The 1,153,433-nt window shown below is 37.7% G+C and overlaps 2 protein-coding genes and 1 long non-coding RNA gene across 7 annotated transcripts; 2 read left to right on the forward strand and 1 right to left on the reverse strand.

The window, feature by feature from the left end:
• The first annotated feature begins 45,876 nt into the window (after nucleotides 1–45,876).
• LOC137240717 (kinesin-like protein CG14535) lies at nucleotides 45,877–620,923 on the forward strand. 3 transcript variants are annotated; one of them, XM_067767333.1, is made up of 17 exons: nucleotides 45,877–46,725; nucleotides 183,110–183,141; nucleotides 289,819–290,056; nucleotides 297,941–297,983; nucleotides 313,981–316,340; nucleotides 600,450–600,624; nucleotides 605,018–605,227; nucleotides 605,392–605,485; nucleotides 605,683–605,886; nucleotides 607,450–607,644; nucleotides 610,313–610,533; nucleotides 611,105–611,237; nucleotides 616,217–616,480; nucleotides 616,615–618,136; nucleotides 618,238–618,345; nucleotides 618,429–618,614; nucleotides 619,788–620,923. In XM_067767333.1, exons 3-17 carry the CDS (start codon nucleotides 290,007–290,009, stop codon nucleotides 620,356–620,358), a joined length of 6,336 nt encoding a protein of 2,111 aa, XP_067623434.1. In that variant the 5' UTR covers nucleotides 45,877–46,725; nucleotides 183,110–183,141; nucleotides 289,819–290,006; the 3' UTR covers nucleotides 620,359–620,923. The 3 variants fall into 3 exon arrangements, with proteins under 3 accessions (XP_067623434.1, XP_067623435.1, XP_067623436.1); XM_067767334.1 differs by lacking the exon at nucleotides 183,110–183,141; XM_067767335.1 differs by lacking the exons at nucleotides 45,877–46,725; nucleotides 183,110–183,141 and adding an exon at nucleotides 236,984–237,117.
• LOC137242669 (cysteine desulfurase IscS-like) lies at nucleotides 425,098–426,890 on the forward strand. Of its 3 annotated transcripts, none has more exons than XM_067769929.1 (5): nucleotides 425,098–425,417; nucleotides 425,509–425,897; nucleotides 425,972–426,100; nucleotides 426,164–426,288; nucleotides 426,493–426,890. In XM_067769929.1, the coding sequence occupies exons 1-2, from the start codon at nucleotides 425,231–425,233 to the stop codon at nucleotides 425,841–425,843; spliced, it is 522 nt and encodes a 173-aa protein (XP_067626030.1). In that variant the 5' UTR covers nucleotides 425,098–425,230; the 3' UTR covers nucleotides 425,844–425,897; nucleotides 425,972–426,100; nucleotides 426,164–426,288; nucleotides 426,493–426,890. The 3 variants fall into 3 exon arrangements, 2 of the variants coding, with proteins under 2 accessions (XP_067626030.1, XP_067626031.1); XM_067769930.1 differs by lacking the exon at nucleotides 426,493–426,890 and having other exon boundaries at nucleotides 425,147–425,205; nucleotides 425,277–425,417; nucleotides 426,164–426,455; XR_010950332.1 differs by lacking the exon at nucleotides 426,493–426,890 and having other exon boundaries at nucleotides 425,098–425,448; nucleotides 426,164–426,455.
• LOC137242670 (uncharacterized) lies at nucleotides 426,711–429,435 on the reverse strand. Its single transcript, XR_010950333.1, has 2 exons — nucleotides 429,289–429,435; nucleotides 426,711–427,121 (listed from the first exon to the last, which is right to left on the reverse strand). It is a non-coding gene; the product is annotated as an uncharacterized lncRNA (long non-coding RNA).
• Nucleotides 620,924–1,153,433: the final 532,510 nt, after the last annotated feature.

Raw genomic sequence — 1,153,433 nt, forward strand, 5'->3', positions numbered from 1 at the left:
TCTAGAGTCACCCCTGGCCCACCTTTATGGCGATATCTCGAAAAGGCATCCACCTATAGAACTAAGGCCCACTCCCTTTTAAAATACTTATCAACACCTTTCATTTCATACCCATATCGTACAATCAAATTCTAGAGTCTCCCCTGGTTCACCTTTATGGCGATATCTCGAAAAGGGGTCCACCTATAGAACTAAGGCCCACACCCTTTTAAAATTATCATTAACACCTTTCATTTGATACCCATATCGTACAATCAAATTCTAGAGTCACCCCTGGTTCACCTTTATGGCGATATCTCGAAAAGACGTCCACCTATAGAACTAAGGCCCACACCCTTTTAAAATTCTCATTAACACCTTTCATTTGATACCCATATCGTACACAAAAGTTCTAGAGTCACCCCTGGCCCACCTTTATGGCGATATCTCGAAAAGGCATCCACCTATAGAACTAAGGCCCACGCCCTTTTAAAATACTCATTAACACCTTTCATTTGATACCCATATCGAACAATCAAATTCTAGAGTCACCCCTGGTTCACCTTTATGGCGATATCTCGAAAAGGCGTCCATCTATAGAACTAAGGCCCACACCCTTTTAAAATTCTCGTTAACACCTTTCATTTGATACCCATATCGTACACAAAAGTTCTAGAGTCACCCCTGGCCCACCTTTATGGCGATATCTCGAAAAGGCATCCACCTATAGAACTAAGGCCCACTCCCTTTTAAAATTTTCATTAACACATTTCATTTGATACCCATCTCATACAAACAAATTCTCGAGTCAGGCCTGGTCCACCTTTATGGCGATATCCCTAAATGGCGTCCATCTAGGTTCCTTTTACAACATGGTGATTTCCCTTACTTTGTCTCCACAGCTCTCAGCTGAGTATGTAATGTTCGGTTACACCCGAACTTAGCCTTCCTTATTTGTTTTCTGTCTTATTGTTCTTTGTCCTATGTATTATTGTTATTGTAAAAATTTGTTTACACTTGCGGTATTTTCTATTATTTACTTTCGTTCTTATGCTTTATTATACTTAATTTTTGAACATCTGATCAGTCGATCAAACATAGTGATATGTGTAAGTTCCTTTATTATATGCCTATATGCAAAATAGAATATTATTTTACTAGTCCTTTTTATACTGAGTTGAGCAGAGCTCACAGAGTATATTTACTTTGATTGGATAACGGTTGGTTGTACAGGTATAAAGGAATCGAGATAGATATAGACTTACATATATCAAAATCATCAGGATCGAAAAAAAATTTGATTGAGCCATGTCCGTCCGTCTGTCCGTTAACACGATAACTTGAGGTATCTTGATGCAATTTGGTATGTAGGTTCCTGAGCACTCTTTTCGATATCGAAATTTCGAAAAACCGAAAAAGTGCGATAATTCATTACCAAAGACGGATAAAGCGATGAAGCTTGGTAGGTGAGTTGAACTGATGACGCAGAATAGAAAATTGGTAAAATTTTGGACAATGGGCGTGGCACCGCCCACTTTTAAAAGAATGTAATTTAAAACTTTTGCAAGCTGTAATTTGGCAGTCGTTGAAGATATCATGATGAAATTTGGCAGGAACGTTACTCCTATTACTGTATGTATGCTTATTAAAAATTAGCGAAATCGAAGAACGAACACGCCCACTTTTAAAAAAAAAAATTTTTTTTAATTCAAATTTTAACAAAACATTTAATATCTTTTCAGTATATAAGTAAATTATGTCAACATTCAACTCCAGCAATGATATGGTGCAAGAAAATGCAAAAATAAAAGATAATTTCAAAATGGGCGTGGCTCCGCCCTTTTTAATTTAATTTGTCTAGGATACTTTTAATGCCATAAGTCGAACAAAAATTTACCAATCCTTGTGGAATTTGGTAGGGCTTAGATTCTGGGACAATAACTTATTCCTGTGAAAAAGGGCGAAATCGGTTGAAGCCACGCCCAGTTTTTATACACAGTCGACCGTCTGTCCTTCCGCTCGGCCGTTAACACGATAACTTGAGCAAAAATCGATATATCTTTACTAAACTCAGTTCACGCACTTATCTGAACTCACTTTGTATTGGTATAAAAAATGGCCGATTTCCGACTATGTCCACGCCCACTTTTTCGATATTGAAAATTACCAAAAACAAAAAAAATGGCATAATTCTATACCAAATACGAAAAAAAGGGATGAAACATGGTAATTGGATTGGTTTATTGACGCAAAATATAACTTTAGAAAAAAACTTTATAAAATGGGTGTGACACCTACCATATTAAGTAGAATGAAATGAAAAAGTTCTGCAGGTCGAAATAAAAAACCCTTTAAATCTTGGCAGGAATACTGTTCGTGGTATTATATATATAAAGAAATTAGCGGTATTCAACAGATGATGTTCTGGGTCACCCTGGTCCACATTTTGGTCGATATCTGGAAAACGCCTTCACATATACAACTACCACCACTCCCTTTTAAAAGCCTCATTAATACCTTTAATTTGATATCCATATCGTACAAACAAAGTCTAGTGTCACCCCTGGTCCATCTTTATGGCGATATCTCGAAAAGGCGACCACCTATACAACTACCACCACTTCCTTTTAAAACCCTCATTAATACCTTTAATTTGATACCGATATCGTACAAACACATTCTAGAGTCACCCATGGTCCACCTTTATGGCGATATCTCGAAAAGGCGTCCACCTATAGAACTAAGGCCCACTCCGTTTTAAAATACTCATTAACACCTTTCGTTTGATACCCGTATTGTACAAACACATTCTAGAGGCACCCCTGGTCCACTTTTATGGCGATATCTCGAAAAGGCGTCCACCTATAGAACTAAGGCCCACTCCCTTTTAAAATAATCATTAACACCTTTCGTTTGATACCCATATTGTACAAACACATTCTAGAGTCACCCCTGGTCCACCTTTATGGCGTTATCACGAAAAGGCGTCCACCTATAGAACTAAGGCCCACTCCCTTTTAAAATAATCATTAACACCTTTCGTTTGATACCCATATTATACAAACGTATTCTAGAGTCACCCCTGGTCCACCTTTATGGCGATATCTCGAAAAGGCGTCCACCTATAGAACTAAGGCCCACTCCCTTTTAAAATAATCATTAACACATTTCGTTTGATACCCATATTGTACAAACGCATTCTAGAGTCACCCCTGGTCCACCTTTATGGCGATATCTCGAAAAGGCGTCCACCTATAGAACTAAGCCCCACGCCCTTTTAAAATACTCATTAGCACCTTTCGTTTGATACCCATATTGTACAAACGCATTCTAGAGTCACCCCTGGTCCACCTTTATGGCGATATCTCGAAAAGGCGTCCACCTATAGAACTAAGGCCCACTCCCTTTTAAAATTATCATTAGCACCTTTCGTTTGATACCCATATTGTACAAACGCATCCTAGAGTCACCCCTGCTCCACCTTTATGGCGATATCGCGAAAAGGCGTCCACCTATAGAACTAAACCCCACTCCCTTTTAAAATAATCATTAATACCTTTCGTTTGATACCCATATTTACAAACGCATTCTAGAGTCACCCCTGGTCCACCTTTATGGCGATATCTCGAAAATGCGTCCACCTATAGAACTAAGGGCTACTACCTTTTAAAATAATCACTAACACCTTTCGTTTGATACCCATATTGTACAAACGCATTCTAGAGTCACCCCTGGTCCACCTTTATGGCGATATCCCGAAAAGGCGTCCACCTATAGAACTAAGCCCCACGCCATTTTAAAATACTCATTAACACCTTTCGTTTGATTTCCATATTGTACAAACACATTCTAGAGTCACCCCTGGTCCACCTTTATGGCGATATCTCGAAAAGGCGTCCACCTATAGAGCTACCGCCACTCCCTTTTAAAACCCTCATTAATACCTTTAATTTGATACCCATATCGTACAAACACATCCTAGAGTCACCCCTGGTCCACCTTTATGGCAATATAGCGAAAAGGCGTCCACCTATAGAACTAAGACCCACGCCCTTTTAAAATACTAATTAACACCTTTCGTTTGATACCTATATTGTACAAACGCATTCTAGAGTCACCCCTGGTACACCTTTATGGCGATATCCCGAAAAGGCGTCCACCTATAGAACTAAGCCCCACGCCATTTTAAAATAATCATTAACACCTTTCGTTTGATACCCACATTGTACAAACGCATTCTAGAGTCACCCCTGGTCCACCTTTATGGCGATATCCCGAAAAGGCGTCCACCTATAGAACTAAGCCCCACGCCCTTTTAAAATACCCATTAACACCTTTCGTTTGATACCCATATTGTACAAACACATTCTAGAGTCACCCCTGGTCCACCTTTATGGCGATATCTCGAAAAGGCGTCCACCTATTGAACTAAGGCCCACTCCCTTTTAAAATAATCATTAACACCTTTCGTTTGATACCCATATTGTACAAACGCATTCTAGAGTCACCCCTGGTCCACCTTTATGGCGATATCTCGAAAAGGCGTCCACCTATAGAAGTAAGCCCCACGCCCTTTTAAAATACTCATTAACACCTTTCGTTTGATACCCGTATTGTGCAAACGCATTCTAGAGTCACCCCTGGTCCACCTTTATGCCGATATCTCGAAAACGCGACCACCTATACAACTACCGCCACTCCCTTTTAAAACCCTCATTAATACCTTTAATTTGATACCCATATCGTACAAACACATCCTAGAGTCACCCCTGGTCCACTTTTATGGCAATATAGCGAAAAGGCGTCCACCTATAGAACTAAGACCCACGGCCTTTTAAAATACTAATTAACACCTTTCGTTTGATACCCATATTGTACAAACGCATTCTAGAGTCACCCGTGGTCCACCTTTATGGCGATATCTCGAAAAGGCGACCACCTATACAACTACCACCACTCCCTTTTAAAACCCTCATTAATACCTTTAATTTGATACCCATATCGTACAAACGCATTCTAGAGTCACCCCTGGTCCACCTTTATCTCGAAAAGGCGTCCACCTATAGAACTAAGGATCACTCCCTTTTAAAATACTCATTAATACCTTTCATTTGATGCCCATATCGTACAAACAAATTCTAGGGTGAACCCTGATTCACCTTTATGGCGATATCCCTAAATGGCGTCCACCGATAGAGCTATGGCCCACTACCTCATAAAATACTCTTTAATACCTTTCATTTGATACACATGTCATACAAACACATTCCAGGATTACCCTCGGTTCATTTTCCTACATGGTTATTTTCCCTTATGTTGTCACCATAGCTCTCAACTGAGTATGTAATGTTCGGTTACACCCGAACTTAACCTTCCTTACTTGTTTCTATTTGTGTTTGACAGTCCTGAAGATGATTTCAGACTGAAATCGAAATATCGATGAAGTAAAACTAAAACACAACTTTAACTTTAACTTTAACTGTAACTTTAATTTTAATTTTAATTTTCACTTTAACTTTCACTTTCACTTTAACTTTAACTTTCACTTTAACTTTCACTTTAACTTTATGATAGAGATCCAATTTTATGTATTTGGCCTGTTGCTAACACCGAACCTTTTTCGAACCTTTTTTGACAAATATCCGTTACGGTTTTTTTTTTATTTAGTCGCCAAGCCGCGATATGCAATAGCTTAAAAAATTGCTTATATTCCATGTCAGGCTCATCGGACAAACACATTTGTGGAAACAGCGGGCAATGCCAGTGCGTTAATTACAGAATTTTTTAATTTTTCAATGTTTTGGAAGTACGTTTTTTTTTCTGGTAGCAGAAAACGTTTCAAATATTTGAGAGAAGAATTGGAAAAGATTGAAAACTCATTGCAGTTGAAAAATTTGTCTAACACGCTATGGACTGCTAGAGCTGAAACCGTAAAAGCCGTATCGGTTTCTTTTGAAGGTATCGTACATGTTTTAACAGATATAAAAACCGATTCGGAATTTTTCGATAGTAAAGCACGCACATCCGCTACAGCTCCGCTGAAAAAAATTTTAGATTTCGATTTCATTAGCTCCTTATTTTTTTTATAAAATATAATGTTCAAGGTAAACATTTAACTGAGAGCTTAGAAGCTGAAGATTTGAATGTTATTGATGCTCTGTTGTTAATTGAAAGTACATCAGCGTCATTCCAGGAAATGAATGATGAGATTCAGATCAATAGCTCTGTTTGCTTTGCTAAACAATTGGAAATCAGTCCAGAAGGTGATTTTTTGAAACATCACAGAACGCACCGTCTACCCAAAGAGTACGACGAGAGACCAGAAACAGCTCATGATTTCGATATATTAACATTTTACCGAAAAGAGTTCAGAACTGTCCTTCAAGTTTTCGACTCTGGTATTCAAAATAATATAAAGGACGCTTTTTCGCAATTTTTGCATGTTCAAAAGATTTTTAAAATTCCAGTTGATAAACGCAACGTCACATTTGAATCGGTCGAAGCTATTATGCAATTGGATAGAAATTTTTTTAAAGGAGATCCAGAAAGTTTTGCATGCTGAACTACAAATTTTTCTAGATTCATGTCAAGAATGGGAAAACTTCAAAGATATTTTAAAGTAGTGTTAAAGTTGAAAAATGTCATTCCCTTGGCACACAAACTCATTCGTTTTATTTTGACTACTCCTGTAACATCAATTTCTTGTGAACGGTCATTTAGTAAATTGAAGATAGTTTTGTATTATCTGCGGACAACAATGGGAGATGATCGTTTGAACTCTTTGATGCTGCTATATTCTTGGAAGGATAAGTGCACGAAATAAATCTACGCGAGGTTGTCAAAAAATGGTTATTATTGAAACACCGTAGAATCCAGATCTGAGGTAAACACAGCATTGGAGAATTAAATGAGTAGGAGTACTTTGAGAAGTTATAATATCCCAACATAGCGGTCGTCTATTATTTGATTTTCAAACTACATACTGTACTTATTTTGCTGTTATCTTGATATTTTATGTAACATAATTTTCCAAATATACAAATTTTGAAATTTGCTTTGTATCATAAATTTTCCCACGTTATCTTAGGTTAATAAATTCTCATATAAATTTTATGCAGCCGGAAAATTTTTCTGGTGAGTCGGCATTTTTATAGGATCCATCCCCCACCTATGATATCCTAGGGACGCCACTGGGAAGACCCTCTCCGAGCCGCTCGAAACTAAACGAGGTTTCAGACAGGGTGACCCCTATCGTGCGATTTCTTTAATTTGATGCTGGAGAAAATTATACTAGCTGCAGAACTTAACCGCTCTGGAATAATATTCTATAAAAGCGTGCAATTACTGGCGTATACTGATGACATTGATATCATCGGCCTAAACACCGGCGCCGTTAGTTCTGCTTAATCCAAACTGAAAAAAGAAGCTGTAAAGATGGGTTTGATGGTGAATGAGGACAAAACGAAGTACCTGCTGTCATCGAGCAAAGAGTCAGCGCATATGCGCATTGGCAACCACGCCACTGTTAGCAACCATAATTTCGAAATAGTAAAGGACTTCGTTTATTTGGGAACCAGCATCAACACAAGCAACAACATCAGCTCTGAAACCCAGCGAAGAATCAATCTTGCCAATACATGCTACTTTGGAATAGGTAGGCAATTGAAAAGTAAAGTCCTCTCTCGGCGAACGAAAATCATACTCTACAAGTCACTTATCGTACCCGTCCTGCTATATGGGGCAGAAGCATGGACCATGACAACAGCAGATGAAGCGGCTTTGGGAGTGTTCGAGAGAAAAGTTCTTCGAAAGACTTATGGGCATCTACGCTCCGGCGATGGCGAGTACCGAAGAAGATTTAACGATGAGCTGTACGAGCTATACGCAGACATCAAGATAGTCCAGCGAATTAAAATGCAGCGGCTAGGACGTGTTACGCCAATGAAAGATAACGCTCCGGCCAAGAAATTGTTTCTATCGGAACCCGCCTATGTAAGCAGAGGTAGAGGGCGGCGCCCACTCCGTTGCAAGGACCAGGTGGGAAACGATTTAAACTCCCTTGGTGTGACCAATTGGCGCCGGTTAGCAGAGAGAAGGAGCGACTGGCCCACCTTGTTGGACGGCCATAACCGTTTAAACGGTTAAGCGCCAGTTAAGTAAGTAAGAAGCGCAATAGTTTTGAACTTGAGATTTTCCCTACAGGGTTAGCCCAAACTTATGTATATCCTAAACGTTCGGGATTTTCTAGCTATGGAGGTTCTAAGCTGGACTAATTAACTGAAGGTTGTTATAATTATACTTCATTGTATTTTACCCGTTCATACGGATTCGGTAGGGGCTCGAAGCGCGCGTGCATGCTTGCTCTATCCAGGCTTAGTCACTCGGATTGTCGGGGTTTTTGCTCCTTACGCCCTACCATAATACTTATATATAACAACATTATTTCATGCACTTAGTTGGTCGAGACCAAAGGTGGAACTACAACTACAGCAAAATAAATAACTTTTGCACTCAGCCTTTTTCATATATCTACGGACGGACAGACTTGTGTTGCATAAAACTAAAATAAAACGGACCGACTAATGAATTATAATAATTACGATATTGCTGAATATCATCAATACCAAAATGACAGAAGCTCTATGCAGAGGGAATACAAATGCATAAACAAATAAAAAAAAACAAAACAATATTTTGTCGAATGGTGGCTAAAGATGGTTTTTCGCCTCCTTGTCATTTCTCCTTCCCTACCCTACCAATGCACTGAGAGTTAAATATGCTCTCCCGTACCCAACCAAAAAAAAAATAAACCAACAACTACATTTGAATCACGAGACTTACATGATCTCTCAGACTTTATTCGTATTATATACTAACATCAACATTACTCATTCATAGAAAGCTGAGAAAAGAAAACTTTAGGTATATTACAATCATAACTTACGATACGATGTTTTCTCTTAAAAAAATTCTCTTGTTGTTTTTTTATACTCAGTTGAGCAGAGCTCACAGAGTATATTAAGTTTGATCTCGGAATCGAGATAGATATAGACTTCCATATATCAAAATAATCAGGATCGAAAAAAAATTTGATTGAGCCATGTCCGTCCGTCCGTCCGTTAACACGATAACTTGAGTAAATTTTGAGGTATCTTAATGAAATTTGGTATGTAGGTTCCTGAGCACTCATCTCAGATCGCTATTTAAAATGAACGATATCGGACTATAACCACGCCCACTTTTTCGATATCGAAAATTTCGAAAAACAGAAAAAGTGCGATAATTCATTACAAAAGACAGATAAAGCGACGAAACTTGGTAGTTGAGTTGAACTTATGACGCAGAATAGAAAATTAGTAAAATTTTGGACAATGGGCGTGGCACCGCCCACTTTTAAAAGAAGGTAATTTAAAAGTTTTGCAAGCTGTAATTTCGCAGTCGTTGAAGATATCATAATGAAATTTGGCAGGAACGTTACTCCTATTACTGTATGTACGCTTAATAAAAATTAGCAAAATCAGAGAAGGACCACGCCCACTTTTAAAAAACAAATTTTTTTAAAGTAAAATTTTAACAAAAAATTTAATATCTTTACAGTATATAAGTAAATTATGTCAACATTCAACTCCAGTAATGATGTGGTGCAACAAAATATAAAAATAAAAGAAAATTTCAAAATTGGCGTGGCTCCGCCCTTTGTCATTTAATTTGTCTAGGATACTTTTAACGCCATAAGTCGAACAAAAATTAACCAATCCTTCTGAAATTTGGTAGGGGCATAGATTTTATGACGTTAACTGTTTTCTGTGAAAATGGGCGGAATCGCTTGATGCCACGCCCAGTTTTTATACACAGTCGTCCGTCTGTCCTTCCGCATGGCCGTTAACACGATAACTTGAGCAAAAATCGACATATCTTTAATGAACTTAGTTCACGTGCTTACTTGAACTCGCTTTATCTTGGTATGAAAAATGAACGAAATCCGACTATGACCACGCCCACTTTTTCGATATCGAAAATTACGAAAAATGAAAAAAATGCCATAATTCTATACCAAATACGAAAAAAGGGATGAAACATGGTAAGGTAATTGGATTGTTTTATTGACGCGAAATATAACTTTAGAAAAAACTTTATAAAATGGTTGTGACACCTACCATATTAAGTAGAAGAAAATGAAAAAGTTCTGCAGGGCGAAATAAAAAACCCTCAAAATCTTGGCAGGTATTACATATATAAATAAATTAGCGGTATCCAACAGATAATGTTCTGGGTCACCCTGGTCCACATTTTGGTCGATATCTGGAAAACGCCTACACATATACAACTACCACCACTCCCTTTTAAAACTCTCATTAACACCTTTCATTTGATACCCATATCGTACAAACGCATTCTAGAGTCACCCCTGGTCCACCCTTATTGCGATATCTTGAAAAGACGACCACCTATACAACAACAACCACTCCCTTTTAAAACCCTCATTAATACCTTTAATTTGATACCTATATCGCACAAACAAAGTCTAGAGTCACCTCTGGTCCACCCTTATTGCGATACCTCGAAAAGGCGTCCACCTATAGAACGAAGGCCCACTCCCTTTTAAAATACTCATTAACTCCATTCGTTTGATACCCATATCGTACAAACGAATTCTAAAGTCACCCCTGGCCCACCTTTATGGCTATATCTCGAAACGGCCTCCACCTATAGAACTATGGCCCACTCCCTCATAAAATACTTTTAATGCCTTTCATTTGATACACATGTCATATGAACACATTCCAGGGTTTCCCTCGGTTCATTTTCCTACATGATTATTTTCCCTTATGTTGTCACCATAGCTCTCAACTGAGTATGTAATGTTCGGTTACACTCGAACTTAACCTTCCTTACTTGTTGTTTTTATACTCAGTTGAGCAGAGCTCACAGAGTATATTAAGTTTGATTGCATAACGGTTGGTTGTACAGGTATAAAGGAATCGAGATATATATAGACTTCCATATATCAAAATCATCAGGATCGAAAAAAAATTTGATTGAGCCATGTCCGTCCGTCCGCCCGTTAACACGATAACTTGAGTAAATTTTGAGGTATCTTGATGAAATTTGGTATGTAGGTTCCTGAGCACTCATCTCAGATCGCTATTTAAAATGAACGATATCGGACTATAACCACGCCCACTTTTTCGATATCGAAAATTTCGAAAAACCGAAAAAGTGCAATAATTCATTACCAAAGACAGATAAAGCGATGAAATTTGGTAGGCGAGTTGAACTTATGACGCAGAATAGAAAATTAGTAAAATTTTGGACAATTGGCGTGGAACCGCCCACATTTAAAAGAAGGTAATTTAAAAGTTTTGCAAGCTGTAATTTGGCAGTCGTTGAAGATATCATGATGAAATTTCGCAGGAACGTTACTCCTATTACTATATGTACGCTTAATAAAAATTAGCAAAATCGGAGAAGGACCACGCCCACTTTTAAAAAAAATATTTTTAAAGTAAAATTTTAACAAAAAATTTAATATCTTTACAGTATATAAGAAATTATGTCAACATTCAACTCAAGTATTGATATGGTGCAACAAAATACAAAAATAAAAGAAAATTTCAAAATGGGCGTGGCTCCGCCCTTTTTCATTTAATTTGTCTAGGATACTTTTAATGCCATAAGTCGAACAAAAATTTAGCAATCCTTTTGAAATTTGGTAGGGGCATAGATTTTATGACGCTAACTGTTTTCTGTGAAAATGGGCGAAATCGGTTGAAGCCAGTTTTTATACACAGTCGTCCGTCTGTCCTTCCGCTTGGCCGTTAACACGATAACTACAGCAAAAATCGACATATCTTTACTGAAGCTAGTTCACGTACTTATCTGAACGCACTTTATCTTGGTATAAAAAATGAACGAAATCCGACTATGACCACGCCCACTTTTTCGATATCGAAAATTACGAAAAATTAAAAAAAAGCCATAATTCTATACCAAATACGAAAAAAGGGACGAAACATGGTAATTGGATTGGTTTGTTGACACGAAATATAACTTTGGGAAAAACTTTGTAAAATGGTTGTGACACCTACCATATTAAGTAGAAGAAAATGAAAAAGTTCTGCAGGGCGAAATAAAAAACCCTTGAAATCTTTGCAGGTATTACATATATAAATAAATTAGCGGTATCCAACAGATGATGTTCTGGGTCACCCTGGTCCACATTTTGGTCGATATCTGGTAAACGCCTTCACATATACAACTACCACTACTCCCTTTTAAAACTCTCATTAATACCTTTAATTTGATACCAATATCGTACAAACAAATTCTAGAGTCACCCCTGGTCCAAATTTATGGCGATATCTCGCAAAGGCGTCCACCTATTGAACTAAGCCCCACGCCCTTTTAAAATACTTATTAACACCTTTCATTTGATACCCGTATCGTACAAACATATTCTAGAGTCACCCCTAGTCCACCTTTATGGCGATATCTCGAAAAGGCGACCACCTATAGAACGAAGGCCCACCCTCTTTTAAAAGTACTCATTAACACCTTTCATTTGATACCAATATCATACAAACCAAGTCTAGAGTCACCCCTGGTCCACCTTTATTGCGATACCTCGAAAAGGCGTCCACCTATAGAACTAAGGCCCACTCCCTTTTAAAATACTCATTAACACCTTTCGTTTGATACCCATAGTGTACAAACGTATTCTAGAGTCACCTCTGGTCCACCCTTATGGCGATATCTCGAAAAGGCGACCACCTATACAACTACCACCACTCCCTTTTAAAACACTCATTAATACCTTTAATTTGATACCCATATCGTACAAACAAATTCTAGGGTCACCCCTGGTCCACCTTTATGGAGATATCTCGAAACGGCGTTCACCTATGGAACTAAGGATTACTCCCTTTTAAAATACTCATTAACACCTTTCATTTGATACCCATATCGTACAAACCAAATCTAGAGTCATCCCTGGTCCACCTTTATGGCGATATTTCGGAATGGCATCCACCTATAGAACTAAGGCCCACTCCCTTTTAAAATACTTATTATCACCTTTCGATTGATATCCATATTGTATAAACGAATTCTATAGTCACCCCTGGTCCACCTTTATGGCGATATCTCGAAAAAGCGACCACCTATACAACTACCACCACTCCCTTTTAAAACCCTCATTAATACCTTTAATTTGATACCCATATCGTACAAACAAATTCTAGGGTCACTCCTGGTCCACCTTTATGGCGATATTTCGAAACGACGTCCACCTATGGAACTAAGGATCACTCCCTTTTAAAATACTCATTAGCACCTTTTTTTTTGATACCCATATTGTACAAACAAATTCTAGGGTCACCCCTGATCCACCTTTATGGAGATATCTCGAAACGGCGTCCACCTATGGAACTAAGGATCACTCCCTTTTAAAATACTCATTAGCACCTTTTTTTTTGATACCCATATTGTACAAACAAATTCTAGGGTCACCCCTGATCCACCTTTTTGGAGATATCTCGAAACGGCGTCCACCTATGGAACTAAGGATTACTCCCTTTTAAAATACTCATTAACACCTTTCATTTGATACCCATATCGTACAATCAAATTCTAGAGTCACCCCTGGTTCACCTTTATGGCGATATCTCGAAAAGACGTCCACCTATAGAACTAAGGCCCACACCCTTTTAAAATTCTCATTAACACCTTTCATTTGATACCCATATCGTACACAAAACTTCTAGAGTCACCCCTGGCCCACCTTTATGGCGATATCTCGAAAAGGCATCCACCTATAGAACTAAGGCCCACCCTCTTTTAAAAGTACTCATTAACACCTTTCATTTGATACCAATATCATACAAACCAAGTCTAGAGTCACCCCTGGTCCACCTTTATGGCGATATCTCGAAAAGGCGACCACCTATAGAACGAAGGCCCACCCTCTTTTAAAAGTACTCATTAACACCTTTCATTTGATACCAATATCATACAAACCAAGTCTAGAGTCACCCCTGGTCCACCTTTATTGCGATACCTCGAAAAGGCGTCCACCTATAGAACTAAGGCCCACTCCCTTTTAAAATACTCATTAACACCTTTCGTTTGATACCCATATTGTACAAACAAATTCTAGGGTCACTCCTGGTCCACCTTTATGGCGATATTTCGAAACGACGTCCACCTATGGTACTAAGGATCACTCCCTTTTAAAATACTCATTAGCACCTTTTTTTTGATACCCATATTGTACAAACAAATTCTAGGGTCACCCCTGATCCACCTTTATGGAGATATCTCGAAACGGCGTCCACCTATGGAACTAAGGATCACTCCCTTTTAAAATACTCATTAGCACCTTTTTTTTTGATACCGATATTGTACAAACAAATTCTAGAGTCAACCCTAATCCACCTTTATGGCGATATCCCTAATTGGCATCCACCTGTAGAACTATGGCCCACTCCCTCATAAAATACTCTTTAATGCCTTTCACTTGATACACATGTCATATAAACACATTCCAGGGTTTCCCTCGGTTCATTTTCCTACATGGTTATTTTCCCTTATGTTGTCACCATAGCTCTCAACTGATTATGTAATGTTCGGTTGCACCCGAACTTAACCTTCCTTACTTATTACATAATAAAATTTTGTTTTACATGAATGCAAATTTCCTTAAACTGAATTCATAGGGGGGCCAAAGAGTGCATATAAGTAACTTCAAAGAGCAAATTCATTTAGTTTTTTTTATTTTTTTTTTTTTGAGTTCAACTTGATAGTTCATGTGTATGATACTTAAATAAATAAATATTGATTAAGAATTTTAACTTACATTTTGATGAGCTCCTCCATCGATGTTTGCGCAAACAGCAACCAGGTATAGCTTTACATGTTTTTTTGTTTTTTTTTTTTTCTTATTTAATGTAAAGGTTTTTTTTTTTTGTTTTGTATGACTATCTATTAACTTTAAAATACGTATGATTGCTCAAATTTTTGGTGCTCGCTCTATATAACTTTATTTAGATGTTTTTTTCTCCTTTTTTCTCTTTCTTTCAATAAAATTCATTTATGATTTAAAACTAAAACGAATTATCGATGTAAACGATATTTAATAGAATGTTAATGAAATTCTAAAACAACTTTTAAACCTTTACGTATTTAAAGTTGGAACATTCCATATGGCAAAATTTAGAGTTTCTCGAACATGTTGAAACCTAGTTTTAATAGTAGCACTAAAATCAACTAAATTTCTTACTGTATGTTTCTGATATATTTATTCGTATTATATTATATATTGATTATTCCTTTCCAGATTTTAAAAATTATATATTTGATAGTGAGCCTAGCTCCAAAAAAATACTTGTGCTCCCAGCGTATACTCAATCGAAAAAAAGAGGAAATTCACTCGACGTAGTTTGACAGCTTCATAACCACTCTCTCGCCCATTTTCTTCAGCCAATGTTGGGTAGTGGTGACAATATATTCTTATAGATATAAAAAAATTCTAAGCTATGTGACAGACTACAACCGTAATTAGCTTCAGGCTTTATAAACAAGGGGAAATAAAAGGATTACCCATAACAGTGCATACTATATTTTCAAGTACACCTATCAGTTTTCAAAACTGAATAATGGCGTAGAAAAAAATTTATATCTTTTGGATATCTTTAGCGTGGTATGTTCCCAAGAGTTTTCCGTTCATATCTTCCAGTATGGAACACGATTTCCCAACTTTGTCTCGAATTCGTGCTTTAGCAAACGTTTTAGCCAATTTGCTACTGTACTGTTTTGCCGCATCACTTAGCGTAAAATTTCTCCTTAAAACCTCTTTTCCAATTTGATAGCTAACAGGTCTCGATCGCAAGTTATATCGTCGTGAGCTTTCTTCGTAGGCTTTTTGAATATTTTTCCGAACAGAATCTCTTACCTTTTCCACTATATCCTGTCGGTTGTGGGGACTCTCCACTCGCCCATCTCTTACCATTCCCAAATTACGAAGAAGCTTATAATCTTGACTATGTAACAGCATGTGCTGACCAAATATAGCAAAATAAGGTGTCTGCTTCATAGTTTGGTGAAAAAAATTCCTAACGGTGCTCAAGTGCACCTCCCATTCCCTCTGATCGGTCTTTATATAGGCGCGTAGGGCCGCATTAATAGATCCGTTTAATTTCGGACGAATATAGGGCTGTGTATATTTGTTTGACCCCAAATTTCTCCAGGAACCTTTCGAAATCACGAGATTTAAATTGACTGCCGTTGTCATTTACAAAAAATTCAGGTACGCCAAAAGGTATCAAAAACATGCTGTTTTAAAAAGTTATCTGTTGGAGAAATTGTGAATTTATTCAATGGACATAAAAATGTAAATTTTGACATTTGGTCAAGTACAATTAATATGCCGATGTGACCTTGTTTTGATCGTGGAAACGGTCCAATGAGATCAATATAAAGTCTCTGGAAAATTCTTTCGGTAGGAGTGAGATTGCCCATGGGAGGTGTTAAAACTTTTGTCGAGTGTTTGGTCGTTTTGCAAGTTTCACATCGTGATACGTATTCTACAACTGAGCCATAAAGGCCAGGCCAGTAAAAATATCTTCGTACTCTTTCAGCGGGTTTGGTAATTCCACCATGGGCAGCTGTATCAGCGTCATGGCAATTACCTATAACTTGGCTTCTCAATGCTTTTGGAACCAAAAGCTTCCATGCTGACTCCTCTTGCTCTTCGTTACCGCTATAGAATTCCGTACGATGATAAATATAATTTCCGGATATGCTAAAATCTGGAAGTGATTCGCCCTCGTGAGAAAGTTTTTCTCTTAGATCCCCGTACTCCACGCTATCAAATTCTGGCGAAAGCAGGTCTATATGAGGCACATTCTCGTAAGTTACTTTTCCTCATTACTGTTATCAACGCATGAAAGAGCGTCTGGTACCACATTATCTGATTCCTTTCTATGCTCGATAGTAAACGTAAACACCTGCAGCTTCAATGCCCAGCACGCTAAACGACCACTTATATTTGTTTGTCGCATCAGCCACTGTAGGCTTGCATGGTCCGTTATAATTCTAAACTCCTGTCCTTCAATATAAGGTCCAAACTTTTTCACAGCTAACACTGCTGCAAAGCACTCTTGCTCGGTTACGGAGTAGTTCCGCTATGTTTGTTAAGTTTTTGGCTCATGTACGCAATCGGAATCTCATCTCCGTTTTCATTTTCTTGAGCAAGCACCGCACCTACTCCGCTCTGGCTCGCATCACATTGCACAATGAAAGGCCTACTAAAATCTGGGTTAGCTAAGATAGGAGCTGATGTTAAACGCTGCTTCAGCAAATCAAAGGCGTTTTGTGTATCCTCATTCCATTCAAACGTATGCCCTTTCTTTAGCAAATCAGATAAAGGGTTTGTAATGCAAAATTTGCTATAAAACGCCTATATCATCCCGCCATTCCTAAAAATCTCCGTAGTTGCTTGACATTTTTGGGAGGTGGATATTCACTGATCGCAGAAACCTTATCTGGATCTGTTTGAAGGTTGCCGTAACCAACAACATATCCAAGATATCGAACTTGTTTTAAGCAAAATTTACTTTTTGCGATATTGATAGTAAGTTCAGCTTTCTGTATCAGCAACGCTACTTCTTGTAAGAGGTTAATGTGGGGTCAAAGTCCTCGGAAACCAGGAGGAGGTCATCTAAGTAAACGAAGATGCGTTCTTTGAGATGGTAGGGAATAGCCTTATCCATTAACCGGCACATAGTTTGAGGAGCATTACATAAGCCGAAGGGCATTACTTTAAACTGATACAGAAGCTTATTTGGTATAGTAAATGCCGTTTTCTCGCGAGAGGTCATTTCCAGTGGGATCTGCCAGAAGGCGTCCTTCAAATCCAAACTCGAAATGAACTCTGCGCGTGGTAATCTGCTCAATATGCCCTCAATGTGCGGTAATGGATAGGCATCCCTCACCGTCAAAGAGTTAACTTTGCGACTGTCTAGACATAATCGTACTTTACCTGGCTTCCTAACCAACACAACAGGGGAAGACCAGGAACTATTCGACTCCTCTATAACTCCTAAGGAAATGATGCGGTCAATTTCTTCGCCCATCAGCTTTTCTACAGCTGGCGATATAGGATAATGACGTTGTTTGATCGGTTTAGAGTCACCTATCTATCAAGTGTTAAACGAGCTTTGTTTTGCCTAAGCCTTTTTCTTCGAATGAAGGAAAGCACCGAACAGTTGCATTAAGCTTCTCCTTTTGAAGAGTTGATAATAAGTGTACATTTTTTTCATCTTCATGAAGGTTGATTTCCTTAAGTATATCGGGTGCAATTTGAAATTTCTTCCAGAAATTTACCCCTAAATACACATCTTGACTAAGACTGGGTACGATGTAAAAGTCAATTGGATAAGATTTGTCTTGGTACTGAACATATAGAGTTGCTATACCTATTACTGTTTGTTACTGTTTGTTTAGTGCCATCTGCTGTGCATTGGTTTGAGTCGAGTTTTTTCATCTTTAGTTTTCTTTCCATAACCTCCGATGCCCATTTTGAGCCTAGACAACTAATTGAGGCACCTGAGTCAAGCAAACCTAAAAGAATTTTGCCTAAAATTTTTACGGTGGCATATGGTCGGATGTCACCTAGTTTACATATAGTTGTAGCAGACAAACGTACATTTTTCTCCTTTACGTTGGACCAATAGTCCCTAGCTCTTGTTGTCGAACGTAGTTTTGAGAATATCTGCGCCGCTTAGCTGCGTACTCTTGCAACAGCACGTGCAAAGGACGAATCGGATATTTTGGCAAATCTGGTGAATCCATCCTGTTGGTCCTAGTCAAAATTTGTAATGGACTTGTTATTTTGATGTTGGGTTGGGTTGTCTGCCGGTGTTGTTGAAGACACCCCTCTGCCTGTTTTCCGAACCATTGCAATTGGGGCAATTCGGTAAAAAGAACGCGAGTAACCCACAACCATAGCAAAACACACGACGAGGTTTCACACATTGTTTATAGTTGTGTCCAGTTTCGTCACAATTCCAGCATTTCTTTTCTATGGCATCTATTCCAAAGGCGTCCTCAGACTCCGTAGTTACTATACAGTCTGTCTGGTGTTCGTTTCCGCTAACTGTCGCTTTTGTGGCATAACTGGTCTAGGTAAGGTAGTTTTTACGGTTTCAAAAAAGTTTTCCCGATGCCTACAAGCTCTTCTAAGAGCAGAAATAGAAGATATATCCAAATGAAGTAATTCCAGTCGAATATCTGGAAGTATATTGCGAATAAGTGTTTCGACTAACTCCTGCTCAGACATAGGTGATCGGAGGCTATCACACAATGTCAAGACAGCTTCAAACAATTGCTCAAATGTTTCTCCGTGTTTCTGTTTTCTGTTACGGATTCTTTCGTTGAGGTCATAATCTGTGCGCACGTCTTTAAAATTGCTTTTCAAGGCATCGCACAAATTGAACCAATCAAGCACTCGAACTGAGTGGTGGTATCTCCAATACCAGTTCTTCGCTATTCCTTCGAACAGAATGTGCGCATTCTGGCAAAGTGCACTAAAGTTCCCCCGCAAAGACGATATTGTCAATGCATTTACCCTATAAATAAATTCATCAACTGAAACGTTGTCTATCGATCCATCGAAAGTCAGCTTCCAGTTGACAATTATTTTTGAAATTGCTTCTTGGGATAAGCAACGTACATTTCCCGTAGTATTGGGATCAGGATTGATGTTGTTGTTGGGTGTGTTAATATTTCTGACTATGCCTTGGTTGCGTACGGCCTGAGCAGCCGGAACCTGTCTGTCACTAATATCATGTAAGTCTGGTAATATCGGTTGCACATTTCTATTTGGTCTACTACTGCGTTCGTTCTGTTGACTCGCTATGGTAAGGTTTTGGAAATGTGACGCAAGTGATTGGGATACAACTTGGCTAACTACATATGTCTGTAATTTCACGCGTCATATTTAGTCGATGTTGCTGCGTTGTATCTTCAACTATTTGTTGAATTCTCTGTATATCAAAATTTTGTTCGCGGTGTTATTGGCCAGTATTGGAATTGGAGTTCCTCGGAACTACACCTTGAGCATCTTGAAATTCTGCATTGTCAGTACCGGAAGCTAAATCCTGTTCATTAAAACTTCTTAACGATTGGGTATCAATTATTCCTCAACATAATGGACATGAGTCATGGTCAGTAAGCCAAATCGTTAGACATGACCGATGAAAACCGTGCATACATGGGGTAGACACAAAATTAAAATTCGTTGTTTCGTCATTACAAATAGAGCAGATGTTACAGGGAGTGGCGAGATTAGCCAAATGCTCTTCGCTATTCCGTACTGACTTCTTGTTCAATTAACGACTTATACGGTTTTAAAAATTTATTTCCAGTTAAATGTTGTTTTTTTTTTGTAATTTTTCGTGTGGTTAATCGAAAATAATTGCTTTCAAGTCTTGTGAGTTTAGGTAATCGGTGGTTCATATAAAGAGAGTTTGTTTTATACGTTTATTGTTTATGCATTTCGAAATGGTCACATGATAGCTGGAGCAAACAAAAAACATGTGGTTATGCTATTTTATCAATAAGCATTTCCTTAGAACGCGTTCAATTTGATAAAAAGGGCAAAATCCAATTTTACAAATATTTCAATTTAACTACTGGTAAGTTATACCAAGACTAGTATACAAATTAATTCCAAGCAGCCAAAGAGATGAAGTTATTCATAAAATACTCATGCATGACTTATACTAGTTTGTTAGGTGGACGACCTATCGCATCCAAACTAATTCCGACACTAGTAAGATCAAGCATTTTGAAATAAGTACGGCCTGAGAAAGCGTGTTTAAAACATCTTATTCTTCCAGGGCCCCACACGTTGGGCGCCATTTATTGTTATAATTATACTTCATTGTATTTTACCGGTTCATACGGATGCGGTAGGGGCTCGAAGCGCGCGTGCATGCTTGCTCTATCCAGGCTTAGTCACTCGGATTGTCGGGGTTCTTGCTCCTTACGCCCTACCATAATACTTATATATAACAACATTATTTCATGCACTTAGTTGGTCGAGACCAAAGGTGGAACTACAACTACAGCAAAATAAATAACTTTTGCACTCAGCCTTTTTCATATATCTACGGACGGACAGACTTGTGTTGCATAAAACTTAAATAAAACGGACCGACTAATGAATTATAATAATTACGATATTGTTGAATATCATCAATACCAAAATGACAGAAGCTCTATGCAGAGGGAATACAAATGCATAAACAAATAAAACAAAACAAAACAATATTTTGTCGAATGTTGGCTAAAGATGGGTTTTCGCCTCCTTGTCATCTCTCCTTCCCTTCCCAACCATTGCACTGAGAGTTAAATATGCTCTCCCGTACCCAACCGAAAAAAAAATAAACCAAAAACTACATTTCACTCACGAGACTTACATGATCTCTTAGACTTTATTCATATTATATACTAACATCAACATTACTCATTCATTATTGTGGAACGTTTCAATAGAACATTGGAGGAGCATTTAAGGAAAGTAGTAGACAAGTACCATAAGGACTGGGATATACACATATCATTATTCTTGATGGCCTACCGATCGCCAGTACATGAGACAACGGGCCAAACTCCCGCAAAGGTAATTTTTTGCAATGACCTTCGACTGCCAGCTGATATGTAGTATGGGATAGATGCCGATGCGGAGAGAAATCTCAAGAAATCCACAGGTGTCTTGGAAGAAGAGCTGAGAGAGATACAAGATCTGGTAAGGCAACCAGCCAAGATTATGAGTGGCAAGATGAAAGCGAGGTACGATAAAGCAATTAATTCGGAAGGGTTTCAGGAAGGAGATTTGGAGCTGTTATAAAACCCACAACGAAAAAAAGGTTTGTCCCCGAAATTGCAGTGTAATTGGGAAGGCCCATACAAAGTTGTAAAACGGATCAACGATGTAGTGTACCGCATACAATCCATTGGGAAACCACGAACCAAAATGAAAGTGGTTCATTTGGAAAGGCTGGCAGCGTTTAGATCGAGATATTTGTCTGATCGAGACGATCAGACTTAGGTGGAGGGCAGTGTGACGAATATGAGTGACACAAAGTGATACCCACATCCCTAGTCTGATGCTAAGTAAATGAAGACACAACAACAATAAAGCAGACAGTCACTTGTATCTACATAAACGAATCAATCATTATGTCTACACATATGTACGTACACGCAGCTGAGAAGCAACGCACGACCACATGCATATATCTGAGGTACTCCCGAAAGTATGCAATGAGAGAAGCTATAAAATCGTGCAATTGTAGTTACAGCTGAGAAATTTGATAGCTGATGGCCAACTAGTAGATTCTGGAAATGGAAGCGCCTAGAAGATGCGAACGAGGAAATCAGAGAGTATAAAAGGCAACAACAGTAGAGGCGCAATAATTCAGTTTTAATTAAGCACGCAATCTGTCGGGCAATAGTAAAGTTATTTATAGTGAAGTACTTTAATAAAGGCCATTTTGCATTATTAAATATTGGAGTTATTTATTCAACAGTTTAGTGATTCGAACTTAGCAGAAGGTTGCAAATAAGAGGATTTACAAGTAAATTCGTTACAATATGTATGTATGTATGTATTAGTATTAATCCAATGTATGTATATTTTCTTTATATGATGAGTTTTCCTCTGTAGCTTAGTAGTTTCAGAATTCGACGGTCAACAAGACACTGCCTTATAACGTCTCGGCATGAAAATGATAAACATGGTTTCATTGGGCCACTTAAGGGCAGTGCGCTGTCACAATGTCCACGAAATAAAAAATAAGGTATCCCAGACACATTTTCAAAGACGCCATATTTCAGGACTTGATTCAAAAACGCCCAATTGCAGAACTCGGTTGAAGCACGTTTTTTGAATAAAGCTCTGAAGTTGGGCGTTCTACAAATAAATACTAAGATGGGGCGTTTGAGAAATGACAGTTGATCAGCAACTACCACTTGCTTAGCAAGTTACTACCTTTTTTTTCGCTCCACCCTAATATAGGCGCGCAAAAATTTTTACACTTACGCATCTGGCACTAATCTACATAAAGCCGAAACTGCAAGTAAATAAACATATCTACATATGAAATCACATATGTAAAAATAAAAAGTGATTTTGAAATGCATATATATTGTAACGAGTTTTGGAGATTTCTGATAAGGATCGAATCGCTGAACTGTCGACTAAATAACTCCAATATTCAGTATTGCAAAATGGTCTTTATTTAGAATAATTTGGGATTAGTAAAATTATACTTCACTTCACAACTAATAATGTGTTTTAATCAAACTGATTACTGATTCCTCAGCTTGCGCTGCTTTTATATTCTCTGTTGCCTCGTTCGCCTATTTCACCTAGGGTCAAGACTTTTAACTAGCAGCCTTCTTGAACAGTTGTGTCTCCTGCTTGGTTAGTTAGTTATATGTGACAAACACACACATATAAAACAACTTACATAACAACTTATTCTTTTAGCTGATGACTACACATGTGTATGTGAGATAATTTCTATCCCTGCAAAAAGTCGTGCAATAAATCCCTAAAGAGAGCGGTCTGCGGTTGATCTCATTTGCCCACATTGCGGTATAATTGATCCCCTCTATCTAGTCCGTTTTGGGTACATTTGGCATCAGCCAGTTTGAAATTGATGTAAATTGAAGAAAAATACAAACAGCAACATACAATAAAATAACAAGTAAGGAAAGCTAAGTTCGGGTGAAACCGAACATTACATACCCAGCTATACACTTGAAATGCTGTTCTATTATGAACTAATGTTTCTTCGAAACATAGAAAATTGCTTAGTCATAAAAGGGGCGGTGCCACGCCCATTTTTTTAAATTTGAAGTTATCCTATTTATTGTTATAAATCCACTTGGGAAATTAAATACCATTGATATAAAGCTCTTTGTTGCAAAGATATAGCTTATTTTATTCGTCCACGACTATTTTAAAAATATTTTATTTAAAAGTGGGCGTGGTCCTTAACCGATTTCGTTAATATTTCTTCAAAGCACTCCTTATAGTAAAGGCAACCTCTCTGAAGAATTTTGTTACGGTCTCAATATCAGTCCACACGTCAAATTTCAACATTCTAGGTGTATTATTTACTAAATAATCAGTTTTTTTTGTTTTCCAAAATGTTATATATATAAAAAGTGGGCGTGGTTATCATCCGATTTCGCTCAATATCAATTTATTCTGGGTCCATATAAGCTCGTGTACAAAATTTGGTGAATATATCTCAATATTTACTCAAGTTATCGTGTTAACGGACAGACGGACGGACGGACGGACGGACATGGCTCAATCAAATTTTTTTTCGATACTGATGATTTTTATATATGGAAGTCTATATCTATCTCGATTCCTTTATACCTATACAACCAACCGTTATCCAATCAAAGTAATAATACCCTCTGTACAAGTACAGCTGGGTATAAAAAGTCGCTGGTTATGTGTGTGAAATATTCTTTGTTACCTTCTAGGTGTGTGTGTGTAAATTTTGTCCATTTATTTAGTAGCAGCATACATAGTTATGTATAGAACTGCTAATATTCCCCACAATAACGTAGCTTAGGTTAGGTTAGGTTAGTTCAACCTGTCCATGAGGACCTCACATAGACTGATTGAGTCTGTAGTGTTACCAGAAGTTTCTTTTAACGACCAAACTGAAAAACCCTGTCAAAAACCAGGACTTATGTTATAAAATAATTCCGTCCTCTTGGCAAATACTAGAAGCTTCCTAGGACTTAAGCCACTTGCTGCTTCTAGATCTGACAGCTGGATCACTCCTAATAGCTGGAGTCTTAGCCTGGCAAATGCAGGGCACGAGCACAGAACGTGCTCGATCGTTTCCTCCTCCAACCCGCACTTCCTACATCTGCCATCACTGACCAAGCCTAATTAACTCGTACCTTAAATGTGGCTATTTTAGGATGAGGCTGGGACTAGTTTAAAGAGGGTCTGTAATTTCAAGGAACCTTAACCGTCTAAAAATATTATAAAAATTGATGTACTTCTAACTAGGGATAGGAAGCTTGTTGCAACTGATCCTAGAAAGTATTTATTTTGAGACTAAGTCACGGCTGCTCTAATAAGAGGCTGATATCGAATATTGATCCGGGTAGTTAAAAACATACATACATACATACATACTAGAGATATACGCCGCCGATAAACGCCTCCGCCGCTGATTTTGGTCGTTTTTCTCATGCCGCCGCCGAATGTCAAAAACATCAGCGCGGCGGCGGCGGCGTCCGGCGCATTACTATATTTTCTACTCATTTAAGACTTTATAGGCCATTTATTGTTCATGTCGAAAATTGGTCGGATATGGTCGAAAGTGGTATCAACGGATGCGCATCACTACCAGTTATAAGAAGCTAATTGCGAAATTTAACTCTTTCCACCCATTCAAAAGTTATTTAAAATAAAAACAGGCATTTTCGATGTTAGCTTAATTCGGACTTAGCACCACCAAATTAACCAAGTTATTAAAACAAAACACTACAAGAAAAGTTATATAATAAATTTATATGCTCACTTTGCATATGTTTTTCAAAAAATTAATAATGAACAATGAATTCAAATAAAATGACCCAATGCGAACATATTTTCAAATTTTCCTCAAGTTATATTGCGATTGGCTGAAAGAATAAGTGAAATAAATAATGCAAAATCCTTTAGTAAGTTCTAGGGGCATACATAAGTTGAGGATATATGTACGTATGAGAAGGGTTTGAAAAATCACTTGGGCTTACATTCAATCCTCTCTTGTTTATTTGTGAAACTATACAATAGCGGCTGAAATGTTAATTTTGATTTTCACACTTCATCCTTCAATACCCAAGTCTCCCGGTTTGACATTTGAGTGAATCACATTGGATATAGTCTATCATAATAATATCACCTACACGATACGGCTCCTGTTACAAATGTGAATACGTAGGCACATATATTTACCAGGTGAGGCTTTTTCCTTCGCACTTAAAGTTGTGAAGCAAAAGCTTTCCCAAGACAGTCGAACTAAAGACGGTGTGTGCTACTACCCTAACGAAGTGGACAATCGAACTAGTCTGAAAACTGAAGCTACGCGGTCATCTATAATGAGCTCTTATATCATAAGGCCGGAAAACAGCAGTTAACATCTTTCAACTTAAAATCGTTCGACTTTCATTCTAAAATATCGTTTTAATTTACGAAGACTATTGAAATCAATGTTGTGAACACAAACGTCTGCAAACTTTGGTCTAAATTATTCAGGGTCCTAGTAAAATTTTAATTATGTAGATGTCCCGATGATTATACGATTTTTACGTTGAGTTACGCAATGACATCCACTTAGACTGCTTATGATTTCGAGGGCGGCATCCTTGGCCGAATAGTCACTCCCTAACGCTTCAAGGTGTTTCTCTGGTGTAGCTCGGCAGCATAGCGCGACAAAAGCATCCGTTGGAAAGTCTTCGGAGCTACACCTAGAGCTTCTAGGAAAGTTACTTCGACGAGGGTATGAGTTCGAAGTCGCAGTCCTATAGCTTCTGTGCTGGCATATGGTGTGAGGGTCAGGAGGCGTGGTAGCGATTGGTGGTCGGGATTGGTACTGTTCGAACATCGGAAATTGTAGCTCTTAAAAACAGCCGAAAAACTGGAGGCGTCCTGTGCCACGAGAGTCATGGGTATTAGTAGACCATTAATACCAACCGTAAGTCGCCTTTGTGCGTGAGCGCCAAGGAGGCACAAATGATTTAAAGAAATTGTGTTCGCGACGATTATTAGGAGTTATCCCTAGGTGAAACTAAGCTTTGCACAAGATATACACACAAAAGTGTGACTATTTTATGTATCTCTATTTCTTTTCAGCAGACGCAGCAGTACCAATTCCAAATATCGGGGCTAGGTACGACGCCTCTCTGGGTAAGCGAACGAGGAACAATCCCTCCGCAAGGAGCTACTCCTGAAAGTTTTTGAACGGTCTGCGAGATTTTGATGCAAAAACCCCAGATCTTTCCGAAATGGCCGACACGTTGATTCCCTTAAATACATACAAACAAAACCTTTCCTAAATATTATTTTTTTAAATAAAAAAATCAAGCTTTTTAAAATAAGAACACCGGCGTACTCCGGCGCGCCGCCCGCGCCACCGACGCCGGTATAAAATAGAGCCTACGCCGCCGCCGCCGATAAGGTGATCGGCGTAAAGCTCTAATATATACATGCTAACAATTAATACACTCTTTATAAGTATCTCACACTTCGTGCAACGCCCTTTTTGTTCATATTCTTTAAAATAGATTTACTTTCTGTTAATTCACACTTTGATAACAAAAAAAAATCGTATTTTTAGCTCTGCTGCACTTCAAGTGTTGCCTGAACAAAGTTGTCGGTTGTTAAGAATTTTACACCGTTTTTATACTCAGCGTGCTTTGCACACAGAGTATATTGACTTTGATTGGATAAAGGTTGGTTGTACAGGTATGAGGAATGGAGATAGATATAGACTTCCATATATCAAAATCATCACTGTCGAAAAACATTTGATTGAGCCATGTCCCTCCGTCCGTTCGTCCATCTGCCCGTTAACACGATCACTTGAGTAAATATTGAGATATCTTCACCAAATTTAGTACACGAGCTTATTTGGACCCACACTCAGAGAAAACATACTGTAATATTAACCAAATTAGGGGTTGAGACAACAGATTTGTTAAAACAACAGATGCTTATCGGTTGGCCAAATTTCAACAGTTTTACTGTTGAATTCACAAAATTACTGTTCACTTACTTTTTTTGTAACTAGTTGGTTCAACAGTTCATCTGGTAATTGTTAACAGTTTAGACGGTTATTTTGCCATATTATTATGTGTAAATAAATGTTTAAGCTGTTCATTTAAATGCAAAAAATGCAGTTGATTTAAGAGAAAATGTGTTTTTGTGGAAAGTCAAAACTGTTGTTTTTTAAATTTTCAAAATGATTAAATACACGGAATGGATATATATTCTAATTTTTTTCACGCATTTATTTTACATATTTTTATACTCAGTTGAGCAGAGCTCACAGAGTATATTAACTTTGATTGCTTAACGGTTGGTTGTACAGGTATAAAGGAATCGAGATAGATATAGACTTCCATATATCAAAATCATCAGTATCGAAAAAAAATTTGATTGAGCCATGTCCGTCCGTCCGTCCGTCCGTCCGTCTGTCCGTTAACACGATAACTTGAGTAAATTTTGAGGTATCTTGATGAAATTGGTATGCAGGTTCCTGGGCACTCATCTCAGATCGCTATTTAAAATGGACGATATCGGACAATAACCACGCCCACTTTTTCGATATCGAAAATTTTGAAAAATCGAAAAAGTGCGATAATTCATTACCAAATACGCATTAAGCGATGAAACGTGGTAGGTGAGTTGAGCTTATGACGCAGAATAGAAAACTACTAAAATATTGGACAATGGGCGTGGCAACGCCCACTTTTAAATGAAGGTAATTTAGAAGTTTTGCAAGCTGTAATTTGGCAGTCGTTGAAGATATCATGATGAAGTTTGGCAGGAACCTTACTCTTATTACTTTATGTCTGCTTAATAAAAATTGGCAAAATCGGAGAACGACCACTTTTTAAAAAAAAATTTTTTTAAATTCAAATTTTAAAAGAAAAGTTTATATCTTTACAGCATATAAGTAAATTATGCCAAAATTCAACTCCAGTAATGACATGGTGTCAAAATACAAAAATAAAAGAAAATTTCAAAATGGGCGTGGCTCCGCCCTTTTTCATTTAATTTGTCTAGGATGCTTTTAATGCCATAAGTGGAACAAAAATTAACCAATCATTGTGAAATTTGGTAGAGGCTTAGCTCCTAGGACGATAACTGTTTTCTGTGAAAAAGGGCGAAATCGGTTGAAGCCACGCCCAGTTTTTATACACAGTCGACCGTCTGTCCTTCCGCTCGGCCTTTAACACGATAACTTGAGCAAAAATCGATATATCTTTACTAAACTCAGTTCACGTACTTATCTGAACTCACTTTGTATTGGTGTGAAAAATGGCCGAAATCCGACTATGACCACGCCCACTTTTTCGATATCGAAAATTACGAAAAATGAAAATAATGCCATAATTCTATACCAAATACGAAAAAAGGGATGAAACATGGTAATTGTATTGGTCTATTGACGCAAAATATAACTTTAGAAAAAACTTGGTAAAATGGGTGTGACACCTACCATATTAAGTAGAATAAAATGAAAAAGTTTTGCAGGGCGAAATCAAAAGCCCTTGGAATCTTGGAAGGAATACTGTACGTGGTATTACATATATAAATAAATTAGCGGTACCCGACAGATGATGTTCTGGATCACACTGGTCCACATTTTGGTAGATATCTCGAAAACGCCTTCACATATACAACTAAGGGGCACTCCCTTTTAAAACCCTCATTAATACCTTTAATTTGATACCCATATCGTACAAACGCATTATAGAGTCACCCCTGGTCCACGTATATGGTGATATCTCGAAAAGGCGTCCACATATAGAACTAAGGCCCACTCCTTTTTAAAATATTCATTAACACCTTTCATTTGATACCCATATCGTACGAAAAAATTCTAGAGTCGCCCCTGGCCCACCTTTATGGCGATATTTCGAAAAGGCGTCCACCTATAGAACTAAGGTCCACGTCCTTTTAAAATACTCATTAACACCTTTCATTTGATACCCATATCGTACAAACAAATTCTAGAGTCACCCCTGGTCCACCTTTATGGCGATATCTCGAAAAGGCGTCCACATATAGAACTAAGGCCCACGCCCTCTTAAAATACTCATTAACACCTTTCATTTGAAACTCATATCGTACAAACAAATTCTAGAGTCACGCCTGGTCCATCTTTATGGCGATATCTCGAAAAGGCGTCCATGTATAGAACTTAGGGCCACGCCCTTTTCAAATACTCGTTAATACCTTTCATTTGATACCCATATCGTACAAAATAAATTCTAGAGTCACCCCTGGTCCACCTTTATGGCGATATCTTGAAAAGGCATCGACCTATAGAACTAAGGCCTACGCCCTTTTAAAATACTCATTACCACCTTTCATTTGATACCCATATCGTACAAAAAAAATTCACCTTTATGGCGATATCTAGAAAAGGCGTCCACCTATAGAACTTAGGCCCACTCCCTTTTAAAATTATGATTAACACATTTCATTTGATACCCATATCGTACAAACAAATTCTAGAGTCAGGCCTGGTCCACCTTTATGGCGATATCCCTAAATGGCGACCATCTATAGAACTATGGCCCACTTCCTCTTAAAATACTCTTTAATACCTTCCATTTGATACACATGTCATACAAACACATTCCAGGGTTACCCTAGGTTCTTTTTACAACATGGTGATTTTCCCTTACTTTGTCTCCACAGCTCTCAGCTGAGTATGTAATGTTCGGTTACACCCGAACTTAGCCTTCCTTACTTGTTAGTTATGAAATATGTATATTTAAAAACAATAATTAACTGTGTTTAAAATAACTTATACACACTGGGTGGCTATTGAACAAAAACTTGTATTAATTTTAAAATTGCATTTTACATTTTAAATACTTAAATAAATCATTAAAATAGCAGTGTTTGAAAGTTTGTCCAAATCGTTAAAGAAAGCTTAATTCGGGAAGCCAAATAATGGTCAATAACACAATTTGAGATACTTTGCTGGTGGTATGGTGTAACAGTTTGTTGATCTATGTAGTAATCGCGAACGTCTTTTCCTCGAGGATAATGTTCCAGAATATTTTGAATGTCTACCTACATTATAAAATACAAAATAATAATGCCACATATCCAAGCATACTTATGTAAGTATATTATTACCGTAAGCGAACCATGCGAAGTTTGTGATGCACTCAAAACTGTAGAGATGAATGAAAACCCTCGTTCCCTTAATCCATTGATAAACTTTCTGAATCGCAGACGTTATATTTTCATCTTCGCCAAACTGCAGGATAGAAAAAAACTGAAAATTAGAGTGCATCGACAGTTGAAATAATGACAGAAATGATGTACGTCTTGTCATTTGTTAAAATAAAGTTGGAAAAGTATTAAGAAAAGGTTGTTATTTAAAAAAGTATTCATACCTCCTGTTTTTTCCACAATTAGATTTTTTCACATAATTTCACTATAGCGCTTCCTACGTCAATTGACGGAAAACTTTTCTCCAAGTCGATTTCAGTTAAGTACCTCAACTCTTCAATTCCAACACTGGCGTCTATAAAGAAGTATATACATGATTAGAAAAGGTTCAATAAATAATATTATTGGAAATTAAATATGCAATTTCACTTGATCCCGTTTAGTTTGCATAGGAAAATAATTAGTTTCGCGAGAGGTATTAAAATATGTGTTTTGTATTTTTTTTATTTAATTGAAAAAAAAAAAAATTTCAAAAATAAAAATTTTTTTTTATCAATTTTATTTATATAACAAAAACATGTAAGAAAATGATTTTTAAGTATTCTTTTCTTTATATATTATGGTAATCTACGATTAAAATGACTCGCTTTCGCTGTCTAGCAACTGCATTAGGCAGGTATACACATACATTCGTATGTATATAAAGAAAAGAATACTTAAAAATCATTTTCTTACATTTTTTTGTTATATAAATAAAATTGATAAAAAAAACATTTATTTTTGAAATTTTTTTTTTCAATTATATAAAAAAAATATAAAAAAAATTGGCCCATTCCGGGATTAGAGGGGATGATTGCAGAATTGATTGAAGTTTTTCATGAGAAGAAAGGAAAAAAATGGCGAAATTCGAAAAATCTCGAAAAACTGAAAAATTACAAAAAAAAAACCAAAAGTACATTTAAAAACCAAATTTTTTAAAAAAAAAGATCTCAAACGGCAAATTTTTGAAAAAGTTATAGCATTTTGAAAACAAAAACGATGTTTTTTTAAAAATTCATAACTTTTTTAGAGTTGAATGAAAAAAATTAAAAAAATTTTGAAAAACGTCTCTCGTAAGTTAGAAAAAGAAGAAAAACTTTCAGCCAATTCTAAAGGGGTCGGGTTCAAAATTTGTCGAAATGGGATGGAATACCCCATATATAACATTTTGGAAAACACAAAAAACCAGATTATTTAGTAAATAATACACCAAGAATGTTGAAATTTGACGTGTGGACTGATATTGAGACTCTTGATAAAAATTTGAAAAGAAATTTTAAAATGGGCGTGGCACCGCCCACTTGTAATAAAATCAATTTTACAAATATTATTAATCATAAATCAAAAATCGTTAAACCTACCGTAAAAAAATTCGGCAGAGAGGTTGCCTTTACTATAAGAAATGCTTTGAAGAAAACATTAACGAAATCGGTTAAGGACCACGCCCACTTTTATATAAAATATTTTTAAAAGGGTCGTGGACGAATAAAATAAGCTATATCTTTACAAAAAGAGCTTTATATCAAAGGTATTTCATTTCCCAAGGGGATTTATAACAATAAAGAGGAAAAAATTCAAATTTAAAAAAATGAGTGTAGCACCGCCCCTTTTATGAATATGCAATTTTCTATGTTTCGGGAGCCATAACTCGAAGAAAAATTAACGGATCGTAATAAAATTGGGTACACAGGTTTTTACTATAGCAGGAAATATTTCTAAAAAAATGGACGGGATCGGGTAAAGACCACGGCAACTTAGATATAAAATAAGTTTAAAAGGGTCGTAGACTAGAATAATAAGCTATAACTTAGCAAAAAATAGTTTTGAATCAATGATATTTCACTTATCAAGTTTTATTGTAAGAGGTAATGGGGAGACATTTTTCTTTAAACGGGCACTGTATGTTATGTGGAAAAGTTATTTATCTGAAATGAAATGTGCAATTGAAACTCACGCTGAGTATATAATGTTCGGTTACACCTGAACTTAGATATCTTTACTTGTTTGATTACTGCTGGACTTGAGCTGTCATGGGTTTGAAAGTTAAAATCGAAAAGATTTTTACATCTTTAAAAAAGCCTATATAATTTTATTTGTATAAAGATATGTATTTGAATATAAACAAATGCATTTCAACTAATGAAAATCTATCCATGAGAAATATATATGTACATAAGTGCGGAAGGAATAAGATTTGTCTGTACTTTACCCATAGATTCCTTAATTACTAAACCGATTGCTTTCACGTTTGGACTAATAAATTATCTTCAAAAGAGTGATGTTTATGAGTACGGACCTCGGTTTAAGCACAATAGAGGTTTTTTCAGAGGATGAAGCATCGTGATCCGCACCGTCAGTGTGGGCATGAACCCCACTAAACCTCCTAACGCCTAACTATCAATTCTATCTATTCAATGACTATCGTCAAGTATTCCATCGGAAGGTAGGTTGAGTACTAGGCTCTACATCTGTTGGTGTTACGTTGCTATAGTTTCACCGTCTTACGGCATAATTCCACCCTTGCTTACTACATCAATGTGTTGACACGTGTTACATGAGTTCAGTATTTGCAAACATATGTTTATGAATGTACCTACTGTGCTTGTTGAATCTTTGTTACAATATCAACCAGGGCCCGTATTACGTTTTACGTTCAGTGACTGAAAACCATTTTCACTCAAACGTTAACAATGCAACTTTCAAATTATTTCAAAAATTATATTAAGTTATGGATCTAACGTTTATTATTTGCCGGCAGTTCACATATGGCATTAATCCGATGCACTATTTCATAGTTTGGCATTGTGATTTAAACAAGTAAGGAAGGCTAAGATCGGGTGTAACCGAACATAACATACACAGCTGCCAAATTACAGCTTGCAAAACTTTTAAATTATCTTATTTTAAAAATGGGCGGTGCCACGCCAAGCCCGTTGTCCACAATTTTACTAGTTTTCTATTCTGCGTCATAAGGTCAACACAGCTACCAAATTGTATCACTTTATCCGTCTTTGGTAATGAACTATCGCACTTTTTCGGTTTTTCGATATCGAAAAAGTGGGCGTGGTTATAGTCCGATATCGTTCATTTTAAATAGCGATCTGAGACGAATGCCCAGGAACCTACATATCAAATTTCATCAAGATACCTTAAAATTTACTCAAGTTATCGTGTTTATGGACAGATGTACATACGGACGGACATAGCTCAATGAATTTCTTTTTTCGCCCAAATCATTTTGATATATAGAAGTCTATATCTGTCTATATTAGTTTATTCCGTTACGGGATACCGTTATGCGAACAAAATTAATATACACCAAATTTCGTACACGAGCTTATCTGGACCCAGAATAGATTGGTATTGAAAATGAGCGTAATCGGATGATAACCACGCCCACTTTTTATATATATAACATTTTGAAAACACAAAAAAAATGATTACTTAGTAAATAATACACCTAGAATGTTGAAATTTGACGGATGGACTGATATTGAGACTCTTGATAAAAATTTGAAAAAAATTTAAAATGGACGTGGCACCGCCCACTTGTGATAAAATCAATTTTACAAATATTATTAATCGTAAATCAAAAATCGTTAAACCTATCGTAAGAAAGTTCGGCAGAGGGGTTGCCTTTACTATAAGGAATGCTTTGAAGAAAAATTAACGAAATCGGTTAAGGACCACACCCACTTTTATATAAAAGATTTTTAAAAGGGTCGTGGACGAATAAAATAAGCTATATCTTTGCAAAAAAGAGCTTTATATCAATGGTATTTCATTTCCCAAGTGGATTTATAACAATAAATAGGAAAAACTTCAAATTTTAAAAAATGGGCCCCTTTTTATGTTTCGGGGGCCATAACTCGAAGAACAATTAACGGATCGTAACAAAATTTGGAACACAAATTTTTCCTATAGCAGGAAATATTTCTAGAAAAAATGGACGAGATCGGTTAAAGACCACGCCCACTTTTATATAGAAGATTTTTAAAAGGGTCGGAGACGAAAATAATAAGCTATAACTTAGCGAAAAAGAGCTTTGTATCAATAGAATTTAACTTTCTAAATTGAATTATAACATTAAATTGGAAAACACTAAAATTTTTGAAAATGGGTGTGGCACCGCCCCTTTTATGACTAAGCAATTTTCTATATTTCGGGAGCCATAACTCGAAGAACAATTAACGGATCGTAACAAAATTTGGAACACAAATTTTCCCTATAGCAGAAAATATATTTAGTAAAAATGGACGGGATCGGTTAAAGACCACGGCAACTTATATATAAAACAAGTTTAAAAGGGTCGTATAAATAGTTTTGAATCGATGATATTTCACTTATCAAGTTTTATTGTAAGAGGAATTGGGGAGACATTTTTTTTTTTAAACGGGCACTGTATGTTATGTAGAAAAGTAATTTATCTGAAATGAAATGTACAATAGAAGCTCACGCTGAGTATATAATGTTCGGCTACACCCAAACTTAGACACCTTTACTTGTTTCTTTTATTTTTTACTACTTCATCCCTCCCTTCACAGTCCCTTCCGAGTGCTTTGCACTCCGGTGCAGTTAGTTACACCGGTTGAAGAGGCTATCCGTGTGTAAACACTTACAACCGTTTTCGATTGGTTGGACAGGCCTTGTCTCTATTCCGTCCCCTCGTTTTCTATTTCGTTTCCTATATTCTTGCCTCTTCCTATTTTATCATAGCGACGGTGCTGGTTAAACATTTGGAGAGGCCTTGTATCCAATTTGTATTTAGTTCAATATCTTCCACGAAAAACTGGGCGGATGAGTGGTTGCTGCTACGTCGGAGCCTTTCTAGACTTCGTAGCCCTCTCATGGTTTCCGCTTTTATATCGTATGCCAAATGTTTCAGGAGTGTAATCCTTTCCAAAAATTCTGCTTAGTTTGTACCTCGAGCTATAGAATCTAGAACTATCGAAAAATACAAGTTATACATCTTCTACTTTATCGCCTCCTCAGTGATCGCCTATGTTATTAAGTACAAGTTTGGATGGGGGAATTAATATATTACTTGAAACCATGGCTGCCAATGCATCAGTCATACCCTCAAATTCTCAAATATCAATCAACTTCACTCATCGCCATTGTCTCAAACGCAAGCCCACACGATCTAGAAATAGATCACGACGAGTCTGCACTATAAGCTGTTTCTCCATAAAACAGCTTTAATAGTAATTAAAATTGATATAATAACACATTATGATTCTTAATATTCTACAATGGAATATTAATGGATATCACAATAACTTTTCAGAATTAGAAATCCTAATAAAAGGTCGCAAACCCCACATTATATGTATTCAAGAAAGCCACCTTAAACACAATTATTCACCTCATCCACCTAAACAATACTCAGCTCGCTTTCATAATTTCATTCACATAAACAACTCAAAGCAAGGTTGTGGGATACTAGTACACAATAGTATCACACATAAGTTTATAAACATCACCTCAAATATATCAGCTGTTGCAATTGAAATTAATCTCCATTAACCAAATACTATTGTATCAATATACATTCCACCACTTCAAAAATTTTCCGTTTCGGACATAGAAACAATCACTTCCTCTATTAACACACCCATAATTCTAGCTGGGGATTTTAACAGCTGGAGCCCTCTCTGGGGATCACCAAAATCTAACCCCGAAGGTATAATACTGGAAGATTTTATATTCAAATCGAGCCTATGTGTACTTAGCAACAATAATACAACACACTTCTCTACACATAACACTTTCACTCACGTAGATGTAACAATGGTATCTCCCCAATTACTTCCCCTTGCATCTTGGTACACACTGGAAGACTTACATAACAGCGAACATTACTCAATAATTTGTACAATTTCACTCCCCTCCAATAATACTTATAAAAATCCCAAACCTGTCAGATTCAACACTGCTAAAGCTAATTGGGAAAAGTACCAAGCGACTCTTAATTCTATCGACCTAGAGCAGTTCATGCAAAGCAACACTAACAAAGAAGCAGCTATACTATCGAAAGCTATTAGACAGGCAGCAAGTCTAGTTATACCAACAACAATCCACCATAAATGATCAAGACAAGTCCCATGGTGGAACCCAGTCTTGAGTAATCTACACATTGAAAAAGTTACTGATTTGAAGGAATATCAACGATTGAGGAGTATCGACTCTTTAGTTAACTAAAAAAAAAGCCACAATTTAATAGGGAAAAAAATTTTGCTAAACGTAAGTGCCTAGAAAGTTTCACCAAAGAAATTAGCCCGAGTTCCTCAACAGCGGCCATTTGGAAAAGAATTAAAACCCTTACAGGCACCTACAATCCAAATATAATTCTATTAATTAATATCAATAACTCCATCATAACTAACAGTAGCGATATATCTTTCCAGTTTGCCCAACGTTTTACCAAATCCTCTGAAACGTCCAGTTTTCCACCGCAATTCATTCAGGCATCAAGCAATCTGCCTTTCTTCGAGCAAACGATAATACAGATAGTCTAGCAAAACATCTAGAAATCGATATTAATTACATGGAGTTGGAGCATGCCATGCATGACAGAGTGTAAGTCAAAAGTACCTCTCCGGGTTTTGGTAAAATCAACTACCAAATGCTAAAACAAACCCCAAAATCTATAAAACTGAGGCTACTAAAGCTTTACAATGCCAGATTCCAATCCGGTGTAATTCCTCAGAGTTTCAAGACAGCGACTATCATCCCAATACTTAAACCACATAAAGAGCCAGACGATTTAAAAAGCTTTCGACCTATATCACTGATTCCCTGCATGAGCAAAATCATGGAGAAAATAATCGCTACCAGGCTGATGTGGTTTTTACACAATTAAAAGCTCCTATCCCTATTCCAAGTAGGATTTCAATCTGGTACGAGCACTTTAGATACTCTTCTTTTCCTTGATCATCACATATGTAAAACTCTGTCAAACAAACATCACATCTCCATCCTTTCGATCGACTTTGCTTAAGCATTTGACAAAATCGGGGCACACCTGGTCTTGCAAAAATTACAGGAATGGCGAATTGGCCCTAAAATTTTTGAATATATTAAATTATTCCGTACAAACAGAAAATCTCGCTGGATTATAAACTGCACATTTTCTAACACGTTTCCCCTACACAATGGAATTCCTCAAGGTTCCCCACTGTCTGTCACACTTTTTCTGAAGGCATTTGACACCATTAGCAGACTCATGAGCAAACAAAATAATATTAAACATTGCTTATATGCCGATGACCTTTACCTTATTTGCACTAACAAAAATAACTCAGAAATCGAAGAGTCATCCAATAATGCTTTAAATACTATAAAAACCTGGTCACAGCATTTAGGGGCCCTTATTTCTTTATAAAGATAAAAGATAAAAATCTATAGATAAAAGCAAACAGTTGCTGCAATAAACATAATTGAAACGAAATAAATGTAAAAAATAATAATCTATATCTAATGTAAATAACATGAAAATTTTGGGTCTAATATTCCATTGTAAACATAGTTTTAATTACCATTGTTCTAATTTAAGAAATGACCTAGCTACCAGGCTGAACATGATTAAATATTTATCCTCAAAAAAAAAAAGCTTTGTACATACTAACACCATAATTGATATTACCAAACTAACAATTCAAAAAATCACCTCAAGATGATTCAGGGCCCTTATCACGCCGCCATAAGAAGGAGCCTAAGAGCATTTAGGACTACCCCGATTAAGAACCTGCTAGTCGAAGGGGGCTTTCTGGCGATCGAGTCTAGAATAAAATATCTTAGAAGTCGTATAATTTAAAAGCTTTATTCCTACTCATCCAAGAATCTGAACCATGAAATTCAGCTTCTAAATAAAAGGAAAACTGCCATAAAAAGGAAATCGGCTCTGTGCATGTTACAATAACATACAGAATATCTCAACCTAAGTTTCTCCCCACCAAAATTTGCCAAAACTAAAATACCACCATGGAAGCTTCACAGCAAGATATTTATCACTCCGACGTAAGGACAATACATTGCAATCGGCCTTTCGAAAACTATATACAATCATCGTTTCTCCACTGAAACAGGAAGGTTGGAAATTTCTGTTTACTGACGGATCCAAAAATAATGTGGGCGTCTCATTTGCTGTGACGGACGATAACGGTCTAACGCAGGCCCACGGCTTACTACCTCAGTATGCAAACATATTTGACGCTGAACTACAGGGATTGCTTTCGGCACTACAACTAGCCAAAGAAAGAAGCAAATAAAATAATAAAAAACATTTTTTTTAAGTTAAACGGATATATTGAAAACAATACTTACATTAAGTAATAATAATACTAAAAGCTAGAAAATAAAAAGGTAGTCCTAGGTACTAGTCATCACACTCCTCATCAATCTAGGGCGTTGATCAGACAATTAAATAAAAGCGTTGGACGCGTCAAATTTCTATTGATTGTCATAAGTAAGACCAACTGTACCTTAATGAGGTTATGCTACGCCTCACATTTTTAGAAATTTCGGGCGCCCAACCATTTTATTTAATTGTCTGATCAACCCCTAGAGTGATGAGGGGTGTGATGACTAGTACCCAGGACCTACCTAATTATTTTCTAAATTTTAGTATTATTATTACTTAATGTAAGTATTGCTTTCAATAAAACCGTTTAACTTAAATTTTTTTTTATTCATTTTATTATACTGAAATTTCACTAGCAAAATTTGAACTTATGTGTTCCAAAGTATTTTGACGTCTCTTCTAACGGGAAATGAATTTTTTACAGAAATTTCACTAGCAAAATTTGAACTTATGTGCTCCAAAGAATTTTGATGTCACTTCCACCGGCCTGTATATAATATTTGTTCAAAGTGCCAAATCGGACAGACAAGTGCGAGTTTTTTCATATCTCAATTTTCGCGACACCTAGCATGAATTTTTTATACTAAAGCGCTTTCTATTTCTGTATGTAAAATATGATTTCCAAATATTAGCCAAATCCGCCCACAAATACGATTTTTGTGAATATCTCGATTTATGCGCCACCTAGCGGCGATTTTTTTCATAGGTCGCTTTCTATTCTTATATGTATTATGTGTTCTAAATATGAGCCAAATCGGACCACAAATACAATTTTTGTGAATATCTCGTTCCTTGCGCCACCTGGCGGTGATTTTTTTCTTATTATTGCATTGTCTTCGGTTTCTGAACTATATTCCAAGTTTCAAGCTTGTAGCTTATCGGGAAGTTACTTAAATTTGAATTACAAAATTCGCGCTGACCGGCCAGCCGTGCAGCCTGTCAAGTCAACCTAAATAAAACCGCTTAAAAATATGTGATATGCACAAACAGTACATCAGTATTTACAGCTACAAAAAAGTTCCAATTAAAGGAGGGCCCGCTCAATTCAATCCAATAGCTACTTATGAGTATGTCACCGAAAATAAAATAGATGTGGATCCAATCTCACTCAGGTATCCCGGGTAATGAACAAGCGGACCAAGCTGCAAAATCCGCCTTTAAAGACTGTCTTCATTCCCACATGCCATTTAATGTAAAATCAATAAAAAAAATTACTTTTCTAACGCTCTACATAAAAGTCTTAAAGAGGAATGGTCAACATACAGACACTCATACAAAGATATAAACCCCCTCGGTGTTCCGATCAAACTGCCAACTAACACATCTTCTTGGGCCTACAAATGTTTTGTACGCCTTAGACTAGGCCATACACTTATAACTCATGAACACCTTCAATCGACATCTCAGCCCATATGCCTTTATTGTAACAACTACAAGCTAACTACTCAACATATTCTATTCCACTCCAACTTATCCTCCCGAATCCTTCAGAAACAAATCTAAATCTAATTGGAAAATTCTTAAAAGGCATTAACATATTTCACTAATTTTAAATATTTACACATAGATACGTACACATAAATATAAGTATTCTATATTCTGAATAAGCCGATAGCCTCTGTAGCTTGTGCTTACGAGTGATTTTATAATTTTAATTATGGATAACAAATAAATAATACTTAATAATATTAAATATACATACTGCTGTCCTTTCCATCGGTTTTATTTATTTATATTTATACCTTTCATGAAAATGAAATGGTATATTAAATTCGTCACGAATCCCAAAATTATAAGTCCTTAAAGGAAAATAGATTGACCCACCATTAAGTATACCGAAATAATCAGGATGAAGAGCTGAGTTGATTTAGCCATGTCCGTCTGTCTGTTTGTATGCATACTAGTCCCTCAATTTTTGAGATATCTTGATAAAATTTGGTGAGCGGGTATACTTAGGTGTCCGATTAGACATTTGTCGGAACCGGCCGGATCGGACCACTATAGCATATATCCCCCATATAATCGATTTTTCAGAAAAGAGGATTTTTGTCGTATCTTTCCCAATTCATCAGATTGAGGCTTCAAACTTCACCATATGCCTTCGTATATTGAACATATTGTTGCCTGAAAAAATTTATGAGATCGGTCGTATATATAGTATATATCCCCCACAACCGATTGTTCAGATAAGGAACTTTTCGTAATTACTGTCCCATTTTAACAGCTAGAAGCTTAAAAGTTCACAGAATGCTTACGTATAGAGCAATTATTGTTGTCGGAAGAAGTCATAGAGATCGGTGGGATATATAGTACATACTCCATATAAACTGTCATTTCTGCCCCCCATTTTTACGGCTAGAAGCATAAAATTTCATCAAATACTTACAGTTACGGCATATATTGTCGAAATAAGTGATTCGTGGTCATAGTTTTTACATGCAGACCCCATTGCATCCTCACACAAAGTACCTACCTATTTTTATACTCAGTTGAGCAGAGCTCACAGAGTATATTAACTTTGATTGGATAACGGTTGGTTGTACAGGTATAAAGGAATCGAGATAGATATAGACTTCCATATATCAAAATCATCAGTATCGAAAAAAAATTTGATTGAGCCATGTCCGTCCGTCCGTCTGTCCGTCAGTCCGTCTGCCGTTAACACGATAACGTGAGTAAATTTTAAGGTATCTTGATGACATTTGGTATGTTGGTTCCTGGGCAGTCATCTCAGATCGCTATTTAAAATGAACGATATCGGACTATAACCACGCCCACTTTTTCGATATCGAAAATTTCGAAAAACCGAAAAAGTGCGATAATTCATTACCAAAGATGGATAAAGCGATGAAGCTTGGTAGGTGAGTTGAACTTATGACGCAGAATAGAAAATTAGTAAAATTTTGGACAATAGGCGTGGCACCACCCACTTTTAAAGGAAAATAATTTAAAAGTTTTGCAACCTGTAATTTGGCAGTCGTTGAAGATATCATGATGAAATTTGGCAGGAACGTTACTCCTATTACTATATGTATGCTTAATAAAAATTAGAAAAATCGGAGAACGAGCGCGCCCACTTTTAAAAAAAAATTTTTTTAAAAGTCAAATTTTAAAAAAAAATTTAAAAGCTTTACAGTATATAAGTAAATTATGTCAACATTCGACTCCAGTAATGATATGGTGCAATAAAATACAAAAAAAGGAAATTTCAAAATGGGCTTGGCTCCGCCCTTTTTCATTTAATTTGTCTAGGATATTTTAATGCCATAAGTCGAAAAAAAATTTACCGATCCTTGAGAAATTTGGTAGTGGCTTAGATTATAGGATGATAACTGTTTTCTGAGAAAAATGGCGAAATCGGTTGAAGCCACGCCCAGTTTATACACAGTCAACCGCCTGTCCTTCCGCTCGGCCATTAACACGATAACTTGAGCAAAAATGGATATATATTTACTAAACTCAGTTCACGTACTTATCTCAACTCACTTTGTATTGGTGTTAAAAATGGCCGAAATCCGACAATGACCACGCCCACTTTTTCAATATCGAAAGTTACGAAAAATTAAAAATTCAAATTAATTCAATACCAAATACGAAAAAAGGGATGAAACATGGTAATTGGATTGGTTTATTGACGCAAAATATAACTTTAGAAGAAAACTTTGCAAAATGGGTGTGACACCTACCATATTAAGAATGAAAAAGTTCTGCAGGGCGGAATCAAAAGCCTTGAAATCTTGGCAGGAATACTGTTCGTGGTATTACATATATAAATAAATTAGCGGTACCCGACAGATGATTTTCTGGGTCACCCTGGTCCACATTTTAGTCAATATCTCGAAAACTCCTTCACATATATAACTACCACCACTCCCTTTTAAAATACTCATTAACACCATTATATATATGTATATGTATGAACTAGCAGACCCGGCAGACCTTGTTCTGCCCTAAATTTGGTCTATATCCATACATTTTAATAAGCTTTTTCCGTCTAACTCTGCCCTACCCCTCTACACTTTTTCCTAATCTTTTTATTCACTCCTCCCTCCGTCTTTTTCGCTTCATCTATCTCCATCTTCGACTCATTCTATCCCTTTCTCAGTCTCCTTCTCTCTTTTCTCTTCTCTCAATTTTTCTCATTCTTCTTCATCTCTTATTGCCAGTCACAGAGGGTGGTATGTGTTTTGTTCAAGTCCAATTCTGAGTCTCAGTCTCAGTCCCAGTCCTAGTCTTAATCCCAGTCCCAGTCTCTGGTATACTTCCCGGAAAAAAGCATCGTAAATACTAATATAGAAAAATTTATATACGAAATTTCTGGCAAATCGAATAGGACGTATGTAAATAGGTATATGGGTACTATTAATTCTTGTCTTTATTTTTCAGTTTTGCCAGGTTGATGCGACTAAATCGAATATCACAATGAACTTTAGAGCTCGCAGCAACAACTTTCATTTGATATCCATAATACACACACATTCTAGGGACCCGGGTCCATGTTTTGGCCTATATCTCGAGACCCTAGTCACCAATAGGTATGAAAACTACCCTGTAATAAAGCACTCATCAACAGCTTCAATTTGATACCCACAATGTAAAAATATTGTCTAGGCGTTCACTGGCCGACGTTTGGTCTATATCTCCAGACCCTAGTCACCCAGGGATATGAAAATTATCCTCTACTAAATCACTCATCAACAGCTTTCATTTGTTATCCATATTGTATAAACACATTCTAGGGGTACCAGGGTCCACGTTTTGGCCTATATCTCGAGACTCTAATCACCCAGGGGTATGAAATTATCCTGCACTATAGCACTCACCAACAGCTTTCATTTGATATCCATATGGTATAAACACATTCTAGGGACCCGGGTCCACGTTTTGGGCTATATCTCAAAACCCTAACCTTCCAGTTGTATGAAAATTTCCCTGTACTATAGCACTCATCAACAGCTTTCATTTGATATCCATATGGTATAAACACATTCTAGGGGTACACGGGTTCACGTTTTGGACTATATCTCGAGACCTTAGCCTCTCAGTTGTATGAAAATTATCCTGTACTATAGCACTCATCAACAGTTTGCATTTGATATCCATATGGTATAAACACATTCTAGGGACCCGGGTCCACGTTTTGGGCTATATCTCGAGACCCCAGCATCCCAGTTGTATGAAAATTTTCCTGTACTATAGCACTCATTAACACCTTTCATTTGATACCCATATATTACAAACAAATTTTAGAGTCAGCCTTATATCCTTAAATGGCGTCCACCCATAGAACTATGGCTAACTCTCTCTTAAAATACTCTTTAATACCTTCCATTTGATACCCATGTCATACAAACACATTCCAGGGTTTCCCTAGGTTCATTTTCCTACATGGTTATTTTCCCTTATTTTGTCTCCATAGCTCTCAGCTGAGTATGTAATGTTCGGTTACACCCGAACTTAGCCTTCTTTACTTGTTTTTATATATTTTTAATTTATGTATGTAATTATCGAGACTTGCTCATATTGTTTTATACGATGGTTTTGTTATTGATATTAGAAAAAAATTGCAAAGTTTACAAACGGCAATGGTTACTAGGACATTTTACTAAATTTCACTTCTTCACTTCAGCTTTTCGGGAGCTGAGTATAGAACTCGAATCTCCAACATTCATACCAGTGGAAAGGTAGATGCCTTTAGCTGCTAAGCCATATGAATATCCCGTTGTTCGCTGTACAATTGGTCTCTAAGAGTTGCCTTTTTGTTTATATTCCTTTTGATCACCATGTAGGCACATACACTCTGTATGTAGTTTATTCCTAATGGTGTGGAAAAGCTAGCTGATGAAGAAGTGAAATTCAGAAACATGTCCTGGTAACCATCGCCGTTTGTAAACTTACAATTTTTCACTAATATCAAATTTATTTTATTTTAATTTATTGAATGACACGCTTTGTGATTTATCTGTTAGTATTGTCTTTTTGTTGCTATTCTTTTTATACACAATTAGGTACATATGTATATACTACATACATATGTATGTATATGTTTTTAGTCCAAATTATAAGGAATATATTTAGGCTCGTTCAACGGGACTTTATCAGTCTCTGCATAGTAACCATCGCCTTTTGTAAATTTTTTAATATTTTTCTAACATTAATAACAAAAAAAAAATATTAGGCAACATGAGCCCGTCTCACTAATTTAATACCGCTTAATTTTATTTTGCTGCCTTCAAATAAAAGAGTAACAAATCAGAGTTCGAATCAACAAAAAAAGTATCAAATTACACCGCGCGCTCAATGGCATCACAAAAGAAACGAGCAAAACAAAAAGAGAAAATCTCCAATACACAGCCCACTAAATGGAGCTCGAACATCAAACTGCAACTTGTGTGTTGTTATTAAATTTTCTACAACATTGGGGTTGTTCGCACAGCTTGCTTGGCGCAATATTCAATTTGTAGATTCAGTTTAGCGCGAAGTCTACAATTGTATAGTCGTAAAGTTCGTGAAATCGGATGTAAAAACGCTAACGGGGAATTAACTCGCAGCAAAGTACGCGCGTGCCGGTAAAATTATGCAAAAAGGTCCGCATCAAAATGTAATAATTTGCCAGTGGGTGGATGTGTGTGTGTGTTTGATGGTTTATGAATGGGGAGCGAGAAATGAGTGCGTGACAAAAGCATCTTAGAGTTGACGCTAATGACAGCAAGTGCTAAGGCAATTACAGATATGGAAAAAGGATTGCTAATGTACAGCAACAACATAAGTCACACATTTACACAAAACATATGAGAATTTGGAGCATAAAAAGAAAAATTTCCTGTACATTTTTAAGGGAAGTCACTGAAGTGCGGAAAAATGTTTGAAAACTAATTTAATGGAAATTGAATGAAAGCGTACAATTAAATTGTGAATTTTGTGACCACGTATGAGTTAATTGCACCTATATCAGAAATCCTTTTATATAAAATTTTGAAGATAAAATTGAAAAAACAAATCGATAAGCCATATCAGAAAATTAATTATGTTTGTGCAGTGTTAAGTAAACAAAAAAAGTAAGTAAAAAAGTGTTATGATCGAAATATCATAAAAGTTGTAAAAAATAAAAAAAATAAAAATTATCTATCAAATTTAATCAAACGAGACAAACGATTACTTTCGCTTTTGCTTGTAATCATCATAACCCAAAACCTTAAAAAAAAAAAATTATTTTTCCGATAAAAAATAATGTCTTCTGCCGCTTAAAGACATAACAAGCTGATAAGTAAATTTAGAGATATCTAATGGAGTCTATAGAAATAGAAAACTCAAATACCAAGTTTAAAACAAATAACAAGTAAGTACTTAATGCAATTTAAAAAAAAATATGGGTCAGTTTGGTTAGTTGACAAAGTAAATAACAAAAAATGAAAACAACAATTAAAAAGGTGTTCAATAGTTATTTGAAGAATTTGAATGACCGGCTACACTGATAGTTGGTACCTACCATTGAAAGTACTGATCAACACAGGGTACCAGAAAGAGCTAAGCGATATTAAACAAGTAAGGAAGGTTAAGTTCGGGTGTAACCGAACATTACATACTCAGTTGAGAGCTATGGTGACAACATAAGGGAAAATAACCATGTAGGAAAATGAACCGAGGGAAACCCTGGAATGTGTTTGTATGACACGTGTATCAAATGAAAGGCATTAAAGAGTATTTTATGAGGGAGTGGGCCATAGTTCTATAGGTGGACGCCATTTAGGGATATAGCCATAAAGGTGGATCAGGTTGACTCTAGAATGCGTTTGTACGATATGGGTATCAAATGAAAGGTGTTAATGAGTATTTTAAAAGGGAGTAACCCTTAGTTCCATAGGTGGACGCCGTTTCGAGATATCGCCATAAAGGTGGACCAGGGGTGACCCTAGAATTTGTTTGTACAATATAGGTATCAAAAGAAAGGTGTTAATGAGTGTTTTAAAAGGGAGTGATGCTTAGTTCCACAAGTGGACGCCGTTTCGAGATATCGCCATAAAGGTGGACCAGGTGTGGCCCTAGAATTTGTTTGTACGATATGGGTATCAAATTAAAGGTATTAATGAAGGTTTTAAAAGAGAGTGGTGGTAGTTGTATAAGTGGTCGCCTTTTTGAGATATAGCCATAAAGGTGGAACAGGTTGACTCTAGAATGCGTTTGTACGATATGGGTATCAAATGAAAGGTGTTAATGAGTATTTTAAAAGGGAGTAATCCTTAGTTCCATAGGTGGACGCCGTTTCGTGATACCGCCATAAAGGTGGACCAGGGGTGACCCTAGAATTTGTTTGTACAATATGGGTATCAAAAGAAAGGTATTAACGAGTATTTTAAAAGGGAGTAATCCTTAGTTCCATAGGTGGACGCCGTTTCGAGATATCGCCATAAAGGTGGACCAGGGGTGACCCTAGAATGTGTTTGTACGATATGGGTATCAAATTAAAGGTATTAAGGATGGTTTTAAAAAGGAGTGGTGGTAGTTGTATAGGTGGTCGCCTTTTCGAGATATCGCCATAAAGGTGGACCAGGGGTGACTCTAGAATGGGTTTGTACGATATGGGTATCAAAAGAAAGGTGTTAATGAGTATTTTAAAAGGGAGTGATGCTTATTTCCACAGGTGGACGCCGTTTCGAGATATCGCCATAAAGGTGGACCAGGTGTGACCCTAGAATGCGTTTGTACAATATGGGTATCAAACGAAATATGTTAATGAGTATTTTAAAAGGGAGTAATTCTTAGTTCCATAGGTGGACGCCGTTTCGAGATATCGCCATAAAGGTGGACCAGGGGTGACCCTAGAATTTGTTTCTACAATATGGGTATCAAAAGAAAGGTGTTAATGAGTATTTGAAAAGGGAGTGATGCTTAGTTCCAGAGGTGGACACCGTTTCGAGATATCGCCATAAAGGTGGACCAGGTGTGACCCTAGAATTTGTTTGTACGATATGGGTATCAAAAGAAAGGTGTTAATGAGTATTTTAAAAGGGAGTAATCCTTAGTTCCATAGGTGGACGCCGTTTCGAGATATCGCCACAAAGGTGGACCAGGGGTGACCCTAGAATGTGTTTGTACAATATGGGCATCAAACGAATGGTGTTAATGAGTATTTTAAAAGGGAGTGGGCCTTAGTTCTATAGGTGGACGCCGTTTCGAAATATCGCCATAAAGGTGGACCATGGGTGACTCTAGAATGTGTTTGTACGATATGGGTATCAAATTAAAGGTATTAGTGAGGGTTTTAAAAGGGAGTGGTGGTTGTTGTATAGGTGGTCGCCTTTTCGAGATATCGCCATAAAGGTGGACCAGGGTGACTCTAGAATGCGTTTGTACGATATGGGTATCAAATGAAAGGTGTTAAAGAGTATTTTATGAGGGAGTGGGCCATAGTTCTATAGGTGGACGCCATTTAGGGATATAGCTATAAACGTGGATCAGGGTTGACTCTAGAATGCGTTTGTACGATATGGGTATCAAATGAAAGGTGCTAATGAGTATTTTAAAAGGGAGTAATCCTTAGTTCCATAGGTGGACGCCGTTTCGAGATACCGCCATAAAGGTGGACCAGGGGTGACCCTAGAATTTGTTTGTACAATATGGGTATCAAAAGAAAGGTGTTAATGAGTATTTTAAAAGGGAGTGGGCCTTAGTTCTATAGGTGGACGCCGTTTCGAAATATCGCCATAAAGGTGGACCAGGGTGACTCTAGAATGTGTTTGTACGATATGGGTATCAAATTAAAGGTATTAATGAGAGTTTTAAAAGGGAGTGGTGGTAGTTGTATATGTGAAGGCGTTTTCCAGATCGCGACCAAAATGTGGACCAGGGTGACACAGAACATCATCTGTTGAATACCGCTAATTTATTTATATATGTAATACCTGCCAAGATTTTAAGGGTTTTTATTTCGCCTTGCGGAACTTTTTCATTTTCTTCTACTTAATATGGTAGGTGTCACAACCATTTTATAAAGTTTTTTCTAAAGTTATATTTCATGTCAATATACCAATCCAATTACCTCACCATGTTTCATCCCTTTTTTCGTATTTGGTATAGAATTATGGCATTTTTTTCATTTTTCGTAATTTTCGATATCGAAAAAGTGGGCGTGGTCATTGTCGGATTTCGTTCATTTTTCATACCAAAATAAAGTGAGTTCAAATAAGTACGTGAACTAAGTTCATTAAAGATATGTCGATTTTTGCACAAGTTATCGTGTTAACGGCCATGCGGAAGGACAGACGAACGACTGTGTATAAAAACTGGGCGTGGCATAAACCGATTTCGCCCGTTTTCACAGAAAACAGTTAACATCATAAAATCTATGCCCCTACCAAATTTCAAAAGGATTGGTTAATTTTTGTTCGACTTATGGCGTTAAAAGTATCCTAGACAAATTAAATGAAAAAGGGCGGAGCCACGCCCATTTTGAAATTTTCTTTTATTTTTGTATTTTGTTGCACCATGTCATTACTGGAGTTGAATGTTGAAATAATTTACTTATATACTGTAAAGATATTAAATTTTTTGTTAAAATTTTACTTAAAAAAAAATTTTTTTTTAAATTATCTTCTTTTAAAAGTGGGCGGTGCCACGCCCATTGTCCAAAATTTTACTAATTTTCTATTCTGCGTCATAAATTCAACTCTTCTACCAAGTTTTGTCCCTTTATCTGTCTTTGGTAATGAATTATCGCACTTTTTCGGTTTTACGAAATTTTCGATATCGAAAAAGCGGGCGTGGTTATAGTCCGATATTGTTCATTTTAAATAGTGATCTGAGATGAGTGCTCAGGAACCTACATACCAAATTTCATCAAGTTACCTCAAAACTTACTCAAGTTATCGTGTTAACGGCCATGCGGAAGGACAGACGGACGACTGTGTATAAAAACTGGGAGTGGCATCAACCGATTTCGCCCGTTTTCACAGAAAACAGTTAACATCATAAAATCTATGCCCCTACCAAATTTCAAAAGGATTGGTTAATTTTTGTTCGACTTATGGCGTTAAAAGTATCCTAGACAAATTAAATGAAAAAGGGCGGAGCCACGCCCATTTTGAAATTTTCTTTTACTTTTGTATTTTGTTGCACCATGTCATTACTGGAGTTGAATGTTGACATAATTTACTTATATACTGCAAAGATATTAAATTTTTTGTTAAAATTTTACTATAAAAAAAATTTTTTTTTAAAAGTGGGCGTGGTCCTTCTCCGATTTTGCTAATTTTTATTAGGCGTACATATAGTAATAGGAGTAACGTCCCTGCCAAATTTCATCATGATATCTTCAACGACTGACAAATTACAGCTTGCAAAAATTATAAATTACCTTCTTTTAAAAGTGGGCGGTGCCACGCCCATTGTCCAAAATTTTACCAATTTTCTATTCTGCGTCATAAATTCAACTCATCTACCAAGTTTCGTCGCTTTATCTGTCTTTGGTAATGAATTATCGCACTTTTTCGGTTTTACGAAATTTTCGATATCGAAAAAGTGGGCGTGGTTATAGTCCGATATCGTTCATTTTAAATAGCGATCTGTGATGAGTGCTCAGGAACCTACGGACCAAATTTCATCAAGTTACCTCAAAATTTACTCAAGTTATCGTGTTAACGGACGGACGGACGGACGGACAGACGGACGGACGGACATGGCTCAATCAAATTTTTTTTCGATCCTGATTATTTTGATATATGGAAGTCTATATCTATCTCGATTCCTTTATATATGTACAACCAACCGTTATCCAATCAAACTTAATATACTCTGTGAGCTCTGCTCAACTGAGTATAAAAAGATAAACAAATTATAAGTCGCAAACATTAAACAAAATGTTGTGAAGATTGAAACAAAACTGTTGATGTAAAATTTTTAATGAAAAGAAAATAGCTTGGAAAATCGAATTAAAATATTAAAGCCGCAGAAAATTGTTTCAGACTATAGTCTATGTATAGATAATAGAAATCAGTGTGAAGAGTCTAAGCAACATAAGTCAAGTTCCCAAGCTTAAATTAATTCAAATTTTTCACAGATTACATCACCTCTGAACAACAAAACAGATTATAACACTTTATATGAATAACAAAACTTTGTGAAAAAGAATCTATGTATGACTTGCAGCACTTTTCACCCATGAAATTTCAATTGTTAGATTTACAGTTGCAATCCTGCAGTAAATGGTTCTAGTTTCAAACTAGCGCAGAATTATCGCATTAAGAGACGGTAATTAATCTAATTCTATTCCCTCGCAGTACTTTCAACTTACATTTTTAACATTGTGATATGCTACGAAGCGGAATGTACCCACTTTGCATACCTTTAACACGCATGGTTCAGTCGCAGGTGGCTCTGTGATAGTCGCAGCTTGTGATTAATTAATTTAAATTAATAAAGCTCAGACTTAAGCGCGGTTGGGACAAGTGTGGCTTTAGGTTGGGTTAGATTGAACTAGACCTTGTTTGAGAACAAAACGGGAAAACCCCAGTTAGGTACCAGCACTTATGTTATCAAATAACTGCGTTCTCTTGACAAATACTAGAAGTTTTCCTAGGACCTTGCTTAATTGCTGCCTCCAGATATGGTATCTCTGCCGCCTCCAGTATATGGAGCTTCGCGAATGCAGGACACGAACAAAGAACGTGCTCAACTGTTTCTTTCTGCAGCCCGCACTTCCTACATGTGCTGTATTGAAGAGACCCTTTTTATATTCATGTGACAGTTATAAAATGTATAATGACGCTTTCAGTAGGATCAGAAGTATTCAGACCCATCATGACCTCACGATCATATACATACATAGTTACCACTACATACGCTCCTACTCTAACAGCGATCAGCATGCGAATGAGAATGCACAGATAAAATGCAAGTACATAATCACTTGTAAGGATTTCATTTGCGCAACAGTCACCTAACAGCAAGTGCACAAACTTCTCATACTGTTTATTATGACTTATACTTAAGTAGAAACAGTTTTCATTTGATAGATCATCGATGGTGTGTTCGGAGATTGGGCGTGAATGAACCTAGTTCTTACCTACTTCTTCTCTTAGACAGGGGTGTACACCACCTACCGGGCCAGGCCACCAACATGTAATGACTGATATTCATCCACCGACTCGCCAGACGTCGATTTATCCAAACGCCGGTTGCTTGGAAATCGATCAACCAATTCGCCATCAGTGCATTACCGAACCAGTAATTCTATCCACCGATCTCGCTGGACATCGATTGCACAAATCATCGGTTGTGTGAAAATCGATAAACCGATTTGTCATCTGATCATCTCATCTCATCGCCAGTTTACCAATCCTATCCAGGAATTCGTCATCTGCAATCCACCAGGAATCCGTCATCTGCAATCCCTGGTTATTTGGGAATCAATCAACCGATTATTCATCACGGGTATCGCTTCCTCCAACCGCCGGTTGCTTGGGAGTCTATCCAAAGTTTCGTCATCACCGATCCACCAATTCTTCTCACTGATATTTACCAATTTACCGGTTCGTCAACTACGACTCGCCAGATATCGATTTCACCGACCACCCGTTGCTTGGGAATCGATTCACAGATTCGTCATCGCCGAAACCAACCGCATGTCCAACCATCGTAACCCCCCTCTACTGATCCACAAGACATTAGTCCATTGGGATTCAAGGGGTTGTGTAGCGCAATATATAGCTTCTCCAACCCAATTGTCAACCTCACCTTCGAGCGGCGAATCCCGTTTCACTAACAGATGAGGCTCTGGCGACCCCAAGCTCCTCATGGAACTTGGGGGTGGGGAGGGAGGGATGGCCTGAAGGTTCAATGTGGCCATATAAATCGTTCCCGAGATGGTCGGGCCAACACCTTAATGGTGCTGTGTTATCGGAGCGTATCGGATCTGTATCCGACAAAGGACCATCACATCGATAACACTCCCCAAAGCCTTCGGGGAGTAACCTAATCGCTACAACAACAACAACAACAACAACAACAACAACAACAACAACAACATTAGTCCGCTACACCGTTTACCGAAACCTGATCACCGTTCACCGATTACACCAGCAACCATAAGGTGTCAGTCAACCGGTACACCGTTGGAAATTGGAGTTAGGTTTACCTTAAATCAAGAAATAAATAACAAGTGCTAAAGTTCAAGTAATTTCCACTCAAGAAACGCAAGCTAAAAGAAAAAATAACATTTTCGACTGATGCATAAATAAGTTTTTGTAAACGAAATTAAAATCAAACAAGTAGGGACGGGACTGTCTTCGGCTGTGCCGAAGACTTCATATCTTTCATGAATGGGGCTGAACAATAATCTTGTCCCATTCGTAATCTCCAAATAATCGGCTATATAAGATAATAAATGTAGTGAATAGATGTATGTACATACCTAAGCGATTTTTAAAATAAATATAAAATAAACAAGTAAGGAAGGCTAAGTTCGGGTGTAACCGAACATTACATACTCAGTTGAGAGCTATGGAGACAAAATAAGGAAAATCACCATGTAGGAAAATGAACCTAGGGTAACCCTGGAATGTGGTTGTATGACATGTGTATCAAATGGAAGGTATTAAAGAGTATTTTAAGAGAGAGTAGGCCATAGTTCTATGGATGGACGCCATTTAGGGATATCGCCATAAAGGTGGACCAGGGCTAACTCTATAATTTGTTTGTACGATATGGGTATCAAATGAAAGGTGTTACTGAGCATTTTAAGAGGGAGTGGGCCTTAGGTCTATCGGTGGACGCCTTTTCGAGATATCGCCATTAAGGTGGACCAGGGGTGACTCTAGAATGTGTTTGTACGATATGGGTATCAAATGAAAGGTGGTAATGAGTATTTTGAAAAGGAGTGATCCTTAGTTCCATAGGTGGACGCCGTTTCGAGATATCGCCATAAAGGTGGACCAGGGGTGACTCTAGAATGTTTGTACGATATGGGTATCAAACGAAAAGTGTTACTGAGCATTTTAAGAGGGAGTGGGCAATAGGTCTATAGGTGGACGCCTTTTCGAGATATTGCCATTAGGGTGGGCCAGGGGTGACTCTAGAATGTTTGTACGATATGGGTATCAAACGAAAAGTGTTACTGAGCATTTTAAGAGGGAGTGGGCAATAGGTCTATAGGTGGACGCCTTTTCGAAATGTCGCCATTAGGGTGGGCCAGGAGTGACTCTAGAATGTGTTTGTATGATATGGGTATCAAATGAAAGATGGTAATGAGTATTTTAAAAGGGAGTAATCCTTAGTTCTATAGGTGGACGCCTTTTCGAGATATCGCCATAAAGGTGGACCAAGGGTGACTCTAGAATGTTTGTACGATATGGGTATCAAACGAAAGGTGTTACTGAGCATTTTAAGAGGGAGTGGGCATTAGGTCTATAATTGGACGCCTTTTCGAAATATCGTCATTAAGGTGGGCCAGGGGTGACTCTAGAATGTGTTTGTACGATATGGGTATCAAACGAAAGGTGTTATTGAGCATTTTAAGAGGGATTGGGCATTAGGTCTATAGGTGGACGTCTTTTCGAGATATCGCCATTAGTGTGGGCCAGGGGTGACTCTAGAATGTTTGTACGATATGGGTATCAAACGAAAAGTGTTACTGAGCATTTTAAGAGGGAGTGGGCAATAGGTCTATAGGTGGACGCCTTTTCGAAATGTCGCCATTAGGGTGGGCCAGGGGTGACTCTAGAATGTGTTTGTACGATATGGGTATCAAATGAAAGGTGGTAATGAGTATTTTAAAAGGGAGTAATCCTTAGTTCTATATGTGGACGCCTTTTCGAGATATCGCCATAAAGGTGGACCAAGGGTGACTCTAGAATGTTTGTACGATATGGGTATCAAACGAAAGGTGTTACTGAGCATTTTAAGAGGGAGTGGGCATTAGGTCTATAGGTGGACGCCTTTTCGAGATATCGCCATTAGGGTGGGCCAGGGTGACTCTAGAATGTGTTTGTACGATATGGGTATCAAATGAAAGGTGGTAATGAGTATTTTAAAAGGGAGTAATCCTTAGTTCTATAGGTGGACGCCTTTTCGAGATATCGCCATAAAGGTGGACCAAGGGTGACTCTAGAATGTTTGTACGATATGGGTATCAAACGAAAGGTGTTACAGAGCATTTTAAGAGGGAGTGGGCATTAGGTCTATAGGTGGACGCCTTTTCGAGATATCGCCATTAGGGTGGGCCAGGGGTGACTCTAGAATGTTTGTACGATATGGGTATCAAACGAAATGTGTTACTGAGCATTTTAAGAGGGAGTGGGCATTAGGTCTATAGGTGGAGGCCTTTTCGAGACATCGCCAATAGGGTGGGCCAGGGGTGACTCTAGAATGTTTGTACGATATGGGTATCAAACGAAAGGTGTTACTGAGCATTTTAAGAGGGAGTGGACATTAGGTCTATAGGTGGACGCCTTTTCGAGATATCGCCATTAGGGTGGGCCAGAGGAGACTCTAGAATGTTTGTACGATATGGGTATCAAACGAAAGGTGTTACTGAGCATTTTAAGAGGGAGTGGGCATTAGGTCAATAGGTGGACGCCTTTTCGAGATATCGCCATTAGGGTGGGCCAGGGGTGACTCTAGAATGTGTTTGTACGATATGGATATCAAATTAAAGGTATTAATGAGGGTTTTAAAAGCGAGTGGCCCTTAGATGTATATGTGAAGGTGTTCTCGCGATATCGACCAAAATGTGGACCAGGTGATCCAGAAAATCATCTGTCGGGTACTGCTAATTTATTTATATATGCAATACCACTAACAGTATTCCTGCCAAGATTCCAAGGGCTGTTGATTTCGCCTTGTAGAACTTTTTCATTTTCTTCTACTTAATATGGTAGGTGTCACACCCATTTTACAAAGTTTTTTCCAAAGTTATATTTTGCGTCAACAAACCAATCCAGTTACCATGTTTCATCCCTTTTTTCGTATTTGGTATAGAATTATGGCATTTTTTTCATTTTTCGTAATTTTCGATATCGATAAAGTGGGCGTGGTTATGGTCGGATTTCGGCCATTTTTTATACCAAGATAAAGTGAGTTCAGATAAGTAGGTGGGCTAAGTATAGTAAAGATATATCAGTTTTTGCTCAAGTTATTGTGTTAATGGCCGAGCGGAAGGTCAGACGGTGGACTGTGTATAAAAACTGGGCGTGGCTTCCACCGATTTCGCCCATTTTCACAGAGAACAGTTACCGTCATGGAATCTATGTCCCTACCAAATTTGAGAAGGATTGGTAAATTTTTGTTCGACTTATGGCATTAAAAGTAGTCTAGACAAACTAAATGAAAATGGGCGGAGCCACGCCCATTTTGAAATTTTCTTTTATTTTTGTATTTTGTTGCATCATATCATTACAGGAGTTGAATTTTGACTTAATTTACTTATATGCAGTAAAGATATTAAATTTTTTGTTAAAATTTGAATTTAAAAAAATTTTTTTTAAAAAAGTGGGCGTGTTCTTCATCCAATTTTGCAAATTTTTATCTAGCACATACATAGTGATAGTAGTAGCGTTCCTGCCAAATTTCATCATGATATCTTCAACGACTGCCAAATTACAGCTTGCAAAACTTTTAAATTACCTTCTTGTAAAAGTGGGCGGTGCCACGCCCGTTGTCCAAAATCTTACTAATTTTCTATTCTGCGTCATAACGTCAACCCATCTGCCAAGTTTCATCGCTTTAACCGCCTTTGACAATGAATTATCGCATTTTTTCGGTTTTTCGAAATTTTCGATATCGAAAAAGTGGGCGTGGTTATAGTCCGATATCGTTCATTTTAAATAGCGATCTGAGATGAGTGCCCAGGAATCTACATACCAAATTTCATCAAGATACCTCAAAATTTACTCAAGTTATCGTGTTAACGGACGGACGGACGGACGGACGGACGGACGGACGGACGGACGGACGGACGGACGGACGGACATGGCTCAATCACATTTTTTTTCGATCCTGATTATTTTGATATATGGAAGTCTATATCTATCTCGATTCCTTTATATATGTACAACCAACCGTTATCCAATCAAACTTAATATACTCTGTGAGCTCTGCTCAACTGAGTATAAAAATAGGTAGGTACTTTGTGTGAGGATGCAATGTGGTCTGCATGTAAAAACTATGACCACGAATCACTTATTTCAACGTAAGTATTTGATGAAATTTGATGATTCTAGCAGTAAAAAAGGCGGCAGAAATTACAGTTTATATGGGGTATGTACTATATATCCCACCGATCTCTATGACTTTTTCAGACAACAATGAATGCTCTATACGTAAGCATTCGTTGAACTTTTAAGCATTTAGCTGTTAAAATGGGGCAGTAACTACGAAAAGATTCTTATCTGAACAACGGTTTTGGGATGTACGTTATATATACGACCGACCTCATCCATTTTTTCAGACAATAATATGTGGATTATAGTAAAGCATATGGTGAAGTTTGAAGCTTCAATCTGATAAATTGAGAAAGATATGAGAAAAATCATCTTTTCTGTAAAATCGATTATATGAAGGATATATGCTACAGTGGTCCGATTCGGCCGGTTCCGAAAAATGTCTAATCGGACACCTAAATACCACATGGCTAAATCAACTCAGCTCTTCATCCTGATTATTTCGCTATACTTAATGGTGGGTCTATATATTTTCCTTTAAGGACTTACATGTTTGGGATGCGTGACGAAGTTAATATACCATTTCATTTTCATGAAAGGTATAAGAATAGGTAGGTACATTGCGTTAGGATGCAAAGTTTCACGTTCTTTGTGGTCTGCAAGTAAAAACTATGCTATGACTACTATTTCAACAATATATGACGTAAGAATAAGTATTTGATGAAATTTGATGAAATATGAAGCTTCTAGCCGTAAAAAAGGGTATATAATATATGTACCACCGATCTCTATGATTTTTTCAGACAACAATATATGCTATATACGTTAGCAATTGGTAAAATTTGAAGCTTCTAGCTGTTAAAATGGGTCAGAAATTGCGAAAGGTTTCTTATCTGAACAATCGGTTGTATGAGATATATACTAAATATACCACCGATCTGTATGATTTTTTCAGACAACAATATATGCTATATACGTAAGCAATTGTGTTTAAGCGACTTAAACTATGAACATTTTTCGTTCGTTTGTTTCAGTAGCCATTGAGTGTGCTTGTAATTCTCAACTGGTTAGTGAAATATTCTAAAGACATAGTTTGAGTTTTTTAATTAAAAGCGAGGTTCTTCGGATGGTGTGCTAATACATCAGAGCCCAGTGCTCGCCTCCATATCACACTTTGAAGAGGTTCTTCAAATAGAAGATGAGGTGGCTCATTAGAGCGAAACCTCAGAGTGCCCAACGCTCGCCCCAAATTAAATAAATAGAGGTTTTTCTTTTAGAAAATGGGGTGCCAATACCTCAGAGCGGTCCCGTGCTCGCCTCCATATCACATTTTAAAGGGTTCTTCAAATAGAGGATGAGGTGGCTCAGTAGAGCGAAGCCTCAGAGCCCCCAGTGCTCGCCCCCAAATTAAATAAATAAAAGGTGTACTGATGCTATGCATCCTCCCATGACTTAAATACACCAATAACACTAAAACTACCCAACTCAATAAATGGAATACATTAAATCAAAAACCCCATAAACTCAATACAGTCCATTAATAATAATAATTTATAAATTTAAAAAAAAGGAATGCTTGGTGGGAGTTCAACCCGCAACCCCGGGCGTTTGGTCGGGTACGTCAGCCACTGTGCCACGACTCATACGCTTACAAGCACATAAAATTACTCATTTATAACTCTTATTAAACTGCTCGCCCTCAATTGCCCAAAGCTTAGACAAATTGGTCAAATTTGAAGCTTTAGCTCTTAAAATGGGGCAGTAATTACGAAAAGTTTCTTATGGGGGATATATGCTATATATAAGACCGATTTCATCCATTTTTTCAGACAATAATATGTACAATATAGTAAAGCATACGGTGAAGTTTGAAGCTTCAATCTGATAAATTGAGGAAGATATGACAAAAATCCTCTTTTTCTGAAAAATCGGTTGTATGGAGGATATATGTTATAGTGGTCCGATCCGGCCTGTTCCAACAAACGTCTAATCGGACACCTAAATATACCCACTCAACAAATTTTATCAAGATATCTCAAAAATTGAGGGACTAGTTTGCATACAAACAGACAGACGAACGGAAAGACAGACGGACATGGCTAAATCAACTTAGCTCTTCATCCTGATTATTTCGGTATACTTAATGGTGGGTCTATTTATTTTCCTTTAAGGACTTACAAGTTTGGGATTCGTGACGAAGTTAATATACCATTTCATTTTCATGAAAGGTATAAAAAGCACGCCTAGTACAAATTAATGTAGAGACAGTCTCAATTTGTGCGAGAGCGTGAAAATGGGATAAAACTGCAATAAGCCAAGAAAGCAAATCAAACACAATAGCTCAATGGTTAGGCGATTGTCATTTCAGGAGTTTGACCGCGTTTCTATTCCCGGTGAAACCTGTTGTAATAAATAAAAACATTACGAAATAGCCTTACGATGATGATGTGGCGGTTTTCGAAATGGTACCATCGGAATATGCCAGTAAATGTTTCCTTCTTTTCAGTTTTTCCCAATAAAACCAAAAATAATAATTGAATAACAATTCCCATTTATCGGTGTTAAGCTCTCCAATTCTTAAACAAAATTTAAATATTTTTTTTATATGTAAATGTTGCTCAGAAAATTATTTATTTTGGTAATAAATAAACATACATTAATACATATTTCCAAAGTATATAAGAACAAAGTGACTTACAAGTTAAACACCACTTAGCAGGTATTATTATTATATTTAAGATTACCTGTTGGGGAAGAAATGATAAAAAAAGTTTCAAGTAAAAAAAAAGCTGGACAAAATCATTTTAATGCCAGCAATTCATACAAGCGCATCGATAACCACTTTTGTAGGCTCATCATGCTTATTAACACATAACTACACACATTCCGACTCACTGAAGGACACATAAAATGTCCACCTTTTTAGTTTCATTTTTATTAAGGCATTGTCTCTGGTAAAAACGTCTGTGATTTGGCTACAATTTTCTACCATTTTATTAAACTGTTTTTTATATTCTCCTAAGCTGCAGGCCAACCGCTGGCTTTTTAACAAAATGTCTGTCAAAAATTCTTTCAATTCCCAGTAACTTTTTACGGTTTATGTCCTTTCACTTTGTTCAGCTCGTCCTTTTTATTCTGTTGTCTAAAAATAATTTTTCATATTAGTGTGTAAATTCTGGTATAACTCAAAAGCATATTACTTGCAGTATTTCTTTAAGTAAAGACATACAGTTATGCGTCGATAAAGGTGACAAGGGATTTTGGAATGGACGAAGCTTATATAACAACAACCCTGTGTGTAGGGTGATACAAAATTTGCCTTTAAATACTATTGCCACGTGTCCATGGGACCAAGACAAGCAAAAAATACTAGATAATTTTTTGGGAGTTTTTTAAGAATGCCAAAAGATGCTCAAAAATCGACTTTTTTATTGGAAATTTTTTGTGCTCACAGCGAATGCCTTAAGCTGTAGCATTGAAGGCGAAACCATGACTTTTTCAACGCTTCAACACGAAGACTTGTGGACTGATTTATCATAAAAGTAATTTTTTTTTAATTGTAAGGCGCGATAACCTCCGCAGAAATTTTTGACCGAGCTTCCCCCTTCCAATTTGCGTCGTGCTCCTTTTAATTTTTCCTACAAATTGGCGGGACGGAACCTACCTGTTTTATGCCGACTCCGAACGGCATCTGCAAAGCAGATTAGTTTTCACTGAGAGCTTTTCATGGCAGATACACTCGGAGTGCTTGCCAAACACTGGCGATGGGCGACCTCGCTTAGAAAAAATTTCTTCTAATTGAAAAAACTTGGTTTTTCGTTCAGTCTTTACAACATTCATGGCCATATTTGCATACGGCGGCCGTGGTGTGATGTTAGCGTGCTCCGCCTACCACACCTGAGATCCTGGGTTCACGCTCAAAGCAACATCAAAATTTTAGAAACAAGTTTCTTCAACTAGAAGAAAATTTGTCTAACCGGGGTCGCCCCTGAAAACTCATCTGTCTTGCAGATGCCGTTCGGAGTCGGCATAAAACAAGTTGGCCTCGTAGCCAAAGCAACATCCAATTTTTTTTTATTGTTATGATAATTTGAGTTTTAGGTTTAGAATAGTTTTTTTTTAGCACTTTATGGGGATGTAATTCTCTTTATTTTACGTTTTATATAAAACAACACCACAGAGAACGGTTTTGACATCAGCATTTTTGTGTGGGATAAATGAGTAGGGTTTAACGTGCGGGTCCAGGTTTTCTATACTCGAATTTATCTAGGACCAGACTAGAAGATATGCTTTCCTACATTATTTTCCAGATAGAATATTTATCTATTTGCGCCTTTTTCTGTTCTAGAATCTATAGAGAGGTCTACTTAATCTTAGTTTACTGTATCATCTGCACTACATCACGTACCCCATAAAGTATTGTTTTTCCAAATTTTCCATTTACGCAAGTCGCTTCCTCTTATTTTTTTTTTTTTTTCTTTTTCAGTTCAATTTTTTTCGTTGAACATTATATTTTGTGCAAATAATTTGTGTTGAATTTTACAAAAGAGGAAAAACCTCAGTCATATTTGGCGCTTGCTTTCATTCATAATATGAAATTCTAAAATACAAGCGTAGGAGTTGGTAGCCCGGAAGGACGTTTTATCACATTTCTACGACTGAACACGAAAACTTTGAACTTTTTATTTAGAATTTTGCAAATTTTTTGAAGTATGCAATTTTTCAGCCCAATAAAATTTAGCCTAACAAAGTACACGGTATATATCTCTCAAAATTTCCATTGATTGATTTTTGACAACATATTTTTGAAGGGTGTCTAAGATTGTGTTCCATACAAAATACGTATAATTTTATTTTTTATATGAAAGAAATTTTAATGGACGCTGCGGAAAAAAAAATTAGGAAAAATTATTACGAGTTTTAAGAGACTTACAGTACACGCGGAAAGTATTAAAACAAGATGATAAAAGTTGTTTTTGTCAGTTTATTGTATAATTATTTAAAATATTATTCACATATTCGCAGCATTTTTGTACATTCAACGGAGTTCTATGATCCGAAGACATTTTTACTGAATTTTACTGAAGTTTCCATCAAAATTTATAAGAAAACAGTGAGTATGTTACTTTAAGCGTTTTTGTTGAAAATTACCACTTTTTGCTTTGATTACTGCAGCGCACAACTTCGGCATTTCTTCGATGAGTTTGTGAAGTGAATATTATTCCACGCTTCATTCAAACAATCCCATAGGTAGGGAAGGCTTGTTGGCTTTAGATCTCTCACACGTCGATCCAATTCTTCCCCCAATAGCTCGATGGCATTTAAATCGGGGGATTGTGGTGGCCACTCCATTGTATCAAATTTATCTGGGACTTTTTTTTCTAAATAAGTACAAAGTTTTGATGTATGTTTCGGATCGTTATCCACGACCAAACAAATTAATACCAGATGGTATTGCATAGCGTTGGAGTATACTGTGATATTGCTCTTTTTTCAGAATTCCGTAAATTTTTTTTTAGTTGACTAACGCCAGCGTAGCTGAAACTGCCCCAAACATTCACTGCGCCATGTTCACAGTTGGCACAATGCAATCTTCTTTGAATCTTTCATTGATTTTTCTGCGAACATATTGAAGCCATACCATAAAACTGATTTCCACTGATCAAGCGTCCAGTCAATATGTTCTTGAGCGAACTTCAGTCTTTTCTGTTTATTTACTGGCCGTAGAAGTCGGTTTCTGACAGCAATGCGTCCAATTATACCTGTTTCTTTAAGCCGGCCTTTGACTGTCGTGCGCGATATTGGTAAGTCCTAGTCTTCATTGTTTTCAGCACGTAGTTCTGATGCCGATCTTCGTTGATTGGTCTTGCTTATTGCATATATTTTGTTGGCAATTCTTTGATTTGTCTTTCTTGGTCGACCAGATCTTTTTCTGCTAGTATTTTGTCCAGTTTCCCGATATCTTGTAATGGCCGTATGAACTGAACACAGAAATATTTTTAAAAGTTTGGTTATTTCTCTATAGTTTTTCCCTATCTTTGGCAATTAATGATTTGGGCTTGTATTTCGACAGATATTTCCTTTCGCTTGACCATTTTCAATATGGAAAAATACAATTCTGAGGCTAAACTGACAACAGCATCTTTTTTATCTTGTTCTAATTGTTTCCGACTGTACTGTACAACTTGCACTTTGTTAGATTAAAATCGATTGGGCTCCACCACTGCACACTCAAAAAAATTTAAAAATTCAAACTAAATACATTTTTGAAAATTTGTTTGAGATGTGTTTGCATAGTTTCAGTTACTAAATGCATACAAATTTTTCTTAAAAAATTAAAAATGTATTTAATTAGTGAGACATGCTTATATTGTTTTATACAATTGTTTTTGTTATTGATGTTAGAGAAAAATTACAAAGCTTACAAACGGAGATGGTTTCTAGAAATGTTTCTGAATTTCACTTCTTTATCAGATAGCTTCTCGGGAGCTGAGTTTTGCACTTCAAATTTCCAACATTCATACTTTATACTAGAATAGCCCGCTGCTCGCTTTGCAATTCGTCTCTAAGTGTTGATTTTTTGTTGCTATTCCTTTATTCATTATACATACTAATTCTATATGCTTTTTACCCCTAATTGTGTGGAATAATTATAGGCGCGCTTCAAGAGCTTAGTAACATTGGGTTTAAGTCGACAAGTAGTTACTTCCGCTATTGACTATAGTATTTAATTAGCGCGACATGTTTATATTGCTTTATACCATTGTTTTTGTTATTTCTTTTAGAAAAAAGTTAGCTAGCTGATGAAGAAGAGAAATTCAGAAATGTGTCCTAGTAAGCATCACCGTGAGCAAATTTTTTTATTTTTCTTTAATATCAATAACAGAAGAATTTAATTGACGAAATTTGGTAAAAATTACAACTGCTATTTTCACTCTCGCTGCTGTATTTATGTATGTATGTTGCTGGCAGTTGCTTGTTAAATTTTGAATACGAAAGCTTCTTGAGAAAATCTCATTGAGTAGCAGAAACAAGAATGGAGTGAAGTAAGAAAATAAAAGGTTCAAAGAATTTAGTTTGTTTTAATAGGCACCAATTCTTTTTACTTTTCTTTTGCATCTGCTTTTCGGTGATAAGGGTTTTTTTTTATTTTTTGGATTCTTATGTTGTTGTTTTCGACGTATTTCTTAGCTCACCTGCTCGAAATTATTTTTTTTATAATTATTGCTTTTTTCAATTTTAATTAATCTTCCAGATAATTTTACTGCTTTTGGTACTCCATAAATATTCCTTGTGCGCAATACGTTGAATCTTTGCACACTTGAGAGGATGCTTCGTGAGGAGTTGCCTTTTTGCCAGAGGGCTCATTTTTAGAGCGTTTATTTTTTATCCTTTTATAGCACACAGAGTATATTAACTTTGATTGGATAACGGTTGGTTGTACAGGTATAAAGAAATCGAGATAGATATAGACTTTCATATATCAAAATCATCAGCGTCCTAAAAAAATTTGATTGAGCTATGTCCGTCCGTCCGTCTGTCCATCTGTCCGTTAACACGATAACTTGAGTAAATATTGAGATAGCGTCACCAAATTTGGTACACGAGCTTATCTGGACCCAGAATAGATTGGTATTGAAAATGAGCGAAATCGGATGATAACCACGCCCACTTTTTATATATATAATGTTTTGGAAAACACAAAAAACTTGATTATTTAGTAAATAATACAACTAGAATGTTGAAATTCGACGTTGTACTGATATTGAGACTCTTGGTAAAAATTTGCAAAAACACTTTTAAAATGGGCGTGGCACCGCCCGGTTGTGATAAAATCAATTTTACGAATATTATTATTCATAAATCAAATATCGTTATACCTATCGTAACAAAATTCTGCCTTTACTATAAGAAATGCTTTGAAGAAAAATTAACGAAATCGGTTAAGGACCACGCCCACTTTTATATAAAAGATTTTTAAAAGGGTCGTGGATGAATAAAATAAGCTATATCTTTGCAAAAATGAGCTTTATGTCAATGGTATTTTTTTCCCAAGTGGAGTTATAACAATAAATAGGAAAAACTTCAAATTTAAAAAAATGGGCGTGGCACCGCCCCTTTTGTGACTAAGCAATTTTCTATGTTTCGGGAGCCATAACTCGAAGAAAAATTGACGGATCGTAATAAAATTAGGTACACAGATTTTCCCTATAGCAGGAAATATTTCTAGAGAAAATTAACGAGATTGGTTTGCAGACCACGCCCACTTTTATATAAAAGATTTTTAAAAGGGTCGTATACGAAAGTAATAAGCTATATCTTAGCGAAAAAGAGCTTTGTATCAATAGAATTTTACTTTTTAAATTGAATTATAACATTAAATTGGAAAACAGTAAAATTTTTGAAAATGGGTGTGGCACCGCCCCTTTTATGACTAAGCAATTTTCTATGTTTCGGGAGCCATAACTCGAAAAAAAATTAACGGATCGTAATAAAATTGGGTACACAGATTTTCCCTATAGGTGAAAATATTTCTGGTAAAAACGGACGGGATCAGTTACAGACCACGGCAACTTAGATATAAAACAACTTTAAAAGGATCGTAGACTAGAATAATAAGCTATAACTTAGCAAAAAATAGTTTTGAATCAATGATATTTCACTTATCAAGTTTTATTTGTAAGAGGAAATGGGGGGACATTTTTTTTTTAAACGGGCGGTGCCACGTGTTATGTAGAAAAGTAATTTATCTGAAATGAAATGTACAATTGAAGCTCACACTGAGTATATGATGTTCGGTTACAACCGAGGTCTATCTATTTTCCTTTAAGGACTTTAAATTTTGAGATTCGTGACGAAGTTAATATACCATTTCATTTTCATGAAAGTTATAAAAATCAAAGTAGTGTGAATTTCATCTCCAAGAAGTACCGAGAAAAAAATTCTAAAAATAGAATTTAAATTGTAAATTAAATATTTACGTTGCTACGGCCGAAACTTGAACCCAGGACGTTTGGTATGAATATTCAATACAAGGAGCGACAGCGTTGAATCCAAAATTAGTTTTGATATCACTCCGAATGTGATCTCTGCCCGTTAGAACTCCATAACTGTACAAGGAGCAGCGTTTCGCAGACATTTCTCGCAGACTAAGGTCAAATAGGAAGTCGATTAATGAAAAAAAAAAACAATTCTTACTTTTATCATTAAGAGACTTCCATTGGGATTCTACATAAAATCTGCCACCTTATACTAATCGCCGGAAACTTATTAATCTTTCCACTCTTGCATGTCGTTGGGAAATACTTGGAATTGTATTTATGATTAAATTACTAAATCGTTTGGTCTCTAGCTCATTTCTGTTGAGCGAAGTAAACTTTAATGTCCCTTCCCGGCCTTCAAGACATTTAAACCTCTCTACCTAAAACATTGTAGAACAAATCTTGAATTAAAAGAGCCCTTCCGCTGTTTGTGTCAGAATTACAACTCCAACTTTAGCACATTTGATGTTTTTTGCATTAAAAAATCTGTCTTAATAGTAACTAACTGTATTCACTAACATATTGAATTCAATTTCTACTAATTCTATCTATTATATGTATGTATATTAGTTATTAATATGTCATTTATTTTACTTAGCTGATGAGGTTTCCTCTGTTGCTGAGCAGTTTTAGATTTACAAACCACTGCCTGACAACGACTCGGCAGGAACGCGATTAGCCTGGCTTCATTGGACCACTTGAGGACAGTGCGCTGTCACAACGTCCATTAAGCCTAGCCGTCGGTATAAATATTGGGTTCGTAGCGGTATTAAGTATGCTCACAGTGAGACTAGCTGCCGTCGCAAGAACTTGACGGCTCTTGCGTTGAAGTATCGCGCTACTCAGGTCATCTTCAATAAGTTCAGGCTTGCTCCTGAATACTTGAATGGTGTCGTTTGGGGGCAAGAAGCCGGTGACTATTGTGGCATTAGTCGCGGTTACAAGGATGTAGTCTTGTCTGGCAGCAAGGTTTACAATATTTCCGCCAGCATCTGTCATACAGATTGCGCCGGTGCTGGTGATATCTTAATGGTAATCCATTATGACTCTATTATTACAAAGTTGGTTTTATGGTCAATGATCAATTGATATAGCAGCTCATCAGCAAACCTGCTCCGGTTTAGGTTGTTTTATATAAACATAATGATTATTTACACCTAAAATTATGTTGAAAATCTGCTCGCTGTTTGATCCAGGCGATAGCGATTTTACCTCTTTTCAATAATAAGAACGTTGTTAAGTTTCTCACCTACTTCGATTATTTATAGTTTTTGCTTTCTCCTGCTAATGTCTTCTTGTACAACCTCTTTTCTTATTTCGTCTTGGATTTTTTCCATAGTTGTAATGCAGCCCATAACAAAAGTTCGAATTCATGCGTTTTGACTGCTGTTAGGTTTCATAAATATCTCCTTGTGCATTAGCTACGGCTTCTCTAAAGGTCGGCTGATGGCTGCAGCGCGCTGTTACCAGATCTAATTTTTCGTGCTGATCTTATCACCGTAGCTACGTCGTCGGGTCGAAGCAGCCCAAGCATTTCTAGGACCTGGGAGTAGCTTTTGCCTTTCCGGCGTTACCACGAATGTTGCAGCCTGACTATTTCATTTAGCCCGTTGCTTTACGCTTAGGAATTGAGCTGTTTAGGCTTCAGACGCATTGCCTTGGACAATGACTCATTTTCCGGGAGCTAATTATTTTCGGTTTATTTTATTCCCCCCAGTATTTAGTCTGGCAATCAAAACTCGTTCGTAGGCGCTTTTTTTCGCTCGGTTCCCTGCTCTCTGTTTGGTTTGCCCTTAAACAGCACAAGAAGAGTAGAGCTATGCCGGTTTTTCCAGATACATAAAAATTAGTGTTGATATTACTCCAAAATGTGTCGACACTGCACTTTGTTTTTTTTTGTGTGTATATATCCGTTCCACCTACACCATAATTTTCTTCACAATTCTATTAACCCCAAATAAATCAAAATTCCAACTAATCATTAATGTTGCAACCAAGTGTGCTGTCTTCGTCGATTCGTCGTTGCACAGTAGTCATATACTTAGCCTGAAATATTTTCCGAAAATTTGTTCCACATCACTTTACGTTTCCACAGCGCTGGTGGAGGAGGCCAACGTAAAAAGTAAAAAAAAAAAAAACAATTTAGAATTTTTGTTTTATATCTTCCCTTTTGTTGTGGCTCGTGCTCCATTGCTCAGCGGTGTGTGAGCGTTTTAATAGCCACTTAGGCCACAGTTGCATGTTGAGTTCATAATTCTATTATGGCCATGCCTGAAGTAGATAAAAAAAGGAAAAACCTATAAAAATAAATATAAAAGTTTTGTGAAATAAAAACCAAATCTAAACAAACACTAATGAATGCTAAAAGTGTTTAACAAAAAATTTGCTTCCAAATATTTTATGTCATTTTGTGTGCGTTCAGAATTTTTAGATTTTTTAGTCTCGCATTTTCAGTATTCACATTAATGGTTTCTTGTCTCATTCGTATTTGTTAAAAGTAGCTAAGATTTCCATGATTTGTTTGCTATGGTTGATCATGTATCAGTTTTCTTTGGCACCTTAATCATCTTAGGCCATCGAAGCGAATGTGTATTACATGGGTTAATTGGTAGTGAATATACACTGAGAAGATAAATCATATTGAATAACTAATATTAATTTGACTTGAAAAAATTTTCATTTGACTTAAAAAAGTCTTATTTCATTTGAAAAAGTTTCATTTGATTTAAAAACAGTTTCATTTGACTTGAAAAAAGTTTCATTTGATTTAGAAAAAGTTTAAATTGACAAAAAAAGGATATGATTTGAAAAAAAATTTTTGATATGAAAAAAGCTTCATTTGAGTTCCCCCAGCGGTTTAGGGGGTTAAAATATACCCGCGGTAGATATGCCTGTCGTAAGAGGCGACAAAAATACCAAATATATTCAAGGGGTTGTGTAGCGCAAACCTTTCAGGTTGCCAGCCAATATATAGCTCGACCAAACCCAATCGTCAACCTCACCTATCCGTGGTGAACAGCCGAAGTCCTGGCGACCCCGAGATCTTCATGGATCTAGGGGGTGGGATGGCGGTTGGCCTACAAGGTCGCATGTGGTACCGGAACGTACCGGATCTGCTTCCGGAAAAGGACCATCAACATCGATAACACTCTCCAAGGCCTTCGGGGAGTGTCCTTATCGCTACACTGAAAGAAATGGTGCTAGTAAAATCAACAAATCGGTTCTGTTGTTCTTGACTTAACGGAGATTCGGTGAAATTGATCGAATTATGGTTAATTCGACCGAGTTCTTTGCCAAGCGAACAAATTAGTTTAGTCATTTCAACAGAAGAGAAATTGTCGCTCTTAAGTCAACTAAATTCTGTAAAATTGACAGATTCCTAATCAATCTAACTGATTTTTTTGTTAGCACAACTGATTTCACTGGTCATTTCAACAGCGATCAACAATCAATACATGAGCAAATTTTAAAGAGAATTTTACGCTCTCTACTTTGTACTTATGTATGCTGTGTACTATATGTATGCACATATTTACGTATGTATATGGCAGCCGCCGTGGTGTGATGGGAGCGTGCTCCGCCTACCACACCGAAGACCCTGGGTTCACACCCCGGGGAAAGCAACATAAAAATTTTAGAAATAACGGGTTTCAATTAGAAGTAAATTTTCCTAAGCGGGGTCGCCTCTCTGCACTGTTCGGCAAGCACTCCGAGTGTATTTCTGCCATGAAAAGATCTCAATGAAAACTCATCTGCCTTGCAAATGCCACAACATAGGTGCTTTCGTACAAAGATGTCGCAACAACTTTTTTTGTGCATTTGCCTACTAAAACGGTCAATTACGAATCAACGATTTGTGCGCAGTTGATTCAACATCTTGTTGCGATGGATAAAAATTTACAGAAATTTCGGTTGAATTGACCCGTATTTCGGTTGATTTTACCATCCTTTTTCTTTCAGTGTACAACAACAACAACAATAGTTGAAAAAATGTTCTTTTCAAAAAAGGTTTGGTTTGAAAAAAGTTACATTTGGTTTGAAAAAAGTTTAATTTGATTGAAAAAAAGGATATTAAAAACTTTCCTTTGAGTTGAAAACAGTTTCATTTGATGATGTAGCCATATCTTCATATCTGCGTAAGTCTCATACAGCTCATCTCTATATAGTTCCTACGATACTCACCGGCACCATCACGGACAGGCCCAAAAATCTTCCGAAGGACTTTTCTCTCGAATACTCTAAGAACCATTTTATCTTCTTCCGACACCGTCCATGTTTCCGAGTCTAATACAGCGGTAGATGGTGCGATTTGCGGGAGCGGCTTTTTTGTGGATTGGGCAGAGCCCACTTGAATTCCAATTTGGAGGCATGTGCTCGTACCATATTTTAGATAGCAGTTGATGCTGTTCGAATCCGCGATTGAGCACCTCGGCGGGTAATCCGTCATAGCCTGGCGCCTAGTGATTTTTAGCCGGGGTATTGCCATTCTCACTTCGTCATAGTCGTTTGCTGGATCACTGCTATCGATAACAACTTAAGCATACTCTGTACGTCAGTTAACAGCCTTTGAAGTGCAACCTCTTAATCTGATTTGGATTCAATAATCTGAAATTTGAGAATGAAACATGAATACTACAGCAGTGTGATTTAAACCCCTAAATAGCTGTAATAACCCTTTCCCAATTCCATAGCGCTAAGTGGAAATGCGATTTGTTTAAAGATATGTCCTCTTACATAAACCAGAGAAAGACAAACACATAATGTAAAACACTTGTTTGTCAATCGTCAGCCAGCCTGTTTTCGACATTTAAATAAAACTAAATGTAAAGAAGACGGCATAGTTGACTGGTCGGCGCACCGTCGTTTCGAATTACCAAGTTCACATTTCCCTAATGCGTCGCGCTCGTTATTGTCGTCATTGTCATCTCTTTTCCAGCCGCCTGATTTGGTTGTAATTATGCTAATGCATTGGAATCAACTACAAAGATCTAACGATTTCTACAAATCTAATATCTAATATATATTATAAATGGGAAAGTTTGGATGTTAAGATGTTTGGATGTTTGGATGTTTAGATGTTTGGATGTTTGGATGTTTGGATGTTTGGATGTTTGGATGTTTGGATGTTTGGATGTTTGGATGTTTGTCCAGACGTTTGTCTTTGTGACTCAATAACGCAAGAACGGCTGGACCGATTTGAATGAAATTTTGTACACATATAGCCAATAGTCTAGAAGGATCTACTAGCTATATATTTTTCAAAAGGGGCGTGGTCCCCGCCCCCTAGGAACAGTTATAATTTAATTATTATATTTTTTCGTCTTTGCGACTGAATCACGCCAGAATGGCTACACGGATTTTGATGAAATTTGGGGCACAGATAGTAGTCTACTAGCGAAATTTTTTTCGAACATGGAAAGAGGGGTGGGGTCCCACGACCCTTCGAGAAATTATTTTTCATAATTTTTACACATTATAACTTTACGTATACTGGCCTTCACCAATATCACAGACTCAAGGGGTCAAATAAGTCGAGGGCTTACAAAGTAAGCAGTGACACCCTCCGCCCGCCCCCCTTTATCTCCCCCTCTGGTGTAAAATCCATAAATTGTTATAACTCAATCTAAATTTTCTCCTAAATCAATAGTTTTTGATATCTGGTACATACAGAACGAGATCTAGACAATTTTGGAGGAACGATCAGTGGTCCTCTCGTCTACTCCCGCCATCCGCCCTCCATCAATTGTTTTTATTAGCACGCTTTTATTAGCTTTACCTGTATGTTTCTATCTAACTTTTTATTCGCTCCAATGCGCCTGCTGCCTTATTAACATGGTTTTATAATTAGCTTCACCTTATTTGTAATCCCGTAAGGGTCATATCGAGACCCTTCCGGGATCATTTCTGGACGGTTTTCGGGATCGGTCCGGGATTACGTCGGGGTAATTTCGGGACTTTTTCGGGACTATTTCGGGATCATTTTGGGACCCTTCCGGGATCATTTCTGTATAGTTTACGGGATCCGTCCGGGATTCCGTCGGGGTTATTTTGGATCATTTTCGGGACTATTCCGGAATCATTTCGGGACTATTTCGCGATCATTTGGGGACCCTTCCGTCATCATTTCTGGATGGTTTTCGGGATCCGTGCGGGATCTCGTCGGGGTCATATGGGGACCTTTTCGGGATCATTTGAGGGCTCTTCCGGCATCATTTCTGGATGGTTTTCGGGATCTGTCCGGGATATCGTCGGGGTCATTTGGGGACTTTTTCGGGATCATTTGGGGGCTCTTCCGGCATCATTTCTGGATGGTTTTCGGGATCCGTCCGGGATCTCGTCGGGGTTATTTGGGGACTTTTTCGGGATTATTTTGGGGCTCATCCGGCATCATTTCTGGATGGTTTTCGGGATCAGTGCGGGATCTCGTCGGGGTCATTTGGGGACTTTTTCGGAATCATTTGGGGGCTCTTCCGGCATCATTTCTGGATGGTTTTCGGGATCCGTCCGGGATCCCATCAGGGTAATTTCGGGACTATTAGGGGATCATTTGTGGACCTTTCCGGCATCATTTCTGGATAATTTTCGGTATCCGTCCGGGATGCCGACGAGGTCATTTCGGGATTATTTCGGGATCATTTAGGATACCTACCGGCATCATTTCTGGATGGTTTTTGGGATTCGTCCGGGAGCCCGTCGGGGTCATTTCGGGACTTTTTTTCGACTAATACGGGATCATTTGCGGACCCTTTCGGCATCATTTCTGGATAGTTGTCGGGATCCCGTCACGGTCATTTCGGAACTATTAGGGGATCATTTGAGGACCTTTCCGGCATCATTTCTGGATAGTTTTTGGAATCCTTTCGGGATCCCGTCAGGGTTATTTCGGGGCTTTTTCGGGATCATTTAAGGATGGCTTTCAGGATTCGTCCGGGAACCCGTCAGGGTAATTTCTGGACTTTTCCGAGACTATTTCGGGATCATTTTGGGACCTTCCCAAGATCATTTCTGGATGGATTTCGGGATTTGTCCGGGATGCCCTCAGGGTCATTTTGGGACTATTAGGTGAGCATTTGAGGACCGTTCCGGCATCACTTCTGGATGGTTTTCGGTATCCGTTCAGATTCCCGTCGGAATAATTGCGGGACTTTTTCGGGATCATTGGGGTCCCTTCCAAAATCATTTCTGGATGGTTTTTGGGATTCGTCCGGCATCCCGTCGGGGTCATTTCGGGACTTTTTCTCGACTAATACGGGATCATTTGCGGGCCCTTTCGGTATCATTTCTGGATAGTTGTCGGGATCCGTTCGGGATCCCGTCAGGGTCTTTTCGGAACTATTGGGAGATCATTTGAGGACCTTTCCGGCATCATTTCTGGTTAGTTTTCGGGATCCTTTCCGGGTCCCATCAGGGTCATTTCGGGACTTTTTCGGCATCATTTAAGATTGGTTTTCAGGATTCGTCCGGTATCCGTCAGGGTAATTTCTGGACTTTTCCCAGACTATTTCGGGATAATTTTGGGACCCTCCCAAGATCATTTCTGGATGGATTTCGGGATCTGTCCGGGATGCCGTAAGGTCATTTTGGGACTATTAGGTGATCATTTGAGGAACTTTTCGACATCACTTCTGGATGGTTTTCGGTATCCGCTCAGGATCCCGTCGGAATTATTGCGGGACTTTTTCGGGATCATTTGGTGTCCCTTCCGGCATCATTTCTGGCTGGTTTTTGGGATTCGTCCGGCATCCCGTCGGGTTCATTTCGGGACTTTCTCGACTAATACGGGATCATTTGCGGGCCCTTTCGGCATCATTTCTAGATAGTTGTCGGGATCCGTTCGGGATCCCGTCAGGGTCTTTTCGGAACTATTAGGTGATCATTTGAGGACATTTCCGGCATCATTTCTGGATAGTTTTCGGGATCCTTTCGGGGTCCAGTCAGGGTCATTTCGGGACTTTTTCGGGATCATTTAGAGATGGCTTTCAGGATTCGTCCGGGAACCCGTCAGGGTAATTTCTGAACTTTTCCGAGACTATTTCGGGATAATTTTGGGACCTTCCCAAGATCATTTCTGGATGGATTTTGGGATCAGTCCGGGATGCCGTCAGGGTCATTTTGGTATTAGGTGATCATTTGAGGACCTTTCCGGCATCACTTCTGGATGGTTATCGGTATCCGATCAGGATCCCCTCGGAATCATTGCGGGACTTTTTCGGGATCATTTGGGGTCCCTCCCAAGATCATTTCTGGATGGATTTCGGGATCTGTCCGGGATCCCGTCAGGGTCATTTAGGGGTGCGTTCGAGATCCCGTCAGGGTCATTTCGGGACTTCTTCGGGAATATATCGGGATCATTTCTGGATGGTTTATGGGATCCGTCCATGACCCCTTAAGGGTCATTTCGGGACTATTAGGTGATCATTTGAGGACCTTTCCGGCGTCACTTCTGGATGATTTTCGGTATCCGTTCGGGATCCCGTCGGAATCAATGCGGGAATTTTACGGAATCATTTGGGATTCCTTCCGGCATCACTTCTGGATGGTTTTCGGTATCCGTTCAGATTCCCGTCGGAATAGTTGCGGGACTTTTTCGGGATCATTGGGGTCCCTTCCAAAATCATTTCTGGATGGTTTTTGGGATTCGTCCGGCATCCCGTCGATGTCATTTCGGGACTTTTTCTCCACTAATACGGGATCATTTGCGGGCCCTTTCGGTATCATTTCTGGATAGTTGTCGGGATCCGTTCGGGATCCGTCAGGGTCTTTTCGGAACTATTGGGAGATCATTTGAGGACCTTTCCGGCATCATTTCTGGTTAGTTTTCGGGATCCTTTCCGGGTCCCATCAGGGTCATTTCGGGACTTTTTCGGCATCATTTAAGATTGGTTTTCAGGATTCGTCCGGTATCCGTCAGGGTAATTTCTGGACTTTTCCCAGACTATTTCGGAATAATTTTGGGACCCTCCCAAGATCATTTCTGGATGGATTTCGGGATATGTCCGGGATGCCGTCAGGGTCATTTTGGGACTATTAGGTGATCATTTGAGGACCTTTTCGGCATCACTTCTGGATGGTTTTCGGTATCCGCTCAGGATCCCGTCGGAATTATTGCGGGACTTTTTCGGGATGATTTTGTGTCCCTTCCGGCATCATTTCTGGCTGGTTTTTGGGATTCGTCCGGCATCCCGTCGGGTTCATTTCGGGACTTTTTCTCGACTAATACGGGATCATTTGCGGGCCCTTTCGGCATCATTTCTAGATAGTTGTCGGGATCCGTTCGGGATCCCGTCAGGGTCTTTTCGGAACTATTAGGTGATCATTTGAGGACATTTCCGGCATCATTTCTGGATAGTTTTCGGGATCCCTTCGGGGTCCAGTCAGGGTCATTTCGGGACTTTTTCGGGATCATTTAGAGATGGCTTTCAGGATTCGTCCGGGAACCCGTCAGGGGTTCGGGATAATTTTGGGACCTTCCCAAGATCATTTCTGGATGGATTTTGGGATCAGTCCGGGATGCCGTCAGGGTCATTTTGGTATTAGGTGATCATTTGAGGACCTTTCCGGCATCACTTCTGGATGGTTATCGGTATCCGATCACGATCCCCTCGGAATCATTGCGGGACTTTTTCGGGATCATTTGGGGTCCCTCCCAAGATCATTTCTGGATGGATTTCGGGATCTGTCCGGGATCCCGTCAGGGTCATTTAGGGGTGCGTTCGAGATCCCGTCAGGGTCATTTCGGGACTTCTTCGGGAATATATCGGGATCATTTCTGGATGGTTTATGGGATCCGTCCATGACCCCTTAAGGGTCATTTCGGGACTATTAGGTGATCATTTGAGGACCTTTCCGGCGTCACTTCTGGATGATTTTCGGTATCCGTTCGCGATCCCGTCGGAATCAATGCGGGACTTTTACGGAATCATTTGGGATTCCTTCCGGCATCATTTCTGGATGGTTTTCGGGATTTGTCCGGGATCCCGTCGGGGTTATTTCGGGACCTTTTCGGGGCTAATACGGGATCATTTGGGGATCCTCTAGGGGTCGTTTCGTGACTTTTTCTGTATTATTTCGGGATCATTTTGGGACCCTTTCGGCATAATTTCTTGATGGTTTGCCGGATCCATCAGGGTCATTTCGGGACCATTTTGGGATCATTTGGGGACCCTTCCGAGATCAATTCTGGATCCGTCCGGGATGCCGTAGGAGCCATTTCGGGATTTTTTGTTACTTTTCCGGGATAGTTTTTGCACCCTTCCGGGATCATTTCTGGATCTGTGCGGGATCCCATCTGGGTCAATTCCGGACTATTTCGGGATCATTTTGGAATCCTTCCGGAATCATTTCTGTATGGTTTTCGCGATCCATCGTGGATCCCCTCGGAGCCATTTCGGAACTTTTTCTGGAGTTAGTCGGGATAATTTAGGGACCCTTCCTGGATATTTTCTGGATGGTTTCTGAGATCCGTCCGGGAGCCCGTCAGGGTAATTTCGGAACTTTTTCGTGACTATTTCGGGATCAATTTGGTACCCTTCAGGCATCATTTCTGTGTGGTTATCTGGATAAGTCTAGAATCGTGTCGTTGTCATTTCGGGTTTTTTTGGGACTACTTCGGGAACTTTTGGAAACACTTCCGGGGCGTTTCTGGATGGTTTTCGGGATCCGTCCGCGATAGCGTCGGGGTCATTTCGTGGCTTTTTCTGGATAATTTCGTTATCATTTTGGGATCCTATCAGGTTATCAGCTCATAAAGTTCTTTTTTTTACTCAATTACAAAAATAAAATGCATTAGACAGAAAAAAAATTTTAAACAGATAACTCTATAAGCAGGCTAACGTGAATAGCCCACATATTTCATTTTCTCCTTGCGGACGGGGCCGCGGGTAAAGGCTAGTATTATAATATTTACACAAATGTAGGAAGGTACATAACAACAATAAAAACAAGTGTGTTGCACAGACAATCTTTCACAGGCACGTTTTTGGAAGTGTGAGCTAAGGTGTCTATGATTATTGCTGCTGTATTTATAAACGCTGACGATGAGACGTTGAAGCGGTAAGGCAGTGGTGTGACGATAACTGTTTAATGGTGCCAAAATAATTTGACTGTTGTATTTTATGAGCGTTTTCATACTTGGACTAACAAGTTTTTTTTTTTGGTTTTAACTAAAGTTTTAGGTTTTTAGTTTTGTACTCAACGAGATTTTTGATGCGCGTTTAATGAGGACTATTGTATTGATATGACGGGCGCCAAAACTGCTTAGTGGTGAGATAAATGGATTTTTGAAAAATTAAAAATATATGTTACGTAGTAATAAGGCTAAAAAGTTGATTTATGTCATTGTTAATTGGATATAGCTAGCACCACTCGAAACCTTGTCTTATTTGAAGTGAACAAAAACTTGATCTTCATAAGGAAAGGAGCTAACGATATCAGCTGAGTGGAATTTCACCTAGGAAAAACCTCATTTATTAAAACATTAGCCGTATTTTTTTAGATGTATATACATCTACATTTGCGGGTAAACAAAACTATTATCATCATTTAGATAATTTTTAGGAGACCAATCTAGCGGCAATTATGGAAGACTTGCGGCAATGGTGAATAATTCGCTACAAAACGGGTTGTACTGAATAGCGGAGGCGCGAACCTCTGTTGGTCATAGTGTATCACCTAGCTCATCGACAATTACACATAGTAGTCTTGTATGGAGAAATACTGGCTACAGAAACCTTTTCTGGTCATAATGTATAACGCATAGCAAATATGTAAGTGGAGAATATAGTAGAGAAACACTTTTTATACTCATTTGAGCGGAGCTCACAGAGTATATTAATTTTGTTCGCATAACGGTATCCCGTAACGGCATAAACTAATCAAGATAGATATAGACTTCTATATATAAAAATGATCTGGGCGAAAAAAGAAATTCATTTAGCCATGTCCGCCCGTCCGTCCGTCCGTCTGTCCGTAGATATGATAACTTGAGTAAATTTTGAGGTATCTTAATGAAATTTGGTATCTTAGTTCCTAGGCACTCATCTCAGATCGCTATTTAAAATGAACGAAATCGCACTATAACCATGCCCACTTTTCGATATCGAAAATTTCGAAAAACCGAAAAAGTGCGATAATTCATTACCAAAGACGGATAAAGCGATGAAACTTGGTAGGTGGGTTGACAGAATAAAAAATTAGTAAAATTGTGACAATGGGCGTGGCACCGCCCAGTTTTAAAAGAAGGTAATTTGAAAGTTTTGCAAGCTGTAATTTGGCAGTCGTTTAAGATATCATGATGAAATTTGCCAGGAACGTTACTCCTACTATATGTGTTCTAAATAAAAATTTGCAAAATCCTCGACGCCCACTTTTAAAAAAAAAATTGTTAAGTCAAATTTTAACAAAAAATTTAATATCTTTACAGTATATAAGTAAATGATGTCAACATTCAACTCCAGTAATGATATGGTGCAACAAAGTACAAAAATAAAAGAAAATTTAAAAATGGGCGTGGCTCCGCCTTTCCTCTCGCCCGTTAACACGATAACTTGAGCAAAAATCTTTACTAAACTTAGTTCACGTACTTATTTGAACTCACTTTATCTTGGTATTAAAAATGGGCGAATGACCACGCCCACTTTTTCGATATAGAAAATTTCGAAAAATGAAAAAAAAAATGCCATAATTCTATACCAAATACGAAAAAAGGGATGAAACATGGTGATTGGATTGGTTTTTGACGCTAAATATAACTTTAGAAAAAAATTTGTAAAATGGGTGTGACACCTACCATATTAAGAAGAAGAAAATGAAAAAGTTCTGCAGGGCGAAACAAAAAGACCTTGGAATAATGACAGGAATACTGTTCGTGGTATTACATACATAAATGAATTAGCGGTACCCGACAGATGATGTTCTGGGTCACCCTGGTCCACATTTTGGTCGATATCTCGAAAACGGTTTCGCACATACAACTAAGGGCCACCCACTTTTAAAACTCTCATTAATATCTTTAATTTGATGCCCATGTGATACAAACACATTCCAGGGTTCCCCTAGGTTCATTTTCCTACATGGTGATTTTCCCTTATTTAACAAAGGATGAAGGAAAATCGTTGCAAAAAATGTCACCCTTGGTCCACAGTTTGGTCGATATTTCCCAAACGTATGTGATATGGAATTAAAAACCACTTATAAACCATCTACGAAACCAACGCAGCTAAGCCCTCAACTGTGCATGTAATGTTCGGTTACACCCGAACATAGCCTTCCTTACTTGTTAGTACTAATTTTATACGCAACAATTTCATAAAAATGAATAAAGTTATGCACTTAGCAGTCCGTATAAAGCTTAAGTGCATATGTATGTATGTAAGCTAAACTAATACCCGCGATTTTTGCATGTATATAAATCTACATTTGCGGATAAAAGAACGCTTATCATCACTTAGATAATGTTCAGGAAACTCATCCAGCGGCAATTATTGAAGACTCGCAGCAGTGATTAAATAACTCGCTACAAAATAGGTTGTTACTGAATAGCGGAGACAAGCACCTCGGTCGGTGATAACCTATAGCTGAATCGGTTGCATTGAATAGTGGACTCACACACTTTTCGGTCATCGAAGTGGAGAACAGTGTAGAGATGAAATAAAGATACATATTTAGTTGTAACTGAATATATATAATGCATACTGAAATTTAGCCGTACTAATTTTTACGCAACAATTTTATAAGTGTGGATAAAGTTGAACACATAGAAGTTCATATTAAGGTTAAGGGCATATGTATATAAATTTAAAAAAAACACACACATCTATTTATTATTGATAAGTGTACTTCTTCAGAATTCGCTTCAAGGGCGCCCTATCGCAGCATACATCGGCTGCTCACCCTATCTCCACATTTGTTTCAAAAACGCTTCTGCTGACGTCAAAGCATATTGAATTTATGCTAGGATAGGGCACTTTTGAATAAATTTTATGAAGTCGGTTTTCCTTTAAACTAACTTTGAAATAGATCTTTCTTCAAACAAGTTCTAAGATAGCACGTTTTCGAACTGCCAACAGAGATAGGCTGATATTCCACTAAAGTTTGTATTTGACGCGGCGTAAAGGTTTATGATTCTACGTTTGGCAACATTTCAATGTCAACGAACTTCTGAAGATGTTTTTTTTTTTTTCAAATCTTTTTTGAGCTCAACTTTTTTCTTTCTGATTTCGAACAAACATTCTTTAAGCTTTTTGATTCAATGATACAGATTTTTTCTTGGATTTCATTCGAATATTTCTTTGCATTTACTTCCTTCTCTCTTCTCAGCAACAACATTGCTGCATTCCATTGGAAATGAACTGACTAAAAGCAAGTTGCATTTTTAACAGCAAAGTGGTAAATGCAACAAGAATGCGCAGCGCAGAACAAAATACCCCCGCGACGGAACACTTGAATGAGGAAAGTTGTCAAACGTCAGTAACAGTGGTTAAAAACAATGTATTTGTATTATATGAATAAATAAAAAAAACAAGTAAGGAAGGCTAAGTTCGGGTGTAACCGAACATTACATACTCAGTTGAGAGCTATGGAGACAAAATAAGGAAAATCACCATGTAGGAAAATGAACCTAGGGTAACCCTGGAATGTGGTTGTATGACATGTGTATCAAATGGAAGGTATTAAAGAGTATTTTAAGAGAGAGTAAGCCATAGTTCTACGAATGGACGCCATTTAGGGATATCGCCATAAAGGTGGACCAGGGCTGACTCTAGAATTTGTTTGTACGATATGGGTATCAAATGAAAGGTGTTACTGAGCATTTTAAGAGGGAGCGGGCCTTAGGTCTATCGGTGGACGCCTTTTCGAGATATCGCCATTAAGGTGGGCTAGGGGTGACTCTAAAATGTGTTTGTACGATATGGGTATCAAATGAAAGGTGGTAATGGGTATTTTAAAAGGGAATGGGCTTTAGTTCTATAGGTGAACGCCTTTTCGAGAAATCGCCATAAAGGTGAACCAGGGGTGACTCCAGAATGTGTTTGTACGATATGGGAATCAAATGAAAGGTGTTACTGAGCATTTTAAGAGGGAGTGTCATTAGGTCTATAGGTGGACGCCTTTTCGAGATGTCGTCATTAGGGTGGGTCAGGGGTGACTCTAGAATATTTGTACGATATGGGTATCAAACGAAAGGTGTTACAGAGCATTTTAAAAGGGAGTGGGCATTAGGTCTATAGGTGGACGCCTTTTCGAAATATCGCCATTAGGGTGGGCCAGGGGTGACTCTAGAATGTGTTTTTACGATATGGGTATCAAATGAAAGGTGGTAATGAGTATTTTAAAAGGGAGTAATCCTTTGTTCTATAGGTGGAAGCCTTTTCGAGATATCGCCATAAAGGTGGACCAGGGGTGACTCTAGAATGTTTGTACGATATGGGTATCAAACGAAAGGTGTTACTGAGCATTTTAAGAGGGAGTGGGCATTAGGTCTATGGGTGGACGCCTTTTCGAGATATCGCCATTAGGGTGGGCCAGGGGTGACTCTAGAATGTGTTTGTACGATATGGGTATCAAACGAAAGGTGTTACTGAGCATTTTAAGAGGGAGTGGGCATTAGGTCTATAGGTGGACGCCTTTTCGAGATATCGCCATTAGGGTGGGCCAGGGGTGACTCTAGAATGTTTGTACGATATGGGTATCAAACGAAAGGTGTTACTGAGCATTTTAAGAGGGAGTGGGCATTAGGTCTATAGGTGGACGCCTTTTCGAGCTATCGCCATTAGAGTGGGCTAGGGGTGACTCTAGAATGTTTATACGATATGGGTATCAAACGAAAGGTGTTACTGAGCATATTAAGAGGGAGTAGGCATTAGGTCTATAGGTGGACACCTTTTCGAGATATCGCCATTAGGGTGGGCCAGGGGTGACTCTAGAATGTTTGTACGATATGGGTATCAAACGAAAGGTGTTACTGAGCATTTTAGGAGGGAGTGGGCATTAGGTCTATAGGTGGACGCCTTTTCGAGATATCGCCATTAGGGTGGGCCAGGGGTGACTCTAGAATGTTTGTACGATATGGGTATCAAACGAAAGGTGTTACTGATCATTTTAAGAGGGAGTGGGCATTAGGTCTATAGGTGGACGCCTTTTTGAGATATCGCCATTAGAGTGGGCCAGGGGTGACTCTAGAATGTTTGTACGATATGGGTAAATAACGAAAGGTGTTACTGAGCGTTTTAAGAGGGAGTGGGCATTAGGTCTATAGGTGGACGCCTTTTCGAGATATCGCCATTAGGGTGGTCCAGGGGTGACTCTAGATTGTGTTTGTACGATATGCATATCAAATTAAAGGTATTAATGAGGGTTTTAAAAGCGAGTGGCCCTTAGATGTATATGTGAAGGCGCTTTCGCGATATCGACCAAAATTTGGACCAGGTGATCCAGAAAATCATCTGCCGGGTACTGCTAATTTATTTATATATGCAATACCACTAACAGTATTCCTGCCAAGATTCCAAACGCTATTGATTTCGCCTTGTAGAACTTTTTCATTTTCTTCTACTTAATATGGTAGGTGTCACACCCATTTTACAAAGTTTTTTCCAAAGTTATATTTTGCCTCAATAAACCAATCCAATTACCATGTTTCATCCCTTTTTTCGTATTTGGTATAGAATTATGGCATTTTTTTCATTTTTCGTAGTTTTCGATATCGATAAAGTGGGCGTGGTTATGGTCGGATTTCGGCCATTTTTTATACCAAGATAAAGTGAGTTCAGATAAGTACGTGGAGTAAGTTTAGTAAAGATATATCGGTTTTTGCTCAAGTTATTGTGTTAACAGCCGAGAGGAAGGCCAGACGGAGGACTGTGTATAAAAACTGGGCGTGGCTTACACCGATTTCGCCCATTTTCACAGAAAACAGTTACCGTCATACATTCTATGCCCCTACCAAATTTAAGATGGATTGGTAAATTTTTGTTCGACTTATGGCATTAAAAGTATTCTAGACAAACTAAATGAAAATGGGCGGAGCCACGCCCATTTTGAAGTTTTCTTTAATTTTTGTATTTTGTTGCATCATATCATTACTGGAGTTGAATTTTGACTTAATTTACTTATATACAGTAAAGATATTATATTTTTTGTTAAAATTTGAATTAAAAAAAAATTTTTTTTTAAAAAGTGGACGTGTTCTTCATCCAATTTTGCTAATTTTTATTTAGCACATATAAAGTAATAGTAGTAACATTCCTGCCAAATTTCATCATGATATCTTCAACGACTGCCAAATTACAGCTAGCAAAACTTTTAAATTACCTTCTTGTAAAAGGGGGCGGTGCCACGCCCATTTTCCAAAATCTTACTAATTTTCTATTCTGCGTCATAACGTCAACCCATCTACCAAGTTTCATCGCTTTATCCGCCTTTGGCAATGAATTATCGCATTTTTTCGGTTTTTCGAAATTTTCGATATCGGAAAAATGGGCGTGGTTATAGTCCGATATCGTTCATTTTAAATAGCGATCTGAGATGAGCGCCCAGGAATCTACATACCAAATTTCATCAAGATACCTCAAAACTTACTCAAGTTATCGTGTTAACGGACGGACGGACGGACAAAATTTTTTTTCGATACTGATGATTTTGATATATGGAAGTCTATATCTATCTCGATTCCTTTATACCTGTACAACCAACCGTTATCCAATCAAAGTTAATATACTCTGTGAGCTCTACTCAACTGAGTATAAAAATAAATGTTTTTCAATTCTAAGGATAGAGTCGTTCAAATTTTCCTCCTGAGATAAGCACATTAGTTACTTCAATGTTGAGTCTAGACGTATTTGATAGATTACAAATCGATCATTTTGCAATAACAAATCGGTAACAAACAGAAAACTTTTGGGAAACAAACCGGTAACGGTTTGATCGAAAACCGATAACATTTCGAAAACAAATCGATACATTTCTGAAAACAAATCGACAACTTTTCGAAAACAAAGCAATAATACGCTTACAACAAAATGCTAACACCCTCATAGCGAATCGATAACTTTATAATAATAAATCGGTACCTTTTTGATAATATATCGATATTTTTGTAATATCGATAACTCGTCGATAATCACTGCTATCGGTAACAAATATACAACACTCCTATAGCAAATAGATCGCTCAGCATTTTTACTGTAAATTATTGAGAGTGACTTGGCCGACTCTATCCTCGAGCATTTGTCGGTTCTGGCTCAATTGCGAGCATTTGAAGTAAGTGTGTTAAGCATCGTTCTCATCTAAATAAATAAATAAATGTAAGGCGCGATAACCTCCGAAGAGATCTAAGGCCGATCTTCTCTTCCAATTTGCGTCGTGCTCTTGATTTTCCCTACAAATTGACCGGACGGGACCTACATGTTTTATGCCGACTCCGAACGGTATCTGCAAGGCAGATGAGTTTTCACTGAGAGCTTTTCATGGCAGAAATACACCCGGGGCGCTTGCCAAACACTGCCGAGGCGCGACCCAGCTTAGAAAAATTTTCTTCTAATTTAAAAACCTTATTTCTAAAATTTTGATGTTGCTTTGCCCGGGATGCGAACCCAGGGCATACGGTGTGGTAGGAGGAGCACGCTACCATCACACCACGGTGGCCGCCGCTTCTCATCTAAATCGCTGTAAACGCGCTTAACAATTTCGGCCTTTTTTATCCTGTGCAAATACTTTCTGAAGTACCTGTGCCCGGCGTTTTTTCTTTGCTCTATTTGCTAACGACTTTCATGCGTTGTTGAGACTCTAATAGGTCGATAGGGGTTGTTCCGCTAATCATTTGTTCTGCTGGTCCTGATACAGTGCGATAAGCGGAGGCTACTCTTAGAGCTTATGTTCGCTGTACAGCTGTTAGAAGCTTACAACGATTCGTCTTACGAAGTATGTTTGCCCACAGTTCGAAACCCTACAGTAACCTGGATAGGGAAATATCTATCAGCAGCATCATTTTGAATTTTGTTGGTCCTTCGATGTTTGCCTGCTGAATCTGCTTAGCAACGATACCTGTTTAGATGCCTCTGCAGTCGCATGTTGAGTTTGCGCCAAATATGTTAGTCAGAAGTCTAACTTTTCTCCTAAATGGTTGACTACATTCTTTGATGTTATATTTCCATAGAATATCTCAAACTTAGCTTCTAGCGTTATATGCTTATTTGTTAGTGCTATCAACACTGTTTTTTCTGCTGCCAACTGTAGTGTGCGCGAGTCTAGGCATTCCTTTGCGCGTTGTGCTTTATGGGAGCTTCTTCTGTGATTCGGGCTGTAATGACAACAACAATGTCATCTGCATATCCAAATAAAAATGAAACATCAGGCATCTCAAGATTGAAAATTTTATCGTAACTGGCGTCCCACAAGTCGGGACCAGGAACTATATAACATACACTTCTAAAGACTAAGCTCACGCTTCCCCACCTTACGCTAACATTCTGTATTCCCCGCGCCGTGAGAAAGGATGTTTATACACCATACAATTGTTGCAACGGCCCACTGTATCACGTACCAGTTGCAACAAAAATTCGCCCGGCATTCTTTGCACTGTCTCATCAATTACCGATCTTTTTCGATTACGTGCTGCAACGACGACTGCGCTAGTGGACGTTCCATTGTACGCGAAATTATGTTAATGATATTTTAGGCTTTGGTTAAAATTTGCAACGATATCATGACGGCGGCGATGCAGTTCAGTTCATTTCCAACATATCTCCAAGGCGTAAAATCAACTTATCAGCACAAATGAGTAAGTGTAAAAGTAATGGGAAAAGGGAGGCAATTGAGTTGCGCGTTAAGGAACATGCACTTTTATGCGCAACTCCGAATGAGAGTTATGTTACAATTGAAGTGTGTAGCGGTTGCGGGTTGTACCTACACTCAAGTTCCAGAGCTGCTGAAATAAATGCACTCACTTGCTGCAATTCCCCCATTAAAACGTTGATAAATTCCAGCTCGTACATAAATTAGCGCACAATCAATTAGTTGGCAACATGCTGCAGTTCAGTGGGTCTCATGTATAGGTACTTGCATGAGTTTGTGCCTGTTAGCAGCATGTTGCGCCTAGCTTGTTTACCACCCCCTTCTTATCGTTACAACAGCACCATCACACCATATCCTTTAGCTTCAAACAATGCGTTGTATGTTGGAAAAATAAAGCCAAAATTGCAAAAATCAATTCAATTCAATTCGATCCAATTTAAAACAAACTCGCAATTCAATTCGACAGTGCAACTTTGCGTCTGCGCTCAACTTCTATAGGATTTCGATGACTTCGCTGGCTTCACAAGCAGACATCTCAGTCTGCTTTAACTTCAAAATGCATTCCTACTCTTCACTTCTCAATGGTGCACTTTGCTTATTTCTGTTATTTGTATTATTTGTTTTGTGAATTTTTAGTGGCTGAAACAATTTCAAGCATTGCACTTTTCATTCATTACACACCCTTCATTCTCTTAGAATCCTTGGTGCTTGGATGCTTTGAGTTGTGGTACTCGTTTTTCTATATTAACTAATTTCTGATATGCCAATTTGTTGAAAAGGGTAAGCCATATAGAGGTTTGCTTTAGGAATCAACTCGATTTGATTATTTTTAGAATAGAGGATACTCTTATCGATTATCGAGTTCCACTGGCCTTCTCCTGCGTCCTGACTACCTTGACTTTCCAAGGTCACAAGGTTGTTGTTTTCAAGCATTATTGTATTATGCGAGAGAGTGAAGATCGCCATCAATAAAGTTATTTAAATCGAAATCTTGGAGAGAACTCGTCACAAGATAGTAAACACACATCACTTGCCGATCCGAATAGAGATGCCCGTAAAGTACTATTTCATTATTCTTCTCCAAATAAAACACAACGTTCATCTTTTGCTGGAAAACTTCTCTCAGAGGGCAGTGGCTCCAACCCGCTTTAGATGCAATGGATACCTTCTGCCTTGTGCTGAAGTAGCTGAAAGAGTCGTACAGTCTTGAAAATTTTCCACAGCTTTCGGAATTCTTATGGGATGGTGGGGTTTTTCTTTTCCAGCCGCCAAGGCTCCGCTTCCTAAAAATTCGTGCAGTCCGATGAGCCCAAATGATCTAGTAATGATCAATTATACGTTGTAGTGGTTATCATCAAAAAGGGGGCTGCGAAAGAGATTGGTGAATAACCAGATTTCGTAGACAAACACTCGATAAAAACACTCCCGATGGTTTTGGGTAGTATTATCGTTGAAAATGGTCCTTTGCTGTATACTAATCCGGCAAGTTGTGGAAATTGGCACTATAAAGGTACAATTCCGACCATCTCGGCAACGATTTGATATAACCACGTCGAAACTTCTACATTCATAGAAAAAATCGTTCTAAAACGAACGAAACAAGTTCAAAATGAAGACCATTCATTAGCAAAAGTCTGTTAAGTACGGTTCTTCTGAACTCGTGACCAATGGGCTTATTTTAAGAACAGTTTTTCCAAGCACATCGTTCATATTTTATGACCAGTTTGTTATTCATATATGAATATCTATGCTCATTTCAAGCACTATTTTCTATTAAAATCTCTTATTGAGAAATTATTATTATTTGAAGGCGTAATCTGCATATATACTTACAATATTTCATAACAAGTTGAGAATTATGTGCGCATATGTGAATGGAAAATCTAATTGAACGAAAAATAAAAGTAAAAATATTTTTTTTAAACAATTTTAGAGTTTGACGGTGATCAAACTCGCGCCACGCAACCGCAACTGCAACATCGTAACCGCTGGGTCACTGCGACTGCTTGACTGGTTGTGCCAAGTATTGTATTTAACCCTAGAAAGATAACGTTATTTATTTACCCTAGAAAGAGAACGTACGTCTGAGAGACGTGTTCAAGTTTAATGACCCTAAAGATATAAAAAAACTGACATTTTTTTTGTTTTTCTTTTTTTATCATTTATTTGATATATATTCACTTGTTTTAAATGTTTTTTAAAGAAAAATATTGTTTATTTAATATATCAAAAATTAAGATTGACTTGTCTTGGACTTGTCCTTACAAAAATCAGTTTTTTTCGAAGGACCTCAATTTATAGCAAAAAAATTAAAATAAAATACATATTTTTGTACTTCAATTGAATGAATTAACTGTTTTAAACTACACTTAAAAAAATATTAGCTAAAATTACCATTTTCGGCAAAAATTACATACAAAATTAGTCATGTCACGTAGACACGTAAAAGATAACGATACGTCTCTAGACGTATTTTTAAAAAACAATCGTATATATTTCAGCAAACAAAAAAGTTACTACTGAAAAACACCCCCACTGACAAGCTGGTAATGGTAGCTGAGAAAACTGAGAATGAGAATTTTCTGTCTTTACGATTGTGGGAGACTGAGAGCAAAATTAAAACGACGTACGTCTCACAGACGTACGTTATTTCACTAGGGTTAACATTGTAGCGCACACGAATTGTACCGTTTCTTTTTTCTATAACTTAATTTAAGAACATTGTTCTCATTAATAGAACATTTGTTCATTTTTTAAGACCACCCGTTTTCTTTTAAAGAACATGCTGTCAGTTCAAGCACAAGGTTGTTGTCTTAAGAACAAGGGAAGGTACCAATGGTTCAGGATTAACTAAAGGGATAACTCTTAAGATCACATATGAGTGGTCTTCTAAAGAAAATCGATTAATTCTTACCTTAATAACTTGCTATGAACTACGGAGTTTATCTCTCAAACTATAGAAATGTGCTCCTAGAGTACCTACTGGAGTCATCACAGAAGATTTTGCTATTACACCGCGACTAGAAGTGCCAGAAATTTTGATGCGCGCTCGCTTAAACTAACTTAACATGCCCAACGTTTTTCTCCCTGATACGATTATAACTTTCTGTTTAAATATTCTCCAAGTCTCAATATATGTTTCACCCTGTATATTTCTTTTGTTTTCCCTTCAGTCTTATTTTTTTATTGCGGCGTTGTCTTTGTTGCATTTAAATGAATGTATCAATGAATTATCGTCGTTGGGATCGGTGGACTGACGACAATGTGACGACTCTTAACTCGAGCGCATGCCAATGTAGGCCAATTATTTACATATTTGCAACTGTTGATTTAAGCAATAAATTTTATTGTACTTCTACAGAGTTTTAACTGCAGAAACTGAGCTCTATGCGCGGTACTTCCATCTCTTCAAGTCATCTTTGCTTGATATGGAAACCCTTTTCTATATTAAACTAGGTTCTAGAAAATCTGAGGAGTTGCGATGTATAAAAAGAACTTGGGGGTGACTAAAAACAATTAGAAGAACAGTAAGAGGCTTATTACAGCCGAAAAAATCTCAGGAGGGGAAAACAAGTGCCACCAAGCAAATATTGAAGCAGGCCTAAAGGGATCAGCAAAGATCACATGCAAGTTTCGAACGGTCCACTACAGTGCAGAGACCCCGAGGAGATATGCAATACTCTCCATCAGCAATACTATTAAAGGGACCAATGGTTGGTTGGTTGTTGTGCTGCTTGAATATAGGATGAATCTCTTTGCAAATAAGCGGGGTGAGGCCCCAAATATTTTGTTATGAGTGCCCGGAATAAGGACACATGGTTGAGAAGTGCATAGAGCACCCACACGAGCAACATTCGGCAGGCAGTGTTAGATACCCCAACGGGGGGAAAAGAAACCAGTTTACCTCGTGAGGTTGTTGCAGTTGAACTTAAGCCATTGTCAAGCTCAGGAACCTTTTCTTCGAAAATCTTTTAGAAGGTAGATTTGACAAGGCGGTACTTTTTGAACCGCTCTCGGACTCATCTGTGCAAGCTTTAGTTTGTAAACCTTGCATACTTCTTCCTCAGATAGCGCCGACGATTTCGATTCATGTATCGTAGAGCCAAAGGAGGTGCATACCACCTCCAAGCAAGACTTCAAGAATATGGTTCTTGGAATGACCATAGAAGCAAAGGGTAAACACTCTCTTATAACATGTCGCCACTTTATTGCATTGTCCTCTGTATGAAATAGTAGTAGAACCAACTATAGAAGATTACTTTTACCGCAAAGCCGTACAACTCAATCCAGGCTCAAGCAGCGGTCCAACAAACACCCACTGAATAAATTTTCTTTACTGAGGGAATGGTTTTGTGCACAATTATTCTAAACTTGTAAAAAAGTAAGATTCGACGTCGGATTTACAATCAATGTTGGTGCTATTTTCCATGCTCCCCATAAACTGAACAATAATCTTCAATCTATCGCTTCTGTAAACTTTGGAGGTCTAAGAGCCACACAGACCTTAGGTTCCTATTCAGTATGTTCAAAAACTTCACAAAATATGGCTTCCAACCAAATATAGCATTTACAGGTGAGATAAAACTTGGTTTAATTTAAATGAAACTTCTTTTAATTGAAATTAAACTTTTCTCAAATCAAGCAAAACTTGAAAAAGTGCATTATTCAAAGATAATTCGAAAGAGGTGGCTTCTGAAGAATTTTTTGAGATAACGCGCTTTCGAATTGCACTCAGCAGTCAATATATGAAGCTAGCACAGCACGACTGTTTTTGGGTGTAGAAGTATGGTTTATAACCTGTAGATCCAACAAACCAAAAAATTGTTTCATTTGAAATGAAATAGATTTCGTTTGATTTAAAACGTTTTATTTGGTAAGAAAAGAGTTTCATTTGACTTAAAAAAAGTTTCAATTGAAATAAAAAAAGTTTCATTTGAAATGAGAAAAGTTTTACTTGGTTTAAAAAAGTTTAATTTAATTTGAAAAAAGTTTCATTTTATTTGAAAAAAGTTTCATTTGAGTTGAGAAAAGTCTCATTTGACTTGAAAAGAGTTTGATTTGATTTGAAAATGTTTTCATTTTATTTGAGAAAAAATTTATTTGATTTGAAAAAAGTTTCATTTGACTTAAAAAGAATTTCATTTTATTTGAAAAAAAGAGTCGTTTGGCTTAGAAAGTTTCATTTGATTTGAAAAAACTTTCATTTGATTTTTGAAAAAATTTCATTAGATTTGAAAAAAGTTTAATTTGATTAAAAAATCTTTCATTCGATTTGAAAAAAGCTTCATTTCATTTGACTTGGGAAAAGTTTCATTCGATTTGAAGAAAGTTTCATTTGATTTGAAAAAAGTTTCATTTTGATTGATAAAAGTCTTATTTGTAGCGCAAATAAAGAAAAGAAGATTGTACTTAATTGACAAGAATTGGGTCTATTACATTTTTGAAACTCGTCGTCTACAATAATTTTTACCTTTTAAAAGGAATAATACTATGTACAAACACACACCAAATTCGCAATTTATACCATTTGGGCAATTTATTACGCAATTTATCATATAATAAATTGTCAATTAAAAAAAAAATTGCGTAATAAATTGTTTCAAACTGCAAATGCAACCTTTTAAAGTGTGTATATTGAGTAGATTTAAACGTCAGTTACGCATGGCTCAACTATATGGTTGGCCCATCTCATCAGCTGATTTGATTTTTTTCATTTCACTGGAGCAGGCATTGTCAAAACAAGATGGAAAACTCAAAATTAAATCAAAACATTGAACACATTTTCTTACAACACACACAAATTTCAAAGTTTTATGTTTTAATTCCATTCCATTCGCCTAATACCAACATGCACATTTTGACAGTCTGAACAATGGTATGTTGTTGCTGTAGAGATGAGCCAACCAGCTATCAAATTACTATTGTGTAAGCTAAATTGAGTTGTATGAACACCACTCAATTTAAATCGAAATTGCCTCAATTTGTTTTTCTGTTTGAACATATTATAAGACAAATCGGTCTTGACAATTCGTCCAAAATGCTTTTAAGTTGAATTTGACAAGTCGAAAATTGTCTACATAACATAATTGTGACCGTCAATTCTATGTAATAGGCCCTTGCATTACACGAACAATAGTTTTAGACTAGTACAACGGGTCAATTCAACCAAAATCACTTACTTACTTAATTGGCACTAAACCGTTTAACCGGTTATGGCCTCCAACAAGACGCGCCAGTCGCTTTACTTCACTTTTCAGTTGCCTACCTAGTCCAAAGTAACATGTATTGGCAAGATTGATTCTTCGCTGGATTTCAGAGCTGATGTTGTTGCTAGCGTTGATGCTGGTTCCCAAATAAACGAAGTATTTTACTATTCCGAAATTATGGCTGCCAACAGTATCGTGGTTGCCAAGGCGCATGCGCGCTGACTCTTTGCTCGATCACAGAAGGTGCTTAGTTTTGTCCTCCTTCACCATCTACCGAAATCGCTGTAAATTTTTATCCATCGCAAATAGCTGTTGAATAAATTTTCTGAATTGACAGTTGCAACAGTCAAATCAACAAAAAAATGGTGAATTAAGCGCCATAAGCCATAGCTCTTCTTAATTAACAATCATTACTGTCACCGTTAGAATACCAATTAAAACTGGTAAAATAACAAATTTTCGTCAACATTAAAATAACGGGAAAGCTGTTGATATTACAGAGATTTCTGTGTGTAGTAGTGAGCGCCGTGAACGTTATTTTTATACTCAGCGTGCTTTGCACACAATGTATATTAACTTTGATTGGATAACGGTTGTTTGTGCAGGTATAAAAGAATCTAGATAGATATAGATTTCCATATATCGAAATCATCAGTATCGAAAAAAAAATTTATTGAGCCATGTCCGTCTGTCCGTAAACACGATAACTTGAGTAAATATTGAGATATCTTCACCAAATTTGGTACATGAGCTTACCTGGACCAAGAATAGATTGGTATTGAAAATGAGCGAAATCGGATGATAACCACGCCCACTTTTTATATATATAACATTTTGGAAAACACCAAAAACCTGATTATTTAGTAAATAATACACCTAGAATGTTGAAATTTGACAGGTGGACTGATGTTGAGACTCTTGATAAAAATTTGAAAAATTGTTTAAAGTGGGATGTTGTAATAAAATCAATTTTACAAATATTATTAACCATAAATCAAAAATCGTTAAACCTATCGTAACAAAATTCAGCAGAGAGGTAGCCATTACTATAAGGAATGCTTTGAAGAAAAATTAATGAAATCGGTTAAGGACCACGCCCACTTTTATATGAAAGATGTTTTAAAGGGTCGTGGACGAATAAAATAAACTATATCTTTGCAAAAAAGAGCTTTGTATCAATAGAATTCTACTTTCTAAATTTGAATTGTAAGATTAAATTGGAAAACACTAAAATTTTTGAAAATGGGTCTAGCACCGCCCCTTTTATGGCTAAGCAATTTTCTATATTTCGGGAGCCATAACTCGAAGAAAAATTAACGGATCGTAATGAAATTGGGTACACAAATTTTCCCTATAGCATGAAATATTTCTAGAAAAAATGGACGAGATCGGCTAGAGACCACGCCCACTTTTATATAAAAGATTTTTAAAAGGTTCATAGACTAGAATAATAAGCTATAACTTAGCAAAAAATTGTTTTGAATCATTGACATTTCACTTATCAAGTTTTATTTTAAGAAGAAATGGGGAGACACATTTTTTTTAAACGGGCGGCCACGTGTTATGTAGAAAAGGAATTTATCTGAAATGAAATGTACAATTGAAGCTCACGCTGCATATATAATGTTCGGTTACACCCGAACTTAGACACCTTTACTAGTTTTTTTTTAATGTTAGTGAACAATGCGTGCATTCATCGTGCTTCGTCGCTCGTCGATCAACGACTGAATCACTACCGCTACGATCAGAAGTACTACTCTTACCAACACAGTCAGAGTTTCAGTTTTGAAGAGCCCTGGTGTAGTAGCTACATTCGTACGAATCATCTCTTGCATACTTGAACATTTTGAGCTGATAGCCATAGCAGCTAGTGCTCTCCTTTGTTAGTCTTAAAATATTTTTAAGCCTAAATATATAATAATAATAAAAAATACTTGAACATTGTAGGAATTTTAATTGATTTTAAAGACTATCTACTTTAAATTACTTAAATTTAAATGTATGGCAGCACTAATTTTGTGACTTAGAACTGCAAAGAGGATTTCGTAACGTTCCGAGCTACTTTAAGTAAAGTTTAATGTAAATAACTTTAATGGCACCATATCAGTGTCATTAAAAATCCATCTCAGTAGCGTTTGGCAATAAAAATTTGCTGAAGTTGGAAAAATGCTCACCATGTGCATACCTAAAAGTTTAAGAAGTAAAAAATAGTGGAATAAAATAAGAATTCCAAGAAATGTAAGGTAAGAATTTTCAAAACGCCAAATGCTACAGAAAAATAATAAAAATCACTAACTTGCCGCTGCACTGTTAATTTACTGTTACCAAAGATCTGACAAAGGTGATATGGAATGTCTACGAGAAAAAAAATTAGTTCTTTTGAGGTAAAGGCGTTGGCGCTGGCACCAATTTGGCAGTGAAAGCAAATGTTTGTGAAAGAGGAGGGAATGGGAAACCACAAAAAAAGACTCGCTGGCGACGCTTTGCCCATCACGAGGTAAACGCGTACCACATGGCTTTGGCACAGGTGTGAAGCAGCATAGGAGTGGGGTGGTGCTGAATGAAATTTTGACATTGCTTTCTACACGTCGATATATTATTCTTATTTTTTTCTTTAGTTCTTTTTACTTCATTTACGTTTTTATCTTGGAACACATTTGCCAAATAAACAACGCATTTAACATAATAATTTAACGCATTTGTTCGTTCTTTTTTTTGCTCGCTCGGAAACTTCTCATCGACATGCAATGAAATCATAAAATACATGAAGACTACATAAATGTAGACATACGACCCTCCTAACATTTATAGTGCTACTGTAGCTGAATTTAGTTTGGACTTATAATACCTTCGCACGACATGGTCGTTGTACACGGAGTTAAAATACTAAAAAAGAACAAGTAAGGAAGGCTAAGTTCGGATGTAACCGAGCATTACGTACTCAGCGAGAGCTTTGCATACATAAGAAGGGGAAATCATCATGAAGGAAAATGAACCTAGGGTAACCCTGGAATGTGTTTGTATGACATTGGTATCAAATGGAAGGTATTAAAAAGGATTTTAAAAGGGAGTTGGCTTTAGTTCTATAGGTGGACACCTTTTCGATATATCGCCATAAAGGTGGAAGAGGGGTGACTCTAGAATCTGTTTGTACGATATGGTTATCAAATGAAAGGTGTTAATGAGGGTTTTAAAAGGGAGTGGCCCTTAGTTGTATATTTATTTATTTATTTATTAGTCTAAAAATTTAAGAATTAATCACACTAAATATAGTATAGTATAAAAACAAACAAAAAGTCTTGGCGACTTAAATATATTTAAATAATAATTATAAAAATATACTGTATACTTATGTAGACGCATAGAGGCATAGGGGGTTACACCTTACATATTTAAAGTAGTAAGCAAGTACTTTTTAATTCTGAAAATCGGGTGGCATGTATCTAAGTTTTTGCAGTGCTTATTGATATCATGACAAATGCGACGAAGATAAAGTGAGTTCAGATAAGTACGTGAACTAAGTTTATTAAAATATATCGTTTTTTCTCAAGTTATGGTGTGGAAGGACAGACGGTCGACTGTGTATAAAAACTGGGCGTGGCTTTAACCAATTTCGCCCATTTTCACAGAAAACAGTTATCGTCATAGAAGCTATGCCTTTACTAAATTTCTGTTCGACTTATGGCATTAAAAGTATTCTAGACAAATTAAATGAAAAAACGGGGCCACGCCCATTTTGAAATTTTATTTAATTTTGGATTTTGTTGTACCATATCATTACTGGAGTTGAATGTTGACACAATTTACTTATATACTGTAAAGATATTAAATTTTTTGTTAAATTTTTCTTTTAATACTTTTTTTTAAGAAGTGGGCGTGTTCGTCATCCGATTTTGCAAATTTTTATTAAGAACACATACAGTAAGAGGATTAACGTTCCTGCCAAATTTCATCATGATATCTTCAACGACTGCCAAATTGCAGCTTGCAAAACTTTAATTACCTCATTTTAAAAGTGGGCGTTGCCACCACACCCATTGTCGAAAATTTTACAAATTTTCAATTCTGCGTCATAAGGTTAACTCACCTACCAAGTTTCATCGCTTTATCCGTCTTTGGTAATGAATTATCTTTTTCGGTGTTTCGAAATTTTCGATATCGAAAAAGGGGGCGTGGTTATAGTCCGATTTCGTTCATTTTAAATAGCGATCTGAGATGAGTGGCCAGGAACTTATATACCAAATTTCATTAAGATACCTCAAGTTATCGTGTTAAGGACAGACGGACGGACGGACATGGCTAAATGTATTTCTTTTTTCGCCCAGATCATTTTGATATATAGAAGTCTATATCTATTTCGATTAGTTTATGCCATTACGGGGTACCGTTATGCGAGCAAAGTTAATATACTCTGTGAGCTCTGCTCAGCTGAGTATAAAAAGGTATAAACGTAAAATGATAAAAACAACAATTTGCGTCTAATAACCTACGACTTTGGGCCATATGTTGTGCAGCCATATTGTAGCATACATTGATAGCAAAGAACTACTTCCTTCGGTAGGAATTTCGCATAATATATACAGTAGAAAGGCCGTGACCGTTAGTAGTAAAGTGAAGCATAAAGCCTCTGTTTAATGATAACAAGCATTTATTCTTGCCCTTTCCTCAGTTCGCGTCTCCTAAAAGTTATTGAGACAATTTTGATTCAGCATATTAGGGAGATCAACCTAAACAAACTCTCTCTGTGTAGGAATCAGTTTGTCTATCAGACAAAATTTCACGAAGACGGCTATTCAAAGCCTCACGGAAAAAACTACAAATGCTCTGGAGTCCAAAAATATAGCCCCTGCGCTTTTGTGGACATTATTTGCCTTCGATATCACTACACATCCATCTATAGAACAGGCTATGATTGGCAAGGATAAATTAGCGTGCTGCTGTACTCTCTCCTCTCCTATAGACCACAGTCACAGATGATCTTCGTCAGTTACTGCAATTCAATGACCTTGACTGTCAATTAATCCATGCCAGAAGCATATATCGTAAAGTCACCTTATCTGAAGTCCTTTTTGGCCTCAAACCCCATTCTACCCTGGCAGTGTGGCGAAAGTTTCGTGGGCAGCTTTCAAATAGAGTGGCACAGAGGAAGCTTCTGTTCTTTCATTCGAAAGTTGCTCTAGAATTTTGAGCCTCATTGGTAGGTTATACCTAGCTGTTGTGTTGTTGTTGCTGTCGCAAGAACACACTAAAACTCCCACCGTCTAAGTACGATATGCCCCAGGACTACGTATACTACTAAATATTCCGTCGGGAGATGGGTTAAGCGTTTTGATTTATTTAAAATTTTAAGTGCAGTATTTATATATGCGTGTATTGTCGAGAATTCAGGAGCAGTAACTTCTTGCATTGAAGGTAATTTTTTTTAAATTATATTTGCAATTTTTTTTAAATTTTTTTTGTAAAAATTTTGTGTGTGTTTGTTTTAGTTTTACCCATTTTTATACCTTTCATGAAAATGAAATGGTATATTAATTTCGTCACGAAACCGAAAATTGTAAGTCCTTAAAGGAAAATAGATAGACCCACCATTAAGTATACCGAAATAATCAGGTTGAAGAGCTGAGTTGATTTAGCCATGTCCGTCTGTCCGTCTGTCTGTTTGTATGCAAACTAGTCCCTCAATTTTTGAGATATCTTGATAAAATTTGGTGAGCGGGTGTATTTGGGTGTCCGATTAGACATTTGTCGGAACCGACCGGATCGGACCACTATAGCATATATCCTCCATACAACCGATTTTTCAGAAAAAGAGGATTTTTGTAATATCTTACCCAATTTAATAGATTGAAGCTTCAAACTTCACCATATACTTCCGTATATTGCACATATTGTTGCCTGAAAAAATTTATGAGGTCGGTCGTATATATAGTATATATATCATACAACCGATTGTTCAGATAAGAAACTTTTCGCAATTTCTACCCCATTTTAACAGCTATAAGCTTCAAATTTCACCGATTGCTTACGTATATAGCATATATTGTTTTCTGAAAAAATCATAGAGATCGGTTGCATATATAGTATATATCTCATACAACCGATTGTTCAGATAAGAAACTTTTCGCAATTTCTACCAAATTTTAACAGCTATAAGCTTCAAATTTCACCGATTGCTTACGTATATAGCATATATTGTTGTCTGAAAAAATCATAGAGATCGGTGGTATATATATTATATACTTCATATAAACTGTCATTTTGACCCCTTTTTTACGGCTAGAAGCTTCAAAATTCATCAAATTTCATCAAATAGTTACGTTTACGTCATATATTTTTGAAATACGTGATTCGTAGTCATAGTTTTTACATGCAGACCACAAAAAACGTGAAGCTTTGCATCCTCACACAGATTACCTACCTATTTTTTATTTTATATTTATCTTAAAAATCGTTTAGATATGTTCAAATTTCACCAAATGCTTACGTATATAGCATATATTGTTGTCTGAAAAAATCATAGAGATCGGTGGTATATATATTATATACCCCATATAAACTCTAATTTTTGCCCCCTTTTTACGGCTAGAAGCTTCAAAATTCATCAAATTTCATCAAATAGTTACGTTTACGTCATATATTGTTGAAATACGTGATTCGTAGTCATAGTTTTCACACGCAGACCACAAAAAACCTGAAACTTTGCATCCTCACACAAAGTACCTACCTGTTTTTTATTTTATATTTATCTTAAAAATCGTTAAGGTATGTAGATCTGTTCACTATATATTTCTTATCTTCTACATCCGATTATTCGGAGATTACGAACGGGATAAGATTATTGTTCAGCCCCATTCATGAAAGGTATGAAGTCTTCGGCACAGCAGAAGACAGTCCCGTTCTTACTTGTTTTTTTTAATATATAATTTTTTAATGTATGTATTTTTTCTTCAATACTCTGCCAACATGATTCGCCGAAGAGACCTAGTGTCTGGTCCAAGCCCATGTAATAGCGCTCATCGTTATTTTTATGGTTGGAGAGGCTTTGTCTGCAATCTGTTCTTTTTGGCTATTTATTCTTTCTTTGATTGTACTGCAGTTGGAAAGGCCGCATTTCAATCCGCGTCTTGGATCTCCCTGTTGCCTTGTCGCCGCTATGTCTGCGTTAACGTTCAACCCCGCGCTGTACATTTTTCGTTACTTTTGAGCTCTGCAATCGTTCGCAAATATGCTATGCAGTCTCCATTCATAGCTATGCGACCTTGGGCATTCGAAAAATACGTGGTTGCACCCTCGAAAAAGAATCGATAACTTTTCTATAATAAATCAAAAACTCTTCGATAACATATCCATTTTTTTCTATAACAAGCCGAAAAAAAATCAATATCTTTTTGTTAACATGTTGATAACTTATCGATAACCGATCGAAAATTTCGAAAATAAATCGATATATTTACGTCAGCAAATCGATAGAAATCAATAAACCGATATCACGTCGATAAAAAATAGCACACTTATATTCCGTCGATAACAAGCCGATAGCCCATCGATAACAATCCGTTAACATTTCGATAAAAAATTGATAGCGCGCCATCCGGTTCCGCTTCTGGCTTCTGTTTTGAGTTCTGTGCAATCCTTAGGTATCCCCAACTTTTTTTTCGTCTTCTCTTTCCTTCTGCTTCTTTCCTTTACATGCCTTACCTTACCTTCGCAACCGCGACGATAACTAAAAGCATCGTTATTGAAAGTGTAGCTTCTTACCACCGGAAGAAATCCAACACAAGAGCTGCGATCTTTTAAAATAGAATTTAAGTCGACATTGCAAGTTTAAATTATTAAGTTGCCGTTTTCGTTAATCTCACATCTTAAGGTTAGTGATGTCGCTATAAGATCTTCAAGTCGGGAAATGCCACGTTTCATTCAGATGATATATAACGTTCTTGATCCGTGTTTACTTGGTTCTTGCCATTGGGATTGGGATCGTGTTTCCATAAAAATTGTTTTGAGGTGGGGCTATCACCTATGCTCAAAATAATGTTCTTTTATCTTAAACGAGTCTAGTTTAAACTACGCCCTGGTTACCTAGGTGCTAGAAAGTTGTATGTAAGCCCATTCATGTTTCTGGCGAAAGCGAAGCAAACGCTTTGAAATTGATCTCAAAGCTGGAAGAACAGAACAACCGTCAGTTGCACTTCTGGCTCAAATTCTCACACAAGATCTTAGTTAAAGTGAGGCAGACCCTAAGAAAATGCTCAACTGTCTTACAATTTTCTTGCCTAAAGAAGAGAGAAAACTACAAAACTTTTAGCCAGTTGAGTTTTTGACAGCATTCAGGAGTCAGTTACCGGAATTTCAATCACCTCTGATGACAGGCACGCCTTTCTCGGTTAAAATCTTTACTTCAAACAATAATTAATTAACTGTTGGTTTTTCTTAATGCCCAATTCGAGGCTTGGAATCACTGCTGGGTATATAAACCAAATTTAAAAAAAAGTTTTCAAAAAAAAAGAATACACGAAAATACAATAACAATTTAATGGTTGGTTAACACGGACCTCTATATAGGCTTGTAGAGGTAGAGGTAAATAAATAGCCAATATTGGCAAGTTTCGAATAATATGGTCAAGCTCGTTGCTACTGAAATTGTTGTGTTTTTGTCATTAAGCATTTGATGCGTTTTGCATATTTAATCAAAAAATTATTCGCTCACGCAAAATGCTGCTAGGCTCTGAAAAAAGGCAAAGGCACACATTTTTTTGTTATTCGCTACATACATTATTTTTCCCTTGATTAAAAATAAAAAAAATAAAACGTTCTCCATTTTAGCGATTTACGACTTACAATGTTTGGCGAATGTTTTTCTTTTATGACATTTTAATGCCAACAACAAAGCTGCACTCTTTACATTGTTAACTAACAAGGAACCCATTTTATGTATTACTCACTCCTTCTGTCCTTTCAGCTGCCGCCCCAATGCCCACATTGGCACTTTGCTACATCTGTCAATTTTTTTGTTAGCAAAAGTGTTGAAGGAAGCGTCACCAATAAAATGTTGCTAAATTGTCATTTCCATGTAATTGACTTGGCTGGAAAAAATTTTAACAAGAGGAATTCGAATTTTGTGGCCGGAAGTTGAAGCTTAATTTTGTACTTAAGTGTAGGTAATATTTTATGATTTTTCCAGTAGAGTGACTACAAAAGTCACGACGAAAATTGCGCAATAATTAAACGTTTTTTTAAAGCTTATTTTGTAGATGTTCAGTATTGACATTTCTCTTCTTTCATTTTCTTGATTTATTTTGGAAATGTTTGTGGAACGCAGCAAAAGCTAAATATTTGGAATTCTAGAATATTCGGTTTAAAGTAGACCTTGGAAGACGCCGTTAACGTCTGATGATGGTTTGGCTTATGAGACTTGTCTTCACTAACCCTGATTTATCCATCTGGTACTTCAAATCATAGCTAAATCAACGGAAATTATCAGAAAACGGAATTAGGCTGGTAAGAATCTCAATATTAATGGAACGCGTGCCACCGTTACTTCCTTCCGTAAAATTATGGATATGTTAAAAAAAAGTTATAAAATTATCTTATTTGTTATTGAAAAGTTATCGCGATGTTACGATTCGACTTGTTGTCAGAAAAATAATGGTTTTTTATGGAAAATTTGTTATCGGTTTGTTATCAATTTGCTATAGATTTTTTTATCAAAATGTTATCTGTTTGCTATCGATTTTTATCAAAAAGTTCTCAATAAGTTATCAAAAAGTTATCGATTTTTTATCAGAAAAATAACGTTTGTTATGGAAATTTTATCGATTTGTCAATTTGTAATGGGCGTGTTCTCGAAGTTAGCGATTTGTTATTAGAAAGATAAAAATTTGGTATGAAAAACCTTTCGATTTATAATCGTTGTGCTATCGATTTGTTATCGGTTTGTAATCGATTTTTTCAGCAAATAGTTATCAATTTGTTATGGAAAATTATCTATTTGTTATCAAAAAATAATGATTTGCTATGGAAAAGTTCTCCATATGTTATAAAAAAGTTATCGATTTGTTGTCAAAGTGTAACCAAGACATTATCGATTTGTTATTAAAAAGTTACTACAAAATGTATCGACTTTTTATCAAAAAATTATCGATGTGTTATCAAAAATTTGGTAACGCAAATTTACCGATTTCTTATCGCAGTGCTATCAATTTGTAATCGGCTTGTCAAAAAGTTATGAATTTGTTATTGAAAAGTCATCGACTTGTTATCGAAACGTTAGAGATTTCTTGTCGAGGTGGTATCGATTTGTTTACGACGCCACATCGGCTCGTTATGAAACAGATACCGATAAAACTTCAAAAAAAAAAAAAAAAATTATGAAACTACAGTGGTCCATCGACAGCAACAAGGAGGCGCTAGAGGGAATCCAGTTAGGTAAGGGGCTTAGAATATTTTCGCGGTAGGTATGTGAGGAGCGACTAAGAATCTCCAGACCCGAAGGTTCGGCTGGTAAAAAAAATCATTCCAGAGATTGTTGGGCTAGTATAAGAAGGTGCTAGTACCGGAGCGCATCGGATACATATCCTGAAGAGGACGGCCTACACCAACAATACGCACCTTATCTTTGGGGGTGTTTTTGCGGCTGCAACAACAGCAGCGACCAGAAAGCGAGTGAGCCGGGAAGGGAGATAAGAGGAAGAGAAATAGAAGGAGGGGGAAAGATATGAGAAAGGGGGAAATCCGCAAAAAGGAGAAAAGAAGATGTAGTGGGATAGGATGTGTTAAAGAAGAGGATATGAAATATAGTCGGAAATAAAAAGGATATGAAGATTCAGCAATAGACACTTCTTGAAATTCTTTTTAAATAGGCAGGTGAAACAAAGTGGGGGAAAAACCGGCCGGCGCTAAAGGTTAATATATAATCTATCACCCCGATATTATTGCATTTCTCCAGGGAAAACTCGTTAACACTCTTCGACTTCAAGGTATAGCATGAAAAAATGCCAGCCCAATTTGCTTGTCAATGTTAAGAGATCCGGCCTCGCAGGAGAAATTAACTGAAGGACTCAGCGAAAGGAGTCGCACGAAACAGGTTTGTAAGAAAATATCACTATTGTCCGACCTCACTTCCCCAGAACGCCAATCCCTTCGCAAAATACTGATAACGAGGCTTCCATGTGGTCATCCATATGCCTTAAGCTTGCTTTATAACGCTATTCAGAACATCTTACTCTAAAGAGATTTTTTATTGCTGTCTGTTCGACAGTTGCACCTGATACAAGATTTAATTTGAGAATAGTTCGATGACTTCTCCAGTTTACGCAGCTCGCTTAGTTTGACACTATCACAGACTGGAATCCCCGGTCACTCTTTTCACTATTAGAACGTTGTAGATAGGAAAACGGTAAGACATTCACGTCGATTACTCTACCGTTTCGATTGTCACCCACCCGAAAATATCGAGTGTGACGTTCGACAGAAGTTTCATCTTCCCCATATGTGGCACTTGAGCGCAGCAACCATGTTAACGAGACATTGCTGGCAACATAAAACGCAATCAGCCACTTGGTCTGCTATGTAAAATAACGTAACATAATCACGATTTGCTCTGTAAGTTCACATGTACCTTAAAGTCAACCATAGTACAACGGACAGCAAAAAACGACTGTTGTCCACCGCTGGGCCACAACAGCGATGGACACCGCAGGTAGCGACCAAACACCAAAATTCACTGAAGAGCCCAAAACAAACAGTTCATTTCTCAGATCGGGTAAAAGAACTGAATTCGCTGTTTTCACTTCATTCTTGGCAGATTGGTCGGAGGAGGGGATTGCCTTATTAAAGGCAGCTCGATCTCTCCTCCTGACTGATTGACTGGATCGCCCTATACTTGCCGCGCCAAGGGTGCGCCTTTTAGCTTACCACACTCGTATCCAACCTATGTGAGAGGGGGTTGGAACTCCTGCCATGCTCAAGCTGATGGGGCTGCCACTGTACATTTATGGTGCACTTCCCCTCAGCTCACAATCCACATTCCACCCTGCAACCATGTAGTATGAAGTCGCTGAGCAAGCAGTTATCATAGGCTACCCCTGGAGGAGCCACCACGGTGAAAAGCCAAAACATCAGCCCCCGCGTCATCACTGACACTTCCGTATCAGCTTTTTCGCTACTGGTATGCGCTCCTTCGCCTTCACTGAAAGAAAAATACTGATAAAATCAACCGTAATATGGGTCAATTCAACCGAAATTTCTGTAAATTTGTATCCATCGCAACAAGATGTTGAATCAACTGCGCACAAATCGTTGATTCGTAATTGACCGTTTTAGTAGTCAAATGAACAAAAAAAGTTGTTGCGACAGCTTTGTAGGAAAGTACCTATGTTGCGGCATTTACAAGGCAGATGAGTTTTCACTGAGATCTTTTCATGGCAGAAATACACTCGGAGTGCTTGCCGAATAGTACCGAGGGGCGACCCCGCTTAGGAAATTTTTCTTCTAATTGAAAAACCTTGAACCCAGCGTCTTCGGTGTGGTAGGCGGAGCACGCTACCATCACACCACGGCGGCCGCCATATACATACGTAAATATGTGCATACATATAGTACATAATATATAATATACATAAGTACAAAGTAGAGAGCGCAGTGAGCGTAAAATACTCTTTGAAATTTGCTCATGTATTGACTGTTGTGACAATTTTACAGAATTTTGTTAACTTAAGAGCGACAATTTCTCTTCTGTTGAAATGACTGAATTAATTTGTTCGATTGACAGAGAACTCGGTCGAATTAACCATAATTCGATCAATTTCACCGAATCTCCGTTAAGTCAAGAACAACAGAACCGATTTGTTGATTTTACTAGCACCATTTCTTTCAGTGTTTCTACCGCTATTGGGCGCCCCGTTTACCAACTGTTGCTAGTGGGCGGCAACCAGCTGTTGCCGTTCTGATACTGTTGGTATTGACTCCCGCCATACTCGAACTGATGGGGCTACCGCTGTTGGTACTATTATTATACCATCGCCCAGCTTCTGCCACCGCCATAGTTTTCGTTCCTACGATTTCTGGCTGACCGTTATCATACCGGTGTTCAGCTGGTGCCGTGCTGATACAACTTAAGAGGTTGGGACTCTGGCGACCCACATTTCCTAACGAACGGAGAGGGACGAACGACGCAAAAAGTTGGTCGAAGTCATATCAAAGCGTTCGCTGGATTTTCAGGCTGGTATCTCAAGGATCTAATATGCGAGCATGCTGAATTTATACCAAGGAAAGTAGTGTTAAAAGATCAAATAAGCTCATTGCAAAATTTCTGTATTAAATATATACATATATGTATATTTAAGTATAAGAAGAAGAATTGAACTTTAAGCACTTCATTAAATCATTCATATCGAAAAGCGTACACGTGAATATTCATATCTCGAGGGTCAGAAAAGAAATATTTGAAAATGTATGTATTTGTGGGCGTTCGTATTTTCGAATGTTAATTCCTCGAGGATAGTTGCATAACTGTTAGAATATGCATATAACTAAAATACGAATGCTTGTGCAGAGTAGAAGCAAGAAGAACTATAACCATTTATAGGAGATTTTGTACTAAAATTACAACTTTGGCCATTCAATAGACAAAAGTTCACAAAATACAATATATTGAGTTAGAAAAGTTGTATACAATTGTTTTTAGTATTGCATTACTTTCAGCGCAAATTCAACTTTCATAAATAAATTATCTGGGATGATGATTAGTGATGCAGAGAATAGAGTAACCAGAATTGTAAACTCGGGTACTTTAAGAAACGATGGTTAGGATGGGTAAAATAAGTTCAAAATGGATATGAAGCAAGAAAATTTATTAAAAATTTTTTGGAGACTTGAAAGCTCTACAAAATGTCAATCAAACAATTTCATTAAATCTACTCATTAAGATATGCTGCAATGTTAATGTGGAACTATTTACGTACGGGTCTAAAGCGCTGCATTTGGGCCCGGTTTTTTCAGTAGATGGTTAAGCTAAGATTAAACTAAGCTTGCTTAAACTCTAGTTAAATTTAAACTGCAGTTAAACTACTGAGCAATTTTTCAGTCGCAGTTTAAAGCCGCCTTTGTGGTATGATTTGTTGTGCGGCAACATTGGTTTTTTTAATATCTAGATAATTTGTAGATACGGCAACAGCTGGATTTTGTTTACCCAACAAACATTTAAAAGATATTTCTCCCGCGAAATATATATCTAGTTCCGGAAGTGATATCCAACATCATTATTTAATTATTCTTAAACCAGATAGTTCTCGAGTTGATATCCAAATTCATTCTCTTGTCACTATCCACCCTTTGAGAAATTTTGTAAAATTTATAGTTCTCAAGTTGATCTCTAACGTCATTAGCGTTTTCAAATTATTATCCAACCTTTTTAGAGAAATGTACAGTTCTCAAATGAATATTGAACACATTTCTCCAGTTGATATCCTACATTGGATATCGAGTTGAGGTGAAGTTGAAAAATAATAATCCAAGGTGGTACCACCAAAGCCAACAGCTATTTATTGTGAGAAATAAAACCTGATTGATAGCAGCAATTAAGCGTAATTTATCAAAAATAAATTATAAATATTTTATTTTATTTTCTTGAAAATACAGCAGTATTGTAATTTACACTTGAGTCCAGTCAAAGAACCACAAGCATTTTTCGTTTTATAAAAAATTCCTTCTTTTGCTGAGCACACTATCATTCTCAAGTTGATCCACTTTTTCGGAACAACTCTTGAGATTTTAGAGGTATCTTAATTATCAACATGAGCTCTAATGATATTCAAGCCCAAAAGCTTGTTGGGTATATTCTACGCCATTCCGAAAAACGCAAATCACCGATAGGTTAACTACAGTTTAACTCTACAAGATCGAGCGCTTAAGCTCAGCTTAAACTTCAGTTAAAGAAGACTGAAAAACTTCAGAATAAGTTTAAGCATAGTTTAACTGACGAACTGCGTTGAACCTGTACTGAAAAACTGGCCCTTAGTACAGTTACGGTATAAATGATGTCGTTGCTGTTGTAGCCGTGCTTTGACCCATCCAATAGACGCGGCCGATCACAAATTGTCATCAATATCCCCTAAAGGGAGTCCAAGGAAACATGCAGTTTCAACAGGGGTGGACCATAGTAAGAGGGGTGTTAGAGGTGTTGGCTTTACATTGCACATTGAAGAGATGGTTGATGTCATGTGTGAGACACATTGCAAGCATGACATATATTCTTTACAAATGATGATTCTGGATAGGTAAGAGTTAAACCTGTTACAGTACCAAGATCAAAGTTGAGCTAGAGGAAGCGCGTCTCTCTGGGGAGAGCGCGTTCTTCTTCTGCTAGATCTGGGTATTTTTCTTTAGGAACTGGATTCGCCGGGCAATACCTGGCACAGAGGTGCAACGTCTGTTTGTGGATATCACTGAGGACCTGTTTGTGGTTTTTTTTTGTTTTGCTTCATATGGCTGTGTTCTCAGGTGCCGTATTTCGTCATAATGCTTACGTACGCTTTGCCGATTTGGAACTTTGAAATTTGGCCAACAAAACAGTTATGACCAAGGTTAAGGCACAGGCATCGTAGTAACCCATGTAAATAAATAAATGTAAGGCGCAATAACCTCCGAAGAGATTTTAGGCCGAGCTTCTCTCCCTATTTGCGTCGTGCTCTTTTTTTATATTTCCTGCAAATTGGCGGGACGGTATCTACTTGTTTTTTGCCGACTTCAAAGCTTTTCATAGCAGAAATACACTCAGAGTACTTAAAAAACACTGCCGAGGGGCTAGGACGCTTAGAAAAATTTTCATCTATTTGAGAAAACTTATTTTTTAAATTTCATGTTGGTTTGTCCGGAGCCTGAACCCAGGATCGTCGGTGTGGTAGGCGGAGCACGCTACCATCAGAGCATGGCGGCCGCAATCCATGCGTCCGACACTAATGAGACGAGTCATCGAAACTCTTTTTCCGTCTCAAAAGTTCAGTACTTATTGAAGCGAGGAGCTCGAAGATATAGTTTAAAAAGATGGTTCATTAAAATTTTGGTTCCCGAATTATTTCCACGTTTTTTGTGATATTTTCGAGATGGATTCGGGACCATTTCGGTAAAATTTCTGAATTTTTAGGGGTTCTCTATTGATATCGTATTTCATATTTCATATTTATTTATTTAAGTCTATGATTACAAAAATCTTACAGACTAGATTCCATATGGATATATGTGTACATATGCATATGGATAGTACTAAACTATTTAGCTTAAAACAGAAAATAACATATTTTTAAAGCAAGTTGGAGATATAGAAAAGTCAATGCAATGATTGGAATTAATAGAGTTCAATACACTTAGAGCGCGTGTGATTGGAGCATTCATCGCATAATTAGATCTTAACTTTTCAATAGTAAACACATTATGTTGGCGTAAGTTACGTGGTGGCACATGAAAGTTCAATAATGCAAGAAGTATTGGACAATCGATAATGCCATTAACGATATCATAAATGAATATAATAGAAGAAATTACCCTTCTACTCTCTAATGTATGCAGATTAATTAACTTACACCTGGATGTATATGAAGGGATCGGCAGGTCAAAATTTATGTCAGATAAGCAATATTTCATAAATACTTTTTGATCACGTTCAATCCTTTTATTGTGAACCTCATAATATGGACACCAGATTATAGTACCATATTCCAGCCTTGATTTTACAAACGCATTACACAATAACTTTTTAGTATATGGGTCTCTAAACTCTTAGCCATTTCTTTTTATAAATGCCAATAAATATTACGCCTTAGGGATTATAAAATTTAAGTGTTCAATGAACATAAATGGTGAATCAAATACAATACCTAATTATCGAATTTTATTGACCCTTACCAAAGGTACATCAGAAACGTAATAAGTTGAAATCAAGATCTTATTTAATTTAGAATACGTAACACTGTAACATTTACTGACATTGAGAGCAAGCCTATTCCTGTTGCACCAATCATTAAAAGCAACTAATTCTGTTTGAAGTGCAAGAACATCAGACTCATTTTTTATTTTGAAAAAGATTTCAAGTCATCAGCGAAAATAAGATGACCGCACTTTTTAAAGCAAGCACTGCCATCATTACAAAACATTATAAAGAAGAGCGGACCAAGGATGCTTCCTTGAGGTACACCCGAAGTAGCCACATATGGCGCTGACTTTACATTATCGATAACAACAAAATTGATTCTATTCGATAAATATGAACTTATCCATTGTAACAAGGTGGAATAAAACCCCCAATGCTGTAGCTAAGCCAATAATACTCGATGAGATACTCTATCAAAAGCTTTGGATAAGTCAGTATATATGCAGTCGACTTGGCAACCATCTGTGAACGCTGAAATACAGTAATTGGAAAATACTGAGAGATTAGAATTTTTGAACGTCGTGGAACAAATCCATGCTGATTTGGGGAGATATGCCGCTGAACTAACGACATTAACTTTCCCATAACCACTTTCTCAAACAGTTTCGATATAACGGGCAATTTAGAAATTGCTCGATAATTTGAAACATCACTCTTATTACCATTATTGTGAACTGGTTCAATATAAGTAATTTTCCAATCATCCAAAAAAATGCCTGACTTTAGGGACAAATTAAAAATGTACAACAAGGGTTCCGCAACCGAAACTATACATTTCTTTAGAAAAAAGAGGAAAATTGTTGATAGTCGCACTGCTTTGAGCTCTTGATAGTCTTAATACTTATAATAATATCATCTATGTCAGGAACTAATGTTGGGAAGTTAAGACAAGATATGTTATTTAGCATACCACTATTGTCACTCGGAGCCTCTTCTAAAGTCGAAATTTGCTTTGAAAAACTCTGCGAACAAATTTGCCGAGTCATAAGATGATGTTGAATTTATACCTTGGTAAGAAACAGACCGCGGAATAGCTGAAGATGATCGCTTAGAACGAATAAAATTCCAAAACGACTTTGGATTGGATTTGATGTTATTCTCGAAGTTATTAATATACTGATTGTATAAGAATTTATCAAGACAATTGAACTCCTTAACGTACCTTAAATATTCTTGCTTGTGTTGAAGGGAATTCGATTCCTTAAAAAGCTTATAATATTTATTACGTTGGTTTTTAAGTTTCTTTAGGTTCTTTGTATACCACGGTAACTTATAAACCCTTGCTGGAAGATGAGGAATATTATTTTCTACTGTTATTATATTCTATATATTACTTTTAAATAAATTAAAACAGTCCACAAGACTGCGGTGATGAAAAAGAAGTTGCCAGTCAACATTGGAAATTAAATTATTTATCAATCCAAAATCACACCGGCTATAATTGAAACCAATCTCATTATTAAGTGCAACATTTGCATACTCATAAAACTCAAGCTCTAATATTAATGGTATATGATGCTTGTCAGTATTCGATAACGGAAAGCAAGAGCAAAGTAAATTACAATTTAGGTCATTGCTAACAAAAATTAGATCTAGTATTTTATCAATTCAGAACTTCTTATAATTTCGGATTTATATGTATATGGATTACTTCGAAACAATTTGCTTTTTCATTTTCTGTCTAATTGGGAATCGTTCATCGTTTCGTAACAGTTGCGCAGTTTTTTGTTTACAGTTTCAAGATCGCTTTAGTCATTATGTCTAGGTTATATCATAATCATTCGCCCACATCTGCAAAGGGGTAGGCTTGTTAGATCTGCTTCTTAGAATTTACTTCAATAAAACGATGAGCTTCGGCGCACTATCTCGAATTTGGGTCCAGATTAAAGTCCTCTTACCAGAACCGCAACTCTTCGGTTGGTGCTGGAATCGTCTTGTAGGAAATTTAAACGAAACCGGTTCCTCAAAAATATGAAAACGTAAATCACTAATAGCACTTTTGTATATATAGGTATTTGTATTTTTCGTAGTTCTCACAAAAAAGTCCAATACTTGAATGAAGATGCCAAAAGGGACTTGGTCTTGTAGACCTCTTAACAGTTACATATATCTACAATAAATAGAGTGACAAACTAAAAGCAGAACAAAGTTGCCAGCTGCAAGTTTAAATCTCACAAAAACAACGGCGATACCATTTCAATATCATATAAAACGCAAAAATGTGAAAAACAACTAAAACAAAGTCGCAAACATGTTTGAAAGAGAAAAAAATTATTTCACACAAACTTTACGTGTTGAGATTTTGCAAGTTTCATTCTAATACAAAATGTCAAAATAACCATATAAACAAGTAAGGACGGGACTGCCTTCGGCTGTGTCGAAGACCTCATACCTTTCATGAATGGGGCTCAACAATAATCTTATCCCGTTCGTAATCTCCAAATAATCGGATTTATAAGATAAGAAATATAGTGAACAGATATAGTGAACAAATGTCTAATATAATACCTAAACGATTTTTATCTGAACGATAGGTTGTATGAGATATATATTATATATAGCTCCGATCGAAATGATTTTTTCATGAAATCTTCTATGATATATTAGAATAAATATCACCAAGTTTAACGTTTTTATATTGGAAATTAAGGGAGAAATTGCCAAAAATCTTTCTATCTGAACGATCGGTTGTATGGGATATAACTATATAAAGCTCCGATAAAAGTGATTTTTTCAAGATATCTTCTATGATATATTAGAATATACATCACCGAGTTTCACGTTTATACTTTCTAAATTAAGGGAGAAATGGCCAAAAATCTTTCTATCTGAACGATCGGTTGTATGGGATATAACTATATAAAGCTCCGATAAAAGTGATTTTTTCAAGATATCTTCTATGATATATTCGAATATACATCACCGAGTTTCACGTTTATACTTTCTAAATTGCGGCAGGAATGACCAAAATCGTCTTATCTGAACGATCGGTTGTATGGGAGATATATGCTATAGTGGTCCTATCCTACCGGATCCGACAAATGTCTAATATAATACAAAAATACATCCTTGTGCCAAATTTCATTGAGATATCTCAAAATTTGAGGGACTAGTTTGCGTTCAAACAGACAGACGGATGGACTGACGGACATGGCTATATCAACTCAGTTCGTCGCCCTGATCAATTCGGTATACTTAATGGTGAGTCTATCTTCTATATTTCTCAACGTTACAAACGTCGGACCAAAGTTAATATACCATTTTATTTTCATGAAAGGTATAAAAAAGTAGCAGCAATATAACAATGGCAATGAATATCGCATCTGTTGCTATGTTGCTGCTGCTGCTGGCATTGCCTTTCCGCACAAACAATTGCAATTTGTTATTTGCATTAAATTTTTTATGAGATTTTATTTGCGCGATTAGTTTGGTTGTTATATTTGTCGAACAGGCAAATATACTTACAGGCATAACAGGAATGAATTTATAACGGGGTGTTGCAAAAAAGTTTTTGTTTAGAATAGTCGGTTTTTTTTGGAAGCACATAATTTGTAAAAGTTTGAATATGTTGAAGATTCTTTAGATGGGATAGCTCCTTCAGTAATAACATTTTAATCGAAACCAGAACGAATAACCAAAAACCCAAAAACACACTCGTCCATGCACACTGATACTATCCACTCGTTTAATGTCTTATCCTAAAATGCTAGTAGTTCATTGCTGAAATGGTCTAGAGCAGTGGTGAACTCGAGAGCTTCGACGTTCAGCTACATGTCGTGCGAGCGCAGCGACAGAGATTCAGTAAAAGCCGCGGTACAATCACATTTTTCATATAGATGCATTTAACACAAGCTTATACATTCCAATAACATCAACCAAGATGTTGCGTTCGTAAATATGAAGGAACTTCAGACTTGGCAATTGAAGTTTATTACGCTTTGCCCATTCACATACAAAATTTCGCGAAACACTATTATAAACATTCTCCCTATGCAACAAAAATACTTGCTAACATATTTTGTGTCGTATTCGATTGTTATATTGCTGGTTTTAATTGCGAAAAATGTTAGAAAATCTACCAACCAGTGGGAAAATAATTACACTTGCAAAGTGTGGCAACACCATTAGCCAAAGCAAATGTCAAATTGTTCTTCTTATGATTTGCTTGCAACAAAATTTGGGAGTTGTCTACTTTTTAATATCAGATGGCGCCAGTGTCGCTCATTCTACCGTTCTCCATAAAAATACTTGCAATCTACTCATAATGCATAAGCTTGTATTAAACTCATCGATATGAAAAACTGCTTATGTGTCGGGGCTTTAAAGCAAGTAGTCAATCAGTTTTAGCTTGTACTCAAAGCAGCAAACATCTCATGCGGGAACACTATGCTCAAATATTCTCCATTAAACGTATACTACTTCAAAGAAAGTTGCGTTTGTATATGAAGCTTTACCGCAGTTGTGCAGAACTGGTCTAGACTCCAGAGCATCGGCAGAGCGTCCATTCCCTATGGGAATTAAAAATAGCCAATGTATAGCCCCACACCTTATGCTCATCATTCCAATACCGACAGTTTCATCTTTTTTCGGTATCTAAGAAAATTTTTTAGCAGTGATAGCTAAGTCATTGACCCTCTTAGTTTTAGTTATTTACACTCTCCTTCAGTTGGGCACCAAAAAGACGATTTTGCACTGCTCTTAGGACTAACTTACTTCTTGTTCATTGGATAAAGTTGATACTTCCAATTTTCTTTTTATTTGAGAAAAGCATCAGGTCGGTTTTCAAACTACATACTTCATTACAAGATTAGCTTAGGGAGCCCATGGTGTGATAGTTAGCCTCTTCCGCCTCTGACAAGTTTATAAGAAAATAAATCAACTTAAAAAATATAGAATGTATTCTTATTGAGATTGGATTGAAAAATTGATAACCGGTTCCATAGTTTCTGTCTTATCCCAAATTTTGTAGTTAGGTGACCAGAAAAGCGCTCATCAGCAAAAGCACAACAGTAACAGCACTATCATTGGCTATCCGTCAACAGCCCCTTGCCTTAGACTTGTCACTGTCTATAACTTCCGGCAGAATATCAGCGGCACACCGCAAAGGCATGGGTTAGGTGGTTGTTAGCATGTTATATTATCCCGCCTATCTGAGGAACGATTTGGCATGATCAAATTGAAACATCTAGGTTATCCCACCGCCTCCTTCCGTGGGCAAGCCTTGCCAACTAATTGTTTACTTTAAATAAATCAATCTAGTTTTTCACGATTTCTTTCGCAACTGCCCCACGTTGAGCGCCAGCTAAACAGCATATGTAGTGGTTTTTATAGTTTCATTATTGTTAACCTCTATGTAGCTTGAAGTGAGAGCTTATCAAAGGAGAGCAATAGAGAATATAAAATAATAATTTGTTCAACTGGCGCCCAACGTGCGGCTCTTGCGAAGGAAACCGAGAAAAACGAGCTTAATCATATATATTACAAGTAAAGTTGTCTAAGTTCGGGTGTAATCGAAGGTTATATACTCAGCGTGAGCTTCAATTGTACATTTCATTTCAGATAGATTACTTTTCTACATAACACGTGGCCGTTTAAAAAAAATGTCTCCCCATTTCCTCTTACAAAAAATTTGATAAGTGAAATATCATTGATTGAAAACTATTTTTTGCTAAGTTATAGCTTATTATTCTAGTCTACGACCCTTTTAAACTTGTTTTATATCTAAGTTGCCGTGGTCTTTAACCGATCACGTCCATTTTTTAGAAATATTTCCTGCTATAGGGAAATTTTGTGTACCCAATTTTATTACGATCCGTTAATTTTTCTTCGAGTTATGGCTCCCGAGACATAGAAAATTGCTTAGTCATAAAAGGGGCGGTGCCACGCCCATTTTTTTTAATTTAAAGTTTTTCCTATTTAATGTTATAAATCCACTTGGGAAATGAAATACTATTGATATAAAGCCCTTTTTTGCAAAGATGTAGTTTATTTTATTCGTCCACGACCTTTTCAAAAATCTTTTACATAAAAGTGGGAGTGCTCCTTAGCCGATTTCGTTAATTTTTCTTCAAACCATTCCTTATGGTAAAGGTAACCTCTCTGCCGAATTTTGTTACGATAGGTTTAACAATTTTTTATTTATGATTAATAATATTTGTAAAATTGATTTTATCCCAAGTGGGCGGTGCCACGCCCATTTTTAAATTTTTTTTTTTTAATTTTTATCAAGAGTCTCAATATCAGTCCCCATGCCAAATTACAACATTCTAGGTGTATTATTTATTAATAATCAGGTTTTTTGTGTTTTCCAAAATGTTATATACATAAAAAGTGGGCTTGGTTATCATCCGACTTCTTATTTTCAATACCAAACTATTCTGGGTCCAGATAAGCTCGTGTACCAAATTTGGTGAAGATATCTCAATATTTACTCAAGTTGTAGTGTTAACGGACGGACGGACGGACATGGCTCAATCAAATTTTTTTTCGATACTGATGATTTTGATATATGGAAGCCTATATCTATCTCGATTCCTTTACACCTGTACAACCAACCGTTATCCAATCAAAGTTAATATACTCTGTGTACAAAGCACGCTGAGTATAAAAAGAAAGACTAAAATGTGTGTTACTTTGTAGCCGGTGTTTGAAGAGATGCGCCGATCGATTTTGTTCAAACTTTCACATAAGTTGCGTATAGCTCACGCGGTGGTTTGCACATAGACTTGGTCGAAGCACAGGGTCTCGAGATATAGGCCAAAAACGTGGACCCGGGTACCCTTAGAATGTGTTTACACAATATGGAAATCAAATGAAAGCTGTTGATGATTGCTGTAGTAGGGGGTAATTTTCATATCCCTGGGTGACTAGGGCCTCGAGATATAGGCCAAAACGTGGACCGGGTACCCGTAGAATGTGTTTATACAATATAGATATCAAATGAAAGCTGTTTATGAGTGCTTTAGTACAGGGTAGTTTTCATACCTATTGGTGACTAGGACCCGGGCACCCCTATAATGTGTTTATACAATATGGATATCAAATGAAAGCTGTTGATGAGTGCTTTAGTACAGGATAGTTTTCATACCTATTGGTGACTAGGATCCGGGCACCCCTATAATGTGTTTATACAATATGGATATCAAATGAAAGCTGTTTATGAGTGCTTTAGTACAGGGTAGTTTTCATACCAATTGGTGACTAGGACCCGGGCACCCCTATAATGTGTTTATACAATATGGATATCAAATGAAAGCTGTTGATGAGTGCTTTAGTACAGGGTAGTTTTCATACCTATTGGTGACTAGGATCCGGGCACCCCTATAATGTGTTTATACAATATGGATATCAAATGAAAGCTGTTTATGAGTGCTTTAGTACAGGGTAGTTTTCATACCTATTGGTGAGTAGGACCCGGGCACCCCTATAATGTGTTTATACAATATGGATATCAAATGAAAGCTGTTGATGAGTGCTTTAGTGCAGGATAGTTTTCATACCTATTGGTGACTAGGACCCGGGCACCCCTATAATGTGTTTATACAATATGGATATCAAATGAAAGCTGTTTATGAGTGCTTTAGTACAGGGTAGTTTTCATACCTATTGGTGACTAGGATCCGGGCACCCCTATAATGTGTTTATACAATATGGATATCAAATGAAAGCTGTTTATGAGTGCTTTAGTACAGGGTAGTTTTCATACCTATTGGTGACTAGGGCCCGGGCACCCCTATAATGTGTTTATACAATATGGATATCAAATGAAAGCTGTTGATGAGTGCTTTAGTACAGGGTAGTTTTCATACCTATTGGTGACTAGGACCCGGGCACCCCTATAATGTGTTTATACAATATGGATATCAAATGAAAGCTGTTGATGAGTGCTTTAGTACAGGATAGTTTTCATACCTATTGGTGACTAGGACCCGGGCACCCCTATAATGTGTTTATACAATATGGATATCAAATGAAAGCTGTTGATGAGTGCTTTAGTACAGGATAGTTTTCATACCTATTGGTGACTAGGACCCGGGCACCCCTATAATGTGTTTATACAATATGGATATCAAATGAAAGCTGTTTATGAGTGCTTTAGTACAGGGTAGTTTTCATACCTATTGGTGACTAGGACCCGGGCACCCCTATAATGTGTTTATACAATATGGATATCAAATGAAAGCTGTTGATGAGTGCTTTAGTACAGGATAGTTTTCATACCTATTGGTGACTAGGACCCGGGCACCCCTATAATGTGTTTATACAATATGGATATCAAATGAAAGCTGTTTATGAGTGCTTTAGTACAGGGTAGTTTTCATACCTATTGGTGACTAGGACCCGGGCACCCCTATAATGTGTTTATACAATATGGATATCAAATGAAAGCTGTTTATGAGTGCTTTAGTACAGGGTAGTTTTCATACCTATTGGTGACTAGGATCCGGGCACCCCTATAATGTGTTTATACAATATGGATATCAAATGAAAGCTGTTGATGAGTGCTTTAGTACAGGGTAGTTTTCATACCTATTGGTGACTAGGACCCGGGCACCCCTATAATGTGTTTATACAATATGGATATCAAATGAAAGCTGTTGATGAGTGCTTTAGTACAGGATAGTTTTCATACCTATTGGTGACTAGGACCCGGGCACCCCTATAATGTGTTTATACAATATGGATATCAAATGAAAGCTGTTGATGAGTGCTTTAGTACAGGATAGTTTTCATACCTATTGGTGACTAGGACCCGGGCACCCCTATAATGTGTTTATACAATATGGATATCAAATGAAAGCTGTTTATGAGTGCTTTAGTACAGGGTAGTTTTCATACCTATTGGTGACTAGGACCCGGGCACCCCTATAATGTGTTTATACAATATGGATATCAAATGAAAGCTGTTGATGAGTGCTTTAGTACAGGATAGTTTTCATACCTATTGGTGACTAGGACCCGGGCACCCCTATAATGTGTTTATACAATATGGATATCAAATGAAAGCTGTTTATGAGTGCTTTAGTACAGGGTAGTTTTCATACCTATTGGTGACTAGGACCCGGGCACCCCTATAATGTGTTTATACAATATGGATATCAAATGAAAGCTGTTGATGAGTGCTTTAGTACAGGATAGTTTTCATACCTATTGGTGACTAGGACCCGGGCACCCCTATAATGTGTTTATACAATATGGATATCAAATGAAAGCTGTTTATGAGTGCTTTAGTACAGGGTAGTTTTCATACCTATTGGTGACTAGGACCCGGGCACCCCTATAATGTGTTTATACAATATGGATATCAAATGAAAGCTGTTGATGAGTGCTTTAGTACAGGATAGTTTTCATACCTATTGGTGACTAGGACCCGGGCACCCCTATAATGTGTTTATACAATATGGATATCAAATGAAAGCTGTTTATGAGTGCTTTAGTACAGGGTAGTTTTCATACCTATTGGTGACTAGGACCCGGGCACCCCTATAATGTGTTTATACAATATGGATATCAAATGAAAGCTGTTGATGAGTGCTTTAGTACAGGATAGTTTTCATACCTATTGGTGACTAGGACCCGGGCACCCCTATAATGTGTTTATACAATATGGATATCAAATGAAAGCTGTTGATGAGTGCTTTAGTACAGGATAGTTTTCATACCTATTGGTGACTAGGACCCGGGCACCCCTATAATGTGTTTATACAATATGGATATCAAATGAAAGCTGTTTATGAGTGCTTTAGTACAGGGTAGTTTTCATACCTATTGGTGACTAGGACCCGGGCACCCCTATAATGTGTTTATACAATATGGATATCAAATGAAAGCTGTTTATGAGTGCTTTAGTACAGGGTAGTTTTCATACCTATTGGTGACTAGGATCCGGGCACCCCTATAATGTGTTTATACAATATGGATATCAAATGAAAGCTGTATATGAGTGCTTTAGTACAGGGTAGTTTTCATACCTATTGGTGACTAGGACCCGGGCACCCCTATAATGTGTTTATACAATATGGATATCAAATGAAAGCTGTTGATGAGTGCTTTAGTACAGGGTAGTTTTCATACCTATTGGTGACTAGGACCCGGGCACCCCTATAATGTGTTTATACAATATGGATATCAAATGAAAGCTGTTGATGAGTGCTTTAGTACAGGATAGTTTTCATACCTATTGGTGACTAGGACCCGGGCACCCCTATAATGTGTTTATACAATATGGATATCAAATGAAAGCTGTTGATGAGTGCTTTAGTACAGGATAGTTTTCATACCTATTGGTGACTAGGACCCGGGCACCCCTATAATGTGTTTATACAATATGGATATCAAATGAAAGCTGTTTATGAGTGCTTTAGTACAGGGTAGTTTTCATACCTATTGGTGACTAGGATCCGGGCACCCCTATAATGTGTTTATACAATATGGATATCAAATGAAAGCTGTTTATGAGTGCTTTAGTACAGGGTAGTTTTCATACCTATTGGTGACTAGGACCCGGGCACCCCTATAATGTGTTTATACAATATGGATATCAAATGAAAGCTGTTGATGAGTGCTTTAGTACAGGATAGTTTTCATACCTATTGGTGACTAGGACCCGGGCACCCCTATAATGTGTTTATACAATATGGATATCAAATGAAAGCTGTTTATGAGTGCTTTAGTACAGGGTAGTTTTCATACCTATTGGTGACTAGGACCCGGGCACCCCTATAATGTGTTTATACAATATGGATATCAAATGAAAGCTGTTGATGAGTGCTTTAGTACAGGATAGTTTTCATACCTATTGGTGACTAGGACCCGGGCACCCCTATAATGTGTTTATACAATATGGATATCAAATGAAAGCTGTTTATGAGTGCTTTAGTACAGGGTAGTTTTCATACCTATTGGTGACTAGGATCCGGGCACCCCTATAATGTGTTTATACAATATGGATATCAAATGAAAGCTGTTTATGAGTGCTTTAGTACAGGGTAGTTTTCATACCTATTGGTGACTAGGACCCGGGCACCCCTATAATGTGTTTATACAATATGGATATCAAATGAAAGCTGTTGATGAGTGCTTTAGTACAGGATAGTTTTCATACCTATTGGTGACTAGGACCCGGGCACCCCTATAATGTGTTTATACAACATGGATATCAAATGAAAGCTGTTTATGAGTGCTTTAGTACAGGGTAGTTTTCATACCTATTGGTGACTAGGACCCGGGCACCCCTATAATGTGTTTATACAATATAGATATCAAATGAAAGCTGTTTATGAGTGCTTTAGTACAGGGTAGTTTTCATACCTATTGGTGACTAGGACCCGGGCACCCCTATAATGTGTTTATACAATATGGATATCAAATGAAAGCTGTTGATGAGTGCTTTAGTACAGGATAGTTTTCATACCTATTGGTGACTAGGACCCGGGCACCCCTATAATGTGTTTATACAATATGGATATCAAATGAAAGCTGTTTATGAGTGCTTTAGTACAGGGTAGTTTTCATACCTATTGGTGACTAGGACCCGGGCACCCCTATAATGTGTTTATACAATATGGATATCAAATGAAAGCTGTTGATGAGTGCTTTAGTACAGGATAGTTTTCATACCTATTGGTGACTAGGACCCGGGCACCCCTATAATGTGTTTATACAATATGGATATCAAATGAAAGCTGTTTATGAGTGCTTTAGTACAGGGTAGTTTTCATACCTATTGGTGACTAGGACCCGGGCACCCCTATAATGTGTTTATACAATATGGATATCAAATGAAAGCTGTTGATGAGTGCTTTAGTAGAGGGTAATTTTCATACCCCTGGGTGACTAGGGTATCAAGATATAGGTCAAAACGTGGGCCCGGGTACCCGTAGAATGTGTTTATACAATATGGATATCAAATGAAAGCTGTTTATGAGTGCTTTAGTACAGGGTAGTTTTCATACCTATTGGTGACTAGGACCCGGGCACCCCTATAATGTGTTTATACAATATGGATATCAAATGAAAGCTGTTGATGAGTGCTTTAGTACAGGATAGTTTTCATACCTATTGGTGACTAGGATCCGGGCACCCCTATAATGTGTTTATACAATATGGATATCAAATGAAAGCTGTTGATGAGTGCTTTAGTACAGGATAGTTTTCATACCTATTGGTGACTAGGACCCGGGCATCCCTATAATGTGTTTATACAATATGGATATCAAATGAAAGCTGTTGATGAGTGCTTTAGTACAGGATAGTTTTCATACCTATTGGTGACTAGGACCCGGGCACCCCTATAATGTGTTTATACAATATGGATATCAAATGAAAGCTGTTTATGAGTGCTTTAGTACAGGGTAGTTTTCATACCTATTGGTGACTAGGACCCGGGCACCCCTATAATGTGTTTATACAATATGGATATCAAATGAAAGCTGTTTATGAGTGCTTTAGTACAGGGTAGTTTTCATACCTATTGGTGACTAGGATCCGGGCACCCCTATAATGTGTTTATACAATATGGATATCAAATGAAAGCTGTTGATGAGTGCTTTAGTACAGGGTAGTTTTCATACCTATTGGTGACTAGGACCCGGGCACCCCTATAATGTGTTTATACAATATGGATATCAAATGAAAGCTGTTGATGAGTGCTTTAGTACAGGATAGTTTTCATACCTATTGGTGACTAGGACCCGGGCACCCCTATAATGTGTTTATACAATATGGATATCAAATGAAAGCTGTTGATGAGTGCTTTAGTACAGGATAGTTTTCATACCTATTGGTGACTAGGACCCGGGCACCCCTATAATGTGTTTATACAATATGGATATCAAATGAAAGCTGTTTATGAGTGCTTTAGTACAGGGTAGTTTTCATACCTATTGGTGACTAGGACCCGGGCACCCCTATAATGTGTTTATACAATATGGATATCAAATGAAAGCTGTTGATGAGTGCTTTAGTACAGGATAGTTTTCATACCTATTGGTGACTAGGACCCGGGCACCCCTATAATGTGTTTATACAATATGGATATCAAATGAAAGCTGTTTATGAGTGCTTTAGTACAGGGTAGTTTTCATACCTATTGGTGACTAGGACCCGGGCACCCCTATAATGTGTTTATACAATATGGATATCAAATGAAAGCTGTTGATGAGTGCTTTAGTACAGGATAGTTTTCATACCTATTGGTGACTAGGACCCGGGCACCCCTATAATGTGTTTATACAATATGGATATCAAATGAAAGCTGTTTATGAGTGCTTTAGTACAGGGTAGTTTTCATACCTATTGGTGACTAGGACCCGGGCACCCCTATAATGTGTTTATACAATATGGATATCAAATGAAAGCTGTTGATGAGTGCTTTAGTACAGGATAGTTTTCATACCTATTGGTGACTAGGACCCGGGCACCCCTATAATGTGTTTATACAATATGGATATCAAATGAAAGCTGTTTATGAGTGCTTTAGTACAGGGTAGTTTTCATACCTATTGGTGACTAGGACCCGGGCACCCCTATAATGTGTTTATACAATATGGATATCAAATGAAAGCTGTTGATGAGTGCTTTAGTACAGGATAGTTTTCATACCTATTGGTGACTAGGACCCGGGCACCCCTATAATGTGTTTATACAATATGGATATCAAATGAAAGCTGTTGATGAGTGCTTTAGTACAGGATAGTTTTCATACCTATTGGTGACTAGGACCCGGGCACCCCTATAATGTGTTTATACAATATGGATATCAAATGAAAGCTGTTTATGAGTGCTTTAGTACAGGGTAGTTTTCATACCTATTGGTGACTAGGACCCGGGCACCCCTATAATGTGTTTATACAATATGGATATCAAATGAAAGCTGTTTATGAGTGCTTTAGTACAGGGTAGTTTTCATACCTATTGGTGACTAGGATCCGGGCACCCCTATAATGTGTTTATACAATATGGATATCAAATGAAAGCTGTATATGAGTGCTTTAGTACAGGGTAGTTTTCATACCTATTGGTGACTAGGACCCGGGCACCCCTATAATGTGTTTATACAATATGGATATCAAATGAAAGCTGTTGATGAGTGCTTTAGTACAGGGTAGTTTTCATACCTATTGGTGACTAGGACCCGGGCACCCCTATAATGTGTTTATACAATATGGATATCAAATGAAAGCTGTTGATGAGTGCTTTAGTACAGGATAGTTTTCATACCTATTGGTGACTAGGACCCGGGCACCCCTATAATGTGTTTATACAATATGGATATCAAATGAAAGCTGTTGATGAGTGCTTTAGTACAGGATAGTTTTCATACCTATTGGTGACTAGGACCCGGGCACCCCTATAATGTGTTTATACAATATGGATATCAAATGAAAGCTGTTTATGAGTGCTTTAGTACAGGGTAGTTTTCATACCTATTGGTGACTAGGATCCGGGCACCCCTATAATGTGTTTATACAATATGGATATCAAATGAAAGCTGTTTATGAGTGCTTTAGTACAGGGTAGTTTTCATACCTATTGGTGACTAGGACCCGGGCACCCCTATAATGTGTTTATACAATATGGATATCAAATGAAAGCTGTTGATGAGTGCTTTAGTACAGGATAGTTTTCATACCTATTGGTGACTAGGACCCGGGCACCCCTATAATGTGTTTATACAATATGGATATCAAATGAAAGCTGTTTATGAGTGCTTTAGTACAGGGTAGTTTTCATACCTATTGGTGACTAGGACCCGGGCACCCCTATAATGTGTTTATACAATATGGATATCAAATGAAAGCTGTTGATGAGTGCTTTAGTACAGGATAGTTTTCATACCTATTGGTGACTAGGACCCGGGCACCCCTATAATGTGTTTATACAATATGGATATCAAATGAAAGCTGTTTATGAGTGCTTTAGTACAGGGTAGTTTTCATACCTATTGGTGACTAGGATCCGGGCACCCCTATAATGTGTTTATACAATATGGATATCAAATGAAAGCTGTTTATGAGTGCTTTAGTACAGGGTAGTTTTCATACCTATTGGTGACTAGGACCCGGGCACCCCTATAATGTGTTTATACAATATGGATATCAAATGAAAGCTGTTGATGAGTGCTTTAGTACAGGATAGTTTTCATACCTATTGGTGACTAGGACCCGGGCACCCCTATAATGTGTTTATACAACATGGATATCAAATGAAAGCTGTTTATGAGTGCTTTAGTACAGGGTAGTTTTCATACCTATTGGTGACTAGGACCCGGGCACCCCTATAATGTGTTTATACAATATAGATATCAAATGAAAGCTGTTTATGAGTGCTTTAGTACAGGGTAGTTTTCATACCTATTGGTGACTAGGACCCGGGCACCCCTATAATGTGTTTATACAATATGGATATCAAATGAAAGCTGTTGATGAGTGCTTTAGTACAGGATAGTTTTCATACCTATTGGTGACTAGGACCCGGGCACCCCTATAATGTGTTTATACAATATGGATATCAAATGAAAGCTGTTTATGAGTGCTTTAGTACAGGGTAGTTTTCATACCTATTGGTGACTAGGACCCGGGCACCCCTATAATGTGTTTATACAATATGGATATCAAATGAAAGCTGTTGATGAGTGCTTTAGTACAGGATAGTTTTCATACCTATTGGTGACTAGGACCCGGGCACCCCTATAATGTGTTTATACAATATGGATATCAAATGAAAGCTGTTTATGAGTGCTTTAGTACAGGGTAGTTTTCATACCTATTGGTGACTAGGACCCGGGCACCCCTATAATGTGTTTATACAATATGGATATCAAATGAAAGCTGTTGATGAGTGCTTTAGTAGAGGGTAATTTTCATACCCCTGGGTGACTAGGGTATCAAGATATAGGTCAAAACGTGGGCCCGGGTACCCGTAGAATGTGTTTATACAATATGGATATCAAATGAAAGCTGTTTATGAGTGCTTTAGTACAGGGTAGTTTTCATACCTATTGGTGACTAGGACCCGGGCACCCCTATAATGTGTTTATACAATATGGATATCAAATGAAAGCTGTTGATGAGTGCTTTAGTACAGGATAGTTTTCATACCTATTGGTGACTAGGATCCGGGCACCCCTATAATGTGTTTATACAATATGGATATCAAATGAAAGCTGTTGATGAGTGCTTTAGTACAGGATAGTTTTCATACCTATTGGTGACTAGGACCCGGGCATCCCTATAATGTGTTTATACAATATGGATATCAAATGAAAGCTGTTTATGAGTGCTTTAGTACAGGGTAGTTTTCATACCTATTGGTGACTAGGACCCGGGCACCCCTATAATGTGTTTATACAATATGGATATCAAATGAAAGCTGTTGATGAGTGCTTTAGTAAGGGGTAATTTGCATACCTTTGGTGACTAGGATCTCGAGATATAGGCCAGAACGTGGACCCGGGTACCCCTAGAATATATTTATAGAATATGGTATCAAATGAAAGCTGTTGATGTGTGCTTTAGTAGATGGGAATTTTCATACCCCTGGGTGACTAGGGTCTCGAGATATAGGCCAAAACGTGGACCCGGATACACCTAGAATGCGTTTTTACATTATGGGTATCAAATTGAAGCTGTTGATGTGTGCTTTAGTACAGAGTAAGTTTTACACCGCTGAGCGACTAGGGTCTCGAGATACATGCCAAAACGTGGACCCAGATATACCTAGAATGTGTTTTTACATTATGGGTATCAAACTGAAGCTGTTGGTGTGTGCTTTAGTACAGAGTAAGTTTTACACCGGCGAAAACATGGCCCGGATACCCTTAGAATGTGTAAGAGCTTGAAAGTAATTTTCATTGTGATATTCGATTTAGTCGCATCAAGCTGACAAAACTGATAAATATGCATGCCAAGCCGAAATAAAGACATGAATTAATAATACATATTTGCATACGTCCTATTCGATTTGCCTGTGTTAATAAGTTAAGTTAGTGTTAAGAAGTTAAGTTAGTTTGGGACAAAGCTTTAGGAACATTTTAGAAGTTATTTTTGATGATAATTTCGGGATCCGTTTATTTAAAACTTCGAAGCTAATTTCAAGACAGATTCGACTTTAAATTTCTGTTGTAATGATGTGAGACACTTTATTTTTATTTTTTTATTTTATTTATTTATTACGACTCGAAGAGCCCAGCTTATACAATTGAAAAAAATTATTGCATTAATTAACAATAGGTACAGTAGTTTAACAATAGGTACATCAATTTAAATAGATATATGTATATATATATAAACGTGGAAATTTGTAATTTTAGAAGAGTTAAGTTCCGAATAACTTCCTTATGTTAATTTAAGATTTTTCAGAATGAATTCGGTTTTTTAATGGAATCAGCTTCGTATCCCTCCAGAATGATTTTGATATCGTGTTTGGCTATGGTCAGAATGCCTTCGGATAACTACGGGAGTACTTTTAAAAAAAGTTTCTCATATATTTCGGCACAATTTTCCAATTACAGGCTCTTACTTCCTGATAATTATTATTCCGGAACGGGTTCTGGATTTATTGGCAATACTATGTTTGACCACTTCAGGTACCAAAAACATAAATAGGAAAATCATTTTTAAAAATTAAACATATCCCAAATATTGTCCGATTCCAAATAGCTGTTTCCAATCCCTGTGTGAGCTCGCTACACTTTTCAGCATGATTCAATATGCAATCAAATCCTAGTATGCTTTTCTTCAAACATTTGTGTAGATTTGCAGCACCCTGTTTGTGTATCATAAGCCCCCAGGAGCCTTCCTCTGAATATGCGAGTATATACTGCCCCCAATCAGCAGCAAAACCCAGCGGCATAACTGTTACAGCATCATCAATATTCAACCACTTATGAGTCCCTAAGCGCTGTTGGTAGCCCGCCAGCGGTTTGCAAAACCAATGGCCCCTTCCCTGCCTTTTTCGTTGGTATCCTCTGCTTTCATCACAGCATTCACGCTTTTCCTCATATTAATTTGTTTATGTTGCTCAGCATTTAGTTTCTAATTATACCTTTCATGAACATGAAATGGTATATTAACTTGGGTCCGATGTTTATAACTTTGAGAAATATAGAAGATAGACTTACCATTAAGTATAACGAATTGATCAGGGCGACGAACTGAGTTGATATAGCCATGTTCGTCTGTCCGTCCGTCAGACTGTCTGTTTGAACGCAAACTAGTCCCTCAAATTTTGAGATATCTCAATGAAATTTGGCACAAGGATGTATTTTTGTATTATATTAGATATTTGTCGGATCCGGTAGGATCGGACCACTATAACATATATCTCCCATACAGCCGATCTTTCAGATAAGACGATTTTGCTCATTCCTGCCGCAATTTAGAAAGTATAAAAGTGAAACTCGGTGATATATATTTTAATATATCATAGAAGATTTTCTGAAAAAATCACTTTGGTCGAAGCTATATATAGTATATATCCCATACAACCGATCGTTCAGATAGACAGATTTTTAGCCTGTTCTCCCTTAGTTTCCAATATGAAAACGTTAAACTTGGTGATACTTGTTCTACTATATCATAGAAGATTTCATGAAAAAATCGTTTCGACCGGAGCTATATATAATATATATCCCATACAACCGATCGTTCAGATAGAAAGATTTTTGGCCATTTCTCCCTTAATTTCCAATATAAAAATGTTAAACTTGGTGATATTTATTCTAATATATCATAGACGATTTCCTGAAAAAATCACTTTGATCGGAGCTATATGTATATAGTATATACCTATCCCATACAACGGATCGTTCAGATAGAAAGATTTTTGACCAGTTCTCCCTTAGTTTCCAATATAAAAACGTGAAACTCTGTGATATATATTTTAATATATCATAGAAGATTCCCTGTAAAAATCGTTCCGATCGGAGCTATATATAATATATATCCCATACAACCGATCGTTCAGATAAGGGGGTTTTTTGCCATTTTTATACTCAGTTGAGCAGAGCTCACAGAGTATATTAACTTTGATTGGATAACGGTTGGTTGTACAGGTTTAAAGGAATCGAGATAGATATAGACTTCCATATATCAAAATCATCAGTATCGAAAAAAAATTCGATTGAGCCATGTCCGTCCGTCCGTCCGTCTGTCCGTTAACACGATAACTTGAGTAAATTTTGAGGTATCTTGATGAAATTTGGTATGTAGGTTCCTGGGCACTCATCTGAGATCGCTATTTAAAATGAACAATATCGGACAATAACCACGCCCACTGTTTCGATATCGAAAATTTCGAAAAATCGAAAAAGTGCGATAATTCATTACCAAATACGGATTAAGTGATGAAACTTGGTAGGTGAGTTGAGCTTATGACGCAGACTAGAAAACTGGTAAAATTTTGGACAACGGGCGTGACACCGCCCACTTTTAAAAGAAGGTAATTTAGAAGTTTTGCAAGCTGTTATTTGGCAGTCGTTGAAGATATCATGATGAAATTTGGGAGGAACGTTACTCTTATTACTATATGTCTGCTTAATAAAAATTAGCAAAAGCGGAGAACGAACACGCCCACTTTTTAAACAATTTTTTTTTAAATTCAAGTTTTAAAAGAAAAGTTAATATCTTTACAGTATATAAGTAAATTATGTCAACATTCAACTCCAGTAATGATATGTTGCAACAAAATACAAAAATAAAAGAAAAATTCAAAATGGGCGTGGCTCCGCCCATTTTCATTTAATTTGTCTAGGATACTTTTAATGACATAAGTCGGTCAAAAATTTACCAACCCTTGTGAAATTTGGTAGAGGCTTAGATTCTAGGACGATAACTGTTTTCTGTAAAAAAGGGCAAAATCGGTTGAAACGACGCCCATTTTTTATACACAGTCGACCGTCTGTCCTTCCGCTCGGCCGTTAACACGATAACTTGAGCAAAAATCGACATATCTTTAATAAACTTAGTTCACGTACTTACTTGAACTCACTTTATCTTGGTATGAAAAATGAACGAAATCCGACGATGACCACGCCCACTTTTTCGATATCGAAAATTCCGAAAAATGAAAAAAAAATGCCATAATTATATACCAAATACGAAAAAAGGGATGAAACATGGTAATTGTATTGGTCTATTGACGCAAAATATAACTTTAGAAAAAAACTTGGTAAAATGGGTGTGACACCTACCATATTAAGTAGAAGAAAATGAAAAAGTTTTACAGGGCGAAATCAAAAGCCCTTGGAATCTTGGAAGGAATACTGTTCGTGGTATTACATATATAAATAAATTAGCGGTACCCGACAGATGATGTTATGGATCACCCTTGTCCACATTTTGGTAGATATCTCGAAAACGCCTTCACATATACAACTAAGGGCAACTCCCTTTTAAAACCCTCATTAATACCTTTAATTTGATACCCACATCGTACAAACACATTCTAGAGTCACCCCTGGTCCACGTTTATGGCGATATCTCGAAAAGGCGTCCACATATAGAACTAAGGCCCACTCCTTTTTAAAATACTCATTAACACCTTTCATTTGATACCCATATCGTACAAAACAATTCTAGAGTCACCCCTGGCCCACCTTTATGGCGATATCTCGAAAAGGCATCCACCTATAGAACTAACGCCCACTCCCTTTTAAAATACTCATTAACACCTTTCATTTGATACCCATATCGTACAAACAAATTCTAGAGTCACCCCTGGTCCACCTTTATGGCGATATCTTGAAAAGGCGTCCACCTATAGAAGTAAGGCCCATGCCCTTTTAAAATACTCATTAACACCTTTCATTTGATACCCATATAGTACAAACAAATTCTAGAGTCATCCCTTGTCCACCTTTATGGCGGTATCTCGAAAAGGCGTCCACATATAGAACTAAGGCCCACGCCCTTTTAAAATACTCATTAACACCTTTCATTTGATACCCATATTGTACAAACGCATTCTAGAGTCACCCCTGGTCCACCTTTATGGCGATATCCCGAAAAGGCGTCCACCCATACAACTAAGGCCCACTCCCTTTTAAAACACTTATTATCACCTTTCGTTTGATACCCATATTGTAAAAAACGCATTCTAGAGTCAACCCTGGTCCACTTTTATAACGATATTGCGAAAAGGCGTCCATCTATAGAACTAAGGCCCACTCTCTTTTAAAATACTCATTAACACCTTCCATTTGATACCCATATAGTACAAACAAATTCTAGAGTCATCCCTGGTCCACCTTTATGGCGGTATATCGAAAAGGCGTCCACATATAGAACTAAGGCCCACGCCCTCTTAAAATACTCATTAACACCTTTCATTTGATACCCATATAGTACAAACAAATTCTAGATTCATCCCTGGTCCACCTTTATGGCGGTATCTCGAAAAGCCGTCCACATATAGAACTAAGGCCCACGCCCTCTTAAAATACTCATTAACACCTTTCATTTGATACCCATATAGTACAAACAAATTCTAGAGTCACCCCTGGTCCATCTTTATGGCGATATCTCGAAAAGGAGTATATCAATAGAACTTAGGCCCACGCCCTTTTAAAATACTCATTAATACCTTTCATTTGATACCCATATCGTACAAAATAAATTCTGGAGTCACCCCTGGTCCACGTTTATGGCGATATCTCGAAAAGGCGTCCACCTATAGAACTTAGGCCCACTCCCTTTTAAAATTATCATTAACACATTTCATTTGATACCCATATCGTACAAACAAATTCTAGAGTCAGGCCTGGTCCACCTTTATGGCGATATCCCTAAATGGCTTCCATCTATAGAACTATGGTCCACTTCCTCTTAAATTACTCTTTAATACCTTCCATTTGATGCACATGTCATACAAGCACATTCCAGGGTTACCTAGGTTCTTTTTACAACATGGTGATTTTCCCTTACTTTGTCTCCACAGCTCTCAGCTGAGTATGTAATGTTCGGTTACACCCAAACTTAGCCTTCCTTACTTGTTTATTTTATATTTATCTTAAAGATCGTTTAGGAATGTACATCTGTTCACTATATATTTCTTATCTTATACATCCGATTACTTGGAGATTACGAACGGGATAAGATTATTGTTCACCCCCATTTTGGAAAGGTATGAAGTCTTCGGCACAGCCGAAGAGAGTCCCGTCCTTATTTGTTATACTCAGCTGAGCAGAGCTCACAGATTATATTAACTTTGTTCGCATAACGGTAATCCTTAACGGCATAAACTAATCGCGATATATATAGACTTCTATATATCAAAATGATCTGGGTGAAAAAAGAAATTCTTTTAGCCATGTCGGTCCGTCTGTCCGTCCGTCTGTAAGCACGATAACTTGGTAGGTACCAAAGACAGATAAAGCGATAAAACTTGGCCTTATGACGCAGAATATAAAATTAGTTAACTTTTGGACAATGCTCGTGGCACCGCCCTCTTTTAAAAGAAGGTAATTTAAAAGTTTTGCAAGCTGTAATTTCGCAGTCGTTGAAGATATCATGATGAAATTTGGCAGGGACGTTACTCTTATTACTATATGTACGCTTAATAAAAATTAGCAAAATGGGAGAAGGACCACGCCCACTTTAAAAAAAAATTTTTTTTAAGTAAAATTTTAACAAAAAATTTAATATCTTTACAATATATAAGTAAATTATGTCAACATTCAACTCCAGTAAGGATAAGGTGCAATTTTCAATTTATTAGCGTGGCTCCGCCCTTTTTCATTTAATTTGTCTAGAATACTTTTAATGCCATAAGTCGAACAAATTTTACCAATCCGTCTGAAATTTGGTAGTGGCATAGACTCTACGACGTCAACTGTTTCCTGTGAAAATGGGCGAAATCGGTTGAAGCCACGCCCAGTTTTTATACACAGTAGATCGTCTGTCCTTCCGCTCGGCCGTTAACACGATAATTTGAGCAAAAATCGATATATCTTTACTAAACTCAGTTCACATAATTATCTGAAGACACTTTGTATTCGTATAAAAAATCACCGAAATCCGACTATGACCACGCCCACTTTTTCGATTTCGAAAATTACGAAAAATGAAAAAATGCTATAATTCTATACCAAATATGAAAAATGAAACATGGTAATTGGATTGGCTTATTGACGCAAAAGATAACTTTGGAAAAAACTTTGTAAAATGGGTATCACACCTACCATATTAAATAGAAGAAAATGAAAAACTCCTGCAGGGCGAAATCAAAAGCCCTTGGAATCTTGGCAGGAATACTGTTCGTGGTATGACATATATAAATAAATTAGCGGTACCCGACAGAAGATTTTCTGGGTCACCCTGGTCCACATTTAGTTCGATATCTCGAAAACGCCTTCACAACTAAGGGCTACTCCCTTTTAAAACCCTCATTAATACTTTTAGTTTGATACCCACATCGTACAAACACATTATAGAGTCACCCACGGTCCACTCTTATTGCGATATCTCGAAAAGGCGTCCACCTGTAGAACTAAGGCCCACTGCGTTTTAAATAATCATTAACACATTTTATTTGATACACATGTCATACAACCACATTCCAGGGTTACCCTAGGTTCATTTTCCTACATGGTGATTTTCCCTTATTTTGTCTCCAAAGCTCTCAGCTGAGTATGTAATGTTCGGTTACACCCGAACTTAGCCTTCCTTACTTGTTTATTTTATATTTATTTAAAAATCTTTTAGGTATGTACATCTGTTCACTATATATTTCTTATCTTATACATCCGATTATTTGGGGATTACGAACGGTATAAAATTATTGTTCAGCCCCATTCATGAAAGGTATGAAGTCTTCGTCACAGCCGAAGACAGTCCCGTCCTTACTTGTTTTTTTTTGTTTACAGCATTTCAGGCATTTCACATGATTTCTTTTTTTCTCCTTCTTTTTCATTCTAATCCCAATTTAGTTTTTCTTCTCAATTCTCTTATTTTTTTATCGCAACTCAGTGGCGTCCTTCCATTTCATTTAGTCTGCTGCCCGATTGCAATTTATTTATGCCTAATTGCTCTTTGGCATGGATGCCAACAATCGTTAAGCGTTCAATGAGAGTAATTTAACTGAACGATAAAAGTTCCACATACATACATACATACATACATATATCGCATAGATTTAGGAAAAAAAGTAAGAGCACATTTTATTGGTGATAGAATTTATGTTTGGTGAAATTCTCGTTTGTATGTTGGCGAATTCGCGCATCAAATAGCAATGAAGACTTAGTGAGCCGATAAGCGGAAAAGCTTTCTAGTGCAGTGTTAATTATTGCAGTGCAGTCAGATGGTAACATTTCTTACAGTTCTCACATGAGTAACAGTAATACGTGATTAACTCAAGGGTAAATAGAAAAATCGCCAGAGTTTGGGAAGTTTTTTTTAAATCGGTACAGCTCACGCAGTAGTAATAGATATTTGGTATCTTCCGCTCACCTTTGTTATTCAGCTGATAACACTTTCTGCCTATTATAAATGATTCAAACTAACTTATCGTTTGGCACAGACTATATTACGCCAACCACAGAATATAAGGTATACTTACAGGAGGTACCGGAGGAGGGCAAGGGTAGGGGCATTACAATCTAAACAAGTGGATCAAAAAGGAAAAGGGAAACTGGGGTTGTGCTCTACTCAAAGCACCTGTGCATCAGTCAGTCTTACCAACTTCCTGACTCTTGCAATGTTTTTCCACGCAGAGGTCTATGTCATAGAAAGAACAGCTATAAATCTTCAAGACAGTATAGTCTCAGAAACTGATGTTGGCAGCCAAGCTGATTTAAAGGCATTAGCACCCTACTTGATAAAATCCGGCATCCATCGGAGGTAGCAAGTCTCGCTGGCGTGCATATGGCATCTCAATGTCTGCCTTTGTTGGGAATCAATTTGCTGATGAGACGACCAGAAAAGGGTTCGAAATGGATATCAAACATACGCATAGCTCTGTACGACCACCAATGGGTAATCTCCTGGGGAAAGTCGAGCAATAAACTATGATGGCAAGGAACTCTTTTTGGACCAAACAGGATGGTTGTGTTGTCTCAATGTCATTATTACCATGTTTGAACAAGAAAGGAAATTTTCCATTTTAAACTAAACAAATCTGCAGGAAATGTATTAACGGGCGTCCCCCAGCGAGTTAGGGGCGCTTAGAATACAATACCCAAATAATTCAAGGGGCTGTGTAGCGCAATCCTTTCAAGGGGTTTCCAGCGTAATTTATTGCTTCTCCAGTCCAGTTTACAATCTTTAGCACGCGAGGCTCTGGCGACACTCCTCATTGAACTAGGGGGGCCATAATGACTCAGACGGTTCATTGTGGTCGTATCAAATTTTTCCCGAAATGGTCGGGCTTGTACCTTAATGGTATTTGTTAACGGAACCCACCGGGCCCATATCGGGCAAAGGACCAAAGGACCTCTTCGGGGAGATTCTTTATCGCTACAACAACATTGACAAAAGCAGTGTTATTGATGTTGTTATGGCATGGTATTTTAGGTTATCCCACCCATCTCCGTAAGAAATTCAGGGTCGACATTGTTTTGCCTTTTTATTATATGTACGTATACATTTATATGTGCCAAAGACGATGCCCGGCGAAATTTAAAAATGTCCTGAGTCCTGTAAAATTAAAGTTATGATACAGTTTAAGGAAATTAAGATACGACACGGACTATAACAGTCACATGTCGAGAGAAGGACTCAATTAATGAGAGGTTAGCAATAGAAGAAGGATATAGACCGCTGCAGAAAGATATAGTGCTAGAAATCCACTTAAAAAAATTATAGCTCATAGCCAGACTACCTTGAAAGTGTTGTTAGTATGCGGAGGGGCGACCCCGCTTAGAAGAATTTTTCTAATTGGAAAGCCTGTTTCCAAATTTTGGATGTTGCTTTGCTCGGATCTTGAACGGACGGTGTGATAGGCGGAGCATAGTATCACCACACCACGGCGGTCTCCAAGTTATCCTTTTAAAGCAAATTAAAGCCAATTTAAGCGCGCTAGACTAAAAGTACGTTTAGCAAATATTATTTGTTCGGATAAGTTTAGTTTATTACTTGGTATGAAGAAAACCCGTTTGAATGGTAATCTTTGTAATACATCTCCTTGCAGTTATGTAATTAATATCACAAATTATTTAGTTAATAACACATGCCTTATGTTCATACTTATCCAACAAAAAAATTGCATTGTTCTACATAACTCAGGAAATGTTTCAAATCCATGAAGCTTAACAACAAGCAACATTAAAGCGAAAATCTCCAACAGAATCAAAAGCTTAACATCAAACAAGACCACCTGAATTACAAATGTACATACAGTGAAACCTGTCCCAATGAGGGGTGTCCGCACAACGGTGTGGGTAGCTGTAATTGATTTTTTTTAATTAAAAGGGTGGGGCGCTCAAATGTCGAAAGATACGATAGACGATACGAAAATGGAGCCAAAGAAATAAACCCGGCATGGTCTGTAGTATACTATACCGATCCGGTTATAACAAGACGGTATAAACTGCAAGCGATGCTGGAAAAACTTTTATATTAACAACTAAGCACTTGGACGATTTGGAACAGGAAGAAGCATTTAATCATTATAGGACCCGGTTATATTGGCATAGATGGTACGGAAATGATGGACGTACTGAGAGAGGAGACAATGGCTGCACTTAATCAACCAAGTAGGAAAGCTGTGAAACCAAGCATAGGAATGCAAGGTTTTAAAGACAACGCCAAATCAAATGTTTAGGTCTAGAAGCTGCTAGTGGGATGGGCCCTAGTATTTATAGAGTATTCAAAGAGTCGTTATTTTCCAAAGGGACCTAGCATTATCTATCATAACATAGGTCATGGTTCTTGATGTATTTTTTTTTTTTTTTAGTTTGGACGTCGAATAAGTTTGTGATAACTCCAAGGACACATTCAGTTAAGCTGGAGTCTTAAAACCGATCATTTCAACCCAGTCGGACTTCATGCATCTGGAAGTCTTACGCATCGTAAACATAAAAACGATTCTAAGTAGTGAAAGACTATTACACTTCTCAAACTTGAGTACTTATTTATCTAACGTAAAATTAGTCTTGTTTTGTATGTCGGCAACCAGTAGGACGTTTTTCAATAGTATATGTTAGGTTAGTTTGAACTGGCCGGCCCATGAGGACCTCACATACACTGAACTCCATCCTCTTGGCAATAACTAGAAGCCTTCTAGGACCTATGCCACTTGCTGCTTCTAGATCTCACAGCGGTATCACTCCTAATATCTTGAGTCTTAGCCTGACAAGCGCAAGGCACGAGCACAATACGAGCTCGATCCTTTCCTCCTCCAATCCGCCATTCCTACATCTGCTATCACTGACCAAATCTAACTTAAAGGCATGTGACTCCAGAAGGCAGTGTGTAGTCAGAATACCCGTCATGAGCCTACAGTCCTCTATTTTTAATTATAGAAGCAGCTTTGTTAGCCTAAGGTTGTATGACCTACACATAATCTTCTACACATTATAGCCCCGCTGGAACCTACAGCTTTCCCGCTTGGTCGATCATGTGCACCTGTCGCCTTCGCTTAATCTCGCCCAGTCTAATTGGGACATCTACAGAGCAAGCTTCAATGGTTGCGCCCTTTTTAGCTAGTTCATCCGCTTTTTCATTCCCATCTATTCCCATATGCTCTTGGACCAGTATAGATGTATGTTTTTCTCCATCCCGATTTTTTCCAGGTATTGCTTACACTCTAACACATTTTTAGATGCTTTGCTTTGCGATGTTGTTGCCTTAATTGCTGCATGGATGCCAATATAAAAGTTAACACTTCTGCAGTTTAAGCTATTCTCTTCCAGTGTTTCTACTGCTGGAAAACGCTACAGTGATCGGCAGCTTGTCGGATCTATTTATTTCCAGATCAGCTAAGTTTACCGCACACCCTACACCTTCTACTTCTTTGGAACCATGTTTGTATACATGTATCACCTCGTTCGTCATTTGAGCACCCTTGCGCCAACCATCCACCTCCATTGTGGCTTTAAGAGCCCCCTCGAAGTGCACATACGGAATCAGGTAGTCTGTTCGTCCTGTAATTGTTGACGCTATACTACTCTGCGCTTAAGTTACTCCGAGGCACTGAGCGTCATTGCAGTTGTTAACGCTATGTTCTTTGCCACCATGCCTACAGGTGGAATGTGCAGAATGGCATACAGTGCAGCCGACGGGGTTGTTTTCAGGGCTCCCGTAATGCTAAGCATTGATAGCCTGCATACTCCCTCTAATTTTTTGAGATAAGTTCTTTTTTGTGTGGCTATCCACCAAACAAAAACTCCATATTAGAGGATAGAGTTTACAATCGCTGTAAATACCCAATGCGTAAGGGAGGGCGATAAGACCCACGTATGTACATCCCAGCATTCCATTAAATGCACAAAATTCCGTCGAGGACTTCTTCACCCTCTCCTCCGCGTTGAGCTTCCACGATATTGAATTTATATCCATTCTCTTAACTAGTCCATTTGTACGAGTTCGCGTCCGTACAAGGAATGTTTTTGATGGATTTGTTTTAGAAACAGATCTCAGAGTCCGCCGTTAAGAGGTTCTTGTCCGCTCAGTACAGATAATTATACCTACAAATTGGTGTATGAAAAACTGTCCGACCAAGGAAGGTGTCCACCTTATAGAGGTGTCCGTTAGAAGGGGTTTCTCTGTACATAGATATATTAGTTTGTGGCATGGTTCGTGTTCGATGCTGCACGTTTGTGAGTCAACGCATGTTTATCTGAGTGTACAGTATGCGAGTACATATGTATGTGTGTATGTATGTTTTATTAAAGATATCTTTTTCATTACCGTAATAATAAATTGTTGTAAATGCATTTAAGAAATTAATAACATAACTTCAAAGCAAGAAAGGCGCACAGAGCTTTAAAAGCGGCTAACACAAAAAGTTACAATGAGTTAAAAAAAGATAAATTGCAAACTAAAAAATAAATACATTTCAATAGTACTAATAAAATCACATAGATAATAACAAAAGGCAATTTGTTGTTAGAAATTGAACGGCGCGCGAGCTTGATAAACTTTTTCCATGGCAATTTCAATGAGTGTTGTTGCTAATATTAGTACGACGTGGTGTTGTACATTCATATGTTGTTGGTTGTTGATACATATAGTTTTGAATTTTTGTTATTTTAGGTTTTTGCATTGTTGTTGTTTTTGCGCTGGTTTCCAATTACCGCAACGCGAGCATACCCAAAAGCATTTTACCAGAGAAGCAACTTGATTCAAATAAATAGCCAACCACCCATGTGCAACAGCAACACAACCAACAAAAGCAACACCAACAATAATAAAAAATGATTAAAGAAATGGCAACATTAACGCAATAAGCAACAAGCCACAGAAATAAAAGAAAAAGCGATATAAAAAAAGTGTTTAAAACAAATGCTGATGGAAGTCAATTTGTAGACGTAACTTACCGCAAAATATTGATTATTTGCAAGCTTGTCTAAATGCTTGGAATAAATCTCGCCCAGAGGATTACAATAACGAACTTTTAGGAACTTTGAACTATCACTCTTCCTTCTCGACTCTTTCCCCCTATCCCTTTCTCAACTCTCCCTCTTTTCCTCTTTATCTCCCCCTTCACCTCCTCCCCATCTCATCTCTCCCTTTCCATCAATCTTTATTTCTTCTTCCCCATTTCCTTCTACTTCTTCAGCTCATTCTCCCTTTCCTTCTCCCTTTTGCTCTACATTTCCATCTCCATTCACATCTTTCTCCGTATCCATCTCAATCTATATCTCCATTTCCATTTCCATCTCCATATAAACCTCCATCTGCATCAATATCCATCTTCATTTCCATCTCTATCTACATCTCCATCTATCTCCATTCCCATCTCCAACTATATCTTCATCTCTATCTTCATATCCACCTCCATCTGCATCTCCACTCAATCTTCATCTCCATCTCCATATCCATTCACAGTTCCATCTCCATCCCAATCCTCATCTCCCGCACCGCTCCCTCTCCATCTCCTGCACCCTCCTCATCTACCTCTGCCTCTCCCTGGGTGTTATCCCAAAAGCTTTTCCAAAAATCTAACAATGTCGTGTGAGTAGTGTTTCGGTCTCCATTGCCTACACCCAAATTTGTTCCTATGTGCAGATAATATGGAAATTGAGTTATAAAAAAAAAATTATACATTTTTCGGTAACTCTGGTCATTGGCGAGATAAAAGCAGTAAAACGAGAATAACATTGGGAAGATGTTTTCGCTAGCCGTTATCTAAGATCATAACAAAGTCCTACGCTATTACGCTAAGAAAATTGCTCATATCTCTGAAAAGAGTAGAGTTGACGGAGCTATTAAGGAGCACTGACCTGTGGCATCACATGTTTATAAATTAGGCCTCGTTAGTACTAGCAGATGTTTGATAAGCGGTATGAAGGAAGAAATATTTGAGCAAGTTCTGTGTTCGTCTCCTGTGCTCGCGAGGCAAGGATCCAGCTGAAAGGGGGGACAGAGTTGATAAATCTCGAGACAGCAATAAAGCGGGGTCTTAGAAAACTTTAAGTATTGGCCGAGAGGATGGAGTTTTTTTAGAACATTAGTGCTGGTACCTAATTGGAGTTTTTCCGTTTGGTCGTCAAACAAATTCTGGTACAGCCATGGACATATGAAGTCTAAGTGAGGCCTTTACTGTCCGGTTAGTTCAACCTAACATAACGTAGATATCTGATTATTTCTGTATATATCCCGCGTTGTAAAATCCGGTCGTAATAAGCTCTGCATAGCGTGTTACTCTTCTGAGAAGGTAGATGAGGTTATTTCAGGTACGCAGCATTGTGAGGTGGTTAATGGGCTAGCAGCTGAAAATACAGAGTGAAGTTCTATGAAAATTCGGTGCCCTTCAATTACTCTTCAAATTATCGTTCCTATAGAGGGAGTCGTATTTAACGTGTGAATTACTTGCTCGCTGATCTGTGGAGTAGGCAGAATTCTGCAGGGTTTGTGCTCATGGACGCTTCCTTTTAGTAAGTACACGCTAGTGCGCCATTTTTGGCATACTCTGTGTAAGATACACATATATATCGATATATTGAGAGCTAATTCTATGGAAGAAAGTGGAACGAACGTTTGCGGTAGAAGGCAAGATCGAATGCAAATATTTTGTTCAATAATCCGATCAGCAAAGCAACAAAGTGCAAATCATTTAGAAGTTAGATCATATGGAAATATTCGTAGGGTCGCAGCGTAGTAGGGATATGTTCATTAAAATATGTAACGAATTTTAATTCGTATATGTTCGGCGAGTAGTATTCTGTAGTCTTGTTGTTGTTGCTGTAGCGATAAAGTTACTCCCCGAAGGTTTTGGGGAGTGTTATCCATGTGATGGTCCCTTGCCGGATACAGATCTGGTACACTCCGGTAACACAGCACCATTAAGGTGCTGGCCGACCATCTCGGGAACGATTTATATGACCACATTAAACCTTGAGGCCATCCCTCCTTCCACACCCCCAAGTTCAATGAGGGGCTTGACAATTGGGTTGTAGAAGCTATATATCGTCTGTGCTGTCACACAGTTGCCTGTAGATATAGGTGTCTCCTCGGGGCCCATTTTTAGATGGCATTTGTGTTGGGTATGTAAGTACCCAATGTAAAACCTATCACCACCTTTTACGGTCGATGATTGATCCGGCGATAAAAACAGAGCTGAGATGCACATTTCACATTCAAAATAAGATCAACGAAACAAAAAAACCCTGAAATCATTTAGTTCAAAAACCAACTGAAGGTTGAAGAATGCTGGGACTTTTCTCGTGGACTTTTACATCCTCTTTAACCTACAGTTTTCCGTGGATTTCTTCAGGATTTGTGCTCGCATTTGTCGCATGTGATAGTGGGTTCCTGCCCTGTTGCACTTTTTAGTCTTATTTGTGTAAGATACCTATAAATCCAATGATGGAGAGCTACTACTGTGCAAATGGGGTGAAAGCGAAATTTGATGATAGAAGGTTGGCTTAAAAGCAGTCGGGCATATATGGAACCAATGGATGGTGGCAAAAACTCAGGGGTGAAAGGGTTAAGGCTCATGGTGGGTAAACTAACTGGACACTGCCTTCTAACATCACATGCAGATGTACATAGGAAGCAGGGCTGCAGTAGGAAACGGTGAGTGTTGTGTTCGCGTCCTGCGCTTGCGAGGTCAAGGCTCCAGCTACCAGCGGTGGTAGAGTTGCCAGATATTGAGGCAGCTATTAAGCTAGGTCCTAGAATTCTTCTAGTATTTGCCAAGAGGACGCAGCTATTTTATAACATTATCCTGGTACCTAATTGAGATTTTTCCGTTTGGTCGTCAAACAATTTCTCGCTACCCTATAGACACAATCAGTCTTTGCGACGTCCTTTTTGACCGTTCAGTTCAACGTAAACGAACTTTAGAGTCACTTAACAAAAACGGTCTTGTTGTTGTTGTAGCGATAAGGTTGCTCCCCGAAGGCTTTGGGGAGTGTTATCGATGTGATGGTCCTTTTCCGGATACAGATCCGGTACGCTCCGGCAACACAGCAAAGGTGCTAGCTCGACCATCTCGGGAACGATTTATATGGCCACATTAAACCTTTAGGCCATCCCTCCCTCTCCACCCCCAAGTTCCATGAGGATGGAAAGGGTGGATAGGAGCGAGGAAGCGGACAGGCTGAAGGCAGGGAAGCAGCGAACGAAATACCATAATGGCGACCAGGTCTCACACAATAAGGGAAGAATGCCGGCAGGAGGAGGTATGCCTCACAGAACAAAACTGGTGTGGAATTCCAGGACTCCGGCATGCAAATGCATTGATAGGGGGATATTACACAAACCAATATAAAGCCACCAGCCTTTACCCGTGGCCCCGTCCGCAAGGAGAAAAAAAAATATATGGGCTATTCACGTTAGCGTGCTTTCAAGATATCTGTTTAAAAGTCATTTTTGTCAATGTATTTTATTTTTGTCATAGAGTAAAAAAAAAAAATAACGAAATGAGCTGATAACCTGAAAGGCACGCTTACGTGTGTAATACAGGTTTTTCGAATTAAAAAAATACATTTTGTTTTTAAATTAAATTAATTGTTATGACTGGGGTGAAGGAATAGTCCCCAAATGATCCCGACGGGGTCCCGGACAAATCCCGAAAACCATTCAGAAATGATCCCTGAGGGGTCTCCAAATGATCCCGTAATAGTCCCGAAATGACCTGGACGGGATCCCGGACGGATCCCGAAAACTATCCAGAAATGATGCCGGAAGGGTACGCAAATGATTCCGAAGTAGTGCCGAAAAAGTCCCGAAATGAACCTGACGGAATCCAGGACGAATTCCTAAAACCATCCAGAAATGATGCCCAAATGGCGAAGAAGCGCGGAATGGTGTATCAGCAAACGGTATACGGCTGCTATAGTAAACGATGAAAGAGGAACATATTACTGAATTCATTCGTACCAACGAAAGGTGGGCGGTTCGCCGTTGTTAGTTGATAGCGAATAAAACAACGTCTGATGTATTCGACGCTCCTAGCGTTATTTTGTATTGCCGTTTCGTAGGTACCTACTTTGGGATAGATCGGAATGCGTTTCCTTTAAGCCGCGGATATTCAAAGCCTCTAATGGCGACTCAAGTTGCAAAATGACCTTTTTGTTGCTACATATCTTTGTAAATCTGTGTAATGAAGTTGCTCAACAGCAACAACAAAACAATGCTTCGTATATGGTTCATATCTCACAGTCTTAGCTTAATTGGCAAGCTATGCACAAATTAATTTGCCAACTAACAACAATAGCAAAGGCAACCAATCACACGTACGGAATTTCACAAGAGCAATTTGGACTGGAGTTGAATTTAAAAAGGGGAAGAGAAATAGGACTTGAAGGATTTCGCTTTAAATTTTTTAACTTAGATTGATAATATCAGAGAAAATTACAAAATAAATACAATGTTTGTAGGGACATAGCAACATTAGAGTTTGCAACAACTACAACAAGTTGGCAGTTAGAGACGACATGCGACTGACAGCTAACACACAGGGAGATTGAGCTTGAATGGGGTAACCAACTTCGTTTTTGCCTACCACAGAAAAAGACCGACAGACCACAGTTGCTGGTGAGTAGCTGGTGTTTATTTAATTTGTAATTTTTTTTTTTTTTTTGAATGAAGTCCCACATAGAACTTCTGCAACAGACATTGCCTGATGATGATGTGCGGCACTTTATCTATTAAATCCACAAAATTTTGCAACAAAGTCGACTAAGGGCAGCAATTTTACCAAAAGAGGACTAACAAAAACATTATAGTTTACTGCTCACTTATTGAGCTTTTATGTTGCATGCCACACACACATTGATAGGAAGATAAGCTCGATTTAAGACCGAGCGTATTTCAAATGCAATTCTAATCATTATCTACCATTTAAAGTGTCCTGAAAACTGTGCTGGTCATTATCAATGGCAACAGTGGTTGACAGTAGCAGCAGCAGTCGAAAAGAAGTTGACTCTGTAAAATTTGCCCCAGCATTGGCAGTTAAGTTCACCACTTAACATTGACATTCTTCTGAGCAGTAGCACTCACTGCAAAAAAAAACAAAAAAAAAACTTCTAATCCCCTCGCTCCATAACTTAACATCACCCAGTACTTAGTTTCATTTCCGTCTCAGCATTTGTGCAACTCCCTCTGCTACTTCTTTTTCCTTTCATACTTTCAACGACCCTCATCATTGCCATTTAGCGCATCGCATTCCAGCTGCTGCGCCACCACTTAAGATTACAGTTTGCCACACATTGTTGCAAGATTACTTATTTCATCTATTCACATTTTATTTTATTTTTTTCTTTGTATGCCCGTCCGCCGAAGTTTTTGGGGATGTATTTCACGCTTGGCTCTATCTCCAATTAACTTGCCATAAAAATGTTCCAAATAACTTAAATAATTTATTCTTTTTTACCGTTACAAATATTGCTTGCAATTTATCTTTGGCCTTTGTGTCGCTCTAATTCTCTCTCAATCAGTGTATACATATTGTAGAGTAAGACTAATTCTTTGATGGATTACTTTAAGCGGATTAATTTTGAAATCGATACTAGCGCTTGCTTGGAGAGGAAGAAGAGGTGGTAGGTGTGTAAGATGAGGGGAAGGGTGATATGTAGAATTAAGTTAAATGTTGGGTTCATGGAGATTAGGAAGAACAAGTAAGGAAGGCTAAGTTCGGGTGTAACCGAACATTACATACTCAGTTGAGAGCTATGGAGACAAAATAAGGAAAATCACCATGTAGGAAAATGAACCTGGGTAACCCTGGAATGTTGTTGTATGACATGTGTATCAAATGGAAGGTATTAGAGAGTATTTTAAGAGAGAGTAGGCCATAGTTCTATGGATGGACGCCATTTAGGGATATCGCCATAAAGGTGGACCAGGGCTGACTCTAGAATGTGTTTGTACGATATGGGTATCAAATGAAAGCTGTTAATGAGTATTTTGAAAAGGAGTGATCCTTAGTTCCCTAGGTGGACGCCGTTTCGAGATATCGCCATAAAGGTGGACCAGGGGTGTCTCTAGTTGTACGATATGGGAATCAAATGAAAGGTGTTACTGAGCATTTTAAGAGGGAGTGGGCATTAGGTCTATAGGTGGACGCTTTTCGAAATGTCGCCATTAGGGTGGGCCAGGGGTGACTCTAGAATGTGTTTGTATGATATGGGTATCAAATGAAAGATGGTAATGAGTATTTTAAAAGGGAGTAATCCTTAGTTCTATAGGTGAACGCCTTTTCGAGATATCGCCATAAAGGTGGAGCAAGGGTGACTCTAGAATGTTTTTACGATATGGGTATCAAAAGAAAGGTGTTACTGAGCATTTTAAGAGGGAGTGGGCATGAGGCCTATAGGTGGACGCCTTTTAGAGATATCGTCATTAGGGTGGGCCAGGGGTGACTCTAGAATGTGTTTGTACGATATGGGTATCAAACGAAAGGTGTTACTGAGCATTTTAAGAGGGAGTGGGCATTAGGTCTATAGGTGGACGTCTTTTCGAGATATCGCCATTAGGGTGGGCCAGGGGTGACTCTAGAATGTTTGTACGATATGGGTATCAAACGAAAGGTGTTACTGAGCATTTTAAGAGGGAGTGGGCATTAGGTCTATAGGTGGACGCCTTTTCGAGATATCGCCATTAGGGTGGGCCAGGGGTGACTCTAGAATGTGTTTGTACGGTATGGGTATCAAATGAAAGGTGGTAATGAGTATTTTAAAAGGGAGTAATCCTTAGTTCTATAGGTGGACGCCTTTTCGAGATATCGCCATTAGGGTGGGCCAGGGGTGACTCTAGAATGTTTGTACGATATGGGTATCAAACGAAAGGTGTTACTGAGCATTTTAAGAGGGAGTGGGCATTAGCTCTATAGGTGGACGCCTTTTCGAGATATCGCCATTAGGGTGGGCCAGGGGTGACTCTAGAATGTTTGTACGATATGGGTATCAAACGAAAGGTGTTACTGAGCATTTTAAGAGGGAGTGGGCATTAGCTCTATAGGTGGACGCCTTTTCGAGATATCGCCATTAGGGTGGGCCAGGGGTGACTCTAGAATGTGTTTGTACGATATGTGTATCAAATTAAAAGTATTAATGAGGGTTTTAAAAGCGAGTGGCCCTTAGATGTATATGTGGACCAGGTGATCCAGAAAATCATCTATCGGGTACTGCTAATTTATTTATATATGCAATACCACTAACAGTATTCCTGCCAAGATTCCAAGGGCTATTGATTTCGCCTTGTAGAACTTTTTCATTTTCTTCTACTTAATATGGTAGGTGTCACACCCATTTTACAAAGTTTTTTTCCAAAGTTATATTTTGCGTCAATAAACCAATCCAGTTACCATGTTTCATCCCTTTTTTCGTATTTGGTATAGAATTATGGCATTTTTTTCATTTTTCGTAATTTTCGATATCGATAAAGTGGGCGTGGTTATGGTCGGACTTCGGCCATTTTTTATACCAAGATAAACTGAGTTCAGATAAGTACGTGGGCTAAGTTTAGTAAAGATATATCGGTTTTTGCTCAAGTTATTGTGTTAACGGCCGAGCGGAAGGACAGACGGTGGACTGTGTATAAAACCTGGGCGTGTCTTCAACCGATTTCGCCCATTTTCACAGAGAACAGTTACCGTCATAGAATCTATGCTCCTACTAAATTTGAGATGGATTGGTAAATTTTTGTTCGACTTATGGCATTAAAAGTATTCTAGACAAACTAAATGAAAATGGGCGGAGCCACGCCCATTTTGAAATTTTCTTTTATTTTTGTATTTTGTTGCATCATATTATTACTGGAGTTGAATTTTTACTTAATTTACTTATATACAGTAAAGATATTAAATTTTTTGTTAAAATTTGAATTAAAAAAAATTTTTTTTTAAAAAGTGGGCGTGTTCTTCATCCAATTTTTCTAATTTTTATTTAGCTCATATAGAGTAATAGTAGTAACGTTCCTGCAAAATTTCATCATGATATCTTCAACGACTGCCAAATTACAAAATTACAGCTTGCAAAACTTTTAAATTACATTCTTGTAAAAGTGGGCGGTGCCACGCCCATTGTCCAAAATCTTACTAATTTTCTATTCTGCGTTATAACGTCAACCCATCTACCAAGTTTCATCGCTTTAACCGCCTTTGGCAATGAATTATCTCATTTTTTCGGTTTTTCGAAATTTTCGATATCGAAAAAGTTGGCGTGGTTATAGTCCGATATCGTTCATTTTAAATAGCGATCTGAGATGAGTGCTCAGGAACCTACATACCAAATTTCATCAAGATACCTCAAAATTTACTCAAGTTATCGTGTTAACGGACGGACGGACGGACGGACGGACATGGCTCTATCAAATTTTTTTTGGATCCTGATTATTTTGATATATGGAAGTCTATATCTATCTCGATTCCTTTATATATGTACAACCAACCGTTATCCAATCAAACTTAATATACTCTGTGAGCTCTGCTCAACTGAGTATAAAAACTCATGACTTTTTCCAGGTCCATAAATCCTTGTAAGAACTTGTCTGTCGAATATTGCAGAAGTCGCGTTTTCCGCGTCGTGCGGACACAGGTTAAGTTAAGGGGTCGTTCGAAGGAATTTGCAACTCTTCCAGCCGGACGAATGTTTGTCCATTGTGAGTGTCCTCAGTTAGCGGCGGGTGGCGGAACATTCTTACAACCGGATTACTTTCTAGGGGTCCTCAATGAATCACTTTCTTTATCTTATTGCAGAAGTCGTGTTTTCCAAGTCGTGCGGCCACAGGTTAGTTAGGAGGAACGCAGCTGTGGAAGACATTGAGATACCTTATGGACCCCAGCGAGGCTCGACACCTCCGCACGATATTCAATTGTATCACCTTACATTTTAAATTAGGACAGGTATGAGAAGTTTTGTGGGACTTTTATTAGTCGAGTGAGGATTTAATTTTTCGATTGCCTATAATGAAATAGCGGCAGCCACCGTGGTGTGATGGTAGCGTGCTCCGCCTACCACACCGTATGCCCTGGGTTCGCACCCCGGGCAAAGCAACACCAAAATTTTAGAAATAAAGTTTTTAAATTAGAAGAAAATTTTTCTAAGCGGGGTCGCTCCTCGGCAGTGTTTGGCAAGCACTCCGGGTGTATCTCTGCCATGAAAAGTTCTCAGTGAAAACTCATCTGCCTTGCAGATGCCGTTCGGAGTTGGCATAAAACATGTAGGTCCCGTCCGGCCAATTTGTAGGGAAAATCAAGAGGAGCACGACGCAAATTGGAAGAGAAGCTCGGCCTTAGATCTCTTCGGAGGTTATCGGAGGTTACATTTATTTTTTATTTTTATAATGAAACAGCTAGCTGTTGGCAAAAGTTACTCTCCTTTGGTTTCCTTGCCTGAAATAAGAGTGTCCAATTTGCATCTGCCAACAGTGACTTGCATCGTTTGGCCGCGGTTTGGAGAGGTCCTACCTTATCCTACGATAGTTATGGACCTTGATTTTAACAAGATTTAGTGCGTCTTTTACCACCTCATGTTTGAACATATAGGCAGTCCGTCATTTCTCGGCGCTTTAACATTTTTGAGCCGGTAGTATGCCATTCTAACTTCGTCGAAGTCGTGTGATAGACAAATCAGGTAAAGTATTCACTCATTAGCCTAAGCACGCTCTATGCGTCGGTTTTTGTTCTTGAAACCCTTCGTCAGCAGAGAGATATACTGAGAGTTGTTGCTACCAGCTATCATTGCAAACTCCTGGCAACTTTATTAGACGTCGAAGGCATATTATTTTTACATCGTGCTCAGCCTACCGTGAACGTCAAGAAGCCGGGCAATACTTTATACCTTCCCCATTAAGGCTACATACTAAGTTAAGTGTCATTAAATCATAGTAATTAGAAGCTTTTTCGTTGTAGGCCCAAGCATAGCTTTAAGCTAGCAGATGTGAAGGATGAAAAAAAGAAAAGAACATAGGAAAGAGAAATGTAAAAAGAGAGAGAAGTAAGTGTAGTACGCAGAGCAACAAAAAAAATGGAAAGGGGAATTAAGAGTAGAAAGAGAGATGATAACGAGGGAAGTAGAAGAGCACAAAAAATGCAAGTGGTACAGATGAGGAGGGCAAATGAGAACGTGAAGGGTAAAGGGGAACGACCTCGGAAGCCTGCGAGCCAGAGAGGAAGACTAGAAGAAGAAACATGAAAAGAAAAAAGCAATGGGAAATACATGGGAAATACAAAAAATAGCGGAAAGGAATGGAAAAACCATTAATAAGGATGTGGAAAAATAGGGGACTAAGAAGTAGGGAATAATAAAAGAGATGGAGGGGAAAACTAACGAAGTATGATGAAACGAACAAGAGGGAAAATAAATTGCAAAGATTATTTTGCAGGCGATATTGGGTTTAATGAAACATAGTCATATGAAATCGTTACCCCGATGGTCCGGCCAGTATCCTAATGGTACTATTTTCCGGAATGTACCAGATCAGTATCCGACAAGGGATCATCAACAGCGAAGAAACTCCCCAAAACCTTAGGGAGGAAGAAGAAGTATAAGTACCCGCGGACGCCAACCATTTCACATGTATCTTATTTTCAGCTATTCCCACACCCTTGCGAAAATCTTTCGTCTATAAGATCTTCACCGAGGCTCAAATTTTAAATGACGCTTAACTATTAAAGCCGTGGAGTCTGCATTCAAACTGCTCCGAGGCATTGAGTCATGAGCACCCGCGTTGAATGATCATTCGAGGTTAGCATTCATGTAAAATTGATTATCTTTGGCCTTAATAGCATTTCGACTATCGAATCCGTGGAAAACAAATCTTCACTAAATCCAAGTTCCAATCTCTTTTTAACCTTGACAATCGTTAAGCAAAGAGGTAAAATCAAATAAAAGCAATTTTGTGATGAATTCAAATCCCTATTAGAAGAATATCATAAAAGCCCAAAGAACGGTATCAAATCACAATAAAAAACCGTCATATACATGTCCAAATCAAACAAAATTTAGCAACATAAAAAATGCATAAAAACTCTAAACACTAACAAAAATCACAAAAGTTCAACGAATCATCCTGCAGCTGATCTTACTAAAGAAATCTAGATGACAAAATCATGACAAATAGGAACAAAGTCTTGTCGTCCTCTGTCCCTGCCATTATGTGCCCTTGTTCTGCTTATTATGACTCCTTAGTAGTCGAAATTTGCTCAATAATCGATAAATGATGTTAACTCACCGCACACAGACTCGAAGTCAGTTGCTCGCCAGATGTCAGAAGATTTGTATCAACAAAAAACAAGGAAAAGAAGAAGAAACATTCCATGAAAGCTTACTTGCAACTCGAAAAAAAGTGAAACCACACATAAAACAGACAGTCAAAGCAAATAAAAATTTACATATGCATGACTCCGAAATATACAGCAGTGATCACAAAAATAGCAGTGGCGATTGTTAAAATTTTTTTATTAACATTTTTCTTGATGTATATTGGAAAGTTTTTCCGGCATCCGTTCGAAAATCGCCACTGATGATGGCATAACACCGAAACCGGTTTGTCTCGAAACAAAATTTGACAAGCGATGACGGAAAATCGTTCCAATACACATCAATTATCCACCCTGTCGGAAAATCAACAAAACAAAATTAATCGAATATTCTTCTTCTTTTTGGTTTCGACAATTTAAGAAAAAACTTCGTTGAATTTTGTAAATGAAACTATGCAAAACAATCTCAAAAACGTTATCGGAAAAGTTCGAAAACACGAAAATATTGCACTTTATATTTAGACTTTCTGAATTTTTTTTTAGTATGCAGTTTTGTAGCCCATTCATTATTAGTCTAACCAAGTAGGTTTTTTACCATTTATATTCCGAAGGGCGATTTATATTTTCTGCCACTCGAAGGGCCTTATTATTTATATGGAAGAAAATCTGCAGCACCCTTCAAAAAAATTTCAAAATCAATACGAATTTTTATAGACCTATAACTTATAACTTATAAAATTAATTGAGATTCAAAACTGTATACTCGAAAAAACTTCAGAAAACTGTAAGTAGAAAGTGCAAAAGTTTCCTAATTTTTTCGAAAAAGTTTTAAGATTGGTTTGCATAGTTCTAGACTACAAAACTGCAGATACAAGAAAATTCAGAAAACCCTAAATAAAAATTCCGATATTTTTGTAAAATTTTCTGGAATTTTCGAATTTCACCGAAACGGTTATCAAATTTGGTTGGCATTATTTTAGACTAGAATTTATTGTTTACACTAGCATATAAGTTAAGAATTTATTGCGCTACAAAACTGCATACTCAGAAAAATTCAGACAACTCTAAATAAAAAGTTCGATATTTTTGTAAAATTTTCTCGAATTTTCTTTTTTTCGAAAAGGTATTCAAAATTGGTTTGCATAGTTTAGACTAAAATTTATTGAACTAAAAAACTGCATACTCAAAAAATTCAGAACACTCAACACAAATAGTGTTCCAATTTTATCGAAAAAGTATTCAAGATTGATCTCCATATTCTCAGACTAAAATCGATGGGACTTAAAAATTACGTAATTAAAAAAAATTCAGAATACTACATAAAAACTCTGAAAATTTGTAAACTTTTTCGAATACTTTCGAAAACGTTTTCAAGATTGGTTTGCATAGTTTTAGACTAACTAAAATTAAGTGCGATATAAAACTAGATACTCGAAAGAAATTCAGAAAACTCCAAGTAGAAAGTTCAAAACTTTGAAAATTTTTTTTCGAAAAGTTTTTCAAGTTTGGCTTGCAAAGTTTAAGACTAAAATAAATTGTGCTACAGAACTGCAGACACAACAAAATCCAGAAAACTCTTAATATAAAACTGTAAAAAAAAATTAGATAACTCTAAGTAATAAGTTCAATATTTTCGAATTTTTTTTCGGATTTTTGAATTTATTGGAAGAAGTATTCCAGATTGGTTTGCATAATTTAGACTAAAATTGATTAGACTAAAAAACTTCATACCCAAAATATTCAGAACACCACATAAAAAGTTCGAAATTTTCCAAAATTTTGTTTGTCTAGTTTTCGAACTTTTTTGAAATGGTTTCTAAGATTGCTTTGCATAATTTCCATTACAAAATTCATGGAAGTTTTCCCTAAATTATCGAAAATGAAAAGAAGAATTCATTTTACGAATTTGCTACTGCTATTTTCATGATCGCTACTGTATGTTTCTATGCATGGATTTCCATATATGACCGCCTACATATGTAAGTCATCTTTTCTTGCGCCTTTCGTACCGCATTTTGTTTTTTGATTAAATGATTGACACGCGACTGACGGCGGAGATGATGATGTCGATGCAGAGCTGATGAAAAATAAAAACCACACAAAAAAAAAAAAAAACCACCAAAGAAACATAAAAAACTTTAAAGGTACAAATAGTTTGTTAATAGCTGTGAATGAGGGGAAGATGCATGAATGGTATGTGTGTGTGCAAGTGAAGAGGGCCAGCACTAAGGAGTAATAAATTTGTTTCATAAAGAACAGGAAACAAAGTCCCGAGATGGTGGAGCAGAAAGCAGAAAACCAAACAAATATAGGCAGACACTACCGCAGCAGAAATAACAAAAATAAAACATTCAGATATAAAAATAACAACAAAGAGGTAGACCAATGAACTCTGTCCATAAAAGAAGAAGCCAAATCAACAAACTAAATTATTATAGGATTGTGCTGGTCTTCTGATAAAGTCATGAATTTTCTCCGTGGTTTTGTTGTAAACCTGGACGGAATTGAGACATTTCTGTGACAAGAGGCGACTAACACACCAAGAGGACTCGACGTGGTCTCATCAAAGAGTTCCCGAAATGATCGGGCTACTGTCAGTAATGAGCCAGTTTCCAGAATGTACCTGACCAATATATGGTACACGATCATCACCATTAATAACACTACACGAAATTTTCGGAGAGGGAGAAGAAGAAAATCGGGCTACTGTCAATAATGAGCCAGCTTCCAGAATGTACCTGACCAATATATGGTACACGATCATCACCATTAATAAAACTACACCAAATTTTCGGAGAGCGAGAAGAAGAAGAGGAAGAAAAATAGAAACGAAATGATTTCATAAAGCAATGACCACTTTTATAAAGAGAACCAGCTTTGGATACCCGCAAGGTCCTTATAAAACTGGACGAAGTACAATAAATGGGTGGCTCTCAAAGTCGTACGTCTCTGCTGCGCCTCGCTCAATGGGATTGATCACTCAAGAAAACTAGATATTTACACAGGGTTAAACTACAATGCACAGTCTGGTTCCTAATTATGGCGTTTTCTTTTCTGAAAATATTGCACCTTGTTGGTTCTCCTCAGACTTCTAAGTTTGGGTGTCTGCAACATGACGGTAATATTTTCCCAAGAAAAGAAGCGCCATTAGTTGAAATGACGATTTGTTTTATGTCTGGTAAGCCGCAACCTGAAGATACATCTTTTTGGATAAGTAAGACTTTAATCAGTCACAATATCCAAACCGAGCCGGGGTCGTGCGCGGCTCTCTGACAAGTATGCATTTTTCTTCCGCAACGTCTGGGAAAGGAATCCAATGAATGTTCACGTACACTTTCAGTCATATGTTCGTCAGAATTGAAGGGCTGAGTTACATGTGTGTCGGATATTTTTAAAGTGTATAGAGAGATGTCTTCTTTTAAAGGTGCTGCCACATCAATAACTTAAGAAAGTGCTTCTTCAGCATATCAGTGCACTACTTAACAGAGCGTACCTTTGCTTGTACTGTATATGGTGTGCAGACTTCCTGTGGCGATTTTGAGTGCAGAGTTCTGGATAGGCCTGTAACTATTCTAATGGGTGTTGTGCAGATTCTTATTATTAACACCTTAAACCCCCTCAACCCGCCGGGGGTGTTTATTTGTCTTTTCACTGAGTCACGAGCGATGACCATTGGTGGGATTGATTTAATCGGAAATTCGTCTGGGTAATTAAAGGCTTTTGCGTGGTTGCAGTACGATCCGAAGTATACTGGTGAAATAAGGGAAATGTTTGCAAAGTCTTCGATACAGGCTCCTTGGTTATCTAGGTTCCAAAAATTTAGTCCACACACAACCCTTGCCACATTCCATTTATCAAAACTGATTAAGGAGGACAGAGAGAGATCTACTACGTTTGGGCCAACTGTTGTGGCGTTCATGGTGATTGGAGATGCAAAATGTTTATATTAATAAGCGGGTATGGTGGCTCGAAGTCTAGCCCAGTCAGCCAGGTAAGCCTTACATTAGGTCCGATAAAACCTTATCGCTGAAGCCGATGAATATTTTGCCATCGAGCTTCATCGGAATTGAATGGAACTTTCGGGTTGACGAAATCTTACCAACACCAGCTGAGAGTTGGCAGTTCTTAATATGCTTCTTCTATTTGCTTCGCTAGTGTTCATTTCGCAGTCCCCTGGTGTTCATATTGATGTCCTCGGTTCGTTAGTCTCCTGTTTTCACAAGATCACTTTATCTGCAGCTTCTGACTGCAGCTTCTGCTGATAAATGTGAGTGAATTCCGCTCCGAACAGATATATCTTGAGGTTCTAAAGTAGTACCTCTGTAGGCGATGACTGAATAGATTATATTCCACGGTATGATGGATGCTAAATGCAATACCAGTTGTAAATCCCCTCTCGAAATCTGTTCTATGGACGTTTTAGCCATCGCAGGTTTGCTAAAAAGATTTGGTTTCGATTTCTTGTAGCGTAGAAGTTTGCGTGTTATGTCGCTTCATCAAATCGGCCATCTCTGTGGTTTTTGTTGCAAAAGTTTAACATACTAGTGACGTTTTTTTAGGGTCTAGAACGTGTAAGTGCGTATCGATGGTATAAGTCTCGGGCGCGTATGATGTCACACCCCTTAGTTGCAAGGTAGCACACAAGGGCTGATGCCGGATCTCCGGTGTTACTGTGAAGTTTGGCAGCACTTGCAAACAAATGCATCCTTCAGATCGTTGCCGTTGCATAGGCCATAGCATTCATGAAAGTGGCATCTTTCGAGGTAAGAACTTGGAAATCCTATATTTTCTGTGCCTGCATCCAATGTATATGGTGTTACGGCTCGTATCGGTAAGTAAAGTGAAAGACGGGTCAGTAATCAAAGCTCGGAATTGCTCCTATCTATCCACAGTAATTATGGAAAACAAGTATGCTAAGGACAACATTTAGAACAAGCAACGTGCGGACCACAGAAAGCCCATGGGAGAGACACATCAACCTGACTACCTTCAATATTTTGTTCTCCGATAAACACAGAAAAACATCCTCCTTTGGAGCAATGTTAGGTTCTTTACACGTGCGTAAAGCTGGCAGACCCAAGTGCTCAAAAATAAGTTTAAGTTGTTTGAGAATTAAGTGCAGTTTAGGTGCTATTTAGGGCCACAAAAGATAATTTAGGTGCTCTTTTGGTTTTCGAGATATTCGCACAACTTAAATTTCATTTTATTTTAAATAAAAAATATATCAAAATTAGGAGCTATTTAGGTGCATTTTAGGGCCACAAAAGATAATTTAGGTTTTCATTTCGTTTTCGAGATATTCGCAAAAAGGTGTGGGTCTGCTAGGTTAGCGTCAAGCTAGCAGACGCACAATTTAAATTTCATTTTTTTTAAATAAAAAGTATATCAAAATTAGGAGCCATTTAAGTGCTTTTTAGGGCCAAAAAAGATAATTTAGGTTTTCATTTCGTTTTCGAGATATTCGCAAAAAGGTGTGGGTCTGCTAGGTTAGCGTCAAGCTAGCAGACGCACAATTTAAATTTCATTTTTTTTAAATAAAAAGTATATCAAAATTAGGAGCTATTTAGGTGCTTTTTAGGGCCACAAAAGATAATTTAGGTTTTCATTTCGTTTTCGAGATATTCGCAAAAAGGTGTGGGTCTGCTAGGTTAACGTCAAGCTAGCAGACCCACAACTTAAATTTCATTTTATTTTAAATAAAAGATATATCAAAATTAGGAGCTATTTAGGTGCTTTTTAGGGCCATAAAATATAATTTAGGTTTTCATTTAGTTTTCGAGATATTCGCAAAAAGGTGTGGGTCTGCTAGTTTAACGTTAACCTAGCAGACCCACACCTTTTTGCGAATATCTCGAAAACGAAATGAAAACCTAAATTATCTTTTGTGGCCCTAAAAAGCACCTAAATAGCTCCTAATTTTGATATATCTTTTATTTAAAATAAAATGAAATTTAAGTTGTGGGTCTGCTAGCTTGACGTTAACCTAGCAGACCCACACCTTTTTGCGAATATCTCGAAAACGAAATGAAAACCTAAATTATCTTTTGTGGCCCTAAAAAGCACCTAAATAGCTCCTAATTTTGATATATCTTTTATTTAAAATAAAATGAAATTTAAGTTGTGGGTCTGCTAGCTTGACGTTAACCTAGCAGACCCACACTTTTTTGCGAATATGTCGAAAACCAAATGAGCACCTAAATTATCTTTTGTGGCCCTAAATAGCACCTAAAATGCACTTAATTCTCAAACAACTTAAACTTATTTTTAGCACTTGGGTCTGCCAGCTTTACGCACGTGTTCTTTACCTACTTCGGAGTAAGTGATCATTTGAACGTCCCGCTGAAAGAACCTGCTACGATGATGACAATTTTCGAGCGGAGCGCTACAAATTAGATAGGCCTACACTGATATGAAAGCCCTTCTCAGCATAGATGAATAAGTCTATGGCGTAGGCGTTGCAACCCTCAATTCGGGTAAATTGCGCTAGAGGCACTACTGAAAATAATTGAAAGAGTTTGCAACTTATTTAGCAGAAGTAGGGGAAACTGGGGTACATTTGACTTTGGTGCACATTTGACTATGGGCTTTTCGATGTTATGCCAGTACAATCAATCGAATTTATAAATTAGGATTGGTAAAGTATTTGATTTTACTCAGTTCCATGAAGTTTGCCAGTTAGTGCGTACATTTTGGTGGAGCAGCACGTGTTTTTCTCCTTTTTCGGCATTCTGTGTTATTTTGTTACAGTGATACGTAAGACATTTGTGATGTCAGTTGAGTTATAATTTTAAATAACCAAGTGAAATAAACTAATATTATTTCCAATAATTTCGAAAAGATTTTCGAATTTGAGGACAAACGAATTTAAAAGGTAAGAAAATGTCAATAATTAAAATAAACGAAGATGGGGCACATTTGACATTTTTGAAGGGGATACATTTGACAAGAGTCATCTTAGTTCTTATTATGTATATAGTGAGTGTACCGTTATCTAGTTTTCGGTTAATAATTAGGAAACATGGTTCGTAATTGCAAAAAGAAGACTAATCGGTGTGCTATAAACGAAAAAAATATTAGCAATGCAATAAAAGATATCAGAAATGGAAGAGAGACTCAAACTTCAGCTGCAATCAAATATGGAATAAAAAGGACAACCCTAATCATGCGTTTGAGAAAAAAATTACCTTCAGGCGAAATCTCCGATTCTGGAAATGACAGCAGCTCTGAAGATCCTTTCAAATACCAATCGAAATACACAGCAAATCAGACATTTACTGAACAACAAGAAATCGAAATTTGTGAATACGTCAAGAAATGTGCTTTTTATTCTTATGGCTTATCGTATCAAACTTTAAAATGTTTGCGTATGACTACGCTAAAGCAGTCAATATTATTGTTCCCACTACTTGAGAGAAATAAAAAGAAGCTGGAGATGATTGGCTTTACGGATTTCTTAAAAGAAACCCTTCTATCTCCCTTCGTAAACCTGAAAAGATCAGTTTGGCAAGACTACGTGGTTTTACTAAATCAGCAGTGGAAAGCTTTTTAATAAACCTTGCTTCGATATATGAAAAATATTCATTCCAAGCAAAGGATATCTATAATTTGGACGAAAGTGGCGTAACTACGGTGATGGAGCCTATTAAGGTAAAAAATAGTTATAAGTACGTAACGGCCAAAATCGCTAAGGCGTTTAAGCGTCAATTAATGATTATGATGGTATTTATACGTTTGAGAGTATTTTTAGTTTATTTGGAAACATTATGCTAATTTGCGCAAATATTATATTTCATCTCTGCAGATTTATGCTGCAAAGGGACAACGTTCGGTTTCTCGAGCATCTTCCGCTGAACGTGGCAGTTTGGTAACAATCGTCGGCATAGTTAACGCTTGCGGAAATCGTTTGCTTCCAGTTTATATATTTTCTTGTGAACGTTTTAGTGAAAGATTCAGAAGTGGATGCATGCCGGGTTCATTGGCAATGAATACAAAATCCGGATGGATGATTTCAGAAGTCTTTGTAAATGTGCTGAAACACATTCAAAAATTTACCAATTGTTCGACTGAAAATCCCATTCTAATTCTACTTGATAATCATACATCACATTGCAGTTTAGAGAGCGTTAACTATTGCGCAGATGCCGGAATTGTATTACTTTCTTTTCCTCCACATACTTCCCATCGTCTTCAACCACTGGATGTATCAGTTTTCGGCCCTTTTAAGCAACTTTGCCGCAAAGCCTTTAACGATTTTCTAGTCACAAATCCTGGTAAACAAATCAGTATATACGACATCGCAACATCAACCCAACAACCATTTCAAAGATCATTCTCTCCCGAAAACATAATGAACGGATTCAAAGCGACTGGAATTTATCCTCTCAATACCCAGGTTTTTTAAGATGAAACCTTTGCACTGGAGGCTGTTACAGATGAGTAAGGCGCACCCGTTGTTCCTGAAAGGTTAGACGATATTATTTCATCGTAAATATTATAATGAACACAGAGAGCAACATAAGTGATTCTACGCCATGCGCCACACCAGAATCTGTCAGGCCTATATCGCAACTTCATGCGTCCAAGAAATCCTCAAAAAACGCCGCTTCTCGAATTCTAACGTGTTCAGCTGAAAAACGAAGGATTGAGCAGGTTACTATTAAGAAAACTTTTCATAATGCCAAAAGCACTCTTAAATTTTCACAGAAAAAAAACAGCGCAGGTAAAAAAAAAGCAACCGAAAAGAAAACGCCAAATTAAAGTGGACTCAACTGACGAAAGTATGAGTGATGTTAGCTACGCTGAGACAATTGATTCTAATGGATTCGCTGCTGACGATGAAGGTTATCTTGAATCTCGGGCAGATGATATGGTAATACACAAAATAACTGATGATGAAAAGTTGGATGTGGGAGATTATGTTCTAGTTAAATTCCAAGAAAACATCAAAAAGACCGTCTTCTATGTGGGTCAAATAATGGAAGCATTTGGCAACTGCACTTTTAACATAACTTTTTTTCGAAAGACATTTATTCGAGTTTGGTCTTTGTTAAACCAGAAATAGAAGATTTGGCTGTAATTATGCGCAGTGAAGTAGAGCTAAAGCTGCCGATTCCTGAAAATCCTGCTTCTACTTCACGTTGTCGTACAAAATATATTTTAAGAAGGATTTATCCAACTATTATATAAAATAAGTTTTAATATATTGGTTCTTGGTATTTATATTTCCTAGTTTCGGACATGTAAGTGAAATATTTGAATTTTATTTTTGCACAATAAAAATAAAAAGACTGAATTACAAAATACTATTTTATTTTATATAAAATACAACACAAACGTTTTTCTTTTTCAAATGCATATAGGTGTCAAATCTTCCCATCCTAAAGTCAAATGTGCCCCGTGATAGGGGTACATTTGACAAAAAGGCTTTTCTCAAAAAATTTTAAATTAAAATGCACAATTTCTTTCAAGGGACATCGTATCCCTTGAAAGAAATTCGGCCAAAATTGTTAAGTTAAAAAATGGCATTGTGGAAAGCAAACATTCTTTCTCTTATTGTTCAATCACGCTTCGAGAACCATGGGTTCAAAAAAAAAGTGTCAAATGTACCCCAGTTTTCCCTAGTTGAATACTTGTTTTAAGAAACTATGTGGTAGATCTATCAGTTAGCGGGTAGTACTACTAATACTTATACCTACGCAAAAACATGTTACATTTGATGATTGATGTGATCATCCGTAACTACATATTTAGGGGCAAATTATATATAGCGCAACGAGTCATTTTTTCTCGTGTCAAACAAAATTCCTATCATATAAGACCATTCATTCACTTCAGTGAGTGACAGTAAACCTGAATGCCTTTATGAAATTTTTGGTATTATGGGGTGGTGACTGTGAATGTGAGTGACTGCAACGCAAAGGGTCACGGCATCATACATAATTTGGCCCTTTGGCACATAAATTTCTTAATTTTTATTACTTTCGTTTAGCAACTATCTTCAAAAATGGTTGAACGCCTCAATTTATGCTAAACTAGCCAGCTGAGAATTTAACGACTACTCTTTATTAGCGTCGAGAGGGATTAACTACGTACTTTTATGAGCTAATGTATCATCGTAGTACGAACGGGCCACGGGCACAACATTCATTGGAGTGAGCACAGGGCAAAATTTGTAGTTCGTACTTAAATAAATATAACTGCAAAGTTGTTGAAAGCAAAAGGGCCGAGAAGTAAAACAGAAATCATTTACCTTGAAGTTAAGTTGTAGTATTTATGTAACTCGAAGCAGGCTACTTCCCTTGTTAAGTAAATTCTGCTACATAATCGCATAGGTGGGAGGGAGCTAACGGGAAATTGCTTGCTTTTTACTGCAGTACTTAGACGCACATGTGGCATGTGCGACGCCGGGTGTTTTGCTGCATGTGGCACACAACTCTTTTTTTTGCATACATTCATACATACATCAGTGGCGTAGAAAGGTTTTCTTGCGCCCGGGGAAAAATATATTTTTCAGACACATATTTCGAAAAGTTTTGTTCCATCGAAATCTGTATTATGAAATTCACTTAAGTTCTTACAATTTCTTTCTAAGTTGTTATTATCCTTGTTTAACAAATTTCCAACGTCCAAGAAAAATCCAAATTTAAAATTAAGGTCATTTTTTGGTGTAAATATTGTACGTATTTCTTGTTGGAGACGACCGAGACCACTTTTCATAACGCGAGAAATTTCACATTCTGCGGAAAGACCAACATATTGCCGCGCCTTCTTTCTTACACGTTTTACTATCTATATCAATATCCCATTGTTCACAAAGAGAGAGTGTCCCGAATTTCGGATAGTTCAGTCGCTAATGATTTAAGATCATGATACGTTTCTCTAAAATTCATCACCGGATTTTGTAATCTGAGCTGCACACGATCAATCCTCCTTAAAATTTCATATCAGAAATGAACTAATGTTATGAAACTGAAATTTAGTATATTTTGCAAACATAATTTTAGTTTCGATTCTGGTGTCACTGGTGGTGTTTGTGCCTTCTGCTAATTGTTCGAAGTGTTCTACTAAATTGTGTAGGTCATCGTCGACCGTAACCGCTTGTATTCTGGCGCTCAATCGTGCTTCAGATTCACGTTTGACAGTTTTTGTTAAAGCATTTTTTAATAATTCCCATCGTAACGTTGAACGTGAGAAAATAGATATATGCTTTCAATTATTCCACATCCTGTCGCAAGTGTTCTGGATATATGCATGCATTTTTTAGTATATAAAATTTTTTCCAGAAATCAGTTATAATAAAAATACAAATTATCCAGAAATTTCTGCTTTGCGGACCATTTGGCGCCCCCTGTGAGTAGCACACGGGGCAAGATGCCCCCTAAAGACCCCCCCCCCTTACTACGCCACTGACATACATACATGTGCATGTTTAGTCTTATATGGAGATACACTTGTTTGACTGGTTTGAGAGTATAAAGTTGTAAATTACGACGCACCTTAATGTTTATGCGTAACTATATGTAAACTATAATTGATATTATAATTGACTCATAAAATTCTTCACATTTTTCTTTATGCTTTAAATGAATTTTTATTAATTTTGTTTTGTTTATCACAAAGTAAGAAAGTGGGGCCGTTTTATAGCTAAACTGCTGGGCAATGTAATGGAATCGATTACAATTTGAGACCTTTGGTATGGGTCAAAGGGAAAGCTAGCAAAGGAAATAAATTGTTAAATTATCTGGAAACCTTGTCAAGTTATGCTCTCGTATCATTCTAAGCACTGACAGGTAGTTACTTTTTACTCAATATCACAAGCCACGTCACCTAGACCGGAGGGTCTCTGCCTTGACAGAGCAATGCATTCCTGCTCACAAAAGAGTAATATTTGAGTATCCGATATACTTCATTTACTTGGGTTATATCTTAGACTACAATGTACCGTATAGTACCCAATGAGAGTCCGTAGGTCCTTTTTGCTCAAATTAATGAGTTTGGCTGATACTCTCGTTGCTGGGAATATAAACAATTTGTCCCATCTTTGCCCTGGGCATTCACCCTAGTATTGTCTGAACAGCTTTGTTTCCAAGTTAGTCATGGTTTCCCTAGTGTGTGTTTTTGTTAGCCCATAGAAGTGGTCTGCACCATAGAATGCTGCTTTCTTACCCTGCTTAGCTAGGTAGTCTGTTCATAACCGTCATGTCCCTGATGAATGGGAAGCCATCCTAGGTTAGGTTAGGTTGAACTGGCCGGTCCATGAGGACCTCACATAGACTGAATGAGTCCGTAGTGTTACCAGAATTTTGTTTTAACGACCAAACTGAAAAACCCTATCAAAAACCAGGACCTATATTATAAAACAGCTCCGTCTTCTTGGTAAATACTAAGCGCTTCCTAGGACTTAAGCCACTTGCTGCTTCTAGATCTGACAGCTGTATCACTCCTAATAGCTGGATTCTTAGCCTGGCAAGCGCAGAGCACGAGCACAGAACGTGCTCGATCGTTTCCTCCTCCAACCCGCACTTCCTACATCTGCTATCACTGACCAAGCCTAATTTAAACGCAGTGTCCAGTCAGAATACCCGTCATGAGTCTACAGTCCTCTCTTTTTAATTATAGAAGCCATTTAGTTATCCTAAGGTTTTTCATTCCCATCTATTCCCATATTCCCTGTGACCCTGCTATGCGAGATTATTGCCTTAATTGCTGTCAATATAAAAGTTAAAGTGCTTGCAGCTCAAGATATTTTCTTCCAGGGTTTCTACTGCTATCGTTATGGCTAATATTTCTGCTTGGAAAACGCTACAGTAATCCAGCAGGCTGTAGCATTTGTCGATTTCCGGATCAGCACTGTATACCGCAGACCCTACTCCTTCCACTACTTTGGAACCATTTGTGTACACATGTATCGCCTCGTCTGCCATTTCAGCACTTTTGCGCCAACCGTCCACCTCTATTGTGGCCTTAAGATCTCCCTCGAAGCGCAGATTAGTGGATCAGGTAGTCTGTTCGTCCTGTGATTGATGACGCTATACTACTATGGCCACATGGTCGGCGTTCTAGCTGCCCGAGGCACCGAGCGTTGTTGCAGTTGTTAACTCTACGTTCTTTGCTACCAGCTTAGTTGGAGTGTGCAGAATGGCATACAGTGCAGCCGTTGGGGTTGTTTTCAGGACTGCCGTAATGCTAAGCATTGATAATCTACATACCCCCTCTAATTTTTTGAGGTAGGTTGGTTTTTGTGTGCTTTCCACCAAACAAGAACTCCATAGTATAGAATAGTGCTTACAATCGCTGTAAAACCCAATGAGAAAGAGAGGGCGATAAGCCCCACGTACACCCCAGCATTCTTTTACATGCATAAAGTGTCATTGAGGCCTTCTTAACCCTCTCCTCCACGTTGAGCTTCCATTACAACTTACTGTCTAGCATTATTCCTAGATATTTTGTGCAAGGTTTCTCCTGTGGGGTCACCCTCCTAACTCAGGCCTGGTCCAATTTAGGACCTTGTACCTCTTTGTAAACAAGACCATACCCGTCTTCTCCGCGGTGATTTTCAACCCAATATTAGATGCCCAGGTATGAATATCCGAAGCGCCCGATCCAGAGAGCTAATCGTTGGAAGGCACTTTCCACTTATGACAATTGCAACGTCATCTGCGTAAGCCGTAAGTTTTACGGGGCCCTCATCGAATCGCCTGAGCAGTTGGTTGATGACCAGCGTCCACAACAGAGGTGACAGCACCCCTCCCTGCGGCGTGCCCCTGTCCACTGATTTAGTGGCCTCGCACAATCCCCATTGCTATGTAATCTTCCTGCAATTTAACATGCAGCCGCTCCATCTGGTTAAGGCTGGATGTACTTTAGTGTAATTAAGACCATCCATAATCGCCCATTTGGGAACATTATTGAATGCCCCGGCAATGTCCAAGAAGACTCCTAGATCATACTCCTTATATTCCAGGGATTTCTCTATGCTTATTACCACCCTATGCAATGCGGTGTCTACCGACTTGCCTTTGGTGTACGCATGCTGTGCTGTGGAGAGCAGTTTTCATCCACGTTGAACTTTATATACACAACTATCAGCTTCTCAAAGGTTTTGAGCAGAAATGATGTTAAGCTAATGGGTCTATAGTCTTTGGGATACACGTTCCCGATCTTTCCCGCCTTTGATAGGGAAGCTACACGAGCAGTTCCCCAAGAGTGCGGTACATGATTCAGTCTTATGCACCCATCGAATATTATTTTAAGCCATTCCACGACCGCTATACTTGTAGCATGGTCGGGAATATACCATCTGAGCCCGGCGAATTAAACTTAGAAAACGTCTTCACTGCCCATTCGATCTTGGTATCGGTCCCCAAACCCGGCACTACCCGCTCCGTGATCGAAGTGTGAGTGCTGTCTGCTGACTCTTCTAAACCATCTCCCGATGGGAAAGGTGTATCGAGAAGCACCTCAAGGTATTCCTCACTATTACGTGACCATTCCCCGTTCTCTTTCTTGCTGTTTCGCTGGAGCACTCTATGTTCGTACAGAAACTTTTCCATGAGATTATCTTCGCCCTGGAAATTTTACGCTTGTAGATCCTCAGTAGATCCCTGTACTCGTCCCGACATGCTTCGCTTTCCGCGGTGTTTGCTAGCTTAAACATTTCTTTTACCTGTCTTCTTAGAAGACTCAGCTCATTGTTCCACCACGGCGGCTTTGCTTTTCCTCTGAATCTTCTTAGAGGGCAAGCTTTGTTATACGCAGTCATAAGAGTCCTTGATAGGAATTGATTAGACTCCTCCAGTTCTTCCACATTGGCAACCTCTTTGGGTTGTCCCAGTTTTGTTTCTACCTGTTTCTGGAATTTAGTCCAGTTCGTTGACCTAGGGTTTCTAAATTTTCCTCCCTTTTCTACCCTCTTTAGGGAGCTGCTGAAGCTGATACACGCATGGTCGGAGGAGGATGGTCTATCGAGAACCATCCAATCATACCTTGATATATCACGTTCGGAGCTCAAAATATCCAAAGCATTGCTGGATGTTGGACCAATGTATGTAGGGACATTTCCGCTGTTGGCTATCTGCAAATTGTTTTGCAGGATGTAACAAAATAGAGATTCGCCTCTCTCGTTCGTATTTGCTCCTCCCCACGCATTGTGGTGCGCATTTGTATCCGCGCCTATGGCCAACCGCCCTTTACGCCCTTCGTCCTGTACTAGCCTCTTGCACTCCATCGGTGAAACCTCCGCAGCATGGGCCATGTAGCAGGATGCCATCCTAACAAAATCTTATTTAGGACTCTAATTCATTCATCCACTAGCTTTGCAGTAGTTGTGTAATGCATGCAAGGCTGCATGGTATTCTGATATACTGGGGGTACTCCTAAATGATAAGCTTCTCAATAGACATTTTTTAACGCAAACCTCTATTGCAAGGATTTTTGCCTGATAAATGACGGTGTAGCATCATATTGGTATCGATTTCTTGAAGTTGGGCCCATAGATACCAGCTCCCCTTTTTCCGCCATCAATTCATTATCCATCCGTGAACCAGATCTCTGAGCCGGGTTCAGTATATGGATTATTTTCCCAAAGAGCTCTACCTACAATGGACGCCTCAAAACTCCGTGAGATTCTGACCCTAGGGGCCATTGCATCACGTAGTTGCAATATGGCACTCTGAGCCGGGTTCAGTATATGGATTATTTTCCCAAAGAGCTCTACCTACAATGGACGCCTCAAAACTCCGTGAGATTCTGACCCTAGGGGCCATTGCATCACGTAGTTGCAATATGGCACTTTCTATGAATTATTTTATTACATTCATATAATCTCCATATCCTCCACATAAGATGTATATATCGAATCTTCCATCATATCTGTGGTAGATGAAATTAGTCAAAAAGCAGCCCCACACGCTTATGTCGGCCTCTCGTCCTTTTTGCTTTGGGGTAAAGCGGAAGCTCTCTGGTGTGCTTACTCTCTGTTTTTATTCCTAGTGCATCTGCAGGGCATCTACAAACGAAGCTTCCTATCTCCTCCTCGTCTCACATGTTGGCTTTCTAGTTGAATACATACACCAGCCATTATTTTCACGCGGAATATGTATGGTGCTGTCCGTGATACCGACGCAAGTACCGAAGTCATGTATGAGCTTTACGCAGATATGACAAAAGTACAGCTAATAAAAACCTAAAGGCTTCTCTGGCTAGGTCCGGCCAAGAATACTTTCTTTTCAGTCGACACCGAAGTTTGGAAGCAGAGGAAGTGGGACACCTCCAATGAGTTGGGACAGGCAGATGAAGGAAGACTTGACCTCCCTATCGCGAAACAGTTATAGCTCCTTTTGTTCCAATGACCATGATTGATGATGCTTGATGCTTCTACTCACTTTAATGCCCCACACATACAGCTAATTGACAGCTACGTCAGCAATAAATTGTTATTTATAAAAAGATTTCCGTGCATATTTATGTATGAGGATAATAGAAACCAGAAAACTGCAAAAATGTGGTTTTTTTATAACCCAAAGTATTTCATAATTCTGATATTGCGGATTTTTAACCTTCCTCAAAAACCAAAATCTGTAGAGTTACCCCTCCGAGCTTAAGGCTTAGTCCGAAGATACATGACACTAGAAGCTGGTGAAATATCAGCCTCTAGTTGTTCAGCTGACGGCGGTTGGCTTCGAAGTCAGGGTGTATGCGTGTATAGTGGCCGCCCTAGGTGGATGGGACTTAGCAAATTAGTGGGTTATGAACCTCATCAACATTTCGCGGCACTATGCGAAGCTCATGAGCAGTGTCATGGTAACCGACACCAAGCGCTTGTTCCAAGACAGACACGTAAGTAGCATTAGACAGTTCCATCCACATGAAGAGCCGTCTTTAAGATAATATAACTATATGCAGCCTTTCACTGCTTTGTTGTTTCCTTCTCAAGATTGCTATTTGTCGTGAATAGTAAAAAGCTTATGTCATAGTCGTCAAATTGATTGTACCTTGTTAGTGCCGCTGCTGATCTCTTATATCAATCACCGGCCAGATTTTCATGCAAAGTCCTGGGTAAAACAATCGACAAGCACAATCAGTTTGTCGACTTCAAACGAATATTGACCGCGCAAATTGTAATAGCCTACTATGTTTGAATTCACGCAAGACCACACGCTCCATAAGGATTTGCAAGGACCTCTTGGGTCATATGCGGTTAAACGCCAATTTATAAAAAAAAAGTCTCCTAACAGGTCCAAAATCGTCAGCAGCGACTGCCTTCAGTGCATATGACAGCGTGGAGGGTTGAATGTAACTATTCGGAGAAAATGGTGCTAGTTCTTTTCACGTAAGCGTATCTACTTATCTTCATAAGCATCAGTGCAGCACTCTGTAACACAGTCAATACACATTAGCATTAAAACAAAGAAAATATTCATTAAAGAACTAACGCGTACATATGCTGAGCTAAGTGCGCGTTAATATAACTTGAAATTGTGCTAATAAATGCATAAAACTATGAAGAGCAAATTCTTCGACTCAAGTAGCAAATTCTACTTTAGCAATAAGAATGGGAGGAACAAAAAATAGAAACGTATAATAAAATAAAAGCAAAACTCCAAAGCACTACAAAGTGCAAAAGTCAGTGATTAACTAACCGAATGAATGAACTGAACGACCGGGAATGCGTGAGTGCGTTCGTTCATTTAAGTGACTGCCACTGACCATCGAATTGAGGTGGAGGTGCCGGCAAGTTTATTGGAGGCAATCTTGCCTGGCAGTGGACGTAGTGTTAACTAATGAATGGGTATTCAGCTGGTGGCCACAACTAGGAATGTTTGAACGTATACAAAGCGATTAAGACAATGAGTTAGCTTTGAAAATTCTGGTAACAATTTGCTTAGCCCATTTTTCACTCAATGCCATATAATTTCAGGAGGAAGTCGTTGATTTGTGGTTGCGTATTGTTGTGGATAGTGAAGTGGATGGGCGAGGGAAAGAAATTTATCTGAAGTAAAACGAATAAATAAGTGAAGGCTTCGATTGCGGTAAAGTGAATAGTTTCAATATACAATTGATTGTTATTCTTCGATAACTTACATAGTTGGCTTTTGTAAGTTCAAGGACTCGTGCTGGTTTGTGGGTTCCACGAATCTTGGAGAACTATAAAATAAACACCGTGGTGTGATGATAGCGTGCTCCGCCTGCCACACCGTATGCCCTGGGTTCGCACCCCGGGCAAAGCAACATCAAAATTTTAGAAATAAGGTTTTTCAACTAGAAGAAAATTTGTCTAAGCGGGGTCGCCCCTCGGCAGTGTTTGGCAAGCGCTCCGAGTGTATTTCTGCCATGAAAAGCTCTCAGTGAAAACTCATCTGCCATCCGTTCGGAGTCGGCATAAAACATGTAGGTCCCGTCCGGCCAATTTGTAGGGAAAATCAAGAGAAGCACGACGCAAATTGGAAGGAAGCTCGGCCTTAGATCTCTTCGGAGGTTATCGCGCCTTACATTTTTAAGCTATTGCATAGATATTATCGCGGGCTTGGCGACTAAATCAAAAAAAACCGTAACGGATATTTGTCAAAAAAGATCCGAAAAGGCTCGAAAAGGTTCGAAAAGATTCGCAACAGGCCAAATACATAATATTGGATATCTATCATAATCAGCGGTGGGCAGGTTACCAAATTTAGAATGTGATAGTAAACTCGAACGCGTAGCGAGCACGAAAGCAAAATCAATTATTTATTTATTGATTTCAATGCTTAAGCGGTGAACACGTGTCACACGCACCCTTCGATACTCTGTTTAAGCGTGCATGCGACCCTTCCTCACCGTACGACCATCGAAATCAAACTAAAAGAGCTGTCGTTGATTTTCACGAAGTAGCCATTGTGCTATCGCTTATCGTATACATATATGGTCGCTTACAAGCCAACCTAATAAAACCGCACTGCGTTTTTTTAGCGCACGCAAACAACCGGCGTTTTTTGCCCTAACCCAAATAAGCATGCGTTGCGACAATGTAAAGCATGTGTTAAAACGTCAAATTTAAATGTCACGCAGAACAAAAATTGAAAATCGAGTTAGGTTTTCACGCAGCAAATTCAATTTGAGTTGCTCTCATACAAGTTGTATGTGCATGAGACATGTTTGACAGAAAATGACTTGCGTGCGTTTATATTAGGTTGGCTTGTTAGCAGGTGCTAAGCTCACGCCCACCCCGGATCATAAAGTTAAAGTTAAAGTGAATGTTTTTTTTTTTTTTTTTTTGTTTCGTGGAAGGAGGAAATGCTTTATGCACTGACCGGGATATTTAAGCCTCACTGCGAGACTCTCCGAGTGTAGGACTCCCTTCTTCCATGAAGGCCTACCCACTAAAACTTAACCTCCCACGGCCCGCGCTAATCCCCGTACCTGGGACCGCGTTTAGCATTACTTCGGGTACGGGTGCGCGCTAATGGGCTAGGCATCCGTCTTCTCGTTTACTGGTAAGTATATGCCTCACATATGTGCTGACCGTATCCCATCTGCCTCTTCGACAGGTCATGTTATTAATGACACTGCCCGGGGATAGGTCGCAAAGTACATCTTCTACCCTCCTTCGCTAATGGGAGAAGTGCCTGCATTCGAAGAAGGTGTGGCGTACATCGTCTATTTCCCCACAGTACAGGCAGCTCGGGCTATCAACCTTACCCATTCTGTGTAGGTATTTGCGGAAGTAACCATGTCCCGTTAGAAACTGGGTCAGGTAAAAGTCTACCTCTCCGTGCGGTCGCTTCAACCATGGATTCAGTTCAGGGATTAGTTCCCTAGTCCACTTTCCTACGATGCTGTTGCTCCACTGATCTTGCCAACGTCGGATCGATTCTCCTCGCGCCTGCATGGCAACAGCAGCTCTACTTGCTTGCGATCCGTTGTCATATATTGTTTTTCTTTCCTCAACGAGAAGATATATCGGTATGGTTCCCGCAACGACCAGGACAGCTTCAGCTGATACCGTGCGGTAAGCCGAAGATATTCGCAGCGCCCCTCTGCGTTGGACCGAGGTGAGGGCGACTCGGTTCTTCCGGTATTTCATTGCGTTCGCGCAGATTTCTGCACCATATAAGAGTATATAATCCGAGGCTGATGCAAGCAACTTCCTTGTGCATGGCTTTGGGCCACCTGTGTTTGCCATTAATCTACTCAACTGCGCTATTATGCGCGCAGCTCTTTCGCAGGCCCCTCGTATGTGATCCGAGAAGTTGAGTTTGCTGTCTAACCTCACTCCCAGATATTTCGTTGAAGCGAGTGTTTCTATTGGCTGGTCCCCAACCATCATGTTCCTGGTAGTGGGAATACGTCTCTTTGTGAGGATGACGATCTCCGTTTTGGCTGTTGCTAACTGGAGACCGTGCTCAGCCATCCACCTATTTACATTACGCATGACCTGGTTTAATTTTAGCTGTGCCAGCTCGCAGCTTGGTGTTGTTATCACAGCTGCCACGTCGTCTGCAGAGGCAACGAGGAAGGTGCTTTCTGGCTTGTCTAATCGAAGAAGACTGTCGTAAGTTATATTCCAGAGATCGGGACCTAGTACCGAACCCTGGGCTGCTCCACCTGTTATTTTTACCTTTTTTTGACCGTGAGTACTTTCATATATTATATACCTCTCTCTTAGGTAGTCCCTTAAAATTTCTAATAAATATTGCGGTACTTTGAAAGTGCTTTCTAGTGCCTCAAGCATGTCCTCCCACCTAGCTCAGTTAAAAGCGTTTTTGACGTCCAGCGTGGCCACCAACGCTATAGGTCTTGCTCTGTGGCACGCTGTCTCGGCTTTCTTGACTGCGTCTATAACTTCTGCTATGGCATCGATTGTGGAGTGCCCCCTCCGAAAACCATGCTGTCTGGGCGACAGTCCTCCGGCGTCCTGTAACGCTCTGGTGAGGCGTTGCTTCAGGAGAATCTCCATCAATTTCCCTGCTGTGTCCAACATACATAGGGGACGGTAGGATGATGGAGAGTTGGGATCTCCTTTCCCTTTTGGAATGAGAACCAGTCGTGCTGTCTTCCATATGGTGGGGAAAGTTCTTTCTTCGAGACATTTGTTGTACATGTGCAACATAAGTTCTGGGCAGTCGTTTGCAGCTAGTCTAATTGCCTCCGCGGGTATTCCGTCGGGCCCAGATGCTTTCTTAGGTTTCATAGTTCGCACGGCAGTTTTAAGCTCTTCTTCTTGGAATGGTTCCACGTTGCGATCTTCATGGGTAACGTACCCGCCCTCCCTAGGCAGTTGGGTGGGAAACAGGCCATCCACAATGTTCCTTATTTGGTTCTCGTCCATCAGCTGGTTTGGCGGACGGAACTTCTTCATTACTATCTTATATCCCTGCCCCCATGGGTCTCGATCCACTTCCTCGCAAAGCGCTTTCCAGCACTTAAGCTTGCTTTGCTTAATGGCAGCACTAAGAGCTTTCTTCGCTCCTTTGTACGCTTCCGACTTTTCTAGAGCCTCAGGCCTGCCGCGCGCGCGAGTTGCTAGCCTTCGCATCCTGTGGCATATTTTCCGCAGCTCCGCGATTTCGCTATTCCACTAGTATACCTGCTTTTTACCCCTCCACACTCCCCTCCGTGGCATAGAGAGGTTGCAAGCGTGGCGAAGACAGCTCATTGTCTTTTCAACCGTCTCTTCCGTCGGACTGGAGTTGTTGATTATCCGTCGGGCATCCCCCAGTACTGATGCGGAGAACGTGGCAGAGTCGACCTTGGATGCGTCCCATGCTTTTGTTCTGCGTGGCCCGTTCGGAATCTGCCTCTGACCGGGATCGTTTAGGTGGAAAGTGATGTAGTTGTGATCGCTGGCAGTCAGATCCTCTATGACTCTCCATCCAGCAGCGGTCAGCAGCAGGCTTTCTGAGTGTGAATGTTAAAGTGTAAGTTAAAGTTAAAGTTAAAGTGAATGTTAAAGTGAAAGTTAAAGTTAAAGTTAAAGTTAAAGATAAAGTTAAAGTTAAAGTTAAGGTTAAAGTTAAAGTTAAAGTTAAAGTTAAAGTTAAAGATAAAGTTAAAGTTAAAGTTAAAGTGAATGTTAAAGTGAAAGTTAAAGTTAAAGTTAAAGTTAAGGTTAAAGTTAAAGTTAAAGTTAAAGTTAAAGTTAAAATTAAAGTTAAAGTTAAAGTTGAAGTTAAAGTTAAAGATAAAGTTAAAGTTAAAGTTAAATTTAAAGTTAATGTTAAAGTTAAAGTGAAAGTTAAAGTTGAATTTAAAAATAAACTTAAAGTTAAAGTGAAAGTTAAATATTAACTTCTCATTTATTCAATAAAAGTAAAAAATTTGTTTTCTTATCTGTCACCACGCTTAAAAAGGTTAACTTGAATTAATATCAAAGACAAAACTTGAATTAATATCAAAGAAAACAAAATGTTGCATAAATATTATACTTGCATAAGTTGATAAGATGCAATAGCTTTACCGCGGCAGTCCCCGAGTGCCACACGTCCTTTTTTTTATTTTATAAAATAAACACTTTTGGTTCACGTAATCGCATGGGGTGTATCAATTTATTATCGAAGTAATAACGGTTTGATATCGTTGCGCTATCGGTAGGTTATCGAAATCAGTTTTGTTGTACATACATATGTATGTGTGTTATCGACGCGATATAGACGAATTATCAAAAGATTTATCGAAGTGCTATACAATTTCTATCGACCACAAAGATTATCGTTTGCTGCGTCTAAAAGAATTATCAATGACCAATCGATTTTTATTGACAAGTTATCGGCTCCTTAAAAATAACCGATTTGTTATCGAAAAGTTACCGATTTATTATCAAAAAGTTCACGGTTTGTTACCAAACAGTTATCGATATGCTATTATTCATCGAAAAGTTATCGATATGTTATCGAAGTAAGGCCGATTTGTTATCGTTGGGCTATCGGTTTGTTATCGAAAGCGTATGGGTATGCTATCCATTTCTTACCCAAGAGTTATCGCTTTGTTGTACACACTATGTATATAGGTGTGTTATCGACGAGTTATCAAAAGATTTATCGAAGTGCTGTACATTTTCTATCGACAAGAAAGATTATCAATGACTTACCAATTTTCTATCGACGAATTATGGTTTCTCTAAAAATAACCGATTTATCATCGAAAAGTTATCGAAAGTTTTACAAAACTTTCTCGATTTTTTATGAAATGTTGTTGGTATATTATAATTTATCGAAAAGTTATCGATATATTTTCAGAGTGTCTCCAATTTCTTATAGGAATGTAGGCTACTTTTTTATGAGTGCAAAGACGGGTTATCATTTTATTATCGAAGTGCTCGAAGATTATCATTATCTAAAGACAACAAAAACTGCCAATGAGTTGCACATCTTGTATGGACGTGCTATCAGTATGTCACCGATTTATTAGCGAAAAGTTGTGGATTATTTAGCGTTAGGTTATCGATTTGTTGCAAAAAAAACTATATACTTGATATCGATAAGTTTTCTGTTTATCGGCTGTTATCGATTTGTTATCAGACGACTCACGGGTTGGTTCATATGAAACAGATACCGATGAAACTTGAATATAAAAATGAATAATAAGTCTATAAAAAAACCAATGCGAAGCCGATTCGGCGATAACGGTATCGGCCCTTACCGACAAAGATTTTTTCAAAAAGCGCGAAAATATTTGCTTCTAGTAAAGTATCTTCTGTTGTGGTTTAATTATAACTGGGCGATCTCTAGTTAACCTATAAACAATACCTTTTTACGCGTAGACCTGTAAATTTACACAACAGACTTCATGACTACTTGGTACTTACGCCTTTCTTTAAAGGAAGTGGGGCGGGGACCAAGCAATTTAAAAAAAATCTTTTTAAAGGCACGATTTGCAGTTTTCTGCCTAGAACCATATTTGGGACACTTTCTGGCGCACAGTGGACCAAAACTACAAAAAATGTGGAGGTTGGAGTTGAGGGAGCACGTAGGGGAAGTGAAGGAGGCAATGTCGATAAACGCGAGAAAAAGGAGGAGGGAAGCAGAAAAAGGCATAGGAATAGAGGGGGAATAGTTCATTGCTGTGTTTACAAGCGGAAGTAGTAGCCGTAACCAGAGTTATAGAAATTAAGGCAATAATCTCGCATAGCACATAATCTTAAGGTGTGTAAGAGTGTAAGCAATTCCTGGAAAGCATCGGGACAGGGAGACATATGCATCTATATTGGGTTCCAGACCTTTAGGGGAATATACTTGCTAAAATGGGGCTCCGTAGACGTCCCAATCAGATTAGGAGAGATGAAGAGACGGCCAGAGGTGCACATGATCGAAAAAGCGGGAAAGGCTTCAACCCAAGTGCGGAGCTGCAAAGTGTCGAAGATCATGTGTAGGTGTTACAACATTGGACTAACAAAGTTACTTCTATCATTTAAAAGAGAGGACTTTAGACTCATGACTGATATTTTCACTGGACACTGCTTTCTGGCATCACACGCCGTTAAACTTAGTCAGTGATAGCAGATGTAGGCAGTGCGGGTTGGAGGAGGAAACTTTCGAGTACGCTATGTGCTCATACTCTACTTTACCAGGCTAAGACTCCAGCTATTAGGAGTGATACAGCTGTCAGATCTAGAAGCAGCAAGTGGCATTGGTCCTATTACAGCTTCTAGTATTTGCCAAGAGGATGGAGTTATTTTATAACATGGGTCCTGATTTTTGATGGGGTTTTTCAGTTTGGTAGTTCAACAATGTTCTGGTAATGCTACGGACTCATTCAGTCTATGTGAGGCCTTCATGAACCGACCAGTTCAACCTAAACTAAACTACTTCCTCAAAAAAATGAAATAGTAGATCCTCCTCCGAATATTGGAACCTTAATACTTTTGCATATTCCGAACAGCATTTGTTTAAGCATTGCCAACTCACTGCTTTGTTGTTGTTGTACTGCCTTTGAATAAATTGTGTTTCATATTTCCAGTTTAAGTTTCCAACTTTCTGGCATGCCCTGCAACGGTCCCGAGCACAGTGTAATGCACATCTGCCGGCAAACTAAAAAGAAATGAGATTACGTCAAATGTACTAATTATAGTATTGAATATTATTGTTGGTATTTTAAACAATTTTTATTTTAGTGGGCTGCGTAGGAGAAGTAAATCTTATGATACGAATGTATGTACTTCGGTATTCAGATGATGCCCCACATACATATATTGTAATTGAGTTTGTGAGACACACGCACATAGCTTCAGGTATTGCCACAGGTGTCATCACTACTGTCGGAAGATAATATATAAGAAATGTCACATGACGTAATGATAAAAGTATGTATGATTGATATTTTGCTCAATAATACAATTTCTATGACACACTGACACAGTTCTTTCTCTGAACTTTTTTTACTCGGTATTGAAAATTTTGTTTGAATAAAAGAACAATTTTCTTTTAAATTGGAACAAAGTTGGCCTCTTTTGTTTAATGTTGTTGCTAATGCGATAAGATACGCAAGTAATTCTCCGAGTTTTTCCCAACAAGGAACAACTTCAAAAGATTTCAATATTGATTAGAATTAATAGCAATGAATTTTACCTCAAAGTTGTGAGTAAAATTACATAGCGGCAGCAAACGCATTGTTCTGAAGGTCTAGCAGATGACGGGCATCCAGCGTTGACTCAGCTTTGCGTTTCTAGACCATTAAAGGAAGAAGTGGAACTACGGACGCCTTAAACTTTAAAAAATGAATTATAGAACTTTGGTTGCCGCTCTTCAATAATCATATTGGTTACATTATTGAGAGAAGGGGTGCATGGAAACTTTGTTCAGTTTTACTTGATCATTCGGGGTACATTTGTCCATCTAGATTTCTTCATTTTTCATTAAATGACGTGCTTACCATTATACTCTCAAGAAGATGGTAGCGCTTATGAAAGCATCGGGGCGTTAGCACACTGACTTTTGATGTACGGGTGAACCTTTTCTGGCCATTTCTTTAGTAATTTTTTTACTTTCGATATTTCTTTCCCCTTGAACCAACAAATCAGATACATTGATATGCTATTTTATCAAGTGAAATTCTAATGCCCTTAAAGCAACTTGGTATTAAACATTGGTCTCTGAAAGTTTACTTTCTTGGAGCAGCCCAACTGCTCTCTATAGAACAAGACCTCATTCGCAAGAGGAAGTCAGTGCAGCTGTGTGCATGCTTAATGCTTTCTATAGAGACATTGCAGTAACTTAGCAGAGCTCCCGTCACATCTGCCGGAGTTAAAGCACTTTTAACGTGACCAGTGTCGCTTTCGGTATGCTTAGAGGTATGATCTCAGGACTGCGTATATCACCAACCCGAAGCCATGGTGATGGTGCTACATTCATTGCGTAGTCCGTCCATAGCTACCATAAACGGTTGCTCTTAGCAAGCAAATGTGAGCGGGAAGACGATGTATAGTTGAGATTATTGCTACTATAGTTTTTTTTTTCGAACTGATAAGTCTGTTAATAACAAACGAGTTCCAGAGTTCTTGCTTTACAGATAGGGTATTTAAGTGCTCCCTAACCGCTACAGATACATCCGCATTCTTAAGTCTTGGATAGTGAGGACTTAATGGAATAAGTTTTCCTTAAACTAGGAGGTCTGGAAGTATAAACATAGCTGAAGGTCCAAAATAGATTTTTGCTCGGGGATGATTAACTTAAACTCCACCCTTAAAAAAAAATTCTACAAATCATTCCCTAAAGTCTATATGCAGAACTTAAAGGCAGTACCCTTACCATGTAGTTCGAATCGACAGTAAATTTGCTCTAATTAAACCAGACGGTATTTGTTTCTTATTCTGTTGTGTAATTTTTTTTATAAATTCCAATTAGCGAAAAAGGGTTCAGGTAGACTATGCATATGTGCATAAACTACAGAGTAACAACAACATTAAAATCATAAACCACAGCAGTAGCTGCAACAGTAACGGCAGTCATAAATGTCTCAAGTGGCAGTTGTAACAAAGCTAACGCCACGTTAAATTCAAAACATGAATACTCACCACCACAATGCCCTTGGCAGAGAATGGGAGGGAGGAAGCTTACTTCAACACTTAAACATACGACACTAAAAATCAGTCAGCATAATATGCTGCTGGGCTACCAAGTGCTTGAATACGAAATTTAGTTATATGTAAGTTTGTATGTAGGTGGCGCTGCTTGCCACTGCTGTCAGGATACTTTCAAGTGCGTTGCTGTAAGCTGCAAATATAACTTTTATGCTGGCAATGCTATGCGTTGTCGTTGTCACTGTGATAGCTTCTCCATGTTGTATTTGTCAGGATGAACGCCGAAAGTCATGCTTCCATGTCAATAAGCTCAAGCGGTGAGTGCGATGGATGTTGACACCACTATTATCGTCCTGTATCTTTAAATCTCACTCGCACACACCAACCCTCTGCTCGACACTTAAAGAGCATAAATTGTAACAACTAATGGTGGTTTCTATATAGATATATAGACTAGAAGGATGGATGGACGGATGGTAGGACAGATATTTTTGTTATTGTTGTAGTTTAAGTATCATCAGTGACGCTTCAACTATATACGTACTTACATATGTTTGTACATAAATTTAACAGCTAAGTACAATGACATAAGCTGAAAGACCGACGCAACTTAATTTTGAGCTGTGGCAATGTTGTCAAGTCAATTTGATATTTTGGCGGGCATATTTTGCGGCTATCACTGTAGCAGCGGACAATCGATAAATGTGTACATGGGTATGGGTGTTCTGCCCATGGGAGAACTAAATAAGGACCTAACAAGCTTACCTCAAGCGAAGTTTTGGACTTGGCTGATCACCAGACTGCGGCTCTTGAAGCTCAGAGCGGAACTGTTGATAGAGGGTATGCGTTAATAAGAGTCAAATTTATTCCAAACTAGAACTGACTGCCACTGACTTCTACATAATTGGCTTTGCCTTTTATGGGAGCCAGTTCACAAAGTTAAGTATAGAGAGAATGTACATGCCAGAAGAATTTACAGGTAAAGTACGATCAACAAGTTCCTGCGGAATTTAAATAATTTTTCAACTTGGGATGCTCGAAATGCAATATAAAAGGCCCTCAAAACAAATATTTCCTTACGAAAAATGAAAGTTGGTTTACCCAAACATTGCTTAAACCGTAAAGAAGAATAGCCAAAAGGAACGATATATCTATCGCCTTCCCCCTGTCTATAGAGTCAAACAAACATAACTCCTGGTACCACAGGACCCTTTTACACTTCAGCCAAATATGGTATTGCTAGGCGGCGCATATACTGAGCCTAATAGTTTCAACTGTAGAAGAGGAGCGGATGGCGGTAGGTGATAAGGGAAACTCCGAGTGCTGTGCTCTGAATTGTGGTTATCATTGAAAGTAGTGCGCCGATGCCGCCAAGTGGTAGACTGACATTACTTGCCGTAGGTTCCCCTAGGTCCTGTGTCATTCCGTACAACCGAATCTCCGTTACGTAAAGATCTAAGACGGCCTCTGATGGACTTTGTGAGGCTACTTCTCGAAAGCATAACTATCACTTCAAAGCTGTCACTCTTTCGTATTCACTGTCTCTATTCATGAGCCTCTCGATAACTATTCTGCTCTTAGAGTAGCGGGCTGCTTGGGTTGCTTTAAAAGCAATTGAGAACATCCCTATATTGACGGGACCCCACTGCGCAATGTCCTAGACATTCCTGGTCAAAAACTACCAGCTCCATTTAAGTTCCTCCAGACAAAGATGATGCTCTTCACGAGGCGTGGCAAAGCTCTTCTCTGCAGCTATTGTGATGTAAAATGCCTCGGTACTATTATGGTGAACAAATTAAACTGGAACATGCATGAATATATGGCGGCCACCGTGGTGTGATGGTAGCGTGCTCCGCCTATCACACCGTATGCCCTGGGTTCAACTCCCGGGCAAAGCAACATCAAAATTTTAGAAATAAGATTTTTCAATTAGAAGAAAATTTTTCTAAGCGGGGTCGCCCCTCGGCAGTGTCTGGCAAGCGCTCCGATTGTATTTCTGCCATGAAAAGCTCTCAGTGAAAACTCATCTGCCTTGCAGATGCCGTTCGGAGTCGGCATAAAACATGTAGGTCCCGTCCGGCCAATTTGTAGGGAAAAATCAAGAGGAGCACGACGCAAATTGGAAGAGAAGCTCGGCCTTAGATCACTTCGGAGGTTATCGCGCCTTACATTTATTTTTTTTTTTTATGCATGAATATATACTGCGGGAGTATTTCCCCTAACCATCTAAAATGTAGATCTAATAGAGAACTCTAAAAAGCGGTACTGTCTACAAAAATTGGTGAAATACAGCGATCGCTTGAAGTCATATTAAGCCTTCTTCCGATCGACTTGTAGAGCAGGTTCCAAAGCCGTTCCAGAACACAACTCCACTTTGGAAGACAACTGGATTCGGGTGAAAAAGTAACCCTTTTTTGTTGAGACCTGCAGGATAAAGTATAAAACTTCTGGTTGGATAAGTACCGGGTTTTTTGTGTAGTTAAATATTAGTTTGAACTGGCCGCTTAATAAACACTTCTGATACAGATTGAATGTGTCCATAGTATTTAACTTCAACATTAGTAAAAGATTATTTGCTCGTAGGTGGATTCAGTTATTTGCATCTTCCTCGGACATCTTACAGAGAATAAAGTGGTACGTCTGTCTCAGAAGGTCATCGACTATGACAGGCCCAGCCAAAAAGAGAGTTCCTTTACTCGACAAGGTTTGACTGCGAATATAGGGCGGTAAAGTTCAAGGATCAGCTTTCCAAGGACATATTGGCATACATATGGACTGCTTGCTTTATAATGGTACTTCTTGGTTCTTCGAGGTCCGGTATGTTTCGTGGCAATGGAAATGCTGAGCGAAACACTTTTGAGGTATTTGCGAATGCGGATAGCGAAGTAGTTGCTAGGGCAATCTGGATAAAAATAATAACATCGATTCGGGTTAGACAATGCCGGAAAAAACGAATTGTGTGCTACCAAGGAACGTACTATTCCATCCCAGAGTAGACAACCATATATGCGGTTGGACACATTTAATGCTGGAGAACGCTGAGGCAGCAGCAGACCCGAGCGTGGCGTTCTCTCCCCTGCTACTGTGATACTCTTCAGAAACAGAACCAAAATACTTGAATTTCGCCTGCCTTCATTAAAAGGCACAGAGCTCTCGCTTTCAACTGGTTTAAGTACCTTGGAGTCGAAATAGACAAGAAGATAAACTGAAAAATTCAACATTGAAAGAAGAGTAGAGAAGGCGTACGATGTGGTTTTACACAGCAGTCACTGGGCTCATCCTATCGTACGAGGTGGTATTGTAGTGGTCAACCCTGGTAAACCATAAACACCATAAAAAATGCAAAACAAATTACAACCGTCAGCCTGAGCACTTAGTTTCGTGTCAGACGCGTTAAATACTACCCTTAGGAAGCTGCTACTGGAACTTCACATACACCTAATAGCTAGTATCTCTGCCATCAGGCGCAGGGATTCGACAACATATTAGCTTTCGCCTACATTAAAATTTGACATGACAAAAACTTTTAGGTGGGGATACCCTGGAGAACGGATTTGTCAGCAGACATGGTAGGATGATGTCATCTCACTATTTATAGAGGGTCCAAAATTGACTACGGTGTTGATGCAGAGTACTTCTCCGCACAGCTAGAAGTTGCTCTCCAAATCTGTCTTCCAAAACTCAGCTTGTATCTTTCAAGCAAAGCCACTAGGAATAGAGAAAGTCTGTTGCTACCTATTTGAGAACTCTGTTAACGGCCGAGGGGTATGCAAATTCGCAGACACCTAAGCCCCTTTCACATATGCAGGATGTCCAACCAAGAAGATTGTAAGGAAACGGCCACCCATTTCTTTTGCGAATGTCCCACCCTGGCAATTAACACGTGCCGAACATTAGGCGGTTTCGTGCCGAGAGACTAATCAAAATGTTCTGTAAATAGCATGAACAGGTTTATTTCGCTAACAAAATGGCTCGAGTAAAAACAAACTCATTGTAAAGTAATTTAATACACATAACTAATTGATTCCAAGAGGAAGTGCATTTTAATGGCGCCGCAAGCGCTACTTGGGGAACACAGAAACCAACCAACCATAGCATCCCTGCAGTATTTCTACAACGCTTGGGGCTTCATACATCAAAATGTGATCATTACCCAATAATAAAATATATTTTCATAGGATACCTCACAAGTTTTGGTATCAATATGGAGTATGAGCGCTAATTAGAGTCATTGGAGCCCGATAGACAAATCAAACAAGTAATCAACAACTTAAGTAGCAGTACTTATCTCCTGCTCCTACTATGCTTAAACCTAACTCTACGCCTCTGTATAAAAGTAAACGAGTAGTCAGTGCACTCATAAAATAGTTCAACGGTGTTAAATTATATGACTGACATCCATTGAAGCAGAAACCTGAATAAACTACCAATGCTAAATTCAAATATACACAAACTCATACTTACTTCCCATTTAGTTAATATCTGACTTGTAAATGTGTGTGTGAAGATGGACGAACCGCAGCTGACGGTATGTGTTAGGAGTAGATTTGATAGGAAGGAGTTTATGAGACTAGGAGTGAAGCAACACTGAAACATTAAAAGTTAGTTAGTGGAAAATATTGTGTAACCTTACTTTGTCTCTCAAACTGGAACATAAACAGTTTGTTAGATGAAAGCATGAGGAAAATTTTATTTAGAATATAACACTTAAGGCACTCAATTTGGAAGCTGATTAATGAAAATCACAGAGAACAGCAAAGCACGAGGCAATATTAGCTTAAGAATCCGTATCAAGCCTCCAAAAAGTTCAAATCTACGTTAGAAAGTACAGCTTGGGTTAAGCTTCTTCGTGGAATGTGGTTTACCTTAGTAGATGCAACTTAAGTCTTACGGCATTCAAATACTAGGGAGTGAATCTCATGTTGGAGCCTCGATGCTAGGTTGTGAGTGAAGTTTAATTTTGGGACTAGATATCTTGCTAAGACTATTTCGGGAATGTACTGCACTGCTTCGGTATCATTTCGGAAATATTTCCGGATTCTTTTCAGGTCATTTTGGGAACACCTTGAGACCGATCCGAAATTTTGCAGTACCGAGGTTTCAGTATCACTGCATATCACTGCAATTCCGCGACTGCTTTTGGGATAATTTCGGAACTATTTATAAAAAGTTTTGGGACTATTTCGGGGCAATTCCAGAACCGTTTCGGGCTTGTTTTTGGGACAATTTCGGGATAATTTCCGTACTGTTTCGGGATAATTGCGGCTTTGTTTTCGGCAAAACTTTAGCACCGATTAGAATTGTGCAGAACAACTATATGACCATTTCGGGATTGGGTTTGGGAGTATTTCAGAGTAATTTCGGTACTATTTTGGCGTATTTCCAGGACCGTTTTGGGAGTACAATTTTGGGATCATTTCGAAGCTATTTCGAGATTATTTTGATACTACTTCAGAATAATTTTGGTACTATTCGGTGTCATTCCAAGACCGGTTGTGATTGTTTTATCAGATATGTTGGGACTATTCCAGGACCCATCGAGATTGTTTTAGGAACTATGTCGAGACTTTTGCAGTGCTATTTTGGGGTATTTCTAGACTGGTTTGATACTATTTCAGAATAATTTTCATATCATTTTGTAGAAAGAGTAAAAAAAGCTATTCAATTATCCGTTACGATCCCTGCCAAATACAAACATAAGTATGCAGACTACCTGAGGAAAGTTAGCAAAAAAAAAAAAAATTAAGCCAAATGCTAGACCAGTTTTAAAAAATATATAAACAATACTTTTAACATATTTTCTTCTCATTTCAGCTAAAAAAATCGACAATCAAGTAAAAAATGAGGTAAGTTGGAAAAAAAACCGGCGACGATCTGGTCTCGTTCCTTAGTCGTAATACATTGAATTATATTTCTAATAAGCTTTTGAATTTTACGAAAGCTCTATCACTTTGCCTGTGGAAGCCAATTATTTTAGGTGAAAACTGTTTCACAATTAAGTCTACGAACTTTGAAGAAGGTTAAGTTAGGTTAGAGTGGCCACCGGTGCGAGCACCAGTGCACTTAGGCCCAAAAAGGTCCCATTGTGATACCACGTGGATCTCCCCAATTCAAAACAACATATCGATTCAGTAAATGTCAGGAATTTCTTAGGTTCCAACTTAGCCAGATCACAAAGATCGTCAAAAAAGGGAGATCCCTTAGATTTCTTCCTTTTGCGCCAAAGCGCAGGACAGTCGCGCAGAAAATGCATGACTGTCTGTATCTCCTCTTCGTCTTTGCAGCTCCTGCAGTAATCATTATAGGAAGCCCTCAGCCGTTGTACATGCTTCCCGAGTGCTATGTGGCCGGTTATAAGTCCAACCACCAAAGGCATGTATCCCCATCCAAAAAGAAGGAGACTTCTTGTATATCTCGCGTCCCATTCAGGCCACACGAGCTTAGTGTGGTGGCAGAATTCGATATTGCTCCATCTCACACCCGCTTCCTAAGGAAAATCTCTTTCAAAGTGAGCTTACAGATAGCGCGCGGCATGCTTAATCCCTTCCAGCACGACGAAAGAAGCTGAGGGAAGCTCTTTCAGTTTTTCTGTAAAAGCATAAACTTTTAAGTAAAAGCTGACTCATAATTAAGTCTACAGTATTTGCGTCGAATATGCCAATGGCATAGGTTGGGCTGAATTGAGATGTAATGCAAGAAGTTGCCCTTACTTTAACTCGGGCACATTTATTCCATTGTTAACGACCTCGGCGAGTGCAGAACAGGCGTAATCGTCCAATCAGATATTCCTTTCTTCGTAGCCTCTATCTAACTTGGCGATAGAAGTTTTAAGACTTCGCATTAATCGCGGTTTTTGGGGAGTACTTTGATTTTTATCAGCAACAGTAAGTCATTAGATCTACCAAAGCACATCTAAACTTTGAGTGCCTCACAGCCTATATTGTACATCTCATCGCACATTCGCATCCTGCTTGCAACGTTTGAATAACTGACCGTTCGAGCTCTGATATCCTGGTAACAGTCATGAGGACCAGCTGCCGTAGGCTATATTTATTTCTTTGATCTAAGGGCTAAGAACACAACCTCGCACAGCCCAAGCAATTCCTGAGAGCTTCATGCCTACTTTCACGCTAATGAGCTAGGCATCCATCTTGTCGTTTTCAGATAAGTATATGCTTCACATATCTGCTGATCGTATGCCAGCTGTCACTTTGGCGAAAAGGTCACAAAGAGTCTCTTTTACCCTTCTTCATTTTTGAGCGAAATGTTCGTATTCGATGAAGATGTGGCGTATAAACTTCTGTATCACGCAGTTTAGATTTTCAATTTTGCCCATATTGTGTAGGTATTTATGGAAGTAACCGTGTCCGGTTAAATATTGAGTCATATCGAAGCTGCCCTTCCGGCGTGAGCACTTCAACCACAGGTTGAGCCCGAGAATAAGTTCCCTGGCGCACTTTCCTGCAGTGCCGTTGCTCCACTGTTGATTCCAGCATCGGATCAATTCAGGCTACAACTTTGACGTAACTCTTCTGGCTATACAACTTTGATCTAACCTATCTGGACTAGTGTGGTGCCATCAGTCGCATAGAGCCCTGCTCCAGCAACAGCAGCAGCGACCACGTGTCCTCTCTACCTGTAGTTGCAGAACACTTTTGTGAAAAATTTACACCGAAACTTTGTTAACACAGGAGCACGTACTCCCTAAGTCGTTAAATAATTTCAAATTCTTGCGCAAATATATATTATAGCTAAGTACTTCAGGCACTTTGAAATTTCTTAGATTGTTCTTTCCGTCCCCCAATCCATTCATCCCTGTACTCATGAAATCAACTCGTTCTCTGAAACTCTACCGTGACGGAATTTAAAGCTCATTCATTTAATTGAATAACTTTTTGTCCCGTGTCTCTTATGGACCTGTTAGACATACACACAAATCACACATCACTGCTTCATCACCTTCACAGCTTCAGTTGCGCATTCCAAAGCTTTTGATGCAACTTTTGCTTGACGTGAGCAAACAAAAATGGGGTCATTGCCTCATTACACTTGCTATTTAACTTATTACAACAAAAACGCTATTGAATTTGGCAGAAGACGAGCGAATGAGCGATTGCAGCCAAGTTAGCGTTGATGATGATAATAATGATGATGACGACGATGAGAATGACGTAGTGGCAAATAAAAATTCCATTTTTCTTGTGGAAACATGGGAATAAACAAATGTGGTTGGTTGGTAGGGGGTGGGCAGATGCAAGTCAAAAGGCGACAACAAATGTAGCTGCAGCAATTGAAGCATCATATTGCTAGCTGTAAGAGTCTTTATTGCTGTTGTTGTTGCTTCATGCAAAATTAACGCATTCATTCATGCATTTCGGTTGGGTGACGACGCATAATGCACACATTTGGATATGAATTTGACATATGGATATTCTCGAGCATTGTTTGGACATACTCACATATGCTCATATCAAGGAAGGTGTGTCCTGCTCCCAAGTCAAAGTCCATTAAGGTTTTAGTTCGACCGGAGTTGATATATGTACCATTCATAGCAGACACTGTTGCGAAGTATTTTTTGTTTTTGTTGATATTTGTATTGTTGCAACTTATGTGATTTTGCAGCCAAATGTGTCCCGGGTTCATTTATCCATGAGCTTGTAAATTTTATATTCACTTAACTCTTTCCATTTGCATGACTTACAATTTAAATGACAGATTTGGTTTATACATTTTTAAATGAGTCACATCAATCTTCATTTCACCACAACAACAAAGATATTCATATGAGCGCAAAAACAGTGAGGAGATTAGGCCAAGCTTCTCGCCCCTATCCATTTGGGAGAAATCAAAAGGAGACAGGAGTTGCTTATAATCCATCAAGCAGCAAAGGCGTCAACAGAAGCACGAGGCTGCAAAGTTTCTAAGGTCATGTGCGAATCCTATGATCTTAGACTCACAAGGTGGCTCATATCAGCAGATGCAGGAAGTGCTAGCTGCAAGAAGAAACGGTTGAGCACGTTCTGTTTTCAAGACTCCAGATATTAGGGGCGACAGGACTGCCACATTTCGACGTAGCGATTAATATAGGGCCTAAAAAACGTTTTGTTTGGTTGTCAAACAAATTCTAGTAACAATATTTCTTTATTTAATTATGAGTCTTTGGAATACAATCCTTACAGACTATGTACTTAACTAATTTATAGGTTACATATTAATTTTGTGCATAAATCAAACCACTTATAGGGCTGAGTTAAGCATCACGAATAAAGCATTAATTGGCATCGAAAAATCCAAAGTGATAGCATCACTTAGTGAATTAAACTCCCTTAAAGCACGATTTACGGGAGCATTACGAGCATATAGCGTTCTCGTATTAACCCCATAGAAAGGAGACATATTACGATGAAACCGTCGAGGAACATTAAACTGAATCCTTTCTAATAAGTATGGACAGTCAATTAGGACCTTGACAATTTTGAAAGTAAAGGACAAGGAGAGTATAGATCTTCGACTCTCCAAGGATTTGAGACTCAGAAGTGTAAGACGAGCAGTATAAGATGGTATGGGCTCTTCAAAATCTAACGTCCAAAGAGCATACTTAAGAAAGCGTTTTTGTATTCTCTCTAGTCTATCATAGTACTAGGTCTCCAAATAAAGACAGCATATTCTAAATGAGACCTTACAAAAGAAGTACAAAGAGCTTTAAAAGTATAAGGGTCACAGAACTTCGCGGAATTGCGACTAACAAAACCCAGCATTGAGTAAGATTTAGAGGTAACGTGGCTAATATGATTATTGAAGGAAAACTTGCTATCAAATATAACCCCAAGGTCCTTAATCTCACTAAGACATTGAAGTTCACAATTAGAGATACTATATTTTGAGCGAAGTATATTGGATGACTTAGAATAGGTCACATGAAAGCATTTAGATGCATTTAAGGACAGATGAAACTTGAAACACCACAGATGTAGCTTGGTAATGTCATTTTGCAATTTCAACATATCATCAGGCGACTTAATAATTGAAAATAATTTTAGGTCATCAGCGTAAAGGAGACATTTATCAAATGTAAAGCAATTGCTAATGTCATTAATAAAAAGGCTAAATAATAATGGACCTAGTATACTCCCCTGTGGTACCCCTGAAGAGGCAATAAAGGGAATAGAAGACTCCCCATCAACAGTAACAACACTCCGCCTGCTGGATAAATATGAACTTAACCATAACAGAAAGGAAGAACGAAAACCAAGGCATCCTAGTTTATTAATTAATACTCTATGGGAGACCCTATCAAAGGCTTTCGAAAAGTCAGTATAGATACAATCTACCTGCGAGCCAGCTGAAAAATACTCAATGCAATACTCACTGAAAACAGCAAGGTTAGAAATCGTCGACCTCTCCGCAACGAAACCATGCTGATAAGGAGAAATAATGGACTTAACCGCAAAGCTCAACTTAGCATAGACTGCATGCTCAAAAATTTTGGTAACAGTGGTCAGTTTGGGTATGGGTATGTTGTTACGCACATCTTTTTTGTTGCCACTCTTGAAGATAGGCGTAATAGACGTAACCTTCCAATCATCGATAAAATTCCCAGAGGAGAGTGATTTGTTGAAAATAAGTTGGAGAGGATAAACCACGGCCGCACAATTTTTCAATAAGATGGGAGAAAATCCGCCTAAATTTGTTTGAGAAGAAAACTTAAGATTATTAATAGCTCCACTAATATCATCAGAAGAAAGATGTAGAGCTCCGAAATTTAAGGCAGAGTTCAGACTATTCGAAAAATCGAGCGGTTGATAACTATCATCCACAGAAAAATTGGATTTAAAAAAATCAGCAAATTAGTTAGCAGCCTCATTTGGAGTTTTCGCCGAGTTATCATCCAGGAAAACTCCGGTAGGCACACTAGCGGAATACTTTTTGTCCTTAAGATATTTCCAAAAACTTTTTGGATTCGATTTGCTGTTACCCTCGATATTGCGCATATACTCAGAATAAAGAGTTTTATTCAAAATATTAAAACCCTTTAAGTAAGACTTATATTTACTGAAAAAACATGTTATTCTTATTCTTTTGAATTTGGTTTAAGAATTTGTTTTTAAGATTCTTGAGTTTTTTTAATTCCCTAGTGTACCAAGGTAATTTGTACGCTCTTTTTACCCGCAAGGGGATTCTATCCAAACATTGGGTGAATAAACTAGACTTAAAAGTGGAAAAGCTAACAGAAATATCAAGCCCACCAAGTAGCTCCTCCCAATTTATTTCAATTAAAAAATCATTGAGACTTGAAAAGTCACACAAAGAATAATTAAATATTAATTTACTGTCAGTAGTAACCGGAAGAAAATGATAAAAACTAAACTCAACGAAAAGTGGTAGATGATGACTGTCCTTAGAAGTAACTGGATTCAAGCACTCACTAACGTCACAACAAAAATTTTCACTTATGAATATGAGATCCCATCATCTATTTAGAGTATTAAAATACTTTTAATGGACACATTTAGTCCATGTGATGTCTTTATTGACCGGATAGTGAAACCTAACCACGCTTCCAAATAACATTGTGCTACTTTTTAATATTCCTTCAAGTTGGCGAGAAGGGACCTGCATGTTTTCAGCCGACTCCGAACGGTAGATGAAACTTCATTGAAACGATTTTCATGGCAAAATACAATCTGAGTTTTTGCCAATCCAGTGCTGAGAGGCGACCCCGGTAAGCGAAGCACGCTAACACATACCCTAATTGTGTACGATAGCTATGGGCGTTTCGATACCTACTTCGGTCCCAGTCTCGAATCATCTAGAAACTTCAATTTGGTCATATAATATCATTTCTGGACTTGTACCTTAATGGTGCTTGTTACCCGCACGTACCGGATCTATATCGGACAAGGGACCATCAATAACACTCCCCAAACCCTTCAGGAAGTATCTTTATCGCTACAACAACCACAACAACTTTGGTTCCGATTACATTCTCTAATATGGTTTCATGTTAAATTCATATTTATGTAGGTCTTGGTTCTTTTTTGGTTTCAAATACGGTTTCGTTTTTGGTTTCCGTATAAATTGTTGTTCCAGTTCTGGTTTCGACTCCATTTTCGCTTCCGAATTCCGTTGTAGTTATAGATACGATTTCTTTTTGGGTTTCGATATCAGTTCTAGTCCATGTCTTAAAGTCTTTCGCTTAGAATGTAAGCTACAAATTTGGTTCAAGTTTCGTCTCAGTTTTAGTTTCCCTTTAGATTTCAGCCTTGATTTGAGTTAATTTTCCCGTCCCAGTTCCTGTTTCCATATTAGAGTCCGGTTCTAGTTCATGTTGCTTTTAAATTTTTGTCTTCCTGCTTCAGTTTGAATTTCAGTTTCTGTTACAGCTTCGGTTTCGGTTTCGCATTTAATTTCGATTTCCGTCCAGTTTTCATTTCAGTAATAATTACGTTTTCGATTTTATTTACGCTTCCGTTTACAGTTTTGGTGCGATTTCGACTTAAGGTAAACCTTCGTTAAAAATGTCGGTTTTTTTTAGTTTCAATAATACCCATATTTGAGGTACGACTCCAGTTTCGGATGCCATTCCAACTTCGTCATGACTTTGCTTTTAGGTCCAGCATCCATTTCTGTGTTTCAGTTTCGAGTTGGTCACGGTTACGGTCTCACTTGCAGTTTCGTCTAGGTTAAGAATTTTAATTTCAGTTCTTATTTTAAGTTCGGTCACAATTTCGTCCTCAGTTCCAGTTTTCGACTCGGTTTGAGTTTCCATTTCGGTCGCCTTGTCGATTTCATCCAGAATTTCAATTCCGGTTTTTGATTGCATTACCTTAAAAACTATAGTTTGGGCTCTCATGTTTCGATTTCAGAGTCAAGTTAAATTTTAGTCCCTGTTCCCCGATTACAACAAAATTTTGACTTCGCTTCTAATTTCCATTTCGGTTCTAGCTTCGACATTTCCCCTACTTCCCCTGTTCCAGTTTCGATTTCCGTCACCTCTTGGAATTATTTGCAACATTGCAGCATTGACTACATTCTTCGCTCTAAGTTTGGTTTCATATTCAGGTTTGCTTTCTTTTAGCTCTTAGCGTCGTTCTCGCGTCCAATGCAGAAAATCATTTATCTCTTCGAGAGGAAAACCAAGTTGGTCATAGTAGGAACTCGTCGCTAGCAAAGCTTCAGTATTTGTGACAGAAGCCTAAAAATACGCATTTTTGGCATAAGTTTCATTTTGAGAATTGTACAACTGCTATGGATACGACTGATTTAGAGTCACAGGCAGGACCTTCATCAAGAAGACCAACTACAAAAACCGCATTATTGCTGACTAAAGGGCTTAAAATACAGTAACATGCCTATCATCAGAGGCGTTAAAAATCCACAGGCTCATAAGCTTGCGATGGTCATGGCAAATCACTCCCAAGTTGGTCTAGTACCTTAATGGTGTTCGGGGTATATCTTTATCGCTTAACTTATTATTAGCCTTCGATGCGGTAAGTCACTTAGAGCTTCTAGCAGACACCAACAGCTCGTCCTTAACAATCGAGGTCAAACGGTCAGCGGTACTTCGGAACTCGAAATCGAAACCTATAACAATAAAATAGAGTATCAGAAGGACAGTGTGAAAGATTATAGAATTCCTAATCCATATTTTCCTGGAAAAGACAGTTTTTCCCTCCACAAAAAATGGTTGATCCGACCGACGTGACATTTCAGGAGAAGTTGAGCAAACTGCCTGCGTTACGAGGTGTGGGATCTTTTCATTAAATATTCATCGTTCTGTGCAAACTCCAAACACTTTTTGTGATTTGAAGTTCATTGGAAGCTGTCGTCGTGTTAAAACCAGGTCAAAGTCCTGTTAAAACTTTGGAACAAATTGGGGAAGCCCAGCGGTTAAGTGATTCTAGGAACTGGAACATGTGACTCAAGTCTGCCACCAAATAAATAAATAAACTAAAAGTACTTATTCCATTCCTTGCAACGTCCCTTTGATGGTTCGCATAAATATTTCTATATTGAATTTCCCCTCTTTCTTTGATATCAAAAATCTCGCTCAAAGCTTGCTTTTAAAGTATAAAACAAAGCCACTAAGAACCTACAAAGTACTTACATATTTCTTTGTTCGCCTTTGAGGGATAGTATGAGCATTTTACTGAGCTACTGTCTCGTTGCCAGGAGGCATTTTAATTTCATTTTCAAAAGTAATTTAGTGTAGCTGAATGGTGGTATGGGTCCATGTGAGTAGATTGCTCTTTTCAAGCACAATAAAAGACACATTCATATGTACTATGTACATCGCGATTCCCAAAAAGGTGAGGAACAGTGTAAAAATCCATAGAGAAAGTAAGTAGTTGGTTAGATGATTAAAAGACCAAAAGAAATATATATTTGTGGTACACTTTGATCTCTGCCAAGCTCACCTGTAGATGCCAACACTTTAATCTAGGAAAAATAGAAAAAAAAATAAGTAGAGACTGCAACCAAAATGTACGGAAACCAACCATAACTTCACCAAGAGTCTAGGTCTAGCAAACAAATAGAAGTATCAGAGTACCTAGAGTGCATAAAAAATCGACGCCTGAATAATAAACGAACGACCAAACTCTAAATCTGACGAAATTTCAGAACCTCTGGAACTGGTTTACAAACAAAAGAAGCAAACACATACAACTCGGAAAACTATTGGGATTTGAAAATTGCTTGCCGGAAGAATTTCCAAAACAAATTTCTGGTACAAACAACATAAAATTAGGGAAGGATATTTGCCCAAAGAAATATGAAATAACAGTACAGCTTCTGCAAGTACCATTTGCCTGCTCCTTTTGTTTTTTTGAACGTTACGTTACCTTAGGTGTTATGTTATGTTATGTTTTACTATATATTATGTTATGTTGTGTTATATTATATTATGTTTTGTTATGTTATTTTATGTTTTATGTTATATTATGCCATTCATTGTTATGTTATGCTATGTTATATTATGTTGTGTTATGTTATATTATCTAATCTCATGCTATGATATTACGGAAGCCATGGCATCTCCAAACCGCGAACATAAGTCGAAACGGCTTTAATTTCTTCCCTTCGTTATGCCACTACCTACAAAGACTGTCTAAGCGAATTGATAATGTTATCATACCCAACAAACATCGAAAAATTATTTTTCCAACCTTTTTGAAATTTGTATCGCTCAACTTGATATTCAAAATCATTCTCCAGTTATTCACTAAATTTTTGGAAATTTATATATAGTGCTCAAGCTGATATTCCTCATTATTTTCGAATCATTCTTCAAATACTTGTCTTTGAGAAATGTATAGTGCTCAAGTTAATATCCAACATCCCTCACAAATTATTAACCGACCATTGAGAAATGCTTAGTTCTCACGTTTATATCCAACATCATTCCCCAATTTTTCTCCAACCCTTGAGGAATATATAGCGCTACAGTGGATTTTTATTATTATTTTCCAAACTTTGATAAACTTATAGCGCTGAAATTTATGCCCAACATAATTCACCAATTGTTCTTCAACCTTTGAGAAATATTGTTCTCAAAATACATAAATTCAATATCTTTCACAAAATATACTGCAAACTTTGAGAAATATACATATAGCGCTTAATTGTATATCAAGCATCATTCTCCAATCTTTGTAAAATTTATATATATGTAGATATCCAACAGTATTCTCCTACATTTGAGAAACTTATAGTCGTCTAGTTGATATCCAATATGATTCTCCAACTTAGGGGAATTTGTTCGTGCTTAAGGTGATATTTAATATCATTCACCAGCTATTTTCCCGACCTTTGAGAAATGCCTTACTTTCAAGCTGATTTCCAACATCATTGTAACATTATTCTCCAACCTTAAGATTATTAAGAATTTATAATCTTAAGATTATAAAGATTGTATTCCAACATTTTAGATTGTTACTAATCGATTGCAACTAGTCGATTAACAATTATCGATTATTTTACCTAGCAACTCTTGATAATAGACTAATCGCTTATTCGAATCGTCGATTATCAAGAGCTCTATTGGGTACTTCGATAACATCAAATGAGATGTCAACAATTTGCTGCTGTGTGTAATCTTTTTGTTTTGAAATGGTTTTCCAGTTCCTGATCTATATTTACCGATATATTTAAATAATTTCTGGGAAGTGCAAGATATTTTTCGAACTGCTTGAAATCATTATTTCGTTCACTGGGCGCTTTGAAATCCTAAAATTTTTTCGGTCTTTTGTAATCAGTTGTGAGTTCCTGTTAGAACTGCATTTATTATAATACCGGCCCACCAGTTTCGGTTCCTTGAAACTGTGCATCCTTAATATCTACAAACAAAGATTATCAAAAATAAAGATGTTGCAGGGACGAAAAATCGTGTGAAGCAAGCTTCACAAAATTCTAGTAGGCCACATTCACCACTTACCACAGCAGAATTTGTTAAACTACCACTGTCTGTATTTGTTATTTAACAATTATTTGTACACTTTTTATTCAGCTAATGTGTTCAGAATTTTAACTTTTACTCTCTAAAACTCCAATCAGTGTATTTCTGTGCTTAAATTATGTTAAAGTTTTTGGTGTGGTGAAAGTGACCTACTAGAATTTTGTTACGCTCCGCTGCTTTCCACCGAAGTTTGCGCCTGCAACATCTTTACTTTTCGATAATCTTTGCTACAAACCTACATAAAAATGCTTACTTTATCAGTAAAATTTGTTTACACAAAGCAGTAAAGAGCAATTGTTATACAATGAAAAACTCATTGCAGTTAATACCACCAAATAAGCAGTGGAAAGTATATACTGATATAACTTTGGAAGGGATTGATTTTGCCTAAAGGAAAGTATAAGTGGGTGTGTGTATGTGAGTATGCATTTGGTATTTATGTACAAACTTATATGTCTCATCTGATGCAATGTTTACTTTGTGATTGCATTATTAAAAATAATATTTCCCCCCTCTGTTTTGCTTTGGCCTTTATAGTACTGATATAAAGTCTTTGGCAATCTTTCCCTTACTTCATTTAATATACAAAGCAAAAATCACACAACTCTTTAGCTTTTTAGGGAAAATTAATTTTTTTCTCATACTCTAAATTTTCCATTTGTCAACAAGCTACACTTATGTATGTACATACAATGCGAGTCAATTGTTAGATAAAACAAGTAAGGAAGGCTAAGTTCGGCTGTAACTAAACATTACATACTCAGCTGCCAAATTACAGCTTGCAAAACTTTTAAATTACCTTCTTTTAAAAGTGCCACGCGCACTGTCCAAAATTTTACTAATTTTCTATTCTGCGTCATAAGGTCGACACACATACCAAGTTTCATCGCTTTATCCGTCTTTGGTAATGAATTATGGCACTTTTCGGTTTTTCGAAATTTTCGATATCGAAAAAGTGGGCGTGGTTATAGACCTATGTCGTTCATTTTAAATAGCGATCTGAGATGAGTGCACAAAATCTACATACCAAATTTCACTAAGATGCCTCAAAATTTACTCAAGTTATCGTGTTTACGGATGGACGGACAGACGGACGGACGTAAATGGCTAAATTATTTTCTTTTTTCGCCCAGATCATTATGATGTGTAGAAGTCTATATTTATCTCGGTTGGTTTATGCCGTTACGGGGTACCGTTATGCGAACAAAATTAATATACTCTGTGAGCTCTGCTCAGCTGAGTATAACAAGTAAAAAAGTCTAAGTTCGGGTGAAACGGAACACTATATACCCAGCTGTGCACTTGAAACGCTATTGTTGTTTGCTTTTTTTGGTAAATGGTGTTATAAGGCTGCGCAATATATGTATATGGCTCTATTCTGAACTCATTTTAGTTCAAAAGAAGCATAAAGGATACCGAATTTACCACTACTAAGCTTGAGCGGGTAGAAATGCAGTTTAACAGTTTTAGCTATGAAAAAAATGCTAAATTCCGTTCGGATTGGAAGATTTTTGTTCGACTCATAGCATTAAAAGTTTTTTGGAAAGAGTAACATAAATATATATAGTTTAAAAAAAACTAAAAAAACACGCCGTGTCACAGAGGCTAGTGTCTCCGCTATTAAGCACAACTCGTTTTGTAGCGAGTTATTTAACCACTGCCGCGTCTTCAATAAATGCTGCTAGATGGGTTTAACTCTCCTTTGCGCGTCTAGCATAATGAAGTTAATATTGGCGTGTTAAAAGGGCGGGTCACGCCAATTTTCAAAATTTGTTTAAGTTTTGTTCTTAGCTAAACTACTGATATCAAATGTAGTTAAATACCATAAAGTTATTGCAAAAGTTAGACCTTTAGGAAAAGTGGGCATGGTACTTAACCCATTTTGATTATCTTCACTTAGTGTATGTAATTTGGCAAGGACAGTGTCGTTGTCAAAATTTCAATGTAATATATTTTGGTTTTGATTTACGGCTTGTTAAACTTCCAAATTTTCTTCTTCTAAATGTGGGTAGTGCCACACCCATATTCCAAAATATGTTCGAATTTATGTATTACGTCATAAATCAATCCACCTACCAAATTTTATTAGCTAAGTGGTATTCGTTTTTATATTCAGTTGAGCAGAGCTCACAGAGTATATTAAGTTTGATTGGATAACGGTTGGTTGTACATATATAAAGGAATCGAGATAGATATAGACTTCCATATATCAAAATAATCAGGATCGAAAAAAAATTTGATTGAGCCATGTCCGTCCGTCCGTCCGTCCGTTAACGCGATAACTTGAGTAAATTTTGAGGTATCTTGATGAAATTTGGTATGTAGGTTCCTGAGCACTCATCTCAGATCGCTATTTAAAATGAACGATATCGGACTATAACCACGCCCACTTTTTCGATATCGAAAATTTCGAAAAACCGAAAAAGTGCGATAATTCATTACCAAAGACTGATGAAGCGACGAAACTTGGTAGATGAGTTGAACTTATGACGCAGAATAGAAAATTAGTAAAAAATTGGACAATGGGCGTGGCACCGCCCACTTTTAAAATAAGGTAATTTAAAACTTTTGCAAGCTGTAATTTGTCAGTCGTTGAAGATATCATGATGAAATTTGGCAGGGACGTTACTCCTATTACCATATGTACGTCTAATAAAAATTAGCAAAATCGGAGAAGGACCACGCCCACTTTTAAAAAAATTTTTTTTTTAAGTAAAATTTTAACAAAAAATTTAATATCTTTACAGTATATAAGTAAATTATGTGAACATTCAACTCCAGTAATGATATGGTGCAACAAATTACAAAAATAAAAGAAAATTTCAAAATGGGCGCGGCTCCGCCCTTTTTCATTTAATTCGTCTAGAATACTTTTAAGGCAATAAGTCGAACAAAAATTTACCAATCCTTGTGGAATTTGGTAGGTGCATAGATTCTACGACGATAACTGTTTTCTGTGAAAACTGGCGAAATCGGTTGATGCCACGTCCAGTTTTTATACACAGTCGTTCGTATGTCCTTCCGCATGGCCGTTAACACGATAACTTGAGCAAAAATCGACATATCTTTAATGAACTTAGTTCACGTACTTACTTGAACTCACTTTATCTTGGTATGAAAAAATGAACGAAATCCGACAAAGACCACGCCCACTTTTTCGATATCGAAAATTACGAAAAATGAAAAAAATGCCATAATTCTATACCAAATACGAAAAAAGGGATGAAACATGCTGAGGTAATTGGATTGGTTTATTGACGCGAAATATAACTTTAGAAAAAACTTTATAAAATGGTTGTGACACCTACCATATTAAGTAGAAGAAAATGAAAAAGTTCTGCAGGGCGAAATAAAAAACCCTTAAAATCTTAGCAGGTATTACATATATAAATAAATTAGCGGTATCCAACAGATGATGTTCTGGGTCACCCTGGTCCACATTTTGGTCGATATCTGGAAAACGCCTTCACATATACAACTACCACCACTCCTTTTTAAAAGCCTCATTAACACCTTTCATTTGATACCCATATTACAAACAAATTCTAGGGTCACCCCTGGTCCACCTTTATGGCGATATCTCGAAACGGCGTCCACCTGTGGAACTAAGGATTACTCCCTTTTAAAATACTCATTAACACCTTTCTTTTGATACCCATATTGTATAAACAAATTCTAGGGTCACCCCTGGTCCACCTTTATGGCGATATCTCGAAACGGCGTCCACCTGTTGAACTAAGGATTACTCCCTTTTAAAATACTAATTAACACCTTTCTTTTGATACCCATATTACAAACAAATTCTAGGGTCACCCCTGGTCCACCTTTATGGCGATATCTCGAAATGGCGTCCACCTATGGAACTAAGGATTACTCCCTTTTAAAATACTCATTAACACCTTTCTTTTGATACCCATATTGTATAAACAAATTCTAGGGTCACCCCTGGTCCACCTTTATGGCGATATCTCGAAACGGCGTCCACCTGTTGAACTAAGGATTACTCCCTTTTAAAATACTAATTAACACTTTTCATTTGATACCCATATTATACAAACGCATTCTAGAGTCACCCCTGGTCCACCTTTATGGCGATATTTCGAAACGGCGTCCACCTATAGAACTAAGGTCGAATCCCTTTTAAAATACTCATTAACACCTTTCGTTTGATGCCCATATTGTACAAACAAATTCTAGGGTGACCTCTGGTCCACCTTTATGACGATATCTCGAAACGGGGTCCACTTATGGAACTAAGGATTACTCCCTTTTAAAATACTCATTAACACCTTTCTTTTGATACCCATATTGTATAAACAAATTCTAGGGTCACCCCTGGTCCACCTTTATGGCGATATCTCGAAACGGCGTCCACCTGTTGAACTAAGGAATACTCCCTTTTAAAATACTAATTAACACCTTTCTTTTGATACCCATATTACAAACAAATTCTAGGGTCACCCCTGGTCCACCTTTATGGCGATATCTCGAAATGGCGTCCACCTATGGAACTAAGGATTACTCCCTTTTAAAATAATCATTAACACTTTTCATTTGATACCCATATTATACAAACGCATTCTAGAGTCAACCCTGATCCACCTTTATGGCGATATCCCTAAATGGCGTCCACCTATAGAACTATGGCCCACTCCTTCATAAAATACTCTTTAATGCCTTTCATTTGATACACATGTCATACAAACACATTCCAGGGTTTCCCTCGGTTCATTTTCCTACATGGTTATTTTCCCTTATGTTGTCACCATAGCTCTCAACTGAGTATGTAATGTTCGGTTACACCCGAACTTAACCTTCCTTACTTGTTTAATTATCTATTTTTTCCATTTTTCTAAATTTTCGATATCGAAAAAATGGGCGTGGTTGTCGTCCGAGTTCACTCATTTTCAATTCCAATATATTCTGGGTCCAGATAAGCCCGTATACCAAATTTGGTGAAGGTATCTCAATATTTGCTTAAGTTATCGTGTTAACGGACAGACAGGACGAACATGGCTTAAACAAATTTTTTTTTTTTTGACACTGATGATTTAGATACATGAAAGTCTATATCCATCTTGATTTCTTTATTACTGTTATCCAATCAAAGTTATAATACCCTATGTATAAGTACAGCTGGGTATAAAAAGGCAACAAGCAACAGGGTTAGCGAGATAATATTGCAATAAAATTTGTAAAGAATCTCACAAAGCATTTACATTCATATGACTTTATCCATCGCAATATAAACATCTCTTTTAATTGTCAAAAACAAGCAAACAAGCATTTAAGCAAAGAAAATTCATTAATTTATGTAGTACTCATTTGTAATTTGTATCAAAGGAACATATGAGCATATGACATACCGATGAGGGTGTGAAAGTATCATCTAATAAACCAAACTGCCACCATCACCACTATCGTTGAGTTGATATAGCAATTGCCCGTGGCCAGTTCAAAAGCCTCAACTCGAAAGATGTTTCTTATTTCACAAATTAACACATTTACATATTTTGTTAATTTCCCAAATTCAATTTTATCCAATTATTTGTTAATATTCCTGTTCAATTTGTAAACCTACAAGTAGGCAATTTAAATGAATGAAAAACAGTTATGGAATACCAATTTGCTCCGGCCGATCTAACCAGATGCAAGTTTCGTCTTTATTCTTTCGTTTGACAACTATTCTCAGTGCAATTCCTAGGTAACAGAGCTAAGATTGTTCCACATCACCTACATATATACAAATTGGTGTTCAATTCAGATAAGCCCTTTTTGAAGGTAGAAGCAGATAATAGAAGATATAACCATACTCAAAAAGGCTTGCTTGAAACCCACATTGGCTTATCTCATATCTTTTTTTTTATACCTTTCATGAACATGAAATGGTATATTAACTTTGGTCCGATGTTTGTAACGTTGAGAAATATAGAAGATAGACTCACCATTAAGTATACCGAATTGATCAGGGCGACGAACTGAGTTGATATAGCCATGTCCGTCTGTGCGCGTGTTCGTCCGTCCGTCCGTCTGTCTGTTTGAACGCAAACTAGTCCTTCAAATTTTGAGATATCTCAATGAAATTTTGCACACGCATGTATTTTTGTATTATATTAGACATTTGTCGGATCTGGTAGGATCGGACGACTATAACATATATCTCCCATACAACCGATCGTTCAGATAAGACGATTTTGGTCATTCCTGCCGCAATTTAGAAAGTATAAACGTGAAACTCGGTGATATATATTCTAATATATCATAGAAGATATCCTGAAAAAATCACTTTGATCGGAGCTATATATAGTTATATCCCATACAACCGATCGTTCAGATAGAAAGATTTTTGGCCATTTCTCCCTTAATTTAGAAAGTATAAACGTGAAACTCCGTGATATATATTTTAATATATCATAGAAGATTTTCTGAAAAAACCACTTTGATCGAAGCTATATATAGTATATATCCCATACAACCGATCGTTCAGATAGAAAGAGTTTTGGCAATTTCTCCCTTAATTTCCAATATAAAAACGTTAAACTTGGTGATATTTATTCTAATATATCATAGAACATTTCCTGAAAAAATCACTTTGATCGGAGCTATATATATAATTATATCCCATACAACCGATCGTTCAGATAGAAAGATTTTTGGCCATTTCTCCCTTAATTCAGAAAATATAAACGTGAAACTCCGTGATATATATTTTAATATATCATAGAACATTTCCTGAAAAAATCTCTTTGATCGGAGCTATATATAGTTATATCCCATACAACCGATCTTTCAGATAGAAAGATTTTTGGCCATTTCTCCCTTAATTTAGAAAGTATAAACGTGAAACTCGGTGATATATATTTTAATATATCATAGAAGATTTTCTGAAAAAATCATTTTGATCGAAGCTATATATAGTATATATCCCATACAACCGATCGTTCAGATAGACAGATTTTTAGCCATTTCTCTCTTAATTTCCAATATAAACACGTTAAACTTGGTGATATATATTCTAATATATCATTAGAAGATTTCCAGAAAAAATCACTTTGATCGGAGCTATATGTATATACTATATACCTATCCCATACAACCGATCGTTCAGATAGAAAGATTTTTGGACATTTCTCCCTTAGTTTCCAATATAAAAACGTGAAACTTGGTGATATATATTCTAATATATCATAGAAGATTTCCTGTAAAAATCATTTCGATCGGAGCTATATATAATATATATCCCATACAACCGATAGTTCAGATAAGGGGGTTTTTTGCCATTTGTTATTTTATATTTATCTTAAAAATCGTTTAGGTATGTACGTCTGTTCACTATATATTTCTTATCTTATACATCCGATTATTTGGAGATTACGAACGGGATAAGATTATTGTTCAGCCCCATTCATGAAAGGTATGAAGTCTTCGGCACAGCCGAAGACAGTCCCATCCTTACTTCTTTTAATTTCAAATCGTTGGCAATCTTGAATAAACATCTTTAATCGCCACCACAATTCATCAAAGTTTGTCCAAGCAATACAGTTATTAGTTTAGGGCACCGTGGCCATCAGCTAAGATTGGATCATTAGCAGTTTAGCTCTGAACAGCTTCTAGATTTAGTGTAAAATGTAACATTTTATGTTCACAAAATAAGATTTAAATTCAAATTCAGAAAGTTCCACTTTAATACAAGAATAAAGGGAAGATAGAATATTTATACCTCTTAACCTATTTTGATCCAAATTATTTTCAGTTTGTTATTACGTGGCTGACTGGCGTGGTATTTCATCACAATTTTCACCCACAACCATACGAAAAAAGGGGTTCATACCTGCATGTGAATTAGAAGAAGATAAAAATTCGCGTGAGGGGTGAAGATAAGCTGCGGAAAGATAAAAGGGGCAAAATAAGATACCCTCATATTTTCTTTTTTATTTACTTTTCTTTACCGCTCACGTCTGAGGACGTTTCAGAAATAACCCGCCAAAGCCGCTTGTCGGACTAAAATTATACCTTACAGCCACGGCACCTGACCCCCACAGGCAGTTACATAATAATGACAAAGGAGATCCAGTCGGTAATCGGTGGCAAAGTGAAGTTCAAGGTTGTCCAAGCCTCATAAAGCTATGAATTGCGCTGTCCGTGTTGCGCCTTTTCCCGCTGTTATTTTTCTTTAGCTTTTCTGCAAGTCTCTATGTCCCTCCTATCTAGGCATGCAAATTCTAGTTTTATTTCTATAACAGTGGAGCGATAAAAAGCCAAGAACCGCGTCTCAACGCCAGCATGCCTATCCACCACTTTTCTCGCAACATCCCAAAGAGTTACATTACATTGTCCTTTATGACAATTTTTATGCCATTTTGCCACGCATTCTTACAGAAAAATTTCGAATTTGCATATCTCTTAATGTTTTCGTAGCAGTGGGGCAAGTGCGGTATGCTATGGTGGCTGCGGTGGAAGATTTTAGTTCTTTGAGGAGCTTCCCACCATATTTTATTCTCATACTTCAGCACTCTGTCGCACTATGTCATGCAGCCACATCACCTTTTAAGCATGAGATCCCAATATAATCTGTCCTCGCACTTACTCCAATCCACGCTATCCAGCTTAGTTCGCAATCTATTGTTAGATAAATGGTACTAGGTGAAGGTGAGGTTTAGCTGATGAAAGTTTAGACTTGGTAGTAAAGGAGTGCTTGGTTTGTGCTTCCCCGTAAAGAGTAGCAAATTTGTTTTATTCTTTTTCCACCTACATTTTGCAAACTAGCGCCTCAGATTTCACATTATAGAAGCTCGTCTCACATGAAAAAAAGATAAACTTCTCCAGAATTTCTTTCATATTTATGTTTAGAAATTTCTTTAGTATTTCTATACCGAAACATGTGAGACATATTGGTCCAAAATCTTCAACCAAAGACTTCCGTGTCAATACAGTCGTTGTCAATTTATGGGTTAAGTTAAAGTATCTCACTTTGAGATTTTTAACTATCACTTTTGTGATCTCCATTAATGTTGCTGTTGTTGTAGCAATAAAAGCACTCCCGAAGGTTTTACCTTCAGGAGGATTTCACCTTCAAAGGATTGCGCTTCTGTGTGTCTTTAATTAGTCATTTCATCTAATGAAATTAAGCACGATTCGGGTTTGTGAGAAGCTTTTGTTTTCGGAAGTGTTCCGTGAAATAACCTTAGTACGTACGATATAACCCTCAAAGCTCTCGGAGAATTTAACAAGTCGAACGAGAATATCACTGATATTGCCTCAATCGTTGTTGTATGTTATGTTAGGTTGAACTGGCCGGTCAGTAAAAACCTCACATAGCCTGAAGACATAGTGTCACCAGAATTTGTTTGACGAGCAAACGGAAGAACCCCAGTTAGGTGCCAGGTGAACTGCGTTCTCTCTGCAAATACCATAAGTTTTCTAGAACCCAGCTTAATTGCTGCCTCGAGATCTGGCAACTCTGCCGCCCCTAATAGATGGGCTTTGGCCCGGCGAGCGCAGGACACGAACACAGAACATGCTCAACCGTTTCTTCCTGCAGCTCACACTTCCTGAACTTGCTGTTACTGACGAGGCCTAACTTATAAGCGTGTGACGCCAGAAGGCAGTGTCCAGTCAGTATGCCCTTGAGTCTTCTCTCTTCAGAGATATGAGCCACTTTGTGAGTCTAATATCGTAGGCTTTGCACATGATCTTAGAAATTTTGCAGCCTCGCGGTTTTGTGCAGGCCTTTCCTGCTTGAAGGATCATATGCAACTCCTGTCTCCTGCTGATTTCTCCCAAAAGGATTGGGACGTTTTTGTATGTACCTGCATCAGTATTTCCTCAATATTCGAATTAAAGTGCGAATTCTGTGTTGCCTACTTTTGCTTTTCTGCTTGGAGCTCCCTTCTTTTACATAAAATTGTTGACAAAATCCTCAGCTAATATTCTTCTACTGGCTCTCTTGGATTTCGATCTGTATCCACGTGATAGCATGATGAATTTCCTACCATGGCAACGATTTCGATTGAACAACGGAATAATTCCATGGACAACGCAAGGTGACCATGAGCACGGGGGTTTGCGTATCCAAGCCAGCACGATTGTTGAATCATTCCGAAGATGAATAGTTTAGTGATACAGATTAAGGTTAATTAATACAGATTCGGTGGTCTCGGTTAATAATACGGCCTCGCAAAGTTGTAGTCGACAAAGTGAGCTTTTTTTTTGACTGGAAGCTCCTTGTTTTTGCCAACAGCAGATTAACATTCATTCGATCAATTTTTTCCACTAACAAGTGCACAGCTGCAAAAAACGCTTTCCCGGAAGCATTTTGGCAATTTTCTTGTAGATATTATTAAAATTATTCTATCTGTATAATTTTGAACGGGATACGGTTTCATCCCAGCTAGTATCCTTTAAGCAGTCTTTGAGTAGCAACCGTTTAAAACTCTCTCTCTCAGTCTATATATGACCCGGAAGAGGGGTTTTGCATCTACGTACTGAAAGATTTTGGAAGCACTGTGGCATATGTGGCAATCAAGTCCTTACAGCAAGAAGTAAGTAGAGTCAGTTTCCTTCTATCATCACCCTAAAGCATAGTTCACTTTTCTTACTATAAATGACCATCAGGCACCCTGTATAATTCATGGTATAATATGTAAGTTGAGAAAGATAGATTAATCTTATCATTTGCTACTCATAACAAAATTTGTTCTTGAAAAAAAGTCTCATTGATGATTAGATCTAGTTTCTTCCAATTTATCAACTCAATTTTTGCTGCATTAGCATTTTTCCATTTTTATTTGTTATTAATTGACTGAATGCCTGAGAATCTCGGCATCAAACATTTCACAGTGACAAACAAAATTTTGCTGGCGTTGCATATACATTTTTTTCTAGAATTGCTTGAAGGGCATATCTTCCGTATGTATAAGAAACAGTCAAAAGGTTTTCGTCCAAAGTGTACCATGCAAGCAAATGAAAAATGTGAAGCCCAAGGCTACTTATGTGCTACAATATGAGTTTACACCGACCACACTTTGGAGGATTGAGGAAGTCAGCACCACAAAGATAATATTCAGCAAAAAATGCAGCTGTGAAAAGAAAAAAAAAAAAGATTTGTGAAGTTTGCATTTTGATTTTATTTTGCGTTTTCATGGTGGCCGTTGGCAACTGACATACAGACAAGGAAATGGAACTCCTTCAATATGGCTGCATGTGTGTAGCACTCAAGTGTACTTCAATGTACTTGAAACTATGCTTTTGAAATATTTGAATGTGGATTATTGGCAGCTCGGGTGTGTTTGTTTAGTATGTTTTTTGTTGGAAGAAAGTAAAAGACGGTTGAGATAATTTAAGCTTTAAAGTGTTCTTGTTAGAATTTCGTTAGATATTTTGTTGATGTGAACTCAAGTGGCATACTAATAGCCTTTGTGGTAAAAATAGAGGAAAGTTTTTTTAAAGATCTAGCTAAACTGTGTGAAAGTCGGATCTAATTGGATGTTGTAAGATAATGGGATTTCCTGTGAAAAAACCTTCGACTGGTGCGACTTGTTTAAGCACCAATTACTCTCGGGCGCCGTTTATATCGAAGTGAAACTAAGACCTAAGGTGTACTCCTGCTGCGTCTAATGAAAAAAGGAGATAGTCATGGTCAAGGGCCGCTAGTGGTTCTGGCATACAAAGAAGAAACCTTCTTTTAGGTTAGCCGCTCGTTTTATCTCTTTTCTCACCTCACTTCTAAGTAAGACTTTCTCTTTATACTCGATTCCAAATTAAGCTGGAGAAGAAAGGTTGATATGAGATCAAAGTAAGCTCTAGTAGCATACTACGCCTGCAAAAGGGATTTTGGGCGGAACTGGGGACTGACACCACATGCCATTCATGGCATGTACAGCACAGTCATTTGACCGATACTAACATATGGAGCTCTGGTCTGGTGGAAGGCGCTAGACAAAAAGAGTAATCAACAGAAGATCAGGGTGGTACAAAGGCTGGAATGCCTGGGAATGTCAGACGCCGTGAGCAGCGCGTAATCTTTCACTTGACGCCTCTACAAGTCTTCGTGCAGGGATTAGCCGCTAGAGGAGTTCTACCACTAAGAGAATCCCACATGTGGAAAACAGCTAAGCACGGGCACGCGACGATTCTGGACGGTATGACGAAGGGGCAATTAAACGGAATAATAGCCGACCTAACATTCAAAACAGACCACATCACAGTGGTTTTGGACTTCCAGGTTCAGAACATACGATAACCTTCAAGGGAGGAATGGGAAGAAAGCCTAGACAAATGACAGGGGCATCACAGTATACACCGACGGCTCGAAAATGGAAAGGGGAACTGGAGCTGGAATGTACTCAACACATCTACAGTTAAGCCAATCATTCCGACTTCCTGACGCATGCAGTGCATTCCAAGCCGAGGTCTATGCCATTGACAGAGCGGTAAAGCTGCATCAAGATAGTGCGGTCTCCAACACCGACGTAACAATCTTGATTGACAGCCAAGCAGCCTTAAGGGCATTAGAGTCCAACATGATAAAATCGGACATCGTGCGGAGGTGTAGAGCCTCTCTGGCTTCTATAACTCATATCAATGTCTCCCTTTGCTGGGTCCCTGGGCACAGCGGCATTGAAGGGCATGAACTCGCGGATGAGATGGCTAGGAAAGGTTCCGACTTAGACATAAGTGAGGTGGACAACTCCGTCCGACCGGCGCTGAGTTATCTCCTAGGGAGAATCGCCGAATATGAGAACAGGTCAACGGACTTGCTATGGACCAATACGGGTGACTGCGAAGTCTCAAATTCCTTATGGCAATGCTTGGATAGGAAAGGCACCATCTTCCTTCTCAAACTGAACAAATCTGCGGTGAGAGTAATTACGGGTGTCATCACAGGTCATTGTGCTATCGCACCAATGCTTCGACGGTGGCGAATACCAACAAGCTCCCTCTGCAGAGCTGTCAGGATGAGGAGGAATAGGTGTCGATCTACCACTTTCCCTGCAGATGTCCGGCGCTTCAAAGAAGAAGGCTCAGATTTCTGGGCTCCCGCTTCTTCGACAGCCTGGCAGAGGTTGGTAAAGTGGACGTCTCGCTTCTTCTTGGGCTCATCAGGGAAAGCAAGTGGTTCGTTGGGGACAACTAGGAGGTAATGGGGCTAAACGAATTTGCCGCCACCCTGTACTTACTGAGGGCACTCACAATGGACAAAAATGTCTCCGAGTGGAAGTGTGGGCAACACCCACGCACGCCCTCTTAACCTAACCTAACCTAGGACTTTCATTCAAACGTCATTAGATTGATATATCATACTGTCTGGGTTAGTTTTGAGGGCACAATCACGCCGATTCCCACAGCTGCAACGACAAAGGGACCTTGACAAATTAGAATTTGTTTGACCGTCAAACGGGACACCCCCAATTAGGGGTCGATTCCGGTTGTGCGTTATCGTAAAATGAAAAGTATTAACACCAATTCACCACGATTATTGATTCTCTTGCGTTAAAACTTCAAATTGAAGTGAAGTGAAAACAAAGTTAACGCCGATACAAATTTTGTGTTAACGTTTGAATTTAAAAAAATTGTCAAACAAACAACATCAAACAAAAAGAAAACAAAAACAAAAGAAATCTGTCATAATTTATCATTCAGCAAAGAAAACTTCACACATCGTAAATTCAAATGTTATTCAGCTAACAGTTTTCACAGCAGTTATAAGAATCGCATTTTCGAACTCAGTGAAGTGAAAAAATGAAAACATTAAGTGATAACCAAAGTGATACATTTTTTTTCACTTCACTATAACGCTCAACCGGAATCGACCCCAGGACTTATGTTATAGAATAACTGCGTCATCATTGCAAATACTAGCAGTTTTCTACGATCTAGCTTAATTGCTGCATCGATATGTGGAAACTCTGCCGCCCCATGTAGTTAGAGCCTTTACCTGGCAAGCGCAGGACACGAACTCAGGACACGAACGCTGGACAGAACGTCTTCAACCGTTTCTTCCTGCAGCACGCACTCCCTACATCTCCTTTTACGGACCAGGCCAAACTTACATATAATCATGGAAGGCAGAAGGCAATGTCCAGTTAGTATGCCTATCGTGAGCCTTAAAACTTCTCTCTTTAGAAATATAAGTAACTTTCTGAGTCTAACGCCATAAAGTTTGCTCATGATCTCAGAGAACTTGTACCCTCGCTTGAGCAAAGTCTGTCCTGCGCTTGTTTGTATTCCAGGACAATACTTGATGAAGTACTATTTGAGATTATTGCCTCCTAAATGCCAATATATACATTGACAAGACTGCAGCTTAAGCACTCTTACTCTTTATTTGTTTAAATATCGAAAGAGATTGTAATTCATTGCTGTATACAAATTATCGTGTACCAGCTGCATAAGGTACAAGTCAGACTCTCGAGTAAACTTATTGATAAAACCACCTCAAAGCTTCAGGGCCATCACTCAGAGCCCACATATTTTCTATTTGGTGGCCGCACTACGTGAAAATGTAGCGAAGATATCCAGGTCCCTTGCAGCGTCGATCTTCAAGCTCTTCATATTCCATTTCTTGTAGCGATAAGGAAGGTTCTGGGGAGTTTCATCTATAATGATGTTTTTTTGCTGAAATTTTATCCGGTACTATCGACTATCGCGGGAAAGATTTGATCCAACCCCTTCTTCTGCGAGTAACTTGGAATCGCCAGGGCTCCTCCATAATAGTAAATATGATTCGCCACCGGTAGTCGAAGTTGAAAATCGGGTTGGAGAAGCGCAGACTGAGCGGGTAGTCCGAATATAGTCAGAGACGTCGCTACTGGCTCGTCTCCGAGACTTTCTGTACACAACGCTTAAAATGGCCCTCATCCTCCACTAAGTATATGGTAGCTTGAAGAACCTGTGAGGCAATTCTTAATTCGCGATCCTTCATCCAGCGTGAACTGTAAGCGACTTCTGCTGGCGCTTACAATAACAGGCCATCTTATAAAAATATTTTCGAGCCGTCAGAAAGACCCCTCCTATGGCCGCTAGGAGGAATCACTGCTTCTTCTGGACCAGTAGCTCATATTCCCTGATTGGTATCTTGTTGCTTACGGTTCGGGCCATTTCCATCATCTCTGAAAAGGTTAGAATTTTACTGTAGTTTAACAATACCTCAGATATCTTCATACGACAATTTTGCTTTCTCCAACGAAGGGTAGATAACCTCCAATTCAGCCAATTATTGTGAATATTTTGTAGGTAATGCCAGAGCTCGTAACGGTTTAGTTTCGTAGAAAAAAATGTATTTACTTTAACGCCTTCTAAGAGACATTACAAACTACACAAACAGCTAGAAAATAAAAGATGGACCTGAAGCTGCACTGTACTCAAAGTATCTGCAGGTAAGTCAGTCAAACCAAACTACTGACTCACGTAGTGCCTTTCAGGCAGAGATCGATGTCATAGAGAGAGCAGCTAGACTTATTCGGGACAGCACGGTCTTAGACACCAATATAACGATTTGCGTCGATAGCCAGGCCGCTATAAAAGCAATAGAATCCAACTTGATAAAGAGTCTCGCCCTGGCGTCCATAGGACATATCAATTTCACATCTCCCTTTGCTTGGTTCCCTGAGGTCCGGAATTCACATAAGCAAGGTGACGACCACACTCCACTAGAAATCTTCTGATGAAATCAAGGAATATAAGATTAGAGCAAAGGACTTAGTGGGGACCAACCGAGATAAATGCGGGGTCAAATAATGCGAGATTGGGAAAGTGGATATTTCGCTCTTACTGAAGTTCATCAGAGAAAATAAGTGACTCCTTGAGAACTACTGCGAAATCGTCTGGTTAGACGATTGTGTCGCTCCCTGGCACTCACTGAGGGCATTCACAATACACAAACATGTCTCCGAGTGGAGGTGTGGGAAGCTGCCACGCACGCCATCTCAACCTAACCCTGATCTATCCATCCCACCTTTAATATTAATATTTAAAATTTGATAAATCTTTATACTAAAATATGCAGATGAACTCATTATCTTCTTTTACTTGTCATTTCGATTCCCTCACAAAAGTTTCGCAATTCTCTTCGTTCACGCCAACTCATCCGCAAAATTATTTCATTTCTTTAATTGTTTCTTATTTTTGTTTTGTGTGCCATTGTCACTTGTATGCTATTTTAGTCGCAAATTTCACATCGGTAAATCCACTGAACCAATTCTGTCAACCATCGTTCACCTCAAAATGCCGCCCCAAAATTAATGCTAATTTATACGCCTTCCGCTTGTGGAAGTGTCAAATTTAAACGCATCGCAATGAATTTCTTAAGGGCATGTCTACAGAAATCACATACTGACGTACACACACGCCCACTCGCGCCTTCAACTGCTAGTGGCATCTGTATGCCACATCACGTTACGCCACGCTATGCCACGCCACGTCAAGTAATGCCACACAGCTGTCAAATATCACACACACACAGTCAGTTCGCTACGTGTCGGTGTAGTGGCACACATCTCACACCAGCTGGTGTAGCAGTAAGATCACTTCTTCTTTTGCAATAATTAGACAAAATGAGGAGGGAGTAATCTGGCTGGCGACGACTGCTGCGTGAGTATATAAATCAACGAATATAGCTGAAATTGGTAATGCTCATCGGTAATGGAGATGATGAAGATCAGGCGGATATTGCGTTTTTAGCACGGAGAGACGGAGAGACAGTACTTGTCAGTACACGGCAGCAGTCGCCGTTCGAACGTAATAATTGGTACGATCTCTTTAAGACAGACTCTAATTTATTATTTCTTTTATGAATCTGCGGAGTGCTTGCCTCCGGGATAGGCTGTTACTTAATTTTTTCATTGGTGCCATATGTCGTATCGCTGTATCCGTATCCCTAACGTAATCAGCTGTTTACCGTTACGACGGTAAACCAAAACCCAATTGGTTGGCTACGATACGGTTACGACCTTAGCGGCACCAATAATCGATTGCATTGATTCTCGTAAGGTTGGTCGAATCAGCTGTTAAAAGGTTACCGATACGGTTACCGATAAAGCACCAATGTCTCCAGCTTTAGACTGAAAGTAGTGAATAATAGCATTACAAATGGATGAAAATCTGCGGGAATTTAAAACGCGTAACTAATACGCGTTCCAGGCTAGTGTCTATCGCACCAAAGGTTCTGGATTCAACGCTGGATAAAGGCAACATCAAAATATTTAGATCCAGTTGTTTCAATGAAAAAAAATCCTAAGCGGAGTCCCTCCGCGGCTGTGGAATGGCAGTTACTCCAAATGGAATTCTGCCATGAAAAGTTTCTCAGCGAAAATTCCGCACCAGGAATTTGTAGGAAAAATTAAAAATTAAAAGTAGTATGACAAAAACTGGATGAAAGGCTCGCCTCAACCTCCTTGGAGATATATATATCGCGTCTTGTAATTTTGTTAACAAGCAAAGCGACGTATAGCATACCAACTATTGTTTTATCTTTATAGGACACTTCCCTTTTCCTTTCTTCCGATTTAAAAATACTCAACTCGACTTTATAGTTGCCCCTTTCTGAGAGTAGCTTGGTATTGGTCATGTTGAAGTTCAGCATACTGGAAGCCCTGAGGTTACTTAGAATATTGGCCACTATGGCGGCTTTGTCTTACCACCATGAGTTTTGAGGTGACAGGAGTGTTGATAAGCACATTTATGTGTCAAAGTGAACTCTTATACGAGCGCATCCACAGCAGATATCGCCACTCCCGGTGCAAGTGCTCCTAAGAGGAAGAAGGCGTGCTGTTCATCGGTTACATACCCAAGAGTATGCCTAAGCCTTATAAATCTGCCTTGCAGTTTTCGTTTGGGGTTGTCATAATACATGTAGGTTTAGTCCCGCAAATTTTCAAGAAAAATTAAATAAGAGTATGACGGAAATTGGTAGAGAGACTTGGTCTAAATACCTCGGAGGTAAATCGCGTCAAGTACTTACTTATTTCTTTTTGATCAAAGAAAGATGTTGAGATACAAATGGATCAAGCTTCTGGCAACATTATGGACACATTCAGTCTGTGTAAGGTTCTTAGAACCAGCCAATTCAACTTAACCTGAGGGATTATTCTTTATAATGACTTTACCATGAGTTGTTGTTGTCCTTCCCACGGCAGCCGATTCTATGTAGAGGAGCGACCGACTATGCAGTTTTTTCCCGACTAAGAGCTGTAATTTCAGTGTAATCCCATTTGATTTGTTCCGTCCCTCCCACAAATTATCATCGTCGGGGCAGCTCATTGAAGATGGACTGCACCATACCCTCCTGCTCCGGGAAGGTATTGAACCTAACCTCGTTCCAGGCTGTGGTTCTGCTGCGTATGTCGGAAAATGACGATCAAACTCTGTGTGACAATCGAATTAGTTTCTCCAAAATTCTCCGTACTTGGCTAGATACCCCATTGATAACTCATTTGGAAGCTAAGTACACAACTCAACTAGGCTCTTTTTCGGCTGTCTCTACTTTTTGGGAAAACTTGGAGGCTATCTCTCGAAAAGTCTATCTCGTTATTTATTTTTATTGATATACCCGAGCCAATCACTGAACTAAGTGAACTGCATCGTTATGTCTGTAATGAAACATCAGCGCACTACTTAATTCTTTACATTCGAACCTTCAAATTTTGTCTGATTTGAGGATAGCACGATGGAGGAGAGAAGCCCAGCAATTTTACTGACTACTACACGAGACACTTTGCTAATCTTCTTATTATAGGGGCACAATTGTCGTCGAGATCTTCCAACAATGGGCTTGGTAAATGTGCGGCTTCCATAGTTCGAGTTGCATTGGTATCAGATGTGTTTGTTTCATGGAGCATAAGCAATGAATTTTTACATCGTATGTTGAGTCTTAAGAATCCGGGCTTTTATTGGGACAGAATTTAGTCCATATACGCAAATTTAGTCTACATATTAGCCTATTATAGTATCCAGATCGAGCATGTGCGTGTGAGTAATGCGAATCTCTCTTTGTAGATAGCATTATTCTCCTGTGATTAAGAATCATTCAGCTACAATCAACTCAGCTTACGGCATTTGCCGGTCCGCTTTTGAAGAAAGCAAGGGCGGATGAAACTGTAAGGTCTTTATATTTTGCTTATGGATGTACCTCCTGATTTTCCAGGGAAGCATTTCAACCTTCACTAATCGCTTATTGGGGTATTCCGTAAAGTCTACACCAGTGGTCTACAAAACCGAAGCTATGGCTGTGTTGTTGGTAAAAGTAGTTGTTTAGTCGTTGATTAATGAGCAACGAGGTAGGACGTATGCACGCATGTTTGTTAACACTCAAGAAAAGATTAGTACGTAAAAGCTTCGACAGATTGTGTCACCTTGGATATATTGATAATAAAATGGAAACCAAAAACTTTAAACCCTGGCTCTTGTCGAAAATTTTAAGGAGCGTTGCCGAAGTTACAGCATTCTGCCTGCTATGCATAGGAGGTCAATACATAATATAGTGATATCCTTTTTGCGTTATCAAAACTTCGCTCAGGCTTATATCTCTCAGAAAATCAAGGATTATCTGCGGGATAAAAGATTGTTTGCAGTTTATTTTACCGAAGAGTGTGCTTAAGAGTTTAGATACCGGTAATAAGGAATGGTTCAGGACCGATGAGCATTATGGCTACTAAGTTTCTTGCTAGACTATAATATAAGCCTGCTTATTTCCCTGCGCATTTTTATGGCCTGGTACTTAGGCAAGGAGGACAGAGTTGTAGGCAACCTTCAGCTGCTCTGAGTGCAGCATTAGTATTGCAATTGTTTCGATCCCAAGAAACAGGTTTGGTGGATGCAATCTACTCTATCGGCTTTCAAAAATGTTTTGCCTCTAATTCATTTTAGAACTTTTTCTTTCAAAATTTCTCATTGGTTCTTTTTACCTCTTCGAAACTCAAGAACGAGAATCTGTCTATCACTGTCTACGTTCCGAGAGGCTTCTTTGTTGTATTTAACAAGGTACGTATGGATATGTGCTCTATCCCTTTTCATAGCAGAGTAAGCTCTGGCAGTTCAGCACTTCCGCATGGATCACGTAATGCAAAAGAGTACACTTCAGCCGTTGCAGCTTGATTAGGGTTAGCCTTACTGCCAACAGAACTTCTGTCAGCAGAAATATTACTATAAATGTGCACATATAGCTCAGCCTCAGAGGATTACATCACCAGAACTTTCCTGTGATGCGTTTACAGACCGTAGTTGCTTTTTGTCTCTATAAGTTTTGTTGCAACCGTGTTTCCTTCTTAAGAGGCAGCATAGAGTCGAAGATAACTCCAAAGTGCTTTACTGTATTGAGAGCTATTGGTCTTATACTTGCAAGCCTTGTCCGTCTAGAGCAAGACACCGCTTTGTTCCAGGAAGTGCTCTTTGCACAACAAGTTTTATTCTTGACACTACACGACTCTAGTAAGACACCCCAATGAAAATTAAGTCCTTCTTCTCCTCCTTCTGCAACAAAGACCATTATTTCTTCGTCTTCCATCGACATGTGCCTTTGGGAGTACTTTCTAGGCGAAGCCTTCTTCACTTATTTAATTCACATTTTTTATGTTTCTCATCCAGCTAATTACTCCTTCCAGCTGATTGTGCTATATACACCCTTTTGCTAGATAACAAAGAAACTCTTCAAAAGCATCTAAAAATAGCTAAGTAAAGTATGCATGTGCCTCTTAGGTGGACAGACAAAAGCGTTAACAACAAAGACGACGCGTGCTTGAGTGTCTGAGTGGATCAGAGCAAAAAATAAAAATGCTTTGGGTGCATTGTCAAGGGTAGTATGTTAGTTTTGAAAATACAGATAATGAAGAAAAAGATTTATTGATTTTTATTTAGTAGATATGATGATGATTTCAGTTCATTAAAGAATTTAAATATGTAGGTGAATGTGGTGAAGGTGAAGGATATATGGGAAACCAATAAATTCACAGAAACTTTTTTTTAATAAATGAATTTAATTTAATTAGATGGTGCGATGTGCCAGGGGCTGATTTATGATGCAGCTAGCCTAGATATTGAGAGATCCATTGTAATTCCAGAAAACTGCTGTTGGCCACTTCAGACCTAGCAAGCGAGATAGCCGATGTGAATACCTTTGAGGTAAACTTAGGTATTCCTACTAGCTAGCTATTTATATCCCACATAACCCGACAAAGTAAGAGAGGCTCTCCGCAATAATGACCAGATGAGACGATCGTTCGTATGACTGAGCCCCGTTCTCAAAGATAAATACCCTGACCCCCCCTTTTGTGGAAAGCAACCTACCCAGGGAGATGCGAGTCACTCTAACTAAACTTCGATCTGTATATTGTAAACGGTTAAACTCTTACTTACACAAAATCAACTGCGACATACCCAATGTATGTCCCGCTTGTAATGTGTCCCCACATGATACCAATCATCTTTTCAATTGCAATATGGAACCAATATACGAATTCTGGTATCAAAACGGTGCGTTAGCGCTAATGGGAGTCAAATAGTACTCGCAACTGCTTATACAACTAGGGTAGTGTGGCTACTTGAAACAAATCCTTAAAGTGCACAGTGAAATGGGAGTGCTCTACTAATTCATACTATATTATATATCCGAAACTGCGCCAAAAGTTCGAGAATTTGTCAAACATGTGCAGTCTGTATTCAAACTGGGCAGATTGGTCTTGATTCAGTGCTGAGCGTAACTGATATCTTTCTACATGGTTATTGCTTAATATTCAGCAGAATTAGGTTCTAAGGTTCATTTCTACCCATATTTTCCAGACGATTAGAGAACAATGCACCCTTCGGTTGGACTTCATGCGGTGGGCCTAAATATTATGGACAATTTCCTATGAGTAAGCTTTACAGAGGACAGTTTGACCTAACAGGTATGTGCTAAATACATACATAATACAACAACAACAACCTAACAGGTATAAACTAAATTGAAATAAAGTAAAAATCAATTACTTAAACTAAAAGATATTTATATGATTTTTTAATAATCGGGGATTGCCCATATTGCTTTTTTTTTTTTTTTAAATGTATGAAAACATTTATTTGAAGCAATTTTTTAATTTTATAATTTATTTAATAATTTGGGAAAAATTTAAACAACGTGACATCAGGACGGACAAGGCGACAGCTGTTTCGATTATACCTTGTAAATCTCTTCAAAGCCTTTTCTCCCGGGAGTGGGAGTCGAACTCGCACCCCTACGATTGTTGAAATGGTTGTAAACGCATTCAGCTACGTCATGCCTGTTGTGAAGTCCCACTCCCGGGAGAAAAGGCTTTGAAGAGATTTACAAGGTATAATCGAAACAGCTGTCGCCTTGTCCGTCCTGATGTCACGTTGTTTAAATTTTTCCCAAATTATTAAATAAATTAAAAGATATTTATTTCAGTTGGAATGTGGGAAAATATTTATAAAAATTAGTTGCCCTACTTATTTAGCTACAACTTTTTAGGATTTAGATCATGGTATGTTCGGTGCTTCTACCTGCTTTAATAATATCCCCCCCCCCCCCCCCCAAATTTCACTAAAGTCTCAACTTGCCCCATAAGTGAAAGCCACTAATATTTTAACTTGGCGGAGGTCAAAAGAATACTTGGCATGTCTGGCACTAAATACTAAAATTCCAAATGAAGGGAATTGACATAAAATCGTTGGCGCACTTTAAAAATGGGCGGAAAAAGAAGGTAAAAGGAACGTTATACATAAATCCTTGACAAATATCGGAGCCTTAAGTTTCAGCAAAGCTTAAATAATAAAAGTTTTAAAATACCTACACATGTGCTGAAGGGTGGAAAAACAACCTAAGGGAGGAACTCACTTTTGCCTTTTAATTACGCATTACCCATCTGTTACTCATGACGAAGTTAAAGCGTTTCAAGGAAAGTTGCAGAAAAAATTTAAATGTTAATTGAGAAAATACTGAGGGATTTACAGCCCTACCCACATACGTAGATTGGCTGACGGAAAATTAAAAAAAAAATATTGAAATAGAGAATGTTTAGACTAAACGAATTTGAATTGCCGCAAACACTTCAATGTTTTGGCCGATTTGTAGGTAACGTGCATACTTGAAATGAAAATATTTGAAATTTTTCAAAGAAGAAGAACTAAAAATGAAACTAACAATAGTGGAATTCGATAACCTCGTTCATTATAACCTAAAATCTCGAAAATATTTTATTTGGACTGTGTCTATCACACAATGTAGCTTGTGGACAAAAAAAAGTAGTCGTCGTCAAGCTAAGTACATAGACAGCTAAAAAAATTTAACAGTAAAGAAGTTAAACCCAAGTTATATACCCAGCAGTGAATTTGAATACCGTTGATCTGAGCTGAATGCTAGAAAATTGGCTCTAATGACGATCAAGGTAAGAGTAACCATGGCTATTGTTAAGAGGCATGTATAAGGAATTTCTCTACCATTAAGAGAGCAGTTGCCCGCCCTGCCCAGTTGGTAGATGCCTTTCTGAGAGAAAATGCTAATATTGGCGGTCTGAAAGCAATGCATCAGATGAGACTGTGCCGGGATTCAAGAGGCTGATATACGCAATTCATAGCTTCCGCAACCCAATTGTCAACCTCACCTATGCGAGGCGAATCCTTTTACGCATACACATATTTAGCAGGAGAGGATTTGGTGCAACCTTTGGGGAATGTGTTATTGCTACAACAAAAACAACAACATGAGACAGTGTCCAACTAAGGCACGACGAGCGGTTGGTTTTGTCCTGCGAAATAAACCGTGTGACCAAATATTGTTTTTCTCGTTATATTCAGTGTAAGTTTCTTCAAAATCTCGTTTGTCTGCGCCAATGTAGCGTGCTTAGTTCCGTTAATACCAGGGTGAGCAGTCAATCTATATTTGAGAATACAGTGTAAAGTATTGATATAACGTAAAAACCTTCCCGTCATACTATGCACCAAGGCACACCGATAAAATTAATGTTTGAGCAATGCCTAAGCTTTGCTTAGCTTCATAATGTGAGTGGACACACCATCAACTTGGATGAAATTCAACTCCACATTCGAGTTAAATAACTCATCCGAATATGGGTGTCAACCACAGACACCATGATCCTCTTAAAGGGTCCATCCCAATTAAACAGAGCCGCAGCAAGCTCCAAAGGCTTATATGCGCCTCTGGTCAGACCACTATGGACCTGCGGTCAGAAAATTTAAAATTAAAATAAAAAGTAAGGAATTCAAACGTCTCCTTGACTATCTGTAACCACTCCTCTGCTCGCCTATCTCAAGGAAATTTTGAGAATATTAAAAGACCTAAGAGGGCAAAACTTCCTGCCGGAACTATAATGGTGAGCTTTTACTTCACATCAAAATTTACTTATTCAGAAAACACTACAACGGTTGAGAGGAATAATTTTTTGCTAAGCGAGCATAAAAAAATTAGAATCTAATGAAAAAAGGGTCTGTATGTATCATGAAACATCTATTTAAAAAAAAAAAACATACTCAACCCTTTTTGTTCTGGGCGTAGTGGGTTGAGATCTTCCGAAGCGCCCAACGTTGGCCTCTATCTATTCATACCAGAAAATAGCGTGAATGTAGGAACTACGAGCAGCCGCCACTGATATTTATTGTGATTCTCAGTAGCTGTGAAAAATCACATGATACATTGGTATCATCATCATTTAACGGCCTAGACGATGTTGATGGTAGCATAAAATATCATGCTAGTTATCCACTTCCGGTATCCAGCTGGGTATAAAACGAAAAAATATAATAAAAGTGTTTGCAATCATCATTGATTCCACATATGCAGCTGTACAATGACAATTTGATAGAAATGAAAAATCCTCAGGCTGAACAATACAACTTTACAACGTCTCTATTTGACTTGCACAAACTATCGAAACAGGACGAGCAAATATAGTCACAGACAAATATTTGGCTCGCAAATGCACATGTGACTAATCTTTCCACCTATTTTGACATAGAATTTTTGGCGCGGTAAAAAAGAGAAGCTCGCAGTTTTTTTCGGTTTCAGTTTTTATTTTTTTTATTTTATTATTTGCTTACAATTTTTAATTTTTTCCGCTTCTTCATTCATATCGTCATTCTATGTATTTGTTCTATCGACTTTGTTGGCAATGATTTAACTTTTTCGTGTTTTGATGCTTTGTTCCATTGTAAAATTCTTGGTTTTTCATTTTTCAATTCAAAATCGCCTCCCGCAAAGCTTCGTATTGTCTAGACAGTTAGTCGTTGGTTAAAATACGTGAACGTATTTCAATTTTTATTTTGCCATCACCTTCTTTGTACAGCCAAAACTGCACTTTCTCGCTTCATTCCACTTCAACATGTCCGCGGTTTTTTGGGGATTTTAAATGCGAAAACCACCACTCGGCGGGTTTGGTCAAGCAAATTGATGTGATGCCACCGCCTTGTTTACTTGATTTGGTATGAGAAGTGCAGGTGATGTGAGAGCTTACTTTGATTTATAATATTTTTGTGGAAACAACAATTTAATTTGTTTACTCGAATTTCGCCCTTTTTATGCTAAGCTTCAAATGAAATGAGAAATTTTTGTGCCTGACTTATGTGACTCCAAAAGGTTTGTATTGTTGTAAGGATGTTTTCGCTTTAAGTTTGCTTTAAATTCTTATAATTTATGAAATTTTCAGTCTAAGTCTGTTTGAAAGCTTTCAACCGTTACTAGCAGCAGCTAAAACTCATAATTATGCTCCAAACAGGCCTAGTTTTCCTAAATAGCATAAATTAAGAGTCACACCACCTAGATGAGAGTCTCTCCTTGCCTGAGCGACGCATTCGCACAAACAAACAAACTTTACTTAGGCGATATCGTAGACTGCAGTGTCCCGTATAGTACTCAGTAAGAGTTCGTTAGTCCTCTCTGCTTTATTTATGCGTCGGGTGGACGAAAAGAGGCTAAGCTCAAGAAAAGCGCATGCGCTTTTTTATAAAATATTTTACTTTGTACTTCTTCTACCCAATTTATTTGGCGACAAAAGGTTAATACTTTTCTGAGCTCGGAGAGTACAAGTTTAACCCAAGGCTTCGTGACTGATATGTGCTAGCACTGGGCGCTCGTAGAGAAAGTGGATGACCGTTTCTTTGCTGCCGTCTTGGCAGCGACGCTCGCAGCCACAACTGAAGGGTCTCTAATGTTGGCGTAGCACTCAGACTATACAGAGCCGCTAATAGGTCACAGACATTGGTTCAAGGCAGAAGACAGATAACGGAGCCATCTGTGTCAAAGCTGCCTTTAGAATCGATGAAAAATGAATCTGTGGATGATGCCAAGAAAGCTCGATGAAACAGGTTGAATGTGAACCTCTTCTAACATTCTTTTGGATTTTAGTCGTCTTTTGGTAGCCGATTAGCGACCGAGCGAAGTGTATGCACTTGTATTTGTATGCATTTCGTATTAACTATCGCTCATTACAGTGAAAGCGCGTGTAGTGGTAACGAATAGATGTTCGAGCACTTGTACTAGGATTGAAAGTAGCGTTACAGCGTTTATTATTTTGATTTGCTTGCCAGACGCTCTGTTTTTACTTCCTTGATGCAACGCGATTGGCTCAGTATTGTCTAAAGATACCCAGACTCACGCCAATTTATTCCCGTTGCCCCCAGCCCCAACAGGAGCATGATGGCTGCAGTGTATAGTACTTTCTAACGGCTACCGACTGTTTGATAGATTATAAATGGAGAATTTAACGTTCTTAGCGCTGCTGTTTTCAATTAAGTACTTCCGTTTGGAACGTACGAGCCAAGTTTGAAAAGCGAACGGGAATCGCGACTTGCAGCTGTTCGGAGAAGGCACCATAGCCCCATCTATGTAGAGTAGAATTACTCTCTACTTAAACCGCTATCCCATGGATGCCGCGATGTCTATCTTACCTTAACGTTCTTTAAAAGGTTCAGTGTGGGTGAAAGCTGTTATTTTTTCGCCCTTTACTGACTTTCTTCATGTCCTATGTCACGGTGCAGTGGCTGATGGCCATTGAAAAATTAATTGATTTTGTTGGGCATAACCTAAGTGCTCCCATTTCACCTGCATTTATTTTTTATGCTCAGTCACTTTTCTTTGACCGGCCACCACAGTAGAGTCATGTACGCTAATACGAGTTGCATTATAAGGTTTGGGTTAGGCTCAAGTTTCTACAGAATAATTATTTTGCCTGAGAGGTTGTTCATGTAGGTCTTCTCTAATCTCTCTTGTTTGACAGCAAGGTACTTAAATCACGGTGATAGAGCTCCGTGCCATCAAGACTTCGGCGCTGTTAAGTGAGGAAAGTCGAAGTATTGTTATTGTAAAAGAACAGTTCGGTATTGTTCGCGTTCACATTTTGTCGGCTTTATACTGCCAAAGTAAGTTATCTACAGACACATATTCTAGAAAGGATCCTGATTGTGTTTTGAAAACATCCTCTGAAAGAGCTTCATTAACTACTTGTGTGGTATTCGACAAATATCTCGTTCATAGTGGCAGCCCACAGCAATGGAAAAAGATCTCCAGTGGTGGCCCCCAGTGGGTTAGGAGGCTTAAAAAATACCCACGGCAGGTATGCCTGTAGCAAGAGACGACTAAAATACCAAATTGATTCAAGGGGTCATGTTGCGCAACCCTTTCAAGGAGTAGCCAGCGGAATTTACAGCTTCTTCTAACGTATATTCTTTATTTAGCAGCCGAAGCTCATGGATCTAGAGGGTGGGAGGCCGGTATGGCCGAGAAAGTTTCATGTGATCATACTAAAAAGTTTCCGAGATGGTCGTGCTAGTACCTTAATGGTGCTTGTTACCGGAACGTATCATATCTGCGTCCAGCTTAGGACCATGCACACCGATAACACTCCCCAAAACCTTCGGGAAGTATCCTTATCGCTACAACAACAACAGCAGCATATCTAGTGGTGTGTACCACTTCTTATTATTCGCTCTAACAGCATATGTTCGTTTGTTAAATAACGTTACTCCAGCCTTTTTGGAAGTATTTTACAATTGCTCGTGTTGTCTAAGAGCATTTTTATATCTAGGGATTACTAATATCCCAGCGGGTTCCGGACCGTAGATGAAGCTTGTCCGTCATAAGAGGTATCTAAAATGCACGAACCCGAAAAATCCGGAAATTTTTAATGTTTAGTTCAACCAACAACAAAAGCGGCAACAAAGGAAAGGAGTTAAATATATCTTATATTTATTTTATAATTTGGGAAAAATTTAAACAACGTTTTATCAGGACGGAGAAGGCCACAGCTGTTTCGATTATACCTTGTAAATCTCTTCAAAGCCTTTTCTCCCGGGAGTGGGATTTGAACCCGCACTCCTACGATGGTTGAAGTATTACAAACTCATTCAGCCACGCCATGCCTTAGTTGTTGTAAACTTCATCCCAATCTTTTATTGTTGCGCGATCTTTGTACGCTGCCAGGGTTCTCATATAGAGCATATTCAGTTGGCTTATCCTTCGTTTATGCATGTTTCGTCTTATATATGTTTGGCGAGCGCCGCGGTGTGGAAGTAGCGTGGTCGCGTACCAAACCGAAGGTCTTAAGTTCAAGCCCAGCAAAAAGCAACATTAAAATACTTCAGAAAAATTTAGGTAGCTTCTCCGTAGTGGGAGAAATCAAAAGGTACCATGACGCAAGTTGGAAGAGAAGTTCGGCCTTAATCGAACAAGTTTCGAACAGAACATTATTCCCTATTACGTTTTCCAATAACAATAGCCCCCTAAACCAGCAAATAAGTACTCATTAATATTTTATGAGTTCTTTATCAGCTTCAATTACTCCCGCTTTCCCTTTCAAATACTTTTGCCTGTATATAATACATTCACTCCACAAGCGCTGTACTAGCTACTTCAAACTATTGTATTTGATTTTGTTGGGCATACACCACTTATGCAGTAATCCTTTGGGCGTGCAAGAGTTTAGCAAATATGCAAAATATTTATACAGACACATTATGTGTTTTATTTGATGGTCAGTCAGGAAGTTTTGTAATATAAAATTTATATAACTTGTCTGGAAAAGCGATTAAAACGAATGTCACTGGGAGTAGTGACATTGAGTGGGGAATAGATAGCAACAATGGAAAATAAAGGTAACTGTTGTATTCCAAAACGAAGAAAGTGGAATGAACACATAACTATATATGATAGAGGCATGTATTTGTGTAGTTGTGGATGGTTGTGCTTGCCAAACTATGTATGTCCACCGGAATTGACCCTCTTCAACAAAACATTGCTAGCCGAACAAAGCATCCCAAAAGCTACTGGGAAGGTTTCTGTCAAGGTATAAAACCGGTTAGAGTTAGACCCAAACCAGAAACTAATCCAAAACCATGCGTAAAACTAAAACTGACACCGAGTTCGAGACCAAATCGTGAAAAAATTCGAAACCAGAACCGCAAGTGAAAGTGACACCAAAACCCTGAAAAAAGCTTGGAATGAAGCTGAAACTGAATCCAAAACCAAAGGTCGAAGTGAAACTTGCATGGAGCCGAAACCAGTTGAAATTGGAACCAAGACTGGAGGCAAAACCGGAATCGAAATCGAAAGCCTGACAAAAGCTGAAGTAAAAATGAAGCCAAAACCGAAACCAAAAGCAGAAGTGAAACTGACACCAAAACTGGCGATCAAACGAGGAACCGTAATCGGAACCGAAACCGGATGAAACTTAAGCAAACGCGGAATCGAAATCAGAACCGAAACTCTGACCAAAGGTGGAAGAGAAATTGAAACAGAAAACAAAACACAAACCGAAACAAGAACTGAAAGGAGTACGAAATCGGAACAAAAAACGGAACCAAAACCGGAAACCAAAATCAAAACCAAAACACAAACTGAAGCCGAATCCGAAAATTGTTGGAAAGGAAAGTAAAGTAAAGGAAAGGAAACGGAACGGAACGGAATGAAACGAACCGAAATGAAATGGAGCGAAACGAAACCAAACCAAAACAAGAAGGGCCTATAAAAAATAGGTAGGTATTTTGTGGGAGGATACAAAGTTTCACGTTTTTTGTGCTCTGCATGAAAAAACTATGACTATGAATCACCTATTTCAATAATATATGACGTAGGCATAAGTATTTGATGAAATTTGAAGCTTCAGCTGTTAAAAATAGGGAAGAAATGACAGTTTATATTGGGTATATACTATAGGCTCATTCCATTTGAAGACACCCGGTCCGCACAGGACATAATTTTTGATTTTGATTTAATTTTAATATGTTGTTCTTTGGTCAGAATAATGAAACACGTGCTTTTTTTTGCCTCATAAAAATGTTTTTTCGGATATATCGGCAATTGAATTCCATAAAATGCAATCGATATTTTATTCACTTATTTTTTTAACCGTCACTAACTTTGTCAAAAATTAACCGATTCTCACGATTTTTTATTTGAAATGTTCGTTATTATATTTATATAAATTTATAAACAATAGCATATAGTTTAAAAAATTTTTTTTAGTATTTAGTAAAAATTTACTGACTTTTTTCAAAAGTTAAAATCTCACAAAAGTTTATTTTTTTTTGTTTGAATTTTTTCTATATTGGGTGAACAGTTTAAATTTCAACTTGGCTAAATGCCTATTAGCCAAAATTCGTCTAAATCAAGTCAGCTCTTCATCCTGATAATTTCGGTATACTTAATGGTGGATCTATCTATTTTCCTTTAAGGACTCACAATTTTGAGATTCGTTACGAAGCTAATACACAATTACATTTTCATGAAAGGTACGAAAAGGAAAAGAAACGAAAGATAAGAAGTTAAAACCGAAGCCGGAAACTTAACCGGCCGGCGGTTTTATCAATTTGTTATAAAAGTGCTAGCGCTCGATTTATTATCGACAAGTTAAGGGCGTGTGATATCTATTTCTCTTCCGCGAGTCATTCTATTGTTGTTATCGGTGATGTTATAAATTTGCTATGGATAAATAAGGTTATCATTGAATTACCCATTTTTTATCGATGAGTTATTAGTTTATTTTCGTAAAGTTATCGATTTATAATCTAGAAGCTATCGATCATTTATAGAAAAATTATCGATGTGTAAGCAAGAAGTTAGCGATTTGCTATCAAAAAGTTTTAGATATGTTATGGAAAAGTTATTGCTTGTTTATCGATTATTTATCGATAAGTTATAGAAATGTTATCAAAAAGCTGTCGATTTATTATCGGAGTGTTACCAATTTGTTATCGGCATATTATAGATTTGTTATCAAAAATTTATCAAGAAGTCATCGATTTGATGTCGAAAAGTTAAAGATTCATTATCTGAATGTATTATTGACGACTAATCGGTTTGTTATTAAACAGCCTCATATGAAACTTAAATGAAATCGTTCAACGATGAAATGTATGTACGTACCAGACCTGTAAAGTACTGAGTACATACTTGTACTATTCCGTCATTGATTGCCTTCAAATCTAAGTACATAGTATAAGTACTACAGTACTTGTACTTCGAATCCGAAAGTACAAGTAGATATACTTACGAAATATTTGCATGTACACGAAAGTACTTTTTCTGATAACATATGCCAGTTTGATTCATAAATGTAAAATCAAAATGTACAACATGTCTTTTTATTGAATATGAGTAAAATTCATATTAGAAAGCAACAAGATGTAAAACAACATATTAAATAAGTATAAATTGTACAACAGCTAACAATATTAAAGTAGTTTTGTGTTTGCCTTCATTAGTACTAGTTATTCAAACGTTAAGTCCGACATTGATCTACTGGGGTGGAAAAAGCTAAGGGCGTATTCATTTTGAGTGATAGGTCCTCCATAAGAGGATAACTCTGAAGCATATTGCAATGTGTTGATGTATCATTAAGATACCTGTAAAACTCTTCTTCAACCATTTTGTCAAAGTTAGGTGATCGTAAGGGTGCTGGTTGATCATGGCCTATTTCTTCGAATAGCACATCTATTTTAAAAATATTAGGGTTAATAAAGATATCATTTTCATAAATGCATACAAAGGTAAAGAATAAAATAATAATACCTGGGGTTTTTTTATTGATGATAAGCTCATGGGAAAATGCGTATTTTTTGATGCACGCACGCCTAAAAGACAAACAAAATTCATCGAATTTTTTAAGCATCTGCGTATAAAACACCCGGTAAAGCATGCGGGGCTTAAGCACTCAAGCCGTATAACAATTTCATTAGATGAGAAGAGGTTTGATGACAAAGTGATGAGCTTCACCACTCTGGAAAGGGAATCATTCCAACAAATGTTGCAAGGGACTTCGCTAAAGGTAGCAAGACGTTCAGAATTAATGACTCAATTTGCGAACGATTTACAATAGTTTTTAGTATCATAAAATATCTCATATTTGTGGAAAATACCGTTTGGATCAGTAGTTGAGCTGAGTGTTAAAAAATATTAGTTGATCCTCTTCAAAACCTTTAAATACTTGTCGAAGTACTTCGAAAGTACTTTACTTGTACTTCAACAATTCAAGTACAAGTACTTCGATACTTATACTTGTACTCATTTTTCGAAGCACTGAGGTAATGATACCTGTACTTGGCCTGGTACTTTGTTTACAGGTCTGGTATGTACACATCTTCTTTGTTTGAGTTTGAGACATAAAGCTGGTGCAAGCAACTTTCATTGACTATGAATCATGTATGAACAACAGATATAGTTACTCAAGTTAAAGGATTTAGGCATACATATGTAAGTATATTTATGAATACGAACACCTTTAAATTTGTTCAAAATCATATTAAGTTGTCTTCATTGCAAATTTACATATTTCCTTACCCTAAAAGTCGGCCTAAATTATCTTCCCCATATCCATACTCATTACGACTAACACAATTGAGTTGCCAATTTTAACGCCTCTCGTTTGAAGCAGAAAATTTTGCATAAAATAAATTGTTTAAATGCGTTTTTAGGTATATAACCACATTTGTATATTTAAAGATTTGAATATATTTATGGCGATAGATATGTGTAGATATTTATTCCACCGCGTAATACTTGTTGGCTGACGTGCACAAGTGTTGAAAGCTGTTGCAAACACGTCAAAGATGATTTATGCCAAACCACTAATAACTCCAAACAAAGCACGTTTGGCTGTGTCTTTATGGCATTGTTTCCACTGTGATTTATTTATTCACATTTTCCAATAGAGATATATTTGAATGTGTGTGTTTCTGCCAGTGTTTTGGGCACATTCACCTACTTTGCAAGTGTTTTGCATCATTTGTATAAATTATTGCTTCATTGAAGCATCCTCATAAAATTATTCAATATATTTTTTACAGAGTTTCTCTCAGAATGTAAGTACGAGTGCAACCTTATTATTGATATATTTTTTTGTAATCTAATTTTGTTATATCAGATCTGTGGCAATTTGAAAAAACAACCTAATTCGAGTTAGGATAAAAGTTATATTCTGGATTCATAACAAAAATCTGTTACAGATCTCCGTGTGTTACTTACTCATAGCACTAGCGACAAATGGCTGCCACGAAATATAGGAAGTTACAATGGTAAATTGTGGCTAGCTTTTCAGCTAAAGGTCTATAGATAGATAATTAATTGAGGATCGCACTGCGACCATTGGTCTATTGTGTACTAGTAAAGGTCTATGTATCGCCATTATCCTAACTCGAAATAGGCTGTTTTTTCAAATTGCCACAGATATTTATCCTATCAGCACTGTTACACTGTTACTCGAGAAGTGTAAAATTGGTGTTATACCTCAATTTCTTTGCCACTTTTGGCGAATGATGAGGTGTAAACGCTTCAAAATAACTCAACTGGAACTCCTGATTTGACCCTTTTGACATGACAAAAGCAGTGATGCACAACGTCAGCGAAGCTTCGAAAACGAACACAATCTTTTTTATAGTAGTATGTGTGTACATGGAGAGTAGCGAACAAAGTTTCTGCAAGAATTTGAGCAGAAGAAGTTTACTGCTTGAAGCAAAGAGGATAAATATAATAAGAGCCACCGGTCTGCTAGGAGTGGCGAGTAACTCGCTGGAAATCAAAAAATTGATGCCGAATGTTTTCTAGGAGGGACATTTTTGAATTGTCTCGCATTTATCTATGCCGTGTAGACACCTTGTCCAACTGTGATTTTTGGAAAGAGAATTAATTAATTGATCGGAAAAATAAACGCAAATACCCCACGAAAATGTAGAGAAGACATTTTATGCACATCTCGCCCAAAAAAAAAACCAGCGACTACCTCTTAGAAAACATCGAGCAAATGGCTGCGAGTAACGAGTGACGTCTCTTATCATAACTTAAGGGCCCATTACTGATACTTAGCATAGCCTTGACTTGACTTGAGAACTGTCACTTACAGTTCTGTTAAATGAACATTCCATGTTACTGATTACTCAAAACTTAGCAACACTTAACTTGACTTAGAAGTCTGTTGAATTTTGATTTTCTTTGTAAGTTCTAAGTGACGTTTACATCTTGAGATGCTATTTGTTTGTTTCCATTTCATTTTGACATTTTCTCATACAAATTGACATTTATTGATTATGATGTCAGATTGTATGCGCTAAGTGGAGTATAATCATGGCTAAGTTGCCAAGTTTACGCCAAGTCAAGTCAAGCCTATGCTAAGTATGAGTAATGGGCCCTTTATCCTCTTTGCTTGAAGTGCAAGCGAAAACTGATTCACTGCTTGCTATGCCGAAGCTAATGCGGCAGTTACTCACGAACGTACGTACCAAAAACGTGTCAGCTGACACGAACTATCTTATGAGTGTGCAATGTAAACGAAAACTCATCGACATGCAAAGCCCGTACGTACGTAGCCCGGAACGTAGAAATCAAAATAATTTTGAATTTTTCCGTAAGAACGTGTCAGCTTATCGCTCTCTCACTAGACAGAGTTACCTAGTAAACTTTTGTGCGCTAATTTTTGACCGTTTGCAGTTTTATGCAAAAACACCTAATTAAAGTTTGAAAAATTGTGAAAATAATTCGAAATAATTATGTAAAAGTGCAGATTATAAATATGTAATCTATTTATATTTATTTAATATTAATTCCAGCCTTTTACAACATCAAAAATTAAATTGGAAAAAGTTGATGTTTCCATAAGCATGTATGCAAAATGGTCAATGGCAACAGTGCTTATCTGTAAACAATACACACACAAATATGTTATGTACATGTACACAGACGCACACATTGATTGCTACGGGCTTGAAGGTTCGGTCAAACGTGTTTCGTACGACAAACGTCCGTACGTACGGCACACGTCGGTGGGTAATTGCCGCTTCAGTCACACGACATGCACGTGAACACCGACAGTTTTTCCTTGCTTTACGAAGCTCTCTCAACTCTGACTTAACGTAGTAAAGATTTTGCTTTCAATTCACCCGCGCTCGAAATTCGCAACCGGATTATGAAATAGTTTAAAGATATTCCATTGAAATAGGAAGTTTCTACAAACAGCGATAAATAATTCCAATGGGTGCATTGTGTCTTACTTACTGTCTTCAATAGTTTTAATCACTTCCTCTTTCAGGGGCGGGATAGCGAAGAATCTCATTTCCTTTTATGTTAAATTGTCTCTGAAATGGTTTGGCAAAAGACCATCAACATCTAAAGCACGCCCCAAAAGCTTCGCAGAATGTCTTATCGATACAAGAAAAGGGAAGGAGTAGGTAATTCACCGCATTCATCATTTTATGTCGTACAAAGTGGGCTAAAATAATCACTCTACGCTATAACATTTGCAAATATTTCCAAATTTCAACTCGGTTTACGTAGAATACAAAGCTATGAATTCATTTACTTCTGAAAAGCGTGCAATAATGTTTCCATTATGTATTTAATCGTTGCTCATATTGCTTTATACAATCGTTTTTGTTATTGATATTAGAGAAAAATTTTAAGCTTACAAACGGCGATGGTTACATGTTTCCGAATTTCACTTCTTCATCAGCTAGCTTTTCGGCAGTTGAGCATTGAACTCGAATTTCCAACATTCATATCAGTGCAAAGGCAGATGCCTTTAGGTGCTAAGCTATATGAATGTCCCGTTGTTCGCTGTACAATTGGTCTCTAAAGGGTCCATTACTGATACTTAGCATAGACTTGACTTGGTGTAAATTTGGCAGCTTAGCCACGATTATACCTCACTTAGCGCATACAATGTGGCATCATAATCAATAAATGTCAATTTGTATGAGAAAATGTCAAAATGAAATGGAAACAAACAATTGGCATCTGAAAATGTAAACGTCACTTAGAACTTGCATAGAAAATCAAAAGTCAACAGACTTTTAAGTCAAGTTAATTGTTGCTCAGTTTTGAGTAATCAGTAACATGCAACGCTCATTTAACAGAACTGTGACATTTCTGAAGTCAAGTCAAGTCTACGCTAAGTATCAGTAATGGGCCCTTAAGAGTTGCCTTTTTGTTTCTATTCCTTTTGATCACCATGTAGGCACATACACTCTGTATGTAGTTTATTCCTAATAGTGTGGATATGATTTTTAGGCGCGCTTTTGAAAGCTTAGTAACATTTGCGAAACAAATTGTCGGTTGTATTGGCGCAGCATGAATGTCGACGCAGATTTCCTGGACTTTCGACACCTTCATCGAAAAGCTTGAGCACTTGGCGTGAACAGACTGGGGACATGTACCCAGGGACATGTTTCTAGGGTTGACTGACGTCCTGCGTTGACTGCCAAAGAGGCAGTGAGTCGAAGGGCGAAACCGATAAGAAGTTTACTTTATAATTGATAAACTTTTTTTGTAAAGATTTTTATGTCGCTTTTCCGGGTCACACCATGGCGGCCTCTTTTTAGTATTTCAAAATAATAGGCTTTCACAAGACCCTCAGTGGTTCAGTGATGCTTTATTCCACCCGAATTTCTTACCAACCAGCTATTTCTTCGGGGATTAGGTAAAATAAAAAGCCGCAGAGAGGAAAAGTGTATAGAATGTGCTGGGCAAGGTATCAGTTCGTCCCCAACTTTATGAGGGTGCGGTCGTGCATTGACTTTCTTCTTAAAAACGAAAGCTATGGCAAACATTGTCCATGGATGTTTTTTTTTTTTTAAGGCAATCGATTACATTTCAAAAAAACTGAGGCCATGTACTTGTTAGCATGTAGATCGATCTTGTACTTCATTGGTGCACGTTCACTCAGAGAAACTTACATGTTTGGTATATAGTGTGATGAAGAAGATCGCCTATGGTTACGATATGGTACAAAAATGTGTTTGAACTACGTCTGAAATTCGCCAAACACTTCCTTTAGGTAGACACGTGGCTACGCTTGTGGTGGAGCGGAAACAATCGTGGCACATACCTAGTAATAATAGAACGATATGAGTACTGGGTGCGTAATATCGATAATTTTCCAAAAAAATACTCTAGTATTTTGAACTCGATGCTTTTTTCCAAGTACTGAGTAAAGTATATATACTTTGCCTCGATACTTTTCTCCGATACTTTACTTGAGCAACTTGTGATCGTCGACGATGTCGTAAAGGCTTCACATTTCACTTAAACCGACTTTTTGATAATGGTGGAATGGGAGGCGACTTCTGCCTATGATGGTAAAAGAAAAGCATGTGTTTATTGTCCCGAATCACTAATTCCCAAAAAATTATTAACAGTTGCTAACTTCGTAAAATTTCAATACATTTTAAATTGTCATGCGATACAGCTTTTTCCTTGCACTGTGAAATTTTTGTGAACAAAGTTAAGGGCCCATTTCTGATACTTAGCATAGACTTGACTTGACTTGAGAACTGTCACTTACAGTTCTGTTAAATTAACATTGCATGTTACTGATTACTCAAAACTTAGCAACACTTAACTTGACTTAGAAGTCTGTTGAATTTTGATTTTCTATGTAAGTTCTAAGTGACGTTTACATTTTGAGATGCCATTTGTTTGTTTCCATTTCATTTTGACATTTCGTCATACAAATTGACATTCATTGATTATGATGCCAGATTGTATGCGCTAAGTGGAGTATAATCGTGGCCAAGTTGCGAAGTTTACGCCAAGTCAAATCAAGTCTATGCTAAGTATCAGTAATGGGCCCTTTAGCAGCTTTTACTGCATCGTCGACGATATATTGGTATTGAAAACGGTCGAAATCAGATTATATCCACACCCGCTTTCAAAAGTGGAAAAAAGGGACAATGCATTAAAAAATACTGATGAAGTAGTGAAACTTGACGGGTGGTTTAACTTTACGATGGACAATTTAAATTTATTACAATTTTGTAAAATAGGCGTGGCATCGCACACATTAAGTAGAAGAAAAATTTTAAAGCTTTGCAAGCTGTAAATCAAAACCCGTTGATATCAATTTGCAATTTGGCGGAAAAATGGTTTATTATACATATATAGATCTGAGCAAAATCGGAAAAGGACCACGCCTACTTTAAAAAAAATGTGAAGGTGCTTACATGGTACGTAATAACACTTCGAGTAGAGATATGCTAACCAAAGTGCAAAAGTTAAAAAAAGGAAAAATCGTTCTGATACCCTTCTATTTAGTTAATCTCTCCACAAAACGTTAAATGCCATAAAAAAATACTTGACTTGATTTACCTCTGATGAGATTTTGGGCCGAGCTTTCCTTCCAATTCGCGTCGTGCTATTTTTTTCTTTTCGTTCCAAATTGGCGGGACGAGACCTACCTACATATATTATGCCGACTCCTAGCGGCAGCTGCAATAAATTTTCACCGAGAAATTTTTAAATATCAGAAATACACTCAGAGTGCTTGCGAAACAACTACCGAGAGCAACCCAGTTTGGAAAAACTTTTTGCTAACTGAAAAAACTGGTTTATAAATGCAATAAATCGATCAAAAATCGACCAATTTTGTTGAAATTTGATAAGTACTTAAATCGTTTCTTTGATAGCAAATGTTGCATAGCCTCTTACGGAACACGATGTATGAATGTGTGTGTATAACTAATTTGTTTTAAATCATTTAATCTTCGCGACGTTTCTTTTTAAACTTATTCTTAAAATATATATAAGAGCACACAACTGGGTTTATAATGTTCGGTGTTGTCCAAACTTAAATTTCCTTACTTGTTTTCTACTAAACTCAAAACATACGATATCGCTTTAGAGAAAGTTTCTTCTATTTTGGTAAAAGTTCGGAAGTACTCACTTGGATCGACTATACTCAATACCTTTTACTAAGTATGAGTACTAGCATCGATACTTTTAACCGAGTATTTCAAATGAGTACCGGTATCGATACTTTTTCTTAAAGTTCTATCACTACACATACCGCAGAAATGTTTTACATGTAATATGTGATGTACCCACTCAGTTGAAATGCGTGGTAACCATGGCTGGGCAGCCTTGATAGAGAATAATATATGCGTCCAGTTGTGTAAAACTGTGCATCTCCTCGTCACTCTTGTATATGTATTCGCAACGCTGCCCAGCCCTGCTGTAGTCTCAGCCAATATTATTTGATGGATTTTATGGACGATTTATGGCGGGGTTTTCCTTTCTTGGGCGAATAACTCAAAAGGCAACGAAATATCAAACAGCTATCGCAATCATACAAAAGAAACTATCATATTTAAGCAAGATATTGTATCTGCCGCGAGGATTGAAGCCCAATGGCAGGGTAGCATAGTAAAAGTTTTCTCTCATCTCCAATTTTACTTTGTGCAAGGCCTGATGTAAAAACTTAATGTATCACGCGAATTATATTCTTTTGTTTTCAAATAGGTTGAAGAATAAAACGAGGAGTCAGTCAGTGATCTTAATGAAGTGAAAAGGCCAAGCTTTGGAGTTCTAAGGCAGCCTCCTATCCGTATTAGTTCAAAGTCTTCCAAATACTAATATTTCATCCATTTTGAATACTAGCTTTTTTTTGTTAAGTTAAGCATTCAAAGCTAAACCGATTTATTTACGCCCTGCACTCATTCACTCTCATAATCGCATAAAGTTTTATTTATAGAAACCTTCAAGAGAAACTTATAGCATTTGCTTAATAAAATCTCCCGTTGATTGAATAAAATACACCATTTCATGCATGCATGTGTCGAAATATAACACAAGTTACATTCTAAGGGGTGCGGTACTGCATATTTTAAATTTTCTAATTTAAAATATTAGATAAATCTTTTAGACATTTTTTCACTAACAAATTGCAGCGGTCCTTTGCGTTCTCATTTTAATTTCAAGAGGGTGTAAATTGCCAAGCACTTGAAATTGAGTTGCGCAATAATCCGTTACTACAAAGGAAAAATTATAAACTTCGGACAAGGGTGTGAATGATGAAAAAATTAGCTGCATGGAGTCTGTAGCAATACTTGTTTTTTTATACTCAGTTGAGCAGAGCTCACAGAGTATATTAACTTTGATTAGATAACGGTTGGTTGTACAGGTATAAAGGAATCGAGATAGATATATATCAAAATCATCAGTATCGAAAAAAAATTCGATTGAGCCATGTCCGTCCGCCCGTTAACACGATAACTTGAGTAAATTTTGAGGTATCTTGATGAAATTTAGTATGTTGGTTCCTGAGCACTCATCTCAGATCGCTATTTAAAATAAACGATATCGGACTATAACCACGCCTACTTTTTCGATATCGAAAATTTCGAAAAACCGAAAAAGTGCGATAATTCATTACCAAAGACAGATAAAGCGATGAAACTTGGTAGGTGAGTTGAACCTACGACGCAGAATAGAAAACTAGTAAAATTTTGGACAATGGGCGTGGCACCGCCCACTTTTAAAAGAAGGTAATTTAAAACTTTTGCAAGCTGTAATTTGGCAGTCTTTGAAGATATCATGTTGAAATTTGGCAGGAACGTTACTCTTATTACTATATATACGCTTAATAAAAATTAGCAAAATCGGAGAACGACCACGCCCACTTAAAAAAAATTTTGTTTAAGTCAAATTTTAACAAAAAATTTAATATCTTTACAGTATATAAGTAAATTATGTCAGCATTCAACTCCAGTAATGATATGTTGCAACAAAATACAAAAATAAAAGAAAATTTCAAAATGGGCGTGGCTCCGCCCTTTTTCATTTAATTTGTCTAGGATACTTTTAATGCCATAAGTCGAACAAAAATTGACCAATCCTTGTGAAATTTGGTAGAGGCTTAGATTCTAGGACGATAACTGTTTTCTGTCCTTCCGCTCGGCCGTTAACACGATAACTTGAGGAAAAATCGATATATCTTTACTAAACTCAGTTCACGAACTTACCTGAACTCACTTTGTATTGGTGTAAAAAATGGCCGAAATTCGACTATGACCACGCCCAATTTTTCGATATCGAAAATTACGAAAAATGCCATAATTATATACCGAATACGAAAAAAGGGATGAAACATGGTAATTGTATTAGCCTATTGACGCAAAATATAACCTTAGAAAAAAACTTGATAAAATGGGTGTGACACCTACCATATTAAGTAGACGAAAATGAAAAAGTTCTGCAGGGCGAAATAAAAAAACCCTTGAAATCTTGGCAGGAATACTGTTCGTGGTATTACATATATAAATAAATTAGCGGTATCCAACAGATGAAGTTCTGGGTCACCCTGGTCCACATTTTGGTTGATATATGGAAAACGCCTTCACATATACAACTACCACCACTCCCTTTTAAACCCCTCATTAATATCTTTAATTTGATACCCATATCGTACAAACACATTCTAGAGTCACCCCTGGTCCACCTTTATGGCGATATCTCGAAAAGGCGTCCACCTATAGAACTAACAAATTCTAGAGTCAACCCTGATCCACCTTTATGGCGATATCCCTAAATGGCGTCCACCTATAGAACTATGGCCCACTCCCTCATAAAATACTCTTTAATACCTTTCATTTGATACACATGTCATACAAACATATTCCAACCCTCGGTTCATTTTCCTACATGGTTATTTTCCCTTGTGTTGTCACCATAGCTCTCAACTGAGTATGTAATGTTCGGTTACACCCGAACTTAACCTTCCTTACTTGTTTTTTTTTGTGTTAGTAGAATTGAGGGGTTGAGGTAAAAATATTATTAAAATTTGCATGAAATTCGTATTTGAGAAACTATGTGTTATATTTAAAATGTTAGTATGTAGTGTGTAGGTACACTAGGGTGGGGCAAATTATCGAATCTTACAGCAGGAACATGAAGATAGCAGTGACAATTAGTAACAAACTTCGACAGCTAAATTCTTTTTTTACTTTTCGATAATTTAGAAAAAACCGTAATAAATTGTTTAATTGGAAATATGCGATCCAATTTGAAAAACATTTTCGAAAAAATGCGAAAATCGAAAAAGTTTCACAAAAAATTTGAACTTTTTATTTAAAATTTTCTGAATTTTTTTTTTGTATGCAATTTTGTTGCCCAACCCTTTTTAGATAGATAGAAAATTAATTAAGGATCGCACTGCAACCATTGGTCTATTGTACCCATCCTTTTTAGGCTAACTGAGTACAAGTTTTAGGTCTCTAAATATTAGCAATAATTTTTGTGAAAATTTTTTTTCAAAGATATGGAAGAAACTCAGAAACTTCTTCGAAAAAAATTGTCAAAGTTCAATACGAATTTCGAGGGGCTTTTAAATTTCACTTTGGAAAACAAAAAAAGATTGGGCTACAAAAGTGCATACTCAAAAAAAAAAAATAAAAATTCAGAAAACTTGAATAAAAACTTAAAAGTTTTTGTAAAGTTTTTTAAAAATAAATAAATACAAGGTGCGATAACCTCTGAAGAAATTTTAGGCCGAGCTTCTTTTCCAATTAGCGTCATGCTTCTGTTAATTTTACCTACGAATTGCCGGGACCGGACCTACATGATTAAAGTCAACTCTGAACGGCATCTGCAACGCAGATTAATTTTAATTGAGACGCTTTTCATGGCAGAAATAAACTCGCATTAGAAAAACTTTTTTCTAAATGAAAAACTTGATACTTCTGTGCCCGGTGCTTTAATCGAGCATCTTCGGTGTGGTAGGCAAAACATGCTACCACCACAACACGGCGGCCCAACATACTTCACAAAATTAGAGAGGGTATGTAGGCTTTTATTGCTAAACATAAACAGAGCTCTGAAAACAACCCCGTCGTACATAGAGGTATTTGAGCAATCTGGGCGGCCAAAAATCGATTTTTCAAAACGCAGCAAATAAAAAAAAAATTATTTTTAGTAGGCCAATACTCTAGCGTATTAGAATCAATAATTATTTATTTTCGTTATTCAAATGCCTAGTGTGGACATCCACTAAAAGTTGGACCATTCGTGCGTATCTTGCGACAGTTTTTCACGTTCTTAGAGTATATACATTTTCAATTGATATTTTTACGGGTGAAGTTTATAAAAAAGACGCCATGGATTCCTATGAAACAGGTAAGTGTGTATAATATTTATGTATTTTAAGATTTATATAGTCTTTAACGACTTCGTAATACAATTTTTAAAAAGTGAGGTATTGGGGCAAAATTTTTTCCCAATTTTTCTTTTTTTCCAAAAGGCTTTTGTTTTAGTGCCCCGCTTTGCCCCGCATAGATTCCAATTTTTTTAGAAAGCCTGTGTTTTGTTAATTTAAATAGTGGAAAGATTGGTCCCGCTTATTCCCGCTTTTTGAAAAAAATGCGTAATTTTGAGCATTGCACAGTGGTGCCAACTCCATAGGGTGAGCAATAAAAAATAGTAAACGTACTCCAATGTTGGTCAAATGCGGCGCGTGATCTTGTTGTAGCATAAAAAGAATATATATGCAATATGGTGATGATGGGTATCGTGCCACGCCCCCTACTCTTATGGGCGGTTATATTAAAAGATGTCTGATTTTTATGAAACTCAGTTTGGACGTTAATCTCACGTTTAGAAACGCAATTGTAGAATTTGATCTTGTTTGGTGAATCAATGTGCTGATACCGAATCCTAGATCTATTTGGCCAAGAGAAAGGGGACCTACATTAGCGAAATTATCGAGCGGTCCAAGGCTGGGCGGCTTCCTGCGAGGGGTGTGTATGGAAGGTAATATAATGATGATTGTGACATCCGCCCCCCATCAAGGTGGACAAGGGTTAAGGGCCCCGACCTCTCGCCCTGAGCTAGCTGGGGGACATTCCACATTGATTGCGCAAAGGGGCGGATTCACCTCTAACAGGTGTACGTGACAATTATTATTAACATTTTTTTTTTGTATGTTCTGTATATAGCTGTATTAAGATTTTTTTTAATTAGGGTTTCTTTGGTCGAGTAATCACCCGTAACGAATTATTCAATCACATGAAGGAATCAGATGCGGAAAGTATTAACGAGAAATTAAACAGTTTAGACAAATACCTTCTAAGCTTCGGACCTTATTCAAAAAAATATACCGTGAAACTCGAAAGAGACATACGTCGTTTGAAATCCAAGATAAAGACCAATTGGGTGAACTCGCAAAAAAAAAAAAAACAAAAAAAGAGGAGCAAAAGAAGAAAGACAAAGGGGTTAAGAAGAAGTAATAATTTGGAAGTGCTCACATTCGCTGCTCAATTCAAATTGGGTGAGCAAGGAAAAAGAGATGCTGCATCAGTACTTAGGGAAATAGTTTCGTCACCACTTCGAGCGATGAAATACAATAAGGCATTTAGAGAAAGCTTATCAAAAGTAAAGGAAAAGTTAAGTTAATAAATTGTGTTAGAATTCTCGATGCCAGGCATGTAAAAATAAATGCCAAAAATCAGCGAAACGTGCGATCTGCTTGTAAGTTGTACATTATTATACTAGAAGTAATTATTATACTAGAATGTCCGTATACTTTTTTATAACTGAAATCACCATGAGTAACATAATTAAACAATTTAAAGCAAGAAACAATGATTTTTTAAGAAACTTTGCTCTCCGTAAACTTTTTTGCACCACTGTATATATAATAAAATAAAATAAATAGTTAAATATAACTGAAATCACCATGAGTAATATAATTAAACTATTTAAAGCCAAAAAATAATTTTGGCCGCCCAGATTGCTCAAATACCTCTATGTGCGTCGGCTGCACTGTATGTGTTTCTGCTCATGTCACTTGTAAACCTGATGGCGAAGAACAAAGCGTTAACAGCTGCAATGAGACTCAATGCCTCGGGACAGTTTGAACGCAGACCATATGGACAAAGTAGTTTAGCGTCATCAAATATTGGACTGACAGACTACTTAGTTTCCTAAATAGCAGACGAAGCGATACAACGGTATAAAGATGGTTCCAAAGTAATGGAAGGAGTATACTCTAATTGATATTCTGACTGGACGCTACCTTCTGACGTCACGTGCTTTTAAATAAGGCCTTGTCAGTGATGGCAGATTTAGGAAGCGCGGGTTAGAAGAGAAAACTATCGAGCACGTAATTTGCTTGCGCTCTACGTTCGCCAGGACTCCAACTATTAGGATTAGCACAGCAATAAGATCCAAATGCTGCAAGGAGCATAAGTCCTATAAATCTTATAGTATTTGCCAGGTAGACATAGATACTTTGTAACATAGGTCCTGGTGTTGATAGGATTTTTCAGTTTGGTCGTTGAGCAAACTTCTCGTAACTCTATAGACTCATTCAGTCTATGTGAGGTCCTCGCGATAAGCCAGTTCAACCTTATCTTCATGTTTGCTTATACGTTTATCATATGCATGTGTGTAATATGTAGATGCACTAGGGTGTGATGAATTCCTTTTTTATACTGTTCCTAATTCCATATAAATTTCACTGAAAAAACCACACTTAGGTTTAAAGTCGATTCTGTGGGAGTAAAATTTGTCTAAAATTGAAAGTTTTCTCAAGTAGCTGTTAGATACCAAAAAAAATGTATCTTTTGTTATTTTTGATGTGTCGACATCTTGGTTTTATGTAATCGTACGTGTAGTCTCTTCACTGTACTTCACTGTAGCGTAATTTGGAAACAATGTACCTGGTAGAGTTGATATGAGCAAAATCAGACAGCAGATAAGTTAATGGAAATTGAAGAGGACCGAAAAGCAAATCGATGATATGTAGTGGAGGAGAAAGGAAATGAAGAAATAAATCTACTAAAAAAGTGATAATTTGTTATCTAAAGGTTAATTTTGTTCAATTTGTTATCGGAGAGCAAACTTCCTTTTATCGATTGGTTATTGAAGAGTAATCATTTTGCTATCGAAAATTAATAGATTTTTTATCGGAAAGATATTAATTTGTTACCAAAAAGTTATCGATTTGTTATCGAAAGATGATGGAGCAGCGGTAACGGACGCAACAACACAAACCCCAGGGTTTCGGAAATCTTAGCAAACATGGCCAAAATGGGATCTTAATATATTAAATGTGACAGAATCTCTAAGTAAGGATGCAATTTCCACACCTGTAGTAATACTAACTGGGCATTGCCTTGGCATGAAGAAAGACTAGCAGTGTCCTATCGTTGAATGGTGAAGAGGAGGAATCACCTTCATGTGCTAATGCCCGGCGCGAAGTGCTGCCATACAGCGCAGCCTGGGATCTCCCATTCCGGACAATCTAAGCCAGGCTGTGGAGTACGACATCGAGGAGTTGATAGCCTTAATAAGGCGTCGAAATGGTTTGAAGAGGAGAGGCAATCGTGTTTTTTTTTTTGTGGTATCATAGCGGCCCTCCTAACACTGACCTCTGTGTGCATTCTTTACAGCTACTTCAACAAAACGTATCGGAGTGTTACCGACGAATAATCAGTTTGTTATGAAACAGATACCTAAAGAAACTTCAAAACAAAATGGATGCCATATCTCTACGCCTACCAATAAGAAAAATCGTATATACTAGAATCACTTACCTGACAGATGTATATTCCATTTGCAACATGTTGCTGCGATTTGTGCCCTCAAATGTGTCTCACTTCATAGTATGCAAACAATCATTTATAACTTCGCACACAAATGTATAAAGCGCAATGTAAACAAATTCCTACAAATATCAAATATAACAAGTAAGGAAGTCTAAGTTCGGGTGAAACCGATCATTACATACCCAGCTGCACACTTGAAATGCTGTTGTTGTTTGTTTTGTGTGCTTAATAGTGTTACAAGGCTGCGCAATAATACATATACATATGGTTCTATTCTGAACTAATTTTCGTTTAAAAGAAGCAAAAAGGATAGGATACAGAGGCTAACACCAATGACCTTGAGCGGGTAATAATGCAGTTTACCTTCAGATATGGGGATTTCCCTACTGTTTATTTTAAAATAAAGATATAACAGAACAATAAGCATAAACACACAAGTGCCATTTTACTAAAAAGCGTTATTACAAAAAAAAACAAGGGTAGGGTTATTAACGAAATTTTCCAACTTTTGCTAGAAATAGCTTATTGCCTGCATCTACGCACTTTTACGAAATCTTTTATATAAAAGAAGGCGATTTAACCGATTTAGTCCATTTGTACTGAAAATATTTCCTCTTAAAAGGCATACATGTGCACAAAATTTTTCATCGAGTTATGGCTCCAGAAACATTGGGAAATGCATTGTAAGAAAGGGGCAGTGCCACGCCCATTTTTCAAGATTTGAATTTTTTCCCATTTCTTGTTATAATGGCACAAAATACGATTAGTACAAAACTATTTTTCGATAAGATTTAAGTTATTAAGTTTAAGTTATTTTATAATATATTTTAAAGTCATTTATATAAAAGTGGGCGTGGTCTTTAACCGATCTCGTCCATTTTTTCTAGAATAGTTCCTGCTTAGGGAAAAATTGTGTACCCAATTTTATTACGATCCGTTAATTTTTCTTCGAGTTATGACTCCCGAAACATAGAAAATTGCTTAGTCATAAAAAGGGCGGAGCCACGCCCATTTTTAAAAATTTGAAGTTTTTCCTATTTATTGTTATAAATCCACTTGGGAAATGAAATACCATTGATTAAAGCTCTTTTTTTGCACAGATATAATTAATTTTACTCGTCCACGACCCCTTTAAAAATCTCTTATATAAAAGTGGGCGTGGTCTTTAACCGATTTCGTTAATTTTTCTTCAAATCATTCCTTATAGTAAATGCAACCTCTCTGCCAAATTTTGTTACGATAGGTTTAATGATTTTTGATTTATGATTAATAATATTTGTAAAATTGATTTTATCACAAGTGGGCTTTGCCACGCCCATTTTAAACATTTTTTTCAAATTTTTATCAAGAGTAGGTGTATTATTTACTAAATAATCAGGGTTTTTGTGTTTTCCAAAATGTTATATATATAAAAAGTGGGCGTGGTTATCATCCGATTTCGCTCATTTTCAATACCAATCTATTGTGGGTCCAGATAAGCTCGTGTACCAAACTTGGTGAAGATATCTCAATATTTACTCAAGTTATCGGGTTAACGGGCAAACGGACGGTCGGACGGACATGGCTCAATCAAATTTTTTTTCGATACTGATGATTTTGATATATGGTCTATATCTATTTCGATTCCTTTATACCTGTACAACCAACCGTTATCCAATCAAAGTTATAATACCCTGTGTACAAGTACAGTTGGGTATAAAAAATGCATAACAGCACACAATTTCATGCAACTTCTAATACTAAGCTGCAATCACGCATAATGCAATACCATGTGATGTGATGGACACATTGTATGTATTCGCGCATGCTTAGCACAAAGTCATCACATAAATAAAATTCTAATTGACGTGTCATGCGCATCGCGTTCAGCAATGAAGTATCACAATAACAATGTAACAACTATTTATTTGTAAATTTTTTGTACTGCCCTTCTTGCTCTTGTCACATAGACATATCAGAATTGGTATTGTTATGTTATGTTGTTAACATTTAGCCGCCAGTGTCATATTTAACAGATTTTAGGCGAATTTAGTATGAGGAAGGTTTGATATGCCAGTGATCTTGAAATCAAGGGACAAGATGTCACTGCAGCCTGGTAAACACTATAGTGAAATAGTGTATAGAAGAATTTGCTTATATCTAGATCACCGCTTTACATCGCAGAACATACTCTTTGCGTAAGTTTGGAACTATAAGCTTAAAGTAATGGAACTTGTTTTCCAGCTTTTTACCTCTATTGCAGAGCTATAATATCTTCGAAACACATTCACGGAACCAGGTAGTCTATCCGTTAAATTTTCAACGACCATACGCCCTGTTTTGAGCTATCTGAGGCTAGTCTTTCTTGAAGTCGCCGATGCTTGGGTTTCATTAGGTCAAAAAGACTGCCTCAAACTAGCCCGCTGGCAAGTTAGAAGTAGAGGCGTTTCCTATAGCTCTTTGATTACTAATATACACAGCGTTTTAAATGTTGGCAAACTGCTTTTGAAATTAGCCCTAAACCTGGTACTGCTTGAACGATATTCATTGTACTAATTCTGGCTCCAGGCCCCTCAGAATCAGGTTTCGATGCCAAATGTGGCCCGGCAAGCATCTCAAGGTAATCTTCACTACCACGTCACAACTCTTTTCCTCTATATCACTTCCTGTACTTTTTCGTCCTTAGACAAGACTAAATTACAGCTCCCTACTGGCTCTTGACTACTGTTTTCATTGAAAGTTTGATAACAACATGCATAGCTTTGGTAAGTATACGCAAATATTGGGAAAAAGCTATACACGAACAATATGTGGTTTTAGTCGAATCCGTTTGTCAACAGATTTGTCATCGCGGGAAGGCGGCTTCGACTACCGCTTCTGAGAGAAAATATTTTGAGAAATTTACAAGGTATAATCGAAACAGTAATAACCTTGTCCGCATTGTTGGCATTGATATTTATTTTATCTTTTCAAAGTAACAGGAACAGTTCACATTTTTCTGAAACAGTTTTAGTTACCTCCAGACAGAATAAAGATGTTAGTCTCCCCGTTTCGCTAAAGAATTCCATGTCTGCACATAAGCTTTTTAATGACAGTCTTGTTAATTTTCGTTTGTACTCATTTTTTTCCTAACATATTCTTATTTCAGCACATACCGTAATCCCCAACTTTTGTTAGCTCTCACCAGCTTCTTAAAACCAATTCGACCTTAACTTCATTATAGTGGCTTTGGCTACAGCCTCAATCTCCCTAGGAGCTGGGGTCTATCATATGCATGCTTTAATATATCGTCTAAGGAATTGCGGTGAACATTAGAAAGTTCTTCACATCACTTTTCCGCTAGTTAATATGTGTTGAACAACAACAATAGCGATGAATCAGATGAAATAGCTAGCTGCTACACACACATGTACACAGCACTACATAACATAAATTACTCGTACATATGCATAGAAAACCACAGCGAATATGAGATGCTGAAACGAGAAGCCAATATGCAACTATTCGGGAAGGCTCTTCGCGAAAGGTCCAGACACTGGGAGAACAATAATGACAAGCCAACAGCGAGAGAGGGAATGATTGATTAGTTTGATTTTACCACGTTGTTAGTGAAGTACGCAAATACAGTGAATTGTAAAGTTCTAGCACCATTCTTGTGGTGAATAAAGAACATTTTGATATACGGAATGTTGGAGTTTATATTTTTAATAGTTCAGTGGTTCGAATCAATGACAGAAGGCAAAGAATAATCGAGAACTCTTCGTAACAGTATTATTATACCCCTCCAACTTTTCCACTATCTAAAACTTATTAAGTTACCAAAGGTATATTTCCACAAATTTGATCCAGTTCGTTGTCTATCATTTCTAAATACAGCCTTAGAGGAGGCATTTCTCATCTCGTTCTGTAGCGGTTACAAAGCGGGAGTTAAACGTTACTTTGAAGTATCGATAAGTAATGCACTGGTGACAATTGTCACAGCTAATGACATCGCCATGTAAAAGTAGACAATCGAACCCATTAATTTGGTACTAAGCGAGAACTAGTGCAACAGTCAATTGGTATAGTTCAACTCTTGTTCTGTGTTACACAGAAAAAAAATTGATTTATTCAACCGACCTCGTTGCATACGAAAATAGCTTGCATACACTCTTTCTCATAGACACCCTAACACGAAGCCTTCTTTACAACGCTCTTGGCACTTACTAGTGTCATTACTTCATGCAACATGATCGAAGCTGCAACCGCACATATAGAATATGCCATACGATATTTGACTAGGCATATTGAACGTGGAATACATAAATTGTGTGCCCCCAGCTTAGGAACTCGTTTTGCCCCTTGAGTTTCCATATAAACGCATTGATATCTTTGTTTCAGAGGGAGTAAGTTGAAGTCCATATCGCTTACAAAAAAGGAAAGCTTCATCACTTTTGAATATTTTATTATTGTATGTTTGCAATCTGTCAGATTCATTGTTGAGCTTGTTTGTTCAACTGGAAGTTTACTAGAGATGCTAAGCTCCGTCGAGAGTCATAAACATATAAATATCATAAATTTATTTCCAGCTACACATATGTAAATATATACATACAATGTACAGGCAATAAAAATAAGCACTCATCACATGGTCGGTAGATCTGCTAGTTTGACAGTCGGTCAACTCGAGTTGTCACTTTTACATGCGAGTTTAAGAGTAATCATAAATTCCTCTATCCGCGAGCGATAAGCTGACAAATTATGACGGGCACATCAATCGTTTAATTTATGATTTCATTGAATGTCTTTTAAAATATTTTTTAACACATGAGTACCATGAGGTCATATGATGCGTATGAAGCCATGCATTGAACTTGGTTTTTAAGTATCAACAACAATGAATGAAACCATCAAAACAAACAATTTTATGACAGCCAAAACATGTTAAATCTTTAAAAAGATTATAAAATTTTTAGGTGAAATTTATTCATGCACTCCTTTGTATGTAATATTATAGAGAAAATGCTCGTAAAGTGTATCGCATTCAAAAGTTTTTATTTTTGCTTTTAAATAAAATGGGTCTTAAATTATAAAGAAATTAGATTTAATAGGCTTCGTGAATTCACATTTACAATAATATGCAAAATATAAGTAACAACATAAAAAATTTTATGGGCGACTCGAATTTTGACGCGATGTGATATCATATCGATACTTTGTCACTACCGCATGATATTGCGACGAATTCGATAACTTCCTGATGTATTGTTATTGGCTCGTGTCAATGCTTTATTAATTAAAAGGAACGTTAATACCATGTAGAAATCGTTAGAGCCTTATTCGCTATTAATAAGAGTAGTGCAAATCACGCCTAGAGTAACTCACCGCTCTTTACTTACATGCTTACTTAATTGACGCTTAGCCGTTTAAATGGTTATGGCCGTGCAATAAGTCGCGCCAGTCGCTTCTTCTCTCTGCCAACAGGCGGCAATCGGTCAGACCAAGGGCGCTTAAATCGTTTTCCACCTGGTCGTTCCAGCGGAGTGGGGCCGCCCATTCCTCTGCTTCCATAGGCGTGCTCCGATAGCCGAAGCGTCATCTTTCATTCGCATAACATGGCCTAGCCAGCATATTTGCTGCGTTTTAATTCACTGGACTATGTTGACGTCTTGATTATATGTTTGTTTTGAGTGCTAAGCGACGCAAATATCTGGTGAAAACGAAAAACACGTAAAACTCCTTTTCGTCACTTAATATATTTTTTATTGTATTATAAAAACAATAATAATTTCAATACAAAATTGTGCGAGTGCCGAAACAATTTTGTATTGAAAAGTATTATTGTTTTTATAATACAATAAAAAATATATTAAGTGACGAAAAGGAGTTTACGTGTTTTTCGTTTTCACCAGATATGTTGACGTCTGCATAAGTAGGTTTCCTATCTCGAAATAAGGGCGATAGCTGAATTTATTGACCCCACTGAGTGGTTCGATCCGCAGTAACTGGTGCAGTAAGGTTTACATACCGTAAAGGAACTCAAAATGGGCGCGTTGGTGACTAGCATCTTGTGCGGAAACGATTTTTTGTACCCTAAAATTGCAGTTCCTTGCGATTTTAGTCGGCTATTATGGCAGGCACGCCTACTTTACCCACTAGGAGTATCGGGCGACTCTTTCATGATGTCTGGAACTTTTACTTTGGGGATAACTACCAGCTCCATATGATGCCAAATATCTTGATTCCATTGAGCTCAAAAGGCCTCTGCGGTGCGGCTCTCTGTTCATTTTCTACCTAATTATCATTTGGTTCAGTTTTGTACCTTCCAAACTCTCTTATGAACATTCCTCCTTAGAAAACAATCAACCAGTCCAGCTTGTGCTGCTTCCAACTTAATTTAATTTCATTCGTCGTCATCTCAAATGCACGAGAGGTATCAGGGCTGTGGTAACCAGTGTCGCAATTGCGCACCATGTGAGCTAATCTTCTGAAGGTGAAACACTTAATTGCTCATTGCCATGCATGTCCTGCTCCTTCGTGCTGGCAACCTCGCTTCCAAACGACTGGATTTATATGCCTGCATAACATTACAGTTGCTTCCGGGAGAGATCATAAAAAACCATATCAAAAAAGCCTCTCTTAGCTTTGCGAAGGCAGCTGGCTTCGCTTCAGCAGCTCGTTACCGCTTATGAGTCTTGAAATTTTCATTATCTTCTTATACTCCTTGCCAGCCACGTTACTGTTGACGAATAGTCGAAACTGTGAGGGACTTTGTCCATTCGGAAGCCGGCATTAACAGCGAAAATGATGTGAGTTTAGAATTGAAAGAGAGAATTATTCTTCAAGACCTACTTTAGACTGAGTAGGCAATTGAAAACGAAAGCCTTCTATCGACGAGCAAAATAGAGGAAGGAATTCCCCTGCCCTCAATTTGGACGGTCCTCCCTGTTGCTCCCAATTGGCAGCAGTTATCGCGAAACAGGAATATGTGGCGTGACAAGCAACGAATGAAAACCTCAATCTATATTTTGAAGCCGTTTAGATTACTTAAGCCGGCCAATGTTGGCCACTTGATGACAGTCACCCATCGACAGCTAAGTCATCAAGAACGTTCTTAACTAGCGTGCCATAGCATTAATTGAGCGAAGCAACATTTTTTTGTTTTTTTGCAGTAATAACGACAGGTACACACTGGCCTTCTTTCTACAACTATCATAGAAAGCGGCGTATATTTAGCTTCTTTTCTACATCACTATGAGGAGAGTGCTGCTTAAAGCTTCAACGTTTTATAGAAAGGAGGCGTGGCTGGTATACGTGCAATGGAGCACACTAAAGTAGACCAAGCTCGTCAATGAGGCGTCAATGTAACTGGTTAGGAAAGATAACGTTATAAGAGGAAAAAAAAAATCTTAGTAAATAAGTTAAACATGAACTAAGTAGTGGCTGGAGCGATCATTGAGGTTGAACTGTTGATTATGGAAATTTTTTCTTTTAGTTAGTTTAATATGTTTTATAAGAAATTTTGATTAGCTTTGCACGCGTGCGAATTTCTAAAACTTTTTTATGACTAACGTCTTTATGAGTATTTAAGCCAATGCGCATGGAAAATGTTAAACTTCATAGAGCACAAAAGTTAGTTGAGAGTTTTTATTTGATAGAGAAGTACAGAAAACGCAAAAGTTTTATTGGTGTTACTAGTATATTTGCGATGGTCACCGTTTAGGCCTTCACTGTGCCTGCTGCCACCTACCATATTGCAGCAACTGCAGTTATGTACATATATGCGGCCTTAGGCTGGTCATTCATTCGCAAGACCGCAACATCAAAAGCCGCACCGAGCAGCCGTCGATAATAAGCAACTCAGAAGTTTTTAACAATAACGCATTTCTTACATTTCTAGTCTTATTTACTTCTTACAACAATTTTTTTTCACCCTTACAAAAGCATATCGTTAGCTTAATGTGAAAATGTGCTAAGTCACTTGTTTTGAAAAATTGTATTTTAATGCAGTTTTAAGACTGAATTCAAAATACATCGATCACAAAAAAAAAAATATTTAAATTTTTAATTTTTACGTGTTGTGGGCAATGATGTGTAAATGTACTAAGTCGTCAGCTGTTAAAAAAAAAGTGCTAAGTCAACCTGTCAATAATATCAATCTGAATTACTAGTCATTTCTTTGTGCGCGCATTTTATTTATTTATTTAATTCATTCAGTCTAAAGTATATGCTTTGTTGTTGTTGTTGTGTTAACGATAAAGACACTCCCCGAAGGTTTTGGGGAGTGTTACCGATGTTGATGGCCCTTTGCCGGATATAGATCTGGTACGTTCCGGTAACAAAGCGCTATTAAGGTACTACTAGCTCGACCATCTCGGGAACGATTTATATGACCACATTAAACCTTCTAGGCCATACCGCCCTCCCCACCCCCTAGTTCCATGAGGAGCTTCGGCTGTCAATGAAACCGAACTCGTCACGGTTAGGTGAGTTGGCAATTGGGTTGGAGAAGCTATATATTGTGCTGGCAACCCCTTGAGAGGGTTGCGAACACAACCCCTTGAAATTGGATTTACCCAATTGAGACATGCATTTGGTGTTTTATACATGCTTTGCGCTGACTATATCCGTTTTACGAGTTATTTCGATAAATAATCTATTATGCCGAAGATCACGCAGTGGAATATATGGAATGAACAAAGTAGATAAATCAGAGCAATTCGTGCTAAAGTTTATTACATTATAGGCAAGCATGAGTGCGATAAAAGTTCTTCTGTCATGCAAAGCCAGAAGACCAAGCAATTTGTGACTGCTGGTATATGATGGGAGGCCGCCTGGCCAGTGAAGCATACGTAAAGCAATTTTGTAAACATTTTTGGAACTTTCTCAATTTTATACGAGTTAGATTCATAGAAAGGATTCCATATTATTGAGCAGTATTCATGACCACTTCTGACCAAGGATATATAAAGTGCCTTAAACGCATAGGGTCCTTAAAGTCACTAGTGCTACGTCTACAGAACCCAACCATGGCAACAAATTTTGAAACAACGAAATCAATGTGATTAGAAAAAAGAGAGTTTGGAGTCAAAAACTACACCCAAGTCTTTACTCTCTTCACAACGATTAAGAGATTAAGCATTTAGTTTGTAGATAAAGTATGTGGAAGTTGTCTTTATGGAATAAGACACAATACAGCATTTGTATGAATTTAAAAATAAGTTATTTTCTGCGCACCATCCGTCAAAAGAATCCAGATTAGAACCGTTAGAAATGAAATAAATAAATAAATGTAAGGCGCGATAACCTCCGAAGAGAGGTCTTAAGCTCGCTTTATAGCGATTGTAGATCAGATACTAGACAAACAGTTGAAACTTAAAAAAAATACCCTTTTTAAGATCAGGAAGGAAGGTTGAGCGTCTTGCCCTAGCTTCTCTTCCAATTTACGTCGTGCTCCGTTTTTTGAATTTTTCCTACAAATTGGCGGGACGGGACCAACTTTTTTTGTGCCGACTCCGAACGGCATCTGCGAGGCAGATGAGTTTTCACTGAGAGCTTTTCATGGCAAAAATACACTCGGAGTGCTTGCCAAACACTGCCGAGGGGCGACCCCGCTTAGAAAAATTTTCTTCTAATAGAAAAACCTTATTTCTAAAATTTTTATGTTGCTTTGCCCGGAGTGTGAACCCAGGGCATTCGGTGTGGTAGGCGGAGCACGCTATCATCACACCACGGTGGCCGTCAATAGTTAGAAATAGATTGACAAATAAATAGTATTTTTTGAGAAATATATAGTTTTAGTGTTATATTTCAATCATTGGAGGGAGGAGTGATGGGGAAACGTATTGAGTAAAAAGTGCTAAGTCAGGAGAGAAGATTTGTTTTGAGTGAGGAAATTGTGCTAAGTCATAAAGAAGCTGCTGGGTTAGCATACATGATTTTTATTTATCTTTTTCAAAGCTTCTACACTCAAAAGTATTGCAACTAAGGTATCCTCATTCACAGTTTTGAAAAAAAGGTTATTTCAAAAATTATTCAGTTTTTTTCGTCTCCTGTAAAATTCGTAAGTGACTTAGCATATTTTCACATTAAGCTAACGATATTTTCTATATAGTCTTCATACCTACCATTCCGTTTAATATGCCACTTCTGAATTTTATGTTTTTCGCATTTCTTTCTATTCCTATTATTATACTTTGCAAAAATTTGACGCTGCGGCTGTAAAACTTGAACAACAATTGCATTGTGTTGTTGTTCTTCAGCGCACAGAAAAGGAAATTAATGAATAAACTATTATTTTCTTCGCACATACACACTTTCTCCTCCTTCGTCACTGTCTGTCTTCACAACCTTCATGTTCTTTTATTTAAAACTTTTATTTCTTCTCTCCAAACAGTTTCAGCGTAGCGGGTGGGCCGTATTCATTTACGCCGCAGACAATAAGACGCTCAACGTAACATCGTCATCAAACAGAACAAAAGCGATTTTTTTTACCTCTCTCATCATAGTGTTGACTATTGAATAGTCATGCTGCACGTGGCCAGTGAGCGTCGTTTGATAACTGTTCTTTGCTAGCTGCTGCGCTTCTTTCAAACTCAGCTAAGTATAGAACGGAAGTGCGAAATGTGCGCACAGTTAAGCCAAAGCTTCGTTTGTATAACTTTCTCCCAGGGATGCACCTTAACGTTAAGCTAATCGTTTATCAAAAAATTTCCACCGTTTCCGTTGAAACACTTCGAAATATTATCGATAAAGAAATTATCAAGATAAATTGTATCTCGTTTTTAACCGAAACGAAAAGCTTTCGTTAACGTTAAAAGCGTTAACGAAAACGTGATACTTTATGTTTGAATTGTGCTGGCAATGCTATAGCCATGGTGAAGCCGTAAGGTGGCAACAACGAGCGCACATACACACACAAACTCTATGTAATTTGTTTGTGTAATTCGTTGGTGGTAATGTCAAAAATACTCTGAGAAATGTTCGTACTGTCAAAATTCATGAGAAAAGTTGCAATCAGCTTGGATAATGCTTTCACCTTTAATGACTCCGCCATCAATCAGCTTTGCCAGCATAGTTTGAAATTAATAATCAACATAAACGATTTGATTTCGTTTTGATATGGCAGAAAACGAAACGAAATCATTTCGTTAATTTGACGATCTTAACGTTAATAAACGAAACGAAATGACTTCGTTTCGTTTATTAACGTTGATTATCGTAACGAAATGATATCGTTTCGTTGGTTAAGCATGCCTGCTTTCTCCCATAGTCGGCAAGAACTGCGAATTCCAAAACGCTAAATTCTGCCAACCCTCGCTTGCTTGCCGTTCTTGCCGTTAGTTATTCGCTAATAGACTTTTAGCATATTTTCTGGTCTATGGTGAATTGAATAGATTTATATAATGTAAATGAATTTCACTTCTCACCATTTTTTGATGCGGTTGATTGTTTGGTGTTGGTTGAAAAACTTTTGTAGAAGACCGGGAAGCAACTAAATCGTTTGGAGTGATTTACTCGCTGACATAGGCAAATGCATTAAAGTTTAAGTTAAGTCATTCCCTTGACTGCTTCTTGGCTGTCAATTTGCAGGATAGTCAATCATAAATAAAATTATATTACTTGCAATGTTCCCTGTAGGAAACTAAATAAAATACTTATATGAACATATTCCTGTACCCAGCTTATTCTCTTATTTTTTACGGAATCTGAACGAAATTTTCGATGTCCTCAACATTGGTTGCTGCCTGAGATAATTGATTTCAGAAAGCACTACGTCGGAATTAATTTGAAAATTGACACTTCGACGTCTGCACTGTATGCCAATTCTGCACATCCAACCTGTAGACCTGGTAAGCAATAACATAGCGCTTTCAACTGTATTTTTCAATCACTGCTTCGCCAACAACTTTGATATCATCGGCCTAAACAACCACACCGTAAGTACTCTTACTCCAAACTGGAGTTGGTAAACTCATGAAAAATCATGATCTGCAGTCACATCAGATGAGTTGGCTCTGGTAGTGTTTGAGAAAAAAGTTCTTCGAAAGATTTGCGGCCCTCTACGTGTTGGCGACGGCGATTACCGAAGAAGATTTAATGATGAACTGTAAGAGCTGTTTACAGACATACACATAGTCTAGCGAATTAAAATGCAGCGACTATGCTTGTTATGTCATGTTATGCGAATTAAAGAACGTACCTTTGAAAGCAGAGGAAGAAGGTGGCCACCACTCCGCTGGAAATACCAGGTGGAAAACGATTGAAATTCCCAATTGGCGTCATTTGGCATAGCGAAGAAGCGACTGGCGCCCCTTGTTGGATGACCATAACGGTTTAAACGGCTTGTGATGCATCTTTATCTAACGGGGACACTTGATTTAGTTTGTTTTGCGGATCGCTTGATAATTCTTTCGCAGATTCGATTACATTCAGGCTAAGCCACTTACGGTTTCCTTATTCTTCTTCTTCTTGTAGCGATAAGAAGACTCCCCAAAGAGTTTTAGCACTATTTAAATACTTACCCGAAGAAAACGATAAACCGTCTTGGTTGTCCAACTGCCTCGATTTGCAACGGGTAGGTGAGGTTGACAATTGTTGTGTAGAAGCTAAAAATTGCGTTGGTAACCTTGGTATGAAGTTAGCCGAATCGTTTAGTGTCAACGACAGACCACAAGGATCTAAATACCCATCTGTCCATAAGTTGACTCCAGCCGAATTACAGTGCCCCTACTAGAAAGCAAGTCAAATTTGGTGAGATCAAGATATCCGCGTGACAGGTATCACCAGCGCCATGAAGCCTTGGCATCCAGTTGACTTTGATCTGAAATTGGTACGAACACATTCACCATATTATATCAAGCATCCTTATAAAGCGAACTCGTCTCATACATTCTGATTTAAAGGAATTCTTTTACCAAATCTACTCGAAATATGAAACAAGGAGCCGAGAAGGGGTGATCTTTAATTTAGCTGTCGATATCTTTTGCATTATTTGTTCATAGATCAACTGCTTATAGCTTCGTAGTCTTAAGCTCGTTTTATAGCTATTGCAGATCAGGTACTAGGCAAACAGTTGAAACTTAGAAAAATATCCTTTTTAAGATCAGGAGGAAGTTGAGCGTCTTACCCTAGGCTGTAAAAAATGTGGACAACGCCTAATGTGCACATTACCCTGCGCTCAGGATTCACATATTCTTGGACTAAATATTTTACTCGATAGCAATACGAGTTGGTGCTTTATGAGATTAACGTCATTACATGGTCAAACTTAAGTTTTCCTTCTATGCGTTTCGATGTTTCCGCATCATCTTCAGGGAGTCTAGTTTTTATTAAAAAAAAAAAAGAACAAACAAAGGCTGCGAAAATTTCATTATATTCGCATCCCTTGTGCTTTCATCACAGTCTCTCGGATCTAAGTTCTTCATGGTTGGGTACGCGTCAACATGCACGGTGTTTCTCGGAGGCTTTTTGACCATCTGACGATCTGTGTGTGCAGGGTAGGCCACATGCCTCCAAGAAAATAGTTCATTCATAAGCCCAAAAGAGAACTTTCTTCGTCGTTCTGCTGCCCTTAATAGAGAAGGCAAACTCCAACCGAAATCCGAGTCGTTAAATATAAACGATCTGCCTATTTTAGCTTCGCCAGTATATAATAGAAATGAAGTGTTGCCAAACATCTGAGTCGGTTTTTCTGTATCTCTGGACCTTGACATTTAATGTTTTGAATAGACCGAATCCTTGTTCGTGTTGTTGTAGCGACTCCTGTTCTGTTGGTGTTCGCTATCTCTGGATGTTCTATGCTATAGCAAAGCATCTCCGACGAGATCTGTAGGTATTATTAATCAAGATAAAGGAAATGAGTTATACCTTGAGTTTTCGTAAGAATCGCAGTTGCTCTATAGGAAGTTAGGTACCTCGAGTATTCTGTGATTTTCCTTAGAAGATTACTCAAAAGAGCCCGTATAGAGTTGCTCTTAACCATTTCAACTCGTTCACTTAGATATTGCTACGTCCGGAGACCAGTTGAAGAGAAATATTGCGATGCTCTAAATCAGTGTTCACCAAATTGAAACCATTGCTTTGTTGATAAGAATAAAATTATCGTAGTGGCAGGGGTTCAGTCGTTGATTAACGAGCAACGAGAGGTGTTTGTTAACATTAATAATAAATACATTGTTTTTATAATCAAGCTGTCGGAATGGTAAATATTTTTGGGTTTAATTTGACAGCCAAGCTTTAGTGAGTCAATATCAACTTCTACCTAAGTGACCTCCAGCAATACCGGAAGCTGAAATACCGAAAGCCACTGATGTTTCAACCTCAATGGATAAGCAAATTTCACTAACAATAGCAACTGCAAATATAGAAAGTAATCAGCATTTAGTATGACTTCGCTACTCGACTACTCAGCTTAGTCATTTTTCACACCACTTTTTGCTCATCATCTCACCACTTTCGTCCGTACGGTACGGATTGTGTCTATTACCCTAATCCCCACACACACCATTAATTCTCATTTCCACCTTAGGCGTTTATCAGGGTAAATTAACAATTAATCTTACGGTGCGCTTGCAATGGAATTCAAGCACCCAGCAGCCACGACCTCTGCTGCATGAATTGTTTGGCCTCAATCAGCTATCTAATTTACCTACAACAGTAACTTATATTCTCTATTGAGTATTTGTGTTAGTACTGCAATGAACCGAATAATCAGATAGAGAGAGCGTTGTATATTTAAGAGGCAGATTTTCCAAATATTGAATGAACTGCTGTGCTAGGAATGAAGAGCCGGTCCTCGTTTTTAAAATACTTGAAAAGAGTCGAAAAGCAGTGTCCGAATTGCCGAAACGACAGCTCCACTTGCGAGTACTTTTTAGAGAAGAGTATATGCTGCCAGTCAAAGAAGTCCAGTGCAGGAAATTGAATTCGTGACGAGCTATGACAAGTTCTTTGCACTCGTCTGGAATGTTGATATATAATGCAACCATTTACCGAATCCAAGACCTTGCCTTGCCCCCTCCCCATGCCGTATTTCGGTCGGAGAGAAGAAGTTGGCAAAACATAGCCCCGTAAATTTTTTATATAATTCCCATTTAGCTTTCTGTTAAACGTTCTAGAGAGAAGAGTATGGGGTGACAGACTAAGCAATTTTGCACTGACTACGGAATTACGTTTAGGGGTGTCATAATTCATTGTGCTAAAAGCGTATCTTCTATTTTTTAAGCTAACATGTGCTCCCTCAATGTTAGCTGACAAGGTAGAATCACAAAAGGTCGTGCGCTAAAATCGACAAAAATTTGGCGCTAAGTAGGTTCTTGATATCAGGGCGGTAGTCACTTGGTGATCAGATCACGAGAGAGATGTAGATGTTTCTGATTTCTGGATAAGCATCGCCTAAACGTTCCAGTGGTTAATGTCACGATCAAAAAGGATATACGACACGGTGTGATTGGTTCTTAATTAGAGACCGCCTATATTTCTTCGCTCCTGATCTTTTCAGTGGTTTTAGTCCCTCTTAAGTTAGTAGATCAAATCTGGCAGATAGCTTCGTTACTTGTATCGTAGCACTGCGGGTGTTATGTCTATTGAAATGCGACGAGTGACTCCACATTCATGGTGGTCGCATGTGTTTTCACAGCCCTGAGACTGGCGTCAGCAAGGTTCGCACCAGGGTAATCAGCGTTGTTCGACCTGTGGCTTGGTATCACGGCGCACTAAGTGCAGCCGTCTCGAAGTAGCCACTTCTCAACCCATAATTTTGAGGAAAGTGATATTTTACGAATCATGTACTGCGCTGAGCAGATGTCACAAACGTATTGTTACGAATATTAGCAAAACTAAGGAGTGCTGCCAGCTCTAAGCTGATGCTAAGCAGTGACGTGAATGCACATCAATAATTCAATCATCATGTATCTACATAAACGAAACAATAACTGCGTCTACGTATATGTACCATGTACGTGTACGAGCAGCGAGTCAATGCACAAATACATGCATATATCTGAGATTCTCCTATAAGTATGCAATGAGAAAAACTATAAAATTGTGCAATTGTAGTTGCAGCTGAGAAGTTTGAGAGCTACTGGACTAGTAGATTTTGGAAGCGTCTAGAAGATGCGAACGAGGAAACTAAAGAGTATAAAAGTCGACAGATGTAGATGCGCTGTAATTCAGCTTAATTTGAGTTGTCAAGCAGTTACGACTAAGACGATATCTAGCGAGCAATAGCAGTATTATTTTGAATAGTAGAGTCTCATTTAAGCTATCAGTTTGGTTATTAAGCTAGTCGTTGCACAGTTTAAGTGTTATTGTGAAGTATTTTAATAAAGGCCATTTTTCCATTATTCAATATTGGAGTAATTTATTCAACAGTTTAGCGATACGAACCTAGCAAAAGGGCAAATAAGAGGATTTGCAATAAAATCGTTACAACTGGTGTCAGAAGAGGAATTGTTGAATAAATTCCAGAGGACAACAAGGACATGGCAAAGTTCAGTGAATTGAAGATCCAGCAACTAAAGAAGGAGTTGGAGAGCCGTGGATTGAATACAAGCGGCGTTAAACTTGAACTTCAGGCACGGCTACCAATGGAAGCAGAAGGAATTGATGTGGAAGAGTATGACTTTCATCTTGATGGCGAGGTAATAACAAAAATGGAAGAAACACCGCAGACAATGGCGAACACAGACCTAAACATGATATTGGCTGCAATATCTGCTCAAACATCGACAATGTCATCACAGATGGAATCCCAAGAGACACGAATAACATCGAAGATTGGAGCACAAGAGGCACATATAACAGAAATGTCATCACAAATATCCACAAATATGTCATCACAGCTGGAAGAACAAAAGACGTATATGGCAACCCAACTGAAAGAACAAGAGAAACGCATAACAGTAAAACTAGAAGCACAAGAGGCGCGTATATCATCAAAACTCGAAGCGCGCATGGACGAAAAAATAATGCAGTTTGAAGAAAAATTCGAGGCAGAGGTGGATGCGTTGAGAGGTCGTATACAGGAATTGCAACTTAATCGGCCGGCTGCTTCAGCGAGTAATACGAAGGTAAAAACTCCATCCTTTGACGGTTCTGTTCCTTTCCAGGTCTTCAAGCTACAGTTTGAGAAGACGCCGGCAGCGAACAACTGGAATGCTGAAGATAAAGTTGCAGCTCTGTTCGTGGCATTGAAAGGGTCAGCAGCCGAAATCCTACAGACGATTCCCGAAGGAGAGCGGAACAACTATGAAGCATTGATGGCCGCTGTCGAGAGACGTTATGGAAGCGAGCATAGGAAACAGATATAACAAATGGAGTTGCTAAACCGCTTCCAGAGGCCTGGTGAAACATTGCAAGAGTTTGCGTCGGATATTGAAAGGCTAGCACATTTAGCGAATGCGGATGCACCCGTGCAATACACTGAAAGGGTAAAGATTCAGAGCTTTATAAATGGCATACGAGATGTGGAAACGAAGCGGGCTACATATGCGAATCCAAAACTAACATTTGCTGAAACGGTATCGCATGCTCTGATTCAGGAAACAGCGTCGCTTCTGTGTAAGCCAGTTTTCAAAGCACGCCGTATGGAAGTAGAAAGGCCAGAGTGGGTAGACACAATTTTCGATGCACTGAAGGGATCTCAACAGAAGAATGCCGGAGTTATTAAATGTTTCAAGTGCGGCAACCCAGGTCACATTGCACGTCATTGCGATCTTGGTCCTAATAGTTCCAACAATGTGGGTGGCCGTAAACGCAAAGCTGGTGGAAATGAGCAAGAGCGTGTCGGATGTAAAGAACGAAAACTTGCCCCGGCTATTGAATGTCCTGTGCTATCTGTGTCGCAGATTGGAAGGAAATCAAGCAGTCTTACCATCAGAGGGAATGTGGATGGTAAAGAGCGTGTACTGACTGTAGATATGGGGGCATCTCCTTCCTTGATTCGATCTGATTTGGTCTACAGGAGAGTAAAGTCATTACCTGGAGCAAGGTTGCGTACGGACACAGGCGAGTATAATCAAGTCCAAAGCGAAGTGGTATGTGAGGTATTAATTGGAAAAGTCATGGTTCTACACAAATTCGTTGTGGCGGAGATCGTTGATGAAGTCATATTGGAAGTGGACTTCTTGGTTGACCATGACATCAGGATCGATATGCGGAGAAAAATTATGCTCTATGAGAACCAGGACATACCACTTAACTTTAGTTTGGAAAAAGGGTTCAGCAGTAATCGGGTACTGGTGGAAAAGACTCGACAAAGACCACGAAAGTCAAAGGCAAAGGTTGATAGATCGAATGGGCCAAATAAAATCAAATCAAAAGTACCTGCGAGAGAAACACTGGCATTGACAAAACCTAAAAGACGCAGGAAAATGAAGCAACGAATTTCCGAGAAAGAATGCGAGGGTAGTTTCAAGCCAGAGCGCACTACTGTGGGGAAACGTGGGAACGATACTGATTATGCAAAGCAAATCCGTCCAGCGCAAGCTCTACGAAGTAGTTCATCGGCCAAACAACAGAGTGTGAAGGAACGAACCAGGGTATTGAGTGGTACGATGAAACACAGGTACCATGAGAACAATAATTCGAAAAGTTTCTTGGCGGGAGATTTGGTACTGTTGGTACAACCCTAACCGGCGGAAAGGTGTTCCATCCAAATTTCGGTGCAGGTGGGAAGGCCCGTACAAGGTTGTGAAGAAGATCAGTGATACCATCTACCGCATACAAAGCATTGAGAAACCACGGAGTAGAAGAGTGGTACATTTGGCGATGCTAGCAGCGTTTGGATCGAGAGATTTGTCTGATCGGGACGATCAGACTTAGGTGGAGGGCAGTGTTACGAATATAAGCAAAACTAAGGAGTGCTGCCAGCTCTAAGCTGATGCTAAGCAGTGACGTGAATGCACATCAATAATTCAATCATCATGTATCTACATAAACGAAACAATAACTGCGTCTACATATATGTACCATGTACGTGTACGAGCAACAGAGAGTCAATGCACAAATACATGCATATATCTGAGATTCTCCTATAAGTATGCAATGAGAAAAACTATAAAATTGTGCAATTGTAGTTACAGCTGAGAAGTTTGAGAGCTACTGGACTAGTAGATTTTGGAAGCGTCTAGAAGATGCGAACGAGGAAACTAAAGAGTATAAAAGTCGACAGATGTAGATGCGCTGTAATTCAGTTTAATTTGAGTTGTCAAGCAGTTACGACTAAGACGATATCTAGCGAGCAATAGCAGTATTATTTTGAATAGTAGAGTTTCATTTAAGCTATCAGTTTGGTTATTAAGCTAGTCGTTGCACAGTTTAAGTGTTATTGTGAAGTATTTTAATAAAGGCCATTTTTCCATTATTCAATATTGGAGTAATTTATTCAACAGTTTAGCGATACGAACCTAGCAAAAGGGCAAATAAGAGGATTTGCAATAAAATCGTTACAGTATATATTCTGCACTCTAGTACAGTGGGACGGTCAATAGTTGGTGGCCATGTCCTCAATGTGTATAGGTTCCGAAAAAAGTAGGGCAGACGGTGGAAGGGGCGGTGCCTCGTTTCATTCAACCATTATTCGCGAGAGGCACACTGGTAAGTCTTGGACCGGAGTTAGTTTTGAAACCAGACAGCTTGTAGCAGCTGCCAGGAGCTGTTCTTACGATGACAGTTTGTGAACGGAACCCGAAAATTCAAATGAGGCTACACTGAAATAACATAAAAAGAACACATTTAGGTACTGGCAACCGAACTCCGCATCCTTACTCTCTGGCAACCCTTATTTTCACATTGAAGGAGGGGTTGCGATAACCTATGTAGAAGGCTTAGCGTGGTCATATTGAATCGTTACCGAAATGGTGGTGCTAGTATATGAATCAGGGCTGTTCAAAAATTTTTATATTGAAGTGCAAATCACAATACATATACAAAATTATATGTACACTGAAACTCTTTTAAATTGAAAAAAAAAAAAAATATAAAAAATTTTATTTGATTGTCCCCTTAATGAAGAAATTTTGAATTAAAAATTTTCTCAGTTTTCCAATATTTTTGAAATTTGTTTGTCAATTTGTTAGTGTAAATTTGAATATCATACCGAATTGCTTTGGCTTCATATGGAAGTGCTTTTCCTTTGCACTTTCAAATGAAATTCATGCACTTTCAAATGAATCGAATTTATATGTGAAGTTGCTATGAAAATTTGGTTTATATTTAAAGTGTTAGTTTGTATCAGTGCAGGGCAAAACAAAAACAAAAGTGCTACAAGTTTATGGCGGTTTGCGCAGCTCTGATCGTAATGGTGCGAATTTCAGGAGCGTACCGGATGGATATACGGCAAAAGATCACCAGCATCAATAAAACTCCTCCAAAACTTGGTATAATCCTCTTATCACTACAGAAAGAAGTTTATCGCCTGGAATATGCTATAGAGAGTGGGGAGATAACTAGCAGTTATGCTACATATCGGACTTGAAGTGCTTCTTAGGTCTCATTGGCAGCACACTTACCAAATCCGAAGCTGCACTGATGAATTGTGATCTCATGGCTGGTGGTGGGCTTCAGTTGTCTTCTTACCTTATTAAATTGATTTCTTTATACTTGACTGTCAGTCTCAATACCCCTTATATAGCGCAGTCTAATTTAAAGCGATTTCAGACCTCTGCGCGTTGGCGACGGCGAGTAGCGAAGAAGATTTAATAATTAGCTTTACGCAGACATCAACGTTGTCCAGCGAATTGAAACTCAGCTGCTACGCCATGTTATGCGAATGAAAGTTATCGGAACCCGTCTGTGGAAGTAGAACAGAGCCACTCCAATGGAAGTACCAGTCAAAAAGCGATTTAAATTCCTTTGGTGTGAGCATTCGGCGCCATCAAACCTAACAAAGAAGCGACTGGCACGCATTGTTGGATGGCCATAACCGTTTAAAATGTTAAGCACCATTTAAGTAAGTAATTCTGAAGCTGGGGATAGCTTTGCCTACTTTTCATGAGATATGATGTGAATATGAAATTTAGGATGGCAATATTATGTGCCAGTTAAGTCAATGGATCGTTCTTTGACTAAAGTATTCTAGTGCTAATAATCAGATTATATACACTATAAACAACCGGATTTTCTGTCGCAGTGAGACCGCTCAGGATCCTACTATTGGGAGATGTACATCATGAATGCCTCTTTTTAGACTGTCGAATATCTCACATGCTTATACTGTTGACTTAGTAATGAAGCATGATTTTAATGTTGCGCCTTGGTTTGGTCTGATCTAATTATTATAAGCAATTATAGAAGAAATCTTTCGATCCACCATCGTACTCCTTTTTATCGGGGCATAGGCGCAAACTTACGCTTGGATCGTGACCATATGTATTTTCAATCGATGGGACATCAGCTAGATAAATGCAGCGCTATCTGGGACGGCTTCAAATACTTAATCCACTTTGATGATTTTAACAAACCCGATTCTTTAGATACTCGCAATCGGATATCTCTAATTCAAGAAAGCGAATCTCTCATACTACACCAATGATCGCTATTGTACTTACTTGGCCACTTTTGTTATTGTTGGTAGGGTTTTGTGGCGCGTACTATCCTAAAATACTCAATTACATTTTTCTACTATCACTTTATCTTAGATGAGTTGATACTTTTGTGATAATTTGATTATCATCATCATCATACGCATTCGAATGCTAACGATGACAGTTCACTCTTCATTTCCTGCATTAGACTACGCCATTACGAAGCTAACCGGGTGCTAAGTACCCTATCAACACTGGCCAGTCGCTTTTTTGTTTAGCGAGTAGGAAGATAATATGCCGAACGGCTGCTGATATCGTAACGTTACTAACGAACTACCTGCATTGCGGTTTAATGGTTTGAGCGTCAGTAATGGGGTGAGTGATGAATAGTAACTGGTGAAAATGCGGGGGTTGAATAAAGCTTATTCAAAGGTATGTAAGTGAAATCATTGAAAAGAGAGATATGACAGTACCTTTTGTGCGAATTAGAATGAGTTTAGTGCTTGCGACGATAGAGTTCTTTAATTTTAACTGGCGACAATCAGAGAATTTGGGTAACAGACAAAATTATGCAAGTAAGAAAATGAAGTGGTTTCTTGCATCAGCTGGTATCGTCTTATATCAGAGCATTTATAATGATTTTGATTTATAATTGCCCTGCTTTTTTAAAGTTAATCAAATTTGATTACCTATATAATGACTGTAAAATTTACTCTTAATATTGATTGTAACAACAATTTTTGTACAATCAATGATTGTAGCCGAGACATCTTGCAATCAATTATTGTAGTAGAAATGTGATTGCAGTCACATATATACAAAAGATTACAATTTTTATACAACGAATGAAACGTGATTGTAAATAAATGTTCAGAAGTGATTGGAGATTTTAACTCTTACAAACATCGAAAATACAATCAAACATGATTAGAATCAATGCGATTGCAATATTTCTTGTACTTTGTGATTGCAAACAAATTTAATGTCCATATTTTTCAGCTCTGTCTTATACTATAGTTCTCATTTTATGATGAATCGAGTCTTAAATCTTCCTTGAAATAGTTTTGAATTTTATTGTGATTCACAAAGGAGAAATGGAGCTTAAAAACTGAGTCAACGGTTTTGTAAAATAACTCATTAGTGAATTGAGTTTAATATGGATATCGAAAAAAAATTGCTGTAAACACTAAACTTCCCGGATAGAAAATAACCTGGGAAAACCTATACATAACCTAGGCTGTATAAAATTATGGCCTACGACAAATAACTTTGTCTATGACCTAGACAGGCCAGTTTGTCTAGTTACCTAGAGTAATTGAATAAAAGTTCCGTAAGAGCCGTGGGGGGTCAAATGTTATAAAGTTCAACACATTATATTATGATATTCCCCTTTTTCGAAGCGTAAACCTCTTAACTCACGAAAGGGGGAAAGTGTAAATGTAAGCACAAGTATGTATAGTCACTTTTTAACTTCAAACCGTGTATCGATGAATGTGTCGGCTGTTTATCGAAAAGTTATCGAGATATCATGAAAAATTATCAATACATCTAAAAGTTGTCAAGATGTTATTAAAAGCTATCGATTTATTTCTGAAAAACAATTATTTTTTATCGAAAAGTTGTCGATTTGTTAAAAACATCGATTTTTTATTGACATTTTTTCGATTTATTTTCGAAAATAATCGATTTCTAATGGATAAGTTATCGATTATTTATAGAAAATGTATCGATTATTTATAGTTATAGGTATGTTTTCAAAAAGTCATCGGTTTTTTATGGCAGTGTTACCAATTTGTTATCGACGTGTTATCGATTTGTTATCCAAAATTTATGGATCTATTATCGAAAAGCTATCGAAAATTTGTAAATTTTTATTAACAATATATCAATGTTTTCGAAATATTATCGATTTGTTATCCAGAAATTATCATTTTGCTGTCGAAGCGTTTTCTGTTTATTATCAAAAAGTTATCAATTTTTAATCGAAAAATTACCAATTTATTACCGAAAATGTATCTATTATATATTGATATGTTATCAACAAGTCATTGATTAGTTATCGGATTGTAGCAATTTGATATCGGCATGTAATCGATTCGTTATTGAAAATTTATCGATTTGTTATAGAAAGGTTATAGAATTGTTATCAAAAAGTTATCAATCGGTTATCTATAAGTTATCGATGTGCTATCAAAAAGAGTGATTTATTTTCGAAAAACCAACAATTTATTATCGAAAAGTTTTTGATTTGTTATCAAAAAGTTACTGATTTGTTATCGATTTATAACAGTAAAACAATTGATTTTTTATGAAAAATTATCGATGTATATGGATTTATTATCGATTCTTTTGTCCAAAAGTTATCGACTTGTTATTAAAAGTTACTTATTTTTTATGGGCGTGTTATCGATTTACTATTGGTGACTGTTCGGTTTGATATGAAATAGATGCCGATAAAACTTGAAAATAAAATCGATGATAAGCCGATCAGAAACCTATAAAAAGCCGGTGACCTAGTATAAAAAGACGTAAGTAAGCCGAAAACTCGACGATGACTTCGCTATCGATAAACAGACGATAGATAAGAAGGAACTCAAAGGGAATTCGAAGCTTCTCAACCTAATTGTAAACCGCACCTACACGAGGCTAATCCTGTTACAAACATGAATGTACCATACACATTTTTACAAGGCGAGGCTCTGGCGACCCCTAGTTTCTTATGGAACTGGGGATGGCCTAGAATATTCAATGTGTCATATTAAATCGATCCCACCATGATCGAGCTACTACCATAATGGTGCTCGTAACCGGAAGGTGCCGGATCTATATCCGACAAGGACCATCAATACCGATAATCGCTACATCCTTATCGCTACAAAAACAACAACAGACGATTGAAAAACAATAACGAAACCTTCCCAAATAGCCTTAAATTATTTGTTTCGGTAAAACGATGTACTCTTTTGTTGTTTAACTTCAAACCCTGGGAGAACTCTGGTTAATTTCTGTTTACACATCAAACTACACGAGTTCTTGGTACTCATGCCTTTTTCTTGAAGACTTTATAAATTTTACATAAATTTGTAAAAAAAAACTTCAAAATTAAAGTAAAAACTAGAAAACGAAAATACTTAATTTTTGTTTGTTTATGAATTGTCAAAAACCCTAGCGAATACGGCATACTCAATAGTGCAAATCGTTAATTCCCAACTACGTTCCGCATATTTGGCTGTCCAAATACATTTTGAGTGGGCATGAAAAGAAAAATATATACCTCTGAAACTTAAATATTCAACAAAGTGGCCACTAATTGCAAATTAGTAAACAATATGACGCCAATTGTGGACACCAAAACAGTTGCTGCAGCAAATTTAAGCTGATTATATGGGATGTCTGTGAGTAGGCAACTATTGAATAAAATTATGTACGATATGTGAAATATGCTTAGACCTTAACAGACTGGTTCAAAACTAGACTGCTTCCACTTCGGAAAGTGTTTTTTTTTTAATCATTTAACGATTTCCAGCTTTTTTATTATACTCAGTTGAGCAGAGCTCACAGAGTATATTAACTTTGATTGCATAACGGTTGGTTGTACAGGCATAAAGGAATCGAGATAGATATAGACTTCCATATATCAAAATCATCAGTATCGAAAAAAAATTTGATTGAGCCACGTCCGTCCGTCCGCCCGTCTGTCCGTTAACACGATAACTTGAGTAAATTTTGAGGTATCTTGATGAAATTTGGTATGTAGGTTCCTGGGCACTCATCTCAGAACGCTATTTAAAAAGAACGATATCGGACTATAACCACGCCCACTTTTTCGATATCGAAATTTTCGAAAATCGAAAAAGTGCGATAATTCATTACCAAAATAAAGCGATGAAACTTGGTAGGTGAGTTGAACTTATGGCGCAGAATAGAAAATTAGTAAAGTTTTTAAAACAGAGTAATTTAGAAGTTTTGCAAGCTGTAATTTGGCAGTCGTTGAAGATATCATGATGAAATTTGGCAGGAACATTACTCCTATTACTATATGTATGCATAATAAAAATTAGCATAATTTTTTTTTAAAGTCAAATTAAAAAAAAAAGTTAATATCTTTACAATATATAAGTAAATTATGTTAAAATTCAACTCCAGTAATGATATGGTGCAACAAAATACAAAAATAAAAGAAAATTTAAAAATGGGCGTGGCTCCGCCCTTTTTCATTTAATTTGTCTATAATGCTTTTAATGCCATAAGTCGAACAACAATTTACCAATCCTTGTGAAATTTGGTAGAGGCTTAGATTCTAGGACGATAACTGTTTTCTGTGAAAAAGGGCGAAATCGGTTGAAGCCACGCCCAGTTTTTATACACAGTCGACCGTCTGTCCTTCCGCTCGGCCGTTAACACGATAACTTGAGCAAAAATCGTTGTATCTTTACTAAACTCAGTTCACGTACTTATCTGAACTCACTTTGTATTGGTGTAAAAAATGGCCGAAATCCGACTATGACCACGCCCACTTTTTCGATATCGAAAATTACGAAAAATGAAAAAAATGCCATAATTATATACCAAATACGAAAAAAGGGATGAAACATGGTAATTGTATTGGTCTATTGACGCAAAATATAACTTTAGAAAAAAACTTGGTAAAATGGATGTGACACCTACCATATTAAGTAGAAGAAAATAAAAAAGTTTTGCAGGGCGAAATCAAAAGCCCTTGGAATCTTGGAAGGAATACTGTTCGTGGTATTACATATATAAATAAATTAGCGGTACCCGACAGATGATGTTCTGGATCACCCTGGTCCACATTTTGGTCGATACCTCGAAAACACCTTCACATATACAACTAAGGGCAACTCCCTTTTAAAACCCTCATTAATACCTTTAATTTGATATCCATATCGTACAAACATATTCTAGAGTCACCCCTGGTCCACGTTTATGGCGATATCTCGAAAAGGCGTCCACATATAGAACTAAGGCCCACTCCTTTTTAAAATACTCATTAACACCTTTCATTTGATACCCATATCGTACAAAAAAATTCTAGAGTCACCCTTGGCCCACCTTTATGGCGATATCTCGAAAAGGCATCCACTTATAGAACTAAGGCCCACTCCCTTTTAAAATACTCATTAACACCTTTCATTTGATACTCATATCGTACAAACAAATTCTAGAGTCACCCCTGGTCCACTTTTATGGCGATATCTTGAAAAGGCGTCCACCTATAGAACTAAGGCCCACGCCCTTTTAAAATACTCATTAACACCTTTCATTTGATACCCATATCGTACAAACAAATTCTAGAGTCACCCCTGGTCCACCTTTATGGCGATATCTCGAAAAGGCGTCCACCTATAGAACTAAGGCCCACGCCCTTTTAAAATACTCATTAACACCTTTCATTTGATACCCATATTGTACAAACGCATTCTAGAGTCACCCCTGGTCCACGTTTATGGCGATATCCCGAAAAGGCGTCCACCCATAGAACTAAGGCCCACTCCCTTTTAAAACACTTATTAACACCTTTCGTTTGATACCCATATTGTACAAACGCATTCTAGAGTCAACCCTGGTCCACTTTTATAACGATATTCCGAAAAGGCGTCCACCTATAGAACCAAGGCCCACTCCGTTTTAAAATACTTATTAACACCTTTCATTTGATACCCATATAGTACAAACAAATTCTAGAGTCACCCCTGGTCCACCTTTATAGCGATATCTCGAAAAGGCGTCTACATATAGAACTAAGGCCCACGCCCTCTTAAAATACTCATTAACACCTTTCATTTGATACCCATATCGTACAAAATAAATTCTAGAGTCACCCCTGGTCCACCTTTATGGCGATATCTCGAAAAGGCGTCCACCTATAGAACTTAGGCCCAATCCCTTTTAAAATTATCATTAACAAACACATTCTAGGGTTACCCTAGGTTCTTTTTACAACATGGTGATTTTCCCTTACTTTGTCTCCACAGCTCTCAACTGAGTATGTAATGTTCGGTTACACCCGAACTTAGCCTTCCTTACTTGTTATTTTCAATTTTTTAGTATTGCCTACAAAAAGGCAATTGCCACTTTGATTAGTAATTTAAGTAATTCCTAAGTTTCTTATCTTTATTTATTTGTTCAAAATAGCAAGATTTAATAGAATTAGTGGAATTTTCGCTGACAACACTGACGAAAACAACGGAATTCCACCTCGCATCATAACAGGAGAATTCCACCTCGTTTATCAGCTATGTACTTAATTTGCACAGCTGAAAATCGTGGTGGAATTCGCATACGCCTGAAAGTCTATAAGAATCGTGGTGAAAGTCGCGTATGCCTAAAAGTATGCAAGGACGTGCATTGAGTTGGGCCTTCAACGAGGTGGAATCCTACAACGCCTGCAACGCTCAGGAGGCTAGCCATGAAGTATGGCCTATTCTTCTAAATAGTTCGACTTGTGCGGTACGTAGCTGAAATTTTTTGATCAAACATTGCACTGTCACCGAGTTTTAAACTACATATATTTCAGGTTTCAAGTCTCTAGATATCCAGGAAGTTAGTTTAAAATTGATTGCAAGATTCTCAATTTAAAACTAGTTTTCTCAATATATCGATCCATGCGCCACCTAGCGGAATTTTTTTGATAAAATATTTCGTTGTCACCAGGTTCTGACCCACGGCCTAAGTTTCAAATCTCTAGCTCACCGGCAAGTTACACAAAAATCGATCGAAAAATTCCCCTCGTTTTTCAGTGATTTGTAGTTATCTCTATTAGCACACCACCTAGCGGAATTTTGTTTTCCGTAAATTGTGTTGTCAGTGGGTCTCGAACTATGTGTTAAGTTACAAGTGTCTAGGTAACCGGGAAGTTAGTTAAAAATTTATTGAAAGATTCCCAAATTAATATTAATTTTCCACATATCTTGATTCATGCGCCACCTATTGGCATTTTTTGATAAAATATTGCATCGCCAACCGGTTATGACTTACGGCTCAAGTTTCATATCTCCAGCTCACCGGGAAGTTACTCAAAAATTGATTGCAAGATTCCCCTCGTTTTTCAAGGATTTGTAGTTACCTCAATTAGCGCGCCACCTAGCGGAATTTTGTTTTCTGAAAATTGTATTGTCACCGGGTCTCGAACTATGTGCTAAGTTACAAGACTCTAGTTAACCGGCAAGTTCGTTAAAAATGGATTGAAAAATTCCCAAATTAAAATTAATTTTCCTAATATCTCGATCCATGCGCCACCTAGCGGAAGTTTTGGATAAAATATTGCATTGTCACCGGATTCTGACCGACGGCCCAAGTTTTAAGTCTCTAGCTCACCGGCAAGTTACTCAAAAATCGATAGCAAGATTCCCCTCGTTCTTCAGGGATTTGTAGTTATGCCAATTAGCACACCTCCTAGCGATCTTTGTTTTCTATAAATTGTATTGTCAGCGGATCTCGAACTATGTGCTAAGTTACAAGTCTCTAGCTAACCGGGAAGTTAGTTAAAAATGGATTGAAAAATTCCCAAATTAAAATTAATTTTCCTAATATCGCGATCCATGGGCCACCTAGCGGATTTTTTTTGATAAAATATTGCATTGTCACCGGGTTCTGACTTACGGCTCAATTTTCATATCTCCAGCTCACCGTGAAGTTACTCAAAAATCGATTGAAAGATTCCCTGCGTTTTTTCAGGGATTTTCAGGGATTTTCGTTTATCTCGATTTGTCTGCCACCTGGCGGCATTTTGTTTTCATGTAGCACCATCGACTCGCAAACTATGTGCTAAGTTTCAAGTCTCGAGATGACCGAGAGGTTAGTTAGAAGTCGATCGCAAAATTTCCATTTTAAAATTAATTTTCTGTATATCTGGATCCGTGCGCCACCTAGCGGTTTTTTCACTTGCATTGTAATGTCGTTCAGGTCTAAAGTATGTTCTAAGTATCAAGTGTATAGCTCAATGGGAAGTTACCGAAAAAGACTTTTTTCGTGGGTCAAAAATTCGTACGGAAATGAAGGGACAAACATGAAAGCGACTTAATATAAAGGTATAATAATAAAAATAGGTTTAGATAATGAAAAGTCGATTTCTAAAGATTTTGAGCGAAGATTAAATTCTGTTAATGTTCGAGAAATGGGAGCATTAGAAGCATAGAGGGTCCGAATAAACCCCGTATAAAACATGTTGCTATTTCTAAGCGGCCTGTTTGGTACATGGAATCGAATACCCACGAGGAGAGCTGGCGCATCGATTGAACCGTTGATAATGTCGAAAACAAAAGTTATTGACAGCAAGGTTCTTCTAGATTCTAGAGACTGAAGGTTGATGAGTGCACATTTGGCTTCGTAGGAAGGAATCGGGTCGGAAAAATTCAAAGAACACAGTGCAAAACGAACAAAGTGCAAGCGGCATCCTGATTGTTCCACCAGAGCGACATATCTTAACACATATTTATGTTAGACAGGCGATAGCTGAAAACAGTCTCGCGAATATCAACAAATAAAGTTGTTCATTACTGTAAGTGAAACAGTGAAATATATTCAGAAGTACCTAAGCCTAACCGACAGTCCCATCAGTACAACCTCAATTGAAAGTGGCTTGTGTTCAATGATCTAACACCATCTATTGAAAATAACTTTTTCCGTTTAGCTTGAATTGTTCGGCTAGTTCGCCCTTTTGCTTAATGTATGGAAACATTTTTACAGCAGTTTTAAATTTGTTTATTAATATAATTTATTTTATTTCATTTAATTTTACTTTATTTATTTAAATTTTATTTGATTTTATAATTTTTTTTTTAATTTATTTATTTTGTTTAATTTTATTTTATTATTTTTTTTTTTCTGTTTTTAAATTTATTTTATATTAAATTGGTTTTCTATAATTTAGTTGTGTTTCATTTTATTTTACTTTATTTTATTTTTTATTATTTTATTTTATACAATTTATGTAGTTTTATCTTTATTTATGAGTAATAAAAATCATGTATTTGCTCTTGTTTGCCATTAACTCAAGCTCTTGATTTCCAATAAAACAGCAGTGCATGCATCATTTCCTGCACGTGAACGCATGAAAATTGTGTATTTGCAGAGAGACTTTAATTTATACATATGTAGGTGACATTATTGCCTTGAGTTACTGTGTGGTTTCGCTATTAACAACTCTAGCATGCATCTTGTTCTCGCATTACGCTACAGTGTTATGACAACACTTACTCTTAAGCTGGAGTCATTGGTGCCGTATGTCGTATCGCTGTATCCGTATCCCTAAAGTAATCAGCTGTTTATCGTTACGACGGTAAACCAAAACCCAATTGGTTGGCTACGATACGGTTACGACTTTAGCGGCACCAATAATCGATTGCATTGATTCTCATAAGGTTGGTCGAATCAGCTGTTAAAAGGTTACCGATACGGTTACCGATAAAGGACCAATGTCTCCAGCTTTACACTCTCTCTCTTTCTCTCTGTAATGCTTCAATGCAATTACAATCCCCATACACATACAACTTACACTTACTTTCAGGATTTCCCCATACCGTGAGCAGAGATGTTTACACCTAAACAACATTCATGGTTAGTTATTGTTGCTTCTAAAAAAAACCTGCTCACAAATAACATAGCCAACAACAATAACATAGATTTAAAATAAAAAAAAAAAAATAAATGTAAGGCGCGATAACCCCCGAAGAGATATAAGGCCGAGCTTCTCTTCCAATTTGCGTCGTGCTCCTCTTGATTTTTCCCTACAAATTGGCCGGACGGGACCTACATGTTTTATGCCGACTCCGAACGGCATCTGCAAGGCAGATGAGTTTTCACTGAGAGCTTTTTCATGGCAGAAATACACTCGGAGCGCTTGCCAGACACTTCCGAGGGGCGACCCCGCTTAGAAAAATTTTCTTCTAATTGAAAAACCTTATTTCTAAAATTTTGATGTTGCTTTGCCCGGGAGTTGAACCCAGGGCATACGGTGTGATAGGCGGAGCACGCTACCATCACACTACGGTGGCCGCCAGACATAGATTTAGTTGCTTACAAAGTATGTTGGTTGGCGTTGTTTAAATTGTTCCCAAAATATTATACAAATTAAAGCTTTTCTTCTTCAGGGACACTAAAAATTCACTTTGAAGACCTTATACAACTAAATGATCCTGTACATTTTTTAAATGTTTCATTAGATGAAAAAAAGTATCCAACATAAATAAACAATTAAGTGGGATTCTGCATATATTCTCAGCCCGGAATAATTGTCGCAGGTGAAAGTAAAATGTTTGTCAACTCTATATATGTAGGCGTCATCTTTTGTCATCGAGTGGAGAAAAGTAATATATAAAAACGCCGTGCGTCATTAACAAGCGCAACCAGCTTAAAACGATTAGAATATGAGACACAGAAGAAGTTAAAAAATAGCAACTATTCGAAAAGGCTGTTCGCGAAAAGACAAGACACTGGAAGGAATAATTAAAAAGCAACTTGGTGGTATATATGCAGCGCAATCTATGGGTTGATTATTTCAGTTTGATTTTAACGTAATAAAGAAAGCGATAAAGAAGATTTTTCAATTCGTATACAAAGGATTATAGTTATTGTGAATACTTTATGCTCAAGTAAATAATTACGCAGCTAATTGAAGGCTCTTAATAGTGGAACTATAATATTTAGTTGGGCTTTTTTTGTTAGATTTCACAATAAAATTTTAACTGAGACCGGTTCCATGAGAAAGTAAACCTTTCAATAAGTTTGAAATAGATCATTGAAAAATTTGTCAAACGACTTGTTATCTAACACTCGAGGGATTAATAAGAAAAATTGCTGCCATAACTCATCTTCATTTAATTGTTGAACAGTTTAACTTTGCCCCACGATATTCTGCCGCCCCTAATGGCTGCAGCCTTGACCAAGCAAGACAAGCGAACACAGAACGTGCTGAACCGTTTCATTCTGAAATTCGCATTTCCCACGTACTATGCTACTATACAAACGAATCCTAACTGATAACCATATGATGGCTGAAGGCACTATCCAGTGTGTATGCCCAGCATCTGACTAAAGTCTTCTCTCTTTGGATATATAAGCAATTTCGTGAGCCTGATGTCGTAAAATTTCCATATGATCTTAGAGATTTTCCAGCCTCGCGCTTCTGATCACGTCTTTTCCATTTGATTTATCATATACAACACCTGTCTCCCTTTTCTGTTAAGCGATTGCTGCACCCTCATTTGCCAACCCATCGGCCTTATCGTTACCATCTACACCTTTATGACCGGGAACAAATTATACATGTATGGTCTAGGCTGAGCCAAGTCTCTCCTGTGTGAGATTATAGCAATAATCGTCGCCTGACTATCAATATATATATTGATCCGGCTGCAGCTAAAGCACGCTTATTTCAGAAGTAGCTCCTGAAAGACATTGCAGTGATCTGGCAGTCTGTAGGATGTGCATATATCTGCATCGATGCAGTAAACAGCAGATGCGATCCTTTCCATTAATTTGGAACAATCCTTTCGGCTCTATTGTTGTCCAAGATCTTTTTGAAAGTATGCTTGGTCCGTAGTCAACGCGCCCCATATTAGAAGGCGCTATACTGCTATGGCCATACCGCCTGCACTCAACCTATCCCTAGGCCTTTAGCCTTGTTGCCATTGCTAGCGTTATATTGTTGACCATTAGGACTGCGGGTGTTTTGTGCAGAATAGGATGAAATGCTGCTGTCGGGATTCTTTAGGGCTATGGATGTGCTTATCATTGATAATCTGCATACCCTCTCGAGGGGTTTGGTATACGTACTTTTTTATGTGGCTGTCTACCAAACAAGGGCCCTATAGTAAGGTATGGTCCTGACAATTTCCGTAAATACACAATGAAATATATCCAAGATTTTGTGCTGTATTTTTGTTGAAGAGTTAAAGCTTAGGATTAGTCCAATTAGTAACCTTATATTTCCTAGTAAATTATACTAGACCGGTTTTTTCCGCGTTGGCGGTTAACGCGACTCCCGAAGCGCCTGATTCATTAGAGAGCTGATTTTTGGTAGATATCTGCCCTAATGATGACTGAAACATCATCTCCTTACGCTGTGAATTTGACTGGTCCTCTGTTGAACCGATTGAGCCCTCTCTTTACAGATTTTGTGACCTCGAGTTGTTCCCATTGCGACGTAATCATTCTGCAATTTAACATGGAGCTGATCCAATTTGTTAAGGAGGTACTTTAATCTAGATGATTCTGTCGACGATTGCTTGTTTCGGCACATTTTTGAAAGCCCCAGAAATGTTCAGAAAACCAACAAAAAATTTAATAATAATTAAAATGTTTAATCATTATTTAACAGGTCTGTGTGAAATCTGGTAATGATTGATTCAAATCCGACTTGTTGGCCACTGCTCGAAGTATATATCTTCCCCAGCGTTAACCTAAGAAAGTCTTCAAGCTGCGAAAGTATGTTTCATAAAACTTCATTTGGTCTTGAGAGGACAAACTTTTTATTAAAGCAAGTATTTCTCGAATGGAAGCTCGGCTTTTGAATACAGAGATTTGTTTTATTTTACGTTAAAGCAGTGCCATTTTTAATGTACCTTTGTATTGGAGTTTTTGTTGTTTAACAGTGGTTTGTATTGGAGTTCCTGATTCTTATCACACCTAAGACCATATTATTTCCGAGATCAAAGCGGTTTATTCTTTTCCCGAAATGCATTCACAAATCATATGCACTTAAGGCTGTCAGCATATGCAGACGTATCTATGTATTTATTTGCAGCCATGTCATTAGAAATGTCATCACAGATTTTCATTAAAACTTATTCTACTTGCTTTTGCATATCACTATTAACAGACTTGTACAGTGGGCTCCGTATCATAAATGAGTGAGTTATTAATTTCGTCGAAATTTGAAAAAAAAAAAACATAACCAATGGAAAATGATCTGGTCTTTACATCAGTAATACTTTCGAACTCGATTTGAACCTGAACAAGTAAGGAAGGCTAAGTTCGGGTGTAACCGAACATTACGTACTCAGCTGAGAGCTTTGGAGACAAAATAAGGGAAAATCACCATTAAAAATTAAATTAACCTAGGGTAACCCTAGAATGTGTTTGTACGATATGGGTATCAAATTAAAGGTATTAATGGGGGTTTTAAAAGGGAGTGGCCCTTAGTTTTATATGTGAAGGCGTTTTTGAGATATCGACCAAAATGTGGACCAAGGTGACCCAGAACATCATCTGTCGGGTACCGCTAATTTATTTATATATATAATGCCAGGAACAGTATTCCTGCCATGATTCCAATAGCTTTTGATTTCGCCCTGCAGAACTTTTGTTATTTTCTTCTACTTAATATGGTAGGTGTCACACCCATTTTACAAAGTTTTTTCTAAAGTTATATTTTGCGTCAATAAACCAATCAGATTACCATGTTTCGTCTCTTTTTTCATATTTGGTATAGAATTATGGCATTTTTTCATTTGTCGTAATTTTCGATATCGAAAAAGTGGGCGTGGTCATGGTCAGATTTCGGCCATTTTTTATACCAAGATAAAGTGAGTTCAGATAAGTACGTGAACTAAGTTTAGTAAAGATATGTCGATTTTTGCTCAAGTTATCGTGTTAACGGCCGAGCGGAAGGACATACGGAGGTCTGTGTATAAAAACTGGGCGTGGCTTCAACCGATTTCGCCCAGTTTCACAGAAAACAGTTAACGTCATAAAATCTATGCCCCTACCTAATTTCAAAATGATTGGTAAATTTTTGTTCGATTTATGGCATTAAAAGTATTCTAGACGAATTAAATGACAAAGGCCGGAGCCACACCCATTTTGAAATTTTCTTTTAGTTTCGTATTTTTTTGCACCATATCATTACTAGAGTTGAATGTGGACATAATTTACTTATATACTGTAAAGATATTGAATTTTTTGTTAAAATTTTACTTTTAAAAAATTTTTTTTTAAAACGTGGGCCGGTTCGTAATCCGATTTTGTTAATTTTTATTTACCACACATATAGTAATAGGGGTAACTTTCCTGCCAAATTTCATCATGATATCTTCAACGACTGCCAAATTAAAGCTTGCAAAACTTTGAAATTACCTTCTTTTAAAAGTGGGCGGTGCCACGGCCATTGTCCAAAATTTTACTAATTTTCTATTCTGCGTCATAAGGTCAACCCACCTACCAAGTTTCTTCTCTTTGGTAATGAATTATCGCACTTTTTCGGTTTTTCGAAATTTTCGATATCGAAAAAGTGGGCGTGGTTATGGTCCGATTTCGTTCATTTTAAATAGCGATCTGAGATGGATGCCCAGGAACCTGCATACCAAATTTTATCAAGATACCTCAAAATTTACTCAAATTATAGTGTTTACGGACGGACGGGCGATTCAGCTATAGGTTTTATACTATCCCAACAGAGGTGCGTGTCTCCGCTATTCAGTACAACCCGTGTTAAAGCGAGTTATTTACCACAGCCGCGAGTGTTCAATAATTACCGCTAGATGGGTCTCCTAAACATTATCTAAGTGATAATAATCATTTTTTACCCGCACATGTAGATGTATATACATGTAAAAAAAAACACGGTCAATACCTGCTAATGATAAGGTTAGGCAGCGCTGACTATACGATCCACCTTGGGACTTGGGACAAGGTTTCTAACTTTATTGCGACGTAGTACAAAAGTTCTACATATCACCTCGAACCCCACTGTGAATTAATATCCCACACATTAAAAAGTTCGTGCTTTTAATAAAATGCTCGGCTCTATTTGTCTTATCTCAGATTTTCATATACAGTTTTATCACACAAACACACAGCAAAATATGGTGCAAACAAAAGTCTCGTTGTTTTTGTTTTGTAAATATATATGTATGTTTGTTTTTTGTTGCTTTAAAGTTTATAATAAAGAGCGTGTACAACATTGGACACCATGGGAGGGCTCAGCTAGGACAATCTTTGCTGTTATACACGCACGCGGCATAAAGTTAAGAGTACCTTACCGAATATTTTGACGAAACTACCGAGTAATTTTTTCAGTGTTCCCTATTCAAGCTGAACATGTGTAAGGTATTCACGGTGATCCCAAAGGAACGATGATAATTAATGCAATAGTGAAATAGAAGTAAATTGTTCTCTAATTAGGAGCTTGCGATTTCTTCTCGAATACAAGTAAGAGTTTCTAGACTCCATCTACTCGACATTTAATTTAGTCGTTGCATTGGCAGGATTTATTAGAGTTTACGATTTCCTCGCGAAAACTTCGAGTTTCAAGAAATCGAGAGCTCGGTTCCCGGTATCGATACATGCCTGAAGCAAATCTTACGTTAGGTGCCTATAAGCCATCATTTTTTTCGACTAGAAAAGTAAAAGAAAAGAAAGTAATGGAAGGGTAATGAAAGGAAAGTAAAGGAAATATATTTTCTGATACAAAAATAACTTTACAATACCATATCTATACTTTTTCGATAACAAACCGATCAGTTCTTTATAACAAAATCGATAACAAGTTTATGTCTTTTCGATAGCAAGTCGATAACTTTTGGATAACATATTGACTATTGGATAAAAAGCAATAATTTTCGATTACAAACAGATACATTTTCGATTGCAAATCGAAATTTTTTCGATAACGTCGATGATTTGCCGATAGTAAACCGATAACTCTTCGATAACAGTTTTTAGCGAAAACAAGCCGTTAATAATAACCCAACAACTTTTCGTATTTATAAATACATTTTTGCGAGAATGATTCCAAAATAGTCTAATATAATCCCGAAATTACATTGCAATGTCTCCGAAATGATAACAAGATGATTCCATATGAATCTGAAAATAATCCAAAAATTATCCCCAAATAGTCGTGCAAATAATCTCAAAATGTTTATTTGCACATTCCCAAACTGATCTCGGAATAGTCCCGAAATCATCCCAAAATAGTTTCAAAATGATCCTAGGAACAATTAACTTCACAATAATACCCAAAAATTCAAGAAACTTTCACAAAATGCTTCCGGAAAAGGTCCCTGTATAATTTTTTGGTTTAAATTTTGGGAAATAATAATTATTTCCAGACCCCTATATTAACATACCCTTAAGTTTACATTATGATAATTATAACAGAGCGGACGAAAAATTCATCATTCTCGAAACCTATTTTGGTCGCAAAATAACAGTTTAAACAAACCTTTGATAATAAACCACACCAAACGATCTCAAAAAAAAAAAAAATTCAAAAATAAAAATATCACATTTACATAAACTGAATTGCTTTTTCTGGTTAAACGTTAAACGCAATCTCTGATAAACTGTCTCTGACCGCTGAGTTATGGGGTTCCCGAAGCTTTTTTGTTCTTACTAGTACAAGTTTAAAAATCAACATCTCGACCTTTCAGTAAAGGTTAGGTTAGGTTGAACTGGCCGTCTGTGAGGACCTCACATAGAAACACTCTATCAAAACCTGGACCTATGTCATAAAATAACACGTCTTTGTTGGCGGTACTAGAAGCTTTCTTGGACCTATGCAACTTCTTGCTTCTAGATCGGATAGCTGTATCACTCTTATTAGCTCTTAGGATAGTAAGCGCAGGGCATGAGTATGTCGGAATATATAATTTTTCTCAGTGCAGTTTTTCTGTGCAGGCTTATACTAACTTGTGTGCCAACCTGTTGTTTCGGTTTTTCTTCTATTTACTCCTGTTGATTTGCTATCCTTTGTGTGCAAATGGGATTATTCTATTTAATGGGTTTTGGGAGAGTGCATACACTATACAAATAAATGAGTGGTAGCAAGAGACAACACTGAGCGGTGGCTGAACGTAGTCCCGATTGCTGTTGAGTGAGCAGGACAATAACAACTGTAACACTTGCTGCGAATTCAACCTGCAAATGGTTGTCGGCAATGAATAGACACTTGGCGAAGAAAAGCAGGAGTAGTACCAAATGAACCGTGAAACCAACAGCACTCGGGAATTCGTTGTCTGACCTTGCTCGGTGAGCAATCAATTAATTGAAAATAATGGAAGAGGGCCAAGGTACACCGGAAAATATTCTTTTAAATTCGTCATCAGAAGCGGGACCAGACCCGACTCCTACATTTTCTGAAGAGCAATGGCGTATTTTTCTCGATATGCAAAATCGAAACTTCATTGCTCTTGCAAAAGCTATGCAGACATCGACACACGTACAGCAACATAACACTACGGTCACATTGCCAAAATTTAACCCCGAAGCAATGAGTGTCGATGCATCGCAATGGTGTAGTACTGCTGACATAATATTATCGGAGAAACCGCTTGAGGGAAGTGGCCTTGTGATGGCACTGAGCAATTGTATGGAGGGTAGCGCTTCGCAGTGGCTAACGCAGATTTCCTACCCTGGTATTAAATGGGAACAGTTCAAAGAACTGTTCACACAACGTTATAAAGTGAAGAGACGCCAGCAGCCATGTTTTTGAATTTGCTGAATAGTCGCCCATCGGTTGGAGAATGTCATGCTGTTTTTGGTAGTCGTTTGGTGACGTCATTAGTAACAAAGTGGCGCAACATGAGCATTGAAGAGATTGCTGTTTCAACTGTTCTGGCGCATATGGCGAATATTGATAGCCGTTTGCAACGAATCATTTTTACAACGAATGTGAGAACAAGAAGCAAACTACAGTTGGAATTAAAAGCTTTTACTTTCGATAAGAAACGTAGTGCGAGTATGACTGAAGGTGCTGGACCTAATAATAAAAAAGCAAAGATGTCTGTTGGGGTGTGCCATTTTTGTAAAAAGCCGGGACATAGGATAGCGGAGTGCAGATTAAAGATGCGACAAGCGGGAGATACTAAGAATCAGAAGGACAAGTCAAGCGTGTCTTGTTATCGATGTGGTCAAGCTGGTCATTTCGCAAACCAATGTTCAAAGAATGGAAATGCAGCTAAACAGGGCGAGATTAAACAACAGAGCATAAATCAGTGTTTTGCGGCAGAACCACAAGGAAGTATGACACAACGAGATGAGGTCTATCCAATTTGTTTTGAATCTGGCGCAGAGTGTTCACTTATAAGAGACAGTATTGGCCATAAATTATCTGGCAATCGCGTAAATAATGTTATTATATTAAGGGGAATTGGTGATGGGGGAATATATAGTACTTTGCAAATCTTAAGTAATGTTACTATTAACGAAAATGTCGTTGAAATATTATTTCATGTAGTACAGGACAATCATTTAAAAAATGACATTGTAATTGGGCGAGATATTCTTAATCAGGGATTTGATGTAATTTTGTCTTTTGATAAATTTGAAGTTTTAAAATCAAAACATGTAAATAGTTGTGAAATGTCTCAGCCTTCTAGCAGCTTAAAAGATATCAATACCGAGTTAAGCGGTAATGATAAAAATGAATTAATTAAATTAATTGAACAATATGCTGAATCGTTTATAATTGGGACTCCGTGTACAAGGGTTAGTACAGGCGAGATGAAAATTCGGTTGGTAGACCCTAATAAAACGGTACAAAGGAGACCATATAGGCTTAGTCCTGATGAAAAAGGAATCGTTCGCGTTAAAGTAAGCGAGTTACTGAAATGTAATATTATCCGACCGAGTTCATCTCCCTTTGCTAGCCCTATCTTTCTCGTTAAGAAGAAAAATGGTTCAGATCGACTATGTGTCGACTATAGAGAGCTTAATTCCAACACAGTCTCTGACAAATACCCTTTGCCTCTTATCAGTGACCAAATTGCAAGACTATGTGGTGCGAATTATTTCACATGCTTAGACATGGCTAGCGGTTACCATCAGATCCCCATCCACACGGACTCCGTTGAATACACTGCCTTCGTAACACCTGAGGGACAATATGAATTTTTGACGATGCCGTTCGGTATAAAAAACGCGCCGTCTGTTTTTCAGCGTGCAGTTATGAACGCTCTCGGAGATCTTGCTCACTCATACGTAATTGTTTACATGGATGACATAATGGTCGTGTCTCCAACAAAGGAACTGGGGTTTAAAAGGCTTAAAATTGTATTAGATGTTCTAACGAAGGCGGGATTTTTTTTTAATATAACTAAATGTAGTTTTCTTAAAACGGCTGTACAGTATTTAGGTTATGAGATACGGGCAGGTGAGATAAAACCAAATCCGGGTAAAATAGTTGCTTTAAAATCTTTGCCTCCTCCACAATCTATTACTGGAGTGAGACAATTCATTGGGTTGGCATCTAACTTTCGGAAATTTGTGCCCGGATTTTCTCAGTTAATGAAACCTTTATATTCTCTTACTTCACAAAAGAGTTGTTTCGCGTGGAATGCAGAGCTGGAAGAAGTTCGAACGAAAATTATTGACATTCTCACTAACGAGCCAGTTCTTGTAATTTTTGACCCAAAACATCCTATAGAATTACATACAGATGCGAGTTCTTGTGGTTATGGCACAATGCTTTTGCATAGAATTAACAATTGTCCTCATGTAATCGAATATTTTAGCAAAACTACTTCTCCCGCTGAGTCTAGGTATCATTCCTATGAATTGGAAACTTTGGCGGTTGTGAAATCAGTGAAACATTTTCGTCATTATTTGCTTGGTCGAAGGTTCGAAGGTTCGTAGTTTATACCGATTGTAATTCGCTAAAGGCATCGCGTACTAAAATAGATCTGACTCCGAGAGTACATCGTTGGTGGGCATACTTACAATCATTTGATTTTGATATTCAATATCGTGAGGGAAGACGCATGGCTCACGTTGACTTTTTGTCAAGAAATCCCATTCAGCCAAACTCTGATTCAGTTGTGTGCAAAATCCCTGAGAAGCGAGTAAATTTAGCCGAGATATCATGTGAGTGGCTTCTTGCAGAGCAGCGATTAGATTCAGATATTGTTGATATTGTAAACAAGTTGGAGTCAAATGAGCTTGCGGAAGATTTGGCTAAAACTTATGAGCTAAGGAAAGGTATTTCAAAGGTTCAAAGGAATAATAGAACTCGCTGTTTACCTGTCGTTCCACGTGCGTTCAAATGGTCGGTGATAAACCAGGTGCATGAATCTATCATGCATTTAGGATGGAAGAAAACACTTGACAAAGTTTATCAGTATTATTGGTTTGACAAGATGAATAAATACGTTCGTAAATTTGTTGACAATTTTATAACGTGCAAAACCGTTAAGGGTTCGTCGGGGAATATTCAGGCTGAACTCCATCCCATTCCTAAAACAAGCATACCTTGGCATACAGTTCATGTTGACATTACAGAGAAGCTAAGTGGTAAAAGTGATCTTAAAGAGTATGTGATAGTACAAGTTAATGCATTTACAAATTTCGTTTATTTATTCCACACTTTAAAGTTAGATACTGAAAGTTGTGTGAAAGCTTTTAAGTCTTCAATTTCTCTCTTTGGGGTTCCCAACCGTATTATTGCTGATCAGGGGCGATGCTTTACCAGCTCTAAATTTTCGGAATTCTGCTCTTCACAAAATATAAAACTTCACTTAATTGCTACCGGGGCAAGCCGCGCTAATGGCCAAGTAGAACGTGTGATGAGCACGTTAAAGAACTTGTTGGCTGCAGTCGAATCTAGCAATCGATCTTGGCAAGACGCTTTGGGTGAGGTGCAGCTCGCTCTAAATTGTACAATTGGTCATTCCACTGCTGCAAGTCCTCTAGAGTTGCTGATTGGAAAGGAAGATCGTCCTCTTGGTTTGATGCCACCTTGTGACACAGAGATTGAGGTGGATGTAGCAAATATTAAGAATGTGGCAACTGAAAACATGAAGACTATCGCTTCCTACGACAAAATCAGATTCGATAAGGGCAAAGCTAGCGTTGTAAGGTACAAAGTTGGCGATTACGTGTTATTAAAAAACGAAGAGAGGCATCAAACGAAATTGGATGCAAAATTCAGGGGTCCATTGTTAGTGGTTGCGGTTCTGGATGGAGACCGCTATATGTTAAAGTCTTTGCAAACAAAAAGAACTTATAAGTACTGTCATGAAGACATAAGAAAAATGCCAAGCGGGCAAGTTCCGAGTGAATTGGACATTGACGAAAAGGAGTTAAATCCTCATAAGAGCTCAGGTGAGAGCAGTGGCGGGTTGTCCTGTAACGACAAAGAGTTATCTGTTCAGAAGGAACAGTGAGTGATCCGTCCAAATGGGACGATGTGTTATCCGTCTAAGAGGGACGAAGAGTTATCCGTCAGATTTGGCGATGAGTGTTCGAATGCGAACACTGACAAGTGTGTCAGATGAGTGGTATTTGTTGGAGGCGGTGGTTGAGTTGAAAATAATTAAATAAAATATTCTGTATGAAATAATTATTTTAATAGTTTAAAAAAAAAAAAAAATAATGAAATGTGAATAAATAAAAGGGATAAAGTATTACCTTTTAATTTTTAAAATTTGAACTTAAGCACGAGGACGTGTAAAAGTCAGAATGGTCGTGTCGGAATATATAATTTTTCTCAGTGCAGTTTTTCTGTGCAGGCTTACACTAACTTGTGTGCTAACCTGTTGTTTTGGTTTTTCTTTTATTTACTCCTGTTGATTTGCTATCCTTTGTGTGTAAATGGGATTATTCTATTTAATGGGTTTTGGGAGAGTGCATACACTATACAAATAAATGAGTGGTAGCAAGAGACAACACTGAGCGGTGGCTGAACGTAGTCCCGATTGCTGTTGAGTGAGCAGGACAATAACAACTGTAACACTTGCGGCGAATTCAACCTGCAAATGGTTGTCGGCAATGAATAGACACTTGGCGAAGAAAAGCAGGAGTAGTACCAAATGAACCGTGAAACCAACAGCACTCGGGAATTCGTTGTCTGGCCTTGCTCGATGAGCAATCAATTAATTGAAAATAATGGAAGAGGGCCAAGGTACACCGGAAAATATTCTTTTAAATTCGTCAAGTACAAAAAGTGCTCGATAGTTTACTCCTCCAACCCACTTGACCTGCATCTGCTGTCACTGACTAGGCTTAATTTAAAAGCATATGACGCCAGAAGCCAGTGTCATGTCGGAATACCAGTCATGAGTTTCCAGAGTTTCTTTCTATTGGTAGGGGTAACTTAGTTAATCTACAAGCCGTTTCCACTATCTCCAGCTAAGTTAGATTTTATTTGGAGGATGGCAATCTATCAAATAGCTTCATTTGACATTTTCGTTTTTACCAACACAGGGTGATCAACCCCCGGATAAATCGATAATTGTGCATATTTTGTAGAACAAGTGCGAAGCTTCATTTAGCGTGGAGAAAACGAAAATTTCGATAACTTATAATAAGTGTAGTCACTGAAGACGATGAAGACGGCACTAAGGTTGTAAGACCTAGTCATGATCGTCGGCTTTTCAGTAAATAAAATGGGCAAACTGCTTTCCTACAGCTATCCATTGAAAATTATGCACGGATCTTTCGAGGTTCGATCTTATGAACAAATTTAATTTCGATCAAGCACTAACATGCCCTCCTACAAACAAATATGGACACTCATACATTCTTACAAATTCCTTGCATCTTTGCGCTTGTTTCATAATCCTGAATTAAAACATGTAGGAGCTATGAAATTTAGTGTTGATACCAAAAACACACCAACATTTTGTCACTACACTGTAAGCCAATCCTTTGAGTAATAAAATAGTATTGGGCATGGGGATATGTTTGAGCTTCACAAAGCTTAAAGGAAGATAAAAAACTAGACAAATCCAAATGACGACAGTGTAAATGAATATTTCATTAAAAATTCTGCACTTAGTATTTGTGTTGCATCTAACATGGAGATCAGCTGATAAGAGATGTTTAATATAAGAAAAGAAGAATGCGAGGAATGAGAGCAGGTAACTGCTAGATGAAGCAAATTATAATGAAATAGGAAACCACAAAAGATAAGTGGGACATTTGTATTTCTACTGCTATGATTTCAAAGAAATAAAAACGTCTAGAAATTGTCTATGTAGTTATTTTATCATTTATAAATTTCAAATACAATTTTTTTCATGTTTTCATAAACGCGTTATTCAACTTTAAACGAACTCTCCTCGCTGGAGTATTTTTAATGTTGTTTGATGCGTTTATAAAAACATGAGTACTTATTTTCAATTTGGTTTTTCCAAACCAAATAAAAGTCCAGCAACATGTGACAAGAATTTTTTAATTAAAAATGCCACTACATGCACATTAGGGTGCCATATAATTTCCAAATGGGTTTTTTGTTACCGAAGTATTCAACCCAACCCTGAAGCACTTAACAAATTTTACGTTTAGCCATTTACTTTTCGAGACAATGGGATTTTTACCAAATTAGTTTTAAATGTTGGCAAACAATGCGTGCATTCGTCTCGCTTCATTGCTCGTTGATCAACGACTAAACCAAACTTATACCACTGCGATCATAATACTTTTATTAACACAAAGTTTCAATTTTGAAAAGCTCTGCCGTTTTTTCAACAGCATTAAATTACAGTAGTTGTTGTTAGAAGTACAGTTTAATAAATAATAATAATAAAATATGGGTAGGAGCCTACGGGGTCACTCTTTATGCGAGACTTGTTAAGCACTCAAGTCGAAGCTGAGTCTGAGTGAGAATGCGCCTCCCTAGATAATGCGAAGCCCAATCTCTTAGCATGATTCCCGACTCCTAATTAAGCTGGAAAAGGAACGTTGAGTCGATAGCTACGAAAGGTTTAGCAGCATACTATACCTGCAAAAAGACTTGCGGTAGGAGCTGCAATGTGTGTATACTCCATGTCCTATACAACACAGTCATTCGACCGATACTAACGTATGAAGCTCTTGTCTGATGGAACACGCTTGACGCAGTCAACAGATGGTTGGGAGATCTTCATGCGGGGTTTGGCTATGAAAGGGGCTGCAACATGTGGCTGAGAGGATCCAACATGTGGAAATCAACCAAATATCAGTTGACATAGCTTGGGGACGACCAAACGGGATCATAACTGACCGCTGTTGATCTACAGGTGAACAAAAGATATCCTTCGAGGAATAAATGGAATGAAGGCCATAAGAGTGGTAGAGGTATATAAATCTACACAGACGGCTCGGTAATAGAAAAAGGAACTGTAGCTGGACAGTACTCAAAGTATCTGCAAGTAAATCAGTCGTACCGCCTTCTTGATATATGCCGAACCCTCCTGATGAAGGCTTATGTAATGGGAAGATCAGCCAGACTGCTCCGGATATCCAGTCTCAGACCAATGTTACGATCTTTGTCGACAACCAGACCGCCTTAAAGGCATTAGAATCCTACACGATAAAGTTTGATATCGTGCGGAGAAGTCGAGCCTCGATGGGATTTTAATAGCTCCTTTTGCTCGGACCATCGGATCAATCGGAGTATGAGTAGGTGATACTCCACTCTCTGTATAAAAGGTGGGTACTTTGTTTGTGCAGAAAAGCAAATAAGCCACCGTTTAATCAGAAACTCGAGTCTGGGCAAATGCTCACTTTTTATGGAAAATTCTCATTGTATCTCTTAGGTTGTTGCCTCGGCTGAGAAATTCAAGCTCAAACGAGTTTTACATATTCTACCTGGAGGAATAAATCAAGGTGAAACCAAATGATGATATTGCGGTACAGTTGCGATCTGTGAAGGCCTTCCGACGGAATGGAGAGTTAGCGTAAGTAATAGACAATTTGTGTTATAAATTTGCTATCGACAAAAAAGTACGGATAAATTATCGATTTTGTATAGGCGAGTTCTCGAGAAGCTATCGATTTACCACCGACAAATTATCGAGAATTTTTCTAAAAGTTATCAACAAGTTATCGATTTGTCATCGGAGTGTTATTATCGAAAAATTATCTATATGTTATTAAAAAATTATCGATTTCTTATCGGTGGGGATTTATCACCAATGCTGTGGACGCTGGTTATAAACCAATTGCTTAGGCGGTTCGACGGAGGACCAGTCATCATAAGCGGCAGATGCCTAACAACACTCCGCTCTCTGATGGCACGTCGAGGTGTACATGCCTGGGAACCTGCAGTCAGGCTAGTCGCCAACGCGGAAAACCCCGATCTAGTATTATTTACTAGGAATTATAAGGTCCCTAATTGGACTAAGCCTAAGTTTGGAGCGGTAATCCTACAAGAAAAATATAGCACAAAGTATCTAGGAGTTATAATAGATAGTAAGTTGTCGTGGAAACTCCATCTAGAAGAGAGAGCGAAGAAACCCTCCGCGGCACTCTATGCATGCAATAGGATGCTAGGATGCACGTGGAGCCCATCACCCGAACTTACTCATTGGGTATTTACGGCAATTGTCAAACCCGTACTGTATTATGGTTTTTTTTTGGTGGACAGCCACACAAAAAAGTACGTATACCAAACAAGTAAGGAAGGCTAACTTCGGGTGTAACCGAACATTACATACTCAGCTGAGAGCTTTGGAGACAAAATAAGGGAAAATAACCATGTAGAAAAATGAACCTAGGATAACCCTGGAATGTGTTTGTATGACATGGGTATCAAATGGAAGGTATTAAAGAGTATTTTAAAAGGGAGTGGGTATCGCCATAAAGGTGGACCAGGGGTAACTCTAGGATGTGTTTGTACGATATGGGTATCAAATGAAAGGTGGTAATGAGTATTTTAAAAGAGAGTGATCCTTAGTTCTAAACGTGGACGCTTTTTCGAGATATCGCCATAAAGGCGGGCCAGGGGTGACTCTAGAATGTGTTTGTACGATATGGATATCAAATGAAAGGTGTTAATGATTATTTAACCCAAAAAAAAAAAAAACAAATATCAAGATACCTCAAAATTTACTCAAGTTATAGTGTTGACGGACGGACGGACGTGGCTAAATGAACTTCTTTTTTCGCCCAGATTATTCTGTAATATAGAGGTCTATATCTATCTCGATTATTTTATGCCGTTACGGGGTACCGTTATGCGAACAAAATTAATATACTCTGTGACCTCTGCTCAGCTGAGTATAAAAACTTGAGAGGGTATGCAGAGTATCAATGATTTACATATCTGGAGCCTTAAAAACTACCCCGAATGCAGACCTAACGGCCAAAAACATCGCGTAAGCAACGGCAACAAGGCTTAAGACCTCGGGGCAGCTTGAGTGCAGGCATTGTGGCCACAACAGTATAGCGCCATCTAATATCGGGCAAACGGAATAGTGGTCTCGTGCCTGAGCTTCGAAAGAAATATTGGGGCCTCAATTGAGCCGGAGGGTTGGTGCCGGGGTGCAGAAATGGCAGAACATGCTATACACGTGTATACGGATGGTTCCAAATTAATGGAAAGGGTTGGGTCTGCTGTTTACTGTGTCGACCCAGAAATAGGTAGATCGTACAGGCTTCCAGATTACTGCAGCGTTTTTCAAGCGGAAATCATAGCAGTGAAGAAAGCAGCAGAAATTCTGGAGGAAGTGTGCTTAAGCTGCAGTCGCGTCAATTTATATATTGATAGTCAGGCTGCGATTAAGGCAATAATCGCACACAGTACTTCATGAAGAAGTGTTCTGGAATGCAGAGAAGCATTTGAAAACTTCACTCCAGCCGGACCATAAGTCTCTATTGGGCTCCCGGTCATAAAGGGATAGAAGGTAACGAAAATACCGATGAGTTGGCAAAGGAGAGTGCAACACTCGCTGCGTCGACGATAGACGTCCCAATCTGGTTGGGAGAAATCAAAAGGAGACAGGAGTTGCATATGATCCATAAAGTAGGAAAGGCGTGGACAAAAGCGCGGGGGTGCAAAATTTCTAAGATCATGTGCAAAGCCTACGATATTAGGCTCACAAAGTGGCTCATATCTCTGAAAAGAGAAGACTTAAGGCTCACGATGGGCATACTTACTGGACACCGCCTTCTGACGTCACATGCTCACAAGTTAGACCTCGTCAGTAATGGCAAGTGTAGGAAGTGTGAGCTGCAGGAAGAAACGGTTGAGCACGTTCCGTTTTCATCTCGTGCGCTCGCCAGGTCAAGGCTCCAGATATTAGGGGCGACAGAGTTGCCAGATCTTGGTCTGGGTTATAGAAAACTGCTAGTATTTGCCAAGAGGGCGGAGTTATTCTAAAACATATGTCCTGGGACCTGATTGGGGTTCCTCCGTTTGGTCGTCAAACAAATTCTGGTAACACTATGGACACATTCAGTCTATGTGAGGTCTTTATTGACCGGCCAGTTCAACCTAACCTAACCTTATCGGAAAGCTATCGACTTGTTATCGGAGCGTCAACAGTTTGCTAGCGGCGTGTTGTCGATTTCTTCTAGAAAAGTGTTCAATTTCATATCAAAAAGTTATAAATTTATTATCGGTTTGTTATGAAAGAGATAGCAATAAAACTTCAATATAAATATTAAGAAGCCGATAATTCGACGATAACAGTTTGCTATAAGCCGATAATAAAACTATAACTGGTTGGTACCGGTTGTTACAGATTGGAAGTCGACGAAGCTCTCTTCAAAAGATCCAAGATTCTGAGGATAACTAACTTTTGACCTAACTCGACTTTAGCTCTTATTACTCGTTGCCTTAGAGTTAAGAATTGTTAGCTTGGATATAGTGCTTGGGATACTTAATTTAAACTTTAAAGAGTTGCAAGAAAAAGGTATCTTGGATAATGTCGGCCACCCTAATGTTTATTAAATATAACTTGAATGCTCATCGCTTGCAGAACTGATGCTGATAGGTATTTTGCCTTTTTTACTATGCGTTCCATATTTCATTTATCTCTTATCAACAATACTTTGCAAATTCTTTTATGCATAATTTCATCACATCATTCACGATTTTTAATTTCTTTTATTTTCGTTTGCAGGTTTGAGGCGCAGCTTACAAGCATGGCGACACATTGACGCCTTTATGTAAACTAAATAATTTAGTGCAACGCTGCATTCTTTGAGACCAAATATGGACGAAATTTTTAGCATCATTAGTTATATAATGAATGCATCTTATATGAGCTGCTAAATGATTTTGTATAAAAAGTAAATAATTAGAGGAAAAATGTTGCAACGTACAAAATCTAACAGGAATCGCAAAGCAGCTAGTGGAAGGTAAGACAATTTTTACTTATAAAACTTTTTACTCAAAATATTACAACTACGTGACGTAAGCGAAGCTCAAATCTGACGGAACTTGAAGTGTCCATTGTGGGCAGAACCCACTGGGAAACAGGAAATCTTTATAATGACTGACTCAGAGGTTCACGGATGGATAGAAATTCGACCACGAATGAACTGGAGCTGGCATCTATGGGCCAAACTTCAAGAAATCGATACCAATGGGATGCTACCCCACCATATTTCAGGCAGAAATCAATGCAATAGAAGTTTGTGGTAGAGAATTTCTACGGAGAGGCTCGTTCTCGAAAAGCATCTACATTATGTAGGACTGCAATGACTGCATCAGGTACATGAAGTTAATGAACATACATATTACCTAGCCAAGCAGGTTTTATGGTCCAGATCCCTTCTGTGAACTCACAAAAGCAAACTAGGGAAACCATAAGTAACTGCGAAACAAAACAATTCAGACATGACTGGATTGCCTGTCCGACAGCCCAAACTGTTTATACTTTCGGCAACGAAAGTTTCAGTTAAACTCATTAATTAATTATTTTATATAATGAGTGTAATAATGCACATGTGTATATACTTACCTGAGAATATGTTTGAATCAACGCTCATATACTATTCGCACTATATGTTGCATGTATGTATATATTCGCCTCGGTAAGCGCTTACGATTTACTACTGCAACCTAAAATGTACTTGTATGTAGAAATTATCCCGTGCATGCAACAAACGAGAATTTTTCTTTCAACAAAGCGGAAAAATAATTAAAACTATAAAAAAAAAATAAAAAAAGAAAAAAAAAATAAACAATTACTTTTAATTTTCTTTGATTTTTGATTACTTTTGATTTTTTTGATTTTTTTTCAATAATCGTAAAAAATCGTAATTTTTTTATTATTTTTTTAATCAATTGAAAAGTAATCATTAAAAATAGAAAATAATGGCAAGTAATCATTAAATGGCGTTTAAAGAAAATAATCAATGGAACGGCTAATCATTACCATTAGTAATCATTATTTAACAGGTCTGCATAGAATCTATGCCCCTACCAAATTTCACAAGGATTGGTAAATTTTTGTTCGCATTTGGCATTAAAAGTATTAAAAGTATTCTAGACGAATTAAATGGGCGGTGCCATGCCCATTATGAAATTTTCTTTTATTTTTGTATTTTGTTGCACCATACCATTACTGGAGTTGAATGTTGACATAATTTACTTATATACTGTAAAGATATTAAATTTTTTGTTAAAATTTGACTTTAAAACAATTTTTTTTAAAAAGCGGGCGTGCTCGTCATCCGCTTTGCTAATTTTTATTTAGCGCACATATAGTAATACAAGTAACGTTCCTGAAAAATTGTATCACGTTATCTTCAACGACTGCGAAATTAAAGCTTGCAAAACTTTTAAATTACCTTCTTTTAAAAGTGGGCGGTGCCACGCCCATTGCCCAAAATTTTACTAATTTTCTATTCTCCGTCATAAGGTCAACTCACCTACCAAGTTTCATCACTTTATCCGTATTGGGTAATGAATTATCACACGTGTTCGGTTTTTCGAAATTTTCGATATCGAAAAAGCGGGCGTGGTTATCGTCCGATTTCGTTCATTTTAAATAGCGATCTGAGATGAGTGCCCAGAAACTTACATACCAAATTTTATTAAGAAACATCAAAACTTACCCAAGTTATCGTGCTTACGGAGGGACGGACATGGCTAAATGAATTTCTTTTTTCGTCCAGATCATTTTGATATATAGAAGTCTATATCTATCTCGATTAGTTTATGACGGTACGGATTACTGTTATGCGAACAAAATTAATATACTCTGTGAGCTCTGCTCAGCTGAGTATAATAAAAATTAGCAAAATCAGATAACGAACACGCCCACTTTAAAAAAAAAAAACAAGTAAGGACGGAACTGTCTTCGGCTTTTATGAATGGGGCTGAACAATAATCTTATCCCGTTCGTAATCTCCAAATAATCGGATGTATAAGATAAGAAATATGTAGTGAACAGATGTACATAACTAAGCGCTATTTAAGATAAATATAAAATAAACAAGTAAGGAAGGCTAAGTTCGGGTGAAACCGAACATTACATACTCAGTTGAGAGCTGTGGAGACAAAGTAAGGGAAAATCACCATGTTGTAAAAAGAACCTACGGTAACCCTAGAATGTGTTTGTTAATGATAATTTTAAAAGGGAGTGGGCCTAAGTTCTATAGGTGGATGCCTTTTCGAAATATCGCCGTAAAGGTGGGCCAGGGGTGACTCTAGAGTTTTTGTGTACGATATGGGTATCAAATGAAAGGTGTTAATGAGTATTTTAAAAGGGTGTGGGCTTAGTTCTATAGGTGGACGCCTTTTCGAGATATCGCCATAAAGGTGGACCAGGGGTGACTCTAGAATTTGTTTGTACGATATGGGTATCAAATGAAAGGTGTTAATGAGTATTTTAAAAGGGCGCGGGCCTTAGTTCTATAGGTGGACGCCCTTTCGAGATATCGACATAAAGGTGGACCAGGGGTGACTCTAGAATTTGTTTATACGATATGGGTATCAAATGAAAGGTGTTAATAAGTGTTTTAAAGGGAGTGGGCCTTAGTTCTATGGGTGGACGCCTTTTCGGGATATCGCCATAAACGTGGACCAGGGGTGACTCTAGAATGCGTTTGTACAATATGGGTATCCAATGAAAGGTGCTAATGAGTATTTTAAAAGGGCGTGGGCCTTAGTTCTATAGGTGGACGCCTTTTCGAGATATCGCCATAAAGGTGGACCAGGGGTGACTCTAGAATTTGTTTGAACGATATGGGTATCAAATGAAAGGTGTTGATGAGTATTTTAAAACGGCGTGGGCCTTAGTTCTATATGTGGACGCCTTTTCGAGATATCGCCATAAACGTGGACCAGGGGTGACCCCAGAATGCGTTTGTACAATATGGGTATCAAACGAAAGGTGCTAATAAGTATTTTAAAAGGGAGTGGGCCTTAGTTAGGTGGATGCCTTTTCGAGATATCGCCATGAAGGTGGGCCAGGGGTGACTCTAGAATTTTTTTGTACGATATGGGTATCAAATGAAAGGTGTTAATGAGTACTTTAAAAAGGCGTGGGCCTTAGTTCTATAGGTGGACGCCTTTTCGAGATATCGCCATAAACGTGGACCAGGGGTGACTCTAGAATGTGTTTGTACGATATGGGTATCAAATTAAAGGTATTAAGGAGGGTTTTAAAAGGGAGTGGCGCTTAGTTGTATATGTGAAGGCGTTTTCGAGATATCTGCCAAAATGTGGACCAAGGTGATCCAGAACATCATCTGTCGGGTACCGCTAATTTATTTATATATGTAATACCACGTACAGTATTCCTTCCAAGATTCCAAGGGCTTTTGATTTCGACCTGCGAAACTTTTTCATTTTCTTCTACTTAATATGGTAGGTGTCACACCCATTTTACCAAGTTGTTTTCTAAAGTTATATTTTGCGTCAATAGACAATACAATTACCATGTTTCATCCCTTTTTTCGTATTTGGTATATAATTACGGCATTTTTTTCATTTTTCGTAATTTTCGATATCGAAAAAGTGGGCGTGGTCATAGTCGGATTTCGGCCATTTTTTACACCAATACAAAGTGAGTTCAGATAAGTACCTGAACTGAGTTTAGTAAAGATATATCGTTTTTGCGCAAGTTATCGTGTTAACGGCCGAGCGGAAGGACAGACGGTGGACTGTGTATAAAAACTGGGCGTGGCTTCAACCGATTTCGCCCTTTTTCACAGAAAACAGTTATCGTCCTAGAAGCTAAGCCTCTACCAAATTTCACAAGGATTGGTTAATTTTTGTTCGACTTATGGCATTAAAAGCATCCTAGACAAATTAAATGAAAAAGGGCGGAGCCACGCCCATTTTGAAATTTTCTTTTATTTTTGTATTTTGTTGCACCATATCATTACTGGAGTTGAATGTTGGCATAATTTACTTATATGCTGTAAAGATATTAACTTTTCTTTTAAAATTTGAATTAAAAAAATTTTTTTTTAAAAAGTGGGCTTCGTCGTTCTCCGATTTTGCTAATTTTTATTAAGCAGACATATAGAAATACAAGTAACGTTCCTGCCAAATTTCATCATGATATCTTCAACGACTGCCAAATTACAGCTTGCAAAACTTCTAAATTACCTTCATTTAAAAGTGGGCGGCGCCACGCCCATTGTTCAAAATTTTACTAGTTTTCTATTCTGCGTCATAAGCTCAACTCACCCACCAAGTTTCATCGCTTAATGCGTATTTGGTAATGAATTATCGCACTTTTTCGATTTTTCGAAATTTTCGATATCGAAAAAGTGGGCGTGGTTATTGTCCGATATCGTTCATTTTAAATAGCGATCTGAGATGAGTTCCCAGGAACCTACATACCAAATTTCATCAAGATACCTCAAAATTTACTCAAGTTATCGTGTTAACGGACAGACGGACGGACGGACGGTCGGACATGGCTCAATCGAATTTTTTTTCGATACTGATGATTTTGATATATGGAAGTCTATATCTATCTCGATTCCTTTATACCTGTACAACCAACCGTTATGCAATCAAAGTTAATATACTCTGTGAGCTCTGCTCAACTGAGTATAAAAATAGGTAGGTACTTTGTGTGAGGATGCACAGTTCCAGGTTTTTTGTGGTCTGCATGTAAAAACTATGACTACGAATCACGTATTTTAACAATATATGACGTAAACGTAACTATTTGATGAAATTTGTTGAAATTTGAAGCTGTTTGTTTGGGCACTTATAATTTTTGAACCACAACATGGAATGCCATGAAATTTTGTATAAAGATTCTAGGCGTTCCTGAAAGTTTTGTGTTTTGTGATGGAACTTGAAACTAAATTTTTTCACGGGCAGAGTATTTTATAAATTTAAAAGTTGGGATGTGGCTATCTGGATGTTTCGATTTCAAGAAGATCAGATGTTGCCTTTGTGGCCGAATCAAACCAGAGCGGCTTAACTAATTTCTATGAAAATTGGCTCCAGTAGGATCTATTGGGCATACGTTTTTTTTAGAGGCGAGACTTTGGTGAAATTGTCCTGAAACAACGGTCCTGAGAGAACCACTTAAAAATTACTATTGCCGTAAGCTTCAGACCACCATTGGCAAACGATATCGCCAACGCAGATAGCGTTCATTAAGCGTCTCGTTCGCAGAATGAGGCGGTTAGTTTTCCGTTTTTCCGAATTTGTAATGATAATCTAACTCTATTGGAAGAGAAGCTCGGCCTCTGCGGAGGTCATTGCGCCTTGAACTAATCTAGTTCTATGTTGGTTGAGAAAAACAGCCTAAGTAATTGAAAAGAACTCTATTTTGTTGTGTGTGTGTCAGTTTCTTTAAAAATCAATTTAATTAAGGAATAATAACCAATTTAAAAATAAACTTAAACATTTTTGATTCTTAACAGAGGCAAAGCTTTTAAAGTTTTCGGAGTAATACTCCGAACTTCAACGTTTCAACTCTGATACAATTAAGCGCTGTCACGGTTGCCATATCATGTTTTCATTTGGTACCAAAGTTCAATGAAAAAAGTACCACATCTCAAAAAATAGCACCAAATTTTAATTTTATTTTATTGGTATACAAACAATTTGGCAAATTACTAGAGTGTCGTATTTTTATAAAAGCCAAAACTGTTAGGATAAACACAAACAAAAATAAAGTGTACCTTTAGTTATTACATTTTCACATTTCTAGGATAAGTCTACATATGTCATTCACCAACCAAACGTTGGGAACCTAGTTTTGATTGATTGCAATGAAATAAAATGTATAGAGCAGTTAGGTTTTAGTAAGGAACGGTTTAAAAATTTGCGTTGTGGCAAAATCAGTAAATCGTGAATGAAACTAAGCAATTGTGTTAATGCTATTTTTAAGGATGTTTACTTTTTTCCTAACAGTTTAAACTTCATACCATAGCCTAGATTCAGTATGTGTGAGTTTTGAACTCAGACTAAAAATCAAGCGTCTTAAAAGTTTTAACTGTGTAATAACTGAACCGGATTACATGTAGTTGGGTAAAAGAAACTAGTTAACAGTGTTGTGATTGTAGTTTAAGGGGTTTTGCAAGCACCTACGGAAATAATTTTACAAAAAACACTTCTTCCGAAATAAAATTTGTTTTGCATTTGCTTCAAACGCTGAATATAAAAATAAATTTTTTAATCGCAATTCGTTGCACATTTATAAAGCTATCACTTTCAAAAAGTATTTCTGCCTTACTTCCAGTTAAAATATTTCTTGGCGCAAGTCCTAAGTTTTCAAGTATCTTAAGTGGCTTTACACCACAATAGTTCTGGAATTCCTTGAACTCACTGAACTGCTTTGAACAGCATGAGAAAGACTTGAATATCGCCGTTCCAAACGAAGAGTAACGATTTCAAAATTTTTGCATAGAATTTTTTTGTAAAAAATTTGAAAAGTATTACTGTTCGTTTTGAACAAATTAGTTTAATCCTTTTACTCAGTTTTCAGTTCGTTGTCATATTTTTAGAGACATATGTGTATTTGAGATACATTTTTTTTGCTCAACTAGTCACAAAAATATATCACGAAGTGTTTGATGACAGATCGAAATATCTAACCACTGATAAGTCTGTTGTTTCATTAAAAATTAATGACAATGTGTACTTAGGCTCTTTTGACCATTAGCGTTTGGTGCAAATAAAAACAAACTTATTTCACCATTCCAACCCGACGTTTCGCTAGTCTCTCTAGCTTTTTCAAGGGCGATCTGTGTATTTTAATAACAAAAAGCAATACGTTAATATAAAAACAGAAAAGGGATAAGTGCGTAACATTTCAATATTAGTAATCACAGTAGTACATACAAACAAATATCACAAAACAAGAGGCAACAATTTTTTTTTTTGTGATATTTGTTTGTATGTACTACTGTGATTACTAATATTGAAATGTTACGCACTTATGCCTTTTCTGTTTTTATATTAATGTATTGCTTTTTGTTATTAAAATACACAGATCGCCCTTGAAAAAGCTAGAGAGACTAGCGAAACGTCGGGTTGGAATGGTGAAATAAGTTTGTTTTTATTTGCACCAAACGCTAATGGTCAAAAGAGCCTAAGTAAGCATTAGTAAATGTTATAAATAAATTGACCGGAAAATCACAAAATTAAAAAAAAAAAAAATAATGACAATGTGTTTGCCCGAACATTCAACACTTCTCTTTTTAATGCCTCGCCTAAATTATCTCCCAAGTGAAATGTCATTGGTTTGCTACATTTTATTGACAGAGCAATTTTCGTGGTAAGAATTCAATTGAAGTGAATTGAAAAATAAATTTGTGGCAAATTTTATGAGCAGTATTTTGAATTTTTCTTTCATTTCTTTTTTGAAAAAAAAAAAAAAAAAATTAAAGTACAAAACTCGTGCCAAAAAAGGACCAGAAAAAGCGACCAGCAGACCAAATGGGGTTGGTAGGGATCATTTTTGGTCGAAATGCTCTGAAGTGGCAACCGTGAGCACTGTTAACATACCATTCATATAACAGTTTGACGGTCAGTGTACTTGCTTCCTTGTTGTATAAACTGTTATTAGCAGAAAGCATTTCAACTTTTGCTGCGGCATCTATCGACGCATTTGCGCATAAAGCTGCTAAATAAAACTTTCTTACATAGTTCTGTAGCCACAGCCGATACATAACAGCCAAAGTCATTACGTGATTACTCTGCAAAAGTCAAAAGGTCTTGTTCAGAAAGTTAATAATGCAAAAACAAAAAAATGTGTTTTCTGTATAAAATAAATATCTTAAAGGGTTTAACATTTTTTTCTTCTTGTATTTCAGGTGCAGTGATGAAGACTCCTCTGCAAATGAGACGCCTGTTTTCGTAAGTAATCTTTGCATGCAAACCGTTGTAGCGCGTAGAGCAACCGATTCCAATTTAAAAACTATCGGCATACGCCAGAAAATTTTCTTAATGTAACCCTTCCTATGCACGCCTACCACAGGGTCCAAGAAAAACATCAAAATATTTTGAAACAAGGTTTTTTTATTAGGAAAAACAATGTCTAAAAGGAAATCGATAGTGGTTTGGCAAACACTCATCGCGAATTTCTCACATAAAAAGCTTCTCAGTGAAAATTCATCTGCCGTTCGGAGACGCTTTATATCGGAGTATATTACGCTTTATATCGGAGTATATTATTGCTGTCGACATCACAGCCAGAGGCAGGAATGATGTGCGTGATTTTTGTTCGTGGTGAATTGCCTACGCAGCCCAAAGTAGTACTTGTTGGCAAGAGTTCTTCTCTGGTTGAGTTCTAAGCTGAAATTGCTTTCATTAATTCCACGATAGATGAAGTTATACACAGCTTCGAGTGTCAGCGGTGACGTTTTTTACCAAGCACTTCGTCTTATCCTTATTACACTTTAGTATTCTTTAATAAAATGTAGTGCGTTTGAGAATTTCTTCACTCTCCCCCCCACACGGACCTTCCAAGAAAACTTGCTCTCTATAATGATCTTTAGACACTTTGTTTTGTGTTGCTCTTGCTAGCGTAAAAAATATACAAAGCGCGATATACCTACCTTCGAAGAGATTTAGGACGACGTTTTTCGGCTGTTACTAAGAGCTACCACGCCTGCTGGCCCTTATACCATATGCCAGTACAGAAGCTATAGGACTGCGACTTCGAACTCATACTTTCGTCGACGTCACTTTCCTAGAAGCCCTAGGTGTAGCTCTGAAGACTTTTTGTCGCGCTATGCTGCCGAGCTACAGCAAAGAAACACCTTGGAACGTTAGGGAGTAACTATTCGGCCAGGAATGTCTCCCTTGAAATCATAATCAGTCTAATTGGATATTATTGCGTAACTCATGGGTGAAAATCGTATAATACTTGGTGCATCTACACAATTTAAACTTTACAAGGACCGTGGATAAATTTTTTAAAATGTAGACCAAAATTTGCAGACGTTTGTGTTCGAAACATTGACTTCAATAGTCTTCGTGTCCGACCTTATGATTTAAGAGCTCACTATGGATGACCGCCTTCAGTTTTCAGACTAGTTCGACTATATCCTACGTTAGGGTAGTAGAACACCCGGTTATTTGTTCGACTGTCTTGAGAAAGATTTTGCTCCACCACATCGAGTGTTCTTGCGAAGGCCAAAGTCTAACCTGGTTAAAATATGTGCCTACGTATTCACATTTGCAACAGGAGCCGTTAGGTGTAGGTGATATTTAAACACGGTTAATATGCTATATCCATTGTGATTCACTCCAAGGGATTAGTTGCGGATAGGGCCGCCAACTTTAGGAAATGCTGAACCGGGAGACTTGTGTGTTGAATGATGGAATGTGAAAATCAAAACTCAAATTTAAGCTAATTTATAGTTAAACAAATAAAGTGATTTTTCAAACCCTTCCCATACGTGCATATACCTTCGACTTAGGTATGAGCTGAGAATCATTTCAAAAGAGTATTTAAGACCCTGGAACCTACCAAAGGATTTTGCACCACTGATTTCGCTTATTCTCTAAGCCAATCGGGATATAGAAATTTTGAAAAAATTGGCACCTTTTTCGGGTAACTTGCTTTTTTAACAACTTGAGGACAATTGAATTTGTAAACATGTTCGACTTGGGTCATTTTATTTAAATTCATTGTTCTTTATTAATGTTTTGAAAAAAATGATGCAAAGTGAACATTTAAATTTATTATATAACTTTTCTTTTAGTGTTTTGTTTTAATAACTTGGTGAATTCGGTGATGCAAAATCCGTGTTAAGCTGGCATTGAAAACGTCTGTTTTCTCAAATAACTTTTGAACGGTTAGACAGTGTTAAATTCCGCAATTGTATTCTCTTAAACCTTTCGCTACAACTTTTGAACGGTTTGATTAAAAAATCTAATTTTTTCCATTCGTACTCATATTGGCCCCGGGAATACCATTTTCTACTCCGTTTTAAAAAATTTCAAAGCTAAATGTGTTTTTTGGAGTGTATCCATATGGATACAGATTTTGTGTACGGTAAAGAAAAATGCTGAAATTGAGCTATGCTTTATATTAAATTTTTATTTGTTTCAAGTGTTAAAATACATAAAAATTCATCTTTTACAATAAACAAGGCATAAACATAAATATATGATATAAAAAATATACATTTCAAATTCATATACATAAATTAAAATACATAAAGACAAAAATTATACTTACAATATAAAAATAAGAAAGAACTAAGATAAATAATTTATCAAATTAAATTGTATTTGCATTTGAGATATAATGAAAGTCCCTGAAACAATCTCGTAATCCATTTGGAATGCACAAAAAAACATCGCATTTTGAGCATTTGTATCTGGTTTGTCCCGTACATCCTTCCATTTTGCATCTACCTTTATCCTTCGAATGTTTCGGCCAATGTTGGTTTCCGTCATATCGAACTGAAGTCGATGGTGCGGATTTACGTCTTTTCCCGGAGGTCGTTGGGCTGATAGGGATATCCTCATTTAGACATAATGTTGGGCGCCCCCGTTTACGAGAACAATCGTGTTGATTTGACCTAGCTATAAGTCCATTCGCAATATCGTTACGAAAGCTGAGTAAGTCCATATATTTATGTTTGAACCCATTGGTTTCGTGATCCATTCTGTACTCTAACCACGAATTGCATACTGCCAAATCTACAAAGTGGTCAAATATCTTCAGAGTCCACTTTTTAGATCTTATGGAAATTCTGTACAAGGAGAGCAGGAAATCCAATTTATCTACCCCTCCCATATTCTTATTGTACTCTGCTACAATGTTTGGTTGTGTTATTTGACTGTTTAACTTTTTTTCAGCAGAATACCGGGATACTGCATTTAGGGGCTCATGACCGTGGATTGATGACACAAGCTGCACAATTCCTCCATCATGCCATCTGAGAAGAAAAATGTTATCTGCTCTCTTTATACGATGGTCAAAACTTCCACGGCCTTCTTTTTGCAACTGCTTTTCATTTTTTAAATCAAGTTTGCCAAATCTATTTCCTCTGATAGTGCCAGTAGCCCAAATGCATTTTTGGCGTAAATATAATATTAAATTTAAAGTCGAAAAATAGTTATCGAAGTACATTTTATGATTTTTTTCTTCTGGAATAGTTTTTGAAAGGTGAATGACAATATCAGAGCAAAACCCAAACTTTGATTCAGTTAATATTGTGCCTTTTCCTTGGTATATCTCAAAATTATATAGTATGCCTTTTGAGCTACATAGGCAAAACAGTTTCATTCCCCATTTGATGGGTTTCTTTGGCATATTTTGCCTCAAAGAGTCCTTCCTTTAAATGGAACCATCATCTCATCCACACAAAGGTTTTCGTCTTTTCGAAGAGTGTAGGTTTTTTGTATAAACATATTTATAAGTTTACGAATAAGATGCAGTTTATCGCTATGTGGTGAACTAGTTGTAAACTTTAACCCATTTCGCAAAGAATGGAATCTTTGTCTCGACATACTTTCGGGGAATAATGGTATTACGGTACCCATTGTCCAGTACATTTCCAAACGCGGATAACCGATTGTACCAATCATTATTTCCAGAGATAGAAATTTTAAAAGTTCTTGAGTAGTCAAATTTAAAGATTTCCCATTTTTAATTGTTGGCGTCTGGTTTGTTGAAGATACCAGTTCCTGAAGAAATTCTCCTGTGAAATACTCCAAAAAATACTCTATGTGTAATTTAATAGGTTTCTTTGAGCAAGATTCAATAAAAGTAGCCTCTGGAGTGGTCCAAGACCCTTTTTTCCAACGAAATTGGTCGGCCTTTTTCAATGGCACCTGTGGAGTTTGGAAAACATCCCTCCTTTGAACTGTCCCATCAACTGAATGGCTCGCTAGTATATCAATTTCCCCAGAACCCTCGTCATTAGCAACACCTATATCCTGTATATTTATCTCATACGGCCCTTCTTAGGAAAGCTCTTCTAATAAAAAGGTTTCATTGTTGTCAAGGGCATCTAATAAGTTGTTAGCCAGGTTATCTTCGTCCGATTCATAATCTAAATCAGAAATATCAGAGTCGACAAAAGTTGTTAAAAGTTTTTCAATTTCTTGATCTTTTAATCTTCTAGACATTTTTTTTTTAATTATTTTACTGTCAGTAGAGCTAAAAACAAACGACTGTTCGATAGCAGCATCAAACGCAAATGATTTTGTTTGCCTTGTGTGTACACCGTTTACAACCAAAACTTGCTTTTGTATCCATATGGATACAAGGCTTGTTTAAAAAATCGGCGATGCTTTTGCAGATAATAAATTTTAAAAATACTTATGCAATATGTTGAATTGACCGATTTTCTACATACTTGGTGCGTTCAGAACCAGATATATGCTCACATTTATATGTAATTTGTATATAACAAACCCCATTTTACTCCAAAAAAACAAAAAAAAAAGAGATGACCTTTTTTAAAACGCTATATTATTATCAGTCAAAAGTAAACCTTAAATGTTTTTATTGTAAGTGTTTCTGTAAACCTTAAAATATAATAAACAGTTGAAAACTAAGTTACTTTTTTGGGGTGGAGACTGTCAGCGCCCCACAAAGTTGAATGTATCCATATGGATACTATATAGCGAAAGGGTTAACTGGCACTGATGCGCATCCGTTGATACCGCTTTCGGCCATATGGGACCAATTTTTGAAATTAACTAAAGTCTTAAAAGAGTAGAAAATATAGTAACGCACCAAACGTCGCGCCGATATTTTTTACGTTCGTCGGCGAGGTGCGAAAAACGACGAAAATCAGCGGCGGCGTATATCTCTACTCCGAACAGCATCTTCAAGGCAGATTAGTTTTCACTGAGGAGCTTTTCATGGCAGAAATACACTCGGAGTGTTTGCAAATCACTGCCAGGGGCGACCCCGCCTAGAAAAACTTTCTTCTAATTGAAAAAATCTTGTTTCTTAAATTTTGATGATGCTTTGCCCAGGTCGTGAACCCAGGATCTTCGGTGTGGTAGGCGGAGAACTCTACCACCATACCATGGCGGGCGGCTCGTGCTAGCGTAGACCCTGTCTTATTTAGGATCTATATGTCCTAGTTGATAATACCAGATCTGTCATCTCCGCAACGTCAGATGCCTGGAGCAGTGATTTGTCATTATGATGCAACGTCGTCTGTGTACGCTGTAAGTTTGACGCGTTGCTCTTAAATTTGAAGAGTTGTCAAACAAAGTTGATCCTGCAGATCTGCTAATACATTTCTATAAACTTCGGAAATCCTTTTTTAAATTTAATTCATTGACTGGCGCTAGCTTCCCAAAAATATGTAAACAATTTTCGAAATACATTCTTTAACTGTACCCCTAAAAAGACTCAATGACTTTTCAACTTTGCTGCATTCTTTGTATGGCATATGACCACATGTCACAAGGCTTCACTACACCACCGTCAGTCAAATGCATTCGGCATTTCCGACACGCTTTCCTCCTCTAAATTCTTCCTACTCTAAATTCAATATGAGCATCGGTGTCGTCTGTCACGGATTTATTGTTGTTGCTGTTTTTGAAGCTATTTGTTGGTCATATTTTGTGTTGTTGGTATTTATATTTGGAATAGAAATTTTTTGTTGCGGTCGCTATGTTTTTATACTCAGTTGAGCAGAGCTCACAGAGTATATTAAGTTTGATTGGATAACGGTTGGTTGTACATATATAAAGGAATCGAGATAAATATAGACTTCCATATATCAAAATAATCAGGATCGAAAAAAAATTTGATTGAGCCATGTCCGTCCGTCCGTCCGTCCGTTAACACGATAACTTGAGTAAATTTTGAGGTATCTTGATGGAATTTGGTATGTAGGTTCCTGAGTACTCATCTCAGATCGCTATTTAAAATGAACGATATCGGACAATAACCACGTCCACTTTTTCGATATCGAAAATTTCGAAAAACCGAAAAATGCGATAATACATTACAAAAGACAGATAAAGCAACGAAACTTGGTAGATGAGTTGAGCTTATGACGCAGAATAGAAAATTAGAAAAACTTTGGACAATGGGCGTGGCACCGCCCACTTTTAAAATAAGGTAATTTAAAAGTTTTGCAAGCTGTAATTTGGCAGTCGTTGAAGATATCATGATGAAATTTGGCAGAAACGTTACTCCTATTACTATATGTACGCTTAATAAAAATTAGCCAAATCGGAGAAGGACCACGCCCACTTTTAAAAAAAAATTTTTTTAAAAGTAAAATTATAACAAAAAATTTTATATCTTTACAGTATATAAGTAAATTATGTCAACATTCAACTCCAGTAACGATATGATGCAACAAAATACAAAAATAAAAGAAAATTCCAAAATGGGCGTGGCTCCGCCCTTTTTCATTTAATTTGTCTAGGATACTTTTAGCGCCATAAGTCGAACAAAAATTAACCAATCCTTTTGATATTTGGTAGTGGCATAGATTTTATGACGTTAACTGTTTTCTGTGAAAATGGGCGAAATCTGTTGATGCCACGCCCAGTTTTTATACACAGTCCACCGTCTGTCCTTCCGCATGGCCGTTAACACGATAACTTGAGCAAAAATCGACATATCTTTAATGAACTTAGTTCACGTACTTACTTGAACTCACTTTATCTTGGTATGAAAATTGAACGGAATCCGACTATGACCACGACCTCTTTTTCGATATCGAAAATTACGAAAAATGAAAAAAATGTCATAATTCTATACCAAATACGAAAAAAGGGATGAAACATGGTAAGGTACGTGGATTGTTTTATTGACGCGAAATATAACTTTAAAAAAAACTTTATAAAATGGTTGTGACACCTACCATATTAAGTAGAAGAAAATGAAAAAGTTCTGCAGGGCGAAATAAAAAACCCTTAAAATCTTGGCAGGTACTACATATATAAATAAATTAGCGGTATCCAACAGATGATGTTCTGGGTCACCCTGGTCCACATTTCGGTCGATATCTGGAAAACGCTTTAACATATACAACTACCACCACTCCCTTTTAAAACTCTCATTAATACCTTTAATTTGATGCCCATATCGTACAAACTCATTCTACAGTCACCCTTGGTCCACCTTTATGGCGATATCTCGAAATGGCGTCCACCTATAGAACTAAGCCCCACGCCCTTTTAAAATACTCATTAACACCTTTCAATTGATACCCATATCTTACAAACATATTCTAAAGTCACCCCTGGTCCACCTTTATGGCGATATCTCGAAAAGGCGAACACCTATAGAACGAAGGCCCACTCCCTTTTAAAAATACTCATTAACCCTTTCATTTGATACCCATATCGTACAAACAAAGTCTAGAGTCACCCCTGGTCCACCTTTATTGCGATACCTCGAAAAGGCGTCCACCTATAGACCTAAGGCCCACTCCCTTTTAAAATACTCATTATCTCCTTTCGTTTGATACCCATATTGCACAAACGAATTCTAGAGTCACCCCTGGCCCACCTTTATGGCGATATCTCGAAACGGCGTCCACCTATGGAACTAAGGATTACTCCCTTTTAAAAAACTCATTAACACCTTTCTTTTGACACCCATATTGTACAAACAAATTTTAGGGTCACCCCTGCTCCACCTTTATGGCGATATCTCGAAACGGCGTCCACCTATGGAACTAAGGATAACTCCCTTTTAAAATACTCATTAACACCTTTCTTTTTATACCCATATTGTACAAACAAATTCTAGGGTCACCCCTGGTCCACCTTTATGACGATATCTCGAAAATGCGACCACCTATACAACAACCACCACTCCCTTTTAAAACCCTCATTAATACCTTTAATTTGATACCCATATCGTACAAACACATTCTAGAGTCACCCCTGTTCCACCTTTATGTCTATATCCCTAAATGGCGTCCACCTATAGAACTATGGCCCACTCCCTCATAAAATACAGTGTAATACCTTTCATTTGATACACATGTCATACAAACACATTACAGGGTTACCTCGGTTCATTTTCCTACATTGTTATTTTCCCTTATGTTGTCACGATAGCTCTCAACTGAGTATATAATGTTCGGTTACACCCGAACTTAACCTTCCTTACTTGTTGATAGTAAATTTTACGATGTCAATGTGGCATGTGACATGCAACCAGTCACATGCTACACTTGTTAAATAAAAAATTTTAAATTCGGCCAAACAAAATTCTGCTCCCACTCATACTCATTCTCATTCATTTAATGGAGAACTTTCCCCACTAGTATAAGAGTCTATTTTTAAAAAAGTTGTGAGTCTGTAGAACCTGCAGTAGCGTAGGTATATAGCCAGTGCCGTAGATGTAAGAGGAGTATGCAAGTAATTGGAGAAATTCAGTAGTCACTGCTGCTCTAAGAACTGGCCTTTCGAAAAGTCCTAAATTTAGGTTGCGGGAAAGAAAAGACAAGTACATAAGGACATATATTTCCGCTTGAATGAGGCTGGAAGGACACATATCTAGGACCTATGAAAATGGCCTGCCATTCGATAATTTTAATCAAAGTCATCGGGGTCAACCCATTTACGGATGCAAAGAACTACACCAGCTTCAATTTGTTGTGTTAACAGTGCTTCGCCACATTCAATAGCTGCGGCTAATCACATCTTCTGATCAAAGTTCTCTAACGGGAGACCAATGAAACAAGCAGTTTCAACAGGGTTAGACGATAGAGAAGTTGCTGTAATAGGCCAAAGTGCCACATTATAATTGAAGGTACAGCAGGTGTCATATGGGGATACATTGCATATGACTGGAGAATTCCACTTCGCTATCTACTGTAAAGATGCCACAAAAGGTATTGTCGGCAACTTAAAGTTGGATTAATGGTTCCGACGTAGTGGAAGGGGTAGGGTCTGCGGTATACTGTGCTAATCCGGAAATAAGCAGATCCTGCAGGCTGCCGGATTACTGTAGCATTTTCCAAGTGGAAATATTAGCCTTAACCAAAGCAATAGAAACCCTGGAAGAGAATAGCTTAAGCTGCAACCATGTTAACTTTTATAGTGACAGTCAAGCAGCAATTAAGGCAATAATCTCGCATAGCACAGCATCTAAATGCGTGTTAGAGTGTAAGCAGTATCTGGAGAGAATCGGGACAGGGAGAATCTTACACCTATATTCGGTGCCAGGGCATATTGGAATAGACGGGAATGAAAAAGCGAACGAACTAGCTGAAAAGGGCGCATCCCTTGAAGCTTGCTCCGTAGACGTCCCAATTAGACTGGGCGAGATTAAGCGAAGGCGAGATGTGCACATGATCGACCAAGCGGGAAAGACGTGGGTTCAAGCGCGGGGCTGTAAAGTGTCGAAGATTATGTGTAGGTCTTACAACCTTAGACTAACAAAGTTGCTTCTATCATTGAAAAGAGAGGACTGTAGACTCATGACGGATATTCTGACGGGACACTAATAGCAACAGCTATTAGGAGTGATACAGCTGTCAGATCTAGAAGCAGCAAGTGGCTTAAGTCCTAGGAAGCTTCTTGTATTTGCCAAGAGGACGGAGTTATTTTATAACATAGGTCCTGGTTTTTGATAGGGTTTTTCAGTTTGGTCGTTAAAACAAACTTCTGGTAACACTACGCACTCAGTCAGTCTATGTGAGGTCCTCATGGACCGGCCAGTTCAACCTAACCTAACCTAAAGTTGGATTAAGTTCATTTGTTGTACGTGGAATTTCTCATATCAATCCACGAAGACAGATATGTCCATTGCCAATGTTTTCTGTGAGACCCGGGTGGTCAACATCGTCAACTCAGAAGGGCTGACTCCCGTTAGAGAATGCTGATAACAATTTTTGAGTGATAGCGTCTATTGGCTGTGTCGAAGCCTAGCTACAAAAAAAAAAAAAAACAACTTAAGAGGAAGGGAATTATCAACTTCCATGATATTCTACAGACTTCAGCCCCACACGTCACAAAAGAAGTACCGAATCGACTCCTCTTCCTGCATTCAATGATATTCCCCAGCAGATCAGCTTTTGGTTCACATTAGGAGTTGTTCGCGAACTCATAGATATTCGATACCAAGCGAAGAAATATAATGGAATATTTTTTAAAAGGCGTCAACGACGCTCGGAACATAAGACCAATTGCAGATTTTATCAGTCAATAAGATTTTTCTATACCTGCAGATATTTTGAGGATATTTCAGCTATAGCAGCTTTTTTCATTTTTGGGCAATTAGTAGTAGCTCGATTTCTATCTATATAAAATGATTGGCCAACCAAAATTTTAAGTACGTAAGTGTTTTTGAATCAGAAGTTCCGTCCCGCAGTTACAAGGGTTATCGAAACTCAGATGATTTTAGTCCAAAAAAAATCAGGTGCCCCGCAACTCCAAAACATTCACATGCTACTTAGCTGACTCATCGGTAAATCAGTTCACTAATCCATCGGTGCTCTCATCGATCACTATTCGCTTGAGATAGGTGAGGAATAAAGCTAGAGGATGGATTGGTGTAGTACAAAGAGTTCGGTTGACTCACACTGAAGTTTTTCTGTTGAACGGTTTTTGATAGTGCTAGCAGAGGCTAATGGGCTCTATCAGACTCCGCAGCGGATTGGCCCTCATGTCAACCACGGCTTTTGGTAGCTGTGGCAGAATATCCAAACTTTGGAATCTCTGCCCCTCATATGAGTGGTACCAACTAAGCGATATTGTGTATTCTCGTGAAAGGAAGTGATTTCGTTTTACCTGGTTTGCCAATAAGCCCGCAGGATTGTCATGTAAGAGTTGTTGTTGTTGTTGTTGTAGCAATAAGGTCACTCTCCGAAGGCCTTGGCGAGTGTTGTCGATGTTGATGGTCCTTTGCCGGATGCAGATCTGGTACGATCCGGTAATAAGCACCATAAATGTACTAGCCGGGCCATCTCTTGGAACGGTTTGGTATGACCACATGAAACCTTCTAGGCCATCACGCCCTCCCACCACCTGGATCTATCGGAGTTCGGCCAGATTCTCGGCTGTTAATGAAACGGGATTCGCCACGGTTAGGTGAGGTTGAAAATTGGGTTTGGAGAAGCTACATATTGCGCTGGCAATCTCTTGAGAGGGTGGCCCTACACAACCCGTTGATTCAATTTGGTATTTTAGTTGCCTCTTACAACACGCATACCTACAGCGGGTATATTCTAAGCCTCCTAATCCGCTGGGGAGTCATGTCAGAGTTACATTTTATGCTTACCATGCAGGGCTAACAATATATTTCTTTTGAAGTGGATTGCTCAGTAATCAGCATATTCTACCGAGGTCATATATCAGGTTGTTAGCAATTGAAAGCAGAGCTGATAGAACTCATATCATTATGATCTGGTCTGTTGTCCCTACTCACCTACCCGCCAAAGTGCTGGTGTTTAGCAGCAGGCGAATAAATTCTATCAGAGTAGTAACGACAAGTCGTAGATTTGAGATAACAGTGTCACCACGATTTCCGCAGGATGAATAATGTTTCAATCCTCCTCCGATGTCAAGCAAAGCGTCATTATAGATCACTCGAAATCGAAAATGGAGGGGCATCAGATAAACTCCTTTTGCAAAAGGTATGCTGTCATAGCACCATTCGCCCCGAATAACTCTAGACCACATACTCGGGCTGCTACGTGCGTAAAGTGTTTAATAGGAACAACAAGTTGTTGATAGGTCTAACATCGACGGAAGGGACATACAAAATTACATCCTAAAAAAAAAAGGTTATTTTTTTTCTACCTCAGACTATTGGTGTAAATATGAGCCAGTCATTGATAAGAAATCCCAAAAGATCTCTTGGCTTGCATAATAATAATAACAATCGTCTTCGGATGCTTGTGCTAGTTTAAAGTAAGGATGCCCACGCAATGGCTCTTTTGGCTCCCATCAACATCACTTTGGCTCCTGCTGGTTCCCAACAACAACCAAATCGATATCGGTAGATTTACATTAATAATAATCAGATCATGCTTTCAATTTCTAATTCAAAAATGTGTTGGTCAAACAAACGGCAAAAAAATCGATCGACTCATTAACTTTGGCTCCCGCTGGCTCCCAACAACAACCAAACCCGATAAACAACTCCTCCTCCTTCTATGTTGACGCTCATGTGCGGGGAAGTGCATTGTATTCTTCAGATTTTTAGCTCGTGTTACATCTAAATTTCATTGTTTAATATCCGGCATCATCACCTTTTTTTCTTCTTCTTGTCTTTTTACAACTTGTGTTCATCTCAATTTTATAGGTCGGTGTATCATGGTTTGATGATTTGAATGACTTAATTTTGTCTGCTCGGAAACGATTTTCGTGTGTTCGCATTTTAATTGATGATACGTGATGTCGTAAAGTTAAAACTACTCTGTAGCTCTATTGTTCGTACTTGGCACATTTGATTTCGGTGGCATTTCGAACAACTATGAAGCATGTAAACATAGAATTTAAAGAGATTGGCATAATAAATTTTAATACATTTTAACGCATGGTTGCTTGTGTAATTATGTAGGTGGATATGGTGCTGTAATTTGCAGGGGGAGATTGTTAGGGGGTGTTGTTGTTGTTGCAATGCGATATGCACAAATGACAGTTTAGTGAACAGCTGCTGCTGATCACAAAGTTCATGGCTGGAAGTAGAAATGTTCACGCTGCCGTAAATCAATAGCTTACTTTGTTGAACTCACTTTGTCGCACGATAGACGGTCACCCTGTGTGAAACCTCGTTAAGTTTCGAACTGCTCGGATTCCTAATTCTGACTGAGCTAATGGCGTTGCTCAAAGTCATTTTGCACGAAACGCTTAACAGGCTGATTCCGCGGTAGTTGGCGCAATTTGCAGGATATCCCAACTCCTTGACTGGGCAAAGAACACTTAGATTCCAATCGTCGACATTATTTTGCATACAAATTAATGCATGTTACTTAGCAACTCCTCGCCGCCGTATTTTAAAAGCTCCGCTCATCATAGTTGGGTGGCGGAACATTTATTCCATCATCATCGATTTCGAGCTCGTGTTCATCATTCTCCCCATTTGAGAGAGCAGAGAAGTGTTCCATCCATAATCTGAGTACTCCCGTTACTAGGTCGCCGTCTTCGATTTTATAGGAGTTTGTCCCAGGCTTAAACTTACTGTTTGTCGTCGAATTTTTTAGCATAACTTGCCTGCGTTATTCCTAGTGCCTAACAACTCGAGCTCCTCGCACTCACGCCTTTCGACCTCTGTTGTTTTCTTTCCCTAAAGGCGTATCGTTTCCCTTTTTCAACTCGCGATAGCGTTCATACACTCTTCTTGTTGCGTTCGCCTTTAAGAAAACCCTGTTGGCAGCGTCTTTTCTTTCAGTTGCAACTCGGCATTCTTCATAGTACCAGTTTTTTTTTTTCACGGTGGCTCAGAAAGAAAAAAAATATCTTTTGGCCCATCCTAGTGCACACACAAAAGTTTCGGGCTTATTTAGCAATTGTGCTGAGCAATGGCACAATGCTCTCATTAACGTTTCTCGCGCTGAATGGCAGCAGCTGTGAGTTTAATAGTTCTATATACAAGAGGGCTTTTTGACCAAAATCTCAGTATGCACCTCAGCTGGTGAGTGTAATATACATCCTCATGCCCATTTTGAACTTAGCTGGGGATCGTCTTTTGTTAAAAAATGCTATAGACTTTTAAAGACTATCCAGATCTGTTACTACTATGAGTTTTATTACAGCGCTGAATAAAGATATGGTACTCGATAAAATCCCGCTCGCTTCAGAAAAAACGAACGCCGTGCTGCGCTGAGGTAGTTCATCGACTACGGGGTACTAATCCCATCATGTGATCTCATACATGACACAATTGCTATAATGAAAACGGTAGCTGCCTGTTGTTGTTGTTGGATATAGAAGCAGTACGTTCCGGAGCCCGAAAATCTCGAGAATGATTTAAAATTACCACATTGAACCTGCTAGGCCATCTCGCCCCTATTATTTATTCGTAAAAATTCTGTATCATTGGAAACTTACATTTGAGTACAATTAGAGAACCACACTTGAGTACAAGTTGAGAACTATTTTTTTTTTAATATTTGATTTTTTTATAACTAAGATCCGGACCCGAGTTTTAGAAATCTTGCATGAAGCCTGGAGCCATCTCTAAAGTAGACCAATTTCTGGAAGCAATTTTTCTAGAAGCTCTTTGATTTCTGGTTGACTAACAAACCACATTGCCTCATTCTGCCCCACTTCTGAAACAGCATATCATATAAGCACTTGATAAGTAGTATTCAGGGGATCTGTTAACGTCTGTAAGGTATTCTTCTTCGTCTTCTAGCAAATATAAGATTTTATTTTCATTTCACGTTAGAACTTCCCTCAACAAGATAGCTTCAATATGAGGCATGGCCACGCCAATACAGAGGTTTCCAGCAATAAAAAAGAAATATTGGAGGGACTCATCCAAAGGTAGGCTGAGAGAACAAACTGTGTCTTCTGGCTTAGACTGTAAAGATAAAGGCGTTAAATTGATCGGAAGAAAATAAGTGTTTAGTATCATTCCAATAGTTATGCGGCCCAAACATTAGACTTGTTAGGGTGCAGTCTGCACGGGTTAAAGTTTTACATGCTACAGTATCTATTTGAGTTGCGCCATTGTGACAAACGTTAAGGGTATAAAGTCATTACTGCGCGATGATTCGTCATCAGATATCTTACTCAACTTCTGCAAAATATCTTCCTGGTTAGTGGACGTGTTCTAAATTCGAACAAAAAGAACAGCAAGGTAGACAATTGGTGTTATCTCTGTCGATTTTACTATCCTACCATGCCCTTTTCTTATTATGAAAGATAGCCGGAGATTGTTGACCACGCAAATAACTACACTATTCAATTTTTTTTCTTGAAGTGCCACCATCGAAAGTCTTCAAAGTAACTTGATCAGAGAATGCGGTACATTGGCTGGTCTTGTATTGTTTGGGGTCGCTTTAAGTGCTTTAGCGTGTTGCCAATTGTAACGTGGCAGAATTTTCCCTTTGGAATGCATACGGGCAGAGAAGCAAAAGCATATTGGGAGTATTCCACCATACTGCATCGGTCTGCTTTGTTCAAATTAATGTATTTACTTTAATTCCTTGTCAGAAAGGCAGTTTGCGAGTCAATACAAATAAAATTAATATAAGAATAATTTTGTAACGAACTCTGGGTAATTCCTGAAATTTATACACCTTCTGCTAACGTGTGTATCGCTGAACTGTTGAATAAATAACTTCAATATTCAGTAATGCAATATGGTCTTTATTTAGTTTACTTTGGGAGTAGTACAATTATACTCAAATATCACGTACTTCACAACAAATAGCATGTTTAACTAAAACTGATTGGTCATTCCTCAGCTTGCACTGCTTTTATACTCTCTGTTGCCTCTTCACTTCGAGCTGCAAGTTATGTGTGTGCATGTACATAAGGTTGGCTGCTTACTGTATTTGTTGTTGTGATTATTTACTAACAGCATAGTGATGCTGATATTCGTCACAATATATTTCCGAAGATATTTTGGCCGAGCGTCTCTTCCAATTTGCCACGTGCAATCTTTTAATTTTTCCCACAAATTTGCTGAGAAGCTTTTCATGACGGAAATACAATCTGATTGCTGGCCAAAAAATTGCCAAGTGACAACCGCGCTAGAAATATTTTTTCTAATTGAAGCAACTTTTTCTAAAGATTTTATGTTACTTTTACTGAGCCTTGAACGCGGACCTTCGGTGTAGTAGGCAAAGTGAAGGAGTCATGGTATACCTAAAACAAGTCATTGTGACCATTGAAGTTCGGTACAACTCCCACATATCAGCGGAAGCTTCTTCGCTTGTCTCTCTTAGCTCTCCTAAAAAAGTATGCCGTAAGCTAATAAATTATTCTTTTTATTTTGTAGGCCTCAGTTCATCGGCCACGACATAATGCGGCCGGTAAACGTGATGCTGCGTCCAAAGGGCTAGCTACAGCGAATGGGACGACGGCACTCCAACAACAACGACCAAGCTTCCATCAATATCAACAACAACGCAGATTACAACAACAGCTACAACAACAAAAACAACAACAACAACTACAGCAAGTAGCGACAAGCAACGAAAACTCAAATATCACACAAAAGCCAAACAAATCAAATCGAAATTGGAGTGAACAACAGCAGCTGGAAATTCGACGCCAGCAACAGCAACAACAATCAATTGCCACTCACACTGCAACGAAACAATCAATTGCGGTAGCAATGCCGCAATCATTTCTGGCTGGTCAAAGTAAAACGACAACAAACCAAAGAGCAGAAAGTGATTTGTCGCCAACTAAGACAAGTCGTATACCAATGCAACAACAACAGCAGGGCCAGCAACAACAAAGCAATTTTAATCAAATATCAAAAACCGCTACAAACCTATTGAACGATATTTACGAGCGTCACTTGTTAAGCCATACAATGTTTCCGAGCGATGGAGCTCACGAAAAACAGCAGGAGGTACAAAAGCAGCAGCTGCAGCATCAGCAACAGCAAATGATGCAACAACAACAAGAACAGCAAAAACAGCAAAAGCTACTGCAACAACAACATGCACTGAAACATCAGAAGCTAGCGCGTCATCATCAACAGCAACAAGGCTTCTTGGCAGCACATCAAATGGGACATGAAGTGGAGCCCAATGTTGCAAGCGCTGCAACTCAGCAACAACAACAAAATCAGCCACGTCACTTTTCGACGACCGCGCATAACGAAAAACACCACGCAACACAAGATGTTGCTACAAAGTCGTTAGCAACATTTGTGCCCATACATAGCGTCAACAAGCAGCATGTTGCACAAAAACCATTACACTTTTTAAAATTACCGCCACCACCACCAGTGCCACCCACCATATCACAAAACCAACCATTGACCGAGAAACGAACTTCAGCCGATTTGGGTAGCTACAAATCGTATCATGAACATTTTCAATTTTCCGATGGCTATGTTGAGCCGGTCGATAGTCGGCCACATTTTCTCTTGCAATCGGATACAGCTAATGCAAACCAGCTACCACCACCACCTGCGCCACTCAATCACGTCTATGAGACAATCAAAGAGCGACCACCACTGCCGCCGCCAAAAAATGTTGGCACATATCCGGGAATAGATGCTGGAGGCTTGCAAAGCAAGGACAATGAGGCACCGCCACTTCCACCATCGCGGCAGTTACGTGGCAGGCGTTCGACGTTGGGTAATAATGGAAATGCAGGTGGCACTGCTGGAAGAGTAGCAAAGTTGGGGCATGATAAACGTGGCACAGCAACAACAACTGCAACAATGAATAGTGGACACATGAGAGTAGAAGGTAGCGGGCTTGGGCTGGGGGGAAAGCTCAATAGTAAAATGTTGCCTATGCAGCCGCCGGCTTATGTTGAGCCGCCATACGCTGGAGTGCAGCAGGCTAGTCAACAAATGCAGCAGCAAACACAGCAGCAGCAACAACAACGACACAAATTACAACAACATCAGCAATATAACAGCGCACAGCGCACCAAAGCTGATGGGGAACAGCGTCCTTACCTATATCAGAAATTACGTGAGCAACAACAACAAAAACAGCAAATGCAACAACAAGTACAGCATCAACAACCACAAAGTTCGCAACAACAAATTACGAAATTAGCTACACATCCACATTCCGCTCAGAACAACCAACAGCGCGAACATCCTTTAGGTGCACATGCAGAGCACAATGGCGCACAGCAACAGCACCAACAACAGAAACACACCATCAGCGTTCAACAAAAGCGCGCTGCTGCAGCAAAGTCTACTGAAATTATGCTACCCCAATCAGCCGCTATAACGAGCAACTCAAAAGCTACAGTGCACGCAACACCCACCAACACTGCGTCACTCTCTACTACCGCCATTGATGTTTCTGATAGCTCAGTAGAGTTCTTGTTGCATCAAGCCGGTTTGCTGCATTCACATGCTACCTCATTAAGGGCACATCACAGCAACATCAAAAATGTACAGGCAACTAATATTAATAGCAATAATAGTAATAATACAGCCGACCACATTGGCGCTCACACCAGCAATAGCATTATAGCATCCTCGCACCCGACGCGTCCCACTGCTCTACCAATCGTTTTTGAAGAGGATACTGGCGAATTTCAAGATGTACTTGTACTCGAAGAGGATGGCACTGCTAAATTGCCTTATCGACATGGTAAAATTGAGGTGCGTTTGGAGACCGCACAGGCGATGGTGGCGGCTGCTTATTATGCCAGGTAGGTGTTTAGTTAATTATACCCAGTAGTGTTAACTGATGCGATATGGCTTGTCAAATAATAAGTCGATCGATCCGTTCCATGCTAAATGTATTCTTAACCTCTTTGACCCCGTGATACTATTCAGCATCCATCACTCCATCATAACTTGTCCATTTATAGATTATTATATTAGTCCATCCGTTCCAACGTATCTACTACTCTACATCCGATCTCAAAAAATACTTTCTCCTCTGACAGTCCAAAAAAAGTAATCTTCCTATTCTGCAGGACGACGACTGCTCGACGGAGGTTTTTCTTTCTGACCTCGAACCTTAATCTTTTTTATTTTTTTTATTTTATATTTATCTCATTCTCGTTGCGATTTGCGTCAACTGTTCAGCTTAATTGTCGAGTATATGCTAAATTTCGCAGACGGGTCTTCTATTATCGAACGGAGTCGCCATGGTTACCGCGTTTCATTCTGAAAAACAACATCTTGATATGGAAGCCCGGCACACCCCAATGTATGGAGTTTTTTATCGCGCCGAGGAGTTTAAGTCGAGGTGGTTTTTATGGGACTATCTGCAACTTATGTAAATATTTGTGACACTTCCTATCCAAGGCAGGACCTGAGGTTATAGCACCAACTTTTAGTGAACTGACTGAAGGAAGTGGTAGGAAGAGGGACTCCATCTCGTCACCTCGTAGTTGATCCACATTCCTCAAGCCGAACACCGATGAATTCTATCTTCGGTTAAGTGTAGGTGGATTTTGCTGCTTAGGCGAGGGATTGCCTTTGTAAACTGGTGAGCTTGCCCTACCCGGACAAGTGGTAGGAAGAGCGGCTCCACCTCGTACCATTGTACCCTTTTCTCTAGTCCACATTCCGCAACCCGAGCGCCGCCGATGGGTTGACACAAGGCTGTTTCTATCCCTTGGCTCAACAATAGTGAATCGAACTCTGTCTTCGGTGAGGGCTATGTAGGTGGGTTTTGCTGCTGAGGTTGCTTGTAGCCTCTGTGTAGGGGTGAATTTGCCTAACCAGAGGCAGTGCTAGGAAGAGAGGCCCCATCTCGTTACTTTGTAGTCCTCTCGACAATGAATCAAACTCTATCTCCGGTGGAGGCCAAGTTAAATGTACGAGCATTTTGTTACTATGGATTAGGTTTGCTTTCTAAGCTTAGAACCAGTAGATCCTGAGGCTTTTCGAGGGAGGCAGGCCCAATTCGGGCCATATCTATATATGAGATTTTCAGCTTCTTTTGAATTTTCGGCGGGATTAGCTAAGCTCTTGTTCGCTGGGGCAGACTCATCCATGATTTAGTTGACCCTTTGCTAATTTTATCTGCATCGCTCAAAACTTGCCACAACGTTTCGCCCAATCCAAGCGGATTTATCCTCGCTTTGCAAGTCAAATATAGGAGCTGGGTTAGTCTGGAACACAACGTTATTCAAGATTGTTGTAGTTCCCCATACCTTGAACTCAAGAAACCTTTACGTTGCTGATAGCGCCGAGACTTCATGAACTCGGCTCGTTGCGAAGAAATATGATCCTTCCGTGCCCTTGTAATTTCTCCTATATTATTATGGAGTTGAAAATACTATGGGCATACGAGCCTTTGATGAGTCTGAAAAACTTCAAAGTCGGCCAGTACTACGGAAAATGATGATTATTTCGTCCACCCTTTTAAACCATCTATCACCTCTTCACTGACAAATATACTATTTAGAGCCGCCTTGCTTCGTCAATGTCAGCTTCTATATCAGAGGCCTGGCCAAAAAGCTCGTATATTGTTAAGGGTATCTCACAAAACCTGCTTGAGTGTGTTACAGTTCTCTCCATCCTTTAACTGCTGCTACTTTCTATAAATACAATGTAGCTAGTTAGCATTAGAAAGTCGGATACCACAAATTGAGGAATAAGGGACCCTTCGACGCGATTTTGCTCTCGATCGAACCTGCAAGTATCGTCCGCTTCATAACCTTTCGAGCTACCTCATGGTATCCTCCGATAACTTTTCCAATGATAGTGATTTATTTAATACGGCACGCGCAGAGTTGGAAAGTATTCTAGTCAAGTCACTTCTAGCGGAAAATATTCTTGTCTAGCTGAACGAACCCTCCACCCAACAAAAATAAGCTAATTCTAATAGCAAAGTAGTCCTTTGGTGGACATATAAATAAATATTGCACGCTTTTAGGCGCACCCAATATTTTAAGGTATTTTTGACTATGAAAGCCTGTGGATAATTAGTATTGCATGCCGAAAATGCGGTTTCTGGTTTGGATACAATTTGTTTTTCAAAATCTTTGTTACAAATTGACGTTATCTCTTTTTAGAGAATACATACACTCCATACCGGGTACAAAAATATGCCCTTCCAAGCGAATTTAGCGTTTCTTATTTGTTTTGATTAGATTTGCGGCACATTTGACTCGCTCATAGATTGAAAATGATTTCGTAAAAGATTGTAAGCTATGAAGTTGCTCATGTGTGTGCGTGTGTGTGTGATTTTAATTAAGTGGTCCACCTTGTATTGCACTCTGTTTTTCGTATGTAGCATACTTAGAGGCGCACAAAGCCGATTTTCACATATTTCAATGATTGCCATAACAAAGTATTCACTGATGTTAGCTTGTTATGCCTTTTTGCGTCTTTTGTAGTTGTTGGCCTGCCTCACCTTCCTTTTCTGCTTATTATAGCAGGTCTTATCTACGCTTATTATCATAAATTAATTTTCTTCTGTTTATGCCGCTCGCTATTCAATGGCTTTTTCATGTTTTGCCGCAAAGTTTCAAAACGGTCATTGGATGTAATGAAGCTGGAATCTATTACAGATTTTTATCTTCTATTTCAAGTTATGGCGGTAGTTCTTTGAAAAGTTAAACAATGCAAAAAAGAAAATTTTTTAACTTTTTAGTCAACGAAGTTTCATTGATTACATAATTTAATGTGAAAACTTACTTAGTTTAGAGTTCCTTTGGGTTTGTCTCCAAAAAGTGTGTCGCTCTATGACTCATGTTATTTAGTTCTGTTTTTGTACTGAAAGTTGATTAGACTAATTAGTGAAATCGAATATAAACTTACTTAGGTAGGAGCAGGTTAAATGGTTGGATGAGACAATTGCTAGTTTCGGCCGTCTTTGCCCCAGGTTATGTTAGGTTGAGCTGGCCGTTCAATAAGACCTCACATAGACTCAATATGTCCATAGTGTTAAAAGAGTTTTTTTTGACGACCAAGCGAAATTATCTCAAGGACTAATGTTATAGAATAAGTCCTTACTTTTGGCAAATACTGAAAGTTTTCTAGGACCTATCTTAATTGCTGCCTCGAGATGTGGCAACTCTGACGCCCTAGTAGCTGGAGTCTTGACCTCGAGAGTGCAGGACACGAACACAGAACGTGCTCATTCTCTTCTTACTGCAGCTCCCGCTTCCTATATCTCCTGTTACTGATAAGGCTTAACTTACAGATATGAGTAACTTTGTGAGTACAAAGTATAAAGCCCACGCTTTTTCTGATTGATGGAGCATATGTAGCTCCTGACATCTTTAGATTTCTGCGAAACGAATTGGGACGTTTACCGTCGATTCATAGAGTGTTGCACCATCTTTTTCTAACTCATTGGCCTTTTTATTACCTACCATCTCTTTATGATCATGAACCCAGTAAAGATGTATGGTCTGTGCCCTAGGTATGATGAAAGCCTTATACATAGTCTTCCTACTGAACTAACCCTTCGAGTCATTGTCCTATCTGTTTTCACACTGTTGTAATTGAGTGATGCCCTCAAAATTTACCGATTCTATTATCATCCGGCTTTGGCTGGCACATCCATTTAACTATTTCATTGTAATACTGTTTTCTGTCCTAGAAATAAAGCTTATCTACTGGCTATATTGTTTTGAACAAACAAAAAATAATTAAAAAAAAATGTTTAAGTTAAACGGTTTTATTGAAAACAATACTTACATTAAATAATAAAAATACGAAAAGCTAGAAAATAATTAGGTAGGTCCTAGGTACTAGTCATCACACTCCTCATCAATCTAGGGCGTTGATCAGACAATAAAATGAAAGCATTGGGGCCGTGAAATTTCTAAAAATGTGAGGCGTAGCATAACCTGATTAAGGTTCAGTTGGTCTTATTTATGACTATCAATAGAAATTTGACGCGTCCAACGCTTTTTTTTTAATTGTCTGATCAACGCCCTAGATTGATGAGGAGTGTGATGACTAGTACCTAGGACCTACCTAATTATTTTCTAGCTTTTCGTATTTTTATTATTTAATGTAAGTATTGTTTTCAATAAAACCGTTTAACTTAAACATTTTTTTTAAATTATTTTATTTTCAAGTTTTAGTCTTTATTTAATTGCCTATTATTTCTCATTCTGTTTAGTTCTTTTAGTACAAGGACTCTTTCCTGACAATTTGTTACAATCTAAGACCTCTATACATACGTATGTATGCTTGTCCCTTCTCGAACTCCAAAATATTTTGATTACACTTCTACCGGACTTTATGTAATATTTGTTCCAAATATGAGCCAAATCGGACATCATAGGTCGCTTTCTATTCATGTATGTATTATATGTTCCAAATATGGACAAAATCGGGCCACAAATACGATTTTTTTGAATATCTCGATCCTTACGCCACCTGGCGGCAATTTTTTTCATATATCTCTTTCTACTCTTGTATGTATTATGTGTTCCAAATATGAGCCAAATTGGAGAACAAATAAGATTTTTTTGAATATCTCGATACCTGTGCCATCTAGCGGCGATTTTTTTCATAGGTCGCTTTCTACTCTTGTATGTATTATGTGCTCCAAATATGCACCAAATTGAACCACAAATACGATTTTTTGTATATTTCCATCCATGCGCCACCTATCGGGAAGTTACTTAAATTTCAGTTACAAAATTCGTGCCGCCCAGCCGGCCTGTCAAGTCAAGCTAATTAAAACCGTTTAATAAAAAACAAGTTGATGCCTCCTTTGCAGCCGGTATAATTGACTGTCGCAGAATATGCTTGCACTTGGAGTAAAGGTAGATAATTCAGACGGTGATTTCGTGGAAGATAATACCGTAAACCACGGTTTAAAGTGATTGCCCTTTCGCATACGCGATAGTAGCACAATTATGCTATGGATTACGAGCCGTGCCCCTAACTTTGATATGTATGGCTTTTTAACTACAGATCCTTTAAATTTTTTGACCAATGGAACGGCATTATTTTGTCCTATTTCTTATGTTATTCTAAGCCATTCTACAATCGTTTCACCTGCCATTTGCATCTCATCTGGTCCTAGTGATTTGAACTTGGCAACAATTTTTATCGCCCATTCAATTTTGGTATTTGTCAACAATCTCCGTCACTTTGTAATTGGAGTGTGAACGTTGTTACACAATTCTTTCACATCACTTTCCAATGGGAAATGTGTGTTAGATAACGCATCAAGGGACTCTTCACAATTATAAATAGTCACTCCTGACATAATATTTTATCAGTCGATGGACTGTATTTCCCTATTCTCAGGCTTGACGTTTCGTTGGAACATTCTATGTCCGCACAGAAATTCTCCACGAAACATTCTTTGACCTGCGGGTTTCACATTTATAGGCCCACAACATATCTCTATATTCATTTCAGCACTCCTCGATTTCCGCAACTTTTTCCAGCTTAAAAATCTCATTTACCAGAAGACTCAACTCCTTACACTTGCATGGTGGCTTTTTCTTTCCCTTGAATCTTCTCGGCGGATAAGCGCTGTTGTATGCAGTTGTCAGCGCCTGTGTTAAGAGGTTACTGTTTTCCTTCAACTTCTCTACGGTGGTAGATGCTTTAGGTTTCACCAGTCTTCCTGCTACATACTTCTGGAACTTGTAGCAGTCTGCTGCTTGAACGGTTTTTTCTTCTCTATCCTCTTTTGGGGGATGCTTATGGTGATCAAGGACCCTCCACACGCAGTATGATATATCATGCTCAGAGCTAAATGTGATGTCAAGACATTGGCCCAGCTTATGCACGAATGCTACCCCTGTTAGCCACGTGTAGACTGCTCTGTAGTATGTAACAGTAAAGCGACTCGCCTATTTATATCGCCCCCATACGCTGTGATGTTCATTAGCATCCGCGTCTAGTACGGCCTTTTGAATTCCTCTGGTGAGGCCCCCAACGTTATCCTTATGTACCAGGATACTAGGGTAAGGGACTTCTCCTTTTTCTCCTCTATTGGGACCACCGTTAGATCTTCAGTGCTGAAGTTACATAGTATATTTCATATATCTTATAAGTAAATGGTAACAACCTTACTGACTAGATTACAGGTTAACTCAACGCGTGCCTTAAACAGAGACCTTGGCATGGCGAAGTAAAGATTAAGGATCCTGTAGAGTCTATTAAATTCTACAAGACCACTTATTAGAGGTGCGAAACTGAGGTAATTCGAGCGCAGCACTTCAACGCGTAATGTACTGTGAAACCGGAGAGCTCTGTTAGGGACATTGAAAGTCAACTGCACAAGTAGTTCTGAACAGTCAATGGCACCAGATATTATGTAAAAATAAACATTACGTTGTGAACAAAACGCCTAACTTCAAGTGACAAGACATTGATAAGCATGCATATGTCACTGTAGGATGGCAAGGTTTTAACAAAGTGTAGCGGTTGAAGAGCAAATCGTATGAACTTGTGCTGAATTCCTTCTATCTTAAAGAGTGTGAAGAGTATATGGGATTCCAGATGACTGAAGCATACTCTAACATTGAACGTACTAAGGCATTGTACAGGATTTTCCTAGTATATGGGTCCTTGAAATCCTTGGCATATCGTAGCAAGAAAGCTAAGTTGGTATAAGCCATTGCTATGAGAAAGTTTACATGATTACCAAAAGTAAAAGTTGAGTCAAAAATTACGCCAATATCGCGAAACTCATTAACTGACACAAGAGTTACATTTGAAATCGAATACACCAAAGAAAACACATTCATAGACTTAGTATACGTTATGTCACAGCATTTACTAATATTGAGTCGCAGATTATTTTGAAAGGCGCAATTATTATCTTTAACAGCTGTTTCTCGCAATTTATTTTTTGAGTCATAAGCCACCTTTTCATAGGCCGGGTCACATATATATAATTGAAAAAATTTTAAATAGCTTCCCACTCTCTTGGGCGACCGAGATTTAGCTGACTGACGTCGAGTGACCGCACAAAAGAGGTTGCCCTCTATTACCAGGTTTACTTTTTGACTTCAACTCTAATCAATGATTTTTTTGCTAGATTTATTTTTCCGTCTTTTTTCAATTCATAAATCATATATGTATGTATGTACTTCTGTTGAATAATCCGTTACATTTTAGTAATAACCCAATGTCATTCACGGTGTCCTTTGGTGAGTCCGCTGTTTTTGCTCTTTCGTTATAGCACAAAAGGATTGTGCAAACATATTTTAGGAATTTGCTTTGTATTTTTTTCTTTTATTTTTACTTTATTAGATTCCTTACCTCTGCGAGCAAACAAGTGCATTAGGTTAAAATGTTCAGGATCAATGTCCTTGTACTGTTAATTGGATTCTATGTGACATAATTTTTATTCAATTCACGTTGGTCATGTGCTGGAATTTTTTCAATGCTTGTTGATTCATTCATTCTCTTTTTTGTTGTATTTACATAGATGTGCCTAGCACACAGTGTATATAAACTAAATTTTCCTAATCGGTCGAAGATAACGCCGGCTTGTATATAAAAAGTTGTAAAAGGGTTTATATAGTGTCCAAAACAACAATTGTTTGTATAAGTTAGAAAAGTGAGTTTCGTTTTTGTTGTTGTTGTAGCGATAAGGACACTCCGCGAAGATCTTTGGGAGTGTTATAGATTTTGATGGTTCTTTTTCGGATGCAGATTCGGTAAGTTGCGGAAACAAGCACCATTAAGGCATCAGCCCGACCATCTCGAGATCTATTTAGAATGACCACATAAAACCTTCTAGGCCAACCGCTCGCCCACCCCCTAGATCCATGAGGAACTTGGGGCCGCCAGAGCCTCGATTGCTTCAGAAACAAGATTCGCTTGGAGAAGCTATAAATTGTGCTGGCAACTCCTTGAATAAATTTAGTGGGAAAAGGTGAGTTTCGTTGTTGTTGTTGCAGCTTCGTCGAAGGCTATGGTATCAGAATATGACGAATCGGTGAATGTCGGTGGATAGGATTTGTAATTCTGCGAGGCGCAGATGACGAACCGGGGGTCGATTTCCAAGCTGTGTTTGGAGACCATGACCCGTTATTAGTGCAATGAGCAGGTTTATGATAGGCAATTTGACTGAATGGGGGTGGCGGTATTTTTATTGCTACTGGGCCGGCTGGGTATTCCCCTTGGAACTGGGTTTCTGTGCCCATTTAGCATTAAAAACTAAATAAATAAATGTAAGGTGCGATAACCCTGGAAGAGATTTTAGGCCAAGCTCTCTTCCAAATTGCGTCGCGCTTCTTTAAGTTTTTCTCCCAAATTGGCCGACTGCGAACGGCATCTGCAACCCAGATGAGTATTTCACTGAGAAGCTATTCAATGCAAAAATACACTCGGAGTGCTTGCCCAACACTGCCGAGCGGCGACCCCGCTTAGAAAAATGTTCTTCTAATTGAAAGAACGTGTTTCTAAAATTTTGATGTCGCTTTGTCCGGGGCGTGAACGCAGGAACTTCGATGTGGTAGGCGGAGTACGCTACCATTACATCATGGCGGCCATTTAGCATTAACCTGTTCAATTAAACTCATCGAATTATTAATTAAAATCAATTCAAATATGTAGTACTTTAGAGTAATTGGTAGCTTGATTCATAGACTCGATTGTGATTGAGCATAGAGGTAACTATAAATTGGTGGATTCGTCGAGAGCGCGAATGATTACCTTGTTGGTGTTACACACCAAGATGGCGGCTTTTTAATAAAGAGGATAATTTTTAGAATCGCTGAATGGCGAATGTCCATACAACCGATGAATCGGTGATCTGACACCGTATGTATTGTGGCGGCGTACACATCAGTGCATTGTAAATGAGAAGGATGGTGTTCAGTTGCTGAGTATATTCATTTTCCCCAGTTATATGCGGCCAGAAGTTGTGATTCATTCATACACAAATTGGCGCCTAGACATGTAGACGATTTTAGCCGCCTATGGCTACTAAGGAGAATTCTACCCCTTTGTGACCAAATATTATCTTCACTATTATTCAACAATAGGCTCAGAAGAGCTGTAAGTGAAGCTGTGACTCAAGCCACGAGTGGTACAGAATGTTTATGTTGGAACCTCTATGCTAGCATAAATGTTCAGTCGAGTTGTGAATAAAGCTGCGACTGCTTCAGTTAGCATCAAGTATCCACAATGATAATACCCTTGAGCTATTAGAGCCCATGACACCTGTTTTTCTACGGAGGTTTGTACAAACGTTATTAAAAAAATGCAAGCGGGATAACCTCCGAAGAGCCTTAAGGCCGAGCTTCTGTTCCAATTTGCGTCGTGCTGCTTTTATATTTTTCTAAAAATTGATGTGACGGGACCAACATGTTTTACATTGACTCCGAACGGCATGTGCTAGGCAGATTAGTTTTCTTTGAGAAGCTTTTCATGGCAGAAATACACTCGGAGTGTTTTTAAATCACTGTCCAGGGGCGACCCTGCTTAGAATTTTTTTTCTAATTGAAAACACCGTTTTCTAAATTTTTGATAGTATTTTGCCTAGGAATTGAATTTAAATTTGCTATATCGCTGTTCCGCTGAGAGTTAAGTATGTGCTAAATGACAGTTAATATGACATTTCATTTATTTATTCATTTATTTATTATTACGGCTGTTTAGGCCTAAAACTTAAACTACTAAATACAATTCATTATTACAATCACTTAGTTCCACTGAAAATGCAGACCGAATGCCATCTGATTCAGATCAGCGTATTTACTAGCGTGACAAACAGACGAGTCTGGGAGCCACTCTTTTAAGGGAGGTTGGAAAGGACGCGTTTCCAATCCTCCGGTGCTCCCTGCATAAAGCAACAAAATTTGGAACATACACCCTTCTTTTGAGTTGGTATTTTAAGTTTCCGGAATATATTAGGCTCCGATCAACACAGCCAAACATGTATTTGGATGTTGGAAATAACGTGTATCCAATCACTCCTTAACTTTGTTTAGTAATGACGCAGTCGGAATGCATGAAGATTCCGATCAGCACAGCTCAGCATATAATGGGAGGTTGAAAGGGACGCGCTACCAATCCCCCCTGATCGAACTTTTGTTTAGCCTTAATTTCGTTACTTATTTATTTATTTATTTGTTTATTATTACGGCTTATTAATTTGAAGATTGGAAGGAACGTGTTTCCAATCCTGTCTGAGACTGCGATTCCGAGGTTTCGTCCGCATTCCCTCGTTTTATGGCATGACTTATTTATGCATATTTCCTGTCGGTACGGCTGTCAATTCCTCAAGAGCATGCGATTAATTTTATGACACTTTCCCGCCAGAAATTATAAATTAACTAGCGGACCCGGCAGACGTTGCTCTGCCCTAGCTTTGGTCTATCTGCATTATTTTTAAGCAATTTCTGCCTCCTACTCTCACTTCCTCTCTCTGCCCATTTTCCTTATATTTTTATTCACTCTTCCCTTTGCCTCTCTATTTTTCTGCGTCTCTTTCTCCATATCTGTTTTTTCCCCCACTTCTTTCCCGCTACATCTATCCATATCTCTCTATCTTCATCTAACTCTATCTATTTCTCCATCCATATTTTCTCTTCTCTCTACGTATTTTTCATCCCTTTGTTTCAGTCCCAGTCCCAGTGTAAGTCCCAGTCTTGGTCCAAGTCCCAGTCCCAGTCTAAGTCCCAATCCCAGTCTAAGTCCCAATCCCAGTCCTGTTCTTCTTCATCCTTTTGTCTAAGTCCCAGTCCCAGTCCCAGTCCCGGTACCCGTCCTAGTCAACAAAGTCCCAGTGCCAGTCTAAGTCCCAATCCGAGTCCTAGTCCCAGTCGGTCTCTGCTCCATTTCTCGAAAGTCACAATGTCATAAAATACTTATCTAGGCAAATAGCTGCTGATATGCACAATTTCAAGTAAATCGAACCAAGAATTGAATTTGTTCCAAAAGATCGGTCCCTGGTCCTCTTCCCCGAAAAAAGTACCGTAAATACTAATCTAAGCAAAGGTCCGTTCATAGAATTTGTTCGAATAGATCGGTCCCTGGTCCACTTACCGATAAGAAACGTCACAGGAGTGCTATCCTATCTTTCAAGTTGGATGAAACTGCACACGGCGTGCAAGTTTAATTGAAATTGGTTAGGTACAGAGCTTAGGAGTACATCGCAGACAAACACCGTGACACGAAATTTATATATATTAAGATGGGAAGACGTGATGACGAGCTCTAAGAATCTATCTCTCATCAAACGATTCAACAATCATCTTTAAACAATTTTCACTATGTATTACTTAGCAATGCCATGTCTATTCTCTCGAAACGAAAATTATAAAAAGGAACTAATTTCGAAAAATCATTAAAGTTAATGTCATAACCTCTAAAAACTAATTTCGAAACACTCAACGCTTTAGTAATGACCCCTAAAATTCATTTGTGAAAATGTCTTTAGTTGCTCTCTTCAATTGTTATTGTTGTAGTAACTCAGTTACATATAGTTTTGTGTTCCAACACCATCTGGCTATTTAGTAATGTGTCCCAAGTGTGTCACAAAATTTATGACTTTTGTTCCTCCCCAACGATTTTCAAATGCTACGCTACCCATTTCTTCTCAGCGACAATAAACTTGTATGGGCATTTGCTTTGAGTGGAAAAATACAAAAACCAAAAATATTTCAAGAATTTTCTTTAAATACCTAACACAAGATACGTGCGTTGTTTTTGTTATTATTTACCTTAAATTGGGTCATACAATTACTTCCTAATGAGTTGTTCGTTATCGGTTGTACTTCATTATTTGGCGAGGGGGAGTATGTGAAGCGGAAATGCTTTCAAGAGCTTGTTGAACTAATATGTAGTACAAGTGCTTTCGAGTTTAATATGCAAACATTCGAGTATTGGTTTCAAAAACTGCTACTCAAGTGGTTTGTCTATTGTTTCATTGATTAAAGTTTTGTTTGTTGCTTTTTTGCTAACGATATAATACTGTGACTTTTCTCCTACTTCATTGTTGTTTTTGTTGTTTTCATTTAGTCATGATCTGTTTATATAGCATACTCTTTCTTCTTTTCTTTCCACTTCTCTTATTTAATTTGCTGGACCTTTGTAGTGTAGTTTTGTCAAATGTTTGAATTGGTTTTTGTGTTAATTTGCAATCGATTTTATTGTTTTCAATTATTTGCAATACCGCAAATTGAATACTTAATAGCTTGGATGTAATTAAGTTTCTCATTGAGTTGTATGTAGAACATAGATTTTTGAGATGCAATTATTTCAATAAAAGTAGTAAAACTTAATTGCAACAAGAACAGCACTAACAAGTGAGGAAGTCTATGGTCTGATGAAGAAAAACCTTATAAACCCAGCTATTAGCTAAGAGGGTAGGTTAGGTTAGGTTGAACTGGCCGGTCCATGAGGACCTCACATAGACTGATTGAGTCCGTAGTGTTTCCAGAAGTTTGTTTTAACGACCAAACTGAAAAACCCTTTCAAAAACCAGGACCTATGTTATAAAATAACTCCGTCCTCTTGGCAAATACTAGAAGCTTCCTAGGACTTAAGCTGCTTCTAGATCTGACAGCTGTATCACTCCTAATAGCTGGAGTCTTAGCCTGGCAAGTGCAGGGCACGAGCACAGAACGTGCTCGATCATTTCCTCCTCCAACCCGCACTTCCTGCATCTGCTATCACTGACCAAGCCTAATTTAAAGGCATGTGACGCCAGAAGGCAGTGTCCAGTCAGAATACCCGTCATGAGTCTACAGTCCTCTCTTTTTAATGATAGAAGCAACTGTGTTAGTCTAAGTTTGTAAGACCTACACATAATCTTCGACACTTTACAGCCCCGCGCTTGAACGCGCGCCTTTCCCGCTTGGTCGATCATGTGCACCTCTCGCCTTCGCTTAATCTCGCCCAGTCTAATTGGGAAGTCTACGGAGCAAGCTTCAAGGCATGCGCCCTTTTTAGATAGTTCGTCCGCTTTTTCATTCCCATCTATTCCCATATGCCCTGGGACCCAATATAGATGTATGCTTCTCCCTGTCCCGATTCTCTCCACAGACTGCTTACACTCTAACACGCATTTAGATGCTGTGCTATGCGAGATTATTGCCTTAATTGCTGCTTGACTGTTAATATAAAAGCTAACACGGTTGCAGCTTAAGCTATTCTCTTCCAGGGTTTCTACTGCTTTGGTTACAGCCAATATTTCCGCTTGAAAAACGCTATAGTAATCCGGCAGCCTGTAGGATCTGCTTATGTCCGGATTAGCATAGTATACCGCAGACCCTACTCCTTCTACTACTTTCATCTGTGTACACATGTATCGCCTCGTCCGCCATTTGCGCACCCTTGCGCCAACCGTCCAATTTTATTGTGGCCTTAAAATCTCGCTACAAGCGCAGATAGGGAATCAGGTAGTCTGTTCGTCTTGTGATTGATGACGCTATACTACTATGGCCATATATTCGGCGCTCAAGCTGCCCCGAGGCACCGAGCATGGTTGCAGTTATTAATGCTATGTTCTTTGGTACCAGGCCTACATGTGGAATGTGCAGAATGGCATACTGTGCCGTCGGCGTTGTTTCCAGGGCTCCCGTAATACTAAGCATCGATAGTCTGCATACCCCCTCTAATTTTTTGAGGTATGTTGTTTTTTGTGTGGCTTTCCACCAAACAAGAAATCCATTGATTAGAATAGGGCTTACAATCGCTGTAAAAACCCAATGAGAAAGAGGGGGCGATAAGCCCCACGTACACCCCAGCATTCTTTTACATGCATAAAGTGTCGTTGAAGCCTTCTTCACCCTCTCCCCCACGTTGAGCTTCCATGACAGCTTACTGTCTAGGATGATTCCTTGATAGTTTGTGCAAGGTTTCTCCTGTAAGGTCACCCCTCCTAACTTAGGCCTGGTCCAATTTGGGACCTTGTAGCTCTTTGTAAACAATATCATATCCGTCTTATCCGCATTGACTTTCAACCGGATATTAGATGCCCAGGTATGAAAATCCCGAAGCGCCCGATCCATCAAAGAACTAATCGTTGGAAGGCACTTTCCACTTATGACAATTGCAACGTCATCTGCGTAAGCCGTAAGTTTTACGGGTCCCTCATCGAATCGCCTGAGTAGTTGGTTGATGACCAGCGTCCACAGCAGAGGTGATAGCACCCCTCCCTGCGGCGTGCCCCTGTCCACTGGTTTCGTGGCCTCGTACAATCCCCATTGTGATGTAATCTTCCTGCAATTTAACATGCAGCCGATCCATCTGATTAAGGCGGGGTGTACTTTAATGTAATTAAGACCATCCATAATCGCCCATTTTGCAACATTATTGAAAGACGCGTCAATGTCCAAGAAGACTCCTAGAGCATACTCCTTATATTCCAGGGATTTCTCTATGCTTATTACCACACTATGCAATGCGGTGTCTACCGACTTGCCTTTGGTGTACGCATGCTGTGTTGTGGAGAGCAGCTTTTCATCCACTTTGGACTTTATATACATATCTATCAGCCTCTCAAAGGTTTTGAGCAGAAATGATGTTAAGCTAATTGGTCTATAGTCTTTGGGATACACGTGACCGATCTTCCCCGCCTTTGGTAGGAAAGCTACACGAGCAGTTCTCCAAGAGTGCGGTACATGATTCAGTCTTATGCACCCATCGAATATTATTTTAAGCCATTCCACGACAGCCATACTTGAAACTTGTAGCATGGCCGGGAATATACCGTCTGGGCCCGGCGATTTAAACTTAGAAAACGTTTTCACTAAGAGGGTATTTCCTAAGGAGATTTAATTCGGCAGTCCACATGTTGCCTTCGCCAATAACCAAACAGCTGACCCTCATTTTACTTATTGATAGATTATGTAAAGTCGATCTCGACACAGAGTTTCAGCTTTGATGGTATAGATTTAAAAAAAGTAGAATATAAAAGAGGAAGATTGAGAATTTCATTGCAATGTTGGCATTAATGTTGCATCAACTTTGCAATATGCATAAATATGTACCAGGCGCGGATCTACGGGGGAGGGGGGCAATAGATTATTAAGTTATTTTTATACTCAGTTGAGCAGAGCTCACATAGTATATTAACTTTGATTGGATAACGGTTGGTTGTACAGGTATAAAGGAATGGAGATAGATATAGACTTCCATATATCAAAATCATCAGTATCGAAGAAATTTGGTATGTAGATTCCTGGGCACTCATCTCAGATCGCTATTTAAAATGAACGATATCGGACTATAACCACGCCCACTTTTTAAATATCGAAAATTTCTAAAAACCGAAAAAGTGCGATAATTCATTACCATAGATGGATAAAGCGATGGAAATTGGTAGGCTAGTTGAACTTATGACGAAAAATAGAAAATTAGTAAAATTTTGGACAATGGGCGTGGCACCGCCCACTTTTAAAAGAAGGTAATTTAAAAGTTTTGCAAGCTTTAATTTGGCTGTCGTTGAAGATATTACGATGAAATTTGGCATGAACGTTACTCCTATTACTATATGTATGCTTAATAAAAATTATCAAAATCGGAGAACGACAAGCCCACTTTAAAAAAATTTTTTTAAGTAAAATTTTAACGAAAAATTTAATATCTCAATTATGTCAACATTCAACTCCAGTAATGATATGGTGCAACAAAATACAAAAATAAAAGACAATTTCAAAATGGGCGTGGCTTTGCCCTTTTTCATTTAATTTGTCTAGGATACTTTTAATGCCATAAGTCGAACAAAAATTAACCAATCCTTATGAAATTTGGTAGGGGCTTGGATATTAGGACGATAACTGTTTTCTGCGAAAAAGGGCGAAATCGGTTGAAGCCACGCCCAGTTTTTATACATAGTCGACCGTCTGTCCTTCCGCTCGGCCCTTAACACGATAACTTGAGCAAAAATCGATATATCTTTACTAAACTTAGTTCACGTACTTATCTAAACTCACGTTATCTTGGTAGAAAAAATGGCCGAAATCCGACTATGACCACGCCCACTTTTTCGATATCGAATATTACGAAAAATTAAAAAAATGCCATAATTCTATACCAAATACGAAAAAAGGGATGAAACATGGTAATTGGATTGGTTTATTGACGCGAAATATAACTTTAGAAAAAACTTTGTAAAATGGGTGTGACACCTACCATATTAAGTAGAAGAAAACGAAATGTGCTGCAGGGCGAAATCAAAAGCCCTTGGAATCATGGCAGGAATAATTTTCGTGGTATTGCATATATAAATATATAAATAAATTATGATGTTATGGGTCACCCTGGTCCACATTTAGGTCGATATCTCGAAAACGCCTTCATATATACAACTACCACCACTCCCTTTTAAAACCCTCATTAATACCCTTATTTATTTATTTATTTATTTATTTATTTATTTATTTATTTAAGCCAATTAAAAAAGAATCTTATAGGCTAATTATAAAAGTGTAAAGTAGTTAATAATGTATAATAATATAAATTACCTTACTTATAAAAAGTATTTAAAATACTCAGAAAGTCATCTTTCGAACAAGAAAAATCTATCTCACAAAATTTAGAAATTCTATTGAACTCAATTAAGGCTCTAGTAATTGGAGCATTCCGCGCATAAAGAGCCCTGAGAACACCAATATGAAAAAACTCAGAAGCACGAAGAGCTCTAGCCGGTATATTAATGAAAATCCTCTCCAAGAGCACAGGGCAATCAACAGCCCCACGTAACAAATCGAAAACGAACGACAACGATAAAATTGTCCTCCTGTCCTGCAATGATTTTAAGTTGATCAATAAGCAACGAGCTTTATAAGTCGGGACAGGATCCGAGAAGCGCAGACTGCGTAATGCAAAGCGTACGAATACTTTTTGGATTCGTTCAATTCTTGCAACATGGCAGGAATAATACGGAGACCAGATGAAACAAGCGTATTCAAGTTTGGATCGCACAAACGCAGAATATAAAAGCTTTAGCGTATACGGGTCACTGAAATCCAAGCTATGACGCCTAACAAAAGCTAGCATGGCATACGACTTAGCAATGCACACATTAATATGACTTGAAAACGAAAACTTCGTGTCAAATATTACACCCAAGTCCTTAATTTCACTAACCCGCAACAGGGGCGAGTTTGATATTTGATACACGGTATCAATCAAGTTGACACGCTTCGAAAAAGTTATTTGAAAGCACTTTTTTAGGTTAAGTGATAACCGATTATTATTACACCAGTTACTAAGTTTATCCAAAGCTTCTTGCAACAATACCGCATCATGAAGGCTATGAATAGGCAAGTATATCTTCAGGTCATCTGCATACAGCAAGAATCTTACTTTAGAGAAGCAAGAGCGAATATCATTAATAAACATGACAAAAAACAGTGGACCCAGGATACTACCTTGTGGAACACCGGAGGAAGCAACGAATGGACGAGACCTAACACCATCAACTACAACCATGCAGCGACGCTTAAATAAGTAGGATTCAATCCAACTCAAAAATACTGAGTGAAAGCCCAAACAGGCTAACTTTTTTATCAAAATAACATGGGAAACCCGATCGAATGCCTTGGAAAAGTCAGTATACACAGCGTCAACCTGATATCCTGCCTGAAAAGCTGCAAGGACCCCCATATCGTACAATCAAATTATAGAGTCACCCGTGGTCCGCCTTTATGGCGATATCTCGAAAAGGCGTCCACCTATAGAACTAAGGCCCACGCCCTTTTAGAATACTCATTAACACCTTTCATTTAATACTCATATCGTTCAAACAAATTCTAGAGTCAGCCCTGGTCCACCTTTATGGCAATATCCCTGAATGGCGTCCACCTATAGAACTATGGCCCACTCCCTCTTAAAATACTATTTAATACCTTCCATTTGATACGCATGTCATACAAACGCATTCCAGGGTTACCCTAGGTTCATTTTCCTACATGGTGGTTTTCCCTTATTTTGTCTCCATAGCTCTCAGCTGAGTATGTAATGTTCGGTTACACCCAAACTTAGCCTTCTTTACTTGTTTATTCAAGCATTTCTTGAATAATGAATAACATTTTCTCGTTATTCAAAATATTCTAATTGATGATAACCGCTCATTCTTATTTTTGTGAATTTTGAGTAAAAGGATTCAGTACTCATATATGGAACTAGCAGACCCGGCAGACGTTGTTCTGCCCTAAATTTGGTATATCTGCATACATTTTAATAAGCTTTTTCCGTCTAACTCTGCCCTCGCCCTCTACACTTTTTCCTAATCTTTGTATTCACTCCTCCCTCCGTATTTTTCGCTTCATCTATCTCCATCTTCGTCTCATTCTATCTCTTTCTCAGTGTCCTTCTCTCTTTTCTCTTCTGTCAAGTTTTTCTCATTCTTCTTCATATCTTATTGCCAGTCCCAGAAGGTGGTATGTATTTGTTCCAGTCCCTTTCCGAGTCTCAGTTCCAGTCCCTCTCCAAGTCTCAGTCTCAGTCCCAGTCCTAATCCCAGTCCCAGTCCGTCTCTAGTCTACTTCCCGGAAAAAAGCACCGTAAATACTAATCTAGGCAAATTTATATACCAAATTTCAGGCAAATCGAATAGGACGTATGTAAATAGGTATGTGGGTATTATTAATTCATGTCTTTATTTCGGCTTCGCATGCATATTTATCAGTTTTGCCAGGTTGATGCGACTATATCGAATATCACAATGAAAATTACTTAAAAGCTCTCAGCAACAGCTTTCATTTGATATCCAAAATACACACACATTCTAGTGGTATACGGGTCCATGTTTTAGCCTATATCTTGAGACCCTAGTCACCAATAGGTATCAAAACTACCCTGTACTAAAGCACACATCAAAAGCTTTCATTTGATATCCATATTGTACAAACACATTCTAGGTGTGCCCGGGTCCACGTTTTGGCCTATATCTGGAGACCCTAGTATCCAATAGGTATGAAAACTACCCTGTACTAAAGCACTCATCAACAGCTTTCATCTGATATCCGTACTGTATAAACACATTCTAGGGGTGCCCGGGTCCACGTTTTGGCCGATATCTCGAGACCCTAGTCACCGATAGGTATCAAAACTACCCTGTACTAAAGCACTGATCAACAGCTTTCATTTGATATACATATTGTATACACACATTCTAGGGGTGCCCAGGTCCACGTTTTGGCCTATATCTGGAGACCCTAGTATCCAATAGGTATGAAAACTACCCTGTACTAAAGCACTCATCAACAGCTTTCATCTGATATCCGTACTGTATAAACACATTCTAAGGGTGCCCGGGTCCACGTTTTGGCCTATATCTCGAAACCCTAGTCACCGATAGGTATCAAAACTACCCTGTACTAAAGCACTGATCAACAGCTTTCATTTGATATACATATTGTATACACACATTCTAGGGGTGCCCAGGTCCACGTTTTGGCCTATATCTGGAGACCCTAGTATCCAATAGGTATGAAAACTACCCTGTACTAAAGCACTTATCAACAGCTTTCATCTGATATCCGTACTGTATAAACACATTCTAGGGGTGCCCGGGTCCCCGTTTTGGCCGATATCTCGAGACCCTAGTCACCGATAGGTATCAAAACTACCCTGTACTAAAGCACTGATCAACAGCTTTCATTTGATATACATATTGTATACACACATTCTAGGGGTGCCCAGGTCCACGTTTTGGCCTATATCTGGAGACCCTAGTATCCAATAGGTATGAAAACTACCCTGTACTAAAGCACTCATCAGCAGCTTTCATTTCATATCCATATTGAATAAACACATTCTAGGGATGCCCGGGTCCACCTTTTGTCCTATATCTCGAGACCCAATATGTATCCTGGTCCACTTCCCGGAAGAAAAATTATCCGACATTTTATTCTAGATATAACGCTATCAACATACCAAATTTCAGGCAAATCGGACCATATATATGATAGTTTAGAATAAATCGGTCCGTGGTCCACTTCCCAGAACAAAAACTTTTCACAAACACTCTCCGGGTTCCTACTAAGTTATCCTGAAAATTTGATTAAATTCGGCGTGGTAGTTTCGGAGTCCATAAGCCTCATACAAACATACAAACATACATACATACATACATCCTATTTTATATACATATATACATAGATAACAATAAAATTTCAATTTTTATTTAGTTATTCAAAAATAAAAAAAATATCCCTCCAGGAGCTCTGAAAATATACCCATATGCGTAACAAGTTCGCTTGTAGTTCTGATGATTCTTAGGGTAATATTGAGATGATTTTTGGTAGTATTGCCGGGGTTGTTGGGGTAATTTCGGAGACACCCACGAGATAATCCCGTGGTCTTTCCGAGTTCATTTTGGGGTCATTTCGAGAATCCCTCGGGGTCCTCCCGCGGTCTTTTGTAGGTCATTTCGGGGACATTAGGGGGTAGTTTCGGGACGGTTTTGGAGACTCCCTCGGCGTCATTTGGGTGTCATTTCGGGATGGTTTTGGGGACTCTCTCGGGATCCTCCCGGGGTCTTTTGGGGTCGTTCCGGGATGTTTTTGTGGACTAACTCGGTGTCATTGGGGGGTCATTCCGGGATGGGTTTGGGGTTCCCCTCGGGGTCATTTGGGATACGTTCCGGGATGTTTTTGGGGACTCCCTCGGGGTCCTCCAGGGGTAATTTGGCGTTCATTCCCGGACGGTTTTAGGAACTTCCTCGGAGTCATTTGGGGGTCATTTCGGGATGGTTTTGGGGACTCCCTCGTGGTCCCCCCGGAGTCATTTGGGGGTAGTTCCGGGATGTTTTTGGGGATCCCTCGGGGTCATTTGGGTTCACTTTGGGGTCGTTCCAGGATAGCTTTAGAAACTCTGCAAAAATCCTCCCGTGGTCATTTAGGTATCACTTAGGGGACGTTATGAGGTAATTTCAAGGCTTTTTCGCGGTTCACTCGGGTTAATTTTTGGGGACTTGTCAACATCCTACCGGGGTCATGTTATCATTACGCCAGTTTTGAAAATTATGTACATGGATGTTTTACAGATGCCAGGCGTCCCATGGCGGCTCCCATTTTAAATGATGCTTAAGAATTATAACTTCTCACGCATGTACAAAGTTCATACACCCTTTTTTTATTGCTGTTGTAGGTACGAATACAGAGATATCGTATGAAATGGATCCAAGCACTTTCAAAATGATTTAAAAGAGAAGTCTCAGCATCCCGTGAATTAAATTTTTTTTTATAATAGATAGGCTAAATTCGGATATGGGATGAACATTGATATGTTGATTCGAAACATAAAGCTTAAGCCGTAATGCCGAGAGTAAAATCTACATAAGAGTAATATATTGTAGCTGTGACATAAAATGGAGCCTGTTTTAATTTATAAAGTTTTTCAGATAAGTGATTCATTGATATTAGAGAAAAATTGCAAAGTTTACAAACGGCGATGGTTACTAGGACATGTTTCTGAATTTTACTTCCTCATCAAGTATCTGCTCGGGAGCTGAGTATTGAACTTGAATCTCCAACATTCATGTCAGTGTAAAGACAGCTGTCTTTAACCACTCAGCCATATGAATGCCCCGCTGCTCGCTTTGCAATTGGTCTCTAAGAATTGCCTTTTTTGTTGCTATTCATGTTCAGAGCTTTCTTATGAAGACCACAAAAACCGTGATACTTTGTTTCCCTTTAAAAAGTACCTATCTATTTATACTCAGTTGAGCAGAGCTCACAGAGTATATTAACTTTGATTGGATAACGGTTGGTTGTACAGGTATAAAGGAACCGAGATGGATATAGACTTCCATATATCAAAATCGTCAGTTTCAAAAGAAAATTTGATTGAGCTATGTCCGTCCGTCCGCCCATTAACACGATAACTTGAGTAAATTTTGAAGTATCTTGATGAAATTTGGTATGTAGGTTCCTGGGCACTCATCTCAGATCGCTATTTAAAATGAACGATATCGGACTATAACCACGCCCACTTTTTAAATATAGAAAATTTCGAAAAATCAAAAAAGTGCGATAATTCATTACCGAAGACGGATAAAGCGATGAAACTTGGTAGGTGACTTGAACTTATGACGCAGAATAGAAGATTAGTAAAATTTCGGACAACGGGCGTGGGACCGCCCACTTTTAAAAGAAGGTAATTTAGAAGTTTTGCAAGTTGTAATTTGGCAGTCGTTGAAGATACCATGATGAAATTTGGCAGGAACGTTACTCCTATTACTATATGTATGCTTAACAAAAATTAGCAAAATCGGAGAATGACCACGCCCACTTTAAAAAAAATTTTTTTTTAAAGACAAATTTAAAAAAAAAAGTTAATATCTTTACAGTATATAAGTAAACTATGTCAACATTCAACTCCAGTAATGATATGGTGCAACAAAATACAAAAATAAAAGAAAATTTCAAAATGAGCGTGGCTCCGCCCTTTTTAATTTAATTTGTCTAGAATACTTATAATGGCGGCCACCGTGGTGTGATGGTAGCGTGCTCCGCCTATCACACCGTATGCCCTGGGTTCAACTCCCGGGTAAAGCAACATCAAAATTTTAGAAATAAGGTTTTTCAATTAAAAGAAAATTTTTCTAAGCGGGGTCGCCCCTCGGCAGTGACTGGCAAGCGCGCCGGGTGTATTTCTGCCATGAAAAGCTCTCAGTGAAAACTCATCTGACTTGCAGATGCCGTTCGGAGTCGGCATAAAACATGTATGTCCCGTTCGGCCAATTTGTAGGGAAAATCAAGAGGAGCACGACGCAAATTGGAAGAGAAGCTCGGCCTTAGATCTCTTCGGAGGTTATCGCGCCTTACATTTATTTATTTATTAGAATACTTTTAATGCCATAAGTTGAACAAAAATTTACCAATCCTTGTGAAATTTGGTATGGGCTTAGATTCTAGGACGATAACAGTTTTGTGTGAAAAAGGGCAAAATTGGTTGAAGCCACGCCCAGTTTTTATACACAATCGACTCCTTCCGCTCGGCCGTTAACACGATAACTTGAGCAAAAATCGATATATCTTTACTAAACTCAGTTCACGTAATTATCTGAGCTCACTTTGTATTGGTGTAAAAAATGGCCGAAATCCGACTATGACCACGCCCACTTTTTCGATATCGAAAATTACGAAAAATTAAAAAAATGCCATAATTCTATACCAAATACGAAAAAAGGGATGAAACATGGTAATTGGATTGGTCTACTGACGCAAAATATAACTTTAGAAAAAAACTTTGTAAAATGGGTGTGACACCTACCATATTAAGTATAAGAAAATGAAAAAGTTCTGCAGGGCGAAATAAAAACCCTTGAAATCTTGGCAGGAATAATGTTCGTGGTATTACATATATAAATAAATTAGCGGTACCCGACAGATGATGGTCTGGGTCACCCCTGGTCCACTTTTATAGCAACATGGCGTCCACCCATAGAACTAAGACCGGGCCCTTTTAAAATACTCTTTAATACCTTCCATTTGATATACATGTCATACAAACGCATTCTAGGGTTACCCTAGGTTCATTTTCCTACATGGTGATTTTCCCTTATTTTGTCTCCATAGCTCTCAGCTGAGTATGTAATGTTCGGTTACACCCGAACTTAGCCTTCTTTACTTGTTTTGTTTTATATTTATCGAAAATGTCTCTTAAGCTTGTATATATGTTCTCCATACATAATATATTTTATATAGCCGATTACTGGGATATTACGAATAGAATAAAATTATTGCTCGGCTACATTCATGAAAGGTAAGAAGTCTTCGGAACAGCCGAAGCAAGTCCCTGTCTTCTTTTTGTAGCGCAAATGTAGACTTTTATGACATAAAATTGAAACCCAGTACCGCACACCTTTTTTACGAAAATAGGTGCAATCTAAATTCTAAACGAAGATTTCTTTGGTGTACAAATAAGTTAAAGATTTGGACTCAAACTTTTAACCGTGAATTTAAATGAGCTTTATTAAATACAAATAAGTTGTGTTAGTTATTTTTCTTATTAAATCACAAATCTTATGACAGAACATACTATTTAAACCGTATTGAAAAAGTTAAATCCACATTTTATTTTAAGAAAAATAAAAAAAATTGAAAATTGTTTTAAAGGTTAAATTTAATTTTTTGTATACATATTATCCCCAGTTTTATAAGACAAATTTTTCTGGCACCAAATTTCAGTATTTTATTCCAAAACGTCCTATATCAGTTCAAATTCAATATATCTGACCCGACCTATGAAAAGGTGGCTTATGACTCAAAAAAGAAACAGCTGTTAAAAATAAACAATGCCTTTCTTCAGTTTCTTAGTAGTTTTTCTTTTGCATTATTTTTATTTTGAGTCATAAGCCTCCTTTCCTAGGCCGGGTCACATATTTTGACGTGAGCAGAGACGATTATGAAATAAATCTGAAATGGAGCGTACAGCCGACATAGGATAATAATTCACTCAGCATTTATATATATATAAAAACAACTTCCAGACTCTTTATTATCAATCAATTTTCCTATGAAACGCATAACTTCTGGGTCAGCTGCATCTGCATAAAGTAGCGTATTTCCGCTGTGCCTAATATCCGAAAATATTCCCACCGCACAAAGTTGTCCATTCACGACGCCCGGTGCTCCAGCATCTTCAATACAAATTTCATCGTCACCTTTAGCACAATACATTTTTTTTTTCCTTCGGGGTAATTCACACATTCCTGTGGTACTACTACGAGTATAGTTACGCCATATGTTACGGGTGTAAAAGAAAGTAGGTTTATTAATTCTGCAGTCCATACACTAATTTGCATATTTTTGCCCACCAAAAGTTGATTTTCGCAAAGTGGTATTAGCTCCACTCCATTTTTAAACGGTTTTGTTTAGCTTGACTCTGTGTAGCGGCCGGCCGTTTTGAACGAATTTTGTAACTAAAATTTAAGTAACTTCCCGACAAGCTACAAGCTCGAAACTTGGAGTGTAGTTTAGAACCCAATGGCAATGCAATAATAAGAAAAAACCCGATAGGTGGCGCATGGATCGAAATATTTCAAAAAGTCGTACTTGTGGTCGGATTTGGCTCATATTTGGAACAGATAATATATACAGGAATAGAAAGCAACCTTTGAAAAAATCGCCGCTTGGTGGTGCAAGGTTCGAGATATTCAAAAAAATCGTATTTGTGGTCCGATTTGGCTCATATTTGGAACAGATAATACATGAATAGAAATCGACATATGAAAAAAATCACCACCATGTGTCACAAGGATCGAGATATTAAATAAAAGAAATTTAGTTAAACGGTTTTATTGAAAGCAATACTTACATTAAGTAATAATAATACTACCACTAGTAATAATGTGTACACTAGTTAGTTACCACGAGTTCTATGCACTCACTTTCAGGAAGACCGTTATAATCTCTATTTAAACAAAATTTGGTTTGATCATATGTCCAAAATGTTTCATATTTAGGCTCAAACTTTTTACCGTGTGCCTGCCAAAATCTCAAACCACTTATTGATAGAAGTGGCCGCCGTGGTGTGGTGGGAGTGTGCTCCGCATACCACACCGAAGGTCCTGAGTTCAATTGCAGGCCAAAGTAACATCAAAAATTCAGAACAAGTTTTTCAATTGGAAAAAAAATATATATCCAAACGCGGTCGCCCCTCGGCAATGATTTGGCATACACTCCAAGCGTATTTCTACTATGAAAAGCTTTTCAGTGAAAATGCATCTTGCTTACATCCACTTCCGTTTGGAATCGGCATAAAACATGTAGGCCCCGCCTGCCAATTTGTAAAGAAAATCAAAAGAGAGCAAGACGCAACTTCGAAGAGAAGTTCGGCCTAGCATTAATACATTTTTTTTTCTAATTTAATTTTTATGGTTAATGCGTCAAGCGTAATACAAATTCTAAAACAGTTGAACAAACAGCTTTTGATCTACCAAAATAAAAAATTCAAGGTCGTTACGTTTATTCCAGTGAAATGAAATTATCGCACATATTATATTATTTTTCAAAGGAAAATTTAATTGTGCTTAATTGTGCGTTTCTATATTTGTACAGTTGAATTGTGGTGTTCAGTTTATATAGGTTAAGTGATACGTGAACATTATGGCGGTATTTTTAACCATTTCACGCAAATGGGACACCGGTGTTCCAAAAAAATTTCGTTGTATAACAAGAAGGCTAGCAATATTTTACTACTTTAAGGCGGCCGCCGTGGTGTGATGGTAGCGTGCTCCGCCTACCATACCGAGGATCCTGGGTTCAAGCCCAGGGCAAAGCAACATCAAAAATTTTAGAAAGAAGATTTCTCAATTAGAAGAAAATATTTCTAAGCGGGGTCGTCCCTCGGCAGTGTTTGGCAAGCACTCCGAGTGCATTTCTGCCATGAAAAGTTCTCAGCGAAAACTCATCTGCCTTGCAGATGCCGTTCGGAGTCGGCATAAAACAAGTACGTCCCGTCCCGCCAATTTGTAGGATGAAGTAAAAGAAGCACGACGCGAATTGTAAGAGAAGCTCGGCTCTTCGGAGGTTATCGCGCCTTACATTTATTATTTATTCGTTATAAGTTACTTAATCTTATCTGAATGAATACATCTGAACCGATTTCCATTTAAAGGTTTAAGTGTGCTAACAAGATCGTTTAAACTGTTTAAATGTGCTAACAAGCTCCGAGACGGAAGCTACTAGCAAACCACGCCTACTTAAAAATTATGTAGATAACTTATTTGTCATTCTAATAAATAATAGTTTAAAAAAACTAAAAAAAAACACGCTTTTATAGCAAACCGAACTTAAAAATAGAAAATCATTTTCAATTAAAAAGAGTTTATACAACAGTAGTAGAAGGTCAAACAATCGTTTATAGTAAACCACCTCAAAATAAAATTATAATAAAATTTAAGTTATTAATAGAATAGTTTCCTCACTAGGGTAGGCACCTTGTCGTTGGTGTGAGAGCTTAGCTGAACTCCATAGCGCCCGACTGTGAGGCTGAGCTGTTTAGGACTGACATCTACGCCGTTTCGCCTCATACGAGGGCGGCGGGATGTCGGTGACCAAGAACTGCCAACCCCCTAATCCAAGGTGTTATGCGGACCGTGCCTATTGGACGATTTGCAGCCAGGGGATAAATTCGGCTGTATTCGAACGGAGCCTTCCCGATACCGGGCCACCTGGGGAAGTATTAATGGTCTTACCACAGTAAGGGGCGCTGCTGTGGCGGACGGTTCTTTCCCCGTATATAATACTGGACCGCTGAGCCCGCCTGGTCGGGCAGGTGGTCGTACGACCAAGATGAACGACTCATTACCTGACTGTAATAAGGACGATGTAAAGAGGAGGACTGAGTCGCAATCCAAGGACGACAAATACGAATTAAGCGATGCGTCGGACTCGGGGAGCGAGAGTAGTGCTTATTCAATGAACTCCGTGTTGGAGAAGCACACAAATGAAAACGGAGTATAAGAGTGGAGAAGGGTACGGAGCAGAGGAAGTAAAAGAGCTCTCTTGCAGTACCGTGCAGCACTAAGAATTGTACAACGCTTGGGAGCAGTGGCCGACCCAACAGAAGTGGAGATCGAGCGCTTGTAATGGGCCCATGAAGCGGTAGAAGTAGGTCGAAGGCAGTTCAAAAGGTTTGCTGCGAGAAACCCTCGGTTCTGCAACCGGTACGAGGAGGAAGAAGCGTCGAATGGCAGAATGAAGAGAGCAACGTTCGGCGGAAGGCGACAAACCTGCTTTCAAGAGGCAGAAAGGACCCAGTCCTAGAGCCGCGAGGCAGGGAAGTCGCATAGACAAGACAAGTAGGCCCAAAGCTTAAATACAGATGGGCTCCAATAGCGAGGTAGTAACTACCTCGAAAGCTGCGAGTCAGAGGGAAATTCCAATTAAGGAAGTAGGAGATAAGCCAAAGGGAGATAACGCTAAGACTCCGGCATTCTCGGAGTCGCTAAAGTGGGTTAACGCTAAGACTCCGGCTTTCTCGGAGGTGCCAAAGGGAGATAACACTAAGACACCGGCTTTGCCCGAGAAGATGAGTGATGTGGCAAAGCAGTCACTGACTGTGGCGCTGGCTGATCGTAGCAGTCCTTTCGGACAAATGACTACTGAAAGGTGGAGATCTGTGGAAAGGGAACTTATTAGCTTAATGCTTAAAATGATGCGGGAACAACCAAGTAAGCCCCTTCCAACCTTTGATTCGGGGGATGGTATATTGGTGTGAAGATGATAGCGTGCGACAACATCGCGAGCTTGTGGTGGGTGGAGGAAGTGGTTCCAAACCTCCAAAGGCAAGGCACGAACGCGAGGTTTGAGGTGGTGGATAAAGCGCAAATCCCCACGGTACCAAAAGTTAAGGTATGGATACCATGCGTGATGAAGTCGGAGGATACACTGCGACTTCTGCAGAATCAGAATCCGAACATACCGACACAGGATTGGAAGGTACTTACTATATCTCGGCCTACCGAGGATGGTCAGTTCTACATCTTTCAAATAAGCAAGCAAGCGGAGGATATTTTGTACACGCAGCTTGGTAAAATGTCCTTTGGCACTGGCAAAATTTACATGCGACTCAGGAAAAGAAGTCCCGAGGATAAAAAACCTAACACGCTAGAGGTGGGCGAAGTCGAAAAGGACCTCAAAAGCCTAAGGGAAAAAAGACAGGTGGAGGTCCCCGACGTCACCACGAACGTGCTAGAAGAGGACCAACCGCTAAATGGTGCTGTGACTCGCACAGAGGAACACCCGGCACAACAGTCACGAGAGGCTGAAGGGGGCCTCGAATACTCTAAACTTAAAGGGCAAGGGGAGGACGACGACGTCAAGACGAAGGTTCTGGAGGGGGACAAACAGCCCAATGGTGCTGCGAGTCCTACAGATAAATCTCCAACACAGTAAAGTGGCGTCGAGCGAACTTCTCCTAACCCTTGAAGAGGGTTCGTTTGACGTGGCGCTGATAAAGGAGCCGTGCCTCTCATCGGGAGGAAAGGTTTCTGGACTTAGCGCGCGCGGGTTTGGCGTTTACTACGCGCAAACGGAAGGACGGGTGCGAGCTGTAGTAATGGTAAGGAAACAGCTGCATTCATATATGCTGCCTAATTACACCACTGAGGATCTCGTAGCGGTGGCCATTGAGCAAAAGAATAAGCAGGCATTTATCCTGGCGTCCTGCTACATGGCCCATGCTGCGGAGGTTCCACCGATGGAGTTCAAAAGGCTAGTACAGGAGGGAGGGCGCAAAAGGCGGCTGGTCATAGGCGCAGGTGCAAATGCGCATCACTATGCATGGGGAGGAGCAGGTACGAACGAGAGAGGCGAATCTATATTTTGTTACATCCTGCAAACCAATTTGCAGATAGCTAGATTCATACATTGGTCCAACATCCAGCAATGTTCTGGATATTACATTGAGCTCTGAGCGTGATATATCAAGGTATGATTGGATGGTTCTTGATAGACCATCCTTCTCCGACCATGCGTATATCAGCTTTAACATCCCCCTAAAGAGGGTAGAGAAGGAGGAACCTTTAGAAACCCTAGGTCATCGAACTGGACTAAATTCCAGAAACATGTAGAAACAAACCGAGAAAACCCAAAGAGGTTGCTAATCTAGAGGAACTGGAGGAGTCGAATGAATTCCTAAAAAGGACGCTTAAGACTACGTATAACAAAGCTTGCCCTCTAAGAAGATTCAGAGGAAAAGCAAAACATGAAAAAAGTACAGTATTAAATACCGCCAAAAGCTTCATAAGAGGGGTACTTACAATAAGCGACAGAATGTATCACAAGAAGAATATTAATATCATCAAAAACCTTTAGTGGAAAATAAGCTTTAAAGTAGATTGATCCATAAACTGGTCCGAAAATGTATACCAGAGCACGTAATGAACGATAAACCGAAGAAGCAAATAACAGAATATCCAAAGCGATAACCTATGTCCCAAGAATAACAGAGAGGATCAAGAGATTGGATTTATAAGACAAAGAAAAGGTCAAAGTAGCATGCGTACAACAATACATTGAGACATATTTACAGCAATACAAAGGACAGAATTCCAAAGGATAGGAAATCCAACGTAATATACAGAATCCTATGCAGCAGTGACGGGTCTCACTTATGCGAGAAGGTGTATGTGGGGACAAGCAAATTAAAATTAAAGACAAGGATTTCCGGTCATAAGTCCAATATTAAACTTAGGAACAACGCCTCAGAAAATGAAACGGCCTTAACGGCCCATTATAAGGATACGGGCCACTATCCCGATTTCCAAAATGTTACTATATCGGACATAGAGAAGCAATATAACAAGCGCTTCACCATGGAAATGCTCCACATTATGAACACCTCTAACAGAGAATTAATTTCAAAAGTGACAGACCAAGGCGGACATCGTAATTTATTGCTAAAGCAACAACAACAACTCACAATGCGTACACAAATTATTTCGCTGGCAGCATATTTAAGATCACCAAATCATAATGTTATATGACGAAATATTTTTGTTCTATATATCCAAAATGAATGTTCCTTTTTATATATTTTTGTTTAGCAACAGTCCTGAAGGTGACTTCAGATTGAAGCCGAAATGTCGACAAATTAAAAACCAATCCAATTTTAAACAATGTGTATTTATTTTACCTACGGCCTTTGAGCTCATAAAATTAAATAAACGTACATATCTAATATATTGTTACGAAAATTAGCAAAACTAAGGAGTGCTGCCGTCTCTAAGCCGATGCTAAGCAGTGACGTGAATGCACATCAATAATTCAATCATTATGTATCTACATAAACGAAACAATAACTGCGTCTACAAATATGTACCATGTACGTATACGAGCAGCGGAGAGTCAATGCACTAACACATGCATATATCTGAGATACTCCTATAAGTATGCAATGAGAAAAACTATAAAATTGTGCAATTGTAGTTACAGCTGAGAAGTTTGAGAGCTACTGGACTAGTAGATTCTGGAAGCGCCTAGAAAATGTATAAACTTGTGCAATTGTAGTTACAGCTGAGAAGTTTGAGAGCTCATGGACAATGCTAGTAGATTCTAGAAGATGCGAACGAGGAAACCAGAGAGTATAAAAGGCCGCAGATGTAGAGGCACTGGAATTCAGTTTGATTTGAGTTGTCAAGCAGTTACGACTAAGACGATATCTAGCGAGCAATAGCAGTATTATTTTGAATAGTAGAGTTTCATTTAAGCTATCAGTTTGGTTATTAAGCTATTCGTTGCACAGTTTGAGTGTTATTGTGAAGTATTTTAATAAAGGCCATTTTTCCATTATTCAATATTGGAGTTATTTATTCAACAGTTTAGCGATACGAACCTAGCAAAAGGGCAAATAAGAGGATTTGCAGCAAATTCGTTACAATATAAAATTTTTCTGTCACGGTTTTAGAGGCTGAACTCCTCCGAAACGGCTGAACCGATTCTCATGAAATTTTGTGAGCATATTGGGTAGGTCTGAGAATCGGCCAACGTCTACCTATTTTTTCGCTACGTGTCTAGGGTCTTGAGATCAAAACGTGGACCCGGGTACCCCTAGAATGTGTGTATACAATATGGATACCAAATGAAAGTTTCTGATGAGTGCTATAGTACAGGATAATTTTCATACAACTGGGAGGCTAGGGTCTCGAGATATAGCCCAAAACGTGGACCCGGGTATCCCTAGATGTGCTTATACAATATGGATATCAAATGAAAGCTGTTGATGAGTGCTATAGTACAGGATAATTTTCATACAACTGGGAGGATAGGGTCTCGAGATATAGCCCAAAACGTGGACCCGGGTACCCCTAGAATATGTTTATACAATATGGATATCTAATGAAAGTTTCTGATGAGTGCTATAGTACAGGATAATTTTCATACAACTGGGAGGCTAGGGTCTCGAGATATAGCCCAAAACGTGGACCCGGGTATCCCTAGATGTGCTTATACAATATGGATATCAAATGGAAGCTGTTGATGAGTGCTATAGTACAGGATAATTCTCATACAACTGGGAGGCTAGGGCCTCGAGATATAGCCCAAAACGTGGACCCGGGTACACCTAGAATGTGTTTATACAATATGGATGTCAAATGAAAGCTGTTGATGCGTGCTATAGTACAGGATAGTTTTCATACAACTGGGAGGTTAGGGTCTCGGGATATAGCCGAAAACGTGGACCCGGTACCCCTAGAATGTACTTATACAATATGGATATCAAATGGAAGCTGTTGACGAGTGCTATAGTACAGGATAATTCTCATACAACTGGGAGGCTAGGGCCTCGAGATATAGCCCAAAACGTGGACCCGGGTACCCCTAGAATGTGTTTATACAATATGGATATCAAATGAAGGCTTTTGATGAGTGCTATAGTACAGGATAATTTTCATACAACTGGGAGGATAGGGTCTCGAGATATAGCCCAAAACGCGGACCCGGATACACCTAGAATATGTTTTTACATTATGGGTATCAAATTGAAGCTGTTAATGTATGCTTTAGTACAGAGTAAGTTTTACACCGCTGGGTGACTACGGTCGCGAGATATAGGCCAAAACATGGACCCGGATACACCTAGAATGTGTTTTTATATTATGGGTATCAAATAGATGCTGTTGATGTGTGCTATAATACAGAGTAAGTTTTACACCGCAGAGTGACTAGGGTCTCGAAATATAGGCCAAAACATGGACCCGGATACCGCTAGAATGTGTGTGTATTATGGATATCAAATGAAAGCTGTTGGTGAGAGCTCTGAAGTTCATTGTGATATTCGATTTAGTCGCGTCAACCTGGCAAAACTGATAAATATGCATGCGAAGCCGAAATAAAGACATGAATTAATAATACCCACATACTTATTTGCATACGTCCTATTCGATTTGCCTGAAATTTCGTATATAAATTTGCCTATATTAGTATTTACGATGATTTTTTCCGGGAAATATAATAGAGACGGACTGGGACTGGGATTAGGACTAGGACTGGGACTGAGACTGAGACTCAGAGTGGGACTGGGAATGAGACTCGGAATGGGACTGGAACAAAATATATACCACCCTCTGGAACTGGCAATAAGAGATGAAGAAGAAGAAAAACTTGAGAGAAGAGAAAAGACAGAGGAAGACTGAGAAAGAGATAAAATGAGACGAAGATGGAGATGAAACGAAAAAGACGGAGGGAGGAGTGAATAAAGAGATTAGGAAAACGTGTAGAGGGGTAGGGCAGAGTTAGACGGAAAAAGCTTATTAAAATGTATGCAGATAGGCCAATTTAGGGCAGAACAACGTCTGCCGGGTCTGCTAGTAAGGCTATAAAAATTACTAAAAATGTTCAAAACGAGAGCACACCAAAAGAACGGATACGCCTTTAAGGTGTACCAAACCATCAAACGCAAATATAATACACGGATCAACAAGTACACCAAATGATACCAGCAAGAAACAAAATAAATCTTATAATAGAACATACTATTTTAACCTTATTGAAAAAGTTAAATCCACATTTTATTTTAAAAAGAATAAAAGAAATTGAAAATTGGTTGAAGGTTAAATTTATTTTTTTGTATACAAACTATCCCCAGTTTTACAAGATAAATTTTTCTCGCACCAAATTTCAGTATTTTATTCCAAAACGTCCTATATCAGTTCAAATTCAATATATTTTGGCGTGAGCTGAGACGTTTATGGAATAAATATGAAATGGAGCGTTCAGTCGACATAGAATAATAATTCACTCAGCACTTATTTAAAAAAACAAAACATCTTCCACATTTTTATTAATCAATCAGAATATGTATGAAACTCAGAATATGTGGATCAGCTACATTTATATAAAGTTTCGGATTTTCTTTGTACCCAGAATGTATTCCCACCGCACAAAGTTCTCCATCCACGACGCCTGCTGCTCCAGCATTTCCTCTACAAAATTCTGCGTCATCTTTAGCACAATACAAATTTTTTCCTTTGGGGTAATTTTTACATTTACGTGATGCTTCTATAGTTACGTCTTGTGTTACGAGTTGACCACTGTCTGCACTCGTTGATGTTCCCGTCCATACTCTAATTTTCATCTTTGTGCCCACCGAAAGTTTTTTTTGGCAAAGTTGTATTGCGTTCAATCCATCAGCATTTGTAAAGGGTTCCTCCAGTTCAATTGCAACTATATCATATGTGCGGCTTTTGCTATCTAAACAATTAATTGGATAAGATACATCCCACACTTTTCGAAATGGTCCGCTTAAACCTGTTGCACTACCTGCAACGTATATTAAATTTGTATTTAAACCGCCCAGGCATGTCGCAGCTGTGACCACTATTCGCATACTGACTAATGAACCGGTACAAACATACTCTCTATTATAAAATAATGATACCAAATAATCTTTAGTTTCCGAATTTGTATTGGTCAAAAGACTGCTAAGTACGATACCCACGATCGCGATATGATTGTTGAAATGCATTTTAGTTCCTGATGTTTCGCGCTGCGCGAAAACTATAAAGTAACTAAAGCAAGAAATGTTTTGTGGGCGCTATTTATATACAGTGGTGAAGCTTGATTTTTTTTGTTTTTTTTTTTTGAATTTTCGGGTGCAAGTGCACGGTTAGAAATCTGAGCTTAAATTTTTAACCATTAATCGGTTAAAACACTTTTGGAAACATTTCCTACTAAATTGGAAATCTCTCAATTTAATATTGTCTTTTTTAATTTTATTCAATTTCAATTTAAAACTAGTTTAAACAAAAGTTTAAAATATTAAAATTGTTTTGCTACCAAAAAATTTTTAAAAATCCAAAAATACATACATTGTAGTCAGTTCTGGGTTTGAAACAAAAGCAAAAGGTTTCAAAAATCTAAAAATGGAAACTGGAACAGAAACGTCGGGGTTTAAAACTTATCTGAAGAGTTTAAATTGGGTGCTGAAAATTCAAAAATAACTAATTTATCGAATATTTTTCAAAAAATTTTGTTATACATATAAGGTGTTATGAAATGATTTCTGTAGGAAAAATCTCTAGTTCAAAATTGCTGCGTTTCTAGTACATTCGGATCCTCTACCAGTTCGCCCTCTATATCTTTTACATGGTTCCAACTTTCGAATTTAACATGGCAATGTCCTAGTTTGTTTGAATTGCATTAACTTTTCGATAGTTCCGAGCTAGATACATTATTTGGAACTAGTTGGTTTATTGGAACTATTTCGGTAGTTCCAAAATAGTGTTAAAATGACAGCTTACTTGTTTTCGTGGTACTATTTTGTTGGTTCCGAACCGAAGAGAAATTCTAAATGCTGCTTCTAGTACGATATTCTAGCATTTATCCAGTGGGAAAGTTTGGTAAAAGAAATCATACTGAGAGTTGAAGTTAATTAAAGCTGGTAGCCGTTTTTTGTAGATAACAAATTTCTTAAATTAAAGGTGAACAACTAAGGAAGGCTAAGTTCGGGTGTAACCGAACATTACATACTCAGTTGAGAGCTATGGAGACAAAATTAGGGCAATTCACCGCGTGGTAAAATGAACCTAGGGTAACCCTGGAATGTGTTTGTATGACATGTGTAACAAATGAAAGTGTTAATGAGTTTTTTAATAGGAAGTGGGCCTAAGTTCTATAGGAGGACGCCTTTTCGAGATATCGCCATAAAGGTGGACCGGGGGTGACTCTAGAATTTGTTTGTACGATGTGGGTATCAAATTAAAGGTGTGTATTTTAAAAGGGAATGGGCCTTAGTTCTATGGTTGGACGCCTTTTCGGCATATCGCCATAAAGGTGGACCAGGGGTGACTCTAGAATGAGTTTATACAATATGGGTATCAAACGAAAGGTGTTAATTAGTATTTTAAAAGGGCGTGGGCCTTAGTTCTATGGGTGGACGCCTTTTCGGGATATCGCCATAAACGTGAACCAGGGTTGATTCTAGAATGCTTTTGTACAATATGGGTATCAAACGAAAGGTGTTAATAAGTATTTTAAAAGGGAATGGGCCTTAGTTCTATGGGTGGACGCCTTTTCGAGATATCGCCATAAAGGTGGACCAGGGGTGACTCTAGAAATTGTTTGTACGATATGGGTATCAAATGAAAGGTGCTAATGAGTATTTTAAAAGGGAGTGGGTCTTAGTTCTATAGGTGACCGCCTTTTCGAGATATCGCCATAAAGGTGGACCAGGGGTGACTCTAGAATTTGTTTGTACGATATGGGTATCAAATGAAAAGTGCTAATGAGTATTTTAAAAGGGAGTGGGCCTTAGTTCTATAGGTGGACGCCTTTTCGGAATATCGTTATAAACGTGGACCAGGCGTGACTCTAGAATGCGTTTGTACAATATGGGTATCAAATGAAAGGTGTTAATAAGTATTTTAAAAGGGAATGGGCCTTAGTTCTATGGGTGGACGCCTTTTCGGGATATCGCCATAAACGTGGACCAGGCGTGACTCTAGAATGCTTTTGTACAATATGGGTATCAAACGAAAGGTGTTAATAAGTACATTAAAAGGGAATGGGCCTTAGTTCTATGGGTGGACGCCTTTTCGGGATATCGCCATAAACGTGGACCAGGGTTGACTCTAGAATGCTTTTGTACAATATGGGTATCAAACGAAAGGTGTTAATAAGTATTTTAAAAGTGAATGGGCCTTAGTTCTATGGGTGGACGCCTTTTCGGGATATCGCCATAAACGTGGACCAGGCGTGACTCTAGAATGCGTTTATACAATATGGGTATCAAATGAAAGGTGTTAATGAGTATTTTAAAAGAGCGTGAGCCTTAGTTCTATAGATGGACGCCTTTTCGAGATATTGCCATAGAGGTGGACCAGGGGTGACTCTAGAATGCGTTTGTACAATATGGGTATCAAACAAAAGGTGTTGGTGAGTATTTTAAAACGGAGTGGGCCTAAGTTCTATGGGTGGACGCCTTTTCCAGATATCGCCATAAAGGTGGACCAGGGCTGACTCTAGAATTTGTTTGTACGATATGGGTATCAAATGAAAGGTGTTAATGAGTTTTTTAAAAGGGAGTGGGTCTTAGTTCTATAGGTGACCGCCTTTTCGAGATATCGCCATAAAGGTTGACCAGGGGTGACTCTATAATGTGTCTGTACGATATGGGTGTCAAATTAAAGTTATTAATGAGGGTTTTAAAAGGGAGTGGTGGCAGTTGTATATGTGAAGGCGTTTTCGAGATATCGACCAAAATGTGGACCAGGGTGACCCAGAACATCATCTGTCGGGTACTGCAAATTTATTTATATATGTAATACCACGAGCATTATTCCTGCCAAGATTTCAAGGGTTTTTTATTTAGCCCTGCAGAACTTTTTCATTTTCTTCTACTTAATATGGTAGGTGTCACACCCATTTTACAAAGTTTTTTCCTAAAGTTATATTTTGCGTCAATAGACCAATCGAATTACCATGTTTCATCCCTGTTTTCAAATTTGATATATTATTAAGGCATTTTTCTCATTTTTAGTAATTTTCGATATCAAAAAAGTGGGCGTGAGATTAGTCGGATTTCGGCCATTTTTTACACCAATATAAAGTGAGTTCAGATAAGTACGTGAACTGAGGTTAGTAAAGATATATCGATTTTTGCTCAAGTTATCGTGTTAACGGCCGAGCGTTAGGACAGATGGTCGACTGTGTATAAAAACTGGGCGTGGCTTCAACCGATTTCGCCCTTTTTCACAGAAAACAGTTATTGTCCGAGAATCTAAGCCTCTACCAAATTTCACAAGGATTGGTAATGTTTTGTTCGACATATTGCATTAAAAGTATCCTAGACAAATTAAATGAAAAAGGGCGGAGCCACGCCCATTTTGAAAATTTCTTTTATTTTTATATTTTGTTGCACCGTATCATTACTGGAGTTGAATGTTGACATAATTTACTTATATACTGTAAAGATATTAACTTTTCTTTTATTATAACTTTAAGTGTAGACTTCTCCAGTTTCAAATCGAAACCCAGTTCTATGCACTCACTTTCAGGAAGAACTTTATAATCTATATTTAAATAAAATTTGGTTTTATCATATGTCCAAAATGTTTCAGATTTAGGCTCAAATTTTTTACCGTGTGGCGGCTGTGGTGTGGTGGGGGCGTACTACGCATACCACACCGAAGGTCCTGAATTCAATTGTCGGACAAAGCAACATCAAAAATTCAGAAGAAGTTTTTTAATTGGAAAAAACGCGTTCGACCCTCGGCAGTGACTTGGCATACGAGTACACTCCAAGCGTATTTCTATATGAAAAGCTTTTCGGTGAAAATGCATCTTCCGTGCATCAGTCTCCGTTTGGAATCGGCATAAAACATATAGGTCCCATCTGCCAATTTGTAGAGAAATTTAAAAGGGAGCAAGGCCCAAATTCGGAGAGAAGTTCGGCCTAAATCTTCCCCGAGATAATTATTATTTTTTTCTTTTTAATTTTTATGGTTAATGCGTCAAGCGTAACACAAATTCTAAAACAGTTAAACAAATAGCTTTTGATCTACCAAAACAGCAAGTTCAAGGTTGTAATGTTTATTCCAGCAAAATGAAATTTGCGCGTATATTCTATTATTTTTCAAAGGAAAATTTAATTGCGCTTAATTGCTCGTTTCTATATTTGTACAGGTGAATTATGTTATTAAGTTCACATAGGTTAAGTGATACGTGGACAATATGACCATATTTTTAACCCTTTCACGCATATGGGACACTGGTGTCCCAAAAATATTTCCTTATATAGCAAGAAGGCTGGCAATACTTTACTCGTTTTTTCGTTATAAGTTACTTAATCTTATCTGAATGTATACATCCGAACCGATTTTCATTTAAAGTGTTTAAGTGTGATAACAAGATTCGAGACGGAAGCTGCTAGCAAACCACGCCTACTTACAAAGTACGTAGATGACATATTTGCCGTTGTAAAAACGGAAGAAATTGAAAACGTACTCTACAACGGAAGCGTTAAATTTACAATAGAGGATAAAGATTGTCAACTTCCTTACTTGGACACGTTAATGAACAGGAGAAACAACATATTATATATTGACTGGCACAGAAAACCCACAGCTTCGGGAAGACTAATTAACGTTTATCCAAAACGTGAAAAAAGTACTATATTAAATACCGCCAAAAGCGTCTTAAGTCGGATACTTACAATAAGCGACAGAAGATTTCTCAAGCAGAATATTTCTATCATCAAAAAAACTCTAGAGGAAAATGAGTTTTCAAGTGGATTGGTCAATAAATTGATCAGAAATGTCTATACCAAAGCACGTAATGGACGAGAAACCGAAGAAATACATTATAAAATATACAAAGCGATAACCTATGCCCCAAGAATAACAGAGAGGATCAAGAGATAGAATTTATATGACAAAGAAAAGGTCAAAATATCGTTCACCTACAACAGTATATTGAGACATATTTACAGCTATACAAAGGACAGAATTCCAAAGGATGAGAAATCCAACGTCATATGTATACAGAATCCCAAGCAACGGTCACGGGTCTCATTTATGCGAGAAGGTACATGTGGGGACAACCAAATTAAAACTAAAGACAAAGATTTCTGGCCATAATTCCAATATTAAACTTGGGCACAACGCTTCGGAAAATAAAACGGCCTTAACGGCCCATTGTAAGGATACGGACCACTATCGCAATATACAGGGCCGCAGAGAGCCGTGCCGGGCCCCTGGGACAGTTCGCGTTTACGGGCCCCCCTAAAAAGTAAACTCAATCCAGTAAAAAAAATAACATAACATACATACATTTTTCAATTCACATTGTCAGTTTTATTTCATATAAAATAAGATTTACTGGAGCACTTACATAAATTAAATGTTAGATTTCATTGTTTGATTTACCTACATTAACTTTTTCTAAATATGTACATTTTAGGAGCTTGTATCAGCCAAGGAAAACCTTTCGTGCTCTTTGGTCTGCAAATATGAAAACTACCAATTAAAAACTAATGCTACGAGCAAGGCTGGACTCCAACGCCAATGTTCCAAGGCTTGTCAAGCGATTTTGGCTCATAGTAGAACGTAAAAAATTTTTCACCCGGGACAATTGACTAAAAGAACGCTCCCCTTCAGCCAAACTAACTGGAAGTGTGCAAAACATTCTTCAATTCATGAAATTTGTTGAGACGTTGATATGGTAGCAGCGAATCACATCCCAAATTTGCTAAGTGGATGGCTTTGAGATGAATGATTTCATCTATTAGATCCATAGAAATATCGATACCATAAATCGTGCAGAATGCCGCTGCCTCATACTTCCACAAAAAACTAGATTTAATCGCAATGTCATTTACGGCTTCGAAACGTCTTGTTATGTTACAATTCAAGTAGTCCAAAAGAAGGTAAAAAACTTGCTGTTTGAATTAAGTTTCGGAATCATACTCAGGTGATACGCCAGGCAATTCGTCTAACTGGCGCTTTCTTATCTTCCTTCTTTTCTCTGCGAAGGTATTCACAACTCCTATACTCCCTGCCAGAACCTTACATTCTTAAAGTATGATCGACCATTGATTCCTGAACTTCTTCAACTCATAAATCAGGCTATGTATATTTTCTGTTTCCACCTCCAGTGTGGCATTTCTAGCTTGCAGTACCAGATTGCGATGGTTGATTACCGTCAACACTTTGAGCCAAATGGAGGCTAAGAGATACACTCAAATTTCCCCATATATGCTTCAATACCTTTCAACTCCGTTACTGTTTCTGAACTCGGATTCAAAAGCTTGATTTCATCAATAGCTTTCTTGGGGAATGTGGGTTGCGAAAGGTTTGGCACTATCCATACGAGCAGACCATCGTGTTTGTGACATGCTGTGCAAGGAGCAATTGGTTTTTTCCTTGAGAATTTCCCATCTCTGAGGGCTTGCGCTAAAGATATTATACAATTTCTGCATAATACCGAAAAATGTGATGACTTCTGCACAACATTCAGCAGCTTGCCCTCCACATAAATTTAAACTATGACAAGCACAAGGTGAAAATATTGCCAGGGAGTTATCTCTCAGGATATGACTCTGCGCTCCTTTGTAATTACTGCCATTATCATACCCTTCCCCACGGCAGTCATCCAGTGGAATATTGTGCTTTTTTAAAGTGCTGCGAATCAGCTCAGCGATAGCTTCTCCTGTTTTTGCGTTACAATTGACAAACTCTAAGAAGCGTTCTTGGATTTTCCATTTTCCGGAGTCCTGTCTAATAAAACATAACGCAATATAAAAACATTCTGGTCAATATGCGCCGAATCAGGGGTTGCATCCACTATTACTGTGTAATACTTGACGGAATTTCTCTCGCCTTCTATCTTTCCAATTACTTGACTTGCACAGATTTCTATGAACTTATTTTGTATTCCATCAGACAAATAATGTGCTTGGAGACGATTCTTTTTCGTTTGAGATTCCCTCATCTTCTCCAAATGTTCATAAAATAGGGAGTCATAATTGCTGATCAGTTCCAAAATACCAAGAAAGTTTCCATTTTTTGGATTTCCGATCAATGAATTATCCCCTCTAAATGCCAATCCTTTTTCTCCAAGAAATAGAACAACATCAAGAATTCTGCGTAGTATCTCTCCAGCGAGCTGCTTCATTTTTAAGGGTTTCCGCTTAGAGAAAATCCACTGAACTTGCATTTCGAATTCTCATTTCATATTGGCGCCACTCGATATAGCGAATTTTATGATTTTGACTATTTTCATGTTCAGGAATTATGTCGTGTAACCTCTTCCAACGTTTTTCTTTAGAATAACCTGAAGACTTTGTCAAATCTGATCAGGTATTTTCGGAAATTTGGCTGAAAAGCCGGCATGGAAAACAAAAAAGCGCTTCTTTTGTTGCACTCCAAACGAGCCAATCACGCTTTACTTTTTCTCCGTTTTTTCAGAGTAGTATGGTGTATGATTTGAAGGAAATGGCGACCACTTAAGTTGTTGGGAAGTCGAAATAAAATGCAGATAGCGCTTATAAAATTGTGTCAAAAACGTTTATCTAACTTAAAATCATATTTTATTTCGACTATGACTATGCCCCATAGTATTTGATCGGATGCTTATGATTTAGTTAAGTGATTTTCAATTTTAAAACAATTTTTTGTAGCAACAAAATATGTACGTATCTATGAAATCTTAGTTAGAGTACTGTCAATACTGCTTTGCCTTGCCGGGCCCCCAAAATAATTCCGCGCCACAGGGCAATTGCCCTGGCTTTATTTTCTATTTTTTAGTTCGGTTTGCTATAAAAGCGTGTTTTTTTAGTTTTTTAAACTATTATTTATTTTTAATTTTTTAGTTCAAGTAATTTTAAAAGTTTTAGTCGAGAGTGATGAAACCTCGAAACGCCAGCGGTCCATGAACCCCCAAAGTGGTATTAAGGCCAATTGACCTTATGGCCGTTGATATTATGTCACCACACCATCACATTAATGCATTGTCATCGACCCTTGATACGTGTGCAAAGTTTCAATCAAACTTATGGCCGTTCAAAGTGCTAGTAAGGCCAATTGACCTTATGGCCGTTGACCTTATGTCGCCACACCATCACACTAATGCATTGTCATCGAGCATTGATATGTGTGCAAAGTTTCAATCAAACTTTTGGCCATTCAAAGTGGTAATAAGGCCAATTGACCTTATGGCCGTTGATCTTATGTCACCACACCAGCGCATTAATGCATTGTCATCGGTCCTTGATACGTATGCAAAGTTTCAAATTAATCAGACTTCTAGAAACTGGTGAAAATTAAGCTCAAAGAATTCGTTACATACAGGCCAAGCTAATAAAAGCGTGTTAAAAACGCTCTAAAAAGTATAACACAAATCAATCAAATATCAATTGGACTTCCAACAAGTTTTCAATGCAGAATGCTCAAACATGTTTTATTATGAAGTTGTTACTGGATTGTTTTTTATGAGTGTATGTGTGCTTTGATTTCTTAAATTTTTTTCACGGCTGCCACTTCCGTCCATTGGCGATAAAAGTGGTCCATTTCTTTAAAATGTATGTGAAAAGGTAAACCCTTTCTTAATATCGCTTTTGTATTTAAAAGAAGTAAGGACGCGACTGTTGAGAGAGATATGTATGAAGCGATATTTGCGATTTTTTTCAGACAGCTTTATATGCCATGTACTGGAGATATACGCCGCCGATTTTCGTCGTTTTCCGTACACTACCGCCGAATGTCAAAATTTCGGCGCGGCACTATATATTCTACTCATTTAAGGCTCTCTAGGCCGTTTATGTTTCAAGTCGAAAGTTGGTCCGATATGATCTAAAGGGTTATCAACGGAACCTCATCACTGCCAGTAATAAGAATCCAATTGCGAAATTTAATCTTTCTAACCGTTCAAAAGATATTTAAAAACAAGTAAGGAAGTCTAAGTTCGGGTGAAACCGAACATTACATACCCAGCTGTATACTTGAAAAGCTGTTGTTGTTTGTTTTGTGTGCTTAATAGTGTTACAAGGCTGCGCAATAATAGACATACATACATATGGTTCTATTCTGAACTAATTTTTGTTTAAAAGAAGCAAAAGTGATACAGAGGCGAACACCAATGACCTTGAGCGAGTACTAATGCAGTTTTCTTTCAGATATGGGGATTTCCCTACTGTTTGCAAGTAATTATATACAAAAAAAAAGTATAAAAAGGGCAGCGTTGTTAACGAAATTTTCCAACTTTTACTAGAAATAGCATCTACGAAGTTTTCCAACAACGTGTATATTAAAGAAGGCGATTTAACCGATTTAGTCCATTTTTACTGAACATATTTCCTGCTAAACACCAAGTTTTTCGTCGAGTTATGGCTCCACAAACGTTGGGAAATGCATTGTAAGAAAGGGGCAGTGCCACATCCATTTTTCAAGATTTGAATTTTTTCCCATTTATAACAAGAAATGGCACAAAATACGATTGGTACAAAACTATTTTTCGCTAAGATTTAACTTATTATTTTTGCCTACGACCCTTTCTAAAGTCATTTATATAAAAGTGGGCGTAGTCCTTAACCAATCTTATCCATTTTTACTAGCAATAATTCCTGCTATAAGAAAAATTTCTTCGAGTTATGGCTCCCGAAACATTGAAAATTGCTCAGGCGGTGCTACACCCATTTTCAAAAATTTTAGTGTTTTCCAATTAATGTTATAATTCAATTCGGAAAGTAAAATTATATTGATACAAAGCTCTTTTTCGCTAAGATATCGCTTATTATTTTCGTCTACGACCCTTTTAAAAATCTATTATATAAAAGTGGGTGTGGTCTTTAACTGATCTCGTCCATTTTTTCTAAAAATATTTCCTGCCTTAATGAAAATTTGTGTACCCAATTTTATTATGATCCATTAATTTTTCTTCGAGTAATGGCTCCAGAAACACACCAAGCCCATTTTTTAAAATTTGAAGCTTTTCCTATTTATTGTTATAAATCCCCTTGGGACATGAAATACCATTGATATAAAGCTCTTTTTTCAAAGATATAGCCTATTTTATTCGTCCACGACCCTTCTAAAAATGTTTTACATAAAAGTGGGCGTGGTTCTTAACCTTTTTCGTAAATTTTTCTTCAAAGCATTCCTTATAGTAACAAAAGTCGGCAGAGAGGTTCGACTTTTGTTACGATAGGTTTAACGGTTTTTGATTTTTGATTAATAATATTTGTAAAATTGATTTTATCACAAGTGGGCGGTGTCACGCCTATTTAAAATTTTTTTTTTTCAAATTTTTATCAAGAGTTTCAATATCAGTCCACACGTCAAATTTCAACATTCTAGGTGTATTATTTACTAAATAATCAGGTTTTTTGCGTTTTCCAAAATATTATAGATATAAAAAGTGGGCGTGGTTATCATCCGATTTCGCTCATTTTCAATACCAATCTAAGCTAGTGTACCAAATTTGGTGAAAATATCTCAATATTTACTCAAGGTATCGTGTTAACGGACAAACGGACGGACATGGCTCAAACAAATTTTTTTTCGATATTGATGATTTTGATATATGGAAGTCTATACCTATCTCGATTACTTTATACCTGTACAACCAACCGTTATCCAATCAAAGTTATAATACGCTGTGTAAAAGTACAGCTGGGTATAAAAAGACAGCAAATAAGTTTCATCTAGATATCTCGAAAATTTAGGGAGAATTTTGCATTCAAACAGACAGACGGACATTTCTAACCAAACTCAGCTCCTGATAATTTCAGCATAGCTATTGATGGGTCTATCTCTTATCCTTTAGCGACTTGCCATTTTCGATATATTGGTTAATATACCATTTCATTTTCATGAAAGGTATAAAAAAATTACTTGGTGCGATCTACCTCTCAGGAGATTTACCAGATTCCCTTTCAATTTGCGTCGTGCTCCTTTTCAAATTTTTCCTACAAATTGGCGGAAGATCCCGACCTACATGTTTTATGCCGACTCCGAACAGCATCTGAAAGGCAGATGAATTCCCACTGAGAAGCTTTTCATGACAGAAATATACTCGGAGTATTTCCCAAAGCACTCGGCTTAGAAAAACATTTTTATAGTATGTTGCTTTGCGCGGGGCTTTAACCCAAGACCTTTGGTATCGCAGGCCGAGCACGCTACCACCACGCTACGGCGGCCGCACTTTTGTATATATATCTTTGTAAATCAGCTACTATCTCCGAAGCGGTTATATCGGTTTATAACCGAACCGCTTTGCTTTTTTAGGTGGTTTGCATACCTGCACCGAATTAAATTGAATAACGTCCTATTGTAGAATTTGATTAAAAAGTGGCTTATCTCAGAATTGCTTTCAACAATAACAAGGGTATAAATTCCAAAATTTTTGAGCTGATTGAAAAGCATTCTGAGTTAGGGCGTTCCTCAACCGAATAGGGCGTTTTTGAAATAAATTCTGAGATATGGCTTTTCTAAGAAGTTTAGTTTTAGTTGTTTCTACGGCAAGACAAGGGGTGGTTGGTAAGGTTCAGCACTTTTATTTTGAGAGTTAGGTTTACGGTAATTAGACTATAGACTATAGTTGTGGTGAAGGTGGCGTATTCGGTGAATCTTGCGACCACCTTTGAATGAGCTGATTAACTTTCGAAACTGAACGATGAATGTTAGTGGTTGGAGTGAATTACGAACGAAAGAAGTCATAGGCAACTGTTAACCATTCCTTAAAATCATTTTATGAAACAGCGCTATGTCCATACTTGTAACAAAAACGTAATCATGCTAGTGGATAGATCTTCATCTATACCAACAAAACAAATTAATTGAGCTTAAGCACAAAAAGTCGTAATTGAGATGTGTTTTTCAAACCTTTTCTCTAGGCAAAGAAACAAAAAAATAAAAAAAAGAAACAAACAATAAAAGACTCTTACTAGATATTGATTCATAATAGCCAATAAACTCATAAATGTCCATATAAATAAATCTCCTTAGCAGTTCTTGTAAAGTCACTTTTCAGCTAGCTCATTAGTCAAAAGTTTGTCTGCTTTGTTATACTCAGTTGAGCAGAGCTCACAGAGTATATTAACTTTGATTGGATAACGGTTGGTGGTACAGGTATAAAGGAATCGAGGTAGATATAGACTTCCATATATCAAAATCATCAGTATCGAAAAAAAATCGATTGGCCATGTCCGTCCGTCCGTCCGTCCGTCCGTCCGTCTGTCCGTTAACACGATAACTTGAGTAAATTTTGAGGTATCTTGATGAAATTTGGTATGTGGGTTCCTGGGCACTCATCTCAGATCGCTATTTAAAATGAGCGATATCGGACAATAACCACGCCCACTTTTTCGATATCGAAAATTTCGAAAAATCGAAAAAGTGCGATAATTCATTACCAAATACGGATTAAGCGATGAAACTTGGTAGGTCCCTGCAAAAATCGCGAGTACTCCATGCATGCATGTATGGAGTACTCGCTATGGACCAAGCGAGTGCTACAAAATTAACCACAATTCATACAAAAAATATGGTCCAATTAACATTGTGATGTCCTAGGACCGGACCATATACTCCAGCTCCGCATTACATCAGAGTAATCCATGGAGTACCCACAGTCCAATAAACATCGTGTAGTGATTACAATCGTTAAAAACGAGCAATTATCGGCTTACAACATGTTCGTGTAGAAACATGAGTTGGTCCATCGCTGCATTACAGTGTAGTAGAATGGTAAGTACTCCAGTGGACCACATGGTCCACCGATTTTTGCAGGGGGTGAGTTGAACTTATGACGCAGAATAGAAAAATAGTAAAATTTTAGAAGTTTTGCACGCTGTAATTTGGCAGTCGTTGAAGATATCATGATGAAATTTGGCAGGAGCGTTACTCTTATTACTATATATCCGCCTAATAAAAATTAGCAAAATCGGAGAACGACCACGCCCAATTTTTAAAATTTTTTTTGTTTAAATTCAAATTTTAAAAGAAAAGTTTCTTTACAGTATATAAGTAAATTATGTCAACATTGAACTCCAGTAATGATATGGTGCAACAAAATACAAAAATAAAAGAAAATTTCAAAATGGGTGTGGCTCCGCCCTTTTTCATTTAATTTGTCTAGGATACTTTTAATGCCATAAGTCGAACAAAAATTTACCAATCCTTGTGAAATTTTGTAGAGGCTTAGATTCTAGGACGGTAACTTTTTTCTGTGAAAAAGGGCGAAATCGGTTGAAGCCACGCCCAGTTTTTATACACAGTCGACCGTCTGTCCTTCCGCCCGGCCTTTAACACGATAACTTGAGCAAAAATCGATATATCTTTACTAAACTCAGTTCACGTACTTATCTGAACTCACTTTGTATTGGTGTAAAAAATGGCCAAAATCCGACTATGACCACGCCCACTTTTTCGATATCGAAAATTACGAAAAATGAAAAAAATGCCATAACTATATACAAAATACAAAAAAAGGGATGAAACATGGTAATTGTATTGGTCTATAGACGCAAAATATAACTTTAGAAAAAAACTTGGTAAATTGGGTGTGAACCTACCATATTAAGTAGAAGAAACTGAAAAAGTTTTGCAGGTCGAAATCAACAGCCCTTGGAATCTTGGAAGGAATACTGTTCGTGGTATTACATATATAAATAAATTAGCGGTACCCGACAGATGATGTTCTGGATCACCCTGGTCCACATTTTGGTCGATATCTCGAAAATACCTTCACATATACAACTAAGGGCCATTCCCTTTTAAAACCCTCATTAATACCTTTAATTTGATACCCATATCGTACAAACACATTCTAGAGTCACCCCTGGTCCACGTTTATGGTGATATCTCGAAAAGGCGTCCACATATAGAACTAAAGCCCACTCCTTTTTAAAATACTCATTAACACCTTTCATTTGATACCCATATCGTACGAAAAAATTCTAGAGTCACCCCTGGCCCATCTTTATGGCGATATCTCGAAAAGGCATTCACCTATAGAACTAAGGCCCACTCCCATTTAAAATACTCATTAACACCTTTCATTTGATACCCATATCGTACAAACAAATTCTAGATTCACCCCTGGTCCACATTTATGGCGATATCTCGAAAAGGCGTCCACCTATAGAACTAAAGCCCACGCCCTTTTAAAAGACTCATTAACACCTTTCATTTGATACCCATATCGTACAAACAAATTCTAGAGTCACCCCTGGTCCACCTTTATGGCGATATCTCGAAAAGGCGTCCACATATAGAACTAAGGCCCACGCCCTCTTAAAAAACTCATTAACACCTTTCATTTGATACTCATATCGTACAAACAAATTCTAGAGTCACCCCTGGTCCACCTTTATGGCGATATCTCGAAAAGGCGTCCATCTATAGAACTTAGGCCCACGCCCTTTTAAAATACTCATTAACACCTTTTAGTTGATACCCATATCGTACGAAAAAATTCTAGAGTCACCCCTGGCCCATCTTTATGGCGATATCTCGAAAAGGCATCCACCTATAGAACTAAGGCCCACTCCCATTTAAAATACTCATTAACACCTTTCATTTGATACCCATATCGTACGAAAAAATTCTAGAGTCACCCCTGGCCCATCTTTATGGCGATATCTCGAAAAGGCATCCACCTATAGAACTAAGGCCCACTCCCATTTAAAATACTCATTAACGCCTTTCATTTGATACCCATATTGTACAAACGCATTCTAGAGTCACCCTTGTTCCACGATTATGGCGATATCCCGAAAAGGCGCCCACCCATAGAACTAAGGCCCACTCCCTTTTAAAACACTTATTAACACCTTTCGTTTGATACCCATATAGTACAAGCAAATTCTAGAGTCACCCCTGGTCCACCTTTGTGGCGATATCCCTAAATGGCGTCCATCTATAGAACTATGGCCCACTTCCTCTTAAAATACTCTTTAGTACCTTCCATTTGATACACATGTCATACAAACACATTCCAGGGTTACCCTAGGTTCTTTTTACAACATGGTGATTTTCCCTTACTTTGTCTCCACAGGTTGTTGTTGTTGTTGTTGTAGCAATGCTCGCCCCACCTAATAGCCGCGACCGATCACAAATTGTCATCAATATCCTCTAACGGGAGTCCAAGGAAACTTGCCGTTTCAACAGGGGTGGACCATAAGGAAAGGGGTGTTAGAGGCGTTGGTTCCACATTACAATTAAAGAGATTGTTGGTGTCATGTGGGGACACATTGCAAGCAGGGCATACATTTTGTATGTCGGGGTTGATTCTGGATAGGTAAGAGTTTAACCTGTTACAGTATCCAGAACGAAGTTGAGCAAGAGTGACACGCGTTTCCCTGGGAGTATGCGTTCCTCTTCTGCGAGTTCTGGATATTTTTCTTCAAGTACTGGATTCACCGGGCAATTCCCGACATAAAGGTCCGACGCCTGTCTATGGAGTTCACCAAGGACCTGCTTGTGTTTTTCCGCTTCATACGGCTGGGTTCTCAGGTGCCGTATTTCCTCAAAATGCTTACGGAGATGACTCCTTAGGCCCCTAGGCGGTGCTGGTTCGTCAATCAGATGTCTGTTGGGATGCCCAGGTCTCTGGGTATTCAACAGAAACTGTTTGGTCAGCATCTCATTTCTCTCCCTGATGGGGAGTATTCTCGCCCCATTATGCAGATGGTGTTCTGGGGACATAAGAAGACAGCCCGTGGCGATTCTGAGAGCAGTATTTTGGCAGGCCTGTAGTTTCTTCCAGTGGGTGGTTTTTAGGCTTGGCGACCATATGGGTGACGCGTAGCACGTAATCGGCTGGCTAATTGCTTTGTATGTGGTCAAGAGCGTTTCTTTATCTTTTCCCCAGGTACTGCCAGCAAGGGATTTGAGGATTTTATTACGGCTCTGAATTCTTGGAACAATTGCGGTTGCGTGCGCACCAAAATGTAGATCCTGATCAAACGTCAAACCCAAGATTTTGGGGTGTAGGACAGTCGGTAGCGTAGTGCCATCGACGTGGATGTTCAATATGGTCGACATTTGGGGCGTCCATGTTGTAAATAAGGTCGCGGAAGATTTAGTCGGTGACAATGCCAGGTTTCGCGAGGCAAAAAAACTGGAGAGATCAGGGAGATAGCCGTTTATTTTATTGCATAGCTCATCGATCTTTGGGCCTGGGCCTGTGGCCATTATTGTGCAGTCATCGGCGTAGGAAACGATTGTGACTCCTTCCGGTGGTGAAGGTAGCTTAGATATGTAGAAATTAAACAAAAGCGGGGATAGGACACCACCCTGTGGCACCCCTTGTTTAATTCTCCTTTGTTTTGATGTTTCGTTTCTGAATTGCACCGATGCCTGCCGAACACCCAGATAATTTGCGGTCCACCTTTTAAGACATGGGGGAAGGGTGGACCCTTCCAGGTCTTGCAGTAACGAGCCATGGTTGACCGTATCAAAAGCTTTTGATAGGTCTAACGCTACGAGTACTGTTCTATGGTGGGGTTATTGATTCAAACCGCAATTTATCTGGGTGCTAATGACATTTAGCGCGGAGGTAGTGCTATGGAGTTTTCTGAAGCCATGCTGATGAGGGGCTAGCTGCAAATGTGCTTGGAAATAAGGGAGCAAAATGGCTTCAAGCGTCTTTGCCACTGGCGATAGGAGAGATATCGGACGATATGACTCACCTTCGTTAGCTGGTTTCCCAGGCTTTAGTAGCGGGACCACCTTGGCCATTTTCCATTTCTCGGGTATGACAAAGGTGGAAAGAGACAGGTTGAAGACATGCGCTAAATATTTGAAACCCTCTTTCCCTAGGTTTTTAAGCATCGGCATGGCTATGCCGTCTGGACCCACTGCTTTGGATGGTTTAGCGCGACCAATGGCGTCCTCAACCTCTCTAGCGGTGATGGTAATTGGTGACGCGCTGAGTTTGTGTTTATGTGCGTGTCTATTGGCTCTCCGTCTATCTTTGTCGACCGTAGGATGCATTATATATTGTCGGCAGAAAGCGCTCGCGCATTTTTTCGCATCCGACAGCACCTTATCGCCAAAGGCGATGGAAACTTTGTCTTTGTGCTTAGTCGGATTCGATAGGGACTTTACGGTGGACCAAAGTTTACCTACACCGGTAGAGAGGTTACAACCTCTTAGGTGCTCTTCCCATTTCGCCCGCTTGTGTTCGTCCACAAGCAATCTGATGCGTTGGTTTATATCCCTTATTTGGGGGTCGCCTGGATCATGCTGTCTTATAAGGTCGCGTTCCCTCGCTAAGCTCGCGGCCTCCGCCGGGAAGTGGGGCCAGATTTCGGGAATTCTCCCGGCTGGAATGAAATGTGCCGAGGCGGATTCAATGACCTTACGGAAAGCACGCTCCCCTTGGCGGGCATCAGTCGGGATAGGGAGGGCAGCAAAGCTGCTGTCTGTTGCAGATTTATATTCTTCCCACTTTCCTTTTTTGAAGTTTATGAAAGTGCGTTTTTCGGTGACGATGAAGTCGGTGGTACGCTCGAACGAAATAAGTATGGGCAGGTGGTCAGATGCCAATGTTACCATCGGCTGCAAGTTGACGCAGTTTACGAGTTCTGCGCTCACGATTGAGATATCTGGCGAGCTATGACAGCTTCCTACCATACGTGTGGGGGCGTCTCCGTTTATTGTGCAGAACGTCGTTTCGTCTATTTGATCCGCCAACATCTCACCCCTACTGTCCTCCCGCAAGTTTGAATGCCATAGGTCGTGATGGGCATTGATATCGCCTAAGACAATGCGATTGTTGCCAGTGAGTAAGGCCTCGATATTAGGGCGGTATCCACTGGGGCAACAGGTGACAGGAGGGATGTAGATGTTGATGATTTCTAGATTTGCATCGCCTGACCGGACAGATAGGCCTTGACGTTCTAAGACATTGTCACTGCGGTCGATGCCAGGATCAGATATATGATATTGCACAGAGTGGTGTATAATAAACGCGAGGCCGCCTCCATTTCCGCTCTCGCGGTCTATCCTGTGGACATTATAACCAGAGCAGGTCTGCAATGCAGATCTTGCTGTGAGTTTAGTCTCTTGAATCGAAGCAATGCGGATGTTGTGCCGCTTCATGAAATCGACTATCTCCGTAATCTTCCCAGTTAGTCCATTACAGTTGAACTGCAGAATTCTGAAGTGCATGAGGGGTGACGCCGCCACTCTAGGGGTAAGTGAGGGGTGACTACGCGTAGGTTCTGGAAGGCCAGGACGCAATTGCTGTTGTGGCCTTGGGACTGGGCGCCCTTGGGCAAGCATTGGGGTACCCGGATGATTTTGGTTTGCGACCTGGCAACATGGCGCGATGAAACCCGTCGGGGGGTTGCCGTCGCGGAGACCAGAATATCTAGGAAAGTGGCACCTCCCAAGGCAGGAGCTGCATTGAGCGGATGTCGCAAACCTATATATTCTGTGCTGGCAGACGGTGCAAACGGAGGCAGGGACTAAGAGTCTGTTTCCCTGACCTGCACGATTGCTGCCAGAAAAGAGGGGGGGAGAAGAAGACGGGGGCAGGGGCTGATGCTCAGCATTGCAACCAGCTCTACTACGAAGGTAGTAGTTATGAGTGGTATCAGTTGTTTGAGTTGTTGGCGCCGTGGGGCGCGAGCAGCAGCGGGTACTTGTTGTGGCTTGCTGAGCAGCGAAGCTGCTGGAAGGTAGTGGGGATACGCTTAGGCGTAGACTACGGGACGCCCTTGGGCGTGAGCAGCAAGGAGCCACAAAAGATTTATAAAAGTTACGTGGACGTCGGGTTTTGGGATCAAGCCCAGAACAACCTGTCCGATGCAACCATCCCTTGCACGAGACACACTGAACAGAGTATGACCGTCCTAAAAAGTTTCTTTTCTGGCAAATGCAGCAAAACCATTTCTCATGACCGGGGTTAGGAGACGGACCCGGATTGGGTTCGATACCTTCCCGGAGTAAGAGAATATGTAGCAGTCCTGCTGCAAGGAGCTGCTGGGAGGATGACAATTTGTGGGAGGGACGAAACAAATTAAATGGGGTCACACTGAAATGACAGTCCTTGGTCGGGAAAAATCCCGAGTCGCTCCGGTACATAGAACCAACTGCCTTGGGAAGCGGTCTCCACAGGTCTCAACTGAGTATGTAATGTTCGGTTACACCCGAACTTAGCCTTCCTTACTTGTTTTTAACTCAACTTAAATTACCATAAAATGTCATGGAAACAAGCTGAAATTAAGATAAAACAAGTAAAGGTGTCTAAGTTCGGGTGTAACCGAACATTATATACTCAGCGTGAGCTTCAAATGTGCATTCCGTTTCATATAAATTACTTTTCTACATAATACTTGGCACCGCCCGCTTAAAAAAAATTTCTCTCCATTTCCTCTTACAGTATGTGTTAATTTTTCTTCGAGTTATGGCTCCCGAAACAGAGAAAATTGCTTAGTTATAAAAGGAGCGGTGCCACACACATAATTCAATTTTGAAAGCAAAATTTTATTGACACAAAGCTCTTTTTCACTAAGATATGGCTTATTATTTTCGTCCACGACCCTTTTAAAAATCTTTTATATAAAAGTGGGCGTGGTCCTTAACCGATTTCGTTAATCTGTCTTCAAAGCATTCCTTATAGTAAAGGCAACCGCTCTGCCGAATTTTATTATGATAGGTTTAACGGTTTTTGATTTATGATTAATAATATTTGTAAAATTGATTTTATCACAAGTGGGCGGTGCGACGCCGATTTAAAAAAAATGTGTATCAAGAGTCTCAATATCAGTCCACATGCCAAATTATAACATTTTAGGTGTATTATTTACCAAATAATCAGGTTTTTAGTGTTTTCCAAAATGTTATATATATAAAAAGTGGGCGTGGTTATCATCGGATTTCGCTCATTTTCAATATTAATCTATTCTAGGTCCAGATAAGCTCGTGTACCAAATTTGGTGAAGATATCTCAATATTTAGTCAAGTTATCGTGCTAATGGACGGACGGACGGACGGACGGACATGGCTCAATCAAATTTTTTTTCAATACTGATGATTTTGATATATGGAAGTCTATATCTATCTCGATTCCTTTATACCTTTACAACGAACCGTTATCCAATCAAAGTTAATATACTCTGTTGCAAAGCACGCTGAGTATAAATATACAAATAAATCGAATCAACATTTACTGAAAGAGTTGTTCAACAGCTGTTGGCTTATTTACTTACAGCTGATGAATGTTGAGCTTACTAGCAATTCATTCGTAAATGGTGAATGATCTGAAGCATTAAAGCGATTATCTGCTACTCAAACAATTTAAATTCGATACTAAAAAAAAAATGCATTAGAAAATTCGATTTAGCTTTTTTCTGTATTTGAAACCACAAAAACAAGTGCACAAAAGAAAATAAAACAAGTAAGGAAGGCTAAGTTCGGGCGTAACAGAACATTACATACTCAGCTGCCAAATTACAGTTTGCAAAACTTTTAAATTACCTTCTTTTAAAAGTGGGCGGTGCCACTCCCATTGTCCAAAATTTTAATAATTTTCTATTTTGCGTCATAAGGTCAACCCACCTACCAAGTTTCATCGCTTTATCCGTCTTTGGTAATGAATTATCGCACTTTTTCGGGTTTTCGAAATTTTCGATATCGAAAAAGTGGGCGTGGTATAGTCCGACTTCGTTCATTTTAAATAGCGATCTGATATGAGTGCCCAGGAATTTACATACCAAATTTTATTCAGATACCTCAAAATTTACTCACGTTATCGTATTCAGGGACATATGGACGGACATGGCTAAATGAATTTCTTTTTTCGCCCAGAATCATTTTGATAGATAGAAGTCTATATCTATCTCGATTAGTTTATGCCGTTACAGGGTACCGTTATGCGAACAAAATTAATATACTATGTGAGCTCTGCTCAGCTGAGTATACATAAATATTAGAAATGTAAATAAATTTATAAAACTTTGGTGAAAATTAACTCATAAAAACACAAAAAAAAAATGTAATTAAAAATTGACGAAAACTTTGGCATGATGCAAAAAGCCAGACAGGTGAAGTCGCTATTACAAACTGGACTCGCATTTGACAATACTCGTCCTCATAAATTTAAGTATTGCTTCTTGATTTATCTGAAGCATTGAGTTTTTCAGTATCATAAAAAAATTCAACATTAATGCAGGAAAATAATGCCTGTGGCCTGTATTTCCTTTTGTGGGTGGGTTTATTTCCTTTTTCTAAGAGGAAATGGAAAAGTTCTAGTCAGCGGGACTGAATGGCTCGATCTTCATAGTACCACATTGTCCACAACTAAGGAATATGGAATCATACTACTGACGTCAATGAGATGTTTGACGATCAGGAACGATATCTTGCAGTTCCAATTGTGCATTTAGGAGACTTGTAATACGAAAACCCGGGATTGACGATATACGGTCCCAATAACTAACAAGCTTTGAGGTTGGCTCATTGAGCAGAAAGAGGCTAGTGAAAATATATATAGCGGCAGATGGTTTGCAGCAAGGATTCTTCAACAAATTAGAGCTTATAGATTCACCTGATGGCAAAAAAAACTTTGGCTTATCAGAACTTTAGTTTAAACAGCTCTGGCTAACCCTGGCAATGTTTAGGCAAATATGAAGTACTCCCATCGGATGATCAAACCCGACAGACATTGTTCTGAATTTCTCTATCTATTCACGTGTCCCTCTGTTTAACCCTCTTCCTCTCTTATTTCCTGTCGTCTCTCCTAGTTAACATTAATTGGCTCATTCAATTTCGTTATCCCTTTCATTTTTCCAAAGTGGAGATCTATCGAGTTTTGCTTTTTTCCACACATTACATTACTAAAGTAGTAGAAAAGTATCAAAATAATACTAAAAATGCTACCTTCCTAATGCTGTAAAGTTCATGACCAGCTTATATGGGCCGTAACAATGTGTCATTGTACTACTGACTTCATCTGTCTGGTTTAAGCTACAGCAGCACGAACATGATATTAGTAGTGTTGCGACATTCATAAGTACAGTTTTTTGTTGTTTTCTCTTTGAATTAGTTTTTAGTAGATTGCGATATGCTCACCTCTTTTCGAAGAGTTTTCGGGTTGTAATCTTCTACTTGTCACTATGTTATCGTCGTATTATCGAAGTAGTATATCCAGGTTTCGGTTTTTTATTGATGTGTTATAGATCCTGGGCGAAGAATTACCGATTTGTTAACGAAAAGTTACTAATTTTTTACCAAATTGTTAAGGCTTGTAGTTGATAACAGCTGTTATCGACGAGTAGTCGGATTGCTATGGAAGGAGTTTGACGAGCTATAGGTCTGGTATAAGGACGTATTAGTTTTTATTGACATTTTATCGATTAGCTATCGATTTTTTTTCGAAGAGCTACCCATTTGTTAATGATTTATTTTTGAATAAATATTGTTGAAATATCGAAAAGTAATCGATTGGATATAGAAAACTATCGATTTGTAATCGAAAAGTTATGGGTATGTTATCGAACTGTTTGTTTGTTTTTGAAAAAATATTGCTTTGATATCGAACATTTATCGATTCGTTATAAAATTTATCTATTTGTAGTCGAAAATTATCGGTTTGTTATCGCAGTGTTGATTTTTATTTTTGAAAAAATATTGATTTGATATCGAAAAGTTATCAATCCGTTATAGAAAAATATCGCTTTGTAATCGGTTTTTTTTTATCGAAGTGTACTTTAGAAAAGTACTAAATTGTGAATTAACAAGTCAGGCGTGAATCACGTTAATATTTTAGAAATGTAAAGAGGAAAATATAAAAGGAAGCGCTTGCTTGTTGTATTGATCCTAAATCTCATGCTTATATAATTCTCCGATATGACAAAGTAATTCCCTTTACCATATATCAGCCAAAAACTAAAGAAATTTATATGATATTAATCCATATCAAACATATGTATACACATAGTTATAATGACAGAAAATTAACATTTGAAATACGCAAGGCATATCAAAAACATTGTAATCCAACAAAATATGGGACTTACGCATGTCAGTCATTGATTTTCCATTGCGACCAGTCAGCCCCTCATTCAAGCATTGTCTTCTCTTTCCACTTTTAATTTATTTTTATATAAACAAAGGAAGTATAAACTCCAAACGAATTGTGGCATTTAATTCTATTTTCAAGGCTAAGAACCACAACATTCAAAAAAACCACTCATTTATTAAAAAAAAAAAGATAATAAAAGACACAAAATGTGGTACAAAAGAAAGCATGGAACTGACATTGTGAAGATGAAGAGTATAACATATGAACATATGAGTGGCTACTTATGTATGTGACTTAAACGTTGTTGTAAATATAACTTTTTAAATTTGTTTTTTATTTTGTTTTTTGTTTTAAAATTGAGTTGCGTGCTTCATTTTTGCATGTGGAGGGTGTACATCCACGCCTTCCAAAATGTTTGTTTATTTGTATAATTGTTTTTGTTGTTTATGTGTTGATTTTTCTACTTTTTTGTTCAACAAATCTTCTTGTCATTACAGTTGACATGAGGCAATGAGACAAGGCACTTAAGCGTGTGTCCCCCTGCCAAACTTGCTACATTTTGATGGCAGCGTAAATGTGTTAGTAGTGTAGGGCGTGGTAGGGTGTTCTGGTAGCCGAATTTGCTTTTCCAAAACCAGGTTCTTTACTTTGGGCTTAGGAGTGTCATTTGTTGCTTATTTAAACTATGTTTTAAAGTGCTGTATTAAAGTTATTTAAAAACATGTAAGAAAATTCAATTTCAGGGGGGGGGGGGTGGAACTGAACATTACATACCCAGCTGCGCACTTGAAACGCTGTTGTTGGTTGCTGTGCGTGGTTAAAAGTGTTATAAGTCTGCGCAATAATGCATATACATATAGTTCTATTCTGAACTCGTTTTCGTTAAAACGTAGTCAAAAGGATACAGAGGCTACCACTAATGAACTTGAGTTGTTAAAAATGCAGACTAACAGTTGTAGCTAAAAAAATCGTTTGGATTGGAAAATTGTTTGGACTTATGGCACTAAAACTATTTTGGAAAGAGTAACACGAGAGGGTCACGCCTATTTTCGAAATTTGTTTAGGTTTTGCTCTTAGCTCAACCATACCACTACTGAGGTAGAATATAAGTCAAATGTAGTTAAATGCCATGGATTTATTTCAAACATTGTTAAGGTTAGACCTTTAGCAAAAGGGAGCGTGGTCTTTAGCCGATTTTGATTATCTTCACTCAGGCTTTATAATTTTGCAAGGATGGTGTCCCTGGCAATTTTCAATGTAATATCTTTAATGTCTTTTGATTTACGGCTTGTTAAACTTCAAATGTAGGTGATGTTACGCCCATATTCAAAAATTTTTTGGAATTTATGTTTTGCGTCATAAAACCAATGAACCTTACAAATTTACTTAGCTTAGCGGTATTCGTTTTTGAATTATCTAATTTTCCCATTTTCTAAATTTTCGATAACGAAAAAGTCCGATCTTGCTAATTTTCAATACCAATCTCTTCTGTGTCCAGGTAAGCCCAAATACCAAATTCGGTGAAAATATCTCAATATTTTCTCAAGTTATCGTGTCGTGGCCTAATCAAATTTTTTTTATATAACTACTGATGATTTTGATATATGGAAATCTATATCTATCTCGATTATTTTGTACCTGTACAGTCAAACGTTATCCAATCAAAGTTACAATACCCTGCGTACATTTGGGTATAAAAACAGAGTAAATTCGAAAAAACGGGCACCTTTGTGTCAAGAACTTTTTTGCGAACTTCAATGTGGATGAGTCGCGATTACAGCGGGTTTCGAAAAACGCAGCCAATCACCCTAATATGTGTTTGACGTGTGGGGATTGAACTTCTGGTATGAGTATGTGCACATTGGTATCCACATTTAGAGTCTTCTTATGTGGAGCCACAGAATTTATGACAGCACAGATGTTCACCATCATAATTTCTTGTATTTTTAATAAATGTTTGCTTATTGTTTGTTTTTACTTCTTTTATTAATCTCTTGGTATAAAAAGTTTTTCTTTTTAACAAAGTTTAGGTAAACAAATTGAATTTTGATGTTGTTATGGAAAATGATGTACGTAAATGGGCCATGAAAAACATAAAACCATAAATAAAAAAAAATAAAAAAAAAAAAATAATAAATGAAAAAACCAAATAAAATAAATTTAAAAAATAATAATATAAAAATAAAATAATAAAAAATTTTAAAAAATATTTATTAATTTATAGGCAATTTTGTTATTTGTGGAAAGATCGTATAACAACGATCTAACGATGTATCGACTTCTTCCACGCTTAATTGTGTATCATAAAGCCATTCTACATAGCTTTCTATCTTGATAGGAAGCGTCAAGGCCTTTGTATCCGGTGCGAGAAGCTCGCATTCAAAGAGTGCACAAAACCCAAGACAAATAAGGCGGATGTTGTACCGGGATTTGCGATGTGCGCGGTGTACCAGGGCTACGGAAAACCACAGTGATTGCACTGCAAGGCGACATGGACAGAAGCAAAACCACTCTCCTGAGGAAACTGATAAAGAGAAAAGCATAGATGTAGCTTTAATCAACTAGAAGTACAAACGAAAAGACAACGGCTTCTGGTTGGAAGACCGCACTGGAACCGGTGCACTTTGGTTCCCGTCTCGAAGTAGGGATTTTCATATTAGGAAAGGAAGCTTAACCGGCAAGGTCTGGGCCCAAAACAAGCGTGCCATAATAATCAACTGATACGCTCAGCGATAGCATACTGGATTTCCAATAAGAGCTTGGCGATGTCAAGGTCATGGCCCGAGCAATTTACGGAGCGAGGACCTTAATTCCAGAGCCATTAAGTGGGGAATGCCAACGACTAACCCAAGAGGAAGACGTGTACTAGACATGGTGGCTTTGATGAGACTATTAGTCATAAACTTTGGCTCAGCGACGATTTTCACGAGAACAGGCTGCGAAAAGCAATACCGGATATCATAATGATATCGGAGATCATATCTGAAGCCATACAAGAGTGTTTGAATACGTTACTGGCAGCGATCACCAATACACTTCTTCCCTAGTAGGACCACAAGAAGCGCCAAAGGTGTACACAATTAGAAGCACCCGCAGATGGGGCGTGGCAAAGATAAACACTTAAGCTCTAATTGCTGGCATCGACAGATACCCGCCTAACAATCTCGTCTCATCAAATGCTGAAGAGTGTGTTAAAGCCACCATGCTTGGCGTCAACCAGGAATGCAACAAATATATGCCAATGATATCAAATAAACAGCGTAAAAATTCGTTTACTGGTGGACAGAAGAAATGTTTAGAAAATGTTAAGACGAAGCTGTTTACGCTTAAGGCGAATAAATACACGGGTCAACCGCTTGGCACAAGCTACTGTGACAGCACAGGAAGCCGTAAAAACACCACAAGACCGTTATTAGTAAAAATAAGAAGCGGAAATGCGAGGAGCTTCGAGAAGATGTCAACATTACCCTTGGGGCTTGGATTTCAAAATAGTCCTATAGGCCTCAGGGCAGATGTCATCCCAGCAAAAACCATTAAAGAAATTGCAAAAAATGCGTCCAGAGGTTATGCTGGATATGTACAAAAGCTAAACTTTTCAAAAGGTACTTTGAACCACGTGCTGCAGACGACATAGAATAAGCAGGATGACTATTTCCCAGACAGCATGGCTTCAGACCCGTAATATGCATTTTAGGCGCAATTGAAGACGCCCTTGCAAGCGGAGTAATGATAAATCCAAGGGAGTTATACTTCTTGCAGCCTTAGATATAAAAAACGCTTTCAACTGTGCGCCTTAGAGCAGCGATTACAAATACCATGCTGCCTATAGGGCGTCCACCAAAGCTATCTCAGTGATCACATCCTTATATATCAAACCTCAGAGAGTCCGCGTACCATAAAAGTCACATGCAGAGCAGCACAGGCATCAATTCTTGTTCCTGCCCTGTGGAACGCCAGTTACGATGAAATTTTCAATATTGAAATGCTGATTAATTTTTAGTTGGATACGCAGACGACATTGCTGCAGGCATTACAGCCCACCGAAAAACAGAAGAATCACGCATAAAGCGCAGTCTACTCAAAGAAGGCAGTCAGCAGGCCTGTGGCAAACATCGAAGGCCCAACGGAAAGCAAAAGGAAGGTGCTGATGGACATCACCCTATCTACGTTACGGTACGGCTCCGAACTGCGGTCAAACACACTTCGTAAGAAGAAGCATTGTAAGCTTCTAACAATTGTGCAGGGAACATCAGCTCTGAAAGTAGCATCCGCTGAATCTGAATCTGCCGTACAAGTGATAAGCGGAACAGTCCCCATCGACATATATGTAGTTGTTAGCAAAGAGAGCAGGAAAGAAACCTTTAGGTTGTGGTGAGAACGATGGGAAATTTACCAACAAGGCAGATGGACAGCGAAACTAATAACAAATGTTTAGCATGGAGCACCAGAAGCTTTGGCGTGGCAGGTAACTACGTTATACACATGCTTAGAGATGGGAAAGGGGTAAAAACCCAAATGGTAAATACCTGCGGAGCTATTCAAGTACGGCGGCGAGGAGTTGGTAAGGCGCATGCAGCACTTCTTAGAAAAATATGGGCGGAAGAGTGCATGCCCGACGGTTGGAATCTAAGTGTTCTTTGCCCAGTCCACAAGAAGGGGGATACTGCAAAATGCACCTACTATCGTGGAATCAGCCTTCTCAATATCGCATATAAGGTCCTTTCAAGTGTATTGTGCGTAAGATTGAAGCCCACAGTGAACCGGCGGATTGGACCTTATCAGTGCGGCTTCAGACCTGATAAATATACCATCGACCAGATTTTCACAATGCGCCAAATCTTGGAAAAAACCCGTGAAAAAATAATCGACACACATCACCTCTTCGTCGACTTTAAAGCCGCCTTCGACAGCACGAAAAGGAGCTGCCTATATGTCTGAATTTGGTATGCCCGCAAAACTTATAAGGCTGTGCAAAATGACGTTGAGCAACACTATCAGCTCAGTCAGAATTGGGAAGGACCTCTCCGAGCCGTTCGAAACTAAACGAGGTTTCAGACAGGGTGACCCCCTATCGTGCGATTTCTTTAATTTGATGCTGGAGAAAATTATACTAGCTGCAGAACTTAACCGCACTGGAACAATATACTACAAAAGCGTGCAATTACTGGCATATGCTGATGACATTGATATCATCGGCCTAAACACCCGCGCTGCTAGTTCTGCTTATTCCAAACTGGAAAAAGAAGCGGTAAAGATGGGTTTGATGGTGAATGAGAACAAAACGAAGTACCTGCTGTCATCCAGCAAAGAGTCAGCGCATACGCGCCTTGGCAACCACGCCACTGTTAGCAACCATAATTTCGAAATAGTAAAAGACTTCGTTTATTTGGGAACCAGCATCAACACTAGCAACAACATCAGCACTGAAACCCAGCGAAGAATCAATCTTGCCAATAAATGCTACTTTGGACTAGGTAGGCAATTGAAAAGTAAAGTCCTCTCTCGGCGAACGAAAATCACACTCTACAAGTCACTTATCGTACCCGTCCTGCTATATGGGGCAGAAGCATGGACCATGACAACAGCAGATGAAGAGGCTTTGGTAGTGTTCGAGAGAAAAGTTCTTCGAAAGATTTATGGACCTCTACGCGTTGGCGATGGCGAGTACCGAAGAAGATTTAATGATGAGCTGTACGAGCTATACGTAGACATCAACAGTCCAGCGAATTAAAACGCAGCCGCTGCGCTGGGTAGGCCATGTTATGCGAATGAATGATGATGCTCCGGCCAAGAAAGTGTTTCTATCGGAACCCGCCTATGGAAGCAGAGGTAGAGGGCGGCCCCCACTCCGTTGGAAGGACCAGGTGGGAAACGATTTAAACTCCCTTGGTGTGACCAATTGGCGCCGGTTGGCGGAGCGAAGGAGCGACTGGCGCGCCTTGTTTGACGGCCATAACCGTTTAGACGGTTAAGCGCCAATTAAGTAAGTAAGTAAGTAAATACCCGGTGAATTGGTTATAAATATATGGTAAAAATGGGCAAATACCCAAATATTTACCCAAAATAAGGGTATAAATAATCTTTTGGAAAATATGAGAAACAAACACACAAATTCAATCCAAAATGTAACCAATTTGTTTTATACTGGTGGGTAGTTATCCGGCGTTTTTCAAAAATATTTAGCCAATAATGCATGCCGTTGCAAAAATTTAAGTTTACCCAGTGAACATTTTAAGTCAAAAAAGAGTCGCAAAAAATATCTAAATTGGAGCGTTTACAGCCGGTATGAGCTCATTTGGGAGGCCAAAACCAATGTATTTCCGTTCTTGCAATGGAGCCTATTAACGTATATCATTTGAGCCTAAATAAGAGTCCAAAATGAGTATTAAAAGGCTTTTAAACAGCTCATATTATACTCTACTGGAACTCTCCGGCGTCATTTTTAACTCTAATAAACTCTGATAATTTTTGCGTGGTAGGTTAGGAGCTTTTAGGCCGTTAAATAAAAGGCAAACATTTAATCTTCTTTTACCCTCCTACGCGTTTCAACGCTTTTCCACTTATTTTGGACTCGTTTTGGATTCTTAAATTATGAGCGTCGCGAGCACGTATGAGGGGTAGCTTTGTTTGCTTAAATATGTGTAGGGTACATAAATATTCTCGAAGCGCTTACAGTTCTTGAGTTCAATATGGGTCCGAAATACGTGAAAAATGTCAGCTTCAAAAATGCTATCACCTAAGAGGCTTTTATGACTCCAAATTGATGAAATTATGACCAAACGAAAATTATAAAAATCGGTAAACTAGGCAGCTCCGGAATAAAAACTCAGAAATTTATCTGCTACAATTTATTCTAAATAAATGGTTATTCAACTAATACTTATTTCATTTCTATCTTATCCTCATGAGAGTTTTATCACAACAATTTTCTGACCTATGTTTTCCGTTTCGGATATGTGTAAAAAATTCTTCCTAAAATCCCTAAAGTAGTGTCATTAAAGATCTCAAAATTAGCAGTATATGAGGCCAATAAGGCTCATATATGACACCGGAAGGAGGTCTGTATGAGATTTATGTTAGAGGCGAAACATGAGCGTGCTAGAAGTCATATAGCATTCACTTCAGGCTCCTAAATGAGTTCATAACGAGTGCAAACGATCAAAAGTTTGGACTCCTTTCAGACTAATTTTTGACTCCGAGTGTTTGCTGGGTTGTTTGTTTAAAATGAAACCGAAAATTTGTTTAATTTCAAATGACGTATAAATTTAATTACTGAATTGTAACTCCAAACAGCCTCTATTCAAATAATTTGTAAATACCCAAAAAAAGATAAAACTAAGGATTATTCGGGTATTTTCCTGGTATTTACCCATAAAAATGCTAAATACCCGGTACAATCCCAACTCTACACATGCTCTCCGGGCACGGGTACTACAAATATTTGCAGAGGATAAAAGAGATAGAAGATTTTAAATGTCTTTATGGTGAATCAGAAAAGGAATGATGCTAAACACACTTTCTTTAAACGCTCGCTATGGAGCCAGACGCTACAAACGCTCGAGAAAAGAGTAAGCCAAATCACTGTCGATAATGTTACTGCAAAAATGCTGAGCGGGCCAGAAGAGTAGCAACATATCAGGAACTTCATTCCGAGCAATAAAACGGGACCTGTACGCGGCAACAACAGAAAATGCTTTAAAAAAGAGAAAGAAAGTCACCCTGAATTTACGTAAAAATGGTGCCGGGATGGACGGCGATTCCAAATGGCGTGGTTTTTTGCCCATGGACATACGGTTGCTGCGACGGCATCAATTATGGCGCATTAGCCATATCTCCTTAATATTGAACTTACGACACTTGTTCGATTTGCACTCGAGACTTATACAACAACTTGAATATCCCCTTTTAATGCGTCCGGAACGTTCAAAGTCACGCAACGGTTAGCGTAACAGCGACCCATCCCCTATTACTTACTACCGCTTTGCCATTATGTTATTTAAGCGCATAGTACCACATGCATAACAGCATAAGAGATGGGTCATCAAAAAAGTTAAAAGGAGGGCGGTGGAGTGGAAGGGATGTCGCGCAGTGTGCAGCACACATTAAGATTATGAACGCATGTTGCACATTATCAAATTACCAAATCGGTATTTGTTGCACTTAGACACGCATCATTGCCATCAACACTTCAAAGCATAGAAAAAGAAACGTCATTGGGTGCTTATAAAGTGGCTGAAAGCTCCACAATGAAAAATATCTCTACATTAAGGAAGTTGTTTGTAATTTAAACAAAATCACAAAATATGAATGCAAGCACTTTAAAAAATCGAGTGCAAGTTACCTAACGATATGAGCAAAGTGAAAGCACAAATCATCAATAAGTTAGTAGTCTAACACGTTTCGAAAACACTTGAATTTGTTCAATACTAACACTTGGTAGGGGTGCTTTTAATTGGTATAAGAAAGTAGTAGTAGATAAGTTTTTCGAAAAAACCACAGCGGATGTCATAAAAACCGAAAGTTTAATTTCCGTTCTTAGAAACCATTTGAGGCCGTTAATGGTTGAGCACAAATAATTTCGCAATGTTGCAAAACTTCAACGCTGATTAGTATCAGACAAGAAAAGACAAGTAAGGAAGGCTAAGTTCGGATGTAACCGAACATTACATACTCAACTGCCAAATTACAGCTTACACAACTTTTAAATTACCTTCTTTTAAAAGTGGGCGATGCCACGCCCATTGTCCAAAATTTTACTAATTTTCTATTCTGCGTCATAAGCTCAAACCTTTGGTAATGAATTATTGCACTTTTTAGGTTTTTCAAATTTTCGATATCAAAAAAGTGGGCGTGGTTATAGTTCGATTTCGTTCATTTTAAATATCGATCTGAGATGAGTGCCCAGGAACTTACATACCAAGTTTCATTAAGATACTCAAGTTATCATGTTTATGGACAGACGGACGGACGGACGGATATGGCTAAATGAATTTCTTTTTTTGCCCAGATCATTTTGATATATAGAAGCATAGTTTATGCCGTTACGGGGCACCGTTATGCGAACAAAATTAATATACTCTGTGAGGTCTGCTCGGCTGAGTATAAAAAGGAGTAGAACAATATGTCGTCATACTTAAAGTGTTGTGTGTAGCGTCACACACACAGAAGAATCAACTCACGGCAGTCATAGCTTAAATCCCCCTCTTTCAAAGCTTTAATAACCGATTTGCAAACAACAATAATAAGTGCAAGTTTTATTACTTTTGCCAACTTTTAATGACTTTGATTGTGGGGGTGGTTGTGGTTCAATGGTGTTATAGCCAATCGACTCTTTTGCCTAGGAAAGTGTTATGTCCATGTGATAGCAAATTCGAGTGTTGTGGCAGTGGCTCCAAAGAAACACATGTTTGTTGGTTAAAGTTTTTCGCATAAGTAGCAGATGTTTTGGTATTTAAGTGTTAATACTTCTATAAATTAGAAAATTTGGCTATAATAAGGTGTGATTTAAATAATATTCCTTACTCTTATAATTTCTGGTTGGGGAACAATATCAGGCTATAGTTACTTGGAAAAGATTCACCAAAATAATCTAGCGAAAGCCCTTGAATACCAGCAGCATAAACAGATTCTAGCGTGCTCCGCCTACCATCTTCGGTATGGTCCAGTTCCCATCCAAAGCAATATTAAAAATTTAGAAACAAATTTTTTCAATAAAAAGAGTTTTTCTAAGCGCGGCGACCCCTCGGAAGTGATTAAACAAACACTCTAAGGCTGTCGACAGAGTAGAAGCGAGAAACGTTGATATAATATAAAGATAGAGAGCTCTGCAAACTATTTCTTATTGAAAATTGTAAAAGTTGTCAGCTGCCAGAAACGTTTCAGATGCCGTTCCGAGTCGGCATAAAACAAATAGGTTCCGCCCAGCAATTTAAAGGAAATATTAAAAGTAGCGCGACGTAAATTGGAAGACAAGCTGGACCTAAAATCTCTTCGGAGGTTATCGCGCTTTTTTTATTTTAGACGGATTGTGATCATATAGAGAGAGGGGCTGGCTCCATACCAAATTTAAAAAGATGCCTTCCTCGAAGTGGTAACACATGCAGACTATACATTAAGTCAGCGTGTTTTAAAAAAAAAAGCTTACCCATTCTGTATACCTGAGGTTGCTTTAGAGCGTGCTTATATTCCTCCGCATCGGACAGCTTGATTAAGTATATTTCAGAGTGATTTAGATCCCTGTGCTTATGCAGAGCAAGCAATCATCAGTTTCTTGTGCAGTAATTTAGCTAGACCTACCTTCCTATTTGTGCCCTTTATTATTTAGCGTTTTTTCGTAACTATGTATGCAAATCAAGTTCAAGCGTCATAAATCGACGTGCCGTGCTGAGCGGAGATCAGGCAGACCAGAAACTTTCTCTTGTGTGTGACACTTTCTTATATCTGGCAAACATAGTTGACCAATTGATTTGTATGTTTCCATCAATGATTCTTTGTCTCTTCCCGAGGAGCTGGCAGCAAGTGCCTTGAGAACTTTATTACGGTTTTGAATTTCGAAGGCAATTCCTATTGCATGCATGTTGATGCTATCGAACGTTACAATCCTGATTTGGCTTAGAGTCGGTACTTTGATGTCTTTCACGGAAGTGTCTAATTGCCTCTCTTTCCCTCCCCCCTTCCGCCTTTCTGTCTATATATCTTTTAGTCTCCATCTCCCTCTCATTGTCATTCTCCCTCTCACTTCCTCCCGTTCCCAGTCCTTCTTCCTCCCACTCCCACTGCTGTTCCTTCTCTCTCCGTCTCTTTCATTTTCCATATCAATTTTCCTTTCCATGTCTCCTTCCTTAGCCCCTCCCTCCCTCTCTCTCTTCCCCTACTCTAGCCCTCCTTCTTCCCATTTCCCCCGGGCTCTCTTTCTCCTTCTTACTATTTCCACCAGCCTCTCCTCCCACTCCGTGAACATCTCGCATCACCTCTGTCTTCATTTGCACTAACCCATTTGTTCCATCCGTTTCTCTCCCCTTCCTAATTCTCACCTCTTCTGTTCTCTCAATCTATTTCCACTCCCTAGCGGGATAGAAGCAATTTGGTGTTCTGGTAATAGGGAAGGGCAATACCACGCTTCAAAGAGTATATTTATGAGACGTATGTTATCCCAGAAGTTTGTGGAAAAAATATAAAAAAGTGCACGACGCGAATTGGAAAAGTAACTCGACCTAAAGTTTTTCGGAGGTTTAACGTGCCAATTTATTCCGTTTTTATTATGCCTCAATATCCTGAACTCTTTCTTTCTTTAGACCGTAAAATCGCCCACTTTTTATTGCACGGATATATCGAGCCTAGCGGGCGTTTTAATCCCCGAGAACAACGACTTTAAAAGAATATATATATGGGATATTCCATTCCATTTCGACCAATTTTGAACCCGACCCCTTTAGAATTGGCTGAAAGTTTTTCTTCTTTTTCTAGCTTACGAAAGACGTTTTTCAGAATTTTTTCATCCAAGTCAAAAAAAGTTATGAATTTAAAAAAAAACACCGTTTTTGTTTTCAAAATGCTATAACTTTTTCAAAAATTGACCGTTTGGGATCCTTTTTTTTTCAATTGTTTTTTAAATGTACTTTTCGGAAAAAATTCAAAAAAATGTTTAAAGGTTTTTTTTTGTAATTTTTCAGTTTTTCGAGATTTTTCGAATTTCGGCATTTTTTTTTTCATAAAAAACTTCAATATATTCATCCCCACTAATCCCGGAGTGGGCCGATATTTTTTTTTTATTTAAAAAAAACTTTTTTTTTGTATTTTTTCCGAAAAGTACATTTAAAAACAAATTAAAAAAAAAAGATCCCAAACGGTCAATTTTTGAAAAAGTTATAGCATTATGAAAACAAAACGGTGTTTTTTTTTTAAATTCATAATTTTTTGAGTTGGATGGAAAAATTTGAAAAAGAAGAAAAGCTTTCATCCAATTCTAAAGGGGTCGGATTCAAAATTGGACGAAATGGGATGGAATACCCCATATATAATTAGCCACGCGGCGATCAAGACAATGATTTCACACATTACTTCATCAAGAAGTGTCCTGGAATGCAAAGAAGCATTGGAGAGACCTCGCTCTGGCCGGACCATACGTCTTTACGGGGTTCCCGGTCAAAAAAGGTAAAGAAGGTAATTAAAAGGCCGATGAATTGGCAAATGGGGTTGCAGTACTCGATAAATCGACTGTAGATGTCCCAATCCGTTTGGAAGACATCAAAGGAGACATGAGTTGCATATGATGTGGAAAGGTGGGTTAAGAAGCACGGGGCTGTACAATTTCTAGGATCATGTGCATTTCCTATGGCGTTCTCAAAGTTACGCATATTTCTAAAGACAGAATACTTAATTTAGGCCTCGTCAGTAAGAACAGATGTAGAAAGTACGTGCTGCAGAAATAAAAGGTTGAGCACATTCTGTGTCCATGTCCTGCGCTCACGAGGCAAGTATCCAGCTACTAGGGCGGCAGAGTTGCCAGATCTCGAGGCAGCAGTTAAGCTAGGTCCTAAAAACTTCTAGTATTTGCTAAAAGGACAGAGTTATTTTATAACATAAGTCCTAGTACCTAATTAGGGTTTATCCGTTTGGTCGTCAAACAAATACTGGTAACACTACGGACACATTCAGTTTATGAGAGGTCTTTATAGAACTGCAAGGGCAACCTTACCTGCATTTACGAATTACATCAATGAATAAGAGAAATCGACTGTAAAGTTGAGCAACTCGACAAGATATCCACGGCCGAGATTGGGAAAGGGTTTCTTGTCCAGACTTAGAGATGTATTTCTATGACGAAGTAACATAAATCACTTTTCCCTATTTTAAAAGCTGTTTTCCTAATTTAAAAAATGTTTTTTCTTTCAGCGTAGAATAATCCAGAAAATGCTACATTCACTACCAAGATATGTATTTATGTATAAATTTCTATCTGCCCATAATATGGAATGACCTAAGAAAAAGTAGACTTGTCGTATACGGCACGCAATCCACTTTTCACCTGAGTAGGAAAAATACTTTACCATATTGAAGCCAGTCTAGGCCCTAGAAGTAGTTATGTATCATAGGTCATAAAAAGGCAGATCCCAGGTTATGTACAGACTTTCTTCAGTTATTTGCTAGTTGGTTGGGTTCTTAACAGATCAGTTTTTAAGGCTAAGAAATCTGGTTCAATATCCCATTTTTTCGAATGTAATATTCAGCCAATGTTTCATCATACTCACCTCAGACCCCGGCTCATAGCCACAATACCTAGCTTGTGCAAAGTAGGAGAGTAATCTTACCTTGATTATATTGCAGTCGCGTACATAAAATAACTAAAAGAGCATTATCTAGTTTTCCTGCCTTGCTCGAAACTTGCTGAATCATCTGAATGGATAAAATTTATTCTTTGTCTCTCTTAATTTGAACCGCTTATTCATCATCACATACACCCATTTATAAGACCAATTAAAATATTGACAGTCAGATATCCCTCATGTTTGTTACAATGTTATACATATGTATTTGTACAAGAAAATACTTAAAAGGATATTTTGTTGCATATTCATTTCAATATTTACCTTCGCAACGACATTGTGACCTCTTCAATATTCACAATAAAGACAACAAACAAAGCAAATCAACCACTTAAATATTCAATAAGCCATTGCAATGTTAAATTGTTGTTGCAACGTTTGTTGTTATTTTTAGCAATAAATTGAGGGGATACATTTAAGTGCAAGTACTTGTAAATGGGGTCATATATAAAAGACACAAAAGTGATATGAGGGTGGAGATGCACTTAATACAATTCAAGTATGTACATACATATATACTAATGTTCAAATATGTATAAGGATATGTTTCCTGATAAGTATTTAAGAGCAAATGTAAGTTGAGTGGTATGTGGTATGTCCTTCTTTGCATTTATTTGATTTCTTTTATTTGATGTTCATTTTACATTTATTTGGTGGGGTTGGTTTAATTAAAAATGTGCTTGTGGTGCACGTAAATTAGCGCCATTTAAATGCTAAAATGGCATAAATCAATTCAAGAAATGTTATAAAGGAAGTGAGACGATGAAAAGGGCAAGTGAGATACTTGTAGATCTGAAAGGAATTGAAGTAATAAAGTAAGTGAAAATTTTAAGTGCATAAAATACGTACGTTTGTACTTAAGTACCACCGACAGGGTATGTGGATTATATGGGCAAATCCCAAAAACTTTTACTTTTTTGGATACCCGGGTTTAATACACGGGCAAAAAACTTAAGGCCAGAAAAAAGTAAAAGGACATTAAGTCTAACCTTTGGACTATCCGATCTGATGATTTTAAAAATCAAGAAAGTTGATAGTAAGTTTTTGCAGAACTTCCAAACGTAAAAAGCGTCGATTTTTACACTTTTTCAAGCGATACCCTAAATTTTTTTTTTTTAATTTTTTCGATAAAATTTTGAGGCATCGCTGAAACGCTATGGAATTTAAACTGAAAGTTGCTTTTGAGACGGAGATTTTAACAGTACGAGCAAAAATAATGTGCCCCTCCAATGCTCAAAACTATCAACAATCAAAGTAGCGATAGCTTTTTGAGGCAACTTAGTATTGAAATTTGGAATATGCACGATAATAGCCTATCAGGGACTAAAAATACGTGGGGCTTCAAATTCGATGTGCCTCTTTCAGTTTTGAAGGCAGAGGGAGCGCTTGGTTGCGTAAATTTTTTTCAGGAGCATGCTTTTTTGTGCGCACAGCTACACTTTTACTTTTATCACTTCATACCCGTTTGTTAATTTTCCCTCTACACCACGGTAGTATACCACCTCATCTTGGAATATTCACGCAAGGAAAGTTATTGATGTTTGGACATGGGGCAAATATACGAAATTTTCGCCAAAATTGGCAATCGTCAAAAAGTGTAGACAATTTTTTTCTTTTTTTTAAACCAGGTTTTATTTAAAAGTAAATGAAAAGAAACACAAATTTGGTACAAAAATTAAAAAAAAAAAAAAAAATAAACATTTTTTCTACACTTTTTGACGATTGCCAATTTTTGGCGAAAATTTCGTATATTTGCCACATGTACCCCTTGCATTCTAGAAGTCTAGAAGGGCGTGGCCTGATCGATATCCAACATCTATGTAAAAAACAGATCGCAAACCTACGTCAGTATTTCTTAGGGTAGAACACAGCGGATAAAAACTATACGCTTTTAAACCTGTTTAATCTGGACATACAGAATGAAGAAAGCGATTCTATACATACAGCACGACTCATTTATGAATGGAAATGAAAACACTCCATGGCAGACACGCCCATTCATTAAGCCAATCAGGGATCGATGCCGTTGCTTCAAACTTATGGCTGAAGAATTCAGGAATCTTTATGGAAACTGAGGACCTCATGATAGCAATACAGGACCAAGTCATCGCCACAAAAACTACTTAAAGTACATTGTACGCGCTGAAATCGACAGTGACAAAAGCCGGAAGTGCCAACAGCAGTCAGAAACAATACAGCACATAACAGGAGCTTGTGTTATGCTCGCAGCAACAGACTATTTAGCACGACATAACAACGTCGCGAAAATCGTTCACCAGCGCTTGGCAATCCGTACGAGTCTGCTTACAGAAGAGGTCGCGTATTATAATATATATATAATACTTACACGCGCAACTTGAAAGACGTGCACACAGAAAAGAAAACAAAGTACATACGACTTGCTCAGGAAATGAAGCTGTTATGGCACTTTGATAAAGTAAGCATAGAGCCAGTAATCATTTCATCAATAGGCATGCTACCCAAAACCCTTATGACGACACTGGAGAAACTAAAATTATTCAAAAGGCAGTTCTACCAACAACATCCATTGTTCGTTCGTTTTTAGACATTGACATATAATTTACAGATTATTATGAATGTATCTATATTTAGTATAAATAGCTTTATATGTCTTGTTGTATACAACCGATGTATAGCATATAGCCCAAAGTGGAGCTCAAGGGAAATGTAATAAAATAAAATAAAATAAAATAAAACAAAACAAAACAAAATAAAATAAAATAAAATAAAACAAGTAAGGAAGGCTAAGTTCGGGTGTAACCGAACATTACATACTCAGCTGAGAGCTTTGGAGACAAAATAAGGGAAAATCAGTATGTAGGACAATGAACTTAGGGTAATCCTGGAATGTGTTTGTATGACATGGGTATCAAATGAAAGGTGTTAATGAGTATTTTAAAAGGGAGTGGGCCTTAGCTCTATAGGTGGACGACTTTTCGATAAATCGCCATAAAGGTGGACCAGCGGTGACTCTAGAAAGTGGTTGTACGATACGGGTATCAAATGAAAGGTGTTAATGAGTATTTTAAAAGGGAGTGGGCCTTAGTTCTATAGATGAACGACTTTTCGATATATCGCCATAAAGGTGGACCAGCGGTGACTCTAGAAAGTGGTTGTACGATACGGGTATCAAATGAAAGGTGTTAATGAGTATTTTAAAATGGAGTCGGCCTTAGTTCTGTAGGTGGACGCCTTTTCGAGATATCGCTATAAAGGTGGACCAGGAGTGACTCTAGAATGTGTTTGTACGATATGGGTATCAAATGAAAGATGTTAATAAGTATTTTGATGGGGTGTGGGCCTTAGTTCTATAGGTGGTCGCCTTTTCGAGATATAGACATAAAAGTAGACTAGGGGTGACTCTAGGATGCGTTTGTTCGATATGGGTATCAAATGAAAGGTGGGCCTTATTTCTATAGATGGACGCCTTTTCGAGATATCGACATAAAGGTGGACCAGGGTGACTCTATAACGTATCAAATGAAAGGTACTAATGGGGGTTTTAAAATGGAGTGGCCCTTAGTTGTATATGTGAAGGCGTTTTCGAGATATCGACCAAAATGTGGACCAGGGTGACCCAGAACATTATCTGTCGGGTACCGCTAATTTATTTATATATGTAATACCAGGATTCTGTTCCTGCCAAGATTCCAAGGGCTTTTGATTTCGCCCTGCAGACCTTTTACCAATTACCATGTCTCATACCTTTTTTCATATTTAGTATAGAATTATGGCAGTTTTTAAATTTTTCGTGATTTTCGATATCGTAAGAGTGGGCGTGGTTATAGTCGCATGCCGGCCATTTTTTATACCAAGGTAAGGTGAGTTCAGATAAGTACGCGAACTAAGTATAGTACAGATATATCGATTTTTGCTCACGTTATCGTATTAACAGCCGAGCAGAAGGACAGACGGTCGACTGTGTATAAAAGCTGGGCGTGGCTTCAACCATTTTCGCCCATTTTCATAGAAAACAGTTACCGTCATAGAATCTATGCCCTACCAAATTTCACAGGGATTGGTAAATTTTTGTTCGATTTATGGCATTAAATGTATTCTATACAAATTAAATGAAAAAGGGCGGAGCCACGCCCATTTTGAAATTTTCTTTTATTTTTGTATTTTGTTCCACCATATCATTACCGGAGTTGAATGTTGACATAATTTACTTATATAAGGTAAAGATATAAAATTTTTTGTAAAAATGTGACTTTAAAAACAATTTGTTTAAAAAGTGGGCGTGTCGTAATCCGATTTTGATAATTTTTACATACATATAGTAATAGGAGTAACGTTCCTGCCAAATTTCATCATGATCTTCAACGAGTGCCAAATTACAGCTTGCAAAACTTTGAAATTACCTTCTTATAAAAGTGAGCGGTGCCCCGCCCATTGTCCAAAATTTTACTAACTTTCTATTCTGCGTCATAAGGTCAACCCAGCTACCAAGTTGTATCACTTTAGCCGTCTTTGGTAATTAATTATTGCACTTTTTCCGTTTTTCGAAATTTTCGATATCGAAAAAGTGTGCGTGGTTATGGTCCGATTTCGTTCATTTTAAATATAAATCTGAGATGAGTGTCCAGGAATCTACACACAAAATTTCATCAAGATACCTCAAAATTTACTCAAGTTATCGTGATTACGGACGGACGGACAGAAGGACGGATTCGCCCAGATCATTTTGATATATAGAAGTCTATATCTATCTCGATTAGTTTATGCCGTTACGGATTACTGTCATGCGAACAAAATTAATATACTCTGTCAGCTCTGCTCAGCTGAGTATAATAAAATAAAATAAAATAAAATAAAATAAAATAAAATGAAATAAAATGAGGAAACTAAAATAAAAAAATTAAATTAATGAAAAATTAAAAAAATCAAAAAAAAATTAAATAATTTAAAATAAAATAAATGCAAATCATATTAAACAACACCTATAAAATAAAATTAAAATATAAATGAAAAAAAAAATTAAATCAAATCAAATAAAATAAAACAAGATAATTTAATAAAATAAAATTAAATAAAATAAAATAAAATAAAATAAAATAAAATAAAATAAAATAAAATAAAATGTAATAAAATAAAATAACATCAAATAAAATAAAAGAAATAAAAAAATAAACAAAATTAAATAAAATAAAAAAATATATAAAAATAAAATTAAATTAAATTGTCTAAAATAACTAAAATAAACTTTATCGGCAGTGTTTGGCAAGCACTCCGAGTGTACTTCTGCCATGAAAAGCTCTCAGTGAAAAGTCATCTGCCTTGCAGATGCCGTTCGGAGTCGGCATAAAACAAGTAGGTCCCGTCCCGCCAATTTGTACGAAATATTAAAAGGAGCACGACGCAAATTGGAAAAGAAGCTCTGCCTAAAATCTCTTCGTAGGTTGTCGCGCCTGATGTTTATTTTTATAAACTTTATAAAACAATTGATAGATCCTTTTATATTTTTATTTGGAGCTTGATATGACCAATCACTGGCGAAGATGATCATCGTAGGGACTAAACTTTTCCGCCATGGTGGTGAAAAATTCACTTTATTTTCCCACCTCCGAGTTAAAGTCTTCAAACACGTCTTTTATATCATGGCGAGATCAGCATTGTTGAGTGCACTCATTACTCTTCCACAGCCCTCCACTGTATGAAAGAATGCATGGTCAAGAATGCAAAAAGACAGTACTTGGCAACGAAGTCCCTCTTCCAATGAATTTAACCCTGAATCTGCCTCTCCCTACATGATTAGTCGTAGATCTGTAAACGTGTGACTGATCAGAAGCATTTATATCTTGGTTGGGCTGCAGTACCTACAATATATAGCTTATTGGAACGAATTTACCGTGGCTCAAAATATTTAAATATACGACGATCCAGCAGGTTCCTTACTTTCTCTATTCCAGGAGTAAGGGTGATATGTTACAAAATCGGAACGTATCTTTAACATAGTGTAATATGCCGGTACTGCTATCTTTTCAACCGCTATTCGTTCATTTTGACTTCTTCATTTGTTTATCGCAGGGTCTGCTAGACTATGTGCTAATTCATTGTCTTTCCCCTGTGGCCCGGCAAGCAGTAATGCATCCTAGATGATTCAGCCTTTCTATTCCATGACAAAATTTCTTTGAGCTTCAATACTTAGAGCACCGGTTTATAGCGCATACTTCGGTTTGAAACTTTCGTGGATATCGACGTTTTGGATATAGGATAGAAGGCACCTCCGATTCCCCGTTGGCGATTTTTTGGGAGCCGTAATTGCTATCTACCTTGGTGACATTCTATGATTACTAGTCTCAAAACTCTACCTTGCATCTTTTCCCAAAAACTATATGTTTGCATTCAGTGTTTCCCAAACTAATGCTCTTCAAATGTCGAAAGTTGGGTTATTTACTGTTCGAACTCTGCAACATATCTGTGCTCTATCATTACCTCTTGCACAAAACTAATTTACCTCCACCCATAACAATAATTTTCACACTCACCGCAACATTTAGAATAAATTTAATCATGTGGATCACGAAGTGAAAGAAATAGAAGTAAGTTACCCTACACATTTGACATTAAATTAGCAACACCTTAAGAAAATGTTGCGAGCACCTCAAAGTCAACTATGCTGCCAGCTGATTATTCACACTCCTCAAGCGAGCATCAAAGAGGCTAGAGGCACATATGATCTTTAACGGTTGGAGGAAATATTAAGCATATTCTAATTAATAACTTGACATCAAGAAATTGAAAAATTGACAAGCGAAACGAAGTAAAAATCACTTGGAGTATAAACCCCATTTGAAGGGGGGTCCATAGCAATGAAATCACTACTCATTTAACATTTGTAGTTTGCTGCTCGAGACATTGAATTCTTGATGTCATTGAAGCGCGTCGCCACTTTGACAAACGATAAAACAGAAAGTAAACGACAATTTGTGTTGACAGATGGACTGAGTGACAGGCGAGCAAGCAAACGAGCTGTGCGAACAGATGAGTGTAACGAATGTTTCATCGTGGCGCTCAGCAGCACAAACTCACATCTAACTCGTACGTACTTAGTAGGGGAACATACCACTTGGCTCTATTCTAAATTTAAACTTTCCACAAGAGCATTGGGTATAGCTGCTCAAGTGGCGGACTTTAGCATTAAATATTTATTTAAGATGCACTTTTATACATTTGCCGTACTTCAGACTCGTCTTTTTGACTTTTCAAATATTCAACAAGCAATGATGCTACAAATTCTTTATCACCTTACCATCTCCTGTGGGAATGAATACATACCAAACGTATACTTTGTTGTTGGAAAAGTCATAATAATTTGTCACCTGTTTAGATTTGCTGTAGAAAAAGCAATTAGACACGTTTCAGTTGCAATTAAATTTGAAAAAGCAAAACAGCGGATTTGGATTGAGATATTTCATAGTGGTGTGAGTTAATTATTGAGTTAGTTATGGAGAAGAAATTTTAGATATAATTTTAGCGATAGTATGTGTGTATATACGGCGGAATTCGTGGTACGGAGGTAGTGTGCTTAGCAACCATTGTAAGTTCTAGGTTCACACACTAGGGTCATCCCTTAGTGTTGTATGGCAAACCCTTGTGATATGACTTAATAAGCTTCACAACCGAATTATTTTGATTCTGATGCAAAGTAGTTGATTTTCAACCAAAAAGTTATCGATTTTATATCAAAAATTAATTGGTATGATATCGATTGTTAATCGAAATTTGTTTATCAAACAACTTATCGATATGTAATAGAAAAGTTGTCGCCTTATTAACAAAAAGTTAACGGTTCTTTTATCGTAAATTTATCAAGTCCCAAAATGTCAATTTGTTATCAGCGTTTAATCAAGCAGTTATCGACTTGCTATCGAAAATTTATCGATTTGATCCGCGAAAAGTTATCAATTTGTTATCGACGTGTAATCAATTTGTTATCGATGACTAAATGGTTTCTTCTGAAACATATACCCATAAAACTTCAATATAAAATCGATGACACATCTGCATCCCGTTGCTAAAAAGCCGATAAGAAACCCATAGAAGCCGATGATAATTCGCTACTGATAATAAAACAATATGATAATAAAACAAACACTTGACGCTATCGGTTATTATCGATAAGTAACCGACGAAGATCTCCTCGAAAAGTCCGCAATTATTTGTCTCTGATAAAGTTACCTCTATTATGCTTAGAGTTCGCCCTCTGGGCGAGCTTCGCCTACTCAGTAACAGACTGCCTTTTGGCTAGTCGATAGGCATGGAAACGACAAATAAAGCCTATGGGTGCCGAATAGCACGTATCTGCCTTCGTTCCTCTTAGCTCTCTCGCCTATCAATAATTAAGAGAACAGTTTGCTGCCTCCAAATTTGATATCCGGATGAGAAGAGCGACTTTAGGAATGTTAAAGAAAGATAAAAATAATGCTTTCGTATTACGCCTGCAATAGAGCGAAGGCAAGAACTGTCGAATGTAGACGTATGTATGTATGTCATTAATAACATTTGTAGTCAATTGGTAACACTCCGATAGCAAATCTATAACGTTCGACAACAAATCGATAACACTCGATTATTTTTCGATATTAATCCCGTAACTTTTCGAAAACATATCGATAACTTTCATTTCTTTTCCTTTATTTTCCTTGCCTTGCCTTGGAAACTTTTAGAAAACAAGGAATCCATATAGTGATCCTGACTCAGAATTCTGAATCAAACTTTGGTGACGAGAAATTGGGAGCTTGTAATGAATAGGCAAACTACTTAGCCGGACAGGATGTTGTAACAGCATTCTATGATCAATAGCCTTAGAGAGACCATAAGAAGCTGGGAAACAAAGCAGTTTCGGCAACACTGGATTGAATGTATAGGGTAAAAACAGGCCAAATTCTTTATACTCCTAGCAACGAGATTATCAGCCAAACTCGTTTATCTAAGCAGACAGGACCTATCGTACTCTCACTGGGTACATACATACGGGACACTGAAGCCTATGATATCACCTTAGTAGAATGAATATTTTGGAAACCATAATCTGTCGTTTTTGTGAACTGGGGGATGAAACGCTAGTTCACAACACCTTTTGGTGCGTCACTCTTAATCCTTATCTTAATAACTAAAAAGCCCCAAGTACCTCTTACATGCATTAAAAGTCTCAACATACAGTAATGGGCTGAAAGATCAAGCTCAATACATCAAATCATATGGGCCTAGAAGGTTAAATTTGGTCATGTTAAATCGTTTCCGAGGTGGCTGGGCTGAAACGTCAATGTTACTTTCTATCGGCACGTGCCGGATATATATTCGGGAAAGGACCATCAAAATCGATACACCCTCCCTCAAACCTTTGGGAAGTGTATCTATCCCTACAATAACAACAGCAACAACAACAACAACAGTAATAATAAAAACAAAAATCCAAATAAGTTTCAATGATTTCGGTTTCAGTTTTGCGAAATGAATGATATCTGTATCACTTCCATACACTTCCTCCCTCTCTCCAACTCACTTACAGAGTTTAAATGAATACAACAACAAAACTTCGATAAATTGCTACGACAAATTTACGACTTCCGCATTTTTACGGCAACGCACAAAAAGCTGCACGTGCGGCGTTTTTGTAATATTTGTGCGTATTTAAAAATTGGAAATGAAAAGTGCTGTAATTGTATATCAATCGCATTGGCGATACTTCAGTAAGGTGAAAAGGAACTTATAGAATTGAGCTTGCCATAGCATTTTAAGCGATTTTCAACACGATTTCAAGCTGTTGATTAGCTCACACATGTCTTACTAAAAGTCTATTAGTATGTGCTAGTAGAACGTGTATAAAATAATGTATAGAAAAGACTGCGACGAAATGCGTTTGTTCTGACTGTCTCGAAACTATTACGCTGTGTCACGTGCCTTGCCACAAAACATCAATGGCATCGACTTTTCGGAATACAAAAAAAGCTCCTGAAAAAAAAAATAATAATAATAAAGAGAAGTGCAAATATATCTTACAAGTAACATTTACGACCACTTTTTACGCCAAGGAAAAACGAAATCAATAGAAATTCTACTTAAAATGTCATATCGAAAATTGGTTTCGCTTCAAACACAATAACGCAAAACAGTTTGTTTCTTATCTTTTCGTTGCTTCCACACTCTCACTTAGTGCTAACCATGTCCTTTGTCCTTTTTCGCGATTTGACAAGCATGACTATTTACGTGATTTTGACGTGTGCTGTGTAGTTGCCACGTACTTCGGCGCGAATGTTGCAGTTGCCAATATGTTGCGTATCCTTCGTTTCGTTTAGTACGTTTACATTTGGCAGTTACTGTTTTTATACTCAGCGTGCTTTGCACACAGAGTATATTAACTTTGATTGGATAGCGGTTGGTTGTACAGGTATAAAGGAATCGAGATAGATATAGACTTCCATATATCAAAATCATCAGTGTCGAAAAAAATTTGATTGAGCCATGTCCGTCCTTCCGTCGGTCCGTCTGACTTTTAACACGATAACTTGAGTAAATATTGAGATATCTTCACCAAATTCGGTACACGAGCTTATCTGGACCCAGAATAGATTGGTATTGAAAATGAGCGAAATCGGATGATAACCACGCCCACTTTTTATATATATATAACATTTTGGAAAACACAAAAAACCTGATTATTTAGTAAATAATACATCTAGAATGTTGAAATTTGAAGCGTGGGCTGATATTGAGACTCTTGATAAAAATTAAAAAAAAATTTAAAATGTGATAAAACCCATTTTATTTATTTATTTATTTATTTAATTCATTGAGTCTAAAAGTACATGCTTTCATACAGACTAGTTAAAAATAGAAAACAATTCAAGCTTAAACTTATATAAGCTGTTATTAAAATTAAGAACATTACTGAATCGATTTGCTAGATGTATAGTCCTAGTTATAGGTCCATTCATAGCATAATTCGTTTTATGAGTTATTTCGATGAATTATCTATTATGCCGAAGATCATGCAGTGGAATATATGGAATGAACAAATTAGATAAATCGGAGCAATTTATGCTCAAGTTTATTACATTGTAGACAAGCATTAGTGAGATAAAAGTTCTTCTGTCGTGCAAAGCCTGAAGACCAAGCAATTTGCGCCTGCTGGTATACGATGGGAGACCGTGTGGCCAGTGAAACATCCGTAAAGCAATCTTCGTAAAAACTTTTTGAACTCTTTAAATTTTATAGGAGTTAGATTCATAAAAAGGATTCCATATTATTGAACAATCTTCAAGGCGACTTCTGGCCAAGGAGATATAAAGTGCCTTCAACGTCATTAAAGTCACTGGTGTTTCGTCTAATGAACCCAACCATTGCAAAGGACTTTGCAACAATGAATTCAATGGAAGCGAATTTGAATTGGTGGGGCAAATCATTTATGAAAATTAAGAATAATAGAGGGCCACAATGGGTACCCTGCGGAATACCTGACCAGGCGTTTATATGTAGAGATGACTTGGTTCCAATTGCCACATAGAGCTTTCTGTTCGATAGAAAACTCGTGAAGAATTTCAACAAGTTTCCATTGATTCCATACTTGGCTAACTTGCGTACTAGGATAGTATGATCAACCTTGTCCAATGCTTTCGAGAAGTCAGTGTATATGACGTCAAGTTGCTCAGAGTTCTCTAAAGCACCCACAATTTGATTAGTAACTAAAGCTAATGTGGAAGTAGACCTACCTGGGAAAAATCCATGCTGACACTCCACTATAGCCTTGCCTACGTAATCGAACAATTTACGTTGAAGTACGTGGTCGAATATTTTTGCCAGAGTACTCTGTTTAACAATCGGTCTGTAGTTCCAAATGTCATTGCTGTTACCAGACTTAAATATGGGAGTTATGAAGCATAATTTCCACGAGTCAAAAAAAATACCACTGTTCAAGCAATTTTGAAAGAGATGAGCTAAGGGTTCTGCAATGGAGTTTGCGCATATTTTGAAAAATATCGAAGAAAACCCTTCAGTACCTGATTTTGCACTACTTTTCAATTTAGAGATTGACAGAAGAACATCATCTGCGGTAACAACGAAATTAGAAATTTGGCATTGGTACCCAGAGTGAAATATAGGATAAGGGGAAGAGGTAAACTTTGAATAAACTTTTTGGAATGATTTAGCAAATAAGTTGCAGGCATCCTGTGGATTACTGGACTCTTCGCCATCATACTCCATAGTCATTGGAAAGCCATTGGTTTTCTTTTGGAGTTAATAACCGACCAGAAACTAGACGGCTTTGACTTTAGTTTTGATTCGAGTTTAAGCATATATTGCTTAAAAATACACTTACTAAGGAAATCGAATTGCTTTTTAAGTCTTATACTGTTTTCATACAGACACTTAATGATCTCATTTCACCTTCTAATGAAATCGTAAATTTTTTGCTTTCACACATAAGTAACTGCTCGATTAGTATGAAGGATGAAATGGTGGAACGATACAAGGTGGCAGCATGGTGACATACCTACAAACAAAAAAAACCCATGTACTTGTAAATTCGATGGACAAATGTCAAAATCGTACTGCGCCGGTAGTTGACGTATCAAATCAAATAAAAAAGGTTATAATCAGCTGTTCGATGCGGCCACCTTGTATCGTTACGCCATGCAGACAATGACATTTACTTTGACAAATGACATTTTTAAGCACTGAACACAGCAAAAACTAAGAAGGGGAACGCTGCCAACAGAGTTGCATTGTGCTTTTGACTTCATTAGGCATTCGATTAGCTACTAATGAAATAATTATAGATTCGAATTTTGTAGGGAATATTGAGCTCAATAAGCGTCTTAATGTAGTAAACTGCCTTTATTATTCAATAAGCCGTCTGTGTGAAAATAGTATTATATAGCTAAGTCATCAATTTCTTTACAGCTCTTCCTATGTTTTTTAAGAGCTTTTTTTTCTATTTTTAAGGTTATTTAGTTTTACAAATATTATTAATCATAAATCAAAAATCGTTAAAGCTATCGTAACATAATTCTGCAGAGAGGTTGCCTTTACTATAAGGAATGCTTTGAAGGAAAATTAGTGAAATCGATTAAGGACCACGCCCACGTTTATATAAAAGATTTTTAAAAGGGTCGTGGACGAATAAAATAAGCTATATCTTTGCAAAAAAGCTTTATATCAATGTTATTTCATTTCCCAAGTGGATGTATAACAATAAATAGGAAAAACTTCAAGTTTTAAAAAATGGGCGTGTCACCGCCCCTTTTATGACTAAGCAATTTTCTGTGTTTCGGGAGCCATAAATCGAAGAAAAATTAACGGATCGTAATAATATTGGGTACACAAATTTTCCCTATAGTAGAAAATATTTCTAGTAAAAATGGACGGGATCGGTTAAAGACCACGGCAACTTAGATATATATAAAAAAAGTTTAAAAGGGTCGTAGACTAGAATAATAAGCTATAACTTAGCAAAAAATATTATTGAATTAATGATATTTCACTTATCAAGTTTTATTATAAGAAGAAATGGAATGGGAGACATTTTTTTTTAAACGCGCGGTGCCACGTGTTATGTAGAAAAGTAATTTATCTGAAATGAAATGTGCAATTGAAGCTCACGCTGAGTATACAATGTTCGGTTACACCCGAACTTATACACCTTTACTTGTTTTTGTTTGTTTTTGCACGTAGCAAGTTAAGATGCTTTTCGCTATTTTGTCAAAACAATTTTATTGTTTTTTTGATAGGAATCACTGAAATAACAGCGAATAACATGTTTTCCGTTTCCATTGAAGGGACTTCCTTGCTAGCGCCCAATGATATTGAAATATGTAGTAAAGCAAGTACAAAAGAGAACAAAATTTAAATAACAAACTTAAGAGAGAATATATTTGAGTTTTGGGATTAGTGTCAGAATACGTAGCAGTTACTGCGGGTTTTGCCAATAACAGTAAGACAATCCTCGCTTAGTAGGGATCATAGTCTATTAGTTTAGCTTAGTAAAATATTGCTGGCGGAGCTCTAACCAGCTTGAGTACTTGAAAAGTTAGATTTGTAAACATCACCAGCATCACTAGAAACCAAACATTTTTGATTTAACGAGGGATTTTAAAAATACAAGAGCGATAAGTTGCTGTTTTATTATCGGCTTATTATCAATGGCGAATTATTATCGTCGATCGGTTTGTGTTAGGCTTGTTGTCGCAGAGTCATCGGCTTTGCTCTCACAAAAAATTGTCACCCCCACCGCCATTCAAACTTTAAACATTTATAAGCTCATTCTATGCTAAGGCAAATCCCACCCGTCAGTTGTTCGACAGCGTAGCGTTTAGGGCCATACGCGTCAAACTTCGACGATTCTATCGTCTGTTGCAGGCAATAATAGGACTTACACACACGCAAACTGATACATTTACAGTTAAAACAAACACCTTAAAAAAAAACTTATGTGTATTTATGCTATTTCTTTAAGTGTAAATGTTTAAGTGTGTACGTTTTCATGAGCGTAGTCAATTTCGTGGCTAAGTATGAATGGGGTTCTTATGTCCAAAAATCGAACAAATTTGTTTGATTCAATTACGTTTTTATTTTATTTTTGAGCATTCTTACGTTGATGTATCGATTGAATTTGTACAACAAATAAAATACAAGCTTTCAAGTAACGGGCCGGTAAAGCAGATATCTTTCGAAGAGATCGAAACCGAAATCAAAGTGTCAGTATTTTTCTCTATCTGAAGACCCTTGCAGACAGCGTTTTGACTTTTCTGCTACTGCTTTTCCCTCGTTTCAGCAGCTTCTGCAGAAGAAACCTGTTAAAATACGTTATAGTATTAGCATCGGTGATAAAACATGGTCTAAGTAGCGCACGTGCTCGTAGGTACCATTACTGCAGATTTATTCAGCTCTAAATGGTAGCGTAGCTCATTATTTTCAATTCCAATCATTTTTGTATTCACCTTTTGACTTCCGGTTGGTATATAGCAACTTCCTTACTCTAAAAATATATTGTAACGAATTGTGGGGAGTTCCTGATATTTATGCGCCTTCTGCTAACGTTTGAATCGCTGAACTGTCGAGTAAATAACTCCAATATTCAGTATTGCAAAATTGTCTTTATTTAGACTACTTTGGGAGTAGTACATTTATACTTCACTAATAGCGTGTTTAAATCAAACTGATTGTTTATCGCTTGCATCGCGCTGCTTTTATACTCTTAGTTAGACTCGTTCACCTTATTCTCCAAAGGTCTAGACTTTTCATGAACATGCCTTCTGGAATAGTTGTATCTTATACTAGGTTATTTAGATATATGGGTGTGTATGTGTGAGTAACAGCTGCTGCTCTTGTCTGCTGACCACATATGTGTATGTGAAATAATCTCTTCACTTGGAGCTGCTGGTTATGTGTGTAGAATATTCTTCGTTGCCTTGTACATAAGTGTGGCTGCTTGCTTTTTTTTTGTTGTTGTAATTATTTATTAACATCACAGTGATGCCTCAATATTATTTGATTTTGCGAATAAAACCAAAAACCAAAGGTGCTCTGGAGATATAGCAGAGTGAACGATTGATTTCGATCTATACGCTGATCTGCAGATAGTATTAGTATTTCAAATTAAGTTAATATACTGCTAGTACTTTCAGAAAGAGATATTAGAAAAGGGGGTTCAATGTAGTCGTATTGAATCGTTCTCGAGATGGTCGGTGCATTACCGGATCTATATCCGGCTCAGGACCATCACGTCGATAACACTCCTCAAAACTTTATGGGAGTGCTTAATCGCTACTAAAACAACAATAATCAAATGCCACTCAGCCGTCGATATGCCATACCTGAATGAAGCAGCCCAGTAGCGAAACCCATTAGTTCCGAACTTGCTACGAACTATCACATTAGAAAAACAGTACTAGTTCAAGTGCTTTCAACTGACACTCCTATCATTGTGATGCCCTACGAAATAGCAAATGCCTGCCTTTGCAGACCCTTTAGAAGCGGTCCTAGCTGGTTCAGACGAAGGTGGTACTGAAATGGTCGCTACCTTTGAGTAGCTAATTTGTAAAGCTCATATTTTCGGCGCTGTTCGTACAAGTGTGCCTACCAACTGTCCCGCACTGCATCCGATTAGCAGCAGTTCGGAGAGTGCAAAACTGGTGCCCTATGTGACTGTCTCCCATGTGCCCATACGCCCATGTGCTAGAATATGCATGTGTAACACTTAGGGGTTTTTTTTGTCCATTTTTTAAGAGATTTTATATTTTCCAGCTTCTTGTTCTTGCCAATGTTATTGTTATTATTTTGGCTTGGCATTGTGATTGCATATTTTCGTTCTTATTATTGTTGCTTTTCGTATCGCATGAAATGTCATTATTTAACGTGTGCGACATGTTTTGTTGCGAAATTTATTTTTCTTACGACTTCATTTCGCACGCCCCATTACTTTGCCAATGGGCGTGGCGCCGCCCACTTTTAAAAGAAGGTAATTTAAAAGTTTTGCAAGCTGCAATTTGGCAGTCGTTGAAGATATCATGTTGAAATTTGGCAGGAACGTTACCCCTATTACTGTATGTACGCTTAATAAAAATTAGCAAAATCGGAAAACGACCACGCCCACTTTATAAAAAAAAATTTTTTTTAGAGTAAAATTTTGACAAAAAATTTTATATCTTTACAGTATATAAGTAAATTATGTCAAAATTCAACTCCAGTAATAATATGGTGCAACAAAATAAAAAAATAAAAGAAAATTTCAAAATGGGCGTGGCTCCGCCCTTTTTCATTTCATTTGTCTAGGATACTTTTAATGCCATAAGTCGAACAAAAATTAACCAATCCTTGTGAAATTTGGTAGAGGCTTAGATTCTAGGACGATAACTTATTTCTGTGAAAAAGAGCGAAATCAGCTGAAGCCACGCCCAGTTTTTATACACAGTCGACCGTCTGTCCTTACGCTCGGCCGTTAACATGATAACTTGAGCAAAAATCGATATATCTTTACTAAACTCAGTCCACGTTCTTATCCGAACTCACTTTGAATTGGTATAAAAAATGGCCGAAATCCGACTATGACCACGCCTACTTTTTCGATATCGAAAATTACGAAAAATTTAAAAAATTCCATAATTCTATACCAAATACGAAAAAAGGGATGAAACATGGTAAATGGATTGGTTTATTGGTTTGTGACACCTACCATATTAAGTAGAAGAAAATGAAAAAGTTCTGCAGGGCTAAATAAAAAAACCCTTGAAATCTTGGCAGGAATAATGTTCGTGGTATTACATATATAAGTAAATTAGCGGTATCCAACAGATGATGTTCTGGGTCACCCTGGTCCACATTTTGGTCGATATCTGGAAAACGCCTTCACATATACAACTACCACCACTCCCAATTAAAACCCTCATTAATACCTTTAATTTGATACCCATATCGTACAAACACATTCTAGTCACCCCTGGTCCACCTTTATGGCGATATCTCGAAAAGGCATAGAACGAAGACCCAATCCCTTTTAAAAAGACTCATTAACACCTTTCATTTGATACCCCTATCTTACAAACAAAGTCTAGAGTCACCCCTGGTCCACCTTTATGGCTATATCTCGAAAAGGCGTCCACCTATACAACTAAGCCCCACTCCCTTTTAAAATACTCATTAACACCTTTCGTTTGATACCCATATCGAACAAACATATTCTAGAGTCAACCCTGATCCACCTTTATGGCGCTATCCCTAAATGGCGTCCACATATAGAACTATGGCCCCCTCCCTCATAAAATACTCTTTAATGCCTTTCACATGTCATACAAACACATTCCAGGGTTACCCTCGGTTCATTTTCCTACATGGTTATTTTCCCTTATGTTGTCACCATAGTTCTCAACTGAGTATGTAATGTTCGGTTACACCCGAACTTAACCTTCCTTACTTGTAAGTATATAAGATTACTTCGTCTTTTGTGACACCTTCCCCTTTTCCTTACTAATATACTTTTTTTGTTTTGAAAAATATTTTTCGGTTATTAAGTTGTCACAATATGTTTTTTCCATAAACATCAATTGCCTCGTCATTCACCGCCCTCCCACAATCTCTTTGTTCATTGCCATTTGAGAGTCCTTATAGTACATTTTTTTTCACTCGTTATATTTTTGTCGATCTTATTGTACTTAGTTGCTCTGCCGTATAAGAAATTCACTTGCCACCCCATTGCTGTTGCCTGCCACATTTGCTTTAGTTGTTGCTGTTCCATGTTTACTTCATAAAATGAATTATGACATTCCTTGCCATTTTTGATGGCAACTCAAATGTCGAATGACGTCTTACATAGCGTTTGACATCTCGATATTGTATGTAATAATTTTTAGTAGCTGGAGAGTAATGCTTTTCAATTTTTTAAAAGTGGAGTCGTGAATGCATTAATCTCAACATAAAATGTGGGTTAATGTTCTTAAGTGGGAATAAATAATAGCTGTGTCTTTTTTATATGTATATACGTTTACTCTTAAACTTTATATGGGCTGCTATACGTCAAACTATAAATCACCTCTGAAACTGCTGCGCATAAAATTAGTACTATTAAATTTCATAACGCACTATACTAAGATGTAACTGAAATATGTGTCTGTGTTTCACCTCAACACTAATTTTAATGTTTCACCTCTGAAAATGGTGTGTATTCACTATTCATCGCAACCGATTCAGCTATATGTTATAAATTATGGCCACCCGTGGTTTGTGTCTCCGATTTTGGGTACACCCTGTTCTGTAGCTAGTTATTTAACCACTGCCGCCAGATGGGTCTCCTAAGCATTATCTAAGTGAGGATAAGCGTTTTTTTACGCGCAAACGTAAACGTATACGCGTGTAAAAAAAAACACGGCTAATGAAAGTCGAGTTAATGCCCCTATTATGGAATACAACTCAACATAGTTGGGTTGTAATTAAAACAACTCAACTTTCAGTCAACTCAACTCCTGTTTTGTATTACGAATTACAACTTATTTCAGTTGAAGTTGAGTTGGTGTTGCCAACCTATGAAAGTGGTGATTTGACAGATAAATGAACAGCTGATCAATTTGTGGCGGAAATTTAAACATTTGCAAAAGTGATTTTGTTATTAGAAGATACTATATGATATGAAATCTATTTTATAATGGCGAAAATGTTGGCGATTGACATGTCGCGAATACGGAAAACATTCATTCCAATCCCTTGGAACTACCTAGCACCAAGTAAGAAAATGTTTAATTGATAAATGATGAGCTTCAAATGAAGTTATTTTGCAGATCTGAAAGGAAGCATTTTGCTCATTACAAAACAAAATTAAGGACCATTTCCGCAAACGCTTTCGAGGGAAGGCTGTACCCTTATTTTAAAATTATGCGCCACACTCAGACTCCTTGGTGATGTCAGCTGTCAAAAATGCTGTGGAAATGATTTTGGTATTGGACTGGTTTTACATATTATTGAGGAGCATGTTTGTGTAAAGTGGATTAAAACCCAAACAGCAAAAACTGTATTTTACTCTAAAACAGGCTTCCCAGGAGTAGTGGGTAGTATCGATGGGACTCACGTTCGCATAATTTCACCTATATTGGCTGCATCCGAACTGCGGCCAGCCACGTCCAACTTCGGAATGTCGCTCCATAAAGTCAAAGAGTTATTCAATGTAACCCTTCGTTTAAACGTTGTTTTTTCTATAAATGTGTACAAAATTGCTAGTTATTGTTTGATTAAAAAAGGATTAACTACCGGCTTTAAACTTTTTGTTTTTTTTGTAACTTTTATGAGCCCGTGCACCATCTAATTCTTCTCAAAGGTGGTATCAAAAGACGCGTTTCGATCTCCGTTTTTAGGATTCGAAAGCGGAAATTAAGAGTTTTATTTCTGTCGAAAAATATTTACAAAAACCCACAAAATGGCCCAGAGAGCGTCCGAAATATGAGCCCCGATCCACAGTTTTTTTGCACAAAACATCTTCCTGCGTTGGAGGTTTTTGGCCGCGATTTGTAAAAATAACCCTGGGTGGGTCCATCGCCTTTCTGCATTAGTGTGTACAAAAAATCTGGCAAAATACAATCACGTGAAAATTTTAACCGAAATAATATGACTGCAATTAAATTTTTAATTTCTGTTTTCGGATTCTTAAATCGGAGTTCGAAACGTGTCTTTTGATACCAACTTTGAAAATTTTTGTTAAAAATTAGGTGGTGAACCGTCTTCTAAAACGTAAAATTTTTCTAAATAACTGCAAAATTGTATGAGACAACTGCTAGTAATCAGTTGTAAAATTTTGACGTCTTTGACAACTACACCAACACAAGGTTGTAAACGGTAATGCCACAAAAATTTGTTAGACTAGACAACTCAAGCGACATTTTTTTTGACAAGTTGAGTTGTAATCTGTAATACCAAATTGTGAAATTTCAGCCCAACCAGAGTTGAGTTGTAAACGGTAATAGGGGCATAATTCACTCCATTGGCCTTTGTTGAAATTTATGGAAACCTTATGTTCATTTTGGCAAAATCCTTAGGAATTCCAGCACAGAGGCAGGACCTGAACTTGTTACATGACTGGCAAGCTTAGTGGTAAGGTGCTCTTAAAACTACAGCATACCGAATAAGGGAAGCCATAAGGTCTACGCTTAAGTCTCTCTTTTTTTCAAATAAAACCGAGTCACACGGTCCTAATCCTCCAACACATACATCCTACATCTGCTATTACTTACTAGGACTAACTTAAAAGCATGTAATGCCAGAAGCCAGTGACCATTCAGAATACGCATCAACCCACAGTCCTCTATTTTTATACCCAGCTGTACTTGTACACAGGGTATTATTTACTTTGATTGGTTGGTTGTACAGGTATAAAGGAATACAGATAGATATAGACTTCCTTATATCAAAATCATCAGTATCGAAAAAAAATGTGATTAAGAAATGTCCGTCCATAGGGAAGAAAAGTGCTTTCTTCACTGGTGAAGTTTGATATAATGCTCTTTGTCGTAAGGGGCACACCCCAGGCTGGTGTCCTTTCCCCTTTACTATGGCACCTAACGGTAAACTCGCTATTAAGAGATACTAGTTGGGGTAGCGGGAAGGTTGTGGCATATGCTAATGACCTAGCGATTGCTTACAGAGGCAAGTTCCCTCAAACTATATCCCTCTTGATGCAGGTAGCATTGCCTTTCCCAAATTATTAAAAGATTTGCGAGAGATTTCCCTATGGGTTTCCCGATGTGGACTCAGCGTCAATTCTGATAAAGTTGAGCTTGTCTTATATACCAAGCGATACAAAATACCATTATTAAACCTACCAGCACTAAATGTTGGGCGTCTAAGACTGGGAGATAAGGTCAAATTTCCTGGCGTAGTTTTGGACAAAAGTCTGAACTGGATGGACAACGTCATTCAGCGACAAAAGAAAGCGTACATTGCATTATATACTTGTAAAAGAGCCCTTGTCAAAAAATGGGGAGTCACCCCCAACATATGCAAATGGATTTATACCGCGATTATCCGACCCATACTGCCGTATCGTGGCCAGCCTTGAACAAGGCGTCACCTTAACCTAAAGTTGTTCGGTAAAGTCCACAGAAGCAGCATGATCAGCATAAGCGCTGTTCTAAGAACAACACCTAGCGAAGCCCTTCAGGCCATTCTTGACATCCTTCCATTGGATCTAGCTGGTCATCGGGCGGCGGCAACGTCAGCCGTGGCCTTAAGGGAGTTGTCGTTTTGGAACAACAAGACCACAGGACACTCTAATGTAATAAACAAATACAGTTTCTTCCTTCTAGCACGGTTCGCTTTGCGACCACAATAGTTGCGGAAACCAAATTTAAGATAAAAATTCCCAGTAGGGACACACAATATCGGTAAAGAAATCTTTATTTTCAGCGACAGCCAGGCTCCTACTCGTTCAATTCTGAACTAGCACTAAATTTTCGCCGATCTCTTCAACAGGTGGACCAACAGCAACGTGTACACCTCACATGGGTGACTGGACATATGGACAGATGAACTCGCTAGGCTGGGTACAACCAAGCCGATTCTTCCCTTGCCAAGAACGCTTAGGTATGCCCCTGACCCCATGCAAGCTAATACTAAAAGAACACATCAGGCATGCATAAAGGTTAGGAGCGCCTTATCGTCGATGCTGCAGGAGCTGTAAAGAGGATGATGAGGAGGAAACGGTGATTCATCTCATCTGCAACTGCCTGGCACGGAGCACGGCAGCGCTTTCTGGGCACTCCATTTCTATATAATCTGAGTCAGGTTATGGAGAATGACGTCAAGGACCTGGTAGCTTTTATCAGGCCCTCAAAATGATTCGAAGGGGTATCACAACGGGCCCAACAACACTGGCCTAAGTGTGCCCTCGGGAAGTCACCTCAACCTAACCTAACCTAACCTGTCCGTCCGTCTGCCCGTCCGTTAACACGATAACCAAATATTGAGATATCTTTACCGAATTCGGTATACGGTCCAATCTGGACTCAGAATGGATTGGTATAACTTCAGCTTGGTTATCTCAGCATAAACTATATTTTTTTAAATCAGATTATAACCACGCCCACTTTTTCGGCACTGAAATATCTTAAAGGTGGGACATTGCATTAACAAATACTAAAAAAATGGTGAATTTTGGCGAGTGGATTCATTTGATGTTGGAAAAAAATGAGCGTAGCACCGCCCACATTTAGTGGAAGAAAATTGAGTAGTTTTGAAAGCCGTAAATCAAAAGCCGTTGATATCACCTTGAAACTTGACAGAAGTTTTTAGTTTTTAATTTAGATCTAAGCAAACCCAGTTGCCGACCACGCCCAATTTTTGAAAAAAAATTTGTAATATTTTTATGGTACTGGATTCGCCAAGGTTCTAAGTTTAAGTCCCGGGCAATGCAGCATCAAAAATTTTGAAAAAAGTTTTTCAACTAGAAAAAAAGTTTTTCTAAGCTGAGTCGCTCCTCGGAAATGGCTTGGCAAACATTCCGTGTGTATTTTTGCCATGAAAAGCTTATCGATGTGAATTCATCTATTTGGCAGTTGCCGTTTGGAGTCAGTTTAGAATATATAGATGGGACCTATAGGGAAATTGTAGGGAAAGCACGATGCAAATTGGAATAGAAGCTCGACCTAAATCTCTTAGGAGGTAAATCGCGCCAAATGTTAAGCTATTTTTTCCACACCCAACTGCGAAATTCAAAATCAGCTTCCAATCAGTTTCAAACTGTGATTGCTAAAAATTGCATGAGAATATAAAATGCATAGCCAACTTACAGAAAAGGAACTTTACTTAAAAGCCGCACGCTGGATGGGCAACATTGTTGCTGTAGCAATAAAAAGTGCTCATGACATTAATTTGATTGCCATAGCAAACAATGCTTGACATAAAAACGTAAAAAACAGAAAAAACAAGTAAAGGTGTCTAAGTTCGGGTGTAACCAGACATTATATACTCAGCGTGCGCTTCAATTGTACATTTCATTTCAGATAAATTACTTTTCTACATAACACGTGGCACCGCCCGTTTAAAAAAAAAATGTCTCCCCATTTCGTCTTACAATAAAACTTGATAAGTGAAATATCATTGATTCAAAACTATTTTTTGCTAAGTTATAGCTTATTATTCTAGTCTGCGACCCTTTTAAACTTGTTTTATATCTAAGTTGCTGTGGTCTTTAACCGGATCCGTCTATTTTTTCTATTAATATTTCCTGCTATAGGGAAAATCTGTGCATCTAGTTTTATTACGATCCATTAATTTTTTTTCGAGTTGTGGCTCCCGAAACATAGAAAATTGCTTAGTCATAAAAGGGGCGGTGCCACGCCCGTTTTGTTTAATTTGAAGTTTTTCCTATTTATTGTTATAAATCCACTTGGGAAATGAAATACCATTGACATAATCTCTTTTTTGCAAATATATATCTTATTATATTCGTCCACGACTCTTTTAAAAATCTTTTGTATAAAAGTGGGCGTGGTGCTTAACCGATTTCTTTAATTATTATTCGAAGTATTCCTTATAGTATAGGCAACTTCTCCGCCGAATTTTGTTACGATAGGTTTAACGATATTTGATTTATGATTAATAATATTTGTAAAATTGATTTTATCACAAGTGGGCGGTGCCACGCCCATATTAAAAGTGTTTTCCAAATTTTTATCAAGAGTCTCAATATCAGTACACCGTCGAATTTCAACATTCTAGTTGTATTATTTACTAAATAATCAGGTTTTATGTGTTTTCCAAAATGTTATATATATAAAAAGTGGGCGTAGTTATCGTCCTATTTCGCTCATTTTCAATACCAATCTATTCTGGGTCCAGATAAGCTCGTGTACCAAATTTGGTGAAGATATCTCAATATTTACTCAATTTATCGTGTTAACAGACAGACGGACGGGCGGACGGACGGACATGGCTCAATCAAAATTTTTTTTCGATACTGTTGATTTTGATATATGGAAGTCTATATCTATCTCGATTCCTTTATGTACCTGTACAACCAACCGTTATCCAATCAAAGTTAATATACTCTGTGTGTAAAGCACGCTGAGTATAAAAACTAATAGGAAATCTGCAATAGAAAAATCACACACACATGCACATCAATACTATAAAAGCTCTCATTGAAGAGAATTAAAGAGAAATGAAGTTACTTGAAAAAGTGTCATATACGAGTTCCCTCGACTGGCTGACCATAAAAACCATTTAGCCACTTGCCAGTTCCACTTCAAAACACACAAACGCAGTGTCTGTACGTGTGTGGGTATATGTATAGGTGAATGAATTTTTTTTTTAAATAATACCGATTTTATAATGGACATTGTTGATCGGCTCATTGGGGCTTTTGTGAGCTTTTATCACATTTACACACACACTCACACGTACTTAGGTGGGTAATTCATGTATTGGGTTTGGGTTTGTGTATGTGTGCGTTCAATTTTACAATTCGTGCTGCCAATTTCATGTGCAACTCAGCGACTTATGTTTGCTGTCTGGTACAAAAACAGCAATTGATTTATCAAGGAAATAAAAAAAAACCTAAAAAATAAACTATTTCATTGTAAGAAATAGCCGCAAAGAACTTCATTTTATTTTTCGTTCATTGCGCACCGCATGCCACTTGCTTTCGGTGATAGACAACTCCAGCGACACTTGCAGTTAGGGGCTTTGGAAGGCACTTGGTTGAAGTAGTTCATTTGAGCAAATACACCTCAACAACTCAATGCATTACTCTGTAGCTTGGTCGCATACATTGATGTTGTTGCTGTTGATCCTTTACAGGCAATGAAATTTCAATGTCAGTTCGAAGCTTTCATCTCTGGCATTGGCGACTCTACCTCTACTACTGCTGTTGCAGTAAGTTTTCCTATGCATGCAAACGGACTTTGTTTGCCACACGTCTTTTCTGCCACTATTTTTATAACCAGCTGTACTTGTACACAGGGTATTATAACTTTGATTGGATAACGGTTGGTTGTACAGGTATCAAGGAATCGAGATAGATATAGACTTCCATATATCAAAATAATTAGTATCGAAAAAATTTTGATTGCGCCAGGTCCGTCCATCCGGCCGTCCGTTCGTCTGTCCGTTAACACGATAACTTGGGTAAATATTGATATATCTTCACCAAACAATCTGGACCCAGAATAGATTGTTATTGAAAATGAGAACATTTTGGAAAACACAAAAACCCTGATTATTTAGTAAATAATACACCTAAAAAGAGCTTTATATCAATGGTATTTTATTTCCCAAGTGGATTTATAACAATAATAGGAAAAAATTTAAAAATATGGGCGTGGCACCGCCCCTTTTATGACTAAGCAATTTTCTATGTTTCGGGAGCCATAACTCGAAGAAAAATTAGTTCAGAATAGAACCATATGTATATCTATTATTGCGCAGCCTTGTAACACTATTAAGCACACAAAACAAACAACAACAGCATTTCTAGTGTACAGCTGGGTATGTAATGTTCGATTTCACCCCAAACTTAGACTTCCTTGTTACTTCTAATATGTTTTGTTGCTATTGTATACCCAGTTGCGCTAAAGCACATGGTCAGTCCGCTTGTATGTTTGTCAGTTTTTTCGTTCGTTCTTAAAGTCGTGACAAAAAAATCTTAGCTTTTTCATTGGTGCGATAGGCGGATATATGGACTGAAAATATTTGTATTTATATCCGACCAAAATTTTCTACGCGAGCAAAACTCCTAAAAATCATATTTGCTGGTGTTGCCGTTAAAAAGAAAAAAATGTCACTCCAGACTCCTTAGAACCTGGAATATTGGCGGTTGCAATCGCTACCGAAACGGTCATATAAACTGCAATCAAACCTGCCATGAAACCGAAACTAGAACTGAGTCCGCAACCCGCAATCAAATTGGAAGACGGAGACGAAATGAATACCTAAAGCTGTGCAGAAATCGGCATTAAAACCGCAAATAGAACCGAAAGGTACACGGGAATTAAAACACTGGAACCCAAACCGCAATCCGCAACAAATCTAGAACCGAAGCCACAACCTGAACCAAAACTTGAGAGCAGAATCTAAATTGGGACGAATAACCAAACCGAAACTGGGCGCAAATCAGAATCAAAACCGAGACGAACCCCGACACTGGAACCGAAACCGGAATCGAAACGAAAATTAAAACCGAAATCAAAGCTGGACCTGGAACAGGAATTGGATTAGAAACGAAGATTGAAGCCGAACTGGAGCTGAAACCGGAACCGGTATTTGCATCCAGAACTAAAACTGGAATTGAATACGAAACTTAAGTCAACACTAAAAACCGAGCGAGAACGGGAACAGAAATCAAAAATTAAATCAGATTTGACATTGGATTCGAAACCGGGCCTGAGACCGAAACTAGAGACGACAGCGAAATGGGAAATGAAATTAGAACACAAATCTGAACGGAAATCGAAATAGAAACGCGAAATGAATTTGCAACCGAAACTGAAATAGACACGGGAAATGAATGGAGCCCGAATCGGTACCGAAACTAGAATTGAAACAAGAAACAAAATCAGAACCGAAACTAGAAGTGAACCCTATGACAGAGCTGAAACCGGAACGAGAACTAAATATGGAAATGAACGCGGAAAGAGAACTACTTATAGAATGGAACTAAAACTGATGGTGTGATGGTAGCGTGCTCCGCCTACCACACCGTATGCCCTGGGTTCGCACCCCGGCAAAGCAACATCAAAATTTTAGAAATAAGGTTTTTCAATTAGAAGAAAATTTTTCTAAGCGGGGTCGCCCCTCGGCAGTGTTTGGCAAGCGCCCCGGGTGTATTTCTGCCATGAAAAGCTCTCAGTGAAAACTCATCTGCCTTGCAGATGCCGTTCGGAGTCGGCATAAAACATGTAGGTCCCGTCCGGCCAATTTGTAGGGAAAATCAAGAGGAGCACGACGCAAATTGGAAGAGAAGCTCGGCCTTAGATCTCTTCGGAGGTTATCGCGCCTTATATTTATTTTTATTTAAAACCGAAATCGGAACTAGAATTTATATAAGAAACTAGCTTTACCCGGCGTGCGTTGTAACGCCCGAGATCGAATGAATGTTATTTTTTCTGTTTTGTTTGTTGATAGTTTAATTTAATGTTCTGTAAATTGGTGAAATTTTCTGTTAAAAGATTTTATTCTTGTATCTTATTGTAATGCATGTGGGTACACAATATTTTTGGTTTATTCGTTCGGTGCAAAGATAAACAAATTTTTTTGTGTTCCAACTCTAGAGAAAGCAACATATATCAGGCCATGGGAAAAGCAAGGACTCTCTAAATTTAAGCCAGCAACAGTAAGCGACTGTCCTTGTGCTTTGTTGATTGTAATTGCAAAAGCAAGGCGTACAGGAAACTGTAAGAGCTTAAAATTGAATGGCAAATCTGTAGGAGTCATTGGGATCCGTGGTATGAGCACATCTTCGCTTTTGCTTTTGCCGCTGATGATTGTTGCTTCGATTACATTCGGCATTTATTTCTAAACACAAAGTCTGGTTCCATTGCACAATTTTGGTGGGTTTAAATTCTGAAGAAGCATGATTGGTGAGCCAATTGTCAAAGTTGATATATGCGCAGGCATTCCTTTTGATTCTAAGGAGTTTAGAAATTCAATTGGATAATTCACAATTTTATCTTCATCTGAAATTGTGTCGATCGATTTATATTTCGTAACTTCACCAGGAAATTGGTTTTGAATGCGATCATTGATTTTGCTAACATGATCATTTTTAGGAGCTAAGATAGTTCGTTCGCATAGCCAAAAAACAAAAACACTTAAATTTAAAATTCTTAATTCTGAAAAAAATATGAGAAACTTTCATCATGATCGAAGGAACCTACATGCAAAATTTGATGATGATTGAAGTATGGGAAACACGTTTTCATAGGGAACACACACACAGAATTTGATTTTTATAGAATATGTAGATAGACTGAAACTAAAAATTTTTTTTACTGCGGCAGATTACCAAACATCCAAAAGTCATAACAGCCAAAGTCAACAATGCAGTCAAACTTTAGGTGTTAAAATAACATAAGTTTGTACGGCAGCCATAGTTATGAAAAATCCCATTTGTAGGGAAGGTGCCACGCCCCTTTTTCCCCATTCCACATTTTACTGGAGGTGTTAGGACTTAACGTCAATTTGCCAATTTTCATTATCCTACCATTACTACATCCAGAGATATACAGTATAATATATTCCATTTAAATGGGAGGTGCCACGCCCCCTTTTTCCCAATTCCACATTTTCTTGGTGGTGTTAGGGATTGACCTCATATACCTCCTTACTGAATTTCAATGTTCTGGCATGTTATGCAGTACCAAAGATTCCATTTGTATGGGAGGTGCCGCGCCCCTTTTATATATCGAAATTATTTGTAACATAAAACCTTCCCGTTGATCGAAGGAACCTATAACCAAAATTTGGTGATGATTGAAGTGTGGGAAATACGTTTCCATTGCGAACATACACACAGAATTTGATTTTTTATCTATAATACAAAAATAAGTCGGGTTTTACTTCCTGACGCTATAACTCCAGAACGCACGAACCGATTTCCACGGTTTTGCATTCGTTGGAAAGGTTTCGGGCCCAATATCAACGCACAGGGTCTCGAGATATAGGCCAAAACGTGGACCGGGGTACCACTAGAATATGGATATCAAATGAAAGCTGTTGATGGCTGCTTTAGTAGAGGGTAATTTTCGTACCCCTTGGTGACTAGGGTCTCGAGATATAGGCAAAACGTGGGCCCATGAACGCCTAGATAGTGCTTTTACATTTTGGGTATCAAATTGAAGCTGTTGATGAGTGTTTAGTACAGGGTAGTTTTCATACCTATTGCCGACTAGGGTCTCGAGATTAGGCCAAAACGTTGACCCGGTTACCCCTAGAATGTGTGTGTATTATGGATATCAAATGAAAGCTGTTGCTGTAGCTTTAGTACAGAGTAAGTTTTACACCGCTGGGTAACTAGGGTTGCGAGATATAGGCCAAAACATGGACCCGGATACCCCTAGAACGCGTGTGTATAGTGGATATCAAATGAAAGCTGTTTCTGAGACCTTTAAATTAATTTTCATTTTGATATTCGATTTAGTCGCATCAACCTGGCAAAACTGATAAATATGCATGCGAAGCCGAAATAAAGACATGTATTAATAATACCCTCATACCTATTTACATATTCGATTTGCTTGAAATTTGCCTATATTAGTATTTACGATGCTTTTTCCCGGAAGTAGACCAGAGACGGACTGGGACTGGGATTAAGACTAGAACTGTGACTGAGACTGAGAGTGAGACTCGGAGTGGGACTGGGACTGAGACTCGGAATGGGACTGGAACAAAAATACATACGACCCTCTGGGACTGGCAATAAGATATGAAGAAGAATGAGAAAAACTTGAGAGAAGAAAAAAGAGAGAAGGAGAAGGAGAATGAGAAAGAGATAGAATGAGACGAAGATGGAGATAGATAAAGCGATAATTTCGGAGGGAGGGTGAATAAAAGGATTAGGAAAAAGTGTAGAGGAACGAGGGCAGAGTTAGCCGGAAAAAGCTTATTAAAATGTATGCAGATAGACCAAATTTAGGGCAGAACAACGTCTGCAGGGTCTGCTAGTATAATACAGATTTAACCGAAACTGTAGCTGAAACCTTCACTAGCACCGAAACTGGAACGAGAACTCAAACCAGAAATCGAAGTGGAACCGAAACTGAAAATTGAAACCGAATGTAGTACGAAAATTGAACCAAAACCGGATCCCAAATCAGAATCCAAAGGGGAATGGGAATGGGGGCCGACTGTGAAACCGAAATTAAAATAAGAATTTAAATTGGACTTGAAAATGGAACCGAGACTGAGCCCAGAATCATAACTTCAAAGGGCATTAACGCGTAAGACGAAGTACTTGCTGTTGTCCATGAAACAATCGGCACATTCGCGCCTTGGCAGCCACGTCATTGTTGACGGATTCAAATTCGAGATTGTGAAAGACTTCGTCTATCGGGGAATCAATATTAGCAGCGAAAACAATGCCAGCATAGAAATCAAATGGAGAGTAACTCTTGCCGAAATGAGCTTCTTTGAACTGAGTAGGTAATTAAAACGTAAAATCCTCTCTCGACGAACCAAAATCACGCTCTACAAGTCGCTCATCATATCTGCGTTGATGTGTTACTCAGAATCATGGACATTATCGAGAGAAGATGGGATGGCTCTTGGAGTGTTCGTGAGAAAGGTTTTTGGAAAGTAGTATGGTCCTGTCCGTGATGCAGACTGCGGGTATCGGGGTGGTATTAAGCTATACCCGGCAAAGGACCACCAACATCAATAAGATTCCTCAAAGCCTTCGAGGAGTGTCTTTATCGCTACAACAGCAACAACAACAAATGAAATAAACCAAAGTAGGAAATTTGAACGAACTGAAACCGAAGTTGATAGTGCCACCGAATCCAGAAACATTCCCGAGACAAACCATAAAATTCTTATTCATAATAAGCCCAGGTTCCTTGCCAAATCGGATTCATAGTGTGAAACGAAGATGATTTATTAACTTTTTCGTGGCACAGCGTCTGATCCGTCTCCGACTTCCGCTAAAAAAATATGTTTTTAAGGATTTTGGAATACGTGACCGAGTTTTCGGAGGGTGAGATTGTGTGGGGTGGAATAACAAATTCTGTATTATACCCATCAGACGGACCCATGTAATTTCCCTAATTCAAAGAAAATTCTCCTCTGTTCCGATTGGGCTTTGATATTCACAACTGGGTATATAACTTTGAATTGCTTCATTCAAACTGCGAGTTACTTACTTATATCTTTCCTTACTGACGTGTACATGTCCTGCTTCCCATGTTTGTTTTTGTTATTTCTTCTTCCTCTCATTTCTATTTTTTATTTCTTTTTTATACATTTATTTGTTTTATTGTTTGTTTTAAACTTTCGTCTGCCGTTCGATTGTATTTTCAACTTTCAAATTCGACATTTGTTCGAAACCTGACAGTCGAATTCAATATTCATCTGCCATTCCTCATCATTTGACCCTGTGATTGCCGCAATTGTACACACTTTTTGCGCAGTCAGCTATCAACACTTACCCCCCTTCCAGTCGTAGTGGTCATCGTAGACGTTTTAGTCCTTCCAATCGTTGTCCACTTCCTGGTCAGTAATTGATTTTTGCTGTTACTCTACATTTGCTACCTCTAACTCTGCATTGTCTGCTGTCTAGTTTCTGTTATGGGTCATTTAGCAATTTATCTCTAATATGTCCCCGTTTGCTCTCCTTACTTGCTTAAATTCGCTGTCCTTACTCCTCCTGCTTGTATGTCGTTAGTGCAGTTTTTAGTTTTGCTGCCCAGTTTGCAATGCACTCCTCATATATTCGCACTGTAAGGGCATCAGTTAAAGTTGTTAGTGCCTTTGTGAACTTATTATTGTCTACCATTGCTCTTGACTGCTTCTGTTCAATGTTACCAGCATGCCGGCGATTTTTTGTCTCATCCAATCTTCAATATTGTTCTAAACTGTGAACGTTTGGTTAGTTAGCAATTTATGCTGGCTATTTTATGTGATTATTTTTGCCTTTATTATTTTCATCTTATAGCCAATTGCTCCACATACATGTCGTCCTTTCAATATCATTCCACTTCTGCGTTGTGTGGAACAATGTGTGGTGCATGTCAATCAGCTTTTGTTAGCAATAAACTCATTGTCGCTAATGGTATTTATTGTTGTTTAAGTGGTGGCACGCATGCATTTCCATTATATTAAGAGCGACAAAGAAACCGAATGAAGTGTTGTAAAGTAGAGTCCGTCCCGCTCCTTTTGGAAGCATCAGAAATATTATAATCGCTAAGGACCATGCTTTCGAGGGGGGAAACAGCGAAAGAATCAAAGACGTCGTGGTCGGCGACAGATATATGTAGATCCAGGTTCGTTGATATGTTTTTTTTTTGAATCGCATATACGCTCGATACGTTATCTTGTAGCGAAGTTTAGCATTTCAGATTTGATGATACTAACCAAACACCCCGTGTTCACACCTAGGAACTGCCTTCGTAAGAACAAAAGACAAGTAAGAAAAAGACAAGTGCGTAAATGTTTCTTATTTACTTTGTACCGGGATAAAGTAATCACCCAGTGGGATAAATAACGAGACACGTGATACACCACCGATAAGATTGCGGCCGAGTTTCTCCTTTTATTTGGTCCATCTAGCACGGCTACGATAACCGTTCGTCAATGGCGATACTTTTCTATTAAGGAACCTTGTTAACAGATGTATACTGAAACGATTTTCCGTCATCTCTTGTCAAATTTGGTTTCGAGACAAACCGGTTTTAGCGTTGTGGCATCATCAGTGTGGATTTTCGTTCTGATTTGTTGTTGTCGTTTGTCTTTTACTCGTATTTATAGTTCGTAGGTACATGAGCAGGTATTGTCAAAATGGATGTTTATGTATGGATATTTATATGTTTGCGATGTGTGGTCATTCAGAGCCGAGGGTGGCTTTCCCTGGTCGATTTGTGTGGCTGTCTGAGGCAGGTAAAAGTCAGTAATTCTAGTCGTTTGACCATCTTTGTGGGTTTGTTGTTTTGGTGCGTTTATTGGTTTTGGTCCCTTTATTGTTTGTTTTTATTTCTTGTTGTGTGTTTGTCTGCTGTACCTTTGTGATTACTTTGTTTCTTGTAAACAAGTTTTAAAGGCTCAAATATTTTGCCAGAAATTGTGTTTATCTATTCGTCTATTATACTTCCGTCGAATGTTTTCTGTTTGTAGATTTCCATGTTTTCGAGTACGTTCAGACGTCGGCCTATAGCTTGTATGTGAAGGCCCTGACTGTTTTATTGATGTTTGCTGGGGCAAATTTATTTTCGACTATGTTATTCGCGAAGTTGGATTATGGTATGATGTTTGGATTCCGTTTTTTTTTTGTTATAATCTCCAATGTGTTCTCTGAACCTCGTTCTTATTTGCCGTCCTGTTTGTCTTATGTAACTGTGTTGGCATCCGCAAATAAGCCTGTATACGCCATGGCTGCTAAACGGATCCCCTGAGTTAGTGTCAGTTCTTAGTTTTCGCCCTACATTTGGTACGACAATCAAACGCATTAATAAATAAAAATCAAGTAAATGGAAAAACATAAGTTTTTTGAAAAATATTGAGAATTGGTTACGATGCACTAACGCAGAAAGGTGAAGTCAATATTTTAAGTTTTGCTTCTTAATTTTATTCTGCATCATTGATTTTTTTTCTGTATCATAAATGCGAAATAACGTTTGCAGACCAATCGTCGGTAGGGAGGTTTCTTAAGCAACCCCAAGCATGGTCGATACCAAATGGATGTCTTGGATCTTCGGCTCTACATCCATTTATAACCATAACAGCGGCATATAACCGTGTTATACCCGCTTGTCGTTTCAGATCATTACATCTATGGATTTTCCATGCAATGACACTAAAAATGATGACTCCTTAAAGATGTAGACAAGCAAAAGTGTGCCAAAGTCTTATATAAGCTTTTAAAGAGAGACTACTACGGAAGCAACGGGAAAATGGGCTTGTGGATTGCTGGAAGTAGCAGTTCACCGTGATTTACAAGACGTTTTACTGTAAGTAGTAGGTAATAATTGCGTTCCTTCGGCAGTTTTGAGTGCTTGTCCACTGAAAAAGTTAAAGACGTGTCCGAATTGATCCTACCCTTCAAAAGAAAAATTTTTTTTTAAATTACAATCACATAAGTCATACAACATTTCAACGGCTGAGTGAAGGAACATACGTTTCAGATAGATCAAAACCCGAAAACGGGCCAGCTCGGCTATCTATAAGACAACATTCTATCGCGGCAAACTTGTTCCATTTTTCCTGAGATAAATACATTATCAAAGTCCAAATGTGGATACTGGAAGCTTTAAAAACCAATTGCGAGATAGTGCGTTCTCCAAGCCAGTGCCGGTGATCTTCAACTCAACCGTTGATTTGTATTTACTTTTTGTCTAGCTCATACTTTTCCAAATGGTTAAGGCATTAATCCTGAATGTAACATTAGTTTTGATAGATAAATAATAAAATAATAAAGAAGACGCAATCAGATGTTGGGATGACAACACCTGGTACTGAATTCGCGTTGCCTCCAGCTGAAAATTGGTGCAGTTTTGATTTTGATATTGCCTGTGATTTGTACACAGAGTATATTAACTTTGTTTGGATAACGGTTGGTTGTACAGGTATAAAGGAATCGAGATAGATATAGACTTCCATATATCAAAATCATCAGTGTCAAAAAAAAAAAAAATTGATTGAGCCATGTCCGTCCGTCCGTCCGTCCGTATGCCCGATAACACGATAACTTGAGTAAATTTTGAGGTATCTTGACGAAATTTGGTATGTAGGTTCCTGGCCACTCATATCAGATCGTTATTTAAAATGAACGAAATCGGACTATAACCACGACCAATTTTTCCATATCGAAAATTTCCAAAAGCACAAAAAGTGCGATAATTCATTACCAAAGACGGATAAAGCGATGAAACTTGGTAGGTGAGTTGAACTTATGACGCAAAATAGAAAATTACTAAAATTTTGGACAATGGGCGTGGCACCACCCACTTTTAGAAGAAGGTAATTTAAAAGTTTTGCAAGCTGTAATTTGGCAGTCGTTGAAGATATCATGATGAAATTTGGCAGGAATATTACTCCTATTACTATATGTATGATTAATAAAAATTAGCAAAATCGGAGATCGACCACGCCCACTTTAAAAAAAATTTTTTTTTAAGTCAAATTTTAACAAAAAAATTAATATCTTTACAGTATATAAGTAAATTATGTCAACATTCAACTCCAGTAATGATATAGTGCAGCAAAATACAAAGATAAAAGAAAATTTCAAAATGGGTGTGGCTCCGCCCTTTTTCGTTTAATTTGTCTAGAATACTTTTAATGCCATAAGTCGAACACAAATTTACCAATCCTTGTGAAATTTGGCAAGGGCATAGCTTCATGACGTTAACTGATTTCTGTGATAATGGGCGAAATTGGTTGAAGCCACGCCCAGTTTTTATACACAGTCGACCGCCTGTCTTTCCGCTCGGCCGTTAACATGATAACTTGAGCAAAAATCGATATATCTTTACTAAACTTAGTTCACGTACTTATCTGAACTCACTTTGTATTGGTATAAAAAATGGCCGAAATATGACTATGACCACGCCCACTTTTGCGATATCGAAAATTACGAAAAATGAAAAAAATGCCATATTTCTATACCAAATATGAAAAAAGGGATGATGGATTGGTAACTGGATTGGTTTATTGACGCCAAATATAACTTTAGAAAAAAACTTTGTAAAATGGGTGTGACACCTACCATATTAAGTAGAAGAAAATGAAAAAGTTTTGCAGGGCGAATTTAAAAGCCCTTGGAATCAGGACATTTCATTTGATACTGTTCGTGGTATAACATATATAAATAAATTAGCGGTATCGGACAGATGATGCTCTGGGTGAAACTGGTCCACATTTTAATCAGTATCTCGAACACGCCTTCACATATACAACTACCACCACTCCCTTTTAAAACCCTCATTAATACCTTTATTTGATACCCATATCGTACAAACATATTATAGAGTCACCCCTGGCCCACCTTTATGGCGATATCTCGAAAAGGCGTCCACCTATAGAACTAAGGCCCACTCCCTTTTAAAATACTCATTAACACCTTTCATTTGATACCCATATCGTATGAACAAATTCTAGAGTCACCCCTGGTCCACCTTTATGGCGATATATCGAAAGGCGTACACCTATAGAACTAAGGCCCATGCACGGCGTCGACCTATAGAAGTACGGCTCACTCCCTCTTAAAATACTATTTAATACCTTCCATTTGATACAAATGTCATACAAACACATTCCAGGGTTACCCTAGGTTCATTTTCCTTCCTGGTGATTTTCCCTTATTTTGTCTCCACCTCTTAGCCGAGTATGTAATGTTCGGTTACACCCGAACTTAGCCTTCCTTACTTGTTATATATATAACATTTTGGAATACACAAAAACCCTTATCATTTAGTAAATAATACACCTAAAATATTGAAATTTGAAGTGTGGACTGATATTGAGACTCTTGATAAAAACTTGAACAAAAATTTTTAAAATGGGCGTTGCACCGCCCACTTGTGATAAAATCAATTTTACAAATATTATTAATCATAAATCAAAAATCGTTAAACCTATCGTAACAAAATTCTGCAGAGAGATTGCCTTTACTATAAGGAATGCTTTGAAGAAGAATTAACGAAATCGGTTAAGGAGCACGCCCACTTTTATATAAAAGATTTTTAAAAGGGTCGTGGACGAATAAAATACTTTATATATTTGCAAAAAAGAGCTTTATATCAATGGTATTACATTTTCCAAGTGGATTTATAACAGTAAATAGGAAAAACTTCAAATTTAAAAAAATGGGCGTGGCACCGCCCCTTTATGACTAAGCAATTTTCTATGTTTCGGGAGCCATAACTCGAAGAAAAATTAACGGATCGTAATAAAATTGGGTACACTGATTTTTCCCACAGCAGGAAATATTTCTAGAAATGGACGAGATCGATTAAAGACCACGCCCACTTTTATATGAAAGATTTTTAAAAGGGTCGTAGACTAGAATAATAAGCTATAACTTTGCAAAAAATAGTTTTGAATCAATGATATTTCACTTATCAAGTTTTATTGTAAGAGGAAATGGGGAGACATTTTTTTTTAAACGGGCAGTGCCACGTGTTATGTAGAAAACTAATTTATCTGAAATGAAATGTGCAATTGAAGCTCACGCTGAGTATATAATGTTCGGTTACACCCGAACTTAGACACCTTTACTTGTTTATTTTATTTATGAAATCAAATATGTTGGGCTGTGCCCCAAACGCAATTCGAACGACGTCGTGCCACCTTTCGTTATAATTATTTATACGAATTTCACTCAATTTGGTGATATTGTAGGTATTCCATAACTCGACGGGATAAAACGCCTTCTTTCGACGTTGCCGTGTTGCAGGCTAAAAAAAAATTCAGAAGTCAAAATTCAGAAAGAAAGCAAAATTTAATGTTTTTTGCTGTCTGATTATTTATGAATTTTGACTTCTGAAATTTGACTTCTGAATTTTGGCTTTCTGAAAAAAGGCTTCTGACCATGGTACAATTACCAGGTAGAAGCATTAGCAAAAATGCAACCCTCCCGTGTATTTTGTTGTTGCCGCTGGAACATAAACTGTCAATCGGTCTTTCAATTTTTGTTGTCAAAAGTGATGGAAGAAGAAATGTCATTTGTAATTTTTGTCAACGAACCGAAAACTAAAACAGAAAATTAACTGGTAAAAGTTGGTTTTCTGCCCATAGATGAATCTTTGCCGCTCACGGAATATATTCTTTCACACCGACGCAGCACACGCAGTTGGCAAAATTCCAATTAATACAATTAACATTGATTTAATGTCAATATTTGGCCATAAATTATATGGTCCAAAGGGTATTTGGGCACTTTATATACAGAGTGGATCTGGACAAGAGCGTGGTATACGTAGTGGTAATGTACCTGTACTGATTTGGTGCTGCATGTAGGCTATTTGCCTTAACAATTTGTAGTTATCTTTCTGATATTTGTTTTGATTTTTAAGGAAAACGTGCCCTACTGGCCGAATTGTATTCGGATTTAAGCCCAAAATATATTGGATTTACAACACCGCCAACAGGAACTGGTGCTGCATATAACGGTAGCGAAAGTGATGGCGGACTTCAAAAAAGAATTACACGGCGCCGCGAATTGCTTATATATACTACAAGTCCAGATATAGGCGGTAGCGATAGTGAGCTTTTGACTGATGCAACGACTACGAGACGTACACGTAACCAGGCAGTATCGCCTTCACCGACTACATTAGCTGTAGCAAGTAAAAAGTTTATAAGTCCTATTGAGAAATTACTTGTGCGAAATTGTGAGACACAAAAGTAGTCCGTAAATGGATTAAATCGCATTGGACTTTTTGCTATAAAAGATATACCAGCGGTAAGAGCGCTTATCTCTAGCTTCAAATATATATTAAGAGTGTTAAAAGTTATTGTTTAAAATTTATTTTGTAGGACACAGAGCTTACCTTCAATTATCATTGGAATGATCTGTTGGGTAATGAGGACAAAGTTTGTTTATGTGGTGCTTTTAAATGCGCTGGTGAAATTGGTGGCAAAACAAAAGAAGAAAGACCTTTTAAAGTGAGTTGTAACACAAAATTGCATAAATAATAAAAAAAGATAATGTTCATTTTGGTTTTACAGGAGCATTCCACTATAACGGACGTCAGCAAGACAAAATCAGTTCATGAACGTAAAAGAAAACCCCTAAAAAGGCTCCGAAATCGCGTTGGGGAAGACAGTGGAAAAAAGATAATAAAAAACGTTCGGTAATTGTGCAGTTTAGGGGCCCCACCCTAAAATTTGTCCTTTTTTTTGAGTGAGGTATCAAAAGACGCCTATTCACGTCTAGATCAATAATCTGAGAGCGCAAGTTAACTTTTTTTACCCGTTCAAAAGATAATAACGAAAAACCGCCACGGTGATGGACAATTTTTTTTATGGGTACCAAACGTTCTTTGGTTAACGTGAAGATGGCTGAAGAAGTTCCAAATGCAACTAATACAAGCAGTGAAATGACAAATTTGGAAAAGCAAATTGAGGACAACACTACTGAAACGCCTACCGCTCATGACGAAAGGAATTATAATGCTGGTGTAAAGCCATAAAATTGCTGATGCGATGGAAAACATGAAATTGTACCTAGTATGAAGATTAATGAAAATGAAAGCTTACTATGTAGTAGGGCATGTTTTTCTTTCAATTATTTTTTGTTTGTGTAATTAATTCGAAGCTTCCTCACAAAATGTTTTTCTGAGTGTAAAACTCATTTCCGTGTAAACATTAGATTGATATTTGTTATTAATATGTTTACATACTTTTTGATTTCACAATAAATTTAAAATATCACAATTTCATTTCACAGAAAGAATTTTTAATGTATTAATTCGTAAAGTGTTTGAAAAAACTGTGAAATATGAAATTTTCACAACAAATTAAATTCGTCTTTGCTCTAACAACCAGGAGGCTTTTGTATCAATTTAGGTTTTAGGCCGGATCTGGTATCGTTACCTGCTATGGCAAAAGTTCGGTTTTGAGTGTATCCGTATCGGCTATACTCCGGTTCTGGTTTCTTGTCATTCCCTTTTTTCTATGTATTGCCCTGAAAATAACCACAATTTTAATAATATAATAATAAGGATATAAATAATCCAAAAGTAAATTTATCTAATATATAAAATTCTTCTGTCACGGTTTTAGAGGCTTAACTCCTCCGAAACGGCTGAACCGATTCTCATGAAATTTTGTGATCGTATTGGGTAGGTCTGAGAATCGGCCAACGTCTACCTTTTTTTCGCTACGTGCCTAGGGTCTTGAGAACAAAACGTGGACCCCGGTACCCCTAGAATGTGTTTATACAATATGGATATCAAATGAAAGCTGTTGATGAGTGCTATAGTACAGGATAATTTTCATACCCCTGGGTGACTAGGCTTTCGAGATATAGGCCAAAACGTGGACCCGGGTACCCCTAAAATGTGTGTGTATTATGGATATCAAATGAAAGCTGTTGCTGAGAGCTCTAAAGTTCATTGTTATATTCGGAGTCGCATCAACCTAGCAGAACTGATAAATATGCATGCGAAGCCGAAATAAAGACAAGAATTAATAATACCCACATACCTATTTACATACGTTCTATTCTATTTGCCTGAAATTTTGTATATAAATTTGCCTATATTAGTATTTACGATGCTTTTTTCCGGGAAGTATACCAGAGACGGACTGGGACTGGGATTAGGACTAGGACTGGGACTGAGACTGAGACTCGGAGTGGGACTGGGACTGAGACTCGGAATGGAACTGGAACAAAATACATACCACCCTCTGGGACTGGCAATAAGAGATGAAGAAGAAGGAGAAAAACTTGAGAAAAGAGAAATGAGAGGAGACTGAGAAAGAGATAGAATGAGTCGAAGATGGAGATAAAGCGAAAAAGACGGAGGGAGGGGTGAATAAAAAGATTAGGAAAAAGTGTAGAGGGGTAGGGCAGAGTTAGACGGAAAAAGCTTATTAAAATGTATGCAGATAGGCCAAATTTAGGGCAGAAAAACGTCTGCCGGGTCTGCTAGTAATATGTAAAACATAATTGTCTATCAAATTTTTCTCTTGGTGGCCCTGATAAGGGCCGTTTTGCGTAGGTATAATTGATTCGCAATTTTTTCTCTTTGGTGGTTAGTGGTAGCCCTGATAAGGGCCGTTTTTCGTATATATAGTTTTAATCACATTTTGGAATCATATTTGAATCAAATGTGTTTACTTTAGGTGATCAAAAATTTATAATAATTTTTCATTCTGCTTTCTGAATCTTGTATGAATATGTATGTTGACTGAATAATGAATTTTATACTTGTTGAAATTTTACTTTTCATTAAAAATCTTTTTTTTTTCGCATACACATATTTTTTCATGAAGCTAAAAAAAATATATAAAAATTTTATTATTTATGCAGAAGATATTCATTCTTCAAGACAAAAATAATGTAATGCTGCTTGTGAACGAAGATTTCCCCAACCATTTCTCTTCTTCAGCTTCCCAGAAAATACATAATGATTGGACAATACATAGGTTGTGAGCTATTTGAACCCCAGGTAAGTGAAACTATCTTGACATACCTGGATACGGCTTCAACATCCCGCAGTCGCAGGTGTATATCGGTCAAGTTTGTTTGCGAATTAGCTGTGGTTCCAATAGCTCACTTTTGCATGCTTTCTTCCCCTGATGAAATAAGATTATTATGTAGTATCCTATTTTGAATGAGATATGAAGAATAAATGCATTATAATGGCATTCCAAAATGATTCAAAAATCTCAACCAAAACGATTGAAATATATTCACGAATATGATCAGAAAATGACTGTGAAAAGCAGTCAAATATTACTCTAAAACTATTAAAGCTCAATTTTACAATGATATCAAATATGAATAAAAAGCGTTTCGAAATAGGAATCATAAATGATTATTCAAGAATAATCACATTTATGGTACATTTTTCTCTAGACGATACGTTAATTTTCGAACAGAAAATGCTTTTAAATTTGAAAGTTTTTAATCATCTTGGGGTATGATATTTAAATATTTTTTGATCAAAACTTTCAATAAATACTGGGTGGAAACTATTTTGTTTTAATTTGTAATGTTGAATACATAAATGGTTTTAAGCCCAATCCCAAGTTCTATGCACAAATAAAAGCTATGGTACTTTACTCCTAAGTTCTACGCATGCCAATTAGTATATAACCAATACAAGCTAACGGAAAACACTTACCACGTAGCAACATCTTCTGCATCTGTCCTTCTGTAAAAACAGACTCCACGGCAGACATTACGATGGCCGTGTTGGCAATATTTCCTTTCAATTTTTCATTCTCCTCACGTAGCTTAAGATTTTCCACCCTCAAGCGGGTAGTTTCTGATTCCATTGCACACTGGAGTAATATTTCACTAAATGAATTAAATTTATATGAGGTATTAGAAAGTCTAAAATGTAAAGTGAATAAACTACGGGAACTTACTGCGTCTGGGTTTCACAGATTATTTGTTGAACATCATGTATATCCGTTTGTGTGCTGCAGTTTTTCCGTGCCAAGTATTGGCTTTTCGCTCCAAACGTGTCACTTAAACAAAAAAAAACCAAACATGTAGAAGGGACTTTATCAAATAACTTGCATATATTATCTTACTTTTCTTTTATATTAGAGATGAAAGGTTCACTTTGTAGCGGCGAAAGTATTGTCCGAAATTTTGGTAGATCACCGTAGGAATTACGGTTGGGGACGACGAGACAACTTTCGTTTTTAACAAACTCTTGATTAGTACTCCTAAGTCATAAATAAAATTATATTTCATTTTTTATCTTGCACCAATCGGGAAACCGAATACTTACATAAAAGCCGGTAAATATAGCGACGGAGTGGAGTTGGGCATCAAATTTACTCTTTGCGCTCCCACAATTAGGTCAGAGGCTTGAAAATGGAGCGAGCAAATGAAGCCGTTTTGCGGAAACTTAACGCCACAAGCCTTTTCCCAATTTTTTCTATTCCTTGGATCTTGCGGGACTGTGAAAAGCTTCACACCCGCTTTCTCCCTTCTAATATTGCACAAACAACACTTTCCCATATTTAAATATGCACAAAACACAAGTAAATTCTGTTTTCTTTCTTTACAAAAATTTGCAAAACATTTAAAAACCACTGCGCATTAAAAATTTTCACATCAAAAGTAAATAAACGAAAAATGTAAACATAAACAAAGTTTGACATTTTATGACCACCTTCGAATGAAAAAACATGTAAAATGCAACCCTGATGCTTTTACCTGGTAATTGTACCATGCTTCTGACTAATGTTTTCTGAAAAAATGTGTTTCCGAATTTTTGTTTTCTGAATTTACGGGGGAACCGTCATTCAATGCGATTTCTATGGATTTCTGAGAGACAAAACGATATTTGTTCATATATTCATCTGGCTGTAGTGATTTCACGCCCTCTACTTTCTCTTGATAAAAATTATATATCTCTTGATACAACTTCAAAGCAAAGGAACTATGCTGATTTGCTGGCGGTACATGGGCTGTAGAGCTAATTCGTTTGCACGATTGCATCAGCGGTTGTGTTGGAGGTTGCAAAGAGTCAACGGTGTTTTGATTTCCCACTTAATTTGAAGCATGTCCTTGTTCCTTCTGTTCTTGTTCTATATTTTCTGTCGTTTCTTCTTCTACTTGTAGCGAAATGAAAACTCCCCGAAGATGTTAGACCGGCCATCTGGCGAACGATTTGATATGACAACCTTGAGCCTTCTAGGTCATTGAACCCTCTCCGAAGATGAGGAATTTGGGGTCGCAAGATTCTCGCTTGATAAATAAACAGGATTTGCCAGCGGTAGGTGAAGTTTACAATAGGCTATAAATTGCGCTGGCAACCTTTGAAAGGGTGCGTGTACACAACCCATTGAATCTGTCTCTTCTCTTTTCTTATGTTCTCTCTCCTCTGCGTATTTCCATTTTTCCGTAATCGACCCACTCTATTTCCCTATACCTTTCATCCTTTTGTCAAACTTCCCCCTTTTCTTTTGCTGTTGAAGCCCTTACTCCTTAATCTTAATATAACTTATATTACGTAATGCTGTTCCTGTTAACTTTTTATTCCTACTCTTCCTCACACGTTTTGCTTTATTCCTTCTATTACTCTCACTCTTCCTCTTCCTCTGGTTCCCTCTTTCTTTTAGTTTTCCGTTTTCCGTCTATTTTCCCATCTTTTCTTTCTCCCGTTCCCTTTTTTGTTGGGGCGGTATATTGCAGCTCTAAAAAATTGTTTTCTAGTTTGGCGAGTGGATTAAGTATTCGTCGTGTAGACTGGGCAATTGGCGGGCAATTTAACTAATTATTTGGAGCAAAAATATTTGACGTATAAGGGAGTGCATAGGAGTGTGTAAAAGGGAAAATCGGAAAGATTTATGAATATACGAGCTGTACGTAGGCATTGAAAAGTAAGGTAAAAGGAATGAAGCTTGGAGAGAATAACTTCGGTTGGACTAGAAACGGTCATTTTAACATCTCACTATTAATCTTATGGTCTCCTTCATGTTAGGTGGCACTGATAACATCAAAGAACTTTAGAGAACAGCTACGCATTAAAGTTTGTTGCCGTTACTAAAACAATAACAATTTGCGGATTCGGATTTGTGGTTAAATGAACATATTGCGACGAATATGAGTGACACTAAGTGATACTCACATCCCTAGTCTGATGCTAAGTAAATGAAGTCACAACAACAATAAAGCAGACAGTCACTTGTATCTAGATAAACGAATCAATCATTATGACTACACATATGTACGTACACGCAGCTGATAAGCAACGCACAACCACATGCATATATCTGAGATACTCCCGAAAGTATAAAATCGTGTAATTTTAGTTACAGCTGAGAAATTTGATAGCTGATGGCCAACTAGTAGATTCTGGAAATGGAAGCACCTAGAAGATGCGAACGAGGAAATCAGAGAGTATAAAAATCAACAACAGTAGAGACAAAATAAAATCATTTTCGATTAAGCACGCTATCTGTCGGGCATTAGAAGTGTTATTTTGAAAGCACTTGAATAAAGGCCATTTTGCATTATTAAATATTGGAGTTATTTATTCAACAGTTTAGTGAATCGAACTTAGCAGAAGGTTGCAAATAAAAGGATTTGCAGTAAATGTAACGAATGCTAAAAATTCAAGTAGAGATAGCCTCCGACGAGATTTTGGGCCGAGCTTCTCTTCCAATTTGCGTTGTGCTCTTTTCAATAGTTCCTACAAAGTGTCGGTATGGGACCTACATGTTTTACGCCGCTCTAAACGGCATCTGCAAGACAGATAAGTTTTCACTGAGAAGCTGTTCAGAAATACACTCGAAGTGCTTGCCAAATCACTTGCCAAGCCAGGGGTCTCCACTCAGCTGAGAAGAACTTGTTTGAAAAAACTTGTTTCTAAAATTTTGATGTTGCTTTTCCCGGAGATTGCATCCGGGATCTTCGGTGTGGTAGGTGGATCTCGCTACCACCACACCACGGATGCCAGTTAAACTTACTTAAATATACCTACAGCTCGATTGTGCCCACCAAATTACCCTGCATTGATTCTTCACATTATTACACTCAATTTCCACCACACTGCTTCAAAGAGAGTCAACATTCGATTTTTCCTTCCAATCTTTTTTCTACTATCAACACACTCTATTTCTTCATGCTTACAAACATACAAGCGGACATGCAACCATATTTAGCAAATAATATGAATATAATGTAAGTCAACTCCTCTATGCTCTGTTATCCTTTCGCGTTCACCTTAAGTACAACACACACATTCACAAACTGTGTGACATTTTTCACATTTTACAACCGACTTCATCTTTTTTGCATTTTTTCTTTCATTTGACGCGGTCGAGAATTTGTTACACTTTTCACCAAGTCGTTTATTAGTTACCTGTGTGCTATATGTAGAAGTGTGTGTGTGTGTACTTGCCACATATTTAGTTCGCATATTTGTTTACATTCTTCTTCTGCTATTGTTATTTATACAACACCCATACAACATGAATGAAGTATGAAGTGTTTTTGTTGTTGTTTTTGCACAGTTGGCAATATAATAATGAAGGTAATAAGCCATGATTTTTCTTGACTTCTCGCCACATTTATCTCATTCCACAGCTGGTTGCTTACCACCAAAGTTTGTACTTAAAATTTTTTGTATACAAAACATAGATACATACGAATATGTATGTATGTATGTGTGTGAGCGCATTTCACTCGTGTTGTCGCAATAACATTAGATTTACACCATAAGCCACAGAACATAAAGAGGCTGCTTAACAGCAACCAAACAAAAGCTTGTTGGTGTGTGGAATGGGTACTAGGATTACTCCTTAGGAAAAGCTTAAACTGATGAGGCATATATTTTTTGTCTTCCACATTTTTGCTAGCTTAATCGCGTTGGTGTTGGAATGTCGCTCTAAAAATTTTAATGTTGTAACAATGAAGGAGTTTGTTTGCTGTTTGTTAAGGTTGTGTGTTTGTGGTTATCATACGTTTTAGTACACTCAAAAAAAATTTATCATCAAGGCGGCATCAATGTGCACTACAAACTAGGAAATTTATACAGTTATCATTTTGATACATTTTAAGGTCGAAACAAATATTTTCCATGGGCAAATCAATAGTCGATACAAAATTGATACTTTTAATTATACTTTTTATAATATTTATCGTTGCATTGATACCACGAAAATGATACCGTTTATAGTTTCATTTTTGCACAGCGTGTATTAAAATGATAGTGATACTTTTTTTTTTGAGTGTAGGAAAGAGTGCTGTATACCATCATATGTTTTTAAAAATGTTATATAAGCTAACATATAAGTAAAAAAAGTAAAGGTGTCTAAATTCGGGTGTAAACCAACATTATATACTCAGCGTGCGCTTCAATTGCACATTTCATTTAAGATAAATTACTTTTCTACATAACACGTGGCACCGCCCGTTTAAAAGAAAAATTTCTCCCCATTTCCTCATACACTAAAACTTGATAAGTGAAATATTATTGATTCAAAACTATTTTTTGCTAAGTTATAGCTTGTTATTCTAGTCTACGACCCTTTTAAACTTGTTTTATATCTAAGTTGCTGTGGTCTATAACCGATCCCGTCCATTTTTACTAGAAATATTTTCTGCTATAAGGTAAATATGTGTACGCAATTTCATTACGATATGTTAATTTTTCTTCAAGTTATGGCCCCCGAAATATAGAAAATTGCTCAGTCATAAAAAGGGCGGTGCCACTCCCATTTTCAAAAATTTTAGTGTTTTCCAATTTAATGTTATTGTAACGATTTTCGGGAAATTCCGCTTATTTGCAACCTTCTACTAACGTTCGTATCGCTAAACTGTTGAATAAATACCTCAAATATTCAATAATGCAAAATGGTCTTTATTAGACTACTTTGAAAATACTTCACAATAACACTTATACTTCGCAACTGAGAGTGTGCTTAAAACAAACTGATTGCTGTTTACTCAGCTTCCCCTCCTTTTATAGTCTCTGCTGTCTCGTTGGCATACTTCTAAGTGTTTCTTCTTCTCGAATTTACTACTTGTTTACCAGCTATAAACTACAGATGCACGATTATAGCCTATCGCATAGCCATATGCGCGTGTATATGTGAGTAATATCTCCAACGATGATTGCATACTTTTGTGAGTATCTCAGATATATGCATGTGTTTGTGCGTATCTCTCCGCTGCTTGTATGGATATATGTGTAGACATAATGATTGATTTGTTTATGTACATACAAATGACAGCTTAGTATCGGCTTAGAGATGATAGCATCCCTTAGCGTTGCTAATATTCGTCACATTATTATTCAATTTAGAAAGTAAAATTCTATTGATACAAAGCTCTTTTTTGCTGAGATATAGCTTATTATTTTCGTCTACGACCCTTTTAAAAATCGTTTATATAAAAGTGGGCGTGGTCTTTAACCGATCTCGTCCATTTTTTCTAGAAATATTTCCTGCTATAAGGAAAATATATGTACACAATTTCATTACGATATGTAAATTTTTGTTCAAGCTATGGCTCCCAAAACATAGAAAATTGTTTAGTCATAAAAGGGGCGGTGCCACTCCAATTTTTTTAAATTTGAAGTTTTTCCTAATTGTTGTTATAAATTCACTTGGGAAATGAAATACCATTGATATAAAGCTCTTATTTGCAAAGATATATCTTATTTTATTCGTCCACGACCTTTTTGAAAATATTTTAATAAAAGTGGACGTGGTCCTTAACCGATTTCGTTAATTTTTCTTCAAAGCATTCCTTATAGTAAAGGCAACCTCTCTGCAGAATTTTGTTACGACAGGTTTAACGATTTTTGATTTATGATTAATAATATTTGTAAAATTGATTTTATCACAAGTGGGCGGTGCCATGCCCATTTTAAAAATGTTTCTCAAATTTTTATCAAGAGTCTCAATATCAGTCCACACGTCAAATTTCAACATTCTAGGTGTATTATTTACTAAATAATAGGGTTTTATGTGTATACCAAAATGTTATATATATAAAAAGTAGGCGTGGTTATCATTCCGATTTCGCTCATTTTCAATGCCAATCTATTCTGGGTCCAGATAAGCTCGTGTACCAAATTTGGTGAAGATATCTCAATATATACTCAAGTTATCGTATTAACGGACAGACGGACGGACGGACGGACATGGCTCAATCAAATTTTTTTTCGATACTGTTGATTTTGATATATGGAAGTCTATATCTATCTCGATTCCTTCATACCTGTACAACCAACCGTAATCCAATCAAAGTTAATATACTCTGTGTGCAAAGCACGCTGAGTATAAAAAAATCTGGTTGGAATGTGCTATTTTTTGGGACGGTGAATTGGATTTAATTTTCATTTTTGTTGGTAGGATTTTTATCGACCGACTATTTTAATTCAAACCGTGTCTAGTTATGCCTTTTGGTATATTACCTTTTTTAGGGCCAAAACAGGCTATAGTATCGAAAAATGATGTAAGCTTATTTGCAGGAAATGCGGCACAAAGAGCCTATGTAGATATATTATTTCAGGGTTTCTCGAACAGCAAATTCAGTCTATGTGTTATATGGGACCGTTCTGGTTTTTTAATGTTTAAAATGATCAAACGCTTGTTTTACTGGGATTAAGTGCATAATTCAAACTAATCTGTAACACTGGTTAACAAAATAGCACTTTTTGTCAGTTGCATGGGGTTTTTATTTTGTTTCTCACTTATTTGGATCGCTGGTTTCTTACCTCAAACTTCTTCTAGCAGATCAAGTTTTTGAAATACGGGTATCATATAAAAAACCACTTTTCAGTTGACCATAGTAGGTGCAGTAATTGCTGTAAGCCATTGCGTTATTTATTCTGGGTTCATCAACGAGAATGTGTGTAAGCCATCCAAACAATTTTTGTTTTATTTTATGGCGGGTTGAAGGAGTTTCGTTTGAGTCCATCAGACCTAGTGAAACGAGCTTATATGGACTTATTCGGTTCCTAATATGAAACTGTTAACAAACCATGGATTGCAAGTTTCATACATATGTAAAAGTTGTGTTTAATAATTATGCTTATGGGCAAATAAAAGAAGACCTAATTTCAAACTCCTGTGATATGACGTGAACCGTCGGACCATCAATCAGCAACTGACATTTCTGTGTGGAAAACATAACAGAAATAAACCGCAGAAATCACTAGAAATGGATTTATCCCAACCGACTGATTAATACCGCATAATATTTCCCCCTCTGCATATCAAATCAAGTCTCATGAAACATATGACATATGTAATGCAAATACATTTCTAAATCATTTCGGAAACTGAGATCTGAGAAGGTGAAAGCTGGGATTTTCCATGGCTAACAGATTAGAAAACTAATTTATGATCCCGATTTCACTAGCCGCATGAAAGCACCTGCGAAATCTGCATGGGACGATTTCGTTTGGGTTGTAAAAAACTTTTTATGAAACTGAAAGTTACATAACTTCCCTGAGCATATAGGCCAACTGATGGTACACTTTCAATATCTGGATGTACTTTCTCCATAGCCACCTGGACCATTTTCAGAAAATTTAAGCGATCTCACTGAAGACTAGCCGAGAGGTTTCACCAGAAGCTCCGCACTATGCAAGAGCGGTATCAAGAACCTGAAACCCGCATATACTCCCGGAGCATTCAGAGTAATAAAGTTGATTTAATTATTGAAAAAAAAAAAAAACAAAAAATAAAAAAATTTTTCCCGGCATGTAACTCTGTAAGTGACGCATTCGAAAAACTCTTATTAATGCTGCAATTTGCTTAAAATTGAGTAAAGGGGTTCCTCACGACAGGCTAAATATTTTTCCTTACGGCAAGTGGGCCAGGGTCCGAGCGATTTGTTTGGTGTTTGTTATTTAGGCAACCCTTCGAATAGGTTAATATAATTAGTTGCCTTTTAGGTGGATTTCGGTTTTATATGCTAGCTCATTTCTGAGATATAGACCACAAAGTGGTCCAGGGTGGACCTAGAATGTACCATGTGAAAGGGTATCAAACTGGATATGTTGCTGAAGGTTTTAACAAGGGGTGGTGTTCAGTAGCAGCAATGCTCCTTCAGAATCTATTTTTTATGCTTGTTTACTAATATTGCAGGCATGCTTAACTAACGAAACGATATCATTTCGTTACGATAATTAACGTTAATAAACGAAACAAAGTCATTTCGTTTCGTTTATTAACGTTAAGAACGTCAAATTAACGAAATGATTTCGTTTCGTTTTCCGCCATATCAAAACGAAATCAAATCGTTTATGTTGATTATTAATTTCAAGCTATGCTGGCAAAGCTGATTGATGGCGGAGTCATTAAAGGTGAAAGCATTAGCCAAGCTGATTGCAACTTTTCTCATGAATTTTGACAGTACGAACATTTCTCAGAGTATTTTTGACATTAGCACCAACGAATTACACAAACAAATTACATGACATTTGTGTGTATGTCCGCTCGCTGTTACCAACTTACGGCTTCACCATGGCTATAGTATTGCCAGCACAATTCAAACATAAAGTATCACGTTTTTGTTAACGTTTTTAACTTTAACGAAAGCTTTTCGTTTCGGTTAAAAGCGAGATACAATTTATCTTGATAATTTCTTTATCGATAATATTTCGAAGTGTTTCAACGGAAACGGTGGAAATTTTTTGATAAACGATTAGCTTAACGTTAAAGTGCATCCCTGTAATATTGTCATATTAGATTAAAAATTACTTAAACTTCATTTAATTACATATTCTGTTAAACAATAACTCTAATTACCAAAGTAATGTCAACTATGCTTTATGTTCTCTTAGATTTACATCGCTATATCAGGCCACGAGCCTAACGGGTTAATTTCCATTGCTTTTACATGTACCTTCTTTTTCCATAACAGCAATAAGCAAAAAAGGTAAAAATGTTTTTTAGTTCTTCTACCGCGCTCATTACTGTGTACACGCAAATAATAAATTCAATAAAGAATAATTACACGTTTTGTGACTACATAGCATAAAAATTCAAAATGTCGTTTCTGAATTTAACATTGGCGACCGTGACAGGACACGTTAGTCCACGGGATTTAAGTTTGTTTAAAGCGAATCTATATAAAAAATATACTAAGTCGGTAAATTCAGATCGCAAAATACACGCCGCGAAACTGAAAACGTACGCCGGTTTTTCATATTTTGTCATACGCTAAGACATTCTTAAAAATTGTGGATAAGTTTCTAAAAAGAAACAAAATTACTAAAAAAAAAAAAAAAAACCTAAGAGCTGGAAGCCCACTTGGCAAGTTAGGGACACTCTATAGCAGTACATGCCTAACAACAAATTAGCCATCAGGTCACCTTCGGTAACTATAACGGCAGAAAGTTCCTCTCAGTATAACCTTCAATAACCTTCAGTATGACCGACGCCAAAATAGCTAAATTAAAAGTAAAACGTACTACAGCTATTGGGCAACAACAACGCGTAAAAGAATTCGTTGACAAAGCTTAGCCAATGCATCGGTGGAGGAACTTGATACCAGATTGCAGGCACTAGAAAAATACTTTGCAGACTTTCAAACTATTCAAGGACACTTGGAGGAGTTGGAAAATAGTGATACAGAGGCGGTACGTCCAACATATGAAGAACTCTATTTTTCATTACGACCAAAATTAATGACTGCAATAAGCACCATCAAGCAGAAGGCATCCTTCCGTGGTAAGTCACTCAAGCTGCCTGAAATTCCTGTGCCTACGTTTTCAGGAGATTACACCCACTGGCTGTCATATTACGAAACATTCTCGGCGCTGGTACATCGCAATGCGGCGCTTGATGACGTCACTCGTTTCCATTATTTACGTTCCTCCTTAAGAGATGGCGCTCTTCGCCGAATCCAGTCAATGGAAGTCACCGCTGACAACTAAAGCGTTGCGCTCAAGCTACTGGTGGATCGATATGAACGACGTAATATCATCGTACGGGAGCATATAAGACAACTTTTCAACATACCCTCTATTGCGGCAAAGGTTGGCCCAATCGCTTTGCGAGACTTAATTGACTCGGTAAGTATCCATGACTTGGTTATTGAGTTAGTATTATTGAAGCTTGACAATGTCACCCTTGAAAAATGGAATGATGAGTGCTCAACAGACCGGCTTCCTACCCTAAATGAGCTTTTAAAATTTCTCGAAAAACATTGTACTCAATTGGAAGAACGGTCATCAGTTCAGCGGCCAAAAATGCTTTTTAACCCAACTCCAAATTCGTCTAAGGGCTCAGCACAAGTTAGGTCGACGCTGCAGCGATCAACTTTTGCTGCTACGGGGACTGCAAGGCCGCAGCGGGAGTGCACATATTGCAATGGCACAAACCATATCATTTATCGCTGCCGAAAATTTCTTGGTCTAAGCCCAAAAGAGCGGTGTGATGCTATCCAACAGCTCAATTTATACAATAACTGCCTTAAAGCGAGTCATACACATTTGATCTGTGACTCCCAAAGATGCAGAGCCTGTAAAACCAGCCACCACACTTTACTGCATAACAACCAATGCTCGGTAAATGCAATCCCTGCTAACAATCCGGCTCATTGCAGCACTTCTAAAAATGATTGACAATTAACTTCAGCTAACATCCCTCTTGCTGCAAATAAATGTAGTGGTGACAGCGCAATGACAACTAAACTCAATGTGTATACCTCTCAACCAATTTCGCTCAATAGCAGCCCTGTAAATGGTTCTAAATCTTCAGCACATACTTGCAAATTTACGGTCCTACTAGCTACCACACTCATTCATCTGGTTAATAAATGGGGAATGCCAGTAATTTGCCGAGCATTGCTAGACTCTGGATCTCAGCTAAATTTTGTATCAGAGCGCCTCGCTGTCCAGCTAGGCATAAAACGCCAGCTAACCGACGTCGAAATATGCGGCGTTGGCGAAAATAACACTACGGCCAACACATCTTCGTATTCAGCTGACCTCACCTTTTTGATACTACCACGCATTGGCGGGGATCATCCCGAAATTAATTTTGATATAACCCGATGGAATATTCCAGCTGACTTACAACTAGCTGATCCTACATTTTTTAAATCCCGAAAATTTGACGTGTTACTGGGTGCTGAAATATACCATGATTTATTAATCAACGAACAGATTCGGTTGACTGAGGATTTACCTCTTCTTGATAACACAAAGCTCGGCTGGATAGTTATTGGACGACTATCTACAACAACACAGCAAAGTTTCCAGTGCAGTAAAGTCACCTCGCCATCGGTAGCATCGTTAGAAAAGTTGCTTCGCCAATTTTGGGAAATCGAGGCGCACACAAACAACACTAAGGCTATGACGGCAGAAGAGAGACTCTGTGAATCCCACTTTTTGTCAACAGTGGTACGAACGGAGACAGGTAGATTTATCGTTCGACTACCATTCCGCGAGCAACCAATGTCATTAGGTAACTCGTTCACAGTAGCGAAACGGCGTTTTGCCTCGCTGGAACGTAGATTGGCTAAAGAGCCTATAGTAAGAGAGCAATATACTCAGTTCATGCGTGAGTAGGAATCTTTAAATCACATGACTAAAATTGGAGATGCCAGCTACATTATGCTAAACAAATGTTAATATCTACCTCATCATTGCGTTATAAAGGCCGAAAGTTCATCTACGAAATTGTGCGTCGTATTTGATGCGTCAGCAAAAACAACTTCAAATGTGTCACTCAATGACATTTTAATGACCGGCCCCACCGTCCGAGCTGACCTGTTTTCAGTTATTACACGCTTTCGAACATATCGCTATGTCTTCACAACAGACATCAGTAAAATGTACAGGCAAATATTGGTTGATCCTGAAGACCGTCCATACCAGCTTATTCTATGGAGGGAAAATCCACTAGATCCACTCGGAGTTTATCAGTTAAACACCGTCACATACGGAACCTCTGCTGCACCATATTTAGCCACGCGCTGTCTCACGAAATTAGCTGAAGAAAATTCTGAAAAATACCCCTCAGCTTCTACCGCATTATTGTCAGAAACATACGTCGATGACATTATGACCGGTTCAAATAATTTAGCGCAAGCCGCAACTCTCTTGTCAGATCTCCAACGACTGCTTGGATCAGCTGAATTAGATTTACGCAAATACTGCTCTAATACGCCTATGCTGCTAAAACAAATTCCAGAAAACCACAAGGAACCATTTATGCGAATCGGAGACAACGATGTTGTGAAAACATTAGGTTTAATCTGGCATCCGACCTCTGATACGTTCTCATACCATTTTGCCTTTACTCGGCCAGAAATAACAACCAAACGAACAGTACTCTCCAATCTAGGGAAAATATTTGACCCCCTCGGATTAATCGGGCCCATCGTAGTGCTAGGAAAGATTTTCATGCAGCAACTTTGGAAACTCCGTATTTCTTCGGATCAACCCTTGCCAGAAGATTACAACCGGCGATGGAGCAATTATGTACAGCAACTAGAAAACCTGAATTCGTTACAAATTCCCAGACATATACTGTCCTCAGCGGAAAGCAATTCGGTACAGCTACATTCTTTCTCCGACAGCAGTGAAGCAGCCTATGGTGCTTGCTGTTATTTGCGCAGCATTGATGCTAATAACGAAGTCACTGTCAAGTTAATATGCTCTAAATCGCGGGTCGCACCAGTATCATCAACATCTATTGCGAAATTAGAGCTGCAAGCAGCTGTGTTAATGGTAGAACTGGTTGAGCGCCTGCAAAACATTCTTCCCATGCCCATAAAACAAAAATATTTCTACACCGACTCTAAAATCGTGCTGGCTTGGATAGCAAGGCCTTCGTACACATGGACAACATTCGTCGCAAATCGAGTGGCGAAAATCCAAGAACTTACACGCACAGAAGAATGGTCCTACGTCAACACCAAGGAAAACCCTGCAGATATCATATCTCGCGGCATTCTACCGGAAGAATTCGTACACTCAACACTTTGGAACAATGGTCCAGAATTCCTACACGTAGCGGAGTTCATCCGTCAAGAGCAACCTCAACTACATCAGCTTGACGAATTTCCCGAGCGTCGACCTAACAAGCTTGTGCTGCTATCAGCAAAGACAGAGCACAGCGACTTAACAACTGATATACAGCATAATATGTCGCTACATCGGCTCGAACGAATTATTGCCTACTGCTTTCGATTTGTCAATAATGCCCGAACGTCAGCAGACGGACGCGTTAAAGGTCCATTAACTATACTTGAGTTGGAAGCGGCACTTACAGCTTTAATTCTCAATACCCAGCGCAGTTTTCTTGCTTCGGAATACAATTCGTTATCAAAAAATATTGCTGTAGAAAAGTCTAGCCGAACCCGAAGTTTGGACCCATTCTTAAGCTCAGAAGGACTCATACGAGTTGGTGGACGCCTTCAGCACAGCAATCTTGAATATGGCTCCAAACACCAAATAATATTACCAAAAAATTGTTTATTAACAAAAATTATAATTTCTTCTTATCATTACATGCATCTGCACGCCGGCCCACAAACGCTGCTCACAATTGTACGCCAACGATATTGGCCTATTGATGGGAAAAATCTTTGCGCAACGCGGTACATCGGTGCATCAGATGTTTTCGGACTAAACCAACCAAAACTGATCCTTTTATGGGCAGCCTCCCAAAGGAGAGAGTACAACCTGGGCGCGCGTTTCTTACGACCGGTATTGATTTCTGCGGTCCTGTCCCAGTGCATTCGCAGATCCGTGGAAGGGCACCAGTAAAAGCGTACGTAGCAATATTTGTATGCTTCAGCACAAAGGCCGTCCATATAGAGGCAGTTAGCGATCTTTCAATGGCAGCGTTTATTGCTGCGCTGCGCAGGTTTATTGCTCGACGAGGTATTTGTACAACGATCATCACCGACAATGCTACGAATTTCGTGGGCGCCAAAAACGAGCTTGCTGAACTGCATCGCCTCTTTTTAAGCGAATCCCATCAAGAGGAAGTACAAAAGATGTGTCAAACAAATCGTATAACATGGCGGACTATCCCACCAAAATCACCCCACTTTGGCGGCTTGCGGGAAGCTGCGGTTAAACAGGCAAAATATCATTTGGTCAGAGTTGTTGCAAATGCTACTCTATCTTTCGAAGAGCTTGCAACCATCACCGCTCAAATTGAGGCCATTTTAAATTCTCGCCCAATGACACCACTCTCATCTGACCCCACAGATTTGGAAGCCTGTCGCGTTTTCGACGACTGCAACAGCTACAACAGATTTTTTGGCGCAGATGGTCTCGGGAGTACTTGCAACTGCTCCAACAGCGCTACAAGTGGACTTCAAGGGCTGATTCCTTACTGCCGAACACCCTGGTTCTAGTTCAAGACGAGAACTTGCCACCATACAAGTGGTCCCTGGGTCGAATTTTGTCATTAATCCCTGGACGGGATGGAGTTCATCGCGCTGCTGAAATAAAAACACAGAACGGAGTTTACAAACGGGCTATAGCGAAGCTTTACCCTTTACCCATCGAACATTGAAAATACTGAAGTATATTTCAAGGAGGGCGGCATGTTCAGTAGCAGCAATGCTCCTTCAGAATCTATTTTTTATGCTTGTTTACTAATATTGTCATATTAGATTAAAAATTACTTAAACTTCATTTACATACATATTCTGTTAAACAATAACTCTAATTACCAAAGTAATGTGAACTATGCTTTATGTTCTCTTAGATTTACATCGCTATATCAGGCCACGAGCCTAACGGGTTAATTTCCATTGCTTTTACATGTACCTTCTTTTTCCATAACAGCAATAAGCAAAAAAGGTAAAAATGTTTTTTAGTTCTTCTACCGCGCTCATTACTGTGTACACGCAAATAATAAATTCAATAAAGAATAATTATACGTTTTGTGACTACATAGCATAAAAATTCAAAAAATCGTTTCTGAATTTAACAGGTGGTAATTAAGGAGATGAGCGAGCTTAAAGAGAGAGTTAATCGAAAAGCATAGACAGAAAAAGAAAAAAAAAAAACAAAGGATAAAAGTGGAGATTTGGAGAGGGGGAGAAAGAACAAGTAAGGAAGGCTAATTTCGGGTGTAACCTAACATTACATACTCAGCTGAGAGCTTTGGAGGCAAAATAAGGGAAAATCACCATGTAGGAAAATGAACATAGGGTAACCCTGGAAGGTATTAAATCATATTTTAAAAGGGAGTGTGCCATAGTTCTATAGGTGGATCCCTTTTCGAGATATCGCCATAAAGGTGGACCAGGGTGACTCTAGAATGTGTTTGTACGATATGGGTATCAAATGAAAGGTGTTAATGAGTATTTAAAAGGGAGTGGGCCTTAGTTCTAAACGTGCGCGCATTTTCGAGATATCGCCATAGGGGTGAACCAGGGGTGACTCTATAATGTGATTGTGCGAAATGTGGACCAGGATGACCCAGAACATCATCTGTCGGGTACCGCTAATTTATTAATATATGTAATACCACGAACAGTATTCCTATCAAGATTTCAAGGGCTTTTGATTTCGCCCTGCAGAACTTTTTCATTTTCTTCTACTTAAAATGGTAGGTGTCACACCCATTTTACAAAGTTTTTTCTAAAGTTATATTTTGCGTCAACAAACCAATCCAACCGCCATGTTTCATCCCTTTTTTCATATTTGGTATAGAATTATGGCATATTTCCATTTTGCGTAATTTTCGATATCGAAAAAGTGTGCATGGTCATAGTCGGATTTCGCCCATTTTTAATACCAAGATAAAGTGAGTTCAGATAAGTACGTGAACTAAGCTTAGCAAAGTTATATCGATTTTTGCTCAAGTTATCGTGTTAGCGGCCGAGCGGAAAGAGAGACGGTCGACTGTGTATAAAAACTGGGCGTGGCTTCAACCGATTTCGCCCATTTTCACAGAAAACAGTTATCCTCAAGGAATCTACACCCTACCAAATTTCATAAGGATTGATAAATTTTTGTTCGACTTATGGCATTAAAAGTATTCTAGACAAATTAAATGAAAAAGGGCGGATCCACGCCCATTTTGAAATTCTCTTTATTTCTGTATTTTGTTGCACAATATTATTAATGGACTTGATGTTGACATAATTTACTTATATACTGTAAAGATATTAAATTTTTTGTTACAATTGACTTTTAAAATTACGTAAGGACGGACGGACGCATGAACGGGCAGACAAACGGACGGACATGGCTAAATGAATTTCTTTTTTCGCCCAGATCATTTTGATATATAGAAGTTTATATCTATCTCGATTAGTTTACGCCGTGGTGGGGTACCGTTATGCAAACAAAATTAATGTACTCTGTGAGCTCTGCTCAGCTGAGTATAAAATTGGAAGATAAGGTTGCAAGGCAAGGCCCAATTTAAGAATATAGACAAACCAATTCAGACAGAAAAAAGTTTTCCAAATACTCCAGCATATCTTTATGTGTGTTCTATAACTGACCTTTTTAATAGTGTTCTAAATATTTGAAAGAGTATCTATTTTGAAGCGTTTTCTAAATCAAATTATTTCTCTCATTTCAGGTAATTTTAAAATATTGCGTTCAGTACGTGACAAGGGCGGTAAGTTTTAAAAAAATGTTTTTTTTTTTGTAAAAAACAGAAGGGTTTGACCCATCGATGTATTTCCTTTTAACAAATACATAATAACTTAAGAATGCCCGGCTTGAATCTTATTTGATTGTCAGATTTTTCAATCACTGCAAATCAGACCAAAATGGTTAACTTTTTATCCCGTGAATTTAATGCTTTTTCAAATTTTTATACTCAGTTGAGCAGAGCTCACAGAGTATATTAAGTTTGTTGGATAACGGTTGGTATAAAGGAGTCGGGATAGATATAGACTTCCATATATCAAAATCATCTGGATCGAAAAAAAAATTTGATTGAGCCATGTCCGTCCGTCCGTCCGTCTGTCCGTTAACACGATAACTTGAGTAAATTTTGAGGTATCTTGATGAAATTTGGTATGTAGGTTCCTGAGCACTCGTCTCATATCGCTATTTAAAATGAACGATATCGGACTATAACCACGCCCACTTTTTCGATATCGAAAATTTCGAAAAACCGAAAAAGTGCAATAATTCATTACCAAAGACAGATAAAGCGATGAAATTTGGTAGGTGAGTTGAGCTTATGACGCAGAATAGAAAATTAGTAAAATTTTGGACAATGGGCGTGGCACCGCCCACTTTTAACAGAAGGTAATTTAAAATTTTGCAAGCTGTAATTTGGCAGTCGTTGAAGATATCATGATGAAATTTGGCAGGAACGTTACTCCTATTATTATATGTACGCTTAATAAAAATTAGCAAAATCGGAGAAGGACCATACCCACTTTTAAAAAAAAATTTTTTTAAAGTAAAATTTTAACAAAAAATTTAATATCTTTACAGTATATAAGTAAATTATGTCAGCATTCAACTCCAGTAATGATATGGTGCAAAAAAATAGAAAAATAAAAGAAAATTTCAAAATGGGCGTGGCTCCGCCCTTTTTCATTTAATTTGTTAAGGATATTTTTAATGCCATAAGTCGAATAAAAATTTACCAATCCTTTTGAAATTTGGTAGGGGCATAGATTTTATGACGATAACTCTTTTCTGTGAAAATGGGCGAAATCGGTTGATGCCACGCCCAGTTTTTATACACAGTCGTCCGTCTGTCCTTCCGCATGGCCGTTAACACGATAACTTGAGCAAAAATCGACATATCTTTAATGAACTTAGTTCACGTGCTTACTTTAACTTTATCTTGGTATCAAAAATGAACGAAATCCGACTATGACCACGCCCACTTTTTCGATATCGAAAGTTACGAAAAATGAAAAAATTGCCATAATTCTATACGAAATACGAAAAAAGGGATGAAACATGGTAATTGGATTGGTTTATTGACGCGAAATATAACTTGAGAAAAAACTTTGTAAAATGTTTGTGACACCTACCATATTAAGTAGAAGAAACTGAAAAAGTTCTGCAGGGCGAAATAAAAAACCCTTGAAATCTTGGCAGGTATTACATATATAAATAAATTAGCGGTATCCAACAGATGATGTTCTGGGTCACCCTGGTCCACATTTTGGTCGATATCTGGAAAACGCCTTCACATATACAACTACCACCACTCCCTTTTAAAACTCTCATTAATACCTTTAATTTGATACCAATATCGTACAAACACATTCTAGTGTCACCCCTGGTCCACCTTTATGGCGATATCTCGAAAAGGCATCCACCTATAGAACTAAGCCCCACGCCCTTTTAAAATACTCATTAACACCTTTCGTTTGATACCCATATTGTACAAACCTATTCTAGAGTCACCCCTGGTCCACCTTTATGGCGATATCTCGAAAAGGCGACCACCTATACAACTACCACAACTCCCTTTAAAAACCCTAATTAACACCTTTCATTTGATACCCATATCATACAAACACATTCTAGAGTCACCCCTGGTCCACCTTTATGGCGATATCTCGAAACGGCGTCCACCTATGGATCTAAGGATCACTCCCTTTTAAAATACTCATTAGCACCTTTTTTTGATACCCATCCATGGGTATGATATCCCTAAATGGCGTCCACCTATAGAACTATGGCCCACTCCCTCATAAAATACTCTTTAATGCCTTTCATTTGATACACATGGCATACAAGCACATTCCAGGGATTCCCTCGGTTCATTTTCCTACATGGTTATTTTCCTTTATGTTGTCACCATAGCTCTCAGCTGAGTATGTAATGTTCGGTTACACCCGAACTTAACCCTCCTTACTTGTTAGAATTAGTTTTCGTTTGTAATTCACTTCGTTGCTGATGTAAGAGAAAAATTTGCAAAGTTTTCACACATCGATGGTTACTAAGACAAATTTCTGAATTTCACCTCTTCATAGGCTACATTTTAGGGTGCTGAAATCACCTGCGTTCATACAAGAGTTAAGGCAGTTGCCTTCATCAGCTCAGCTATATATTTGAATGTCCTGCAGCAAATAGTTGATTTCCATTATTGGTCGATTTGAGATCTATGACCCATAAATTACCTCATTTGCGGTAGTTAATAAAATTGTCTAGATTTCAAATATTTCACACTTATCTATTATCAGTTAATTGAGTGTAGGCAGTTAACAAGTAGAAAGTGTATTGATTGAGCTAAATAAATTATTCATATACCCATAATTTACAGTAGCAGCAAATACAGAAGTCTGCATACTTATTTGAGCTCATTGCACTCCGAAGTGCATTCAATGTCAACAGTTTTTATATTTGTATGTGCATTGGAATTTCCTTGCTGCAGCTTCACTATCTGTCAGATCCACATCATTTGTCATTAACTGAGCAATTGCATTTCAATTTGAGAACATTTATCCACACCATTCATTTTCCTACATGGTTATTTTCCATTATATTGTCACCATAGCTCTCAACTGAGTATGTAATGTTCGGTTACACCCGAACTTAACCTTCCTTACTTGTTAGAATTAGTTTTCGTTTGTAATTCACTTCGTTGCTGATGTAAGAGAAAAATTTGCAAAGTTTTCACACATCGATGGTTACTAAGACAAATTTCTGAATTTCACCTCTTCATAGGCTAGCTTTTAGGGTGCTGAAATCATACTAGAGTTAAGGCAGTTGCCTTCATCAGCTCAGCTACATATTTGAATGTCCTGCAGCAAATATTTGATTTCCATTATTGGTCGATTTAAGATCTATGACCCATAAATGACCTCATTTGCGATAGTTAATAAAATTGTCTACATTTCAAATATTTCACACTTATCTATTATCAGTTAATTGAGTGTTGGCAGTTAACAAGCAGAAAGTATATTGATTGAGCTAAATAAATTATTCATATACCTATAATTTAGAGTAGCAGCAAATAGAGAAGTGTGCATATTTATTTGAGCTCAATGCACTCCGATGTGCATTCAATTTCAACAGTTTTTATATTTGTATGTGCATTGGAATTTCCTTGCTGCAGCTTCACTATCTGTCAGATCCACATCATTTGTCATTAACTGAGCAATTGCATTTCAATTTGAGAACATTTATCCACACCGAAAGGCAAGCAACAACAAAAGCAACAAATGCAACAAAGCCAACAAAATGCCACTTAAACGATTTCCAAATATTTTAGCAATTCCAATTATTTAGCAGGCTAGCTACCAAGCTACAGAAACAACAACACTATGTACTAGTAAGTGGAAACAGGATGTTTTGTTGCAAATGCTGTAGTTACTTCTGCAGTTTTAGTATCATGACCTAAGTCAATTGGTACAACAACAATCGTACCAACTATTTATTTGCTTCTACTCTGCTTTCTGTTACAATCAAATCTCTTGCTTCTCATGCCAACTCTTTCCCCAGCTTCAGTTCTTTAGTTGTCAGCTGCCAATGGCTTATAATGATTTGCCACATAGTCACTTTAGATTTGTGGAGCACCGCCTTTGTTGCTGTTCGTTGACTTCTGTGCTATTGTTACACCCAGTATATGAAGCATTAGAGAGGTGGAAAATTTCCGAGAAAATTTGGTAAAGGCTGAGATATACTCAGTCGATCTAGAGTCGTATTCTCTACAATTTCTCTCGATGACAGTTTTTTGTCCATTATAATCCTCATCTTAATTTTAGCCCTCTCAGAAAGTACGGTATTTTCCTAATTGAGGGTGTTCTGAAAACGGAGATTTTGAATCTCCTCGTAAAAACAACCAGCTCCGTTTTTCCAGGGTTGATTGCCAACCAACATGACTATTCACACCGAGTCCACTCATCGTGCATCGAGTCCAGAAATTAATGATTTCCAGGTCTTAAGCGTAGATCGCCGCAGCCACTGCATGCTAGCTCCATCCGATAGAATCCCCGCTCCTTGTTTTCAGCATTATTATGTAGTTTTTTTCTGTAGGGTAGATACTGGGTATGTTATATTCGCTCCCCACTAAGACTTCCTCACTTGTTATTATTATTATTGCCATTACAACTCTCACAACAGCGAAAGTTGTTGTTTTTAAGCTGTTGCTGCGATTGCAATTTGTATGATTTGTCTAAATATGAATTGACTTGAACAATTTGCCGTGCCACAATCTGCTACAAATCGCAACAAAAATAACAACAAAAATAGAACAATAACAATAGCAACCGAAGCCAAAACACAAAGTACAATAATAACAAAAGCTACAGAAGAAAACAACAACAATTCTCACAAACTCAGCATTTGCTATATTGATTTAACTCACTGACTGACTGCCTAACTTGAGTGCTAAAATGGATTCTGTAACTGTTACAGCTTCTAAAGCTTCCCGCCACCCCTTGATCCGCCTGGCAGGTTATCCATTTTGAAATTGCATAAATTCATGAATAAATAAAATTTGTTTGTACTGACTTGCCAGAGTTGTTGCAACATTACTAACATCCTTCTTCCTGCTACATTGCTCTGGTGTTACTCTGACGTTGCTCTCTGATATAAAATAACTGCTATTATTCACTTTGAAAATTGGTAAATAAAATATTTACTTATGGAATTGTAATGCTATAAAGATTTCATATACATTAAAGTAACTGACAATGTAGTAAGCTATTTAGAAACACGAACAGACTATAAGTAGTAGAATGAGGAGCTGAAAAGATCAACAAACAGTTGGAGAAGAAGAAGATGGCTTTTTGAAAATGTCTGTTACCGAAAATTTTATGTGCAAGCATTAAAATAATCACTGATGCTGAGTGAATGCAGAATACTGTAATGAATTTTGGGAAATTCCGCTTATTTGAAACCTTCTGCTAACGCTCGAATCGAATGTTGAATAAATCACTTCAATATTATGTTTTGCAAAATGGTCTTTATTAGACTACTTTGCGAGTAGTACAATTATACTTCACTTCGCAACTTATAGCATCTTTAAATCAAACTGATTAGTCATTCCTCAGCTTGCGCTGCTGTTATACTCTCTGTTGCCTCGTCAGCATATTTCTCCAAAGGTCTAGACGTTTCACCTTCTAGAATCTCCTGCTTGGTTACCAGCTATATACATGTATATTTGTAGTTTATGTTTTCTACTGCCATATGTGTGTGTATATGTGATTAACTACTGTGACTGATGACTACATGTGTGTGTATGAGATGAGATATCTCTTTGTCGCCTTATACATAAGAGTGGCTGCTTTATTGTTGTTGTGCATATATTTAGTAGCAGCTTAGTGATGCTAATATTCGTCACAATACCTTCAGATCAGTAGCAGAGCTTCGAATACAAACGCAATGAAAATGAAATGGTATATTAACTTGGTCAAGAATCTTAAACTTGTAAGTCCTCAAAGGAAAATAGATAGACCCACCAATAAGTATACCGAATGATCAGGATGAATAGCTGAGTGGATTTAGCTAGTCCGTCTGTCCGTCTTTCTGATTGTATGATAGTAACTAGTCCCTCACTTTTTGGGATATCTTGATAAAATTTGGTGAGCGGGTATATTTAGGTGTCCGATTAGACATTTGTCGGAACCGGCCGGATCGGACTACTATAGCATACAACCGATTTTTCAGAAAAGGAGATTTTTGCCGTATCTTTCTCAATTTATCACACTGAAGCTTCAAATTTCACCATATGCTTTCGTATATTGCACATATTGTTGTTTGAAAAAATGGAGCAGATCGTTCGTATATATAGCATATATCCCCCACAACCGATTGTTCAGATAAGAAACTTTTCGTAATTTCTGACCCATTTTAACAGCTAGCAACTTTAAATTTCACTAAATGCATACGTATATAGCATATATAGTGTCTGAAAAAATCATAGAAATCGGTCGTACATATGGTATGTATCTCTTACAACCGATGGTTGAGATAAAAATTTTGCAATTTCTACACCATTTGAACAGCTAGAAGCTTTAAATTTCAGTAAATGCTCACGTATATAGCTTATACTATTGTCTGAATAAATCATAGAGAACGGTGGTATATAAAGTATATACCCCATATAAACTGTCATTTCTGCCCCCTTTTAAGGGCTGGAAGCTTCAAATTTCATCAAATACTTATGTTTACGTTATATATTGTTAAGATGTGTGATTAATTGCCATAGATATTTTATGCAGACCACAAAAAACGTGAAAATTTGCATCCATTCATGAAAGGTATGAAGTCTTCGGCACAGCCGAAGACAGTGGCGTCCTTACTTGTTGTAGAGGTAATGTGAACTTAGAATTCACGCATGAGATGTTTACTGGTTGTAAAGGTTTACAAGTAAGATATGTATCAGCTGTTCGTTCACAGCTGTACTGACCTGACCATAATGATTGTTCTATATCAGATTTTGTGGAGTCTATTCGGCAGCGTTGTACTACCCTGGTACAAAATTGTGTAGAAACTGTAGTGTAGTAGTGTTTGTGGTAGCTGTAGTACTGTTTTTCGCGGATAACTTTTGAACGGGCCCAAAAACATGACTCCCGTGTTTGGACTCATAATGTTGATATAACTACGTGTCTCTGGATACCCTATTCTACGACTTCTGAAAAATTTTCGATAGGTCCCATATAATGCACTATATATTTCATACCAAATGTGTCTGACAAACTTTACCATCACAGGAACCCATATCTGAAATTCCGCGCCTTTTTTCGCTAAATATTGCATCCCTGCGTCGATACCGTTGTCAGCTACCCCGGCAATTTTGACACTTGGTTCAGTGTCAAATACACGTTCCACACTGTTTTGACACTTCGGTCAGTGTCAAACGGCATAGTGTTAGTAAGCGGATTAAGCAAACATATCTTACTTGTAAACCTTTACAATGGCTTGAAGTACAAGATAAAACTGACTGCTTGCTTAACTGAAGCTATGTCGTCGCTTCGGTCAAACGACATGTCGGTGAACGCCGAATAGTTTCCCGAAGCTCTTGAGGGCGCCACTGCTGTGGCTAGTATATATGTACGATGTTTAGACCTTGGTGGATGTGTGTGAAAACAGCTGTAGTTTAGCCTGCTCCATTGTGGAACGCGTTTGGATAAATAGTTGTTTTTAAAGGCATAAATAGAGAGAAAAATAGATGAGGATAGAACTGTCTTCAGGAGCCTTATACCTTTCAGGAATAAGACAACACTATAAACTGTTCAAGGAATGGTTCTGATGCAAATATGTATATAAATGAATATACTTGAACAGTCAATTGTCCAAGGGTTATTTTTTTTTGAATGATCCAGACCAAAGCAACAGACCAAAACAGGTCATCTACTAGACCGACTTTTCGAACTAAAATTTTGATATCATATGTGCGTTCCACAAAAGAGCATTAGGGTTTAATATGGTTGGTTGGTTGCTGAGTGGCCAGGATACCAGAGAGCTGAGCCCAAGTGGGGCACGGGGCACCATTTTGATGCACATTCCTTGGAATCAATTGCTTCTGTTTTAGTATGTCTACTCGGTGTTCCGTTCAAACCCATTATTGTGGATAATGAACCTAATGATATCTTTTCCAGACCATTTATCTACTTCCTGAAGTTTCGGCAGTATATAACTGCCCATGGTTATAAAACTAGTTTGAGATAGGGCTGGGCACTCACACAGGTAGTGTGCGATTGTTTCTTTGCTGCCTTCCTCGCTGCAGTTCCTGCAAGTGCTGTTGAAAGAAGTCTGCATAATTGTGGCAGTGATCCCAAATATTTCTTTCTATGACCTTTTTAATAGGTCCTCGGTTGAAGGCCGAAAACTCCTTGAATCTGCCATGTATGTTTGTTTTGATTGACATAAGTCGATGACGCATCTCAACCGCATCCGCAGGATCCAGCAGGGCTCCTTGCTTTGCCAGTCCGTTTGTCTTGTCGGTGCCCTCAATGTACCTGAGATTAGGTTCCCAAACGAAGGCTATGTTTGCGAAGTAATCTGCGGCTTCAAGCGACCTTTTGCATTTCCTGACGTCCTTAGGTGAAGTAATGGGCGAGTGAAGAGCCATGAGCTCTGCTTGGTTATCTGAATAAATGCACAGCTTGCAGCCGCTCACCGAGTGCTCTGACAGGAGCGTGAATGGCCTTTCTATAACCAGAACTTGCGATTGGAAGATACTAGCAAAGTTGAGAAGATGGACTGACAGCAACACCTTAAGACGCTCACAGAAGACACCGCAGTTCATTTTGTTACCGTCGGTGTAGGGTGAAATTGCGTCCTTTCTTTGCACCCCTTCCCCCTCCAGTCACCTCTTGGAACAACTTAGCCTTATGACACCTGGACTTAGGGGCTTAATATCTCGGGTCATCCTTTCTGAAACTAGGTTTGCTAATTCTGACTGAGCTAGATACGTTTCTGCGTCAAAATTCTTCGTTAAATCCGGCGCTATTCCCGTTGAACCTATCATAGGTCTCCTTGGTATTTTATGGAGTCTTGCAATAAGTGGGCATCCACACAATTTACGAATGAAAACACATAAGGCTGAGCACATTTCACATGTGTGAAAGTCAGACGAATTAAGAACTTAGCTTTTTTTCAAATTTAGATCGAGTCTTTTTGTGTCGGTCGCGGTCTTCTTCCCCTTAAGGTGGCCATGCAGCTTTATTCACAGTACTTTTTGGGCAGAAGTCTATAAAAAATAGTTGGTGAATGTCGCTGCAGAGGTATGGATCAATTTTCTAGCATAGTTTCAGCAGTCTTTCGTGATTATTGGGATTAAAGGTACTCCATGTAAAAGGCATACTTTCTTGTCCTTCCGTTCAGGGTAGGTACTGAATCCGACCCCGGGTAAAAAATATATATCTGCAGCATTATCTGATAAAATTTATAACTTTAGATATCACTTTGAGCTCAATGCACCTAGTACGAATGATAGTGGCTTATAGCTTGTTGATCCCGACTTGACTCCACCGTGAACAGACCCAGTCCCCTAGTACGCATAACTACAACCTTAGCACCTTAGTACCTTAAGTCTTAACAACTAAAATATATATTACTCATTGGCGTCGTTCAAATGAAGGAAGGAAATGTGGCCTGAGCCACTTCTTTTATGCTGTCGCACTACATGCCCACTGCATAGGCAAATTCAGTACCTTGAATGGAGGACATGGCTTGAAACCTTAAAGGTTTTAAATAGGAAATGATACTCAGAACCGCGTAGCAGTAGTGACTATAGAACTTAATCTTATGTGAGCGGATAAAGTACGTCTAATGCAGTGGCGTAGTGAGGTTTTCTTGCGCCCGGTGCAAAATTATTACCAAACCAATATAATTTTATATACTCAAAAATTAATAAACCAATAAAAATTAAGTCGTAGGCTGAAGATGTCATCTATAAGTGTACTCAAATACATACTTAATAAGAATATGATTATAATACATTAGTAAAACTAATATCTATGTGCAAATTTTGCTTGCCTTTGAGGAAGCAAATATATCAATAATATCATCAAAATTCATCATTTCAAATGTTTCTTTTTCCACACTTAATACTGTTAGGTCACTTAGGCGACCTCGCCCCATCGTCGATCCTAAATATGTCAAAATCAGTTTTAATTTGCTGAGTAAACGTTCACAGCCAGAAATTGATATTGATGTAGTCAATTAAGAGTATTTGAAGTGCCACTCGCAACTTTGGAAAAACATTTTCTCTATACGAGATTATAAAAGTAAGTAATTCTAACGGAGTTTAAGGTTCAATTTCTTTTCTAATGCGAAGTAATATTTTGCAGTCACATATTTCGATAAAAAGTTATGTTCCGTCGAAATCTGTATTATAAAGTTCACCCAAGTTCTTACAATTTCTTTCTAAGTCGTCCTTATCCTTGTTTAATCAATTTCGAACGTCTTAGGGAAATCCGAGTTTAAAATTAAGGCCATTTAGTCGTGTAAATCTTGTACGTATTCCTTGTTGGAGACGATCGAGAATACTTTTCGTAATGCTAGAAAGTTCCCATTCTGCTGAAAGACCAACATCTTTAGCCCATTCTCCGGGCATTTTGCGGCACCTTCTTACACGTTTTACTATATCAATATCTCATTTTTTATAAAGAGACTTCGCCTTTTCTTCACAGAGAGTGTCTCGAATTTCAAATAGTTCAGTCGCTAATGATTTAAGATCATGATACGCTTCTCTAAAATTCATCCCCAGATTTTGTAATCTGAGCTGCACACGACCAATTCACCTTAAGATATACCAGAAATGAACTAATTTTATGAAACTAAAATTTAGTATATTTTGCAACAGGATTGTAGCTTTGCTTCTGTTGTCACTTGTGGTATTAGTGTCCCCTGCTAATTGTTCGAAGTGTTCTTTCTACTACATTCTGTAGCCCTTCGACGATAACGCTAACCGCTTGTATTCTGGCGCTCCATCGTGTTTCAGATTCAGGTTTGACTGTTTTTGTTAAACCATTTTTTAATAACTCCCATTGTAACTTTGAACGTGAGAAAAAAGGTCTTTCAATTATTCCACAACCTGTCGCAAGTATTCCGGATATATGCATGCATTTTTTAGTATAGAAAATTTTTTCCAGATATCAGTTATAATAACAAGTAAGGAAGGCTAAGTTCGGGTATAACCGAACATTACATACTCAGCTGCCAAATAACAGCTTGTGAAACTTTTAAATTACCTTCTTTTAAAAGTGGGCGGTGCTACGCCCATTGTCCAAAATTTTACTAATTTTCTAATCTGTGTTATAAGGTCAACCCACATACCAAGTTTCATCGATTTACCTGTCTTTGGTAATGAATTATCGCACTTTTTCGGTTTTTCGAAATTTTCGATATCGAAAAAGTGGGCGTGGTTACAGTCCGATTTCGTTCATTTTAAACAGCGATCTGAGACGAGTGCCCAGGAACTTACATACCAAATTTCATTAAGATAGCTCAAAATTTACTCAAGTTATTTAGTGGACATGGCTAAATGAATTTCTTTTTTCGCCCAGATCATTTTGATATATAGAAGTCTATATCTATCTCGATTAGTTTATGCCGTTACGGGATACCGTTGTGCGAACAAAATTAATGTAATCTGTGAGCTCTACTCAGCTGAGTATAAAAATACAAATTATCCAGGAAGCTCTGCTCTGCGGACCATTTGGCGTCCCCTGTGAGTAGCGCCCGGCACAAGATGGCCCCCTTGTCCCCTCTCACTCCGGCACTGGACTAGTGATCATTATTTTGCGAAATTAATCCAACAGTATTGATATGGAGACATCTGTTTGCAATCAAATAAATTACGATGTTAATTTCGAAATTACAAACGACATAACCTCCTTCATAGATCTCCCGCCCCATTTGGCGTGCTTTCTCTTTCATTCTCACTTAAATATTGTGTACTATCATACATTCGCCTATTCTTGCATCAGGGATGCACCTTAACGTTAAGCTAATCGTTTATCAAAAAATTTCCACCGTTTCCGTTGAAACACTTCGAAATATTATCGATAAAGAAATTATCAAGATAAATTGTATCTCGTTTTTAACCGAAACGAAAACGTGATACTTTATGTTTGAATTGTGCTGGCAATGCTATAGCCATGGTGAAGCCGTAAGGTGGCAACAACGAGCGCACATACACACACAAACTCTATGTAATTTGTTTGTGTAATTCGTTGGTGGTAGTGTCAAAAATACTCTGAGAAATGTTCGTACTGTCAAAATTCATGAGAAAAGTTGCAATCAGCTTGGATAATGCTTTCACCTTTAATGACTCCGCCATCAATCAGCTTTGCCAGCATAGTTTGAAATTAATAATCAACATAAACGATTTGATTTCGTTTTGATATGGCAGAAAACGAAACGAAATCATTTCGTTAATTTGACGATCTTAACGTTAATAAACGAAACGAAATGACTTCGTTTCGTTTATTAACGTTGATTATCGTAACGAAATGATATCGTTTCGTTGGTTAAGCATGCCTGTCTTGCATTAACAACATTGTCACCGTTATCTACTTCAACAAAACATTTTCCTGTTGAAAATTTTGTCAACAACACTTGAGCCGTTTCATCGCTTATTTGTCGCCTCGCTAAACTCAACAGGCTCAACTTCAAATTTTAGTCAGCTTGTTTGGTAAGTTCAAATAAAAACGAAACTTTTATCTATGTGGTTAGGTGCTAAACCTAATTTGCAGTTCTAACTAAAGTAACTTTTTTACGAACTAAGTATTTAAGGGTTTATGGGATAAAGTTTTAATTTTCTAACTTTTCGTATATTTGTATTTTCTTTTCATCACGTCGGACTCACACATGAGAGCAATGTGATTGAAAATCTTTAATTGAACGCTTCATTTTCTTTTGTCATTAACTCAGGCTTGATTCATCAGAAAAGTCATCGAATTTCATCTAACAAAAGGAACACAAAAATTTGTATTCTTGGTGACCAAAAGTGGTAAGAGTGTTAATATAGTTCCTTCATTTTGTAAAAGAGTTCTAAAAGAACAGATGGCAAGACAAGAAATTGGGCAACACTAACTTGACGAACTCTCTAAAATATAATGAGATCTAATAAGCTGATCTAACCGAACGTTTTATATACGTATAGGAAGAAAATAGACTCCAACGGTTTCTGAAGAACAATTGATTATTCTCAAGTAAAAGTTACGTTTTCTAAAGAACACTTAGAAAAGGTGTAGTGGGAATAATTCAGTAAAAGTTGAGTCTGTTATAATATTCGGATCGAAGTTCGAGAATTGTAACGCGGGTCCCTCATTGCTGACAAAGTCCTCCTCTATGTTTTTACTTCAGTAACGAAATGCATTTAATAAGAGAAGCCGAATATATTGAGGTACTTCTAGTTGACGAGCACGTTTAGTTTGTGGATGTACTTTTTTAATGCCCTGTTTTGTGGATTGCCTGAGCTTATTTGTTACTTGCCTTGGATTAAGATATATTTTAAGTCAGTGTCTGATAAGTTTTCTGCGTTTTATTTTTGTGGGCCTGCATGCCACCCTTTATCAAATGGTGGGAAAGCTTTGTTGAATTTTCCTAAAGAAATATGCTCTGAAACGTTATATGAGCTCACACTGGATTATTTTAGAACTGCGCCCACTGCTGATACATTCATGAAGTCCAGCTGTTCTATCATCTTTCCAACCTTATTTACTCATTCTTAGACCTGATTTTGTCACAGTGTATTCAGTATTCACCAGATAAGGCCACATTTCTAGGCGTAATTTTGGACAATGAGCTGAGCTGGAAGGACAGCGTCATTCAGTGCGTAAAGAAAGCGTATTTTGCATTATATACGCGTAAAAGCGTCATTGGCAAAAAATTATGACATACTCCCATAAATGTAGGTAGAGTTATACCACGATTATCTAACCCATACTGGCTTTATGAGATAGTCATATGGTGGCAATTCGTGAGCAAGGCGTCAAACCTAAACTTATTGGGTAAAATCCATATAACAACAGAAACGTTAGCCCTTAGTTTTAGATAGTTGTCCTATTGAAGCACGAAACCCGTATGGGGTTCTAGCATACTTAACATACCTAGCACAGATCGGAAAGCCACTTTAGGGTAAACATTCCCAGCAGGGTTGATTGGGCGGAGTCAGTTAGGTGTCTTCCATGCGCACCGAAGCTTCTAAGCTAATCGGCAGGGTTGTAGGAGGAGCATATTCAAGGGACCTAGACCTATAACTCTGTAGCATCCTCCAGGGAGAGGTATCGGTCATCATGAAAGCCGCAGTTGGGATAGGAACACAGAATATTGGCAACATATTGTTCAGCGACAGCCGGGAACATTGGGAAAAACCGCATTGCAGACAAACTCGACAGGCAGCGTACGAACATTTAGATTATTTCTTACAAAGAACGCTTACATATCCCATTTTCTACCTGCACTAATGCTTAAATGAAACCGTCAAGCCGACAAAAGATGATTATTAGCTCTGGAGTGTCGGATATCTAAGCAAACCTGGCCAAAAGGTATATGAAGAGATCCCATCACGTTTACAACCCTAAGTAGGAATGAAATTTCCACACTTGTAGGTGTACTAACTGCGTACTTCCTTACAGATAGCTATGCAGAAAGGTTAGAAGCGTCTTACTGTCATCAGATAGGAGAGATAATATTGTATTTTTCTGGTATAAGATCGAGCATAATGTCACTGGCCTAAGTATGTCTTCTCGGCAGCCATATCAATCGGTGTTCTGTTCATAATAATCACATGTCTGCAATTGGAATAATATAACTTATCTTCAAAGATCACACTCTATAATTTTTCATGGTTTCGATCCCGGTGTACGGCGCGGATTATGGATCCCTTAAACGTAGAAAAAAAAGCTGAAGTATTCGATGGAAATATTTTTTTAAAAGATTTTGGCTTTGTTTTTCCGACTTCCAGGAAAAGAGGAAATTTAATGTTGCTCGAGATTTACGCAGATTAGGCAATGTTGTCTTCGATAAAATGCCAAGGACTTTCCTCGGTAATATTTTATTAATTTACAGACGATATGATGCGGAAGGTATGACAGCCAAAACAATTTAGGTCACAGAGGAAAGAAGGATTTCCCGCTGAGTTCAAAGAAACAATGTAAGGGTAATGAAAGTGTTTGAAGAAGAGTTGGTGTAATGAATTCGAATGAACTCAATGCAACGGCGTCTCTATCTCATTTTACCTAGAGTGGATTTGATTTATAAGAATGACTCCGGTTTACTTTACCAGGGGCTGTCCCGTTAATAAATAAATGGCCTCTCAAACAGCGCAAAGTAATAATACAACAAGTAATAATAAAACAAATACTTTTTCCATGTCTCCGAGTTACTCGCTTCGCCTATAATAGTGTCCGATAACTTTTTGCTGGTAAGCCAAACTCCATAGTTGGCATTTTCAACATTATAACTTATTCGATGGAATGTAAATCCGGCACGTAAGACGCCACTTTAGAGGAAGTAATTGTTTTTGGTGTTTTTTTCGGATACTATTAGCAGAAACCAATGCCTTGTATTAGCAAGAAAATCTCAGCCTGGAACCTCATCAGTCGAATTTTCGTTTAAAATTTACCTACTTAATTCATTAGGGCTTAACCATCCTAATGGTTTTGGCCATTCAACTTAGCGCGTTAATCGCTTCTTTTCTGAGCCATTTGCTTTTATTTAGAAACAATAAAGGAACTGAAATCGCATTTTATCAGATCCATGAAAGGAGTGAGATCTCCGGCTTCTTAGCCGGATCTTAAGTATTTTACGCATTGCTTTAAATCACTGGGCTCTTCATCGGTATTCGTCATCGCCAACGCTTAGAGATCCGTAAATCTTTCGAAGAACCTTTCTCTCAAACTTTCGTGGAGCTTTTGAGTTTGACGCCAAACAAACTATATGAATTTGAGAATGGCGATATTAACAGCTGGAATTTCAATAAAATTTGAAATTCTGAAAAGGCTGTTAGTCAAATCAACCAATGCTGTGAACTTATTTACACTTTTGCTTACAAACAACTACCCCAAACATCTTCCTTGAAATATTTAAGCCTTCAATTTAAATGCGTGGAAAATCCAAATACGAACTTCACGTCTGTCGGTTGAAATGACGACAATTCATCCGTCTGTTTTCCAACTCATCATCTCAAACAACGTGTTTTTAAATGGCCAACAACAGCAATTATACTCAAATCTGTATCAAATTACATAAGCAACCCTATAAGAAATAGAAATTCATGAAACTATTCCCCGCATTTTAGGTACATTCCGTTATTTTAGCGATCCAATTGCTTTAAAGTTGGCACATTGCTCTTATTATCTCCAATTATTATAAGCAGGACTTCCCAATTTTTTATATATTAAATTATAAGCTTCATAAAATATTTCATTCTACCTCACCCAGATCAATAGCAGATATTTACCCAAAAACTATGATCACCCTTCCTCATACACTGGTAAAGCAGTTTAAGTCGCAGCATAACATACTCTAAACTCAAGCTCCTAACTCTGACCTAATACTTTGAGGAACAATAAGAACTTACCGTAGACCTAGATTTATACCTTCTACTTTACTTATACAAAAAGAGAAATTGCTTCAATGAAGTCCACGAAAATCAGCACGCCACCTGATTATCACATTAATTAAAAAATTCGGCTTTAGCAACTAAAAAGCATTTTAAGAAGTTTGAAAGTGTGTACGTACTTAGTTAAGTTTCAGCCTTGCATAGTTGTATATAATAGAAATGTCCATCAGGGTTCAAACAAGGGGCGGAAGTTTGTTTGCGCATATTCGCTGAATCAGCGATGTTTAACTATCAGTCATGTTACTCGAGTATAAACGTCCTCCCTGACACTTATTTGACTTCCGATGGAGCGTATGGCACATGTCAGTATATTATACATACAGGGAACGCCATAAATCCAGCTAAATACATAATTTGAAAAGATACGAATTGCTCAGATCCGATGAACTATGTACTAAATCAGATCCCAAACACGGACCTATTGAGAAGTAAAGTTGTGTAAAATCGTTGTTGTAGTTTTTGCTGTAGCAGTGCTTTGCCCCATCCAATAGATGCGGCCACTCACAAACTGTCATCAGTATCCTCTAAAGGGAGTCCAAGAAAACTTGCAGCTTCAACAGGGATGGAACAAAGAGATAGGGGTGTTAGAGGCACATTGCAATGGAAAAGATGGTGTCATGTGGGGACACGTTGCAAGCAGGACATACATAATGTATGTCGGGGTTAATTCTGGATATGTAAGAGTTTGACCTTTTACAGTATCCACATCGAAGTTGAGCTAGAGTGACGCGTCACTGGTCCATTTATATAAAGGTAGTCCTTAAAATTTTTTTATCATTTTTTATACTCAGTTCAGCAGAGCTCACAGAGTATAATAACTTTGATTGGATAAGGGTTGGCTGTACAGGTATAAAGGAATCGAGATAGATATAGACTTCCATATATCAAAATCATCAGTATCGAAAAAAAAATTTGATTGAGCCATGTCCGTCCGTCCGTCCGTTAACACGATAACTTGAGGAAATTTTGAGGTATCTTGATGAAATTTGGTACGTAGGTTCCTGGGTACTCATCTCAGAACGCTGTTTAAAATGAACGAAATCGGACTATAACCACGCCCACTTTTTCGATATCGAAAATTTCGAAAAACACAAAAAGTGCGACAATTCATTACCAAAGACGGATAAAGCGATGAAACTTGGTAGGTTAGTTGAACTTATGACGCAGAATAGAAAATTAGTAAAATTTTGGACAATGGGTGTGGCACCGCCCACTTTTAAAAGAAGGTAATTTATAAGTTTTGCAAGCTGTAATTTGGCAGTCGTTGAAGATATCATGATGAAATTTGGCAGGAACGTTACACCTATTACTTTATGTATGCTTAATAAAAATTAGCAAAATCGGAGAACGACCACGCCCACTTAAAAAAAATAATTTTTTAAGTCAAATTTTAACAAAAAATTTAATATATTTAAGTAAACTATGTTAACATTCAACTCCAGTAATTATATAGTGCAACAAAATACAAAAATAGAAGAAAATTTCAAAATGGGCGTGGCTCCGCCCTTTTTTCATTTAATTTGTCTAGGATACTTTTAATGCCATAAGTCGAACAAAAATTTACCAATCCTTGTGAAATTTGGTAGAGGCTTAGATTCTAGGACGATAACTGTTTTCTGTGAAAAAGGCCGAAATCGGTTGAAGCCACGCCCCGTTTTTATATACAGTCGACCGTCTGTCCTTCCGCTCGGCCGTTAACACGATAACTTGAGCAAAAGTCGATATATCTTTACTAAACTCAGTTCACGCACTTATCTGAACTCACCTTGTATTGGTATAAAAAATGGCCGAAATCCGACTATGACCACGCCCACTTTTTCGATTTCGAAAATTATGAAAAATTTAAAAAATTCCATAATTCTGTACCAAATATGAAAAAAGGGATGAAACATGGTAATTGGATTGGTTTATTGACGCAAAATATGACTTTAGAAAAAAACTTTGTAAAATGGATGTGACACCTACCATATTAAGTAGAAGAAAATGAAAAAGTTCTGCAGGGCCAAAACAAAAGCCTTTGGAATATTGGCAGGAATACTGTTCGTTGTATTACATATATAAATAAATTATCGGTACCCAACCGTTGATGTTCTGGGTAACCCTGGTCCACCTTTATGGCGATATCTGGAGAAGGCGTCCACCTATAGAACTAAGGCCCACTCTCTTTTAAAATACTCACTAACACCTTTCATTTGATACCCATATCCTGCAAACAAATTTTAGAGTCAGCCCTGGTCCACCTTTATGGAGATATCCCTAAATGGCGTTCACCTATAAAACTATGGCCCACTCCCTCTTAAAATACTCTTTAATACCTTCCATTTGATACACATGTCATACAAACATATTCCAGGGTTACCCTAGGTTTATTTTCCTACATGGTGATTCTCCCTTATTTTGTCTCCATATCTCTCAACTGAGTATGTAATGTTCGGTTACACCCGAACTTAGCCTTCCTTACTTGTTTATATTGATGTCGGCTAAATCAATCGACAGGCTGACGGCAGTGTAAATTTTCCCTCAATATTTCATGTAAATAAAGCAACATAAAGTATGAAAGTAAAAGTAGGCAAAACTTTCAAATTTTCTTCTAAATGCAGATGGCGCCACGCCGTTATTCCAAAATTAGCCAAATTTATTATAGATTCTATCATAAAGTCAGTCTACATTTCAAGTATTATTAATTTATCGATATTTGGTAATGAGCTATAGCATTTTTCCATTTTTCGAAATTTTCGATATCGAAAACGTAAGCGTAGTTATCCTTCGATTTATCCGTTTTCAATATTAATTCTAATCCATTCTGGGTTCAGGTAAATTTCATAAATATACATCAATTTTTGCTTCAGTTATCGTTTTAATGGTTGGACATGGCTCAATCAAAGTATTTTCGATCCTGATAGCTTTGATATAAAGCAGCCTTTATCCATCAGGTTTCCTTTATGTCATTACGCACAACCTCTAGTCGCTTGTGTACAAGTACACGCTGGGTATAAAAAAAAGCTTTGGAATGTACAGTCGTCCCGGCTCAAATGTCGCAGCCTGTTTATACTGAGCCAGCGAGAATTATTCACAAGTGAATTTCAATACATAAATGCTTTGATAGTCTGCCCTGTAGGAAGATTTGCAGCCCTCAACAAGTGAGATTAGAGTTTATTTACAACCGCCAAGGATTCATGCATGCAAACAACTTAAAAATGCAACAAAGTGCTTTCTAAACGAGTGGAAATTGTTGCTACCTCCTTTAGTTCTTGATGGTGAATATCTTTGCTCACCGAATGTGGGCATTAGGAATGGAAGAGTAAAATAAGTGTAAGCATAAGCGTAGTGCTTGGAAGTAGTATGCTATAAGAGAATACAGAAAGGAAGCATAAGTGTAGTCACTACGTGATAGTGTTATGTGATAGAGTTACTATGAGCTAAATCAGACAGAAAATCAGTTAGTGGAAAATAACGAAAGCAGAAAAACAAATCGATTATATATAAAGACGACACCGGAACGAGAAATTAAAAGCAGTAATTGTAGAGAAGATAAAACAGAAGAAGACGAGGAAGAAAAAGAGCAGCATAATAAAAACGTCGAAAATGAAGGTTATGAAAATAGCGATGCTAATGGTAAGATTATCGATTTTTTATCGAGAGATATTGGTTTCCTAACAGAAAAATATCTATTAATTATCGAAAAATTCTTGATTATTTATCGAAAAGCAATCGATGCGCTATCAAAAAGTCATCAATTTGTAATAGAAAGGTTTTGATTTGTTATCGTAGTAGTGCCAAACTGTAATCAGCTCGCTATCGCTTTTTTGTCGGTGTTTACCGAAAGATCTTTTGAAAAGGTGTCAAGAGTACATCCATCTGTTTTCAAAATGTTGTGTGAAAGTCACCGATTTTGTAACCAAAAAATTATTGATTTGTAATCAAAACCCTATCGATTTGTTAACGAAAAGTTTTCGATTGATTATCGGCGTGCTACCAATTTACAGCTATTAGTTGATATGTTATCGGCGGTTCATCGGTTTTCACTATAGAGGTATCGATAAAACTTTAACATAAAATTATTGACACTTCTGAACCCCTCGATATCAAGCCGATCAGAAACCAATAACCAATGACTCGGCTATACTAAGCCGGTAAGAAACCTATAGCTGGACGATAACTTCGCTATCGATAATAAGCCAGCAATAAAAAAATAGCTTATCGTTATAAGTTCTTACCAATAAGAAACCTGAGAGGCACTTCTCAAAAAGCCCGAAGTTATTTCTTTCTAGACGGCCGGTCGGCAGTTGTTTAAGAGTTTTGTAATTAAAATTTAAGTAACTTCCCGATAAGCTACAAGTTTGAAACTTGGAATATAGTCCAGAACCCGTTGACAATGCAATAATAAGAAGAAGAAAAACTCCGATATGTGGCGCATGGATCGAAATATTTAAAAAAATCGTATTTGTGGTCCGATTTGGCTCGTATTTGGAACACATAATACATACATGAATAAAAAGCGACCTATGAAAAACATCGCCGCTAGGTGGCGCAGGTATCGAGATATTCAAAAAAATCATATTTGGAATACATATTACATACAGAAACAGAAATCGCATTATGACTCATATTTGGAACAAATATTACATACAGTCCTGTAAAAGAGATATCAAAATACTTTAGAGTTCGAGGAGAGACAAGCATATGTGGCGCGGAGTCGAGTAAGGTCTTTGGAAGGATTATGTATTGAGGACTTTGATTGTAACAAATTGTCAGGAAAGAGTCCTAGTAATAATGAGTCACTAAATGAACTAAATATAATGAGAAATAATAGGCAATTAATTAAAGACTAAAAACTTGAAAATAAAATAATTAAAAAAAAATTGTTAAGTTAAACGGTTTTATTAAAAACAATACTCACATTAAGTAATGATAATACTAAAAGCTAGAAAATAATTAGGTAGGTCCTAGGTACTAGTCATCACACTCCTCGTCAATCTAGGGCGTTGATCAGACAATTAAATAAAATCGTTGGACGCGACAAATTTCTTTTGATAGTCATATATAAGACCAACGGAACCTTAGGCAGGTTATGCTAAGCCTTACATTTTTAGTAATTTCACGCGCCCAACGCTTTTATTTAATAGCCTGATCAACGCCCTAGATTGATGAGGAGTGTGATGACTAGTACCTAGGACCTACCTAAAGATTTTCTAGCTTTTCGTATTATTATTACTTAATGTAAGTATTGTTTTCAATAAAACCATTTAATTTAAAAAATTTCTTTAAATTATTTTATTTAATATTCAGAACAAGTTTAAATTTTTAGAGTTCTAGTGAATTTAGAGGATCTTAATCAGTCATAAAAAGTATGAAAATCGGCGTCGATAGCTGGGTCATGTTATCTGATGTTTTTAGTGGAGAAAAACTTTACCTCTCTGTGAACTACTAATCTGAGTCAGTTATCGCTAAAGAGCGATGACTAATGTGATGTTTGAGTATTTGGCATTAATTTCCTATCAAAATAAATCACCATCAACCATGAATTTTAATTTTGGCTGTTCAGTTATCTGTTATTCAACTTTTTTTCTGAACTCGATGACATTTTGGTCACTGCACAGTAGATATTGATTTTCCTGCGGGGTATATTTGTTTACTTTATGTGCTTACATGTGTGCGTTTGTGCGTATTTCTAACACAGTACTCCATAAATAATATCACAATAATTACACGCAGCATTACAAATGATAATCGTGGTATTTGTTTGTTGTTTAAGTTGATTCCTTTGTTGTTTACGCCGTCGTTGGTTATTGTTTTTGTTGTGCAGCAGTTATGTTATTAATTAAAATACTGCAGAATTTCTCTTTCCAAAACATTTTTCTTCAAATTCATTTTCAGTTATCATTTTTCGGTCTGTACAGTATTCTAGCGCTGCATTTACATACACACATATATTTATATACCTACAATAGCTTATTTGCCAAAGGCTCTAAAATTATGCTCCACTTGTGCACGCCTTTGTTAATGGAAAATTCAATTCAATGCTGGGAATTTCAATTCTACAATCAATCATTGCACATCATAACATTACAAAATATGTTTTCTTTGCAACTCTTTTAACCCTCAAATGTGTTTATAATTAACTTATGTGGTCAGCTAATGTATTAAAAGGGCCTTGGTGTGTGTGGTATCGCCTCTGGCAGTGGGCGTATTGTTGGTCAGTCGGTCGACTCTATGATAAGTCGATTGTTCATTTTGTGATACGTAATTTGAAAACCTAAAAGCCTTCATACCTACTATGTTCGAAGAGAAATAGCAGATTGGTGGACTACTTGCTAGTTTTATGTTAGCGGTTGAAAGAAACACTTTGATGATCATTATGAACGCTTTTCGAGTTGGAAAAATGTTTGTGTGTGAGTCAAAGTCTGTAGTGACCTGAAAAGCACAAATGTACGCATAAAAAACGTAACATTAAGTTTCTGCCTTACACTTTTAATATGTAACTATATTTGCTCACGGTGTGAGAGAATTCTGAATGCAAGCGTAGATGTAAAGTGTAAGCGTAAGTGGTATGTTGTATGGAAACAAGAAAGGAAGGCTAAGTTCGGGTGTAACCGAACATTACATACTCAGCTGCCAAATTACAGCTTGCAAAACTTTTAAATTACTTTCTTTTAAAAGTGGGCGGTGCCACGCCCATTGTCCAAAATTTTTATGATTTTCTAATCTGCGTCATAAGGTCAACCCACCTATCAGGTTTCATCGCTTTATCCGTTTTTGGTAATGAATTATCGCACGTTTTCGGATATTCGAAATTTTCAATATCGTAAAAGTGGGCGTGGTTATAGTCCGATTTCGTTCATTTTAAATAGCGATCTGTGATGAGTGCCCAGAAACCTACATACCAAATTTCATTAAGATACCTCAAAATTTATTCAAGTTATAGTGTTTACGCGCAGACGGACGGACGGACGGAGGGCATGGGTAAATGAATTTCTTTTTTCGCCCAGATCATTTTGATATATAGTAGTCTATATCTATCTCGATTAGTTTATGCCGTTACGAGGTACCGTTAAGCGAACAAAATTAATATACTCTGTGAGCTCTGCTCAGCTGAGTATAAATATATGTAGAATATAAATGCAGGCGTAGTATTTGGTATTGTATTGTATGGGGAGACATAATGTACGGTAAGTAAAGACAGTAAACTGTAGCGTAGTGTGGGAGCGTTGTACGTGGTTGAGTTGATATGAATGACATCAGACAACAAATGAAGGCAAGGTTAGACAAGGGAAGGTAGGGCAAGGAAAAGAAGGGAGAGGAAATAAAAGGGAAGAAAAAGAACGGAAAGGAAAGGAAAGGAAAGGAGAGGAGAGGAGAGGAGAGGAGAGGAGAGGAGAGGAGAGGAGAGGAGAGGAGAGGAGAGGAGAGGAGAGGAGAGGAGAAGAGAGGAGAGGAGAGGAGAGGAGAGGAGAGGAGAGGAGAGGAGAGGAGAGGAGAGGAGCCGAGACGGCATTAAAGAAAAGAAAAGACAAGAAAAGAAAAGAAAAGAAAAGAAAAGAAAAGAAAAGAAAAGAAAAGAAAAGAAAAGAAAAGAAAAGAAAAGAAAAGAAAAGAAAAGAAAGAAGAATATGTTCTAAAAGTGTTGACTCTTATTGTCGATGAGTTATATGTCTGTGTTCGACAGACGGGTGTGCTGCAATTTTTTCTTATCGACGAGTTAACGAGTCGTTATAGTTGTGTTTCCGACGATGTAAAAAAGGTAAAGATTTGTTTTCGGAGTGTTTGTTATCGAAAAGTTATCGATATTTTATCAAAAAACTATCGATATGTTATCGAAAACATAAGGGGTATAATCTAAAGTTCTTCGGTATGTTATCTAAGAAAAATCGATTGTTCTAACCAAAAAGATATGGATGTGTTAACGAAGCTAATCTAAAGGCTATCGAGTGGTTTACAAAAAGTTATCGATTTCTTTTTCTTAAAAATTTATTATCGGGGTGCGATTTGTTTTCGACGGCTCGTCGGTTTGTTATAAAACAGACACCGACAAAATTTCAATATAAAATCGATGACACATCTGTAACCCGGAGATAACAAGCCGATAAGGAACCGAAAAGGATTTAGTTAGAAAAACAATACCGGTCTTTGTTGATTGTTACGGGTAAGAAGGCGATGAAGCTCTTCTCAAAGAGGCCAAAATTTTTAATTTCTGGTAAAATTACCTTTGTTGTAGTTTAACTTCAACCCCTGGGCGAACTCTAGCGATGCTGTTTACCGCCGCCTATGGCGAACAGATGAGGTCTTCTACCGCTTCCTCCTTTTTGTCGTCTTTACAACTCCTACAACATCGACGATAGCGCAAAACCAGCTTTTCTGCATGCCTACCAATAGGCAGCGCTTCTAGAAGTGTGAAAATAATATCCATACTTAGGCTGTAAATGTGACGAGATCTCTAAGAATCCTGTTCTAGACAGGTTTGCTTAAATATCCAATGCCCTCGTTGGCTTGACGATAGATGTACTCTTTTGACATTAGCTTAGACCTAAGCGTTCTATGTAGGGAAGGATATGCTTCTTTGGGCCCAGTCTAACAAGTTCGTATGCTGTACAGTATTTCTCAATTTTCCTACCTACGGTGACCTATGTTAGGTGTACACAATACTGTTGGCAAGAAGACCTTTAGAAAAATATAGGCTCATATTTGGGTCGGCGAGTGTATTCCTTCGTTTGTTTTCGTTTCACAATTTGTTCAAAAAGACATAACGTAAATAAGTGATGAAATATTTGCCCAACCATTCAGCTAATCACCCTTCCAAAGAATTCTACTATAAACCAAAGGGGGCTTTTAGCCATATGAGATAAAGTGTCATGAAATGCAATCGTCAAATTAATTTAATAAATTTCAATCTGAGATTTCCCATAAACACTCCTATTATATCCTTCGAATATGAAAATTGCCTCTTTATTAAGTCATTCCTATCACACATGGCCACCGTGGTGTGATGGATAGCGTGCTCCGCCTATCACACCGTATGCCCTGGGTTCAACTCCCGGGCAAAGCAACATCAAAATTTTAGAAATAAGATTTTTCAATTAGAAGAAAATTTTTCTAAGCGGGGTCGCCCCTCGGCAGTGTTTGGCAAGCACTCCGGGTGTATTTCTGCCATGAAAAGCTCTCAGTGAAAACTCATCTGCTTTGCAGATGCCGTTCGGAGTCGGCATAAAACATGTAGGTCCCGTCCGGCCAATTTGTAGGGAAAATCAAGAGGAGCACGACGCAAATTGGAAGAGAAGCTCGGCCTTAGATCTCTTCGGAGGTTATCGCGCCTTACATTTATTTTATTTTTTTTATCACACATTTGTGTTTATCTACATATTTATATTATAAAGTCATGAGTACCATTGCCAAAGAGTGACTGGTGTGATGCGTGATTTGATTCAATATTGATTTTAACACATCTTTGCGATAATTAATTGCGCGTGTCAAGGCTCGATCAAATAGGCAGACAAACAACGAAAGGAAGGGCAGCAAAATAAAAGAAACAAAAAAATTTTAGTAATGACCACATAGAAATAACTAGAAACAAGACAGCAAATGAAGTACAATGTCAAAGCCAAAATGTGTTTGCTGTCCAGATGTGCAACTTTCAATCACAACAACGCAGACAATAATACAAAAAACAAGTAAGGAAGGCTTAGTTCGGGTGTAGCCAAACATTACATACTCAGCTGAGAGCTTTGGAGACAAAATAAAGGAAAATCACCATTTAGCAACCTAGGGTAACCCTGGAATGTGTTTGCATGATCAGGGTTTCAAACGGAAGGTATTAAAGAGTATTTTAAAAGGGAGTGAGCCATAGTTCTATAGGTGGATGCCATTTCAGGATATCGCCATAAAGGTGGACCAGGGGTGACTCTAGAATGTGTTTGTACGATATGGGTATCAAATTAAAGGTATTGATGAGGGTTTTAAAAGGAAGTGGCCCTTAGTTGTATATGTGAAGGCATTTTCGAGATGTGGGCGTGTTCGTAATACGATTTTGCTAATTTTGCCTTAGCACACATATAGTAATAAGGGTAACGTTCCTGCCAAATTTCATCATGATATCTTCAACGACTGCCAAATTACAGCTTGCAAAACTTTGAAATTACCTTCTTTTAAAAGTGGGCGGTGCTACGCCTATTGCCCAAAATTTTACTAATTTTCTATTCTGTGTCATAAGGTCAACCCTCCTACCAAGTTTCATCGCTTTAGCCGTCTTTGGGAATGAATTATCGCACTTTTTAAGTTTTTCGAAATTTTCGATATCGAAAAATTGGGTGTGGTTATGGTCCGATTTCGTTCATTTTAAATAGCTATCTGGGATGTGTGCCCAGGAACCTACATACCAAATTTTATCACGATACCTTAAAATTTACTCAAGTTATCGTGTTTACGGACGGACGGACATGGCTAAATAAATTTCTTTTTTCGCCAAGATCATTTTGATATATAGAAGTCTATATCTATCTCGATTAGTTTATGCCGTTACGGATTACCGTTATGCGAACAAAGTTAATATACTCTGTGAACTCTGCTCAGCTGAGTATAAAATCAGCAACAACAAAAACGCAGCTTACCACACCTACCCATGCTGCCATTTCACACACTCATTCATTCAAATATTCGAATTTTTTTTTTTAATTCCCCCAAACAACTGCACCTGCCGTCACACTACGTTTTCCAGACAGACGAAACAAGTGTTGCCATATCTCTGCACATAGATCATTGCTATTGACCTAACCTAAAAACAAATGATGAAAAGCACCCTCTTCAACTGTTCAAAATGCTAACACAATATTGATAATCGCAACAAAAACAAAAAATCTAACGCAAAAAATAACCACTTACTATCACTGCAATGTGGAGAGCAATCGGCAAATATATATATATTTCGTTTGAGGCATGGAAGATTGTGTCTATTGCTACGATTCGACTCCACTATTACAAATTGGCCTAATTTGACTTTTGTAACGTCGTCATTTTTGGTATTTTGATATGAATGTAGCATACAAATAGGCGCATACACTTTTTCTGCATACATTCAATGCCAGCAATTTCCTATGTGTTTTACCTACTGTGCTTGGTTGGTTTGAATATATCCGTAGGATTGGTTTGCATTTCGCGTACTCATCATCACATGATTATCGCATTTGATTTAGTATTGAAGGATATTAAAGCTAACTCTCAAACGTATTCAGATTGTGGGTATATGCATGTGTGAGTACGAAAGCAAATAGTTCCCAGCAAACATTTTCATAGAATGATGTTTTCAATCGTTTTGTCTTGTAAAACTTTTATAAGCGCAGGAGCATTTAAAAATGTCCTTCTCGGGGATATTTGTAATGCCCGGTTGGCGCCCTAATAAACAAAATTCTGTGAAACAGTAGTGAGGGACGTCAATCGCGAGAAAGGTACGCAAAGGTGCGCGACGGTGAAGGATGCCCTATCTCCTCTACTTTGTAATCTGGTATAACCGAGATTCTGCTGGAGCTAGAAGACAACGGCTGCCGAGTGGTAGCCTATGCGAATGACCTAGCAATCATTTTCAGAAGTAAATTTCTATACATTATGGCCGATATCTTGCTAGATACGGTGGGCTGAGACTGGCAATCAACCCTGGAAAAACGGAGCTGATTCTTATTGTGAGGATATAAATGATCCCCGTTTTCCGAATACCGTTGATACTTTCTCATAGAGTTATATATCTTGGGATTATATGGAAGGGAAACTACCCTGGAAAGGATGTGAAGGATAGGGCTAGAAAATGCTCTGTTGAATTAAGCTGCTGCGGAGGCTGCATTCGGAAAAAGCTGCGGGCTCTCGCCAAGGGTAGAACGCTGGATTTATGAAATCTTGAACAAGTTGGTTTTTCGATTTGGGGTAGTTTTCTGGTGGGTAGCACTTAACAGGCGAGTTTTAACAAAATGTTAGTGTCAGTACAACGTACAGCACTGGTTTATATCAGCGAGGCTCTTAAAACAACATCTTCCTTTGAATTACTGGTACGAGTATCCAGGTAATTGAAATCATAAAATTTATGGGATCTAATGTATGACATAGCAATGAATAAGAAACAGAGCTACTGGGAGATTGTTTTTTGTGGTATATTAGAGGGAAATTATCTAAAGGAAATATCCCTTCTCGCGTCTTCATAATCTATTTGCCATCTCCTTTCCGATAACTGATTCCTATCCCACTGATCTTGCCTCTAAGCTCAATCTGTTGCATTCCGATTTATCCTGTTGCCCTCGATAAAGAAAACCTTTTGGAAGTGAGCTTAACGTTTCATTTGCATGATACACATTAGCTTAAAATAGCTCTCAAGCTGTAAAAGCATTCGGCTGCCATGCTCTTATCGACAAATAGAAAAAGTCCTCCACAGTCTTAGGGAAGTGAGTACATCTGAGAAGGATTACTCTGTATGATCACTTTTCCATGAAGAACTTCGGAAAATCGAAGAAAACATTGATAGGGAATTGAATACTCTGCAGACCAGCCAGACGACTAAGAGGTCTTAGGACGTCTTTAGCCATGTTTGGATAGAAAAAGTGTGCACTAGAAGCATTTACGTGTGTCATAATTGGATGATATGCGATCGTGCCGATGATCCAACAACGACATGAAGCAATATCCTGATGAGCGAACTACAAAGCCATCGCATATAGACAGTCCCGCTCTTGTTGTGGAAAACTGCTTCGAAGTTCCAGAAAAAGAGAGGAGGTATAAAAGACAAGATTTCTAGTGGCCGAGCGTGGACTCTATCGCCCTCAATATGTATGGCGGGTTAGTCATATCATGCTTAGGCACTTAACCTCGGTTTTCAAACACGAATAATATGTTCCTTCCACGTGAAGTGAAGTGAAAAAGTTAGTCCCCTGACCGTCATTGCTATTTCTTGAATAGTCTTTTATATGCTTAATGTTCTTGTCTACATTTTGTGCACAATACAAAAACCTCATTTGAATCTTATGACAGTTATCGCTTTGTCACGTATTACCTCATTTCCAAACTGGCACGTGTATCTTCAATTTTAAGCTTCATTATGACTGATACACGCATGAGTCCAAATGTTTGCTGGGATGTCACATTTTATTCTCACTTTAGTTAGTTCAAAAAGGATAAAAGTATAAACGTAAGCCATTCAGCTCCATAGACCAGCAGCCCATCAGCTGACTGTTGGTCGTCCTTTAGTGTTTGAACAAATAAATGCTTTGACAGATAAAGCTGTCAGAATAGCGCTTATCATTTTGACTCTGACAAAGCAAGCATGTGTCAGTGTGAGTGTTTGTTTGGCCTTTTTCTTTTCGCTTTCACAGAATAGAACGAAGTGAGTATGTGAAGTGCAAGAAAGCAGGCAATTTTCCGCTAATAAAAAATATAATAATAGTAATACTCGTAATAAAAGCATAAAAGAAGACAAATTAAGTATGAAAAGAAAAATTGAGATCGACATTTTTCTGACACCAATTTAAGATGCCTTGTGACAGGTTAGTCGATATCTTAGGTTGACAGGTGTCATTATTAGTTCGATTATTTTTTGCTAAATGATGGTTATTAATTTCAGTTGAGGAAAACAGAGGAATATGATTTACGATAAATCTTAAACGAAATAGTGATATTTAAATGCGAAAAGAACAAAACGAAGAACAGTTTTTGGGATTCGTGAAAACACTTAAGGCCATTTTCTGACCACGTTCAGTTAGTCACTGATATATAAGTTTTCGGAACTTTGCATTTTTCATGCTAACTTTCCAAGTCTGACAACATGTTGCCTGGGGTATGGTCCGCCTACGTTTCTTTGGCGTCTGATATATGTTGTTTTAAGAGCCTCCTCAATAGTTTCCCAGCTGTATCAACCATGCATAAGAGTCGTTATGCTGACGGCGAGATTTGGTTCCCTTTGCACTTGACAATTGAATCTAGATGCAATAATCCAACCCATACTTATCCAGTTTGACATGTGTGTGCCATATTGATATGTATTTAATAGATAGAGCAGAGTTGCCTTCTGGGTTTGGTTTTTTGTTTCTTTTCCAGGCTACGTGCTGCAAACTTTAGGTATTCTCTGGTTCATGGCGTAGTCTCTTTACGCATTCTGGTGTGGACTTTTCCCTGATTTCTTGAATAGAGAAAAGTGTAATTACTATTATATATTATGCTTCGTGTTATCTCCGCCATATTCTCCATCCACAAGTAAAGCGACTGAATAGGAATAACAGCAGAAAACTTTTTAACTAGGCGAAATTTAGCTAACAAATATGCCGTAAAAAAATGTCAGGAAGATATTCAAGAAGGCCCAAAGTGGTATTTTAAATATCTTTGCAACGTATAGCGGGAATCTCGGAGGCCAACAGACAAAAACACAAGTGTGTCGAGTTACATAGAAAGTCCCAATGGTGAATGGACGCCATCTATCGGCGTATGGTTGGATGCTTTAATGGACATGCACTTTACTGGCTGCTGTTAAGATCCACAAACAGCTTATAACCCCCAGTTCAAGTACACCTCGGGCATGTAATCAGCCCTCACCAGATCGATTTGAACATCAAATCATTTGACCCCTTTAAATCTCCTACAAGTGAATGCTGCCGAAAATCCATAATGCCTATGCCTGTCTAAGGCTCTACTATATTCCAAAAATATTGAACCGTTGTAAATATAGCCGTCATGCCCAAAGGAGGGCAGGCTTCACATAAAAAGCCTATTGATTTCAGGCCAACATGCCTTACCTTCTTTCTCCTCAAAATACTTGAAAAGCTGCTGGACGTACACATTAAAAGTAAATAGATAAATTTTCGAGCTCTCAACACGCGTTCTCCAGAGGTACATCCGTAAAGGAAGCACTGTAGGCTATCACCAGTAGGATAGAGAAAAGGACTTCATCCCAAAGGAGGGCAGGCTTCATGTAAAAAGCCTAATATTTTCATACCGAAAAGCCTTATCTCCTTTCTCCTCAAGACACTTGAAAGGCTGATGAATGTACACATTAGGAGAAACATTCAAACAGATAAACTTTCCAACTCTCAACACTCCATCTCTAAAGGCACATCCGTAGAGGCAGCACTCCATGCTATTTCTCTACATGGAGGGAGCATTTTTAATGCCTATCTTCAAGCCGAAGTCGACTCCTTATTGCACATGGCGTTGGACCTGCCACTTGTGAAATTCCTGGGAGGGCACATGTCCAGAGGCATTCCCCAAGTTCTGCAACCTAAAGGTAAACACCTTATTGTTGATGTGAGAAATAATCGGTTGCCCAGTTAACGCTTATAGACATCGCTCATAGAGAAACCGGAAAACATCTTCAGACTCTAGGCGAACTACCAAAGACCACCTTTTAAACCACTGCTTTCAAACAGGGCAAGGCTTGAACTTATATCAGAGGTTAAATAGCTGCGAGTATTTTAGACAGTAAACAGAACTAGTACAAGCAAGCCAAGGACAGATCCCGAAAGGCCATAATCGTCCTCAAGGCCTCTTAAGCACCAGTGGGAAAAATGTAGGACTTAAGAACACACAATTTAAACTGGTTATATACTGCGGTCCTTAGGCCCATCTTATTCTACGGCATTACGGTTTAGTGGCCAACACTCGAAAGAAACGGCACAGTCAACAGATTGACTAAAGTTCAGCGGTCATCCGCATTACCTTTATACATTACATTATATCAGGGACACTACCTGCCACACCCACACTGGCTCTAGCGGTTATGCTCAACCTCCTCTAGAAAATAAATTTTCTATCAGAGTCCCAGAATCCACAGAAGTCTTCACGAATGGCTTCAAATTAAATGAAAATGCAATGGTATCTACTCAAAAGATGTTACGTGATTATTACATGACCGAGCCACTGCAGCGTCTTTCAGACAGAACTAATAGGTATCCATAAAGAAGGATGCTCGATATCAACTATCTAAAGATATCAATTTACTTTTACAGTCAAGCAGCGATCAAAGCTCTTCAAGGCAGGAATACTACCCCAAAGGTTACAATAGATTTGCAGATAGTTGCTTAACGATCTAGGCTTTTGCTGCACTGCAATGGTGATGTGGACTCCGGATCACAGTGGTGTACCTGGGGACTGTGTTGCTGATGAACTAGCGAGGAAATAAACTCAAAATGTCGAGGTTATTCAGTTAAGTCACATATCGTCTATTCTTGCCACGTGCAAACACTTGTCTTCATTTACCGAGATATCCAATATCAGATGGGTACAAGAACCCACCTGCGGGGTATCTCGACAAACTTGGACTTTCATAAATGAGAACCGAACTAGATTCCTTATCAGTCTCAATCGTATATTTTTAGTTCTATTGTTCGGAAAATTAACTGGACACAGCTTGATGAGAGTACACCGCGAGCGCATGTGAGTCCCATCGAATGACTTCTGTCGAAGCTTGCTTTGCTTATTTGTTACGGCGGGCGCCGTGGTGTGATGGTAGCGTGCTCCGCAATTCACAGAGAAGGGCCTGGGTTCACGCCCCGGTTAATTACTTTCAATTAAAAGACAATTTTTCTAAGCGGGGTGGGTCGCCACTCGGCAATGTTTGGCAAACACTCCGAGCGTATTTCTGCCATGAAAAGCTCTCAGTGAAAACTCATTTGCCTTGCCGTTCGGAGTCGGCATAAAACAAGTAGGTCCCGTTCCGCCAATTCTTAGGAAATATTAAAAAGGAACACGACGCAAATTGGAAAAGAAGTTCGGCCTTAAATCTCTTCGAAGGCGCGCCTTACATTTATTTTTATTTTTTTATTTGGTACGATGGCTTCATTTACGGCGAGTTCTAAAAGCTGCCCGGCACTCGTGGTAGCATGAATGTGTCAATAGTACCTAGGCGTTCCTTAAGAATTAATTTGAAAGATGGTCGCTGGCAGTGAAGTTCTAAAGAACTGTTTACTTATGAATGCCGTTGTGGTCTCTAGTACTGTTTCTTAGCAGCATGGCCTCGTGAATGCAGTCAGTGAACCAAAGTTTATGACTGCTAGTCCCAGTCTAGCTGCCATATCTATTACTAGTTAGTATTCCTTTTCAGCTCGCTGTTTTCATTCCCCATTCAATACCTCTTGAATTAATGAGCAACGAGCTCCTGAATCTTTGTATCCATGGCAGCAATATATTCAGTCACTTTCACTTTGAGCTTAAACTGCAAATATTTATGTACAACAAAAATAATTATTCTCAGAAAATTATTTCCTCTTAATTTAGAGACCACACAAATTGAAGTACACCCAAAATAAACGCACATACGCCAGCATTCAAAAAAGAAAAATTAATGCATTTATTACTCATCAATCAGCATTCATCGTTGGATTCGAAGAAACAAGTCTTGAAATAATTAAATAATTTTTCATAAACCATCAGCGCCGGCATTTTTCACACATATACACTAGCTCATTGAGTTTATTGTAGTTCTCTAAATTTTTTTGGCTCACTCTTGCTTAAGAAAATAATTTATGCGCATTCGCTACCAAAACTGACAGTTGAAATTAAAAAGCAATTAGTTATTTGGTGCCGAGTGTAGATGAAGAAAATATAGAAACAAGAAAAATAAATATGCCAAATATTTTAACAAATTGATCATTAACATTTCTTAGCGTGTCGGCGCTGAGGGCAAATTTTCTCAATAAATTTTTCCAGTTGAGTGTACAATGTGCACTAACTTGAGAGCGAGAGAATAGACAAATTTAGAGTGCGTTAGATGAAGTGTCAAAATAATGATGCTTTTTTGTACGATGCGTTTTTATACTCACAGTTTCCTCGTACGCCTATCTCACACAGAGTCTAGCCTTTTCGCGCAGAGCCTTCTCGATTAATTGCTTGTTCTCGTATTCGCTGTTGTCTTCTATGTATATGTGTGAGTAATGGTGGCTGCGATCTTTGTTACTGTGTACGTGTGCATGAGCTGTCTCATTTGCTTGCATTGCTCCTTTTTTTTTGTACAGCATCCACCTAAGTTCCATAATGACGACTTAAGTCTTACTATCCCAAACAAATTTCTTGATCCAAACTCTGCTAACCTCTCCAAACGAACCACACCTCTTCTATTTCGTGGATCCCCAGTTTTTATATGAGGTAGACGGCATGGCTGATCCGTCTTACAACTAAAAATATTGATGAAGAAAATTTTTGCGGATGTTGGTTTGGGTCTTTGTCGTATCTGTCTTTCATCTTATTACTCATGATCCTGGTGCGTTGCAGCGCACTCTGTTGTTTGGTCAATGAAATACTACGAAGAGCTTTAGATATTGGTTTCGCATTGTCAGTGTCGATCTGATGTTTCACAATAGTAGTGCATCCTGGCTTGAAACCATCCTCGCATTCTTTTTGTATTCTTAGTTAGGATGCATTTATTTGGGTTTGTCAATGCCGCAGGTACATTCGATTTGGATTTGTTAGTCCCATTATTTCCATCAAAATTTCATCATTATACCACCTTCGACTGGTCTTTGTCTGATCCACCAGCACTCGATTTTTGCTGAACCTCTTATCATGGCCAAAGCTAAGTTGCAGATGTTTGTTCTAATATCACATAGTACTTCTTCCTATGTCTGCCACTATGAAATTGTGTAGAACCGTGATATTTCCAATTACGACTTCACTTGTCATGCTTCCCCTTTCTTCCGATTAGTGATACAGAGAGAATGGAGCATTCAATAGCGAGAGCCAATCCATGCTCTTTGCATCTGGCTCGCTCTACTTCATCTGTTTTGCGTTCCAATGTTATTTAAAACACTTGAAACATTTGATTACTCTGCCATTTTGCTGTTGCGACTCCTTTTTACTTCCAATAATTCGTCCACCTAGTATGGCATATTTACTTCCACACAATGCGCTTTGAATGCTGGTTCGCAAAGAAGCAAGGCTGTTTCCTGAAACATTTGCAAGTTGAGTCAATCTTTTAACGTCTGCCGCGAACACTTGCAATATTTCACCAGCCTTCTGGAAGCAATTCAACAACGTCTTTCTACCGCTTTCACCAATGTGTCATAGTTGTTCTGCTTTTCTTCGGGAATCTTGGGCAAGATTTCGGTTGCCGGTTCCTTCAATGATACAAATAGAGCAAGGACTTTGTCGTCTATATTCCAGCTATAACCTGCTGCGGACTTCTAATTGTAATTTAAAATCTTAATTGTAGCTTAAAATCTTGGAAAGGAACAGAACCTTCAAACCATGGAGTTTTTACCATTGGATAACTCGCTGAAAGAGTTGGGCGATTCAGTTGCAATTCCTGTAGACGACCTCCAACACGTGCCTTGAGTTTTAATGATATACGGACTTTCTACTTTTCCACCTGTGCTGTAATTTGGATATAGGTGCCATTTCGGATATATGTAGGTATCTCTTATGTTTTCGATTGTGATGTCATATGTTTCTTCTGTGTTTTGAATTGTGTTTCTATTTTGGATGTCATGCGTATATCATGGATGTCTCTTACGCTGCCAGTTGAGATGCCATATCGGTTGATTTTTATTTCTGGCGATATTTGCTCCAGCACTGATGGTAGCGCGTCCACACTTACCAAAGGATTCGGAGTCTCTATCTCCTCTTTTATTTTAGTTGCTGACTCTTCCACATCTCGTGATGTATCGGGGTTGCTTATATTCGCCGCAGTACGAAAGAAGACCATACCAAATACACACTCACCTAAAAAACGGGCACCTATCATTTGCTAAGCAACTTTTAGTTGCATATATGCAGATATTTTTGTTACACTATTCGGCTAAAATTTGATCTCGAATAACTTTTGAAACCATAAAACTGAGTAAAATGGTACCTTAATTTTTTCCATATAATTTCTCAAACGTTCTAATCACATAAATCGTTGCAATGTATCTGCACTATGAAATTTTCAAATATTTAAATAAATAATCTGTCCATTCGTAGAAAAGTCATAAATCAGCGCAAATAGTGCAATGAATTGCAACACTGTAGTAAACATAAAGAGTAGCCGTTCGAGCGTTGAGGAGATGTAGAGCAAACAAATGAGATTTACTGATTTGTAGAACAAAATCATTTATAAACTACATCTGTTCAACTTATTCTTAAGAACACATGGGTCATGGCACTTGTTTCTGCACTTCATATGTATATTGTTTATTTAGCTCTTTTTTTTGGTCTCCCGCAAACTAATCACTTGACACTAGGGCGTTTAATACTGAAATTTCGGGACTCAAATTAGATTGTACGTATTTATTTCTGCTATGAAATATTTTGTAAAAAGGATTAAACTGTATTGTCTTTACAGAAAGGTAGATGCAGAAGTCGAAGTAGGGGTTGCTATTTGCTCATAAGCTACTGCTCTGCTCTATGCCGTGTTCGTGTTCAGAGCCACAGCAGTAGTATAGCATGTTTTGCACTGGTTTCCTTCCGTTGAAGTCCTCTGAAATATATTTCGGGATTGCATGCCCAGTTTAAAACTGCGTAGATAGCGCAGAGTGATAATCGTTCGTTGAAGGCGCCAATAGAGTTTCCATTTGCTATCTCAGTTTTCATTTATAAAGTTTCTTTCATTAATTGCAGCATTTTTTAATAAAAACCTAAATTTTTATTTTGAGTTCTTTTTGAATTTGCGCTAATCAAAAACATGTGTGTTAATGTTGCATATATTCTTCATAGAAATTAAATTTTGTCTAGTAAACGTATGGCTAGATATTTACATATGTAGTTCCAAGTGATCCAGATTAACACCGGTACCTTTTCTTACAACTTCGGGTCTTCTCTCGACATTTCAAGCATCCCATTAGGTTTTTAGTAAAATGGTGGGAAACTTTTTTAGCTAAAAGAATCTCTTTTACCCTCTTCGTGTGAAGGTCTGTATACTTACGTTATTAATTTTAAAAAAATATTCCTATACTATTCCAATCAAGAGAGAATGGACGTTTAAGGAAAAGTCAACTCATAACGAAGTTTCAGTAAACAAGTAAAGGTTAATGTTAAATGTTAATGTTAAAGTTCCGGTGTAACCGAACATTATACGATCATACTCAGCGTAAGCTTCAATTGTACATTTCATTTCAGATAAATTACTTTTCTACATAACACTTGGCACCGCCCGTTTAAAAAAAATATCTCCCCATTTCCTCTTACAATAAAACTGGATAAGTGAAATATCAAAACTATTTTTTGCTAAGTTATAGCTTATTAGTCTAGTCTACGACCCTTTTAAACTTGTTTTATATCTAAGTTGCCGTGGTCTTTAACCGATCCCGTCCATTTTTACTATTAATATTTTCTGCTATAAGGAAAATATGTGTAGAAAATTTCATTACGATATTCTAATTTTTCTTCGAGTTATTTCTACCGAAACATAGAAAATTGCTTAGTCTTAAAAGGGGCGGTGCCATACCCATTTTCAAAAATTTTAGTGTTTTCCAATTTAATGTTATAATTCAATTTAGAAAGTAAAATTTTATTGATACAAACCCCTTTTTCGCTAATATATAGCGTCTACGACCCTTTTAAAAATCTTTTATATAAAAGTGGGCATGGTCTTTAACCGATCTCGTCCATTTTCTCTTTAAATATTTCTGCTATAGGTAAAAGTTGTGGACCCAATTTTATTACGATCCGTTAATTTTTCTTCGAGTTATGGCTCCCTTTTAAAAATCTTTTATATACAAGTGGGCGTGGTCCTTAACCGATTTCGTTAATTTTTCATCAAAGCATTCCTTATAGTTAAGGCAACCTCTCTGCCGAATCTTGTTAGGTTGGTTTAAGGGTTTTTTATTTATGATTAATAATATTTGTAAAATTGATTTTATCACAAGGGGCGGTGCGACGCCCATTTAAAAATTTGTTGTCAAATTTTAATCAAGAGTCTCAATATCAGTCCACGTGCCAAATGATGATTTTGATATATGGAAGTCTATGCCTATCACGATTCCTTTATACCTGTACAACCAACCGTTATGCAATCAAAGTTAATATACTCTGTGTGCAAAGCACGCTGTGTATAAAAAAAGTATGAATGGGAAAATGAATATAATAAGGATCAGGAATGGGAGCAGAAATAGGAGTTCAAACAAAGATAGTAGTAAAAATAGGAATAGGAATAGAAATAGATATAGGATTTGGAACAAAGTTAAGAGTAAGAATTCGAATGGGAAAAGGAATAGGAATAGAAACAGGAACCGGAATACGAACAGGAATAGAAATAGGAACAGAAAAAGGAATGGGAATAGCAATAGTAACAGGGTTGGATCAGAGAGATAAGTGTGTTAGAGGCGTTGGTTCCACATGGAAATTGAAAATATTCTAGGTGTCATGTGGGGACACGTTACAAGCGAGACATACATTGGGTATGTCCAGGTTGATTACCAATAAGTAAGAGTTCGACTTATTACAGATCCAGATGGAAGTTGAGCAAGAGTGGCGCGCGTCTAACTCAATTGCTAGTTTAGAGTATTTGTCTTTAAGAACGGGGTTCACCGGCAATCCCTGGCACAGTAGTGCAACGTCTTTTTACGGATGTTTCTGAAGGCTTTGTCATGCTCCTTTTTATGCGGCTGTATTCTTAAGTACCGGGGGGCGGGGTTCAATCCGATGTGTGTACATATTTCTGTGTATTTAGCAGCAACGGTTTGTTCAGCATTTCATTTCTCTTATTTATAGAGAGCTTACTCGCCCCTCTGTGTAAGGAATATGCTGGGGATATAAGAATTAGGCAGGGAGAGCCAAAGTAAGGAAAAAACTCAGAAAAGGATGAATAGGAAAAGAAAAGAGAAGAAGATGAAGAAGAGAACGCAAAAGCAGATGAGAAAGTAGCGAAGAAAAAATGTAAAGCGGGTGTCATTGGTGCCGTATGTCGTATCGCTGTAGTCGTATCCCTAACGTAATCAGCTGTTTATCGTTACGACGGTTAACCAAAAACCAATTGGTTGGCTACGATACGGTTACGACCTTAGCGGCACCAATAATCGATTGCATTGATTCTCATAAGGTTGGTCGAATCAGCTGGTAAAAGGTTACCGATACAGTTACCGATAAAGCACCACTGTCTCCAGCTTAAGCCAAGAAAAAGAGATAGGGATGAGGTATGTGATATGAAAAAGGAAGATGGATAGGAAAGAGAAAGGGTGAGGGGTAGATGAGGAGCGGCGTACTACTTTCAAGTGATGACCAGCTACAACATGATAAGTCAACATGATAATTTTTAAATTAAAATGTATTCAAGCCTTCGAAAAATGTTTTTTTTTTTTGTTATAAATAACCATCAATAATTTTTATCAAAATTTAATAAAATATTAATCTTTCATACACTTTCTTATCAAGAAACGGAAATATTTGCTTTACACAAAACGAGCATTTGATTTACTATCAAGCACAACTAAGCATAGAGTTACCATTAACCCTTCCATGAATACAATTTCGTACTTCTGTGGCCTATTAATTACCGCTTTCAGCATATCTTTCAGCATTGACTTCGTAATCAATTCACAACGAAAGGGTTCTACCTACCGCACCTATCTTAACACATCCATTTTCTTCCAGCTCACTCCCTCCCATGAAAAACAGCCTAAAAAGGATTGCCTTTCTGTTTCTTACTTTTCCCTCATTTATTTGCTCTCTTTTGTATCTTTCAGCTTTATCATTATTACAACTTTAAGCAGTTTTTGTTTTCTTTGTCGCTTTATTTTCAAATTTTTTTTACATACCACACAACAAAATATACAAAATAAATTACTTTGAGGTGGCGCATGATTTGTTGTTTTTGGTCTAAAGGAAGTGTGGGAGAGGTGTGGGCGTTTGTTGTTCATGCTATTTCAGCATTAAATTAGTTGATGAAAATGCCTTTCTTTGTATGTAGTTAATACAATATAATTTGATTATTTGCTTAAACGTTTTGTTAGGCTACTGATAAGATCCGGAGCAGTGGAAAGAGCGTGGGAAAATGTCCTTGTTTTGTTGAGGCATTGAAAATATACGAAAGTAGGCAGTTGGTTGGTTGGGTAGTCTCTGTGGAAATGTTAATAGGATTGTGAGTAAAATTGTTGTAAGCCAAGGCTTTTCATAATTGCTGCAGATAATTAAATTACACAAATAAATATGTTTATTAAAGCAACAAGTCGCAGAGGGGGACACAAGCGAATGCGTTGACGTTTTTTATTTGTGGAAGGTTAATGAGAGGATTAATCAGTGGTTTAATGAGAGTTCGCGCAAGGTTCGCTAATTCTGAAGATCAGAAAGTGACAAGTAAATTAATTTTGAACTGAAGTCGTTAAGTTGCAGTTCTAGAGTTGACAGATACCGCGCTTTTTAAGGAGCAACGTGATTTGTGACTGTGAATTCTCATTCGCAGTGATTTCGGACCCTGACTATGATTGTGCCAGATTAAGAAGAGCATAATATTTTTTTTGGTTATCCGTCTTCGCTTTTCACTAAAAATGCGCTCGCCATGTGCATACAAATGAAGACCTATATCAATAGGCTAGCTTCTTTAATATCCAATTGACTTCTTCAACAACATTTTACAATCAAATTTTTGCTTGTGAGTTAACTTGACTTCTATTCAGTTGTCATATTTCTGTATGTTATTTCCTTAGTCTACAGATTCACTGATATGATCGCGGGTAAACTTTCTGTAATAAAAGCTCTGATTGGATCTCTTGCTGTTTAGTTGTTTTTAAGATGAAGACTTTCTCCGATGAACTAGCAGAGTGCTTTCGGTGTTGATGGTGTTGTGACCCATGTAAATCGTTCCGGTAACTAGTAACATTAAGATAATAGTTTTTACTTCTCGGTAAAGATTTTATATGGTCACTTCTAACTTTCCAGGTCATCCCACCTCCTCAAACCTTTGGCTCCGTGAGAAACTTTGGAACGCCTTTGTATGATACATTCATATTTGTAAAAGAATAAGCCTCGAGTAGGCGAGGTTGCCAATTAAGTTAGAGAAGTTGTGAAGCTAAAAAACTTTGTATTACACTGAACAGCCGCTGGGTCCCGAATGAGGCTGTGTATGCGATTGTGGGTGAACGTTATTATGACCGAGAAATAGCTGCTGTCCCATGCAGACAGTCTCTATGATTTTGTAGGAGTCGTCGCTGCGATTTACTTTGATTTTTATGTCGCTGTTACAAATCACAGTACCGAGTAAACAACTTTTTCGGCTTAAGTTTCCGTTTCAGTTTCAATCCAACTCCTGAATCAGCTGCCGTTTCGATTTAAGTACATATTCAGGTTTATCTTATCATTATACTTCTTTATTCGCTGCTTCGGATCTTGTTCTTGGTCTCAGCTCTAATTTTAGTTTAGCTTACGCTATTAATAAATAAATAAATGTCCAAAATCAGAAGAGATTTTAGCCCGAGCTTCTCTTCCAATTTAAATTTTTCCTATAGATTGGCGGGACGAGACCTACTTGTTTAAGCCGACTCCGAACGGCATCTGCAAGGTAGATGAGTTTTCACCGAGAGCTTTTCATAGCAGAAATACACTCGCAGTGCTTGCCAAACACTGCCGAGGGGCTACCCCGCTTAGAAAAATTTTCTTCTAATTGAAAAATCTTGTTTCTAAAATTTTGATGTTCTTTTCCCGGGGCGTGTACCCAGGATCATATTAGCTTTAGTTTAAACGTTGCCAGTAGTTAAGTTAAAATGGCTTTTAGTTTCCGGTTTCACTTTGTGTGTACGAGCGTGATTGTGAACGAGTTATAGCCGCTGTCACAGTCAATCAGTCACTGTGATGTTGCCTGTCACTGCGGATTATTGTAATCTTGAGGTCGCTGTTATAAAATCACAGGTACACTAATATTTGTCAACCCCAAACACTTCCGGCAAAGCATCTTTTTTGGCTTAGGTTTCGGTCTTTGTTTCAGTTTCAATTTCACTCCGGATTCGGTTTCAGTACCGTTCAAAGGTTATATTTCATTTCCTTGGTGGCGGCCGCCGTGGTGTGGTGGTAGGGTGCTCCGCATACCATAACGAAGATCCTAGGTTCAACTCCCTGACAAAGCATCATCAAAAATTTAGAAACAAGTTTCTTCAATTACAAAAAAGGTTTTGAATGTAAGGTCGCCCTTGGCAGTGATTTCTGCCAATAAAAGCTTCTCAGTGAAAATTAGTCTGCTCCGGCGTAAAACATGTAGGTGCCGTCCAGCCAATTTATAGGAAAAATTAATTAAAAACGGTCACGAGGCGAGTTGGAAGGGAAGGTATATTGCGCATTTTAGTTTTTTTTTTTTTATTTAGTAGCTGTTACTGTTCCGTTTTCGCTCTCAGTTTAGATTTTAATCAAACTTCAAACTAGAAATCTTAAAGAATTTTAACTTGAGCTTTGACTCCAGTGTTAGTTTGAGCTAAGTTTTTAGTTCCGGTTTCTGTTAAGCGTACGAAACTATTCCAGTTTAGTTTTCTGCGATGGCTTCTACTCTATTTTTAGTGGATTTTGCGCTCTCTTTTTTGGTTCTGGTATTGATTTCAATTTGCTTCCGTCTTGGGAATAGTTTTTGCTGTGCTTCTTATTTCGGCACCTTACGTGGGTCGAGATACATGAAGCAGCTTTCAAAACCGGGTAAAGTGTCGACGATGTAGAATGTTTAGCGTATTCTCCGACTTCACCACACGTGGTGTCCAAATCTTGACCATTGGTATCGTGTGGATCAGTGCTCTATCCACCATCTTCAACCTTGTGCCCTGTTGTCTTTGAAGGTCTGAAGCAACTCTCTGTAGCGTGTTTTTGGTGCAGGTCATCAATTGAACTCCACTGTATAATCCAGCTGTTTTTAAGTCCGGCAGCGCTTTATTTGGTTCATTACACAGCATTTGGTCATGATACTAATCAGCTCCCCATCTACAGATCTCCACCTTTCGGTAGACATCTGCCCATTGGGGTGCTGCAATCTGATTCACTTTGTTGTGTTGCTACAATCTATTAGTCAGGGATTGCTATTAGTGCCAGTCAGGGTGACAACCGGAATCTCAGGGTTAGCTTCCTTTAGTATCACCAAGTAAGCTGGGGCCTGATCCCTACCTTCCTTTAACTTATAAACCTTTTCGTCTCTATTTTTATACCACTATTCCGCTCCTCTTTCTGACTTGCAACTTTGGGATACATGACTTTTTAGTACTCAGGCTTCCTTCTTCGCTATGCTTCGCAGAGTTACAGGTGTGGCTCCTGTGATTCTGGCTAGCTCGCCTTCTGTTTCGAAGATTAGGGCAGAAGGGGGAGCCTCTTAAATCCAGGCTTCAGTCGATTATTTTTGCTTGCCTCCCGGAGCTAGTTCCTCCGCGATGTGGTTTCATTGAGGATTGCTCATAGCTAAGTCCTTGTCAGTGAACTGTCTTTGACATTCTTCCACTGTCTCACGCTCCCAAGGCAAAAGCTCAATTTCACGGTTCGTTGGATTTACCACTGCTACTATGCGCTCGATAAATATCAATGCTGCCCGGTATTGTGAAAAGGTTCTCCTAAACTCTCTCTCGTCCCTATCCTTATTTGAATTTCTCTAAAATACGTAGCACAATTAAATATTTACTTCAAACTAAAACGAATAAGATGAAAAAAATAATAAAACCACAAAAATCAGTACAACTTTAAAAACAATACAAATTTTCTCTTAAAAAAGAATTTGCATAGAACCACAAAAGCTCGGAAATAAAAAATATTGAAATCAATTTCACTTACCAGTTAAAAAAGAGAAGCGAAAAACAAAATACCCAAAGGATCGCCACTTACCAATACAAAAAGCTTGTAGCAGTCGTTTTCCTATGACATTGCAAACGAGTAGCGCTGCTGTTGCTTTGTAGCCAACGGGCAGGAGTAGTACTCGAATTCTGCGAGAGCCAAAATACACAATTCACCGTACATGACGTGAAGCGAAGCTTATTTAGAAGATGTATATGGGGTATTCCATCCAATTTCGACCAATTTTGAACCCGACCCCTTTAGAATTGGCTGAAAGTTTTTCTTCTCTTTCTACCTTACGAAAGACGTTTTTCAGAATTTTTTCAAATTTTTTCATCCAACTCAAAAAAAGTAATGAATTTTAAAAAAACATCGTTTTTTGTTTTCAAAATGCTATAACTTTTTCAAAAATATTCATAATTTATTACATTGTTTTTAGAAAACTTAAATGTTTACTGTGTCAGTCATTAATCCTGGTTATTTTAATCGTAGATTACCATAATATATAAAGAAAAGAATACTTAAAAATCATTTTCTTACATTTTTTTGTTATATAAAAAAAATTGATAAAAAAAAATTTTATTTTTGAAAATTTTTTTTCAATTAAATAAAAAAAAATATAAAAAAAATCGGCCCACTCCGGGATTAGTGGGGATGATTGCAGAATTGATTGAAGTTTTTTATGAGAAAAAAAAATGCCGAAATTCGAAAAATCTCGAAAAACTGAAAAATTAAAAAAAAAAAAATTTAAAAAATTTGTTTGTATTTTTTCCGAAAAGTACATTTAAAAACAAATTTAAAAAAAAAAGATCCCAAACGGTCAATTATTGAAAAAGTTATAGCATTTTGAAAACAAAGACGGTGTTTTTTTAAAAATTCATTACTTTTTTTGAGTTGGATGAAAAAATTTGAAAAAATTCTGAAAAACGTCTTTCGTAAGGTAAAAAAAGAAGAAAAACTTCCAGCCAATTCTAAAGAGGTCGGGTTCAAAATTGGTCGAAATGGGATGGAATACCCCATATACAAATGTATATACCACAGATGTGTATCATCCCTGCAGCGAAAGTGAGAGACACTCAGGCAATTCAATAGTTTCGTACTACAGGTTTAATAACTATAACTTAACCGAACTGGTGCCAACCGGATGCAGGAGTTGGTATGCACACTTGTACCAACAGCGCTTAAGTCTGATACAATCGTAGGTGGTCTGAGAAGCAGAAGACTTTGATTAAGTCCTTGAAATTCATAAAGCTCAGACTTCAGTGCTGTTGGTACAAGTGTCACCACCAACTATCCCGCTCTGCATCTGATTAGCACCAGTTCGATGGTATTCGTTAAACCTGTAATGCGAGCCTGGTGCTTTGCATGACTGTCTCCCATTTGTTCTGCATGGAATAGATAAAAGTGTGTACGAATGAGAGTTGGAGGAGTTGCAGTTGATTGGGTTGTGGTGTGGGCGAATTGTTAGTCAGTGTTGTAAATTACACTTGGGGCATTTTGAGTTCACAAAAAAAAACATCGTTGTGTTTTTGTATAATAAATTCTATTTTGATTTTATTTTTTTCAATTTTTGTATTGTTTAATGATTATGTATAGTTTCGGTTTTATTTCCATGAGGGTGAGGTGCGTAGTTTCTAGAGTCTCAGCGCCCTCACAAATGTGCCTATCTCGGTTGCCACTGCAAAAACGCAAAATTTCAGAATTTTTTCAAAAACGCTCTCTTTATATTATTCGGTTGAAAAACGCCCATTTCGCGGCTATATTAGGACGATTTTGGAATAGTTGGAGATAATTTCGGAACTACTTTACGGCTCCTTTCGAAATCATTTCCGGATTTTTTTACGATAGGTTTGGAATTATTTTAAGATATGTATCTTTGAAGGAAGTTCTGGAATAACTTGAGGACAATTTTTGAATTTTTTTTTGGGCTTTCTTCGAAAATATTACGAAACTGTTTCAAAACTATGTGCATGATCATTCTCGGAAGTTTTTGATTATTAAGAAGCGTTTTGGGTCTGTGCTAAAGAGAAATTTTGGGACCATTTTGGAATTGTTTCCCGGATGACTTTAGGAAAATTTCGGAATCGCTTCCTGATTGTTTTGCATTAATTTAAGTTTAATTTGGGAGTATCCAAAGATTGTTCCGGAGTGTTTTGGGGGTAATTTCAAGATGACTTTTAAGTTTTTTAGAGGTGACCATTGTTTCGGGGCCATTTCGAAATTGTTTCCCGGATGACTTTAGAACAGTTTCGGAATCACTTCAGGATTGTATTTGAAATAAGTTTAGATTTATTTTAGTATAATTTGCGACTATTTATAGTTGGTCTCGGAGTTGTTTTGAAGATTATTTCAAGACTACTTTGAAATAAGATTCGTATTAATTTAAGGACCATTTCGGTTTTGCTGTAAGCATATTCCAGCCCTATTTCGTGAGCATTCGTAATTATATGAAGACGTATTCCTTATAATTCTGGGATACTTTCGGACCTTTTACGAGATGAGTTCTGTGTGGTTTCCGGCCAATATCGAGCCGAGACTACTTTCAGAAAGAAACTCGATGTAGTCCAAAAACTATATCGAAAGGATTTTGAAATTAAGCCAAAAACCATTCAGAATTGTTTTGAAGTTTATTTCGGGATTAGTTTGGAATATTTTTCGGAACAATTGGCGGTCCATTTGGAAGCTGTTTAAAGATCACAAAGGGACTATTTCGGAAGCATTCAGAATTGTTTTCATTGCCGACCTTTTTCGTGAACATTTTGGAATTAGTTCGTGACTTATTAGGAACTATTCTGGGATAACTGCGGGTCCCTTCCGGATGGGTTCAGTGTAACTTCTTACTCATTATAAAGCTGCTTTTAGAAATATACTCGATCTGACCCAAAGGTTATAGCGAAGTGGTTTGGAAGCATCTCCGTAAAAAATAACAAAATATTTCAAAATAATATTTCCATAGATATCTTTAAATTGTTTAGAAATAATCACTACATGATAAACAAAATATCTGATTTGCTACCGTAATCAAACATGACGTAAGTTCAAAGGGCCTTAAGTAGTCTCGTTGGTTGTGTACCGCACGAAGCTGTAATTTTTAAAAAGCCTGTATTTCAATTCGCAAACAAATTTGATGGTTGAAAGTTTTCTGTAATACCAGTGCTTGGAGTTTTTTTTTATAACTTTAAAAGTCAGCTCAAATTACAGGGTAAGATTTACTCTCAACTTTTTTTGTTTTCTATAATTTATTTTCTTCTTTACCTTCGATACATTTTCGAACTTTTTTTTTAATTTTTCCTCAGGTTGCTAATTTTTTCTTCCTATTTTATATGGGTTTTAGTTTTTTCGACAGCACTTCATTTACACATTTTCACTACATTTTTTTTGCCTGCATCACCAGTGAATGCATTTACATATCCACTTCATTTCGCAACACCATTAGCTCGCCATTTGCTAGTAACACCTTTTCAATTTGCTCACACTCACAACTGAGTGGTTTGTCCTGAATTTCCTTCAATGCCGGCTTTTACCTATGCGTTTAGTAAAAAAAATGTTGTTTTTATTTTACTACTATTTGAAAAGTGGCACTACTTACGTATACATATGCAAGAGTATTTGTATTGAAATTCACTTGGCGCAATGTTCACTTTAAATGGTTTTATCCCCGTTTTAACACATCGTTACTCCGCACACTCATGAACCCCCTCCTAACAAACACCTCTATTAGGTGAACACCGCCCGGTCGGACAGTTTTTCATGCACCAAATTTTTGGTACATTATTTAGAACAAAATGCTCTCCGTTAGGCAGACGCCTTCTTGTCCGGGCGCAGGCAGTCAATTGCGATAAAATGGGATGTAAAACCTCTACTGATCGGACACGAACCTCTTACCGGTTTTCATAACAAATCAATCAAAAAACTCTCTTGGACGCACGTTTGAAAACATGGTACTGATTGAGGACATATGTAGTTGTAACATAGAAAAAGGGGCTCCCCGAATAAATCCACTTTTGCGTTACATAAATATGGATTGAAGTTTAGGAAGGGTCATAATTTGTCAGTAAGGCTCCCAGATTGCCTGAATTAAGGTTTGGTCAGCGGCCGCCTTGGCGTGGTGATGGCATGCTCCGCCTTCCACAACGAAGATTTTGCCTTCAATTCCCCGGCGAGGCAACATCAAAAATTTAGAAACAAGTTTTTTCAAATTGAAAAAAGTGTTTCCAATCGGAGTTGTTGTTGTTGTTACTGTAGCAGACTCCTCGAAGGTTAGGTGAACTCTTTGAATCCCTCCAAGCGGTATCACCCTCGACAGTGATTTGTATTTCTGCCATGAAATGCTTCTCAGTGAAAACTCGTATGCCTTGCAGATGCCGTTCGGAGTCGTCGTATGGAATGTAAGTCTCGTCCCGCCGATTTGTAGGGGAAATTAAAAAAGGGGCCCGTTGCAAAATGGAAGAGAACCTCGGCCTAAAACCTTTTCGGAGGTTCTCGCGCCTTGTATGTTTTTTTTGAAGGTTTGGTTTAACCGGTCGGTCCTTATGGACTTCACTTCACATAAACTGAATGAGTTCTTCGAAATATCAACAGCATTTGAGCAAACTGAAAACCCCCCTCCAGAAATAACTACGTCCTCTTGGAAAATACTCGAAGTTACCTAGGGTTTACCCCACTAACGTCTTCTAGACCTGATTTGCCGTGATGTTAGACACATTGCAGCTCTATATTTAGTTTCACAATTTTTCCACTTGGTTTTCATGAGCAGCTATTGTCTCCTTTCTCAGTTGTCTCCTTTCTATGTCGTGGTTGATTCTGGATAAGTAAGAGTTTAACCTATTATAGTATCTTTGTCGAAGTTGAGCTAGAGTGACGCTCGGGTGGTTGCTTTCCTCAACTGCGAGTTTTGGGTATTTCGCGGGCCCTCTTCAAACAGGTCTTTATTGGGAAGCCCAACTTTCTGGGTATTCAGCAGAAACTGTTTGCTTAGCATTTCATTTATTTTCACAACTCTCCCGGTTCCATTAGTTTGGTTACATTTTCGTACAGTGTATCGTATTTTTTGACATTTCGGCGACCTAGTCCAAATTTCCCAACCCTATTAGGGCTCTTTTAACTAATTTAAAAAAAAAAAAAATGTTTAAAAGCTAACCATGGCCACCTCTCTTGGGCGCACAAAATTGGGTTGACGATGAGTGTCCGCCCAAAGGAGGCTTCACTATACTTAGATTTTTCTTGTTGAGGCTTCATTGTTTTTTGTTTTGTAAAGTGTGACTTTTATTGCTGTTTTTCTATCTTTTGCATCCTTTACCGTTAAGTATTGCATTTTACAATACCTATTTTTGTAGCGCAACACGTGTTAAAAGCGTTTTTTAAAAGTGCACTCAAGTAACAGCACAACTGTCACATTTGCTTCTTTCGCTTTTTGATGTTTGATTTTTTTCCTTTGCTGTTCCTTGTTGTTTTTAGTATAGTGTTATAGGCTTTTGCTCTGCTTCTCCCTTTCTTCTTGATCTTGTATTTTTTACTTTTCCCATACGTCGCGTATCCTTTGTTGTTTACTTTGCTGTCATTTATTGTTGTTGTTTTCACTTATGCTTTTGGTTTGTTTGTTGTTATTTCCTACTCTTAATTCCATTTGATTTTTTCCCCCACTTTTGTTGTTGCTATTTAAGTCAGTTGTTTATGCATTCACACGTTGGAGCACATTCAATTGTCATTCAAGTCTTTGTTTACATTCGTTTGACAATTCACCAAGTTGGCAAAAACGTCTGCTTGAGTAAAAGTCTAAGATTTTTGTTGTTACTTTAGAGACTGGTAGCAATTTATAGTGCAATCATAAAGTTAGTATAAACGTTCTTTATAAAGGGTTAAATAAATGATTCCTTATTTACCAACATACAAGATATCCGTCTTGTTATTTTTCTTGTAGCAATATAGCGTCTCCCCGAGGGTTTAGGGGTTTTATCGATGTTGATGGTCCTTTGCCGGGTTTTAATCCACTATGTTTCGAAAAATAACACCATCAAGGTACTAGCCCGACCGTCTGGGGAACGTTGTATTATGACCACGTTGATTCTTCTAGGTCAACATACCTCCTACTTTAGTGGGAAGCATAGGGTCGCTATAGGCTCGCTTGCTATATAAACAGGAATCGCATTCGATGTTGACAATTGGGTTAGAAAAGCGTTGAATTACGTACATTCTGAAACAGTAAAAAATAAAAAAATTTATTTAAAAGTATGTTCTTTATCTTTAATTCGACAAATATTATTTTAAAGGTTGTAACGAAAAACTGTATGGCCACAGGCGTATCCTAAGAATGTTCCCCATCTTGGATGTGACACCAGATTACATATCACCCACATTCAACTTTGACACGAATTGCAAAGTGATGTTTCCCTCAAGAAGGGATAGGTCAGCCGACAAAGATCACAAAGATGGCGTTACCTCGCTCTATAGTGACGGGCTCGAAATAACATGCGGTGTTAGTGTGGGGGTTTTCTCCGAACAGTTAAAAGTCGCATTATCCATCCATCAAACACAGCTAGTATCTTTCAAGCAGAGATATTACGTTTAGAGAGTGCCTGTTTCTTCTGTTTGAAAATCGGGAAAACGACTAAACGACAGTGAGATACGCGTATAGTCGGACAGTCAAACAGCTCTGGTAGTATAAGATTAATTATTAATTGTAATAGGGCGTTACGCGAAGCAGCAAACTTTGGGCCCATCACGCTCACTTGGATACCAGGTCACAGGAACCTTGACGGCAATGAAAAACCGAATGAACTGGCAAAGGCTGGTGCATCACAAGACCCCTCTGAGGCAGTCAATTTAATCAATAAAGAGTGACATTCCTATCAGCCTCAACAAAAAAAAAAAACAATTAAGGAAGGTAAAGTTCGGCTGTAACGGAATATTACATACTCAGTTGAGAGCTATGGTGACAACATAAGGGAAAATAACCATGTAGGAAAATGAACCGAGGGAAACCCTGGAATATGTTTGTATGATATGGGTATCAAATTAAAGGTATTAATGAGCGTTTTAAAAGGGAGTGGTGGTAGTTGTATAGGTAGTCGCCTTTTCGAGATATCGCCATAAAGGTGGACCAGGGGTGACTCTAAAATGCGTTTGTACAATATGGGTATCAAACGAAAGGTGTCAATGAGTATTTTAAAAGGGAGTGGGCCTTAGTTCTATAGGTGGACGCCGTTTCGAAATATCGCTATAAAGGTGGACCAGGGGTGACTCTAGAATACGTTTGTACAATATGGGTATCAAACGAAAGGTTTAAATGATTGGGCCTTAGTTCTATAGGTGGACACCTTTTCGAGGTATCGCAATAAAGGTGGACCAGTGGGGACTCTAGACTTTGTTTGTACGATATGGGTATTAAATGAAAGGTGTTAATGAGTATTTTTAAAAGGGAGTGGGCCTTCGTTCTATATTTGGTCGCCTTTTCGAGATATCGCCATAAAGGTGGACCAGGGGTGACTCTAGAATATGTTTGTACGATATTGGTATCAAATTAAATGTATTAATGAGAGCTTTAAAAGGAGTGTTGGTAGTTGTATATGTGAAGGCGTTTTCCAGATATCGACCAAAATGTGGACCAGGGTGACCCAGAACATCATCTGTTGGATACCGCTAATTTATTTATATATGTAATACCTGCCAATATTTCAAGGGTTTTTTATTTCGCCCTGCAGATCTTTTTCATTTTCTTCTACTTAATATGGTAGGTGTCACAACCATTTAACAAAGTTTTTTCTAAAGTTATATTTCGCGTCAATAAAGCAATCCAATTACCATGTTTCATCCCTTTTTTCGTATTTGGTATAGAATTATGGCATTTTTTTCATTTTTCGTCATTTTCGATACCGAAAAAGTGGGCGTGGTCATAGTCGGATTACGTTCATTTTTTATACCAAGATAAAGTGCGTTCAGATAAGTACGTGAACTAAGTTCAGTAAAGATATGTCGATTTTTGCTCTAGTTATCGTGTTAACGGCCATGCTGAAGGACAGACGGACGACCGTGTATAAAAACTGGGCGTGGCTTGTACCGATTTCGGCCTTTTTCACAAAAATAAGTTATCTTCCTAGAATCTAAGCCCCTACCAAATTTCACAAGGATTGGTAAATTTTTGTTCGACTTATGGCATTAAAAGTATCCTAGACAAATTAAATGAAAAGGGGCGGAGCCACGCCCATTTTGAAATTTTCTTTTATTTTTATATTTTGTTGCACCATATCATTACTGGAGTTGAATGTTGACATAATTTACTTATATACTGTAAAGATATTAAATTTTTTGTTAAAATTTTACTTAAAAAAAATTTTTTTTTAAAGTGGGCGTGGTCCTTCTCCGATTTTGCTAATTTTTTTTAAGCGTACATACAGTAATAAGTGTAACGTTCCCGCCAAATTTCATCATGATATCTTCAACAACTGCCAAATTACAGCTTGCAAAATTTTAAATTACCTTCTTTTAAAAGTGGGCGGTGCCACGCCCATTGTCCAAAATTTTACTAATTTTCTATTCTCCGTCATAAGTTCAACTCACCTACCAAGTTTCATAGCTTTATCTGTCTTTGGTAGTGAATTATTGCACTTTTTCGGTTTTTCGAAATTTTCGATATCAAAAAAGTGGGCGTGGTTATAGTCCGATATCGTTCATTTTAAATAGCGGTCTGAGATGAGTGCTCAGGAACCTACATACCAAATTTCATCAAGATACCTCAAAATTTACTCAAGCTATCGTGTTAACGGACGGACGGACGGACGGACGGACATAGCTCAATCAATTTTTTTTTCGATCCTTATGATTTTGATATATGGAAGTCTATATCTATCTCGATTCCTTTATACCTGTACAACCGTTATCCAATCAAACTTAATATACTCTTTCAACTCTGCTCAACTGAGTATAAAAACCCAATTCGCAATTGGTACTCTACGGATACTTGCAGAATCACCAAGCGAACATGGCCTGAATACAACAAGGGAAGAACAGAGTCTCTAGTGAATATGCCTAGAAAAGAGATATTTAGGATTACATACCCCATTGCGGATTGGGAATTCCTTTTAAGGACAGGTGCAGGAGCTGTAGTATGGTCCGTTGTAAAGAAACAGTCACTCATATCCCCTGGGAGTGCCCAGCCCTGGCGAACATGAGTTTCCTAACTCTAGGTAGTTTTATGCTGCCTGACCTAGAAGCGATGTTAAAATGCTTCATAAAGAACGTCAGAAAGTTTATTGATCTAACTAAATTATTTGAGTAAACACGCAGGGTACGTTATGCAATAGGTTCCAGGAGAATATGTGTCAAATGCAACAAAATGCGCCTAGAGCGCTACTTCGGTCCGGTCTCTTCAACGGGACAGCACAGAAACCAATCAACTAACCACAAATCTGAGAAACAAGGAGGAAAGCATGGTTATAAAATCATAAGCAACAACAACGTTTATTGCAACATACAATTTTCCTGCAACATGTAGCGTGAGCGTGAGAAATGTTGCTAACTAAACATTCCCACACTCACGCAGAAAACCAAACAAATCTCTCTATTCAAAGTGAATACAAAAGCCTGCCACGTGCTGTTGCGACAACAAACAAACAAATACAATAAACAGAGAATAAATAGCGGTAGTATGTTGCATGCCACATCAAATTTACGATATTAACGAATACAAACAGAGAATTTTTTTCTGCTGTACAGAGTTGCTAGTTAAAATGAGAGAAATGTGGTCTTGCACTCTCGCACACTCAACAGCAAATGTTTTGAAAATACACTTACATGCGTATGTGTGTATATGTTTACACTGCATTGAGTATGTTCAGTGTTGAACAAAGTCAGATTGCATTGGTGCACGAATGTCGTATAACGGCAAATGTATGAAACGAAGCAACTTGGCGAAAGCGATGCGCCACACAAATTCAGTAGCAAATTCAACTTCGTCGGAAACGGAACTGAGCGGAACGTGATATGAATTGAGTGTAGAAAAAAAATTTTTGTACTGTTATTTGAATCAAATGTGTGTGTTTGATGTGACGGTAGTGGTAGTATTTTCTACAAATATATGGCGGTGCGGGTGCTGTGCGAATTTTGCCGCTGGCAATGTGTAATTTGAAGTGAATTTGATGTCATGATTGAAGATTAAAGCAGAAAATGTGCTAGTACTGAAGTAATTTTATGGTGTTAATGAATACACATATAGATGTGCAATATATTTGCTTTAGAAATTTTGCTAAGTAAGTAAACATACTTCAAAATAAAACACAAATATTTAAAAAATTTTTTTTGTGTAAGATAGAAAAAATGATATTTGATTTAATTCCACTGTGAAACTAAATGCTTTGGCCCAAATAAAAAAAAAACATAATAATAATATATGATAAGCGAAATAAAAATATATAGATAGTTGGCCTGTGTAATACCATAACTAAAAAAAGATAAACTTGACTTGGAGAAAAGTTACATTAAATTTAAACAAAAGGCATAAAGCTAAGTTTTAACTGAAACATTAAAAAAAAGTCAAGTGTCACATATGTTCATAAGGAAGATATGTTTTTATTGTTAAATCAAGGTTAAACGCCTAAAAGTATGCCTTGAAATGTTTGCAAATAAAGTGTTTAAGTTACTGGCGTGAAAAATGGCAAATAAATAATTTATTAAACTACTAAATGAATAATTGCAAACTTCGGCTTTGGCACCGAATGAATACTGAGCCTGAGCTAAGGATTTCAACAAAATAGGCGTAGCATCACTGCAATAAAGAAAAATCATAAAGCATGGATAAAAGGTGCGGTTAAAAATTAAATTTTTAAATATATGATTAAAGCATTGTTGAGGCACATAATAATTTTTTAATAGTGAACAAAAAACCATTTAACATTTTTAAAATAACAAAAAAAAAAAAATACTCGATCTATTGCACTTATAACAGTGTGCGACTATAGTCTAGGGGACTATATATATTATTATTGGGCTGGAACACCCAGACTAAAACTAGGAAATATTTTTGTGATCTGATCTAATTTTTTTTGCATTGACCGTTTACAATTTTAAACTATTCTCTACTCGATTTGGCGAGAGCCAGTTTTTTTAGAAAGGGTGACAAGTAGCATATCGTTAGATGCTTTTCACGATATACATCGAAAAATATCCTACCAAAATTTTCATCAGGGACAAAATAGTTTTGAAAAGAAATTTGGAAAGTACCACGGATATAATAAAGAAGTGTATTTACGCATTTGAAACATAGAACGAGCTTTCCATGGAAAGCTTAAATTTTCGCCGATTTTCGAATTTCTCTCAAAATAAATTTTCAATGCAATATATTTTAAATATATCACACATCAAAATGTAAAATTATTAAGTTTGCTTGAAACTTTTCATATGTAGTGATTGGTATTTCATGGAAAAGGTGTAGCTAAAAGTATTTACTATTGAAAACATTATTCAGCTCCGGATATAGCATTATACTAGAGCAAGTTAATTGTTTCAACTTTAAGCGATAAAGCTGGTTATAATTCAATTGTTTTTACACTCAGCGTGCTTTGCACGCAGAGTATATTAACTTTGATTGGATAACGGTTGGTTGTACAGGTATAAAGGAATCGAGATAGGTATAGACTTCCATATATCAAAATCATCAGTATCGAAAAAAAATTTGATTGAGCCATGTCCGTCCGTCCGTCCGTCTGTCCGTGAACACGATAACTTGAGTAAATATTGAGGTTTCTTAATGAAATTTGGTATTTAAGTTCCTGGGCACTCATCTGAGATCGCTGTTTAAAATGAGCGAAATCGGACTATAACCACGCCCACTTTTTCGATATCGAAAATTTCGAAAAACGGAAAAAGTGCGATAATTCATTACCAAAGACAGGTAAAGCAATGAAACTTGGTACGTGAGTTGACCTTATGACGCAGAATAGAAAATTAGTAAAAGTTTGGACAATGGGCGTGGCACCGCCTACTTTTGAAAAAGGTAATTTTAAAGTTTTCCAAGCTGTAATTTGGCAGTCGTTGAAGCTATCATGATGAAATTGGGCAGGAACGTTACCCCAGTTACTATATGTGTGTGTGATCAATAAAAATTAGCAAAATCGAACTTAAAAAAAAAAAAAATTTTTAAGAAAAAAAAAAAATTTTATATCTTTACAGTACATAAGTAAATTATGTCAACATTCAAACCCAGTAATGATATGGTGAAACAAAAACAAAAATAAAAGAAAATTTCAAAATGGGCGTGGCTCCGCCCTTTTTCATTTATTTTGTCTAGAATACTTTTAATGCCATAAGTCGAAAAAAAATTTAACAATCCTTCTGAAATTTGGTAGAGGCTTAGATTCTAGGACGATAACTGTTTTCTGTGAAAATGGGCGAAATCAGTTGAAGCCACGCCCAGTTTTTATACACAGCCCGTCGTCTGTCCTTCCGTTCGGCCGTTAACACGATAACTTGGGCAAAAATCGATATATCTTTACTAAACTTAGTTCACGTACTTATCTGAAAATTACAAAAATGAAAAAATGCCATAATTCTATACCAAATATGAAAATAGGGATGAAACATGGGTATTGGATTAGTTTATTGACGTAAAATATAACTTTAGAAAAAACTTTGTAAAATGGGTGTGACACCTACCATATTAAGTAGAAGAAAATGAAAAAGTTTTTCAGGGCGAAACCAAAGCCCTTGGAATCTTGGCAGGAATACTGTTCGTGGTAATACATACATAAATAAATTCGCAGTACCCGACAGATTATGTTCTGGGTCACCCTGGTCCACATTTAGGTCGATATCTGGAAAACGCCTTCGCATATACAACTACCACCACTCCCTTTTAAAACCCTCATTAATACGTTTAATTTCATACTCATTTCGTACAAACGCATTCTAGAGTCACCCGTGGTCCACCTTTATGGCGATATCCCGAAATGGCGTCCACCTATAGAACTATGGCCCACACCCTTTTAAAATTCTCTTTAATACCTCCGTTTGATACCCATGTCATACAAACACATTCCAGGGTTACACTAGCTTTACTTTCCTACATGGTGATTTTCCCCTTTTTGTCTCCAAAGCTCTCAGCTGAGTATGTAATGTTCAGTTACACCCGAACTTAGCCATCCTTACTTGTTTGTATTACATGCATCTCCTTAACGAGGGGTGACAGGTTAAACTTATAAAGTACACTCAAAATTAATACCGCTTCATTGGTAGATTTTGATAAAATGTGTAGAAATTGATATTTTCAGTTTCATTTCTTTTAATTAGTTTTGGTTTGTTTTCAAAAAAACTCAAAAAAAATCTGTGGCCTCATGTTAATATATACTCCTTCCCTGTTTAAATCACAATAAACTGGGAATGGTAACTCGGAAGGATGGCATATGTGAAGCTGTAAGCATTCGATTTTCTAGATGGATTCCTTTCGATGCCACCTTTATTATTTCTATGAAAATTGTACTAACAGAAGAGAAGCCACTCAGTTTATTTTTATTTTCATCAAACGTGGCGACTTTGACGACTCCTTATTTGTATAGTATGATCCTCATTGTGCGACCTTTGTAGTGACGTGAGTGTGATTGGTTGATTGCCTGTGGCGTACTGACTATTTTTGACCCGGCTGATTATTTTGAAATCATATTCGGAATACACGCAAAAAATTCTCGCTTAAGAACCCCATTTCAAGCCCATTCGCCTGAATTTTGATAGCAATCAGATGAAAAGTGTTGAGTTTGGTACTTTACAAAAAAAAAAAAAAGAAATATAACAAGTAACGTTTAAAATTTAATTTGGCATATAAAAACTTATCTGCGATTTTTAGTTTGTTTTTAAAATTTCATTTTCTTAAATTTCACATCAATTTATTTAATAAACAACTTATACACCAACAAAATATAGTAATTTAAAATTTATTACTCCTCTCACTGTCCTGTTCAACGTGGAAATTCAATCGAAAGAACAGGAAACATTTTATATTGGTACAGTTTGTTACCGAGACATTTAAACAAAAAATTTGCTCTAAAAAGCGAATTAAAAATATTTTTATCAGGATTATTTGTTAGTGTTGTTGTTTTTTATACCGGAGTGGTCGTTCTTCATATGAAAGTACCCTTTTTTTTGCACTTACATATGAAAATCAAGAACTTTCATATGCATTTTTTTATATGTGACGGGATACGGGATTTCTTTGACATTTTTTCATATATTTGAAGTGTAAATTTGTATCTGTGCCTATGATTCAGGGCAGAAAAAAAAAAACAATAGTGCTTTAAGTGTATAGTGGTTGAGAAGCTCTGTTATAAATCTTATTATAAAAATATACTTATTGATCGCTTCATCATTTTTTTCATTCTTTTCAATGAATATTGAAGGTAGTCAAAAGAAAAAAAAATTCCATCGACTATTTTTTTAATTTTTATTTTTCTCCAAAAAGGCTTACTCTTTTACCTTTTCAGTGCTAAATATATTATTATGGAACGGAGTCACCTGGATTCGGTACCCTTGGGAAATTTTATCCCATGTGTCGTATACTTTTGATATGCACGCTAAAGATACCGAAAAACCTGATTCCCATAAGTAGTTAACTGTGCATGAAAATAAAAGTTCAACTATTAAAAAATGACACATATTCCTAACAGCACAAACCATCCTTTAATTTTGTTCATATTTTTCTATCTACAACGTAATCACTACGTCTTGCCATAGACCAAAATAAGAATATCAAAGATGTCCTATAATTTGTATAAGAACTTAAGGATCAAGACAGGTACTCTTTAAAATAAAGATTTCTTGCTGAATGACGATTACCTTAAGCAACTTTCTACTAGAAAGTTCAATTTTTTTAATATTCCTAAAAGCAGTATGGTCTCCGGCAACGGCAAAGGCAATCCCGTGTTCTCTTGTAAGAAAAAAAAAATTATTTTTAAACGAAGTCTTAACTTTTAAAAGCAAAAAAAGCAAGTAAGGAAGGCTAAGTTCGGGTGTAACCGAACATTACATACTCAGTTGAGAGCTGTGGCGACAAAGTAAGGGAAAATCACCATGTTGTAAAAAGAACCTAGTGTAACCCTGGAATGTGTTTGTATGACATGTGTATCAAATGGAAGGTATTAAAGGGTATTTTAAGAGGAAGTGGGCCATAGTTCTACAGATGGATGCCATTTAGGGATATCGCCATAAAGGTGGACCAGGCCTGACTAGAATTTGTTTGTACGATATGGGTATCAAATGAAAGGTGTTAATGAGTATTTTAAAAGGGCGTGGGCCTTAGTTCTATAGGTGGACGCCTTTTCGAGATATCGCCATTAAGGTGGACCAGGGGTGACTCTAGAATTTGATTGTACGATATGGGTATCAAATTAAAGGTATTAATGAGGGTTTTAAAAGGGAGTGGCCCTTAGTTGTATATGTGAAGGCGTTTTCGAGATATCGACCAAAATGTGGACCAGGGTGATCCAGAACATCATCTGTCGGGTACCGCTAATTTATTTGTATATGTAATACCACGAACAGTATTCCTTCCAAGATTCCAAGGGCTTTTGATTTTGCCCTGCAAAACTTTTTCATTTTCTTCTACTTAATATGGTAGGTGTCACACCCATTTTACCAAGTTTTTTTCTAAAGTTATATTTTGCGTCAATAGACCAATACAGTTACCATGTTTCATCCCTTTTTTCGTATTTGGTATATAATTATGGCATTTTTTTCATTTTTCGTAATTTTCGATATCGAAAAGTGGGCGTGGTCATAGTCGGATTTCGGCGATTTTTGCTCAAGTTATCGTGTTAACGGCAGAGCGGAAGGACAGACGGTCGACTGTGTATAAAAACTGGGCGTGGCTTCAACCGATTTCCCCCTTTTTCACAGAAAACAGTTATCGTCCTAGAATATAAGCCTCTACCAAATTTCACAACGATTGGTAAATTTTTATTCGACTTATGGCATTAAAAGTATCCTAGACAAATTAAATGAAAAAGGGCGGAGCCACGCCCATTTTGAAATTTTCTTTTATTTTTGTATTTTGTTGCACCATATCATTACTGGAGTTGAATGTTGACATAATTTACTTATATACTGTAAAGATATTAACTTTTCTTTTAAAATTTGAATTTAAAAAATTTTGTTTTAAAAAGTGGGCGTCGTCGTTCACCGATTTTGCTAATTTTTATTAAGCATACATATAGTAATAGGAGTAACGTCCCTGCCAAATTTCATCATGACATCTTCAACGACTGCCAAATTACAGCTTGAAAAACTTCTAAATTACCTTCTTTTAAATGTGGGCGGTGCCACGCCCATTGTCCAAAATTTTACTAGTTTTCTATTCTGTGTCATAAGTTCAACTCACCTACCAAGTTTCATCGTTTAATCCGTATTTGGTAATGAATTATCGCACTTTTTCGATTTTTTGAAATTTTCGATATCGAAAAAGTGGGCGTGGTTATTGTCCGATATCGTTCATTTTAAATAGCGATCTGAGATGAGTAACCAGGAACCTACATACCAAATTTCATCAAGATACCTCAAAATTTACTCAAGTTATAGTGTTAACGGACAGACGGACGGATGGACATGGCTCAATCGAATTTTTTTTCGATACTGATGACTTTGATATATGGAAGTCTATATCTATCTCGATTCCTTTATACCTATACAACCAACCGTTATCCAATCAAAGTTAATATACTCTGTGAGCTCTGCTCAACTGAGTATAAAAAAGAAGAGTACGTCCTGGTCAATCAGGAAGTGCAGTACAGACTTTCGGCATGGAGGTCCTCCTCTAAAACAGTGCCACAATTAAGCTATTGTAAAATGGTTTTTGGTTTTTTTGGTTTCTGAAGATGTAAAAATTTTAATAAGTTGTGAACGATTCACCATAACTACTGGTAAATATTGTTTATGTCATTCTCAATGTATTTCACATATGTATGTATAATTTAAAAGAGATATCGAAAGCCAATTTTGATAACTTCCTTAAACACCAAATTTTGAGTGTAAAACTCACTCATAAAGGACTTGCATAGCATCTTTATACATTTATATTGAGGTGCATATCCCTTTCTAATAGAACGCTGTAAGTTTTTCATTAGATAATCTCATGCATGTATCCTAAGGATCATTTGCCTTAATGCAACCACTTCAACTTGATTGAATGAGGTGTAACACCGTTAATTATTGTAATTTAAAGTGATATTGTAATGGCACTGGAAATTGTATGGGAGTAGCACATATGTATATATATATATATATATATATGTAGAGGTAATAGTAAAGTCACTGTCACATATGTCAGCACAACACATGCAATCCTATAAACTAGTACACATTTGTTTTATATGCCAAGTGTGTGTCTTTTATCTAAATGTTTTGAGTGACACACCTTTCTATGCCACACTTTGCAAAATTAGATGGAAAAAGCGACAAATTAACATTTTAACCTACTAAATGTGAAATAAATGCGGCATGAGTAAAAAGGAAATAAAAAGCGTTGCACTAAATACTTTGTAGGCTTGTGTTTTGTAAAGCAATCAGAAAAAGAAAATTAAACAAAAATGTTAAAGTTAAACGGTTTTATTGAAAGCAATACTTACATTAAGTAGTAATAATACTAAAAGATAGAAAATAATTAGGTAGGTCCTAGGTACTAGTCATCACACTCCTCATCAATCTAGGGCGTTGATCAGACAATTAAATAAAGGGGTTGGACGCGTCAAATTTCTATTGATAGTCATAAGTAAGACCAACTGAACCTGAATCAGGTTATGCTATGCCTCACATTTTTAGAAATTTCACGCGCCCAACGCTTTTATTTGATTGTCTGATCAACGCCCTAGATTGATGAGGAGTGTGATGACTAGTTCCTATGACCTACCTAATTATTTTCTATCTTTTAGTATTATTACTACTTAATGTAAGTATTGCTTTCAATAAAACCGTTTAACTTAAAAATTTTTTTTTATTTATTTTATTCATAGGTCGCTTTCTATTCTTGTATGTATTATGTGTTCCAAATTTGAGCGAAATCGGACCACAAATACGCTTTTTTGAATATATCGATCCTTGCGCCACCTAGCGGCGATTTTTGTCTTATTATTGTGTCATCGGGTTCTGAACTATATTCCAAGCTTCAAGCTTGTAGCTTATCGCGAAATTACTTAAATTTTAATTACAAAATTCGCGCTGGCCGTGCAGCCTGTCAAGTCAACCTAAATAAAACCGTTTAATTAAAAATGGATGACATGTTATAGGAATGCTACTAATGATGCAGTTTTAATGGTAACGTAAACAATTTATGTGAAAAAGATAAAAATGTTAACAGTTAGAATGACTCAAATAGTTTGAAGCTAGTATTTATAGGTTGGGGTGACATAAAGTCAACGGCCGAAAGGTCTATTTACATTTATTTGAATAATTTCTTCCTTTATAAAATCCACACCGCCCTAGCTGTTGATAACACTGGTCAACAGTCATTTTGGTGAAGCTCTACTTGTAACCAAATTTGGTAGTACTCGGTACCCTGATAAAAACTGTATTCTTACTTTTTTAATGCTGCGTATAGTTTTCTAGATAGGGTCAATAACCCCTTTTTAAGAGGTTAAGGCATGTATGGCCCCATAACTTTGTTTCTGTTTACTTTATGAACATAGTGTTGACGTCGTTTAAAAGAGTACATATCACCGCTTCTATCAGTATACAAGTTGTTAATATATCTTCATAAAAGTGAGTGTTTAAGCGACTTAAACTATGAACATTTTTCGTTCGTTTGTTTCAGTAGCCATTGAGTGTGCTTGTAATTCTCAACTGGTTAGTGAAATATTCTAAAGACATAGTTTGAGTTTTTTAATTAAAAGGGAGGTTCTTCGGATGGTGTGCTAATACATCAGAGCCCAGTGCTCGCCTCCATATCACACTTTGAAGGGGTTCTTCAAATAGAAGATGAGGTGGCTTATTAGAGCGAAACCTCAGAGTGCCCAACGCTCGCCCCAAATTAAATAAATAGAGGTTTTTTTGTAGAAAATGGGGTGCCAATACCTCAGAGCCGTCCCGTGCTCGCCTCCATATCACATTTTAAAGGGTTCTTCAAATAGAGGATGAGGTGGCTCAGTAGAGCGAAGCCTCAGAGCCCCCAGTGCTCGCCCCCAAATTAAATAAATAAAAGGTGTACTGATGCTATGCATCCTCCCATGACTTAAACACACCAATAACACTAAAACTACCCAACTTAATAAACTGAATCCCTTAAAATAAACACAAATAAATAAATAAAGGTGTACTGATGCTATGCATCCTCCCATGACTTAAATACACCAATAACACTAAAACTACCCAACTCAATAAATGGAATACATTAAATCAAAAACCCCATAAACTCAATACAGTCCATTAATAATAATAATTTATAAATTTAAAAAAAGGAATGCTTGGTGGGAGTTGAACCCGCAACCCCGGGCGATTGGTCGGGTACGTCAGCCACTGTGCCACGACTCATACGCTTACAAGCACATAAAATTACTCATTTATAACTCTTATTAAACTGCTCGCCCTCAATTGCCCAAAGCTTAGACAGTGAGAGAAATTGCAAAAAAAATGTGAAAAATTCAATTTTTTGTTAAATTTTTGAAATTTTAATCACGGTTTTCTCGAATAATTTGTCAACCAGTGCATATGTAAATTATTTTAAAACAATCTTCTATAATTATGTTTTCAAAGACATATAACTTTTTTATATCCGCGTAGATCTTCCTAATATATTCTATTTTAGTAAATTTTTACTGTGAAAAAAAAGTTTTTTGTTATTTATTTTATTACTAACTTTTTATTTACATAAAAACTTTCGTTTACGTGATTTTCGTGAATGAGGTATGACAAGACAATCACGTTGCATTCCCCAGCAGTAGTCAGCCATCATATGCTGATCCCATCGGCCTTGGTACCTCTCTTCCATAGTTTTTAGGTCCTGGTGAAACCTTTCGCTATAGGAACCAAGATTCTCCGGAAACTGTTCAAGGTGGCTGTGGAGATAATGGACTTTGATGGACGTGTTACATCCGAAGTTTTTGTAATTCTCTAGCATGTTGTTAACAATATCAGAGTAGTTACTTGGACTTGTGATTTCCCACAAAGTTCTTAGTAACTTCAACAAACGAATTCCACGCAAGCAGTTCCAAACTGGTCATTTAATTTGAAAAATCAGTATCTTTTATCAACATTCTTATCTGTGGGCCATCAAAATACCCGCTTTTATTTTTTCTATGCTTAGCCTAGGAAATTTTCTCGTTATGTAAAGAAAACATTGTCCATTTTTATCTAACGCCTTCACAAATTGTTTCATTAGACCCAGTTTAATGTGTAAGGGTGGCAAAGTAATTGAAACTATTGCAACTAAAGGTGGGCTTACCACATTCTGCTTTCCCATTTCCAACATCTCCCGTACAGGCCAGTCCCTTTTTGTCCAGTATTGGTGCTTGGCACGACTATCCCACAGGCAATAAAAATATGGGTATTTGGTGTATCCACTTTGTTGTCCTAACAAAAAGTTAACCATCTTTAGATCTACACAAATACTCCAATTATGTTCGTTATACTTGATTTTGTCTAAAACAAGTGCAATATTTTGATATTCTTCCTTTAATTTAGTTGAATGAGCAATGGAAATTGAACCATATTGGTTGCCATTGTGTAAAAGAACACACTTAAGGCTTCGTTTAGAGCTGTCTGTGAAGAGACGCCGGTATTCTGAAAGACCCATTTTGAGAAGGAGGCCTTGCACATCTGAACAAAATACTATATCACTTTCCGAATTAAAAAAATGGCAGCAAGTCTTGCTCTCTTGTACGGTAGAGTCACTTTCGTACCTGTAGCCAACAAGTTTTTTTCTTTTAATCTAGAAGCCAACACTTTTGCAGATTCCTTATATAATTCAAGATCCCTTATTAGATCGTTTAATTCAACTTGGGTAAAAGTTGTTGGCTCAGTAGACGCTATTTCTTCGATATCACTATCTCTAGACACTTCACTATTCGATGATTCACGGGTAGAATAAAATGTTGGAACAGGTGCTTCCTCTGAATGTGGTAAAGGGCTCTTAGCGGATTGAACATTTGTATATATCATTTTTTTAACATTAACACATCGACACAGCAGAAGTAACAGTCATCGAAGTGATTTCTTTGTTCTCTCCATTGCATAGACACCCCGAATCTCATATGGCTTCTTTTACCACTGACCCACTGTCTCAAGTGTTCACAGCACATTTTGCAAACTATTCGAGGTATCCACGGCTTGTTTTTGTCTACAACTTGCAATTTAAAGTACAAAAAATAAGCACTGTTATACTTTTCCTGAATTTTTGGACTGTGTATTCCCCAAAAATGTAGCAAAACACATTCGGGTCATTGACACAACTACCTCGTGATGAAGACATAATATTGAAATTTTTTTATTTATTTATAGAAAGGCACTAACACTTGAAACCGCGCTCCCGAAAGTACTAATTACAGAAAATTTAAAAAATAAAGGGGAAGGAAAAAATTTTTATAAAATATATTTTTTTTTTTTTTTACAGTAGAAATGTACTAAAGTAGGAAATCCCAGGAAGATCTACGCGTATATAAAAAATTTAAATGTCTTTGAAAACAGAATTAATAGGAGATTGTTCTAAATTAATTTAAATATGCACTGGTTGACATATTATTCGAGAAAACCGTGATTACAAATCGAAAAATTTAACAAAAAATTGAATTTTTCACTTTATTTTGGAAATTTCTCTGACGTTTGTGAACACATATTTATTACGTTCCATTGGTGCGTGAACCAGATGCGGATAGAAATTTAACATGCAAATGTAACAACAACGTTGTGATCCTGATATTTATCTGGTCAATTTCTGATCCGTATAGCAGTTCTGTTCGTTTCGTTTTCTGTAGTAGATTTTTTGACAGCTAACCACTTTTGAGTTGGTAGCACTAATGGCTCAACTATATGGTTGGCTAATCTCTGCAGCAACAACATACCTTTGTTCACATTGCCAAAATCATCGTGTTGGTGTTAGACGAATGGAATGGAATGAAAACATAAAACTTCGCAGCATTTGTAAGTAGTAAGCAAATGTTATAAATTCGTTGGTTTCATTTTAAGTTTGCCAACTCCTTCTGACAATCCCTACTCCACGGAAATGAAAAAAATAAAATCAGCTGGTGAGATGAGCCAACCATATAGTTGAGCCATTGCAGTACTGAACTAAATACGTATACATTTGTGTATACATACAACATTTCGCCATATTTAAAAGCAAAAACACTGAAAAAGTAAACAACTTGAGGGTGATTTAAGGAAAATAAATAGTTTTCTTATGTGCGAAACTATTTAAATGTTAATAATTCCATCAGTATCTTAAAATTTTGTGTACGTTTCTTCTTATTTTCAACAAAACAGATGTTTTATATTAGTGCTGCCAGCTCTCATAAAGTTGATCCAGATCGTTCCAATGAGATTTGAGCCAGAGCCAGAGCTCGATAAACCAATGAAACGGCCCTATTAACAGCTTGTACACTGATAGAAGCGGCGAAATGTACTCTTTTCAACGACATCAAAACTGTGTTGATAGAATACGGAAACAAGATTGTGGGGCCATACATGCCTTAACCTCTTAAAAAGGGGTTCTTGACCCTATCTAGGAAACTGTACGTAGCATTAAAAAAGTAAGTATACAGTTTTTATCAGGGTACCAAGTACTACCAAATTTGGTTACAAGTAGAGCTGCACCAAACCAAAACTCTTATTTTGTTGACCTGTGTAATTTAGGAAACTTGGCGCCGTATTCAAACATTTCAAATAAACAAAAAAAATTATCTTTTCATTCGACTGAACAGAAATATAGCGAAAAATTGGCTACTTGAGAAAAAAGGAGTGGACTTTAAGACCACTTCGGAAAAGCAGAGTGGCTATAATGTCAATGTCGTTGACATTGTAGCCACTTGAAATTTTATCATAACTTTGTTGTCATTTGAAGTCGTCTCAAGGCCAATTGAAGCTATATCCGTCAGTCCTCCTATATATAGCATACGTCGATTTGTAAACAGAAGAAAGCCGCAGGGTATTATCACCAACGCTATGGACGCTGGTCGTCAACCAATTGATAAGGCGGTTCGACAGTGAAACTCACGGCGAAATTAACAAACCCATACTTACTATGGGGTCCTTGTGAAAAGCCATACGAGTGTACCGATGATTCCAAATTAACGGAATGGGTGGTGTGCGCTATTTACCGAGTCGATGAAGAAATAAGTAGGTTCTACAGGCTGCCAATTCACTATCGTGTCTTTCAGGCGAAAATCGTAGTCATGAAGAAAGCAGAGAAATTCGGAATTAAGCTTAAGCTGCAGTCGCGTCAATATATATATTGATAGTCAGGCGGCGATTAAGGCAATAATCTCACACAGTACTTCATCATGAAAAAAATTCGCTCAGGCCGAACCATACATCTATATTGGGTTCCCGGTCATAAAGGGATAGAAGGTAAAGAAAAGACCGATGAGTTGGCAAACGAGGGTGCAACACTCGCTGAAACGACAAGAAACGTCCTAGTCGGAGAAATTATAAGAAGATAGGAGAAGGAGAAGCGTGGACAAAAGTGCGGGCTGCGAAATTTATAAGATCATGTGCAAAGCCTACAATATTGGACCTACAAAGTGGGTAAATTCTCTGAAGAGAGAAGGCGTAAGGCTCACGATGGGCATACCAACTGGACACTGCCTTCTGGCGTCACATGCTTATAAGTTAGGTTTCATCAGTAAAAGTATGTGTATTAAGTGCGAGCTGCAGGAAGAAACGGTTGAGCACGTTCTGTACTCGTGTCCTGCACACGCCCAATCAAGGCTACAGCTTTTCGGGCGGCATAGTGGCCAGGTCTCGAGGCAGCAACTATGCTAGGTGCTACAAAACTTATAGTATTTGCCAAGAAGATGGAGTTTTTCTATAACATAATTCCTGGTACCTGATTGGGGTTGTTCCGTTTGGTCGTAAAAAAAATTCTGGTAAAACTATGGACACACAGTCTATGTGAGGTCTTTATTGACCGATCAGTTCAACCTAACCTAACATGTGCTTACAAAGTAACTACACCTGTCACAAGCTAAGATGAACTTATAGTTTTTCTTTTTAAAATATAAAAGTAAGGTTAAAATACGAATTGGATCTTAGTTTCTCACTAAAACACATGGTACAGCAAGATTTGAAAAGAGTTTAATTTGTATGAAATAAAAGAAAACAAGTCAGACACTTACGGAGGCGCGTGATTTCTAAATTTATTTGATCATTTGTCTCATAACAAAAATAGTCGTCTTCAAGTGATAGAATTTCAAAACTTTAAGAGAGATTACTTAAAATGTGTGTCAAAGTCGGGTAAAAATGTCCCACTCGTCACTTTGGAATACGCCATATATCAGTATGAAACGAAAGCAGCGGGATTATGCTACACTTAAGATATTTTACCCCCATTTATTGTGTTAGTAAATATCATCTAATGCATATCTACTTAGTAATACAAAAACAACAATTCAGCCCCCCTGCTAAGCGACAGGAATCACACACAGCGCACCATCCTTTGGTGGCAAAGCTTTTAGCGGCCTTCAAACTGAATGAACTAAAAGAATATAAAAACGCAAAAATCACTCAGATCGGTTTGTCTATATAAATTTTACAGCCATTATTTATAAAAAAAGAGATTTTTGTTGAAACACTTACCTTGTACATGCGTGTTTTTGTCCATTTTTTCTTCCTTTGTTTGTCTGTATGTGCATATGTATGCATATGTGTGAATTGTCATTTACCTCGTTGTTGTTTGTTAGCGCAAGGATTCAACAAATCCATGACCCACACGACAGCGGCGTCGGCCTGTTTAGGCGTAATTAATTTTGTTGTCATGGGGCGTGTAATGCCAAGCCATTTACACGGAAATGTTTGAGTGTGTTTGTGTGTGCGTATATATGTTTGATTAATGCACATTTGTATATGTTTGCTAAATAATCAAAGGTTGTACTCGTAGTTTGATAACGTAAAGTAAAAGTAAAAGCAACAAAGTGTGATTGTAGTTAGCAAGGGAGCTTGGGAGTTAACCTCGAACATAAACACAACCGAGAGCAACAAACTGCCTGCAATGAAGTTAGCACAGTTGGGATTTAAGGGATTGTGTAGCGCAATATATAGCTTCTCCAACCCAATTGTCAACCTCACCTTCGAGCGGCAAATCCCGTTTCACTAACAGACGAGGCTCTGGCGACCCCAAGCTCCTCATGGAACTTGGGGGTGGGGAGGGAGGGATGGCCTGAAGGTTTAATGTGGCCATATAAATCGTTCCCGAGATGGTCGGGCCAGCACCTTAATGGTGCTGTGTTACCGGAGCGTATCGGATCTGTATCCGACAAAGGACCATCACATCGATAACACTCCCCAAAGCCTTCGGGGAGTAACTAATCGCTACAACAACAACAACAACAAGTTAGCACAGTTAAAACGGCTGCCTCTCCATACGTCATATGTATGTGTAGGTGTGTTTGTGCGCTTGTAAGCTTTCATTTTCTGGTATATTTGGGTGGCTCCCGAGCGACTTGTCTACTTGTCGGTTTATATCGCCATCTCGCCTCATACTACTAACTCTTAGATTGCTTGCAGTCGTTCACCTGTCCGCTGTTTATCTTTACGCCAAACTGCACTAACAGCGCCAAAGGACAAGGATGCATGCACGTGTGTGGCATATTTGTGTATAAGTGTATTATGTGCGAGTTTGTGCTCTCCTCTTCAATTAAAATTTGGTTGCATAAATATGTCATGTCCGGCTGTTTATCTTTGTTTGTAGATCAGAAAATATGCATGCGTGCATGCAACTAATTTAAACGTGCCACTCTGCCACTTACAACATTAGTTACTTGTAGCTTGTTATGCGTGCATTCATCAACTATTGTGTTTCAAGAATAGGAAAGTTGCAGGAATCATTAAACCCTGTATGAGCTCAATGTCGTACAATGAATAGAATAAATCTTATTATTTAAAAATATGATTAGGGTTCAGTTGGTCTTCCATATGAATATCAATAGAAATTTACGCGTCCAACGCTTTTATTTAATTGTCTTAATAACGCCCTAGATTGATGAGGAGTGTGATGACTAGTACCTAGGACGTACCTAATTCTTTTCTAGCTTTTAGAATTATTATTACTTTATTTAAGTATTGTTTTCAAGAAAACCGTTTAACTTAACAATTTTTTTTTTAATTATTTTATTTTCAAGTTTTAAGTCTTTATTTAATTGCCTATTATTTCACAATCTATTTAGTTCACTTAGTGACTCATTACTGCAAGGACTTTCCTGACAATTTGTTACAATCTAATTCCTCAATAAATAATCCTTCCAAAGACTTTACTCGACTCTGCGCCACGTATGCTTGTCCCTCCTCCAACTCCAAGATATTTTGATGTCATTTCTACCGGACTGTATGTACTATTTGTTCCAAATATGAGCCAAATCGGACATCATAGATCGCTTTCTATTCTCGTGTGTATTATGTGTTCCAAATATGAGCCAAATCGGACCACAAATACGATTTTTGTGAATATCTCGATCCTTGCGCAACCTAGCGGCAATTTTTTTCTTATAATTGCATTGTCATCGGGCACTGAACTATATTCCAAGTTTCAAGCTTGTAGCTTATCTGGAAGTTACTCAAATTTCAATTACAAAATTCGTGCCAACCGTCCAACCTAAATAAAATCGTTTAATAAATAGTGGTTTAAAAAAACTAAAGAAACACGCTTTATAGCTAACCGAACTAAAAAAAAGAAAATAATTTTAAATTAAAAAGAGAGATTAGTCAAATGCACCCCACGCGTTTTAATCTGAATTAAATTATTCTATTAATAACTTAAATTTTATTATAATTTTATTTTGAGGTGATTAACTATAAATGATTGTTTGACCTTCTACTACTTTTATATAAATTTTTTAATTGAAAATTATTTTCTATTTTTTGTTAGGTTAGCTATAAAGCGGGTTTTTTTAAACTATTATTTATTTTTAATTTTTTAGTTCAAGTAATTTTAAAAGTTTTAGTCGAGAGTGATGAAACCTCGAAACGCCAGCGGTCCATGGATGAATCCAACCCCACGAAAAGGGCACGAGATGGCAGGATCCCGAAACAACAGTGGAAGTTGATCGAGGCCGCGCTCGCTACGGTGGCCGTTAAAGTTAAGAAAGACAACCCTGGTCCACCGCCATCTTACACCGATGCAGGGTGCTTCCAGGGCAATGTCAAGCTAATTGCCTGTGACGACGCCAGGTCGGTAAACCTCTATAGGGCCGCTGTCACGCTGATAGGGGTGGTATATCCGGGCGCGCGCCTCAATGTAGTGGGGGCGCGTGATATCCCCTCACGACCAAGGGCTAGAGCCGGGGTTCCAATGACGCCAACGGACCCAGCTGACTTCCTGGAGCTGCTCCAGGATTACGTCCAAAAGCCGGATGGGCACTGGACGGACTCCAGCGCTGAAACCATAAACTTGCTAATGGATACACACTTCACAGCAAGCGCGGGCGTGTCTTCAAATATTGAAGCGGAGGGTCACCTAATAATCAGCTAATAAACGAAATCACAGATGATAAAATGATTGAGTGGGCTTTACAGATCTTCAAGCCCTATAAATCGCTGGAGCCGGATGGTATTTTTCCGGCTCAGCTACAGTATACTGCCGAACTTATAAGGCCCTAGATAAAGGGGATGTTTATAGGTTGTCTTAGGCTCAATTAGGTACCAGCATCGTGGAGAGAAGTCAACGTGGTCTTTATCCCCAAGGCACGGAAAACCTCCCACTCTAAACCAAATGATTATAGGCCTATACGCTTATCTTCTTTTCTGCTAAAAGCACTCGAAAGACTCCTAGAGGACTACATCAGGAGGAGGATTGAGTCATCGCTTCTTTCGTAAGCTCAACATGCCTATACTAAGGGTAGGTCAACTGACACGGCCGTATCCGTTATCGAAAGGTCACATGATCTCAAGGAATACACACTGTTGGCATTTCTAGATATAGCGGGTGCCTTCAACAACGTTCTCCCTGAGGCCATCACCTCGGCGCTGGCCGATCTGGGGGTTGAGGCGTGCTTGGTGGAGTTTATATACAATCTGCTTACGCGTAGGCAGATTAAAACTGAGCTAGTTGGATGCGTGATCCGAAGACCGGTCGGCAGAGGCACTCCGCAGGACGGCGTTCTCTCTCCACTACTTTGGGTGGTTACCGTCAACCAACTACTACGCCTCATGGAGGCAGAAAGTCACCAAGTGATCACGTATGCAGATGCCATCTGCGTCACCATGCGGGGGAAATTTCCGCAAACTCTTGGAGCAAACTAATGGAATTGGCACTAATCAAAATTTCGTACTGGGCCACATCCACAATTTTGGAAGTCAACCTGGATTAAACCGAGCTTGTCCTCTTCACGAGAAGGTACAAAGTACCAAATCTTACACCGCCAAGAATTGGGGGTACGTTCTTAGCGTTTATCGATCAAGTCAAGTATTTGGGGGTCATTCTGGATAGGAAGCTATTGTGGAGTGACCATATAGTGGAGGGATCCAAGAAGGTAGCAGCAGAGCTGTTCACCTGCAAGAGGGCAATTGGCACCTCCTGGGGATTCTCCCCTAAGGTGACCTACTGGATTTACGCAGCCATTGTGCCCCCGATTCTTCTTTATGGTGCCTTGGTCTGATGGCCTGCACTAGCTAAAAGTACCTATCTTAAAATGCTTCAAAAGGTGCAACGGAGTTCGGAGCTCTGCATTACCGGGGCTCTCGGCTCCACTTCAGATTTCGTTACATACATACATGGATACATATATACATAGATAGATACAGGCCAAGCTAATAACAGCATGTTAAAAAGAGCTCTAGTATGCTCTTTCGTAGATGTGCCATTCATCCACTTCTATCATTAATAAAGGAACGCGTTTATCGCATTAGGTGCAAGGTTTCAAATCTATGGCCATTTGGGGTGGTCATAAGTTCAATTGACCTTATGTCCGTTAACCTTATGTCACCCCACCATCACATTATTGCATTGTTATCGAGCCTTGATACGTGTGCAAAGCTTCAATCAAACTTATGGCCATTCAAAGTGGTAATAAGGCCAATTGACCTTTTGGCCGTTGACATTATGTCACCATACGTTCACATTAATGCATTGTCATGGAGCCCTGATACGTGTTGAAAGTTTCAATCGAACTTATGGCTATTCAAATTGGTAATAAGGCCAATTGACCTTATGGCTGTTGACCTTATATGTGTGTAAAGTTTCAATCAAACTTATGGCCATTCAAAGTGGTAATAAGGCCAATTGACTTTATGGCCGTTGACCTTATGTCACCACACCATCACATTAATGCATTGTCATCTAGCCTTGATACTATGCAAAGCTTCAAATTAATCAGACTTCTAGAAACCGGTGAAAATTAAGCTCAAAGATTCCGTTACATAGATACAGGCCAAGCTAATAAAAGCGTGTTAAAAACACAGCTAATGTGTGCATAGTTGCATACATTTAGGCGCACCTTAATATTACTTTATTTGATAAATGAGTTTCCAAAATTTAAGGCCGGGCTGCAAAGGTATGCATGGGGCTAGGTCGATAGGCCCAGTTTAAGGCGATTGTTGAGGGCCTTCCAACAAAACATGTTTTTTAATTCGAAAAGAGCCAAATGGTTTTATCATAGCTAGGTTGCTTAAAATACGACCTTTAAAATTTATATGTCACTATTTTCATCGGTGTAAAGTAGTGTTTTTGGTGGAAAAGTAGCCATTACGGTCTTGAGTGTTGCCCACTTTTTTAGGCCCCTAACCGCACTCTTAGCAACGATAAGGAAGGCTAGCAAGATAAGGAGCTTCGTTCATCGACGGGGTAAGAGGCCGAGATTATTGTCACATTAGGTAATAAAAAAGTTTTGCATTCAGGTGTATGAAATAATGTTACCAGTTGGCGAACACATAACCCTACAGGCTCGGACATTTTATTTTAGTCTCTGATCCAACAAACATGCATCAGCGATTGCATTTAATTTCATAAGTCGCAATAAAATCTTCATGCTACTTGCGGGCAGCACTTGGAGAGAAGATAAAAATGTAGTGCTGACAACGTATAAATCAATTGGCCAGCCTGTGTATCTTGTGCTACTAGTCGTAGTGTTCTCCCGATCTACACTACGCCCTTTGAAGAAACTTGCCTGATAGAACTTCGTACTCAGAACTGCCACGGAATGTCTGCCTAAGACGTCGGAGCATCATATTCATAGCGATACAGAAGTGCCGTATGTTATGCAGGGTACTAAGATGTTAAACAAGAATTCTCTACTAAATTATTCCCAAATAGAAAATTCTAGTGGTCAACTGCTTGATGCAACTCAGTGGACCCCATAATTCAAATGGCATTTTCAGTCATATCAGAGGAAGAATGCGCACCTCCCAGTGGTCGTTCGGTCTTATCTTCGATCTGCAGCTTATATTATTACTTATCCATTATTACCCAATCATTTTCGGTTTCCACATGCCACCAACCATAAATTCAACTGGAACCAACCTCTACCAGCAACTTTATAGTCTTATCCTGTTGGAACTGCTTTCTCCTTTGAAAATTATTGAAGTAATACGGTCTATTGAGCAGGACAGGGCCTTATTATGACAACAACAACAATGCGATGCAAGTGGTGTTGACTTCGATTATCTATTCGCTGCTTTAGCTTAAGCGCAGTTATGAGCTATGAGCATGAAACTTTCCAGCTTAAGGTCTACATAAAGAGTTGACTTTATAACCATTTCGGAACAGTAGGATGGTCGAAATGTCAATACCGTGGACTTTGTAACCCTTTGAAACTTGACCGTGTGATGATTGCATATGCTGATACCTTCAACTGAACTAATAGCCTTTTAAAATGCCTAAGGTTAATTTTGTCACCCCTCCCAAAATAAAAGGTACACGCATATTTGCTATCTTCCACCTGTCAATGGCTTTTTTGCAAGAATATACGGCCAGCAAGCTTAAGCTTGTCATTAAGTAGTGAATTTGAAATCAATTTCGTGTCAAAGTTCTCGCTGCAGTTCTTTGTTTCGGCGTGCGCCTTTGGGTTGAAGGGTCCTAAACGAACTACGTAGTTATACTGGGGACCACTCTTCAACGTTTCAAATTCCTTCCTGCATTCAGCTAAGCACCATCAACAGTAACTTGCTTCTCTTAGTGACAGTATAGTTGGGATAGGCTAGAATAGATAGGCTATCCTCACAGTTTCCCGAGTGAAGCAAAATTCAGAATGAAGCCCTATGGCAACGGAAATACAATGCCATCTTGAACTGTATCGCTGTCCCTCTGGGAGTTAGAGATGGGTGAATACGCCTTGAAGGATTAAGGCTTTGTCGAGTATGCTGTCCGACTTCTGCTGTAGTACTTGGTGTCGATGGGTTGGTACCTGTGTTTTGGCAGCACGGTGCAACTAATGGGCATACGAAGCAGAAGGTGTGGGGGACCAGGAGTTGATGACTCCTTCTTACGCGACTGCGTGTGCTGGAAAAGAAGGGACGGGACGGGGGTAAAGGCTGGTGTTCGGCATTGGTTCTAACTATGCTGTGTAGATTTTAGTGATGGGTTGGAGTGGCCGCGTTAGCTGGAGGAGCTGTTTTGCAAGAGCAACAGCGGAGACTGATGTGGTCTGCTGGGCAGCATTGCTGCTAGAAAGTGGCGGGACTGCTCTTGAGCGTGAAGCGCGGCACATCCTTGGACGCGAACAGCAGGGAGCACCAAGGTTTTGTAGAAGTCACGAACATTGGGTTCTAATCCACCAGAACGATGCAACCATCTTTAACAAGTGAAACACTGGCAAGAATATGACCATCTGATGTTGGTCGTTTTTGGGCATATGCAGCAGAACCACAGCCTGAGACCGGGATTAGGTTCAATACTTTCCCAGATTAGGAGGTACGTAACAGTCCAGCTTACTCCAAGCTGGAAAAAGAAGCGGTAAAGATGGGTTTGATGGTGAATGAGGACAAAACGAAGTACCTGCTGTCATCGAGCAAAGAGTCAGCGCATATGCGCCTTGGCAACCACGCTACTGTTGGCAGCCATAATTTCGAAATAGTAAAAGACTTCGTTTATTTGGGAACCAGCATCAACATTAGCAACAACATCAGCACTGAAATCCAGCGAAGAATCAATCTTGCCAATAAATGCTACTTTGGACTAGGTAGGCAATTGAAAAGTAAAGTCCTCTCTCGGCGAACGAAAATCATACTCTACAAGTCACTTATCGTACCCGTCCTGCTATATGGGGCAGAAGCATGGACCATGACAACAGCAGATGAAGCGGCTTTGGGAGTGTTCGAGAGAAAAGTTCTTCGAAAGATTTATGGACCTCTACGCGTTGGCGATGGCGAGTACCGAAGAAGATTTAATGATGAGCTGTACGAGCTTTACGCAGACATCAACATAGTCCAGCGAATTAAAACGCAGCGGCTGCGCTGGCTAGGCCATGTTATGCGAATGAAAGATGATGCTCCGGCCAGGAAAGTGTTTCTATCGGAACCCGCCTATGGAAGCAGAGGTAGAGGGCGGCCCCCACTCCGTTGGAAGGACCAGGTGGAAAACGATTTAAACTCCCTTGGTGTGACCAATTGGCGCCGGTTGGCGGAGCGAAGGAGCGACTGGCGCGCCTTGTTGGACGGCCATAACCGTTTAGACGGTTAAGCGCCAATTAAGTAAGTAAGTAACAGTCCAGCTGCCAGGACCTGCTCCGACCATGATAATTTGTGGGAAGGACACAACACATCAAAGGGGATTACACTAAAATTACAGCTCTTGTTCGGGAAAAGTAATCCCGAGACGCTCTGGTACATACAAGCGGCTGCCGTTGGAAGCGCTAACTAAAGTAGCAGATTCGCTATTTAAAGACCGTTCTCTCTATGCCTGGTTAAGGCTGCTGGCAGTTTATTTGACAGATGACAAAACGCTCTATGTTAAATAAATAAACTGGCGGGCATGGACAGAACGGCATTTTAAAGACTACAAGAAGCATGAGGGTCAATCAATCTTGAAAACTAAGGCGTGAAGTAGTCTTCGAGCTAATGTACTCTAAGGCAATCTCATTTTTTTATGAACGGCAGACATTTTCCGATGTTGGAATCATAAGTCGCCACCCGTTGGTACTTGAAAACTCTTCCTAATATAAACGGCAAGGAAAAGCTCCTCGGCGACAACTAGCTGAATTTGAAATGCCGTTCAGAAACAGCAAAATTCGCAGATCTCTGAAATTTGTAAGAAATATAAGTAGCAAAAGAAGCGACATAAGATTTAAATACGCATAACTAAGTGTTTTTTTTTTTATACTCAACTTAGCAGAGCTTACAGAGTATATTAATTTTGTTCGCATAAAGGCACCTCGTAATGGTATAAATTACACTCAGAGAGAAACGCCGTTCTAAAATCCAGCACCACCGGACTCAATTCAAGCTTTTCATGTTCTTACTTTTTTGTTCTTGAAAAGCGAACAACCTTGTTATTGAACTGACAACCATTTTCTTGAAAAGCGAACGGCTGTTCTTAAAATATGAACAAATGTTCTATTAATGAGAACAATGTTCTTAAATTAAGTTAAGTAAAAGAAACGGTATAATTCGTGTGTACTACAATGTTAAATACAACATTTGGCACAAGCTGTCAAGCCCAGCGGCTATGATGTTGCGGTTGCGATCGTGTGGCGCGAGTTCAATCACCGTCAAACTCTGAAGTTTTCTAGAAGAATTTTTTTATATTCTATTTTTTTAACTCTTATTTTTCGTTCAGCTCACACATGCAAAGGTATTTCTCAAACTTGTTATGAAATGATTTAAATATATATTCAGATTGCATCATCAAATAAGAAGAACTTCTCAATAAGAGAAATATATGAAAAAATGCATATTATTTTTTCTAATCTTTTGGGTTTTAATACGAGTTTTTTTTGTTATTAATATTTTTTCTTAATGACAAAAAAGTTATTTATTAATAAAAATAAAATAAATAAATGGTACCGTCCCACTCCCACCAATGATCAAGCACAAACCGAGCACCTAAGTACAGAAGGTTCACACATCAATACCAAAGTTGTCATAAAATACTGTCACGAATATTAGCAACACTAAGGGATACTATCATATCTAAGCCGATGCTAAGCAGTGACTTGTATGCACATCAATAGATCAATCATTATGTCTACACATATGTACGTACACGCCGCGGAGAAGAGACGCACAAACACAAGCAGATATCTTATCTGAGATGCTCCCAAAAGTATGCAATTATAATTGCGGAAGTGTCGCTCACAAATACACGCGCATATGAGAAGCTATACACGTGCATCTGTAGTTATAAATATATAGCAGTAATTAAGTAAATTCTGTAAGAGCCTAGAAGTATGCAAACGAGAAATCACAGAGTATAAAAGACAGCAACAGTAGAGGCACGACAATCAGTTTGATTTAAGGCGCTATCTGGTGAGCAATAGTTATTATGTTATTGTGAAGAACTTTATTAAAGGCCATTTTGCATTATTGAATAGTGGAGTTAGCTGTTCAACAGTTTAGTGATTCGAACGTTAACATAAGATTGCAAATAAGGGAAATCGCGCTAAATTCGTTACAATACGAACGTTGTGCTTTGAAAAACTGTTTTTAAAACAAGCCCATCGGTCACGAGTTAAGAAAAAACGTACTTAACAGACTTTTGTTAACGAATGGTCTTAATTTTGCACTTGAATCGTTAGTTTTAGAACGATTTTTTCTCTAAGTGTAATCGAGATAGATATAGCCTTCTATATATCAAAATGATCTGGGCGAAAAAAGAAATTCATTTAGCCATGTCCGTCTGTCCCAAAACTCGATAACTTGAGTAAATATTGAGGTATCTTAATGAAATTTGGTATGTAAGTTCCTGGGCACTCATCTCAGATCGCTGTTTAAAATGAACGAAATCGGACTATAACCACGCCCACTTTTTCGATATCGAAAATTTCGAAAAACGGAAAAGGTGCGATAATTCATTTCCAAAGACGGATAAAGCGATGAAACATGGTAGGTGGGTTGACCTTATGACGCAAAATAGAAAACTAGTAAAACTTTGGACAATGGGCGTGGAACAGCCCACTTTTAAAAGAAGGTAATTTAAAAGTTTTGCAAGCTGTAATTTGGCAGCTGAGTATGTAGTGTTCGGTTACACCCAAAATTAGCCTTCCTTACTTGTTTATTATGTAGCATTTAAATTTAAAAATTTATCAAAATTTAAGACTCATAAAAAATTGAAAAGCTTTAATTGCAATCATTCTTTGTAGTTTTTCTTACAAACAAGGCGCATTTGCAAACATTTCTCTTTCAAATTGCAGGCATTCATTTTATTGCAAAAAAATGGGAACAATGAATGGAATTTAGTTGCCACTTAAATTATACATATAAAACGAAGCACTTGTATACAATTGACACACCCTTGCACTCACTGGTGGTTTATGATATAGAGAGCGTCCATGCCAACATATTAAAGCTGAAGCTAAGTGGAGCATGTGAGTGTGTGAAATGGCTGGTCAATTCATAATCCGATTAGTGAAGCAATACATTTTAATAGCTCTATGTAACATATGATCGTAGAATTTAATAGGGGACTAAGCTGTTAGAACGCTCATAGGTGTAGAATCTTGTTTTTATGTCCATCACACTGAAAATTGAAATATAAATGAAACACCAGAACTAATATGAATAGATAGATCAGATGGAGATATGTAGTCGCATGACGTAATTTGACATATGAGTTGAGACCAATGTTGAGGTCTTTAATATAGAGCTCTAGATTGAATCCGTAATCCAAGCTTTCATTGAGATTGTGTATAATTTTAAGTGAAATACTAAAAAATTGACTGGAATTGAGGTTAAAATGGAACATTGGAACGAGACGGAAATTTCATTAATATATTGACCCAGTTGGATAAATCGAAAAATTGTATCGCAAGTCTTATCGTAGCTAAGTACACTGAAAAAAGAAGGTAAAATCAATCGAATTACTAGTCAATTCAACCGACATTTCTGTTGTTTTTTATTTATCGCAAAAAGCTGTTGAATTTCTGAATTTATGACTATCCTCATAAAAACAAAGAAGATTAGGGTCTGGTAAAGTTGACATAGTCATAACCATATTTTTACTTATTCATATCAATTGGAATTAGCTATCGGTGCCTTAACTTAAAAATCGTGAAATTTTCATAAAAATGGAGAAAACGAACAAAATGCCAACATATACCACAATGTCAAAACGTATCCAAAACAATAAATAAAACCTAAAAAAAGTTAATAAATTCTCCAACTCAAATATTTTTAGGTTATGGATTTGTCGAAAAACCAAAAACCAATTGGTTGGCTATGGTATGGTTATGGCTAGGGCGTTATGGTATGGCACCATTGACGAATTACATTGATTTCCATAATGTTGGTTGGATCAGCTTTTTTATATGGATATAGATACGTCGAGTTTAAACGGTCCTTAAGCGCCATGCGCGCTACTTTCTCCTTAAATGCGTGCTGATGCATTTATATAATATCGATAACTATTTTATGCCCCTGGGTTACACCCCACATTTATATAAAAATAAGCAAAATAAATAAAACAAATTTTTAACTTTTCTTTAAAGTATCGTATTTGCGAATTTTTCATTGGAAACGAAGTTTTGTTAAACTAACCTAAGTTTCAACTGTAGCCATAGTTCTGAAAAATCCCATTTGTAGGAAAGGTGTCACGTCTCCTTATCCCAAATTCTACATTTTACTAGAGGTGTTAGGCCTTAACGTCATATAGCTTCTTACCACTTTTCATTATTCTACCATTACTGCATCCAGAGCTATGCAGTATGAAATATTCCATTTGCATGGCTGGTGCCACGCTCACTTCATCCTCACCCCACATGTTATTGCTGGTGTTAAAAATTGTTCTCATATAACTCCTTACTGAATTTCATTGTTCTAGCATAATTACTTCCAGAGTTATGCAGTATCAAGGATTCCATTTGGAGTATGCCTCGCCCATTTTATGTATAGAAATTATTTTTAGCTTTTGGCCATTCCTGGAAGGTTTCTAGTGGGTGTTTAAAATTTGGTTGTGATCGGTCGATCCGCTTAGGACGCAACCCGATCTATACCTACATATATACATACATAATTTGAATTCTATATATATATATATATATATAGATTGTTCGATGTTGAATTGGCTAGTGAAATTTGTTCTTTTAACAGAATAACAGTTAGATTGATTGAGCACCTATCAGTTTAACAAAATTCATTTTACAAATATTGTTAACTTAAAACCAACATGTTTTCTTCTCTTGAAATAACTTTACCAGCTCGTACTTTTGAAAAAAAAATTCCTTTGAATTACCCATAATGCTACAATTTTACTGAATAACTGTTAGTTCCATAACAACAAATTGTTTTCACTAGCTTCATTTCTTTCGCTTTAGCAGACCATAGTTGTTCGAGGCCTCGCATGCGGATAGAGTACCTTTCCCTGTCTGCAGAAATACTTTACTTTGATTTTAAATTTTTAGATTTTCAGTTAAGGGTTATTCCGATTTGCGAAAAACTTATCTCCCAACCAAGTATTGACTAGTTAGCATCTCATATCTCAATATCGTATAAAACGAGTGTTCACTTTCCATTACACGATGCGCATGATACTTAATGGCTGATATCGTTTTCTGTATTTTTTCTCGAAAGACGAGATTGTTTTCGTGAATATTTATGGCAATCCACCTTCACCTCCAGACAAAATAAAGAGTATTTTAAAGAATCATACGACCTGAATATTTCAAAAATTCTACTCCAGCTATCATCAACACTATGAATCACAATGACACGCCTGTTAAATTGCTGCACGGATATGAGAACTGTTTCGTGCTAGGAGTATTATAACGGAATGGCCACGGTGTTCGCCAACTGGCACCCTGTGTTGTTTTTGTTGTAGCAATGCTTCGACCTATCCAATAGGTGCGACCACTCACAAATCGTCAGCAATATCTTCTAACGGGAGTCGGAGTAAACTTGCTGTTTCAGCAGGGTTGAACCAGAGTGATGAGAGAGCTAGGCGTTGGTTCATATTACAGCTGAAAACACGCTTGGTATTACGTGCGGACACGTTACAAGCATTCATTGGGTATGTCGGGGTTGATTTTGGATCAGTATGAGTTTAACCTTTCTATTATGAAACGCCAACCTTTCCACTGCTGTTAACGGTGCACTATGAAGAAATCTGCCTACACAATTGCCAGTTGTAAGTAAAAAATGTCAGATGTAAGTGCAAAAACTTCATTACGAGATGAGAATAATCAATTGTAAATAAGAAAACGTCATATGGAAATTTGAAAGTGTCAATTGTAATTGAGAACACTCAGTTGTAAATGAGAATAGTCATTTCCGAGAGCGAAAGCGTCATATGGAAATGAGAAGCGTCAATTATAAATGCGAGGTCGTAATCAGTGTTGTCACTCTACCCCTATAGTGGTAGATCTACCACTATTTAGGTTAAAATCCGGATCTACCATTCCCACCACTTTTTTTAAAAATCTACCACTTTTTTATTTGCCTGCATTTGAATATGTTCTTTAAGTTGCTCACAATGACCTAAAATTAAGGTTTTTAAGTATATTGAAATTTAATCGTAAAGCACACTCTGTATAAGTTTTTCAAATTTTCACCAAAGAAATGTGTGATTTTTATAATACTTCCGTACCTTCGAAAGAACTTATACAATTTTATCTAAAATTTTACTTTATTGATGGGAAATTCGTGCCAAAAAATTTGTAATAATCTGATTTTTCGACTGCTGAGTGCAATATCGCCGTATCTCTGCCGCCGTTTCGAAAACGCCCTATCCCAGAAAATTTTGGAATAACGCGCTATTTCAATTAAATTTAATAAATTTGTGACATAAGCTGGGACGTTTATGAAAAACATTTTGTGCTTTTTTCAATCGAGTTCTGAGATAGGTCGTTTTCAAAAGAAAAACTGAAATATGGTGTTTTTGAAAAACATTCTCAGATAGGGCGTTCTCGAACTGGCAGCCGAGATACGAGCGATATTACAATCAACCGTTGCAGTATCCGTTGGATGCCTTCGATGTCACGGATGTATGTTGTAAGATTTAAAAAACAAATTGTTTTAATACAAAAGTCTATTTCATTAGATTCGGGCTATTGGTATTCGTTGGATACCATTGAATTAATTTGTTATTTTAAGGTTTCTTAGTAGTATTATTATATGTTTGAACTATGTGTTATGAAAAATGGAATACTTGGAGACTGCAAATTAACTTTAGTCATATCCACACATGGTTTGTTAAATTTCTTGGTCGGTAGTTCGCATTTGATTATGAATTTCAGCTGTTAAGGTTTTTGTAGTAAACAAATTTTCAAACTTTTAAGACTTGTTCTTTGATACTTATTCAAATAGCTTATTAAAAAACACCTAAAAACTACCGACTGCTAACTTCAGAATTAAAAACTAGGTGAGAGTCCCAGTACTCTTTAATTATATTTTTTATACCTTTCATGAAAATGAAATGGTATATTAATTTCGTCACGAAACCGAAAATTGTATGTCCTTAAAGGAAAATAGATAGACCCACCATTAAGTATACCGAAATAATCAGGTTGAAGAGCTGAGTTGATTTAGCCATGTCCGTCTGTCCGTCTGTCCGTCTGTCTGTTTGTATGCAAACTAGTCCCTCAATTTTTGAGATATCTTGATAAAATTTGGCGAGCGGGTGTATTTGGGTGTCCGATTAGACATTTGTCGGAACCGACCGGATCGGACCACTATAGCATATATCCTCCATACAACCGATTTTTCAGAAAAAGAGGATTTTTGTAATATCTTACCCAATTTAAAAGATTGAAGCTTCAAACTTCACCATATACTTTCGTATATTGCACATATTGTTGCCTGAAAAAATTGATGAGATCGGTCGTATATATATATTATATATCCCCCACAACCGATTGTTCAGATAAGAAACTTTGCGCAGCTAGAAGCTTCAACTTTCACCAAATGCTTACGTGTATAGCATATATTGTTGTCTGAAAAAATCATAGAGATCGGTGGTATATATATTATATACTTCATATAAACTCAATTTTTGCACCCTTTTTACGGCTAGAAGCTTCAAAATTCATCAAATTTCATCAAATAGTTACGTTTACGTCATATATTGTTGAAATACGTGATTCGCAGTCATAGTTTTTACACGCAGACCACAAAAAACCAGAAACTTTGCATCCTCACACAAAGTACCTACCTGTTTTTTTATTTTATATTTATCTTAAAAATCGTTAAGGTATGCAGATCTGTTCACTATATATTTCTTATCTTATACATCCTATTATTCGGAGATTACGAACGGGATAAGATTATTGTTCAGCCCCATTCATGAAAGGTATGAAGTCTTCGGCACAGCCGAAGACAGTCCCGTTCTTACTTGTTTTTATTTGATAAGGTCTAAAGCCTATACAGTATAAACATACTCTTCACATAAATATTTATTTGTATGTTGTTAATGCACTTGAAGTTGTTATGTTCGTTTTAATGGTTGAATAATAATAATTTGAAAAAAATTGGTTTTAATGTTTTTGAAAATTCTACCACTATTTTTAGGAGATCTACCACCCTTTTTTTTTGAAAATCTATCACTAAATAGATTTTAGAAGTGACACCACTGGTCGTAATATATAATTGAGAATATAATAAAGTCAATATGTATGTGGCAAGGGGCATAATATCTAAGGATAATAACACTTGATGGAAAATTTCCTGACATATCTTGGAACGTGAGAATATTTCCATTGAACGATGTTGCATTCTGGAATGATCTTCAGCAGTTTCTTTCATTTGCTGATCTCTTCGCTGCATCCACTAATTAATAAGCTGTTGCTCTACAACATACGTTTGTTTGCCAGTGGTATGGTAATGTGTCCCATCACCCATGCGTGTGTTTTTTCCCCTAAACAACCTAAAGGGGATCAGAATTTGCGAGAACTTACTCTTACGCTAACTCGATTCTACGATGACATGGCCCTTTGTCGCACACCAAAACTAAGTGATTTAAATCATGCGCCTGCTCTTCCCATCGTTGAACAACTGACGTTACTCAAGCAGCGCATGTGCTCATGTTAAACGGAACCTTTGTTCGTCAATCGAGGACACTCCAGATATTTCGCCGAATAAATAAATGTGGGGGCTTCTTGCAATTATAAAGCCGTTTTCGCATATACAGTTTATGTTTTCTCATTTACACGTGACTATTCTCATTTTCATTTGACGATTTCTAATTTACAATTGATTAATGTGACTTACAAGTAACTATTATCATTTGCATATGACAATATGTTCAATAAATTCGATATCTTAACATATTTTTATGTTTCTTTGTGCTTCTAGTCATCATGATCACAGCACTAAAGCTATGCATAAGCTTAGACATTAAAATTCCTGTAAATCCATTCTCTGTTATACGTGGTTCCCATCCATGTCGAGTGTGAACAAGGTCCACCCTCGTACCATTAGCACAAACATGCAATCGCATAAGTAGTTTAGATAAGACGCTGACTCATCCTGCCAACAAATATTTCTGCATGGCTACAAATATTATTGTATATATACATGTATATACATACATACATATTATATGGTGTAGCAAAAAATGATTTTCTTTTGATGTAAAAGAAACCGGCGTCCGATAATTCTGTTTTGTTTTTTTTTTTTTTTGCAATTCATTCATACCTTTTATTTCCTTCCTTGACTTGCTTTTGCTTTTATAATTTTATTTGTGTTGACATATATATAATAATGCAATTAAGATACTTCAACCATAACGTGACTAACTGGTATACTTGTAACAGCTAGTATGTATTTTCTGGGGGATATAAAAATTACCGCCTTCACATATGATATCGGCAATCTTTTGCAAAAGAGTTGCAATATATTAAGAATTTTAACACTTTTTATAAAAGCAAAATCGCATTTGGATACCCTTTACTATTTTTAAAAGTTATCTAACGACCGTTCAAATAGCTGGCCTTGAGATCGTTCTTTGTTGGCTATGAGTCCAGTACGCTCGAGAGTGACCACCTTCGTACACTATAACAACGTTCATGCGCACAATTTGAACTGAATCCGTCGAACCGTATAAGTTATTTAACGTCATGTTTTCTCAAATATTTCTAGAGGTAACATACGACGTTCTGTTAACTCGATGCAATGTAGTTCTTTTATATTCAGCCCAATTCTAAACGAAAATTCCGTGCGAGTTTTTTCCCTTCTCCCATTCCTCGTATTCTAAATAAAAATTCCTTGTGAGTTTTTTCACTTCTCCCTTTCCTCCTATTCTGAACAATGTTCGAAAAAGAGGAAACCGGTTAAGTAGGTATTATGAATGTGAGGGAGAGGGAGATTTCTTTGCCCTTTCATAGGAGTTTTTTCACTAGTTAAATTAAATGGAATGCATCAAAATAGTTAAAGAAAATTCGTTCTTTTAAGAAAGGACACTTATTTGTACAAATTTGTACTAAAATATGTATTTACATTCTACCACAATATTCTCACTGTTAATACAACAACAACAACAACCACAATATTCTTTATTTTAATTCGAAAAATACATATATCATAAGCAACGGAAGAGCTATTTGTATATTTGATGCAGCCATCCAGAAATTGCGCAAGGATTTTTTAAGAAGGCTTAATTAGATTTTGGCATATGGCGAAAGGCGAACTCAACTCGACGTGGCCTCCAGAAAATTGCTTTGCAGGATGAAAGCAAACAACTCCGGCGGATTTGTGTTATCCCGCCGTCTTCTTCTTATGCTCCTCTGTTGATGTTGCTGTGACACCAATTCATTACTCATTTCAGTGAATACCACATGAAATGCAATAATATGCATTGTTTATACCTTATTTCTTAATTTCAAACGAATTTGCAACAATAATTAAACTTTTCAATTTTTTAAACAAAATAAGAAATGCGCAACGAAATTTCAATTGACAAAACAGCTGGCTTCGAAAATTCGAAATTCCTATTCCCCAATTTTTCTTCTCCCTAGGAGAAAAGAATTGGAGGAATTTTTCCGCGGGAATAAAAAAATCCGCGAGAACAAAATTCCGTGAGAATATTTAGAATTGGTCTGATTATATTTCTTCAGCCATCTATTTGGCGCTTTTTTAACTCGCTGACAAAATAGTACGCCAATTTTTTTCCCATTCTTACTGTTATGACAAACAATGTTAATATTAAAGCGAATTATGTTTTTTCTTTCCTTCAAAAAAAAAACAAAAGAGGAAATACAAAAAGAATTGCAATTAAATGAATTCCATTCGTTTTCATTTCCGGTCTCGGGCAATGTGGAATTTAATCAGCATTAAACCCTTTTATACTACAGTTTGCCTCAATACTCGAATTTTATTATACTTACGTTTATAAGTATAAATTAATATTATAAGTGCAATTACTGTAGCAAGTCAGATGCATGGATGATTTCTTTTCGGAGTAGTCCGCTCCCAGTTTCACAATAAATTCAATGCAGAAAGTTCGGCACCCAAAACCACCAAAACGCCGCCAAGAGTAATTATCCGCTTTATTTCAAATATTCTTCTGTTTTTTTTTTCGAACGGTATCCCTCAAAATTCTGACGACTAACCTCGTGGTGGTAATCAACGTCATTTTGTAGTGGAATATAAGATTTGTGTGGAAGCCAAACTCAGACAAAGCGGCACACAAGCAGCTGTTTTTCGTGGCATCGAAGGCGGCTGTAAATTCGACGGCGGAGTGATTTGTGCCATTTATTTTCATGGTCATTTACAAATTTGTGGCAAAGCGGAAATCTACTACGTGATGGATTTAACAGGTCAGATATCGCATTCAAAAGGTGTAATCAATTAGAAGCCTGATTCCGCGACAGTTAGCCGCCATATTCGAATATCTCCACAGTCAAAGTCTCATCAAATTGTGTGCTCGGGATCAGCATCTTCTCTATGTGCTTCGTTGTTGCCTTCCGCTCAGAGGGTAGAGAGCATTTTCCCTATCATGCCAGACATGGGTGCAGGCCAGGCCCACGTTTTCCATTAGAACTCATCCCATAATTGAAACCTACCGTTTTCGGCTGAGTTTCTTTTGTAAAATTGGGCGCAATTCTGTTGACTCTTAGCTTAAGCTCTTCATACTCACATCTTTCTGCGTCTATTTATTTCTTTTTTCATAAAATACGCCTTGCGTCCTTCTTCAGCTGAGGTTAGCATTCACACACTTCGTTCGTTGCATTCAGTCTCGCTTGTTGCATTCATTCCTTGTCGTCCCAAACATTCCAATTCTAATAATTTTCTCGACGTTGGCTCGAAGTGCTCTCAGAGAACTGCAGCGATATGGCGATTCGACTTTATGCGGGGACCTCGAATTGTGCGAGCATCTAAAACCAATCCATATGGTTGTATTATTTATTCTCATATGAGGAGCCGGGTATGAAAATGTTTCGGTCATCGGCGTTCCGTAAAATTTTTCTCTCCTCCTTTCATAACTGTACAAAATTGCTTGTGGTTAATAAACGAAATGCACCTTTAACAAGTTGAAAAAACTTTCATTTAACTTGACAAAAGTTGAGTGTGACCTGAAAATACTATATTTGAGTCCTCTTATTATTTGAAGAAGTGGGATACCGTCGGCTTTGGTAGTGAAAGTAGTATAGAATACATGCTATAATTTTTAGCGCACACGAATACAACATTCCACTACGAAGAATTTAAACCCATAATAAATTATATTTTAATTTCAATACTCGCAGTTTTCATTCATCTGTCATCACTACACTGCAACACATTACTCCTCCCCCCATAGAATTAACCATCACCGAATTACGCAAACTGTGGTCGCTTGCTTTTGATGGCATGTAATACTTTCAAGCCTCATTCATTATGCTGTTCGCAATATCATTTCACTTTTTTGTTTCGGGTTGAATGCATTGCGGCAATTATGACACCTACTGATGCCTGCAAGCTCACACTTAAATGCAAATTTAATGCGTATTAAGTGTATGTGAGTGGGTGCACGTTTTTGCACTTTTGCACTTTTTCACTCCATAACCCAGTCAGCATTTGCAATATTTTTCAGACTTCATATACAGGGCGTTCATAACGTTATACATAGCGAGTTACGTCTAAGGGAAAAGACGAAGACGAAAATGAAAAAATTAAGTTTAAGTCGCCAAATCCGTAGTGATGGTTAACTGCAGTTACGTCTTCGATTTTTACGGAGTAGGCTTACGGCTGGAGTCAGTACAATGGGTTTAATTATGGCTGTCGTCTGTTTTATGCTTAAGGAAACGGCAATAGTTACCTCTACAGTTATAACGATTTGCTTTATGCTGTCTGTTATGATTACCGATACAATTAGGTGTTACGGTTATGATAATGGTTACGGTTATGGTTTTGGTTATAGATCCTATTGAGGTTACGATAATGGTTTGGATTATGTTTATGCTTAAGGTTTCGTTTGCGATTATGATTATGTTTTAGGATGCGGTAATAGATAGGTAACCGTTAAGATCGGAAAATTGTAGTTATAAAATTATGGTGGCAATAATGGTTCCAGTCATACGTGTCGTTAATGTTGCGGTGACAGTTAAAATTATGATTACAATTATTTTTGAGATTAAGTTACGATTCTATACAGCATTACGGCCATAGCTACAAATATATATTCAGGTTACAGATATAGTTAAGTTAATGGTTACGATTACGGTTAAGGTTTGGTTACGCTTGCGGTTGCAGTAACGATTATTTATAGATAATGGTTTTAGTAAGTATATTTTTAAGGTTACGGTTACATTCAAGGTTCGAATCGAGCTCAAGGCCAGAACAATAATTTTTTTCTAATGATAATTATTGTTATTTTTTTTAATTTTTTCTAAATTTGAAAAATTGTATTTTGTGTTTGGAATAGTAAGTAGAAAATTTTACGGTTACAGTTAATATTGTGGTTACGGTGACAGGTTAAATAGTGGTAACGATTATAGTTCGGTTATGGTTACATATTATTGTCAGGATTACGGTTACAATCATTATAATGGCTACGAATATGGTTACATTTATGACTATTGTTACCTTTATTGTGACCATCAAGATTATGGTTACGATTGCTGTTACAGTTAAGATTATGGTTACGGTTACAGTTATGGTTACGGTTACGGATACCGTTTCATTTATGATTATGATTACGGTTACACACCGTTTTTCTATTCTAACTGTATACACATACCGCAGGCAATCGAGATCTTCGTTTGTAATATGAGAGCAATAAAAACTTTCCCCTTGGTTCCAATTGCCCGCTGGGCTGCTTCAATGCATCCCATTTTGATTGTTCTTGGTTGTCATACATCATCGAAATTACATACACACCTTCACGCGTAGGCGCGTTGATTACTCCACTTGAATGCATTTTTCACTTTCATTTTTTGTTTTTGTGCCACTTTTTATACTCAACGTGCTTTGCACACAGAGCATGTTATCTTTGATTGGATAACGGTTAGGTTAGGTTAGGTTGAACTGGCCGGTCCATACGGACATTACATAGACTGAATGAGTCCGTAGTGTTACCAGAAGTTTGTTTTAACGACCAAACTGAAACACCCTATCAAAAACCAGGACTTATGTTATAAAATAATTCCGTCCTCTTGGAAAATACTAGAAGCTTCCTAGGACTTAAGCCACTTGCTGCTTCTAGATATCTGACAGCTGTATCACTCTTAATAGCTGGAGTCTTAGCCTGGCAAGTGCAGGGCACGAGCACAGAACGTGCTCGATCGTTTCCTCCTCCAACCCGCACTTCCTACATCTGCTATCACTGACCAAGCCTTATTTAAAGGCATGTGTCGCCACAGGGCAGCGTCCAGTCAGAATACCCGTCATAAGACTACAGTCCATTCTTTTTAATGATAGAAGCAACTTTGTTAGTCTAAGGCTGTAAGACCTACATATAATATTCGACACTTTACAGCCCCGCGCTTTAACCCACGCCTTTCCTGCTAGGTCGATCATGTGCACCTCTTGCCTTCGCTTAATCTCGCCCAGTCTAATTGGGACGTCTACGGAGCAAGGTTCAAGGATGGCGCCCTTTTTAGCTAGTTCATCCGCTTTTTTATTCCTATCTATTCCCATTTGCTCTGGGGCCTTGGTTTATTCTTCTCTCTGTCCCGATTTTCTCCAGGGACTCCTTACACTCTAACACGCATTCAGATGCTGTGCTATGTGAGATTATTGCCTTAATAGCTGCTTGACTGTCAATATAAAAGTTAACACGGTTGCAGCTTAAGCTATTCTCTTCCAGGGTTTCTACTGTTTTGGTTACGGCTACTATTTCCGCTTGGACAACGCTACAGCAATACGGCAGCCTGTAGGATCTGTTTATTTCCGGACCAGAACAATATACCGCAGACCCTACTTAGATAACGGTTGGTTGTACAGGTATAAAGGCATCGAGATAGATATAGACTTCCATATATCAAAATCATCAGTGTCGAAAAAAATTTGATTAAGCCATGTCCGTCCGTCTGTCCATTAACACGATAACTTGATTAAATATTGAGATATCTTCACAAAATTTGGTACACGAGCATATCTGGACACAAAACAGATTGGTGTTGAAAATTAGCGAAATCGGGTGATAACCACGCCCACTTTTTATATATATAACATTTTAGAAAACACAAAAAACCTGATTATTTAGTAAATAATACACCTAGAATGGTGAAATTTGGCATGTGGACTGATATTGAGACTCTTGATAAAAATTTAAAAAATTTTGTTTGAATGGGCGTGGAACCGCCCACTTGTGATAAAATCAATTTTACAAATATTATTAATCATAAATCGAAAATTGTTAAACCTATCGTAACAAAATTCGGCAGAGAGGTTGCCCTTGTTATAGGGAATGCTTTGAAGAAAAATTAACGAAATTGGTTAAGGACCACGCCCACTTTTATATAAAAGATTTTTAAAAGGGCCGTGGACGAATATCATAAGCTATATCTTTGCAAAAAAAGAAATAAAGAGCTTTATATCAATGGTATTTCATTTCCCAAGTGGATTTATAGCAATAAATAGGAAATACTTTAAATTTAAAAAAATGGGCGTGCACCGCCCCTTTTATGCCCAAGCAATTTTCTATGTTTAGAGAGCCATAACTCGAAGAAAAATTAACGGATCGTAATAAAATTTTCCCTATAGTAGAAAATATTTCTAGTAAAAAAGGACGGAATCGGTTAAAGACCACGGCAACTTAGATGTACAACAAGTTTAAAAGGGTCGTAGACTAGAATAATAAGCTATGACTAAGCAAAAAATAGTTTTGACTCAATGATATTTCACTTATCAAGTTTTATTGTAAGAGAAAATGGGGAGAACTTTTTTTTAAACGGGCGGTGCCACGTGTTATGTATAAAAGTAATTTATTTGAAATGAAATGTGCAATTGAAGCGCACGCTGAGTATATAATGTTCGTATACACCCGAACTTAGACACCTTTACTTGTTTTCTTTGTAATGCTTGCGGTTAGTTGAATCAAATTCCGATTCCAATTGAAATACAAAATGAGTTGAAATAAAAGGCTCAGAGAGCCCCAAAACCTCATTTCAAATATTGCACCATCTAATTAAAAGGCGTGAAAATTGCGTCACGTGAAAGTGGAGTACCTATACTTTTAATTTTCTCATTTTTTGTTTCCTGTTATTACGCTTTGATTAAGCTTTTTTTCAATCACGTCGAAGCGGAATAGCCAAATTGAACTCGATGTTCTGTAATAAACTCAGTACAAGAAGCACGATTCAAAGAGGGATCATTTCACAGATTTTGTGAGGACAGGTATTCACAAATCACAGCAAAATTCGTTCAAACGAGTACTGAGTTCATGAAAAGATAACTTTGAGGCAGCCTCCGAGAAGCACAGCAAAACAGGCGGGTATGAGTACCACTAAATATTGGGTACAAGATGACTTGGAGGGCAGACGATTATAATCCGTTAAACCTCGATTATGATACGAAGTATATAGCATCATGTCTTGACTTCCTGATACAAAATATTGCGTATCCTTTGATGGAGGAGTTGGAGAAAGGCTTGGAAGGTAGTTCGGATATTAGTTAATAAAAATGAATAAAATATGAAAAAGTAAATGGGACGGGTATATTCTTAAAAAAATGCAGGTCAGGCAATCTTAGTTATCTACAAATAACTGGGTTCCAGACACCAACTGGGTTAGTTCTAAAAACTGGAAGGTCCCGTATTCAGGTCCCTTCACTTCTCCGGAGTGTCGCAAATACTATCGGATAGGATCGAGTATCTTGGCAATATACTTGACACCAAGATATAATGGAAGCGTAAAATAAAGGACTGAGCTACGAAGGCTGCGGTTGGCCTTTAGTGTTGCCTAGAAGCCATTGGCAAATGCTGGATGGTAAACTCGCTGTAGGACATGGTGGGGAAGCCGATCCTCTTCCACGGAGTGTTGGCCTAGTGGGCAGACTCAACCCGTTCTGTAATAAGGCTTCAAGACGCCGGGTTAAGAGTTTGTGACAGTGGGTACTTCAGCATTCTTATCTTATCTTCACAACATATTAGTATACCTATGAGGGGGTAGTGTGGTTAGGAAGTCATCAGGGGCAGGGGTCTGGTGAGCTTATTTACGGATGTGCTCAAGTTGAATGGAAAAATTTGTCAGCGGGTAGTTTAGCTCATACTGATGCGTTCGTACTGAAGGTGAATGTCAGCAGGGCTTTGGAATAACGCTCGTCAGGTCTCGGTTCAGCTATGCTATTGCTGGATTGATCCAGCTCGAGATCCTTCTGGCTGGTTTCTAATAACTAAACGCTAAGCGAATCTACTAGGGTTCACTGGAAGCAAACTCACAATAGTAAGTCGAAAATGAAGTGTCCCGGTTAAAATTACTGCTGCAGTGAAGGCATTGATTCAACATAGGGTTATGGTTGCAAAGGATTAGGAACACGACTGCAGTTCAAGTCACCGTTATTTTGGTGTAATGGCGTGTAAAGCATGCTCCGCCTACCACACCGAAGATCCTGCGTTGACGCCCCGGGCGAAGCAACATCAAAATTTTAGAAACTATTTTTTTCAATTAGAAGAAAATTTTTCTATGCGGAGTCGCCTCTAGGTAGTATTTGCAATCACTCCGAGTGTATTTCGGCCATGAAAGGCTCTCAGTGAAAACTCGGCTGCTTTGCAGATGCCTTTCGGAGTTGGCAAGTTTCGCGCCAATTTGTAGAAAAAATTAAAAGGAGCAAGACGCAAATTGGAAGAGAAGCTCGGCCTTCGGAAGTTATCGCGCCTAGCACTTATTTATTTATTGTTTTTGTCCTTACTATTAGGCGAAGGTTACGGTCATAGTTTCGGGACTGCATCGGTGCGTAGGTCTCCGCCTGCAGCAGGGTTATGGCTATGGTGACTTATATGGTTGCTTGTATGGTTACGATTAGGGTTGTGGTTGTGATTCAGGCTACGGGTGAGCTTTATTTTAATACATGTTTAAGTGACTTAAACTATGAACATTTTTCGTTCGCTTGTTTCATTAGCCATTGAGTGTGCTTGTAATTCTCAACTGGTTAGTGAAATATTCTAAAGACATAGTTTAAATTTTTTATCCCAAAGCGGGGTTTTTAAAAGCAAAACAAGGTGGCTCAACCCACAGCCAATACCTTGGAGCCCCCCAGTGCTCGCCCCCAATGAATAAATACAAGGTGTAACAGGTGCATAGCAACCTCCCTCTCTAAAATAACACACAGTCCACTTAAATAATATAATAGTAAAAAAACTATTCGCCCGCCGAATCACCAAAGCTTAGACAATATAGTTGAAGTTAAGGCTTAGGTTACGCGTGTTGTTTCAGTTAACAAATAAGGTTACGGCTACTATTTATGGTTGTGATTCGATCTACGGTTACGCTTACTGTTACGATACAAATTTTAGCTCAAGTTAAGGGTTTTTAGGTTACTAATGTCTTTATTGTTACCATTACAGTAACGGTCCTGATTGTGGTTTATTTACGGTTACGGTTACAGCAATCATTACGTTTACGGTTATAACCACGGCCATGATAACGGTAAAAATAAACTTACGATTATGGTTGTGGTAGTGGTGAAAGTGGTGGTGACTGTTTCAGGTACTACTATGGTCGCTATTACGGTTAGAGTTACGATAATGTTTAGTTACGGTTACAGTAAATGCTTCGATAATGTTGAGGCTTTGGGGTTACAGTTACGATTTTATATGCGCGGTTAGAGAACTAACCGGCCACATCGCTTGACATTATGCTATCACAACGAGAGAATGAGGAAGAAGAGGAGAGGATTCATGAGTTTCTTACCCTTGATGTTTTTACTAAAAGCTTTTACAAAATTTTACCCCCAAAAATGTTGATGAATTTGTTTCGAAATTTGACATGACGTTTATTGATTTTTGAGTTTTGCAAAATACAAATATTTACATACAGGAGTCAGAAATAAAAGGGAGTTCATGTAGTAACAGAGTGTATAATTACAACTCACTTCCAAAAAAACATAATCCAAAGCACTTAAAATATACAAAAAAAAAAAAAAAATAAAAACATTTTAAGATTGCGCTTAGAACCCTCCAAAAAATGAAAAATATTAAATTGAAATCACCCTCAAGAGTTAATAACTTTTAAATGCTTCCAATAATCATTTCACCCGCCGCACTTCGACTATAGCAGTGGTGCCCCCGAGAGCTCCGAAAAACCTTTCGGCGTTCATCTGCGAAAGAGATTCTGTAAAGCAAGCAATCAATCAGTTTGAGCTGGTACTTCAAGCAGTAAACATCTCATGCAGTGCACGGACTTTACCACTTTATTGGTAGATGTACCAACTTTTTGACCAATTTTCTACCACTTCTACCACCAAAGCCCAAAAATCTATCAACATTTCAATATATTCGCATTGAAACCAAATACTGTGATCATTAGGTAACCGTATTTAATTGCCGAGCACACCCAAATAACATTAAGAGGTGGCACTAACCAAACTAACCAATTTTGAAAAATTTGTGCACAAAATCAAACAAGAAATAAATTTGGTTACGAAATATTTCAATGAGCACGAAAATATATTCCTGCGCTATTTTCATCAGTTTTTTTTTTTTGAACAATTTTTAGTATTTATTTATTTAGTATTTATTTATTAAGCCAATTAGAATACAAAATCTTACAGGCTAAGTGGAAATATGTGGTAACAGTAGGCAAATTACTTGTATAAATAAATGGCTTACTTATAAAAAGGGTTTATTGTACTTAAAAAGCGCTCTTTTGAGCAAGAAAAATCTATATCCAAATAATTTAAAATTCTATTAAACTTAATCAAGGTTCTAGTAATTGGAGCATTGATTGCATAAAGAGCTTTGAAAAGACGAACATTGAAGAATTCAGAGTTCCTAAGCGCTCTGGCAGGAATGTTTATGAAAATCCTCTCAAGGAGCATTGGGCAGTCAGTCGAACCGCGAAAAACGTCAAAAATAAACGACAGCGACAAAATTAGTCTTTTGTTCTGCAGTAACTTTAAATTAATCAATAGGCATCTAGCTTCATAAGTCGGAATGGGTTCAGAAAAGCCTAAGCTGCGCAAATCAAAATATAAGAACACTTTTTGGATCCGCTCGATTCTTGCAATGTGGCACTGATAACACGGGGACCAAATGAAACAGGCATACTCAAATTTAGAGCGCACAAACGCTGTATACAAAAGCTTTAGCGTGTAAGGGTCAGTAAACTCCGAGCTATGACGCCTAAGAAATGCAAGCATGGCATACGATTTCGAGATGCAAAGGTTAATATGGTTTGCGAAAGTAAATTTGGAGAAAAAATTACTCCCAGATCTTTTATTTCACAAACCCTGGTAAGGGGCGAGTTAGATAAATGGTATGAGGTATCAATGACATTAACGCGTTTTGAAAAAGTTATATGAAAATATTTTTTAAGTTAAGAGTTAACCGATTGCTATTACACCATGTACTTAAATTATCCAAATCTAATTGCATCAATTCAGAGTCATGCTGACTATGAATAAATGAATAAATTTTTAAATCATCCGCATATAGTAGAAACCTAACTGCAGAGAAGCAAGAGCGAATGTCATTAATGAAAAATATGAAGAAAAGTGGTCCTAGGATGCTTCCTTGTGGGACACCAGATCAGGCAACGAAAGGCGAAGACTTCACATTGTCCACAACAACCCTACAACTGCGGTTTTGTAGGTATGATCCAATCTATTTTAGAAACACTGAGTGGAGACCCATACAGGCCCGCTTCTTAACCAGGAATACATGAGAAACTCGATCAAAAGCTTTAGAAAAGTCCGTATATACTTCGTCAACCTGACACCCAGACTGAAAAGCTGCGATGCAGTCATCAGAAAAAATAGCTAAGTTAGTCAAGGTTGAGCATCCGGGAAGAAAGCCATGTTGCTATGGACACACAATATTCTTAACGAAAAAAAGTAATTTTTGGTAATTTTTATAGCCTTATGCGTTTACGTTATGTTAATAATAATGAGCTTAAAGGCCGTGGTTAAATAAAACACAATGTTTAAAATTTCATTGGTTTTTTTAATTTGTCAATATTTCGGCTTCAGTCTGAAGCCATCCTCAGGAACTTGTGGTTATTCTTTATCGACTGAATCGATAAAGACTGAATCGACTGAATCGATAAAGAATAACCACAAGTTCCTGAAGATGGCTTCAGACTGAAGCCAAAATATTGACAAATTAAAAAAACCAATGAAATTTTAAACATTGTGTTTTATTTAACCACGGCCTTTAAGCTCATTATTATTAACATAACGAAAAAAAGTAATTTTTCTTGGATTATGCATGCAAAAAGCTTTGACTTGGCGGAAAGTTTTGAAATGGGTCTGTAGTTGCTAACATCTTTTTTATTGCCACCTTTAAAAATAGGTGTAATAAAAGCCAGTTTCCACGCGTCAATGAAAGTACCCGAGGAAAGGGAACTATTAAATATTAATTAGAGGGGATAAACAAGAGCTTCGCACTGCTTAAATAAAATTACTGACAGACCATCAACATCGGTATTTGATGACTGTTTAAGTCAAGAGATGCCACAAACGACATCATCAATAGACAGTGCAAGATTTCCAAAATTTATCGATGGTTGTATGTTGAAACTAATGTCATCACTATTATCAGGGTCGGACGCGAAGTTGGCCATGAAAAACTCAGCGAACAGATTTGCCGCATCAGCTGGAGTATCAACAGCTTTATCGCCAAGGAAGAGAGAGGAGGGAATATTCGACACATATTTTTTCGAGTTAACAATATTCCAAAACGATTTTGGATTTGTTTTTAAGTTTTCTTCAAAACTTAAAATGTTATTTCTGTGCAAAAATTTATCTAGGCACGTGAACTTCCTTTTAAACTCTTTATACTTGTCGAAGAACACCATATTTTACTATTTTTGAACTTGCGAAACAATTTATTCCTCAAATTTCGAATTTTCATCAAGGCTGCGTTATGCCAAGGAACTTTTTACTTTTTTTTGGAAACCAAAGGAATATACCGTTTACAGATTTCCACAACAGTAATTTTAAATATCTCGAAAGAACTGTTAGTGTATAAGTTGTGAAACAGGCTATCCCAATTAATTTCCAGAAATAGATTGTTCAGGTCAAAAAAGTTGCATCGCTCCAAATTAAAAGAAAAAATTTGATTTATCATTACTGACTTTGGCAAATCCATAAAATTCAAAAGTTATGACTAACGGTACATGATGCAAAGTCCGCGCACTGACCACATGCATGTGTTCTATGCTCAAACTTTCACCAAACACATACTGCTACAAAAAAAATATGTGTTTATATTCGATGCCTTGCCGGCGTTGTGCAACACTGGATTATATGCTTCTACACCAGAGCTATGTGTCTGCAGTTGTAAATATGTATGAGTACTTGAATTTCTTATTTGCTTTCAACCCTCAAATGCCCTCACAAAAGGCTAACCCGTGGCATTGTGATGGACCCAAACCAACAGTCCTCCTTAAATATTCCCACAAGAACTGAGACAACTTTTCTGCATGAATGCGTGCCGCCAGTGAAATAAGCAGCAATGGCTTGCGTCTACAATGAAATGCGTCAAGTTTTTTGTTTAATAAGAAAATCGAAGGATATTACGATTTTTTTTTTTACTGTTGCTACTCTCTGCCTAGAGCTCCTGCTACCTACGCTGCGTTTGCTGTCTCACTTTTGTTGCAATGGCATTTTGCACTTTGACTATGCCCAGCAGCGGATGGCAGTCATCATCATGTCATGACATTCCGGTTCACTTGAAATAAGTTCAGAAGTGAAAAAAAAAATTACAAACAAATTTTTAACGCAAAAAGCCAAGTCATGTTTTGCAAATGAAAAATCATAGTGGTGTGAAAATTTGTGAATGGTAATGTTTTACGACGTATTGGAAAACGCAGCTGATGAGCGATTGATATGGGGGGAGTGTGAGTAAGGTGAGCTCACAGACAGTTATTTGGGGTAAGCACGAGAAAAGGCCAGACATGCGTAAGATAATTTGTTTTTTGTAAAATTTTTGGGAGGAGGCAAATTAAAAACACAGTTTTTCACTTCTTTTTCTTCTTTTTTTGATATCTTACTCGTTGATCTTCGTAGGCAATGTACTGATGTAAGCGTCGAAGTAGAATCAAATCAAAGTTAATTGAAGTTTAATTCCTGGGTATTAGCGGAGTTTTAAGAGAGGAAGTAACATGAGTTTAGTTCCTGTTTTAATGGAGCCTTTTGACCAAGAATTGAGAAGGCAAAGCTAAGTATTTCTTTTCCCCTTACACATTTAGAACACTATGGGTTTTTTCAGTCTATGTGAGGCTTTTATTGGCCAGCTAGTTCAATCTACGCGTTTCGACGTTTTCAGCCTTCCTCAGGGAGTCTGATAACTTTATTAAAAAAAAAAATACCTTTATTATTACTAACAGCCATAAAAACATTCAAATTTTTTAGTACTGGTTGTGTTTTTTTTTTAATAAAATTATCAGACTCCCCGAAGACGTGAAAGCGTCGAAACGCGTAGGAGGGAAAAGGAAAATTTAGCTTTGCCTTCTTATTTCTTGGCCGGAAACTTCATCAAAGCAAAAAGTACGATAAAACACACATTGCACATTCGTCCTACCAGATTACTTCCAAGTGGTCCTCAATGCACCATTTGCTTTCACTGATGAACATAAGTGGGAGGGAAAGATCGACTACCCCAACCTCTGACAGACTGTTAAAAAAACCGTGCTTCCAGAAATCTGGCCCGTCGTGTTTGCAGTCCTGGAAGTGGGTAAAGAAAGTAATGAATGTACTCCTCTTTCTCCTCATCCTCGCAGCTTCTGCAGAGGAAGCTTGTTGGTATGAACCACCGTCGGAACATTGGTGCAATAGTGCAATGACCTCTGATTATACCAGTAAGTATTGTCACGGTATATACTTCATCAATTTTCCTTAGGAGATAACCCAACAGTGGCTGTAAGGAGCTGTCCGCCTCGCCTCTGTTCATTTCGGATTCTTTCCCGACTATCTCACACAGTAATTCATTCCTTTCAATATTGCTGCACCCTTGGGACCCAGGAAAGGGAGTCATATCGGACTTTATCACGTCGTATTCTAAGGCATTTAAGGTGGCATAGCTGTCAAAAAGGATCGTTATATTTATGTCTATTTTGATAATTATTTGAGTACATTCCAGCACCAGTTCCCTTTTCCATTTTTTAACCCGTCGGTGTAGGTTGTAATGCCCCTACCACTGGCTACTCCCTCCTCTTGTTCCTCTCTTGAATGTTATCTCATGATCTTCACTTGGAACTCAAAAACCGCCGTGCTGTGGTCGGTGTAATATGTTAAGTCAGTTGTGATTCCATTTAGTCGTCCCCTAATCATGTCACCTAATATCACTGCTTTCCTGTATTCGGTTGATTTCCACATGCTGTATTCTCATAGTCATAGAACCCCTGCACGAACACGAGCCCTCAGCGGGTTAAGTGGCTTAGATATACCCGCGACAGGTATGACTGTCGTAAGAGCCGACTAAAAAACGCGAATGGTTGAAGGAATTGTGTAGCGCAATCCCTTCAAGGGTTTGCTAGAGCAACTCATAGCTTCTCCAACCCAATTGTCAATCTCACCTACCCGAGCGAATCCTGTTTCTTTAGCAGCCGAGGCTCTAGCGACCCCAACTTCCATGGAGCTAGGGGTTGGGGGAATGCTTGACCTAGAACGTTTAATGTGGTCATATTAAATTGTCCCCGCGACAGTCGGGCTTGCGCCTTCATGGTGCTTGTCAACGGAATGTAGCGGTTCTATATACGTCAAAGGACCATCAACATCGATAACACTCCCCAAAACCTTCGGCGAGTACCTTTATCGCTACAATAGCAACAACACTTGTAGAGGCATCAAGTGAAAAATTATGTTTAACCCTTCCTGAGGTGCTGCGTTGTATATGTCATGGATGATATGCGGTGACATTCCCCAGTTCCTCCCGAAAGCCCTTTAACAGGTGTAGTATGCTGCCAGAGCTTTCTTTGATCTCACCTCAAGATTCATTGTTCAGCTTAAATTAAAGTCGAGTATCCTGCCAAGATATTTAGCTTGGTAAAATAAAGAAAAGAATTTTTGTTTTTCCTGTGAACAGGACAAGCTCCGTTTTTGTTTGGCTCACCACAACCCCGTTTTGCCCTGCCCGTCACGAAATATCGCAAAGTGCCGTATCCACGAGCTCGTTATTCGTTGGCAGGCATTTACATCTTAGTTGTTGGGGGATGCGTGGTCCACAACTAGGTATATGGAGTAGCTTGCGTACTTCTGAGGCAAATACAAAACTATTTACTGCTCTATGAAAAAAGAAATGATAAACGAAATTTTCAGCGCTCTTCTTTTTCTCCTTCCTGAGGCAACCAAATATTTATGCCTCTGCTCGAAAGAAAAAATCCCAAACAAAGTGTTTTTAAAAACATTTGACTACAATTTTAAAATGCATAATGAAAAATGAGTTGAACCCACTTCTTTTTCATTTAGTAGAGTGATGACGCTTTACAGCCCTACTTACGTCCAATGTAAAAACACTTCCAAAAATTTACTCATGCTGCAAGTGAAAGTGATTTTCGCATGTCATTTCTATTTTTCAAACGCTACTGGCCAAAGTTTTACATAATCAAGCGTTTTCAACAAATTTAACTACTAATTTCCCCACCTCCCCCTTTACCACTTCATTGCTTTAATTTTCGGTCTGTCTGGCGCCAATTCCAACAGAAACCAACTCTCGCTTGGGTGAAAGTTTTGTCACTTCATTTTCTGCATATTCACACTTGCGTTTCTCCCCCGTCCATCACTTGCAGCAGTTCATTTTTTTCCAAAATTTTCTATCTGTCTGCTCGTTGAACTGCAAGTGAAAATGAAATGAAATGAAATTTTTTTTCGCATCACTGTCGGATCCTACGTAGTTAAATATTTATTGTTACTAGTGTTGTTGTTGTGCGTCAAACTTATGTTATTTATTTTTCGCTTATTATACTCGTACAATTCCAGTGTAGCCGACTTTTTTTTAAATTATTTTGCTACTGACTCGCTTTTGGGCAGTTAAAAACATTTTGTCGGCTGTCATCGTTTAATGAGTTTTAAACGAAATTAATTTGCGCGCCAAACCATGAAAAATGAGACGAAAATGAGTCGTTAAAATAGACAATGGAGCGAGTGCTGGCATGGGATCAGAAGTGCTTGAAACATGAGCCATCGTTTAAGCAGTTTTATAGCCAGATTTTGTATGACGCCGTGATAATTAGCACCGTCGTAGCTTACATTCCTGTCTCTGTTCGAGTACGGAAGGCCTCCATCGCTATCTGCACGTGCAAAGAGACATTCGGTGAGAAATGGGGTACCAGACCAAAGATGGCGCTATGGCTGTATAAGGAAGTGATGTCAACAGTGTACAGTACAACGCACTGGCGCCCACAAGTTCCATGAAACTAGGTGGTAGGGGGATGGCCTAGAAGGTTCAACGTGTTCATATTTAATCAATTTCGACATGGTGGGGCTTTTACCTTAATAGTGCTTGTTACCGTAACGTGCCGGATCAATATCCGGCAAAGGACCACCGACATCGATTACGCTCCCCAAAACCAACGGAGACTGTCTCTACTGCTACAACAACAACAAAAACACCAATGGCTCCAAAATGGACTCAGGTGAAGGGCCTAAAATCTATTCGCATTCCCTGTAGACTTCCAAGTCATTCACATTTCCGTCATGCTGTAATGTGTTTCAAGCAAATGTCTTCGAATCAGCTCCGGCACTGTTAGGCTGGCGAGTAGCATTGAAAAGACATGTAGGCCCAAAACTGTAGTACATAAGAATCCCAATAGCTTGGTAGAAAATATCACGAAATCTGCAATTTAGAAAATTAAAGAAGTAGTAGCAAAATGCCAACACGAGGAAATACGGATGAAATGGGTCATAAGCCAGAGGGAGGTAGCATAATAGCGCTTTCGCAGAGTTGCCAAGAAACCGCCTTACAATTTTGTCATTCTTATTGACAGGTCTCCGCAGAATAAATATCCCTATGCACAAACTAGGCATACGGTATAATAATCTCTTTCGGTTTTGCGACAGCGAGAATGAGACGGCAGAGCACATCCTTTTCGAATATGATGCCGTCACGAGAAGCAGACCAAGGATCTTTGGATCACTTTAATTGGAAAATAGGCATACGTAAACACTCTCTAAAGCCGAGCAGCTTGGATGAGGTGGTGTGAAGAGATTAAGCGCACACAATAGGCCTATGAGTCACAAAATTCAATTTATAGACGAGCTGCATATATGTCAGCGACGTCGTATTGAAATTTATAGATATCTGTTGCAAAACAAAACGATGAGTCGTCGATGCACAATCCATAACTCGCCAACAACAATGTGGTAACACTGCGGAAAAAAAAACGATACGTTTTTTAAAACAAGTCGATAAAAAATCGATATACTTTCGATAAAAAATCGACACATTTTTTATAAGATATTGATAGTTTTTGATAAATTGATACCTTTTCGATAACATATCGAAATTTGTTTGATTTCTCGATAATAAGTTGTTGTTGTAGCGAAGGCCTTGTGGAGTGTTATCGATGTTGATGGTCCTTTGCCGGATGCAGATCCGGTACATTCCAGCAGCACCAGCTCGACTCTCTCGGGAACGATTTAGTATGACCAAATGAAACCTTGAAGGCCATACCACCCCCTAGATCCATGAGCAACTTGTGGTCGCCAGAGCCTCGGCTGTAAAGAAACAGAATTCGCCACGTGTAGGTGAGGTTGACAATTCGGTTGGAGAAACTATATTTTGCGCTGGCAAAACCTTGAAAGGGTTGCCCTACACAACCCCTTGAATCAATTTCGTATTTTGGTCGCCTCTTACGACATGCATACCTCTGCGGGTATATTCTAAGTCACCTAACCCACTGGGGGCCGAAAACGATAAAATGTTGAAAACTTTTGCGCTTGCATTCTGTACTCGCCTATATAGTGTACCACTCCCAAGGAATAAGCTTTCACTTACCTTAAGTTTACATTATGGAGTTTCCATAACGTAAGCAAAACTGTTTACACATCAAATATGTATGTTCCAGAAGAAAGAAGAAAGTACATAAATAAAGCAAAAGTTAAGTTTATAGAAAAGTAATTAAATCAAAGGAGAAAATTTTTGTAGTAAAACGACTACAAAAGGGAGACATGTGAAGAAGAGCATGTCGGAAGTACGCCTTCAAGCCTAGTCTTCCTAAGGCGTATATAATTTGTGCAAAATCAAATAGGCATTACCATATAATCAAACGCCCAAACGCCCCTAAAAGTATGCAAAATCAAGCCAGGCAAATTAATGGTTATCACAAAAAGGATATGTTGAAGAATGAGAAGCCCCAAAAGGAAAATTAATCAAACTAACAAAGTTGTGAAGGAAATAAGAATGCGTAGCTAACGAACAACTTATCAGCCCTTTTTATTAAACAAAATTGACCCAATTTCCGTTGCCTATTTAAACATTTGCAACAAAAACGACAGCAACAAAAAAAGTCGCTCAAAAACAAAATTCATTTCTGATTAAAGTAAATAAGTAGCTAAGCGCATATTTAGTAATTTCAGCAAATGGTTGCGTAATTGGGGCGTGAGTGCGTGTGTTGTCAAGGAAAGTTGTGAAAAGTACCGTTTGCATGCCACAAATGGCTCAATGAACTTGACAGCGAAATTTTTGTGATTTAATTGCGATTCTCATGCGATAGAACAAAGTTAGGTATTTGACTAGCAGAACAATATTATTGCAATAAAGGTAAAAATAAAGCAACACAAAGTTTATTTAAGAAAAGGTATTTAATGAAAACAAGGACAGTCAACGAAGTATTGTTGTGACAGCCAATGCAATATAATTTAGAAATGCCTATAATGAAAGTAGAAGAATGAGGGCAAGCTTAATCAAATGAAAGGAAATTGTAATGACGTTGACAGTATCGATGACAAGTTTGATGACAACCCAAACACGTTGTAGTTTTGCTGATGCATAAAATTAGCTTCGCTATAGCCTACTTTTAGGCGCTTAACAATGTAAATTTTGTATTGACGTTGATGGCGTATTGATGACAACCCAAACGCGGTAATATTTTGCTTAAGGATAGAAATAACATTGGTATTGACTACTTTTAGGTGCTTAACACATTAACTTTGATATAGCCTACTTCTAGGCGCTTAATACATTAAGTTGCCTGAACACATTTTGTAATAAAACTTGTGCTTGATATTTCTTCATTCAGTCATTGCCTTAATCGACAAGCAGCGCTCATTACCCTCTACCTCTATCAATCTTAAGCAGTTAGGTTGCAAATAAACAACAAATAAAATGTAGATAGTAGAGAAACAACAGTTATAACAACAGCAATATTTACTAACAAAATGTGTTGGAATTTGGCAAAAATTGCGCAGAGAATGCGAATGAATGTTCAAATGAAACAAAAGCTGTAATGAAATGAATGTAATGTAAATAAAAGAATTTTGAAGTTTTGTTGTGGGTGGAAAAAAAGCTTCATGCTGCCGACGCTTTGCAATTGTGGGAAATTGTAAATTAATGAAAAATTCCATGAATGCCAAATGATTTTGGTTTGCATTCAGTTGCCGCAAGCAAATTTTTGGAACTGAGTTTAAATACCCTTTTTTCGTTACTGGTTTTTGTTTTTATTGAGATTTTTTCTTTAAATTACTTCTAATGGTCTTAGTGATATTTTAGGTTTATAAAGTGGAAAACTGTTTGAAATATTTGCGGACACTTTAAGTTTCATTATGAAATGGACTCAAACTTTGTTAATTTCTTAATTTTAGTTGTCAAGCTAGAGCCTCAGAAATATACATTAATATATGAGCAGTTGGCGTCGAGTCATAGAATAATATAGTTTTTTTTTCATAAGAGGAGCACATACCAGATTCAGATCAATTAAATATGGACAAAACATGACATTCAGTAAAGGGGATATAGTTCTGCAGTTTCCCCGAAATTATACAAAAAGAAAACCGAATTGATTCTTAAACTGTTCCAAATTCATCTCAAAAAATATCGAATTGATTCCGGAAATGATCCTGAAATTATCCTATCACAGTCCTTGAACGGTTTCAAAATAGCATCAAAATGATCCAGAAGTTGTCCCAAAAGGTTAACTTTAATAGTCCCGAAGTGATTCTGCAACAGTTTCCGAATGATTCCGAAATTAGTCATGAAGTGAACCTGAAGCGATGCCAAAATTGTACCAAAATTATTCCGAAATAGTCTCGAAATGAATCTGAAGTTGTCCCAAAATGAGTCTCGAATTTACTTTCCAAAAATAGTAATGAAGTGAACCCGAAACAATGGCAAAACTGTCACAAAATTGTCCCGTAGCAGTATCGTAACGTTGTTCCAAAACGATTTCTGAAATAATCCCTAAGCGATACCTTATCAGTACCAATAAGTTGAAACCTTATAATATAATAGTCTTGAAATTATTCCAAAATAGCCGTGAACCTAACCTATGCCAAAATTGTCCGGAAACAGTTTCGAAATCATTCTGACAATTTTTTTTTCGCAGGGTATTTTAGATTTTCTTCCATACGAAGGGCTTATAGCTTTTTATTATATGAAACAAAATCTGAAACACCCTCCGGAAAAAATTAAGAGATGTTTGGAGACTGAAATTGATTGGGCTACAAAACTTCATCCTCCAAAAAAACTCGAAAATTCTAAACAAAGAGTTCGAATTTTTCGTAAAATTTTCATGAATTTTATAATTTTTTTTAATACGTTTTGGCGATTGGTTTGCATGATTCCAGGTAAACATTAACAGAATTAATAGAGGTTTTTCCTTTTAACTCAAATGGCGAAATCTCATATGAATTCCCCCTGCTATTTTCGTGATCGCTGTTGTACAGAAAAATATAAATCCTAAAGCCTTGTGAAAATAAAATTTTTTGGTTTTTATTAGAGTTCGCGATTTTGTTCGCACATTTCATCGAGTAACCCGGGCATGTGAGCTGGTGTAGCTCGATCATTTTCGACGATGTCGGGTAATGTTTATTTTGATAACTTTTAACTTTTTTTGTCAGAATTATATTTTTCTGTTTTACAAATTATTTAAAGAAAGTTCGAATATCTATAAAAACCAAGACAGCCGCGGGTGCCTTAAAAAAATCAGGAAAGTTGATGTTTGCATGGATTGGGTTTAGTGAGTTTTTAAAGGGATACTAGTCATCTCATCTAGCCACCTGCTCTACTGAATATTATTCACTGCTGCTGCCTGCTTTATGAAAGTTTAAAGTCTGACTTATTTTTGCTCTTGGAAGTGCACTTGACGTTCCAAGGAGAACTTTGAGCCCTCGGAGAAATGCTCATATCTACAACAACATCCAAACATTAATCTCTTGTTTAGCATGAGCGTATTGGCCTCATTGTGAGAATGAAATCCACTTGATATGAAAATCATCCAGTGACGGTTTTGGGTGCAATCCGTAGTATGTAGTCTGAAAGCAGCGTCCTATAGAAATGAATTGCGTCCGAAACAGAGCAAATAAAGTGCAGATCTTTACTTTGGTCGACGTCACGGTACAGCTCTGTTTTGTGGACGTTAAGGACATCATAATCCATTACCCCTATCGTATTAAAGTTAAATCCGAATTATTCTTAAGATCGCAGTTCTTGTTTTACTTTATTAAATTATCCAAACGGGTCGCAAATTGTATAAGATGTTGAACGCATCAGCGCCCCACCTCTAGATGCTGGCTATGTGTAGTATAATTTAAAGTCTTCATGAGCAAAAATTTGAGCTGCTGAGCTACGAACGAGTTTCGAACAAGTAACGAGCCACTCGAACTGCACCCGGCTATCTAGAGCTCTAGTTTTTATTTGTACTCACTGTTAGAAATATAAATTTTTCCAACATCTTTGATATATTTTCAATATGAGCCAAATAAGGGCAGAGACCACATATATACACAACATAACATAGATACCCAAATTTGCATGTCGGGCTAACAATTTAAAGTAAATATATAAATTATAGAGAAAAATTACAAAGTTTAAAAACGGCGATAGTTACTAGGATATGTTTCTGAATTTCACTTCTTCATCAGCTCGCTTCTCGGGAGCTGAGAATTGAACTCGAAATATCCAACATGCATACTTTATACTAGTGTCTTTATCCACTCATCCATATGAATGCCCCTCTGCTCGCTTTGCAATTGGTCTCTAAGTGTTGACTTTTTGTTGTTATTCCTCTATTCACCATTTAGGTATATACTTATTCTATCTTTTTAATCCCAATTGTGTGGAATAATTATAGGCGCGCTCCAAGAGCTTAGTAAAGTTGGGTTTTCCTGCCTTTACACTAGCATAAAGTATGAATGTTGGAGATTTCGAGTTCAATACTCAGCTCCCGAGAAGCGAGCTGATGAAGAAGTGAAATTCAGAAACATGTTCTATTAACCATAGCCGTTTTTAACCTTTGCAATTTTTCAGATCGCGGGTTCGAAGGTGGTGCCACGTCAATTTTTTAAAATTTTAAGTTTTTCTTATTTGTTGTTATAAATTCACTTGAGAAATGAAATACCATTGATAGAAAGCTCTTTTTTGCAAAGATATAGCTTATTTTATTCATCCACGACCCTTTTAAAATTTTTTTTTTATAAAAGTGGGCGTGGTCCTAAACCGATTTCGTTAATTTTTTTTCAAAGCATTCCCTAAAGTAAAGGCAACCTCTCTGCCGAATTTTGTTACGATAGGTTTAACGATTTTTGATTTTTTATTAATAATATGTGTTGCCACGCCCATTTTAAAATTTTTCTTAATTTTTATCAAGAGTCTCAATATCAGTCCACATGTCAAATTTCAACATTCTAGGTGTATTATTTACTAAATAATCAGGTTTTTTGTGTTTTCCAAAATGTTATATATATAAAAAGTGGGCGTGGTTATCATCCGATTTCTCTCATTTTCAATACCAATCTATTCTGGACCCAGATAAGCTCTTGTACCAGATTTGGTGAAGATATCTCAATATTTACTCAAGTTATCGTGTTAACGGACAGACGGACGGACGGATATGGCTTAATCAAATTTGTTTTCGATACTGATGATTTTAATATATGGAAGTCTATATCTACCTCGATTCCTTTATACCTGTACAAACATCCGTTATCGAATCAAAGTTAATATGCTCTGTGTGCAAAGCACGCTGAGTATAAAAACAATTGTATAAAGGAAATATATGGGCACTTTTCGTTAATTAAATATAGTCAATTTATAAACTTACTTAAAAAAATTAAAAGTTGATTAGGAAAGAAGGAAAAATATATAAATATGTATTTATCGTGAGCACAGCAAATATTGAACCCAATACGACTTCCTATGAAAAACTTTAAAATCCTGGCTATATTTTGGCAAACTTACTCAAGCTTCCTTCAATCTCTGATTGAAGTATTGTTAACCCAGAAATGAAAATACTTATCAGCTTATTATGCATATATTTTTTTTAACTATTACAAAAAGTTGTTGTTAGGAAACTTATCTTAATTTTACAATCAAATTTAGGCAAAGGAAAACATTTTTTATTTAGGGTTTTTTATATTTCTTCGTTTTATCTTTTGTTAAAAACTTTCCTTTATCAAAGCAAACAAACTTCCTTTTGTAATCTTTCGCAACAAAATATTGTATTTAACGTTTCATTTCCAATCTCAAATCGCTACATTTTATTCAACACCAACTCATGTGTTTACTTTAACCCACCATCTGACCATTCGATATCACAGAGCTGGCAGTAGCTGTTTTCATCTTTAATATCAGATTTGTATTTGTATTCAAATATATAATGTTTGTGCAAGACTTAGTTAAATAAACCATTGGCTCAATATGATTTTATTTATTTCTTGTTTTAATTTTTTTGTTCTTACATTTTTTGTCTATTTCTTAACATTTAGACAACCGTATTGATATTTTTACATATCTCATATATATACCCTGTAGGGAAAATCCTTGTTCAAAATTGGTGCGCTTCTAGTGCAATTGCAACCACTACTAATTCACCCTCTATCTCTTTTCCATGCTTTCAACTGTCGAATTTAACATGGCGATGTCTAAGCGATGTAAATTGTCCCCGCTGCAACACCTTTTCTATAGTTCCGAACTAGTTATAAATTTCCTTTTTAGAACAAGTCGGTTTGTTGCTGCTCCATATTGCGACAGTTGCGAACTAGTGTAAGAATTGACAGTTTAGATCTAGTTCCTTTGTTGTTACTATTTCGTTGGCTCCGAACCAGACCGAAATTAAACATGTTGCTTCTCATACATTTTATCCTCTTTGTCGATAGTTCTGAACCACTTCATAAATATCTGCATTGAAAATACCAGCTCACGTTTTAAGATTTCAGGTAGCACAGACATATTACTACGCACTCAGAGACCACAAAGCTATTAGCTTGGGGCTGGTGGAAACTTCACCAAGGATAGCTTCCCATCAACCACAAAGAAAAAGATAGAAACAACACCTTTTTGAACCACAAACCTTTGAGGTTGTTTTGAATGATGCCACAATACGAAGGACACATGAAGAGAAACTGTCAGTCCAAATATCTAAGTCATTAAGTACGGCGTGTAATGCTTCCATGCCCAGAAGTCGCCCAAAGGAAATCGCACTCCTGTATACTGGTGAAATGACGAAATAGCGGAGGAGCGTAGAAAATGCCGCAAAGCACGGCGAAGGGCAAAGAGGGCACGCTCATCACCACGATATTATGAACTACACAGCACTTATAAAGCCCAAAGTACAGCTCTAAAAATTGCTACAAAAAATAGCAAGAAAGCGTGCTTGGGGATTGGCTTACAGAACGGTGATGGCTGCAATTAAAGGGCAGAAAACAGAACCTACATGCCCAATACTTATGAGAGGATTCGTCGAAACTATTTTTCCGACACAAGATTACTGGCCCTACCACGGTGAGGTCCTCGAAGGTGTGGAATTTCCAATAGAGCAGGAGGTAATGGATGCAACGTATAGTGTTGCAGGTAATAAAGAGTGCCAAATATAGCCGTTAAATCTTCTATAAGATCCAGAACATCAGTATTCACGGACCTCTTCAACGCCTCTATCCAAGAAGGCGTCTTCCCCCACTCATAGAAAACGCCCAATAATGGTTCTTCTGCTGAAACCTGGTAAGATGCCCAACCAGCCGTCCTCATACACAGGGCCGGCGGCAGCCTATGGTAGTATGGGTAGTACTACCCACTCCGAAAAATTCCCCACAATATGCGACACGGAAAGTTAATAAACCGCAGAAGTTTCTTGAACTAACTAGGAACGATGTCAAAAGAATTGCGTCCTTTTATAGGGGGAACTTCAAAGATCCTGAACTTATAAATGATAGAGATTTTTTCTTGAATTTTTGCAGCGCGTAAAAACAAAGGTCAGCAATATCCGTGAAATCGTAAATTTTTTGAGAGAAAACAACTGTTATATGGATCTTATTCCGGAATTTGTGCGATTCATACGATTGATAATTAAGATTCCTGGATCAAGGTGCTCCAATAAAAGGAGCTTCTCGATTTTGCGTCATCAACTGCGCAAAATAGACTAAATCATGTGGCAATGCTACATTCGCACTCAGAAGCAGTTGATAAACTCAATTTGGATGAATTGATGAATGAGTTTATCAGTGGCAATTCGAAACGAACTGCTGTTTTTGCTATGTAATGATGCTTATATATAGTATGGCCTGTAAAAAAGCAAATAAATTTTTAAACCTACATGTATTTGTATTAGTTATTGATTTATGTTGTGAACTTGAAAAATCTCCTATTTCCTACTTTAAAGGACTGCAAAATTCTAATCATGGTCACGCAAAGGGGAAGGGGGGGGGGGGGGGGGGGGGGGGGGGGGGAGGGGGAATCATATTTTTTCACTACCCAATCGGACTGAGCGCGTGCCGCCGGACCTGCTCATACAGCCCACTTTGTATCTTGGATAAGATAGAAAAGATTCTCGATCGTCTTATCAGTGAGCGTCTGCAGCAGACCCTGGAAAGCCCAGGTGGCTTGTCAAACAGTCAGTTTGGATAGATGCAATACAAACAGTTGCCAATATAGCCTGTGAAACCATAACCGGAGGACAAAATAAAAGGAAGCTGTGTGGACTGATTTCTTTGAATATTAGAAATGCTTTTAACACTGCGAACTGGATGCAGATAATGCAGGGCTACGAAGCTTTGCCACATCTGCTTACCTGCTCAGAATAATTGGTAGCTAATTTAGCGACAGAGTACTCCTCTTTGATACTGATGAGGGACTAAGAAAGCACAATATCACCGGGGGTGTCCCTCGTGGATCTATTCTAGGGCCAATGCTATGGATCTGCTTCAAGCATTATGCAATGACGTCGTAGCAAGAATAAAGGAATGGTTGAGGAACATGGGGCTGGAAGTAGCTGGCAATAAGTCAGAAGTGGTTTTGGTGACCTCAAAGCGGACTATGGATGAGTTAATACCAACCATACGAGATAATGAAATAAAGTCAAAGCCTTTCTTGAAATATTTCGGAGTAAACATTGACTCAAATCTAACTTTTAAGAAACACTTCAGGGCGATGGGAGAGAAAATCGCTAGAGTTAGTGGAGGCTTAAGCAACGCAAATAATGCCCAAAATCGGCGGCTCAAACGAATCTACCCATCAGCTTTTATCCAACGTAACCAGCTCGATATTATTATAAGCAGCACCAGTATGGCACGAGAATATAGCGAGTGGTCTCAGACAAAATTCATGAACCGACCGGTCAACCTCACTGAATACTTAAACCAAAAACGCTGGAGTGACGTTGCTGAGGCTCCTCCTTCTTCTGCATTGTTAAATAGTTCTAAACAGTGTTACAAGTTTCAAGTCTCTATCCCACCCAGAAGTTACTTCAAGCAAGGTTCTCCAATGAAATATCTCGATCTATGCGCTTATGTGAGAAAGTTTAATTCGTATATGTATAACAAAATTTCATTTTTAAATCGGCTATTTGAATAGAAAAAATCATGTCCTCTATTTCTTGTTTTGAATACTTAAATTCAAAAAAAAAATATGATAAAATATTCCTAAATCCTATGTTTCCTCTGAAATCTCTTATGAAATCTCTTTTGTTTACCTTGGCATAATTTTTCTTAATATCTTATATGCTTTCTCTTTTTTGGTTTATTTTATATTTTATTTACATTGCCCACACTAAACAAAATTGTTCCCTCTCCTTTCTACAAAAAAGGTCTACAGCCATATGCTTGCTTCGAAATTACACGGATATTTAAACACCGAAGCGTACTAAAATTGATGTTTTCCTTTACCTTTGACTTGAGAAAATTGGTTAAATTAAGATGTGCCTTGAAAGGGTTTGCTTATTGTGTTTTTTACTTGTGTATTTTATGTTTGACCTTATTCAGGTATCTTAAAGTGCTTGGTAAATTAAGTTTTCGAAGGAACAATCTTAGTGTTAAAAAAGGTTACGGCGATTTAAAGTTTTACTTAATTTATACTTATGTGTGTAGGTAGCAACTTTTTTTAACCTTGTCATAGAAAGCAAGCGAAGGAGGATATTAGTTTTCTAGAAATATTCGTGAGTTTGTGGACAAGCAATCCTGCAGAAATTAAACAAGAGGAATTCCAAAAAAACATCTTGAAGGAAACTTCCACAATTTCCGCTGATCTCTCTCAATGTCCTCAAAAAGGCAGCAGAGCTTAATAGGAAACTTAAAACTCATGTAAAAGAATGGTCAGTATGTCAGAAGGTCTTGGCTGAAGTCTAATAGAAGCTCTACATGTATTACTGCAACAAGCACAACTTCAGCCATATGACCCAGCGCGCTGGTTCCATGCCGCAGTCAGAAGCGGTATAACCTGATTGGTATTCCTAACGGTCCTACCAAATGAGGACTAACCTACAGACAATTGTTGGCCTCAACTTCAACTTTAAGCATGACTTCAGAAGAATTACAGGTCGGATTTCTGTCTCTAAAACTCAGTATAAAAGCAAATGTGCAAAAGCCTGACAGAGCTTGTGATTTCTTGCAAGAAAGCCCAATAAGAGAACGCGACGTATGCAATAAGTGAGAGAGGCAAGCAGCGCTCATTGCAATGGTTTGTTATAATAAAATTTTAGAATATGTAACACATCTTATCGAGTCCTGCAACCATCAAAGCTTAAAGTTTTACCAGATGCTTACATATATGTAATATGTTAGTGTCTATAAAAGTCGGCGAGATCCACTAATGGCAGTTATCAAGACTTCGGCACAGTCTACTTCTTACTTGTTTTTATTTAATATGTCCAAAACGCTTTCAATGCCATAAATCGAAAATAAAACGGCCGATTCTAACGAAACTCTTCCGTGTTTCAATTTTCCAAGATCGAGAAATCAATGCAAGTTTAATGATTAAAAGAATCTAACAACGTCTTATGAATAGTATACCGTTGAAAACAACTTCCGAGCTATTAATCCCTTCACTACCGTATTACATGTGCCGGCCTGACACATATTAGGTCAATTTTGCTAGATAGCTATAGTATTCAACTTGGCTATAGTATTCCTTGGCAAACATATTTTGTTCCGAAATAATATGTTCCATTATTGTGACTTTAATCATGTCTATGTCGATAATTCCAATTAGGTCTATACCTATTTCTAATGTACTTCAGAAATCATAAAATGTGATTCACAAAGGGCTAAATGTACTTCAGAATAATAATTTGTAATTCAGAAACGATTAATTGGGATTCAGAATAGTAAATTGTACTTCGGAAGTCGTAAAATGTACTTAAGAGCAGTGAAGAGTACTTCAGAAAGCGTTATTTGTATTTAAGAATAGTCAATTTCAATTCAGAAACCTTAAGCTGTACTTCAGAAACCGTAAATTGTTTTCAGAAACCATCAATTATACTTCAGAGTAGTCAATTAAACTTCAATAACAGCAAAATTGCACTTAAAAAACCACTAATTGTGCTTCAGTTGCACTTTAAAAGTCTTATACTGTACTCTAGAATCAGTTAATACTGTTCACTGTTTCTAAAGTACAGTTGACTATTCTGAAGTTCAATTTACGAACTATTTCGGCACGACTTCCCGTTTCTGAAGTTCAATTGAATATTGTGAAAAATATATTACAGTTTCTGAATTGCAATTGTTTAGTTTACCTTTCTGAAAAACAGTGTATTAGTCGGAAGTGCAATTAACGTTTTCTAATGTACCACCTGGAAAAGTTGTTCAGAAGTCTCTTTTCACTTGTAAATGAACGCACTTATCAATTACACGGCCACATTGCACAATAGTTGTTGGTAAAAAAAAAAAACTGTAAAAATGTAAAAGCTCAGCTGAACACGAAAGGAAAAATACATTTAAAAACCATGGGGTTATTGGTTATTAAAACCGGGCATAAAAAGTAAACTTGACAATTTTAAAATTTCTATTGGGATGCATAACCTCTTTGGTAGTGAAAAGGTTAAGTATCTATTTAGACTGAAAAGCCAATTGGATCAAATAAATTTTTGTATAAATAAAGTGTTAATTTTTAGCCAAAATGTAACATTTTAGGAACTTATTTAACTTGCATTGACTTGCTCTGAATTTTCGCTTTAAAAATTAGTCTGCTAAAATATTTTAACGAATTTTAGGAATCCTAAGTTATTCTTAAAACACTACTATGGTAGTAGTACTTCACACTTAAATTACTCGCGTACTTCAGTTATGGCGTGCAAAATCAAACAGCTTGCGCGGCTTTTATACACATAGTTTCCTCCGTCTAGACCAATGGTCGGGAAATAGTGCTACAATTGTACGCATTCAATGCACACGTATTCTTACTCTCTTTTGTTTAATAGTCGCTCAGCATTTGGCGCAGCAACATGGATTATGTGCGTCACTCACGATCTTCGATTGCTGTGTATAAGTGTATAAACAATACAAAGCGATACATCAAGTGATTTGTGCGACCATTGCACTCTCACTCTGCCGACGTCTGATCTTGACATTTAACGAACAGCCTTCTCGAACAATTGTATATTATAGTTGGTTATTTAGCTATATACATATTTATGTGTGAGTAATGTCATCTTCGCTCTTAACTGATGATTACACGATGTGTGACTGTTTATTTTTCTATTATCGATTTGAGCTGCTGACTTCATGTATATATGTATGTGAAATATTATATTCGCTCTTACCCAGCAGACCAAATGCTCACAAATGATACCCCATTTGAGCGACTTACGATATTTAACCGGATAAAACTCTCGCAAACGCATCTGGAAACGATAACAATATAATTTATATGTCGTTCAGTTTGTGGCAGTGAAAGTATTGTTTACGATAGTCGCAACAAATAAAGCTGGCGAATATTAAGCAATATTTTTTATAGGCTTTTTTTGATATTTCTGCTTAGTCGGTTAAAATATTTGATTTGATACATTTTCGACTAAAATTAGATACTGAAAAATCGTTTTCCCAAGGCGGAAGCAATATTATATAAGTATCAAAAAGGATATTGCAAAATGATCATAAGAAATAGAATTAAGCCTATTTTTCAGTTGTTCAGTTTCCCGTTGTATTCGCCTTTATTAAATACATTGAAGCGTACTTGAGGGGTTTTATACTTACTTTGCACAGTATTTATTTGCGTATAATAAATATTAAATAATTTTTCAAACACAGCTCTCAAGTATTCACTTTTACGGATATAATGGAACTAAAAAATTGTTTTATTTCTTATTTGCGCTGCGCATCGATAGAAGAAATAACGCTTTATACTAAATTATGAATCGTTATTTTGTCCGCATTTTGGTTTTTGTCACAAAACACATGTTGCAAAGCTCATAAGAAAGTGTTTTGCGCCACAAAAATGAGCATCGCTCTTTGCTCACTTGCGAGAATTCCTGCAAACATTAAGTGAGTAATATGCGGTAAATAAATTTTCTATCGCAGTTTGTTCGCGTATGAGCTTGTTTACATGTTTTTTGCTCACATATGAACACACTTCTGAGCATTTTGCGAAAGTCTCGCAAATTAATCAAACTTGGTCCGCTGGGTAGCTTTGCTGTTTACATGAATGCATGTGTGGCTGCTGGCTTTGCTGTTGTTGCGCTATTGTTTACCAGCAGCATAGTGATGTATCGAAATGCTAATATTCACCAAAATATGTACGTTGCACCTTTCAAGCAAACTGGTTGCCATCTCTTATAACCGATAGATTCATGTACATCTAATAACAAAATAACAAAACGGGAGGAAAACATTTTGAATTTTAAAGATGAATATAGTATAAAGTATTTGAAATTTACTATATACAGACATTTTAAACTTATAACATTTTCCTAAATATTCTTTTTTTTTTCCTCTCAGGTAATTGATGTTACTCATTCAGAATACAAAAACTTTACCAAAACCTGAGTGAAATATGCGATAAAATTGTTGGACGGGTATGTATACTCTGCTTTTGTTTACTCAAATTATTAATTTTATATCCGCTCATTATGGTCATGAATCAAAATTTGTTAAATTTTTAATACGTGCTTTGGAAACTGTAAAATTTTCCATGCGAGTATTTAAAAGTTGATGTGGCAAAATAAAAAACAACCGCAGCTTTTAAACTTTTTGAAATTGCTGTTGCACTCAAAGTGCCACAAAAATTTGCAATATAAATAAAATTATACCAGTAAAAATAATAATACAAACTAGTGATGAAAAAATCATAAAATAAAGGGAACAATAACACATATTCTATGAAAAACATAAAATGAACGGGTAGCTCGCAACTGAAAATGCAATAGGTATACGAGCAATAAGCGTTCATTGGACTATGAATATTTGGATGTTTACTCATATAAATGTACCATTCTAAAAGTTTATAGAATCTGCGGCTTTCGAAATAAGCAGATGAATATGCGAGCATTAGACTGTGCCCAAAAAACCAAAATTATTTGATAATACCTCGATGATGCTATTTCTCGGAACGTAGCGGATCAATGTCCGATAGGGGCAATCAACATCTATAGAACTCCTCAAAAGCTTCAGTGAGTATCCTTATCAATACAAGATGAAAAAGATGAAGAAGAAGAAGAAAAGTAAGAAGAAGAAAAGAAAAAAATTTAAATTAATTCCATTATTTACAAACTCAAGAGGAATACAAAAGTAAAACAAGTTTTATTGACTTCGATAGTCTAAATATATGGATATGATTTTTAAGGATTGGCTCTTTCCTTAGATTTTAGTAGTGGTTCTAAAATAAAAAATGTCCATTTTTCAAGATTGAGAAATGAGGACAGTGATAGTATAAAAGCATGTGTCATATAGATTTATCTGTCATAGCTGAAGTGCTTGAACATCGGCAAGGCCATACCATAAAAGCCCATGGTAGCAGAAAATGTTTGTCTCATGCTTCCGTGGTGAAGAGATTTTGTGTCGGCATGAAACATAAAGGTATATCCTCCAATTTTTAGGGCAAATGACGAAAGAGCAAACCTCAAATTGGAAAAAAAACACGTCGTAAATATCTTAGGAAGTGTATTATTATCATAATTATGCCATACATATACCAGCAGAAAGCATTTGGCATCTAAGGGTCTCATTTGTGTTGGTCAACTAGCCAGTTGATCTCCCGCCTGAGATCCCTCATTGGCGAATATATTGCATTAAATTGCAAAACTCGATTACATTATCTCTCGAGAGCTTGCGATTTTACTTAGAAATTCAAACGAACTTCCAGTTTTCCACGGTAGGAAACGAGCGGAAACTGACTCAAAAATTGTAATAGGGAATGTGTCTGTTGATGCTAAAGTAAGCAGCCTGATGATGAAGGTGGAAATACGATACATGCTGTAACGTGTTTCTATTACTTGCTCATGGGCGGCCGCCGTTGTGTGATGGTAGCGTGCTCCGCCTACCACACCGAATATCCTGGATTCACGCCCCTGGCAAAACAACATCAAATTTTTACAAATAAATTTAAATCGAGAACTCGACTTTTCGCGACATTCTCGTGTCGCGAAGTACTCGAAAATTGCGCGAGCTTCTCGACATTCTTACTTAATCGCTGTATGGACAGTATTTATACACTTGGTTTTTTTACTTTTGACTTTTTTGTTGATTATATTGCTTCAATGACATTTAACTCAAAACGTATTTATTATACATATAATTTTATTCAATTTTTCAACGATAAATCAAGAACATGGCTTCTCGCGAGATTCTCGAATTACTCGTAATACTCGCGATCTTCTCGACTTTCACATCAGTCGCTGCATTGGCACCATTCTATACATTTCGGGGTTTTTTACTTGTGGGTTTGCGGACATTTTGGCTTGTGCTCCAGAAGAAATCGAAGGGCTCTATATAAAACAACCAATGAGTCGATTAAATTGAATGTCGAGAAGCTCGCGAGCCTTGCGAGTAAGTCGAGATTCGAGAATCTCGCGAGAAGGCGAGACTCGCGAGAAATTTCTTCTCGAACATGTTCGAGAAATAGTAAGCTCTAATTTATTTTATTTATATCTGGCTATTCATATTTGCCGATATATTGCTGTTTACATGTTTTTGTTTTTGTATTCAATAATCAAATGTACCAAAATTTAAGTTTTTCCTTATCACACTTATGCTGCTACAATCACAAAAATTTTATAGGCTGTCTTGCTTTAATTTCGCATCCAAAACACATTGCTAGAATTTTCTATTAGCAATATAGGAGTATTACATATATGACTCAAACAAAGAAAAATTTATAAATATAGTTTCGGATGACTTAAAAAAATATTTTATAATTTAATAATTTGGGAAAAATATAAACAACGTGACATCAGGACGGACAAGGCGACTACAACAACTAAGGCATGACGTACCTAAATGCGTTTGTAACCATTTCAACTATCGTAGGAGTGCGGGTTCGACTCCCACTCCCGGGAGAAAAGGCTTTGAAGAGATTTACAAGGTATAATCGAAACAGCTGTCGCCTTGTCCGTCCTGATGTCACGTTGTTAAAATTTTCCCAAATTAATAAATTATAAAATTTAAAAATTGCTTCAAATAAATGTTTTCATACATTAAAAAAGCAAAACGGGCAATCCCCGATTAAAATCATATAAAAAAATATTTATTTGGTACAATTATTTTAAAAGATTTTTTTCATATTTATTGAAATTTATGTGATTTTTTTGAAACTCGAAAATCAAACAATTATTATTTTGGGTGTCTTTTTAAACTCCATTATAAAACACATATAAATACATATATTTATATTAATTTCCTCCATCATTTATTTATATCGAAATTCCGACATGGCTTTGCCGCATTAATAAAAAATGAAGAATGGTATTTTTGAATTGTAAATGAAATTCGTATATGTGATTGGAATTCAAATGCTGTAACCCAAGAAAAAGGACTAAATTTGTATGTATGTAGGTACGTCTTCAAGAGCAGCAGCATCAACTGCAGAATTCCAATAAAATATCATTCAAAACACGAACAAAAAGAAAGACATGAACACATTTTTAAACAAACCGGCCTAAAATATGATTAATCAAACTAATATCTAAAACTGGAAAATGGTTGCTGTAGCAAAAAACAACAAATAAATATAAACAAGAAATTGCCGATACATACCATTTTATTTATCAAAAATCATTTATCTTACTTTCAATAGCAATCGATTGCCAAGCTGAAAGGAAAATAAGATTTTTGTTAAGAGAGAAATCAGTAAAGTGGATTAGGAGAGTGTGACTGGAGTGAGACTGTCGTGTATGGATTACGATTAGGAATGTCAAAATGAAAATCAAATGTTAATGAAACATTTAGTAGTTTCGTGTTCTTATATGTATGGAACAAGAGCATACCTTTTTAAAATGTTCCTCAAATATCTAGATAAGTCTTAGCATACTTACATGAGAATTTAAACTGTCACATATAGCTAGATATCTCCATAATCAGAGCATGACTTACGAATCGCATTGCCTGACAACGTATATGAGGGATGTGATAACCTGTTTTTCTTTATCAATTTTTCGATGGTCTGACTTCATTACCCCAGAAAGCCGCTCCTTAATTACCCTCAACTAAACTACCTGAAAAGCCATCAAAAATATTTGCCACGGCTTCTTTGATGACCTCCCAGCTGACGTTTGATAAATAGAATGCGAGCTTTGCAAGATTATTGATTCATCTTCTACTGGCCTCATATCGAATACCGAATGACCACTTATTTAGCCGAAGTTCAAAACTCAGCGGAGAAGTCTCTATCGCTTAACAGTCTTATGTATTGATGCTTAACAAATACTGCCACCAACGACTCGGCAAAAAAAGAGTCCCACTGGAAGTTTCATTTGTGGCGGAAAATCCAGACTTCAGATTTAATCTGAGCCTGGGTTTTCTGCTTACTGGTCATGTTCCTTTTAATGCATTCTTGCATAAGAGGAGCTTGAGCGAAGCGGAGGGGTGTGTATGTGGGGCTGCATGTGAGGATTGGGTGCATGTGTTGTGCGAGTGCCCGGAGTACTCGGACATAAGGGATTTGGGTAGTTGTGGGGTTAATGTTGAAGAAGGTAGGGTTGATGTTAGTGGAGCGCTCTCCACTAGTCGGACTATTGATTTGCTCAATAGGTATGCTTTGGAGGTGTTTAGACGGAGGAGACGTGGTGGTGACCGTGGTGGTTAATTCGTGTGTGTGTTCGTGGATGTGGGGGGGTTCTAACCCCACCTCACCCCTAGGCGGCCGGTCCGGGGTAGGTGGATATTCAACCGGAAGTGGCTTCGGCTGCGAAAGTCAGACCAAGACTTTAAAGTGGTACCACGGGGAACAGATAGCCCGCGGAGCTTGCTCCGTTTCTGTTCGGTTGCGGTTGGCCCCTTTGGGAGCATCGTGGTGGCTGTGGTTGATATCCGAATGCGGTAAGAGTTGGTCAGCTCGAATGTGGAGTTTCATTGCAACCGGGTGCCATGACCCATAGAATGGAAGAGGTGTTAGATAGGCCTCCAACCCCACCAAGGTGATGATGTGTCCACTCACATTTTCGATTGGTACCAAGGTAAGCGAGCCTTGGGGGCTGGTCAGACCCACTTTGACCTGTGTACTTGGTACATGCGTGAGGTTAGGTCTTCGAAGACAGGCACTCACGTAAAACCTACACTCGCTGTCTCATTTCGGTGGAATATCGTGGGAAATTTGTTGGGTATTTGATTGTGTCACTTCAAACTCAGAAAACGTCAAATAAGGATCCTCAACATAGAAATATACTGTTGGCTAGACTATTAAAATGAGCCAGCTAGTTTGAACATCTTTGGTCCTGTGCCATCTTGGATGATGTTTAAAGACAGCCGGCTCAGAAACAAAAAATATGGTGCCATAAGCTGTATGTTCACTTTCGTGTATATTCCATATACGGGATTTCGTATCTAGTTAGCTAGAAAATGGTGCATTAAGAGGATCGTTAGCCGAGTTGGGGAATCTTTAACCGATCTGTGGTGCCCAGTTGACCAGAGGGGCTTGATTGTGTTATTATGAACACAGCGCTTGTCCTAAAGACAGACATTTGCAGTTTCCATTCGAGGGGAATTAAATAACTACTACATAACAATGGCCTTAATAAAATATTTACCTGCATTAAGTTGAAAAGCCCTGAAACGGTTCCAAACTCAGCGCAAAGTAGCTCAGAATTTACAAAAAAAATAGTAGCAAAACTATCCCAAAAACCATCGAAAGATAGTCCCTAAATTGAAGCTATTCAGAGCTATGATCCTGAGCACAATCCCACGCCCTTTATGAAATGGTGGCGAAATTAACGACGAATCTGTGAAATCTTCCTTAAACTAATCAAAAAATGGTAACGAAAAAGTATCGAAAACAAATGCAAAATTATCTCAAAATAAAATCTAAAACTATACCGAAATACTGGAAAAAGTCTTAAAGTGATAATGAAATTGTCATTACTTGATTTCAAAAATCATCCAGCGACAATCCAAAATGGTTTCGAAATAGTAGCGGATTGTCGCAGAAACAGTCTCCAAAAAAATTTCGTAGTGCTCCGAAAGAAGTCCCAAAATGCTAACGAAAGAAAATTACCGTCAAGATCTTAAAATAATACTGAAATGGTCCCGAATGTTTCGAACTAATCGCGAAACTCTTCTGCAATCTATACCAAAACGATACGCAGACATGCCCAAAATAAAAATACGGAAATAGTAGCAACTGATCTCGAAATAATCAGGAGATAGTCAAAGTATGCAGAAATAGTAATGAACTAAATCCGAAAAAAGTCCCTATGGGAGTCACGAACGTAGAAATCATTTTTAAATGAAAAAAAGCTTGTAAAATCACCCAAATTAGAGGTCAATTCAACTGATATTTCTCTAAGTTTTTATGCACTGAAAATAACTGTTCTATCTAATTTAAATTTTTTAAATGTAAGCCTTAGCTTTGTTAGGAAAAAAATTCATACAAACATACAGAGGGACGCCGCTCACAATCTTTATACTCAACGTTCTTTGCACATAGAGTATATCAACTTTGATTGGATAACGGTTGGTTGTACAGGTATGAAGGAATCGAGATAGATATAGACTCCCATATATCAAAATCATCAGTATCGATAAAAAGTTTGATTGAGCCATGTCCGTCCGTCCGTCTGTTAACACGATAACTTGAGTAAATATTGAGATATCTTCACCAAATTTGGTATATGAGCTTATCTGGACCCAGAATATATTGGTATTGAAAATGAGCGAAATCGGATGATAAGCACGCCCACTTTTTATATATATAACATTTTGGAAAACACAAAACACCTGATTATTTAGTAAATAATACACCTAGGATCTTGAAATTTGACATGTGAACTGTTATTGACACTCTTGATAAAAATTAAAAAAAAAAATTTTAAATGGGTGCGGCACCGCCCACTTGTTATAAAATCAATTTGACAAATATTATTAATCATAAATCAAAAACCGCTAAACCTATCGTAACAGAATTGGGCAGAGAGGTTGCCTTTACTATAAGGAATGCTTTGAAGAAAAGTTTACAAAATAGGTGAAAGACCCCGCCCATTTTTATATAAAAGAGTTTTAAAAGGGTCGTATAAAATAAGCTATATCTTTGCAAAAATAGCTTTATATCAATGTTATTTCAAGTTTCCCAAGTGAATTTATAACAATAAATAGAAAAAACTTTAAATTTAAAAAATTGACGTGGCACCGCCCTTTTTATGACTAAGCAATTTTCTGTGTTTCGGGAGCCATAACTCGAAGAAAAATTGACGGATCATAATAAAATTGGGTACACAGATTTTTCCTATAGCAGAAAATATTTCTAGTAAAAATGGACGGGATCGGTTAAAGCCCACGGCAACTTAGATATAAAACAAGTTTAAAAAGGTCGTAGACTAGAATAGTAAGCTATAACTTAGCAAAAAATTGTTTTAAATCAATGATATTTCACTTATCAAGTTTTATTGTAAGAGGAAATGGGGAGACATTTTTTTTAAACGGTCGGTACCACGTGTTATGTAGAAAACTAATTTATCTGAAATGAAGTGTACAGTTGAAGCTCACGCTGGGTATATAATTTTCGGTTACACCCGAACTTAGACACATTTACTTGTTTTATTTTCAATAAAAAAAAACCTTTCTATAGATTTTCATTCCTTTTCTTTTTCTGGCTTGGACTCAGGATGTTAAGTGTGATAGCCGTAGCATGCTATCATCACACCACAGTGGCTCTGCTCTGTTAACAAAAGATCATTAATATCACCCTAGGAATACCAATGAAATCGGTTGAAATAACAGATTTAATGACAGATATTTCTATGGCGCGATAGTAATAAGAACAAGACAGTTTCTCTCTAAATTAGTTGATGCGTTTGCACAATATTGACAGTTGTTCGCTGTTGAAATAACCAATGACATCAGTTCCTTAAACAGAAATGTCTATAAGATTGATTGAAAATATGTAATTTTTACAGAATATTGTTAACTTGAGACCAACAAAAACTCGTGTGAGTTGACCATAATGCGATCAATTTTACTCAATTACTGTAAATTGAAAAACAACAAACCTGATTTGTTGATTTTACTAGCTTCGTTTGGTGGCAAAGAACGGACAAATTAACAGATATACGAAAAGTAAAATTTAAACGGATTTCTTTTTAGTTTCAAGCATGTTCAAATTATCCATTCATAAGAAAAAAATGCAATATATTTATATATTTCAACTCACTATAAAAAATGCTCTGCGGCGTCCGTGCTATACCATTACACTAAAGTTAGGTTAGGGAGCTGACCGGTGCACTGTGTGCCATTCGACATTTATCAATTTCAGGGCGAACAGACTACACGATTCCTTATCTTCGCTCGAAGGAACTCTTAAAGCCACAATGCAGATGTATCGTTGGCACACGTGTACGCCGATGACCTCAAAGTAGTGGAAGGAGTAGAATAGCGGCATACTGTGCTGATCTGGAAATAAACAGATCCCACAAGTTGCCAGAATACTGTAACGTCTTCCAGGCGGAAAATATTGCGGTAACCAAAGCAGTAGACACATTAGAAGAAAATAACTAAAACTGCAGCCACGTCAACTTTTGTTTTGACAACCAAGGAGCGATTAAGGAAAAAATCTCACATAACACAACATCCGAAAATATGTTGGAGAGTAAGCAACAGTTGGAAAAAATCGAGATAGGCAGAAGCAATAATATACATTGGGGCATATGAGAATAGATGGGAATGAAAAGTGGATAAGCTAGCTAAAAAGGGCATGTCCCTCGAAGCTTGCTGCGTAGATGTCCCAATTGGATTGGACGAGACTAGGAGAACTCGAGAGTTATAAATGATCGACCAAGCGGGAAAGGCGCCGACCCAAGCGCTGGGGGCTGTAAAGTGTTGAAGATCATGTGTAGGTTTTACAATCTTAGACTAAGAAAGCTACTCCTTTCAATAAAAAGAGAGGACATTAGACTCAGTGATAGTGAATGTAGGAATTGAAGGAATAAACGATCGAGCAAGAAGCGTCTGATATTTCTGTGCGATTGTCCTATGCTTTGGCGCAAGAGGAAGAAATCTCTGGGATCTCCCTTCTTTGACGATATTTGTGTTCTGGTTAAGTTGGAACCTAAGAAATTCCTGAATTTTGCTGAATCAACCTGTTAGTTTGAGTAGGGGGGAGATCCACGTGGTAGCACAATGGGACCTTTTTGGGCCTAAGTACACTGGTGCTCGCACCGTTGGCTACTCTAACCTAACCTAACTTTGCCAGGAGGACGTAGCTATATTATAACATAAGCCCTGGTTTTTGTGATACGCTTTTTCAGTTTGACCGCTAAGCAAACTTCTAATAACACTATGGGCTCATTCAGTCTATATAAAGCCCTCACGGACCGGCTAGCTCAACCTAACCAACCACCACACTCAAATTTCAACTGAACTTGAAATAGGTAATAAGCACATAAAATAACTTGTAAATACTCCAGCGGCGATTTAAATGGAAACTTAATTGAAGGAGATAAAAAAGCAACAACGCAGTGTAAGATTCACAATAATTGAGAGAAAAAGTGAACAATTCTTTGATGTTCCTTCTCTTAAAATATTTAATAACAGGCGCCCACGCTCCTTACCAAATATGTAGGTATTCTTCTATGTCTCCTACCTTTCCTGCCTTTTCCGCTTTTATCTTAATATTTTATTTTATTTTATTTTGTTTTTTCAGATATGTATTATGCGCCGCACCGGCTCCTTAAAATACCAAAATAACACAGGCGACCATTTCACTCACCTCATTACTTACCCTTAACCTAACGCTACCGTCACTCAGCCATGCACATTTCTTGATTGTTTGTGGCATTTGTATGAGTGTTTGAATGCACGTTAAAAGTTCTAACCAAACAACCAGTTAGCCGCACTCAACTAGAATACTAAAATAAATATTACAGCAAGTCGTCTAGGATCGCCACCGCACTCATTGTCTTCAACATCATTCACCACCACCACATTGGGTTTGACGTTGCGTATACGTAACCTTCATTATTGCTATGTCATTCTATGTAGCTGGCAGACAATGAACAGCTTGCAGTCCCTAGGCGTATTTTTAGCGGTGCGCAAGAAGAAACAAGAAGAAGTATGAAGACTTAAGAACAAAAAAAAGTAAAGAATGAAATAGAGAAGAAAGAAGTTAGAAAAAATGTAAAACAGATATGAAAAAGAAATTATAAGTTTGTGGTAGCAGAGGAGACGCTTGAAAGCTTCTTGCTGCCTGCTGGGAAAAAGCTGTCGCACGCGTGTGTCATGCCCTGAAACGCTACCCGTTATGCTTCCTTCCGCTTGGAAAAACGCTCTCCTCACTCTACTAGAATCTTGTTAAACAGCGCGCACAGCCTAGGCAAATACAAATAAAAATTTAACGATTTTTTTTTTCACTTTTTTTCGTAGGTGGCTTCTAGAGTTTCTTTGCGTTGCAAGCTTCTAAAAAGCCTACACACTTAGTTTATAAAGCAACTAATTTTTTCTTTTGATTTTTTTCTTCGACTTTTTCTTCATCAACTTTGTAAGAATTTTCAGCAAAATTTGTCGCTTGTTGTTGTTATTGTTATTTTAGAAAACATTCGCAAAAGTTGTGACAAAATTGCAAGCACGTTGCAGCAAACTTTCGCTGCTTCTAAGAAATATTTGCACAGATACAAACACATATACACACACTCTTATTCATTGTTTGCTTGCTATTCTTGTCGTTTGTCGTGGAGTGTATTTATTTTATTTTTTTTTTCTTCTTCTGTTGCTCCCTATCACACATTTAATTCGGTGCTTTTTTTTCGTGCTCCTTAAAAAGTTCCGAAAACGTGCTTGGAACTTCGACAAGATGATTAGGCTGCTGGCTTAGTTGTGCTAAGATTTCTCTTTCGGGCTTACCTATACTAAGACATGTTCAAATATACAACTTATGTGCTTGTCATTGTAAGCCTTTTTGGCTAAAAATTCAATAAAGCAATATTACTTGGTCCTGTTTGATGTCATTTCGGTTTGATGTAGAAAAGATGTGCGCAACAATGTGTATGTGCTTATGTATGTCTATGTTCTCTCAATATTGGTTATATCGATCTATACTCTTGTATTTTTATCTGCTCATCGAACTGTATACTTAGTAGGTATAAACAAATATTTAAGAAGTGTTTCACTTACTCTTTGAAAAGGCTTATGAGTAAAGTATAAATTTGTGTTCATCTTTGAAAACACCAAATATATAAAAGACAAGTAAGGAAGGCTAAGTTCCGGTGTAACCGAACATTACATACTTAGCTGCCAAATTGCAGCTTGCAAAACTTTTAAATTACCTTCTTTTAAAAGTGGGTGGTGCCACATCCGTTGACCAAAATTTTACTAATTTTCTATTCTACGTCATAAAGTCAACCTACCTACCAAGTTTCATAGCGGTATCCGTCTTTGGTAGTGAATTATCGCACTTTTTCGGTTTTTCGAAATTTTCGATATCGAAAAAGTGGGCGGGGTTATAATCCGATTTCGTTCATTTTAAATAGCTATCTGATATGAGTGCCCAGGAACTTACATACCAAATTTACTCAAGTTATCGTGTTTACGGACAGACGGACGGACGGAAATGGCTAAATGAATTTCTTTTTTCGCCCAGATCATTTTGATATATTCTGTATCTATCTCCATTAGTTTATGTCGTTACGGGGTATCGTTATGCGAACAAAATTAATATACTCTGTGAGCTCTGCTCAGATGAGTATAAAAAGGGGAGCCTGGCAAGTAAAACAAAGCCAGTTTGAATTTAAATTCAAACAAGTAAGGGTGTCTAAAATAGGGTGTAATCGAACATGCGTGAGTCATGTACATCGAATTTTGTTACAAAGGATTTTTTTTTTTTTTTTTTGAGACTAGAAATGTTGCCCATTTAAAAAAAATATCTCCCAATTATATTTGGTAAGTGGAATATCACTGATGCAAAACTATTTTAGCTAAGATGTAACTTATTACTTTAGTCTACAACCCTTTTAAATATATTTTATATAAAAGTGGGCGTGGTCTTTAACCAATATAGGTCATTTTTACTAGACATTTTTTCTGTTAGTTTTTCTTCTAGTTATGGCTCCCGAAACATATAAAATTGCTTAGTCATAAACGGGGCGGTGCCACTCCCATTTTTAAAAAACTAAATTTTTCCTATTTTTTGTTATGATTTCACTTGGGAAAAGAAATACCATTGATGTAAAGTTTTTTTTTTTTGTTTTTTTTTTTAAGGTAAATCTTATTTTATTCGCCCACGAGTCATTTAAAAATCTTTAAAATAAAAGTGGGCGTGGTCCTTAACCGATTTCGTTAATTTTTCTTCGAAGCATTTCTTATAGTAAACTTTGCCGAATTATGTTATGATAGGCTTAAAAATTTTTTATTTATGATTAATGACATTTGTTAAACTGATTTCATCAGAAATGGGCGCTGCCACGCCTATTTTCAAATTTTTTTTTAATTTTTACCATGAGTCTTAATATCAGCTCATACATTAAATTTCAAAATTCTAGGTGTATTATTTACTAAATAATCAGGGTTTTTTGTGTTTCCTAAAATGTTATATACATATATGAAAAGTGGGAGTGCCTATCATCCGATTTCGCTCATTCTTAATAGTGATGGGTGATGAATGCCAAGAAACTCACATACCAAATTTCAATAACATGTCTCAATATTTACTCAAGTTATGTTATCGTGAACACAGACAGACGAACGGACGGACATGGCTAAATGAATTTTTCATCCTGAGCATAATGATATATGGAAGTCTATATTAGTTTGAGCCGTTACGATCGACCATTTTGTTACCAAAGTTTTTAAGTCTGTGTGCAAATCACCCTGAGTATAATTATTAGTATTAGTATATTAGTGAAGAAACTCTCAACGGTACTCTATACATCTAAAAGAGTTCTTGATTTTATGTGGAGCTTACCATCTTTCTTCTTCCAATGGGTGCTTAACCCATTTTCTCCCGATAATAGATTCCGTGAAGGAAATCGCATGAAATTTTGTGTGGTTGCTATTATAGGACTACTGAACGCTACTACAAGTTTTCAGGCTGATAGGTCTCCTGGATGCGACAAGAGAGACTGTTGCGAAAACGCAACGTTGGGAGAAACGCTGTAAACAAAATTAAGTTGAATCAATAATCAAATAAATTCCGAAGTCTAGTCAATAATGATTTTGAAAATGTTTTTAGTTGAAGTCGTTTATTTTATAAAGTTAATAATATTTTTATTTTGTAATAATTAACCTTATTATTATTAACATAGCTTTTTCTTACTGTCCAATTTTGTATGATATTCATCACAACATTTTGGGTGTAATCTCAAATTGCATTTTTTATATTCATAAACAGTTTACGAATGGCACATGGCACATCTTTTACGTTTGTGGCCTGAAGGTTTCCATACTACATAATAACGGACGTTATTTCGAGGAAGATGAAGTGGTCTCTTCAATGTCTGATGGATCACTACTTTCTCGATAAACTTCTTCTTCGAAATATAAAAGCAAAGATAATGCTATTTCCGTTTTAAAAGCAATTTGAGACATAGGACGAGTTCCTTCTGATTTACTAACCAAGCCATGAATTTTCCATGCATTAACAGTTGTACTGTTCACTGAATTTGTCCATAGGGGCCAGCACCATTTTTGTTCCACGAATTCCATTATGGTAGTTAGCTACTGCATTATCATGGAGATCTACTCCTCCTGTATGTTGATTATATAGTCATTATAAGTCCATGTTTTTTAGCAGTAACCTTTTTTTTCTCATTTTTAGATCAACGGTGTGATTCTGTTACAGGATCAACAGTTCTGAAGTTAGAGATTACTGTTACTTCAGCATTAGCTTGCCATCGAACTACAAAAAGCTTGTTATTTATTTCGGAACAGTAGTCAAATTCATGCTTCTTGAGGTTTCTGCCAGTTTTAAGCATTTTTTCAGCACCTCTATGACGATTTGCTCTGACAGCTACAGTCTTTCTAAACCGTTTTTCATTCAATAAACAAAACAAATAATATGACGAAAAGAAATTATCAAAATAAATAGCATTACGATGTGGATTTGTAACATTTTCCAGCAATGATAGCATGGCAGATGCCATCCGAAATTAAATTCAATACGTTTGGTTTTCTTCCATTTGGGTGCACCGTAATCTTTTTCTGCAGTATGCGTGATGTTTTTTCCAGAACAAGATGGTCCGTCGTCAGGTGTTTCAGATAAATATGGTGGCGGTGACCCAAAATCTTCCACATCTGATTCAACCTCAACTTCTAGCTCTCCACATACATCCATCATATCTGGTACATCTGTTAGTAACTCATTATCATCAATAAGTTCTTCATCACTCACTGTATCAACATCTGCTGGTGGAATGTAAACAAAAGAAGTTATTTTTTTCGAAACAACTTTATCAATTTTCCTTCGTTTAGCAGAAACCGATGTTTCTTCACCTTCATCCACACTGATGTATTAGTATAGGATTCAATTTGCCTAATTGTTAAAAAACGCTGACGATTCATTGTTTTCTAATAAATATATTAAAAAGCTAACCAAACTACAAGCAAAAAAAAAGTATATACCCACAATATTTGCCAAAAACGATGAAAAAGTTCTCCGAAGTGCCTTTCCTTAAATTTTCCTTTGCACAATAGGCTAATGTTATATCAAACTGATATAAACATCAATTTTCGGACCAAATAATGTCAAATGCATCGTTTTAGCCAGCGTTGCGTTTTCGCAACACCTACTTTTAACAGCTGATTTTAAATAGAAAACAAAGGCTGAATGGGCAGAAGTTTGACAAACATATAAATTTTAGGTTTTCTTGTATATAAACTTGAAACAAAACTAGATTTTTATTTTTTATTTTTACTCAGCCAACAACATAAACAGCTCATATTTTTTAAGAAATTTTTCAAACATGTGGTAAATCGATACAAGACCAAGGTAATACAAATTTAAGCCATATCTGTAAAGATCAAAGTCCAAATTTTATTGTAAAGTCGAAAAACTAACAAACACTTTTTATTTCATAAGAGTTTTAAAGTCTCGAAGTTGCCGCTGCGAAATGCAACAGCGGTAGAAAATGGGATAAAGCATTTGTGAGGCCTATTCTTAATATGGCGTCCTTGTTTGTTGAGGGTCACTAGGAAAGATCGTATTGGAGCCAACCAAAGGCGTTAGGCAGATTATCAATTATTTATTTAGCAGAACCTTTAAAAATCATCCTTAAAGTATAAGTCATAATGGACAACCCACCCATATACCTGTTAGCAATAACATAACGAAAAGACATTAATGATCTTCAATGTCTAGGCGTAGTCCAAATCCTACGGCACGACCAGTTGAACGTCATGTAGGTCTATGCGAATAGAAAAGCGTCTCCCATACCCGTGCTTCGTCGAAGATCTTGGAACGACAATATTGGTAAAGCAGTGATAGAATAAACTTTCGCATTGACGACTTTGAGGCCCTTAAATCAATAATCTTGCATATTACAGCATCCAGAAGTATACTATAATGCCAAGAAGCAATTTGAAGGAATTATAAGAGGGAAAACTTACATCCATAATGTGTTCCCCGTCTCATGGGCATAGCTGGTAATGAGACGATATATAAGCTGGAAAATAAGGGGGAAAACTGCGTGTCGGAAGCGCCTCGCACTCAAAATGGGTAAAACAAAATGGAGCAAGAGTTGTTTGTTAAGGAAGAAAAGGCTTGAAACCAAGTAAGGACTGTTTCTTCATTATATAATTTCTTATGGGGTATTCCATTTGGCATTACATGCTTCTTAATTAGGTTTCATCAGTAACAGCTGTTGTTGCCAAGTACGGGCTGCTGTAAGAAAGACTTCGCACTTAGTTTTCGTGAACTGCGCTGGCCAAATTAGGCTTCCAGTTATTAGCAGCGAATATATTGATGTAGCATATGATTGATATGCATGGACTGAGGAGCTATATCGTTTCCGTGACCTGAGATGCCATAGCGTTTCTGTCGAAATATTGTGGTGCACGTCTGCAGTCGTGTATATGAAAAGCTTTCGCTGGCCACCTTCTTCATAGATCAGCCTTTTTACTTTCCTGGTGGTGCCCCTACAATGTAATCGATATGACAAGATCACTAAGGTCTCCTTAATGGATACCACCGCTAGGTTTTCAGTTAGACCACACATATGACTATTGCTGCCTTCAAACCCAGACAGCAGCTCTCATTCTAACTTCAATTTTCATGTAGTCTGCGAGCACTGTCCCCATAAGCCTTTTCTCCAGATGAGGGAGATCAGAATTATTATCACCGTGACCAAGTCAGAGCGTGACAGGTTGACAATATTTTGCTGTTTAAACGCCATGTTTTGCCCTCTATGACTCCACTGTCTCTGCGCCTTCGTTTAGCTTATTAGGGGCGTGTCGGTATATTTGGAACAGGTTTTATGTGTTTCCCGACTAAACTATATATGTTATCCGTACCTCAGTCTATGGCCTGTTATTGTGGCGATAAGGACACCCCCAAGGATTTTCGGGAGTGTTATCGATGTTGACAGTTTTTTTCCGGATATAGATCCGGTACGTTCCGGTAGCAAGCACCATTACCTTAAGCCCGACCATCGCGAGGGCGATTTAATGTGACCACATTGAACCGTCTAGCCCATTCCGCCCCCATCCCCTAGTTCCGTGACCAACTTGAGGTCTCCAAAGCTTCGCCTGCTAAATATGTGTATGATACATGCATACAGAATTCACCTCGTTTACAAATGGATGGCAGAAGCTATGAATTGCGCATATCAACCCCTTGAATCCCCAACCTAACAGGTGCATGCCCTCTCTCCCAACCATCTTAACTTTCTTTATTGTTGTTGTCTTTATAACCATAAACAAACCGCTCCAAGGCTAATAGAAATGTTACGGATATAGGCAGCTCTTTGACTAATCTGACTGCCGCGGAAATGATTCTTTCGAAGCCTTCGGATATGACGATTTTAGTTCACTCTTAAGACATACATGCTGTGCCGCGGAACTATTATAGCTACTTAACTCGATGGGGCGCTCAGGCATTTGTCGCTGTCCTACCAAGTTTAGTGATTGCTCGCCTTCCAGGTTTCAAACACCTTTAGTGCTACCCTATTTCCTGCCTTGCAACGTTATTCTGCGATTGAATTATAAATCTTTTTCGTGCGATCATCTGCCCTACATGGCGATTAAAGTGGATTTATAATATAAAAAAAATATACAAAAAGGACCTTGCCGCGCAATAGGCTGTGGTTATCTCTCAGTTAACCTCCCTGATGACAGCAGTGTGCGCTACCGTTGATTCCCCGAGCGACACGGTATCATAAAGGCTCTACTCAAAACAGCTGAGTAAAAGATCTGGTCGAAAATCAGTGATACGCAAGACAGCATAACATTTTAGATTGGGAAGGTTGGCAGATCTTGGTCACAGACCTCCCAATGCGCTTAAGTCGGGAAAAGTGTGGGTGCACGAAACTCAGCAACACCATCATATATGCCAGCGCTATGGATTTCAAACTTCTTACCAACAACCAGAGTCTTACTCCATGACGAAAAGTCGTTGCAGAAATGCTTCACCTGAAATTCTCCAAGAGCTCTTGAAACAAGTATGTCCCATTTTGTTACGTCGACTTGCAACCTTGACTTGAACTTATATAACAAAGCAAAAATACAAATATATTCTATACCGGCCTCTTGCGCCTCTCCCACCACAGCACAACAAGCATTCGTGAAAAAATCAAAATGACATTTATTAAAAATCTCATTAGGTAAATGGTTTTATGTTGTAAACTTGGTTTGTCGCGATTTATGGCGTTCGTAGCGAAACGTAACACAAGGAAAAGTGCGCAAAAGTAGGGTTGCCACCAAACACTGCGGGGAGTGCGCATTAATGCGTTTTAGCTGATAACAGCGCCGCCCTTGGCTGCTTTTGACATTGAAAGCAAATGCTTTTATGTAACAAATTTTCGGTTATATAACACATACACATACATACAAAGAGTAACATAAGCGATAAGTAAAATGCGTTAAAATCGCATTACAGCAGTATTTACAAAGTTTCAACATTAAATTCGTGTTTAAGCTGAAAAGTGGATAACAAAAATGAAATGGCATTGAGCAAGTATTCCAATCTAATATTTGCAGAATTTGTTAAAAATGGGGCGTTGAAAAGCGTTTGCATTTTACGAGGTGATAAAAGTTTGCTTGATGAATATGATTTGTATGTATGTTTGTAGTCCCAGTTTTTCCGCTTGTTTCGCTTGCATTTTACGTCTTTGACGAGCTGCTTAGCTGCCTTTCCTTAAATCGTAAATATTTTATGTCTCTTCGTAAATTATTTTAATTTCGTATTCGATTCATGGTTTCAAGTTTTTTAGAGTGCTTTTCTGCGCTTAGCTCATACTCGTACATTTTTTACGCTCTTTCCCAGTTTCCTCAACTTTAAGTTAATGAGATATTAAAAGTTGAGCTATTAACCTGAGAGCGTCATAAAATCTAGTAAAAACAAGTAAGGACGGGACTGTCATTGGCTGTGCCGAAGACTTCATACCTTTCATTAATGCGGCTGAACAATAATCTTATCCCATTCGTAATATCCAAATATTTGGCTGTATAAGATATCTATATATATTGTAACGAATTTTGGGAATTTCATGATTATTTTTCGGCTTCTTTTTACTTCTAAATCTGTGAACTGTCGAATAAATAACTCATATATTCAGTTTAACATAACGTTCTTTATTTAGACTACTTTGGGAGTAGTACTTTACAATTATCGCGTACTTCACTGAAGCGTGTTAAACTGACTGACTCCTGATTCCTCAGCTTCCGCTGTTTTTATACTCCGGGTTACCTCGTTCGCCCATTTCTCTTAAGGTCTAGACGTTTCACAAACATGCCTTCTAGAATAGTTGTATCTCATACTTGGTTATTTAGCTATATACATGTATATCTGTAGTTTATGTTTTTCTTCTAGCTATATGCGTGTGTATGTGTGAGTAACAGCTTCTGCTCTTAGCTGATGAATACGTGAAATGTGATTATTTATCCTTCTTCTTCGCTCTGATCTGCTGACTACAAATGTGTATGTGAAATAATCTATTCGCTTCAATCTGCTGCTTATGTATGTGAAATGTTCTTCGTTGCCTTCTATGTATGTGTGTAAATTGCTTACTGGCGTTATCTTTATTTACTAACAACATAGTGATGTTAGAAATGCTTATATTCGCCACAATATCAATGCGAACATCTGTATGTTGTTACGTAATGGTGCCTAAACTGCACAACGGAATAATGCAAAAAGGCACATGCTTATGTCGTTTCCCCCATGGAAGTCCCTAGCCATACTTTTATCTCGCTACGTAGCTAGGGTCTTCAGATATAGACCAAAACTTAAACCCGGGTAACCCTGTTTTATACACTATGGAAATCAAATAATAGCTGTTGATGAGTGCTTTAGTACAGGGTAGTTTCTCGTACCCCTGGGTGACTAGGGTCTCAAGATATAGACCAAAACGTGGAGCCGGGTAACCCTGCTTTACTATGGATATATATGCTATGGATATATATATTATGGATATATCTTAATATATAAAAAAACACGTGTCACAACTCTTTTGGGCGCGATGGACTCCTAAACTACTGAACCGATTTTGAATTTGTTTTTCACCCCGTGTGTAGTTTGATCTAGCTTGAGAGATAGGAAAATGTTACGTATACGCAGTGGCGCTCATGTTTTCAGGTGGTGCGGATATACTTCCGTGTAATTGCTTGGTTTTTAAATAAACAACCTGCTTATCACTAAAAAATATTATAGCGAATAATATGAAGTATAGCACATCACCAGGCCCGCCGAGAGGGTGGGGGGTTTCTGAGGGGGCCCGCGATTTAGAGGTACTATGACATTGTTTTTAATTCAGGAGAATCTTTAGTTGTGTAGAGGGTAATTTTCATACCCCAGGGTGACTAGGGTCTCGAGATATAGGCCAAAACGTAGGCAAGTGAATGCCTTGAGAGTGTTTATACAATATGGATATCAAATGAAAGCTGTTGATGAGTTCTTTAGTACAGAGTAATATTTTATCCATAGACGGGCTGGGACTGGGATTAGGACTAGGACTGGGACTGAGACTCGGAGTGGGACTGGGACTGAGACTCGGAGTGGGACTGGGACTGGGACTGGAGTAAAATACTTACCACCCTCTGGCACAGGCAATAAGGGATGCAGACGAATGAGAAAAAATTGAGAGAAGAGAAAAGAGAGAAGGAGATTGAGAAAGAGATAGAATGAGACGAAGATGGAGATAGATGAAGCGAAAAAGACGGAGGGAGGAGTGAATAAAAGGATTAGGAAAAAGTGAAGAGGGGGGGGAGGGCCGAGTCAGACGGAAAAAGCTTATTAAAATGTATGCAGATAGGCCAAATTTAGGGCAGGACAACGTCTGCCGGGTCTTCTAGTATACTATAGATATCAAGTGAAAGCTCTTGATGAGAGCTTTGAAGTAAAGTAATTTTTGTTGTGATATTCGGATTAGTTGCATAAACCTGGCAAATCGGATGCATGCGAAGCTGAAATAAAGACATGAATTGATAATACCCGCCTTCCTGTCCGAGGTAAAACGCGTAAATTCTGTGTTGCTATTATCGGCAATTCCCTTTTGGTGTCGCTTAAAGTATTGCTCGCTGGGACTGGGATTGCGACTGCGACTGGAACTTGGGTTGGAACAGGGACTGGAACTGGGACTAGGGCTTGGACCTGGGTTGGGACAAGGACGAGGAAAAAATATGGAGAAAAATAAGAAGACCTAGAGATAAGAGAAAAGAGAGAAGGGGGAAAAATATAGAGAAATCGATAGGAGAAGGCGGAGAGGGAGAAACAGACGCAAAAAAAGAGAAAGACAGATGGAACAGTAAATAAAATGATAAGGAAAAAGGGGAGAGAGGGAAGAAAGAGTAAGAGGTAAAGGCTCCTTAAAAGCTATGCAGATAGACCAAAGCTAGGGAAGAGAAGCGTCTCTCGGGTCTGATAGTGTACTATATTTTTTCAATCCCTAATTGTGTGGAATATTTTTCGTTGCTTTCATCAGAGCTTTATAGAAAGATTTAAAATCCTTGCAAATAATTTTATTTTGACATCAATTTCGATCATAATCGATTTCAATATCAGCAATGCTTCTTTTTGAAAGTAGTTTCATTTCGTTTTGAAAGTCGGTGCACAAAATTTTTGGGAATATACGTGTCTGAAAATTTCTATTTCGGTTCAATGTATATCATTCGTCTGACGATTTCCCTTGAAGGACTCCTTTAGCTTTAGGTTGACTAAGTATCGGCTCCCTATTAACTACATCTACGACAGCTTCAGATGTCCAATATTTTCTTGGTATAGCTTCAGTAGTACATCGGGGGCACTAGACAATCCCTCAGGCGGAAAACAAAATTTTAAGTTCGTAATTAGTTAATCCTCTTTACAGTTTAGTTAATCCTTTTCAAATTTTATTTGAATCCCTTATTGCTATAATAGCCCAAAACAAGCCCTTGCGAAGTTTGAACTAATTAACTCCATCTAGTACACCACGAAGAGTATCAAGGCTTTTAATTTATTTGATGATATGAATAATAGCTTTTTGATTCGTGAACAGCTTGCAGTGTTAGTTAGTCAACATGTCAACTTAAATCTTAATATTTTTTTATAAATTTCAAATATACTTGCATTCTTCCCGCTTTAAAGTTACCAAAATATTTTTACTACTATACAACAACATTTTATGTATGTATGCAGCATCAGCCTAAATTTGTTTGAACACTTTGTCGTATGATATTTTCATACTACGTTTTTCACTTTCGTTTTTTTGTTGTTGTATCCATTGTACTGAGATTACTTAAATGTTTTGAGGCTGAGTGTGAAACATTGTACTTCAGCATGGATCAGGGGAGGTGCTACACAGACTCTGAACCTTCCAACATAGCTTTACTACAGTGGCCCAAATACTCTCAACGGCACATCAAAGAGGCTTCCCTCAAAGCAAATACTAAAATAAAATAGAAATGTAAAAAAGGGAGTTGAAAATATGTTAACTAAAGTACTTTATATGTGTGAACGTGTGTAAAAATAGTATACATACATACTACCATTCATACCAGAAATTTGAGTTTTATTCACTAAACCACTAATATTACTCTTAGCCAAAGAATCATGTCAGGAAAATCCCCTCAAAGTATGCTTTAACATATTTTAGACTGTTAACCTAATTTTGTTCTGGCGAAGACTACTTTTACAATTTCTTTCTATTAGATTGGAGCATTGTTTTATGCTATAAAAACTTTCTTATTTTGTATATTACCGGCTAACGAAATTAGTATTGCTCCGAAATAAGATGGCACTACGCCAAAAAAAGTTTCTTCTATAAGTCGAAATAGTTTATAAGGCTCTAGTTCCATTCATTAACAAACTTCTGTGCAACAGAGTTTACGAAGCGGAAAGGGGTGGGTGAAAATCGAGATGTAGGTGTGCTCTGCTCAGGGTTGTGGTAGTAAACGAAATTTTGGAGCTAGCAGTGCAGTGGCTGCCGAGTTGTTGCCTATGCGGAGTACTGGGAAATCATTGTGAGGGATAACAGTGTGGGAACAGTGGCTGTGGCGCGGTCGCTGATCAGGTTTTCTCACCTCGGGCATTTCAGCTTTCTTAGCAACCTTGTCTTTGTCTCAGGGAAGACAGACCCATAGCCTCCTCGACAAGCTGCAGAACATTATAACCCCCGAGAGAGGAATGAAGAAAAAATTAGTATGGAACAAAGGGAATGTTGGAGCAGGGATTTTTTTTAAGACGCTCGATGTAAGCCGCAATTTTGAGTTGCTCGACTACTGTTACGTATTCAAACGGAATTTGCCGCTTTTAAGGGTGGGTAATGGGATGCTGACCAGTGCTATTAAAGTTATAGAATAGATCAACTATCTCGATAACCAAGCGGCTATTAAAGCCTTGGGTGCAACTGTAGTGCGATCGAAGGTGGCAATATTCCTTGCAATAGTCACGCGGGTCTCCTGGTCTGCATGGGTATAACTGAACCGATAGTAGTTGGTTTTGGCGCAGAGTACCCTTGGCCACTTGACGTCTGTTCCTCTACAAATATATGAACCTCGAGGCATATAAGAAAACGCTTGCCGGACATCTACTGAAAATATTAGGTTCACCAAAGCTCATCTATCAATGGTGATTGGGGTTTTGACTGGTAACTGTCGAATGGAAGTCCATAACGTACATCTCAATAAACCAAAACACCCTCTTACTACAGCTGCAGGTTGACGAGTACTAGACGAAAGTATTTCGGTCTCTGCTCACTAGGATATTCGAAAGAAGTCAAGATAGGTCTTATTGGTATCTATAGCCTACGTTACTGTATTCTAGTGTAATGTCAATACAGTCGTTCATATTGTCGAAGTGAGCGTATACTGCCGGGTGGCTACTACAGAACAAAATCTAAGTACGTTCTGGCGCCGGCACTTTCCTTGCACATTCAGTGCGCTGCTGATCTAATGATTTTTTTTGGGGTACAGTTTTTTCCAGCATGTAATTAGCTTGTATACGCCAAGTGGGTCAAAGTGGTCATCGTAATACCGTTGACTCTTACGCTCCAAATGGTATTCCTACCGAGAACTCAATTTATCTAACGTACTTTCTAACGCGGTTAACAAGAAGGCCTACAGGCAGCGCGGATTTTCAACCTGACCCATTCTATGGATGTATATACGGAAGTTATTGTCGTTATTGTGGCGGTGCCTTATCCCATAGCACGATCACTCACAAATTGTCATCAATACCTTCTAATAGGAGTCCCAAGGAACTTGCTGCTTCAACGGGTTTGGAGAAATTTGGCGTTAGCGACGTTGGTTCCACATTACAATTGAAAAGATGGTTGGTTTTATGTGAAGTCACGTTGCAAGCAAAACATACGTAGGGTACGTCGGGGATATTTCTGGAGTTTTACCTATTATAGTATCTAGATCAAAATTTAGCTAGAGTGACGCGCATCTCCATGGGGAGGCTGCTTTCCTCAACTGTTAGCTCGGGGTATTTTTCTTTGAGAACGGGGTCCACCATGCAAATTGTTGGTATAGTAATCCGTCTGCTTTTTGCAAGCAAAACATCTTCGTATGATGGTCTATTTAAGTGGCGGATTTCTTCATAGTGCTTACGGAGATGACTTCGTAAGTGTCTGACAGGTGGGGTCTCTTCAATCAGAAATCTGTTGGGATGCGACAATGTTGGAAACGAGTTACATACATGCGTCTGGCCAATTGGTTTGTGTGTAAGACGCATCCTAATGTAATACTAATCATATTCCCTCAGTCAAGATTTTCCGTCAAACATTGTTTAGCCTGCGACCATGTCAGTCATAACAACTCATTTTCCATTATGATGGACATTTCGCTTACATATGTACATACATACAGATTTATGTACCTCAAAATATTTCATTTGGGAGTATATCCTACATATGGAGGCAAACTTGTACAAGTATTCCCTTGGGACAATCTGCATCATCATCGTCCATCTGTCTGCTCTTACAACTTTCATTTACATATATCGCTCACACATACATATGTATTACCATGTGTGTGTGTTATATTGTAATACTGCCTGGCAGCATTTTCTAGTTTGGTGTTTTTTTCACTCTCATATTTTACATTTTTCACACTGAATCTTTTCCACAAGAGTTGTTATTCTGGTCTGTTACCTCTTTATTTGCTTTAACAAAAAAATTTAAATGTCATCTTTTGATGAACGTGTCACTGAGCTTTAAATTTTGTGTTGTTAATAACTGTTTTTGCGGTGCTTTGCTTTCTGGGTATTATTTATTTGATGCTTGCTGGCCGATTTTTTTTACTAGAAAGATTTAGGCAAAATAGAATTTATGATTTTAAAATTTGTTGGTATAAAACCAGACATGTTAGATAATGATTACAAATTTTGTTGATAATTAATTATATTGAGTGGTCTTCGGGCAATTTTTTAATGACTGATCGCCTGTGAGTATGTATTCTCAATGATTAATAACTAATTCATTTCGTACAAAAATTTGTTAAATAATTATATTTAAATACATGATTATAACTGTTTGAATATCATAATTAATTTTGATTAATATTAATCAAAAAATTAATATAATTATTCGCTTATTGTTAATAAAGAAATTAATATAATTATTTGATTATGGTTAATCAAAAAATTAATATAATTATTTGATTAATGTTGATTAACTTTGATTACTTTAATCAAATATTTGAAACAATTTTGCCAAAACATCAATTAAAGATTTTAAAGTTTGTTGATTTAAAAGCAGGTTTGTTAGATAATGATTACACATTTTTTTCATAATTAATTATATTGAGTGGTCTTCTTGATGGCAATCAATCATGAGTGTGTTTTTTCAATGATTAATAATTAATTCATATCGCACAAAAATTAATTAATTAATTGTATCTAAAAGCATGATTACAACTATTGAATATTTTAATTAATTTTGATTGTTGTTATTCAAGAAATTAATATAATTATTTGATTATTGTTAATAAAAAATTGATATAAATATTTGATTATTGTTAATAAAAAAATTAATATATTTATTTGGTTAATGTCAGTTAACTTTGATTACTTCAGTCAAATAGTTAAAACAATTTTAACAAAATATGAATTAAAGATTTTCAAATTTGGTGATTTAAAAGAAGACTTGCTAGAAATGATTTTATTGATAAATTATTATATATCGTGGTCTTTGGGCAATTTTTTAATGACTGATTGCCTGTGATTAGGCTTTTTCAATGATTAATTATTAATTCATTTCGCAAACAAATTAATTAAATAATTTTATTTAAACGCATAATTATAACTATTTGAATATTCTAATTAATTTTGATTACTTTAATTAAATAGTTAAAACAATTAAATGATTTTTTAGATTAATTAATTAACAATTTTTAATTGTGTGATTAAGGCAACTGTTTGATTTTATTAATTAATTTGGTTATTGTTAATCACAACATTAACATAATTATTTGATTAATGTCTATTAATTTTGATGAATTTAGTCAAATAGTTAAAACAATTAAATGATGTTTTTGGCTTAATTTTATTTACGTCAGTACTTTTTCATTATCGTAACATATTACGAGTATATCTGAGCAGGTTCTATATAGTAACATGAAGGAAACGCACACAGACTTAAGAATAACAGAAATGAAAACTAGAAGAAATAAAATGATGCCAAGGATTCTTTGTTTATGCATTGTGCATTTGGTTTATGTCAATTTTTCTATCAATTTTAATTGTTTGTCTAATTTTACTTATTTGATTATATTTAATTGATTAATTAATTTTCCATCTAAAACAATGGCTAATTTTTACTATTATTTTTCCTTATTTTTTTAAAGGCCAAATAAATACTTTTCATCATGATTTTTTAGATAATTAATATTAATAGCCAGGCCATGCAAAAAAAAAAAAAAAAAAAAACACATTTAAAAGATTATAAAATGGCAAAGAAATTAATGATTATTAACATAAATGGAAATCTAACAGATCCGGCTTCATTATGAGTCATCTCTTGCGCTACGTATCGCTCTGTTGCTGGACTATCTGCCCGATATTATTGTTGATACTACTGAACCCTCCACTGTATTGAAAGCGGGAGCTATTTGTTTTCTCACTTTCGTTTACCAAGCACTCCATAACCTGTACAACGGCAATATGGGCAGATTTGGGGATGTATTCCTTTTACTCAAGTAGGTACGTATTTGGTTGAAAATAGCTCTCAGGGAGCAGAGGCGAAAGCCAAGTCCAAAAATAAATGTTTTCTCATAGTAGTTCGTTTGCCTGAGATTATATATTAAAAAATTTTCCAGTTAAGAACCCTCAAAAACGAAAAAACTAAATAAATGATTATTTTCTTACTATGATTCCTTTGCCCAAGGTTTGCCCAGGATAGCCCAACCTTTTTTTGCTAGCCACACTTTAGAAAAAAAATATCGAAAAAAGTGTTCAAGCTGTGCGAAGCCGCCATTCCGAAATACGATTTTTTAATAAAAACTATGTGCCTTGTTTGCCCAAAGTTACCTAGCGATAGTCCATCCATATTTTTGCCAGCACACATCCCGAAAAAAATTATCGTAAGAAAAAATAAGTAGGGACGGGACTCATACCTTTCATGAATGCGTCTGAACAGTAATGTGTTGACATTTCAAAAATTCATAAAATCTAAGCAATCAGTTATATGGGATATACGTATATATAAACGATCGATCTTAACCGTCTTTTCAGGCAAAAATGTATGAATGTGTGTAAGCATCTTGTGAAATTGCAAGTTTCTAGCTATTAAAATGAGGAAGAAATTACGTTAAACATCTTATCCGAACAATCGGTTGTATCGGATATATATTATATATATGACCGATATTAGTGATTTTTCCGGAGAATAATATGTACCGGATTTGTAAGCATCTGTAAAAATTCGAAGCTTCTAGCCGTAAAAATGAGGAAGAAATTACGTTATACATCTTATCTGAACAATCGGTTGTATGGGATATATTTTATATACAAGGCCGATCCTGACCATTTTTCAAAACTATAATATACTAGAAGACCCGGCAGACGTTGTCCTGCCCTAAATTTTGCCTATCTGCATACATTTTAATAACCTTTTTCCGTCTGACTCTGCCCTCCCCCCTTTTCACTTTTTCCTAATCCTTTTATTCACTCCTCCCTCCGTCTTTTTCGCTTCACATATCTCCATCTTCGTCTCATTTCAGTCCCAGTCCCACTCCGAGTCAGTTTAATATATATACATTTTTATTTTTCACACTTCACTATAATATTAAATCGAAATGCAGATATTCGTTGTTTTTGAAATTCGGCTTAAAAATTGCACATAGAACAACTAAAGACTCTCCTGAATTAAAAAAAATTTCTTAGTACCTCAAATCGCGGGCCCCCTCAGAAACCTCGGGCCCCCCTCTCGCGGCCCTGGTGATGTGCTATATATATATATATATATATATATATTATATATATGTAAAGTTAAATAAGCACGTGCACAATATATCCATACCAACTGAAAAGAGGTGCACCACTGCGTATACGTAACATTTTATTATTACGTATAAACAAATAAAAAAAAATTGCAATAAAATAATATTGCGACTATAAGCTGAGATATAACCTATCCTGTATTTCAAGTTAGATCAAACTACACACGGGGTGCAAAACAAATTCAAAATTGGTTCAGTAGTTTAGGAGTCCATTGGCCTCAAAAGTTTGACACGTGTTTTTTATATATTAAGATGTGTAATATGAAATCATCCTGTGAAATTTAAATCTTCTATCTGTAAAAAAGAGGAATAAATGAAAAAAATCACCGTTTAGGAAAATCGGTTGTAAATCCCCCATATTTAATGGTGGTCCGATCCGGTCGGTTCCGACAAATGATCAATCGGACGGCAAAATATACTAGCTCACCGAATTGCATTAAAATATCTCAAAAATTGAGGGACCTCAAACGGAAAGATTCTTTGAGCCATTCAGCCAAAATAATCATCTTTCATTTTTACCTTTTTTCAAAAGGGATGGATATCTGGGTTAATTTCGAGTAAGAAAACAATTATTTTGCATATTTTGGTTTTAATGGCTTTTCACCTTAAAATTCTTTTCCGATTACTTTTTAACTAAGTGCTACGAAAAAAATCTTTAGCTAAACTAGCCCTTGTGCAAAACCAAAAACATCATTTTGTATACTTTTTATTTTTTTGAAAATAATATCGCCCTTGTGTTTCTTCTCAGCTCTCTGGTGTGTTTGTGTGTTGTTTTCACAAAATTTTTTCCACAGAATAAGAAAAGGGGTCTGATTACCTACAGAAAACTTAGCACCACTTGACCTAGATCAAAAGTTAGAATTTAAGAGTGCAAAATGGGGGTTACTTTTTTTCCAGAAAAAACACGCCATTAGAGTGGCCTAACGAAAAAAGGGCGGGATATCCTGGTTTACTTGGGCTGCCAGGTCACACAGTTTGAAAAAAATATTTTTTTGATGATCTTTTTTTCGAAAGGCTAAAAAGGGTCGGTCATCCTGGGCTTACCTTGAGCAAACGAACCAAACAGCTTCACGCCGTGAGAAACTAACGTATTTAATACTGTATTCTAGTTGCGTTATCAATTTTCACCGAGATTTAAAAAAAAAAGAAACAAGTAAAGAAGGCTAAGTTCGGGTGTAACAACCTAACATTACATACTCAGCTGAGAGCTTTGGAGACAAAATAAGGGAAAATCACCATTTCGCAAAATGAAACTAGGGTAACCATGGAATGTGTTTGTATGACAAGGGTTTCAAATGGAAGGTATTAAAGAGTATTTTAAAAGGGAGTAGGCCATAGTTCTATAGGTGGACGCCATTTCGGGATATCGCTATAAAGGTGGACCAGGGGTGACTCTAGAATGTGTTTGTACTATATGGGTATCAAATTAAAGGTATTAATGAGGGTTTTAAAAGGGAGTGGACCTTAGTTGTATATGTGAAGGCGTTTTCGAGATATCGGCCAAAATGTGGACCAGGATGACGCAGAACATCATCTGTCGGGTACCGCTAATTTATTTATATATGTAATACCACGAACAGTGTTTCTGTCAAGATTCCAAGGGCTTTTGATTTCGCCCTGCAAAACTTTTTCATTTTCCTCTACTTAATATGGTAGGTGTCACACCCATTTTACAAACACTTTTCTAAATTTATATTTTGCGTCAACAAACCAATCCAATTACCATATTTCATCTCTTTTTTCATATTTGGTATAGAATTATGGCATTTTTTCATTTTTCGTAATTTTCGATATCGAAAAAGTGGGCGTGGTCATAGTCGGATTTAGGCCATTTTTTATACCACGATAAAGTGAGTCCAGATAAGTACGTGAACTAAGTTTAGTAAAGATATATCGATTTTTGCTCAAGTTATCGTGTTAGCGGCCGAGCGGCAGGACAGACGGTCGACTGTGTATAAAAATTGGGCGTGGCTTCAACCGATTTCGCCCATTTTCACAGAAAACAGTTATCGTCATAAAATATATGCCCCTACCAAATTTCACAAGGATTGGTAAATTTTTGTCCGTCTTATGGCATTAAAAGTATTCCATATGAATTAAATGAAAAAGGGCGGAGCCACGCCCATTTTGAGATTTTCTTTTATTTTTGTATTTTTTTGCACCATATCATTACTGGAGTTGAATGTTGATATGATTTACTTATATACTGTGAAGATATTAAAATTTTATATGTATTTAATTAGCGAACTTTGCTCATGTTGCTTTATACAATGGTTTTTGTAATTGATATTAGAGAAAAATTGTAAGTTTACAAACGGCGATGGTTACTCGGACATGTTTCTGAATTTCACTTCTTCGCCTAAAAAGCATATCCACACCATTAGGAATAAACTACATACAGAGTGTATGTGCCTACATGGTGATCAAAAGGAATATAAAAAAAAAAGGCAACTCTTAGAGACCAATTGTACAGCGAACAACGGGACATTCATATGGCTTAGCAGCTAAAGGCTTGCACTGATATGAATGATGGCTAGCTAGCTGATGAAGAAGTGAAATTCAGAAACATGTCCGAGTAACCATCGCCGTTTGTAAACTTACAATTTTTCTCTAATATCAATTATTAAATTTTTTTTTTAAATTTGACTTTAAAAAAATATTTTTTTAAAAGTGGGCGTGTTCATCATCTCATTTTGCTAATTTTTATTTAGCACACATATAGTAATAGGTGTAACGTTCCTGCCAAATTTCATCTTGATATCTTCCACGACTGCCAAATTACAGCTTGCAAAACTTTTAAATTACCTTCTTTTAAAAGTGGGCGGTGCCACGCCCGTCGTCCCAAATTTTACTAATTTTATATTTTGCGTCATAAGGTCATCGCACCTACCAAGTTTCATCGCTTTATCCGTCTTTGGTAATGAATTATTGCACTTTTTCGGTTTTTCGAAATTTTCGATATCGAAAAAGTGAGCGTGGTTCTTTCATTTTAAATAGCGATCTGAGATGAGTGCCCAGGAACGTATATACCAAATTTAATCAAGATACGTCAGAATTTACTCAAGTTGTCGTGTTTACGGACGGACGGACGGACATGGCTACATGAATTTCTTTTTTCGCCCAGATCATTTTGGTATATAGAAGTCTATATCTATCTCGATTAGTTTATGCCGTTACGGATTACCGTTATGCGAACAAAGTTAATATACTCTGTGGGCTCAGCTCAGCTGAGTATAAAAAAACTCATAAAGCATATTCAATTGCTAAAGCTATGACTCTACTTTAAGGCGCTTTGAGATCTAATTTCGTTTTTTTTCATCTACTATTCACAACAAAGATACCGTTGATGACACTGTTTACCACCATCTCAAAATTTCTGCTAAAGCTTAGAACGAGCAAAAAGCGAATAGGCAAGAGCAGGCTATAGTCAGAGCGTATAATCTCATAGCAGAGGCTGAAAAAAGGTAGCCTTTGTGTTTGTTCAACTCTGTTGAGACATGCGAATTATGCCTCAAAAGCAAATATACGTTTTTCTTTCTCTTTTTTATCACACATTCATATCAAAGGATTTATTGGCTTTACGTCATACGACATAGCATTGACTTTGGCTTTGGAGCGCAAGCATTTCAAGTTCTCTTTGATTTCATATTTTCGGCTGCTGCAGTGGCATTGTGGCAAAAAATTAGTATGTATCACAATTTCAAACAAAGCATCAGCTTAGCTTCTGCAGGCTGTTTTACGGCTTGACTGCCTAAATGTATGCTTCTCGTATGCACTATTTCTATAACTTTTCTTTTTTTTTACCGACGTCTGTTATATTTCACTGCTTCTGAGGCATTTCGCTTTGGCTGCATATCGCATAAATGAATTTGCAGCTAAGCGTTGTGAATGATGATGTGCTGTGAATCTTTTGAAATTTGTGTCTGAGTGTAATGCCTGATAGGCAGTGAAATTTTGTTAACATTTTTCGTACATTCGCTGTTCGTAGTTTTGTATTTCATATTTGCTTTGGTTTCTTATTTTTTTGCTCTTACGACGGAATTTGACGTGACGATACAGAGGAACGAAGTTTATAAGATGTTGGTAAGACGCAAGTGCGCCAAAAAGGGCGAGTCATTACATTGCTACGTTCTATTGATGCAGGCAATAGGAAAACGGGAAAACATATGCGAAACAGAAATCATCGATTTCATAATAGGCGGCATAGGCAATGTAGTGCCAAATGCACATCTACTGTTACCGGCCAAAACACTTGATGAGTTGGTATTAGTGAGCCGTTTTCAAAGATGATATTTCATAGTAGAACCAGACTAATATTTGTTAGAAATTAAGTTATACTGTAGCGAGGTCGATTACAGTGTCCGGTTGGCCGAGCTGTGGCTCTGAACTCAAATAGCGAATTGTATCAGATTAAGAAATTTATGACAGCAAAAATAGAAATTAAGATAATGTATCGAGTTGATACAGTTTCAGGCTGGCCGCGTTGTAAGATCATAAATGCAACCATGTCAACTAATGTAATAGAATAAGCAAAAAATACAACCATGGGAATTAGTTAATAGAATAAGCAAAAATACATCACTTTAAAGGAAGAAAAGAGAAGATGGTGGACTTCCGGTTCATTATTGGATTGACGACTGAAGAATAAAGAATTAAGATAATTAATCCGGACGTTTCTGCTGTTTTATTAACCATCGAAGCTAGAAGTTACAAGTACTTTTCCACATATGCTATATAACTCACATTGTTCACTATCACTATTATTCTTACGTGAATATCCTTTCCATATTCATTTTTGTCTACATAAAACACATTTTTGTATATTTCCAGACCTAACTTTTATATATCTACTTTTCTAACTAACCACATCGCTAAATATTAATTTTATTTGTTAATTAATGCCATTAACATCATGTCTAATGATGTTATTATGTTGGGGAATTATAATTGTGTTTTGGGAATTTGTTTTGGTTTTTGCGCATTGCTCGATTTGCTATTGGCTATATGAGACAATACATTTGGGTATTTATCAAGTACATCTAAAGACATTAGTTTTGTCTGGACATAGAAATGATTACTTTGGTAACCAGACAGCTACGTATTAATACTGATGAGTAAAGGAAGTGAATGCAAGAATGTAATTCACGAGAATAAAGGAATGAGATGGACAAAAAAATTCCGCGAAGTGTTGAAGTAGGAACATGATACACATGGAAAGCTGAATTGAAGACCAACTCACCTGCCTGCAAGATAACACCCTACGATTCAAGAGAGTTTGGATGTTAATATATTTCACTAGAACGGCTGAACGCATTGAAATTAAGCTTGACACATAGATAGCCAATAGTGGGAAAGGAATTCCCGGAAAAGAGTTACTTTTGAATATTTTTGAATCGGTATAGCTCCAGTTATATTGACAAATATCAATTATATTTAATACCCGGCGGACGCTGTTCTGCTCTAGCTTTGCTCTATATGCATAACTTTTAAGCAATTTTTACCACTTACTCTCTCTTCCCCTCTCCCGCCTTTTCCTTATCTTTTTATTCACTCTTCACTCCGCCTTTCTCTTTTTTGTCATTCTTTCTCCGTCTCTGGCTTTTCCGCTCCATCTATACCTATCTCTTTTTCTTGTTCTAACTCTATCGCTTTCTCCTTCCTTCTTATCTTTTCTCTCTAGTTTTTCTCACTCTTCTTCATCCCTTGTTCCCAGTCCCAGTCCAAGTCCCAGTCCCAGTCTCGGTCCCAATCCCTGTCGGTCCCTGCCCCATTCCCACAAAAAAAAAAATGTAAAAACTCATCTTATATACCCAATTTCAGACAAATCGAACAGTTAATAGAATTTGTTCGAATAAGTCGGTCGCGGGTCACTTCCCGTAAAGAAACTTCATAGGAACGCTCTCCTATCTTTCAAGTTGGATCAAACGGTGTGCGAAGTTGATTAAAATCGATTAAATAGCTTAGGAGTCCATCGCGGACAAACACCGTCACCCAAAGTTATTTATATTTAGATATGGCCCATACAGATCGAGATATTAGTGATTAAGAAAAAAGTAGTAAAGTCCACTTTGCCCTTTCCTCTAGCAAGAGCTGTCATTATAAATTTGATTATATTTTAACTTAGATCAGTAACATTGGTATCTAGGTCATTTAGATATATAGATCGCCGTCTTAATAAAACATTTCATACATATGAGCAGTGGCACCGTCCGATCTCCTTACTCTTCCAAAACCCTGCGGGAGCCATATATATGAACCACTTTAACTTCGGCCAGTTCTTCAGTGTGAGTTTAGGTTACATACAGTCTAAACCTCTCACTTTGGGTGCTAAAACTGAGATGAGCTGTGAAATTTGAGCTTAACGGCCAAAATGGCAATGTTGAACTGAGTTCAACTTTAACTCCAGCTTAAGCTCGCACGGAATATTCCATCCGCAGCATAAAAACTTGCAGAACGCCAAATTTTACTGTCGCTTAAACTCACAGTGAACAACCGGACCTTAGTTTATTAAAATTTTGGTTGTAAAAAACTTACTGGTTTCACTTGCCTCCAACTTAGAAATTTAACCAATAGTTTTTACTTTGGGTTCAGGCCGTATAGTCTTGGGACCATGCACGATAACTTCGCGGCTTTTTACAGTTCCTCAAAAAACTTTTAAATTATCACTTAAGTATGTTTTCGTGATCATTTTAGAAATAAAGCGTTGCGCGCAGAGAAGGATCTTCTTTGAAAAATACGTTTTGAGATTTACGTGCTTTAAACATTTGAGGTGATATAGCATTGTTGTTGTTGTAATTTTTGTAAATTTTTTTTTTAATATACAGTATATTTCATGTATAATCTTTCCAATGTTTATGTTGATAAAATACATTTTTCACAATTTTTTCCAAAAATGTTTTAAGACGTCCTTTCTGCATCATCTCCAAGCCATTTTGGGACTGTATTCTGTATTATATTTGGACTACTTCGGAAAAAAGATTATTTTCGGAATCATATAGAGACTTCTTCAAGATAGTTTAGATAAAAACTTATGAGTGTTTTTGGGATCATTCGCGAATTATTTCTGCATCATTTCCAGGTTATTTCGGGATGGTATTCGGTATATATTTGGACTACTTCGATTTCAGAACTACGAGATAATTTAGGTACTATATTTGGATCATTTCGGGACACTCTCCGGACTATATCGTCATTGTTTTCGGGATCATTTTAAGGTTGTTTCAGAGCTCGCAACGAGAGCATTCTGGGATAACTTGTGGATTGTTTCCGACTGTCTCAAAACTTTATCGGGACTATTTCCGGTCATTCTGGATTAATCTCTTCACCATTTCGACACTATTTTGGAATTATATGTGTACAATTTTGAGGGCATTTTGGGATTGATCGTAGTCATAACGAGACTATTTCTGGATAATTTTTTTTTTTTGGTCTTCTGGATTGTTTATTCATTGGCTTAGGAATCATTTCTTACTATTTCGCAACTTTTTTGGTACTGTTCTCAAACTTGTATCTGCAAATGATTCCGAGAGTACCACTTAAAGTTGAAATACATAGATCGGGATCCAAGCAATTTTGGAAAAGTAGCGAATATTCGAAAGCAGGCTCCCCATTCAGCATGATAACAGCAGGAAAGTTCCGACTATAAAATTCCAGCAGATACTTCTTTTTAAGCCTTCGTTGAAAATAAAAAAATAAGAGTCGCAAAAAAAATCGTTCATTAAAACTTCCTTACTTACTTAATTGGCACTTAACCGTTTAAACGGATGTGGCCGTCCAATAAGGCGCGTCAGCCGTTTCTTAGCTCTTATAACTGGCACCAATTGGTAACACCAAGGGAATCTAAATCGTTCCTACCTGATCCTTCAAGCGGAGTGTGGACCGCCTTCTTCCTCTGCTTCTGTTCCGATAAAAATACTTTCCTAGCCGGACCACCATCTTTCATTCACTTAACATGAATGCGTAGCCGCTTTGATTTAATTCGCTGCAATTTGTTGATATCATTAAACCGTCTTCGGTACTCGTCGTCGCCAAGGCGTAGAGGTCCACACATCTTTCAAAGAACTTATGTCTTGTAAACTCTCAGAGCCACCCCATCTGATGTTTTCATATGTATGACATCTTTCTGCACTATATAGCACGGAATGGGTACGGCATGTGATTTGTAGGGCATGATTTTCGTTTGCCGAGAGAGGACTTTACTTTTCAATTGCCTACATTGTCTTAAGTTGCACTTATTGGCAGGAGTGACTCCTCGAAATAGAAACCCGAATTTACTTTTTTTACTGAGATTCTCTCATAAGTTTATAAAAATTTCGGTTCTCAAATTTTTAATCACTTTCTATTTCCTTTATAGAGCTGCACAAAGACTCGCACAAACACACAATTCCACGAAAAGTCGCACCACAGAGGTGCCAAATACAAGCGCGAGAAATGGTGGATTTTGTGGAGCGTTGCAGCGGGCGCCACCACCCATGCCGCCGGGATTGGCGCGACGACTTGCAAACAAGGAAAACTATGGTCTTGGCAAAGTGAGTACAACAACATGAAATTTAGAAATAAAATATACTACTGCTATCACATGTTAATCTTATCAAGCTCAAACATATCTACATAAATATAAAAGCTTTAACAAAAGTAAGCCCATGGTCATGCTTAAGTATAGAATAACAAAGTTAAGCACGTGGGATTGCATGTCGTGTGCTATGAAAAGGCGATCCAATTACCGTCTAAGGTTTGCCGTTAATAATGCTACTCTGTTAACAAAATTGCTAGATATTTTGTGTCATACCGAAATGGGTGGCAAAGTGACGTTTATGGAATCAAAAGCATAAATCTAATTTAAATTGCAATCCGCAGCAATTAAGATCGCTATCGAAATAAGGTATTGTTCGCTCAGTGTACTTGCTTGGACATACAGTCATGTTTAATAAATTGGCAAATTTAAAAATCGACGACTTAAATATTTTGGAAGACTGTGTTATGTGAAAGTTGCCAGAACACTCATACATATATTTCGAGTTATCGAAAGGCAAATACTCCCTATTGATAATGGGGACAAGGTTAGTAAGGCCTCGATCGCCTTGTATTGCTGCCGTAGAGCTGGGGACTCTACTGAAGTAGTGGCTGTATGATTTGGTGGTCAAGGCGATTCTCTTCTAGCACTTGGCACTACTTCCAATGTCAAAAAACTGGAAACCGTGCATCGAATAGCCTGGATTGTAATCAGAAAGGTTCTTCGTATAACACCAACTTTTGATTTGAATGCAATGTTGAATATATAAAAGTGGGACTTTACTGCGAAAGTGTAGGATGGGGGATATAGAGTTATGAGCAGTAGGCACTCCAACATTTTCATTGTTCTCGAGGGAAAAGTAGATTGAGAAATCAACTTGTGGAGGTGTTTAGTGAACTTGTTTGAACTTTTCATCTATAAAGGAGTTTTGCATATGTATATTCGGAGACACATATTCCACAACTGTGCATTTGAGCGAACTTTGTGTCACCTTGCGGCGATTTTTTTATAGGTCGCTTTATATTCTCGTATGTATTATGTATTCCAAATATGGACCAAATCGGACCACAAATACGATTTTTTTTTTTGAATATCTCGAACGTTGTGTCACCTAGCGGCGATTTTTTTATAGGTCGCTTTATATTCTGGTATGTATTATGTGTTCCAGATATGGACCAAATCGGACCACAAATTCGATTTTTTTTGAGTATCTCGATCTTTGCGCCACTTAGCGGCGATTTTTTCATAGGTCGCTTTCTATTCTTGTATGTATTATGTGTTCCAAATATGGACCAACTCGGACCACAAATACGATTTTTGTGAATATCTCGTTCCTTGCGCCACCTAGCGGCGATTTTTTTATAGGTCGCTTTTTATTCTTGTATGTATTATGCAGGGATGCACCTTAACGTTAAGCTAATCGTTTATCAAAAAATTTCCACCGTTTCCGTTGAAACACTTCGAAATATTATCGATAAAGAAATTATCAAGATAAATTGTATCTCGTTTTTAACCGAAACGAAAAGCTTTCGTTAACGTTAAAAACGTTAACAAAAACGTGATACTTTATGTTTGAATTGTGCTGGCAATGCTATAGCCATGGTGAAGCCGTAAGGTGGTAACAGCGAGCGGACATACACACACAAACTCCATGTAGTTTGTTTGTGTAATTCGTTGGTGGTAATGTCAAAAATACTCTGAGAAATGTTCGTACTGTCAAAATTCATGAGAAAAGTTGCAATCAGCTTGGCTATTGCTTTCACCTTTAATGACTCCGCCATCAATCAGCTTTGCCAGCATAGTTTGAAATTAATAATCAACATAAACGATTTAATTTCGTTTTGATATGGCAGAAAGTGAAACGAAATCATTTCGTTGATTTGACGTTCTTAACGTTAATAAACGAAACGAAATGACTTTGTTTCGTTTATTAACGTTAATTATCGTAACGAAATGATATCGGTTCGTTGGTTAAGCATGCCTGGTATTATGTGTTCCAAATATAAGCCAAATCGGACCACAAATACGATTTTTGTGAATATCTCGACCCTTGCGCAACCTAGAGGCGATTTTTTTTCATAGGTCGCTCTCCATTCTTGTATGTATTATGTGTTCCAAACATGAGCCAAATCGGACCACAAATACGATTTTTGTGAAAATCTCGATCCTTGCGCCACCTAGCGGCAATTTTTTCTTATTATTGCATTGTCATCGGGTTCTGAACTATATTCCAAGTTTCAAGCTTGTAGGTTATCGGGAAGTTACTTAAATTTCAATTACAAAGTTCGTTAACAGCGGCCGTGCATGCGGCCTGCCTGTCAAGTCAAGCTCAATAAAACCGTTTAAAAAGAAAGTGTGCCGATCAGAGATAACCACGCAATGGCTATAATGGTTTTCAATAGAGTTAAAAACTTGACTTCGGCTATTTTTGGACCACAACGACAAAAAAAATTTGACGGAAATTGACACTGAGGATAGAACAAGTTCGGTACCGGTTTACTTCCAAACGAAACTTGACAAGAGATTAAGAAAAATTTTTCCAATATACATTGAAAACTACCACAGCTACCTTAAAATTGCATTGGCTCCGTGAGCACACTCAAAGCAAACGGTTTTAACAATCAATTGGCATTCAATCAATGTAAAGTCCTGTGAAGAAAATGGACTATTATCTTGAAGGGGAACTTTAACGGATGTAAACTGCCATGGTATCACAACATGCCTAATATCACTGGCCTAGATGTGCCCTCGGGCAGCCACTTCAACCTAACCTAAACTGGATACATATTGCACGCCTAGATCAACAGTGAGCTAACTCAAAAATCTGAAATATCAAAGTTATTCGTACCTCCGGGCTTCCCAATTCAATATCTATAGTTTTGAATCAATGATATTTCACTTATCAAGTTTTATTGTAAGAGGAAATGTGGAGACATTTTTTTTTTAAACGGGTGGTGCCACGTGTTATATAGAAAAGTAATTTATCTGAAATGAAATGTACAATTGAAACTCACGCTGAGTATATAATGTTCGGTTACACCCGAACTTAAGCACCTTTGCTTGTTTTAATTTTATGATGAGTTTCTTAACTATGTCATGATTTATTAGTGTGGCTGAACATATGTAATTTTATGAAAAGTACGGACACCAAGGAATCGTGCACTTTCGTATACCTATTAACATACGAAACCTAAATCAATTTAAAATTCATCGCTCAACGTCCAAAATTCGACTAGTAGATCGATTCACCTGAAACTGTCATAGGTAAATAATGCATATGCGATAACAAAATGTGCTCATTGAGCATGTTAACATATTCATTCCGTATGTTCGGAACATTCATCTCCATTTAAGAATTTGTGGAATAGTTTTATATATGGAAAATTATGCATGTACTTATTTGGAATATTCGGACCCCGTGAGGTAGTATCAAACGAACGTGTTCCGAGTATACTAAATTAATGATTTTTCCGGAGCACTTCCATGAACACTTAAACGGAAAAGTGCTTTCCGAAATTTCAGAATAAAAAGGTAAATACTCCCCGTGTAGCAGGACCACATAAAAATTTAACTCTTCTGTCCAAGTCAAGGGCGGAATATAAAGTTCTAAGACAATAAGCCATTTTCTTTTTTGTTTTGTCAGTTCATTCCGGCTGCTGAGTAGAGTATCACCCCATGTCGGCTGCCAGTTCGAAATCGTCCTATCCCAAAATATTTTTCAAAAATTTCCTATTTCAGGATTTGTCACAAAAACGTCCTATATCAGAATTAGGAAGAAGAACGCCTTATCAAAATGCATTGAACTCGTGCTCAGATAGGGAGTTTTTGAAACAAGGGTGTTTCGAATAAAATTCTGACTAACGGCATTCTTCAAACAAATTCTGAAAGAATGACCAAACCAACACAACTCTTTATCGGTTCACGAAATATTTAGTAGAAAAATAATATTTTATATGTAGAGTGAGCACCAAGCATCATTTACAATAAGTATGAGACTCTTGTGAATTGCCCATGTTTTTTAAAAAGCTGTACGAAATATTCAATTTTCTCAAACTCTATAAGTCATCTAAATTCAAAAGCCTTTGCACTACAGGTATAAAGTAACAATTGCTTATTTTTTACTCCACACTGTACATATACATACAATATGAGTTCCATTCATACATAAGTGGCATCTAACAGACCAAAAAGCAGTGTTGCAAATCATAAAAGAAATTTATATATGCAACTTCAAAACACGCTCCTAAATTTATGTATGTTATAAATATATATGATTTCATCCTCAACCTCAACATTAGTCATACTAACTACCTTAAAAATTTAAGCGTTAGCAAAAGTGATTTTTTTCGCATTTCCATTTTTTATTGTACGTAAACAAATCCGCTTGTTTGCCTTCCCTCATTTTACAGGTTAAAGTTATGTTGCGTGTCTCAGACGCACACAACGACACGGAAAATCCGCATTTCATGACAGTCGATAAGAAAAAACGTCAAGTGACGTTGACAGATCCGTCAGCGGCGAATGCGGTAGCCGCTTTAACCTCACAAGAGCGTGGCCCGATGGTGGCAGCACCAAAAATGTTCGCTTTCGATAGTCTCTTCACGTCTGAAGATCAACAGGTGAGTAAGCTTATCAGCTTAGTAAAGTTATTTTCAAACTTTACAATTAATCATTACCATATCTACACATTTGTCTGAAAGAAAGTTTGCCTATAAAAACTCATTATTTAAAACATTTACTTTTTGCTCTTTCACCCGCTTTTCGCTTTCATATCGCCGTGCAGTCCGATATCTGTGCGTCTGCTTTGTCTGAGGTGATACCCGCCGTGTTGGAAGGTTCAGACGGTTGTCTACTAACGATTGGATATCCAAATTCTGGTAAGTTGAATTTTTGTTCTATGCTGCTCATCATTCGCTTTCATTGTCTTCTCTTGCTTTAGTTATTTCCTTTGGGAGAAATGTGCAATAAATTTTACATTATTTGTAATCTCTACTGCTTATCGCACATTTTTCTTAAATTTAAAATTTTTTTTTCTTCAATGAAGAGTGTTATTTTTTTTTTTTTTTTTGTGCAGGTCAACCAAAAACAATGTTGGGTGGCGTGAATCCGCCAACAGAATTAGGTGCTATTCCGTGTGCAATTTCATGGCTGTACAAGGGCATTAATGAGCGTCGGCAAAAGAGTGGTGCACGGTTTTCGGTGCGTGTCAGTGCTTTGAGTGTGAGCGCCACAAAACCGGACTCTAGCTCGAAGGATTTGTTGGCGGCGCATGCTACTGGTGAGTATTTTGATTTAAGTGTATTATAAGCAAGACTTTACTTAATTTACTTCAAGTTTGATTTTATTGGTAGACTTCAATGTAGCTGCATAATTGGTTGCACTTTCAGGCTTTGGGGTTATTCTTAATTTAGTGAACGGCTTACTTGGAACGTCTTACACATTTAGCTGTAACATATACTCTCCTATTTAGTTTACTTACTTTACTTACAGTTTCTAACAACTACCTTGCAGACTGTCAATAAAGCTCAAATGCACTCTTGAAAGAACTCCTTAACTTTGCAGAGAAAGATCGAGCTGAATAGGCTGCGCGAAATCCCCCCAAAAAGCCCAGATACACCAAGTTACTTAAAGAAGCTCGACAGCACATGGGCGCCGTCTAGCAGTAAAATGGTAGAAATTCTAATGGAGACGCAATTTCCAGACTGCATCAAAAAAGTATCAACAAAGACCAACAACAGAACTAAGCACCTACATTTTAATCTCCTAGGCCCAATAATATTTATCCCGTAGGAGAAATTTATAAACGCTGTTTAGGTTAGGTAAGGACAGTTCACTTCGACACTTTTTTTACCATTACCACAATGGCGATATTAACTTCATTTATATGGGAGCCAGGGAAGCATTGTCAGCTTATATATCAAATGGGGAAAAACTCTTGCCAAAAGGCAGTTGAAGAGTAAAGTCCACTCTGGATGAACATAAATCACGATATATAATTCGCGCATCATACCTGCCCTGATGTATAGCTCCAAATCTTGATTGGTGTTGAGAGATGATGAGATGACTCTTGAAGTGTCCGAGTGAAATGTTCTCTATGCAGACAAAATTGGTTCCACATAAAAATAACTAGTGTTTAGCCTGATAAGTTGCTGAATGAATGGGCGTTCTCACGAATTACTTGTGTCGGATCTGTGAAGATGTCTAGGTGATAGGTGACTACTTTATCAGCTTTAAAAGGACTTGTGTTTTTTGATATCATGGAAGTGTCAGATACCTGAGGCGAATAGAGCTGCAAAGGGGGCTCTAACTGCTTCAGTCTTTTTGTCTTTGAATAGTATATCTTTCTATCGGTCCCCTGAATAACGCTGTTTTATGTTGTACAGATTTTTTCTGGAAAGGAAAAGTAACGTCAGTTGTCTCGGTTCTGCGGAGGCTCCAGTTTGAGATCTCCATATGATGATGGTTCTCATATGAGGATACGAATTGATATCACTCTTTAATCTCAAATGCTTGGAGATGAAAGAGGATCCTCTGCGACCCGATGTCCTTTTGTATTTGGGTTAGAGTAGGTAAACTGTCCTTTCTTTTAAATAGCCAAACAAAGGAGTTTGCATGCCTGCTGGTAGATTGTCATCGCCGATGAGTCTATAAAAATAAGTACCGCATTGGCTGAGAAATTTAATTACAAACACTGCTCTATAATCTTATCCAAATAAGTCTATTCACTTGAGTATTATTCAAATTTAACCTCAACGGCTTCATTCTTATATCCTCAGTTTCATTCTTATATCCTCATTTACTTGTATTCTTCTCTTTTCATTTCATTAAAACATAAAAACAGAATCGGATGACTCACCAGGCGTATATCTACGTGATGATTTCCTTGGCGGACCCACCGAATTGCGCGCTCCCACCGCTGAACGTGCTGCATTGTTCCTAGATGCTGCACTCGCCGGACGGCCACAAGGTGGGCTAGAGCCAGCGATGATATTCACACTGCATGTCTATCAATATAGTTTATCGCGTAAAGGTGGAGGTAAGCAACTGCTTTTACTAAAAGCTCAATAAACTTACACAAAAATAATTGAAATTCCAATAATGCAATACTAACACACAAGTACTTCCTTACATACGCACATGTACACTGTGGTGGGGATAATTATAAAACCATGATGTTGTACGCATAGTCAAAAATATTGAATTAAATTTTTTCAGTTTGATTAAACTCAGTTGTACACTTTTTACCAAAAATTTATCAATTATTCATCGATATGTTATCGAAAAGTTAATGGTTTGTTATCGAAAATGTATGCATTTGGTATACAACATTTATTGATTTTTTATCGAAAATGTATCGATTTGTTGTAAAAATTTATTGAAAACTATCGTTTCACTATTGACAAGTTATCAATTATTTATCGAAATAATATCAAAAAACTGTCCATTTCTTAAAAAAAGTTATCGATGTGTTAGCCAATAGTTATCGATTACTCATTGATAAGTTGTGAAAAATTTATAGAAAAGTTATTGATTTGTTATCGAGAAATTATCAAAAATTTATCGATCTGTGATAAGAAAGTTATCGATTTGATATCGAAAGTTACCCTACCGTTGAGAAATAATGAAACAAGTAACTCAAAAACTATGGAATAGTTCATCCTTGCCTTAAAGAAAAAATTTCCCGCTGCTGATGGATTTGTGGTACTCTGTGCTCAAGGGTTGATGTGGCTTTACCATGAACCCCGAATTTAAGTGGAACCAATGTATTCTCATTCCAAAATATAATAGGAGGGGTCATGAGAAACAAAATACTTCAGAAGCATTAGCGATTTGTCGTTTGATTTATAAATGTTTGCAAGAATATGCATCCTTTAACAGTGATCAATTGGAAGGTATAGAAGATTTTAGCTCTGCCTTTATAATATAGTATATTTAATATATTTTTGAGGTCATGCAGGAACTTTTTCAGGACCATTGTGAAATTATTGCTGGACTGCTCGGAGATAGTTTGGGATCATTCGGGATTTCTTTGTAGAAATTTTACGATCATTCCGGGATTAGTTTGTTTTTTCTTTTTTGGAACTATATTAGGTATTTTTTCGATATCAGTTTGGAAGGGTGTTAGGAAACATTTCGGCATTATTTGCACGATTATGTTAGGATAATTTCGGGCTTATGTTGGGACTAATTTGAAATCGTTAAGGGATCGTTCACGCGGGTCAGCATTATGTTAGCGATTTATTGGTATCGAAGAGCTTTTGGTATATTATTTTCTGTTAAATATCGAAAGTTATTGATGTGTTATCGAAAAAATATCGGTTTTTTTACAAAAATTTGATTTATTACCGAAAAGTTATCAATTAGTTATGGAAAAAATATAGATTTGCGTTTGACTAGTAATCGATTTACTATCGAAGAAATATCAATTTTTTAGCGAAAAGTTATTTATTTTGTCACGATTAAATATCAGTTAGTTAGAACTAATCGATTTGGTGTATAAAAAATATCGATTTGTTGTAGAAAAAATTACGATTTGTTTTCCAAAAAATTTGTTGCTATCGAAAAGTTATGGATTTGATATGGATAGGCTGTCGAACTGTAGTCGAAAAATATAGATTTGCTTTCGAAGAAATATCCAATGGTTATGTAATAAAATGATCCAACAGAACCGTGTGTACCTCACATGCGTCTCGGAACACAGGGCCATCGAAGGAAACTGCATTGCAGACAAAATATGGCTACAAATACCGAAGTGTGTCGTAGTTTGAAGGAAGCCCGGCCAAAATGGGAGCACAAATGATCCCGTCACGTTTATAACCTAAGTACGGATACAATTTTCAAACTTTTAGAAGCACTGAATGGGCATTGCATTATAGGTAGGCATGCAGAAAGGTCAAAAGCGCCTTATATGCAACTTTCCGGCGCTAAGTGGCGCACGGCTTCGCTTTCTGACAGTTGCATTTCTTCACAATTTACGCCAGGTAGTGAAACACGACTTGGCAGCCTTTTCCATTTCCTCAAAATTGTTCGAAGAGGAAGCGTAATTGATTTTATTTCTAAATTACCCGCTCAGTTCAAAATAGCCCCTGGCGGCTAGTCTCTCTTTGATTTCTAAGCTAACATTGCTCTTGCAGTAAATACTGCTTCCCAGATAGACGAAGTCCTTCACAGTCTTGAATGTATAAGCGTCATTAGTGACGTGGCTGACAAAGCACAAATACAACGATCCTTTCTTGAACGACGGTGTCAGTATTTCGACTTTCTCATTTACCGCAAGACCCACTTTTTTTTCATTTTATCTAATCCAGAGAATACAGTTGTAAAGGCCAATGATATCATCGGCTTACTGTCAGTAACTGTAGGCTCATATATTTTTTTTGCGAATTTTCGGGATTTTTAAAGCACGTGAAATTGGTTTAAAATAAAATAATAATATAAAAATAAATAAAACTTTAAACCCAACACCGCTTTGTGCAGCAAAATGTCGGGCTAATCGGCTTATAACTTATCGAAAAGTCAATTTAATTGAATCTAAAAACAGTACTAAAAACTGTTCGTAGCATCAAGGTTCTATTAATTTGCACACCACTGTACTCACTCGAAATATCTACGGTAGACATTGCATGCTAAAATTTTAATGCATTTATTTTCATTTGAATACACACACAAACACAATACACGTACATACATATGTACATATTTAGTGGCTGGAGGGCGTAGTCGTTTACATCTCATCGATTTGGGCGGTTGTGCGAACCGCAATGGTGGACTACCACTTTCTGGCATTGGTAATATACTACTAGCGATATTGAGTGGACAACGACATCCACCAAACAAGGATCATCCATTGACGCCGTTGTTGAAAGATTGTCTGGCGCCGTTGACGTGTCATGTCGCCATAATGGCGCACGTGATGCATACGCAGGTGAGAATCAACCAAAAATAAAAAAATAAAAAACAATTAAAAACGAAAATTCGAGAATGAGTATGAAAAGGCAGCTCACTTTGTGGTGTTACGAGTGTGAATTCAAATGTGAATTTGTAATAAAGGGTTCAATCATTTCATTTGCCGTTTCGGGGGTTGTAATTGGTATGCTCTTAAGCGATTATTTTCGAAAAACTCTTTACGTCTTTTCATACATCTTTCAGACTCTTTGTCAGTGTTATTTTGTGAGGCTTACTTAATTGGGCCACAATTCCATAATGACGACGAAAAGCGACTACTCACATCATGCAATTCAATTCGTTTCATACCAGTCGTTGCTTTTCTATTTGCTTGGACTTGTTTTTGGTCAATTTATTGGACATTCATAAAATTGCTGCTGCACTTTGTGGTCATTGTCATCTGAATCATTCATTCATTTTGTGTCACAATGAGAATGACAAATGACTTTCAATTTGCATCTTGCTTTACCTTTTACTAATACTGTTGTTGTTCTTCTTGTTTTTATGTTCTCTACTTTTGCTTTTTGCATTTATTTTTGTTTAACTTGCAGTCGCATACGGACGCATTGACGACAATACAATTGGCCTCACGCATACATCGGATGCGTCGACGGAAACATCGTTTTCCCATGCCCAGCGATAAGACCGGTGTGGGAGGAATGGCTGGGACGGGTGTAAATGGAGGTAAGTAATCTAGTATGTTATATAACTATCTATGTATGTTTTTTTTTTTTTGGTATGAAAAGATAAATGCGCAAATCAGTTAAACGAAAGCATACGGTATCATTTTACATGCACGTCTTTATGGCTATGTGCATATCAAGGGGGGAGTGACCAACGTTTGCTGTTATAAAATAAATTTTTAGCACGAGCGTAATCTCCGAAATGCCTTTAAGCCGAAAAGTGCATAGTTTTAATACAGCGATGTTTAAAAAGAGCGGACTACAAATATTAATTTACTAGTTAGGTTATTACACAGCAAAGAAATATGTGTTGGTGGTATTGTATTGTTCTGATCTCGCTGTTGACAATCGGCTCTTATACGTGTAAAAAGTCGATTATGTACTGTGAAGGTCGAATACATATAGTATACATATAATTCTTTGCGATCAAGGATGAAAAAGCCATTAAGTTAATTATCTATATCATAATGATTTTTTCTAATCCCTTGACGAAGTTGGCTAGAAGATAGAGCGGTTTCAGCGCTGTGCCATCGTCAGTGTTATTTTTTAGTTTCATGGCTTCCTAACCAAATTTGACAAAGAATGATAGGGAGTCGTTGCAGTAAACATAATTTACGACCCTGTCGGAAAATCAAAAAAACAAATGAACCGTATAGCAAACGTCAACATGTATTTTTAATCTCTTAGGTACAAGTTTTTGTTATTGTCATTTTGACTTTGAAAATTCTTGATTGGATATTTTAGCTTCCTAAAATTGCCTCCTTTTGGAAGGTTTGAACAAAATTTTGTCTTGGGTATCACTAAAAGCTTAAATTATGCCAGAAAATTATTTCTCTGGAAATTTGACTATAGTTGCTCAGCCCTCAGCGGGTTAAAGGCTGATAATATTCATGTATCCGGGATGGTTGGATCAGTTGCTTAATTTTGCTAATTTCCGTAACGTATCGTATCAATCTACGTCAAAGCTTCAATAACAACTCCCAAAATCTTTGGGCAGCGTATTTAAGGCTCCAAAACGAAGATCTAGGACATTGGTAACCTAGAGATATGCCGAATTAAGCTCCATTAACCTCTTATCTCTTCTTCCAATAACAGAAGACTACCTAGCAATCGTTGACACGATAAATCGAGTAAAAAATGGGATATCGTACTAAATTCGGTAAACTGGCTTACCTTGATTGATGAAAATGAAGAACATCGGTTGGCGACCATGCCCAATTAAAAACAAAACCCATATAGTTTGAAAAATGAAAAAAATGTGATAAATCACTACCAAAACAGGTTAAGTTATCAAATTTGTTATGTGACTTGACGTTATGACAAGAAGTAGAATTTGCTAAAATTGTATTAAAAAGCATAGTATCGCCTACATTTAAAAGAAACAAGTAAGGAAGTCTAAGTTCGGGTGAAACGAAGATTACATACCCAGCTGTACACTTGAAAAAAAATTGTTTAGTCATAAAAGCGGCGGTGACACGCCCATTTTTTAAAATTTGAAGTTTTTCCTATTTATTGTTATACACCCACTTGGAAAATGTAATACCATTGATATATAGCTCTTTTTTGCAAAGATATAGCTTATTTTATTCGTCCACGACCCTTTTAAAATCTTTTGTATAAAAGTGGGCGTGGTCCTAAGCCGATTAATTTTTCTTCAAAGCATTCCTTATAGTAAAGGCAACCTCTGCCGAATTCTGTTACGATAGGTTTAACGATTTTTGATTTATGATTAATAATATTTCTAAAATTGATTTTATCATAAGTGGGCGGTGCCACACCCATTTAAAATTTCTTTTTCTTATATTTATCCAGATTCACAATATCAGTCCACACGTAAAATTTCACCATTCTATGTGTATTATTTACTAAATAATCAGGTTTTTTGTGTTTTCCAAAATGTTATATATATAAAATGTGGGCGTGGTTATCATCCGATTTCGCTCATTTTCAACGCAAATCTATCCTGGGTCAAGATAAGCTCGTGTACCAAATTTGGTGAAGATATCTCAATATTTACTCAAGTTATCGTGTTAACGGACGGGACGGACTCAATCAAATTTTTTTTCGATCCTGATTACTTTAATATATGGAATTCTATATCTATCTCGATTCCTTTATACCTATACAACCAACCGTTATCCAATCAAAGTTATAATAGTCTGTGTACAAGTACAGTTGGGTATACAAATTATCAAAGTTTTGCATGCCTTAACTCACAAACCGCTGAAGATATCGTATTGAAATTTTGCATTAAGGTACCGTAATTTATTTTTCAATTTAAGACGGCCGCCATGGTGTGGTGGTAGTGTCCTCCGCCTATCACACAGAAGGTTCTGTGTTCAAGTCCAGGGCAAAGCAGCATTGAAATTTTAAAATACAGAAAAATGCTTTTGTTAGCGGTGTCACCCCAAGCAGTGGTTGAAAAACTTCTCACCGAGAATTCATCTGCCTTACAGGTGCCGTTCGACGTCGGCATAAAACATATAGGTCCCGTTCCGTCAATTTGTAGGAAAAATTTAAAGGAACACGTTGCAAATTTAAAAAGAAGCTCTGCCTAAATATTCTCGGAGGTAAATCAGGTAAATTGTTTATTGTTTTTCAGTTTCAAGAACAAATTTAGCTGTTTAATTAATCTTTACCCATGCTACGTATTCTGAAATTGTATATAGTTCTCTGGACTTATACCTTGCCACAAAATCCTTGTTCTCTTTAATAATATTAATAGTTAAGTCTACAGCTTAATGAAATATTACCACATCTTACCATGGAAGAACAGACTACTTCAATGCAGTATTGTAGATTATTTAGCTGGAAACTGTGTGTGAAGTGGGGTCACAGTCCAAATAATACTTTTTACTGGCATGAGCCGGGCATAAAACATTAAGCTATATCTTTATATTTGGGAAATTTCAAATTCGCTCTCTCGCCGTAACTTATAAGCATCAAATCACCATTGTCTGGCTCTCTCGGTACGGCTATTAGTTTAAAAAAGATGTCCGAAAGTATTAGGGCCTTATTATGTTACTCGAATCAAAAAAATTTCTTTTGGATTTGAAAAAAAAAAAAAATATATGTCGATTCATTGCTTTCGAATTGAGGTACAGAATAAGGATCTGACCTTTTGAGACATGTTATCATAATGTGACAAAATTTAAAATGAGATCAATTTAAATAAACTACGAACGTGTAAGACTGGTGTTTGTATATGAGCTTATGCATCAAAATGCTGTCATAAGAGTAAAAAAGTGTCCACATAAAAACCACGGTCATTCATAGTTCGTTTGATACCAATCACATTTCTAAAACGGTCGTGAACCAGTTTCTTTTGGCCAGAGTCTACGTACTTAATTACTTTGAAGGCGATTAAGCGTTCAAACGATTTCGATGGTCTAACAAAGCACGCCAGTAGCTACTCCCTTTTGTTATTTTACCACGAATGGAAGCACCAAAGGATGTCTAAAAACTAGGGTGTCTACCAGAAGTAGTATTCTGTTTCAGCCTATACTCGGCAAGTCAGCATTACTATAGTAGAACGCAACTAATACTTTTTTTAATTCTGAAGTTTGTACAACGCACAGCTCTGGATGGATTTAAATGAGGGCTTTGCCCAATATGTCATGTGGGATTGAATATAATAGTGAACACGTACTCAGTTAACATTGCAAGTAAGAGCACCGTGATCGCGGTGTTGATTAGGCTTCGTGATATGGGCTATAAACTTGCGGACTACCGACACTTCAGAACTGTTAGCGGTTTTGACTTTTTCCCTGAAGAAAATTAGGTGGGTAGCTTACCTTCGCAAAAATAAATCTTATTGTTAGAATAAATTTTAGAAGTTGGGTAGTATTTTTCTATATAAATTATAAATGCAAGCTCCTCCGTCTATGTAATGTCTTCCATGCAGCTCATATATTGCAGAATTCACTCAACTAAACTGACACTGCTATTAAATAATTTATCTTGGATACGACAAAGCAGTAAAACAATTTTTCTACCATCTGACAAGAATCATACCATCTGTAGCATTGTATGGCCGTCATACTGTGATGATGTAAAGTTCTTAGGTCCGCACACCCATGCTTGGACGATGTAAGAGTTAACGGTGTCATGAATTGTGTGCTATGTCACCGATGTTCGACCATATTATATACCAACAGTCTCCCTCTGCAAAAGCTGTCAGGATCGGTTTTAAGCGCAAATCTACTCCTGATTCTATGTCGAAGGCAAAAAAACCATGATGAAAATGGTTTAAAAGGAATTAAGTAGGTAGCATCTAGAAGACTGAAGCGGTCTTCAAACGCCAATCACTGAGGACATTGGGATATTCACAATGAATGTGAAATTTATCTGAGCGGTAGAGTGGGAGCTGTTATGTTCACCGTCTTAACCGAACCTTTACTTAGTCAAGTAGTCATTAGCTCCATTTAAGGTTTCATTTGTAACAAACTACACGGAATTTGGCCTTTTCTTTTCACGAATGTCAGACGTCAGCTACTAGTCACTCTCGAGGCTGAGATCAGTAATATATTTTTTAAGATGCGCATCTGTGTGATCATTGTATCACCTTTACCTCTCTTTATATGATATTTACATTGTGCCATAAACTCGAGTTAAAGGACCGTTTTGGAGTCTACCATTACTGTTAAGATCTAATCGAGATAACACATATCTACGATAATACCGCCATCTTGAAAAAGAATGTGGCTATCTACATTCTTACAGAAACTGACATAGGCGATTTTGACGCTTTTGTAAACGACTAATCTTCGAAAAAAATGCAGATACCCATATTCTTTATGAGGACGGCAGATAAGTCTCCAATCGATCTAGCCAAATTTAAAGAAAAAAGCAGCGAACTTTCGTCAATCCTTCCAACTACACACAGTATGCATTTGCTATAGCTTTTGTGAGCTTGCAATTCATTTCCATTAGACCACTATCTTTCGTTACATCACATTTCTAATATTTCATCTTATTTAGGACATCAATCGACTGGCTCATCGGCTGGCTCTGGTGCAGATCCTTCAAGCTCTGAATTATCTGCAGACACTGTCATTTATATGGGCCCAAGCGATGATGCGACTGATGGCGAACATCCGCCCGTTTATTTGCCTTCGTTAAGCAGTGGCGATAATCGTTGTGTGATGAGTAAAGCACTGAAGGGCAGTGGATTGGAGAAGCAACAACAATCGCCAGCGAAAGGTAGTGCGGCGGGAAGTTTGAAAAAAACGGCCGCACAAAAAGGTGAGTAGGACGAGCGGAAAGAGAATGGATAGAGGATAAAGCTTTCAAAGCTACGAAAATTAGTCAAATTTGTTTTAGCAACTCCAATTAAAAATGTTTATTTTTATTTTGCTTTATTTCTTGGGTCACTTTAGCAACTCCACAAAGTCCCACCATCAACGCGTCCAGTCGTAGTGGCAGCCTGAAACGCGGTCACGTAAATAGCCCCACACCAGCTGAGCAAATACAGCAGCAACAACACATGCCTCAGTCGACTGCTTCCGAGCAAACGCAACCGCAACAGCAGTTCTTTTCTCCAGTGCATAGCGTCAAATCACTTTCACATTCGGCTTCCTCACCCAAAATAGTCGCAGGCAGTTTGCGTCATCCCAGCATGGCTGGTATGATGGTGTCAAAAGGGTCGAATGTGCCATCACCTAAAGGCTCACCATTACGGCGGCCTGGTGTTGGAGCAGTCGCCAACTCCTCAGCAGGTGCTGCTGATTCACTCGACTGCCCTGGCAGTCCGATGCGCAAAATAACCGAAGAGCAATGGATTGATGGACCACGTGTGTCACGTGCGAAAGTAGCTGAAGCGCGCCATTTGCTACGCGAAGTGAATCATGTAAAACAATGTGAGACATGGATCGATGGACCAAAGTCGCAATCCAGTCGCTCGCTAACCGCCGGCAATTTGCCTACAGCGCCTTCACAAGTGCAAGGTTATGGCTTTATGGATTCGCATAAGAAATCGATGATACGCCAATGGGTGGAGAATCAGACTTCGCAAGTCTTTCAAACTAGTTCAGCAGCTTCGTCGCCGACACATGGTGCGGGCGCATATACAGCAGCACATCGTGACCAACAAGCGCAACATTTGCGCAATATCACTTACCACATGTCACAGCTGAAACAAAAGTCGCTGGATACACCGGACGATTTGTATGCGACGAGCACACGACAGTTAAAACAACAACAACACATAGCGCAACATCCAGAATTGCAACAACAACACTCATTACCACTGGAACAACACTTTTTGTTGTGCGCCAGCGAAGCAGAACTCACGCAAGCCATTGCTATGGGTCTCTCAACAGCGGTGAGCACAACGAATGCCTCAGCGCCTGCGGAAATACGTGGCTCCAAGGTGTTGTGTCATCAGCGACAATCTAGCGCTACAGGCACGCTGGCGCTAACACAAACTCCGACAGCAAGAGATGAGACTGAGACTGACTTACACTCGACGCACTCACATACGGGTTATGGCGTAATATCACAACAGCTACACGGAAGTGCAGGGGCGTTGGTCTCTGAGCAAGGTGTTGTAGGGCAAGTGAGTGTTGCTCAACAAGGCGATCGGCTAGCAGACTGTGATGAGGATCAGGATAGCGGACCATCAGAGGTGCCACCAGCGTTACCGCTTATCGAGCCTTTGGGTTCGCGTGAAATTTCACATGAAAGTCTGCATCGCATATTGTCGCGTCATGTTTCGCGCGAATCGCTATACCAACAACAACAACGTGAACTACAACAACAAGAGTTGAGACGGCAAGAAGAATTGCAACATAATACGCCCTCACGGCAATCATCACATCATTTCTCCTCACAACACAGCATGGGCATGTCGGATTGTGGCTTGCAAGTGACTGAGGAAGAAATAGCGCGCACAATGGCCGGGTAAGTTCAGCTGCATTACTCGCCACTTAACCGCCTACTTTTAATCTTCATAAAAATGAAAAATTATATTTTATCTTCTTCGCCTCTCTCCTTCTTTGCAGTGAGCATCCTTTGGCTGCACTGAGTCATGTTGATAATATGTCTATTGTGTCGAGCTTTAACATGGCTGGTGATGCGTTTAGCGATTGCGCGATGGGTGAAAGAACGAGGTGGGTGTTACAAGCCGCCAAAAGCGTGCCTCTTGCGAGATTATTTAATATTGTTTCTTCTTCTATTCTTTTCGCACTTGCAGGAACCAATTCGACCAACTAGCGCGTTTACGTGAGATCTTCACCTCACAGCTGGCCATGGCCGAAGTGACACCTGTCTTCCGTAGTGTTTGCGATGTCGGTAGCGTGTATAGTGAACCTGCGTATCGCTTCAATACTGGTCCGGGTAGTGTTTGCAGTGAACCGCCTTATAGACCACCGAGTCCGAGGTGAGTACATCCGCAATTTTGTAAGTTAAGGGTTGGTCGCCTTCTTAAATCTAATCAAGATTATACTAATCTTATTCCGATGCCAGAGTGGCGTTAATATGAACATCTGGACATATAGTTATGATTGTTGTTGTAGTTTCGTTGTACTAAATTTCCTGTTGAAACATACTCCTTTATTTGGAGCTCCAGAGCTTAACTTTCCGTGCTTTAACCTCGTTCTTTGTTACTGCCTTGAGCTTCAGGTGTTCTTGGTTTCAATTATGGTCACATAGGATCCAAGATTAATTTATACCGTTAGTCGACAGGGGTTAATTCCTGGATTAGTTAGATTACAGTGGAAAAATCAGAGATACTAACTGAGGGTTGTAGCTCCCCAGCTGATCAAGTTGTTCGGGGTGCTAGTATCACAGCGTATCGGATTCAACTATAAATCAGCTAAGGTGCGATAGAAGCGAAGATTACCTTCTACCGGGGTAGCCCGGCAGTATTATCCGATAGTATAGGGAAAATCACAGAAACTAACTGAGATGGACAAAGACGCGTAGCACCCCAGCGGGTTAAGGGGCTAAGAATACTTCCGTGGTAGGCATTTTAGGTTTGAGAAGCTAGTACCGCAGCGTGCTGAAGTCATGTCCGGTAAAGGACTGCCAACATCCGATACACTCTCATCAACAACAACGAAAGTCGGAGAGAGACTGCGAGCTAACCTGTAGCAGTCCGGCTAGAGCTCAATACATACGACAGGTGGCAAAGAAATGCGTGATAAAAGATAGGATTACAACGTAGGTAGGTGACTACCTTGATGTATTGCAGCTTTCTGCTTTGATATTTGTCGCTTGGGAAGACTACGCTAATGCGGGAAGGGGAGTATATGTCCCTTTCGCATTTCCAATCTACTCGTTACTTCTTCAGGAAGTTTTCATATTTGACAAAATATAAAGCAATCTTAGACTCCCCGAAGAAGGTGCAAAAAATATTAAAACGCGTGAAATTTAACTAAAAAATATCTCTAGAATCTGCATACCAATCAAGCTTTAGCATACTTACAAAACAAGACTGAACTTGTAAAACTATATTCCTAACAAGGTTTAGTTTTTCCGAACCTTAAAGATGTTGTATTTTTTAACGCCTCTAATTTCTTTCCTTCTTCCTTTATTTTCCATCTTCTTTTAGACAACCCTCCCGCAGCCCAAGTCAAGGTAGTCTACCCAGCTTGAATGGTATCATGCAAATTGCTGGTATGGAACAATATGCTTCACTACGCCATCCCGATGGTGCTTCGGATCCAAATTTGCCAAAAGTTGAAAAACCGTTCGTTATGGAACACGAAGATATTTCCGAGGTAGATGAAAAATCATCATTGCTCTCACCATCCAAACGGCCGTCATTAGAAAAAGAGCATCCACCGGGCGTTGGTACAACAATACAAACAACTTCCCAAACACAATTACCGTTGCTGCCATTGAATAACTCATGTGAAGCCTACGATAGCGGACACGATTCATCAACACCACGCACTTCCAAACATTCGGGTATTTCACGACGTGCCGAGAGTGGCTATCATAGTGTGGCGACAGCGCGCGATAGTGATGAGAGTAGTTTTACGTCGGGTTTGTCGAAAGAACATCACAATCGTATTACAATGGTGAAAAAGAAGCGACAAGAGAAGGGATTGTGCAATTGGTTGATGAATCCATTTACTTGCACGTATCCAGAGACCGAAGGCGAAATAAGCGATTTTTGAAAGGTTAAGTAGATGCCATAGTGCAAAATTCTCGAATTTACGTACTTAATAATGAGCAGAGAAGTTAAAAAGTAGTAAAAATAAAATGTTTGATTAAAATTTTACAATAGAAAAGAGCGCCAGCCCACCAAGAAATATTTGAGCGTAGAAAAAAATCAACAATATTATAATAGAATGCCAAATTTTTATAGTAAAATAAATATTAGTGTGTTCGTTTTGTATTTTTCAGGAAGCAGTAAAGCCAATAATTTTATGTGGCACTTGAGAAAGGCGACTGATTTTTTTTTTTATGGAAAATTTAAAAAATTATACATATGAAAATAATACTAAGTATTAAACAAATGAACAATTTTACAAAAGAACGCATTTTTAAAAGAAAGCTGACATGCAAATTTTAAAAGCTTATCACGTTTAGAGAACTTTTCTTTCTTATCTGCTCACCAAATTAACTCCACTTTCAATTAAAAGCTCTTCTCGTTTATTGATCGCTACCAGCTTTCATTTTCTTGAAAAAGGCTTGAAGAAGCTTACTAGAATGAAGTAATTGGACTACGTTTAACATCTCATACCACTGCCTCTTAAATAAAAAATTTAGGCTTTCAGATATGCAAGTTTCAAAGCATTTCCTTCACTTTTGGAGAACCTTAATTGATTCATTTAAAACTCCAAAATTTAAAAAAAATTTGGTTGCAAAGCTAAAGTTTCGAGCTTTATTGAAAATTCAGAAAAATTGACAAATTTACATTAAAATTTTTTACTTTTTGCCAAACAATGTTGCGATATTTTTCAATATGCAATTTTGTATAAAAACGTGGTAATCTCAATCTGCTGAAATGACTCCTAGATTTTTTTTAAATTTCTTCTTGTCTCGGAGCGGAACATTTCTTCGTTAAAAAGAAATTCCATTCTTAAATTTGTATGGAAGAAAATATGTAGGTCCGCTAGAAAGAAGAAAACATTTTGTGCGTCTACGTAGTTTATGCTTTGGGTACTTCCAATTTTTCCTTCCATAGAAGTTTTTATTTCACTTTTGATGAATACATAATAAACAGAAGGGGTGACATAAAGGTAACAGCCATAACGCCAATTGACCCTACGACCACTTCAGATGGCCGCAAGGTCTATTGACGTTATGACCATATGAAATGCGTAAAATTTCAAGTGGCTAAAAACTAACCGATTCCGATGCTATGCCCATTCTGCTTTTCTTAAATTGTCATAGAGTCAACTCACATTTTTTCAAATAGTCAAAGTCAATTATATTGTTTCCAACCTAATAAAATAAAAAAATAAATGTAAGGCGTGATAACCTTCGAAGAGATTTTAGGTGGAGCTTCTCTTCCAATTTGCGTCGTGCTCATTTTAATTTTTCCTACAAATTGGCGGGACGGGACCTACTTGTTTTTATGCCGACTCCGAACGGCATCGAAACCGAATGGCACCTGCAAGGCAGATGAGTTTTCACGGAGAGCTTTTCATGGCAGAAATACACTCGGAGTGCTTGCCAAACACTGCAGAAGGGCGATCGCGCTAAGAAAAGTTTTCTTCTAATTGAAAAAAAAGGGGTTTTTAAAATCTAAATGTGGCTTTTCTCTGGGCGGGAACCCAGGATCTTCGGTGTGGATGGCGGAGCACGCTACCATCACACCACGGCGGCCGCCCTTTTTTAAATGGTAACAACTCATGGTTTTATATTTATGTTTTATGATTTTCGTTGGCGACCGCCGTGGTGTACCTTTTACACTGAACATCCTGGGTTCAAATTCTGGCCACAACAACATCGAAAATTTAAAGAAAAGTGTTTTTTTATTAAAAAAAAAAGTGTTTTCAATCTGGGTCGCAGTGGTTTGGAAAGCACACGGCGTGTTCCTCTGCCAGTAAAATTCGGGCTAAGTCTCCTCGGAGAAAAGAGGAAGGGCTATAAAAGTTATGTTTGAATGAAAAAGATGCCAAGAAACATAATTTTAAGAATTCGAATACCTAAATGGGTCTGCCAGAGATATCTTTAAAATAAAAGTAATTTATTTAATTAAAAGTGTTAATGAAAATTACGAACAAAAAATCGAACAATTTTTAATTTTAAATGTTCGCCTGGAGCGCGGCTTTTCCATCTTTTGTTTTTGTTTCATCGATAGCACGGGTTAAAAACAGGCGCTAATAGCTTTAATTTAAAATAACAAGAACTCATTAAACTAAAAGCCTAATGCAAATTTGGAAAAAAAAACAGGTAAGGTGAAATTTTCAATAACTAAAAAAAAAAAATTTTTATAAAATTGGTACTAAGTGTAAGGACTTGTGGGCTGCATGAGATATGTCGGTTTGTATTGGGTATATTATCTATACGATCGATATGTGCGATTTTTTCAATCAACATTATGTGGCGCATCGGGTGAAATTTGAAACTTGTAAAGGGTCTTATCGGACACCAAAATATACCCGCTCACCACATTTCATAAAGATATCTCAAAAAAAGAGGCACTAGTTTGCGTTCAAATAGACAAGCGGACGTGGCTAAATCAACTCAGATTGTCATCCTGTTTCCCGCATACTTATTGGTGGGTCCATCTCTTCTCCTTTAAGGACCAACAATTTTGAGACTCAGGACATAATTAATATACAATTTAATTTTAATGAAAGGTATAAATAGCGCAATTTTGTCATAAGGTCAAATGAAAATTACATCAATGGCCATTAATTTGAAAAATTCATTAAATTATGTCAATTAACCTTATGGTCATTTAAATTGGTTCTTAAACCGATTGACCTTTTGGCTATTTGAAGTGTTAAAGACAATTGATCTTATGGCCGTTGACCTTAAATCACCCCACCTGTGGTTTAACTTCTGTGGAAACTAGTATTAAAAACTAAAGTTCAGAAAAAAATTGGACTAAAAAACCAGGCAATTGACCTTATGGCCTTTGGCTTCATGTTGTCACATAACAACCTGTTTAAGTAGATATCAAATTTAATAGCATTTTTTTTTTTTTCTTAAAATAATGCCGCCCTGTTTGCGTACCATTACCACAAATTCCGCCTTTTTTCAGAGCTCTATATAAATGGTTAAACTGTTAGAATTTAAGAACGCAAAATGAAGGTAATATTTTTTTTTTAGGAAGCCAAAAAAGAAAAATTGCATTGCAACTTTCGATATATACACTGAACAAAAAGACCGAAATACGGGTCAATTCAACCGAAATTTCTGTCTATTTTTATCTATCGTAACAAGATGTTCAATGAACTGAGCATAAATCATTGATTCGTAATTGACCGTTTTAGTAGTCAAATGAACAAAAAAAGTTGTTGCGATAGCTTTGTACGAAAGTACCTATGTAGCGGCATTTGCAAGGCAGATGAGTTTTCACTGAGATCTTTTCATGGCAGAAATACACTCGGAGTGCTTGCCGAACAGTGCCGAGGGGCGACCCCGCTTAGGAAAATTTTCTTCTAATTGACAAACCTTATTTCTAAAATTTTTATGTTGCTTTGTCCGGCGTGTGAACCCAGGGTCTTCGGTGTGGTAGGCGGAGCACGCTACCATCACACCACGGCGGCTGCCATATACATACGTAAATATGTTCATACATATAGTACACAGCATACATAAGTACAAAGTAGAGAGCGCAGTGAGCGTAAAATTCTCTTTGAAATTTGCTCATGTATTGACTGTTTATCGCTGTTGAAATGACCAGTGAGATCAGTTGTGTTAACAAAAAAATCAATTAGATTGATTAGGAATCTGTCAATTTTACAGAATTTTGTTAACTTAAGAATGACAATTTCTCTTCTGTTGAAATGACTAAACTAATTTGTCAAGCAAAGAACTCAGTCGAATTAACCATAATTCGATCAATTTCACCGAATCTCCGTTAAGTCAAGAACAACAGAACCGATTTGTTGATTTTACTAGCATCATTTCTTTCAGTCTACATAAGTCGTTAATTCTATATACTATGTTAAAGCGATTATCCAACTTAATTGCTAAATATTTTAGTTTGCCATTGAAAAAGCCATGATATGACAAATAGCATTTCTTTAAGTCAAGAATATGCTAAATCTTTTGAGTTTTAGTTTTTTTTTAGAAACATATTTGCCCCGAAAACCATTATGCTGCAAGTAAAGCTTTTTACTCGTTCTTAAACAATATTTCAAACAGAGTTTTGTCCAAAAAGTTTATGAGTTTAAGAGCAGCCGTGTAAAACGAAGAAAAAACTAATTCAAATTTTCTAAAGCACATGAATGCTTTTTTTGATCTACATCTTAACTTTTTTAAAGCTCACATGCTCTTTTCTAAAAAATGTTTGGAGACAATGTTGAAAAGAATTGAAAAAAAAATCTTCGAAATTTTAGTAATAAAGTTGGAGTATTTCGACTTTATTTTAGAAAATATAAGTAAAGAATCGCAGCTTTATGTGGAAGCTTTGTAAGCATGCAAATTTCAACGCTATTTTTTATATTCTTTTTGCATTTTTCTTTCAAAATTTTTTAAGTCAAAAATTGTGTAAAATGTATCAAAAACGCTTATTGAAGCACAAGCCTAAATTTTATCCATACATACATAAACTTGCCTATCTGCTTCTACCTAATGCTCAAGCCTAACTGTCGCGCTACTATTGTAAGAAAAAAGTCTTAAAAATGTATAATATCTATTAAGAAAAAAAGATTCAAATATTTTTAAGTTAATTTTTAAGTCTACCAAATTATTTGCAATTTCCACTTTTAGTTAAACAGCACGCTTTTTTCATTACTAGGGCAACCCAAAATATGCAATTTATGATTTTAGGCGCTTGTAAAATGCTTTTAAAATCTAATTTTATGCTTAAAATAATGCATTCATGGCCCTTATAAGCCGTAAAATATGCTTTTATATATTCGAAATTTACCGTGTGAACCAAAGGTATTTAAGCTTTAGAAAATCGTTATAACTTTTGCAAATAGCGCCTAGTATCACTTCGTTTTTAATAGTCGTAAAGTAAACAAATAAAAAAAAAATTTAATAAATGTAAGACGCGATAACCTTCGAAGAGATTTTAGGCAAGCTTCTCTTCCAATTTGCGTCGTGCTCCTCTTGATTTTCCCTACAAATTGGCCGGACGGGACCTACATGTTTTATGCCGACTCCGAACAGCATCTGCAAGGCAGATGAGTTTTCAGTGAGAGCTTTTCATGACAGAAATACACTCGTAGCGCTTGCAAAACACCGCCGAGGGGCGACCCCGCTTAGAAAAATTTTCTTTTTATTAAAAACCATTATTTCAAAAATTTTGTTGCTGCTTTGCCCGGGGTGTGAACCCAAGGCATACGGTGTTGTAGGCGGAGCACGCCACCGTCACACCACGGTAAACAAATACAGAATACAAATCTACATAAATTGGTTTCCTCTTCGAGAGCGTAAGACATTCCTAAGGAAGCATTTAAGTGTCGCTTAAACTCTTATTTTGATACCTTGCGCTGGCCGGGCAGACCACCAAATTTTTACCAACCCAGACTTCTTTGTATGGGTGTTTTTTTCTTTGAAGGCGTGGCTTATGTAAATATAAACCTCAAATTTTGGAAGCTCTTAAGATAAAAACTTGAAAGAGATGATAGAAGCTATCGCCACAATTTTAGCAGGGGTGACAGAATCACCAGATCATCAACTCTGACGCAACCACTTGGCCAATGTAATTTCCTTAGCTTTATGGAATAAATTCTAATGGATTAAATGAACCATATACACAAGCCGAATCAAAGTTTTTTATTAAAAAGTATACAAGCAAAATATTCTAGAAAATATGCTTTGTAAAGTATTGCTGAAACTTCATATTTTTTGTGAAATGGTTTGTTTGAATGGTTGCGAGTCATATACAAAATATGTTTTTGCATACTTAGGGTTGCCCTGCTCATTACTAAAACTTGTTAAGCACTTGCTGGGGTTAATTTTTTTCTTTTATTCGCACACTTTTATTTTCAAATTCACTATTTGCTAGTTCAATATTACAACAACAACAAAATACTACATACATTTTATATGCATAAGGTTTTTAGTTTTAAATTGTTATAATATATTTAGCTAAATTTAAGTGTAAACGAAAGCTTTTCTTAACAAACAAAATAAAAGTGAAAATCGAAAAAGCTACAAACTATAAAACTTAAGTACTAAATAGAAATTTTGTTGCCAGTTTTGCCTATTTAAACTATGTTAAAAACTTGAAATGTTTATCCAAAAAACCAAAACTAAAAAAAAAACTGATATGTCATAGTGCAATGAAATTTAAATAAAGTCAAAATAAAATAATGCAAAATAGAATGAGATACTTGCATTTAATATCAAATATATTAATTACATACAAACACACATTTTAATAAATAATTGCTATTATTATAATAAATAAAATTTATTACAAAAACATATATACATACATACATATGTAAGTGCATGAGATAAGCTTAAATTAATATGCATATATATATTTCAAAAATATGTTGAATTGTATGTGTTTGCAAAATAATGAAAGTAACAGGGTTATTTTCAAAAAAAAAAAAAAAATTATATGGCTAAACTAACTTTAATGTGAATTTAAATTTAACTTTAGCTTGAATGCAAAATTTAATAAATTTCAAAAATTTTAATACAATTTTTTTTCGGTGTAGGAATTTTAAGTGCGGCGCATTCGTTTTAAAGCAATGGTGCACAAAGCCAGCAGAACTTCAATTAACAAGATCAAACCCGTGTGTGTTAGTATGTCAGTATAAGCAGGTTTGTGAAAAAAAAATTTCACCATAAAATTTATATATCACATGTTGACTGCTTGAGGTACAAGCGAATACTGATTAACTGATTGCTCTTTCGAATCTCAGTCGCTGCACTCACACGGTATGTAGGCGGTCGCCGAATATATTTCCGATGCTCTACGAAGCTGTTGAGCGCATCTCTGCTTTAAAGTGCCCGTTTACAAAAAAAAAAAAAACGGCATTTACATTTAATATCCCGCCAAATTAGTTTGAATTTTAAAACTTCGAAATAATGGTTCAATTGTGCATAATTGGGTACTCGGGCACCTTTTGCATATTCAAAAGCCATTTTTAAATAATCTACAAATAGAAACGAGTTAAAATTTTGTGGCATTGGGAATAAGTTTTCTACAAAAAGGAGAGACAATTTTTCAAATATAATTTCATAAAGATGATTTTTTTAATAAATTTGTTTTTTATTACTAGTTCTCATGGCTGGGATACCCAGGTACCACTAGTAGTTCTCACGTATGAACTGCCTTGTGGTACCCGTGTACCCAGCCATGCGATCTAAGAAGAAAATTTATTCATGAACAGGACGGTTAAAGACTGCTGAACTGTTATTCGAGCTGGTCAGATTGGCAATATCCTAAAGCGAGTTTCATTGTCATAATTTATATGATTACAAAGTTCCGGGCGTTGCAGCCACAGGATTAACCAACGATGAGTCATTCACAAGAGCATGTACCGTCCATACATAGTAACTTGGTGTCAGATGTGCTGACAAAATACTTGATTACGGTCACATTCTTTAACAAAACCCCATTCACGGCAATTTTTAAACATCTACGAAAGATTTTCTCCTAGGGAAAGGAAAAATTACATAGCTTGCTGCTCGCTTTGATTAACCCGCCTTCGTAAAACAAAATCACCTTTGCATTGAATTACACAATGTGTCCTCATAAAAAAACGTTTGCAATGATGACAATATCGTTCACGTACCTCTCACAGTGAAATTTTTTGCGTGCAAATAGGTGCAAGAGCTCGTTAACACAAGGCTCTACACGATAGGCTAATTGGCATCATTTGGTAGTCCTTGTAGTTGTGCAAAGCCATTTCCAAGGAAGCCGAAACACACTTTATAAGAAATAGAGCTTTTAACCACATTGTGATAAGCACAGGCCCCTCTTCTTTTAATCGACTGACTCAAGCAGTTTTGATCCACTTTGGTTATTGGCGAAAGCGTTTTCTATGTAAAAGCAGGCGAAAAGCACCAACTTTCGCAATCGCAAGCATTTTGGATTTTTTGCTAAGATTTCACAGAGCGGGATTTATAGACGCCCTAATCGAGTGTGATCACATGCTCTGTATTATTTCCTGATGCTTTCGGAATAAAAGATATCGCACTTTAAGTGACTGCCCCTACTGCAAAAATGCAAATCGTTTTGTATATTTTTACCCCTCAATGACTGTTTTGCCTTTATGACCGGAACTGTAGTAAAAAGGTTGTTTTCGAAAGACAAACTATGACCAAATTTGTTAATTTTTTTGCCAACTTTGGCCGGGAGTCCCTGAAGGTTTTAAACTTGCATTTCAGGCATTATTTAAATATCATTTATTCATTACTATGCATAAACTATTTTCCATTCTTACTACATTTTTGAAAGAGGGATTAGATCTTCCCCTTTTTCACATTTTCAAAGAAGCTAGTAGATCCTAAACCCCTTGTTATTAGATCATGTTCGAAATATAGTTAGCAGATACTGCGCCACTTTGCACTGAGAAAAATTTTGTGTTTCTCTTATTTCTTTTCGTATTAATGTTACTTTTGGTGTTCTCTTTAATTCAAAAAGGTAAGCAACACATACATACATACGTACGTAATTTTATTGATTGTCTTACATGCATGTATAACAAATATTAATGTATGTAAATAAATTATAATATTGTAATAATATTAAGTAATTATAATAAATTTCTTATAAAAGCAAAAAAAAAATGCTAACGAAATAACTAAAATAAACAACTATGAAAGGGAAATGTGGAAATAAATTTAAAAAAAAAACTTTTTTAAACAAAAAACTTGTTTGTCTTATTATTTCTGTGCAGAAAAATTAGTTGCCATAACCAAATTTTTGGTTAAAGTAAAGCAAGTGAGGTACGATATCCGATCCATCTATGCGAAAGAAACGTTTGTAAGTTCAGTCAAAACCTGTTTTAACATCATGAATATTGACTAGTCATTAGACATTGCAGAAGTATATTAGATCTGCCTATGCGTATCGGTAGTCCAAGACCTTGGTGATTCTTGCGTAGTAAGCATCACCAGCCAAACAGAATATGTTTCGAAAAACATCTGTCGGCTCTGTCTATTCAGCATTACACAGACCAAGGCCATAACGATTATACCAGCGATCGCCAGAAACTTCTTATGGAAGCGTGACCACACCTCCTTTGAAACAAAATTGATATCCAAAAATAATAAAAAAATGGCGACGGACCTAGCAAAAAGTACACTGCAAAAAACTTTTAATATATATTTTAATTTTTAGAAATATTCAAAGTTTATTTTATTACTTGAAAATTCAAAAAATATGTTCTGTGCATTTACGCACTAATAAAATACACGATAAAACAATCAACGCTTAAGCAAACTTTATCATATTATTTATTATATTCTATTAAATTTTTGTCCGTACATGTCTATTCTTCATTTAGATTTCTCAAAAAAATAACGACAAGCAATCAGCGAGCAGAGATGGCGGTGGCACGTATACAAACCCAGTCGGACTTGCTAGCTTTCAAAATTAACATATCGCATTGTTTTCTTGAATGCATTTAAAAATACGTCTACATGCCTTCAATTACTTAAATAAATCAAACAAAACTTTATTGCTTTCGTACAGATAAACCAAAAATATACCCAATAATATAATATAATTATAGGAGTTTAGTTCCTATGGGCACAGCAGACTACCGTGCGCTCGCCTAAGCATTTTACAAAAACAATTGCGTGAAAGCGCTTATTGGATGACGACCGCTGGATTATACACTAAAATAATTTTATAACCATTGAGGTGGGTGAAAAAATAAAAATTGTTTTTCTCTTGGCATACTGAACACTATGGACTCATTCAGTCTATGTGTGGTCCTCGCGGACCGGCTAGTACAACCTTCGTGTAGTGAATATATTATTCAGAGACTTGAAAAAAGATTTCCTGTAAAAGTTTCAGCTTTTTATCTGAACGTTTAGAGTTGCCTCACACGACTTTAATTTTTCCATTCAAATCGTATAGCGAATTTTCAAGTTTTTATGAAAAGTGTACCAAAAATCCACCCTTACAACACGAATCATGCATATTCTTATAGGAAACTAAACGATCTACAAAAAGTGTCTCAGAAGAGTAACTGCTAAGCTTGCCAATTTATAGAGTAGAGGTTAGTGTGCCACGGAAAATATTGTTCAGGAGATCAAAAAAGTTTTCCTGTAAAAATTACAGCTGTTTATATTAATGTTTCGAGGTGCCCAATCGCGACTTTACTTTTCCATGCAAGTTGTATGGGAAATATCACAAAATTTGAGATTTTAACCTCGAATAATAACTAAAAGAGTGAACTAGTGAAATAGTTTTGTTGTTGTTGTTGTAGCGATAAGGACACTCCCCAAAGGCCTGGTGGAGCCTTATCGATGTTGATGGTCCTTTGCCGTATGCAGATTCGGTACGTTCCGCTAACAATCACCATTAAGGTAATAGCCCGACCATCTCGGGAACAATTTAGCATGACCACATGAAACCTTCAAGGCTATACCGCCCCTTGATCCATGAGAAGCTTGGCGTTGCCAGAGGCTCGGCTGTTAAAGCAACAGGGTTCACCACGGGTAGGTGAGGTTGACAATTGGGTTGGAGAAGGTATATATTGGGCTGTCAACCCCTTGAAAGGGTTGCGCTACACAACCCTTTGAATAAATTTGGCCTGTTGCGACTAAAATTACTGCCGCGGGTACATTCTAAGCCCTCTAACTCTCCGGGGATCGTACCTATCCTGCTATATGGTACAGAAGCATGGACGATAAAAGTGTTTGGGAGAAAAGTTCTACGAAAGATTTACGCACCTCTACGCTTTTACGACAGCAAGTATCGATAAAGCTTCTATGATGAGCTGTACGAGCCTTACGTAGCCATCAGCAGAGTCTAGCGCATTGAATACAGCGGTTACGCTGCCTAGGCCTTGTTATGCGAATGAAAGATGATTCTCCGGCTTGGAAAGTATTATTAGCGAAACCTGTCTATTGAAACAGAGGAAGTGTGCAAACCCCACTCCGCTGGAAGGGCGAAGTGGGAAACTATTTAAATTCCTTTAATGTGACCAATTGGTGAAAGTTAACTCAAAGGAAGCGGCTGGCGCGCCTTCTTGGACGGCCATAATCTCTAAAACAGTTTCGCGGTAATTAAGTAAGTTAGTTAAACTATTCTGGAATGTCAATAACCCAATAATTATGTATACGATATGCAAATGAAAATCCAAAACACCAAACACATAAGTCCCCAGATTATACCTTTACTTATGCATATACACTAAGTTAGTCTGAAATCAAGCACTTGCATTTAAAATGAGAAAAGTGAAATGCAGTTGGCGTTGAAGGACATGAAGTTCACAAGAGTTCATTGAAAAGCTTAAATTATTACACACTAGAAAAACTTTAAAATTTTGCTTGTAGGCATACCACACACACACACATACACGCACACACACACATGTACAAAACTATAAGATTAACAAACTTCCATTGGATAAACATAGAACAGCAGAATAGTTTAGTAGCTAGTGATGGTAACCAATGAAATATGCTCTCAAGGGTACTATAAATGTATGCCAAACTGGACTATTGTGATGAGTTAATAAATGGCAAAGTATAATGCAATGGTGTGGGTAACGATGTATGTATGTATGTATGTAGCTTGTGGTCCTATTTATACATCGATTTATATGCCAAAAAAATAATAGTTTTGTTGTTGCTTTCTTTGATTTTTACTCTTTTAACTTTGCTTTAGCAATATTTATGTATTTTGTTAGTGTTATTGTAAAATTTTGCAATAATTTATTCTACGCAAAGTCAATAGTTAACAATAAACCACCAAAACGGAAAAGAAACAAAAAACATTTAATATATGTTCTGCTGCCGGTGCAATGACAATCGATTTGTTAGCCTAAAGGCCATTAACAATATTTTTGTTAAACGATTGTTTATATGTCCCAGCAGTTAGATATGGAAATATGCAGTAAGTTATGTTACACTGTATTTCTAAGCGTAATGAATGGGATGTCCAACAAAAATTGAAGTATTTATGGCATCAACAAAATATTGAAACGTTGTTGTGAATACTCTACGACGGACACATTAAGGTGGAGCTGGCCATATGAGCATGATTCGATTAGCACATATATTATATATATAATGTAGCGAATATTAATAGTTTCGACACGTCACTACGCCGCTAGAAAATAAAAGCGGCACAACGATAATAGCAATGTAAGCAGATGGCATAACAAGTAACTACGCACTGATGTACACAGCAGCCAAAAGCGTAGACGAAATTTCTCACACACATAACATATGCACCGCAACCAGAACCGCTCCTGATATTACTCACATATGTAAATAGAAGACAACAGCGAGTATGAGATGCAACGGATGAGAGAAGTAAATAATCAACTAATCGAGAAGGTTGTTCACGAAAATTCTAGACCAGACATCGGCAAAATGAAAATACAGATTTGTTAGTAAGAGCGCGATGATCGCGCACATCATTTGATGCTTTGAGAAATTCATTCGCCTATTAGCAAGCAAGAGGACAAAATTGTTTATTATTATTATTTTTTTTTTTCAATTTTGCTAATTCTACTCAGTAAAATAATGGTTTATCCTAAGATACATTTTTTTGCAGAATATGCACCCCTAATACATATTTTTGTTTACAAAATATGTACTGCTAATATACATATGGACGACATTCGCCAACATTGCCAGCGACGCACACAATCCATGTTAGTGCACCATATGCTCAGCGACTACTAACCTAAAGAGAATAAGGATACGTGTGATTTGAGTGCGAATAGTTGTTTCACTATTTGCCGACGTCTGTTCTAGAGGCGGTGATAAATAGGCAAACGAGGCAACTGGGAGTGTAAGAGCGGCACAGTCCAAGTAACAGAATATTAGTTTGATTTTAACACGCTAAAAGTGAAGTACACGAATACGTTACATTATGCAGATCTACTACCATAGTAGTGCTGCTAATAAAGACTGAAGAGAACGATAACAGAAGGCGCAGAATTAGCGAGAATTTCTTAAGATACTATATTTAGTATCATGGCATACAGGTCGATTGGCCAGCTTGTAGAGAAAATTGCGATCCTTGGCATATTTGACGATTCGTTTAAATTATTATGTTTTGTTCCGATCTTAGTGTAGAATGTAAGTGTAAACATAATGTATCGATTTTTTTTCGAAGTGTCATCGATATCACACCGCAAATGTATTGAAAAATTATCGATATGTGATCAAAACTGGACCGCGCGTTATCAATTTGTTATCGAAGTGTTAACGGTTTCTAATCGATGATCTTTCGATTAGTTATAGGTGTGTTATCGACGGGCATTTACGAGATTTTTATAAAAGTGTTATCGATACCATACCGAAATATTATCGATTATATATCGAAAAATTATCGATAATTTATCTAAACGTATAGATTTTTTATCGAAAATTTTAGACAATATCAAGTTCCTGATTTTTTAATGATGTGTTATTGGTTTGTTGAAGAAAAGTTATCCATTTATCGATTATTTATTGAAAAGTTATTGTTGTCCTCACCATTATGTGCCTCGTCCAAATATTCTTGTCCACAAAATGCATATTTGTTCTTCTACATAAATAACAACAAATGCGCAAATATTTTCAAGCGTCACTGCTGTTTGCGGTTACATTACAATTAATTGCAAATAATTTGTTGTTGCTGTATTCAAAATACAATTGTCGCATTACAAATACTTTGAACGAATATTCAAATCGTAATATTTTAGTATCGAAATAAACACAAATGAATCGGTTGGTCAATGCATATTTGATTTGTGGCTATAAATTGCGTTTGTATGCGTAAATAGCGACCACTTTTGCATTGAACAGCAAATGAAAAATTAGTTTAAACACACATACAAAAATAAGTATATGTGACATTCAAATGCAATTCGCGGCACTCGTTTTGCCAATAAGCCGAAAATATGCAAATAATTCGTTGCAACATTGAATTGTGGCAGGCAATTGTGGCATGTTGCAACCAACTAACTGCCACTACATCCTTCTCGCCATAGACATTGTGAGTTATATGCCTGTCGCTATGTCAGACAGTAACGCGACTAATATGAGTATGAGTAGCTATGTACATATGTGTGTTTGTGTGAGGTGTGCTTAATGGCGGTGTTGATATTGACACCAGCTGCCAATTTGCCTATCAGATCTGTTCAATACCCGACCAAATATGTTTATATCGGCACCATAACATTAATCTCTCCCTTTAAGTCTATATGTATGGCTATGACTTTGGCAGGTAAGTTGGTAAGTGTGTGGCTGTCTGTGTTCCTCCATTTACCAGCTGAGGTGAGTTTACGCTAAACTTTTGCCGCAAGTGTTAATCATAAAATTTGACAGTCGCATTAATTCAGCGACTACTTAAAATACACGAACGTACATACATATATATTTTTGGGCACGGACTATTATCCTGATAACTCCTTATTTGGCCTGACAGCTTTGACTTATGAGCAACTTAATGACTTATGAAGTAGATTACGTTAAGATATTTTAAAGCGAGTATTGTATAGTTGAAAGAATTGGAATGTTCATTCAAATCCTGCTTCGTTCATTTCTTAAAGCAGCATCCACCAGAAAAATAGCAACGTCATTTTTTATCAAATTTTGTCAAAATGTTCTTCATTATATTTTCGATATTTTAAGTAAGAACTTCCATAAAATTTTCATGTTCGAAAATCCGAAAAAATTTATGAAAATTTCGAACTTATTATTTAGAGTTATCTAAGTTTTTTTGAGAATGCAGTATTGCAGCCCAAACATTTTTTTGAAAAAGGTTTCAAAAGGTTTACGAAATTTTCGAACTTGTTATATGGAGTTCTGTGAATTTTTTTCGAGTATCCAGTTCTGTAACCAAATCAAGTTTGGTTTAACAAATAACAAGTTATAAGTCGCATGAATTTTTCCCAAAAAGTTCGATAACTCGAACTTATTATTTGGGGTTTTCTGAAAAATTTTTAAGTAAGTATGCATGGACCATGTAACGTTTCACGATCAGTGACTGAAAAGCATTGAAAAAAACTTTAGTCTAACATGGTACAAGTTACATACATACACAAATCTCAAGAATGTTTTTAATGTTCTAAAATTAAAAAAAAAAAACGAAAATTTCGAATTTATTTATTGGGCTCCTGTGAATTTTTTGAGTATGCAGTTTTGTAACCGCAATTTTAACTAGCAAAGCACAAGTCATGTGGTTTTCAAAATTAGCACATCCCAGCATTCTTTAACATGCATAAAATGCGGTTGAGGTCTTCTTAGCTCTCTGTCTAAGACGATTCCTAGATATTTTGTGCAAGGTCGCCCCTCCTAGCTTAGGCGTGACCCAATTTGGGACCCTGTAACTATTGGTAAACAAGGCCATATCAGTCTTCTCTGGCTGGTTGGCTGTCAAACCGACATTTGATTCCCAGATATGTATTCCCGAAGCGCTCGCTCCATCAAAGAGCTAATCATTGGAAGACACTGCCTGAGCAGTTGGTTGATGACCAGCGTCCACAGAAGAGGTCTGTCCACTGATTTCGTGTCCTCACTGAATCCCATATGTGACTTAATCTTCCTGTAATTTAACATGCAGCCGATCCATATGGTTCTGGCTGGATGTACCTCAATGTAGTGAAGACCATCCATGATCGCCCCTTTAGAGACATTGCTGAAAGCCTCGACAATGGCTAAGTAGACTCTTAAGGCATACTCCTTATATTACAGTGCTTTCTCTATGTTAAACAAAAAAAAAAAAATGTAAGGCGCGATAACCTCCGAAAAGGTTTTAGGCCGAGCTTCTCTTCCAATTTGCGTCGTGCTCCTCTTGATTTTCACTACAAATTGGCCGGACGGGACCTACATGTTTTATGCCGACTCCGAACGGCATCTGCAAGGCAGATGAGTTTTCACTGAGAGCTTTTCATGGCAGAAATACACTCGGAGCGCTTGCCAAACACTGCCGGGGGGCGACCCCGCTTAGAAAACATTTCTTCTAATTGAAAAACCTTATTTCTAAAATTTTGATGTTCCTTTGCCTGGGGTGTGAACCCAGGGCATACAGTGTGGTAGGCGGAGCACGCTACCATCACACCACGGTGGCCGCTCCCTATGCAGTGCAGTGTTTACCGACTTGCCTCTGGTGTAGACATGTTTTGCTGTGGAGAGAAGTTTTTCATCCACGTAGGGCTTTATGTACTCTAACATGGGTCGATTTGTATGGACGAAAGTTAACCTATATCGCGCCATCGATTTTTCGATAGGATTTGGGCTCAGGAAAAAATGTTGCACTACGTATACCCAAACAAATAATTTTTGAGCCTGCAAAAAAAATCGATTTTTCGACCAAAATTGTTCTAAATCTCCATAAAAGAATTTTTTTTTTCACAAAACTGCATTTACCAATTTTGCATTTGCCAATTGACACGAAAAAAATGCATAAAAAATCGAATAAATCGTTGAAATTTTGCAGGCTCTAAAATAATTTTTTTTTTGGGTATGCGTAGGAATCGACCCAGTCTAATGTACACATCTATCAGCCTCTCAAAGGTTTTGAGTAGAAATGATGTTAAGCTAATGGATCTGTAGTCTTTGGAATATATTTGACCGATCTTCCCCGCCTTTGCAAGGAAAGCTACCCGAGCAGTTCACCAAGATTGCGGTACATGATTCAGTGTTATGAACTCATCGAATATTATTTTAAGCCATTCCACGAACATGACTGGGAATATACCATCTGGGCCCGGCGATTTAAACTTAGAGAACGTATTCATCGCCTATTCGATCTTGGTATCGGTCACCAAACCGAAGCGTAAGTGCTGTCTGCTGCCACTTCTGGCACCTTAAAGGATTCCTTACTATTACCTAACCATTCCCCTCATAGTCCCTGGACTATGTTTCCTCTTGCTAGGACTATCCTCAACCGCGCTGAGCCGCTGGAGTACGCGATGTCCGCACAGAAGTTTTCCATGAGACTGTCTTCGCTCTGGAAATTTTACGCTTGTGAACAGATCCCTATACTCGTCCCGGCACGCTTCGATTTCCGCGCCCTTTGCCAGCTTAAACATTGCTTTTACCAGTTTTCTAAGACGTTTAGCTCATTGCTCCATCATCACGGCTTTGCTTTTCCTCTGAATCTTCTTAGAGGACTAGCTCTGTTATACGCAGTCGCAGGCGGTTTTTTAGAAAATCATTAGATAATCCAGTTCCTCCACATGGGCAACCTTTTTGAGTTGCTCCAGTTCCTACTACGGGAATATTGGTTTTATTTTTATTTTTCTACAATACCAATACAAAACAAGTAAGGAAGGCTAAGTTCGGGTGCAACCAGCTGAGTATGTAATCATCTGCCAAATTACAGCTTCCATAAGTTTTAAATTACCTTCTTTTAAAAGTGGGCGGTGCCACGCCCATTGTCCAAAATTTTACTAATTTTCAATTCTGCGTCATAAGGTCAACTCACCTACCAAGTTTCACGTTTTATCCGTTTTTGGTAATGCATTATCGCACTTAAATTTTCTTGGTACAAATACACATAAATAAACACTTTAAAAGAAAATCGGTTCGGATGTATATATTCAGATAAGTTTAACTTATAACGAAGAAACTAGTAAACTATTGCTAGCCTTTTTGCTATACAATGAAATATTTTTGGAACACCGGTGTCCACTTTGCGTGAAAGGGATAAAAATACGGTCATAATAGCCGTGCTTTTTTATACTCAGTTGAGCAGAGCTCACAGAGTATATTAACTTTGATTGGATAACGGCTGGTTGTACAGGTATAAAGGAATCGAGATAGATATAGACTTCCATATATCAAAATCATCAGTATCGAGAAACAATTCGATTGAGCCATGTCCGTCCGTCCGTCCGTCCGTCTGTCCGTTAACACGATAACTTGAGTAAATTTTGAGGTATCTTGATGAAATTTGGTTTGTAGGTTCACGGGCACTCATCCCAGATCGCTATTTAAAATGAACGATATCGGACAATAACCACGCCCACTTTTTCGATATCGAAAATTTCGAAAAATCGAAAAAGTGCGATGATTCATTACCAAATACGGATTAAGCGATGAAACTTGGTAAGTTAGTTGAACTTATGACGCAGAATAGAAAAATGGCAAAATTTTGGACAATGGGCGTGGCACCGCCCACTTTTAAAAGAAGGTAATTTAGAAGTTTTGCAAGCTGTTATTTGGCAATCGTTGAAGATATCATGATGAAATTTGGCAGGAACGTTACTCTTATTACTATATGTCTGCTTACTAAAAATTAACAAAACGGAGAACGACCACGCCCACTTTTTAAAAAAAAAATTTTTTAATTCGAATTTTAAAAGAAAAGTTAATATCTTTAGAGTATATAAGTAAATTATGCCAACATTCAACTCCAGTAATGATATGGTGCAACAAAATACAAAAATAAAAGAAAATTTCAAAATGGGCGTGGCTCCGCCCTTTTTCATTTAATTTGTCTAGGATACTTTTAATGCCATAAGTCGAACAAAAATTTACCAATCCTTGTGAAATTTGGTAGAGGCTTAGATTCTAGGACGATAACTCTTTTCTGTGAAAAAGGGCGATATCGGTTGAAGCCGCGCCCAGTTTTTATACACAGTCGGCCGTCTGTCCTTCCGCTCGGCCTTTAACACGATAACTTGAGCAAAAACCGATATATCTTTACTAAACTCAGTCCGCGTACTTATCTGAACTCACTTTGTATTGGTGTCAAAAATGGCTGAAATCCGACTATGACCACGCCCACTTTTTCGATATCGAAAATTACGAAAATTGAAAAAAATGCCATAATTATATACCAAATACGAAAAAATGGAGGAAACATGGTAATTGTATTGGTCTATTGACGCAAAATATAAAAAAAAAAAAAATGTAAGGCACGATAACCTCTGAAGAGATCTAAAGCCAAGCTTCTCTTCCAAGTTGCGTCGTGCTCTTCTTGATTTTCCCTACAAATTGGCCGGACGGGACCTACATGTTTTATGCCGACTCCGAGCGGCATCTGCAAGGCAGATGAGTTTTCACTGAGAGCTTTTCATGGCAGAAATATACCCGAAGCGCTTGCCAAACACTGCCGAGGGGCGACCCCGCTTAGAAAAATTTTCTTCTAATTTAAAAACCTTATTTCTAAAATTTTGATGTTGCTTTGCCCGGGGTTCGAACTCAGGGCATACGATGTGGTAGACGGAGCACGCTACCATCACACCACGGTGGCCGCCAATATGGACGCAAAATATAACTTTAGAAAAAAACTTGGTAAAATGGGTGTGACACATACCATATTAAGTAGAAGAAAATGAAAAAGTTTTGCAGGGCGAAATCAAAAGCCCTTGGAATCTTGGAAGGAATACTGTTCGTGATATTACATATATAAATAAATTAGCGGTACCCGACAGATGAAGTTATGGATCACCCTGGTCTACATTTTGGTCGATATCTCGAAAACGCCTTCACATATACAACTAAGGGCCACTCCCTTTTAAAACCCTCATTAATACCTTTAATTTGATACCCATATCATACAAACACATTCTAGAGTCACCCCTGGTCCACGTTTATGGCGATATCTCGAAAAGGCGTCCACATATAGAACTAAGGCCCACGACCTCTTAAAATACTCACTAATACCTTTCATTTGATGCACATATCATACAAACACATTCCAGGGTTACCCTCGGTTCATTTTCCTACATGGTTATTTTCCCTTATGTTGCCACCATAGCTCTCAACTGAGTATGTAATGTTCGGTTACACCCGAACTTAACCTTCCTTACTTGTTATACACGCGTATACGTTTACGTTTACGTGTAAAAAAAACACTGCTAATGTACACGTATCACTTAACCTAACACCTTTATGGCGATATCTCGAAAAGGCGTCTACCTATGGAACTAAAGCCCACTCCCTTTTAAAATACTCATTAACACCTTTCATTTGATACCCATATCGTACAAACAAATTCTAGAGTCACCCCTGGTCCACCTTTATGGCGATATCTCGAAAAGGCGTCCACCTATGGAACTAAGGCCCACTGCCTTTTAAAATACTCATTAACACCTTTCATTTGATACCCATATCGTACAAAAAAATTCTAGAGTCACCCCTGGCCCACCTTTATGGCGATATCTCGAAAAGGCATAAAGGCGTCCACCTATAGAACTAAGGCCCACGCTCTTTTAAAATACTCATTAACACCTTTCATTTGAAGCCCATATCGTACAAACGAATTCTAGAGTCACCCCTGGTCCACCTTTATGGCGATATCTCGAAAAGGCGTCCACCTATAGAACTACGGCCCACGCCCTTTTAAAATACTCATTAACACCTTACAACTAAGGGCCACTCCCTTTTAAAACCCTCATTAATACCTTTAATTTGATACCCACATCGTACAAAAAAATTCTAGAGTCACCCCTGGTCCACCTTTATGGCGATATCTCGAAAAGGCATCCACCTATGGAACTAAGGCCCACTCCCTTTTAAAATACTCATTAACACCTTTCATTTGATACCCATATCGTACAAACAAATTCTAGAGTCACCCCTGGTCCACCTTTATGGCGATATCTCGAAAAGGCGTCCACCTATAGAACTAAGGCCCAAGCTCTTTTAAAATACTCATTAACACCTTTCATTTGAAACCCATATCGTACAAACGAATTCTAGAGTCACCCCTGGCCCACGTTTATGGCGATATCCCGAAAAGGCGTCCACCCATAGAACTAACGCCCACTCCCTTTTACAACACTTATTAACACCTTTCGTTTGATACCCATATTGTACAAACGCATTCTAGAGTCAACCCTGGTCCACTTTTATAACGATATTCCGAAAAGGCGTCCACCTATAGAACTAAGGCCCACTCCCTTTTAAAATACTCATTAACACCTTTCATTTGATACCTATATAGTAAAAACAAATTCTAGAGTCACCCCTGGTCCACCTTTATGGCGATATCTCGAAAAGGCGTCCACATATAGAACTAAGGCCCACGACCTCTTAAAATACTCATTAATACCTTTCATTTGATGCACATGTCATACAAACACATTCCAGGGTTACCCTCGGTTCATTTTCCTACATGGTTATTTTCCCTTATGTTGCCACCATAGCTCTCAACTGAGTATGTAATGTTCGGTTACACCCGAACTTAACCTTCCTTACTTGTTATACACGCGTATACGTTTACGTTTACGTGTAAAAAAAACACTGCTAATGTACACGTATCATATAACCTATGTGAACTTAAGACCACAATTCAACTGTACAAATATAGAAAGGAACAATTAAGCACAATTAAATTTTCCTCTGAAAAAGAATAGAATATACGCGCTAATTTCATTTCGCTTGAATAAACATAACAACCTTGAATTTGTTATTTTGGTAGACCAAAAGCTATTTGTTTAACTCAATTAGCATTTGTTTTACCCTTGACGCATTAACCATAAAAACTTAAAAATTAAAAAGAAAATAATAATAATTAATGCTTGGCGTGATTTATCGCCAAGAAGATTTAGGCCGAACTTCTCTTCGAATTTGCGTCTTGCTCCCTTCTGATTTTCCCTACAAATTGGCAGATGTGACCTATTTGTTGTATGCCCATTCCAAACGGAAGCTGATGCAAAAGAAAAATGGATTTTCACTGTAAAACTTTTCATAGTAGAAATACGCTTGGAGTGTACTCGTATGCCAAATCACTGCCAAGAGGCGACCGCGCTTGGACATATTTTTATTCAATTGAAAAACTTGTTCTGAATTTTTGATGTTGCTTTGGCCGGCACTTGAACTCAGGACTTTCGGTGTAGTATGCGAAGCACGCTCCCACCACACCACGGCCGCCACTTTTTATCAATAAATCTTTTGATATTTGGGCAGGCACACGGTAAAAAGTTTGAGCCTAAATCTGAAACGTTTTGGAAATATAATCAACCCAAATTTTGTTTAAATATAGATTATAACGGTCTTCCTGAAAGTAAGTGCATAGAATTGGGTTTCGATTTGAAACTGGAGAAGTCTACACTTCAATTTATAAAAAAATAGTGGGTGGTTCCCTGAAATCCTTTCAGTCAGTAACTAGTGATGCACATTTCTGGTACGAAACTAGACCTAAATTGCCAAATAAGTATCTACAGTTTTGGTACTAACAAGATTATACCCAGTTATAAAATCGACAGCTTGGGTTCTTATTTGCCATATTTAATTTGAGTAATATATTATCTGTGAGTTATTCGCTTGCTCGTGTGTATCCAACTGGTTTATTGTTAATTTCATTATAATATTACAGCTTGAGAACTTATAGCTAAAGGGTTGCCATATAACAAGTATATAACATCTCCCCTTTTAAGATAATGTATTTCAAACAAATTTAGTAATAAGAAATAAGAAGGCTTGGTAATCATTATAATATTTAGTAAAATATAGGAATTTAACTGAGCGAGAATGCTCTCACGCAAGTCCAGCGGGACTACAACTCTGTCATTCAGGAAAATTATGTCATTTTCAATATACAACTCATTTCGAAGCTTCCAAAAAAAATTTGTATTTGCCGATAGCGTTCGTTGGTCTTTTGGCCAACCGTTTATTAAACACTTCTTCAACTCGGCTAAACAATTATCATTTTGTAATGATTTTCTAAATTTTTCCATTAGCCCATTCGTAATATTGATTGAATGAACAAACTCATTCAAATCGTCGATTTCTTGCGAGGTGTCTTCTTTATCGTAATAGCGGGATAGAAAATCTGTAATATACAGGTATTTTCCTGGTATGTGGACTAAATTTATATTATATTTGATCAAACTCAGTTTCATTCGTTGGAGTCTTGCAGATGGAATTTTACAGAAATCTTTTTTCATTATTTCTACCAGCGGTTTGTGATCGCTTTTAACTGTCACGTTACGACCATAAATATAATAATGGAATTTTCTACAAGCAAAGACAACAGCCAGCAATTCTTTTTCAACTTGTGCATAATTAATTTCGGCATCAGTAAGACTCCTTGATGCAAATGCAACAGGTTTTCCATTTTGTATAATGCAACATCCAAGACCGAATTTCGATGCATCTGTTTCAATTGTGATATTTTTAGTTTCGTCAAACGTTTTTAGCGTGGGAGCATTTGCAATCATATTCTTGACCAGTTACAAACAGTTTTCGTGGGCCGTTTGCCATTTGAAAACAACTGACGTTTTTAACAGTTCCCTTAGTGGCTGCGAAATTTCGGATAGGTTTGGAATGTATTCCCTCATATAATTAACCATCCCCAGCAGTTTTTGTAAATCTTTTTTGTCTTTAGGTTGTTCGATTTTCATTATAGCTTTAACGCGATCTGGGTCGCATTTGATACCATCTTGGCTTATTAAATTTTTGGCAATCGCCACATACCTTTCTGCAAACCCATTCGCCTGGGGATACCCCGGGCTCGTTGTTGTCAACTTCGTGCCAATTTTTTCACACAATTTTTTAAATTCAAAAGAACTGAATGGCATGTTGTCAGAAACTATTTCTATTGGTATACCATGATTCGAAAAACAAATTTTAAGTTTTCTTATGCACCCGGCAGCAGTTTTCGATGACATTGGTAAGATGTCCAAGTAACGAGAGTAATAATCAGAAACAATCAGATATATTTTTGATCCATACTCACAAATGTCAACTCCAAGCTTATTGAATGGCAACGCTGGGACATCATATGCAATCATGGGCTCTTTAAGATTTGAAGTACGATACTTTTGGCATACATTACAATTCGTTATTAGTTTTTCAATATCTTCTTCGATTTTTGGCCAGTATACCAGACTACGGGCTCTTTTTTTTTATTTTTTCTATTCCTAGGTGCGCAGAATGTAACTGAGGAAAAAAAAACTGCTACGAGCTTTAATTAACTTCGACAATGAGTATGATTTCTTCTCCCAAATTTTCGCACTGACTCTGAGGTATCGATGAGAGCTCTAATATAATAATAGAAGAAGAATTTACAATTTCTCTTCAGTCCGGAATCAACGAATAGTACCAAGAAAACAAGTAAGCTGTCATTTTAACTCTAGTTTCGAACTACCGAGATAGTTCCAATAAAACAACTAGTTCCAAAGTAGAAATATTTATTTAGTTCGGAACTATAGAAAAGTTAATGCAACTCAAAGTATGACATCCATTTGTTAAATTCGCCAGTTGGAAGCATGTAAAAGATATAGAGGGCCCAATGTACTATAAACGCACCAGTTTTGAACTAGAGATTTTTCCTACAGAGTTGCTCTACCTACTGCGTAAGAAATCATTTCCTAACTCCTTATATGTATAACAAAATTTTTTGAAAAAGTTGCGATAACTTGCAACACTTTTCACTCATTAAATTTGTTATTTTTGAATTTTCAGCACCAAATTTAAACTCTCAGGATAAGTTTTATAAACCCGACTATTATATTCCAGTTTCCATTTTTAGGTTTTTTGAAACTTTCTGTTTTGCTTTAAACCCAGAAGTGACTAGAAGTTTGTATTTTTAGATTATTTGAAACCTTTTAGTTTTGTTTTCAAACAATTTAAATATTTTAAACTTATTGTTTAAACAAGTTTTAAGTTTAAGTTTATTTCAGTACATGGCCAGAGGTATACCCAATCCTAAACCAAGAAGCGGAAACAGTAGCAGAAGTGGTTACAAACGATTGTGTTGCAAGGTATGGTGTACCAATGGAGTTACATTCTGACCAAGACAGGAATTTTGAATAAGCTGTATTCCAAGAAATCTGCAAGAAGTTGGGCATTCGAAAAACACGGACAACTGCATTGCATCCTCAGTTCGGTGGTTTTTCTTAAACAAGTTTAAAATTGAAATTGAATCAAATTACAAGAGACAATATTAAATTGAGAGGTTTCCAATTTAGTAGCGAAATGTTTCAAAAAATGTTTAAACAGATTAATGGTTAAAAAATTAGGCTCAGATTTCTAACCGTGTACTTGCACCCGGAAATTCAAATAAAAACAAAATTAAGTTCACCACTGTATATAAATAGCGCCCACAAAACTTGTCTTGCTTTTGTTACTTTATACTTAACGAGCAGCGCAAAACCTAAAGAACTAAAATGAATTTCCACAATCATATCGTGATCCTGGTTATTATACTTAGCGGTCTTTTGACCCATACAAATTCGGAAACTGAACATTATTTGGTACATTTATTTTATGAAGGATCGTATCTTTGTGGTTGTTCATTAGTCAGTGATAAAAGATAAAATAGTGAACACAACTGCGACATGCACGAAAAATTTTAATACAAATTTATTGAAGGTTACACGTACTCCACATTTCTGTGAACCAATTCGCGATGTGAGGCATATATCTTATCAAACTATTAATTCAGAATGCAGAAATAACTATAATGATTTCGCTGGAATTGTAATGGAGACACCCTTTCAAAGTGATGATAGAGCGAATCGAATACCACTTTGCCAAAATGATCTTTTGATGGGCACAAAAATGATAATGAGAGAATGGCCTCAAAATATAGTAGGACAATAAGAATGTACACGCGTAACATTTGACACATATATATAATAGCACCACTTGAATGTCCGAATTACCCCGTAGGAAAAAATATGTATTGTGCAAAAGTTTACGGAGATTTGTGGTATGGATATCCTGGAGCACCGGGCGTCGTGAATGGACAACTCTTTCCGGAGGGGATACGTCCGGGGTACAAAGAAAATTCGAAACTTTATAAATGTAACTGATACACAAATTCAGAGTTTCATAATAGGATTGATTAATAACTGTGCTGTGTGAACTATCTCGGCTGAACGCTCCATTTCAGATTTATTTCATAAACGTCTCAGCTCACGTTAAAATATAATGAGTTTAAACTGATGTAGGGTATTTGGAAGAAAATCTGAAGGCAGGTTCCATGAGAAAGTGAACTTTGGTGCGAGAAAAATGTATCTTATAAAACTGGGAATACTATGTACCCATACAAAAAAATTTAACAAAATTTAAACTGTAAACAATTTCGTTTATTCTTTTTAAAATAAAATATGGATTTAAGTTTTTCAATAAGGTTGAAATAGTATATTCTATCATATGATTTGTTGTGTTTTTTGCTGACATATTTTTTCCTTCGGGGTAATTCGAACATTCACCTGGTGCTACTGTATATGCGTCATATGTTACGCGTGTACATTCTTGTTGTCCTACTATATTTTGAGGTCATTCTCTAATTATCATTTTTGTGCCCATCAAAAGATCATTTTGGCAAAGTGGTATTGGTTTCGCTCTATCATCACCTTGAAAGGGTGTCTCCAGAACAATTCCAACTAAATCACTAGCGCCATTTATGCATTCTGAATTAATAGTTTGATAAGATATATGCCTCACATCGCGAATTGGTTCGCAGAAATGTGGAGTACGTGTAACCTTTAATAAATTTGTATTAAAATTTTTCGTGCATGTCGCAGTTGTGTTCACTATTTTATCTTTTATCACTGACTAATGAACAACCACAAAGATACGATCCTTCATAAAATAAATGTACCAAATAATCTTCAGTTTCCGAATTTATATGGGTCAAAAGACCGCTAAGTACGATAACCAAGATCGCGATATGATTGTTTAAATTCATTTTAGTTCCTGACATTTGCCGCTGTTCGTTAAGTATAAAGTAACTAAAGCAAGAAGTGTTTTGTGGGCTCTATTTATATACAGTGGTGAAGCTTAATTTTTTTTCTTTCTTTGAATTTCTGGGTACAAGTGCACGATTTAAACACTTTTAGAAACATTTGGCTACTAAATTGGAAACCTCTCAATTTCATATTGTCTCTTGTAATTTTATTCAATTTCAATTTTAAACTTGCTTAAGAAAAACCATCGATCTGAGGATGCAATGCAGTTGTCCGTGTTTTTTGAATGCCCAATTTTTGCACATTTCTTGGAATACAGCTGATTCGAAATTCCTGTCTTGGTCAGAATGTAACACCATTGGTACACCATACCTTGCAACCCAATCGTTTGTAACCACTTCTGCTACTGTTTCCGCTTCTTCGTTTAAGATTGGGTATACCTCTGGCCATTTACTGAAATAATTCATAACCACCTGTACCTATTTGTTTCCGCGGTTGCTAGTAGGAAATGGACCTGCGACATCCATGGCGATCCTTTCAAATGGTGCACCTGAAATATACTGCTTCATCTGGCCATGACTTCGTGTTTTGGGCCCTTTAGCTCTCTTGTAAACCTCGCAGTTGGCAATCCACTCGGTTACCGACTAACGGCAACCAACCCAATAGAATCTCTGCTTAATTTTCTCGAGCGTCTTTGTGATTCCAAGACGACCTCCAGTTGGACCATTATGCAGCTCACTGAGCACATCAGGAATCCTTTTTCTGGGAACAACTATCAGTTTCTTCTTGCATTGACCATCCTCACTCTCCCATTCTAGATGAAGGCAACCGGATATCAATTCTAAACTGTTCCACTGTGCTCAATATGACTTCGCAATGGGACTCTCTGCTGACATATCTTCTTTGTTTGGTCTTTCGTTTCTTTCGAGCCTTTGCATAACATGTGACGGATCTGTATTTTCTAGCTGACACTTTCTTAGTTGTTCCTTGTCCCATTCATCCGTACACGTTATAGTCATTAGCCGGACATCTATAATGTCTTCTTTAGCCACGGCCTTTGAACAGTGCTTGCATTCCAAACTACATGGTCTTCGTGATATTGCATCAGCATTTCCATGGGTACTACCTCTTCGATGCTCAATGGAAAACTCATAGCTTTCTAGTCGCTCGATTCGCCGTGCCAATTGTCCTTCCGGATTACGGAACTCCATAAGCCATTTCAATGCTGCGTGATCTGTCCTGACGCGGCATCGCTGGCCGTAGAGATATTTGCGAAAATGTTTAATGCACTCTACCAATGCCAACAGCTCTCTCCGCGTAACGCAATAGTTTCTCTCTGGTTTTCCAATCGAACGGCTGTAATATGAAACTACCTTCTCCTGTTCATCGACCAGTTATGATAAAGCGCTTCCTATAGCATATCCACTCACATCTGTATCTAGAATAAATGTTGCTCCTGGTATCGGATATGCCAACATTAGGGCAGTGCACAAACGTTCCTTCAATGTTTCGAAAACCACTTCTTGCTTCTTCTTCCATTCAAAAGCTTTAGTTTTTCTTGTAAGCTCATGGAAGCTATGGGATACGCTGGAAAATTTTGGCACAAATCGGCGGTAATATGTGGACAGCCCAAGGAAATTTCTCAAACCATGCAGGTTCAGTGGTCTTGGCCAATCCTTTACTGCCTCTATCTTTTCATTCGCAGTACAGATGCCTTATGTCGTTACTTTGTGACCCAAATAATTTACTTCCTTAGTTTGAGACCAGCGCCAGCTATTCCCTGGAAAACTTCCTCTAAGTTTTTAAGATGTTCATCAAAATTCTTGCCCAATACGATGATGTCGTCCAGGTACACCAAGCATGTTTTCCAATGTAGTCCTTTCAAATCCTGATCCACGAGTCTCTCGAAAGTAGTTGGTGTATTACATAGTTCAAAGAGCATTACTGTAAATTGCCAAAGAACATCTCTGAAGCTGAATGCTGTTTTCTCTTTGTCTTCCTCCTTCACCTCAACTTGCCAGTAGCCGCTTTTCAAGTCCAGTGTGGAAAACCATTTCGTACCAGATAGCGAGTCCAGAGTGTCGTCAATTCTTGGCAATGGGTAGCTATCCTTTTTCGTGACGTCGTTCAACCTGCGATAGTCCACGCCAAACCTCATTTTCCCATCCTTCTTCTTCACAAGTACCACCGGTGAGCTCCATGGACTAGCTGATGGTTCGATGAAGTCGCTGCCGCACATTTCTTGTACGATTTGACTCACAACTTCCCGTTTCGAAAGTGGAACACTACAAGGAGCTTGACGTATCGGCTTCGCGTCTACAGTGTCAATTTGATGTTTCACAATATTGGTGCGGCCTGGTTTGGAACCATCCTGGTCAAATATGTTTGAGTACTTTAGGAGCAGTTGCTTTGCCTTACTCTGATATTCTTCCTCTAGCCCCTCCGTCCAAGCCGTGATGTCATTTGAAAGATCAGTATTACTAGATGAAACGTGTTCCTGGAGATGTTCACAGTTAATAACTACTTCAGCCTCTTGGCATCTTTCCAAAATAGCTCCTTTGGTCAGTTTGAGTGGTGACTTGAACTCATTGAGTACTCTTATTGGAATACGTCCATCTTGCTTTGTCATAGCCAGGATTTTTCCTACAAGTATGTTCGGTGCTGATTTGTTTGCTGCCTCGAAAACCCAAAATTTGTTTTTCCCACAATCTCCATCAATCTCTGCCACTATAAAATTGTGTACTACCTTGACGTTCCCAATTGTGACTTCACATGCTACTTCTCCTAGAACCGTGCTGTCTTCTCCAGTGGCTGGACGCAATCTTGCTCCATGCGGCTGACTCGTTTTGGTTTAACGATTGAGTAGATTTGGCGATTTGCTCATCTCCTTCAGCTCTGTGTTTGCGGCCATCCACATTGTTAGAACCGGTGCTGCAATGACGTGAAATGTGACCTGGGTTGCCGCACTTGAAACATTTCATAACTCCAGCATTTTTCTATTGTGACCCCTTCAGTGCTTCCAAAATTGTGTTTACCCAGTCTGGTCTTTCCACTTCTACGCAATGAGCTTTATACGCTAGCTTACGCAAAAGTGAGGCTGTTTCCTGAATCAGTCCATGCGCACCGTTTCAGCAAATGTTAGTTTTGGATACGCATATGTAGCTCGCTTCGTTTCCCCATCTTGTATGCAATTTATGAAGCTCTGGATTTTTACCCTTTCATTGTATTCCACGGGTGCGTCCGCATTTCCCAGATGAGCCAATTTTTCAATATCTGAAGCAAACTCCTGCAATGTCTCATTTGCTTTTTGGTAACGGTTTTGCAACTCAATTTCGTATATCTGTTTTCTATGCTCGCTTCCAGACCTTTTCTCGACAGCGGCCATCAATGCTTCATAACTTTTCCATTCGTTTTCTGGAATCGTCTGTAAGATTTCCGCTACAGGCCCTTTCAATGCCATGAATAGTGCAGCAACTTTATCTTCCGCATTCCAGTTATTCACTGTTGGGGTCTTCTCAAAATGTGGCTTGAAGACCTGGAAAGGAACAGAACCGTCAAAAGATGGAGTTTTTACCTTCGTATTACGCGCTGAAGCAGTCGGGCGATTAAGTTGCAATTCCTGTATACGACCTCTCAAAGCATCCACCTCTGCCTCGAAATTTTCTTCAAACTGCATTATTTTTTCGTCCATGCGCGCTTCGAGTTTTGACGATATACGCGCCTCTTGTGCTTCCCGTTGTACTGTTATGCGTGTCTCTTGTTCTTTCAGTTGAGTTGCCATATATGTCTTTTGTTCTTCCAGCTGTGATGGAATTTGTGTTTCCTGTGCTTCAATCTTTAATGTTACGCATGTCTCCTGTGATTCTAGTTGAGATGCCAGTTGAGATGTTATATCTGTCTTTTGCGATTCCAGTTGGGATGACATTTGCGACGACATTTCTGAAATGCGTGCCTCCTGTGCTTCCATCTTGGATGTTACTGTCGATGTTTGTGCAGATATTGCAGCCAAAATCGTGTTCAAGTCTGTGCTCGTAACTGTCTGCGATGTTTCATTATTCTCTTCAATTTTTGTTGTCTCCTCGCCATCAAGAGGAAAGACATACTCTTCCACGATAATTCCGTCTAATTCCATTGCCTTTCGCAGTCGTGCCTGAAGTTCGAGTTTATTGCCGGTTGTATTCAATTCACGGCTCTCCAACTCCTTCTTCAGTTGCTGGATCTTCAATTCACTCCACTTTGCCATGTCCGAGTTGTATTCGAAGTCTAAGGAATTTATTCAACAATTCCTCCTCTGACACCAATTGTAACGAATTTAGTGCAATTCCTCTTATTTGCAACCTTCTGCTAACGTTCGCTATCTGTTGAATAAATAACTCCACTTTTCAATAATGTAAAATGGCGTTTATTAAAGTACTTCACAATAACACTTCTATTGCTCGCCAGATAGCGTCTTAAATCAAACTGATTGTCATGCATCTACTGTTGCTGCCTTTTATACTCTCTGGTTTCCTCATTGCATACTTCTAGACTTTCTATTCTAGAATTTACTAGTTAGTTATCAGCTACAAAATCACCAGCCACAAATACGTTTATAGCTTCTCATATGCGCGTGTATATGTGAGTAATACTTGCACAAATTATTGCCTTCTTTTGTGAGCATCTCAGATAAGATATATGCATGTGTTTGTGTGTCTCTTCTCCGCTGCTCGTATGGACATATGGGTAGACATAATGATTGATTTAATGATGTGCATACAACTCACTGCTTAGCATCGGCTTAGAGATGATAGTATCCCCTAATGTTGCTGATATTCGTCATAGTATTATAATGCAATTTTTTTGTGTATGGATCCTTAAATTCGGAGCTATTGCGCCGAATAAACCATAACGAGGAATACGCCTTAAGTATAAAATAATTCAAATGTTCATTACATGTAAAATTTGAGTCAAATACAACACCAAGGCTTTTGATTTTATTACTGAATCTAAGGACAGTATCAGACATAGATCACGAAGACTGAAGTGGTGGCCTAATTTTACGGCCACTGTGGTGTGATGGTAGCGTGCTCCGCCTACCACACCGTATGCCCTGGGTTCACACCCCGGGCAAAGCAACATCAAAATTTTAGAAATAAGGCTTTTCAATTAGAAGAAAATTTTTCTAAGCGTGGTCGCCCCTCGGCAGTCTTTGGCAAGCGCTCCGGGTATATTTCTGCCATGAAAAGCTCTCAGTGAAAACTCATCTTCCTTGCAGATGCCGTTCGGAGTCGGCATAAAACATGTAGGTCCCGTCCGGCTGATTTGTAGGAAAAATCAAGATGAGCACGACGCAAATTGGAAGAGAAGCTCGGCCTTAGATCTCTTCGGAGGTTATCGCGCCTTACATTTATTTTATTTTATTTATAACCGAGCAATATTTATCAATATTAATATAAACTTTATTACGAAGGCACCATTCTTGAAATTTTTTTACTTCAAACTGTAATGTTTCAAAATCAGAGAGAGTTTTTATTTTTTTTAATATCTTTAAGCCGTCGGTACAAAATAGATGTTCACACGCTGTAAAGCACTTTAAGCAATCACTGATTAAAATAACAAAAAAAAGAGGACCAAGAATACTTCCTTGAGGAACCCCAGAGGTTGCTCTATATGAAAATGATTTTACACCATCAACAGCCACAAAGTTAACTCTGTGTGTTAGATATGATTTCACCCGGAATAAAAATGATGATGAATGACATGAATGAATAAGGTATGAGATACTCTATCAAATCCTATAGATAGATCCGTATAGATGGAAGCAATTGCAAAACATCTGCAAACGCCGAGATCCAGTAATTGGAAAAAACAGCAAGATTAGTAACTGTAGATCGACCTAGTATAAAACCATGTTAGGACAACGATATGTACGATTTGATAGCAAATGAAAGATTTGAGCTATTGATCTTTTCAAATATTTTGGCAATATTAGTTATTTTAGAAATTGATCTATAAATCGATGCATCATTTTTACTTCCAGATTTAAAAACTGGAATTACCGATATAACTTTCTACTCATCCCAAAAGTTACCTGATCTAAGGGACAAATTAAATAAGAATAGTATTGGTCCCACCAAAGATGAAATGCATTGCTTGAGAAGGAATGCAGATAATTGATGCACATCTACTTGCTTAGAATACTTTAAATTTTTTATGGCATCGGTGATGTCCTCCTCCGTTAACACTAAGGAAGCAAAGTCAAGGGAAGATGGAATAAACTGAACACTCGAGACATCATCCAGTACGCCGTCCTCAACAAAATTAGATCTAAAAAATTCAGCAAACAAATTTGTATTTTCAAAAATAGTATTTGATTTTTTTCATCATAAGATATTGAGGCCGTGATAATCGAAGACGAACGTTTTAAGCTAATAAAATTCCAAAATGCCTTGTGATTGGATTTAATATTACTTTCGAATTCTAATAAATAGTTTTTATAAAGCAATTTATTAAGACAGTTATGCTCCACTATATGTCCCTCATACATTATTTTATGTCGTAAATTACCATCTTATCTCTAGCTCTTTTAATTGTCTATTATGCCATGGAATTTTATAAACACCACGTTAAACCCGGGGAATATTTTGTATAGAGATTTTAGCAATTTTACTCGTAAATATATCAAAACATTCAGTAAGGCTACGATCCGCGAATAAGGTTAACCATAAGATTATTAATTTGATTGAAATCACAACGCGCACAATTATATTCAGGAGTAGTATCTCCGCAATGGCTACGATATTTGTAAAATTCTAGTTCCATAATAAATGGAATATGGTGCTTATCAGTGGGAGATATGGGATCGAGAGACTTAGGTATTTTAAATTTTAAATCCAGGGATAATAAAGATTAAGTCCAAAATCCTATTAAGATCATTCGCAAAATGATTTATATGCATGAGTTGTAGGCTAAACAAGTAAGGAAGCCTAAGTTCGCGTGTAATCGAACATTACATACTCAGCTGAGAGCTTTGGAGAAAAAGTAAGGGAAAATCACTATGTAGGAAAATGAACCTAGGGTGACCCTGGAATGTGTTTGTATGACATGGGTATGAAATGGAAGGTATTAAAGAGTATTTTAAAAGGGAGCGGGCCATAGTTCTATAGGTGGACGTCATTTCGAGATATCGCCATAAATGTGGACCAGTGGTGACTCTAGAATGTGTTTGTACAATATGGGTATCAAATGAAAGGTGTTAATGACTATTTTTAAAGGGAGTGGGCCTTAGTTCTACAGGTGGACGCCTTTTCGCGATAACGCCATAAAGGTGGACCAGGAGTGACTCTAGAATGTGTTTGTACGATATGGGTATCAAAAGAAAGGTGCTAATATGTATTTTAAAAGGGAGTGGGCCTTAGTTCTATAGGTGGACGCCTTTTCGAGATATTGCCATAAAGGTGGACCAGAGGTGACTCTAGAATTTACGATATGGGTATCAAATGAAAGGTGTTAACGAGTATTTTAAAAGGGAGTGGGCCCTAGTTCTATACGTGGACGCCTTTTCGAGATATCGCCATAAAGGTGGACCAGGGGTGAATCTAGAATGCGTTTGTACGATATAGGTATCAAATTAAAAGTATAAATGAGGGGTTTAAAAGGGAGTGAGCCTTAGTATATGTGAAGGCGTTTTCGAGATATCGACCAAAATGTGCACAATGGTGACCCAGAACATCATCTGTCGGGTACCGCTAATTTATTTATATATGTAATACCACGGACAGTATTCCTGCCAAGATTCCTAAGTCTTTTGATTTCGCCCTGCAGAGCTTTTTCATTTTCTTCTACTTAGTATGGTAGGCGTCACAACCATTTTACAAAGTTTTTTTTTTTTTTAAATTATATTTTGTGTCAATAAACCCATCCAATTACTATTTTCATCCCTTTCTTTTGTATTTGGTATAGAATTATAGCATTTTTTTTTCATTTTTCGTAATTTTCGATATCGAAAAGTGGGCGTGGTCATAGTCGGATTTAGGCCATTTTTTGTACCAAGATAAAGTGAGTTCAGATAAGTACATGAACTAAGTTTAGTACAGACGGTCGACTGTGTATAAAAACTGGGCGTGGCTTTAACCGATTTCGCCCATTTTCACAGGAAAGAGTTGACGTCGTAGAGTCTATGCCCCTACCAAATTTCAGACGGATTGGTAAAATTTGTTCGACTTATGGCACTAAAAGTATTCTAGACAAATTAAATGAAAAAGGGCGGAGCCACGCTAATAAATTGAAAATTGCACCTTATCCTAACTGGAGTTGAATGTTGAAATAATTTACTTATATACTGTAATGATATTGAAGTTTTTGTTAAAATTTTACTTCAAAAAAAAATTTTTTTTTAAGTGGGCGTGTTCTTCATCCGAGTTTGCTAATTTTTATTTATCACACATACAGTAATATGAGTAACGTTCCTGATGAACTTCATGATCATATCTTCAACGACTGCCAAATTACAGCTTCCAAAACTTTTAAATTACCTTCTTTTAAAAGTGGGCGGTGCCACTCCCATGGTCTAAAATTTTACTAATTTGCAATTATGCGTCATAAGGTCAACCCACCTACCAAGATGCATGGATTCAGCCGTCTTTGGTAATGAATTATCGCACTTTTTCGGTTTTTCGAAATTTTCGATATCGAAAAATTGGCGTGATTATAGTCCGATTTCGTCAATTTTAAATAACGGTCTGAGATGAGTGCCCAGGAACCTACATACCAAATTTCATCAAGATACCTCAAAATTTACTCAAGTTATCGTGTTTACGGACAGACGGACGAACGGACATGGCTAAATGAATTTCTTTTTTCGCCCAGATCATTTTGATACATAGAAGTCAATATCTATCTCGATTAGTTTATGCCGTTACGGATTACCGTTATGCGAACAAAACTCATATACTCTGTGAGATCTGCTCAGCTGAGTATAATAAACCATGAATAAAATATATTTCACTCGCACTGTTTACATTGCTAGGAATGAGCGTATTATCATATATATGATTAGACCACATATTTAAATTAAAATCACCCAGTACGCACAATTGGGCATTTACATTAGGCATGTTTAAATCTAGGATATTATCTACATGCAGGGCCGTAGAGAGAAAATCTGCGCCGGGACTAAACAATATACGTTCCCCCTTAAAAAATCCACTAATACATTTGACAGGTATAGTGCAAAATATACGTAAAGCAACACAAATGTTGGGGAAAATCGTATACAGATTTTGAACATATGTAGGTGGCATTTAGAAATTACAATGATGACAGAGCTTTACCAAAATTTACTTCGTAAATGTGTTTTAAGTGAATGGCATATTTCGCATTCTAAGCTTTGAGAAATATCCGACTTGTATTTTTCGACAAGTTTTGCTGCGCTCGCCCGAACCGTAGTTTCATCCATGTCTTCAAATTGCCACAAAAAGGAAAAAATCTCGCTCAAATTTCTCATAGCTGACTCTATATCATCCGTAATCATCTCATTTAAATTATCTTCAGAACGTCTTTTGGGGTTTCTTTTTCGAATATCCGGAAACTATGGCGAGATGTTCAATTGAATAGCAACTGTTTTGCATTCATTTAATATTGTTGCCCATTGGCTCTGGATCACCTTCAAATCAGCTAATAAGGCATCTAGTTGTTGGACCTCAACATTTATGGTGGCGTCTCTAGCTTGGAGGACCACGTTTCTTTCATTAATGGTAGTCAGTATTTTGAACCAAATTGAGGACAGCATTGATATACTTGAGAATGCCGGTAACATCTCCGTATGCTTGCGCAGTCAAATTTGGCTTTTGTCTGAAAGACTATGAAGAGAGCTCGGTACATTTTTTTGAGGATCTCCCACCGATGTGGACTGCTGCTGAAAATAGTAAACACATTTTTATACAATTCCGAAGAAAGTAATTGCAGCCGTACAACATTCTGCAGCATCAAGACCACATAAATTCAAATTGTGGGTTGCACAAGGCAAGTAATCAGCATTCGGGTTTTTGTCGAGAATGTGACGTTGTGATCCGTTGTAAGCTCCTTTCATATTGGCGCCGTTATCGCACCCGTATGCACGACAATCTTTTAATGGGATTTCATGTTTACCTAGAGTATGGCAAATTAAATCAGCGATTTTGTGGTTAAAATTCAAGAAAGCCAAAAACTGTTCTTGAATTGAAAAATTTGTTGCTTTCGAATTGAAATGGAGTTAGCACAAAATGAACGTAGTCAACGTGACTAGCGTCAGGCATAGCATCAACGATAATATTGTAACGAATGTTAGCAGCACTGAGCGATGCTATCGTCTCTAAGCCGATGCTAAGAAGTGACGTGAATGCACATCAATAATTCAATCATTATGTATCTACATAAACGAAACAATGACTCCGTCTACATATATGTACCATGTACGTATACGAGCAGCGGAGAGTCAATGCACAAACACATGCATATGTCTGAGATGCTCCTATAAGTATGCAATGAGAAAAACTATAAAATTGTGCAATTGTAGTTACAGCTGAGAAGTTTGAGAGCTACTGGACTAGTAAATTCTGGAAGCACCTAGAAGATGCGAAGGTTGAAATCAAAGAGTATAAAAGGCGACAATTGTAGAGGCGCTGGAATTCAGTTTGATTTGAGTTGTCAAGCAGTTACGATTAAGACGATATCTAGCGAGCAATAGCAGTATTATTTTGAAAGTCAATTTCATTTAAGCTATCAGTTTGGTTATTAAGCTATTCGTTGCACAGTTTGAGTGTTATTGTGAAGTATTTTAATAAAGGCCATTTTTCCATTATTCAATATTGGAGTTATTTATTCAACAGTTTAGCGATACGAACCTAGCAAAAGGGCAAATAAGAGGATTTGCAAGTAAATTCGTGTCAATTGGTGTCAGAAGAGGAATTGTTGAATAAATTCCAGAGGACAACAAGGACATGGCAAAGTTCAGTGAATTGAAGATCCAGCAACTAAAGAAGGAGTTGGAGAGCCGTGGACTGAATACAAGCGGCGTTAAACTTGAACTTCAGGCACGGCTACGAGAGGCAATGGAAGCAGAAGGAATTGATGTGGAAGAGTATGTCTTTCATCTTGCTGGCGAGGAGTCAACAAAAATTGAAGAGAAAAACGAAACATCGCAGACGGTTACCAGCACAGACTGGAACATGATATTGGCTGCAATATCTGCACAAATATCGACAGTAGCATCAATGTCGTCGCAAATGTCAGAAATATCGTCACAAATGTCATCACAACTGGAAGAACAGAAGACGTATATGGTATCCCAACTGGAATCGCAGGAAACCCGTATAACATCACAATTGGAAGAACGAAAGACATATTTGGCATCTCAACTGGAAGCGCAAAAGGCACGTATATCTGAAATGTCGGCACAAATTTCGGAACAGGTATCATCGCAGCTCTTTGTGAAACTGGAGGAGCAGGATGCAAAAATTTTACAACTCGAGGACAAAATTGATGCGGAAATAGAAGCGCTAAAAGGTCGTATGGAGCAGTTACAACTAAACCGCACAGCTGTTTCAGCAAGCAATCCAAAGGTAAAAACACCATCCTTTGACGGGTCTGTTCCTTTTCAGGTCTTTAATCTACAGTTTGAGAAGACCGCAACAGTGAACAACTGGAATGCTGAAGATAAAGTTGCTGCACTCTTCGTAGCATTGAAAGGACCAGCTGCCGAAATCTTACAGACTATTCCAGAGTACGAACGGAACAGCTATGAAGCACTGATGGCCGCTATCGAGAGACGTTATGGAAGCGAGCATAGAAAACAGATATTCCAAATTGAGTTGCAAAACCGCTAACAAAAAGCAAATGAGACATTGCAGGAGCTTGCTTCAGATATTGAAAGATTGGCTTATCTTGCACATGCTGACGCACCCGTGGAATACACTGAAAGGGTAAAAATCCAGAGCTTCATAAATGGCATAAGAGATGTGGAAGCGAAGCGGGCTACATATGCGAATCCAAAACTAATATTTGCTGAAACGGTATCGCATGCTCTGATTCAGGAAACAGCGTCGCTTCTGTGTAAGCCAGTTTTCAAAGCACGCCGTGTGGAAGTAGAAAGGCCAGAGTGGGTAGACACTATTTTGGAAGCACTGAAGGGATCTCAACAGAAGAATGCCGGAGTTATTAAATGTTTCAAGTGCGGCAACCCAGGTCACATTGCACGTCATTGCGATCTTGGTCCTAATAGTTCCAATAATGTGGGTGGCCGTAAACGCAAAGCTGGCGGAAATGAGCAATAGCGTGTCGGATGTAAAGAACGAAAACTTGCCCCGGCTATTGAATGTCCTGTGATATCTGTGTCGCAGATTGGAAGGAAATCAAGCAGTCTTACCATCAGAGGGAATGTGGATGGTAAAGAGCGTGTACTGGCTGTAGATACGGGGGCATCTCATTCCTTGATTCGATCTGATTTGGTCTACAGGAGAGTAAAGTCATTACCTGGAGCAAAGTTGCGTACGGTCACAGGCGAGTATAATCAAGTCCAAGGCGAAGTGGTATGTGAGGTATTAATTGGAAAAGTCATGGTTCTACACAAATTCGTTGTGGCGGAGATCGTTGATGAAGTCATATTGGGAGTGGACTTCTTGGTTGACCAAGACATCAGGATCGATATGCGGAGAAAAATTATGCGATATAAGAACCAGGACATACCACTTAACTTTAGTTTGCAAAAAGGGTTCAGCAGTAATAGGATACTGGTGGAAAAGACTCGACAAAGACCACAAAATTCAAAGGCAAAAGTTGATAGGTCGAATGGGCCAATTAAAGTGAAATCAAAGGTACCTGCGAGAAAAGAACTGGCATTGACAAACCCTCATGGACGCACTAAAACGACTTAAAGAATTTTCCAGGAAGAATGCAAGTGTGGTTTCAAGCCAGCGCGCACTACTGTTGTGAAACGTCAAGACGATCCTGATGATGCAAAGTCAATCCGTCAAGATCAAGCTATGCGAAGTAGTTCTTCATTGGCCAAGTAACAGTGTGCGAGGGAACGACCCAGGATAATGAGTAGTAAGATGAAACACAGGTACGACAAGGAAAATAATTTGGAAGGTTTCCGGGAGGGAGATTTGGTACTGCTATACAACCCTCACCGGCGGAAAGGTGTTCCATCCAAATATCGATGCAGTTGGGAAGGCCCGTACAGAGTTGGGAAGACGATCAGTGATGTCATCTACCGCATACAAGCAATTGGAAAAGCACGAAATAGAAGAGTGGTACATTTGGCGATGCTAGCAGCGTTTAGATCGAGAGATTTGTCTGGTCAGAACTATCAGACTTAGGTGGAGGGCAGTGTAACGAATGTTAGCAGCACTGAGCGATGCTATCGTCTCTAAGCCGATGCTAAGCAGTGACGTGAATGCACATCAATAATTCAATCATTATGTATCTACATAAACGAAACAATAACTCCGTCTACATATATGTACCATGTACGTATTCGAGCAGCGGAGAGTCAGTGCACAAACACATGCATATATCTGAGATACTCATATAAGTATGCAATGAGAAAAACTATAAAATTGTTCAATTGTAGTTGCAGCTGAGAAGTTTGAGAGCTACTGGACTAGTAAATTCTGGAAGCACCTAGAAGATGCGAAGGTTGAAATCAAAGAGTATAAAAGGCGACAATTGTAGAGGCGTTGGAATTCAGTTTGATTTGAGTTGTCAAGCAGTTACGACTAAGACGATATCTAGCGAGCAATAGCAGTATTATTTTGAAAGTCAATTTCATTTAAGCTATCAGTTTGGTTATTAAGCTATTCGTTGCACAGTTTGAGTGTTATTGTGAAGTATTTTAATAAAGGCCATTTTTCCATTATTCAATATTGGAGTTATTTATTCAACAGTTTAGCGATACGAACCTAGAAAAATGGCAAATAAGAGGATTTGCAAGTAAATTCGTTACAATATCAAAAATAACTGGGCTTTCATGCTTTGATCTCATATAGTTCCCTCTCTTGGTTTGCACAAATTTCAATAAACTCGTTATGAGTGTCTGGGGAAAGATAGCAAACTTGTAAACGTTTGTGCTGCTGTTGTGAAATACAAACTTTCTCCAAATGTTCTCTAAGTATCGGATCTTGGCTTATGAAATCTTAGATGCCCGAAAAATGTCCATTGTTTCGATCACCAAGATATATACTTTCGCCTTTGAAATCTAGGCCTCTTTCATTATTCACGGCACCGATATCGAAGTTTAAATAATCTGGACTTTGATACAGAGTTGGTGGTATTTTTGGAAGACTTTTTGAAGAACCTTCATCAGTGTCACCACGAAAACTTTGCGATTTCCGATTAATGTAAACATAAATTTTTGTTTGATGTTTTATTGTCTCCTCACTGTTCGAAGTCCCAGGCAAAAATTATTATCAATATCCTTGCTTTTGAAATTCGGCTTAAAATTTGCACATGGAACAACTAAAGACTCTCCTGATTTAAAAAAAAAATGTCTCAGTTCATCTAAATCGCGGGCCCCCTGAGAAACACCGGGCCCGGCGAGTATCCCCTCATTCCCCGTCCCCTGTCGTCGGGCCAGTCTACATGATCAAAATATAAACTATAAGAATTATTAAGTGGAATAAAAGACGCACAGATGAAAAGTAAGTCATCCTCCACTTAACACAGCGTTGTCCTACTTTGTTTGAGTTGCATTAACTTGTCTATAGTTCCGAACTAGATAAATATTTCTACTTTGGGACTAGTTGTTTTATTGGAACTATTTCGGTAGTTCCAAACTAGTGTTAAAACCGCAGCTTACTTGTTTTCTTGGTACTATTTCGTTGGTGCCGGACCGAAGAGAAATTGTAAATGCTGCTTCTAGTATGATGTTGGAGCATTTATCGATACCTCCGAGCCAGTGGGAAAGTTTTGGAGAAGAAATCATGCTCATAGTCGAAGTTAATTAAAGCTGGTAGCAGTTTTTGTAGATAACATATTCTTCAAATATATATATATACTAGCAGACCCGGCAGACGTTGTTCTGCCCTAAATTTGGCCTATCTGCATTCATTTTAATAAGCTTTTCCGTCTAACTCTGCCCTACCCCTCTACACTTTTTCCTAATCTTTTTATTCACTCCTCCCTCCGTCCTTTTCGCTTCATCTCGATCTTCGTCTCATTATATCTCTTTCCCAGTCTCCTTTCTTCTCTCGAGTTTTTCTCCTTCTTCTTCATCTCTTATTGTCAGTCCCAGATGGTGGTATGTATTTTGTTCCAGTACCATTCCGAGTCTCAGTCCCAGTCCCACTCCGAGTCTCAGTCTCAGTCCCAGTCCTAGTCCTAATCCCAGTCCCAGTCCGTCTCTGGTACACTTCCCGGAAAAAGCATCGTAAATACTAATATAGGCAAATTTATATACGAAATTTCAGGCAAATCCAATAGGACGTATGTAAATAGGTATATGGGTATTATTAATTCTTGTCTTTATTTCGGCTTCGCATGCATAGTTATCAGTTTTGCCAGGTTGATGCGACTAAATCTAATATCACAATAAACTTTAGAGCTCTCAGCAACAGCTTTCATTTGATATCCATAATACACACACATTCTAGGGGTATCCGGATCCATGTTTTGGCCTATATCTCGAGACCCTAGTCACTCAGCGGTGTAAAGCTTACTCTGTATTATAGCACACATCAAGAGCTTTCATTTGATATCCATAATACACACACATTCTAGGGGTATCCGGGTCCATGTTTTGGCCTATATCTCGAGACCCTAGTCACTCAGCGGTGTAAAGCTTACTCTGTATTATAGCACACATCAACAGCTTCAATTTGGTATCCATAATACACACACATTCTAGGGGTATCCGGGTCCATGTTTTGGCCTATATTTCGAGACCCTAGCCTCCCAGTTGTATGGAAATTATCCTTTACTATAGCACTCATCTACAGCTTTCATTTGATATCCATAATGTACAAACACATTCTAGGGGTACCCGGGTCCATGTTTTGGGCTATATCTCGAGACCCTAGCCTCTCAGTTGTATGGAAATTATCCTTTACTATAGCACTCATCTACAGCTTTCATTTGATATCCATAATGTACAAACACATTCTAGGGGTACCCGGGTCCATGTTTTGGGCTATATCTCGAGACCCTAGCCTCCCAGTTGTATGGAAATTATCCTTTACTATAGCACTCATCTACAGCTTTCATTTGATATCCATAATGTACAAACACATTCTAGGGGTACCCGGGTCCATGTTTTGGGCTATATCTCGAGAGCCTAGCCACCCAGTTGTATGAAAATTATCCTGAACTATAGCACTCATCAACAGCTTTCATTTGATATCCATATTGTATAAACACATTCTAGGGGTACCCGGGTCCATGTTTTGGGCTATATCTCGAGACCCTAGCCTCCCAGTTGTATGGAAATTATCCTTTACTATAGCACTCATCTACAGCTTTCATTTGATATCCATAATGTACAAACACATTCTAGGGGTACCCGGGTCCATGTTTTGGGCTATATCTCGAGACCCTAGCCTCCCAGTTGTATGAAAATTATCCTATACAATAGCACTCATCAACAGCTTTCATTTGATATCCATAATGTACAAACACATTCTAGGGGTATCCGGGTCCATGTTTTGGCCTATATCTCGAGACCCTAGTCACTCAGCGGTGTAAAGCTTACTCTGTATTATAGCACACATCAACAGCTTCAATTTGGTATCCATAATACACACACATTCTAGGGGTATCCGGGTCCATGTTTTGGCCTATATCTCGAGACCCTAGCCTCCCAGTTGTATGGAAATTATCCTTTACTATAGCACTCATCTACAGCTTTCATTTGATATCCATAATGTACAAACACATTCTAGGGGTACCCGGGTCCATGTTTTGGGCTATATCTCGAGACCCTAGCCTCCCAGTTGTATGAAAATTATCCTATACAATAGCACTCATCAACAGCTTTCATTTGACATCCATATTGTACAAACACATTCTAGGGGTACCCGGGTCCATGTTTTGGGCTATATCTCGAGACCCTAGCCTCCCAGTTGTATGAAAATTATCATGTACTATAGCACTCATCAACAGCTTTCATTTGATATCCATATTGTATAAACACATTCTAGGTGTACCCGGGCCAACGTTTTGGGCTATATCTCGAGACCCTAGCCTCCCAGTTGTATGAAAATTATCCTGAACTATAGCACTCATCAACAGCTTTCATTTGATATCCATATTGTATAAACACATTCTAGGGGTACCCGGGTCCACGTGTTGATCTCAAGACCCTAGACACGTAGCGAAAAAAGGTAGACGTTGGCCGATTATCAGACCTACCCAATATGCTCACAATCGGAGAATCGGTTCAGCCGTTTCGGAGGAGTTCAGCCTCTAAGACCGTGACAGAAGAATTTTATATGTTAGATAAATCAAATTCTTTGTGTGTGTGTGTGTTTGCTATGGAAACGTATTTCCCACACATCAATCATCACCAAATTTTGGCTATAGTTTCCTTCGATCAACGCGAAGGTTTTAGGCTAAAAATAATTTCGATATATAAAAGGGCGTGGCACTTCCCATACAAATACAATATTTGGTACTGCATAACTCTGAAGATATACATGCCAGAACATTGAAATTCAGTAAGGAGTTATATGAAGTCAATCCCTAACACCACGAAGAAAATGTGGTACTAGAAAAAAGGGGCGTGGCACCTTCCCCACAAATGGGATTTTCAGGACTATGGCTGCCCTACAAACTTTGGTTATTTTAACATCTAAAGTTTGACTGCATTTTTGAGTTTGGCTGGTATTCCTTTTGGACGTTTAGTAATCTGCCGCCGTTAAAAAATTTGTTAGCTTCAGTCTATCTACATCTTCTATAAAAACCAAATTCTGTGTGTGTGTTCGAAGGTTTTTCATATTTCAGAATTAAGAATTTTTAATTTAATATTTTTTTTTTTTTTTTGGCTATGCGAACGAGCAATCTTAGCTAAATGATCATGTTAACAAAATCAATGATCGCATTCAAAACCAAATTCCTGGTGAAGTGGCGAAATATAAATCGATCGACACAGTTACAGATGAAGATCAAATTGTGAATTATCAAATTGAATTTCTAAACTCTTTAGAACCACCTGGACTGCCTGCGCATATATTAACGCTAAAAATTGGCTCACCAATCATGCTTCTTCGGAATTTAGATCCAACAAAATTGTGCAATGGTACCAGACTTTGCGTTAAGAAATTAATGCCGAAAGTAATCGTAGCAACAATCATCAGCGGTAAAAGCAAAGGTGAAGATGTGCTCATACCACGGATCCCAATGATTCCTACAGATTTGTCATTCAATTTTAAGCTCTTACAGTTTCCTGTGAATTTCATAAAATATGCGTACATAATTCAATTCAATTTAAAGAACAATGAACTAAATTATCAACAACAAAAAATAAATAAATAAATGCAAGGCGCGATAACCTCCGAAGAGATCTAAGGCCGAGCTTCTCTTCCAATTTGCGTCGTGCTCCTCTTGATTTTCACTACAAATTGGCCGGACGGGACCTACATGTTTTATGCCGACTCCGAACGGCATCTGCAAGGCAGATGAGTTTTCACTGAGAGCTTTTCATGGCAGAAATACACCCGGAGCGCTTGCCAAACACTGCCGAGGGGCGACCCCGCTTAGAAAAATTTTCTTCTAATTTAAAAACCTTATTTCTAAAATTTTGATGTTGCTTTGCCCGGGGTTCGAACTCAGGAAGGAATACTGTTCGTGATATTACATATATAAATAAATTAGCGGTACCCGACAGATGAAGTTATGGATCACCCTGGTCCACATTTTGGTCGATATCTCGAAAACGCTTTCACATATACAACTAAGGGCCACTCCCTTTTAAAACCCTCATTAATACCTTTAATTTGATACCCATATCATACAAACACATTCTAGAGTCACCCCTGGTCCACGTTTACGGCGATATCTCGAAAAGGCGTCCACATATAGAACTAAGGCCCACGACCTCTTAAAATACTCATTAATACCTTTCATTTGATGCACATGTCATACAAACACATTCCAGGGTTACCCTCGGTTCATTTTCCTACATGGTTATTTTCCCTTATGTTGCCACCATAGCTCTCAACTGAGTATGTAATTTTCGGTTACACTCGAACTTAACCTTCCTTACTTGTTATACACGCGTATATGTTTACGTTTACGTGTGAAAAAAACACTGCTAATGTACACGTATCACATAACCTATGTGAACTTAAGACCACAATTCAACTGTACAAATATAGAAAGGAACAATTAAGCTCAATTAAATTTTCCTCTGAAAAAGAATAGAATATACGCGCTAATTTCATTTCGCTTGAATAAATATAACAACCTTGAATTTGTTATTTTGGTAGACCAAAAGCTATTTGTTTAACTCAATTAGCATTTGTTTTACCCTTGACGCATTAACCATAAAAACTTAAAAATTAAAAAGAAAATAATAATAATTAATGCTTGGCGTGATTTATCGCCAAGAAGATTTAGGCCGAACTTCTCTTCGAATTTTCGTCTTGCTCCCTTCTGATTTTCCCTACAAATTGGCAGATATGACCTATTTGTTGTATGCCCATTCCAAACGGAAGCTGACTGCCAAGAGGCGACCGCGCTTGGACATATTTTTATTCAATTGAAAAACTTGTTCTGAATTTTTGATGTTGCTTTGGCCGGCACTTGAACTCAGGACTTTCGGTGTAGTATGCGAAGCACGCTCCCACCACACCACGGCCGCCACTTTTTATCAATAAATTGTCTGAGATTTGGGCAGGCACACGGTAAAAAGTTTGAGCCTAAATCTGAAACATTTTGGACATATGATCAACCCAAATTTTGTTTAAATATAGATTATAACGGACTTCCTGAAAGTGAGTGCATAGAATTGGGTGTCGATTTGAAACTGGAGAAGTCTACACTTCAATTTATAAAAAAATAGTGGGTGATTCCCTGAAATCCTTTCAGTCAGTAACTAGTGATGCACATTTCTGGTTCGAAACTAGACCTAAATTGCCAAATAAGTACCTACAGTTTTGGTACTAACAAGATTATACCCAGTTATAAAATCGACAGCTTGGGTTCTTATTTGCCATATTTAATTTGAGTAATATGTTATCTACAAAAAACTGTTACGAGCTTTAATTAACTTCGACTATGAGTATGATTTCTTCTCCCAAATTTTCCCACTGGCTCGGGGTATCGATAAGAGCTCTAATATAATAATAGAAGAAGAATTTACAATTTCTCTTCAGTCCGGAACCAACGAATAGTACCAAGAAAACAAGTAAGCTGTCATTTTAACTCTAGTTTCGAACTACCGAAATAGTTCCAATAAAACAACTAGTTCCAAAGTAGAAATATTTATCTAGTTCGGAACTATAGAAAAGTTAATGCAACTCAAAGTATGACATCCATTTCTTAAATTCGCCAGTTGGAAGCATATAAAAGATATAGAGGGCGAACTAGTAGAGGTTCCCAATGTACTATAAACGCGCCAGTTTTGAACTAGAGATTTTTCCTACAGAGTTGCTCTACCTACTGCGTAAGAAATCATTTCCTAGCTCATTATATGTATAACAAAATTTTTTGAAAAGTTGCGATAACTTGCAACACTTTTCACTCATTAAATTTGTTATTTTTGAATTTTCAGCACCAAATTTAAACTCTCAGGATAAGTTTTATAAACCCGACGATTATATTCCAGTTTCCATTTTTAGGTTTTTTGAAACTTTCTGTTTTGCTTTAAACCCTGAAGTGACTAGAAGTTTGTATTTTTAGATTCATTGAAACCTTTTAGTTTTGTTTTCAAACAATTTAAATATTTTAAACTTATTGTTTAAACAAGTTTTAAATAGAAATTGAATAAAATTAAAAGAGAGAATATTAAATTGAGAGGTTTCCAATATAGTAGCGAAATGTTTCAAAAACTTTCTCACAGATTCATGGTTAAAAAATTAGGCTCAAATTTCTAACCGTGTACTTGCACCCGGAAATTCAAATAAAAACAAAATTAAGTTCACCACTGTATATAAATAGCGCCCACAAAACTTGTCTTGCTTTTGTTACTTTATACTTAACGAGCAGCGCAAAACCTAAAGAACTAAAATGAATTTCCACAATCATATCGTGATCCTGGTTATTATACTTAGCGGTCTTTTGACCCATACAAATTCGGAAACTGAACATTATTTGGTACATTTATTTTATGAAGGATCGTATCTTTGTGGTTGTTCATTAGTCAGTGATAAAAGATAAAATAGTGAACACAACTGCGACATGCACGAAAAATTTTAATACAAATTTATTAAAGGTTACACGTACTCCACATTTCTGCGAACCAATTCGCGATGTGAGGCATATATCTTATCAAACTATTAATTCAGAATGCAGAAATAACTATAATGATTTCGCTGGAATTGTAATGGAGACACCCTTTCAAAGTGATGATAGAGCGAATCGAATACCACTTTGCCAAAATGATCTTTTGATGGGCACAAAAATGATAATGAGAGAATGGCCTCAAAATATAGTAGGACAATAAGAATGTACACGCGTAACATTTGACACATATATATAATAGCACCACGTGAATGTCCGAATTACCCCGTAGGAAAAAATATGTATTGTGCAAAAGTTTACGGAGATTTGTGGTATGGATATCCTGGAGCACCGGGCGCCGTGAATGGACAACTCTTTCCGGAGGGAATACGTCCGGGGTACAAAGAAAATTCGAAACTTTATAAATGTAACTGATACACAAATTCAGAGTTTCATAATAGGATTGATTAATAACTGTGCTGTGTGAACTATCTCGGCTGAACGCTCCATTTCAGATTTATTTCATAAACGTCTCAGCTCACGTTAAAATATAATGAGTTTAAACTGATGTAGGGTATTTGGAAGAAAATCTGAAGGCAGGTTCCATGAGAAAGTGAACTTTGGTGCGAGAAAAATGTATCTTATAAAACTGGGAATACTATGTACCCATACAAAAAAATTTAACAAAATTTAAACTGTAAACAATTTCGTTTATTCTTTTTAAAATAAAATATGGATTTAAGTTTTTCAATAAGGTTGAAATAATATATTCTATCATATGATTTGTTGTGTTTTTTGCTGACATATTTTTTCCTTCGGGGTAATTCGAACATTCACCTGGTGCTACTGTATATGCGTCATATGTTACGCGTGTACATTCTTGTTGTCCTACTATATTTTGAGGTCATTCTCTAATTATCATTTTTGTGCCCATCAAAAGATCATTTTGGCAAAGTGGTATTGGTTTCGCTCTATCATCACCTTGAAAGGGTGTCTCCAGTACAATTCCAACTAAATCACTAGCGCCATTTATGCATTCTGAATTAATAGTTTGATAAGATATATGCCTCACATCGCGAATTGGTTCGCAGAAATGTGGAGTACGTGTAACCTTTAATAAATTTGTATTAAAATTTTTCGTGCATGTCGCAGTTGTGTTCACTATTTTATCTTTTATCACTGACTAATGAACAACCACAAAGATACGATCCTTCATAAAATAAATGTACCAAATAATCTTCAGTTTCCGAATTTATATGGGTCAAAAGACCGCTAAGTACGGTAACCAAGATCGCGATATGATTGTTTAAATTCATTTTAGTTCCTGACATTTGCCGCTGTTCGTTAAGTATAAAGTAACTAAAGCAAGAAGTGTTTTGTGGGCTCTATTTATATACAGTGTTGAAGCTTAATTTTTCTTCTTTCTTTGAATTTCTGGGTACAAGTGCACGATTTAAACACTTTTAGAAACATTTGGCTACTAAATTGGAAACCTCTCAATTTCATATTGTCTCTTGTAATTTTATTCAATTTCAATTTTAAACTTGCTTAAGAAAAACCATCGATCTGAGGATGCAATGCAGTTGTCCGTGTTTTTCGAATGCCCAATTTTTGCACATTTCTTGGAATACAGCTGATTCAAAATTCCTCTCTTGGTCAGAATGTAACACCATTGGTACACCATACCTTGCAACCCAATCGTTTGTAAACACTTCTGCTACTGTTTCCGCTTCTTCGTTTAAGATTGGGTATACCTCTGGCCATTTACTGAAATAATTCATAACCACCTGTACCTATTTGTTTCCGCGGTTGCTAGTAGGAAATGGACCTGCGACATCCATGTCGATCCTTTCAAATGGTGCACCTGAAATATACTGCTTCATCTGGCTATGACTTCGTGTTTTGGGCCCTTTAGCTCTCTTGCAAACCTCACAGTTGGCAATCCGCTCGGTTACCGACTGACGGCAACCAACCCAATAGAATCTCTGCTTAATTTTCTCGAGCGTCTTCGTGATTCCAAGACGACCTCCAGTTGGACCATTATGCAGCTCGCTGAGCACATCAGGAATCCTCTTTCTGGAACAACTATCAGTTTCTTCTTGCATTGACCATCCTCACTCTCCCATTACTAGATGAAGGCAACCGGATATCAATTCTAAACTGTTCCACTGTGCACAATATGACTTCGCAATGGGACTCTCTGCTGACATATCTTCTCTGTTTAGTCTTTCGTTTCGTTCGAGCCTTTGCATAACATGTGACGGATCTGTATCTTCTAGCTGACACTTTCTTAGTTGTTCCTTGTCCCATTCATCCGCTCACGTTATAGTCATTAGCCAGACATCTATAATGTCTTCTTTAGCCTCGGCCTTTGAACAGTGCTTGCATTCCAAACTACATGGTCTTCGTGACATTGCATCAGCATTTCCATGGGTACTACCTTTTCGATGCTCAATGGAAAACTCATAGCTTTCTAGTCGCTCGATTCACCGTGCCAATTGTCCTTCCGGATTACGGAACTGCATAAGCCATTCCAACGGTGCGTGATCTGTCCTGACGCGGCATCGCTGGCCCTAGAGATATTTGCGAAAATGTTTAATGCACTCTACCAATGCCAACAGCTCTCTCCGCGTAACGCAATAGTTTCTCTCTGGTTTTCCAATCGAACGGCTGTAATATGAAACTACCTTCTCCTGTTCATCGACCAGTTGTGATAAAGCGCTTCCTATAGCATATCCACTCACATCTGTATCTAGAATAAATGTTGCTCCTGGTATCGGATATGCCAACATTAGGGCAGTGCACAAACGTTCCTTCAATGTTTCGAAAACCACTTCTTGCTTCTTCTTCCATTCAAAAGCTTTAGTTTTTCTTGTAAGCTCATGGAGGCTATGGGATACGCTGGAAAATTTTGGCACAAATCGGCGGTAATATGTGGACAGCCCAAGGAAATTTCTCAAATCATGCAGGTTCAGTGGTCTTGGCCAATCCTTTACTGCCTCTATCTTTTCATTCGCAGTACAGATGCCTTATGTCGGTACCTTGTGACCCAAATAATTTACTTCCTTAGTTTGAGACCAGCGCCAGCTATTCCCTGGAAAACTTCCTCTAAGTTTTTAAGATGTTCATCAAAATTCTTGCCCAATACGATGATGTCGTCCAGGTACACCAAGCATGTTTTCCAATGTAGTCCTTTCAAATCCTGATCCACGAGTCTCTCGAAAGTAGTTGGTGTATTACATAGTTCAAAGAGCATTACTGTAAATTGCCAAAGAACATCTCTGAAGCTGAATGCTGTTTTCTCTTTGTCTTCCTCCTTCACCTTAACTTGCCAGTAGCCGCTTTTCAAGTCCAGTGTAGAAAACCATTTCGTACCAGATAGCGAGTCCAGAGTGTCGTCAATTCTTGGCAATGGGTAGCTATCCTTTTTCGTGACGTCGTTCAACCTGCGATAGTCCACGCCAAACCTCATTTTCCCATCCTTCTTCTTCACAAGTACCACCGGTGAGCTCCATGGACTAGCTGATGGTTCGATGAAGTCGCTGCCGCACATTTCTTGTACGATTTGACTCACAACTTCCCGTTTCGAAAGTGGAACACTACAAGGAGCTTGACGTATCGGCTTCGCGTCTACAGTGTCAATTTGATATTTCACAACATTGGTTTGGCCTGGTTTGGAACCATCCTGGTCAAATATGTTTCAGTACTTTAGGAGCAGTTGCTTTGCCTTACTCTGATATTCTTCCTCTAGCCCCTCCGTCCAAGCCGTGATGTCATTTGAAAGATCAGTATTACTAGATGAAACGTGTTCCTGGAGATGTTCACAGTTAATAACTACTTCAGCCTCTTGGCATCTTTCCAAAATAGCTCCTTTGGTCAGTTTGAGTGGTGACTTGAACTCATTGAGTACTCTGATTGGAATACGTCCATCTTGCTTTGTCATAGCCAGGATTTTTCCTACAAGTATGTTCGGTGCTGATTTGTTTGCTGCCTCGAAAACCCAAAATTTGTTTTTCCCACAATCTCCATCAATCTCTGCCACTATAAAATTGTGTACTACCTTGACGTTCCCAATTGTGACTTCACATGCTACTTCTCCTAGAACCGTGCTGTCTTCTCCAGTGGCTGGACGCAATCTTGCTCCATGCGGCTGACTCGTTTTGGTTTAACGATTGAGTAGATTTGGCGATTTGCTCATCTCCTTCAGCTCTGTGTTTGCGGCCATCCACATTGTTAGAACCGGTGCTGCAATGACGTGAAATGTGACCTGGGTTGCCGCACTTGAAACATTTCATAACTCCAGCATTTTTCTATTGTGACCCCTTCAGTGCTTCCAAAATTGTGTTTACCCAGTCTGGTCTTTCCACTTCTACGCAATGAGCTTTGTACGCTAGCTTACGCAAAAGTGAGGCTGTTTCCTGAATCAGTCCATGCGCACCGTTTCAGCAAATGTTAGTTTTGGATACGCATATGTAGCTCGCTTCGTTTCCCCATCTTGTATGCAATTTATGAAGCTCTGGATTTTTACCCTTTCATTGTATTCCACGGGTGCGTCCGCATTTCCCAGATGAGCCAATTTTTCAATATCTGAAGCAAACTCCTGCAATGTCTCATTTGCTTTTTGGTAACGGTTTTGCAACTCAATTTCGTATATCTGTTTTCTATGCTCGCTTCCAGACCTTTTCTCGACAGCGGCCATCAATGCTTCATAACTTTTCCATTCGTTTTCTGGAATCGTCTGTAAAATTTCCGCTACAGGCCCTTTCAATGCCACGAATAGTGCAGCAACTTTATCTTCCGCATTCCAGTTATTCACTGTTGGGGTCTTCTCAAAATGTGGCTTGAAGACCTGGAAAGGAACAGAACCGTCAAAAGATGGAGTTTTTACCTTCGTATTACGCGCTGAAGCAGTCGGGCGATTAAGTTGCAATTCCTGTATACGACCTCTCAAAGCATCCACCTCTGCCTCGAAATTTTCTTCAAACTGCATTATTTTTTCGTCCATGCGCGCTTCGAGTTTTGACGATATACGCGCCTCTTGTGCTTCCCGTTGTACTGTTATGCGTGTCTCTTGTTCTTTCAGTTGAGTTGCCATATATGTCTTTTGTTCTTCCAGCTGTGATGGAATTTGTGTTTCCTGTGCTTCAATCTTTAATGTTACGCATGTCTCCTGTGATTCTAGTTGAGATGCCAGTTGAGATGTTATATCTGTCTTTTGCGATTCCAGTTGGGATGACATTTGCGACGACATTTCTGAAATGCGTGCCTCCTGTGCTTCCATCTTGGATGTTACTGTCGATGTTTGTGCAGATATTGCAGCCAAAATCGTGTTCAAGTCTGTGCTCGTAACTGTCTGCGATGTTTCATTATTCTCTTCAATTTTTGTTGTCTCCTCGCCATCAAGAGGAAAGACATACTCTTCCACGATAATTCCGTCTAATTCCATTGCCTTTCGCAGTCGTGCCTGAAGTTCGAGTTTATTGCCGGTTGTATTCAATTCACGGCTCTCCAACTCCTTCTTCAGTTGCTGGATCTTCAATTCACTCCACTTTGCCATGTCCGAGTTGTATTCGAAGTCTAAGGAATTTATTCATCAATTCCTCCTCTGACACCAATTGTAACGAATTTAGTGCAATTCCTCTTATTTGCAACCTTCTGCTAACGTTCGCTATCTGTTGAATAAATAACTCCACTTTTCAATAATGTAAAATGGCGTTTATTAAAGTACTTCACAATAACACTTCTATTGCTCGCCAGATAGCGTCTTAAATCAAACTGATTGTCATGCATCTACTGTTGCTGCCTTTTATACTCTCTGGTTTCCTCATTGCATACTTCTAGACTTTCTATTCTAGAATTTACTAGTTAGTTATCAGCTACAAAATCACCAGCCACAAATACGTTTATAGCTTCTCATATGCGCGTGTATATGTGAGTAATACTTGCACAAATTATTGGCTTCTTTTGTGAGCATCTCAGATAAGATATATGCATGTGTTTGTGTGTCTCTTCTCCGCTGCTCGTATGGACATATGGGTAGACATAATGATTGATTTAATGATGTGCATACAACTCACTGCTTAGCATCGGCTTAGAGATGATAGTATCCCCTAATGTTGCTGATATTCGTCATAGTATTATAATGCAATTTTTTTGTGTATGGATCCTTAAATTCGGAGCTATTGCGCCGAATAAACCATAACGAGGAATACGCCTTAAGTATAAAATAATTCAAATGTTCATTACATGTAAAATTTGAGTCAAATACAACACCAAGGCTTTTGATTTTATTACTGAATCTAAGGACAGTATCAGACATAGATCACGAAGACTGAAGTGGTGGCCTAATTTTACGGCCACTGTGGTGTGATGGTAGCGTGCTCCGCCTACCACACCGTATGCCCTGGGTTCACACCCCGGGCAAAGCAACATCAAAATTTTAGAAATAAGGCTTTTCAATTAGAAGAAAATTTTTCTAAGCGTGGTCGCCCCTCGGCAGTCTTTGGCAAGCGCTCCGGGTATATTTCTGCCATGAAAAGCTCTCAGTGAAAACTCATCTTCCTTGCAGATGCCGTTCGGAGTCGGCATAAAACATGTAGGTCCCGTCCGGCTGATTTGTAGGAAAAATCAAGATGAGCACGACGCAAATTGGAAGAGAAGCTCGGCCTTAGATCTCTTCGGAGGTTATCGCGCCTTACATTTATTTTATTTTATTTATAACCGAGCAATATTTATCAATATTAATATAAACTTTATTACGAAGGCACCATTCTTGAAATTTTTTTACTTCAAACTGTAATGTTTCAAAATCAGAGAGAGTTTTTATTTTTTTTAATATCTTTAAGCCGTCGGTACAAAATAGATGTTCACACGCTGTAAAGCACTTTAAGCAATCACTGATTAAAATAACAAAAAAAAGAGGACCAAGAATACTTCCTTGAGGAACCCCAGAGGTTGCTCTATATGAAAATGATTTTACACCATCAACAGCCACAAAGTTAACTCTGTGTGTTAGATATGATTTCACCCGGACTAAAAATGATGATGAATGACATGAATGAATAAGGTATGAGATACTCTATCAAATCCTATAGATAGATCCGTATAGATGGAAGCAATTGCAAAACATCTGCAAACGCCGAGATGCAGTAATTGGAAAAAACAGCAAGATTAGTAACTGTAGATCGACCTAGTATAAAACCATGTTAGGACAGCGATATGTACGATTTGATAGCAAATGAAAGATTTGAGCTATTGATCTTTTCAAATATTTTGGCAATATTAGTTATTTTAGAAATTGATCTATAAATCGATGCATCATTTTTACTTCCAGATTTAAAAACTGGAATTACCGATATAACTTTCTACTCATCCCAAAAGTTACCTGATCTAAGGGACAAATTAAATAAGAATAGTATTGGTCCCACCAAAGATGAAATGCATTGCTTGAGAAGGAATGCAGATAATTGATGCACATCTACTTGCTTAGAATACTTTAAATTTTTTATGGCATCGGTGATGTCCTCCTCCGTTAACACTAAGGAAGCAAAGTCAAGGGAAGATGGAATAAACTGAACACTCGAGACATCATCCAGTACGCCGTCCTCAACAAAATTAGATCTAAAAAATTTAGCAAACAAATTTGCACTTTCAAAAATAGTATTTGATTTCTTATAATCATAAGATATTGAGGCCGTGATAATCGAAGACGAACGTTTTAAGTTAATGAAACTTCAAAATACCTTGTGATTGGACTTAATATTACTTTCGAATTCTAATAAATAGTTTTTATAAAGCAATATATTAGGACAGTTATACCCCAACATGTGTCCCTCATACATTTTTTTATGTCGTAAATTACCATCTTATCTCTAGCTCTTTTAATTGTCTATTATGCCATGGAATTTTATAAACACCACGTTAAACCCGGGGAATATTTTGTATAGAGATTTTAGCAATTTTACTCGTAAATATATCAAAACATTCAGTAAGGCTACGATCCGCGAATAAGGTTAACCATAAGATTATTAATTTGATTGAAATCACAACGCGCACAATTATATTCAGGAGTAGTATCTCCGCAATGGCTACGATATTTGTAAAATTCTAGTTCCATAATAAATGGAATATGGTGCTTATCAGTGGGAGATATGGGATCGAGAGACTTATGTATTTTAAATTTTAAATCCAGGGATAATAAAGATTAAGTCCAAAATCCTTTTAAGATCATTCGCGAAATGATTTAATTGCATAAGTTGTAGGCTACACAAGTAAGGAAGCCTAAGTTCGGGTGTAACCGAACATTACATACTCAGCGGAGAGCTTTGGAGACAAAATAAGGGAAAATCACTATGTAGGAAAATTAACCTAGGGTGACCCTGGAATGTGTTTGTATGACATGGGAATCAAATGGAAGGTATTAAAGAGTATTTTAAAAGGGAGTGGGCCATAGTTCTATAGGTGGATGTCATTCCAGGATATCGCCATAAAGGTGGACCAGGGGTGACTCTAGAATGTGTTTGTACGATATGGGTACCAAATGAAAGGTGTTAACGAGTATTTTGAAAGGGAGTGGGCCTTAGTTTTATACGTAGACGCCTTTTCGAGATATCGGCATTAAGGTGGACAAGGGGTGAATCTAGAATGCGTTTGTACGATATGGGTATCAAATTAATGGTATAAATGAGGGGTTTAAAAGGGAGTGGCCCTTAGTATATGTGAAGGCGTTTTCGAGATATCGACCAAAATGTGGACAATGGTCACCCAGAACATCATCTGTCGGGCACCGCTAATTTATTTATATATGTAATACCACGGACAGTATTCCTGCCAAGATTCCAAAGCCTTTTGATTTCGCCCTGCCGAACTTTTTCATTTTCTTCTACTTAATATGGTAGGCGTCACAACCACTTTACAAAGTTTTTTTTAAGTTATATTTTGTGTCAATAAACCCATCCAATTATCATCTTTCATCCCTTTTTTTGTATTCGGTATAGAATTATGGCATTTTTCTTTTTTCATTTTCCGTAATTTTCGATATCGAAAATATGGGCGTGGTTATAGTCGGATTTCGGTCGTTTTTTTTACCAAGATAAATTGAGTTCAGATAAGTACTTGAACTAAGTATAGTAAAGGTATATCGATTTTTGCTCAAGTTATCGTGTTAACAGCCGAGCAGAAGGACAGACGGTCGACTGTGTATAAATACTGGGCGTGGCTTCAACCAATTTCGCCCATTTTCACAGAAAACAGTTACGTCATAGAATCTATGCCCCTACCAAATTTCAGAACGATTGGTAAATTTTTGTTCGATTTATGGCATTAAAGGTATTCTAGACAAATTAAATGAAAAAAGGCGGCACACTAATTAATTGAAAATGGCACCTTATCCTTACTGGAGTTGAATGTTGAAATAATTTACTTATATACTGTAATTATATTGAAGTTTTTGTTAAAATTTGACTTAAAAAAATTTTTTTTTAAGTGGGCTAATTTTTATTTATCACACATACAGTATTAGGAGTAACGTTCCTGCCGAACTTCATCGTGATATCTTCAACGACTGCCAAATTTCAGTTTGCAGAACTTTTAAATTACCTTCTTTTAAAAGTGGGCTGTGCCACCCCCATTGTCCAAAATTTTACTAATTTGCTATTCTGCGTCATTAGGTCAACCCACCTACAAAGTTTCATGGCTTTAGCCGTCTTTGGTAAATAATTATCGCACTTTTTCGGTTTTTCGAAATTTTCGATATCGAAAAAATGGGCGTGGTTACATTCCGTTTTCGTTAATTTTTAATAACGGTCTGAGATGAGAGCCCAGGAATCTACATACCAAATTTCATCAAGATACCTCAAAATTTACTCAAGTTATCGTGTTTACGGACAGACGGACGGACGGACATGGCTAAATGAATTTCTTTTTTCGCCCAGATCATTTTAATATATAGAAGTCTATATCTATATCGATTAGTTTATGCCGTTACGGATTACCGTTATGCGAACAAAAGTAATATACTCTGTGAGATCTGCTCAGCTGAGTATAATAAACCATGAATAAAATATATTTCACTCGCACTGTTTACATTGCTAGGAATGAGCGTATTATCATATATATGATTAGACCACATATTTAAATTAAAATCACCCAGTACGCACAATTGGGCATTTACATTAGGCATATTTAAATTTAGGATATTATCTACATGCAGGGCCGTAGAGAGAAAATCTGGGCCCGGGACTAAACAACGTACGGACCCCCTTTAAAAAATCCACTAATACATTTGACAGGTATAGTGCAAAATATACGTAAAGCAACACAAATGTTGGGGAAAATCGTATACAGATTTTGAACATATGTAGGTGGCATTTAGAAATTACAATGATGACAGAGCTTTACCAAAATTTACTTCGTAAATGTGTTTTAAGTGAATGGCATATTTCGCATTCTAAGCTTTGAGAAATATCCGACTTGTATTTTTCGACAAGTTTTGCTGCGCTCGCCCGAACCGTACTTTCATCCATGTCTTCAAATTGCCACAAAAAGGAAAAAATCTCGCTCAAATTTCTCATAGCTGCAAATCGTTAAGTAACCAGTGATTACCGAATCAGCGATCACCGCGAATGTATTGTTTTTAAAATCAGACTCTGAATCATCCGTAATCCGGAGCTATGGCGAGATGTTCAATTGAATAGCAACTGTTTTGCATTCGTTTAATATTGCTGCCCATTGGCTCTTGATCAACTTCAAATCAGCTAATAAGGCATCTAGATGTTGGACCTCAACACCTATGGTGGCGTCTCTAGCTTGGAGGACCACGTTTCTTTCATTAATGGTAGTCAATATTTTGAACCAAATTGAGGACAGCAAGATACATTCGAACTTGTTGATATACTTGGGAATGCCGGTAACATCTCGGTATGCTTGCCCGGTCAAATTTGGCTTTTGTCTGAAAGACTATGAAGAGAGCTCGGTACATTTTTGAGGATCGCCCATCGTTGTGGACTGCTGCTGAAAATAGTAAACCATTTTTATACAACTCCGAAGACAACATAAACTCAGACTGTGGGTTGCACAAGGCAAGTAATCAGCATTCGGGTTTTTGTCGAGAATGTGACGTTGTGATCCGTTGTAAGCTCCTTTCATATTGGCGCCGTTATCGCACCCGTGTGCACGACAATCTTTTAATGGGATTTCATGTTTACCTATAGTATGGCAAATTAAATCAGCGATTTTGTGGTTACAATTCACGAAAGCCAAAAACTGTTCTTGAATTGAAAAATTTGTTGCTTTCGAATTGAAATGGAGTTAGCACAAAATGAACGTAGTCAACGTGACTAGCATCAGGCATAGCATCAACGATAATATTGTAACGAATGTTAGCAGCACTATACGAGCAGCGGAGAGTCAATGCACAAACACATGCATATATCTGAGATACTCCTATAAGTATGCAATGAGAAAAACTATAAAATTGTGCAATTGTAGTTACAGCTGAGAAGTTTGAGAGCTATTGGACTAGTAAATTCTGGAAGCACCTAGAAGATGCGAAGGTTGAAATCAAAGAGTATTAAAGGCGACAATTGTAGAGGCGCTGGAATACAGTTTGATTTGAGTTGTCAAGCAGTTACGACTAAGACGATATCTAGCGAGCAATAGCAGTATTATTTTGAAAGTCAGTTTCATTTAAGCTATCAGTTTGGTTATTAAGCTATTCGTTGCACAGTTTGAGTGTTATTGTGAAGTATTTTAATAAAGGCCATTTTTCCATTATTCAATATTGGAGTTATATATTCAATAGTTTAGCGATACGAACCTAGCAAAAGGGCAAATAAGAGGATTTGCAAGTAAATTCGTGTCAATTGGTGTCAGAAGAGGAATTGTTGAATAAATTCCAGAGGACAACAAGGACATGACAAAGTTCAGTGAATTGAAGATCCAGCAACTAAAGAAGGAGTTGGAGAGCCGTGGACTGAATACAAGCGGCGTTAAACTTGAACTTCAGGCACGGCTACGAGAGGCAATGGAAGCAGAAGGAATTGATGTGGAAGAGTATGTCTTTCATCTTGCTGGCGAGGAGTCAACAAAAATTGAAGAGAAAAACGAAACATCGCAGACGGTTACCAGCACAGACTGGAACATGATATTGGCTGCAATATCTGCACAAATATCGACAGTAGCATCAATGTCGTCGCAAATGTCAGAAATGTCGTCACAAATGTCATCACAACTGGAAGAACAGAAGACGTATATGGTATCCCAACTGGAATCGCAGGAAACCCGTATAACATCACAATTGGAAGAACAGAAGACATATTTGGCATCTCAACTGGAAGCGCAAGAGGCACGTATATCTGAAATGTCGGCACAAATTACAGCTTGCAAAACTTTGAAAATGCCTTCTTATAAAAGAGGGCGGTGTCACGTCCATTGTCAAAAATTTTACTAATTTTCTATTCCGCGTCATAAGGTCAACCCACCTACCAAATTTCATCGCTTTAGCCGTCTTTGGTAATGAATTATCGCACTTTTTCTGTTTTTCGAAATTTTCGATATGGAAAAAGTGGGCGTGGTTATGGTCCGATTTCGTTAATTTTAAATAGCGATATGAGACGAGCGCCCAGAAACCTACGTACCAAATTTCATCAAGATAGCTCAAATTTACTCAAGTTATCGTGCTTACGGACGTACGGACGGACATGGCTAAATGAATTTCTTTTTTCGCCCAGATCATTTTGATATATAGAAGACTATATCTATCTCGATTAGTTTATGCAGTTACGGATTACCGTTATGCGAACAAAATTAATATACACTGTGAGCTCTGCTAAGCTGAGTATAAAAATAGATATAAGAAAGAATAATATTTACCGTTTGCATATCTATCTAAAACAAGTAAAGGTGTCTAAGTTCGGGTGCAACCGAACATTTTATACTCAGCGTGCGCTTCAATTGTACATTTCATTTCAGATAAATTACTTTTCTACATAACACGTGGCACCGCCCGTTTAAAAAAAAATGTCTCCCCATTTCTTCTTACAATAAAACTTGATAAGTGAAATATCATTGATTCAAAACTATTTGTTGCTAAGTTGTAGCTTATTATTCTAGTCTACGACCCTTTTAAACTTGTTGTACATCTAAGTTGCCGTGGTCTTTAGCCGATCCCGTCCTTTTTCACTACAAATATTTTCTGCTATAAGGAAAATATGTTTACCCAATTTTATTACGATCCGCTAATTTTTCTTCGAGTTATGGCTCCCGAAATATAGAAAATTGCTTAGTCATAAAAGGGGCGGTGCCACGCCCATTTTTAAAAATTTTCTATTTATTGTTATAAATCCACTTGTGAAATGAAATACCATTGATATAAAGCTCTTTTTTGCAACGATATAGCTTATTTTATTCGTCCACGACCCTTTTAGAAATCTTTTATATAAAAGTGGGCGTGGTCCTCACCCAATTTCGCTCATTTTCACTACCAATCCATTCTGGGTCCAGATAAACTAGTGTACGAAATCTGGTGAAGATATCTCAACATTTACTCAAGTTATCGTGTTAACGGACGGGCATGGCTCATTCAAATTTTTTTTCGATACTGATGATTTTAATATATGGAAGTCTATATCTATCTCGATTCGTTTATACCTGTCCATACAACAGCTATCCAATCAAAGTTCAAAATTCTTTGGGGATTTCCCGCCCCTGGCTGGCCATCAGGCCTCAGGCTTAACTATATCCCGAAGTCTTGGCACACGGTGAGGGGTCTTTTGTCAAGAGCTAAATGTTAGCCGCAAGTTTAAGTTGGCTGATCAGTGCAGTGTATTCCAAGCGGAAGTTGCTGCGATTAAGGATGCGGTGGATGGAATGCTATTCAGTGCTGCTATGGTTAGGGAATTTAACATCTACTCTGATAGTCAAGTGGCTATCAAGGCCTTGAGCTCAACTACAGTGCGATCGAGGGTGGTCTGGGGGTGCCTGACCTCGCTTGCGTTTGCATCGAATTATTTTACAATTAAGATTATCTGGGTCTTGTGCCATAGTGATATCCCGGGTAACTGTCAAGCGGATCTCTTAGCCAGCATCGGTACAACTGAACCGGAGGAAGGTGGCTGTAGGGATTTCGGGATTCCGCCGGCCACCTGTGGATTGCTCCTCCATAGCTGGGCCTCGAGTCAGCTTAGCAAACGTTGGACGGACACCACGTATTGCAGGGTAGCAAGATCTTTCTGGCCGAAAGTGGATGGGTATCAATGCGGTACGTCTCAATATACTGGAAACTCCATCCTGTGCCGCTGTATGGAGGATGATGAGGTGGAATCACCAAATCACTTTATGCTTCATTGCCCAACTTTTGTCAGAACTAGGCGAAAGTACTTCGGTCGCGACTCACTTGGATCTCCCGAGAATGTATCCAAAGTTGAGATTCGGAGCTTTATCGTTGCTACCCAACGATTCTCTAAGTAGCTAGATCTAAGTCACCGTTATTTTGGGTGTATGTGGTATCACAACGGTCCTTTGTTTTGTCCAAGTGAGCTATCCTTATTAGGGCAGCTACCACCTAACTTAACCAAACCTAATATACTCTGTGGGCAAAGCACTGAGTATAAAAAAAAAAACAATATTTGTCGCTGTTTAAACATCCCGATCCTAGTCGTTTAAAGTTATATATTTAAAGATTAAAGTTAAAGTGCTATTCATACATAGTCGCTGTGGTGCGTTGCAAGAATTATAAAGTAAAAATTTTAATAAAAAATTATATATGTGTTATAGTTATAAAGACAAAAAAAAAAATTAATAAATTGAAATAGTGAATTTTTATACATTGGAAGTCGAAAGTACGTTGTTATTTTTCCACAAAGCGTAATTTTATTTAAACACAAAAATACGATCCTTCATAAAACAACTGTACCAAATAATTGTCAGTTTCCGAATTTGTATTGGTCAAAAGACCCCTTAGTACGATAACCAGGAATGCGATATTATTGTGGAAACTCATTTTAGTTCCTGATGTTATCCGCTGTTCGTTAAGTACAAAGTGACTAAAGCAAGAAAGCTCTATTTATATACAGTAGGGAAGCTTGATTTCTTTTTTGAATTTCCGGGTGCAAGTGCACGGTTAGAATTTTGAGATTAAATTTTTAACCATTAATCGGTTTAAACACTTTTTGAAACAGTTCGCACTAAATTGGAAATCTCTCAATTTGGTACTGAAAATTCAAAAATAAATTTATTGAATCTTTTTCAGAAAATTTTGTTATATATATAAGGTAATATGAAATGATTTCTTACACAGTAAGTAGAGCAACGCTGTTGGAAAAATCTCTAGTTCAAAACTGGTGCGTTTCTAGTACATTCGGAACCTCTACCAATTCGCCCTCTATATATTGTAAATTAGTTCCATACTAGTATTAAAATGACACCATACTTGTTTTCTTGTTACGAATTTGTTGGTTCCGAACCGAAGAGAAATTCTAAATGCTGCTTCTGGTACGATATTACAGCATTTATCGATACCTCCAAGTGGGAAAGTTTGGGAGAAGAAATCATATTCATAGTCGAAGTTAATTAAAGCTGGTAACAGTGTTTTGTAGATACATATTACACAAATTAAATATGAAAATTAGAACCCAAGCTGTAGATTTGTAGACTTGTTGGTACTTATTTGGCAATTTAAGTCTAGTTCCGAACCAGAAATGTGTGTCACTAGTTACTGACTGAAAGGATTTCGGGGAACCGCGGACTATTTTTTTTTTTTTCTATAGCTTTAAGTGTAGACTTCTCCAGTTTCAAATTGAAACCCAATTCTATGCACTCAATTTCAGGAAGAACGTCTAATCTATATTTAAACAAAATTTGGGTTGATCATATTTCCTAAACGTTTCAGATCTAGGTTCAAATTTTTACCGTGTGCCTGCCAAAATCACAAACGAATTATTGATAAAAAGTGGCGGCCGTGGTGAGGTGGGAGCGTACCTCGCATACCACAGCGATGTTCCTGAGTTCAGGTGCCAGCCAAAGCAACATAAAAAATTCACAACAAGTTTTTCAATTGGAAAAAATATGTCGAAGCGCGGTCGCTCCTCGGCAGTGACATGGCATAGATTCCTAGCGTATTTCTATTATGAAAAGCCTTGCAGTAAAAATGCATCTTCCTTGCATCAGCTTCCGTTTGGAATCGGCATAAAACAAATAAGTCCCATCTGCCAATTTTTAGGGAAAAACAAAAGAACTTCGGCCTAAATATATTCTTGATATTGGTGGAGCGGGTGCTTTGGACAAAGAGGATGAATTTGGTGAAAGATTCTTGTTGGCTATTATTCTCATAATTGGCGAAGCCGGATAGTGCAACGCAATCGATGTTGGTGAATATGATCACAATTGTTGAGGAAGTAAGTTCAACACAATAGCTGATGTTTTTAAGCTATTGCATAGATTTTATCGCGGGCTTGGCGACTAAATCAAAAAAAACCGTAACGGATATTTGTCAAAAAAGATCCGAAAAGGCTCGAAAAGGTTCGAAAAGGTTCGGTGTTAGCACCAGGCCAAATACATAAAATTTGATCTCTATCATAAACAGCGGTGGGCACCACTACATTTACACGGTTACCAAATTGAGAATGTGTTAGTAAACACGAACGCGTAGCGAGCACGAAAGCAAACTCAATTATTTATTTAGTTTGATTTCAATGCTTTAACGGTGAGCACGTGCCACACGCACTCTTTGGTACTCTGTTTTAAGAGCGCGTGCGACACTTCCTCACCGTACGACCATCGAAATCAAACTAAAAGAGCTCTCGTTGATTTTCACGAAGTAGCCATTGTGCTATCGCATATCGTATACATATATGGTCGCTTACAAGCCAACCTAATAAAACCGCACTGCGTTTTTTTAGCGCACGCAAACAACCGGCGTTTTTTGCCCTAACCCAAATAAACATGCGTTGCGACAATGTAAAGCATGTGTGCAAACGTCAAATCTAAATGTCACGCAGAACAAAAATTGGAAATGGAGTTAGGTTTTCACGCAGCCAATTCAATTTGAGTTGCTCTCATACAAATTGTATGTGCATGAGATATTTTTGACAGAAAATGACTTGCGTGCGTTTATATTAGGTTGGCTTGTTAGCAGGTGCTAAGTTCACACCCACCCCGGATCATAAAGTTAAAGTTAAATTTAAAGTGAATGTTAAAGTTAAAGCGAAAGTTAAAGTTAAAGTTAAGGTTAAAGTTAAAGTTAAAGTTAAAGTTAAAGTTAAAGTTAAAGTTAAAGTTAAAGTTAAAGTTAAAGTTAAAGTTAAAGTTAAAGTTAAAGTTAAAGTTAAAGTTAAAGTTAAAGTTAAGGTTAAAATTAAAGTTAAAGTAGAAGTTAAAGTTTTTTTTTTTTTTTTTTTTTTTTTTTTTTTTGTGTTTCGTGGAAGGAGGAAATGCTTTATGCACTGACCGGGATATTTAAGCCTCACTGCGAGACTCTCCGAGTGTAGGACTCCCTTCTGCCATGAAGGCCTACCCACTAAAACCTAACCTCCCACGGCCCGCGCAAATCCCCGTACCTGGGACCGCGTTTAGCATTACTTCGGGTACGGGTGCGCGCTACGTGAGCTCTATGGCTACTCTCACGCTAATGGGCTAGGCATCCGTCTTCTCGTTTACTGGTAAGTATATGCCTCACATATGTGCTGACCGTATCCCATCTGTCTCTTCGACAGGTCATGTTATTAATGACACTGCCCGGGGATAGGTCGCCAAGTACCTCTTCTACCCTCCTTCGCTGATGGGAGAAGTGCCTGCATTCGAAGAAGGTGTGGCGTACATCGTCTATTTCCCCACAGTACAGACAGCTCGGGCTATCAACCTTACCCATTCTGTGTAGGTATTTGCGGAAGTAACCATGTCCCGTTAGAAACTGGGTCAGGTAAAAGTCTACCTCTCCGTGCGGTCGCTTCAACCATGGATCAAGTTCAGGGATTAGTTCCCTAGTCCACTTTCCTACGATGCTGTTGCTCCACTGATCTTGCCAACGTCGGATCGATTCTTCTCGCGCCTGCATGGCAACAGCAGCTCTACTTGCTTGCGATCCGTTGTCATATATTGTTTTTCTTTCCTCAACGAGAAGATATATCGGTATGGTTCCCGCAACGACCAGGACAGCTTCAGCTGAGACCGTGCGGTAAGCCGAAGATATTCGCAGCGCCCCTCTGCGTTGGACCGAGGTGAGGGCGACTCGGTTCTTCCGGTATTTCATTGCGTCCGCCCAGATTTCTGCACCATATAAGAGTATAGAATCCGAGGCTGATGCAAGCAACTTCCTTGTGCATGGTTTTGGGCCACCTGTGTTTGCCATTAATCTACTCAACTGCGCTATTATGCGCGCAGCTCTTTCGCAGGTCCCTCGTATGTGATCCGAGAAGTTGAGTTTGCTGTCTAACCTCACTCCCAGATATTTCGCTGAAGCGAGTGTTTCTATTCGCTGGTCCCCAACCATCATGTTCCTGGTAGTGGGAATACGTCTCTTTGTGAGGATGACGATCTCCGTTTTGGCTGTTGCTAACTGGAGACCGTGCTCAGCCATCCACCTATTTACATTACGCATGACCTGGTTTAATTTTAGCTGTGCCAGCTCGCAGCTTGGTGCTGTTATCACAGCTGCCACGTCGTCTGCAAATGCAACGAGGAAGGTGCTTTCTGGCATGTCTAACCGAAGAAGACTGTCGTAAGTTATATTCCAGAGATCGGGAACTAGTACCGAACCCTGGGCTGCTCCACCTGTTATTTTTACCTTTTTTTGACCGTGAGTACTTTCATATATTAGATACCTCTCTCTTAGGTAGTCCCTTAAAATTTCTAACAAATATTGCGGTACTTTGAAAGTGCTTTCTAGTGCCTCAAGCATGTCCTCCCACCTAGCTGAGTTAAAAGCGTTTTTGACGTCCAGCGTGACCAGCAACACTATAGGTCTTGCTCTGTGGCACGCTGTCTCGGCTTTCTTGACTGCGTCTATAACTTCTGCTATGGCATCCATTGTAGAGTGCCCCCTCCGAAAACCATGCTGTCTGGGCGACAGTCCTCCGGCGTCCTGTAACGCTCTGGTGAGGCGTTGCTTCAGGAGACTCTCCATCAATTTCCCTGCTGTGTCCAACATACATAGGGGACGGTAGGATGATGGAGAGTTGGGATCTCCTTTCCCTTTTGGAATGAGAACCAGTCGTGCTGTCTTCCATATGGTGGGGAAAATTCTTTCTTCGAGACATTTGTTGTACATGTGCAACATAAGTTCTGGGCAGTCGTTTGCAGCTAGTCTTATTGCCTCCGCGGGTATTCCGTCGGGCCCAGATGCTTTCCTAGGTTTCATAGTTCGCACGGCAGTTTTAAGCTCTTCTTCTTGGAATGGTTCCACGTTGCGATCTTCATGGGTAACGTACCCGCCCTCCCTAGGCAGTTGGGTGGGAAACAGGCCATCCACAATGTTCCTTATTTGGTTCTCGTCCATCAGCTGGTTTGGCGGACGGAACTTCTTCATTACTATCTTATATCCCTGCCCCCATGGGTCTCGATCCACTTCCTCGCAAAGCGCTTTCCAGCACTTAAGCTTGCTTTGCTTAATGGCAGCACTAAGAGCTTTCTTCGCTCCTTTGTACGCTTCCGACTTTTCTAGAGCCTCAGGCCTGCCGCGCGCGCGAGTTGCTAGCCTTCGCATCCTGTGGCATATTTTCCGCAGCTCCGCGATTTCGCTATTCCACCAGTATACCTGCTTTTTACCCCTCCACACTCCCCTCCGTGGCATAGAGAGGTTGCAAGCGTGGCGAAGACAGCTCATTGTCTTTTCAACCGTCTCTTCCGTCGGACTGGAGTTGTTGATTATCCGTCGGGCATCCCCCAGTACTGATACGGAGAACGTGGCAGAGTCGACCTTGGATGCGTCCCATGCTTTTGTTCTGCGTGGCCCGTTCGGAATCTGCCTCTGACCGGGATCGTTTAGGTGGAAAGTGATGTAGTTGTGATCGCTGCCAGTCAGATCCTCTATGACTCTCCATCCAGCAGCGGTCAGCAGCAGGCTTTCTGACACTAGTGTTACATCGGGGATCGAGTATCCAAAGCCTGGCCGTCGGTATGTAGGGGTCGTACCAGTGTTAAGCACGTTCAAACCGAGCCTGGCTGCCATCTCAAGGACTAACCTTCCACGGGTGTTAGTCTGCGGCATTCCCCATTCGACGGCTCTTGCGTTAAAGTCTCCCGCCACAACCAGGTTACTAGTTAAGTCCCTCAGGTCGTCTTCAATAAGTTCAAGCTTCTCCCTGAACGTTTGAATGGGATCATTCGGGGACAAGTAGCAGCTTACTATTGTGGTATTATTCGTAGTTAGGCGGACGTAGCCTTGTCCGGCAACACGGTTCACAATATTGGCGTTTGCATCTGTCATCCAGATTGCGGCGGTGCCGGTGTTGTCTATATGCCAATCATTTCGGGCTCTATAGGGTTCGCTGATGATAACGCTGTTAGCTTTATGGTCTAAGACCAACTGTTGTAGTAGCTCATCAGCAAGTCTGCTCCGGTTTAGGTTGCCTTGGATAAAACTAATCACTACTGAATTGAGACTTTGGCCTTTGCAACAGCGAGTGCCGCTCTGAAAATGCTGCATGCTCCAGATCCAGGGACATGATCGAGCTTCTGTTTATTACACAGGTAACATTTTGGAGCTGCGGTACAGGCCGAAGCTTTGTGGCCGCTTTGCCCACACTTCCAGCAGGCGTTACTCCTGTCTGGACCCTTGCATTCTGCCTTCCGGTGTCCGTAGCCGAGACACCTAAAGCAGCGTTGTACTTCTGCTCGCTGTCTGATTCGGCACTGTATCCATCCGATCGGAATTTTACCTTTTTTGAGTAGGGCGTTGCCAATATTCTCGTCCACTTCGACGACCGCCATTTTCTGTTCTCTTTGGTTTGCTGCGAACACAGAGACACGGAGAGGTCTAGTCATTTCTTCTTTTCCGACCTCCCTCCTTATTGCGTCTTGGATTTCTGTTTCAGTTGTGAGACAGTCCATGCCAAGTACTTCCAACTTCATCCGCTTGGAGAGCTGTTGTGCTTCACCGACCTCTCCTACTGCACTACCTATAGCTGCTCTGAAGGCCGTCTGGTCACTGCAGCGCGCCGTTTCAATCAGTACGTTACCAGATTTGGTTTTTCGTACCACCGTACCTGTGTCATTAGGGCGGAGCTGGCCGCGTATGGCCCCTAGTACCTGGGCATAGCTTTTGCCTTCCACAGGTTTTACCACAAAAGTTGCTGCTTGTCTCCTCTTTCTCGCCCGTTTTTGAGCTTTAGGAGCTTGGACGGGGGTTGCCTGCTTGGCTGGCTGGGCCCGCTGTTTCAGCCTCCGGCGCGCTACATTGGACCAAGACTCACCTTGTGAAAGCGTATTTGTTCTTTCATTTCGTTTCTTTTTGGCTTCCAAGTCCTCCGAGTGGGAATCTGAGCTCGTTCGTGCCCTCTTGCATTTTCGGCCCGATTCTCTGCTCTCATCTACCTTTTGGGCCCTTAACGATCCCATGCAGCTTAACGCTTCCTCGAGAAGAGCCATACCGGTTTTTATGTCCTTGGACACGGTCTTCTGCTTGAGAGCGGTTTCCTGCATCTCGCGCAGCACTGATACCGCGTACTCCAGCAGTTCGTCTTGGCTCTTCCCTTCGAGGCTTGTGTATGAGAGTGAGCCTCTTGGCGGAGTCGCACGTTTCTCCTTCCCAACAGCGCGCTGTGCAACGACATTGGGTGAGCTGACCGACGCTTTTTCCCTTGCAGTAGCAGGTGTTGACTGGCTGGGGTTATTGCGCAGCTGTGCTTTCGCTGCCTTTGTCTTTTCCGCCGATTCGGTGCCTTGTGTGGGCATTACCGACAAGGTCGCTTTAGCGGGGGTTGTTAAAACCGGCGATCTCAGCACTTTAGTGCTCTTCTTGAACACCGCTTCATCGCCCCTTTCTTTCTCGCTTTCTCTACTTTTATCTTCCTTTGTTGTTTTTATTTTGTTGCTCATTTGTTCTATTGGGTCTCCGCTTCAAGCCGCTATCTCCGCACGATGTGCAGTCGCCGTCTTCAATTCCCGTGGTTATCTTTGCAGAAGCAGGGAGGCCACGCGTGGGTTGACACAGGTCCTTATGGGAGTCTGTGTTCAGAGCCAGAATACAGCGTTAGTCAGGAGTCGTCTCAACTGAGCCTGCACCACCAACTTAATGGCGACGTGCTTCGAACGTACTTGAAGACCTGCCAAGGTTTTAACGAGACGGAGACGATGCCGATATTAACCTACCAGCCGTTTCGGCAAGGTGTCACCCTTGCTTACTAAGGTAGTAGCCTATCGTCATCGCCAGCCCGTAGCAATCAGTTCATAATCATATTTCCAGTTTTGGTCAACAGGATCTTACTGGTCTCGATCCTGTGGATGCTTGATGGGGTATTTTAGGGCGGCATCCTATCGCCCTTCCACCGGAACTTTGGGATGTGTTGCCCTTAGAGCAACACATTCCCATTTTTCCACTGGATTGCTCGTTTTGGTTCGCCCTGAGTACTTAATTCACTCAGTACCTCCCGTCTTGTGGGAAGCGTTCCTCTATCCACCACCTGAGGAGGCGCCCGGTAGGGGACCGATACCCCCGCGGGAGAAGTTAAAGTTAATGTTAAAGTTAAAGTTAAAGTTAAAGTTAAAGTTAAAGTTAAAGTTAAAGTTAAAGTTAAAATTAAAGTTAAAGTTGAAGTTAAAGTTGAAGTTAAAGTTAAAGTTAAAATTAAAGTTAAAGTTAAAGTGAATGTTAAAGATAAAGATAAAGTTAAAGTTAAAGTTAAAAATAAAGTTAAAGTTAAAGTTAAAGTTAAGGTTGAAGTTAAAGTTAAAGCTAAAGTTAAAATTAAGGTTAAAATTAAAGTTAAAGTTAAAGATAAGGTTAAAGTTAAAGTTGAAGTTAAAGTTAAAGTTAAAGTAAAAGTTAAAGTTAAAGTTAAAGTTAAAGTTAAAATTAAAGTTAAAGTTAAAGTTAAGTTAAAGTTAAAGTTAAAATGAAAGTTAAAGTTAAAGTTAAGGTTAAAGTTAAAGTTAAAGTTAAAGTTAAAATGAAAGTTAAAGTTAAAGTCAAAGTTAAAGTTAAAGTTAAGGTTCAAGTTAAAGTTAAAGTTAAAGTTAAAGTTAAAATTAAAGTTAAAGTTAAAGTTAAAGCAAAAGTTAAAGTTAAAATTAAAGTTAAAGTGAATGTTAAAGTTAAAGCGAAAGTTAAAGTTAAAGTTAAAGTTAAAAATAAAGTTAAAGTTAAATTTAAAATGAAAGGTAAAGTTAAAGTTAAAGTCAAAGTTAAAATTAAAGTTAAGGTTAAAGTTAAAGTTATAGTTAAGGTTAAAGTAAAGTTAAAGTTGAAGTTAAAGTTAAAATGAATGTTAAAGTTAAAGTTAATGTTAAAAATAAAGTTAAAGTTAAAGTGAATGTTAAAGTTAAAGTTAAAAATAAAGTTAAAGTTAAAATGAAAGTTAAAGTTAAAGTTAAGGTTAAAGTTAAAGTTAAAGTTAAAGTTAAAGTCAAAGTTAAAGTTAAAGTTAAGTTAAAGTTAAAGTTAAAATGAAAGTTAAAGTTAAAGTTAAGGTTAAAGTTAAAGTTAAAGTTAAAATGAAAGTTAAAGTTAAAGTCACAGTTAAAGTTAAAGTTAAAGTTAAGTTAAAGTTAAAGTTAAAATGAAAGTTAAAGTTAAAGTTAAGGTTAAAGTTAAAGTTAAAGTTAAAATGAAAGTTAAAGTTAAAGTCAAAGTTAAAGTTAAAGTTAAGGTTCAAGTTAAAGTTAAAGTTAAAGTTAAAATTAAAGTTAAAGTTAAAGCAAAAGTTAAAGTTAAAATTAAAGTTAAAGTGAATGTTAAAGTTAAAGTGAAAGTTAAAGTTAAAGTTAAGGTTAAAGTTAAAGTTAAGGTTAAAGTAAAGTTAAAGTTAAAATGAATGTTAAAGTTAAAGTTAAAAATAAAGTTAAAGTTAAAGTTAAAGTGAATGTTAGAGTTAAAGCGAAAGTTAAAGTTAAAGTTAAAGTTAAAGTTAAAGTTGGGGGCTAAGATACTTGGCTTGGATATCATAAGTGGTTTCAGGCTCTGGATCAGGGACTGATATCAGTCTTAGACCGGCCATAGTGACGAATGTCACGCGTGATTAGTTATCACGTCCTGCACGAGGTGCCCCTGCTTCTACTGATAATGGCGGATCTAGAGAGGACAACACGATAAAACCCGCACCCCTTGAGTCATTGTGCCGAGCTCAGGGGAGGGAGAGTCAAGATCGGTACACAACGGTGACGAACTGGACTGTTTAAGGACTTTGATTTCACTTTACATTTTGACTTGATGACATTGGGCTGGTAGGTGCGGTATTCTGCCACTTTAGTAGGTCGGGGTGAAACCCTACCAAAATGGCTGGTAGGCTAATGCTGCACCTGCCCACGTCCCGTTAAAACCGTGGCGGGCCTCAAGGTACGTTCCGGCTCCGTCGCCGTTAAGTTGGTGGTGTAGGTGCGGTTGAAGATTTTTCCGCTTCGCGTCCGGTCTGGCTCTGAACGCATTACTCATAAGGTAATGCGTCAACCCTCGCGTGGCCTCCCTGCGTAGCATAGATAACCACGAGATCGTTAAAGGGCGACTACACAATCGGCTCCGGATAGCGGCCTTGAGGGGGGACTTTTTTAGAATGGACAATACTAATACGAATCCGCCAAGGATGGGGTGCGGAAGAAGAGCGCTTTTGATGGAAATCCGTCAAATCAATCTTCAGCACTCTAAGGCGGCTTCCGCAAATTTGTTGCTCTGCCTTGAAAAAGGCGGAGTGGATATAGTCCTTGTCCAGGAGCCGTGGCTGAGTAGTAACGGCAGTAAGATTTCTGGATTAAGGACTGGAAAATTCAACACCTTGGTGCATGCGGAGGCAAGTAGGCCTAGATCCTGTGTGCTTGTTAAAAAAGAGATTAAAGCTTTTATTCTCTCTAATTTCAGCAATGCTGACGTAACCACGGTCTGCCTCGAGCGAGGAAGTAATGAAATGTGGGTGGTCTCAGCGTACATGCCCCACGGGGACGTAGTGGGACCACCACCTGCGATACTGGGTGAAATCACCGCTGAAGCAAGGCGGAGAGGTGTTGGCGTGATCATCGGTGCCGATGCAAATGCCCATCATAGCATTTGGGGAAGCTCGGATACCAACACTAGAGGTGAGTCTTTATTTACTTTTATTGTAGATGAGGGACTTTGTATATGTAATAGGGGGAATGACCCGACTTTTATTACTGCGTTAAGGGAGGAGGTCCTGGACCTCACCCTGGTTAGTAGAGAACTGGAAGGTCGGATATCTGGATGGAGGGTTCTCAACGAGCACTCCTTCTCTGATCACCGATATATTCAGTTCTCAGTGAACGAAGAACGTCCCGGTAAAATATCTTTTAGGAACCCTAAAAGTACTAACTGGGACTTGTATTGTAGGAAGCTGGGAGAGCTACTGCCTGCGGTGCCTATCATTAGTTCGGGCCTGTCCGAATCTGAGATAGACGTTCTGGTGGAAAACTTCACCTCGGCAAGCAATAGCGCCTTTCAGCTGTCCTGCCCATTGAAAACTTACAGGGGGAAGGGCAAGCCGCCCTGGTGGTCGGATTCTCTTGACGACCTAAGAGCGTCCAGTCGGCGGCTCTTCAACAGAGCCAGGAGGAGTAAATTACCCTCGGACTGGGAGCTCTATAAGGTGAGTCTGGGGATTTATAAATATGAAATAAGGATAGCCAAGCGAGATGCATGGCGAAGCTTCTGCGAAAACGTAGAAGGCTGCAATGAATCCGCGAGATTTAGAAAAATACTCTCTAGGAACCTCGCTCCTCTGGGGTATCTGAGAGATGATGGTGGGGACTGGTCGATGAGTAGCGAGGAGTCCCTAAGGCTTTTACTGGACAATCATTTTCCCGATGTCCGAGTTGCGCAGGGATCTTCGCCTGCATGGTCGGCGGTCGTTGGCCATGCAGAAGTGCCTGCCATTCCAATACGGGAAAGTCAGATAACCTGGGCTATAGGGTCGTTCAAGCCCTATAAGTCTCCGGGCCCGGATGGAATCATTCCTGCGCAGCTTCAAAGGTCTTTGGGGATTTCCTGCCGCTGGTTGGCCATCATATATACTAACTGCCTCAGGCTTAACTATATCCCGAAGTCTTGGCACACGGTTAGGGTTATTTTCATTCCGAAGGCCGGCAGAAGCTCTCATGTATCACCTAAGGATTTCAGGCCAATCAGTCTCTCGTCGTTTCTTCTTAAGACGTTTGAGCGGTTGATTGACCTGTACCTACGGGAAAGGATACCTCGGGGGTTACTGTCGGCTTCACAACATGCGTACTGCAAGGGCAGATCGACGGAAACGGCTCTCCATTCGATTGTAAAGCAAATAGAGGGGTCCCTAGAACACAAAGAGTATGCTCTGGGTGCCTTTCTAGACATCGAGGGAGCTTTTAACAATGTCTTACCGGGGTCAATCGAAAGAGCTCTGGTTGGTTTAGGAGTCGAGGCGGCTCTGGTTGAATTTATTAGCAAACTTCTATGCGGCAGAATTGTCGCAGCGGAGTGGGGAGGGGCCATAATTAAGAGGAAGGTGTGCAGGGGCACGCCACAGGGGGGTGTCCTATCTCCTCTCCTCTGGGTTGTGGTAGTCAACGAGCTTCTTGTGGAGCTGGAAGCCAATGGTTGTCGGGTGGTTGCCTATGCAGATGACCTCGCTATCCTAGTCAGAGGCAAATTTCTGGGCGCCCTGCGCGATGTTCTTCAGGGCTACCTGGATACTGTGGCTAGGTGGGCTGAATCATGTGGATTGGCGGTCAACCCGGGAAAAACGGAATTGGTCCTTTTCACAAGAAGATATAAGGTGCCCGATTTCAGAACTCCCTCGATTGCAGGGGTACCGTTGGTACTTTCTGATAGGGTTAAATATTTGGGGATTGTTTTGGACAAGAAACTGTCCTGGAGACCCAATGCGGAAGATCGGGCCAGGAAGGCCGCCATTGCCTTGTACTGCTGCAGAGGAGCTATCGGAAAGAGATGGGGACTCTCGCCAAGAATAGTACACTGGCTTTATGAGATGGTGGTCAAACCGATTCTGCTATATGGGGTGCTGGTCTGGTGGAAAGCACTGGACACGGCGAGCACCTCCAAAATGTTAGTGTCAGTGCAACGGACGGCGCTGATCGGTATCAGTGGCGCTCTCAGAACAACGCCTACCTTGGCACTGAACGTCATGCTGAACATATACCCAGTAGATATTGCGGGAAAGGCGGCCGCGGCAAGGTCGTTGGTCAGGCTTCGTGATATGGGATATAGACTTTCTGACCGCGGACACTCTAGCCTTCTTACCAGTTTCGACTTCATCCCGGACAGAACGGACTACTGTATGCCGATAACAGCTCCCTATACAACCTTCACCCCAGTTATTCCAGAGAGAGAGGATTGGGGAAGAGGAATTATCTGGGGCATGGGACCGGTTAACTTGTTCACGGATGGGTCAAAGCTGGATGGAAAGGTTGGTGGGGGGGTCTTTTGTCAAGAGCTAAATTTAAGCCGCATGTTTAAGTTGGCTGATCACTGCAGTGTATTCCAAGCGGAAATTGCTGCGATTAAGGATGCGGTGGATGGAATGCTATCCAGTGCTACCACGGTTAGGGAATTTAACATCTACTCTGATAGCCAATCGGCTATCAAGGCCTTGAGCTCAACTACAGTGCGATCGAGGGTGGTCTGGGAGTGCCTGACCTCGCTTGCGATTGCATCGAATTATTTTACAATTAAGATTATCTGGGTCCCGGGCCATAGTGATATCCCGGGTAACTGTCAAGCGGATCTCTTAGCCCGCATCGGTACAACTGAACCGGATGAAGATGGCTGTAGGGACTTCGGGATCCCGCTGGCCACCTGTGGATTGCTCCTCCATAGCTGGGCCTCGAATCAGCTCAGCAAACGTTGGGCGGATACCACGTCTTGCAGGGTAGCAAGATCTTTCTGGCCGAAAGTGGATGGCAGGAGGTCTGCTGAAATAATTGGGTTCACTAAGGCTCACCTATCAATGGTCATTGGGGTTTTGACAGGGCACTGTCCCATGGGTATCCATGCGGTACGTCTCAATATACTTGAAACTCCATCCTGCTGCAGCTGTATGGAGGATGATGAGGTGGAATCACCAAATCACTTTATGCTTGATTGTCCAGCTTTTGCCAGAATTAGGCGAAAGTACTTCGGTCGCGACTCACTTGGATCTCCCGAGGATATATCCAAAGTTGAGATCGGTATCATTCGGAGCTTTATCGTTGCTACCCAACGATTCTCTAAGTAGCTGGATCTAGGTCACCGTTATTTTTGGTGTATGTGGTATCACAACGGACCTTCGTGTTGTCCAAGTGAGCTATCCTTATCAGGGAAGCTACCACCTAACCTATCCTATCCTATCCTAAAGTTAAAGTTAAGGTTAAAGTTAAAGTTAAAGGTAAAGTTAAAGTTAAAATGAATGTTAAAGTTAAAGTTAAAAATAAAGTTAAAGTTAAAGTTAACAATTTTTGTTGTTATATCGGCCTACTGATTTTAAGATCGCGGGTTCGAATCGAGCTCAAGGCCTAACAATAATTTTTTATCATTATTATTGTTATGATAAATTTTTTTTTCTTAATTGAAAAAATTTTTAAATTAGAATAGAAGAAAGAAAAAATTTTAGACAACTGCCAAAGCTCGTTGTATAGATCCATTTCGGGAACTGCTAAATTCCTTCATCGGCAACGTTTAGGCGCCGCTGCTATAACCATGGTGATGGCTGAATGGTTATAGCAGCGGCGCCTAAAGTTGCCGATGAAGGAATTTAGCAGTTCCCGAAATGGATCTATACAACGAGCTTTGGCAGTTGTCTAAAATTTTTTCTTTCTTCTATTCTAATTTAAAAATTTTTTCAATTAAGAAAAAATTTATCATAACAATAATAATGATAAAAAATTATTGTTAGGCCTTGAGCTCGATTCGAACCCGCGAAGTTAAAGTTAAAGTTAAAGTGAATGTTAAAGTTAAAGTTAAAGTTAAAGTTAAAAATAAAGTTAAAGTGAATGTTAAAGTCAAAGTTAAAGTTAAAGTTAAAGTTAAGGTTAAAGTAAAGTTAAAGTTAAAGTTAAAGTCAAAATGAATGTTAAAGTTAAAGTTAAAGTTAAAAATAAAGTTAAAGTTAAAGTTAAATTAAAGTGAATGTTAAAGTTAAAATTAAAGTTAAAAATAAAGTTAAAGTTAAAGTTAAAGTTAAAGTGAATGTTAAAGTGAAAGTGAAAGTTAAAGTTAAAATGAAAGTTAAAGTTAAAGGCAAAGTCAAAGTTAAAGTTAAAGTTAAAGTTAAGGTTAAAGTTAAAGTTAAAATTAAAGTTAAAGTTAAAGTCAAAGTTAAAGTTAAAGTTAAAGTTAAAGTTAAAGTTAAAGTTAAAGTTAAAGTTAAGTTAAAGTTAAAGTTAAAGTTAAAATGAAAGTTAAAGTTAAAGTCAAAGTTAAAGTTAAGGTTAAAGTTAAAGTTAAAGTTAAAGTTAAAATTAAAGTTAAAGTTAAAGTTAAAGTTAAAATGAAAGTTAAAGTTAAAGTCAAAGTTAAAGTTAAAGTTAAGGTTAAAGTTAAAGTTAAAGTTAAAGTTAAAGTTACTTCCACCGGTTGGAGAGGTCTTCCCGCCAATCCGAGTATAAACTCTGATTACATGTGAGACGTTTACCCTCATACTCGTTGTTTCTACGGTTGGAGAGGCCTTGTCTCCAATCCGTCGGTTTGTCGTTGCGTGTATGTTGACTGCTTTTGGTCGCACGGTTGAAGAGGCCGTGTCTCCAATCCGTGCTTTATTCCTTCACCTGGGGCAGTATTCGAACGGTTGAAGAGGCCTTGTCTCCAATCCGTCGCCTGGTTTGCTATTACATTACCTACATATATTACGGTATTTTCTTATTTTATCATTCTCACGCCGCTAATTGTACGGAGGCCTTGCATCCAATACGTGCTCAGCTCGATCTCCTCCACCTTAGCAATTTGTTATCCACCCACACAACTCGACTGTTCAATGTTCGCTGCTGCGCCGTAGCCTTTCAAGACTTCGTAGACACTTCATTATTTCCGCTATTACATCGCACGCCGCTGACCATTTTACCTTGCTTTGTAGCATGCATCCAACAATTGTTTCAGGAGTGTAATCCTCTCCAAATATTCTGCACAGTTTGCGTCTCGAGCTATAGAACCTAGGACACTCGAAAAATACATGGTAAACATCTTCTACTGTATCGCCGCCGCAGTGATCGCATATGTTGTTAGGCTCGTGATTGAATCGGTGCAAATATTCCTTAAAGCATCCGTGACCACTCAGAAACTGTGTGAGGTAGAAATCCACCTCGCCGTGCTTTCTAGATATCCATATATTAATATCTGGGATACATCGGTGTGTCCAGCGACAATAGCTGATGTGGTGAATTTTCATTGCTGGTGAATGTACATCATAACAAGAGAATTCCACCTCGTTTGTTAGCTACTTAATTTGCTGAAAATGGTGGCGAAATACGCATACGCCTGAAAGTCTAAAAGAATCGTGGTGAAAGTCGCGTGCGCCTAAAATTATGCAAGGACGTGGATTGAGTTGGGCCTTCAACGGGGTGGACTTCTACAACGCATGCAACACTCAGGAGGCTAGCCATGAAGGTATGCCCTAATCTTCTAGATAGTTCGACTCGTGCGTTACTTAGCTCAAAATTTTTGATCAAACATTGCACTGTCACCGAGTTTCAAACTATGTTTCAGATTTCAAGTCTCTAGATATCCAGGAAGTTGGTTAAAAATCGATTGCAAGATTCCCAATTTAAAAATAGTTTTCTTAATATCTCGATCCATGCGCCACCTAGCGGAATTTTATTGATAAAATATTGCATTGCCACCGGGTTCTGACTTACGGCCCAAGTTTCATGTCTCTAGCTCATCGGGAATTTACTCGAAAATCGATCGCAAGATTCCCCCCGTTTTTAAACGATTTGCAGTTATCTTGACTAGCGCGCCACCTAGCGGAACTTTGTTTTCTGTAAATTGTGTTGTCACCGCGTTTCGAACTATGTGCTAAGCTACAAGTGTCTAGGTAACCGGGAAGTTTGTTAAAAATTGATCTAAAGATTCCCAAATTAAAATTAATTTTCCTAATATCTCGATCCATGCGCCACCTAGCTGAATTTTCTTGATAAAATATTGCATTGTTACTGGCTTCTGACTTACGGATCAAGTTTCGTATCTCCAGCTCACCGGGAAGTTACTCAAAAATCGATTGCAAGATTCCCCTCGTTGTTAAGGATTTGTAGTTATCTCACTTAGCGCTCCACCTAGCGGAATTTTGTTTTCTGCAAATTGTATTGTCACCAAGCCTCGAAATTTGTGCCAAGTTTCAAGTCTCTAGGTCACCGGGAAGTTAATTAAGAATGGATTGAAAATTCCCAAATCAAAAATAATTTTCTTAATATCTCTATCCAAGCGCCACCTAGCGAAATTTTTTTGACCAAATATTGCATTGTTACCGGGTTCTGACTTATGGCTCAAGTTTCATATCTCCAGCTATCCGGGAAGTTACTCAAAAATCGATCGCAAGATTCCCCTCGTTTTTCAAAGATTTTTAGTTATCTCAATTAGCACGCCACCTAGCGGAACTCTGTTTTCTAAAAATTGTATTGTGACCGGGTCTCGAACTATGTGCTTAGTTACAAGTCTCTAGGTAACCGGGAAGTTAGTTAAAAATGGATTGCAAAATCCCCAAATTAAAATTAATTTTCCTTATATCTCGATCCATGCGCCACCTAGCGGAATTTTTTTGATAAAATGTTGCATTGTCACCGGCTTCTGACTTACGGCTCAAGTTTCACATCTCCAGCTCACCGGGAAGTTACTCAAAATTCGATTCGATTTTCTGTAGATTGCATTGTCACCGGGTCTCGAACTGTGTTCTTAATATCTGGATCCATGCACCAACTAGCGATTTTTTTTAATCAAATATTGCATTGTCACCGGGTTCTGACTAACGGCCTTAGTTTCAAGTCTCTGGATCACCGAGAAGTTAGTTAAAAGTCGATCGCAAAATTTCCATTTTAAAAATAATTTTCTGTATATCCCGATCCGTGCGCCACCTAGTGGATTTCTTTTCACTTGCATTGTAATGTCTCTCAGATCTGAACTATGTTCTAATTATCAAGTGTCTAGCTGGAAATGAGGTGACAAACATGAAAGGGACTTAATATAAAGGTATAATAAAAAAGGAGTAGTTTATTTTTGGTATTTTTTATTCGTTTATGTTGTGTTAGTTTAATGAGCATGAAGGCTGTAGGTAAAATTAAACACAACGCCTAAAATGTCATTGGTTTTTAATTAAGGGTTGATAACCCACAGCATTAGGAATACTAATTAACTTTTATTCAAAACATGAAAAAGTACAATAAAAATTCCACGAAAAGCTTCATAAGACGGGTACTTACAATAGGCGACAGAATGTATCACAAGAAGAATATCGCTATCATCAAAAAAAACTGTATAGGAAAATGAGGTTCCATGTAGAATGGTCAATAAACTGGTCCGAAAATCTTATACCAGAGCATGTAATGAATGAGAAACCGAAGAAGCAAATAACAAACTATACAAAGCGATAACCTATGTCCCAATAATAGCACAGAGGATCAAGAGATCGGATTTATACGACAAAGAAAGGGTCAAAATAGCATTCACGTACAACAATACATGAGACACATTTACAGCAATATAAAGGTCAGAATTCCAAAGGATGAAACATCCAACGTAATATGCAGAATCCCGTAACGGTGACGGGTCTCGCTTATGCGAGAAGGCATATGCGGGGATAACCAAATTAAAATTAATGACAAAGATTTCCGGCCATAAGTTCAATATTAAACTTAGGAACAACGCTTCATAAAATAAAACGGCCTTAATGGCGCATTGTAAGGGTACCGGACACTATCCCGATTTCCAAAATGTTTTTATATTGGACATAGAGAAACAATAAAATAAGCGTTTCACCATGAAAACGCTCCACATTATGAACATGCGCACCGATAAGTGAATTAATTTTAAAAGTGAGATTTATTACTTAAGCAACAACACAAAACGCAAGTCGCACGGGGCACATGAAAGAAAGCAGCGCCCAGAAATTATTCCGCTAGCAGCATATTTAAGATCACCAAATCATAATGTTGGATGACGACATATTTTTGTTCTATTGTTCGTATGAATATATATTTGTTTGTGCATTTTTTCTTTACACTTGTGCTACCTTAAATTCTATACATTTATGATGTTTATTTTACTTTTGTTTTCGAACATATGGTTAGTCGATAAAGCATTATCACAAGTGTAAATTGTGTTTCATTTATATGTATACCTAGTTGCATAAATAATTGTTAATCACCATATATCCAAAATTATTATTCCTTTTTATATATTTGTGTTTGCCAACAGTCCTACAGATGGCTTCAGATCGAAGCCGAAATATCGGCAATTAAAAACCAATGCAGTTTTTAAACATTGTGTTTTATTTTACCTACGGGCTTTGAGCTCATAAAATTAACACAACATAAACGTACATATAAGGCTATAGAAATTACTAAAAATGTTCAAACGGAGAGCACACCAAAAAAACGGAAACAACTATAAGATATACCAAACAAGCAAACGCAAATTTAATACATGGACCAACAAGTACATCAAACAATACCAGCAAAAAACACAGCAAATCATATTATATAACATACTATTTCAACCTTATTGGAAAAGTTAAATCCACATTTTATCTTAAATAAAAAGATGATAAAAAAAAATTTAAGGAATACCTTTATGTAAATGGACCAAAAAATAGAAGGCAATTTTTTCTTTAATACAGACATAGTCTTGTTGAATTTTGACTAAAAAACTTTAACAATAGCTCTTGTAAAAGAAGTTTGGGATTTAAAACTATAAAGGTGGAGGCCAATCTTTCTATTTAAGCAAACCATGCACTCGGGATAAACTAATTGATTATTTAAAATTTAAACACGCTCTCTATCTATAGTGAAAATTCTTATCTTTATTTATTTGTTAAAAATAGCAAGATTTAATAGGATTAGTGGAATTTTCGCTGACAACACTGTCGAAAAAAACAGAATTCCACCTCGTTTGTCAGCTACTTAATTGGCGCAACTGAAAACCGTGGTGTAATTCGCATACGCCTGAAAGTCTAAAAGAATCGTGGTGAAAGTCTTGTACGGCTAAAAGAATGCAAGAACGTGAATTGAGTTGGGCCCTCAACGAGGTGGAATTCTACAACGCCTACAAAACTCAGGAGGCTAGCCATGAAGGTATGGCCTATTCTTCAAAATAGTTCGACTTGTGCGTTACGTAGCTCAAATTTTTTGATCAAACATTGCACTGTCATCGAGTTTTAAACTATATTTCAGGTTTCAAGTCTCTAGATATCCAGAATGTTAGTTAAAAATCGAATGCAAGATTCCCAACTTAAAACTAGTTTCTCAATATCTCGATCCATGCGCCACCTAGCGAAGTTTTTTTTATAAAATATTGCATTATCACCGGGTTCCACCTAGTGGAACTTTGTTTTCTATAAGTTGTATTGTCACCAGGTCTCTAACTAAGTGCCAAGTCTCAAGTCTCTAGTTAACCGGGAAGTTAGTTAAAAATGGATTTAAAGATTCCCAAATTAAAATTGCTTTTCTTACTATCTCGATCCGCGTGCCACCTAGCGAATTTTTTATCAAATATTGCATTGTCACCGGGTTCTGGCCCACGGCCCAAGCTTCAAGTCTTTATCTCACCCGCAAGTTACTCAACAATCGATCCAAGATTCCCCACGTTTTTCAGAGTTTTGAAGTTATCTCACTTAGCGCGACACCTAGCGGAATTTTGTTTTCTCTAGCTTGCATTGTCACCGGGTCTCGAACAATGTGGTAAGTTACAAGTCTCTAGGTAACCAGGAAGTTAGTTAAAAGTGGATTGAAAGATTACCAAATTAAAATAAATTTTTCTTATATCTCGATCCATGCGCCACCTAGCGGAACTTTTTTGATAAAATATTGCATTGTCACCGGGTTCTGGCTTACTACTTAAGTTTCATATCTCCAGCTCACCGGGAAGTTAGTCAAAAATCGATTGCAAGATTCCCCACGTTTTTCGAGGATTTGTAGTTATCTCACTTAGCGCGCCACCCAGTGGAATTTTGTTTTCTGCAAATTGTATTGTCACCAAGCCTCGGACTGTGTGCCAAGTTTCAAGTCTCTAGGTCACCGGAAAGTTAGTTAAAAATGGATTGAAAAATTCCCAAATCAAAACTAATTTTCTTAATATCTCGATCCATGCGCCAACTAGCGATTTTATTTTTTTTGATAAACTATTGCATTGTCACCGGGTTCTGACTCACGGCCAAAGTTTCAAGTCTCTAGCTCACCGGGAAGTTACTTAAAAATCGATCGCAATATTCCCTGCGTTTTTTCAGGCATTTTCAGTGATATTCGTTTATCTCGATTAGTCTTCCACCTGGCGGCATTTTGTTTTCCACGAATTGTAGTGCCAACGACTCGCAAACTATGTGCTAAGTTTCAAGTCTCTGGGTCACCGAGAAGTAAGATAAAAGTCGATCGCAAAATCTCCATTTTAAAATGAATAATGTATATACCGATCCGTGCGCCACTAAGCGGATTTTTTTCACTTGCATTGTAATTTCTCTTAGATCTGAGCTATGTTCTAAGTATCAAGTGTCTAGCTCAACGGCAAGTTACCGAAAAAGACTTTCCCGTGGGTCAAAAATTCGTATGGCAATGAGGTGGCAAACATGAAAGCGACTTAATGTAAAGGTAATAATAATCTTAATTTATAAAAATCACGTGTCACTATGATTGTTCCCGATGGACTCCTAAACTACTGAACCGATTGTGAATTTGTTTTGCATCCCGTGTTTAGTTTGATCTAACTTGAAATATAGGATAGGTTATATCTCAGTTTATAGTCGCAATATTATTTTATTGCAAATTTGTTTATTTCTTTATACCTAATAACAAAATGTTACGTATACGCACCAGGACTCATATTTTCATTGATGCGGATATACTTCCGTGTAATTGGTTGGTGTTTAATTAAACAACGTGCTTATCAATAAAAAATATTATAGCGAATGATATCAAGTATAGCACATCACCAGGCCCGCCGAGAGGGTGGGGAGGGATTAGCCCCGCGCCCGGGGTTTCTGAGGGGGCCCGCGATTTAGAGGTACTATGACATTTTTCTTAATTCAGGAGAGTCTTTAGTTGTTCCATGTGCAATTTTTAATCCGAATTTCAAAAGCAACGCAAATCTGCATTTCGTTTTAATATTATAATGAAGTGTGAAAAATAAAAATCTATATATATAAATAGAAAGGCCAAAATGTTGTAGTTGGTCGCCGGTGTGTGAAGAGATGCGTCGGTCGAATAAGGTTTTTCAATTAGAAGAAAATTTTTCTAAGCGGGGTCGCCCCTCGGCTGTGTTTGGTAAGCGCTCCGACGTCGGCATAAAACATGTAGGTCCCGTCCGGCTAATTTGTAGGGAAAATCAAGAGGAGCACGACGCAAATTGGAAGAGAAGCTCGGCCTTAGATCTCTTCGGAGGTTATCGCGCCTTACATTTATTTATTTATTTTTTCACACGTGTTGCGTAAACCTCACGCGGTGGTTACTACATAGGCTTGGTTGCGATCGACGTACAGGGTCTCGAGATATAGGCCGAAACATGGACCCGAGTACCCCTAGAATGTGTTTATAGAATATGGATAACAAATGAAAGCTGTTGATGAGTGCTTTAGTACAGAGTAATATATTATCCAGAGACGGACTGGGACTGAGATTAGGACTAGGACTGGTACTGAGACTCGGAGTGGGACTGGGACTGAGACTGGAATAAAATATATACCACCCTCTGGGACAGCCAATAACGAATGCAGAAGAATGAGAAGAAATTGAGAGAAGAGAAAAAAGAGAAGAATGAATGAGACGATGACGGAGATAGGTGAAGCGAAAAACACGGAGGGAGGGGTGAATAAAAGGATTAGGAAAAAGTGAAGAGGGGGGAGGGCAGAGTTAGACGGAAAAAGATTATTAAAATGTATGCAGATAGGCCAAATTTAGGGCAGAACAACGTCTGCCGGGTCTTCTAGTAAAAAGAATAAAAGAAATTGAAAATTGTTTAAAGGTTAAATTTATTTTTTTTTTATACATACTAGCAACAGTTTTATAAGATATATTTTTTTCGCACTACAGTTCAATAACTCATGTAACCTCCCTTCATGATTTTGTTCCAAAACGCTCTATATCAGTATAAATTCAATATATTTTAACGTGAGATAAAACGTTTATGAAATAAATCTGAAATGGAGCATTCAGCCGAGATAGAATAATAATAATTCACTCAACACTTATTTAAAAAAACACCTTCCAGATTTTAATCAATCAGAGTATCTATGAAATTCAGAATATCTGGATCAGTTACATTTATATAAAGTCTGGGATTTTCATTGCACCCCAAAGTAATTCCCACCGCACAAAGTTGTCCACCCACGACTCCCGCTGCTCCAGCATATCCTTGCCACAAAACTCCGTTAACTTCTGCACAGTACATATTTTTTCCTGCGGGGTAATTCCTGCATCTACGTGGTGCTACTATAGTTACCTTATATGTTACGAGTGTATATTGTTGTTGTCCTACTAAATTTAGAGGCCTTTCTCTAATTTCCATTTTTGTGACCAGCCGACGTTCATTTCTGTAAAGTGGTATTGTTTTCATTCCATCAGCACTTGTAAATGCTTCATCCAGTTCAATTGCAACTATATCATATATGTGCCTTCTGCCATCCAAACAATTAATTGGAGAAGATACCTCCACCACTTTGCGAAATGGTTCGCATAAACATTTTGCATTACCTGCAACGTGCATTTTCTTTATATCTAAATCGTCAATGCATACCGCAGCTGTGATCACTATTTTCATAGATACTAATGAGCCACTGCATGCATACGATATTTCTTCATAATATAAATGTACCAAATAATCGCCAGGTTGCGAATTTGTATTGGTCAAGAGACCGCTTAGTACGATAACCAGGAATGCGATATTAATGTGGAAACTCATTTTAGTTCCTGATGTTTTGTGCTGCTCGTTAAGTATAAAGTGACTAAAGCAAGAAAATTTTATGGGCGCTATTTATATACAGCAGTGAAGCGTGATTTCTTTTTTGAATTTCCGGGTGCAAGTGCACGGTTAGAAATCTGAGATTAAATTTTTAACCATTAATCGGTTTAAGCACTTTTTGAAACAGTTCGCACTAAATTGGAAATCTCTCTATTTATTATCAACTTTTTTAATTTTATTCCGAAAAAGTTTAAAAAAAGCCAAAAATTCAAACTTGTAGTCATTTTTGGGTTTAACACAAAAGAGAAGGTTCCAAAAATCTAAAACTAGAAACTGGAATATAAACGTCTGGTTTTAAAACTTATCCTAGGAGATTAAATTTGGTGCTGAAAATTCAAAAAATAACAAATTTTATGTGTGAAAAGTGCCGCAAATTATCGAATCTTTTTCAAAAAATTTTGTTATACATTTAAATTGGTATGAAAAGATTTCTTACGCAGTAGATAGAGCAACGCTGTAGGAAAAACCTCTAGTTCTAGTATATTTGGAACCTCTACTAGTTCGCCCTCTATATCTTTTACATGCTTCCAACGGGAGAATTTAACATGACGATGTCATACCTAGTTTGAGTTACATTAACTTCTCAATAGTTCCGAACTAGTTATTATATATCTAATTTGGAACTAGTTGTTTTATTGGAACTACTTCGGTAGTTCCAAACTAGTGTTAAAACGGCAGCTTACTTGTTTTTTTGGTAATATTTCGTTGGTTCCAATCCGAAGAGGAATTCTAAATGGTGCTTTTAGTACGATATTAGAGCATTTATCGATACCTCCGAGCCAGTGGGAAAGTTTGGGAGAAGAAATCATACTCCTGGTCGAAGTTAATTAAAGCTCGTAGCAGTTTTTTGAAGATAATATATTACTCAAATTAAATATGAAAAATAAGAACCCAAGCTGTAGATTTTATAGCTGGGTATAATCTTGTAAGTACCGAACTTGTAGGTACTTATTTGGCATTTATGTCTAGTTCCGAACCAGAAATTTGTATCACTAGTTACTGACTGAAAGTATTTCAGGGAACCGCCCACTATTTTGTTTTTTTATAACTTTAAGTGTAGACTTCTCCAGTTTCAAATTTAACCCCAATTCTATGCACTCACTTTCAGGAAGACCGTTCTAATCTATATTTAAATAATATTTGGGTTGATCATATGTCCAAAATGTTTCAGATTTAGGCTCAAATTTTTACCGTGTGCCAGCCAAAATCTCAAATGGCTTATTGATAAAAAGTGGCGGCCGTGGTGTGGTGGGAGCGTGCTTCGCATACCACACCGAAGTTCCTGAGTTCAAGTGCCGCACAAAGCAACATCAAAAATTCAGAACAAGTTTTCAATTGGAAAAAAATATGTTCAAGCGCGGTCGCCTCTCGGCAATGATTTGGCATACGAGTACACTCCAAGCGTATTTCTACTATGAAAAGCTTTTCATTGAAGTTGCATCTTCCTTGCAGCAGCTTCCGTTTGGAATCGGCATAAAACAAATAGTTCCCATCTGCCAATTTGTAGGGGAAATCAAAATCTTCTTGGAGATAAATCGCTCCAAGCAATAATTCTTATTTTTTTTTCTTTTTCATTTTTTATGGTTAATTCGTCAAGCGTAATAAAAATTCTTAATCAGTTAAACAAATAGCTTTTGTTCTACCAAAATAACAAATTGAAAGTTGTTATGTTTATTCCTACGAAATGGAATTAGTGCGTATATTCTATTACTTTTCATAGGAAAATTTAATTGCGCTTAGTTGTTCGTTTCTATATTTGTACAGCTGAATTGTGGTATTAAGTGCAAATAGGTTAAGTGATACGTGTACATTATGACCGTATTTTTAACCCTTTCACGCATATGGGATGTAGGTTTAATTGTATTTAATAATTATATTGTTATTTATACTTTGTATTGTAATACTTTAAATATTTGCTTAAAAATAGTATTATCGAATTTTTAATTTTCAATCTTGATAAATGAATTCCAAAAATTTTCATTCTGCTGTAAATTTTCGATAAAATAAAAACATAATTTTATACGTGTTACCTTAAATATATAATAGTTGTTTCAACCACTACACTAGAGATCCAGCCTTAGTGCATCCGAATTTTCCTATCGACGTCTCTCGTTCTTTTCCTACGCGAAATTACCGGACGGTGAAAATTTACATGTTTATGCAAGAAAAACATGACATAAAATCATTAGAAATATACAAATTTCAACCAGTGCGAGCGTTAGCGAATTGGAAATTGCTACAAAAAGTTTCTAGAAGGTGTTATAAAAGTGCAACTAATTCGGTTCTTTATCGTTGTCGTTGTCGCAGTGATCATAAACGCCATTACGATCAAGATCACCCAAATACCACAAAGTCAACAGTAACATCAGTGCTAAGAACTTAAACAGTTACAAATTTTTCAGATTCACTTATAAAATACGCTACGCGCGCTACTTAAGAAAACTGTTATCAGAGCAGTGCGTCTACCAGTATATTAGTACCTTCGACTAATACAATCATAATAGTTGCATCTGTCGAAAGAGAAGTAGTTTCTATATCGTGCGTTATTAATTATAGTGACTGAAACAGCGAACACGTTCAAAAACATATAACATAGTAGGCGCCCACAATTTTGATCGAGGTGCATCTAATCGTAACAACAGACATTCATTCCAGTTTACATCGGTCAAAAATATACGCGCCGAATATAGCTTAAACATAAGCAAAATTAACAGCAATAATGTCAATAATTTACAGAATCCTCACCACCAACAACAACATAGCGTAACAGTATCAGTACGAGCAATAGTATTGGTAGGAAAAGCTCAGGCAAACGAAATACGTCTAACAAGCGAATACAAGTCCATTAGCAGTATCAAAAAGAAAAGCAAGATCGAAAATCAAATACAAAAACAACATTATCAAAAAATAAAGAAGAACCAAATGCCATTGCAAGAGTCGGCAACTTCAAACATTATGAAACCAACAAAAATAACTACAGCTATAGATTATGATTTATAAAATTTGGTGAGCTGTGTAATTTATTATATCTAACTAGAAAACCCTGCAGACGTTGTCCTGCCCTAAATTTGGCCTATCTGCATGCACTTTAATAAGCTTTTTCCGTCTGACTCTGCTCTCCCCCCCTCTTCACTTTTTCCTAGTCCTTTTATTCACACCTCCGTCCGTCTTTTTCGCTTCATCTATCTCCATCTTCGTCTCATTCTATCTCTTTCTCAATCTCCTTATCTCTTTTTTCTTCTCTCATTTCTTCTCATTCTTCTGCATCCCTTATTTCCTGTCCCAGAGGGTGGTACGTATTTTATTCCAGTCCCAGTCCCAGTCCCACTCCTAGTCTCAATCCCAGTCCTAGTCCTAATCCCAGTCCCAGTCCGTCTCTGGATAATATATTACTCTGTACTAAAGCACTCATCAACAGCTTGCATTTGATATCCATATTGTATAAACACTGTCTAGGCATTCACTGGCCCACGTTGTGGCCTATATTTCAAGACCCTGGTCACCCAGGGGTATGAAAATTACTCTCTACACAACTAAAGACTCTCTAAAAAAAATGTCAAACCTCTAAATCGCGGGCCCCCCTCAGAATCTTACTCCACAACGCGGCTCAAGTACACCTACACACACACACATAATAATAATGATTCCCTTATTGATTTGGATAATAATGAAGGCGAGTTACCATATCCTTATATTAATCAGAATACGATTGAAATTTTTGCAACATCTGTTAAATTGCCCTAATTTTGGACTAATTGCCCTGAAGCACGGTTCATCCATGCGGAAATGAAGTTTAGTCGAAAGAATATTACTCAAGAAGGGACAAGATATGAATGTGTTATAACTGCACTTCCGCAGGATGTAATTATGACAATTCTTGATTTTATTCAAAATCCCCCTGAAAATAACAAATTTTCTGCATTAAAGCAAATTTTAATTGAACGGCACTCATTAAGTGAGAATGCCAAGTTAGATCGAGTGTTATCCGATTCGGAAATGGGAGATCGCAAACCTTCTGAATTTTATCGGTCTCTAGTGCTACTCTCTGGAAACAATTTTAGCAAGAAGATTATTAAAAAGCTTTGGATGAGGAAGTTACTAAAAAATGTAAGTCTTATTCTTGCTAGTTCGAATTCGACCGAAATAAGTGAATTAGTTAAATTAGCTGATAATATTTGGGAAGTTTTTAATAAAAATGAAATAGCTTCAATTATCAATTTTCCAAATTCTAAAAGCGAAAATGCAATTATTTCAAATTTGGTTCAAACAACTAACATTGTTTGAAAAATTTTAAAAAATTATCATTAGAGATCAGTGAAATTAAAAATCAAATGAGTCAAAATTTTTCGAGGTCCCGATCTTTTAGTAGGAATCGTTTGAGAAGTCCCTCTAGATATCGATCAAAGTCTCGTGACAACCCAAATTGACTCTGTAAGTATCATTATAAGTTCGGTAATCAAGTTTTGAAGTGCGAACAACCATACGTTTTTAAAAATAACAATGGTTCGACAAACTAAAGTATTCCGTTGTTGCAGCAACGAACAACGGGAACTTAGATATTTCAACTCGTCGCTTATTTGTATTTTACAGAGAAAACAAATTGAATTTTTTAATAGATAGTGGAGCAGAAATTTCAGTGCTTCCGGTTTCAGAATATTCATGTTCGAAAAAGTCATCACATATTATTTTAACGGCAGCTAACTGTTCAACGATTTCTACATACGGTAAAAACTTTTAAATATAAATTTAAGACTACGTTGCGAATTTCCGTTCACGTTTTTAATGGCGGATATAGCCAAACCAATTATAGGTGCTGATTTTCTGTGTAAATATGGTCTCTTAGTTGCTATTAAACGCAAACGCTTAGTAGATCCGGTTACAAGTCTTCCAGTTAACACAATTTCATGTGTTTGTAACGTTACGCTACCAAAGGTTTTCGCTGTTGATAACAAATTTGCAAAGTTATTGAAAGAATTTCCTTCTCTATTTTCTGAACCTGATTATTCACAGCCAGTTAGACATACAACAGTTGACAGACTCGTCACTGAAGGAAATTTGTCATTTTCTAAACCAAGGCGTTTAGACCCTGTTAAATTCAAAGTAGCTAAAACTGAATTCAATTTTTTAGTAAAAACAGAAATATGTAGGCCTTCCAATTCAGCGGTAGCATCTCCACTGCATCTTGCACCCAAAAAGGAATTAAATGACTGGCGTCCTTTTGAAGATTTTGAAGATTAAACGTTGTTACCGTCCCAGATCATTATCCTCTCCCCATGTTCATGACTTCAACATCAATCTCAGAAATAAGAAAGTATTTTCGAAGCTAGATTTGGTACGAGCTTATCAACAAATTCCAATGGCAGAAGAAGATATGTATAAAACTGCAATCACTACCCCTTTGGGCATGTTTGAATTTGTAGGAATGCCTTTCGTGCTTAGAAACTCCGCGCAAACTTTTCAACGGTTTATTAATGAAGTAGTTAATGGTTTAGACTTTGTTTTTACATAGATTGATGACCTCTTAGTGGCAAGCGAAAATGAGGAGCAACATTTCAAAGATCTTCGCGTACTATTCCAGCGCCTCACAGAGTCCGGTTCAAATATAAAACCAAGCAAATGTACTATTGCGTTACAAGTGCTGACTTTTTAGGATATAATATTTCTGAAAGGGGAATTAGGCCCTAGGAAGAAAAAGTTTTAGCTATTCGAAATTTTGATCGTCCAAAATGTATTAAGCAGGCACAAAAATTTATTGATATGGTCAATTATTAAAAAAATAAATAAATAAATGAATGTAGGCGCGATAACCTCCGAAGAGATCTAAGGCCGAGCTTCTCTTCCAAGCTGCGTCGTGCTCCTCTTGATTTTCCCTACAAATTGGCCGGACGGGATCTACATGTTTTATGCCGACTCCGAACGGCATCTGCAAGGCAGATGAGGTTTCACTGAGAGCTTTTCATGGCAGAAATACACCCGGAGCGCTTGCCACGCGGAGCGACCACGCTAAGAAAAATTTTCTTCTAATTAAAAAACCTTATTTCTAAAATTTTGATGGTGCTTTGCCCGGTGTGTGAACCCAGGGCATACGGTGTGGTATGCGGAGAACGCTACCATCACCCCACTGTGGCCGCCAGTGATCAATTACTACCATCGATATATATCAAAATTAGCAGAGTTTACAACAGTTACTTGCTATGTACATTAGCCCAGGGTGTGAACCCAGGCCATACGGTGTGGTAGGCGGACCACGCTACCATCACACTACGGTGGCCGCCAATGGTCAATTATTACCATCGATATATATCAAAATTAGCAGAGTTTACAGTTATCTATGATTTAATTAATAGGACAAATAAGAGGCGAGACAAGATTTTAATTTGGGACGATACATCCAGCGCCTGATCAAGAGTTCTGACCGCCCTGGGCTAATAATCAGGACGCGCCCCCATCATGTAAAAAAGACGAGAGGCAGGCATCATACAAGTGAAACGATTTTGCGTTTGCAAATCTTTCTACAATTTTTTCAAATTTGTTTTAACTCATTTTCTTTGCTTCTAATAAATTCACTATCATCTATTTCATGCAATTTCCATAAGAAACCAAACTTTGTGTTTACTGTATTATAAATAGTTTGCCGGTTTTGTAAGTGCACCTTAAGACAATCAATCGCTGCATAATAATTAACAATGATGAAAGATCGCTTCCCTTCTATCTCATCGGTATAGAGGATGACAAGTACGATGGAGAACCTCTGCCTTTTTGTTCAAATCTCACCAAACGTTCAGCCATGAAAGGATCAAATTTAGATATAAGCTCAATATATCCAAGAAAATTCCCGATTAGTGCAGATCCAATAATTTCATTTTGACCGTGAAATGGAAGCCCACGAGAAGCTAAAAACTTAATTGTTTCTTTACGCGTACTAATACATTTCGCTAAGAAGTTATTTCTTCATTATATTGTTTGACTATTTGCGTATCAATCATTGTAAAAGTTTTCCTCTACATACATATTGTACCAAACATTTACGATGATCCGGAGAATTGTCGTGATCAGTTATTAAGTTAGAATTTTTCCAGTCATTAAATCCACTTTTGGCAAATACGGAAGTTCCTCCATATAATTTGCAAGCACCACAAAACACACGACCTGTGGATTCTGAGTATACTAACCAGCTTCTCTTCACAATTTCGCCATTAAAAAGCTTTATCTCAAACATATTTTTCTACAGAAATATTTTTTGATTTTTATACTGTCCTTCCGATCTAGAAAAATTTAATTCTGCGTTTTTGCAATCCATTATTAACATTATAATCTCGTAATTCATCGTTTACTTGCCACAGTGCAGGGTCACTTGACGACATAAATTGCTTTTCTTCTCTTACAATATTGATTTCGTTGTAGATCGTTGGCGTCGCTACTATAGGGCTAGTGTTAGACGGAGAATGAACAAACTGCGGTAGAGGGACCAGGGAAAGAAAATTTTGGCGATAGTGCAATATTCGTCACCATTTCGTTCCTTTCTGCAGAGCTCGTAAAAGATGTTTCTAGTTTACGAGTACGTTTTAAAATGTTTTCTATCTTCTTTTCTTTTTCTTTTGCTTTTTTCCTCTATTCTGTTTCACTCTGCATTTTTGCTATCGAACTACTCTCGTTACTGCGCATGGTCTTAAAAACACACAATCACTAAGGGAAGGACAATAAATATCAATCAACAAAAACGAATATACGCGAGCGCGTGATATGACGGACGAGACGAACGACGACTAATGAAAAAGATAACACAAATAAATGAAGCACGGCAACAAAGTATATAAACTTTATAAAATTTAAATACCGGGGATTCCCCGCACGTCGTTGATGTGTTTCATTGTGCGTGGCAAGCAGCGCTGTTGCCAGCTCACTCACACGATCGACCACTGACCTATTCGAGTGACTAGCCAGCACGCTTTTTTAAATTTCAAAATTTATAGTTAAAATCAGACACTCCCAAGCTTTTTCAGTTTACAGCGCATTTAGTTTTAGTGTTTTTCTCGGTTTATTTTAAATATGTAGGGTATATGTAATTAAACTAGATTTACAGTGCTTGCGAAGATGCCATTTCATCGCCCCCCTCACCCCCGGTCCTCGCGCCCTAGGCTGCAGCCTAATTAGCCTAGGGGTTAATCAGGCCCTGGATACATCTAATAAAGCCTTCGAATGCATTAAAGAAAAGTTTGCATCTGCGATATTGTTAAATCATTTAATCATTTTAACAAAGATGCAAAACTTTAATAATAAATCAGAACCACTTGCATTCTTTTCAAAGAAATTGTCTCCATCCGAAATTAAGTATAGTGCATTTGATAGGGAACTATTACCTATTTATTTGAACATTAAACATTTTCGTTACCTTCTAGAAGGTCGTCAATTTACAGTTTCCACAGATCACAAGCTTCTAGTATTTCCTTTAAATTCAAAAACAGAACGCATTCCAAGACCAACTATACATATGGAATTCATTGCACAATTTACGAATGATATTAAGTATATTAAAGGACAGCGAAATGTTGTACCTGACACATTATCTCGTGCGTTTGAAGTAGAAGCCATTAATAATTCAGATTTTTTACAAAGTGAACAACAACAAGACAGTGAATTAGGCAAACTCACCTCAGAGCAAATTGAAACTAATAAAAATTCCTGTTTTTTACTTTAATATATGGTGTTAAGTTTCAGGAAAAAATCCTAGGCCTTTCATTCCAAACAATTTAAGAAAAAAAAATATTGATATGTTGCATGGGATTTCACATCCTGGTAGTAGAGCTAAACGTTGTTTGATAGTTAAGAAATATTTTTGGCCTAAAATTAATAAAGACATCAATATTTGGTCCAAAGAATATATAAGTTGTCAAAAATCGAAAGTATATCGTCATACAAAATCTCCAGTTATTAAAATTCCAATTCCAAAAACTAGATTTGAACACATTCATTTAGATATTGTCGGACCCTTGCCAAAGAATATATAAGTTGTCAAAAATCGAAAGTACATCGTCATACAAAATATCCAGTTATTAAAATACCAATTCCAAAAACTAGATTTGAACACATTCATTTAGATATTGTCGGACCCTTGCCTGTTTCGAAGGGAAATCGTTACATTTTAACTATAATTGATAGATTTACACGATGGCCATAGGCATTCGCAATAAGAGATATTTCGGCAGTTGTAAGTACATTTTTTAAGGAATATATTTAACGTTTTGGGGTTCCATTGGAAATAACAACGGATCAGAGCTCCCAGTTGACTTCAAACTTTTTCTCAGATATAACGACACTTCTTGGAAGTCATCATATAACGACTTCTCCCTATCGTCCCCAAGCCAACGGAATGGTAAAACGCTTCCATAGGCAGCTTAAATCTTCAATAATGCCTAGGAATGGATCCAGGGATTGGTATGAAGAGTTACCAATAGTGCTTATGGGTTTGTGATCGATTTTTAAGGAAGATATTTACGCAACACCAAAAAGACTACCTGGTGATTTGTTTGTTTCAATTACAGAGAATATCACTTCAGCGGATGCTTTAAGTAGTTTGCGTGAACATTTTAAAAAGGATCAGGTGTTGAGATAGCGCTGTTGTTGCTTTGTTGTTTTTGGCGTCCATTTGATGTTCGTATAATCTCGATACTAATGCCCTTTTCGTTGTGCCTATGTAACTCTTATTGCAGGTATTGTTGTCGTTGCCTTTGCATTTGATTTCGTAGACCACGTTGCTTTGCTGTCCCTTATCTATCTTTTGTTTTTGTGAAGATTCTACTATTAGTGTATTATGCGGTATATGGGCAAAATCATTGCACACAGAGTATATTAACTTTGATTGGATAACGGTTGGTTGTACAGGTATAAAGGAATCGAGATAGATATAGACTTCCATATATCATAATCATCAGTATCAAAAAAAATATTTTATTGAGCCATGTCCGTCCGTCCGCCCGTCCGTTAACACGATAACTTGAGTAAATATTGAGATATCTTCACCAAATTTGGTACACGAGCTTAACTGGACCTAGAATAGATTAGTATTGAAAATGAACGAAATCGGATCATAACCACGCCCACTTTTTATATATATAACATTTTGGAAAACACTAAAAACCTGAATATTTAGTAAATAATAAACCTAGAATGTTGAAATTTAACTTGTAGCCTGATACTGAGAGTCTTGATAAAAGTTTGGAAACATTTTTTTTAAATGGGCGTGGCACCGCCCACTTGTGATAAAATCAATTTTAGAATATTATTAATCATAAATCAAAAATCGTTAAACTTAACGTAACAAAATTCGGCAGAGAGGTTGCCTTTACTATGAGGAATGCTTTGAAGAAAAATTAACACAATCGGTTAAGACCACGCCCACTTTTATATAAAAGATTTTTAAAAGGGTCGTGGACGAATAAAATAAGCTACATCTTTGCAAAAAAAGCTTTATATCAATGGTATTTCATTTCCTAAATGGATTTATAACAATAAATAGGAAAAACTTCAAATTTTATGAGCGTAGGACCGCGCCTTTTATGACTAAGAAATTTTCTAGGTTTCGGGAGCCATAACTCGAAGAAAAATTAACGGATCGTAGTAAAATTAGGAATACAAATTTATTTATAGCAGGAAATATTTCTAGAAAAAATGGACGAGATCGGTTAAAGACCACGCCTACTTTCATATAAAAATTTTTTGAAAGGGTCGTAAACGAAAATAATAAGCTATATCTTAGCGAAAAAGAGCTTTGTATCAATAGAATTTTACTTTCTAAATTGAATTATAACACTAAATTGGGAAACTAAAAGACTAAAATATTTGAAAATGGGTGTGGCGCCGCCCCTTTTGTGACTAAGCAATTTTCTATGTTTCGGGAGTCATAACTCGAAGAAAATTTAACATATCGTAATGAAATTGTGTACACATATTTTCCTTATAGCAGAAAATATTTCTAGTAAAAATGGACGGGATCGGTTAAAGACCACGGCAACTTAGATATAAAACAAGTTTAAAAAGGTCGTAGACTAGAATAATAAGCTATAACATAGAAAAAAATAGTTTTGAATCATGATATTTCACTTATAAGGTTTTATTGTAAGAGGAAATGTTGAGAAATTTTTTTTAAACGGGCTGTGCCACGTGTTATTTAGAAAAGTAATTTATCTGAAATGAAATGTACAATTGAAGCTCACGCTGAGTATATAATGTTCGGTTACACCCGAACTTAGACACCTTTACTTGTTTTTCATTATTTGTCTTAGTGCTTGATTGCCGGTTAGGTCAGGCATATATGTAACGCCAATGTATTTTTTGTTTGTATTTGCTAGGTGCATTTTCAATATTAGGATGGCTAATTTTTTCTGTAGTATTATTTAGTAGATTTTCTACTAACTTGTTGCGGTAGCTATTTTTAAATAGAATACTTCTTATTTTCTTCAGTGAATTCATTATCGCTTAGAAGGTATATTTTTCTTATTAGGCTGGTTGCCGTATTTGTTTTTTGTTTCCATAGGTGATTTGAATGGAAATTAATAATTCTACCCGAGGATACTGCCTTTGCATACCAGTTAAGAATCAAGTTTTTATTTCTTCGATGTATATCCACGTCTAGGAAGGCAATTTTGTTGTTTTGTTCTATTTCCTTTGTAAATTGTATTTTGGTATGCTGTGCGTTAAAAATTCTCAATATCTCTTCCACGTCTTTGGTTTTTACAATAGCGAATATGTTATCTACATATTTGGCTATGTATTTGACATATATGTCTTTACTTTTTGATTCAGCGAGGCTGTCGTCCAAAATTTTATCCAGTACGATATCTGCAATTGTTGGAGATAGTGGGTTGCCCATTAGCATTCCGTAAATTTGTTGATTTAAAATTTTATTGTATGTGAAATGCTTATTATCACGCAAGCAGAAATCGAGTATCGCCTGGTATTGTTTCTTACCTATTTTTGTATATTTCTCCAACTTATCCCATTTTTGCGTTATAATTCGTATTGCCAAATGTTTCGGTATATTTGTAAATAGGGATATTACGTCGAATGAGATCAAAATTTCATCTTCTTCTATTGTGAGATGTTTAATATTTTCTTTGAGTTTCATGGAGTTTTTGTGTTAAGATCTTCGGATATGATATTTCTTAAGATGATTCCAATGAACTATGATAGCTTATACCGTGTATGCGGTTTGTGCATTGTCGGAAGTCCGTACAGTCTTGATACGTTAGCAGTCGTTTATAATGGTGTTGTTATTCCTCAGTAATTTTTGTGTGGGATCGTTCTTAATAGTTTTATACGTGTTCTTGTTATTTAGCAGCTCTTTCATTTTTTGTTCATATTCGTCCCTCTACATTAAAACCATCTTGTTTCCTTTGTCCGCATTGGTTATTACAATTTCGTCCCTGTATTTGTATAGAAAACTTTTGGTGTCTGCAGACGTTTTTAGTATGAGCTTTTCTTTGGCATTGTTGCTTATTTTCTGCTGAAATGTATTGATTTTGGCTGTATTTTAACTTCTTGCTGAGTATTTGTGCCGCTCGTCCTCAAAGCTTTGTACGCCTTGTTCCAAATCTGCAACAATTTGGATTGGACAAAATGTCTTTTTTGATATTGGCAAAGCGAATTTTTGCCAAAGCGATCGTAGCCAACGTGACCCTTGCGGGACTTCGATGCTTGTCTTGTTCACAAACCATTCTTTATTAGGTCTCATGCCAAACTTTATCGTATCCTTAGATATCTGTGCCTGTAGTTTTCTGTTGTGTGTATCTTGTTTGTTTGTAGCGTTTTTTGTCGAGAAATGTCTGTGGTTTTTCATGATGTTTTCGTAATCTGTTTAATTATAATTTTTTTCTTTTTCGTTTTTTATGGTTAATGCGTCAAGCTTAATACAAATTCTTAATCAGTTAAACAAATAGCTTTTGTTCCAACCAAACAACAAATTAAAGGTTGTTATGTTTATTCAAGCGAACTGAAATTAGCGCGTATATTCTATTCTTTTTCAGAGGAAAATCTAATTACTCGTTTTTATATTTGTACAGTTGAATTGTGGCATTAAATTCACATAGGTTAAGTGACACGTGTACATTATGACCGCATTTTTAACCCTTTCACGCAAATGGGACACCGGTGTTCTAAAAATATTTCCTTGTATAGCAAAAACGCAAGCAATATTTAATAGTTTTTATGCCTTTTATGAAAATAAAATGGTATATTATGTTATGGCTGTCAGCTAATTTAACTTCTTTTTTTCGCATTCTCCTAGATTTGTGGTCATAGGTTTGTCTCAGCATATGATCACATATCATATCAATCAATCAGAAGTGATCAATATAATAAGTTATTTAACACGTCAACTCTTAAATTGAACATGCCTTCTCTGTTGGTACTCAACACTTCCATTGCATGTCATAAATAGCTGCGAATGAGAGAATGGAGGTGTGACGCCAAAAAAGTTTGATTGGTTTGGCCATTTTGATCGCATATGTTGAAGAAGACAATTCTACTCAGGAGAAGATAGGTAAATTTGTTTTTTGACCAAAAAGGTTCAGCTTAGAATCAGGATTTATATACGCAATCATTAGTAATCACGGGAAAAGTTTAGCACGGTTTTGTTAGGAAAAGCCACCGGATCCGACAAATGTCTAATATAATACAAAAATATATCTTTGTGCCAAATTTCATTGAGATACCTCAAAATTTGATTGGCTAGTTTGCATTAAAATAGACAGACGGACGGACGGACATGGCTATATCAACTCTGTTTGTCGCCCTAATCAATTCGGTATACTTAATGGTGAGTCTATCTTCTATATTTCTTAACGTTACCAACATCGGACCAAAGTTAATATACCATTTCATGTTCATGAAAGGTATAAAAAATGTGTAAGTTAAACGGTTTTATTGAAAACAATACTTACATTAAGTAATAATAATACTAAAAGCTAGAAAATAATTAGGTAGGTCCTAGGTACTAGTCATCACACTCCTCATCAATCTAGGGCGTTGATCAGACAATTAAATAAAAGCTTGCTTGCTTCGCTATAAGTTACTTAATCTTATCTGAATGTATACATCCGAACCCATTTTCATTTAAAGAGTTTATTTATGTGTATTTCTACTAAGAAAAGCTTTTCAGTGAAAATGCATCTTCCTTGCATCAGCTTCCGTTTGGAATCGGGATAAAACTATAGGTCCCATCTGACAATTTGTAGCGACAATCTAAAGATAGCAAGACGCAAATTCGAACAGAAGTTCGGCATAAATCTTCGTGGAGATGAATCGCGCCAAGCACCAATTATTATTATTTTTTTTCTTTTTAAGTTTTTATGGTTAATGCGTCAAGCATAATACAAATACTAAATCAGTTAAACAAATAGCTTTTGTTCTACCAAAATAACAAATTCGAGATTGTTGTGTTCATTCCAGCGAAATGAAATTAGTGCGTATATTCTATTCTTTTCCAGAGGAAAATTTAATTGCTCGTGTTTATATTTGTACAGTTGAATTGTGCTATTAAGTTCACATAGGTTAAGTGATACATGTACACTGAGAGAAAGTATGCATAGTAAAATGAATGTTTTTTACTTGATTGGCGTTTAAATATGTCCGTGTTCAAAAATAATACGATCAGACCAAAGTACGTATTTAAATGCTGCACAGGTGACTCTGAATCATAGATGTAAGCGTACCAAAAATGCTCAGGTTAAATGGCAGCTGTGTTCAGGCATTCATGCCTACCTACATCCATATATACATATGTGAGTACATACTTTTGTATGCTTGTTGAAGAGCGGAGCGGATCAAGTACATACAACAATCTCTGCCACTATAAAATTGTGTACTATCGTGACCTTCCCAATTCCGACTTCACATTATACTTCTCCTAGAACCGTGGTGTCTTCTCCAGTGGCTGTACGCAATCTTGCTCCATGCAATGGTCTCATTTTCTTGTTGACTAAATCCGCTCGAATGATGGAATGAGATGCACCCGTATCTACAGTCAGTAAACGTTCCTTTCCATCCACATGTCCTCCGACAGTAAGATTGTTTGACCTTCTTCCAATTTGTGAGATAGAGATTACGGGGCAATCAATTGAGGGAGCCAGCTGTCGCCCCTTGCGGCTGACTCGCTTTAGTTTAGCGATTGATTGGTTTTGGATATTTGCTCATTTCCTTCATCTCTGCCTTTACGACCACCCACATTGTTGGAACTGTTAGGGTTGGTGTTGCAATAACGTGCAATGTGCCCTGGCTTTCCACACTTAAAGCATTTGACTGCATCATTATTCATCTGCTGCGTACCCTTCAATGCTTACAAAATTGTGTCTACCCACTCTGGTCTTTACTTCCACACGATGAGCCTTATATGCTGGTTTACTCAATAGGGAGGCAGTTTCCTGAGTCAATGCATGTGATACCGTTTCTGCGAATGTGGTTTTTGGGTTTGCACATGTCGCTCGCTTTGTTTCCACGTCCCGTTTTCCATTTATAAAACTCTGGATGTTTACCCTTTCAGTGTATTCCACGGGTGTGTTGCGGTCTTCTCAAACTGTAGCTTAAAGACATGGAAAGGAACAGAACCATCAAAGGATGGTGTTTTTTCCTCTGGATTACTTGCTGAAACTGCTGGGTGACTTAGTTGCAATTGCTCCGTAAGACCTTTGAAATCATAGACTTCTGCCTGAAATTGAGCGATTTTTGCATCCTGCGCTCACAGAGTATATTAAGTTTGATTGGATAACGGTTGGTTGTACATATATAAAGGAATCGAGATAGATATAGACTTCCATATATCAAAATAATCAGGATCGAAAAAAAATTTTATTGAGCCATGTCCGTCCGTCCGTCCGTCCGTTAACACGATAACTTGAGTAAATTTTGAGGTATCTTGATGAAATTTGGCGTGTAGGTTCCTGAGCACTCATCTCAGATCGCTGTTTAAAATGAACGATATCGGACTATAACCACGCCCACTTTTTCGATATCGAAAATTTCGAAAAACCGAAAAAGTGCGATAATTCATTACAAAAGACCGATACAGCGAAGAAACTTGGTACATGAGTTGAACTTATGACGCAGAATAGAAAATTAGTAAAATTTTGGACAATGGGCGTGGCACCGCCCACTTTTAAAAGAAGGTAATTTAAAAGTTTTGCAAGCTGTAATTTGGCAGTCGTTGAAGATATCATTATGAAATTTGGCAGGAACGTTACACCTATTACTATATGTACGCTTGATAAAAATTAGCAAAATCGGAGGAGGACCACGCCCACTTAAAAAAAAAATTTTTTTTAAAGAAAAATTTTAACAAAAAATTTAATATCTTTACAGTATATAAGTAAATTATGTCACCATTCAACTCCAGTAATGATATGGTGCAACAAAATACAAAAATAAAAGAAAATTTCAAAATGGGCGTGGCTCCGCCCTTTTTCATTTAATTTGTCTAGGATACTTTTAACGCCATAAGTCGAACAAAAATTAACCAATCCTTTTGAAATTTGGTAGGGGCATAGATTTTATGACGCTAACTATTTTCTGTGAAAAGGAGCGAAATCGGTTGATGCCACGCCCAGTTTTTATACACAGTCGTCCGTCTGTCCTTCCGCATGGCCGTTAACATGATAACTTGAGCAAAAATCGACATATCTTTAATGAACTTAGTTCACGTGCTTACTTGAACTCACTTTATCTTGGTATGAAAAATTAACGAAATCCGACGATGACCACGCCCACTTTTTCGATATCGAAAATTACGAAAAATGAAAAAAATGCCATAATTCTATACCAAATACGAAAAAAGGGATGAAACATGGTAAGGTAATTTGATTGTTTTATTGACGCGAAATATAACTTTAGAAAAAACTTTATAAAATGGTTGTGACACCTACCATATTAAGTAGAAGAAAATGAAAAATTCTGCAGGGCGAAATAAAAAACACTTAAAATCTTGGCAGGTATTACATATATAAATAAATTAGCGGTATCCAGCAGATGATGTTCTGGGTCACCCTGGTCCACATTTTGGTCGATATCTGGAAAACGCCTTCACATATACAACTACCATCACTCCCTTTTAAAAGTCTCATTAATACCTTTAATTTGATACCCATATCGTACAAACTCATTCTAGAGTCACCTCTGGTCCACCTTTATGGCTATATCTCGAAAAGGCGTCCACCTATAGAACTAAGGCCCACTCCCTTTTAAAAATACGCATTAACACCTTTCATTTGATACCCGTATTGCACAAACGAATTCTAGAGTTACCCCTGGCCCACCTTTATGGCGATATCTAGAAACGGCGTCCACCTATGGAACTAAGGATTACTGCCTTTTAAAATACTCATTAACACCTTTCTTTTGATACCCATATCGTACAAACACATTCTAGAGTCACCCCTGGTCCACCTTTATGGCGATATTTCGAAACGGCGTCCACTTATAGAACTAAGGCCCACCCCTTTTAAAATACTCATTAACACCTTTCGTTTGATGCCCATATTGTGCAAACAAATTCTAGGGTCACCCCTGGTCCACCTTTATGGCGATATCTCGAAACGGTGTCCACCTATGGAACTAAGGATTACTCCCTTTCAAAATGCTCATTAACACCTTTCTTTTGATACCCATATTGTACAAACAAATTCTAGGGTCACCCCTGGTCCACCTTTATGGCGATATCTCGAAACGGCGTCCACCTATGGAACTAAGGATTACTCCCTTTTAAAATACTCATTAACACCTTTCATTTGATACCCATATCGTACAAACGCATTCGGAACTGCAGACAGGCTTCTCGATGGGTAGCTTCTAAGAATCGCACGTCCTTTGTCGTTTACTCTGACAGTCGAGCAGCGATCCAATCTTTTCAAGGCAGGGAGACTGCCTCGCGGTTCTCCACAATAATGAAGTCCAATGATCGGGATATTAACGGGGCACTGCCTGATGGACGTCCTCGATGAGTACATGTGAATTCCAAAGAATTACTTCTGTCGAAGTTGTGGCAGCGAGGAGGTAATTTATTTAAAAAAATGTAATTTATTTAAAAAACTAATTTTTTTACTTAGAATTGACCATCCTAACGTATTTTTCAAAATAAAAGTAATGTTATGCTATAATTTTTTAAAATCTTTTTGCTTTCCATTCGTGGTTGTTGTACTAAGTGATCTTATGGAATATTTCTTGTGAATGCCGGATCAGATAGTAAATTATCGTCATTCAGATCAATCATATCAGTATAATCTGAAGCATTACAATTGATATTATATTTTAGTGTTGAGCATTTCCACTGCATACGCCCTCCCCTAGCTAGCATTTCATCGCTGTTTAGTGGGGATAAGTGGTATAATAATAACCCCAAGGTCTTGCTGGGCTTTTGGTCCCGGATTCGAATCCGGTTTCAGTTTTTGTTCAAGTTTGGTCTTTTCTCAGTCCCTTTGTTGATCTGGTTTAAGGTGTGGCCAGAGCAGAATTGATTTAACCATGACCGTCTGTCTGTTTAAACGCAAACTAGTCCCTAAATTTTTGAGATATATTGATGAAATTTTGTCAAATAGTATGTTTTGATATCCCATTCCACATTTTTTGAAAACGGCCGGATCAGGCCACTATGGCATATATCCCCCATACCACCCATTTTTCACAAAAGGGGTTTTTTCGTCATATCTTCCTTTATCAGATTTATCAGATAGAAGCTTAAATTTTCAACAAATGATTTCGTATATGGCACACATTGTTGTCTAAAAAAATTGTAGAGAGCGGTCGTATATGTATATAACATGCGTCCCATACAAGCGATTTTTCAAAAACGAGTCTTTTCGAAATTTCTACCCCATTTTAAAAGCTATAGGCTTCAAATTTGTTGTTGAGCTCCATTTATGAAAGGTGTGAAGTCTTCGGCACAACCCAAGACAGTACTAACCTTCCCTATTTTTTTTTGCCTCCAGTTTCATTCCTTTTCATTCGCCATCCTTTGGTTTTTAACTTTCTCTTCCTTTACTGGATACCCGTTACCGTGACGTTAACTATCATCGTCATCATAATTCACATTATTATATAAAAATTGTTTCCCTACCGTGCTTTCCAGTGCAATGTTGAATCAAGTTTGTTAGAGAACCCTTTTCCAAAAGCCTGACAGAACTTGAGGTTTTAAGTTCTAGGGTGGAATAGCTTTGAGATTTATATTGAAATTTTTCTTTTCATGTAACGAATTTTGGGAAATTCCTGATAATTATACACCTTCTGCTGACGTTCGAATCGATGAACTGTCGAATAAATAACTCCAATATTTAGTATTGCAAAATGGTCTTTATTAGCCTACTTTGGGAGTAGTACAATTATACTTCACTTCACAACTAATAGCGTGTTTAAATCAAACTGATTACTGATTCCTAAGCTTGCACTACTTTTATACTCTCGGTTTTCTCGTTTTCTCCTAAGGTCTAGTCATTTCGCGAACAGAGTTATCTCACGCTTGGTTACGAGCTATATACTTGTATATTTGTAGTTTATGCTTTTCTACTAGACATATGCGTGTTTATGTGTGAGTAATTACTTCTTCCCTTAGCTGATTACTATATATGTGTATGTGAGATATCTCTTCACTTCGAGCTACTGGTTATGTGTGTGGAATGTTCTTCGTTGCCTTGTACTGTTTTTGTTGTTGTGATTATTTACTTACTTACTTAATTGGCGCTTAACCGTCTAAACGGTTATGGCCGTCCAACAAGGCGCGCCAGTCGCTCCTTCGCTCCGCCAACCGGAGCCAATTGGTCACACCAAGGGAGTTTAAATCGTTTTCCACCTGGTCCTTCCAACGGAGTGGGGGCCGCCCTCTACCTCTGCTTCCATAGGCGGGTTCCGATAGAAACACTTTCTTGGCCGGAGCATTATCTTTCATTCGCATAGCATGGCCTAGCCAGCGCAGCCGCTGCGTTTTAATTCGCTGGACTATGTTGATGTCTGCGTATAGCTCGTACAGCTCATCATTAAATCTTCTTCGGTACTCGCCATCGCCAACGCGTAGAGGTCCATAAATCTTTCGAAGAATTTTCTCTCGAACACTCCCAAAGCCGCTTCATCTGCTGTTGTCATGGTCCATGCTTCTGCCCCATATAGCAGGACGGGTACGATAAGTGACTTGTAGAGTATGATTTTCGTTCGCCGAGAGAGGACTTTACTTTTCAATTGCCTACCTAGTCCAAAGTAGCATTTATTGGCAAGATTGATTCTTCGCTGGATTTCAGTGCTGATGTTGTTGCTAGTGTTGATGCTGGTTCCCAAATAAACGAAGTTTTTTACTATTTCGAAATTATGGCTGCCAACAGTAGCGTGGTTGCCAAGGCGCATATGCGCTGACTCTTTGCTCGATGACAGCAGGTACTTCGTTTTGGGAAGGTTACCGCAGTGTAGCCGAAATATATTGGCATAAAAAAAACGAAAAACATTGTTTTTTCAATTGGGTTTTTGGACCTTGAGCCGGCAAAAAATCAAAAACCATTAACTTGAACATAATATTAGATTCCACATTGAACGTTTAAAGTAATTGCAATTTGACATAACCCAAATGCTTAAAACATGCCAGCGGCGGGTATGCCTGTGGTAAGGGTCGACTAAAATACCGAAACAATTTAAGAGATTGTGTAGCGCAAACTTTTCAAGGTGGTGCTAGAGCAAAATGTATCTTAGATATCCAACCAATCAATCTTACCTTATCGTTGCTAATCCTCTTTCTTTAGCAGCCGATGCTCTGGCGACCCCAAGTTACTAATGGAACTAGGGGCTGGCGGACGGGATTACCTAGAAAGTTCAACGTGGTCATATTTAACCGTTCCCGAATTGGTCGGATTTGCACCTTAAGGGTGCTTGTTACCTCAACGTACTGGATCTATATCGAATCTATATCAACATGTATAACACTCCGCAAAACCTTCGGGGATTGTCCTTATCCCTTAAACAACAATAACAATAGCAAATTTAAATACTATAACTATTATGAACAAGACTCCCTGAAGAAGGTGAAAATGTCGCAGTTGGTTAGGGCGCTTATAATATTCCCGTGGCAGGTATGCCTGTCGTAAGAGGCGACTAAAATACCAAATTAATTCAAGGGGTTGTGTAGCGCAACCTTTTCAAGGTGTTGCTAGAGCAAAATATAGCTTATCCAACCAAATTGTCAACTTCACCCTAGCCGTGGCGAATGCTGTTACTTTAACAGCCGAGCCCCTGGCGACCCCAAGTTCCTCATGGATCTAGGGGGTGGTTGGACGTTATGGCCATGAACGTTTTATTTGGTCAATCGTTCCCGAGATGATCAGGGTGGTGCCTTAATGGTGCTTGTTACCGGAAGGTACCGGATTTGCATCCGGCAAAGGACCTTCAACATCGATAACACTCCCCGAGGCCGTCGGGGAGTCCCTTATCGCTACAACAACAACAACAAGATGGAAACGCATAAAAATGTGTAGGAGGGTGAGGATAAATTTAAATTTTTCGGGCCGTAAAGCTTTAATTTTATATATTGAAAAATCGACTTAAACAGAAGCTTGAACTTTAATAGCCTAAAACATGACTAACTTTTTCTTTCATACAAAAAAACGTTTATTGTCAATGGGTTATAGGTACCATATTTAATTTAATATTCTATATGTGTAAATACAACAATTCACATTTCTCTTTCATCCATGCAATTTGTAAGAATACTAATTCGTGAAAATATTTTAAAACAGCAAATGAAAGGAATAGCGGTAAAATAATATTCGTATACACTCATAAATAAATATTATGCAGAAGCTCAAGGAAATCATCCAACCATAAAACTGAGCACATATTGCAATTATAATGTTGTACAATTTTATAGCAACATCTCATATTTACTAAGTAGGTACTTTTCCATTTCACCTTTACGCCCCGATTCTAGTGTGGTAACAATATTCTTCACCACGGTAACGAAATCATGTGGCAACTTTTGCATCCTTTTGGTATTCTACCAGCGAAAGTATCCGGATAATTTTTACCCACAAAAGTAGGTGGTTACATCGAAATAACCACACAACAGCTGTTGTATAGAAAAAGGAAAAACTGAAAAATAAAGAATTGTAAGCGAAAATAAGTAAAGATAATAGTAAAAAAGTGTTTCCTATTGCTATACATATTAGTTTACATTATGTACTTTCACAGAATAAATTACAATATATCTATGTAGAAACTTATCATGCATAATATGCATATACACATTGTCCCGTTTATTCTTTAACCTCGTATCTACAAGCGAGATATTTTCTGTAAAGCGAACACGGTTGCCACACCATGTTTTCATTTGGGACCAAAATTCATCGAAAAAAAGGAACCAAATTTTTGTATAAAATACAAAATTTTAGGATGTTTCCATATGAAATTTTACTAAACATAGCGAAGACTTTCCTTTAATTCAAGCTGAACAAACAAATATATGTGCATGCAACCAAAAAAGGTACTAAATTTTGACATAGGATAAGTCTATGTCTTTCACCAACCAAACATTGTGACCCTAGTTTTGGTCACAAAGCTCTTGGTTCTAGCATTATGTTGTTGATTGCAATGAAATAAAATGTATAGTGCAGTTAGGTTTTAGTAAGAAACGGCTCAAAATTTGCGTTCTGGTGTTGCCGAACTATGTATGTGGAAAACTTAGTAAATCGTAAATGAAACTAGGCAATTTTGTTTGTGATATTTTTATAGATGCATACTTTTCCCTTAACGTTTAAACTTCATATCAGAGCCTAGATTCTGTAAGTGTGAGTTTTCATCCCAGGCCTCAGGGGTTATGCTAACACCTACGGGAATAATTTTATACAAAACATTTCTTCCGAAATCAAATCTCTTCCTTCTGTCTTCGAGTTAAAATAATTCTTGTGCCAAGATACTAAGTTTTCAATTACCATGCGTGGCTTAACACCACAATAGTCCTGGAATTCATTGAACTGTTGTTGTTGTTGTAGTGACAAGGTTGCTCCCCGAAGGCTTTTGGGAGTGTTATCGATGTGATGGTCCTTTGCCAGATACAGATCTGGTGCGCTCCGGTAACATAGCACCATTAAGGTGCTAGCCCGACCATCTCGGGAACGATTTATATGGTCACATTAAACTTTCAGGCCATCATCCATCCCTCCCCACCCCAAGTTCCATGAGGAGCTTGGGTCGCCAGAGACTCGTCTGTTAGTGAAACAGGATTCGCCGCGGATAGGTGAGGTTGACAATTGGGTTTGGAGAAGCTGTATATTGCGCTGGCAACCTGAAGGGTTGCACTACACAGCCCTTTGAATCTGGTATTTTAGTCGCCTCTTACGACAGGCATACCTACCGCGGGTATATTCTGACCCCCTAACCCACTGGGGTGCTGGGTGAGAAAGATTTAAATATCATCGTGCCAAAGGAGAAATAATGCATAGAATTTCTTTGTATAAGTTTTGAAAGTGTTAGGCTCACGGTAGAGTCCTCGCTATAAGCTATGCTAAGCGAGAAGCAATTTTTATTTTCATATATTTTACATAGTGTTGTATAACCGATCGAAATATCTTGCCGTTATTAATATTATTATAAAAAAAGAGTTTTTTTGATTAGTCGGTTATTTCATCAACAATTAACGACAATGTGTTTGCCAACACTTTTCTTTTTAATGCCTGGCATAAATTATATATTAGGAGCAATGTTATTGTTCTGGTACATTTTATTGACCGAGCAATTTTTACGCTATTGCATAGATTTTTTCGCGGGCTTGCCGACTAAATCAAAAAAACCGTAACGTCAAAAAAGATCCGAAAAGGCTCGAAAAGGTTCGAAAAGATTTGAAAACGTTCGTAAAGGTTCGGTGTTAGCAACAGGCCAAATACATAATATTGGATCTCTATCATAATGAGCGGTGGGCAGGTTACCAAATTGAGAATGTGTTAGTAAACACGAACGCGTAGCGAGCATGAAAGCAAAATCAATTATTTATTTAGTTTGATTTCAACGCTTGAACGTTGAACATGTGTCACACGTACTCTCTGGTACTCTGTTTTAAGCGCGCGTGCGACACTCCTCACCGTACGACCATCGAAATCAAACTAAAAGAGCTGTCGTTGATTTTCACGAAGTAGCCATTGTGCTATCGCTTATCGTATACATATATGGTCGCTTACAAGCCAACCTAATAAAACCGCACTGCGTTTTTTTAGCGCACGCAAACAACCGGCGTTTTTGCCCTAACCCAAATAAGCATGCGTTGCGACAATGTAAAGCATGTGTTCAAACGCAAATTTAAATGTCACGCAGAACAAAAATTGGAAATCGAATTAGGTTTTCACGCAGCAAATTCAATTTGAGTTGCTCTCATACAAGTTGTATGTGCATGAGACATTTTTGACAGAAAATGACTTGCGTGAGTTTATATTAGGTTGGCTTGTTAGCAGGTGCTAAGCTCACGCCCACCCCGGATCATAAAGTTAAAGTTAAAGTGAATGTTAAAGTTAAAGTTAAAGTTAAAGTTAAAGTTAAAGTTAAAGTTAAAGTTAAAGTTAAAGTGAAAGTTAAAGTTAAGGTTAAAGTTAAAGTTAAAGTTTAAAGTTAAAGTTAAAGTTAAACTTCAAGTTAAAATTAAAGTTAAAGTTAAAGCTAAAGTTAAAGTTAAGGTTAAAGTTAAAGTTAAAGTTAAAGTTAAAGTCAAAGTTAAAGTTAGAGTTATAGTTAAGGCTAAAGTTAAAGTTAAAGTTAAAGTTAAAGTTAAAGTGAATGTTAAAGTTAAAGTGAAAGATAAAATTAAAGTTAAAAATAAAGTTAAAGTTAAAGTTAAAGTTAAAGTTAAAATTAAAGTTAAGGTTAAAGTTAAAGTCAAAGTTAAAGTTAGAGTTAAAGTTAAGGCTAAAGTTAAAGTTAATGTTAAAGTTAAACTTAAAGTTAAGGTTAAAGTGAATGTTAAAGTTAAAGCGAAAGTTAAAGTTAAAGTTAAAAGTAAAGTTAAAGTGGAAGTTAAAGTTAAAGTTAAGGTTAAAGATAAAGTGAATGTTAAAGTTAAAGCGAAAGTTAAAGTTAAAGTTAAAAGTAAAGTTAAAGTGGAAGTTAAAGTTAAAGTTAAGGTTAAAGTTAAAGTTAAAGTTAAAGTTAAACTTAAAGTTAAAGTTAAAGTGAATGTTAAAGTTAAAGCGAAAGTTAAAGTTAAAGTTAAAGTTAAACTTAAAGTTAAGGTTAAAGTTAAAGTTAAAGTTAAACTTAAAGTTAAAGTTAAAGTGAATGTTAAAGTTAAAGCGAAAGTTAAAGTTAAAGTTAAAATTAAAGTTAAACTTAAAGTTAAAGTTAAAGTGAATGTTAAAGTTAAATCGAAAGTTAAAGTTAAAAGTAAAGTTAAAGTGGAAGTTAAAGTTAAAGTTAAGGTTAAAGTTAAAGTTAAACTTAAAGTTAAAGTTAAAGTGAATGTTAAAGTTAAAGCGAAAGTTAAAGTTAAAGTTAAAAGTAAAGTTAAAGTGGAAGTTAAAGTTAAAGTTAAAGTTAAAGTGAATGTTAAAGTTAAAGCGAAAGTTAAAGTTAAAGTTAAAGTTAAAGTTAAAAGTAAAGTTAAAGTTAAAGTTAAATTTAAAGTTAAGGTTAAAGTTAAAGTTAAAGTTAAAGTGAATGTTAAAGTTAAAGCGAAAGTTAAAGTTAAAAGTAAAGTTAAAGTGGAAGTTGAAGTTAAAGTTAAAGTTAAGGTTAAAGTTAAAGTCAAAGTTAAAGTTAAAGTTAAAGTTAAAGTTAAAATTAAAATTAAAGTTAAAGTTAAAGTTAAATTTAAAGTTAAAGTTAAAGTTAAAGTAAAAGTTAAAGTTAAAATTAAAGTTAAAGTTAAAGTTAAAGTGAATGTTAAAGTTAAAGCGAAAGTTAAAGTTAAAGTTAAAAATAAAGTTAAAGTTAAAGTTGAAGGTTAAAGTTAAAGTTAAAGTAAAAGTTAAAGTTAAAGTTAAAATTAAAGTTAAAGTTAAAGTTAAATTTAAAGTTAAAGTTAATGTTAAAGTTAAAGTTAAAGTGAATGTTAAAGTTAAAGAGAAAGCTAAAGTTAAAGTTAAAAATAAAGTTAAAGTTAAAGTTAAAATGAAAGTCAAAGTTAAAGTCAAAGTTAAAGTTAAAGTTAAGTTTAAAGTTAAAGTTAAACTCAAAGTTAAAGTTAAAGTTAAAGTTAAGGTTAAAGTTAAAGTTAAATTTAAAGTTAAAGTTACAGTTAATGTTAAAGTTAAAGTTAAATTTAAAGTTAAAGTTAAATTTAAAGTGAATGTTAAAGTTAAAGTTAAAAATAAAGTTAAAGTTAAAGTGAATGTTAAAGTTAAAGTGAAAGTTAAAGTTAAAAATAAAGTTAAAGTTAAAGTGAAAGTTAAATATTAACTTCTCATTTATTCAATAAAAGTAAAAAATTTGTTTTCTTATCGGTCACCACGCTTAAAAAGGTTAACTTGAATTAATATCAAAGAAAACAAAATGTTGCATAAATATTATAATTGCATAAGTTGATAATATGCAGTAGTTTTACCGCGGCAGTCCCCGAGTGCCACACGTCCTTTTATTTATGGTGAGAGTTCCATTGAGGTAAATTCAAAATTATATGGGGGCTAACGAAAGTGTGGCGAATTTTTGGGCAATATTGTGAATTTTTACCTGAGTGAAAAGAAAGAAAAGTACCAATCGTGGCTACTGCCTAAAAGGACCAAAATTGAAGAAAAGGGACCAGCGGACCATACGGGGTTGAAAGGGACCATTTTTGGTCCAAATGGTCCAAAGTGGCAACCGTGAAAGCGAAGAAAACTACCTTTCAAATTTCTCCACAGACACTGGTGAGTTTTTCGGAGATGACAGCGTTACCACTTTGGCCAGAATCGCGGATAAAAGAACTGGTAACGATATTCGGTTACATAATGTTCTGGGTACTATTTTACCGGTAACCCTGAGAATCGGGACGTTAGTGTTATTCTCCAGGCCACTGGGACTACGACCTCGCACATAACAGAGCTAAATCCTCATCGCATTGCGTCACATATGCACAACGGCTGCTCTCTAGCATATCAATTGGTATTGAAATTAAAATTTATGTTTAGCTATGCAAAAACGTGCTTATTGTAATTTTATGTATGTATATATGCGGCATGCATTAGGGTGTTTTAATTTTATGTGATAGTACATACCTAAAATTAGATCTATTTAAATCGGGACAAAATTGAACTTCGAGGAGCTCACTAGATTTACGAGTATTTGGAGACTCGAGAATCTCACGCGAGATTTTTTCTCGAACAAACTAGAGAATTCATAAGCTCTTAAGATTGTTAGTAGTTTTATTTCGAAATCACTACTAAATCAAATTGGGGTTCTTCCGGACCCACTTATGGATCTTTCAACTTCTATTTACAGAGATGTATTGCAGTAAAAATAAATATAAATATTTAACCGCCATAATGTGCTGGTATCGGGCTCCGCTTCCCATACCGAAGGTGCTGGGTTCAAGTATGAGGCAAAGTAGCATCGAAAATATAGAATTAAGTTTTTTCAATTTCAAAAAGTTTTTCTAAGGAGGACTATCCCTTGACAGCTCTCCCATACAACTTCTCAATGAAAATTCATCTACTTAATAATTTTGGAAACAATTTAGACAACGTGACGTCAGGACGGAAAAGGCGACACTTGTTTCTCTTCGGAGTTAAATCGCGCCTAGTATTTTTATACTCAGCTGAGCAGAGCTCATAGAGTATATGCATTTTGTTCGCATAACGGTAATCCGTAACGGCATAAACTAATCGAGATAGATATAGACTTCTATATATCAAAATGATCTGGGCGAAAAAAGAAATTCATTTAGCCATGTCAGTCCGTATCTCTGTCCGTTAACACGATCAAAATAAAATAAATGTAAGGCGCGATAACCTCCGAAGAGATCTAAGGCCGAGCTTCTCTTCCAATTTGCGTCGTGCTCCTCTTGATTTTCCCTACAAATTGGCCGGACGGGACCTACATGATTTTATGCCGACTCCGAACGGCTTCTGCAAGGCAGATGAGTTTTCACTGAGAGCTTTTCATGGCAGAAATACACTCGGAGCGCTTGCCAAACACTGCCGAGGGGCGACCCCGCTTAGAAAAAATTTCTTCTAATTGAAAAACCTAATTTCTAAAATTTTTGATGTTGCTTTGCCCGGGGTTTTGAACCCAGGGCATCCGGTGTGGTAGGCGGAGCACGCTACCATCACACCACGGTGGCCGCCAACACGATCACTTGGTATGTAGGTTCCTGGGCACTTTTTCGATAACGAAAACTTCGAAAAACCAAAAAGTGCTATAATTCATTACCAGAGACGGATAAAGCGATGAAACTTGGCAGGTGAGTTGCGTTATGAAGCAGAATAGAAAATTAGTACAATTTTGGACAATGGGCGTAGCAACGCCCACTTTTAAAAGAAGGTAATTTAAAAGTTTAGCAAGCTGTAATTTCGCAGTTGTTGAATATATCATGATGAAATTTGGCAGGAAGGTTATTCCTATTACTATATGTGCGCTGATTAAAAATTAGCGTAATCGATTACGAACACGCCCACTTTTTAAAAAAAAATTTTTTAAGTCAAATTTTAACAAAAAATTTAGTATCAACTCCAGTAATGATATGGTGCAACAAAATGCAAAAATAAAAGAAAATTTGAAAACGGGCGTGGCTCCGCTCTTCCTCATTTAATTTGCCTATAATACTTTTAATGCTATAAGTCGAACAAAAATTTACCAATCCTTGTGAAATTCGGAAGTGCATAGATACTATGACGATAATTGTTTTCTGTGAAAATGGGCGAAATCGGATGAAGCCACGCCCAGTTTTTATACACAGTCGACCGTCTGTCCTTCCGCTCGGCCGATAACTTGAGCAAACATCGATATATCTTTACTAAACTTAGTTCACGTACTTATCTGAACTCACTTTACAATGGAATAAAAACGGCCGAAATTCGCCTATGACCACGCCCACTTTTTTGTATCGAAAATTTCGCAAAATGAAAAAAATTCCATAATTCTATACCAGATATGAAAAAAGGGATCAAACATGGTAATTGGATTGGTTTATTGACGCAAAACATAACTTTAGAAAAAAAAAAATGTAAAATGGGTGTGACACCTACCATATTAAGTAGAAGCAAATGAAAAAGATCTACAGGCCGAAATCAAAAGCCATTGGAATCTTGGCAGGGATACTGTATATACATATATAAATAAATTAGCGTTACCCGACCGATGATGGTCTGGGTCACCCTGGTCCACATTTTGGTCGATATCTCGAAAACGCCTTCACATATACAACTAGCACCACTCCCTTTTAAAGCCCTCATTAATAGCTTTAATTTGATACCCATATCGTACAAACACATTATAGAGTCACCCCTGGTCCACCGTTATGGCGATATCTCGAAAAGGCGTCCACCTATAGAACTATGGCAAACTCCCTTTTCAAATACTCTTTAATACCTTCATTTGATTCCCATATCGTACAAACATATTCTAGAGTCACGCCTGGTCCACCTTTATGGCGATATCTCGAAAAAGCGTCCACCTGTAGAACTATGGCAAACTCCCTTTTCGATACACATGTCATACAAACACATTCCAGGGTTACCCTTGGTTCATTTTCCTACATGGTGATTTCCCCTTAATTTGTCTCCAAAGCTCTAAGCTGAGTACGTAATGTTCGGTTACAGCCGAACTTAGCATTCCTTACTTGTTTGTTTTTGTACCAAATAAAAAATTAAAACTAATTTCGCTTAAAATATTTTGCTTTTTCTTCCATCCGGGCGCAGCCGTTGAAATCTTGTAGTAATAAAAGCGACTCATGAAAACTTCCAAATTCCTCATAAAATCATATGGGAATGGGAGTTGGAGTGGGCGTGGCTATGAAACTTGATACCAAATTGAGAATATATGGTATTATGGAGTGGAAAAATTAGAATGAAACAAATAAGAACGGTACAGTCTTCGGCTGTGCCGAAGACTTCATACCTTTTATGAATGGGACTGAACAATAATCTTATCCCAACTCTATGATTTTTTCAGACAAAATTATTGCTATATACCTAAGCATTTGGTGAAATTTCTAGCCGTTAGAATGTGAAAGAAACTACAAAAAGTTTCTTATCTGAACAATCGGTTGTGGGGGAAATATGCTATATATATCACCGATCTCATCCATTTTTTCACACAAGAATACGTGCAATATACGAAAGCACGTGGTGAAGTTTGAGGCTTCAACCTGATAAATTAAGGAAGATATGACAAAAATCCTCTTTTCTCAAAAATTGGCTGTAAGGGGATATATGCTATAGTGACCCGATACGGTCGGTTCTGACAAATGTCTAATCGGACATCTAAATATACCCGTTCAATTAATTTTATCAAGATATGTCAAAACTTGAGGGACTAGTTTATATATAAAACAGACAGACAGACATGGCTAAATCAACTCAGCTCTTCATCATGATAATTTCGGTATACTTATTGGTGGGTCTATCTATTTTCCTTTAAGGACTTACAACTAGATTCATGGCGAAGTTAATATACGATTTCATTTTCATGAAAGGTATAATTAAAAGCGAGTGAGATGGAAAAATAAACCAAGAGTACTGCAAAATTTACTGTGCACACTTGTTCCGGCTATAACGCATTAATCACTCATCACTGCAATACACCCTATTTGACCCAGGCAATGCAAATCTGAAAACTGAAATGCTGCAAAATTTTCCAACGGAGGCCGCAACTTCCAATATAAATAAATAAATACACAAATGGGAGAAATGGCTGCAACACATAAAGAAATATAACCACTCAGCCGATGTTGGTAAGCTTAAGTCAAGCGGAAAGTTCCCCCAAATCCGATAAGAAAATATGCATCGCCTTTTGGCTTTAAAGTGCTGTCGACTTGCGCATTGAAATAAGAACTCCGCCAAAAAAACAGTACTCGTCTAGCTAAAGAGAGTCAATAAATTTGACACACTCAATCATAGCACAATACTACGACACTTGAAAGGGTCTGCCCTAGTTTCAGAAGGTATTTGAGTGCTCGGCAGACATTGTTCCAGTTCTGAAACTTAACCTCAAAACGGAATTATAAAATTGTGTCGGAGGTTGTATTCTATTCTCTTTTTGTTTTAATTTTTACACATAGAAGCTTCCTTCTACCACTGCACGATAATAGCGACAGGTTCTGGCTCTTCCATTGCTGTGACATGTGTTAAAACGTATAACTAGTCTTCTAGTCTTTCCGGTTATTGCGCCTCACTAAACTCGGCACTATCACCGTCCAAAGTCTTCGGGGACCTTATGACAACGTGGACGTAGAAAATTTCATGAAATTACATTCACGTCAGAGACATTACGCTACCAGCTGTAGTAGTAAACATAAAGTGGCAGTCATACGTCCAGGTATGTTACAAAATCCACAAGCCCCTCGCAAAAGCAAAGACAAAACAAGTAAAGGTGTCTAAGTTCGGGTGTGACCGAACACTATATACTCAGCGTGAGCTTCAGTTGCACATTTCATTTCAGATAAATTACTTTTCTACATAACACGTGGCACGGCCCGCTTAAAAAAAAGTCTCCCCATTTTCTCTTACAATAAAACTTGATAAGTGAAATATCATTGATTCAAAACTATATTTTGCTAAGTTGTAGCTTATTACTCTAGTCTACGACCCTTTCAAATTTGTTTTATATCTAAGTTTCCGTGTTGTTTAACCTATCCCGTCCATTTTTACTAGAAATATTTTTTACTATATGGAAAATATGTGTACCCAATTTTATTAAGATCCGTTAATTTTTCTCCGAGTTATGGCTCCCGAAACGAGTTATGGGAACCATTTTCAAAAATTTTAGTGTTTTCCAATTTAATGTTATAATTCAATTTAAAAATTAAAATTCTATTAATTCAAAGCTCTTTTTCGCTAAGATATAGCTTACTATTTTCGTCTACGACCCTTTTAAAAATCTTTTATATAAAAGTGGGCGTCGTCTTTAACCGATCTCGTCCATTTTTTCTACGAATATTTCCTGCTAAACGGAAAATCTGTGTACCCAATTTTATTACGATCCGTTAATTTTTCTTCGAGTTATGGCTCCCAATTTTTTAAATTTTAAGTTTTTCCTATTTACTGTTATAAATCCACTTGGGAAACGAAATACCATTGACATAAAGCCTTTGTTTGCAAAGATATGGCGTATTTTATTCGTCTACGACCCTTTTAAAAATATTTTATATAAAAGTGGGCGTAGGACCAGCCGATTAATTTGTCTTCAAATCATTTCTTATAGTAAAGGCAACCTCTCTGCCGAATTTTGTTACGATAGGTTTAACAATTTTTGATTTATGAATAATAATATTTGTAAAATTGATTTTATCACAAGTGTGCAATGCCACGCCCATTTTAAAAATTGTTTTCAAATTTTTATCAAGAGTCTCATTGTTAGCCCACGCGTCAAATTTCAACATTCTAGGTGTATTATTTTCTAAATAATCAGATTTTATGTGTTTTTCAAAATGTTATATATATTGTAACGAATTTACTGCAATTCCCCTTATTTGCAATTTTCTGCCAACGTCCGTATCGCTAAACTGTTGAATAAAATAACATTTCCAGAATCTACTAGATGCCATCAGCTCTCAAACGCCTCAGCTGTAGCTACAATTGCACGATTTTATAGCTTCTCTCATTGCTTACTTTCAGGAGTATCTCAGATATATGTATGTGTTTGTGCATTGATTCTCCGCTGCTCGTATACGTACATGGTACATATGTGTAGACGCAATTATTGTTTTGTTTATGTAGATACATAATGATTAATCTATGGATGTGCATGATATCACTGTTTAGCATCGGCTTAGAGATAGCAGCACCCCTTAGTTTTGCTAATATTCGTAACACTGCCCTCCACTTAAGTCTGATCGTCCGGATCAGACAAATCTCTCGATCTAAACGCTGCTAGCCTTTCCAAATGGACCACTTTCATTTTGGTTCGTGGTTTACTGATGGTTTATATGCGGTACATTACATCGTTGATCCTTTTTACAACTTTGTATGGGCCTTCCCAATTACACTGCAATTTCGGGGACAAACCTTTTTTACGTTGTGGGTTGTATAACAGCACCAAATCTCCTCCCTGAAAACCTTCCGAATTAATTGCTTTATCGTATCTGGTTTTCATCTTGTCACTCATAATCTTTGTTCGTTGCCTTATCAGATCATGTATTTATCTTAGCTCTTCTTCCAAATCACTAGTGGATTTCTTGACATTTCTCTCCGCATTGGCATCTATCCCAAACTTCAAATCAGCTGGCAGTCTAAGGTCATTGCCAAAAATTACTTTAGCAGGGGTTTGGCCCATTGTCTCATGCACTGCTGATCGGTAAGCCATCAAGAATAATGGTATGCGGGTATCCCACTCTTTATGGTACTTGTCTACTACTTTCCTTAAGTGCTCCTCCAATGTTCTATTGAATCGTTCTACCATACCATCGGATTGAAGATGCAATGCAGTTGTCCGTGTTTTTCGAATGCCCAATGATTTACACATCTCCCGGAATACAGCTGATTCAAAATTCCTGTCTTGGTCAGAATGTAACTCCATTGGTACACCATACCTTGCAACCCAATCGTTTGTAACCACTTCTGCTACTGTTTCCGCTTCTTGGCTTAGGATTGGGTATACCTCCATTACTGAAATAATCCATAACCACCAGTACCTATTTGCTTCCGCGGTTGCTAGTAGGAAATGGACCTGCGACATCCATGGCGATCCTTTCAAATGGTGCACCTGAAATATACTGCTTCATCTGACCATGACTTCGTGTTTTGGGCCCATTAGCTCTCTTGCAAACCTCGCAGTTGGCAATCCACTCGGTGACCGACTGACGGCAACCAACCCAATATAATCTCTGCTTAATTTTCTCGAGCGTCTTTGTGATTCCAAGACGACCTCCAGTTAGACCATTATGCAGCTCGCTGAGCACATCAGGAATCCTCTTTCTGGGAACAACTATCAGTTTCTTCTTGCATTGACCATCCTCACTCTCCCATACTAGATGAAGGCAACCGGATATCAATTCTAAACTGTTCCACTGTGCTCAATATGACTTCGCAATGGGACTCTCTGCTGACATTACTTCTCTGTTTGGTCTTTCGTTTCGTTCGAGCCTTTGCATAACATGTGACAGATCTGTATTTTCTAGCTGACACTTTCTTAGTTTTTCCTTGTCCCATTCATCCGTTCACGTTATAGTCATTAGCCGGACATCTATAATGTCTTCTTTAGCCTCGCCCTTTGAACAGTGCTTGCATTCCAAACTACATGGTCTTCGTGACATTGCATCAGCATTTCCATGGGTACTACCTCTTCGATGCTCAATGGAAAACTCATAGCTTTCTAGTCGGTCGATTCACCGTGCCAATTGTCCTTCCGGATTACGGAGCTGCATAAGCCATTTCAACGCTGCGTGATCTGTCCTGACGCGGAATCGCTGGCCGTAGAGGTATTTGCGAAAATGTTTAATGCACTCTACCAATGCCAACAGCTCTCTCCGTGTAACGCAATAGTTTCTCTCTGGTTTTCCAATCGAACGGCTGTAATATGAAACTACCTTCTCCTGTCCATCAACCAGTTGTGATAAAACGCTTCCTATAGCATATCCACTCACATCTGTATCTAGAATAAATGTTGCTCCTGGTATCGGATATGCCAACATTGGGGCAGTGCACAAATGCTCCTTCAATGTTTGGAAAGCCACTTCTTGCTTCTTCTTCCATTCAAAAGCTTTAGTTTTTCTTGTAAGCTCATGGAGGCTATGGGCTACACTGGAAAAGTTTGGCACAAATCGGTGGTAATATGTGCACAGCCCAAGGAAACTTCTCAATTCATGCAGGTTCAGTGGTCTTGGCTAATCCTTTACTGCCTCTATCTTTTCGTTCGCAGTACAGATGCCTTCTGTCGTTACCTTGTGACCCAAATAATTTACTTCCTTAGTTTCAGACCAGCGCCAGCTATTCCCTGGAAAACTTCCTCTAAGTTTTTAAGATGTTCATCAAAATTCTTGCCCAATACGATGATGTTGTCCAGGTACACCAAGCATGTTTCCCAATGTAGTCCTTTCAATACCTGATCCATGAGTCTCTCGAAAGTAGTTGGTGCATTACATAGTTCAAAGGGCATTACTGTAAATAAGACCATCTCCTAAGCTGAATGCTGTTTTCTTCCTCCTACACCTCACCTTGCCAGTAGCCGCTTTTCAAGTCCAGTGTGGAAAACCATTTCGTACCAGATAGCGAGTCCAGAGTGTCGTCAATTCTTGGCAATGGGTAGCTATCATTTTTCGTGACGTCGTTCAACCTGCGATAGTCCACACAAAACCTCATTTTCCCATCCTTCTTCTTCACAAGTACCACCGGTGAGCTCCATGGACTAGCTGATGGTTCGATGACGTCGCTGTCGCTCATTTCTTGTACGATTTGACTCACAACTTCCCGCTTCGCAAGTGGAACACTACAAGGCGCTTGACGTATCGGCTTTGCATCTACAGTGTCAATTTGATGTTTCACAACATTGGTGCGGCCTGGTTTGGAACCATCCCGGTCAAATATGTTTGCGTACTTTAGGAGCAGTTGCTTTGCCTTACTCTGATAATCTTCCTCTAGCCCCTCCGTCCAAGCCGTGATGTCATTTGAAATATCAGTATTACTAAATGAAACGTGTTCCTGGAGATGTTCACAGTTAATAACTACTTCAGCCTCTTGGCATCTTTCCAAAATAGCTCCTTTGGTCAGTTTGAGTGGTGGCTTGAACTCATTGGGTACTATTACCGGAATACGTCCATCTTGTTTTGTCATAGCCAGCGTTTTTCATACAAGTATCTTCGGTGCTGATTTGTTTGCTGCCTCGAAAACCCCCAATTTGTTTTTTCCCCAATCTCTATCAACCTTTGGCCAGATGACTGCTTCTGATTTTGGTGGTATTTGCTGACTCTCTTCCACCAGCACCCGTTTACTGCTGTAGCCTCTTTTGTAGCGGAAATTAAGTGGTACATCCATTTTCTTATATCGCATCGCCTTGCTTTGCAAGTCGATCTTGATGCCCTGGTCGATTAAGAAGTCCACTCCAATTATGATTTCATCAACAATCTCTGCCACTATAAAATTGTGAACTACCGTGACGTTCCCAATTGTGACTTCACATGCTACTTCTCCTAGAACCGTGCTGTCTTCTCCAGTGGCTGTACGCAATCTTGCTCCATGCGGCTGACTCGCTTCGGTTTAACGATTGAGTAGATTTGGAGATTTGCTCATCTGCTTCAGCTCTGTGTTTGCGGCCACCCACATTGTTAGAACCGGTGCTGCAATGACGCGCAATGTGACCTGGGTTGCCGCACTTGAAACATTTCATAACTCCAGCCTTTTTCTGTTGTGACCCCTTCAGTGCTTCCAAAATTGTGTCTACGCAGTCTGGCCTTTCCACTTCCACGCGATGAGTTTTGTACGCTGGCTTACTCAAAAGTGAGGCTGTTTCCTGAGTCAGTGCATGCGCACCGTTTCAGCAAATGTTAGTTTTGGATTCGCATATGTATCTCGCTTCGTTTCCACATCTTGTATGCAATTTATGAAGCTCTGGATTTTTACCCTTTCAGTGTATTTCACGGGTGCGTCAGCATTTGCAAGATAAGCCAATCTTTCAATATCTGAAGCAAACTCCTGCAATGTCTCATTTGCTTTTTGGTAACGGTTTTGCAACTCAATTTCGTATATCTGTTTTTTATGCTCGCTTCCATAACGTCTCTCGACAGCGGCCATCAATGCTTCATAACTTTTTCATTCGTACTCTGGAATCGTCTGTAAGATTTCCGCTACAGGCGCTTTCAATGCCACGAACAGTGCAGCAACTTTATCTTCCGCATTCCAGTTGTTCACTGTTTTGATCTTCTCAAACTGTAGCTTGAAGACCTGGAAAGGAACAGAACCGTCAAAAGATGGAGTTTTTACCTTCGTATTACGCGCTGAAGCAGTCGGGCGATTAAGTTGCAATTCCTGTATACGACCTCTCAAAGCATCCACCTCTACCTCGAAATTTTCTTCAAACTGCATTATTTTTTCGTCAATGCGCGCTTCGAGTTTTGACGATATACGCGCCTCTTGTGCTTCTCGTTGTACTGTTATGCATGTCTCTTGTTCTTTCAGTTGTGTTGCCATATATGTCTTTTGTTCTTCCAGCTGTGATGGAATTTGTGTTTCTTGTGCTTCAATCTTTGATGTTACGCATGTCTCCTGTGATTCTATTTGAGGTGCCAGTTGAGATGTTATATCTGTCTTTTGCGATTCCAGTTGGGATGACATTTGCGACGGCGTTTCTGAAATGCGTGCCTTTGTGCAGATATTGCAGCCAAAATCGTGTTCAAGTCTGTGCTCGTAACTGTCTGCGATGTTTCATTATTCTCTTCAATTTTTGTTGTCTCCTCGCCATCAAGAGAAAAGACATACTCTTCCACGTTAATTCCCTCTAATTCCATTGCCTTTCGTAGCCGTGCCTGAAGTTCGAGTTTATTGCCGGTTGTATTCAATCCACGGCTCTCCAACTCCTTCTTCAGTTGCTGGATCTTCAATTCACTCTACTTTTCTATGTCCAAGTTGTATTCGAAGTCTAAGGAATTTATTCAACAATTCCTCCTCTGACACCAATTGTAACGAATTTAGTGCAATTCCTCTTATTTGCAACCTTCTGCTAACGTTCGAATCACTAAATTGTTGAATAAATAACTCCACTTTTCAATAATGCAAAATGGCCTTTATTAAAGTATTTCACAATAACACTTCTATTGCTCGCCAGATAGCGTCTTAAATCAAACTGACTGTCATGCATTTACTGTTGCTGCCTTTTATACTGTCTGGTTTCCTCATTGCGTACTTCTAGACTTTTCTATTCTAGAATTTACTAGTTAGTTATCAGCTACAAAATCACCAGCCACAAATACGTTTATAGCTTCTCATATGCGCGTGTATATATGAGTAATACTTGCACAAATTATTTCCTTCTTTTGTGAACATCTCAGATAAGATATATGCATGTGTTTGTGCGTCTCTTCTCCGCTGCTCGTATGGACATATGGGTAGACATAATGATTGATTAAATGATGTGCATACAACCCACTGCTTAGCATCGGCTTAGAGATGATAGTATCCCTTAGTGTTGCTAATATTCTTCATAGTATTATATAGCAATTTTTTTGTTTATGGATCCTTAAATTCTGAGCTATTGCGCCGAATAAACCATAACGAGGAATACGCCTTAGGTATGACATAATTAAAATGTTCATTAAATGTAAAATCTGAGTCAAATACAACACCAAGGCCTTTGATTTTATTACTGAATCTAAGGACAGTATCAGAAATAGAATACGAAGACTGAAGTGGTGACCTAATTTTACAGAAGGTAACCGAGCAGCATTTATCAATATTAATATGTAGATGCTTTATTAGGAAGGCACCATTCTTGAAAATTTTTTACTTCAAACGGTAATGTTTCAAAATCAGAGAGAATTTGTATCTTTTTTAATATCTTTAAGTCGTCGATATAAAGTAGATGTTCACACGTTGTATAGCACTTTGAGCAATCATTGATGAAAAAAACAAAAAAAAGAGGACCAAGAATACTTCCTTGAGGAACCCCAGAGGTTGCTCTATATGAAAATGATTTTACACCATCAACAGCCACAAAATTAACTCTGTGTGTTAGATATGATTTCCCCCGGGCTAAAAATGATGAATGAAATCCAAATAACTGTAGTTTGTGAATTAATAAGGTATAAGATACTCTATCAAATGCTATTGATAGATCCGTATAGATGGAATCAATTGCAAACCATCTGCAAACGCCGAGATGCCGTAATTGGAAAAAAACAGCAATATTAGTAACTGTAGATCGATCTAGTATAAAACCATGTTGGGACAGCGATATGTACGATTTGATAGCAAATGAAAGCTTTGAGCTATTGATCTTTTCAAATAATTTGGCAATATTAGTTATTTTAGAAATTGGTCTATAAATCGATGCATCATTTTTACTTCCAGATTTAAAAACTGGAATTACCGATATAACTTTCTACTCATCCCAAAAGTTACCTGATCTAAGGGACAAATTAAATAAGAATAGTATTGGTCCCACCAAAGATGAAATGCATTGCTTGAGAAGGAATGCAGATAATTGATGCACATCTACTTGCTTAGAATACTTTAAATTTTTTATGGCATCGGTGATGTCCTCCTCCGTTAACACTAAGGAAGCAAAGTCAAGGGAAGATGGAATAAACTGAACACTCGAGACATCATCCAGTACGCCGTCCTCAACAAAATTAGATCTAAAAAATTTAGCAAACAAATTTGCACTTTCAAAAATAGTATTTGATTTCTTATAATCATAAGATATTGAGGCCGTGATAATCGAAGACGAACGTTTTAAGTTAATGAAACTTCAAAATACCTTGTGATTGGACTTAATATTACTTTCGAATTCTAATAAATAGTTTTTATAAAGCAATATATTAGGACAGTTATACCCCAACATGTGTCCCTCATACATTTTTTTATGTCGTAAATTACCATCTTATCTCTAGCTCTTTTAATTGTCTATTATGCCATGGAATTTTATAAACACCACGTTAAACCCGGGGAATATTTTGTATAGAGATTTTAGCAATTTTACTCGTAAATATATCAAAACATTCAGTAAGGCTACGATCCGCGAATAAGGTTAACCATAAGATTATTAATTTGATTGAAATCACAACGCGCACAATTATATTCAGGAGTAGTATCTCCGCAATGGCTACGATATTTGTAAAATTCTAGTTCCATAATAAATGGAATATGGTGCTTATCAGTGGGAGATATGGGATCGAGAGACTTAGGTATTTTAAATTTTAAATCCAGGGATAATAAAGATTAAGTCCAAAATCCTATTAAGATCATTCGCAAAATGATTTATATGCATGAGTTGTAGGCTAAACAAGTAAGGAAGCCTAAGTTCGCGTGTAATCGAACATTACATACTCAGCTGAGAGCTTTGGAGAAAAAGTAAGGGAAAATCACTATGTAGGAAAATGAACCTAGGGTGACCCTGGAATGTGTTTGTATGACATGGGTATGAAATGGAAGGTATTAAAGAGTATTTTAAAAGGGAGCGGGCCATAGTTCTATAGGTGGACGTCATTTCGGGATATCGCCATAAATGTGGACCAGTGGTGACTCTAGAATGTGTTTGTACAATATGGGTATCAAATGAAAGTTATGAGTAAAAGTTATGAGTTATGAGTTAATGAGTATTTTAAAAGGGAGTGGGCCTTAGTTCTACAGGTGGACGCCTTTTCGCGATAACGCCATAAAGGTGGACCAGGAGTGACTCTAGAATGTGTTTGTACGATATGGGTATCAAAAGAAAGGTGCTAATAAGTATTTTAAAAGGGAGTGGGCCTTATTTCTATAGGTGGACGCCTTTTCGAGATATTGCCATAAAGGTGGACCAGAGGTGACTCTAGAATTTACGATATGGGTATCAAATTAAAAGTATAAATGAGGGGTTTAAAAGGGAGTGGGCCTTAGTATATGTGAAGGCGTTTTCGAGATATCGACCAAAATGTGCACAGTGGTGACCCAGAACATCATCTGTCGGGTACCGCTAATTTATTTATATATGTAATACCACGGACAGTATTCCTGCCAAGATTCCTAAGTCTTTTGATTTCGCCCTGCAGAGCTTTTTCATTTTCTTCTACTTAGTATGGTAGGCGTCACAACCATTTTACAAAGTTTTTTTTTTTTTTAAATTATATTTTGTGTCAATAAACCCATCCAATTACTATTTTCATCCCTTTCTTTTGTATTTGGTATAGAATTATAGCATTTTTTTTTTCATTTTTCGTAATTTTCGATATCGAAAAGTGGGCGAGGTCATAGTCGGATTTCGGCCATTTTTTGTACCAAGATAAACTGAGTTCCGATAAGTACATGAACTAAGTTTAGTACAGACGGTCGACTGTGTATAAAAACTGGGCGTGGCTTTAACCGATTTCGCCCATTTTCACAGGAAAGAGTTGACGTCGTAGAGTCTATGCCCCTACCAAATTTCAGACGGATTGGTAAAATTTGTTCGACTTATGGCACTAAAAGTATTCTAGACAAATTAAATGAAAAAGGGCGGAGCCACGCTAATAAATTGAAAATTGCACCTTATCCTAACTGGAGTTGAATGTTGAAATAATTTACTTATATACTGTAATGATATTGAAGTTTTAGTTAAAATTTTACTTCAAAAAAAAATTTTTTTTTAGTGGGCGTGTTCTTCATGATCATATCTTCAACGACTACCAAATTACAGCTTGCAAAACTTTTAAATTACCTTCTTTTAAAAGTGGGCGGTGCCACTCCCATGGTCTAAAATTTTACTAATTTGCAATTATGCGTCATAAGGTCAACCCACCTACCAAGTTGCATGGATTCAGCCGTCTTTGGTAATGAATTATAGCACTTTTTCGGTTTTTCGAAATTTTCGATATCGAAAAATTGGCGTGGTTATAGTCCGATTTCGTCAATTTTAAATAACGGTCTGAGATGAGTGCCCGGGAACCTACATACCAAATTTCATCAAGATACCTCAAAATTTACTCAAGTTATCGTGTTTACGGACAGACGGACGAACGGAAATGGCTAAATGAATTTCTTTTTTCGCCCAGATCATTTTGATACATAGAAGTCTATATCTATCTCGATTAGTTTATGCCGTTACGGATTACCGTTATGCGAACAAAACTCATATACTCTGTGAGATCTCCTCAGCTGAGTATAATAAACCATGAATAAAATATATTTCAATCGCACTGCTTACATTGCTAGGAATGAGCGTATTATCATATATATATATGATAAGACCACACTATTATATTTAAATTAAAATCACCCTGTACACACAATTGGGCATTTACATTAGGCATATTTAAATTTAGGATATTATGTACATGCAGGGCCGTAGAGAGAAAATCTGCGCCGGGACTAAACAATGTACGTTCCCCCTTAAAAAAGGCACTAATACATTTGACAGGTATAGTGCAAAAGATACGTAAAGCAACACAAATGTTGGGGAAAATCGTATACAGATTTTGAACATACATATGTAGGTGGCTTTTAGAAATTACAATGGTGACAGAGCTTTACCAAAATTTGCTTCGTAAATGTGTTTCAAGTGAATTATTTCGCATTACGAGCTTTGAGAAATATCCGACTTGTATTTTTCGATAAACTTTGCTGCGCTCGCCCGAACCGTAGTTTCATCCATGTCTTCAAATTGCCACAAAAAGGAAAAAATCTCGCTCAAATTTCTCATAGCTGCAAATCGTTAAGTAATGCCAGTGATTACCGAATCAGCGATCACCGCGAATGTATTGTTTTTAAAATCAGACTCTGAATCATCCGTAATCATCTCATTTAAATTATCTTCAGAACGTCTTTTGGGGTTTCTCTTTCGAATATCCGGAAACTATGGCGAGATGTTCAATTGAATAGCAACTGTTTTGCATTCGTTTAATATTGTTGCCCATTGGCTCTGGATCACCTTCAAATCAGCTAATAAGGCATCTAGATGTTGGACCTCAACATTTATGGTGGCGTCCCTAGCTTGGAGGACCACGTTTCTTTCATTAATGGTAGTCAGTATTTTGAACCAAATTGAGGACAGCATTGATATACTTGAGAATGCCGGTAACATCTCCGTATGCTTGCGCAGTCAAATTTGGCTTTTGTCTGAAAGACTATGAAGACAGCTCGGTACATTTTTTTGAGGATCTCCCACCGATGTGGACTGCTGCTGAAAATAGTAAAACATTTTTATACAATTCCGAAGAAAGTAATTGCAGCCGTACAACATTTTGCAGCATCAAGACCACATAAATTCAAATTGTGGGTTGCACAAGGCAAGTAATCAGCATTCAGGTTTTTGTCGAGAATGTGACGTTGTGACCCGTTGTAAGCTCCTTTCATATTGGCGCCGTTATCGCACCCGTGTGCACGACAATCTTTAAAAGGGGTTTCATGTTTACCTAGAGTATGGCAAATTAAATCAGCGATTTTGTGGTTACAATTCAAGAAAGCCAAAAACTGTACTTGAATTGAAAAATTTGTTGCTTTCGAATTGAAATGGAGTTAGCACAAAATGAACGTAGTCAACGTGACTAGCGTCAGGCATAGCATCAACGATAATATTGTAACGAATGTTAGCAGCACTGAGCGATGCTATCGTCTCTAAGCCGATGCTAAGAAGTGACGTGAATGCACATCAATAATTCAATCATTATGTATCTACATAAACGAAACAATGACTCCGTCTACATATATGTACCATGTACGTATACGAGCAGCGGAGAGTCAATGCACAAACACATGCATACATGCATATATCTGAGATGTTCCTATAAGTATGCAATGAGAAAAACTATAAAATTGTGCAATTGTAGTTACAGCTGAGAAGTTTGAGAGCTACTGGACTAGTAAATTCTGGAAGCACCTAGAAGATGCGAAGGTTGAAATCAAAGAGTATAAAAGGCGACAATTGTAGAGGCGCTGGAATTCAGTTTGATTTGAGTTGTCAAGCAGTTACGACTAAGACGATATCTAGCGAGCAACAGCAGTATTATTTTGAAAGTCAATTTCATTTAAGCTATCAGTTTGGTTATTAAGCCATTCGTTGCACAATTTGAGTGTTATTGTGAAGTATTTTAATAAAGGCCATTTTTTCGTTATTCAATATTGGAGTTATTTATTCAACAGTTTAGCGATACGAACCTAGCAAAAGGGCAAATAAGAGGATTTGCAAGTAAATTCGTGTCAATTGGTGTCAGAAGAGGAATTGTTGAATAAATTCCAGAGGACAACAAGGACATGGCAAAGTTCAGTGAATTGAAGATCCAGCAACTAAAGAAGGAGTTGGAGAGCCGTGGACTGAATACAAGCGGCGTTAAACTTGAACTTCAGGCACGGCTACGAGAGGCAATGGAAGCAGAAGGAATTGATGTGGAAGAGTATGTCTTTCATCTTGCTGGCGAGGAGTCAACAAAAATTGAAGAGAAAAACGAAACATCGCAGACGGTTACCAGCACAGACTGGAACATGATATTGGCTGCAATATCTGCACAAATATCGACAGTAGCATCAATGTCGTCGCAAATGTCAGAAATATCGTCACAAATGTCATCACAACTGGAAGAACAGAAGAAGTATATGGTATCCCAACTGGAATCGCAGGAAACCCGTATAACATCACAATTGGAAGAACAGAAGACATATTTGGCATCTCAACTGGAAGCGCAAGAGGCACGTATATCTGAAATGTCGGCACAAATTTCGGAACAGGTATCATCGCAGCTCTTTGTGAAACTGGAGGAGCAGGATGAAAAAATTTTACAACTCGAGGACAAAATTTATGCCGAAGTAGAAGCGTTAAAAGGTCGTATGGAGCAGTTACAACTAAACCGCCCAGCTGTTTCAGCAAGCAATCCAAAGGTAAAAACACCATCCTTTGACGGGTCTGTTCCTTTTCAGGTCTTTAATCTACAGTTTGAGAAGACCGCAACAGTGAACAACTGGAATGCTGAAGATAAAGTTGCTGCACTCTTCGTAGCATTGAAAGGACCAGCTGCCGAAATCTTACAGACTATTCCAGAGTACGAACGGAACAGCTATGAAGCACTGATGGCCGCTATCGAGAGACGTTATGGAAGCGAGCATAGAAAACAGATATTCCAAATTGAGTTGCAAAACCGCTAACAAAAAGCAAATGAGACATTGCAGGAGCTTGCTTCAGATATTGAAAGATTGGCTTATCTTGCACATGCTGACGCACCCGTGGAATACACTGAAAGGGTAAAAATCCAGAGCTTCATAAATGGCATACGAGATGTGGAAGCGAAGCGGGCTACATATGCGAATCCAAAACTAACATTTGCTGAAACGGTATCGCATGCTCTGATTCAGGAAACAGCGTCGCTTCTGTGTAAGCCAGTTTTCAAAGCACGCCGTGTGGAAGTAGAAAGGCCAGAGTGGGTAGACACAATTTTGGAAGCACTGAAGGGATCTCAACAGAAGAATGCCGGAGTTATTAAATGTTTCAAGTGCGGCAACCCAGGTCACATTGCACGTCATTGCGATCTTGGTCCTAATAGTTCCAATAATGTGGGTGGCCGTAAACGCAAAGCTGGCGGAAATGAGCAATAGCGTGTCGGATGTAAAGAACGAAAACTTGCCCCGGCTATTGAATGTCCTGTGATATCTGTGTCGCAGATTGGAAGGAAATCAAGCAGTCTTACCATCAGAGGGAATGTGGATGGTAAAGAGCGTGTACTGGCTGTAGATACGGGGGCATCTCATTCCTTGATTCGATCTGATTTGGTCTACAGGAGAGTAAAGTCATTACCTGGAGCAAGGTTGCGTACGGTCACAGGCGAGTATAATCAAGTCCAAGGCGAAGTGGTATGTGAGGTATTAATTGGAAAAGTCACGGTTCTACACAAATTCGTTGTGGCGGAGATCGTTGATGAAGTCATATTGGGAGTGGACTTCTTGGTTGACCAAGACATCAGGATCGATATGCGGAGAAAAATTATGCGATATAAGAACCAGGACATACCACTTAACTTTAGTTTGCAAAAAGGGTTCAGCAGTAATAGGATACTGGTGGAAAAGACTCGACAAAGACCACAAAAGTCAAAGGCAAAAGTTGATAGATCGAATGGGCCAATTAAAGCGAAATCAAAGGTACCTGCGAGAAAAGAACTGGCATTGACAAACCCTCATGGACGCACTAAAACGACTTAAAGAATTTTCCAGGAAGAATGCAAGTGTGGTTTCAAGCCAGCGCGCACTACTGTTGTGAAACGTCAAGACGATACTGATGATGCAAAGTCAATCCGTCAAGATCAAGCTCTGCGAAGTAGTTCTTCATTGGCCAAGCAACAGTGTGCGAGGGAACGACCCAGGATAATGAGTAGTAAGATGAAACACAGGTACGACAAGGAAAATAATTTGGAAGGTTTCTGGGAGGGAGATTTGGTACTGCTATACAACCCTCACCGGCGGAAAGGTGTTCCATCCAAATATCGATGCAGTTGGGAAGGCCCGTACAGAGTTGGGAAGACGATCAGTGATGTCATCTACCGCATACAAGCAATTGGAAAAGCACGAAATAGAAGAGTGGTACATTTGGCGATGCTAGCAGCGTTTAGATCGAGAGATTTGTCTGATCGGAACGATCAGACTTAGGTGGAGGGCAGTGTAACGAATGTTAGCAGCACTGAGTGTTCAGGCACTAGAGACCTCAATGGGTTAAAAACAAAACCAACGGAAGAATCATCCGATCGACAGTTTTGTTATTGTCGTTTGCCCTTGAATATTAGGCAAATTGTTTTCGTAACAACAGCGCAAAACTGTTCCGTTCTGCCTTCATAGGTACATGCAAAACATGCATACATACATACACCATCACTCATCGTAGCTGCAGCAACAAAATATGTCATAAAATCATGCCATTTCTTCGTCTTCGCCACCCACACCGGTCATCATCGCTTTACATGTAACAGTTGCTATTGTCGTGACCGCAAAGACAATAACAACACGCAGTATCTTCGAAAAAGCTCACTTTGGTATACCACAGCATAACTTGAACTCCAATGAAATTATTGAAAAGGAATCAAGTTCAGTTAATTAGCAATCAACATCGCGCAAACATCATCGTCGTCGCTGGTACATACAATTTCGTGGAAATTACGGTCCGCTTATTAAACATAATATTAAAAACAAATATAGTTGTGCAAAATTTTAATATTACATAACCAAGTTAGAAAATAAGAAACTTATACGAAGTGAATTAAAGGTTAATAAATTGAATTGAATACCCCACAAGGGAGAGAAAAAAGCTTCTTTTCCTCACCATAAAATCTGGTCCTTCGAGCCGGATCTCCGGCTCAAGAGACACCTCGTTTTCGCTAAATTCGTGCATCATTAAATTATAATTAAAATATAAATTAATTTAAAACCATGAGCGAATCGGGAGATGTTGAGGTGCAAATTCCTCAACACCGCGTCGAAGTTAGTCGCGACGTTCGCACAAAGATTTGTCAGCGAGATTCCATCGTGGCGCGTTTATATGCTCTAAATGTCGAGTCCCATCAACTCAATAATTTAACTATCGCCCATTTGGAGGCAAAACTTGCCCTTATCGAAAGGTATTATAATTCATTCGATGAACGCAGTTGGAAATGTTAGATGAGACCCAATTGCTCGAAGATCACCGCACCACAGTAGATGAAAGCTACTGCGACATCAAGGCACTATATGCAGGCAAATTGTCGAATCTTCGCTCAACATCAATAGATCCCGCTTTCAGCAGTACTCAAGTTGGTATACAATCATCGTATGCGCATCGCCCACATATGCACCTTCCAAAATTGAAGTTGTCAACTTTTAGTGGATGTCAACGTGAGTGGTTGGATTTCCATAATATGTTCACGGTGCTAGTAGATAAAAATCCTGATCTGGGTGATGTTGAAAAGTTCCAGTATTTACGTTCAAGCTTAACTGGGTGTGCTGCTAGACTGATACAATCGTTGGAAGTGACCAGTGCTAACTACCAAAAGGCTTTGGAATTGCTAGAAGCCCGTTACGACAACAAGCGCATTATTTTCCAAGCCCACCTGCAGAACATCTTCGATAGTCAACGTTTAACAAACCCCAACGTTGCCAATGTACGTGAATTCATCGACAAAATTAGCTCTAACATGCGGGCAATGCAAACAATGGCTAGTACAACACAAATTGCAGACGGTCTCATTCTATATCTGGTTGTATCAAAATTGGATCACAACACCCAAATGAAATGGGAGGAGGAAATAGCAGCAAAATGGGATCGAGCAGCACAGTCCCAAACTCTGAACCTACCCACGTGGGAGGATTTGGTGAAATTTTTGGAGCGTCGGTGCCAACTCATCGATATTGTTGATGTCAGTAAAGAAACACAGAAACCGCCTACTGGTACCGCAATGTCGTCCAATTCAGCGGCAAAAACTCACAAACCCACAAAACAATTATCGTTCGTGGCTACGCATAAACAACAAAAATGCAACCTGTGTGATGAAGTTGCAAGTCACAATGTTTTCAACTGCACTTCCTTTATGAAACTTACGCCTAGTTCGCGGTATGACCTAGCAAAGAAAAAAATACTTTGTTTAAACTGTTTGGGCTTAAATCATACATCAAAGGAGTGCCCATCATCGCGTAGGTGTCAAGTGTGTCATGTCAGCCATCATACGCTGCTCCATCGAGATCAGTCAACAACACCATCGTCGTCACAAACTGCGCCTCCAGTCCAACCTCCGTCATCGTCTTCGTCACCAGCAATCGATTTGCCCTCATCATCGAAACCAACAGTCCTTCAGGCATGTTACAACACAGATTACGTCATATTAGCCACAGCCATGGTGCAGCTACGCAATCCATCAGGCATAACAGTACAAGCGCGGGTATTGCTTGACTCAGCTTCGCAGTTACACTTCATCACCGAACGCATGGCCCAATCGCTTCGACTGAATCGTAAAAAGCTTTCCCTGGAAATTAGTGGCATCGGTCTATGTGGTACTAAAGCGCAATATGTATGTAAGGTTGAGTTGCGATCGTCTCATACATCATATACATCCACAATTGATGCTATCATCGTACAAACAATAACACAATTCCAGCCACGAACTACGTTAGATATTAGCTCCTGGAAAATGCCAAGGAATATCTCCCTAGCTGATGAGGGCTTTTATAGGCCGGGGCCTGTAGACCTTCTCCTAGGCGCGAGCGTGTTTTACGAGTTACTCATGGTAGGCCAAATTCGACTTTGCCACGAACTACCATTATTACAGAAAACAAAACTTGGTTGGGTGGTAGCGGGTGCTGTCACCAATCACTCACCACTTGCTTCGGCTGCACTAGTAACTTCGTATAACACTTCGGTTGGCACAGATTGTTTCTTATCCACTACCAAACTTTCGCAATTATCGTTAGCCTCGTCACAACACAAAACGGAATCCCTATCACTGGAGCCATCCTGTGATGAAATCTTAGAGCGTTTTTGGCAACTAGAGCAGCAGTCACTACCCTCTAAGGTACTAACTTTGAGCGAGATGGAGTGTGAAAGGCACTTCCTTGAAACAACCAAAAGATGTCCAACTACAGGTAAATTCATCGTAAGGCTTCCGTTCAAAGAAGCACCACAATCACTAGGCAGTTCCCTCGACATAGCTCTTCGTCGCCTTTTGTCCACTGAATCAAAACTACGTCGCAACAAGAATTTACAAGCCGACTACACCGCGTTTATGCAGGAATATATAGATCTCGCGCATATGATACGCATGCCATTGCCCAGCGGCGCAGTTAACTATATTCCTCACCATGCGGTTCTCAAATTAGATAGCAGTACAACTAAAATACGCGTTGTCTTTGATGCATCATGTCGGACAACGAATGGCAAATCTCTTAATGACTTACTACGTGTTGGGCCAACTATTCAAGACGATGTTTTCTCGATTCTTGTTAGATTCCGCACACATATCTTCGTTCTAATGGCCGATATCGCCAAGATGTATAGGCAAATTTTGGTTGACCACCATGATGCAAAGTATCAGTGCATATTGTGGCGGGATGTAGACGGCGGCAAAATAAGCACATATCAATTACAAACGGTTACCTATGGAACTGCGTGTGCACCGTACCTAGCAACCAAGTGTTTGCAACAGCTGGCAGATGAGCACACTTCAACACATCCCATTGGCTCGGAGGTAGTACGTCGCGATTTCTACGTAGACAATCTGATGACCGGAGCATCCACCGTTCAGGAGTTGAGAGAAATCAAGAATCAAGTAGTTGATATCCTAGCTCGTGGTGGATTTCCGTTAAGAAAGTTTGCATGCAACGATCTGCGTACCATATCAGATATACCACTTACTGATCGAGAAGATATAATTCAACTTGATGACATCGATTACATAAAAGCGCTGGGCCTACGATGGTCACCCTCATTAGATTGTTTTTTGTTTAAATACACACAACCCCCATTATCAGCAAAGGTGACTAAAAGAACCATACTGTCTCACATCGCTCGCTTCTTTGATCCATTGGGGTTGCTCAACCCAATCGTCGTCACTTGTAAGGTTCTAATGCAACAACTATGGAAGCTTCGTTTGCATTGGGATGAAAGCGTACCATCCTGCTTATACACAGAGTGGCAATCATTTTGCGAGCAACTACCCCTAGTCGAAAACATCAGAGTGGCCAGGTTAGTACAATTTGGGAATGAATGTACCTTTCATGCCTTTGCAGATGCCAGCACCAAGGCATATGGAGCCTGCATATATGTGGTTTCGCAGTCCGAGGGGTCATATCGGTCAGCGCTTTTGTGCGCAAAGTCTCGAGTTGCGCCCACTAAAGAAGTGAGTCTACCGCGGCTGGAGCTTTGCGCGGCGTTACTGTTAAGTGAATTATTAGATTCCGTTTGCAATCTACTCCATCCAAACCCGCTCAGTCTACACTGCTGGACAGATTCAATGGTTGCACTTGCATGGATTAGTGGCGAACCGTCAAGATGGGCGACTTTCGTCAGTAACAGGGTGTCAATCATTCAAGCACTCACATTGAAATTTAAGTGGCATCATGTTCCGGGCCAGCTGAACCCAGCAGATATTTTATCTCGTGGCGTTACACCAAAGAATCTTCTCGACAACAATTTGTGGTTCAATGGTCCAAACTTCATCGTTCAACCAAATGAGCATTGGCCACAAGCAGCAGTTAGCCCAACCGAACTGCCAGAACAACGCAAACAACAAACGGTGTTAGTAGCAACACCTACTCAAGACATGGTCGCCGAACTTAAGTTTGTCAACAATTACAACAAGGTGCTTCGAATATTTTGCTATGTACACCGCTTCATCGATGCAAGTCGCAGTAAAAGCAATCGAAATGGCAATATCGACGTTGCAGAAATGAACAACGCCCTACACACTGTTTGTCGCCTTATTCAACAGCAAACATTCATCGACGAGCGAAGGCAACTCCAAGCTAGTAACACAGTATCGCGAAAATCATCGTTGGCCCAATTGTCACCTTTTCTTCATGAAGGTCTCATCAGGGTCGGAGGTCGCCTCAGAAACGCAACTCTTCCGTTCGACGAAAAGCATCCTATATTGCTACCAAAAAATCATCCCTTCGTATCGTCAATCATACTCCACCTCCATCGACAATATCTCCACGCTGGGGATCAGACTTTACACAGCATTGTACGAGAAAGGTTTTGGATTATAAACGGACGTAACGTCATCCGTCAGGTAATACATAAATGCCTCACTTGTTACAAATTTCGTCCCATTTTAGCAGAGCAGATAATGGGCTCCCTGCCTAAAGATAGGGTGACTCAATATTCTCCATTCGAAGTAACAGGGGTGGATTATTGTGGTCCTCTACTCATGACGCAAAAAATAAGAGGAAAATCACCCATAAAGGCATATCTGGCCGTTTTCATCTGCTTCAGTTCCAAGGCCATCCATCTGGAGCTAGTACCCGATCTCACATCAGCAGCATTTATCGCAGCGTTGAGGCGTTTCATCGCTCGTCGCGGAAGATGTAGGGTTATCTATTCAGATAACGCAACAAACTTTGTAGGCGCTAATCGAGAGCTTCGAGAACTCCTTCAACAATTCGTGTCACAACAACATTATGATGACGTACAACAGGCTTGCTGTGAAAACGCTATCGAGTGGAAGTTTATACCACCCCGCTCGCCGCACTTCGGTGGCCTCTGGGAGAGCGCAGTAAAGCAAGCCAAACATTATTTACGAAGAGCCATTGGAGCTCATATTCTAACGCACGATGAATTGCACACAATTTGTTGCCAGGCTGAAGCGATTATTAACAGCCGACCATTAACGCCCATGACCAGCTGTCCCGATGATATGCGCCCCATAACACCAGCTCACCTTCTTATTGGTCGCTCACTCACTAGCATACCAGAGTCATCGCTCTCGTCATCAAACCCAGGCGCATTGAAGCGCTATCAACTATCGCAATGGATACAACAGCAATTTTGGGAACGATGGAGCAAAGAATACTTGCGAGAATTACAACAACGAACAAAGTGGAAAACCCAATTACCAAATTTGCAGCCAAATGATTTGGTTTTATTGCAGGAAGACAATACTCCCCCATTAAAATGGCCTATGGGCCGCATTGTTGAAACAATCACAGGCATAGATGGAAAGGTGCGTGTTGTTCTCGTAAAAACAGCGACGGGCATTCATAGGAGGGCAATAACGAGAGTCGCCAAGCTACCAGTCGACGCAAGTGCTCAAATCTCTCTGGGAGGCCACACTTCCCATGGGGGGGGGAGGATGTTCAGGCACTAGAGACCTCAATGGGTTAAAAACAAAACCAACGGAAGAATCATCCGATCGACAGTTTTGTTATTGTCGTTTGCCCTTGAATATTAGGCAAATTGTTTTCGTAACAACAGCGCAAAACTGTTCCGTTCTGCCTTCATAGGTACATGCAAAACATGCATACATACATACACCATCACTCATCGTAGCTGCAGCAACAAAATATGTCATAAAATCATGCCATTTCTTCGTCTTCGCCACCCACACCGGTCATCATCGCTTTACATGTAACAGTTGCTATTGTCGTGACCGCAAAGACAATAACAACACGCAGTATCTTCGAAAAAGCTCACTTTGGTATACCACAGCATAACTTGAACTCCAATGAAATTATTGAAAAGGAATCAAGTTCAGTTAATTAGCAATCAACATCGCGCAAACATCATCGTCGTCGCTGGTACATACAATTTCGTGGAAATTACGGTCCGCTTATTAAACATAATACTAAAAACAAATATAGTTGTGCAAAATTGTAATATTACATAACCAAGTTAGAAAATAAGAAACTTATACGAAGTGAATTAAAGGTTAATAAATTGAATTGAATACCCCACAAGGGAGAGAAAAAAGCTTCTTTTCCTCACCACTGAGCGATGCTATCGTCTCTAAGCCGATGCTAAGCAGTGACGTGAATGCACATCAATAATTCAATCATTATGTATCTACATAAATGAAACAATAACTCCGTCTACATATATGTACCATGTACGTATTCGAGCAGCGGAGAGTCAATGCACAAACACATGCATATATCTGAGATACTCATATAAGTATGCAATGAGAAAAACTATAAAATTGTGCAATTGTAGTTACAGCTGAGAAGTTTGAGAGCTACTGGACTAGTAAATTCTGGAAGCACCTAGAAGATGCGAAGGTTGAAATCAAAGAGTATAAAAGGCGACAATTGTAGAGGCGTTGGAATTCAGTGTGATTTGAGTTGTCAAGCAGTTACGACTAAAACGATATCTAGCGAGCAATAGCAGTATTATTTTGAAAGTCAATTTCATTTAAGCTATCAGTTTGGTTATTAAGCTATTCGTTGCACAGTTTGAGTGTTATTGTGAAGTATTTTAATAAAGGCCATTTTTCCATTATTCAATATTGGAGTTATTTATTCAACAGTTTAGCGATAGAAACCTAGCAAAAGGGCAAATAAGAGGATTTGCAAGTAAATTCGTTACAATATCAAAAATAACTGGGCTTTCATGCTTTGATCTCATATAGTTCCCTCTCTTGCTATGCACAAATTTCTATAAACTCGTTCTGAGTGTCTGGGGAAAGATAGCAAACTTGTAAACGTTTGTGCTGCTGTTGTGAAATACAAACTTTCTCCAAATGTTCTCTAAGTATCGGATCATGGCTTATGAAATCTTAGATGCCCGAAAAATTTCCATTGTTTCGATCACCAAGATATATACTTTCGCCTTTGAAATCTAGGCCTCTTTCATTATTCACGGCACCGATATCGAAGTTTAAATAATCTGGACTTTGATACAGAGTTGGTGGTATTGTTGGAAGACTTTTTGAAGAACCTTCATCAGTGTCACCACGAAAACTTTGCGATTTCCGATTCATGTAAACATAAATTTTTGTTTGATGTTTTATTGTCACCTCACTGTTCGAACTCCCAGGCAAAAATTATTATCAATATCCTTGCTTTTGAAATTCGGCTTAAAATTTGCACATGGAACAACTAAAGACTCTCCTGATTTAAAAAAAAAATGTCTCAGTTCATCTAAATCGCGGGCCCCCTGAGAAACACCGGGTCCGGCGAGTATCCCCTCATTCCCCGTCCCCTGTCGTCGGGCCAGTCTACATTATCAAAATATAAACTATAAGAATTATTAAGTGGAATAAAAGACGCACAGATGAAAAGTAAGTCATCCTCCACTTAACACAGCGTTGTCCTACTTTGTTTGAGTTGCATTAACTTGTCTATAGTTCCGAACTAGATAAATATTTCTACTTTGGGACTAGTTGTTTTATTGGAACTATTTCGGTAGTTCCAAACTAGTGTTAAAACCGCAGCTTACTTGTTTTCTTGGTACTATTTCGTTGGTGCCGGACCGAAGAGAAATTGTAAATGCTGCTTCTAGTATGATGTTGGAGCATTTATCGATACCTCCGAGCCAGTGGGAAAGTTTTGGAGAAGAAATCATGCTCATAGTCGAAGTTAATTAAAGCTGATAGCAGTTTTTGTAGATAACATATTCTTCAAATCTATATATATACTAGCAGACCCGGCAGACGTTGTTCTGCCCTAAATTTGGCCTATCTGCATTCATTTTAATAAGCTTTTCCGTCTAACTCTGCCCTACCCCTCTACACTTTTTCCTAATCTTTTTATTCACTCCTCCCTCCGTCCTTTTCGCTTCATCTCGATCTTCGTCTCATTATATCTCTTTCCCAGTCTCCTTTCTTCTCTCAAGTTTTTCTCCTTCTTCTTCATCTCTTATTGCCAGTCCCAGAGGGTGGTATGTATTTTGTTCCAGTACCATTCCGAGTCTCAGTCCCAGTCCCACTCCGAGTCTCAGTCTCAGTCCCAGTCCTAGTCCTAAACCCTGTCCCAGTCCGTCTCTGGTACACTTCCCGGAAAAAGCATCGTAAATACTAATATAGGCAAATTTATATACGAAATTTCAGGCAAATCGAATAGGACGTATGTAAATAGGTATGTGGGTATTATTAATTCTTGTCTTTATTTCGGCTTCGCATGCATAGTTATCAGTTTTGCCAGGTTGATGCGACTAAATCTAATATCACAATAAACTTTAGAACTCTCAGCAACAGCTTTCATTTGATATCCATAATACACACACATTCTAGGGGTATCCGGGTCCATGTTTTGGCCTATATCTCGAGACCCTAGTCACTCAGCGGTGTAAAGCTTACTCTGTATTATAGCACACATCAACAGCTTCAATTTGGTATCCATAATACACACACATTCTAGGGGTATCCGGGTCCATGTTTTGGCCTATATCTCGAGACCCTAGCCTCCCAGTTGTATGGAAATTATCCTTTACTATAGCACTCATCTACAGCTTTCATTTGATATCCATAATGTACAAACACATTCTAGGGGTACCCGGGTCCATGTTTTGGGCTATATCTCGAGACCCTAGCTTCCCAGTTGTATGGAAATTATCCTTTACTATAGCACTCATCTACAGCTTTCATTTGATATCCATAATGTACAAACACATTCTAGGGGTACCCGGGTCCATGTTTTGGGCTATATCTCGAGACCCTAGCCTCCCAGTTGTATGAAAATTATCCTGTACTATAGCCCTCATCAACAGTTTTAATTTGATATCCATATTGTATAAACACATCCTAGGTGTACCCGGGTCCACGTTTTCAGCTATATCTCGAGACCCTAACCTCCCAGTTGTATGAAAATTATCATGTACTATAGCACTCATCAACAGCTTTCATTTGATATCCATGTTGTATAAACACATTCTAGGTGTACCCGGGTCCACGTTTTGGGTTATATCTCGAGACCCTACCCTCCCAGTTGTATGAAAATTATCCTGTACTATAGCAGTCATCAACAGCTTTCATTTGATATCCATATTGTATATACACATTCTAGGGGTACCCGGGTCCACGTTTTGGGCTATATCTCGTGACCCTAGCCCCCCAGTTGTATGAAAATTATCACGTAGTATAGCACTCATCAACAGCTTTCATTTGATATCCATATTGTATATACACATTCTAGGGGTACCCGGGTCCACGTTTTGGGCTATATCCCGTGACCCTAGCCTCCCAGTTGTATGAAAATTATCCTATACAATAGCACTCATCAACAGCTTTCATTTGACATCCATATTGTATAAACACATTCTAGGGGTATCCGGGTCCACGTTTTGGCCTATATCTCGAGACCCTAGTCACCCAGGGGTATGAAAATTATCCTGTACTATAGCACTCATCAACAGCTTTCATTTGATATCCATATTGTATAAACACATTCTAGGGGTACCCGGGTCCACGTTTTGATCTCAAGACCCTAGACACGTAGCGACAAAAGGTAGACGTTGGCCGATTCTCAGATCTACCCAATATGCTCACAAAATTTTATGAGAATCGGTTCAGCCGTTTCGGAGGGGTTCAGCCTCTAAAACCGTGACAGAAGAATTTTATATGTTAGATAAATCAAATTCTTTGTGTGTGTGTGTGTTTGCTATGGAAATGTATTTCCCACACATCAATCATCACCAAATTTTGGCTATAGTTTCCTTCGATCAACGCGAAGGTTTTAGGCTAAAAATAATTTCGATATATAAAAGGGGCGTGGCACCTCCAATACAAATACAATATTTGGTACTGCATAACTCTGAAGATATACATGCCAGAACATTGAAATTCAGTAAAGAGTTATATGAAGTCAATCCCTAACACCACCAAGAAAATGTGGTACTAGAAAAAAGGGGCGTGGCACCTTCCCCACAAATGGGATTTTCGGGACTATGGCTGCCCTACAAACTTTGGTTATTTTAACATCTAAAGTTTGACTGCATTTTTGAGTTTGGCTGGTATTCCTTTTGGACGTTTAGTAATCTGCCGCCGTTAAAAAAATGTGTTAGCTTCAGTCTATCTATATCTTCTATAAAAACCAAATTCTGTGTGTGTGTTCGAAGGTTTTTCATATTTCAGAATTAAGAATTTTTAATTTAATATTTTTTTTTTTTTTGGCTATGCGAACGAGCAATCTTAGCTCCCAAAAATGATCATGTTAACAAAATCAATGATCGCATTCAAAACCAAATTCCTGGTGAAGTGGCGAAATATAAATCGATCGACACAGTTACAGATGAAGATCAATTTTTGAATTATCCAATTGAATTTCTAAACTCTTTAGAACCACCTGGACTGCCTGCGCATATATTAACGTTAAAAATTGGCTCACCAATCATGCTTCTTCGGAATTTAGATCCACCAAAATTGTGCAATGGTACCAGACTTTGCGTTAAGAAATTAATGCCGAAAGTAATCGTAGCAACAATCATCAGCGGTAAAAGCAAAGGTGAAGATGTGCTCATACCACGGATCCCAATGATTCCTACAGATTTGTCATTCAATTTTAAGCTCTTACAGTTTCCTGTGAATTTCACAAAATATGCGTACATAATTCAATTCAATTTAAAGAACAATGAACTAAATTATCAACAACAAAAAATAAATAAATAAATGTAAGGCGCGATAACCTCCGATGAGATCTAAGGCCGAGCTTCTCTTCCAATTTGCGTCGTGCTCCTCTTGATTTTCACTACAAATTGGCCGGACGGGACCTACATGTTTTATGCCGACTCCGAACGGCATATGCAAGGCAGACGAGTTTTCACTGAGAGCTTTTCATGGCAGAAATACACCCGGAGCGCTTGCCAAACACTGCCGAGGGGCGACCCCGCTTAGAAAAATTTTCTTCTGATTGAAAAACCTTATTTCTAAAATTTTTGATGTTGCTTTGCCCGGGGTGTGAACCCAGGGCATACGGTGTGGTAGGCGGAGCACGCTACCATCACACCACGGTGGCCGCCAAATTATCAACAAATAAAACAGAAAAATAACGAAACATTTATTCGATCTCAGGCGTTACAATGTACGCCGGGTAAAGCTAGTTAAATATAAAAAATAAGAACCCAAGCTGTCGATTTTATAACTGGTAAAAATCGTATTCGTACCGAACTTGTACTTATTTCGCAATTTAGGTCTAGTTCCGAACCAGAAATGTATATCACACGTTATTGACTGGAAGGATTTCAGAGAACCGCCCTCCAGTTCTATGCTATCATTTTCAGGAAGACCGTTATAATCTATATTTAAACAAAATTTGGGTTGATCATATGTCCAAAATGTTTCAGATTTAGGCTCAAACTTTTTACCGTGTGCCTGCCAAAATCTCAAATGACTTATTGATAAAAAGTGGTGGCCGTGGTGTGGTGGGAGCGTGCTTCACATACCACACTGAAGGTCCTGAGTTCAAGTGCCTGCCAAAGCAACATCAAAAATTCAGAACAAGTTTTCAACTGGAAAAAAATATGTCCAAGCGCGGTCGCCTCCCGGCGGTGATTTATCATACGAGTACACTCCAAGCGTATTTCTTCTATGAAAAGTTTTTCTGTGGAAATGCATCTTCCTTGTATCAGCTTCCGTTTGGAATCGGCATAAAAATAATAGGCCCCATTTGCCAATTTGTAGGGACATTCAAAAGGGAGCAAGACACAAATTCGAAGAGAAGTTCGGCCCAAATCTTCTTGGAGATAAATCAAGCCAAGCATTAATTACTATTTTTTTCGTTTTCATTTTTATGGTTAATGCGTCAAACGTAATACAAATTTTTAATCAGTTAAACAAATAGCTTTTGATCTACCAAAATAAATTCAAGGTTGTTTTGTTTATTTCATGGTAATGAAATAAGTGCGTATATTCTATTCTTTTTAAGAGGAAAATTTAATTGCTCGTTTTTATATTTGTACAGTTGTATTGTGCTATTAAGTTCACATTGGTTAAGTACACGTTTACAATATGACTGTATTTTCAACCCTTTCACACATATTGGACACCGGTGTCCCAAAAATATTTTCTTGTATAACAAAGAGGCTAGCAATATTTTACTAGTTTTTTCGTTATAATTTATTTAATCTTATCTGAATATATAAGTCCGAAACCATTTTCATTAAGGAGTTTTTGTGTGTATTTCTATTATGGAAAGCTTTTCAGTGAACATGCATCTTCCCTGCATCAGCTTCCGTTTGGAATCGGCATAAAACATATAAGTCCCATCTGCCAATTTTTAGGAAAAATCGAAAAGGAGCAAGATTTAAATTGAAACAGAAGTTCGGCTTAAATCTATTTCCTTGTATAGCAAGAGGGCTAGCAATATTTTACTAGTTTTTATACTCAGCTTTTCCCATAATGGTATACCGTAAAGGTATAAACTAATCGAGATAAATTTAGACTTCCATATATCAAAATTATCAGGGTGAAAAAGAAATTCATTAAGCCATGTCCGTCCGTCTGTCCGTAAACACGATAACTTGAGTAAATTTTGAGGTATAATAATGAAATTTGGTATGTAAGTTCCTGGGCACTCATCTTATATTTCGGTTTAAAAAGAACGAAATCGGAATATAACCAGGCCCACTTTTTGGATATCGAAAATTTCGAAAAACCGAAAAAGTGCTATAATTCATTACCAAAGACGGATAAAGCGATGAAACTTGGTAGGTGGGTTGATCTTATGACGCAGAATAGAAAATAAGTGCAATTTTGGACAATAGGCTTGGCACCGCCCGCTTTTAAAAGAAGGTAATTTAAAAGTTTTGCAAGCTGCAATTTGGCAGTCGTTGAAGACACCATGATGAAATTTTGCCGGACTGTTACTCCTATTAATATATGTGTGCTAAATAAAAATAAGCAAAATCGGATGACGACGACCACTTAAAAAAATGTAAGTCAAATTTTAACAAAACAAGTAAGGAAGGTTAAGTTCGGGTGTAACCGAATATTACATACTCAGTTGAGAGCTATGGTGACAACATAAGGGAAAATAACCATGTAGGAAAATGAACCGAGGGAAACCCTGGAATGTGTTTGTATGACATGTGTATCAAATTAGAGGCATTAAAGAGTATTTTATGAGGAAGTGGGCCATAGTTCTATAGGTGGACGCCATTTAGGGATATAGCCATAAAGGTGGTTCAGGGTTGACTCTAGAATTTGTTTGTACGATATGGGTATCAAATGAAAGGTGTTAATGAGTATTTTAAAAGGGAGTGATCCTTAGTTCCATAGGTGGACGCCGTTTCGAGATATCGCCATAAAGGTGGACCCGGTGTGACCTTAGAATTTGTTTGTGCACTATATGGGTATCAAACGAAAGGTGTTAATGAGTATTTTAAAAGAGAGTGGGCCTTAGTGGTCGCCTTTTCGAGGTATCGCAATAAAGGTGGACTAGGGGTGACTCTAGACTTTGTTTGTACGATATGAGTATCAAATGAAAGGTGTTAATGAGTATTTTTAAAAGGGAGTGTGCCTTCGTTCAATAGGTGGTCGCCTTTTCGAGATATCGCCATAAAGGTGGACCAGGGGTGACTCTAGAATATGTTTGTACGATATGGGTATCAAATGAAAGCTGTTAATGAGTATTTTAAAAGGGCGTGGGACTTAGTTCTATAGGGGGACGCCTTTTCGATATATCGCCATAAAGGTGGACCAGGGGTCACTCTAGAACCTGTTTGTACGATATTAGTATCAAATTAAAGGTATTAATGATAGTTTTAAAAGGAAGTGGTGTTAGTTGTATATGTGAAGGCGTTTTCCAGATATCGACCAAAATGTGGACCAGGGTGAGCCAGAACATCATCGGTTGGATACCGCTAATTTATTTATATATATAATACCTGCCAAGATTTCAAGGGTTTTCTATTTCGCCCTGCAGAACTTTTTCATTTTCTTCTACTTAATATGGTAGGTGTCACAACCATTTTACAGAGTTTTTTCTACAGTTATATTTCGAGTCAATAAACCAATCCAATTACAATCTGTCATCCCTTTTTTCGTATTTGGTATAGAATTACGGCATTTTTTTCATTTTTCGTAATTTTCGATATCGAAAAAGTGGGCGTGGTCATAGTCGGATTTCGTTCATTTTTTATACCAAGATAAAGTGAGTTCAGATAAGTACGTGAACTATGTTCAGTAAAGATATGTTGATTTTTGTTCAAGTTATCGTGTTAACGGCCATGCGGAAGGGCAGACGGACGACTGTGTATAAAAACTGGGCGTGGCTTCAACCGATTTCGCCCGTTTTCATAGAAAACAGTTAGCGTCATAAAATCTATGCCCCTACCAAATTTCAAAAGGATTGGTAAATTTTTGTTCGACTTATGGCATTAAAAGTATTCTAGACAAATTAAATGAAAAAGGGCGGAGCCAAGCCCATTTTGAAATGTTCTTTTATTTTTGTATTTTGTTGCACCATATCATTACTGGAGTTGAATTTTGACATAATTTACTTATATACTGTAAAGATATTAAATTTTTTGTTAAAATTTTACTTTAAAAAATTTTTTTTTTTAAAGTGGGCGTGGTCCTTCTCCGATTTTGCTAATTTTTATTAAGCGTACATATAATAACAGGAGTAACGTTCCTGCCAAATTTCAACATGATATCTTCAACGACTGCCAAATTACAGCTTGTAAAATTTTAAATTACCTTCTTTTAAAAGTGGGCGGTGCTACGCCCATTGTCCAAAATTTTACTAGCTTTCTATTCTGCGTCATAAGCTCAACTCACCTACCAAGTTTCATCGCTTTATCCGTCTTTGGTAATGAATTATTGCACTTTTTCGGTTTTTCGAAATTTTCGATATCGAAAAAGTGAGCGTGGTTATAGTCCGATATCGTTCATTTTAAATAGCGATCTGAGATGAGTCCTCAGCAACGTACTTCCCAAATTTCATCAAGATACCTCAAAAGTTACCGTGTTAAAGGACGGACGGACGGACGGACATGGCTCAATCAAATTTTTTTTTCGATCCTGATCATTTTGATGTATGGACGTCTATATCTATCTCGGTTCCTTTATACCTGTACAACCAACCGTTATCCAATCAAACTTAATATACTCTGTGAGTTCTGCTTTACAGTATATAAGTAAATTATGTCAGCTGTCTCAGCTGAGTATGTAATGTGTGGATAAACGCGAACTTAGCCTTCCTTACTTATTATACTCGGCGTGCTTTGCACACATAGTATATTAACTTTGACTGAATAACGGTTGGTTGTACAGGTATAAAGCAATCGAGATAGATATGGACTTCCATATATCAAAATCATCAGTATCGAAAAAAAATTTGATTGAGCCATGTCCGTCCGTCTGTCCGTTAACACCATAACTTGAGCAAATATTGAGATATCTTCACCAAGTTTGGTACACGAGCTTATCGGGACCCAGGACAGATTGGTGTTGAAAACGAGCGAAATCCGATGATAACCACACCCACTTTTTATATATATAACATTTTGGAAAACACTAAAAACCTGATTATTTAGTAAATAATGAGCGTAGAATGTTGTTTAACCTGTAGACTGATACTGAGAGTCTTGAGAAAATTTTTTTAAAACGGGCGTGGCACCGCCCACTTGTGATAAAATCAATTTTACAAATATTATTAATCATAAATCAAAAATCGTTAAACCTGCATAACAAAATTCGGCAGAGAGGTCGCCTTTACTATGAGGAATGCTTAGAAGAAAAATTAACGAAATCGGTTAAGACCACGCCCACTATTATATAAAAAATTTTTAAAAGGGTCGTGGACGAATAAAATAAGCTATATCTTTGCAAAAAAATAGCTTTATACCAATGCTATTTCATTTCCCAAGTGGATTTATAACAGTAAATGGGATAAACTTTCTATATTTCGGGAGCCATAACTGGAAGAAAAATTAACGGCTCGTAATAAAATTGGGTACACAAATTTTTCCTATAGCAGGAAATATTTCTAGTAAAAATGGACGGGATCGGTTAAAGATCACAGCAACTTAGATATATAACAAGTTTAAAAGGGTCGTAGACTAGAATAATAAGCTACAACTTAGCAACAAATAGTTTTGAATTAAAGATATTTCACTTATCAAGTTTTATTGTAAGAGGAAATGGGGAGACATTTTTTTTAAACGGGCAATGCCACGTGTTATGTAGAAAACTAATTTATTTGAAATAAAATGTACAATAAATCTCACGCTGCGTATATAATATTCGGTTACACCCGAACTCAGACACCTTTACTTGTTTTGTATTATTATGATCATACCCTTGTTGGGCGCCCCTAAAGGGTACTGACATACGAAACGCAATTAATTCGGGTAGCAAAAACTTTTAAGTTTGAATATGAAAAAAAAAAAGTTATAATTTATTTTTGGTAATGAGGTGAAAGACACTTTTTATGAACAATTAGAACGCACATACGAGCGCTGCCCCCGTCATGATATAAAAGTCGTGCTTGGCGACTTTAACGCCAGGGTGGGCAAAGAAGGTGTTTTTGGCCCTACAGTCGGAAAGTTCAGCCTACACAATGAAACTTCTCCTAACGGACTGAGGCTGATTGACTTTGCCGGTGCTCGAAACATGGTAATATCAAGCACGAGGTTCATGCATAAAAAGATACATCAAGCTACATGGCTTCTCCTGATCGAAATACTCGCAATCAGATCGATCACGTTGTGATAGACGGACGGCATGCCTCCAGTGTTTTAGATGTGCGAACGATCCGAAGACCTAACATCGATTCGGACCATTATCTCGTTGCAGCCAAATACGCACCCGCCTCAACGCGGCTAAAAACAAGGAACAAAAAACACAAGGAAAGCTAGACGTCGAAAAGCTTCAATCACAACAGACTGCCAATGATTTCGCAACTCGACTCTCACACCTGCTCTCTGAGGGCACAACTCATCCTGAAGGAATACAGGAGCAGTGGGAGCATATCTCCAAAGCACTTCATACTGCCGCCGAGGAAAAAATTGGTTACCGGCGGCCACGAAAAAACAACTGGTATGATGAAGAATGCCGCGTTGCAACCGAAAGAAAAGACGCTGCCTACAGGGCTACGTTAAAAGCGAGCGCGACAAGAGGAGTGTGTGAACGCTATCGTGAGTTGAAAAGGGAAGCGAGCCGCCTTTTCAGGAAGAAAAAAGCAGAAGCAGAAAGGCGTGAGTGCGAGGAGCTTGAGCTGCTAGCCACCAGGAAAAACGCCCGAAAATTCTACCAAAAAATACGGCGACAGACGGAAGGTTTTAAGACCGGGGCAAACTCCTGTAGGAATGAAAACGGCGACCTTGTAACTGATGTCCAGAGAGTGCTTAGGTTATGGAGGGAATACTTATCTGCTCTCCTAAATGGAGGCAGCAATTCACCGCGCAGAGATGAAGAACCCGATCCCGCAATCGATGATGATGGAATATACGTCCCCCCGCCCGATTATGACGAAGTTAGAATAGCAATAACCAGATTGAAAAACAACAAAGCCGTGGGCGCTGATGGATTGCCTGCGGAGCTATTCAAGTTCGGCGGCGAGGAGTTGGTAAGGCGCATGCAGCAGCTTCTTAGCAAAATATGGGCGGACGAAAGCATGCCCGACGGTTGGAATCTAAATGTTCTTTGCCCAGTCCACAAGAAGGGGGATACTGCAAAATGCACCAACTATCGTGGAATCAGCCTTCTTAATATCGCATATAAGGTCCTTTCAAGTGTATTGTGCGAAAGATTGAAGCCCACCGTGAACCGGCTGATTGGACCTTATCAGTGCGGCTTCAGACCTGGTAAATCTACCATCGACCAGATTTTCACAATGCGCCAAATCTTGGAAAAAACCCGTGAAAAGAGAATCGACACACATCACCTCTTCGTCGACTTTAAAGCCGCCTTCGACAGCACGAAAAGGAGCTGCCTATATGCCGCTATGTCTGAATTTGGTTTCCCCGCAAAACTTATACGGCTGTGCAAAATGACGTTGAGCAACACCATCAGCTCAGTCAGAATTGGGAAGGACCTCTCCGAGCTGTTCGAAACTAAACGAGGTTTCAGACAGGGTGACCCCCTATCGTGCGATTTCTTTAATTTGATGCTGGAGAAAATTATACTAGCTGCAGAACTTAACCGCACTGGAACAATATACTATAAAAGCGTGCAATTACTGCCATATGCTGATGACATTGATATCATCGGCCTAAACACCCGCGCTGTTAGTTCTGCTTACTCCAAGCTGGAAAAAGAAGCGGTAAAGATGGGTTTGATGGTGAATGAGGACAAAACGAAGTACCTGCTGTCATCGAGCAAAGAGTCAGCGCATATGCGCCTTGGCAACCACGCTACTGTTGGCAGCCATAATTTCGAAATAGTAAAAGACTTCGTTTATTTGGGAACCAGCATCAATATTAGCAACAACATCAGCACTGAAATCCAGCGAAGAATCAATCTTGCCAATAAATGCTACTTTGGACTAGGTAGGCAATTGAAAAGTAAAGTCCTCTCTCGGCGAACGAAAATCATACTCTACAAGTCACTTATCGTACCCGTCCTGCTATATGGGGCAGAAGCATGGACCATGACAACAGCAGATGAAGCGGCTTTGGGAGTGTTCGAGAGAAAAGTTCTTCGAAAGATTTATGGACCTCTACGCGTTGGCGATGGCGAGTACCGAAGAAGATTTAATGATGAGCTGTACGAGCTATACGCAGACATCAACATAGTCCAGCGAATTAAAACGCAGCGGCTGCGCTGGCTAGGCCATGTTATGCGAATGAAAGATGATGCTCCGGCCAAGAAAGTGTTTCTATCGGAACCCGCCTATGGAAGCAGAGGTAGAGGGCGGCCCCCACTCCGTTGGAAGGACCAGGTGGAAAACGATTTAAACTCCCTTGGTGTGACCAATTGGCGCCGGTTGGCGGAGCGAAGGAGCGACTGGCGCGCCTTGTTGGACGGCCATAACCGTTTAGACGGTTAAGCGCCAATTAAGTAAGTAAGTAAGTAAATGTGTCTCATGTATTGTTGTACGTGAAGGCTATTTTTACATTTTATTTATCGCATAAATCCGATCTCTTGATCCTCTCTGCTATTCTTGAGACACATTTACAGCAATATAAAGGACAGGATGAAAAATCCAACGAAATATGTAGAATCCCGTAACGTTAACGGGTCTCGCTAATGCGAGAAGGTATACGCGGGGACAACCAAATTAAAATTAATGACAGATTTCCGGCCATAAGTTCAATATTAAACTTAGGAAAAACGCTTCATAAAATAAAACGGCCTTAACGGCCCATTGTAAAGGTACCGTACACTATCCCGATTTCCAAAATGTTTCTATATTGGACATAGAGAAACAATAAAATAAGCGTTTCACCATGAAAATGCTCCACATTGTGAACACGCGCACCAATAAGAGAATTAATTTCAAAAGTGAGATTTATTACTTAAGCAACAACAACACAAAACGCAAGTCGCACGTGGCACATGAAAGAAAGCAGCGCCCAGAAATTATTCCGCCAGCAGCATATTTAAGATCACCAAATCATAAAGTTGGATGGCGACATATTTTGTTCTATTGTTCGTATGACTATATATTTGTTTGTGCATGTTTTTCTTTACACTTGCGGTACCTTAAATTGTATACATTTTTGATGTTTATTTACTTTTGTTTTCGAACATATGGTTAGTCGATAAAGCATTATCACAAGTGTAAATTGTGTTTCATTTATATGTATACCTAGTTGCATAAATAATTGTTAATCATCATATATCCAAAATAATTATTCCTTTTTATATATTTGTGTTTGCCAACAGTCCTACAGATGGCTTCAGATCGAAGCCGAAATATCGGCAATTAAAAACCAATGCAGTTTTTAAACATTGTGTTTTATTTTACCTACGGGCTTTGAGCTCATAAAATTAACACAACATAAACGTACATATAAGGCTATAGAAATTACTAAAAATGTTTAAACGGAGAGCACACCAAAAAAACGGAAACAACTATAAGGTGTACCAAACCATCAAACGCAAATTTAATACATGGACCAACAAGTACATCAAACGATACCAGCAAAAAACACAGCAAATCATATGATATAACATACTATTTCAACCTCATTGAAAAAGTTAAATCCACATATTATCTTAAACAAGTAAGGGAGGCTAAGTTCGGATGTAACCGAACATTACATACTCAGCTGAGAGCTATGGAGACAAAATAAGGTAAAATCACCATGTAGGAAAATGAACCTAGGGTAACCCTGGAATGTGTTTGTATGACATGGGTATCAAATGGAAGGTATTAAAGAGTATTTTAAGAGGGAATGGGCCATAGTTCTATAGGTGGACGCCATTTGGGGATATTGCCATAAAGGTGGACCAGGGCTGACTCGGGAATTTGTTTGTACGATATAGGTATCAAATGAAAGGTGTTAATGAGTATTTTAAAAGGGAGAGAGCCTTAGTTCTATAGGTGGACGCCTTTTCGCGAATCGCCATAAAGGTGGACCAGGGGTGGCTCTAGAATTTGTTTGTACGATATGGTTATCAAATGAAAGGTGTTAATGGGTATTTTAGAAGGGAGTGGCCCTTAGTTCTATAGGTGGACGCCTTTTCGAGATATCGCCATAAAGGTGGACCTGGGGTGACTCTAGAATGCGTATGTACAATATGCGTATCAAACGAAAGGTGTTAATGAGTATTTTAAAAGGGAGTAGCGTTAGTTGTATATGTGAAGGCGTGTTTGAGATATCGACCAAAATGTGGAACTGGGTGATCCAGAACTTCATCTGTCGGATACCGCTAATTTATTTATATATGTAATACCACGAACTGTATTCCTCCCATGACTCCAAGGGCTTTTGATTTCGCCCTGCAGAACTTCTTCATTTTCTTCTACTTAATATGGTAGGTGTGATACCCATTTTACAAAGTTTTTTCCAAAGTTATGTTTTGCGTCAATAAGCCAATCCTATTAGCATGTTTCATCCCTTTTTTCATATTTGGCATAGAATTATGTAATTTTTTTTAATTTTTCGTAATTTTAAATTTTTGTTGTTATATCGGCCTACTGATTTGTAAGATCGCGGGTTCGAATCGAGCTCAAGGCCTAACAATAATTTTTTATCATTATTATTGTTATGATAATTTTTTCTTAATTGAAAAAAATTGTAAATTAGAATAGAAGAAAGAAAAAATTTAGACAACTGCCAAAGCTCGTTGTATAGATCCATTTCGGGAACTGCTAAATTCCTTCATCGGCAACGTTTAGGCGCCGCTGCTATAACCATTCAGCCATCACAGCGGTTTTTTTGTTTGTCTTCATTAATCCTACTTCTATTCTGGTTCGTGCCAATTGATATTCACAACACTGCGACATCTGTTGCAGAATGGATGTGAAAATTGGACTTGTTTGATGGCAATGTTGCCATAGTGTCATATTTTATTGACACTTTTTTCCCCGTGCTCTGGGATGTATTAACAATTTTTGTTGTTATATCGGCCTACTGATTTGTAAGATCGCGGGTTCGAATCGAGCTCAAGGCCTAACAATAATTTTTTATCATTATTATTGTTATGATAATTTTTTTCTTAATTGAAAAATTTTTTAAATTAGAATAGAAGAAAGAAAAAATTTAGACAACTGCCAAAGCTCGTTGTATAGATCCATTTCGGGAACTGCTAAATTCCTTCATCGGCAACGTTTAGGCGCCGCTGCTATAACCATTCAGCCATCACAGCGGTTTTTTTGTTTGTCTTCATTAATCCTACTTCTATTCTGGTTCGTGCCAATTGATATTCACAACACTGCGACATCTGTTGCAGAATGTATGTGAAAATTGGACTTGTTTGATGGCAATGCTGCCATAGTGTCATATTTTATTGACACTTTTTTCCCCGTGCTCTGGGATGTATTAACAATTTTTGTTGTTATATCGGCCTACTGATTTTTAAGATCGCGGGTTCGAATCGAGCTCAAGGCCTAAAAATAATTTTTTATCATTATTATTGTTATGATAATTTTTTTCTTAATTGAAAAATTTTTTAAATTAGAATAGAAGAAAGAAAAAATTTAGACAACTGCCAAAGCTCGTTGTATAGATCCATTTCGGGAACTGCTAAATTCCTTCATCGGCAACGTTTAGGCGCCGCTGCTATAACCATTCAGCCATCACAGCGGTTTTTTTGTTTGTCTTCATTAATCCTACTTCTATTCTGGTTCGTGCCAATTGATATTCACAACACTGCGACATCTGTTGCAGAATGTATGTGAAAATTGGACTTGTTTGATGGCAATGCTGCCATAGTGTCATATTTTATTGACACTTTTTTCCCCGTGCTCTGGGATGTATTAACAATTTTTGTTGTTATATCGGCCTACTGATTTTTAAGATCGCGGGTTCGAATCGAGCTCAAGGCCTAACAATAATTTTTTATCATTATTATTGTTATGATAATTTTTTTCTTAATTGAAAAATTTTTTAAATTAGAATAGAAGAAAGAAAAAATTTAGACAACTGCCAAAGCTCGTTGTATAGATCCATTTCGGGAACTGCTAAATTCCTTCATCGGCAACGTTTAGGCGCCGCTGCTATAACCATTCAGCCATCACAGCGGTTTTTTGTTTGTCTTCATTAATCCTACTTCTATTCTGGTTCGTGCCAATTGATATTTACAACACTGCGACATCTGTTGCAGAATGGATGTGAAAATTGGACTTGTTTGATGGCAATGCTGCCATAGTGTCATATTTTATTGACACTTTTTTCCCCGTGCTCTGGGATGTATTAACAATTTTTGTTGTTATTTCGGCCTACTGATTTGTAAGATCGCGGGTTCGAATCGAGCTCAAGGCCTAAAAATAATTTTTTATCATTATTATTGTAATGATAATTTTTTTCTTAATTGAAAAAATTTTTAAATTAGAATAGAAGAAAGAAAAAATTTAGACAACTGCCATAGCTCGTTGTATAGATCCATTTCGGGAACTGCTAAATTCCTTCATCGGCAACGTTTAGGCGCCGCTGCTATAACCATTCAGCCATCACAGCGGTTTTTTTGTTTGTCTTCATTAATCCTACTTCTATTCTGGTTCGTGCCAATTGATATTCACAACACTGCGACATCTGTTGCAGAATGGATGTGAAAATTGGACTTGTTTGATGGCAATGCTGCCATAGTGTCATATTTTATTGACACTTTTTTCCCCGTGCTCTGGGATGTATTAACAATTTTTGTTGTTATATCGGCCTACTGATTTTTAAGATCGCGGGTTCGAATCGAGCTCAAGGCCTAAAAATAATTTTTTATCATTATTATTGTTATGATAATTTTTTTCTTAATTGAAAACATTTTTAAATTAGAATAGAAGAAAGAAAAAACTTAGACAACTGCCAAAGCTCGTTGTATAGATCCATTTCGGGAACTGCTAAATTCCTTCATCGGCAACGTTTAGGCGCCGCTGCTATAACCATTCAGCCATCACAGCGGTTTTTTTGTTTGTCTTCATTAATCCTACTTCTATTCTGGTTCGTGCCAATTGATATTCACAACACTGCGACATCTGTTGCAGAATGGATGTGAAAATTGGACTTGTTTGATGGCAATGCTGCCATAGTGTCATATTTTATTGACACTTTTTTCCCCGTGCTCTGGGATGTATTAACAATTTTTGTTGTTATATCGGCCTACTGATTTGTAAGATCGCGGGTTGGAATCGAGCTCAAGGCCTAACAATAATTTTTTATCATTATTATTGTTATGATAATTTTTTCTTAATTGAAAAAATTTTTAAATTAGAATAGAAGAAAGAAAAAATTTAGACAACTGCCAAAGCTCGTTGTATAGATCCATTTCGGGAACTGCTAAATTCCTTCATCGGCAACGTTTAGGCGCCGCTGCTATAACCATTCAGCCATCACAGCGGTTTTTATACTCAGTTGAGCAGAGCTCACAGAGTATATTAAGTTTGATTGGATAACGGTTGGTTGTACATATATAAAGGAATCGAGATAGATATGGACTTCCATATATCAAAATAATCAGGATCCAGAAAAAATTTGATTGAGCCATGTCCGTCCGTCCGTCCGTCCGTCCGTCCGTCCGTTAACACGATAACTTGAGTAAATTTTGAGGTATCTTGATGAAATTTGGTATGTAGGTTCCTGAGTACTCATCTCAGATCGCTATTTAAAATGAACGATATCGGACTATAACCACGCCCACTTTTTCGATATCGAAAATTTCGAAAAACCGAAAAAATGCGATAATTCATTGCCAAAGGCGGTTAAAGCGATGAAACTTGGTAGATGGGTTGACGTTATGACGCAGAATAGAAAATTAGTAAGATTTTGGACAATGGGCGTGGCACCGCCCACTTTTACAAGAAGGTAATTTAAAAGTTTTGCAAGCTGTAATTTGGCAGTCGTTGAAGATATCATGATGAAATTTGGCAGGAACGTTACTACTGTTTCTATATATGTGCTAAATAAAAATTAGCAAAATTGGATGAAGAACACGCCCACTTTTTAAAAAAAATTTTTTTTAAATTCAAATTTTAACAAAAAATTTAATATCTTTACTGTATATAAGTAAATTAAGTCAAAATTCAACTCCAGTAATGATATGATGCAACAAAATACAAAAATAAAAGAAAATTTCAAAATGGGCGTGGCTCCGCCCATTTTCATTTAGTGTGTCTAGAATAATTTTAATGCCATAAGTCGAACAAAAATTTACCAATCCTTTTGAAATTTGGTAGGAGCATAGACTCTATGACGATAACTGTTCTCTGTGAAAATGGGCGAAATCGGTGGAAGCCACGCCCAGTTTTTATACACAGTCCACCGTCTGTCCTTCCGCTCGGCCGTTACCACAATAACTTGAGCGAAAACCGATATATATTTACTAAACTTAGCCCACGTACTTATCTGAACTCACTTTATCTTGGTATAAAAAATGGCCGAAATCCGACCATAACCACGCCCACTTTATCGATATCGAAAATTACGAAAAATTAAAAAAATGCCATAATTCTATACCAAATACGAAAAAAGGGATGAAACATGGTAACTGGATTGGTTTATTGACGCAAAATATAACTTTGGAAAAAACTTTGTAAAATGGGTGTGACACCTACCATATTAAGTAAAAGAAAATGAAAAAGTTCTACAAGGCGAAATCAACAGCCCTTGGAATCTTGGCAGGAATACTGTTAGTGTTATTGAATATATAAATAAATTAGCAGTACCCGACAGATGATTTTCTGGATCACCTGATCCAAATTTGGTCGATATCGCGAGAACGCCTTCACATATACATCTAAGGGCCACTCGCTTTTAAAACCCTCATCAATACCTTTAATTTGATATCCATATCGTACAAACACATTCTACAGTCAACCCTGAACCACCCTAATGGCGATATGTCGAAAAGGCGTGCACCTATAGACCTAATGCCCACTCCCTCTTAAAATGCTCAGTAACACCTTTCCTTTGATACCCATATCGTACAAACATTCTAGAGTCACCCCTGGCCCACCCTAATGGCGATATCTCGAAAAGGCGTTCACCTATAGACCTAATGCCACTCCCTCTTAAAATGCTCAGTAACACATTTCGTTTGATACCCATATCGTACAAACATTCTAGAGTCACCCTTGGTCCACCTTTATGGCGATATCTCGAAAAGGCGTCCACCTATAGAACTAAGGATTGCTCCCTTTTAAAATACTTATTACCACCTTTCATTTGATACCCATATCGTACAAACACATTCTAGAGTCACCCCTGGCCCACCCTAATGGCGATATCTCGAAAAGGCGTCCACCTATAGACCTAATGCCCACTCCCTCTTAAAATGCTCAGTAACACCTTTCGTTTGATACCCATATCGTACAAACATTCTAGAGTCACCCTTGGTCCACCTTTATGGCGATATCTCGAAAAGGCGTCCACCTATAAAACTAAGGATTGCTCCCTTTTAAAATACTCATTACCACCTTTCATTTGATACCCATATCGTACAAACACATTCTAGAGTCACCCTGGCCCACCCTAATGGCGATATCTCGAAAAGGCGTCCACCTATAGACCTAATGCCACTCCCTCTTAAAATGCTCAGTAACACATTTCGTTTGATACCCATATCGTACAAACATTCTAGAGTCACCCTTGGTCCACCTTTATGGCGATATCTCGAAAAGGCGTCCACCTATAGAACTAAGGATTGCTCCCTTTTAAAATACTCATTACCACCTTTCATTTGATACCCATATCGTACAAACACATTCTAGAGTCACCCCTGGCCCACCCTAATGGCGATATCTCGAAAAGGCGTCCACCTATAAGCCTAATGCCCACTCCCTCTTAAAATGCTCAGTAACACCTTTCCTTTGATACCCATATCGTAAAAACATTCTAGAGTCACCCCTGGCCCACCCTAATGGCGATATCTCGAAAAGGCGTCCACCTATAGACCTAATGTCCACTCCCTCTTAAAATGCTCAGTAACACCTTATACCCATATCGTACAAACATTCTAGAGTCACCCCTGGCCCACCCTAATGGCGATATCTCGAAAAGGCGTCCACCTATAGACCTAATGCCCACTCCCTCTTAAAATGCTCAGTAACACCTTTCGTTTGATACCCATATCGTACAAACTTTCTAGAGTCACCCCTGGCCCACCCTAATGGCGATACCTCGAAAAGGCGTCCACCTATAGACCTAATGCCCACTCCCTCTTAAAATGCTCAGTAACACCTTTCGTTTTATACCCATATCGTACAAACATTGTAGAGTCACCCTTGGTCAACCTTTATGGCGATATCTCGAAAAGGCGTCCACCTATAGAACTGAGGATTACTCCCTTTTAAAATACTCATTACCACATTTCATTTGATACCCATATCGTACAAACACATTCTAGAGTCACCCTGGCCCACCCTAATGGCGATATCTCGAAAAGGCGCCCACCTATAGACCTAATGCCCACTTTCTCTTAAAATGCTCAGTAACACCTTTCGTTTGATACCCATATCGTACAAACATTCTAGAGTCACCCCTGGCCCACCCTAATGGCGATATCTCGAAAAGGCCACCTATAGACCTAGTGCCCACTCCCTCTTAAAATGCTCAGTAACACCTTTCGTTTGATACCCATATCGTAAAAACATTCTAGAGTCACCCTTGGTCCACCTTTATGGCGATATCTCGAAAAGGCGTCCACCTATAGAACTAAGGATTGCTCCCTTTTAAAATACTCATTACCACCTTTCATTTGATACCCATATCGTACAAACATATTCCAGAGTCACCCCTGGCCCACCCTAATGGCGATATCTCGAAAAGGCGTCCACCTATGGACCTAATGCCCACTCCCTCTTAAAATGCCCAGTAACACCTTTCGTTTGATACCCATATCGTACAAACACATTCTAGAGTCACCCCTGGCCCACCCTAATGGCGACATTTCGAAAAGGCGTCCACCTATAGACCTAATGCCCACTCCCTCTTAAAACGCTCAGTAACACCTTTCATTTGATTCCCATATCGTACAACTAGAGACACCCCTGGTCCACCTTTATGGCGATATCTCGAAACGGCGTCCACCTAGTGAACTAAGGATCACTCCTTTTCAAAATACTCATTAACAGCTTTCATTTGATACCCATATCGTACAAACATATTCTAGAGTCACCCCTGGTCCACCTTTATGGCGATATCCCTAAATGGCGTCCATCCATAGAACTATGGCCTACTCTCTCTTAAAATACTCTTTAATACCTTCCATTTGATACACATGTCATACAACCACATTCCAGGGTTACCCTAGGTTCATTTTCTTACATGGTGATTTTCCTTATTTTGTCTCCATAGCTCTCAACTGAGTATGTAATGTTCGGTTACACCCGAACTTAGCCTTCCTTACTTGTTTTGTTTGTCTTCATTAATCCTACTTCTATTCTGGCTCGTGCCAATTGATATTCACAACACTGCGACATCTGTTGCAGAATGGATGTGAAAATTGGACTTGTTGGATGGCAATGCTGCCATAGTGTCATATTTTATTGACACTTTTTTCCCCGTGCTCTGGGATGTATTAACAATTTTTGTTGTTATATCGGCCTACTGATTTGTAAGATCGCGGGTTCGAATCGAGCTCACGGCCTAACAATAATTTTTTATCATTATTATTGTTATGATAATTTTTTTCTTAATTGAAACAATTTTTAAATTAGAATAGAAGAAAGAAAAAATTTAGACAACTGCCAAAGCTCGTTGTATAGATCCATTTCGGGAACTGCTAAATTCCTTCATCGGCAACGTTTAGGCGCCGCTGCTATAACCATTCAGCCATCACAGCGGTTTTTTTGTTTGTCTTCATTAATCCTACTTCTATTCTGGTTCGTGCCAATTGATATTCACAACACTGCGTGCGCATTTAATACTTTTAGTATGTCTTCCACGTCTTTAGTTTTAATTATAGCAAATACATCATCTACATAATTTGTAATGTATTTGATGCATATCTCATTGGTTTTTAGTTCAGCTAGGCTATCGTCAATAATTTTATCAAGTACGATATCTGCGATTGTCGGAGATAGTGGACTGCCCATTGGCATTCCGTGAACCTGTTGGTAAAATTTTCCATTATATTTCAAATAATTGTTGTCCAGCAAGCAAAAGTCAAAGATAGACTGAAAAGTTTTGTAGCGATCGTTGTATGTTGCTCCAACTTTGGCCACTTTCCCATAATGGTTTGTATAGCTAGATTTATTGGGATATTCGTAAATAGGGAGACCACGTCAAAGGATACCAGCATTTCATCTTCTGCTATTACGAGGGGTTTTAATGCTTCTTTTAGTTCATATGCGTTCTTTATATTATACTCATTGGATATGATGTTTTTCAAAATATTACCCCCAAACCGTCGCTACACCCCTGCTGGAGTTGAATGTTGACATAATTTACTTATATACTGTAAAGATATTAAATTTTTTGTTAAAATTTGACAAAAAAAAATTTTTTTTTAAAGTGGGCGTGTTCGTAAACCGAGTTTGTTAATTTTTATTTAGCACACATATAGTAATAGGAGTAACGTTCCTGCCAAATTTCATCATGATAACTTCAACAACTGCTAAATTACGGCTTACAAAACTTTGAAATTACCTTCTTTTAAAAGTGGGCGGTGCCACATCCATTGTCAAAAATTTTACTAATTTTCTATTCCGCGTCAAAAGGTTAACCCACCTACCAAGTTTCATCGCTTTAGCCGTCTTCGGTAATGAATTATCGCACTTTTTCGGTTTTTCCGAAATTTTCGATATCGAAAAAGTGGGCGTAGTTATAGTCCGATTTCGTTAATTTTAAATAGCGATATGAGACGAGCACCCAGAAATCCACATGCCAAATTTCATCAAGATAGCTCAAAATTTACTCAAGTTATCGTGTTTACGGACGGACGGACGGACATGGCTAAATGATTTTTTTTTTTCGCCCAGATCATTTTGATATATAGAAGATTATATCTATCTCGATTAGTTTATGCAGTTACGGATTACCGTTATGCGAACAAAATTAATATACCCTGTGAGCTCTGCTCAGCTGAGTATAAAAATACATATAAGAAATAATAATATTTACCGTTTGCATATCTATCTAAAACAAGTAAAGGTGTCTAAGTTCGGGTGTAACCGAACATTTTATACTCAGCGTGAGCTTCAATTGTACATTTCATTTCAGATAAATTACTTTTCTACATAGCACGTGGCACAACCCGTTTAAAAAAATATCTCCCCATTTCCTCTTACAATAAAACTTGATAAGTGAAATATCATTGATTCAAAACTATTTGTTACTAAGTTATAGCTTATTATTCTAGTCTACGACCCTTTTAAACTTGTTTTATATATAAGTTGCCGTAGTCTTTAGCCGATCCCGTCCTTTTTTACTAGAAATATTTTCTGCTATAAGGAAACTATGTGTACCCAATTTTATTACGATCCGTTAATTTTTCTTCAGGTTATGGCTCCCGAAACATAGAAAATTACTTAGTCATAAAATGGGCGGTGCCACTCCCATTTTGAAACATTTCGAAGTATTTCCTATTTGTTGTTATAAATCCACTTGTAAAATGAAATACCATAGATATAAAGCTCTTTTTTGCAACGATATAGCTTATTTTATTCGTCCACGACCCTTTTAAAAATCTTTTATATAAAAGTGGGCGTGGTCCTCACCCGCTTTCGTTAATTTTTCTTCAAAGCATTCCTTGTAGTAAAGGCAACCTCTCTGCCGAATTTTGTTACGGTAGGCTTAAAGATTTTTGATTTGTGATTAATAATATTTGTAAAATTTATTTTATCACAAGTGTGCGGTGCCACGCCCGTTTTAAACAATTTTTTCAAATTTTATTTACAGAGTCTCAATATCAGTCCACATGTCAAATTTCAACATTCTAGGTATATTATTCATTAAATAATCAGGTTTCTTGTGTTTTCCAAAATGTTATATATATAAAAGGTAGGCGTGGTTATCATGCGATTTCGCTCATTTTCACTACCAATCCATTCTGGGTCCAGATAAACTAGTGTACGAAATCTGGTGAAGATATCTCAACATTTACTCAAGTTATCGTGTTAACGGAAGGACGGATATGGCTCAATAAATTTTTTTTTTCGATACTGATGATTTTAATATATGGAAGTCTATATCTATCTCGATTCGTTTATAGCTGTCCATACAACAGCTATCCAATCAGAGTTCAAAAGTCTTTGGGGATTTCCTGCCCCTGGTTGGCCATCATCTACACTAACTGCCTCAGGCTTAACTATATCCCGAAGTCTTGGCACACGGTGAGGAGTCTTTTGTCAAGAGCTAAATGTTAGCCGCAAGTTTAAGTTGGCTGATCACTGCAGTGTATTCCAAGCGGAGGTTGCTGCGATTAAGGATGCGGTGGATGGAATGCTATTCAGTGCTGCTATGGTTAGGGAATTTAACATCTACTCTGATAGCCAAGTGGCTATCAAGGCCTTGAGCTCAACTACAGTGCGATCGAGGGTGGTCTGGGGGTGCCTGACCTCGCTTGCGTTTGCATCGACTTATTTTGCAATTAAGATTATCTGGGTCTTGTGCCATAGTGATATCCCGGGTAACTGTCAAGCGGATCTCTTAGCCAGCATCGGTACAACTGAACCGGAGGAAGGTGGCTGTAGGGATTTCGTGATTCCGCCGGCCACCTGTGGATTGCTCCTCCATAGCTGGGCCTCGAGTCAGCTTAGCAAACGTTGGACGGACACCATGTATTGCAGGGTAGCAAGATCTTTCTGGCCGAAAGTGGATGGCAGGAGGTCTGCTGAAATATTTGGGTTCACTAAGGCTTACCTATCAATGGTCATTGGGGTTTTGACAGGGCCCTGTCCCATGGGTATCCATACGGTACGTCTCAATATACTGGAAACTCCATCCTGTGCAGCTGTATGGAGAATGATGAGGTAGAATCACCAAATCACTTTATGCTTGATTGCCCAACTTTTGCCAGAACTAGGCGAAAGTACTTCGGTCGCGACTCACTTGGATCTCCCGAGAATGTATCCATAGTTGAGATTCGGAGCTTTATCGTTGCTACCCAACGATTCTCTAAGTAGCTAGATCTAAGTCACCGTTATTTTTGGTGTATGTGGTATCACAACGGACCTTTGTGTTGTCCAAGTGAGCTATCCTTATTAGGGCAGCTACCACCTGACCCAACCAACCCTAATATACTCTGTGGGGAAAGCACGCTGAGTATAAAAAAAAACCAATATTTCTCGCTGTTTAAACATCCCGATCCGAGTCGTTTAAAGTTATATATTTAAAGGTTAAAGTTAAAGTGCTATTCATACATAGTCGGTGTAGTGCGTTGCAAGAATTATAAAGTAAAAATTTTAATAAAAAATTATATATGTGTTATAGTTATAAATACAAAAAAACAACTCGGGGACTGCCGCGGTAAATCTATTGCATATTATCAACTTATTCAATTATAATATTTATGCAACATTTTGTTTTCTTTGATACTAATTCAAGTTTTGTCTTTGATATTAATTCAAGTTAACCTTTTTAAGCGTGGTGACCGATAAGAAAACAAATTTTTTAATTTTATTGAATAAATAAGAAGTTAATATCTAACTTTCAATTTAACTTTAACTTTATTTTTAACTTTCACTTTAACTTTAACATTCACTTTAACTTTATTTTTAACTTTAACTTTAACTTCAACTTTAACTATAACTTTAACCTTAACTTTAACTTTAACTTTGACTTTAACTTTAACTTTACCTTTAACTTTAACTTTAACCTTAATTTTAACTTTAACTTTAACTTTATGTTTAACTTTAACTTTCGCCTTAACTTTAACATTCACTTTAACTTTAACTTTAACTTTGACTTTAACTTTAACTTTAACTTTAACTTTAACTTTAACTTTAACTTTAACTTTAACTTTAACCTTAACTTTAACTTTAAAGTTAACTTTAACTTTAACTTTAACCTTAACTTTAACTTTAACTTTAACTTTCACTTTAACTTTAACTTTATTTTTAACTTTAACTTTCGTTTTAACTTTAACATTCACTTTAACTTTAACTTTATTTTTAACTTTAACTTTCGCTTTAGCTTTAACTTTAACATTCACTTTAACTTTAACTTTAACTTTCACTTTAACTTTAACTTTATTTTTAACTTTAACTTTCGCTTTAACTTTAACATTCACTTTAACTTTAACTTTAACCTTAACCTTAACTTTAACTTTAACTTTGACTTTGACTTTAACTTTAACTTTAACCTTAACTTTAACTTTAAAGTTAACTTTAATTTCAACTTTAACTTTAACTTTAAAGTTAACTTTAACTTCAACTTTAACTTTAACTTTAGCCTTAATTTTAACTTTAACTTTAACTTTAACTTTAACTTTAACTTTAACTTTATTTTTAACTTTCGCTTTAACTTTAACACTCACTTTAACTTTAACTTTATGATCCGGGGTGGGCGTGAGCTTAGCACCTGCTAATAAGCCAACCTAATATAAACGCACGCAAGTCATTTTCTGTCAAAAATGTCTCATGCACATACAACTTGTATGAGAGCAACTCAAATTGAATTTGCTGCGTGAAAACCTAACTCGATTTCCAATTTTTGTTCTGCGTGACATTTAGATTTGACGATTACACACATGCTTTACATTGTCGCAATGCATGCTTATTTTGGTTAGGGCAAAAAACACCGGTTGTTTGCGTGCGCTAAAAAAACGCAGTGCTTGTAAGCGACAATATATGTATACGATAAGCGATAGCACAATGGCTACTTTATGAAAATCAACGGCAGCTCTTTTAGTTTCGATTTCGATGGTCGTGAAGTAAGGAAGTGTCGCACGTGCGCTTAAAACAGAGTACCAAAGAGTGCATGTGACGTGTGTTTAGCGTTCAAGCATTGAAATCAAACTAAATAAATAATTGATTTTGCTTTCGTGCTCGATACGCGTTCGTGTTTACTAACACATTCTCAATTTGGTAACCGTGTAAATGTAGTGGTGCCCACCGCTGTTTATGATAGAGATCCAATTTTATGTATTTGGCCTGTTGCTAACACCAAACCTTTACGAACCTTTTCGAGCGTTTTCGGATCTTTTTTGACAAATATCCGTTACGGTTTTTTTTGATTTAGTCGCCAAGCCCGCTATAAAATCTATGCAATAGCTTAAAAAAAAAACTAAATAAATTGAAATAGTGAATTTTTATACATTGGAAGTCGAAAGTACGTTGCTATTTTTTCCACAAAGCGTAATTTTATTTAAACACAAAGATACGATCCTTCATAAAACAACTGTACCAAATTATTGTCAGTTTCCGAATTTGTATTGGTCAAAAGACCCCTTAGTTCGATAACCAGGAATGCGTTATTATTGTGGAAACTCATTTTAGTTCCTGATGTTATCCGCTGTTCGTTAAGTATAAAGTGACTAAAGCAAGAAAAGTTTTGTGGGCGCTATTAGCATTGTTTTAAAACAAAACCAAACAAGTTAAAAAAAATCCAAAAATACAAACATGTAGTCACTTCTGGGTTTAAAACAAAAAAGAAAGTTTCAAAAATCTAAAAATAGAAACTGGAATATAAACGTCTGGTTCTAGAACTTATCCTTAGAGATTAAATTTGGTACTGAAAATTCAAAAATAACAAATTTATTGAATCTTTTTCAGAAAATTTTGTTATATATATAAGGTTTTATATATACAGTATACAGTAGGTAGTGCAACGCTGTAGGAAAAATCTCTAGTTCAAAACTGGTGCGTTTCTAGTACATTCGGAAACTCTACTAGTTCGCCCTCTATATCTTTTAAATAAGTTCCAAACAAGTGTTTAAATTACACCATACTTGTTTTCTTGGTACTATTTTGTTGGTTCCGAACAGAAGAGAAATTCCAAATGCTGCTTCTAGTACGATATTACAGCATTTATCGATATCTCCAAGTGGGAAAGTTTGGGAGAAGAAATCATATTCATAGTCGAAGTTAATTAGAGCTAGTAACAGTGTTTTGTAGATACATATTACTCAAATTAAATATGAAAATAAAAACCCAAGCTGTAGATTTGTAAACTTGTTGGTACTTATTTGGCAATTTAGGTCTAGTTCCGAATCAGAAATCTGTGTCACTAGTTACTGACTGAAAGGATTTCGGGGAACCGCGAACTATTTTTTTTTCTATAGCTTTAAGTTTAGACTTCTCCAGTTTCAAATTGAAACCCAATTCTATGCATTCAATTTCAGGAAGACCGTTATAATCTATATTTAAACAAAATTTGGGTTGATCATATTTCCAAAACGTTTTAGATATAGGCTCAAATTTTTACCGTGTGCCTGCCCAAATCTCAAACGACATTGATAAAAAGTGGCGGCCGTGGTGTGGTGGGAACGTGCTTCGCATACCACAGCGAAGGTCATCAGTTCAAGTGCCGGCCAAAGCAAGATCAAAAATTCAGAACAAGTTTTTCAATTGGATAAAAATATGTCCAAGCGCGGTTGCCTCTCGGCAGTGATATGGCATAGATTCCAAGCGTATTTCTACTATGAAAAGCCTTACAGTGAAAATGCATCTTCCTTGCATCAGCTTCCGTTTGGAATCGGCATAAAACAAATAAGTCCCATCTGCCAATTTTTAGGGAAAATCAAAAGAACTTCGGCTTAAATATATTCTTGATATTGGTGGAGCGGGTGAGTTGGTCAAAGAGGATGAATGTGGTGAATGATTCTTGTTGGCGATTATTCTCATAATTGGCGAATCCGGATAGTGCAACGCAATCGATGTTGGTGAATATGATCACAATTGTTGAGGAAGTAAGTTCAACACAATTGAAGATGTGGTGAATTTTCATTGCTGGTGAATGTACATCATAACAAGAGAATTCCACCTCGTTTGTTAGCTACTTAATTTGCACAGCTGAAAATGGTGGCGAAATTCGCATACGCCTGAAAGTCTAAAAGATCGTGGAGAAAGTCGCGCGCCTAAAAGTATGCAAGGACGTGCATTGACTTGGGCCTTCATCGAGGTGGATTTCTACAATGCCTGCAACACTCAGGAGGCTAGCCATGAAGGTATGGCCGAATCTTCTAAATAGTTCGACTCGTGCGTTACTTAGCTCAAATTTATTGCTCATACATTGCACTAACACCGAGTTTCAAACTATATTTCAGGTTTCAAGTCTCTAGGTATCCAGGAAGTTGGTTAAAAATCGATTACAAGATTCCCAATTTAAATCTAGTTTTCTCAATATCTCGATCCATGCGCCACCTAGCGGAATTTTTTTGATAAAATATTGCATTGTCACCGGGTTCTGACTTACGGCCCAAGTTTCATGTCTCTAGCTCATCGGGAATTTACTCGAAAATCGATCGCAAAATTCCCCCCGTTTTTAAACGATTTGCAGTTATCTTGGCTAGCGCGCCACCTAGCGAACTTTGTTTTCTCTAAATTATATTGTCACTATGTGCTAAGCTACAAGTCTCTAGGTAACCGGGAAGTTAGTTAAAAATTGATTTAAAGATTCCCAAATTAAAACTAATTTTCCTAATATCTCAATCCATGCGCCACCTAGCTGAATTTTCTTGATAAAATATTGCATTGTCACCGGCTTCTGACTTACGGATCAAGTTTCGTATCTCCAGCTCACCGGGATGTTACTCAAAAATCGATTGCAAGATTTCCCCCGTTGTCAAGGATTTGTAGTTATCTCACTTAGCGCTCCACCTAGCGGAATTTTGTTTTCTGTATATTGTATTGTCACCAAGCCTCGAACTTTGTGCCAAGTTTCAAGTCTCTAGATCACCGGGAAGTTAATTAAAAATGGATTGAAAAATCCCAAATTAAAATTAATTTTGCTAATATCTCGATCCATGCGCCACTTAGCGGAATTTTTTTGACCAAATATTGCATTGTTACCGGGTTCTGACTTACGGCTCAAGTTTCATATCTCCAGATAACCCGGAAGTTACTCAAAAATCGATTGCAAGATTCCCCTCGTTTTTCAGGGATTTTTAGTTATCTCAATTAGCACGCCACCTAGCAGAACCCTGTTTTCTATAAATTGTATTGTCACCGGGTCTCGAACTATGTACTAAGTTACAAGTCTCTAGGTAACCGGGAAGTTAGTTAAAAATGGATTGAAAAATCACCAAATTAAAATTAATTTTCCTAATATCTCGATTCATGCGCCACGTAGTGGAATTTTTTTGATTGAATATTGCATTGTCATCGGGTTCTGACTTATGGCTCAAGTTTCACATCTCCATCTCACCGGGAAGTTACTCAAAATTCGATTGCAAGATTCCCCTCGTTTTTCAAGGATTTGTAGTTATCTCGATTGGCGCGCCACTTAGCGGAATTTTGTTTTCTGTAGATTGCATTGTCACCGGGTCTCGAACTATGTTCTTAATATCTCGATCCATGCACCACCTAGCGATTTTTTTGTAATCCAATATTGCATTGTCACCGGGTTCTGACTCACGGCCCAAGTTTCAAGTCTCTGGATCACCGAGAAGTTAGTTAAAAGTCGATCGCAAAATTTCCATTTTAAAATTAATTTTCTGTATATCCCGATCCGTGCGCCACCTAGTGGATTTTTTTTCACTCGCATTGTAATGTCTCTCAGATCTGAACTATGTTCTAAGTATCAAGTGTCTAGCTCAATGGGAAGTTACCGAAAAAGACTTTTCCGTTGGTCAAAAATTCGTATGGAAATGAGGTGACAAACATGAAAGCGACTTAATATAAAGGTATAATAAAAAAGGAATAGTTTATTTTTGGTATTTTTTATTCGTTTATGTTGTGTTAATTTAATGAGCATGAAGGCTGTAGGTAAAATTAAACACAACGCCTAAAATGTCATTGGTTTTTAATTAAGGGTTGATAACCCACAGCATTAGGAATACTAATTAACTTTTATTCAAAACATGAAAAAGTACAATAAAAATTCCACGAAAAGCTTCATAAGACGGGTACTTACAATAGGCGACAGAATGTATCACAAGAAGAATATTGCTATCATCAAAAAAAACTGTATAGGAAAATGAGGTTCCATGTAGAATGGTCAATAAACTGGTCCGAAAATCTTATACCAGAGCGTGTAATGAATGAGAAACCGAAGAAGCAAACAACAACCTATACAAAGCGATAACCTATGTCCCAATAATAGCACAGAGGATCAAGAGATCGGATTTATACGACAAAGAAAGGGTCAAAATAGCATTCACGTACAACAATACATGAGACACATTTACAGCAATATAAAGGTCAGAATTCCAAAGGATGAAAAATCCAACGTAATATGCAGAACCCGGTAACGGCGACGGGTCTCGCTTATGCGAGAAGGCATATTCTGGGATAACCAAATTAAAATTAATGACAAAGATTTCCGGCTATAAGTTCAATATTAAACTTAGGAACAACGCTTCATAAAATAAAACGGCCTTAACGGCGCATTGCAAGGGTACCGGACACTATCCCGATTTCCAAAATGTTTCTATATTGGACATAGGGAAACAATATAATAACCGTTTCACCATGAAAACGCTCCACATTATGAACATGCGCACCGATAAGAGAATTAATTTTAAAAGTGAGATTTATTACTTAAGCAACAACAACACAAAACGCAAGTCGCACGGGGCACATGAAAGAAAGCAGCGCCCAGAAATTATTCCGCCAGCAGCATATTTAAGATCACCAAATCATAATGTTGGATTACGACATATTTTTGTTCTATTGTTCGTATGACTATATATTTGTTGGTGCATATTTTTCTTTACACTTGCGCTACCTTAAATTCTATACATTTTTGATGTTTATTTTACCTTTTTTTTTCGAACATATGGTTAGTCGATAAAGCATTATCACAAGTGTAAATTGTGTTTCATTTATATGTATACCTAGTTGCATAAATAATTGTTAATCATCATATATCCAAAATAATTATTCCTTTTTATATATTTGTGTTTGCCAACAGTCCTGCAGATGACTTCAGATCGAAGCCGAAATATCGGCAATTAAAAACCAATGCAGTTTTTAAACATTGTGTTTTATTTTACCTACGGGCTTTGAGCTCATAAAATTAACACAACATAAACGTACATATAAGGCTATAGAAATTACTAAAAATGTTCAAACGGAGAGCACACCAAAAAAAACGGAAACAACTATAAGGTGTACCAAACCATCAAACGCAAAAATAATACATGGACCAACAAGTACATCAAACGATACCAGGAAAAACACAGCAAATCATATGATATAACATACTATTTCAACCTTATTGAAAAAGTTAAATCCACATATTATTTTAAACAAGTAAGGGAGGCTAAGTTCGGATGTAACCGAACATTACATACTCAGCTGAGAGCTATGGAGACAAAATAAGGTAAAATCACCATGTAGGAAAATGAACCTAGGGTAACCCTGGAATGTGTTTGTATGACATGGGTATCAAATGGAAGGTATTAAAGAGTATTTTAAGAGGGAATGGGCCATAGTTCTATAGGTGGACGCCATTTGGGGATATTGCCATAAAGGTGGACCAGGGCTGACTCGGGAATTTGTTTGTATGACATGGATATCAAATGGAAGGTGTTAATGAGTATTTTAAAAGGGAGAGAGCCTTAGTTCTATAGGTGGACGCCTTTTCGCGAATCGCCATAAAGGTGGACCAGGGGTGACTTTAGAATGTTTGTACGATATGGGTATCAAATGAAAGGTGTTAATGAGTATTTTAAAAGGGCGTGGGGCTTAGTTCTATAGGTGGACGCCTTCTCGAGATATCGCAATAAAGGTGGACCAGGGGTGACTCTAGAATGAGTTTGTACGATATGGGTATCAAATTAAAGGTATTAATGAGAGTTTTAAAAGGGAGAGGTGGTAGTTGTATATGTGAAGGCGTTTTCCAGATATCGACCAAAATATGGACCAGGGTGACCCAGAACATCATCTGTTGGATACCGCTAATTTATTTATATATGAAATACCTGCCAAGATTTTAAGGGTTTTTTATTTCGCCCTGCAGAACTTTTTCATTTTTTTCTACTTAATATGGTAGGTGTCACAACCATTTTATAAAGTTTTTTCTAAAGTTATATTTCGCGTCAATAAAACAATCCAAGTACCTTACCATGTTTCATCCCTTTTTTCGTATTTGGTATAGAATTATGGCATTTTTTTCATTTTTCGTAATTTTCGATATCGAAAAAGTGGGCGTGGACATAGTCGGATTTCATTCATTTTTCATTACAAGATGAAGTGAGTTCAAGTAAGCACGTGAACTAAGTAAATTAAAGATATGTCGATTTTTGCTCAAGTTATCGTGTTAAAGGCCATGCGGAAAGACAGACGGACGACTGTGTATAAAAACTGGGCGTGGAATCAACCGATTTCGCCCATTTTCAGTTATCGTCATAAAATCTATGCCCCTACCAAATTTCAAAAGGATTGGTTAATTTTTGTTCGACTTAGGGCGTTAAAAGTATCCTAGACAAATTAAATGAAAAAGGGCGGAGCCACGCCCATTTTGAAATTTTCTTTTATTTTTGTATTTGTTTGCACCATATCATTACTGGAGTTGAATGTTGACATAATTTACTTATATACTGTAGGTAGGTTGAACTGGCCGGTCAATGAGGACCTCACATAGACTGATTGAGTCCGTAGTGTTACCAGAAGTTTGTTTTAACGACCAAACTGAAAAACCCTATCAAAAACCAGGACCTATGTTATAAAATAACTCCGTCCTCTTAGAAAATGCTAGAAGCTTTCTAGGACTTAAGCCACTTGCTGCTTCTAGATCTGACAGCTGTATCACTCCTAATAGCTGGAGTCTTAGCCTGGCAAGTGCAGGGCACGAGCACAGAACGTGCTCGATCGTTTCCTCCAAGCCTAGTTTAAAGGCATGTGACGTCAGAAGGCAGTGTCCAGTCAGAATACCCGTCATGAGTCTACAGTCCTCTCTTTTTAATGATAGGAGCATTTGTGTTAGTCTAAGGTTGTAAGACCTACACATAATCTTCGACACTTTACAGCCCCGCGCTTGAACCCACGCCTTTTTCGCTTGGTCGATCATGTGCACCTCTCGCCTTCGCTTAATCTCGCCCAATCTAATTGGGACATCTACGGAGCAAGCTTCAAGGGATACGCCCTTTTTAGCTAGTTCATCCGCTTTTTCATTCCCATCTATTCCCATATGCCCTGGGACCCAATATAGATGTATGCTTCTCCCTGTCCCGATTCTCTCCAGAGACTGCTTACACTCTAACACGCATTTAGATGCTGTGCTATGCGAGATTATTGCCTTAATTGCTGCTTGACTGTCAATATAAAAGTTAACACGGTTGCAGCTTAAGCTATTCTCTTCCAGGGGTTCTACTGCTTTGGTTACGGCTAATATTTCCGCTTGGAAAACGCTACAGTAATCCGGCAGCCTCTAGGATTTACTTATTTCCGGATCAGCGCAGAATACCGCAGACCCTGCTCCTTCCACTACTTTGGAACAATCGGTGTACACATGTATCGCTTCGTCCGCCATTTGCGCACCCTTGCGCCAACCGTCCACCTCTATTGTGGCCTTAAGATCTCCCTCGAAGCGCAGATAGGGAATCATGTAGTCTGTTCGTCTTGTGATTGATGACGCTATACTACTATGTCCATATGGTCGGCGCTCAAGCTGCCCCGAAGCACCGAGCCTGGTTGCGGTCGTTAACGCTTTGTTCTTTGCTACCAGGTCTACAGGTGGGATGTGCAAAATGGCATACAGTGCAGCCGTCGGGGTTGTTTTCAGGGCTCCCGTAATGCTAAGCATCGATAGTATGCATACCCCCTCTAATTTTTTGAGGTATGTTGTTTTTTGTGTGGCTTTCCACCAAACAAGAACTCCATAGTATAGAATAGGGCTTACAATCGCTGTAAAAACCCAATGAGAAAGAGAGGGCGATAGGCCCCACGTACACCCCAGCATTCTTTTACATGCGTAGAGTGCCGTTGAGGCCTTCTTGACCCTCCTCCACGTTGAGCTTCCATGATAGCTTACTGTCTAGGATGATTCCTAAATATTTTGTGCAAGGTTTCTCCTGTAAGGTCACCCCTCCTAACTTAGGCCTGGTCCGATTTGGGACCTTGTACCTCTTTGTAAACAAGACCATATCCGTCTTCTCCGCATTGACTTTCAACCCGACATTAGATGCTCAGGTATGAATATCGCGAAGCGCCCGATCCATCAAAGAACTAATCGTTGGAAGGCACTTTCCACTTATGACAATTGCAACGTCATCTGCGTAAGCCGTAAGTTTTACGGGTCCCTCATCAAATTGCCTGAGCAGTTGGTTGATGACCAGCGTCCACAGCAGAGGTGATAGCACCCCTCCCTGCGGCGTGCACCTGTCCACTGATTTCGTGGCCTCGTACAATCCCCATTGTGATGTAATCTTTCTGAAATTTAACATGCAGCCGATCCATCTGATTAAGGCAGGATGTACTTCAACGTAATTAAGACCATCCATAATCGCCCATTTTGCAACATTATTGAAAGCCCCGGCAATGTCCAAGAAGACTCCTAGAGCATACTCCTTATATTCCAGGGATTTCTCTATGCTTATTACCACCCTATGCAATGCGGTGTCTACCGACTTGCCTTTGGTGTACGCATGCTGTGTTGTGGAGAGCAGCTTTTCATCCACGTTGGACTTTATGTACACATCTATCAGCCTCTCAAAGGTTTTGAGCAGAAATGATGTTAAGCTAATGGGTCTATAGTCTTTGGAATACATGTGACCGATCTTCCCCGCCTTTGGTAGAAAAGCTACACGAGCAGTTCTCCAAGAGTGCGGTACATGATTCAGTCGTATGCACCCATCGAATATTATTTTAAGCCATTCCACGACCGCCCTACTTGAGACTTGTAGCATGGCCGGGAATATACCATCTGGGCCGGCGATTTAAACTTAGAAAACGTCTTCACTGCCCACTCCATCTTGGTATCGATCACCAAGCCCGGCACTACTAGCTCCGTGATCGGAGTGTGAGTGATGTCTGCTGGCTCCTCTAAACCGTCTCCCGATGGGAAATGTGTATCGAGAAGCACCTCAAGGGATTCCTCACTATTACGTGACCATTTCCCGTTCTCTTTCTTTATTAGTCCCTGGACTATGTTTCCCTTTGATAGGACTTTTTTCAACCGTGCTGTTTCGCTGGAGCACTCTATGTCCGTACAGAAACTTTTCCATGAGTTTCTCTTCGCCCTGGTAATTTCACGCTTGTAGATCCTCAGTAGATCCCTGTACTCGTCCCGACACGCTTCGCTTTCCGCAGTCTTTGCCAGCTTAAACATTTCTTTAACCTGTCTTCTTAGAAGACTCAGCTCATTGCTCCACCATGGCGGCTTTGCTTTTCCTCTGAATCTTCTTAGAGGGCAAGCTTTGTTATACGCAGTCATAAGCGTCCTTGTTAGGAATTCATTCGACTCTTCCAGTTCCTCTACATTAGCAACCTCTTTCGGTTGTCCCAGTTTTGTTTCTACATGTTACTGAAATTTAGTCCAGTTCGTTGACCTAGGGTTTCTAAAGGTTCCTCCCTTCTCTACCCTCTTTAGGGGGATGTTGAGGCTGATATACGCATGGTCGGAGAAGGATGGTCTATCAAGAACCATCCAATCATACCTTGATATATCGCTCTCGGAGCTCAATGTAATATCCAGAACATTGCTGGATGTTGGACCAATGTATGTAGGGACATTTCCCCTGTTGGCTATCTGCAAATTGGTTTGCAGGATGTAACAAAACAGAGATTCGCCTCTCTCGTTCGTATCTGCTCTTACCCACGCATTGTGGTGCGCATTTGCATATGCGCCTATGACCAACCGCCCTTTGCGCCCTTCCTCCTGTACTAGCCTTTTGCACTCCATTGGTGGGACCTCCGCAGCATGGGCCATGTAGCAGGACGCCAGGATAAATGCCTGCTTATTATTTTGCTCAACGGCCACCGCTACGAGATCCTCAGTGGTGTAATTAGGCAGCATATATGAATGCAGCTGTTTCCGTTTGCGCGTAGTAAACGCCAAACCCGCGCGCGCTAAGTCCAGAAACCTTTCCTCCCGATGAGAGCCACGGCTCCTGGATCAGCGCCACGTCAAACGAACCCTCCTCAAGGGTTAGGAGGAGTTCGCTCGACGCCACTTTACTGTGTTGGAGGTTTATCTGTAGGACTCGCAGCACCATTGGGCTGTTTGTCCCCCTCCAGCACCTTCGTCTTGACGTCGTCGTCCTCCCCTTGCCCTTTTGGTTTAGAGTATTCGAGGCCCCCTTCAGCCTCTCGTGACTGTTGTGCAGGGTGTTCCTCTGTGCGAGTCACAGCACCATTTAGCGGTTGGTCCTCTTCTAGCACGTTCGTGGTGACGTCGGGGACCTCCACCTGTCTTTTTTCCCTTAGGATTTTGAGGTCCTTTTCGACTTCGCCCACCTCTAGCGTGTTAGGGTTTTTATCCTCGGGACTTCTTTTCCTGAGTCGCATGTAAATTTTGCCAGTGCCAAAGGACATTTTACCAAGCTGCGTGTACTAAATATCCTCCGCCTGCTTGTTTATTTGGAAGTTGTAGAACTGACCATCCTCGGTAGGCCGAGATACAGTAAGTATCTTCCAATCCTGTGTCGGTATGTTCGGATTCTGTTTCTGCAGAAGTCGCAGTGTATCCTCCGACTTCATCACGCATGGTATCCATACCTTAACTTTTGGTACCGTGGGGATTTACGCTTTATCCACCACCTCAAACCGCGCGTTCGTGCCTTGCCTTTGGAGGTTTGGAACCACTTCCTCCAGCCACTGCAAGCTCGCGATATTGTCGCACGCTGTCATCTTCACACCGTTATACCATCCCCCCGAATCAAAGGTTGTAAGGGGCTTACTTGGTTGTTCCCGCATCATCTTAAGCATTAAGCTAATAAGCTCCCTTTCCACAGATCTCCACCTTTCAGTAGTCATTTGTCCGAAAGGACTGCTACGATCAACCACCGCCACAGTCAGTGACTGCTTTGCCACATCACTCATATTCTCGGGAAAAGCAGGAGTCTTAGTGTTATCTCCCTTGGGCACCTCCGAGAAAGCCGGAGTCTTAGCGTTAACTCCCTTTAGCGCCTACGAGAAAGCCGGAGCCTTAGCGTTATCTCCCTTTGGCTTATCTCCTACTTCCCTCTGACTCGCAGCTTTCGAGGTAGTTGCTACCTCGCTATTGGAGCCCATCTGTCTTACAGCTTTGGGCCTACTTGTCTTGTCTATGCGACTGCCCTGCCTCGCGGCTCTAGGACTGGGTCCTTTCTGCCTCTTGAAAGCAGGCTTATCGCCTTCCGCCGAACGCTGCCTTTTCATTCTGCCATTCGACGCTTCTTCCTCCTCCTACCGGTTGCAGAACCGAGGGTTTCTTGCAGCAAACCTTTTGAACTGCCTTCGACCTACTTCTACCGCATCATGGGCCCATTCCAAGCGCTCGATCTCCACTTCTGTTGGGTCGACCACTGCTCCCAAGCGTTGAACAATTCTTAGTGCTGCACGGTACTGCGAGAGAGCTCTTTTACTTCCTCTGCTCCGTACCCTTCTCCACTCTTCTACTCCGTTTTCATTTGTGTGCTTCTCCAACACGGAGCTCATTGAATCAGCACTACTCTCTCTCCCCGAGTCCGACGCATCGCTTAATTCGTATTTGTCGTCCTTGGATTGCGACTCAGTCCTCCTCTTTACATCGTCCTTATTACAGTCAGTTAATGAGTCGTTCATCTTGGTCGTACGACCACCTGCCCGACAAGGCGGGCTCAGCGGTCCAGTATTATATACGGGGAAAGAACAGTCCGCCACAGCAGCGCCCCTTGCTGTGGTAAGGCCATTAATACTTCCCGAGGTGGCCCGGTATCGGGAAGGCTCCGTTCGAATACAGCCGAATTTATCCCCTGGCTGCAAATCGACCAATAGGCACGGTCCGCATAACACCCTGGATTAGGGGGTTGGCAGTTCTTGGTCACCGACATCCCGCCGCCCTCGTATGAGGCGAAACGGCGTAGATGTCAGTCCTAACCAGCTCCGCCTCATAGTCGGGCGCTACGGAGTTCGGCTAAGCCCTCACACCAACGACAAGGTGCCTACCCTAGTGAGGGTATATACTGTAAAGATATTAAATTTTTTGTTAAAATTTTACTTAAAAAAAAAATTTTTTTAAAAGTGGGCGTGGTCCTTCTCCGATTTTGCTAATTTTTATTAAGCGTATATATAGTAATAGGAGTAACGTTCCTGCGAAATTTCATCATGATATCTTCAACGACTGCCAAATTACAGCTTGCAAAAGTTTAAAATTACCTTTTTTAAAAGTGGGCGGTGCCACGGCCATTGTCCAAAATTTTACTAGTTTTCTATTCTGCGTCATAAGCTCAACTCATCTACCAAGTTTCGTCGCTTTATCTGTCTTTTGTAATGAATTATCGCACTTTTTCGGTTTTTCGAAATTTTCAATATCGAAAAAGTGGGCGTGGTTATAGTCCGATATCGTTCATTTTAAATAGCGATCTGAGATGAGTGCTCAGGAACCTACGTACCAAATTTCATTAAGATACTTCAAAATTTACTCAAGTTACCGTGTTAACGGACGGACGGACATGGCTAAATCAAATTTTTTTTCGATCCTGATTATTTTGATATATGGAAGTCTATATCTATCTCGATTCCTTTATATATGTACAACCAACCGTTATCCAATCAAACTTAATATACTCTGTGAGCTCTGCTCAACTGAGTATAAAAAATTTAAGGACTACCTTTATATAAATGGACCAAAAAATAGAAGAAAATTTTTCCTTTAATACAGACATAGTCTTGTTGAATTTTGACTTAAAAACTTTAACAATAGCTCTTGTAAAAGAAATTTGGGATTTAAAACTATAAAGGTGGGGCGCAATCTTTCAATTTAAGCAAACCATGTACTCGGGATTAACTAATTGATTATTTAAAATTAAAACACGCTCTCTATCTTTATAATTTTAAATCCCAAACTTCTTTTGCAAGAACTATTGTTATAGCTTTTTAGTCAAAATTCAACAAGACTGTGTCTGTATTAAAGGAAAAATTGCCTTCTATTTTTTGGTCCATTTATATAAAGGTAGTCCTTAAAATTTTTTATCATCTTTTTATTTTCAATTTTTTAGTACTGCCTACAAAAAGGCAATTGCAACTTTTATTAGTAATTTAAGTAAGTCCCAAGGTAAAGTTCTTATCTTTATTTATTTGTTCAAAGTAGCAAAATTTAATAGAATTAGTGGAATTTTCGCTGACAACACTGTCGAAAACAACAAAATTCCACCTTGTTTGTCAGCTACTTAATTGGCGCAGCTGAAAACTGTGGTGTAATTCGCATACGCTTGAAAGTCTAAAAGTATGCAAGAACGTGCATTGAGTTGGGCCCTCAACGAGGTGGAATTCTACAACGCCTGCAACATCAGGAGGCTAGCCATGAAGGTATGGCCTAATCTTCGAAATAGTTCAAATTGTGTGTTACGTAGCTCAAATTTTTTGATCAAACATTGCACTGTCATTGAGTTTTAAACTATATTTCAGGTTTCAAGTATCTAGATATAAAGAAAGTTAGTTAAAAATCGATTGCAAGATTCCCAATTTAAAACTAGTTTCTCAATATCTCGATCCATGCGCCACCTAGCGAAGTTTTTTGATAAAATATTGCATTATCACCCGGTTCCACGTAGTGGAACTTTGTTTTCTATAAGTTGTATAGTCACCAGGTCTCTAACTAAGTGCCAAGTTTCCAGTCTCTAGTTAACCGGGAAGTTAGTTAAAAATGGAATGAAAGATTCCCAAATTAAAATTTTTTTTCTTACTATCTCGATCCGCATGCCACCTAGCGAATTTTTTTTTTATCAAATTTTGCATTGTCACCGGGTTCTGGCCCACGGCCCAAGCTTCAAGTCTCTAGCTCACCCGCAAGTTACACAAAAATCGATCCAAGATTCCCCTCGTTTTTCAGTGTTTTGAAGTTATCTCAATTAGCACGCCACCTAGCGGAACTTTGTTTTCTATAAAATGTATTGTTGTCGGGTCTCGAACTATGTGCTAGGATACAAGTCTTTAGGTAGCCGGGAACTTAGTTAAAAATGGATTGAAATATTCCCAAATTAAAATTAATTTTCCCAATATCTCGATCCATGTGCCATCTAGCGGATTTTTTTGGATAAAATATTGCATTGTAACCGGGTTCTGACTTACGGCTAAAGTTTCATACCTCCAGCTCACCGGGAAGTTACTCAAAAATCGATTGCAATATTTTCCTCGTTTTTCAAGGATTTGTAGTTATCTCACTTAGCGGAACTTTGTTTTCTGTAAATTGTATTGTCACATGGTCTCGAACTATGTGCTAAGTTACGAGTCTCTAGGTAACCGGGAAGTTAGTGAAACGAGCAGACAAGCTTTTTCGTCAGCTGATGCAAAATAAAACCGATGCGACAATTATGATGCGCTAAGGTAGACTGATAACTTTATTTTTGACTTTTCATAATTCATGTTTAAGTTCATACCTTTCGCATATGAGAATATATGTAAATGTATTAGGGTGTTCGATTATTCAACTTTTTCTCAAAAACCGGTTTTCGTAAAATATTAATTAGAAAAAAACCAGTTTTAAGTTCTCAAACCCGGGGAAAACCGGATAAACCGAGTTTTTAGTACTTGCCCAAAATAATAAAATTTCCGTTCAGTTAAAAATAAAAGGTCAACATACCAATAGGTAAATCGTTTATCACAAGCAAAACAAATTCAATGTGTATTTAATACAGATACAAACGAAAGAAAATTAATATTACTATAGAAAATCTACCACTATTATTTTTTATTCGCATTTTTTTTTCTTTTAGTTTGGATATCTTTGAAATATAAAACCTATCAATATGTTCGCATAATGTCGACTCAGGTGGTAGCCTAGTTTTTTTATTTCAAATATGCCAATACCACTCGTGATTTTCTCAACGCCTTTAGCGGCATACCATTTTCTGCAACACAGCGTGCGAATATTTCCCCTATATATTCTTTTTTACCCAGAAACTTTCATGCGGACCGGTGGAGAAGTTTCCTGATGTGGCTGGTGCGCATTTAATGTTTTTCTGTTGAGCATTATATTTTCTTATATCAATTTTATGAACACACTTTATATGGTTGAGCAGCCTTGAAGTTAAGGAGCCTTTGCAGCTTAAAATGTTGTGGCAATTCAGGCATTTGGCCTTCCCCTTTTCTTTGCGCCTAAAACATCGCCACACTCTTGAGAACATCTGCTAATAATTATTATTGCGTATTACAAATGTTTAAAACCGCTGCTTTTGTTGCTACCATACACACATAAGCTCATATATATGTGTATTGTGGTTGCCGCTTCATAAAAACAAGATGATAATACAATTACCACGCGTTCCAATGGACAGATCCCGATAAAAATTTAACATGTTGCCATATTTCGATAAACTTTCAAAAGCCTTTATAGTCCTTCTGAAAAACCGGTTAACAGAAGAAAAAAACCGGGTTATTCGATATTCGAAATTTTAGGATAAAAAAAACCGGCCAAAAAATTAAGAAAAAACTGGCTTAAAACCGGTTCGAATAAACCGGTTCGATCACCCTAATATGTATTCTTAGTACATAATTGGTAAATTTATTGTTTTACAAACTAATGACCGTTACCGTTATCGGTTGGCCTAATGCGACAAACTAAATTTATTTATTAATACCTTCAGCTGTTATAAGTATGCCCAACAAATTGTATGATACATACATATGTACATACATATGTGTATACAGCAATGCATATAATGAAACAATAGAAATATAACGTTGAATGCGGCGAATGATGGGAGAAGATGACTACGAAAAAAGTTACAAATCGTTTGCAAGATTCCCAATTTAAAACTAGTTTTCTCAATATCTCGATCCATGCGCCACCTAGCGGAATTTTTTTGATAAAATATTGCATTGTCACCGAGTTCTGACTTACGGCCCAAATTTCATGTATCCAGCTCACCAGAAAGTTACTCAAAAATCGATTGCAAGGTTGCCCTCAAGGATTTGTAGTTATCTCACTTAGCGCGCCACCTAGCGGAATTTTGTTTTCTGTAGTTTGCATTGTCACCTGGTCTCGAACAATGTGATAAGTTACAAGTCTTTAAGTAACCGGGAAGTTAGTTAAAAATGGATTGAAAGATTACCAAATTAAAATAAATTTTCCTAATATCTCGATCCATGCGCCACCTAGCGGAACTTTTTTGATAAAATATTGCATTGTCACCGGGTTCTGGCTTACTGCTTAAGTTTCATATCTCCAGCTCACCGGGAAGTTACTCAAAAATCGATTGCAAGATTCCCCTCGTTTTTCAACGGTTTGTAGTTATCTCACTTAGCGCGCACCCAGCGGAATTTTGTTTTCTGTAAATTGTATTGTCACCAAGCCTTGCAATGTGTGCCAAGTTTCAAGCCTCTAGGTCACCGGAAAGTTTGTTAAAAATGGATTGAAAAATTCCCAAATCAAAACTAATTTTCTTAATATGTCGATCCATGCGCCACCTAGCGCAATTTTTTTGATAAGATATTGAATTGTCACCGGGTTCTGACTCACGGCCCAAGTTTCAAGTCTCTAGCTCACCGGGAAGTTACTCAAAAATCGATCGCAAGATTCCCTGCGTTTTTTTCAGGGATATTCGTTTATCTCGGTTCGTCTTCCACCTGGCGGCATTTTGTTTTCCACGAATTTTAGTGCCATCGGCTCCCAAACTATGTGCTAAGTTTAAAGCCTCTGGGTCACCGAGAAGTAAGTTAAAAGTCGATCGCAAAGTCTCCATTTTAAAATTAATATCTCGATCCGTGCGCCACCTAGCGGATTTTTTTCACTTGCATTGTAATTTCTCTCAAATATGAGCTATGTTCTAAGTATCAAGTGTCTATCTCAACGAGAAGTTACCGGAAAAGACTTTTCCGTGGGTCAAAAATTCGTATGGAAACGAGGTGACAAACATAAAAGCGACTTAATATAAAGGTAATAATAATCTTAATTTATAAAAATCACGTCTCACTATGTTTGTTCCCGATGGACTCCTAAGCTACAGAACCGATTTTGAATTTGTTTTGTATCCCGTGTGTAGTTTGATCTAACTTAAAATATAGTATAGGTTATATCTCAGTTTATAGTCGCAATATTATTTTATTGCAAATTTTTTTATTATTAATTAAAAAACGTGCTTATCAATAAAAAATATTATAGCGAATGACATCAAGTATAGCACATCACCAGGCCCGCCGAGAGAGTGGGGGGAGGGATTAGCCCCGGGGCCCGGGGTTTCTGATGGAGCCCGCGATTTAGTGGCGCTATGACATTTTTCTTAATTCAGGAGAGTCTTTAGTTGTTCCATGTGCAATTTTTAAGCCGAATTTCAAAAGCATCGCAAATCTGCATTTCGTTTTAATATTATAGTGAAGTGTGAAAAATAAAAATCTATATATATAAAAAGAAAGGCTAAAATGCTGTAGTTGGTCGCCGGTGTGTGAAGAGATGCGTCGGTCGATTTTGTTCAAACTTTCACACATGTTGCGAAAACCTCACGCGGTGGTTACTACATAGGCTTAGTTGCGATCCACGAAGAGGGTCTCGAGATATAGACCGGAACATGGACCCGAGTACCCCTAGAACGTGTTTATAGAATATGGATAACAAATGAAAGCTGTTGATGAGTGCTTTAGTACAGAGTAATATATTATCCAGAGACGGGCTGGGACTGAGATTAGGACTAGGACTGGGACTGAGACTCGGAGTGTGACTGGGACTGGAATAAAATACATACCACCCTCTGGGACAGCCAATAAGGGATGCAGAAGAATGAGAAGAAATTGAGAGAAGAGAAAAGAGAGAAGAAGGAGATTGAGAAAGAGATAGAATGAGACGATGACGGAGATAGATGAAGCGAAAAAGACGGAGGTAGGAGTGAATAAAAGGATTAGGAAAAAGTGAAGAGGGGGGGAGGAGGGGGAGAGGGCAGAGTTAGACGGAAAAAGCTTATTAAAATGTATACAGATAAGCCAAATTTAGGGCAGAAAAGCATCTGCCGGGTGTTCTAGTAAAAAGAATAAAAGAAATTGAAAATTGTGTAAAGGTTAAATTTATTTTTTTAATACATACTAGCCACAGTTTTATAAGATATATTTTTCTCGCACTAAAGTTCAATTTCTCATGTAACTTCCCTTCATGATTTTATTCCAAAACGCTCTATATCAGTATAAATTCAATATATTTTAACGTGAGATGAAACATTTATGAAATAAATCTGAAATGGAGCATTCAGCCCAGATAGAATAATAATAATTCACTCAGCACTTATTTAAAAAAAACACCTTCCAGATTTTAATCAATCAGAGTATCTACAAAATTCAGAATATCAGGATCAGTTACATTTATATAAAGTCTCGGATTTGCATTGCGCTCCAAATTAATTCCCACCGCACAAAGTTGTCCACCCACGACTCCCGCTGCTCCAGCATGTCCTTCCCACAAATCTCCGTTAACTTTTGCACAATACATATTTTTTCCTACAGGGTAATCCCTACATTCACCTGGTGCTACTATAGTTACGCCATATGTTACGAGTGTATGTCGTTGTTGTCCTACTGTATTTAGAGGCCTTTCTCTAATTTCCATTTTTGTGCCCAGCCGACGTTCTTTTCTGTAAAGTGGTATTGTTTTCATTCCTTCAGCACTTGTAAATGCTTCATCCAGTTCAATTGCAACTATATCATATATGTTGCTTCTGTTATCTAAACAATTATTTGGATAAGATGCATCCTCCACTTTGCGAAATGGTTCGCATAAACGTTTTGCACTACCTGAAACGTGCATTTTCTTTATATCTAAATCGTCAATGCATACCGCAGCTGTGATCACTATTTTCATAGAGACTAATGAGCCACTGCATGAATACGATACTTTTTCATAATATATATGTACCAAATAATCGCCAGGTTGCGAATTTATATTGGTCAAAAGACCGCTTAGTACGATAACCAGGAATGCGATATGATTGTGGAAACTCATTTTACTTCCTAACGTTTTCCGCTGATCGTTAAATATAAAGCGACTAAAGCAAGAAAAGTTTTGTGGGCGCTTTTTATATACTGTAGTGAAGCTTGTTTTTTTTTTAATTTCCGGGTGCAAGTGCACGGTAAGAAATCTGAGCCTAAATTTTTATCCATTAATCGGTTTAAACACTTTTTGAAACATTTCGCTATTGAATTGGAAACCTCTCAATTTAATATTGTCTCTTTTAATTTTATCCAATTTCAATTTAAGACCTATTTATGCAATAATTTTAATATATTAAAATTGTTTTCAAATAAAACCAAAAAAGTTTAAAAAAATCCAAAAATTCAAACTTGTAGTCACTTTTGGGTTTAACACAAAAGAGAAGGTTTCCAAAATCTAAAAATAGAAACTGGAATATAAACGTCTGGTTTTAAAAATTATCCTTAGAGTTAAAATTTGGTGCTGAAAATTCAAAAAATAAAAAATTTATGTGTAAAAAGTGCTGCAAGTTATCGAATCTTTTTCAAAAAATTTTGTTATACATGTAAAGTGTTATGAAAAGATTTCTTACACAGTAGGTAGAGCAACGCTGCAGGAAAAATCTCTATTTCAAAAGTGCTGCGTTTCTAGTACATTCGGAACCTCTACTAGTTCGGCCTCCATATCTTTAACATTCTTCCAACGGGCGAATTTAACATGGCGATGTCCTACTTTGTTTGAGTTGCATTAACTTTTCAATAGTTCCGAACTAGATATTATATTCCACTTTGGAACTAGTTGTTTTATTGGAACTATTTCGGTAGTTCGAAATTAGTGTTGAAATGATAGCTTACTTGCTTTCTTGGTACTATTTCGTTGGTTCCGGACCGAAGAGAAATTGTAAATGCTGCTTTTAGTACGATATTAGAGAATTTATCGATACCTCCGAGCCAGTGGGAAAGTTTGGGAAAAGAAATCATACTCACGGTCGAAGTTAATTAAAGCTCGTAGCAGTTTTTTGTAGATAACATATTACTCAAATTAAATATGAAAAGTACGAACCAAAGCTGTAGATTTTATAACTGGGTATAAACTTGTTAGCACCGAACTTGTAGGTACTTATTTGGCAATTTAGGTCTAGTTTCGAACCAGAAATGTGTATCACTAGTTACAGACTGAAAGGTTCTCAGGGAACCGCCCACTATTTTGTTTTTTTATAACTTTAAGTGTAGACTTCTCCAGTTTCAAATTGAGCCCCAATTCTATGCATTCACTTTCAGGAAGACCGTTCTAATCTATATTTAAACAATATTTGGGTTGATCATATATCCAAAATGTTTCAGATTTTGGCTCAAATTTTTACCGTGTGCCAGCCAAAATCTCAAATGACTTATTGATAAAAAGTGGCGGCCGTGGTGTGGTGGGAGCGTGCTTCGCATACCACACCGAAGGTCCTAAGTTCAAGTGCCGGCCACAGCAAAATCAAAAATTCAGAACAAGTTTTTCAATTTGAAAAAAATATGTCCAAGCGCGGTCGCCCCTCGGCAATGATTTGGCATACGAGTACACTCCAAACGTATTTCTACTATGAAAAGCTTTTCATTGAAGTTGCATCTTCCTTGCATCAGCTTCCCTTTGGAATCGGCATAAAACAAATAGTTCCCAACTGCCAATTTGTAGGGGAAATCAAAAGGGAGCAAGACGCAAATTCGAAGAGAAGTTCGGCCTAAATCTTCTTGGAGATAAATCGCGCCAAGCAATAATTATTATTTTTTTTTTCTTTTTCATTTTTTATGGTTAATTCGTCAAGCGTAATACAAATTCTTAATCAGTTAAACAAATAGCTTTGGGTCTACCAAAATAACAAACTCAAGGTTGTTATGTTTATTCAAGCGAACTGAAATAAATCGCGCCAAGCACTAGTTATTTTTTTTTCTTTTCCATTTTTTATGATTAATGCGTCAAGCGTAATACAAATTCTTAATCAGTTAAACAAATAGCTTTTGTTCTACCAAAATAACAAATTGAAAGTTGTTATGTTTATTCCTACGAAATGGAATTAGTGCGTATATTCTATTACTTTTAATAGGAAAATTTAATTGCGCTTAGTTATTAGTTTCTATATTTGTACATCTGAATTGTGGTATTAAGTGCAAATAGGTTAAGTGATACGTGTACATTATGACCGTATTTTTAACCCTTTCACGCATATGGGATGTAGAGTCAATTGTATTTAATAATTATATTGTTATTTATACTTTGTATTATAATACTATAGATATTTGTTTAAAAATAGTATTATCGAATTTTTAATTTTAAATCTTGATAAATGAATTCCAAAAATTTTCATTTTGCTGTAAATTTTCGATAAAATAAAAACATAATTTTAGGCGTGTTGCTTTAAATATATAATAGTTGTTTCAACCACTACACTGGAGATCCATCGTTAGTGCATCCGAATTTTCTTATCGACACCACTCGTTCTTTTCCTACGCGAAATTACCGGCTATCTGGTGAAATTTTACATGTTTATGCAAAAAAAGCATGACATAAAATCATTAGAAATATACAAATTTCAACCAGTGAGAGCGTTAGCGAATTGGAAATTGCTCCAAAAAGTTTCTAGAAGGTGTTATAAAAGTGCAACTAATTCGCTTCTTTATCGTTGTCGTTGTCACAGTGATCATAAACGCCATTACGATCAAGATCACCCAAATACCACAAAGTCAACAGTAACATCAGTGCTAAGAACTGTTACAAATTTATCAGATTCACTTATAAAATACGCTACGCAACAAAAAAGAATATAAAGGTTCAAGCGCTCTACTTAAGAAGCACTGTTATCAGAGCAGTGCCTCTACCAGTATATTAGTATCTTCGACTAATACAAACATAATAGTTGCATCTGTCGAAACAGAAGTAGTTTCTATATCGTGTCATATTAATTATAGTGATTGAGTTGCACAGCGAACACGTTCAAAAACACATAACACAGAAGGCGCCCACAATTTTGATCGAGGTGCATCTAATCGTAACAACAGACATTCATTCCAGTTTACATCGGTCAAAAAGCATACGCACCGAATATAGCTTAAACAAAGGCAAAACTAACAACAATAATAAACGAAATACATGTAACAAGCGAATACAAGTCCATCATCTGTATCAAAAAGAAAAGCAAGATCGAAAATCAAATACAACAACAACATTATCAAGAGTCGGCAACTTCAAACATTATGAAACCAACAACAATAACTACAGCTATAGATTATGATTTATATAATTTGGTGAGCTGTGTCATTTATTATATCTAATAATATATATGTATATATACATACCTATATAGAATATTTGATATATTAATATTATATAAGTACTTTATTAAATTTAAATGTTTCATATTTTCAAATGTGAACTCCCTTCTCCGATTTTAAATGTTTAGTAATTTTGTGCTAATTTATTTTCGCAATTGAGATGAGATTTTGTTTTTGATTTTGTTCTGAAAGTAAATAAACAATTTATTTCATATTTCTTCATCAAATATTTTACTAATTTCTTTGTGCGAACATTGTCAAATAACTTTAGTTTAATATAAATACTCGTATTTTTCTTCATAATGTATCGTACTCCGCAACGCGGCACAAGTAAACCTACACACACACATAATAATAACGATTCCCTTATTGATTTGGATAATAATGAAGGCAAGTTACCAAATCCTTATGTTAATCAGAATACGAATGAAATTTTTGCGACATCTGTTAAATTGCTCTAATTTTGTACTAATTGCCCTGAAGCACGGTTCATCCATGCTGAAATGCAGTTTAGTCGAAAGAATATTACTCAAGAAGGGAAAAAATATGAATATGTTATAACTGCACTTCCGCAGGATGTAATTATGAAAATTCTTGATTTTATTCAAAATCCCCCTGAAAATAACAAATTTTCTGCATTAAAGCAAATTTTAATTGAACGGCACTCATTAAGTGAGAATGCCAAGTTAGATCGAGTGTTATCCGATTCGGAAATGGGAGATCGCAAACCTTCTGAATTTTATCGGTCTCTAGTGCTACTCTCTGAAAACAATTTTAGCAAGGAAATTCTTAAAAAGCTTTGGATGAGGAAGTTACCAAAAAATGTATGTGTTATTCTTGGTAGTTCGAATTCGACCGAAATAAGTATGATAATAAGTGAATTAGTTAAATTAGCTGATAATATTTGGGAAGTTTTTAATAAAAATGAAATAGCTTCAATTATCAATTTTCCAAATTCTAAAAGCGAAAATGCAATTATTTCAAATTTGGTTCAAACAACTAACATTATTTGAAAAATTTTGAAAAATTATCATTAGAGATCAGTGAAATTAAAAATCAAATGAGTCAAAATTTTTCGAGGTCCCGATCTTTTAGTAGGAATCGTTTGAGAAGTCCCTCTAGATATCGATCAAAGTATCGTGACAACCCAAATTGGCTCTGTAAGTATCATTATAAGTTCGGTAATCAAGTTTTGAAGTGCGAACAACCATACGTTTTTAAAAATAACAATGGTTCGACAAACTAAAGTATTCCGTTGTTGCAGCAACGAACAACGGGAACTTAGATATTTCAACTCGTCGCTTATTTGTATTTTACAGAGAAAACAAATTGAATTTTTTAATAGATAGTGGAGCAGAAATTTCAGTGCTTCCGGTTTCAGAATATTCATGTTCGAAAAAGTCATCACATATTATTTTAACGGCAGCTAACTGTTCAACGATTTCTACATACGGTAAAACTTTTAAATATAAATTTAAGACTACGTTGCGAATTTCCGTTCACGTTTTTAATGGCGGATATAGCCAAACCAATTATCGGTGCTGATTTTTTGTGTAAATATGGTCTCTTAGTTGCTATTAAACGCAAACGCTTAGTAGATCCGGTTACAAGTCTTCCAGTTAACACAATTTCATGTGTTTGTAACGTTACGCTACCAAAGGTTTTCGCTGTTGATAACAAATTTGCAAAGTTATTGAAAGAATTTCCTTCTCTATTTTCTAAACCTGATTATTCACAGCCAGTTAGACATACAACAGTTGACAGAGTCGTAACTGAAGGAAATTTGCCATTTTCTAAAGGTGTTTAGACCCTATTTAGTAAATTCAAAGTAGCTAAAACTGAATTCGATTTTTTAGTAAAAACAGAAATATTTAGGCCTTCCAATTCAGCGGTAGCATATCCACTGCATCTTGCACCCAAGAAGGAATTAAATGACTGGCTTCCTTGTGGAGATTTTCGAAGATTAATCGTTGTAACCGTCCAAGATCATTATCCTCTCCCCATGTTCATGACTTCAACATGAATCTCAGAAATAAGAAAGTATTTTCGAAGCTAGATTTGGTACGAGCTTATCAACAAATTCCAACGGCAGAAGAAGATATCTATAAAATTGCAATCACTACCCCTTTGGGCATGTTTGAATTTGTACGAATGCCTTTCGGGCTTAGAAACACCGCGGAAACTTTGTTTTTACATAGATTGATGATCTCTTAGTGGCAAGCGAAAATGAGGAACAACATTTCAAAGATCTTCGCGTACTATTCCAGCGCCTCACAGAGTCCGGTTTAAATATAAAACCAAGTAAATGTACTTTTGGCGTTACAAATGCTGACCTTTTAGGATATAATATTTCTGAAAGGGGAATTAGGCCCTCGGAAGAAAAAGTTTTAGCTATTCGAAATTTTGATCGTCCAAAATGTATTAGCAGGCACAAAAATTTATTTGTATGGTCAATTATTAAAAAAAAAAATAATAAAATAAATAAATGTAAGGCGCGATAACCTCCGAAGATATCTAAGGCCGAGCTTCTCTTCCAATTTGCGCCGTGCTCCTCTTGATTTTCCCTACAAATTGGCCAGACGGGACCTACATGTTTTATGCCGACACCGAACGGCATCTGCAAGGCAGACGAGGTTTCATAGAAAGCCTTTTATGGCAGAAATACACCCGGAGCGTTTGCCAAACACTGACGAGGGGCGACCCCGCTTAGACAAATTTTCGTCTAATTGAAAAACCTTATTTCTAAAATTTTGATGGTGCTTTGTCCGGGTGTGAACCCAGGGCATACGGTGTGGTAGGTGGAGCACGCTACCATCACAGCACGGTGGCCGCCAATGGTCAATTATTACCATCGATATAAACAAAATTAGCAGAGCTTACGACAGTTACTTGCTATGTACATTAGCCCGGGGTGTGAACCCAGGTCATACGGTGTGGTAGGCAGAGCACGCTACCATCACACCACGGTGGCCTCCAATGGTCAATTATTACCATCGATATATATCAAAATTAGCAGAGTTTACAGTTATCTATGATTTAATTAATAGGACAAATAAGAGGCGAGACAAGATTTTAATTTGGGACGATACATCCAGCGCCTGATCAAGAGTTCTGACCGCCTTGGGCTAATAATCAGGACGCACCCCCATCATGTAAAAAAGATGAGAGGCAGGCATCATATAAGTGAAAAGTTTTTGCGTTTGCAAATCTTTCTACAATTTTTTCAAATTTGCTCTAACTCATTTCCTTTGCTTCTAATAAATTCACTATCATCTATTTCATGCAATTTCCATAAGAAACCAAACTTTGTGTTTACTGTATTATAAATAATTTGCCGGTTTTGTAAGTGCACCTTAAGGCAATCAATCGCTGCATAATAATTATCAATGATGAAAGATCGCTTCCCTTCTAACTCATCGGTATAGAGGATGACAAGTACGATGGAGAACCTCTGCCTTTTTGTTCAAATCTCACCAAACGTTCAGCCATGAAAGGATCAAATTTAGATATAAGCTCAATACATCCAAGAAAATTCCCGTTTCGTGCAGATCCAATAAATTCATTTTGACCGTGAAATGGAAGCCCACGATAAGCTTAAAACTTAATTGTTTCTTTACGCGTACTAATACATTTCGCTAAGAAGTTTTCTTCATTATATTGTTTGAATATTTGCGTATCCAATCGTTGTAAAAGTTTTCCTCTACATACATATTGTACCAAACATTTACGATGATCCGGAGAATTGTCGTGATCAGTTATTAAGTTAGAATTTTCCAATCATTAAATCCAGTTTTGGCAAATACGGATGTTCCTCCATATAATTGGCAAGCACCACAAAACACACAACCTGTGGATTCTGAGTATACTAACCAGCTTCTCTTCACAATTTCGCCATTAAAAAGCTTTACCTCAAACATATTTTTCTACAGAAATATTTTTCGATCTTTATACTGTCCTTCCGATCTAGAAAAATCTAATTCTTCGTTTTTGCAATCCATTATTAACATTATAATCTCGTAATTCATTGTTTTCTCGCAACAGTGCAGGGTCACTTGGCGCCATAAAGACCTTTTCTTCTCTAACAATATCGTTTTCGTTGTAGATCGTTGGCGTCGCTACTATAGGGCTAGTGTTAGACGGAGAATGAACAAACTGCAGTAGAGGGACAAGGGAAAGAAAATTTTGGCGATAGTGCAATATTCGTCACCATTTCGTTCCTTTCTGCAGAGCTCGTAAAAGATGTTTCTAGTTTACGAGTACGTTTTAAAATGTTTTCTATCTTCCTTTCCTTTTCTTTTGCTTGTTTCCTGTATTCTGCTTCACTCTGCATTTTTGCTATCGAACTACTCTCGTTACTGCGCATGGTCTTAAAAACACACAATCATTAAGGGAAGGACAATAAATATCAATCAACAAAAACGAATATACGCGAGCGCGTGATATGACGGACGAGACGAACGACGACTAATGAAAAAGATAACACAAATAAATGAAGCGCGGCAACAAAGTATATAAACTTTATAAAATTTAAATACCGGGGATTCCCCGCACGTCGTTGATGTGTTTCATTGTGCGCGGCAAGCAGCGCTGTTGCCACCTCACTCACACGATCGACTGCTGACCGATTCGAGTGACTAGCCAGCGCGTTTTTTTAAATTTCAAAATTTATAGTTAAAATCAGACACTCCCAAACTTTTTCAGTTTACAGCGCATTTGGTTTTAATGTTTTTTCTCGGTTTATTTTAAATATGTAGGGTATATGTAATTAAACTAGATTTACAGTACTTACGAAGATGCGATTTCAAGGACACCGAAATGTTGTACCTGACACATTATCTCGTGCGTTTGAAGTAGAAGCCATTAATAATTCAGATTTTTACAAAGTGAACAACAACAAGACAGTGAATTAGGCAAACTTACCTCGGAACAAATTGAAACTAATAAAAATTCCTGTTCTTTACTTTAATATATGGTGTTAATTGTCAGGAAAAAATCTTAGGCCTTTCATTCCAAACAATTTAAGAAAAAAAAATATTGATATGTGGCATAGGATTTCACATCTTGGTAGTAGAGCTACACGTCGTTTGATAGTTAAGAAATATTTTTGGCCCAAAATGAATAAAGACATCAATATTTGGTCCAAAGAATATATAAGTTGTTAAAAATCGAAAGTACATCGTCATACAAAATCTCCAGTTATTAAAATTCCAATTCCAAAAACTAGATTTTAACACATTCATTTAGATATTGTCGGACCCTTGCCAAAGAATATATAAGTTGTCAAAAATCGAAAGTACATCGTCATACAAAATCTCCAGTTATTAAAATTTCAATTCCAAAAACTAGATTTGAACACATTCATTTAGACATTGTCGGACCCTTTCCTGTTTCGAAGGGAAATCGTTACATATTAACTATAATTGATAGATTTACACGTTGGACATAGGCATTCGCAATAAGAGATATTTCTGCAGTTACGTTTGTAAGTACATTTTTTAAGGAATATATTTAACGCTTTGGGGTTCCATTGGAAATAACAACGGATCAGGGCTCCCAGTTGACTTCAAACTTTTTCTCAGAATTAATGACACTTCTTGGAAGTCATCATATAACGACTTCTCCCTATCATCCCCAAGCTAACGGTATGGTAGAATGCTTCCATAGGCAGCTTAAATCTTCAATAATGCCTAGGAATGGATCCAGGGATTGGTATGAAGAGTTACCAATAGTGCTTATGGGTTTGTGATCGATTTTTATGGAAGATATTTGGGCAACACCAAAAAGACTACCTGGTGATTTGTTTGTTTCAATTACAGAGAATATCACTTCAGCGGATGCTTTAAGTAGTTTGCGTGAACATTTTAAAAAGGATCAGGTGTTGATATAGCGCTGTTGTTGCTTTGTTGTTTTTGGCGTCCATTTGATGTTCGTATAATCTCGATACTAATGCCCTTTTCGTTGTGCCTATGTAACTCTTATTGCAGGTATTGTTGTCGTTGCTTTGCTGTCCCTTATCTATCTTTTGTTTTTGTGAAGATTCTACTATTAGTGTATTATGCGGTATATGGGCAAAATCATTGCACACAGAGTATATTAACTTTGATTGGATAACGGTTGGTTGTACAGGTATAAAGGAATCGAGATAGATATAGACTTCCATATATCATATTCATCAGTATCGAAAAAAAATTTGATTGAGCCATGTCCTTCCGTCCGTCCGCCCGTCCGGTAACACGATAACTTGAGTAAATATTGAGATATCTTCACCAAATTTGAATATTTAGTAAATAATAAACCTAGAATGTTGAAATTTAACCTGTAGCCTGATACTGAGTCTTGATAAAAGTTTGGAAACATTTTTTTTAAATGGGCGTGGCACCGCCCACTTGTGATAAAATCAATTTTACAAATATTATTAATCATAAATCAAAAATCGTTATACTTAACGCAACAAAATTCGACAGAGAGGTTGCCTTTACTATGAGGAATGCTTTGAAGAAAAATTAACACAATCGGTTAAGACCACGCCACTTTTATATAAAAGATTTTTAAAAGGGTCGTGGACGAATAAAATAAGCTACATCTTTGCAAAAAAAAGCTTTATATCAATGGTATTTCATTTCCCAAGTGGATTTATAACAATAAATAGGAAAAACTTCAAATTTTATGGGCGTGGGACCGCGCCTTTTATGACTAAGAAATTTTCTAGGTTTCGGGAGCCATAACTCGAAGAAACATTAACGGATCGTAGTAAAATTAGGAATACAAATTTTCCCTATAGCAGGAAGTATTTCTAGAAAAAATGGACGAGATCGGTTAAAGACCACGCCCACTTTCATATAAAATTTTTTTGAAAGGGTCGTAAACGAAAATAATAAGCTATATCTTAGCGAAAAAGAGCTTTGTATCAATAGAATTTTATTTTCTAAATTGAATTATAACACTAAATTGGGAAACTAAAAGACTAAAATATTTGAAAATGTGTGTGGCGCCGCCCCTTTTGTGACTAAGCAATTTTCTATGTTTCGGGAGTCATAACTCGAAGAAAATTTAACATATCGTAATGAAATTGTGTACACATATTTTTCTTATAGCAGAAAATATTTCTAGTAAAAATGGACGGGATCGGTTAAAGACCACGACAACTTAGATATAAAACAAGTTTAAAAGGGTCGCAGACTAGAATAATAAGCTATAACATAGCAAAAAATAGTTTTGAATCATGATATTTCACTTATAAGGTTTTATTGTAAGAGGAAATGGGGAGACATTTTTTTTAAACGGGCGGTGCCACGTGTTATTTAGAAAAGTAATTTATCTGAAATGAAATGTACAATTGAAGCTCACGCTGAGTATATAATGTTCGGTTACACCCGAACTTAGACCTTTACTTGTTTTTCATTATTTGTCTTAGTGCTTGATTGCCGGTTAGGTCAGGCACATATGTAACGCCAATGTATTTTTTGTTTGTATTTGCTTCTGTAGGTGCATTTGCAATATTAGGATGGCTAATTTTTTCTGTAGTATTAGTTAGTAGGTTTTCTACTAACTTGTTAGGGTAGCTATTTTTAAACAGAATACTTCTTATTTTCTTCAGTGAATTCATTATCGCTTAGAAGGTATATTTTTCTTATTAGGCTGGTTGCCGTATTTATTTTTTGTTTCCATAGGTGATTTGAATGGAAATTAATAATTCTACCCGAGGATACTGTCTTTGCATACCAGTTAAGAATCAAGGTTTTATTTCTTCGATGTATTTCCACGTCTAGGAAGGCAATTTTGTTGTTTTGTTCTATTTCCTTTGTAAATTGTATTTTGGTATGCTGTGCGTTAAAAATTCTCAATATCTCTTCCACGTCTTTGGTTTTTACAATAGCGAATATGTTATCTACATATTTGGCTATGTATTTGACATATATGTCTTTACTTTTTGATTCAGCGAGGCTGTCGTCCAAAATTTTATCCAGTACGATATCTGCAATTGTTGGAGATAGTGGGTTGCCCATTGGCATTCAGTAAATTTGTTGATTTAAAATTTTATTGTATATGAAATGATTATTATCACGCAAGCAGAAATCGAGTATCGCCTGGTATTGTTTCTTACCTATTTTTGTATATTTCTCCAACTTATCCCATTTTTGCGTTATAATTCGTATTGCCAAATGTTTCGGTATATTTGTAAATAGGGATATTACGTCGAATGAGATCAAAATTTAATCTTCTTCTATTGTGAGATGTTTAATATTTTCTTTGAGTTTCATGGAGTTTTTATGTTAAGATCTTCGGATATGATATTTCTTAAGATGATTCCAATGAACTTTGATAGCTTATACCGTGTATGCGGTTTGTGTATTGTCGGAAGTCCGTACAGTCTTGATTCGTTAGCAGCCGAGGAAGTCAGTTGGTATTTTTGTTTTGTAACGAGTCTATTCTGTTTGTAGAGTTCGTTTATAATGGTGTTGTTATTCCTCAGTAATTTTTGTGTGGGATCGTTCTTAATAGTTTTATACGTGTTCTTGTTATTTAGCAGCTCTTTCATTTTTTGTTCATATTCGTCCCTCTACATTAAAACCGTCTTGTTTCCTTTGTCCGCATTGGTTAATACAATTTCGTCCCTGTATTTGTATAGAAAACTTTTGGTGTCTGCAGACGTTTTTAGTATGAGCTTTTCTTTGGCATTGTTGCTTATTTTCTGCTGAAAAGTATTGATTTTGGCTGCATTTTCGCCTCTCGTCCTCAAAGCTTTGTACGCCTTGTTCCAAATCTGCAACAATTTGGATTGGAAAAAATGTCTTTTTTGATATTGGCAAAGCGAATTTTTGCCTAAGCGATCGTAGCCAACGTGACCCTTGCGGGACTTCGATGCTTGTCTTGTTTACAAACCATTCTTCATTAGGTCTCATGCCAAACTTGACCGTATCCTTAGATATCTGTGCCTGTAGTTTTCTGTTGTGTGTATCTTGTGTGTTTGTAGCGATTTTTGTCGATAAATGTCTGTGGTTTTTCATGATGTTTTCGCAATCTGTTTAATTATAATTTTTTTCTTTTTCATTTTTTATGGTTAATGCGTCAAGCATAATACAAATTCTTAATCAGTTAAATAAATAGCTTTTGTTCCAACCAAACAACAAATTAAAGGTTGTTATGTTTATTCAAGCGAACTGAAATTAGCGCGTATATTCTATTCTTTTTCAGAGGAAAATCTAATTGCTCGTTTTTATATTTGTACAGTTGAATTGTGGCATTAAATTCACATAGGTTAAGTGACACGTGTACATTATGACCGCATTTTTAACCCTTTCACGCAAATGGGACACCGGTGTTCTAAAAATATTTCCTTGTATAGCAAAAACGCAAGCAATATTTAATAGTTTTTATGCCTTTTATGAAAATAAAATGGTATATTATGTTATGGCTGTCAGCTACCTTAACTTCTTTTTTTCGCATTCTCCTAGATTGGTGGTCATAGGTTTGTCTCAGCATATGATCACATATCATATCAATCAATCAGAAGTGATCAATATAATAAGTTATTCAACACGTCAACTCTTAAATTGAACATGCCTTCTCTGTTGTTACTTAACACTGCCATTGCATGTCATAAATAGCTGCGAATTAGAGAATAGAGGTGTGACGCCAAAAAAGTTTGATTGGTTTGGCCATTTTGATCGAATATGTTGAAGAAGACAATTCTACTCAGGAGAAGATAGGTAAATTTGTTTTTTGACCAAAAAGGTTCAGCTTAGAATCGGGATTCATATACGCAATCGTTAGTAATCACGGGACAAGTTTAGCACGGTTTTGTTAGGAAAAGCCACCGGATCCGACAAATGTCTAATATAATACAAAAATATATCTTTGTGCCAAATTTCATTGAGATACCTCAAAATTTGATTGGCTAGTTTGCATTAAAATAGACAGACGGACGGACGGACAGACGGACATGGCTATATCAACTCAGTTTGTAGCCCTAATCAATTCGGTATACTTAATGGTGAGTCTATCTTCTATATTTCTTAACGTTACCAACATCGGACCAAAGTTAATATACCATTTCATGTTCATGAAAGGTATAAAAAATTTGTAAGTTAAACGGTTTTATTGAAAGCAATACTTACATGAAGTAATAATAATACTAAAAGCTAGAAAATAATTAGGTAGGTCCTAGGTACTAGTCATCACACTCCTCATCAATCTAGGGCGTTGATCAGACAATTAAATAAAAGCTTGCTTGCTTCGCTATAAGTTACTTAATCTTATCTGAATGTATACATCCGAACCCATTTTCATTTAAAGAGTTTATTTATGTGTATTTCTACTAAGAAAAGCTTTTCAGTGAAAATGCATCTTCCTTGCATCAGCTTCCGTTTGGAATCGGCATAAAACTATAGGTCCCATCTGCCAATTTGTAGCGACAATCTAAAGATAGCAAGACGCTAATTCGAACAGAAGTTCGGCATAAATCTTCGTGGAGATGAATCGCGCCAAGCACCAATTACTATTATTTTTTTATACTCAGTTGAGCAGAGCTCACAGAGTATATTAAGTTTGATTGGATAACGGTTGGTTGTACATATATAAAGGAATCGAGATAGATATAGACTTCCATATATCAAAATAATCAGGATCGAAAAAAAATTTGATTGAGCTATGTCCGTCCGTCCGTCCGTCCGTCCGTCCGTCCGTCCGTTAACACGATAACTTGAGTAAATTTTGAGGTATCTTGATGAAATTTGGTATGTAGGTTCCTGAGCACTCATCTCAGATCGCTATTTAAAATGAACGATATCGGACTATAACCACGCCCACTTTTTCGATATCGAAAATTTCGAAAAAACGAAAAAGTGCGATAATTCATTAGAAAAGACCGATAAAGCGACGAAACTTGGTAGATGAGTTGAACTTATGACGCAAAATAGAAAATTAGTAAAATCTTGGACAATGGGCGTGGCACCGCCAACTTTTAAAAGAAGGTAATTTAAAATTTTTGCAAGCTGTAATTTGGCAGTCGTTGAAGATATCATGATGAAATTTGGCAGGAACGTTACTCTTATTATTATATGTACGCTTAATAAAAATTAGCAAAATCGGAGAAGGACCACGCCCACTTTAAAAAAAAATTTTTTTTTTAAGTAAAATTTTAACAAAAAATTTTATATCTTTACAGTATATAAGTAAATTATGTCAAGATTCAACTCCAGTAATGATATGGTGCAACAAAATACAAAAATAAAAGAAAATTTAAAAATGGGCGTGGCTCCGCCCTTTTTCATTTAATTTGTCTAGGATACTTTTAACGCCATAAGTCGAACAAAAATTAGCCAATCCTTTTGAAATTTGGTAGGGGCATAGATTTTATGGCGTTAACTGTTTTCTGTGAAAATGGGCGAAATCGGTTGATGTCACGCCCAGTTTTTATACACAGTAGTCCGTCTGTCCTTCCGCATGGCCCTTAACACGATAACTTGAGCAAAAATCGATATATCTTTACTAAACTCAGTTCACGTACTTATCTGAACTCACTTTTTATTGGTATAAAAAATGGCCGAAATCCGACTATGACCACGCCCACTTTTTCCATATCGAAAATTACGAAAAATGAAAAAAATGCCATAATTCTATACCAAATACGAAAAAAGGGGTGAAATATGGTAAGGTAATTGGATTGCTTTATTGACGCGAAATATAACTTTAGAAAAAACTTTATAAAATGGTTGTGACACCTACCATATTAAGTAGAAGAAAATGAAAAAGTTCTGCAAGGCGAAATAAAAAACCCTTAAAACCTTGGCAGGTATTACATATATAAATAAATTAGCGGTATCCAACAGATGATGTTCTGGGTCACCCTGGTCCACATTTTGGTCGATATCTGGAAAACGCCTTCACATATACAACTACCACCACTCCCTTTTAAAACTCTCATTAATACCTTTAATTTGATACCCATATCGTACAAACTCATTCTGGAGTCACCCCTGGTCCACCTTTATGGCGATATTTCGAAAAGGCGAACACCTATAGAACGAAGGCCCACTCCCTTTTAAAAATACTCATTAACACCTTTCATTTGATACCCATATCGTACAAACAAAGTCTAGAGTCACCCCTGGTCCAGAAAGGCCCACTCCCTCTTAAAATACTCATTAACTCCTTTCGTTTGATACCCATATTGCACAAACGAATTCTAGAGTCACCCCTGGCCCACCTTTATGGCGATATCTCGAAACGGCGTCCACCTATGGAACTAAGGATTACTCCCTTTTAAAATACTCATTAACACCTTTCATTTGATACCCATATCGTACAAACGCATTCTAGAGTCACACCTGGTCCATCTTTATGGCGATATCTCGAAAAGGCGTCCACCTATAGAACTAAGGCCCACTCCCTCTTAAAATACTCATTAACTCCTTTCGTTTGATACCCATATTGCACAAACGAATTCTAGAGTCACCCCTGGTCCACCTTTATGGCGATATCTCGAAAAGGGGTCCACCTATAGAACTAAGCCCCACGCCCTTTTAAAATAATCATTAACTCCTTTCATTTGATACCCATATCATACAAACAAATTCTAAAGTCACCCCTGGTCCACCTTTATGGCGATATCTCGAAAAGGCGAACACCTATAAAACGAAGGCCCACTCCCTTTTAAAAATACTCATTAACACCTTTCATTTGATACCCATATCGTACAAACAAAGTCTAGAGTCACCCCTGGTCCACCTTTATTGCGATACCTCGAAAATGCGTCCACCTATAGAACTAAGGCCCACTCCCTCTTAAAATACTCATTAACTCCTTTCGTTTGATACCCATATCATACAAACAAATTCCAAAGTCACCCCTGGTCCACCTTTATGGCGATATCTCGAAAAGGCGAACACCTATAAAACGAAGGACCACTCCCTTTTAAAATGCTCATTAACACCTTTCATGTGATACCCATATCGTACAAACGCATTCTAGAGTCAACCCTGATCCACCTTTATGGCTATATCCCTAAATGGCGTCCACCTATAGAACTATGGCCCACTCCCTCTTAAAATACTCTTTAATACCTTACATTTGATACACATGTCATACAAACATATTCCAGGGTTACCCTAGGTTTATTTTCCTACATGGTGATTTTCCCTTATGTTATCACCATAGCTGTCAACTGAGTATGTAATGTTCGGTTACACCCGAACTTAACCTTCCTTACTTGTTTCTTTTTAATTTTTTATGGTTAATGCGTCAAGCATAATACAAATACTAAATCAGTTAAACAAATAGCTTTTGTTCTACCAAAATAACAAATTCGAGATTGTTATGTTCATTCCAGCGAAATGAAATTAGTGCGTATATTCTATTCTTTTTCAGAGGAAAATTTAAGTGCTCGTGTTTATATTTGTACAGTTGAATTGTGCTATTAAGTTCACATAGGTTAAGTGATACATGTACACTGAGAGAAAGTATGCATAGTAAAATGCATGTTTTTTACTTGATTGGCGTTTAAATATGTCCGTGTTCAAAAATAATACGATCAGACCAAAGAACGTATTTAAATGCTGCACAGGTGACTTTGAATCATAGATGTAAGCGTACCAAACTTGCTCAGCTTAAATGGCAGCTGTGTTCAAGCATGCATGCCTACCTACATCCATATATACATATGTGAGTACATACTTTTGTATGCTTCTTGAAGAGCGGAGCGGATCAAGTACATACAACAATCTCTGCCACTATAAAATTGTGTACTACCGTGACCTTCCCAATTCCGACTTCACATTATACTTCTCCTAGAACCGTGGTGTCTTCTCCAGTGGCTGTACGCAATCTTGCTCCATGCAATGGTCTCATTTTCTTGTTGACTAAATCCGCTCGAATGATGGAATGAGATGCACCCGTATCTACAGTCAGTAAACGTTCCTTTCCATCCACATTTCCTCCGACAGTAAGATTGTTTGACCTTCTTCCAATTTGTGAGATAGAGATTACGGGGCATTCAATTGAGGGAGCCAGCTGTCGCCCCTTGCGGCTGACCCGCTTTAGTTTAGCGATTGATTTGTCTTGGAGATTTGCTCATTTCCTTCATCTCTGCCTTTACGACCACCCACATTGTTGGAACTGTTAGGGTTGGTGTTGCAATAACGTGCAATGTGCCCTGGCTTTCCACACATAAAGCATTTGACTGCATCATTATTCATCTGCTGCGTACCCTTCAATGCTTACAAAATTGTGTCTACCCACTCTGGTCTTTACTTCCACACGATGAGCCTTATATGCTGGTTTACTCAATAGGGAGGCAGTTTCCTGAGTCAATGCATGTGATACCGTTTCTGCGAATGTGGGTTTTGGGTTTGCACATGTCGCTCGCTTTGTTTCCACGTCCCGTTTACCATTTATAAAACTTTGGTTGTTTACCCTTTCAGTGTATTCCACGGGTGTGTTGCGATCTTCTCAAACTGTAGCTTAAAGACCTGGAAAGGAACAGAACCATCAAAGGATGGTGTTTTTTCCTCTGGATTACTTGCTGAAACTGCTGGGTGACTTAGTTGCAATTGCTCCATACGACCTTTGAAATCATAGACTTCTGCCTGAAATTGAGCGATTTTTGCATCCTGCGCTTCCAGCTTTGATGTTACCCTTGTTTCCTGTGCTTCCAACTGCGAAGACATGTGTGCCACCTGCGATGTTAAGCGCTCCTTTTTTTCTTCCATCTTGGATGTTATGCGTTTCTCCTGCGATTCCAGTTGGGATGTCATATAGGTTAGGTTAGGTTGAAGTGGCCGCCTCCGCTGTCTAGGCTGTTGTGGCCCGTTGCGCTACCACGCGGGGCCCCTATTTCCTACTTACCTACTTCCGAAGAATGTTTAGACCCCACTGAGGCTAAACCAGCCAGCGCGTTTGTCTGATGAAACGCAAGATGTCGTTTGCGTGTGCAGATTCAAGGTCCGCAAGACCCCCAAAGGAGTGTCTGTGGAGGCATCGGTACCTGGTTTCTGATAGTGCGGGACAGTGGCACAGATAGTGCTCTACGCTTTCTATCTCTTCCCCATCCCTAAACTGCGACAGAAGCCATTTGTTTGTAGGCCCATATAGGCACCATGAGTGCGCATGAGACAGTGACCTGTGAGAAGGCCCACTAGTGGGCTTATAGAGATACGGTTTAACAGTATCACCGATTTCGATCTCTTTTAATCCAGCTTAGGCCAGATTTGCTTGGATATTCTACATGTTGGTTCCATGGCCCATCTGGCGTTTGCTTGATGTGTGAAAAGAGATCGGAAGTGCTTGCAGGTGTTTAGAGGAGGGCTGGCCCAACCAGCGGAGGTTATTGTTTGCAGGTTGGTGCCATCCCTAGCTAGCTCGTCCGCAGCGAAGTTTCCTGAAATGTCACAGTGGCCAGGAACCCATATAATGGTCAGGTTGCATTTTTCAGCTAGCTTGTTGAGGTTTTCTCTTCACTTCAACGCCACTGGGATGCCATATAGGTCTGCAGTTCTTCCAGTTGAGTTTCCATTAAGGATGTAATCTGTGTCGACATTTCTGAAATACGCGTTTCTTGTGCTTCAATCTTCGATGTTATGCGATTCTCCTGCGATTCCAGTTGGGATGCCACTGTCGATGTTTGTGCAGATATTGCAGCCAATATCAAGTTCAAGTCTGTGCTGGTAATTGCGATGTTTCGTTTTTCTCTTCAATTTTTGTTGTTGTGTCGTCCCCATCAGGATAAAAGACATCATCGTCCACATTAATTCCTTCCGTCTCCATAGCGTATCGTAGGCGTGCTTGAGTTAGATCTTATTGCCGGTAGAATTCAATCCACGGTTCTCCAACACCTTTTTCAGTTGCTGGACCCTTAAATCGCTTATTATTGGTCATAATATAGTAAAACGTAAAAGAAAGCGCTGCAAAACTCCCGGAGAATCGGCTAGATACGTTGGTCTTTCCGCAGAATGTGAAATTTCTCGCGTTATGAAAAGTGTTCTCGATCGTCTCCAACAAGAAATACGTATACGATTTACACGACTAAATCACCTTAATTATACTCAGTTGAGCAGAGCTCACAGAATATATTAAGTTTGATTGGATAACGGTTGGTTGTACATATATAAAGGAATCGAAATAGATATAGACTTCCATATATCAAAATAATCAGGATCGAAAAAAAAATTTGATTGAGCCATGTCCGTCCGTCCGTCCGTTAACACGATAACTTGAGTAAATTTTGAGGTATCTTGATGAAATTTGGCGTGTAGGTTCCTGAGCACTCATCTCAGATCGCTATTTAAAATGAACGATATCGGACTATAACCACGCCCACTTTTTCGATATCGAAAATTTCGAAAAACCGAAAAAGTGCGATAATTCATTACAAAAGACCGATACAGCGAAGAAGCTTGGTACATGAGTTGAACTTATAACGCAGAATAGAAAATTAGTAAAATTTTGGACAATGGGCGTGGCACCGCCCACTTTTAAAAGAAGGTAATTTAAAATTTTACAAGCTGTAATTTGGCAGTCGTTGAAGATATCATGTTGAAATTTGGCAGGAACGTTACGCTTAATAAAAATTAGCAAAATCGGAGGAGGACCACGCCCACTTTAAAAAAACAAAATTTTTAAAGTAAAATTTTAACAAAAAATTTAATATCTTTACAGTATATAAGTAAATTATGTCAAAATTCAACTCCAGTAATGATATGGTGCAACAAAATACAAAAATAAAAGAACATTTCAAAATGGGCTTGGCTCCGCCCTTTTCATTTAATTTGTCTAGAATACTTTTAATGCCATAAGTCGAAAAAAAAATTACCAATCCTTTTGAAATTTGGTAGGGGCATAGATTTTATGACGCTAACTGTTTTCTATGAAAACGGGCGAAATCGGTTGAAGCCACGCCCAGTTTTTATACACAGTCGTCCGTCTGCCCTTCCGCATGGCCGTTACCACGATAACTTGAACAAAAATCAACATATCTTTACTGCACTTAGTTCACGTATTTATCTGAACTCACTTTATCTTGGTATAAAAAATGAACGAAATCCGACCATAACCACGCCCACTTTATCGATATCGAAAATTACGACAAATTAAAAAAATGCCATAATTCTATTCCAAATATGAAAAAAGGGATGAAACATGGTAATTGGATTGGTTTATTGATGCAAAATATAACTTTAGAAAAAAAAAATGTAAAATGGGTGTGACACCTACCATATTAAGTAGAAGAAAATGAAAAAGTTCTGCAGGGCGAAATCAAAAGCCCTTGGAATCTTAGCAGGGATACTGTTCGTGGTATTACATATATAAATAAATTAGCGGTACCCGACCGATGATGATTCCATGTTTTCGAGTACGTTGAGACGTCGGCCCTTTTCCGGTATGTGAAGAACCCTAACTGTTTTATTGATGTTTGCTGGGGAACATTCATTCTCGACCATGTGATTCGCGAAGTTAGACTCGGGTATAATGTTTGGATTCCGTATTTTTTTGTTGTAATCTCTAATATGTTCTCTGAACCTTGTTCTTATTTGCCGTCCTGTTTGTCCTATGTAACTATGCTGGCATCCGCAGGTGAGCTTGTATACGCCGTGGCTGCTAAACCGATCCTCTGAGTTAATGTTAGTTCTTAGTTTTCGCCCTAGATTGTTCGATGTTTTGAATGCTGTGTTAATGTTGTATTTTTTAAAGAATTTTGCCAATTTATATGTTGTTTTCCAGTATATGTCATAGTCGTCCAGCTATTATTTTCCTTTTCATTATTTCTTTTTGGTTCTCCATTTGTCCTTCTGAGCTTATCTACTAGTGCTTTTTTATATCCGTTGTTCGCAGCGATATTATATATGACCTCAAGTTCTCTCTTATATGCCTCTTGTGTAAGCGGTGTTCTTTCAAGTCTATGTACCAAGTGCCTTAATGCTGCATTTTTATGCTGTTGAGGGTGATTTGAGGTATTGTGTATTATTGTATCGGTGGCCGTTGACTTTCTATATATGTCATAGTTAAACCTTTTGGCTTCTTTATAAATATTTATCGTGAGGTCTAGATAGTTGATTCCTCAACGTACTCGAAAACATGGAAATCTACAAACAGAAAACATTCGACGGTAGAATAATAAACGAACAGATAAACACAATTTCTGACACAATATTTGAGCCTTTAAACCTTGTTTACAGGAAACAACTTAATCACACAAGTACAGCAGACAAACACACAACAACAAATAAACACAAAACAATTAACACACCAAAACAAAAAACCGACAAAGAAGGTCAAACGACTAAAATCACAGATTTCTACCTACCCCAGTCAGCCACACAAATCGATTAGTAAACGACCCTCGGTTCTAAATGAACACACAGCACATACAAATAACTAAATATACACAAGCATCAATTTGACAATACCTGCTCATATACCTACAAACTATAAATACAGGACAAACGACAACAACAGATCAGAACGAAAATCGACACTGACGATGGCACAACGCCGAAACCGGTTTGTCTCAAAACCAAGTTTGACAAGGGATGACGGAAAATCGTTCCAATATACATCATTTATCCACCCTGTTGGAAAATCAACCAAACAAGATAAGTCAGTTATTGCTTGTCAGGATTTTAACTTGAACGCGAACGGACTACTAACAATTTACAAGCGACGCCTACTGAAAATATATAAAGCAAAGGCGAGCATTTGGTTCAACAAACAATGCCTGGAATTGAATGTTGCTCCGAAATTCGCAAAAATAACAATAAAGGCAAATACCAAATCTAGCAGGAAAACAGTTAGAAAAGCGGAAAAGGATTTTTTAAAATATGAGTTATAAAGCTTGTACTCGAAGAAGGATGAGATAAATGCCGAGTTATTATCTATCCATTTAAGATTGGCAGAACAACTACCTACGACTGCATTAATGGAATGTTTCGACCGCATTAAGACAGAGGTCGATCGGGAACTACAACAAAAATACAGGTCGCTGAACCGAAAATTGGACAAGCTGGCAGGACGACGAGAGGGTAACCAAAACCAAAACACTCACCAGTTTCATGACAAGTTCGTTAACCTCACAACAGTGGCCATTACCAAGGAAGAGGCACAACTTCTCGAAAAGGGCCTGAAGCACAATATCATGGACCAGAATACAGTAAGAAAAACGGAGCAAGCGATTGTAGATGCGGAGATCGCAATATCATTGATACCACAGGAAGAACAGGAGCACGCAAGACACATGTGCAGGGAAATCATAAAAAAGGAGGTGAAAGCACAGGAAGGACAAAAATCGAATACAGAGGAGAAAACAATAAAGAATCTACGGCATAAACTAAGGAAAAACAATATTGTCACAACGAAAGCCGACAAAGGAAACACCACTGTGCTAATCGAAAAAGAGCAAAATATATCCAAAACCGAGGATCTCATAGAGGAAATGAAATGTCGTAGAATGAGAGAGGATCCCACAGATGAATACCAAAAACAAATCAAAGTTGCTATAAAGAATGCAACCAATATAGTAGATTCTAACATGGCACATAGATTGGTCCAAATGAGCCCTTCGGCTCCTCCACTGGTTGCGCTACCAAAAATCCACAAGCCGGACACGCCAATGAGGCCCATCATTAATTTCAAATCGGCACCATGTTACAAACTGTCCAAATATTTAAAAACGATATTGATAGATACTCTGGAGCTAAGGAACGAATATGCAATAGCTAACACAACAGAACTAATAGAGAGACTCGAGACCGTAGAGCTAACAAGAAACAGCAAATTGGTATCTTTTGACATAAAAGATTTATACCCATCTATAGCACTATCGGAGACTTTGGACATAGTTAGCTCAACAATAGTTCATAACACAAAAAACAAAGTGAAAAGTATGCAAATCACAAATACGCTAAGAAGCACTTTACGTCAAAACTATTTTCAATTCAACAATAAAATATATAGACAAACAAACGGTCTTGGAATGGGAAACCCCACATCAGCAATTCTTATGGAAGTTTTCATGCAAAATCTGGAAGAAAAGTACATACAGGAGCTGAAGTCCAAATTAGGCGTGTCATTTTATGCTAGATACGTGGATGACATAATATGCGTTTTAACTACTAATAACGAAGAGCTTGTACTGGAGTACCTCAACAAGCAGCACGGAAATATAAAATTTACAATGGAAACCGAAAAAGATGGAGGAATCAACTATGTAGATCTCACGATAAATATTGATAAAGAAGCCAAAAGGTTTAACTATGACATATATAGAAAGTCAACGGCCACCGATACAATAATACACAATACCTCAAATCACCCTCAACAGCATAAAAATGCAGCATTAAGGCACTTGGTACATAGACTTGAAAGAACACCGCTTACACAAGAGGCATATAAGAGAGAACTTGAGGTCATATATAATATCGCTGCGAACAACGGATATAAAAAAGCACTAGTAGATAAGCTCAGAAGGACAAATGGAGAACCAAAAAGAAATAATGAAAAGGAAAATAATAGCTGGACGACTATGACATATACTGGAAAAGCAACATATAAATTGGCAAAATTCTTTAAAAAATACAACATTAACACAGCATTCAAAACATCGAACAATCTAGGGCGAAAACTAAGAACTAACATTAACTCAGAGGATCGGTTTAGCAGCCACGGCGTATACAAGCTCACCTGCGGATGCCAGCATAGTTACATAGGACAAACAGGACGGCAAATAAGAACAAGGTGCAGAGAACATATTAGAGATTACAACAAAAAAATACGGAATCCAAACATTATACCCGAGTCTAACTTCGCGTATCACATGGTCGAGAATGAGTGTTCCCCAGCAAACATCAATAAAACAGTTAGGGTTCTTCACATACCGGAAAATGGCCGACGTCTCAACGTACTCGAAAACATGGAAATCTACAAACAGAAAACATTCGACCGTAGAATAATAAACGAACAGATAAACACAATTTCTGACACAATATTTGAGCCTTTAAACCTTGTTTACAGGAAACAACTTGATCACACAGGTACAGCAGACAAACACACAACAACAAATAAACACAAAACAATTAACACACCAAAACAAAAAACCGACAAAGAAGGTCAAACGACTAAAATCACAGATTTCTACCTAACCCAGTCAGCCACACAAATCGATTAGTAAACCACCCTCGGTTCTAAATGAACACACAGCACATACAAATAACTAAATATACACAAGCATCAATTTGACAATACCTGCTCATATACCTACAAACTATAAATACAGGACAAACGACAACAACAGATCAGAACGAAAATCGACACTGACGATGGCACAACGCCGAAACCGGTTTGTCTCAAAACCAAGTTTGACAAGGGATGACGGAAAATCGTTCCAATATACATCATTTATCCACCCTGTTGGAAAATCAACCAAACAAGATAAGTCAGTTATTGCTTGTCAGGCTTTTAACTTGAACGCGAACGGACTACTAACAATTTACAAGCGACGCCTACTGAAAATATATAAAGCAAAGGCGAGCATTTGGTTCAACAAACAATGCCTGGAATTGAATGTTGCTCCGAAATTCGCAAAAATAACAATAAAGGCAAATACCAAATCTAGCAGGAAAACAGTTAGAAAAGCGGAAAAGGATTTTTTAAATTATGAGTTATAAAGCTTGTACTCGAAGAAGGATGAGATAAATGTCGAGTTATTATCTATCCATTTAAGATTGGCAGAACAACTACCTACGACTGCATTAATGGAATGTTTCGACCGCATTAAGACAGAGGTCGATCGGGAACTACAACAAAAATACAGGTCGCTGAACCGAAAATTGGACAAGCTGGCAGGACGACGAGAGGGTAACCAAAACCAAAACACTCACCAGTTTCATGACAAGTTCGTTAGCCTCACAACAGTGGCCATTACCAAGGAAGAGGCACAACTTCTCGAAAAGGGCCTGAAGCACAATATCATGGACCAGAATACAGTAAGAAAAACGGAGCAAGCGATTGTAGATGCGGAGATCGCAATATCATTGATACCACAGGAAGAACAGGAGCACGCAAGACACATGTGCAGGGAAATCATAAAAAAGGAGGTGAAAGCACAGGAAGGACAAACATCGAATACAGAGGAGAAAACAATAAAGAATCTACGGCATAAACTAAGGAAAAACAATATTGTCACAACGAAAGCGGACAAAGGAAACACCACTGTGCTAATCGAAAAAGAGCAAAATATATCCAAAACCGAGGATCTCATAGAGGAAATGAAATGTCGTAGAATGAGAGAGGATCCCACAGATGAATACCAAAAACAAATCAAAGTTGCTATAAAGAATGCAACCAATATAGTAGATTCTAACATGGCACATAGATTGGTCCAAATGAACCCTTCGGCTCCTCCACTGGTTGCGCTACCAAAAATCCACAAGCCGGACACGCCAATGAGGCCCATCATTAATTTCAAATCGGCACCATGTTACAAACTGTCCAAATATTTAAAAACGATATTGATAGATACTCTGGAGCTAAGGAGCGAATATGCAATAGCTAACACAACAGAACTAATAGAGAGACTCGAGACCGTAGAACTAACAATAAACAGCAAATTGGTATCTTTTGACATAAAAGATTTATACCCATCTATACCACTATCAGAGACTTTGGACATAGTTAGCTCAACAATAGTTCATAACACAAAATACAAAGTGAAAAGTATGCAAATCACAAATACGCTAAGAACCACTTTACGTCAAAACTATTTTCAATTCAACAATAAAATATATAGACAAACAAACGGTCTTGGAATGGGAATCCCCACATCAGCAATTCTTATGGAAGTTTTCATGCAAAATCTGGAAGAAAAGTACATACAGGAGCTGAAGTCCAAATTAGGCGTGTCATTTTATGCTAGATACGTGGATGACATAATATGCGTTTTAACTACTAATAACGAAGAGCTTGTACTGGAGTACCTCAACAAGCAGCACGGAAATATAAAATTTACAGTGGAAACCGAAAAAGACGGAGGAATCAACTATCTAGACCTCACGATAAATATTGATAAAGAAGCCAAAAGGTTTAACTATGACATATATAGAAAGTCAACGGCCACCGATACAATAATACACAATACCTCAAATCACCCTCAACAGCATAAAAATGCAGCATTAAGGCACTTGGTACATAGACTTGAAAGAACACCGCTTACACAAGAGGCATATAAGAGAGAACTTGAGGTCATATATAATATCGCTGCGAACAACGGATATCAAAAAGCACTAGTAGATAAGCTCAGAAGGACAAATGGAGAACCGAAAAGAAATAATGAAAAGGAAAATAATAGCTGGACCACTATGACATATACTGGAAAAGCAACATATAAATTGGCAAACTTCTTTAAAAAATACAACATTAACACAGCATTCAAAACATCGAACAATCTAGGGCGAAAACTAAGAACTAACATTAACTCAGAGGATCGGTTTAGCAGCCACGGCGTATACAAGCTCACCTGCGGATGCCAGCATAGTTACATAGGACAAACAGGACGGCAAATAAGAACAAGGTTCAGAGAACATATTAGAGATTACAACAAAAAATACGGAATCCAAACATTATACCCGAGTCTAACTTCGCGAATCACATGGTCGAGAATGAATGTTCCCCAGCAAACATCAATAAAACAGTTAGGGTTCTTCACATACAGGAAAAGGGCCGACGTCTCAACGTACTCGAAAACATGGAAATCTACAAACAGAAAACATTCGACGGTAGAATAATAAACGAACAGATAAACAACATTTCTGACACAATATTTGAGCCTTTAAAACTTGTTTACAGAACGAAAATCGACACTGACGATGGCACAACGCCGAAACCGGTTTGTCTCAAAACCAAATTTGACAAGGGATGACGGAAAATCGTTCCAGTATACATATATGTCTTTACTTTTTGATTCAGCGAGGCTGTCGTCCAAAATTTTATCCAGTACGATATCTGCAATTGTTGGAGATAGTGGGTTGCCCATTGGCATTCAGTAAATTAGTTGATTTAAAATTTTATTGTATGTGAAATGATTATTATCACGCAAGCAGCAATCGAGTATCGCCTGGTATTGCTTCTTACCTATTTTTGTATATTTCTCCAACTTATCCCATTTTTGCGTTATAATTCGTATTGCCAAATGTTTCGGTATATTTGTAAATAGGGAAATTACGTCGAATGAGATCAAAATTTCATCTTCTTCTATTGTGAGATGTTCAATATTTTCTTTGAGTTTCATGGAGTTTTTTATGTTAAGATCTTCGGATATGATATTTCTTAAGATGATTCCAATGAACTTTGATAGCTTATACCGTGTATGCGGTTTGTGTATTGTCGGAAGTCCGTACAGTCTTGATTCGTTAGCAGCCGAGGAAGTCAGTTGGTATTTTTGTTTTGTAACGAGTCTATTCTGTTTGTAGAGTTCGTTTATAATGGTGTTGTTATTCCTCAGTAATTTTTGTGTGGGATCGTTCTTAATAGTTTTATACGTGTTCTTGTTATTTAGCAGCTCTTTCATTTTTTGTTCATATTCGTCCCTCTACATTAAAACCGTCTTGTTTCCTTTGTCCGCATTGGTTAATACAATTTCGTCCCTGTATTTGTATAGAAAACTTTTGGTGTCTGCAGACGTTTTTAGTATGAGCTTTTCTTTGGCATTGTTGCTTATTTTCTGCTGAAAAGTATTGATTTTGGCTGCATTTTCGCCTCTCGTCCTCAAAGCTTTGTACGCCTTGTTCCAAATCTGCAACAATTTGGATTGGAAAAAATGTCTTTTTTGATATTGGCAAAGCGAATTTTTGCCTAAGCGATCGTAGCCAACGTGACCCTTGCGGGACTTCGATGCTTGTCTTGTTTACAAACCATTCTTCATTAGGTCTCATGCCAAACTTGACCGTATCCTTAGATATCTGTGCCTGTAGTTTTCTGTTGTGTGTATCTTGTGTGTTTGTAGCGATTTTTGTCGATAAATGTCTGTGGTTTTTCATGATGTTTTCGCAATCTGTTTAATTATAATTTTTTTCTTTTTCATTTTTTATGGTTAATGCGTCAAGCATAATACAAATTCTTAATCAGTTAAATAAATAGCTTTTGTTCCAACCAAACAACAAATTAAAGGTTGTTATGTTTATTCAAGCGAACTGAAATTAGCGCGTATATTCTATTCTTTTTCAGAGGAAAATCTAATTGCTCGTTTTTATATTTGTACAGTTGAATTGTGGCATTAAATTCACATAGGTTAAGTGACACGTGTACATTATGACCGCATTTTTAACCCTTTCACGCAAATGGGACACCGGTGTTTTAAAAATATTTCCTTGTATATTTCCTTATATAGCAAAAACGCAAGCAATATATAATAGTTTTTATGCCTTTTATGAAAATAAAATGGTATATTATGTTATGGCTGTCAGCTACCTTAACTTCTTTTTTCCGCATTCTCCTAGATTTGTGGTCATAGGTTTGTCTCAGTATATGATCACATATCATATTGTAACGAATTTGCTGCAAATCTTCTTATTTGCCCTTTTGCTAGGTTCGTATCGCTAAACTGTTGAATAAATAACTCCAATATTGGATAATGGAAAAAGATGGCCTTTATTAAAATACTTCACAATAACACTCAAACTGTGCAACGAATAGCTTAATAACCAAACTGATATCTTAAAGGAAACTGACTTTCAAAATAATAGTGCTATTGCTCGCTAGATATCGTCTTACTCGTAACTGCTTGACAATTCAAATCAAACTGAATTCTTCTTACTCGCCTGCACTGCTTTTATAGTTTACGCTGCATACTTCTAGGCTCTTCGATTTCCAGAAGTTACTAGTTGTTTCGGCTACAAAATCGCCAGCCACAACTACGTGCACAAATTATTGCTCTCTCTTGTGACAACTCAGATAAGGTATATGCATGTGTTTGTAGTTTACAGTCTCCCTCACACACATAAGCGTATAAGTAAATTCATCTGTGTGTGACATCTCATCTCTCGCTGCCTTGTATGTAAATGTTGCTCGTCGGAATGTGTACATATGTGTAGACGCAATTATTGATTCGTTTATGTAGATACATAATGATTGAATTATTGATGTGAATTCACATCACTGCTTAGCATCGTCCTGGAGATGGCAGCACTCCTTAGTTTTGCTAATATTCGTAACACTGCCCTCCACCTAAGTCTGATCGTCCCGATCAGACAAATCTCCCAATCTAAACGCCGCTAGCATCTCCAAATATACCACCCTTCTTATCCGTGGTTTCCCAGTGGTTTGTATGCGGTAGATGGTATCACTGATCTTCTTCACATCTTTGTACGGGCCTTCCCAACTGCACCGAAATTGGGCTGGGACACCTTTCCGCCGGTGAGGGTTGTTTAACAGTACCAAATCTCCATTCCGGAAACCTTCCGAATTATTTTCCCTGTCGTACCTGTGTTCCATCTTACTACTCATTATTCTGGATCGTTCTCTCGCACTCTGTTGCTTGGCCGATGAAGAACTACTTTGTAGAGCTTGTTCTTGACGGATTGGCTTCACATACTCAGTATCGTTCCGACGTTTCCCAACAAAAGTGCGCGCTGGCTTGAAATCATCCTTGCATTCTTTCTGAAAAATTCTTTCAGTGAATTTAGTGCGTCCATTAGAGTTTGTTGATGCCGGTCTTTTCCTCGCAGGTACTTTTAATTTCGCTTTATTTGGCACATTCGATCCATCAACCTTTGCTCGATTTACTTTCCTTGACTTTCGTGGTCTCTGTCGAATCTCCTCGACCAGCACTCGCTTACTGCTGAACCCTTTTTCCAAACTGAAGTTAAGTGGCACATCTTGGTTCTCATAATGCATCACCCTTCTCTGCATATCGATCTTGATGTCATGGTCAACCAAGAAATCCACTCCCAATATAACTTCATCAACGATCTCCGCCACAACGAATTTGTGTAGAACCATGACCTTCCCAATTAGGACTTCACATATTACTTCTCCCTGAACTTGGTTATATTCGCCTGTGACCGTACGCAACCTCGCTCCAGGTAATGACTTTATTCCCCTGTAGACCAAATCAGATCGAATCAAGGAATGAGATGCCCCCGTATCTACAGTCAGTACACGCTCTTTACCATCCACATTCCCTCTGATGGTAAGACTGCTTGATTTCCTTCCAATCTGCGACACAGATATCACAGGACATTCAACAGCCGGGGCAAGTTTTCGTTCTTTACTTTCGACACGCTCTTGCTCATTTCCGCCAGCTTTGCGTTTACGGCCACCCACATTGTTGGAACTATTAGGACCAAGATCGCAATGACGTGCAATGTGACCTGGGTTTCCGCACTTGAAACATTTAATAACTCCGGCATTCTTCTGTTGAGATCCCCTTAGTGCTTCCAAAATTGTGCCTACCCACTCCGGCCTTTCTACTTCCACACGATGAGCTTTGTATGCTGGTTTACTCAATAATGACGCCGTTTCCTGAGTCAATGCATGGGATACCGTTTCAGAAAATGTTTGCTTTGGGTTCGCGTATGTGGCTCGCTTCGTTTCGACGTCCCGTATGCCATTTATAAAGCTTTGAATCTTCACTCTTTCCGTGTATTCCACGGGTGCGTCCGCATTTGCAAGATGAGCCAATCTTTCAATATCTTAAGCAAACTCCTGCAATGTCTCATTTGCTTTTTGGTAGCGGTTTTGCAACTCAATTTGGAATATCTGTTTCCTATGCTCGCTTCCATAACGTCGTTCTACAGCAGCCATCAATGTTTCATAACTGTTCCGTTCGTACTCTGGAATCGTCTGTAAGATTTCCGCTGCAGGCCCTTTCAATGCCACGAACAGTGCAGCAACTTTATCTTCCGCATTCCAGTTGTTCACTTCTGCGGTCTTCTCAAACTGTAGCTTGAAGACCTGGAAAGGAACAGAACCGTCAAAGGATGGTGTTTTTACCTTTGAATTACTAGTTGAGACTGCTGGGCGATTCAGTTGCAACTGCTCGATACGTCCTCTCAAAGCATCCACCTCGGCCTCGATTTTTTCTTCAAACTGTAAAATTTTTGTATCTTGCGCCTCCAACTTCGAGGAAAGACGTCCTTCTTGCTCTTCCAGTTGAGCAGAGATTTGCGATGATATCTGTGCTGAAATTTGAGCCGACATTTCGGATATCCGTGCCTCTTGTGCTTCAATCTTCGCTGTTATACGGTTCTCCTGCGATTCCAGCTGAGATACCATATACGTTTTCTGTTCTTCTAGTTGTGATGACATATTTGTGGATATTTGTGATGACATTTCTGTTATACGTGCCTCTTGCGCTTCCAGTTGGGATGCCAATTGCGACGACATTGATGCTACTGTCGATGTTTGTGCAGATATTGCAGCCAATATCATGTTCAAGTCTGTGCTCGTAACTGTCTGCGATGTTTCGTTTTTCTCTTCAATTTTTGTTGTTGTTTCGTCCCCATCAGGATAAAAGACAAACTCGTCCACATCAATTCCTTGCGACTCCATTACCTCTCGTAGCCGTGCTTGAAGTTCGATCTTATTGCCGGTTGTATTTAATCCACGGTTCTCCAACTCCTTTTTCAGTTGCTGGATCTTCAATTCACCGAACTTTGCCATGTCCTTGTTGTCCTCTGGAATTTATTCAACAATCCGACTTCTGACACCAATTGTAACGAATTTGCTGCAAATCTTCTTATTTGCCCTTTTGCTAGGTTCGTATCGCTAAACTGTTGAATAAATAACTCCAATATTGGATAATGGAAAAAGATGGCCTTTATTAAAATACTTCACAATAACATTCAAACTGTGCAACGAATAGCTTAATAACCAAACTGATATCTTAAAGGAAACTGACTTTCAAAATAATAGTGCTATTGCTCGCTAGATATCGTCTTACTCGTAACTGCTTGACAATTCAAATCAAACTGAATTCTTCTTACTCGCCTGCACCGCTTTTATAGTTTACGCTGCATACTTCTAGGCTCTTCGATTTCCAGAAGTTACTAGTTGTTTCGGCTACAAAATCGCCAGCCACAACTACGTGCACAAATTATTGCTCTCTCTTGTGACAACTCAGATAAGGTATATGCATGTGTTTGTTGTTTACAGTCTCCCTCACACACATAAGCGTATAAGTAAATTCATCTGTGTGTGACATCTCATCTCTCGCTGCCTTGTATGTAAATGTTGCTCGTCGGAATGTGTACATATGTGTAGACGCAATTATTGATTCGTTTATGTAGATACATAATGATTGAATTATTGATGTGAATTCACATCACTGCTTAGCATCGGCCTGGAGATGGCAGCACTCCTTAGTTTTGCTAATATTCGTAACAATATCAATCAATCAGAAGTGATCAATATAATAAGTTATTCAACACGTAAACTCTTAAATTGAACATGCCTTCTCTGCTGTTACTCAACACAGCCACTGCATGTCATAAATAGCTGCGAATGAGAGAATGGAGGTGTGACGCGAAAAAAGTTCGATTGGCTTGGCCATTTTGATCGAATATGTTGAAGAAGACAATTCTACTCAGGAGAAGATAATTAAATTAGTTTTTTGACCAAAAAGGTTCAGCTTAGAATCGGGGTTTATATACGTAATCGTTAGTAATCACGGGAAAAGTTTAGCACGGTTTTGTTAGGAAAAGCCACCGGATCCGACAAATGTCTAATATAATACAAAAATACATCCTTGTGCCAAATTTCATTGAGATATCTCAAAATTTGATGGACTAGTTTGCGTTCAAATAGACAGACGGACGGACGGACAGACGGACATGGCTATATCAACTCAGTTTGTCGCCCTAATCAATTCGGTATACTTAATGGTGAGTATATCTTCCATATTTCTTAACGTTACCAACATCGGACCAAAGTTAATATAACATTTCATGTTTATGAAAGGTATACAAAGTGTGCAAGTAAACGGTTTTATTTAAAACAATACTTAAATGAAGTAATAATAATACTAAAAGCTAGAAAATAATTAGGTAGGTCCTAGGTACTAGTCATCACACTCCTCATCAATCTAGGGCGTTGATCAGACAATTAAATAAAAGCTTGCTTGCTTCGCTATAAGCTACTTAATCTTATCTGAATGTATACATCCGAACCCATTTTCTTTTAAGGAGTTTATTTATGTGTATTTCTACTAAGAAAATATTTTCAGTGAAAATGCATCTTCCTTGCATCAGCTTCCGTTTGGAATCGGGATAAAACTATAGGTCCCATCTGCCAATTTGTAGCGACAATCTAAAGATAGCAAGACGCAAATTCGAACAGAAGTTCGGCATAAATCTTCGTGGAGATGAATCGCGCCAAGCACCAATTATTATTATTTTTTTTTTTCTTTTTAAGTTTTTATGGTTAATGCGTCAAGCGTAATACAAATTCTAAATCAGTTAAAAAAATAGCTTTTGTTCTACAAAAATAAATTCGAGATTGTTATGTTTATTCCAGCGAAATAAAATTAGCGCGTATATTCTATTTTTTTTTTTTTTTCAGAGGAAAATTCAATTGCTCGTTTTTATATTTGTACAGTTGAATTGTGGCATTAAATTCACATAGGTTAAGTACACGTGTACAATATGTACGGGACCTACATGTTTTAAGCCCACTCCGAACGGCATCTGCAAGGCAGATGAGTTTTCACTGAGAGCTTGTTATGGCAGAAATACACCCGGAGTGCTTGCCAAACACTGCCGAGGGGCGACCCCGCTTAGAAAAATGTTCTTCTAATTGAAAAACCTTATTTCTAAAATTTTTGATGTTACTTTGCCCGGGGTGTGAACCCAGGGCATACGGTGTGGTAGGCGGAGCACGTTACCATCACACCACGGTGGCCGCCAAATTATCAACAAACAAAACAGAAAAATAACGCAACATTTATTCGATCTCAGGCGTTACAACGTACGCCGGGTAAAGCTAGTTAAATATGAAAAATAAGAACCCAAGCTGTCGATTTTATAACTGGAAAAATCTTATTCGTACCGAACTTGTATTTATTTCGCAATTTAGGTCTAGTTCCGAACCAGAAATGTGTATCACACGTTATTGACTGGAAGGATTTCAGAGAACCGCCCTCCAGTTCTATGCTATCACTTTCAGGAAGTCGGTTATAATATATATTTAAACAAATTTGGGTTGATCATATGTCCAAAATGTTTCAGATTTAAGCTCAAACTTTTTACCGTGTGCCTGCCCAAATCTCAAACGACTTAGTGATAAAAAGTGGCGGCCGTGGTGTGGTGGGAACGTGCTTCACATACCACACCGAAGGTCCTGAGTTCAAGTGCCTGCCAAAGCAACATCAAAAATTCAGAACAAGTTTTCAACTGGAAAAAAATATGTCCAAGCGCGGTCGCCTCCCGGCGGTGATTTCTCATACGAGTACACTCCAAGCGTATTTCTTCTATGAAAAGTTTTTCTGTGGAAATGCATCTTCCTTGTATCAGCTTCCGTTTGGAATCGGCATAAAAATAATAGGCACCATCTGCCAATTTGTAGGGACATTCAAAAGGGAGCAAGACACAAACTCGAAGAGAAGTTCGGCCCAAATCTTCATGGAGATAAATCAAGCCAAGCATTAATAATTATTTTTTTCTTTTTCATTTTTTATGGTTAATGCGTCAAGCGTAATACAAATTCTTAATCAGTTAAACAAATAGCTTTTGTTCTACCAAAATAACAAATTGAAAGTTGTTATGTTTATTCCTACGAAATGAAATTAGTGCGTATATTCTATTCTTTTTCATAGGAAAATTTAATTGCTCGTTTTTGTATTTGTACAATTGAATTCTGCTATTAAGTTCACATAGGTTAAGTTATACATGTACACTGAGAGAAAGTATGCATAGTAAAATTAATGTTTTTAAACGGTTTGAGTTGACAGGCAGGCCGCACGGCCGTTGTGAACGAATCTTGTAATTGAAATTTAAGCAACTTCCCGATAAGCTACAAGCTTGAAACTTGGAATATAGTTCAGAACCCGATGACGAGAAAACATCGCCGCTAGGTGGCGCAAGGATCGAGATATTCGCAAAATACACATTTGTGGTCCGATTGGGCTCATATTTGGAACACATAATACATGCAAGAATAGAAATCGACCTGTGGAATAAAATCGCCGCTAGGTGGCGCATAGATCGAGATATTCGTAAAATTCGCATTTGTGGTCCAATTTGGCTCATATTTGGAACACATAATACATGTAAGAGTAAAAAGCGACTTATCAAAAAAAAAAAAAAAATCACCGCTAGGTGGCGCAGGGATCGAGATGTTCACAAAAATTGTATTTGTGGTCCGATTTGATTTGGTCCATATTTGGAACACATAATACATACATGAATAGAAAGCGACCTATGATGTCCGGTTTGGCTCATATTTGGAACAAATATTGCATACAGTCCAGTAGAAGTGACATCAAAATATTTTGGAGTTGGAGGAGGGACAAGCATACGTGGCGCAGAGTCGAGTAAAGTCTTTGGAAGGATTATGTATTGAGGACTTAGGTTGCAACAAATTGTCAGGAAAGAGTCCTTGTAATAATGAGTCACTAAATGAACTAAATAGAATGAGAAATAATAGGCAATTAATTAAAGACTAAAAACTTGACAATAAGGTAGGTAGGTAGGTTGAACTGGCCGATCAATGAGGACCTCACATAGACTGATTGAGTCCGCAGTGTTACCAGAAGTTTGTTTTAACGACCAAACTGAAAAACCCTATCAAAACCAGGACCTATGTTATAAAATAACTCTGTCCTCTTGGCAAATACTAGAAGCTTCCTAGGACTTAAGCCACTTGCTGCTTCTAGATCTGATAGCTATATCACTCCTAATAGCTGGAGTCTTATCCTGGCAAGTGCAGGGCAAGAGCACAGAACGTGCTCGATCGTTTCCTCCTCCAACCCGCACTTCCTACATCTGCTATCACTGACCAAACCTAGTTTAAAGGCATGTGACGCCAAAAGGCAGTGTCCAGTCAGAATACCCGTCATGAGTCTACAGTCCTCTCTTTTTAATGAGAGGAGCAACTGTGTTAGTCTAAGGTTGTAAGACCTACACATAATCTTCGACACTTTACAGCCCCGCGCTTGAACCCACGCCTTTCCCGCTTGGTCGATCATGTGCACCTCTCGACTTCGCTTAATCTCGCCCAATCTAATTGGGACATCTACGGAGCAAGCTTCAAGGGATGCGCCCTTTTAAGCTAGTTCGTCCGCTTTTTCATTCCCATCTATTCCCATATGCCCTGGGACCCAATATAGATGTATGCTTCTCCCTGTCCCGATTCTCTCCAGAGACTGCTTACACTCTAACACGCTTTTGGATGCTGTGCTATGCGAGATTATTGCCTTAATTGCTGCTTGACTGTCAACATAAAAGTTAACACGGTTGCAGCTTAAGCTATTGTCTTCCAGGGTTTCTACTGCTTTGGTTACGGCTAATATTTCCGCTTGGAAAACGATACAGTAATCCGCCAGCCTGTAGGATCTGCTTATATCCGGATCAGCGCAGTATACCGCAGACCCTACTCCTTCCACTACTTTGGAACCATCGGTGTACCCATGTATCGCCTCGTCCGCCATCTGCGCACCCTTGCGCCAACCGTCCACCTCTATTGTGGCCTTAAGATCTCCCTCGAAGCGCAGATAGGGAATCATGTAGTCTGTTCGTCTTGTGATTGATGACGCTATACTACTATGGCCATATGGTCTTAGCTCAAGCTGCCCCGAAGCACCTAACCTGGTTGCGGTCGTTAACGCTTTGTTCTTTGCTACCAGGTCTACAGGTGGGATGTGCAAAATGGCATACAGTGCAGCCGTCGGGGTTGTTTTCAGGGCTCCCGTAATGCTAAGCATCGATAGTCTGCATACCCCTCTAATTTTTTGAGGTATGTTGTTTTTTGTGTGGCTTTCCACCAAACAAGAACTCCATAGTATAGAATAGGGCTTACAATCGCTGTAAAAACCCAATGAGAAAGAGAGGGCGATAGGCCCCACGTACACCCCAGCATTCTTTTACATGCATAGAGTGCCGTTGAGGCCTTCTTCACCCTCTCCTCCACGTTGAGCTTCCATGACAGCTTACTGTCTAGGATGATTCCTAAATATTTTGTGCAAGGTTTCTCCTGTAAGGTCACCCCTCCTAACTTAGGCCTGGTCCAATTTGGGACCTTGTACCTCTTTGTAAACAAGACCATATCCGTCTTCTCCGCATTGACTTTCAACCCGACATTAGATGCCCAAATATGAATATCGCGAAGCTCCCGATCCATCAAAGAACTAATCGTTGGAAGGCACTTTCCACTTACGACAATTGCAACGTCATCTGCGTAAGCCGTAAGTTTTACGGGTCCCTCATCAAATTGCCTGAGCAGTTGGTTGATGACCAGCGTCCACAGCAGAGGTGATAGCACCCCTCCCTGCGGCGTGCCCCTGTCCACTGATTTCGTGGCCTCGTACAATCCCCATTGTGATGTAATCTTTCTGCAATTTAACATGCAGCCGATCCATCTGATTAAAGCAGAATGTACTTTAATGTAATTAAGACCATCCATAATCGCCCATTTTGCAACATTATTGAAAGCCCCGGCAATGTCCAAGAAGACTCCTAGAGCATACTCCTTATATTTCAGGGATTTCTCTATGCTTATTACCACCCTATGCAGTGCGGTGTCTACCGACTTGCCTTTGGTGTACGCATGCTGTGTTGTGGAGAGCAGCTTTTTATCCACGTTGGACTTTATGTACACATCTGTCAGCCTCTCAGAGGTTTTGGGCAGAAGTGATGTTAAGCTAATGGGTCTATACTCTTTGGGATACACGTGACCGATCTTCCCCGCCTTTGGTAGAAAAGTTACACGAGCAGTTCTCCAAGAGTGCCGTACATGATACAGTCGTATGCACCCACCGAATATTATTTTAAGCCATTCCACGACCGCCCTACTTGAGACTTGTAGCATGGCAGGGAATATACCATCTGGGCCCGGCGATTTAAACTTAGAAAACGTCTTCACTGCCCACTCGATCTTGGTATCGGTCACCAAGCCCGGCACTACTAGCTCCGTGATCGAAGTGTGAGTGATGTCTGCTGGCTCCTCTAAACCGTCTCCCGATGGGAAATGTGTATCGAGAAGCATCTAAAGGTTTTCCTCACTATTACGTGACCATTCCCCGTTCTCTTTCTTTATTAGTCCCTGGACTATGTTTCCTTTGCTAGAACTTTTTTCAACCGTGCTGTTTCGATGGAGCACTCTATGTCCGTACAGAAACTTTTCCATGAGTTTCTCTTCGCCCTGGTAATTTCACGCTTGTAGATCCTCAGTAGATCCCTGTATTCGTCCCGACACGTTTCGCTTTCCGCGGTCTTTGCGAGCTTAAACATTTCTTTTACCTGTCTTCTTAGAAGACTCAGCTCATTGCTCCACCATGGCGGCTTTGCTTTTCCTCTGACTCTTCTTAGAGGGCAAGCTTTGTTATACGCAGTCATAAGCGTCCTTGTTAGGAATTCATTCGACTCCTCCAGTTCCTCTACATTAGCAACCTCTTTGGGTTGTCCCAGTTTTGTTTCTACATGTTCCTGGAATTTAGTCTAGTTCACGCGCCCAACGCTTTTATTTAATTGTCTGATCAACTCCCTAGATTGATAAGGAGTGTGATGACTAGTACCTAGGACCTACCTAATTATTTTCTAGCTTTTCATATTATTATTATTTCATGTAAGTATTGTTTTCAATAAAACCGCTTAACTTAAAAATTTTTTTTTAATTATTTTATTTACTTGATTGGCGTTTAAATATGTCCGTATTCAAGAATAATACGATCAGAGCAAAGAACGTATTTAAATGCTGCACAGAGGAACTTGAATCATAGATGTAAGCGTACCAAACATGCTCAGCTTAAATGGCAGCTGTGTTCTGGCATGCATGCCTACCTACATCCATATATACATATGTAACTAAATACTTTTGTATGCTTGTTGAAGAGCGGAGCGGATCAAGTACATACAACAATCTCTGCCGCTTTAAAATTGTGTACTACCGTGACGTTCCCAATTCCGACTTCACATTATACTTCTCCTAGAACCGTGGTGTCTTCTCCAGTGGCTGTACGCAATCTTGCTCCATGCAATGGTCTCATTTTCTTGTTGACTAAATCCGCTCGAATGATGGAATGAGATGCACCCGTATCTACAGTCAGTAAACGTTCCTTTCCATTCACATGTCCTCCGACAGTAAGATTGTTTGACCTTCTTCCAATTTGTGAGATAGAGATTATGGGGCATTCTATTGAGGGAGCCAGCTTTCGCCCCTTGCGGCTGACTCGCTTTAGTTTAACGATTGATTTGTCTTGGAGATTTTCTCATCTCCTTCATCTCTGCGTTTACGACCAGCCACATTGTTGGAACTGTTAGGGTTGGTGTTGCAATAACGTGCAATGTGCCCTGGCTTTCCACACTTAAACCATTTGACTGCATCATTATTCATCTGCTGCGTACCCTTCAATGCTTCCAAAATTGTGTCTACCCACTCTGGTCTTTACTTCCACACAATGAGCCATATATGCTGGTTTTCTCAATAGGGAGGCAGTTTCCTAAGTCAATGCATGTGATACCGTTTCTGCGAATGTGGGTTTTGGGTTTGCACATGTCGCTCGTTTGGTCAAAGGATGTTCTTTTTACCTTTGGATTACTTGCTGAAACTGCTGGGTGACTTAGTTGCAACTGCTCCATACGACCTTTGAAATCATCGACTTCCGCCTGAAATTGAGCGATTTTCGCATCCTGCGCTTCCAGCTTTGATGTTACCCTTGCTTCCTGTGCTTCTAACTGCGAAGACATTTGTGCCACCTGCATTGATAAGCGCTCTCCTTGTTCTTCCATCTTGGATGTTATGCGTTTCTCCTGTGATTCCAGTTGGGATGCTTGTAGGGTTCTTATATTCAATTTGTTTATTGTTTATACTAAGTTATATTTATTCTACTTTAATATTTATTACTTAAAAATTTTGTTATTGTAAATGTTAAAAAAATATTTATTTTCAGTTTTGATTTTTCTGTTTTCCAAAAATTTTCTGGTTTGAGAATTATTCAATTTTTCATGATGGGAAATCATACGTTCTAGTTTTTAAATTATTTGTTTGTAGACCCATATAGGCTGTGAGAAGGCCCACTAGTGGACTTATAGAGATACGGTTTAACAGTATCACCGATTTCGGTCTCTTTTCATCCAGCTTAGGCCAGATTTGCTTGGATTATCTACATCTTGGTTCCATGGCCCATCTGGCGTTTGCTTGATGCGTGAAAAGAGATCGGAAGTGCTTGTAGGTGTTTAGAGGAGGGCTGACCCAACCAGCGGAGGTTATTGTTTGCAGATTGGTGTTTTCCCTAGATAGCTCGTCCGCAGCGCAGTGTCCTGAAATGTCACAGTGGCCAGGAACCCATATAATGCTCAGGTTGCATTTTTCAGCTAGCTTGTTGAGGGTTTCTCTGCACTTCAACGCCACTGGAATGCCATATATGTCTTCTGTTCTTCCAGTTGAGTTTCCTTTTTGGATGTAATCTGTGTCGACATTTCTGAAATACGCGTTTCTTGTGCTTCAATCTTCAATTTTTGTTGTTGTCTCGTCCCCATCAGGATGAATGACATCATCGTCCAAATTAATTCCTTCCGTCTCCATAGCGTAACGTAGCCGTGCTTGAAGTTCGATCTTATTGTCGGTTAAATTCAATCCACGGTTCTCCAACACCTTTTTCAGTTGCTGGATCCCTAATTCCCCTAATATAGTAAAACGTATAAGAAGGTGCCGCAAAATTCCTGGAGAATCGGCAGATACGTTGGTCTTTACGCAGAATGTGAAATTTCTCGCGTTATGAAAAGTGTTCTCGATCGTCTCCAACAAGAAATACGTATACGATTTACACGACTAAATCACCTTAATTTTAATTTGGATTTCTCTTAGACGTTGTTAAACAAAGATAATAACGACATAGAAGGAAAAAAATATTTTGTCACGGGAAAGCCACACTACGCCACTGCTCTTTGGGAAGAAATTGATAGCATAACGATAGCTTGAAAACTTTTCAAAAACAAATCAATAAATTTTCAGTATCAAGTTTAGAATTTTTCCAAAAATAATCGATAGCTTTTTGATAGCGGATCAATATTTTCCAGATATCGAATTGATAACCTCGCTATAAAAAAGCGATAACTTTTGATAACTTTTCGATAAAAAGTAGATAACTTCCCCACAATGAATCGATAACGCGCCGATAAAAGTCGATACTATATTTACGCCTTTCCTATAACAAATCGACAGCACGGTGATAACAAACTGAAAACTTTTCGAAAGTAAATCAATAACTTTTAAATTTCATATTGACATTTAACAAACAAATCGATAACTTTCTGTGAATAAATCCATAACTTTTCGTTAAGTCGGCCTATTAAGAGGCTATGACAGCTCGATGTGCCAATATATTTTATGGTTATGTGACGAAAAATATAACAACCGTCGTTAGTATTAAATTATCAAGTATAACATTTCACTAAATTGAGACCGATTGACGCCATGCCATTAATGTAAATACTTGACTGTGCTACTTCTATTACAATTTTTGTCTGAACATTTTTGCATTTCCAAAACTTTTCCTGTTGCATGTTGAAGGGCATTAACTAAACTCTCCATCACTTGTTATGTTAAGCATTTCCATTCACTTCCCGATTTTTTAGCAAACTTTTTTTTCTTGTTTCACTTTTGACGTATCTCCTCCATATTACTTATTTACGGTAATGTTATAAAGTCATGTGGCATAATTTTAATTTTTCCACCAAAACTCTTTGTTTAGCATTAGCATTTATTTTCTTTGTTTGTGACTTTTGTGTTAACATTTTTTGTTTACATGAAGTTGCCTGCCAAAAAGGTTTAGGCAATAACAACAGTTGTCAACAATCATAATGACAATGAATATGTAATATATTGCAACAATTGCATATGTACTAAGGTTTGTAACTACATTTGTATGTAGTAGTATTTACATCCCAAATTCCCACTTCACATATAAAGTTTCTTATTCATAGTTGTAACTTCATACTCTTTACATAGTTACTACACTACTACTGCCATGATTTATTGCACTAATTTGAAAATGCCCTTTAATCACCGTTAACAGTATTCAAATGTTTAATGTGCAACAGAATGTGAACCTTGGGATTAGAAGTGAGGAGTGTGTTTGGACAATTCGAATGCAACTTAAAACATTCATTTATACACATTTTTGAATGTATTGTAACGAATGTTAGCAGCACTGAGCGATGCTACCGTCTCTAAGCCGATGCTAAGAAGTGACGTGAATGCACATCAATAATTCAATTATTATGTATCTACATAAACGAAACAATATTTGCGTCTACACATATGCACCATGTACGTATACGAGCAGCGGAGAGTCAATGCACAAACACATGCGTATATCTGAGAGACTCCTATAAGTATGCAATGAGAAAAACTATAAAATTGTGCAATTGTGCAACACATGCGTACATCTGAAGGCAAATAAGAGGATTTGCAAGCAAATTCGTTACAGTATATTAGAGCGGGTCAAATTGTATGGATGGATTTTTTTTTCATCGGGAGTATAGCAAAATTGTAATCTACAGATGATTCTAAGAAAAATTGCTGAAGATACAATAGTTCTAAGTCCGATTTCGAGTCCCCCACTTTTGCAAAATAGATATCTTGCCATATGAATGTAGGGTTTGGCCAAAAAATCTTCAAAACTTCTGATAGAATTATAGGAAAAATATCATATTGGGCTTGCTTTAAAGGTATTTTACTTACATTTCATAATCTGTATTAATATCTATAGTGTTTTTGAATTTTAGTAGAGATAGTAGGCTTAAATTATGAGAAATAAGCCTAAAATGAACTTTTAACTACTATATTTTAATTTTTAACAAATTTCTTATGGAACATTTTTTTTTCTTTACAGCTTTTTGTATTTAAATTTAAAATGGATGAACCAAATCCTTCTACATCATCTGAATCCACTTTATCACATATACTTGGATATGATATTATTGCATTTAGTTTATCAAGTGAATTAAATAAGCTGAATTTACCGTCTAGTCGTGACATTTTAAGAATTTTATTTTTTTTTTAAGTGTTCATGCTAAATTTCAAAGTAAAATGTTTTCGCATAAAAATTTAACTCCTCATGTAATTGATAAATTGGTTGAAATTTGGAATAAATTCAGTATTCAACTAATTAATAGACGTAGTATTCTAAGCAAACTAAATGTTTTAATTGAAAAATATCACGAAAGCATTAAACACAGAAAAAAAGTTCAGGACTTTACAGCATTCGTACAATCAACAAATGAAATATTTTACATTGGAAAATGTAAATGCAAGTTAATAACAACAGAATGCTCATGTGGTTTAATACTAAACAATTTAAAAGAATTTATCAACATAATTATAGAAAATTCACAATACTTGAATATATGGATGGCATTGTAGAAGAAACACCTACAACAATAACAACAATGCCAACAGTTAGTGATGATCCAACATACGAACCACTTGGAACAGATATGGAAACAGGTGAAGCACAAATTGCAAATGAAGCAATTGCAGAAGTATCTGTCACAAAGAAACGAGGACATTATACTCAACGATACTGCTAGAGTTTTCAAATTTTCCGATAGTACTAGTTGTTGTATATAGACGTAATACCCTGCTTGCTTTGGTTAGCCATGGAGAATGTACAACTGGTCCTGGTTTTATGTTAGCTAAATCAACTGAAAGAGCACCATTTGAAATTGCTTTGGCCATTTGATATAAATATTTAACATCTGTAGATAATTCTCGTTCTTGTTCATCACTAATCACACAAGGCATATTTTCTAATGCTATTCGTTCAAAATCGCTTACAACCTGAAAAATAAATTTTTTGGATCAATTAAAATTAGAATAATTTTCCTGGTCCACTCGAGACTGTTTTATCTAATGCTCTGAATTAATGACGAAATGATAATTCATTGAAATGAAGCAAACATGTAAACCAGTGCAGTGGTCTATTTAAATGCTTTTCAAAAAGTCTTATTACACGATTTTCTATTCCAGTATTAGCTGGTTCTCCATCGCTGCATATGCCAATTAATTGACCTATTGACAGTTCTTTGCTATTGAAGAATTCATTTAATTCTTTTAATTTGTGTTTTGCATTTTCTTCTTCACCCAAATTAACATATCCAAGTAATTCAGTATTAGGCTCTTTTAGAACAACTAAATGGCTGATCCGGCATTCACAAGAAATATTCCATAAGATCACTTGGTACAACAACCACGAATGGAAAGCAAAAAAGGTTTTAAAAAATTATAACATAACATTACTTTTATTTTGAAAAATACGTTAGGATGGTCACTTCTAAGTAAAAAAATATTTTTTTTTAAATAAATTACATTAAAATTATAAAAATTGCGGTTTTTTTTTTTTTTTTTTTTTTTTTGCTTATTGCTTGAAAATATAGGTTTTTTTTAAATAGTTGTTTCTACTAAAACGAATTCGATAAAAGAAAAACTGTCTGAATGAAAGTTGTTGGAAATGTTCTGACCTTATTTTAGCTGTAAAGAAAAAAAAATTCCATAAGAAATTTTTTAAAAATGATAATATGGTAGTTAAAAGTTATTTTTTATACAGATATTGAAATTTACGTAAAATACAAAAGTGGGGGACTCGAAATCGGACTTAGAGCTATTGTATCTTCAGCAATTTTTCTTAGAATCATATGTAGATTACGATTTTGCTATACTCCTGATGGAAAAAAAATTTGACCCGCTCTAATGTATATGTTTAAATATTGTATTGAAATTTATAGTTTGTTCTAAAAAAGTAAACTTATAAAATAAACAAGTAAGAAAATGAAAGTTTGGGCGAAACCGAACATTATATAACCAGCTGTGTGCTCTCGCATACATATAAATATTGTGGCGAATGTTGACATCACTATGCTGTTAGCAAATAATCACAACACAAAAGCAGTAAGTAGCGACATTTATGTAAAAGGCAACGTAGAACATTCCACACACATAACCAGTAGCTCGAAGTGAAGAGATATCTCACATACACATATATAGTCATCAGCTGAGGAAAGAAGAAATTACTCACACATATACACGCATATGTCTAGTAGAAAAGCATAAACTACAAATATACAAGTATATAGCTCGTAACCAAGCCTGGGATACAACTGTTCGCGAAATGACTGGACCTTAGGAGAAAAGGGTGAACAATAAAACCGAGAGTATAAAAGTAGCGCAAGCTGAGGAATCAGTAATCAGTTTTATTTAAACGGTTGTGAAGTGAAGTATAATTGTACTACTCCAAAAGTAGTCTAAGAAAGACCATTTTGCAGTACTAAATATTGGAGTTATTTATTCGACAGTTCAGCGATTCGAACGCTAGCAGAAGGTATATAATTATCAGGAATTTTCCAAAATTCGTTACAATATAAAACATACATGAAGAGACAAATTTCAATATAAATCTCTTTTGGGTCTCGATAAGCCATTCCACCCTAGAACTCAAAACCGTAAGTTCTGTCAGGCTTTTGGAAAAGGTTTCTCTATAGTCAGCTTCGCTCCTGAAAAATTCCATCTAATTCCAACGAATGCAGAAAAACAATCGAAAAAAGCGAAAGAAAAAACGAACAGGAAAAGCAAATGTTAACAATTTGAAAGAGAAATGAAGGGAAACAATTTGTATATAATAATGTGAATGATAATGACGATGATAGTTAAGGTCACGGTAACGGGTGCCCAATAAAGGAAGAGAAAGTTAAAGACTAAAGTATGGCGAATGAGAAGAAATGAAACTGGAGGCAAAAAAAAAAAAAAAAAAATAGGGAAGGATTGTACGGTATCGGGTTGTTCCGAAGACTTCACATCTTTCATAAATGGAGCTCAACAACAAATTTGAAGCCTCCTCTAGCTGTTAAAATGGGATAGAAATTTCGAAAAGACTCGTTTTTGAACAATCGCTTGTATGGGAAGCATGTTATATACATATACGACCGCTCTCACCATTTTTTTAAACAACAATGTGTCCCATATACGAAATATTTGTTGAAATTTGAATCTTCTATCTGATAAATCTGATAAAGGAAGATATGACGAAAAAACCTATTTTATGGAAAATTGGTGATATGGGGGATATATGCCATAGTGGACTGTTAAGGTCGGTTTCAAAAAATGTGGAATTGGACATCAAAATATACCAGTTGACAAAATTTCATCAATATATCTCAAAAATTGAGGGACTAGTTTGCGTTCAAACAGACAGACGGATATGGTTAAATAAACTCTGCTCTGGCCACGCCCTAAAACAGATCAACAAAGGGACTGAGAAAATACCAAACTTGAACCAAAACTGAAACCGGATTCGAATCCGGTATCAAAGCGCAGCAAGACCTTGGGGTCATTGTAATCCCACTGAACTAGTGAAGCGGAACCAATCCCCACTAAACCGCGATGAAATGTTAGTTAGGGGAGGGCGTATGCAGAGGAAATGTTCAGGACTTTCGATCTCCTCCTCTCTCCCAAAACTTCGACAGAAGTAATTCTTTGGAATTCACATGTACTCATTGAGGACGTCCATCAGACAGTGCCCCGTTAATATCCCGATCAATGGACCTCATTATTATAGAGAACCGAGAGGCAGTGTCCCTGCCTTGAAAAGCTTGGATCGCTGCTTGACTGTCAGAGTAAATAACAAAGGACGTGCGATTCTTAGAAACTACCCATCGAGAAGCCTGTCTGCACTTCCGTGAAATGTCTGATCGGACCCAAAGAATTATTAGAAACTACCCATCGAAAAGCCTGTCTGCACATCCGTCAAATGTCTGATCGGAGCGCAAAATAAACTTGTTAGTTCTGCCTGAAAACCGCTTCAATGGCTCGGTAGCCTAATACTTAAGGAGAGCGAAAGATGTTTTTAGTATATGCCACTTCCCACATTGTCATTTAGTTTGGGGGCTTCCGTGGAGATTGCTATAAATTCTGGGTATGTTTTTGAGATATTATTCCTTTCGTGTTGCTTTGAGATTCTGATAGAGAATATGTTTGGACGGAGTAGTATAAACCAGTTGACGAAAGTTTTCCGTGATGGTTCCTAGAATAGTGGTATGGCTAAATCTGGTCTCTTTTCAGTACAGGATGGCATTCTCTCCTGGAGCTTTCTTTAGACCTTTACTATGGGGCATTAACTCTGGGGCCTTTGTGGGTGCTAAAGGTAGTATCTGTGATATAAGCAGTGCAGTTGACTGCTACACTCTAGGCAACCTGCCCACTGTGCTATTTCTTTTGAGTGCCGGCCACTAAACCGTAATGTTTTGGAATAAGAGGGTTTTATAACCGCGGAGTACAACCAATTCAAATGTGTAGCTTTAAGTTGTATATTTTGTCCGCGGCTGTTTTAGAGGCGTAGAAGGCAGTTGTGGCCTTTCTGGATCTGCCTTCGACATGCTTTTTTCAGTTCAATTTGCTGGGTAAAATATAGGTATAGGTATAAAAGCTCCACTCCGATGGAAGAACCAAGTGGATTTAAATTCCCAGAGGGAAGGAGCGATTGGCGCGCCTTGTTGGACGGCATAACCGTTTAAACGGTTAAGCGCCAATTATGTAAGTAAGTAAGTAATAAAAGCTCTGGTGATAGCTCGAACTTTACCCCGTTTAATTGGTGGTGGTTTTGAAGGGGTATTTGACACCAATTAGGTTAGTCACATTGTAAGTGAAAATTAATTTCATAATAGAACCGAATCCCGCTTAGAAGACTTAGCCTAACTTGAATTTTAAAGTAAAGTTATTGGGGAGATAGTCGCAAAAAAGACCGATATACAACAAAAACAAATTGACACACACAAAGCGTATATAAGAACAAGTAAGGAAGGATAAGTTCAGTTGTAACCGAAAATTAATACTTAGCTGCCAAATTAGAGCTTGCATAACTTTTAAATTACCTTCTTTTAAAAATGGGCCCATGGATATCCATGCGGTACGTCTCAATATATTGGAAACTCCATCCTGCTGCAGAGGTATGGAGGATGATGAGGTGGAATCACCAAATCACTTTATGCTTGATTGCCCAGCTTTTGCCAGAACTAGGCGAAAGTATTTCGGTCGCGACTCACTTGGATCTCCAGAGGAGCTGTCCAGGGTTGAGATCGGGACCATTCGGAACTTTATCGTTGCTACCCTACCAAACGATTCTCTAAGAAGTTATATCTACGTCACCGTTATTTTAGTTTATTATATGTGGTATCACAACGGACCTTCATGTTGTCCAAGTGAGCTTCCCCTATCAGGGAAGCTACCACCCAACCTAACCTAACCTAAAAGTGGGCCGTGCTACGCCCATTGTCCAGCATTTTACCAATTTTCTATTCTGCGTTATAAGGTCAACCCACCTACCAAGTTTCATCGCTTTATCCGTCTTTGGTAATGAATTATCGCAGTTTTTCGGTTTTTCTAAATTTTCGATATCGAAAAGTGGGCGTGATTATAGTCCGATTTCGTTCGTTTTAAATAGCGATCTGAGATGGGTGCCCAGGAAGTCACATACCAAATTTCATCAAGATGCCTCAAAATTTACTATCGTGTTAACGGACAGACGGACGGACGGACGGATGGACATGGTTAAATGAATTTCTTTTTTCGCCCAATTAATTTTGATATATAGAAGTCTATATCTATCTCGATTAGTTTATGCCTTTACGGGGGCCCGTTATGCGAACAAAATTAATATACTCTGTCAGCTCTTCTCAGCTGAGTATAAAAAGACAGAAATGACAGTAGAAGTGACGTCGGCAGGCACATTCCCACTCCCATCCCCAGTTACAATTCTGCCACTCCATGAAAAAATAAATAGGTTTTAATTCAACCACATATTTAAAAACTATTAACTTGAACATAATATTAGATTCCACATCGAACGTTTAAAGTAATTGCAATTTGAAATAACCCAGATGCTTAGAACATGCCAGCAGCAGGTAAGCCTGTCGTAGGAGTCGACTAAAATACCTAAATAATTTAAGAGGTTGTGTAGCGCAAACTTTTCAAGGTGTGGCTAGAGGAAAATGTATCTTAGATATCCAACCCAATTATCAACATTACCTTATCGTGGCGAGTCCTCTTTCTTTAGCAGCCGATGCTCTGGCGGCCCCAAGTTATTAATGGAACTAGGGGCTGGACGGGATGGCCTGGAAAGTTCAACGTGGTCATATTTAATCATTCCCGAATTGGTCGGGTTTACCCCATAAGGGTGCTTGTTACCTCAACGTACTGGATCTATATCGAATCTATATCAACATGTATAACACTCCGCAAAACCATCGGAGATTGTCCTTATCCCTTAAACAACAATAACAATAGCAAATTTAAATACTATAACTATTATGAACAAGACGCCCTGAAGAAGGTGAAAATGTCCCAGTGGGTTAGGGGGCTTAGAATATTCCCATGGCAGGTATGGATGTCGTAAGTGGCGACTAAAATACCAAATTGATTCAAGGGGTTGTGTAGCGCAACCTTTTCAAGGTGTTGCTAGAGCAAAATATAGCTTATCCAACCAAATTGTCAACTTCACCCTAGCCGTGGCGAATGCTGTTACTTTAACAGCCGAGCCCCTGGCGACCCCAAGTTACTCATGGATCTAGGAGGTGGGTGGGCGTTATGGCCTTGAAGGATTTATGTGGTCAATCGTTCCCGAGATGATCAGGCTGGTGCCTTAATGGTGCTTGTTACCGGAACGTACCGGATCTGCATCCGGCAAAGGACCGTCAACATCGATAACACTCCCGGAGGCCTTCGGGGAGTCCCCTCATCGCTACAAGAACAACAACAACAAGATGGAAACGCATCCAAATGTATAGTAGGTCGAGGGTAAATTAAAATATTTCGGGCCGTAAAGCTTCAATTTAATATATTGAAAAATCGACTTAAACAGAAACTTAGAACTTTAATAGCCTAAAACATGACTAAATATTTCTTTCATAAAAAAATACGTTTAGTGTCAATGGTTTATACCATGTTTAATTTAATATTCTATATGTGTAAATACAACAATTCACATTTCTCTTTCATCCATGCAATTTGTAAGAATACTAATTCGTGAAAATATTTTAAAACAGCATATGAAAGGAATAGCGGTAAAATAATATTCGTATACACTCATAAATAAATACTATGCAGGAGATCAAGGAAATCATCCAACCATAAAACAGAGAACATATTGCAATTATAATGTTATACAATTTTATAGCAACAGCTCATATTAAATAAGTAGGTACTTTTCTATTTCACCTTTAGTGTTATTCTGCAGGCCACTGGGACTACGACCTCGCGCATAACAGAGCTAAATCCTCATCGCATTGCGTCACATATGCACAACGGCTGCTCTCTTGCATACCAATTGGAATTGAAATTAAAATTTATGTTGAGCTATGCAAAAACGTGCTTATTGTAATTTTATGTATGTATGTATGCGGCATGTATTAGGGTGTTTTAGTTTTATGTGATAGTACATATCTAAAATTAGATCTATTTAAATCGGTACAAAATTGAACTTCGAGGAGCTCACTATATTTACGAGTATTTGGAGACTCGAGAATCTCACGCGAAATTTTTTTCGAACAAACTAGAGAATTTATAACCTCTTAAGATTGTTAGTAGTTTAATTTCGAAATCACTACTGAACCAAATTGGGGTGCTTCCATACCCACTTAAGGATCTTTTAATTTAAGGTTGTATTTCTGGCCTAAATTGTTAATCAAAAAAATTGTGTTTACGGAGATGTATTGCAGTAAAAATAAATATAAGTACTTTAGCGCCGTAATGTGCTGGTATCGGGCTCCGCTTCCCATACCGAAAGTGCTGGGTTCAAGTATGAGGCAAAGTAGGATCGAAAATATAGGATTAAGTTTTTCAATTAGAAAAAGTTTTCCTAAGCAGGATTATACCTTGGCAGTTCTTTGGCAAACAGAAAAAAAATAAATAAATGTAAGGCGCGATAACCTCCGAAGAGATCTAAGGCCAAGCTTCTCTTCCAATTTGCGTCGCGCTCCTCTTGATTTTCCCTACAAATTGGCCGGATGGGACCTACATGTTTTATGCCGACTCCGAACGGCATCTGCAAGGTAGATGAGTTTTCACTGAGAGCTCTTCATGGCAGAAATACAATCGGAGCGCTTGCCAGACACTGCCGAGGGGCGACCCCGCTTAGACAAATTTTCTTCTAATTGAAAAACCTTATTTCTAAAATTTTGATGTTGCTTTGCCCGGTGTGCGAACCCAGGGCATACGGTGTGGTAGGCGGAGCACGCTACCATCACACCACGGTGGCCGCAGCAACCGTAACACTGCCCTCCACCTAAGTCTGATCATCCCGATTAAACAAATCTGCCGATCTAAACGCAGCCAGCTTTCCAAATGGACCACTTTCATTTACTTACTTACTTACTTAATTGGCGCTTAACCGTCTAAACGGTTATGGCCGTCCAACAAGGCGCGCCAGTCGCTCCTTCGCTCCGCCAACCGGCGCCAATTGGTCACACCAAGGGAGTTTAAATCGTTTTCCACCTGGTCCTTCCAACGGAGTGGGGGCCGCCCTCTACCTCTGCTTCCATAGGCGGGTTCCGATAGAAACACTTTCTTGGCCGGAGCATCATCTTTCATTCGCATAACATGGCCTAGCCAGCGCAGCCGCTGCGTTTTAATTCGCTGAACTATGTTGATGTCTGCGTATAGCTCGTACAGCTCATCATTAAATCTTCTTCGGTACTCGCCATCGCCAACGCGTAGAGGTCCATAAATCTTCTGCCCCATATAGCAGGACGGGTACGATAAGTGACTTGTAGAGTATGATTTTCGTTCGCCGAGAGAGGACTTTACTTTTCAATTGCCTACCTAGTTCAAAGTAGCATTTATTGGCAAGATTGATTCTTCGCTGGATTTCAGTGCTGATGTTGTTGCTAATGTTGATGCTGGTTCCCAAATAAACGAAGTCTTTTACTATTTCGAAACTATGGCTGCCAACAGTAGCGTGGTTGCCAAGGCGCATATGCGCTGACTCTTTGCTCGATGACAGCAGGTACTTCGTTTTGTCCTCATTCACCATCAAACCCATCTTTACCGCTTCTTTTTCCAGCTTGGAGTAAGCAGAACTAACAGCGCGGGTGTTTAGGCCGATGATATCAATGTCATCAGCATATGCCAGTAATTGCACGCTTTTATAGTATATTGTTCCAGTGCGGTTAAGTTCTGCAGCTAGTATAATTTTCTCCAGCATCAAATTAAAGAAATCGCACGATAGGGGGTCACCCTGTCTGAAACCTCGTTTAGTTTCGAACGGCTCGGAGAGGTCCTTCCCAATTCTGACTGAGCTGATGGTGTTGCTTAACGTCATTTTGCACAGCCGTATAAGTTTTGCGGGGAAACCAAATTCAGACATAGCGGCATATAGGCAGCTCCTTTTCGTGCTGTCGAAGGCGGCTTTAAAGTCGACGAAGGGGTGATGTGTGTCGATTCTCTTTTCACGGGTTTTTTCCAAGATTTGGCGCATTGTGAAAATCTGGTCGATGGTAGATTTACCAGGTCTGAAGCCGCACTGATAAGGTCCAATCAGCCGGTTCACGGTGGGCTTCAATCTTTCGCACAATACACTTGAAAGGACTTTATATGCGATATTAAGAAGGCTGATTCCACGATAGTTGGTGCATTTTGCAGTATCCCCCTTCTTGTGGACTGGGCAAAGAACACTTAGATTCCAACCGTCGGGCATGCTTTCGTCCGCCCATATTTTGCTAAGAAGCTGCTGCATGCGCCTTACCAACTCCTCGCCGCCGAACTTGAATAGCTCCGCAGGCAATCCATCAGCGCCCACGGCCTTGTTGTTTTTCAATCTAGTTATTGCTATTCTAACTTCGTCATAATCGGGCGGGGGGACATATATTCCATCATCATCGATTGCGGGATCGGATTCTTCATCTCTGCGCGGTGAATTGCTGCCTCCATTTAGGAGAGCAGAGAAGTGTTCCCTCCATAATCTAAGCACTCTCTGGACATCAGTTACAAGGTCGCCGTTTTCATTCCTACAGGAGTTTGCCCCGGTCTTAAAACCTTCCGTCTGTCGCCGTATTTTTTGGTAGAATTTTCGGGCGTTATTCCTGGTGGCTAGCAGCTCAAGCTCCTCGCACTCACGCCTTTCTGCTTCTGCTTTTTTCTTCCTGAAAAGGCGTCTCGCTTCCCTTTTCAACTCACGATAGCGTTCACACACTCCTCTTGTCGCGCTCGCTTTTAACGTAGCCCTGTAGGCATCGTCTTTTCTTTCGGTTGCAACGCGGCATTCTTCATCATACCAGTTGTTTTTTCGTGGCCGCCGGTAACCAATTTTTTCCTCGGCGGCAGTATGAAGTGCTTTGGAGATATGCTCCCACTGCTCCTGTATTCCTTCAGGATGAGTTGTGCCCTCAGAGAGCAGGTGTGAGAGTCGAGTTGCGAAATCATTGGCAGTCTGTTGTGATTGAAGCTTTTCGACGTCTAGCTTTCCTTGTGTTTTTTGTTCCTTGTTTTTAGCCGCGTTGAGGCGGGTGCGTATTTTGGCTGCAACGAGATAATGGTCCGAATCGATGTTAGGTCCTCGGATCGTTCGCACATCTAAAACACTGGAGGCATGCCGTCCGTCTATCACAACGTGATCGATCTGATTGCGAGTATTTCGATCAGGAGACAGCCATGTAGCTTGATGTATCTTTTTATGCATGAACCTCGTGCTTGATATGACCATGTTTCGAGCACCGGCAAAGTCAATCAGCCTCAGTCCGTTAGGAGAAGTTTCATTGTGTAGGCTGAACTTTCCGACTGTAGGGCCAAAAACACCTTCTTTGCCCACCCTGGCGTTAAAGTCGCCAAGCACGACTTTTATATCATGACGGGGGCAGCGCTCGTATGTGCGTTCTAATTGTTCATAAAAAGTGTCTTTCACCTCATCGTCTTTCTCCTCTGTTGGCGCATGGGCGCAGATGAATGATATATTAAAAAATTTTGCTTTTATTCGAATAGCGGCGAGACGCTCGTCCACAGGCGTGAACGCCAGCACTTGGCGACAAAGTCTCTCTCCCACCACGAATCGGACGCCGAAACTGCGCTTATTCGCATGGCCACTCCAATATATGTCACAATTTTTGATCTTCTTTCTTCCTTGCTTCGTCCAACGCATTTCTTGGATGGCGGTGATGTCAGATTTTGCTTTGACGAGGACATCAACCAGCCGGGCATCTGCACCAATCCCATTCAGGGAGCGGACGTTCCAGGTGCATGCCCTCAATTCATTGTCCTTCAAACGTTTGCCATGGTCGTCATCAATAGAGAGTGTATTTATCCGAGGCTTGTTGTTATATTTCATTGGAGTATGGTTTTACGTGGCGGGTCCCAAGCCCAGCGCACAACCCGCTCAGCGGTGGTGAAAATATTACTTGGCACGTTTATATAGCGAGCCGCTTGCTCCAAGACAGACGCCCGCTTGCAGCCGCACCTAGAGGTGTACAGACGCTGCCGATGAAATCTCCCCCCGGCTAGCCCTTAAACCGATTATGTCAGAGTGGCCTAGCCAGGTTGTCGCCTTCTCACATTAGCTCACCGCTAAACGGGTGTTTAGCGGCTACCCAGAGGATACTTGGCCGCAAGCGACCGGCAGTAGTGAGCTGCTTGAACCGCATGCAAAAGAATCGCTCTGGCCATTCCCAGGTGAATGGCGGTCAGAAGCTTTCCCCACTTTCGTGGACTTCTACACACGGCCCCACCCTCCACCACTTTCATTTTGGTTCGTTGTTTACCGATGGTTTGTATGCGGTACACTACATCGTTGATCCGTTTTACAACTTTGTATGGGCCTTCCCAATTACACTGCAATTTCGGGGACAAACCTTTTTTACGTTGTGGGTTGTATAACAGCACCAAATCTCCTTCCGAATTAATTGTTTTATCGTATCTGGCTTTCATCTTGTCACTCATAATCTTTGTTCGTTGTCTTATCAGATCATGTATTTCTCTTAGCTCTTCTTCCAAATCACTAGTGGATTTCTTAACATTTCTCTCCGCATTGGCATCTATCCCAAACTTAAAATGAGCTGGCAGTCTAAGGTCATTGCCAAAAATTACTTTTGCAGGGGTTTGGCCCGTTGTCTCATGCACTGCTGATCGGTAAGCCATCAAGAATAATGGTATTCGGGTATCCAACTCTTTATGGTACTTGTCTACTACTTTCCTTAAGTGCTCCTCCAATGTTCTATTGAATCGTTCTACCATACCATCGGATTGAGGATGCAATGCAGTTGTCCGTGTTTTTCGAATGCCCAATGCTTTACACATTTACTGGAACACAGCTGATTCGAAATTCCTGCCTTGGTCGGAATGTAACTCCATTGGTACACCATACCTTGCAACCCAATTGTTTGTAAACACTTCTGCTACCGTTTCCGCTTCTTGATTTGGGATTGGGTATACCTCTGGCCATTTGCTGGAATAATCCATAACTACCAGTACATATTTGTTTCCGCCCTTGGTAGTAGGAAATGGACCGGCGACATCCATAGCGATCTTTTCAAATGGCGCACCTGAGTTATATTGCTTCATCTGGCCATGACTTCGGGTTCTGGGCCCTTTCGCTTTGCTGCAAACCTCGCAGTTCGCAATCCCCTCAGTGACCGACTGACGGCAACCAACCCAATAGAATCTCTGTTTAATCTTCTCGAGCGTCTTCGTGATTCCAAGATGACCTCCGCTTGGACCATTATGCAGATCGCTGAGCACGTCAGGAATCCTCTTTTTGGGAACAACTATCACTTTCTTCTTGCATTTACCATCCTCACTCTCCATTACTCGATGAAGGCAACCGGATATCAATTCTAAACTGTTCCACTGTGCCCAATATGACTTCGCAATGAGACTCTCTGCTGACATCTCTTCTCTGTTTCGTCTTTCGTTTCGTTCGAGCCCTTGCATAACACGTGACAGATCTGTATCTTCTAGCTGACACTTTCTTAGCTGTTCCTTGTCCCATTCATCTGTACATGTTATAGTCATTAGCCGGACATCTATAATGTCTTCTTTAGCTTCGGATTTTGAACAGTACTTGCATTCCAAACTACATGGTCTTCGTGACATTGCATCGGCATTTCCATGGGTACTACCTTTTCGATGCTCAATGGAAAAGTCATAACTTTGTAGTCGCTCGATCCACCTTGTCAATTGTCCTTCCGGATTACGGAACTGCAGAAGCCATTTTAAAGCTGCGTGATCTGTTCTGACACGAAATTGCTGGCCGTAGAGGTATTTGCGAAAATGTTTAATGCACTCTACCAATGCCAACAGCTCTCTCCGCGTAACGCAGTAGTTCCTCTCTGGTTTTCCAATCGAACAGCTGTAATATGCAACTACCTTCTCCTGTCCATCGACCAGTTGTGATAAAACGCCTCCTATAGCATATCCGCTCGCATCTGTATCTAGAATAAACGTTGCTTCTGGAATGGGATATGCCAACATTGGGGCAGTGCACAAACGCTCTTTCAATGTTTGGAAAGCTACTTCTTGCTCCTTCTTCCATTCAAAAGCTTTATTTTTTCTTGTCAGCTCGTGGAGACTAAGGGCTACGCTGGCAAAATTTGGTACAAATCGGCGGTAATATGTGCACAGCCCAAGGAAACTTCTCAATTTATGCAGATTCTGCGGTCTTGGCCAATCCTTTACTGCATCTATCTTTTCATTCGCTGTACGGATACCTTCTGTCGTTACCTTGTGACCCAAATAATTTACTTTCTTTTTAAACAGCGCACACTTTTTGGGACTTAACTTCAGACCAGCGCCAGCTATTCTCTGGAAAACTTCATCTAAGTTTTTAAGATGTTCATCAAAGTTCTTGCCCAATACGATGATGTCGTCCAGGTACACCAAGCATGTTTTCCAATGTAGTCCTTTCAATACCTGATCCATGAGTCTCTCGAAAGTAGCTGGTGCATTACATATTCCAAAGGGTATTACTGTAAATTGCCAAAGACCATCTCCGACGCTGAAGGCAGTTTTCTCTTTGTCTTCCTCCTTCACCTCCCCTTACCAGTAGCCGCTTTTCAAGTCCAGAGTGGAAAACCATTTCGTACCAGAGAGCGAGTCCAGAGTGTCGTCAATTCTTGGCAATGGGTAGCTCCTTTGGTCAAATTGAATGGTGACTTGAACTCATTGAGTACTATTACCGGAATACGTCCATCTTGTTTTGTCATAGCCAGGGTTTTTCCTACAAGTATGTTCAGTGCTGATTTATTTGCTGCTTCGACAACCCACAATTTGTTTGTCCCACAATCTCCATCAACCTTTGCTCAGATGACTGCTTCTGATTTTGGTGGTATTTGCTGACTCTGTTCCACCAGCACTCGTTTACTGCTGTAGGCTCTCTCGTAGCCGAAATTAAGTGGCACATCCATGTTCTTATATCGCATCGTCTTGCTTTGCATATCGATTTTGATGCCTTGGTTGATTAAGAAGTCCACTCCAATTATGATTTCATCAACAATACCTGCCACTCTAAAATTGTGTAATACCGTGACGTTCCCAATTGCTACTTCACATTCTACTTCTCCAATTACCTGGATGTCCTCTCCCGTGGCTGTACGTAATCTTGCTCCAAGCAATGGTCTTATCTTTTTGTTGATTAAATCTGATCGAATGATGGAATGGGATGCACCCGTATCTACAGTCAGTAACCGTTCCTTTCCATCCACATGTCCTCCGACAGTAAGATTGCTTGACATTCTTCCAATTTTCGATATAGAGATTATGGGGCATTCAATTGAGGGAGTCAGCTGTCGCCCATTGCGGCTGACTCGCTTTAGTTTAACGATTGAGTGGTCTTGGAGATTTCCTCATCTCCTTCTGCTCTGCGTTTAAGACCACCCACGTTGTTCGAACTGTTCGGATTGGTACTGCAATAACGTGCAATGTAACCTGGCTTCCCACATTTAAATCATTTGACGGTACCATCGTTTTTCTGCTGCGTTCCTTTTAATGCTTCCAGAATTGTGTCTACCCAGTCTCGCCTTTCCACTTCCACGCGATGAGCTTTGTATGCGGGCTTACTCAAAAGTGACGCTGTTTCTTGAGTCAGTGCGTGGGATAAAGTTTCAGCAAATGTCAGTTTTGGATTCGCATATGTAGCCCGCTTCGTTTCCACATCTCGTATGCCATTTATGAAGCTCTGGATTTTTACCCTTTCAGTGTATTCCACGGGTGCGTCCGCATTTGCAAGATCAGCCAATCTTTCAATATCTGAAGTAAACTCCTGCAATGTCAGTTGCTTTTTGGTAGCGGTTTTGCAACTCAATTTGGAATATCTGTTTTCTATGCTCGCTTCCATTACGTCGTTTTACAGCGGCCATCAATCCTACATAACTGTCCCGTTCGTACTCTGGAATCGTCTGTAAGATATCCGCTGCAGGCCCTTTCAATGCCACGAACAGTGCAGCAACTTCATCTTCTGCATTCCAGTTGTTCACTGCTGCGGTCTTCTCAAACTGTAGCTTGAAGACCTGGAAAGGAATAGAACCGTCAAATGATGGTGTTTTTACCTTTGGATTGCTTGCTGAAACAGCTGGGCGGTTTAGTTGTAACTGCTCCATACGACCTTTTAACGCTTCTATTTCGGCATCAATTTTGTCCTCGAGTTGTAAAATTTTTGCATCCTGCTCTTCCAGTTTCAAAAAGAGCTGCGATGATACCTGTTCCGAAACTTGTGCCGACATTTCAGATATACGTGCCTCTTGCGCTTCCAGTTGAAATGCCAAATATGTCTTCTGTTCTTCCAATTATGATGTTATACGGGTTTCCTGCGATTCCAGTTGGGATACCATATGCGTCTTCGGTTCTTACAGTTGTGAAGAAATTTGTGTTTCCTGTGCTTCAATCTTCGATGTTATTCGTGTCACTTGGGATTCCATCTGTGATGACATATACGTTTTCTGTTCTTCCAGTTGTGATGACATGTTGGTGGATATTTGTGATGACATTTCGGACATTTGTGCCGATATTGCAACCAATATCATGTTCAAGTCTGTGTTCGCCATTGTCTGCGGTGTTTCATTTTTCTCCTCCAATTTTGTTGTCTCATCGCCATCAAGATGAAAGACATACTCGTCCACATCAATTCCTTCTGCTTCCATTGCCCTTCGTAGCCGTGCCTGAAGTTCAAGTTTAACGCCGCTTGTATTCAATCCACGGCTTTCCAACTCCTTCTTCAGTTGCTGGATCTTCAATTCACTGAACTTTGCCATGTCCTCTTCTGACACCAATTGTAACGAATTTACTTGCAAATCCTCTTATTTGCCCTTTTGCTAAGTTCGTATCACTAAACTGTTGAATAAATAACTCCAATATTGAATAATGGAAAAATGGCCTTTATTAAAGTACTTCACAATAACACTTATACTTTACAACTAGCTGGCTTAATAACCAAACTGATAGCTTAAATGAAACTGACTTTCAAAATAATACTGCTATGGCTCGCTAGATAGCATCTTAATCGAAACTGCTTGATAGCTCAAATCAAACTGAATTCCAGCGCCTCTACATTTGCTGCGTTTTGTACTCTCTGATTTCAACTTTGGCATCTTCTAGGCGCTTCCAGAATCTACTAGTTGCCATCAGCTCTCAAAACGTCTCAGCTGTAACTACAATTGCACAATTTTATAGCTTCTCTCATTTCATACTTTCAGGAGTATCTCAGATATACGCATGTGTTTGTGCATTGATTTTTCGCTGCTCTTATACGTACATGGTACATATGTGTAGACGCAATTATTGTTTCGTTTATGTAGATACATAATGATTGATCTATGGATGTGCATGATATCACTGTTTAGCATCGGCTTAGAGATAGCAGCCCCCCTTAGTTTTGCTAATATTCTTAACAATATTGTTAAGAATGTTGGCGGCACTAAGGGGTACTGCCATCTCTAGGCCGATGCTAAGCAGTGACGTGAATTCACATCAATAATTCAATCATTATGTCTACACATACGCGTGCACGCGGCGGAGGAGCAACGCACAAGCACATGTAGAAATCTTATCTGAAATGTTCCTAAAGGTATGCAATTGTGATTGTGGAAGTGTCGCTCACACATACAAGCGCATGGGGAATGAGAGAAGCTATAAAAATTATACATCTGTGAAGTACTTTAATAAAGGCCATTATTCAATATTGGAGTTATTTATTAAACCGTTTAGCGATACGAACGTTGGCAGAAGATTGCAAATAAGGGGAATTGCAGTAAATTCGTTACAATATTAAATACCGCCTAAAACTTCATAAGACGGGTACTTAAAATAAGCGACATAATGTATCACAAGAAGAATATTACTATCACCAAAAGAAAGTGTAGAGGAAAACGAGTTTCCATGCAGATTGGTCAATTAACTGGTCCGAAATTTCTATACCAGAGCACGTAATAAATGAGAAACCGAACAAGCAAATAACAAAATATTCAAAGCTATAATCTGTACCCCAAAAATAGCAGAGAGGATCAAGAGATCGGATTTATACGACAAAGAAAAGCTTAAAATAGTATTCACGTAAAACAATACATTGACGTATATTTACAGCAATACAACGGACAGAAAATCAAACGGCCTTAAGGGCCCATTGTAAGGGTACCGGACACTATCTCGATTTCCAAAATGTTACTATATTGAACATGCCTAGAGAAACAATATAATAAGTGCTTCGCCATGGAAATGCTCGACATTAACACGCGCAACGATAAGAGAATTAATTTTAAAAGTGAGATTTATTACTTAAGCAACAACACAAAACGCAAGTCGCACGGGGTACATGAGAGAAAGCTGGGCCCAGAAATTATTCCGCTAGCAGCATATTTAAGATCACCAAATCATAATGTTGGATGACGACATATTTTTGTTCTATTGTTCGTATGACTATATATTTGTTGGTGCATTTTTTCTTTACACTTGCGCTACCTTAAATTCTATACATTTTTGATGTTTATTTTACTTTTGTTTTCGAACATATGGTTAGTCGATAAAGCATTGTCACATGTGTAAATTGTGTTTCATTTATATATATACCTAGTTGCATAAATAATTGTTAATGACCATTAATATTCCTTTTTATATATTTGTTCTGAAGATGGCTTCAGCTTGAAGCCGAAATATCGACATATTAAAAACCGGTGCAATTTTGAACATTGTGTTTTATTTTACCTACGGCCTTTAAGCTCATAAAATTAACACAACATAAACGTACATATAAGGCTAAAAAAATTACTAAAAATGTTCAAACGGAGAGCGCACCATAAAAACGGGAACACGTATAAGGTGTACCAAACCATGGAACGCAAATATAACACATGGACCAACAAGTAAATCAAACTATACCAGCAAAAAATACAGCAAATCATATGATAGAACATACTATTTCAACCTTATTGAAAAAGTTAAGTCCATATTTTACCTTAAAAAAGAATAAAAGAAATTGAAAATTGTTTAAAGGTTAAATTTATTTTTTTATTCATACTATCCACGGTTTTATAAGATACATTTTTGTCGCACCAAATTTCAATTTCTCATGTAACATCCCTTCTGTATTTTATTCCAAAATGCCCTAAATTAGTTTCAATTCAATATAGTTTAACGTGAGCTGAAACGTTCATGAAATAAATCTGAAATGTAGCATTCAGCCGAGATAGAGTAATAATTCACTCAGCACTTATTTAAAAAAACACCTTCTAGATTTTTATTAATCAATCAGAATATCTATGAAATTCAGAATATCTGGATCAGTTACATTTATATAAAGTTTCGGATTTTCTCGGGCCCCCGAATATATTCGCACCGCACAAAGTTTTCCATCCACGACGCCCGGTGCTCCAGCATTTCCATACCACAAATATCCGTTAACTTTTGCACAATACATATTTTTTCCTACAGGGTAATCCCTACATTCACCTGGTGCTACAATATATGCGTCATATGTTACGAGTTTATATTCTTGTTGTCCTACTATATTTTCAGGCACATCTCTAATTTTCATCTGTCTGCCCACCGGAAGTCCATTTCTGTAAATTGGTATTGTTTTCATTCCATCAGCCCTTGTAAAGGGTTCATCCAGTTCAATTGCAACTATATCATATCTGTGGCTTCTGCTTTCTAAACAATTAGTTGGATAAGAGACATCCCACACTTGGCGAAATGGTTCGCATACACGTGTTGGATCACGTGTAACGGATATTAAATTTGTTTCTGAATCTTCCAGGCATGCCGCAGCTGTGATCACTATTTGCATAGAGACTAATGAACCCACGCATAAATACGATACTTCTTCATAATATAAATGTACCAAATAATCGCCAGGTTGCGAATTTATAAGGGTCAAAAGACCGCTAAGTACGACAACCAAAATCGTGATATGATTGTGGAAATTCATTTTAGTTCCTGATGTTTTGTGCTGCTCGTTAAGTATAAAGTAACTAAAGCAAGAAAGGTTTTGTGGGTGCTATATATATACAGTGGTGAAGCTTAATTTTTATTTTAGTTTTCGGGTGCAAGTGCACGGTTAGAAATCTGAGCCTAAATTTTTATCCATTAATTGGTTTAAACGCTTGTTGAAACATTTCGCTACTAAATTGGAAACCTCTCAATTTAATATTGTCTCTTTTAATTTTATTCAATTTAAATTTTAAGCTTGTTTAACTTGTGTTTGTTTTAAAACAAAACCAAAAAAGTTTCAAAAAATACAAACTTGTAGTCACTTCTGGGTTTAAAACAAAACAGAAACTTTCAAAAATCTAAAAATATAAACTGGAATATAAACGTCTGGTTTTAAAACTTACCCTTAGAGTTTAAATTTAGTGCAGAAAATTCAAAAGTAACAAATTTTGTGTGTGAAAATTCCTGCAAGTTATCGAATCTTATTCAAAAATTTTGTTATACATATAAGATGTTATTAAAAAAAAATTTTACACAGTAGGAAGAGCAACGCTGTAACAAAAATATCTAGTTCAAAACTGGTGGATTTCTAGTACATTTGGAACCTCTACTAGTTCGCCCTCTATATATTTTACATGCTTCCAACTGGCGAATTTAACATGGCGATGTCCTACTTTGTTTGAGTTGCATTAACTTTTCAATAGTTCCGAACTAGAAATTATAGTTCCACTTTGGAACTAGTTGTTTTATTGGAACTACTTCGGTAGTTCCAAACTAGTGTTACAATGACACCTTACATGTCTTCTTGGTACTACTAGACCATTATAATCTATATTTAAACAAAATTTGATTCGTATGTCCAAAATGTTTCAGATTTAGGCTCAAATTTTTACCGTGTGCCTGCCAAAATCTCAAACGACTTATTGATAAAAAGTGGCGGCCGGTGTGGGAGCGTGCTTCGCATATCAAACCGAAGGTCCTGAGTTCAAGTGCCGGCCAAAGCAGCACCAAATTTCAGAACAAGTTTCTCAATTGGAAGAAAATATGTCCAAGCGCGGTCGCCCCTCGGCAGTGATTTGGCATACGAGTACACTCCAAGCGTATTTCTACTATGAAAACTTTTTGAATGAAAATGCATCTTCCTTGCATCATCTTCCGTTTGGAATCGGCATAAAACAAATAGGTCCCATTTGCCAATTTGTAGGGAAAATCAAAATGGAGCAAGACGCAAATTCGAAGAAAAGTTCGACTTAAATCTTCTTGGAGATAAATCGCGCCAAGCATAAATTATTATTTTTTTCGTTTTCATTTTTATGGTTAATGCGTCAAGCGTAATACAAATTCTTAATCAGTTAAACAAATAGCTTTTGATCTACCAAAATTAATTCAAGGTGGTTTTGTTTATTCCATCGCAATGAAATAAGCGCGTATATTCTATTCTTTTTAAGAGGAAAATTTAATTGCTCGTTTTTATATTTGTACAGTTGAATTGTGCTATTAAGTTCACATAGGTTAAGTACACGTGTACAATTTGACAGTATCTTTTAACCTTTGACGCATATTGGACACCGGTGTCCCAAAAATCCCCTTGTATATCAAGAAGGCTAGCAATATTTTACTGCTAGTTTTTTCGTTATAAGTTACTTAATTTTATCTGAATGTATACAGCCGAACCGATTTACATTTAAAGTGTTTATTTGTGTGTTTTTCTACTTTGAAAAGCTTTTCAAAAACCAAGACCTATGCTATAAAATAACGCCATCCTCTTGGCAAATACTAGAAGCTTCCTAGGACTTAAGCCACTTGCTGCTTCTAGATCTGACACCTGCATCACTCCTAAAAGCTGGAGTCTTAGCCTGGCAAGTGCAGGGCATGATCACAGAACGTGCTCGATCGTTTCCTCCTCCAACCCGCACTTCCTACATATGCTATCAATGACCAAGCCTAATTTAAAGGCATGTGACGCCAGAGGGCAGTGTCCAGTCAGAATACCCGTCATGAGTCTGCAGTCCTCTCTTTTTAATGATAGAAGCAACTTTGTTAGTTAAGGTTGTAAGACCTACGCATAATTTTCGACACTTTACAGCCCCGCGCTTGAACCCACGCCCTTCCCGCTTGGTCGACCATGCGCCCTTTTTAGCTAGTTCATCCGCTTTTTCATTCCCATCTATTCCCATATGCCCTGGGACCTAATATAGATGTATGCTTCTCCCTGTCGCGATTCTCTCCAGAGACTGATTACACTCTAACACGCATTTAGGTGCTGTGCTATGCGAGACTATTGCCCTAATTGCTGTTTGACTGTCAATGTAACAGTTAACTCGGTTGCAGATTAAGCTATTCTCTTCCAGGGTTTCCACTGCTTTGGTTACGGATAATATTTCCGCTTGAACAACTCTACCGTAATCCGACAGCCTGTGGGATCGCTTATTTCCGGATCAGCACAGTATTCCTCATACCCTGCTCCTTCCACTATTTTAGAACCATCTACACATGTATCGCCTCGTCCGCCACTTGAGCACCCTTGCGCCAACCGTCAACCTCTATAGTGGCCTTAAGATCGCCCTCGAAGCGCAGATAGGGAATCAGGTAGTCTGTTTGTCTTGTGATTGGTGACGCTATACTACTGTGGCCATATGGTCGGCGCTCAAGCTGGCCCGAGGCACCGAGCCTGGTTTCAGTTGTTAATGCTATGTTCTTTGCTACCAGGTCGACAGGTGGAATGTGCAGAATGGCATACAGGCCAGCCGTCGGGGTTGTTTTCAGAGCTCCCGTAATGCTAAGAATCGATAGTATGTACACCCCCTCTAATTTTTCTAGGTATGTTGTTTTCTGTGTGGCTTTCCACAAAACAAGAACTCTATAGTACAGAATAGGGCTTACAATTGCCGTAAAAACCCAATGAGAAAGAGATGGCGATAAGCCACACGTAGACCCCAGCATTTAGTGCCTTTGAGGCCTTCTTCACCCTCTCCTCCACGTTGAGCTTCCATGACAGCTTACCGTCTAGGATGATTCTTAGATATTTTTTGCAAGGTTTCTCCTGTAAGATCACCCCTCCTAACTTAGGCCTGGTCCAATTTGAGACCTTGTACATCTTTGTAAATAAGACCATATGCTTCTTCTCCGCATTGACTTTCAACCCGACATTAGATGCCCAGCTATGAATATCCCGAAGTGCCCGATCCATCAAAGAACTAATCGTTGGAAGGTACTTTCCACTTATGACAATTGCAACGTTATCTGCGTAAGCCGTAAATTTTACGGGTCCCTCACCGAATCATCTGAGCAGTTGGTTGATGACCAGTATCCACAGCAGATGTGATAGCACCCCCACCTGCGGCGTGCCCCTGTCCAGTTGTTTCGTGGCCTCGTACAATCGCCATTGTGATGTAATCTTGCTGCAATTTAACATGCAGGCGATCCATCTTGTTAAGGCTGTATATACTTTAATGTAATTAAGACCCTCCATAATCGCCCATTTAGAAACATTACTGAAAGCCCCGGCAATGTCCAAGAAGACGCCTAGAGCATATTTCTTATATTCCAGGGATTTCTCTATGCTTATTTCCACCCTATGCAATGCGGTGTCTACCGACTTGCCTTTGGTGTACGCATGCTGTGTTGTGGAGAGCAGCCTTTCATCCACGTTGGACTTTATGTACACATCTATCAGCCTCTCAAAGGTTTTGAGCAGAAATTATGTTAAGCTGATGGGTCTATAGTCTTCGGGATACACGTGACCGATATTCCCCGCCTTTGGTAGGAAAGCTACACGAGCATTTCTCCAAGAGTGCGGTACATGATTCAGCCTTATACACCCATCGAATATTATTTTAAACCATTCCGCGACCGCCCTACTTGAGACTTGTAGCATGGCCGGGAATATAACATCTGGGCCCGGCGATTTAAACTTAGGAAATATCTTCACTGGCCATTCGATCTTGGTATCGGTCACAAAGCCCGGCACTACCCGCTCCGTGGTCGAAGTGTGAGTGATGTCTGCTGGCTCTTCTGAACCGTCTCCCGATGGGAAATTTGTGTAAAAAATCGCCTCAAGGGATTCCTCACTATTACGTGACCATTCCCCGTTCTCTTTTTTTATTAGTCCCTGGACTATGTTTCCCCTTGCTAGGACTTTTTCAACCGTGCTCTTTCGCTGGAGCACTGTATATCCGTACAGAAGCTTTTCCATGAGATTCTCTTCGCCCTGGAAATGAATCCACTTCCACAATCTCTCGCCTTAAACCCCATTTGTGGTCAATTTTGGAATCGGCTGCACGGCAAAGGCAGTTTAGTAAAATTAGCGATTTAAAAACTACTCTTGTCGAAGAAAGGCATAAGGTGCCTCCCGAAGCCGCTCAAAAACTAATTGCATCTATGGAAAATCATCTTGAAGATGTCACTTAACAACAAGTTAAGGCTCTATTACTGATACTTAGCATAGACTTTACTTGACTTGAGAGCTGTCACTTACAGTTATGTTAAATGAACATTGCATGTTACTGATTACTCAAAACTTAGCTTTGCTTAACTTGACTTAGAAGTCTGTTGAATTTTGATTTTCTATGTAAGTTCCAAGTGACGTTTATATTTTGAGATGCCATTTGTTTTTATAACTTTCATGAAAATGAAATGGTATATTAATTTCGTCACGAAACCGAAAATTGTAAGTCCTTAAAGGAAAATAGATAGACCCACCATTAAGTATACCGAAATAATCAGGTTGAAGAGCTGAGTTGATTTAGCCATGTCCGTCTGTCCGTCTGTCCGTCTGTCGGTTTGTATGCAAACTGGTTCCTCAATTTTTGAGATATCTTGATAAAATTTGGTGAGCGGGTGTATTTGGGTGTCCGATTAGAAATTTGTCGGAACCGACCGGATCGGACAACTATAGCATATATCCTCCATACAACCGATTTTTCAGAAATGAGGATTTTTGTAATATCTTACCCAATTTAACAGATTGAAGCTTCAAACTTCACCATATACTTTAGTATATTGCACATATTGTTGCCTGAAAAAATTGATGAGATCGGTCGTATATATAGTATATATCCCCCACCACCGATTGTTCGGATAAGGAACTTTTCGTAATTACTGCCCTATTTTAAGAGCTAGAGGCTTCAAATTTCAACGAATGCTTACGTATATCATATATTGTTGTCTGAAAAAATCATAGAGATCGGTTGTATATATATTATATACCCCATATAAACTGTATTTTTTTGCCCCTTTTTTACGGCTAGAAGCTTCAAAATTCATCAAGTTTCATCAAATAGTTACGTTTACATCATATATTGTTGAAATACGTGATTCGTAGTCATAGTTTTTACACGCAGACCACAAAAAACCTGAAACTTTGCATCCTCACACAAAGTACCTACCTATTTTTTATTTTATATTTATCTTAAAAATCGTTTAGGTATGTAGATCTGTTCATTATATATTTCTTATCTTATACATCCGATTATTGGAGATTACGAACGGGATAAGATTATTGTTCAGCCCCATTCATGAAAGGTATGAAGTCTTCGGCACAGCCGAAGACAGTCCCGTCCTTACTTGTTTTCCATTTCGTTTTGACATTTTGTCATACAAATTGACATTTATTGATTGTGATGCCAGATTGTATGCGCTAAGTGGAGTATAATCGTGGCTAAGTTGCCAAGTTTACGCCAAGTAAAGTCAAGTCTATGCTAAGTATCAGTAATGGAGCCTTAAAGAAGGCTAAGTTCGGGTGTAACGGAACATTACATACTCAGCTGAGAGCTTTGGATACAAAATAAGGGAAAATCACAATTTAGGAAAATTAACCTAGGGTAACTCTGGAATGTGTTTGGATGACATGGGTATCAAACGGAAGGTATTAAAGAATGTTTTAAAAGGGAGTGGGCCATAGTTCTATAGGTAGCCCCATTTCGGGATATCGCCATAAAGGTGGACCAGGGGTGACTCTAGAATGTGTTTTTACGATATGGGTACCAAACGAAAGGGGTTAATGAGTATTTTAAAAGGGAGTGGGCCTTAGTTTTATAGTTGGACGCCTTTTCGAAATATCGCCACAAAGGTGGACATGTACTTTCTTACATACATATTAGTTATCCTTTTTTGTTATCATTCATTTCTTTTTATGAATGGAATTTTGAGAGCTCTGATTTGCAAAGCAAAGAGAGTTAGAGTTGGATTTTTCTTCCTTTTCTATTTATCTTTTTTTTCTCTGAATAAGCCCCAATTCTACGAGAGTGACAAGGTCGTTAACCTATGGAATACATTATGTATGTATTATTGAGGTAGGTTGGTATTGGTCAGCTGGTTTATACCCCCAAACAAATAAATATTAGTACTTTAGGAGATAAGTAAATAATTGTAATCTTAGTGTTAGAATTATACCTACAAAATATTATCCCTGTTTTGAAGCTTCTATTAGAATATAAGAAGAATGAAATGGGCTTTAATAAATATTTGTAATTATGGAATTTTAAATTTAATTGTGTTGGTCTGATTCCATAGTTAGTGTGGTTGGATTTATTGGGGCTTTATTAACATCTTCAAAGCCATGGTAGGGGGGGTTAAGAGCAGCCGCTGACATTCTATACGCGCTGCAAGATAAGGGTTTATCCAGGTCGAAGTTGTGATAGTCTGTCTTTATGGTAGCTTTTCCTTAGTGTGCAAATTAAATTTCATGTAGGCCCCCAAGCTGAAGGATGATGGCTTGGTTCGGTAAAAGTGTTTCGAACCATCCCCAGGCTGAAGCTCCCGCATTAATGCCAGTGCAAACACCACTTTTACCAACACGCTAGGGAAGCTCATCTTAAGGAAGAGGCTCGTAACAGTCTATCAAATGAAAGGTGTTAATGAGTATTTTAAAAGGGAATAGGCCTTAGTTCTATACGTGGACGCCTTTTCCAGATATAGCCATAAAGGTGGACCACGGTGACTATAGAATGCGTTTGTACGATATGGGTATCAAATGAAAGGTGTTAATGAGTATTTTAAAAGGAAGTGAGTCTCAGTTCTATAGGTGGACGTCTTTTCGAGATATCGCCATCAAGGTGAACCAGGAGTGACTCCAGAATGAGTTAGTACGATATGGGTATCAAATTAAAGGTATTAATGAGGGTTTTAAAAGGGAGTGGCCCTTGGTTGTATATGTGTAGGCGCTTTCGAGATATCGACCAAAATATGGACCAGGGTAACCCAGAACATCATCTGTCGAGTACCGCTATTTTATTTATATATGTAATACCACGAACAGTATCCCTGCCAAAATTCCAAGGCTTTTGACTTCGGCTTGCTGAACTTTTTCGTTTTCTTCTACTTAATATGGTAGAGGTCACACCCATTTTACAAAGTTCTTTTCTAAAGTTATATTTTGCGTCAATAAGCTAATTTTCATATTTGGTATAGAACTATGGCATTTTTTTCATTTTTCGAAATTTTCGGTATCGAAAAATGGGCATGGTCATAGTCGGATTTAGGCCATTTTATACACCAAGATAAAATGGGTTCAGATAAGTGCTTCAACTAAGTTTAGTAAAGATATATCGATTTTTGCTCAAGTATCGTGTTAACGGCCGAGCGGAAGGACAGACGGTCGACTATGTATAAAAACTAGGCGCGCCTTCAACCGATTTCGCCCATTTTCACAGAAACAGTTACCTTCATAGAATCTATGCCCCTACCAAATTTCACAAAGATTGGTAAATTTTTGTTCGAATTATGGCATTAAAAGTATTGTAACGAATTTACTGCAAATCCTCTTATTCGAAACTTTCTGCTAACGTTCGTATCGCTAAACTGTTGAATAAATAACTCCAATATTTAATAATGCAAAGTGGCCTTTACTAAAGTACGTCACAATACAATTTAAAACTCGCAACTAATAGCTTGCATAAATGAAACTGATTTTCAAAATAATACTGCTATTGCTCACTAGATAACGTCTTAAATCCAACTGATTATCGCGCCTCTATTGTTGCTGCTTTTATACTGTGTGATTTCTTCGTTGCATCTTCTAGGCGCTTCCAGAATTTACTTGGTTACTGGTATATAATTATAACTACAGATGCACGTGTGTAGCTCTCATATGCGAGTGTATTTGTGAGCGACACTTCCACAATTATAATTGCATATCTCAGATAAGATATCTGCATGTGTTTGTGGGTTGCTTCTTCGCTGCGTGTAGGTACATATATGCACACACAATGATTGAATTATTGATGTGCATACAGTCACGGCTTAGAGATGGCAGTATCCCTTAGTGTTGCTAATATTCGTAACACAGCCCTCCACCTAAGTCTGATTGTCACGATCGGACAAATCTCTCGATCTAACCGCTGCTAGCCTCTCCAAATAAACCACCCTTCTATTTCGTTGTTTCCCAATTGTTTGTATGCGGTAGATGACATCACTGATCCTCTTCACAACTCTGTACGGGCCTTCCCAACTGCACGCATATTTGGATGGAACACCTTTCCGCCGGTGAGGGTTGTATAGCAGTACCAAATCTCCCTCCAAGAAACCTTCCGAATTAAAGTTCTTGTCATGCCAGTGTTTCATCTTACTACTCATTACCCTGAGCTGTTGTCTCACACTCTGCTCTGTGATCTTGACGGATTGATTTTGTGTCACCAGTGTCGTCTTGACGTTTCACAACAGTTGTGCGCGCTGGCTTGAAACCACCCTTGCATTCTTCCTGCGAAATTCTTTCCTTTGTTTTAGTGCGTCCATCAGGTTTTATCAATGCCAGTGTTTCTCTCTCAGGTATCTTTGATTTGGCTTTGTTTGGCCCATTCGATCCATCAACCTTTGCCTTGGACTTTCGTGGTCTTTGTCGAGTCTTCTCCACCAGCACTCGCTTACTGCTGAACCCTTTTTCCAAACTGAAGTTAAGTGGCACATCCTGGTTCTTATAACGCATCACCCTTCTCTGCATATCGATCTTGACGTCATGGTCAACCAAGAAATCCACTCCCAATATGACTTCATCAACGATCTCCGCCACAACGAATTTGTGTAAAACCATGACCTTCCCAATTAAAACTTCACAGATCACTTCTCCCCGGACTTGGTTATACTCGCCAGTGACCGTACGCAACCTTGCTGCAGGTAATGGCTTTACTCTCCTGTAGACCAAATCAGATCGAATCAAGGAATGAGATGCGCCCGTGTCTACAGTCAGTACACGCTCCTTGCCATCCACATTTCCTTTGACGGTAAGACTGCTCGATTTCCTTCCAGTTTGCGAGATAGGTATCACACGACTTTCAATAGCTGGGGCAAGTTCTCGATCTTTACATTTGACTCGCTCTTGCTTATCTCCTCCAGCTTTGGTTTACGACCAGCCAATTTGGAACTACCATGACCGGTGCTGCAATGACGTGCAATGTGACTTGGGTTACCGCACTTGAAATACTTCATAACTCCGGCATTTTTTTGTTTTAATCCCTTCAGTGCTTCCAAAATTGTGTCCACCCAATCTGGCCTTTCCACTTCCACGCGATGAGCTTTGTATGCGGGCTTACTCAAAAGTGACGCTGTTTCCTGAGTCAGTGCATGGGATACCATTTCAGCAAATGTTGGCTTTGGGTACGCATATGTAGCTCGTTTCGTTTCGGCATCCCGTGTTCCATTTATAAAGCTCTGAATTTTAACCCTCTCGGTGTATTCCACGGGTGCGTCTGCATTTGCGAGATGAGCCAATCTTGCAAAATCCGACGCAAAATCCTGCAAAGTCTCATTCGCCTTTTGGTAGCGATTTTGCAACTCAATTTGATATATCTGTTTCCTATGCTCGCTTCCGTAACGTCTCTCTAGAGCGCTCATCAACTTTTCATAGTTGTTCCGTTCGTACTCTGGAATTGTCTGTAAGATTTCAGCTGCAGGCCCTATGAATGCCAAGAACAACGCAGCAACTTTATCTTCAGCATTCCAGTTGTTCACTGCTGACGTCTTCTCAAATTGAAGCTTGAATACCTCGAAAGGAACAGAGCCGTGAAGAGATGGAGTTTTTACCTTCGGATTGCTCGCTGGAACAGCTGGGAGATTTAGTTCTAACTGTTGCATAAGACCTTTCAACGCTTCTATCTCGGTATCAATTTTGTCCTCGAGTTGTAGAATTGTTGCATCCTGCTCTTCCAGTTTCGCAAAGAGCTGCGAGGATACCTGTTCCGAAATTTTTGTCGACATTCCAGATATACGTGTCTCTTGCGCTTCCAGTTGAGATGACATATGTGTCTCCTGTTCTTCCAATTGAGATGACATTTGCGTGCCTTCTGTGACTCCAGCTGAGATGCCGTTGTCGATGTTTGTGCAGATATTGTGCTCGTCACTGTCTGCGGTGTTTCGTTTTTTTCTTCCATTTTTGTTGTTGTTTTGTCGCTATTATAATGAAAGACATACTCCTCAGCATTGATTCCTTCAAATACCATAGCTACACTTAGTTGTCTTTGTAGCTGGGATTTATCGCCAAAAATAGCCAATCCACGGACTTCCAACTCCTCCTTCAGTTGCTGGATCGTCAATTCACTCAACTTTGCCATGTCCAAGTTGTATTCGAAGTCTTCGGAATTTATTCAACAATTCCTCTTCTAACACCAGTTGTAACGAATTTTCTGCCAATCCTCTTATTCGAAACTTTCTGCTAACGTTCGTATCGCTAAACTGTTGATATAAATAATTCCAATATTTAATAATTCAAAATGGCCTTTATTAAAGTACGTCACAATAACACTTATAAGTCGCAACTAATAGCCTGCTTAAATGAAACTGATTTTCAAAATAATAACTACTGCTATTGTTCGCTAAATAGCGTCTTAAATCCAACTGATTATCGCGCCTCTACTGTTGCTGCTTTTATACTGTGTGATTTCTTCGCTGCATCTTCTAGGCACTTCCAGAATTTACTTAATTACTTCTTACTTACTTAATTGGCGATTAACCGTCTAAACGGTTATGGCCGTCCAAGAAGGCGCGCCAGTCGCTCCTTCGCTCCGCCAACCGGCGCCAATTGGTCACAACAAGGGAGTTTAAATCGTTTTCCACCTGGTCCTTCCAACGGAGTGGGGGCCGCCCTCTACCTCTGATTCCATAGGCGGGTTCCGATAGAAACACTTTCTTGGTCGGAGCATCATCTTTCATTCGCATAACATGACCTAGCCAGCGCAGCCGCTGCGTTCTAATTCGCTGGACTATGTTGATGTCGCGTATAGTTCGTACAGCTCATCAATAAATCTTCTTCGGTAGTCGCCATCGCCAACGCGTAGAGGTCCATAAATCTTTCGAAGAACTTTTATCTCGAACACTCCCAAAGCCGCTTCATCTGCCGTTGTCATGGTCCATGCTTCTGCCCCATATAGCAGGACGGGTACGATAAGTGACTTGTAGAGTATGATTTTCGTTCGCCGAGAGAGGACTTTACTTTTCAATTGCCTACCTAGTCCAAAGTAGCATTTATTGGCAAGATTGATTCTTCGCTGGATTTCAGTGCTGATGTTGTTGCTAGTGTTGATGCTGGTTCCCAAATAAACGAAGTCTTTTACTATTTCGAAATTATGGCTGCCAACAGTAGCGTGGTTGCCAAGGCGCATATGCGCTGACTCTTTGCTCGATGACAGCAGATACTTCGTTTTGTCCTCATTCACCATCAAACCCATCTTTACCGCTTCTTATTCCAGTTTGTAGTAAGCAGAACTAACAGCGCGGGTGTTTAGGCCGATGATACCAATGTCATCAGCATATGCCAGTAATTGCACGCTTTTATAGTATATTGTTCCACTGCGGTTAAGTTCTGCAGCTAGTATAATTTTCTCCAGCATCAAATTAAAGAAATCGCACGATAGGGGGTCCCCGGTCTGAAACCTCGTTTAGTTTCGAACGGCTCGGAGAGGTCCTTCCGAATTCTGACTGAGCTGATGGTGTTGCTCAACGTCATTTTGCACAGCCGCATAAGTTTTGCGGGGAAACCAAATTGAGACATAGCGGCATATAGGCAGCTCCTTTTCGTGCTGTCGAAGGCGGCTTTAACGTCGACGAAGGGGTGATGTGTGTCGATTCTCTTTTCACAGGTTTTTTCCCAGATTTGGCGCATTGTGAAAATCTGGTCGATGGTAGATTTACCAGGTCTGAAGCCGCACTGATAAGGTCCAATGAGCCGGTTCACGGTGGGCTTCAATCTTTCGCACAATACACTTGAAAGGACCTTATATGAGATATTAAGAAGGCTGATTCGACGATAGTTGGTGCATTTTGCAGTATCCCCCTTCTTGTGGACTGGGCAAAGAACACTTAGATTCCAACCGTCGGGCATGCTTTCGTCCGCCCATATTTTGCTAAGAAGCTGCTGCATGCGCCTTACCAACTCCTCGCCACCGAACTTGAATAGCTCTGCAGGCAATCCATCAGCGCCCACGGCCTTGTTGTTTTTCAATCTGGTTATTGCTATTCTAACTTCGTCATAATCGGGCGGGGGACATATATTCCATCATCATCGATTGCGGGATCGGGTTCTTCATCTCTGCGCGGTGAATTGCTGCCTCAATTTAGGAGAGCAGATAAGTATTCCCTCCATAATCTAAGCACTCTCTGGACATCAGTTACAAGCACGCCGTTTTCATTCCTACAGGAGTTTGCCCCGGTTTTAAAACCTTCCGTCTGTCGCCGTATTTTTTGGTAGAATTTTTGGGCGTTATTCCTGGTGGCTAGCAGCTCAAGCTCCTCGCACTCACGCCTTTCTGTTTCTGCTTTTTTCTTCCTGAAAAGGCGTCTCGCTTCCCTTTTCAACTCACGATAGCGTTCACACACTCCTCTTGTCGCGCTCGCTTTTAACGTAGCCCTGTAGGCAGCGTCTTTTCTTTCGGTTGCAACGCGGCATTCTTCATCGTACCAGTTGTTTTTTCGTGGCTGCCGGTAACCAATTTTTTCCTCGGCGGCAGTACGAAGTGCTTTGGAGATATGCTCCCACTGCTCCTGTATTCCTTCAGGATGAGTTGTGCTCTCAGAGAGCAGGTGTGAGAGTCGAGTTGCGAAATCAATGGCAGTCTGTTGTGATTGAAGCTTTTCGACGTCTAGCTTTCCTTGTGTTTTTTGTTCCTTGGTTTTAGCCGCGTTGAGGCGGGTGCGTATTTTGGCTGCAACGAGATAATGGTCCGAGTCGATGTTAGGCCCTCGTATCGTGCGCACATCTAAAACACTGGAGGCATGCCGTCCGTCTATCACAACGTGATCGATCTGATTGCGAGTATTTCGTTCAGGAGACAGCCATGTAGCTTGATGTATCTTTTTATGCATGAAACTCGTGCTGGATATGACCATGTTTCGAGACCGGCAGAGTCAATCAGCCTCAGTCCGTTAGGAGAAGTTTCATTGTGTAGGCTGAACTTTCCGACTGTAGGGCCAAAAACACCTTCTTTGCCCACCCCGGCGTTAAAGTCGCCAAGCACGACTTTTATATCATGACGGGGGCAGCGCTCGTATGTGCGTTCTAATTGTTCATAAAAAGTGTCTTTCACCTCATCGTCTTTCTCCTCTGTCGGCGCATGGGCGCAGATGAATGATATATTAAAAAATTTTGCTTTTATTCGGATTGCGGCGAGATGCTCTTCCACAGGCGTGAACGCTAGCACTTGGCGACAAAGTCTCTCTCCCACCACGAATCCGACGCCAAAACTGCGCTTATTCGTATGGCCACTCCAATATATGTCACAATTTTTGATCTTCTTTCTTCCTTGCTTCGTCCGACGTATTTCTTGGATGGCGGTGAAGTCAGATTTTGCTTTGACGAGGACATCAACCAGCCGGGTATCTGCACCAATCCCATTCAGGGAGCGGACGTTCCAGATGAATGCCCTCAATTCATTGTCCTTCAAACGTTTGCCATGGTCGTCATCAATAGAGAGTGTATTTATCCGAGGCTTGTTGTTATATTTCATTGGAGTATGGTTTTACGTGGCGGGTCCCAAGCCCAGCGCACAACCCGCTCAGCGGGGGTGAAAATATTACTTGGCACCTTTATATAGCGAGCCGCTTGCTCCAAGACAGACGCCCGCTTGCAGCCGCACCTAGAGGTGTACAGACGCTGCCGATGAGATCTCCCCCGGCTAGCCCTTAAACCGATTATGTCAGAGTGGCCTAGCCAGGCTGTCGCCTTCTCACATTAGCTCAGCGCTAAACGGATGTTTAGCGGCTACCCAGGGGATACTTGGCCGCAAGCGACCGGCAGTAGTGAGCTGCTTGAACCGCATGCAAAAGAATCGTTCTTGCCATTCCTTTACTTAATTACTGGTATATAATTATAACTACAGACGAACGTATGTAGCTCTCATATGCGCGTGTATTTGTGAGCGACACTTCCCCAATTATAATTGCATATCTCAGACAAGATATCTGCATGTGTTTGTGCGTTGCTTCTCCGCTGCGTGTACGTACATATGTGTACACATAATGATTGAATTATTGATGTGCATACAGTCACTGCTTAGCATCGGCTTAGAGATGACAGTACCCCTTAGTGTTGCTAATATTCGTAACAGTATTCTAGATAAATTAAATGAAAAAGGGCGGAGCCTCGCTCATTTTGAAATTTTCTTTTATTTTTGTACTTTGTTGCACCATATCCTTACTGGAGTTGAATTTTGACATAATTTACTTATATACTGTAAAGATATTAAATTTTTTGTTAAAAACTTGACTTAAAAAAAAATTTTTTTTTTAAATGGGCGTTTTCATCATCCGATTTTGATAATTTTTGTTTAGCACACATATAGTAATAGGAGTAACGTTCCTGCAAAATTCCATAATGATATATTCAACGACTGCCTAATTACAGCTTGCAAAACTTTTAGATTACCTTCTTTCAAAAGTGGACGGTGGCACGCCCATTGTCCAAAATTTTACTAATTTCCTATTCTGCGTCATAAGGTCAACTCACCTTCCAAGTTTCATCGCTTTATCCGTCTTTGGTAATGAATTATCGCACTTTTTCAGTTTTTCGAAATTTTCGATATCAAAAATTGGGCGTGGTTATAGTCCGATTTCGTTCATTTAAAATAGCGATCTGGGACGAGTGCCCAGGAACCTATGTACCAAATTTCATCAAGATACCTCAAAATTTACTCAAGTTATCGTGTTAGCAGACAGACGGACGGATGGACATGGCTAAATGAATTTCTTTTTGCCGATATCTATCTTGGTTAGTTTATGTGCCGTTACGGATTACCGTTATGCGAACAAAATTAATATACTCTGTGAGCTCTGCTCAGCTGAGTATATAAATGTAACAAAATTATTAATGGATGAGAGGGGTTGGGATAAAAATGGTAGGAAGAAATAGAAAAAAAAATCATTGAAAACTATAATTCAACCGCAGACCCAAATAACTCGCTCACCCACAGTATACAAAAGCAGTTATGTGAAAATCTCAGCACTAAAAATTATTGTAATTTAATTAAAATACTTTAGTGAGGAAGAAAGCAAACATACTGGCGGATAGACATATAATAAACGAAAATTCTGCCCACATCCCTGCTTACATACGCATAGCTGAAATCTCTACAAACGCCACCTGTACAGAAAGTATTTTCCAACAAAATTAATGATTTTACATAAAATTTCTCCAAAATTCCACACTAACTATCAACAAATCCTTTTAGCCAGTACAGTGGAGGTAAAGCCGTCAAACCACATGAGCAAAACAAAAAATTTACATTATTAAGCAGCCTTTTCCACTTAAATTATTTTGAGCCATAACCTCACCTGTCAGACAATATAAATATCATAATTTAACAAATCTACTTGAAAAGTGCGTCAGTAATTTATCTTCCTCATTAGGTTTGAAAGCCAAACTTTACTCATACGTAAATGCAAAGCTTATTTGCACATTCCCACATAATATGTGGTTTGTTAAATCCCTCAAACCACATTGGGTTGGTCAGAAGTTGTAGAATAAGACTTGTTTTGAAATGAAATAGATGTTGTTAGAGTAGTAGACCAAGTGTTCTGATGTTTGACGATGTGTGGCACATTGGATAGACTGGGATTGTGGAATATCACAAACACTATTTGTAAAAGCTAAATACTTCACACGAGGAATATTCAACGTTTAACAGTTCAAGAGAGATTGAAATATTTCTAATAATTCACGGACGTTCAAGGGTATGTCCCGGAAAGAAATTTGATCTCATTGAGAGATATTTGGCACTCAGACAGCGTATTTGTGTTGTTGAGTACATGGACTTTAGTGCGATCTTACTTTCTGAAAAATTTAAGGCCCCTTTTCTCTCTTTAGGTATAGACCACAAATGATTTGTCGCTCCGACGACTACTAACATTGCCTTGATATGAGCTACAAAATTCATTATGCCGAGAACATAACTCTAGTTCTGGCTACTTTTTTGGCAACGTGTACAGATGAGGAAGGTTAATATAGTGTTGATTTCCTTCACTAAGACTCTTTAGGGCTGGAAACTTATAGATTTTGTAAATGAAAGCCTTCGAACACAAACCACAAAAAGCAGAATAAGGAATCAAAGGTTATTTAAGTGAGGTGCACAACTTTGGGACAAAAACACCAAACACCACGAAAACCAGAGTGCATAATTTGCCAGAAAGACTTTTATTAATTGACTTTATCACTAAACTCTAGGTTTGCATCATTAACCTTGGATAGTAAAAGATTACGTCCTTTGACTTTTTGATGCTTTAATATCTTTGCTTACGGTATAAGGGAATACAGAATGTAAGCGCAAGGTGAGTGTAAGCGTAAGTATAGTGTTGGAAATGGTATGATATATTGGGGAATACAGAATATAATCGTAAGTGTAGTCACTACACTGTAGCGTAATGTGTGAACAATAAGTTGGACAGCAAATAAGTCGATGGAAAGAAAAAAGTTAGAAAAACAAATCACTGATATATGAAGGAGAAAGTGAAATAACAAATTTGAAGAACTAAATGTTTTGTGAATGAAATAGAAGAAAGTTAGGGGGAAAAAGAGCACTGTAATATAAATGTAGAGATTGATGTGGATGATAATAATGATTATGGTTATCGTCACGATTGTGAATCGAGCCATGTCCGTCCGTCCGTCCGTCCGCCCGTCCGTCTGACCGTTAACACAATAACTTGAGTAAATATTGAGATATCTTCACCAAATTTGATACACTAGCTTATCTGGACACAGAATAGAATGGTATTGAAAACGAGCGAAATCGGATGATAACCACGCCCACTTTTTATATATATAACATTTTGGAAAACACAAAAAACCTGATTATTTAGTAAATAATGCACCTAGAATGTGTAAATTTGACGTGTGAACTGATCTTGAGACTCTTGATAAAAAATTGAAACATTTTTTTAAATGGGCGTGGCACCGCCCACTTTTGATAAAATAAATGTTACAAATATTATTAATCATAAATCAAAAATCGTTAAACCTATCGTAACAAAATTCGGCAGAGAAGTTGCTTTTATTATAAGAAATCCTTTAAAGAAAAAATAACGAAATCGGTTAAGGATCACGCCCACTTTTATATTAAAGACTAAAAGACCCGGCAGATGTTGTCCTGCTCTAAATTTGGCCTATATGCATACATTTTAATAAGCTTTTTCCGTCTGAATCTGCCCTCCCCCCTCTTCACTTTTTCCTAATCATTTTATTCACTCCTCCCTCCGTCTTTTTCGCTTCATCTATCTCCATCTTCGTCTCATTCTATCTCTTTCTCAAACTCCTTCTCTCAATTCCTTCTCATTCTTCTGCATCCCTTATTGCCTGTCCCAGAGGGTGGTATGTATTTTATTCCAGTCTCAGTCCGAGTCCCACGCCGAGTCTCAGTCCCAATCCTAGTCCTAATCCCAGTCCAATGTCATTGACTGAAATAGAAGAAAGTTAGGGGGGAAAAAGCACTGCAATATAAATGTAGAGATTGATGTGGATGATAATAATGATTATGGTTATCGTCACGATTGTGAATCCAAGGCAAGGAAAGGAACGCGAGGGAAAGTAAAGCAAAACAAAAAAGGAGATGAGTGGAAGGAAAAGATTGGAAGTCAAAACAGAGGTCGGATCTGAACGATGTGTTAATAATTTTCAGTGGAGGAGGTATCGGTTTGTTATTTACGAGATATAGGAGAGTTATCTTTTTCTTATCGACGATATATCGGTTCGCAATCGGTCTTTTCTACGTGGTAAAACGAGTTATCGCTTTGTTATCGAAGTGCTATAGTTTGGCCATCGATAACAGAGGTTATTGATGAGTAACCGATTTTTATAACCAGCTGTACTTGTACATAGGGTATTATAACTTTGATTGGATAACGATTGGTTGTACAGGTATAAAGGAATCGAGATAGATAAAGACTTCCATATATCAAAATCATCAGTATTGAAAAAAAATTTGATTGAGCCATGTCCGTCCGTCCGCCCGTCCGTCTGACCGTTAACACAATAACTTGAGTAAATATTGAGATATCTTCACCAAATTTGATACACTAGCTTATCTGGACACAGAATAGATTGGTATTGAAAATGGGCGAAATCGGATGATAACCACGCCCACTTTTTATATAAATAACATTTTGGAAAACACGAAAAACCTGATTATTTAGTAAATAATGCACCTAGAATGTGTAAATTTGACGTGTGAACTGATATTGAGACTCTTGATAAAAAATTGAAAAATTTTTTTTAAATGGGCGTGGCACCGCCCGCTTTTGATAAAATAAATGTTACAAATATTATTAATCATAAATCAAAAATCGTTAAACCTATCGTAACAAAATTCGGCAGAGAAGTTGCTTTTATTATAAGAAATCCTTTGAAGAAAAAATAACGAAATCGGTTAAGGATCACGCCCACTTTTATATTAAAGACTAAAAGACCCGGCAGATGTTGTCCTGCTCTAAATTTGGCCTATTTGCATACATTTTAATAAGATTTTTCCGTCTGAATCTGCCGTCCCCCCTCTTCACTTTTTCTAATCATTTTATTCACTCCTCCCTCCGTCTTTTTCGCTTCATCTATCTCCATCTTCGTCTCATTCTATCTCTTTCTCAAACTCCTTCTCTCAATTCCTTCTCATTCTTCTGCATCCCTTATTGCCTGTCCCAGAGGGTGGTATGTATTTTATTCCAGTCTCAGTCCGAGTCCCACGCCGAGTTTCAGTCCCAGTCCTAGTCCTAATCCCAGTCCAATGTCATTGACTGAAATAGAAGAAAGTTAGGGGGAAAAAAGCACTGCAATATAAATGTAGAGATTGATGTGGATGATAATAATGACTCTGGTTATCGTCACGATTGTGAATCCAAGGCAAGGAAAGGAACGCGAGGAAAACAAAAAAGGAGATGAGTGGAAGGAAAAGATTGGAAGTCAAAACAGAGGTCGGATCTGAACGATGTGTTAATAATTTTCAGTGGAGGAGGTATCGGTTTGTTATTTACGAGATATAGGAGAGTTATCTTTTTCTTATCGACGATATATTGGTTCGCAATCGGTCTTTTCTACGTGGTAAAACGAGTTATCGCTTTGTTATCGAAGTGCTATAGTTTGGCCATCGATAACAGAGGTTATTGATGAGTAACCGATTTTTATAACCAGCTGTACTTGTACATAGGGTATTATAACTTTGATTGGATAACGATTGGTTGTACAGGTATAAAGGAATCGAGATAGATAAAGACTTCCATATATCAAAATCATCAGTATTGAAAAAAAATTTGATTGAGCCATGTCCGTCCGTCCGCCCGTCCTTCTGACCGTTAACGCAATAACTTGAGTAAATATTGAGATATCTTCACCAAATTTGATACACTAGCTTATCTGGACACAGAATAGATTGGTATTGAAAATGAGGGAAATCGGATGATAACCACGCCCACTTTTTATATAAATAACATTTTGGAAAACACGAAAAACCTGATTATTTAGTAAATAATGCAACTAGAATGTGTAAATTTGACGATCTAACTGATATTGAGACTCTTGATAAAAAACTGAAAAAGTTTTTAAATGGGCGTGGCACCGCCCACTTGTGATAAAATAAATGTTATAAATATTATTAATCATAAATCAAAAATCGTTAAACCTATCGTAACAAAATTCGGCAGAGAGGTTGCTTTTATTATAAGAAATTCTTTGAAGAAAAAATAACAAAATCGGTTAAGGATCACGCCCACTTTTACTTAAAAGACTAAAAGACCCGGCAGAGGTTGTCCTGCCCTAAATTTTGCCTATTTGCATAATTTTAATAAGCTTTTTCCGTCTGACTCTGCCCTCCCCCCTCTTCACTTTTTCCTAATCCTTTTATTCACTCTTCCCTCCGTCTTTTTCGCTTCATCTATCTCCATCTTGGTCTCATTCTATCTCTTTCTCAATCTCCTTCTCTCAATTCCTTCTCATTCTTCTGCATCCCTTATTGCCTGTCCCAGAGGGTGGTATGTATTTTTTCCAGTCCCAGTCCGGGTCCCACTCCGAGTCTCAGTCCCAGTCCCAGTCCCAGTCCCACTTCAAGTCTCAGTCCCAGTCCTAGTCCTAATTCCAGTCCCAATCCGTCTCTGGATAATATATTACTCTGTACCAAAGCACTCATCAACAGCTTTTATTTGGTATCCATATTGTATAAACACTGTCTAGCCATTCACTGGCCCAAGTTTTGGCCTATATCTCGAGATCATAGTCACCCAGGGGTATGAAATTTACCATCTACTAAAGCACTCATCAACAGCTTTCATTTATTATCCATATTCTATAAACACATTCTAGGGGTACTCGGGTCCACGTTTCGGCCTATATCTCGAGACCCTGTACGTCGATCGCAACCAAGCCTATGTAGTAACCACCGCGTGAGGTTTACGCAACACGTGTGAAAAAATAAATAAATAAATGTAAGGCGCGATAACCTCCGAAGAGATCTAAGGCCGAGCTTCTCTTCCAATTTGCGTCGTGATCCTCTTGATTTTCCCTACAAATTGGCCGGACGGGATCTACATGTTTTATGCCGACTCCGAACGGCATCTGCGAGGCAGATGAGTTTTCACAGAGAGCTTTTCATGGCAGAAATACACCCGGAGCGCTTGCCAAACACTACCGAGGGGTGAACCCGCTTAGAAAAATTGTCTTCTAATTGAAAAACCTTATTTCTCAAATTTTGATGGTGCTTTGCCCGGGGTTTGATCCCAGGGCATACGGTGTGGTAGGCGGATCACGCTACCATCACATCACGGTGGCCACATGTGTGAAAGTTTGAACAAAATCTACCGACGCATCTCTTCACACACCGGCGACCAACTAAAACATTTTAGCCTTTCTTTTTATATATATAGACACTTCACTATAATATTAAAACGAAATGCAGATTTGCGTTGCTTTTGAAATTCGGCTTAAAAATTGCACATGGAACAACTAAAGACTCTCCTGAATTAAGAAAAATGTCATAGCACCTCTAAATCGCGGGCCCCCTCAGAAACCCCTGGCCCGGGGCTAATCCCTCCCCACCCTCTCGGCGGGCCTGGTGATGTGCTATTCTTGATATCATTCGCTATAATATTTTTTATTGATAAGCACGTTGTTTAATTAAACACCAAGCAATTACACGGAAGTATATGCGCACCACCTGAAAATATGAGTTCCACTGCGTATACGTAACATTTTAATATAACGTATAAACAAATAAAAAAAATTGCAATAAAATAATATTGCGACTATAAACTGAGATATAACCTATCCTATATTTCAAGCTAGATCGAACTACACACGGGGTGCAAAACGAATTCAAAATCGGTTCAGTAGTTTAGGAGTCCATTGGCCTCAAACTTTTGACATGTGTTTTTTATGTATTAAGATAGACGTTGTCCTGCCCTAAATTTGGTCTATCTGCATACATTTTAATAAGCTTTTTCCGTCTGACTCTGCCCTCGCCCCCTCAACACTTTTTCCTTATCCTTTTATTCACCCCTCCCTCCGTCTTTTTCGCTTCATCTATCTCCATCTTCGTCTCATTCTATCTCTTTCTCAATCTCCTTCTCTCAATTCCTTCTCATTCTTCTGCATCCCTTATTGCCTGTCCCAGAGGGTAGTATGTATTTTATTCCAGTCCCAGTCCCAGTCCCACTCCAAGTCTCAGTCCCAGTCCTAGTCCTAATCCCAGTCCCAATCCGTCTCTGGATAATATATTACTTTGTACCAAAGCACTCATCAACAGCTTTTATTTGATATCCATATTGTATAAACACTGTCTAGGCATTCACTGGCCCACGCAACTTGTGTGAAAGTTTGAACAAAATCGACCGACGCATCTCTTCAACACCGGCGACCAACTAACACACATTTTAGCCTTTCTTTTTATATATACAGATTTTTATTTTTCACACTTCATTATAATATTAAAACGAAATGCAGAATTTTCGTTTATTTTGAAATTCGGCTTAAAAATTGCACATGGAACAACTAAAGACTCTCCTGTATTAAACAAATGTCATAGTACTTCTAAATCGCAGGCCCCCTCAGAAACCCCCCTGGACCTGGTGATGTGCTATACTTGATATCATTCGCTATAATATTTTTTATTGATAAGCATGTTGTTTAATTAAACACCAAGCAATTACACGGAAGTATATCCGCACCACCTGATATGAGTGCCACTGCGTGTACGTAACATTTTAATATTACGTATAAACAAATAAAAAAATTGCAATAAAATAATATTGCGACTATAAACTGAGATATAACCTATCCTATATTTCAAGTTAGATCAAACTACACACGGGGTGCAAAACAAATTCAAAATCGGTTCCGTAGTATAGGAGTCCATTGGCCTCAAACTTGTGACACGTCCTTTTTATATACTAAGATTATTAAAAGGGTTGTGGACGAATAAAATAAGCTACATATTTGCAAAAAGAGCTTTATATCAATGGTATTTCATTTCCCAAGTGGATTTATAACAATAAGTAGGAAAAACTTCAAATATTAAAAGATGGGCGTCGCACCGCCCCTTTTATGGCTAAGCAATTTTTTGTGTTTCGGGGGCCAAAACTCGAAGAAAAATTAGTTCAGAATAGAACGATATGCATATATATTATTGCGCAGCCTTGTAACACTATTAAGCACACAAAACAAACAACAACAGCATTTCAAAGGTACAGCTGGCTATGTAATGTTCAATTTCACCAGAACTTAGACTTCCTTACTTGATTATTTAAAAGTTGCCGGTTTGTTATTACGAAGCGATAAATTTGTTACCAGAAATCTATAAATTTGTTATCGAAGTGGTACCAAATTCATATCGTCGTGTTACAAATTTGCTATCGAAAAGCAGTCGACTCGTTTTCGGAAAGCTATCGAATTGTTATCGAAAAGCTTTCGATTTAGAAACAAAATGGTATCGATTGTTGAAATTGTTCGACTTGTAACGAAGTTTTACCAATTCATTATCGGAGTGATATTCGATTTGTTATCGAAAAGTTGTTCGAATTCTCATTGAAATATTGGAGTGGTTATCAGAGCGTAATTATTTGTTATTGACGACTAAGCCGATAGTAAAAGAATCGGTATCGGTATCTATGTGGGATGTGAGAAAAGCAAAGTAGAAGCGGTTGGACAAAGAGAGGAATAGATGGAGAGTGTTGTGATGGAGAAAAAAAAATATAATTAGGCTGGGCGAGTTCGCCTAAATTTTAGGTACCTAAACTAATATTCCAATGGATTTTTCCAGCACTGCAACAATTTAGGTAAAAAGTTGTCAGAACTGTGCGAGTTTTTTTGACAATCCAAATTTTGTTTATGCTGAAACATAATACAAATGACACAAATTCTTTTATTGTATTTGCAATGTGCAGACACATATACTTCAAATAGGCGTGGGCCATGAAGCATCCTCGGTAGGAATTCCATCCCTCGCCAGTGGTTTGCAAACACTCCGAGTGTACTTCTGCCATAAAAGTGAAAATTATATCTGCCTTGCAGCAGTAACTCGGAGTCGGCATAAAATATGTAGATTCCGTCCCGCCAATTTGTTGGAAAAACTAAGAAGGTGCTCGACGCAAATTGCCTAAACCTTCTCGTAGGCAAATCGAGCCAAGTATTTATAACTTCTTTTTGTAGGATATGTGGATGTTCATCAAATAAGGTTTCTGGACTGACTGCTTTCACTTTACCTAGCAATGAAAACTCTATCCTGCTTTCAAGTCTCTTAAAGTGGAATCATTACCGACTTGCTAAGCGGCTTCGGATAGTAGTTCATATTTGTTGAGAGAAACTACACTAATTAAAAAACTATAAGCAAACTTCCGCAAATTCACTTATGAACATACATCCAAGCACTCGCTTGCTTATCTTCTTTAAAATAAAAGCTTCATATTGTGTGCAGAAAACAATTTTTCAAAATGCATATGTATGAAGCTAGAAGAGTTTGGACATTTAGCAGCATCATAAATTTTCAAAAAATTTCTAGCTATTTGCAAATAGTTTATGGCATACATACTTAATAAATATTTGATTTGAAATCACTGTTCCTTCTTTTAACTACTATTATTCATATCCTTTCCACAATAACTTGTATCCTTTATACTCCTTTGAGTCTTCATCAATTTATTCCACTCAAAAGCTTATGTGTTCACACCTAAACAAATATGGATAAAACTAAATTGTGGGTTTTATTTGCTATTGGTTTGTCTCTACAACAAAACTGAATATTCCAATTAAAGCAGATCCATATAAATTTAGCTAGAATAAGTACATACATTATGCGCAGATTAGCGGACTACGTTAAAAGCGTACGCAACAAGAAGTGTGAAAGAAGAAAAGCGTTTAACAGGAAGAAAAAAGCAGAGCCCGAAGAGCGTGAGAGTGAAGAGTTTGAGCCGCTAGCCATCAGGAATAACGTCCACAAGTTTCGCCAAAAAACTTGGCAACAGACAGAGAGTTTTAACCCAGGCCAAACTCCTGTTAAAATCAACAAGTAAGGAAGACTAAGTTCGGGTGGAACCGAACATTACATACTCAGTTGAGAGCTGTGGAGACAAAGTAAGGGAAAATCACCATGTTGTAAAAAGAACTTAGGGTAACCCTGAATGTGTTTGTATGACATGTCCATCAAATGGAAGGTATTAAAGAGTATTTTAAGAGGAAGTGGGCCATAGTTCTATAGATGGACGCCATTTAGGGATATCGCCATAAAGGTGGACCAGGCCTGACTCTAGAATTTGTTTGCACGATATGAGTATCAAATGAAAGGTGTTAATGAGTATTTTAAAAAGGAGTGGGCCTTAGTTCTATATGTGGACGCCTTTTCGAGATATCGCCATAAACGTGGACCAGGGGTGACTCAAGAATGTGTTTGTACAATACGAGTATCAAATGAAAGGTGTTAATGAGTATTTTAAAAGGACGTGGGCCTTAGTTCTATAGGTGGGCGCTTTTTCGAGATATCGCCATAAAGGTGGACCAGGGGTGACTCTAGAATTTATTTTGTACGATATGGGTATCAAATGAAAGCTGTTAATAAGTGTTTTAAAAGAGAGTGGGCCTTAGTTCTATGGGTGGACGCCTTTTCGGGATATCGCCATAAACGTGGACCAGGGGTGACTCTAGAATGCGTTTGTACAATATGGGTATCAAATGAAAGGTGGTAATGAGTATTTTAAAAAGGAGTGGGCCTTAGTTCTATATGTAGACGCCTTTTCGAGATATCGACCAAAATGTGGACCAGGGTGATCCAGAACATCATCTGTCGGGTACCGCTAATTTATTTATATATGTAATACCACGAACAGTATTCCTTCCAAGATTCCAAGGGCTTTTGATTTCGCCCTGCAAAACTTTTTCATTTTCTTCTACTTAATATTGTAGGTGTCACACCCATTTTACCAAGTTTTTTTCTAAAGTTATATTTTGCGCAATAGACCAATACAATTACCATGTTTCATCCCTTTTTTCGTATTTGGTATATAATTATGACATTTTTTTCATGTTTCGTAATTTTCGATATCGAAAAAGTGGGCGTGGTCATAGTCGGATTTCGGCCATTTTTTACACCAATACAAAGTGAGTTCAGATAAGTACGTGAACTGAGTTTAGTAAAGATATATCGATTTTTGCTCAGGTTATCGTGTTAACGGCCGAGCGGAAGGACAGACGGTTGACTGTGTATAAAAACTGGGCGTGGCTTCAACTAATTTCGCCCTTTTTCACAGAAAACAGTTATCGTCCTAGGATCTGAGCCTCTACCAAATTTCACAAGGATTGGTAAATTTTTGTTCGACATATGGCATTAAAAGTATCCTAGACAAATTAAATGAAAAAGGGCGAAGCCACGCCCATTTTGAAATTTTCTTTTATTTTTGTATTTTGTTGCAACATATCATTACTGGAGTTGAATGTTGACATAATTTACTTATATACTGTAAAGATATTAACTTTTCTTTTAAAATTTGAATTTTAAAAAAAAAATTTTTTAAAAGTGGGCGTGGTCGTTCTCGGATTTTGCTAATTTTTATTAAGCAGACATATAGTAATAAGAGTAACGTTCCTGCCAAATTTCATCATGATATCTTCAACGACTGCCAAATTACAGCTTTCAAAACTTTTAAATTACCTTCTTTTAAAAGTGGGCGGTGCCACGCCCGTTGTCCAAGATTTTACTAGTTTTATATTCTGCGTCATTAAGTTCAACTCTCCTACCAAGTTTCATTGCTTAATCCGTATTTGGTAATGAATTATCGCAATTTTTCGATTTTTCGAAATTTTCGATATCGAAAAAGTGGGCGTGGTTATAGTCCGATATCGTTCATTTTAAATAGCGATCTGAGATGAGTGCCCAGGAACCTACGTACCAAATTTCATCAAGATACCTCAAAATTTACTCAAGTTATCGTGTTAACGGACAGACGGACGGACATGACTCAATCGATTTTTTTTCGATATTGATGATTTTGATATATGGAAGTCTATATCTATCTCGATTCCTTTATATCTGTACAACCAACCGTTATCCAATCAAAGTTAATATACTCTGTGAGCTCTGCTCAACTGAGTATAAAAATGACGACCTAGTAATCGATATCTTAAGAGTGCTTAAATTATGGAGGGAATTCTGTTCTGAACTCTCTCTGTGCTTCTAATTTTAGAGAGCGATAAAACACCTAGGGAAGATAATGGAGCCGGGGCCGCAATCGATGATTATGGAATGATTGTTCCCCCCACCGGACTATGACGAAGTCAAAATAACAATAACAAGATTAAAAAAACAACAAGACCGTGGGTGCTGATAGATTACCTGCGGGGTTTTTTAATACGGCGGCAAGGAGTTGGTAAGGTGTATTTATCAGCTTCTTTGCAAAATATGGGCGAACAAGTACATGTTGGACGATTGAAATCTAAGTGTAATTTGCCCAGTCTATAACAAGCGGAAAGTCAAACTACACCAACTATCGCTGAATCAGCCTTCTTAGTATTGTATGTGTGTATGACTAAAGCTCACCGTGAAACGGCTAGTTGGACCTTATTAGTGCGGCTTCAGACCTGGTAAATACACTATCAACCAGATTTACATGCCAAATCTTGGAAAAAACGCGCGAAAAAAGAGTTTACACACATCCCCTTCGTTTCAACCGAAAACTTATTCGACTGTGCAAAACGAACGTGTGGAACACTATCAGCTCAGTTAGAATTGGAAAAGACCTCGCCGGGCGGTACGCAACTGAACGATATGTTAGACATGGTGACCCCCTAAGTAATTTCTGCTTACTCCAAACTGGAAAAAGAAGCAGAAAAGCCGGGTTTGATGGTACCTGCTGCCATCAAGCAAAAGTTTGGCGCACTTGGGTCTTGTCAACCACGCCACTGTTTCTAGCCATAATTTTAAAGTTATTGTTGTTGTTGTATTAACGATAATGACACTCTCCACAGGTTTTGGGAGTGTTATCGATGTTGATGCTCATTTGCCGGATAGAGATCCGGTGCGTTGCGGTAACAAGCACCATTGAGGTACTAGCCCGACCATCTCGGGAACGATTAATATGACCACATTAAACCTATCCATAGTTCTGTGAGTGACTTAGCCTCGCCTGCTAAATATGTGTATGATACATTCATATTTGTAGCAGTATTCCCCTCGCGTATGTGAGGATTGACAATTCGGTTGGGGAAGCTCCGAAGCTATAAAGCTTTTTATTGCGCTTATCAACTCCTTGAATACCATTTTTAAATTTGAAGTAGTAAAACATTTCGTTTATAAGTGGCCCTTCTAATTTAGAAACGGGTTCGGTACAGAACTGGTATGCTTGCCATTTAAAAATGGATAAAATGTGTGGTATCAGCAGCCGAAAGTCAAAACCGAACAACCAGTTTATTTGGTAATCGTCTCTTAAGCACCTTGAAAATAATAAAGCTCCGCTAAATGCCCAAAATCAGCCAATGTGCGTTCGTTTGATTGTGTGACAGCACATGATGGCATCAATGCAACTGAAAATTTTTAATTCCTTTTATGTGATATCTGCTGTAATTTTTTTCTGAGTAAATGTTACGAAATCGATTAGATTGTTGTTGAAAGCCACAAGGAGGCAAATTAATGTTGTTGGGAGCCTCAAGGAGCCAAAGGAGTCATTGCGTGAGCACCATTGATTGTTATTAGCAAAGAAACAATATTTTTGAAAAGGCACATTCCGCTTTCCTTTATACCTACCTGTACGGAATTTGCCAGCATTAACTCTCAAACTCGTTCTAATTGTTCAATTATAGACAGCGCGTTATAGAGATGTCTACCTGTCAAGAACATGTCAATTTACTTTTTTAATTCAGCCCAATCTTTCCACCCGCCATGAAATCAAACGAATAAGGAAGAGCACACGCCCCAAGACACTCACTCGAAGCAACAATTTGAATCAGAAGTAATCAAGCGGCAAAACATTAAACTAACCTTTGAACGAATAAGAAAAATATTACAAGAGAAAAGGGTGTAAGGGTTAAAAGGTGCATAAAAGGTCGCCCATACCAACATTTTTACATTCCACCTTTTTTACTTAACATGCAGCGGTTCTAAAAAACAAAGGTTTCCTCCAACACATTATGTCATTCGTTGTGGCTACACATTTTGTGGCATTTTGTTGGCAACCTTTTATGGGCCTTTTGGCAAAACGATGAGATGGCGTGTGGCATAAGCACTCATTTGTTTGTTTTCTAGCATTCACTGAGTTGTATTTTGTTTCTCCTTTACTTTTTTTACGATCAAAACATTTATGATAATTTGAATTTCTGCGTTTTAGTTTTCTAGAACTTTCGCCACCCACCTGATGTCATCTAATGTGCTGCCTTTCCAGCTGAGTTGTAGTTATTGTCAAACTCAGTCAAACTGTCTTTCCTCTATTTTACCTTCATTTTGCAAACGCCTTCCATTTAATAGACAAATAAGGACCCTAATGTTAACCTTTAAAAGTTTTATTTGTCAATTTACCTACGTGCAATAATAAAGTTTTGCCTTTAATGTCGGTTGAGAAAACGCCAAACGCAAAATACGGCGCACAAAAGAACGACAACTGCACAAATGAGACACAGCAATGAGAAATGTTTCATCGTGGGAGACATGATGCCCCCACAAACGGTATTTGAGAGTAAATAAGTGATGAGGAGCACTTTTTGTTCAGTATTTTAAAATATTTAAATGGAAAAATATGTAAAGCAAGAATTCCAATGCACAAAATAACTATTTACGCAAAAACTCATAAAATTTGCGAAGATGGTCTGAGACAATATTGTTTTTGTTAGACTTTAAATATTCAGGGTCAGTTTTGGCACTTCCAAAACAAATTTAGTGCTATGTTAGGTTAGATTGAACTGACCAATCTATGAGAACCTCATGTGAATTCAATACGTCCATGGTGTTACTAAAAGTTTGTTTAACATAAATAAATGAATATATGTGACCCGGCCTATGAAAAGGTGGCTTATGACTCAAAAAGAAATTGCGAGAAACAGCTGTTAACGATAAATAATTGCATTTCGTTTTTTTTTTTTTGAGTCATAAGCCACCTTTTCATAGGCCGGGTCACATATGGCACAATAACTTCAACAGAGATTTTAGGCCGAGCTTCTCTTCCAATTTGCGTCGTACTCTTAATTTTTCCTACAAATTGGCGGGACGGTACCTTAGAAAAACTTTTTCTAACTGAAAAAACTGTTTTCTATACGTTCCATGTTATTTAGACCGGGAGTTGTACCCAGGATCTTCGGTGTGCTAGGCGGAGCACGCTACCACCACACCACGCCGGCCGCGATTTAACAACCAAACTGAAAAAACCAAACGGAAACCAAGACCTATGTTATAAAATAACTGCATGCTCTTGGCAAATACTTGAAGTTTTCTAGAACCTATGCCACTTTCTGCTTCTAGATCTCTTAGCTGTAACCCTTCTCATAGCTGGAGTTTTGGCTTGGCAAGCGCAGGGCATGAGCACAAAACGTGCTTGATCCTTTCTTCCGCCAACCCGTACCACCTACATCTGCCATCATCATTTGGTGGTCGATTGGAAAAGAAAAATGCTGTGAAAAAAATAAAAATAAAAGATTTTGTTCTATCCAATCGTATGATTTTCATTGCACACATGGATTGCAAACGAGGTTCCCTGTATGATTTTCTATATAAAAGCTTAACATTAAAATATATTCTTGTGATTAACTTGGTTAAAATTCAAAAGAGAAGTAGATGAGGACGAAATGGAATTTCATTATAAATATGGTATATATAAAAAATAAATGAATATATGGTGCAACAACCTCCGAAGACATTTATGCCGAGCTTATCTTCAAATTTGCGTCGTGCTCCTTTTTAATTTTTCCTACAAATTGGCGGGGAGGGCCTTACATATTTTATGCCGACTCCCAACGGCATCTAAAAGGTAGATACATTTTCACTGAGAAGCTTTTCATGGCAAAAATACAATCGGAGTGTTTGCCAAATCACTGCCGAGGGGCGGCCCCGCTTAGAAAAACTTTTTCTAATTGAAAAACAAGTTTTTCAATTTTCAATGTTACTTCGGTGTTGTAGGCGGACCAAAGTATGTCCAAAGTACGCTTAATAATTATTAGAACCAGCTACGAAATCCCATAGAAACCTATTTTTTATAGCGAGGGAGATGACGAAGAACGTACGTATGATGAAGGCATAAGCAAATATCTGGTTAAAAATTTAGAAAGAACAAGCAAACTTATGTGTAAATGTCTTTGGTAGGACTATAATAATCACCGCAAGGTAAAATCAAATCAAAACGAGTTGCCCTCCTGGCAACTTTAGACGTGAAAAACGCTTTCAAAAGTGCAGGATGGACAGGTAATCTGCCTGCCTTAGAACAGCGATTCCTTCTAAAATGGTATCTGTAGCGCGCTATAAGAAGCTATCTCAGTGATCGCATCCTAACATACCAAGCTTCCGAGGCCTCGGGGATCATGAAAACCTTATTTCTGAACAGCACAGGGAGAAATTCTCAGTCCAAACCTATAGAACATAAGCTGTGATGATGTTTTAATCTTGAAATGCCCAACAATTTATTCTTAGTCGTATACGTAACATTGCCCCATTTATTATTACAGCCCCAAATATAGAAAAAGAATACAGAAAGCTCAATCAGGCCAAGATGCGCACTATTAAGTGGATAAGTTTATTTGTAGTCTAGCTGGCAGCAGAAACAACAGAGTTGATATATTCTCCTGCTGCTGGACGTCACCCAATCCACCGAATGGCTCCGAACTGTGGGCAAACATATTTCAGAAGAAGAGCCGCTATAAACTTCTTACATCTTTACAGTGAACAGCAGCTCTGAGAATAGCCTCCGCTTCTCGTATATTATTGGCATCAGCCATACAAGTGGTCACCGGAACAACCTCCATGGAAGTATTACCCCTAGAAATAAGAGAATAATGGGAGGCAAGAACGCAAAAAAGTCCTTAGCCCAGAAACGATGAAACGTTAAAGCCGTGGAAAATGGACAGCGAAACTAATGTTGCTGTTGTAGCGATAAAGACAATCCCCAAAGGCTTTTGGGGAGTGTTATCGACGTTGATGGTTCTTTGCCGAATATGGATCCTGTACTTTGCGGTAACAATTAGAATTAAGGTATATGCCCGGCCATCATGGAAATGATTAAAAATGACCACATTGAACCTTCTAGACCATCCCTCCCGCCGCCTCTTAGTTCCACAGAACTGGGGTCAACAGAGCCCCGGCTGCTAAAGAAACAGAACTCGCAACGGGTAGATGATTTTTTGATTTTAACTCCATTTTCTGGGACAGTTCGTATTTGGTTTCTGTATTGAATTCGGGTTTGGTTCAAAATTCGGCTATAATTTTTTGGTTTCGACGCCGAGTTTGCTTTCGGTTTTGATTCCGTATTCCTTTGGGCTTCCCTTTAGTATTCTGTTAAGCTTCAGTTACGTATTCAATTTGGCGTTTGATTTCGATCTTAATTTGCTTCAGTTTCAAATAGGCCTCATTTAAGGTTTTTTCTATATTTCTGGTTGTTCTTTGTGTGTCTTGAAGAAGATCTTGGGAAGATATCTCGGAAAAATTTAAAGCTCTTACTTGCTTAGCCGTATTTTCTAAAGTTTTCCTTTCCCACTTGATTCTATTTTGTGAATTTGCTTGAATAGAATTTATTTTCTGTAATATTTTTAAGGCTGCTATAACCCCATAACTTATTTATACTCAGTTGAGCAGAGCTCACAGAGTATATTAATTTTGATTGGATAACGGTTGGTTGTACAGGTATAAAGGAATCGAAATAGATATAGACTTCCATATATCAAAATCATCAGGATCGAAAAAAAAATCGATTGAGTCATGTCCGTCCGTCTGTCCGTTAACACGATAACTTGAGTAAATTTTGAGGTATCTTGATGAAATTTGGTATGTATGTTCCTGAGCACTCATCTCAGATCGCTATTTAAAATGAACAAAATCGGACTATAACCACGCCCCCTTTTTGATATCGAAAATTTCGAAAAACCGAAAAAGTGCGATAATTCATTACCAAAGACGGAGAAAGCGATGAAACTAGGTAGGTGAGTTGAACTTATGACGTAGAATAGAAAATTAGTAAAATTTTGGACAATGGACTTGGCACCGCCCACTTTTAAAAGAAGGTAATTTAAAATTTATGCAAGCTGTAATTTGGCAGTCGTTGAAGATATCATGATGAAATTTGGCAGGAACGTTACCCCTATTACTATATGTATGCTTGATAAAAATTAGCAAAATCGGAGAACGACTACGCCCACTTTTAAAAAAAAATTTTTTTTAAGTCAAATTTTAACAAAAAATTTAATATCTTTACAGTATATAAGTAAATTATGTCAACATTCAACTCCAGTAATGATATGGTGCAATAAAATACAAAAATAAAAGAAAATGTCAAAATGGGCGTGGCTCCGCCCTTTTTCATTTAATTTGTCTAGGATACTTTTAATGCCATAAGTTGAACAAAAATTTACCAGTCCTTATTTCTGTGAAAAAGGGCGAAATCGGTTGAAGCCATGCCCAGTTTTTATACACAGTCAACCGTCTGTCCTTCCGCTCGGCCATTAACACGATAACCTGAGCAAAAATCGATATATCTTTACTAAACTCAGTTCACGTACTTATCTGAACTCACTTTGTATTGGTATAAAAAATGGCCAAATTCCATTATGACCACGCCCACTTTTTCGATATCGAAAATTATCAAAAATGAGAAAAATTCCATAATTCTATACCATATACGAAAAAATGGATGAAACATGGTAATTGGATTGGTTTATTGACGCAAAATATAACTTTAGAAACAAATTTTGTAAAATGGGTGTGACACCTACAATATTAAGTAGAAGAAAATTAAAAAGTTCTGCAGGGCGAAATCAAAAGCCCTTGGAATCTTGGCAGGAATACTGTTCGTGGTATTACATATATAAACAAGTAAGGAAGGTTAAGTTCGGGTGTAATCGAACATTACATACTCAGTTGAGAGCTATGGTGACAGCATAAGGGAAAATAACCATGTAGGAAAATGAGCCGAGGGAAACCGTGGAATGTGTTTGTATGACATTTGTATCAAATGAAAGACATTAAAGAGTATTTTATGAGGGAGTGGGCCATAGTTCTATAGGTGGACGCCATTTAGGGATATCGCCATAAAGGTGGATCAGGGTTGACTCTAGAATTTGTTTGTAAAATATGGGTATCAAAAAAAAAGGTGTTAATGAGTATTTTAAAAGGGAGTGGTGGTAGTTGTATATGTGGTCGCTTTTTTGAGATATCGCCATAAAGGTGGACCAGGGGTGACTCTAGAATGCGTTTGTACAATATGGGTATCAAACGAAAGGTGTTAATGAGTATTTTAAAAGAGAGTGGGCCTTAGTTCTATAGGTGGACGCCTTTTCGAGGTATCGCAATAAAGGTGGACCAGGGGTGACTCTAGATTTTGTTTGTACGATATGGGTATCAAATTAAAGGTATTAATGAGGGTTTTAAAAGGGAGTGGTGGTAGTTGTATATGTGGTCGCTTTTTTGAGATATCGCCATAAAGGTGGACCAGGGGTGACTCTAGAATGCGTTTGTACAATATGGGTATCAAACGAAAGGTGTTAATGAGTATTTTAAAAGTGAGTGGGCCTTAGTTCTATAGGTGGACGCCGTTTCGAAATATCGCCATAAAGGTGGACCAGGGGTTACTCTAGGATGTGTTTGTACGATATGGGTATCAAATTTCAGATCATGAAATGATTAAATTCAAAATCAAATTACATAAGTTATTTCAGATGAGAACGAAGAGAGCAATAATTTCCTGGGAAAATTATACAAACGACAGCCTTGCTAATGAATTACGACAGCTTAACTACACTGACTTTGAAAATCTGAGCATCGAAAATAAGGCAACATTCCTATATAATACGCTATCAAGCGCAGTGACCACCCTGACATACTCTAAAGAAGTCAGTGTCAAACTTATGAACAAGTGGTATGATTTTGAGCTGGCTAACTTAAATAAACGTAAGCTAAATCTTTACAAGATCAGCCTATCCACTGGAGAATGGAGTGAATATTATAGTGCGAAACGCCAATATAAACGGCTAATTAATATAAAAAAATCCAAGTACATGGAAAACAAAATCAACCATAGTGCTGGTGATAGTAAGGTCATGTGGAAAAACTTGAAAAATTCCATAAGCATGGCTAAAGAAAATAATGGTATTAAAAAAATTAAAATAAACGACCAACTCTACACAGAGGAAAATGAAATAGCGCAGTCTTTGAATGACTATTTCATTGATAGTATATTGGAGATTAGCATGAATATTCCTACTTCTTTTAGTAATGAAGGTACTATAGATGAGCAAAATGGCCCTAATGTTTTTAAGTTTCAGAAAGTATCCACTTCAAAGATAGTTGATATAGTAAGTAAGTTTAAAAATAAAATTGGAGGGAAGAAACTTGTGTCGGAAGGAGTCGTTAAATACTCCATAATGTATACAGGTTTTTTCTATTCTCAACTTGTTAATGAGAGCTTAGATAAAGGTCTCGTTCGTAGATTATGGAAATCTTCTATAGTTGTGCAATTAGAAAAAGTTAAAAATACCATCAAAGCTGAGGAGATAAGACCTACACGTTACAATGTGATGAAAAAATTTTGGAAACAGTGGTAAAAAATCAGCTGGTAAAATATTTAGAAGATAATGTAATTATTATACCTCAACAATCTGGTTTTCGAAAGAAACATTCATGTGAAAGTGCTTTGAATTTGGTTGTAGCTAACTGGAAAGAAGACTTAAGCAGGAAAAAACACATATTAGCTGTGTTTTTGGATTTAAAGCGTGCATTCGAGACGATCGACCAAAACTTAATGCTGAAAAAGCTTTCTTGCATTGGCGTTTCTGGTATAGAACTAAAATGGTTTCAAGACTTCCTAATTAACAGATACCAAATAACAGTGATTGGAACGTCCGTATCGGATAAAAAGAAGGTACCTGTTGGTCTACCTCAAGGGTCTGTGCTGGCACCCATACTGTTCACTATATATATTAATGATATAACTAGCTCCATTAAGCACTGTGAAATAAAATTGTTTGCTGATGATACATTGCTGATGATAAGTGGGAACAATATTATGAAATATATGCTAAGCTGCAAGAAGATCTTAACAGCGTATATGGTTGGTTATGCGTAAACAGACTAAAAGTGAATGTCAATAAAACGAAATTTATGGTTATATCTAGACGCAATTTTCAAAACAGTAAGCTACAAAACTTAAATATAAATAACGAACTAATTGAAAAAGTCAGCACCATAAAATACTTGGGAATAAAAATAGATGATAAGCTGAATTTCAACGAGCACGTGGGTTATACGGTAGGAAAAATAGCGAAAAAGTTATATTTTACACAACGAACCTGCAAATATTTAAATAGAAGGTATAAAATCATCGTCTACAGATCTATAATCGAACCTCATTTTATTTATTGCCCAACTATATTTTTCATCTTGCGAGATAGTCAGATATACAAACTACAAAAGCAACAGAACCGCGCTATGAGATTCATTCTCAAAAAACGGTATGACACACCTATCAGAGACATGCTATGCTCTCTTAATTGGCTTAGCATTAGACAGCAACTTTTTTATTATACCATAAAATTTATTAAAAACATAATAGAAGGAACTTTGCCTGCGTATTTGAGGACTAATATAAAATATGTAACAGATATGCACTCTGTAAATACTCGTAATAAAAATGATTTTAATCTGCCGGCTTATAAAACTGAAGCAGACAAATGTAATCTGTATTATAAAGGTCTTAAATCCTATAATGAACTACCGAATGATATTAAATCATGTCATTCCAATAAATTTAAACAAAAATTGTACAATTATTGCAGAACACTACCAATTTAGTGCTGGACAGGCGGACTTCCATAGCATCGATAGAAGTGCAGCGAAACTATATTGCTATGTAGCGCCAAGACTTCCAAGCTCTTGTAAGCATACAAAAAAGGTTGCCGAAGCACATACTGAAGCGCATCACTCGATTAACTCAGTGCATCGCCGTGCAGATGTTGCCTTCGCGCTTTACTAACATGCGTAAAATGTTTATATACACCACAAGCGCAACGCTTTGTTCGCATGATCTGGAAGTCTCCCATTCATAGTACTCCAAGGTAGGACATAGATGTAACTATTCTAGATTGCATAGTCCAGAAGACAATTACAAACATGTAAAATAGATTTAAGTTAGGCTTAGGAAAGCCGTAATAAACAAATACATTATACATTAAATTAAAGGTATTAATGAGGGTTTTAAAAGGGAGTGGTGGTAGTTGTATAGGTGGTCGCTTTTTCGAGATATCTCCATAGAGGTGGACCAGGGGTGAATCTAGAATGCGGTTGTACAATATGGGTATCAAACGGAAGGTGTTAATGAGTATTTTAAAAGGGAGTGGGTCTTAGTTCTATAGGTGGACGCCGTTTCGAAATATCGCCATAAAGATGGACCAGGGGTGACTCTAGGATGTGTTTGTACGATATAATATCAAATGAAAGGTGTTAATGAGTATTTTAAAAGGGAGTGGGCCTTAGTTCTATAGGTGAACGCCTTTTCGAGATATGGCCATAAAGGTGGACTAGGGGTGACTCTAGAATATGTTTGTACGATATGGGTATCAAACGAAAGGTGTTAATGAGTATTTTAAAAGGGAGTGGGACTTAGTTCTATAGGTGGACGCCTTTTCGAGATATCGCCATAAAGGTGGACCAGGGGTGACTCTAGAATGTGTTTGTACGATATTGGTATAATATTAAAGGTATTAATGAGAGTTTTAAAAGGGAGTGGTGGTAGGTGTATATGTGAAGGCGTTTTCCAGATATCGACCAAAATGTGGACCAGGGTGACCCAGAACATCATCTGTTGGATACCGCTAATTTAAAAAGCGACCACCTATAGAACTAAGGCCCACTCCCTTTTTAAAAGACTTATTAACACCTTTCATTTGATACCCACATCATACAAACAAAGTCTAGAGTCACCCCTGGTCCACCTTTATGGCGATATCTCGAAAAGGCGACCACCTATACAACTACCACCACTCCCTTTTAAAACCCTCACTAATACATTTAGTTGTATACCGATATCGTACAAACACATTCTAGAGTCACCACTGGTCCACCTTTATGGCGATATATCGAAAAGGCGTACAGCTATAGAACTAAGGCCCACTCCCTTTTAAAATGTTCATTAACCCTTTTCATTTGATACCCATATCTTACAAACAAATTCTAGGGTCACCCCTGGTCCACCTTTATGGCGATATCTCGAAACGGCTTCCACCTATGGAACTATGGCCCACTCCCTCATAAAATACTCTTTAATACCTTTCATTTGATACACATGTCATACAAACACATTCCAGGGTTACTCTCGGTTCATTTTCCTACATGGTTATTTTCCCTTATGCTGTCACCATAGCTCTCAACTGAGTATGTAATGTTCGGTTACACCCGAACTTAACCTTCCTTACTTGCTAAATATTTAAATGGAAAAATATCTAAAGTAAGGAGGCTATATACGCAAAAACTCATAACATTGCGAAGATAGCTTGAGACAATAATATTTTTGTTACACTTGGAATATCCAGGGTAAGTGTTAACACTTCCAGAACATTTGGTGGAAGGTTAGGTTAGGTTAAACTGACCAGTCCGTGAGGACCTCATATGAATTCATGGTGTTACTAGAAGTTTGTTTAACATAAATAAATAAATGTAAGGCACGATAACTTCCGCAGAGATTTTAGGGGAGCTTCATTCTCTTCCAATTTGCTGATTTAAATTTTTCTTACAAATCGGCGGGACGGGACCTTAGAAAAACTTTTTCTAATTGAAAAAACTTTTTTCTAAACGTTCGATGTTATTTTGACCGGGAGTTGTACTCAGGATCTTCGGTGTGCTAGGCGGAGCACGCTACCACCACACCACGCCGGCCGCGATTTAACAACCAAACTGAAAAAAACCAAACGAAAACCAAGACCTATGTTTTAAAATAACTGCATGCTATTGGCAAATACTTGAAGTTTTCTAGAACCTATGCCACTTGCTGCTTCTAGATCTCATAGTTGTAACCCTCCTCATAGCTAGAGTTTTAGCTTGGCAAGCGCAGGGCATGATCACAAAACGTGCTTGATCCTTTCTTCCGCCAACCCGTACCATCTACATCTGCCATCATCATTTGGTGGTCGATTGGAAAAGAAAAATGCCGTGAAAAAAATAAAAAAAAAAGATTTTGTTCTATCCAATCGTATGATTTTCATTGCACACAAGGATTGCAAACGAGGTTTCCTGTATGATTTTCTATATAAAAAGCTTAACATTAAAATATATTCTTGTGATTAACTTGGTTAAAATTCAAAAGAGAAGTAGATGAGGACGAAATGGAATTTCATTATAAATATGGTATATATAAAAAATAAATGAATATATGGTGCAACAACCTCCGAAGACATTTATGCCGAGCTTATCTTCAAATTTGCGTCGTGCTCCTTTTTAATTTTTCCTACAAATTGGCGGGGAGGGCCTTACATATTTTATGCCGACTCCCAACGGCATCTAAAAGGTAGATACATTTTCACTGAGAAGCTTTTCATGGCAAAAATACAATCGGAGTGTTTGCCAAATCACTGCCGAGGGGCGGCCCCGCTTAGAAAAACTTTTTCTAATTGAAAAACAAGTTTTTCAATTTTCAATGTTACTTCAGTGTTGTAGGCGGACCAAAGTATGTCCAAAGTACGCTTAATAATTATTAGAACCAGCTACGAAATCCCATAGAAACCTATTTTTTATAGCGAGGGAGATGACGAAGAACGTACGTATGATGAAGGCATAAGCAAATATCTGGTTAAAAATTTAGAAAGAACAAGCAAACTTATGTGTAAATGTCTTTGGTAGGACTATAATAATCACCGCAAGGTAAAATCAAATCAAAACGAGTTGCCCTCCTGGCAGCGTGAAAAACGCTTTCAAAAGTGCAGGATGGACAGGTAATCTGCCTGCCTTAGAACAGCGATTCCTTCTAAAATGGTATCTGTAGCGCGCTATAAGAAGCTATCTCAGTGATCGCATCCTAACATACCAAGCTTCCGAGGCCTCGGGGATCATGAAAACCTTATTTCTGAACAGCACAGGGAGAAATTCTCAGTCCAAACCTATAGAACATAAGCTGTGATGATGTTTTAATCTTGAAATGCCCAACAATTTATTCTTAGTCGTATATGTAACATTGCCCCATTTATTATTACAGCCCCAAATATAGAAAAAGAATACAGAAAGCTCAATCAGGCCAAGATGCGCACTATTAAGTGGATACATTTATTTGTAGTCTAGCTGGCAGCAGAAACAACAGAGTTGATATATTCTCCTGCTGCTGGACGTCACCCAATCCACCGAATGGCTCCGAACTGTGGGCAAACATATTTCAGAAGAAGAGCCGCTATAAACTTCTTACATCTTTACAGTGAACAGCAGCTCTGAGAATAGCCTCCGCTTCTCGTATATTATTGGCATCAGCCATACAAGTGGTCACCGGAACAACCTCCATGGAAGTATTACCCCTAGAAATAAGAGAATAATGGGAGGCAAGAACGCAAAAAAGTCCTTAGCCCAGAAACGATGAAACGTTAAAGCCGTGGAAAATGGACAGCGAAACTAATGTTGCTGTTGTAGCGATAAAGACAATCCCCAAAGGCTTTTGGGGAGTGTTATCGACGTTGATGGTTCTTTGCCGAATATGGATCCTGTACTTTGCGGTAACAATTAGAATTAAGGTATATGCCCGGCCATCATGGAAATGATTTAAAATGACCACATTGAACCTTCTAGACCATCCCTCCCGCCGCCTCTTAGTTCCACAGAACTGGGGTCAACAGAGCCCCGGCTGCTAAAGAAACAGAACTCGCAACGGGTAGATGATTTTTTGATTTTAACTCCATTTTCTGGGACAGTTCGTATTTGGTTTCTGTATTGAATTCGGGTTTGGTTCAAAATTCGGCTATAATTTTTTGGTTTCGACGCCGAGTTTGCTTTCGGTTTTGATTCCGTATTCCTTTGGGCTTCCCTTTAGTATTCTGTTAAGCTTCAGTTACGTATTCAATTTGGCGTTTGATTTCGATCTTAATTTGCTTCAGTTTCAAATAGGCCTCATTTAAGGTTTTTTCTATATTTCTGGTTGTTCTTTGTGTGTCTTGAAGAAGATCTTGGGAAGATATCTCGGAAAAATTTAAAGTTCTTACTTGCTTAGCCGTATTTTCTAAAGTTTTCCTTTCCCACTTGATTCTATTTTGTGAATTTGCTTGAATAGAATTTATTTTCTGTAATATTTTTAAGGCTGCTATAACCCCATAACTTATTTATACTCAGTTGAGCAGAGCTCACAGAGTATATTAATTTTGATTGGATAACGGTTGGTTGTACAGGTATAAAGGAATCGAAATAGATATAGACTTCCATATATCAAAATCATCAGGATCGAAAAAAAAATCGATTGAGTCATGTCCGTCCGTCTGTCCGTTAACTTGAGTAAATTTTGAGGTATCTTGATGAAATTTGGTATGTATGTTCCTGAGCACTCATCTCAGATCGCTATTTAAAATGAACAAAATCGGACTATAACCACGCCCCCTTTTTGATATCGAAAATTTCGAAAAACCGAAAAAGTGCGATAATTCATTACCAAAGACGAATAAAGCGATGAAACTTGGTAGATGAATTGAACTGATGACGAAAATTAGTAATATTTTGGACAATGGCCGTGGCACCGCCCACTTTTAAAAGAAGGTAATTTAAAATTTATGCAAGCTGTAATTTGGCAGTCGTTGAAGATATCATGATGAAATTTGGCAGGAACGTTACCCCTATTACTATATGTATGCTTGATAAAAATTAGCAAAATCGGAGAACGACTACGCCCACTTTTAAAAAAAATTTTTTTTAAGTCAAATTTTAACAAAAAATTTAATATCTTTACTGTATATAAGTAAATTATGTCAACATTCAACTCCAGTAATGATATGGTGCAACAAAATACAAAAATAAAAGAAAATGTCAAAATGGGCGTGGCTCCGCCCTTTTTCATTTAATTTGTCTAGGATACTTTTAATGCCATAAGTTGAACAAAAATTTACCAGTCCTTATTTCTGTGAAAAAGGGCGAAATCGGTTGAAGCCATGCCCAGTTTTTATACACAGTCAACCGTCTGTCCTTCCGCTCGGCCGTTAACACGATAACCTGAGCAAAAATCGATATATCTTTACTAAACTCAGTTCACGTACTTATCTGAACTCACTTTGTATTGGTATAAAAAATGGCCAAATTCCATTATGACCACGCCCACTTTTTCGATATCGAAAATTATCAAAAATGAGAAAAATTCCATAATTCTATACCATATACGAAATGGATGAAACATGGTAATTGGATTGGTTTATTGACGCAAAATATAACTTTAGAAACAAATTTTGTAAAATGGGTGTGACACCTACAATATTAAGTAGAAGAAAATTAAAAAGTTCTGCAGGGCGAAATCAAAAGCCCTTGGAATCTTGGCAGGAATACTGTTCGTGGTATTACATATATAAACAAGTAAGGAAGGTTAAGTTCGGGTGTAATCGAACATTACATACTCAGTTGAGAGCTATGGTGACAGCATAAGGGAAAATAACCATGTAGGAAAATGAGCCGAGGGAAACCGTGGAATGTGTTTGTATGACATTTGTATCAAATGAAAGACATTAAAGAGTATTTTATGAGGGAGTGGGCCATAGTTCTATAGGTGGACGCCATTTAGGGATATCGCCATAAAGGTGGATCAGGGTTGACTCTAGAATTTGTTTGTAAAATATGGGTATCAAAAAAAAAGGTGTTAATGAGTATTTTAAAAGGGAGTGGTGGTAGTTGTATATGTGGTCGCTTTTTTGAGATATCGCCATAAAGGTGGACCAGGGGTGACTCTAGAATGCGTTTGTACAATATGGGTATCAAACGAAAGGTGTTAATGAGTATTTTAAAAGAGAGTGGGCCTTAGTTCTATAGGTGGACGCCTTTTCGAGGTATCGCAATAAAGGTGGACCAGGGGTGACTCTAGATTTTGTTTGTACGATATGGGTATCAAATTAAAGGTATTAATGAGGGTTTTAAAAGGGAGTGGTGGTAGTTGTATATGTGGTCGCTTTTTTGAGATATCGCCATAAAGGTGGACCAGGGGTGACTCTAGAATGCGTTTGTACAATATGGGTATCAAACGAAAGGTGTTAATGAGTATTTTAAAAGAGAGTGGGCCTTAGTTCTATAGGTGGACGCCTTTTCGAGGTATCGCAATAAAGGTGGACCAGGAGTGACTCTAGATTTTGTTTGTACGATATGGGTATCAAATTAAAGGTATTAATGAGGGTTTTAAAAGGGAGTGGTGGTAGTTGTATATGTGGTCGCTTTTTTGAGATATCGCCATAAAGGTGGACCAGGGGTGACTCTAGAATGCGTTTGTACAATATGGGTATCAAACGAAAGGTGTTAATGAGTATTTTAAAAGTGAGTGGGCCTTAGTTCTATAGGTGGACGCCGTTTCGAAATATCGCCATAAAGGTGGACCAGGGGTTACTCTAGGATGTGTTTGTACGATATGGGTATCAAATTTCAGATCATGAAATGATTAAATTCAAAATCAAATTACATAAGTTATTTCAGATGAGAACGAAGAGAGCAATAATTTCCTGGGAAAATTATACAAACGACAGCCTTGCTAATGAATTACGACAGCTTAACTACACTGACTTTGAAAATCTGAGCATCGAAAATAAGGCAACATTCCTATATAATACGCTATCAAGCGCAGTGACCACCCTGACATACTCTAAAGAAGTCAGTGTCAAACTTATGAACAAGTGGTATGATTTTGAGCTGGCTAACTTAAATAAACGTAAGCTAAATCTTTACAAGATCAGCCTATCCACTGGAGAATGGAGTGAATATTATAGTGCGAAACGCCAATATAAACGGCTAATTAATATAAAAAAATCCAAGTACATGGAAAACAAAATCAACCATAGTGCTGGTGATAGTAAGGTCATGTGGAAAAACTTGAAAAATTCCATAAGCATGGCTAAAGAAAATAATGGTATTAAAAAAATTAAAATAAACGACCAACTCTACACAGAGGAAAATGAAATAGCGCAGTCTTTGAATGACTATTTCATTGATAGTATATTGGAGATTAGCATGAATATTCCTACTTCTTTTAGTAATGAAGGTACTATAGATGAGCAAAATGGCCCTAATGTTTTTAAGTTTCAGAAAGTATCCACTTCAAAGATAGTTGATATAGTAAGTAAGTTTAAAAATAAAATTGGAGGGAAGAAACTTGTGTCGGAAGGAGTCGTTAAATACTCCATAATGTATACAGGTTTTTTCTATTCTCAACTTGTTAATGAGAGCTTAGATAAAGGTCTCGTTCGTAGATTATGGAAATCTTCTATAGTTGTGCAATTAGAAAAAGTTAAAAATACCATCAAAGCTGAGGAGATAAGACCTACACGTTACAATGTGATGAAAAAATTTTGGAAACAGTGGTAAAAAATCAGCTGGTAAAATATTTAGAAGATAATGTAATTATTATACCTCAACAATCTGGTTTTCGAAAGAAACATTCATGTGAAAGTGCTTTGAATTTGGTTGTAGCTAACTGGAAAGAAGACTTAAGCAGGAAAAAACACATATTAGCTGTGTTTTTGGATTTAAAGCGTGCATTCGAGACGATCGACCAAAACTTAATGCTGAAAAAGCTTTCTTGCATTGGCGTTTCTGGTATAGAACTAAAATGGTTTCAAGACTTCCTAATTAACAGATACCAAATAACAGTGATTGGAACGTCCGTATCGGATAAAAAGAAGGTACCTGTTGGTCTACCTCAAGGGTCTGTGCTGGCACCCATACTGTTCACTATATATATTAATGATATAACTAGCTCCATTAAGCACTGTGAAATAAAATTGTTTGCTGATGATACATTGCTGATGATAAGTGGGAACAATATTATGAAATATATGCTAAGCTGCAAGAAGATCTTAACAGCGTATATGGTTGGTTATGCGTAAACAGACTAAAAGTGAATGTCAATAAAACGAAATTTATGGTTATATCTAGACGCAATTTTCAAAACAGTAAGCTACAAAACTTAAATATAAATAACGAACTAATTGAAAAAGTCAGCACCATAAAATACTTGGGAATAAAAATAGATGATAAGCTGAATTTCAACGAGCACGTGGGTTATACGGTAGGAAAAATAGCGAAAAAGTTATATTTTACACAACGAACCTGCAAATATTTAAATAGAAGGTATAAAATCATCGTCTACAGATCTATAATCGAACCTCATTTTATTTATTGCCCAACTATATTTTTCATCTTGCGAGATAGTCAGATATACAAACTACAAAAGCAACAGAACCGCGCTATGAGATTCATTCTCAAAAAACGGTATGACACACCTATCAGAGACATGCTATGCTCTCTTAATTGGCTTAGCATTAGACAGCAACTTTTTTATTATACCATAAAATTTATTAAAAACATAATAGAAGGAACTTTGCCTGCGTATTTGAGGACTAATATAAAATATGTAACAGATATGCACTCTGTAAATACTCGTAATAAAAATGATTTTAATCTGCCGGCTTATAAAACTGAAGCAGACAAATGTAATCTGTATTATAAAGGTCTTAAATCCTATAATGAACTACCGAATGATATTAAATCATGTCATTCCAATAAATTTAAACAAAAATTGTACAATTATTGCAGAACACTACCAATTTAGTGCTGGACAGGCGGACTTCCATAGCATCGATAGAAGTGCAGCGAAACTATATTGCTATGTAGCGCCAAGACTTCCAAGCTCTTGTAAGCATACAAAAAAGGTTGCCGAAGCACATACTGAAGCGCATCACTCGATTAACTCAGTGCATCGCCGTGCAGATGTTGCCTTCGTGCTTTACTAACATGCGTAAAATGCCTACATACACCACAAGCACAACGCTTTGTTCGCATGATCTGGAAGTCTCCCATTCATAGTACTCCAAGGTAGGACATAGATGTAACTATTCTAGATTTCATAGTCCAGAAGACAATTATAAACATGTAAAATAGATTTAAGTTAGGCTTAGGAAAGCCGTAATAAACAAATACATTATACATTAAATTAAAGGTATTAATGAGGGTTTTTAAAGGGAGTGGTGGTAGTTGTATAGGTGGTCGCTTTTTCGAGATATCGCCATAGAGGTGGACCAGGGGTGAATCTAGAATGCGGTTGTACAATATGGGTATCAAACGAAAGGTGTTAATGAGTATTTTAAAAGGGAGTGGGCCTTAGTTCTATAGGTGGTCGCCGTTTCGAAATATCGCCATAAAGATGGACCAGGGGTGACTCTAGGATGTGTTTGTACGATATGGGTATCAAATGAAAGGTGTTAATGAGTATTTTAAAAGGGCGTGGGACTTAGTTCTATAGGTGGACGCTTTTTCGAGATATCGCCATAAAGGTGGACCAGGGGTGACTCTAGAATGTGTTTGTACGATATTGGTATCAAATTAAAGGTATTAATGAGAGTTTTAAAAGGGAGTGGTGGTAGGTGTATATGTGAAGGCGTTTTCCAGATATCGACCAAAATGTGGACCAGGGTGACCCAGAACATCATCTGTTGGATACCGCTAGTTTAAAAAGTGACCACCTATAGAACTAAGGCCCACTCCCTTTTTAAAAGACTTATTAACACCTTTCATTTGATACCCACATCATACAAACAAAGTCTAGAGTCACCCCTGGTCCACCTTTATGGCGATATCTCGAAAAGGCGACCACCTATACAACTACCACCACTCCCTTTTAAAACCCTCACTAATACATTTAGTTGTATACGGATATCGTACAAACACATTCTAGAGTCACCACTGGTCCACCTTTATGGCGATATATCGAAAAGGCGTACACCTATAGAACTAAGGCCCACTCCCTTTTAAAATGTTCATTAACCCTTTTCATTTGATACCCATATCTTACAAACAAATTCTAGGGTCACCCCTGGTCCACCTTTATGGCGATATCTCGAAACGGCGTCCACCTATGGAACTCAGGATCACGCCCTTTTGTAATACTCATTAACACCTTTCATCTGATACCCATATCGTATAAAAAAATTCTACAGTCAACCCTGATCCACCTTTATGACGATATCCCTAAATGGCGTCCACCTATAGAACTATGGCCCACTCCCTCATAAAATACTCTTTAATACCTTTCATTTGATACACATGTCATACAAACACATTCCAGGGTTACTCTCGGTTCATTTTCCTACATGGTTATTTTCCCTTATGCTGTCACTATAGCTCTCAACTGAGTATGTAATGTTCGGTTACACCCGAACTTAACCTTCCTTACTTGTTAAATATTTAAATGGAAAAATATCTAAAGTAAGGAGGCTATATACGCAAAAACTCATAACATTGCGAAGATAGCTTGAGACAATACTATTTTTGTTACACTTGGAATATCCAGGGTAAGTGTTAACACTTCCAGAACATTTGGTGGAAGGTTAGGTTAGGTTAGGTTAAACTGACCAGTCCGTGAGGACCTCATATGAATTCAATGAGTCCATGGTGTTACTAAAAGTTTGTTTAACATAAATAAATAAATGTAAGGCACGATAACTTCCGCAGAGATTTTAGGGGAGCTTCATTCTCTTCCAATTTGCTGATTTAAATTTTTCTTACAAATCGGCGGGACGGGACCTTAGAAAAACTTTTTCTAATTGAAAAAACTTTTTTTCTAAACGTTCGATGTTATTTTGACCGGAAGCTGAGCCCACGATTTTCGGTGTGCTAGGAGGAGCACGCTATCACCATAACACGGCGGCCGCGGTTTAACAACCAAACTGAAAAACCCAATCGAAAACCAAGACCTATGTTACAAAATAACTCCATCTTCTTGGCAAATACTTGAAGTTTTCTAGAACCTATGCCACTTTCTGCTTCTAGATCTCTTAGCTTTAGCACTTTTTAAAGCTGGAGTTTTAGCTTGGCAAGTGCAGGGCATGAGCACAAAACGTGCTTGATCGTTTCTTCCGCCAACCCGTACCACCTAGATCTGCCATCATCATTTGGTGGTCGATTGGAAAAAAAAAATGCCGTGAAAAAAATAAAAAAAAAAATTTGGTTCTATCCAATCCTATGATTTTCATTACACACAAGGATTTGCAAACGAGGCTCTCTGTGTGATTTTCTATATAAAAAGCTTAATATTAAAATATATTCTTGTGATTAACTTGGTTAAAATTCAAAAGAGAAGTAGATGAGGACGAAATGGAATTTCATTATAAATATGGTATATATAAAAAATAAATGAATATATGGTGCAACAACCTCCGAAGACATTTATGCCGAGCTTATCTTCAAATTTGCGTCGTGATCCTTTTTAATTTTTCCTACTAATTGGCGGGGAGGGCCTTACATATTTTATGCCGACTCCCAACGGCATCTAAAAGGTAGATACATTTTCACTGAGAAGCTTTTAATGGCAAAAATACAATCGGAGTGTTTGCCAAATCACTGCCGAGGGGCGGCCCCGCTTAGAAAAACTTTTTCTAATTGAAGAACTTGTTTTTCAATTTTCAATGTTACTTCGGTGAAGTAGGCGGATGTATGTCCAAAGTACGCTTAATAATTATTAGAACCAGCTACGAAAACCCATAGAAACCTATTTTTTATAGCGAGGGAGATGACGAAGAACGTACGTATGATGAAGGCATAAGCAAATATCTGGTTAAAAATTTAGAAAGAACAAGCAAACTTATGTGTAAATGTCTTTGGTAGGACTATAATAATCACCGCAAGGTAAAATCTAATCAAAACGAGTTGCCCTCCTGGCAACTTTAGACGTGAAAGCGATTCCTTCTAAAATGGTATCTGTAGCGCGCTATAAGAAACTATCTCAGTGATCGCATACTAACATGCAAAGCTTCCGAGACCCGGGCTATCATGAAAATCTTACTTCTGAACAGCACAGGGATAAATTCTGAGTACAAACCTATAGAACATATGCTATGATGAAGTTTTTAGTCGTGAAGTGCCCAACGATTTATTCTTAGTCGTATACGTAACATTGCCCCATATATTACCGCCCGAAATATAGAAGAAGAATACTCAATCAGGCCAAGATATGCACGATTAACTGGCTAAATTCGCCTATAGTATATATAGCTGGTAGCAGAAAAAGAGAATTGATATATTCTTCTTAGAAAAAAACACACCGGAAGAAGGTAAATCATAACTCCCACCTAATATACTTGGCGCTATTGAGAAAACAGCTATACTCGTATCGTTGCTAAGCAGGGTGATGGAAACATGCGAAGATAAACAGAAATTAAAGGAAGCTCCTGCTGGACGTCACCCTATCCACTGAATGGCTCCGAACTGTGGGCAAACATATTTCAGAAGAAGAACCGCTATAAACTTCCCACATCTGTACAGCAAAAAGTAGCTATGAGAATAGCATCCGCTTATCGCAAAGTATTAGCTGTAGAAAGAAGACATTAATGGGAAGCAAGAACGGACTAAAGTCATTAGCCAAAAAAGCAACGATGAAACATTAAGGCTGTGGCAAATGGACAGCGAAACTAATGTTCTTGTTGTTGTATTTTTTGTTGTTTTTGCAGCGATAAAAATAATCGCCGAAGGTTTTGGGGAGTGTTATCGACGTTGATGGTTCTTTGTCGGATATGGATCCTGTACTTTGTGGTAACAATCACAATTAAGATATATGGCCGACCATGTTGGGAATGATTAAATATGACCTTATTGAACCTTCTTGTCCATACCTCCCCCACCCCTTAGTTCCATGAATTGGGGTCACCAGAGCCACGGCTGCTCAAGGAACAGAAGTCGACACGGGTAGGTGAGGTTGAAAATCGGTTTAGAGCAGTTGTAAATAGCCCTGGCAACGCCTTTAATCATTTGGGTATTTTAGTCGCCTCTAACGAAAGGCATACCTGCCTCGGGTTTATTCTAAACCCCTGGAGTAAAGCGAAACTAGTTGCCAGAAACTTTATCCGCGTAAATAACTACGCTATACAAAGGCACTCTGGACATGGGTACTTCAAAAAATGCCTGGAAAGCGTAAAACGGCCGAAGATTCTTATGCATTTACGGCGATACAGACTAGAGCTACACTGAACATAACTTCTTAAAATGAGCGCTAGTGAGCTAGATCCCAGAAATTCTCTAAGAAAGAGTCGTGTTAAGCGGCCTAAGAAAGTGGTAACAAACAGCAAATTCGTAGAAACCGAGAAAATATGTGGAACCTGAAGAAAACAACAAAAAAAGCCCTTAAAATGCAAAGCCGGTCTTGGTGTGGGCGACGACTTCAAGAAGGGTATTTCTTATGCCACGGACACACGGTAGATGTGACAAGAGCACTTATGTTCCATTAGGTACTTCTTACCCAACCCGTGTTGATAATTTTAAAAATTACATTGAAACCTGATTTTGTCGAAGTTTCAAACCGAGGAGCTTATTGTATTGAAACCATCAGCTAGTGGTTTGTAGTATCAGAAGATTTGATTGGAACTTCGGTTTTGGTTTCGGGTTTGGCTGCTTTCACTTTCACTGTTTTGGTTTCGATTTTAATTCTAGTATCGGTTTAAAGTATGTTTTCAGACCGGCCGTCAAGTTCAACGGAAGTCTTATATTTGGATTCGGTTCCTATTTTTGTCTCGATCTCATCTCCATCACTGATTTTGGTTTCGGTTTCGATTCCGGTTGTGGTTGTGGTAACGGTCTCGGTTCTGTACTTGGTTGTTGTTCAACTCTTTGTTAAAGTTCTAACGCTAGTTCCGATTGCGAGTTTGTTACCAGCTATAGTTTGCTTTCGTCGGTTTCAATTCAGGTTTTTAATGTTCATTATGATTCGGTATTAGTTATGTGTCTATTCAGATTATATTTTGGCATCGGGCTCGGTTTTGTTTTCGTTCTGTCTCGGTGTAGGTGTCGGTTTCGGTTTGATTTTCTTATTATTGTACCGATTTCAATTTTGCTCTCAGTTTCAGTTCGGCTTAATTTTAGGTTTCTGCTATGTTTTTTTATTGTATCGGTTTCGATGTTGGCTCCCATTTTGTTCCAGTTGCGATCTAAATTTCCGATTCGGTTCCGGGGTCTCTTTTGATTTTAACTCCATTTTCTGGGACAGTTCGCATTTGGTTTCTGTTTTGAATTCAGGTATGGTTTAAAATTTGGCTATGAGTTTTTGGTTTCGACGCCGATTTTGCTTTCGTATTCTTTTTCGGCTCTCTTTAGTATTGTTTTTCTCTTCAGTTATGTATTGAATTTGGCGTTTGATTGCGATATAAATTTGCCATGGTTTCGGGTTTGCTTTCAGTCTCAAGTAGGCCTCATTTAAGGCTTTTTCTATATTTCTTGTTGTTCTTTGTGTGTCTTGAAGAAGATCTTGGGAAGATGTCTCGGGGAAGGTCGTTCAAAGTCCCACCTAAATGAGAGGAGAAAACTTTAAAGTTCTTACTTGCTTAGCCCTATTTTCTTAAGTTTTCCTGTGCCACTTGATTCTATTTTGTGAACTTGCTTGAATCGAATTTATTTTCTCTAATATTTTTAATGCTGTTTTAAGGTGAAAATAAACAAAGTTTTGCCCAAAATCACTCTTTCACACAGTACACTTAAATTTTAAACTTCTTTTTGTTCTTTCAACCTTCATATCTGATTGATCCTTCACATATGAGCGCCCACACATTTTTTTTAATCTCATATCCTTCTTTCAAGGGTTGACGGTTTAGTAGAGTGGATATCCCTTTTTTACTACTTTTTTATTACCATTTTACTTAAAGCAAACGAGCCACTTTAGCCGAAAACTAATACGCTGAGATTTTCAGGGATTTGAACATACAAACGCGTGTGTGAAGAAAAGCTTTCCGGAATGCGTGCGTCAACCGGCTAAGGGATTACAACTCCACCAGATGCCGCTTTTGCGCGCTATGAGAATACTTACTGACATGCGAGGAAATGAGTGAATGCTGGTATGTGTTGTATGGATATTTGTATGCTTGTCTATTTCCTTTGTTGTCATCATATGTTTTGTCATTCTCATCAGCGATTTTGTGACATTTTACTCTTTCCAGTGAACGAGTGAAAGCTGACTTTGTCACACACATACATATATACTTAATAAGTATGTACATATTATATTCTAAAGGATTATCATTTTATGATTTTTACGTATCTTTACACCCTTTTTGCTATTCACTGCTCTGTTGAGCTTTTTCGTTTATATTTGTGGGGGGGTTTTATCATCCCAGCATACGCTTATGTTTGCCTATCTCGAGTTTTGCATTCTTTTCCTTTTGATTGCCTTTTAAAAGATAATAAAATTCTAATATGTGCATTAAGTCGATAAGTAAAGTCGGCTCCAAGGCTGTGTGATCCTGTGAATATTGCTCTTTTATTGCTCTTTAATATAGGTTTACTCAATATTTTACTAACCAGTTTAGAGATTTTACAAAATACGGAGATAATGAGATCGTAAAAAAGCATTTTCTAAGAAAAACAAGTAAGAACGGGACAGTCTTCGCCTGTTCCGAAGACTTCATACCTTTCATGAATGGCGCTGAACAATAATCGTATCCCGCTCGTAATCTCCGAATAATCGGATGTATAAGATAAGAAATATATAGTGAACAGATCTACATACCTTAACGATTTTTAAGATAAATACAAAATAAAAAATAGGTAGGTACTTTGTGTGAGGATCCAAAGTTTCAGGTTTTTTGTGGTCTGCGTGTAAAAACTATGACTACGAATCACGTATTTCAACAATATATGACGTAACCGTAACTATTTGATGAAATTTGATGAATTTTGAAGCTTCTAGCCGTAAAAAGGGGGCAAAAATTAGAGTTTATATGGGGTATATAATATATATACCACCGATCTCAATGATTTTTTCAGACAACAATATATGCTATATACGTAAGCAATCGGTGAAATTTGGAGGTTATAGCTGTTAAAATGGGGTAGAAATTGCGTAAAGTTTCTTATCTGAACAATCGGTTGTATGAGATATATACTATATATACAACCGATTTCTATGATTTTTGCAGACAACAATATATGCTATATATGTACGTAAGCAATCGGTGAAATTTGGAGCTTATAGCTGTTAAAATGGGGTAGAAATTGCGTAAAGTTTCTTATCTGAACAATCGGTTGTATGAGATATATACTATATATACAACCGATCTCTATGATTTTTTCAGACAACAATATATGCTATATACGTAAGCAATCGGTGAAATTTGAAGCTTATAGCTGTTAAAATGGGGTAGAAATTGCGAAAAGTTTCTTATCTGAACAATCGGTTGTATAAGATATATACTATATATACAACCGATCTCTATGATTTTTGCAGACAACAATATATGCTATATATGTACGTAAGCAATCGGTGAAATTTGAAGCTTATAGCTGTTAAAATGGGGTAAAAATTGCGAAAAGTTTCTTATCTGAACAATCGGTTGTATGAGATATATACTATATATACAACCGATCTCTATGATTTTTTCAGACGACAATATATGCTATATACGTAAGTATTCGGTGAAATTTGAAGCTTCTAGCTGTTAAAATGGGGCTAAAATTTGCGAAAATATATATATATATATATACTATATATATATACTATATATACCACCGATCTTTATGATTTTTTCAGACAACAATATATGCTATATATGTACGTAAGCAATCGGTGAAATTTGAAGCTTATAGCTGTTAAAATGGGGTAGAAATTGCGAAAAGTTTCTTATCTGAACAATCGGTTGTATGAGATATATACTATATATACCACCATATATATACTATATATACCACCGATCTCAATGATTTTTTCAGACAACAATATATGCTATATACGTAAGCAATCGGTGAAATTTGGAGCTTATAGCTGTTAAAATGGGGTAGAAATTGCGTAAAGTTTCTTATCTGAACTATCGGTTGTATGAGATATATACTATATATACAACCGATCTCTATGATTTTTTCAGACAACAATATATGCTATATACGTAAGTATTCGGTGAAATTTGAAGAGTCTAGCTGTTAAAATGGGGCTAAAATTTGCGAAAAGTTTCTTATCTGAACAATCGGTTGTATGAGATATATACTATATATACCACCATATATATACTATATATACCACCGATCTCAATGATTTTTTCAGACAACAATATATGCTATATACGTAAGCAATCGGTGAAATTTGGAGCTTATAGCTGTTAAAATGGGGTAGAAATTGCGTAAAGTTTCTTATCTGAACAATCGGTTGTATGAGATATATACTATATATACAACCGATCTCTATGATTTTTGCAGACAACAATATATGCTATATATGTACGTAAGCAATCGGTGAAATTTGGAGCTTATAGCTGTTAAAATGGGGTAGAAATTGCGTAAAGTTTCTTATCTGAACAATCGGTTGTATGAGATATATACTATATATACAACCGATCTCTATGATTTTTTCAGACAACAATATATGCTATATACGTAAGCAATCGGTGAAATTTGAAGCTTATAGCTGTTAAAATGGGGTAGAAATTGCGAAAAGTTTCTTATCTGAACAATCGGTTGTATGAGATATATACTATATATACAACCGATCTCTATGATTTTTTCAGACAACAATATATGCTATATACGTAAGTATTCGGTGAAATTTGAAGAGTCTAGCTGTTAAAATGGGGCTAAAATTTGCGAAAATATATATATATATATATACTATATATATATACTATATATACCACCATATATATACTATATATACCACCGATCTTTATGATTTTTTCAGACAACAATATATGCTATATATGTACGTAAGCAATCGGTGAAATTTGAAGCTTATAGCTGTTAAAATGGGGTAGAAATTGCGAAAAGTTTCTTATCTGAACAATCGGTTGTATGAGATATATACTATATATACCACCATATATATACTATATATACCACCGATCTCAATGATTTTTTCAGACAACAATATATGCTATATACGTAAGCAATCGGTGAAATGTGGAGCTTATAGCTGTTAAAATGGGGTAGAAATTGCGTAAAGTTTCTTATCTGAACAATCGGTTGTATGAGATATATACTATATATACAACCGATCTCTATGATTTTTGCAGACAACAATATATGCTATATACGTACGTAAGCAATCGGTGAAATTTGGAGCTTATAGCTGTTAAAATGGGGTAGAAATTGCGTAAAGTTTCTTATCTGAACAATCGGTTGTATGAGATATATACTATATATACAACCGATCTCTATGATTTTTTCAGACAACAATATATGCTATATACGTAAGCAATCGGTGAAATTTGAAGCTTATAGCTGTTAAAATGGGGTAGAAATTGCGAAAAGTTTCTTATCTGAACAATCGGTTGTATGAGATATATACTATATATACAACCGATCTCTATGATTTTTGCAGACAGCAATATATGCTATATATGTACGTAAGCAATCGGTGAAATTTGAAGCTTATAGCTGTTAAAATGGGGTAGAAATTGCGAAAATTTCTTATCTGAACAATCGGTTGTATGAGATATATACTATATATACAACCGATCTCTATGATTTTTTCAGACAACAATATATGCTATATACGTAAGTATTCGGTGAAATTTGAAGCTTCTAGCTGTTAAAATGGGGCTAAAATTTGCGAAAATATATATATATATATACTATATATATATACTATATATACCACCATATATATACTATATATACCACCGATCTTTATGATTTTTTCAGACAACAATATATGCTATATACGTAAGCATTCGTTGAAATTTGAAGCCTCTAGCTCTTAAAATAGGGCAGTAATGTCGAAAAGTTCCTTATCTGAACAATCGGTTGTGGGGGATATATACTATATATACGACCGATCTCATCAATTTTTTCAGGCAACAATACGTGCAATATACGAAAGTATATGGTGAAGTTTGAAGCTTCAATCTGTTAAATTGGGTAAGATATAACAAAAATCCTCTTTTTCTGAAAAATCGGTTGTATGGAGGATATATGCTATAGTGGTCCGATCTGGTCGGTTCTGACAAATGTCTAATCGGACACCCAAATACACCCGCTCACCAAATTTTATAAAGATATCTCAAAAATTGAGGGACTAGTTTGCATACAAACAGACAGACGGACAGACGGACTGACGGACAGACGGACAGACGGACAGACGGACATGGCTAAATCAACTCAGCTCTTCAACCTGATTATTACGGTATACTTAATGGTGGTCTATCTATTTTCCTTTAAGGACTTACAATTTTCGGTTTCGTGACGAAATTAATATACCATTTCATTTTCATGAAAGGTATAAATATCGAAATTTTAAAATAAATAAGAAAATCTTATCATAATTGGTGGACATAAACATTTTTGGGATAATAATAAAAGTCTTTTACCTAATACTGATATGTTTAAAGACATTTTCTACCTACAAGTTTAAGCACCAACTTGAACTGATATCAAAATACAACAAGATTATGTCTTTGTTTAAAGAAAAATTTTTCTTTTCTTCTGGTCTATTTATATAAAATAGACTATATAAAATAGACTAGGCCGTACTTTGGATTTGATATTTTTATCTAATAATCTAAATTTTTCACGTTTTGAATGTATTTCTCCTATTAAAAAATCCGATTTGCGTCATGTTCTTGATCTGGAATTTTATAAATTTACCGAAGCTAGTACTACCAGCTCTAATTTTTCTTTTAATTTTAAGAGATGCGATTTTTCGAACTTCAACAATCTTTTGCTGGAAATAAATTGGACACTTGATTTTGTGTTAAATTATTTAATTTATTCGATATTTCGACCTTAGTCTAAGGTCATCATCAGGACTGCAAGAAACAATACAAAAACACTAATAAATTTATCAAATATTAACATTTTTGACATAAGTCATTTTCACATATAAACAACATATAAAAAATATAGATATATTTAACATAAATCATCGGCACAACTTACGTTTTAAGCAATGCTTTAAAGACTAAAATGCGAAAACAAAATAAATTAAGGAATAGCCGACGAATCAAACAAAGAGTGTGCATAAACAAATGAATTGTTTGATTCGTCGGCTATTCCTTAATTTATTTTGTTTTCGCATTTTAGTCTTTAAAGCATTGCTTAAAACGTAAGTTGTGCCGATGATTTATGTTAAATATATCTATATTTTTTATATGTTGTTTATATGTGAAAATGACTTATGTCAAAAATGTTAATATTTGATAAATTTATTAGTGTTTTTGTATTGTTTCTTGCAGTCCTGATGATGACCTTAGACTAAGGTCGAAATATCGAATAAATTAAATAATTTAACACAAAATCAAGTGTTTTATTTATAAAAATAGGCCTTAAGCTCAAAGATAAATAAAACTGATATATATTTTTACCGGCCAATAAGTAACTCAATTATGGAAATAAATTGGGATAATTTGTTTTGCAGTCTTGATACCACTAATAGGTTTGAGATATTTAAGTCTACTGTTCTGCAAATTTGTTGAAATGTCATACCCTTGGCTTCCAAAAAGAAATACAAGATGCCCTGGCATAATAGAGCCTTGAGGATACTCTGGAATTTGAAAAATATATTTTTCCGTAAATTTAAAAAAAGCTCAAAATCCAACGTTTTTCGACTTGTATAAAGAGTATGATTAGAAATTCGCGTGTCTGGATAAATTCTTACACAGAAATTATATTTTAAATTTTGAAGAAAACCTTAAACCTAACCCAAAATCATTTTGGAACTTTTTCAACTCGAAGAAATCAGTTTCGAATATTCCGTCCTCTCTTTTTCTTGCTGAAAAAGCTGTCGATACTCCGGAGGACGCTGCAAATCTTTTTGCTGAATACTTTTTGAACAATTTCACTACTGATTCTGACAATCATGATAATATTACTTTTAATATTCAGGCTTCTATCGACTTCGGTAATGTAGTACTGTTTAATACTATTTTCACACAGACGGCTTATTGAATAATAAAGGCAATTTTCTACATTAAGACGTTTATTGAGCTCAATCTTCCCTACAAAATTCGAATCTATTATTATTTCATTAGTAGTTAATCGAATGCCTAATGAAGTCAAAAGCACAATGCAACTCTGTTGGCAGCGTTCCGCTTCCGTTTCCGCTTCTTAGTTTTTGGTGTGTTCAGTGCTTAAAAATGTCATTTGTCAAAGCAAATGTCATTGTCTGCAAGGCGGAACGATACAAGGTGGCCGCATCGAACAGCTGATTACAACCTTTTTATTTGATTTGATACATCAACTACCAGCGCAGTACGATTTTGACATTTGTCCATCGAATTTACAAGTACATGGAATTTTTTTTGTTTGTAGGTATGTCACCATGCTCCCACCTTGTATCGTTCCGCCATGATTGTCTGTCTCATCCTTCATACTAATCGAGCAGTTACTTCTGTGTGAAAGCAAAAAATTTACGATTTCATTAGCAGGTGAAATGAGATCATTAAGTTTCTGTGTGAAAACAGTATAAGGAAGATGTTTTTAATGGGCTTATTCGGCTTAAGATGTCGGCGAGTACCGATATCGATGGTTTGTCTGCAATTTCGTTTAAATAATGTGATTCCCTAGTCTATCCACTGTTGTTAATTTTTAATAATTCGTTATCAACAAGTACTTTTATTGATGCGTGGAAATTAGCGTTCATTACACCTATTTTCAAGAGCGGCAATAAAAATGATATTACTAATTATAGGCCAATTTCAAAGCTTTCCACCATTGCAAAGCTCTTTGAATGTATCATCCAAGATAAATTACGTTTCTGTGTTAAGAATTTTGTGTGTCCAGAGCAGCATGAATTTTTTCAGGACGTTCAACTGTGTCTAATTTGACTACATTTTCGGATGACTGCCTCGCAGCTTTTCAGGCAGGATATCAGGTTGACGTTGTGTATACTGACTTTTCCAAGGAATTCGATCGGTCATCCCATGTTATTTTGATAAAAAAAAGTTAGCCTGTTTGGGCTTTCACTCTGCGTTTTTGAGTTGGATTGAATCCTACTTATTTAATCGTACTTGCATGGTTGTAGTTGATGGTGTTAGGTCTCATCCATTCGTTGCTTCGTCCGGTGTTTCACAAGGTAGTATCCTGGGTCCACTGTTTTTTGTCATGTTTATTAATCATATTCGCTCTTGCTTCTCTAAAGTAAGATTCTTGCTCTATGCAGATGACCTTAAGATATACTTGCCTATTGTATTGTTGCAAGAAGCTTTGGATAAACTTAGTAACTGGTGTAATAATAATCGGTTATCACTTAACCTAAAAAAGTGCTTCCAAATAACTTTTTCGAAGCGTTTCAACTTGATTGATATCGTGTATCAAATATCAAACTCGCCCCTGTTGCGGGTTAGTGAAATTAAGGACTTGGGGTAATATTTGACTCGAAGTTTTCGTTTTCAAGTCATATTAATGTGTGCATTGCTAAGTCGTATGCCATGCTAGCTTTTGTTAGGCGTCATAACTTGGATTTCAGTGACCCGTATACGCTAAAGCTTTTTTATTCCGCGGTTGTGCGATCCAAACTTGAGTACGCGTGTTTCATCTGGTCTCCGTATTATTCCTGCTATGTTGCAAGAATTGAACGAATCCAAAAGTATTCTACAATTTGCATTACGCAGTCTGCGCTTCTCGGATCCTATCCCGACTTATAAAGCTCGTTGCTTATTTATTAGCTTAAAATCATTGCAGGGCAGGAGGACAATTTTATCGCTGTCGTTCGTTTTCGATTTGTTACTTGGGGTTGTTGATTGCCCTGTGCTCTTGGAGAGGATGTTCATTTATATTCCGGCTAGAGATCTTCGTGCTTCTGAGTTTTTTCGTATTGGTGTTCTTAGGGCTCTTTATGCACGGAATGGTGCAATTACTAGAGCCTTAATTGAGTTCAATAGAATTTCTAAATTTTGTGAGATAGATTTTTTTTGTTCGAAAGATGGCTTTCTGAATATTTTAAATACTTTTTATTAGTAAGGTAATTTATACTAACATTGTTAACTACTTTACACTTTTATAATAAGCCTATAAGATTCTTTTTTAATTGGCTTAAATAAATAAATAAATAAAAATTGTTTATCTTCTTTACATTTTACCCTAGTGTGACATTGTCAAGGTGACCTAAACTATGAACTTTGTTTCTAGCTCAATGAGTAGTTACCTGAAAACTGATCGCAAGATTCAACAATTCTAAATGGACTTTATACATTTCGATACCTGTCCCATCTAGAAAATTATTTTATTCTAAAAATTACAACGTAATAAAGCCCGCGACTATGTTCAAAGTTTCAGGTCACTGGGTTATCGGAAAGTTCTTTAAAACTCGAAAGAAAAATGTCCAGGCTCGACAAAATAGCAAAGCTTTCTTCCCTCATTGTCAACGGGTTCAAATGTGTGTTTCACGTTTCAAGACTCTGGCTCTCTGGGCAGTTACTCAAAAATGGTTTGCAAACCTTTCCAATTTTGTATGGAAATTGACGGAAAACATCAAACTAAAGTAATATAAAGGAAGTAAAGGTAAAATTAAGTCAAATCATTACTATAACTGGGTTTTTGTTGTAGCGACGGCTACAAGCTGTGATATGCGAGACTTGATAGCTATTGAAACCAAAGGGTGTTATCAAATAAATAGTGCTAATACCAATTTCATACAGAGGTTTAATGAAATAATTAGTTAAGTTTTCTACATTAAAACCCTAATTGAACTCAATCTTCCATACAAAATACAAATTCTTAATTATCTCATTATTGCTTTATTGAATGCCTAATAGAGTGAAAAAGCCAGCCGGTTTTGCTTGGTACTTCGAATTTTATTGTCAGTGTAACAAATGACAATCAAAAATAAATTATTTTTAATAATTTACGAAAAATTTAAAAACACGAAAAAATTTAAAATTTAAGTTTCACTGCATTTGCGGCAAAAGATAATATGGCATTTACGAAAATAGGCCCATATTTGGTTAGGTGCAACATCTATGGGTAGTTGCGCATGCATTTTTATGCTCAGTTGAGCAGAGCTCACAGAGTATATTAACTTTGATTGGATAACGGTTGGATCTACAGCTATAAAGGAATCGAGATAGATATAGACTTCCATATATGTATCAAAATCATCAGTATCGAAAAAAATTTGATTGAGCCATGTCCGTCCGTCCGTCTGTCCCTTAACACGACAACTTGAGTAAATTTTGAGGTATCTTGATGAAATTTGGTATGTATGTTCCCGGGCACCCATCTCAGATCGCTATTTAAAATGAACGATATCGGGCTATAACCACGCCCACTTTTTCGATATCGAAATTTTCGAAAAACCGAAAAAGTGCGATAATTCATTACCAAAGACAGATAAAGCGATGATACTTGGTAGGTGAGTTGAACTTATGGCGCAGAATAGAAAGTTAGTAAAATTTTGGACAATGGGCGTGGCACCGCCCACTTTTAAAAGAAGGTAATTTAAAAGTTTTGCAAGCTGTAATTTGGCAGTCGTTGAAGATATCATGACGAAATTTGGCAAGAACGTTATTCCAATTACTATATGTATGCTTAATAAAAATTACCAAAATCGAAGAACGACCCCGACCACTTAAAAAAATTTTTTTTAAGTGGAATTTTAACAAAAAATTTAATATCTTTACAGTATATTAGTAAATTATATCAACATTCAACTCCAGTAATGATATGGTGCAACAAAATAGAAAAATAAAAGAAAATTTCAAAATGGGCGTGGCTCCGTCCTTTTTCATTTAATTTGTCTACGATACTTTTAATGCTATAAGTCGAACAAAAATTTACCAATCCTTGTGAAATTCGGTATGGGCTTAGATTTTAGGACGATAACTGTTTTCTGTGAAAAAGGGCGAAATCGGTTGAAGCCACGCCCAGTTTTTATACAAAGTCGACCGTCTCTCTTTCGCTCGGCCGTTAACACGATAACTTGAGCAAAAATTTACATATCTTTACTAAACTAAGTTCACGTACTTATCTGAACTCACTTTGTATTGGTATAAAAAATGGTCGAAATCCGACAATGACCACGCCCACTTTTTCGATATCGAAAATTACGAAAAACGAAAAAAATGCCATAATTCTATACCAACTACGAAAAAAGGGATGAAACATGGTAATTGGATTGGTTTGTTGACGCAAAATATAACTTTAGAAAAAAACTTTGTAGAATGGGTGTGACACCTACCATATTAGTTAGAAGAAAATGAAAAAGTTCTGCAGGGCGAAATCAAAAGCCCTCGGAATCTTGGCAGGAATACTGTTCGTGGTATTACATATATAAATAAATTAGCGGTACCCGACAGATTATGTTCTGGTCCACATTTTGGTCGATATCTCGAAAACGCCTTCACATATACAACTACCACCACTCCCTTTTAAAACCCTCATTAATACCTTTAATTTGATACCCATATCGTACAAACAAATTATAGAGTTACCCCTGGTCCACCTTTATGGCGATATCTCCAAAAGGCGTCCACCTACAGAACTAAGGCCCACTCCCTTTTAAAATACTCATTAACACCTTTCATTTGATACTCATATCGTACAAACAAATTCCAGAGTGACCCTTGGTCCACGTTTATGGCGATATCTCGAAAAGGCGTGCACCTACACTCAAAGAAATATCGTTCCAAAACGAACGAAACAAGTTCAAATTAAAAACATTCGTTGACAAAAGTCTGTTCAGTACGTTTTTTCTTAACTCCTGACCGATGGCCTTGTTTTAAGCACACCGTTCGTATTTTATGACCGGTTTGGTATTGATGTGTGAACCTTCTGTGCTCATTTCAAGAACTACTTGGGCTTCATTTAAGATTTTTCGTTCTCACGCTTTGAGAACGATTTGTGGTCGATTTAACATTTTTCGGGCTCAATTCGAGAACGGTTTGTTCTTGATCATTGCTGGGAGTGCAAGAAAGGTAATTCTTCTAATAAGCACCCATTCATTTAATTTTTTATTAATAATAATTTTTTTGTCATCAATAAAAAATATTAATAACAAAAAAACTATTTAAATTCCAAAAAATGAAAAAGATGCATAATATGCATTTTTTCATATGTTTCTCTTATTTAGAAATTATTCTTATTTGAGGAAGTAATCTGCGTATATAGTTAAAACATTTCATAACAAGTTTGAGAATTACCTGTGCATATCTGAATGGAACTGAATAAAAATAATAGAATATAAAAAATTGTTTTAAAAAACTTTAGAGTTTGACGGTGATCGAACTCGCGCCACACGATCGCAACCGCAACAGCATAGCCGCTGGGCCGCTACTACTGCTTGATGGCTTGTGCCAAATGTTGTATTTAACATTGTAATGCACACGACTTGTAAAATTTCTTTTTTCTTGAACTTAATTTAAGAACATTGTTTTCATTAATAGAACATTTGTTCATATTTTAAGACCAGCGTTCTCTTTTCAAGAAAATGGTTGTCAGTTCAAGAACGAGGTTGTTGTTTTGAGAACAGGTCGTTCGTTTTTCAAGAACAAAAAAGTAAGAACATGAAAAGCTTTAGTTGAGTGCGGTGGTACTGGATTTTAGAATGGCGTTTTTCTCTGAATGTATAGAACTAAGCCCACGTACTTTTAAAATACTCATTAACACCTTTCATTTGATACCCATATCGTACAAACAAATTCTGGAGTCAGACCTGGTCCACCTTTATGGCGATATCCCGGAATGGTGTCCACCTATAGAACTATGGCCCACTCCATTTTAAAATACTCTTTAATACCTTCCATTTGATACACATGCCATACAAACACATTCAAGGGTTACCCTATGTTCAATTTCCTACATGGTGATTTTCCCTTATTTTGTCTCAATAGCTCTCAGCTGAGTATGTAATGTTCAGTTACACCCGAACTTAGCCTTGCTTACTTGTTTTTGATTGTATTTATAGTTAAGAAGGAAACGGCTACTTTCTATTTTAATTATTTTTTGTAAAAAACGAAATATTTTTTTTGTGGCTGCTGACAGATGTTTGCTTAATGAAGCAAAAGGCCCTGTATGAAAAGTGAAACTTAATTATTGCATTAAATAGAATTGTTATTCGATAAAGTTGTGTGAAAACGGTATAAGGGTTTCTTATCGACGAGATAAAGATGAGTTTAAGATTAAGTATTGACTATTATAAACTTGCTATCGATACCATGTTTTGGTCGCCTTGTCTTAAAAACAAACACTCTGGAAAAGCCTGCGGAAATGCTGCACTCAAAACTGCCACGGTATGCCTTCTTATGACCCTTTATAACATCCTCTAAGCATTGGGGCAAAAGAGCTTAACATTAAAGAATATACTTAAATGTTGAACAGAGAGTTTTTGCTAAATTATCACAAATAAAAGCTGGATGAAGCCCAGCCTCCAAAACGGCTAAGAAAACACTACCGTAAGCTCTATGATGACATCCCGCACCTACGCAGCCGTTTGGTCCAGATAAGCATAAGGAAGTTCTAAGCAAAATCCATACAGAATCGGTAAACGCCATTGCTAGTACGCACCAGGTGAGTCCCACTATCAATATACACTACCCTGCAGAAGGAGAAAGCAGTATACGAAGAGAAACTCGAGTCGCCATGGCCCAACTGCATTCTGGACACAGTAACAGGTTTAACTCTTACTTGTCCAGAATCAACCCCGATATTCGTAATGTATATCCTGCATGCGATGTGTCCCCAAATTACACCAATCATCTTTTCAATATTAATTTGGAACCTACGGCTCTAACAGCAACTTCCCTATGGTCCACTCCTGTTAGAGGGATTTGATGACAATTTGTGAATGATATCATCCATTGAATTGGGCGAAGCACTGTTAACACAAAAACAACGAGTTTACGGTATATACAAGCTATTGGTTTGTTATGGAGAATTATAGAAAATTTAGATTTAAATTTATCGAAGTGATCAATATTTTATAGAAAAGTGATTGTCTTTTTTGTTTTTTTTTTTTTGATTGTCTTGCAATCAAGCAAGTAAGGAACATTACATTCTCAGCTGCCAAATTGCAGCTTGCAAAACTTTTAAATTACCTTCCTTTAAAAGTGTGCGGTGCCACGCCCATTGTCCAAAATTTTACATATTTTCTATTCTGCGTCATAAGATCAACCTACCTAGCAAGTTTCATCGCTTTATCCGTCTTTGGTAATGAATTATCGCACTTTTTCGGGTTTTCGAAATTTTCGATATCGAAAAAGTGGGTGTGGTTATAGTCCGATATCATTAATTTTAAATAGGGATCTGAGATGAGTGCCCAGGAACTCACATACCAAATTTCATTAAGATGCCTCAAGATTTACTCAAGTTATCGTGTTTACGGACAGATGGACAGACGGACAAATGAATTTCTTGTTTCGCCCAGATCATTTTGATATATAGAAGTCTATATCTATCTCGATTAATTTATGCCGTTACGGGGTACCGTTATGCGTACAAAAATAATATAGTATGTGAGCTCTGCTCAGCTGAGTATAAAAATTATTGATTACTTATCAAAAACTTATCGATTTGTTATCATGAAGTTACCAATTTGCTATCAAAAAGTTTTTGATTTGTCATCGCAATGTTATGGATTCCGTAAAGGAGTATTATCAATTGTGTATTGGCGTATTATTGAAAGTTATCGATTTTTTATCAAACAATTATCGATTTGATATCGAACATTTATCGATTTCTTATCGGAGTACTACCAATTCGTTAAAAGCGTGTTATTGATTTGTGGTCCTCTTCAATATTATACCAGTAAAACTTCAATATAAAATTTTTGACACACAGCTGATGCAACCCGTCGACAACAAGACGAAAAGAAATTAATAAGGAGCCGATGATTGCGCGAAGACTTGGCAACTAAAAGTCGCTATCCATAATAAGCCGATAATAAAGCAATATCTAATTGGTATCGGATTTTACCGATAAGGTTTTCTCAAAAAGCAAGAAATAATTTATTGCAGGTAAAGTTACTTCTGCTGTGGTTCAATTTCAATCCCTAGGTAACTATGGCTAAAGTAAAAACTTTAGTGTTCTAGATATACATTTGTGTCTTTACACATCGATATTTACATGTACTTGATACTTACGTAGTTTTTTTTTCCTCGTCGTTGATGTTGCTGCAGCGGTTGTTTACTTGTGGTGGGAGTAATAAATATATAGTGTTGTACTATACTTGATAATATTCGCGATATTAGTAGTGTTTTTTTTTTTTAACATCTATAGCCGTTTACGCTTAAATTTTATATGGACTGCTAAGCTCATTCTTTAAATACACCTTTGAAATTGCTGCGCATAAAATTAGTAGTACTAAATTTCAATACGCATTATACTCAGATGTAACTGAAATATGTGTCTGTGTTTCACCTCTACACTAACTCTATGTATCGCCTCTTAAAATGGTGTGTGTCCACAATTTACCGCAACTGATTCAGCTTATATGTTATACATACGCCTATACACAGCTGGTAGTACTCATTTTGTAGATCCATATGACTTTGATGCCCTCCAATAATTAACATTTATGAAACAGCTTTTTTCCGGAGAAATGTTAGACTTCTGGAGAAAATGTCACTAGGGTAGCCCAGCGATTTGCTTAATGGCTCTTTTTGTAGGTAATTAAGCCCTTTTTCCTATTCAATATTTTGTTGAAGGAACACACTTACCCATGGGTGAGAAGAAAACACCATTCGACTATTTTGCGATCTCGTATATAGCTTTAGGTAATACGTTGTGTGTAGATGATAGTATTTGAACGCAATAAAATGTAATTGGCGGCCACCGTGGTGTGATGGTAGCGTGCTCCGCCTACCAAACCGTATGCCCTGGATTCGCACCCCAGGCAAAGCAACATCAAAATTATAGAAATAATTTTTTTCAATTAGAAGAAAATTTTTCTAAGCGGGGTCGCCCCTCGGCAGTGTTTGGCAAGCGCTCCGGGTGTATTTCTGCCATGAAAAGCTCTCAGTGAAAACTCATCTGCCTTGCAGATGCCGTTCGGAGTCGGCATAAATCATGTAGGTCCCGTCCGGCCAATTTGTAGGGAAAATCAAGAGGAGCACGACGCAAATTGGAAGAGAAGCTCGGCCTTAGATCTCTTCGGAGGTTATCGCGCCTCACATTTTTTTTTTTTTTCAAATGTGCTATTAAAAATGTTTGGAGCCAAATGTTTGTTTGAATTTGATGAAATAATAAATTTTTGCACGTTTTTTTAAGCAAATATTATCTTAAATAAATATACCCAAAAAGAAGCTTAGACAAAATATTCATCTCTTTAGCTTATTCAGATCATCACCATCTTCACCGCAATCATAAATATAAACATTAACACATTTGTTTATTTAAGTACAATACATTTATTATCTACATAAATCTTTAAGCAATTCGAAAGTCAAATGGAATTGGTTAGCTAGCAACAATAAATACATCACTTCTAAGCATATTCCATAGATTCTTGTTTTAGACAAAACTCGATTGCTACTTTGTTATGTTAAAGTCGTTTGTAGACAAACAAAACGCTAAGGCTTATGCCATTCGTATGGGAATATAGGATATTTAAAACACACACAGGTTCTACTATCCCAACAAGAAATGGCGCAAGCAATTTTAAGAAAGGAACAAGGCGACAAAGCTGCTTGTTGGGATGACCGAGAAGTTTAAGAAGAAGGTAATTATTATTATTTTATCTTGTTATAAGCGTTTTAATAAACCCTTTATAACATATTGTAATAAGGTCTTATATAAGCCTTTATTTAAGTGGATGTTATAAGCATAAATAATTTTTAGAGATGGCATTGTACCGAGTATTTACCATTTTTATGGGTAAATACCAGGAAAATACCCGAAATATTGCTTTTTTGCACCTTTTTTTGGATATTTAAAAATAATACTTATATTTAAGAATTCATGAGCTTAACACTGGCTTAAATTAATCGAATTTCAATTATTATGTTTTCTAAGAGAAACTGAAAAGAAAGAAACATTTACTGGCATATTGCGATGGAACCATTTCGAAAACCGCCCGAGTTTACAAAGCTTCTCATTCGCAACGAAGAAGAACTTTACAAAAACAAATCTACATGGCACACAAATTAATATAGAGACAAAATATCTGAATTGTGTTGTTAGTGTAGAAATGAGAAAATCTGAATTAAGCATGAAAACAAATACCAGCAGGATAGCCTAGTGGTTAAAGGTAACTGCAGTTTCACCATGTGATTCACGGTTCGAATCCCGTTGAAAACTTTGATAACATTACAAACTTGCCTGATGATTATTACGTTGGCGGTTTTCGAAATGGTTCCATCGCAATATTCCAGTAAATGTTTCTTTCTTTGCAGTTTCTCTTAGAAAACATAATAATTGAAATTCAATTATTATAAGCCTGTATTAAGCTCATGAATTCTTAAATATAAGTATAAACTGAACACACCATTAAAAAAACAAACATACATTTAAAAATAATTTGAATCGAGGCTGCTTGGAATTTCAATTCATCAATTAAATGTATACATCATTTGAAAATTGAAAAAAAAAATTCGTTTTGATTTTAAACAAACAACCCAGCAAACACACGGAGTCAACAATCAGTCTGAAAGGAGTTCTATATGAATTCTAGCACGCTCATATTTTGACTCTAACATAAGTCATATACAGACCTCCATCCGATATCAAATATGGGCCTTATTGGCCTCATATTCTACTAATTTTGAGTTATTTAATGATACTACTTCATGGCTTTTAGGAAGAATTTTTGACACATGCCTGAACCGGAAAACATAGGGGAGAAAATTGTTGTGATAAATCTCTCATGAGGATAAGATAAAATGAAATTGGTATTAGTTGAATTAAATTTTTATTTAGAATAAATTGTCGCAGACAAATTTCTGAGTTTTTATTTCGGAGCTTTGTTACGAAAATTTTTCATTTTAATACAAAATTATTTTCATTTGTACATTGGTTATTGATACCCTTGTTATTATTTTGTTTTGCATAGGCATCGACGTTTTCCCGCCCATGGACGCTTCTCGACATTTTTAATGTGACCGCAAATTTGCCACGCTCTGTCCTGGTGTGTCGAACAATATATATGCTCCCAATAAGCGCTGACTATGCCTAATAAATAGGCCAAATAGGTGTCATATAATCAGAGTTTATTAGAGTTAAAACTGACGCCGGAAGGAGTTCCAGTAGAGTATAATATGAGCTGTTTAAAAGCCTTTTAAGACTCAGGATATACGTTAATAGGCTCATAGAGGAAGACCATTGCAAGAAGGAAAATACATTGGTTTCCATTTTTACCATATACATATGTACAATATAACCAATTTACCGGTTATTTACTATTTGGGTATTTACCCCTTTCCCATCTCCAGAAATGTCTTCTTATAAATCAGTAAAGTAGAATAAGGTGTAATAAAAGGAATGCTACCTACAACTGAACTCTTTACAAATCTTATACTGTTTTCACACAGACGGCTTATTGAATAATAAAGGCAGTTTTCTACATTAAGACGCTTACTGAGCTCAATCCTCCCTACAAAATTCGAATTTATTATTATATCATTAGTAGCTAATCGAATGCCTAATGAAGTCAAAAGCACAATGCAACTCTGTTGGCAGCGTTCCGCTTCCGTTTCCGCTTCTTAGTTTTTGGTGTGTTCAGTGCTTAAAAATGTCATTTGTCAAAGCAAATGTCATTGGCTGCATGGCGGAACGATACAAGGTGGCCGCATCGAACAGCTGATTATAACCTTTTTTATTTGATTTGATACATCAACTACCGGCGCAGTACGATTTTGACATTTGTCCATCGAATTTACAAGTACATGGAATTTTTTTTGTTTGTAGGTATGTCACCATGATCCCACTTTCAATCGTTCCGCCATGATTGTCTGTCTTATCCTTCATACTAATCGAGCAGTTACTTCTGTGTAAAAGCAAAAAATTTACGATTTCATTAGCAGGTGAAATGAGATCATTACGTTTTTGTGTGAAAACAGTATTAGGCCTCGTTTTGCTAAATCAATAGCTAAAAGAAATAAGCTTTATATTAGGAAATCGCTTTTTTGCGATATATATGTATGTATCTTCGTATACATAAGCATGTATTAACTTACATATAAGCTAGTATGCTGTATGTTGTATAAATTTAGTCTTAGCATAATAAATGAACGAATGACGTGCGTGTTTTATGAAAAATGAATGCAATATATGTAAACTAAAACAAATATAAATAGCAACAACAAAAATACAAATGTTTGAAAGAAAAAAAATGACACGAGGAAAAAAAATCTAAAGTTAAGTGTTGAATATATATTTTTTGATGTGAAAATTAGTGGGCCAAATATTGGAATAAAGATGATAATTTAAGGTTCAGAGCATTTAAGTCAAAAGGCACATTACAGTTACAATATCACCATCAAAAACGATATATATATAAAAGCGAAAATCTTAAATAAGTTAAAATGTATGTATATTCTTTCTCTTCACACTTCAAAAAACCTTCTTAAATAAAACAATTTAAACAAATTTTTAAATTAAATGCTTTATTGAAAACAATATTCAATCTAAGCTAATAATACATCAATTGTTTTATGTGATGGTAGCGTGAGCTTTTCTGATCCTCCAGCAGTGGCAAACCTTTTCAATGATCACTTTCTTTCAATAGGGCAATCTGCTGTTTTCGAATCCTCCGCTCTGGTACCTGAGTTCTCGAATTCGGGAAATTGTTTTTTTTTTTCGAGCCATTTACTGGCATTGAAGTTTTAAAAACAATTAATTCTCTGAATAACTCTAGATCATGTGGATGTGATGGAATTTCGAATCAGACTCTTAAATATGTGGCACTAAATTTTGTTGATATCCTAACGCATTTGTTTAATATGAGTATTTTAGGTGGATTATTTACTTCAGATTTAAAATGCGCTATTGTCATTCCTTTATTTAAAAAGGGGGACAAAACGGATATAAATAACTGCAGACCTATTTCATTACTGTCTTCAATTTCAAAAATTTTTTAAAAACAGGTTAAAGGTCGAATCCTATCATTTCTTGACAATAATAACTATTTCAGCTCAATGCAATTCGGGTTCAGATATGGGCGGTCAACAGAAGATGCCTTGCTGGAATTTTGTTCTTACATATTGTCACGGATATTACCATCACTAAGTTATACCATCACTAAGGCGATGCCAAGGCCACGATAAGCAGTATTTACGTCAATAATCAAATCATGTATACACGTATATAAGGCAGCCGAAAGATGTCACACACAGATGCATTTACTTATACGCCTATGTATGTGCGAGAGACTGTAAACTACAAACATTCACATAAATAATTCAATCATTATGTATCTACATAAACGAATAAATAATTGCGTCTACACATATATACGTATACGAGCAGCGGAGCGGCAATGCACAAACACATGCATATATCTTATCTGAGTTGTAACAAGAGAGAGCAATAATTTGTGCACGTAGTTGTGGCTGGCGATTTTGTAGCCGAAACTAACTAGTAACTTCTGGAAATCGAAGAGCCTAGAAGTATGCAGCGTAAACTATAAAAGCGGGGCAGGCGAGTAAGAAGTAATTCAGTTTGATTTGAGATTTGGATTAAGCGCTATCTAGCGAGCTATAGCAGTATTATTTTGAATAGTAGAGTTTCATTTGAGCTGTCAATCAGTTTGGTTATTAAGTAAGCTATTCGTTGCAAATTACAAGTGTTATTGTGAAGAACTTGAATAAAGGCCATTTTTCCATTGTTCAATATTGGAGTTATTTATTCAACAGTTTAGTGATTCGAACTTAGCAGAGGATTGCAAATAAGAGGATTTGCAGCAAATTCGTTACAATATATAGAGAACTAGACAATAAAAATAACTGTGCTGGACTGTTCGTTGATATCACTAAATCATTTGATATGGTTGATCACCAAATTTTATTAGACAAATTGTATTGTGCGGGCTTCCGTGGGTTTATATATAATTGGTTTAAATCTTATTTGTCAGGAAGAATTCAAAAAGTAAAAGTTGGAAGTAGTATAAGTATCCCAGTTACAATTAGCTTAGGTGTACCTCAAGGATCTGTCTTAGGTCTTATACAATTTTTGATTTACCTAAATTCAATATTCTCGCTGCCATTGTATGGAAAAGTAACAGCCTTCGCTGACGACCTTGCTATCGCCTATGGTTCATCGAACTATCTGGATTTGGTAGCAGGAATCAATAACGATATGTATTTGGTAAGAGTGTGGTGTGTAGCACATAAGCTCTCTGTCAGCATGAAAACGAAGTTGATGTATTTCAATTTGCGTCCAAAATCCTCACCTGACATAGCCATTGTATTCCATGCTACTGAGTGCAAACGTTTTGTACTAAATAATTTTCTGTTCTGTGCATCCAAAACTTGAGTTAGTCTACGCATATTTCTCGTTTGAAGTCTTACTTGCGATCTTCCGTTCGTTATTTTTACAATTTAAGAAAAGTTTGTTCAAACGAAACACTTAAAACTATTTACTACGCTTTAGTCCACTCCAAGTTCCAATATGGTATAACCTGTTGGGGTATCGCTTCAGGTAACAAAATCCAGCAGCTTCTAACTATTCAAAAATGGATCATAAGAAAAATATGTAATGTTGATGGTTTTCACCACTCTATGGAGTTGTTTAGGGATCTGAAAGTTCTTCCTGTTAAGCATATGTACTACCATAAAACGTTAAAGACATTTTTCATTCGCTGTGATTATTTACATAGCCTGGTCTCGGATAGTTATAACTTGAGGCAAAACTCATATGGACTTGTGTATGTCCCGACCTCTCGAACAACCAACTTCAACAACTTCTTTACGATCGTTCATGTAAAGCTTTTAATGCGTTGCCTGCATGTATACGTGTCACTAGAAATCTGAATGAGTTTTTGGGAAAGGTTAAATCTTTTCTACTAGAGAAATCACACGAAGACATCAAAATTTTGCTGAACCCTAGTATTTAAAAAAATATATGTACATATTGGATTAATATAATTTATTACTTATTATATTTAATCAAACTTCACCCCACGCACTATTTTACATGTTTTAAATTCAATTTTATTCGGAGATGGCATTCGATACTAAAATATATATATTTTTACAGAATGCCTTACTTTTCTTTCTGTAATTTTGGTTAACTTAATTTAAGTCGCTATTGTAACATATGTATATGTTGTTTTGAAAGAAAATTAATAAAAAATGAAATGAAATCTAGGGCGTTGATCAGACAATTAAGTAAAAGCGTTGGACGCGTCAAATTTCTATTGATAGTCATAAGTAAGACCAACTGAACCTTAATCAGGTTATGCTACACCTCACATTTTTAGAAATTTCACGCGCCCAACGCTTTTATTTAATTGTCTGATCAACGCCCTAGATTAATGAGGAGTGTGAGAACTAGTACCTAGGACTTACCTAACTATTTTCTAGCTTTTAGTATTATTGTTACATTTTTTATTTAATAATTATTTTTACTTCAAGTTTTTAGTGTTTATTTAATCGCATATTATTTCTCTTTATATTTAGTTCATTTAGTGACTCATTATTACAGGGACCCTTTCCTGACAATTTGTTACAATCTAAGTCCTCAATAAATAATCCTTCCAAAAACTTTACTCGACTATTCGACACGTATGCTTGTCCCTACTCGAGCTCTAAGGTATGTATTTTGATATCGTTTCGCCAAATCTGACCACAAATACGATTTTTTTGAATATCTCGACCCTTGCGCCACCTAGTGGCGATTTTTTCGTGTGTCGCTTTTTATACATGTATGTATTATGGGTTCCAAATATGAGCCAAAACACCCCAAATACGATTTTTTTCAATATCTCGATCCTTGCGCCACCTAGCGGAGTTTTTTTTAATCTTATTATTACATTGTCATCGGGTTCTGAACTATATTCCAAGTTTCAAGCTTGTAGCTTATCGGGAAGTTACTTAAATTTTAATTACAAAATTCGTTCACAACGGCCGGCCGGCCTGTCGAGTCAAGCTAAATAAAACCGTTTAAGAATCGAACTAAACAACAAAGTGGTATATGTTATATGTTATCGACAGCCATAAGTATACATTTTTAAAAGCCTCAATTAATAACTTGAAGCTTTAATTTCACTGCTTATGCCTTCTTCACTTACTTAATTGGCGCTTAACCGTTTAAACGGCTATGGCCGTCCAACAAGGCGCGCTAGTCGTTTATTTGCTCAGAAAACTGGCGCCAATTGATCCCACCAAGGAAGTTGAAATCGTTTTCCACCTGGAACTTCAAACGGAGTGGGGGCGGCCCTTTTCATCTGCTTCCATACGGGGGTACCGATTAAAATATTTTCGTAGCCGGAGCGTCATCTTTCATTCGCGTAACATGGCCTAGCCGGTATAGCCGCAGCGTTTTAGTGCGCTGGACTATGTTGATGTCTGATAAAGCTTCTTAAAATCTTCTTCGGTATTCGCTATGGCCAATGCATAAAGGTCCGTATATCCCTCGAATAACCTTGTCTAAAGTAACATTTATATACAAGATTGATTCTTCGCTGGATTTCAGAGGTGATGTTTTTGCTTGCGGTCAAACCCATATTGTCTGCTTCTTCTTCCAGTTTGGAGTAAGCAGCACTTACGGTGCAGTTGTTCAGGCCGATAATATCAATGCCTTCTTTATTTGCTAACATTTAGAAGTGTTTCAAATATTTCGATTTATTTGAAAGAACGAGTTTTGAAAAAGGCTTTAGGGAGTGTTGTCGATGTTTATGATCGTTTGCCGGATATAGCTCCGGTACGTTCCGGTAACAAAGCTCCATTAAGTTACTAACCGACCATCTCGGGAACGCTTAATATGGCCATATTAAACCTTCTAACTAGACCATACCGCCCTCCCCACCCACTAGTTCTATGAGGAACTTGGGGTCGCCAGATCCTCGCCTGCTAAATATGTGTATGATACACACATATTTGTAACAGGATTCCCCTCGCGTAGGTGAGGTTGACAGTTGGGTTATGGAAGCTTTGAAGCCTTTGAATCCCGTGTGAAACCACTGTTTCATGTCTGTGAAAGCATGTGTAAAACCTTGTTATTTCCCCTAAATTTTGTACGCCCGGTATCCTAAACTAATTGCCAAGTCGGTGCTACTTAGCGGACTATTTTTTTTTCCCTTTTACTACATTGTTTCTATGTGAAAGTATTCAGGCTTGTAGCTCGGAAGGAAGTATCTCAAAACCTGATGCAATATTCCTTTCGATCGGTAAAATATTTAGATATGTGCGACATTATGTTTTTAACTATCGATTAACCACTGAGATATATATTGACTTTAAAGTCTTAAGCCCCATATAAAAAATGTCATGCTTTAATACCGATCGCAAGATTCCACAAACTCTACATGAATTTTATTGTCTTAGGATTTCTATTCCTAAATATTGCGTTGTAATAAAGGTCTTAGCTACGTTCAACTTCATCTAAAAGTGTGCTATAGTGTAAACAGTCTTTGAAAAGAATCGAGACAGGGAGAAGCATAGATCTATATTGGGTCCGAGGGCATATGGGAATAGTTGGGAATGAAAAAGCAGACGAACCAGCTAAAAAAGGGCGCATCCCTTGAAGCTTTCTTCGTGAACGTCGCAATTAGATTGGGCGAGATGAAGAGGAAGAGAGAGGTGCACGTGATCGACCAAGCGGGAAAGGTGTGGGTTCAAGCGCGGGGCTGAAAAGTGTCGGAAATTATGTGTAGGCCTTACAACCTTGGACTAACAAAGTTGTTTCTATCATTAAAAAGAGGGAACTGTAAACTCATGACGGGTACTCTGACTGGACACTGTATTCTGGCGTCACATGCTTTTAAATTGGGCTTGGTCAGAGATAGCAGATGTAGGACAAACGATAGAGCACGTTTTGTGTTCGTGCCCTGCACTTGCCAGGCTAAGACTTCAGCTATTAAGAGTGATACAGCTGTTAGATCTAGAAGCAGCAAGTGGCTTAAATTCTAGAAAGCCTCTAGTATTTGCCAAAAGTATGGAATCACTTTATAACAAGGTCCTGGTTTTTGATAGGGTTTTTTCAGTTTGGTTTTCAAAATAAATTTGTGGTAACACTTCGGTCTCATTCAGTACATTTGAGGTCCTTATGAACCTAAGCTAACCTACGTTCAACTTTTTGTATCGAACATTTTCAATTTTGGACTTGTTTTTAAAAAACGCTATTCCTTCGTCACGTAGCGAAAAAGGTTTTCCGTCGAATTGCATCGTCATCGGGTTCTGAAGTTTTCCAAGTTTCAAGATCGTGTCTGTATGGAAAAATTAATAAAAACTTTATTACAAGATTCTCCAACTTTGAAAAAGGGAATTCTAGAAGACAATGCATACAAATCATGTGGAATTTGAAAGTAGCTTTTAACATTAAAAGTATTAAATTTTGAAAAGAGTTACTGTCAGACAGTACTTGTGAAATTGGGTTTATAAAATTTTCTACATTTAACTTTACAACGGTACCTATTTAAAATAAAAACTAGTCTGTCCGTTTCTAAAATATTTAATAATTAAGTTCTAAAATTGTTTACGCTGCGCGCGGCATTGCTATGAATGAATTCAGATCTAGTGGCATAGCAGCAAGAAGTGTGTTTGTGTGAGACGTAAATCGACTTCCCTTCGTTAATTAGGCTACTGAATTGATTTGTCGTATATGTGTTGTTGATTTCACTCCACATTTTGCGCATTACACCGATAAAATAGGTGCCAGCTAAATAACAAAATGAAAAAGGAAGGGCGGATGAAGGCTATGTGTGAAATTGTTTTAACGTAAACCAAGACGAAAGTTAAATGTTCATTCATAATGCCTCGAAATTCGGCATGGAATTTTAAGGTTTTCAAAAGAAAAGCTTGAAATCGATACATTTAATAGTTATACTAAGAGTCCTACTGAAGATTTCTCAAGGCGAATAGTAAAAATTGTTTTTGAATTGACTCCAGCTTATCTACGTGAACTTTGTAAGGCAGATCCAAAATTATCGATCCATATCTAAAAATAGTTTCGTAAGGTAAGAGTTATTAAACTGTTTGACCATCTTTTTGCAAATGCTGAAAACCCTTCTCGCTTTATTGCTTTCAAGAGTTTGACTATCAATTGTGTAAGAAGCTGTATGTAGATTCTCCCGTGAAAGACACATGAAGCCCCCAGCGGGTTAAGGGGTTAGAAAGTACCAGCGGTAGGTATGCCTGTCATAAGATGCGACTAAAATACCAAATAGATTCAAGGGGTTTTGCAGCACAACCCTTTCAGGTTACCTGCGCAATATATAGCTTCTCCAAACCCAATTGTCAGCCTCACCTATCCGTGGCGAATCCTGTTTCGTTAACAGCCGGGGCTCTGGCGACCCCGAACTACTCATGGATCTAGGGGGTGGGAGCGCGGTATGGCTTAGAAGATCGCGTGTGGTCATAACAAATCGTTCTCGAGATGGTCCGGCCTGGTTGCGGAACGTAGCGGATCTGCATCCGGCAAAGGACCATCAACATCGATAACGCTCCCCAAGGCCTTCGAAGAGTATCAGCAACAACAACAACAACAATAACAAGTAAGGAAGGCTAAGTTCGGGTGTAACCGAACATAACATACTCAGTTGAGAGCTATGGAGACAAAATAAGGAAAATCAATCTGGGGTAACCCTGGAATGTGGTTGTATAACATGTGTATCAAATGAAAGGTATTAAAGAGTATTTTAAGAGAGAGTAGGCCATAGTTCTATGGATGAACGCCATTTAGGGATATCGCCATAAAGGTAGACCAGGGCTGAATCTAGAATTTGTTTGTACGATATGGGTATCAAATGAAAGGTGTTACTGAGCATTTTAAGAGGGAGTGGGCCTTAGGTCTATCGGTGGACGCCTTTTCGAGATGTCCCCATTAAGGTGGACCAGGGGGTGATTCTATAATGTGTTTGTACGATATGGGTATCAAATGAAAGCTGTTAATGAGTATTTTGAAAAGGAGTGATCCTTAGTTCCATAGGGGGTGTTCCACCAGGGGTGTCTGTACGATATGTGCATCAAACGAAAGGTGTTACTGAGCATTTTAAGAGGGAGTGGGCATTAGGTCTATAGGTGGACGCCCTTTCGAGATATCGCCATTAGGGTGGGCCAGGGGTGACTCTAGAATGTTTGTACGATATGGGTATCAAACGAAAGGTGTTACTGAGCATTTTAAGAGGGAGTGGGCATTAGGTCTATAGGTGGACGCCTTTTCGAGATATCGCCATTAGGGTGGGCCAGGGGTGACTCTAGAATGTGTTTGTACGATATGGGTATCAAATGAAAGGTGGTAATGAGTATTTTAAAAGGGAGTAATCCTTAGTTCTATAGGTGGACGCCTTTAAGAGATATCGCCATAAAGCTGGACCAAGGGTGACTCTAGAATGTTTGTACGGTATGGGTATCAAACGAAAGGTGTTACTGAGCATTTTAAGAGGGAGTGGGCATTAGGTCTATAGGTGGACGCCTTTTCGAGATATCGCCATTAGGGTGAGCCAGGGTGACTCTAGAATGTGTTTGTACGATATTGGTATCAAATGAAAGGTGGTAATGAGTATTTTAAAAGGGAGTAATCCTTAGTTCTATAGGTGGACGCCTTTTCGAGATATCGCCATTAGGGTGGGCCAGGTGTGACTCTAGAATGTTTGTACGATATGGGTATCAAACGAAAGGTGTTACTGAGCATTTTAAGAGGGAGTGGGCATTAGGTCTATAGGTGGACGCCTTTTCGAGATATCGCCATTAGGGTGGGACAGGGGTGACTCTAGAATGTTTGTACGTTATGGGTATCAAACGAAAGGTGTTACTGAGCATTTTAAGAGGGAGTGGACATTAGGTCTATAGGTGGACGCCTTTTCGAGATATCGCCATTAGGGTGGGCCAGGGGTGACTCTAGAATGTTTGTACGATATGGGTATCAAACGAAAGGTGTTACTGAGCATTTTAAGAGGGAGTGGACATTAGGTCTATAGGTGGACGCCTTTTCGAGATATCGCCATTAGGGTGGGACAGGGGTGACTCTAGAATGTTTGTACGATATGGGTATCAAACGAAAGGTGTTACTGAGCATTTTAAGAGGGAGTGGACATTAGGTCTATAGGTGGACGCCTTTTCGAGATATCGCCATTAGGGTGGGCCAGGGGTGACTCTAGAATGTTTGTACGATATGGGTATCAAACGAAAGGTGTTACTGAGCATTTTAAGAGGGAGTGGACATTAGGTCTATAGGTGGACGCCTTTTCGAGATATCGCCATTAGGGTGGGCCAGGGGTGACTCTAGAATGTTTGTACGATATGGGTATCAAACGAAAGGTGTTACTGAGCATTTTAAGAGGGAGTGGACATTAGGTCTATAGGTGGACGCCTTTTCGAGATATCGCCATTAGGGTGGGCCAGGGTGCCTCTAGAATGTGTTTGTACGATATGGGTATCAAATGAAAGGTGGTAATGAGTATTTTAAAAGGGAGTAATCCTTAGTTCTATAGGTGGACGCCTTTTCGAAATATCGCCATTAGGGTGGGCCAGGTGTGACTCTAGAATGTTTGTACGATATGGGTATCAAACGAAAGCTGTTACTGAGCATTTTAAGAGGGAGTGGGCATTAGGTCTATAGGTGGACGCCTTTTCGAGATATCGCCATTAGGGTGGACCAGGGGTGACTCTAGAATGTTTGTACGATATGGGTATCAAACGAAAGGTGTTACTGAGCATTTTAAGAGGGAGTGGACACTAGGTCTATAGGTGGACGCCTTTTCGAGATATCGCCATTAGGGTGGGCCAGGGGTGACTCTAGAATGTTTGTACGATATGGGTATCAAACGAAAGGTGTTACTGAGCATTTTAAGAGGGAGGGGGCATTAGGTCTATAGGTGGACGCCTTTTCGAGATATCGCCATTAGGGTGGGACAGGGGTGACTCTGGTATGTTTTTGTACGATATGGATATCAAATTAAAGGTATTAATGAGGGTTTTAAAAGCGAGTGGCCCTTAGATGTATATGTGAAGGCGTTCTCGCGATATCGACCAAAATGTGGACCAGGTGATCCAGAAAATCATCTGTCTGGTACTGCTAATTTATTTATATATGCAATACCACTAACAGTATTCCTGCCAAGATTCCAAGGGCTGTTGATTTCGCCTTGTAGAACTTTTTCATTTTCTTCTACTTAATATGGTAGGTGTCACACCCATTTTACAAAGGTTTTTCCAAAGTTATATTTTGCGTCAATAAACCAATCCAGTTACCATGTTTCATCCCTTTTTTCGTGTTTGGTATAGAATTATGGCATTTTTTTCATTTTTCCTAATTTTCGATATCGATAAAGTGGGCGTGGTTATGGTCAGAATTCGCCCATTTTTTATACCAAGAAAAAGTGAGCTCAGGTAAGTACGTGGGATAAGTTTAGTAAAGATATATCGGATTTTGCTCAAGTTATTGTGTTAATGGCCGAGCGGAAGGACAGACGGTGGACTGTGTATAAAAACTGGGCGTGGCTTCCACCGATTTCGCCCATTTTCACAGAGAACAGTTACCGTCATAGAATCTATGCTCCTACCAAATTTGAGGAGGATTGGTAAATGTTTGTTCGACTTATGGCAATAAAAGTATTCTAGACAAACTAAATGAAAATGGGAGGAGCCACGCCCATTTTGAAATTTTCTTTTATTTTTGTATTTTGTTGCATCATATCATTACTGGAGTTGAATTTTGACTTAATTTACTTATATACAGTAAAGATATTAAATTTTTTGTTAAAATTTGAATTTAAAAAAATTTTTTTTTAAAAAGTGGGCTTGTTCTTCATCCAATTTTGCTAATTTTTATTTAGCACATATAGAGTAATAGTAGTAACGTTCCTGCCAAATTTCATCATGATATCTTCAACGACTGCCAAATTACAGCTTGCAAAACTTTTAAATTACCTTCTTGTAAAAGTGGGCGGTGCCACGCCCATTGTCCAAAATCTTACTAATTTTCTATTCTGCGTCATAAGTTCAACCCATCTACCAAGTTTCGTCGCTTTATCTGTCTTTTGTAATGAGTTATCGCACTTTTTCGGTTTTTCGAAATTTTCGATATCGAAAAAGTGGGCGTGGTTATCGTCCGATATCGTTCATTTTAAATAGCGATCTGAGATGAGTGCTCAGGAACCTACATACCAAATTTCATCAAGATACCTCAAAATTTACTCAAGTTATCGTGTTAACGGACGGACGGACGGACGGACGGACGGACGGACGGACGGACGGACGGACGGACGGACGGACGGACGGACGGACATGGCTCAATCAAATTTTTTTTCGATCCTGATTATTTTGATATATGGAAGTCTATATCTATCTCGATTCCTTTATATATGTACAACCAACCGTTATCCAATCAAACTTAATATACTCTGTGAGCTCTGCTCAACTGAGTATAAAAAGATGACAAAAAAATTTTAAGGACTACCTTTATATAAATGGACCAAAAAATAGACAACAATTTTTCCTTTAATACAGACATAGTCTTGTTGAAATCGAACTAAAAAACATTAACAATAGCTCTTGTAAAAGAATTTTGGGATTAGGGATTAACTAATTGATTATTTAAAATTTAAACACCCACTCTACCTTTATAATTTTAAAACCCAAAATTCTTTTACAAGAGCTATTGTTAAAGTTTTTCAGTCAAAATTCAACAAGACTATGTCTGTATTAAAGGAAAAATTTTCTTCTATTTTCTGGTTCATTTATATAAAGGTAGTTCTTAAAATTTTTTTACCATCTTTTTATTTTCAATTTTTTAGTACTGCCTACAAAAAGGCAGGTGCAATTTTGATTAGTAATTTAAGTAATTCATAATTGAAAATTCTTATCTTTATTTATTTGTTCAAAACAGCTAGATTTAATAGACTTAGTAGAATTTTCGCTGACAACACTGGCGAAAACAACAGAATTCCACCTCGCATCATAACAAAAGATTTCCACCTCGTTTGTCAGCAACTTAATTTGCACAGCTGAAAATCGTGGTGAAATTCGTATACGCCTGAAACCTTAAAAGAATCGTGGTGAAAGTCGCATACGCCTAAAAGTATGTAGGGACGTGCATTGAGTTGGGCCTACAACGAGGTGGAATTCTACAACGCCTGCAACACTCAGGAGGCTAACCATGAAGGTACGGCCTAATCTTCTAAATACACCTATCCCCCGATTTACACGGAAGATCGGTTCCCGACAAAACCGTGTAAAGTGAAATCTTCGTTTTCATATACAAAAACCGCGTAAAGCGAAAAAACTACTCAATTGAGTTATTTATTTAAATAAAACAAAACTAAAACATCTTAATGAAGGTTCACGAAAAGAAAATTCATTCGATAACTTACCAGTTCAAACCAAAAAAACTCGCAATAATAGTAAAAATTATGGCTTTTTGTTCAAATTTTCATAAAACGATTTTCCTCCACATGAACTACATATGTACCCTGCGTTTGGTTATGTACATACATATTCACAATAAGGGAATCCCTCAATATTGCAACGAGTGTTGCCAAGGGGACTCAAAAGGGTTTTTAATGATTTGGAAACTTCGGAGTTTTTAAAATTTTGCTGATTTATGAACCGTCTAAAAGCGAAATCGTGCAAAACAAGTACAGTGTAAATCGGGGGATACGTGTAGTTCGACTTGTGCGTTACGTAGCTCAAATTTTTCGATCAAACATTGCACTGTCACCGAGTTTTCAAATATATTTCAGGTTTCAAGTCTCTAGATATCCAGGAAGTTAGTTAAAAGTCGATTGCAAGATTCCCAATTTAAAACTAGTTTTCTCAATATCTCGATCCATGCGCCACCTGGCGGATTTTTTTTTTTTTTTTTGATAAAATATTGCATTGTCACCGGGTTTTGACTTACGGCCCAAGTCTCATGTCTCTAACTCATCGGAAAGTTACTCGAAAATCGATCGCAAGATTCCCTGTTTCAAGTCTCTAGCTCACCGGGAAGTTAGTGAAAAATGGATTGAAAGATTCCCAAATCAAAATTAATTTTCATAATATCTCGATCCATGCGCCACCTAGCGAAATTTTTTTGATCAAATATTACATTGTCACCGGGTTCTGACACACGGCCCAAGTTTCAAATCTCTAGCTTTCCGGCAAGTTATTCAAAAATCGATCGCAAGATTCCCTGCGTTTTTTCAGGGATTTTCGTTTATCTCGGTTTGTCTGCCACCTGGCAGCATTTGGTTTTTCACGAATTGTATCGCCTTCGACTCGAAAACTATGTGCTAAGTTTCAAGTCTCTGCATCACGAAGAAGTTAGTAAAAATGGTTTGAAAGATTCCCAAAATAAAATTTGGTTTCTTACTATCTCGATCCGTGCGACACCTAGCGATTTTTTTTGTGATAAAATATTGCATTGTCACCGGGTTCTGACTCACGGCCCAAGTTTCAAGTCTCTAGCTTACCGGCAAGTTACTCAAAAATCGATTGCAAGATTCCCTGCGTTTTTTTCAGGGATTTTTAGGGATTTTCGTTTATCTCGATTCGTCTGCCACCTGGTAGCATTTTGTTTTCCACGAATTGTAGCGCCTTCGACTCGAAAACTATGTGCTAAGTTTCAAGTCTCTGGATCACCAAGAAGTTAGTTAAAAATGGATTGAAAGATTCCCAATTAAAATTTGTTTTCTTACTATCTCGATCCATGCGACACCTAGCGAATTTTTTTGATAAAATATTGCATTGTCACCGGGTTCTGACTTACGGCTCAAGTTTCATATCCCAGCTCACCGGGAAGTTACTCAAAAATCGATTACAAGATTCCCCTCGTTTTTCAAGGATTTGTAGTTATCTCACTTAGCGCGCCACCTAGTGGAATTTTTTTTCTGCAAATTGTATTGTCGTCAAGCCTCGAACTGCTTGCCAAGTTTCAAGTTTCTAGGTCACGGGAAGTTAGTGAAAAATGGATTGAAAGATTCCCAAATCAAAATGAATTGTCCTAATATATCGATCCATGCGCCACCTAGCGAAATTTTTTTGATAAAATATTGCATTGTCACCGGGTTCTGAATCACGGCCCAAGTTTCAAGTCTCTAGCTCACCGGAAAGTTATTTAAAAATCGATCGCAAGATTCCCTACGTTTTTTCTGGGATTTTCAGGGATATTCGTATCTCGATTCGTCTGCCAGCTGGCGACATTTTGTTTTCCACGAATTGTAGTGCCATCGACTCGCAAACTACGTGCTAATTTTCAAGTCTCTGGATCACCGAGAAGTTAGTTAAAAGTCGATCACAAAATTTCCATTTTAAAATTAATTTTCTGTATATCTCGATCCGTGCGCCACCTAGCGGATTTGTTTTTCACTTGCATTTTAATGTCTCTCAGATCTGAACTATTTTCTAAGTATCAAGTGTCTAGCTCAACGGGAAGTTACCGAAAAAGACTTGGAAATGAGGGCACAAACATGAAAGGAACTTAATATAAAGGTAGAAAAAAACATGAACTGATTACGAACAATTGCTCGAATAACTTAGGGACAAAACTTTGCTAAACCACTATAGCTTTCAATGGAGATTTTTAACTTTAGCACTTTGTGGAAGTTTATCGTCTACTCTAGTACGAAATTTCCAATCTTGATGGACTAAAAAAAATTGGTCTCCTAGTTTTGGCTATTGTGCTCTACCTTACTACCCTATTTTAAGAAAATTTCTGAAAATTGTTGATACTATCGACCGGCTAAGGCAATACTGAAACGGAAACATCAGATCATTGAGTAGTATAAAAAAAATTATGAATTGTGCCATTGGTAATTCCCGTATGTAAGAAATTTGTCAAGTCAAGTCCCTGACCTCTATCCAAGTGAAATTCATGTGAAGTTATCTACCTAGAAAAAATAAACTGAAATATTTAACATTAAAACAATAAAAAAAAAAACAAAAAAAAAACCAAAAGGTGCAAATGGTTCCGCATGGTATAAAAAAGAAGGTAGTTCCACTCAAAATTTCTTGGCGTATTTGGGGATTTTTGAAGTTTCATAATGTTTGGTGTTTTGCTAGAAGCGTTGCCATACCGTTACTGTTTAATAGAGCTTACGATTTCTCGCGAGTCTCGCCTTCTCGGGAGATTCTCGACATTCAGCTTATTTGCTGAATTGACAGTATTATATATTATAATTTTTTCTCGAACACACGAATCGAGAGTTTCGGGACTCGAGAGCTCGAATCTCGCGAGAAACGAGAAGATGTTCGAAACTCGAGTTCTCGTTTCAATCTCGGGTATCGTTATTCTCGCAAGCATTTCCGAGACAAGTATTAAGCAGAGCTCATCTATTTATCAATTAAAAATTAGAATGCAACACATAACATTTGATAAATATGCATACATATATGTATAAAGTTTTTTGTATAGAAAATAGTAATATGGGTTATTAATTTTAGATTATTAATATTGTAACGAATGTTAGCAGCACTGAGCGATGCTATCGTCTCTAAGCCGATGCTAAGAAGTGACGTGAATCCACATCCATAGATCAATCACTATGTATCTACATAAACGAAACAATAATTGCGTCTACACATATGTACCATGTACGTATACGAGCAACGGAGAGTCAATGCACAAACACATGCATATATCTGAGATACTCCTATAAGTATGCAATGAGAAAAACTATAAAATTGTGCAATTGCAGTTACAGCTGAGAAGTTTGAGAGCTGCTGGACTAGTAGATAGAGCGCCTAGAAGATGCGAAGGTTGAAATCAAAGAGTATAAAAGGCGGCAATTGTAGAGGCGCTGGAATTCAGTTTGATATGAGTTGTCAAGCAGTTTCAACTAAGACGCTATCTAGCGAGCAAGAGCAGTATTATTTTGAATAGTAGAGTTTCATTTGAGCTATCAATCAGTGTGGTTATTAAGCTAGTCGTTGCACAGTTTGAGTGTTATTGTGAAGTACTTTAATAAAGGCCATTTTGCATTATTACAAATTGGAGTTATTTATTCAACAGTTTAGTGATTCGAACTTAGCAGAGGATTGCAAATAAGAGGATTTGCAAGTCAATTCGTTATAATATGTATGTAATTTGTATTAAATTTTAGTCAATATAATTTTTATAGCTGGGCACCGCCGCTTCCATAAATTTTTCAAATCCTGTGCTCGACCCAAATGAATTAGGCAGTTGGTTGCGTACTATAAGCTTAGCCTCTGCACCGTGTATATGCTCGATTTTTTCACTGGGAATGTGTTCGTTAGCTGTTTTTTTGTAAGTCACTGCTCGGGTATTCGATTTGTGGTTAGTGATAATAAAAATATCTATGTATGTACATATTGTAGCGAATTTACTGAAATTCCGCTTATTTCAAATCTTCTTCTAACGTTGGAATCACTAAACTGTTGAATAAATAATTCCACTAATCAATTATGCAAAATGGCATTTATTAGACTACTTTCAGAATAACACTACTATTGCTCGCTAGATAGCGTCTTAAATCAAACTCATTCTCATGCCTCTACTGTTGCTGCCTTTTATACTCTGTGATTTCTCGTTCGTATCTTCTAGGCGCTTCCATTTCCGTCGCCATCAGACAAATCTCTTGATCTAACCGCTACTAGCCTCTCCAAATGAACCACCCTTCTCTTTCGTGGTTTCCCAATTGTTTGTATGCGATAGATGACATCACTGATCCTCTTCACAACTCTGTACGGGCCTTCCCAACTGCACCGATATTTGGATGGAACAACTTTCCGCCAGTGAAAGTTGTATAGTAGTACCAAATCTCCCTCCAAGAAACCTTCTGAATTAAAGTTCTTGTCATGCCAGTGTTTCATCTTACTACTCATTACCATGGGCCGTTCCCTCACACTCTGTTCTTTGGCCAATGAAGAACTACTTCGCAGAGCTTGATCTTGACGGATTGACTTTGTATCATCAGTATTGTCTTGACGTTTCACAATAGTAGTGCGCGCTGGCTTGAAACCACCCTTGCATTCTTTCTGGAAAATTCCTTCCTTCGTTTTTGTGCGTCCACCAGTTTTTGTCAATGCCAGTGTTTCTCTCGCAGGTACTTTTGATTTCGCTTTATTTGACCCATTCGATCCATCAACCTTTGCCTTTGACTTTCGTGGTCTTTGTCGAGTCTTCTCCACCAGCACTCGATTACTACTGAACCCTTTCGCCAAAAGGAAGTTAAGTGGTATATCCTGGTTCTTATAACGCATAACGCATGTCATGGTCAACTAAGAAGTCCACTCCCAATATGACTTCATCAATAATCTCCGCTACAACGAATTTGTGTAGAACCATGACCTCCCCAATTAAGACTTCACATACCACTTCTCCCTGGACTTGGTTACACTCGTCAGTAATCGTACGCAATCTTGATCCAGGTAATGGCTTTACTCTCCTGTTGAGCAAATCAGATCGGATCAAGGAATGAGATGCGCCCGTATCGACAGTCAGTACACGTTCTTTGACATCCATATTTCCTCTGACGTTAAGACTACTCGATTTTCTTCCAATTTGCGAGCTATATATCACAGGACATTCAACAGCTGGAGCTAGCTCTCGATTTTTACATCTGGCACGCTGTTGCTCATCTCCTACGGCTTTGCGTTTACGGCCACCCAAGTTGGAACTACCAGCACCGGTGCTGCAATGACGTGCAATGTGACTTGGGTTACCGCACTTGAAACACTTCATAACTCCGGCATTTTTCTGTTGTAACCCCTTTAGTGCTTCCAAAATTGTGTCTACCCAGTCTGGTCTTTCCACTTCCACGCGATGAGCTTTGTACGCTGGCTTAGTCAAAAGTGAGGCCGTTTCATGAGTCAGTACATGCGATAACGTTTCAGCAAATGTCAGTTTTGGATTCGCATATGTAGCTCGTTTCGCCTCCACATCTCTTATGCCATTTATGAAGCTCTGGATTTTTACCCTCTCGGTGCATTCCACGGGTGCGACCTGCAAAGTCTCATTCGCGTTTTGGTAGCGATTTTGCAACTCAATTAGATATATCTATTTCCTATGCTCGCTTCCGTAACGTCTCTCTAGAGCGCTCATCAATGTTTCATAGTTGTTCCGTTCGTACTCTGAAATTGTATGTAAGATTTCAGCTGTAGGCCCTTTCAGTGCCACGAACAGTGCAGCAACTATATCTTCAGCATTCCAGTTGTTCCCTGCTGACGTCTTCTCAAACTGAAGCTTGAACATCTGGAAAGGAACAGAACCGTCAACCGGAGTTATTACGTTCGGACTGTTCGGTGGAACAGCTGGGCGATTTAGTTGTAACTGTTGCATAAGACCTTTCAACGCTGCTATCTCGGCATAGATTTTGTTCTCGAGTTGTAAAATTTTTGCACCTGCTCTTCCAGTTTCGCAAAGAGCTGCGATGATACCTGTTCCGAAATTTGTGTCGAAATTCCAGATATACGTGCCTCTTGCGCTTCCAGTTGAGATGACATATATGTCTTCTGTTCATCCAATTGAGATGAAATTTGCGACGCCATTTCTGAAATGCGTGCCTCCTATGACTCCAGCTGAGATGCCATTGTCGATGTTTTTGTAGATATTGTGCTCGTCACTGTCTGCGGTGTTTCGTTATTTTCTTCCTTTTGTTGTTGTTGTTTTGTCGCTATCAAAATGAAAAACATACTCCTCAGCATTGACTCCTTCAAATACCATAGCTACACTTAGTCGTCTTTGTAGCTGGGATATACTGCCAAAAGTAGCCAATCCAAAGGCTTATAACTCCTCCTTCAGTTGCTGGATCGTCAATTCACTCACCTTTGCCATGTCCAAGTTGTATTCCCAATCTTCGGAATTTATTCAACAATTCCTCCTCTGACACCAATTGTAACGAATTTACTGCAATTCCGCTTAATCCAAATCTTCTTCTAACGTTGGAATCACTAAACTGTTGAATAAATAATTCCACTAATCAATTATGCAAAATGGTCTTTATTAGACTACTTTCAGAATAACACTACTATTGCTCGCTAGATAGCGTGTTAAATCAAACTGATTCTCGTGCCTCTACTGTTGCTGCCTTTTATACTCTGTGATTTCTCGTTCGCATCTTCTAGGCGATTCCATTTCCAGAATATACTAGTTGGTTATCAGCTATAAAATTATAACTACAGGTGCACGTGTATAGCTTCTCATATGCGCGTGTATTTGTGAGCGACACTTCCACAATTATAATTGCATACTTTTGGGAGCATCTCAGATAAGATATCTGTATGTGTTTGTGCGTCTCTTCTCCGCTGCGTGTACGTACATATGTGTAGACATAATGATTGGTCTACTGATGTGCATACAAGTCACTGCTTAGCATCGCTTAGAGATGACAGTACCCCTTAGTGTTGCTAATATTCGTAACCATATTATAATCAAGAGTTCCAATAACATCCTTTCTAGAAAACTTAACCATCTCGGCTAAAATCGCTTGAAATTTTGTGCATTTTTTGAATATGCCGTATAATTCCTGTTGTGCTAATTCCTTTACAGGCAATGTCTGCATTGCATAGACAGCAATTGACCCACGTATTCGTTTTTGTTGCATACTGCCATACACAGTTTCTTTCTGGAGGCATTGTAAATATTTTTAATATTAATATTAAACAAGTAAGGAAGGCTAAGTTCGGGTGTAACCGAACATAACATACTCAGTTGAGAGCTATGGAGACAAAATAAGGAAAATCAATCTGGGGTAACCCTGGAATGTGGTTGTATAACATGTGTATCAAATGAAAGGTATTAAAGAGTATTTTAAGAGAGAGTAGGCCATAGTTCTATGGATGAACGCCATTTAGGGATATCGCCATAAAGGTAGACCAGGGCTGAATCTAGAATTTGTTTGTACGATATGGGTATCAAATGAAAGGTGTTACTGAGCATTTTAAGAGGGAGTGGGCCTTAGGTCTATCGGTGGACGCCTTTTCGAGATGTCCCCATTAAGGTGGACCAGGGGGTGATTCTATAATGTGTTTGTACGATATGGGTATCAAATGAAAGCTGTTAATGAGTATTTTGAAAAGGAGTGATCCTTAGTTCCATAGGGGGTGTTCCACCAGGGGTGTCTGTACGATATGTGCATCAAACGAAAGGTGTTACTGAGCATTTTAAGAGGGAGTGGGCATTAGGTCTATAGGTGGACGCCCTTTCGAGATATCGCCATTAGGGTGGGCCAGGGGTGACTCTAGAATGTTTGTACGATATGGGTATCAAACGAAAGGTGTTACTGAGCATTTTAAGAGGGAGTGGGCATTAGGTCTATAGGTGGACGCCTTTTCGAGATATCGCCATTAGGGTGGGCCAGGGGTGACTCTAGAATGTGTTTGTACGATATGGGTATCAAATGAAAGGTGGTAATGAGTATTTTAAAAGGGAGTAATCCTTAGTTCTATAGGTGGACGCCTTTAAGAGATATCGCCATAAAGCTGGACCAAGGGTGACTCTAGAATGTTTGTACGGTATGGGTATCAAACGAAAGGTGTTACTGAGCATTTTAAGAGGGAGTGGGCATTAGGTCTATAGGTGGACGCCTTTTCGAGATATCGCCATTAGGGTGAGCCAGGGTGACTCTAGAATGTGTTTGTACGATATTGGTATCAAATGAAAGGTGGTAATGAGTATTTTAAAAGGGAGTAATCCTTAGTTCTATAGGTGGACGCCTTTTCGAGATATCGCCATTAGGGTGGGCCAGGTGTGACTCTAGAATGTTTGTACGATATGGGTATCAAACGAAAGGTGTTACTGAGCATTTTAAGAGGGAGTGGGCATTAGGTCTATAGGTGGACGCCTTTTCGAGATATCGCCATTAGGGTGGGACAGGGGTGACTCTAGAATGTTTGTACGTTATGGGTATCAAACGAAAGGTGTTACTGAGCATTTTAAGAGGGAGTGGACATTAGGTCTATAGGTGGACGCCTTTTCGAGATATCGCCATTAGGGTGGGCCAGGGGTGACTCTAGAATGTTTGTACGATATGGGTATCAAACGAAAGGTGTTACTGAGCATTTTAAGAGGGAGTGGACATTAGGTCTATAGGTGGACGCCTTTTCGAGATATCGCCATTAGGGTGGGACAGGGGTGACTCTAGAATGTTTGTACGATATGGGTATCAAACGAAAGGTGTTACTGAGCATTTTAAGAGGGAGTGGACATTAGGTCTATAGGTGGACGCCTTTTCGAGATATCGCCATTAGGGTGGGCCAGGGGTGACTCTAGAATGTTTGTACGATATGGGTATCAAACGAAAGGTGTTACTGAGCATTTTAAGAGGGAGTGGACATTAGGTCTATAGGTGGACGCCTTTTCGAGATATCGCCATTAGGGTGGGCCAGGGGTGACTCTAGAATGTTTGTACGATATGGGTATCAAACGAAAGGTGTTACTGAGCATTTTAAGAGGGAGTGGACATTAGGTCTATAGGTGGACGCCTTTTCGAGATATCGCCATTAGGGTGGGCCAGGGTGCCTCTAGAATGTGTTTGTACGATATGGGTATCAAATGAAAGGTGGTAATGAGTATTTTAAAAGGGAGTAATCCTTAGTTCTATAGGTGGACGCCTTTTCGAAATATCGCCATTAGGGTGGGCCAGGTGTGACTCTAGAATGTTTGTACGATATGGGTATCAAACGAAAGCTGTTACTGAGCATTTTAAGAGGGAGTGGGCATTAGGTCTATAGGTGGACGCCTTTTCGAGATATCGCCATTAGGGTGGACCAGGGGTGACTCTAGAATGTTTGTACGATATGGGTATCAAACGAAAGGTGTTACTGAGCATTTTAAGAGGGAGTGGACACTAGGTCTATAGGTGGACGCCTTTTCGAGATATCGCCATTAGGGTGGGCCAGGGGTGACTCTAGAATGTTTGTACGATATGGGTATCAAACGAAAGGTGTTACTGAGCATTTTAAGAGGGAGGGGGCATTAGGTCTATAGGTGGACGCCTTTTCGAGATATCGCCATTAGGGTGGGACAGGGGTGACTCTGGTATGTTTTTGTACGATATGGATATCAAATTAAAGGTATTAATGAGGGTTTTAAAAGCGAGTGGCCCTTAGATGTATATGTGAAGGCGTTCTCGCGATATCGACCAAAATGTGGACCAGGTGATCCAGAAAATCATCTGTCTGGTACTGCTAATTTATTTATATATGCAATACCACTAACAGTATTCCTGCCAAGATTCCAAGGGCTGTTGATTTCGCCTTGTAGAACTTTTTCATTTTCTTCTACTTAATATGGTAGGTGTCACACCCATTTTACAAAGGTTTTTCCAAAGTTATATTTTGCGTCAATAAACCAATCCAGTTACCATGTTTCATCCCTTTTTTCGTGTTTGGTATAGAATTATGGCATTTTTTTCATTTTTCCTAATTTTCGATATCGATAAAGTGGGCGTGGTTATGGTCAGAATTCGCCCATTTTTTATACCAAGAAAAAGTGAGCTCAGGTAAGTACGTGGGATAAGTTTAGTAAAGATATATCGGATTTTGCTCAAGTTATTGTGTTAATGGCCGAGCGGAAGGACAGACGGTGGACTGTGTATAAAAACTGGGCGTGGCTTCCACCGATTTCGCCCATTTTCACAGAGAACAGTTACCGTCATAGAATCTATGCTCCTACCAAATTTGAGAAGGATTGGTAAATGTTTGTTCGACTTATGGCAATAAAAGTATTCTAGACAAACTAAATGAAAATGGGAGGAGCCACGCCCATTTTGAAATTTTCTTTTATTTTTGTATTTTGTTGCATCATATCATTACTGGAGTTGAATTTTGACTTAATTTACTTATATACAGTAAAGATATTAAATTTTTTGTTAAAATTTGAATTTAAAAAAATTTTTTTTTAAAAAGTGGGCTTGTTCTTCATCCAATTTTGCTAATTTTTATTTAGCACATATAGAGTAATAGTAGTAACGTTCCTGCCAAATTTCATCATGATATCTTCAACGACTGCCAAATTACAGCTTGCAAAACTTTTAAATTACCTTCTTGTAAAAGTGGGCGGTGCCACGCCCATTGTCCAAAATCTTACTAATTTTCTATTCTGCGTCATAAGTTCAACCCATCTACCAAGTTTCGTCGCTTTATCTGTCTTTTGTAATGAGTTATCGCACTTTTTCGGTTTTTCGAAATTTTCGATATCGAAAAAGTGGGCGTGGTTATCGTCCGATATCGTTCATTTTAAATAGCGATCTGAGATGAGTGCTCAGGAACCTACATACCAAATTTCATCAAGATACCTCAAAATTTACTCAAGTTATCGTGTTAACGGACGGACGGACGGACGGACGGACGGACGGACGGACGGACGGACGGACATGGCTCAATCAAATTTTTTTTCGATCCTGATTATTTTGATATATGGAAGTCTATATCTATCTCGATTCCTTTATATATGTACAACCAACCGTTATCCAATCAAACTTAATATACTCTGTGAGCTCTGCTCAACTGAGTATAACAAGTAAGGAAAGTTAAGTTCGGGTGTAACCGAACATTACATACTCAGTTGAGAGCTATGGTGACAAAATAAGGGAAAATGACCATGTAGGAAAATGAACCGGGGGAAACCCTGGAATGTGTTTGTATGAAATGTGTATCAAACGAAAGGCATTAAAGAGTATTTTATGGGGGAGTGGGCCAAAGTTCTATAGGTGGACGCCATTTAGAGATATCGCCATAAAGGTGGATCAAGGTTGACTCTAGAATTTGTTTGTACGATATGGGTATCAAATGAAAGGTGTTAATGAGTATTTTAAAAGGGAGTAATCCTTAGTTCCATAGGTGGACGCCGTTTCGAAATATCGCCATAAAGGTGGACCAGGGGTAACCCTAGAATTTGTTTGTACAATATGGGTATCAAAAGAAAGGTGTTAATGAGTATTTTAAAAGGGAGTGATCCTTAGTTCCATAGGTGGACGCCGTTTCGAGATATCTCCATAAAGGTGGACCAGGGGTAACCCTAGAATTTGTTTGTACGATATGGGTATCAAATTAAAGGTATTAATGAGGGTTTTAAAAGAAAGTGGTGGTAGTTGTATATGTGACGGCGTTTTCCAGATATCGACCAAAATGTGGAACAGGGTGACCCAGAGCATCATCTGTTGGATACCGCTAATTTATTTATATATGTAATACCTGCCAAGATTTCAAGGGTTTTTTATTTCGCCCTGCAGAACTTTTTCATTTTCTTCTACTTAATATGGCAGGTGTCACAACCATTTTACAAAGTTTTTTCTAAAGTTATATTTCGCGTCAATAAACCAATCCAATTACCATGTTTCATCCCTTTTTCGTATTTGGTATAGAATTATGGCATTTTTTTCATTTTTCGTAATTTTCGATATCGAAAAAGTGGGCGTGGTCATAGTCGGATTTCGTTCATTTTTTATACCAAGATAAAGTGAGTTCAGGTAAGTACGTGAACTAAGTTCAGTAAAGATATGTCGATTTTTGCCCAAGTTATCGTATTAAAGGCCATGCGGAAGGACAGACGGACGACTGTGTATAAAAAATGGGCGCGGCTTCAACCGATTTCGCCCATTTTCACAGAAAAAAGTTAACGTCATAAAATCTATGCCCCTACCAAATTTCAAAAGGATTGGTAAATTTTTGTTCGACTTATGGCATTAAAAGTATCCTAGACAAATTAAATGAAAAAGGGCGGAGCCACGCCCGTTTTGAAATTTTCTTTTATTTTTGTATTTTGCTGCACCATATCATTACTGGAGTTGAATGTTGACATAATTTACTTATATACTGTAAAGATATTAAATTTTTTGTTAAAATTTTACTTAAAAAAAAATTTTTTTAAAAGTGGGCGTGGTCTTTATCCGATTTCGCTAATTTTTATAAAGCGTATATATAGTAAAAGGGGTAACGTTCCTGCCAAATTTCATCATGATATCTTCAACGACTGCCAAACTACAGCTTGCAAAATTTTAAATTGCCTTCTTTTAAAAGTGGGCGGTGCCACGTCCATTGTCCAAAATTTTACTAATTTTCTATTCTGTGTCATAAGTTCAACTCACATACCAAGTTTCATCGCTTTATCTGCCTTTGGTAGTGAATTATTGCACTTTTTCGGTTTTTCGAAATTTTCGATATCGAAAAAGTGGGCGTGGTTATAGTCCGATATCGTTCATTTTAAATAGCGATCTGAGATGAGTGTTCAGGAACCTACATACCAAATTTCATTAAGATACCTCAAAATATACTCAAGTTATCGTGTTAACGGACGGACGGACGGACATGGCTCAATCAAATTTTTTTTTGATCCTGATGATTTTGATATATGGAAGTCTATATCTATCTCGATTCCTTTATACCTGTACAACCAACCGTTGTCCAATCAAACTTAATATACTCTGTGAGCTCTACTCAACTGAGTATAAAAATATTAAATATTGTACGCGTTGTTTTAAAAAAGAATATACATATGTATGAATTATGCCTCTGACTTAGAAAATAAAAATGTTATAAACAATTTTACACGTACGAGTTGATTGAAATGTCATATCCAACGAAAAAAAAATCCCAAGTACATATAATACTACTACAGTGGCTAAATTCTATGTCGAGAAAGTCTCGAGCTTAACGAGTATTTCGAGATTCGAGAATCTCGCGAGCTTTAGAGAATTTCGAGATTCGAGAATCTCGGAAACTTGAGAATCTCGTGATCTTTACGAGTATTTCGAGATACGAGAATCTCGCGAGCTGCCGAGATCTCTATTTCTCGTGTCTCGAAATTCTCGCTTGTGTTCGAGAAGAAATCGTAAGCTCTACTGTTTAAGGCGAAACTGTGGTTTTTCGGAATGGCAATTTCCTTCAGAATGAAAACGCATTGGTCATCTGAGATAATAATAATATGTTTTAGCACTATTTATGTGCATAAATATCAATTGAGAATACAGTAAAACATGCAATTTTAGTAAAAATAGTGGATAATGACTCATACATTGGCCAATGACCGAAAAAATACACGAAAAACCCTGCTGTTCAATCAGGGCCCTATTATCATGCCTCTACAGTGGATATTTCTCAAGGCATGTAGAGAAAAAGTGTACCTGCAAAGTCTACAGTGAGTGGTAGGTGTTTAATTTGTTACGTTTGTGGGACGCCACATCCATGTCAATGCTAAAAGGGCACAGAATATATACAGTTGGGGCTTGCCCCAAGATACCCCCTCGTACAACGGGCAAAAGAACTCTCATAACTAGTTGCTAACCTGCAGAGCTACAGGGCAATATTCTCTCTAAGAAATGGTTTAACAATTCCCTCCTCAAGAGCTACGCTTGAATTATACAATATAAATAAAAAATGTGGACTTGTAGCCAATTTATCACAATTCAGTTTCATAAAAATCGCGTTTAAGTATGCTAAACTCTTTAGAAATTGCGGTGTCGGTTTATAAGGACCTCCAATCAATTGGCAAACGTGTATGTTTTGTCAATATGTTCCGAGCAAACGTACGGCACTTAAGAAGGCTACATTTCCTTGCTTTGTACACTTCGATCCATGTTTCATGGGAGCTCGGAAAACTTATTGAAAACCTTCTTTTCTAGGCTGATATTTCGTATTCAAATATTTCCAACGCATGCGGCTCTTTTTTTTTTTTTTTTTTTAAGTAACTATGAGAGTAATTTAGTCGTACCCATTAATATGAAATCCAACAAAATTAGAAAAATTCGTAACATTTTTTTAATCTGGTAGCTTGTTTTTGGTGAAATTGTCATTGTCCCCGCAAAAGTCAAGTGGCTAACGTCACACTGAATGGAACTACCTCCATTTTTTGTATCAAGAATGCCAACAAGGTTTCTGGCATTCAATTGTTGAAAAGTGTTAGTACGGCGCATTTTAAAATATTTGATCACCTTAAGTGTATGGTAATTTAAACTTATTTTCACTTAAAACAAAACTGTTAAAGTGATCAGTTTTCTCACCCCCGTCCCAAGTCATCACACAGACAAACAAGCTACCAGTAATTCCGTTTCAAGGGCACCTGATGAAGAGTTTCACTTTTCGGCTCGTTTAATTGTAATGCCGTCACCTAAGAAATTTTCAAGTTATGCTTGAATATGTGATTGTGTGTGCGTGTGTTTGTGCGCATACTTGACTTTAAATCAGAGCTACCACACCTAAAAGTATGCCATAAATAATGTAACAAATAAATAAGCGCATAAGATTTATAGTTGGAAAATGTGTGAGAGAAGGGCACACCTCGTATAAAGTGTAAAAAGCTCAGCCACAAGCAGCATGCGGTACAAGAAAGTAACCGAAGTTTACGTAGCAGGTAAGAAAGTATTTTTTCGATGTGGATGGTGATGTGTCAAGCCAGCCACTTAAAAGTTCAACAATTGCTACTCAAATAAATTTGCGCAGTTTCAAAAAAAATGTTTTAAAGTTAAAAAGCACAAGTGAAAATGTTTTTAAATGGTTTGGGTGAGTTGGGGATTATTTGATTTTGATTGTTGTTGTTATTTTAGTACCTAGTGTACTTTTGCTGTCATCCTTGTTATACTCAGTTGTAACCAACTGAAGCATAATGGCATCTAACGAGCTAAAAAGTAGCGCCAAAGACGCTCGGTTAACATATGTGTGGTTGTTGTTGTTTGTTTTTTTATTTCTTGGTCACCCGCTGGTTTGTTGGCACTTCCTTGTAAGCGTTGGTAGACTCTTACGTTATTTGAAAGTAAAATGTGGAGTCATGTGGCGTTGGACTTAATTTGTGGCAAGCAGAGACAGTGTATCACGTGCTATTAGACATGCAGCAGGGAAAATTTGCAGTGCGAACAGAAATTAATTTAAGGAAAGTGAAATGAAATCTTATAGGTTTACGTTGATGAGCTTCTATCCTAGACTCCCTATTCGTAAATTAGAATACAGAAGAAGTAAGCTTGACTGCAAAGTACTCACGAAGTTCGGCTTAGACTGTAAAGGTATAATGTTTTTAATTTAACTAGGGCTCTCACAACAGAAGCAACTTTATCTAAACAAATAACTCCGGGCTTTTCGATAAAAGTTTCGTTGTTGTTGTTGTGATAAGGACACTTCCTGAAGGCCCTGGGGAGTGTTATTAATGTTGATGGTCCTTTGCCGAATGGAGATCCTGTACGTTCCGGTAACAAGCACCATTAAGATGTTCGATAAGAAATTGGTAACGCCCCGAAAACGATGACTTTTGAATAACAAGTCGAAAGCCTTTTGACAACTTTTCAGTAAATAATCGATAAAATTTCCATTAATAATCGATAACTTTTCAATAAAAATTCCAAAATTTATCGATAACATATCGATAATTTATTGGCACCACATCTATAGCTTGCCATAATTTTTTAGTTGCATATCGATAATTTTTCGATAAATAACAACCCGATAATTCGACAATAAAAATTCATTAGCTCATTGATAAACTTAAAGCAATATTATAATACTTCAATATAAAATCGATAACTCGTATATACCTCGTCGCTAACACACACACCTCTTATAAATCGAAAACTCTTTAGTTTTGGCGTCGGTTTTGACTAAAATCTTTCCTTTCCTCTCCCCACCTTTTAGGTTTGCCTTTTCTGTCCTTTCCTTTGCTGTTGAGTCCTCATGATTAAGAAATGGAGCGCCCGTGTGGAGCTCAACATCATCCCTGCAAAGACGACTTTCAAATATTTCAACAGAAGAAATATCTTACCAGGAAAAAAAAAATCCTAGATAATGTCGTATTGCAATATGGAACCGAAGTATAGTACTAAGGGGCCAGTTTTACAACGAAGCTAATCTGTAGGCTACATTTCCATCACATTAAACACTGACCAAACTCCAATGCCTAAATGTATATGAATCATGGGGCCATGCGTAAATGCCCAACAACACCGCTTGAGCGTATGCTCGACTCAACTTCGCTTTATGTAGTAGTAGTCTGTAGTCTGCCAAACGAACCTTTCTAAATTTCGAAATCGGCTATTTCAACCCGTAACATAGAGGGATTGGGAGCGAAGATCCCAAACTTTCACCTTTCAAGGCATGATATTCTCAAACTGTTATTCTCTGAGAAAATATTTAAAGTATAATTTGTAGGAAGGTAACACGGAATGAAGGTAGAGAGTCTCCATCAGTCGCGCAAGATCGTATTTTACACGGATGCCCCGAAAACACCAGAGAAGGTTGGAAGCCCCACCATACTTTGCGACTCAAGCCGCGTACAAAGCAATCTCGTCGTGCAAAATAAATCGTTGCTTTATGTTTTTATACTCAGTTGAGCAGAGCTCACAGAGTATATTAAGTTTGATTGGATAACGGTTGGTTGTATATATATAAAGGAATCGAGATAGATATAGACTTCCATATATCAAAATAATCAGGATCGAAAAAAAATTTGATTGAGACATGTCCGTCCGTCCGTCCGTCCGTCCGTCCGTTAACACGATAACTTGAGTAAATTTTGAGGTATATTGATGAAATTAGGTATGTAGGTTCCTGAGCGCTCATCTCAGATCGCTATTTAAAATGAACAATATCGGACTATAACCACGCCCACTTTTTCGATATCGAAAATTTCGAAAAACCGAAAAAGTGCGATAATTCATTACAAAAGACAGATAAAGCGACGAAACTTGGTACATGAGTTGAACTTATGACGCAGAATAGAAAATTAGAAAAATTTTGGACAACGGGCGTGGCACCGCCCACTTTTAAAAGAAGGTAATTTAAAAGCTTTGCAAGCTGTAATTTGGCAGTCGTTGAAGATATCATGATGAAATTTGGCACGAACGTTACTCCTATTACTATATGTACGCTTAATAAAAATTAGCAAAATCGGAGAAGGACCGCGCCCACTTTAAAAAAAAATTTTTTTTTAAGTCAAAGTTTAACAAAAAATTTAATATCTTTACAGTTATAAGTAAATTATGTCAACATTCAACTCCAATAATGATGTGGTGCAACAAAATACAAAAATAAAAGAAAATTTCAAAATGGGCGTGGATCCGCCCTTTTTCATTTAATTTGTATAGGATACTTTTAACGCCATAAGTCGAACAAAACTTAACCAATCCTTTTGAAATTTCGTAGGGGCATAGATTTTATAACGTTAACTGTTTTCTGTGAAAATGGGCGGAATCGGTTGATGCCACGTGCAGTTTTTATACACAGTCGTCCGTCTGTCCTTCCGCATGGCCGTTAACACGATAACCTGAGCAAAAATCGACATATCTTTAATGAACTTAGTTCACGTGCTTACTTGAACTCACTTTATCTTGGTATGAAAAATGAACGAAATCCGACTATGACCACGCCCACTTTTTCGATATCGTAAATTACGAAAAATGAAAAAAATGCCATAATTCTATACCAAATACGAAAAAAGGGATGAAACATGGTAAGGTAATTGGATTGTTTTATTGACGCGAAATATAACTTAAGAAAAAACTTTATAAAATGGTTGTGACACCTACCATATTATGTAGAAGAAAATGAAAAAGTTCTGCAGGGTAAAATAAAAAACCCTTAAAATCTTGGCAGGTATTACGTATATAAATAAATTAGCGGTATCCAACAGATAATGTTCTGGGTCACCCTGGTCCACATTTTGGTCGATATCTGGAAAACGCCTTCACATATACAACTACCACCACTCACTTTTAAAACTCTCATTAATGCCTTTAATTTGATACCCATATCGTACAAACTCATTCTAGAGTCACCCCTGGTCCACCTTATGGCGATATCTCGAAAAGGCGTCCACCTATAGAACTAAGCCCCACGCCCTTTTAAAATACTCATTAACACCTTTCATTTGATACCCATATCGTACAAACACATTCTAGAGTCACCCCTGATCCACCTTTATGGCGATGTTTCGAAACGGCGTCCACCTATAGAACTAAGGCCCACTCCCTTTTAAAATACTCATTAACACCTTTCGTTTGATGCCCATATTGTACAAACAAATTCTAGGGTCACCCCTGGTCCACCTTTATGGCGATATCTCGAAACGGCGTCCACCTATGGAACTAAGGATTACTCCCTTTTAAAATACTCACTAACACCTTTCATTTGATACCCATATCGTATAAACACATTCTAGAGTCAACCCTGGTCCACTTTTATGGCGATATTTCGAAACGGCATCCACCTATAGAACTAAGGCCCACTCCCTTTTAAAATACTCATTAACACCATTCGTTTGATGCCTATATCGTACAAACGCATTCTAGAGTGGACCCTGATCCACCTTTATGGCTATATCCCTAAATGGCGTCCACCTATAGAACTATGGCCCACTCCCTCATAAAATACTCTTTAATGCCTTTCATTTGATACGCATGTCATACAAACACATTCCAGGGTTTCCCTCCGTTCATTTTCCTACATGGTTATTTTCCATTATGTTGCCACCATAGCTCTCAACTGAGTATGTAATGTTCGGTTACACCCGAACTTAACTTTCCTTACTTGTTATAAATAAAAAACAGATCTCCCGCATAGGATGATAATAAAGAAGTTTGTTTTCGCTTATAGTAGTAGTAGTTTGTTTTATTAAAAAGAATCTTTTTACAAAGTTGATTACAATATAAAATTTTATTTTATAATTAAATTTTGGCGTAGAGCCGTCAGTTTATAAGTACTTGTTGTAGGTTTTTCTGTACATTATATAATAAAATATTTCTTAAATATAAGTTTCAAAATTCCTCTTCTAAAATTTGCTTCCTATATTTTAACACTGATTTAACGTACTGATTCAATGTGATCCAGTTTTTACGATTTAGGTATTCATTAAACTTTTGGTGTGTTAATACACTTTTTTTAAAAAATAATGTTCTATATTCCATAAGTACGGGACAACTACACAGAAAGTGTAAAACGTTTTCTTCGTTTCCCGAGTTGCAAATTGGACAGCGATTATCTGGCTGCTCAAGATGAGGTTCGTAATTTAGTTTCAATAGTTCTCCTCTTACGCGAAACAAATTGCTGATCGCATATATGCTAAATTCATCTCTAAAATAATTAAGCTCACAAAGATTACGTTCGAGGACGGGGTAAGTTCGTCTTACTTCGCTAGCTTGAGCTTTTAACAGAAAATATTCCCTTTTCACTGCGTCTATTTTAGCTAATATATTGTGCCAATGTCTCCACAAAGTGTTATCATTTATTAGAATTGGTTCACCGTACTCATTGGCAAGCGCATCCCAATTTTGGAAACATTGAGACCTAGTTTCTAGCAAATGCATTGCGATTAGCTTTGGAAGACGGTTATTACCCATTTCCATAACCCTGCAAATATAATTGAAATGTGTTTTCAAGAAGTCAATATACAATTCTAGGAGTCCGGTGTCGAGAAGAATCATATAGGTCGGGGTGTTACGCGGTAATCTGAACAGCCTTTTAATAAAGTACCTCAGCAACTTTTCTACTTCTTCGTAATATTCAATTCCCCACATTTCTGATGCATAGCCCAATACTGTTCGTACAGCTGCTTCAAACAGTTTGTACTTATGACTATTAGGAATATATTTTTTAGAAAAAAAAGATCTCCAGGTGCTGTTTATAGCGTATTTTGCTGATTTAAGCTTACTTGACAAATGTTTATGGTACGATGCATTGTAAGTTAGAACTACTCCTAGATACTTGTATTCCTTAACCTTCTCCAACTCATGTCCACACAAATGCCACTTTTCACCTCTACAGTGTCTACCTTTTGAGCCCCTGAATATAAGTACTTTTGTCTTATTCGTATTTATTGTAAGCCCCCAGTCACTACAGTACTCCTCTAGTTTGTTGATCATTTTCTGTAATTGTTTTGGGTTTTCTGCTAAGATAACTACATCATCGGCATACATAAGTACCTTTATATGGATGCCCCCAAACGTAATACCCTTTGGCAAGTGATTCACCAAATCGTCTATTTGGGTCATTTATGTCTCCTTTTTTAAAAAGTGGGAATATAATAGCTTTCTGAGGCAGCGAAGAGACCGAACCAGAGTTGTACATACTATTAAAGCAATCTGTAAGCTACTCTATAAAGTTAGGAGGGGCATGTTTAAAAAATTCCGCGGGTATGCCGTCAGGCCCAGGTGCCTTATTATCTTTAGTTCTTTTAAGTGCGGTCTTCACTTCATCCGCTCTAATTTCGCAATCCAATTCCCGTACAGTCACGAAGGGCAGTACAAAACTTAGGGTAGATACACTACTGTTTTAGTTTAGCAGAAAGCAAAAATGTGCTCCCAAACTTTCCGCATCTAACTGTGCACTCTTCGCGAACATCGAACCATTTAGCTTCTTCAAAACCCCCAGTACTCTTTACTGCCTTTAATATCGCCGAGTTTCATGGCCATATTTTTAAAATATACGTGTTTTTTATGTGTGCAAATTTCTTTAGATTCTTTGTGTAGATTTTGATATTCTCTTAAACTTTCTTGCGTACCAAGTCTTTTAGCTTTACTAAAGGCTGAAAAGGATGTCCTTCTGGCTTCTTTGCACTCATAGTCAAACCAGGGGTGCACGTTCTTTGTACACACTTTTTTGTTTTGACAGGGTTCCGCTGCCTTTCTTACACAATCCACTAGATCACTCAGTGAGTAGCTTCTGCTATTTATAGTACTTAACATTTGATTTAAATTATCTTTGTATCTCTCGGTTTATTTATCATACCATTTAAGCCTAGGGAGTAGATTCGTTATGTTTGCTTTTACATTTGGTTGAGCCATAGTATTCAAAGTGACTGATAGTGGTTGATGATCAGAGTATAACATATCATCAACCTTGAAGGAATCTATTAATGTAATCAAATTGCCCCGGATTAAACAATAGTCTATCACTGAACAGGCAGTTCCTCTTAGAAATGTGATATCTCCTTCTTTATCACCAATTGCGCGACTGTTTAATGCAATTAACGAAAACGAACTACAGAATTCAGAAAATTTTTTACCGTTCGCATCAACGTGCTTATCCTTTGAAACCCTTTCGAATTAAATAGGGGAAGTTGCTAGTGTTGGACTACAGTTAAAAAGCTGTTCTTCTCCACATCTCGCATTAAAATCGCTTATACAAAACCTAAAACCAGCATTAGACCTGGGGTGCATTGGAAATCTGAACCAATAAGAAAGCCATAATTCGATACTGCTGATCTGGATTTAAGGTAACAGATGAGTGGCTACCAGCATGCTGGCAATATGCCGAGAGACGCGGCAACTATAAAACCCTTTTGGTCTTAGCAAAAACTGCCAGCTGAGCCACAGAAAACTCAGGGGTATACAATACTTGATGAAGAGGAGAATAGAGAGAAATGCTGATGCGATACGCCAGCCTTAAAACTATCTAAGTTAGTGTTCAGGGATTATGGAACAAATCAGTAGACGCGACAACCCACTTTGCATTCTTTCTCGGTTTCGTATTTGCATACTCTTTCATCAACTTTTGCATTTTATTTTCCACTCTCTGAAGAGTGTCAACCGCATTTTGCCACCGTCACTTAAATTCATGCATTGTGGTTATGCCTCCAACATTTTTTCTCAATTGTCACAATAATTCAAAATAATTTAAGCTCCCAAAAGTGAAAATCTGACATTTTAATGGAATTCTAAATTTTATGTATGGTAACCGTCTAATGACAATATAAGCTGACAAGCAGACAGTCAGCCCACAAAGGTAAACCCCGTGACAGTACACTTCACGTTTGTTTGCTTCTTCCTTGTTGAATCAAATGTTGTTGTAGGATCCATCAAAATTTTAAAAACAGGTATGCTTTGTGTAATGTATGGTCTTAGCACAGCTTGCGCACGTCTACTTTTTCAATATATGCAGTACATAGCCAAGTACACATGCACTTAAGTACGTGCTTGCTAATAAATCAAAACGCATTACTTATAACATAAAATCTGGAGAAATATACCGAAATAGGGAATTTGAATAAAATACGTGTAGATATTAATGGCAGCAAGTTGAACCCATTGCATTAGGGATGTGGCTACATCGACATTGCAGAATATATATTTTTTTCTAAATGTTAATGGGATATCCTAACAATATTTCTTCAGTATTTCGTTTCAAACCAATTACCTAAACTAAACCAGGACATGTGTAGTGTAAATAGATAACTACCTGATCACAAACTTAAGAAGGAAATGACAAAAAACGGAGTTTGTCATCCTTACGAAAAGGTAGATCCCGCCATAATAAATATGACGGTGATGAACCAGCAAAACAAAAGCCCACCCCATCGAAATATTCGGGGCTGATGCTAGATAGTAAGCTCTCCATCTCGGAGCACATCCGAGGTACCTGCGTACCTGCGTACCGCGCACAGAATAGCGAATCTGAGTAAATTAATGGCAACACATGGTGGACGCAATGGGATATTGGAAGAACTTCTGCGTTGGATCGATGTGAGTGTTCCGACGCATAGGGGCGCTTCGAATAGCTTCCACTTCGGAGCCATACCGATTGGGCCAGGGAATTCATTCCTGAATTGAACCCATGGTGGAAGCGTACACACAGAGAGGTCGAATTTTACCTGAAGCAATTTCTAACCGGAAATGTTTACTTCCTCAAATATCCAAATACCCATCCAAAAGATGGGTTAAGTTGAAACCTGGAATCAGCAACGGGGAATCTGGCTGATCATGCGAGGTGAGATTTTAATAGGTCTTTTACTGAGAGATAATCAGTGTGTGGCCTATATGTACGGGTCAGTGCATAATATTAATTAACTCAACAAAATAGAAAAAAAGGAATAAAAGCAATAGTAAGAGAAATGTAAAAGTAACAGTAATAAGAGTGGGAGTTACGAGTAGAAAAATAGTGGGAGTAGAAGTAAGCGTAAGAGTTGGAGTTGGAGTAAGAGTAAGTGTAAGGGAAAGATTACAAGTAAGAGTAAGAGTAAAATTATGAGTAAGAGTAGGAGTATGAGTAAAGGTTATAGTAGAGTGAGAGTAAAAGTGAAAGTAAAAGTAAGTGTAAGAATAAGAGTAAGGGTTAAAGTAAGAGTGAGGTAAGAGTAAATGCAACAGTAAGAATAAGAATAAGTGAAAAAGCAATATTAATAGTAAGAGCAAGAGTTAAGGGAAGTAAGAGTAGAGTAAGATTAAGTAGCAATAAGAGCAAAAGTAAAACTAAGAATAAGAGTAAGAGTAAGAATGAGAGTAATAGTAAGTAGATTCAAGAGGTTGTATAGCGCAAACCTTTCAGGTTGCGAGCGCAATATATAGCTTTTCCAAACTCAATTGTCAACCTCGACTACGGTGGCAAATCCTGTTTCATTAAAAGCCGAGGCTCTGGCGACCCCAAGCTCCTCATGGATTTAGGGGATGGTGAGAGCGGAATGGCCTAGAAGGTCGCATGTGGTCATAACAAATCGTTCCTGAGATGGTCGGGCTTGGTAGTGGAACTTACCGGAACTGCATCCGGCAAAGGATCATCAACATCAATAACACAACCCAAGGCCTTCGGGGAGTGTCTTTATCTCTACAACAATAACAACAACAGAGCAATAGTAAGACTGAGAGTAAGAATAATAATAAGAAATTGAGTAAGAGTATGAGCAAGAGCAGGAATAAGAGTAAGGTTATGAGGAAATCCCGCTAACCGCTATAATTATCTTGCAATCAGCCTACTGAATATCGCACTATAACGATCTATCTGGTGTATAATGCGAAAGGCTTTGGCTCAAAATCAACGTACAAATTTTACTTTACCCGTGCGGCTTTAGACTCTTCCTATCTACTATCGATCAGATTTTCACAGTACTCCCAAATCCTGGCGAAGACTTACGCGCGTTAAACAGGGCGAAAGGAAGTTTTCTGTATGTTGGTATAACAGAATTAAAGTTCCCTTCAACGCTTATAAGCTCCGTATGAATTATAAATGATCTCGTCGATCCAATTGAAACTAAGCGCGTCCTCAGACACGTTAATCCCACTTTCCAGATGGTTCTATATGCCGGAGCCGGGGTCCTTTCTGCCCAAGGGCTGTCAATTCAGGGTAACCAAATTTAATATGTTCACTGCTACAACAACAATAATACGGTCACCCCTTGTTGTACGATTTCCTTTATATAATGTTGCGGAGCTTGACTTTATCAGAAGATTTGAACCAAGATGTTACAGTGTTGTTTGTATATTTTGGCGAAAAGGTGGGGACTGTGGGAGAGACAAACTACTTGGTGCTAGAAAAGAAATAATTGGCGCATTCGCGAGCTGGAATCCATTTTACAGTTCACAGATATAATCTCTAAACTGCAAAGGACTTAGTTCGCCTGGAATTCATTATTAACAGCGCAAACAATATGCGGTTAGGAATGAAGCATAGAATCACTCTGACCATAAGTGCTGTTTCGGAGTAAAGTTATTTGCTGGCTAACAAAAATTAAATCCTTAAATACCTCATCTTAGCAGCTCCGATATACTTATGTCTCACTTACTTACTTACTTAATTGGCGCTTAAACGTCTAAACGGTTATGGCCGTCCAACAAGGCGCGCCCGTCGCTCCTTCGCTCCGCCAACCGGCCCCAATCGGTCACACCAAGGGAGTTTAAATCGTCTTCCACCTGGTCCTTCCAACGGAGTGGGGGCCGCTCTCTACCTCTGCTTCCATAGGCGGGTTCCGATAGAAACTCTTTCTTGGCCGGAGCATCATCTTTCATTCGCATAACATGGCCTAGCCAGCGCAGCCGCTGCGTTTTAATTCGCTGGACTATGTTGACGTCTGCGTATAGCTCGTACAGCTCATCATTAAATCTTCTTCGGTACTCGCCATCGCCAACGCGTAGAGGTCCATAAATCTTTCGAAGAACTTTTCTCTCGAACACTCCCAAAGCCGCTTCATCTGCTGTTGTCATGGTCCATGCTTCTGCCCCATATAGCAGGACGGGTACGATAAGTGACTGGTAGAGTATGATTTTCGTTCGCCGAGAGAGGACTTTACTTTTCAATTGCCTACCTAGTCCAAAGTAGCATTTATTGGCAAGATTGATTCTTCGCTGGATTTCAGTGCTGATGTTGATGCTACTGAGCGTGGTTGCCAAGGAGCATATGCGCTGACTCTTTGCTGGATGACAGCAGGTACTTCGTTTTGTCCTCATTCACCCATCTTTACTGCTTCTTTTTCCAGTTTGGAATAAGCAGAACTAACAGCGCGGGTGTTTAGGCCGATGATATCAATGATATCTTATGCCTCACAGTCATGGATAATGTCGGATGTAGAAATATTCAAGAGAAAAATTTTCAGGTAGATTTTTTGTCCTTCCTGTGATGCCAGATTCATGTATCGAAGGAACCTTTATGATAAGCTGTCTGAGCCTAATGCAGATATGATTATAAAGCTTTGAAATATGCCCCAAAATCTGAAGTTGCTTTGGCCTTCAGAAATAGTTTTGAATTTATATTTCAATAGTTTCATATCTACAAAATTTGTAAGCGAAACTCGTTTTTTTAATTCAATACTCCTAGCTGGTTTATAATTAGTGCTACTTTTCCGTACAAAGTGAGAAAAAGCTGGCTGTGAAATAATTTTTAGTTTCCGTTGGCCTCTCCGAATAATTATTACTAAGCAACTACCATTTGTGTTTCGTTGCGTGTGCCTTTTCAGTTGCGTGTTTTTGGCCCTCTATTTTCGATCTCATTTAAAATTTATTCAAGCTTGCCCCAATTTAATAGGCCAAAACAACTAACGCCAGTTCATTAAACTTCCGCCTCATTTGACCTTTTTCCAGTCAAATGTTTCACACAGACACATTTACACATAAAACCAGGCATGCTTAACGAACGAAACGATATCATTTCGTTACGATAATCAACGCTAATAAACGAAACGAAGTCACTATGTCACGAAGTCACTTCGTTTCGTTTATTAACGTTAAGAACATCAAATTAACGTTAATTTGACGATCTTAACGTTAATAAACGAAACGAAGTGACTTCGTTCCGTTTATTAGCGTTGATTATCGTAACGAAATGATATCGTTTCGTTCGTTAAGCATGCCTGCATAAAACACTCTGACAGTTTGGCAAATTACCCAAAATACGCATATATTTGATAAGCAAATAAATTTACAAAATAATTGATTAGTTAATTTATTTAACATTTTGTGGTAATTAGCAGATAATTTGCGTACACTTACCTGCCATATAAATATAAGTACACGTAAGTACTGCTATCCATGAGTATGAGTTATGATATGTATGTATATATGCATGTACATATGTATAGGAAATAGCGAGTGTTTACAAAGTGATGTTCAATGAAGTGTTAAGTGAGTTTGTATTTGCATTATAAAGCTTATTTCGTGATAATTAATTGTTGTTATTGTTTACGGAAGTGATGCTCAATTGTGCGGTAATTTGAGGAGCATACAAATGGCTATGTATTTTAGTAGTATTTACATGCATGAATACTTACATCACTACGACAATTATTTTATAGTCAAATGATGTAGTACTTGCACTTGTTTACTTGTACGCACTTATGTTGGTATAAATGAGTATAAGTGTGTAGTAAACGTAAATAGTTACATAAATAATAAGTAAGCTGATATTAGCTCTTATGTATTAAAATCTAGGCTGATCAAATCAGTTTTGAACTTCCTTTAGTTTAAATGTATCAAGTATGCTATTTCCCTGCAAAAATCGTTGGATCATGTGGTCCACTGGGGTACTTACCATTATACTCCACTGTAATGCAGCAATGGACCAACTCATGTTTCTACACGAACATATTGTAAGCCGATCAATGCTCGTTTTTAACGGTTGTAATCACTACACCATGTTTATTGGACTGTGATGTAAGCTGAGCTGGAGTCAATGAACTGCAAAAATCGAACACAACAACCTTCGATTACATTCGGCAACAATGATCCAACTTGCCTAAAAGAACATAATCGACATTGATTTAAAATCAACCAACTTATTGCATGCGTGAATATAATCAATTCAGGCGTTTGCTCGTTTGCCTCAACCGCGATTACATTCATCGGAATGAAAAGGCAAATATGAAAACTCCATGCGTCTGAATATTTGCATGGTTCTTCTGCCCTTACGTCACGGCGACAAGCTACATATAAACATACATATAAACATTGCTTACGATTGTGTTTGTTTGCCGAACTAAACGATACTCATTCTCGTGCTTTGATTTTATTCTCCGCTTGCTTTCGTTTGATCAATACAATCGTACGCAAAACCTGGGCCCGAATCGTAACATACGATCACGGATCGGCAACCATACGAAAGAAAATTACGTGATACGTCAAACGTATAAACAAAATGGGATTATAACATACGATAGCAAACGGAACGTAATTTATTTTCAATTCACAATAAATTCTATGATTCAAATTAAGTTGGATTGTATTTTTAGCTCACAATAGATTTTGAACTGTCAAATTGGTTGACAAAATATAAAAAATTAAGTAAATAACTGCGATGGATCAAATTGTATTGTTTTGTTTGAGCTCCATTAATAGCGAAGGCGATGAAAAGATAGTTCAAAGGCGGTTAACCCTTTGGACTTATCGAACAAAGCGCAAGCATATCATTTATGTAGTATGTCTTTGTAACAAAAAATTATTGCAGTTTCTTCAAGATATTGCGCTTAACTTAAGGAGCTTTTAGTTACTTTCTGGAGAAGTTAAATTTGAAGCAAGCCAAAGCGGGTGTTTTGCCATGAATTCCGCCAATATTTCCTTTTGGCGTGGATTAAGCTTGTTTAATTTCGACCTTTGTTAATAAAAAGAGTTTGAAATTTGTTATTATATTTTACTTGGTCATCTATTTTAACAATTTTCTTACATTTTCATTGAAATTTGTGTTTATACGTTCGCCAGTTTGTGTTCGAATGAAAGTGGAACGGAACGTGTACGTTCAGTCACTCGTCACGTATGTTACGATCCAAAATTACGATCGAAGTAGTACGTTCACGTATGTCATAATCTGAAAATCATATTTTTACGTGACAAGTTATACTATCACGGATGTTACGATTTGGCCCCTGTTCGGTCATTCGATCGCAATCATGCTAACAGAGTCTTGTAAAGACAGATGCTGAGTATATTCAATTACGAGTTTATTCAATTATGAGTTTATTCAAAATGAGTTTATTTGATTGATTGAATGTGAAAGCAAGTTTTAGTGTTTGATTAAATCAAGAAAATTGTGATTTTGGCAGTTCCCTGCCTGGAGTATATGGTACTGTCCTAGGACATCGCAATGTTAAGTGGGCCATATTTTTTGTATGAATTGTGGTTAATTTTGGAGCACTCGCTTGATCCATAGCGAGTACTCCATACATGCATGCATGGAGTACACGCGATTGTTGCAGGGTTACTAGCCGCCATTAGATAAGTTATCTAATAGTCAGCAACATTCCTAATTGCTGTGCCTTCACTCAATCATAAATTATGGCTTAAATAGATACAATACGTCACTTACTTGGCGGAAAAGGAAGCAACTGACAGCAGAAGTTGCTGTATTTATTTAAGTGGTAAACGACCGTCAGGCAACGTATAAGTCGTCGCGCCCGTCATAATTTGCCAAATTTCTACTTTTGACATACATCAACCAAGTCACATACGTTATACTTAATTTTTTGCCATTTTTAGTACGCATCTGTATTCAAAACAAAGCAGTGCTTTGTTTACTTAATATTTTTATTTTGATAATGGAATTTACAATTTTATTTTTTATTTACATGAGTTATGTGTCCAAATTACCGCTACGAACATGATATCGGTGGAAATGGGCGTACGCTGTGCGGTGACGAATTGTATCTGCCGAGCACATTAGCCGCATGACACAAAGGATGTATTTTGAGAGAATTGTAGAGTGAGAAAAAGAGAGGCAGAAAGGAACTAATCATGATTCAATTACTAGAGGTTTGTTCTCCAATGATGACAGACCTTTGGCACTCCCAAGTTAAAAAATCTGGACGGGTTGCTTTTACGATGTAAGGAAAACGAAGCATAATTCAATGCACTTCAGCGAAAATTGTAGTAGAAAAGTACCTTCAGTAGTATATTAGAAGTGATTATAAATTGGTAAATGTCAATAGGTTTTAGGTGATATAATTCATTTTCTACTAAATATTTCGTGAATTTATAAATAGGTATGTTAGCTTGGTCATTCATTCAGAATTTGTTTGAAGAATGCCGTACGTTAGAATTTTATTCAAAAATACACTATCTCAAAATTTATTTCAAAAACTCCCTATATGAGCATAAGTTCAATATATTTTGGCATAAGAGGGAGTTACTGAAAAGCATTCTGAGATAAGACGTTCTTCAATCTAATAATAATATAGGGCGTTTTTGTGACAAATCCTGGAATGCGAAATTTCGGAAAAATATTTTGAGATAGGACGATTTTGAACAAGCAGCCGCAATGAACTGACAAAAAAATAAAAGAAAATTGCTTATTATCTAGGCTGGGTTTTTCAGTGTGAGTTTAAACTCAAGTTAAAGTTGACTAGAGTTTAACCTTGCCACTTTGTTCGATAACAACAAATTTTGTTGCTCATCTCAGATTAAGCGGCCGAAGTAGCAGGGTTAAACTCTAGTCAACTTTAACTGGAGTTTAAACTCCAGCCTTAACTTTGACAGAAAAGTTAAGCTTTTGTGAGGTCCTGCTACACAGGGAGTATTCACCTCTTTATTCTGAAATATCGTTTCCGTTAAGTATTCATGGAAGTGTTCCGGATAAACCGTTAATTTAGAATATTTGTAACACGTTCGTTTTATACTAGCTCACGAAGTCTGAATATATCAAATAAGTATATACATAATATTCCATATATAAACAGATTTCCCAAATTCTTAAATGGAGACGGAGTTGCGAAAAAACGGAGTGAATAAGTTAACATGCTCAATGAAACATTTGGCATCTCCATTATTTACTAATGACAATTTTACGTGAATCGGTTTACTTGTCGAGTTTTTGACGTTGAACGACGAATTTTTAATTGGTTTAGGTTTCGTATGTGCATAGGTTTACGAAAGTGTCCGTACTTTTCATAAAACCTATGTTCAGTCACCCTAATAGATCATGGCATAGTTAATAAATTCATAATAAAATTTAAAAAAATGTTCTTAGGAATTATGCAATTCAGTACTTATCGGGTATTTGTAAACTGAGTGCTTCCCGTTTCTACTACTAATATTTTTCGTAAAATCGCAAAGAAAGAACACAGTTAAGGGATGTCAATTAGATTTGGGAGCAAAATGGCTGCAATTGTCAAAAAATTTCTCCGTCGAGCAAACCTCTTGTGATTGAATCATGGGAACTAATTTAATATTTTATCAAGAGTCAATCGGTTTAAAATTGTTTATAGAAAGTTAAAACAAATGCTTCTTACTAAAGGAAATTTGTATATATTTCAAGAAAATAAAATGATATAATAAATTTGATCGGAATTTCGAAAAATGTAAGTCCCTAAAGGAAAAGAAAAAATACCCAGTATACCGAGATTATTTGCATGACGGATAATTCTAAATGTCACCTTCCACCGCCTTTTGATTTTTTTCTTCGCGGGTAAAAAGCAAAAAAGCTATGGAAAAACTAACGGTGTATGTTGAGCTTGAGTGCAGGACCTATGGCTAAAGCTGTATAGCGCCATCTAACATAGGACAAAAGGCTATATGATCCCGTACCAGAGCTTCGAAGAACATTTTCATAAGGCCATAATAGAGTGAGATGGTTGGCGCAAGGGTGCGGAAAGGGTGAAAGACTCTATGCATGCGTATGCGGATGGTTCCAAATTAAAAGAAGGAGTCGAATCTGCTGTTTAATATGTTGGTCTAAAAATAATCAAATCCAAAAGGCTGACCTGACAAATCCCTGTAATATCTTTCAGCCAGAAATTGTAGTAGTGAAAAAAGAAGTAGAACTTCATGAAGAAGCCTGCTTAAGCTGCAGTCGCATCAATATATGTATAAGTATGTTGATAGTCAGGCGGCGATTAAGGAAATAATCTCAAATAGTACTACGTAAAAAAGTGTCCTGGAATGCAGTGAAGCTATAGAGAGACTTCGCTCAAAGCGGACGATATATCTATACTAGGTTCCGGGCCTTAAAGGGAGAGAAGGTAACGAAAAGGCCGGTGAATAGGTAAAGAAGGACGTAGTACTAAATTAATCGATGATAGATATCCCAATCCATGATGGTGGAATCAAAAGGAGACAGCATTTATATATAATCGATCAATTTAAGGCGTGGACAGTAACGCGGGGTTGCAAAATTTTTGAAATCATGTGCAAATCTGGCGACTTTAGACTAACAAAATTGCTTGTATTTCTAAAGGGTGAAAACTTAAGGCTGACGAGAGGCATATTGTCTGGAAACTGCCTTCTGGCATCACATGCTTATAAATTAGGCCTCTTCGGTAACAGCAGATGTAGGTAGTGCGAGCTGCAGGAAAACCCGGTTGGGCACGTTATGTGTTTGTGACCTGCACTCGCCAGATAAAGGCTCCAACTACTAGGAGGGAGCGGCACTGTTACCAGGTCTCGAGGCATCTATTAAGCTAAGTCCTAGAAAACTTTTAGTATACGCCAAGAGGACAGAGTTATACCATAGCATAAGCCCTGGTTCTTAGTTGTTATTGTTCTCTTCGGTCATAAAATAAATTTTAGTAACACTATGGGCACACTCAGTCTTTGTAAGGTCTTCATTTACCGGCCAGATCTTTGTCGAGAAAAAAGTTTAAATTTGTTATACTGTGAAATTATTCGGTTCCATTCATTAAAATTTAAAGCTGTGATGCAATTAAGATAAAATTTAATAGTTTTGTATTACATCATATACAATATTTTCAATGTCTCTCACTTCAAGGGCCGCTCTTGTGCTGTGCACCTGCGCTCAATATTTATACAAGAAGTAAAAAATTCGCTATAAAAAATAAACAAATACCAAAGTAAACAAAATCAAAGGGGAGTAAGCCGAGGATTATGGTGTTATTTTGCGAAAATCCGTTCACGCAACTACAGCAACAAACATCAGCCGCAACCCTGTAGAGAAGTCAAGCATTTGCCGTTTGATCCACACACGCAAAATCCTCCCCCGTGCCGTTATGCCTAACTGTGGTCCAACGGGGTGTAGACAGCTGAACAGGAATAGCCTGGTTTCATTGGGCCAATTGCGGGCAGAGCACTGCTCCAACGTTAAACAAGAATCTAGGAGTTTTAAATTTGACGTATTTTAGATTTTCCTGCAAGGTAAACTTATGAGTATTATCTAGGTATACGACTCTGACTGCACGTCAGCATATGGAGCTTTCTTCACGCATACAGCTTATGATAAAATGCATGATTTCATCAATTCTGTAAACAAATTGATCAGATGGTGAGTCAACAAAAAAGCTGCAACACCAACAAAATTTACAATAAATCAGAACAAAAACAAGTAAGAAAAGCTAAGTTCGGGTGTAACCGAACATTGCATACTCAGCTGAGAGCTTTGGAGACAAAATAATGGAAAATCACCCGGTAGGAAAATGAACCGAGGGAAACCCTGGAATGTGTTTATATGACATGCGCATAAAATGGAAGATATTAAATAGTATTTTAAGAGGGAGTTGGCCATAGTTATATAGGTGGACGCTATTTAGGGATATCGCCATAAAGATGGACCAGGGCTGACTCTAAAATATGTTTGTACGATATGGGTATTAAATGAAAGGTGTTAGTGAGTATTTTAAAAGGGCGTGGGCCTTAGTTCTATAGGTGGACGCCTTTTCGAGATATCACCATAAAGGTGGACCAGGGGTGACTCTGGAATTTGTTTGTACGATATGGGTATTAAATGAAAGGTGTTAATGAGTATTTTAAAAGGGACTGGGCCTTAGTTCTATAGGCGGACACCTTTTCGAGATATCGCCATAAAGGTGGACCAGGGGTGACTCTAGAATGTGTTTGTACGATATGGGTATCAAATGAAAGGTGTTAATGAGTATTTTAAAAGGGACTGGGCCTTAGTTCTATAGGTGGATGCCTTTTCGAGATATGGCCATAAAGGTGTACCAGGGGTGACTCAAGAATTTGTTTGTACGATATGGGTATCAAATGAAAGGTGTTAATGAGTGTTTTAAAAGGGAGTGGCCCTTAGTTCTATAGGTGGACGCTTTTTCGAGATATCGCCATAAGGGTGGACCAGGGGTGACACTAGAATGTGTTTGTACGATACGGATATCAAATGAAAGGTGTTAATGAGTATTTTGAAAGGGACTGGGCCTTAGTTCTATAGGTGGACGCCTTTTCGAGATATGGCCATAAAGGTGTACCAGGGGTGACTCTAGGATTTGTTTGTACGATATGGGTATCAAATGAAATTTGTTAATGAGTATTTTAAAAGGGAGCGGGCTTTAGTTCTATGGGTGGACGCCTTTTCAAGATATCGCCATAAAGGTGGACCAGGGGTGACTCTAGAATTTGTTTGTACGATATGGGTATCAAATTAAAGGTATTAATGAGGGTTTTAAAAGGAAGTGGTGGTAGTTGTATATGTGAAGGCGTTTTCGAGATATTGACCAAAATGTGGACCAGTTTGACCCAAAACGTCATCTATCGGGTACCGCTAATTTATTTATATATGTAATACCACGAACAGTATTCCTGCCAAGACTCCAAGGGCTTTTGATTTCACCTTGAAAACCTTTTTCATTTTCTTCTACTTAATATTATGTTATGTGTCACACACATTTTACAAAGTTTTTTTCTAAAGTTATATTTTGCGTCAATAAATCAAAACAATTACCATGTTTCATCCCTTTTTTCATATTTGGTATAGAATTATGGCATTTTTTTCATTTTTCGTAATTTTCGATATCGAAAAAGTGGGCGTGGTTATAGTCCGATATCGTTCATTTTAAATAGCGATATAAGATGAGCGCCCAGGAACCCACATACTAAATTTCATCAAGATACCTCAATATTTACTCAAGTTATCGTTTTAACGGGCAGACGGACAGACGGACGGACGCACATGGCTCAATCAAATTTTTTTTCGATACTGATGATTGTGATATATGGAAGTCTATATCTATCTCGATTCCTTTATACCTGTACAACCAACCGTTATCCGATCAAAGTTAATATACTTTGTGAGCTCTGCTCAACTGAGTATAATAACAAACACTGAGCCTGTGAGGTATGCAAGGAAAATATATGAATGATTTTAAAATAAAGCTTCCCTGCAAAAAACCGTGCGATTAATCCCTAAAGAGATTAGTCTCCGATCTATCTCTTTTGTCTTCATTTGGGCATAATTGATACCCTTTAGTCCCTTTCGGGTACAGTTGGGATAAGTCAGTTTGAAATTTATGTAGGCCATTTTAAGAGATATTAAAAAAACGGCAACGAAATGAGTAAAATAAAAAATATTACAGGTGATTGAATTGAATTATTTAAGAAAAATGCGGAGCCCTATATCGAACCTAAATTACTAGGACTTAAAGACAATGTCGGAGTTACATTTTCGGAGAATATTTTTTACTCATTTCTGGAAAACGGGTGAACAACTTGCATCAAATAGATTTGGTGGCTTGGCAAACCCTCCAATTGGGTTTCTGCCATGAAAAATGCGACTGGTAACTACTTGAGTCCTTATTGAACCATAAAGGGAGTAGTCTTCCTATGTTCCAATATGGGTACAAAGGGGATTGGTCCTATCGTTCCCTTTCGGGTATGAATGGGTACAATAAGTCTCTTCATAGGACATGCTCAAACAAAATGGGAATGTTCAACTCATACTAAGAGCTCAAAACTGACATTGGTCGCATACTCCTTTGTGACTCATCCCGGATTCATCCTAGACTAATATCGTTTTTTGCAGGGTTGAACTGAAGTATGCATGTATTTGTGTAAATAAGTGCGAATTTGTAAATTATTTGTTTTTAAATAGTTAAAGAGACCGAAAATATAAGATTAAGTGTTTGGCAAGACAAAATAAATATTTTAACGAAAGTGCTGCTCTTACAAATAAACGCAGTTGAGAAGTGAATAGTCCATGTGACGCTTGTATATATATATATATATATATATGTGTGTATGTGTATATTCAATTCGACAGATTCTTACATCCCTCGTACTTCAGCAATGCATTTGTTGCATAATTAATAAAGTACAACTACAACGCGCAAATATTTCTGTCTCCATAAACCAAATGAAAATTTCTTAAGTGACATTTCTTGTTGAATTCGTGGAAAAGTGAAAGTTCAAAAAAAAAATGGCTAGCAGGAAAAACTTTCATACAACTCGACTCGGCTGTGTGATCTCTGAAGTTTGCGGAAAATTAGACAATAAGTTAGACAGGTTGACAGTTGAAAAACGGACAGACAAGCAGACAAGGAGTGTGCATTCACTAGACAGCATGTCAGACAAACAAATATAAATAAACAAACAAACAAAAAATGAAGAAAGAGAGTGTGAGACAACTATATTTTTGATGGACATAAACGAGAAGGGAAGTAAGAGAAGGCGAGATGGAAGAGTGAAAGTAGGCTAACTAAAGCTTTAAGAGCTCGAAAAAGGCGCCGAAGGACAATGTGACAGCTGAAAATTACATAAATAAAGCAAGTGATATAACGACACGTAAAAATTTCGGAAACATACTCAAAAGACGTATGTTTACACATACATACATACATACATACATCCATACATACAAATATACAACAAGTACTTGTGCACACTCAGAGTTAGACAGTTCGGGATGTCTTTGAAGTAGGCAAGTTGACAGACAGACATATCAATGAAGTTCAACAAAAACTTTAAAGGCTTCTAAGGCTGTCTCACCATTTAACTTAAATGGGGAGCGTATATGTCACTCTAATAAGGTAGATGAGTATGCTGGAATACAAAATGAAGCAAATCAGCAGAAGACTTACAACTCAAATTTCTTAAGTAAGAACTGTGGAGGAGAACAACAGTAATTGTTTAAATGAAATTTGAAAAATAACCCCAAAAGTGAAAAGACAGATTTAACATTAGCTAAATTAGAAAGAAAATCGGCAGTCATCATAAAGTGAACTTGGAGTGGAATTTTTGTAATAAAATATTTTTTAAAATTAATCGCATCGTTCGTTGCTGCCGAAAAATAAATTTCCGATGGAGGAATGTGACGCCTTACCTGCGGAGTGTACGTTTAGGGCAAGGTATAATAAACAAAGTAGTTCTACTAAATATTTTTTAACGTATTTGGGGATTTTTGAAATTTCATAATGTTTGTTGTTTTGTTAAAAGCGTTACCATACCGTTACTGCTTAAGGCGAAATTGTGGTATTTCGGGATGGAAATTTCCTTCAGGATGAAAACGCAATGGTCATCTGAGGCAATAATAATACGCTTTAGCACGATTTAAAAAAAATAAATAAATAAATGTAAGGCGCGATAACCTCCGAAGAGATCTAAGGCTAGCTTCTCTTCCAATTTGCGTCGTGCTCCTCTTGATTTTTCCCTACAAATTGGCCGGACGGGACCTACATGTTTTATGCCGAACGGCATCTGCAAGGCAGATGAGTTTTCACTGAGAGCTTTTCATGGCAGAAATACAATCGGAGCGCTTGCCAGACACTGCCGAGGGGCGACCTCGCTTAGAAAAATTTTCTTCTAATTGAAAAATCTTATTTCTAAAATTTTGATGTTGCTTTGCCCGGGAGTTGAACCCAGCGCATACGGTGTGATAGGCGGAGCACGCTACCATCACACCACGGTGGCCGCACGATTTATGTGGATAAATATCGACTGAGAATACAGTATAACATGCAATTTTATTGAAAAATAGTAGATAATGCCGCATACATTGGTTAATGGTCATATCTTTATGGCAGATTGACCCCTAGATAGAAAAAAATACACGAAAAATCTGTGGTTCTAGTATGGCCCTATTATCATGCCACTAGAGTGGATATTTCTCATGGCATGTTGAGACAAAGTGTACCTTCAAAGTCTGCAGTGAGTGTTAGGTGTTTAATTTGTTACGTTTGTGGGACGTTACATCCATGCCAATGCTGAAAGGGTACAGAATATGTGACGGGGCTTGCCACAAGTTGACCCCTGGTACAACGGGCAAAAGAACTCTCATAACCAATGGCTAACCTGCAGATCTACAGGGCAATGTTCTCCCTAAAAAATGGCTTAACAATTCCCTCCTCAAGCGCTACGCTTGAATTATACAATAGCAATTTATCACCATTCAATTTCATAAAAATTGCGTTTAAGTATGCTAAGCTCTTTAGAAATTGCGGTGCCGGTTTATATGGAGTTCCCTTGGCCAACCAATTGACAAACGTGTATGTTTTGTCAACGTGTTCTGAGCAAACGTACGGACACCTAAGAAGGCTATATTCCCTTGCTGTGTATACTCCGATCCATGTTTCTTCAACCAAAGCAATTTTAGGGAGCTCGAAAAACTTATTAAAAACCTTTTCTTAAACTGTTTTATTTAGCTTGAGTTGACAGGCAGGCTGCATGCACGGCCGTTGTGAACGAATTTTGTAATTGAAATTTAAGTAACTTCCCGATAAGCTACAAGCTTGAAACTTAGAATATAGTTCAGAAACCGATGACAATGCAATAATAAGAAAAAAATCGCCACTAGGTGGCGCAAGGATCGAGATATTCGCAAAATTCGCATTTGAGGTCCGATTTGGCTCATATTTCGAACACATTATACATGCAACAATAGAAATCGACTTGTGAAAAAAAAGTCGCCGCTCGGTCGCGCATGGATCGAATATTCACAAAAATCTTATTTGTGGCCCGATTTGGCTCATATTTGGAACACATAATACATGCAAGAATAAAAAGCGACTTATGAAAAAAAATTGCCGCTTGGTGGCGCATGGACCGAGATACTCACAAAAATCGTATTTGTGGTTCGATTTGGCTCATGCTTGGAACACATAATGCATACAAGAATAGAAAGCGTCCTATCAAAAAAATCGACGCTTGGTGTCGCAAGGATCGAGATATTCACAAAAATCGTATTTGTGGTCCGATTTGATTTGGTCCATATTTGGAACACATAATACATACATGAATAGAAAGCGACCTATGATGCCCGATTTGGCTCATATTTGGAACAAATGTAATAATGAGTCACCAAATGTACTAAATAGAATGAGAAATAATAGGCAATTAAATAAAGACTAAAAACTTGAAATAAAATACTTAAAAAAAAATTTTAAGTTAAACGGTTTTATTGAAAACAATACTTACGTGAAGTACTAATAATACGAAAAGCTAGAAAATAATTAGGTAGGTCCTAGGTACTAGTCATCACACTCTTTATCAATCTAGGGCGTTGATCAAACAATTAAATAAAAGCGTTGGACGCATCATATTTCTATTGATAGTCATAAGTAAAACCAACTGAACCTTAATCAGGTTATGCTACGCCTCACATTTTTAGAAATTTCATGCGCCCAACGCTTTTATTTAATTGTTTGATCAACGCCCTAGATTGATAAGGAGTGTGATGACTAGCACCTAGGACCTACCTAATTATTTTCTAGCTTTTCGTATTATTATTACTTCATGTAAGTATTGTTTTCAATAAAACCGTTTAACTTAAACTTTTTTTTTAATTATTTTATTCTATGCTGATATTTTAACGATAACTATGAAAGTAATTTAGTCGTATCCGTTAATATGAAATACATCAAAATTAGGAAAAATTCGTAACATTTTTCAATCTGGCAGCTTGTTTTTGGTGAAATTGTCATTGTCTCCGCAAAAGTCAAGTGGCTAACGTCACACTAAATGGAACTACCTCCATTTTTCGTATCATGATTTAGGGTGAATCAGTCAAGTATATTATGACTTGTGACAGTTAGAGTAATTAAAGAAAAATAAGATACAAAAATGTTAAACGCATCCTTTATATAAATGGATGAAAATGATGCTGAAAATTTATGCTCAACCATAGAAAATGTGCTAGGTTAAATTGTTACTCACTTAAGCACAGCGAGTGATTTGCGAGCTTTCATGCTTTTCTCTAGTATCTTAGAAGACAATACCTTGTAGAGCCTACGATTTCTAGACCGTGCTGGAGAAGATACTTCTCGTGAATCTCGGCTTCTCGCGAGATTCTTGAATATCGAAGTACTCGTTAGTATAGTGAGGTTTTCGCCTTTCAATTTTAAGTGGCTGTTTTATATATAGTTTACGATTTCCTCTGGGGCACAAACGGAAATTTCCACAGCACCACAAATAAACACCGAAATACATGGAATATTGGCAATGCAGCTTTATCATAATCGCACGAGAAGCCGACTTCACTGAATTTCTATCGCTTTGCTTGCATTGAACTAAACCGCTTAAAGACCAATGTAAATAGTTGGATAAAAAATCATTATCTTTACGAAGTATAAACCACCAGCTCTACAAAATATTTGAGGTTAATGCTCTAAAGAATTCAAGTAACTCTTCCAGAAACCTGCACAAGAGCTGCTTAGACTACAAAGAATCTGAGTCGACTTATGATAAAAAAAAAACGTTTCAAAACCTTAGATAAGAAAGTTGCTCCCATCAACCTCACATTTAATACTTTTGATCCCGCAAAATCTGAGCATATACAATGAAATTATTGAAGAACCAAAAACATATGACAGCGGTGCAATGCAGAAGACTGGTTAGAATTGCTTCAGATTTTCTGCCAGTTTCCCAGAAGCTATTTTGGTCGCTGCTGATACCATGGTTATATATACTGTACCGAATATTAGCATTTATAACATCACTATGTTGTTAGTAGATAAACACAACGACACTAAGCCGTTTTCACACATACATAGAAGGCAACGAAGAATATTCCACACATATAACCAGCAGCTTGAGGCGACGAGATTATTTCACATACACATATGTAGTCGGCATATAAGAGCGAAGAACAAAGAGAAACAATTACGCATGACTTTATCAGCTAAGATCAGAAGCTGTTCCTCAGACATACACATGTACATGTATAGCTAAATCACCAAGTATAAGATACAACTTTCCAGAAGGCATGTTCGTGAAAAGTCTAGACCTTGTTGGAAATATTTGAACGAGGCTAACTGAGAGTATAAAAGCAGCGCGGGGTAAGCGATAACACTGGTCGACGGCCAAAATTTACCAGAGACGCCGTTATGAAATTCGTATGTAAAACCACCCCCTGATTTCGAAAATCGAGTTCATTTTTGATTCTATGGTACCGTTTTTTAGATATTTGCAATTTACCGTTATTCGAAAAAACCAAAAAGATGGCTCCATTTAATTACGTATATCTCACGAACGGGTCAAGCAATTGCAAATAAAATTACAGAATCAGAAAGACGATAAAATTTGCTATAAATGCATCATACATTGTTTTTTGCTCAACCATATAGTTTTCGAGATATTAGTTCATCATTTCAGATTTTTGTTTTTTTTTTTATGAAAAAATATGAAAAAAATTACTCTTTGCGAGGGCAGCATTCCAAAACCACAACTTTTTTTTCAGATAATTTTTCTTTACATAAAGCTCCGTTTAATTAGAAAAAAGATAAGCTATCACTGAAGAAAATCGTAAGTTATAAGCGATCAAATAAAAATACCCAGGTTGCGCAACTCCAATGTATGTATACATACATATATAAAAGGTATAAAGTGCAAATGGGATATTATCCGGATAAACGAATAACACCATAGCAATGATACTACTTTTTCTTTAAATAAATCAAATAGTACTTTTAATACTGGAATTGTTTTATAGTAGGTAGAGTAGTTGCATCGAAAGGAAGAGTGGTTGGGTTCGAAACCTGCTGTAGGCATGTAGTTATAAACAGCAAATGAAATTAATTGAAAATCGATATCAAGGATTCTGGGACGTCGCAATGATAGGTGATTACTGCTGGTTTCTCATAGAGAAACCGATCCTAAACTGAATAAGCGTCAAAGTCGAACACATAATTATTTCGACTACATAGTAAAATAAAATTAAGATAAAGATTGTTAGAATATAGTACAAACATAAATAAATTTAAAAAAAAAAAGTTAAAAATATGGGTAATTTCATTCATAAATTGAACTTTTCACTAAATAGAAACAGAGCATAGCTAGATATTTCACTCTTCTTTATACCATACATACGTTTTGAGGTATACGTTGAAATTGCGCAACCTGGGTATTTTTATTTGATCGCTTATAACTTACGTAGTTTTGCATCGATTTTCTTCGATGATAGCATATCTTTTTTCTAATTAAACACAGCTTTACGTAAATAAAAAATATTTGGAAAAAAAGTTGTGGTTTTGGAATGCTGCCCTCGCAAAAAGTAATTTTTTTCATATTTTTTCATAAAAAAAAAACAAAGATATGAAATGATAAGCTAATATCTCGAAACCTATCTGGTTGAGCAAAAAACAATGTATGATGCGTTTATAGCAAATTTTTCTGTATTCCGTTTTACAATTGCTTAATACCTTCGTGAGATATACGTAATTAAAGGAGCCATCTTTTTGGTTTTTTCGAATAACGGTAAATTGCAAATATCTCAAAAACGGTACCATAGAATCAAAAATGAACTCGATTTTCGAAATCAGGGGTGGTTTTACATACGAATTTCATAACGGCGTTTCTGGTAAAGAGAAAAAGTTGAAATTCGTGGTCCAGTGTAATCAATCAGTTCGATTTGAACACACTATCCGTGAAATACGCAATAATTGTAGTTGTGAAGTATAGTTGTAAGTAAAGAACATTTTTCCATACTGAATATTGGAGTTATTTATTCGACAGTTCAGCGATTCGAACGATAGCAGAAGGTGCAAAATAATTGGGAATTCCCAAAACTCGTTACAATACAAATCTCTTCTCGCGGAGAAAGGAAAAAGGGAATCAACGATATTGACGTATATGTAAGTGGACAAGTTGCTGTCAGTTAGGTACTGGAAATATCAATCCGACTTGGACAAGGGAAATAGAGAAGCAGTACTACTGGAAAGTTTTAAAAGGGTATCCTTTTAGAAAATTCTTAACCCTAAACATCTCAATGGAATTGTGCGAACGTCCCATGGTGTATAGACAGAGGCACAGTCACATTTTGCTCAAAAATGAAGAAGGATAGAGGGGGCACTATGCAACCTATCCCACGCGACGACCTGTGGAAGTGAATGCAGTCAGTCAGCGGTCAGTTAACACACCTGATACATACTTCACATGAAAAGGCAAAATAGTCGTCAAACCCAATATGTGAGAATATCCATTTAACATAAATGATTTCTCAGGTACAGAAAATAGCGTGGGAAGTAGAAGGTTGGGTTTTCGGGTGCTACACTCAAAACGTCTCGCTGCTTTACCATTTCCAACTTCAGAGTCAGTTAACAAAAAAGGTTGGCAGCTTTAAAAGGTGTAGGTACCCAAGCTTAATAATTTGATCGACACTTTTGTCGATACCAAATAGCAATTTTAGGACTCCTACGTTTGGTAACCAAACCTGTGCCGAATACTCCGGTAGACATTAATACTGAATAATTCTTGCTGCCTCAATTCTGACACATTTAAAATATGTTTTCATGTTCTTATACTACCAGTGGCCATTTCATGCTAGGCATCTATAAGCCTTCTCACGTCACATATAATGGGCATGTGGGGAGAAATATTATCAAGGCTTGTAGTAATTACTTAGTTATAATGTTTAATTAATTCCTTTTTATGTGACTTTGGCACCATAAAAAGCCATTAAATTAACAAACCAATAAAATAAACAAAGAAAATAACGAATGTGTTAGTGTAACACCACACTAATCTCAAATCTAGTTAAAAAAATGCATCTACTACACATCTACTATAAAAAAAATGCTTTAAGTGCGAAAATATATACAATAAACAACATAACTAACACATAATTTTTATGCTAATTTAGGTATGTGGGTCAAATAGAACATTAAAGATAATATGTATGGAAAAAAGTTTTTTGAAATGCAAAACTATTAACTATGTTAAGCATGAAGTTAATTGCAAATCAGAGAAAAAAGTGGGAACACGAAGTACTCATGAAGTTCGCTGCGTAAAGCTACAATTTTCTTCAATTAAATAAAGCTTGCCCAGTTTTTGAAGTCAAAATATACGAGATGTTACTTTGTCAAAAACCCTCTTCGATAACCAATCTATAATACACTGATAAAAAGCCCATAACGAGTCGCTAGAAAATCGATAAAATGCAAATAAATGTTGTTGTTGTTCTTGTTGTCAGTGTAGCAATAAGGATACTCCCCGAAGACTTTGGGGAGTGTTATCGATGTTGATGGTCCTTTGCCGGATGCAGATCCGGTACGTTCCGGTAACATGCACCATTAAGGTATTAGCCCGACCATTTCGGGAACGATTTGTTATGACCACATGAAACCTTCTTGGCAATCCCGCCTTCCACTCCCTAGATCTATAAGGAACTTGGAGTCGCCAGAGCCTCGTTTGTTATAGAAACAGTATTCGCCACTTGTAGGTGAGGTTGACAATTGGTTTGGAGAGCATATATATTGCGCTGACAACCCCTAGAATCAATTTGGTATTTTAGTCGCCTCTTATGACATACATACCCGCCGTGTGTATTTTCTATGCCCCTAATCCGCTGGGGGAACACAAATAACTTGTTGATAACAACAGGTAACCCTCTGATATAAAACCGATAACTCTTATACAAAAAATAATTATATTCGAAATCAAATCGCAAAATTCCGAACATTTGAAAACAAACCGATATATACCTATAAAAAACCGGAACATTTTGGAAATCAAATAGATACATTTTCCTTATGAAATTGACATTTTTGATAACACATCGATATACTTTCGATAACAAACTAAAAAAGTTGATACCCGTTCGATAACAAATCTATAAACATTCGACCATAAATCCTAAATTTTGGGTGACAAATATATAAAAAAAAATATATAAAGAATCGATACATTTTGTTAACAAATCGATAAAATTTCGAGAACAAGTTGATATATTTTCGGAAACAAATCGATAAATTTTCCATAGCAAATTCTTACAGTTTCGATAACAAATCAACACATCATCGATTACAAATCAATACAGGCTCGACAGCAAATCGACAAGCTTTCTCTAACAAATCTATAAACTTTCGGCAATAAATCGTTAAACTTTCGAGACAAATTGATAAATTGTCAAAAAAAAATCAATACATTTTCGGTAAATCGAGACATAAAATTGATACGATTTCGAAAATAAATCGATAAACTTTCGATAGAAAATCGAGAAATCCCAAGAAATAATGGACAAGTGGATACATTTCTGATAACAAATCGGAACATTTTCAAAAATAAGTTGATACATTTTTGATGAAAAATCGATACTTTTCGAACACCTATCAATGCATTATCGATAAATTTTCAATTACAAATCGTTACATCTTCCATTACAAATCCATAGATTTTCGAAAACAATTTGATATATTTACGATATAATTTGAGCGATAAAGAATCTATAAGTTTTCGATAACAAATCGAAAACTCTTCATAAACAAATCGATACATTTTCTTTTTAAATTTCATTAGCAACGCAATAAATTGTAGGTAAAAAATCAATATAGTTTCTATAAATTTTGCTATCGATGACAAATTTTTAGCAATCGATAACTTGTCTACAGCTTCGCGAAAAGACGCCGATAAAAGAACTCATAACAAAACGATAACTTTTTGAAAAGAACTAGATAATACGCCCATAATAATCAAATGACACGTCGATAGCCGTTATTATCGACAACAAACTGTAAACACTTCAAAAACAAACTTATAACACGTTCTTCGGTTTCATTGCAGGTTTCGGTTTTGGTTTCTCATCTTTCCTTTTCTCCCCTCTATTTTCCTTTTCCTTGCACTACACACCACAGCCGCTGCCATGAAAGTATAAATTTAGCTTGAAAAAAAAATTATGGGTTAGGAATACGTTAACGACATACAAATGGGAATAACAGTTAAAGTTCTAATGGTTTTCATTTAAAATTCATAAAATGATTAACACATTTTAAAACACTTAAAATTAAATGAGCTACAAACTTAGTTGGAAACAAGTAAGGGTGTGTATGTTCGGGTGTAACCGTACATTACATACTCAACGTGAGCTCTAATTGTACATTTCATTTCATATAAATTACTTTTCTACATAAAACGTGGCGTCGCCCATTTAAAAAAAATCTCACGATTTCTTCTTACAATAAAACTTGGTAAGTGATATTTCATTGATACAATATTATGTTTCGCTTAGTAGACTATAGCTTATCATTCTAGTCTACGACACTTTTGAACTTCTTATATGTGACCCGGCTTATGAAAAGGTGGCTTATGACTAAAAAAATTTACTACCACTAGGAAACTGAAGAAATGCATGGTTTATCTTTAACAGCTGTTTCTCGCAATTCCTTTTTTGAGTCAGAAGCCACCTTTTCATAGGCCGGGTGACATGTATTAAAATAGGCGTGGTCCTTAACCGATCTCGACCATTTTTACTAGAAATATTTCCTGCTACAAGGAGTTTTTCTTCGAGTCATAGCTCTCGAAACATAGAAAATTGCTTAGTCAAAAAAGGGGCAGTGCCACGCCCATTTTAAATTTGTTTAATATTTTAAACTTTTTGTTATAATTACATTTAGAAAATAAAATACCATCAATGTTAAACTCTTTTTCGCAAACGTACATATATCTTATTATATTCGTCTACGTCCCTCTTAAAAGACATTTATATAAATGTGGTTGGTCCTTAACCGATCTCGACCATTTTTCTAGAAATATTTCCTGCTATAATGAAAATATGTGAACCCAATCATATCATGATCCAGTAATTTTTCTTCGACTTATGGCTCCAGAAATATAGAAAATTGCATAGTAATAAAAGGGGCGGTGCCACGCCCATTTTCAAAAATTTAATTTTTTCCTATCTCTTGTTATAATTACATTTGGAAAGAGAAATATAATTGATATAAAGCTCTTTTTTGCAAAGATATAGCTTATTTTCGTCCATGACCCCTTTAAAAATATTTTATGTAAAAGTGGGCGTGGTCCTTAATCGATTTCGTTAATTTTTCTTCGAAGAATTCCTTATAGTAAGGGCATTGGGTTCAAATTCGATTCGAGCTCAAGCCGGAACAATAATTTTTTAATGATAATTATTGTTTTTTTTTCATGTTTCTGTAATTGAAAAATTGTATTTTGTTTTTGAAAAAAAAAAAAACAATTGTAAAAGCATAGGTTTAACAGTTCTTGATTTATGAGTAATAATACTTTTTAAAATTGATTTTATCACAAGTGGGCGGTACCACGCCCATTTTAAGAAATGTTTTCAAATTTTTATCACGAGTCTCAATTTCAGTCCACACATCAAATTTCAGCATTCTAGGTGTATTATCTATACTAATACTAGAAGACCTGGCAGACGTTGTCCTGCCCTAAATTTGGCCAATCTGCATACACTTTATCCACTTTTTCCTAATCCCTTTATTCACTCCTCCCTCCGTCTTTTTCGCTTCATCTATCTCCATCTTCGTCTCATTCTATCTCTATCTCAAGCTCCTTCTCCTGCTCTCTTTTCTCTTCTCTCAATTTCTTCTCATTCTTCTGCATCCCTTATTGCCTGTCCCAGAAGGTGGTATGTATTTTATTCCAATCCCAGTCCCAGTCCCACTCCGAGTCTCAGTCCCAGTCCTAGTCCTAATCGCAGTCCCAGTCCGTCTCTGGATAATATCTTACTCTGTACTAAAGCACTCATCAACAGCTTTCATTTGTTATCCATATTGTATAAACACTGTCTAGGCATTCACTGGCCCACGTTTTGGCCTCTATCTCGAAACCCTAGTCACCCAGGGGTATGAAGATTACCCTCTGCTAAAGCACTCATCAACAGCTTTCATTTGATATCCACATTTTATAAACACATTCTAGGGGTATCCAGATCCACGTTTTGGCCTATATCTCGAGACCCTAGTGGCCCAGGGGTATGAAAATTAACCTCTAATAAAGCACTCAGCAACAGCTTTCATTTGATATCAATATTCTATAAACACATTCTAGGGGTACCCAGGTCCACTTTTTGGCCTATACCTCGAGAACCTAGTCACCCAGGGCCCTCTACTATAGCACTCATCAACAGCTTTCATTTGATACCCATATTCTATACACACATCCTAGGGGTACCCAGGTCCACGTTTTGGCCTATATCTCGAGACCCGAGTCACCCAGGGGTATGAAAATTACCCTCTACTAAAGCACTCATCAACAGCTTTCATTTGATATCCATATTCTATAAACACACTCTAGGGGTACCCGGGTCCACGTTTGGCCTATATCTCGAGACCCTAGTCACCTATCCTATATTTCAAGTTAGATCAAACTACATACGGGGTGCAAAACAAATTCAAAATCGGTTCAGTAGTTTAGGAGTCCATTGGCCTCAATTGTGTGACACGTGTTTTTTATATATACTAATATATATTTGATTTTGGTTTCCCCGCAAAACTTATACGGCTGTGCAAAATGACGTTGAGCAACACCATCAGCTCAGTCAGAATTGGGAAGGACCTCTCCGAGCCGTTCGAAACTAAACGAGGTTTCAGACAGGGTGACCCCCTATCGTGCGATTTCTTTAATTTGATGCTGGAGAAAATTATACTAGCTGCAGAACTTAACCGCACTGGAACAATATACTATAAAAGCGTGCAATTACTGGCATATGCTGATAACATTGATATCATCGGCCTAAACACCCGCGCTGTTAGTTCTGCTTACTCCAAGCTGGAAAAAGAAGCGGTAAAGATGGGTTTGATGGTGAATGAGGACAAAACGAAGTACCTGCTGTCATCGAGCAAAGAGTCAGCACATATGCGCCTTGGCAACCACGCTACTGTTGGCAGCCATAATTTCGAAATAGTAAAAGACTTCGTTTATGTGGGAACCAGCATCAACACTAGCAACAACATCAGCACTGAAATCCAGCGAAGAATCAATCTTGCCAATAAATGCTACTTTGGACTAGGTAGGCAATTGAAAAGTAAAGTCCTCTCTCGGCGAACGAAAATCGTACTCTACAAGTCACTTATCGTACCCGTCCTGCTATATGGGGCAGAAGCATGGACCATGACAACAGCAGATGAAGCGGCTTTGGGAGTGTTCGAGAGAAAAGTTGTTCGAAAGATTTATGGACCTCTACGCGTTGGCGATGGCGAGTACCGAAGAAGATTTAATGATGAGCTGTACGAGCTATACGCAGACATCAAAATAGTCCAGCGAATTAAAGCACAGCGGCTGCGCTGGCTAGGCCATGTTATGCGAATGAAAGATGATGATCCGGCCAAGAAAGTGTTTCTATCGGAACCCGCCTATGGAAGCAGAGGTAGAGGGCGGCCCCCACTCCGTTGGAAGGACCAGGTGGAAAACGATTTAAACTCCCTTGGTGTGACCAATTGGCGCCGGTTGGCGGAGCGAAGGAGCGACTGGCGCGCCTTTTTGGACGGCCATAACCGTTTAGACGGTTAAGCGCCAATTAAGTAAGTAAGTAGTAATATATATTACGAAAGCCGTTTTTTTCTGGACCGCAAAGCTCGAGAACGGCAGAACCGATGAGATGAAATTTTGAGCATAGATTTGGTGGTGGCTGGACATGGTTATAAGCTAAAAAAAGGATAAGGAAAAGTTTTTGAGATATCGACCAAAATTTGGAGCAGTGTAACCCTGAAATGTGGTCAAGCGATATGGGTATCAAACGGTATGTATCGACGAACGTTTTAATGCAGAGTTGATTTCATTTCAATACCCAACTTAGTTTGTGAGATATCGACCAATATGTGGACCAGGATAACTCTATAATATGTACATATGTATATAAAAGAAAGTGGTGTTAGTTACGATATTTAGAACACATGAACGGATGAACCGATTTAGCTCAAAATTGGTGGTCCATGAGACGGACATAGATAGGATACTTTTTCTGTCTAGGGTCTTGAGATCAAAATGTGGACCTGGGTAATTCTGGGATGTGTTTGTACAATATGGGTATCAAATGGAAGCTGTTTATGAGTGCTTTAATACGGGGTATATTTCGTAACACTGGGTGAAAAGGGTCTTGAGATATAGGCCAAAACATGGACCCGGGTACCCCTAGAATATGTTTATAGAATATGGATAACAAATGAAAGCTGTTGATGAGTGCTTTAGTACAGGGTAGTTTTCATAACTATTGGTGACTGGGGTCTCGGGATATAGGCCAACAAGTGGATCAGGGTAAGACTAGGATGTGTTTTTATATTATGGTATCAAATTGAAGCTGTTGATGTGTGCTTTAGTACAGAGTAATTGTTATACCGCTGGGTGACTAAGGTCTCGAGATATAGGCCAAAACATGGACCGGGATACACCTAGAAAATGTGTGTAATATGGATATAAAACGAAAGCTGTTGCTGAGAGCTTTAAAGTAAATTTCATTTTGATATTCGATTTAGTCGCATCAAGCTGGCAAAACTGATAAATATGCATACCGAACCCGAAATAAAGACATGAATTAGTAATACCCACATACCTATTCACATATGTCCTAATTTATTTTGCTGAAATTTAGTATATATATTTGCCTATATTAGTATTTAAGATCCTTTTTTCAGGAAAGTAGACCATTGACGGACTGGGACTGGGATTAGGAATAGGACTGGGACTGAGTCTCGGAGTGGGACTGGAACAAAATACATACCACCCTCTCAGACCGACAATAAGCGATGAAGAAGAATTAGAAGAACTTGTGAGAAGGGAAAAGAGAGAAGGAGACTAAGACAAAGAAAGAGATAGAATAAGACGAAGTAGAGATAGATGAAGTGAAAAAGACGGAGGGAGGAGTGAATAAAAGGATTAGGAAAAATTGAAAAGGGGGCGAGGGCAGAGTTAGACGGATAAGGCTTATTAAAATGTATGCAGATAGACCAAATATAGGGCAGAACAACGTCTGCCGGGTCTGCTAGTTGTTTATGTAAGCTTAGCACGTATTTTCCTTGTTCGTGGAGGTTTCCTTAATAGTCCTAGGAAACAGCCCAACTTCTAAAGGCGCCTAAAGGATGATCAAGACGGTTGTATCCATGACTTGGACATTAACGTTTGTAGTATTTAAATGACATCGCCAAAACAGGCATTCCACTTCATCTCAGGGAAGAAGAAAAGTCACCTTTAAAGGACAAGTTTTTATTCAAATAAATATAAAAAGAAAGGCTAAAATGTGCGTTAGTTGGTAGCCGGTGTTTGAAGAGATGCGCCGGTCCATTTTGTTCAAACTTTCACATAAGTTGCATATACCTCACGCGATGGATTCACATAAGATTGGTTGCGATCGACGCACAGGGTTTCGAGACATAGGCCTAAACGTGGACCCGGGTACCCCTAGAATGTGTTTATAGAATATGGATAGCAAATGAAAGATGTTGATACCCCTCGGATACTGGGGTCTCGAGATATAGGCCAAAACGTGGATCAGGGTAACAGTAGGATGTGTTTTTATATTATGAGTATGAATGAAGCTGTTGATGCGTGCTTTAGTACAGAGTAAATTTTTTACCGCTGTGTAGGGTCTCGAGATAAGGCGAAAACCTGGACCCGGATATTAGTATTTACCATCCTTTTTTCAGGGAAGTAGACCAGAGACGGACTGGGACTGGGATTAGGTCTAGGACTGGGATTGAGACTCGGAGGGGGACTCGGACTCGGAATGGGACTGGAACAAAATACATACCATCCTCTGGGGCTGGCAGCAAGCGATGAAGAGGAATGAGAACTTGAGAGTAGAGAAAAGAGGGAAGGAGATGGAGACTGAGAAAGAGATAGTTGAAGCGAAAAAGACGGAGGGAGGAGTGAATAAAAGGATTAAGAAAAAGAGAAAAGAGGGGAGGGCAGAGTTAGACGGAAAAAGTTTATTATAATATATGCAGATAGACCAAATTTAGGGCAGCACAACGTCTGCCCGGTCTGCTAGTTTACTTAATAATTAGGTTTCTTGTGTTTTCCAAAAGGTTATATAGATATGTATATAAAAAGTGGGCGTGGTTATCATCCAATTTCACTAATTTTCAATACCAATCTACGGGCGGAAAAAGCACGCTGAGTATAAAAGCACAGAATTGCTATGTGCGCAGTCCGCAAAGCAGCTAGGCAAATAGCCATAACAGACGGCAACAATTGGCAATACAAATGTCAGAGAGCGCCCTCACAATGCCATTTGAAATATAAAAAAGTAATAAAATCTAAAATTCATAACTTTTATAAAAACGCTATCAAAAATAAGGCAAAATGAAAAATCATCGGTAGCAAGCATAAAAAATATAGCGTACATTTAATTCGAGTAAAACGAAGTTGAATTTGAGAAGGCAGTGTGAGGAAATGGGAATAAAATGCAATACAACGGTAAACAGTAGAATAATGAAATTCATACAAGCATACATATACACACACATACATATGTAAATTATCGTATTGTCGAAATGCGGTAGCGTAGAAATAATTTAATTTTATATACAAATAAAATTTATTAGTATGAGTTATGCGTTTTTATATCTGAGCACTTTTACTTATGCGTGCATAAATTTTAGTGGCATTTCGCATAATAATTTGGCCAACTGCAGGCTGCAACATAAACAGCAACAATGGCAATAATAAAAATGAAATTTAAACGAAACGCTAAAATTAATTTAACAGAAATCAAGCCAGCAAAAGTAATGAATTAAATATTATGCTATGAAAGAATGAAATCAAATGAGTATTTGCGAATAAAGAAATAATTCAAATATCATTGCAGAATAAAACATTCAAGAAAAATTAGCTTTATGACAATATGTGTTAGAAAATTGATATGATATGGCTCACTAAAAATATTAATAACAACAAGGAAAAGCTTTGAAAATCAACAGCTGAATTACATCGTATTAATAACGAACAAGGCCGTGGGCGCTGATGGATTGCCTGCGGAGCTATTCAAGTACGGCGGCGATGAGTTGGTAAGACGCATGCACAGCTTCTTAGCAAAATATGGGAGGAAGAGTGCATGCCCGACGGTTGGAATCTAAGTGTTCTTTGCCCAGTCCACAAGAAGGGGGATACTGCAAAATGGACCAACTATCGTGGTATCAACCTTCTTAATATCGCATATAAGGTCCTTTCAAGTGTATTGTGCGCAAGATTGAAGCCTACCGTGAACCGGCTGATTGGACCTTATCAGTGCGGCTTCAGACCTGATAAATCTACCATCGACCAGATTTTCACAACGCGCCATATCTTGGAAAAAACCCGTGAAAAGAGAATCGACACACATCACCTCTTCGTCGACTTTAAAGCCGCCTTCGACAGCTCGAAAAGGAGCTGCCTATATGCCGCTGTGTCTGAATTCGGTTTCCCCGCAAAACTTATATGGCTGTGCAAAATTAAAAATAATTTCGAAATAGTAAAAGACTTCGTTTATTTGGGAACCAGCATCAACACTAGCAACAACATCAGCACTGAAATCCAGCGAAGAATCAATCTTGCCAATAAATGCTACTTTGGACTAGGTAGGCAATTGAAAAGTAAAGTCCTCTCTCGGCGAACGAAAATCATACTCTACAAGTCACTTATCGTACCCGTCCTGCCATATGGGGCAGAAGCATGGACCATGACAACAGCAGATGAAGCGGCTTTGGGAGTATTCGAGAGAAAAGTTCTTCGAAAGATTTATGGACCTCTACGCGTTGGCGACGGCGAGTATCGAAGAAGATTTAATGATGAGCTGTACGAGCTATACGCAGACATCAACATAGTCCAGCGAATTAAAACGCAGCGGCTGCGCTGGCTAGGCCATATTATGCGAATGAAAGATGACGCTCCGGCCAAGAAAGTGTTTCTATCGGAACCCGCCTATGGAAGCAGAGGTAGAGGGCGGCCCCCACTCCGTTGGAAGAACCAGGTGGAAAACGATTTAAACTCCCTTGGTGTGACCAATTGGCGCCGGTTGGCGGAGCGAAGGAACGACTGGCGCGTCTTGTTGGACGGCCATAACCGTTTTGATGGTTAAGCGCCAATTAAGTAAGTAAGCAATAACGAGGAAGGAAGTTCAAGTTCGAGTTCCACCAAATGTTATATACTTAGCTGGGATTTTTGTCATATCATCTCATTCCTATCATTCCAATTCAATAAATTTTAACAAAAAATTTATCGCGAATCGCGGCTAAAATTTCCACAAACCCACAAATAAAACAAGTAAGGACGGGACTGTTTTCGGTTGTGCGAAGACATCATACTTTCATGAAGTGGGATGAACAATAATCTTATCTCATTCGTAATTTCCAAATAATCGGTTGTAAAAGATAAATAAATAGTGAACAGATGTACACACCTAAGCGATTTTTAAGATAAATATAAAACAAAATAAAAATAAAATAAAACAAGTAAGGAAGGCTAAGCTCGGGTGTAACCGAACATTACATACACAGAACATCATCTGTCGAGTACCGCTAATTTATTTATATATGCAATACCACGAACAGTATTGCTGCCAAGATTCAAAGGGCTTTTGATTTCGCCCTGCAGAACATTTTCATTTTCTTCTACTTAATATGGTAGGTGTCACACCCATTTTACAAAGTTTTTTCTAAAGTTATATTTTGCGCCAATAACCCAATCCAATTACCAAGTTTCATCCCTTTTTTCGTATTTGGTATAAAATTATTGCATTTTTTTAATTCTTCGTAATTTTCGATATCGAAAAAGTGGGCGTGGTCATAGTCGGATTTCGACCATTTTTTATACCAATACAAAGTGAGTTCAGATAAGTGCGTGAAATGAGTTTACTAATGATATATCGATTTTTGCTCAAGTTATCGTGTTTACGGCCAAGCGGAAGGACAGGCGGCCGACTGTGTATAAAAGCTGGTCGTGGCTCAACCCATTTCGCCTTTTTTCACAGAAACAGTTATCGTCCTAGAATCTAAGCCCTTACCAAATTTCACAAGGATTGGTAAATTTTTGTTCGACTTATGATATTAAAATTATCCTAGACAAATTAAATGAAAAAGGGCAGAGTCACGCCCATTTTGAAATTTTCTTTTATTTTGGTATTTTGCTGCACCTTATCATTACTGGAGTTGAATGTTGACATAATTTACTTATATACTGTAAAGATATTAAATTTTTTGTTAAAATTTAACTTAAAAAAATTTTTTTTTTGTAAAGTGGGCGTGGTCGTTCTCCGATTTTGCTAATTTTTATTAACCACACATATAGTAATAGGAGTAACGTTCCTGCCAAATTTCATCTTGATATCTTCAACAACTGCCAAATTATAGCTTGCAAAACTTTAAATTACCTTCTTTTAAAAGTGGGCGGTACCACCCCCATTGTCCAAAATTTTACTGATTTTCTATTCTGTGTCATAAGTTCAGCTCACCTACCAAGTTTCATCGCTTTATCGGTCTTTGGTAAAGAATTATCGCACTATTTCGGTTTTTCGAAATTTTCGATACCGAAAAATTGGGCGTGGTTATAGTGCGATATCGTTCATTTTAAATAGGGAACTGGGATGAGTGCCCAGGAACCTACGTACCCAATTTCATCAAGATACCTCAAAATTTACTCAAGTTATGGTGTTAACGGACAAACGGACGGACGGACGGACATGGCTCCATCAAATTTTTTTCCGATACTGATGATTTTGATATGGACTATGGGCATGTCAGCACCCACATTTGGAAGAAGAAAATTTGGAAGTTTAACAAGCCGTAAATCAAAAGCCGTTCCAGGTATTACATTGAAATTTGGCAGAGAAACTATCTTTTTCAAGTTTTATAGACTGTGTGATGATAATCAAAATTTTTGTTACTCTTTCCAAAACATTTTGAATCTCATAAGTCGAACAAAAATCTCCCAACCCGAAGGAAATTTGGCATAAACATTTTTTTCATAACTACAACTGATTGCTCTGAAAATGAGCGAAATCGCCTATTCACCACACAAAGCCAACGACATTAGTGCTTCAAGTGCACAGCTGGGTATGTGATGTTCGTTTTCATCCGATCTTATACTTTCTTACTTATTTAGACTTAAATTGATTGGGCTACAAAATTGCATACTTTAAACATTTCACAAAAGTCTTATTAAAATTAATCAAAATTTTTGTAAAATTTTCTCTTAATTGAGAAAACAATTTTAATACTATTTTCACACAGACGGCTTATTGAATAATAAAGGCAGTTTTCTACATTAAGACGCTTATTGAGTTCAATCTTCCCTACAAAATTCGAATCTATAATTATTTAATTAGTAGCTAATCGAATGCCTAATGAAGTCAAAAGCACAATGCAACTCTGTTGGCCGCGTTCCGCTTCCGTTCCGCTTCTTAGTTTTTGGTGTGTTCAGTGCTTAAAAACGTAATCTGTCAAAGCAAATGTCATTGTCTGCATGGCGGAACGATACAAGGTGGCAGCATCGAACAGCTGATTATAACCTTTTTTATTTGATTTGATACATCAACTACCGGCGCAGTACGATTTTGACATTTGTCCATCGAATTTACAAGTACATGGAATTTTTTTTTGTTTGTAGGTATGTCACCATGATCCCACCTTGTATCGTTCCGCTATGATTGTCTGTCCCATCCTTCATACTAATCGAGCAGTTACTTCTGTGTAAATGCACAAAATTTACGATTTCATTAGCAGGTGAAATGAGATCATTAAGTTTCTGTGTGAAAACAGTATAAGGCTTCAGTTACAAAACTCAAAGAAATTGTTTCTTAAATTATCGATAAAATAAATATAGTTCAAAGAAACTTAAAAAAAAGCGCGGTAGAACCGAGGTTCGTGTCTCCGCTATTAAGTACAACTCGTTTTGTAGCGAGTTATTTAGCTTCTGCGGCGAGTATTCAATAATTGGCGCTAGGTGGGTCTAATACTCCTTTGCGCGCCTAGCCAATAGAGTTACAAACAAGCATACCTACAAATGAAGCTTATATAAGCGTGTTAAAAGTGAAAAAATTAAGTAACGACAATTTTTTTTTTAAATTGCCACTACTAAATGCCCGGCTCTAGCTAGAGCCCGACTAAGGTTCCTTGGAACGCCGTTTCTAGAAGAACTCAGAGGTTTATCTGTGATAGCAATCCCGAAAATTCTTAATTTTATCAACAACTCTGGCTGGTTGTAATACATTGACCGTAACATTCCGTAGGTTTTAGACGAGTTCATGGCATCAAAACGGCTTTAAATAGCTACTTGGCGACCAGGGTCGCAGCCATTTCACCTGCCTACCAACCTACCACTACTATTTTTGTGTTGGCTGTACATTTTTTTTTTTTTTTTTTTTTTTTGTTAACTAAAACGCTAGACGTGAATACTTATGATTTATCACCTATTACACAAACATACCCAAATGAATGCCACTTTTCTTGCTCTAAAAGTTAAAACGGTCAATAACACTGGCCAGTCTAAATGCTACCGCAAAACAAACAGCATATCCATAAACGTTTGTCAGTACACCCTCTTCTCTCTACTGGTATACATAAATACGCTGATAATCAAAAGCTTATGTTTACTTCGAACTAGGATAGTAATTAATTTCTAGAGCTATCAACTGACATCATCATCTCTGCACTAACTGTTGCTACTGCAGCCACAACTACAGACGTTTTTGGTCGTAATGCCCGCATTTGAGAGGTCCCCTTTCTAATTGAAAATTTCATATTCAGGTCAGGAGCAAGTCAGCGTTGAAATAATGCTAGAACGCGTGCCACATTCGCTTGTTGGCTTGCATATTTCCTATTCTGCTATCGTTTGGCTCTTACGAGTGTTTGGTGGTATGCCAGGAAACGTTGCGAAAAGCCACTTATAAAGAAACAATTAACAACGTCGAAGTTTGCAGTTGCAATATGAAGCAGTAAAGGATGGAGCAAGAAATGAACAGTTTGTAAGAGGGAAGGTGTAAATATTTTGACATGGCCTCTATATGTGAAAAGCTCTTCAGCAGCTGGTGAAGAACAATAGAGGAGGGAAGAGGTGAAGTTAGCAAAACAAACATAAAAAGTATATGAATGAAAACTTGGAAAAATTATGAAACATAAACGTTTGCTTCCTTCCTACTTTACTACGTCGACAATTTTACGCTGCACTGCTTTTCTGCCTCGGTTAATGAAATGGGTAAGCCAAGTAGTGCGTAGCTTCAAGCAGCTGCAGGAAAGGTAAGAAAAACTATGTTAAATGAATATAAGTTCTATGAAAAAAAATAAAAATTATAACCAGTAGTAGATGTTGTAAAAATGGCACTGCAAAAAAGGCTGCGACATGTATGTACATTAGGGTGAGCCTAAATATAATTATTCTTTTTTCCTCTGGTAAAGTGAAAAGAACGTTCGGGATATCCAAAAAGGTAGCCTCTAAAATTGTCACTTTTTTATAATGTTAAAATTTTTTATTCAAATCGTATGGGCAATCTCAAACCATTTTAGGTTGATAACTACTTTGACCTAACTGCGAAACCTCACACAGACATAGTGCTGCCAGAATTTGCTTGGCGACCAAACGTATGAACCCTAGTCAGTTGCCAGGACTTATCTTACAGAACAACTTCGTCCTCTTGGCAAGTATTAGACGTTTTTTTGAACCTAGCTTAATTGCTGCCTCGAGACCTGGCAACTCTGCTGCCCCTAAAAGCTGGACCCTTGACTGGGTGTGCGTAGAACATGAACACAGAACGTGCTCATTCGTTTTTTTTTTTCTGCCGCTCGCAATTCCTACATCTGCTCTTACTGACGAGGCCTAACTTATAAGCATTGCCGCAAGAAGGAAGTTTCCAGTTAGTATGCATATCGTGATCCTTATGTCTTCTCTCTTCAGAGGTATGAGTCACTTTGTGAATCTAATATCGTAGGTTTTGCACATGATCTTAAACATTTTTCAGCCACGAGCTTTTGTACACGCCTTTCCTGCTTGATGGATCATTAGCAGTTCCTGTCTTCTTTTAATTTCTCCCAAACGGATTGGGACGTCTATTGTCATTTCAACGAGTTTTGCGACATCCTTTGCCAACACATCGGCCTCTTCGTTACCTTCTATCCCTTTATTACTGGGAGCCAAATACAGACGTATGGTCTGGCCTGGCCGAAGTTTTTTCAATGCTTCTTTTCATTCAAGGACACTTTTTGTTGAAGTACTGTGTGAGATTATTGCCTTAATCGCCGCTTGACTATCAAAATACGCATTTCCCATAATATCTGCTGCATTCTTTACGGCTATAATTCCCTTAATTTGAAACCATCGGTATACACGTGAATGGTATGTTCTGAAATTTCTGCACTCTGACGCCAACCTTTTGACTCAATTGTCGCTCCAGAAGTTTTTCGAAGCTCAGGCATGGAACGACATATTCTGTTTGCCCGTAATATTGAAATAAAAAACTGAAATTTTTACGGTTTACCTTACTTTCACCATATCTAATGGTAAAAAAAAGTTTTTTGGACACACCTTAATGCGCAAACTTGTTGTTTCTATTTGGTTGTTGCACAAACAGGACAAGCATGTTGAATGCAGCTGCTCAGTTGAGAAAGTGCGGCTACAGTATTCATACATTTGCTGAGATGAAGGTTAGGAGCTAAGGGGAAGTAATTAAGTTCTGACTTCTTGACTTTTTTAATTTAAAGGTAAAGATATTTTTTTTATAATTGTTTATTACCACCATGATTAGTGGAAATTGAGATTTTGCACCCAGCGTCTGATGTTTTCGTTGTAAAAGACAGAAGCTGTAGAAGTTCACAGAAACTTCTTTTCACCATTCAGCATGTGGTTCATGCAGCGCTCTTATACTTGGCATAACTTCTCCTAAAGACTGTTTAAAATGCTACCAGGAAGTTTTCATCGGAAAGGACCGCTGTCCGTGAGGCACGGGAGTCTGCCTTGGGCAAAGCGTATCGCTATGCAAACGTTTAATAACAAATAATTCTTCTGCTGGGCTTAGAACGCACACTCCAATGAAAGCCGCTTATAAATATCGGATAATGAGACAACTCTTTTTCGATGGCGACCTTAGCACAGCCGACGTCCGGTCCGCCAAAAAAAAACTATCAAAATATTTCAATTTGAATGGAGTTATAATAAAGATGCTAAGGGTGGTGAACTTGGGGTGTTTGAAAATTCAGCATTTAAGAAGAAACCTCATCTAATAGACTGAAACTGACTGACTTCGCTGGCGCCCAAAACATGGTCACAACCAGTACCGGGTTTAATCATAAAAATATTCATCAAGCTATTTGGCTATCTGTCGACTGACAAACAGTCAATCAGATCATATTACTCTAGATATGTATATGCCCAGATAGCACAACCCATTCAGAGAATGCACAAGTAGTGGGAACATATTTGTAGAGCAATGCGACGAGGAAAAAAAGCTTACGAGCGATCACGAAAAAACGTATATTACGAAAAAGACTGTTCGGCTGTAACCGAAAAATCCAGATATCCAATGAATGAACTCTTTGTCCAATAACCAACTACGATCTATCATGGTAACACAAAAAGTGCTCGATTGTTTCCTCCTTCAACCCGCACTTCCTTCATCTGCTTTCACTAAACAAGCCTAATTTAAACGCATGTGACACCCAGAAGACATTGGCCAAAGAATGCTTAAGCTTCCGTTGATATTTCTATTCGAAGGGAATCGCCGAGAATATTTAGAGACAAATAAGAAGAAGATAAAGAACGTTTGATAAGATAATCAAAATCGTATGTCTCAAAACAATAATAATACAATAGGAGGTTGCTCACGGTACTAGAAAGGTTTAGAGATATTCAGCCAATATAATAAAAAAAAATCTGAAAATATAACTAGTTCATAGAACTAAACTTTATATTTATAACAAATATCTATATCCAAATATGTAAGTTAGCCATCAGCGCAACTCTGACTTACGTTTATCATTCACGCCATTATTCAATGAATACAAAATACCAATTCAACACGAAAAATCCATTATCATAAAACAGCCGAAACGACTAACTCTGAATATCATACGTGTATTATATAAAAATTCAAATGCATACTCATACATTTTTAAGTGAATATGCGCCAAAAACAAATGTCCACGTATACGTACCTTCCACACATACATGTGATGGTGCATGTGTATGTTTGTTAGCTGGCAAATGTCCTTTGGCAAATTCGCAGTTGACTCAAAACCAAGCAATCGCTTGAATGGGCTAGCATATTTGGCGAATGAAAGGCATATTGGCAAAAATTGCATTAAAAAAATTACATAATAACGTATGCATCGGTAGCCTAATATTGCTATGCATATGCATACATACAAAGATGAGTACAAACGCATACAATCAAAAGAAACGGAATACGCTGACATGCCGCAAGTGAACAAGCCGCATCATACGTCGACCTCCAATTTTCGTTCAACTGCTGCGGTTTTTGCTATGAGTTTGTATGTATGATTGTAGGTACATAAATATTTGATTCATGCGACAGGCTCATGCATTTTTTAACCATTGAATTTCTTTTTTTTCACAGCCTGAACGATTACACTGAACTGTTGTTTGCTTGCATATGTATGAGTGCATGCGTATGTACAAAAAAAAAATTACGCCACTGCGCTTTTTCACATTTTCCAGTTGAGAAAATTTGCATTTATTGAACATATGCTGAAATTTTCCTAAAAATAAATTGTTTTAAAAAGCGAAAAACTCTAAAAAAAATGAAAAATAAAAACGCTCTAAGTATTAAAAAATAAAAATTGTAATAATAACAACAAAACTTTTGCGACTTTTTCATGGCTTTGCATTATCGCTTCGGTGCCAAAAATCTCAGCATGCAAAAATAAATATTTTTTTCTTATATTCTAATGTAATAAATTATGTAAAAGGAAATTATTTGAAGTGATTATTTCTATGCTAGCGCGCATTGGTCAATGTAGCTGTGAAAATTTGCGATAACAGCGTTTTGAATGTGTGTAATAGCGTATGAAATGGCTGAGTGCCACGGGGCGTATGAGTAATGTATTTAATTTGATATCAGCATAATACGTGCATATGTAGATTTATTTCATTACAAAAGATCTATCGATTTGCTCCTATGAAAACACTGGACCACGAATTTCAAAATTTTTTTCTTTACCAGAAACGCCTTTATGAAATTCGTATGTAAAATCACCCCCTGATTTCGAAAATTGAGTTCATTTTTGATTCTATGGTACCGTTTTTGAGATATTTGCAATTTACCGTTATTCCAAAAAACCAAAAAGAAGGCTCCCTTTAATTACGTATATCTCACGAATGGGTCAAGCAATTGCTAATAAGTTTACAGAATCGGAAAGACGAAAAAATTTGCTATAAATGCATCATACATTGTTTTTTGCTTAACCATACAGTTTTCGAGATATTAGCTCATTATTTCAGATTTTTGTTCTTTTCATGAAAAAATATGAAAAAAATTAAATTTGCGAGGGCAGCATTCCAAAACCACAATTTTTTTCCAAATATTTTTTATTTACGTAAAGCTCTGTTTAATTAGAAAAAAGATAAGCTATCATCGAAGAAAATCGATGCAAAACTACGTAAGTTATAAGCGATCAAATAAAAATACCCAGGTTGCGCAACTTCAATGTATGTATACATACATATATAAAAGGTATAAAGTGCAAATGGGATATTATCCGGATAAACGAATAACACCATAACAATGACAATACTTTTGCTTTAAATAAATCAAATAGTACTTTTAATACTCGAATTGTTTTATAGTAGGTAGAGTGGTTGCATCGAAAGGAAGGGTGGTTGGGTTCGAAAGCTGCTGTAGGCATGTAGTTATAAACATGTGTTTCCGTCACTTATGGGTAAGTATGCACGTAGATTTTCAAAATTATAAGACACAGAAAATTTTTAAAGCCTACATCTAAAGCAGGTAGTATTTTCTTTTCCCGATTTCGTATAAAAAGGAACCTTTCTGTCTAGGTAAGATTTAATTTTTTCAATTTTATTCTTGTTCCGAGTATAAATATGAGTTAATTCGCCTTGAAACTTCATAACATCAGCAAGGCTCGCCGGAGATAGTTCAGTTCATAAGTCAAATTTCAAAACCGTGATTTAGTAAAAAAAATAAAATGAGTAAAAGGACGCGAGACTTTGAGTGTAATAACGATCCAGATATGTTCTGTTTCATGTGTGGCCAATATACTATCATAAGGCGACGACGAGTGTTCTCAGGTCATATCAAAACTTTATACTCCAAGTATTTTGGCATTGAGCATAAAAATGCTGAAAAACCATGGACACCGAACACTTTGTGTACATCGTGTCGAGTAGAATTGATTCAGTCGGAATCCGGACAACAAATAAAACAATGATATGGAGAGAACCTACTTGTCATTCAATAGAGTGTTATATTTGTCAAACAAAAGTACTTGGCGTTGGAAGATCAAGAAGAGTAACCTATGCCAGCGTACCTACAGTGACATTACCAGTATTACATTCAACGGCAGTTGCGGATCCAGTTCCAATGTCAACAGTAACATCTGCGTGCGGGGAATCAAGTTGTACTGAATTTCGCATGGGAAAGGAGAGAAACGTTCTATCACAAGCACAACTTAATGATTGGATAAGATATTTGGAACTATCCAAGGAAAAGGCCGAGATCCAGACTTCTCGTATGCAACAATTTAAATTTGTATCATCCTATGTTAAGGTGATATATTGTAGAACTCGTCACGAACCATTTTACAAACACTATACCAAGAAAGACAGTATATGCTACTGCAACGACATTCCTGGTTTGTTCAAAGAGTTTGGTCAAACATATGATTCAAAAGAGTGGCGATTGTTCATAGACAGCAATAAACTGAGTTTCAAGGCTGTATTATTGCATATTGGTAACAAAAAGCCTTCTATGCCGATCGCACATGCAGCAAATACAAAGGAATCCTACGAGGAAATGCAAAAACTACTCAAATTTATCAAATATGAAGAGCATGATTGGAAAATATATTCCGATCTCAAAGTCGTTGCAATACTATGCGGTCTACAAAGTGGCTACACCAAGCACTGCTGCTTCCTCTGCAAGTGGGATAGCCGAGCTCGTAAGGACCACTACGTCAGAAAGGATTGGCCGGAAAGAGTCGAGTTTACCGTTGGTGTGGATAATATCAAATACACCCCTCTTGTCAAGAAAGAGAAAATCATACTTCCACCCTTACACATCAAGCTCGGTCTCATTAAAAACTTTGTTAAGGCTTTGGACAAAGAAGGCGAAGCATTCGACTATTTGAAAACAATATTTCCAGATATTTCTCAAGCCAAGATAAAGGAAGGTATTTTTGTCGGACCACAAATAAAAAAGATGATCAACAATAATCAATTCAAAGGACTACTCTCATCAGTTGAGGCAGCAGCGCGGGAATCCTTTGAAAACGTCGTTGCTTCTTTTCTCGGTAGACACAAAAGCCCTAACTACGACCACATAGTGAACGACTTAATCAATAATTATGCGAAAATGGGTAAATATTAAAGGCTTATTAAAATCAATTTCCCAAAACTCTATAACTTGTTCACCTAACTAATATTTTCTTTCCAGGCGTAAATATGTCGTTAAAAATTCACTTTCTGCACTCACATTTGAGCTTTTTTCCGGCAAATCTTGGCGACGAAAGTGACGAACATGGCGAAAGGTTTCATCAGCAAATGAAATTAATTGAAAGTCGATATCAAGGATTCTGGGACGTCGCAATGATAGGTGATTACTGCTGGTTTCTCATAAGAGAAACCGATCCTAAACTGAATAAGCGTCAAAGTCGAACACATAACTATTTCGACTACATAGTAAAATAAAATTAAGATAAAGATTGTTAGAATATAGTACAAACATAAATAAATTTAAAAAAAAAAAAGTTAAAAATATGGGTAATTTCATTCATAAATTGAACTTTTAACTAAATAGAAACAGAGCATAGCTAGATATTTCACTCTTCTTTATACCATACATACGTTTTGAGGTATACGTTGAAATTGCGCAATCTGGGTATTTTTATTTGATCGCTTATAACTTACGTAGTTTTGCATCGATTTTCTTCGATGATAGCATATCTTTTTTCTAATTAAACACAGCTTTACGTAAATAAAAAATATTTGGAAAAAAAGTTGTGGTTTTGGAATGCTGCCCTCGCAAAAAGTAATTTTTTTTCATATTTTTTCATAAAAAAAAAACAAAAATCTGAAATGATGAGCTAATATCTCCAAAACTATACGGTTGAGCAAAAAACAATGTATGATGCATTTATACAAATTTTATCTTCTTTCCGATTCTGTAAGCTTATTTGCAATTGCTTGGCCCGTTCGTGAGATATACGTAACTAAATGGAGCCATATTTTTGGTTTTTTCGAATAACGGTAAATTGCAAATATCTCAAAAACGGTATCATAGAATCAAAAATGAACTCGATTTTCGAAATCAGGGGGTGGTTTTACATACGAATTTCATAACGGCGTCTCTGGTAAATTTTGGCCGCCGACCAGTGTAATCAGAGTTCAAAAAAACACTAAATAAAATGATATAAAATATGTATTTATTTTTCTTATCAACGCCCTAGATTGATGAGGAGTGACTAGTGAATAGTACTTAGGACCTACCTAATTATTTTCTAGCTTTTAGTATTATTATGCTCAGTTGAGCAGAGCTCACAGAGTATATTAACTTTGATTGGATAGCGGTTGGTTGTACAGGTATAAAGGAATCGAGATAGATATAGACTTCCATATATCAAAATCATCAGTATTGAGAAAAAAAATTGATTGAGCCATGTCCGTCCGTCCGTCCGTCCGTCTGCCCGTTAACACTATAACTTGAGTAAATTTTGAGGTATCTTGATGAAATTTGGTATGTAGGTTCCTGGATACTCATCTCAGATCGCTGTTTAAAATGAACGATATCGGACAATAACTACGCCCACTTTTTCGATATCGAAAATTTCGAAAAATCTAAAAAGTGCGATAATTCATTACCAAATATGGATTAAGCGATGAAACTTGGCAGGTGAGTTGAACTTATGACGCAGAATAGAAAACTAGTAAAAGTTTGGACAATGGGCGTGGCACCGCCCACTTTTAAAAGAAGGTAATTTAGAAGTTTTGCAAGCTGTAATTTGGCAGTCGTTGAAGATATCATGATGAAATTTGGCAGGAACGTTACTCTTATTACTATATATCTGCTTAATAAAAATTAGCAAAATCGGAGAACGACCACGCCCACTTTTTAAAAAAAAATTTTTTAAATTCAAATTTTAAAAGAAAAGTTAATATTTTTACAGTATATAAGTAAATTATGTCAACATTCAACCCCAGTAATGATATGTTGCAACAAAATACAAAAATAAAGGAAAATTTCAAAATGGACGTGGCTCCGCCCTGTTTCATTTAATTTGTCTAGGATACTTTTAATTCCATAAGTCGAACAAAAATTTACCGATCCTTGTGAAATTTGGTAGAGGTTTAGATTCTAGGACGATAACTATTTTATGTGAACAAGGGCGAAATCGGTTGAAGCCACGCCCAGTTTTTATACACAGTCGACCGTCTGTCCTTTCGCTCGGCCGTTAACTCGATAACTTCAGCAAAAATCGATATATCTTTACTAAACTCAGTTCACGTACTTATCTGAACTCACTTTCTATTGGTGTAAAAAATGGCCGAAATCCGACTATGACCACGCTCACTTTTTCGATATCGAAAATTACGAAAAATTAAAAAGATGCCATAATTATATACCAAAAACGAAAAAAGGGACGAAACATGGTAATTGTATTGGTCTATTGACGCAAAATACAACTTTAGAAAAAAATTTGGTAAAATGGGTGTGACACATACCATATTAAGTAGAAGAAAATGAAAAAGTTTTGCAGGGCGAAATCAAAAGCCCTTGGAATATTGGAAGGAATACTGTTCGTGGTATTACATATATAAATAAATTAGCGGTACCCGACAGATGATGTTCTGGGTCACCCTGGTCCACATTTTGGTCGATATCGCGAAAACGCCTTCACATATACAACTAAGGGCCACTCCCTTTTAAAACCCTCATGAATACCTTTCATTTGATACCCATATAGTACAAACAAATTCTAGAGTCACCCATGGTCCACGTTTATGGCGATATCTCGAAAAGGCGTCCACACATAGAACTAAGGCCCACTCTTTTTTAAAATACTCATTAACACCTTTCATTTGATACCCATATAGTACAAACAAATTCTAGAGTCACCCCTGGTCCACCTTTATGGCGATATTTCGAAAAGGCGTCCACCTATAGAACTAAGGCCCACGCCCTTTTAAAATACTCATTAACACCTTTCATTTGATACCCATATCGTACAAACAAATTCTAGAGTCACCCTGGTACACGTTTATGGCGATATCCCGAAAAGGCGTCCACACAAAGAACTAAGGCTCACTCCTTTTTAAAATACTCATTAACACCTTTCATTTGATACCCATATCGTACAAACAAATTCTAGAGTCGCCCCTGGTGTACCTTTATGGCGATATTTCGAAAAGGCGTCCACCTATAGAACTAAGGCCCACGTCCTTTTAAGATACTCATTAACACCTTTCATTTGATACCCATATCGTACAAACAAATTCTAGAGTCACCCCTGGTCCACGTTTATGGCGATATCTCGAAAAGGCATCCACCTAGAGAACTAAGGCCCACGCCCTTTTAAAATACTCATTAACACCTTTCATTTGGTACCCATATCGTACAAACAAATTCTAGAATCACCCCTGGTCCACCTTTATGGCGATTTCTCGAAACGGTGTCCACCTATAGAACTAAGGCACACGCCCTTTTAAAATACTCACTAACTCCTTTCATTTAATACCCATATAGTACAAACGCATTCTAGAGTCACCCCTGGTCCACTTTTATAACGATATTCCAAAAAGGCGTCCACCTATAGAACTAAGGCCCACGTCCTTTTAAGATACTCATTAACACCTTTCATTTGATACCCATATAGTACAAACAAATTCTAGAGTCACCCCTGGTCCACTTTTATAACGATATCTCGAAAAGGCGTCCACACATAGAACTAAGGCCCACTCCTTTTTAAAATACTCATTAGCACCTTTCATTTGATACCCATATAGTACAAACAAATTCTAGAGTCACCCCTGGTCCACTTTTATAACGATATCTCGAAAAGGCGTCCACACATAGAACTAAGGCCCACTCCTTTTTAAAATACTCATTAACACCTTTCATTTGATACCCATATAGTACAAACAAATTCTAGAGTCACCCCTGGTCCACTTTTATAACGATATCTCGAAAAGGCGTCCACACATAGAACTAAGGCCCACTCCTTTTTAAAATACTCATTAACACCTTTCATTTGATACCCATATAGTACAAACAAATTCTAGAGTCACCCCTGGTCCACTTTTATAACGATATCTCGAAAAGGCGTCCACACATAGAACTAAGGCCTACTCCTTTTTAAAATACTCATTAACACCTTTCATTTGATACCCATATCGTACAAACAAATTCTAGAGTCACCCCTGGTCCACTTTTATAACGATATCTCCAAAAAGGCGTCCACACATAGAACTAAGGCCCAATCCTTTTTAAAATACTCATTAACACCTTTCATTTGATACCCATATCGTACAAACAAATTCTAGAGTCACCCCTGGTCCACTTTTATAACGATATCTCCAAAAAGGCGTCCACACATAGAACTAAGGCCCAATCCTTTTTAAAATACTCATTAACACCTTTCATTTGATACCCATATAGTACAAACAAATTCCAGAGTCACCCCTGGTCCACGTTTATGGCGATATCTCGAAAAGGCGTCCACGCATGGAACTAAGGCCTACTCCTTTTTAAAATACTCATTAACACCTTTCATTTGATACCCATATCGTACAAACAAATTCTAGAGTCACCCCTGGTCCACTTTTATAACGATATCTCCAAAAAGGCGTCCACACATAGAACTAAGGCCCAATCCTTTTTAAAATACTCGTTAACACCTTTCATTTGATACCCATATCGTACAAACAAATTCTAGAGTCACCCCTGGTCCACTTTTATAACGATATCTCCAAAAAGGCGTCCACACATAGAACTAACGCCCAATCCTTTTTAAAATACTCATTAACACCTTTCATTTGATACCCATATCGTACAAACAAATTCCAGAGTCACCCCTGGTCCACTTTTATAACGATATCTCCAAAAAGGCGTCCACACATAGAACTAAGGCCCAATCCTTTTTAAAATACTCATTAACACCTTTCATTTGATACCCATATAGTACAAACAAATTCCAGAGTCACCCCTGGTCCACGTTTATGGCGATATCTCGAAAAGGCGTTCACACATAGAACTAAGGCCCACTCCTTTTTAAAATACTCATTAACACCTTTCATTTGATACCCATATCGTACAAACAAATTCTAGAGTCACCCCTTGTCCACTTTTATAACGATATCTCCAAAAAGGCGTCCACACATAGAACTAAGGCCCAATCCTTTTTAAAATACTCGTTAACACCTTTCATTTGATACCCATATCGTACAAACAAATTCTAGAGTCACCCCTGGTCCACTTTTATAACGATATCTCCAAAAAGGCGTCCACACATAGAACTAAGGCCCAATCCTTTTTAAAATACTCATTAACACCTTTCATTTGATACCCATATCGTACAAACAAATTCCAGAGTCACCCCTGGTCCACTTTTATAACGATATCTCCAAACAGGCGTGCACACATAGAACTAAGGCCCAATCCTTTTTAAAATACTCATTAACACCTTTCATTTGATACCCATATAGTACAAACAAATTCCAGAGTCACCCCTGGTCCACGTTTATGGCGATATCTCGAAAAGGCGTCCACACATAGAACTAAGGCCCACTCCTTTTTAAAATACTCATTAACACCTTTCATTTGATACCCATATCGTACAAACAAATTCTAGAGTCACCCCTGGTCCACTTTTATAACGATATCTCCAAAAAGGCGTCCACACATAGAACTAAGGCCCAATCCTTTTTAAAATACTCGTTAACACCTTTCATTTGATACCCATATCGTACAAACAAATTCTAGAGTCACCCCTGGTCCACTTTTATAACGATATCTCCAAAAAGGCGTCCACACATAGAACTAAGGCCCAATCCTTTTTAAAATACTCATTAACACCTTTCATTTGATACCCATATCGTACAAACAAATTCTAGAGTCACCCCTGGTCCACTTTTATAACGATATCTCCAAAAAGGCGTCCACACATAGAACTAAGGCCCAATCCTTCTTAAAATTCTCATTAACACCTTTCATTTGATACCCATATCGTACAAACAAATTCTAGAGTCACCCCTGGTCCACTTTTATAACGATATCTCCAAAAAGGCGTCCACACATAGAACTAAGGCCCAATCCTTTTTAAAATACTCATTAACACCTTTCATTTGATACCCATATAGTACAAACAAATTCTAGAGTCACCCTGGTCCACGTTTATGGCGATATCTCGAAAAGGCGTCCACGCATGGAACTAAGGCCTACTCCTTTTTAAAATACTCATTAACACCTTTCATTTGATACCCATATAGTACAAACAAATTCTAGAGTCACCCCTGGTCCACTTTTATAACGATATCTCCAAAAAGGCGTCCACACATAGAACTAAGGCCCAATCCTTTTTAAAATACTCGTTAACACCTTTCATTTGATACCCATATCGTACAAACAAATTCTAGAGTCACCCCTGGTCCACGTTTATGGCGATATCTCGAAAAGGCGTCCACACATAGAACTAAGGCCTACTCCTTTTAAAAATACTTATTAACACCTTTCATTTGATACCCATATAGTACAAACAAATTCTAGAGTCACCCCTGGTCCATTTTTATAACGATATCTCCAAAAAGGCGTCCACACATAGAACTAAGGCCCAATCCTTTTTAAAATACTCGTTAACACCTTTCATTTGATACCCATATCGTACAAACAAATTCTAGAGTCACCCCTGGTCCACGTTTATGGCGATATCTCGAAAAGGCGTCCACACATAGAACTAAGGCCTACTCCTTTTAAAAATACTTATTAACACCTTTCATTTGATACCCATATAGTACAAACAAATTCTAGAGTCACCCCTGGTCCACTTTTATAACGATATCTCCAAAAAGGCGTCCACACATAGAACTAAGGCCCAATCCTTTTTAAAATACTCGTTAACACCTTTCATTTGATACCCATATAGTACAAACAAATTCTAGAGTCACCCCTGGTCCACTTTTATAACGATATCTCCAAAAAGGCGTCCACACATAGAACTAAGGCCCAATCCTTTTTAAAATACTCGTTAACACCTTTCATTTGATACCCATATCGTACAAACAAATTCTAGAGTCACCCCTGGTCCACGTTTATGGCGATATCTCGAAAAGGCGTCCACACATAGAACTAAGGCCTACTCCTTTTAAAAATACTTATTAACACCTTTCATTTGATACCCATATAGTACAAACAAATTCTAGAGTCACCCCTGGTCCACTTTTATAACGATATCTCCAAAAAGGCGTCCACACATAGAACTAAGGCCCAATCCTTTTTAAAATACTCGTTAACACCTTTCATTTGATACCCATATCGTACAAACAAATTCTAGAGTCACCCCTGGTCCACGTTTATGGCGATATCTCGAAAAGGCGTCCACACATAGAACTAAGGCCTACTCCTTTTAAAAATACTTATTAACACCTTTCATTTGATACCCATATAGTACAAACAAATTCTAGAGTCACCCCTGGTCCACTTTTATAACGATATCTCCAAAAAGGCGTCCACACATAGAACTAAGGCCCAATCCTTTTTAAAATACCCGTTAACACCTTTCATTTGATACCCATATCGTACAAACAAATTCTAGAGTCACCCCTGGTCCACTTTTATAACGATATCTCCAAAAAGGCGTCCACACATAGAACTAAGGCCCAATCCTTTTTAAAATACTCGTTAACACCTTTCATTTGATACCCATATCGTACAAACAAATTCTAGAGTCACCCCTGGTCCACGTTTATGGCGATATCTCGAAAAGGCGTCCACACATAGAACTAAGGCCTACTCCTTTTAAAAATACTTATTAACACCTTTCATTTGATACCCATATAGTACAAACAAATTCTAGAGTCACCCCTGGTCCACTGTTATAACGATATCTCCAAAAAGGCGTCCACACATAGAACTAAGGCCCAATCCTTTTAAAATACTCGTTAACACCTTTCATTTGATACCCATATCGTACAAACAAATTCTACAGTCACCCCTGGTCCACGTTTATGGCGATATCTCGAAAAGGCGTCCACACATAGAACTAAGGCCTACTCCTTTTAAAAATACTTATTAACACCTTTCATTTGATACCCATATAGTACAAACAAATTCTAGAGTCACCCCTGGTCCACTTTTATAACGATATCTCCAAAAAGGCGTCCACACATAGAACTAAGGCCCAATCCTTTTTAAAATACTCGTTAACACCTTTCATTTGATACCCATATCGTACAAACAAATTCTAGAGTCACCCCTGGTACACGTTTATGGCGATATCTCGAAAAGGCGTCCACACATAGACCTAAGGCCTACTCCTTTTAAAAATACTTATTAACACCTTTCATTTGATACCCATATAGTACAAACAAATTCTAGAGTCACCCCTGGTCCACTTTTATAACGATATCTCCAAAAAGGCGTCCACACATAGAACTAAGGCCCAATCCTTTTTAAAATACTCGTTAACACCTTTCATTTGATACCCATATCGTACAAACAAATTCTAGAGTCGCCCCTGGTGTACCTTTATGGCGATATTTCGAAAAGGTGTCCACCTATAAAACTAAGGCCCACGTCCTTTTAAGATACTCATTAACACCTTTCATTTGATACCCATATCGTACAAACAAATTCTAGAGTCACCCCTGGTCCACTTTTATAACGATATCTCGAAAAGGCGTCCACACATAGAACTAAGGCCCACTCCTTTTTAAAATACTCATTAACACCTTTCATTTGATACCCATATAGTACAAACAAATTCTAGAGTCACCCCTGGTCCACTTTTATAACGATATCTCGAAAAGGCGTCCACACATAGAACTAAGGCCCACTCCTTTTTAAAATACTCATTAACACCTTTCATTTGATACCCATATCGTACAAACAAATTCTAGAGTCGCCCCTGGTGTACCTTTATGGCGATATTTCGAAAAGGTGTCCACCTATAAAACTAAGGCCCACGTCCTTTTAAGATACTCATTAACACCTTTCATTTGATACCCATATCGTACAAACAAATTCTAGAGTCACCCCTGGTCCACTTTTATAACGATATCTCGAAAAGGCGTCCACACATATAACTAAGGCCCACTCCTTTTTAAAATACTCATTAACACCTTTCATTTGATACCCATATAGTACAAACAAATTCTAGAGTCACCCCTGGTCCACGTTTATGGCGATATCTCGAAAAGGCGTCCACACATAGAACTAAGGTCTACTCCTTTTTAAAATACTTATTAACACCTTTCATCTGATACCCATATAGTACAAACAAATTCTAGAGTCACCCCTGGTCCACTTTTATAACGATATCTCGAAAAGGCGTCCACACATAGAACTAAGGCCTACTCCTTTTTAAAATACTCATTAACACCTTTCATTTGATACCCATATCGTACAAACAAATTCTAGAATCACCCCTGGTCCACCTTTATGGCGATTTCTTGAAACGGCGTCCACATATAGAACTAAGGCCCACGCCCTTTTAAAATACTCATTAACACCTTGCATTTTATACCCGTATCGTACAAACAAATTTTGGAGTCACCCCTGGTCCACTTTTATAACGATATCTCGAAAAGGCGTCCACACATAGAACTAAGGCCCACTCCTTTTTAAAATACTCATTAACACCTTTCATTTGATACCCATATCGTACAAACAAATTCTAGAATCACCCCTGGTCCACCTTTATGGCGATTTCTTGAAACGGCGTCCACATATAGAACTAAGGCCCACGCCCTTTTAAAATACTCATTAGCACCTTGCATTTTATACCCGTATCGTACAAACAAATTTTGGAGTCACCCCTGGTCCATCTTTATGGCGATATCTCGAAACGGCGTCCCTCTATAGAACTTAGGCGCACGCCATTTTAAAATACTCATTAATACCTTTCATTTGATACCCATATCGTACAAAATAAATTCTAGAGTTACCCCTGGTCCACCTTTAACTCGATATTTCGAAAAGGCGTCCACCTATAGAACTCAGGCCCACTCCCTTTTAAAATTATCATTAACTCATTTCATTTGATACCCATATCGGACAAACAAATTCTAGAGTCAGGCCTGATCCACCTTTATTGCGATATCCCTAAATGGCGTCCATCTATAGAACTATGGCCCACTTCCTCCTCTTAAAATACTCTTTAATACCTTCCATTTGATACACATGTCATACAAACACATTCCAGGGTTATACTATTTTCACACAGACGGTTTGTTGAATATTAAAGGCAATTTTCTACATTAAGACGCTTATTGAGCTCAATCTTCCCTACAAAATTCGAATCTATTATTATCTCATTAGTAGTTAATTGAATGCCTAATGAAGTCAAAAGCACAATGCTACTCTGTTGGCAGCGTTCCACTTCCGTTTCCGCTTCTTAGTTTTTGGTGTGTTCAGTGCTTAAAAATGTCATTTGCCAAAGCAAATGTCATTGTCTGCATGGCGGAACGATACAAGGTGGCCGCATCGAACAGCTGATTATAACCTTTTTTATTTGATTTGATACATCAACTACCGGCGCAGTGCGATTTTGACATTTGTCCATCGAATTTACAAGTACATGGAATTTTTTTTGTTTGTAGGTATGTCACCATGCTCCCAATTTGTATCGTTCCGCCATGATTGTCTGTCTCATCCTTCATACTAATCGAGCAGTTACTTCTGTGTGAAAGAAAAAAATTTACGATTTCATTAGCAGGTGAAATGAGATCATTAAGTTTCTGTGTGAAAACAGTATTACCCTAGGTTCTTTTTACAACATGGTGATTTTTCCTTACTTTGTCTCCACAGCTCTCAACTGAGTATGTAATGTTCGGTTACACCCGAACTTAGCCTTCCTTACTTGTTATTACTTAATATAAGTATTGTTTTCAATAAAACTGTTTAACTTAAACATTTTTTTTTTTAATTATGTGTTTTATTTAATTAAATTTCACTAAAAAAATTTGAACTTATTTGCTCCATAGTATCTTGATGTCTCTTCTACCGGACTGTATGTAATATTTGTTCAATGCAATCGGTCTCGATACTTGCGCCACCTGCACTGATAGAAATGGTGCTAGAAAAATCAACAAATCGGTTCTGTTGTTCTTGACTTAACGGAGATTCGGTGAAATTGATCGAATTACGGTTAATTCGACCGAGTTCTTTGTCAAACGAACAAATTAGTTTATTCATTTCAACAGAAGAGAAATTGTCGCTCTTAAGTTGACACAATTCTGGAAAATTGACAGGTTCCTGGTCAATCTAACAGATTTTTCAATTAACACAACTGATCTCGCTGGTCATTTAAACAGCGATCAACAGTCAATACATGAGCAAATTTCAAAGAAAATTTTACGCTCACTGCGCTCTCTACTTTGTACTTATGACGATGGTGTCACTTGTTTAAAAAAAATACCAAAATAAGAAAACCACCAAAACGAAAAAACGCACAAAATGGGAAAACAACAAAAAACAAATTTTTCAGTTATCAATACACGAAAAACCCTTTTTATACTCAGTTGAGCAGAGCTCACAGAGTATATTACGTTTGATTGGATAACGGTTGGTTGTACATATATAAAGGATTCGAGATAGATATAGACTTCCATATATCAAAATAATCAGGAACAAAAAAAAATTTGATTGAGACATGTCCGTCCGTCCGTCCGTCCGTCCGTCCGTTAACACGATAACTTGAGTAAATTTTGAGGTATCTTGATGAAATTTGGTATGTAGGTTCCTGAGCACTCATCTCAGATCGCTATTTAAAATGAACGATATCGGACTATAACCACGCCCACTTTTTCGATATCGAAAATTTCGAAAAATCGAAAAAGTGCGATAATTCATTACAAAAGACAGATAAAGCGACGAAACTTGGTAGATGAGTTGAACTTATGACGCAAAATATAAAAGTAGTAAAATTTTGGACAATGGGCGTGGCACCGCCCACTTTTTGAAGAAGGTAATTTAAAAATTTTGCAAGCTGTAATTTGGCAGTTGTTGAAGATATCATGATGTAATTTGGCAGGAACGTACCCTTATTACTGTATGTACGCTTAATAAAAATTAGCAAAATCGGAGAAGGACCACGCCCACTTTTAAAAAAAAAATTTTTTTAAAGTAAAATTTTAACAAAAAATTTAATATCTTTACAGTATATAAGTAAATTATGTCAAGATTCAACTCCAGTAATGATATGGTGCAACAAAATACAAAAATAAAAGAAAATTTAAAAATGGGCGTGGCTCCGCCCTTTTTCATTTAATTTGTCTAGGATACTTTTAATGCCATAAATCGAACAAAAATTAACCAATCCTTTTGAAATTTGGTAGGGGCATAGATTTTATGGCTTTAACTGTTTTCTGTGAAAATGGGCGAAATCGGTTGATGCCGCGCCCAGTTTTTATACACAGTCGTCCGTCTGTCCTTCCGCATGGCCGTTAACACGATAACTTGAGCAAAAATCGATATATCTTTACTAAACTCAGTTAACGTACTTATCTGAACCCACTTTACCTTGGTATGAAAAATGAACGATATCGGACTATGACCACGCCCACTTTTTCGATATCGAAAATTGCGAAAAATGAAAAAAATGCCATAATTCTATACCAAATACGAAAAAAGGGGTGAAACATGGTAAGGTAATTGGATTGTTTTATTGACGCGAAATATAACTTTAGAAAAAACTTTATAAAATGGTTGTGACACCTACCATATTAAGTAGAAGAAAATGAAAAAGTTCTGCAGGGCGAAATAAAACACCCTTAAAATCTTGCCAGGTATTACATATATAAATAAATTAGCGGTATCCAACCGATAATGTTCTGGGTCACCCTAGTCCACATTTTGGTCGATATCTGGAAAACGCCTTCACATATACAACTACCACCACTCCCTTTTAAAACTCTCATTAATACCTTTATTTGATACCCATATCGTACAAACTCATTCTAGAGTCACCCCTGGTCCACCTTTATGGCGATATCTCGAAAAGGCGTCCACCTATAGAACTATGCCCTACACCCTTTTAAAATACTCATTAACACCTTTCTTTTGATACCCATATTGTACAAACAAATTCTAGGGTCACCCCTGCTCCACCTTTATGGCGATATCTCGAAACGGCGTCCACCTATGGAACTAAGGAATACTCCCTTTTAAAATACTCATTATCACCTTTCTTTTGATGCCCATATTGTACAAACAAATTCTAGGGTCACCCCTGGTCCACCTTTATGGCGATATCTCGAAAATGCGACCACCTATACAACAACCACCACTCCCTTTAAACACCCTCATTAATACCTTTAATTTGATACCCATATCGTACAAACACATTCTAGAGTCACCCCTGGTCCACCTTTGTGGCGATATTCCGAAAAGGTGTCCACCTATAGAACTAAGCCCCACACCCTTTTAAAATACTCATTAACACCTTTCTTTTGATACCCATATTGTACAAACAAATTCTAGGGTCACCCCTGGTCCACCTTTATGGCGATATCTCGAAACGGCGTCCACCTATGGAACTAAGGATTACTCCCTTTTAAAATACTCATTAACACCTTTCTTTTGATACCCATATTGTACAAACAAATTCTAGGGTCACCCCTGGTCCACCTTTATGGCGATATCTCGAAACGGCGTCCACCTATGGAACTAAGGATTACTCCCTTTTAAAATACTCATTAATACCTTTAATTTGATATCCATATCGTACAAACGCATTCTAGAGTCACCCCTGGTCCACCTTTATGGCGATATTTCGAAAAGGCGACCACCTATACAACAACCACCACTCCCTTTTAAAATCCTCATTAATACCTTTAATTTGATATCCATATCGTACAAACACATTCTAGAGTCACCCCTGGTCCACTTTTATGGCGATATTTCGAAACGGCATCCACCTATAGAACTAAGGCCCACTCCCTTTTAAAATACTCATTAACACCTTTCTTTTGATACCCATATTGTACAAACAAATTCTAGGGTCACCCCTGGTCCACCTTTATGGCGATATCTCGAAACGGCGTCCACCTATGGAAATAAGGATTACTCCCTTTTAAAATACTCATTAACACCTTTCGTTTGATACCCATATCATACAAACGCATTCTAGAGTCACCCCTGGTCCACCTTTATGACGATATCTCGAAACGGCGTCCACCTATAGAACTACGGCCCACTCCCTTTTAAAATACTCATTAACACCTTTCGTTTGATGCCCATATTGTGCAAACGCATTCTAGAGTCACCCCTGGTCCATCTTTACGGCGATATCTCGAAAAGGCGTCCATCTATAGAACTTAGGTCCACGCCATTTTAAAATACTCATTAATACCTTTCATTTGATACCCATATCATACAAACGCATTCTAGAGTCAACCCTGATCCACCTTTATGGCTATATCCCTAAATGGAGTCCACCTATAGAACTATGGTGCACTCCCTCATAAAATACTCTTTAATGCCTTTCATTTGATACACATGTCATACAAACACATTCCAGGGTTTCACTCGGTTCATTTTCCTACATGGTTATTTTCCCTTATGTTGTCACCATAGCTCTCAACTGAGTATGTAATGTTCGGTTACACCCGAACTTAACCTTCCTTACTTGTTTGAATTTACTGTGCAAAAAATTATGAGATACCGGGACACCTATTTATCGGGTACAATTTTGCAATTTCTCCTCCAAGCGAATGCAAAATTGCGCCCTCTTGTTGGAAAGGTATTGTTTGAACGAACAGGATTTTTCCAAAGTTAGTAACATTTTGTTCAAGTTTTTACGAACGCGAACGAATTTAATAAGATAATAAAAAGCATCCTTTTTTAATGTTGATGTTTCCGACAACATAAAAGGTTGAGTTGTTTTGGAATCGTTTCAAATTAAAGTGTTACGAAAATTAAACTTGCCGAATTACATGTAAAGTTACTCCAGTGGTGAATAACTTTCTAGCGATTTGATTCTTTACTTTTCTATAACTTACAAGTTCTCTATTTAAAATGTTATGTCAAACATTGATACTACGAGTTTTGTTCGAAACAATCAAGTGTGGCAACTATATGCGAGAGAAGAAATTGAGAATGAGCTGAGCTGCAACTGAAAGAATTGAGAATCAGTTTTGTGGCTACTATTTTCATTTCTATTTGCAAAGCGAAGTTCAAACCTATAAATTAAATAATTTATAGAGTATAAAATTTGTAAAAAGTGCGTTTAATAAAACAAAATAATAAAGTGTATAATGTTTAATGTGTGCCAGCATATTTGACATAAGCCCAATTGAAGTTCGGTTAGTAAGTGTGAACATATGTATGTATATGTAGCAAGCATGCGTATTTATGTATTCACATATTCACGTATGTATGTATATAGCCACCGTGGTGTGATGGTAGCGTGCTCCGCCTGCCACACCGTATGCCCTGGGTTCGCACCCCGGGCAAAGCAACATCAAAATTTTAAAAATAAGGTTTTTTAATTAAAAGAAAATTTTTCTAAACGGCCCTCGGCACTGTTTGGCAAGAGCTTCGAGTGTATTTCTGTCATGAAAAGCTCTCAGTGAAAACTCGTCAGCCTTGCAGATGCCCTTCGGAGTCGGCATAAAACATGTAGGTCCCATTTGTAGGGAAAATCAAGAGGGTCACGACGCAAATTGGAAGGGAAGCTAGGACTTAGATCCCTTCGGAGGTTATCGCGCCTTACATTTATTTATTTATTTATGTATATGGCAACATACGTACTTTCATACAAAGCTATCGCAACAACTTTTTTTGTTCATTTGACTACTAAAACGGTCAATTACGAATCAACGATTTGTGCGCAGTTGATTCAACATCTTGTTGCGATGGATAAAAATTAACAGAAATTTCGATTGAATTGACTCGTATTTCGGTTGATTTTACCAGTCTTTTTCTTTCAGTGTGGAGGCGATTTTTTTCGTTTCATCGAGTTACGAACTATACTCCAAGTTTCAATCTTGGAGCCTATGAGGAAGTTAGTTAGATTTCAATTGCAAAATTCCTAAACAACGTTATATAGAGTCAAGCTAAATAAAAACGTTTAAAAACACAATATAATCGGGCGCTTTGTGTCATTTTTTTTTTTTTAAATCGAGCACCAGACGCTATTTTTACATTTATACAAGAATTTTTCGTTCATTTTTTTTTTAAGTTTATTCTAAAATAATTTTTATGTCCGCTGTTTTTGTACACAGCGTATTATAACTTTGATTGGATAACGGTTGGTTGTACAGGTAAAAAGGAATCCAGATAGATATAGACTTCCATATATCAAAATCATCAATATCGAAAAAAGATTTGATTCAGCCATGTCCGTCCGTTCGTCCGTCCGTCTGTTAACACGATAACTTGAGTAAATATTGAGATATCTTCACCAAATTTGGTTTGGTTTCACCCGAACTTAGACTTCCTCACTTGTTTTTTTGTCAATTTTTTTTTAGAATTACTGTATTTTTAGTTTTTTAAACTATATTTATTCATTATTAACTCAATATTGTGCCTTGTGAGTTATATTGCACAATAGTTAGAACAGGTTGCTATTTTGGATCCGAATACATTTTAAAATCCAGGTACTATTTAAGAATCGGGTTACTTTCTTAGAACCGGAGCGTTTGCCTGATCTGGATACTTTTTTTAAGCCAGCTACTTTTTCTGATCCAGATACATTTTCAGAATCGGGTTCTACTTAAGCACCGAGTAGTTTTTGGGGCATTTTTAGAACCGAATACTTTTATTCTGTTTAAGGCCCTGGTACTTTTTTAAAACCGGATATTCTTTCAGAAACGGCTACAATTTTAGAATCGGGTGCTCGTACTGATCCGGATACTTTTTTTACGCCGTGTCCTTTTTTGGAACGGATACTTTTTGGACCAGGTACTTCTTCAGATCCGTTTTTTTTTTTTTGCACCAGGTAATTTTTCAGAATCATGTACTTTTATAGAACCGGGTACTTATTTACAACCGGGTCCTTTTTTGAAACAAGCACTCTTTTAGAGCCAAGTACTTTCTAATCCAGGTACTTTTTTGAACCGGCTAAATTGTTGGTACTGGTTTTTTTAGGGCCTCTCACTGTACTGCACCAGGTATATTTTCAGAGCCGGATAATTTTTAGAACAAGTTCCTATTTTGAACCTCTTAAGAAACAAATAATCCTTCGGATTTGAGTACCTTTTTAAAGACTTGGTTTATTTTCAGAACTGGTTGATTTTGTTTGAATCAGAATTTTTTGCGAACAGGACACTTATATACAACAAGAACTTTTTTGATCGTGGTTTTACTGAAACAAGATTCTTTTAAAAGCCGTATCCCTTTTTAGAGCCGGGTACTTATTGAACCGGTTACTTTTTCACAACCTAGTACTCTTCAGACTAGACTCCTTTTTTGGGCACGTACTTTGTTTAGAGCCGGTTACTTTTTTTGAAACCGATGCCGTTTTCGACCCGGGTATTTTTTGAGCCTGTTGGTTTTTGAAATGGGTACTTTTTCATATCCGATTACATTTTACAACCGGTTAATTTTGGGCCTTATAAGAAACAGGTACTCTTTCGGATATGAGTACTTTTTTAAGGCTGGGTTTATTGTCAGAAGAGTTTACTTTTGTTTGAACCAGGAACTTTTGCCGAACTTAGTATGTGCAACTGGGAGTTTCAAGAATGTGGTTTTTTTTGAAACAAGCATTTTTTCAAAGCCGTGTACTTTTTCAAAACCGGATACTTTTCAGAACCGAGTCCTTTTTTATGTGGTTTCTTTTTAAGAGCCGGCTGCCTTGTCAGAACCCGGTACTTTTTAGAACCATATAATTTTTTTATAACAGTGTAATTTTTTTTAGCGAGGTACCTTTTTAATTTGATAACTTTGCAGAACCGAGTAGATACTTTTTACAACCGGTTGTTTTTTACATCTGGGTACTTTTTAGAGCCGTGTCCTTTTTCATAACCGGTTACTTTTTTAGAACCGGGTAAAAACCACCAAAGCTTTGAAAACGTGCGGAACATCTACTTTTCCTCTTATTAGTGCTTTGCATATTACCAGCCACTAAAGCTAGAACTAAAAATTAGTTTTCTTACTGCTTTCATGAGCAGGTTCCGCGTATTTTCGGGTCAGAGATCTTCCTTCATTCCCACAACATGGTCTAGCTAGCTTAGCCATTATGTTTTATTTGCTGGAGTATATTGACGTCTTCACAAATTTTTCTTTCTTCTCGAATACTCCTCGGGCCAGACTTTGGGAGTGCAGGATGTAAAAATCTTGGTCGAGACGAATCCAACTAAACAAATTCCTTCATTATTTCGTGGCACACTGTCCGCAACTACGTTTAATTTCGAAAGTCTCTAAAAGGTCGTTCCCAACTCTGACCGGACTCATGATGTTGCGCAAAGTCATTTAGATAGGCAAAATCAAACTAAGCTAAAGCGGCGAATAGGCAGCTCCTTCTCACGCTATCAAAGGCAGCTTTAAATCGGTGAAGAGATAATACGTGACATTCCTTTTTCAAGTTTTTGTTTTTTTAATTGTCGTATAGTGAAAATCTGGTGGGGGATAGATTTGCCAGTTCTGAAGCAGTAGTAAAAATATCCAGTCACCTGTTTCACGGTGAACTTTCAAGCTTTCCACAAAATGCGCCCCAAGACTAAGTATATATGCAAAGCCAAAACATATCCGCTGCCAGTACATTATCAAATTGAGGGCATAGGATCAACATCTGCCCTTAGTATTAAATTGCTGCCTTCCATACAAATACAGAAAAGGAAACAAATTAACTTCTCTAGATATAAGTTTGATCCAGAAACCGGTGGCAGACCCATTTTAAAGTAACTTGCCAATGCAAAAACCTACTATAGATCCCAATGCCAGTATCGGAGGGGACTGGGGTAGGATTTCCCTTTCTTCTTAATATCTGTTGTTAGAAGCCACATCATTGTTTCGCCTTTGGATTATTGATACCGAGGTCAAAGGAGAGTTTTAGACACCTCTCTCGGTATTTTTGGGATGCGGACGCTTTTAATTCAACTTTTTTTACCCACACATATTGCAACTATCCCAATGACTAGATATTTTCTGAATAACTTACGTTAATATTTGAATAGCACTAGTAGTTTTTGGTTTATTAATATATGAAAAGAAGTCAAATGGATTGAAACTGATTATTCAAAACTGTTTTCAGCTTATTTTAAGATTAAGAATGATAGTACAAAAGCAACAAAGTCAGTTGCAAATTGCTTCATTGATATGGTTGCTACTAAAGTTGCAACAGCAAGTTGTATCATCATGTCATCAGCCTTTCCTCCCGCCTACTTTCAACTGTCAATTCAACGCCTAATTTTATGCAATGAAATTTTGCAAGCGACAAATTTACAATACCGGAAGAAAAGGGTCAGTCAATAAATACAAATCGATAGTCAAATTCGCATATCATGCCAGCATCATTTTTGAGCTCTTCCACCTCTTCTATCCCCAAAAAGTTCTACATTCCTTTTGCGTTTATTTTCTGTATAATTTAGAATCAGCGATCAAAGTGACAATTTCCATTAAATTCCTAAAATTCTGCCAACAACAGAAATTTGTAAAATACATACATGCATACATACATACAAATGTACAGACACGAAATGACAGTTTATATTGACATATGAACGTGAGAAGGCAAACATGGAAAGTGCATGAAGAGGAATGCGGTGGCGGAAGTAAATATGTGCAGGTATGCAGGGAAAAAACCCAAACGTCGTCTCAAACTATTCAATGAAAATGGTTAACCGTAAAAATTTAAGTGGCTTAATGTGTGTGGGTGTAAATGTATTTGTGTGGCAGTAAGTAGATCATTGTGCATATGGGTATGCTGCTAATATATGCGTAGCATTGTTTGTATGTACTTTGACACTGTCATGAAGTGACAAAGTTTGTATTTGTGAATTAATGGTTTGGAAATTCGTTTGTGAATGACCCCTTTTGCATACAATGGCATAAATATACAAACATGGATGGATTTTCCATTTTAAGATTGCCCGCAGAAAATTTCGTTCATTGTAGAGTACTCTTTTGAACCATATCAGTGTTTTGTTCTTTACTTGGCACTCTCCTTCAGAAATCTTCAAATATATTAAAAAAAATTGTAATACCTTCTTTGTGAAATTACTCAGAAAATTTTAGGCACACCGTCTACAATTCGTGAATGAACTAATCAATCCAAAATTTATGCGGTGGAGTTGAGGGAAGCGAAGGTTCAGAGGAAAATGAGGGGGGTTTTCTTTTTACCCTACTTTGGGCCTTGGTAATAAAAAACCTGCTTCAGGACTCTGAGAATAGGGTCTATCAAAAGGTGACTGATGCCGGCGACCTATTAATCATGTCAGTGGTAAATTTCTGAATATCCTGTGGGACGTTTTACAGGGTTTCCTGGGTGTCGCGACTAGGTGGTCCGAAAAATATGGATTAGCTGTTAGCCAAGCAAAACGGATCTCTTTTTGTTTGCACGGAGGTGTGAATTAAGACCACTAGTGTCTTGCGAATGTTCTTGACAGCAAGCCGTCATGACAGCTTATTGTGGTGGGACAGGGCTATCACGAATCGGTTGCCTTTTACAATTAGGGTCGTATATTGATTATACTATATGGTGGTTAAACCCTTTATCTTCTGTGTAGGTCGCCAAAATAAAGGATGCGGTTGATGGGATGCTATCCGCAGTTGTTACTATTAGGGAAATTAAATTTTACTCAGATAGTGAAGCGGCTACGCTCTGCACCGTGAGCTCGAGGGCTGTGAGGGATTACTTCACTTCACTTTCAACTACTCATCTTCGTGAGATCCAGTGGAGACTTTGCGATATCCCTAACTACATGCTCTCGGCTTCTGGACAGGTGGGCTTCGGGCCAGCTTAGCACACGCTGGTCTGACACCTTAACTCTAGCCGTGTATCGAAGTCATTCTTCCCCCGTTTTTTATTCAAGGCGCCAGGTGGCATCATATCCATGGTTATTGCTCGTTTTGTCCTTGCAAAATGACTGGACTGTTTCATAAAGTCTTCGTGGAGAGATAAACCACAGTGAACCTTCCGGAGTACGGTTTAGTGGTTGACAGTCAACAGCTGACTAGAATGATGTCAAATTCTGCCAAAGGTGATGCCAGTTTTTGGTTTGCTCCTGTGGATCGGAGTCCACTCCACAAGGTCAGTGTGACCGTTTCTATTCCCAATTCGTTGTGGTACCCAAATTTTGATGGCTCTTATTTATTTATAGGCAACTGATGTAAGCGTTGAGTACTCACTAAACTCCTACCTGAGTCCTTTATTCTTAATTAGTCCGATTTCCGATTGAAAAGAACTGCATTCATCAGAAAACTCGAACCTTAAATCTACTCCCAACTTTCAACAAGATGCATCCACATAACATCCACACCTATCATAAAAAACTTCTCAAAGCTACAGTTCAAAGGAGTTTTCTACATCACTTCTGCCTGGATGCGATTCAAGTGGTGAAACTAGCAAATAGGAACCTACGCAAGGCTATGTGTCTTAGATGATAGAGATTCCAGACCATCAATGAATAACAAGTTTATGTTCTACAGCAAAGAATTTAATTACGTTCGAGTCGCGGAAATTTTGATAACAATGTCATCTTTGTGTCAATGGAAAGGAGATTTGATATGAAGACCCACACTGATTCAAACTGAGGCCAGTCAGTCGACGTTTTCTATTATTTTGCTACCAGCTAGTTTACAAGATACAAGTGGATGAAGTTACCAACGGTTTCCAATGATCCTCACATGACAGCGTGGAAAGCTTATACAGTATTCGTGGGAGTACGTCTAATTAGAAATATTTTACAACCCGAACAGCAAAGCCCCTTCCTTGGCTCCTACCCCATTCTCAATTTGCTGGGCTACAGCCGTTTACTATTCCGCGGTAACAGCTGTGTGAGCCTTCAAGCTTTAAATAAATAAAGCCAGAGTCTCGACGCTACCGCAAGGACTTTCAGCGAAAATTATATATAAATAAGTTTAAAACCCATTTCCGAAGATCTGCCTCAACAGTAGTCATAATACGATGCCCATAGCCGCTCTCAATGTGGAGCCGATTTATGTAGGACTTCGTTAATATATTCTGCCTTCTACTTTTTGGCATAATTAGTAACAAAGATAGACTGATTGATCCAAAAATATTTTAAGCGGCTTGTAATCTCTTTCATCCCATATTCCATGACTTGGGCAAGTAGTTAAAATTTCCACTCTTTGATTAAATAATACTTGGAAAGTCAGCTTTAGTAATTCTGGGTAGTTAGTACAATATTTGATTAGCTATGGTTTTCTTAGCTCGTTTCCCTTTCCACCTCCTTCTTCCCAGCTCTTAACAGATCCCTTCTTTCAGATTTTTTGGCTTGTAAGAGGCAAAGCATTTTGAAACTAAAACTACAAAATTTTGGTTGGTGACCTGGCTTCAACTGGGCAAGTGCGGGCAAATGATATGCAGTTTCATAGTTAAGGCTGTTTCAGAAAGGATTCGGTTAGACCCCTTGACAGTTATGGGGAAACATCGAAACGCGTAGAAGGGAAAAGAAAAATTCAAACCCTAACCCACTTTTAGTGTCAGATCGTATGCTTTGCCTGAACGGTTCATCGTAACGGCATAAACGAATCGATATAAATAAAGACCATACAACAAAATGCTCAAGATGAAAAAATGTATTGACTTAGCCTTGTCCGTTTGTCCCCCCGACTGTCTGTCTGTGTACATGGTTACTTGAGTAAATATTCGGATATCTTATTGAAATTTTGTATATGTGTTTCTTGGTGCCCATCCCACATCGCTATTCAAAACGAGCGAAATCGGACGATAACCACGCCTACTTTTTGAATATATAACATTTTGGAAAAGAAAAAAAAACTTGATTATTTAAAGAATAAAACACCTAAAAATTTTAAATTTTATGTGTGGACTGATATTGAGATTCTCAAAAAAATGTTTAAATCTTTTTGAAAATAGGCGTGGTACCGCCCACTTGTGATAAAATAAATTTTCTAAATATTATTACTTATATTTAAAAACCGTTAAATCTATCAAACAAAGTTCAAGAGGTTGCATTAACTATAAAAAATACTTCGAACGAAAATTTACGAAATGAATTAAACACCACTCCCACCTTAAGCTAAAATATATCAAAAAAAAAAAAACTTTATATCAATTGTGTTACATTCCCTTAGTGGAATTATAACAACACAAAGGTAAAAATTAAAGTTTTTGAAAATGGCATTACCACTTTTATGACTAAGAAATTGGGACTATATGATTGGGTACACATATTTTCCTTATATCAGGAAATATTTGGAAGAGATCGGTTAAGGACACGCACAATTTTAAATAAAAGATGTTTAAAAGGGTCGTAGATTAGAATTATAAGCTTTATCTTAGCGAAAAATACTTTTGTATCAGCGCTTTTTCTCTTACCAACTTTCATTGTAAGCAGAAATTGAGAAACATTTTTTTTAAATCAGCTATTCCACGCCCCTATTTCGGATAAGCATTGCACAACATTTCTAGAGTTTCAAAAAAATAAATCGCTTGTAACAAAATTCGAAAACATAATTTATTTGAAATGAATTGTACAACTATAGCTCACGCTGAGTATATAAAGTTCGGTTACACACGAACTTAGACACCCTTACTTGTTTATGGTTATTTTTTATTAACACTCAGCTGATGTAATATGTGAAGGCGCGTCAACATGTGTGCTCAACCCAAAGTGTGTGAATGTAATTGCTGCGATGACTATTTCACCTGTGTCAATCACATTTCAAAATTTGTAGCCTGCTTTTAGGGGTTCCTTTTGGGTTATCACTGCATAACTACACGCACAAGGCGTGACTGCCATTTATATTATGTAACTGCAGCTAAGTTGATAGAATGGTGGAAGAGCAATGAAGAGTTGGTATTGTTGTTCTTTTTCAAAATTGTTTCGCATATCTCTCTGCTATTTTGAGAAGAGTCCTTCGGCTTTTACATAATTTAAGCAACTCATACACTACTTCTTTTTTGTGTTTTAGTTCAGTTAAAGCATATTTTGAATTTGCTTTGGAAATTCGCGTAATCGTGTACATGCACGCACCCGCGCACATACATAAAGTTACTGCGTTTGTATATTTGCGTATCTGTCTGCCTCACCCACAAGGCTTCAAAGTTAATTTATCAACATGACTAGCTGGACTTCAGGTCAGACCTAAATGCAAGAAAATACAAATTCATCAAATCGTATAGACGTCTGTACATATTCACATTTGTATGCACCTAATATGTAGATTAGGATGGGATTTATTTTACAAGTCTGCCATACAAACCGAAACTCTCGCTAGACAATTTTATTAGTATGTGCTCTCCGAGGATTTTTTTATCAAACATATTTATTGGCAAAAGGTACATAAAACTTGTTGCAAAACTTAACCTAACTTTAACAAAATCGAATCTTTGGCAATATTTAAGAAACCACAGTTACCCACACTTTCTTTCCTTTTCCCTCAAATTTTGTTTCCTTCAGTTCAATCTTTTTTCATTTCTTTTCGTTTCTTTTCTATTCTTTCCTTTTCTTTTCTTTTGTTGTCTTTTCTTTTCTTTTCTTTTCTTTTTGTTTAAGCTTTGGTGATTTGATGGGCGTATAGTTTTTTTGTTATTATATTATTATATTATTTTTTATTTTTGTGGACTGTATGTTATGTTATTATTTTTTGAGAGGGAGGTCGCTATGCACCTGTTACACCTTCTATTTATTCATTGGGGGCGAGCAGTGGGGGCTCCAAGGTATTGGCTGCGGGTTGAGCCACTTTGTTTTGCTTTGAAGAACCCCAATTTGGGATAAAAAGTTTTAACTATGCCTTTAGAATATTTCATTAACTACATAGTTGAGAATTACAATCACACTCAATGGCTAATGAAACAAACGGACGAAAAATGTTCATAGTTTAAGTCACCTTAACACTTTTTTTTTTTTCTTTTCTTTTCTTTTCTTTTCTTTTCTTTTCTTTTCTTTTCTTTTCTTTTCTTTTCTTTTCTTTTCTTTTCTTTTCTTTTCTTTCCTTTTCCTTTCTTTTCTTTCCTTTTCCTTTCCCTTCTTTTCTTTTCTTTTCTTTTCTTTTCTTTTCTTTTCTTTTCTTTTCTTTTCTTTTGTTTTCTTTTCTTTTCTTCTCTTTTCTTTTCTTTTCTTTTCTTTTCTTCTCTTTTCTTTTTTTTCTTTTCTTTTCTTTTCTTTTCTTTTCTTTTCTTTTGTTTTCTTTACTTTCTTTTCCTTTCTTTTCTTTTCTTTTCTTTTCTTTTTTTCTTTTCTTTTCCTTTCTTTTCTTTTCTTTTCTTTTCTTTTCTTTTCTTTTCTTTTCTTTTCTTTTCTTTTCTTTTCTTTTCCTTTCTTTTCTTTTCTCTTCTTTTCTTTTTTCTTTTCTTTTCTTTTCTTATCTTTTCTTTTTGATTAAATCTTAACAAAGAAAATGTCTATAAAAATTTTTCACACCCTAATGCGCTTATGTATATGGAATACTATTTGCTTTACTTATCGCGTTTGGCCGCATCTGCAAATTTAAACGATTTCAAATTTAAAAAAAACAAAAATATAGAGAAAAGGGCTATACTAAGAACATAAAGCAAAAACAACTTCACTGAATAATTTATTTGTACAGCTGAAATAGCAAAGTTCTGTAAGAGCGGATATAGGCTTATATGCATACATACATACAGATATCAATACACGCGGGCAGTGTGTTAGTGCTGCTGATGATTTAACTACTGCAAACATATTTATGCATTGTGTGTATGTGTGCGTGTGTGTTCTGATGGCACTTAAGTTATGTTATTTTTACCTTTAAGTCTTAGCGTCGCTGTTATATTTGTTTGTTGCTATTTTCGTGCATATACGTATTTCAAAATACATACATACATATATGTGTTTGTGTGGCAGCAACAGCACATGTTGCAACTTCGACAAGTTCATCATTTGGCAACAAATTGATTTTTATTGGTACTCAACGTAGTATGAGCGCTATATACGTTTGCTATTGTAAGTGGTGGTAGGAGAGCCGGAAAAGAGTTTAATCGCCTTAAAACTTGAGTGATGTAACAAATTGAAATGAAGTTTAAAGGCGGACACATATATGCATGTACATTATACAAACGCATTTTGAGATAAAAATTCAAAAAATAAATTTAAAACTGGAAATTTGAAGGTATGAAATTTATTCGACATGCACTATGTAAGTACGTAGTTGCATAGAAAGAAATTATGCTAGATTTCCTTTTGTCTATATGTTACTCATACGCACCGGCGGGCGTCTAACTCATATAAGCTAAAGTCAGTCGATATGATTAATGTGTAAAGGTCTTTGATCATGGTATGAGGCAATACAGAATGTAATCTTAAGGGTGGTAAGTCTAAATGGGGGAATACAGAATGTAAGCGTAGATGTAGTCATTTCATAGCACTGTAGTCTTTACACTACACTAAAGGCAGAAAACGAAATCGACGATACCTAAAGGAGGGAGTGAAACGAAAGAGAAAAAAGTAAATTTAATGAAGATGAAACAGAGGAGGAGAAGGAATAAAAGGAGCTGTATATAACAAAGTCTGTAATAATTTCGAGGAAAAAAACGATGCTTATTGTTATTGTCATGGTTGCAAGAGCAAGGCATGGCAAGAGAAGGCAAGGAAAGAAACAAAAGTTTGAACTGGCCGGTCCATAAGGACCTCAAATAGACTGAATGAGTCCGTTGTGTTACCACCAAATTCACCAAATATATCCGAAATGCGTCCCACGGTTATTGTGAATTATTTCCGAAACAATCAAAAAATGGTTACGCGTATGATATGAGACAAGGTTGTACTGGTCGGTCGGTAAGGGCCTCAAGTAGACTGAATGTGGCCACAACGGTACAGAGGTTCTTCCGATTTTTTGGAGTATTCTACTTGTTGCTTCTAATAGCTGGAGTTTTAAGCTGGCGAGAGAAGGAAAAGAACAACAAAACTTGCTCAATCGTTTGCTTCTCTAACTGGCACTTTCTACATTAGTAACCACTGAGTAGACCTAATTTATAAGCATATTGCGCCTTGGCAACCACGCTACTGTTGGCTAAAAGACTTAGTGTATTTGGAAACCAACATTAATGCTAACAACAACAGTAGCTCTGAAGTCCAGCAAAGAATCCCTCTTGACAATAAATACTACTTCGGACTAGGTAGGCAATTAAAAAGTAAAGTCCTCTCTCGGCAAACGAAAATCATGCTCTACAAGTCACTTATTCTACTCGTACATGACAACATCAGAAAAAGTCGTTCAAAGGCAGAAAGTTTTCTTTGGGGTTTAAGGACTTCCCGACAACCAAGAGACCTCAATTTTTGAACACAGCTTGGGGATCAAAGGATAAAGACATTAAGAGGATAACAAGAAAATCTATTTAAAGCATGTGGAATTTTGCTCAGGTCACCGTTGTACTCCAACAAAATGATGGAAAATATCCGCTAGGTGGCGCACGTATCAGTAATATAAAATTAATCATGCGATATTTGGAATTTTCTACAGATTGTTATGTAATGTCCAAGAAAGCAAGCAGTTTGAAATTTTAAAACAATTTCAAATGCCAAAGAAACTAGAATACTCCCAACGAAAAGTGCGGCTGGAAAAAAGCCACGGAACTGGAAGAGAACTTAGCCATCAATTTTCAAAAGACTTTACACTAATATATAAACTTGAAAGTTTCCACATAGTTCAGAACACCTATGCTTAATTTGAGGTACAAGGCTGAAACTTCCCGCATGGTATAGAACACGTAGGCAATACAACCAAACCGGAATATAAATTATTTATATTTCCTTAGCATAAATTTTTCAAAACGCAGCTGCAAATTTGTTCTTAAGCATAGACAAAATGATGATAAATTTTGATTTTGAAATTTAAACAACATCTATCATAACAGCTCATAAAAATCTTAAATTTAAAGGTGGAGCACGCTGTGATTCGGGACCATTTGCCCCTAAGTAAACAAGACCGAAACCGCTTTCTACACGCTGGTAATGAATTCTATGTCAAATACTCTAGCAGGTATTTTCCGAAGAGTCATATTTATCAAAAAGCAAATTTTCGGAAGGCATATTCTACTTTTGCACCTTGCAAGCCACCTAAGCATTTTTTGTTACCTCACACAGTCCCCATTCCAGCTACCTAATATACACCTGATCCATCTTGTTAACTCTGTAGATACTTCAAGAGCTTATGACTATTACATGTTCAATATTAAATTATCTACGGAAGATAATTTTTCCAATACCCTAATATGGCCGAAAAGGGTCTGAACTCTTCCGGATAGAGTTGCTTTCCTTACCTGAACACACTTTTAGTTTGTGTACATAATCAAAGAAAAGCCATCTTCAGAAAAAATACAGACAAAGCAAACGAACACATTATGAGCACATGTGAGGCCCTAAAGTAGTCAGAGCACACAGGTTCTATTGTAGCTTATCACATATTAATTTGAAATAATTTCAACGCACAGATTCCGGAATGCTGAGAAAAAATCAAGACCCGCAGCAGATTTAATATAGTTTCGCATACAGATGTATGTCTCTTATGTCTTTTCTGTGCGTTGTTGTTGTTTTTATAGCAGTGCTGCAGCACATCCAATGGGTGGAACCACTTCTTACCAGCGTGAGAGGAGTATTAGAGGCATTGGTTCCCCATTTCAACTAAAGAGATGGTTTGTGTCATGTGAGGGCACATTGCAAGCAGGACATACTTTATGTATGTCGCGGTTGGTTCTGATAGGTACGAGTTTAAACTATTACAGAATCCAGACCGAAGTTGAGCTAGAGTGACGCGCGCTTCCCTAGAGTGAATGCTTTAGTATTCTGCGAGTGCGGGGTTTTTATCCTAAAGAACGGTGCTCGCCGGGCAATTCCTGATATGGAGGTCCAACGTCATTTCTTGGATATCACTGGGGACTTGTTTGTGTTCTTCTACTACATACGCCTCACTCAGATGTCTTCGAGATGCCCAGGTTTCCGCGTAATCAGCAGAAACTGTTTTTTCAGCATTAGATTTCTCTCCCTAATGTGGAGTACTCTCGCCTCACTGTGTACGTGTTCTGGGGACATAAAAAGACAGTCCGTAGCGATTCTACGAGCAGTGTTTTGGCAGGTCTCTATTTTGTGTGCGTCGCTAAATGCTTTACTTTGTTGATTTTTTTTGTGTAATCCTAGTATTATTGTGATGCTACTTTTGTTTTTGTTATTTCGACGTTTTACACACATTACATTCGTTTTCTACCTTAAGGCGCTTTTTTGTAAATCTCTTTAATGCGCCTCTTTCCACCATTCATTTTCACTGACTTTATAAGCTCAATAGGAAGTTTTGTTTTTGTAATTTGTTTTGCTTTTGTATGTATTTTACTACAGTTTATAACGTTTTTATACGCTAAACTTGTTGTTTGTTGTTTTGTGCTCCCTACCCTAAGGCTTTTTGCGTTTTCTTATCACGAAAATCTATTTATCCTTAATCGTCAAAACTGAAATCAAGGCTGGAAAAGTTTTACAAAATACCATTGGAAGCATACATTCGCCTAAATGAGCATATATCTGTTGTATATACATATTTACATACATGGCATATATGTATGAAAGCTTACTTACTAGACATAGTAAGCTTAGTGAGTGTGTAGATGTACATAAACGCATTTGCCAGAAAATGGGCTTTGGAAGACTTGGCTTAAACAAATTACCTTCTTTGCGACACAAACACAATCAGATGTCTAGCTTATATTGACTACCTTCCTTATATGTACTAGAAAATGTCACATCTAATAGCTGGGTGATATTACCAATAAAAAATCAGATTGTGGTCACTTGCTCAACTTCAACTCGCAGTCTGACTCTACGTGTGTGACCTACGTGTGTGACCATTGTCCAGTCTTTTTTTACGTATTCAAGAATGTCATTCATTGCTGGCATTTAGAAACGCTTAAGAGCTGTTTCTTGAAGTCGCTTTGTACTGCCTCAACTGTCTTACCTCTCTCTCTCCTTCTCTTCTTTACTTTTTTGCCATTTTTTTCTTGACTTCTCTTTCTTCACCTTTATTCTTCTACATTACGTATTACATGCATTTCTTTTGTATTTCGGTCACGTGTCCATTGACCTCACTAGCATACATATGACCTATTCGGCCGTTAAATTGAATGGGCGTACGTGTGTATTTCTTTTGGTTTATGTTGTTGCTTTTATATTTATAGTTTGTTAGCTAACAAAACCTATTATGCGTCTAAATCATTTATACGGTCTATTAGTAGGTGCGTGACTGCCGTTGATGAGATGGAACCTCAGGTAGAGGTCACATATGCTGGAGTCGCTTTAAACGATAGTATTTTGGAGCTTTATACTTATTTACTATATATAACTATTTCATTATTTTATTGGAAAATCATAGATAAAAAATCTAAATAATCCATTTTTGTCAAAAAATTACTATTTGATGAAATTCGGCAGAGCAAGAAGTACCTCATCGGTAAGCAAAGACCGCAAAGTAATAGGGCTTTTTTTTTACTTCGAAGCGGGAGATATTTTCTCCACTATGCGTCCTTAGTGCTAGTTGGCCTAGCAGTGCTACTTTTGATGTCGGTGGTTGGGGTCACTTCAAGCATGAATGTAGTAGCACGGTATCTACTTTCCTCACGCACTTTTCTGCAGTGATAATAACATGGATGAAAATAACAATGCTTATGGTTATCGTCACGTTACGAAGACAAGACGAACGAACAGAAGTAAAAGGAACGAAAGTAAGAAGAGGAGGGGGGAGGTAAGAAAAGACTAGAAGTTGAAACTGAAGCCGGAAAAGTGGCCGAAACCAGACAGCGTGTTAGCAATTTGTTATCGAAGTATTATAGGTTTGTTATCGATTAGTTATTTATGAGCTATAGATGAGTTATCGATATGTTATCGAAGTGTTAAAAACTTGCCACCAATAATAAAGTGCGATAAACCCCGAAGTGATTTTAGGTCGGGCTTCACTTCCAATTTGCGTCGTGCTCCTTTAAAGTGTTCCTAAAAATTGACGGAACGGGACCTACTTGTTTTATGCAGACACCGAACGGCATCTTCAAGGCAGATGAGTTTTCACTGCGACCTTTTCATGGCAGAAATACACTCGGAGTGCTTGCCAAACACTATCGAGGGGCAACCGCTCTTAGAAAAACTTTCTTCTAGTTGAAAAAAATTGTTCTAAACTTTTAATATCCGGGGCATGAATCCAGCATCTTCGGTGTGTTAGGCGGCTGCCGTTATCTAGTATCTATCGAAAAGTTTTCGATATGTTATCAAAAAGTTTGTGCATTTTTTAGCGGAGTGTTGCCAATTTATTTTGTGTTTAACTTGTAAGTTGTAAGTTTATCGATTTCTTCTAGAAGACTAACTTATTTTTTATCCAAAAGTGATCGGGTTGTTATCGATATAATCAAAAAACTACTGTTGGCCTGTTATTGAAAATTAACGGACCTTCTATCGAAAAGCCATAAATTTTTATACTCAGCTGAGCAGAGCTCACAGAGTATATTAACTTTGTTCGCATAACGGTAATCCGTAACGGCATAAACTAATCGAGATAGATATAGACTTCTATATGATCTGTGTGAAAAAATAAATTCATTTAGCCATGTCCGTCCGTCAGTCCGCCTGTAAACACGATAACTTGAGTAAATTTTGAGGTATATTGATGAAATTTGGTATGTAGGTTCCTGGGCGTCCATCTCAGATCGCTATTTAAAATGAACAAAATCGGACTACAACCACACCCACTTTTTCGATATCGAAAATTTCGAAAAACGGAAAAAGTGCGCTAATTCATTACCAAAGACGGATAAAGCGATGAAACTTGATAGGTGCGTTGACCTTATGACGCAAAATAGAAAATTAGAAAAATTTTGGACAACGGGCGTGGCACCGCCCATTTTTAAAAGAAGGTAATTTAAAAGTTTTGCAAGCTGTAATTTGGCAGTCGTTGAAGATATCATTATGAAATTTGGTAGGCACGTTACTCCTATTACTATATATGTTCTGTATAAAAACTAGAGAAATCGGATGACGAACATGCCCACTTTAAAAAAAAATTTTTTTAAGTCAAATTTTAACAAAAAATTTAATATCTTTACAGTATAAAAATAAATTATGTCAACATTCGACTCCAGTAATGATATGGTGCAACAAAATACAAAGATAAAAGAAAATTTCAAAATGGGCGTGGTTCCGCCCTTTTTCATTTAATTTGTCTAGGATACTTTTAATGCCATAAGTCGAACAAAAATTTACCAATCCTTGTGAAATTTGGTAGGGACATTGATTCTATGACGATAACTGTTTTCTGTGCAAATGAGCGAAACCATTTTTTATACACAGTCGACCGTCTGTCCTTCCACTCGGCAATTAACACGATAACTTGCGCAAAACACGATATATCTTAACTAAACTTAGTTCATGTACTTATCTGAAGTCACCTTATCTTGGTATAACATATGGCCGAAATCCGACTGTCACCACGCCCACTTTTCCGATATCGAAAATTACGAAAAATATAACTTTAGAAAAAACTTTGTAAAATGGGTTTGAAACCTACCATATTAAGTAGAAGAAAATGAAAAAGTTCTGCAGGGCGAAATCAAAAGCCCTTAGAATCTTGGCAGGAATACGTGGTACGACATATATAAATAAACTAGCGGTACCCGAGAGAAGATGTTCTGGGTCACCCTGGTCCACATTTTGGTCGATATCTCGAAAACGCCTTCACATATACAACTAAGGGCTACTCCCTTTTAAAACCCTCATTAATACTTTTAATTTGATACCCATATCGTACAAACACATTCTAGAGTCACCCCTGGTCCACCCTTATTGCGATATCTCGAAAAGGCGTCCACCGGTAGAACTAAGGCCCACTACGTTTTAAATAATCATTAACACCTTTCATTTGATACATAAGTCATACAAACACATTCCAGGGTTACCCTAGGTTCATTTTGCTAAATGGTGATTTTCCCTTATTTTGTCTCCAATGCTCTCAGCTGAGTATGTAACGTACGGTTACACCCGATTTTAGCTTTCCTTACTTGTTTATCGTAGAGTTATTGAGTATGTATCAGAAAATTATCGAAATGTTATCCAACGTCAATGTTGCGCTTACAGTTACTGTTTTGGATATGTTTGAAGTAACTTTTACGTTTACAGTGAGGGTTACGGTTACGTTCACAGTTACGGTTACGTAACACTTATTGTAACGTTAGCAGTTACGATTACGGTTAAGTTCACGGTAAGCGTTACATTACCAATTACGGCTACGTTTACAGATTGGGTTAAGTTTACAGGAAAAGATATATATAATGAACTTACATTTTCGGCTATGATTACCATCTAAGATTACGGCTGCTTTTATATTAAGGTGATATATGGAGGCACACTCAGACGGTCATTGATTTGCAATTATTTTCAGGCCATGCGGCCCCGAAAGAGGGTAAAGAATGCAGTAGCCTTTAGAAATCCAACGAATTGGAACGACGAATTCCGCGTCTCTCCGCAATTGTTTGGCAAACCCCACCCCCCACAGTGCATTTCTGCACACTTTTTTAGAGTACCCTGATATTGCATTTTTCGGGACTTGAACCCAGGATTCGGGGTTGAATGGAATATACTACTCAACAAGCTATGTATTAACGCTGGCTTCAGTATTGTGGTTACGTTGCAGGATGTTGAACTACAATCAAGTCAACCAGTTCCTTCATGTCCGAGCTAATTATCTCTCGCCAAAGTAACAACATTGCTGCAAAATTCAAAGAGTATTTCTGGTATTATATCTGCCAGAACAAAATTTTAGTTGGACTCAAGAAAACAACAAAAACCTTAAAGAGGATTTGAATTTAATTTCTCATTGCAATGTAGCAGCACTTAAAATTAATTTTAAACTTTCATTTACTTTCCCACAACTTCGTCATATCAATGTTTGCTTACCTGGAAAGTTACTCAATTATTCTCTCAAAAACTGCCACCGCATACACATTCTTAGACATGTATTGCATCCAAGGACTTAGAGGAAGAAGGGGAATGAGTAATACTGAATAATTCACATAACAAATGCAATGCTAAGCAATTTACAATAACAAATGCCAAACATAATGAATACACAACACATTTCACTTGAATGCCAGGATAATGCAGGGATTACAGCGGCTAATTATTAACAAGGACTTAAAATGATGTAACGTGTGCGCTAGACGAAAAATAGTGAATTGCAACAGAAGCAGAATACGGCAAAAGCAAAGACGAAAGCGTGTTTCATGTTTGTTTTTGTTGGTAACTATGCAAGCAGCTGTGGCACGTTTGCTTTTGGCTTTGGCCTTAACTTATTTCGTATTCGAAGGGTTGCGTGTGTATGAATGGAATTGTTGTTGCTTGGAGATTCCTTTGCGCTTTACTGTGCTTAAAATGTGTTTTTACTTTTCTTATGTATTATGTATTATGTTTGCAATGATAGAAATTCTTATGTTTGCCTGTGTGTAAATTTTAATTTTTCTTTCACCCTTTTATCATAGCTTTAGCCACATTTCAAATGCCTTTTGCTTTCGGTTGTCTACTTTTTCTTTGTTTTTCTTACTTATCACTGACATTGTTGCTTTACTTAAGACTCCTTTTACATTTTAATCTCATTTAATTAAAAAAGTGTAATGCAACTTCAGTACCTCGTTAGGTCTCGCTGCGCGCAGTTTGTCAAACTTTCTAAGTTCACTATCGTTATGTTGCGTTCAATGCAAAAGAAAGTTGCTTTCATATGAATTGAAATTTTCACTAGGGTAATTGGCTGGTGGCTGGCGGCCACCGTGGTGTGATGGTAGCGTGCTCCGCCTAACACACCGTGTGCCCTGGGTTCGCACTCCAGGCAAAGCAACATCAAAATTTTAGAAATAAGGTTTTTCAATTAAAAGAAAATTTTTCTAAGCGGGGTCGCCCCTCGGCGGTGTTTGGCAAGCGCTCCGAGTGTATTTGTGCCATGAAAAGCTCTCAGTGAAAACTCATCTGCCTTGCTGCAGATGCCGTTCGGAGTCGGCATAAAACATGTCTGTCCCGTCCGGCCAATTTGTAGGGAAAATCAAAAGGAGCACGACGCAAATTGGAAGAGAAGCTCGGCCTTAGATCTCTTCGGAGGTTATCGCGCCTTATATTTAATTTTTTTTATTTTTAATTGGCTGGATTTTTTCATAAACTTTTGGTCTGTTTTTTCCACACTCAATCTCTTGAAAACTGGATAAAGCTTATTTTTCTCGGTTTTGTAATTCATTCCAAAGAAAATATTGCTAAATGTGATTCCTAGATTTTCCGTCCGTGAATTTTGGTTGAAGAGAGACTCAAAATCGATTAGTGGGCTCGTTTGGCTTAGAGCTCATTTTCCGCTCATTAACCGTAACCATAAACATAACCGCCAACTAGGTCGTTACCACAACCCTAACAAAGACAATAAGCTTAACCGCAGATCGCAATCATAGCCGAAAACGTGACTTTATATGTAACCGAAACCTCAAACTTAATCGTAGCTAAATATGTTACGATAGCAAAAAGCGTAACCGTAATTTTATATTTAGCCTTATCCGTAAACGTAATCGTAACTTTATATTTTATGATAACAGTAAGCGTTAATGTAACATTAACGGTAATCGTAAAAGTAAGCATAACCGCAGCTTTATATGTAAGGGTAATAGTAGGCGTAATCGTAACTTTATATGTAACCGTAATAGTAATCGTAACAGTAACGTTATAGATTACGGAAATAGTAGTCGTGAACTTAACTTTTTATGTAATCGTAATAGTAAGCGTAACTTCTAGATAACGATAATAGTAGTGGCAAACTAAACTTTATATGTAAGCGTAACTTTTACTAGGATTAAGTGCAGAATACATGAATTTAAGAAAACAAAGTTAAATAATAACTTTATACAAAATTATGTGCTGATTTGGGTATAATTCCACGTCAAAAGGACAAACTATCCTTTTTATAGTCAAAATATATCCAAAACTAGTTTACGGATATCAAAACGCTTACAACCCTAAACTAGACTATAAAATTACCTTTAAACTGATATATATGTATGTATAGTTGACCTCGCTAATCATTGTTTACTAAAAAGTGCAAAACGCCCTTTTTTCCAATAATAATAATTTTTAAATATTTTAATTTTTCTCAACAAGTACTAGCATTAACATAACGTAGAATTAGTCTTAGCTACTCGCAAATACAATAAGCTTTGTAATGATATATTATCACCCTACGTAGTCTACAAACTTCGGTCTATTAAAACACAAAACCCCTAGCCAGTCCAACACCGACTACGTCATTCACGTCACCCCCAGGGGGGTTCCAGGGGGTGTGCCACTGGCATCGGTGGGTCGGGCCTCCAAAGTTAGTGTGGGTCGGTCATACATTTGGACTAGATTGGAGCACTCTAAATGGGTCAAAGTGGGATTTTTCAAAATTTGCCCCTACCCAAAAGTTCGACCCGAATTGGGGGGGGGGGGGGGGGGGGGGGGGCATCAGAATAAGTATTAGATGTATGGTTCCTTCGGCAAAGTTTCTTATTTTGATCCCTAGAATACGATTTTCACAGAGCAATGAGCGATTTTTAAATCGACCCGCCCTAGTAGTTATATAACCAAAACAGGAGCTGGTAAACATCATTTCATTGTTAAAGCTATTCTTCAAATTTCTTCTGAGGCAGTTTTTGACCGGCAGTCAATATGGCGTGATCCACACTTTTCTGTGGATGCTTCGATGGTTCCACGAAAGACCAGCACGTTTCATTATTCGCTTATAAATCTAACACCGTTCATAATGTACACTGAAGAGTAAGTAATTAATTTCGCTTATTTACGTTCAATGCTAGCCTTCTGCGCAAATAACGAAATGAATTTTCAGATTTGGAATTCAAAACGTGCTAGTTTTTGTTAGGTACGACGAAGTGGTTCTGAAGTACTCCCTGAGTTATGGACCTGGAAACAATTTAGAAATGGAAATAAGCATGGAATGGGCCCGAAGACAATCCTAAAATAAATCGGAAGTGACCCTAAACTTATTATAAAATAGTTTTGGTTTGATCACGCAAACAGTCCTGAAATTATTGTGAAGATCTCCCTTAATAATGTTGACGTGGACGTGGAAACAGCTCCGATATGATCTGTTAGTTATCCTAGTGTGATAATCAAATTGACAATAAAACAGTCTCAAAATGGGTTGTAAGTGACCCCGAAATAGTTTTGAAGTGATTTTGAAAATACCCCAATGAGACCCCCGACATCGTACTCTTGAAATGTTACCAAAGTAGTCACAAAATTATGGCCAAGTGAACCCGAAACGAGACGGACGAAAAGTAGATAAGCAACCACTCAAAGAGGCTGTTCGATAAAAGTCTAGACCCTGGATATAAGTAACGTAAATATATTTAATAGCAAAGTTCTACTACCGTAGTAGTGCTTAATAGAGAGAATTTTGTTATACGCAATATTGGAGTTTATATATTTAATATTTCAGTGGTGACACAAACCGATAACAGAAGGCAACAAATAATCAAGAGTCTATAAAATATGAAACATATACCTACTCTCCCCACCATAAGTAAATAGCCCTGGTATTCGTAAAAGAATCTGATATATGCACGTACTTTAGTGATCCAAAAGTATCACCTCTTAATCAATAATTCACGCTTAGTTGACCAAGCCATATGACCGTTTCGTAAAAAGTCACGGCATCGAAAACTGACGCAACACACCGAAGAAGGTCAATTCTTCCTCTAGCTGCCTCTACCAACTCATTGGAAGTCTCCGCTTTACTCTTTTCCCAAACTCCGGTGTCGACTGAAATACTTTCTTTGTCGGAGCCTCTTTATGCATTCGTATAACATGACGATTTATTTAATTTAATTTAAAATATTTAGTTCAATACTTCTGACATATGCATATCAAACCCGCCTGTATTTTATATCAAAAAGCTTAAGCACGTGATCGGAAATATTGAGCCATTATTAAAGCACAATTTGAAAGTCAACTTTGATCTTACGATTCTTTAATTTATAACTCGTCCAAATCTCTTAAACTTAATCTCAATATTTATAAATTTCGTGTCACGTTGTTTGTCCGCGATAGACTCCTAAATTATTTAAACGATTTTAATCAAATTTGCACCCAACTTGAAAAATAGGATAGTGTTCCTGTGAAGTTTCTTTCCTGGGAAGTTGACCAGGGACCGATCTATTCAAACAAATTATATTCACGGTTCGATTTTTCTGAAATTAGGTATATAGGTTAGACTGGGTCGATTTATTAACCAATATCGCGCCATCGATTTTTCGATATGGTTTGGACTCACGAAAAAAAAGTTCCACTACGCATACCCAAAAAAATAATTTTCGAGCATGCGGCAAAAAAAAATGGCGAAACGGTAAATTTTTCGACCAAAACACTTCCCAAAACCCAAAAAATATTTTTTTTTTTTCAAAAAACTGTTATCGTCAACGTTTTTGCAACAGTTTAAAAAAAAAAAATATTTTTTGGGATTTGGGGAGTGTTTTGGTCGAGAAATTTACCCTCTATCCATTTTTTTTTCGCAGGCTCGAAAACTATTTTTTTTGGTATGCGTAGTGGAACTTTTTTTCCTGAGCCCAAATCCTATCGAAAAGTCGATGGCGCGATATCGGTTAACTTTCGTCCATACAAATCGACCCAGGTTAATATAGGTACCCCTTTGTCTGGATAAGTATTTACGACAGTATTTTCAGCGAGAAGGAGCAGCGAACGGCTGGGACTGAGACTGTGACTGTGAATGGGACTCGGACAACTCGGACTGGGACTGGGACTGGGACTGGGACTGCGACTGGGACTGGGATTGGGACTGGGACTGGGACTGGGACTGGGACTGGGACTGGGACTGGGACTGGGACTGGGACTGGGACTGGGACTGGGAAAAAGGGATGAATAAGAACAAGAAACCCTAAAGATAAAGGAAAAGGGGAAAGGAGAAAGAGATAGAGTTAGACGAAAATACAGAGATAGGCATAGATGGAGCGGAAAAGAAGTGAGGAGGAGTAGAAGGGACGCAGAAAAGGAGAAAGACAGAGGGGAAGAGTAAATATTAAGATGTAAAAACTGCTTAAAAGTTATGCAGATAGACGAAATCTAGAGCAGAACAGCATCTGCCGGGTCTGTAGTAACAATTTAAGTTTATAAGATTTAATCGGGGATTGCCCGTATTGCTTTTTTAAATGTATGAAAACATTTATTTGAAGCAATTTTTAATTTTTATAATTTATTTAATAATTTTGGAAACATTTAAACAACGTGACATCAGGATGGACAAGACGACAGCTGTTTCGATTATACCTTGTAAATCTCTTCAAAGCCTTTTCTCCCGGGAGTATGCAATGTGTAAAAGATTAAAATATGCAAAAGAAGGCAATTGGGAAAAACTTTACAACAACTAAGGCATGACGCAGCTGAATGCGTTTGTTACCATTTTCGACTATCGTAGGAGTGCGGGTTTGACTCCCACTGCCGGGAGAAAAGGCTTTGAAGAGATGTACAAGGTATAATCGAAACAGCTGTCGCCTTGTCCATCCTGATGTCACGTTGTTTAAATTTTTCCCAAATTATTAAATAAATTTAAGTTTATGTACTCCAATATTGCAATAATACGTTTATTATCATTGATTTAAGGCGTTAAAGCTATTCTATCGAGATGAGAAAATTTTATTCCATTTTCTTACTTTAACTTCAAATCCAGCCTTTGGCTATTTACCCTTTTTTATCAATAGCACGTTCCAACGCTAAACAGCAATGTCATATCATAAACATCATTAAATAAATAGTTCCACACGGATAGCTCGCATGTCATCCCCTGCCACTTGCATAACAACTTTATTATGTACAGGAGGTTGTTGTTGTTTTTCTCACATTTTCAAAGCAGCTGCTAACTTCTGCTTTATAGCCAAATCCCTGCAGCTATAAAAATGTATTTTGTTACCCATTGTCCAGTGTCGTCTTTTTTTTGGTCTCTTTATGTTCTTTGCTCATCCCTTGTCCTGTCCAGTGTTTGATACGCAATTGCTAATACTTCCTGGCATGTTCGTTTAAGTCCAGTGGTGTTGCATTAATATGGTATTAGGATGATGTTTTTTTAGTGGTAGAAATTCAAGTTTTATATGTATCTTTGTGTGTATGTGCATAATAAGTGCGAAAGTGTGCCGCATTGCTTTTATTGCTTTTGGCAGTTATTTGCGCTCTGATTTGATTGATATTGTGTTGTTTTTCTGTTTTTTTCTCGATTACTTAAGCGGTTTTTGTATTTAAGGGCTAATAGGCAATTATTTTACATATATCAATAAGTACGAAGGCAATAAATACATACATTTTTGGTATGTGCGAATGTTGCGTATAACAGCCTAACTGGCAAAGGTTTTTAGGTTGTTCTGCTCTGAGAAGTGAGAACTCTGAAAACGCTCGACTAATAAAAGCCTGCTTGCAAGGACTTTGAGGGATTTCTTTTGAAGCTTTTCAGTCCATTTTTGATATCCTATCTTTGGATCTATCAGGATACCGTGCAGGGTAAACGGTAACACTGCGTTTAAGATAGCCGTCCAGTTGGGATACTTAATGATCTGGGAGCATAATAAACAATTATAGTTTTCTTCCCCAAAGCAAGGATCGCTGCGCACATAAAAATTGAGGATGTCTACCATTAAAATTTCGAGCAGGTATGATTGCGAATACTTAGTCAGATCAGTGCTGCACTGCTCACCGCAACATTGCCATATTCACCCACGGTTCTAATTTAAACAATAGGGCTGGAAGAAGAGCGAGACGTCGCACTCTATTTTATGCTACCTTATCATTGTAGTAACTTCACGGCATAAGTATCAGCTATCATGCAAATCGAGTTTTGGATAGGAAAACACACTTTCGGTTGCTTACGTACTTATTAATTGGAACTTAACCATTAAGAAGTGTATGGCGTTCCAGATGCTTCTTCGCTCTGCCAACTGGCGCCAATTGGTGGCACCAAAGGAATTCAAACCATTTTACACGTGTTTCTTCTAGCGGATTTTCCTCTGCAATCCATAGGCGGATTCCGATAAAAATCCTTTCCTAGCCGGAGCGGCATATTTTATTCGCATAATATGACCTAGCCAGCGTAGCCGCTGCATTTTAATTCATTGGACTATGTTGATATGGCGGCCACCGTGGTGTGATGATAGCGTGCTCCGCCTACCACACCGAATGCTCTGGGTTCGCACCCCGGACAAAGCAACATCAAAATTTTAGAAATAAGGTTTCTCAATTTGAAAATTTTTTCTAAGCGGGGTCGCCCCTCGGCAGTGTTTGGCAAGCGCTCCGGATGTATTTCTGTCATGAAAAGCTCTCAGTGAAAACTCATCTGCCTTGCAGATGCCGTCCGGAGTCGGCATAAAACATGTAGGTCTAGTCCGGCCAATTTGTAGGGAACATCAAGAGGAGCACGACGCAAATTGGAAGATAAGCTCGGCCTTAGATCTCTTCGGAGGCTATCGCGCCTTACATTTATTTTATTTATGTTGATATCTGTGTAAAGTTCGTACAGCTCATCATTAAATCTTCAACGGTTATCGCGGTCGCCAACGCGTAAAGGTCCATAAGTCTTTCGAAGAAATCTTCTCGCGAAAGCTCGCATAGCCATCGGATTGGAAATCTTTATGTTTAGCGACAGCCAAGTGACCACTAATTCACTTAGCCCTTACTCATTTCCTTCTAAACAAACAATTAACCTGTCGCCTATCTCTTCAAGAGATGACGCAGCAGCACCGTGTTCACTTCGAATCGGTTCTTCGACTCAGAGACATAAAGGACAGAATTTCCCTGACAAAGAACGCAAAAGTATTCTCTTTGCCACATGCAAGTTAATGCTAAATGAGTACGTCTACATTCAATACAACGATAGATGACTACAAACCCCACGGTGTAGTAAAACCAAGCAAAGCTGTTCCAAATAGGATCTTAAATGATCCCATCACGTTAACACCCTAATAAGCGATGCAATTTTACATTTTTAGAAGAAGTGCCCTATTGGTGGACATGCAGAAAAGCTGGGAATAGCGTATCGTCAATGCTGTAGAAGTCAGTGATGCACCTTAACGTTAAGCTAATCGTTTATCAAAAAATGTCCACCGTTTCCGCTGAAATACTTCGAAATAATATCGATAAAGAAATTATCAAGATAAATTGTATCTCGTTTTTAACCGAAACGAAAAGCTTTCGTTAACGTTAAAAACGTTAAAAAAAAACCTAATACTTTATGTTTGAATTGTGCTGGCAATGCTATAGCCATGGTGAAGCCGTAAGGTGGTGACAGTGAGCGGGCATAAACACACAAACTCCATGTAATTTGTTTGTGTAATTCGTTGGTGGTAATGTCAAAAATACTCTGAGAAATGTTCGTACTGTCAAAATGCATGAGAAAAGTTGCAATCAGCTTGGCTAATGCTTTCACCTTTAATGACTCCGCCATCAATCAGCTTTGCCAGCATAGTCTGAAATTAATAATCAACATAAACTATTTGATTTCGTTTTGATATGGCAGAAAATGAAACAAAATCATTTCGTTAATTTGACGTACTTAACGCTAATAAACGAAACGAAATGATATCGGTTCGTTGGTTAAGAATGCCTGGTTGAAGTTATAAAGATGGAGACGAAGAGTAAAATGTGGCTTACCTCATCTGCAACTGCTTCGCGAAAAGTGGCGCCAGACAGAGTTGTCTGTCGGCTCCTTTCTGTAAAATTCACACCAGGATTCAAAGTCCTTGAGTATGATATCAGGACGTAGTAGCCTTCAGCAGGTCCTCAAAATGATTCAAAGTAATGATGTATTTTGCTGCTATCACACTAACCTATATGTGCTTCCGCGGCATTCCCTTCAACCTAGCCTTAATTGCTTAAATGGCACATCACCGCTAAAATAGTTTTGGCTGTAAGTATCACCCGTCGCTTCGATTGAATACATCACCATTTTCCACCGAACTTTCTCACGGAGTGGGTTTAACCTCCTTTTACGTTAAAGGCGGATGTCGCCATATTTACTTTCTGAGTATAATACCTTCCATTTAATATGTCGAAGCCAGCTTAGCAGCTGTGTTTTAATTCGCTGGTCTATATTACTGACGTCACCATTAAATTGGATTTTGTAAATTTGTCTGATATTGCACGCGCCAATGGTTCTGAATCATATAGTAGTAAAAGTATTATACTTGTCTTGTATAGCTTAGTTTCCATTTTCCAAGGGAGCACTTAACGGCTGAATTACCTTCTCAGTCTAAAGTAGCATTTGTTGGCAAAAGTAATGTTCTGCTTTCATAGGTTGACAGTGCTGTTTTTGTCAACACTCGTCCCCATATAAACGAAGTCCCGTATTAGTTCGAAACCATGGCAGAAAATAATTACGGCATTACCAAGATCAATATGCCTCGACCCTTTGCTTGATGACACCAGATACTTCGTTTTGCCCATCCTTACCATCAAACGCATCTTTTGCGCTTCTTTTTTAAGTAAGGTGCAAGCGGAATTTGTCGGCCGTTGTGTTGTGGTGGTAACAGCTCCGCCAAACACATTCAAGATCTTGGGTTCACGCCCCGCGCAAAGCAACATCTAAGTTTTAGAAACAAGTTTTTTCAATTAGATAAATGTTTTTCTGAGTGGGGTCGCCCCTCAAAAGTGATTCGGCAAGCACTACGAGTGTACTACTATCATGAAAAGCCTCTCAATGAAAACTCATCTGCCTTGCAGATGCCGTTCAGAGTCAGCATAAAACATGTAAGTCTCGCTCCGCCAAGAAAAAATTAAAAGGAGCACTATGCAAATTGGAATAGAAGCTCGCCTTAAATCTTTTCGGAGGTTATCGCGCCTTACATTTTTATTTTATTTTTATGCAAGCGAACGTTATTTGACCAGTTTGTTCGCCTCAATATTTGGCAAAATATGCTTAAGAGGATCTCATGTGCGAAAAATGGTACAGTTTTCAGTATATCGTTTCTGTTATCTTGGACGAACCACACAGGACGATTTCGCCTATCAGGCGTGCACCCCTCCAACCAATTCCTCACAGTAGTTGATGCTTCGCCGCCGGCTCTTAATATATCCGCAACAATCATCTGCAATCACGGCCATTGAAATTATTACCTTGTCGTAGTCTGGGACGTTAACTGCGTCGTCTCCGATTTTAGATTCGCCTTCATGCCTCCATTTTTTTGAAGGGCAAAAAAGTACTCGCTCCGTAATAACAGCACTGTCTTGCAACTGGTTTCCGGATTGCGGCTTAATTGTTACGGAAATGTGCCCTGGCTAAAAGTCTTCCTTTTTAGCCGAATGTTAACATTTTTGTGCACAATACCATTTACCTAAAAACTCAAGCTTATCTTTTATAGCGATAGTTCTCAAATGAAAGCAATGAAATTAATATATGAATCTAGGCTCGTTGTTCTATACCATAAATGTTAACACTTATAAGTGAAGCGATGTCAACAACCTCTATTTGACTCTTATTCATAGCAACATGTTGCGCAACATTAAATACGACATTGAAAGGACATGTACCGTCTCTCAACTGTTATTTTCTCACATCGCTTTGAGCGCTTTTACGATATTCAAGCGGAGTGTAATCTCCTGGTATAAACAGTTAAGATATTTTCAAAGTGTTAGCTGTAGACAGTAGAACAACAGCCTCGGAACTGGCTGATAATGTTTTCGCTTGTTGGATAAAACTTACATACTTAGGTAAATACTAAACATGTAAGCTACGACACGTAAAATTTTTATTTCATTTAGAAGCACCGAAGCACGACCGCTTGGTATCTACTTCAACATTATTTTTAAATTTGAATAAAAAATTAGCCTTCGATGGATATTTATGTTAATTACAACGTTGAACCAGAGAGTAAGAGCATCAATTCCATTACTTTTCCGCTCAAAGACATTTATTTCTAAAGCACAATTTTTGCGAAAAGTTTAATTTTCCCCTCGGCAGTGATTTAGCAAACACTCCAAACGTGCCTATTTCTGCCATAAAAAATTTATCAGCTCATTTTTGTCGTGCTCTTTTTTAAATTTTCCTACTAATACATCTTGCTCCGTCGATTTGTATGAATATTTAAAAAAGAGCACGACAAAAATTTATTGAGGAGCTCGACCTAAATCTCATTGGAGTAGTAACATAACCTTAAGTGGGTTCGTTGGGCGAGTGGGTTGCCTGGCTCAAAAAGTGTGCCCAGTCCAAAAAGTACCTAGTTCTCAAAGGGCTCCAACAGTACCTCGTTCTCAAAAGTGCCTGGTTCTAAAAACACGTCCGGTTGCAAAAGCGTACCCGTTTCTGTAAAAGTGCTCGGTTCTTAAAAAGTATTTGGTTCTTAATAGTTTCCAAATCAGAAATAGTACTCGGTTCTAGAAAAGTAACAGGCGTTTAAAAAGGACGCTCTGTTGTTGTTGTTGTTGTAGCGACGATAAGGTTGCTCCCCGAAGGCTTTGGGCAGTGTTATCGATGTGATGGTCCTTTGCCGGATACAGGTCCGGTACACTCCGGTAACACAGCACCATTAAGGTGCTAGCCCGACCATCTCGGGAACGATTTATATGACCACGTTAAACCTTCAGGCCATCCTTCCCTCCCCACCCCCAACTTCCATGAGGAGCTTGGGGTCGCCAGAGCCTCGTCTGTTAGTGAAACAGGATTCGCCGCGGATAGGTGAGGTTGACAATGGGGTTTGGAGAAGCTATATATTGCGCTGGCAACCTGAAGGGTTGCGCTACACAACCCCTTGAATCTGGTATTTTAGTCGCCTCTTACGACAGGCATACCTACCGCATACCTACACCCTAACCCGCTGGGCACGCTCTCGGGGTACGCGGTTCTGAAAAAGGGTCCCCAATTCCTAAGTACCCGGTTACGGGTAAATTTACTTTTCAAAAAGTTTCCGGTTGGACGTAATTATCCGAATCGAAAAAACACCTGGTTGCAACTAAGAATTCGGTTCAAAAAAGTACCCTATTTGAGAAAAGTACCCAGTTTTAAAGAGTAACGGGTTCAAAAAGTTAATACGTTCTAAAAAAATGATTCGACTCTTATAATGTATCCAGTTCTAGAAAAGTATCCGGTTCTTAAAAGGTTCCTACTTCAAAGAAGTACCCGGTTAAAAAAATAAACCCTGTTCTGACCAAATCTCTTGTCTTAAAAAGTATCAGGTTTCTAATTCTACTGTGACGTTGTATAAATACTTGTTGTTTTAAGCCCTAAGCGTTTGTAAAAGCCAGTTAAAATATTTCAACTGATTTAAATTTAATTAAATTTATTTTGATTTGTGGCTAAAACTATTGAGTTGCATATACATAAGTACATTAGTAATATTTTAGCTACACATTACTATGCATTTACGTTAAAATATGATTATATATTGTTTTGTCAAAACAAATTGGTATTCACATTAAATTACTAAAGCAAGATGTTGAGATTAGCACATGAGCAAATTATATAGATGGCGGAAAACCAATTAAAACAAGTAAGAACGGGACTGTCTTCGGCTGTGCCGAAGACTTCATACCTTTCATGAATGGGGCTGAACAATAATCTTATCCCGTTCGTAATCTCCGAATAATCGGATGTATAAGATAAGAAATATATAGTGAACAGATCTACATACCTTAACGATTTTTAAGATAAATATAAAATAAAAAACAGGTAGGTAATTCGTGTGAGGATGCAAAGTTTCAGGTTTTTTGTGGTCTGCGTGTAAAAGCTATGACTACGAATCACGTATTTCAAAAATATATGACGAAAACGTAACTATTTGATGAAATTTGATGAATTTTGAAGATTCTAGCCGTAAAAAAGGGGTCAAAATGACAGTTTATATGAAGTATATAATATATATACGACCGATCTATATGATTTTTTCAGACAACAATATATGCTATATACGTAAGCATTTTGTGAAATTTGAAGCTTCTAACTGTTAAAACGGGGCAGAAATTGCGTAAAGTTTCTTATCTGAACAATCGGTTGTTTGAGATATATACTATGTGTACCACCGATCTCAATGATTTTTTCAGACATCAATATATGCTATACACGTAAGCAGTTGGTGAAATTTGAAGCTTCTAGCTGTTAAAATGGGGCCGAAATCGTAAAAAAATATATATATACTATATATATATACTATATATACCATCATATATATATTATATATATCACCGATCTCCATGATTTTTTGACACAACAATACATACTATATACGTAAGCAATCGGTGAAATTTGAAGCTTATAACTGTTAAAATGGGGAAGAAATTGCGCAAAGTTTCTTATCTGAACAATCGGTTGTATGGGATATATACTATATATACCACCGGTATCTATGATTTTCTCAGACAACAATATATGCTATACACGTAAGCATTTGGTCAAATTTGAACATATCTAAACGATTTTTAAGATAAATATAAAATAAACAATTAAGAACGGGACTGTCTTCGGCTGTGCCGAAGACTTCATACCTTTCATGAATGGGGCTGAACAATAATCTTAACCCGTTCGTAATCTCCGAATAATCGGATGTATAAGATAAGAAATATATAGTGAACAGATCTACATACCTTAACGATTTTTAAGATAAATATAAAATAAAAAACAGGTAGGTAATTCGTGTGAGGATGCAAAGTTTCAGGTTTTTTGTGGTCTGCGTGTAAAAACTATGACTACGAATCACGTATTTCAAAAATATATGACGAAAACGTAACTATTTGATGAAATTTGATGAATTTTGAAGATTCTAGCCGTGAAAAAGGGGTCAAAATGACAGTTTATATGAAGTATATAATATATATACGACCGATCTCTATGATTTTTTCAGACAACAATATATGCTATATACGTAAGCATTTTGTGAAATTTGAAGCTTCTAACTGTTAAAACGGGGCAGAAATTGCGTAAAGTTTCTTATCTGAACAATCGGTTGTATGAGATATATACTATGTGTACCACCGATCTCAATGATTTTTTCAGACATCAATATATGCTATACACGTAAGCAGTTGGTGAAATTTGAAGCTTCTAGCTGTTAAAATGGGGCCGAAATCGTAAAAAAATATATATATACTATATATATATACTATATATACCATCATATATATATTATATATATCACCGATCTCCATGATTTTTTGACACAAAAATACATACTATATACGTAAGCAATCGGTGAAATTTGAAGCTTATAACTGTTAAAATGGGGGGCAAAGTTTCTTATCTGAACAATCGGTTGTATGGGATATATACTATATATACCACCGGTATCTATGATTTTCTCAGACAACAATATATGCTATACACGTAAGCATTTGGTCAAATTTGAACATATCTAAACGATTTTTAAGATAAATATAAAATAAAAAATAGGTAGGTAATCTGTGTGAGGATGCAAAGCTTCACGTTTTTTGTGGTCTGCATGTAAAAACTATGGCTACGAATCACGTATTCCAAAAATATATGACGTAAACGTAACTATTTGATGAAATTTGTTGAATTTTGAAGCTTCTAGCCGTAAAAAAGGGTCCAATATGACAGTTTATATGAAGTATATAATATATATACCACCGATCTCTATGATTTTTTCAGACAACAATATATGCTATATACGAAAGCATTTTGTGAAATTTGAAGCTTCTAACTGTTAAAACGGGGCAGAAATTGCGCAAAGTTTCTTATCTGAACAATCGGTTGTATGAGATATATACTATGTATACCACCGATCTCAACGATTTTTTCAGACATCAATATATGCTATACACGTAAGCAGTTGGTGAAATTTGAAGCTTCTAGCTGTTAAAATGGGGTAGAAATTGCGAAAAGTTTCTTATCTGAACAATCGGTTGTATGAGATATATACTATATATACAACCGATCTCTATGATTTTTTCAGACGACAATATATGTTATATACGTAAGCAATCAGTGAAATTTGAAGCTTATAGCTGTTAAAATGGGGTAGAAATTGCGAAAAGTTTGTTATCTGAACAATCGGTTGTATGAGATATATACTATATATACAACCGATCTCTATGATTTTTTCAGACAACAATATATGCTATATACATAACCAATCGGTGAAATTTGAAGCTTATAGCTGTTAAAATGGGGTAGAAATTGCGAAAAGTTTCTTATCTGAACAATCGGTTGTATGAGATATATACTATATATACAACCGATCTCTATAATTTTTTCAGACAACAATGTATGCTATATAAGTAAATATTCGGTGAAATTTGAAGCTTCTAGCTGTTAAAATGGGGCTAAAATTTGCGAAATTATATATATATATACTATATATATATACTATATATACCACCATATATATACTATATATACCACCGATCTTTATGATTTTTTCAGACAACAATATATGCTATATACGTAAGCATTCACTGAAATTTGAAGCCTCTAGCTCTTAAAATAGGGCAGTAATTACGAAAAGTTCCTTATCTGAACAATCGGTTGTGGGGGATATATACTATATATACGACCGATCTCATAAATTATTTCAGGCAACAATATGTGCAATATACGAAAGTATATGGTGAAGTTTGAAGCTTCAATCTGTTAAATTGGGTAAGATATTACAAAAATCCTCTTTTTCTGAAAAATCGGTTGTATGGAGGATATATGCTATAGTGGTCCGATCCGGTCGGTTCCGACAAATGTCTAATCGGACACCCAAATACACCTGCTCACCAAATTTTATCAAGATATCTCAAAAATTGAGGGACTAGTTTGCATACAAACAGACAGACGGACAGACGGACAGACGGACAGACGGACAGACGGACAGACGGACATGGCTAAATCAACTCAGCTCTTCAACCTGATTATTTCGGTATACTTAATGGTGGGTCTATCTATTTTCCTTTAAGGACTTACAATTTTCGGTTTCGTGACGAAATTAATATACCATTTCATTTTCATGAAAGGTATAAAAAAAATAGGTAGGTAATCTGTGTGAGGATGCAAAGCTTCACGTTTTTTGTGGTCTGCATGTAAAAACTATGGCTACGAATCACGTATTCCAAAAATATATGACGTAAACGTAACTATTTGATGAAATTTGTTGAATTTTGAAGCTTCTAGCCGTAAAAAAGGGTCCAATATGACAGTTTATATGAAGTATATAATATATATACCACCGATCTCTATGATTTTTTCAGACAACAATATATGCTATATACGAAAGCATTTTGTGAAATTTGAAGCTTCTAACTGTTAAAACGGGGCAGAAATTGCGCAAAGTTTCTTATCTGAACAATCGGTTGTATGAGATATATACTATGTATACCACCGATCTCAACGATTTTTTCAGACATCAATATATGCTATACACGTAAGCAGTTGGTGAAATTTGAAGCTTCTAGCTGTTAAAATGGGGTAGAAATTGCGAAAAGTTTCTTATCTGAACAATCGGTTGTATGAGATATATACTATATATACAACCGATCTCTATGATTTTTTCAGACGACAATATATGTTATATACGTAAGCAATCAGTGAAATTTGAAGCTTATAGCTGTTAAAATGGGGTAGAAATTGCGAAAAGTTTCTTATCTGAACAATCGGTTGTATGAGATATATACTATATATACAACCGATCTCTATGATTTTTTCAGACAACAATATATGCTATATACATAACCAATCGGTGAAATTTGAAGCTTATAGCTGTTAAAATGGGGTAGAAATTGCGAAAAGTTTCTTATCTGAACAATCGGTTGTATGAGATATATACTATATATACAACCGATCTCTATAATTTTTTCAGACAACAATGTATGCTATATAAGTAAATATTCGGTGAAATTTGAAGCTTCTAGCTGTTAAAATGGGGCTAAAATTTGCGAAATTATATATATATATACTATATATATATACTATATATACCACCATATATATACTATATATACCACCGATCTTTATGATTTTTTCAGACAACAATATATGCTATATACGTAAGCATTCACTGAAATTTGAAGCCTCTAGCTCTTAAAATAGGGCAGTAATTACGAAAAGTTCCTTATCTGAACAACCGGTTGTGGGGGATATATACTATATATGCGACCGATCTCATAAATTATTTCAGGCAACAATATGTGCAATATACGAAAGTATATGGTGAAGTTTGAAGCTTCAATCTGTTAAATTGGGTAAGATATTACAAAAATCCTCTTTTTCTGAAAAATCGGTTGTATGGAGGATATATGCTATAGTGGTCCGATCCGGTCGGTTCCGACAAATGTCTAATCGGACACCCAAATACACCTGCTCACCAAATTTTATCAAGATATCTCAAAAATTGAGGGACTAGTTTGCATACAAACAGACAGACGGACAGACGGACAGACGGACAGACGGACATGGCTAAATCAACTCAGCTCTTCAACCTGATTATTTCGGTATACTTAATGGTGGGTCTATCTATTTTCCTTTAAGGACTTACAATTTTCGGTTTCGTGACGAAATTAATATACCATTTCATTTTCATGAAAGGTATAATGAACAAAAGCTAAGCATGTGGCTATGCAAAATTTAATAGCAAATATGTATGTATGGAAAGGGATACATTTTTCTATATAACATTTTACTTAAGAGTTTTAATTAATATTTAAAACTATAACATATTATCATAACTGTTAATCTATGCATTTTTATGTTTTATATTCACTAAAGCAACTGCGGCGTTTCTTCATTCAAAAGCACGCACTCACACAAATATACACCAAAACTAAAAGCAACTTGTAAACCAACACATACGCCTTTTGTTACTTAGCTCGTTCGCCTACAGCCTGCAGGCAACATCATGTCCAACAACTTTCCTACACGTTTACGTGTCAGTCTGCCAGTTATTGGACTATGCTGCAACCTCTGCGCAGCAGCATCATGAGCCTTTGATATTCATTTTCATCATCTTTACCAGCGCACTTGTACACACAAAGCAATCTCATCAAAATTCTGTTGGCAATTCTGCTGCTATGGCGAGACGTTAATTTCTTTCTTATCCTTCTTTCACTATTTTGTCTACGCCCTTTATGCGCCTGCAATGTCAGCAGCTGCCAGATGATGCAACGCAAGCAGCAGCAAACATTTTTTTGTAGTAGGAAAAGCCAAAGTAGTAAAAGAAAAGCGTTCACAAAACTTTCAAAATAGTGCGGCCTTTTACTATGGTATGTGCTGGTATGCGTAATGACGTATGTTTGCGTGCATTGTTGAATGTAGTGGTGTCAATGTTTGCTTTGGTTTAATTTAAAGACCGCAAGGATTTCTTCTTTATTGCAATTTACAATAAACCTTTGAGTGATATAACATTGAATTTTTATAGCTTGAAATGAAAAATGTATATCTTCTTCTCATCCAGCTATCAGAATTATTCCAAAACGTTGCATACAAGGGCAGTGAGATGTCTTGAAAAAAATGTTTCAAAATGTTAGAAAGTGACTTTTATTTAAAGATTTTAGTTTCGTTCGGACAAAGTCCTGCACGAAACATTCTATAGAAGTTGCCGAAAATGTGTTGTCCCTGAAGACTGTTTATAATTCTGCGAATCCTATTACAGTTCAATAAATGCACTCAAATGCACTGCGTATAAAATGCTCTCTTTTTACAGCACCACTATGGTAGTAGAACTTCACAATTGTAATTATTCGCCTGCTTCACTTACAACGTTTTAAAATCAGACTGAATAACCATCACTTCGACTAAGCCATTTTTATACTCCCAACTGCCCACGTTCAGCCTTCTCGAATAGTTTCTTATTTAGTTATCTCATCTACTGCATCGCAATCTCGCTGTTGTCTTCTATGCACATGTGTGATCAGATGATAAAACCACTCTCTTTTACTGTGCACAAGTATGAGTAATGCCGTCAACCCTTTAAGTTGCTATGTTCATGTGTGCTTAGCTATTTGTTGTCTCATCTGCTTACGTTGCTGTTGAGGTTGTGCCTCATTAAGTTACTAGCGGATATTATAACTGATGATTAACTCTCTCCCACTCCCATGCCCTCTGTCACTTCCTATTCGTCTTTTCCACCTCTTCTATTCCTGTTGTTGTTTTTGCTTCGATAAAAACACTCCCCGAAGATTTTGGACAGTGCTATCGATGGTTATAGTCCTTTGCCGGATTTAGATCCGGTACATTCTTGTAACAACCACTATTAAATTAAAAGCTCAGGAACGATTTAAAATGCGCTGTTATCACTTGGAAAGTGTTACATTATACATTCCCTTGCATCAATTGGATATTTTAGTCGCTTTTACGAAAAGCATACCTGCCGCGGGTATTGTCCTAGTGCCCTAACCTAGTAAGGGCCCCTTTCCTCTTCTCTTCTTCCTCTAAATCTCATCCGTATGCCCCGGCACTTACATAGGGTTTTCAGGTATAGGTCATCATCCCCTGTGTTTTCCTCACGGAAAGAAAAATTTCTAAAAGAACAACTGTGCCAAAAAGGTACTAAAAACACATATAAATTAGATTTTTGGGAACAGGTTAACCCTTGGTTCACTTGTCAGAAAAAACACTTTCCCAGATAGCAACCTAGTTGATGAGGTATATGGGTATTTTTTTAAATTTTGTTATTACAGACAAACTCCTAACTGAAAACTGAATCTGTCTGGCTTTCATGTTCCTCATTCCTGTTATTCTGTGCCTCGGTCTTCTTTTTCTTCATCCTCCCTTATCCTCCCCTTTCCCTCTCTCTGTCTTCATTTCCCTATCCCTTCTACCCTGTACCATCCTCCTATTTCTTACACACTAGAGAAAGGTTTTTTAACATATCGTTTAAATGCAACAGCTCCACCCTAGGGTTCATCAGAGGCTTCTCCATGACGAAATCAAAATTGATCCTGCCGATTTTACGCCAGATTAAGTAATGACACATACATTATTCAAAGTGTTCAATTTTTCTCGTAACATCGCCATGACACCAAAAATGGCAAGCAATCCCGCAAAATCCGATGCACCAAACTCAGTGTCTCTCCCTTCTAAGAAATACCCGAATCTTAAAAAGTACCCAGTTCTAAAGAAGTACCCGGTTTTTTCAAAACGTACCCGAATCCAAAAGAGTAACCAGTTCTAACAAAGTACCCGGAACCGAACAAGAAGCATGGTTTAAAAAAAAATCTCCGGTTCTAAAAAAGTACTTGATTTTTTTTAAGTATCGGATAAGAAAGGGTTCTCGCAACGAAAAAAAGGAGTAACTTCTTAAATAGTGATGCGTTTTAACGCATACATACATGTGTATGAATATGAATGCCATGAGTGTGTTTCCAATGATTATATAATATAAGTGGGAGTGGTTTTCAACATTTTTTTTTTTTTATGGATCAATTCTCCTTTCTTAAAGTCATAGCAGATATTTTTAAAAGACTTGAGCGGTTTTAGTAGGTCACATTAGAAAAAGTACCCATTCCTAAGAAGTACACGGCTCCTAAAAGAAAGTACCCGGATCCGAAAAATAAGATAGAATTGTTTTGAAATTCCTCAATCTTTGGATTTTTAGTCGTATCACCTTTCCAAAATTACAATATTAAAAAAAAAATGTTTACAGATCATCTTCGTACTCTCCGTTTTACACCTTACCTTCTTTTCGCAGCTAACTTCCGCAATATCAATCAAGACCTCACTCTCCCTTTCATTAGCGCCAATAAATTCTGCATCAACAACTTCTTAATAGTGTCGGCGTATTAATTTCACTTCCGTTTTTTATAGCCTCACCAGCTTTACAATGGTAATTTATCTTATTTACATGCAGCCGGCAAGGTGCTGAAGGAAGTGAAGCTGGTTGACCAGCTGCTGTAGAAAGGATGCTTGGGCATCTTAAGTAGAGTTTAAGACAATTAAAAAAAAAATTGAAAAGAAAGACAACTAAAAATAATATCCGCTGAAGATAAAGAAAAGTAACTCGCTTTTCCTGCTTCACTACACAAATTAACGCACAGATTTCACAGAGACGATGCAGTCTATTCTTGGCTAAGTATTATATGGAACACAACGTGCAGCGCGAAAAAACAACAACATAATGCTAGAAGTCTAACTAGAGGTATTTATATACAGTTATGCCTTAGCGCCGCCACCCACTTAGGCATAATTAAATTGTATTTAAGTATCTCAATAAATTAGCGCAACCAATCTTAATTTGCGTGCAAATCTGGAAGGAGATAGTGGAATTTAAAATGTAAAAAATGAAATAGTGGCCTTGGGAAGAAGATGGAGCTTGAATTGCAATGAGGTTGGGCGTAGAAGCAATGGACGAATTTCCTAATTAACAAGTGAAGGCAAGGGTTAATGGCTAGCAGCTTTAAAAGTATTAAATCATTCTAGCATATGATAACAATAAAAAGACGTCAGGGCACCCCTTGAAAGCTAACTATACTTGACTGATTTTTATACTCAGTTGAGCAGAGCTCACAGAGAATATTAAGTTTGATTGGATAACGGTTGGTTGTACAGGTATAAAGGAATCGAGATAGATATAGACTTGCATATACCAAAATCATCAGGATCGAAAAAAAATTTGATTGAGCCATGTCCGTCCGTCCGTCCGTCCGTCCCTCCGTTAATACGATAACTTGAGTAAATTTTGAGGTATCTTGATGAAATTTGGTATGTAGGTACCTGATCACTCGTCTCAGATCGTTATTTAAAATGAACGATATCGGACTATAACCACGCCCACTTTTTCGATATCGAAAACTTCGAAAAACTGCGATAATTCATTACCAAAGTCAGACAAAGCGACGAAACTTGGTAGATAAGTTGAACTTATGACGGAAAATAGAAAATTAGTAAAATTTTGGACAATGGGCGTGGCACCGCCCACTTTTAAAAGAAGGTAGTTTAAAACTTTTTGAAATTTGGCATTATGTACGCTTAATAAAAATTAGCAAAATCGGAGAAAAACTACGCCCACTTTAAAAAAAAATTTTTTAAAGTAAAATTTTAACAAAAAATTTAATATCTTTACAGTATACAAGTAAATTATGTCAACATTCAACTCCAGTAATGATATGGTGCAACAAAATACAAAAATTAAAGAAAATTTCAAAATGGGCGTAGCTCCGCCCTTTTTCATTTAGTTTGCCTAGGATACTTTTAATGCCATAAGTCGAACAAAAATTTACCGATCTTTTTGAAATTTGGTAGGGGCATATATTTTATGACTGTTAACTGTTTTCTGTGAAAATGGGCGAAATCGGTTGAAGCCACGCCCAGTTTTTATACACAGTCGTCCGTCTGTCCTTCCGTATGGCCCTTAACACGATCACTTGAGCAAAAATCGACATATCTTTACTGAACTTAGTGCACGTACTTATCTGAACTCACTTTATCTTGGTATAAAAAATGAACGAAATCCGACTATGACCACGCCCACTTTTTCGATATCGAAAATTACGAAAAATGCCATAATTCTATACCAAATACGAAAAAAGGGATGAAACATGGTAATTGGATTGGTTTATTGACGCGAAATATAACTTTAGAAAAAACTTTGTAAAATTGTTGTGACACTTACCATATTAAGTAGAAGAAAATGCAAAAGTTCTGCAGTGCGAAATAAAAAGCCCTTGAAATCTTGGCAGGTATTACATATATAAAAAAATTAGCGGTATCCAACAGATGATGTTTTGGGTCACCCTGGTCTACATTTTGGTCGATATCTGGAAAACGCCTTCACATATACAACTACCATCACTCCCTTTTAAAACTCTCATTAATACCTTTAATTTGATACTCATATCGTACAAACACATTCTAGAGTCACCCCTGGTCCACTTTTATGGCGATATCTCGAAAAGGCGTCCACCTATAAAACTAAGCCCCACGGCCTTTTAAAATACTCATTAACACCTTTCATTTGATACCCATATCGTACAAACAAAGTCTAAGTTGCAATACCTCGAAAAGGCGTCCACCTATAGAACTATGGCCCACTCTCTCATAAAATACTCTTTAGTGCCTTTCATTTGATAGACATGTCATACAAACACATTCCAGGCTTTCCCTCGGTTCATTTTCTTACATGGTTATTTTCCCTTATGTTGTCACCATAGCTCTCAACTGAATATGTAATGTTCGGTTACACCCGAACTTAACCTTCTTTACTTGTTCATGTAAAAAAAGCCTGCAAAAATATTCTTCTGGAAGCAATAGAAATGTCACTCTCTCTTGGCATTGAATTTCCCTTATTGAGCTAAATAAAAAGAGTAAAGAATCATAAGCACCACGATGAGCACATGAGGGGCTGTAGCACATTTATGAAATGGGCTTCTAAAATCCCTAAGTTTTAACGTCCGCCTCTCTTTAAATGATAAACAGAACCTCGTCAATTCATCAGGGATGGAGGCAACTTGGTGCCAATTTCCAGGCTGTTCAAAAGTATGATCAGTGTATGCTCGAGACATATATTTATATGAAACTTTTTATGCATTCATCAAAGAGTCTAGATTACTAACATGTAAATCCCAAATTTGTTTCTCTTTATAGTCAATAGCTAAGTCAATCTAAGAGTGCCACAAACATAAGGTGGACTACGAGTATAGGCTGAATTCAAATATGGTCTGTGCAACCTTGCCTACCTGCAAACTAACGCTGCAGAAATAGTAAGCTTTGTAGAAAGCGGAATTGCTGTTTTGTCCCAAGGCAGGCTGTTAAAATTGGAGCGAGGCCATTCAGCGTTATCGATTTGTTATCGAAGTATGCCTAATTTATCATAGATAACAAAGGTAATCGGTAAGTCATATATTTTTTTTCGGCGAGTTTTCGATTTGCTATCCTAAAGACATCGATTTATTTTAAAAAGTTGTCGTTGTTTGTTATCAAAAAGTTATCGACATTGTATCGAAATATTATCGGTTATTTATCGGAAAGTTGTCTGTCGAAAAACGTTATCGATTATTTTCGAAAAGTTATCGATTTTATATCGAAATGTTATTGGTTATTTATCTAAAATTATCGATATGTCATTGGAAATTTATCCATTTTTTTTCGAATTTTTTTAGATTTGTAATCGGGTGTTATCATTTTGTTATCAGCATATTATCGATTTGCTATCGATTTGTTTTCAAAAATTGTTCGATTTACGAAAAGTTATCGATTTAGTATCGAAAAGTTGTCGATTTGTAATCGAAAATGTATCAGTTATTTATCGAAAAATTGCCGACGTGCTATCAAAAATTTATTGGTTTTTTTTCGAAATGTTAGGCCTCGTCAGTAAGAGCAGATATAGGAAGAACGCGTTGTGTTCATGTACTGCGCTTGCAAAATCAAGACTCCAGCTACAAGGGGCAGATGTATTGCCAGATCTCAAGAATGATATTAAGCTAGATCCTAGAAAACGTAGAGTATATGTCAAGTGAATGGAGTTATTTAACAACATAAGTCGAACTGGGGTTTTTCGTTTGGCAAGGAAAGTATATGAGGGCAGTTCAACCCTGACGTTCCGAAGCATTATAAATATGTTAGTAGTGAGTTGTAGATTTGTTTTCGAAATTTTATTGAGTGATACAGTTACTATTGGCATATTATTGATTTGAAAATAACAACTCATCATGTTGTTATGAAATATATACCCCTAGAACTTCACCATCCGCCGAAAACAAGCTGATTTTTATATCTCGAATATCGACAAATCCCTGCCTTTCAACGGCACGGACAACAAACATTTCAAACTCGTGCGTTATCTGGATGCACCCATCATATCGATTGGGTGGGCTTTGGAGGGCAAAAACGTTGGGAATTATGTAAATATTAAAGAAATCAAAAAGAGGCCGATGGCTTGAAGTTAACTTGCTGCTAACGAATCGATAACTCCACGAAAATAGTTCGCTATCGATAATGGGGTAACGTTGTTAATTACAGATAGCTCACATCCAAATTATCTTTCTTTGTTTCAGCTGCGTTAAAAGTTTGTTACATGACCCTAAATAAGGTGCGGTATGTACGCACACATGTTTTACCGTCTCATTCTCATTAAAGCAAGGTAGCACCTAACTTTAGACCCAACGCTTCATACCTGAAAATGACGCAATTAAAGGACAGTAATTGATTGGGAAGTGTAGTGATCCTAAAAGCGTCATACTTGACGCTAATGCAAAAGGGGTAAATGTTGCTCAGCTACCTAAACCTTCTCAGGTCTGCAGGTGCACTGAGAACAGAGAACATGCTACCATTTAATTATATTACCACACTCCAGACAGGATTACTTGTCTCTTAGCTGCCTTCCAACCGAGCAGGCTATACCGCAAATTTTCCACTCAAACTCGCTAGGATCAGCCTTGCTTTGTTGTTGTTATAGGGGTGAACTTTTCGTTATATGAATCCGTCTGAGAACAAGCAAGAACTGATTATCGGATTCCGCAATTATTTACTAGAGCCACCTTATTTGAAGCAATTGCATGAAAGCATCAGTAATTGAGGTTCGCATTACTACATTAGCAACACCTGCCCAGAGACCGAAGTTGGAGAGGATACGATACCATATTGTTGCTATGTATGATACTAGCAGACCCGTCAAACGTTGTTCTGCCCTAAATTTGGCCTATCTCCATACATTTTAATAAGCTTTTTCCGTCTAGCTCTGCCCCCCCCCTCCTCACTTTTTCTTAATCCGTTTATTCACTCCTCCCTCCGTATTTTCGCTACATCTATCTCTATTTTCGTCTCACTCTATCTCTTTCTCAGTCTCTTTCTCCTAGGGGTATCCGGGTCCAGGTTTTGCCCATATCTTGAGACACTAGTCACCCAGCGGTATAAAAATTACTCTGTACTAAAGCACTCATCAACAACTTTCATTCGTTATCTATATTCTATAAACACATTCTAGGGGTACCCGCGTCCACGTTTTCGCTTATATCTCGAGACCCTAGTTACCCACGGGTACGAAAAATACCCCGTATCAAAGTACTCATTCGATACCCATATTGTACAAACATATCCCAGGTTTACCCACGTCCACGTGTTGATCTCCAGACCCTATCCAGAGCGGGATAAAAATTAGCCTATGCCTGTCTCTTGGTTCTAAGCTACCCCTTCACCAATTTTCAGCCAAATATGTTCATCCGTTACTTCCTCTTCAATCACGCTTTATCTATTAAAAAAGCGCATCAAAATCCGTTGCGTATTTTTATAGGTTTAAGCATTCAAAGGGACATAAGGGCAGAAAAGCGACTTTGTTTTATACTATGTAGTGATGTACATCCATACATACCTATAAACCTACGCCCGAAGTTAAATAATGCAGCGAATGCTATATATGTACGTATGTATGTGTCGCATCAAGTCTCACTCAAAAGCAATTAGCGCAGACAGTTCACAGCGAACAAACACACATACGCATTTTTTGATAAAAATGTTACTTTTGTTTAAACAAATTGGCTAATATAAGAAAGGAATCAAGTATTTTTTTTTAATGCAGATCGACGGTAAATATTTCAAAGTTTTACTGAAAAGTAGAATTTTTGAAATCCACCAATCTGTTTATGAGTTATAGCTGTGTAAACAAAAATTTTATGATTTTTTGCTACATTTTGGCAATTTTCCACGCCCCTATAATATATATCTTCAAATTATATTAACTGTACCATCTCACGTAGCTGAGCTTTCAAAGGCAAAAAACCGTTTTAAAATCGGAGTATTCTGTGTGAAGTTATGTGCATACATGGCATTTAGCGACTTTATTTTATAAGATTTATAGATTTTTAGAGATTGACTATCTAAACTTTGTTATCAGGTCGATTTGGATGTAGAAATTTCTCTTAGCTGTGAAAAAGCTATATTATTTTCTAATCGTCACTTATCTGAAAACTTTATACGCGGGTTGGTATCCTGATGCTTATCAGCGAATTGCTCTTGCTGTTGTTTTTAGCGATAAAGACCGTCCCTGAAGGTTTTAGGTTGTGTTCTCTATGTTGATGATTCTTTGCCGGATATATATCGGGTACGTTCCGATACAAGCATCATGAAGGTACAACCTCGACCATCTCGGGAACGATTTAATTTGACCACATTCAACCTTCTAGGCCATGCGGCCCCCACTCCATAGCTCAATAGAACTGAGGGTCGGCAAAGCCTAAAGAAAGCTAAAGAAACAGGATTCGCCACGCAGTTGAGATTGCCTTGAAAGAGTTGGGCTGCACACTCCCTTGAATCATTGAGTCTTTTAGTTGCGGCAGGCATACCTTCAGCGGGTATATTCTAAGTCCCCTATCCCGCTGGGGGCATTGCTCAAGCTTCCAATAGACTTACACTTCGAGAACATAATAACGCTCTTACCCAGAAAAATGTGTAATAAAGCCCATTTTGCACTATTCAATATTGGAGTTATTTATTCAACAATTTAGCGATACGAACGTTAGCAGAAGGTGTAAAATAAGCGGAGTTTCCTTAAATTCGTTACAATATTATGAAAAATTACAGTTTCGCTTTACAAAAAGTGTGTGGCTTGACGAAAGTAAGGTAATTTTTTTTGCACATTTTCTGCACGATATCTGCTAAGCTACTATGCCCCAAGCTTCATAGTATACCGATATTCCTTTATCAGTTGGAAGTATTCGCTGACGAAATTTCAGCTTTTATAAAATGACGAAGTTTGGCAGTCATGGGATCTTAGACTATTATAGCGAACACTATGCCCTTCACTTTAGGCCAACTGGTATTTTAACGCGAAAAAATTTTCATCATACGCCCTGTCATACTCACAATGCAAATATTTAGGATTTATACTAGTTCAGCATCTCTGAAGAGAGATCACGATCGGCATTCTAACTGAACACTGCCTTCTGGCGTCACATACTTATAAGTTAGGCCTCGTCAATAACAGCAGCTGTAGGAAGTGCGAGCTGCAAGTAGAAACGGTTGATACTTTCTGTGATCGTGTCCTGTGCTCGCCAGTAGTGGAATTCACTAACTTACGCTTTATTTGTGAATCGATAACTATAACTATTTCGTTATTTAGTAACTATTTTGTATCGATTGTTTTTCGAAGATCAGCTGTGGTGTTATATAAACAGCAAGTAAATTGCGTTAAAAATCACGAAATCAATATTTCTGGCAATTTTAGTTAAACAAGAAAATCGGAACTTTAATTAAATACGAAACACGAAAAGCTGTTTTTATAAGCTTTTATTTACTTTCACTTTTGTTGTCTGTAATGGAATCTTGCAAGTTAAATTTGATACACTTCCCGGTGTCCGATTGAGCTGAAATTTTGCACACATGTATAACTCCGATGACAATGCAATATTACTTTGTTAGAATTCGATAAATTAATCGATAACACAGTTATCGGTAAAGATTTGTATTTACTTTGGCATAACAGCCTAAGTCCCATACAAACACGCCGGTACCTATCCGTGGATTGTGATATTTGGACGTGGTGAATCACGTGTCACGCGTGGTGAATCTCATCGCTTGTGAAAAGCGGAGACACAACCCTCTGTTGTATTTCTGTGTATAACCAACATAGCTGAATTTTTAAAGCTGTTTAACCCTGTAATCTTTTCTGTAATTTATTTTGCTTTTGGAAAAATTACCTATTTGAAAAAAGCTGGCTGAAAAATATTGGCATAACAGCTTAAGTTAAATCAAGAATGGAAAATCTTTGGAAAATTTGAGCAGATGTGGCAATTTCGCGCGTCCGTTGAACGAAATATTGACAATCTGCTGATCATCGCTAAGAAATTAGCGACATTCCATCAACTAAGCAGCACTTTAGCAATACTACTGTTATTATTTGGCCGCTCAAACACACAAATATTAATTGTGCATTAAATCTAAAATATACAAATACACCAGAATAATTTACACGGCCAAAGCCATAATAATTCACACGGGTCATCAATTCTTTCTCTGATTCAAAATCTGAACTACCAGCGCTACCGTCAACAGCTCAGTGTCATCACTGCCAGTAGCGCCAATAACACCAAACTCGTGCCTGACACACAAAAGTCGTTTCACTCAATAGCGCAAGTAAAATGTACTACGCACTCACTACTAAGAAGCGTCAAAAATTCGCTTGGAGTAATTTCGTCAATGAGCTACCATTGAGCTGGCACCGCATTGGCGCTGGCGCCATGCAATTTACATCACTAAAATTGCGCGAATGCCCAGGCTCATGACTTCAATACTTATATTTACAATGCTTTAAACTTTAAATACACCTCTGAAGTTGCTGCGCATAAAATGGGTACTAATAAATTCCAATACGCATTATACGCAGATGTAACTGATATATGTGTTTTTGTTTCACCCCCTATACTTATATTTAAAGCTTTTATAAGAACAAGCTTCTATTACTTGTTAATAAAACGAACTAAAAAGTAAAAAATAAAATTAAAGAAAAAAAAACTTTTTTAAAAATAAGCTTTTATTATTTTGGTTAATAAAATTAACTAAAAAGTAAACAATAAATTGACTCTAAAGAAATATAACACTTTATAAGTTCATTGTAAGCTTAAACGATAATTAGGCTTTTTCGTCTGCGACAAAAAAATTCTATATTGTACATAATTATATATTTTTAACATTAAAACTTTACACCTAAATTATTAAATCTTACAGTTTATATCACAGTCCTAATTGTTCTAATAAAAGCGTGTTACATTGCGATAGCAAGAAAATGAGATCCTAAATGTTCTTAATTATACCATCAAAATTTAACACGTTTTTTATTAGAACAATTAGGACTGTGATATAAACTGTAAGATTTAATAATTTAGGTGTAAAGTTTTAATGTTAAAAATATATAATTATGTACAATATAGAATTTTTTTGTCGCAGACGAAAAAGCCTAATTATCGTTTAAGCTTACAATGAACTTATAAAGTGTTATATTTCTTTAGAGTCAATTTATTGTTTACTTTTTAGTTAATTTTATTAACCAAAATAATAAAAGCTTATTTTTAAAAAAGTTTTTTATACTCAGTTGAGCAGAGCTCACAGAGTATATTAAGTTTGATTGGATAACGGTTGGTTGTACATATATAAAGGAATCGAGATAGATATAGACTTCCATATATCAAAATAATCAGGATCGAAAAAAAATTTGATTGAGCCATGTCCGTCCGTCCGTCCGCCCGTCCGCCCGTTAACACGATAACTTGAGTAAATTTTGAGGTATCTTGATGAAATTTGGTATGTAGGTTCCCGAGCACTCATCTCAGATCGCTATTTAAAATGAACGATATCGGACTATAACCACGCCCACTTTTTCGATATCGAAAATTTCGAAAAACCGAAAAAATGCGATAATTCATTGCCAAAGGCGGTTAAAGCGATGAAACTTGGTAGATGGGTTGACGTTATGACGCAGAATAGAAAACTAGTAAGATTTTGGACAATGGGCGTGGCACCGCCCACTTTTACAAGAAGGTAATTTAAAAGTTTTGCAAGCTGTAATTTGGCAGTCGTTGAAGATATCATGATGAAATTCGGCAGGAACGTTACTACTATTACTATATATGTGCTAAATAAAAATTAGCAAAATTGGATGAAGAACACGCCCACTTTTTAAAAAAAAAATTTTTTTAATTCAAATTTTAACAAAAAAGTTAATATCTTTACTGTATATAAGTAAATTAAGTCAAAATTCAACTCCAGTAATGATATGATGCAAAAAAAATCCAAAAATAAAAGAAAATTTCAAAATGGGCGTGGCTCCGCCCATTTTCATTTAGTTTGTCTAGAATACTTTTAATGCCATAAATCGAACAAAAATTTACCAATCCTTCTCAAATTTGGTAGGAGCATAGATTCTGTGACGGTAACTGTTCTCTGTGAAAATGGGCGAAATCGGTGGAAGCCACGCCCAGTTTTTATACACAGTCCACCGTCTGTCCTTCCGCTCGGCCGTTAACACAATAACTTGAGCAAAAACCGATATATCTTTACTAAACTTAGCCCACGTACTTATCTGAACTCACTTTATCTTGGTATAAAAAAAAGCCGAAATCCGACCATAACCACGCCCACTTTATCGATATCGAAATTACGAAAAATGAAAAAAATGCCATAATTCTATACCAACTACGAAAAAAGGGATGAAACATGGTAACTGGATTGGTTTATTGACGCAAAATATAACTTTGGAAAAAACTTTGTAAAATGGGTGTGACACCTACCATATTAAGTAGAAGAAAATGAAAAAGTTCTACAAGGCGAAATCAACAGCCCTTGGAATCTTGGCAGGAATACTGGTAGTGGTATTGCATATATAAATAAATTAGCAGTACCCGACAGATGATTTTTTGGATCACCTGGTCCACATTTTGGTCGATATCGCGAGAACGCCTTCACATATACATCTAAGGGCCACTCGCTTTTAAAACCCTCATTAATACTTTTAATTTGATATCCATATCGTACAAACACATTCTAGAATCACCCTGGCCCACCCTAATGGCGATATCTCGAAAAGGCGTCCACCTATAGACCTAATGCCCACTCCCTCTTAAAATGCTCAGTAACACCTTTCGTTTGATACCCATATCGTACAAACATTCTAGAGTCACCCCTGGCCCACCCTAATGGCGATATCTCGAAAAGGCGTCCACCTATAGAACTAAGGATTACTCCCTTTTAAAATACTCATTACCACCTTTCATTTGATACCCATATCGTACAAACACATTCTAGAGTCACCCTGGCCCACCCTAATGACGATATCTCGAAAAGGCGTCCACCTATATACCTAATGCCCACTCCCTCTTAAAATGCTCAGTAACACCTTTCGTTTGATAACCATATCGTACAAACATTCTAGAGTCACCCCTGGCCCACCCTAATGGCGATATCTCGAAAAGGCGTCCACCTATAGACCTAATGCCCACTCCCTCTTAAAATGCTCAGTAACACCTTTCGTTTGATATCCATATCGTACAAACATTCTAGAGTCACCCTTGGTCCACGTTTATGGCGATATCTCGAAAAGGCGTTCACCTATAGAACTAAGGATTACTCCCTTTTAAAATACTCATTACAACCTTTCATTTGATACCCATATCATACAAACACATTCTAGAGTCACCACTGGCCCACCCTAATGGCGACATTTCGAAAAGGCGTGCACCTATAGACCTAATGCCCACTCCCTCTTAAAATGCTCAGTAACACCTTTCATTTGATTCCCATATCGTACAAACATTCTAGAGTCACCATTTGTCCACCTTTATGGCGATATCTCGAAAAGGCGTCCACCTATAGAACTAAGGATTACTCCCTTTTAAAATACTCATTACCATCTTTCATTTGATACCCATATCATACAAACACATTCTAGAGTCACCACTGGCCCACCCTAATGGCGACATTTCGAAAAGGCGTGCACCTATAGACCTAATGCCCACTCCCTCTTAAAATGCTCAGTAACACCTTTCATTTGATTCCCATATCGTACAACTAGAGACACCCCTGGTCCACCTTTATGGCGATATCTCGAAACGGCGTCCACCTATGGAACTAAGGATCACTGCTTTTCAAAATATTCATTAACAGCTTTCATTTGATACCCATATCGTACAAACATATTCTAGAGTCACCCCTGGTCCACCTTTATGGCGATTTCTCGAAAAGGGGTTCACCTATAGAACTAAAGCCCATTCCCTTTTAAAATACTCATTATCACCTTTCATTTGATACCCATATCGTACAAACACATTCTAGAGTCAGCCCTGGTCCACCTTTATGGCGATATCCCTAAATGGCGTCCATCCATAGAACTATGGCCTACTCTCTCTTAAAATACTCTTTAATACCTTCCATTTGATACACATGTCATACAACCACATTCCAGGGTTACCCTAGGTTCATTTTCCTACATGGTGATTTTCCTTATTTTGTCTCCATAGCTCTCAACTGAGTATGTAATGTTCGGTTACACCCGAACTTAGCCTTCCTTACTTGTTTTTCTTTAATTTTATTTTTATAAATCAAATGGTATTTGAGTACTTGGCGTACGTTTTATCACAAGATGAAGAATTACTAAGCCCATCACCGGTGGACAGACATCTTCTTAGAGAAGTAGATAACCCATTGCACAGGAATGCAACGGAGTCTCGAAAACTGTACCGGCTAACCCCAGACTTGGCTCATGATATTATTCCTCAACTTGATGGTCAATTAAGGGGTACAAGAATAACTGCGATATCAACAGAGAAAAAAATTTATTAATACCGCATTTACCTACGTTTTGTTAAAATAGGTAAAAGCTTCACTATAACGAATTTTAGAAGCAGTTAAAAAAATAAATAAATAAATGTAATGCAAGATAACTTCCGCAGAGAGCTAAGGCCGAGCTTCTGTTCCAATTTGCGTCGTGCAGCTCTTGGTTTTCCCTACAAATTGGCCGGACGGGACCTACATGTTTTATGCCGAATACACTCGGAGCGCTTGCCAAACACTGCCGAGGGGCGACCCCGCTTACAAAAATTTTCTTCTAATTGAAAAATCTTATATCTAAAATTTTGATGTTGCTTTGCCCGGGGTGCGAACCCAGGGCATACGGTGTGGTAGGCGGAGCACGCTACCATCACACCACGGTGGCCGATAAAAGCAGTTCGGATACGGAATTTATTTATTTTTGGCATTCCTTTTGTGCTTTTCGAATATTTTAGGTCTTGTTAAGCTGTGCTGTCACCTTTCTACTATTAAAACGAAATTTAGATGTAATTTATTTTGATTCGTTAAAACTAAAGTAGTGAATAGTACAATCGATAAGGCTAGCGACAATATCGTTAATTAAAATCTCGACATATCGCATCTTTATAAGTTTGTGAATTCCACTACAGGTCAAGTCTCCAGCTGTAAGGATCGGCAGGACTTCCAGGTCTCGAGGCAGAAATTTGGGTAGGTCATAGAAAACTTCTAGTATTTGCGAAGAGGACGGAGTTATTCTATAACATAAACCCTGACATCTGCTTGGGGTTCTCACGTTTGAACACGTTCAATCTTTGTGATTTTGTTTTCGTTTTAACAATTTTAAATCAAACATTTTTTTTTTAGATTGATTTTAACTCAAAAACGTTCGAAATACCTAAACTTCCTTAACTTATGTTTTCGCTATTCCAAAACCTTATTTATCTTTGAGTTTATTATATTCTTATGAGAGTTTCGGACAACTATAAACTCATGCGTAAGCATACTTTTATATCTATAGAAATACGAATCTCATAATAAATCACACGCTATGCAAATTGCTGTCCCGAAGGTCATATAAATTATGCTATGCTTCTTCGCAATAAAAGCGTATGATTTCGCATACGCATATGAATCAAAAAGGAAATCAAAATGATTATAATTTAAACCGCTACTATTAATAAGCGCATGAACGTGAACTCATAAACGTGAAAACTGCAAACGCATACTCATACAAACAAACAAGCATTTTAAGCAGCTGCAATTACCACGAACAAACGCAAATTCACTGCGATAATTACGATTCCGTTTTCCACATGAAATTCAAAGCGCACAAATACATGCACAGAACGTCGCTGATTTTACAATCTACCCGCATATATCCACACGGGCAGTGGGCAGCACACGGGTACCCAAGCGCAATTTTCATAACTTGTGAATGTAATGTCATATCACAAAGGAATCGGATGCACTTTGGTCAACCGTTTGTTTGGCAGCTGTTTGTCCTATGCAATTATGACAAATCGGGACGTATTGCTAATGACGAAAGTTGACTTTGATTGTGTGATTTGTTGCATAGCGGTGAAGTTGTATGACAGCGAAAAGTAGTAATTGCGTGATGCTGACAAGTTCTTTTACTGAGGCAGATAGTTCGCGATTTATTTTTCCAACAACGTTTATTGAGATGAATAGGTGCGTATTTTTACTTGATTCTATTACCTTTTGCGAGTTCTGGAAAAAAACTTCACATCATAAGGCAAAAATTGGCTGCGATAGTTTTGCTGATCTTTTTAAATCTTCGTGTGGTTCAAATAAATAGCACTCATAGGGTTAGTTTCAGTGATCAGGTAGAGCACAAACACTGCTATTTCAAATCCAGAGCCCCAGCAGATGAGATTATGTGATTACTTGATTCTAATCTAAAAGTATAAACCACTACTATACAATAGCATCTGGTGAGCTAGTATATGTCTAGGAAAACCATCCCATCCCTGCCATAAAATGCAACAAAGATTCCACTTGCGCAGTCCGTAGTACTGTTGGATACCTAAAGCAGTAAGTTCTGTATTTTTGTGCGCCTTTTCGATCTGTAGAGGATGATATATGGGGCTTTGGGTCAGAAGCACATGTGTTAAAATTCTTGCCTTTCTCGCCCTGTGGAGCCTGGTTGGTCGCTGTGCTGCCCCTCTGGAGCACCCGAACCCAAGTAGCACTTCAGGCGCCAAATTGATGGAAGAACATGAGACAGCTCTGCATATATGTATATACGATATACTCACATTCGCTAGACTCAGGTATGAGTTATTAAGAACAACTGTATAACTTGGAGAACAACCAGAAAACTTCTTCTATATATTTCATGCATTTATGAATGGGACGGATTTAAGATAGTTTAAATGAAACAGAAATATTACAATGAACGGTTCTTTGTCTGAGTGTTTTAGTCCACAAACTACAGAGAGAGAGGAGAAACAGTTTTCTCCTTTATACAAATTATCCAATTCTAAGAGAAAATGAAACTATTTTGAGATAGGGCTTAACAAACTCTTTGCTGAGGCGATACTCAAACAGAAAGATATAGCCGTACCCAATAAAACTTCGAATTTGTTTGAAAAAAATGCGCAGTGAAGGGAGGTATTAAAAAATCCATTCTCCCTGTCAATTATCGCTCTTTGTGTCAGTTGCGGTCCAACATTTTAGATCAGTGGGAAAAGGGTAAGACTTCTATATCTTGGATTAGCGTGCTATAGTTGACTGTGTGAAAAGCTTTCGACTGGTCAAGTGCCAGAAGCACCGTTCTACGATGGGGATTTTCCTGCTTCAGTCATTAATTGGTCCGAAGAAATGCCACAGGCTGACTAATCGAAGCGGTAAAACGTGAGAGCATAGTTCGGTCATAAATTTGAAAGTAGTAGGAGGGGAATTTTTTGTTACTTCTTTAGTAATTCAGCAATGTAATGTGCGGAAAAGAGTCAAACTCGGTATATCTCATACAATGGAATCGAGAACACGACAGAAAAGTGACGAGAAACAGGGTCAATTGGAAGAAAGAGCAAAGGAAGTTTGGGGGAAGTGGGAAAAGTAAAGAGACCAACTGGAAGAAGGAGAGTGAGAGTAAAAGTAAGAATAAGGGTAATGGTTTGAGAGAAATTAGTAAAAAGGGGTTTATAGGAAGAGCAAAAATAATATAAGGATAAGATTAAGAGTAATAGTGATATTAAGACTGGGATAAGGGCAAGAGCAGGAAGAATAAGATGAAAAACAGGAAGATTATGGAGAAATGAAAGGAATAAGGAAGTTGAATGGGCCGATTTAGGTAAACTATAAAATGCACGTCTCCAGGGTCAGTCAGAGATATTTGAATATTGCTGCTTGATTAATCTGCTTATTGCTTACCCCAGCGGGTTATGGGGTTTATAAAATATCCATGGCTTGTATGCCTGTCGGAAGAGGCGACTAAAATAGCAAATTGATTCAAGGTGTTGCTTCTAGGAGGTAGCTTCTACAAGCCAATTTTCAACCCCACCTACCCGTGGTGAAATCTGTTTCTTTAACAGCCAAGGCTCTGGCGACCCCGAGTTTATTACGGATCTAGGAGGTGGGAGGACGGGATGGTCTAGAAGGTTTGATGTGGTCATACCAAATCGTTCCCGAGATGGTCGGGCCAGTACCTTAGTGGTTCTTGTTACCGGAACATACCGGATCTGCATTCTCGTCTTCGGCGCGTCTCCTAATCGCTACAACAACACGAACAACAATAACTCCATTTTCTAAAAATGACTTCTGACTTGTTTGGCATTATTGTACCGGGGCGTGCCTAATTTAAAAATCGGATGTCAAAAAACCAATTTCGGCTGTATTTTCCAAGATTTGAAAGCATTTTTCTTTTATTTTCCGATATCTTCTCTACATAAGCTTTAAATTTAGTAACGGACTTTCTTTTCGACCCAGCTTAATGCCTACATCGCCAAGTATTTTATCCTATGCTTGTCTATTCCGTCTGGGCCTATAATGAATTTGGTTAAAATCCCTGCAATGCATTCGAGCATTACATTTTATTGATTTATTTATATGACCGACCTGGTCCTTTTTCCAATATGAACTAAACTTATAGAAGCTGAATTCCAATTGAAAACTTGAATCAAACTTCAAGGGTAAAGTAATAACCTAATCATGGCACCTAGGAAACTTTATTATCTTTGCGCTACTTAGGTACATACACATAAACAGCTGTTTTCATTATTAAATTAAGAAACACTTCTTTTTTTTACGCATCACTCTTATTCACTTGTGTTTTTCCTTTCAGTATTTTGTTGTTGTTTTTTTACTTCCGCACGCCTACCCAATTTAGTTGTCATTTTTTGTGACAGCTCACATTTCTTTTCGTTGTGTTAAATAACAGCCGACATGGCGTATACGTAACTTATTTATACGCTTCTTTGTTCGTGTTTGCCCCATGCAATCATTTATTTCTTTGTTTGTTTGATTATGGGTCTCGTGGTGCCGCAGGCAAGATTTTTTGTGAAATCCAATGCTTTTAGTTTTTTGCATTACTGCTTATTTACTTTTCGTATAATAAAACTAAATACTAGCTTGGACAACTTGCAAGCTGGTGGTTAACAAAAAAAAAACGCTGTCTGACTTGCAGCAGAAAAAAATGTGGGTTTGCGAAATGTGGGCTACTTTCGTTTAGCAGCAAGTAAAATAGAATTTCGTTGCTCTTTTTACTAAATTTAGCGGCTGCTATTATTTTTCCAAACCTAAAAGCGAAAAGTTGAACATAAACCACTGAAGTGCAAATTGCATATGACATTCGTACATTTAATATTTTTTGTTGTTTCATGTCTTTTTTTTTCATCTTTGTTTCATTTTTTCCGTAGCAGACACCTGTCCCAACTTTCAATCAAACAAGTAATGCACCCTATTGCTACCTTTTGGCTTTCCATTTTTCACCCTCTTTCTAGGTTGCCCTGTCATGATGATCTTCTTTTTATTTTATTGTTCATTTCAAATTAGTCATTTTTTATGCCGAGTTTTGTCATTACAAGCGATTCCCAGCGGCTACAGCCACCAACCGCTATTTTAAAATTCTCAGGTTGCAGGTAGCAAGACATGAAGAAAAATATTTTATTTTTAATTTAAATATCCCACAGGCAATGCGGGTACGTCCGTTTGCTTCGGTATGCTGTGAATTATCATTGTCTAAAACAACTAAGAAAGCATTTGGGTCAAAAATTAATAATGAGCTTATTAGAGATTTTCCTTTATATATACATATATAGATAAATACATATTTTTTGTGCTGAAATTTAGTTCAGTGGCAAATTTTTAATTCATTTTGTTGTCGTAGTATTCATTTTGTCAGTTTTAAAGACAAAATTTAGTTTTTCTATGCACCTCATTCGCAATTCTTCATGTGAGTTTTGTTGTTGGTTGAAAAGGCTGTTTGTTTTTGGTTTATTACAGTTGGCTTAATCACCGCTACTCTATGAAAGAAAAGGAATTATTAGCAGAATTTTTTCTTTTTTTTTTTTGGAAATATTTCGTCGGCGCCTTAGGCTCTTTTTTAGTTTGCATTTAGTTCGCTTTTTTTTTGCTAATTTTCATAGACTGTTTCGACCTATGCAATGCAATTAAGTTCGTATTCACCAAGGGCATTGTACCACCTACCTTAATAATGTAAATTAAAAAGTATTTTTAAGAAATTTGTTAAATTCTTTAAAATTTCACTTACTGAAAATGATGCTAAGAAGCAAACTACTAAATAAATAGATTAGGGCTGACATAAGCAAGCAAGCAACACTATTATTATTATTATTAGACCTGAAAACAATGCGACCGTTGTGTAGATCTATTGTGCATAACCTTTTTGCCTAATTTTGTATGTTACCATTTCCATAAATCTTTCGTAGAAGTTTTCTCTCGAACACTCCCAGAGCCGAAGCCGCTTCATCTGATGTTGTCATCGTCCATGCTTCTGCAGCATATAGCAGGACGGGTACGATAAGTAACTTGTAGAGTACTATTTTCGTTTGCCGAGAGAATACTTTACTTTTCAATTGCCTACCTATTCCAAAGTAGCATTTATTGACAAGAGTGATTCTTCGCTGGATTTCAGATCTGCTGGCTTTTACTCCAGCTTCCGGAATTATTAATAACGTACCGAATTCTCATCAAAACAATTTTCACATCCATGACACCCCCTAAATCTTTCCACTGTGGTACCAACCACAGTACTCAGGCCTCCAAAGAAAAGAAGAAAAAGAAAAGCCAAGGACAGATTAGGCTTAATAGGTACCAGCGAGCGCTGGAGCGGAGGATACAAACTGGCGAGATTGCAAGCGGTTCCGCGGACGTCGCATTCCTCACATCGGTGGTGGAGGAGTACGAACGCTTCCAAAGGGGGCATCCGACTCCTCAACAGCCAAGACAACCAAGCTCGGCTGGGGATATTTCTCAAAAGAGAAATAGATCCGGCTTTGAAAACAGCAATGAGGCTGTCTCGAAGAAACCCATACGGGCGGACACGGAACAGACATCCAGGAGACACTTCAGCGAAGTCGCCAGAGACCACCTGCAAGTGGCCATAGTGGACGCTGACAGCCGATCGCCAGCAACGATTCAACAGAACTGGGTGGAGATCGAGATCGGTTTATCGAAACTTGCTATGCAGCACGTGCGCGACAATCCGAAAGGACCAGTCTTTGACTCCTCCCAGACCCTGAGAGGATACAGAGTCATCAGGTGCGCGGACCAGGTCTCGTTGGAATTTCTGACAAGGTGTGTGGGACAAATTATCGGAGAGGTAAACAACCTCCAGCTAAAGCGAATGCCTGCCTCAGAAGTTCCAAAAAGACCTCGTGCGCGCATCTGGCTCCCCCCCCCCCTGAAGGACTCGGGATAGGAGTTGCTGGATTGCATCAAAGTGTACAACAGCAGCATTCCGGCCATTGCAGAATGGCAGTTGATAAAAGAGGAAACGCCGTCGAAAACCAGTAAACTAATCCTGGTTGCCATCTGCGAAGAGTCCCTAGAGGCTCTGGCCAAGGCGGACTACAAATCGGCTTTGCGTTTCGCATGGCCAAGATAAAGGTATTCGGCGGCGTCACAATCCCTGCTGAAGACGACCCTGATGATGTGGCCAGACTCACCACTATAGAAACCCAAGAAGAACAAAGTGGGATAAATTTGTAAGGCTAACTACGCCAGGTTTAGAAATAAGCGAACCAAATACATCCTGCACTCAAAAGCTCGATGAGCTAGTCGGCAAAGTAGAGCTCGCAATAACTACCTCTTACAACAAGTGCACCCCATTTAGTATTCGTAAAAAGAAGTCCCCACCCTGGTGGAGCGGGGACCTTAGAAAACTTAGAACCACAGTACGGAAGGCATTTAATGAGTGCCTTACAACCAAGGAGTGGCAGCAATATGGGAGGCGCTCAAAGCATATAAAAAAGCTATAACCACAGTACGGAAGGCATTTAATGAGTGCCTTACAACCAAGGAGTGGCAGCAATATAGGGGCGCTCAAAGCATATAAAAAAGCTATAAGGGAAGCGAAGGCTGTATCCTGGCAATCGGTCTGGGTGGCGTTATCCCGGTAATGCAACAGAAACTAGGTGATCCAATGTTCCTCTGGCTGGAAACGGTATACAGAGCGAGTATCGCCCTGACCTATATTCCATAAAGCTGCAGAAAAACAAAAGTAATCTTGCTGCCAAAAGCGGGCAGACGCATACACGAAAACGCCAAAGACTACAGGCCAATAAGCCTCACATGCTTCATGCTCAAGCCTTGAGAGGCTTCTGGATATCTATATTAGATCAATAATAACAGGACCAAATCTGTCAAAGGCACAGCATGCCTACATGAAGTGTAGATCTACGGAGACCTTCCCCCATGAGCTAACGGGTTTTGTGGAAAGATCACTACACTACAAACAATTCACACTTGCAGCTTTCTTAGATATAGAAGGCGCCTTCAACAACATCGAAACCGGCGCAATTGTGGAAGCCCTGCAAATGGCCGGAGTTGGCAACCACATCTGTGTATCATGTTTCAATCAATGCCGGAAAACAGAATCATACAAGCGGATATGGGCTCAGTGACAATGGACCGCAAAGTGAGTAGAGATACACCCCAGGACGGGGTCCTCTCGCCACTACTCTGGGTCATTGCACTGAACGCGATACTACTCGAACTCGACAAGAATGGTGTTAAGGCAGTAGCATACGCAGACGATGTGGTCATTGCAGTCTCGGGGACTTTTTCCTCCACGCTAAGCGACGTCCTTCAGGGTGCGCTAAGCAGACTGCACACCTGGGCACCATCGTGCGGCCTCAACATCAACCCTAGCAAAACAGAACTGATACTGTTCAGTAACAGAACAAACATACCAACTTTTCGACCACCCTCAATAGATGGAACGGAACTCTCGCTCTCTACTAGAGTTAAGTACCTAGGCGTCGAAATAGACAACAAGTTGGAAAACCAATATCGAAAAAAGAGTAGAAAAGGCGTATATCGCATACTACTCGCGCAAGAGAATAGTCAGCAGAAATTGGGGGCTAAAGCCAAAATTTATGATGTGGCTCTACGCGGCGGTCATAAGGCCAATCCTGGCGTACGAAGCCATAGCATGGTGGCCTGTCCTGAACAAGAAATACAACACTAAAAGACTAGACAAAATACAAAGGGCAGCATGCGCAGGGGTTACAAGTACACTTAGATCGTCCCCGACGGATGCACTAAACGTTATACTTAACCTGATGCCACTGACCCTCAACATCAGATATACAGCGCTCAGCACAGCCATCAGACTAAGGGAGTCTAAATGCTGGAAAGAAAAAGGTTATGGCCACAGTGACATCCCAACAAGGCTCACCGATGTGGATTCGACAACAAATTACAAGGTGCAGATACCCTCTAGAATGGATTGGTCGGACGACAGAGTTGGCTGGGAGGAGGCCAGCTCACTCTACACTGACGGGTCCAAAATGGACTGCGGCGTCGGAGTAGGTGTCTACTCCAACCAACGAAACGTCGCAATCACCATCCGCCTTCCACACACAGCCAGCATCTTCCAAGCAGAGTTGCTAGGAATAGAGAGGGCCTGCATCTTCTTTTGTAGAACCGGATAGACGGTGATGTAATTATAAACTCTGAAAACCAAGCGGCACTCAAAGCGCTAGAATCACCGTACACATCCTCTAAAGCCGTCGATAACTGTAAGAGAGTGCAACATGAAGCAGCCAACCAGGCAGCTGTCACTCTCAGCTGGGTACCCGGCCACAGGAACATTGACGGCAACGAAAAAGCGGATGAAAAAGCAAAGGAACGAGCATCGTTAGACATCACGAAAGCAGTCGCGGTGCATCGACCATTCACATCAGTTCAAAGAGACATTCTCACCTATCTAAGGAAAATAGCAATCCGCGATTGATACTCTACGGACACCTGTAGAATCACCAAATTAATATGGCCAGACTACAACCAGAAAAGAACCAGTGACCTACTAAATAGGTCTAGGAGGGAAATATGCAGAATCACGGCCACTATTACAGGGCACTGGCCGTTTGGCACACACGCGAATAGAATGGCTATCCCTTACAATGAGAGGTGTAGGAGCTGTAGATAGGAGGGTGCCGAGAAATCGGTTACTCACTTTCTCTGCGAGTGCACAGCCCTTGCGAATTTTCGGTCGCGAACTCTATGCAGTTATGTGTTTCTATCAGAAATAAGGTATTTCAATTAGAATAAAGTGTTTCTAAGCGCTGCCTGAATTAACTCAAATCATACACGCATACAAAAGCTATAGAGATTGCTTCAAGGCAATTTCAGCATTCCAGTCAGCGATTTATCTACAGTAAAATGTGTGAAAATTTACTTCTCGATTTGCTTATTAATAAGTAACTGCTCTAACAGAAGTAACTTTTAATGAACAGCTGAATATTATAAAGCAATAAAGAAATGCAGAGCAATGAATTACGTGAATTTGGAGCATTAACAAAATGCAAGAAATTTAAAGAATAACAGTGCAAGGAAAATAATAATAACAACAAAGTGGCGAAACTTGCGCCATAGAATAAACACAAACTTACAAAATCGTAATTATCGACTGTAAATGGCAACTTAGGCAATTTTTTTGAAAATGAAGTAAACGACTTACTATTTATTGCATAACTAAATTATGACTTTACAACAAACATAATTTTTTTATTTCTTTTGGCTATAAAGGACTACAAATATTTAATGAAACGATTCGTTTGCTTCTGTATCAACCATGCAATCCAATCTTATAAAATTTTTCAAAAAATTTGAGCAATTTTTTACGAAAATCTCGCACTTTTTATTTGGAATTCCCTGAATCTTCTTGAGTACGCAGCTTTATAGCCCAATGAATCTTAGTCCAGCGAAGTACAAGTTATATGCCTCAATATTTACGTTGATTTTTCAGATTATTTTTCTTGAGGGGTATTTTAGGTTTTCCTCCATACCATGATTCAATTACTAGAGGTTTGTTCTCCAATGATGACAGATGTTTGACACTCCCAAATATAAAAATTCGCAGTATAGTTTTTAATAACTGTGAAGGAACGCGAAATTGACGCACAGCGTCCACATAGCTTCAGTTGGAGTAATACATCGCTCTGAATTGCATAGCAATGATATTACAACCGCCTCTTGCGATCGGTATAGCTACCGCAGGCATATTCCAAAACCTTACCCGCAGGGGGAGTCTGATGGAAATGTGTGCTTGATATTTTATTGCCGTTTTAGACAGCGTAGACATTTTATATATGTTGTGCGATATCTGCTTACTTTTTTGAAGTTATACTTCCTTAGACGCGTTCTGGAAAATTAATGAGAGTGAAATTTTGAAAAATGTAAGACAATATTCACAGGTTAAAAATGCAGTTCGTGTCTATGTTCACTGTAAATTGAGCATACCTGCTTTGAGTGGGATGTATGTATGACAATATATATGTGTTTAAACAAAAAACTATCAACAAGATAGAAATTGCGCCTCTTTTTTTGGTATGTTTGTAGGTATGTATGTACAATGTAATATTTTATCCGTACGTGTGTTTGTCATTTGTCACTGAACTCCTCCTGAACGGCTGGACCGATTTTGATAAAATTGTGGGTGTATTCAAGGGAGTTTGAGGATGCTTCAGATTCACAACTTCGTCCGGGAAGCAGTTCAAGGTCGACCTATTACAAATAATCTTATTTATGATGCGATTCACTTGAAATTTCGTACAGGAGTACCTCTTTGACAAAGATGATATTTGAGAAACTTTTTATTCGGGGAAGTGGACCAAGGATCGACCTTTTCAAAATTAAATAGTTTGTAGTGCGATTTGCTTAAAATTTTATACAGAGGTGCTTCCTTGACGAGTTCTTTATTTGAGAAACTTTTCCTTCCGGGAAGTGGAGCAGGGACCGACCTATTCTTTATAGATCTGTTTACATAATGAGCCGCTCAAATTTTTTTGTAGGAGTACTTTCTCTTTTTCGAAACATCGATGAGTGTCTTTTAGAAACTTTTCATTCTGGGAAGTGGACCAGGTGCCGACCTTTTCTAAATAATATAGTGTATGGTGTGCTTTGTTTAAAATTCAATATAGTGGTACTTACGTGACTGGCTCATTATTTGAGAAACTTTTATATATAATGTTAATAAATATAGGCATAAAAATAATAACATTCGATAAATTCGCGAATTTATGCTACACCTAATGTAAGAAATAAAATATTTTTTATTTTTTTTATTTTCAAATTCAAACTTAGCTTTATTGACTTTGTTGACTTTTTTCCAGTATTTTTATTAATTTATTGTAATTAATTATTTGCATGCAATTAAAGCTTTCATTTTTTAATGCCAAAGAAGTAAAACTTCTGACGCGGGCACACAAGTACACGTACCCACTTTTTTCTTTATTATTGTTTTTCACAAATTCTGTGAAAGGTATATTATTCTGCGACATAATAGTTTCAATTTTTACTCTCCGTTTTTTCGAAAACATTTTTTTTTTTTCTGTCTCATAACGATTCTTTCACTCAAGTTTTCGCTGAGAAATTTTTTCTTCATTTCGTTTTTTATTTCTGCATTCAAATTTATTCCACGAAGTCTCTGCTGATCCGCTACTTCTATGACTCTCACGGCTGACCATTGTTGTAACTGTAATTTATGAACTTTACACAAAACTTTTAATTAAATTATTTTGCATGCGACGCTAAAAACAGATAAGAGAAAGTAAGGAAGGCTAAGTTCGGGTGTAACCGAACATTACATACTCAGCTGAGAGCTTTGGAGACAAAATAAGGGAAAATCACCATTTAGCAAAATTAACCTAGGGTAACTCTGGAATGTGTTTATATGACATGGGTTTCAAATGAAGGGTATTAAAGAGTATTTTAAAAGGGAGTGGGCCATAGTTCTATAGGTGGACGCCATTTCAGGATATCGCCATATAGGTGGACCAGGGGTGACTCTAGAATATGTGTTGTACGATATGGATATCAAATGAAAGGTGTTAATGAGTATTTTAAAAGGGAGTGGGCCTTAGTTCTATAGGTGGACGCCATTTCAGGATATCGCCATAAAGGTGGACCAGGGTGACTCTAGAATGTTTTTGTACGATATGGGTATCAAATTAAAGGTATTAATGAGGCTTTTAAAAAGGAGTGGTGGTAGTTGTATATGTGAAGGCGTTTTCCAGATATCGACTAAAATGTAGACCAGGGTGACCCAGAACATCATCTGTCGGGTACCGCTAATTTATTTATATATGTAATACCACGCCCATTTTGAAAATTTCTTTTAGTTTTGTATTTTGTTGCACCATATCATTACTGGAGTTCAATGTTGACATAATTTACTTGTATACTGTAAAGATATTCAATTTTTTGTTAAAATTTGACTTTTAAAAAAAAAATTTTTTAAAGTGGCCGTTTTCGTAATCCGATTTTGCTAATTTTTCCTTAGTACACAAACAGTAATAGGAGTAACGTTCCTGCCAAATTTCATCATGATATCTGCAACGACTGCCAAATTACAGCTTGCAAAACTTTTAAATTACCTTCTTTTAAAAGTGGGCGGTGCCACCCCCATTGTCCACAATTTTACTAATTTTCTATTTTGTGTCATAAGGTCAACCCACCTACCAAGTTTTATCGCTTTTGCCCTCTTTGGTAATGAATTATCGCACTTTTTCTGTTTTTCGAAATTTTCGATATCGAAAAAGTGGGCGCGGTTTTAAATAGCGATCTGAGATGGGTGCCCAGGAACCTACATACCAAATTTTATCAAGATACTTCAAAATTTACTCAAGTTATCGTGTTTACGGACGGACGAACGGACGGACGGACATGGCTAAATGAATTTATTTTTTCGCCCAGATTATTTTGATTTATAGATCTATATCTATCTCGATTATTTACGGATTACCGTCATGCGAACAAAGTTAATATACTCTGTTACCTCTGCTCAGCTGAGTGTAAAAATGTTGCAAGCTTCTTATCCAATGTTATTTGGAAACAAAAACAAAATCAAAAATATAAACACAGCAGTAATCTACTGGTGACAGTGCTGCCACATAAATTTCCTAAATCGACGTAAGAACAAAATGAGAATTTCTTGCACAAAACTAAAAGCACAATACCAAAGCGCCACGTGAAATACAACGGCAATCCGTAGTCTACTTTGTGCGTAAGCAATGCTGCCATACAAAAATAAAATAATAAACTTTGGTTTGTGTGCACTTCACTGCGCGCAACGGTATACTTACTAACAACTAAGTACGTTTATTTTTAGTTGTAATAACGTGTATGCGCCTTAAAGGAGAAAATTACCATAATGAGTGAAAATCCTTAAGGGACTTTAAATAATTGTCATTTAAATGGCAAATCAACACAGACATACACACACACGCACTAAGGTCGAGCAATAGGTTGAGTGCATTAGTATTTGTTTGTAGTTGTGGCCAGACAACTCAATGACAAGGCAATTTAAACACGCGGAAAATAGCGAATGTGTCCCTAGAGATTTAGATGATCAACTTTAAATAAACCGCCTAAAGTAGGTTGCGAGTTTGTAAATAAGAACATGATAAGGGAAAATGCGCAGGAAAAGAGCGGAAATGTAAAGAAACGGTGCTTTTGGGAATGGGCACGCACAGAAGTTGCAAGAGGTACATGGTATTTCAAGTACCTTAATGTCGAAACTTTTAATTTAGTAAATTGTAGTGTATAACTTTAGGCGTAGGGATACCTCAATTTTAATACCATTACATAAGTCTTTATGCTATTTACTTGGCGGTAGTTGCCGTTGGGAAAAACTAAATTACCTGACCTAAGTTAAAAATTAATGGCTAAGGGGTAAGCGCAGCAATGCAGATGCTGCCTAATATAGAACTCAATATTTAAAATGTTTTAATAAGCTAGTTGTCTATTTGGAAGAGTTCCTGCTTGGAGACATTGGAAAAGTTGAATACTCTGCACAATAATGTATAGCATTTGCCTGTCGATACTAAAAGTTAATTTTGCTGTAACTAAAGGTCAATAACATGTTAGGCGCCTTGAAGTATGCAATGTTAAGTCTAGCATCCTTTCATACTGTGCGCTGTAATTCGAAAATTCCGAAAAATTTACTGAACGTACATAATATGGGTTCGCCTTGAAATACGACCAGAACTTTAGAAGTGATATGTGACTTAGCGTTTGGTTTCTGTAAAGGAGGTGTCGGAAAGAGCTGCAAACTCTCGCCCTGTATTATCCATAATATGCAAGGTATGGTCATACGACTAATACTAATAAATGACCCTCCAATTTTGAGGAAAGGAAAAATTATAATTCAGGGCAGTACAGATTATTTCGTTCCTATCGGTATGTAGAAATCCGCGAACTATACATATTAGACGATACTAGTTGATATGGCAAGAGGACGAGCGAATAGAGTCTCTTCCATCCCATCCTTCTCCCTTACACCTTTTACCAAAGGCCGTGAACATATGAAATTTTGGAATTGACGTTATTGACAAATTTGGAATTCTTAAATAAAATGATAAAGTATAAAATCAGAAAATATTTTGTGGAGAATTTCTTAGTTTTCCATCCCCCTCAAACATTCTCGAAGCGCTCCTAATTTAGGTATCCGATATGAGTCCGAAATATGTGAAAAATGTGAGCCTCATATAAAATTATTTTCCAGAGAAGAATCACTCTTGCCAATAAATGCTACTTTGGACTAGGGAGGCAATTCAAAAGTAAGATCCTCTCTCGGCAAACGAAAATCATACTCTACAAGTCACTTATCGTTCCCGTCCTGCTGGAAGCGGAAGCATGGACCATGACAGCAGCAGATGAAGCGGCTCTGGGAGTGTTCGAGAGAAAAGTTCTTCGAAAGATTTATGGCCCTCTACGCGTTGACAATGGCGAGAAGAAGATTTGACGATGAGCTGTACGAGCTATATGCAGGCATCAACATAGTCCAGCGAATTAAAACGCAGCGGCTGCGCTGGCTAGGCCATGTTATGCGAATTAAACACGACGCTCCGGCCAAGAAAGTGTTTCTATGGCAGCCCGCCTTTGGAAGCAGGGCGGCCGCCACTCCGCGGTAAGGACCAGGTGGGAAACGGTTTAACTCCCTTGGTGTGACCAATTGGCGCCGTTTGGGAGAGAAAAGAAGAGACTGGCGCGCCTTGTTGGACGGCCATAGCCGTTTCAATGGTTAAGCGCCAATTAAGTGAGTAAATAAAACTCTTTTGTGATTCCGATAAGATTAAAATTATAAGCTTTATGCCATGAATGGGCAGCAAACAAAGAAACTTTGGAGCAAATATTCATAAAAAATCGTCTTTCATATTCAATTTTGACAATGTAAGTATTTCGCGCAAAACTGCACTGATTGGTCTGCCGAGCCTGTATTTACTTACAGCTGACGTCGGTATGCGCTAAATGTATGGGCTTCCCCCAAAATTCCTGTTTTTTAATTAATATTGAGGATATGCTGCTTTAATTCCATGCGTCCAAAATCCGCCCTGATTTAGCCAATGTAATCCCTTATATGAAGAACATATATAAATGACTCAGAAAAGAGTCGTCTAAGAAGAAAATTATAGGCGACTTATAAACCTATTAGGAGTCATATTGAACTCTTATTTAGGCTCATATATAATGTACGAAATAAATCTCATATCGGTCTACCTTCGCAGGGAGGGAAAAACATTCATTCCGTATTAATAAATGAGCTCATATTGAGCGTAAACGAACCAAATTAGAATTCTTTTCTGACTCATTTTTGACTCCAAATGTTTTCTGGGTCCATAAAAAACGTACAATATTTAATTCATAGCTACGCCGTTGAACTCATAATATCATTATATTGCCGCCGGTCCTTAATTGATTTAATATTTAAATCACCCTCCCCCTTCACACCCCTCCTTGCTACACCGTTTAGGCTATCAAGTATAATGTCATCGCTTTTTGCAGATCAGAACGGACACTCGCATATATTAGTCGAAGTTCTTCGTGCTACAAGTACCAGCTGGATTTTCACAAAATATTTCATTACCAGAATCCAATAGTAATCTTAGTCTACAGGCAGACGGGCTGTAAAGCATTAGAAGCTAAAGTTAAAAATCTGAGATTTCGCAAAAGCACCGAACCCTACATATAGAACACGGCAGTCAATATCTTTGTTCCCCAGGGTCCCCGGGACACAGCAATTATCAACGTAATGTAATTTCTGATGCGAGGTTTCGAAACGGATGTAAGTTACCGTGATCCCTTAAGAAAAGGGATGTGTACACTTTTGAAGATTTTTTTATGGAATGAAATGAACAAGCTTTCTTCGCAAGGTAAATCAGTCAGTGAGAGTACATACGGGTGCTATCACAGAGCAGGTTATCTTATCAGTTTGAATGTAGGATAAGTGTACAAGTGCCAACAGAGCCAAGTACTTTTGAAAATTGATGTGGAAACATGCAGGTGGACGTCAGTTCTTAAGATAAATAGAGCTCGCCAAAGATCGCCAAGGTCCTTCGTTGTTATTGTTAAACATGTAGTTTGGACATTATGTCTCATAATACCGAACCTAGAAATGCTTTCTAAAGTATTCAAAATATATTTTTTCATGTTATACGTCAACAAACTATAACGAGAGTGGATATAGAACTCCTTCGCGGAAGGGTTAAACCACAACAGAGTTAACTTTAGCAGACACAAATAATTTCGTTGTTTTTGAGGTGAAGTTCGCCGGTTTCTTATCGGTAACAGCCTATACTGACAAACTGCTGTTTTATTATCGAGCTATTATCGAAAGCAAATATTATTGTCAAGTTATCGGTTGTTCGCGGCTTTTTTCTTTAGTATCTTAGCGACTTTTTATCGACAAATGGCAGATGTGTCTTCGACTATACATTGACTAATGTATATATAGCGTTGTAACGACGTAAATTTTCGAAATATAGTCGATGTTTTTCTATAGTGAATCGATAGATTAATGATAGAAAATCGTTCAATTTTCTTTTTAAAATCGATATATTTTCAATAACAAATCAACACGTTGATAACATATTGGTAACTGTCCGTTAACGTAATCGGTAATAAACCTATAAACTTGTGATAACATATCGATAACTTTTCGATAGATACTCGATATATTTTTGCGATCAGTAAAAACTACTCCTATCATGAAAGCAACTTTAAATCTACGCCTCTTTGCACCATTCATTTATATTTACAGGAAATTTGTGAAACGAATGCTTAAAGCTGCATCGAAGTACATGAAATGTTAGGTAGTTGAGCTTTTTTGTTTTCCTTCATCATTTTCTAATTTGAAACGGCAACATTTTAATGAGAAATCGCATTTTTTAATATGGTTGACTGAGCAGGAAATGAACATCGTAGAAAATGGGGGAAAAACTGCGAAAATTAAAAACAAAAGCACAGAAATAGAATAAAGCGTGGTAGTAATATTCTGCCATGGCGAATAAACGGAGGGTCGTACCCTACAATTAGAAAGCAAGCAAATATTTATAGCAGGCCAACAAACAATTCTAATATATTTGCAGCTGGACGACGGAGTAATTGGAGTTGCTGTTTTGAGGCGTTGCAGTGGAGTTGCCTTGTTTATTTGGGTCACTCATGCAGGCTATTACATCGGCAATGATGAGTCAGCTTCGTGATCTTATTTTTGTTAACATTTAATGTGTTGCCTAAATAAAAGAGCTTAAAAGATACTTTAATGCATAAGACTTGGATATTCAAATGTCACTCCAAAAACTATCATACAGTCATAAAACAAAAAGAAACGTGAATTTGCCTTTCACATAAGTAAACATAAAGTTGTGCTCAACAATAATATATACATACAATAGAAGACCCGGCAGACGTTATCCTGCCCTAAATTTAGCCTATCTGCATACATTTGAATAAGTTTTTTCTGACTCTGTCCTCCCCCCTCTTCATTTTTTCCTAATCATTTTATTCACTCCACCCTCCGTCTTTTTCACTTCATCTACCTGCATATTCGTCTCATTCTATCTCTCAATCTCCTTCTCTCTTTTCTCTTCTCTAAATTTCTTCTCATTCTTCTGCATCCCTTATTGCCTATACCAGAGGGTGGTATGTATTGTATTCCAGTCCCAGTCCCAGTCCCACTCCCAGTCTCAGTCCCAGTCCTAGTCCTAATCCCAGTCCCAATCCGTCTCTGGATAATATATTACTCTGTACTAAAGCACTCACCAACAGCTTTCATTTGATATCCATATTGTATAGACACTGTCTAGGCATTCACTGGCCCACGTTTTGGCCTATATCTCGAGACCCTAGTCACCCAGGGGTATGAAAATTACCCTCTACACAACTAAAGACTCTGCTGAATTAAAAAAAATCTCATAGTACATCTAAATCGCGGGCCCCCTCAGAAACCCACCCCCCCCCCCCACCCTCTCGGCGGGCCTGGTGATGTGCTATACTTGATATCATTCGCTATAATATTTTTTATTGATAAGCAGGTTGTGTAATTAAACACCAAGCAATTACACGGAAGTATATCCGCACCACCTGAAAATATGAGTGCCACTGCGTATACGTAACATTTTATTATTACGTATAAACAAATAAAAAAATGTGCAATAAAATAATATTGCGACTATAAACTGAGACATAACCTATCCTATCTCTCAAGTTAGATCAAACTACATACGGGGTGTAAAACAAATTCAAAATCGGTTCAGTAGTTTAGGAGTCCATGGTGCCCAAAAATGTTGTGACACGTGTTTTTATATATTAAGATGTACGCAGTACAAGAAGTAAAAAAAAATGCAACAATAGCATTATTTTAAAAAGAAAAAGACCTGGGAAAGGCCTCTTGGGCCTTAAGGAGAAGAATTTAATTAGAGCAGCGAGAATTCTATCCGCCATGTATTAAAGTAGAGTGCTCTCGTACCATACTTAATTCAATTCAAGGGCAAATAAAAATACAAGGCGCGGTAACCTCCAAGGAGAGTTTAGGCCAAGCTTCTCTTAATATTTGCGTTGTGCTCGTTCTGTTCGACTTACATATTTATGCCGACCCCGAGCGGCATCAGATTTGAACCGAGGACCTTGTAGGTGTGGTAGGCGGAGCACGCTACCACTACACCACGGCGACCGCCACGGGCAAATTAACTTCGAAATACTTAAAAAAAAGGCGCGCGTACCATGTTCTCGTGAATTTTGATGTGTAAACATGCAAATGTATTTGTAGAGAACTAATGTTTTCCAGTTGATCAGAGCTCAGTCAGAGTGGGAAGTTAAGCCCGTACAAAAGTAACTGTTGCAGAAACAAATAGTGTAGGTCTTTTTGAATAAAGCTCTGTCCGGTGCTTATCAGTAACAACTGATACCGTAAACTTATGGTTTTATATCGGCTTAACAGCGATATCGAATAACTATCTTCGAGTTATGGGTTTGTTATTGCCTTCTTATTTGTTTCTTATCGGCTTGCTGACAGATATGCCATCGTTTTATGTTGACGTTTTATCGGTATATGTTTATAACAAACTGATTAGTTGCTGACTACGAATCGATGACACAGCGCTAACAAGCTGGTAAAATTCCCTCTACAACTTTTCGATAGCATATCTATAGATATTTCTATCTATCTATTGATTCTGGTAACAAGTCGATGAAAGTTCGAGAACTTTTTGACAAAAAATCGATAACTCGGCGATAAAAAGCGGTAACTCATGGATAACCTTTGTTATAGCAATGCAATTTATACCACATCAATAGCAAATCGTTAATAGTATATACCTTGTCGATAACACTTATAAACAGATAGCTTAAAGACCGATAGCTTATCAATAAGGAATGGATAACACCCCATTATCTGTCGACAAGAAACCGATGGCTCATTGATAATGAACCGCTTTAACTTCCGTAGCAAATTGATAACACGCGGTTCAAGCAAATATCAGTGAGTTCAAGCCCAAAGTTGATGGAAGAAGGCACTTCGTCATGTTGAGTATTCTTATGTTGTCCTATAGTATAGCAGATAGTCATGCAATGTGATAGCAATGAGCGAGGTTTTGCCCTTCCTCCCTTGAATGTGTATTAATTAATTTGACTTGCCTTCAATTTAAGCACAACCAAGCTCCATTAAGCAGTTGATGAAGTTATTTTTTGAACATTCTGTGTGAGAATATCTGCTTTATTTCTGCAACTGCGACAAAATTATGAAACCAAATATAACTTTAAGTTCCCATATGGCAAAATCGTTCTTTTTGAATACAGAGGTGAACCAAGACTTGTGCATAACAAGATCTAATTCCTTCCTTTCAGCAATATTTCCCAACAGTCTAGCATTGCTCCCAGGTGAAAAAGGACTCAAATCAGCGCTATCCTGTCAGACAACCTTCTACTTAAATAGGGGAAATATCTTCCAAGTAGATACTACTGATCATATTGTGATTAGTTTCTGCAAGAAAAGACGGCTGTGGGCTCAGTGTCCAAAGAAAAGAATTTAACCTTCATGTGCCCGGTAGTCTACATTTGTACCAATTTGGGAAAAAAGTCAAATAAAACAAAAAGTTTCGAGACAACAATGCCCGAGGTTTTCAGTAGCTTCCTAATTATCAATTCTAAGTCGACTAAGAGCATAATATTACTCGAACTATTATTTGCCTGACCCCCAGACCCTACTTGAAAAAAACATCATCTTGCAGCCGGTAGTCCACATTTGTAGTCAGCATATAAAATGTATGCAAAATATCATTATATTGTTGACTTCAGCTTGTCGGAACATGATTTTTTGCAACTGTCACTACGCTCGCCTTAGCCATGTATGTTTGTGTTTGCGCATGTGTACATGCATGGCAAATTTTAACGCGATTTCGCAATAAAATAGCACGATCGTAGTATATTTTGTATTTTGCCTTCAGTTTTGTTTTCATACATTATATACCCTCTAATCCTGCCAAGTAAGAGATAAGGGTTTGGTTTGCGTGCGATGCTAGATCGTTCTATCCACTCAAAAGTGAGATATATACCGGAAAGAACTCAAATGCTAGTCGAACAACCAACGTAGTCACGACGCATCACCTCTTCGTCGACTTTAAAGCCGTCGTCGACAGCAGGAAATGGAGCTGCCTATATGCCGCTATGTCTGAATTTGGTTTCCCCGCAAAACTTATACGGCTGTGCAAAATGACGTTGAGCAACACCATCAGCTCAGTCAGAATTGGGAAGGACCTCTCCGAGCCGTTCGAAACTAAACGAGGTTTCAGACAGGGTGACCCCCTATCGTGCGATTTCTTTAATTTGATGCTGGAGAAAATTATACTAGCTGCAGAACTTAACCGCACTGGAACAATATATTATAAAAGCGTGCAATTACTGGCATATGCTGATGACATTGATATCATCGGCCTAAACACCCGCGCTGTTAGTTCTGCTTACTCCAAGCTGGAAAAAGAAGCGGTAAAGATGGGTTTGATGGTGAATGAGGACAAAACGAAGTACCTGCTGTCATCGAGCAAAGAGTCAGCGCATATGCGCCTTGGCAACCACGCTACTGTTGGCAGCCATAATTTCGAAATAGTAAAAGACTTCGTTTATTTGGGAACCATCATCAACACTAGCAACAACATCAGCACTGAAATCCAGCGAAGAATCAATCTTGCCAACAAATGCTACTTTGCACTAGGTAGGCAATTGAAAAGTAAATTCCTCTCCCGGCGAACGAAAATCATACTCTACAAGTCACTTATCGTACCCGTCCTGCTATATGGGGCAGAAGCATGGACCATGACAACAGCAGATGAAGCGGCTTTAGGAGTGTTCCAGAGAAAAGTTCTTCGAAAGATGTATGGACCTCTACGCGTTGGTGATGGCGAATACCGAAGAAGATTTAATGATGAGCTCTACGAGCTTTACGCAGACATCCACGTAGTCCATCGAATTAAAACGCATCGGCTGCGCTGGCTAGGCCATGTTATGCGCATGAAAGATGAAGCTGCGGCCAAGAAAGTGTTTCTATCGCAACCCTCCTATGGAAGCAGAGGTAGAGGGTGGCCCCCACCCTGTTGGAAGTACCAGGTGAAAAACGGTTTAAACTCTCTTGGTGTGACCAATTTGCGCCGGTTGGCGGAGCGACTGGCGCGCCTTGTTGGACGGCCATAACCGTTTAGACGGTTAAGTGCCAATTAAGTAAATAAGTAAGTAATTAAACTCCGGTAAAAAACTCCATACAAAATCAGTGGCTTGAAGTAAGGAATTTTGTAACGCCTAGTGAATAGAAACATTTCACTACTCAAAAAAAGCTTCACTTGGACGCAGTAGCTTTTCTAGTACTTGAAGATGCTTTCGGGTTGATGTTACCGCTATATCATCGGCGAGAGCATTGATAATTTAAATAGTGAGGTATTCGCGCTTAGTGTACTGTATTAGGAGGACCTCTAAAAAGCTTGAAGAGAGAGTTTTTCTTAAAAAAAGGTGTTAAGTGAAACGGCTAAGATCCAATTGCTCATGTTCAAAATGCCTCTTGAAAGAAGCAGGAACTTTCCGAGTAAAACTAAGTTAAAAAAATTCAAGTATTACAAGCACTTACAACTAGAATGGGCATCTTAAAACTTCTCTTAAATACCATATGATTTTTTAGTGCCTAGAATCAAAGACTTCACCTTCTTTTATTGGTCTATCTAGTTGACGCAGCGCATTTAAAGAGACATCAGCTAGAATATCACGATCTATTCCAATGCTACAGGAACAGCAATTTCTTTAAATCAAATAACCATATTAATTTTTGTATAGATTGAATTTATGATTTTTAAGCATCAGAAAACAAACCACATACATAGTTATATATACATATATGTAAGTGTTTATAATTTCCGTTTTAAAAATAGCAAACTAACTAAATAAGGACAGATTCCAGTTTCGAATTTACTTAATTTTATTTTAGCCAAATATTCATGACAGCAGTTGGCCCTTTTCAATATTATTAAACGAGTTGTATTTGCGAGCAAAAAGTTTCTACCTTGCACTGTATGATATCTCACACTAATGAAAATATGATGAAAATGTCCAAACATATACATTCAGACCGGCATATGCAAATTTAAGCAGATAAGAGAAATGAATTACGAGTGACAGGAAATGAAAAATTATATGGGACATAGCAATACTCGCACTTGTTTGCAATCAACAAACTGACACAACGATCTACATAAGGACCCACATACTGAAAACATACATATACATATATTTATACGTATATAAAAAACTTACATATAATCAAATCAAACTACTTGGTGTGCCATTTGGTGAGTTATAAAATGAGTTTCTATACTAAAATTCCAATTTTCTTAACTGTAGGTTTTGTTTTCTGAATATAACTTTCAGATTTTTGAATTTCAAATAGAAATTTTGAACTTGACATGCATTATTCTGCATACGATATGAAATTTTCTGAATATGAAACATCAGTTCTAAATTTGCACTGTAATTTTCTGAATACGAATTGCAGTTCTCTGAATTTGAAAGAGGAATTCTGAATTCGGATTATAGTTTTCTTAATACAAGTTAAGTTTTCTGAATATCCAAAAGCTGTTCTGAATTAGAATTGTAATTTTCTGAGTATGAGGAAGCAGTTCTTAACTTGAATTTTAATTTTCTAAACATAAATTGCAGTTCTAAGAATTTGAAACAGAAGTTCAGAACTTGAATTGTAATTTTCTGAGAATTAGTTGCAGTTTTCCGAATTTGACATAGAAATTCTGAACTTAAATTGAAATTTTCGGAAAACGAGTTTAAGGTTTCCGAGTTTGAAACGGAATTCTGAACTTTGGTTGAAGTTTTCGGAATATAAGTTGTATTTTTCTGAATTTAAGTTACAGTTCTCTGAATTTGAAAAAGTTCTGAACTTGCATTATAATTACCTGAAAATTAGTTGCAGTTTTTCGAATTTGACGTAGTGATTCTGAATTTAATTTGTAGCTTTCTGAAAATGATTTGCAGCTTTCTAATTTGAGAGAGAGTTTCTGAAGATTAATTGTAGTTTTCTGAATATGTGTTGCAGTTTTTTTGAATTAAATTTTCTGAAAACGAGTTGTATTTTTTCAAACTTGACTTAGGAATTCTGAACTTAAATTGAATATTTCCGAAAATGAGTTTAAGTTTCTTGAATTTGAAATCGAAGTTGCGAACTTTAGTTAAAGTTTTCGGAATATAAGTTGTACTTTTCTGAATTTGAGTTGCAGTTATCTGAATGCGAAATAGAAGTTCCGAACTTGAATTGTAATATTCTGAATTGAGGTGCAATTTCCTAAAATTTCAAATATAAATGTGATTTCCTGAACATGAGTCGTAGTTTTCTGAATTTGAAATAGAAGATCTGTACTTAAGATTTAATTTTCTGAAAATGAGTTGCAGTTTTCCGAATTTGTCATAGAAATTCTGAATTTTAATTGAAATTTACCCAAAATGAGGTTAAATTTACTGAATTTGAAATGGACACTGTGAACGTAAGTTGAGATTTTCTGAATATGAGCTGTAATTTTCTGAATTTGAAATACAGTTCTCTGAATTTGATATAGAAGTTCTGAACGTAGGTTTCAATTTTCTGAAAACAAGTTGCAGTTTTCCGAATTTGTCATAGAAATTCTGAATTTGAATTGAAATTTTCCAAAAATGAGATTAAGTTTTCTGAACTTGTAATGAAAACTGTGAGCTTTAATTGAAGTTTTCTGAATAAGAGGGTTAGTTTTCTAAACATGAAATAACAGTTCTGAACTCGAATTGTAACTTTCTGAATATTAATTGCATTTTATTGAACTTGAAATAGAAATTCTGAATATGAATTTAAATTTTCTAAATATTAATTGCAATTTTCTGAATTATGCATAAAAATTCTGGTTTCAAATTGTATTTTTCTAAAAGTGAATTGCTTTCTTCTGAATGTTAAATGGAAATTGTTATTTTCGGAATATGATTATTTGGAATTGCCAACAGAAATTTTGAACATAAATTGTTCTGAACTTGGATTGTAACTTCCTTAGCTTGAGCTATAATTTTCGGAAATTTTCTAAAGTAAACTTTTCTGAACATATATTACAAGCTTCTGAACTTAATACGGAAACTTCCAAATTAATTTTTAAAATTTTCTGAAAATTAATTATACATTTTTGTACATGAATTATTGTTGGAAATGAACTTGAATTGAAATTGTATGAACAGAGTTGTAATTTTCTGAAAATGAATTGCAGTTCTGAAATGAAACTGAAAAATATGTAGAATAAACGATGTATATTGTAGACAATTCAGTTTCAGAACTGTGCCATCCTCAGTGTATTTTTCTGTTCTGATCTTCAACTTATCAAAATAGTCCACGTGACATACTCGTGTTCGACCGCCAGTGTGGAAGACGATAAAATAAGTAATAATATTTCCAAGTTTGCGGCCTAGTTTGACATCGGCCATAAAATACCAGTTGTAGAGTAGTATTTTCTCTACCAAGATTGGTGTTTCACTGCAGTGTAGTCATCAAGTTAACATTTGTAGACGCAATGAAAAACAGGACAATTGGTTGAAAAGGTGTTCCATGTTGATTTCATTAAATGTCAAACAGGTCATCAAATTATACAGCTTGAATGAATTTTTGATATGAAGTTGAGGTGAGTATGAAATATTGTACAATTTTCTTTCAACGACATATGAAGTTGTGTGTAAGGAAAATGATGTGTAAATAATCACAAAAATTATTTAGCTTTAAAATTGTTTCATCAGAATTTTAAACCGATTTCGCATTAATTTCTCTTAGCAAGTTGCGATTTATCGCTACCGCTGGTCCATCATCGCAGAAATTTCCCATACCCAGTTCTTAAACTTTAAAGTATGCAATATTTAGACAAATGTATCCCATACTGCCAGAGTGCTCCTTTAATTTTGGTTTCCGACGTGCAAATTTCATCCGGTTTAAAATTATTAGAACAATATAAATTATTAGAAATAGTGGGTCATCATGGAAACTTATGCGAATTTATTCAGTTTTTGTCAATCTATTATTTTTCTTACAAATGGTTTCAAATGACCAAACACGTAAGCATGTTCTTTAATAGGGTCAGGTTTTTCCATCGACTGTCACTGCAGATCTAGCGAGAAGAAAGCTATCGGTGGAATAAAGTCTAGTTTTTGAATATGCGTGTTTTTATTGTAACCGTTAACCTTTTACCCATATAGTCCCATTGTTTGATGAACTTAAAATTTGCATAGAAAGTTTTTATTTCTATCAAAAAAACGGCTTACCACTTCGAGTGGGTTTCATCAAACTTCGCAGGCTTAAGCCGGTAAGGTCATTGATTCTCAAATCCAGTGAGCACTTTCCACAAACCACGCGTCGAAAAAAGAGCGATTCATACTTATTCAAGAAAAATTCCGAAACTCAGCAGACACTTCAAGATGCATTTGTCGCATTTCGCCAGGATTTGGCATATCGTAAAGGTCTGGTCGAAAAAACATTTACTAAATCTGGAGCAACACTAATAAGTTCCAATCCAATCGTTAACTTTGGTCTACAAAACTATAGATATCAGCTTTCAGGATGTATCAAATAAGCTGAAAGCATAGTTATTTATAAGCATAGCACATTTTTTACATAGGAGTTGATGCATGCATTATACTAGCTCTTAGTGTGTCTGTTTGGACAGTTCGACGGGTATTCAACCGTTACCCCGTGCCTTGTTGTTCTTTAGCCGGAATATTGTTAGTCTACGTGAAAGTAGGGTGGCTGAAAGTTTATTCCGTCAACAACGAATGGAGTATATGCTTCGTCTTCTGTCTGGCAATCTGGAAAAAAAGAGATAATTGCTTCCTGCATAACCAAAATACACTCTATACGTCAGTAAACCAGTCATTAATATTATTCATGGAGCAATCTGCCACGGTCTTGAAATCTTCCGTCATCTGCGATTTTTTTTTTTTTTTTCAGAATCTGCCTCCCGTTATTTTTTTTTTTTCTAATAACTTGTTTATCTTCCATTCCCGTGCCACGATATCATCCAATACACCACGCATTGCCGCACCCTCATCTGCGATTTGTTTTCGCGGGCTTGCGGGCTATGGTGTCCGCAGCAGTCATACAGAATGAGAGTGACATCTACTTCCCATGCTTGGTTACATCAATAGAGCGAAGATTTCTTTAAGTGAACAGGTGCGAGAGCCGAGTGGAATAATTTCCGGCTATCTGTTGCGCAGATTTTAGGTGGAGCATCCAATTTACAAAATTGTGTAATATTTTTGTTAATTTAACTCTCAAAATATTTATACCCAGAATAAAGAATTTTTTAAGAATAAAAAATTACAAACAGATTTCGTTTTGTGTTTTAAAATGGCTTAATAAATAAATTCATTAAGGATCACACTGGCAGAGTTTCGAAGTGAATGCCATAAGAATATTCAACACATGAAGCAAACTGCATAATTTATAATAAGACAACAACATTAACAGCGTTAATTTTATTACTTCATTTCAGAGTTTGTTTATGCTCTCCGGCTGTTTTATGTCATATCATATATTTATTATAGTTTTGGAATTTTTAATGATAACATTATTATTACTCGCCAACGATTCGCGCTCAGCAACCAAGAAGAGATACTTTATTTTTTATTCGCCTTATTTTTTTATCCGTATATGTACGGTTATAAGTAGTGATGTACGGTTATAAATATAAAAAAAAACAACAAAGTAAAATGAATCAATGAAAGAACCATTTTTGCAGAATTTGGTCTGTACTACTATATCTTAAAAAATACTAGAACTTGTTCTACGATTACAAAAATATATGGGGTTCCGAACCCAGACGGCCAGAGTCGATCAGTGCTAATATGCTAGCCTCGTCAGATATGACGCTATGCATGTCAAATATTAAATAACTTTGGGAGAGGAGGAAGAAAGCATCGAGCTTTGATGCAGATAATGAACCAAGCAGTATGACTTCGGAACATGAACACATCAGCCAGACTCTGCAGAGAAGGATATAAAATTTATACTTATATCATCAAGATTTCACCTGGAACAGACTAACCCAAGCAATTTTTCAGCAGAAACATGTTAAGATCGCCGAAGCTTGTGTCGTATCGCAACAACCCATCAGTTATGCAAACCATATTTTTATGAACTTTCTCACTGGAGTTGTACCAAAACTAAGCTGAGAGATCAGTAACCGCCAAGCAGCGGATATCTGCAAGTAAATACAAGTTCGCAGATGCGTACTACCTAGATGCCTTGGGGAAGGAGATCCCGTAATTTATAGAGCTGTACCTTAGCATCATTACTATCATTTCAGACCCGGAGCACATTAAAGAAAAAGAACCATTCAGGGTATGCCACTATATGCGAGCCTTGAATAATCCCGCTGTAGAGATAACTGTCGTAACAGCCTACATAAGTCCACTTAATAACTTCGCCGTGCTCATATCAAATCCGTGATAAGTCACAAAGGAATATGCGACTGAAGCCAGTCATACAGAATGAGATCCTTTTTGTTTGAGCATGTCCTATTGAGAGACCAATTGTGCTGGTTTAGACCTGAACGGGTAGTGTTGTACTGATCCTCTTTATACCACTACGGATACTGTTGGGCGGGTCCTTTTTCTACTTTTCTTCATATCCTTACGGGTATTGTTCGACAGGTCCTCTTTGTATTCCTACGGGTATTGTTGGACAGTTTCTCTCTCTTCACCTACGGGAACAGTCGGGCAAGTCCTCTTTCTAGCCGTACGAGAGTTCTTTCCGCCTTTATAACTTTTTTAAACTATTAGATATTTTAAATTTTTTTCGTAAATCCTCGTTAGCAAGAAAGGCACCAACAACATCATTATACAAGTAACCACTCACAAATTGTCTTCAAAGTCCACTAACGGGGGTCCACGGAAACTCGTAGTTTCAACAGTGGTGGACCATAGGCAAATTGGTGTTAGAGGCGTAGGCTCCCCATTACAATTAAAAAGATAGTTGGTGTCATGTGGGGACACATCGCATGCAGGATATATATTACGTATATCGGGGTTGATTCTGGACAAGTAGGAGTTTAACCTTTTACAGCATCTGAAACGAAGTTAGGTCAGGGTGACTCATATAGATAACAACCGATGACATATTGCATTGTTTTTGACGGATTATGGGCGCAATATCCATAGTTTTTTCAACGAGTTATCGTTTTTTTTTTTCATTTATTATAGAATTGTTATTAAAGTGTTGTGTGTTATCGTCAAGAACCGTTTTCGATGAGTTATTGGTCTTATACCGATGGGTTATCATTTTGTTATGGAAAGTGTATCGTTAAGTCATCGAAAACCTATTACTTTTTAATCGAAAAAGTAGATGAGTTGTTATCGATAGAATGTTGATTTGTTATCAAAAAAATATGGATTTGTTTTTGCAAAGTTGCTGATTTGTTGTCTACAAATTAAACGTTTGTAAATAAGTTACCGATCAATTGTTAATTTGTTATCGAAAATGTTTCGATGTGTAATCAAAAGCATATCCAATTTTAACAAAAAGTTCGACTTGCTATCAGAGATTTATCGACTTGATATCGATGAAATATCGATTTGTTTTCGGAATGCTACCTTTCTGTTATAAACTAGTAATGGGTTTCGAATCGGCGTGTTATCGATTAGTTCTCGACGAGTTATCGGTTAATTAAGTTTTATCAGTGCGTTATCGATAACATACCGATATGTTATCGATAACTACGCCATCGACGCTTGGTCGATAATATGTCTGGAAACACTTCAAAGCAGATCTACTATTGATTTTTAGGGGTTCCCAAAGAAGAGCGATAAACAATGCTGAACGTCGCGAGTACTGGATACGCACTAGACTGGGTCGATTTATTAACCGATATCGCGCCATCGATTTTTCGATAGGATTTGGGCTCAGGAAAAAAAGTTCCACTATGCATACCCAAAAAAATAAACTTCGAGCCTGCGAAATTTCCTTTTTTGACTTTTTTTCGACTTTGATTTTTAAAGTTTTTTTCATGACCTACTAAAAAATGTTCATATGTATACCCTGTACTTGAAAATTTTACAATCAAATGAAAATTTGTTTAGTAGGTCATCAAAAAAACCTTAAAAATCAAAGTCGAAGAAAAGTCAAAAATATGAAATTTCGCAGGCTCGAAAACTATTTTATGGGTATGCGTAGTGGAACTTTTTTCCCGAGCCCAAATCCTATCGAAAAATCGATGGCGCAATATCGGTTAACTTTCGTCCATATAAATTGACCCGCACGCTTTTTTTTAATTCAAAATTGTCTTAAATTTTCTAGGCTTCTTGAATAAAGAGCGCGATTTTTCAATTCGTGATCTTTCATTACTGAACTGAATACTAAAACTATTTTTATTTTCAATTTTTTTCTAATTACTTCCCATCCCCTTGTTGAGACATTTTGCCTGACCTAAGAAAATGTTAGCAGCCTTTCAAATAAGATTCGGAACATGGCCAACGAACGTGTTTTGAATACATTCTTGTGAAAGATTTTGGGCAACGGCTGCTGCTAATGGAAAATGAACTTAAAGAATTATTTATGGTATGAGGTGTAAGTTTACCGTATTGCCAATTAGAAATTCGGAGGATCTGAGATTCACAAAACCATAAAAATACTCTGCAGATTTTGTTGCAGATGTTAGGAGGTGTCGGAATAAAATATGTTCGATGAGACATATCGCACACCTAGATCAAAAGGGAGCTAACTCTGAAATTTCGAAGGTATGTGTACCACTGAACTTCCCTATCCAATAGCAACCTAACTCTTTACTCCATTTATTAATATTTCTACTAATAAGCGAGGAGAGTCTATAAAAAATTAATTTAATTATCGCATATGGCGGATACCCCAGCGGGTTTTACAATATATCCGCGGTGGGTATGCCCGTCGTAAACTAAAGGGATTGCCAGCGACATTTATAGCTTCTCCAACCCAATTGTCAACCTCACCTACCCGTGGCGAATCCTGTTTTTTAACAGTACAGGCTCTGGCGATCCCAATTTCCTCCTGAATCTAGGGGGTGGGAGAGGGGTATGGCCTATAAGGTTTCATGTGGTCATACCAAATCGTGCCCGACATCGTCGGTCTAGTACCTTAATGGTGCTTGTTACCGGAACGTACCGGATCTGCATTCGGCAAAGGGCCATCAACATCGATAACCCTCTACAACAACAACAGCAAACAACAAAAACAGTCAGTTTTTCGCACTTGAACCCCGTATTGTACAAAGCACAACGCATATCATAGCACCTCCAGCCTAGTTATTTCTCAACATCCGGTTTCAGAATTTTGTAGATCACTAATACATAAATGCACACTAATACTTACATATGAATTTTTTATTGTTGTTAATAAACACATACCATATGAAAAGTAACCGTAAATTTGTTATTTATTGTTGTTTTTTTTTTAATATAAATATATTTACATACATACATATACATAAGTTATACCCATGCGCTTTTTTGTTGCATAAAAAATGGCTTTACGCTATGCTTTGCAACATTGATTTATACGCCATTTGCATGCCAGACAGCAAGCAGCACAGCAGCAGCAAATGCAAGCTTGAAAACAAAAACATAAAAAATCTACAACAAAAACATACCAAACAAAGTTGCTGCTGAAAAGAATAGCGAGCTTATAAGGTTGAGTAATTTAATAGTCTGATGCATTGGGCTACAGCTGCCTTGGCCTAACTTCTACTTATGGAGTTACTTCCATTTGCTACTGTAAAGTAAAGAGTTGTTGATAGCTCAGCGTCTGCAGTCATCAACCCTACCTCGAAGGTAACTAAATGTCTATCTCTTTTAGTTTAGGTATGCAACAAATGCAAATATTCAGTTGACTGTCAGGAGGTATAAAAGGTAAAAGTGGAAATAAATGACTTGGGAAATGGCACTAAATCGATGTGATCATGAAATCAAATTAAATGAAAGGTTAGTTGGACTATCCCGTGCCTATTTATGTAAGTAAGTTTGGGGGGATGACCAAAGAAATTGTTAATGGCTTAATGCTGCCCATGAACTTCATGCAGAAGTGATACTTAATACAAGTAAACAACTTTGAAAATTCATATTAGTCGATGCCAAAGAAATGCTAATTTTTGAACATCGTACCCTGTCTGCCAATGAGAAGTAGCAATGTTCAATTACAGCTCAGGCAAAAAATTCAAACTGAACTTTAATAATGTGACCCGGTCTATGAAAAGGTAGCTTGTGACTCATAAAAAAATGTTTCCACTTTTTTTCTGGTTTCGATAGTTTTTGAGACGCTCTTTCACGTGGTGAAAAGTACAAAGTCCTAACTTGCTTAGAAGTGTACTAAAAATGTAGAGAAAGAAGAGCACAAATGAAAGACGATGAAGCCCTTGGTTCCTTCGATGCCACTTTGGTGGCTGGTGAAGCATCCTCAGATTTTTTTGATAGCATTTTTTTCGATGGCAATGGAGCCAAAATATGGGTCAGAAACTGGTTTGTGCTTTGCCATTGGGCATGGCTGTTCATAATGCAAAAGAAAAACTACAAAGAAACTGAAGAAATGCATTGTTTATCTTTAACAGCTGTTTCTCGCAGTTTCTTTTTTGAGTCATAAGCCACCTTTTCATAGGCCGGGTCACATATATTGATTTTGAAGAGTGATGCTAGGTCTATGGGCTTTATAGAGCTCAAACTATTTTGAAAAAGATACCCTCCCAACCTTCTCTCCCTCTCTGGCAACGTATCTTTAAATTGTTATAACTTGACCAGTATTTTTCTTGAACCAATAATATTGAGTCACATGGATAGGGTTGTTAGCAAAAGTTAGCAGTGTCCCACAAGCCCTTACCCCTTTAACAGTTTTTTTTTTTAAATCGTTATAACCCTACGCTCATATATGCCAATGCAATCATATTCGTTATATAGGTCATACAGGTTGTTGTGATTGTAGCGATAGCGATACTCCCCGAAGGTCTTGAGAAGTGTTATCGATGTTGATGGTTCTTTTTCGGATGCAAATCCGGTACGTTCCGGTAACAAGCACCATTAAGGTACTAGCCCGACCATTTCGGGAACGCTTTGTTGTGGCCACGTAAATTCTTCTAGGGCATCCTGACCTCTCATTCCTTAGTTACATGAGGAATTGGGATCGCCAGAGCTTCGACTTTTAAAGGAACAGGATTCGCCATGGGTAGGTGAGGTTGATAATTGGATTGAAGAAGCTATGAAAGGGCTGGTCTACCCAACCCCTTGAATTAATTTGGTATTTTAGTTGCCTTTTATACAAGTCATACCTGCCACGGGTATATTCTAAGCCCCTAATCCGTCGGGACACAGTGAGCAGTGGCGAGTAATGACCTCTTTAAGTATTTTTATCAACCGCCATAAATCTAAACGTATTTACTTCAAAAGTAAAATAAATATATGTAAGGCGCGAAGAGATTTTAGGCCGAGCTTCTCTTCCAATTTGCGTCGTGCTCCTTTTATTGTTTTCCTCCAAATGGCGGGACGGAACCTATTTGTTTTATGCCAACTCCGACAGACGAGCTTTCACTGAGAAGCTTTTCAAAGCAGACATACACTCGGAGTGCTTGCCAAACGCTGCCGAGGAGCAGCCCTGCTTAAAAAAATTGTTTGAAAAAACGTGTTTCCAAAATTTGTATGATGCTTTGCCCGGGGCACGCTACCATCACACCACGCCGGCCGTTCAACGTATTTGCCTTAGACCAATTATATTAAGTATATGGCTCAATTTTATCGTTCTCTACCAATATTACCAATATCAGGCCTGTCTACCTATGCGCTCTAAGTTTTACAGTTTTTTAAATCGTGATAGCTCTACACAAATTTGTCCTTTCTTTCCTTGTTTCTGTATTATTTCGACATCATCTTCAGAGTATTAAGGATTTTTTTTCGTGATAGCTTCGGAACCATGTTGGAGATTATTTCGGGATTTATTTCGAGATCCATTCACAATTATTGTCATCATCATTTCAGACTGTTTTCCTGGACGATATCAAGATGATTTTTATTATTTCCGGACTAAGTGTGGATCATTGCGGGATTGTTTTGGAAATAGTTTCTGGGTTTTTTCGGGATAATTTCAGTACATTCCCGGCTCAGTTGAACCTTCTTTAGTAGAAAGATAGCTAACTGTGAGCCAAGTTTTAGTAAATCAGTTCCACCATTCTGTTGTAATTGATCATCCAGACATTGAAACATCAAGATGTTATCTGATATCCCAACATTCACTTTTAAAATATACATAGATAACTATGTATGTTTTGGTCTAAATGATTTTAGAAAAGCAGTCCACTTTCGTCTTTCGATTTATACGAGGCTATTCGCGGATCATTTCATAACTTTTTTCGGAATATTTCCAGGTCATTTTTGGGTTACTTCTGGATCACTATAAAACAATTTGAGATCATTTTTGGAATCATATCGACGTCATTTCGTGATCGTTTCGGAACTATTTCCGGATAAATTTGGAACTATTTTGACAAGTTCGAGAATAATTTCGTAAAAATTTGTAGATTATTTCGGTACCGTTCCAGGATTGTTTCGGTACTATTTCTATATTACTTCAGAAATATCTAGCGACCGTTTCGGGACTATTTAGTACTAGAGATTGAAATTGTGATATTCTCGCGGTTGCGGTGAAGGATCAATTTCTTGACTGTTTTGCAATACTATCGACGAGAATAATTTGTGACTACTTTGGTTGTCTTCGTATCGGTTTGTACTGTAGCGAGAATGTTTTCTCAACCATTTCGGAGCTATTCAAAAATCGTATCGCTACAGGATATTTTTGAACGCTTAGGAATCATTTCGTAAAAAAATCAGTTTTAAGAAAGTATTGGGCCACACAATTTTAATAATTCCAGTATATTCTTCCTTCTATGAAACAATGCGGTTTTTTTCCTCGTGCGGACAGGGCCGCAGGTATGGGCCAGTAGAATAACATATTAATGTTGTTAACGGCATTGCCTTTGAAGTCACTTTTCTCTCATTTAAACTAAATATATAATCATCGCTTTGGTATTCTTAAAACTAATATAGTGAATAGAACAATCGCAATCGTAAGCGAAAAATTGTCAGTTAAAACAAGTAACGGTGTCCTAGTTCGAATTTAACCGAATATTATATACTCAGCGTAAGTTTCAATTGTACAGTTCATTTCAGATAAATTACTTTTCTAAACCAAAATAAATGCAGACTTCGTTCATATAAATGTGGGCGTAGTCCTTAACCGATCCCGTCCAAATTTACTATCAATATTTCCTGCTATAAAGAAAGTATGTATTCCCAATTTTATTACGACTAGCCGGACCCGTGCGCATCTTGCGCAACAAATATAACAGTATCATATCAAATATCAACAGAAATCAGCTGTTCTGTCAATCAATCAGTCAATAAAAACTTACATGCGCTTGTGCTGTCATCTGGCGAATGTTAGCAACTGCCGGCAATGCAGTGTTAGTTCTAATCAAATATTCACAAGAGTACCATAGTACAAATAGATTTCTTTGTGTGCTCACAAACGTTTATTTTTAACAAATTATTTTAACAAAATATAGCTAAGCAAAAGCACTACGACCAATAATGCCCAAAGCTCGCTAATACCAAGAATTTCCATCTTTACAACCAAAAATTTATTTAAGATTTGGATTCCAAATAACAGCGAAAAAGGGACCTCAACATAAAAACAGCAGTTAAAAATAATATATAAGATATGTAAATTTTACTCCGTGTTATGGCTCCCGAAGCATATAAAATTGCTTAGACTTAAAAGGGGCGGCCCACGCCCGTTTTCAAAAATGTTTAATAATTTCTAACTTTTTGATTTAGAAAATAAAAGCCCGTTAATATTAAGCGCTTTTTCACAAAGGTATAACTTTTTATATTCGTCCACAACCCTTTATATAAATCTTTTATATAAAAGTGGGCATGGTCTTTAACCGATTTCGTGAATTTTTTTATGAAGCATTCCTTTTAGTAAAGGCAACCTCTTTGCCGAATTTTGTTATGATAGGTTTAACGTTTTTTTGATTCATTATTAATAATATTTACCAAATTAATTTTATCAGAAGTGGGCGGTTCCACGCCAGTTTTCAAAATGTTTATCAAGAGTTTCCATATCAGTCTATATATCAAATTTCAACATTCTAGGTGTATTATTTAGTAAATAACCAGGTTTTTTATAATTTATTTACTAATTTGGGAAAAATTTAAACAACGTGACGTCAGGTTTTTTGCTCATTTTAAATAGCGATTGGAGATGAGTGCCAAGGAATCCATTTATTAAATTTCAATAAGATATATCAATTTACCCATGTTAGCATCTTTCATTTCATTTATTTCATTTCATTTGTTCTTGTTATTGGAGTATGAAGAAACACCCCTCCAGCCCTAGTTCCGTGAGAAGCATGGTTCGTCATCAGGGCACGTGCTAGTCTTCCATTGGATTAAGAAAACAACCATGGGAAAGAACGATACTACTAAGTTGTTATTTAAACTTCTCTCGTCTAATCTAATCTAATGTAACCTAATCTCACCTAATACAATGTTATCATGTATAATCTAGTCTAACCTAATCTACTTTTATTTAATCCAAAATAAACTGATCTAATCTTATCTAATAAGATTCTTCACTATGTATCCACACGGGAATAGCTGGAAAACGTATTTCGTTGCACGAAGGCCACAGGCGCTCAGAAACCCTGAAAGGTTGTAATCTTGACAATCTAGTTTCTTTGATGTTTTTACGGTGCTCCTACAGGCAACTTTTGTGACGTGTCGAATATTTCAACAGATTCATATCGTTGGTGATCAAGGAGCAATGCCATAAAAGATGAAACTCAATTACAAGTTTACTGACATGACAACTTTCGCTTTGAATCTTTTCTTAGTCTTTACATTCGAGGGCCCTGTAGCCAAAAAACATCTTTAATGTGTGCGACTTTATGCATTCGAAGTTTACATATCATGCCAAAAGATGTTAATTTCAAACCGTGCTTTATTGCCTTGCATGTCTCGTGGATATCGAAGATCAAAAATTACTTACTTAATTAGCGCTTAACCGTTTAAACAGCTATGGCCGTCCAACAAGGTACACCAGTCGCTTATTCTCTCTGCCAACTGGCGCCAATTGGCCACACCAAGGGAGTTTAAATAGTTTTCTACCTGGCTCTTCCAGCGGAGTAGGGACAGTCCTCTTGTTCTGCTTCTATAGGAGGGTTCCAACAGAAACACTTTCTTAGCTGGAGCGTCGTCTTTCATAACATGGCCTAGCCAGCGTAGCCGCTGCGTTTTAATTCGCTGGACTATATTGATATCTGCGTAAAGCTCATCGCTAAATCTTTTTCGATATATATCTTTAGAAGAACTTTTCTCTCGAACACTCGCAGAGCCGCTTCATTTGATGTTGTCATGGTCCATGCTTCTGTAGGACGGGTACGAAAAGTGACTGGTAGTGTATGACTTTTGTTTGCAGAGAGAGGATTTTACTTTTCAATTGCCTACCTAGTCCAAAGTAGCATTTATTGGCAGGAGTGGTTCGCTGCATTTCATACCTGATATTGTTGTTAGTATTAATGCTGGTTCTAAAATAAAGAAGTATTTTACTTTTTCGAAATTATGGTTGCCAACAGTAGCGTGTTTTCCAAGGCGCATATGCGCTGACTCTTTGCTCGTGGATAGCAGGTACTTCGTTTTGTCCTCATTCACCACAAAAGTCATCTTTACCGCTTCTTTTTCCAGTTTGGAGTAAGCACAACTAACGGCGCGGGTATTTCGGCCGATGACATCAATGGCATCAGCATATCCCAGTAATTGTACGCTTTTATAGACTACTGTTCCAGAGCGGTTAAGTTCTGCACCTATTATAATTTTCTCCAGTACCAAATTAAAGAAATAGGGGGTCACCCTGTCCGAAACCTCGTTTAGTTTCGAACGGCTCGGAGAAGTGCTTCCCAATTCTGACTGCGCTGATGGCATTGCTCAACGTTATTATGCACAGCCGTATAAGTTTTGCGGGGAAACCAATTTCAAACATACCGGCATATATGCAACTCCTTTGCGTGCTGTCGAAGGCGGCTTTAAAATCGACGAAGAGGTGATGTGTGTCGATTCTGCTTTCTCGGTTTTTTCCAAGATTTAGCGCATTGTGCAAATCTAGTCAATGGTAGAATTGCCAGTCTGAAGCCGCGCTGATAAGGTCCAATCAGTCGATTCTCGGTGGGCTTCAATCTTTCGCACAACACACTTGACAGGAACTTGTATCAGATATTAGGAAGGCTTTCTTGTGGACTGGGCAAAGGATTCTTAGATTCCAGCATGCACTCGCGCGAACATATTTTGCGAAGAAGCTGATGCATGCGCCTTGCCAACTCCTCGCCGCCGTATTTGATCACAGATTGATTGAAATTGTTTATACTCAGCTGAGCAGAGCTCACAGAGTATACTAATTTTGTTCCCATAACGGTACCCTGTAACGGCATAAACTAATCGAGATAGATACAGACTTCTATATATCAAAATGATCTGGGCGAAAAAAGAAAATCATTTAGCCATGTCCGTCCATCCGTCCGATATCATGATGAAATTTGGCAGGAATGTCACTCCTTTCACTATATGTGTGCTAAATAAAAATTAGCGAAATCTGATATTTTAAAAAAAAATAATTTTAAAAGTCAAATTTTAACAAAAAATTTAATACCTTTGCAGTATATAAGTACCAAAATTCAACTCCAGTAACGATATGGTGCAACAAAATACAAAAATAAAAGAAAATGGGCGTGGCTCCGCCCATTTTCATTTAATTTGTCTAGAATACTTCTAATGCCATAAGTCGAACAAAAATTTACCAATCCTTGTGGAATTTGGTAGGGGCATAGCTTCTATGACGATAATTGTTTTGTGTGTAAATGGGCGAAATCGGTTGAAGCCACGCCCAGTTTTTATACACAGTCGACCGTCTGTCCTTCCCCTCGGCCGTTAACACGATAACTTGACCACAAATCGATATATCTTTACTAAACTTAGTTCACGTACTTATCTGAACTCACTTTATTTTGGTACTAAAAATGGGCGAAATCCGAATATGTTCACGCCCACTTCTTCGATATCGAAAATTTCGAAATATCAAAAAATGCCATAATTCTATACCAAATATGAAAAAAAGGATGAAACATGGTGATTGGATTGGTTTTTTGACGCAAAATAAAACTTTAGAAAAAACTTTGTAAAATGGGTGTGACATCTATAGTATTAAGTAGAAGAAAATGAAAAAGTTCTACAGGGCGAAATCCAAAGCCCTTGAAATCAAGCAGCAATACTGTTCGTGGTATTACATATATAAATAAATTAGCGGTACCCGACAGATGATCTTCTGGATCTCCCTGGTCCGATATCTCGAAAACGCCTTCCTATATACAACTAAGGTTCACTCCCTAGTTAATACCTTTAATTTGATACCCATACCGTACAAACACATTATAGAGTCACCCCTGGTCCACCTTTATGGCGATATCTCGAAAAGGCGTCCACCTATGGAACTAAAGCACGCTTCCTTTTAAAATACTCATTAGCACCTTTCATTTGATACCCATACCGTACGAACACATTATAGAGTCACCCCTGGTTCACCTTTATGGCGATTTATCGAAAATGTGTCAACCTGTAGAACTATGGCCCTTTAGTATTTTAAAAACTCTTTATTACCGTCCATTAAATACCAATGTCATACAAATACATTCCAGGGTTACCCGACGTTCATTTTCCTACCTGGTGATTTTCTCTTATTTTGTCTCTAAAGCTCTCAGCTGAGTATGTAATATTCGGTTACATCCGAACTTAGCCTTCCTTACTTGTTAAATCTGGAAGCAGCATATGAGTAAACTTGGTAGGGATCTGTCGCCGTTTCTTTGCCAGTGAAAAAACCAACAAACATACACATAAATTTGGTATTGTCAATTGCTATTGGTCGTTGGCATTTGCATTCTTTGTTATCCGCTTAGTGTCGTCTCAATCGGTAAGCTTAACGCTCATCGCTGCTATGCCATACAATATCCAAGGTTATCATTTTGTTTGCATTCAAGTATTACAATAATAAAATTGAACAATAGATTGGCTGTGGTTTAGCGTGCTGGAATTTTCCTACTAGAGCCCGCCACAAAAGCATATCTTCCTGCGGTTTTGCGCTTTTATGTTGGTAAGTGAGTCCTTTCGAGATTTTCTCTATGAGCATTGTAATTTACATATTTAAAATAAACAACAATCATATGTTGCTTTATCTTAAAGTGTATACACTTTTGTATGAGTTCCAACTGCCATATGTTTCTTATTTTTTCCGTTGGTTTTTGTTATCGTTGTTTTAATATGAGATTAAGTTGTTGTAATATAAATATTGGGTTTAACTTGGTTGACTTAGCTGATATTATTGTCTGAAATGACGAGAGTTAAGTTAAAAAACAAAATATTTTGGAAGAAAAGTTCACTCTGGTGCTTGGTGAGCCCTCAAAACTAACTCAACAAATGTAAATCCCTTAGGTCAAGTTTGGATAAGAGGGCGCTAATAGGACCTTCCTCACTTCCACCCGTATACTGTTTTGTCTATTGTGAAATGGCCTCAATTCCGGATGGCAGTACATTCTTCCCACTAAGCGGTTACTCTCTCTGATTAACATAAATACTATCGGAGAACTATCCACTTGTTTAAACACCGCCATACTGCCGAAAAGCCTTGCGCCCAGCAATTTGAGTCGTATTGCTTGCAATCCTGGACATCGGCAGAGGAAGTGATGAATGTAATCACCTTCCCCTCACACTGAAAGCTTCTGCCGAGGGGCTTGTTGCTATGGCCCAACATCGGAACCATTGATGACACAAATTCTCTTACTGCAGATTGTTTTTTGGATTGAGAAGGAAGTTAGCCCAACCAAGTCTGTTGCCCCAGTCTCATATTACTCGATTTTCCCCAGGAGATAACGCAGCGGTTATCGTACGGTGTCATTCGTTCTCCCTTCAAGTGACCAGGGATCCATCAAGGGTAAACATTGAAATGTTTAATAGATGCCACTGAAGCTCGATACATCCGCAGATAACCGATTTTATCATGTTAGATTCTAATACGTTTAAGATGACCTGGCCGTCGTTAAGATGAGAACTTTGATGTCTGGAATCGTACTGCCCTGAAGCAGTCTGTCTGCTCCTCCTAGACCTCCGATACGATAGATTTAGCTGGAGATGATTTGAGCACATTCCAGTTCCCTTATCCATTTTTGAGCCATCTGTGTATATTGTAATGTCCCTACCGTTGTCTAGGCTTCTCTCAGCTTCAACTCTCGTAATAGTTATATCTTATTTTCTACACTTAGAAGCCAACAACCGCCTCGATATATTCGGTTTCGGTCATTATGCCCGTTTAGTCGACCGTTTGCCATGCCATTTAATATAAATAGATTCTGTTGGTCGTGAGATGCCTCTCGTGCCAATCCTTGCATGGATACTTATAGAGCTATCAAATTAAAAATTACGTTTTACCTTTCCTCAGATGTGCTGCTCATTGCGCCCGATATTCATAGGCGATCATCCCAACAATATGTACATGCTCGTTGTATCGAGTGCATTCCATCCGACAGAAGCTCCATACGTTAGTATTGACAGGCCCCAGCTCCTCCCGAAAGCCCTTTTGCGAGTATAGTATAGGGCTAGTAGGAGCTAGAAGGTGCTTTCTTACCAGGACCAATATCATCGGAAACACTGATAAAACCATCGGAGAGTGTTTTTATCGCTAAAACAACATTTTAACACCACTTTTTTCTAGCTTAACGTATAGCCTAGAGCTTGCCAAGAATTTTTGGCTTCAGAGGAGAACAGGACAAGTTCCGCTTTTGTCGGATTTGGCCCCTTTCTTTTTGCTCTGCCCATTAGGAAATACCACTAAATGCCATTTCCATGAGCTCGCTTATTTTTGGCAGGAATTGGCCCCTAATCACCAAGTCGCCGGCGTCGTTACTTTTTCCTGAAGATTTCCAAAATTTCACAAACTATCACTAACCATAAAATAGATGGCAGCACGCTACCCTGATGGATACCTCTAGAACCATCATGGATATAATCAATGGTTTACGTTGCCTCTTATATGCAAGCAAAAAGAGATTTCAATTGTCCTGTAGTTGTTGGCTTCCGAGCGGTTAAGTTTTCCTGCTTTAAAAATAAACTCCACCATAAACATCTCCTAGCTTAGGGACCATAACCATATTGTTGGAAATAAGATTTGTCGGATGTAAATACGATTAGTCAATTTTAAGTTAGAATACGTCAAACATAAGTATGTAAATGCGAAAGCGTCAAATGGAAATCAGAATAGTTAATTGTAAATGCGAAATCTCCACTTCGGCATGGAAAGTGCCATTTGTAAGTGAGAGAGCATTAAAATGCGAAACCGCCATTTGAGTTTGGGAAAAGTCAGTTGAAAATGGGAAATTGTCAGATTTAATTGCGAAAGCGTTATTTGGAAATGAGAATAGTCAATAGCAGACGCGAAAGTATCACTCCGATCGAGGCCGAGAAATAAATTTAGTTGGCGATATATCAGCGTCTGTAGTTGCGTTGAGCACATGCACTGCTTGGGTAAGGCTAGTTAAAAAAAAAATAAATGTAAGGCGCGATAACCTCCGAAGAGATCTAAGGCCGAGCTTCTCTTCCAATTTGCGTCGTGCTCCTCTTGATTTTTCCCTACAAATTGGCCGGACGGGACCTACATGTTTTATGCCGACTCCGAACGGCATCTGCAAGGCAGATGAGTTTTCACTGAGAGCTTTTCATGGCAGAAATACAATCGGAGTGCTTGCCAGACACTGCCGAGGGGTGACCCCGCTTAGAAAAATTTTCTTCTAATTGAAAAATCTTATTTCTAAAATTTTGATGTTGCTTTGCCCGGGAGTTGAACCCAGGGAATACGGTGTGATAGGCGGAGCACGCTACCATCACACCACGGTGGCGGTAAGGCTAGTTATTCAACGTTGAAAGATAGCTGAAACGACCAACCGGACGTGCTGCATCTAGCACCGTGCTCGCCAGTGTTGAAACCCATTGCGACTCATTATTGAAAAGTAAAAACATATGCGTCGCGAAACATTTCGATTCCGCTGACGAACAGGCGATATGTTTTGGAGCAACAGCTACAATAAACTAAACAGTTTCCGGACGAAGCGACGGGGGCCATAAACATAGGACGCTAGAGCATTCGTCATAGAGCATGCATCATGCATCACTGGAAATTCTCTTTCGCTCCAAGATATGTCACTAAGTATATAAAATCATGAACCAATAAACAGATCCCAAGTTAAAAAATGAGAGAGCAAAAAAATCATAGTTGGCTGGGAAATAAATTTCTCGACGTGACGTCACGCTTTTGGCAACAGGTTTTATTGCTGGCGCAGTATTCAAACTTTATTCCGTTCTGAGTATTTTGCTCCGCTATTACTTCCTACTATATTTTTTATCTTAAAAATTTATTTGGGTCGAGTTGAAAACTAAATAGTATTACTGCCTAATATCTTTTGGTTGAAGTTTTCAATGCATATGTACGTATGAAAAGCTGATTGTTTACAAGTGACTATTGGACGAAATGATTGTTCATGTCTTAAAACATGTTCGTGTCTTAAGAATGTTTGTTCACATTTTTCGTATGGAATCAGAATAGAAGGAGTAAAATGCAAGCAAAAAATGTGTCCGGACGCGATTTTTAAATCCTGCCTAAATTCGACGTACTGCTCTTCATGAAGTTTTATATAAAAATGAAGTACGTTGAGTCAGTGAGGTCAGCTAACCCTGTTTTTCGATAACAGTCGCCAATTGGGAGAACCAAGCGAGGTCAAAGCTTCCTCCAGCTGTCTCTTCAACTCAGTGAAGGTCTTCTCTTTCCTCATAACACGACCTAGCTAGCGAAGCTTTCTGTTTTTATTCGCTGCACTATCGTCATATCTGCGAAAAGCTCATATAGCTCATCATTATACCTCCTTCGATACTTGCCGTCGACATCCTCCGGAGAACTTTTCTCTCGAATACTCCAAGAGCCATCTCATTTTCTCTCGACACCTTCCATTATTCCGAGCGATTAATCGGTACAGTTATGATGAGTGACTTGTAGAGCGAGAATTTTGTTCGTGGAGACTTTACTTTTCAATTGCTTAAAGAAGAATTTGTTGGCAAGAGTTATTCTCCCAAATAGACGAAACCCTTCACAGTCTCCAATTTATATCCGTCAACAGTGACGTGGCTACAAAGGCCCCGATGACAGCAAGTACTTCGTCTTGTCCACATTTGCTGCAAGACCCAATTTTTTGCTTCTTTATCTTATACCAACTCTTCGCCTCTGTACGTCAGTTACCAGGTCGCCATTATCAGTCCTACAGAATGAAACCTTCTGTCATTAAAAGAGTATGAAAAATTTATGATAAACCGAAAATAATAATAATATTTTTCGCGATAAATATCCGGGGAGATAGAGCCTACTTTTCTTCCAAAATATTGTGTGCTAATGGGAGCATTATTTGGTAATCCTACACGTTTTAGACCGACTCCGTGTGTATCTGAAAAGGCACATAACTTTTTTGCTGAGAAACTTTTCATGACGAAAACACAATCGAAGGGATTGCCAAGCCGCCAAATCAAATTTATGTTAGTTGTTCGCCCGCTTTCAAAAAAGAAAAATATATACTCCGAAAATATTATTTTTACTCCGCCGTAGTCGTTTACTCAGGGAACAGTTTTAAATACCCCGAACACTGGTAGCGAAATATGAGAGAAATGTAATAAATCGAAAAACTTCAAAAGCGCTACATCATCAAACTTCGAATTCAAATTCGATTACAAATACAACAATTCCGGAATGCGGGATCTTGGCTGATTTGTTTATGATATAGAATATTCAATCAATTGTTGTTATTCTCACGCGGTATGGCAGCGGTCACATAAATTATTTATCTTAATTACCTTTTTCCATTCTCAATTCAATATGACGCTTCCAAATCTTATTTGATGATTTCTCATTTACAAGTGACTATTATCATATCGTAGTGACGCTTTCGCATTAACTATTGACTGTTCTCATTTACATCTGACTATTCTCAATAACAATTGCTGCTTTTATTTGCCATTTTCTTATTTACAAGTGACTGTTCTCATGTCGATGTAATAATTTCCAATTTGCAACTGACTTTTCTCAAATAAAATTTACGCTTACGGAATTTTATTTGATGGTTTCCTATTTATAACTGAAAATTGTGTGGAGGGGGTTATACATTTTTTTGGCCCACGGCTGGCAATATGGCCGGTATGGCTCAAATCGGTTCCGCTGATTTGAAAAATTTGATAGATCATAGTATCTTAAACCTCCTAAAATTTGGCGTTTTGTTTTGTTCCTAATTGCTTTTTATATAAGCAATAAAAAAGAAATCCCATTTTGTTTTATTTTTTTATGAAAACATATTAGAATAATAAGAAAATTCATAGAAAATCCTGTATTGAAACTATGTGATACAACGGCCCCTACACTCCGGATCTCAATTAAATTTAGGTGTTCATTGTGGATAGAACTCTTTGGGAAACAGGGAATCTATGAACTGGCCCAGTTAAAGGATCAAGCATCCTTACACTAAAAAAAATTAAAGGGCCAACTTGCCCTGGATACAAAATAAGAAAGAAGCTTTTTTCCAAGTTAAGGTTTTAACAATTTTATTTAATATTTAATAATAAAGTGTAATAGTGGTTAGTATGAGAACCCCGACGCAACTGCTCTCGCAATGTCTTCTGCTGCCTTTTATATGCGACGTCTGTGTGTGTATGCGACGTGTGAGTGTGACCTTGACTTCCCACAGGTATCTTACTTGGCTGGCATATGCAATGCAAAATTTTCACAACAGTGTGAAGTAGAAATACATATGCTGACTCCGCTGCAATGTACATAGGTACTGACTTGGTACCCGTAGGTTTGATAATGTTGCGCAATATTGTCATTGCCCGATGTGATGAAATACACTTGGCCCTGAAGCGGGTGTTGGGTTGCAATTATACTGCTTACAATAATTATGCTAACGCAGCGGCACGTGTAACTTCAGCTTGTAGGAATCCAACATGTTGGTTGCCGCCAGCGTGTTAACTGGCCCTAACTCAGGAATGTGGTTCGAGAATAAATCCAAATTTTATGTCGGAAAAATGGCAGCTGGCATTTATGGACCGATACCAATGGGATGCTACCCTAGTACTAGAATAATCAGAAATCCATAAAATAGAACTTTTCGCTTTTTGTTGTTTATATTGAAGCGATAAAGTCACTCTTCAAAGGTTTTGGGGATCGTTATAGATATTTATTTTCTTTTGTCGGAAAGACGCCCGGTACGTTCCGGTAACAAGCACCATTGAGGTGGGATTTAATATGACCACATTGAGCCTTCTAATCCATCCCTCCTCTGCAAAAGTAACATGGCTCGCCGCGGGGAGTCGAGGTTGACAATCGGGTTAGAAAAGCTATAAAATGCGCTGGTGACCGCTTCAATCATTTGAGCATTTTAGTCGCCTCTTACGACAGGCATACCTCTCGCGGGTATATTTTAAGGCCCTAACCCACTGGGGGCAGAACATTGCGGTACAGAATGTTTTCTAAGGTTCACGAACATTATGTCAGAGAGCCAGTCTGCCTTACGGGAATTACAGTCTTTAGACTTGGTTTTATCGAAAGCGGTGCCGCTATATAGTGGAGGCTACATAGCGGTAGAGTACGTTGCCAAGACGGTGAAGTTAAACGTAACGTAGTATAGCGGCATCATCAACTTTTTTCCCACCGCTATACTCAAAGCGGTGAATATTTTGTCAAATATTGCAAAAACAAACAAAAATCCAGACCTCCAACTTATTTTTGAAAATCTTTTTAAAAATAGAAAAAGCAAACACAAGCGACCGTTCTTAAATGTACCGGTACCGTTTTCCGAAGCCACGAAACCTTTACACAGTTATTTCTAAGCTATTGGATGAATGCATTGGATTCCTAATTGATCTGGGAGCCAAAAACAAAGTTTTGTTAGGATGGGTTCCCGGGAATAAGGGATTAGTAAAGGTATTGAACCTAGCCAAGGAGGGTGCTGTAGCAGCACGTTATGGTTCAGAGCCGTTCTGTGGGCTCACAAAAGAACACAATAGGGAAACCATATATAACTGGAAACAAAGTAGTTCAGACATCAGTGGATTGAATGTTTATTATTTTAAAATCCTTTATACTTACTCCCTCCAAAAGGGACAATCAGCTTAACTCAGGTTCTTTTGTACTTTTCTTAAATAATTATTTTGGGCCAAACATTTATATCCATATCGCCCAAAATGTGATACTTTCACATTAAGAAACTCATAAATCAATGAATAACTAACATATATGCAACTAACAAAACTTTGCTTAAGTTACACTGAAAGAAAAAGACTGGTAAAATCAACCGAAATACGGGTCAATTCAACCGAAATATTTGTAAATTTTTATCCATCGCAACAAAATGTTGAATGAACTGCGTACAAATCGTTGATTCGTAATTGACCGTTTTAGTAGTCAAATGGACAAAAAAGTTGTTGCGACAGCTTTGTACGAAAGTACCTATGTCGCCATATACATACATACGTAAATATGTGAATACATATATACGCATGCTTGCTACATATACATACATATGTACGCACTTACTAACCGAACTTCAGTTGGGCGTACATCAAATATACTGGCACACATTAAATATTATACATTTTATTAGTTTGTTTTATTAAACGCACTTTCACCAAATTTTATATTTTATAATTTATTTAGTTTATAGTTTTGAACTTCGCTATGCAAATAGAAATGAAAACAGTAGTCACAAAACTGATTCTCAATTCTTTCAGTTGCAGCTCAGCTCATTCTCAATTTCTTCTCTCGCATATAGTTGCCACACTTGATTGTTTCGAACAAAACTTGTATAAATGTTTGATATAACATTTTAAATAGGGAACTTGTAAGTTATAGAAAAGTAAAGAACCAATCCGCAGAAAGGTAATCCACCACTGGAGTAACTTTATATGTAATTCGGCAAGTTTAATTTTCGATTTAATTTGAAACGATTCAAAACAACTGAAACTTTTATGTTGTCGGAAACATCAACATTAAAAAAGGAGGTTTTTTATTATCTTAATAGATTCATTCGCGTGAGTGAAAATTCGTAAAAACTTGAACAAAATATTACTAACTTTGGAAAAATCCTGTTGGTTCAAACAAAACTTTTACAACAAGAGGGCGCAATTTTGCATTTCGCTTGGAGGAGAAGTTGCAAAATTGTACCCGATAAATAGGTGTCCCGGTATCTCATAATTTTTTGCACAGTAAATGCAAAAAAGGGGTTTTCGTTTTGTATTGATAACTGAAAAACTAGTTTTTTGTTGTTTTCCCATTTTGTGTGTTTTTTCGATTTGGTGGTTTTCTTATTTTGGTGTTTTTTTTTAACAATTAGCACCATCGTCATATGTACAAAGTAGAGAGCGCAGTGAGCGTAAAATTCTCTTTGAAATTTGCTCACGTATTGACTGTTGATCGCTGTTGAAATGACCAGTAAGATCAGTTGTGTTAACAGAAAAATCAGTTAGACTGATTAGGAATCTGTAAATTTTACAGAATTTTGTTAACTTAAGGGCGACAATTTCTCTTCTGTTGAAATGACTAAACTAATTTGTTCGCTTGACAAAGAACTCGGTCGGATTAACCATAATTTGATCAATTTCGCAGAATCGCCGTTAAGTCAAAAACAACAGAACCGATTTGTTGCTTTTACTAGCACCATTTCCAGTGTACGCAGAATCTAATTGCAAGCAACAAACAAAGACAAAAGTTTATCGAAAAGTTTTACGTTAATGTAAAAATATTGCACCTAATTATTAGTAACTCCATTAAGATTATTAAGGTGACTTTTCAGGATTTTTGTAAGTAGATCTGTTAATAAATATGTATGTATGTGTATTCAAGTGAGTATTAAGGAATTGAATTTGAGTTGTTGGGATACGTGTAATCCATCTCTTTCCTTAAGTATTGAAATTGGCCATTTTACAGAAATGAAGTACCCCAAAAACTTAAAACAATAACATACAAAAACAAGTAAGGAAGGTTAAGTTCGGGTGTAACCGAACATTACATACTCAGTTGAGAGCTATGGTAACAAAATAAGGGGAAATAACCATGTAGGAAAATGAACCGAGGGTAACCCTGGAATGTGTTTGTATGACATGTGTATCAAATGAAAGGTATTAAAGAGTATTTTATGAGGGAGTGGGCCATAGTTCTATAGGTGGACGCCATTTAGGGATATCGCCATAAAGGTGGATAAGGGTTGACTCTAGAATTTGTTTGTACGATATGGGTATCAAATGAAAGGGGTTAATGAGCATTTTAAAAGGGAGTGGGCCTTAGTTCTATAGGTGGACGCCTTTTCGAGATATCGCCATAAAGGTGGACCAGGGGTGACTCTAGAATGCGTTTATACAATATGGATATCAAACGAAAGATGTTAATGAGTATTTCAAAAGGGCGTGGGGCTTAGTTCTATAGGTGGACGCCTTTTCGAGATATCGCCATAAATGTGGACCAGGGGTGACTCTAGAATGCGTTTGTACAATATGGGTATCAAACGAAAGGTGGTAATAAGTATTTCAAAAGGGCGTGGGACTTAGTTCTATAGGTGGACGCCTTTTCGAGATATCGCCATGAAGGTGGACCAGGGGTGACTCTAGAATGCGTTTGTACAATATGGGTATCAAACGAAAAGTGTTAATGAGTATTTCAAAAGGGCGTGGGGCTTAGTTCTATAGGTGGACGCCTTTTAGAGATATCGCCATAAAAGTGGACCAGGGGAGACTCTAGAATGTGTTTGTATGATATGGGTATCAAATTAAAGGTATTAATGAGGCATTTAAAAGGGAGTGGTGGTAGTTGTATATGAAGGCGTTTCCCAGATATCGACAAAAATGTGGACCAGGGTGACCCAAAACATCATCTGTTGGATACCGCTAATTTATTTATATATATAATACCACCAGTATTCCTGCCAAGATTTCAAGGGTTTTTTATTTCGCCCTGCAGAACTTTTTCATTTTATTCTACTTAATATGGTAGGTGTCACACCCATTTTACAAAGTTTTTTCTAAAGTTATATTTTGCGACAATAAACCAATCCAATTACCATGTTTCATCCCTTTTTTCGTATTTGGTATAGAATTGTGGCATTTTTTTCATTTTTCGTAATTTTCGATATCGAAAAAGTGGGCGTGGTCATAGTCGGATTTCGGCCATTTTTTATACCAATACAAGGTGGGTTCAAATAAGTACGTGAACTGAGTTTAGTAAAGATATTTCGATTTTTGCTCAAGTTATCGTGTTAACGGCCGAGCGGAAGGACAGACGGTCGACTGTGTATAAAAACTGGGCGTGGCTTCAACCGATTTTGCCCTTTTTCACAGAAATAAGTTGTCACCCCAGAATCTAAGCCCCTACCAAATTGTACAAGGATTGGTAAATGTTTGTTCGAATTATGGCATTAAAAGTATCCTAGACAAATTAAATTAAAAAGGGCGGAGCCAAGCCCATTTTGGAATTTTCTTTTATTTTTGCATTTTGTTGCACCATATCATTACTGGAGTTGAATGTTGACACAATTTACTTATATACTGTAAAATTATTAATATTTTTGTTAAAATTTGACTTTAAAAAAAAATTTTGTTAAAAGTGGGCGTGGTCGTTCTTCGATTTTGCTAATTTTTATTAAGCATATATATAGTAATAGGAGTAACGTTCCTGTCAAATTTCATCATGATATCTTCAACCACTGCCAAATTACAGCTCGTTAAACTTTTAAAATACCCTCTTTTAAAAGTGGGCGGTGCCACGCCCATTGTCCAAAATTTTACTAATTTTCTCTTCTGCGTCATAAGCTCAACTCACCTACCAAGTTTCATCGCTCTATCCGTCTTTGGTAATGAATTATCGCACTTTTTCGGTTTTTCGAAATTTTCGATATCGAAAAAGTGGGCGTGGTTATAGTCCGATATTGTTCATTTTAAATAGCGATCTGAGATGAGTGCTCAGGAATCTACGTACCAAATTTCATCAAGATACCTCAAAATTTACTCAAGTTATTGTGTTAACGGACGGACGGACGGACGGACATGGCTCAATCAATTTTTTTTTCGATCCTGATGATTTTGATATATGGAAGTCTATATCTATCTCGATTCCTTTATACCTGTACAACCAACCGTTATACAATCAAAGTTAATATACTCTGTGAGCTCTGCTCAACTGAGTATAATAATTAACTACGCCAAATTCCAGCAAACTCACATTCCCATTCCCACCTTCACGTATCTTTACCGACTCATTAATCTTGGATTTTGTCCAACATACTCGTGCATGCTAAGCCATAATCAATCAAAGCATTGTGAAGTTAGTCAAACAGTTTGTCAGTTATTTTGTTTGTGGTTTTGTTCAACTTTTTGTTTCTTCTTCTTATAGCGAATGTCTTCATTAATGTACTTTGTTAGCATAAACGTAACTTATACAGTTAGGGTAGAGTTGAAGGTAAAATGCTTATATTTCATTTCATTAACTTTGAGTAGCTTATAGATTATTGTGAAAGCTGCACTCACGCACATGCACATATGTGAGGCAAGGTTTGAATGACTTGTATATGACAATTTCTATGCTCGAATGTCAGTCGGTGTTTGAGCCTTGACAAAACTTCAGAGTCACTTCCAGACTGTTTTGGGACAATTTTAGGTATCAAAGTTTTCCTGAAATGGCTTAACCGCTCTGAAGCAATATTCTATAAAATCGTGCAATTGCTGGCATATACTGATGACATTGATATCATCGGCCTAAACACCTGCAACGTTAGTTCTGCTTACTCCAAACTACCAAATGTTTTTGAGATTCGTTTATATAGCTTCGATCACAAAATTTATAGAAATGTCTTCTTAAATTCCATTGGCGAAATTATGAAAAAATAGTCACCGCTATCTATTTTTTCATTTGAGTCGCGTGTAAATTTTGCCAGTGCCAAATGACATTTTGCCAAGCTGCGTGTACAAAATATCCTCCGCCTGCTTGTTTATTGGGAAGATGTAGAACTGACCTTCCTCCGTAGGCGGATATACAGTAAGTACGTTCCAATCCTGTGCCAGTAAGTTCGGATTCTTATTCTGCAGAAGCCGCAATGTATCCTCCGACTTCATCACGCATGGTATCCACACCTTAACTTTTGGTACCGTGGGGATTTGCGTTCAACCCGCGCATTCGTGCCTTGCCTTTGGAGGTTTGGAACCACTTCCTCCAGCGACCGCAAGCTCGCGATGTTGTCGCACGCTATCATCTTCACACCATTATACCATCCCACCGAATTAAAGGTTAGAAGAGGCTTACTTGGTTGTTCCCGCATCATCTTAAGCATTAAGTTAATAAGCTCCCTTTCCACATACCTCCAGCTTTCAGTAGTCATTTGTCCGAAAGGACTGCTACGATCAACTAGCGCCACAGTCAGTGACTGTTTCGCCACATCACTCATCTTCTCGGGAAAAGCCGGAGTCTTAGTGTTATCTCCCTTTGGCACCTACGAGAAAGCCGGATTCTTAGCGTTAACTCCCTGTAGCACCTCCAAGAAAGCCTGAATCTTAGCGTTATCTCTCTTGGCTTATCTCCTACTTCCGTAGTTGGAAGTTCCCTCTGACTCGCAGCTTTCGATGTAGTTGCTACCTCGCTATCGGGGCCCATCTGTCTTACAGCTTTGGGCCTACTTGTCTTGTCTATGCGACTGCGCTGCTTCGCGGCTCTAGCGCTGGGTCCTTTCTGCCTCTTGAAAGCAGGCTTGTCGACTTCCGCCGAACGTTGCCTCTTCATTCTGCCATTCCATACTTCTTCCTCCTCGTACCGGTTGCAGAACCGAGGGTTTCTCGCAGCAAACCTTTTGAACTGCCTTCGGCCTTCTGCACGGTACACCGAGAGAGCTCTGTTACTTCCTCTGCTCCGTACCCTTCTCCACTCTTCTACTCCGTTTTCATTTGTGTGCTTCTCCAACACGGACTTCATTGAATCAGCACTACTTTCGCTCCCCGAGTCCGACGCATCGCTTAATGCGTATTTGTCGTCCTTGGCTTGCGACTCACTTTGTTTTTTCTTCCTTTGTTTTTGATATTTACATTTTCCTGTCTCCCTTTCCTTTTTCTATTTTTATTATTTTCTTCTATTCTACGAACTTTTTCCTCTAATTTTGTTCAATACTATTAACTCATTAGCTGTCTGACTGTGCTTTTATCAACTGCGCTGTGTATAAGGTTACGCATTACGTAACTTATACAGCAAATTTGATTTATTATTCACACCTCTACACTTTAAGTTCACAAATACCAAATTCCAAATATTTAAGCGTTACTACTGCAACAGAATAGCAAATTTAAGATATGCGAAAAGAAATCGCATATTGAAATCTAATAAAATCAAAGTCAATGATGGCAAAAGAGTAATTCTGCGAACGATGAGTGTATCTGTATGATGAGATGCCACCTTGACTTGATGTACTTTTTCGTTGCTTACATTAACATAAATTTCTTATTACATGTGTATGCGTACATTCTCAGATATACAAGTAGATAGGTTTTATAGAATACTTACGCTTCACCAGCAGTTGTGCCACACACCCCATGCCTTTTAACTGCAGTTTATGAGAAACCAAAAAGTCTTAAAACTCAAACTGCTCTTCCAAGCACACATCACTCTACTTTTCCACATAAACTGATTCGGCAGCGCATCTTACATGCTTACAAAATTTACAACACGTTTCCATTCAATCGCAGCTCTTTTCATTACACGTGGTTTACTCTTTTTAAAACGTCTTTTCAAACCGCGCCAACTTTTTTTGGTGGCTTTGATATCACCTGAGTATTTATTTCAGCTGCCTATAAAATGCTAACGATTTCCGTTTCCTTCTTCAATAGATTGTATTAGCCTCGTACATGTGCGTTTGTGTGTGTGTGGCAGTTAATGTGAGCGATTGTTTACCTTCGTGTGCTGTTTCATACTTTATGATTCCCACAGTAGTTGGTAATAATTTTAAACGGTACTTTGCTTTCCATTTAACGCAGCAGCGTTTTAAGCCATAAGTGGTTGAAATTTGGGCTCTAAATTTTTTATCGAACATTTTGGTAGCATACTTTGAGGCTTTTAAGAGCAGATACACGTTTCGTCATAAATTTCAGTATTTAGCAGCAAAAGGTTTTCATCAATTTTGATGGAAAACTTAATATATATATTTTTAATGTGTAAACATCTTTGCTCACTATTTGGGGGAATATAGAATGAAATCATAAGTTTGGTGTAAGTGGTATGCTACATTGTGAAATATAGAGTATAGGCATGGGCGTAATGTATAGGATTTGTAATGCTGTATGTGGGAATACAAAATGTAAGCGTAAGTGTAGACACCACAATGTAGCGTAATGTGGAAACAATTTTTGTTTGCTATCGATAAGTTAACGGTTTGTTATTGACGTGCTTTCAGCGTTTTTCGCATTTCTTATAGACGAGTTATCGGTCTTTGGCTGTGTTATCGACCATACATAAGCGAAATGTTCGTTTGTTATCCGAATGTTGTAAATTTGCTATCGATAATAAATGTTTTCGATATGGATCTGAAAGCGATCTGAAAGTTATCTATTTATTAGCGAAATAAATATAGTGTATATATTGCAAAGTATCGATATGTTGTCAAAGTGTTATTGATTTGCTTTCGGAAAGTTATCGATTTGTTTCCAGAGGGTAACCAATTTGTTATCGGAAAGTTTTCAACTTAAAAATGAGTTTGTACGTTCTGAATTTAGTACAAAACAAGTAAGGAAGGCTAACTTCGGGTGTAACCGAACATTACATACTCAGCTGAGAGCTTTGGAGACAAAATATGGGAAAATCACCATGTAGGAAAATGAACCTAGGGTAACCCTGGAATGTGTTTGTATGACATGGGTATCAAATGGAAGGTATTAAAGAGTATTTTAAAAGGGAGTGGGCCATAGTTCTATAGGTGGACGCCATTTCAGGATGTCGCCATAAGGTGGACCAGGGGTGGCTCTAGAATGTGTTTGTACGATATGGGTATCAAATTAATGGTATTAAATAGTGTTTTAAAAGGGAGTGACCCTTAGTTGTATATATGAAGGCGTGTTCGAGATATCGACCAAAATGTGGACCAGGGTGACCCAGAGCATCATCTGTCGGGTACCGTTAATTTATATATGGGGTATTCCATCCCATTTCCACCAATTTTGAACCCGACCCCTTTAGAATTGGCTGAAAGTTTTTCTTCTTTTTCTAGCTTACGAAAAACGTTTTTCAGAATTTTTCCAAATTTTTTCATCCAACTCAAAAAAAGTTATGAATTTTAAAAAAAGCACCGTTTTTGTTTTCAAAATGCTATAACTTTTTCAAAAATTGACCGTTTGGGATCTTTTTTTTTTTAAATTTGTTTTTAAATGTACTTTTCGGAAAAAAAACAAAAAATTTTTAAAGTTTTTTTTTTTAATTTTTCAGTTTTTCGAGATTTTTCGAATTTCGGCATTTTTTCTCATAAAAAGCTTCAATCAAAACTGCAATCATCCCCGCTATTCCCGGAGTGGGCCGATTTTTTTTATATTTTTTTTTATTTAATTGAAAAAAAAAATTCAAAAAAAAAAATTTTTTTATCAATTTTATTTATATAACAAAAAATGTAAGAAAATGATTTTTAAGTATTCTTTTCTTTATATATTATGGTAATCTAATCGAATGTATGTATGTGTATACCGGCCTAATGCAGCTGCTGGACAGCGAAAGCGAGTCATTTTAATCGTAGATTAATCGATTCGATTTTGCTAATTTTTATTAAACAGGCATATAGTAATAGGAGTAACGTTCCTGGCAAATTTCATCATGATATCTTCAACGACTGCCAAATTACAGCTTGCAAAACTTTTAAATTAATTTGAATAATTTTAAATTTTACTAATTTTCTATTCTTTGTCATAAAGTCAACCTACCTATCAAGTTTCATCGCTTTACCCGCCTTTGGTAATGAATTATCGCACTTTTTCGGTTTTTCAAAATTTTCGATATCGAAAAAGTTGGCGTGGTTATATTCCGATATCGTTGATTTTAACCAGCGATCTAGGATGAGTGCCCAGGAACCTACATACCAAATTTCATCAAGATACCTCAAAATTTACTCAAGTTATCGTGTTAACGAACGGACGGACAGACGGACGGACATGGCTCAATCAAATTTTTTTCGATACTGATGATTTTGATATATGGAAGTCTATATCTGTCTCGATTCCTTTATACAAGTACAAACAACCGTTATCCAATCAAAGTTAATATACTCTGTGTGCTAAGCACGCTGATTATAAAAAGTAAGGAATTTTAAGTTTGGACAAATCCGAGCGTTATATACCCATTTGTGTGATCTACATATATTTTAAGGATACATTTAATGAGAAAAAGTACGAGCAATTAATTATTTAAAAGATTTTTGATCGACTTATGGCATTTTAAAGAAAACGGGTTTTTCACCAACAAAAAGGATTTTATAAATGGGGTCGCCCCCCGGCAGTTTTTTCGCAAGCGCTCCGAGTTTATCTCGCCCATGAAAAAGCTTGCTAGTGAAAGTTCATCCGCCTTGCAGATGCCGTTCTGAATCGGCATTAAATATGTAAAAATAGCAAGACGCAATTTGGAAGGGAAGCTGTGGCTAAATCTCCTCGGATCTAAATCGCGTAAAGTATTTTTTATGGCATTAAATGTTTTGTGGAGAGATTAACTAAATAGCAGGGGATCAGAACGATGTTCCTTTTTTTAAACTTTTGTACTTTGCACTGCCATATCTCTACTGGTAGTATTATTACGTACCATATTTTTTGTTAAGATTGAAACTTTTTTTAAAGTATGCGTGGTCCTTATCCGCTTTTGATCGGATCTATCTATATATAATACTAAGGACCATATTTTACGACTTGCAAAACATAAAAATTTTTTCCTACTTAATGCTGATGGCACCACACCCATTTTACAAAACGTTAATAATGTACATCGAAAGAATTTATTTGTCCATTCAACTTTCACCACTTCATCAGCATTTGTTAAAGCATTCTTTTTCCCATTTTTGGAAGTAGGTGTGGATATCATCTGATTTCGGCCATTTTCAATACCAATATATCGACGACGGTGCTGTAAAAGCTGCTAGCTCCATCCACCAAAACTTCACAGTTGAACGAAAAAATTTAAATTTTATGGAGTTAACAGCTTTTCATATTTGTTTTTTTTTTTTTTTTTTTTTTTTTGAGTTAGTGAATCTGGACAATAAACACATAACTTTCTTTTACCACCATATGCGAAATCGCTTCCCATTCCAGCAAGTCAGTTTAAGTTAAATGCGAATATTTTACCGCATCGTCGACGATCTCAGCTTATGCTCAAGTTATTGTGTTAATGGACTGAACCTTGTTGATCTTAAAAACGTAGCCCATCGGCATTTGGTAAAGTATCGGAGAAAAGTATCGAGTTAAAGCATCGATAATTTGCTCAGTACGTGGAAAGAAGTATCGAGTACTAAATACTCGAGTATTTTTTGGAAAAGTATCGATAATATTCTCTCAGTGCTCGTGTAGTTCTATTACTATGCAGATCTATCCAATACTATTGTGTACGAAAGAAAACTTTAAATTAATTTCCTTTTGCCATAATTATTTTCCTATTTCAAAATAGGGCTTACGAACTTCTTCGAGAAGATATTTCTCGCGAGTCACGCCTTCTCAGGAGATTCTCGAATCTCGAATTACTCGTAAGGCTCGCGAGCTTCTCGACATTCAATTTAATCGATTCGTTTGGCTGTTTTTTACGATTTCTTCTGGAGCACAAGCAAAAATGTCCACAAAACCAAAAGTAAAAAACACCGAAATGTATAGAATACTGCCAATGCAGCGACTGAATTGAAAGTCGAGAATCTCGCGAGAAGCTGTGTTCTCGATGTCTCGTTAAAAAACAAATATTGTGAACAAAATTATATGTATAATAAATATGTTTTGAGTTATGAGTCATTGAAAATCATCAAAAAAGTAACAAGTAAAAAAAAACAAGTGTATAAATACTGTCCATAGAGCGGTTAAGTTTATGTCGAGAAGGTCGCTAGATTTACGAGTACTTCGAGACACGAGAATCTCGCGAGAAGTCGAATTCCCGATTTCTCGGGTCTCGCTAATCTCGCTTGTATTCGAGAAGAAACCGTAAGCTCTATTTCAAAATAAAATATTTGTTTTCAATATTTTGAATACGGGCAACATTTTGAATTTGAAAATTTAAATAATAGCTAAATTTGGTCTCTGAAAAGAAAATTTAAATTGAAATAGAAAAGAAGAAAATAAAATTTGGCATTACTATTTTCATCTACGCTGCTGCACATATGTACATATAGCGGAAAAGAATTTTTGACATGTTTAAATAAATTGGATATCTATTTAATAATTTGGGAAAAATTTAAACAACGGACATCAGGACGGACAAGGCGACAGCTGTTTCGATTATACATTGCAAATCTCTTCAAAGCCTTTTCTCCCGGGAGGGGGATTTGAAACTGCACTCATACGATGGATGAAATGTTACAAACGCATTCAGCTACGTCATGCCTTAGTTGTTGTAAAGTTTCCCCCAATTGCTTTCTTTGCATATTTTATCTTTTACACACTACATACTTCGTATGTAATTATGTGTTAAAGTTACGCTTGTTGGTAAAGCGGTTTCAAAGAAACTAGGTATCGTTGCTGTTTTTGTTCTATTTATAACTGCAACGAATTAACCAATGATGTATATTTGCATGAGTTAATGGGGGATTGCCCGTATTGCTTTAAATGTGTGAAAACATTTATTTGAAGCAATTTTTAATTTTATAATTTACTAGAAGACCCGGCAGACGTTGTCCTGCCCTAAATTTGGCCTATCTGCATACATTTTAATAAGCTCTTTCCGTCGAACTCTGCCCTCCCCCCTCTTCACTTTTTCCTAATCCTTTTATTCACTCCTCCCTCCGTCTTTTTCGCTTCATCTATCTCCATCTTCGTCTCATTCTATCTCTTTCTCAATCTCCTTCTCTCTTTTCTCTTCTCTCAATTTCTTCTCATTCTTACCCTCTACACAACCAAAGACTCTCCTGAATTAAAAAAATTTCATAGTACCTCTAAATCTCGAGCCCCCTCAGATACCCCCCCCCCCCTCTCGACGGGCCTGGTGATGTGCTATACTTGATATCATTCGCAATACTATTTTTTATTGATAAGCAGATTGTTTACTTAAACACCAAGCAATTACACAGAAGTATATCCGCACCACTTGAAAATATGAGTGCCACTGCGTATACGTAACATTTTATTATTACGTATAAACAAATAAAAAAATTTCCAATAAAATAATATTGCGACTATAAACTGAGATATAACCTATCATATCTCTCAAGTTAGAACAACTACACACGGGGTGCAAAACAAATTCAATATCGGTTCAGTAGTTTAGGAGTCCATCGCGGCCAAAAATGTTGTGACACGTGTTTTTTATATATTAAGATTTAATAAAGGAAATATTTTTTCATGGCTTTAAGTAAAACTCATTACAAACACCACAAATAAGAGGTTGCCCAATAAAGTTGGCAACACTAATTGTATTTTAATATTAACACAATTATTTTGAACAGTAATCAATGTGATGAGCCGATATACATAGCATAAGCTACACACATACAAGCCTGCATCAATATTCGTCTAGGCCTTGCGGCACGTACTGCATGGCGTATACGCAACTTTAATATAATATGTAGCAGAAATCGCAAAAAAAAATCTTCCCTCAAATTGGTTTGCATCTCGCGGTTAGTAAATTTTACACGAAAAAAAATTTATAAGTAAACACGCTGAAAATCGATTAAATTGTCACTAAATGGGAGTGACATTATCAGTAAACAAAAATCGGTATATCGTTTACATACGCACCAATACACAAACAGATGGCTCTTTGCTGGCTGGCGGGCTGACTAACTGCTTGGTGTTTTGGTTTGTAGTGAAATTACCGTAAATTTACAGAAAATATTATATTGGTAGTTACAGAAGCAAACGAAGTGATGATGCCCGCAAGCCAAATATCGATTACTGAAAAAAACTGATTTTTTGTGTTATTTGGTGGAAAATTGGTTGCGTTGCTTTATTTTGTTCAATTCGGTGTTTAGTGTTTCAGATTTGCATTTGGCTTCATTCATTTTTGGTTGACATTTTAATTTCGTGCATCATAACATAAAATGCTATGGGATATTTCATTTTGGGTGGCAAAACAGATGCCGGCTGACAGATAAAAACCGTTTGCTATGTACAACGAAGTTAGGGTAATGCGTTAGTGAGATGATCGCTAGAAAATTATATTAAAAGCTGTTTTAATTCAACTTCATAACATATGCGATATTCGACTTACGCGATATTTTCGATATATCGCGATATATATCGATTTTTTTTATAATGAAAAGAGCTTCCTCAATTTAAAAGAAATATCAGGTATATATCAGATATTTATGTAAAATATGTACATGTATATATATGTAATATTGTCTTCATAGCTTCGAAACGATCATAAAATAGATTCTGGAAAGTTGTCCGCGATGGTAGCTTATACAGCGAAACGAGATTATCCCTGCAAAAATCGCGAGTACTCCATGCATGCATGTATGGAGTACTCGCTATGGACCAACCGAGTACTCCAAAATTAACCACAATTCATACAAAAAATATGGTCCAAATAACATTGCGATGTCCTAGGACCGGACCATATACTCCAGCTCCGCATTACGTCAGAGTAATCCATGGAGTACCCACAGTCCAATAAACATCGTGTAGTGATTACAATCGTTATAAACTGGCAATGATCGGCTTACAATATGTTCGTGTAGAAATATGAGTTGGTCTATTGCTGCATTACAGTGGAGTAGAATGGTAAGTACTCCAGTGGACCACATGGTCCAACGATTTTTTCAGGGAATAATATAAAAACAACCCTGCAAAAATCGTTGGATCATGTGGTTCACTGGAGTAGTTACCATTATACTCAACTGTAATGCAGCAATGGACCAACTCATGTTTCTACATGAACACATTGTAAGCCGATCATTGCTCGTTTTTAACGATTGTAATCACTACACGATGTTTATTGGACTGTGGGTACTCCATGGATTACTCTGATGTAATGCGAAGCTGGTGTATATGGTCCAGTCCTAGGACATCGCAATGTTAATTGGACCATATTTTTTGTATGAATTGTGGTTAATTTTGGAGTACTCGGTTGGTCCATAGCGAGTACTCCATACATGCATGCATGGAGTACTCGCGATTTTTGCAGGGATGTGACTAAACACTAGGCCGGGTCAATTGGTGGGGAGGCAACAAAATCGCCCATTGCTCTGTAAAAATCATATTCTAGGGTTCAAAATAAGAAACTTTGCCGAAGGAACCATATCTTTAAAACGAATTCTGATGCCCCCCCCCCCCTTTGGGTGGTAGGAGCAAATTTTGAAAAATCCAGGTTTGAAATGCCTATGTTTTTTCTTTTTGGAGTTTATTTTTCTCCTTAGAAATTTATTTAGTCAGAACATATGTAAATGAAAAAATGAACTTAACTTAGTAATAGAAAAGAAATTAAAAAAAATTATTAGAAATTAGTGTTTTTACAACCCCCTTTTAAATCCAAGGCATCACTGTGATGCATTTGCTTGTCGTAAACATAGTTGTGTGGGTTTTTTATTCAACCGTTTTAAAAAATGAAGGTATCACTGTGACACAATTGCAGATCGTAAAATTGCTTGTGTTGTTTTTTTTAAGCCACCACAAGACACAGCAGATAGAATTGAAATTGCCCCTACCCAAAAGTTCGACCCAAAGGGGGGGACATCAGAATTCGTTTTAGAGGTATGGTTCCTTCGGCAAAGTTTCTTATTTTGATCCCTAAAATACGATTTTCACAGAGTAATGAGCGATTTTTAAATCGACCCGCCCTACTAAACACTTATGTTGATGCTATTCCACAGCGTCTGGATCAATATCTGGCGATGGATCAGCAACGTCGATAAAAAATACTTCAGACCTTTGCGTAGTCTCTTTATCATTACAAGAAGAAGAAGAAGCATAAAGAGAGGGAACACTATTTTGTTTTTTTTTTTGCGAGTTGGGTTGGCAAATGCGCAATGCATCAGAATTTCTGCGCTTGGGTCAACCGTGGACTATAAATACCTTATTTTGGGTAGTGGTTCATATTTCTCTGTTTCTTTTTCTGGAGTCTTCAATTGTTCCTGTTTCCGCTTTTTGGTGTGTGTAGTTTCTATGAAGTTATTACTTTGTAACCAATCTTCTGGGCCGCTCTGCACTTTTGCTTGGTCATTATTGACAATAATTTCGCCGACTCTTGCCTCGAGCAAATGTAAATATTTGAAGAAAGTTTGTTCCTCATTGTTCTGCTTACATATTTTTTGAAGTACCTCTTTGAAGCATTCGGATAACGTAGTTATTTACCTTACCAAAGCTCCTGGTGCTTCATGCTTCAATATGTGGTTCGTTGCCCTATCCATTTTTCTTGTTGTTTATTTTCCCATTGCTCTTGCTACAGCCTAAAAGTTTCTTCCATACTCTATTTGCTTGCGACTTTCATGCGCTCTTGATTTGACTGCTTTTTCGTTTTCAAAAACCTTCTTCCTTCCAGCGCTAATAGGTCATTGAGGATTGTTCCGGTTAAGCTGGCCCCGATTTCATTTTTACTTATATTTTTAAGGTCAAGACCTACAATTGGTTCCTCTGTTACTCCGCATGTGACTTTTATAGCCTGCGAGCCGTTTTAAATTTGCCTATCATTGGGAAGAATAAAAAGAATCTGAAAAATAGGCTTTTGCGCTTTTATTTGCATATCAGTGGCTTTCAATAATGCGGCACATAAGGCTATTGAATAAGACTTTATGAGAAGATACGTAATCTAGTAGTTGCTGCTGACACCTAGATATATGCAAAACGGGAAAGTTCGTCCAATTGGCTAATGAGAAGCCGATTTGAAACCATACAACTCTTCTCGGGTTGAATATAAAAATCAAGAATATTTGGAATCATTATTTCCGTTAATCTTCCAAAAATGGACTTCCGATGGATTTTAAAAATGTTCTGGTTAGAGTTGGGAATTCACACAGAAGATGCTCATGAGTATCTTTGGTAGTAACGTCTTTGCCAGTTCTGCAGTGGTATTTATGCAGAATATCATCTTTTCCGCATGTGTCCCTAAAGCCCAATGACCGGTTCAGGCCGCTATAAGTTTATGTAGTCGATCCTAGATCTACTCAGTAGACTCCCGGTTTTTATTTTATTATAGTCTGATCAATGTGTGGTGCTCTCTCACTTTGCTGAGCATTGTTCGCGTCGTAAAAATTTCACATTTCCACGAGACACATCTCATTTTCTTCGATTCCCCTCTTACCCGGAACCCAGATATTGGAGACTTCTAGAGTATTGGTTAGCGCAGATAAAATGTTGTTGCATGACCCTGCACGCTTTCAGCTAGTGTATGTTGTAGTTGGCGCCTTTATTGCTGCTTGGCTGTCAGGAAAGTTAAATAACTCCAATACCTTGGGTCATATTAGTGCCATCGGTATGGATTTCTATGCCGTTATCAGCTACAACCAATTCATACTTCAAAGCATGGAAGAGAATAAGGATTTTAATTTATTTCGGAATTAAAATTCCTGTTGAGGGTATTGCTATGCCCTCGCTGAGTATCATTTCAAAGACTCTCGTAATAATTTGGTGTGACGGTTTGGTAAGAGCGACGGAGGGATGGCTTTGGGCAACTTACCTCCTCCATTGGCCTGTTGAGGTATAGAGGACCTCGATGATCGGTTGGCACAATTTAGTCGCTACCCTAGCGCACAGATGTGGATGCAGGAGTGTTCACCGGCTGAGCCAGCACTAACGTGATTCCACGTAGTTCCCTTTTAGGTCACCAACCCGTCTAACACCGCATCTGCCGTTGATGACTACCCCTGGAGATGCGACGGCTGTACAAGGTAAAGTCGAAATGGACCCCCACCACCTTTTCATCACTATCGACTATCTCGCCCTGCGCCTACATCACTGGTTCGAGCTCCATCGCCTAGGGCCATCCATCACCGCTACAATTGTTGTCCGTCAACTACCATATCTCCGTTCGGCCATTACCGTGCTATTACATTAACGCAATGACACCACTGTTCGCCGAATACCGATTATTTTACGGTCTGCTCTCAACTACTCCGTCCATCGCATACCACTCAGCTACGCAACCTTGCTCTCTCCTTCACCAAGGTCACAAAGCTGCTGCCCTCCTAAAACCTCAAGCCTTTAGCGTGTGTATTCGTACTTAGAACAAAACTACTATGTTTTTATCCGGTCGGGGTTTGTGAGAATTTTGCTTGAATGTGGAAAGCTTTTGAAAAAACTCAGCTTCCAACAAAATTCACCTTGTAACACGAACACGAAGTGATCTCAGGAGAATATTTGGCAGTACTTTTCGGACTAAGGTAATCGCAGTTTTTAAGCTGTTTTCTAGAATATTTAGATATGGATGAGTGTAGACGACTACAGTGAGAGAAAAGTTCCTCCAAATGCTTTGTCTTGCTCTCTAGGTACCTCTAACTTTATACGTCGATGTAAAATGTCGCTAAGTTTAACTGACGGGTCACACAGAAGGTTTTATGAACCTGGCCTCTGATTACGACACCAATGGTTTGTGAAGAAATCTTCTTGTATCGACAATATGTTTAGCTTTCGCATATTAAATTTGCTTTCACATTTACTTTATCCCTAAAATCTTAAGCTGAAATTAACTTTTCTTAAAATTATCCAACTTTTACTTCTACTCACCCCTAGCTTTAATATACTCGCAAATATACATACTTCCCTAACAAATTTTTTTTTTCTACTTTTACTTTCCCATATTCCGCCTCTCAACTTATTTCTCATATTATTTTCTGCAAGTCAATTTGGTTGTCTCGCACGTGTTCGGCATGCGAAATTCATCAACACCAACATATTGTCATGGCTACCATAATCTTAACTCCAATTCCCCCCTCAACCACTCATTCCACCCCTCCCCCCTGCGTAGTGCATTCGTGCATGTTGATTAGGAGGTACCGCTGCCACCTCATGATTCCCTATAGGAAAGAAAAAATTCAGGCTAAGCTGACTTTGTGGATTAGGGACGTTGTGCTATGTTTCATGCATACTTTATATCCTTAAAGCAAATATGATTTGCTTTGTATGGCAAACACACATGAGATAAGTTTGGTATAAATATATGCGTGTATATGTTTTCGCATCCGCAAGTACTTATGCATGTGTGCACTTCTATGTTTGGCCTTGTTTCCCTGCAATATTTGCCCATTTGTAGCAACAACGTGTTAGATCACGATATATACATGAGAGCTTATGTGTTTGCTTAGCTTTGCCTTCAAATTTGTCCCAAACTTGGCGCTGTAATACTTTCTTCTATACCGAATAGGCGCTGCTCTAATGACCTGTCTGCTGCTTGCATTTTAAAAATTCTTTATGTACGCCTTGAATTCTTCAATTTTTTCTGTGTAAGCGTTGCTCTTCCATTGGCTTGTTTGTTTACTTGCTTGTCACAAAAGTTGTTGACTTCATTTGATACATTACCAGAAAAGGCTACTGTTATATGCTCTGGTTTTTTTTTTTTATCCTGTATAAGCTAAATTTAATTGTGAACAATGCGGAACAAATTTGTCAGTTACATGTGTTTTTTCTTGCCATTTTTAATACTTTCTAAAGGGGCTCTCAACAGCAAAACAAAAGAATTTTGGTTCGATGTCAAAAGTGTGGAAATAAGCGTTTTAGGTAAGATGCGAAACAATGACAGTCGGACGCTCAGTTTATTAGATGTTTTTGTATTTTGGCTAATAGTCCTGGTAAAAAAAATTTTCCCGGATTCAAAAAGTAACCGGTTCCTAAAAAGTAACAAGTTCCGGAAAAGTAACCCGTTCCAAAAAGGAAACCACACGAAAAAGAAACCACATCCAAAAAGGGAACCGGATTGGGAAAGCTAAGCGGTTCCGAAAAAGCAATCAAACTCGAAATAGTGACCGGATTCGAAACAGTAACTGCATTTGAATTAGCAAACGGACTCGAAACAGTACCCGGATCTCAAAGAATAAACGGAACGGAAAAACTAAAAGGTTTACGACAACCAATCGGTTTCGAAATAATAGCCGGTTTAAATCCGCTTAAAAATGAGGAATCGGTTGCAGGAAAGTAAGTGCTTCCCGAAAAGTAAAAGCTACCAAAAATTAGCCAGTTTAGAAAAAGTAACCGGTTTCCAAAAAGTACCCGATTTAGAAAAAAACAACCAATTAACAGGTTTGGAAAAAGAAACCGGTTAACTGGTTTAGAAAAACTAAGCTGCTAACTGGCTTGGAAAAAGTAGCTGATTAACTGGTTTAAAAAAATGAAACCGGTTAACTGTTTAGAAAAAGTATCCGAAACCGAAAACCTAACGGGTTCTGAAAAGGTAACCGGATTAAAAAGAGTATCGGCTTGGAAAAACTAACCGGTTAGAAAAAGTAACCATAACTACCGGCAAATACCGGTTCCGAAAAAGGATTAAGAAAAGTTACCTCCTCCGAAACAGTAGCCGAACTCGAAAGGCTAAACGAATCCATAAAAGCAACTTAGTTCGAAATAGTAACCGGATTCGAAATAGTAACAGGATTCTAAATGTGAACAGGATTTGAAATAGTAACCGGAATCGAAACAGTAAACGGATTCGAAATAATAACAGGATTCGAAATATGAACAGGATTCGAAATAGGAACAGAATTTGACAATAACCGGAATCGAAATAGTAACCGGAACTCGAAAATGAAAGGGTTTAAGAAAAGCAAAGGGTTTAAAAAAAGCAAAGGGTGTAAGAAAAGCACAGGCTTTCGAGAAAGTGGCCGTTTAAAAAAAATCTGCTTCCAAAAATCGAACCGGTTGGAGGAAAGAAACCGCTTCCCAAAAAGTAACCGGTTAACAAAAAGTTACCGGCTGAAAAAGTAACCGGTTTAAAAAAAGTAATCGGTTTCTTAAAAGTTGCCGGTTAAAAATAGTAACGGGTTTAGAAAAAGTAACCGGTTTAGAAAAAGTAACCGGCTTAAAAAAAAACTAATCGATTTGGAAAAGGTTAACTGGTTGAGAAAGAGTAATCGGCTTGGAAAAGGTTAACTGGTTGAGAAAAAGTAATCGGTTTGGAAAAGGTTAACTGGTTGAGAAAAAGTAACCGGTTTAGAAAAATTAACCGGTTTAGAAAAACTAATCGGTTTAGAAAAAGTTACCGTTTTAGAAAAAGTTACCGGTTTGGAAAAAGTAACCAGCTTACAAAAAGTAATCGGTTTGGAAAATGTAACTGGTTAAAATAGCTTCACTGGTTTAGAAAAAGTAACTGGTTTTGAAAAAGTAGCCGTTTTTGAAAAAGTTACCGATTTAGAAAATGTAACTGGTTTAGAAAAAGTAACCGGTTTAGAATAAGTAACCGTTTTAGAAAAGGTAACCGGTTTGGAAAAAGTAACCAGCTTAAGAAAAGTAATCGGTTTGGAAAAGGTAACTGGTTAAGATAGCTTCACTGGTTTAGAAAATGTAACTTGTTTAGAAAAAGTAACCGGTTTAGAAGAAGTAATCGTTTTAGAAAAAGTAACCGGTTTGGAAAAAGTAACCAGCTTAAGAAAAGTAATCGATTTGGAAAAGTTAACTGGTTAAGATCGCTTCACTGATTTAGAAAAAGTAACTAGATTAGAAAAAGTAACCGTTTTAGATAAAGTAACCGTTTTAGAAAATGTAGCCGGTTTCGAAATAGCAACAGGTTCATAAAACCGTCTCCTTAAAAGAAATCGATTGCGAAAACCTAGCTGGTTTCAAAGAAAATTGCTTGAAAAGAATAACCGTTCCAAAAAAAATAACCGGTATACAAAAATGAACCGCTTCAAAAAAATTAGCGGCTCCCAAAAAGGAACTGGTTCCGAAAAACTAACTGATTTTAAAAAGAAAGCGATTCAAAAGAAGTAACTGAGGAACCGTTTCCAAAAAAATAACTGTGTTCTAAAGAGTTATAGGCTCCAAACAAGAAACAAAAATGTATCCTGTTCCAATCTAGTAACCAATTCCGCATCCATAATTTCATCACCACTAATTTGCGCTTAACCGCCTAGCAGAGATGGGTAACGACCAGTCATTACAGCATTGTCATATTTGACTCCAATTCAATTCTTTCTTCATCTTTATTTCCCTACTCAATGGAGGCACCATTCCGTTGCTTTCGAATGTCCATATTTCACGTGCTTCGATTTGTCACCATCAAGCTCTCCTGCAAGCTCAGTCTTTTCATTCGGTTGCAACGCTGCATTCTGCATCAGAACAGTTGTTTTTCTGTGGTCGCTGGTAACCAACGTTTTCCTCAGCGGCGGTTCAGAGAACAGCCTTACACCTGCTTTAGTTGCAAAGTCATTATAAATAAAACAGGGTTGCACTGAGAAATCATTACCAGTATTTTGCGTAGAATGCGTATTTTGCATCATCGTCTTTGAACGACATCAATGAACGACAGTAACTGACGACGAAGTCTGTCTCTCCACCACGAATCTGCCCCAACACTGCACTTCTTTGCATGACTTTTCCCGTGAATTTCGCATTTTTTTTTTGTCGTTCTTCTACATGTCGTCCCTCGCATCTCTTGGATGGTGGTAATATCAGCTTACGCCTTCACACGGATATCAACCAGTCGGGCATAGACACCAGCCCCTTTAATGGAACGGAGGTTACAAATGAATGTCTTTAAATCACAGGCCTTTAAACGTTTTCAGCTTTGTCATCCAAAAAGGGCTGTTTTATTATATGAGGCATGTTTTTCTTATCATTGAGCGTGATTCAAAACCTACGCACTACCAGGTCATTATAGTGGTCAAGGAATGTCGATGAAACTCCACAGCTGACCGTTTAACCGATTATTTCGGAGTGACTAACTAGGTTGTCGCCTTCTCACTTAGCTCACCACTAAAAGGATGTTTAGTGAACACCCAAAAAATATTTCGCCGCAAGCGAAAGGAAGTGGTGAGCTGCTTGTAATGCATGTAGGAGAATCGCTCCGACCACTCCCTGGTGAATGATGATCAGAAGCTTTTATGCATCTAGCCCCTACATATATTAGCTTTACTTATTGATCTATCAATTTCTTTTTCCCCAGTACTTACAAATATCTGCTGTATATACAATAAAAGGTATCAATTTAAAATACTTAAAGCAGTCTAAGGGGCAAATTATGTATAATACAATGAGTTATATTTTTTTGTATGATATAAGAAAATTCATTCACCTAAGTGAGTGACAGTAAACCTGAGTGCTTTTGTAAAAATTTTGGCATTATACATATATTGGTGAATGTTAATGTGAGTGACTTAGACGTAAACGTGTTTTACATAATCGGGCCCTTAAAGTAAATATTCAAGGGTTTAATGAAAACTCGAACACTCCGAGGAATATCGAATAGTCAAGTGTGTGACCATGTTATGATAAGTGGAAAATATAA

The sequence above is a fragment of the Eurosta solidaginis genome, chromosome 2 (assembly GCF_040869045.1).
Source record: "Eurosta solidaginis isolate ZX-2024a chromosome 2, ASM4086904v1, whole genome shotgun sequence".
Classification (NCBI taxonomy): Eukaryota; Metazoa; Arthropoda; class Insecta; order Diptera; family Tephritidae; genus Eurosta; species Eurosta solidaginis.

What these genes read in the sequence shown, in the direction of transcription:
- LOC137242669 (XM_067769929.1), top strand. Translation starts at nt 425,231, where the DNA reads ATGAATCTTTGCCGCTCACGGAATATATTCTTTCACACCGACGCAGCA. An exon ending in AGAGCGTGGTATACGTAGTG is followed by an intron (nt 425,418 to 425,508) that starts GTAATGTACCTG and finishes TTGATTTTTAAG; the next exon opens with GAAAACGTGCCCTACTGGCC.
- LOC137240717 (XM_067767333.1), top strand. Translation starts at nt 290,007, where the DNA reads ATGTTGCAACGTACAAAATCTAACAGGAATCGCAAAGCAGCTAGTGGA. An exon ending in TCACGTCTGAAGATCAACAG is followed by an intron (nt 605,228 to 605,391) that starts GTGAGTAAGCTT and finishes ATCGCCGTGCAG; the next exon opens with TCCGATATCTGTGCGTCTGC. An exon ending in TATAGACCACCGAGTCCGAG is followed by an intron (nt 618,615 to 619,787) that starts GTGAGTACATCC and finishes ATCTTCTTTTAG; the next exon opens with ACAACCCTCCCGCAGCCCAA.